Here is a 1,153,433-nt window from a genome sequence, read left to right as displayed (position 1 = left end):
TGTGCACCAGAAGCGATGAGTCTTACGTCAACCAGCCAGAACTAAACAGGGAAGTGATTATTTTATTTATTTTCTGTTTATTTGTTTTGCTTTTTTTCTGTTTGGTCCTGCTTGTTGTTGAGTTTTTAATTAATTAATTTTAATTTAATACAATTTTTAATTTAATTTAATTTAATTTAATTTAATTTTAATTTTTTACTTTTCACACAAAATCATACGCTGTCGGCTGAGGCTACGAAACAAGGTGCCACTTGCTATTAGGATAAACATTCACACAAACTCACACCAATTTGGAGTTCAGTATGCAGACTGGAGGAGCTGGGGATCGAACCACTGATCATCCGATGAGTGGAGGATGCGATTAAACCCCTTAGAATCATGCCCCTTGCATGTGCATGATTCTTATGTTTTCCTCTGATAGTACATATGTTGACAGTTTGAAGTAAAGAGTTGTTTTTTTGTTTTTTTTTTAAAAAAAAGGAAAGCTGGGACGAGCTAGGAGTATGACAGAAAGTATATTGAGTGGAAGCTTTGGATAAAATAAAAACACAGCATTCAGAGGAAGTATTAAAGTCAAAAAAGATTTGAAAAAGCTCTCCTGGGGGCGGGGGAGATGCAGCAAGCTCACCTGCAGCCATTCATAATAGGCACGCCTCGACAATGTTTGTGTAATAAGTCTCACAGCCAGAGAGTGGAGACAAAAGTTCTGCACTCCAGCTTAACAGAACAGAAAGCATCTTAAGGTCCCGATCACACAGAAAGCTTTTTGCAGGTTGCAACCACCTCATCATGTCCTCACACTAACCCTCCCGAGTAATCAATCTACCATTTTTTTGTTTGTTTTTTTCCTCAGTAATCAGTGTGTAGCTGCTGCCATGTTGAGGCAGAGGGTGCTGTCTGTAGCTCTGGTTGAGGGTGAGAGGCTGTCAGCAGATAAACAGAGATCTGTGTGGGTACATGAGACCCTAAAAAAGAGGCTGGATCATGGGGAGTACCACCAGTTGGTCCAGGAGCTTCTCCTCCATCATGGACGTTTACAGGCAGATTTTAGGATGACTCAGGGGCAGTTTGACAACCTGCTGTCTATCATCAGGCCATATAGCTCTGGGTATCCAGCAACCGCTACCACCAGTTTCTCCTCCATTGTTTGCAACTGTGAACTTGTTGCAGTGACCACCACAGAAGGCCTGCCTCTCAAATCATCCGATTGGACAATGGGGAAAAAAGAGATGACATTAGATGTCTTACGGCTCTTAGTTGAAGTATTTTCAACTCTAGGAGTTCAGAGCGCTCCGGCAAAAAGCGCAGACACTTGCGGCATGTAGCAACGCAAAAACCACGAGCATAAAGCTTCATTCTCATTAAAAGCAGTTACAAAAAGCCGCCGCCAGCTGCTAAAACGCTTCCTGTGTGATCAGGGCCTAACTTGCCGCTGGAGAAACATGCATCTTAAAACCAAAGAATAAATAAGAGGATACTGGTTTTAAATGATCATTAAAATACCCATGAACTTAAAAAAAATCATGGTTCTTTCTTTTCCTTCTCCAGCCGACCTGCTCCTCGAAGGTTTTAACAACTACCGTTTCCTGTCAAATGGCAACATTCCCATCCCTGGTCAGCAGGACAAGGAAAACTTCCAGGAGACTCTGGATGCCATGCACATCATGAGCTTCTCCCATGACGAGATTGTCTGTGAGTAGTACTTCCAGATGTGCCCTGAAACAAAGTACACTCTCGTTCTCTTTGTGTAATTACATACCGATTGTTTCCTCTGTAATTCTGCCATTACCTAATTCCCCTCCTGAGGATCACTAAAGTGTTATCCTCTCCCTGCCAGGCATGTTGAAGGTGGTCTCTGCAGTGCTGCAGTTTGGCAACATTGTCTTTAAGAAAGAGAGGAACACTGATCAGGCCTCCATGCCCGAGAACACAGGTAAACATCCCACACACAGCTCTCCTTGCTGGTGTCAGTCATGACTCATGAATCCAGAAAACAAGATGACTGTGTGGCTTCAGCTTCCAACACAGCAGGTGGTGGAAAACACACCATCATTTCCATATGCATACACACTCACACTATTTTCTCATTCACTGTGAGCACATGCTTTATTAGAAGCATCATAACACTGAAGTTAGATTGTGTGTCCCAGTTTAAAGTCACACACGCTTGATGTTAAAATGTAGTAAGGCGGTGATGCTTTCAGACTTATTTGTTTAATTTCTGATTTCATTATTTGAACACAGCATCAAACTTAGATTCTCAGAAACTCTGATTTTGAAGATGGTAAAATAACACAGATCTGTTTTTTATTTCTTCATAACTCAAATTTTTATTTATCTATTCAGTCAAATCTGAACAAATGAACAGTACTGTACTTGAACTTGAACTCAACATATCCACAGGCACCTGGTAGCCACACATTCTTATACCCATAATAGTAACTTAGCAACCATAACGGTACAATGGCTAAACCCCACATCTTTACAGTTCAACTGACATATTACAAAACAAAAAAAAGGCTGCCCATGACCTCATAAAGCTTTCAGCGTCATCGTTGACCCAAGCTAACGTGTTCATTTGACACAATTTCTAACATAGATTTCTTCCATTTTTCAAAATCTGGAGATGATGTACTCTTCCAGTATTTAAGGATCACTCAAGCAGCTGTCACGACCCCTACATTTATCACAACAAGGTCACATTTTGAGACATTCAGCAGTTCTCTTTGGTACCCTGTAAGGCATAAGCTGTGTCTCAATTCAACACCTGCAGCCTCTGAGGGACGCGGCCTTCGCAGTCGACGTCAGCCACTTCCTTTGAAGACCTCATTAGCCAAACCGAATGGTCTCCAATATGAGACGGTGTGGTCTGGGGAAGATTTCCTGGGTGCATCACCAGTTGTTCTCACCCCGACCTGTTAGTGTTCCTGTTACCTAGCAACCTAGCAATTATATTTAATACTTGAGGAGATGAACTCTTTAAATTAAGACTGTTTAAAGGGATAGTGCACCCAAAAATGAAAATGCAGCCATTATCTACTCACCCATATGGCGAGGGAGGCTCAGGTGAAGTTTTAGAGTCCTCACATCACTTGCAGAGATCCAAGGGGAGAGGAGGTAGCAACACAACTCCACCTAATGGAGGCTGACGGCGCCCCAGATTCAAACGTCCAAAAACACATCATTGAAACCACAAAATATCTCCATACTGCTCATCCGTAGTGATCCAAGTGTCCTGAAGCCCCGACATAAAAAGTTGTTTGGAAAAACCTCATTTGAACTCTGTTTTTAGACTCACTGTAGCCTGTAGCTCTGACTGCCTCTCTGGGCACCGCGCTCACATGTGCGCCCGAGACCAGCAAAAGCACATGAGCACACACATGAACGTGGTGCCCATGTCTCATGGTCTTGCGCAAGTGCACACATGTGAGCGCGGTGCCCAGAGAGGCAGTCAGAGCTACAGGCTACAGTGAGTCTAAAAACAGAGTTCAAATGACGTTTTTCCAAACAACTTTTTACGTCGGGGCTTCAGGACACTTGGATCACTACGGACGAGCAGTATGGAGATATTTTGTGGTTTCAATGATGTGTTTTTGAACGTTTGAATCTGGGGCGCCGTCAGCCTCCATTAGGTGGAGTTGTGTTGCTACCTCCTCTCCCCTTGGATCTCTGCAAGTGATGTGAGGACTCTAAAACTTCACCTGAGCCTCCCTCGCCATATAGGTGAGTAGATAATGGCTGAATTTTCATTTTTGGGTGCACTATCCCTTTAAGCTGTGTGCTTTTAGCTAATAGTAATGTTAACAACAGTTAACCGTTAGCTTGTTAAGAACTGTTAGTTAATTTACGTAAAATATAATCATCACTCGGGGCGTCGGTGGCTTAGTGGGTAGAGCAGGTGCCCCATGTACAAGGCTGTTGCTGCAGCAGCCCGGGTTCAACTCCAGCATGTAGCCCTTTGCTGCATGTCATTCCCTCTGTGTCTCTCTCCCCCTTCATGCTTACTGTCCTGTCAATTAAAGGCTAAAATGCCCCAAAAAAAATCTTAAAAATATATATATATATATATATATCATCACTGACATGCAATGCATCTTGGGATAGGCCGGGCCACGAAGGATTCATCCGTTGCATCCTCCAAATTCTCGGAAAGAAAGCTACATTTCTCGGCCTCATTTACAGGGGCCTTCGAAATGGTGCAGCCTTGGTTGCACCGATGTGACGCAATCGGTCTCCAAATGCAGCCTCAAAGGGTGCAGCCCCTGAACTGACACGCAGCTATAGCCTTGGTGTTTTAGGTACCGTCATACCCAACCGCCTCCCTATATGTTCCACAACTTTCTCCCAAAGTGGGTTAACCAGTTTACGTTCCCAGAGTGCATGTAGACATGTTTCTGTTTCCGCCTGACATTTCCAGCATGAATTATTCGCCAGTAGAACCATCCTGTGCAGCTTAGAAGGAGCAAAGTAAAACCTATGAATTAATTTATACTGAGTAAATTTCCTCTTTGCCTCGTTTATATATTTCCCAGTATTTGATCGTGTTTTCGACCATTCCTCATTCAAATCTGTGATTTTTAATTAAATCTGAATGTGCAAACTCGTGTGAAGTTCACATTTATATCAAGCGGTTAGTGACATATTTCCTGCTTCCTTGCACTCTCAGTGGCGCAGAAGCTCTGCCACCTGCTTGGGATGAATGTGATGGAGTTCACCAGAGCTATCCTCACCCCGCGGATCAAAGTGGGACGTGACTACGTACAGAAGGCACAGACCAAAGAACAGGTATGGTGCCATCAAACTCTATAGATAACGACTGTGTTTGTTTGCCATGTTTTAGCTGTTAAAGAAGTGAAAACCTGTAAAAGTTTAATTTGTGCCTGTGTTTTGATATCTTTGTTTATAGCACACCTGACTTATGCAAATTCATGGGTCACAGAGTTGGTTTAAACACCTTTCTTTTGATTTGGCCTTACTGTGTTTCACACCATGCTAAGTCAACAACACAAAGTTTATTTTCTTATAGTTCCACTCGTGGCTCGATGAGCTAACAGTGTCTGTCATGGTGACTCTCTCTGATCCTGCGCTCTTTGTTGTTTCCTCAGGCTGACTTTGCTGTTGAAGCCCTGGCTAAGGCAACATATGAGCGTCTGTTCCGCTGGCTGGTCCACCGCATCAACAAGGCCCTGGACAGGACCAAACGTCAGGGGGCGTCTTTCATCGGCATCCTGGATATCGCTGGCTTTGAAATCTTTGAGGTGCTGATTGTGGTGCTTTGATACGATCAAACTCATTTCCACAAAACTCAAACTACCTTCTATATGTTGTAGTGTTGTTACTTTAGACATGATGATTAAGACCGTGACAGTTTCTGACACCTGCATTTAAGATAACTAACAGGTTTTCTGACGATTGGACAGATGCTCATTTATTTATGTATCTGTGTTGAGCAACACTCTTCTTTGGCAACACTATTTTTACCCTCTGTTGGTCGATTTCAAAAACATTTTGGGGACAATCTTTGCATTAAGCTAACATTAACAGTTAGATTAATACTTGAAGTAACTGTAGCTAGAATTGGTGGGGCCCATATTGAGCAAGTTCAAAATAATTTTACACACATGGTTCAACATCTTTATGGGGCATGTTCTGCAAGTTTTGTGTTGATGGGATAAACAATTTTGGATTTGTGGTCATATTTGTGTTATGCCACAGACATTTGTTGCACTTGTAGCGCCCCCTAGTGGAATATTTCAATGAAACTTTCAGGATATGTTTCAGATACTTACGTGGACATATCTTGCAGGTTTCATCATGACTGGCCAAATGGTTGTGGAGTTAGGTCTATTTATGTGCTTAGTGACGCCCCTTTAAAGTTCATTGGTCAGAATCTCCAAAACGGTGATATCAATTAACATGTGATCATTTTTGATAAGCTTGGTCTGATAATGATCCACAGAAAGATTGGCGCAAATCGGACCTAGGGTTCAGGAGGAGACGTCAAAAATGTGTTTTTTGAAAAATCATATCACAATAAATAACAAATGTCTTCTTTACACTTCCTTTCAGTTGAACTCATTTGAGCAGCTTTGTATCAACTACACCAATGAGAAGCTGCAGCAGCTCTTCAACCACACCATGTTCATCTTGGAGCAGGAGGAGTACCAGAGGGAGGGCATTGAGTGGAGCTTCATCGACTTCGGCCTGGACCTGCAGCCGTGCATCGACCTCATTGAGAGGCCGGTCAGTGTTCTCCCTCTGTGTGTGTGTGTGTGTGTGTGTGTGTGTGTGTGTGTGACTGTACGTGTCTGCCTATGAATACACGTGTTGAATGATTTCTGTCTCCCTCAGAATAACCCTCCTGGTATCCTCGCTCTGCTGGATGAGGAGTGCTGGTTTCCCAAGGCCACCGACAAGACCTTCATAGACAAGGTCCTCCAGGAGCAAGGCACACACACCAAGTTTCAGAAGCCGCGTCAGCTCAAGGACAAAGCTGACTTCTGCATTATTCACTACGCAGGGAGGGTATGTATTTCAGGCCTGTTAATGTGTCTTGTGGGAACAGTAGATGATTGGACCTTCGATCCTAACGGGTAACTTCGATATTTTTCAACCTGGACTGTGTGTAGTGTATTTTTGGAGAAATGGCCCTTTTTAAAATAGCAGTCTGTCTTATAAACAGGCTTTCATTTCACTAGTTCCATTCTGTAAAGAGAGGTGTGTGTTCGGGAGAGGAGTCAGTAGGGGGCTGTGATGTCTACAAAACACAGTGTGCAGTGTTGCATCGGAGTCAGGTAGACATCATCCCCTCTGGTGGTGCCAAAGATGGCAACCAGAGGGTTTGGTTGCAGGTCAAAGTTGAGGATTGAGCATAAGGATTGGAAAACATCCTTCCAGTATTTCTCAAGTCTTGGACACGTCCAATACATGTGAGTAAGAGAAGCCTCGTCTCTTGAAGATTTGCAAACTGCAATACATAATTAGCACCATAGAATAGGAAGCACCGAAATGAGTCATGACTGCATCACTGAGTCCTCTTCAAAAACTATTTCAGCTTGCGTTTAAAGTGATCGAAATCCAATTTGAGTTCTGTAGACAAAAAAGTCCACACGTTAATTCCATGGACAGAAGAAGCTGTTTGTCCAAATGAGGATTTACACAGGTTACCCTTAAAATTCCCACCGGCTGCTCCACGTGTTACTGAGCCAGAAGCTACAAGCGGCTGAAATGAGTTTCCTCTGTGGGGTGTCTGGGCTCAGCCTTAGAGATAGGGTGAGGAGCTCGGACATCTGGAGGGAGCACGGAGTAGAGCCGCTGCTCCTTCACGTCGAAAGGGGTCAGTTGAGGTGGTTCAACATCTGATCAGGATCCTCCTGGGCGCCTCCTGTTAGAGGTGTTTCGAGCAAGTCCCACTAGTAGGAGGCCCCGGGGCAGACCCAGAGCACACTGGAGGGATTACATATCTCATCTGCCCTGGGAACACCTTGGGGTCCTCCAGGAGGAGCTGGAAAGCGTTGCTGAAGAGAGGGACGTTTAGGGTGCTCTGCTTGGCCTGCTGCCCCCGTGACCTGGCCCTGGATAAGTGGATGAAAATGGATGGATGGATGGATGGATGGATGGATTAATTCACCAAGATAGATGTGTAAATATGTTGGCTCTGTACATGCTAAAAAATACATGGAGTCTTGTGGCTTTTGAGATAGCGATTTTGGGGTTTGTCAATGTCTAAACACAAAAGGATCTTACTCTCATAAAAAGGTCTATCTCGTCTGGATCCTTTCCATAATGTTGTCAGACACTTACACTAATAATCTGAGCCTGTCAGTGGCAAAAACAAACACTTAGTGGGCGTGTAATGACCCCAGTGGTCACATTGCAGCCCGTTTCGTTGCTGCTGGCTGCAGCGCCTGCTCTCAATATTGGACCAGTTTTTAAAAAAAATGTTCCCATTCGTCACTTAGACACAAAAACAATGGAAAATAAGATTCAGGTTGGAAAATACTGAAGTGACCTTCCAAGTATGCTACTACTCTTAAAAAACAACAGGCATTTTTGAAAACCATTATTCATGTCCCCTTCATAGCCTCAGATTGATCCATGTGTTTTTCTTATGCAACAGCTCAGTTTGTGACGCGCTTTGAAGCCTTTCTCGGAGGCACAGATTTAGCTCCCCTGAAGGTGCCGTTAACCAGGTCATTGCCTGAAAACAATAGCCCAGTTGTCGTAGCGCTGCTGTTGGAAACCCACATCTGGTTCACATTGGTGTGTGATTGAGCCTTTGGTGCCTGGCGGTTACATAACGGAGGTTTTCAACTTTCACCTTTGTGTGGTGGTCTGCCATCTGTAAAGAGAAAACGATACTCCACCACATTCCAGAGAGGACGCTTGTCAGTTGCAGCGTGAAATCTGATATCCCAAGAGTGGTGGTTTAATTAGGTTTACCTGTCTCTTTTTCCTGTCTCGGGCATGTGTATACGAACACAGTGAAGAGCATCTGTCAGTCGTGTCTAAACATCAGTCCTGGACCTGAGCCTTGCCATGACAAACAGGTGGAAATCTCAGATTCAGCCTGATATCAAGCGCTCAGTATTCAATACTGAAGCCAGCTTTGAAATTGAACTTCATCAAATAAACCCTGCATGACAGAGTGATACTGAAGAGGAACACAGGCGCAAACACTGTGAGTTTGCTTTTCCAGGATTCTGATGAAATCCATATGGAGATCTGACATTCCTCTTCTCGGGTTGCCGACCGTGTCAATTACTTATTATGTCCTGCTCTAATCCAGCACTCCTCATAGTACTCTCGACGTTTGGACAACACTTCCAAGTAAAAGTCATCATCGTGTTTCAGTCCCATCAGAACACTGTGGTCCAGAAAGTCCTGACTGTGCTGTCAGTTGAATGTGATGTGCACATTATATAAAGTCTTTGTTTTAATCCTGGTGTAATTATATAACAAGCTGAGGTATACTCCAGTATGTAAGTATCGCGTGTCACTGATTTGCTTAACTGTCCATCACTCATTGTGTGCTTCCACACTGCGCATACTGCACGTCTGCTGAGATGAAACAACTGTGTGCTATTTGAAAACTGTATTAGAGCCAGATCTAACTGACAGCTGCAGACAGGTGAAGCAGCATACCAGCAGCAGTTCATCAGATACTGAGAGACAGTTGTCTTTAAGTGCATTTTTTCTTAACCACTTCCACTCCGCTCCTCCCTACCACAAACCCGATATTGTCTTTTTTAGGAGGGAGCGGGATCTTAATAATATTAATAAACTAAATTTGTATAGCACTTTTCATAACACAGTTACAAAGTGCTTTGTGAGACAAATAGATCTAGACAAAAAAAACAATAAAAACATTAAACATAGGCTGAGACCAGATAATCAGACACTAATAAATAATTGAATAAATAATAAAATTGATAAAAGATGGATAAAAACTAGACACACCACAGATTTACTGTAAAAAAAAAAAAAAAAAAAAAAAGAAAAAGAATTCCCTTAAAAGTATTAAACAAAGACACTGAGTTTGCTAACTTAAGTTTCACAGCTGCGAGGCTCTGACTCAAAATGCCTAGTTTCCTTTTGTTACGAGGCGAGATGTAGGAACAGCTAGGAGGGTCCTACCTGAGGCAGGCAGCGGCGAGGCTCATAGGGCGCAAGTAAATCTACAACGTATGTCGGAGCAAGTGGGAGATGGCAGGTCAACAGTGTGTGCCATAGACATATAAATCATGTAAAAGCTGTGAAACTGAAGATTAATTTGAGATGCAGCTCAGCACTGTGTCAGTTTTTCTAGTTATAAGTCTGTAATAAACATTATGTTTTACTTAGGTACCTATTTAAACTTTGAAAGTTTAGAGTGTACTAGTCCATACCCATTGAGTGCACAGTTGCCCACGTACAGTTTCACATTAAATAGTTAAAATAATTAGTATTAATTAGCAATAATTATTATTAGATTAAATAGTCAACTGAACCCATTAAGAAGAGCAATGTATTCAGACAGAGTTTTTATGAATTTGATAGTACAATTGCTAGCTAAAACTGTACATTAGTAGTTGAGGTAGCACGTTGAAAGGCAGATAGTTAAAGTCATTGCCTTATAGAAGCTCAGTTTTAGTAAGTTTTCCAACTTTTGCCAAGAGGGAACTTTAGATATTGCTCCCTAGATTATGTTCACCCAGTTTCATGCAGATCGCTCAAACTTCCTAGGAAGAGATCCATTTGAAGTGTTTTTCAAAAAATTCAAAATGGCGGAAAATCTATATAAGCGGAAGTTATGGGTTCTTGAGGCAAATGTGTTCCTCATGAGGAGAGGCATCTCTGTGCAAAGTTTCATGTCTCTACGACATACGGGGCATGAGATATGCCCATTCAAAGTTTGACATTTCAATGGGTTGCTATAGCGCCCCCCTTTGGCCAATTGATGTAATATTGCTTCATTGGCATCCTCCCATGACCCTCTACCACTGTGCCAAATTTCATATGGATTGACCAAGTCAGTGAGGAGAAAAATGTGGAACAGACACAAACAGAGTGTTGGTCATTATATAGTAAGATAGGAGCTTAGAATATTAGGGTAGAGGTATATGATGCTGTTTCTGCTCAATTATGTTGCATAAGTTGTTGCAGCAATTTTGGGGTTGGTTTTTCCTACTTGAGAATTGATTAAAAAAAAAAAAAAAAAAAGGTCAAAAATCCCTCCGTACCACATGAAGACACCAAGACCTTGAGTAACACCTTAGAAGAATCAATACTGTGATTTGCTATCAAAACTTTTGGAAATTTCTGTAAGATTTGCTCTTTTTTTTTTCGGCGCTTGGATGACGAGCACTGCTGTTCTGGAAACTGCTGAGAAACCTCCTTGTTGTCAATACAGCTAAGAAAGCCAAACATCCTCTGAATGCCAGAGGTCTGTAGCTTGTGACTGTAAAGTTTCATGAGGTTGTGATTATCCTAGGAGCCACAATAGGTCATTTTACACAATGACTTCTATAGTGAAATGGCTGCTATTAGGACAAACATCATCATGCATAAAATTTGGCTAATTGAGTCTCAGCTTTCTAGTCAGACCCAATTTATGCAATTACAAATATGTTCATGGACCCTAGCATGTAGAAATATTCAAATACAAAAGACAAAAATAGCATTACTACAAGCCTTCTCTACAAGCTAGCATGATAAGGTTGGTATGTTGCCGGCATGCCCGTGGTATGGAAGACATTAAAAATGATTGGATGCCAAAGTCCATTTTCCTTTTTGCTGTTGGGATACCAAACCTTGTGCATAGTCATTGTTGGTTTATACATTACATTACGTGGTAGCCTGTTAAAATGCAGGTCACTGTCTTAAAAATATTTTATAATAAATATTTGTCAGGATAAACTATACTGTAGGATTTCTTAATGCTCAGTCTGTCAGTGTTTGAGATTTTTGATGGAAACACAGTAGACCATTTTGTTGTCCAACCACTAAACTAACAGTGATATATTTCTGTGTTTCTTCAGGTGGACTATAAAGCTGATGAATGGCTCATGAAGAACATGGATCCCCTAAATGACAACGTGGCAACGCTGCTGCACCAGTCAACTGACAAGTTTGTGGCTGAGCTCTGGAAAGATGGTGAGTCTCTTAGTAGTTTATTTTCTGTGTAGGAGCTCACTGAGCTTTTAACTGTTCAAAAACATATTGATGATGTACAATTTAATCTGCTGTATGACTTCTGAATAAACCTGTTTTTATCCTTTTAAGTCCAGGAGGATGTTAGACACCATACTTACTGTTAATTGAGCAGATGAGACACAAAAAGAAAAGCATTTACAGCACTCTCTTCTGGGGCTTTAGCTAGCAGCAGATTGTCATCAAATTTGGTGCAGATGTTCACGTTCCCTTCAGTATGACAATTTTGGTGTTTAGTTTTCATCATCAGGTCAAAATGCTCATTTGTACAATATTTAGATTTATGACCAAATACCAGCAAAACTAATGACGCTCCCGTCAGCCTCAGCTGTACTTTGTGTTTAATGCTAATTGACAGTTGTTAGCTTTGTAACACATTAAACTAAAGTCTGATTTACAGTAGGGGGCTCAACACTTTTGATGTGTGTTTCTCGACAGAAATGACGTATTTTTAACAGATAAAAGTTTAGCTCCACATTTTTCTTTCATGACACCCAGCTAGGGAATTGTGTCATGTTGTAGAAGTCATATTTTGTCGTGTAATGTGATCGGAAGTGTTACCATGTCGCCATGGAGATAGCAGTTTTCAATCCACACCGACTCTGACCTGCACCCAGCAACGAATATTTGGTTAATAAAGACGCATATACAGCGGGATATTTGTGGGATTTAAACAGCTGTTTGTGCAGATTACGCTTCACGAAACATTGTAGAAATAGACCCAGGCCCTGATCACACAGAAAGCGTTCTAGCAGCTGGAGGCAGCTTTTGTAATTGATTTTAATAATAATTAAGCTTTTTGCTCGCTGTGTTTTGTGTTGCTACATGCCTCACGTTCCTGTGCCAGAGTGCTCTGTACTCCTCGAGTTTAAAAAGCTTCAACTCAAAGTGGAAAAGTGCCCCACGTCATCTTTTTCCCCATTGTCCAACCAGATGATTTGAGAGGCGGGCCTTCTGTGGTTGTCATGACAACAAGTCTACAGCTGGTAAACACTGGAGGAGAAACTGGTGGTAGTGGTTGCTGGATACCCAGAGCTATACAGCCTGATGATAGACAGCAGGTTGTCAAACTGCCCCTGAGTCATCCTAAAATCTGACGTCCATGATGGAGGAGAAGCTCCTGGACCAACTGGTGGTACTCCCCATGATCCAGCCTCTTTTTTAGGGTCTCATGTACCCACACAGATCTCTGTTTATCTGCTGACAGCCTCTCACCCTCAACCAAAAACTGCAACCTGCAAAACACTTTCTGAGTGATCTGGGCCTCATACTGCAAAGAAATGCAAGGGGTCTCTGGTTACCATGGAGACGACTTAAAACCTTTTGCTGATACATAAATTAAAAAGCAACGTCCGACTGTTACATTTCTACCAATTTTGACAAGTGTTGACTTGTCAAAATTGTCAAGCGCCCGACCATAGATCAGTCTTAAGATGGTGAACATGGTAAACATTATACCTGCGAAACATGTTAGCATTTGGGTATGTTAGCACGTTGGTGTTAGCATTTCGCTCAAAGTACAGCTGTGTTTTAAAGCAGGCTTCCAGAGCCGCCAATAAAAGCACATTAGAAACAACTGACTGTCGTATTTAATGACGAGGGTAACTACACTGTCTCTTCGCTTGCACTTCCTGTCTTGAGTTTCATTCAGCAGTGCAGCGTCATGTTTCTCTGGTGTGGGAAGTGTAAGCGAGGTAAACCACAGCGAGGACTTTATTTCTTCACCGCTGAGTGACAGCTTTATTGCTAATCCTGTATTTTCTCCCCCAGCGAGGAGTAAACTGTTGATTGATTTAATTAGATGGGAGCCATGATTTTTATAATGATAATTTCAGTTATTTTTCATGGAATCACAGACAGGTTGGATGGAGAGCAGAATGGTTATATAACACTTTCTGGACTAATCTTTCTCCTGATTAATGTGCAGCTAAGACAACCCAGCACTGGCTTTGAATAATAACAAGGCTTTGATAATATGCATGTACTGTGATATTACAGTGCACACACTGACATTTACTCCAGTCCTCTTAACAGCTAATTAATGCTTATGAATATGTGTGTGTGTTTGTGGGTGTGTGGATGATGGGTGTGTGAGTTAGCATGCCCACTTTTTTCTCTCTCACACTCCTCTGTCTTCTCTCTCTGTCCGTGTCTCTGTTGCTGTAGACATTCAGACGTTTCAGAGAGCCTCTTTCTATGACAATGTGTCTGGGCTCCATGAAGCTCCAGGTGAATGATAGTAACCTTTGTGTGCCACTGGCTTCTCCTCATCCTCTGCACCGGAGGGATCACTGGTTCCCTGTCCTGTCCTGTCCTGGCTGCACTGTGCACCCCTCAATAAACTCCCCTCTGGCTTTGCATGGCTCCAAAAACCTTTGATACTGAAACATTTCATTCTTCCATGAGTGCTGGTGGCTCACTGCCACTCTAAATATTCCAGCAACTATTGCTTGAGTGATTATTTCTTTCTGTAATCATGCAAAAATAAACAAAAGGCTGCAACTTGGAGACAGGAAATTTTAGATTTGCTCGATCAGATGGATTTTGAAGCAATTTTTGGACAATTGTACATTTTTGTGGACTAAAAGGGATAAAATAAGGAAAACCAGACGATGGGACGGCATGCATAGAGGAGGTGTCACCACAACTAAAAAGGGTAAATACACTCTGATTATCACTGATAGTTAGATTAAAAATTATCCTAGTGACTATACAATGAAGAATTTTTGCATTCAACAGGTGTAACCCAGAGTGTGTGCGTCAGCGCGAACATCAGATGGAGAGAGACTAAAGTTTCCATATTAGTTTTGAGGATGAAGAGGAAGTGGATCCAGAATTGATTTAAGTTCTTGCTTACTTCGCTCTGGCATTTATAAGTACTGAAAAGATGGAACATCTGAGGAACCTGCACGCCAGACATCTGATCCAAAGTCAATATTTTTTATTCAAAGGCGAGGGAACTAAGCTACGCAGTGCTGCTTTACTGCCATGTGGCAGTAGGTTTAAAGGGACAGTTAACCCCCAAATAAAAAAATCATATTTTCCCTCTTATCAGTCTAGATGGTTTTGGTGTAGTAGTGTTGGAGATGTCAGCCGTAGAGATGTCTGCCTTCTCTCCTAATAATGAAACTAGATGGCACTCAGCTTGTGGTGCTCAAAGTGCCAATAAATACATTTGAAAAACTCAACAGCAATGTCTCTCTGCAGAAATCATGACCCAGTTACTCATGATAATCCACAAATATTGTTGTGAGCAGTTTCACGTCGGAGCTATTTTCTTTCTACTGAGCGTGAGACGTGCAGAAGGAAGCGTGCATCTACTGCTAGCTCACCTAGCACCACTGAGCTAGCTAACGTAACAGCTCGGCCAAGGAGGGCGCCACTAATGTTTACATCACATTCTGTCATGAGCCTCTCGTCAAAGAGTAGATGCACAATTCCTTCTGCATGCACGGTGATACGATTGGGTGTAGTTCATATTCAAAAGTTCGTTTTTGTATCCTGGCTGTTTTAAATCATCGGTTCCCAACTGGTGGGTCCCAGGTCCATTCTGATTGGACCACAAGTGACTCGCTAACATGCCAAGTTTGCAAAAAACACACTTTATTTTGAAGTACAATGAATTTCCGGCACAGAGATTTTACTTTGAAGTGCCAATCCCTGCAATAGAGTGAGTGGCTAACGGACAGTTACATGACAGAAACAACAGACTAACTCAATAACTCAATGGCCAAATGCAAATATGGTACTGAATACATTGAACTGTTTGGACCTTGAACAAATTACATAAGAGATATCTGGACCTCATGGCTGGACCAGTTGGGAACCGCCGTTTTAAATACTTTACTTCTGCTTGGTGGACTCCGTCAAATCCGTTAGATCCTGCTTTGAAATATTTTTTGAATGACAAAATCAAACCCAAGAGGGGCCATGGCCACCCTGATACATTTGGTGCCCCATCCCCCCACCATTAATTCCTCCCTGGCAAAAATAATTGGAGGTTGACATCAGGGGCCGTGACCACGAGAGCTTTTTTTTTCTGAGGCCAGCATATTTTTTTAATTCTTTACAGTCCGGTTGGGCGTTATTTTCTGGGCACTGAGAGTCAAAAAATTTTCAGCTTTGGATAAAAACCCTGTGCTTGTCCCTTCAGCTGTTTAATCACAGCTGTGTAGGAGGGACAAATACCGCAAAGACAAATCGTCACATCTCACATGTACAAGTGCTGAACAACAACAACAGCAGAGAAATCCGTTAATATACTGTATATATGTTATGTTTCCTCTCATGAACCCACACAGACCAGCAGGTCCGTCCTCTCTTCCTGCATGCTTCAGCCTTCCCCTCATCCAGAACAAGTCTTCAACCTTGTGCCAACATGTTTACGTCCGCGGACATTCTGAATCACAACAACCAGACGCAACCAAAGTGTCTCAGCAGAAAAAATGTCACACCTCCACAGCGTTCTCCAGTACTCCGGTACATACTTTCCCAGGAGTTAGAGTATACTGACGCGGTCACTTGGCATATACTTCCCATGCGCCAAGTGAACGTGTCGTTATACTCTAACTCCTGGGAAAGTATGTGGTAAGTGACCGGGAGGAATTATGCTCTAACTCCCGGGGAAGTACATGTAAGTTCCCGGGAGTTATACGCTAACTCCCGGGAAAGTGGGCGAGAGGTACACTCTAAAACTCGGGCTGTCTTATGAAGTGTTAATGAAAATGATAACCAGCCTATTTGAAGAACAATTAATTGCCTGTTACATGTTTACACAGATACATGTCAGATTAAAGCAGGATTGTTGTCAAACTCAAAATGTTAACTATGAACATCAGATAATAAGTAACATTACCTGTGAAATAAGAAACCAAAATATATCAGTAGGTAATTCCTTAACTCTCAAATTGACATAGTTCTCAGCCAGCCTTAAACATACACTTAAACACTGTAACAGAATTCCTGAAATTCAGTTATAGTTTTGGTTTTGGTGTCTCACGCCAACATTTTCAGTGGCCACCTGTGTGAAACATTTCTCGGTGCGCCACTTCTGGCTGAGAGAAACCTCTGTGTGTTATCTTATGTTGCCTATAAAATCAAACCAGCTGCTGGTCTCTGGTCACAGCTGGTGTGACACCATCGTCTGTCTTCATGCTTTACCACAAATTAGAAAAGAGCAAAACCTGCTCAGTTGAATATTTCAACCGTTATTGGCAACACTTCCTGATGAATATCCACATTGGATTTAAATCAAAGGCCTCAAAGTCATTGGCTTTTCTCTTTTCTACATTCATGTAAACAGCACAGCACTTTGTTTTGCTGTTCTCTTCATATTCACTACATCTCCTTCCCTCTCTCTTCGTCTCATTTTTCATCACCAGTTGACAGAATCGTGGGTCTGGACCAGGTTGCGGGCATGAACGAGACGGCGTTTGGTGCCGCCTACAAGACCAAGAAGGGCATGTTCCGCACCGTGGGTCAGCTGTACAAGGAGCAGTTATCGAAGCTGATGGCCACACTGAGGAACACCAATCCCAACTTTGTCCGCTGCATCATCCCAAACCACGAGAAAAGGGTGAGTGTCACAGTGAACCTCAGCACCGGCTGGATTAAGAACCGCTGCCCTAAATAAAGACCTGGTGAGGCCAGAGATTTGGTTTCAAATACAGTTTCTAGTTCACTCTTCATCACTATCACCACCTCTTCAAGAAGGTCTCGGTCCGGTTGTTTTGGTGCACAGCCGAATGTGACTGCTGTGTTCACACCTGCCCAAACGAACCGCACTCGGGGCAAACAAGCTTCAATTTGATTGAACTAAACCAAACAATACTCCAGTTCTTTGCCTCAAGTAATAATTTTAGTCAGCAACTGTCACTTGTATTGGAGCAATATTTGACCAGGAGTATCTACACTTTGACTCAAGTAATAGAGTTGTGTACTTTGTCCATCGCTGACTGTTTATATCCTACAGACATAATGCAGCGTTTGTCACTTAAACACAAACAAATATACAGCGTATTCAAGTTTTAGTGAAATTTATTTACCCAGAACCTTTACGCATACATTAAAATGTTGCTCTTCTTCATCCCCCTCCTCTTCTTCCTCCACCCCCAGGCTGGTAAACTGGACCCCCACCTGGTTCTGGACCAGCTGAGGTGTAACGGTGTGCTGGAGGGGATTCGTATCTGCAGACAGGGCTTCCCCAACCGCATCGTCTTCCAGGAGTTCAGACAGAGGTACTGTCATAATGTCAACGTAGATATGAAACACAAATAGAAGAAGATTATTGCCATAAGTAGATACACTTTGTTATTAATTAAATATTACAGAGATGGTGTATAAACATGTTTAAAGAGAATAAAATCTACCCCCCTTTCTACTTTGTCTAACATGATGTATGTCTTGTATATACCAGTATCCTTTTTCACCAGGTTAACAAAACAAAGATGATGGATGTGGTATCTATGATATTCTCTCTGCTCTGTGTCCAGGTATGAGATCCTCACCCCGAACGCCATTCCCAAAGGCTTCATGGATGGCAAACAGGCCTGTGAGAGGATGGTAAGGACTTCTTTCTCAACTCAGGACAAATGAAATGATCTCGACCGCTGCCTCAGACATCACATCAAGGGTTATTTTTTGGTTGACCAAGCTTTTTATTATTATTTTTATTACATTATTATTTTATTACTTAGTTCCTCCCGTTCCTATTGGAACATTGGGCGACGAGTCCCTTCCACTTGCTCCGTCGCTGGCGACCCTCCTTGCACCGTGCCAGCTGACACCCACCTCGCTTAGGTCTTCCTTAAATGTCTGTCTCCACGTCTTCTTTGGTCTCCCTCTCTTCCTCTTGCCGCCCTAAGGCACCCGGTCCATTGCCACACTCGCCGGTCTCTATCTTGGCAGTCGCAGTACGTGTCCAGCCATTCCTCTTCTCCTGTCAGAGACCATGTCAGACAGTAGCGCCACCCCTGCCCTTCTCATCACCTCATCATTGGTGATGTGGTCTCACCATGAGATCCTCAAGATGGTTCTGAGGCATCGTCGGTGGAAGACATCCAACATGTTGGTAATGCTGGCAGTCCTCATCCATGTCTCGCAGGCATGGGTTGCTGTTGGAATGACCACAGGCGTAGCTTGATGGCTGTAGTGCTAGCTCTGCACGACCATATGTTGCGGAGCCTTTGGAACACTCCTGCTGCTTTGCCGATTCTCGTTCGTACGTCTTTCTCCACATCTCCTGTACTCAAGAAGTTGCTGCCAAGAAATGTGAGGTTCTCGACGTACTTGATGTCATACTTGCCTAGAGTGAGTGATGGGTGGTGTTGATCCTGTCCAACGATCATGGCCTTGGTCTTCTCGTGGCTGATCCGTAGACCAACCTTTGCTCTGTGCTCTTGGAGATTGCTGGTCATCTCCTGGAGTGCAACGCGGGTATGACTAATCAGAGCCAGGTCTTCCGCAAAGTCCAGGTCATGCAGTCTGCCCTGTCCCCACTTGATGCCGAAGTTCGTCCTGGGGGAGGTCTTCCTCATTGCAAAATCAATAACGATAACAATAATAACTTTTTATTACTGTATCTGAAACTTGAAACCATTTTGTTAATGTTGTAAATTGTTGAAAATAACTAAAATAAAGGGCAGATTCTCTGTGCAGTTGCTTTTTATTATCGTAGACAAGCAAATGTAATGGTATGATAACCGTCAACTTCTTTATCACGGTACACCTTAAAACCGGTGTATTGCTGCAACCATAATCTCCAGTCTAGCGATTAAATGTTAAAATGGTTTGCCATAAGTGCGTACATGAGGGATATGTAAAGTTAAGTAGGTGCTGGAACTTGTACTTTGGTTAGGAATTTTAAATGACAGAAGAGCAGTAGTTCGGAAGCTTCAGCAGTATCAAAGTCGATCCAACCGTGTGATGCAGAGGACAGTTATGAGTAAGAAATTTGTCGTTTTCAATAAAAGCACATGATCAATTTCCCCTCAAAGGAACAATAAAGGCTTATCTTAAAATGTTATTCATTTGAGAATTAAGAAGCACGAAATTAAAAGGATTTTTTTTTGCGAATTACACCAAGCAGTTTCTCCTTCAGTTAGCCCCAGCAGCCTTTTCCTTTCCCCTCAATGTCTCTCTGTCTTTGATAGATTAAAGCCCTGGAGCTGGACGGCAACCTGTTCCGTATTGGCCAGAGTAAGATCTTCTTCAGGGCTGGAGTCCTGGCCCACCTGGAGGAAGAGAGGGATCTGAAGATCACTGACATCATCATTTACTTCCAGGCCGTGTGTCGGGGATATCTGGCACGCAAGTAAGGGCTTCTCTTCTGCGGCAGTAGAGTCATTTCTGTATAACTTCTGTCTCACTCCGTCATTGTTGTCTTCCTCTCTAATGCTCCAGGGCCTTTGCTAAGAAGCAGCAGCAGCTCAGCGCTCTGAAGGTTCTCCAGAGGAACTGCGCAGCCTACCTGAAGCTGCGTCACTGGCAGTGGTGGAGACTCTTCACCAAGGTGTGTGCTTGTGTGCATGTACGTGTGTGGAGTGTGTGTACCTTGGTGCTTTTGCCTCTAGAGGTCACTAATCTCCCAGTAATCTCTGAAATCTCATCTCTGGCTGCAGGTGAAGCCTCTGCTGCAGGTGACCCGGCAGGAGGAGGAGATGCAGGCTAAAGATGAGGAGCTGGTCAAGGTGAAGGAGAAGCAGACCAAGGTGGAGGGAGAGCTGGTGGAGATGGAGAGGAAATACCAGCAGGTTAGTTACAAACGCAGCGATAGCTCTGCAGCCTTGGTACCAGATAATAACGTATTATGGTGGATTATTTTTTTAGGATGCACAGCTGAAGGTTATATTGTTATCTCTGTGTAGTTAACAGAGGAGAAGAACATCCTGGCAGAGCAGCTGCAGGCGGAGACAGAGCTGTTTGCAGAGGCTGAGGAGATGAGAGCTCGCCTGGCCTCCAAAAAGCAAGAGCTGGAGGAGATCCTTCATGACCTGGAGTCCCGGCTGGAGGAGGAAGAAGAGAGGACCCAGGGCATGCAGAACGAGAAGAAGAAGATGCAGTCCCATATCCAGGTGTGTCCTCGGGATGTGCTAAACGCTGTTTGCTGAAAAACAATATTCTTCACTCTTGGAAATGTATTTCAAAGTAGTACTATTTCAAATTACTTAAATACAAAAAAATGTTTGCTGCTATGATCAAACTCTGGTGTGTGTAGGATCTGGAGGAACAGTTGGATGAGGAGGAGGCTGCCAGACAGAAGCTGCAGCTGGAGAAAGTGACGGCTGAGGCCAAAATGAAGAAATTTGAAGAGGACATTTTGCTACTAGAAGACCAGAACTCCAAGTTCCTCAAGGTGAAAAAGAAGAGGAGGCTCTGAGGGTCTCACAGTCTCGATGAACGTCTTCTCATTTACTGCACAGCTTAATAAGACAGAGCCAAATGTTGCAGATCATTAAAGAAAGACATCACCCTCCCAAAATGTCTGTTTGTATGTCATTTATTTACCCTGTGTTACGTTGAACTCAGGAATCAAACTTTTTCTAGTATGTTTCCAAGGTGAATGAAGAAACCAAAAACAGTTTCTTTCTTCAAATTCTTTTTTTGAAGTAAAAGTCATGCACTTTAATCCAAGTCTCATTTATCCAGTCGTATCTCCAGACTTTGATGTTACTGCACAAGTTGTGTGAGTTTGTTAACAGATATTTTGAGTTTTGCTGTTGTTAAACGTCAGCCCCTTTTACCTAAAGTCATCAAGAATTTCCTCTGGTTTTGGATTCTTCATTCACTGTAGAGACATGAAAGAAAAACAAAATTGTCTTCACGAATTCAACGTAACACCGGGTGAGTAACAGATGTTGATGCTGAGTTGAGAGGCTAGCTGTGCGCTTACCTGCCTTTATCTCTCCTTTAGGAAAAGAAGCTGTTGGACGACAGAATCAGTGAGATGACCTCGATGCTAGCCGAAGAGGAAGAAAAAGCCAAGAACTTGGGAAAGGTCAAGAACAAGCAGGAGATGATGATGGTCGACCTGGAGGGTAAAGAAGCGAAATAATTGACATGTAGAGTTTAGAATTCATCTCCATTGAAAAGACCTTTCTTGGTGTTTCATTTAACCATTGCATCCTGTCTTTTATAAATCAGAGAGACTGAAGAAGGAGGAGAAGACCCGTCAGGAGCTGGAGAAGGCTAAGAGGAAGCTGGACGGGGAGACGTCCGACTTGCAGGACCAGATAGCCGAGCTGCAGGTGCAGACAGAGGAGCTGAAAATTCAGCTGGGCAAGAAGGAAGATGAGCAGCAGATGATGCAGGCGAGGTAGGAGATACTGGGACCGCCGTACAAGAGAATAAAACACCACAGCTCAGTATGACATAACTGTGTGTGTGTGTGTGTGTGTGTGTGTGAGTGAGCTCAATATGTCTGCTAGAGTTTTGAGTCATTGAGCTTCTGCTTCGTGATGTGAGTCAGTCTGAGATCAGCGCTACATAGCTGTACAGATCAGTCATCACACTAAACACTGGTGCAGGATACATTCACACCTGCCGTTTTATATTGAACATTTTATAGCAGTGACAACACAGACGAGTGTACAACTTATCATGTTGTAAAAAAAAAAAAAATCCTTTAAGCTTTTAGTTATTGTTCCCTGTATTTATTGACTAACTCTCACTGCTCTGGAATGTGTTTGTGATGTGCGACCCTGTTAGTGGTGTGCATGTAACTTGTGGGTCCATGCTGATAGGTGGTCTGTGCAGCATGCAGCTCCTATAGGAATATCCACCAAAACACAGCTGTAGGCATCATCTAATGTTCCACTTTAAGTGAGACTACGTAGCATTATCATCTCTCGTCCCACGTCCCACATACTGAGATGATGTTCTGATTTTGACATCTTTGTCACTGCTGATGGGGAAATACAGCGAGTGCTGGACGGAGCAGTGAGTACCATGCCCGAAGGTTTATTGTTGGTTTCAAAGGCACCATACCAAAAGTGTTTGGCGGAAACGGGGCTTAACAGGCAGCCAAGTTTCATTAAAGGAAGGCATGTCTCCACGGTGAATAAAGAATCCAAAAACAGAGAGGATTCTTTCTACCCTTGAAATCCAGAGTTCTCGCAAGAGCACAATTGGAATTTGCTCAGCGAGTCACTCTGGCAATCAGTAATGATGCTCATTACCCATGCCGTTGGAGCCGAGCTGCACCAATCACATCGGTGTATCTGATATAGGCGGGCCAGAGGCGAGCTAAACAGATGACGACAGCGCTGCGACAACGAAGTCCGGAATCAGTCAGTAAACATTGCAAGATGGTTACGGATGAACACCAGTTGTTTGAAACGGCTTTGGCCGCTACAATGAACGAGTTAGACTTGGCTTTTTCTCTAAAAGAGGAACAGAAGACGGCACTCGAATCTTTCCTTTGCAAGAAGGACGTTTTTGCTGTTTTGCCGACCGGATACAGCAAGAGTCTAATCTACCAGTTAGCTCTGCTGGTAGCTAAGCTCTGGATACGTCACCCTGTGTATTGTTCTGATTGGTCGTAGTGTTATCCAATTGCATGCAGTGATATTTACAAATTCATGCTGGGTGCCGCCCCTCGAGTTGGGCCATTTGCATTACTCATAGCCAGACCCTAAATCTTTCTAGATTTGGGTCTGGATTTCCAGGCTAGATTCTCAACAACAGCAAAACATCCATCTACAAGCTCTCACGCAACTCAATCAGTTTTATCCAAGTCACATTTAAGGGACCGAGGGTCCAGGTACCATGTCTGAAGGGTTACTTTTGGTTCCACAGGTACTATACCAAAAGTGTTTGGTGGAAATGGGGCTAAAGGATGCATTCTTGAACCTCCAACAAACCAGCAGCAGATGATCGCAGTGTTCTTGGAGGCAAATAGTTACCAATGTAGCAGATGCGTTGACACATTTCAACAATGCTGTGGTTAACGTGGTTAAGATTAGGCACAAAAACTACTTGGTAATGGTTAGGAAAAGATCATGTTTTTGGCTTTTGGCGGCACCATCCCTGCTGGAAACAGTGATGTCTCAGTAAAAAGCAGCCACGTGTGGTGGCCAAAAAGCTGCTGAAAGGGTTTTGTTATTTGCTGGTCTTGAACAGTGGTTTGCAGCTTGGCATGCGTCTCGCCTAGGTGGCACACCATCCACCATCCCCTCCACCTCCCAACAGCATCAGCTCATGCACTATGTCACTGACAAATGTTGATGCAACACATGTGACACGTACAAATGTAATGTATTCATGGTTTGCAGAAACGGACAATATTTTCATCTGCCTGCTGGACTGTTGGTTTATTTTGAGTCACATAGATATGATATCAAAAATTATTACCTCTCAGCATCTGCAACATGTCCTTGTCTCTCTTTGTCCCACATTTGGTTTGTTGGAATGTGATCACCGAGCATCAACTGCTCTGAGACAGTGTCTCTGCTGCCACCCAGTGGAGTCTAGACACAATAGAAGAGTTGACTCGGGTAGGGATGGGTATTAATCCAGTATTAAATGGGCCCTGGGGCCGAATTATTAAAGACTGTAATATTGATAAGCCCAGACATTAACTGTTCTGCTGTCTGAGAAATTAAGGAGATATGTTTCTTGTTTATTTAGGTTACATAAACACTGTCTTGTACAGTTTTTATCTCACCATCTCTGTTTCTAATTTGCAATAAGATGAAGACATTCGTCACTGATGCATGTATGAGGGGCGGGGCCAGATGTGCCACTCTGTAGGAATGCAAATATTCATTAATAGAACACAATTCATGAGGTATTTACACGTGAAATGATTGCACTGAGTTTCCAGGTTTTATTTTTGCAAATGCCTTTTATATGATCTTTCAGTATCGTACCTCACAGTCACATTGTTGTGCCCACTTTCTATCTAAGATTCTGTTGCACGTTCTGTGTGGTGAACAGGGGCGAGGACGAGATTGGCCAGAAGAACAACGCTCTGAAACAGGTGAGGGAGCTGCAGGCCCAGCTGTCTGAGCTGCAGGAGGACCTCGAGTCGGAGAAAGTGGCCAGAAACAAGGCTGAGAAACTCAAGAGGGACTTGAGTGAAGAGCTTGAGGCCCTTAAGACTGAACTGGAGGACACCCTTGATACAACCGCTGCCCAGCAGGAACTTCGGTACAGCCCTCTGCGTTTTACTCTCCCTTATTTTACATGAATACCATAGACAGTTGGACATTAAGCCAGTAGTTGTTATTAAAGTCAAGTGGAAGGTTAAGACTTCTCTGTGTTCCACTCCTCTGTAGGACCAAGCGAGAACAGGAGGTTGCAGAGCTGAAGAAGACCATCGATGAGGAGACTAAAAACCATGAATCTCAGATCCAGGAGATGCGACAGAGGCATGCCACCGCCTTGGAGGAGCTGTCTGAACAGCTGGAGCAGGCCAAGAGGGTAACATACCTTTCCACAGTCTGTTATCAAATCTACGAAAGAGAAAGTGACATCTCTTCATCATCTGACCACACTGATGTTTAATGTCTAGTTCAAGGCCAACCTGGAAAAGACCAAGCAGAGCCAGGAGAGTGCCAACAAGGAGCTGGCCTGCGAGGTCAAGGGCCTGCAACAGGCAAAGGCGGAGTCTGAACACAAGAGGAAGAAGCTGGAGGGTCAGCTGCAGGAGTTCATGGCCAGGGTCACTGAGGGAGAGAGGGCCAAGGGGGAACTGTTGGAACGTGCACACAAACTACAGGTGAGGGGCGAAGATGCACACACACAGTGGAATTAGTTACACTGAGACTTTTGTTTTTGTCCTGAATACATTCATAACCACTTTTATTTGGATTAGTTTTTGTATTCCCCCAAAATAGTGATGTAATTCCTGGGTTTTTAGGTTGAAACTTGAAACTACAAAAAAATATTCTCATGAATAAAAATTTCTTGACACTTCCAGATTCATAATGCTCCTCTTCTTTGGGGGGGAAAGAAAAGCCTGATTTAGGGCGCTCGCCAGTTTTAATGAGTGTCTCTCGACGGAGATAAAAGCTGCGCGCATTTTCAACATATGCCTCAAAAAGGTTTCAGTCATCTCCATGGTAACCATATGCTATCCTGGACAGGTCGCCAGACTATCACAGGGCTGACACATAGAGACAGACAACCATTCACACTCACATTCACACCTACGGACAATTTAGAGTCACCAATTAACCTGCATGTCTTTGGACTGTGGGAGGAAGCTGGAGCACCTGGAGGAAACCCACGCTGACACGGGGAGAACATGCAAACTCCACACAGAAGAGCTCCCTGACCAGGAACCCTCTTGCTGTGAGGCGACAGTGCTAACCACTACACCACCATGCAGCGCTATGTTTTAAGCAATGATGATGTGGGTGATGTGCTAGCCAGCGTAATCTGCTCAGGCAGATAATGCCAGAGCCTTGAGGCCTTGATGGCAAAAACTTGATCACCATTAGTTACCAGCCTTGATCTAGGGACGACTAGCGAGGGTAGGCTTGAAGATCTCAGGTCACGACTTGGAGGGTAGGTAGTCAGAAGCTCAGCTATATAAATTGGTGCTAAACCATGTTGAGTTTTAAAAGTTATTAAAAGAATCTTAGAATTAATGCTGAAGTTAACTGGCAACCAGTGGAAGGAAGCGAGAATTGGGCTGATATGTGACCTATGATTTGTCCCAGTTGAACTATGAGCTGCAGCGCTCTGCCCCATTTGAAGCCGAGCTACTAAAGATTTACTGAGGCACGTAAACAGTGCATTGCAGTAGTTGAGGCGCAGAAATACAAAAGCATGAACAAGCTTTTCTAGGTCAGAAAAAGACAAAGCTGATTTGATTTCGATAATAATTCTCAAGTGGAAGTCGCAGGATTTAATGAGATTATTGACACGTGGTTCAGAGTTCAACTGAGAATCAAAAGTGATGCTTAAATGTCTCACTGTAGATTTTATAATAGCTGCCAGAGGACTAATAAACGGTTGTAATTTCCTTGCTAGGTGATCAGGGCCAAAGATAATTACTTCTGTCTTGTCTGAGTTTAGCTGCTGAAAATTATAAGTCATCCATTAGCGGTGAAGCTCTCCATTAAAGTGCTCAGACAGCTAACATTACCTGGTTGTGTGGTTTAATGGGACCATTTATCAAAACAGTATCAGTCAACATTGCAAGCATTCTGTTTGTTGGAATTCGTCGGGGAACAGTTTAGTAATTTGGTACAATTGCATGTTCATGTACAAGTTCATGTTAGTTATTGTAATTTACTAATAATGTATTAAATAATATAATAATTCATTCTTAATGAAATACATCAATATAGTTGATTGCATTCTTTGTTTGTGAAGCTCATTTTTATTCAAATACAAACATATACAAATCATGTTTTCACCTTGGTGCCTCTTCATACAGACTGAGTTGGACAATGTGTCCACCTTGCTGGAGGATGCAGAGAGGAAAGTTATCAAGACGACCAAAGACGTCTCTGGATTAGAAAGTCAGCTACAAGACACACAGGTGACGTACAGTGAAGTTTGATTATGACTCATCATCCACTCTTAATGCATCCTTTCTGTTAAACTAACTTCTAACTGGACACTTTTTCATGTAGGAGCTGCTCCAGGAGGAGACTCGTCAGAAGCTGAACCTCAGCAGTCGTATACGCCAGCTGGAGGAGGAGAAGAGCGCTCTGCAGGAGCAGCAGGAGGAAGATGAGGAGGCGCGCAAGAACCTGGAGAAGCAGATGTTGACTCTACAGGCTCAGGTAGGACGTGTGATAACAGGTGCAGGAAACAATGTTTAAAGAACGCCTTTTTTGAATTCTGAATGATGCTTGTTTTGTTTTAGCTGTCCGAGAGCAAGAAGAAGCTGGAGGATGACGTTGGAACAATAGAGGGACTGGAGGAGATGAAGAAGAAGCTGCAGAAGGACCTGGAGCTGGCCAGCCAGCGTCTGGAAGAGAAGACCATCGGTTTTGAGAAGATGGAGAAGACAAAGACCCGTCTGCAGCAGGAGCTGGATGATCTGACTGTAGACCTGGATCACCAGAGACAGATCGTCTCCAACCTGGAGAAGAAGCAGAAGAAATTTGACCAGGTGAGGGCGCACTTTAAAGATGGTTTTAAAGATATTTCTTCTGGAAAACAACTGTGGATGGAGTGAGTTTGGAAGTTTGTCTTAGGGCCCTGATGTGCCAAGCTGGCGGTCAGCCACTGGTCATTGTTGGGCTGTTGGTGAGCATCTGGCGCACTAGTCTTCATGTTGTGTCCCAAACCGTTGGTACTAGTTGGTCCTTTTCGGCTGCTTTTTGGCTGATTCAGCGTGTTGAATCAGCGTCCGATGGCGGAGCCCGTCGTTGAATGAAATCACTCTGATTTGCAGTTAAGCTCACTGCAGCAGGGAGAAACTGAAGTGAGGAAAGTAAACAATTGGCTTAAGTCAAAAGGGCATAAGGTTGAAACAAACTTATTAGCTACGATTATTATTTTAGCCATTGAGCTCTGTAGCAGAAACATCTCTTAACTTTTTGTGTTATTATTCGCTGGTGCACAGTAAATATCCTTTGTTCTTTCAGCGCTGGGTTGTGTTGTTAATGTGCTAACTGGCTAACTAGCATCTTGAAGCTGTCCTGACGTTCTGGTTTCCCTTGAATGAAGAATACAGACTACCGCCGCCTGCTGGTATGGAGAGTTAGAGCTTTCAGAGTGGTCTTGCTTACACCAGATCATTGGTCAGAATTTCCATGTGGGAAAAATCCAGGAAGTAAAGCAAACGTTGAAGAAGAGTACACTTGCAAGATAAATGTGACACTTTCTAATGTCACAATGGAGGGACAACTACGCAGGTTGATTTTAGCGCTGCTCATCGTGGACTATATTGCTGTCATTGTTCATTTTAGTCAAACCATACAGTTTGAAAATGAGGCAAACGCGGCTCCAACTAGAAAACAATGTTTTGATGCATTGGATGTGCTGAATGTGCATATTAAGGCAGTACAGGAGGAGGTGCACATTAATAATCCTCCAGGACTGTAACATGCTCATGTTTAACCCAAACAATGTGTCATGTGACTGCAGTTGCTTCACATCCAGGTCGGAACACCTTCTCACCACAAACCAACCGCACCAGAGTTCCTTTGGAACCGGACTGAGACCACCTCTTCAAGAAGGTCTCAGTCCGGTTGTTTTGGTGATGCACCAGTCCGCCTTTGTTGCCGCTTGTTCTTTAATGTCAGTTTTGTGTGTCTGGGCCTTTAGAGCTATTTTGAAATACAACAATTTAATCCTCTGTCTCTGCAGTTTAGATACACTTCAGGAGACAATATCACTACCATAATTCCAAATTACACAAGTAATTTTCATAAACAATCTGATGTCGTCCTGCTCTGCAGATGCTGGCTGAAGAGAAGAGCATATCAGCCCGTTACGCTGAAGAGCGTGACCGCGCTGAAGCTGAGGCCAGGGAGAAGGAGACCAAAGCTCTGTCTATGGCCAGAGCTCTGGACGAGGCGCTGGAGGCCAAAGAGGAGCTGGAGAGGGTTAACAAGCAGCTTCGTGCCGAAATGGAAGATCTGATGAGCTCCAAGGACGACGTGGGCAAGAACGTGAGTGTTAGGATGAATAAAGCATGTGTGAGTTGCTGTGACAGTTCAGCAGCAGCCTCACTGATCGCCTTCTGTTTATCTCCTCCCCATCAGGTCCACGAGCTAGAGAAGTCCAAGCGTACTCTGGAGCAGCAGCTGGAGGAGATGAAGACTCAGCTGGAGGAGCTGGAGGACGAGCTGCAGGCCACAGAGGACGCCAAGCTGCGTCTGGAGGTCAACATGCAGGCCATGAAAGCCCAGTATGAGAGAGACCTCCAGGGCCGGGACGACCAGAACGACGAGAAGAAGAGAGCGTTAGTCAAGCAGGTGCAGAATCAGACACTGTACATTACACAACAACAGTTAACAGTTAAAGCCCAGCACACTAATAACTTGCACTGGCTCCCCCTCAGGTGCGAGAGATGGAGGCAGAGCTGGAGGACGAGAGGAAGCAGAGAGGTTTGGCTGTAGCTGCTAAAAAGAAGCTGGAGATGGATCTGAAGGATATAGAGGGTCACATAGAGGGAGCCAACAAGGCTCGAGATGAAGCCATCAAACAGCTGCGCAAGTTACAGGTACAGATTTAATGTTTGAATCACACATATTCTCCATTCAAACCACTCTGATTCTGAGCACTGCAGCCATTTGTTTTTTCCGTCAGGCCCAAATGAAGGACTACCAGCGAGAGTTAGAAGACGCCCGTGCTTCTAGAGATGATATTTTCGCCATATCCAAGGAAAATGAGAAGAAACTGAAGAGTCTGGAGGCTGAGATTGTACAGCTGCATGAGGTACAGGACAAAATGTCAATCTGATTTGCAGACATTTTGTAATGTTTGTTGTAGAGGTCAACTGGTCGGCGAGGGGGAAAATAGTCCTTTACCCAAGCCTGTAAATTCTTAGAAACTGTGTTTTTTAAACTCACATAAGAGACACCTGTTAGCGTCTGTTTTGACGTATGTGCTTTAACGTTAGCAGGGATTTGCAACCTTGAGAGCTGCAGGTCGTTGGAGGCTCACAACTTTTTTACCAGTGGCTGTTCGGATAAAGCGTTATATTCTTTTTGTTGAACCAGAAACAGCCCTGAATTCACCTTTACCAAACACACCAGACTCCATTTAAAAAAACAATCATTTAAGCATGTATAGAGCCCAGCATGTTTTTACATCTTAAAGGGTGAATTAAGGGTTTATTTCAACCATACCAGAGCTGGTGATTGCTAAAACAGTAGAAAGACAAACCAAGACAGCTTTTATGAGTTTGATGTGTTTTTGTCAACATTAAATGAATTCTGTTTTACAGTGATAAAATTACTGTTTATTTAAATGGAGTCTGGTGGGTCTGACGATAGTGATTTTGGGGCTGTTTCTGGTTAATCAGAAAGGATCCTACTCTTTAAAAAAGGGTCTATCTCCGTAAGGATCCTTTCTATAATGTCAGACACAATAACAATCTGAGCCTGTCCGTGGCAAAAACAAACACTTTAAGTGGGCATAAAGTGACACTAGTGTTTCTTTGCAGTCGGCTACTGCTGCGATATTGAACCAGTTTTTTAAAATGTTGTTCCCAATAAGCACTTAAGACACAAAAACATGGGAAAATAGGGTCTAGGTTAAAAAATACTCTTTAACTCTGGATTTTTAATCTCTTTTTTGACATGCAGCAGCTCTTCAGCATGGTAGCAAATGCTTTGTTTTCCCCCTTAGTGTGAATGGATGTGACGTTTTGTGGGGGTTCCCATAAATACTGACTGTATCTATTAGATGAGTGGATCCCAACTGGTGGACTGAATGCAACCTTCTGAATGGGCCGCAAGTGACTCGCAAATATATCAAGTTTGTAAATAAAACCAAAAACAAAAAAAACACTTTAATGTTAAAGTACAGTGAATTTCAGGTACAGAGCTTTTATTTTTAAGTGACGTGACTGACTAACAGACAGCTACGTGACAGAGACAGCAAACTAGCTAGACGACATGGCCGAACACAAGTATGATCCTTATGTTTAACCTTTGACCTTTCCCTGCAGGACCTGGCAGCATCTGAGAGGGGCCGACGCCACGCAGAGCAGGAACGAGATGAGCTGCAAGATGAAATCTCAAACAGCACCTCTGGAAAGTAAGTTATCCTCACCCTCACCATGTTATCTGTGGACAGACGCATCTCCTTGTTTATATTGTGTTTTAACCTGCACAAGACGAATGGAGATTATTATATCAGAGCACATTCTTCTCAAGCCGAAGCTGTTTTGCTCTCCAGGCAGGCTTTTCTGAACATTTTATTTCCATTTTGAGATATTATATTTGGATGTTCTTCATCTGTGTGTGTCAGGTCTGCTCTGATGGATGAGAAGAGGAGGCTGGAGGCTCGCATCGCTCAGCTGGAGGAGGAGCTGGAAGAGGAGCAGGGCAACATGGAGCTGCTCAACGACCGCTTCAGAAAGACAACCATGCAGGTGCAGTGTAATATTGGAACAGGATTAGAGAACATCGTCATTGATCATCTTTATTTGTCCCTATTTTTAATGGACTGCTTCTGGTGTTCTGGGAGAATTCTTAATCAGCCTGTGCAACATATCTTCACCTCCTCCTCTCTCTCTGTCCCTCAGGTGGACACCCTGACCACAGAGCTGAGTGCAGAGCGCAGCACGGGACAGAAGAGCGAAAACGCTCGGCAGCAACTGGAGCGTCAAAACAAGGAGCTGCGGGCCAAGCTGGGAGAGCTGGAGGGTTCTGTGAAGAACAGGTTCAAGGCCTCCATCACCGCCCTGGAGGCCAAGATAGCACAGCTGGAGGAACAGCTGGAGCAGGAGGCCAAGTGAGAGCTCAATACGCTGTCCTCCTTACTCAAACTGACAGTTCAAAAACCATAAACCAGGCTGAAATATGAAATGAACTAAAACATATTTTACCTGTAACACTAAATCTGGCTTTGTCTCTTTGACCTTTACTTGTTCTGCATCGAAGGGAGCGAGCAGCCGCCAACAAGACCGTGAGAAGGACCGAGAAGAAGCTGAAAGAAATCTGCATGCAAGTGGAGGATGAGCGTCGCCACGCCGACCAGTTTAAAGAACAAGTATGTCTGACGAAGCTGTCGTTAACGCTGCTGTGTCGATCACACAGAGACATTTTGCAGATACTGAATGCCACTAGTGAAAAAAAGCGCTTGCTGTGCCTTTATATTGTTGCCAAGCGACCACCCCATCATGTCCTTACACTAACCTTCCTGTGTAAATTAATCTACCGTTGATCAGTATGTAGTTGCTGCCATGTTGAGGCAGAGGGTGCTGTCTGTAGCTCTGGTTGAGGGTGAGAGGCTGTCAGCAGATAAACAGAGATCTGTGTGGGTACATGAGACCCTAAAAAAGAGGCTGGATCATGGGGAGTACCACCAGTTGGTCCAGGAGCTTCTCCTCCATCATGGACGTTTACAGGCAGATTTTAGGATGACTCAGGGGCAGTTTGACAACCTGCTGTCTATCATCAGGCCGTATAGCTCTGGGTATCCAGCAACCACTACCACCAGTTTCTCCTCCATTGTTTACCAACTGTAGACTTGCTGTCGTGACCACCACAGAAGGCCCGCCTCTCAAATCATCTGACTGGACAATGGGAAAAAAGTGGAGATGATGTGGGGCACTTTTCCACTTTGAGTTGAAATTTTTTCAACTCGAGTTCATAGCGTTCCGGAAAAAATGCCAGGCGCCTGAAACGCAGGAACATAAGGTGTGTTGCAACACAAAAACTGTGAGCAAAAAGCATTAAGAACGATCACAAAAAGCCGCCTCCAGCTGCTTAAACACTTCCTGTGTGATCAGGGCCTGAGTCTATTTCTATCATGTTTAGTGAAGCGTAATCTGCACAGACAGCTGCTCAAATCATGTGTTTCTACACATTAACAGAATATTCACTGATTAGTCAGCTCCCCGTCTGTCTGTGAGCAGCAGACTCCCCTCACTCGCTACTGTGGGAAATAAAATCATCAAATCAATAAATACAAACGCTGATGATTTCTCCCCAAGGAGCTGACATGAAAATGATGCCTCCTGTCTCCCACAAATTGTTTAGCCCCACTTTGGTTTTAAGAAAGATCAGTCAGGTCACCTTCCGAGCCTGCTGCCCCTAAATAGAGTCCTTTGATCACATTTTTTATTTTTTGAGGATTTATTTATTTCTTCTGGGTGTGTGTGTGTGTGTGTGTGTGAAGGTGGAAAAGGCTAGCTCTCGTATGAAGCAGCTGAAGCGTCAGCTGGAGGAGGCTGAGGAAGAAGCCACGAGGGCCAACGCCTCACGCAGGAAACTGCAGAGAGAGCTAGATGACGCCACCGAGGCCAGCGAGGGCCTGAGCCGCGAGGTTCACACACTCAAGAACCGCCTCAGGTACGGTGAAGCAGACAGACGCATTCACTGTCTGACATTCACAATTCGTGAGCAGTTATTCCTCTTTTTCTTCTCTGACCTTTGTTTTTTACCTTTACCTGCAGGCGCGGTGGCCCCATCAGCTTCTCCTCCACTCGCCCAGGCAGACGTCCTCTTCAGGTTGAGGGAACTTCCTTGGACCTCCTGTCCGACGACGAGCTGGAAAACAAGATCACCGACAACAATGCCAATGAGACGCCGGCGCCGCAGCCGGAGTAGAGGAGGGAAAGCCTTAACTTTTGCTCCCCCATCAGCGAATCATCTCTCAGCCCCAACACAGATACTTCCTCCCAGCTTGAATAGGGACCCTCGTCCTGCCCCTCTGGTCCATGTCTGTAAAGATCTGATCTCTCCAAACACAAGCAGCATGATCTCAGCAACAGAATCCCCATATTCCTAAACCGTAGCAGACACCAGCAGTTGGACCCCCAACGCTCTCTTTACCAACCCCACTTAAAGTTTTAAAGAAGCACTACTCTGCCTTACCCCTCCTCAAGCTGCAGGGCTGCATAACGCCATAGCAACTTCCATAATGCGTCGAGTACTTCAGTAACCTGAATGGGAGCTGAGCTGCATCACAGATAGAAGTGCTTTACTTCAATAATGCACAAAAACAGATGCACATGTGCAGACATCGTCGACTAAAAAACCCGCACACATTACAGACACATGAACCCCCTGATTGAGCTCATGAGGTGATGATAATTATCCTCTGCTGGACCGGTCGACTGTATCATAAAGATGGACGATGTGACAGCTCCCCAAAAGTGGAGTAACTAACTAATTTTTCCCCAAATGTGGTGTCTGTCATTTTGGGCAGTTCTTATCACGCTGATGTTTGTTCTTTTGTTTTTCTGATTTTGGTATTAAGTAGCTATTTGCAGCCCGTTATCATTCTCCACTCGTCAAAGGCCGCCGCTTTGTCAGTGATTTTAGTGTCAGGTACTGACACACAAAGGCTCCTTTCATGGTGATATGATACACTGTCGGGCAGCAACAGCTTGTAACGGCACCGACAGCAACTTTATAAAAAGAACTGATAAAGTCCCTGTATGTCAGGCGGGAGGGGAGGTGGATGGGCCCAACAATCCCCGGACATTGAGGGGAAATAGGGAGTGCAGCACTGGGTTAAGGCTCTGTGTAGTTAGCTGTAAAATATCAGGTGCACTTCAGGATGAGGCAGAGTCACTTAAAGATAAAAAACAATGACTGCCCAGCTCACTCAGTGTAAAAGCCGTGTAGGCAGGCAGTCCAAAAATGTAACCGAGGCAATCTGACTGTAGTTGAAAATCCTTTAATAATACACAGACAACTAACACAGGGTTTAAAATGCACTGGACACAGGTGTGCAATTTAAAAGCTCATGTGAGCAGGAAGGTTTGTTGCCGAGTTTATTTTGTAATATAGGTTGAGAATGAAACCAGGCGGGGAAAGACGGGGTTATCATGTCCTGACGCTGAGTGACGGACCTGTCAGTCTACGTGTCATTCTCCTCTGCAAACTCTGATTTAATACTTTTTCGCTATGTCTGGTGAAACTCGTGTGGTTTTATTTCTCATATCAATGGTAACCATGGCAACAGGAACAATCCCTTTTTGTTCTGGTCACATGTTCAACACACAGTTGCTGAAGACAAAAATGTAGCTCAGACTGGTTGTTAGTCGTTACAGACACAGACAGTGCAACAGGTACCAGAATGCAAAGTTAATATTAGCTAAATATTTGTTAAAAGTGTTAAAAGTCCACAGACAAAGCGGCGATATTTGACAAGTTGGGATGCGAACATGTTATTTGCTACTATTAAAAGGGGGGGTTTAAGCTGTGTGTGCCAATCGTTGTGCTTGTGATTAATGGCGCTGCTCGCGATTGGTCGGACGGCGGGAACTCGGTACGGCGGAGATCACTACTGCACAGACTTCAGCTCCAAATGACGTCACAAGCACAAGATGGCAGCAGCTGTATCCGGGATATTTTGGCTTCATTTTTGCACCGTGGGAGGAAGTGAAGACGTGTCGTCCATCTTTATATACAGTCTTTGGTTGGACCAGTATTCAGCTGTTTAAAATGCTTCCAGATGCTAAAATAACAGCGTCGCTATATTGGGAAGGAACAGATCAGGATGAAAGCAAACTTTATTTTTGCATCAATCTACAGTATATACAGTATGTCCATCATATGAATCAGTTTAGTTATGTTAGTCAAACTGTAACTGAATAGTATTTTTCCAGTCCTATGCTAGGATTGTTTGCTTGCATATGAATATAGAAATGTGACTGTAAGCTGCCTTGTCGCCTCAGTGCTACAAAACGTTGCTCTTTTTTGACGGTTTTGTTTTCTCATGATGATGTTTGACAGTAGGTCAGTGCTGACTTGTAATTATTTTTGGTGTGAGTGCTGAAAGCAGCAGCAATCACACTCATACTCTTTTGCTTTCTTCTTCTTCTTCTTCTTCTGTGCCTTTTTTCGCTCTCTCAAAACTCAAAACCCATTTATGCCACATATACTGTTCATATATTGAACCATGCCGAAGGTATTTTCATAAAATATTCATAAATTTGCATATGTAATGAGACAATAGTGGGAAACTGATTTTTCTTTGATTTGTATGTCCTGCTACAGCTTGTATGTTACCACAACGATTGATATGTCGAACCGTGCGGGATTCTTTGTAGATGGGTGCTATGACTTTTCTTATTGATAACTTTTATACTTTTTGAGTTATTAAGATTTAAAAACAATCCAATAGACATCAACTGTATTTATATCTGCTATTGTATACAGTGCAAACTCCATTCATATTTCAAAATGCTCAGTATTGCACATCGATCAACTGTACCTATGCTCATTATCATGACATGTACAGTTTATGAATTATTAGGAGCTATATGATACATTAAAGTCTATGGAGCCCAACTCACTCACGTTGTATTTATAAGCTATTTATAGCATAAATTCCTTTAGTCCATGATGATGTCATGTATGTCTAATGGGTTATAGGTCATCACATTAGTAATCCATTTTTAAACTTTGTCAGAAAAATGTCACCAATCAGTGTCACATCAGTGACGCACATTTAGGTACCTTTTATGTCTCCACGCCAATGATAGCCTGCTTTTTGTTTTCGTATGTCTTATTCTCATGAACACGACATCTCAGGAATTCCTTTAGGGAGTTCTTCAAATTTGGCACAAGCATCCACTAATTCTGATTCAGTGGTCAAAGGTAAAGGTCACTGGGACCTTGCGTGCATCTCATTCTAATGAACACGATATTTCAAGAACACCTTGAGGGAGTTTCCTCAAATATGGCACAAACATCCATTTTGGACTTAATGAACTGGTTAAATTTTGGTGGTTTGTCTCGTTGTCTCGTGTGTTTGTCACATTGAGGAAATTCCTTCAAATTTGACACAAACATCCACTTGACAATGAACTGATTCTAAATTGGTGATGAAAGGTCAAGGTCACTGGGACCTTGCATTCAACTTATTATTGTGAACGAGATATATGAAGGCCTTGAGGGAGTTTTCTCAAATTTGGCACAAACATCCACTTGGACTGAATGAACTGGTTAGATTTTGGTGGTCAACGATCAAGGACAATGTGATCTTGTGTTTGTCTCATTCTTCTAAACCCAATATTTCAAGAACACCTTGAGAGAATTTCTTCAAATTTGGCACAAACGTCCACTAATACTTAACAATATACTAATTTGAATTTTTTGGTCAAAAGTGAAGATCACTGTGACCTCGCATTCCCCTCATTCTCCTGAAAGCTGTATAACCTTGATGAAGGCCTTGAGGGAGTTTTCTCAAATTTGGCACAAACATCCACTTGGACTGAATGAACTGGTTAGATTTTGGTAGTCAACGATCAAGGACAATGTGATCTTGTGTTTGTCTCATTCTTCTAAACCCAATATTTCAAGAACACCTTGAGGAAATTTCTTCAAATTTGGCACAAATGTCCACTTGGATTCAACAATAAACTGATTCTAAATTGGTGGTCAAAGGTTAAGGTCACTGTGACCTTGCATTCGTCTTATTCTTGTGACAGCAATATCTCAAGAACACTTTGAGGAATTTTTTTTCAAATTTGCACAAATGTCCACTTGGACTTAACAATGACCTGATTCTAATTTGGTGGTCAAAGGTCAAGGGTCACGGTGACCTTGCCTTTGTTTCATTGTCATGAATGTCATATTTCAAGAATGCCTTGAGAGAGTTTCCTCAAATTTGGCAAAAACGTCATAGTATGTTTGCCCAAAAAGAGCCATTAAAAAATTTTAGTATATTGTGTCATAAAAATGCCATTAAACATGAAAGTATGTTAAAAAAAAAATGCTATTAAAAAGTCATAATGTAGTATGTGTATGCCATTAAAAAAAGAATCTCATAAAATGTCATGGTATTGTTTGCCCTAAAAGAGCCATTTAAAAACATAAGTCACAGGGGCATCGGTAGCGTAGTGGATAGTGCAGGCGCCCCATGTATAGAGGTGATGCCTCACTGCAGCGGTTGCAAGTTTGACTCTGGCTGCATGTCGTCCCCCCACTGTCTCTCTCTCTCCCCCATTTCTCACACTGTCCTGTCCATTAAAGGCAAATCGGGGGGTGGTTTGCCATTAAAAACATTATAGTATGGGAAAAAAGCCACTAAAGTATGTCATTACAAAATGCCATTAAAAACATCATTGTATAGTATGTAAAAAAAAAAAAAAAGCCATTAAAAAAAAGTTCTATGTAAAAAAAAGAAAAGAAAATGCCATTAAAAAAAAAACACAGTATAGTATGTCAAAAAAAAAAAATGCCATTTAAAAAGTCATAATATAGCATGTCATCAAAATGTCATAAAACACTATAGTATAGTGTGTTAAAAATGTTTAAAGTCACATTATAGTATGTAAAAAAAAAATGCCATTAAAAACGTCATGTTTCATGTTTTTTTTTTTTTAAAAAAGCTATTTAAAAAAGTGATAGTGTAGTATGTGTTTGTGTAATATGCCATTTAAAAAAATCATAACATATGATACAAAAGTCATAGTATGGCATGTCACTAAAAAAACATAATATAGTATGAAATAAAAAAAAATGCCATGAAGAAAGTTCTAATAGAGTATGTCATGAAAAATGCCACTAATAAGTCTCAGTATAGGCTATAGCATGAAACATCTCATGGAACGTCACAGTATAGAAAGCCATGAAAAATGCCATTTAAAAAGTCATGTTTTACAAAATGCTATTAAAAAGTCATAGTGTAGTTTGCCATGGAAATGTGAACAATAATAGTTTTTTAAAAGTCACAGTATAATATGCCAGATATCATAGAATAGTATTCCATGAGAATGGCACTTAAAAACAGTGATAGTGTGGTACGTCACCCCAACCCCAGGTTATAATATGTGATCACGGCCCTGTCTTACTCACTTCATTAAATCCATATCGTGATTTTTCCTTTTTGGTATATCGGCTGTCAAAATGAATCAAAGTCTAATAATATTTCTAATATTCACGAAGGTTATTTTGTCCAAAACACAGCGAAGTGAACGCGCTGTGCTCTGTCAGAGGGGAGATAACGAGACGGTAATGCGCCGAGTTGTGGAAACAACCTGTGTAATCCTTCATCATGTGACTCATAGTAATAATCACTTCATAATGAAGAGAGACGGCTGTGGTTCAGCAGGTGACACAGAGACAGAGGAGAAGAGCTGCTCAGTCCGCAGAACAGAACAACTGTCACCACAACATCCTCCGGTAAGTGTGTGTGTGTGTGTGTGTGTGTGTGTGTGTGTGTGTGTGTGTGTGTGTGTGTGTGTGTGTGTGGAAACATCAGAGTGTGAGGTGTTTGGGTTTCATTTTTGCATCAGGAGGCGGTGCTGGAGGAGAAGGACACTGATGTACTTTGAATTTACTGCACTGAACCTTTACTTGTGATGTCTTGAAATACAGTGTGAACATTTTACTGTCACTCTGAGCAAAGTTTTGTGAGCTGTGTTGATCCTGGGTCAGTGCGCCTCCCACTGAACATACGTGGCAGAGCTGCTATAAAGACACCAGAGGTGGCCGTTCATAGGAAATAATTATCTGTCAGTAGAGACAAAAACCAAACAGCATCAACAGACGCAGTTAATTGCAGGGTTCGGTAAATTGCCCCACACAGTGTTGACCTTCACTCACTCACTGACATCAAATAATTCAAATGCAAATGAGCCGCTGGATCAGAGCTGGAAAGCTGTCCTATAAATACAGACATAACTCATCCTGTTCTCCTCGCAGGGCCCCACAGAGGTGATCCTGCTCAGCGGGAGACGAGGAGACATCTGAGGAAGTGCTTTTGGAGGGGAGAGTGTTAATAACCGTAGGATGTCCGTTGTTGGCGCGCAGCCTTTCATCAAGCCAATGCAGCCTGCGCCTTCTGTTTCGCCCGGTGTCCAGAGGAGACACACGCTCCCCGCGAGCGAAGTCCGACCGCTCAACACGCAGGATGCCATAAGCGTGTTTGAAATCGAACGAGAAGGTAAGTCACACTTATTATCCGTCATATACTGAAGCAATAATCCGCTCTGCTGGAGCTGGAGTACAAATCCGTCGAGTGAAAGCACTGATAGCGAGTGCGTAAAACCATGTGTGGCATCGACAAATCCAGTTCTCCTTTTTGAGTTTAATTAGGTCACTGATAAGATATTATTTTATTTCATTTTTAAACATGTTGAATATGAATTACTCAACACAAAGGGAGATGTCATTAGACTATTTGTACCGGAATTAGCGTGCGTAAAAGTAGTGCCAAACCATTTTTACGCACGGCTTTTCTCATTCTGTCTCTGTCTGTCTGTCTCTCAGCATTTATCTCAGTGTCAGGCGAGTGCCCTCTCCACCTGGACGAGGTACGTCACTTCCTCACACTGTGTCCAGAGCTGTCCATGGGCTGGTTCGAGGAGGGCCGGCTGGTGGCTTTTATCATCGGCTCTCTGTGGGACCAGGACAGACTCACCACAGTAAGACACCCTGCTTCTTTCCAGTTCCTCATTGACATCCGATCATCATATATATGAATGAATTAATATTTTTTTATTTCGGTTACACACATGGGGGAAAGCAAAAGGCTTTCTAAAAACTTAACAGAGAGCTACACAGTTTCAATCAGTAAATATGATCTCTGTGCTCCAGGACGCGCTGACTCTCCACAAGCCACGCGGCTCCACCGTCCACATCCACGTCCTCGCCGTCCACCGCACCTTCAGGCAGCAGGGCAAAGGTCCCATCCTGATGTGGCGCTACCTGCAGTACCTCCGCTGCCTGCCCAACGTGCGCCGAGCGGTGCTCATGTGCGAGGACTTCCTCGTTCCCTTCTACCGGAAGTCAGGCTTCAAGGTGCTGGGGCGCTGCTCCATCACCGTGGCCAACCTGACCTTCATGGAGATGTGGTACCCCATCAGCGGCCACGCCTACATGCGGCGCAACAGCGAGGCGATCCGTTTCCCTCAGCATCCCTTGACTCTGCCACTGACAAAGACTGATGAACATGTTGATGTATGACGTGATGGTGACGTGTGTCACTGAGATACCTGCACAGGTTGTCTTTGATTTAAAGTCAGTGTTGTTGTCTCTGTAGGATTTTCAGTGGCTGCTTTCTCTGGTTTGTTGGACTTCATCATCCAAACTGAGTCTGATGTGAAATTCTCTTATCATGTACAATAAAACCAAGAATGTACTTTACTGCAATGTGATGTATAATATGTAATAAGTTCACTCTGTTAGACTCTATTCCGTGGTGCATTTGTGGTACACATTTGGAGTCATGGCTGCACAGTAAGCTGCTCCTGCTTAGCACCATTCTGGCCTCACACAACAATGGACTGACGTCAGCGGCCGAGCTTTAGCTGCTCAACCACAGCTCCTCCAGCTCTATTAGGGGGCTTTAGCTACTGTAAACGTCGTGGGATTTAGAAGGGGATGCACTCATCAGCTCACCCACACTTTGTATTGTGATGTTTTTTTTAAAGGTTTGTGTCTGTTACGTATCACACTTTCAATAAAATGTTTTATACTGTTTTCTAAGATGAAATGTCGAATGTTTTTGATTTTGTCTTGAAGAAGTATAATGCACATCATGCACTGATTGACAAGTTCATCCAGTCACACATTCCCTTTAATACGTCATTATCACATCAGGGCGGTAACCACCCATTAAACATGGGTTAATTGATTAATGTTTGAATGGATCACGGATAATGAAATATACAAATCATGTCACGTTTAGGAGTCATAAAATGTTTTTGGGGGACACCAATGACTCGTGGGCCTCACACTGATAAACTAGACACTGTAGGAAGACTTTTTGTATGATACTTTTTATGTTATACTATGTTATGAAATTCCTCGGAAATTTTTTGTGACAAATTTAAGGATGATATTTTCTGTTCGTTTTTATAGCAAACTATACTATGACGTTTTTCTGAAGTTTTTGATGTCATACAATACAATGTCGCTATGGTAAAATTCTTTCTTACAAACTATGACGTTTTTTCACGATTTTGAACGACATATTGTACCATGACTTTTTTTGACGATTTTCAACAACATACTATACTATGACTTTTTTTGACAATTTTGGACGACATACTATACTATGACTTTTTTTGACGATTTTCAACGACATACTATACTATGACTTTTTTTCACGGTTTTGAACGACATACTATACTATGACTTTTTTTTGACGATTTTCAACAACATACTATACTATGACTTTTTTTGACAATTTTGGACGACATACTATACTATGACTTTTTTTGACGATTTTCAACGACATACTATACTATGACTTTTTTTCACGGTTTTGAACGACATACTATACTATGACTTTTTTTGACGATTTTCAACGACATACTATACTATGACTTTTTTTGACAATTTTGGACGACATACTATACTATGACTTTTTTTGACGATTTTCAACGACATACTATACTATGACTTTTTTTCACGGTTTTGAACGACATACTATACTATGACATTTTTTCACGGTTTTGAACGACATACTATACTATGACTTTTTTTGACGATTTTCAACGACATACTATACTATGACTTTTTTTGACAATTTTGAACGACATACTATACTATGACTTTTTTTGACAATTTTGAACGACATACTATACTATGACTTTTTTTGACAATTTTGAACGACATACTATACTATGACTTTTTTTGACGATTTTGAACGACATACTATACTATGACTTTTTTTGACAATTTTGAACGACATACTATACTATGACATTTTTTCACGGTTTTGAACGACATACTATACTATGACTTTTTTTGACAATTTTGAACGACATACTATACTATGACATTTTTTTCACGATTTTGGACGACATACTATACTATGACTTTTTTTGACAATTTTGAACGACATACTATACTATGACTTTTTTAACGATTTTCAACAACATACTATACTATGACATTTTTTCACAATTTTCAATGACATACTATACTATGACTTTCTTTCACGATTTTGAACGACATACTATACTATGACTTTTTTGACAATTTTGGACGACATACTATACTATGACTTTTTTCATGATTTTTACCAACATACTAACTATGACGTTTTTTCACGATTTTGAACGACATACTATACTATGACTTTTTTGACAATTTTGGACGACATACTATACTATGACTTTTTTTCATGATTTTTACCAACATACTAACTATGACGTTTTTTCATGATTTTGAACGACATACTATACTATGACTTTTTTTTGACAATTTTGAACGACATACTATACTATGACTTTTTTTGACGATTTTGGACGACATACTATACTATGACTTTTTTTTGACAATTTTGAACGACATACTATACTATGACTTTTTTTTGACAATTTTGAACGACATACTATACTATGACTTTTTTTGACGATTTTGAACGACATACTATACTATGACTTTTTTTTGACAATTTTGAACGACATACTATACTATGACTTTTTTTGACGATTTTGAACGACATACTATACTATGACATTTTTTTCACGATTTTGGACGACATACTATACTATGACTTTTTTGACAATTTTGGACGACATACTATACTATGACTTTTTTTCATGATTTTTACCAACATACTAACTATGACGTTTTTTCATGATTTTGAACGACATACTATACTATGACTTTTTTTGACAATTTTGAACGACATACTATACTATGACTTTTTTTCATGATTTTTACCAACATACTAACTATGACGTTTTTTCATGATTTTGAACGACATACTATACTATGACTTTTTTTGACAATTTTGAACGACATACTATACTATGACTTTTTTTCATGATTTTTACCAACATACTAACTATGACGTTTTTTCATGATTTTTACCAACATACTATGACTTTTTTTCACGATTTTGAACGACATACTATACTATGACTTTTTTTGACAATTTTGAACGACATACTATACTATGACTTTCTTTCACGATTTTGAACGACATACTATACTATGACTTTTTTTAACGATTTTGAACGACATACTATACTATGACGTTTTTTCACAATTTTGAACGACATACTATACTATGACATTTTTTTCACGATTTTGGACGACATACTATACTATGACTTTTTTTAACGATTTTGAACGACATACTATACTATGACTTTTTTTGACAATTTTGAACGACATACTATACTATGACTTTCTTTCACGATTTTTGACCAACATACTAACTATGACTTTTTTTCACGATTTTGAACGACATACTATACTATGACTTTTTTTCATGATTTTGAACGACATACTATACTATGACCTTTTTCATGAATTTTGAACGACATACTATACTATGACTTTTTTCATGATTTTGGACAACATACTAAACAATGACCTTTTTCATGAATTTTGAACGACATACTATACTATGACTTTTTTAACGATTTTCAACGACATACTATACTATGACATTTTTTCACAATTTTCAATGACATACTATACTATGACTTTCTTTCACGATTTTGAACGACATACTATACTATGACTTTCTTTCACGATTTTGAACGACATACTATACTATGACTTTTTTTCATGATTTTTACCAACATACTAACTATGACGTTTTTTCATGATTTTGAACGACATACTATACTATGACTTTTTTTTGACAATTTTGAACGACATACTATACTATGACTTTTTTTGACGATTTTCAACGACATACTATACTATGACATTTTTTTCACGATTTTGGACGACATACTATACTATGACTTTTTTGACAATTTTGGACGACATACTATACTATGACTTTTTTCATGATTTTTACCAACATACTAACTATGACGTTTTTTCATGATTTTGAACGACATACTATACTATGACTTTTTTTGACAATTTTGAACGACATACTATACTATGACTTTTTTCATGATTTTTACCAACATACTAACTATGACGTTTTTTCATGATTTTGAACGACATACTATACTATGACTTGCTTTCACGATTTTGAACGACATACTATACTATGACATTTTTTCACGGTTTTGAACGACATACTATACTATGACTTTTTTTCATGATTTTTACCAACATACTAACTATGACGTTTTTTCATGATTTTGAACGACATACTATACTATGACTTTTTTTGACAATTTTGAACGACATACTATACTATGACTTTTTTTGACGATTTTCAACGACATACTATACTATGACATTTTTTTCACGATTTTGGACGACATACTATACTATGACTTTTTTGACAATTTTGGACGACATACTATACTATGACTTTTTTTCATGATTTTTACCAACATACTAACTATGACGTTTTTTCATGATTTTGAACGACATACTATACTATGACTTTTTTTTGACAATTTTGAACGACATACTATACTATGACTTTTTTCATGATTTTTACCAACATACTAACTATGACGTTTTTTCATGATTTTGAACGACATACTATACTATGACTTTCTTTCACGATTTTGAACGACATACTATACTATGACATTTTTTCACGGTTTTGAACGACATACTATACTATGACTTTTTTTCATGATTTTTACCAACATACTAACTATGACGTTTTTTCATGATTTTGAACGACATACTATACTATGACTTTTTTTGACAATTTTGAACGACATACTATACTATGACTTTTTTTCATGATTTTTACCAACATACTAACTATGACGTTTTTTCATGATTTTTACCAACATACTATGACTTTTTTTCACGATTTTGAACGACATACTATACTATGACTTTTTTTGACAATTTTGAACGACATACTATACTATGACTTTCTTTCACGATTTTGAACGACATACTATACTATGACTTTTTTTAACGATTTTGAACGACATACTATACTATGACGTTTTTTCACAATTTTCAACGACATACTATACTATGACTTTCTTTCACGATTTTGAATGACATACTATGCTATGACTTTTTTTACAATTTTGAACGACATACTATACTATGACTTTTTTCATGATTTTGAACGGCATACTATACTATGACATTTTTTTATGATTTTGAACGACATCCTATACTGTGACGTTTTTTCATGATTTTGAATGACATATTATACTTTGACATTTATCTCACGATTTTGGACAACATACTATACTATGACATTTTTTTCATGATTTTAAACGACATACTATACTATGACATTTTTTCATGATTTTTGAATAACATTTTCATGAGTTTCTTTTACTATAGTGTTTACCTCATACCACCATCATTTATAATTGGATATTATTATGATGCTTCAGTATAATGTAACTGTCTTCATGTAGGTATCTTCAGCTGTCTCTGAACTCTACTCAGGCCAGCCAGTGGGAGGCCTTGTGCTTTTGAATGGAGCTTTAATCCATGACACAGTCACCATTTAATCCACTAACATGCCAGGGTGAGCACCTCCTGCTACTCCTGAAGGACAAACCTTGTCATCACCTCAAAAATGACCCAGAACTCCAATTAGCAGCAGCACATAGTGAGTGTTGTAAAATTGTTTGTAAATACTTTCATGTTATAACCAACCAATATGTTGTTAAAGTAGCAACGGAAGTTTAAAAAAAAAAGAAGAAAGAAATGCTGCTTGCTAAATGACATTTCATTTATTGTTTTTCCAGGAGCTGAAGTCAGAGGCAAACTGACAAATGTATCTTTATTCTAACACTATCCTACAGTCACATTAAGATACACTAGTAGCACTAGATCTGTGCTAGTGATTCACTAGATTTTACACACTGCACATCACTGACTAGAGATACCAACAGACTGGTATCCAAGTACATCATGACACAAGTTGACACAAAAATTAAAACACCAATATGCAATAAAAAGCACAAATCAACAATGTTTTCATTGTAAATCTCACAGGTCAAAGGAACTTCATGGAGGTTAATATTACAGATCGAGGACAACGATACAGACAGAAATCTGCAAAATGAAAATGGCTCTTAGCATCATTGGTTTCAAGCTGATGCTGCCAGCTGGCATCTTGCACAGTTGGCTGTCGGGGAAGTCTGACCTTCACTGGAGTTTATTTCCTTCAGCAATCACGAGACAAGACAATTTGAGTAAATGCATTTTAGTATAGGACCATTGGGAGTTTGTCAATGCATGATGAAGATTCTTATGGCTCATACTTTTTATTCTTTTGATTATGTGTGTTTTGACAATCAGTTTCCAATGGCAGTAATAATGTGCTTGTCTGATCTGGCAACATAGTTTTTTTTTTCTGAATATTGTCACTGTTCCTGTCATAGAAAAGGGAAAACACACTGAAGAAGAGTGCTTTAAATACTAGTTGATAGGCTGTTAGCATGATTGTAAGGCAGGCGTACAGGAGGCGTCGTCATCCTCATTTATAGAGTGAATAGGAGACAAATGTGCAAATGCTCATTGTCAGGTTTAAACCATTAGCACTGCAGTCTGGTATTATGACAATAATGATGCAGGAAAAACAGAAAAGAGCTGCCAATTACCATCACTCAGTGCAAATGTGCCATTTGTGTTTTAACATACTGTATGTGATGCTGTTGTATTCTGGGCTATTAAGCAGGCTTTTTATTTTCGGAAAGCTGACGTCACACATGCACTTAGGTCACTGTGCCATTGATAGACACTGGAGAAAAACACCACAGAATCCAGAATTTATTTCCAGCCTACAGGTGGTACAATTTGCTGGAAGGACAGGACATTAATATGAGGCCACGCTACACTGCAAGCTGGTTTTGTCATTATAGCAACATGTACTTGAAGTGAGATGACACCAGGGAACATCCTTCACTCCCCCTCTAGACGTAGAGTGGGGCCACTTCAGCCTCCAGACAGGCTCATGTGCAGTAATCCCACAAAGTCCTTTCAGTCACCGGGTAATCTGGCAGGCAGACGTCCCAGCGGAGAGGCTGCGTATTCCCACATCAATACCATTTACTGGAACCTCCACTGTTCAGTTGAACAGGATCTTTCAGACAATTTTCCTACCGTCACCTTTTAACCCCTGAGAGGAAGAAGGGATATCAGCCCTTCGTTAATATTTTTTTTTGTGAGACACAAAAAAAGCCAACCCATTATTACAGTGTTCATATACAGATGCCTGCTGACAGGGTACAGTGCTGCAGTCTGAGGCGCTAAGTATTCTTGTGTTCCACATGCCTAGGCAGTCTTCTATCAGATACGTGTCTCATCCATGTAGACCTGAGTCTGACCCTGTTAACCTTAATACACTACATGCTTGAGTCATATTTAATCTGTATCCTTAATCCATCATTTCCAAGCATATGACTTGCCAGGGTTTACGAGCATTGTATATTAATATATTGCATTACAGCTGTTAGAGACAGAAGATGATTCGCTGTCTGATGCACAGAGCAAGTTGTTTCTGAAAATATTAATGGCAAGATGACATGCTAGCAGCTCTGTGAGGCTAACATGCTAACAGCAGTTTCAACATTTTAGTTTAACACGTTAGCATGGTAACACTTGCTAATGAGCACTAACACAGTACAACTGCTGTTAGAGGGCTAAAAAGCAGAGGTCAGAATGAAGCCCCTTGTCTCTTGGGAGGATGCCATGGAGGAGGCATTTGAACGCAAGAGACTGCTCTACGCTGACCTTGTAACTGAAGCTGCAACTAGAGGTTAGAAAGCTGGGAACTGCCCATTGGTTCGACAGCCCATTGTTCGACCATATTAAACCCATTGTTCCGAAGTCCGTTCCGAAATCATCATGATGCCCTGTGGTTAAGGTCTGGTTAGGTTTAGGCACAAAAACCACTTGGTTAGGGTCAGGAAAAGATCATGGTGTGGGTTAAAATGAAAAAGAAAGTGACAAACACATAAGCCGTGAGCCTGCTCCGCCTCAAGCCGGTCGCGGCGCACCATACGCCTGTCGCGAGCCGTTCATTACCGCGGACAGTCGGACTAATGGGATGTCGAACCAATGGGCTGTCGAACCAATGACATGGACCCAGAAAGCTGAGGTGCGACTGACTGAGGTAGGCTGCAGTGGCTTCGTCTAGGCTCCTCGAGGAAATCGGGATTCATGGGTAAGCCGAGATGAAAGTGGTGAAGGATCTGTCCAGTACAGCTGAGAGATGCAGTCATTGGCTATGGCTGAAGAGACAGGATCCCATCTGGGCCCCTAGGTGACCACGGAGGAACCAACCTTCTGACACACACCCAGGCCTGATCAACCTGTGGTGGGCCTCCCTCAACAGAGAGTGTCTTGCGATAAAGACTGAAACACCCGATGATGTTGAGGTGCACAACTGACGATGTGTGAGGGGGTGGCTCTGCCCTGTGGTCACATCACACCTATGCTCTGGCATGAAGCGGGCTGAAACTCCAGGGATTGTAACACCAAGTCCCAACTGATAAATCTATATTTGTCAACATTGTTCCACATGTTGTGAACACCCCAAAGCTCGTCTACTATATATATCAAATTGATTCGTTTACACACGTTTGTGATGAATTTACTGATAATATTTCAAATAACAAGACCGAAAAAAAGGTGAGGCTTGTAGAGTTTAATGAGGATTTTGCTTGAGAGCACTGAAAAACAATTTAGCATATAAAACAAACATGTTCCTTATTTTTACAGCAGACCCAAAAATAGCACTGAAAAAAAGCAGATCCACATGTACAGTTTCACCAAGAGTGTTTTTTTCCCCCACAGTGTTTTCAAAAAGTGTACGAACATTTCATTTTTATCTTTACATAAATCAGTAGGGCTGTCCCAAATATCATTTTTGGGGCTTTGAAGCTGCACTGATTATTCGCAAATATTCAAAGCTTCGAACTGACTTGATGGGAACTTGGGCGAGGGGGAGGGGTAATAGTAATCAATCATACTCATATACACTAATCAACCACCCGAACCTAACGCGACTTTAGCAGGACTTGGTGCTGCTGTATGTGTGAGGAAGAATGATGCAGAGAGGAAAGAGAAGGTGGACTATTGCACACAATGTTTCTGAAAGTTATTAATAACTCCGCGGGTCACACAGCATCACAAGACGCAACGCAAGCAATTCACTACAGCTGCCAGCCACACATACCTGTCCGCAATTCGTCTCACCTGATCCTTTTCTGCGTCACAATTTAATTGGTTGAAACGGGGGTCAATGACAACGTTGAGCACACTGGCCTCATCTGTGTCTGATACTTGCCACTCATTTCGGCTTCTTCCACCAGTTTACAGATGAAAAAAACAAAACAAAAAACTAAGCATTAAAATAAGGATTTGGACGTCAGTTACCATGGACGATTGCAGCTTCAAGGCTTTAAAGGATTCGGGTCAGCCCTATGGATCACTTAGCGTTATCACACACCCTCCAGCACCAGTTGCTGCAGCAAGTAAAACATCCTAAACTTCACATCTAGATTATTTGTAGGAAGAGCTGAAACGATAGTTTGAGTATGACGGGGCACTTGCAGCATCAGTAGAGGCTGCAGGAAGCAGCAGGAGCCCTGTGCTGACGTCTCTCTTACACCGATCCATCGCCTGCTTGTATGATATCTTCTCTTTGGTGATGGGGTCTACCAGCTCTTTCGTGTAGGAAGCCTCATTTTGTAGCTCATCAGCTGTTGCGCTGTCAATAATATTACTGGCGAGAGCATCTTTGACACTGAGGCGGCCGGCTTTAGAAGGATTCACAAACCCACCGGTCAGATATTGTGCCTCCATGTACCTCTTGGCATTTTCTTTGGGAATAAACCCTTTCTGTGCAGCCTGTCCCACTGCCAGACGCTCCTTGGTCACGGGGTCCTCGACTCCAGTGAAGGCCTTCTGGGCGTTCAGAAGCTTGTACATGTCACTTGCGTCGATGAGACCACGTTCAGCTGCCTTGTGGACGGACAGTTTGTCCTTTTTGGCGAGATCGACGATTCCCCCGCAAGCTGCTTGTGCCTCCAGCAGCTTCAAAGCAGTGTCGGGGTCAATGAGTTTGCGGGTCATGGCACTTCTAACAGACATGCGGCTGTCAGTGGTGGTGTCCAAAATACCAGAGATGGGGAAATGCTCTTCACCTCCGGAAGTACTGAGGTTGCTCGTACTGCCACTGTGCTGACTGTTGAGGCTGGGGTAGGAGGTCCTCAGGGAGGGTGGCATGGAGTTCAAGGGAGAGGCTGGGGGAGGTCTGGTGGGTGACTTTGGAACTGGTATTGGTATTGGAGGAACGACAGGTGTTCTGGTTTCCCCTGCAACAAGGAGCGCAAACTCAGCGATGGATAGCTTCCCATCCTTGTAGCGCTGCAGGTCATACTGGGTCATACGACCAGCCCTCAGGGCATCCTTGATAGAGTACTGCTTCCCACTTTTGCGATCTTGCAGAATTGTAGTATCCCCATCTGGACCAGTTGAAGTTATTTCCTCCCAGTCGCACTCCAGCTCTGACAGGCGAATGTAGTGGTTGCGATCAATTAGCCCCTGCAAGTAGGCATCATAGGGAGACATGTCTTTACCGGTTTCTGGATCCAGGATGGTGATCCTCGTGGAAAGGTTTGTCTCCCTGGTGTGAGTTTCAGTTTGGTCCTCTTTCTGGACGCTGTTCAGCAGCTCGAGGATGAGTGCATCTCTCTGGTGTATTTTGTCTTTTTCATTGAGGATTTCTTTCTCCAGCCGTTGTATTTCAGAGGCTGTCTTAAGACTTCTCTGTCGTAGCAACTGGTTTCTCTCACTCATCAGCTTGGACTGTTGCTGGAAGGTTATGCTGATGTTCTGTCTCTGAGACTCTAACAATTTGAGCTGTCTGAGGAGATCCTCCTTCTCTCTCTGCAGAGCATCTCTGTTGGCATTGAGAGTGGTCTCCTCCTTAGTAGTCACAGACTTTGATGTCTGTACGTGGGTAATTTTGATTTGGATGTTCTGAGCGTTGGCCTCTTGTTCACGCCTGAGGTTCCTCTCGTGGGCTACAAGCTCTCTTAGATGTTCTCTTTCAGCCTCCACTGCCGGGTCTTTCTCTACACGCACCACTTCTCTGTAAACCACCTTCTCAAGTGACTTCTCCTTTTGCAGAATTTCCAACTTGAGCCTCAGGTTGCGGATTTCTCTCTCTAGACGACTGATATTTGTGCTCTCAGTCTCCATGTCTGTGCGTAAGCCATCGGTTAGTTTTTCCAGCTTAGGGTCCCTCTCTACTTTCAGGACCTCCTCAATGACAATCTTTTCCTCAACGGGTGGCGGAGCATTTTCCAGTTCCAGAATGCGCATTTTGATCTGCCTGAGCTCGGACTCTACTTGAATCTTCTTCTGACGATCGTCCATCTGAGCTATGGTACTCTCTTTTTCTTGAATCAGGCCTCTGAGCTGTCTAACCTCTAATTCAAGCTTCCTACGGGTTTTCATTTCATCATCCAGATTTTTGTTCAACTTGTCATGCTCCATGATCTGCTTAGGGTCTTTCTGAAGACGCACCACCTCCTGCATAACAATCTTCTCCTCTGGCTTCTGCCTTTCAAGGACAATGTATTGGTTCTGGAGGTCAAAGAGCAACTCCTCCACACTGCGGCGTTGGTGAATCTCTTCTCTTACACTCCTCCGAAGGCTGTCAGCCTCTTTCTCAAGAAGAGGATCATTCTCATATTTGATGAACTCTTTATTGACCAGCTTGGTCTCCACCTTGGATTTTTCAGCTTTCAGGTCATCTCTTTCTTTACGTAGGCGCGTCAGCAGCTCCAGGATGCTTTCATAGTTGACTTGCAGCCGGGAAACTTGGTTGGATAGCCTTTGCAATTCCCTGGTGACCTCTGGGCTTTTCTCCTCTTTGATCACCTCTTGGGTCACCTCCTTGTACTCCACTTTGGGTTTCTGAGCACGCAGGGTGGTCAGATTTGTCATCAGCAACTTGACTTCTTTCTCCAGTTCTGTACGGTTAACGCCGCAATCTTGCAGCTCTTTCCTCAGACGTACCAACTCGACTTCTGTCTCAGGATCAACTCTGTAGATCTCATTGATGATCTCCTTTACCTCGACTTTAGGCCTGATCTTCTCCACCTCACCATAACGCAGCTGAAGGGTGGTCAGGTCCTTCATCAAGATAGCATTCTCATCTTTCTCCTCCTCCAAGGCAATTCGAAGTTTCTTCGCCTCTTCCACAGTTTCTGGATCTTGCTGTACTTGCTTCACCACCTTGCTGACTACCTTGGGTTGGATGGTGGGAATGACCATCTCTAGTGTGTTTATCTCGCTCCTTACACTAAAAATTCTATCATTGAGCGTCTTGCACTGGAGCTCTTCCTCTGCAATGTTACTCTGGAATGTGAGAACAGCTTTCAGCATCTCTGGATCCTTTTCGAGCCTCACCACTTCTTTCTTAACAACCTTCTCCCTGATTTTTGGTTTCTGCTGAGACAGAACCGTAAGCTCATTTTTCACATGAATTTTTTCAGTATCTCTTGTGTCTAGCTCCAGTCGTATCCTTTGCATCTCTTCTCTGATCCTGACAGCTTCTCTGTCAAGCTGCGGGTCTTTCTCATATTCAGTCAGAACCTTGGTCACCAGTCTGGGTTCGATTTGCATCAGCTGTGTTTCCAATTTGATAATCCTTTGATTGATGACTTCTATCTCTGCACTGGTTCTTGACCTCTTCACTGCCTCATCCTGGATCTTTTTTCGCAGGGACTGTAGTTCCACCTCCAGTTTGGGGTCACGATAGTACTGCACCACCTCCTTCTCCTCCAACCTCTCCACTCCTCTCCTACTCTTCAGAGACACAAACCTGTTACGGTATGTTTCCAGGTCTCTTTCAGCATGTAAGCGCCTTTCAATCTCCTCATTTAAATCTCTTTTCAGACTGTCACTCTCCTCCAGGTCCTTCTTCTGGCTCTGTAACTGCAGCTGTTGAGTGACCACCACCTGACTAACTTTCTCTTCATTCTGCACATGAAGAAAAGGACAAAGGAAATGATAATTTTGGGAGGGATCACCAGGAATTATTCTACTATTACTTGAGTGGATGTTGTTGATGTTATTTTGATTCAATAATATCATACCCTGGCCTTAATGTTCTTTGTCGTCTCCAACTGGTTGAGTAGCTGGTCGTTTTCTGCAGACACCTCAGAGAAAAGGTTCAGTAGATCTTTCTCCTGTAGTAGAAGCAGAGGGTAAAATGAGTTTGGAAATTGAAGACAGCAGAGTGAAAATTTGCAGATAAAGAAGAGAATTGTCACAAGTTCTTAGCTGTCTTTGGGCGATTGTTTATAAGTGTACCTTTCTCTGTACAGCCTGAGCCATAGTGTAAGTTTGACGTTTCTTTGGGACTGGCTCATCATCATCATCATCGTCATCATCGTCATCTTCATCGCTATCAATCAGAGTGCCACGGTAGGAGTTTGACCGGAGATCATACTCCTGAGAGAGAATATATTGAAACATCAAAGGTTTATGTACTTGGAGGGGCTTATCTAATCAACTGTAAATGGGGACACTCATATTTTGCAAACTCACATTCAAGTCACTCTGCAGATCACGGGAAAGATTCTTGACTCGATCTAAATCACCTAATTTCTTGTTGATGTCCTCCAGCACTCTCTAAACAAGACATGTAATCCAATAAACACACAGACTTGAGTTAGTTTGTATATTGAAGTTGGAGTCAATCCAATCTACGTGAAGAAATGCTTCCACTCACCTTCTGAGACCTCTGCTTGGCTGCTATCTCCGCCACATCATCAGTGGGTTTGATCTTATTATCAGGCAAATTGACCAAGAAGAAATCCAGTGACTGAACAGCATTCTGGAAATCTTGGTTTTTATTGGCTGCTTCCTTTATGAGACCAGACCTAAAGGGAAATATCAAAAACATCCCTCATCTTCAATGACATGTTCCCAGTTTTAGATAAAAACATATTTGTGAGGATGTAAAAAACACACATACAGTTATAACAGTTCCTGAATCCTGTTTCACTCACCTTTCCTGGAGCTGATTATTGACATTTGTGTAACGATTCTTCAGCTGTTTCACCTCATTCTCCTGACGGCCAATGTCGGGACAGTATTCATTGAAACTTTGCTGCAGGGAGCTGCATGCTTGCGCTGTCAGGTCCAGGTCTCTGCCTAGTTTATTCAGCTCATCCTTCTTTGAGGCCACATCTTTACGCATAGCCTGTTTGGAATAAGGAGAAAGGACACAACAGGTTTGGATCTCTTTAGGCCATGTATTACCTTTGATGAGCTGATCCTAAAACTGTTAAATCTTTGACTTTTCTTGGTTGCATTGTAAAGTACAACACCTGCAACTGCTGGTTGCGACTCGGGAGGGCATTGGGTTGATCAAGAATGGTGCCATCTTTGGCTAGCTGCTCCTCAAACCCAGAGACGATGCCTTCCACATTCTGCTTCTGCTTCTCCAAATACATGGAGGCTGTAGCTCTGGTTGAGAGGATAGAAACACAAAAAGAAATCAATGTAATTTTTCAAAATAAAAATGTGCAGCTACTCGTAGATATGTCATTTGCCTATATGAGAGCATTTGATGGAAAGAAACTTTGTCACTTTTGTTAAACAGCAGCCAGAAATGACAATTAAGGGATAAAGTTAACCTACTGTTATGCTTAACAGTGGATGCTAAGCCACTGTAACAATAACAAAGAAGAGTAATGAGGTTTGCAAACTTTGTTATAGGATAGGGGCAACCTCTAGGGCTGGAAAAGGAGGCCAACAAGAAGTGCTAAAAACTGCAGTTCCTCTAATGACCACTTGAGGCTGGCTCCAAGAGCGAGTCAATCCCCATAGACCCCCATGTTAAAATGCCCAACTTTACAGCTGAAATAAACATGTTTACAGCTGGTACAAGAAACAGTTTTTGGTCACCATAGGTAATTTCATCATTCATGACAACTGTACATGGGGGGAATTTTTGTAAAGTTCTACTATTTACATTTTAATGAAGGTTAAGTTATGCAAAGTTAAGGGTGTGATCGCTTTGAGTAACAGATGGGTGCTCTCCGTTGAAAAGGCGCTACCACGGTGAGAGCAATGTGTCATTCTCTGAAAACCACACCCAGTGGAGAGCAAAACCAAAGGATAAATGCTAACAAAATGCCTGTAGCTAGCTAAAAACATTAGATAACAGCATTTCAAAGGATTAGAACCTCTGTCTCTATAGCTCTCTCTGTTTCAATGGGGGGTTTTTAGTTCATGAAGTCAATTTAAATAAATAAAAATTGAATTTACACTTACAACAATTAGCAATAGCATTTGCATTATCACAGTCAACCATAGCTGTAAATGCACCATGCTAACCAAGCTAGCAGCTAGTGTTAGGGTTATTTCAACCTTCTTGCCAAAATATGAACACTTGTGGCTCCAAAAATCCAAGATTGCTATGGCCAAAATACCAAACTCAAGGCTTCAAAATGCATTAGCATTATCACAGTCAACCATAGTTGTAAATGCACTGTACTAACCAAGCTAGCAGCTAGCATTAGGGTTATCTACACCCTCTCCAAATATGGTCACTTGTGACTCTAAAAATCCAAGATTGCAATGGCCAAAATACCAAACCTGAGACTTTAAAACGAGAGTCCACAAAACAATTGGTGGTGTTACGGTGGCTACGTCTATTATTTTATACAGTTTATGATTGTAAGCAATATTTGCTAACATTAGCCACTGTTAGCAAGTTAGCAAAAATGCTGAGTGTATTGAACTGAGCAGCTATGATTTCACTGATTCTTACTTTTTATTATAAAGATCAATGAGGGTGTTGAGGTCATCAAGCTTGTTGCTGGCTGTGCTGAGTTTAAGGGGCAGGATGGAGGCGGTGGGTCCCAGGGGCTTATTGGCCAAAATAGGCTCCATCTCTCTCTGAACCGCAGACTCCAGCTTTCTCACAGTCTGAGCAGATTTCTGGAGGGCAAAATAATATGGTGTTACAGATAACAACAAGACATGAACACGCTGAGACAACGACATTGTAATTTATGTCATATCATCAAAGCATAATGTTCATGTTTACCTCGTGGTCTTGCAGCCTGTTTGTCAGGTCTTGTGTGGGGTTACGGTTGTCCAGCGGAGCTCTGAGTCGACTCAGGATTTCTTTTTCGCTCCGATCCAGGGCTTGGTTGATCCTGTCTAGTTCCTTGGCAAGCTCTGCAGCTCTGGGATCCTCTGGAGCACTTTGAACAGCAACTGAGGACAAGCAAAGACAATAAGTGTACAGTGAAATGTTGGGTAAAACCAAATCTCATCAGTCTCATCCCATCAAAGACTCTTTCATGGTCTTTTAGCCAGGGAGGAGAAAATATGGGTGTCCTTTTGGAATGATTTTCTTCTCACCTGCCTTCTGAGGCCGGACCGCCTCCACAGTGGGGTTCTTCAAGGAGGCCATGAGTGCAGATCTATTGCTCTTCAGGTCGTTCAGTGCTCTCTCGAGACTGAGCACACACACACACACACACACACACACACAGACATAAATATACACTCACAGAAATATAGATTCCAAGAAAGTTCCTCCAGTCTGCATGTCGAAGTACCCTTGAACAAGATACTGAACCTCAAATTGCTCCCGGTGGCTGTTCCATCGGTGTGTAAGTGTATTAAAAACTGAGTGGCAGGTGGCACCCTGTATGGCAGCCTTGGACACCAGTGTGTTCATGTGTGTGTGTGTGTGTGTGAATGGGTGAATGTCACTCATAGTGTAAAAAAGTGCTTTGATTGGTCAGATGACTAGAAAGGCACTATACAAATGCAGGTCCATTTACCATTTACTTTGATATTATTTCTGTATAAGGCTCATTATTTCCCTAAATCCTGTATGTTGTTTGTAATTTCTGTTTTTTGCAGACCACTGCAAACACTATTCATTCCACCGTAAGTACAAAGGCGCCTGCATCAGATGCCTCAACCCAAGTTATTTCCTCTCAACATAGGTGCTTTAAGTCTCCACCATACTCTCTAACTGGAGTGATATTTAAAGGGTTACTCAGCCAGCCAAGTAATATCCAGGAGGTGACCTTCCATCCGTTATAGAACCGGTTCAAGAACCTGTGCTTATTTAATGGAGAGGGGTATAAAAGGTTTTATAAAAGCCTTTCATGCCCAAACCAAAGGTTTATAAACCTTTATAAAAGGTTCCACCAGGATGCAAAAAGGGCTCTCCTATAGGGACAAGTCAAAGAACCCTATGTGGTTCTTGTTAGCACCTTTATTTCTAATGGTGTACTGTGAGTGGTCAGTTTGCACTCTGTACCTGTTAACTTTGTCCAGGGCCTCAGCATCGGGTGGTGGGACCATGAAACATGCACCAGGGAGAGTCCTGATCTTCCCGCTGTTGGTCTGAAGCTCCCAGTTCTTATTGTCGGCGTTGGACTTGAGGTTTAGCACCTCACCACGCCTCACTGTGTCCTGAAACACACAGAGAACATGATGTTTTGCCTTTTTTGTCATGGGAAATTATGTTTTTATATAAAATAATTAAATTAAATTAAATGCTGATCGTCCTACATCTTCATCGGCCCAGTCACACAGGGACACTACAGTGGTGGGTTTGCTGGGCCTCATTCGGCGTAGCTTCAGAGGCACGACGCTGCTGCTGAGCTCCTTGAGGGCAGCCAGGCGCTGCTCGTTCCTCTTCACTGCTGGTTCATCTCCCTGGGGGGATTGTTAAATTAGAACAGAGCCAACACAAATAAGCAAGGATATAATGCTAATCCCTGACATTAGCATTTTTTTATTAAAGCTGTTCATTATAGAGTTGCAGGCAGCTCATTTGCTTGGCCCCTCCTTGCCCTGCTCTCTGTCTTTTTATCAGATCACAAATGAGACAAGAATTATCCAGCTAGTCCCTCTACTTCACTTCCTGCCGCTGTGGATTGCTTCGCAGGAGGAGAGCAGGCAGCAGTTCATGACACAAACATTTGGTCAGCGGCTGTAGTGGCACAAATTCAGCCAGCAAAACCCCCAGTGCCAGGTGTCACAGCAGCAGCACCAGGTCTAACCTGTGTATGACTGAAGCCGCAACTGTTAGCCTTTAGCTCTGGTTAGCAGAGGGCTAAAGTATGAGCAACATTTTCTCTCCATCTCTGAATCTGTGTTTCCAAACTGGTGAGTCGAAGTCTGAGAGTGGGTCGCAGGCATGTCAAGTTTGTAAAAAACTACACTTTATTTTTAAGGACAGTGAATTTTCAGCACTGAGCTTTTATTTTAAAGTGCTGTTTCCTGCTGTGGAGTGAGTGACTAATGGACAGCTACTTGATGGACACAGAAAACTAGCTTGACAATATGACGCTGAATATATGTGCCCATTGAACTAATGAACAAAGAGAAAAATGGACCCCATGGCCGGACCAGTTGGGAACCACTGGTTCAGACCATGCTAGAAGAAGTTTTATATATACTGGCCTGTTCTGGGTTTTCACTCAAAAATATCCTAATAACTCAGTAAACCTGCTTCTTGGAAAGGACCTCTGCAAACTGTAATGACTAAACAAATACTGTAAGTTAGCACAGGCGGTGACCAACCTGAATACTGAAACTTGTAGAAATAAACAAGGTGCGTCTCTCCTCTTTGTCACAGAGGAAATTCTGAGGTCATATTTATTACACTGTAAAAAATACAGTTTTAGATTCAAGTGAAAGATAAAGGCAAAAAAAATCCTTTGCTTTTAGTCCCACTGACAGACTTATGTACTGTAAGACTTCAGTTAATAGACCTGGCTATTACTTTCTTAAATCACTGAACCCAACAGGCTTTTGCAACATTTCCAAACTCTCGGACTTTCTACAGCTGCACAGAAACGCTGAGTTTTGAAAAACACACTTGTACCTCCAGCGCCAACAGGACTTCAGGGTTGCTCTTTTCAGCCAGAGACTTTGGGTCCATGGTGGAACTGAGCCTGTCCAGGGACTCGGACAACGTCTCTGCATCCAGCTGGAACTGCATCAGACAAACATTCACTTCTTAACAACAAGCCGGCCAATATCAAACAAGAACAGTCTATCATAGTGTGGTGCATTCAGAGGCTCTCTACCTTCTTGTAGTCTTCAATGTTGTCCAGGTGTGTCTCCTGTGCTAGACATAGGTTGAGGAAGGCTTGCCACTCGGCCTGCACAGCATCTCTGTGTGCCTGATGAAGACATTCGCCTCAGTTCATTTAAAATCATGTTCATCCCAACCAATTTCAGTTTATTTGAACAAAAGAAATCCTTTGTCATGTTGGGTACTATGATGATTTATCTCAGTTATCACACAGATATATTTTTAAAGTCTGACATAGCTGCACCTTTACTGTTGAGCTGCCAGGATGTTTGGATTCAATGAGACGCTCTCCTTCCTCCTGCAGCTTGTTGATCTCACTCTCATGCGCCAGAAGTCCATTATTTTTGAATTTCTGTGTATAAACAGAAACAACACAGGTGATAAGTAGGACACATGACAGAGTGTTTCAAGTATTTAAATTACCCCAGCGGTTAAACATGTACGATACTGGTTACACCAGTCTGGTCCCGAGCCGGTGTGACTGGCCCCTAAAGGAATATGCTTCAAGGCAAGTTGACAAACAAAGTTTTAATGTCCTTCTTTCCCAAATCTCTCCGCCCTGCACCTTCCTCTGATCTCACTGAAGACAATGAGCTGGGACATTATAATCAGACAATAATGACATCACCCCCTCACCTCATACTCCATGCGGACGCCTGGGGGGTCGGTCATGCGATCACTCCAGTCTCTCTTGAGGATCCTCTCCTGCTGGCCCGACAGGTAGACCAGCTCCTTACTGCAGCTTTGCACGTAGTCGTACAGAGAGGCCAGGTGGTTGCGTCTCTGCTGGGAGCTCTCCTGCAGAACACACAATGTGCATGCAAGGTAAACACATTACATACACACATCCCCATATACACGTCCATCTGAACTTAACTGAACTTTTTCTAATAACACAAGTCGCACATTGAACCCTAAAAGTCAACAAGTGTAAAGAAAGTAACTCACGTAAAGGTTGGCATATTTCTCTTTGAGGGCGTCGTACTGCTCCTACAGACAAAGATGAAGAAGAAACAGGTAAATGAATCATCCTGCATGACGTCCTGCACATTGGCGGATTATGAGACGATGGGCCCCTGGGCACAGATATGCAAATGGCCTCACCACCTCTTCTACATAGGAGCAAGACACACAGACTGTGTGGTGCTTTTGCCTCTTATTGTTGTTTTGCGTCTCTTTGAGGTAATTTTGTGTCTCTTTGTAGTTAAATTGTGTCAGTTAGTGTCAAGGCCTTTGCAAACTGAGTCTGTTCTTTTCTGATTTTTAATCCGTAATCCAAAGAAAATCTTCACACACACAAACCTTGCCCACTGATTCAGATGCGTCTTACTGTTCAATTTGTTGCGAAAACTCACAATATGTGACAAAATGAAAAGTAACATTTCCCTTTGCCTCTCTCCATTGGAGTTACCTATCTGACTGTCATCACTTCCTCCTATCTGACCTGTTAAACATGAGCTATCGCAGTAATGACAGGATTCTGTGCAACCTGTTCCTCTTTCTTGTCACAGCTGTGTCCTGCCGCCACATTTCCTTCACTGCACTGAGATCAGGCTATACAGCCGCTTCGAACTCCCTTCTTCAAGCCTGCTTTGCATTTCTACACAGAACCACACAACAGCAGCATCAAGCCGCTCCAGTGTGTGATTTTACACAGCATCCCTGCAGTGCAGAATCAAAAGAGGCCTGACGGGCGTGACACATAGTACAATAGCATCAGCCTCTAGTGTGATATATAAAACAGTGGTTCCCACCTGGTCCAGACACAGGGTCCAGATTTCTCCTAAGTTGTTCAAAGTCCACACGCTTAAATATATTCAGCATTGGCCATGTCGGCGAGGTTGTTGCTGTCTCTGTTAAGTAGCTGTTCATTAGTCACTCACTCTACAGCAGGAAACAGCGCTTCAAAAAAAAAGCTCAGTGCCAGCATTCACTGTACTTCAAAAAAAGTGTGTTTTACACAAACGAGACATTTGCAAGTCGCTTGCGGTCCATTTAGAATGGACCCATGACCCACTTTTGGACCGCGACCCACCAGTTGGGAACCACTGATATATAATATGTGTCAGTAGTGCTTTCTGGACAAACAGTAACAATGGCATAACATCGCAGTAACAACTATTTACCATCCCTGTTATATGGCGGCTGAGTTGCCGAAGTCCGGCCCTCAGGCAGTGACTTGCGGTGTCAGAAACAATGGCAAAAGGCGTCCTTTAATGCCGGCATGATAAGCAGCTGATTGCCCTTATAGTTTAATGGTGCCCAGTGGTGTCAGGAGTAAACGCGGAGGGACAAGGACATAGGTGGACGTGGAAGGTTAATGACCAAACGTCGATATGTGATGTCGGAGTGAGAATGTGTTGTCTTTTGCGTTTCTTTGTAGCCGTTTTGTGTCCCTTTGTGGTCATTTTGAGATTCTCCATAACTGGTATGTGCTAATATGAGTAACATTTTGCAGGCTTTGGGACCCTGGGCCTGTGCCCAGTAGGCCCGTTCAGTAATCCCTCCATGGTCCTGCAGAGTGAATGTTTGTGTTGTTTTGTGCTGTTACCTGTGAAGTGGTGGTGCTGGGCTGCAGCTGGTCGCTGTAGGCCTCGATCTCCTGGTGCAGGATGTTGTGTGCTGCTATCTGCTTCTCTACATCGATCAGATTGGGGCCGTAGGCGTCTGCCTTCAGCTGTTTCTGTAAATCACAGTGATACTAATCAGAGACTGCTCAGCCTGTGACTCTTACTAACTACAAAGATGTTTATCTACTAAAAGCCAAAATTGACAAAGCTCAAACCAACCAGTTTTTCATCCAGCAGAGGACCCCAGCCGATCTTTTGTTTCGGGTCCAAAACTAGTGGCTGGGCATATAGTTCCCTGTAGATGGCACAGTCCTTCACCCAGCGATCATGGAGGTTTTTCACACTGTGAAAGGGGAGAGCAGACACGGAGGAGTTTCAGTCATTGGTAAGTAGATGGGTGTGTTGAGCAGTAAAAGGGAATGTGGAAATGACACTTTGTGGCGAGCACGTCTCGATGGTATGCCACGCATCAAGTTTTAGGTGTGTCTGTCGGTATGCATGCCTGTGTGTGTCTGTCTGTGACACTCCAGGATAAACTCACTCTCGCTCTATCTCGGCGGCCTGCGGGTGCTGCAGCCTCTTGGCCTTGTCAACGTCCATAAAGAGATCCTTCAGCAGCCCCTCAGCCTCCGCCAGGTTGTCTGCATTCTCCCTCTGGTGGATCAGGGGCAGCTTCTTCTTATCACGCTCTGTGTCCTACACACACACACACGCACAGAAAATACTTCAATAATCACGTGTTTCAGGGCTTATCTGATCTTGAAAAAGCTTTAAGTTTTGTTAAGTTTTCCAGGGAAACTTCAGAAATGACCATTTGTGTATCAGTTATTTAAAGTGTATAACTTTGAATTTATGAGGAATACATTGTTTTTTCTTGCATGCCTCCATGGTGGATGGAGAATTCAAAAACTGAGAAAATTCTTCATGAATTGAGGTAAAGGCAGGCCATATTTAACAACTAGATATCAACATGACTTTGCAAACTCTCACACAGCTCAAGCAGTATAATCCAAGTCTCATTCATCCAGTCATACGCTCAGTACTTCACAAACACATGCATTTTCAATGAAACATTTCGATGTAGTCAGTGAAGCGTGAAAAACTGAGCGACTGGATAAATAAGACTTGGATTGTACTGCTCGAGTTGTGTGAGAGTGTGCAAACAGATGTTTTTATATAGCTTTGCTGATTTAAAACATGGCCCTCAATGACTTAAATTCATGAAGACTATTCACCTTTTTTGGATTCTTCGTTCATTGTGGAGACATGCGAGAAAAACAAAGTTCTCTTCCAACACGTGGCAAGGAATTGATGGTCATTTTCGTGGGTGTAAGTGTTTTTTAAAGTTGGTTTGGAGCACTGAACATGCTGATTAATGACATGGCATTAGCTCTGATGGTTTTCCTTCCAAAGCTTGTTTTAATACCACTTTATTTACAGGGATGGATCCTGTAATGTTTATTCTATAAAAATAACGAATTTTACAAAAAACATAGGCTCCAAAACAAAATAAAAATCAGGTGGCTGTATCTTACCTCACTCAGCAGCTGCTCTGACGACAGGATATTCTTCTCTACTTGGTCTGCATTCTTCTGCATGCGAGAAATCACCACAGCCAGATCGGTGGCCTGAGTCCTACGTACGAACAGACAGATGATGGTCAACATCCTCAAAAGTCATCAGTACGAGTAGAAAGTAAGGAGGACATACTCTTTTTGGTTTTTGGGCTTAAATAACTTTATCAGAAAAAATCTACTTTCATGCTTATATAGTGTTGGTTTGTTCAGTCTATATGTGCATAGGATTTTAGAGGTTGACTAGCTGTTTTTGTGGGTATCATTTTGATCTTTGCAGTAATGTAAATGTAGCGGAGTAGAACGAGACAGAGCAAGATGTAAACATTAATGGCATCCTCTTTGTCTGAGCTGTAACGTTAGCTAGCTCAGTGGTGCTAGGTGAGCTAGCAGTAGATGCACGCTTCCTTCTGCACAGTGACATGGTCGCTGGGTGTAGTTTGGTAGACAGAAAATAGTTCCTACATGAAACTGCTCACACTAAGGTCTGTGGATTGTCTTGAGTAACCGGGTCATTATTTCTAGAAAGAGACATTGCTGTTGAGTTTTTCAGATTTATATTTTTGGCGCTTTGAGCAACACAAGCTGAGTGTCATCTAGTTCCATTATACTGGAGAGAAGGCAGACATCTCTGCAGCAGATATCTCCAACACTAGACTGATAAATAGCTCTACAGGTGAGAGGAAAGACACGCACAGTCACATTAGGAGAGCTGCTTTTGTACCTCAGCTTGACAGTTTGACTTCTGACTTAAAGTTTCAGGTGTGAACGAACAAGGAAGATTCCTCCACCTGCTCGACACAATCCCTCACTGGCATGTCACTCAAGAACGCTCTCTGCAGACCTGTTTGTGCTGTCTGTGTGTTGTTCTGTCGTTCCTCCTCCGCTGTGATATGAACACCAACTATTTATTCTGACACACCCGGATCAGCACCCAAGGGGACACGCTGTAGAGGAGGGGGGGAGTTGTCACCCCCGTCCCCTCCCATTAGTGGTCAGGAATGTTGTCGGTGTGTGACAGAGACATTCCCGCTGAGACGAAGTGTCACACTGTGGTACTCAGCTCTTATCAAGTGACTGGTGTCATTAATTTCCAGTGAAGCAGTGACAGTTGTAGTCAGACACAGTGGCTCGAAGTGGGCGGAGTACTTCCTGCTGTTCTTTTTATTGCTCCCAGTGGTGGAATGCAACCATCCAGTCAGGTACTGTACTTCACAACTAACTTGAAGTACTTGTCCTTTACTTGACTTGTTCTTCTCATGACGCATCATAATTCCATTCCACTATAATTCAGCTGGAAATATTTCACTTCACTTCATTTATTTGACATCTTTAGTTACTTGTTATAGTCTCTTTTGTTAGATATTTAAATCCTTAAAAAGTATGATGCTAAACCAACCAACAGCATATTCACGTCAAGCCAGTGGTGTAGGTTTTGTTTCAACATTGGAAGGTGTATATATGGAACGGTGGGTTGGGAGTAGTCATTCATTTCTGGAGTCTATCCCAGCTGACACTGGGCGAGAGGCGGGGTACATACTGGACAGGTCACCAGACCATCACAGGGCTTAGGGGTCCTCCGACAAGAAAATGTGAGCATCTTGAGCAACACTTAATTTACTGCCTTTTGGTGAATTGGTTGCCACCGATTTAAGGTGGTAATGTCTCTAATTTTATAAAATAAAAATAAAAGTCCTCTGCTATGTTCTTGTTTTTACTGGGCAGGGAGACCAATGCACATGTTCAAGAACCTATATCTATGGAAAGCTGACACCACGAGTCCATTAATCATTGAGCCAACTGACAGAAAAACTACTTTAAAGATTGTTTAAGTCATTTTCTTGTGTAGAAATGCCCAAATTTTATAGTTCCAGCTTCTCAAATGTGAGGATGTGCTACCATTCCTTTTAATAAATTAAAATAATTTCATTTATTTTCATTTTTTACTTTCATTTTTGAGGTCTGGACTTCAAAATAAGTATTAGGTAGTAATTCTGATCTGAGTAATTGTGACATCCGTTTTAGACAATTTTCATAAAGGACAACAGAGGAGATACCTGCACACCAATGCAACTGGGCTGGACAGCCACACAAAGGTTCAGAGTGCAAAAAATGACAATTTATTTAGGACATCCGTGCACAAAAAGAAGGGTGCTCAAAGTGCGAAAAATAATAAAAGCTGAATAAAAATAACAGCAAACATTACAGTCTGCACTGATGATAGTCAAAGACTGAAACATTTGCTGCTGTTTTTATTCACCCTTATATTTGTGCACAAATGTCCTAATTAAATTGACATTTTTTTTGCATTGATCTCAGCCTCTGAACCTTTGTGTGGCTGTGCAGCCCAGTTGCATTGGTGTGCAGCTATCTCCTCTGCCATCCTTTCTAAACAATTGTGAAAAACGCCAGTCACAATTACCTAGATCCAAAAGTTGCACCTACCCACTGCTTGTTTTGTCATACCAAATAGACCAGATCTCATAAATGCTTAGAAATAAATAAAACTATTTAAAAGATTCAAAGCACTGGTAACAAATCCTCACATTTGAGAGGCTGGTATCTCCTCTGCTGTACTTTCAGTTGTACAGATGCACCCAAGATAAACTTTTTTTTTGTCCTAAGTAGATGCAGTTTCACAGCAACCCTAAGACTTCACAATTTTTATAAACCAAACAATCAATCAGGAGTTAATCTGGACTTAAAATAGCCATTACTTCAATATTAGCGCCACTTGAACCAAGTACAACAAAAAACTGCAGCTTAGACATTAGCACGAGTAACCTAATGGCACTATGTATAATAGTATGACACTCACAGGAGAAATCTTTATGCAGCTTAACGTTTGAAACTTTGAGTACATTTTTCTCACTCTACTTTTATTTAAGTAACATTTTCAATGCGGGACTTTTACTTGTAATTACATCAGTACTTTTACTTAAGTATAAGATCTGAGCACTTCCTCCTCCACTGATTGTAGTGTTGACTTGCTGAAGCCACTCTGAATGCAGTTTTACAACTACTAATTACTTCACACTGGAAGAAGTTGAACTACAGCAACGCTACCCTCGGGAGGAATGTAGTTTGGTTTACTTGAGCTATACTGGAGTTCAAACTGCTTTTTGAAATTATCATATTGACAGTGTAAGAAATTATAACCAAGTATAATACAGAAAGTCACATGCCAGAAAAAAATGCCTCTCAACTGGGTTTTTGCAAAAAGTGCCCACTTATTGACAGGTCATAAACAAAAAGAAATTAAAAGGGAAATGTTAGCTTTGGTTTTGTAGACGACGTCCATCAGTCAGACACTAGAGTCCAGGAGGAGGGGATGCACCAAGCAGGATGACTCAGGTAACTTCTAAAATAGCATCAACAACCTCTCTCAACAATTGTCAATAGCTATCAGTAATCAATACTTATTGGGCTATTAGGTGAGACCCAATACACTCAAGGTTAGTTACAACTTCTACCTGATGAGTTCATTGCCCGGACATGCCTTCACATCAGTCAGGATTAAAGACAAAGGGGGCGGGGCTCGTCGAGCAGTAATGGTAAAATACAAAATCATTTCCTTTAATGAGCTAAGATTGTTTGTGGTTTCAGTAAACGACACAAAAAGTCATGCAACTACTTGAATCACAACAAGAATGTGAATGTAGTTGAGCAACCAGCAAGCTACTGAAAATCTAGTTAAACTGCTGGTTTAATTCCATCTAGTTCACAACTGCCCAACACTGACTGACTGCTCCTTCACTCAAACAGACTCTTATCTCTGCTGCAAACCAGAAGTGGGACCAAGTCTTTGTTTTGCAAGTCACAAGTAAGATTCAAGTCTTTGCACTGACAAGTCCTGAGTCAAGTCCCAAGTCTTAAACTTTGGGTTTCAAATCCTAAACAAGTCATAATGTGCTCTTCACCAACTACAATGTCATTTTAACAACACGGTAATATATCAAAATTACTAAAATGTTCAATGCTTCAAAAATGTGTTTGTTAAAACAAGTTTGATGGAAGTTGTTCGTCTGTAATTTTCGTCCTCCCACGTTTGCACACTGCAGTTTGTTCTTTGTTGACCACTGTGTAGTTTTAGGAATTTATCTTTGGTATCATTTTTTCCACGTGGTGCTCAATAACGTCATGCTAGTTCTTCATGGTTCCTGCAACTTCACTGGATGCTGTCTGATTGGTTCAAGCAAAGTACATCTGGGTTATTAAGTGTCGATTCGATAGCATTAATGTTAGTCGATTCAGGAAATGGACTGATTTATGGCACTTAATTTAAATAACATACTTTTTAATCTTCGGGCTTGGGGGGAAGCTATCAAGTATTTTCAAGTCAAAAGGCTCCAAGTGAAGGCACGAGTCATTGGCGTTAAAGTCCAAGTTGAGTTGCAAGTCTTTATTTAATCTTGTCGTTGAGTCGAAAGCATAGACTGTATAAGTAATGGACGTAGCTACTGTGACTTCACCAACTGGTTTGTGGATTCTCATTTCAAAGCCTCAAATTCAGCATTACAGCTGCCGCCATCTTGTTTTTTGGAGCCAGAAGTGACTTTGATTGGGCGAGATGGTGGAGCTGAGGACGAGCGAGGGGTGGATCTGACTGAGAGGCCAAGGACACTATCGACAGAGATTCTGTCACTCAAAGTGGCCCGCCTTTAATTATGTGTTTACATTATTAAAATGTAAACGGCTGAGATATACAGTGCATGAAGGGGGAAATTAGCTATAGAGAACAAAATCATTTTTTTGTACCAGCCAGTAAACATGTTTATTTCCGCTGTAAAGTTGCAACACGCTCTCATCCCAAGTCGTCACATATTGCCGCTTTGTCAGTAGACTTTCACGTCCACATATTACACGCTAAGTGTCCGTCTGCATCTGCTGTTGATGTTCTGGGACGCCACAACCAACGCTGGGACGTCAACAAAAGCATGTGGTTAGATATAGGCGACACAAGTGTGTGGTTAGGTTTAGGAAAAAACATCATGGTTTGGCTCAACATTTATACAGGAAGTGAACAGGTGAAAGTCCAGGGTTTGTTGGATTCATCCACCACCCCTCCTGCTCCCGTCAGGTCCTTATATTACGTTCTTATTGGCAGCATTTTGAACTGATGCCGTCCAGCTGCGTTATGAGCTGATGCCACCTGTCCATGTATCATAGTGCTGAGACAGATGCCACCAGGCTGACCGATGGTGTATCATAACACCACAAAAGCCACACCACAAGAAAGGTGCTTGGTGTTTGGCGTCGGTGTCTTAAGCCGAAATCACTGAGAAATCAGCGGTATTTGACGACTTCAGAATGAGAGCCAGCTTGTATTTTAACATGGGGGCTATGGAGATTGACTCGCTCTTGGAGCAAGCCTCAAGTGGCCATTAGAGGAAGTGTGGTTTTTGGCGCTACCGTGTTGGCCTGGTCTAAAGTAATCAGACTGGTGACTTAGGTCTGACTCAAGTCCACACCTCTGCTGCAAACATGTGGGCGACTTCATTCATTGCTGGCAGCGACATCATAAACACACAGAGTTGCTTCATGCCACAATCATGAATATTCAGCCGTGAATATCAGGTGAGCCATTAACCACATTATACACTGACTCACTGGCTTCCATTCAAGCTCAAGTGTCTCTGACAAACAGGACTCGCAGCAGCAGCAGAGACCCGGCCCTGTCACTCCTTCAACCAGTCCTGCCTTCTGTCAAACAATCTTGAGTCTCTGGTTGCGTGGCACGCCCCGCCGTGAAGGAGCGCAGCATGTGTCCCCCCTGGGTGACATGTTGCAGCGATAGGACATAAACACCCGCTTAGTCACTTAGAGAGGAGCGGGGTGGGAGTTGTGCAATTTCAAACTCTCCTCATAGTCCACACATTAACTGCAATGTGTCACTTCGTAAAAGTGATCACTCCTCTACTCAAACAAACAGTGGCTCCACCACATCGCAGTAAAAACAAGCTGCACACCCTACACTGTCTCAGCTGGATTAGAGCGTTAAAGGCACACTGTTGACCTGTCAGTTTAATGAGTCAGAACACTGGGCTACTGAGAGAAATGGATTCAGTGAGTCAGTAAACTTTGAAGATACACCCCTTGGGCAAAGATACCAATAAATGGGCTGTTGTTGAAAGAAGGTCAGTTCAGGTGACGAGAAGACGGTCAATGAAGTGTGCTGGACATGTGAAGTTAGTAACACAGCGGTATTATCAGAGTAAAGAATGAATGAACAGATATTTGTATTTAACACAGATCATTGTTTTTTATACAGCACCTGTGGTTCACTGCAGTGACCGGGAAATAAAACACTGTGCAAACATAAGTGGTTAAAAAAAGCCTGCATGCAACAGGAAGCAGATTTCAGGTCAGCCCTCCGGGAAGAAACACACAGCGTGCGGCAGTGAAAGAGTGGACAAGAGAAGGGACGGTAACATAAGGCTACCTGACACACACACACATACACACACACACACACACACACACACACACACAGAAAGGTGACTGCACTCACTTGCTGATCTTAACAGGACTGTATTCCTTTTTGTTCGACATCTTGGCAGACTGTCCGGGCCTGTTTCTTGTAATTTGAGTCCGAGTGTGTTTCTTCCAACTCCTCACTCCTCTCCTCTCCTCTCCTCTTTCCTCTCACTCCGACTTGTCTCTTGTGGCGTGTCTCCTCTCAGTTAAGGAGCGTTCACCTGTCTCAGCTCCTCCCAGGCCAGCAGGTGTGTCGTCAGTAAAAGCAGCAGAGGAGCAGACCGGGCGGACCTGTTCCACGCTCCTGTGGCTTCACAGTCTGACTTAATGCTCCTGGAGCTTGTCCTTCAGTGTGTTCAGTCAAACACTTTTGTGTTCAAATTTTAAATGCACGATCAGAAAACAACTGATGAACCCTGAAAGAGGCTCTTTATTTTCTTGATATCACACTTTAAAAAATTCTTCAATGAGTTTATCTGCAGTTTCGGAGTGTTTTATTTCCCTTGCAGAAACGGTCTCTGGACCTGAAACAGCTGCTGCTCTGTTATCAGCTCCATGCAGCACAGGACGAGGCAGGGCATTATAAAGCACTCACTGTTTCCACATGTATGGTTGTGTAGGAATGCAGGAGAACTAGTAACTCCATGGCGGCAGATCAGGATCATTAGTAGTGCTTGCTCCCTTTGTTCAATTAGACATGACAAGGGAATGTCTAATTTTCTATTAGTTAGTATAAGCTATGTGGTGACAAAGGTGTTTCAGTGAGGTTAAAGGGAGAGTAGAGAATCTGAATACTTTGTTCTTGTTGGGTGGGTTATGATAATATTTGCACAGCATCAGAAGGTGCAGTAGTTATTTAGGTTGTAACATTAAAGATGACAAAGGTAAGCAGTGCTAACGATTGTAGCGGCTTTGACTCTTGTTAAATGCAGAGGGGGGTCAGTCAGAGTCACGTCTGACAAATATTAACCATAAAATACAAAGAACATAGCTCCATCAAACAATACAAAACAAATAAAGCATGTAACAGTCTGAGAGACATTTTGAACTGAAATTCAATTGAAATAGTTTTTATATTTTCGGTTATAATTTCATTAATTTTTAAATTCATTGTCATTAAAATCTGTTTAAGAATGTAAGAAACACGTAGTTAGAAATGTAACTTTAATATAAAATGATTTAAAACATCACATCTTTAAAAACATTGTTCAAGTTCAGGGGCCGCATGTGTTGCTTACTTAAAAAGACATCTGTATGATGCCTGGATCGGTGTGACCTTTTCAAGATAATTTTTAACCAAATTCAAGACTGATTTTTTGAGAAAAAATCAACGTTTTCTTATTCAAGCATGCAGGTAAGTATAAAGGTAAGCAGTACAAAACGTCATCCCATGCAAACGTATGTTGGAATATGGTTATTAGACTGAGTAAGCTTAACCTACATTTTGCCAACAGATCAGTGTAAGTATAAAGTAAAAGGACAGTGTTAGGTTCAGTGGTGGGTTGAAAGATTTGCAACATCAGAAATGTGGACTGAAACCCAGAAGAGCTTGACTAGTTTTGACAAAAAAGACAGTTAAATGAAATTAGATAAAAAAAATATTTGTGCCTATTAAGACTTCACAACTTCAAATTTAAGACAGTTTAAAGGTCCAGTGTTCAGGCTTCAGTGGCATCTAGTGGTGAGGTTATGTGCCAAACATGTAGGAGAACTATGTTGGCCGACACACAAACGTGAATTGCCCTATCTAGAGCCGGTGTTTGGTTTGTCTGTTCTGGGCTACTGTAGAACAACATGGTGGACCCACTCCGTATGTAAATATAAATGGCTCATTCCAAGCTAACGCACAAACACAACAATTCTTAATTTCAGGTGATTATACAGTAGGGCTGTCAGCGTTAACGTGTTAATCATGACGCGATTCAAGTTTGAAAATACCACTTTTAAAAAAAAAATAAATAATAAAAATCGTGTTATTATGTGCTACTATTTTGTCCCTTTGACACACCCTTACTTGTAGGTAAGCTGCCGCAGTGGCTTCCTGCTAATGACACTACTGTGCTCTTGAATGGCCCCAGTGGTGGCAGCCAGAATCAGGCCAGCTGATGTGGCCCAATTCTGGGGCGTCATTCATGCCGATACCCAGCCGAGTTGAGTGACCAGATGCAGCCCGGCTAATTTCATCTGGCATGTCGAGTTTGGGACGATTCTGGGCCAGGTTACTTTCGATAATGGCCCAGTTATGGCAGTGTTGGCAGCCAGAATCAGGCCAGCTGATTTGGCCCAATTTCGGGGTGTCATTCATGCCGATACCCAGCCGAGTTGGGCAACCAGAAGATGCCCGGCTAATTTCATCCGGCATACCAAGTTTGGGCCGATGCTGGCTACCTGGGGCTCATTTCATTTTGAAAAACTTCTAGTTGATAAGTCAAATCTAGTATGCATCTTGTGTCACATGGAATTAAAGTATCAACAAAGTACTTTGAGTTTAAGCTCCCACCTACGAGCTGAGCACACAGGTGCTGCTAATCAGATGATGTCAGTGGGAAACCACATCGCCAAATGTACGAATCGCCACAGACCTGTGGATCAAACCAAATCAAAGACGGTAACTTTAGCGCCTGCTAAATGGGTGGCAACTTACTGCAGACCAGACCACACTGTGGAGGGCTCTAAGGGACGTCCTCAGGTTGGCATGTTGTAACCACAAGCCTTACCATTGCAAGGAAGAACAGCTTCACACATACAGGACCTGTATGAACTTTAGAACCAACTGAACTGAACTCCTGAGAAGTGCAAATGCTGTCGCAGTTATCAGGGATCACTGGACATCAGCGAGGAATCAAAATCATCTTGGAGTGACTGACACTGACTGGACATTGCGCTCCTTTGTTTTAATGGTTTGACCAAGACCACACTGCTGTAACAGAGCAGCACTGATTTGAAAGAAAGCTTTCGATTTAAATCTAAAGTCAAGGAAGTAAATTTCTTTGCATTCGTTTGTTTCCCATCCAGGACACTGGTAATAATAAATTTACCATGTTAATATGGACTGCAAAATAATGGCATCTTAAACATCCACTCATTTTCATCCGCTATTCAGTTTTCAACAGGGGAATTAAACCAGCACGCAAACAGCACAGAGGTTTGACATGTTTTTCTTGGAGGCAGGTATATCAGGTTGTAAATTCTTTGACTAAATGTCTGTCTCTGTGTGAGCCACGATGAGTCGACCTGATTTCTTCATTGTAACTGTGACATTCTGTTTGATGTGCTGCTGCCTATCTTGGACACGCTTGTAAAGACAATTTTTAATCTCAACGAGGCCTTTCATGGTTTAATAGATTAAAGAATATAATTTCACATTAGAGTTTTGGCAAATGCTGTGGAGCCCTTCAGGACTGGTGCACCTGCCGGGTGTGACAGAGTGTGTTCATTTCCATGGAAAAGTGGTTACTGCACACACACCCTCTGTGGTATTCAAGTCATGGTCTAGTGCGAGGAATGCAAACTTCACCAGCTGCCGAAAAGAAGCTGACAACAAAGATTTATGCAAAACTACAGAGCATGTAAAGTATTTTTACGTGTGTGTGTGTGTGTGTGTGTGTGTGTGTGTGTTATTGTTACGTGCGCAGTGACATGCACAGTAATGTGGTCGTAGGAGCTGGAGGCACTTCTGCAGGTCGAGCCCAACAATGTGACTGCTTTCCGCTTGAGTGGGAAGAAAATGGTTCAGCATGCTGCTCTGTCTCATGCTTGCAGTGGGTGTGTCTGACACACACCCAGAGCAGTTACTACTCAAACCAACACCCACATACCTGCAGGGAGAGAGGAAGGGATTATGACAGGTAGGTGATCACACCGAGAGGAGTGAGTGACAAGACAAGAAAGTGGTGATGATTGAGGAGGCAACACAGAGGCAGTCTCGTTTAGCTTTGACCTTTGTACCTCGCAGAACTTACAGAGGCTATGATCTTTCTTTTTTAACAATAACATGTATCATATGACGATGTGAGAACAATGTGAATCTGTAGTGATGAACCTACAGAGAAAAATCACCTGAATCTAAAGCCCAACTGTCAGCTCATTGTTTTGGTCATGACTGTTTTGGTTCACTCTCTCGGCTCTCATAGGGTTTTTTTTTTTCAAGAGAAAAGCACTAAAATCCTGCTGTACACGATCTGCTGCACACAGCTAACAGACAGAGAGCAACTAGCTTGTTTAGTATTGTGCAGCATTTAGGTCCTGATTATACGACGAGTTCAACTGAAAACTGTGAACTTTAGTTGCGTTTTGGCCGATCGTTTACACAACAGCGGCGTTTTGGGTGCCTGAAAACGCAACATTTTGGAAATGGGTTCCAGAGTGCAATTTTTTGGAAACAGTCCCGTCTCCGTTGTCATGTAAACTTGCAATATGCAGTTCCTCTAAAAACGTATGCTTTTCACACATGTGCATTACGCTTCCAGTCACTAGGCATGGGGGATAAAGTCGACCATCACAACAACAATGGCGGACTCCTGAGCTCTGTTTGTGCTGCTCAGCCTGTTGAATTTATCAACGTTTCTCCAGCAAAGTGTAGATTTACTGTAGCAACTCCACCTCATCATCTGTCCAGACAAACGTTCATGCAGTTGCCATTTTGTTTGTTTATACATCACCGCTCTGTAGAAGGAAGCATTACAAAGTCACACTGCCAACTACTGGCCTGGCATGTATACTGCAGCATTTTTGGTCATTTTTGTGGATCTGTGTGCATGGCGATTGTTATCAAAATGTTGTTGTCTGAACGCGGAACTTTTTTCAAAATGAAAATGAGAAACAATTTTGTTTTCAGCGGATCATTTTCGTGTAAACGTGGCCAAAGTAGCTTAAAGGTGGAGTCAGTGATTCAGCAGAAAGACTTGATATTCACTGTGGAGTTCATCACGTTGGCATGTGCCAGATTTTTTTTTTTTTTAAATTTTTAACAATTAAACTCATTGTAACATGTAACCGAAGTAAATAACTACGACGCACTTAGCAAAATGAATAAAGAACGCAGGAAAACAAATCAAAAACTACATACATAAACCCTCAACAAGGTAGCAAATATTATATCAGAAATAATAAAAGGTGACCAAATACAAACATTTATATATTATCCAAACCCCACTTCTCTACACTCTGCCTTAGTTTGTGGAGCCAGTTTTTTGTTAAGAGCAGTCATTGACAATATTCTAATAAGGTATTTATCTTCAAATCCAACCGTCCCCTTTGGCATTTTTTCTAACAGAATGAACTGTTTGTTATCAAAATGTTGTCGACTAATTTTTAGGACAATTTTTAAAACATTTTTAAATTCTATACAAATATAATTTCAGTAAGTATTTAAAATCAGACAAGACTAAAAGATGTGACTATGATCAGTGTGGTTTTCTCCACAGATTCACCGTCTCTCTTGCTCCCACTGCCTTTCTCTTTATACATCCATGGCCTTTCCTGTCCGTCCTGTGCATGATGTAGATGTATAAAGAGACCTGGATTCAGCGTTGGAGATGGGCCCCATTCATTCCTATGAAAGTTGGGGCATAAACCCAAAGAATGTACTCTCTATTTACATGGTGTGAAATTACCCAGCCCGTAGAGCAAGCACACTAAAGACTTACAGCAGCCGAGCAGCTAACCTCTGGTTTAGCACTCAGTTAACTTGATGGGGATAAGATGACTTCATCATGTGACTCCTCTAGACTTAGATCAAATTCTGATAGCTCAAATGACAAATCAATTAGCGGGATTTTGATGCTAAAAAATTGTCTTCATCCTTCTTAAGTGATAAAAAGGCCCTGACACATCAAGCTAACAGTAAGCCGTTGCTCATTGCTGGGCCATCGGTGAGCATATGTTGCCTTAGTCTTTGCTGTGTGTCTCACACTGTTGACCTTCTTCAGCCCTTGTCAGCTTTTTTGCAGCTGATTCAGCACATTGAAATAGTGTTGGAGATGTTGGAGCCTGTCTGTGATTTAAATCACTCTGATTGGCTGTTGAGTTCAGCGCACAGGACGAGAAACAGAAGTGAGGAAAGTAAACAAACAGCAAGGTCAACTTGTCATATAAGGTCAGATTGTTTAGCCACTGAGTGTGTTATTGTTCACTGGTACACAGTCTGTTCTTTAACACTGTATTATGTTGTTGATATGCTAACTAGCTAACTAGCATCATGACGGCCTTCCAGTTTCCCTTTTTGAATGACGATTACAGACTACCACTGTCTGCTGGTGTTGAGAATTGTTTCCTCTCATGCAGGCAGAGAACGTACGTATTGGTTGGCCATCAGATGTAGTCTTTGCAGTCACAGTCAACCTTTTGGACGAGACACAGGCGACTAAGGTGACACAATAATATGCCTTCATCACTGCTAGCTCTTTGAAGTCGGTTTGGTGAGTCTGGGCCTTAGGTAGATGAAGAAAAATCTTTGGGGCCTCATAGCATCACATGATGGACCCAGAAGTTGTAAATTCCTGTTAGGCCCTTACGTAAATTTGGCTTCAAAGACCGCCACTGTTCTGGGGGTTTGATGCACGAGCACCCCAATTTTTCTAGGGCGTGTTCCCTGGTGTGTTTCTGTTTGAGTCACCAGTAGCCTGCACATGCTCTATGTTTTACTTTCATTTTGTTGCTTTGTTTTAATTGTTATATTGCCTTTGCTTTTATTGATTGCGTGTTTTATTGTTTGATTGTTTCGTTGTACTTTGTGAAGCACTTTGTGAATTTTATTTCTGTGAAAGGTGCTATTTCAAGTAAACTTAATTATATATTTAATTGAATGCTCATTTGGACTGAATAGTTGTCACTGTAATGTTGATATGCTACTTAGACTTAATAGGCTGTGAAACCTTTATTAAAAGGTTCAAATATGTTTTTCTTTTTGGACTAAAAATATCTTTTGATAGTAAAGGTTGCCGACCCCTGGCCTGTGTAATGTATTCTAACTAACAAATAAAACAAACATGACTAAAGATGATTCAACACTTCTCTGATACTTTATAAGCTTCACAAACACAGTGTTATTTGAAAGGTTTTCATCATATGGTACAGACGTTCATATCAATGTGTCCACCCCTGTACTACAATCACACACAGCCCATCGGTTTAAATTCCACATTGCACAATCCATCTGAGATAAACATGATCCGCCCACCTGTGATGTATGTACATAGAGTCATGTACACAGAGTGAATCATAAATAACCCTCGTAGCTTCGGTTCCTTAAGGGTCGTTTTACCCTGAAAACAGAAAAAGTTTATACAAGCTCAACGTGTTTTTTATGCAAATGGTGCTGTCAGCAGCAGGGTGTGGCTGTCACATATCTGGATGACGAACAAAAAAAAAGAAACAATTGACTTATGAAACACAGAACGCTCTCTAGTATTTACACAGCGTGCGTTCCACACATACTTCCAGGCCACGGTTCTGTAAATATGTAGAGAGCAATTTAAATCAGCCGCGCCCTCAGCACTCCTGAGCAGCAGGTACTGTTCACCGAGAGATCTAATCTGTAATCACCAGGTGCTGACCTGTGACCAGCTTTTCAGTCTGATGATGATTTACTACATGTTTGAGGCGGCGCCGCAGTTCTATTGTGACACACGAGCTCAGATCCTCTCAAGCTTCTCTACATGATAATGAAAAGATTGAAATCAGCAAACATACTTACGCCCAGGGGGTCAAGGCGCCTCTGAACAGAGCTTCTATTTAAAGCTCGGATAGTCAGTTAATTTTAGCATCACTGGGCAGAAATCCCATAATAATCTTTAAGCATATTGCAAGTCAAGTAGACTGAGAGAAAACTAGATATCTGCACCTCCTCTTAACTCTGTTTTTAGGCTTTAGAAAATCAGCCATGGTGGAAGACTTGGGGCCAATCCCAATTCTCTTTCCTTAGCCTTAGCCCTTGGTTTCAAGCGCACTCACCAGATAGATTCCCCTCAACGACGAATGGGTAGTGTTGAGGGGTAGGGAATCTTACCTACGAATTGGGGCGCCACTTCATGCAAATTAGCGTAACAGACGTGTTCACCTACGTCAGGTGTATCGTTGACGTAGGCTTCTTGCACTCTTTTCCAAAATGCCGGCTCCAGTGGTTGTATTGCCTGTTTCGTAGGCTGTCTTCATCCTTCTTTGTTTAACAGCTCATCATGCATATCGATAAAACTACCTAAATGTGTGCAGCATTAATGGCTTCATCGAGAACTCTGTAGATATTCATGGCGGCTACATCGTGAATTAGCGATTTTTAAGTATTCATATTCTAACTCAACGCTTACAGATAACAATGCATATGCAGAAACATAACACATTCCGACATATTTTGGAATTTTTGCATGCTTATAGTACTTACAATTGTGCGATGGCTTTCTCATGAAGGCTGCCATCTTCCTGGAAAACTCGCCTGGCTGGATAGTTTCGCAATGCATCCTGGGAAATTCAATCTTCCCCTCAGTTGAGATGGGTTCGTAAGTGTGCATCGCACGGTCCTTCAAATTAAGTGGGGATTTTAAAGGCTGAAAAGCACTTCCCTAAAGTTTGGGACACCCTAGCCCTTCGCGGTAATGCGCAGAAACAAGGGCTAGGGCAAATTTTGAGGGGGAGTGTGAGTATTGGGACGGACCCTTAGGCTATTACGGGTCATTTTAGAAAGACAACATTTCTACTGGATGGTCTGCAAATGCAGATGTGCGTGCTCCCTTTCATTAAAGCCTGATTCAATGGCGGAGAATCCTGCGGAGAAAGTTGCTATTCCAGCATTGGCAGCAACTGCCTACCCTGCAAAGCAACCCAGAAATAGAGGACAGGCTTATCGAAGAGAGTCTGATGACAAATTAAATAAATCACGTCAGTGTTTCAGTGATGGAGAGAAAATGTTAATAGTTTAGCCTTCTGCTAACTGAAGCTAAAGGCTCAGAGCTGCCACTTCAAGTTCACGTTTATGTAGCTAACGTTAGCTAGCGCCTCGAAACACAATGTGTCCTCTTTCACTACAAACCAACTCGCTGAGAGGAGAGCAGGCAGCAGCTCAGTGAGACTGGACAGCACAGACTCCCTGATCAGAAAACTTTCTGTTGCTGCTGTTACACAGGTTAGACCCAACACTGCTCCTGACCACCAGCCTGCTGTGACACCACACAGCGGGCCACACCAGTGCTGAGAGGTTTCGCTGGCGGAATTTGAGCTGCTGAAGGTCCATCTTCCAAGCTGCTGTCCGCTCTCCTCCCAGGAAGCAGCCCACAGCGGTGAGGAGTGAGGTGAAGGGACCGTAGGGTGGCTAGCAGCTAATTTTTGTCTCACTTGTGGGCTGACGAACTGTGAGTAAATGTGCTGCCTGCATTTATGAAGTGCGTGCATATGGCTGTGATGGTCTGGTAGGTGGGGCTTAGGACAGGGATCTGTAGGCCTCTTACTGTGAGGCGACAATGCTAACTACTGCATCACCGTGCCAACGCAATACAAATATTTGACTGTCTGATATGATGCTGTTTATTGTGTGTCCCATTCTTTGTATCCAACCTGGGTGTCAGGATGGCCTTCAGGGTGGTAAAAAGATGACTAACAGGATAGGGGGGAAAACAAGGCTAGAAGGGTTACTGCAACACAAAAATGTTGAGACAGTTTAGGCCTTTGTTCTTCTCTTTGAAAGTTTAAAAATTCTCACACCCTCTGAGCACTAACTATCAACCAAACAAAATTACCACAGAACCACAGGTATAGACAGCCCATCTTTATCTACAGCATGAACTCCAGTGTACTGAATAAATACCTGTGTTTAATCAGGAGAGTCCCGTTGAAGTTGAGAATCTCTTTTTTAAGGGAGACCTGGTCTGATCAAGACTGGCTGCATTATAAATACAGACAAAAAACACAAAGAGACAAAAACAAAAAAGCAAAAGAAACTCAGTTTTCTTTGAACACAGACATATTTCTAAGGTAGCAATCTGAATTACTCACAAGGGCCTGTTTTCTGTCCGGCATATAGTTGGAGGGTCCACTCTCTACAGGCCCCCTCACCCCATGGGTCCCTGTGCAACCACCCTGCCTGCACTGTCCATATTTACGCCCCTGTTTGACCTGCAAAATGTCACTGAAAAAGAGCATGCATGTGACTTTTACATCTCTGTTCGCAGGAACTCATCAACTTCAATTTCCTAAACTGTGTCCTTAAAGCACACAGCTTTTGAGCCATAGCTGATTGATATAATTGGAGTAACAGGGTGTCCACGGGTGTCAGACACTTGAATTTAATGGTTATTTTAACCAAATCTAAGAGTGAATCCTGGACATGTTTTTTTACTCGATCATGGAAGGTAACCATGAAGATATAAATGTGGTCTTGTGCAGAGGTATATAGAAATATGGTTAACAGAGTTAGGTATGTTAATCTACATTTTATTGACATTTAAAGTATAGAGTAAAAAGACAGTATGAGGTTCAGTGGTGGTGTTCAAGGTCTGTAACATTAGAAATGTGAACTTTACAGCAGCAGAGCTTGACTCATTTTGACAATAAGAAATTCAAAGCTGGATGAATGAAGCTTGATCAAATGTTAAGACCTCACAAATTAAATGTAAGACTATTCAATGACCCCTAATGACACAATTTCAGACATTATCAGGCATGTGGAAACTATGAATAAGATGATTTTAATTATAGCTACCAGAACATGTTTGAGAACTGCCATCAAAAGGTCATTAATGTGTGAGATGCCACCCTACGAGTCATCTGTGCCAGCATGTGATGGGCACGAGACCGACAGGGCAAACTAGTTACCAATCCCTTTTCCGCTGCTGCGACACAGAAGGAATGTGTGAGGGAGGAAGGAGGTGATGTACACATACAGAGATTGATTTCTATTCTTGTTACATATGTTTTCACAACATCAAGACACTAAAAGCAGCAGAGGGTCACTGCAGATATCAGCACTGTAATATGAGATACTGTACACCTGAGGCATATGTTGGCGAGGTTACTATGCTGCACACTACAGACTAATCCTTACAAACTGGTGTGTTTGTGAATCGTGACACCTGCTGGTCAGAAAAGGTATCAGCAAGGTGTTTGATTTTTTTTTCCCTGACTACATTTACATGTTCAAACATTCAGTTTTTTTGCCCTTATTCTGGAATATTCCTACTGAGCTGTTTACGTGGCTAATAGAAAATTAATTGTACTTAATTTTCTGCTCACATGCAGGTGCAAATTCAAAATAACAAACCCCAACATGTTGTTTAATATGTTAAAATATGAAAAGCTGGGAAGACTGTTGCTTTTAATGCAAATTTTTGACCAACTTGCTCCTCTTTAGTGCCTGAGTCATCTTCTTGAAAGGTTTCTGTTGCAGTATTTTTGCATATCTAAGAAACAGTTGATCTCCAAGTCTGCCTTTATGTTAAAAGTAGGGGTTTCTCCTTTCAAGCAGAAATGTGGGCTTTTTTTTGGGCGTGTATCTCTGGCCAAGCACTGAGCATAAACAGCAAAGATACTGTGTGTTGCAATCTGTAGTCAAAATCTCAACTGAGATGCATTTTCTGTCCAATGCGTGCTCAAACCAGTTGATATTCAAGTCTTTAGTGAAGTTTAAAAGTAGGTGTGCTTCACCTTGGGACCAGCTATGTGGGTTTTCCTTTTGCTTCTCTTCTACAGCCTTGTAAACTCTTAGCTACTTGGTTTGAGCATAAGGCATGTGTTGCTAACTATGGCAAAAATCCATATTGAGAGACATATTCTGAAATATCGGCACAGCTTAACAGGAATATGCCTCATTCAGGATACAGCCTAGTTCAGAATATCAAAAGGGAGTATGCCGTTTATCAAATTCAAAGTATTGTCCCTTTCAAATTAATATTCGCGTGCATGTATACGTACCCAGTGACTCGCAGTGTTTCAAAGTTAAGAAAAAACATCAAACAGCATCGTCTCTTTTTATGTTTTATTTGAAAGATCATGCAGTGCACTTCCAAGTCCGGAGCTTATCACTTTCAATGATACACATGAAAAACTTATACATTTGTAATTACCTAGTACAAAACATTAACTAAACATTACTGAGGAATGTAACAAATTAAATAATAGGAAAAACAAGTGCGCAACACCACTACTGCTGCACTGCAGATCTTAAAAGGCTTAATAGGAGGTTGACGTTGTTTGTAACCCTGTTGTGAATACAAAAAAATTCTGGATCAAGTGTTGAACTTAAAAAGAGACAAAAAAAGCAATAAATTACTTCTTTCAAGTATGTGGTGTGTTTACTGAGAGAACTGAGGAGGCATGGGGTACGGCACCAGCGGCGGGGGATGCTGCTGCGGAGCCTGTGCCTGAGGGAAGGGGAACTGGGGATGTGCGGCAGCAGCCTGTGCACCACCCTTACCGAGAGCAAACTGTTGAGCCTGGAAGTTCTGGCCTCCGAAGGCTCCCGCCTGGTTGTTGTTAAAGTTGGACTGTCCGTTACCGTTGTAGCTGCTTCCGCTGAAGCCGTTGCTGCTGCCGCCGCCATTGTTGCTGCCCCCATAGCCCCCGTTCTGTGTGTTTGTGCCAAAAGCTTTGCTTGGTCCGTTGTCAAACCCTCTACCGTTATCACGGTCCCTAAAACCGCCAAAATCACGCCTTCCAGAATACCTATCCCGACGGTCATCTCTATAGTCGCCACCTCTGCCTCCCCTTGAACGACCTGGAAAGGAAAACAAACTTTAGAGAGGCTCCGCCATACACATGCTGTTCTTCCAAAAAACGGTGTAAAGGCACAGTTCACCCAAACATCAAAAATACACAAGTTTCCTCTAACCTGTAGTGCTATTCATCAATCTGTATTATTTTGATGGGAGTTGCCGAGCGTTGGAGAGAGCAGCCTTAGAGATGTCTGCCTTCTCTCCAGTTTGATGAGATTTTCTCATGACCCGCTTACTCAAGATAATCTGTACATCTTGTTGTGAGCAGTTTCATTTGGGAACTATTTTCTTTCCTAAGCTCCACTAAGCTACTGTTACAGCTCAGCCAAGGACGCCATCAGCATTCATGTCTTTGTCCGCCAGGACTCTCTTGTCCATGAGTAGATGGACACTTTCTTCTGCATGGTGATACAGTGTGTGGGTGTAGTTTGGTAGAGAGAAAATAGTTCCTACATAAAACTGCTCACAATAACATGTGTGGGTTATCTTGAGTAATCAGATCATGATTTCAGGAAAGAGGCATTGCTGTTGAGTTTTTCAGGTGTACTCTTTTCAGCTCCACAAGCTGAGTTCCATCTAGGTTCAATATTGGAGAGAAGGCAGACAAGTCTACAGCCGCTATCTCCAACACACTCTGGACAGAATGACACTACAGGTAAGAGAGAAAAGTCTGCATTTTGAATTTAAGGTGAACTGTCCTTTTAACCAAAAATAGATCTGAGATACAGAAGTTCAGAAAGATAAACCAATCCACCTCTCATAACAAAAAGGAGAGCAGCAGAGAAGTAAAAGTGGCTGCACTTCACAGCACAGTTTCTGTATCTCACCAATTAGATTTACCTCCTCTGTCTTCCGCCATTTGGAGGAGCTTGGGGTTGATCGCCTGGTTGGCCTCGCGGAGCACAGAGATGAGGTCACTGGCCTGCCTCATGTTGTTCGGAGTGAAGAAGGTGTAAGCCGTGCCTGTCTTTTGGCTACGAGCTGTGCGGCCAATGCGGTGGATATAGTCCTCAGAGTTGTTGGGGTAGTCAAAGTTGATGACAAATTTCACATCTTCAACATCTGTAAGATTGTGTTGCGGTGTGGCATAAAGGAAAAGGAGGACAGCACACGAAAGATGTGCGCCAGCGCCACCACAACAACCAGATCAAAAACAAAAAGGCCAAGTTAGTGTGGTCATGCGATAGGAATGGCTGGAAATATCCACTACGCTGAAAAAGACTAGCATTAGTCAAACTAGAGACAAACATTAACCCCTCGGGGACACTACGGTGGGAAAAGAGAAACAATGCACACTCCATTGGCTTCCAATCCAGTGGGATGAAATAAAAACCCACCCCTCTTGAGTCACTGTATAGCCACCCTCAGAAAGAATGGATCAGAAGTCTTACCATTTTCTGGAGTATGCATTCACTAGTCCATTCCCATTGCAGCACACGCCCCACATATTGTCAAGACACCCACAGGTGTCTCTGTACAGTAGGGCTGCTATGCACACTACTGCCTCCTAGTGTTGTTGAACTAGCACTTAACCAAGGTCCCTTTGTCACGCACTCAGGATGCTTGCTATAAAGCTCACACTGCAGAGTCTCTTGCCAAAAAAACAAAAAACAAAAAACAAAAACTGTAGATCTGAACCAATTTGAAGGATGCCTACAAACAGTGCATCCCCACTCTCTGCATGGCAAGAACTTCCAGACCCAGTGTTCACTTGATCATAATGTCTCTCGTTGGCAGGTCTCGACATGACTTTGAAACGCAGGCGAGGGAGGAATGTGAGCTTGGATTTTGTCCAAGGGTGTCCAACTAGCATGTCCCACTGTCACCAAAAGCGCCAGTAGCCATGTCACTACAGAGGTGAAGGTATGATCGATCTGACAGACTGCTCTTCCGACAGAAGTTTAGAAACTGCAACGTTAACGCCACCCATGCTTTACAACGAGTCTGCGCAACAGAAAGCACCTTCCAAATGACTCAAATGGCTTGCAATGCAGTGCCCAAAACATACATGCAAGACAATAGGAGACAGTGTAGCTGGGCTTTGAGCTGGGACAGTTACAGAGCCTGGGTGTGTGAAGCAGTCCAAACCATTGCCAGAGAACAGACGAGCATATGGGGGAGGAACTGTGGCCAGCCCTCAACTCGACCCCCCTTTTAGGCAGGCCAGCGCGTTATGCTGCACTTGAGCCTGGTCACCTCTGTATATCTGCACGACTGGGAGACCCGTGCCTCGCCAGTCAGGACACCTCCAAGAATCCTCCTTCCCCCTCTGGAGACCTGGGCTTGTCATGCCAAGGCCCTGCCACACAGACTGCTCCTTCAGGTCAGGGGAGAAACTCAGAAAGAAGCAGAAGAGTTAAAGAAAGCAAATACACTTTCTTTTTGAAATACATTAGAGTACAAAAGTGTTCAGGGAGGATACTGACCTAGACCCCTAGAGGCAACATCTGTAGCAATGAGAATCGGAGCCTTTCCGTATTTGAACTCTGAAAAAACATCAAAAGAAAAAAAGATCAGACATGGAGACATTTCCTGCAGGTTGCACAACTTTGATAGTGATTTACTGGTGATGCAAACTTACCATTGAGAACCCAGTCTCTTTCCTGTTGGCTTTTATCTCCATGGATTCCCATAGCTGGCCACCTGGCAGCATTAAAAGGTTTTTATGTTAGTCCATACAAGTACTTCAGAACTGTAAGGTCAGTGCTACAGACGCAGTCGTGCTTTAAATAAGTATTTTCATGTCAACACTTACCCATCCCTTCGCATCCTCCTGGTGAGGTCATCACAGCGCCTCTTTGTCTCTACAAAGATGATGGTCTTGTTCTCCTTTTCACTCATGATTTCCTCCAGCAGTCGGATGAGTCTAGAAAAGAAGACAGACACTCCGTCACTAAAACTATAAATTCTGTTAAGAAAGTCACTTAAGCTATTACGATTGGCTGTAAAAACACCCGCCGTTACTGCCTCAGACGCATTACTCACTTGTTCTCCTTCTCTCCATCATTGCAGACGTCCACAATTTGCAGGATGTTGTGGTTGGCACTGAGCTGCAGCGCCCCAATATTGATCTGAACATAGTCCTTCAGGAAGTCCTCTGCCAGCTGGCGAACCTCTTTGGGCCAAGTGGCACTCCACATCAGAGTCTGACGGTCAGGCTGTTAAAAAAAAAAAAAACCATTTAGTAACAAATTCCATTAAAGAAATTCACAACCAACGTGTTCATAGTCCAGCAAGTTAATGAAAAACTCACTCTGATTTGGTCCACAATTTTTCGGATCTGTGGCTCGAAGCCCATGTCCAGCATTCTGTCGGCCTCGTCCAGCACAAGGTAAGTACACCGGCGCAGGTTTGTCTTTCCTGCCTCAAGGAAGTCGATGAGCCTTCCTGGAGTGGCGATGCAGATCTCAACACCTTTAACGAAGAGAGCCTTTGTGAGAACTGAACTCAGGGAACATTAATGTCTGAAGTTTGGGACAAAAAAAACAAACAAACTACAATACCTCTTTCCAGGTCACGGATCTGGGGTCCCTTGGGTGCTCCACCGTAGATGCAGGTGGACTTAAGGCGAGAAGCTCTGCCATATTCTGCTGCCACCTGTTGCACCTGCTGCGCGAGCTCACGGGTGGGGGCTAACACCAAGCACTGTCAGGGAGACATGGATGTTTTAAGTACACATCAGGTAACAAACATTTTCAGTGTTAGAATAAAACATCCACATTCTGGCCATATTTCACGTCATCAATATGTATTACAGATGTGATGAAGTTGTGAATACTTACAATGGGACCATCTCCACGCTCCAGGAAAGGCTGGTGGCAGATGTGCACAATTGCAGGCAACAAATACTGTGAAGCAAACACATGTAACAGTTACTTCCACGAGCCAGACAAATCATCTTGATGACATAACCATATCCTAGCTTGGTGGTTCCCAACTGGTGGGTCATAGTGAGTCACAGGGCATTTCTAAATGGACCACGTGACTCACTAACGAGTATAGTTTGTGAAAACCATGCTTTATTTTCAAGTACAGTGAACTTCTAGCACAGAGTGAGTGGCTAATGGAGAGCTTCTTGAAGAGAAACTAGTGAGACAACATGGCCAAAAGTATGACGCTGAATATATTACACAGTATGGACCTCAAAGTGATGGCTGATGAGGGAAATCCGGTTGCACTAGTTGGGAACCACTGTCCTAGTTGATCTGGTATGGGAGAGTGAGCAACTTACCGAGAGCGTCTTGCCAGAGCCTGTCTGAGCAATTCCAACCATGTCTTTACCACTGAGAGCCAGGGGCCAGCCTTGGGCCTGGATGGGTGTTGGGTCAGTCCAGTTCTGTTTGTTGATCACATCCATCACATAAGCTGGAAAAAGGAGGATATCGGTCAAATGCGATGCACTAAACTTCCTTTGAGATTTATTTTACATCTTATTTTGAACTTACATGGAAAGCTGGCCTCGTGGAAGTTGATAATAGGATTTGGGCAGTCTCTTCCCTTAAATGTAATTGTTTTGGCCCTTCTGTATTGTTCAACTTCTTGCTGCAAGATAAGAGTGAGAGGAACATGTTAGGTTCAGTGGCCATGCAGACTTACATAACAGCAACACGTGCAGCAGGGAGCACATGCACATCTGTGTTATGTAACATTACAAGAACCATGCTGACTACATACCGGCGACCTCCTGGCAACGTCGGGATGCTGCTGGTAGAAGTTTTTCTCAAACTTGGGGAGCTCGTCGAGGTTCCACTGCTTCTTCCTCAGCCGTTCACCGGGGTTGCCGAACTTTCCTCCACCTCCTCCACCACGGTTGCCACCAAAGCGAGGAGGACCGCCGCCATAGCTGTAATCAAATTAACAGTTAAGTTTACAAAGTCAAATCATTTCAGGCGGTGATGGCGGCGGGTTAAAAACGAACAGGGATCCATTTCCACTGCGTCATTCTTGAGAAAATATATAGCTGCCATATACTTTCCAGCCAGCAGAGGAACAATGGCAAATCAGCCGGCATTTTGTATCCGCATTCATGCCACATGGCGAAAAGCCGACTAGCCAGCTGTGTTAGCAGCTCGAGTCAACGATGTTACATCCAGAGTATCACGAGATAAACTTTATGAAAAGGACAGCGTATTTAACAACTAGCTGTATCCGCAATTCGTGTTTTAATTAAAGGTTTCCTGTGGCGATTACGTGTAACGTCGGGTTAGCTTCCGCGGAGCTACCCTGAAGCTAACGAAAAGCCGCTGAGCCGGGGCACGAGGCCAAACTAGGCCTTGAGCCAAGACAACGGGCCCGGTTCCCCCGCCCGGGCCTGCCGTGAATAAACACATCCAGCCACCTTTAAAACGTGTAGCGTCTACGTTAAAAAATTAGGTGTGAATCTGAGCTATATCCCATCATGGTCCCCAAACAATATTACACGATTCAGTTCATTTTTTCTGCGTTAAAATGTCTCGTCAGCCATTTCGACGACTCACACGAGGAACAACCTAAAAAACGTTGTAAAACCATTTGTACTCACCCTCTGTCTCTGTCTCTATCTCTGCCGCGGTCTCTGTCGGTATATCCAGGCATTTTGTAAACAAGTTGTATAAATAAAACAAGATAAATAACCCTTCACTTGTGGTTTGACCACTGACTAAAAACCCGACCGGCCGGCAGTGGTGCTGAAATGCCGGTAATGTGAAAATGAGGCCCGGTATATATAGCAGGAGGAAGTGCCTCTTCCGATGTATTCATCCGCCGTAGGGCTTTTTAACTTCAGCTTCTGCCGACTGACAACATAGATCCATTACACACCGGTAAAACGGTGCTGTCATTTTAATACACTTCAAATTGTAAATATAACACATGGATCCTATAATACACCACTAAACATATTTTATAAGTTGATTTAGAGCAGGCAGGAAAACATAACCAAGGTTTTTTAATAATCACGCATAAACGTTGTCGCTGTGACGTCAGAGCTCATCGAGACAACATTAAAGCTCATCGGGCTCAACGTTAGCTTCACGTCACATGGACGATGTGTGTAAATGTTGTGTATTTTCTCTCACAGTTGATTGTGTTTGCGGCGTTTCCCGTTTGAACATTGTGTGACTTCAACACATGTTCGCGGACGGATATGTACGAGACAGAAACTGGCCGTGCTCCGGCTCTGACGACGCTTCCCCGTGTCTTACGGTAAGTGACGTCACCGGGGACCAACCCTAACATGAAAGAGGCGACTCCTGTTTCTCCTCTGTGTTTTTTTTTTTGTTTGTTTGTTTGTTTCAACTCTGTTTATGGGGGGTTTGAAAACAATAAATACAGAAAACAACAAAAAGATAAATAGATAAATTATAATTTAAAAAAGAAAAAGGATTTAGAAAGATGTCACACTGACCATGTTTTGTGTCATTTAACCTGAAACACTTAGGGGTAGAAAACTTAGTGCATCTTTCTTAAGTGGTCTACAAAGGGTTGCCAGATCTGGGAGAATTTGTTCTCACACCCTCTTGAGGAGAATTTAATCTTTTCCAAATGCAGGTGGTGCCTCACATCCTTCATGAGGGCAGAACAGGCAGGAGCTTTCAATGTAATATTACAGCTGCTGCGCAGTGTTGGGTCGGGTCCAGGCATTTTTAGGCAATTCTGAGCAACCTGTGGAACCTAAGACGGTCATCTACCGCTCTGAGCTAATTGGCAAGTAGCAACTCAATAGTGGCTTCACAAAGTAGTGTAGTAAGCCATTCACTGTTGTGCAGGTTTAGCAGCCATCCGTGCATGGAAAGGCAGATTTGAAACCACTGTAAAAAATTCAGTTATTAAGCCAAAAAACTGAAAATACACATATTGCATCTAGTCAGCATGGAGATGTTGGTAATGTGTTTGTAACAATGATTGATTTGCTCCATAAGTGAAAAACTGATGTTTAAAATTGCCATTTTTACATTGACTCCAATTGTTCACATTAGAGCAAAAATCAAAATGCTGTCAAAAATTCAGTTTTTGAGATAAAACTCTGAAATTTGCCACACATCATCTACCATGACTCTAGAATTTTGTCATTTTTTTCATGAACATTGAAGATTTATTTAGCAAGAATTTGCATGTATATGTTTACAGTACCGTTTACAGTCAAACATTTTGATGCACTGTCGGCTCAATTTTTGATAAATCAAAAATCTGAGAAACGTAGTTTGTGTAGGACAGTCTGAAGATGCTCTGTAGCAAGTTTGGTGTCAACTGAGCAAAAACTGTGGGAGGAGATAGGTTTAAGAAGTTTTACAGTTTTTGAAAAAAACAGAGTGATGAACTTCATAATTTTTAATAGGTTTAAATGTACAAAAGTTTCTTCAGTATTGGGGCTACAGTTTGATGAAAGTTGTGAAGTTGTAGCACGTATGGTTGATTTGTTATGAATTTTCAAAGTTTTGAACTTTAGACGCTTGCTGTAGCGCCACCATCAGGACTATTGGCTTGAGTTTACAGCTGAGGATATCTGGCATGAGACTGGACCTTTGTGCAAAGTTTGGTGAGTTTTCACCCATGGGAAGTATGATTTCCTCGGAAGAACAAAGAAGAAGAATAGCTAGGATTACAATAGTGTCCTGGCAGCTTAGCTGCCCGGACCCTAAATACTAGTCCATAGCCATTGGTAGCTTTGTCACCTTCTACCTATGCCAGTCCTCAATGCCTATGTGCAGTTTCACGTAGATTGACCACGTCAGTGAGTAGAAAAACGTGGAACACACACACACACACACACACACACACACACACACACACACACACACACACACACACACACACAGAGTTTTCATCATTATATCTTAAGATAAATCTAAGTGCTAGTGGGGTTATAAACAATATCCCATTATGTTGGGAGCTGGTGAAAAACAACATCAGACCCTTTAATACCAAAGCGTGCAGTCAGTGGATCCACAGGTCTAACCAAGTCACCTGACAGCAACTGAAAAATATCTCTTTTGTGTTGTTTAATGGACACAACATGATTAATTCTCATTTAACCTTTGTTGGAATGAGTTAAAGAGCGAGTACAGATAGTTTGGGTGCGAAACAGGTTTGTGGATTATAAAAGTGTGAGGGGGAAGAAACAGAAAGCAGTTTTCTTTCAGAGAAAATGCCTGAGATTAATGTTAGACCAAGAAATAAACTTTCAGTGAGCGTGAGGTTTACACACAATGTGAATTTTGTCTCACATGTTCAGTCTGTTGCCTGATGAAGGGATGGTGCCTGAACTGTCACATGTGGTGACACGATTAAAATGTCCTAAAGGAGCAGTTTTTTGTATTTGTGCTTCTGTCCAGCACCCAGTTTTTATCATTTTTGGACGTGCGTTCTGTTTTTTGAGTCTACTGTTTACTTTGTACAATGTACAATTTTAGTTCACTGTTATTCTTTTATTTTTCTCATTTATTTAGTTTCTGTGTGCTCGATTTTACCCATTGTGTATTTTCCGATCTAAAATGGACGTTAAAAAGCTCCACAGACTCTTCTGCAAGATGAAGGCTGTGTCTGTGAACATAATGGCTGCACTGTGAGACTGCGTTTAACATGTTGACAATAAAAAGACTTTTAAAAAAATCAGTGGCATGTTTTATATGAACATTTTCCTCACCCCACCATACTTAAGCCTTAGGGACTGTACTTTATTGATCAGAGGAGGGCTGCTGGGTGTGACCTCATAACTTCTTCTATCTTGACCCTTCCTGAAGGAAGGGAAGATCATTTTCCTGAGGCCTCCCTGAGTGACTGAAGGAAATGTATGACCCTCCCGTCACAATAAATTACCAGATTTTTTAGATTCACTCCAAATATAAGTGATGTAATCAGAAATAGAATCATACATACTTTATTGATCCACCAGACGAAATTGTGATTCGTTACAGTCGCACAGATTAAGGAACTTTTATAATCGATTAATCCGCAGGTTATTCTGTTAGCCTATAACCTATCGAAAAAAGTAGAAAATGCTCATCACAATTTCTAAATATGACGTCTTCAAGTTGCTTCTTTTGATCAACCAACAGTCCAAAATCCAAATGAATAGTTGACGATTACTTCTCTCGATCGGCAACTCGATTAATCAACTAATCGCTGCAGCGCTATCATGTGGACAGTTTAAGACCTTTCTTGTGTACAATGAATTTGCATGTTTACGAAAAAACAAAAATGTGCTTGACACCTCTTCTCCAACAGCTTCATCCATTGTCATTGTAACCCCTCTCCCTGCCCCCTGCCCCCCTCTGAGCCATCTGCCAGACGTTTAATCCAGAGTGGTATCAGTGAGCACACAGCGGGGGCTCAGGGACATGACGACACATTCAGATGTAAAGCATGAGTCTTTGCATCCCCCACTTGACTTGAACAGGCCCCTGATTAATGGATCGCATGTGAATAACTGCTGCACCAAAGGAACTTTTACAGGGAGAGTTCGGCTCTTCTGAAGTGAGGCTGTATTGATCTGTATCAGTGTATTACCTACAGGAGAAGGTGGTCAGCACGGTCCCAGTTTGGAGAAGCAGACAGGAGCACTGACACGGAAGCTGAGCACTATACAGCTGTGGAAAATGTTACTTTAGCCATCTACAAAAATTTAACAAGTGCACACTATATTGAGGATATTTACGCTGATTAATCTCACTGCAGAAATCGCTTTCCAAAATGGAAGCCACTCTGATCAACGCCACCAGACTCCACTGACAAAAACAGTAATTTTAGCTCACTGAACACAGGAGCTGCTGGTCTACTGCTGCCTCTGTCCATCAGTTAGTTTGTTATTGTGTGACTCTGGTGTGCAAAACGGTTAGTTCGGATTCACCGAAGTCACACAAAAAAACAAAGAAACAAACTGATTAAGGCAGCAGTAGACCAGCAGCTCCTGTATTCAGTGGTGTTAAATCACTGTTTTTCTCAATGGAGTCTGGCTTTGAAGAGTGTTTTGTAAAGGCTTTAGTTTCTCGTTAGAAATCGCTGTCTGACTCCAAGGTAAAGCTGTGAAAATATTCTAAATATAGCGTACACTTAAATTGATATTGATTTTTTTAAGTTGCTAGAATACGTTTTGCTGCCGCTCCCGTCCACAGCAGTACACTACTTCGCTTCCATGGTGACACTCCTGCCTGCTTCTCCAAACTGGGGGCAAGACAACTGACATCTACAGTAGGTAACACACTAGCCCTTTTTAGACAGGAGTTGTACAAATGTGCAGGAAAGCCCAATCAGTCTTCTTTCAGCATTGGCAGTATAAAAACAAAATCGGGGAGTGCAGCAAAATGCCGCCTACCTACTTTTGTTTATACAGAATGTGCCTTTTTCGGGGCAATGGGGGGCGTGAGCAAGTAACAAAACGTGTAGCTCAGCGTGTGACGTAAACAGTGACGTGGGAGGGAAGCCGCGGCTGGTCTGTCCTTCGGTGATTCTCTCATAAGTCGGCCCGTTCTTCACCGTCCCCGTCATCTGACGGTTAATGGCCTCTTCGTTTGCGAGGACAAGGAGGGCGCGCAATTCCTTGTCTCCCCAGTTGCTCATCTTTACAGTGTTTGTCAGGTTTGTGTTTCCCTCTTGCTACTAGCTGCTCGCTAATTCCTGCTATCAGCTGTTTCCTGTTTATCCACCGCCAGTGGCTCGCACGTGCGGCGTCATCAACAGCTCCTCCCACAAGTCTGGGCACCTCAGATCAACTCGCCAATCCGGCTCTGTGTGTCTAAACGCTCGCAGCTTGCCGGCAAAACGGCCCAACATTTGTGGAAAATCTGGCAGTGTAAACGGGGCTAGTGACTCTGGATAAATACCTTCATATGACCCCACTTCAAAAGATCTGAACTCTCCCTTTAAAGCACTCCTTTAATGTAAATAAGCATTAATTCAGATAAAAGGAAAAAGCACAGGACATATGTTTGTACAAGGCCTTACATTGTTAGACAAAGGCAAGTTTAATTAGAACTAATTACACACAAAAATAAAATACTCTTACAAAATGATGGTGTTAACATACATCAAATTGCATCAGTCAGCTATGAGAGATATAGTCCTGCTAGTGGATCATGCTATTAAAAAACAAACAAACAAAATAAAAAAACAGAACAAAAAAACGAGAGCGGCTTCTCTCAACTCTGACTTTTTAAAATAAAAAGTAGTTGAATGAGAGGCAGCCACGGGCCGATGCTGAGCGGTGTAGTGTAGGAACAGACAGTAGGGCCATCAGCTTGTGCACTGGACTTAAAGGCGAATGAATATCTGTTAGAGAAGTCACCATTAAACACACATGGCGACCTCCTTCTGTTTGTGTGCAATTCCTCTTTTCATTTTTCTACTTAAGTTAAAGATAAATTACAGGTCGTTTGATCCACATATATGAACAATATCTTATTACTGTACAAAGCACCATCTGAGGACACTTCACTTTGCATACACTTGTCCACATAAAAGAATGAAAATGAACAGTTCATTTTTTTTTTTCTGTGTGTATGCAAATGTTAAGAACAGTCCACGGTCGTAGAGATTGCTAGACAGGCAGCATCTTTTGAAAACATTCAAGAATTTCATTTTTAAATCGTAGAAAACACCCCCCCCCCTTTCTGTGAATAAAAACGTCACTGTGTCACAGGCTAAATCAGGTTCATCTCACTCAGTTTCCTTTCAACTAAAAACACAGATGGACACATGCAACGGTTACTGTGTGTTTATGGTCTGCTGTGGGCGAAGCAATTTAAACAACAAGACTTTAAAACCCTTAAAGGGAAAGTTCAGTATTCTTCAACCTGGACTTTATGTTCCCATGTTCTTATGTTTGAAGCCCTGTTTCCACTGAGCGGTATGGTTTAGTTCAGTTTTTCTGTTCCACTGTGAAAAGTTGTGGATGGTACCAACAGAAGCGTTCCTTAGCGTCCCCATGTTTGGTCCCCCCTCTGTTGGGGTACCTAGCACACAGATCTGGTACTAAAAGGTGGAGCTGTGAACACTGCAGTCTGATTGGTCAGTAGAGGACGGTCACTCTGCTCAGGGCTGAGTTGTGTCTGGTTTTGAGGCTCATGTAACCACTGTTCATACTGTGGAGAGTTTTATTAGTAAACTGTAACTATAAAATGAAAGGATGTTTTGCTGCCTCTCACAGCAGCTGGAGTCTGAGAAAAAAGAACTTCATTCACTGGGCCGACTGCCGGCAACTTTTAATCCCCAAAAAAGCGTCGCAGACAGTCGTTCCTGTGGGCTCCAGCAACACTAAACCCCTGAGCTTGCCTGAGAAGGACTAAATGCACAAAGCTGCTATTTTTAAATATCCCATGGAGAGAGACTCTCACTGCAGCCTGTTCTGTTTTGTCGTGAAAATGTGGGCGTGCAGCCTCGTTCTGTGGACGATAAACCAGGTGCAGACTGATAAAGGAGGAAATACAGTGAGTGCTGGACGGAGCAGTGAGTGACAACAACCCCGCCCACATTTAAGAGCACTGTCTGAACAGGGTCTAGGTACCATGTCTGAAGGGTTACTGCTGGCTCCAAAGGTGCTGTACTGAGAGTGTTTGGTGGAAACGGGGAACAACAATTTCTGGTCCAGTATTGAGTGAAACGGCTGCAGCAGTAATGTATCCACTCTGGCATGAACTCACCATCAATGTACGTCCACTTAAAGTTTGTTTTTGTCACTGACTTAGTAGGGATGAGCGAGTGCACCATTATCTGTATCTGTTCTATTTCTTGATCACGTACTGCTCCATTTCGTCTGAATCTTTCAGAAAACATGCAGAAATATGGACGACAGGAACGCAGAGAAGCTGTGTCTCACACACAGAAACACAGGAAAATATTGTCCAGGTGGAAAAATACCAAACTTAAACATTCAGGAAATCAAAACAAGCGTTCAGAATTCGTTTCTCATCAGTCGTCAAATCAAAGGACGTTACAAACTACATATGACATCTCCTGAGAATGTGGCTAGCCAGAGCTATTGATCACTTGGAAACATTTTGTGGCCACAGACAGGTACGAGCATGAGTCGTGTAGTGTGCACTTTAAGCAGTAGTATGTCAATGAGTAAGGTTGCCAATATAAGACAAACGTTAATGCTATTTTAGCACCACATGGCTAGAAGGTAGTCGAGGTTTTTTCTTTTTTCAACAACAACAATGTGGAGGCATCACAATAAAGATGGACTTTGGACTCTTCTCAACAGAATACCATCAGAAATCAGTGGTCGGTTTCAAGCTAGTGACATTAATATAGCCCAGCTACAAATGACAAAGTGTTATAAAAAGGGTCGGGAGACGCCACCACGTGTAGCTCCAGGATGAAATCAGTAGAATTTAAAGGGTCCGCTCGATATTAGCAAAGAGTCATTCATTCAAAAATGATTATGGCACTCAGAGGACATTGTGTGTTTGAGATTTTTTTGCTCTTTGAGACATTCCTCTCCTCGTACAGTGTGAGAGAGGTCATGTCAGGAAATAAACCACAGCATTCGTAAGTGAAATTCAGTCAAGCTTAGTTCTGTTTTCACAAATTGTCTTCTATAATTTAAACAGTAACACTTAACATTTAAAAGATCTTGTGTTTCTGAAACAATGGATAGGGGTTTCTGAAATATAACAGCAATAAATTATATATATTATATAGAATTTTATTGTTTCTTTTTCAATTTTCCCTGTTATATAAAAATAACACATTTCATTCATTTTCAAACAAAACTAGCTGTCAGACGTGTGGAATAGGTTTGTGGGGATGCAGCGCTACTTGCTGGGCAGCGCCTCGGGAGCAGAGGTCCCTGCTGCCGTCTTTGGAGAGGGTTGTAAACAGTCGGGCTCGGCCTAATTCAGTCTCTAGTCTCGCCATCTCCTCCGCACACATCCCCGATTTCCAGCCTTGGCATTACCGATAGCCCAAATGTGATCGCTCAGAGGCACCAAACAGCCCGAGTCATGCACACTCTGCATCCAAATTTAGTGTTTCCGAGTGGTTGCGGTAACCATTAATAACCCTGTGCTCTAGCAAACAAACCAGTCTTGTTAATGTGGTTTCAGAGTGGACTGACCTTGTGTTCTGCTTGGTAAGATGGAGCATTGCTACATGGAATACAGTCTATTTTTTAAAATGCTAAAATGAACTTAGAAAAAAAGGGAAGAGCCAGCAACTTCTGCAGGTTCCACAAGTTAGTAAATAGTCTGAGTTATTAGCAGCTGAAGAGATCCTTTTCAATGATAAAAAAAGACATAAAGGAGGGCTGGAGGGTCTAAAAAAAACACCCAGAGTCAGATGACATTGTCTGGTCTTCTTTGCCCACCGTCCTTGGCCACATGTCCCCGGGAAGTATGGGCGTCCCTGGGTGAAGCAACCGTGGATGACCCCCGTCTGAGTGGGTTGATTTGCAGGGGGGAGGCTCATCATGGCCAAACCATGTTGCTTCTGGTTGTCGCGGAGCTCTACCTGCAGCAGTGACTCACTCCACAGCAAAGCCGCACGTCTCCTCGATGGCGGTGAGCAGCTTGTCGTATAGTTTGTCGTAGTGCTCGTAGGGAGGAATGTCAATCCGGTTGAAACTGGGAAACAGAAGGGAGAACAGATTTTAAAGTAGCATTTTAAAGACTATCTTAATGACAACACTGCTGCATGAGAGTGAGTGTCTGTAAAACATTTTTTTTCTGAGCACCAGCGTTTTTTTTTTCAGTTGTTCCCAATAAGGAGAGATCACATGCAGGGTGTGAACTAGAGGGAAGCCAGAGGGAGACTGGGTCCTGCTGTCAGCCCTAGAGTGGTCTCCTTTGGTCTGAATCAGGGACTCATGTTGTCACAAAGTTGTATAATTGCCTAGAGTTGGTTGGTGTTCTCACGGCAGCATTTACAAGAGGACCAGATCAAACACCTTGTGTGAGAAAGCTGCTCTTGATTGGTCAGAATTTCCATGTGGGAAAAATCCAGGAAGTAAAGCAAACGTTGAAGAAGAGTACACTTGCAAGATAAATGTGACACTTTCTAATGTCACAATGGAGGGACAACTACGCAGGTTGATTTTAGCGCTGCTCATCGTGGACTATATTGCTGTCATTGTTCATTTTAGTCAAAGCATACAGTTTGAAAACGAGGCGCGGCTCCAACTAGAAAACAATGTTTTGATGCATTGGATGTGCTGAATGTGCATATTAAGGCAGTACAGGAGGAGGTGCACATTAATAATCCTCCAGGACTGTAACATGCTCATGTTTAACCCAAACAATGTGTCATGTGACTGCAGTTGCTTCACATCCAGGTCGGAACACCTTCTCACCACAAACCAACCGCACCAGAGTTCCTTTGGAACCGGACTGAGACCACCTCTTCAAGAAGGTCTCGGTCTAGTTGTTTTGGTGTGTTCACACCTGCACAAACGAACCACAGTCAGTACGTTTATATGCACAGCTTAATCGAGCTATGCTCAAAATTCGATTTTGGCGTCTAATCGGACTTCTGTCCTGTCCCAGTTTACATGCAACTGAGACAATTGAATTACTGACGGGAATGTGTCCTCCTCCTCAACACTAGGTGGCGATATGCGTCGTTTCAGCGGGTTAATACGCCCCCCTTTCCGGTTGACCTATTACATCACTTAATAATAAACAACTGGAGTCAGGCGGCAGACCGGCATTTTCGAACAGCAGCAAGATGGATAATCGTACAGCTTTGTTCATCTCGTACGTAATGTACGTGTTACTGATTGTGCAGATAAGGTGCACGCTATCCCTCGTGGTCATGGTGATTTCGAGAGGCAGACAAGAACGCCATATGCTGTTGGAGGGCTACAACAATAGCATGTCTTGTCTGTTTCGGGGTCATATGCCAGCGCGGGGGGTGTGGAGCATGCGCACATGCATTGTCTAGTTTAACTCCAATTAAGGCGTATACATGCCGGAGAAAATCGAATTCCAGTCGCATTATCTGGGTGTCTTAATCGGAGTTGGAGAACTCCGATATTAGTCGGAGTAACGCGTTTACATGCACTTCAGTTGTCCAGTTATAGTCGGATTAAGGCAATAATTCGTTCTTTTCAAGTGTCATGTAAACGTACTGACTGAGGGGGCAAATGAACTTGAGTTTGATTGAACCGAACCAAACAGGGCAGGTGTGAAAGCACCCTTAAACTCTTGCACTCCGCGGGGACGCTGGTGCAGTATCACCGTCTCTCAGAGGCTGTAGCTGGCTGTGATTTACTACTCTCCCCCTCAGTGTCAAACAGTCTAAGTTGTTAGAGAGAGACAGTTTCCTCACCAGGTGTGGGCTTTGGGCAGGTTGTTGGTGCTGGCATCAATCTGGTGGATGGTGAAGAGCCGTGGGCCGGCAGCACCTGTACAAACACAATTAGTTTAGTTAAAGTGGTCCTGCTCTGCACCTCTGTTCTCACTTTGTAATTTCCAGAAGGTCATTTAAAATTTTGACTGTTTCCTTTTCACATAATCAGACTCAAAGTTGAAGCGTCCAACATTCTCAGACTGCTCACATTCAGCTGGATCTATAATGGCAACTCAGAAATAAATCTCAGACTGTACTGGTGAAATTCAAGGTGAAAAATTCAAACTTGAACATTCAGGTTAGCACAGATGATCAGTTACGCTGAAAGGAATTAGTCAGAACTCTGTCCGGGATCCCCAAGAAAGAAAAGTTGAGGTGAGTGACTGGAAACCAGGGGTGTCAATAGTTGACAGTTTCTACAATCAGGCTTCCACCTCGCCATCTGCGTCGCCTATTTCCTGTCTCCAAAATGTTCGGAAGCATGAGTCAAAGTTTCTCCCATCAAGTCTCGTTTTATGAACAAGAGCCCTGGACATTTGAGTTGATTCAAGTTTTAGAAATTACACACCTTGAAATAACATCTCAGAGAGGGAAATCTAAACAACATGAGACACACACGCATGAGACTGTGAATGTAGATCAGTGTGTGTGCACAACAAAAGGGGCGGTAAAGACTACCACACCTCCGGACATGATGGATCTGACAACACATTTTGAACCCTTTCAGCTGCATGAGCTGGCTAACACTTCAGTGCTCACTCTGGTCCGAGTCTCACAAAGAAGGTAATTCACACCAAGATATTTCAAGAGCAGGACTTTCTTTCTTTTACATAACAAAACATGCAGTATGTGCATGTGCATGTGCATGTGCATGTGTACCTTGGAGAGCCTTGAATCCTTGCAGGGGAACTCTGGAGGAGCCGGTGACAAACTGCAGCAGCCGCGCTCTGCGCTCCTCGTCGAACGACTCCACAGCTTTCCAGAACCATTTGACGATGTTGCTGTCTGGAGTGCAGTGTTTGAGCCGCGTGTTGGACTTCCAGTCGTTGATGTCGATTTTACCCAGGCCGCATACAATCAGCTACGGGTTGAGGAGGGAAGTACACTTTATTGAATACAATGACTCCATCTACCTAGACTATAACTGAGCGATATGATGAGGGAAATCAATGAAATTACCTCCAGCTCCTTCTCATCGAAAGCCTTCAGCAGGTGCTGGGGGATGACCTCATTGAAGCCCTTCTGCAGAGCGAGGAACTGGGCCTCGATGCCTCGCAGGAAACGCCAGTTGACGTAGAGCCGCACGTACTCTTTCTTGGTGTCCTGTGTGACGGGGATGCTCTTACCGTTGGGCTTGAGCTCGTGCTGGATGATCTCTCCATAGGCGTTGTGTTCTACGCAGAAGGTGTGGTCCAGCACACCTGTGATGTCATTGTCGCTGAGGAGAGATGAACATTTGACTGTGAGTTTGAGGGCAACTAAGAAATATTCAGTTTCTTACCTTTACGGCCTCTGCACAGAGTCTGTTTTTTTGTCCGACACTGTCCAGGGTATATGCAGGAATCCTGAGGTTAATTTCAATATCTTTTTAAGACTTTTTTAAGACCTTCCAAAAAAACCTTAAGACCTCATCGCCACTTCAAGCTGTCGTTAGCAGCAACGCATCTTTAACTTACTAAACAGTTGTAGTTTGAAATTAAATCTATGGAGCACAAACATACAACAGAACTCAGCAAAGATGAGAAGGATTTTTTATTGTCTTTTGCTCCTCTGTTTGGCGCCTGTACGTGCGCCGTCGTGTGATGTTGCACAGGTATGCGCATGGCCCCGAATGGCAGTCCAAGTGTGCCTACCTACCTGCACATTGTTGTTTGTAATAGTCGCAAGGAGGAAAATAAATTATAGATTCATGGATACTTTTTGTCAAAGCTTGAATGCCAAGAAAATTTAATAAGACTTTATTTAGACTTTTTAATACTTTTTAAGGGCCTTAATTTTCCGACATTTGATTTATCAACTTTTAATACTTTTTAAGACCCTGCACGTCTAAGAATGAATACAGCCTCACGTTACGTCAATCATGTTTGCATCTGAAATTTTAAATTTCCATCATTAACATTTTCAGAACAGGTTCGATTCTCTGCATATTTTGCATCCGTCAGAACTTTTAGAGACGTTTGACCAAGAATCAGTGAAGAAAATGTGGCTGTAAAACACATCTGCAATAAAACAGAGGAATGGGGCACACAGAATCATTTCATAACTCAGATAGGTCACTTTCAGATATGTAATATTCAGGTGGACGATGATGAAGAGGAGAAGAACGTGGCGACAGAGATGGAGGACAGCTTCATGCAGCTGTGGTGCCAAATGAAAGACAGGGAGGGAGCGGTGACAGTCAGATAGGTAACTCCAGTGGAGAGAGGCAAAGAAGGAAATGTGTCTTTTTCATTTTTGTCACATATTGTGAATTTTCAATGCACTGGAATCAGCATGCAAGGTTTCTGTGCGTATAGATTTTTTTTTTTCAGATGACGGATTTAAAAAACACATCTGAAATATTCTACTGATAGTCATGTTGACATATAGCTGTGCATGTTCTGATTAACAAGCCCTAACATGTTATTTATAAAGTCAAATAATGTAAAAGAAGAACAGCTGGAGATGCTTTTGCCAATTTGCTTCTTTTAATCCCAAATATTTTTTTCCTAAGTTCTCCCCCAGTGGTGGACCTGTTGGACGATGCAAACTCAGCCTCTCCTTCAACCACCTTCTTCAAGGTAGGAATGTTTCTCCTTCTGACCCAAATTATGGGCTTTTATTTTGGGCATGCATTTCTACAACCCAGCCTTGCAAACTGTTGGAGAGCAAACTGGCTTGATTTCTTTTAAAACATGGGAAGGAGGCAATGAGCAAAGAAGAAATGACCACAAAAATCTGCAAGAAATTAGTAAAAGGAAAAAATTAAAAACAAGAAACAACAAATTAGTTTTGTTTTAAAACAATAACAATGAAATGACCTGAAAAGAGTGCTTAAAAATTAAAATAATTCTGTAACATAATTTTATAATGTAATAATAATTTCTATATATATATATTTTTTTGCAATTTATGGGACATTTCTTACAAAGTTGCTTATTGCTTTTCTTCCTATGTTTTTGAAAGAAATCACACCAGTTTGCTCAGAGGTTCAAAGGTTTAAATACCTGCAAAAATGTTAAAAGAAGTGACGTCGCTCCAGGTTTCAAAAGATTAAAACCTCAAACGAGGTACATAATCTGTATGCACTGTACACATGTCCAAAGAATGTTCCTAAAATCCAAATATCAGCTTATCCCACAGATCTGAATCTGCTTCACAAAAAAAGGGCCTAATTTAGAATATTAAGTTTACATCACTCATATAAAAATCAGAATACTGTAATATTCAGATATTCATATTAGTGTGCATATATGTGAAAACAAACACATGGACTGAAAACTTGTGCTGAAGGACCACTGATGTAAGAAATATTCGAAGACTCTAGGGGGCGCTGTCATCAAAGTACAGGAGAGAACATCTCAGTTGGCAGGTTTTAACATGGACTTACTATTTGTGAGATTTCCTCCTAAGTTGCATATTTTTCTTTAAAGGTACAGATTGATACTTATCACGTGTAGACTGTGGACACACACACAGAGCATCATGTGTGTTATCTTTCACTTTTCATTTATACAGAATAAAAACAACACTGCTGTCGACTTGTATTTAAATGTACGTTGTACGTACAGGATCCACACAAGGCTGTTGTGCAGGTCGGGGTCGACAGACTCCATGTCGTCCAGGGTGATGGGTTTACCCAGCAGCTGTTTGTAGAAGGGCAGAGTGAAGCCTCCGTCTATGTAGTGGCCGTGGAACACCGCCATCCCCATGATACGGCCCACAAAGTGAAAGTATGACAAGTGCTCCTGAGGGCAGACAAAACAGTTTCAGTTTCCAAATGAGGAGACGGCGGGGAGTTACCAGCAGAGCTGAGTGTCTGAAGTATGTTTATAACAATAAACAAGTGAATTCCTCTTTGACCAAATCCACATGATACAACAGAAAACAACCCAACAGTCTGTCCACATGATAACCTCTGTACACTGGAGAGCAACAGTTAAAAGTACGGCGAGTGACCTCAGGCCACATCCATACTAAGTACCCAAAGTGCTTTATAGATCAGTCAGGTCAAAGTTCACTGCAGCCCAGTCACAAAGCATGCCTCAAAGTAGGGCTGGGCGATAAATGGAAACCGAATTTCAGAACCTCTGACCGACGTAATCTTGCCCGTGTTAATTTAATTTCTTTTTTTTTCGTGTGTTCATGTACTGTCCCCTTAAAAACATACTCCTGCGTGTGTAGTCAACATTAACTTATCCCATGTGCTGTTTTATGTGTTAGTGGAGTCAGTTTAAACAGTTACAGTTACTGAGATTATTTGTGTTTTATCTTTTATGGCCAAAGAAAAAAGAAAGTGGCGGCAGCTTCTTTTGTAACAGACTGTGTTATATGGGCAGATAATATTGTCTCATATCGATTGCAGGACCCTTAATTGCATCAAATCGAAAATGTATCTCAGCAGATTTTGTAAAATCGGCAAATATCGTATTGTTGTCCACAGAATCGATATATCGTATTGTGGTGACAGTGGTGATTTACACCCGTTACCGGCCAAAGGATGATGGAGAAGTGGGATCTATTGACACATCACATAAAAAACAGTTAATGGTTTTTGCTAAAATCGACACTTGCTCATCACGAGACACTGAGCTTCCTGCAGCTGGCAGTAAGTGCAGATTTGCTACAAGTCTGATAGCGCTCACTGAAATTCAGACTCCTGAAGCACAATCCACTCTCACACCAGTCTCATGAAAGGCAAGAACAAACACTCAAAACATATGCAAATGTAATACAACTGAAATTAATGCTTTCCAAGACTTGCAGATAACCTGTTGATCCAAAACTTCTCAAAGCGGCGAGTGCATACGCATTTTTAGTTGGCACGTCAATGCCACACAACAGTTAGATTTTCTCGTCTTGTCTTGACTCACAGGGTTGACCGCAGAGTCCGGGTTTATCTGCAGCGTGTAGATGTCATCACGGGAGTACTGGAACAGGCCGTAGTACGGGTTCAGCATCTCATGTGACAGCAGATAGAGCCACTCCCTGCACAGAGCACAGAACGCAGACACACAGAGGTCAGACAGGAGCTGGAGGGGGAGGAAAAGGACTCACAGTGGAGTTACAATGCTGAGGATGCAGCTGGAAACATCTCTGACCTCAGAACTTGAACTGATGAAGAAATGAGACCAAACCAGACAAAACAATGAGTGAGTTGTGTTCTTTGTTTCCTCCACTAGGAGGCAGACTGAGAACCAAAGTGTGAGGGCTCTTCTCATTTCTCTGTTTTGTGCCTCCTCTCTTCTCCGTTCTCATGCCTTTGATCTGGAAATCGATCTCAGCGCGCCATCTTGATGGATGTCTCAGTTTCTGAAATGCATCTCGAGGAGAGAGGAGGCTCACTGGAGGTGCTATGAGCGAGGATGCACAGATGAATCCTTTGCAGGAGTCTTTTTGTTACCCGTGATGTATACAAGAGGTGCAACACAGAGCTGATGATGCAGCTGTGCCACACGTCATTATTTACTGATGTCGCTTTTAAATTACAGCTCTGAAGCACAGATGTCTCTTTTTTCTAACAAAACAGCTCAGCACAAAATCAAACATTCACATTTTTTTCTTTCACCTATTGAACATTTTATCAATCTAGACTGTTTCGGTGTGAGTTGCTGAGTACTTGTGGTGCTCAAAGCACCAAAAAAATACATCTGAAAAACTCAAACTCAGCCGAAATCATGACCTGGTTACTCATGATAATCCACAGATGTTGTGAGAAGTTTCACACGGGAACTATTTTCTTCTGAGCTGCACCCACCAGCTGTAACACCGCACAGAAGGCAGCGTGCATCTACTAGAGGCTCGTATCGTGACAGCACGAGATGTAAACATTAATGGCATCTGCCTCAGCTGAGCTGTAACAATAGCCAGCTCAGTGGTGCTAGGTGAGCTCGCAGTAGATGCACGCTTCCTTCTACTAAAGGTAAGAGGAAAAATATTTCATTTGATTTTGGGGTGAACTGTCCATTTAAATCCTTGCTCCTTGTGTCTCTTCCTTGCCTCCTTTGCTCGCATCCCAGGTGGCAGGGACTCAGATGTGAGAGAGGAGGCGAGGACACAAATCGAGGACGTACAACCTGAGGAATGAGAGGAGGAGGGTGTGTTTTGTGTATCATGCTCTTCTTCTGCTGCAGCTTCTTACCTGGCCACTCCTCCATAATCGAGCCCCTCCTCTCCTCTGAACTTCACCATTAGCCTTTTCCACAGGTCCTTCGGCCTCATCTTCATCACCTGGCGATACGACTCCTGCAAGACAGATGCAAACAAACGCACACGCCTCGTCAAAGACGGTGACAGCATCAGTCAGACTGCTGTTTGCTGTGTTCTCCTTGCTAGTTGCTGATGCTACAGAGCGGTTCTCAGTGGGGTTGAAAAGAAGCCATTTATCGTTTGCAGTACCTACATGACAGGTCCTGACTCTGGGGACACAAACAAACATCACGTGTGACCAGTTCCAGGGTTGAACATGTATTCTGTTTCACTGCTTGACCAAACTTTGAGACTATTCTAACAGCTTGATCACACAGAAAGTGCACGGATGTCCTAAGTAAAAGGACAATTTTTTTGCCTTGATCTCCACCTCTACCACCAGTTTCTCCTCCAATGTTTACCAACTGTAAAGTTGCTGTCGTGACCACCACAGAAGGCCCGCCTCTCATCTGATTGGACAATGGAGAAAAAGATGACATGGGGTGCTTTTCTGCTCTGAGTTGAAGATTTTTCAACTTGAGGAGTTCAGAGCGCTCCGGCAAAAACGCCAGGTGCCTAGAGCGCAGAAATGTGAGGTGCATCACAACACAAAAACAGCGCGCAAGAAGCTTCATTCTCATTAAAAACAATTACAAAAAGCTGCTTCTAGCTGCTAAAACACTCCCTGTGTGATCAGGGCCTGAAAGAACTGACGTTAAAAGCGCGAGGCTCGTCTGTAGCAGTTTTATAAGAAATGAGACAGACGCAGCGTGGCAGTTACAGAAGTCATTTTAAATTGGTTCTCTGTCGTAAGGCTGAGCTCTCTCCGCCTCAATCAGTGTTCATCCCACGTGCAGACAGCTCACAGCGTCGGGGGGAGGGCTCATTTAAAGTGGATTAGGGGCAGTTATAATAAACACAGCCGTAAGACTATAATAACACAGCCAGGTTCCACTATGCCCTGCAGACACAGCAGACAACAGAGAGGTGCTGTGCGAGAAATGAGAAGCTCTTATCTGCACCAGAAAGTACACATAAAGACAAGTCTGACAGTCCACCAGCTAACACTTGCCTGTTCACTCAAACTGTAATGCTTCAGCTGGTCTGGAGACGCTGTGCAGTTATGTCTCGCTTAACCTCAAAACGTCCTCTGCACCCTCCCCTCCCCACCCCTCCCGGCCCTCTCTCTCTCTCTCACATTGAGATCAGCCAACAAAAATGTCTTCGTTCAGATTAAGAGACGCGGCTGTTCCAGCACATTCCAGTGCATATTTTATGAGGGTCATGCAGTCTGTTGCAGGTGTTGTTGCTCTGATGAAGGCCCTCCTAGATGCAAAGAAAGAAAAAAAACTCCCCAGCTGAGAAAATGTACTTGAGCAAACCCTCATCTCAAACACGAGGTCTGCTTTAGATTTCCAACAGACTACCTTCACACATCATAGATAACTGTGTGTGTGAGAGAAATCATTCTCACAGCCAAACTGCTGCGGGCAACGACCTTTATGAGAGCAGGGAAGAAAATCCTTCAGGGGATGTTTAACATAACTTTGGTGCGTCAATAAATAACTTGTACAATCACAAGCAGCTCTGCAGGAACAAGAGAATCAGAGTTTTGTGCTGTTTGTTTCTCTTACAGCTGATTTATTGTTGTACGTAGGCTTTACGCAAGAGGCCTGCAGCACTGTGAGCACTTACACTTGTGCAGTGGGTCTGTGTCGTCCTGCAGTTACACCTCCAAAGCACTAGATGGCGGTGTAGTTTCTATGCAACAGTGTTAAGTTGCTGTGAAGTTAGCCCTTTATCCACAAAGACTGCTCTATAGGGCGGCTACAGAGTCTCTTCAAACCGCCTCAGTGTGTGATTTCAGACGGCTTGTTGGTGTCCCGTAAGCAAAAGAGGCGTAACAGGTGAGACATGTTACACAACAGCATCAGCCTCTAGTGTGACATATAACATATGCTTCAGCAGCACTTTATCAACAGTAACGGCGTATTTTAGCATTAGTCTCAGGGCTGCTGTGAAACTGCGCCTAGTTGGGGCAACAAAAAAGTTTATCTTGGGTGCGTCGGTACAATGGACAAAGAGAAGACGGCAGAGGAGATACCTGCACGCCAAAGCAACTGGGCTGGACAACCCAAGGTTCACAGGCTGAGATCAGCGTACTTGAGATGTCCGTGCACAAAAGAAGCTCAAAGTGTGAAATATAATATAAAAAAGTGAATTCACTTTTTTAGAAAATAATTTAAAAAAAAAAAAGTGAATTCACTTTTGTTATTTTCATTTTTAAAAAAATTAATTCACATTTTTTTGTGAAAAAGTGAATTCAATTTTTTAAATAAAAAGATAATAAATAAAAGTAAATTCAATTTTCCTAAAATAAAAATAACAAAAAAGAGAATTCACTTTTAATTTTTTTTTAAATGAATTCGATTTAAAAAGAAAAAAAAAAGATTTTTTTTGTTTTTCATAAAAAATAATTTTAAAAAACGCACAATTCTACAGGGTCATGTTATGGCCATCACTTCTAATGATGCGTTCAATTTGCACTGGGAAGTTTCGCATTCCACAGTTCCCAGTTTCAAATTTCAACTGGAACTCCCACTTGAGTCGGACGAACTCCACCAACCCAACTTCAAAATCAAAGATGGCTGTCCACATATCAACAGTCTCTTTCTTTTTAAGCACTTCTGTATCTAATTAAAACTGTTGATGAAACACAGTGTTGTCCAACTTTTATCTGTGGACATGTTGCTGTGGTGTGTGCAAAATACAGCATAATACTTTGCCAACAGTCCCTAACCTGGCTAGGACTTATTGCCTGTATAACAACTTGGTTTTCTGAATCGTACTAAAATGCAGTCAGTTTGGGTGTGATGTCTTTCCGAGCTCTGACCTCAGAGGTAAATGTAACGCAGCATTTTCCTCAAACAAGACTTCAAATGCTATTTTTGTGGAGGCTTTATTGACTTCGCAATTTATTGTTTCTTATCTGTGAAATTAAAGTAAATAAAACCTTCATTTCCACTGAGGGAAATGGTTTTAGGTTTACAAAAATAAGTCTGCATCACTGCAAGATGTAGCTACATTTCTGGCGACGTGCAACATAAGAGGTCTGGAGGTGCACTGATGTTATTAGTCAATTAAGGGACAACACAGAAATGCAATTGTTTAATTCTCACAGTGCCAAATGTAGATTTGTTGGCTGGAGTTGTGGGGAAACTGAGGGCAGGTGGTTGTGCAATGGAGCAAATATTAGATCATTTCCGTGTTTTTCTACCATTCTGTTATGAATCTTAATTAGTTTCACGCATGCTCTGGCTGCCACGACTGAATTTCCCTCCGGCTTAAATTATGTACCAATTTAATAACAGGCCCCCTTGTGAGCTTCAGATGATACGATGACATGACTGAGCTTGTTTCTTTCCGTCCTCACCTCGAAGATCTCCTCGCGGGACACCTCGATGCGGCAGTGGCCGGCCTGAGGCTGCTGCTGGGACAGTTCCTGGCGGAGGATCTTGAGCTTCTGAACAAGGTCTCTCTTGTACTTGGGCACCGTGAGGCACTCGGCCTCCTCTGGGAGCTGACCGGGGGACACCAGAGCCTGCTGGGCCTGATCCTTCAATTGGTTCTGACGACTGGAGGGCAGAGAGAAGAGAAAGAGACAGTGAAACACAGAGGGGACAAGATGAAAGACAAAATTTGTAGACGCACCAATAACAAACACAAACAAGCTTACAAGTGAGGAAAAAAAGTTCACACTTGCTCAAAAACAACACGCAGACGCCAAGAAACTCAAAATACAGCTCTGTGAGAGTAAGAGCTTTTTGTCTGTTCTTTGCTGACTGCAGAGTACGAGGAGTAAACACACTGAGGTCATCTGGGAAGCACATCAAGTCAAACAGCTGCCTCAGCCCCTCACACACACACACACACAGACATAGGTGGAGGTGGGATTAGTGGAGGTAAGACATCTCCCTCACTCGCTACCCCTCTCACGAACTCTCACGGCCTCCTCTCTCCACCTGGCAGAGACTTGGTGGTCTCACTGAACTAAAATAAGACTTTCTAACAGGCGAGCAGCAGAACACGACCGAGGGACAGAAAGTTCTGCAAATAGATCGTCTGTTGCTTTTGACTCATCATGTACACTTGAGGTAATGGAGGGTCATCGAGGCCACGCCGCACAGGCACACTGGCACATTTTACAAGTCAAAACATTTGTCTTGAGACGACGACAGAGAGAAACTCAGACCGTGTACTGGACGACACATCCTAAACGCAGTTACTACACATATGGCCACAACGGAGTTAGCGTCTGTGTCCACGAAGCGTTCTTGTCTGAGTGCTAGCATCTTTTTTAAATTGTTCCCAATGACGTGAGAGCGTATGCAGCCAGCTAAAGAAAAGAGCACTCCGGCTTTTTTGCGCAGTCCGTCTCCATAACTTCTGGTACATTTTTGTATGTTTAGTCCATTTTGCTTATAGCTTGTTTGCGATCATGTGACTAGTATGATGTGCAAAATTCAGATGGAGAGCAGGAAGTGATAAATCTAAATACCGTGTGAACTGGAAACAGAGGAACGTGACTACATGAAAGCATTGGATGAAGCTGCACACAGCAGGTATCGTCCTTAAGACCTCCTAATGTTATCGATGTTACGCAGCTACGCTTTAAGGTTTATGTTTGAAATCAGTCGACTCCACTCTGAAGACGGAGGTGACTGATCCACATCTGCTGCTATTTCTCGGTGACTTTTTTCCCCTTACTTCTTCCCTTTACGTGGTCTTTTTTTGATTGATTGAAAAAGCTTTGCCTCCAGTTTCCTGCCATCCATCCAGACAGATCACCTATGTATGACGTCATACGCAAAGAAGCAGTTGGGAATATGTTAGCATGTTAGCCAGCTAACTAGCCGTGAGTTGGATATTTTACACACAATGTGCTGGCTTCATCACTTCACATTTCATCTGATTAGAGTTGACTGTTAAGGGTGAGCTAATCATTTATAACCTTCAATTGTTATTTAGAATTAATTTACTGATTTTTTTTGTTGTGTTTTTGGCTGTCAGGGAGACGTGATGTCATGGTACAATAGGCCAATGCACCCACGGCTCAGTTCAGTTGTACCTAAATTGTTAAGGTTACGTAACCTTCTTTTTTTTTTAAAGATATTTATTGGGGCATTTTTAACCTTTAATGGATAGGCCAGAGAAGGATGAGGGGGGGAGAGAGAGGGAGTGACATGCAGCAAAGGGCCAGAGGCTGGAGTCGAACCTGGGCCGCTGCGGCGACAGCCTTGTACAATGGGGCGCCTGCTCTACCAAGTAGCCACCGACGCCCCAAGGTTACCTAACTTAAGGATTTAAAGAAGCTGTGTGTTGGATTTAGTGGCATCTAGTGGTGAGGATTGCGGACTGCAACCATGTGAACTGTCTCCCGTGTGCCCAGCGTAAACTCCCGAGAGGTTTCTTCCTCTCCAAAACAAACGGACCAGGTGATTTAAACCGGTAAAATCACTGAATAAAGCAGTTTCACGTCTTTTACTACTACTACTACTGTGGCTGATGCGCAAAAGTAAATGGACCTATCTAGAGCCAGTGTTTAGCTTGTCTGTTCTGGGCTACTGTAGAAACATGGCGGTGCAACATGGTGGAATTAGTGGGCGAGGACCTGCTCCCTATAAAGATATAAACGGCTAATTGTAAGGTAACGAAAACACGGTGATTAAACACTGAAGAAAACATGCTCACTATTTTTTATTCTGTAAATACATCTGCCTAAATCCTACAGACTGGACCTGTAAAGTCCAGTTCAGACCAAAGATTCACGACGAGACGAAACCATTTCTGGAATGTTGCAGAGAAAAGTAGCAGCGGTGTGAACTGGCTGGCTGGTCTGAGCTCGACTCAAGCTGGCTGATGGTGTCACCTGACACTCAGCTGGTTAAATCACCAGCGGCTGGTTTTAACGCACGTCACCTGTTTCACCAGTCAATCAGCTTGTAGTGTCTGTTTCCGTCCTCGCTGAAGAAGCTACAAATTATATTCAGCCACAAAATAAGTCTGAAAAGCTGCAAATCAAAACAGAAGTACAGAGTTGTTGACTAGTTGACTTGGTGTGAATCGGCAGGTTTTCACAACGTTGCACAACGGCACATTGCAGGTAGTTGCCTGCTTCGACTTCGTCTTGTAGCAAATCTTTTCTGAACTGAGTGTTAGAACAACTGAATTAATCTAATTAGTTATTTGACTAGAAAAGTTTGTTTATTTTTACTACACAATGACCTCAACTTGTCTTCTTAAATTCAGTCAACTTCAAATTTTAAAGCAGCACAGACACCAACTCTTTTCTTTTAAGTTAAAACAAACAGTTTCTTTTAACAGTGTGACAAAACAGCGGTTAACCACAGTATCAGTAGCGTGGCTGTGAACATCATCTGCGGTTAATGATGACAGAGGTCTCCACTCTGTCACTGGACGAAGAATACAACTTTTGAACTGGGCGCTGTGTTCGGGAAGACGCCCTCAGAGGGTGGCACAGTAGGGAGGCACAACAAACACACACACACACACACACACACACACAGAATCAAAAGAGCCTTTATGGGGCCGGCACTAAAGGATTATTTACACAGTGGCCTTTTGCACTCTGGTGGGGGGTAGCAGGCATGCTCGGCTCTGAGCAGGGTCATAAACACCAGACTGTAGAGGCGAGCACAGAGGGTGGTGGAAGCATACACATGTCAGTCTGTGTGTGCATGCCGTATGGATATGTAGGCTGTACCGCTCTAAGTGATGCCGAGGTTAAAATAAACAAACACACAGAGAAACTTTAACTGTCATTCAGTTTACTTCATGACAGTCTGAAATGTGACTGAAAACTACTACTCTCAAGTATCCACCCTACAGCTCACATTCTTCTCCACCACAATGACAACTTCTCCTTAACAAAATGACTCGAGTTTGGTCTCTGGTGTCTGCCCTGCAGAATCCAGTTTGGCTTTTCAATCACTTCCTGCTATCCCAGAAAGCCACAGGGCCCCACAGGACACTCGAGACCTCCTCTTGAATCCCTTTATTTCCTGCAGACTAGACTCAGAGGGAGGGAAGGTGAGGGAGGGAGAGGGGAGGCAGGAAGGGCACTTTCCCGACAGCACCCAAACACTGAGGACGACTCAGAGGGTGGGAGAGGAGGAAGGGGAGAGGAGGCATCTCTTCCTGCACTTTCACCCATAAATCAAACATTCCTGCTCTGTCTCTGTCGCTCTGTGGCCCCACAGCTCTCTCTTCTCTTTCCAGCTCCTCGCTGATGAGCACGAAATCTGGTGCATGTTACCTGAAGATGCTCGCTGCAGAGACAAGTCGGAACAATAAAAGCAATGTTTTCTGTGACGCGACAAATCACAAACGTCGGGGAAATGACACAGTTATTACTCACACAACTGTGCAGCGGGCAGTCCTGCAGCCAGGTCTTAAAACCAGACAAGGATTCAGTTACCTATTGAACAGTGACCTTGACCAGTCAGGGGGGCTGAATGTGGAGAATATTGCAACATCACAGGGGAAATATAACAAAAAAACACCCTGGTCTGGATGCTCAGGGAGTGTCTTTGGCAAATAAAAAAAGGCAATAAACTTTAACTTTGACGGACATATATATATCGAACATTTTTGTGGGATGACGGAACAGGAGGGGTGAAAATTTCTAAAATCCCTGACTTGATAAAAGGCAGATGTCTTGATGGAAATCCATGACGACTGATATCTTTTCCAGAGTTTTGTCACGAGTGAGAAAGTCACTCCAAAGTCTGTTCTGTTAGCAGCAGTGGAGCAGCTTCAGTTAGGACAGAAACTGCACCAAACAGACCGTCCATTACAGAGTTAATGATGAGAACGGACTCAGGTTAAACCTTCGTCATGCACAATTTATAAAGATATTATTTCATAAATCTCTTCTTCAAGTGTCCTTGAATAACCAGGAGATGTACAGCGCTCTGCAGCCAGAATCTAACACTGGGTAACTTTTTAATACATAAAACCACATAACACAAAAATGCACAACTGTAATTAAAGGTCCCACATTGTAAAAGTCTGATTTCCATGTCTTTAAAGCAGGTACAGGTGCTGCATAAATACTGTGTGGATCTATATTTTATCTCCAAGTGCACGTCACACACTGAGTGAGCCGCCTGTTAATGACGCTGTGGGCTAATGGGCATGTAGCTACTTCCATGTTTCAGATGATACGTCATGTTTGTAGTCGACCAATGAAGATGAGTTTACATATTACCTTGGGTTCGTCCTTCACCTTCTCAAAATGATCCCACACTTTGGATTTCCTGCCCGACATGTTATTAACTAGCCTGTGGAATAACCGCAGGTACCAGCCCTGGAGATTAACCTGACTGCTGTCTGACTGCTGAGCGTGGACACTTCCTGTGTCTGTCCTTTCAAATTAAAGTCACACATGGTCCAGTCATATAGGTTTGGATTTATTTTGACAAGCCGCAGCTTCTAAGAGAGTTTCATGTTTGGTTTTTTTTTTCGCTCCAACTAAGTGACCAATGAAGTCTTGTCCACTAATGAACTTTCTGGTTGACTAAAGGTTGGTCGACTATTAGGGGGCAGCCCTAGTTGTAGCAACGATCAAACAAGCTCCATTTTAAGGCAGCATGAGTGAATAACATCTGCTCACGAGTGAACATGGACTAAGACTGTTGCCTGCGATGCAATTCCAGTGAAACGGTCTATAAAGACAGAAAACACCACTACAGTGCTGTTACAGTCCCGACTGCAATGACAGTGCAGAGAAGCCGAGGGTGCAGATGTGGAAGACCCGAAACACTGACCAATCAGAGCGGACTGGGTTTTTCGGGAGGGGGCTTAAAGAGACAGGTGCTAAAACAAAGTGTTTAAGACAGAGGGTGACAACAGGTATGTTCAGAGAGACAATGTGAGGAAAATAAAGTGTTTTTATAACATTAAAGCAAGTGAACATGTTCTAGTAGAAACCCAGAATAAAAGTATGAACCTGAAAATGAGCAGAATATGGGTCCTGCACAGCACTAAAAACATTAATAGCTATAAAGACACAGATCTTTTCATCCGTGTATAAACTCATTCCTGAGATAAAACATTAAAATACTTGCCAGCTCCCTGGCTTTGATGTGCACTAATTGTCCTACAAGAATATATATATACAGTATAAACTGTATGCATTAGATTTTGACACATCTGGGCATAGTCATGCTCAGGACAAAGTTCCTACATTAAAAACAAATGTGGCGTGCCAGCCTACATTTTTATAAGACTTCTCAGAGTGCTGTAGATGAAAAAAAGCAAAACGAATACAAAATCCAAAACACGTTCTTTGATCCATCAGAACAGGAAAAAAAAAGGAAACCTGATCTCTCCGTCGATGCGTTCCCTCTCTCTCTCTCTGCATGGAGGAGGAATGAAGTCAGGCGGAGGAGGCCCACCAAGGCACCCATACACCGCTCCACCTTTGTGGAGCAAGGAGCTGTGGGTAATTCTACGGCTATCGCTGCACAGTATGTGTTTGAACAGCTGCACAAGGGAAGAAATTCTGAACACGTGCATCCATGCACGCAGGCATGTACCAAGCACAGAAGCATGTACTAACACACATGAACCTGCACAGATGGACACACACAGTTCATTCATTGACTTGGGCATCAAATTTATGCTCCGTTTCCTGGATGTAAGACGCTCCTCAGCCACAGACACTGCAGCCTCGGTTTCCACTCAGCTATCTGATGTCTGGCCAAAGCCAGCTTTGTGACGGATTGTGTGCTAAAACGCCTTTATGATCAAAACCTCTGCGGGGCTGAGGAATTTGAATTTTTGTGTGGAAAGAGAGACTGTGTGGGAGTGCGCTGCATATGTATTTCTGTGTGTGTGTGTGTGTGTGTGTGTGTGTGTGTGTGTGTGTGCGCGCGCGCGCGCGCGCACACAAACGTCTGCTCAGCAGAAGGGCTACTCTGACTGCCGAACCTCTACAGGTGGTGAACACACCTTGGCACAGGATCCCACTGTAAAACATCAGCTGAGGGGGAGGCAAAGTGAGCAAGTCTGTGAATGTTTGAGAGAGTGTGTGTTTCAGTCTGCTGGCAGGAAGCCCAAACTTTACCTGACATTCTGACTTTCGATGCCTCCTCGAGAACCATTCGGGCTTGGGCTTGGACTGCAGACGCAAAACAAAGACAAAGTAAAGACAGATAATAAATCTCTCTGCTTTCAAACCCTGTTTTTCTAATGTGCCTTCTAATCTACTTCAATAGATACACGCTGTTATGCTGCCTTGCCATTCTGGAGAAAAGAAAAGACACAATTGTGTAACGGGGGACAGAGTTATCTCTCCTTGTAGGCGGCAGCATTTTAAGTCTTGTGTGTGATTTATCCTGGCTTCATATGAGCAGAGGAAATCTCTGCTAGCTGCTAGGCTAATTTATACAATGTAAAATGCCATAGGCTTGTGCTAATAACGTTAGCATGTTGTATTTGTGGGGAAAATGTGTCCAGATAAAGACAAGTGTTTGTCTTGTGAATGCTGCAAGTTATAGTGAAGCTGATTTGTGCACTTGTGTGTGTTTAATGTGTGTTTAATGTGTGCTTTGGATCAACTAAACTTTACAGCACTTGAAAGAAAACTCCGCCACCAACTAGAGTTTTGGAGGTGTAACTGCAGAGTGACACAGACACACACTGCACAAGTATAAATGCTCACAACGGCGTAGGCTTTGTCGTATAAAAAGTATAAATCTCGCTTAAAAATGCAAAGGTAAAGGAAGAAGGGACTCTGCAGCGGCCCTATGGCGCAACCTCTATGTAAAAAGGGCTACTGTTACATTTTGTCTGGCTCATAAGCACTCTACTTACTTTAGGACTAGATGCAGGTTAGCGGAGAGGCGTGGGTCTGTGAACTGCGTGGTTCGGTTGTTGTGGTCGACAAAGTAAACCCTCCCGGTTGCAGTGTTCCGAATCTCCCATCCAGGAGGCAGAGGACCCAGCTCCTCACAGTTCACATTACTCAGATCTCTAAAATGCAGCAGAAGAGCAGACAATAAAGCTTTAGTATGCAAGAATTTAAGAAAAATAGTGGCGGCGTAGGGTGGGACGGGAGAAAAAAGAGACACACATCAAATTCTAGGTATAAAACATACCAAAGCACTGACTAACTGGACTCAGGCGGACAGCAAGATTCCGAGATGTCTGAGAAATCACTTTTTATTCTATTTTTCTTCTTCCTCCCATCTAAATTATTTACTGCTGCCCTGCAACCCCTTTCAGCTGGACTCCATGGAGACAAAAAGGTTCAGAAATTACAGCAGACTCGCTGTGCTGGCGCTGACTCCTCTGTTTTGCAGTATTACAGCCAAAAGGGACCAGAGCCTCACGAGCGTTGAGAGCTTGGCAGCAAAGCCATCGGCTAATGTTGGAGCTGTCTGAGGAGCACCGGGTGAGGTGTGGCGTGACCAATAGCCTCCTATCAAGAGCAATAAAAATATCATCTATCACTCATGTACTGATAGAATGCAAGCAGCGGCCAGGTATTATAATATCAGTCATGTTTTATTGATAGCGTCTGGAGTGCAGTGAAGCCTGTCTTTGCACACGCACATGAAGATCTGTGTGCATTTCTTTTTGGAATATGGTAATCAATAGGACACACATGCCTGACTGAGTACTGCCCAAGAGCCTCTGGTATGGCTGATTGAGACCTGTGTGCTGTCGGCCATGTGTCCCAGAGTGAGGCCTTTCAGCGCTCGTGCCAGAGGGCCGAATCGCTCAGAGCCCCATGACATGGGTCTTCTCACAGCATGTCAAGCTCATAATCAGCTGCAGGTTTACGGCAAACTACAAGGAGACCGGCACTAAGAGACCATGACACAAGCTGCAGAATGTGTAATGTCAGTTATGTCAGCGTTGGTAAATTTAGGAGGACCGTAAGGAATGATAATCTGATGCCACATTTCCACAACATGGTACGGCTCAGCTCTACTTGACACGATCTTCTTTGATTTTATTTGGCAGAAATGTGCATAGTACCTGGTACTTTTTTAGTACCACCACAGTCTAAATTTCAAGCAGGCTGAGCTGATACGAAACATACTGCGTGTTACCTTAAATTCATAAGGAAAACTTTGTTTTTCCTCACATGACTCCGCAGTGAACAAAGAATCCAAAAAAAGGCGAACATTCTCCATAAATTGAAGTCATGGGGCAGCGTTTAAAATTATATCAAAACATCTGTTTACAAACCCCCACACAACTCGTGCAGTATAATCCAAGTCTAACTTATCGAGCTGCATGCTGTAAAAATGCATATTCTATAAACACTTCCACCTACGTGTAGCACACCCTGAGCACATGCTCCCCCAGGTCTAATGTTTAAGTAAAACGGATGTGTTTGGCAAATACTGAGTGCAGGACTGGATAAATGAGAGTTGAGTTATACTGCATGAGCTGAGTGAGAGTTTTCTCATCGTTTCGGTACAGTTTTGCTGTTGTTAAATGCAGCCCCCCCTTCACTTCAAATCATTAAGAATTTTCACCTTCTTTGGATTCTCTGTTCACCGTGGAGGCATACGAGGAAAACAAAGTTTTCTTAATGAATTTGAGGCTTGAGAAAATCTAATTATTGGCTTAGTCAGACTGAAACCGGACTTTTAAATGCACATAAACAACTTAGTCTGACTAAAATTGGGACTATCTGTAGCTCGACTAACACACCTAGATAATTCGATTGAAAATGAAACTATTGCTGTATGTATCCACTTGGCGTTCTGTGCATGCACCACTTTTTCTTTCGCGGGCTTTCAACCGGAAGAAGGAGATGACGTGGCAGCAGTGCAGTAACTCCTGGAAAAAAAACCAAACACCATGGCGACTGAGAAGCACAAGACGCACCTCTGGATGGACGAGGAAACTACATTCATGCTCCGACAGCTAAACATTTTGAAGTTTATGGATGGTAGGAAACCACGAAACGCAGATTTATTTAAAAGTTTCTGAACAATAGAAAACCCACGCTGACACGGGGAGAACGTGCAAACTCCCCACAGAAGGGCTCCCCGACCCTGGATTTGAACCACAAACCCTCATGCTCTGGGGCACTGCACCACTATGAAAGTGAAGTATTCCTTTAAAACACTGCAGACCACTGATCTGTCAGAGAGAAATGTCACAAGCTTGACACAGGTCATCCTGCACAAACCCACCATTTTTAAATAGCAAAGCTACCATCAATGGCAGCTGCAATTTCTTCATTCACTTGACCCAGATTTTAAAAAATGTCAGCCTGTTAAATTGGCCGTACACTATCTCTATGGAGATATATTTGTTTCAATAGTATTTACGTGAACAAATTAACAATCGGTGTGTTAATGTGTAATCTCTAAATATAAACACCTTGCTCAAATATTAAAAAATAGAGCAAGAAAAAAAGAAACATCTGTGAAATTTACCAATGAATTAAAAGCATTTGTGAATTTTTTTGCAACTTTCAGTTAGCTATGTGTGAAGCTAGCTTCTACTCTTGTGGAGTTGCATCTTACACATGTGGAGTTCTGAGGCCAATTTTACACAAGTCCGAACGAAAATACATTTATATCACTCGGCCATTTTTTGGATAGCATGTGATCGCCTGCTATGTCATTTCCACATTTCAAAGTAAAGGCACACAGTCTGTCTATGAGCTGTGTTTTACATAATAAGTAACTTGCATTAATCACAGACTATTAGTGTGTTTATTTGTTCTATGTAACATTATATTAACTAGCACACATATTTCTGTTTGAGTATTAGCTTGTGTGCAAGTTGGTTCGGATTATCAATCAATGACGGCTTATCACAATAAAGAGCAGACGCTCCTCTGTTTGGCTGCTGATGACAGGATTCAGAGAGTGCTCTGTTAAAGATTATGTCACAGCAGTTTCATGTGGCGTCGCTAAGGCGATCAGCTGAGAATCCCGCCTTTACTGAGGGGTTACTATCCATAGTGGGAAATAAAGTCGATAAAAACACCTGGTACTGAAAGTGAGTCGAGCCAATTCTTGCGGTGGAAATGAGGCACAAGCAGCTGTGGACAGCTCAATTTCTCATTTTATTATTCCTGTATTTTATAATTCTACAGTTTATATGGTGGGAAGTAAAAGGAGCAAAACAGTACAAATTGACAGTGGAGGACATCCTATTGTCGTCACAGATCCTGTGGTGGACGTACCTCGGTACTCTGGGGTCATGCCACGTGCTGACACCTGTCTGAGTGTGGAGGAAGTACACCTGGCCTTGCTGCGTGGTCCTCTGCTCTGTAGGAAGACATAAAAATGGGATTAATTGATGTGATATCTGGCTGGTTAAACAACGATGTAAATCCAATTAAAAGGGAGGAACTACAACATTTAGCCTCAACCTTGGCATCGAGCGTTCTGTCAGTTGTTTAAAATCTATGGAAAATGAAATGGAGTTTAACTCATGTGCCACATGCAGACAGATTGTGCCTATAATCTGTCTGCGTAAGAGAGAGATCACACAGATGGAGATAAAAGGAGCGCCTGAGTCAGTAGAGGTCCCAAAAGGCAGCCAGGAAGAGGAGGGAGGAGGGGAGGTGAGACACAGGGTGAAGAACATTGGAGAGGAAAGGAGAGGAGAGATGGGGGCTGTCTGACTTTTGAGTTGGTGAGCTCATTCATCACCGCCTGACAGAGATATTTCCATGAAACGGTCTGCCAGAGAGCTCTTCTCTGGCATCCCTTTGGACCTACCGCCCTGCTTTAACATGCATGTACACATAACCTTCCAAACCCACGCCGATGAGTGCACGATATACGTTCGACACACAGGGTGACATATCTTGGCTGGTGTGCGCTCACATGAGGAGAATCAGAGGTGTTGACAGGTTTTATAGGAACTGCCCAAGAACAAGAAAGTCAGGACGGAGATGGAGGAAGCAGGAGAGATACAGAGACGAGCGCAGGAGCCTCTTAATCTGAAGGTCTGAGAGCAAAGACAAGATATGCTTCTATGACTCTGGCTCCCAAATCCTACAGAAGACTTCACTGTGAGGATAAACAAAACTCCCTCGGGCCGTGTGGGGGAATCGCAGCTCGTGTGTGTGTGTGTGTGTTTGCTTTTACATGAATGCCTCTGATTGTTTGACTGTGTGCAGAGAGGAGAACAGAGGTGGGGAGCGAATGGCTGCCGCCAGCCTTTAACAGCCAGATCAATTCAATTAGATCGTCTAAAATGGAGCCAGTATTTCAGGCTCCTTGTGTGGAGCTGCAGCGTCACTGGACTGAATGAGGACACAGATTAGCTGGGTTACTGAGCCCAGTGTTGAGCCGGGAGGAGGGCAGAGGCGAAGCAATTAACACAGCAGCATTACAATGATGATACAACGATTCATGGTGGAAGCAGAGATGGCTTTCATAGGAGGATTGAAAAAACAGAGCATACTCTAATGCAATCAGAATATTAAATATTTATCTCAGGATAGGACAGGCTGCACATACAGTATTGATAGCATAGTGCTGTGGTTATTAAACTTTTCAGATGCACCCATACATCCCCGTCAGATGGACTCAAGTACCTCTTGATCATCTTCATTTGAGTTGATTTTAAAATGGTTAGAATTTAATAATTTTAACGATGTAAGTGTGCATGTTGTCACAATACTTTGTTAGAACTCTAATCTGCTGCTTGAGCCCGATTGGACCCGACCTGACCCGCCGAGTTCAGGCTGGGCCGGGCTGTAATTTCTGATTATTCCCTCGAGCTTGAATCAGGTCGGGTTCTTGTCAATTTACCACTGTTTTTTGATTTTTTCCGTTTATTAAACTGGCAGTTGTTGTGTGCAAACAGCAGGAGTTTTAATGGATTAAATCAAGACGGAAAAAGAGACAAGGAGGAGGGACTAGAAAAATTAATTTAATCTATTCATGTTTTCATCTGCTGGTGGGCCATCACGATGAGAGTATACATGCATGATATGATGTTACTTGATGATCACTAGAACTAGGTGGGGAAAAATAAATATATATATAGATACCAGTATCGATTATCAGCCAAATGAGTTGTTAAATACCAGCATATCGGATATCAGCAAGAGCCGAGCTCAAATGCACATTGTTTGTCTGACTGTAGACTGTGTATAAAGATGGACGAGATAACAGCTCCCCAAAAGTGAAGCCAAAGCATCTTGATCAACCCCTGACAGTTGGCTGCAGTATACGTCATAAATCCCGCCCCCTCCATGTTAGTGTAAGGGGCAAGCTAAAACCAAAGTTGGTCTCTGTCATTTTACGTAGTTCTTTTTACACTGATGTTTGTTCGAGTGCTTGTTTTTCTTTAAATTTTGATTTTAATTAGTTAACTGATATTATAAAAAGGGGTTTGACGTCATGATTGACAGCCGTGCGTGCAAATCGGTGTGCTCACAATCAATGACGCTGCTCACGATAGATTGGACGGGTGCATGTGTGGGAACTAAGGGGGCGATCACACAGAAGTGAGACGCTAGAGACGCGGACGCTTCAAAGACGGTTGAAACGCTGGAAGCGATTATTCAGTGCACACTAGCTACTGGCGTCTGACGCTCAAAAAGCTGAATATATTTTAACTTTTCAGCGTCTACGTGCGTCTAAAAAGAAGCGTCTACAAAAATGCTTGAACGCCGGTCAGACGCACTGTATCATAGGAAAACAATGGTTTTACTGGCGTCGCGTTTCTAGCGTTTCAGCGATCGGTGTGACTTTAGATGGCAGGGCCTGTATCTGGGATATTTTGGCTTCATTCTTGTACATTAGGAGGAAGTGGAGACACATCGTCCATCTTAAAATACAGTCTATGGTACTGATGGATTTTATGTTGTTAAATGTTTTAGCGAATATGCATGTGTTTGTGAAGTACTGAGCACATGACTGGATAAATGAGACTTGGATTATACTGCAGGAGCTGTGTGTGAGTTTGTTAACGGATGTTTCAATATAGTTTTGCTGCTGTTGAACAGGGACCCTGTTTACTTCAATTCATGAAGAATGTTTGTTTAAGTTTTCTTCACAAATCTGATGTAACAGTCTGTGAGTAACTGATATACAAATGATCATTTGGGCAGTGATCTGCTCATATCTGACTGTTTATATAATTAAACGCGTACTACACAAACCTTTTTAATTATTTTAACGAGGGCCAAGCAATAAGTGTAGATGACAAACTTTCATTCATACACAGTATGCACACTGTAAAGGTTTCCCACTAACCATATCCCTCAGGGAGGTCTGGAGGTGTGTGCAGGTGAGTTCTGCTCATGTAGTTGCGGTGCCTCTGGGAGCGGACCCGTCTCTCCTGGGCGCGCTGGTCGCCGTCAATAGGCGGCAACGCTGTGGTGGGCGTGGCCCCGTTCGTGCTGATGGGCGTGTTCTCGTCCACGATGCAGCTGAGAGGCCGGCCAGGGCTGGAGTACTCTGACGCAGGCCTGAGAGGTACAGGAGGGAAGGAGAGAACCACAGAGAAGACAGGTGAGGCCATTTTCTCGTAGCTTAGCGTGCTACATTTCACTGGGGATAGCTTCGGTGTAGTGAAACTTCATTTTGATGTAGAGTAGCTGGTAGCTAAGTTCTTCCGAATAGCTCAAGTTGCACGTCTCCTCTGATTAACGTGGCTACATGAGGTATTTTTATTGTGACTGAGCTGTTATTCTGATTATTAGTGGGATATTAGGGTCTGTGCACACACACACACCTGGTCTAAGAAAGAAAGTAAGAAGGTGTAATAAGAAGGAAGAGGAGAAAGTCATCTCTACAAACACAAACAGCAGCGAATCAATAGGCAGCGTTTAGGAAGTCTTTAGGTGCTAACTGGGAAATCCATAAAAGGCAGCACACAAACAGACCATCAAACACAAACGTGGTGAGACGGCCTGAGGTCACGCCTGGTGACGATAAACAGAAACATAAATACAAAAAGAGGAGACAGAGCGGGGGAAGAGATGCCTCGATTCCCGCTCCTGTCAGCTCCGTGACTTCCCTGGCTCTTCCACATCATTAAACACCACTGTCTGGAGCGAGTCTGTCTGACACCTTTTTTTTTGTGCAGCCCACTCCAGTTTTGGACAGACTCCCCCCAGTTTGGGAGCACTGAGGTCAGAGATGCGGTCTTCCATCCTGCTGCTGCTGTTTGATTTAAGAGGTCTGGGTTGGAGTTTCTGTGGGCTGCAGAGTGTACTCACCTGGTAGGCCTCTCCCACTGTGTGGTGCGTGTGATGTGGTTCAAGTACTGGATTCGTCCAGACGCCGTCCTCCTCTCCTCCCAGCTGGCAGCAGAAACATACACAGACGCAGCAGTGAGCGGACATGGTTAAGCAGCCACAGAACCATCTAGTAGTGTTCTGTCTCGCTGCTCTGTCTCACCACAGGCAAATATCATATTTCGGACATCTTCAACTCTGCGCTTGAAGGCAGCATTTATATTGTTTAGGATTTGCAACAGCCTCTAAAACAACTCCTCCTGAGACGATAAGAGATTTCCCCAAACTCACCCATCTGGGAGATCGTTGTCAAACAGCCGACTGCAGTCCACCACAGGGCCTCCTGTGCCTATCCGGTCCCTCGACTGCAGGCTCACTGCAGCAACACATGGCAGACAGATGCACGCGCTGTTACTAGACAGCAGATTACAGTGCAGATATTTTATCACAGAACGGGGCTATATATCTTTATGAGTAACAGGAACGGGGTTCAGTTTTATCAGTGGTATCCTGGAGGGTCTGGTTAAAGGAAGTTGCATTTTCATCTTCTCTTTCTGCAGGGAGGGTCTGCTGTTATGAAATCTAATCCCAAGCTTTATAGGAACACTGTGAAAAATTTGACAGCTTTTTGAGCAAAAAGAACATTTGGCAGACTGGAGCTGGACGTATGTCACATTTACATACCTGTAACAGCATTAAGGAATACTCTCAAGAGTATGTGTGACCTGTACACTCTGCATCACCATGCAAGAGTCAAAAAAGAACATGGACGGTCATTACACGCTCCATGTAGGCCTGTCGTTACTCAAGTGGAGGTCCCCAACACCTCCTTCACACACTCTCTGGATAAAGGAAGTCCTTAATTTTGTCAAACTGGAAAGAAGCAGGTGCATCTGGGGCTCCCTGAGGAAAATTCGCACGTACGAGAGCAGGACTTTCCAGATATTCCTGAATGAATGATCATCTATTTTACTGACGTTATATTATGTTTTAGTACTTAATGTTATTTCCATCATCATACACGCATTTCCACATAATTTTGTATTTTAAATTTTTGTACATTGAACATAATAGGGGCGTATTTTCTGACGAGTAGCGCTTGCCACTGGTGTGTTTTGGCCTTTACAATTTCATTACACACAACAAAATTCTGCAACTTTTCCAAAACTTCCAATGACTTGTACTAATTCTATGATTTTTCCAGGCCTGGGACATGTGATTATAAAAACTCCACGACTTTTCCAGGTTTTCCACGACCGTAGGAACCCTGTTTCGTACCTTTGTAGGAGTTGCCAAAAAGTATTCAGTTTGAGACTTTCATACAAAATTTGGCGACCACAAACAAAACCAAGTGATGCCTTGTGTGTAAAAGATAAGCTAAGTGTAGCTCCAGGAAGACTGCAGTTACCCCGAAAACACATCAAGTAGCAGGGAAGTGCAGCTCGCCACAATAGTTACATTTTTCTGCGGCAAGGAGGCGTGTTCATGTGTTTCAGGAGAGATGATGATGATCAATGTAATGTCCAAATATCGCACGATCAGTCAATACTATAATTATTGTGACTGGCGTAACTTCAAGAGCTGTCAGAGCCGCAACTAAAAGACAACAAGGTTATTTAAAGGAAAGTGCTGAAATTACTTTAACAAGTTAGTCGTGGTGTTAACGTTGCTTCCTTTTGCTTTAAATGTTGCCCATTAGTGGCTCGTATATCATCCTCCTTGAATATTTAATACACAATGCATGGGGGACCACCTGATGTGCATCTGAGCTCATGGTGAGAGAAGAAAATCAGTAGAAGACGTCCCAGACAATCTGTTTTAGACATCATGTTTTTGTGTAACTTACATTTGCTCTCTAATTAAAGTGACCAAATCTTTGTCAAATCTTTTTGTCCCACCAAATGCATCGCTTCTTAGTTGCATTGTTATTCTTACGTGGACTATTTGGCATCGATTCACAAATGCCAATAATCGATTATGCAACTGTTTGTTCATAACATGATGTTGACGGTAGGCCTGTTTTGATATGCGATGAATCGATTAATTGCACGGTAAATTAAAAGGGAGACAGTAACTTTTCCGGCCGCGATTAATTGCCATATTCATGCGTGTTTGTTTTCCTCGTCTCTCTCCACCAAAGAGACTGGACGACAAGAGCGTTCACTGCCGTGCATCGTCTGGCAGCCAGGTGAGTTGGTTCATTAGCGTAAGGAACGCAGGGAAAGCTCTTGTCATCGAGTGTCTTTGTCTCTGTGGGGGAGGCGGGGCTACGGGCTATATACACACAGTGCGATCTTCGTGAAGGGGAGACGAGGTGGAGAAGAAAACAGAGAGCTGATTGCAAGAGAAAGACAGGGAACTTGTTCCTAAACCAAATGCCACGGCCCCTGTGTGGGAGTGTTTTGGATTTAAACCAAATGAAAGAGGGGAGCCCAGTAATTTGGACGAGCCGGTGTGCCGGGTTTGTTCTAAAACCATCTCAGCAAGAAGAGCGACTACGACCAACTTAACTGCACACCTGAGAGTGAGAGACTGACAGTCTATTTGTTTGTATTTATTTATTTATTTTGATATTTTTACGTGTTATTTCGGATATTTAAATTATCTTTTTTGCAGCACTCGTAAATATTCTTGTTAAATAAATGTTTATTTTTCTTTGAAAGGTGCATCAATATGCATCTATTATCATTATATAAGTTTAAAAAATGGTCTAAAAACAGCAAAATTACAACAATAATAAAAATGGTCTTAAAAGCACAATGTTACGCAACATTATCGCTTATCGCAATAATTTCTGACGCAATTAATCGCCCAGCAAAATTTGGTATCGTGACAGGCCTAGTTGATGGAACAAAAGACGCAAAACTCAACTGCGAAGTCAGTGTAGCACCCAGACAGTCTACAGCACAGATGAGCTAAAGTTAACTTGTACTAATTCATCTTCACAAAAGACAGCGGCTGCAGCTTGTTTTAATTTAATGTCTAAATAATTACATGTAAACCTGCTGACCAACACACGCTGCAGTATAAACCAAATTAAAACACCTCTGTCTCTGCTCAGTCTGTTTCACCTTAAAACCCCGTGCCTGGCCTGTCCGGTGTCTCTAACGGAGACAGAGGCTGCTCGCAGCTCCTCTGCTGGCGTAGTGTGACTAACAACACAGTGGCTGTGGCGGACCCCGCCTCCCCCTCGTGTTATTCTTATACACACAGGAGACAGTAAGGTGCTTTCAAATTCATTCATTAATTCATTCATCAATGCAGTTGACTATTTAAAATAAAAAGGATGTGGACCATATATTATTGAATAGGAGGTGACTTGCAAACTGTTTCAGGGGAAATATTACAGTAGGTTATGCAAACACTGGACCCTACGCAGGCATGTATACCCCACAGTGGACGAGCGTGAGCATGTGCAAGTGGACACAATCCGACTGCACCCCCTGGTTCAAAAGTGAGGGTGTGGAGGTGGGTTGAAGGGGAGAGGGACCTGGATTAAGGGACCTTAATTATGGATCACCAAAAATATAGTCTGCTGTATTTTAAAAAACGAAGAAAAACACAATCATGTGTTGAAATCAACATTTTGATACATCAATACTTGTTTCATTATCGAGTTACCCTCTGAATCGTTATCCAGGGTATATGCAGGAATCCTGAGGTTAATTTCAATACCTTTTTAAGACCTTCCAAAAAAACCTTAAGACCTCATCGCTACTTCAAGCTGTCATTAGCAGCAACACATCTTTAACTTACTAAACAGTTGTAGTTTGCAATTAAATCTATGGCGCACAAACATACAACAGAACTCAGCAAAGATGAGAAGGATTTTTTATTGTCTTTTGCTCCTCTGTTTGGCGCCTGGACGTGCGCCGTCGTGTGATGTCGCACAGGTACGTGTATGGCCCCGAGCGGCAGTCCGAGTGTGCCTTTTTAATACTTTTTAAGGGCCTTAATTTTCCGACATTTGATTTATCAGCTTTTAATACTTTTTAAGACCCCGCGGACACACTGTGATCAAGCCGTGAGGTGCATGGAGATTCATCTGTACTCACCCACTATCTGGCCTCTGACTGTGTCGCTGTCATTGGGACTCAGCTTGTTCAAGTCTAGTCTCTGGTCTGCAGAGGGAGGACAGAAAGAAGAAGTGGAGCCCAGACGTGAAGGCAGAGACACGAGACAGAGACAACACCATGAGACAAACAGGAAATGAGAAGGAAGATGAAAGACAGAGAAGAAAAGAGAGAAGAGAAGATTCATCAGTGTCAGACATTTACATTTAAACGAGCATGTGTTGGGATACATTTTTTTCTCCCTCCTTGGATGAGTCCCATTGCTCTGTATCATTTACATCACTCAGAGTCAATTCCTCTCTCCCTCATTATCCGTCTCTCATTCTTGTGTCTGCAGACCACAGCTTGGCTTTGCCCTGGAACAGATGGTCTGCTCTGTGGAACAGCCACGGGCTGTAAAAATCTCACTGAGCATCGGTACAGAGCAGGCTTCAGTTCAAATGCAGAGGTCAAACATTTGACAAATTTCAGTACAAAGCCTGCACTATTCCGCTCAGTCTTAGCATGGACATGAACTTCTGCCAAAGTCTGGAAACTCTTTGTCTGAACTTCTTAAAGTCTGCGGAATTTGAGAGTGAGGGAGAGAGATCAGGCGGAAAGGGGGGAAAGAAAAAAAAAATGTCCAAGTTGCCTGCAGACATGAGAAATGCCACTATCTGCGCTCTGTTGTCTGGGTGTCATGCAGATCAGCTCAGGATGTCTGTCTAGACTAAACAGGGACCAAAACAGGCAATGGTCAAACCGTTACAAGGCTGGCCGGAGGTCAGCAGCCGCAGAGAACACACAAAACACACACACACAAAGACGAGCGCCCACTTTTAGATGCATCTAAGTGCATACGTTTCAATGCAGTCGCATACACAAAGACGCAGACGCTCTAAAATTATACACAAATGTTTGAGTCAGCCCAGTGTCCTCGCTAAGGCCTGTGGAGAGGACAAAACTGCAACCGCTGGTAAATGCACACAAAAAACAATGGAATGACAAATACTCACAAGGGGAGAGCGACCACAACACAGAGAGCACAACAAATCTACACTTACACTTTAATAGCTCTACAATTATGCATGTCTGCTTGAAATGACCGGTTGTCTAGATCGGCAGACGGAGATAGAGGGAGGTTAGTCACAATGGTATTCTGTGTGTGTGTGTGTGTGTGTGTGTGTGTGTGTGTGTGTGTGCACGTGCTGCCAGTCTGTGGAGGAGACCGAAGGGGAAACTAAGGGGTGAGGAGGAGGCCAGGAGAGTAAGGAAATGCAGAGGCAAACCACTCGCAGCTGTGGCACAAGGTTCAGGTTTCCTGTGTCGCTCCAGGAAAACAACAGTGTCAGGGGCTTCTAGGAAAGAGCGGTGGGCTGCGGGCCCAGCAGGCAGGTACCAGCAGCTCGCCACGCAGGGAAAACCACTCCAGACTGCTTCGTCGAGGCTACAACCGTCTGGCACTGCTTTTACTAGCAGCCATTCACTAAAGCCTCCGTCTCATTTATCCAGTTAGCTTCTGACATGAGACATTTTTACTGTAATTGCAGGGTGATGCTGATTGGCTCTTCCTGTTCTGGCAGGGGCAGAGCGTTGACCCCTCTCACACACGGGTCTGGCCTCTGTCAGATCTAGTGAGGGGGACAGCACACTAAAAAGGAGCTACTCTATGTTCTGTCACTGCAGTATTAACTCCTGTTTCTTATCACACTTCAGGTATAAGGTCAGCTTGATGGATGTGGACTCATTTCAGTGTCAGGCCACGAGGAACTGCAATTAATAATTAATTCTACACCTCAGTAGAGAGAATAATGAACTGAGCAAACTAAATGACAAATAAATGGCTCGCTAAAGTAAAACAAACAAAGTCATGTGTAGTTTGGCAACAAAATCTGTACTGCAACCGTGCTGCAAATTCATTTTCAGAACAAAACAAAAGAGCATCTGGAAAAAAGTCATCTGGGCGTCAGACTGCATCACAGCCGGCTGCGTCCACAGTGATTTAATCATCAGTGCAATAACACACAGCGCTGTAAATCAACATCTTAGGAGGAAAACAGCACAAACAAATTTAAGTCTGTTGTCTGAAAAAAATCCTTGCAAGGTTATTTAAGCTTTTTAAGATTCTGAAAGGAGGGTTATATCATAAGACACAAACTTTAAACAATTCATTCAAAAGTTAAGATTCCTCAAAGGTGTGTATTATTTTGTGTTACTTGCCAAAACTCATTGGACCTCACTGACAAATGTGTATGATCAATTCTGATTGTACAGTGTGCTGAAGAATGTTTCCATGAACATGTTGGCATTCGGAAACATGCGGGAAAGCATCGTGCTGGAGAGGCTTTTATTTACAGTGCCTTAGTTCTTATACTAACAACAAAATGTTTATCAGTGCATTTGTAGATCTGAAGAGTCTACTGATTATTACTGTATGAGCTTTATAAACAACATCAAAGACAGATGCAGCCTCATACTCAGCTTTGGTGATTTGATTTAGAAAACAAATTTATCTTGGTCTATGACTGATCTAAATTCTAAGTTATTAATGATTATAAAGACCCACGAGCATGTTTGGATGATTGTGCCATTAGTGCAGCTTAAGGCTGGGCAATACACCCTGTAAATAATATTGTGATATATTTAAGCTATATCATGATACTCGATATACCTTATATCAGTATTTTGAAATCTCCTCTAAACTACTGTATATGACTGAAATAATTAATAACTACTACATAAAATACAGTAAAATAAAGTTAACAAAAGTAAGTTATAGTAAAGTTAACTAAAGTACAGTTTTAATAATGTTAAATAAAGTTTTGTTAAGTTAAATAAAGTACTGCTATAATACAGTTGAAGTACTGTTACAATAAAGCTTAAATACAGTTCTGTCATAATAAAGTTAAATAAAGTACAATTATAGTAAAGTTAAATAAAGTACTGCTACAATAAAGTTTAATATAAACTGTTACAATAAAGTAAAATAAAGCACTGTTGTAGTAAAGTTAAATATAAACTGTTTCAATCAAAGTTTCAAGTTTAACAAAGTTCTGTTATAATAAAGTTAAAGAAAGTACTGTTATAATAAAGTTAAATAAAGTACGGTTGTAGAAAAATTAAATAAAGTACTGTTACAATAAAATTTAACAAAGTTCTGTTATAATAAAGTTTAATAAAGTACTGTCATTTTAAGTTAAATAAAGTACTGTTGTAATAAAGTCAAATAAAACTGTTTCACTAAAGTCAAATAAAGTACTGTTTCACTAAAGTCAAATAAAGTACTGTTACAATAAAGTAAAATAAAGCACTGTTGTAGTAAAGTTAAATATAAACTGTTACAATTAAGTTTAACAAAGTTCTGTTATAATAAAGTTTAATAAAGTACTGTCATTTTAAGTTAAATAAAGTACTGTTGTAATAAAGTCAAATAAAGTACTGTTACAATACATCTAAATAAAGTACTATTCTAATTAAGTTAAATAAAGTATTGTTACACTAAGGTTTAATAAAGTTCTGTTGCAATAAAATCAAATAAAGTATTGTTCAAATAAAGTTAAAACTAAAGTTAAATTAAGTATTCTGATAATGACAAAATCAAAGCAGAACCACTGGTGCTTTTATTCTGACGTATCCAAATAGTCTTGGGCAGGAAGTTTAATGTTTACCTTTGAATCTGAAGCGTCCTGTTAACAGTTAGCTGTTAGCAGTTAGCAGAGAGCTAAAGCATCACAGCGGTACCATTTAACATGCCGATTTATTCACTGTGAGCGGGAAACAAACTAACAGCTCTCCACTTCATATATGTAAAATATTTGCAAGTCACACTGGTGCTCCATGGTTGCAAAATGTGACTAAATGGTCGCGGTCTGGAGCCATGCAGACACAGAAAACTCACACCTCACCTGCAGATATTATCGCCCAGGAGAAAGTGGTCTGAAAGGGCAGGGGAGTCGGTGTGAGGTGTCATGTTTGTAAGTCTTTTTTCTTTGTTTTGAGTCTGTGAGATGGAAAGGGCTGAAACGCCGAAGAGTCTCACTTCCAATGACAATATATACTCTATGCTCACGACATTTTTATATGTCATGTGGAGCAGGCCGAGACACAACTAGTATAATCCATATACAGCCCTCCCTTTACATTATTCTGTAACATTAACAGTGGTCAAAAACTCCAGACAGTCCCATTCAACATTCAAAACATAATAAGAATTGGGGTAATACTGACACTTACAGCCTGTGTCTTTAAGGCGGTTGATAGCGTTGGACAAAAGGCGGACACAGCCCAGGAACCCAGCCCCTTGCTTCTTATGAATCTTCTTGTGATTCCACACGCTGATGGTGATGGAATCTGACTTTCCGATGTATCTGAGGGGAAAAGGAGAGGAAAGAGACATGATTAATATTTAATAACGACAGGCTCTCTCATTCAGAGCATGACAATCACTGTGTGACTGCGTGAAACATCATTTCTCGTGTGATTAAAGCTGTTCCAAAGAAGCACTGGTAAAGTCAACATGACACGACAAGCGTCTCTCTCAGGATGTCCCCAGCAAAGCAGGCATTGACACACATCCGCCACAGAGGCTAGGTCCTCGTCAAGGACACATTACAAGACACAGACGGGACATGGAGGCGGAAGAGGAAGAGGAAGGTGGGGTGGCTGAGAGGGATTTTCCAGCCAGTGTGTGTGAGCGTGTAAATCTGACCCTGAGCGTCTTGAGTATGAGACAGAGCACCACCAGCAGACTGAGACTGCTGTGAATCATTTATTCACAGAAAACCTCCCCACATATCAGGCGGCGTCAGAGAGGATATATAAAGTGGAGAGATGACATGAAAATTAGCTACAATGACGTGATGAGCCGCAACGAAACTACTGCCACTAAGGCCCTGATCACACAGGAAGGGTTTTAGGGGCGCATGGAAAGGTTTCTGACGATAAAAAGTTTCAGCAAGCTTTATTTTTACTAGTGGTATTTAATATCTTTGTAAAAAGGCAGCGTGATGTGTCTCCCGTTTCACAAACCTGCAAAACATTTTATGTGTGATCTGGGCCTAAAATGTTTTGTTTTTTTTTTTTGTTTTTTTTATATATTAGGCGGACACCGGCTTTCAATTCTCAGGCCCTTTTTGTTTTATGCTTATAAACGTGACATTTTAAGAAAAATGAACGGAGCCATTTCTCCCTCATGTATGAAAAGCACAAATGACCAGCTTGATTAAACAAACTTAATTAAAAATGTAATTTGGTATAAACAGCTATCGATCATGCTGTCAGATGTGGATGGTTGTAACATTAATAATATAAATTTTTATACGTTTTCCTTCAAGTAAACTATTCTTAAGCAGTTTGTGAAGTACACTGTAAACATAGGAGGAATACTACATCCAAGTCTGCTGGAAAACGTCAGTCCTACGTTCTTTACCGACAGAAGTTGTGAATAAGTCGCATGGATAAGAAGGAGACAGATGACTGACTGATGTGGAGAACAGTAACATCACCACACAGCAAGAGGTGGCATTCAATCAATTACAGAAACACAGATAAAAGGACTAAAGGGTGGTATACACTGTTCAATTTTAGGTTGTCTTAGCAGCAGCTAGTTGAAGGCTAAAGTGTACAGCTATGTTTTTAGCTTTCTTTTAAAACCATTTAGCGAGCTAGCTTCCCTGATATCTATAGGTAGTGTGTTCCATAGTTTTGGGGCGTCACTGACAAAGGCTGATCCCTGATCATCTTCTGGCTGTTGCTGCTAACCTCCAATAAACCAGCAGCAGATGATCACAGAGCTTAAACTCAATTGCAAATGTAACAGGAAGTCAGTGCAGAGCAGGTCGGAGAGTGGTGTTTTTTTGGAGGCCACTAAAAAGTGTGTAGTCAAGTTGGTTTGAAATAAAGGCATGAATCAATTTCTCAGCATCTTTGTCATTCAGAAATGGTCGTACCTCAGAGATGTTTCTGAGGTGGAAAAATTATGTTTTCGTCACCTTGTTAATGTGAGACTTGAAGCTTAGATCTGAATCTAGGATCACACCAAGACTCGTCACCTCAGATCTAATCCAGGCAGTTAAATTCCCCAGATTATTGAGCAGCATTTTTCTTTTTGATTTAGGGTCGACAAGCAGGATTTCAGTTTTGTTTTCATTTAACTTAAAGAAATAATTGCTCATCCATTCATTTACTGCCAAAAGACAGGTAGTAATGGAGTTCATGGCTGCAGCATCATTTGGAGCGGCAGAAATGTACAGTTGCATGTCAGCTGCGTAACTATGGAAACAGACGCTGTGTTCTCTAATGATGTCACCAAGAATAATAGTGGACCAAGGCAGCTACCTTGAGGAACCCCAAAACAGAGGTCATGTTTCCACGACACATGATCTCCAAGACTGATGTAAGACTTCGTCCCTTTAATGTCTGAACCAGTTTAACACACAGTCACAATGACCAACCAATGGTCAATCGTATTAAATGCTGCGAAAAAGCATAAAAGGTCCCCTTTAAGCAGGTATAATGTTGACCATGATGAAAATCTTAGTTTAGCGTGTTAGCATGCTATCATTTGCTAATTAGTGTTCAAGTATCCACCTTATTCCTGAGGGCACTACTCTAGAAATGATTATGGGCGTAACTTCAAGTGAGATAACGTAAGTAGCATTAAGCTAGTTAGTCCCATAGACTGCGTGTGGTGAGTCCCAGTGGCTACTCTTGGTGGCTAACCGCCAACATTGGTTCTTTGTGAAAGTAATTTTCCTTCAGTTTAGCAAATACTGATTTATTTTTAAACAAGTATTTAACTATTGTTAACTGCTGAGCTCTGGTACCTGTTGCACTATCCGTGTCTGTAACGACTAACAACCAGTCTACGCTAAATGTTTGTCTTCAGCGACTACGTGTTGAACATGTAACCAACACAAAAAGGGATTGTTCCTGTTGCCGAAGCTATCATTGATATGAGAAATAAAACCACAAGTGTTTCACGAGACATAGTGGAGAAGTATGAAATCAGAATTTGCAGAAGAGAACGACACGTTCAGATTCATGTTTCGCACAGAACAGTTTCTAATAAATCAGAAGTTATAAAAAATCATGTAAACTGTGTCGTTAACGCAGACAAGCGGAGGATTTGCTGGGAAACACATTTATTCACTTTACAATGAGCTACAGATAATACTGAATTATGTGTTCGTATCTCTTAATAAGTCATCAGAAATCAGAAATCATCTTAGAGGGAGCAGATGTTTACCTTAAGCTAGCTCGGGACATGTTAAAGTTAATATTCTAACGGAGCAAGGCTAGCTAATTGCTAGCGTGCTCAGTTGCTCTGAGATGGCTGTCAGAGATGGCAGAGGTATGATCACAGAATCCTGTTTGAGCTGTAACAGGTGGTGTGTCCCACGTTTTATTTCCCGATTGCTCTTAGAAAGAAGAATAGAGTACTCTAAACAAACTGTCACTACAGGAAGTCGCTGGTTTTGGTTCAGCACCGGAAGCTGCATCCCTAATTCACACAAGGTATCATGGGGGCAGGGAATAGAGGCTGATTGGAAGTCATTAGTGTTGCAGGTGTTGGGTCATTAGAATTTTACAACTGACACGTTGACATGATGTTGGCGCTCAAAGGAAATTGGGAACATGAATGTTTGTACCAAATTTTATGACAATCCCTCTTACAGCTGTAGAGATATTTCAGTCTGGACCTAAAGTGGTGGAGCGGCTGACAGACCAGCATTTTCATCCCTTGAGCCACCTTGATCACGGTGAAAAACGCCAACCTTAAAAGGAACAATTGTTTGCCTGCTGTGAAAGTAAAGAACACACTCAGGTTGGTAATTATCTTGTATACAGACAACCAAAGATGGGAAGGGAATAAGAGAAAGATTATTCCCTAACTGCCTGTCTGTCCCCTCCATGCTCCCTTCTCTCCTCCTCCTCCTCCTCGTGTAGGCCGAGGCTGTGATAAAATCTCACCATGTGAACCTGTTGTGGCACATCTGCTCGGGTGGGCTCCCTCCTTCAGTCGAAAACTAATCATCTGTACGATTCACAGAACTGCATCCCACTGTAATTATCATGCCGCTTACCAAAAGGGATATGAAACAATGGGGCTGTGAGTAAGACGTCTGGACATTTTGAGCCGATGCCAAATGCCTGTCTGGGGTGCGATGTGAGAGAGCTGCAATGTCAGACAGACGTGACGGGAGGGAAGTATTACAACCAAACCCCAGTCATCTGGATCACCCTCCACGTAATAAAATTCATTAGTCTGGCTAAGATTTTTAATACCAGTCATAGGCAATAACACACACACACGCTGCATGAGAGACAATGGGAAAATTGCAATAAAAGGAGAAAGCAGCCGATTTAAAGAGTCAGATGTGCTTTCTAAATACATCCTTTTATTTGGCAGTCTGTATTCATACAAGCAGCATCTTTGGCACCGTTTTTACTAGCTTTTCCCTGGAAGTTACAGCCAGGAACATATGGTCAAAGTGAAAGAAAAACATTTTATTACAGCAACACTACAGTCACTGCGATACAAACAAAACCAATGGGAAGGCCCACTGCTAACATTCACAACTGCCCATGCTCTTAAACGGACTCAGAGATCTCTTATGCATCCTCTGCATTGTGCCACCTTTTTTGTTTAACCATAATTCTACGACATAGTAACACTAAGGATCTAATAAAGCCGTTAATGGTGGTGCCCTTTAACTGGGTGCTCCATAGCAATTCAGTTTGAATGGTGGGAGGAAAATGGATGGATGAGTGGGCATTATTAATTTCAGTCTAGACTGGGTACTTAACACTGCAGATGTATTATTTAACAATGCCATATTTGAATAAGTCCTAATTAACCAAATGTGACTGAGCGCACACTGGAGGGACACTCCAAAAATGCTTAAAAACACTTCATGACACTCTGAAGACGAGGGTCCTCTAAAAACACCATTACATTACTGACAATCATCATGTCCTTGTCCTTTAGCATGACAACCACTCCTGCTGTCGGTTCCTAATGGTTCTTTAATTCAAAACCACCACTGCGGTTAGTGACGGTCTGTTTTACACACGGCGGCACGGTGGAGCAGTGGTTAGCATTGTCGCCTCACAGCAAGAGGGTTCCTGGTTTGAACCCTTGCATGGGGGAAGCCCTCTGTGCAGAGTTAGCATGTTCTTCCTAGGGCTGCAACGATTAGTCGACTAATCGGTGACTATTTTAGTAGTAGACTAATCGGTTTGAGTCATTTTTCATCAAAAAGTACTATAAAAGTACCCAAAATACTCTTATTGCAGCTTCTTACGTTCAAATATTGGCAGCTTTACACACTCTCCCATGACGGTGAACTAAAACCCTTTGGCGTGAGTACGAAACAAGACATTAGATGACATAGTTTGGGGGTTTGGGAGAGACAGACCGACATTTTTCAACATTTTAACACATTTTTCGATAAAGTGATTAGTCCTGTAATCGAAGAAATAATCAACAGATTAAGTCAACAATGAAAATAATCGTTAGTTGCAGCTCTAGTTCTCCCTGTGTTGGCGTGGGTTGGGTGTGCTCCAGCTTCCTCCCACAGTCCAAAGACATGCAGGTTCATTGGTGACTCTAAATTGTCCGTAGGTGTGAATGTGAGTGTGAATGATTGTCTGTGTCTGTGTATGTCTCAGCCCTGTGATAACCCCTGCACCACCTTGCCGCCGATCAGTATATCAATTCAATAATTAAAGATCCAATATCATTGTTCAAAGTGAAAACATCTATATATCATCATCTTTAAGATATGGCTGTATTCTAAAATTCTCATGGCATGTCAAACTTTAACCACATTTTTAGAAAATCTGCAAAAGAAGATACAAATTTACGTGCTTTTCTGTCCACTACTGTTACTGCGAATATTGGGAGTTGGTTTGAGATAAGCAGGAGGTGGCACTAATTATCAAACCAGGTACCACTGCAGAAGAAGACGCAACAAGATGACTTTATAAGAGGGCCAGTCAAACCTTGGAACAAGCAAAACAATAGATGTATAATAATGGAGAGCATGACTAATATTACATCTCTGTGCTCTTGGAGGACTTGTGGTAACAGCCCTGCGTGCATAATGTTACATTAGCTGTTAAAGGTTTCCAGAGAAGATGAAGAGAGCTCGCAGTGGTCTGCAATGACTGTTTATCATGACTGTATGTCGTCATGTATTTGCTTAATTTTTTTCCACTGCACTTGGTACATTGGCTTTTAATCGATACACCAGCTTTTCTCCATAAGCCAGCAGTCAACAAGGTGAATATCGGCCAATACTGATGTTCGGCCAGTAAATCGGTGCATCCCTTATATTTACTGATATCATCTCATATCGATCACGGCCCCTGTATTTAACGGAATCAAAATCATGTGGTTTGAAAACATTCTGTCAATGCCAAAATTAAGAACATATGTGCACATAAAACATAAGTTTGGCCCTGAGCTATGTGTAACACCTCGTTTATCTACAAGCCAAAGATCCTCTGTTGCACAGCTGAGAGCTGGTCTTCTTCCTCTGGGGAGCCAACAATATTCAGGAAGAAGTGAATCCCATTTTCTCTTATATTGTACACACTATGATGACTTGAAATGGCTCGTCTAAACCCTGATATATTCTGGTGTTCAGAAATCCAGAAGCTAGAATGTTATCTAAATTTGATGTGTTTTAATTTTGTTGCAAAGCTTGCTTGGTTTTGGGGAGTTGTTGCATTTACTCTTAAATAACCTAAACTGTTCATACATTATGCTGCTGTGTTTAACTTCATACTCTCTGTTCTGGACGCTGCAGCCTCACTGTCACCGTCACACACACACTGTTTGTCTTTCTCTCTCAACGGCACACTTGTTACTCACAGAAATGAGGCACCAAAATCTGCGTCATGATTCAGTCCAGTAGGTATCGTTCATACAGGAAGGTTTCGGTGCTTGACCCTACCTGAAAGCTTTGATTCATTCAAGTATTCATCCATTTGTATCACGGCAGACTTGATATAAGCAAATATGTTATCTTTGTCCAAAGAATCGATACCTATCACATCAGGATCATTTACACCCTCAAGAATGAGTGTGAGAAGCAGCAGGCAGACAGACAGACAGACCGTCTGCTATCCTTGGCATGCCGACCACATCCTGCAACAATGCTGCAGGGTCACAGTTCACGGCCAGTCTGCTGGCTGTGACCAGTGAAACTCTCCACACACACACACACACACACACACACACACACACACACAGGCACACAGGCACACAGGCACACTTGCACGGTATTTCTGCACCCTCAAATGATCACACACAAACAAATGGAAAAAAATATTCACTGCCAACAGCTTTAATGCACTCGGCTACAGTCAGAACACCAGGTGTTACAGGCCCTATTTTAATAAGTGTGAGCCAGCCAGACGGCTTTCTAGCCTGCTCAATTAAAACCTCTCTCCTCCAACACACCACCTGAGAGTCCGTCTGCCGGCCATGAGGATAAACGCTGACAGACAGCGAAGGGGGGCACACGATGTTAAACTTATCACTGGCACAGAAACACCAGTAATTTGCACATAAACTCCAGTCGGCTACGTCTGCAGGCTCTCGGGACAAATTAGTGCAGAGAAGCTCCACTGAGCCACGAGTCTGTGTTCTCCTCTCCATCGATCCATCTTTAAAGGTGCGCACACACACGCGTGACTTTTTCCCTCTTGTCAAATGTGACACGAGCAGCTAATTTAACAGCCGTGTAGAGAGAGGGTCCCGTATCCCCAGCAACCAAACAAACGGAGACATGTGCTTCCTCTCGCTGTTGGCTATGCATGACGGTTGGATAAACACCGGGGCGAATACTGGAAACTTTCACTCTCACATTTTCACTCACGCGCTCCGTCTCTGTTTTTTCCAGGTTACTTTCTCAGGACAAACCATCTTTGGGAAAAGACAATCAGGGTACAACAAGACATGCACGTGTTTCAGTCAATGGAAGAAAATACTATTGGAGACGCCCCTCCTCCTCTGTTTCTATAAACGCTGATCCAAGGGACATTTTTAGAGTCTTTGCTGGTGCTGAAGGGTTATGTCATTACAGAGTATCCAGATAAGTGAGAGACCAGATGCAAGAGCTGTTTACATCTGTAACTGTTTAGGTCTTATTAATGGCACGGCCTGACACTTCTCAGCGTGCTCACTTATCAAGGTTAAATAAAGAAAGACGTAAAAATTGCAAGCGGCCGGAGCAGAGCCTCGCACTGCTGTTTGTAATCAGATTAAGTCTTTAGGAAGGTGGGAGGTATTCAAATAAACCAGAACAGAATCCCATTTTTTCTGGGCTTTGAAAACAGATGTGAGAAAAGACTGTGTGTCATTCATGTGTTCATAAAGTGACACTGGGACTCACAGGTCGTAGTGTTGATTCCACTTGGGGTCGAGTGTGTTCCTCACAGTGTCTGTAGAGTGGCATTGCCCTGAACCGTCCACTACAACCTTGGCGAAGGGATCAGGGAGGCCTGCGGGGAGAGAGGACACAGAACAACACCGCGCTCAGCCACACACACCAAAAAAAAAAATAACAGATCAACACTTTAACAAGACACAAATGACAGCGTTACACAGCGGTGTTTGCTTCCTACATGACAGCTGGTGATAAATACGATGGACACAGGTGCTGTGGTGTCTGCAGCTCTGTTGTTCTGCTATGGGACCAGGCACACAGTGCTCTTTGTTTACATCCACTATTTTTCTTGTATTTTGATTCCAAAATGAGGTCGTTTGGGGGACAAAAGTACAGTTGTTGTTAACTAAAGATGCCAGGGATGTAAGAGTTTGTATTTTTCATTAGTTTTTTTAATTTTTTATTGTTTTTTTATACAGTTAGTTTCCAATGTGGGTTTTGTTTCAGTTTAGTTTTGACTGTTCAAAATTTTTAGTTTTAGTGCTTTCACACCTGCACTGTTTGGTTCGGTTCAATTGAACTCCAATTTGTTTGCCTGCTAAAGGGGGATTTATACTTGTGCGGCAGACCCTATGCCGTAGCCTAAACACATGGCCTACACCGTTGTCAGCATTTATACTTGTACAGTGGTGTGTCTGTGTCACTCTGCAGTTACACCTCCAAAACACTAGTCGGCGACGGAGATTTCTGTGAAGTGCTGTAAAGTTTAGTTGATTCAAAACACACATTAAACACACATTAAACATGGCTTAATAGAGACAGTTTCAAACACAAGTACACAAATCAGCTTCACTGTAACTCGCAGCATTCACAGACAAACACTTGTCTTTATCTGGACACATTTTCCCCACAAATACAACATGCTAACGTTATTAGCACAAGTCTATGGCATTTTACATTGTATAAATTAGCCTAGTGGCTAGCAAACTTTTCCTCTACTCATATGAAGCCAGGGACAACAGCAACATTTACCAAAGGTAACGTTACAAAATTCAGCTCCATTACAACTCACAAGGTTCACTGACAAAACAACTGTCTTATACTAAACACGTTTTCCAAACAAATACAACATGCTAATGTTATTAGCGCCAGCCTATGGTATTTTACATTGTATAAATTAGCCTAGCGACTAGCAGAGATTTCCTCTGCTCATATTCCAGCCAGGATAAATCACACACAAGACTTAAAATGCTATTTTTGTGGAGGCTTTATTGTCTTCACAATTTATTGTTTCTTATCTGTGAAATTAAAGTAAAAAGTTTTGTTTTGACAGAGGGAAATGGTTTCAGCTCACAGAAACAGACAGGAGGTCTGCGCCACTGCTATGTGCTATGACGAGGTGCTATGGCTACATCAGGCTACGGCGTAGGCTCTATGTTGACGCAAAATGAACAGTAAGGAAAGCTGACAACAATCAGGTGAGTTTAAGTTTGATGTGTTCAATGTAAAAAGAAAACAAAATCTCATGTCTCTCATAGATGCTATTTATTATTACAATTCTTCCGTCTGTCCAGTGATTGTAAACAGTTGGTGGGTCTGTCAGGCTGGAGGAATGTCCATGGTAATGTGACCAGAAATATTTAAGACCTACTGAATCTGAATTTAAGACAATCTAAGACCTGTTGACACCCTGAAAGCAGCTCTATTGTGACAACATGTCTTGCTATGCCATGATTATTGTTTAACCTTTTGGCAGATTAACTGATTAGCCACACTATCAGTTCTAAGTTTGGTGAGTGGTTATTTAAAGTCATTAAGCAGGAAAATACCAAATGTTTTCTAGTGTCAGTAACATACAGGATGAGATGGCTGCAGTGTTGTGTAAAGACGTTTGCGTTTCTCTGAAACGGAATCACTGACACATGTCAATGTAACGACAGAACAGACAAGCACATAATGGATTTAGTTCACACATAAGCACACAAAGACATTCGTGCGCGCGCACACACACACACACACACACACACACACACACACACACACACACACACAGACGTTTTCATCTTTGGTTTCAGTGCTGCTCCCCACCAGCACCCTGACTGAATGTTTGCTCAGCTCCTGAACGTTGGAATGGCAGGAATGGGCACCACAGAAACCACCTGAGTGAGCAGAAGACCTTTACGTGCTCATTCACCATGACAGCCTGACCCAAACACACCCAAACACTCACAACACTAAAGACACCCACACATGAGTTATTAGGGCTTTGGTGGAGAGAATGAACTGGGTGTTTCAGAAATGTTGCCCAAAATAGAAACTTATCCACTATATCTAAGTGATATCTTACAAAACGATATCATCCATACTGTATGTTTACACTTGAGTTTTAGGCCCTGATCACACGGGAAGCATTTTGGCAGCTGGAGGTGCATTTTTGTGATTATTTTTAATGAAAATGAAGCTTTTTGCTCGCTGTCTTTACATTGCTGCGCACCTTGCGTTTCTGGGCTCTAAATGACTAGCATTTTTGCTGGAGCGCTCTGAACAGCTCAAGATCAAGAAACTTCAACTCAAAGAGGAAAAGCGCCCCATGTCATCTCTTTTTTCCTCATTGTCCAATCAGATGATTTGAGAGGCGGGCCTTCTGTGGTGGTCACGACAACAGGTTTACAGTTGCAAACAATGGAGGAGAAACTGAGCTACAGACAGTACCCTCTGCCTCAACATGGCAGCAACTAAATACTATAAAAACCTGCAAAACACTTTCTCTGTGATAGGGGCCTGAGCCTGCGTTTTTAACGTGATGAAGCACTATGCAGACGACACTCTTCTACTCATAAGGATAATATAATATAATAAACCATCCACGTGTTGAAACTATTAAATAAGCAGATCCTTGTGTGTTGTTGTCGGCTAGCAGCAGTTAATCATATCAGCCCAAAGTGACCCATGTTTCTCTATCTCCAGAGGTCTTTACAATGAATGCATCCTATTCAGGTTCCTAAAGACAGCTGTGATTGTCAGATACTTACGGAAGAAGTCCTTCTTCACCAGGTTTTTGGCACAGAGGACTGAAAAAGAAAAGAAAGAGAAGACTGTTAATTTAACATAAACATAAAAATCACAAGCAGTAAATCAGGGTTTTATTTTCTGCATGTTGAGTTTTTACTTTAAAGGGGTATGTACGAGAAGTGGCTGTGATGTGTGAGAGTGGGAAGCAGGAAATGATTTGTCGAGTTTGAGATTCAAGTAGGAAAATAACTGCATTACAGCCATGACTCAAATTCAGACGAACTTTGGTGGAGAGGACACAAACCATCTCTTACCTAAAATTAGAATTTTAATAGCAGACAATGTGTTTCAAGAGGACACCTCGTCAGCAACAGCAGAGAAAGCAAATTAAACACTTACTGTGTCATTAGAATAAAAGCACTTGCCTAGAAACCATGTCACTCATTACAACATCCGGCCTTTGAACAAGAGGAGGGGATGTTTTGTCTTGTTCTCCTGCAGAGAGGTTGACTGTGTTGATGTACTCTGATGCCATGGAGGCGGTTGCTGAGGTGATGAGGCAGAGCCTCCTGTGTGTGTGTGTGGATGGATGAGGAAGCTCAGTCACCACCTGGGCGTCTGGAGTTACAGTTACAGCCTGTGAGTCAGGCACATGGAAATACAGTTTTGGCTCAGCTTTTTTCTGTGATAACATTTTCTGAGGAACAGACACTAATTAGTCTGGATATTGATCTGGCTGATTCATCGGTCTGAATAGAGATTAGAGTATAATTAATATGGCTGTGCTGCGTATTTTGATCTACGTTTGATTTAAATCTCTTTTAACCTCTTCCACTCTGCTAGGACGCTGGCATCCTCAGCCCAGATTACCGTCTGTCAGAGGCTGTGGTTGTCGGAGTTTTAAAGCTATAGTGAAATATTGGTATCATATGAAACTAGAGGACCAACCATGTCAAGCTGGCTTGTCTGGTTGGGTTAAAAAATGCCCCAATGTTAGGCTACATTGTGTTGAGGAAAAACTGGCACAGCCATTTTCATAGTGGTCCCTTGACCTCTGACCTCAAGCTATCTGAATGAAAATATTGGCTGTGACACACAGTCCTAGTTCTGTTCATGTAGCAGCAGACTGGTATGCAGATGACAGCTGCTGTGTGACAGGCGTCATGCTGCCATATGAGCCTATTTCGCACCTTCCACAGGGGACATCTGCCTGGCTGGCTGTACAGCCATAATGATAAGTCGGTCAGAGCGATGAGTGGCAGCTATTTTGATAATCGATGAGTCACTAGAGACATTTTTCAAGCACAAAGCCAATTATGACAGTTTGCTGCTTGTCTTTGTCTTTTGTAAGGCTGCTGTCAGCCCTAGAGTGGTCTCCTCTGGTCTGAATCAGGGACTCATGTTGTTCCAAAGTTGTATAATTGCCTGGAGTTGGTTGGTGTTCTCACGGCAGCATTTACAAGAGGACCAGATCAAATGCCTTGTGTGAGAAAGCTGCTCTTGATTGGTCAGAATTTCCATGTGGGAAAAATCCAGGAAGTAAAGCAAACGTTGAAGAAGAGTACACTTGCAAGATAAATGTGACACTTTCTAATGTCACAATGGAGGGACAACTACGCAGGTTGATTTTAGCGCTGCTCATCGTGGACTATATTGCTGTCATTGTTCATTTTAGTCAAAGCATACAGTTTGAAAACGAGGCAAACGCGGCTCCAACTAGAAAACAATGTTTTGATGCATTGGATGTGCTGAATGTGCATATTAAGGCAGTACAGGAGGAGGTGCACATTAATAATCCTCCAGGACTGTAACATGCTCATGTTTAACCCAAACAATGTGTCATGTGACTGCAGTTGGTTCAGATCCCCAAAAAACGTCTGGAAAAAGTCCATTTATGATGAGATACAACGCCACTGATTATGACCAAATGACCGTGTCCTTGATTAAAATTACAGATTTCTCTTGGTTTGAACATTGTTGGAAAAGTTTAGGATACTCTAAGTACACACCTTAACAAAATACAAACACTGGTCTGGTCATTTTTAGAGATTTTAATATGGAAAAGTTTAGATCCTTAAAACAATTGTCAGTTGCAGCCCTCACTTGTTGCCTTCTCTCTGGCCTGGCTCGCCCACTCCCCTCATGTGCAGGTGACAGTGCTCAGACTTTACTTTGCTAACACAAATAGACAAAAGCACGCTCATAGTGGCAGTCTGCAGCTTAAGCCATTCAATCTGCAGCCACGGCCAAATCATCTGCAACCCCCCTCCACCCCCCGACCCATGCCACACATACTCAGACACACACACCATGTCACATATCACCCTGAATCACTTTTAAGTCTGAGCTGAAACAATTTCACCCACCGGGAAACAGAGGGAGGAGGACGTATCCTCTGAGTGCCGTGTTGACAAAATTAAATACACAAATCACCAGCTTCACCAGCGTGGAACACACCAGCATCTACATATGCATGGTGTTTACAGGCGCACAAGGGACACACACACGAGATTGTGGGTTTAATGACAAAAGCCCCATTAAAAGAGACAGAGGGAGGAGTGAAAAACAGACGAGTAGACTGGATGCATACCCTCCTGGGGGGGTTGGGTGCAGAACATGCTCGACAGATGAGGAAGAATTTCTTTCCGCAAACAACCCTGGGAATGTGTTACGTTCCAGTGAAACCCACCTCATTTCTAAAACATCTGGTATGCATCGCTTTTGGTCGCGCTCTTCCTGAACACACAGACGCACGTGGACGCGCACACACAGACGCAAACACACACACACACACACACACACACACACACACACACACAGGCCCCCTGAGACAACTCCACTGATCTAATTAATTATTGAAGAGGCACAGAGGAGTGAGTGTGGTCGAGTGTGCACACTGAGGCTTTAACAGAGGTGTAAAAGGTGCAGTGAGGTAACAGGTGACAGTTGTCTTTGTGTTTCCACAATGTGTCTGCCCGCCCGCTCCTCAGTCAACATGTGCATAACATGAAAAAGAGCCTGACAGTGATTCGATGGTGTTTCCAGAGAGGTGGAAAACACTGAGCACTATGTTCCCTCGTCTAGAAGTCACAATGCAATAAAACCACAGGAGGTGCAGAGAAAGAACAGCGAACCACTGGGAAATGTGAAGGCCGAGGCTACAGACCCTTGCATTCAAAGGCTGCACAGGAACGAAGCAATGACAATAAAGACCAATGAGACCAACTGCAGAGCCAGGCAAGACGCGACGTGGCCCACACAGTGGCCAGCTCCGCTTAGAGCAAACTGAGCTAAACCTGCAGACCCTCCTGTGAGGACATGAGCACAGCAGGAAGGCAACACTACAATTATACCTATATAGGCTTCTTATGAAAACATACAAGGGGCCAGATAGAAAACCGCAGGAATGGTACACGCAGGGAGACAATGGTGGCAGGGAGGCCAATTAGGAGTCTGAGGCTGCAGAGCTGCGAGGAGGAGAACATAAGGACAGCAATCAGGACGCAGTGGAATCCAACCATCACAATACAGCTTTCACTGAACGCTGACAAAACACAATAATTAAGGGATAACGTACACAGAGTAGGTCATTATTGTGCAAGGAACCCCGACGAGGCGCTTCAGGACTTGAATCATCCTGATGTAGTGTTGTCAAAAATATCAGTTTATCGATACACAGTGATTCTGAACATTTGAAACTGGTTTCAATATTGATTTTTGACAGTATCAATACACCGGCACCAGCTTCTTGTTCATGTTTACTGCAGTCATTCTGCTGTTTTCTGCTACTAACCAAGTAAAATAAACGTCCTTGCTGTCATGTTACAGCCTCGTTATATTTATCTTTTAATTAAAAAATTAGGGCTGCCCCCTGATAGTCGACCAGAAAGGTCAGTAGTCAGCAACATTTCATTGGTCGCTTAGTTGTAGCGAAAAAAGTATTTGTGAAACTCTCTTGGAGCTGCGCCTTGTCAAAATAAATCCAAACTTATATGGCTGGACCATGTGGGACTTTAATTTGAAAGGACAGACACAGGAAGTGTCCACGCTCAGCAGTCAGACAGGAGTCAGGTTAATTTCCAGGGCTGGTACCTGCGGTTATTCCACAGGCTAGTTAATAACATGTCGGGCAGGAAATCCAAAGTGTGGGATCATTTTGAGAAGGTGAAGGACGAACCCAAGGTGATATGTAAACTCATCTTCATTGGTCGACTACAAACATGACGTATCATCTGAAACATGGAAGTAGCTACATGCCCATTAGCCCACAGCGTCATTAACAGGCGGCTCGCTCAGTGTGTGACGTGCACTTGGAGATAAAATGTATATAAATATATCGTTATCGTGATATGAGATTTTGGTAGGGCCGTTAACAGTACGTGTATTTGTGTTGAACCGTTCGGTACGCAACTTTCGGTTCGGCACGACCCTGTACCGAAATATTGGGCGCAGGATATTATTTTATTTTATTTTGTTTTATTTTAATTCCGTTTTTGCGAGCCGAACCATTTAAAATATCTAGTTCTCCGTCGGACATAATTGAGTGACGGACCAAGTCTGACCGTAAATTTCTTTGTGCAGCGCAATCTTGCATTTTGACAACGTGGCAAGTGAGCCTGACGAACCTGAAGACCCACCCGCAAACCTTAAGTCCTCCATTCGGGAACACTTTGGTTTCAGGGTAAAATACGAAAATGGAAATAAACAAGTGGACAAGACAACGCATCTAAAGTGACACCACCCGAGTTTGAACATTAACCTGACTAGAAAGAGCAATCTGGTGCAAACTATGATATCATTGTCGTTTAAAAAGAAAGAACGTTTCCCTGACCATTCTGATCACGCTAAAGAAGAAAACAATGCCATTGGAGTTGAGTAAAATTGTTTAAGCTGCACTTTAGATATAAGCATGTTTTGTTTACTGCACTTTAACAAAGTGGGAAAGCTAAGTAAGTTCCTAGTAAAACTGAATCTGTGCAGGCTTTAAAGCTGACCAGCTGCACTATACTTTTTATTTTAATTGAGTAAAATTGTTTAAGCAGAAATTTATATTTATATTTTTCATTCAAAAAATGTGTTAAAAAAACAGCAGGATTTTATTTTTCACTTTTATATTTCTATTTTCATTGAAACAATGTGAAAAAGCAGGATTATATATATATTTGTTTCATTCAAAAATTGGGTAAAAAGAGTTAACTGCTGTGGTAGTATGTTTTAATAAGGTTACCAATAAGTAAAAGATATTTAACAGTTGTCTATTTTTTTCATTACTGTACTGAAAAAAAACAAACCGTGACTTGTGTACCGTTATACCCCTAGATTTTGGTCATATCGCCCAGCCCTACTGGTAACCACCGCGTAAGCACAATGCAAAGCAGCAGCAATGAGCTAGCCGGTGGAATACACATGCACTAGCATGCACATACAGCTGGACCAACTTAACATAATGAACAGAGAAGCTCGAATTATAACACACACAGAAGGAGCAAAACTTCAGGACACAATTACTCCACTGTATCTTTACATAGCAAACAGCGGTTTGCTGCTGTATTAATGCGCTGAATGTCGCATAAAGAACATTTAAGTTGAGGTTCATTTTAAAAATGAGTAGCCTTGGGACAGTTTATTTTGCAAAGACTGATTTTATGCCATTTTTAGGCAAACCACAATGATCTAAAATGTGGCTGGCGAAGCTCTACTCTACCATCTCAGCAGGCTGACCCTTCTAAAGGACAGCCATGCAGATCCAAATGTGTGTCATTATACACGCACACAAAACACACAGCAGCATGAAAGCAACTTGCCAGAGTAAAAGGTCTCGCTCTTACCACAGCTATGTGAGCCTCCTGAGACAGCGCCATGTAGCAAAGAGCAATTCACCTTTCAAAAATAGCAGTTTGTTCAGGGAGGACACAACGTCTACCACCTCTGTAGGACTCTTCCATGTATGAAGGTTTACACGCTGGCTATTTTTAAAGCCTTTAAAGTGTTTTAAAGCTCCACAGTGGGCTGGTGCACAGGATACCTGTAAGCTCAGCTGTAGCTTTGTTTGAATATAGAGACTTAGTTATGCTAGGACTAAAAACATTCAAGTTGAACATACATCTTCTCCACACATACATATTTTAAAACCTAGCTTTTTTATAATGCTTTTCGGCCTTTCGTCTACACGCAAACTGCGTTTCAGGTCACTGAAAACTGGCTCTTACCTTGCTAACAGGACTTTTCACGTGTTAACTCATGAATGTACAGTTACTCGTGCTATGGTGGTCACTGTTTCAGGTAGCTTTACTGTAATATCTTTGTGTCAGGCTTCTGACTGGCTAACATCTTCTTTTTCTTATTTGCATGGCTCTAGGGTTACAGTTACATCGCCACCTGTTGGTTTGACATGTTTTTGACAGCGTTTCAATTAGGTAGCAGACTGTGAAAATAATGGACGTAGCTACCGTGACATCACCCAGTGGTTTGTGGACTCCCGTTTTGAAGCCTTAAGTTCTGCATTTCAGCTGTCGCCATCTTGGTTTTTTGGAGCCAGATGTGACCATATTTGGGTGAGAAGCTGCTGGCACTGTGGAGGAGCGAGGCGCTGACTGAGAGGCCAAGGACACTATCAGCAGCGACCCGCTCTTAATTATGTGTAACTTTAAGCCTTGATAAAATGTAAAGCGGTGAGTTATATAAAAATGAATTCCTGTACAGTTGATATGAACAGGGAAATAAGCTATAGAGACTATAACTATTTCTTTTTCTAGGGTGTGAACATGTTTAAGTTTGTTGTAGAGTTGGGATTTTAACACGAGGGTCAGTGGGGACTGACTTGCTTCTGGAGCCAGCCTCAAGTGGACATTAGAGGAACTGCAGTTTTTGTCACTTCCGTGTTGGCTTCACTTTTTAGCCCTGGTGGCTGCTGCTTAGTTTTGCTTTTTGGTTTGGGCGGAGGCTTTTTGTTTGCTTGTACAGTCAGTAATATTTTAGAGGACGAAGGAGGGAACACACATTTTTCAGAAACACGCTTGTCTGTTTGGACGAGGCCAAAGACTTAAGATATAACTTCAAATGTACACCTCCCCTGCAGTCACAAGCATTTATAGGTGTTCTGAATGGCCACACTTAAAAGTGGAGTGAAAAGCCAGTCGTCATTAATATATAGCTTTTTTTTTAACCTCTTACTTTCCCTGTAAATACGTCTAGTGTTCCCATACCAAATGACAGAACCTTTCATATCTCTGCGTCTTTCTTTTCAGCTCCTTTTCCTCTTGTGCTCCCACTTTCAGTCCACACATCCAGAAAAAGGAAAAGGCTGATCAAACCCTGACTTGAGCAGACTTCTCTCTCTCTCTCTCTTGTTAAACTAAAGGCTTCTATCGGCAGAGTCTCTGTCTTTCTGAGGTCGAGGGAGTGATGCTGCAATTGCTGAGCACTCAAAGCGTTCTCAGATCTCTGACATGAAGGGTGGGCTGGGTTTTTGGGACGCTAGATCGGAGCCGCCATGTCAGCCTCTGTGGAAAAGATTTGGCCTCATTTATGTTTGATGGATCTTCTCTGGGGCTCCTGCCTCCTCCTCTCTGACAATCCTCTTTGCCCCTTTGTGTGCATAAATCTGAATTTGTAACACACCTTCAGCTTGTAAAATTCTCACTAATGATGCTGTTTTAATTCGAACTGCGATGCTCTGAACTCACAAAGCCGCTTCTGAATAGAAATGAAATAAATAGGCAGAAAGAGGAGTAGCGAGGGAGACGTGAATGTAGGGCAAGCAGGCAGCAGAGCGGAGTGTGTAAGGAGGGAAACAATGAAAGAAGCAGCTTAATGTTTTGATCCGGTAATGAAAAAATTACTATTTTAAGCTCATGAATGAGTTTAGCATGGCCTTCAGATTTCTGTGTAATGCTGAACCCCTCGCAGAGATATATCATCAGCAGCTAAATGACCCAAAATACATTAAAGGCCATTAAATTTTCTTTTCCTGACGCAAAAGCTTTGTATAATGACATTAATAGAGGCTGCTTACCCGCCAGCACACAGAAATGCCCCCAAATTTATGCTGTTATGGGAAATGGGGTCGCGATGACAGAAGCCTTCCCCAAGAAAGGGAAGTGGGCGAGCTTGCACCTACAGGGCAGCGTCGTAAATCTGTTGTTTTATTGGTCACCGTGGACCGCCTTTCTCATGCTCACAAATATAATTACGCTCTCTCTCTCCCCCTGTACATTAAAATGGAAGAGCGACACATACGTCAGCACACATACAGTCAACCCCACAATGTGATGGACGCACACACATGGCCCTGAGATTAAACAAATGATGGGAAAACTAGAAACATTAAAAGCTCATTTCAGACGCCAGCTAGAATCACATCATTTCTGTTCCATGGCTACACTGTACACAGCACTGTTCTCAGGGAGTGGCGACCAAATGATGCAGCGGGTTGCCAGAGTTAATATGAGGTGAGGGGTTAGACGGGACAACTTCAGAGCTTGATTCAGAACTGCACAGCTAACCTTTATAAAAAAGAAACGTCATGTGTGGTGTTGGTGGTGGTGATGGGGATATTATCCTGTCCTCAACATGAGACCACTCCAGCATCAACTGTTTCACACTTAATGTTATGGGATAATATTGCACTGTTTAAAAAAAAAAAAAAAAAAAAAGTGACAATATGCACCACACACTCAAAAACAGGCTGTTTCAGGAATCTTGTGGATTTTTGGTGGTTTTTATCCTTGGTGGGAAACGGAAAAGCAGTTACTCTGAACAAGTTTTAGCCTTGCAAACTAAGTTCTGACATATTTCTTGTCATTTTTATCCATGATTAGGGCTGCCCCCCTATAATCACCCTGACCTTAGGGGGCGATCACACAGAGGAACACTAGAAACACGACGCCAGTAAAACAATTGTTTTCCTATGATATGGTGTGTCCGACCGGCGTTCAAGCGTCTTTTTGGATGCACGTTTTTGTAGACACGTGTTTTTAGACGCTAAAAAGTTAAAATATTTTCAACTTTTTGAGCATCAGACGCCAGTAGCACCATTAATCATTGTCATCATTGGCCCAGGCAGCCAATCAAATCCTCCCTCCTGTTTTGTTGTGGCAGTTACGGCAGTTTGGTCAGTAACAGCAGTTTACGGCAGTTACGAGTAACAGACAACACAATGCAATCCGAAGACAATAAATTTATCCTGACAATATTTGATTTTTAAGAATTACACAACACACGCACACCTCAGTACTCGAACAAACACAGGAGGAGACACGCATGGAGCTGTGTGAGCAGCACAATGAATTTGTCTGGTGAGTATAATGTAAGTGACGACGACTAGGCAGCTAGTTAACTTTCAGACAGTGGGATATGTGGGAGGGCTGGTGACCTTATTTCGTAGTTCACAGTTTTTGTGCTGCATTTTTATGTATGAAAAGTGCTAGATAAACAAAGTTGGATTTGATTTGATAGCTCGTGATAGTTTCACATAAGCTAGTACTGTCTCTACTGTCTTTGAGGGAACACTATATTCAAGGGGAGACATAGGGAGACCTCCAGGGCTGGTACCTGCGGTTATTCCACAGGCTAGTTAATAACATGTCGGGCAGGAAATCCAAAGTGTGGGATCATTTTGAGAAGGTGAAGGACGAACCCAAGGTGATATGTAAACTCATCTTCATTGGTCGACTACAAACATGACGTATCATCTGAAACATGGAAGTAGCTACATGCCCATTAGCCCACAGCGTCATTAACAGGCGGCTCGCTCAGTGTGTGACGTGCACTTGGAGATAAAATATAGGCTTATCGATTTGCCAATAAACTGTCAGATTATTGCAGCTCTTGGCATTTCCACACATTTGCATGGACAAAACTTCAAAACTTTTCTTTTGGATTTTTTAAGCACCCATGATAAAATTCCCATGGCCATTCACAATGTATATCACAAACAGAACTGTAAAGTACAATAAGACTTTATTAATCCCACACTGAGGAAATTCACAATATAGCATCGTATACTTTACTCCAAATGTTAATTATACCTTTAAAGGCAGTCTGCAGACACAGAGCTGCAGAGCTCCCAGACTGGGGGAGTGACAGCCAGTACAATTTAAAAGCAGTAGTGGGGCATGTGTATGGAAACTTTGGGATTCATGACCCTACATGTTAAATCACACTGTCATAACTTTATTTTCCTTGCCCCACTTGCTCAGCGTTATTCAAACATATCAGATTCAAACTCTGTTTAAACATCATTCCAGCTCGTGGACATACATGAAGGGAGAGATGAGCGCAGGGGAGAAAAAGAAGAGACATATGAGGTAGTAAACGAACATCAGGCATTGATGTACATTACAGCTACGTTATGTGAACAGCTACAGAAGATAAATTTGCTGTTATGTTACATCACGTGGAAGGTTAGATTACTGTAAAGATGTCATCATACACAACAAAAATTCCAAGACTACTCCAAAACTGTATTAATCCAATGAATTTTCCAGACCTAGAAAACGAGACTGTGGAATTCCCTGACTTTTCCAGGTTTCTATGATCCATAAAGTCAAAAAATACACCCATTACTTTCAACGTACAACCCTACACCAGTGGCAGCCAAATGCGCATCAGCACTCCCCATGTCACTATCCTATTTCCAGCCTCAAGACCCCGAGAATTAAATGCATTTTCCCCCCCTCACTCTCAGCTTGTACGTACCAGCTGCCGTAGCACCTCCTAAACTCTGCTCCTACGGCAGCTCGACTCCTCTCCACACCACTGATGTCTAAAGAGATATCTGTAGCTGTTGCTGTGTCTCGTGTGTGACAAAGACTGGATGAGGAGAGACTCGTTGTAGAGGTCGAGAAATACACAGAGCTTAACAATCCACGATCCCGTCATTATAAAGGCTACGACCAAAAAGATATTTCCTGGTGAGTCGTAGCTCTGGAGATCTGCTCTTCAGGTGAGAAATCAAGTTTGATTAGAGGCTCTTCACACATGATTTTAAGCAAACACAGAGGTGAAGGAAGAACAGATTTTTCGGTAAAAGTGGTAATAACTTTGCATGGTCGTATGTTAATGTGTAGTGAATTACATGTCGTTGTTTTTTTGGCTTAAGCTCTGAATTTATACTTATATATATTTTCATTTGAGTGACTCCACATTTGCATTTTGCACCAAACTCTATTGAGGAAAAACAAATATTAAAATGACGTAACTGTCCACAGTTTAAAAATGTAAACATATTCTATGCATGTAGTAGAAGAAGTAAGAAATCTTATCCGAAATGTATTAAACAGCGAAGTCTGTATGACATATTACACTAAGCGAGGGGATGACTGTATCATTACACTCTTGGTAGGCTTCGAACTTTCTCCTTCTGTCACAGAAACACACAGACACACACTCCGGAAAAGCATCACATAATCCCGTGCATCTCGGCCCATCTGAAATCCTCTGTCGTCATAGCGACGGTAAGTATCGAGGCAAAGCTGAGAGAAGGGTTTCTCTGTGTTCGCCTGTGTTTCTCATTCCGGTCGCACTGCCTCACACAGCCAGGGACTGCGGCGCTCAGACGGGTATAGACATTTAAAAAGACAATAAACAAAGACAGCAGCATCAGAGGCCTCTTCCACTTACAGACATATTTCTGCACCAGAACGGACAAACAAACACAGAAATTAGGAAGTTTAACTCCTCCGTATTACAGCTACACTTAAAGTCCATCTCTCTATCACTGGCTATTTTCCTGAGCGGGAACAGAGATCACACACACACACACAAGTCCCTTCGTCTGATAAATGACCAAAACCTTTCAGGCTAAATGCCCACTTCTCTTTTACTGAGTATTGTCTGTATTTGAGGATGTGGTGGCAGGCAGACGGGCTCACCCACACAAAAGGTTAAAACACATCAAAACATTGTTTTAAAGAAAATGCTGCAGCATCCAACAACCACCTCCAGCCTCACACACTACCAGGAAACAAACACTCTGCAAATGTGTCAGTGACTAAGTGGAACTATAACCTGGCGGCTCACATTAGGAGCAGGGGTGTGTGTGTGTGTGTGTGTGCTCTCGGTGGCTGCTTGGCTAACTGCAGCTTATTAGTCACATAATGGCTTTCCACATTACTGCCCAAACAGGGCCGCTTCCCTGAGGACAGCAGGGAAAGCTAAACAAACACCGCGCACAACTGATTATCAGCTCGGATTTGCTGAGCTCCTTCCTTCGCCGGCCCGTCTCTTCATAAAAATCAATTCCTCTGAGTGGCGACAGTGGCTCTGCGCTGGCGGAGACTGAGACCTTGGGGTGAAGTTAAAGTTCCACCTGTGGGGAGAGGATGGGCCCACTTTCTCACAGGCTGGCACACAAAGAGCCCTACTGTGCAGGCGAATCAATGAAGTCCACCAGACGCAAGCCAAACACCTGGGGAGGGAAAGGTCACGTGACGTCCAGGGGGAGGGAGGGTAGAGGGGCGTCGCCATGGTAGCAATCGCTGGTGGAGACAAGATGGAGCTGGAGGCTGCTTTCGTCTGTTGTGAGCCGACATGTACTTTAAGAGTTACACAAAACAACGAAGCATGGGAAAAGAAAAGAGCACCGGGGGAAAAGAGGGTTCACAGTGTCTGTTGCTCTGCGGTTAACCATTACACTGGAGCCTATGAGGTGGAGGAAATGGGGGTGTGGGAACAGAGACAACCGCCTGGTAATATTCCACAAGTACCATCCCGAGTCTGCCGGGAAACACTAAGAAGGAGAAGGAGAAGAAGGGGGATTTTCTAAACATCAGCCGATCTTCTTGTTGCGTGAAATTATAACTGCGTGTGAACCTAAACAAATCTCTTCAGGCCCACTCGCTGAGGTTGACCCTATTCTGAACCTCCCTTCCTGTCCACCTGGTTCCTCCAGTCCAGTGCACTGACCCAGCCTGCCAGACAGTCTGACACATCTTCAGGGAACATTACTCCCCCCCACCTCCTCCCCACTCCTCCAGACCCCAACCTTTCCTCTGCCTGTCTGCCTGTTTGTCTGTCTGCTCTGTTTTGACTCCAGGCCCAGAAACCATGCACTCTCATGCGCAGCATTGTTCTTCTATAAACAAAAGGCTTCCTCTTCCCCACTCCACTCCTCCCCAACCTCTGTGGGACTTAAAACCTGAAGGGAGAAAAACGGAGACGGTGACGGACAAGTGTTGATGGTTGTGATGGTGAACCTGTTCTTTAAGTGCCTCCTGCTAATCTCCGAGCTGTCTCTTAATCAATCTCCTAAGACAGTTTGTTGGGTAATGTTGGGTCTTGAACGCCGTCTCTTGTCACTGAGGCTGCAGCAGAGAGAGGTTGATATCAGCTGGGTGCTGGAGCTCCCATGCATGGCAGCCTCACAGACAAGCAGGCATTCAGTCTGACACAGGAAGGAAATTAGGCGCAGTTTCCAAGTCCATTTTGAGCTGCTGAACCAACTCAGCGACTCACCAAGAGCCATTTCGACCATAAAGTCCCAGGAACTATGGAGCTTGATGAACTAAACCAGGAACTAGTTGCCAAAGCCATCTGTAGACACTGCACAGTAACACGCCGCTGTTTGCAGTTTGATTGTGAATGAAGCAGGTAAACAAGTTGTTGCTGCAGGGTTTGTGTTTGACCAATCAACAACAGCCTGCCCTACAAACTCTGCCCTGATGGTTCATGAGTCACTTGAAAGTGGCAGGGTGGGGAGCAGGGTTCTCAACAGGCCGGAAAGAGGTTTCCTCACAAAAGTTGTGATCTATGATAACATCGCATTTACACTCACCAACCACTTTATTAGGTACACCTGTTCAACTGCTCATAAACGCAAACAGCTAATCAGCCAATCACGTGGCAGCAACTCAATGCATTAAGTCATGTAGACATGGTGAAGTCGACCTGCTGAAGTTCAAACTGAGCATCAGAAGGATGAAGAAAGGTGATTGAAGTGACTTTGAACGTGGCATGGTTGTTGGTGCCAGACGGGCTGGTCTGAGTATTTACTGGGATTTTCAGCACAACCATCTCTAGGGTTTACAGAGGATGGTCCCAAACAGAGAAAATATCCAGTGAGCCAAAATGCCTTGTTGATGCCAGAGGTCAGAGGAGAATGGCCAGACTGGTTCAAGATGATAGAAAGGCAACAGGAAGTCAAATAAGCACTGGTTCCAACCAAGGTGTGCAGAAGAGCATCTCTGAAGCAACAACACCTTGTCCAACCTTGAAGCAGATGGGCTACAGCAGCAGAAGACCACACCAGGTGCCACTCCTGTCAGCTAACAACAGGAAACTGAGGCTACAATTCACACGGGTTTTCTCACCAAAACTGGACAATAGAAGATTGGAAAAACCACATTCAGATGGAAGCATGGATCCATCCTGCCTTGTATCAACGCTTCAGGCAGCTGCTGCTGGTGGTGGTGTAATGGTGTGGGGGAGATTTTCTTAGTACCAACTGAGCATGGTTTAAACACCACAGCCTACCTGAGTATTGTTGCTGAACGGGAGATTCTCATCATGGATGTGCAGCCGACAAATCTGCAGCAACTGTGTGATGTCATCATGTCAATATGGACCAAAATCTCTGAGGAATGTTTCCAGCACCTTGTTGAGTCTGTGACACCAAGAAACTAAGACAGTTCTGAAGGCAAAAGGGGTCCAACCCGGTACTAGCAAGGTGTACCTAATTTTGCACATAAGCGGGCACATTCATGTATAAGCGTGCATGCGTACATGTCTGGTAAGACCCTACAATTGACAGAGCAGCTGTCTGCTATCATGAGGATCCCACATTCTCACAATAAGGCTAAAAATGATCAACAAGCCTGAAGTTCCAATTACCTTAATATCTACCTACATATCCTGAGATGATAAAAGCACGTGGAAGTGCAGCAGAACCCTCATTAACTCTCAAAAGCTGATAACAAACAAGCAGCCTCTAAGAAAGTCTTTATGAGGTAGTCTAGTGCATTTGCCACAGAGGCAGCTGCACCACCCATTCACATTCAGCGCTGTCCTATTCATGACAAAAGTGGGTTACTTTTTAAAGACCTGGCTACACCACTTAACTTTAGCCCTTAACTGCAGTCAGGCAGAATAGCGTGAGGACGCAGGGTAGGATTTCAGGAGCTCGGTCCAGCTCTTCACGGGGTGCAGGCAAACTGGAAATGTGGTTAAGGCAAACTGACTTGTAGACACTGGGAAATATCCCAGCTTTGGCAGCTTTTTATATCTTAGCAAATCCACTTATGTAATATGCAAATCTGATAAGACTCCTTCTGGTCACATAATACAGATATTAGAGTCATTGGTGGCAGAGTGATCATGGAACTACTAAGTGCCAGGAAAATCTCCTAATACCTCTAAACAGACCTGCAATTTCCAAGATTTATAAAATTAGAAAGGAAAAAGAGTAACAAAATCTCCTTGTGCATCATTTTTATACTGAGAGGAAAACAGAAAGGAACACTTAGAAAAAAGAGGGGAAAAATACCTTGATCCCCTCTTTCCAAGTTAAAAAAAAAATGCTAGAGGCATTCAAAGACATGCTCCGTCTCCGTCTCACACGTGCTCCGAGCGAGAGGAAGAACAATCCTGTCAACAATCGAGGAGTTGAGAGGAAACCAGCAGTGAAACGTATTAAGAAACTCATAGTCCCTGTGACGTGCATTAAATACCGCAAAGCAAACACAGAACATTTAGATTCCCAGGACTCCTGTTACACACTTGAGTCAAAGGACGTCTGGGGACATCTGTTGCACCAAATCACTGTGACCAGAAGCATAAAAAAACAGAGGGGAGAGGAGAAAAGACATATATATCCCCCCATAGCTTCTCTTCATAAAAGGATAGACGGCCATGACTAAGAGAAGCCATATATCATTATAGATCACACTCAGCACCTGCTGGAGGAGGTATGACAGATCTGGTGAAACACACCGAGCCGCTCCGAGGAGCATCAAAGCCCGGCGATTATTAGACTTTGTTAATATCTGGGCGAGCGGCCAAGATAAATAACTGTCCAGGAACTAAAGGTTTGTTTCGGATTCACTTCAGGTGCCATGGAGCATAACGCAGATTTCTAACAATCAAGATGAAGGACTGCAGTGACAATGAACGTTTAGACAGCCGAACATGATGAGAGCTGCAATGATTTGACAATTAATTGATTAGTTCTACAACAAACCTAACGGACGGTTGATCTGATGGTTGATTTATTGGTTTTCAGTCAATTTTTAAGAAAAAAAAAAAATACCAAAATGATCTGGTACCAGCTTTTTCCAATTTGAATATTTGCAGATTTTGTTGGTTAAACTGAATATATTTTGGTTTTAGACTATTGGTCCAACAAAATGAGACATTTGAAGACGTCACCTTGAGCTATGAGAAACTGTGATGGACATTTTCAACAAAATGATCAATCAAGAAAATGATTTGATTTGATAATGAAAACAAATGTTAACTTGCCACCCACAGTAGGGATGTCACAAGAGTCGATACTTTGGCACCAAGTCGATGCCAAAATTACATCTATTAGAATACGTGGCGGTACTTGTTTTTCTCCGTAGGTAACGAGGATGCATTTCTTCCAGACCTGATGGGGCGGCATATACACCTGCAAGTGTTCTAGTCTGCTGTTAAATGCTAAAGGTAGAAGAAGAATACCTACCAGCATGAAAGAGCAACAACAACATGAAGGAAAACGTTGACAAGTGCAGCTGCAGTGTCAGGTCTGCCTCGACTCATCGAAAACAAGAGTTTTTTTCCTGAGGTTGGTTTAGTTTTTAAAGTCTTTACAATGCGAGCATCACGTGTTTACACTCTTACAAACGTCAGCAGCGTGACGAGGTACTGAGCGTCTATTCTACGCTAAGCGCTGCACGTTCAGCATTTTTCTGGTTGCTGAGTGTTGAAAAATGTTCAACCTTTGGGTAAAACTCTGCACTTGTCACTGTCAGCTGTCCAATCACAGTGGAGGAGGGGCAGGGCAAGCAGCCTAACACAAAGACCAATCCGTCACATCATACATGTATAAGTGCTGAACAACAACAACGGAGGAGATATACGTTAAAATACTGTGTTTTAATTCAGAGGCTGCAGCATTCAAAGGATGCATCCTTCGTGGTCTACGTCAACTGCGTCCTTTGAAGACCTCGACAGACGAACCTAGCCGCTTCCGAAATGGGGCAGCGTGGTTTATGGAGGATTCCCTGTTTGCCTCACCAGCTGTTCCCGCACCTAACCATTAACGCTGCTCTCACTTAGCAATGAGCTGCGGTTGACAAGGTAAGTTAGGAGGCTATAAGTTAGTTAAATAATGGACCCAGATCCCACAACTTAGTCAATTATTTGAACGAAAATTTGAGGTTTGAAGGCCCCTTTGTTTTATTTTACATTTTTATTATTAGCTATTGGAGTGACGTGAATTTAAAAGCATAACCCTCTGGCGCTGCTGCAAGTGGCATGTTTAAGGACACCCTATCCTTAGTAGGGCTGTCAAAATTGCTCAAAAATGACGTTCGAATATTCCTTCTAAAATTAACTCATAGGTTCGAACCATTCAAATTTTTTTTTTTTGCATTATGTCCACAAGAGGGCAAACTAATACAAAGAAACATACTTGTATATGTGTTAATACAAGGAAACATAACTACTTGTAGGTATTTTTATTTCAACATAAACGTCTTTGAAAACATTTACATACCTACACATTACGACACATAAAACAATTATCTATAACATTACGTTATAAACGACCGCGGACCTCTCGCCCCCGGCGGCCCCCGGCGGCCTTTGAAGGTTGCAGCCCCTGAACTGAGACACAGCTTATATATGTATAAAAATATTGTAGGCTATATATTAATGTTTCCTTGCCCACCAACTCTCATGAACTCCATCCCTGTATCCAGAGCAAGCACTTGACCTTGTGCCTGCATTTTTACTCCCGTGGATATTCCTGATTATAGCAACCAGACGCAACCAAAACGTCTCAACTGAAAAAACACTGAAGGGTTTTTAGGAGAGTGTCTGCTGTTTTTTGGGTGGCTAGGAAAAGTGTTGGTGGATCAGTCAGTAATGATTCAATGATTTTGTCCATTAAATTGAATTTAAATATTTCAATAAATGAGCATATGTTTAAATGCATGGGATTTATTGTTTTGATTTTGTCTGGGTGTCAAACTGGTTATCAAGAATAGTGGAATTTCACTGGTACTGGTATCAACTACGACATTTCTGGTATTGTGACATGCTTAGTCCGAAACATAACATACTTTCAAGCCTGGAACTAGTCGAATCACATGAAACATCACCACCACAGTGAGCGCACAGCCTGTGGGAAACACTGTTGAATGCTTTCTAACCAAACCAGTCTTTAAACAAAGAGAAGCTACACACACACACAAAGATGCACACTCGTAACAAATCCACCAACCGAGGTAAAATGACAAGCTTATCTTCCTCTGCAAAAACCTGTCTGACTACACGGGGAAACTCACCACACACATTCACACGTGAAGGGAAAGAGGCTGGCAACATTCTTAGTGTGAGAACATTTCATCCATCTCACGTCACCTTTTCCCTCCGTGATACAGTCCACTGTAATTGCATAATAGAGGAGTCCACCCCGACTATTTTGGGCTCCAAATAGTGGGAAACCATGCCACAATGGCAATTTTTAGTGGCATTCCTGTTACCCCTGCATAGTACATCACCCTCTCTTTCCACTCTGTGTGATACAACGTTCCTAACAGAGAGTCATCCAGGCGAGTAAAGTCTTCCACAGTACCTTCACCGCTGCAGCTAAGTGAGAAGTCAAAACAGTGAGCAAATCAGAGTGCTGCGCAGCTCAGGCTTCTGCAAGCTTGCACTACTGTTGGCCGGGACCCGAGTTGTTTTCAGTGGCTGCTCGGCTCTCCTAGCTTCTTGGCTCCTTTGCTGCCTCTGATGTAATGGAGGAGAGTAGAGAAGAGAGGCCTGGACCGAGCCGCAGTGGAGAGGTTGGATAGTACCAACCTGTTTAACAGAAGTTAGGGACCACCACACGGCTGTGCTAAATGCCAGAAATGCCGCTTTGCTTCTCCACTTTGTTTTTCCCCTCTCGATCCTGGGGAGTTTTTAGTTTCTAAGAATGATTTCACAACTTCATCTGGGAGCTGTGTTACATCATTACCACCCAGTCATATTTTTCCTTTTATGCCGTGCACCTTGCCAATGAATGTGTTGGACTGAGAAGACCTTGAGCCTTTTAAGAATCAGGACAGTAATCGTGTCGTAATCGTAGATGAAAATACTGCACAGCCATCTACTACGATGTCTCCAGAATAGGGCTGCAGCTACAGTTATTTTCATTATTATAATCTGACGATTATCTGGTTGATTAAAGAGGACCTGTTAAGCTAATTTTCAGGTTCATTCTTTTATTTAAGGTTCCTACTAGAACATATTTAAACGCTTTAAAGGTCAGAAAAACACTTATTTTCCTCGTATTGTCTGTGCTGGAACACCTGTATTCACCCTCAGTCTAAGATGAGACAGGCTGTCAGTGAGCATCAGTGTCACACCACTCACTGGCCCTCGTTTGCCAGTTTTTTTTTTCTTTCCAGCTGATTCAGCATGTTGAAATGACGTTAGAGACGAAGGAGCCTGCCGGTAAATTAAAATCACCGACTGGCAGTTCAGCTCAGCGAATGAGAAAAGAAATGGAAATGAGGAAAGTAAACAAACGGTTAAAATCGAGAGGGAGTGAGACCAAAACAAACTTTTAAATTTAGACAACATTTTTTTCAGCCACTGAGCTCTTAAGCAGAAACAGTTCTTACTGTTTGTGTTATTTTTCACGAGCTCACAGTAAATATGTTTTGTTCTTTCAACATCAGGTTGTTGTTGATGTGCTAACTGGCTCATTAGCATCTAAAGTCCTTCCCGTCAGTCTTCTGGTTTCTCTTTTCTGGGACTTAAGTGCCTGTCTCTTTAAGCCATGCAACCGAAAAAACCCAGTCTGCTCCGCATTTTGGCGTCTCATCACTGTATTTGCAGCGGAGGAATGACTGTAACGGAGCATAGCAGCACTTTCTACTGTAAAAAAAAAAAAAGAGTACATGTTTCCCTGATGTTAGCATGTAACTTTGTAGGCAATGTTATGTTAACAGTTGAAGTAGCGTGCCTGGAGCAGATGACCATAAAAGAGAATTAAAAAAAAGTCACAAGCTGACGTCAGCTGGTCTCAGAAGTAGAAAAAAAACCATTGTAAACAGAATATTGCGAGCAGTCTGATGCCTGAGGTTTTTGCTCACACTGATTACTTTTACTTATTATTATATTATATAAATGACAGAACATAAGGAAACATGTTCCCTTTAATCATCTACTCTATGAATCATGGAATAATAGAGAAAAAATGCACCCATCACAATTTTGCAGACCCTCAGGTGAGGTCTTCAAATGTCTTCCCAAACTGGACCAAAAGTTGAATTTTGAAGTGGGAATCAAAGAATGTCTTTTTTTTTTGCACTATTTTTGCCTGAAAAGAACGGATTCTGAAAAACTGTTGCCAATTATGTTTCTGTCTACTAATCTTTCCATTGTCCAATCATGTCAGCTCTGCTTGAGGAGTAACTCAATGGAATGTCCTGGTATATACAGGATATTTTATCCACAGTTCCTTCCTGCGTGACTTGCTGTGGTTATCCTCAGTAATTGTCAACATGAACTGGCCCTGATGTCTCACTGAGATAAAAATGGTGGTCTTTTAATCAAAAGCCATAAAAAGGCCGCTGTGTGCAGGTGTATACCATAAACAGCTTTTACTATGTGCTTTTTAAAGTAGATGACACACGTCTACAGGACATGCATCATCATGTCTGACCTAAATTTAGCTTAACGTCTATGAAATCATCTCTTAGAGCTCAGGTTGTCAAATGGTGCCATATGTGAACATTTCTGCTGAGGTTAATTTTAAACTATACAGTTAATGTAAACTTGTGGAATTTGATAAATGTCACATTAAAGAAATACTTCATCCACAAAATGACTGTTTTTATATCAGTTACCCAGCTCATGTTACGTTGAATTTGTGAAGAAAACTTTGTTTTTCTTCATACCTCCCCAGTCAACGAAGAATCCAAAAACTCGGAAACTTCTTGATGAGTTGAAGTAATAATTGTCTGCGTTTAACAACTGCAAAACATCTTTTACCAATCAAACTCAAGTCTGTTTGCCCCCTAAGTTTGTGGGGCAGGTGTGAACACAGAAATCGCTCTCAGGTACGCACCAAAACAACCAGACAAAGACCTTCTTTTATCTGGTCCTCTTGCTGTCATGAGAACACGAACCAAATCTAGGAAATTATACACCTTTATAACAACATCAGTCCCTGACTCGGACCAAAGGAGACGACTCTAGGTCTGAAAGCACCCTTTATCTTATCAGTACAAACAGTCGGCCGTTGGTGTTCTGATCCTGCTCAAGCAGAGCTCAAACGCACGCATTCGTCTGGACACGCTCAGGGCACGCTACTCGTAGGCGGGAAGTGTTTTATATTCAATGTTTTACCAAAATATAATGTGTTTGAAAAGAACTGATAATACGTCTGGATAAATGAGACTTGGATTATACTGCGGGAGTTACGTAAGAGTTTATAAACAGATGTTTTGATATAGCTTTGCTGTTATTAAACCCGGTCCCTGTTTAATTCAATTTATGAAGACTGTTGAATTTTCTGGATTCTCCATTCACTGAGAAAACATGCCAGAAAAACATAGTTTTCTTTACGAATTCAAGGTAAAATGTGGTGAGTTAAAATATGGACTGTAAACACAAGCTTTCAGATTGAGTAAAAAGTGCTTATGTGTGGAGAATACTAAATGTGACCATCACAAGCCTGAGCATACTTTAATTTATCCAAAACCCAAACAAACATCTCATTCAGCTGTGGGAAACTGAGGTGGATGCAACATCCGGGCTGGCGTACAAAAGTCATCATCACTAGAGCACTCTTTTAGCCTCAGGCTCTGGGCAGTAAATTAGCACATCAAATACTGCGCCTATAATAATAAGCTTTGTGAGTGTAAATATTAGGCAACAACTCTGAACATTCCCAACAGCTTCTGTAGCATCTGCCCGAGAGCTGAATCATCAGGCGTTTGGCACTCCCTGTTTTGGAGCTGAAGTTTCATAATGAGTTTCCTGCGAACCCAGCAGCGACTCTTATCAACCACAGTTACACATCACTGACGATTGACAGGAAGGGCCTTTGTACATGTTCAGGATTCTTCAGGTGCAAGAGCGTTAGGGATTTAAAGAAACAGTCTTGAAATATCACATTTGCTTCTCTGTGCATACGCAGTCAGACTTTTTTTTACTACGCAGGAATCCTGTGGTGTATTTGTCCAAGTTCAGCAGAGGTGCCATTTGAAATGTGATCCAGTGTGAATATAAACATCTCTCTTCTGATCCTGTCTCCTCAGAGGACTGAAGGGGCTCAAACGTCAGGCCGAGGCACGGACAGACGTCTCCAGTCAGCTGTCGGCGTCTTGCGGCTTTTGTGCCAACCCCCCCACTCCAGCCAGTAACACTGGAGACTTGAGAGACCCCCATCTGCTTGAGGTTAGTCAGAGTTAATCGTATCAACCCGTGTCCATCCAGGTTTAGAGCAGAGCCAGCACGTCGAAGAATTATTCTCAGGTTACCCTCCTCCATCAGACAGCTGGGCTGGACCGCTCTGACCACCCTGCCTCCACCTCTGTTTCCAGGGAAAATGAAACGACCGGTACATGTGTGGATATTTATCAGAGCTAATGAGACTTTTTGCAAACTTGCTGAGTGATCTCACCTGGGCGCGCTGCTGAGACACGATAATAATCACAGACATCCCTGCAAACAAATGAAGGGGGAAAGAAGCTGAATGCTGGAGCTTTAGGCTCAGCTCGAAAGTGGAATGTGACAGGAGCAGCGGCGAGAAAAAAGAAATCACTTATGTATTGTGGTTTTTCTTTTTGTGACTTTTTAATGCCCGAATTGATATAATTCAAATGCAGAGGCTGAAAGAAGTTGTAGTGTCTGTCATGTAAAAACTAAAGTGATGGTCAAAGTTGTCACAGTGGAATTTAAGGTGTGCTGATGCATGTTTGCATCTCATAATATGCTTCACATTGTGTGATCCCACAAAGCCTGGAAAAAGAGAATTGTTGATTATCCTCAAAAGTCACTTTTTCCACAGCAGCAGCGACCATGGCAAACAATACCATAAGGCTCATCGGTAAAACAAGCCACACTGAAATATGTTTTATAACAAGTATATTCCTTTTCAGTACAGACTGCAGAAAACTAAGGGCATCTAAAGTCAAACGTGGTTCCAGCCTGACATTGGATATGCATGCAGCCGCCTCTGATAAAAAAATACCCTCAAGTGGAGTTCCCAACTTCAAAGCGAGCACTAGTTAAGCAAATAGGCAAGAAATCGAGGGGCAAGGGCAGTGGGAGGGACAGCACGGAGAACAGCCAGGCAGGACTGATAGGAGAGGAGCCTGCGGTCAAGAAAGTGTTTAGTTCTCACTGGAGCTCCCCTCCCTCACACTCACCGCTAATCCAGTTTTGACCCATTAAACCACCACAGCCAGGTTAACAGAACAGGCCTTTGAAGAAGGTCTTTCCCAAACCACCCAGGAGGATTAGCACTTCTCTGAGGCCAAAGACACACTCTCACTCTCTGCGCTCTCTCCCTCTGACGGGGAGGCACACGACTAGTGCAAGCATGCAAAGCGGCACAGTGTATAGATCCTGAGCTGAGATGTAAAGTCATATGATTCATCCTGGCTGAATACACCGTACTAATTTAGATTCTTTATGAACTATAATTAACCGTGGCTTCCAGCATACTGACTACATAAATCACAAGAATGGAAATAAAAGAGGACGCGTTCAGGTGCAGAGAGGCCCAGAGTGATATACCACGAGAGGAGTGCATGTGAGAGTATTAAATAAGCCGGGGGATGAGTTGTGGCTCAGTCAGTGCAGTTGATATGTGCAGGGCAACACGCTGCAGATGTTCAGATGTCTGCAGCTAAATGTAAGCATCAGTGGATAAATGCTAGGGCACACTGCATGAACTTGCAATGACATTACATTTTCATTTTAAAACAAAAACGATCTCCATACAAATGAGCGCTTTTGTATTGTTTTAGATACGGATGCATGATAACATCGGCACGTCATCGCTGTCGGCTGATACTGCATTTTGCACAATGAATGACTATCACATACATTACATACATGCTAAAGAAGAGACTTGATGATCACTAAAATTAGGTGGGGGAAAAAGTGGATATCCTCCTGAGACCTGAACATTTGTTTGGTATGCATTTTTAATTTCTCCTAGCTATGTGGGATCAGTAGCACCCGAAAAGTATCAAAAACTAAACACTATCAACAATAATTAATTCCCACGGTCCTCAAACAAGTACTTCCTAATTAACAGTGTCTAAGAGGCCGTTTACACGTACACGGTGATTTTGATAAACAGAGACATCTTCCTTCGTTTGTGCCCTTCGTTTACACGCAAACGGAGATTTCTCCTCTGAAAACGAGTCTTTCTAAAAACTCCGGCCAGAGTGGAGATTTTGGAAAACTCCGGTTGCGCATTTGCATGTAAACTGAGATAAACGGAGATAAACGGAGTTATAGGCAGCCGACGTCACAGTATGCGCCGGAACTTGCGCCTGTGTCAAAAGTTCGACCTATGTTGCTGTAGTGACAATGGATACATGGAAGGCTTGAGCTTCTCCTTACACTGCCACCTACAGGTTTGGCGTGCTCTTGTGTATATATACACGGGTAAGTGTAAATGAAGATCTTTTTGAAAACGGAGACGGTGAAATGTCCGTTTATGAAAATAGCCAGCCACATGTAAACGGCCTCTCAGCTTGTTGCTAAAATTGGTCAAATTTGTTGCCATGTCAAACTACAAACATCTTTAATCATAAATAAACCAGTTTCAACCATAAAATGTGATCAGATTTTGGATCTTGTCCACTTTTGTGTTGCGGTCCGCTACAGACTGACTTAGCAGAGATGGCTGCCATCTTGTTTTTACATGGATTAGTGTATTGCGATCTTACTGCCACTAGATGGCACAAAAAGCGTCAACAAACGAGTACAACGGGTCTGATTTAAGTGAGTCTCTATTTACAGACTCTACATTCAATGAATGTAGAGTCTGTAGGCAAACCCCGGAGATCTTGTCTCCAGAAGAAGAGCGGAAGAGCCCTGGTTTCCGGTTGTAGGCTGTTTGTAGTCCACGTGATATTGACCAATCACGTTTGAGCCGGCTGCAGTTGTTGCCAGGTTAAACGGTTCGTGTGGTGAACTAACCAGGCGGAACATAATTGGCGTCACTGCAAACTCTGAATCCATCGCAATGGTTCAGCATATTTACTTATATATAAACGGAAGTCAGAAACAGAATTTCGCCTCCTCCGCCCAAATCAAACCAGAATGCCAAAAAATAGGGGGCCTGCCCCCAGAGGCTGTATCGCCGTCTGCCGGAAGTCAGACGCCGAATACAGCCGATGGGTTCCGAGAATGGACTTAAGTAGGATGAAGTATAAGGTCAAGCAAACCCAAAATGTGATGTCCTCGAGGTTAAATCGATATCAGTATCAGTTATTGGTAGGGATGGGCTAACGATCAAGATTCATTATTCGATCATCAAAAAAATTAACAATCAATTATCGATTAATTGATAAGCGAGTATTTCAACAGAGAGAAAACAAAAGAGTGCAGTGCAGACTGTCGCTGCAAGAGAACGCAGCTGCCCAAGTTTTGAGCTTCAACCCCCCCAGGCCAAAGAGGAAGAATGGCGGTCATGCGCAGTTCACCCCTGGGTGTTTACAACCGTTGCCAGTCAGGGGTTACCCCTGGTTATCAGTCAAATGAGTTGTTGCATATCGGCAAAAATTCCAATGTCATGCATCCCTTGTTTCAGAAATAAGCTTGGTCCATACTTAAATGCCTGAAAACACATATAAAGCATGACCATTCGTGTACCCTGGGCATGAATGCACCGTTGTAAACAGGAAGTAGATTGTCTACTCTGCAGTTAACTACTTGGATACAGAATAAAGACCAAAGATTTTTTGCTTGGACTGACGATGAGAAATGACAAAGTTAGAGTCACTGCAAAGCTCCACAAGCCGAGTGCCATCTAGTTCCATTATATTGAAGGCAGACATCTCTACAGCTGATATCTCCAACACTCTGCGACACCAAAACAATCTATACTGACAAACAGCACTACAGATGAGAGGAGAAAGATGTATTTTTGATTATGTCCCTTTAACCACTACTGACTCAATGTGTGGATATACATTAATTTCTTTTAATTTCATTTTGATTTTATTAGAGCTACAATCGTTCCATGTGTCCCCTGCTGCTGCAGACACAACCCCTGAGGTACACGTAGCCCTGGTTGGGAATCACTGCTGCAGGACAGTCAAGTACAAACAGAGAGCATGATGGGTAATTTTCTCTGTTCTTTCAGGCTCCAAACGAAACAGGATGTGTGGATACAGGAAAATATTATCTGTTGTTAATGTTACAAAGCAGCCATTCTGAAGTGTTGATGCTCCACTCAGCAGGAAGAGCCAATCTCCCCAAACCACACAAGCCGCCCACTAATCAAACCCATGGCACGCTGTTATAATACAGTGACGGGACAGCGCTGGGAGGCAGCGATATAAGCAACACAAGACGCCTCGTGTCCTGCTGTGTAACAGCAATTCTTCACTTTATTTTTACAGGGGAACCTCAAAAGGGGGTTTCTGGACTGTTCTGCTCCCCACCTGTCAGGGGTGACGTTTGGACAAGTGTTCGGGTCTGGGGAGCACTTCCTCTCTAAGAAGCTGCCCACTCTGTCTCCCCCTGCTACATCTGGTCTCCTCCGGGCCGTTGCTGGCGGCGGCTGAGGGTAGAGCAACCGCAGAAGTCTTTGTCCTCATTGAAAAGCAGCTGAACCAACAGGAAAGCCAGCCCCAGCCAGTCAATTAATTGATGGAACAATTTAAAATTATGGGAGACTCTCAGCAGGGGGAAGGAAAATGTTTACAAATGATGTGCAATAATTGCTCGTTACGTTCCCCCCTTTGATTCCTCAACCCCCGTCTCTTTTTTTCTGGTCTTTCCCTGCCATCGTATTTGTTTTCTTTCAGGTCTTGTTGAAGCAAAATGTGGAAATGTTTGCTCAAAACGCATGTCAATGATGGGCCGGCAGAGCCAACAGTTCACCACATGCAGCTAATCACTGTGTATTTACCATGTATCCTGTCTGAACACCCAGATCAACCCAAATCACTTCCATACAGCCACTCAGTGAAAAAAGGCTCAGACTAAGAGACCACATGAATGTACTGAGAGCCAGCTCAGACCACATTAAAATGGTCTTCATCATCAGGTCCTGTGCCTCCACAGCCCCATCTGTGCCCAGCTGTGGGGGTTTCTTCTTCAATTATCCAGCATCCAAAGACCCCCATCTGTAGACTACAGTCAGACCGAGCTGCACTGACAAAGCGCGGACTGAAAAAGGAGAGACCTAAGCCTTTCACTCAAAAGCCGCACAGTGGGCCAGTGTGAAACCCCGGGGCCTTTGTTGCATCCTCAAAATAAGTCTGTTTCATTCTCGAGCAGCATCTGTGTCCATTCAACTGCCAGTCATCTTACAAGGGGAGGGAAAAGGGACAATTTGCAACTATCTAATTAAAGAAATAATAGTGCCAGCCCCTGTGTTTGGAGAATCGGCTGCAGCTCCAGCAGATCCTTTTAATTTGCAACAGCAGCTGATTAACCGCAAAGAAACAACTACCTACAGAGAGCGCATCGGACAGAAAGCGAATCAGAGCGCGCGGAGGAAGCTCGGTTAGTGAGGGTGGGAGTGAAATATGCTTTGGACTTTGTCTGAGGGGGAAGAGGCTTACAGTCGGAAAGAACAGGAGTGACTCAGAGAGGAAGAGGTGGGAATGCGAATGGAGAATTCAAGGGAATCCCACTGAGATAGCTCTCTTCGCTGGTCTGCAGCACGCCAAAGAATTCAGATGAGCAAACCATATGCTTAACAAAGTCACATGTAAACTCCGAGCTGAGACAAAAAGGGCAATAAATGTCAAGAATCTGAATCAGACCAGAAAATCAGTCAAACATCACTTGGTTTATTATTCTGTTGCACGTCTTCCTGGGCAGAAAATCTATTCAAAGGGCAAAGACAGCACGCCGATGACTCGCACTGATTTTCGGGAGTCTGATTTCACTCGTGTGTGACAGACAGCTCGTGACTCACTGACAGATCGGAGAGATACGTTCCGTTTTCTGCAAAGTCTCAATCATATTAGAGGGAACTCTGTGACTTCAGCTGCGTGTCATCAAATTTATGGTTGCATGGAAAGCGGTGCAAATTATGCCATGAGCTATGTCTGCACGACAGAATTTAGGAATGATCAGACGAAGCAATGAGCCGTGCTGCCATGATGTAATTTATGAGCCGGTGGATCACGCGTGTTATGCCATTAGCTCTGTTTGTATGTCACATAATTTAGGAGTGATCAGCTGTAGAGCATAATGGAAACCTGTCCCGTGTAGTCAAGGGGCAATTCTCACCCCGAGTGTTAGTTTTAGCAGCTTGCTTGCCATATTTTTCCAGTTTAATAGCTGGCAAACATCTGCAACATCTGGTTCAAATGGACAGGGGGGTTGTCAGCGAGGAGAGACGCCTACAGCACAAACAGCTACAGGCCTGTTTGACTGTAGCAACTCATCATTCACAACCTGCCTGGAAACAAATTCATCGGCAGAGCCATGTGTCAAAAAATCAACTCGACTGCAGATGACAACATGCAGCTACGATGTCGCAATGACACTCTCCGGGCCGATTACTCCCTATGCAGCAGTCTAATCAGCCTCGTATACACAGCTGTGCGGTGCTAAACAAAGGAACACATAATGACAGTGTGTAGTGGAGACTCTCTGCTGAAAGTGAGCACTTGGGCTCTGCCGCCAGACGGCTGCCTTCCTATAGCGCTTCCTCTCCCGCTCTGCACTGCTCTGCACGCTGGAGAGCAACACAGAGAGCACGCAGTGAGCTCAGCTATGGGATGGGACTGACCGTGTGGATGACATGGCACAACATTACATCATTCTGACAGAAATATGGCCTGAGGAGTGATTTCTAGGAGTAATATAAAAACCCACTGAAAGATTAGACATATTTAGTCTGGAGGGGTGCACGGTGTCGCTCAGCATCAGGAGGAGACATGGCCTGTGAGGTCCTGCTCCCGCTATTTGTCACAGTGGACTCACATTCCCAGCATTCCACCAGGGGACCACTGCGGTCCATCTCAAAATGCAGACACTCTGGATTTCAACATCAAAGTTATGCACACATCTTTATTTAAACTTATACTGTTCATACTCCTGTCATGACTCAACTTGACAAGCAAAAAAGACTTGAAGCTCAACTTGAACTTTAACGCCAGTGACTCGAGACTTCAGTTGGACTTGAAAACTCTTAATACCTTCCTTCAAATGATATGCCACGGATCAACTAACATTAAAACTAGATGTCCCCAGCAAGTCCCCCCAGATCCACTTAGTCTGAACCAACCCAACAGCATCCAGACGAGTTGCAGGAGAGAACCATGAAGAACTAACGTTACGTTACTGAGTGCCTGTTGGAAAAACTGATATCAAAGATAGTTTTGTTCATGTGCAAAAACTATGCAAAGAACAAACTGCAGTATGCAAAATGTGCGAGTTGAAAATCATAGACGAAGAAGCACCAGCTTCCAACTTCATTTGGCATCTTCAGTTGCACAAAAACAGTAAGTTGAGGCTGATATTAGCATAGTTAGCGAGCTAATGCTTAGCTAAAGTTAGCCTACAGTAAGTGAATGAATGCAAATTTCAAAAGGCATTCATGATTTTTGTAAATTTAATATTGGCACTACATTTGTTGACATTATGACTTCTTTAGTGCTTAAAACTTAAAGTTTAGGAGTTGGAACTTGACATGGGACTAGTGATGCAACGGTATGAGCCTTTCACTGTATGGTAACTGTCTCGGAAAATACCGCAGTTTCAATATATGACAGTATTACACAATTACCATACCCAAGGATACTTTGACATGCAGACTGGAGGAGCTGGTGATCTAACAACCTGTTCTACCTCTGAGCCAGAGCCGCCCAACATGACTCTTTTAATGCTCGAAAATGAAAGTTTAGGACTTGAAACTTGAGTTGTTAGTCCAAAACATTCTCACTCCGAGCTCGTCACATAACGACGTTTGGTCACGGACTTTCCACGTCCACGTACAACGTCCAAGGTACCCTAGGTGTGTTGGTTGTTGACATTCTGGGACGCATTCTCAACTTCAGCCTGTTACATGCATTGTCTTCTTTCAAAATACACTTCTGTTTACACAGGAAATTTAACATTTACATACAGACTCTTTCAACATAAAAGCACTATATCAGTACACCACTGCAAACTGATGTTTTTTTTCCCTTCAACGACAACCACACATGGTTAGGTGTAGGAAGAAAGAACAGGGTTTGGCTTCAGAATCTTACAAAGCGCGAACATAGCTGTCACAAGTGAAAGTCGGTGTTTGTTGGACCCATCCACCACCACTCCTGCCCCAGATGGACTTTCACGGCCTTAATATTCGTCCATGTCCCGCTGTGTTTCCCCCTGACGCCGCTTAACTATAATGGCAACTGGCAGTGAATCATGCCAACGTTTAAGGACACCTTTTTCGTTGGTTTCTGACGCCACAAGTCACTGCTCAAGCGCTGGATTTCGACGACTTTGGAGTGACTCCAAGCTCGTTAGGCTCGACTTGGGACTTGCCTGTTTGACTTGGGGCTAGGGTTGCAATGGTATGCGATTTCCACTGTATGATAACCATCTCAGAAAATATCACAGTTTCAATATATGGCAGTATTACACTATTATTACTATTGACTTTTTTCCCACAATATCGTGGATAAGCAAATATACACAGTATGTCAACCTTCAATTTTTATACCATGATACACACGTTCACGCTAAACCACTGCAACCCTACTTAGGACTTGACCTGGGACTAGTGTTGCAACGGTATGACATATTCACAGTGCGAGAACCGTCTCAGAGAAGATTATGGTTTCATGGTGTTATGACTATAATTCAAACCAGAAACCACTTTGTTGATGAAAGTTTGTGCACAAACTCTCACCTTTGGAAATAAATAAAATAAAAAGGAGATTATCTGTCAAATTGCATTTGTTTTTTTCAGCATCATAGACAAGAAAATCAACTTTTCTATCATGGTGTACCTTAAAACCAGTATATATCCCTGCAGCCCTGTCTGGGACTTGAGTGCAAAGACTAACTTGTGACTCGCAATCGGTCCCACCTCTGTGTAAATGTTATTTTATGAACACCAGGTACCAATTTTTTTGCACAAAACTGTGCTCACTCTGCACTGAACCCTGTCTGACTTCTGCCGACTATAAAACCGTAGCTCTTGAGCTTGATGTCCTTGGCCATCTCGCACCTCCAGCTCATTAAATCTCTCTTATTAACATCTGTCCTTGTTGTTTCCACTGATCCCTATCAGACACAGCACCAGCTTAAATATTTAACTTGGCCCTTGCTGGTAGAAACCGCTGCCATGGAATTTCAGGTCAGGTCCTGGGCGTACATCAAAAAAGGGGGCAGCTGTCAGCCGCCTCTCCCAGTCAAAACACTGAGCTCTCATGTAAACCTCTTGGCTGTTTGTGTTGAAAAGGCACAAACCAAGCAGCTGAGGGACTGAGGGAGGAGAGGAGTAAATCATGCTGTGAAACTATGAGGCTGAGCAGGAGTGCTGTGGGAGGGATGCAGGAATACAAGTTAATGGTGACCAGTTTTCACCACAGTAACAGTCACAGGAGGCAGCTGTCTGTCTGCCTGTCTGTCTGTCTGTGGGACACTGCTCAGCTACACTCTCCTGTGACCTGTGGAGCTGCCTGTCATCCCAGCCTACAGGCTCCAGCACAGCTAGCTGGCTAAGCTAACGTCGGCTAGCCTGCTTTCTGTCAGCAGGACACTGTGATAGTTAGGTGCCACTCTTATATTACAATTATATATATATTTAATTTAAATACACATTAAAGATACTGTGCTACATGTTGGTTTCACAAGCGACAACCCTCTCAACAGCAGAGGAGCACAGTGTGTAGCTACGATACTCCGGGACCCGTGTTATGGCTGGTGGTTGGCGACAATCACAGGGTTCAGACTACTTCCAAGAACACTAATATCAAAATTCAGCTTTATTTACGAGTCAACCCGCTCAGTTTTCTACTATTAGCTAACACAAAAAAATAAACAGATATTTAAAATGCATTGTAGCGGTTAGCAAAATGGTTTAAATCACAGGAGAAGGAACCGGCGGTAAGCCAACTCCATGGCCCATGGGAACTGTTCCCATCCAGCAAGTACACGGAGCCCTCCTAGCTTAGTGTGAGTGGGGAATATAGTTGGGGATTTAAAAGCGTTGCTAGCTACCTGTTAGTCGCAGCTTCACGGGGCCATTCCGCCGGACTCCTTGGTTAGACATGTCCTCTCGGTCCCAGCCTTCACTGCTCGTTAGAAAGATGTCTCGTTCAGGTGTAGAAATAAAAAATAAAGGTTTATCAACCTCTCCGCCAGTTTTAGACAATAATGGAGTCAAGGCATTGTGGCCCGGATGTGAACTGAAGTGCCATAGCGATCGCTCACAAAAGCGAAAAAATCAAAAAGAAAAACAGAAAAAAAATTAAAATATCTGGGGTGGAGCAGAGCTGCAAAGTGCATCTACTGGAGACGACTCGTCCCCGGTGAGACGTGTGAAGGAGCTGCTGTGGAGATAACGCCGTGTTTATCTTCACATCTTCGGCAGCAGTCTGCCTCGGACCGAGTCCTCCTCTCCTGCAGCTCGTCGACAGTTCAACTGTTGAGCCCTCCGGTGTGGAGCCCACTTCAGGGGGCTGCTGGTTGGAGCTGACCGGTGACGACAGCACGCTTTGGGGGAGTGAAACATTGCTCCAACATGTGGCACCTCACTGTACTTCACACACACATACACACACACACACACACACACACACACACGTCCCAGTGTGTCCTGAGCTGTCCTGATTTTTACTTTGATGCCATCAGAGGTGGATTTGAGGATTTTATCACATGCAGTTTTCTACTTCTGCTGCACCACACCTCTGAGGGAAATACTTCACTGCGCTAGTTATTTTAAACTTTACTCAGTCTGCTATTTACGCTACAAATTCTGATTTTTCCGCACACAAAAGTGCAGCCATGGCCGGATCATGGGACAAAGGGGCCCCGGGCACCGATATGCAGCGGGCCCCACCACCTCTCCTACTCTGGCGCGAGCCCCCTTTTACACAGAGGTCACACTACAAACTCCTTAAGTTATGCCACCGTTGCATTTATACACAGGACAAAACGGTCATGGGATCACTCTGCTCTTGTGTGTAATTTTAGACAGCGTCACGTCATTGTGGGATCAGAAGAGGCGTTACATGTAGCAAAACTGCGTCGGCCTGTAGTGTGATATACAACATGTGTCCGCAGCGCTTTATAAACAATAAGGGCATACACACACATACTGGGTCTTTAACCACCTGGGGAACACGAGATCGGGTGCTGCGTGCTATTCTTGTGTCTTCTCTGTGCCAGCTTTTAAGAGCGCGGCGGCAGGTTGCGTCTGAGGTTGCGTAACAAGCATCATATAGCCTATTCACCTGAAATCCTGAGTGCAGAGCTGATCTTCTTCTAGGAGCTGTTTATATCGTCTGTGGGACAGATGTAAAGCTCTGGGTAGCTCTGCACTAACAGGATCAACTTTTCCAAATTTATCACAGACTGATATTCATGGAAGATGGTTAAGGTATCTGTCGGCTGTGACTGTTTTTTCCTCGTCACATAACATGCAGTGCGCTCCAAAAGTTGAATTCTGTTTCTCAGGGTGCTCGGGAACGTGTGTGCGCTGCGACAACACCGCTCACGTCTACATTGGAGACAATGAATTTGAGGGCGCAAAAATGCGGCATGTGTACGGCCCCTAACAACGTCATAATGTGGCATTAACAGTCATTTATTATCTCTGTTACATGGCGGCTGATCTCGTCCTCTGCTCGGAGGGTAAGAAGCCCCCCAGTTTTCCTTACTTGCTGACATTATTCCGCCACTGTTCTTCCTCCTTGAATTAGCTGTTAGCTGCTATCAGCTACTTTTTAAATCCCCCCTGTGGTGGGTTGCATATATAACACGTCTCCAAAACGTTCCACCCATGCCGCCCATGATCCTCTCTGGCTGGCTGTTCCATTTATACATTGTTTAGGCACTGTTTCTACCTCTGTTCCCGGTTCAGAACGACACCTCAGTCCCCCATCTCACGATCATTCCTTATACAGCACAGTGTAAAGGGGCTACTGCATGTTCAAGTCGGGAATGTTGGCCTGTTATACCTGCTGTCTATAAAGAACAATCGTGGAAATGGGGGAACAGAGTTGACTTGCCTTTCAGCCGCCACGGGACACAGTAACAGCGCTGAAACATGTATAAACAGGACAGCCGGCAGGACGGGATCATGGGTACCAAAGGTGTGACATGTTGACGATGTGCTATGTGTGCAACCCACCTCCATGGGAGATTCAAAAAGTAGCTGATAGCAGTTAGCAGCTAACTCACAGATGAAGACTAACGGCTGTAAATGTCTGGAAATTGGGAAAACAATGAGAGTGTGAGGCTCCTTATCCTCTAAGCAGAGGACGAGCTCAGCTGCCATATAACAGATAGTTATTGACACGTTATATCATTATTGTTATTTATAAAGTGCTGCCAAGGTGTATGTTTTATGTCACATGGGGGCCGTCGCTGTTGTGTTACATGTCATACTGTTCAATGGCTCTTGACTCCACGATGCTGGCACACTGTCTAAAATCACACACTGGAGAAGAATGATGGCGCCATTTGGGTCTGTGTAAAAATGCAAAGGCAGCTTAAAGAAGGGACTTTGTATCAGCCCTATAACACAAACTTTATGTAAAATGGGCGACACACTTTGTGGTGTGTTTGCCTCTTTTTTCGTTGATGTTTTTTGATGTGTCTCTTTGTAGTCATTAGGCTTCTTCTTGCAGTTCCTTTGCATCCCTTCATCGTCTTTGTGACTCCAGAGCCTGTTCAGTAATCCATTCATGAGCACAGCTGATCAATTGACAAAAATAAATTAAAAAAATAATGCAAAACATTTAAAAATTAGCACATATTTTTCTTGCAAAAACATTTCATGGTTCCAACTTGCATTCAGTACTTTTACCTTTAATGCTTTATCCTTTGCTTAAGCAACATCTTTAATGCAGGACTTTTATTTGGAACAGTATGTTTTATAGTCATAATAGTGCTTTTACTTAAGGTAAGGGTTACGTGCCAGGCTCTTTGCTGAGAGCAGCACATTACTTTGGAAACCTGTTTCTGCCAGTGTGAAGGAAAATAAATCCTGTAAGTCATTTAATTAGAAACTCACTAAAAAGACTGAGTTAGCATCAAAAGAAAACCCAAAATAATTGGTCTATCAAAAATGTGTTAATATCTCAAAATAATGAAAAGCAATACCAACTCAAGAAGTTTTGTAATTTGAGAAGTAGACTGAGAAAAGTAAGTCATTATTTCCCATACTTCAATATTTTGGGATATTTATTCATTTTGAGAAAAGCCAGTTTTCTTTCACATTTGAGATACTTTGAAAATGTCTCATCTCATTTTTGAAATATTTTGATGAAGTTTCTCATTATCATCTTTAGATATCAAGTCATTTTCTTTGTAAAGTTTTATTATTTTAATAAAGTCATTATTTTAAAGGTCTCAATGTTTTGAGACAAGATTTCTCATAATTTTGAGATGATTTATTCTTGACTTACCTTTTGTGACACAAGGTGAATTCCTAGATATGTTTCAGTAACCACAGTGACACTTCTACCATTTATAACATTTGTTTTCCATGTTATGCGAATACACAGACTGATATGACCCTAAACATCAGACCACCACACATGATCTGACAACTTTATTTACAACCATGTTTTGTCATATTAAAACAGTATGTACAGTACATACAAAAACCACAGAACTCTACGATCACATGAACACAGGACAGACAGTAGTAGTGAGGGTACAGTACAGATGAGGAGAGGTATTAGACAGACAGTCATTTAGAAATTGAAAGTGCTCTGGCCTTCTCCGACTTGGAAGGCGTAACTGTTGGTGGTCGCCTCGGGGGCTACACACTGCACCACCTCCTCCTGTACAGATCAGAAACATAAAAACATTGACATCATTCATGGGCACAAAACATTATGTTAAAATCAATTCAGATATCATGAGACACTGACCTCGTCAGAGAAGTATTTCTCAATCAGGTTGAGGGATGCTTTGTAGATCATCTCGTTCTCATGAGACTGCAGAGCCTCGATCTTGTCCAGTCCGCCGCATTCTTCAACCATTAGACTCAGCTTGTCTGACTCCCCGATTTTATCCCCGGCCTGGTAGGAAAACACATCATCCATCTTGTCACATCTAATAATAACTGGACCATTCAGAATGGCAAAACAGATAGCACACATCTTTATTTGTTCATGATCATGCACGCACCATGAAGATGTTGGTGATGGCGTCCAGGATGACGAGGACAGTTTTGCTGTCCTTAGAGGAGAGGAGATCCAGAAGAGGCTCCAGCACGTTGGCTTGAACCAGGTAAACCACCTGCTGAACAGTGCCCCCACTGGTGAAGTTGGTAACAGCCCAAACAGCCTCCTTCTGAGTTTTGTAATCACCCTGCAGAGGAAAGAAGAAATGATAAGCCACATAGACATGACCTGGAAAGTTAGAGAAAGGTCTGCAGGTATCAGACACTTAAATTTAATGCTTTAAAAACGGAGCAGTGGGTCAGATTTAGGGGGATTAGTGGCATCGCAGATTGCAACCTGCTGAAACTTCTCCCAGTTAGAATTCCTTCAGTATTCTTTGTTCAGGAGGTTTTTACCAGGAGCTGAATTATCCACAGGGAGCTCTTCCTCTCCAAAACAAACAGACTAGGGGTGTCATTAATAAACACTGTGTACACACAAATTAGGCCTGAAAGAGGCGTATACCACTTCCCATGCAAAAGATGCGATCTATGAAAACAGACTTGATGGGAGAAACTTGGACTCTTGCATATTAACATTTAGAAAGGAGAAAGTTGTGAGTGGGGTGATGGATCGCTTGATTGTACGGGGGAAATTTGCAAACCACTGCGTTGATAGACCAAATATAAAGACATTTTAGGCCTTTAAGGACCTGCAGACACCCTGTACTAATGTAGGCATCTGTCTTTCAGAGCAGTGTGCTGGTAAAGTTTAAATTAGATATAGCCCCGCCCCCCCAGTGAATGAAACAAGTCAACCAACACATACCCGCACAAGCATATCGACGAGGTATGGAACGAGGCCTGTGTTGATGACCTCCTGGATCTGGGTGTCCTTCCCTGCTGTGATGTTGGACAGAGTCCAGGCTGCCTCCTTCTGAATGTTGGCCTTCTTGTGGCGCAGCAGCTGGGGGAACATGGCCAGGGCGCCGCCATCCAGTACAGCCTGAGTCTGCTCATCTGTGCCTGTCACAATGTTGCCGATGGCTCGCAGCGCAGGGGTCTGAGGGAAGGGTGACAGAGGTCATTGTACAACCTGTGAGAACCTGAGGAGCTGCCTCAAGGTGCTGACACAATGAACCACAGCTGTGCACAGATGCTACAAGAACTCATCAGACTGCTGATGTACAAACTGGAGGCACTGACAGAAGGGAAAAAAAGTGAGGTTTGATACGTACGACCACAGACAGCTCCTCAAAGCCGAGCAGATTCACCAGGCGAGGTATTAGGCCAGTCTGCACTATCACCTCGATGCGGTCATTAGAGCCATCTGTCAGGTATGACACAGCCCAACACGCATCAGCCAACACCTCCTTGTCTTGAACGTGAAGCAGACGAATCAGAGCGGGTAAAATCTGCTGGACCGCGGTCATAGGAGGGGAGGGGTTCTTGTTGCGGCAGAGGTTAGACAGCGTCCATGTGACATTTCTCAGGTAGCCCTCCTGCAAAGAAACAAAAGAGAAGACATGAGTTTGATATGAAGCAGCATTTGGTTGAGTTAGAGCGCCCTCTGGTGGGCAGTAAGGAGAATAAATGACCATTTCAAGAACAGGATTCATGCAGCTGAAGACAAGCATATTAACTCTACAAACACCAGCAGTGTGACGAAGCGCTGACCGTGAATTTTGCGCAGCACTGCCAGTTTGGTCGTTGAGATTTTTTAACAGATTTAATCACCATTAAGACCTAATATTAGATTCATGAAATCAGTGCCTTTTAAGACTTAAGGGATTTGCAGGAACCCCGGAGAAAATTGCTTTCCGATATAACATGATTAAAAAAAAATATATACATATACTTACATTAAATACAGACAGGTCAGGGACTGCCAGCAGGGTGAGCAGATTAGTCACAGCTCCATGCTTGATGACCCGGTCTCTCAGAGATGATCCGTCACCTACAAAGCAAAAATAAATTTTAAAAAATGTCCTTTGTTTCTGACCAAGTAAGACCACATTAAGAAAAAATAAATAAATGAATTACCAGCAATGTTTCCGAGGGCCCAGACAGCCTGCTCGCTGATGTGCTGGTGGGGGGATGTAACCAGGTTAATGAAGGCAGGAATGGCCCCGCCGTCAACAACTGCAGCTGTCTGATCAGACGTCCCAGAGGCGATGTTGGTCAGAGCCCAGGAAGCCTCAAACTGGATTGGAGGGGAGTCGACCATCCCCAGGAAGGCGACAAACTTGGGGATCAGACCAGCGCTGATCATCTGGTTGATGGGAGGATTCTTGTCACGAGACAGGAGCTTCCTGCGTTCAGCACAATACAGTTACAGTGAGACATAGTGGCAGCGGTAAGTCATTTTGATTGTGCAGTAAAATTTAATATACAGAGCATTAATGAATTGTTATTACCGTGCCGCCTGTGTAGCTTGGAGCTGGGACTCGACATTACCGCTGTTGACTCCTGCGAGAATCTCTTCAACCGTCCACTGTCTGGAGGCCTGCTGATGGTCACACAGAAACGAGACATGGTATTAGATCAGTGGAGAAAAGCCCAAGCGCACTTCCAATCCTAAAAATGGAGACTTTCCAAGATGTTTCCTACAGTTAATCCATCTTGTGATCGATGTGGACAGACACTGGCTGTACTGGCACACACATTTTGGAACGGACCGAGAATTGTTAAATATTGGACTAAAATATTCCAAACTTTGTCAGATCTGATGCTTTACAGAAACCAGACCCAGTTCAGGCAGCGTTCAGAGGGAGAACAGTTAGGATTGAGATGTCAAATAACCGATATAATGTGATACGCTTTGTGATATTGTTGGTGCCAAGGCTGATTTTATTAAACTGGAAACAAAAAAAAAAAAAAAGAAAGACACCAGACCACTCAAGTAGGCTGAAAGATGCAATGTAAGACTTGTAATTAGGAAAAGAAAGGAAAGGCGATTATGTTTATTACATCTTGTGATAGGCACATTGCATGAGTAAAGTTTACTCTCACTCAAAATATAAAATGCAAGTCTCTTTGAAAATCAATCCCAGGCACACTGTAGGGTTTGTGCAAAAACTAAAACACCTTTTTAATACATGGCAACATGGATTATAAACACCGACTCACAGGTCGTCATCAGGGTTACTGTCTGCTGACAGCACACTTGCATTTTATATTTTTTGACTGAGAGTATATTTTACTGATGCGATGAGACCTTCACAAGGTGGAGTAAACACAGTACACCTGAGGTACCCAAAGAGCACCAGTATGTGACCACTAACTAAGACCCAGCAGTGCTTCTACTCCTTTGCCTTCAGGAAAGGTGAGGTTTGTCAAATGGGGGTATGGGTACACCTAGGGGCACTTTGGAGTACTGCAGGAGGTATGTGAGTATTTTTTTTTAAATGTAAATTTTAGTTGGAAGTTTGGTCAACAACATTTGGCATATTCTTAGACTTGTCAAAGGCTTTTGACACTTTCATCACATCCTTATTGCAAAATTATAGAAATATGGCTTTCATGATGCTGCTTTAAAATGGCTGCTTGATTATTCAACAGTTAGAACAGTATGTCTCTATTAATAGGTAGGAATCAAACAGAGTTAAGCTACTTTGTGGAGTACCCCAGGGCTCCATTTTTGGTCCTCTGTTGTTCTTGATCTACATAAATGACCTACCTAAGGGCGGCAAACATGTACTGCCTTTTTAATTTGTTGATGATACATGTCTTGTATCTTCACATGAACATTTTAGCACACTCATTCGAGTGTCAACACAGATAAATCAACACTTCAGGATATTTTGTAACAAAAGATAAAAAAATATATAGCAAAGATTAAGCCAAAATTTTCATAGACAACATCGATTTAACTGAGGTTACTTGCATTAAAATTCCAGGGGTCATAGTAGATGAAAAACTAACTTGGAAATACCGTACTGAACTTGTCTAAGCTTAACATTTTATATTCAATATTATATTTTCTATGCGATCAGTAAAGGACAGTTCTCATGTTTTGAAATGGGGTTGTAGGGGGTACTTATTAATTGACAGTATGTTACATACAGTAAATGTCAGTCGGCACGGCCCCCGTTTGAAGCCGACCGGAAAGCTTAGCAATCTACTGCTATCGAAGGGTCAGCAACAAAACATGTTTTCGCAACCTAAAAATGGTCCACATCAAAGAGTTAAGCGTGCGCTATATTGAGAGTATTTTCAACCTACATAATTTCAAACTTGCTCTGTGATTGTGTGACCCTGTAGAGTGATGTATGAGGACATGTGACATGTTATTGTTCCTTCTAGTTTTAGTTGTTAATTTTTCTTTATGTGCTGGAGTCCACCTCCATATTGTAAAATACATGTGACTTATATTCTTGTATGCACAGAAAATATATGTATGCCATGGATAAATGAAAATAGGTAAGATGTTTGTAGTAGTTAAGACCTCACAAATTTAAATTTCAGACTATTGTTGAAACATTGGATTTAAGACTTTTTAAGGACATGTACACACCCTGTTAGGGGATTAAAGTGGCGTTTTCTTGCACATTAACAGGATATAAAACGCATTTAATTTGTGTAAAATAAGACTGAACATTTCCTCGGTTTAAATAATGGCTTTAAATGTTTCACCTGACAGTTTTGGGTCCTCTCCTGAAGAGGGGAAGTGGCCTCGTCAGGAAATGCTGCCACATTCCTTCTCTTGAACATTTGATCATCTTTCTTCGCCTTGCGGAGCTCGACGTTCACCTCCACCCTCCTGCGGCGAAGCTCCTGCGTTTAATGGAAATTAAGCTACAAAATTTAAACTGAAACTCGCGGATTAAATTATTAAGATGTGATGCTGAAGTTATCTTACTCGAGTTAACTCACATTGGCATCTCTGCCTTTGTTCTTGAAGCTGCTCATACGGTCACTGTTCTCAGACATCTTCAGCAGACAGGGAGGCTCAGCAGCAGATGAAATTAAGATTTGTTGTGTTTATCCTGTAAAATAAAAGTTAAATTAGTCAGTTATAAATGACGTGGTGCTGCCTCGTGCCCCTGGAGCAGAGTGACAGCCATGTTAAGATAAGCAGAGCGCCCGTTTGACGTTAACTCCACTGACAGCTATCTTAAGTTTGATAAACGATAAGCGCTACACACAAAACCGTTATATTTCAAAGACAAAATTAACTCCCTTTATATTAAACTTAACGAGCAAGTCAAATGTTCTTACCTCGTCTCCGCGCAAAGATTGTGCTGCTCTCAAAGTGCCGCACAGACCTTTAAATTCCTACAACAAAGCCTCCTGATTGGTCCGTTTGAGTGAAAGCATCCAGCCGCGTCCGCTGATTGGACAGTTTGAAAAAAAATCACAGAGAACACGCGGAAATTCGTCACCACACGGTATCATCGCGAGATCTCCATTCGAGGGACTCATATCCTGTTAACTCTGACTCTGGGTCGGTTTTCTTTCGTCTTTTCTTTATTTTCAGTGGACGTTTGGGAGGGAAGAACTGATCTGGGGTCGGTGCTTTTAGGTCCACGTGTCAGGGTACTTTTAAAATGTGTTTTTATTGTTTATTTTATTTAAAAAATCTTATAATTATGACGCAAGTCTTCATGGAATATGGAACAATCTTACATTACTTCTATGACAGCAATACGTACATAAATAAAATGAATATAAAACACACGAGAAGTTTGCTTTACCATGTATGAAACTGAATAACTTGCATAAACTAATAGTTTTATATGAAATTATTACAGGATTTTAGATGTGATAAAGTTTGAAAATAAATACTTAATACTCGGTTTGTTTATATGTCAAATAAGAAGGTAATTTCTTCAAGAACGTTATTCATTTTATGAATAAAACGTTTCAAGGGCATTTTCAGTAAGCCATTGTAGTGAAGTGTTGTCCATATATTTACATGATCAATGAGAGATTCTTGTAATAATGGATAAAAGTCTTTGAAGATGTTAGAAACATATAAGATCCAGCATTCCAGATTTCCAAAAGCACTGAGAATCCTACAAGAACCAAACTTTTTTCCCTATAAAGGGATACAAACTCTTTAGCGGTACAGAGTCTAATAAAGTTAAAAAAGAATTATAGGAATCCTAAAAGAATTTATTGAAACCAATTGAAAAAAATCCTTTTAGTAAAGAACTTTTTTTTCTTACAAAGAGACACAAAGTCATATGGAATTTTAAAATATTATAGGAACCCTAATGTAAAATCTTGAGTGATACATCATCTGTTAACACAGGCATTCCTTTCTGTAAAAAGGATCATTCTCATGAACCGCAAAGTTCAGAAACTTAATTGTTTTTGTTTAAATAACTGGCTGAAGGATTTCACGTGACTACTAATGATGGAGCGTGTAGCCTCAGCCCTACAGCGGCCACGGACACTCATCAAAGAATACATAAACAAGAGGCATACGCATTTAGTTTAAGAACTGTTGTGAATGGCAAAGATAAGCCAGCACTGGGAACAGGACTCTGGACCCTTTAAGCAGAAACCTTCTCAAGATGGCGTAGAGCGGTGATGTCATGATTATCTAAGCAAGTATACATTTTTGATGTCGTTGAGTCTGTAATCTCTGGCAAACTGTCTTTGTGATGTATTTTTATACAACACTGCATTGTGTTTGCACTTGGTCTTTGTAGTGTCATTAAAATGGAAAAAAATAGAGACCCTAAAGGATTTCCATGGAACCAACTGAGAAAGAAAAAGAGCCAAAATGTTTTCTACAGAATTCTTTTCGGATTTTTAGAAATGTATGGGAATCCTACGGATTCTACTGGAAACGATGTAAATCCTGTAGGACTTTTCTGACCAGTGTTCCAGAAGTAAAATTTCCTTAACAAAATAAATGATAACTAGTCCATACCCATTGAGTGCACAGTTGCCCACGTACAGTTTCACATGGTGTGTGTTTGGGATACAGGTCATAGGAAATCGCAGATTAAATAGTCAACTGAACCCATTAAGAAGAGCAATGTATTCAGACAGAGTGTTTGTGAAGTTGATAGTACGATTGCTTTATTGAAAGTACAGTAGTACCATTGCCAATAGTGGGATAGTTAGTGGGCTAAAACTGTACATTCGTAGTTGAGGTAGCACGATGAAAGGCAGATGAGTAAATAAATAAAAAAAAAATCGCCAATTCCATGAATTACATAATAGAAATCCATATGGCGGTTAGGCCTAGATAAGAAATGAGCTCTCTAGCGCCCCCATTTTGTTTGATGGGCTCAATAATGGGGGGGTCCCCTCAGATTATGTGTGCTCATATGCCTACAAAGTTGCGTGGTGATGGGTGAAACCCTTGAGATGTTCTACACCTTTATGTGATGAGCCACGCCCTCCGCAATATTCATTGCCTTATAGAAGCTCAGTTTTAGGAAGTTTTCCAACTTTTGTCAAGAGGGAACTTTAGATATTGGTCCCTAGATTATGTTCACCCAGTTTCATGCAGATCGCTCAAACTTCCTAGGAAGAGATCCATTTGAAGTGTTTTTCAAAAAATTCAAAATGGTGGAAAATCTATATAAGTGGAAGTTATGGGTTCTTGAGGCAAATGTGTTCCTCATGAGGAGAGGCATCTCTGTGCAAAGTTTCATGTCTCTACGACATACGGAGCATGAGATATGCCCATTCAAAGTTTGACATTTCAATGGGTTGCTATAGCGCCCCCCTTTGGCCAATTGATGTAATATTGCTTCATTGGCATCCTCCCATGACCCTCTACCACTGTGCCAAATTTCACATGGATTGACCAAGTCAGTGAGGAGAAAAACGTGGAACACACACACACACACACACACACACACACACACACACACAGTTTTCATCATTATATAGTCAGATACATTTTTCTTTTTTGTGCATCATACTCTTCCTAAAGCAGGGATGTCAAACCTGTTTTAGTTTATGGGCCTTATTCAGCTGTAATTGATCCCAATGGGCCGGACCAGTAAAACCACTGTGGAATAACCTCAAAATAAAGTGTGTAAAGAAGTAAAAGTACATTTTAAAAACATCCAGTAACAGATAATGAATAAAACATTTATCTGACAGGGAAATATACTCATAAATCAAGACCAACAACATTTCCAATTTCAGATGTTTTTCTTAATAAATTGCAAGTTTTTAAGAGTCTGTGACGGAAACACTGCCACTGGACTGGAGGACTCTTTTAATGTTTTATCAGCTCTTAATCTTTTATTAGAATTAATCTATTTCAATCTGTCCCTGCTTTGTATCACAGTTCTGTCTGTCTGTAACAAAAATCTCTCTACAGTCTGATAAAGACGATAACCGTGCGTCACCGTCAGCCAGATAAAAACAAGAGAAATAAATCAGTCTTTTCCATTTTATTAAGTTCCATATACATCAATATTTCTTCAGAAGTAATACAAAAAAAGAAAAAGAAATCATAATCAAAGTCAAAATCTGACATTTGTTTTGTTTTGTTTTTTTTTTTTACAAACAGGGCAGGAACCTTCAAATACACTGTTTAATCCTTCTGGGTCAGTCATTACTGCAGAGCAATCATTTACAATAGCTTATTACTGTACTTTCAGTAGGTTATAGAAGTTTAACCAAGCAGACTACTGATGTCCAGATATTTAGTACGACTGTCTCTCATGCCACTTCAGACTAAACAATGCTTGGAGATGGGAGAAGAAATGTTCCACTGTGAGATCTGAATTTAGACACAAAACTCTTGATACATGATGCTCAGTGAAACTCAGCCGCCATATGTCAGTATTCAACTTCCTATTTCTCATCGGACATGGTGACCACGAGGATGGCCTGAGGGAGTTTGAACAACAGAGAAAAAAAATAAAAAATAAAAAGACTGAGATCAAAAAATAAACATGGAAATATGAGAGCTCCTTAAAGAGTCTTTTCTCCGAGGTAAACTTTCTTCTGAAATGCCTCAGTTGCTCCGGTTGCTCCTCAGTACAGTCCCACTGATGAAGACAGGTCCAAAAAGGTCCCTTAGAGCTGAAATGGGCAGAGGGCGGCTCTGCCTGAACAGTCCTGCCAAAGCAGCAGCAGCGGCGGCGGCGGCTGCATCGACAGCCGGAGGAGCCGATCCCAAAACGCAAGATGAGGCAGAGTCTGTCACAGAGTTACAGTTCAGAAAAGCCATATTCTTGGCAAGTGCATTTTGTTTGAGCAATGTGCGATGCTTTCTAAGAGGCTGACGAACACTGTAGCTTGTTGTTATGAGACCTACAGGATGCGGAGAGAGATGAAGAGTTGAGAGCCCTTCGCATTATTGTTGTGACATCTGGACAAACAGACACAAGAGGATGCAAAGGGGTCGGCGGCACGGGGTCCTGCAGCCATGTTGGTGTAATGTACTGGGAATGCCTTTAACGTTACTGACGTCCACAACTATGCTCTGAGGTTACTGTGTGAGGCGAGGAACAGGACGAGCTCTGATCCCTCACCCTGTGTAGTACATTTTAGTCTCATAAAATAATACTATCTAAAATGATTGGTTTCATAATTATTTAAAACATTCAAACACACAGTTAGATATATCTTACAGCCACTGTACATGGTAAAAGTATGTGCAATCAAGACGACCACCGGAACAACCAGCTCAAACTCATAAAGGGATGTAACATACAAAACTTCTCATAAATATTCTATATAATAAAATATGCAGCTTTATATATTTTCTTTATTATATCTGGTAAGATCAACAATCCAACTGAGATGTATGACAGAAAATAAATACAAGTTAGGAACTAAAATGCATTTAAAATCCCACTGAAAACATCCGAGCTGTCCAAAAAACAAAAAAGGCCAGATTAAGGTGAGAAGAAAGCACGTCCCTCGTGTCAACATGGCTGCCGTTCTGAGGCTCAATTAAATATTTTAATGGTGACCAAAAATGTTAAATCGGTGGCATTTACATGAAAGCACATTTGGTGTTTGTGTTAATGGATTTTTTGTTTCTCTGAAAACAGAAAGTTTCCATGACACTACTACTAGAGACCCCAGCATTCAGTCCAGACTCCATCTAGACTGGCCCACTTAAGAATCTGACAATCTGTAAAAAAGAAGAAAATGGGATGGCATAAATCAAAGGCATGCAGCAAAAGGTGAACAGACACAAATGCAAAGACGACACATGATACAGACGTAACACAGTGCTAAGAGAATACACAACACCCAAAATGACCCTTTGTACAAGAATCACCATGTGTGAAGCCAAGTTCAGACCAAAGGCAAGTCGAAACAGGCGACTACCTGCAATGCTGCCGTTCTGCACCGCTGCCGCTTCACACCAAGTCACCACGATAAGATGGTGTATCATCTCTAGTCAACAACTCTCTGGACTTCTCTTCTGATTTGCAGCTTTTCAGGTTTATTTTGTGGCTGAATATAATTTGTAGCTTCTTAAAATCTGAACGAGGATGGTGATAGTGAGACACTGGCTACAGCTGCATTTGTGGTGATGAAACGGCGACAAACAGAAACAAAACGATTATCAGGTGTAGGGCTGGCGGATATGGCAAAAAATATTATCACGGTAATTTTCCCCGTATTGATCGATATCTATATTTATCACAATATATAATTTGATAATGCTGCGAGTTTGAAAAGTATCCTGATGATGTCTGACAACTGAGAAGACCAAATGATTTTCCAGCTTCCCAGCGTCTCGTCGTAAAGCTGGCAAAAATATTCCCTGCCTCATACCTGCAGTCTCGCACTTTCTCCACGGTGCTCATACGCTTCTCATACGGGGTTACAGCAGCAAAAGAGGACTACTGATCGTGTTTCCCGTCCTGGTTGGCACAGAGAGACGGCATATTTTGCAGGCCGTCCTCCGTGCATCATCATCGACTTTCAAGTAGCCAAACCTTCTCCATATTATTAACGCTGTGTCACCTTTTTTAATCCACAATTTCACCCGTTTATGAGGATGACACGAGCTCTTCTTCAGCTTCACTTCCACTCATTACCCCCTCTTTTCATTATGTCCACACCACTTTCACTTCCTCCTCACCTCGGCTCAAACTTTACAGTGAAAAATGTTAACTCCTGCTGCATGACACGCTGTTGGAGCTATCTGGGTCGATCCATATCCAGTTAAATGGACTTTAGTTTATCATCATCATCAACACACATTTTATTGCGACCCCATTTCGAGATTGTTTTATCGCCCAGCCTGAATCAGATGGACTGTATTCATAATCAATACGCCACAATAATATAAATAACCAGCGCCAATTAATCAGTCAATGAGAATGTGTGTGTGTGGGCGGGGCATAAGCACATCAGGGCTCAAGAATAAGGATTGCCCGGGGCAAGTAAAACTCACGGTCGGGCATGTAAACTAACAACTCACTTGCCCGATCGGGCAAGTTGCTAAAAATAGTAAATAGTTAATCACTAATTGATAAAATAAATGTATTTTAAAACGTGCTCTTCTGCTCTGATGCAGCGGCCTCTCTGCCTGAAGTCACAGGCACAGCTGTGTAACAATGTCCTGCCCACAGCCTCCATTGATATTATTTTGCACGACGGATGCTTCATGTAATAACAGAACAATATACTATTTATGGTGTTATGCCATCGTGTCATTTCTGTCTCTACATGGTCACGCGTTAACAATTCTCCTCTGCTCTCTGTATCGCGCACGGCGGAGTTCCGCCACACACACAGGTGAGCACGCTAGAGCGGCTCGGGCCGCAGTTTCCTGACCAAACCTGACCCCGAGCCCGGTGCAGTTTGTCACCTGACAAAGTTATTGAAATGGACAGTGTGTAAATAACCATCAACAGACTGCTGTTACACACAGACAGACACGCTGCTCGCACAGCAGCTCAGTACGGCACTCATGCAGAGCTTGTGTTGCGTTCAGGCGTTATATAGGTCATAGCACAAAACAGCAGCATGTCATGTGACTTTTTACTTTTATTATGTTCAATAAAATTGTATGTTCCTAAATCTTGAGACACCTCATATGTAAGCTAGTCAGACATTTCACCTGCTCATTACTGTGCACACATGTACTGTATGTACTGTATGTACTTAGTCCTAAAGAGCCCTTCTGGTGCCAGTAGATACACAGAAACATCCCAGCATGTGAAAATTATTTTTCATGCATGTGCTTCACCTCCGCTGCTACAACTCCATCCTAGGGGAAACACTGCTGTGTGCGTTTTGTGCAACAGGTGGATGTGGTAGTCTACTGGTAGAGTAGAGAGAGAGCTAAGTAGCGTTGAAGTAGAGTAGAGCAGGGCAGAGAGATGGAAGCAAAATATATTAAACCTGGTGTTAATACAGCAGAACTGGAGAGAGGGGTGAAAAATAAATAGAGGTGGGCATGGCTCAAGTAGGGCGCAAAATTATAGACGGAGAACGATTGAAAATTTTTCACTTTAAGCCCTGACACTGTCATTTTTGTGTAGGAATTAAGCTACAATACATGACATATGTTGTTTTAATTAATAAATACAGTGTGAATAAAGATTACATAACATAAAAATAACTGCAGTCTTTGTTATTTGATAGCCGCTTAAATCAAACAATTTTTATAGGGCAAGTAAAAACTGACTTTGGGCAAGTAGATCTCTGACCAACTTGCCCAACCGGCAAGTGAAAAAAAAACCTTAGCGTTGAACCCTGCACATAGAGCGAGCAGCAGCAGCAACCCACCGTCCGACACCGACACACCGTCAGGGCTGAGTCGAGCTCAGACCGGCCAGTTCACACTGCTGCAACTTCTCTCTGCAACGTTCTAAAATGGTTTTGTCTCGTCGTTAATCTTTGGTCTGAACTGGACTTTACGGTGATTTCATGAAAAAAGGACTTTTTTGAATGAATTCAAGTGAACTCACGATGAGTAACTGACATACAAATGATCACTTTGTGGGTTACGTATTCCTGAAGTTCTGTCAAGACATCAGACGTAATGTCTTAACGTTTGTCAGCTCTGTTGGTTTTAGTCCGGCAGAACCACACTGACTGTTTGAAGCAAACTAAAGTCTACACAGCACCTTCTACTGCAACATAACACTCACTACACATGCCAGTGGTACAGAGAAAAATAAAAAGTGAATGGCATAAATGCATAAACCAAGAACAGACTGGCATCACAGCCAAAGTGGGCAGAGTCAACGTTTCACAGCATGCAAACATGAGCATGGAGAAGGAGAGAGAAACGTGGGAACCTCAGAGTCTGCAGCGGCAGCGGCGGCAGGAGCACCTGACCTTACCTGCTCGCTTTGAAACCTTTCAGCTTCTGTACAAAGAAGGCTTCGAGCACCTCGGCACACTGAAAGAAGGGCGTGTCGTTGGGGTTGTAGTAGCGACAGTTGTCAAAGATTTTGGTCACGTCGGCCACAAACTCTGTGAGCTTGTGGTAATGTCGCTTTTGCAAACGGGTTTCCATTGTGGAAAAGTCTGCAAGGGGACAGAGAAAGATGGGATTTAAAAAAGAAAAATACATTTCCTGCCTAACAAACTATAATACACAGCATGAAAAGCTGTTTTTATCTGGATCACTGCATCAGCTTCAAGACGGTGTGTCACAGTGGACATTTTCTAGAGTTAAAGAAAACAACTGCTGTGATTTGTTCGCACTGAATTTGTTTTGATTGACAAGATCTTCTGAAAGTATTTATTTGGAGCCGTCAGTGTGCAGATCTCCTTTGTGCCCTGCTCTGAAGTATTTTTTGTCTTGCACCTGAGTAATTTTTCCAGGATGTGCTCACACTTTAGTTCCCCTTACGACTGGTTCTTACCCATTGGCTCCTTGATTACACGATAATAATCTGGTGCGTCATGGGGATCCACTGGTTCGAGGAAAGGCCACGCCATTTTGTGAGACTGTTGAAAAACAACAAATGATTACACAACTCATTTTTAAAATGGAGCACCACTAATACCAAAATCCAGAGGGACTGAGCGCAGATGTGAGAAACTGACGGCTGAATGCTGAATTTGGTTCTTTTCATACATTAACTGCTTCGTGTCTTTTAGCCCTCTTGTAAAAGCACTTTTTATTCCTGCTTAGTTTGTATTTAAAGATATTTGTATTACATAAGTAAAGACAGCCTGACAAAAACATGTTCCTTACCTGTAACGAGCGTAATATTCTTTTCAACCCCTCGTAGTCTTTGTCGGTGAGCGGCGTGAGGACTGTCATAGCATCTTCTGTTGACTGACACTGTGGGCAGACGTACACATCGATGTGATTGGCCTCACTCTGCAGGATGCCCACGCAGCGCCCGTGGTACCAGTTCTGGCAGCGGTCGCAGCCTATGTAAAATCTGTGGGTGAACATTGGACACATCGTGGTTAAGTATCACCGATTAAAGACTCTGTGTGTATAAAGCTGACGACAGTGATGTAACATATGAGGAGCCATACTGTGATTCGTCGTATGGCGTCCGACAGATGCAGTACAACTCCTCATTGCTTGCTCCCTCCTGACCACGTTTACAGTCATTACACACAAAGTCCTCCAACTTCTTGGCCTCTTTCTCTGTGATGCCGACACACGCCCCGTGGAACCAGTTGGAACACAAGTCGCACCCGATGTAAAACCTGAGAGGAGAAGATGGTTAAATTCACTTAAAGGGAGAGTTCAGACTGTTTTGAGGTGAGGCTGCATGAGTTACGTACCCATAGTCTGTGTATTACCTACAGTGGATGTCAGTCAGCACAGCCCAAGTTTGGAGAAGCAGTCTGTAGTGTGACATGCTGTGGATGGGGGCAGCAGCAAAATGTATTTTGGCCACCTAAAAACCTCAGTATCAGTTTAAGTGTACGCTATATTGAGAATTATTTTCACCGCTTTGCCTTGCTGTTAGACAGCTCTTTCTGATGGCGAACTAAAGCCGTTATTCATTTCAGTTCCTCCATCAAATAGTTTCCTTCCTGTTAAACTATGTTTGCTGTAAAGCCAACGTCATAAATTCTCGCAGTGACATGACTAAAAAACATTCTTGACCCAGCCAATCTGAATTTAAGGCAATTTAATACTTTCCAAGACATCAATCCATCCATCCATTTTCATCTGCTTATCCAGGGCCAGGTCGCGGGGGCAGCAGTCCAAGCCAAGCACCCCAGATGTCCCTCTCCCCAGCAACACTTTCCAGCTCCTCCTGGAGGACCCCAAGGTGTTCCCAGGCCAGATGAGATATGTAATCCCTGTGTGTTCTGGGTCTGCCCCGGGGCCTCCTACCAGTGGGATGTGCCTGGAACACCTCTAACAGGAGGCGCCCAGGAGGATCCTGATCAGATGCCCGAACCACCTCAACCACCTTTCGACGCAAAGGAGCAGCGGCTCTACTCCGAGCTCCCTCCGGATATCCGAGCTCTTCACCCTATCTCTAAGGCTGAGCCCAGCCACCCCACGGAGGAAACTTATTTTGGCCACTTGTACTGGCGCTCTCATTCTTTTGGTCACTACCCAGAGCTCATGACCATAGGTGAGGGTTGGGACGTAGATGGACCAGTACATTGAAAAGCTTCGCCTTCTGGCTCAGCTCCCTCTTCACCTCAACGGTCCAGCGCAGCGCCTGCATCACTGCAGAAGCCACAACAAATCACTGATCCATCTCACGCTCCATTCTACCCTCACTAATGATTTGAACAAGACCCAGAGATACTTGAACTCTTGAGGCAGTAACTCTCTCCCAACCCAGAGGGGGCAATCCACCGGTTTCCGGCAGAGAACCACGGCCTCTGATTTGGAAGTGCGGACTCATCCCGACCGCCCCAGTGCATGCTGGAGGCTGGATGAAGCGAACAGAACCACATCGTCTGCAAAAACACAGATGCAATTCTGAGGATCCCAAACCTTCATCCCCCCGGCTGCACCTTGAGATCCTGTCCATGAATATCACAAACAGGATCGGGGACAAGGGACCGAGGCCAACACCCACCAAGAGTGTGTTTGACTTTGCCTTGTATGCAGGCGCAGCTCTCACTTCGGTCACACAGGCAAGGCATTTTTTAAAATCAAATGTGTACTTAAGACTTTTTAAGGACCCGCGGCAACCGTGGGCTTAGTTTGGATTCACTAAAGTTCCACAATAACACGAACAAACTAAGTGATCGAGGCAGAGGTAGACCAGCTGCTCCTGTGTTCTGTGAGGTAAAATTATTGTCAAAGGAGTCTGGCTTTGAAGAAAGCACAGATAACAGCTTCAGTTCCTCGTTATAAACAGCTGTCTGATGGCGAGGTAAAGTGCTAAGTTCTAAATATAATGTACACTTAAACTGATGCTGATTTTGAGGCTAAAATACGTCTTGTTGCTGCCCCCGTCCACAGCTGAACGTATCTTAGCTTTAATGTTGGTACTCCTGCCTGCTTCTCCAAACTGGGGGCGTGTCAACCACCATCTACTTTCGGTAATACACTAATATGGATAAATATTTCATACAACCCTGCTTCAAAATCTCAAAGTATCCCTTTAAATCGCCATGACGACATCACAACAGTCTCTTACTTCGACTCGTCGTAGGCTGTTTTGCAGATACAGTACAGTTTGGTGTCCTTCTTGTGATCCTTTGAGGTAGAAGACAGCTTCTTCTTCTTCTTGTGTTTCAATGAGCTGGAATCTCCGTCCTTGTCTCTGTCCCTGTCTTTGTCCTTTTCTCTGTCCCGGTGTCTGTCCCGTTCTCGGTCTCTCTCCCTCTCTCGATCCCCATCTCTGTCTTTATCTCGGTCTCTGTATCGGTCCCGGTCCTTATCCCTGTCCCGCTTCTTGTCCCTGTCGTGATGGTGCCTGTCCCTGTCCCTGTCTCTGTCTCTGTTTCTGTCTTTGTCTCTCTCCTCTTCCCTCTTGCGTTTATGGGATGAGGACGATGAGGTCGGTGTGTGGCTGCTGTGAGAGGAATGTGTAGAGTGAGAGGGGTGGGAGGAGTGGGAAGAGGCTGCCTTGACCGTCGCTGCGTTAGCTTGGGCGATGGCCGCTCTCGCTTTCTCTTTTTCTTTCTGTAGCCTGGCGATGTCCCGCCTCAGCTCCTCCTGAGAAGGAGACAACGTAATGTTTACCATCTCTGCTCTGAATTTAACACCTGATAAAGACTGATTAATCCTATCTCTATACATAACCATATCAATGACGGCGGACTGTGTGCTGACCTGTACTTGCAGCTGCAGCTCCTTGTCCAGCAGCGCCCTCTTCTTCAAGATCTCGGCCTTGAGCTGCTCCTTGTGCTTGTACAGCAGTGCCGTCAGCTTGGTGGCGTTCTGTTTGGAGCGTTTCTGCTCCACCACCTCCTCCTTCTTTCTCTTCTTAGCTGCCTGCTTCTCGTCCTTCTCGATCTTGTCGAGGATGAACTTCATTACCTGGTTGCACACGATCATCCTGAAAACACAAGGACAGCAGAGTCATTATTGTTCAGACGGTGGCAGAGTTATCAGGAAGAAACTCAGCAAACATTTTTATCATGATTAGACATGTCAACTATAAACTGAGAATAATTTTGACCAGTTATACGTGTTGGTCTATGGGTTAATTAACCGGTTAGTTATCAGGACACATGGACAACCAAAGTGGAGGAAAATGCGGTCAATACCATGAAAACACTCCTGTACCCCACAGGAAGGAAATATCAACGTGTCATAAAGATCCACCATTTTATGAGTATTAAGCCCAAACCTCTGGTTCTCCTCTCGCTCGGCTGCAGCCAGGGTCTTCCTCTGTTTCAGCTGTTCTGCTGTAGCGTTCTGCTTCACCACCGCCTGACAACAAACACTCTGTTAATATTTACAGTTTCAACACACTGTAAGAAATGAATCACTGTGGATTGTTCTCACTGAGACGCACCTGTTTCTGGATGCCGTCCCCGGGGCTGACCGCCTGCACATTCTGCTCTTTCTGTTCCCTTTTAGCCTCATGGTGTTTCTTCTTCTTTGGTTTTTGTTGCAGTTGCTGCTGCTGCTGTTGTTGTTGCTGCTGCTGCTGTTGCTGCTGCTGCTGCTGCTGCTGCTGTTGTTGCATCCTCTGAAGCTGCTCCTGGACGCTCGCTGGCGCCTGTATGGTCACCATGTTCTGGATCTGGTGAGCCTGAATTTGCCCCCCTGTCTGCTGGATCTGGATGGGCAGCTGCAGTTTGATCTGCTGGGGGACTGTGCCGCCCTGCTGCTGTGCCTGCGCCTGGATCTGGGCTTGGATCTGGGCAGCAACGTGGGGTGGCAAAGCCGAGAGGAGCTGGACTGGCTGCTGGAGGCCTGGAACGGTGATGAGCTGATGCCTGATTGGAGACTGAACCTGAAGCTGAGGCTGCCCTTGAACTTGAGTTTGGTTCTGAGGCTGGAACTGGACTTGGAGCTTAGCTTGGACTTGGGGTTGGGCTTGAACCTGAAGCTGCTGCTGGACCTGGGTCTGCTGCGGTGACTGGACTGTGAACTGGGCCTGGGTTTGGACTTGAGTTTGACGCTGCGGTGACTGGATTTGGAACTGGGGCTGGGTTGAGACTTGAGTTTGGCGCGGTGGTGACTGGACTTGGAACTGGGGCTGGGTTTGGACTTGAGTTTGGACCTGGGGTTGCTGCAGGGCCTGAGGTTGCGGGTGGACCTGGCTCTGTTGCTGGAACTGCACCTGAACCTGGGGGTGGAGCTGGGTTTGGATCTGGGGCTGCAGCTGAGTTTGGGCCTGAGACTGAACCTGGGGCTGAGGTTGGACCTGAGGCTGTTGCTGAGCCTGAGGTTGAGTTTGAGCCTGTGTTTGAAATGAAGCTTGTACCTGGGGGTGGTACTGAGGTTGGACCCTGGGTTGGAGCTGAGCCTGGACCTGGACCTGGGGCTGTGGCAGGGTTGGGTTTTGGGTTTGGGACTGAAACTGCACCTGAGGTTGATTTTGAGAAAGGGGCTGTATTTGGGTTTGGGGTGGCTGCTGTGTTTGTGGCTGAAACTGGACTCGGACCTGGGGGTGGTTCTGGGCTTGTGCTTGGGCCTGGATGTGTGGCATCTGTTGCACTTGTCCAAACGGCTGGACCTGGATCTGTGCACGGATCTGGGCTTGACGCTGGGGTTGAAGCTGAGTATGGGTGTGGGGCTGGAGCTGAGGTCTGACAGTAGTAACAACAGAAGAAACTGGTAATCCCATATGAACCTGCACTGGTGGGACTGGGATTTGAGAGACCTGCTGCATGGATGCGACGGTGGGGTGCTGGACTTGTCCTTGAGCTTGAGGAGGAAGAGATGCTTGAGGCAGAGGGGTCACAGGTGAATGTATGGAGACTGATGCAGAGGTGGGTACAGGGGCCAGAGCTGGTGTCTGAGCGGGAGCGGCGGCCTGCTGAGCCGGCTGAACTGGAGTCTGAGCTTGGGACGCCGCTGGAGTCCAAACCTGGGGCTGAGCTGCCTTCTGCTCCGTCAGAGCTACAACAGGACGGAGAGGCAAAGCATTACAAACCAAAGACAAATTACCTAAACTGGAACAGAGTCGCACAATGAAATATTTCCAGCTGAACACTTTCTTCATGTTTCAAGTCACGTCATCACTTTTCACATCTTGGTTGTTTTTTTTAGCTCTATCTTTTAACAAGATGAGGAATTTTAGTCTTTGAACGTCTGGATTTTAAGTTATCAAAGAATAAGATGAGGAAACATTAGTGGCAGCCTGGCTCGCAGACCTCCCCCTGACTCTCCCGTGTCAAATGAAGAGCGTCAGTGAGACACAGCGCTGTCTCCATGCCACAAAATAGACTACAACCACCAAGAAGAACGACGTGACATGCTGTGATCCACCTAGATTTATTAGGGCGGCTGTGGCTCAGAGGTAGAGCGGGTCATCCACCAACCAGAAGATCAGCGGTTCGGTCCCCGGCTCCTCCAGTCTGCATGTCAAAGTAACCTTGGGCAACTTACAGAAGATGGCTGTTCCCAGTTTGTGTTAAAAACTGAGCAGCAGGCGGTGGTGTGTGGTAACCTCAGCCACCAGTGTGTGAATGGGTGAATGTGACTGGTTGTGTAAACAGTGCTTTGAGTGGTTGGATGACTAGAAAGATGCTATATAAGTGCAGGTCCATTTACCATACACAGACAGAATAAACAGAGGAGCAGCTCTGAGTGAGAGTGGGAGAGGAGAGAAGAAAACTGGTACGCATTATGTAACGCAACTTGACCCTATATTTTGTTAACAGTGTTGTTTGAAGTAATATTTTGCTTAAAAACATATCGATATATTGTACACAGTTGTTTTAATTTTCCAGCCCTGGGAGACATCTACAGATAATCTGGCTCCTGAGGCCTTTATTACAAAGCAGGGTTTGGGGTTAACAGGACAAATCACCATGGTAATTTATGCTGGACAGCTAATCTGCTCTGGAGCAGGTTAACTTCACAGGATTGGATCAGATCCGGTCAACATAACGACCACTGACCAATCAGATCACTGGAAAAAAAATCCAGACAGGGACAGAAGTCCAGAGTGACAGTATTTAATTTTGTAGGTCAGCAGGATCATTTAATTGTTCCAGGCTTTCTGTGTCCACTCTGCTTTCAAAGGAGGACTTCTAAAACAGTGGTTCGCAACTGGTGGGTCACGGTCCAAAAGTGGGTCATGGGTCCATTCTGAATGGATCACAAGTGTCAAGTTTATAAAGAAACAACCTTTATTTTTTAGTATAGTGAATTTCCGGCACAGACCTTTTATTTTGAAGTGCCGTTTCCTGTTGTAGAGTGAGTGACAGAAAGCTACTTGACAGAGACAGGAAACTAGCTCAATGACTGACAGTGTGACAGATTTTACACCCTTTCACACCGTTACACACTTCTATAGCAGAAACTCTTAGAACCTGTTCCCTGGCTAGTGTTTCAAGCCAGCTGGACATTGCATTACTGTGTGGCTGTGGGTTCGTTACCTGGCACTGAAGGTGTTGTAGAGGTGGCTGTGACTGGTGTGACAACAGCGCTGGCCACAGCAGCGTGACGGGGAACGGGAGCCGTGGCTTGGATTTGGGTGAGGGCTTTGGCTGGGGACGGGACAGCAATCTGGGTAGACACAACAGCTATGACGGGAGCAGAGACGGGAGCGAGAGCAGGTGTTGGAACTTGGACAGGTGAGGGAAGAGAGGCAGAAGCTGGCATCTGGGCCGAGTTAGTAGCAGCCGCTGTGGCGGCGACTTGAGCAGCAGCTTTGACGGAGACGGGGGCTACAGCAGGGGCGTGGCTGAAGGGATGCGTCTGGACTGGGACTTGAGGTGTAACGTTTCCTGGGACAGGGAGTGACACTGCAGTTTGGGTTTGTGTAGTGAATGAGCCCGAGGTAAGGGTGGAGACTTGGGTTTGCACCATGGCTGGGGCTGGGTTCTGTGCAGGGGCCGAGGCGAAGACTTGTGTCTGAGACATAGCTGGGCCTGCGTTTTGTGCTGGGGAAGGCACAGATCTCGCCACTTGGGGTTGAGCAGGGACAGAGGTGGGTGTGGAGGATACAACCTGGGTGGAGGCCTGGGCTGCGACGTGAGGCAGCGCAGGCACAGGAGTGGATATTTGAGATTGTGCAGGGACTGATAATGGGGTCGCGGCTGCAACTTGGGTTTGCACCGGAGCTGTGGGGGCCAAACTTGGCATCTGTGTTGGGGCGGGTACAGGGGCTGTCATCTGGGTTTGGGCGAGGGATGAGGGTGTTGTCTGGACTTGTGCAGGGCCTCTGGCGTGAGCTGGAATTGACATTTGGGTTTGAGCTGTCTGAGCTGGCGCTGCAGTTGGAGCTGATGAGGATGGGAGCATGGGAGTGAAGAGGAAGCGTTGGACCTGGCCGTTGGGCATGGCTGCCTGCATCAGCTGCTGACCAGGACTGGGGATGACTGTTACACCCTGTGGGATGATTTGCAGCTGTCCCTGGGTCTGGCCCTGACCCTGGATCACCACCGTCAGACCTGGGTTTCCACCCTGCAGAGATGTAGACAAAAGGAATCTTGTCTTCAGTGATATAACTCTGGCTTTATAAAGCAACATTCAAACTTTACAAGTACTTCAAGATGAGATGAAAAGAGAGGAAACACGCCCTCACCTGAGCACCCTGTGTCAGCTGCATGAGCTGTGCCATAGTGAGTTTAACTTGACCCTGCTGTGGTCTGTTGGGCTGGGGTGAAGCTCCAGGTGCAGCTCCAGGTGCTGTGGTGGCTGCATGAGGTGGCGGCGGCGCAGGAACTGCTGCTCTCTGAGCTGCGGTTGTCTGCACAGGTGTGGAACCAGGACCCGTCTGCATCACAGTCTGCTGAGGCTGGCCTGGAGGGGACGAGGACGGAGTGAGATTTTTTTTTTTTTTATAATAAGGACACGAGCCACAAAGGCTGAAGACATTAATTTGATGAATAGAAATGATCAGTGTGACAGAGCACCTTGTTGAGCCATCGCTGGACTTCTGACCACTGCTGCTGCGCCCACAGAGGTAGCCGGGGTCAATGACTGGCTCATTGTGGTGACTTGCTGGATTTGGCCTCCTGCTGTGACCGCCTGGAACACAAAGACAAAGGTAAAATCATCAGTCATCGTGCTTGATATTTGCCTTTGCTTCAAGTAAAAACTTTAAAGGACAGGAAGGACACGAGACCTGCTGCTGGGTGGATGAGGAGGTGCTGGCTCTGAGGTTGATGTTGCCAGTTGTAGGATGTAGTGTGCTGTATGTCCTCAGGTTCGCAGGGGGCCCAGAGGGGAAGATGCCCAGGACTTTCTGCTGGACTACACCTGTTGATGAGCAAGATTAGATTAGGGAAGAGGCAAATACACATTGGATGCATGCAAAAGTACAAGGATGTACAGAGGCGGCGTGGCATGCACTGTGTGTGTGTCGGGGGGGGTGGGGAGATCTCTAACATCTGAAAAGCTTCCGTTTATGGGATAACAATAGTTTATACACAACTCAGATTAAAAAAAAAAAGCTCAGACAAAAAAATGCAATCTCACTTTCAGCCGTAAAAATATATAAATAAAAAACACAGGTGTGGAATCATCCATGCTCAGTGTCGACAGATTCTGCCTGTCACATGACACTCCTCCATCCATTTTGGCAAGTGTTGGCACAAACCAGCGGAAATGGATGACACTCGTGCTCCCTACCTCCTTGAGTGGTGGGCATGTTGAGCGTGACAATCTTGCTGTTAGCGGGGAGCGGGAGTTTTGCGGCGAGGACCTGGCCAGCCACAGTCACTGGGCTGCCAGCGATCTGGAAGGTTTGCTCTGAGGTGGTGATGCCAGTGGAGGCTGCAAGACACACCATGGCACCTGCAGTCACGCACACCCACAAGGGCTGCCACGATAGCCAGTCTATGGCTGTGGTGTCCACCGCAAGGTTTGAGTCAACAAAGGGGCTGACAGTTTGGGAATTTGGGACTATTGCTTTGTCATGGGTTTAAATTCTGATGACAGACAGCCTGTCCTGTGTCCCTTAAAGATTTAAAGGACTCAAATTGAAAATCCACAGGCTTTAAAGTGGACACCACGAGCCACAAAGTCATTTTGGCACATTTTGGCACATTTACCAACGTGGAAAACTGACACACACAAAAAAGAACAGCTGTGGAAAGTCATGCCAATGATCGACTTCTTACAAAGACATGGTGGTCAAACAACGATTCAAAAATGAGGAAAAATTAAAAAATAAAAATGAAAAAATGCTCAGAAAGTATTTGTTTGTCTACCTGCCACTAACAGAACATGATGGATGAGAACGCGCACAACTCCACACCACTCCACACAGGATTTCAGAGATGATTCAAACTCTCCTCGTCATCTTACCTGAGCTGTTGTTGGTCTGACCCTGTTTGACCCAGGACGCAAAAGACTGATGGAAGTTTTTGTCCTGCTGGAAGGAGACTGGAGAGCCCAGTTTGGAGGCCAGAACCATCTTAGTTCCAGATGTGACTGGACCCGTCCTCTGGACTGCAGACACTGGGGTGCTGGGGGTGCTGGGAGTGCTGGCCGAGGTGGCGGCGGTGGTGGCTGCAGGAGTGGTGGCAGGTGTCCCCGGTCTCTGCTGCTCAAGGCGTTTCTGTAACAAAAATGTTTGAATTTTAGGCATACAGAGAGTGTGTTTTCCCTGTTGAGTGCACTTTTGGTATTCTCAGATGTCTGACAACAGTTTTGACAATCTGATTAGTTGGATCACACTGACCCAATGTTGCTAATGTCAAGACACAGAAAACTCCAGTAGAAGTGTCAGAAAGGCTCACTGTGACTACCAGATCACATTGCCAAAAATATATGAAGGTGTCCATGACATAACAAAAAAACGACATTACTGTTGAGAGACACTCATTATATTATACTTCTGCGTTGACTAACTGTACCCTACACCATAGCCTGACATGCACCTCCCTAGAAATGTAACTATACGTCACAGTGACGCAGACCTCCTGTCTGTTCCTGTAAGCTGAAACCATTTCCCTCAGTGGAAACAAAACTTTTTTTTTCCACAGATAAGAAACAATAAATTGTGAAGACAATAAAGCCTCCACTAAAATAGCATTTTAAGTCCTGTGTGTGATTTATCCTGGCTTCATATGAGCAGGGGAACAGTTCGCTAGCCACTAGACTAACTTGCACAATGTAAAATGCCATAGGCTTGTGCTAATAACATTAGCATGTTGTATTTGTGGGGAAAATGTGTCCACATAAAGACAAGTGTTTGTCTGTGAATGCTGCGAGTTATAGTGAAGCTGATTTGTGTACTTGTGTTTGAAATCGTCTCTATTAAGTCATGTTTAATGTGTGTTTAATGTATGTTTTGGATCAACTAAACTTCACAACACTTCACAGAAACCTCTACTGCCCACTAGTGTTTAGGAGGTGTAACTGCAGAGTGACACAGACACACCACCACATAGACACACCGCACAAGTATAAATCTGCCTTTAGCCTGAAAAATTGTGTGTGTGTGTGTGTGTGTGTGTGTGTGCAGTGTTCCCACCTGCTGGGCAGCCAGTCTGGCCTGTTTCAGCTGATTCTCCAAATGGGCCTTGACATCCTCCGCTGTCTTCAGAGTACTGCTGGTCTTGGAGGGATCAATACCCTGTGACTTCTCCCTCTCCACTCTGTAATACAAGATTAAACAGGTGACTCAGTACTCTGTCTGAATAAATCACTCAGTGTTCACTGATACAATACTGATGTGGGCCACAGGTTACAGAAGGCTGGCTGTGCGTTTCTCACCTTTCTGCAAAGGCCCTGATCTCCCACAGCTCCAGGTCCTCCTCAGGCACCCAGGTCTCCACAGCGATTGGTCCAGTCAGCTTGGCTGGTTCATGCTTCTTGGGCCTCAAGGCGCTTGAGCGCAGGCCTTTCCTCTGTGGAGTGGGAGTTTCTACTCATGGGTAGAGAGAAACAAACTTTAGATTTATTATAAAAAGTTGCCTGAACTCCACCAATCAATCTTGATCATTCTTCAAATTCTAAATCCTCAATTGTTTCTGATGTTTAGCTCTTACCTTTTGGGGTGTCTCTGTTTCCAAGTGGACAGATGATCTTCCTGATGCAGTATTCTGAGCGGATGCCGTAAGGCCCCACGTCTCTTCGTTTTATGATCTCTGTTGTGGTGATGTCTGTGTCCGTGGTTTCTGCACCAAGAATAAAACATAAGCACAATTATTTAAATGTAGTCATTTGTCATATTACTACAAGCACTCATCTATGTACTGGGAGGAAGACATAAAGGTTTTTGGTGGCAGAAACAGAAGCAATAACATAAGAAGCTGCATGTTTGAACTAAAATAGAAACCAATGTCACACCCCAATCAGACAGAGTGAAGCGTTTTGCTCACTGCTTTTGCATTACACACAAAAATGATCTTCACAGGAAGGGAAAGATTAGCACAGGTGAAGATGTCAGCGTTCAGCACTTCCTCACCCTTCCGTGTCGTCCCCACAGCAGCTGAGGGCTTAACAGCCATGTCGTCCCACCTCAGGCAGGCCCACAGGAGCCTCAGCATCAGGCTGACTCCAGCCAGTGACTTCACGGTCTGGAGACGGTACCTGAACGGGACACAGTCATAAAAAATAAACCATCAGCTACTAATTCTCAAGTGACATTTAAGAAGCATAACTAAAGTAGTTATAAACTTGACAGAGGAAACACAACTAAACTTTAAGCTTCTGAAATAATTAATGACCTTATGCTGCTGTTTCCTGCACGTAAATGTGCACAGCATCTCTCTTAATCAGGGTTGTCATGAGAACCAATACTTCAGTACCACGCTGACACAGGGAGAACATGCAAACTCTAATTTAAATGTGTTACCAACCTCCATGTGATCCCAAAAGTGGGCCGAGGTGAAGGGTAGGGCCATATATCCAGTGCAGGCTTGGCATTGTAGTTGAAGATGGGCACCTCTCTGATGCCCGCTCTCCTCGCCATTCTCTTCAGGTCATCGTTCGGCAGGATAAAAATGCTCTTCTTGCTGCTCTTTGTGACAAACTTGCGGTAGGACGGTAGGGCTGTCCCCGAGCGTGCCTTCTTGGATTTGGAGAACCTGAGGAGGCTGACTCTGTCTTTGGTGGAATACTCTTTGCTGATCGTCATGGAGCTGGTGGAGGTGCTCATCTTGGTGTCGGTGACTGGAAGTTTAGTCTTCTGAGGGGCCCTGGAGCTGGGCTGGGGGGTGGTAGTGGTGGTGGTAACAGAGGAGACTGCGCTACTTGCTGCTTGAGATGTCGCATCAGACTTACTAATGTTGCTGGACAGGTCAGTTGTCAGGGCATTCTGGGACTCGGTGGTGGCGGGATTAACGTTTATGGAGGTCTTCAAACATTCGCTACCACTGTTATTATTGGTATTATTACTATTCAGACAAGAAGGGTTTGACGATGGAAGCTTAGCAGGTACTGTCCCCTCACTGTCCATGGCTACATCCACATTCTTACTGAGAGCGTCTCCTTTCTCTGCCACATGGTTCTCTAATTTCGGGACTTTCATGGGAGGTGGGTGACATATGTCGGACACATCATTTTGCGAGAGGTTTCCATTCATCAGAGACTTGACAGGCTCTTTCTGAAGCTCTTTAATGTCACCTTGGTCTGAGTCGATGTTTGAGTCTGCAGGAGCGGTATCCCCAGTCTTCCCATTCACCTGCACCGCACTGGTCTTGCTTTGGTCTACCTCCATGCTCTGCTCACTGCCTTGCTCCATTTCCTCATACCCACGTTTCTTAGGGTTCTCTCCCACTCGAGCCACCTCTGGGTTCTGTGTTTTTTCTTTGCTTTCTATTGCATCTGATATACAATTGTTTATACTGTTGAGCTCTGCGGTGGCGAGGGGTCCTCCGTTCACTTCTTTGTGAGCTACAGAGTCCCCACAGTTCCCCTGCACAGCGTTCACCTCCGTCTGCTTGCTGTGGTTGGGTGCTGAGGTTTCTGATTTGATGTCTTTGATCTTCGTCTCCTCCTGCTCAAAGTCGAGCTTTTTAACAACTTGATCTTTCATCTGAAGGCTCTCCTCCTTCTCTTCTTTAACACACTGGGTCACAGCAGGCTGCGGTTTGACTGTTGCGGATCCTTCAGTCTTAACCCCGGGTGTAGGCTTCGTGCCGACCATTTTGGACAGCAGGGATGCCTGTCTCATCCGCTCCAGCCTCTGCTTCTCCTCCAAGGTGAACTGTTTTACCCGGCGCTCTAGAAGCCCGTCCAGCTTGGAGGGCTTTACCTTCTTCTTGTAAGCCGTCCGCAGCTGGAAGCCCTCACTGACATTAACAACATCATAGTAGGGCTTGGATGCAGTGCTCTCCTCCTTTGTAGGTTGTTCAACTTTCTGGATTGGTTCTTCCCTCAGAGGCTGCCCAGAAGCTGAGGAAGGGTCTTTGCTGTCAGCTTTATCTGTAACAAAGAGTCACAGAGGTCAGAGGATGATGGGAACATATATCCCTCCACAAACAGAATCAAGGAGAGGAAATTTAATTTAAAACATTTACCTTTCTCGTCACTGGGAGCAGCAGTTTCTGGGCAGGGGTCAACCTCCATTTTTTCTTCTTCTTTCTTTTCTTCAACATTCTTTCCATGCTCCTCTTCCTCTGTGGGTTTTTCTTCTTCTTCTTTGGAGGTCTGAGGTTTGTTGTCCCCCTCTGATGAGGTGCCCTCTGATGAGGTGCTCTCAGATGATGCACTGATGGATTGTTCATTTGCTTCTTCCGATGTGTTTTCAGTAGTCAGCTTCTCAGTTTCCATCAATTTTTTCTGCTTATTAGTGCAAGCTGCTGCATTTTCCTTCCTCATTTTAGCTATAAAGACAGTAGGAAAAAAGTATGATATGAGCCAAAGTGTTAGCAGCAGCGGCAAGAGAATTTATTGAGGAAACATTGCCAGTTTAGCCCTTACCCTCCAGCTCCTTGCGGTAGTTTACATTTGTGTTTCCTGGAAGCCTTGGGACAAACCGCGGCACATGAGTCTTACTGACCCAGCTCCAGCCGCCATACCCTGTAACTCTGTACTCCTCCCCCTTCTGCTTCCATACCTTGATGAGGAAACAAAATAATGAAGCTTTCAGATGAATATCCATAATAATTTCAGACATTTATACACATCAACAGCATCAACTGTAGAGCAGCCTTAAATATTAGAGCTCTTTAACAGTATGAAGACCAAAATCCCACACCATGTGTCAACACCATACCAATATACCACTACTTCAATCTTTCAATGCACAAGGTCAGTGACTGCCAACCCTTGAGTACTTGAACCCCAGGGGGTACTTGTGCAGTTGTCAGGGGGAACATGGAAAGATTGTGGATAAGCTAAACTCATTGAAAAATATACATATGTGATTTGAACACTATGAGTTGTATTAAGAGTGTGTGAAAATTATTTTTTAACAGTTTGGCCTAAACAGGAAACAAGAATAAATGCTTGAAAAAAAAAGCTAAAAAATAGTGCAACAGTAAAAGCACGGGATAAACAGCTGAAATAGTTAGCCAGAAGTAATGAAGAAATGGTTGAAAAAGTTAAAAATAATGGAAATAAAGTTCACTAAAAGTATTGCATAAATGGCAGAAATATTTATCTAAAAGTAATGGATACATGGTTGCTAATGTCAGCGAAAAGTAATGGATAAATGGTTGCTAATGTTAGCTAAATGTAATGGAAAAATGGTTACTTAAGTTAGCTAAAATTAGTGGATAAGAGGTTGCTAAAATTCACTATGTAAGTAATGCATAAATAGTTGCTAAAGTTAATTAAAATAACTGAATAAACGGTTGCTTAGGATCGCTAAAATATCTGAATAAATGGTTGATAAAGTCAGCTAAAAGTTATGATAAACAGTTGCTGACGTTAGCTAAAAGTAATGAATAAACTGCTTCTGACGTTAGCTAAAAGTGATGGATAAACTGCTGCTGACATTAGCTACAAGTAATGGATAAACTGCTGCTAACATTAGCTAAAAGTGATGGATAAACTGCTGCTGACGTTAGCTAAAAGTAATGAATAAACTGCTGCTAAAGTTAGCTACAAGTAGAGCTGCAACGATTAGTCGACTAATAAATGACTAATCGACTATTAAAATAATCTGTGACTATTTTAGTAGTCGACTAATCGGTTTGAGTCATTTTTCATAGATAAGTACTATAAAAGTACCCAAAATACTCTTACTGCAGCTTCTTACATTCAGATATTGTCAGCTTTACACACTCTCCCATGACGGTCAACTAAAACCCTTTGGCGTGAGTACGAAACAAGACATTAGATGACATAGTTTTTGGGTTTGGGAGAGACAGATACACATTTTTCGATAAAATGATTAGTTGACTAATCGAAGAAATAATCGACAGATTAGTCGACAATGAAAATAATTGTTAGTTGCAGCCGCTACAAGTAATGAATAAATGGCTGAAATAGTTAACTAAAAGTAATGGATAAACAGTTGAAAGAGCTAAAAGTAATGGATAACGGTTGCTAACGTTAGCTAAAGTAATGGAAAATTGGTTAAAATAGCTAAAAGTAATGGAAAATTGGTTAAAATAGCTAAAAGTAATGGATGTATGGCTAAGAGATATAATGTTAGGTTAAAGTAATGGATAAATAGCTTAAATAGTTGAAATAGCTAAAATAAGTGATATGTGGTCACATGGACAGTTTAACTGCATGAAAAGAATACTCTAACAACATACACTTTCAATTAATTAATCAATTAATTGATGAATGGGTAGCATTTCTTGGGCTAATCTGATGGCGCTGTGGGGACTCCTAAGACAAAAAAACTTTTGGACGCACTGTTTTTGATCAGTATGTATGATGTGAAACCTTCTCTGAGGCCACTGTTGTTTTACCTGGTGCTTGATGGGGATGGTGTACTTCACCCAGGTGGCTTGTTGCAGTGTCTCCTCATCCTCCAGCTTTTTCTCTCGCTTTTTCACTTTCTCTTTATCCTCCCGCTCCATTGACGTCATACGATGTAGCCTGGAGCAACAGAGTACAGTAGGCTATGAAGTCTTATTGAGTCTGCTTCTTGTTTGCTCAACAGAAGTGTACTCTGAATGAATTGAAGCGATCTCAAGTGTAGTGACGCAGATCCTGAGTCCTTTGGAAAGCAGTGTGTGTGCAAGTAGTGTGTGTAGCCAACATTTGTTTGATTGCCATACAGTTCATACAATTAATTTTGTTTTTCCTTTACCTTGTGTGTCCAAGAGAATCTTTCCACACTGGCAGCATAACCACTGGTTTGATGGCACACTCCAGTATGGCCAAGGCCAAAGCAAATTCCCTGGCCTTACTGCACATCTGCACTGCTTTGTTCCAGTTGGTCCTGGAATAAAAAAGAGACAAACTCTATCAAACAACAGATAACACAGCACAACTGTATGTTTCTTCCATAAAGCTTCATCATATTTGAAACTCCCACACCAGGTAAAAGTGGATCATTATATTTTGCACGTGTGAAACATCAATGTATTTCCCTGAGGCCTTCACATAAGTTCGATCTGAGGTTTACCTGTGCGACGCCCAGTTAGGATGCATAAATGGTCCAGGGACATTGGTCTCCAACTGGATGATGGTGAGACGCAGGGTGGAGACAGTCAGGCTCCGTGAACCGTAGATAGAGCCGTTCCATTTGAACTCTGCCGCGGTGGTCAAGCTGAACTTGTGGGAGAGGTGGCGCCTCTTGTCGTGGTCCTCTCGGTGCTGGTGCTTGTTAAGGGCCAGGACGTTGGTGCTGTACTGGTTGTGGTAGACCCTGTATTTACCCTCCTGACCCAGTTTGAACAAGTTGTTCAGATTGACTGCTAGGTCCCTTTTGAAGAGGCTGAGACGTGAAGATTCGCCATCAGAGCGTACAGGAGATGACTGGAACATAAGAAGGAACATGACATTCAACTTAAGCATGAGTCTTAAAAATGTAAGTTGCTTTATTCAGGATGCACTCAGCTTGTGGCTCCAATACTAGATTAATATTACTATCATGAATGTTAGTTTATATCCATGTCTGTGAAAATATGGATGAGATATTGCCTTCATGAGAATAAGAGGAACGCAAGGTCACAGCAACCTTGCCCTTTGACCACGAAATTCTACGCAGTTCATTGCTTTCAAGGGGACGTTTGTACCAAAGTTTTCCAAAATTCCCTGAGAGAGGTTCTTGAGATATCACATTCATGAGAATGAGCTGGAGGTGAGTCACAATAACCTTGACTTTTGACCAACAAAACTGAATCAGTTCATCCTTGATTTGAAGTGGACATTTGTGCCAAATTTGAAGAAACCTCCCTTAAGGTGTTCTTCAGATATCACATTCAAGAGAATGCCATGAACGGGGTCACAGTGACCTTGACTTATGGCCATCGAATTCTAATCACTTTATCCTTGATTCAATGTGGACATTTGTGCCAAATTTGAATTAATTCCCTCAAGGAATTCTTGAGATATCATTCTCACAGGAATGAGATAGATGCAGGGTTACAGCGACTTTGACCTTTAGCAACTAAAATCAAATCAGTTTATCAGTGACTCCAAGTGAATGTTTGTGCCAAATTTTAAAAAATTCCATGAAGGGTGTTTTTGAAATATCTTGGTCACAAAAATGAGACAGACAAGATAACAGTGACCCAAAATCTAATCAGTTCATTGTTGAGTTCAATTGAACGTACGTGACAAATTTGAAGAAATTGTTTTTGATAACACGTTCACGGGAATACGACGAATGGACAACACACACATAATGCTGCCGGCCACATCTATAGCTGGCGCATAGGCATTAAAACCACACAGTGCCTTACCTCTTTGCTGCCTCTGGGTGTTTGGTTGTTTGATTCCCGTCCTGCTGCTCTCCCTCTGTCACCTTTGACCCTGTCGTTGTACTCTTCTGTCATTCAGAAAGAAGATAACATCATCAGTGCAATAACAAACTCACAATTTGACACAAACTTACTGATTCTAAACTCAGGGTAGATCAACTTTTCGAACACTCGTGTTTACCTGTCCCATCTTGACTGGTGAAAGAGGACTGGGAGGACCGATCGGCCAGGTCCGGCTGCTCTGGTTTCCTGAGGACTGAAGCCTGGCTGCTGCCGCTGCTGCTGCTCGCCTCTGGCTGAGAGGACTGCTGCTGTGGCTGATCTTGGGAATCATCAGGGTGCTTTTCTTCACTGCTAGACTCTGCTTTTACATCCTCATCTAAAAAATAAGTTTGGAGAGACTGAGTACAGGGGTAACAGGGAGGTTTAGGGATGCAAGGAGTGACAGTGAATACAAGCAACGTGCTTTAAGCAAAGATGGCAACCATGTAAACAAAATTACACCGGCACAACCTCGAAAATTGGGATATTCTCAGTACAGCTTGTTCAGACCTGATTCAGTGTAACACCAGGTCGCAAGACTTGACATTTGCATAACAAAACAATCTTCAGTGGACCATTAAGTGCTTCATCAGTCCAGTGAGACCTATAAAACCAAACAGTCTTGGACAGGAAAGGCTACACAGCTCCAAAAACCAATCCAAGACACCAGCTCTGCCTTTGAGTTGTTAGGGGAGGGAGTTCTGCATATATATAAGCTCTTTGTTGAAGAGGTGGCAGGTGGGGCTTCCAGGCAGAGAGCCTTTTGTCTGAGCAACAGGAACCCACCCAAATGCCCATAAATTGGAATGAGAATAAGGAGCCGGTTGGGACAGACATGGTGTGCTAGCTGCTGTCTACCACAGTGCCAGAAACATGCTTTTCAAGGACATGAGTGCAGAGGATGACAAATCACACAAGACAAGAAATGCAATGCAAAGCACCAAAAATAAAAAAGAACATCTAGCGCTGATGCTCAGAGTAGGTCAAGACAAGACGAACGGCAGTAAATGACCTGCAACAGCTCAAGGTCTCGCGGGAGAAATTAAATGAAAGGAGAAAATATCTTCACAAGCTAATTAGATGTTTGCTGAAAATAATGAAGAGATGCTGTGAAAAGGAATCTGAAAAAGGATCAGGCCAATTATGGTCACTTGAGTGTTGCATGAGTGGTAAGAGCTGCAATGTTTTGGTTGAGTCACTCAAAGAAATAAGGACTTAATGACTAAAGCTACGACTCTTGAAAATGTGACTTATGTTCAGGTTAAAGCACCCACAAAGTCCTCTCGTACAGGGTGTGCCATTCATAGAGGCTGAAGGAAATAGAAATTCAGTTCTCCGCTAGGTACTATATAACATAAAATTGGTCAGAGACACAAAGCACACAGTCTGAAGTCATGTTAAACAAAAGGGGAAACACAAATACTCCAGTTAGCATGGACACAACAAACATACAATATCTGAACAGAACTGAGACCAGTCACACATTATCTGTGACATATGATTAAACCCAGAGGGAACAGCCACACTGGTCTGTCAGACAGAACATTGGACAGATATCTAAACCTAGCAGACATGGCAGAGGTATAAGAAAATATAAATAAACAGTCTAAATTCAAAGCTCTGGAACACCTACAATCATGTCCATATTACACCAGCTTTGCCAGGAATGGTGTACGCTGCATTAATTACAGCCTCCATCAAGGTCTTAGTTTTTCCATTTTAATTCATCCATAAACAAACCTTAGAACACCTCCTCAAGTTCAATTAGAAAAAACAACAATGAATGAACAAAATCTGTCATTCAAAAAAAATTCCTTAACCAGATTTAGTTTCCTGTCCTGACTACAGAATTACAAATGTATAAAGCAGGCATCACCAAATGGCACAATGTCGTCCGGACCCAGACCAAGTGACACTTACATCCAGAACCATGAGTAAGTTTTGATAAATTAATGAGAATAAATAATAATCTTTGCAGAGTTTTGCTTTTTTCCCCCTGACGGTCAGGGCTATAGACAATGCTCGCAGCTAATCGAGTTAATACAGCAACAGCTTCACTCAAATGAGCCAATCAATTCGACTGTTCACCCTGCAGCATCCTTCGGGGCCAATGCAAAAGTGCCAAAAACTGCAGTTCCTCTAATGGCCACTTGAGGCTGGCTCCAAGAGCGAGTCAGTCCCCATAGACCCCCATGATAAAATGCCCAACTTTACAGCAGAAATAAACATGTTTACAACCTGGTACAAAAATGGTTTTGGTCTCTAAAGCTAACTTTCACATTCATGACAATTGTACGGGAGGTGAATTCTTATACAACTCACTCATTCAAATGTTATTAAGGCTTAAAGTTACACATAATTAAGGCTGTGTCCACTTTCAGTGACAGGTTGGTGCCATTCATTGACAAGTCCCGACCACAGCAACAACTTTGGTTAGGTAATGTACCGCAGCTGTCATTTTTTCAGTGTGTTTTCAGTTCATAGAGGTTAATCGTAACATTTTAGTTGCCTAAAAACCTCCTGTTCACCGTCTGGCTGAACTACAAGACCATCTAAAGAACAAAGATGTTCAGTTTTTCCAGTAAGTACATTTGTTTTTGATAGTTTGAAGCCTGTCTTTTGGTAGCGAAAATTAGTTTACAGTTAACTGTCAACCACAACTGTAAATGCCAAAGCATTGGGGTTATCTCCAAATATGGTCACTTTTGGCTTCAAAAATTCAAGATGGCGATGGCCAAAATGCCAGGCTTCAACAATCCAAGAAGAAGACACGAAGTCCCTTCAAACCAAGAATCAGACTACTTGCAGGGCAGACACAGGCACATTTAGCCCTCTTGGAAATAAAGAAAAACATGAGAAATAAATGTAAAAGAAAGAAAGAAAGCTCTGAGCTCCAAGTTTAGAGCTTAAAATTCTATTTACACTTTTTCTAAAAGAGGCACTTTGCTTGGAGGAAACTTTAGTGAGTGGATGTCTTTGAGTTTTATTTAAATAGCTATGGTGTAGAGCCCCAAAACGAACAAGTGTAGCCACACACCTTACACCCAACATGGCAAACGAGCATGGCAAAAAGGCGGGGTATGGAAAGTGGCAAGCGGCAAAGACAAGCAGACAGATGAAGATGATGTGCAGCCCGGCAGCAGGGTATGAAGTGGAGGGGGAGCTGAATGAGCGAGCATGGGTCCATCTTTGACTCAGAGTACCTGTCCTTTCCTGCTTTGCCAACACAGGGGACTCCCCGCTCTCCTGGCTCCCAGAGTGAGCAGGCTGCGCCTCCTTGTTAGGTTCAAGGGACTCTGCTTTAGGCACGGCTGCGTCCTGGGTGGCCGAGCCGGGGTTAGGGTTAGACACGCAGCTCTCCTCTGCAGCAGGATGGACCGTGGCTGCTGTGGTGTGACACACATACACCGGGCGAACAGCACCAGTGGAGTCATGTTTAACAGAACGTCCTGTAAAGAGCTTGATGTTGCCGTAGAAACATCACTGACACACTTTCACCAAACAACAGCACCAAGAAAACCAGACCTGCTGGTACCAGATCTATTGGGTCTGTTTAGGAGTTACTTTAGGAGAAATGGCGTGAAGAGAATTAGCGAGACTAATTAAAAAAGTTCTGTACATAAAGTTTACCTTGTGAACTAGCATCTTCCTTGGCCTCAGTGTCTTTGTGCTCTCCGTTGTCGAGCTGCGAGGGGACGTCAGCAGTGTCCTCCGCTGTCTTAACAGAGCCAGTTTGTGGTTCCTGCTTTGCGTCCTCTCCTTGCCTCTTTGCTTCCTGCATCTCCCGCCTGATTTTCAAGCGCTCCATGACCACATCTACAATCAGAAGAAAACATGTTCATTTTTAAAAATCTAAAAACGATCAATTACATATCCAAGCATCCACATAACATTTGAACAAATGGAAGTGCTCTATGTCGACCAACTGCTTTCTGTTTTTTTTTTTGTTTTGTTTTTTTAAATAATTGTTGACTGCATAAATTTACCTTAAATCCTTTTTTTAATGTTACTTGATTGAAAGCAGTGAAGTTTCAATTCAAAAAATGTTTGATATGTTTGACTTAAAAGTTACTGATTTTATTGACAGTTATTGCAACAGTTGCCTCTGAATTAACTGTGTATTGAATAGTCGTTTCAGCTCGACAAAAATTATTTTAAAGAAGCGTTCCAACCAGCAACTAAATAAAAACATATTCCAATGATTTAAGGCTGCTTTTCAGTTTCAGGAGACTTCTGACTGGTTTATCTGACAAGTTCTATATAAATTAAGAAATATAAAAGCATAGAAATATTGTGAACTTTGTCTAAGACGTCAGCACATCTAGAGTCTATAACTCCACAAGAAAGTTGTTCCCATGCACACAGATACAAGACGGGGCAGATTATCTTTCCTCAGATGGCCACAATCTCCAGATCTAATCTCCTGTTTCATAACTGCAGTTTTTACTGGAACACAAAGAGCTGTGTCTCGTCTATCTTAAATTGAGCTGCAACAATTAACCCATTAGCTGTCAAATAATAAATCAATCACCAAATAATTGATAATTGGTTAGAGAATGTTTTCAAGGAAAGAAAGTTAAAATTGTCAGATTCCAGCTTCGTTATATCCACACAGTACTACATGAGACAGATAATATCATGTTCCTCATCATAGAGCTATGGCGTCTGCTGAGGCTGAACAAAAACAACCAATCAGAGCTGAGGAGCCTCAAACTTTCAAACAGGCAGCGCTGATAAAATATGAATCAAGATTCTGTTGCTCCATCATCTCCTTCTCACCTCAAATGTTTCCCAAAGCATGTTTTAAGTGTACTGTTTAGCTGTAAAATGAGAACGTTTGTGACCCGGCTGCCATGTTGAGTTGAGACAGTCGAGCTAAAACGAAGCAACCAGCTGCACTCTCGGGAGGAATATGATCATATTTTTGGAAGAATGAAAGAGTGATTCAGAGAGAAGCAGACAGAGGGGTCTACAGTCTGTGTTTGAAGGATATATCCAGGATGTCAAACTGACTCAGCAGCAACAACAGGTTAAAAAGACAAAGATAGTTAGAAGCTGAAGCCGAACTATAGGCTACAGATCACAGTGTAAAAGTGAACCACCACATCACTGCTGATCGCCACACAAGACAATGAATATAAAGGGAAACTTTGCTGATATTGAACCAGCTGTGTGGCATCGCAGTGTGTGCAGATGAACGGTGTTCAGCCTGAAAATGAAGGAAATCTGACACAGCTGTGCTGTTGTCGGACCCTTGTCTGAGTTGACCTGATGCTACCTTATGATTGATCAGTCTGCATCCTGGGTTGGGACTTAAGCCTAGTTCACATTACACGATTTTCACCGTGATTTTGACGTCGCAGAGGATCTTGAGAGCCACCTTGGATCGGAGGTGAGTCAGCAGATAGTCTGCCACGACGAGTCCTTATGTGTGAACAAGCCTACGAGCAAGTCGACACGACTGACAAAGAGCATCAGCCAATGAGAAGCGGGATACGTCCCACGTCAGCACGCAGGAGGACGGAAGAAATGTGAGGAGGACAAGCGGCAGGGTTGCCAGGTTGGCTTATTAGCCACGACTTTGGGCTTGTTTTTTTTGTAAAGTCACTTACAAATATTGGTAGCTGGGTTGCGTTTTTTTGGGCTTGTTTCTAAAGTGGAGTTGCTTATTTGGGCTTGCTCTCTAAATGTCACCTTTCTCTATATATATCCATCGCTTCTTTTGGGCTTGTTTCCATAGCCCTGGTTGCTTGTTTCTCTCCCAAGATCTGGCAACACCGGCAAGCAGCAACAACAATGGTGGCGTCCACATGATCACGGGGAGCGTGTTGTGTTTGGACCCAGGCCCTGGAGGCAGATCTGATTCAACACTGGGAAGAATATCCATGCCTTTACCATGTGTCGTCTCCAAGTTCAAAAACGTAGTTTGGTGATGTCACCACGTTATCTGGGGCTCTGTCGGCGAGGGCTCGGTGGAGAAATCTTGTGGTGTGCACACACAGGTCGTAACGCAGTTGACAGAAACACACGTCGCCAGGTATGAACACTCAAAAGATTACGATAGTCTCCGCGACGCAAAATCAGGGAGAAAATCGTGTAATGTGAACTAGGCTTTAGCGAAGGGTCAACTGACAATGAAAATAATGGTTAGTTTGAGCCCTATATGAAAATGAAACAATGCAAAGTGCAGGCAGGACTGTGCTGCAGCAGCACTCAGCTTCTAACGGCTGAAAAATACCAGCAACACCAATAAATCACTTATGATGGCAGAATAAAAGCTGCAATGGCTTTACAAAAACATCTCTTCTTCCATTAAGGGCAACAGAACACATATTCAGACCTCCAGTTTTCTGACAGGATGCCAGAGGCACGCTCCCCAATAAAACACAGTGCCACGCTGTCATTCTGAGAGCTAAAATCAGGCGGTTCGGTGACAGAGACAGGAAAACTGTTACGAAAAAAGATATGGCAGACTGTCAAACACAAACGGAAGCTGCTGCTGGCATAGTAATCAAAAGCTTTTTAACCACTCCGTCTCCTCGGAGGGAGGTAGAGGAGGAAAACAGTTGCTTGTTGTCTGAGAGAGCGTGAAGCGGGGGAAAAGGGAGCACCTAACATTAGCGAGTCAACTGTCATTACAGCAAAGCGCCGCAGCCTGAGGAAAGGAACTGTGTTATCTGACGCTTTGGTAAACTGTTTCAGAATGTAACCCTGCAGGACACACACACACACACACACACACACACAGACAAACACATACATTCACTTTACAGCTCCAGTCACACACACACGCCCTGATCAGTAGCTGTCAGATGAATGATTCACCTGCACCGGCTGCTCACATGAACACAAGTAAATCCTGCTCACATGTACCAGAGTGAGATTACATTACAAGGTTCACATTTATCTCTATTCTGGGGAATGAAGACAACATCAGATCCGTACCGTTGACAGCAGTGAGGTAGGCTTTATTGTTTCCACGGGCTTTGTTGGTGAGGTCCTCTGTGATGTCCATATGCGCTCGCACTTCCTCTTTCATCTCCTCCAGGGTGGCGTACAGGTCCATCTCCCAGTACTGCTTATCCAGGCTCTCCATCAGCTCCTCCAGCTGCGCCTTGGTGCTGTAGTACCAGATCTTTTTCTTCTCGTGCTCCCCGTCCTCCTCGCTGCAGAGTCAGAGCAGGATGCTTGTTAAATATCAGAACAAACCACATCACTTCTTCTTCTATCACTTCACTGCATGGTATTAGTACAATAAGACAAACATACGACACTAATTAATGACATTGCTACTAAATATCTTGTAGATTTTTGTAGGTTTTAACTTTAGTTAAAGGGACTGTTCGGATCTTTATGGTGGGGTTGTATGAGGTACAGTAGATGGTGGTAGTTGCAGCCCCAGTTTGGAAAGGTAGGCTGAAGTCAGATCAGAAGCTAAGCAATATACTGCTGTGGATGGGTCAACAACAAATCATATTTTAGCCTCATAAAAAGAGCCCCACACACAAGAAGTTTAAGTGTAGTCTAAGAATACTTTTACTGCTTTACCTTGCTGTGAGACAGTGATTTCTGACGGGGAATAGGGCTGGGCGATTTGACGATTATGTGCGATATATCGATATATTTTCTTTAAGATATTTTTTAGGGCATTTTGCCTTTAATTGATATGACAGTCAAGTGTGAAAGGGGGCGAGAGAGAGGGATTGACATGCAGCAAAGGGCCACAGGCTGGAGTCGAACCCGGGCAGCTGCGGCAACAGCTTTGTACATGGGGCGCCTGCTCTACCACTAAGCCACCGACGCCCCATATCGATATATTTTCAAGCAAGATGACGCTGATGTAGATAGAAATGCACCCAGACTCTCCGCACAGCTCCGCCCCACTCACTCACAAGTTCTCCATCAACACTCAGAGACACAGAGCTGCTCCTCTGTTTAACCTGTTCATTAGTCTACAGTGAGACATCGGTCTTTAAGTTGCACGTGCTACGCTAACATCAGTCTGTGAGATGAATGAAAGCACAGCAGCGGTATATGTGCAGTACAGCGCTGTGCTGCTAGCTTGTGTGTGAGGTGGATCATAGGGCGTCGTCGTTCCTCTTGGTAGTTGTAGTCTATCTTGTGACACTGAGACAGCACCTGGACGCAGGTGACAGATCTGTTTTAAATAATGCAGCAACAATATATAACAGGACAAAGTGTCTCTCGCTTTTCCCTCCCTCGACCTCTCTGTTGATGCTGAAATAAGCTTAAACAACTAAACCCATTTAAATCATTTTCCAGCACTAGATTCACAGATGAACAGATGAAAAACTACTTTTAACTCCGCCCACAAAGATTTTTAATTGTTCCAAACTACAATGGATTTAGACCTACTTGATACTTTTATAGTCATGTTATTGTTCAGTGTCCTGTGCTGCAAATCTTTAGACCTCTGTAGCTCCAGTGCTGTGTGCAAAAAGTTAACGTACAGCCCTGCTATCCATTTTATATCATTTTTCGTTTACATGTTTGCAGCTGTTTATTTTCTTTACATTTTATTTTGATCACACTCTGTTTTTATAAAGTGCTTGTGACGTCTCAAATGTGTCTTTGACATGCAGCTGAAAACATGTAGTTCATTTTGTAGAAAATACTGAAGTATATAGCATGTATCACCAGATGAGAGATCAATTTTTGTGTATATCGCCAAGGCCGAACAGGGAACTGAAGCAGGAATATCACTCTCTCTTCGAAGCCAAACTCCAGTGCAAAAATTTTAGCTTGCTGAACGTAAGAGCTGCTGGTCTACTGCTGCCTCTGTCGTTTAGTTTGTTTGTGTTATCATGTGACTTTGGTAAATGCAAACAAACCCTTTGAAATGCCAAAATCACACAATAGAACAAACAAACTAAATGACTGAGGCAGCAGTAGACAACAGCTCCTGTGTTCAGCAAGCTAAAATTACTGTTTTTGTCAGTGGAGTCTGGTGGCCGTGACGAGAGTATAGATGGGGAACTGAAGCTGTTAATGGTTTCCGAGTTGAAGTGGGCTGTCTGACAGAAAGGCAAAGCTGTGAAAATACTTTAAATATAGCGTACACTTACATTGTTAGAGATACTTTTAGGTACTAAGTATCTCATACAATCCCATTTAAAAAAAAAAAAAAAAAGAAATAAAAAAGGGAATTATCCCTTTAAAGGAACAGTATCTTTGGATCTTTGGATAATTATTTGGAGTTCTTTCTTTAGGTTAGATTAAATCAACAATTCCCACAGGTAGGGAGAACCCTATAAAAGCAGTGAGCTGGAAAAAAAAAATCAATTTCCATACAAGAATTCGACTGCGGTAATAAGCTGATTCATACATGATGAAAGCAGCCATTTGTGAGGAAATTAAGATAATGGGGTTGGAGATAAAACTGAGTGTGAAGGACAGATTACACCGTGGCTCTAATCGACTGCTCATCCTCTCATTAATATTCTCATGGCGTGCAACAGTTTAGCTCAGCCATTGAGGGCCGTTTTTAAAACCCAAATCATAAACATTAAAAGACTCCATCAGATACTGTCTCACAGTAAATTCAGCCTCTTCATTTAACTTCTGGGTGGGGGTGAGGGAGGAAACACTTCGCTGGCACCAAAGATAAAAGGCTTGGACTGCACGTCTCTTCTATAATCTGCAGTCAAACTGATGCCTAAATTCATGCATGATGGATTCTACGCGCCGCATGATTTTCACTGTAACTTTCAGTTTCACTCTGCAGCTGTTTCGAATTTAAGCGTGGAGCAGCACACACACCCAGTGCCTGGTAATGTGAGATTACCTTTCAGGAAACTGGCTGCTGTTTTGTTTGGATGCATTTTTTATTTGACCAAATGTGAGGCCTGAGTTTGTCCTATTTATGGTAAATGTGCACTTTGTTTCACAACAGTAAAAACTTTTGAGATTGAGGTGTTTCATAAGGCTGTTATTGAATATTTACATCAAACAGCTGCTACTTTTTCACTGCTTCATGTTCAAGGCTCCTGCAGCTTAGGGCAAGTTAGAAGTCAGACTTTTTAAATGACACAGAGTGAAATTTAATTTACTCAGGGTTAGCCACAATTTCAGCCAAACATTTTTTGTAATATAAAACTTGACTTTTGTCTAATGCTGGAGACAAGGGTAGAACAGACCTGGGAAATATCTGACGTTTGCTGGTAAGTTTTCTTGGCAATTTCGTGTTTCCCACTCCACAAAACACTACAGTGACCACTACCTAGAGGTGGATCTTCCACTCTGAGCACTCTTTGTCTGAGAGACAAAATATGGCTGCCCTCAGCCCTAGAGTGGTCTCCTTTGGTCTGAATCAGGGACTCATGTTGTTCCAAAGTTGTATAATTGCCTAGAGTTGGTTCGTGTTCTCACGGCAGCATTTACAAGAGGACCAGATCAAATGCCTTGTGTGAGAAAGCTGCTCTTGATTGGTCAGAATTTCCATGTGGGAAAAATCCAGGAAGTAAAGCAAACGTTGAAGAAGAGTACACTTGCAAGATAAATGTGACACTTTCTAATGTCACAATGGAGGGACAACTACGCAGGTTGATTTTAGCGCTGCTCATCGTGGACTATATTGCTGTCATTGTTCATTTTAGTCAAAGCATACAGTTTGAAAACGAGGCAAACGCGGCTCCAACTAGAAAACAATGTTTTGATGCATTGGATGTGCTGAATGTGCATATTAAGGCAGTACAGGAGGAGGTGCACATTAATAATCCTCCAGGACTGTAACATGCTCATGTTTAACCCAAACAATGTGTCATGTGACTGCAGTTGCTTCACATCCAGGTCCGAACACCTTCTTACCACAAACCAACCGCACCAGAGTTCCTTTATAACTGGACTGAGACCACCTCTTCAAGAAGGTCTCAGTCTGGTTGTTTTGGTGCACACCTGAGTGTGATTGCTGTGTTCACACCTGCCCAAAGGAACCGCACTGAGGGGGCAAATGAACTTGAGTTTGACTGAACCGAACCAAACAGGGCAGGTGTGAATACACTCCGCTATCCTGATCTGGTGATGTTGCTGAGAGCAACATTTAGTCAAGTCATAATTGTTCAAAAATATGTTACTTTGGGATTTTATACTTTTAAAAAAGAAATTAAATCATAAAATCTTCCCGGGTCTGAGCATTTGTAAGACTTTTGAAAGATTAATTGAAGCCATTTTAATACTAATTAAGGCCTCTGACTTTTATGGATCCACAGGAAACGAAGGAGTGTGGACGTGTGTTCGTGAGCTCTCGGTGGTAGGCCTCGAAAACTGTCTTTAACCTTCTTTAATTTCCTCATAACCTTGAGTTACAAACAGGAAAAGAGACACCAAGTCATCTTTTGTATCACAAGCTACAATTTTCAGATGAAAAAAATGAAGTATAAATACACCTTGGACCTCACATCACATGCACTCTGGACACCCTGTCGGGAACAATGGCGGCTGGGCATGAAGAAGCTAACACGTCCCTCTGTAAACATTTGGAAGCTATCCAGGAAACCAAAGATGACCTCACCAAGCATATAGATAAGAAAACAGCCGACATTCAAACCACACTGATTAAGACAGACATCACTCTCCATGCAGTCGAAACAGGTCCAGGAGATAGAGATGCGAGCAGGTGCAAAGGACGATGATATTGAAGACAGAGAAACTCATCTAACAGCTCTAGACAAAACTGGTGACCTGGAAAACTGTAGCAGATCGGACATCAGACTATAGAACGTCTCTGAACAGTCAGAAGGTCGTGATGTGGTGGGATATTTGGAAACGCTCATTCCCCAGTTACTGGGCAACAACCACTTCACCTCAACGGTCATTCTGGAGACAGCGCACTGCGTCAGGAAGCAGTCGGACAGACCCACCATTGTCAAATTCCTGAACTTCAAGGATCCACAGGAACCCTGATGACGATGGTGACATGTTTAACACGGCTTGGATCTTTACACCTTTCCAACAGTGCACTCAGGTGGATCACTACTATTTATATATGAATTATTCTGTACCTTGTAAGCTACGTTTCTACAAGTAGGTCAAACTGAGTTTCTTAGAATTAACTGGGCGATTTGTCTGAAATCAAAATCACTATGTCGATATGATTCTGTATTGTGACATTCAATATCTACCTCTTCACACATATTTAAGAAACACCAACAATTAACTGCGCTAGTTTTAGATTACTGTTTGCTTGGAAACTGTAGGAAAGGCTCTGGCAGCTGCTGCCTAACGAGCAAATTAATCACCCTAGCAACCCCGGCCCAGGCTGCCTCCAAAATCCCAGCATCATGCAGCAGACACTCTCAGTGGTTATTGTAAAGGGTTCAACCTGCTAAACCTCCCCTACTGTGTACATAGATTACTAAAAAGTAAGTGGACAGTTCAGTGGACATAAGACGTCTATAGTGATGTTAAGGAAATAGTTTGTGTTAAGTCAGGACCTCAGTTCCTGTTTGTTACTTGGTGGTTTCCTGTGCTTAGCTAAGGTGAGGGCGCCTTGCTAAGTTCAATCCTTCAGCTGCACACAAATTACTAGATGAGAGTCTCTGCTCTTTTATGTTTATTCCCTTATTATTACTAATTTAAACTTGTATTTGTTGATCCAACACGTTCTTCATGAGTATTACTCTCCTATTTTGGACCACACACCTACACACACAACCTGGCACTGTGGCAGATAGGTAGATAAAGCGGTACACAGTTGTGCCGATGTACCTGATGTCTAAACCATTCAGGGAAGTTTGACACCGATCGGCCTCATCACTGAAACCCCTGACAGGTTAAGTGAATCATACTGATCATCACGTTACAATGCAATACTCTGCTGGGAAACCTTGAGTCCTGGCATTCATGTGGACGCCACTTAGAGCACAACACCAACCCCAGTACAGAGTACATCCCATCATAGCAACGGCTCTCCCCAACGGCAGTGCCCCCACCCCAAGTTGGACCGTGCTCCATGCCACACCGCAAAAATTGCTCAGGAATGTCCCGAGTAACGTGACAAAGAGCTTAAGGCATCAACCTAGCCACCGAATTCCCCAGATCCCAATCTGATTGAGCATCTGTGGGACGTGCCAGTACCCCCATCATAACCCACATGACTCAAGGGATTTGCAACAACGCCCTGGTGTCAGACACCACAGGACACCCGCAGAGATCCTGTGTCCATGCCTCGACAGGTCAGAGGCCCAACCACAGATCGGACTTGGTTCTGAGCTGTCGAGGCATGGATACAGGACCTTTGGGTACCGACATGTCCCATGGATGATCAATCAGATTGGGCTTTGAGTTCTTGGTCACATTCCTCAGGTTATTCCTGAGCAATTTTTGCATTGTGGCATGGCCCACTATCCTGCTGGGGGGCCATTGCAATCAGAGTGTGTTGCCATGCGCCCTCTGCTTTGGACAACTTGTTAAAGGGTTGTAAGATGCCACTGTGTTTATTAAAGCTACAGGCTGGATCCCACTGCACTGGTTGTGTTTGTTTTAAAGAAGAAGAAAAGAAAAAAATAAAGCCAAGGTAATTCTGGTGGAGCAGAAAGGCAGCGTGGGTCCTAACTTACACAATAATCCTTCTGTTTAGGAACCAGTACTTCCTCTGGTGGCGGTCGTATCCAATGGGCTCCTGGCGGATGTAGGGCCTGTTCTTCTGCGCCTCTGCCACACAGTCTGTGACACCCGGCACTTTGTGCGCCACACAGATCTCGCACTGCCACTCGTCCTCTGGAACCTCCTCCAGCGGTGGTTTCACACACTCCAGGTGGTAGACCGCTGAGCAGGTCTCACAGCACAGCAGGTCACCCAGGCGGTGGCACACACGACAGTGGTCGTCATACTGCATGCTGCCGTCGGACATCAGCTCCTCGCGGGCGAGGTTGGTGGTGAGAAACTGGTCCACCAAAAACTGTAAGACCTTTATTTTACTTTCAAGTGGACCGTAGGGATACTCATCCACCTCCTGATACGGCAGGACATGGTGGTACTCGCGGTCACTCTCACAGTACGCCCGCAACACCTCAGGCCATGTCATGCCGTCAATAAAGTACAGAGTGGAGTTGACGCTGTCCTTGAGGTCAGCAGGGCCGAAGGTAGTGTTGGAGGAGTCCTCCTCCCGTAGGATGGCCTTCAAGAGGGAAATGTGTGTCTCTGCTATTAAAGTGCACTGCTCCTGGCCTACCAGCGCCGCACAGAAGTCCTCAAAGCGAAAGGGGGAGAGACGCAGCACCGTGGTGAAGTTCCGTAGCACCTCGTAGATGGAGGTGGCGTTAAGCAGCTCCTCGTTAGGAACCAGGAGATCCTCAGAGGTGTCAGGAAGCTCAAGAGGAGGAATCTCCTTGTCCTCCAGGATGGGAGTGCGAGGTCGGGGAGCCCGTACTTTTTTCTTCCCTAAAGGACAGACAAATTATATTAGTAAACCATAATGTGATTGCTTTGATTCACAGGCTACAGCAAAGGAAACAGTCACATTTTTAAAACGATCACACTCAGCTGGATATATAGTGCATAAAGGCTTAACAATACGGATTGCCCTGTTGCCTGGGGCAAGTAAAATGCCACTTCAAGCTAGTACATCTCGCTTCCCGTTCATCTTTGTAGAGAGGTGCACATGCAAAGTACCAATCAGGCATTTATAAGAAAAATGGCGAGGGGGAAAAACAAAGTTTAAGCACGAGCAGGCATTTCAGTTATCCTGGAAACACAGGTTTAGTTGAGCGGCGTTAGAGGATGCCGACAAAGCTCCTATTAAGCTCCAGCTATGTATTGCTGCAAGTTTGAGAGCAAGGCAGATAAAACGGGAGTCACTTTTTATGACAGTAACTTTTGTCTTTTGTTGTTACATGAACACTTGAATTGTTATTTTGCTTGTTTTATTGTGTGACTTTGGCATTTAAAAGGGGTAGTTCAGATTCACCAAAGTCGCACAATGACACAAACTAATAACAAACTGATCAAAGCAGCAGTAGCCCAGCAGCTCCTGTGTTCAGCGTGCTAAAATTACTGTTTTTGTCTAAGGAGTCTGGTGGTTTTGACAGGTGCATAGATGGGAAACTAAAGCCGTTAACAGCTTTCTCATGGGAACGGGCTGTCTGACGGTAAGATAAAGCGGCGAAAATACTCTCAATATAGCACACACTTAAACTGATATGGATTTTTTTAGGTGGCAAGAACATGCTTTGTTGCAGCTGGCGTCCACAGCTGTACATTGCTTCTGCCTGCTTCTCCAAACTGGGGGTGTGTCGACTGACATCTACTGTATGTAATACATCATTTACGGAAAAGTGTCCCATAAAACCTCACTTCAACAACTCTTAACTATCCCTTTAATGTTAAACCCTGATATTGATTCAGAATATCTGAGTTTCAATACTTGTTTTCTGCAGTATTAATACACCAGTCTCCTACTGTCAATGTTTGCTCCAGTCATTTTACTATTCACTGCTGCTAACCAAGAAAAGTTGTTATGTTATAGCCTTGTTATAATTAACTTTCAAGTGTATGCCCACAGTGTCAATTTTTCTTCAAGCTACCAAATATTGGTGTTTTTCAAAGTATTTAATCAAAATTACAAGTTCCAGTATGGTAATAACACTTAAGTTATTCATAAATTTGCTTACAGTTTTTGTTATTTTCAAACCTACAGGTGCATTTAGTTGCCACATCCATTTAAAGAGACAATACCTTACATTAGTGTGGTGTCAAACTGGAAACAAACTTGCATGTGTCCACCTCCTGCTGAGCTGAGCTAAACACATGGCCGGTGTCACTATTAGCTAAATGAGGCACCTGCATCTAGGAAAACATTAGCTTCCCCGCTAGCTAATCACACAAATGTCAGTCAAACCACACATTAAACCCCCACTGTCTTTGTGTCGTACCGTGAGAGACGTTAGCTGTCATTCTGTGGCGAGTTTTTGGGCGACTGATTGCGGGGTTAACTAAGGTGAAAGGTGCCAAGGTGTAAAAATGACAGGCATGCTAGCTATGCTAAGTTAGTTAGCTAGCTAGTTTCTATCTTTGTATCTGTTTCAGGATAAAGCAGCTACGATTTATTTCTCAGCTACAAAGCAGTTAATGTTGAAGGTAGTTATAAGCACGTAGAGTTATAAATACGTGAAGTCAGATTTGAGAAATACAGTAGGCAGCATGAGCTAATTTTACTTGCTAATGTTAGCATGCTAGCAGCTAAGTTATTAACTTAAATGCAGGTGATTGATGGTTCGAGTTGGATGCGTTCAAGGACACTCTTAAAAATAAGTGTATTATTTTACAGGTGAGCTTAAAGGTGTGTTGACAGTCGGTGATGGCAACGAGCTGGTGACACAGCTCCCGATTCAATCCACCTGCAGTAGCACTAATGAGCTGACTGCGGCCTGTGTTCATACAGTGTGCATTCTCCATTTTGAACAATAACCTTACTGCTTCCTGCACTGAGCCAAAACAGTAACCTGCAGCACCCCGGGGTGCGTTTACAAACCCCTGCAGTGTGTGTGGAGACATTTTGAAAGCCCCGATCACAGTGTGTATTTACCCGGAGTGCTGGCGTGTGTGCTCTGGCTCCTAAAGCTACTCTCTGTACAGTAGCTGGCATCATCATCCTCCTCCACCTCCTCCTCCTCGTCCAGCACATCATCTTCGAGGCAATCAGAGTCCTCTTTGAGGGCCTCCTCGTCCTCAGACTGAGGTTCCTCCTCAACAAACTCGTCCTCCTCCGACCTCAGACTGACAGCATCGTCCTCCTCGTCGCTCTCGTGGTCGTCGTACACCACTGTTTTGGACGCAGCCGTCCTCTTCCCTCCACGGCCCCGCTTGCCTCCTCTCCCTCCGCCGCCACCTCTGCCTCGTCCCCTGCCCCGTGTTGACGCGCCGGATCCCGCTTTCCTCTTCCTCGCCGGCTTCGGGGTGTCCCTTGTGGGGCTCTCCGCGTCCTCATCCCCGCTGTCCCTCAGCCTGGGCTTCAGATTCCTCCTGGGTCTCAAGCCTCGGGCCGTAGCTGCGGACGAGTCCTCGGCTTGTAGCGGTTTGGGCGGCCTGCCCCTTTTCCCTCTCATGATAGGCGAAATCTTTTATTTTACTATCCCAATTTTTGCGCTTGTTTCGCCGACACGGACGCGAGCGAAAGCGGCACCGCCACGAAGCTGCGCCGGAGGGGATTCAGACGGTGCAGTGGCCCCGTGGAGCCCCGGTGTCTGCTCGGGTGTGAAAGCTCAAAACGTTAGCCCGGCGTCCCGTTCGGGTTCGCCTAGAGCCGCCATCTTTCTTCTTCTCTGCCTCTCTGGCTGAACAAACAGCAGGCTCTCACCAGAGGAGTCACGTGGTCGCGCGGCTTCCAGCTCAGTGGCAACAATGACCGAAATGACAATTACTCGCAATTAGTGTCATCTTTAGAGTCACACTAACATTTATTTATCTACTTATATTTATTTTTAAGATATAACAGTGCTGTTTGAGCTTTAATGGTGCAGGAGTGTTGCGTCACCGCAGCTTCACAGATGGGGACACACAGCAGCGGATAATGTCACACAAACTAGATAAAACCATAACAACGATATCTTACACAGCACATGTCAACATTACCCTCTGAGGTACATATATGTGCATGCAGGCGGGTAATGTGTGGGAAGCTATAATAAAAATGCACCGAATATTATTTGTTTAAGATGCTGATATTATCACATGTGCTGCTCAGTTAAACTATAACCCACAATGCATCACATTTTATGACATATTTTGCATGTGAAAGTACAGCTGTCAGATACAGCGACGTAACAGCGTATTTAATTATCTGTATGCAAACATTCAGAACTGCCATGAGTCTTAAAATTAATTTAGACAGAAGGTTGGTAGATACAATGCGCCTTTACTAATATTACGTCAGCCTATATAAACTGTAGTTTTACTTCCCGTATCATTACTGCCAATAAAACACAGACACAGCTTCACTTTCACTCTAACTCAATGTATTTTTCCACATTGTATGACGTTAAGTTTCAATTGTTTCAATTTAGCATTACTGAACACAAGTTGTCGTGGCCGAGTGGTTAAGGCGATGGACTAGAAATCCATTGGGGTCTCCCCGCGCAGGTTCGAATCCTGCCGACAACGCATTCCTTTTTTTGTATTGTGATTGTTGCGCAAGTAAAATATAATACTGCACCTATGTTAAATAAGTGACACATTCCCAGAAAACGTCGACATATGCGAGTAAAATGTCGTGTTCACGGCAACAAAGCAACTCTAGAGGTGCTTGAAGTCGCCACTGTAATGGTTTAATGTAGTGAAACAGCGACCTCTGGTGTTAAGACAAGGGTACTGCAAGTGCTGTTATGTGACTAGATTTATAATAGAGTCCAAATCCAGAACTCACACACAGTGTCGGAGGAATTATTCAGATCTTTTCCCTAAGTAGAAGTAGGGTGAGATGTGGGAACATTCCCCCCAGGTCAAGACGTCCCCTTCGTCTTCTTTTGGCCACAGCGAATTATCTGCCTCCATCTAACCGTATCCTCTGCATCCTCTTCTCTCACACCAACTGACTTCATGTCCTCTTTCACTACATCCATGAAACTCAGTTCCAACCTCAGCATCCTTCTACCGATATATTCACTATCCCTCCTCTGAACGTGTCCAAACCATCTCAGTCTGACTTTATCTCCAAAACATCTACCATGAGCTGTCCCTCTGATCCTTTCAATCCTCGTCACTCCCAAAGGAGAACCTCAACATCTTCATCTCTGCCACCTCCAGCTCTGCCTCCTGTCTTCTCCTCAGTGCCACTAAACCAAACATCGCTGGTCTCACCAATGTCTTGCACACCTTTCCTTTTAATCTTGCTGGTACTCTTCTATCACACATCAGAAGAGGACTCGTAAGTGCTAAATCGTAGCCAACTGGCGTTTCTTGAGAACGTTTCGACTCTCATCCAAGAAGCTTCTTCCCCTAGGCCCCTACAACTCTGCAAGGGTTCCCACCCACACAGGGTTTAAAGCCTGCCACTTCGTACCAGTCATTTAGAACTGAAGAAGCTTCTTGGATGAGAGGCGAAACGTCTTCAAGAAACGCAAGCAAGTCCAGTTGCCTACGATATAGCACTTACGATAACCATGACCTGGATGACTGAGAATCTTCACCAACGTCAGAAGAGTACCAGCAAGATTAAAAGGAAAGATTAAGCTGTCCCCACCCCTTTAATTCCTCTCCTAAACATTATATGACACCAAATAAACTCCCAACACATGGACGAGGACATGGATTCTGCATTCTGGAGATGTATTCCACCAGAACCATTTAGGGCTAAACTGATCAACCACTGATCTAATTTTTTTTTCAATGGAAAATAGGGTTCAGGATCAACCCTATTCAAAGGATCAATGTATTTATATATATATTAAAATATTGTCTAGTTAGATTATCCAGTACAGGGGTCGGCAACCTTTACTATCAAAAGAGCCTTTTTTTTTTTTTTTTTTACATTTTACTTTGTGACCAAAGTAATTTCTTTTTAAAAAAAAATCCGTCTGGAGCCACAAAATATACTTGAGCTTAACACAGCCAATTACATCTAAGTCTTGCATTTAAATGTTTTTAAGTAAAACTATACAAGTACAATCAGGAAAATGTATTTAAATATTAAAAGTAAAAGTACTCAACTTGCTTATCTACATATTTTTTTATACAATATGATTGTATTTTTACTCCTGTTTAGAATATTTTAGTATGTATATTTTATCCTTGCTATTTCAGTATTATATTCAATGTCATTCCCGCTATCATTATTATTTTGTATCATTATTTTTATATTTTTGTATCATTATAATTATTTATTTATTATTATTTTTTACACTGTATTCAGATCTCACTTGTAAATGAGATCTTTATTTAGAAAATCCTTCAATTTTAAAAAATGTATATATAAAATTAATATTCTAAAATTCTAAATATTATAAAAATAATTTTTACAAATGTGCTTTCAAGTGCCGAACCCACTTTTATTGGTTAAGCCACATCTTAAACTTGTTTATATATAAAGGGAATCTCTTAACTTTTTTTATTGATCATTTTATTGTATTTTATTTTATTTTACATATTTTACTCTGTCATGTGTCGCTCCTTTTGTCCTGTGTTACAGAACTTTTAAACTGCATTAATTTTTATTTATCATACTCTATTGTTTTGTGTTTTTGTAAAGCACTTTGTGACTTTGTTTTTAGAAGTGCTATATGAAAAAAGATTATTACGATTATGATTACTAGTGTTAATGCGACTTCCTGATTAAATAATGTATATATCTAAGTGGTATTGTGGCCTCATAGTTTCAGTGTAGGCCGCAGATAATGTATATAATTATAATGCAGCATTTGTGCCAATATTGGGCATCTGATAATTATAATTATTCTAATTTGAAAAATAACTGTAGTTGACAACACAAATGTATCTTGATGTTTCGAGGTAGCACTGTAGAGATCAGCCAGTAGGGGGCAGTAATGTACCATAAAAGGCTGATGCTTTACAGGTCTCAGACAAAGTTTGGGCCTTGAATGCATCTTATGTGGCGCCTAACGTGACCCTGAACGCACCCAGAGACCTGTCCCAGAGGTCAACACGGGTCAGGAGTGTGTGAAGAAGAGCTCCTCTCTCCTGCCTGTGTTCATGTTCGTGCTATGTGGTGGAAACTATCAATCTTTGCATGTCAGATAAATTCACACACTTGTACAGATGAGACCAGATATCTGATAACTCCATCACATACCACACACCTACGCAGGGACACAGACTGTGGGCATGGGCTCATCATTTAGTGCACTACAGGAGGGAGGGAGGGTCAAACTTCACCTCAGTGGCAGACGGCTGCCCACTCAGGTGACTTTAATAAAAACAGTTCACACGGACAGAAACAAATCAGAAACACAATCAGCTCGAGCTGATGAAAACTGTCGGAGGTCGGGTTAGAGAGTTAGTTTAAAGAAGGGGGGACGTTTGTGAAGTGAGTGCAGACACTCACCTGGTTCTGTACATTAGTAACATTATTTAATCAGTGTAATAAATCAATGCTAAATACACAACTTTAAATATTCTAATATGAAACATCAACAAATAGCTGCTATGTAACTGCCTGCAGCCGTGGACACCATGAGACACCTGTCCCCTGGACACAGACATGTAAAGGCCCCCACCTGTCCTACAGAGCAGCAAGACACACACAGTCAGAGAGACACAACACAACTACAAATATGTCTCTTTGTGACCATTGTGCATATGTTTGTAGTAGTTTTTCATCTCTTTGTAGTGGTCTTACATCTCCCTACAGTTGTCTTGTGCCTCTTTGTAGTGGTCTTGCATCTCCCTACAGCTGTCTTGTGCCTCTTTGTAGTGGTCTTGCATCTCCCTACACTTGTCTGGTGCCCCTTTGTAGTGGTCTTGCATCTCCCTACAGTTGTCTTGTGCCTCTTTGTAGTGGTCTTGCATCTCCCTACAGTTGTCTTGTGCCTCTTTGTAGTGGTCTTGCATCTCCCTACAGTTGTCTTGTGCCTCTTTGTAGTGGTCTTGCATCTCCCTACAGTTGTCTTGTGCCTCTTTGTAGTGGTCTTGCATCTCCCGACAGTTGTCTTGTGCCTCTTTGTAGTGGTCTTGCATCTCCCTACAGTTGTCTTGTGCCTCTTTGTGGTGGTCTTGAATCTCCTGACAGTTGTCTTGTGCCTCTTTGTAGTGGTCTTGCATCTCCCTACAGTTGTCTTGTGCCTCTTTGTAGTGGTCTTGCATCTCCCTACAGTTGTCTTGTGCCTCTTTGTAGTGGTCTTGCATCTCCCGACAGTTGTCTTGTGCCTCTTTGTAGTGGTCTTGCATCTCCCTACAGTTGTCTTGTGCCCCTTTGTAGTGGTCTTGCATCTCCCGACAGTTGTCTTGTGCCTCTTTGTCGTGGTCTTGCATCTCCCTACAGTTGTCTTGTGCCTCTTTGTAGTGGTCTTGCATCTCCCTACAGTTGTCTTGTGCCCCTTTGTAGTGGTCTTGCATCTCCCTACAGTTGTCTTGTGCCTCTTTGTGGTGGTCTTGCATCTCCCGACAGTTGTCTTGTGCCCCTTTGTAGTGGTCTTGCATCTCCCGACAGTTGTCTTGTGCCTCTTTGTCGTGGTCTTGCATCTCCCGACAGTTGTCTTGTGCCTCTTTGTCGTGGTCTTGCATCTCCCTACAGTTGTCTTGTGCCTCTTTGTGGTGGTCTTGAATCTCCCGACAGTTGTCTTGTGCCTCTTTGTAGTGGTCTTGCATCTCCCTACAGTTGTCTTGTGCCTCTTTGTGGTGGTCTTGCATCTCCCGACAGTTGTCTTGTGCCTCTTTGTGGTGGTCTTGCATCTCCCGACAGTTGTCTTGTGCCTCTTTGTCGTGGTCTTGCATCTCCCGACAGTTGTCTTGTGCCTCTTTGTGGTGGTCCTGAATCTCCCTACAGTTGTCTTGTTCTCTGTGTTTTTGTTTTTATGTCTCTTTATAGTTGTTTTGCATCTCATTGTGGTCAGGTTTTTTTTTTTATCTCTTTCTGGTAATTTACTTTTTTTTGTAGTTGTTTTTCATCCCTTTGTAGTGACTCGCATCTTCCTATAGTTGTTTCTTATCTATTTGTATTAACTTTGCATCTTTGTGGTTGTTTTACGTCTCATTGTCGGCATTTTTCATCTCATTGTGGTTGTTGTGCATCTCTTTAGAGTCATTTTGCATCTTGTTGTCATTTTTGCCTCTTTCGTTATGCATTTCTTTGTCCTGATTTGCATTTCCCTGTAGTTGTTTTGTTATCTTTGCGGAGTCATTTTGCATCTTTGTGGTCTTCCTGCATCTCCTTTTGCATCTCTTTGCAGTGACTTGCATCTGCCTCCAGTTGTTTTTTGTGTCTTTTCGGTTATTTTGCATCTCTTTGTTATGGTTTTTTATCTCTATGTGGTTGTTTTGCATCTCTTTATAGTCATCTTTGGATCTTTTTGTGGCTGTTTTACATCTCTTTGTGGTTGCTGACATCATTTTGTAATCGCTTTGCATCTCCCTGTAGTTGTTTTGTTATCTTTGTGTAGTCATTTTGCATCTTTGTGGTCATTTTGCATCTCCTTTTACATCTCTTTGTGGTTGTTTTACATATCTTTGCAGTGACTTGCATCTCCCTCCAGTTGTTTTTTTTGTGTGTCTTTTCGGTCATTTCGCATCTCTGTGTGGTTGTTCTGCATCTCTTTATAGTTATTTTTGGATCTCTTTGTGGTTGTTTTGCATCTCTTATTTTTGCATCTCTTTGTGTTTGTTCTGCATCTCTTTATAGTTATTTTTGGATCTCTTTGTGGTTGTTTTGCATCTCTTATTTTTGCATCTCTTTATAGTTATTTTTGGATCTCTTTGTGGTTGTTTTGCATCTCTTATTTTTGCATCTCTTTGTGGTTGTTTTGCATCTCTTTGTGGTTGCTGACATCATTCTGTAGTCGCTTTGCATCTCTCTGTAGTTGTTTTTTGTCTCTGTGGGGTTTTTTTTGCATTTCCTAGTAGTCATTTTCGCATCTCTTTGTAGTGATCTCACCATAGTTGTTTTGGTCTGTATTTCTCTGTCTCTTTGTAGTTGTTTGGCATCTTTGTGGGCATTTTGCATCTCCTTGTGGTCTTTTTTTTAATCTCTTTGCGGTTATTTACGTCTCTTTGTGGTCATATTGCATCTCAATGTAGTCATTTTCTCACCTTTTTGTGGTTATGTCTTTTTGCAGTTGTTCTGCATCTGACTTATAGTATGAGCATTTGGCCAGGGGATGGTGCTATTTTAAACCCTGGTCTAGACTGAACTGAAAATATCAGTGACTATATTTATGATGCTGAGGGACCGGCACAAACAGGTCACCAGTTCACATGCTGATCATAATCTTCTCTTCTCTGCACGACATGTCCCACTCACTTGCAAATCCTCAAATCATCTTAAAATGGCCCAACAGTGGAGAGCAGTGGGCTTTTAACGCTGGCACGACCATTATAGCAGCACCATATGGCAAACGGCCGAGTCGAGCTCGAGAGGCAAACCCCTGGGCAGAGTTTGTGAATAGGCTTTACAGTTCAGAGAAGCTTCCCCCAATTATGAGACTTATTAATTTATATAGATTTATTTTCAAAATGTGCACCAGAAAACTCTGTGAATTTCATTTGAGTAACTGCCAGTGCCTCCAGTGGTCAGTGAGGACCACAGAGCCAACGTCCCACCGGGTTACATTATTACCAAGCCTCGTGAAGATGAATAGAAGCAGTGGAGCAGCCGGATATCTTTCATAACTAAAATACATTCCAGATGACAGGGCTAGAAAGAGGACAGCAACACTGATGTAACAGCGTCTGCTTAAGGCAGTCGGTGACAAAAATGAAAGCGGAGAGGAGCCAGATTGAAGAGGAGAGAGAGAAAGTGGTACTCTGAGTGCTCTAAGTCCAAATGTGGAGCAGACAGTGCATCAGACCGTGGCTAACGCAACGTTAAAGATCTCGCCGGGCTGCAGCAGAGTGCTGCGTGCAGAGCACCGCAGGCTTCTCTTCAAGAAATGAAATCATCAGCTTCCTCTTCACTGCTTCCTCAGATCAACTGACACATGCATATCATCTGCGCCTCAAGAGACAGAGAGACACTTTGGATGGGTTTCATAATGAAATGTGGCCTCATGTATTGAGTTGGCATTCAGTTAAACCCACTGTCTGACTCACCGCCACTGCTGAGGTGCCTGGAAGAAAATCTCTTTTGGTCACAGGGTGAAGATGCTAATTTTGTCGTGGGCAGATTTCCTGTAGAAGTTAGAAATGTATGATTTAATACAACATCAACATGACAGGTTATATCATTAAACTGTATCTGGATAGGTGAGACCATCTGTGGTTAGGATGTCAGAAGGAATCCCTGATATGACTGTACGGGTGTTGTTACATCAAATAAGCACCGTCCTGTTTCTAGTTGGGTGTTAGGCACTGCTTAGAGCGTGGATGCATTTAAAAAGATGTTGTGTTTCTTCTCTTTTGTCACATTTATGTTTTCTTTTCGTCTCCAGGTTCAATAATCAGAGCAGAGCTAAAGCACACAGCTCTCCAATCCCAGTTTTCTGATGTTCCCACAAACACAGAAAGCACCAGCCTCCACAGATGAAAAACAAGCTGTGCTCTTAACAAGCAACAACAATCCTGCCAAAAATAAAAGCTTGCCTGAAATTCACTCTGATGTATTACTCATCTCAAGCAAGTTTCAGGTCTGCAAGCTGATTATCGTACTGCACGGATATGTGTAGAAACCGCAGGCTACCTACGAGGTGGAGAGAGATGCGTTAATGGATCAGAATGTTTGTAGGAAAAAAAGGTCAACAGTTAAATTAAAGCTCGATTAAAGCTGTGACATTTGAAAGAAAAAAATTACCAGATTTTCCTTTTGAAAACAAAAGGTTGAATTTATAAACAATAAAAGCATTGACATCACTCTGCTATGACAATATGCTCATGGTGGCTGATGTCAGCAAACTCAAAAGGGACAGTTCACCCCAAAATCAAACACATATTTTTCCTCTTACCTGTAGTGTTATTTACAAAAATAAAAACAGGTTGAGTTACATCAGAATTCGACCCCCTGTAAATTAGTTTCTGCTGTAAAGTTGGGCATTTTAACACGGAGGTCTATAAAGATTGATTCACTCTTGGAGTCAGCCTCAATTGGACATTAGAGAAACTGCAGTTTTTGGCACTTCAGCGGGATTTATACTTGTGTGTCAGCTCTATGCTGAGCCTATGCTGCTGTGAGCATTTATACTCGTGCGGTGGTGTGTCTTTGTCACTCTGCAGTTAGGTTAGGGTTAGCTAACCCTATCCCTCCAAAACACTAGTCAGCGGTGGATTTTCTGTGAAGTGCTGTAAAGTTTAGCTGACTCAAAACACACATTAAACACACATTAAACATGGCTTAATAGAGACAGTTTCAAACACAAGTACACAAATCAGCTTCACTATAACTCACAGCATTCACAGACAAACACTTGTCTTTATCTGGACACATTTTCCCCACAAATACAACATGCTAATGTTATTAGCACAAGCCTATGGCATTTTACATTGTATAAATTAGCCTAGCAGCTAGCAGACTTTTCCTCTACTCATATGAAGCCAGGGACAACAGCAACATGTAACAAAGGTAACGTTACAAAATTCAGCATTACAGCTCACAAGGTTCACTGACAAAACAACTGTCTTATACTAAACACGTTATCCAAACAAATACAACATGCTAACGTAGCACAAGCCTATGGCATTTTACACTGTATGAATTAGCCTAGCGGCTAGCGCAGATTTCCTCTGCTCATATGAAGCCAGGATAAATCACACATAAAAAATGCTATTTTAGTGGAGGCTTTATTGTCTTCACAATTTATTGTTTCTTACCTGTGAAATTAAAGTAAATCAAAGCTTTGTTTCCACTGAGGGAATATATGGTTGAAATACTTCATTTGACTTCAGGTTGGAAAGTGTTTAAACTGCAGATATTACTTTCTTGTTCTAAAGACGCCACAGGTCAACACGCAGAAACTTTCTGACGACTCATCAGCTTCCTCTTGTGGATAATCTACAGCCTGTAAGGGAGCAAGTTTGTGAACTCACGAGTCAGTCACCACTCAGGTCCACGTTTAATTTAAAAAAACAGACCACAAAAAATGAATTTCATTTTTTAATAATTGCATTTTATTAATTGAAAAAACAAAAAAACAAATGCAAATAAAAAAAAGAGCAAAAATAAAACAGTATCATTAGGTAAGACAAGGCGAGAGACACTTAAATAAGAAGAGTTCCATGTTGGTGGGGACAAAGGTGAAGGCGGGCTGATGTAGGAGGGGAGAGGAGGCGGCGGGGGGGCGGGGCATTGTTGGATGGGACAGGTTGGATTATGTACACTGTTTCTCACTGCAGGACTGGCAGGCCCCATAGAGGGGAGGGGGGGCTCAAAGTAGCAGGTCGGAGACACTGAAACACCAGAGAGAAAGGCACTATCCAGAGAGAACAAGAAAACAGAAACCAGTAACACAAACACGGTAAACAAACACACACATACACACACACTGGACCAGAAATCAAAATGTCTGACGAAAAAAGTGCTTGACCACACGCCACGTTGGACAAAAGAAAAAAACAAAACTTGTACATCATTGAAGCTGATCTCTCAACTTTTAGCATAAAAGACAATCTCTCAGTTTTCTGAACTGTTAATCTGTGCCAGCTGCGGATCTGCACTGGTGATTACACAATGTGATTATCCAAACTCCGCCTCTTTGCTACGTGCAGGTATAACAAGGAGGAGAGCGTATGCATGCATGTTATGAATGTTTGCGAATATGCATGTGAACGTCCTGTACGTGTCCTCATACACCACTCTCTCGAACGAATATCGACATCGTCACTTTTTTTTTTTGTTTTTGTTTTTCAGCATGTCTAAAAATCCCTTGCGTGGTTTGTGTAGTTCAGTTCTCCGACCTTGCTTCCCTCATGTTAATGTCTGTGGACTCAGTCAGCTACATTCACTGCCCAAGTTAAAATGGCTGCAATAAATACATTGGCTTTGAAAAGGTGGCTGACCTTTATACAGGGCTGTGGAGTACGACAGCTCTTTGCAGCATTCGTGGCTCTACTTGCTGGTCAACGTTAGCTTCCTGACAGGATCAGTTTCTTCTCAGTGAACTAACTCTCCTTTCCTTGCGCAACAGACAAGAGAAACCTTCTCAAAAAATGGAATTTATGACCCCTTAAATATCATGCTGTGTTATCTGAGAGCCCTCAGATTCAGAAAAAATAAAATTGACAATTCAGCACATCCTAGAGCTACGAGGTCTTATCCAGACTAACAAAAAGATTGAACATAATTTACAAATGGAAAAAAAATACAATTTGTGATGAGAGGTAAAACAGACAAACACATACAAATATATAATATATATTCTTAAAAAATGGATTCTCTCTATAGTTGATTTATTTATACAGCCGGTGGCTGATGTACAATGCTCACGTGCCAATGATCTCAAACATGGAAACTTGCTGTACTGTAGATTGCATCTTTTTTCTCTCTCTTTTTTTTTGTACATTTTAAAACCATTTCTTCTTTTTTATATTTTTAATCTTTTTTTTTTCTTCTTTAAAACAGAGTTAGGATTTATCGGTAGGCATTTCATTTAGGTGATTAAATCAACATGCGGCAAAGGAAAAAAAAAAGAAACACAAAAGAAAAGGCAGAATGTTAAGAAGTTAAGGAGAGGACAGAAGCAGCTGTGGGAGCGGTAGAATCATTTGGTTATCTTCACTGTTGGTGCACTACTCTTTAGTTTCTCTGCATTTAGATTTCCCTCAAAGACAGTTCAATCCTCGCCGAGGCGTTCACTGGGGAGGTGAACGTTCTCAGCACAAGTAAAAGTTGATTTTTTTTTGCTCAGCTGCCACCCACACAGCGACGCCTACGACAGCTCTACTCCTGTTTTATCTCTCTCTGTTTCGGTTGTTTGCATTCTTCCTGTCTGCTCCTGTTATCGTGGGATGGCGAAGAGGAGGGTGGAGGGGTGGTTGAGGGGTTGAATGGGGGCTGATGAGATCAAGAACGATGATGATGATGGTGGTGGTGGTGATGGTGGTTGCTGTTGTGGTGGTTGTTGTTGTTGTTGCTGTTTACATGGTCTGACTGTTTACATGTTCCGATTGACAGGCGTGACGTAGTTGCGGGGGAACATGCCCGTTTGGCCGTGGCAGCCTCCTTTCCACCAGTTGGGGTCAGAGTTGTCCAGGACTTGGATGAAGTCACCGCGTCGGAAACCCAGCTCTCCTTCCTCCTGGGGGTCAAAGTCAAAGAGCGCCTGCACGTATGTGGGATGCTGTGTGAACAAGAGAAGGACACAGAGGTCGTGAGACATGTTAGTGACATTTAACATGATGATTTATAAATACATGTGACAGAATAAAACACTAAACTTTCACACTAATTTCTGAGTTCATGGTGATCTTGGTTAAAAGTAAAACATTTAAAATCCTGAGTAGGGCTGGGCGATTAATTGAAAACTAGTCGAAGCTGATATTCAGAGCCTCTGACCGATGTGATCTTACCCATGGCAGTAAGTTCGATTTAAAAAAAAAAAAAAAAAAAAAAAATCCCCACTGTCTGTGTGTGTGTTTTTTTTAATATCCATTTTTTTTAATATCTATTTTTATATCCTTTTTTATATCTATTTTTATATCTTTTTTATATCCATTTTTAACATCTATTTTTTAATATCTTTTTTTAATATCATTTTTTTTTACATCTTTTTTTAATATCAATTATTTACATCTATTTTTTAAATTTTAATGTTTTTTTTTTAATATTTTTTTTTATGTTGCACCACTGAGGGGTTGCACGAGAATTTCGTTGTACAGAAATGTTCAATGACACTAAAGCATTCTGATTCTGATGTACTGTCCCCTTAAAAATGTACTACTGCATGTGTAGTCATGTGACTCCGCCCTGTACAGTCTGCAACCTGGAAGCAACATGGTAAAACACTGAGCCAACTGAGCAACTTGAGCAGCTTGTACCAAAGAGAAATGCCTTTCGTTTGGAGACATTTTGGCTTTCGTGAAGATGACACTGAACCGAATCAAATGTAAGCGACCAAAGGTAACACCACCAATGTGCTTCAACAACTGGAGCACAATCACATTATCCAATATGAACAGTGCACAGCTCAAGTTACTTTTTTTTATACTGTTTTAGAGAACTGGATTTTACTTTCAAACTAAAATGTGACGTTATTTTCTAATTTTTCACACGGCAAAATTGAAAATAATTTATTTTGTTTGCAAGAAATGCAGGTTATTTAGATGTTTTAATTCTTAGTGTTGTGTGCTTTGATTTCGATTGTTTGAAATATTAAATAAATAACCATAAATAGTTTATCTGCTTCAGTTATTTTAAAATCACAAGATAAGCAGTCTTTCAATAGACAAAAATATCAGCTTTATTTATTTTTTTTTTTAAACAAGTATTTAATTTGTGTATTTCCGTCTTGCCAAACACTTAGTTATATTATTTTTATATTTATTTTTACCAATCCGTTTTTGAAGGCAGAGTCATATAACAAATGTTTTATCTGTATTTTAATAGGAAAAAAACCCAGAACACTTTGTATCTACGATGTGATGAAAGAATTCTGTTCTAAATAAAAATTAAATCCCAGCTTTAATAGTTGAGCATATTTACAGTGCAAACCTTGTCAGTGAACTATGAAAGAAAAAAACAAAAACTAAAAAAAAAAAGTTCTGAAATCATAAACGAAGTCAAATGTTCAATTAATCATGATATTGTTTTGAGGTCGTATCGCCCAGCACTAATCATAAGAGAACAAATTTTGGTTGTTTTGCATATTCAACCTAGAATAATTAGCATCCTGCCACACACACTCTCCGCTCCCTCCTGCTCTCTACCACACACACATTCACTACATACATCACTGTCTCTTTCCCTATGGCTGTCTTACCTGTAGCTTCTCCTCATCCCTTTATTCTCTGTGTGGTTTTGGTCACATTTCCTCTCCTCTTCCCCTGCAGCTGTCCCTCAGACCTGCAGGCTACAAACTTCTTCTGCCTACCGACGTCCAGATTCGCTGCAATCTCACTCACATTTGAAATGAACCCTGCACGCGTCTCACTGAGGAGCATAAACAAATAATATGGGCTCCAAGATCCTGAGCTGAGCCTCACTGTTGCTGTTTTTACCCACAGTTTCATACTGGCGCACTCATTTAGAACTGCACACAAACACCTGCGTCAGAAGTGTCCGGTTACTAAGAGCTGAACCTGACCCGCCGACAACACAGAGAGATTTTACTGGCAATGATGAACTGCGAAAAATTCACGTGAATGCAAATCACTACCACTCGGCGCAGGCAGCATCTATTTTTTCATGCCTTCATAGCTTCCTGACATTTCCCTTGGGTTCACAGTGTGTGACAACATTTGTGTAAAGGAACCAAACCACAACAAACAAAAAAACAACATAAAAGCTGAGCTACTGGTGACAGACGTCTAGCAACATGTGTGTCACTGTCTAATAGCAATACTGTGTTTTTAATAAGCAATTCACAGACTTGGGCCGTGATCACACAGAAAGGTTGTAAAATTGAATGCCACCAAAAAAAAAAAGCTTGCTGTCCCTTTTTATTGTTGCCAGGTATTTTTGTCACAGTAATCAGTGTGTAGCTGCTGCCATGTTGAGGCAGAGGGTGCTGTCTGTAGCTCTGGTTGAGGGTGAGAGGCTGTCAGCAGATAAACAGAGATCTGTGTGGGTACATGAGACCCTAAAAAAGAGGCTGGATCATGGGGAGTACCACCAGTTGGTCCAGGAGCTTCTCCTCCATCATGGACGTTTACAGGCAGATTTTAGGATGACTCAGGGGCAGTTTGACAACCTGCTGTCTATCATCAGGCCGTATAGCTCTGGGTATCCAGCAACCACTACCACCAGTTTCTCCTCCATTGTTTACCAACTGTTAACTTGTTGTCATGACAACCACAGACCACACAAATCATCTGTTTGGACAATGGGAAAAAAGAGATAATGGGGGGCGCTTTTCTGCTCTGAGCTGAAGTTTTTTCAACTCGAGGAGTTCAGAGCGCTCCGGCAAATACGTTAGGTGCCTAGAGCGCAGAAACATGAGGTGCATCACAACACAGAAATCGCGAAAACATTACAAAAAGCCGCCTCCAGCTGCTAAGACACTTTCTGTGTGATCAAGGTCTAGACAAGTCTATCTGGGTTTAAATACTTATGGTCCACAAAATAATGAATAGATAGGAATAAGCGCCCTTGTTGTAAGAGGACCTGATGACACTTGTTGCAGTGGATACAGACGCATCAGTGAGATGAACGAAGATGATATGTTGGACAAAATCATTTGGCTAATAAACTGTTTTGCAGTACTAAGGAGTCATCTTAAGATAAAGTTTTAGGTGGCAATAGTCTCAGACGGGCAGAGGTATCTTTTCTTTTTCTCTACTCCTGTGACGTTATCCCCACCACTCCCAGACGCCATCTTTCTCAGCTCTGCTGCGTGTTCCACCTGTCAAGACTGATCTCAGGTGACGGGCGCTGAGCACTACAATTTTTTAATACAGCATCTTGGTATCAGATTAATAGAAAGAGGAGCATCTGTATTTTTGACAGCATTAAAAAAATCATACTTCTGGGACTTCTAAATATATTGTAAAGCGTAATACTTGGATTCTATTGGGCTACAGTGCTGGTATGAAGCCCTTTTCACACTGCACTTAACCCCAAGCTAAGTGAGCTGTTAGCCTGGCATATTTGTACCAAAGTGGGCTAACCCTGACTTTAGCTTTGGGGCTTGCTAGCCCTTCTCTGAAACAGGGGTAGCCTCAGGTTTGTGGGGTTATCCCCTAAAAATCAACTGAACATGGGGCTTAAAGTTGCCAGTGTGAAGCAAAGCTAATGAAATTTGCATCACGTTTTTGTTGTCCACTCGCACAACTTCGTCACGTCATTAGTATGCCCGTGCTTTATGTTTTAACCATGATAACTTCTACTAACCAAATCTGTAGGGACCTAGCGAGCTAGCTAACTCCAAACAACAATAATAGGAACACTAGACACGACACTCATTAGGCCCAACAACAGAAACACCTCCTTTATTTGCCATAGCTTTTCAGTCTTTCTTTTCTCTGCTGTGCTCTCTCTTTCTGATGTTTCACCAGCGCTCTCACGTAAAACCCTGCTAATGGCGACATTTTAGGGTCATTTTAGAGTGTAAAGATTAGTCACACAGTCCAGTGGACATTTACCCCAGGGCTGTGGGTTAACAATGTGAATATGGAAGTTAGCTAAAGGCTATGAGCTATAATATGCAGTGTGAAAAAAGCCCTGAAGAAAAACACTGAGGGTCAGAAAATACTGTTGATTTTGTTATTGATCGTAGTTTTAGCTGAGATGATTTAGCTGCGACGCCTGATCTGGGATACAGTAAATTACATCTGTATCTTCACGTATAACTCACATTCAAAGTATATGATAAAGTAATGGGAGCATGTTGTTTGCCGCCTTTTCTATTGTTGTGTTTTGCCGGGGTGTACGCAGCAGGATTCTGAAAAATCTTCGTCAAGATTGAACCAATGAATTAATGGGATGTTTATAAAATTACAGTTTGTATTTCAAGACAATATAAATGTTTTCATACATGACCTTAACTCACAATCCCACAGTGAGGTGTTTTTCACAAGGGCATTATATCCATCCCTATTTTAAGTTATATTTCACTCATGATTTCAGAATTAAATGTAACTGAATTTAAACTAAGAAATAAATATAACATGGACAAAGACAGAATGCTATGTCAACAGAACACACAACAGGGCGCTGACCAGCTTTATTGTTTAACTGCATCAGAAATCATAATGATCACCTTCCCTTTGTGTAAAAAGAAGCCTTTCAGAGAAAAGTGTGCAGTCCAGCCTTCACATGTGGTGAACCTGTGTGTCCTTTCTGGTTCTGCAGTGTTAAAGGCGTTGCTTCCCCACAAGTGATGCAGATATACCTTTGTACTGTTCTAGTAAGTTTTAAAAGTTACATCCAATTATATCCTCAAATAAAACCCATCTTCACCTCTGAATAGGTTATATACCGTATCATGTTGTTATTGTTTGTGATTGTGGTTTAAGGATTAAAGCCTGGATGCCAGTGTGTCAGTTCTTACCTGGTGGACCTGCTCTATGTCTCGCAGGAAGATTTGCTGATTGCGAGAGACTGAGGTGGAGCGGTGGTAGTCCACCAGCTCGTTGAGGGAGTTAAACTTCACCACCCATAGGAAATACTTTCCAGCCCCGTCACGAAGAACCTTGAAGTGCTGGACGTCATTTCCAAACCTGCACAAGGGCACAGAGAGAAAAACTATGAGAGGGGATATTCAACTAAGTGCTAAATGCAGATTTAAAGAATACTTCACCTCAAAATGATCATTTGTGTTTCAGTTACTCCCTTCATGTTTCTTTTAGTTTGTGAAGAAAACTTCTTTTCTTGCACGCCTCCACGGTGAACAAAGAATCCAAAAACGGAAAAAATTCTTGATGAATTGAGGTCATAGTTGACGCGTTTAACAACAGCATAGACCATATCAAGGTGTCCTTCAGTTGCTAAGAAACAACATTGCTGTTTCACTTAAACGTATAATCGAGCCACTACTGCAGACCTCCTGGACTGAAATACAAACTGTGGAAAACACATCCATTTTCATCCGCTTATCCGGGGCCGGGTCGCGGGGGCAGCAGTCCAAGCAAAGCACCCCAGACGTCCCTCTCCCCTGCGACACTTTCCAGCTTCTCCTGGAGGACCCCAAGGTGTTCCCAAGCCAGATGAGATATGTAATCCCTCCAATGTGTTCTGGGTCTGCCCCGGGGCCTCCTACCAGTGGGACGTGCCCAGAACACCTCGCCCAGGAGGATCCTGATCAGATGCCTGAACCACCTCAACTGACCCCTTTTTACGTGAAGGAGCAGCGGCTCTACTCTGAGCTCGCTCCGGATGTCCGAGCTCCTCACCCTATCTCTAAGGCTGAGCCCAGCCACCCCACAGAGGAAACTCATTTCGGCCGCTTGTATCTGCAATCTCATTCTTTCGGTCACTACCCAGAGCTCATGACCATAGGCGAGGGTTGGGACGTAGATGGACCAGTACATTGAAAGCTTTAGACCCGTTTCCACAGAAGAAGTACCTGGTACTATTTGGAGGGCAGGAACTACTACAGGAACGTCCTCTCGCTCGGCCCTCTCAACCGCCGTGTCTCCACTGAGAGAGCGGAGTACGAGGAAGGTTCCTGTAAAGTTACGGGCTGCCTCTGAATGTGACGTAATCGTTGCGCGACCATTTTGACCGGGGCGACGTAGGGATGCCGTTAGCCGATAGCAGTGTCTGTATTAACTCACTAAATGGCCCGTGAAAAAAATATTTTTTTCCAGCAGATGTCTGAGTTAAAACATGATTGAGCTAACTGGAGTAGTTTCATGTCGTATCCGACAACGGGAGGCTTTTAACAGATGACGTCCTGATGTTAGCTTTGCTGCTGCTGTTAGCTGTCCCTGTCAGCTGCAGCCACTGATGCTTTCTAGACATCGTGATTTCCCGAAACTGAATAAATACCACACATAGCAACAAAAAACTGCTTTGCTAGCTCAATCATGTTCTAACTAAGATATCCGCTGGAAAGAATAATTTTTTCACGGGCCATTTAGTGAGGTTTTTTTACATGGTGGCGGAAGCTATATGAACAAGCTAACCCTCGTCTGCTGAGTTTTAAAAATGCCGGCTATTTTGTTGCTTTCTGTTGACGTCACATCCCTCCTTGAGTATATCCAATCAGCACCAAGTAATCCCCAAGCCCCAGCCAGGAGTCTTTCGGGGCCGTTCTGAGTACCTACTCCGAGGCAGGGACTTGTTTAGTCCCCGTGAAAGCTCCGGAACTCTGTCCCTCGGGGGTGGTTCCTGCGATGGAGACACGCACCAATGGCCCCAGCCCCGTAAAATTACCCCGAAGTTCCTGCGGTGGAAACGGGGCTTTTGCCTCCTGGCTCAGCTTCACTGCAGATGCCGACATTAATTTTAGGACCGAGCTACTCAATGGTAGGTTGCTGCCTTTGACGAGGTACAAAGCTTAAGCTGTCTAGCATTTCCCTATACAAACCAGCTCAAAGCTTGGATGGACGCAGTCAAACAAAATAACTAGACACCGTAGAGAAACTCCAAGATCTGCAGCACTCATTTCTTTACCAGTTTATATCAAAACATCTGTTTACCAACTCTGAGACAACTCCTGCAATATAACCAAAATTTCATTTAACCAGTTGTATGCTCAGCACTTACCAACAGACAGACGGGGAACTTAATGGAAAGTGAAATACATCTCTATGCTCTTCAAAGCCAAACTGTAATTTCACCTCACTAAATGCAGGAGCTGCTGACCTACCACTGGCTCCATCAGTTAGTTTGAGTTCTTGTGTGACTTTGGTCTTTTAAAGGGTTAGTTTGTATTCACCAAGGTTACACAGTAACACAAGCAAACTATCGATCAAGGCAACGGTAGACCAGCAGCTCCAGTATTACGCAAAGTAAAACTACTTACTTACTAAGGGTGAGGGAAAAAGCTCGATTCTTAGATGCATCACGATGCGGACATGGAAGATTCGCCATCGATTCACAAATGTCAATAATTCATTATGTAAATGTTCATAACATGATGCTGACGGAACAAAAGAGGTGGAACTTAACTGTCAGTGTAGCACCCAGACAGTCTACAGTGCCAACGAGGTAAGGTTAACTTGTACTAATTCATCTCTCAGTTTGTTTCGCCCTGCCTGGTGTCTTGGCTTTTGCTTGCTCGCAGCTTCTCTGCTGGCATAATGTAAATAACAGCGGCTGTGGCGGACTCCGCCACCCCCTCATGTTATTCTCATACACACAGGACACTGTAAGGCGCTTTCAAATTCACTCACTCATTCATCAATGCAGTTATGAATGGGAGGTGAACTGTAAACTGTTTCAGGGGAAATATTACACTAGGCTGTGCAAACACTGGACCCTATGCAGGCGTGTGTGTATATCCCATATATGTATATCCCACAATGCCCCCTGGTCCCAAAGTGATGGTGTGGAGGTAGGTTGAAGGGGAAAGGGACCTGGAGAAGAGCCACACTGTATGCAAGTAAAATAATCTGTTATGGATCACCAAAAATACAGTCTGCTATATTTTAAAAGAGAAAAATACATGTGTTGAAATCAAACATTTTGATGCATCGATAATCGTTTTATTATCGAATCATTACCCTCTGAATCAGAATTGAATCATGAGGTGCCTGGAGATTCCCACTGATATAGAAATAGTCATTATAGGAGGTTACACAATAAGTGTTCCTTTAATATACCTTTAGATAAAGGTAGTGGAACACTCTGACATTAATCTTGCTTATCAAATGCATTAAACATGTCTATGACAGACTGGTGAGTATTAGTCAAATGAATCAGTCAGCTACTGCTGAACATCAGTCTCTCACTGGCGTGACTAAGTGGAGTCAGGACAGTCCAGACAGTAATTAGGATCCATATCTTTGCATCAACGTTACATGTGACCTGCTGTGAACTGGTGTGTCTTTTGGGAAGGTCAGAATGGAGTGAGGCAGATAAGAGGAAATGAGCTCTGCATGTGTCAGCTAAAACACTAAGTACTCACAGGGCTGGCGTCCAACACAAGTCATAACTGGTGACTGTTGGTCACCAGAGGGCAGCACCAAGACTTCACAAGAATAAGGAAGCGGCTGAGCTCATGACTCAGACATACCAAGTATGGAAACACATGAACTTGATCACTTCTGAGAAAACTGTACACTGATGTAAGGATAAATTGCTAAATTGTATTTATAGAAAACAGAGTGAGTGTGAATCATGTCCCACGCTGAGTGGTACTTGGTGTGGCCGGTGCGACTTACTTCACAGAGAGGGAGAAGTCTCCTGGTGCACTCTCGCTCTCTCTGATGAGGAAGGCCCCGTCGTGCCTCTGTTTGTTTAGCATCTCCTCTGCTTTGGCCCGGGGGATCTTCCCGAAGAACCACCTGGAGGAGAAAGGAAACAGGTACAAGTTAGCATCGACTAAACTGACCTAAAGCCTCCCCTCGGCCTTCTTCTTGTATAGAGTGGATCAACAGTCTGAGAGACCTCTGAATGACTTTTTTTCTACTGAGAAAGTTGTAAAAAACTTTACTTGTGAATATAATGACGGAACAACACAGCTTGATTATGCACAATCTGGGTGGCGTTAAAGGGACAGTTCACTTCAACACCAAAAATACACCTTTTTCCTCTTGGTGCTATTAATCTAGATTGCTTTGCTGTGAGTTGTTGAGTGTGGTAGAGATCAGCCGTAGAGATGTCTGCTTTCTCTCCAATATAATGTGCCAGAAAATACACAGCGCAGAAAGAAGCGTGGATCTATGCCTACCTCACCTAGCACCACTGAGCTAATGGCACAGCGCCGACATGGAGGACGAAACTAATGTCTACATGTTGTGCAGTCACAAGCACGAGCCTCTCGTCCATGAGTTGATGCACGCTTCCTTCTGCACAATGATGCAGTTGGCAGATGTAGTTTGGTACAAAGGAAATGGATCCTACGCAAAACTGCTCACAACAAGATCTGTGGATTATCTTGAATAACCACGTTATGACTTCTGGGAAGAGACATTGCTTTGAGCACCACAAGCCAAGTGCCATCTAGTAAGGGTTGGAGATCGTTCACATTTGAACCGTTAACGCTACTGGTGCTGGTACCTCGAATTCGATACTGGTACCAGACGGTACCTTTTTTCGTCAGTTTACTCTTTCTGTGGGCTAGTTAGGAAAATTGAATTTTTGAACGAGCTGCACTGCTCCTCTGCTCTTTTAAAATCACACACAGAGCAAAGTCTCTGTTTGTCTGCTTGTGTGTGTGTGTGTATATATGTAATTTAAAATAATATGAATAATATAAAATAAATAATAAAAAATTTAGAATACACGACAAACAGCAGACACTATGCTAGATTTTTTTTTTAAAGGAGGAGGGAGAAAGAGGGGATGACATGCAGCAAAGGGCTGCAGACTGGAATTGAACCTGCTACTGCGGCAAGGCCAATGCCGTTGTGCACAAATACCCACTCTAACCACTGAGCTACTGGGCACCCCACAATATGCTATTTCTGAAATAAAATCGAAATAAAATAGAAAACAGACAAAATAGACTGAAACCATCTGTGCTGCAGCGATAGTTTTGGCTCCGTGGGAAGCCGGTGGAACTCCGTGACCAGCTTCACTATGTCTGGGCCCTTTGTGGCTTCCTTTCTGAAACCAGCGGCTCGGTGTCGCTCAGTAGACTCAGCTGCAAAGGGCCTTGAGGCTGGGAAGCCAGCTACGGAGCTCTGCAGGCAGCTTTGCAGTGCTTCCGCCTTGTGTCTGAACCAGGTGTTTTGAGCCAGGTGCACTCCAAGGTACCAAAATTTGGCATCAATTCATTTTAAATGAATGGTACTCAGTAGCAGCGACGTAATTTGGTCGGTACCCTTTAAAAGGTACTGAGTTTGGTACCCAACCATATATCTGGTTCCATTATATTAGAAAGATATCAGACATCTGTACTTGATACCTCCAACATGCAGCAACTCACACCGAAACAATCTCAACTGACTTCTTCGTATAGGTAAGAGGCAAAATATGTATATTTGGTTTTAGGGTGAACTGTCCGTGTCAGGCACTGCTATGTCCATTTTTCTATTATACTGCTTATTGTCTGAAGTGTAAAAGAGGGAGCTTCGCCCATCATGCAGCAAACAAGAGGTGGGATACGCCTTTGATTGTGTCGGCCTGTCAGGAAGCTAAAACACAGACGCTCACATTCACACCTGTGAGCAATTGAGAGTTTCAGTTCAGCTAAACTTCAGGTCTGTAGATGGGGGGAAGAAACTGTAGACATGCAAACATCATACAAACATCACACCATCTGCTGGTTAACAGGTTTGACCGAAGGAGACTTTAGTGTGGAGAGAGCGCTAACCACAGATCCACCGAGCTGCTCAGTCTGTGAGCTACATCAAACACACAACCATAGTATTTTCTCCTGAGTGGTCTTTGGATCATGCGGATAGACGTTCACACCACACCAGATGTTCACACCAGGAAGTAAGGAAAAAGTTACACAGGCATCGGCCAGTCCTGTGAAGCCATCCGTGTACCAGGAAGCAGATTAGTCATTATCTAATTATTGTGGGAAAGTCGACACAAAACAAGAATTACCTCCTCACAGCAGCACAGAAGATCTATACAATCAGCTCAGTGTCAAGGTGGACACCCACAATTAGGGTCACCAGTATCCAGCCAAATGTCTCCCCTCTGTTCCTGAGTTATGGTGTTAAATAATGACCACAAAACTGTTTTTGTAGAACATTATGATGTCGCAGTGAGGTTGACCTTTGACCTTTTAGATATAAAATGTCACCACTTAATCCTATTTGTGTGTAATTTTTTTTGATGATTAGAGTACGAATTTTTGAGGTCACAGTGACCTTCGACAACCAAATTCTAATAAGTTAACCCTTGAGTCCAAATTAGAGTTATTCTGATACCGATTTGATTTGACTTGTTGACACATTGACATTATATTGTTACACACAGCAACATCAAGTAAGGCTGAAAGTGAAATTATTACCAACTCCACCGTGGTCCCAAAAAGAGGAGCAGCTTCAGTAGTGTGGAATAAACTGTGGGCCATATCGCCAAGCTCTTGTATCAGAGCATCTCTAGTTCTGGTGGACATTTGTGCCAAATTTGTGGAAATTTACTTCAGGTTTTCTTGAGATATCGCATTTACCAGAGAGACGGACAGATGGACAAACTGCCTCCTGCGCAGAGGCATAAAATGTGCACTCGCAAGCATTTGTGTTTCAAAAATCTCTAAATCGAGAAGCAGTAAAAATAAATGGTTAAATCTGGAACTTAAAGTCAGAAAGTTTTCCACATATGCTGCTAACTGTGAGAAAACCCTGATGGAGGGACTAAGTGAGAGTGATTAAGATGGATAGAGAGAGAGCGGGAGACAAATGGGAGACAAAACCAGTGAAAGCTCTTAGTTGTGTAAATAATTAAAAAGTACAGTCAGCCAAAAGATGACATCTTGGCTCCTTTACACGCAGGTGAAAATCAATAATGAAATGGCCAACTCCTGATCTGCTTTGTATCTGTGCTTGGCAGCACAGCGAGCATGCACACTGAGTCCCTTTCTCTGTTTGATAAAAGTGATAGCAGAGCAATTAATGGAGCCAAGGAAACAGCAGGAGGAGGAGGACGACTGGCATCACTATCAGCAACACACACGCCCACACCTCTACGCCTGTGAGGGGGAACGCTCCCAAGCTTTCATGCTGCTCCTCCACTCTAATTCTTCGACTGTCACATGAACCTAAGCATTAGCCACAAAAACACAATTACTGTTGTGCAGGGAGAAGATCTGTTTACAAACAGAAAGGACTCTGACTTGGAGCGGAGCCACGCTCTATTGTGCTCTGCTGTATAGCACAGCTGTGTGTGCACGTCTGCTGGTGCTGTGTGGGTGCCTGGTTCTTTCAGAGTGGCGCTCAGTTGTCACCACAATGGGAGACGAAGGCAAACTCCAGCCGCTTTGTCAATGTCACAACTGTGCTGGGTCGTTTTCTTCAATCAAAACATTCACAGAAAATCTATATTCCACCCGGAAACAATAAACTTTTTGACTAAAATCTAACTCCCACAGGTTGCACTGTAGCATCACAGTGTAGTGCACCATGTTCTCCTGCTGCTGCACCACGACATCTCTGACTCAAATCATACCTACAAGTGGGCTGATTAAAGGAAAATTTCAACAACAACAACTTCTGATGACGTCCTAGGATGCGCTAACACTTAAAAAGAAGCCCATTAAAGCCAACAACATGAGACATTAGATGGCCTCTCATCGTCACTGCAGTGTGTGATTTGTGGTTCTTCTAGGATCCAGCCTTAGTGCGGCTTTGGCTCGCTGACTATTTCACAATAAAACCCACACAGAATTATCTGCACTTTGAAAAGCAGGTACCGGAAGAGTTGAGTTTCCATTAACATCTCCCCTAATATGCCTCCGCTCGGTGTTTTCAAACTGTGCTTCTACGATAACATGCACACAAGACAGCAAAGCAAGGCTGTTTTTTTGTTTTTGAAGCAAACCGCTGTGGGACACGCGACATGAACCTTGACCAGACTGATAAACTGGAGAGAAACAATATGTGGCTGAGGAAACACACAGTCAATGACCTCATTATCTGCTTGTTTTAAGAATGGATTCAGCCATACTGTCAATATAACTACTTCTGTCTGACGATATATTGTCTAAGGCTGCCCCCGACTAAGAATTTTCCCAGTCGCCCAACAGTCCTCATCAGGGTCCATCAGTGGACTAGTCTCCTGCATGTTTCTGATATGAATGTAATGATTAAATGATATATTTTGGTGGTTTGAGTTGAAGGTGTGAGAGAGAATAGTATCAGTAACATTGTTAACACTGTGCTACATTACAGAGAAATACAAACCGTACTAATGAACCTTCATTAATATAGGCCTATATTTTATCTCCAAGTGCACGTCACACACTGAGCGAGCTGCCTGTTAATGACGCTGTGGGCTAATGGGCATGTAGCTACTTCCATGTTTCACATGATACGTCATGTTTGTAGTCGACCAATGAAGATGAGTTTACATATCACCTTGGGTTCGTCCTTCACCTTCTCAAAATGATCCCACACTTTGGATTTCCTGCCCGACATGTTATTAACTAGCCTGTGGAATAACCGCAGGTACCAGCCCTGGAAACTAACCTGACTCCTGTCTGACTGCTGAGCGTGGACACTTCCTGTGTCTGTCCTTTCAAATTAAAGTCACACATGGTCCAGTCATATAGGTTTGGATTTATTTTGACAAGGCGCAGCTTCTAATAGAGTTTCACATTTGTTTGTTTTTTCTGCAACTAAGCGACCAATGAAATTGTGCTGACTAATGACCTTTCTAGTCAACTATCAGGGGGCAGCCCTAGTTATTATATACATGAAAGTACATATCAAAGTACAGTACCTTTACACAAGTAGCTCAAAAATACTCAGTATGAGACTTGATACAAAATTTGGCCAACAAAACAAAACCCAGTGATGCGTCTTGTGACTAACAGACAAGCTTAGCGAAGCTCCGGGAACAGCAGCTACCTACACAATCCTGCCGGTGCGCTGCGGTTGGCTCCCGGGAAAGGACGGCCTGGGAGCCTGATGGTTTGCTGATGGATTTACTGAATGGAGGATGAAGTCGTTGGAGGTACAACTACAAATGATGGACTCTTTGGCTTGTTGACAGGGTTGAAAAGCTACAGACTCAGAACTGTCCCTCTTCTACTCCAAAAGTGCAGCTGTAGGCTACCTGCAAGCTAGACTGTGTCGTCTTTGATTTTTCTTTGGACTCACGCAGGTAGGTGGGGTAAGAGTGGGGAAAAAAAGGGGGAGAATCGCTGCAGTCAAGTCTTATAATGGTCGGGAAAATCCTGCTGTTTATTTTGGCATCATGTTGATGACATTCTCATGTAACCAAAAGCCCACATTTAAACACAACAGGCAATACAGAGGTTAACAAATGTTCAAGGTCATGTCCATATATATTGTAGTACAGGTCAGAATTATCGTGACAGGCCTACTTAAGAGAAATCTGTTCAAATCCACAAACTGTGAATCAAAGTATTTGTAATCCTTCACCATCTAAAACCCAGGTCAGATCTTCTCAAGTGTAGAAATGCCACTTCGTGCACATGCACAGCCTGCTGAATGTCACAGCCTTTCCTGCTCTCTTCGATGTGGTCAGGACGAGTAGCTTGCAGTAAAATTAATCCCAAACTCCTGATGAGAGTGATATTAAATTAATTATCAACTCAAAGGGTGAAATTTACCTCACGAGTGGAAGCAGCTCGCAGAGTTGTATTGTGTGTGCTGCCTTTCTATATGTATCTTATCACGCACGAAAACATCAGTTGAATGTGTTGAAAACTTTGTATAAAAGCTGTAACACTTGGGGTGTCTGTAGCGTAGTGGATAGTGCCAGCGCCCCATGTACAGAGGCACTGCCTCGCTGCAGCGGCCGTGGGTTCGAATCCGGCTCTTGGCCCTTTGCTGCATGTCAGTCCCCACTCTCTCTCTGTCTCCCCATTTCACCCTCTGTCCTGTCAATAAAGGCAAAAAGCCAATAAAAATAATCTTTAAAAAAAAAAAGCTGTAACACCCTGGAGAGCCTTCATTATAACGATTAAAGAGGTTCAGTGTTACAGATCTATGAGGCTGGCCAAATATTGATTCCCCGTAACCATAATAAAGACCGGACAGTGAACAGTATTGTTGTTGCTCTGGTTCACAGGGCAGACACGAGAGCAGTAGAAAAAGCACAAGAAGCCTGACTCAATGACAACCCCCCACTGCAAAAAAAAAAACAAAACAAAACAGAAAGAAGGTACATCTGATTGCACCCCAGCAATGATGCAATAAGGTCAATATTCAATTAAGCGTGAGAGGCCTCGAGCACATTAATAAAGAGAGAGCTAATCTGGCACTTAACGCAGGTCCAGAGGTAATGTCCTCTAAGGATCCTGCCAGGCCTTCTCTGAAGTGGTTTAACCCACACACACACACACACACACACACACACACACACACACACTTGACCAAGGCATCACATACAATCAAGTCTCATAACCGTGAACAGCATGGATTCAATTGAAGCCTCCTTAGACCTGTCATGATAGTTACGTTATCACTTTATGTACGATAGATGGACATGACCTTGACCTCGATACTGCCTGTCACATTTACATGAGTTTTTGTTTACATAAGATTCAGCCAACATAATGCCAGAATAAACAGCAGGATTTGTGTGACCACTTTAAGACCTGGACACAGGGATTCTCCATTTTTTTCTCTCTCCACCCCGCCTACCTGCGTGAGTCTTAAGAAAAATTAGACAACACTTAAAAGATGACATAGTGTAGCTTGGTGGTAGCCTGCAGCTGCACTTTTTGAATGGAAGAGGCAAAATCCTGATGGTTGTTAGCTTGCCAACATCTAGCAATAAGCCAAAAAGTCAGCCGTAAATCCACCAGCACACCACCGACTCCCAGGTCGTCCATCTGTGGGAGCCGACTGCAGCACAACGGGCAGGATTCTGGAGGTAACTGCGATGTTCCTGGAGCTTCGCTAAGCATTAGTTGCAAGAGGCATCACTTGGTTTTGTTTTTGTACACTCAAACTAAGTGTTTCTGGGTTACTCCTAAAAAGATACTATTATTTCATACAGCTTTACTTTCTTGTATTTCTTAACAGGCCTTAAATACTTTCTAGAAAAAGATTTTTTTTTAAATATTTCAGTTCCAATGTCTGAATATTCTTTAACAATTATAGTTTAATTGCTGTTTGAAAGGGTGTTAACTGCATTTTTATGCTATTGCATTATAATATCAGTGGCATAAAATGGTCTCAAAGTGACAATATTATTGTTTATTGCAACTGACCCATAGCTAAGTCCCACCCCCCGGACGCAGACTGGCCAATCATAGCAGAGCATCGAGCCGGCTCAGACCAGGGTCCGACAACACCACAGCTTTGCTCCATTGTGTCAGATTTCCGTCACTTTCAGGCTGGTGTTGTGGATTTGGAGCTAAATGTTGTGTCTGGGGCACGTTGTGTATTAATGACACTCGTTACCTGGAGAGGTTGGAAAAAGATATACGTTTCTTCCCTGTTCCAAAACCAAAATCAAACCCTGAAAAGTGTAGGGTTAGCTAGCTAGCTACTGAAGATATAGCCTACTGAATGTATACACATGCTGCTTTTGCTTTTTAATGATTTTAACAGTGAAACAAAGAGCGACCCTGCTGTACAGGAACCAGTGAAGGGAAGCAGGGAAACTTTGCTCAGATTCAACCAGCTGTGTGTCATCGCGGTGTGCGCAGATGAACGTTGTTTGACTTTCCCTGGAGATCCCTGCCCGCCCAGGGGTAGAGGTCCAGGTGCTGGCAGCCAAACACTGTTCATCTGCACACACTGCGATGCCACACAGCTGGTTCAATATCAGCAAAGTTTCCCTTTATATTCATTGTCTTGTGTGGCGATCAGCAGTGATGTGGTGGTTCACTTTTACACTGTGATCTGTAGCCTATAGTTCGGCTTTAGCTTCTAACTATCTTTGTCTTTTTAACCTGTTGTTGCTGCTGAGTCAGTTTGACATCCTGGATATATCCTTCAAACACAGACTGTAGACCCCTCTGTCTGCTTCTCTCTGGAATCACTCTTTCATTCTTCCAAAAATATGATCATATTTCTTCAGGGAGTGCAGTTAGTTACAGTGTGGGCTCCATGTTTACTCTGACAGCTTGTCGGACCATCGCATATATTGCCCCACAAAAGTAGCCATCGTGAGCACCTGACAGGCAACATGTCAAGTACAGGCAGAGAGGGAGAAGAAAAACATGTAATGTCATATACCGTTTGACACATGCAGTATACAGCACACTTTGATATAAAGACACAGGTGCATAACTGAAAACTGATATGCACAATACTTACGGATGGGCCTTCATCTCTATGTAATTCTTGGGAATGAAGCCATCTTTTCCATTTAGCTCTGCCTTGTACCAGTTCTGATCACACTCTTCATTTAATACCTGGTGGTAACACAAAAAGAGAAAGAGGAGACGTTCAGGTTAGCGCCAAACACACGTGTCAACAGCGGACAGCAATCAGCCTCCTAAACTTAGCTTCAAGCCATTTGATTTAATTTCCTGTGAATTCAGAGCAGTGGTTTAGAGAGCTGCTGGGTAAATATTAGGAAACTACAAAACAAACAGTGGAGAGCAGCAGGCAAATACAATCTAACAAATACAATTTGAAACGCTTCAAAGACAGCTTCTAATTAAAAGGACCAATAATGTGTCTGTGTGTGACCTGCACCTTCAGCTACAGAGACTCATTTATCCAAACACATATCCATACATCAGTAACACACGCTGCTCGGGGCTAAAGACTAATACCTACCATACACTGGGAGAGTTTGAAACAGTTTGCCTAAAAGACTAAATTCTCAACCTGTCTCACATCTAACGACAATGTGAGTTCTTAGTCACACACAATAAGATTTTGCAAAAACTGGGCACAAGTTTACACATCAAGTATTTAGAAATGTAGCAGCAAATTTTGGACTTCAATTTTGGACATTTTTAAAATTGTTACAGATAAAATATTTAATTTAAATGTAATTATTGTCAAGATTCTTATTTTATAAAGCAGACAGTCACATGAACATCCCCCAATATATCTGCCATAAAGGTCAGAATATGGGGGCACTCCAGTTTTAGTGGTGTCTGGTTTGATGCAGAAACATCACTCACTACGTCTGGATGGCCACAAAAACAAAGTTTGACAGGATTTGATCCAACTTAGCTGACTGAGAAAAAGACTGTGGGTCAATTTAGCATGTTCGTGGTCAAATCAGATGCCAGACGTAGTGACATTGTTCAAGAAGCAATACACACCCACACACACACTAATTCTTGCTTCCTCCCAGTCTTTCACAATATATACGATGATTAAAAAATAAATAAATAAATGAGAGGCATATTTGTAAGTCGCACTGGTGCTCCTCGTTATAACATTTTGTAGCACTGTCTCCAAAAAAGGTCACAAAAATTGGTGGCAGTCTGCAGCCCTGCATCTGTGAGGGCATTCATGTCTGACTAAGTGCAGCCACAGTGCAGGTGTGTTGGGCTGGTGGTGCATTGGTGTGTGTCTGGGTTAATGTGCACTTGGCTGTGCATGAGAGTGCTTATGAGAGACGGGTCGTGCTCAAAGAAATTAACCTTCACGCCGCAGCAGCTGATTTATCTACAAAAAGGTGTCCATGAGTGTTGTTCAATTCATACACAAAGTGTTTTTTTTCCCCCGTAGCAATTTCGAAATGTCAAGTCCCTCAGTAAATGTGGATTATTTGAGTGTTAATTTCTAGTTTGTAAAAGAAAACCGCTGATTAACTGTCATACGTCAATGAGGAAAACTAGAGCACAATATGCTTCCTTCCAGTAACAGTATTGCATTTCGGCAACATCTAGACATGTACAAATTTCAAAGGAAAACTAAGCAACAGCACTGAGTCACTCAGCCTCCGTCTGAATGATGTTGCAAAATCCAGTCAAAGCCCATTTGAGAGTCTAAGCCCAGTATATAAAGCCTGAGAAGCAACAAAAAAAGCAAAGGGATGTGATGCACATGTCACACAACCATGCTGTCACTTGTGTGATTCTCTGAGCAGCTTGAAGTGAAGCACTGCTCGCATTAATCTCACCGCTCTCATCCAGACAGACACAATCTTGTACTGAAGAATGACTCGAGTTTTACTCAGGAGAATTACATGAGTCAAGTTTGTTAAAAGCAATTTCTTTCACTGGCTTTGATCACAGCTCATCTGCATAATTCAAAAGAAAAAAAAGGGACATTTTTGGCTGAGGCAGACACGCAATCCTAAATGCAGCATCACTGAGGGGAGTTTTCTGCAGGAGGAAAAAGCAGCTCACCGACAAACAGAAAACATCTGACAAAAGGAGACTGTTATCAATGTATATTAGACTTAACATTCTTCCTAGATCTTTGCCTTCCTCTTCCTCTCCCTTAAATTCATAATTTCCCAGTCGCCCAGCCCAGGACAGCTGTCCAATTGGCCCCAGTGTAGTGTGAGTGACCTGGGTCTATTTGCTCCAGTGAGCCTGCAGAATGCCAGCTGTCACTGCCTCCCCCAGCTGCTAACCCTGCACAAGACCAGCATTTCTGGATCAGGGAGTGGCCTTGGACCGAAAACATAAGTTGGCTGACATTGGGGGAGAGGGGGGGTAGGTATGTCTGTATGTGTATGTACATGTGTAACACAGTGGACTTATAGACATTGGAGTATGATACACAGAGAGACGGGAAGAGTGACATGGCGTGAGCGTGTTTATGCTGCTCAATGTGGCACTGGGTGAGCCAAGACTCACACAAAGGGCCTCAGCCTCTGGGCTGTATGTTGACACACCAAACCAACCTTTAAGAACTAGTGCCTACAAAGGCAGCCTGATTCAACACTGCGAGGCCTTTCGGCCAGCTGACTGCCGACATGCAGTTCTCTGCTCACATTTGCTCGGGCATTGTCAGCTTGTGGTCTACTGTATGTGAAGGATAACAAGACTAAGAGTCTGCAGCCGTGATATTTGCTCTGTAAAGCGTAGGTTTGGGTGACTGGATGTATATATTTGCAATTGGCTGAGTAGATAGCCAAGTTTTGTTTTTGAGCCATTTATTGGTGGATTTCTCTCATTTTATTTTGCTAATTTGATAGTTTAATACGAGTAAGAGCGGTTACTCAACTGACAGCCGGCAGAGGGAGACACCGGGGGAAAACAATTTGTAATACTGAAAGCATATTTTCACATCTTCATTTTGACCCCAGCTTAAACTATGGGACCCTATTTTGTATTTTGGCACAGCTGTGCTAAATGCAGACATCAGCATGCTAACATGCTAGCAATGATACTGCTAGCAAGTTGATGTTTAGCTGGCCGAATGACCATAACTTCAGTTTAGCGTGTTAGCATGCTAATGGCGCTACATAAAAAGTCATGTGGGAGTCACCACAGTTTGCAGGATTCATTGTCTGGGAAACATGAACGCCTGTAGTAAATTTTACAAAACATTTTTACCAAAAATATTAACGCTGTTAGAGCCATTCAATCTTCTGCTGTAATCCCATTTGAATTTCATTCCATAAAATTTTTTATTTTCAAATTTTACTCACATTTCAATGCTCAAATTTAGCCTACTAATAATACTTATTTTGTATCTATACACTTTATAACACAGGGTATGCATTGCCAATGGCACGAGTCTTTCTCGTGTCTTCTTTCAACGCATTCTTCAACTTTTCAGAAAGACACCGGTGACGTAACAGCCGCTTCTTTAACACGGCTGCTGTCTACTGTCACAAAAAAGACAAAATAGCTAATTTTTTGGGAGAAGATTGGCTGGTGGACACTGGATGTTGCTGGAGAGTGTTCTTTTATCACTGTTAGCTTTGTAAAGCTTGAAGTTAACTGTGTCAACCCTCTTGTTAATGTCGTGTCACGTTAGCTACCTGGCTAATGTTAGTCTCAAGATATTGTCGTCATAGAACCAAAACCCATATGCAACACGTCATTAAAATAAGCGCTGAATCGCCCCGCTAGCATAAATTTTCCTGGAATTTCAAAACCATAGAAACCCTGAAATTTAGAGCACTGTTGGAATATACCATTTGGTTATTCAGAGCACCACACTCTTGAAGCACAGTGTCCAATCTGTCCAAGGAGATGGAGCAGCAAGGTGAGAATGAAAGGACAAGATTCATTAAAATTAGCCAACACAATTATAAAAAAGACAGAAAATACAAATTAGAATGGTAATCTAATCTATTATACTATTCAATTTATATTGCAGTCCTAAATTGTATTCCAACAGTCCTAGATGGCGGGGGAAATATCAGGGGATCACCAATATAAGTAGTGGAAATCCTTGAGACGAAATTTAATCTATATGTAATCTATAAAAATAGTTGTCTAGATATTTCCTTCTGAACCAAAGTGGTGAACTGACAGACAGACATCGTGATCAGATGAGCCAAGATGTTAGCAAGGCTAAAACGGCAGCATTAAAAAGTAAAAAGAAACCACAATAACTGGTGTCATTAAAAGCCATTCAGTCATGTTTTCACCGACTGCCTCTACAGATCCAACATGCTCAGCTCCATCTGGAAGGGAAGACTCGTGCCAACGTGCCAAACACACACATTGCAGAAACTATGTGTGATTACTGGCCATAGACACCCAGTGACCGGCCAACAGCCAGACGTTGGCATGGTGTTTAGGGGCCTTAACATGTCTAATGCATAAACAAACATACACACAAACTAAACAGCTCCAATTCCACCACTTAGAGCTGAGATACTTTAAAACAAACATCAAAGCAACAAACGCTGTAGGAGTGCAGAATGTGCTCTTCGACAGGACTGTAGGTGGAAGAGATGCCGAGCAGTCGCAGAGACAAACGCTTCAGCCTCACGACTCAGGCTCAAGCCTACTGGTTGGCAAGCTTCCACTCTGCACTCTGACCTCCAAACCGAAAACAGAAACTTTATTAACCGGTCGAACTACTCTTTAAAGATTGACATTGAGTGTGATTGTTAAGTAGACTGACTCTGCAGTTGTAAAAATCAGAGGCAGATATTAGAGTTTTCATTTAATTTCTGACAAGATAACAACAGCAAGAACATCAGAATGGTCCAATAAAGCAGAATGAGGGTTCTCTACGTTATGTATCACCACTTAAACAGAGCAGCCATATAAGATTACTTTTCACTATAATATTACTGATAATAAATCACAAGATTCCTCACAATGCAATTCATTAACTTAATATAATTCTATGATTTATCCCTCTTTGATTTAGGGTAATATTTTGGGAGCAAATACATAACTCTTCAATATTCATTAACTTTATCTGCATCAAAAACGATTTGTAAGATTGGCATCTTTCTCAAACTCCACTGGTCAGTTCAATATATAACATAAATATTCATAATTATATGTTCCTGCCTTCTTCTCTACAATCATCATTTAAAAACTTTTTATAATTTAATAATCCAAATCATTCATACAGTAGTAGAAAGGCTGATCAGCTTCCCTTTCCCTTCGACAAAAGGAAACATGGCCTGTACTCCCTGAGATATCGTGATGTACAGATACAGAACGGCAAAGTTCACAAGTACAAAAAGGGGAATTATTATCACATTTAATTCATGATGTGTGATTATTTCGTCATGTGTATAAATATTTTTTTGTCTTCTTTTCTTTGAGTTGTGTTTTGTTTTAATTGGTTTGTTGTCCACTGATTGGTTAGTTCCTCTGCACAGTGTGTTTCTTGTTGTGTTTCTTCTGTGAATTTCTTCTGAATTATGTTAGTTTGGTTTCTTTTTCACTTTTTTATTATTGTTTGTTTTTCTCCTGAAGGTAGGTCCGCTGTATGAGCCCGGGGCGTCTTGACCTCTCCTGACATGTTGCTTGTTTTTTCCCTATCAGCAGTTTCATGTGTGTGCGGGGAAAAAAAAAAAAAAAAAAACTAAAAAAAAAAAATGCATGTTATCATTGTTGAGAAGGAGACAGCACAACATGCCACCAGTCATCATGAACTTGAGTAACCTTACATAATTACCCGGTCTACAACCAAAGTTAATAATAGAGCACAGCAGGTGCTGCAGTATACTGTACGCCTGAGCTTATATGAATTGCTAAGATGCTTAAGTGAATTTTCCAGGCGATTAAAATAAAAAGCCACTGTTTGCATTGGGGTATCTCGATCTAATTTTTAATTTTCAATGTCTGATGCAGAAGATGAATTATAATTATTCAATATATGGGCTAAGGCTTTATCCCATGTGTAAACCTGCAACACTAGAGCACACAGTAAAACTTAGCTGACATCCAAGTGAAATGAATCGAGGTCACGTCCTTGGTGCAGTGGAACATATGCTCACATACACTATTGTGGTGTCGTGGGATGACTGTGTTTCAACTGCCTTCTTTTACACAAATATCACACAACAAGGTCGCTATGAAGTCCCTTCTTTATGCCGCCTTTGCATTTTCACACAGAACCAAATTACAGTGGCATCATGTCGCTCCAGAGTGTGATTTTAGACAGCATGACGGGATCCCAGAAGCAACAGAGGTGTGATGGGCGTGACGTGTAACACAAAAGCGTTGGCCTCTAGTGTGACATGTAAGATACATGCTTTCTAAACAATAATAACAGCATAACGTGGCAGTAACAATCATGTACCATCCCTGTGACATGGTGGCTGATCTCATCCTCTGCTCAGAGGGTAGAAAGCTCCCAGATCTCATTGTTTTCCCAATTGGAAGACATCTTCGGCCGCTGTGCTACTTCGAGCTAGCTGTTAACTGCTACCAGCTACTTTTTAAATCTCCTGCAATTGCTTGCATGCATTACTTCTTGTCAAAATGTCCTACCTGTGCTGTCATGATCCCGTCCTGCACACTGTCCCTTTTACACAGACGTTGTTTCGGTGCTGTTACTACCTCTGAATCAGCGTTATCTCGCCTTTAAGCCACCATCAGATGCTCTGATGGTGGCTTAAAGGCAAGGTAACTCTGTCCCCCATTCCTCAATTGTATCCTTTATACCAGGGGTTCCCAACTGTTGGGCCTCAGTGCAAAAGTGGGTTGCAGGTCCATTAAAAATGGACGGCAACTGACTTTGTGACGGTGTCAAGTTTGTAAAAGACAAGTGCTGTTTCCTGTTGTGCAGTGACTGACTATTGGACAGCTACTTGATAGAGACAGCAAACTAACAGATGCAAGTATGACACTGAATGTATTAAACTGAGTGGACCTTGAACTAATGACTGAGCAGAAATCTGACCCTCGTGGCTGGACCAGTTGGGAACCAATGCTTTATACAGAACTGCAAGGTGGCACTAAATTCCCACCTTGAAGAGGCAGTGTATAAGGGGCTAAAGATGCTAACAGCAGGGTTAACAGCAGCATGGCTCATTAGGCTCATTAAACAAACAAGTAAGAAACTTATATTTTGTAATTTTAAAACATGTCAGTAACACAAACATGTAATATGTTATAGATATATATATATATAAACACAGATCCTGCTTTATCTTAAATATATATATAGAAATTAGCAAACTTTGCAAGTCTATTACTTCAGAAAACCACAAAAGAAGCTGACATTACATATGACGACTGAAACAGCAGACTGTAGGTTGGGTTTCAAATGTGGGGGAACACCTTAAAGTCAGGGTTTTTTCCAATCACTCAAGTACTGAGATGTCTCCTGTAGTGTAAATGCCACAACCCGACTAGGCATCATATCTAGTTTCCCTTGGTTATAAAAACACAGTGATAATGTGAATGGAAGCCAGAGGAGCTAAAGAAAGAGACAGCCAATGTGTTAAAGTATCGATCATATTCAATCCAAATAAGCAGCTGTGGTGACGGCGACGCATCCCTCACCGCCTGCAGATATGTCAGCACAGGGTTGGGCTGACAACCTACCAAGCACCATCATCCTCAACTGGAAATTTTCCAACCACAGGCAACTATGCCGGGGTGCTGTGGTATCACCAGCCCTTATCTTTTTGATATTTTCACAACTGTGGTTCAGTCAACTCAAAGTTTTAGCACATTGTCTTATGTTCACAACATGGCAGCAGATATCTGAGTAAGTAATCCACCAATAAAACGTGTTTCAGCAAACAAATAGAGGAAAAATTTGCTCGACTAGTATAACCCCTGATACTATTTTATCAGGGGTTATACTAGTCAACCACTCTTTGTCATTTAGGGCCATTAGTGGACTAGTCACCCGCATGATGAAATGATATATTTTGGTGGTTTGAGTTGAAGGTGTGAGAAAGAATAGTATCAGTAACATTGTTAACACTGTGCTACATTACAGAGAAATACAAACCGTACTAATGAACCTTCATTAATATAGGCCTATATTTTATCTCCAAGTGAACGTCACACACTGAGCGAGCCGCCTGTTAATGACGCTGTGGGCTAATGGGCATGTAGCTACTTCCATGTTTCAGATGATACGTCATGTTTGTATTCGACCAATGAAGATGAGTTTACATATCACCTTGGGTTCGTCCTTCACCTTCTCAAAATGATCCCACACTTTGGATTTCCTGCCCGACATGTTACTAACTAGCCTGTGGAATAACCGCAGGTACCAGCCCTGGAAATTAACCTGACTCCTGTCTGACTAACAAGTGAGTCAAATCAATCCCCTCATCCAACGCTCTGCCAGAAAGAAAAGTGTACTTCTTCTAAAAATAGCAACATTTGCGATGAGTTAATTCAAGAAGTCTGAATATACCTCCCAAACACAACTAAACCCTGTCACACCATACACTAAGTGCTCACCCTAACTGTGACAGCCATTTTTTAAGTCATATAATCTTTTCAGCGTTTAGAGGACATTTGCTACCCATGCAAACAGATAAGACCTCCAGCCTGGATATTAAAGTGTTTAAGAAGAGAGACTGAATGCTCAAAACCACATCACATAAAGCCCAGTGAAAGTGGCCGTCTCAGAAATGTCTTTGGAGTGACATTTGAACTCAAACTCTCAAAACCGAAAGAATGGCGACCCATGAGGAAAAGCAGAAATAAAATATTTGCTTGGCTGGCAGTTTTTCTTTAACCATACAGAAAGGAGACAACCGCAGCATTGTGTGTGACTGAGCTCTGTCTCTGTGTTCCTAACCGAGCCAGCATTGTGCTGCTGCACTTCTGTGGATATGTGTGTTCCTTCTCCCTCTCCCTCTTTCTCTCTCTATGAAGATTTTTTTGTCTCTTTAATCTGATTGAACCACAATAGTTGTAGGAGTCTCTATTTGAGAGGCTAAGGTCCAGGCTGGGGATTATCTCCTCCACAGCTGCCACTGTAAACGCCATCCTTCCCTGCGTCTCTCTCTCTCTCACACACACGCTAAAATATTATAGCACTTCCACCCACACGCCCATGTGTGACACTAAACACAAGGAGCTGTCATTCACAGGAGACCCAAGTCCACAGCTACGAATTCAGTATGTTTCTGTTGAACCAAGAAATTACACAATATTGTGTGTAAATCCATCTGATGAACAGGGAATTTAAACGTCATTAATCATCTTCCAAAGCTTTTTTGTCTTTACACTAGAGATTTATTTAGGCCGACGAGATGCAACATGATAGGATTTATTTTCTTATATTCTGTCTTCTAATGAAAGTCGACAGAAAAACTCAAATTCTATAATCATGTTTAAGTATTTTTTACATGAACCAAAATGATGCCTGAAATGGACAGAGGTGGCTGTGTGTGTGTTATCTGTAGAAGTTTCTGTAGGACTCATGACGTAATTCTGGAGATATTTTTTAACCATGGTCACCGTTTACAGCGATGCAGAGCAAACATGGATCTCTGCCGGCTCTTTGCTTTCATTTGGACGGGGTATAAGTGATGACTGTGAGGAGATTACAGTCAAATCCTTACTTTCCCTTTCCAGGCCACCTAAAACTGAATGTCACTAAGAAAATCCTTTGTATAACACTAAGTACGTGGATAAAAGAAATAACTACACTCAAGTCGTGATTGCGTAAGGTGCACATAGGACCATCTTACGAAGCATGTCCTAGCATGACATGGAGGAGGAGAGCGCAGCACGTACAGCTGGGGGGCAGAAAAAACAAGATGCTAAATAAACCACACGTCTGCACAGTCCACACGGGATTGCAATAAATCAGGCGCAGGGATTACCCCGGAGTGTGAGTTAATCTGAGCGTGCGGCAGGTCAGACAAATAGAAAGACAGACAAGCTAAAGCTTCATCAGAACCTCAGAGGCCAAAGCCTGTTGGGTCTGCCACCAAGTTTAATGAAACCGATAGAGCCCCTCCTGCTGTTTGCACACCAGACGGCAACCATGACAACATCAAACACTGTTTGGTTATCTAATCAAACTGCAGAAATTTATCAGTTACAACAGTGTACCTGGTAATATGCAAAGTCAAAGCCAGCCGCCGGTCAGTGCCAACTGTGTGGATGTGCTGCAGGAATGGAATCTAATGCTGGTATTTAGACACACTGGCAGCAGAAGTGTGACCCCTGTGGTGGCACCAGATTGTACACAGGGGACAAACTGAACCACTCTATAAACAGTGCGGTATCTAGGACAGTGTGACGGGACGAAGGTTCAAGTCTTTAAATAAAAGGTGGGTTATGTTTTGGTGCAATAATTTAGAATACCCTGAATGTGTCATCAAAAAGATGGACGACTCCGCCACCCTTAACTGTAGGTGTGTTACAATACCAGAAATTTTTTAGTCAATACGAATGCAATAAAAATTTTACGATTCTCAATTCGATACCACAAAAAACAAAAACATGTATCACATGTGCTTACGCATACACTCCTTCGTTGAAACATTCAAATTTTATTTAAATTCTGATATTAACCCACGATGATTCACCTCAAATGCAAAACACTAGTCTGTGTGGATCCATGAGATGTTGGTGGTGAGGGAACATATTTTAATATATGGCCTACAGTATATCATCATTGTTGTTGTTTAGCACCCGTAAAGATAAGATGTGATGGTTGGTCTTTGTGGTTGGCTATATGTCCCTCAACTCTGTCACTGTAGCCCCTTTCACACAGCCTGTTGAAGGTGGGAATGTTGCACTGTTGTCCGCCTCATCGCTCTGTATAAAAGGTTCGATAAAGGGATGGGGGACAAAGTTGTCTCAACTTCAAGCCAGCAGCAGAGGTAGTTTAAACTGATGCGTAAAAAGTGTGAGCCTGCAGGACAGTACAGGTGTGATGTTTGGACGTGTTATACATGCGACCCATTGCTGGGAGATGTAAAAAGCAGCTGGCAGCATGCTATCTAAAAGTCACACACACTGGAGCAACACAAGCGGTATTTATACTTCTGCGTTGAATCAACATCGTACCTACAGCATGCACCTCCCAAGATATGTAACTATGCTTTGCAGTGACGCAGACCTCCCATCTAAGTTTATAAGCTGAAACCATTTCCCTCAGTGGAAACAAAGCTTTTATTTACTTTAATTGCACAGATAAGAAACAATAAATTGTGAAGACAATAAAGCCTCCACAAAAATAGCATTTTAAATGATGTGCGTGATTTATCCTGGCTTCATATGAGCGGAAGAAACCTCTGCTACCTGCTAGGCTAATTTATACAATGTAAAATGCCATAGGCTTGTGCTAATAACGTTAGCATGTTGTATTTGTTTGGAAAACGTGTTTAGTATCAGACAGTTGTTTTTTGTTTTTTCTAGCGTTACCTTTGTTAAATGTTGCTGTTGTCCCTGGCTTCATATGAGTAGAGGAAAAGTCTGCTAGCTGCTAGGCTAATTTATACAATGTAAAATGCCATAGGCTTGTGCTAATAACGTTAGCATGTTGTATTTGTGGGGAAAATGTGTCCAGATAAAGACAAGTGTTTGTCTGTGAATGCTGCGAGTTATAGTGAAGCTGATTTGTGTACTTGTGTTTGGAATTGTCTCTATTAAGCCATGTTTAATGTGTGTTTAATGTGTGTTTTAAATCAACTAAACAGACACACCATTGCACAAGTATAAATCCTCACAACAGGGTAGGCCATGTGCAAAGGCTACGGCGTAGGCTCTGCATAGAGAGGGTGCACAAGCATAAATTCTGCTTATGCCTGCCTTGTTTGGTTCTGCATAAAAAACAAAGCCAGTGTGATGAAGTCTTTGTTGTGGCCCTACCGTGGCATCTCTGTGTAAAAAGGACTGTGATTGGACAGCTGGGTAAAAAGTGACAGTGACGACGAGCGCTGCATTTTTACAAAAGTTTAACATTTTTCAGCTCTTGGCTGCCTGAAATAAAACACCAAAAGCTGCAGCGCTCAGCACAGAATAGATGCTCAGCACCTCGTCACACTGCTGCTGTTTATAGAAGAGTGTTAATACATGGCTCTCTTCTGTGCTGGTAGGTATTCTTCTTCCTCCTTTGACATTTAACGGCAGACTAGAACACTTATAGCCGTATATACTGCCCCGTCAGGTCTGAAAAAACTGCATCCCTTCTAACTACAGCACACAAAAATTAGAAACATCACAGTTTTTAGAATTTTGGCATCAACCTGGAGCTGAAGTACGAGTTCTCGTGACATCCCAACTCGACTGCTGCCTATGGAGAGGAAGACAGATTAAAAATCACAGCAGCTTTGTGGGTGTGATGGGGTGGGGTGAATCGTGTGAAGAGCACACGAGTCCACTTTTTGCTTTGTTTAGCAAAACAGCTTTAGAACAAAAACAAAAGCCGTCAAAATGAGTTTGACCTCTTTAGCTCCCAGCGGGGAGGCTGCAGACTTGGATCAGGGAGGCGGTGAGTGCCACCCCGACGCAGAAAGACACAGAGAAAGAGATTACATTGGATTCCAGTAAATTAAAGCTTGTAACACTCTTGTAATTAAAATAATGCCTGAGGCCATCGCCACATGGGGAGCCTCCCTTATAGAACAGAGATTGTAGCTCTGAACACACGTCGCACCTCCGACAGGGGTGTAAACTGAGTGTTGGACCCGGCAGAAGAGACTAAGCGTGGCTTCACTGTGGCTTTCCAAGTACACCAACTCTCTAACAGAAGTGGTTCTCAAACTTGAGGTAATAAAAGTAACTACACCCCCACTGCTGTAGGTGTGAACACACTGAACTGAGATACAGAAAACTATTTCTAACATGCACAAAATAGCTGCAGTGAATAAGCCAAGTATTTTTATTTAAAAAAGGAAAAACAGGGAAAGCTGAAAAGATGCAACTGTCATCACCTACTGTTTGTCTGATGTATCCACAGGGAGTCCACAGGTATCAGACACCTAAATATAATGTTTCAAGACCTTTCGAGATCATTTTCAACCACCAAATTTATAACAGATTTTTGGACAGAAACGAGGACGTTTACGGGAAGAGCTTGACTCATTTTGACAAACAGAAATTAAAAGGTGGATAAGTGAATTACCAGATGATTACCAGGAGCTGAATCATCTGCAGAGGTCTCTTCCTCTTTAAAACAAACAGACCCAGTGATTTAAACCTGTAAACACTGAATAAAGCAGTTTTACTTTTAAAAAAATCAGTGTTTCTCCGACACTCTTGTCACGGAGAGGCTGCTGACTTTGGTGGCCGACGTGAACACACGAAGGACCCCATCCAGAGCCAGTGTTTGGTTTGTCTATTCTGGGCTATAGGGCTGGGCAATATGAAGATATGGTATTGTTATCGAGGTATAAGACTATATATTGTCTTGGATTTTGGATATCGTATTGTGACATGGCATAAATGGCAAAATTCCCTCATTTTAAAGGCTGCATTGCGTAGTCACCCCCACAACGTTTTTGCATCAGAAAGTGTATCTGGTCAGAAATACTGTTATGTTTGATTTTGTCTCCTAATCCTAGCATTAATGAAGTGCCTTTGAGGAGATTTAAAAGCATCAAGATATATATCGTGTATCAAGATACAGCCTTAAAATATCATGATGTAATTCCAGCTGTACTGGGCTACAGTAAAAACATGGCCGTGCAATATAACAATCTCCACAGATGAGGACCTGCTCCCTGTGTAGATATTAACAGCTCATTCTGAGGTAACGAAAACACAATGATTCTTATTCCCACCTGATTATACACTAAAGAAAATATACTCATTATCTTATGTTCCATTTCCACCATTATATCCCCCTAAATCCTAGAGACTGAACCTTTAAGGCATTTTAAGACTTTTTAAAGGCCTGCAGACAGCCTGTATCCAGGATACAAAGTCAACAGGCAACTGAACAGTTATACTGTAGCTGATTTAAAAAGAAAATCTCTCATGAAGACTGAACAATATGTCATAACGCCTGAAAAGATGAGCCCACCAGCCACACCAGATGGGTGGTAAACTTCAATTAACAGCCTCAGCGTGATAACTGATATGGAAGGATAATTTTGGCTTAGCCCCACTCCTTTCTCCTCTTAACATCAATTTGACTCCGGCAGCTCGGGGGGAGGATCCTCTCTTACATCATGATGTTGTTTGTCACAGCTTGAAATCTCACTGCAGTTTATTTTGGCAATACCCTCTAATGACTTAAGCTTTGACAAAAAAAAAAAAAGAAGCAACAAAATCTGTAGTGCAGTAAACAGATGTGACAGCTTAGGCAAGTGTGTGCATTTAAGGACAAGTGTTGCTATTATATAGCATTAAGAATGGGGTTGTTGCTGTCTGATGCCAATGCAAGGCTTTACCAGCTGTTGTTGAAGAGATTAATAACCAACCACACACACACACGAGTGGCACACAATACAAGTCAGTGTGAGCCAAAAGCTGACGATCCATCAGCTCCTCAGTTATGTTAAGGAATATATACGTCACTATGCCCTATATGTCATGTATTTATCACGTATCAAACATCGGCTCATCAGTGTCTGGACCATTTTTCACGTATATCCTGTTCAGATTGTAAACTGCAGCTGAGCAGAGAGACAAAAACACGGGACAGAGAATGATAACTTCTGGTTTAAATACAGCCGTCAGTGACTTTATGGCACATCAGGAGGGAGTGATGTGGAGATGAGAAGGAGTGAGATCTAATTACAGCTCTCTGACTCAACACTCTGTTACAGAGAGGAAGAGCAGTGAGAAAAGAGGCAGAGGCAGCGAGAGGAGAAGAGCGAAACACGAGGCACAAACGGCGACAGAGGACTGATCGAGAGAGATGAATAGAAAAAAGCGAGAGAAAGCAACAGAAGCCGTGAAAGAGAAAGAGAGAGAGAGAGAGAGAAGGAGACAGAGGACCACTTTGAAGAATCACACTCCTTGTGATCAGCTTAGGAAAACTCCTCAGGGGCAAATTACAAAAAAATGAGGGCATCTCTTTTTTAGAGCAGCCAAGCTAGCTATGTTTTATTCTGTGGCGTGCACTGTCCTCCATCTGCGGTAGCTGGCTAGCTAAATGCCTTATTGTGATCCCCCCCCTCCCATCTACCCACTGAAAGAGAAAGTTGTCTTTTCATTCCCACGCTGCACTGCAAGGTTTTTCGGTTCCCATTAGATGCAACATCTAACCTGCATCTGCCGTGCCACAGAGATATTCTCTCTCTCTCCTCAGAAATAATGTAGAAGGTGTTCAGAAAATGTTGCTGGCAACACAGTGATATCTATTGAAATGTTTACGTCCAGGGGTGGGGATTTAAAAGACTAAGCCGTCCTAATTTCTGCTTTAAAGGGTTCGGTTTAGGTTTTAAAAAGATGAAAATGATTTAGAAAAACAGCCCACCTTGGCTCTAGAGCTGGCTGTCTTTTAAAGCATTACAATACCACTACAAATACCAGCACCGTTAGTGATACTGATATCAAAAGAGTGATTTGATACCTTTTGTTCTCCTTTACCTTATACCCATCATATGAATTATGAAGCATTCGGCAGCACAAAACGCCTCCAGACACCTCAGGCGTGTAGTGTAGCCATACTTCACATTGTCGGCATCTTGACACACCACGCTCAACTTCCCCACATCTAGTCTCGCATAGTCAGACCTATCTCAACAGCGCTGTGTCAGCTCTTGAAAAACGTCCACAATCACCATATTAACATTCTGCTATAGTGGGGAAAAAAAAGCTCTAGCTAGTTTTTGTTTCTCTTAACCAATTACAATCATCTTGGGCTGCGCTAAGCCCAGTATGCAGTGATGGTGCCCTTGCAAAATAGTGTCTGGGGAGTGGGACACAAGCAGTGACAGGGTTAACTGTTAGCACAATGTGACTAACATTACCTTAGTTATTAATGGGTTTACGACAGAGCGGAGCTGTTTCAGTATCAGTGTGAGTTTGTTAGGAATGTTTAATGATTCAGTGTTGGATGTTAGCGGTGCTGCTGTTAGCTCATGCTAACCATGCAGACCCCCTGGGAAGAGAGCAGCGCCAGTGACGGCAGCAACATAAAGTTTGCTGATCCTGCGGGGAGTCAGGACGGTCGGAGATCAGACCCCTGATGCAAAAAGAATAGTTTTCAGGTATCATTTCAAAAGATGTGGAAAATTAACTCCGACTGGCCGTGTGAGAAAATGGAGCAACATCTGGCATGTGAGTTTATTCATAAGTTGTTTTATTTGTTGGAGAACTAATCAACAATTTTACAGTAGGGATGCACCGAATATTAGGTAACCAAATATATTCGGCCGAATGTTGCAAAAAAACACACATTCGGTATTCGGTGGAATAAGTTAAAAGCAAGGCTGAATAATAGCGGCGTGTTTTGATAACGCAATCAAACGGCGTGCCGTGACGGGCGGAATAAAATGTTGGCAGTGTGGCGATCCGTCCGTCACCGCATTTGTGACTAAAAATAGTTTTGAGCGAGCAAAATAGGCTTAACTCATTCAGCACGCTGTGCGAGCAGCCTACAGATTTCAACCAGCAGCAGAAACGAAAGGCGAATCCCACCGATTGTGGGTTGAACGGGGGTCACAGTCACAAACAGTAATGTATTCCTGTCAAATACGGCGGCCATGCTGTTTTTGAAGTATGAATAAGTCAATAAGTAATTTATTCCATTGAAATATCACTGATGTATTATAGAAAAGTGATTTATCTTTTTATAAATGACAAAAGGCACATCTGCCTCATTTCCGCTGTGGTATCCTGATACTACTCAGAACCGTGATATTTTCATTGGTATCGTACAGTGGGTCCCAATTTTGGTACTGTGACAACACTAATCTGGAGGGGGTTCATCTGCAAAAACTAATGAAAAACTAAACAATGATATTCGGTATTCGATACTCGGCCAAGCGTTTAATAATATTCGGCTTCGGCTACAAATTTTCATTTCGGTGCATCCCTAATTTATAGAAAAGAACAAAGCAGAGATGCCTTGTTGCATGATAAGAATCTTCATGAAAACTTGTCATTGTAAGTGTGTAAGTTGAGTTTGTTGTGGTTTCTTCCCATAGCAGAGGGGATTTTTAAAACAGTAACACGCAGATAGCGGAAGTGAGGGAGAGTATCGGCCTAAATAGGCAGCCATTAACAGGCTTATAAAAAAAGCCTTCATCTGATGAGTCAGACTACCCCCCGCCAGACTGTATGGGTTGTAGGTGCAGCAGTAGTGGGCCAACCACACGTCGCATTAAATCAAGAATGCCTGCAGTGATTGGCTGCGAGCAAAAACAGACAGTCATTTTTTTTCTAGATCTCCGATCTCAATCTTGGTCAGTACCTTCAAAGATACTGTACTGATACCCAACCCTACGTGGCTCCCAGAACGTGAACTGTAAACTGAAACCCAAGTGCATGCATCACCTCTCTGATTAATTAGTCAACAGGAAACGTGTGACTTCCAACCAGGTTTTCAAAATGTCATCTTAGTGTATCCTTTTTCACAGGTTCAGTGCAGCATGCTTCACCATGCCACGCCAAAATCACACGCATTACCAATTCTCTGCCCTCAACAGCTCGTCTTTGCCATGCAATGAGCTTTAACATTACTATCAAGCTAAAAACTAAGAGGTTCTTTGAGTCCATATAATAAATAATTTAATGGAATCATGTGCTTTTACCACCAAGGGATACAAACACTGACATCATTATACATTTACTGTCTGTGTTCAAACTCTAAATATAAAATTACTGCTCTATAAAGAGCCCTCTTAAAATCTTAACAATGGAACTTATATGTTGCTTCTATATGCACACAATATTTTGCTCACAATTCCGCAATGCAATGAACCACATTTTATAAATATGAAAATTACAGTCATAAACCTAAGTGATGACACCAAATGATAATGATTAGTGTCTGCAAATGTCAACTGACTGCTCACAATAGAGTCAACAGTTCAGAGTCTGTTATAAAGGAAGTGATGAATGGGTGAAGGAGAGAGTGATTTCTGACAAAGCTCTGTCGATTGCCTTAACACTCCCTGTACTGCTGCTACTCTTTGTATAACGTCTATAGGCTGTCCCTGAACACAATTAACTGCTCTAACAAGCTGTGAGTGAGCAAGGCCACAGAAATGGAGGGTCAATTTAAGAGAGTGGGTTTCAACTCCAGCAACAGCAGCAGGCACAAGTGCTGACATACTGAACCTCGCCCAGTTGGGCAGCTATTAGTCCAAAGTGGGAAGTCACTGGGACAGATAAGTGTTAGCCTGCTAGCTCTGTGGCCGTATGTTGACTCGGAGCAGATGCCTCAAATACAACAAAGACGGAGAAAAGGCAGGAGAGAGTTCATGCAAACACACTTTCCTCCATTACTAAGATAAGGCAATATTTGCAGTTTCTACATCTCCTTCCATCGTCCTTGTGAACAGAAGCATGCTGCTAGTGGCGCCACTCAGGAGGAAGGGTTGCTGGTCTGGCTATTTTAAGGCACAGACACACCAAACCGATGTCAAAGGACGAGTGGCAACAAAAGCTGACTGTTGCGTCGCCCCACATCGCCTGTGTCTCAGTCAAAAAGCTGAACTTGAACAAACCACAAAGACTACAGCCAACAGCCAACTAGCACATAAACGCAGCACCTATGTGAGAGGAAATAATTCTCCTTCTCCTTCAAGAGGGAAATCAGACAATCGTAGACGTATTTTTCAAATGGAAACTCCCTCTCAGCCCTTTTCAAAAAGCTGTGTCGTAGGTTTCAGCGTTGTTTCTGTCAAAGAGCAGCAGCTAAACATATTTTAGTCTTCTAAAAAATCTACATCAGTTTAAGTGTACGCTATATTAAGATTTTACCGCTTTACGTTGCCATTTTACCTCACAGCACACAGAGTTGCTAGTCAACAGCTGACTTGATTATTTAGTTTGTTTGATATTGTGTGGCTTTTGAATTGGAACTAATATGGTTTCCACAGCAGTACTGAGGTTTATACGCTGCAACAACATCGTGCAGAGTCCTACGTCGCATCATGTGGGAAATAGTTTTTATAAGGGCCTGGGAAAAGAGCATTTAATGGCTAAAACAAACATTATTTTTCAGATTTCACTACATTATGAGCACTACTGGAAAGCTACAGGATGCTATAAAACCATCACAAAGACACAACAAAAAAATAATGTAGCCACAAGCCATGCTGAATGAACAAGGGCTGACTGGTGCCAACAGTGTGGGACACCCCAAAATTTAGGGCAACAGACGCTCACTGACAGCCCAACATTGACCTATGGTAGACCATCAGCTTGGTGTGTCAGGGCCCTTAAAATACACCGCACGCTTTTCCTCCTGGCACTCATCTTTTTGGCCACTACTGCTGCTTTACTAATGAAAATCCTAATCCAAATCTAATCCAGGTTACGTACATAACAAAAGCAACACCATCACCAGTGTGCTGAAGGAGTCCTGTACTGGATGAATGAAATGCTGTATCACTACGACTAATTTCTCTGTGGTTTGTGTGTTTCTGTGCTAAAGACTGTCTTTAATACCTTCCGTTCCTTATGGGCCAAACGTCCTCTGGCTATACATAGTGAAGCTTTTAAAAAAGTTCTTACATTAACAAGGTCACACGGTTTGAATTAATCACAAGGAAGACGAGAGGAACAACTGAGCCAGAGAAATGTACTTATCTTAGCTTTCTCTCCAGAGATTCGGCACTTAATTAGAAAATAGTCTGCTCCTATATGCAAATGTGAACTGAACACACTGTGTCTTGGACTCCAGTGGGATCCTACAAGGCCTCTGGCAGCGTAAGTGGGGTGAATCTCAGCTGTAACAAAAACTGCACAATGAGCAACATCGCAGCGATTTATTGACCCTTCAGATCCACATAGTCAACTGCACTGCTGCCTTACACAGACGGCCAAGGAATCTGCACAAAACCACTGCTGACTTTAACTTTGAGTGTTTGGAGAGGAAAAATCTAATAGCGGGATTTGGATCTGGAACTGGAGCTCAGACTCTAATGATGGCTTATGAGTCTTTCAAGTGAGGTTTGGATTTTCATGACATTCAGGCATCACAAAGCAACGCTGATACAAGTCTTCCTCTCTTCAGTGGTCAAGTGGACGAGGAGGGGAAATCAATACCCTAAGCACTAATAGGCGAAGAGGGAGCCATTAATCAGGGGAGGGGTGGAGGGCATTAAGAGAAAGTGTTGAAGCAGCCGGCTAAAAGCTCCATTTTCCTCTACATTGCAACCCCTAAAGAGGGACAACAAGATGTCTGTCACAGGGTGGATTAATAATAGTGAGCTCCTGCTAAGGCCAGATAATTTTACTGTGATTTTATTGCAACTAAATTCTAACTGTCAGCGTCACAAAGAACTGAGCTTGTGCTTCTCTGTGTAAAGTCAGTGCTGTAGTGTGGTGGGTGCACGCTGTAGAGCTGCTGGAGTTTGCTGTGGAGACACAGGAAGTTGCTGGGGGTTGGAAGACACATCGAACAGGATGTGAAAACAACTAAGCTGTGGCATTAACGTAAGCACATGCAGATACAAGGACACACTGATGTTGGGACAGACTAGACAAGTTTACCACAGATTCTGAGCCTAATTTGACTCTGGGCTGGAAAAAGGTTTGGGGAAGCAGGATGAGTGGGTGGTGGTGGTTACAGTCCTGTCTTTCTCAGGGAAAAGACTCTTCTTTGTGTGAATATCTCAAACTCACATTCAGCTGAAACACAAGCTAGGTAAATGTTATATACTGTAATGTAAACTTCCCCCAATATAAAGACATTTTAAGCAATAGCAGATGAAGCAGGAAGTCGACTGACATTGGCCTGACGAATTCTCAATCTAATCTAATGATTAACTGCCAAGAATAATGTTGACCAGTACGCATGTCTGCCTATAGTGTAACTTCGCTACTCTTCAGTTTACTGCACTGTGCACCACCCGTATCAGGCTAGTGGCGCCATTTATTATGCAATTACCACTGTTTACACCATCCTGACCCGTGCCGGCGGGCCGACGTTGCTGCAGAAACATTGAGCCATCTTTCCGGTTTAACCCCAGGTTACCCCGATGAGTAACCAGCTTGATTCCAAGTCACAACTCCCCTTTAGCACTGTTAACTGTTCTATCTCTGTTAGCACTGTTAGCTGCTTAAGCACAGCTAATAGCGCTAACATATTCAACAATGCTTAAGGGTTTTTGCAGCTTGCTCACCAGGGGCTACCAAAGGGGTGGCCAACGTGTTTTTGCATATTAACACAGCTAGCTGTCTGTCTGTCAGCAAAGCAAACAGGAAATAAAATAGAGGACAAGACATTTCAAATACAAAACATTAAAATTTCACCACCACTGAAATCTGGTGCTAACACTCACTGAGTCAGTGGAGCACTGGACTGAAAATAAAGTGCCTCTTTTTTCACATTTTTCATGAAAAATACTTGTTCAGTTATCGAGTAATGGGTGTCGGGCTATTAAAAGCAAATTTAAACAAAACTGACATCCCTAATTAAGCCAGTCACTATTACCATTCTACAGTAGTCCAGTTGTATTTCATACTTCATTGAATTTCTGTGACTAATTATTTTATTTCTCAGTGTAATAATAGTTTACATTTCCTCAATTGAGAGCTAACATTTGCCTCCTGTAATGACCACCGACTGTCTTTATGTTCCACAACAGCCTCTGCTCTAATGGTAATCTATTGGCAGGCTCTCCTTCAATTCCTGGGGTGACTTTAAATTGGAGTTTTATGGCGTACTATTTCATTAGTGGCTGTAATATAATATTGACAGAGTAGTATGACTCAAACAGCACTCAAATAACAAATGATGTCAAACTGCAGACAGCGGTTTGAAGAAGACGAAGAAGAAGACGAAGACGAAGAAGAAGAAGAAGAAGAGAGGTGGAAGGGCGGATCTTACATCATGCTACATGGGCACAGTTCAAAGATCTGTTGATAGGAGCTAATTCTGTCAGCGAGCAGGGCTGTTAATCTTTATTTATTTAAGGAGGAAATGAGAACAAGTGTGCAGTGCTCAGGGCAATGGCCAGACTCTACTGTGGCCTCCACATGCCTCCTGCTTTGCTTCTACACACAGAAAAAAGTAGAAAAATAGTCGGCTAAACATTAAAACAGCTGATTTGATTATAAAACTGGTTTAATAACAACATAGTTCGTGATAGGACCAGTTAGCACTCACTGCAGATGTGGCTGGTTGATCTGTGTTGAATTTATGCTCATGTGACATGTGCAGCCATATATAGCTCTTGTCACACTCCACTTAGCCCCAGGATGAGTAATCTGTTAGCCTGGGGCTAAGAAAGCTTCCACACTAAAGCTGAGTAATATATCAATATGATATCTGTTGTGATGTGAGATTAGATATCATCATAGATTTTGAAAATTTTAATATTGTCAAGTGCTGTCTTTACCTAGTTTTAGCCATCCAGCCGTTCTGATATTTGCCTTTACCCTAATAACCATCAGCAGTGTGGAACCTTGACCTAAAAATGTTTTCATGCACTCTGGCTGAGGTAACACTGATGTGTGACCTCCCTCAAGCTTGATAGCGTACATGATGGTGACACGAAATTATGAGGAAGAGTTTTTAAACCTTGGCCTTACCCAAGTAATGAAAGCTTAAATATTAACAAATTGGGACAGACATATCCAAACGCAGAAGGGAAAAAGTAAACCAGTCATGTGTTTGTGTCGCACTGAATTGCTCGTTTCATGTGTCTGTTAGTTGGTGACGAGTGTGTTGCTAGCTAGCCAACATTACTTGTCAGAGTTAAGCCGGATTTATACTTGTGCAGCAAACCCTACACCGTAGCCTACGCAGGTCGCTAATGCCGTTGTGAGCATTTATACTTGTGCAGTGGTGTTTCTGTGTCACGCTGCAGTTACACCTCCAAAACACTAGTCAGCAGCGGGGTTTCTGTGAAGTCCTGTTAAATTTAGTTGATTCAAAACACACATTAAACACTCATTAAACATGGCTTCATAGAGACAATGTCAAACACAAGTACACAAATCAGCTTCACTATAACTCACAGCATTCACAGACAAACACTTGTCTTTATCTGGACACATTTTTCCCACAAATACAACATCCTAACGTTATTAGCACAAGCCTATGGCATTTTACATTCTATAAATTAGCCTAGCAGCTAGGGGGCTTTTCCTCCTCTCACATAAAACCAGGGACAACAGCAACATTTAACAAAGGTAACGTTACAAAATTCAGCTCCATTACAGCTCACAAGGTTCGCCGACAAAACAACTGTCTTATACTAAACACATTATCCAAACAAATACAACATGCCAACATTATTAGCACAAGCCTATGGCATTTTACATGGTATGAATTAGCCTAGCAGCTAGCAGAGATTTCCTCTGCTCATATGAAGCCAGGATAAATCACACACAAGACTTAAAATGCTATTTTTGTGGAGGCTTTATTGTCTTCACAATTTATTGTTTCTTATCTGTTAAATTCAAGTAAATAAAACCTTTGTTTCCACTGAGGGAAATGGTTTCAGCTTACAGAGACAGACAGGAGGTCTGCGTCGCTGCGACGTGTAGTCACATTTCTGGGGAGGGGCTACGTCAGGCTACTGTGTAGGGTAGGGCGTAGGCTCCATGTTGATGCAGAGCCTATGCCATAGTTAAGGTGTTGATTCAACTCTGAAGTATAAATTCTGCCTATGCCGTGATTGCTTAAGTTGTCTTGCTAGCCTTGACTGATATAAATGATAATACTCTCTCCATCATCTACCAGGCATTCAAAGGGAATATATAATCATACACATTTACATTTCATATACATTTTAAATTTGTCAATTCAGATGTATTTTGGGTCTAAGGGAGGAACCAAATTTGGGTCACATATTCAGACAGACATTTAATCCAGGGCAAGTCTGAGTGCAGTGTGAATCGTAAAGCCCTGGGATGATGTTAACCCTGGGTTAACAGTGTGTGTGTGTGTGTGTGTGTGTGTGTGTGTGTGTGTGTGTGTGTGTCAAAAGGGGCTAATTTAGCCCAGGAATATGCTTAGCCCTGGCCGAACAATACACAGTGTGAATAGCCAAGAGATGGCTGTGAATCGATTAAATTATGATTTATTCCTCACTGATTTTACACTGTCATATTGCCCTGATCAAATGCCGCAGTGACAGTCATATACTCAAGTTTCTTATACATTTGAATGGATTTTTCACTTCATTCATTTAAGTAAATCATCTCTGGTAATAATCCTCCAAAGACAAATATTACTAGTGAGGGTGTCAAAGTGATTTTTCCCTGGTTGTTGCATCTCAAGCGCACACTTCAACTCTGAGTACATCAAGTGGTGATGGTAAAAAGTGCATGTAGACCTCACTGCTGCACAAAGCAATTGAGACCAAGGCCACAAGAAAAGGCGACAAGAAAAAAAAGGCACCAAGAAGTACACTGCCTACAGATAGATTAAAGAAAGATCTTCCACACACCAACAACAGTTTCCCCTTTTTTTGTCCATGCATGATGGGAGATTATGTTATGAAACAGAACTAGTCTGCCTTATGCAAATGTGTACTGTAAAATGTTTTACATAGAAGCCCACGCATCAGTGCTTTCAAATTTTCTTACATTTCTGTGTCCAAAATTCAAGACTCAGACAGCAGCTCTATGTTCAGATTAAGTGAAAACAGTTAAACAACTTGAAACTGTCTGTAAAGATAAAACAGGAAGGTAGTTGCAACAGCTCTGTATGCCATTTACTGATAAAAGGAGTAAAAGCAGTATGTAGAGCAAAAGCAGACACACATATGAGTACTTACATTTTATATAACATTAAATGTCTTTGACATGGTGAGGGGTTCAAGTCTCTGTTCAAATGTGACAGTTCGCTTCACCACTCATGTGCTGGCAAATCACAGAACTTACCGTGAGTGTATGACTCAAGGCTGTAAATTAGAGGGGAGCCTGGTCTGGTGAAGCAGCCATGTGAGTCACAGTGACACACTGCTTGCTAACTGGCTGACAGTTGTGGAGCTTGATTACTACATATCTCGATCGCACTGGACAGTATGGGACTTGTCTAATCTAATAAACGTCCTTTACTGTGTTGTAAAACAGTAATATTGTAGATGAAAACAGGAGCAGCTGAGCAGAATAATAATAATTACAGTCGACCAAAGAAACAGAATCATTCATCTGAAGTCAACCAAAACAAAACTGAATCTCAAGAGGGATCATGATTTACTCCTTAAAAAGATTTAGCATCAGTACCTCCTTAAATGGACTGCTGCTGGTCATGAGGGACATTCTCATTCAGCATTTAATATCAATTTCATCTTTCATACTTATTGCTGGACAAACTGGCACGTCCTGTTTGTTATCTCTGCTCTTCATGGCTATTTTGACAAGTGATAAAAGTCAGCATGTACACATTTCAGGGTGATTAAATAGCTCAACACAACAGGATCTCGTGTCCCCAAAACAACCTTTTGATCCCCTCAGTGGCAGACCATTAGATAAATGCTTATGTAAAAGGCCTTTTCTAAAAGCTATTGAAACAAGGAGGAAAACTGCTGTGTGGCTGTGTGGCATTAAGCCAGAGCGGGAGCTGCCTAATATTTTCAGCATAGTGAGCTTTGGTGAGTCACTCAAACTGTACGCAACTGTACTTCTGGTGCAGATCGTCCTTGCAACATAGCCTATAATAGGGGTGAGAGATATGACCAAAATATTCTATCACGATACCGGTGTATACCACAATACAACAACTATTCTGTAAATTCAATGAAGAAATGGTTTAAAGTAACCATACTGTACATCACATTTGATTGTTTTCTATTTGGAATTTCATTACAGACAAAAAAATAACTGCCTTACACAACACTTCATTTATAACAGCACAACCAAAACAACAAAAATTCCTTTCAAAATGAAAGCTTTACCGTATCTGAGAATAATTCAAAGTGTTACAGGTTTCTGTATTTACAACTTCACACTCCTCCTCCACGTGTGTGATATCATGTTATCTTGAGAGGAAGCTCGATTCACGAGATCACGTGAGAATAACCAGATTACGTGATAATCCAGACTTGCTACATAGCCTGCCCCAAATAGCTTCAAAAACAGAAACAGTATTGCCAAATTCCTACCGCTGGCATGGTATATACTACAGCTGCAACGATCAATCTACTCGTTGTCAACTAATAAATGAATCGTCAACTAAGGGTGTGTGTGCCACATCATATCGTTCATGATAACACTGGTATAATTTTTTATACGACAAGAAAAATTCATATCATGATAAAAGCAATATTCCAACTTGTTGACATAATGACATCACAACAAGCAAGACTAAAAATTAAATTGCTACCAGCGTTACGTTACTAGTGACATATGAAACTCTAACATATTGATGCAGTTGTATGTTCTTGAAATTTATAATCAAATATTCTTGCAGTATCTTTTCATATTATCAAGTATATCTTTATTGCATGAATATCCTGAAATACTGTGATATCATTTTAGGACCATATCGCCCAGCCCTATCCCAACTAATCTGATTATTGATTAATCGGTTTGAGCAACTTTAAAGTAAAGTAAAAATTCTCTGATTCCAGCTTCTTAAATTTCAAACTATATATCTTTGAGTTGTAGACAAAACAACACACTTGAGGATGTCATCTTGGGCTTTGGGAAGCACTGATCGACATTTTTCCACCATTTTATAGGCCAAAAAATAAATCAATCAAGAAAGCAATGAACAGATTGATCGACAATTTAAAAAAAACATCGGTTGCAGCCCTAATATATCATAAAGTTGTAACGTTCTAACAATGAGTAACCATCCAATATTACCGATGCAAAGTGAAAACAAACATTAACGTCGTCTATAAGGTTCGCCTATTTTGAAATTCCCATGGCACATCTGTGCAACTACTCCCGTCCAAGCACACCACATTCCTCAACACCAGGCAGACAATGGTAAGCAGCCAAGAAAGAGACAATATCATTTCATATTGATCACATGGCATGTCATATTAGCAAATACTGAATTGTCCAAAGAATCAATACAATATCGTATCGTAATGAAATATATACCGTATAATATGTCTGCAGTAACAAACCATACTAACTTCCTTATACTGAACGCAATGTTGACAACAATACCCAACTGCCTATTTTCGTATTTCTATTTTCCCATTCACAAAATCACCCTGCCGTAGTGTGTGGTTAGAGGTAGTGATACTGTGAATGAAAGCAGGAGTAGCTGAACAAAGTGAAAACAGATCTTCCTGTATGCCAACTCGAGCGCCAGAGACAGCAACACAGCCACCGTCTCCCAGTGATACTGAAAATGGTGAGGAGTTAATGATGCTACGTTCAAGCGAAGCCTTAAGACGGGCTCGCTCCCTCATGAGAGGGACCCTTTGTCCTGAGAGCAGAGCTGTTTAGTATTAGTATCAGCAGACAGATAGCACTGGTGATGGAAGCAAAGGAGCCACTATGAACACACTGCACCACAGGAGAGTTTTCTTTTAGATGTACCACTCCAAATGCTCGTAGCAACATGTGCAATTAATGTAAACTGGAATAAACACAACAGGTTCGATAGGGTGTTCATGATTGCTAATCTGTTTCTCAACTATTTGTGGTAATGTTGTCGATTGAGAGAGGAATTTAGTTTAGTATTATTGATGTTTAAACAGCTCTTATGTAACCAAAAGTTGAACTGGTCTGAAAAGCAGAGTGCAAAGAGCAAAGTCAGATAGAGAGTGAGACAGACCAAACTGATGTGGCTTTATTAAATAGTTTTTTATCCTTGGCAGTAAAAAAACGAGTGCAAAGAAATGATAAATGTTAATGTACTGCAGCCACAAAGGAAGTAGACACATACACAATACACAATACACAAGCTAAAAGGTAATCATTACATTTATAAACACTGCGTATGCACAAAACGAGGCCTGAAAGAGGCGTACGCCATGCCCCATTCAAAAGTTGTCATCTATAAAAGAAAGACTTGATGGGAGAAGTGTTGACCCACACTTATGGACATTTTGGAGAAGGAAAATTATCGACACATATGGTAAAGTGGAAGCCTGATTGTAGAAATTGTCAAGTATTTTTTGGCGCAAGCTATCTGTCTGTACGTACTATGCATTGTTTTATAAATGAGACCCCAGGGCATTTTGACTTTGATTACAATAATTTATCATAAAAAATACTTCTTTATACCACAATTTGTGCAAGAAAAAACCTCCAAACCAAACCGACATTCAACTGCAGCCTTTATGGTTAAATAAATTATGTTAAAATTTATGTTAAATAAGGCGTCGCTTGGGTCAACCTGTGTACGAGTGTGTTTCAGTGTATGACAGGAGCTTGTTCCATCCTGTTTCTCAAGAGTTACCTGAGGGGAAACATTCAGACTTGAGACTAATGTATGAGTACCGTGAGGAGGAACAAAAATAGGATAAAAGAAAATAAAAGAAATGGAGAGGAGGCTGGACTCTGACAAACATCAGGCCAATTCATTCTGTCTCTAAAAAGTGAACTGGTCCTATGGGCAAAGCGGCCAACAATTGATTCAGATGTAATGTGGACAGAGCTAGAGGCTACATTCGTGCAGGCTTTCCTTCCCCATTTCAGATGCAGTCTCTGTCCAGAAATAACCTGTGAAGCTTTTTCTGTAGCTCTTCTGGCTGGGCACTTACAGTATGTTACCCACAAGCTGGGTCAAATATGTAAGGCCAGGGTACATTAATAACTTCTTTTCATTTTAAAGCCACTGTGTGCTGCACTGCTGGGTATTAAAATGTCTCTATGACATCAAGGACGATGTTGGAAACAAATCTTTGAACCTGAGACGTTACCCTCATACTGTTTGTCTTCTACATCCATAAAAAAATAAATCAAAGGCAATTTTTCAACTTCACTTTATCTAGTATGTCAGGTGGGTCTGGCTTCATGAATCTAAGACATAGCTTTGTCTGTTATTACACAATCAATGGTATCACATCAATCACTGTGATCAATGTACGCTGTATGTTGTGTTTTTATGTGTGTATCCCAGGAAGATGAAGCCCTTTTCACACAGAGATCCTGCAACACTGCTGCAAAGAAGATCCTTCATTATGCTGCCCTTGCTGTTTTGTACTGAACCAAACAATGCTTGCATAATGCCGCCCCCGTGTGTGATTTAAGATAGCAAGAAGCGTGACGTGTAACACGACAGCGGCAGCTTCTCGAATGACAAAGCATATGCATTGACCATGCTTTATTAACAATAACATCAGCATAACGTGGCAAAGACAATAATTTACCATGCCTATGGTGGCTGATCTCTTCTTCTGCTAAGTGGATAAGGAGTTCCGGGACCTCGCTGTTTTTCCAATGTGCTGACATTTTAGGCTACTATTCTTTTTTGAGTTAGCTGCTAACTGCTATTTAAATATTCTGCTGCTGGGTTGCACACATAACGTGATGTGAAAACATTATGCCACTCCCATCTGTGGTTCCATCCTGCTGGCTGTCCCTTTAACACAAACGTCGATTCGGCGCTGTTACTACCTCTACTGCCAGCTTAAAGGCACGACAACCCATTCCACATCTGTACTTTTTATACACAACGGTGAGGCGAAATAACGGCATGACATCCTAGCCTTGGACAGGCTGTGTGAAAGGGGCTAATAATGGCATAGCATGGCAATAACTATTGTTACTGTCCAAATTATACGGCTGTTGATCTTGTCTTCTGCTCAGACAGTAAGCAGCTCCTGGACCTCATTGCCTCCCCATTTTTGTTGGCTGCTCTTCGTCTTTGAGTTAGCTGCTAACTGCTAACAGCTACTTTTTAAAACTCCCAGTGGTGGGTCACACACATAAAACGTCATCAAACCATCACACCCAGCCCATCCTGCCAGCTTACACTTGTTACACAGACATTGATTCTGGGCTATTACTAACTCCCAGCTTAAAGGCGACACTCTGCCCCCCCATACTATGATTGTACCTTTCATACAGAACGGTGAGGCGCAGTAACGGTGCAACATTCCCACCTTGAAAAGGCCGTGTAAAAAGAAGCTACAGTTGCTACCCTGGTACCAACTAATGGAGATCCAAATTAACAAATAAACATCCATCAGTGTAATTTCTGTTGAAACTCAGACATGGTGCCAAAGTAGAGCTTCATCCACAGGATACAGTTAAATGTGAAGAATTAAGTTTAAGTGATTAGTTTTTAGTCATTTATATAAAATGGCTGTACTTTCTGTCGGACAGAGACTTCTGTACAGGAGTTAGAAAATGCCTTTAAAAGCACCAATGACATGCTAAACAGATGAGGAACAGATGAGGAACTGAGAAGTCCAATTTAAGCTTTGACATTTCTGAGAGAAAAAAAAATAAGCACAACACGAGATTGTCTAAAACACACATCACAGAGTAATATTCACTTTTGTCTTAATTGCCCAGGCACCAATAGGCACAACTCATCTTTAATGATGTCAATTAGGGGGGGGGGGTCTGTGGTATTTTCCATTAACATCTTGGCTGGAGCTCTGCCATCTGGTAAAAAGCTTGAGATTTTCCACTAGCTGTTGAAATCAGAAAAAAGAAGTACAGTGCTCTCTCTTCTCCTATGCAAATTTAATAAGAACTCATATTTAGCCCAGTGTTTCCTGAGTTGACTTTCTCTCCCCCCCCTCTAGGCCCCCGTGGTCAGATAAGAAATCTTCTCAAAAACTCCCCACTCAAATCTCTTATTCCGGGAAAAAACAGTGCTCGTGTAACTCACACAAGACAGCTCACTTTTGTATTAAATTTACACACATTATGTTTTATGATGGTATAAAATCAAGCTACATCACCACAAACTGCTGTAAAGTAGCCTTGCATGCTACTGAATCATTGACACGCAGACTGAACAGCAGAAAGCCTCAGATCAAGATTCTGTGAGTGATAAACAACAACAAAACTATTCTGGGTGCTGGGAGGGTGTTGATCCCTTAGGACTAGCTAAAGTTGTGCTATGGAGGGTTCTCTGAAACAAAAATAAAATTTATATTATGATGATGATAAAATACCAAATATTAACTTGTATAGCACCCAATAATGTATTAATTTATTGAAAATGTAATAAAATTTGTACCTAACCTGATCAAAAATGTGATAAACCCCAATAAAGAAGTATCCTGAATGACAATGGAATAAAAATAACGTCCTGACCGATGTTGTAATAAGATTTTACTGGTAATGTAATAACTTTTAAGTGTGTTTTCCCCCAAGTTGCTGATTTAATAGGAAGGATAATGTAATAATGCAATGCTTTTTTTTGTGCAACTATAGAAAATTTATAGTACTGATTCGGACAAGTTAGCATACGGACAACACTAACTTTTGACATTCATTTCACATTTCGAAGTGTAAACTCGAGGCTTTATGTAGAATTTTCAATGTAAAACAGATGGCAAGAGGTAGTGCTGTCAAAAATATCGACTCTGAATATTTGAAATGGTTTCAATGCTAATTTTAAACAATATCAATCTCGCATTTTCTCTTATTGTTAATGTCTCCTGCAGTCTCTGCTTTACAGCCTTGTTGTGGTGGCGACGCTGAAGTCATACGACAGCAGTGTAGTTCGTCTACAGCCTAACGTTAGCTTCATACTTGTGGCATTTACATTCACATTTATACTTAAAAACACATGTAAGTATCATAAAATTTTGTTTACCACAAAGCTTATTTTCTGCAATAATCCAAAATCTAATGGAAAAACACCGCTGGCTTTTTGTGAAGAGAATCAGGGTGATGTAAACATCAGGGTTGACCACCAAATAAACGTCTTGCAACAGCCTATATGACAATTATTATTTTAATAACAGTCAGGAAATTCTGTCACATTATTGGTCCGGTTATTGCACTATTAGGTTTGACAGATTTCTATCGAGTTAAGTGGATATTTCGTCACGTTTTCATGAAATTATGAGATTACTGGGTGATGCAATTTGCATCACAACAATTTTCCATCTACCTGCATGTCTGGCGAAGCAACTGTTGCCCATAAAAACAATTTCATGTTATGATCAAAACAGGATAACAGGTTACACAAAGTTGTGTGGTCCTTTGCAAATGTATCTTTTACAAAAGGGCCTATTCACCCTGTTGTCAGCCAAAAGCTTGAGCAGTATTTCTGAGAACTCTCTTAACCGCAGGCGCTCCTTTTTTAGTAAAATAAGGACAGACCTTTAAGCCAAGAAGGAGAAAAGGGAATTCTTAAAGTCATGCATTATCAAAAGGATGTGTTCAGGGAGTATCCAGCAACACATATTTTCATAAAAAAATACTGAGGTTTATCTCGTTTTTCTGCACTGATGCCCCTTCATCCTGCTCGTCATCATCACCGTGACTCTAAACAGAGGGATTATGATGATTGCACTTAAATCCAAAGAGACTCGTTGTGTAGGAAAATTGCAGTATGTACTTTCTAATATCTTGACCATCTCATCAAGGTCAGAGAATGACATCAACGCTTTTCAGGCGACCAGAAAGCAGGCGGCTTTGAATAAGCTTCTCATGCCTGAGGATCTGGACGAGCCCGGGGTTTCACAGAGAGCACTTTAGAGAGTTCATAATGGAGCAAAAACCTGCCATCTTCTGTCCCTTTAATCACTGGCCCTTTTACAGTGGAGCACAAGCACTGCTCCTTAAAAATACTTGACTACAACACAATGAGCCACAGCATCAAGGCCTAAATGTTGTTGCCTCATGTAACTGTCATGTGCACAATCACATGACACAGCAGTGTTTTGGATTTTTGGTCACAGCCAAAGCCTACTGATCTTGTTTTCCTGTTTTAAATGTGGGTTTAAGTTTCACACATACATCTGTAAAGTGTATGAAGATGTAAAATATGAAAGAAAAAGAACATATTGATTTCAATGTAAGACACAGGGCTAACACCGTAGCTTTATTTGGGTGATGATTTCAATCCTACACACTTTCTTTTTGTGTCTAATTAAAATATTAACATTACTGCCTGACTGTCTTTTAATACCATCGATGGCTATTTCATTAAACACAGGATGGATATGATATGAGTAACTCCACAGGAAATAAACCTACAGCAAAATAGTATTTCCCAGCATTTCATAATTATGAGTAACACGGACAAGCCTTAACACTGAAGGATCACTTACCTTGAGGACTTCTCCGCGCTTGAAACTAAGCTCATCATCAGCAGTAGCTTTGAAATCGTATTTGGCAATGGCCTCCATGGTTGTTGGTGCAAAACTGCTTGGTTGTAGTTGTGTTTCAGGGGGTTGAATAAAAAATAAAAACACGTATCCAGGCTTCCGTGGCCAGATGCTTTCCTCCGAGTCTCTCCTCCCGTCTATGACCCACTCCTTTAGGGCTTAGACCTCACATAAAGGTCACAGTAAGTTACCTGCAAACAAGAGACAATGTGGTGCTCAATAAGACGAAAATGTAAAGTGACAACTGCACAGAGGAGTGGGGGTGTGCCATATCACACCATTCATGATAAAACCGGTATAATTTTTAACACAATAAGAAAGATTCATATCACGATGAAAGAAATATTCCAACTTATGGAGATAATGATCTCATACCATTGTGCACAACAACAAGAAGCATGGCTGAATATGAAATTGCTACCGGCTCTGCACTGAATATTTGGAGACAAACAGTTACACTTATATGCTGACATATAAAACTATAACACTTATTTTGTTGCAACTGTATGTTGTTGATGTTATTATTAAAATATTTTTGCTTATTATTTTGTCATATCATCAAGAATATCATTATCGCATAAGTATCCTGAAATATTGTTAACTTTTCTTAGGGTATTTTTAGAAAACGACTTTTGATAGTTAAGCATAATGTTTACTAAAATATAACACTAGATTATGATGGCCTGTATAAAAACTATAGAAGATATCTAGGGGTGCCATAGTATAAATACTGGTATCATGTTAATAATACACACATGATGATATCGTGTTTGCTTCAATAATTTAAGTTTAATTCCTTTCTTACATTTTCTCTCTCCACCTATCTACACTCATAATTTGAGTGTAATTCATTTTTTAAAAAATCACAATAAACAAAGTTAAAGATGAAGCATTAGCATTATTATTAAATTTTCTACAGATATTGATATCATTATTGTAAATTCTTTTGGCCATGATAATCATGTAGTCAAAATCTGATAGGAATACATGATACGTATATTGGCACATCATCAGTATTGGCCTGTTTTGGCTTTAAAATGAACTATTTGAATCAGCAAACAAGCTGATAATATCATGACACCATCAGTATCGGCTGATATCGGCTCTAAAATGAACTATCAAAACCGGCCAGCATGCTTTTTCTTATTTTGTACTGCGTAAATATTAGATACATTGAAAAGTACTGAAATTCATGTCTTTATCTGCTGGTGGGCCGTCATGATAAGAGTATACATGCATAATATGACGTTAATTCCACTACAGAAGAGCCCTGATGATCACTAAAATTAAGTAGGTAAAAAAGTGGATATATAGATATCTGTTATCGGGTAAATGAGTTGTTACATATCGACAAAAAATCCAATATTATGCATCCCTAAAATCTGATATTGTGCCAGCCCAAGTTTGTTAAGAATATCTATAAAATGTGAACATGATGTCGTCTTTATGTTGCACATTTGTGCTTTTTGCTGCCTCTTACTTACACAGAAAATGTTGCTAATTGTTTTCCTGCAATCAGGAAAAAAGTTATTTGTGGCCCAGACATTATTGGCATGTGCTTTATACAAAATACAGCAAACAAGTACTGGTCACCTCCAAAGGCAAACCTCTCTGACAGGGGGGTTTAGGCCTACGTGTTCCTGCTGCAGTCACTCAGGGCAACATTCACAAGACGACAGGACGATATTGATGCCAAATTCACTTCAATCAATGGCAACTCCAACAACCTGGCCAGACCCGAGATAAGTCAGTAGCCTACTTACGCAGAGCTGACAGTGATACACTGGCTAAACCTACAGTTGCTGAGTTAAATGGATAAAGCCACGTTATCTCATTAAGTTGTTTGCTAATATGCCACTGTCCAGCTCTGATGGGTTCACACTAATAAAGCCCTGCATTGTGTAACACCATTAAATGTGGCAGCAAGGTGACAAAAACAAATGCAGACACAAACTTTAAGGGAAATATACTAATTACAGTTCACAGGTTAGCTCCACAGAAACAGGATGCAGGACACTTTTATAGAGCAGTCACTTGACGGTAACGGTAAGTCATAAAATGTGACTGCAGCCATTGTTTACAGCAATACAACTGTCAACAGCTCGACCCGTGGCCACTGTAAAGACAGAGGGACGACGGAGCACAGCAGTGACAGAAGTAATGTTAGTTAAGGCAAAGTCATAAAAAGGGAAGCTGGAGTCCAAAGGGGGGCAGACTGCTTTAATCCTCTAGAATATACAACCATCTCACGATCCTTTCCTGTCAAACTAATCAGGTTTTTACACGTATTAATGTGTATTTTTGGGCATCAAGCCGCGGTTTTAACGTTTAACGGGCGACTTGTGGTGAATCGATTCCGTTCCAGCAAACAGCCTGCGCCCAGTGTTCTAGAACGCTACAGCTAGCATGCCGGCTAACGGTCGGATAACAATAACTGCGATGCGGTGTGATTACCAAACTTAACCCCATTAATTTAACGCGACGGCCAAATTAACGATGACACGACTCCACATAAGCGCCCAGTTCGTCACAAACATGTCATATTTAATCACCGCCCCGAGGCCTGCGAGCTAGCTTCACGTTGGCAAATGTGAAAAGGAAGAAAACACCTTTTTTTTCATAGCGCGAGCTGTTGTTGCTAGCTCAGTGGCACAGTTAGCCCTCAGCTAACGTTACTGAACTTGACTAGCCTGCGTCGCGAAAAGGGAAAGAGTACACACAACTTTTACGGAAAGAGAGAGCCGTGGGGAAACTCACCGCTCGAGATATGCCGTTTCGATGCTGCCACCGTGACAAGCAAAACCCCTGTCGTGTAATTATCCACTCCCTGCTTCCTCTTGAGAGGTACCGAGCGATGTGTGTGTGATGTCGCTTACACCCCGTCCTCGGAGTCTAAATGTAGCTACTAGCATAAGGTTCGCGACGTTTATTTCCGCTTCCTTCCACAGCGCAGGGAGGGTCTGCCTGCTGTTGTGACTGGAGCTCCTCCCCGTCAGTCTGTTCCACTCGTCTGCCAAACCCACCACAGAACTATTACTGCCGCCTACAACTGCCTTTAATTAGGCTCTGTGATTATTACAAGTAGCCTGAGATTAATACCTATTATTAGTATGTATGTATCATATAAGACATAAAGGCATTCCCTGTGTGGATCCTGAAAGCTGAAATCAATTCAAAACCATGGCTAAAATGCAGAAATATAAAACAACTGCCCGAAACATCTGGAAATCTGGCAGAAATTAAAGATACATTTCTATGAAAGCTGGGAGCTAAACTGTGATGTTAGAGGTCAGAGGTGGAGGTTAAAATTAACTGAAAAAGTTTAAGGAATAAGTGCTTCATACTTTAAAAAGCCTACAAAGTAAAAACAAAAAAGAACAGGAGCATAAACATTCCTTTGACATTTGAATGGTTTCTGTAGCTGAAAGTATGTAGTAGTCGAACAAAAAATGTACAAGAGAAGTAGTAGTTGTTGTAATAGTAGTCATAGTAGAAGTAGCTAGTTGTAGAGTAGTAGTAGTGCTAGTTGTATAAGTAACATTAGAGATTGTACCGATACCAATACCAGTATCGGAAATGCCTCCGATACTGCCTAAAATGTGGTATCGGGCAGTGCCGTAGAATATAACATAATATTCATGGGCTCTGGTATCGGGTATTGGAGAGTACAGCCTATGACCAATCCGATACCACGTAATGCCTCACGTCATTACGCATAAGCATGCTACAGGCAAACGAAACAGAAACGGAAACGTTTATGGCATTCATTCTACAATTATGTATTTATTTCTTAATATTTTACATAGAGTTTTAGGAGTTGAGACATACAACAATTCATAACCCATCCATTTTTTTTTTTTTTTTAGCCGCTGGTATCGGATCGGTACTCGGTATCGGCAGATACCTAAGGTTCAGGGATCGGAATCGGGAAGGAACAAGTGGTATTGGTACATCTCTAATTAGAGGTAGTAATTGGCTGCAGCAGTAGTAGTAATAGTGGGGGCAGTAGTAGAAGTAGGTGGTTGTCGTAATAGTAGTAGTAGTAGTAGTAGTAGTAGAGCTGTTGTTGTAATAGTAGTAGTAGTAGTGCTGTTTGTTGTAGTAGTAGTAGTAGTAGTATTAGGACTGGTTGTTGTAATAGTAGTTGTAGTTGTAGTAGTTGTTGTAATAGCAGTGGTAGTGGAAGTAGTAGTAGTAGTAGTGGTAGTAGGACTGGTTGTTGTAATAGTAGTTGTAGTAGTAGTAGTTGTTGTAATAGCAGTGGAAGTAGTATCAATAGCAGTAGTAGTGCTAGTAGTAGCAGTAGTAATAGTAGCAGTAGTAGAAGCAGTAGCAGTAGGTGTAACAGTAGTAGCAGTAGCAGTAGTAGAAGTAGTAGCAGTAGTAGCAGTAGTAGTAGTAGCAGTAGCAGTAGTAGTAGTGGTAGTAATAGTAGTAGTAGTAGTAGTAGTAGTAGTATTAGGACTGGTTGTTGTAATAGTAGTTGTAGTAGTAGTTGTTGTAATAGCAGTGGAAGTAGTATCAATAGCAGTAGTAGTGCTAGTAGTAGTAGTAGTAGTAGAAGTAGTTTTAACAGTAGTAGTAGTAGTTGTTGTTGTTGTAGAAGTAATAGTAGTAGTAGAGGTAGTGGTAGTATCAATCAATCAATTAATCAATCAATCAATTTTATTTATAAAGCCCAATATCTCAAGTCACACTTTGCCTCACAGGGCTTTACAGCATACGACATCCCTCTGTCCTTATGACCCTCACAGCGGATAAGGAAAAACTCCCCCAAAAAAAACTTTAATGGGGGAAAAACGGTAGAAACCTCAGGAAGAGCAACTGAGGAGGGATCCCTCTTCCAGGATGGACAGACGTGCAATAGATGTCGTACAGAACAGGTCAACATAATACATTAACAATAATCCGTATGACACAATGAGACAGAAAGAGAGAGACAGAGAGAGGTCCCCCGGCAGACTAGGCCTAAGTCAGCCTAACTAGGGGCTGGTACAGGGCAAGCCTGAGCCAGCCCTAACTATAAGCTTTATCAAAGAGGAAAGTCTTAAGTCTAGTCTTAAATGTGGAGACGGTGTCTGCCTCCCGGACCGTAACAGGAAGATGATTCCACAGGAGAGGAGCCTGATAGCTGAAGGCTCTGGCTCCTGATCTACTTTTGGAGACTTTAGGGACCACGAGTAACCCTGCGTTCTCAGAGCGCAGTGTTCTGGTGGGATAATATGGCACTATGAGCTCTCTAAGATATGACGGAGCTTGACCATTTAGAGCTTTATAAGTTAACAGTAGGATCTTAAATTCATATCTCTTACTTATTCAGTCTCTTTCAAACTCAGGACAGACTAATTTGGTTCGATGTTTGAGTGCTGCTTGGGTGAAGCGAGTGGTATTTTGTGGTGGCGTGTCATTGCATCTCCCTGGTAAGGAAGCTAAAATTGGCGTGTCCACCCAGGTGTTTTGTTTCCATCAATTCCAATCAGAGCCAGAGCTAATAAATATCCAAGACACACGCACTTCATAGTTGTTAAGCCTTGTTGTGTGTCAGTGTTTTGTATGTGTCTTTTTGGGGTAATTAAGTGTCTTTTTGATAATTTTGCGGTTCCTTTGCGTCTCTTTGTCGTCATTTTGAATCTCTTTCTGGTCAGCACCAAGGAGGTTAAAAAGATAAGAAGTCATGGCGTCATATCACATCGTATCAATGGAGTCCAACACATGCTCAGTGAAACCTGGTCACCTGCCAAAAGCTCAATAGCTGGCACACTTACCGTAGAACATAGGGGATGATTATAGTGTCACTGAGGCGTCCGCAGTCGTCCTTGGGTTGGAATATTTCTGTACTTAAAATGAAGATATGAGTGAGGATTACAAGTCCGCAGTCATTAAAAAAGTCCGATACAAAAGACAATTGACAAATGTGTTTGAGATGTCAAAGTTGCAGCTCCAGTTACATTGCCCATATGGCGTACACCATAGCTCCAGTGGGGTCAAAGAACATGTCCAAGTCTTCATTGAGAGCCTTGGTTAGTACGTGTTAATTTGAGTGACATTTTACAAGTGAGGGCCAGGGCCCCCTTCACTTTGGGCCCCTTGCCCAGTGCCCATTAGGCCCCTTCTGTAATGCTTCCATGGTTGGAGCATCCTAATGTAACTGGTGGACTCTAGTGTTGTCTGCGTTGTGTTAGCATGAAGAGGCCCAGACCGTGGATATCGATCTCCGTTTATTCCTGACAGCAAGAGGTAAAAATAAAATCCTATAACTCAAGCCCCTTTCCCATGGAGTACGTCAGCAAAAGGGGAGCGGTAAGGCAGGAGACACCCCTTTACAGGTGGGGTACCTCCAAAGGGGAACGTAGGGGTACAGAAACTGAGTATCAAACATTCCACATATTGTCTATCAGGGCCTAAGTGTGTCAGGTAATAATTGTATCAGGTAATAAGTGCGCATTTGACTTTGTTACACATATTACTGCTGTATAATTGACTCTGTTACGCTAATGATTAGTGTCTGCAGACTATTGCCACAACAGTGCACGACATCTGACTTTACTGGACAGATAATGAAAGTAGACAGGGCAAAGCATTAAAGTGAGCAAGGTGATGAAACCTGACATGTATACCTCTTAATGATAAGGTAGAAGTGTCTTGATGGCTCCTTTCAGAGTGTTTTTTGATAAGACTGGAAACCAGCAGCCTTTTGCAGGCATTCTCCAAATCCTATTATTGACAAATTAAATATTTGTGGCCTGGATATGTTTTACACAAAGCAGCCAAAAAATGTGCACACACAGCACAGACACTACTTTGATGATGCTCTGAATGATTTGCCAACAAAAAGTAGCTTCTATTACACTTTCTGTTCTCCATGCTGTCAGCAGGGAGTGTGTTAGCCGTGATCCCACTACAGAAACCATTATTTGGCAAATATTTGCTCGTCTTTCTTTGTTTTCATTTTTTGGACATCTGCTTTTAATTCTGACCTATCTGAGACAACAGGGGCGTTTGAATACCTGGACAATACTGACACCTAGTGGAGAGTTTTAGGCCCATGAAACCAGCGTTACTCATGCATTATAGACTAACAGTTTTCTGCTGTTTAATGGTGCAGCATTGCAAAAGTTCTCACCAGAAAGGCACTGACATGTATTATAAGAGCAGTGTTAATGTGATAAAATACAATGATGGAGGTAATACAAAAACTATACCTTGTAGCAGTGTGTCATGCAAGGTGGGATGGATACAGTAATTTAATATAGACCAGTATTTAAGATAGATTGAATCTGTGACTGAATATTTTGGATGAATCCTTTATTTTATTTTATTTTATTTTATTTTATTGTATTTTTTTTTATTTCATCTTATTTTGTTTCTTTTATTTGATATTATTTTACTGTATTTCTTATTATTTTATTGTGTGTTGTTTTATGTCGTTTTATTTTATTCTTTATTTCATTTTATTCAACATTATTTTGTTTCGTTTTATTTTGTTTCGTTTTTATTTTATCTAATTTTAATTTTGTATTTGTTATTTCATTTTATTTTATATATGAAATATAATAATATTTTTGTTTGTTTGTTTGTTTATTTCATTACGTTTTTATTTTATTTAATTTAGTTTCATTTTATTCTATTTTATTCATTTTTATTTTACTTTATTAAGACAACATTAAGAGAGAAAGCTTCACCGCCCACGCCTCTCTCCCTCTCGGTCAGTGTCTGATCCCTGGCAGTGAACTATTTGCCTCATTTGTCCCTGACTGTCATGATGGAGAATATCAGCCTCCTCCAGTTAAAGTCATAGAGCATCGCTAATTTGCAGAGTTTGAGGATGACGTCGGTTACGTCGTTTTTTTGTTTTTCTTTTAAATTGCAAGTCGCGTGCTCTGGACGGTGAAGTCATCTGGATGGCACAAAGATGCGCGCGACTTTACATCTCCGCCGTCAAATCCAGGAACTATCACTGTAAGCTGTTTTTTGATGGGACTATTTAATTTAAAATAATTTCCCTGCTATATTTTGGCACCGAGTCTAGTCGGACTTCATTTCGATCCCAAACTGACATGTAAGTTGCAGCTGTTGTTATTAGCTATAATAATTATAGTTATTATTACAGAGGAAGAGGACCAGTAGCTTTTTGGGATGGACTTTGCCTACATTTCCAATTCATCCTTCAGTTCGCCTGAGAATCTGGGAGAAGGTAGGTTCTTTTGTTTCTTCTCCTCTTTAAGTAGTGCTGAACACACTGTGTTAGTGCTGTGACACAACAACATAGACAAATCAGATACTCTGCAGCTGCCATTCATTCATTTTCATTCATTTATTTCTTCTAATCCAGTGGCTCAAACATTAATATGGGAACACTTTCTATGCAGACCACATTTACAATGCCTTATGAGAGCATTCACAGTTAATTATAATGGATTCCTGATGCTTTATGATGACACTCATTAACACATAATGCTCACTGCTGCACTATATCAACAGTCATTAAACATTATAGATGTGACTTATAATGAGTCAGGTGTCTTAGGGATGTGCTTGACTAGTTATAAACTAGAGGCTGACTAATGAAGCTTATAATTCTTTATTTTATTTTTATTTAACTAACCCATAATTAACCAGGTAAGTCCTGTTGAGATATCTCTTTAATAAGGGAGACCTGGCCAAGGACAGCAGCACACCAAAAATTACAGTTGAACAACCACACAATAACAAACATAAAAGATATACAGTAGATGCAGATATATAAATGATAGAACATCTACGCACACTGGCAAGACCCAACAGACCCATTCATCCTTGTACGTATTAGAGATTTAAAATCAGGCAGAGACCAGTTCACGTCTCTTCTTAAGGGTTAGTCCAGGTGAGAGGAGCAGAGCACATGAAAGATTTCTTTCCCAGCTCAGTTCGAGCACCACGAACAGACTACCAAACTTAAATCTTGAGATCTCAGACTGTAGCTACAGTCAGATCAGTTCAGTCAAGGTACAAATGTACGAAGGGAGTTTACCCAGTGTGGCTTCATAAATGAACAAACACCAGTGACTGAGCCTATGGGAGGTCAAAGATGGCCAACCAGCCCTGGAATAAAGCGTACAGTGATGAGTGAGGACTTCAGCTTTTTAAGAAGATAATCATCCTGAGGTTTAAAAGACAGTCATTGAGCCAAATACTGAGATATTTGATATATAATAAAGTCCCAATGTCCTCAAACATGATGACAATTAAGTCCCAATGTCCTTAAATAAAACAACAATTAAGTCCCAATGTCCTCAAACAAGACGACAATTAAGTCCCAATGTCCTCAAACAAGACGACAATAAAGTCCCAATGTCCTCAAACAAGACGACAATTAAGTCCCAATGTCCTCAAATAAAACAACAATTAAGTCCCAATGTCCTCAAACAAGACGACAATTAAGTCCCAATGTCCTTAAATAAAACAACAATTAAGTCCCAATGTCCTCAAACATGATGACAATTAAGTCCCAATGTCCTCAAACAAGACGACAATTAAGTCCCAATGTCCTCAAACAAGATGACAATTAAGTCCCAATGTCCTCAAATAAAACAACAATTAAGTTCCAATGTCCTCAAATAAAACAACAATTAAGTCCCAATGTCCTCAAACAAGACGACAATTAAGTCCCAATGTCCTTAAATAAAACAACAATTAAGTCCCAATGTCCTCAAACAAGATGACAATTAAGTCCCAATGTCCTCAAACAAGATGACAATTAAGTCCCAATGTCCTCAAATAAAACAACAATTAAGTTCCAATGTCCTCAAATAAAACAACAATTAAGTCCCAATGTCCTCAAACATGATGACAATTAAGTCCCAATGTCCTCAAACAAGACGACAATTAAGTCCCAATGTCCTCAAATAAAACAACAATTAAGTTCCAATGTCCTCAAACAAGACGACAATTAAGTCCCAATGTCCTCAAACAAGACGACAATTAAGTCCCAATGTCCTCAAACAAGATGACAATTAAGTCCCAATGTCCTCAAATAAAACAACAATTAAGTTCCAATGTCCTCAAATAAAACAACAATTAAGTCCCAATGTCCTCAAACATGATGACAATTAAGTCCCAATGTCCTCAAACAAGACGACAATTAAGTCCCAATGTCCTCAAATAAAACAACAATTAAGTTCCAATGTCCTCAAACAAGACGACAATTAAGTCCCAATGTCCTCAAACAAGACGACAATTAAGTCCCAATGTCCTTAAATAAAACAACAATTAAGTCCCAATGTCCTCAAACATGATGACAATTAAGTCCCAATGTCCTCAAACAAGACGACAATTAAGTCCCAATGTCCTCAAACAATTAAGTCCCAATGTCCTTAAATAAAACAACAATTAAGTCCCAATGTCCTCAAACAATTAAGTCCCAATGTCCTTAAATAAAACAACAATTAAGTCCCAATGTCCTCAAACAATTAAGTCCCAATGTCCTCAAATGAGACGACAGTTAAGTCCCAATGTCCTCAAACAATTAAGTCCCAATGTCCTCAAATGAGACGACAGTTAAGTCCCAATGTCCTCGAACAAGACGACAATTAAGTCCCAATCTCCTCAAACAAGATGTCCTTAAATAAAACAACAATTAAGTCCCAACATCCTCAAACAAATCAACAATTAAGTCCCAACATCCTCAAACAAATCAACAATTAAGTCCCAACGTCCTCAAACGAGACGATAATGAAGTCCCAGTGTCCTCACATGAGATGATAATAAACTCTCAGTGTCCTCAAACAAGTACTTTCTAATCAACAACATACGTCCTTTAAATTTGTTAACTTTGTTGCCATATCAAACTACAAACAGTATTAATCATAAATAAACAAGTTTCAACAATTAAATCTGATCAGGTTTTGGACCTTGTCCACTTTTATGTCGGGATCAGCTGCAGACTGACTTGGCAGAGACGGCTGCCATCTTGTTTTTACACAGATTAGTGTATTGTGGTCTTACTGCCACTAGATGGGTAATTCCCACCCCTAATTGTAAGTGATTAATGTCTGTCATATACTAGAATGTTTTGAAACTACTTTTAAAAGATTAGAGTCTGACACACTCTAACATTGTAAGACAATGAGTCAGAGAGTTTTAAGTCACAGAATAAGATTTCACAAAAAACAGGGTTCTTGCAGGGTCTCTATTTCCATGACTGCTAATTTAAATAAGGAAAAAAAAAAGTGTTCAGAAATTGCAGCCTTCAAAATCACCAGTGAGTATGCTATGTGCTATAGCTAGCTAGCTAGCTAACCACTGTCCCCATTCCAGTCCCAAAAAGGGCTACATGTAAGCTAACGTTAGCTACTGGAATGTTTGCTATCAGCCTTTGAGCTAACTGTACATTTCAGCTGAAGATTTCTAACTTCTCTCATATAAGGTTACATGATATATGATCTTTGAAGCTAGCAGGCTTCAGCTGAAATGTACAATTAGCTTGTAGGCTATTAGCAAACATTCCAGTAGCAAATGTTAGCTGCTGGAATGGCTAACAGCAAACACTGAAGCAGCTAACGTTAGCTACGGGAATGTTTGCTGTTAGCCTCCAAGCTAACTGTACAATTCAGCTAAGATTTCCCTTTGCTTTCTCCACTTTATTTAAATCACTATTTTAGTGATTTAATAAGTTAAATACGGAAAATTGGGTTATTTTATTTAATTAAAAATCGAAGTAATTATCTTTGTAATAAAAGAAAATTAGTTACTGCATGGCTAGTTACTGTATAACCTACATATAATTTTCCTGCAACTAAATTTTTTTCTATTAAAAAAGGCATTACTCTTAACGTTTTTCACCCGACCAGATAATAGAGTGCTGCATGGATGTTTTTTTGTTTTTTTTGTAGGTCAACCAAGGAAAATATAAAATATACCTTCCTTGAGGCCAACCTGGAAGTTAGTGTTGCCCTGATTCCCTTATCGAAAAGCTAATGTGATTTTTCCATTGGATTTTGGAAACAGATGTTTATACTTACACGTTTTGTTTTGTTTTGTGTAATAATTTTTACAAATGAACACCACTTTTATGACTTTTGAAGGGTAATGTATTCGCCAGAAATAAAAAGCTAACGTAAGACTAACGTTTTGATCCTTATATTCATTATAAGTCATCTGTATTGTTTTATTACTGTTGATAAAGTGCATCAGTAAGCATTATATGTGTTTATAATTGTAGTTACGAAGCACTGTAACTCACTATGAATGCCCCTATAACACGTTATAGAAAGGGTCTTCATAGAAAGTTACCCAAAAAAATATATTTATGGAAAATAACTGGCAGAGTTTAGCATGTTATAACTGCCTGATAAAGATTATTGTGTTTATGTTTTTTACCAGAAGAAGAGGAGTACAACAATGTGCTCATGCCCAGCATCTTTGGTGTCATCTGTTTCATCGGGATCTTTGGGAACTGTATTGTCATCTACACCATTGTGAAGAAAACCAAGTTCTGCTCCCAGCAAACAGTACCAGACATATTTATCTTCAGTTTGTCCATCGCAGACCTCCTCTTCCTCCTTGGCATGCCTTTCCTCATCCACCAGCTCGTGGGCAACGGCTCCTGGTGTTTCGGTGGCACCATGTGCACTGTCATCACAGCACTTGACTCCAACAGCCAGATCGTCAGCACATACATCCTGACTGTGATGACTCTGGATCGCTACCTAGCCACCGTCTATCCCATCCGCTTCAAACATGTCCGGACGCCCTTCGTGGCCGGGGCAGCGGTGGCTCTGGTGTGGGTGTTTTCTCTGGTGTCCATCACTCCGGTCTGGATGTACACGGGACTCATGCATCTGAAGAACGGCTCAGTTGGCTGCGCCCTCCTGCTGCCCAACCCAGCCACAGATACATACTGGTTCACCCTCTACCAGTTCTTCCTGGCCTTTGCTCTGCCGTGGGTGGTTATCTGTGGCGTCTTCTTTAAGATTCTCCAAAACATGTCAGCGACAGTTGCTCCCCTGCCCCAGCGCAGCCTCAGGGTGCGGACCAGAAAGGTGACCCGTATGGCGGTGGCCATATGCCTGGCATTCTTCATCTGCTGGGCCCCCTACTACATCTTACAGCTGGCCCACCTCGGAGTGCAGCAGCCCACCTTTGCTTTCCTGTATGCCTACAACATTGCTATCAGCATGGGCTACGCCAACAGCTGCATTAACCCGTTTATCTACATTGTATTAAGTGACACATTTAAGAGGCAGTTCATCGTGGCCGTTCGGCCGTCCCACAGGGTTTTCAGAGTGGCACCTGCTCTGGCTGATGGCAGCATGAGTCTGAGGATGGCACCAGACAGCTTTCAACCATCTCACTCACAGTCAGCAAGGGAGCTGCTTCAGAACATGCTGCCAGTCACTGTGGCTGTGCACTGAGATACAGACACTTAACCAGCAAACACTTGAGCTTACATGAAGACGTACTGTGACTCTGCTGATCTATAAACAACGTTTATGTGCCAGGTGGTGATATAATCTGTGATATTCCACAGCATGTTCGGAATGAGTCACCCTTTTATTCACAATCAGAAAAAAAAGGAACAATGGTCGACATCTTGTGTGTTTGGTAATCATCTTTAGACTCAGCAAGCTACAGAGAACTGGGTCAATTATTCAACCGTAGAAAACAAATAATAGCATAATGAGCATAATTTCTCCCCTGATGATTACTGTGTTGTAACTTAATTGATCATAATGTACCTCTGCATAAATTGGTTTGATGCATTTCTGATATGCACTCGCAGTCCGTTCGCCAGAAGAAAATGTTGAAATTGTACATTTCTGTAAAACATGAATACGTTACATTTCCATGCCGAAGGTCGAGGATTCGAATCCTGGTGGGGTCGACGTCAGCAATGGCATGCGGTCGCAAGAGGTTCCACCGACCAATCGAACAGGATCAGATTAATCTGAACCAAGTCCTCAACGAGGGCGCGTCTCAAGCCCATCGTCGACAGGAGGTTCCAGATGTTAAAAAAAATGTTAGTTTTATTACTGAGACATCGCTGCGATTCCTGCCAGGATAGTGCCATGAACATTGGTTGTTTATTTACAGAGACATTGCTGAGTTTTCTGCTTTGACAGTGCCATGAAAAGAGGATGTTTTTTTAACAAATACATTGCTGCGTTTCAGGCTGTAATATTGCCAAGATTTTTTTATTTTTTTTTTTTACCATGAAATCACTGCGTTTCCTGCCGGATTAATGCCACAAAAAGTGGTTGTTTTATTACAGACATTACTGCGTTTCCTGCTGGGATAGTGCCATTAAAAGTCGCTGTCTATTCACCAAGGCATTGCTGTGTTTTCTACTGGGACTGTGCCACGAAGAGAGGATGTTTTTAAACAAAGAGGCAAACCTCCCTGCCCTTTCATGTGCCTACATTAAAAGCCTAAGGCACAGAGAGCAGCAGCAAAGCCCCCCAAGAAACAGAACAGAGCAGCTTCAATGACAAACAGAAATGACATTGATAAGTCAGACACAACATGAAAAGGAGGAGCTGGGGTGGAAGCAGGTTGCAAAGCAGCTTGCAGAGAAAGCAGCAACAGTAGGCAGGCCAGAGCAGTTTAAACAGCTGCTCCATCAGCTGATTGGGCTGCTTCAGTTTCAACATACGAATGCACAAAGATGCCGTATCGGTGGTTTGCAGAAATGTACAGTGCCAACATTTTTTCTGGCAAATAATTTCAAATTAAAACAATTAAAACAAAAGGAAGGGCTACAAAGAATAATTTTTAGTCCACCATGTTATTTTCTCGCTTTGCAAAATGACGTTAATCACATGGTTCTGCAAATTTCAGCGTAACGGTTTTTAATATGTGAAATATAATTTATAAACAGCTTTTTAAAATGTTATTTAACTGTCTGTTTGATGTTACATGATGTGCAGTCAGTGTTGTACTGCAGACTTTATTATGCATGTAGTTGTTTTTCTATAATACAATTTGTGACCCACATAGCCACGTCACCAATCGTTGGCCATCCTCTGAACAGAAAACACATTATCTGTGAATGTATTTCATAGTGAAAAAACAAAAATCCATCTGTAAGCCATCTGATCCATATTTACAGTGATGCATCAGCCGCAGCTTTTTTTAACGTTGTGATTGTATTTATATTGTGACAGTGTCTGTTAACAGGCTGCTTTCCGGGTCACTGTGTGCATATTTAACACATCTGAAATGTCAAAACAATTGTAATCATCATCAGCGCAGCACCATTAAAACAAGAACAAACAGCCACAGGCAATAATTAGAGAGTGTGTGAAAGCGCAGCCAGTGGTCCACAGAGGATGTGCTGCTCCTTACACTCCATATGACAGATGTGCTCTGAACCACATCACTGACTAAGTGAGGACAGATTGCAGCGGACAAAAAGCGTGCATTATATGGCTCTGTTATGTTTCACTGGCAGCTCTCTGTAGATATCAAAACCAGGCTCATTACTTACTGTATCTGTGTGACTGTTCAGCTTGTGATGCTGTGATGTATTTCTCTCTCTGTGTGGGTTAGAGCTGGTGTGGGTGTCCTTTACTCTGATGTGAAATATACACTTTGGCATGTCTATTTTAGCCTGCTGTAGTTTTTTAACTAAGTTCTACTCTAAGATAAAAAAGACTAGTTTAACAACATGAGGTCAAATTCAGTTTACTCCTAATGTTATATTTTTAGTGTATTATCGACTTCAAGTCTCTGTTTGGGCTGGGTGATGTGGAGAAAATATCACAACATTTTTCACTGAATACATCAATATTGTTATTGTATGGCTGACTATTGGTGCTTTCCCAGAATATTTAAACAATGAGGTTTTTGACAAATAATCACCTCTAAAGTGGATATAATATCTAAGTGGGTAAAGGCAAATAACTATTTATTTATTTATTTAACCTTTATTTAACCAGGAAAAGACTCATTGAGATTAAAAATCTCTTTTACAAGAGTGTCCTGGCCAAGACAGGCAGCAGCATAATCATACATACACACAAACACAAGGTGGACACAAACATTAAAAACACTTAGCATTGGGGCGTCGGTGGCTTAGTTTCTTTCCCATTTCACTTCTGACTTTTGGGACAGACAGCAAGAACAAATCCTGAAGATTGTGAGTCTCAGCATTACTTCAGTTAATGTAGGACAAAAGGTAAGAAGGAAGAAAACCTAAGATTGCCTTGTAAATGAGAATATGCAGGGTGTCAAGTGCATGTAAGCTTTGAGACGAGGCTTGCATATATACTGAACAACATCACCGTAGTCCAGAACAGACATAAAAGTGGCAGCAACCAGTCTCTTTTTTGAGTTAAAAGAAAGGCAGGATTTGATCCTAAAATAAAAACCCAGTTTCAGTTTCAATCTTTTTACCAGCTGCTGAATATGATTTGCGAAAGAGAGGGATTCATCAATTAATATACCAAGATATCTGTAATTGGAAACACGCTCAATCTTCAAACCCTGAGAAGAGAGGATTGAGGGCAGATTTTGTGGTTTTGATTTTATATTAGAGAACAGCATGACTTTAGTTTTGTGAGCATTTAAAACAAGTTTTAAATCACACAAATGTTCTTGAACCATGTTAAAAGCAAGTTGTAACTGGGAGAGGGCCCCTTCTGGGGTGGGTGCTGAACTGTAGAGTACAGTATCATCAGCATAAAAGTGAGATTTCACATTTGACACATTTAGATCAATGTCATTGATGTACAAAATGAATAGGACTGGCCCCAGGACTGACCCCTGGGGTACACCTTTACTTACAATGAGAGAGCTAGAGGTGCAGCCCTCTGCAGCTGGAGGAGACTGGTTAGGTCAGAAAATTACAGCACTTTACTGTAAACAGCCTTTAAAACCAGGAAAAGACAACACTATTATAATATCCAAAGTTTAAGAGTCATTCATTCATTTTTTTGTAACCACTTATCCTGTTAGGGGTCGCGGGAGCTGGAGCCTATCCCAGCTGACATCGGGTGAGAGGCAGGGTTCACCCTGGACAGGTCGCCAGACTATCACAGGGCTGACACATAGAGACAGACAACCATTCACACTCACATTCACACCTACGGACAATTTAGAGTCACCAATTAACCTGCATGTCTTTGGACTGTGGGAGGAAGCTGGAGCACCTGGAGGAAACCCACGCTGACACAGGGAGAACATGCAAACTCCAAAGCAGGGTTCAAAGCAGGAACCATCTTGCTATGAGGCAACAATGCAAACCACTGCATCACTGTCCACCACTATCGATATATCACCCCGGTGCCAGATTTCAACAACTTTCCAAAACACTGCTGTGCAAAGGTGCTCCTGACACAGTTCAGCACATAACAGCAGGAAGTAAGGTGCAGCAGGGAACAGCGTACATGGGACGCCAGGACTAAGTGTCTGGTATAGTGTACAGGAACATCTGCACTGAGTATGTTCTGGAAGTCCCAAGGTCACAATGGAAGACACCTCCCAAGGTGGTTGAGAATGACCGAACTGAGATCCTGTGGGACTTCCAGATCCAGACAAACTGGTGATGGTTAACCAATGGGACATCGTGTTGATCAACAAAGATGGAGGTGATAGATGTCGCAATCCCGAGCGATAGTAACATCAGGAAGAAGGAGCACAGGAAGCTGGAAATATAGCAATGACTGAAAGAGGAGCTAGAGAAGATGTGGGGAGTAAAGGCAACAGTGGTGTCAGTGGTAATTGGAGCACTAAGAGCTGTGACACCCAAAGGACCCGAGCTTGAGGAAGACACACCATCACCCCTCATGGGAAGGAGGAGTTGAGAGGGGGATTTTTTATTTATGTATGTATATATGTATATAAGCTGAAAGCATTTTAACCAGAAGTATCAGCTGTGACAGTTTCCTCAGACTAAACAAAGGTGAAAGCGACGCTGTTGCTTCATTTCTTCTTCAGCCTTCCACAGCAGGGAGACTCAGCAGCATCACTGCTTATCCAAATGTATTATTATCCCGTAAAGAACAGAGGAGCAGGATCAAACCAGGATTACACGGCATTTACATGATAACTCCCAAATCATACGGAAAACCAACCGAACCCCAAAATAATGAAATAGCTGGCAGTTATTTACTCCTACCCCTGGTGTGAGATTAATTTTGAGTCATGGTGGAAATAAAATATGAAGTCCTGAACACAACACGGCGTGACATCAGTAACAACATAATTGTTTCTCAGTCCCCGTGTCGCCCATTGTTACTTTTAAAGGCTTAATGAGTTTGTCACAGTGTGGAAATAAAATCAGAATTGCTCATTTTTTAATTTAGCAAGTGGACATATGGTTTCTGAACCACTGAAATAATGATCGGGTTAATAAAATGTTTAAAAAAGTTATGCAGACGACAGGTAGAATATTTCTCTCTGATGTAACGGTGTGCTTTCACCCTGAAGCAATGTATGCAGGTGATACAGGAGCAGACTTTATCTGTGATAAATGTAGAAATATAGAAAGTTAAGTGGGAAAACTTAAGAGTCAAGAGGAAAATATCTTTTCACCGACTACATTAATTCAGGTATTTATGGTATGATGGTTTCATAACAGCCTGTGGTGAAGAATAACTATCCTTGAAATAAGACTTTAATCTTCCACAGCTCACAGCGACTATATTATGAAAGCAGGGTTCTAACAGAATCACAGATAATAACCTGTGGCTCTCGCTTTAAAAAGTGCCGTGGGTTATAACTCACGAAATATGCTTGAGTTGAGCTTTCATGTTCATCACACCTGAAAAGAGGTACAGCTTTCTACACCATATCTGGGCCTATAGAGTAAAAATCCCAAAGCATAACACCATCGATCAAAAGAGACAGCCTTTCTTCAGAGCTGCAAACAATACTCCCTGCTGTCACACATAATTCTGATGTGTCGAATTGTTTGGTAAAAACATTTATCACTGGCTGCACCCTGTGATTATCTAGAAAGCTCTGCCGTTCAGTGTCATTAATTCAAGTCATCACAGCTGGAACCCAATCACACAGTCACTCAGGAAACACTGTTGACACACCAATCAGAGCCCAGAGAGATAAAAGCACCATGGGTCAGGTCACCTCAGCGTTCACACGGGCATAGAAAAGCTGTAGACGTCACGATCTCAAGTTATGCAATTTGTAAAACTCATTAAAAGTTCTGGAAAAATCATGAACCACAAATGGACTCAAGATAATCACAAAAAAATGCCAAACAACCCTAAAGACATGCAAATGACCACAAAGAGATTGTAGAGATGAAAAATAGCCAAAAAGAGAAATCCAAAATGATCACAAAAAGATAAAAAATGACCAAAAAGAAGTGCACAAGGAGATGCAAAGAGATGACAAACTACCACAAAGAGATGCAAAATGGCCACAGAGACATGCAAAATGACCACAAAGACATCATAAATGACCACAAAGAAATACAAAATGACCACAAAGACATCATAAATGACCACAAAGAAATACAAAATGACCACAAAGAGATGCAAAACGACCACAAAGAGATGCAAAATAACCATTAAGAGATGCAAAACCACCACAAAAAGAAGCAAAATGACCACAAAGAAACCATAAATGAACACAAAAGAGATGCAAAATGACCATTAAGAGATGCAAAATGACCACAAAGAGATGCAAGGCAACCACAAAGAGATGCAAAATGACCATTAAGAGATGCAAAATGACCACAAAGAGATGCAAAATGACCATTAAGAGATGCAAAATGACCACAAAGAGATGCAAGGCAACCACAAAGAGATGCAAAATGACCATTAAGAGATGTAAAATGACCACAAAGAGATGCAAAATGACCATTAAGAGATGTAAAATGACCACAAAGAGATGCAAAGCGACCACAAAGAGATGCAAAATGACCACAAAGAGATGCAAAATGACCACAAAGAGATGCAAAGCGACCACAAAGAGATGCAAAATGACCACACAGAGACTATAAATGACAACAAAGAGATGCAAAATGAACATTAAGAGATGCAAAATGACCACAAAGAGATGCAAAGCGACCACAAAGAGATGCAAAATGACCACAAAGAGACTATAAATGACAACAAAGAGATGCAAAATGACCATTAAGATGCAAAACGACCACAAAGAGATGCAAAATGAGCATTAAGAGATGCAAAATGACCACAAAGAGATGCAAAGCGACCACAAAGAGATGCAAAATGACCACAAAGAGATGCAAAATGACCATTAAGAGATGCAAAGCGACCACAAAGAGATGCAAAATGACCACAAAGAGATGCAAAGCGACCACAAAGAGATGCAAAATGACCACAAAGAGACTATAAATGACAACAAAGAGATGCAAAATGAGCATTAAGAGATGCAAAATGACCACAAAGAGATGCAAAGCGACCACAAAGAGATGCAAAATGACCACAAAGAGACTATAAATGACAACAAAGAGATGCAAAATGACCATTAAGATGCAAAACGACCACAAAGAGATGCAAAATGAGCATTAAGAGATGCAAAATGACCACAAAGAGATGCAAAGCGACCACAAAGAGATGCAAAATGACCACAAAGAGATGCAAAGCGACCACAAAGAGATGCAAAATGACCACAAAGAGATGCAAAATGACCATTAAGAGATGCAAAGCGACCACAAAGAGATGCAAAATGACCACAAAGAGATGCAAAATGACCATTAAGAGATGCAATGCGACCACAAAGAGATGCAAAATGACCACAAAGAGATGCAAAATGATCAAAAAGAAGTGCAAAACGACCACAGTAGACTCAAAATAACCACAAAGAAAAGCACACATAAACACACAAACTCCTTTAAAAAACCAAAAACAATAAATCTCTCATTTTATTCTGTGATGTTTGGATGCCTGCAGAGCTTCCATGGTAAACCAGATGTTAGACGATTACTTAGACACTCTTATGTGAAACACAAGCAGGTGTCCACCCTCCCTTTGATTTTGACAATGATGACATCGTTACGTGATGGTGACAACAGCAGTAATGACCCCAGCATATCAGAACACCACCAGCCATCACGCCGATCTCTGCATGAGCAACACAGCAATTACCCTCGCCATAATGAGTCTGGTCCAAGAGGCAGGGACCAATCTCCAGTCCCCTCATACACCAACATTATTGTCACATCACACAGAACATATTCATAGCAGAGACGTGTGTGTCTGTGGAGCCATTTGGAAACTGCTGTCACACTGTATTATTATGTCTAGAAAATGAGTGGATGTTAAAAAGCTGAGGAAATGATGAACTCCAATCAGATCGCCATCAGATGGACTATCAATATAAACAACAACTTTAACACTATTTTTTTCAAAGCAGGATTGTTGTGCTCTCATTGTGTGTAATAAATAACTATATGCATGAATAAACAAGTGTAAATGAGTCATCTGATATTTTGGGACAGCTAGGACACAGCAGAATAGGTAGAAATCTGGAAAAGGCACAAAAAAAAGGCAGATTTTAAAAATACTCCTTCCTCCTCCTCTCTGTCCTAAGCCCCTCCCACCAAAGACCACGGGTGTTTGCACACACTTCATACAGTAACCCAGTGTTCCCCATACATCGATTTATTTAATTTTATTTCATTGCAGCTGATTCACTCAGCCCCTTCTGCTTTACTTCGCTTGTTTATCAGAAATTCTGACCAAGACAAGTTGCCACTATCACACATGGTCTCCAGCCTCAGATTCTCAGTCCTCTTCTGGGAATTTGCTCAGGAAGCTAAAACCCTCTCCAGTGGTGATGTTGGTTTTATTTTTCTATTTCAGACTCTTGATCACACTTTGTTGCTTTGCAGCAAAATGAACAATGTGTGCCAATGCTGGAATAGCAACATCCTCTGCAGGATTCTCCGCCACTGAATCAGACTTTTACCAAATGGACTTATACGCACATCTGCATTTGTAGAACAGACAATAGGAATGCCCTCTCTCTGAAATGAACTTTGATTGGTCAAAGTCTCCTGTAACGGGTTAGATTTTGTAACGCCAGCAAACAGAGCCAAAAAGAGGTGGAGAAGTCTCGTGTCCTCTCAGGGTGCTTCCACACCTGCCCTGTTTGGTTTGGTTCAGTCGAACTCAAGCTCTAAGTGCGGTTCGTTTGGGCAGGTGTGAACACAGCAATCACACTCCGGTGTGCACCAAAACAACCAGACCGAGACCTTCTTGAAGAGGTGGTCTCAGTCCGGTTCCAAAGGAACTCTGGTGCGGTTGGTTTGTGGTGAGAAGGTGTTGCGACCTGGATGTGAAGCAACTGCAGTCACATGACACATTGTTTGGGTTAAACATGAGCATGTTACAGTCCTGGAGGATTATTAATGTGCACCTCCTCCTGTACTGCCTTAATATGCACATTCAGCACATCCAATGCATCAAAACATTGTTTTCTAGTTGGAGCCGGCAGCTGCTTTCATGACCATCATGAGACAAAATGAACATGACAGCAAATAGTCCACTGTGTGCAGTCCATTGTGACTAAAATCACATTTACTGCAAGACTTCCTGAAAATTATGATTCTGTGCACGTTACCAGTCACCCACATCCAGGCTGAGTAATAATAATATATAGGTATCCTCCATTTCCCTGAAAGCTTAGACTGACACGAGGAGCAATTTTGAGAAAAACAGAATTCCTTCAATTACGAGAAAAGCACACTGCACTGACATCAGACATCAGACGGTCTGACAGTCATTTGAATTCTCTGTCCACTCATCCATCCATCATGGTCAGATAAAATAAGACATTACAGTGCGGAGGATAAAAGGAAAGGCAGCAAACAAGGCTGCAGTCCTCAGATAGGTGCTTCCAGGAATTAAGACGAGTGACACATACTTTGAAGTCAAATTTCGCACAGCTGAGTCAAAGTGTGGCCTGCGCCACTTTGAAGTTCACATGTCCAGCGTCCCACCAGAATACATTCAAATAAACAGCACCCTCCTGCATGTTGGGGCGACTGGCGGGAAGCTGTTCAACATGACCATGTATAAAGCGCCAATCACTGCACGCAAGAGTTAGACACTGCAGCTTGGCGCTGTCAGACCATGCAACTACCACTTCCTGTGTTCGCTATGTGGCGCTAGAGAACAAGCGCTAAACATGCATTATGTTACTGCATGTGAGGTGTGGACCAGACAATGTAAAATTCTTGTTATTGAAGTCAATGGGTTTTTACGTAGTTAGATGCCTGATGCCCTACTCATGAATTTTGCAGCCTCTTACATGTCTTAAAAAAGACTAACAAGTGGCTAAATGAGACTAAGCATCTTTTGTCCCAAAACGCAGGCTGTCAGCCTTGTTTAATGGTGGCGATGTTGAAGTCAGTGGTTGCCACTGTGGTGGTGGTTCATTTATAGCCAGGATTAGTGGTTTACTTCTGATTATAACGTCACTCAAGCTCCAAATCATCAAAGTGGTGTTCATCTGTGAAGATTATCTTGAAAGGATCATTAACATTTGTTTGCCAGTGAGCTAATTTTCTGCCATAATTCAGATCCCAAATGAAAATCCCATGGTACCTTTCCGTTTGTTGCGAGGGAACCAGTGAAAATCTATGCTGACCTTCAGGCAGCCTCTATACTGTCAAAGACTAACAAGTGGCTAAATGAGACTACAGAACATCTTTACGTCTAAAACGACTTCACAGCCTTGTTTTGGTGGCGATGTTGAAGTCATGCCACTGTGGTGTGGTTCATTTATAGCCTAGCATTAGCTTTTTACTTCTGGTAACGTCACTCAAGCTCCAAATCATCAAAGTGGTGTTCATCTGTGAAGATTATCTTGAAAGGATCATTAACATTTGTTTGCCAGTGAGCTAATTTTCTGCCATAATTCAGATCCCAAATGAAAAATCCCATTGGCTTTTTTGTTGCGAGGGAACCAGGGTGACGGTAACTTCCATGCTGACCTTCAGAAAATGTCATCCCTGCAGCCCTCTATACTGGCATGTAGACATCATGAGTCAGGACTCTTATCGAGCATGGAAGATTTGGGGCAGGCTGGGGTCCATGTCATTGGTTCGACAGCCCATTGGTTCGACAGCCCATTGGTTCGACTGTCCACAGTGCTGAACAGCTTGCGGCGGGCGTATGGTGCGCCGTGACCGGCTTGAGGCGGAGCAGGCTCACAGCTTATGTGTTTGTCACTTTCTTTTTCATTTTAACCCACACCATGATCTTTTCCTGACCCTAACCAAGTGGTTTTTGTGCCTAAACCTAACCAGACCTTAACCACAGGGCATCATGATGACGGACTTCGGAACAATGAGTTTAATATGGTCGGAACAATGGGATGTTGAACCAATGGGCAGTTCCCGCAGGTTGGACAATGCACACTCAAGTTACAAAGCATTCCTGCTTCATGAAATTAGCAAAATGGCCGCCACACCACATGGCAAAGTTCTTCAAAGTTGTTCATACTGCACGGACCAAATCTGAATTCGAGTGGGTTGAATATCTTGGAGGAGTTTGTTTACATATAGCCCCTGGAAATAGTGAACAATGGCCTTTATTACCTTAAAAATTAACCGGTTAGTTCCCGGGGTGGGTGGCTATTGAAAGCAAAATTAACTGAAGACTGAAACTGACATGTCTAATCTTCACTGTCACTGAGCTATTTTGTCTCATAAAATATCAAATTATCCACCAGTTCTGATGTGTGTGCCAAGTTTTGTGTGTTTCCAAGCACCTTTAGCTTCTCAGAAATGCACCGAAAGACTGCAAATAAAAATCATTAATAATAATCACAGGGATTTCAATCAGGCCTCCGCCACCGCCTGCGGTCAGTGCCCAGGGCCTTAATTAATATTTCATCAACAAACTAGATACTGACGGCTTTCTGACATCAAAAGGAAGCATCAACCAGTCTTAATGTGGGGATTAATATCTCTCTCAACACACCTTTTCCCTCTTCCATTATTCTGAAAGGTACTCAGGAAATGTCACGCAGGAGATTGGTTTTTAGTCTATGTTTAATGAGCAGCTCTTTCCCACCGTCCTGCTGCAGAAGTGTGACTGAGATCATTAAGGACATAACCTCTCATAACTCGCCAAACTAATATTGGGCCATGTTGGGAAAACATTGGACGTCATGTTGTTTGCGTGTTTGTGTGGTTGACATGTTCTTGTAAATGCAGTAACTGGAAAACGCTTCATAACAGTAACATGTTGCCCACACAGCAGGTCGTCTCTGCACTGTAGATTAGATGTGGAGCAGGTAGCTGCATACATCTGCATATTAAAAGACCTTATTATGAAACACTGTCTATGTTTGTTCGTGTTAAAATAAGAAACTACGTAAATAAAAGGTGCGTACTGAACTCCTGATTGGAGTTTCAATCGGTAATGTAATAACTTACGTCAAGTCTTATTAAACAACAAACTGAAACTCTTAATAGTTTATTAAGGATATTAACGGTTTGGCAGAGGAACACTGAACACATAGTTCGATACATTCTGCACCAAGCTGATCTCACAGAAATACGTGAAATGACCATGACCTCTTAACACCACATTCCGTGGTGGCAGCACGTAATGGGATGAAATTACGTGCCGGTACCACAGAAACAATGCCAATGTAAAGTCAATTAGGATCCATTGTGAGATCAGGTTGTTCTGCACAGCACCTGCTGATTATCTGCAGCATATCATTTACATTAAGTGTCAGTAACAACCTGCAGATCATTATATAGCACCTGCTTTGTGAAGATAAATGGGGAAATTGAAGCAGTTGAAATAATGACAGAATAGTAGTGGCGTCCCCAGAAATGTTTCATATGGGTGGTCAGATGGGTCGACTGAAAAACCTTGGGGTGGAACACAGAAACCAAAAGCCATACCTGAATTTCAGGCATTCTATAATGTTGTTGTACAGACCAGTTGAAAACTAAGTCAGTATGATTTACAAACTCTAATGTTACAGTTAATGATACTAATAATCTGATGTGCATAGACTAATACAAATGCATTTAACATTATGAGCTCCTGTTTTTATGAATCTATACAGCAATTCGTTGTTCTTTATACAGGCTGGTTGTCCTTTCCCTTTAAAAGACAAATATACACCTTTAATTTGAGGGAACTGTGAGGAACAAACATCTACTGGGAACAAGCCTTCTCAAGTTTATAGGGGAGACTCGTTGGTACCCATAGAACCCATTTTTAGGGTCTGGGCAGCTAAGCTGCCAGGACACTATTGTAATCCCAAGTTCTTCTTTCTTCTTTCTTCTTCCGAGGAAATCATACTTCCCATGGGTGAAAACTCACCAAACTTTGCACAAAGGTCCAGTCTCATGCCAGATATCCTCAGCTGTAAACTCAAGCCAATAGTCCTGATGGTGGCGCTACAGCAAGCGTCTAAAGTTCAAAACTTTGAAAATCCATAACAAATCAACCATATGTGCTACAACTTCACAACTTTCATCAAACTGTAGCCCCAATACTGAAGAAACTTTGGTACATTTAAACCTATTAAAAATTATGAAGTTCATCACTCTGTTTTTTTCAAAAACTGTAAAACTTCTTAAACCTATCTCCTCCCACAGTTTTTGCTCAATTGACACCAGACTTGCTACAGAGCATCTTCAGACTGTCCTACACAAACTACGTTTCTCAGATTTTTGATTTATCAAAAATTGAGCCTACAGTGCATCAAAATGTTTGACTGTAAACGGTACTGTAAACATATATGTCACAGGAAGAAAAGTCGGACAATATTGTGGTTTTAAATCTCTTTATTTGACTAGTTCTTTTGTGTGTCTCGCCTCTCCTCTAGACTGCACTTGGCCAACCTCTGGTTTGGACTCAGGAACTGCCAAACCAGACCCCGTCCATTTGGATTCCTTTTATAGTCAAGTTCCTGGGGGAATGTGCCAAGTGTAGTATGGATGAGGGAGAGTTTTGGGGAGATATTTGTGCAAGTGTTGATTTTGAGCAGTTTAAGAACATTTTTACTCTTTTGGAGTGTGTAGCAATGTTTTTCACTGTTGGCTTATAAAAGTAGTCTGAAGAGTATGAATTAATCACTGCTGATTGTTGATTGATTTATTAATTGTATTTCCCATGTGTAGGAGGAGCTACTGTCTATATATGCAGGAGTTGGAAGCGTCTCTCAAGTCTCTGAGATCTGTCTAGCAAGCCGGCCCCAGCGGCTATTACTGCCAGGGGCCCAAACTCAAAGGGGGCATAGCCCGGTGCAGAGTTGATTTTTGTTTTAGTTTTTCTTCAGTTTTGGCCAGCTGATCTGCACATGTAGCTGCACCTAACCCACGTCTGGAAAAGAAAAGGGAAATAAAAAAAAATTGGACTGTTGAACAGTTTAAAGTCCTCTTCCTTTTGCCTTCACCGCTCGACCAACCTTACAATATACATGCAAATTCCTGCTAAATATATCTTCAATGTTCATTAAAAAATAAATAAATAAATTCTAGAGTCATGGTAGATGATGTGTGGCAAATATCAGAATTTTATCTTAAAAACTGAATTTTTGACAGCATTTTGAATTTTGCTCTAATGTGAACAATTGGAGTCAATGTAAAAATGGCAATTTTAAACATCAGTTTTTCACTTACGGAAACGGCTTTTTAACAGGGGAACCAGGGCGAGGCTAACTCTTGCTTTGGCCAACAGAAAAATGTCTTTACAAGGAAAATGGACATTAATAGAAACTGACAATCAAAACCCAGCTAACACACCTGTTCTGACAGATTTAGTAAACTTGTCTGCACCTGCTCTGGATTTTACTTTATTATTTACTTATATTTTGTGTGTTCTTGTCGTGTAAAGTGATTTTTTTCTTAATGTTTTGTACAGATTTGCACATTGAACCTCATGGCTCAAGTGGTCACGTCATCTTCTGTGTATTTATTCTTGTATGTTCCATATCGCCCCTGTAAAGCACTTTCTGACCTCGGTCTGTGAAAAGCACTTCATGAATAAATGTCACTTACGTACTGAAGTTAAACTCAGATGAGTTTTGCTGAAGTCCTCAGTAGCGTGGCCTCGTATCACCCTGTTCCAGGCAGACAAGCCTTCATCACAGCTGCTGTTCTCACTGATAAGGTGCTTGGCTTCAGCTGAGGATCCAATTAACTCAGAGGAAGCACATTTGTTTTTAATTTGAGAAAAAAAAACCCACCACTGCTGCATGATGTTTGGCGGAGATAAGAGCGATGAGATGCACAAGCTAACACCGTGGCCACAAATAATTCAGCTACACTCGGTTCATTTGTGAGAAAAGCTGTGTTTAATTTGCAATCCATAAAACTTGCAGTACATGAAGCAGATATTATCGACGGTCCGGTACAAGGACGTCTGGTGTGTTGTGTCCAATTCAACCCCGCTTACAGTATGTATTAATCCGACCTTATACAGTAACCTGAAACATACAGTTTTAATCTGGTACTTAAATTACATAATTACACATCAGGTACAAAATGTAGACTTTTAAAAAAGTTAATAATAAAATATAATCTAGCCATTATTTCCCAAATAATGTCTCAGAAACATCCTTCATTTCCTGTCATTTCATTTTGGTAAAGAGTGTTAAACAGTGATGTTAAATGACACGACATGAGACGTGAACACAGGTACAGTGTCGACAAATGATCTGGACTCACTTTACATTCCCTCATGATCCCCAGTGACACGATGCAGAGACAGAGACGTGATTATGACTGATGGATTAAATACACAGGAGCTGAACTATCCGTGATGGCTACTTAATTACAGTTTACGTGAATGTGACAAAGCATGATGACTCATTTCATCCCTGTGGCTGCAGAGAAACAATAATCATGTGTGTGTGTGTGTGTGTGTGTGTGTGTGCACACAGTGTGAGTCCTCTGTTGAGTCCTGAATGAGAAAAAAGGGCTCTGCTTTTGAGCCTGGCCGTGTTCGTTCACGTTGGCATTTTATCAGTAAGAATTCAAATCCAACTGCAATGAAAGAGATAGAAATTCACATTCTCGCCCAGCAGAGGTGGAAAAACACAAAATCCCTCTTTTATTGCTCTGCGAACCTTTAGAGCAGTTAATAAATGTTTTTATTTTACCAGCTGCTGTTTGATGACGTTACAAAACCTCTTCATCCAGCCACAGAACAAACCCCAAACAAACACCACAGGAAAATAAATTTAATTTCACTTAAAGGTGCAGTGTGTAAGATACAGCCAGAATTTACAGCCCAGTCACCAGAGGAAAATGTCAGCATCGTGTGTTTCTGTAAACCACAAATATATCTGTAAGTTTCATACATATCAATGTTTCTAAAGTGAAGCAGTATATATATATTTTAAAGATTATTTTTGGGGCTTTTTTTTGGACAGGGCAGGTTAAGCATGAAAGGGGGAGCGAGAGGGGACGGGATGCAGCAAAGGGCCCAAGGCTGCTGTGGCAGGGTCACTGCCTTTATAAAAGGCACACCTGCTCTACCCGCTGAGCTACTGGGTGCCTCAAGTTCAGTGGTGTATGAGCTGACTGTCGTTGAGGGGTGGAGGGGATGGTGCGACACCTTGACGAGAGGCCCGTCAAGCTGCAGACCACTGTTTGAGACCAATAAACAACAGTGATTTATCGCTACCTTTCCAGCAGCCCTTTAGGGTGCTTTCACACCAACAACCAAACCATGACTGCTCCAAAAGATGGGTCTTGGTCTGGTGCGTTTTGTTTGTACAAGAGAAAGCAAACCAATCAACCACAGGATTTTATGACAGCAGATATGTGATGTCAGCAACAGCTAAACGATAGTGTTTGCCCGAAGGCTCAGCACTGTTTGTCACTGTTGTGAAATGAAACCACTGTTAAAACATCTCATTACAGGCAGTTTAATTTAGGCAATAGCCTGTCATTAAGCTTAACAACAACAAGTGAGTTAATCTGACGTAAAACAACACTGTGTCCCTCCAACTCTCCGCCAGACTGAGGTTCACCAGCTGCCCTGTGTGAGCGGAGACAGACGCTGAATTGCTTTGTAACGTCCACATGTCTTTGTAAACCAAAACTCAGTTTCAGATAATGTTTACATCTCCCACATCGTGTCTTTGATAATTAAATTACACAGAAATGTCATGCAGTTTGGGGCTGCGGTGCGTAAAGGCGGAGGAGGAGAGAAACACGAGGTGCATTAAAGATTATTCAGAGGATAATTAGGAGAATAAGCATGTGACTATTTTAAAAAGAAAGGAGGAGAAGAGTAGAGGAAGAGAACAAATCGAGAAGTGGAGAGCAAAGGAAAGTATTGAAGAATTATGTGAGGAGAGGAGACACACTAGCCTGATTGTTGTAACTGAACATCAGCCTGCTCTGTAGTTCAGAGGGTAGGTTGGTTTATCATTTTATTTATTCAGAGAAGAGCGTTTTTCAATTCTGTGTCAAGATTTGTTGATTGTGATGATTATTTACTTTATGGAGCACTTAAGTGTGCACAGCATTGCATTAATTTCTTTGTTGTTGCCTGTTATGAATAAATGATAAATGTAGAAAGTATGTGTGTATGTGTAGCAGCTGATATTTAGACACCTCATACGTAAGCTAGACAGACATTTGCCCTGGTCTGGGCAGATAGAAACCTCCCAGCAGGGTTCACTTTGCATGTGCACATCTTGTTTTTTGTTTGTTTGTTTTTTTGCACTAGCATGTCGCACATGCAAAAGAAAAAAAAAGTTGTGGAAGAGAAACCATTTTTTTCCACTTGAGCACCTGCCTTGCAAAATGTCTGTGCACAGTGGGGGCTTGCAGGCTTACTGTTCCTCGCCCATTCTTAAATGGTCTCAATCCAGGTCTTAATCAAAGCCAAAATTTGTCCAGAGCCACATAATGTGAGGTCCAAAATTTGTTGGTAACTTGGTAAAGACTGAAATGCCAAAAGACTCGCCCAGCACATGCTGGAGCCAGGTCACAGGGGCAGCAGGCCAAGCAAAGCACCCCAGACGTCCCTCTCCTCAGCAATGCTTTCCAGCTCCTCCTGGGAGACCCCAAGGTGTTCCCAGGCCAGATGAGATATGTAATCCCTCCAGTGTGTTCTGGGTCTGCCCCGGGGCCTCCTACCAGTGGGACGTGCCTGGAACACCTCTAACAGAAGGCGCCCAGGAGGATCCTGATCAGATGCCCGAACCACCTCAACTGACCCCTTTCAACATGAAGAAGTAGCGGCTCTATACTGAGCTCCCTCTGGATGTCCGAGCTCCTCCCCCTATCTCTAAAGGTGCGGACACACCAAACCGGCATCAAAGAACTAGCGGCGACGAAAGCCAACTGTTGCGTCGTCTACGTCGCCTCACGTCGCCCTGTGTCAGTTGCATTTGAACACACTACACGGACTACATCTGATGGCCAAGTAGCACGTACGTTCTGAGAGAGAGCAGAGTGAGAGAGTGAAACCTGCTGCTTCTTCCCACTTTAACCTGAATAACAAACCAGGGCTCGGTGCTCCGGTTGGATCCAAACGGAGAGCCGGGGCTAGCTCAGAGACTAGCAGAGGCTAACTGGCTGTGCTTCCCTCCGGTCATGCTGCGGCTAACGCTCCGCTAGCCACTCCCAGCTAGCTCCGGTTTGTTATTCAGGTTAAAGTGTGAAGAAGCAGCGGGTCTGTGGGGCAGCTGAGTGAAGTGGAGCCTGAGGAGGAAGCACCGGTTAGCCCCGGTTTCACTACAGGCAGATTCACTCGCTACAGGGGCGAGGAAATCAAACCTGAACAGCCAATCAGAGTGATCTCTCTCACCGACAAGCTCCGCCGCCCTTTTCAACATGCTCAATTGGCTGAAAAGCCGCTGATGCCGACGCCAAAGTGCCGACGGTGCGGGACACACCGCAAAAACTAGGCCGACAGATGCTCACCGACGGCCCGAATTTGGTCGACAGCCGACCGTCGGTTTGGTGTGTCAGGGCCTTAAGGCTGAGCCCAGACACCCCACGGAGGAAACTCATTTTGGCCACTTGTATCCCCAGTCTCATTCTTTCAGTCACTACCCAGAGCTCATGACCATAGGTGAGGGTTGGGACGTGGATGGACCAGTAAATCGAAAGCCTCACCTTCCAGCTCAGCTCCCTCTTCACCACGATGGACCGGCGCAGCGCCTGCAACACTGCAGAAGCTGCACCAAACCGTCGATCCATCTCAGGCTCCATTCTACCTTCACTCGTGAACAAGACCCCAAGACACTTGAACTCCCTCGTTTGGGGCAGTAACTCTCTCCCAACCCAGAGGGGGCAATCCACCGGTTTCCGGCAGAGGACCACGGCCCCAGATTTAGAGGTGCTGACTTTCATCCCGACTGCTTCACACTCGGCTGCAACTCAGCTCTTTGGCCAAATATCTTGTGGTAAATCCCCTGCCCTGCTGTTAGTTGTAGTTGACTTAGAGGTGAAATGCTGCCCCCTGTTGGTTTTGAGCATGTGGCCAGGTATTACACATTGCACCTTTAAAGTTAACATTTATTATTTAGGAGATTCCCCTTGATTCTCCTCTATTTCATCTAGTGTACATCCACAAACCTCTGCTGCTGATTAGTGTCTGTTTGTGTATGTTTTAGATGAATTGTTTAATCAATATCTGAAACAGAAAAAACACCTTCTTTCCAATTTGGGTGCGGTGTTATTGCTGCTACATTAGCAATGTCACTAATCATGTCAGCTCTGGTCACGCAGCAAAATATGGATTTATAAAGGAAAAGAAAGTGCATCTGAAATCTCACATGACAGTGATGGTGAATGACAAAGCAAATGATGAATGTTTTCATAGCAGCCAATTTACAGTGCAGGTGTTAGTAGGTTCTGCAGTGTTTGACAGCTTCACATGTTTGAGCCCAGGTAACAGATGACGGTGTTATGGATGCATAACGGGCTGAGAACATGCAGATTCACCAAATCACCCTCCTCTTCTCAAATATTGATCATAAACTCAGAAATAAAACCGTGAATAAACAGTAGACTGCTTTGTAAAACAAAATGAGGAAAAAACAAAAAAAGAAAATCACATTACAGCAGTATTTCTCCTCATAAATTCAACTCTGCATAGATTTAGTTTAAGACACACACAGGTAAGAACTTATAACAGTACTATGAAGGGGAGCGAGAAGATAGACTTGGTTTCCAGCGGTGCCTCCTGCTGTGAGCTTCTAGGTGCCGAGCGTAGAAATCAGTAGAGAGGTCCTAGTGTTCAACAGTCATTCGGGGCTGTCACAGAGGCACTTCAAAGGAAACACAGAGCCGTCAGTCGCATGGTCACCAGACACTGGACACAAAGGAGCTCTATACGACATTCAGAGCATTTATATAGCAGCAAAAAAACTTTGTAAGGATACAGCGGAGTAACGACATCCTGAGCAGAGGATGAAGTCACGCTACCTCTGTGTGTGTTATAATCTGAGCTTCTCTGTTATTTGCTGTGGTAGACAGTCCAACATGTTAATGCACGTGAGTCCCGTGTGTGTGTATTGCACTGGCAAGCTCCTCATCACCGCTTTACACTGCTGTAATAAGGCGACTACCACTGATATCGGGGTGTGCCCCCCCAACCTAGAGTTGACTGAACTAGTTGACAACCAGCTTTGTATTACCGGTTATCCAGACGGGCAATGTTGGAGTTAGTCAAATCAGGTAACGAAAAGATATCCTGGGTTAGCTGAACTGGTCTTCGTAGTACAGGCCTCAGGTCACCTGGATCTACTTTGTTTGATGTCATTAGTTTGTCCTGATACCGTTGCTTTATGGCCGCAACACTGACCTCACATGGTGTTGCCGTGGTCTGATAAATGTAACATGCCGTCATGTCTACTTTCTGGTTTTGTCAAAAATATTGATTAATATATGGATTATGACGTTTTGATAACAGTTTCAATCCTCAGTTTTCACAGTATCAATACACCAGTAATCTCTCAAGACAGATTCTGCGATCTACATTGTAGAATCTGTCGGCAGCCCTGTGTCAAAGACGACTAGAGGGGGGGCGGGGCTTTGAGTCTGAAAGATGCTGCGCTTTACCCAATCACAATGGAGGGGGCGCAGCCAAGACGTGTAGGTGTCCCCAGGAAATGTGTACCTACAGAAACAGCAAGCTCCGCGTCCATAGCGCGTCCATAGCGACCGCTCCACCCAAAATGCCATCTCGTCAACGTGAAAAAAAATATTTTTTCCAGCGGATGTCTGAGTTACAACATGATTGAGCTAACTGGAGTAGTTTCATGTCGTATCTGGCAACGGGAGGCTTTTAACAGATGACGTCCTGATGTTAGCTTTGCTAGCTGTCCCTGTTGGCTGCAGCCACTGATGCTTTCTAGACATCGTGATTTCCCGTAACTGAATAAATACCACACATAGCAACACAAAACTGCTTTGCTAGCTCAATCATGTTGTAACTAAGATATTCGCTGGAAAAAATATTTTATTCACGGACCGTTTATTGAGTTATTACCTTATCTTTATACAGTCCATGGTTATAGACAACGCTAACGGCTAACGTTAACAGCTAACGGTTAGCCCAGCTAATCTACGATAACCAACGTTTGTTCAGTCATTGTGTTTATAGACTTAACAAACACCAGATTAGTCTACACGGTGATATAGTGATGTGAAAAATGTGATATATAGCTAAACTCTACTGGTTTTCTACCCGAAGTATTTGTAGACAACACAGCGATTCCCCAGGGGCACTGCCGAAAGTGAAGGGCGTGAGGCCCCTTCACTTTCGGTTAGTCGAAAAACTCCGGGCTGTGCCTCCAGAGGTAAAGGAAGAAAATTTTTATTTATTTTATTTTTTTTTACCGATGGATTTCCAGATTGATACACCGGTACCAGCTGTGCTTTCTCACTATCACTTATTGTAAATGTTCACTCTTGTTGTCATGTTATATTTATCTTTTAATAAAAATATTTCACTTGACGCCCTCAGTGTCAGTTTGTCCTCCAATATCAATATTTTTTAAGGTACTGTATCGAAGTTGAAGTGTCGTGACAACGTTGGATCGCACAAAAAGTGTTTTAGCAGCTGGAGGCGGCTTTTTGTAATAGTTTAAATAAGTATGAAGCTTTTGGCTCGATGTATTTGCGTTGTGACACACCTCGCGTTTCTGCGCTCTAGGCGCCTGGTGTTTTTGCCGGAGCACTCTGAACTCCCCGAGCTGAAAAAACTTCAACTCAGAGTGGAAAAGCGGCACGTCATCTCTTTTTTCCCCATTGTCCAATCGGATGATTTGAGAGGTGGGCCTTCTGTGGTGGTCACGACAACAAGTTTACAGTTGGTAAACAATGGAGGAGAAACTGGTGGTAGTGGTTGCTGGATACCCAGAGCTATACGGCCTGATGATAGACAGCAGGTTGTCAAACTGCCCCTGAGTCATCCTAAAATCTGCCTGTAAACGTCCATGATGGAGGAGAAGCTCCTGGACCAACTGGTGGTACTCCCCATGATCCAGCCTCTTTTTTAGGGTCTCATGTACCCACACAGATCTCTGTTTATCTGCTGACAGCCTCTCACCCTCAACCAGAGCTACAGACAGCACCCTCTGCCTCAACATGGCAGCAACTAAGAAGGTAGGTAAGGAGGTGATGGGATGGTTGCCTGGCAACAATAAAAAGGCACAGCAAGTGTTTTTTTTTACTAGTGGAATTCAATATGAGAATAAAACTGTGTGGTGCGCCTCGTGTTTAACATCCTGCAAAACACTTTCTGTGTGATCTGGGCCGTACTCTATTAAACAGATTTGCCTTAAATTGAAAACTGAAGCTGCGTGTACCGTAGTTTAAAACCTTCCACTTATTCTGAGAGACTGAACTCATGCCACTCTGTCATTTATTGCTTTACTTATTGCAGCAGCAGGGAAGCTTCCCAATCAAATCCTGTTTACATCGTTGTTATAGCATGATTATATTTACTGGAGTTTAACACAAAGCTGATGCACTTTAACCCAGTGCTGTGACTTGTTCCTATTTGTGCCAATCAATCTGTAGCTGAGTAACACAGCTTGGAGACAGGACTCTTACCCAGGGAGGTGGTACTGTAGCGTGTCCGCTGCAGAGTGGCGTAGCTGGGCTTGTCAGACAGCACGATGCGGTGGGCTGGAGGAGCCATTATTTCGCCGTTCCTCTGCAGCGAGGCACACCTGCGAAATGTCAAATCAAGCCTCGTCTGGATGTTACTGGAGCTGTGAGCACGTTTAATGTCTACAGGGTCATGAATCCCAGCCTTTCCGTTGAGCAGCTGGACTTTGCAGTTATGGGCGTCACAACTCGGGATGACGTTGGCCTTCCTCTCGTCTGGTGCTGCTGTGGTCAGCGTTCCGTTAGAGAGGGACAGTTTGGCTAAATTACAGTTTGCCAGCTTTCCCAGCTGTCCGTGGCCGTTGAGACGCCGGTCTTGTCCCTTGATTGGTGACCCAGGAATGTCTTTCTTCATGAAACCAGGTTTGAAAAAAGACAAGAGGCTGTCGTGGCTGCGACCCTCCTGACCTCTCTGTCCCTTCCTGTCCTCAGGCTGAATGGTCATCTGTAAAAAGTCTTTCTGCGCCCTGGAGGTCGGCCCTGTCTGGACCTTGGTCCTTCTCAGTGTGGAGTCTCTGCTCGGAGGTGCACTGTGGCTGATGTGATCCCCTAGAATAGCCTGTCTCTGAAGCTGCATCTGGAGGTCCATGGTCCTGCCGTGGTCCTGCCTCAGTCTCTTAGATGACCTCTGCCTCAGAGAACCATCATCTCTGACTTTGACACTGCTGCTGTTACAGACTCCCTGGCTCATGCTCCTCTCCAGACAGACTCTGCTCTGTCCCTCTGGTATTTTGGGGGAGTAACAAGTGTCGGAGCTGGGTCTGTCTGTATAACTAAGACTGCTGCCGCTCGGTGAGCTGCAGTCCTGTCCTACTTCAAAGGCTCTTCCCTGGGCGCTCCTCTGTGGTGGCGTGGCCACCAGCGTTATGATCGGGTCTTTGGTACATCGTGGGCGGCGCCCGGACTCCAGGTACTCCACCAGCTCTCCAGGCTGGGTCTGGGCCGGGTGTCTGATGCGGTCCTTGGACCCAAAAGACCACCGCAGTGGCAGAACTTTGCTCAGAGGCTCCTTCGGCTTCGTTGGTGATCTCATGCTCACGCTCCTGCCTTGGCTCCCACGGACAAACGGTTTGGCTTCGAACCCATCTAGAAGAAAAAGATGGTGTTAACAATTCATAAACAAATGAAGCTCGAGGCTGTAAGTTTCTTTCTCACCCTGCCATTCACTCCTCATCATCAGCTGATTCACAATCAACCAATAGCACAGTGACACACCTCCTCTGTCAGCCTTCTTGCTGCCGTCATGCACACCCTCCACCTCCCCATCACCACCTAGTCTTTAAAGACTCATCAGCCTCATCTGCCTCATCAGCCACCACCTCCACCAGTGTCTGGACTCCATGGTGGGGATTCCTGCTGCCGCTCAGATGTCTCTCCCTCTGGTGTCCAAGCACCAGCACTTGCAACACTGTCAAGACAGTTTAAACATCCTAAACACCTACTTGTTTCTACTGCTTTGGGGGGTTCCTCTCTAAACACCGGCAGCTCAGGAGACTCAGGGGCCTGTGTGGGCCCTGGAGGTCCAGGGATGGGTCCTCCTGACACCACGCTGCCCCTCTTACTGTCCCCTGCCAGTCTGACCAGCCAGTGGTCAGACGCGGATGAGCTGGTGGAACCTGCAAAAAGGAGACTGAATATAAATGTATCCAGAAACAAGTCCCCAACAGACAGAAGGCTTCCCGCTGCAGCATCTATTGTCCTCACATGAGTCACTGTGAGATCCACACTGCAAAATTAGATCTCTGTGATCACAGGGTATCATCACAATTTCCACCCACCCTCATTATGCTGAATGCATAAGGATGAATGCTTCTGTGACCTTGCTGGCAGCAGGTGAGCTTCTCTCTGCCACCATTGAGAAGCATCTGCATTTGTTGGCTACTGACAGTAACTCAGATCACACTGAAAATGCACACTGATGCGGCACATCAAACAATTTGGCAGAGTGAAATTACACAGGGGAAGAAATAACAGATTCTGACGGTGTGAGGTGTAATGATGATACTCCCACATCCCCTCCATTATTTTTGTGTTTCGTCACAAGCATGTAGAGCAGGATCCACCTGATTGTTCTCAACATAACCGACCATGACAGAGGATTTGAAAGGGCTAACCGGTGACTGAGGAGCTGGCAGACCAAGGAGGTATGGTGTTTCTTCTCTGATAGAAGAGGATGTAGGCTCCACGTGTGCACACCTCCGCCTCTGGCACCGGCTCAGCACTGCTGTCATCATAACTGTACCACTGCCCGTCCACTGAGTTCCTACAGAAGGCTGCAATCACAAGAACAATGGAAAGAAATGATCTTCATCAAAGACTGGAAACAGAAAATGTTAAAAGATCACTGATCCAGGTTAATTCATGTCAGTGTGGTGAGGTGGCATGTAAAAACATTTTAGGACTATGATCTAAAATGTTCAGACTGTATTCCCACTTGGTTTTTAGTACAATGACTAATACTGGATTTTGGGGGCAGATACATACATTAGATGGCACAAAAAAGTGTCCACGAAGGAGGACAACAGGTCTGAATTAGGTAAAATGAAGTATAATGTCAAGTAAACCCAAAATGCGATGTCCTCATATGAGTACACAGGGTCTCAGGAGGATAATAAAGTCCCAATGTCCTCAAACGAGACAATAATAAAGTCCCAATGTCCTCAAACGAGACGATAATGAAGTCTCAATGTCCTCAAATGAGATAATAATAAAGCTCCAATGTCCTCAAATGAGACAATGATAGTAAAGTCCCAATGTCCTCAAACGAGACAATGATAGTAAAGTCCCAATGTCCTCAAACGAGACGATAATAAAGTCTCAATGTCCTCAAACGAGACGACAATAATAAAGTCCCAATGTCCTCAAACGAGACGATAATGAAGTCCCAGTGTCCTCAAACGAGACGACAACAATAAAGTCCCAAAGTCCTCAAACGAGACAATAATAAAGTCCCAATGTCCTCAAACGAGACGATAATAAAGTCTCAATGTCCTCAAACGAGACGATAACAATAAAGTCCCAATGTCCTCAAACAAAACAACAATAAAGTCCCAATGTCCTCAAACGAGACGATAATGAAGTCTCAATGTCCTCAAACGAGATGATAATAATAAAGTCCCAATGTCCTCAAACGAGACAATGATAGTAAAGTCCCAATGTCCTCAAACGAGACAATAATAAAGTCCCAATGTCCTCAAACGAGACAATGATAGTAAAGTCCCAATGTCCTCAAACGAGACAATAATAAAGTCTCAATGTCCTCAAATGAGACGATAATAAATTCCCAATGTCCTCAAACGCGACAATGATAGTAAAGTCCCAATGTCCTCAAATGTGACAATAATAAAGTCCCATTGTCCTCAAACGAGACGATAATAAAGTCTCAATGTCCTCAAACGAGACGATAACAATAAAGTCCCAATGTCTTCAAACGCGACAATGATAGTAAAGTCCCAATGTCCTCAAACGTGACAATAATAAAGTCCCATTGTCCTCAAACGAGACGATAATAAAGTCTCAATGTCCTCAAACAAGACGATAACAATAAAGTCCCAATGTCCTCAAACGCGACAATGATAGTAAAGTCCCATTGTCCTCAAACGCGACAATGATAGTAAAGTCCCAATGTCCTCAAACGTTACAATAATAAAGTCCCATTGTCCTCAAACGAGACGATAACAATAAAGTCCCAATGTCCTCAAACAAAACAACAATAAAGTCCCAATGTCCTCAAATGCGACAATGATAGTAAAGTCCCAATGTCCTCAAACGTTACAATAATAAAGTCCCATTGTCCTCAAACGAGACGATAATAAAGTCCCAATGTCCTCAAACGAGACGATAATAAAGTCCCAGTGTCCTCAAACGAGACGACAATTAAGTCCCAATGTCCTCAAACTAGACAATGATAGTAAAGTCCCAATGTCCTCAAACAAAACAACAATAAAGTCCCAGTGTCCTCAAACGAGATGACGTTTTAGACTCAGCGTGCAAGCGTGACTAACACAAAGTGAGGTCGTATTTATTTTTAGACGTGCGACAGTTTCGGATGAAAAATGAATCATCAGTCAATTATCTTTGTCCTTTTACTTTTACATTTTCTTTTTAAAATAATACTTTCAAATGCACAAATGGAAACCTCACACACTGCTCCTGCACTGTAATTTGAGCATCTGTTAATAAAAGCAAGTCTTTGCAAAAAAAGAAAAACAGACTCAGTGTGCAAAGGCCTTTACTATGCATAACTTTAAGCCCTAATAATATTTAAACAGGTGAGTTATATAAAAATTCACCCCTCTGCAGTTCCAGCCTGTGAACATGTTTATGAAGTGAATGTAGGCATTTTAATGGAGGTCTATGGGGAGTGACTCGCTCTTGTAGCCACCCTCAAGTGGCCATTAGATGAACTGCAGTTTTTAGCACTTCAATGTTGGCTTCATTTTTTCAGGTACAATTGACGTGCCATGTTTAATGTATTGACTTGCTGAACTTAAGACCTCAGTGTGTAAACACATCCTGCAGTTATTTACTTAAACAGCTCTAAATTAAACATCTGACCTCAGCACTAACACTCTTAACACTCTCTTATCGAGTCCACAGCTCTCACAAAACACTGCTGCTGGGCTTTCGACACGTTCTGAGCAAAGTGACCGCGTCACACCAGTCTATGAAAGTTAATTTTACTGCTCCTTATTAAAGCCTTCCACAAACAGGCTTCTATTTATATCTGTTATCTGCTAACACCGTATGAGCCTGATCGCTGCTTGAGCTCCACTGAGAGGGCTCTACCAGCAGCTCCAAAATGAAGCCCTGTCAGTGAGTCAGTTTTAAAGCAGGGCCTCTTTTTTAATCTCTTCTTAGGACCAAGTTTTATTAATGTGTTGTATTGATTTAGTTTAAATCAATTCATCATTTACATATTGTTTTTATTTACTTTTTATTCCTTGTGTCACTGTAAAGCACTTTGGTTTTTAAAAGTGCCATATAAATAAAAATGTTATTAAAGGATATGATCATTATTACTTCAACTCTTTCCTCAGAAGGTGTTAGTGTTTCAGACCTGTGTAATGGCCGCCGTGCATCCCTCCATGGTGGTTGCACACAGCATACAGATCGTACAGGAAGTCAGGAGGAGCCAGGTCGGGTCGTCGGGACTGTTTCCAGCCAGGCTGGAGAGGTGGCTGATGGGCGCTGTGGTTGCGGCTCACCATGTGAGGCGTCATGTCCAGACCCGCCAGAGGGAAATGTACGAACGTGGTGAGCTTGTTCCTCCGCTCCCCCACCTGCCTGAAGCGCTTCAGGTGGAGGATGAGGATGTCTGGCAGCGTCCACAGGCTCATCTTCACCATGCCCTGCTGCAGCTGCTTACAGTGGGGACACTTCCAGGCGTCGTCTGGGGCAAGCTGGTGGAGGAGAAGGAAAAGTGGATTTAAAAAACGCAGTCAGCATATCTTCCTCTGCCTGATAATAACCCTGACCGAGCCTCACCAGCTCTCCACGCCTCTTCCACTTACACCTGAATCCGAACCTCCTTTGTGTTTCTTATTCCATTTAATCATATTCTCGGGAATGACGTATGACTGAACCTTGGAAATTCACAAAATAATCAGCTGTTGCCATGGATACTACTTTTATTCACTTTTCACGCCTGTGTTTGATTACCATCTCGAGTACTCTGCAGCGATGAGTTGTTACATTCAGCAAGAGGGCCATTCATTTGCAGTCAGATGTTGGCGATGTGCATTCCTCTATGCTGAGTTCACTTCTTCAAAGTTCAAGCGCCACCAGAACTCTGAGTATTTATAAGCCATTTTGAACGTTCAGATGAGGTTCAAAACCCGACACAACACAAAATGACCGCTGCATTTTCAATTCTGCTCCATCTAAAACTCCTATCTGAGATGCTGAGACGATTCCAGAACGTTTTGTAACTGTATGGGATGTGTGTCATCATTCCCTTGTGGTTTTCACGGTGGTTTCACTTCCACCTCTCTTCATTCCTTGACCTTACAGAGGTGGACAGTTCATTTACCTCTGGCCACATGATCACGTGTAACTCTTGGATGCAATGAATGCTGGTTGTCTTGATCAAAAAATACAAAGAGATTATTTTCCCAGCTTCACTAGAGGAGAGAAAATAAGGTGTCATGTGGGTGGAAACTTGTATGCAGAAATGCAAATGACAGGGTTGACCAGCACTTGTATTTATAGCTGTCCTCAGTGACGTACGGTAGTTACAATGGGCCTTAGTGCACACTATCGTGCATATATCATCTTGTCACATGATCAGAGACTTGACATTATAGTGTAAATGACCTGAAACTCATTACTCATGACATTAGCTAAAAGATCTGATACAATGCTGGCCAGATTTGGTGATGTGAGCAGAAGCAATTGTTCTTTGAGCTGGTTGTCTGAATAGCAGGAAAACAGTTGCTTAAGTGTCAGGAAACACCTTTTAATGTGTACTGGAAAACTGTAGGTGTGTCAACTGATACTGTCTGTTTGTCAGACACTAAAGCCCCGTTTCCACTGAGCAGTACAGTTCAGTTCAGCTTTTTCTGTTCCCACTGTAAAAAGTTGGTACCAACAGAAGCGTTCCTTAGCGTCCCCATGTTTGGTCCCCCCTCTGTTGGGGTACCTAGCACACAGATCTGGTACTAAAAGGTGGAGCTGTGAACACTGCAGTCTGATTGGTCAGTAGAGGACGCTCACTCTGCTCAGGGCTGAGTTGTGTCTGGTTTTGAGGCTCATGTAACCACTGTTCATACTGTGGAGAGTTTTATTAGTAAACTGTAACTGTAAAATGAAAGGATGTTTTGCTGCCTCTCACAGCAGCTGGAGTCTGAGGAAACCGCACTGCCTGCAGAGCATATTTACTCTTCTGGCTGTCCTATACATGCATTGTGAATATGTAAAGTTTTATTTTCATTTTGTGCACTTAGATATTCCAAAATAAGCCATTTGAAGCATGCTGCAGCATTTCTGATTAATTCCTTTAACAGCCAAATCACATCTTACATCCTGACCCCCGGCCCAAATCATAACCTCACCAGAATCTGTGTTAAACTGTAAAACCATTACATATGCAGCAGAAACCAGATACACAACGTGAAAAATGTACCTCTGGTGTCGTAGCACAACCACAATTAAGTGATCTAACACTGCCATGAATGAGAGCTCCTCACTGGTCCCTAATGATGACTGAATACAACTCATGTCAGTCAAATATTTCTCAAACTAACTGAGTCAGTGGAGACACTGAGGATTTTGGCCATAAAATGACAGCTTGTTTGGCAAAGTCATTTTCACAGTATTCTCAAAACCACACAAAAATCTCTCAAAATTTAATCCATCAGACAACTGCTATTTTTCCGTGCCCAACGTGGTCAACAGTGGCCCAACTGGGCGGACACCTGCCCAGTATGGCAACATTGAATTTGTGCATGTTAAAAAGGAGTCCCGGGGCTGCATTCACAAACCTTCTGAGAATCCTCTCAGGGAGCTGCTAACATTTTAGTAAGGAGTCCTAGTTTAGGAGTGATTTAGGAAAGTTCTCAGAGCAACTCTGAGCAAGGGAGGGACAGAAACTTTTACCTTAGTGAGCAGGTGTGATGCATTCTTTTAACTGATGTGATTGGTTGTCACAGACGCACCGCTCTGTGAGCCCGCATGGTGAGGACACCTAGTGGACATGAAATGAACTGCTGACTATGAAAGTGTTGTCAGTGTTAGTGTGATCGCTCTGCTGATGGAAGGTTGAGACAGACTCAAGTCATCACTGCTGCACTGATGTGTTTTTCCAGTTTTCCAAATATCTCAGTGTTGTGATCATTTTAGTTCTGCTGTTATAGAGTTAGGTGCGTATCCCTAATGACATCGACCACACATATTCTCCCTGCATGATGTCATCTGTAGCATTTCATTTACTGTCATCCAGCGTTTGGAGAATATTTCTCCGACTTCCCTGTGTTTCCACCATTTCTCCTCTGATTCAGAAACTCTTCTTAAAAGTCCTCCTCCCTGCTCCGAACAGTTTTCACCTTAGGAGCTCATTTAAGCTCCAAAATGCTCTGTGAATAACTTTTATCTTTACAAAGACCTAGTCTTAACTTTAAGGGGAAATTCTAAGAAAACGTCACATTGTCACTAAATAACTTTATTAGAATTTCGTCACTAGGAGCAACTCTTTGTGTTTATGCTAAATGACTGACTAAATTAAAGACACTTCAAAGGCAACAGTGATACGTACTGTAATGTTGTGTGTTTAAGTGTTTGGAAATGTTCTCTTGTTCTCAGCAAATGACCTCAAGGGCATCACATGCAAACTATAAGTGAGATGTAACTCATGTTGTGTGTGCTACGTGAGTAAACAAACAGGGCAAACAGGGGTGTTTTAGCATATTATTTGTGTGTGTGTGGGAGTGCAGGTGACCTCTGGACACATATGATAATTCTGATGCTATTTCTTCATCTTTGAAGGCTCGGATAGACAGAATAACACACAGCAACTTCATCTGACAGCAGCCTCATGAATGTTCCACCATGTGACTGATTTCCTCCTGATGTCCTGCTTACAGGCTGCAAGAGAAATGTTAATATTGTGATTGCAATTTCCCTGCTCATTACTGTGCACAGATGTTCTGTGCGTACTTAGACCTCAAGCTCAAGGAAAGGGATGCCCCTACAAAATGTGAGATGAGATACTTACATTCTGCTGTTTAAGCTTCTGTTTATTATCCAAATAAATGGGCAACTGAAGGCTACATGAGCAGCTAAGGTTTGTTCATTCAGACTGAACTGTTAATCAGCTGGCCCATTTGGAGCAACACTGGTAAACCTGGAGTGCAAACCTTTGCCTGCAGCTCCACTGGGTGGTGACACAAGGTAACAACAGCAGCAAGTCACAGTCAGCACAACAGCAGACCAACCATGACAAGAGAACTGTGAGGACTGTTTCAAAAAGTGAACCAACTGTAAGAGCTTAGCATCACCAAGAGCAAAATATCAACCGTACCATGCTCTTAGTGAGAAGGTTCTTCCACTATACACTATGTTGACTCTATACTGTATTAACACTAATGAAAAAACATCTTGTGTCACGAATATATAACAAATGACAAAACTCCAAAAATTATTCCACTGCCCAGGTCAGACAGAAATGTGAGAGGGAATCGGGCCTGGAGATATCTGAGGATGATTGGCCTTTTGTCATACTGTACTTGGAAAAAACTCCGGACAATCTCATGACCCAGGACGAACACCTTTACAAAGTACTTTCGGCTGCAAGCAAGCTACAGCCGCCCTTCAAAGGACTGGATTGCAATTGTTAACGAAATTCACTGTGAGGAGAGTCGCCTTTTCTTAAAGACTGACTTGATCAATATGTAATATATTGGAAAAATGATGTATCTACACAAAGGGATGTAACCTGTTGACTGGTTAGTTGAAAAACCCTGGTTCTATGATGGTTGTACCCAAGTTGGGGTGTTGAAAACTGTTGTTGTGTATGATGATTTTCGAGACAAGGACATTCATTATTTTATCCATAAATTGGAAACCACTTCACATTCTCAATATCTGCATGAAACTGATAATAAAACTGAACAGAAACTGAACAGCGCTGTTGCATCTACAAAATAAAAGTATCAAAGAGTACCGACTGTCTTGTCTGACACCGACAGATTCTCGATGAGCAGCGCTGAAACAAATGGACGGTTTGACTTGACAACTGTTGGTGTTGGATAAGTGACACTCCGTATGATGGCAGAAGCCTACTCAAAACCTGTCGGACTCCGTCCTTTACTGCCCAGCCTGAGGACAGTGTGTACACACACTCCACTTGTTATTGTATGAAGTTATTTTTTCCTGTTTAATATTCATCAGCCACATAAAGCTCCTGTTATGTCATTTATTGTCAACATGTTTATCTGGGACACACAGAGTGCAATTTTTCTCTTCAGCTTCACCACAAACATGATTTTTTTCCTTTAGTATTTCTCACCAAACCCATTACGTGCATCCTTTATGTCTAACAAACACACTAAAAGCCTTTCCTAAACAAAACTGCTGCAAAGTGTAACTATCACAGCGACGCAGACCTCCCGTCTATGTTTATAAGCTGAAACCATTTCCCTCAGTGGAAACAAAGCTTTGATTTACTTTAATTTCACAGATAAGAAACAATAAATTGTGAAGAAAAGTCTTGTGTGTGATTTATCCTGGCTTCATATGAGCAGAGGAAATCACTCATCGCTAGGCTAATTTATACAATGTAAAATGCCATAGGCTTGTGCTAATAACGTTAGCATGTTGTATTTGTTTGGAAAATGCGTTTAGTATAAGACAGTTGTTTTGTCAGTGAACCTTGTGAGTTGTAATGGAGCTGAATTTTGTAACGTTACCTTTGTTAAATGTTGCTGTTGTCCCTGGCTTCATATGAGGAGAGGAAATCTCCACTCATCGCTAGGCTAATTTATACAATGTAAATTGCCATAGGCTTGTGCTAATAACGTTAGCATGTTGTATTTGTGGGGAAAATGTGTCCAGATAAAGACAAGTGTTTGTCTGTGAATGCTGTTCAGTTTGTTTGTTCATATAATTTATCATTTGTCCAAATTCATCTTAGTTTATTTTTCTATAAATTCATCTTTTACCTGAACTATTTTTTATTAAAGGCAAGTGGCAAATACACCGCATCACCTTTGGTACTAAATAAAAACTAAAACATGCAACTTACCATAGATTCTAGTTTTATTTAAGATAAATTCTTGAATGTTTCTTGACTTCCTTTAACTCGACAACCACTGTGTATTTTATAGAAACAGAAGTACAACTTTTCCACACTGTTTCTGCTCATCTGCTCTGGAGAATTTGACTGAAAGTCGACCAAAATAAAATGTCTTATCAAAAATTAGAGCTGCTGCAGAACAGCACACATTGTTTTCACTATGACAGCTGTGCAACATAAAATGAGAAACAGCGTGGGTTTAGGTCATTTTAGTGTTTGTCACATCAGTGCTGCTCCCACCTGCTTACTCTAAAGGCACATTAACAACAACAGTACTAAAGGGTACCTTTGGTATTTTTCGACCTGGACCCATATGTTTTGTGTCTGTGAGTAATGGGAAGAACGTTATTTTAAATTGATCCAGTACTGAGTGAGCTTGCATCCTGTTCCACGGCACTCAGGCATGTTCACACCATCAATGTTTGTCCACTAAAAGTGTTTGTTTTTACCACTGACAGGCTCAGATTGTTATTCTAAGTGTCTGACAACATTATGGAAAGAATCCCTACAGAGACGCTTCCCCAAGTTAGATGCGAAATATACCCTCATCAGCCACTTTATTAGGTACACCTTGCTGGCACCAGGTTGGACCCCCTTTTTAATTCTTGGTGTCATAGACTCAACAAGGTGCTGGAAACATTCCTCAGAGATGTTGGTCCATATTGACATGATGACATCACACAGTTGATCCATGATGAGAATCTCCCGTTCCAGCACATCCCAAAGGTGCTCTATTGGACTGAGATCTGGTGACTGTGGAGGCCATTGGAGTACAGTGAACTCATTGTCATGTTTGAGATGATGTGAGCTTTGTGACATGGTGCGTTATCCTGCTGGAAGTAGCCATCAGAAGATGGGTACACTGTGGTCATAAAGGGATGGACACGCTCAGCAACAATACTCAGGTAGGCTGTGGTGTTTAAACCATGCTCAGTTGCTACTAAGAAAATCTCCCCCACACCATTACACCAGCAGCAGCAGCAGCAGCCTGAAGCGTTGATACAAGGCAGGATGGATCCATGCTTCCATCTGAATGTGGTTTTTCCAATCTTCTATTGTCCAGTTTTGGTGAGAAAACCCGTGTGAATTGTAGCCTCAGTTTCCTGTTGTTAGCTGACAGGAGTGGCACCTGGTGTGGTCTTCTGCTGCTGTAGCCCATCTGCTTCAAGGTTGGACAAGGTGTTGTTGCTTCAGAGATGCTCTTCTGCACACCTTGGTTGGAACCAGTGCTTATTTGACTTCCTGTTGCCTTTCTATCATCTTGAACCAGTCTGGCCATTCTCCTCTGACCTCTGGCATCAACAAGGCATTTTGGCTCACTGGATATTTTCTCTGTTTGGGACCATCCTCTGTAAACCCTAGAGATGGTTGCGCTGAAAATCCCAGTTTCTGGCACCAACAACCATGCCACGTTCAAAGTCACTTCAATCACCTTTCTTCATCATTCTGATGCTCTGTTTGAACTTCAGCAGCTCGTCTTCACCATGTCTACATGACTAAATGCATTGAGCTGCTACCATGTGATTAGCTGATTAGCTATTTGTGTTAACAAGCAGTTGACCAGGTGTACCTAATAAAGTGGCTGGTGAGGGTATGTTGGCTCTACACACGCTAAAATTACTGTTCATTTAAAAACAAACTGACAGTACAAACAGGCCCTGGCTGCTGCCAGCTGCTCTAGTCTCAATAAAAGCAACTATTTCAAAATCTGTTGCTCCCATTCGTCACTACGACACAAAAATATGGGAAATCTGGGGTCCAGGTTTAAAAATACCAACGTTACCCTTTAATATGACCTCAGGCAGGGTTGATAAAGGGAGGCAGGTCAGTGTTGCGGCACACGGCTCTTGATGGAGCCACCAGTTGCTGCAGGAATTAAATAACAGACTGACTACCTGTTCCTCTTTGGTGTAGAGATGGAAGCACTCATCCAGGGTGCAGCTGTACTGCTGGACGTGCTGCTGCTGCTGATTCCTCACGCTGTCTGCGTCCTTCACCACCTCCTCCTGAATGTTACCAAACAGGCTGCAGCCCACGACACAAAGAGGTGGTCACGTTAAACGAGCAGACGGTAGCTAGAGAGAAAAGCCAGAGTGAATAGCTGGTGGTCTGTGATATAAAACATACTGACCAGTCTTTGATTCTGTGCTCCCACTCGATGATGAGCTTCACGTGTGGAGGTCCTCCTGAGCTGCAGAGCTTCAGGGCTCTAAAAGACAGTAAGGTTAAAGGTCATCCAGTGCAGAGGAAGCAGCAGTTCCATTAACTGCTGTAACTTCGAGACATTTACAGGAAATTCAGAGCACCAGTAATCTCAGCAGAATAACTTCAGTGCACCTGTACTGAGGCTTTTCAACCACTAGGTGTCAGCATTGCTTGAGTACCTAATGAAGCAGGAGCAACTGAATGAATGACTGCTGTGTGAGAGACAGTGACTGAGAGATTGTATTGGGGAATTCACTGTAGATGTTTTAGGTAAACAACGTATTAGAAGCTACAGTGTAATATAAAGGTAAACTACAGACTTGTTTTAGTCATATCACTCATATCAAAAGAGTTTCCACAGTTCACAGCTGACAACACATTAAAATAAGACAACAAAATCAGGCTAACTCAAATAACTTACGACCTCTTTCCAGGATTCTCAGTCACATCTCACGTCTTTATCAGAGTTCACTGTGAGCAATGGCTGAAAGCTCAGGAAAAAAAAGCTACTGAGTTGATCTAGAGTTAAGATTATTTTGTCAAACTGCTGTTTCAAAGGTCAAGACACAACGTTCATGCATATCAGTAAACAGTAAACATCGTGGTTTTTGGGTGCTATTGGGCGTTGCAACAAAATGAGGAAATACACTTAAAGCAAAGCTCAAAGTCACCTACAAAATTATCACCTGTTGTCTTTGTTTCTCTATTAGCCACTACTTTTGCTTTTGCTCCTTGAAAACACTTCTTATCTAGTATACTTGTATATTTTGCCAGATATGTAATACCCTCCTTTCTAAAACTGGGCCGAGTGAATGAATTTCCTTCGGGATAAATAAAGTTATGTTGAACTGAATTGAACTGAATAGAATGGAATGGAATTTGTATGATGGTTTTTGGAGGGCGGGGCTTAGTAGGAGGCAAAACACGCTAGCTAGCACGTTCTGTTGGATTGTTTTCAACAGTGGGGAAAGAACATAAAGATTGTGGATTCAGAAATATCCATTCAGAGTGCCGGAGCGCACTCTGGCACAAACTGGAGCGTTCGTAACTTCAGAACGCTGTCTGAATGTACCGTTCAGTTATCCAGAGTGCCACACTCTCGGAGTGTCAGAGCGCACTCTGGACACTCTGTCTGTGGAGACGGAGCAGCGGAGCGCCGAGCGGAGTGATTAACTTAACCGTTGGTTCATTCATGTAGAAATATAACGCTGCGTTTCTTCCACCAACAGGGCTCTCATTTTAGTGTAGAGCGTCAGACTGAATTTACCAACGCACCATGTCAGGTCACTCACTCTCCGGGACCGCCAGTGTTACTTGAATAAGTAAACACTGACCAACGGGACCAGACTGGCCGACCCGTATGCTCTCACTCAGTGGATGGATGATGTCACAGGAAGCCAATCTTACAAAGGAGGACCACACTTGTTTGTTTTGCTATGGAAGCTAACGTTAGCTAATGTGCTAAAATGTTAGCGTTGCAGAGAAATCCAATCTTCCTCTTAATCCCTCCCCAGTTTCTGATGAGGTGGACATGATAACCCTTAATACACATAACCTTATTCATCCCTACAACAGGAAATACTTTTTCCCTAACCTGATATGAAGTGTGCGCTGCACGTTTACAAGTAGCATTTCAGCAAAAATGCATGTGTTGTGTGTGACTTTGTGAACAGGTGTTTTGATATAGCTGTGCTGTTGTTAGTCACGGTCCCCGTTTACTTCGATTTTATGAAGACAGTTTGCCTTCTTTTTGGTTTCTCTGTTCACTGTGGAGGCATGCCAGAAAAACAATGACTTCTCCACAAATTCAAGGCAACACGTGGTGAACAATTGATGTACAAATGGTCACTCTACAAGCTACTAATAATTCACTTTAAGTGGTCATTGTTTGCTTTAAGTCAAGTGAAAAAAAAGCCATTATCTCTCTGCAAGAATACAAAATGCTGGGTCTGCATGGGACTATAACGCATCATGAAAGGATTATAATGTAGAAAAACTAGGAGAATTACAATACACTATGATCCTTGCAAGAAACAATGTCAGCACTTAGTGTCCAGCACTTATAAGGTATCATGATACTTGTATAAGTATTAATGTGTTATGCTTACAATCATAAATATGTTTATAATGCGTCACAGACGTGGGCATCATAGAAAGTGTTACCAAACACTTGGACCGGTGCGTTCTTGTACTGTTTGATGTGGGCCGACTTGAGGACAGAGCAAATTTGTGAATCATTAGAGCTCCGACACGATCGTTATCTGTGCCAAGGAGGTTATGTTTTCACTTCTGTTTGTTTGTTTGTTGGCAGGATTACAGGAAGACTACTGGCCTGATTTTCATGAGACTTGGTGAAAGGGTGTAACACGGGTCAGTGACAAAGACGGTATGAATCATGGTGCGGATAAGCAAAAAATTTTTTACTTTCATTATTATTGCAAGATAGGTATTTTACCCTGGCGATGTCTGCGCTCTCCGAGTGTCCTTTGGTTACTTTGGTTTCCAGGATACAGCGAGCTGCAGATTTGCCTTACAAAAGATTTTGAAAGCATTTGCCCTCATCAGCACCATTCAACCAGTGAATGAACTGTTCTTAGCAACGACACAAATGGAAGTCCTTTCAAGACGTTGCCAAAATGTCCCTTTGACACAGCAGTTCACTTCTGCAAGTGAGAGCCATCAGACGTGCGTTTGTGACAAGGGACAAAATGTCTGCAGATTTCTGTCAGTGACGTAAAATCAGGTCTAATGATGTTCATAAAAAGAAGAACATCCGCTTCAGAGCCAATGCCAACACACCAGACGTAAACTCTAACAGTCATGTTAGTGTGTAACATGTGTTTTCATGTCAGAGTGTGTTCAGTAACTGGCTGCCTGCCTCAAGAAACACTTTATTAGATTAGAGCAGATTTAAATCACATTAAAACTGATTACATTAGTTCAAATTTGAATGAGCCTGTGGGAACACTGGGTCGTTTCAGTGTTCAACATTTGGACCACAACATAGTAATTCTACAACAAAAGAACACATTTAGAATAATTTAATAATCTCCAGTCTAATAATAGAAGAATGAGGTGTCCTGACAGCCGGTCAACTCCAACCACAACAGTTCCTCTGGACGCCGTGCTCATAGCGTTTGAACCAGGTAAAACATGGAGGCTATACATTCATGAAAATCTAGACATATGTCCAATAATATTCCTGTCAGACTACGTGTAGAGTGTTTAAAATAATGGGCTTAGCCACAGTGATGTCACCCATCGGTTTGTGGACTCCTGTTTGGAATCCTCAAGTTTGACATTCTGGCCGGCGCCATCTTGGTGTTTTGGAGCCACAAGTGACCGAATTTGTATGAGATAGTGGAGCTAACCCTAACGCCAGCTGCTAGCTTGGTCAGCATAGTGCATCTAGCAACTATGGTTAAAGCTATAGTGCGTAACTTCTACAGGTCCGTAAATGTCCGTTTCACCCAAGCCACTACTAGAGGAGATGACACAATGCTGATTAAGCCGATCGGCTCCTAACATCTTGCGGTATTTTTCAATATATATCATTTTTAGTTTGTGTGTCGACCGGTGACATTCCTGCGCTGGCGCACAGGAAATGCTTCATCACAACAAGAAGGGAGGGGGAGGAAGAGCGGACTGTGTCACAGCAAGAGGTAGAGCGCAGGTAGAAAGTGAAAGCAACATGGTGGAGAAGCGGCCGAGACACGGTTCAGAAGTGGATCCTACCACAAAGAAAATGCCTGGACGTTCGGCTGAAGGTCTATTAGCAAAGAAGGAAAGTGACCGACGGAGAAGGTAAACAAGGATTTGTATTGGCGTCGCGGCTGAGGGCAGACACGGATGTTGCCTTGCTGCTGTTGGTTAAGTAAGTGACTTGGTTTATAATTATATTATGAGTAGTATATGTTGCTGTTAAATGTACTGGACCTAGTACTTTATTATTTTCTTGGAAATGGTGCTATGAACGTAATGTAATGTTAGCAGCCTGGTGTTCTCCACGTTGTGTAGCATTGTGTACACGGTGTGTAGCGAGTGTTACTCTGTGTACACGGTGTGTGGCGACTGGCCAGTGTTACTCTGTGTACACGGAAGTGCCGCCGGCTTAGTAGTTGTAATAACGCATTATCCGCTGGGAGGCAACAGAAGTTACGCACTATAGCTTTAACTGTGATAATGCTAATGCTAATTTTTGCCAGTGAAAAAACTGGAGTATATGTTAGTGCAACCTCCAAAACACTAGGAGGCAGTGGAGGTTTCTGTGAAGTGTTGTGAAGTTTAGTTGATTCAAAACACACATTAAACACACATTAAACATGGCTTAATAGAGACAGTTTCAAACACAAGTACACAAATCAGCTTCACTATAACTCGCAGCATTCACAGACAAACACTTGTCTTTATCTGGACACATTTTCCCCACAAATACAACATGCTAACGTTATTAGCACAAGCCTATGGCATTTTACATCGTATAAATTAGCCTAGCAGCTAGCAAACTTTTCCTCTACTCATATGAAGCCAGGGACAACAGCAACATTTAACAAAGATAATATTACAATATTCGGCTCCATTGCAACTCACAAGGTTCACTGACAAAACAACTGTCTTACACTAAACACGTTTTCCAAACAAATACAACATGCTAATGTTATTAGCACAAGCCTATGGCATTTTACATTGTATAAATTAGCCTAGCGATGAGCAGAGGAAATCTCTGCTCATCGCTAGGCTAATTTCTTCTGTGTGGCTTTATTTGTCAGCCCTGGGGGTTGATGCTTGGTGCTGCCCAAAGCTGCAGACGGGCATTCAGCTGAGAGAGCAATTAACACCTCAAAAACTGTGATGTTCAAACACAAATAGAAGATAAGAAATGGCAGTTAGTATATATACAGTGAGCTCAAGTGAAAATCAATTAACACGTTCAGAACAGCAGGACTTGTTTGAATGTGTTTGAGAGAACACATCTGCTCAGTGCTGGTCAGCTGAGTGTGTGTGTGTGTGTGTGTGTGTGAGACATGAATCCTCCACCAGAATGCACTCAATGTTTCGTGTATTTTTGACCTCCTCACCTGTCGACAGCAGGGTGGTAGAGCGGCCGCCCATCCTGCGGAGACAGGTAGCTGTAAAATGCTGATCCTCCCACCACACGGATGTTAAACAGCACTCTGGTGTTCTGAAAGAAGGGCACAACAAAAACACTTTAAAGCCACCAGGGTGTATTTATCCTTTGCATAACAAGGCTATAAACAACAACACTATAAACTTTCAGTACTTTATGTCTCCCACATATCCTCTCCTCAAATACTATACGTTTTAATTACTGTGGATCCTCTGAGCCTGACTTTGATTGTACTAACTAACTACACACCACTGGTCTGGCATGTCTCTCAGGAGGAGCTGTGATAAATCTGACCCTGTGACTTTTCTTTCGGTACCATCGTCAGGTCAAAGTTTTGATCTGTCCAATACTTTGATTTATGATCACATATCCTGCCAAACTAACGACATACCCATCAGCCTTAGCTGCAGATTAAAATTAACAAGATCAGGTTCACAGTTCACAGTTTGAAGTCTCAAAAAATTAACTAGTTTAATGTCTTTTTGTGTTGTTTTTCCCAAAAGAAAATCTTGTAATCATCATTCACTCGCAGATATTTTCTAGGACTGGTCGGAGGCTTCAGTTGGATGTGTTGTAGCAAATTTGTTGCCGACATGGCCGACATTCAAACTCGTTTTTTCAGACCTGGTGGGGACAATTTGCATCTAAATATGAGATTTTTTTTCAGTGGAATCTGTACTTATGTGTTCATAAAAGTCCCTTAAATATCTGTATGAACTGGCCTCAGCAGTACTGGTAGTTACATTGTCTGAGCCCGACCCTGCTGCAAGAAGTTTGTCCTTTGGGTTTTCTGCCAGGAAGCCTTTTCTTGGTTAGGTGTAGGAGAAAGATCCTGGTTGAGGTTAAATAGATTTCAGTTTGGCATCTAGACTCCGGCCTCATCGTTCCCCGCAGATATGTTTAATGAGATACTGGTGAGTGATGATTAGATATCCTGGCCGCAGCCACCATGATGTCACCAACTGATATGTGGAGTATCATTTTGAAGCATCAAGTTTGGCATTTTTGTGTCGCTGTCTTGTTGTTTTAGAACCAGAAGCGACAATTTTTAGACAAGAGGGTGAAGCTGTTGATGTGACTTAGAACTCGAGGACACTGCTGTGGTAGCGACTTGTCAATCACAAGGTAGCCACGCCCTAAAGCATCCCCTGCTTTGTCGTCTGTGTTACTCTAAATGGGACCGTAATTTGAGAGAGCAGCACCTCCAAATCTGAAGGCATGGTTCTCTGCTGGAAACTGGAGGATTGCCCTCTCCGGGTTGGGAGAGTTACTGCCTCAAGTGAGGGAGTTGAAGTATCTCGGGGTCTTGTTCATGAGTGAGAATGGAGCGTGAGATGGATCAGCGGTTTGGTGCGGCTTCTGTAGTGATGTGGGCGCTGCGCTGGAACGTTGCTGTGAAGAGGGAGCTGAGCCAGAAGGCAAAGCTTTCCATTTCCTGGTCTATCTACGTCCCAACCCTCACCTATGGTCTTGAGCTCTGGGTAGTGACCGAAAGACTGAGGTCGTGGATACAATAGGCTGAAATAAGTTTCCTCCGTGGGGTGTCTGGGCTCAGCTTTAGAGATAGGGGGAGGAGCTCGGAGTAGAGCCGCTGCTCGTTTGTGTCAAAAAGGGTCAGTTGAATTGGTTCCTGCATCTGATCAGGATCCTCCTGGGCACCTCCCACTGGAGGTGTTCTGAGCACCTCCCACTGGTAGGAGGCTGCGGGGCAGACCCAGAACACACTGGAGGGATTACATATCTCATCTGCCCTGGGAACACCTTGTGGTCCCCCAGGAGGAGCTGGAAAGTGTTGCCAGGGAGAGGGACGTCTGAGGTGCTTTGCTTGGCCTGCCGCCCCTGTGACCCGGCCCTGGATAAGTCAATGAAAATGGATGGGACCATACTACTAAACGAACATCATACTGCAATGGTGAAGACTTGAAACCAGTGACTGAGTCCATAAACTCATTACCAAAATGTTGACTGTGGTAATAAATTTAATGAGAAGACAGGTCATTTTCTCGTAGACTTCTATACAATCAGACTTATTTTTGCATCCAGTGAAGTCGCCCCCTGCTGGCCATAGAAAAGAATGCAAGTTTAAGCCAGGTCTGTACTGACCCGAAGGTACCCCCCCCCCGCCTTTGGTACAACCTCACAGAGCGTCGAGCATGGCTGCAGATTCTTCCAGTAAGTCTTGTTAAGGTCTTTAATAAGCACTGCCATCACAAACAGATTCACCACAAGTGAAGAGTGTCGTCACTCATCCGTCATGGTTTTGCATGTAACACAACAATGATGAGATGCTTTCATGATGGTTAAATGAGCACGCAAAGCTCAGTGTTTTTGAAAAAGCAGCAGCAACATTTCTGAAGACTTAACTGCGATCAGTCGGGATCACTGCTCAGCTTGGAGACTTCAGACCATAAAATGTGGGCTGAAATGGTTTTAAGAATCCAATATGAGTCTGTGCAGAAGAAGACTGACTAATTCTCATATGGTTTGTGTAAATATTGACCTGTCCCTTTTGATCAAAACGGAGAATGTGCAGTTTTCTAGACAGCAAGTCATGTCGTTAAAGCATCAGCACAAGCATTTTCCAGGCTGTAGGTTCAGCAGTTAATTCACTGCCATTCTTTTTGGAGGTACAACAACCTCTGTCGTCTCATTACATAACGTGAGGTCATAAACATGAATCTGGCAACCGCTTTGTGTGTTCTGCGATTTTTTCGTCGTTCCTGCAGCGGTAAGTCACTAGCCCCTTTTACACTGCCAGATTTTCGGCGAATGTTGGGCCGTTTTGCCGTCAAGCTGCGAGTGTGGAACCTTTTTGGTTTAAACAGACAGAGGCGGCCCTTCCGCAACGGGAGGAGCTGTTGATGACTTGTGGGAGGAGCCGTTGATGACGCCGCACGTGCGAGCCACTGGCGGTGGATAAACAGGAAACAGCTGATAGCAGGAATTAGCGAGCAGCTAGTAGCAAGAGGGAAACACAAACCTGACAGACACTGTAAAGATGAGCAACTGGGGAGACAAGGAATTGCGCGCCCTCCTTGTCCTCGCAAACGAAGAGGCCATTAACCGTCAGATGACGGGGACGGTGAAGGACGGGCCGACGTTTACGAGAGAATCGCCGAAGGACTGACCAGCCGCGGCTTCCCTCCCACGTCACTGTTTACGTCACATGCTGAGCTACACGTTTTGTTACTTGCCCACGCCCCCCATTGCCCCGAAAAAGGCACATTCTGTATAAACAAAAGTAGGCAGGCGGCATTTTGCTGCACTCCCCGATTTTGTTTTTATACTGCCGATGCTGAAAGAAGACTGACTGGGCTTTCCTGCAAATTTGCACAACTCCTGTTTAAAAAGGGTTGGTGTGTGACAACAGCAAAGGTTTTCAATTTTCTAAATTGCCTCCAAGAACACTGAGATCATCTGCTGCCTGCCTTAGAGTTTTGAACCAGGAACCCTCTTGCTGTGAGGCGACAATGCTAACCACTGCACCACCATACCGCCAAAAGGTTCATCATCACCAGTATGACCTCTGGTACTGCCACAGATTTGTCTTTAGCACTTTAGGCCTCATCTTATTATCAAAAGACCAAACAGGTTGAGTGATTGGCTTTAAAAATTTCACAACTAGCATCACACGATCTGTGGAAGGTCTTCCTCACATCTATTGCCCCCTGGTTATTGAGACACACATGACAGCTGGAACATTGAGGATCTCTTGAAGGCTCGGGCCTTGGCACATGAGCTGCCATCAACACATATTGATAAAAATCAGCGTTTATAGCCGACACTTCCTGAAACTTCCTGTGCTGACATTTTTAGTGACAGTTATTTGTTGCTGGGTCATGCTGATTGGCGAAGTGTTCGTCCACTTACACTGAACCAGCTCTTTCACAACTATTTAAAAAATGCTGAACTGGAAGTGAGTCTGTATAAACGCTGGCATATTTTTACTCTCTCTGGGTTATATTTAACAAGTTTGCTGTGAACAGGACTAAAGCAACACGGAGGCAGAGGAGAACAAAGTGGGCCAACATGAAATTTAGGCCAAGACCTGCACCTGACATTTTGAGCTCACAGCAGTTCAGCCTGAATCAACACGTGGTGCCTCAACACGGAGCTCAGTGTTGAAGTTTTGTTTGCATTCAAAGTATTATTTTACAAGGAAAAAGCAGTAATAAAACCATAGATTACCCGACTGCTGTCTTATATCACTCTGAACTGGGCTGGAAAGTCAAGTTGGTTTCAATAAGAAAGACGAAAGAACAAATATGAGCCCTAATATCTTTTTGTCCTCCTTTGAAGCTGCTTATATTACTCTGAGATCTGCTTAGATTGGAGGTGCTGTAGGAGTGAAGGAGCGCTTTGCAAAATTGATTTTCTCTTGTTCCAGTGAAATCTAGTGTGTAGCTGCTGGCGGAGCTCAAACACAAACACCCACTCTGAGTCCTGCGAGGAAAGCTCCATCCAGCAGGATCTTTCTGATGACAAGGAGCACACCGACGAACAGAGCTCATTCCTGGAAAATATTGACATGCTGAACACATGAACCCACTGGAATGCATCGCCCTCAGGGGAAGTTATACAATACTTATGAATTACTGCCTCATGTATGCAATAGACAGAACTATTTAAAGCATAACAAGTGCCAGTGAGCTGCTGAAATACTGCAGCAGTTAGAGCTACTCGATGTAGTAATAAATAACATTTTGCTCTCAGTCTGAGTACACACAGCAAGCCGTGTAACTAACACTACATTATCCTCTCCTCAGTGTTTCAGCATCATGTGTTTATGGACTCCGCAGGCATCCACCTTCCCCGCGGTGCTTACTGTAGATGCCGTGTGGTGCTTTTCCAGAGAATTCATCAACTTTTGCTCAAGTGTTCATTTTCAATCTGCTGTAAGGGGAAAAAAACTGGCACGACAGATGACAAGTGTAAACCCCAAATAAGTTTTCTTTTCATTACAGACTTGCTCAGGCTTAGTGTGAGTTCCAGTGACAGGCCTGTGTGGACACGTAAAGACCACCCAACGAGTCCTACCAACTTCTCAGGAACTGTTTTTTTCTCCACTAAACATTGTTTTTAAAAACCAGGGGAAAATTCCTGGTCTTGTATTTACAAACCTACTGACTGCATCAACAAGAGGATTCACCAGGTCTACGTGTTTGATAATGAATTGACCGAAGTCTTCCCCAAACAGCGATTTTCCAATCATAGCTGAGCTTCACAAAAGGCCTGTCAAGGTTTGGATTTCTCTTCACATTACAGCTGTGTGCTGCAGGCTACGAATACTTTGAAGAGTTCGGGTGGTGGTTTCTTTTTTAACCCTCTCTAAAATCAATGATGCAAGAAAAAGGTGTCAAGGATGGATTAAACGGGGTCATCCCTACGTTTTCAGCCATGTTTCCACTTAGCAGTCCGGTGATGGGGTACCTAGCACACAGATCTGGTACTAAAAGGTGGAGCTGTGAACACTGCAGTCTGATTGGTCAGTAGAGGACGGTCACTCTGCTCAGGGCTGAGTTGTGTCTGGTTTTGAGGCTCATGTAACCACTGTTCATACTGTGGAGAGTTTTATTAGTAAACTGTAACTATAAAATGAAAGGATGTTTTGCTGCCTCTCACAGCAGCTGGAGTCTGAGAAACAATAACTTCATTCACTGGGCCGACTGCCGGCGGCTTTTAAGGTGGAACGTTAACTTGTAATGTTACTCAATGCATGAGTTGATGATGTGAATCCATCAGCACACCTTAAATTTCACTGTGACAACTTTGACCGTCACTTTAGTTTTTATATGACACACACTTTTAGTAATGAGTGGATCTTCAAGCATTTATCTTATTATATAATGATGAAAACTCTGTGTGTGTGTGTGTGTGTGTGTGTGTGTGTGTGTCTGTTCCATGTTTTCCTCCTCACTGACTTGGTCAATCCATGTGAAATTTGGCACAGTGGTAGAGGGTCATGGGAGGATGTGAATGAAGCAATATTACATCAATTGGCCAAAGGGGGGCGCTATAGCAACCCATTGAAATCTCAAACTTTGAATGGGCATATCTCATGCCCCGTATGTCGTAGAGACATGAAACTTTGCACAGAGATGCCTCTCCTCATGAGGAACACATTTGCCTCAAGAACCCATAACTTCCGCTTATATAGATTTTCCACTATTTTGAATTTTTTGAAAAACACTTCAAATGGATCTCTTCCTAGGAAGTTTGAGCGATCTGCATGAAACTGGGTGAACATAATCTAGGGAGCAATATCTAAAGTTCCCTCTTGGCAAAAGTTGGAAAACTTCCTAAAACTGAGCTTCTATAAGGCAATGAATATTGCGGAGGGCGTGGCTCATCACATAAAGGTGTAGAACATCTCAAGGGTTTCACCCATCACCACGCAACTTTGTAGGCATATGACCACACATAATCTGAGGGGACCCCTCCATTATTGAGCCCATCAAACAAAATGGGGGCGCTAGAGAGCTCATTTCTTATCTAGGCCTAACCGCCATATGGATTTTTACTAAACTTGGTAGATATGTAGAACAGGACGCTTCAAGGTGACTGGAGAAATTTAACTCTAACTGGCAACTGGGTGGCGCTATAACAACAGAAAAATGCTTAGAAATGGCTAAAATGCGACCGATCGCTGTGGCTCCCCCTGTGGACCAATGTTGGTGTTGTTTTCTAATGTTTGGTATGACTAAGTCATGGTATGGTATGCTGTACATAATCACGGAAACTGTCAGTGTGTCATTCTGTCAGTCAGTCATTCTGTCTGTCCCACGTTTTTCTACTCACTGACGTGGTCAATCTATGTGAAACTGCACATAGCCATTGAGGATTGGCATAGGTAGAAGGTGACAAAGCTACCAATGGGTATGGACTAGTAGATATTAATTTTGACTGGATTATGTGAAGGTCATATATTCTAATCCTCACTTCCTGTGGGCTCCAGCAACACTAAACCCCTGAGCTTGCCTGAGAAGGACTAAATGCACAAAGCTGCTATTTTTAAATATCCCATGGAGAGAGACTCTCACTGCAGCCTGTTCTGTTTTGTTCTGAGAATGTGGGCGTGCAGCCTCGTTCTGTGGACGATAAACCAGGTGCAGACTGATAAAGGAGGAAATACAGTGAGTGCTGGACGGAGCAGTGAGTGACAACAACCCCGTCCACATTTAAGAGGACTGTCTGTGCTGGAAACACGAGGGTCTAGGTACCATGTCTGAAGGGTTACTGTTGGTTCCAAAGGTGCTGTACTGAGAGTGTTTGGTGGAAACGGGGCTTATGTCTCCAAAGGACCTCGTCTAGACTTGTGTTAAGTTTTGAGCATGTGTCTCTTGATATAAACCAACATGTCAGAGACACGTTGACAGACATTTCAAATGCTATTTGAACAGTAACTTTATCACCTCGCAGCTGCATGTCCACGAAAACATGGATGCCTCACACACATCTTCAACCTGACAGCACAGATCTACACAATCAGCACAGTTTCAAGTGTAACTAACAGGCCTACTCAGTTTATCTAGTAATAGTTTCATCCTCATTAACAAACATCTCTGTATGTGAATGTCTGCAGTCTGTGTGTTAAACAGAACTTTATTTTGTTTACTCGCAAAACATGGGATTTATATCTTGTTACCTGCTGGGACAAATGAGCAGACAGACTATCACTGTAATCATTGCTCCAACGTGGAGTAAAAAAGTCTCGAGGGCTGTCTATAAGCGGCACTCGCACGGGCTCAGTCTGCAAGTCTAGAGAGTGGACATTTGGATGCAGCCTAATTCGTCTGTAGGTTCACTAGCTAGCAAAACTTAGCCAAGTTTGCCAGTCAGTATCATGACTCACCCTTCATCACATTATTTAGCCCTAAATTAAAGCCTGACACGTGAAGCAGCAGTAACTTATGTGGTTGATTACTGAGTGGTCGGTTGTTGAGGTTCAGACTAAATTCCTTTGTACAGTATAATATTGTGCTGCATGTGCATGCATGTCTGTGTGAACATGTTTATTCTCCACCCAGTAGAGGCAGATGAAGAGGAATATGTGAGAGTAACACCATAAACAGGGGGTTGTAAACACATTATTGGGAGTGTGTGTCAAAGATGATAAGTGTGATCAAGGAGAAAAAAGAACAAACAAGCATCTGAGATCTGGTCGGGCTCCGAGCACAGTCGCCCCTGTCAGCGTGGCGGCTGTGAAGAGGAGGAGAAAACCTGTGAAAATTCATCTCAGCATCCTGTTGGAGGAGTGCTTGAGCGTGAGGGCTCAGCGGACACTGGGGGACACTCAGACGTCTGTAATGTTTCCCCGTGAGAGAATCCTTCCCGACCAAGGTTAATCACTTTTTGTGTTCAGTGAGGAATGTTTGTGGCGTTGTTTGTGCCTGACGAGGCAAAAGATCTCCAATTACAACACATGCAAGGAGTGTTTCATTATGTTGTCAGTTTGAGCAGTGTGTGTGTGTGTGTGTGTGTGTGTGTGTGTGTGTGATTTACCTTTCTTAGTGTATGGACTGCATCTTTTTGGACTGTATCTCTTGAGCTCCACATCACTCCGACTGAACCTCATATATCAAACAGTTCAGAGTCCCTTCAGGAAGAACTTTGTCTTATTCAGATCCTGCACCAGAAGTTTAGAGAAGGTGCTCATGTGTGAGAAAGCCTGTCCGACTGTTACTATAAGTCCTGTGAAGGTGCAGCCATCAGTGTACTGTAGCGTACTATATTGCTAGGCTTGCTTTAGTGAGCATCGTGCCAGCCAGCCGCTGCTAAAACGAAGATGTCAAGTGATGTCAGGAGCAGGAAAAATGGCTGTCAGAGAGAGAGGCAGTGTTTTTTGTTTTTGAATTGCATCTTTGCCGAGGCTAAAATTAGACAGGAGCGGAAACATCCACTTGTGAGTGTAATTCATTGATGCAAGAAAACTACAGATTCTGTTGAGATGAAAGATTTAGAGCAAACATCTGCTCTGAGCATTGCTCCTTTCTTGGCAGAGGTAGGCTCCGGCAAACTGATTATACTGTACGAGCCTGGTTTTAATTAAACGGCTGACAGCGTGGGGGCACAAAGGAGACTACAGATCTCCAACAGAGTTACTGAAAGTGTTGCACCTGACTCTTCTCTTCCTCTCTTTCTCCTGGCACGTCTCAAAGAGCACCGACTAATACGCAGCAAGCTGGTCAACAATTTCCTTTACGGCTCTTTACTGCAGCTGTGTGTCCGCTGGCTGCAGAGACGCTGATTACACACCCGCTACATGACTAACAGCGTGCTACTGCACACAATCATGTGCTGAGACACAGATGAGTTTGCAGAACGAGCGCCTGAGTGAGTGGAAACGAGCAGGAAAATGGGCTCTCTGGCTTGAGTGAGGTAAATAATTGATCTGACAGTGACATACAGCAGGGCTGCATCTGAGCAAGTGCCGCTGTTTGCATTTCTGTCATTACGCACCGTGTTTTACACCAGCGGTGACGAGGTAAACAAGCCAGCCATGCTTCTTTTTAGCCATGCATGGAAGAGTGAGCGACTCATCTTCTGACCCAATCAAGTCTCATTAACACACACGCTGCCCTGCAGCCTGTCACAGCAATATATATGCAAATATATTATAATGTACACTGCGAGAATGAAATCAGTTTGGTACCTATATGAATATTAAAAGTGCTAATCTCAAATCATCTAACAATATAAATTGAAGGTTTAATGACATATATGATGGAATAATATGACAAATTATGGGCATTAGCATTTTGTGTGTTAATCAAATACTAAAAATGTGCCGTATACATCTGTATAACAATGGATCATTAGTTAGCTTTGGACTTAACAAAGGCTTTCCAGCACCACATTGTAATAATGGCATTTCATTTACATAAATCTAATAATTAATTTCTTCATGTCTGATGTTAATGATTGGTTCAGTAGAAAGATTTTTTTTAAAGATGAATTGATGAAAATTTTTAGACACATTGAAAAAAAAAGAAGTTTTGCATTCGTTCATGCAGGACACTGAAGTCGTACACCCCAGCTGTAACCAGCTGACAGCCACATCAATCACGGCCCATTCTCACAACAAGGCAGTCCATTTAAATATGGCCTCCTACTCACTGATCCCTGCTACACCGATGCAGCCACACACTGCTGCTGCTGCTGCTGCTGCTAGCAAAGCTTTGCCTCCACCTTCCTAATTCAGAGTCCTAACATGACTCAAAGGTTAAAAAGCTATTTATTGTCTTTCTTTAGGACCATTCTTGTACCATCTTAAGAGTGGAGCCATCAGCACCAAGTATACCTGTATTTCAGTGGCAGCTGCTGGTCTTTCAAACAGGGGAAGCTCACTTTAAGTTTATTCGTTCTCGTACTTGTCATCCTCCACTTATCTGGATCCGGGCAGCAGCCTCAGCAAAGAAGCCCAGACAGTCCTCTCCCCAGCCACATCCGTCAGCTCTTCCGCGGGAATCCCGAGGCGTTCCCAGGCCAGCCGGGCGATGTAATCCCTCCAGTGTGTTCTGGGGCGGCCCCGAGGTCTCCTCCTGGTTGGACATGCCTGAAACACCTCAAGGGAGGCGTCTGGAAGGCATCCTTACCAGATGCCCGAACCACCTCAACTGGCTCCTCTCGATGTGGAGGAGCAGCAGCTCTACTCCGAGTCCCTCCCGGATGTCTGAGCTCCTCACCCTCTCTGTAAGGCTGAGCCCAGCCACTCATTTCGGAAACTCATTTCGGCTGCTTGTACTCGCGATCTCGTTCTTTCGGTCACTGCCCAGAGCTCGTGACCATAGGTGAGGGTTGGGACGTAGATCGACCGGTATTTGGTTACAAATACTTAGATACCAGTCACAATATGGTCTAATACAGTGGTTACCAACTGGTGCAATCACAGGGTCCAGATTTGTGCTTAGTCATCAGTTCAAGGTCCACACAGTTTAATATATTCAGCATCAAACTTGCGCTTGATCATGTTTTCCACGCTAGTTTTCTGTCTCTGTCAAGTAGCTGTTGGTTATTTACTTTTATTTTGAAGTGCTGTTTCCTGCTGTAGAGTGAGTGCTGAACAGATACAGAAAACTAGCTCGATGACATGGCAAAACACAAGTATGACACTGAATATGTGTGGACCGTGAAATAATGAACTGGACCCCATGGTTGGACCAGCTGGGAACCACTGCCCTAAATCCTACACACTGGACCTTTAACTAAAGACGCTGATAAACTATATCAGCGTGGTTTGAATATGCAGAGTGTTTGTGAACTGTGTGTGTGGAGCTGTGACAACAGTAAACAAAGCAGCAGCCACATACCTTTTGGATATATTTAATTTTCCTCTCTAGGCTGGCAAAGAGAAAATAAAACTCAGCCCACGTTTGTTTTTGTTTTTGTATAAACTGGAAGTTGGACGTGTAATCTCTTCAGCCCGTCTCTGTAAAGACCTTTCTATGAAATATGTAAAGCAAGCTGCAGCTAACCCGACTCCAGTGTGGTGTGCCTGTGGGTGCAGCGAGAGGAAACCAATTCCTGTCTGCCTCCAGCTGGCACTGTAAGCTCTCCCACCTGTACTACATGGTGTCATTGTGTGGGCATGCTTTTCTCTGTCCTGAGCCAATAAACCTGTCTTGGAACAGGTGCGCCAGCCGGCTCGGCAGGAGGGAACTGTGTCCCCTCTCTGCCTCCAGCCGGTGCTCAAAACAAGCCCGCCCACGCGACACGGCTATTAAATGTATGTTTTACAAGCATCACGGAACAATGTCTAATGACTCATTACGCAGGGCTGCAGAGCTGCTTCAGTCCAGGGGTCTTATGGTTGTGATGCAGTAAACAGAACATAGAATAAATAATAAACATAAATTCCCACACTCTGGCAGGCAGATGCAGAATTACATCACAGTAGAGCTGGAGAGAAAACTATCATACTTTTGTCCTTACAGCTGGCTGTTTGTTTCCCATTGCATCAACCTGTGTTTCCTCTGAGATGTGTTTCATATCAATATTTGAAGGAGTCTATATGTGAGTCAGTGAATATCTAACAGCTGCTGGCACTGTGTTCTGATAAATCCCTTCACGGCCCAGTGTGTAGGATTTAGGGGGGATATATTGGCAGAGATGGAAAATAATAAAATAAGTATATTTTCTTTAGCGTATGATCACCTGAAAATTAGAACTGTTGTATTTTTGTTACCTTAGAATGAGTCGTATATATTAATGTAAGGAGCAGGTCCTCATGTATGGAGACTGCCACGTCACACCACCATGTTTCTACAGTAGCCGGGAACGGACAAATCAAACACTGGCTCCAGATCGGGCCATTCACATTTTTCGTTTTTGTGTTTTTGTATCAGCCACCAAGGTTAGCAACCAGTGTTTTTACTGGTTTAAATCACCTGGTCTGTTTGTTTCAGAGAGGAAAAGACCTCTGCAGATAATTCGGCTCCTGCTGAAACCTCCTGAACGTCTGGATCTTAAATTATCAGAGAAACTACAATTACCGCCTCGTGGTTGTATGCCTCTGCGAGTTGCAGTTACAGTTTCCATCCTCCCCCCTCGGCAGCACAGAAGATCTATACAGTCAGCACAATTCCAACATTACTGTCATCAATTCAGTGTGTGACCAGCTGTTTGCCCTTCTGTTCCTGAGATATGACGCTGACTAACGGCTAGAAAAGTGTTCTTGAGATATGTTGTTCCAACACATTCGTTTGGTCATGGACTTTCCATGCCGAGACACGACGTCCAAGGTACCCTGGGTGTGTTGGTTGTTGACGTTCTGGGACACCGTGTCAACTTCAGCTTGTTACATGCATTGTCTGTTTTCAAAATACACTTCTGTTTTCACAGGAAATTTAACATTTACATACAGTCTCTTTCAAAATAAAAGCGCTACATTGGTACAACACTACGAATTAACTTTTTTGTTTCCTTCAATAACAAACACACGTGGTTGGGTTTAGGAAAAAAGAACAGGGTTTGGCTTTAGAATCTTACGGGACGTGAACACCGCTCTCTCGGTTGAAGGTCAGTGTTGGACCCATGCACCCTACTTGGACTTTCATTGCCTTAAAGGGAAATTTCGGTTTATTTCAACCTGTCTCCTATCGTCCTAAATTTGTTTCAAGTGACTAGTGACACAAAAAAATTATAGTTAGCATGTTAGCCGTTAGCCTAGATACAGCCGGGGCGCATAGTAGCGTCAGACCTGTTAAAAGATAAAAAGTCAGGCACGGTATGAGATCGCTGCCTGTTCTCACGATATTTCGGCCGCGCTTTGGAAAGCAGAGCTAAATGGTAAACAAACATGGCAGCACACTGGTAAGGTAAGACAACACGTTTACATGTCGTTTTCTACATGTTCTCTGACATTTATCCTAACGATATGAGGCGTCTTTGTGGAAAAAAGCTTGTTTAGTGGACTAACTTTGCACTTGAAGGTTGCCCGTTCACTTACATTTTAACAGGTCTGACGCTACTATGCGCCCCGGCTGTATCTAGGCTAACGGCTAACATGCTAACTATTATTTTTATGTCACTAGTCACCTGAAACAAATTTAGGACGATAGGAGACAGCTTAAAATAAACCGAAATTTCCCTTTAACTTTCGCTCTTGTCCCGCCGTGTTTACCCCTGACGCCACTTGCCCCATTAAGTATAATGGCAACTGGCTGCGTGCCTGCATGCCGTATTAAAGGAAGTCTTTTTCATCAGTGTCAAGTTTGTTTACATATGGTCTCTTTCAAATTATATGTCGGTATTATGTCGGTACAACAACACAAATTTTCCTTCAACAACAAAAGCACCTGGTTGGGTTTAGGACAAAAGAACAGGGTTTGGCTTTGGAACCTTACGCGATGTGAACACAGTGCTCTCAGGAGAAAGTCAGTGTTTGTTGGACCCACCCACCACCCCTCCTGCCCGCCCCAGTCAGACTTTCGCCACCTTAACTTTTGTCCTTGTCCTACCGCCTTTCCCCATGACGCCCCAGGGCAACGTTAAACTATAACGGCAACCAGCCGCGTATCATGCTGACGTGACAGGATGCCGTTGTTCATTGGTTTCTGACACCGCAAGTCACTGCCGGAGTGGTGGATTTGAGACCTGGCTTGGCGTTCACAAGAATGAGAATGACAAGGTCACAGTGACCTTAACCTCTGACCACCAAAATGTAATCAGTTCATGGTTGAGTTCCAGTGGACAGCTGTGCCAAACGTGAGGAAGGCGTTCTTGAGATATTGTGTTCACAAGACTGGGACAGAAAACGGACGGACAACCCATGAACATGATGCCTTCGGCCACAGCTATCATGTGCTTGGAGGCATATAAAGATGAGCACACATTAACATGTAGTGGGTGAGCTGTCTCCGACATGCCAAACAGCATTGAAGAAACAGTGATTTTTAATGTGAAACTGCTTTATTCAGTGTTTTTACCTGTTTAAATCACCTGGTCTGTTTATATTTGAGAGGAAGAGACCTCTGTGGATAATTCGTCTCCTGGTAAAAACCTCATGAACAATGAATACTGGAGGAATCCTAACCAGGGGAAGTTTCAGCTGGTTGCAATCTGCAGTCCTCACCACTAGATGCCACTATATCTCCCTAAATCATACACAATTAACCCCTGAGTGGGAGCAAGAAAAAACCTGAATTCCCTCGCATGTATCAGTGATCACCATCATTGCTTGTCAAGTACCTGGGCCTGAGCTCCGTTGATCATCAGGTAATACAGCTTGCTGAGGATGCTCTGCTGCAGCTGGTCCCAGGAAATAGACCGATCCTCCCTCATTAGGAACGGAGGTCCAAACCTTGAACAGAAATAGATAAAGTTTAAAACAACAGCTTATGACGCTCCCACTCAGCTGCTCCACATCAGCCCTGGTCGGCTCAGGCGTCTCCTCGTCCTATTGTAATGTAAATAATTATTTATTACCATTATCAGCTTTAGAGCAGAATTCTCATTACAGCGTATCTATGGACGGACACAGAGCGATAATGAGGAGTGAAAATAGATGATGAGGAGAGGGACAACCATCCCTCTGAAATGATAAATCACATGACACATTCACCATAATACCCATTTAACTGAGAGCAGCCCTCCATTGTATGCTTGGGATTTATTAGTATGAGACCATGTGAGCATGCGTGTGCAATAAGAGGCCAGACACACAGGCACATACACAATGCATGATGGGATGCTAATAAACTGTAGATTAATCAGCAATAGGAGGGGGATGAATGAAAAGTGTTGCATCTGTAAAGGCACTGTTTCATCCTTAAAGACAATGGAACAAACCTCAGAAATCAAACACATCCTCCATCATACGACTTTCCCATTAGGTCATAGATGGACACCGCGGAGACCCTCGGAGTAAATGAGGCTGGATTACTGTTCAGGAAGGGAACCATTAACATTCTGTGGTGGCTGAGGAGTAGCAGCTGCAGCGACCACGACACGGGATGAGACAATATACACAACAGAATGGGAGGGAAAATGACTTAAAAGTACAATTAATTCAGTTGGAAACTGCTGTGGAGCAAAAGACAAAACAATTCCATTCTTGTGCTGTGTGGTTCGGTTTGTGGTGAATGGACTGAGTGTGCTAAATACAGAGGGCTGAAACATTGTGTTAGCCACTCTCTGGGTCCTCATTCCCACAGTGGAGAGTTTAACTCCTCCGACCTTAAACAGGAACACAATAAAGAAGTAGATTTAGAAGTATGAATTCAGAATTTTCTTAAATTTTCCCTTTAAAAGAGGTTTTTGATGGTTTCATTTAGAGAAATCTATCGTCCACTTCTGAACGCCACAGACCAGGCTTATTCAACTGGCGGCCTGCTGGTCACATTCGGCCCAGAAGCAACCTCTAAGTGGCCCAGCTAGGGATGAGTACCAAGGCCCGGTATTAAACGGCCCGGTGCAAAATTAATCAAGACCATAGTATTGATAGACCCTTTTATTGTTAGTAAACAGTATGACATTTTTTGGTGGGTGGGGCTTTGCTGGGGGCAAAACAGTTCTTTACAGACATTAGCTAGCGCTAGCTAGCAAGTTCTGTTGGCTTGTTTTAGACAATGGAGGCAGATGATGTGAGTGGTGTGTTCAGAAATACTCATTCAAAGTGTCGGGGCGCACTCTGACACAAACTGGAGCGTTCGTAACTTCAGATCGCTGTCTGAATGTACCGTTCAGTTACAGTACCCACAGCACTGCACTCTGAGTGACTCAGCAGAGCGCCGAGCGGAGTGAATGTGTGATTAACTTAACCGTTGGTTCATTCATGTAGAAATATAACGCTGCGTTTCTTCCACCAACAGGGCTCTCATTTTAGTGTAGAGCGTCAGACTGAATTTACCAACGCACCATGTCAGGTCACTCACTCTCCGGGACCGCCAGTGTTACTTGAATAAGTAAACACTGACCAACGGGACCAGACTGGCCGACCCGTATGCTCTCACTCAGTGGATGGATGATGTCACAGGAAGCCAATCTTACAAAGGAGGACCACACTTGTTTGTTTTGCTATGGAAGCTAACGTTAGCTAATGTGCTAAAAAGTTAGCGTTGCAGAGAAATCCAGTATTCCTCTTAATCCCTCCCCAGTTTCTGATGAGGTGGACATGATAACCCTTAATACACATAACCTTATTCATCCCTACAACAGGAAATACTTTTTCCCTAACCTGATATGAAGTGTGCGCTGCACATGTGAGCATTTTTGATGATGGCCTCTGTCCAGTCGTTGTCTTTGTTTTTGTTGACGGGCAGTGGCGGCTGGTTTTGAGCCATGACTCCTTCTATTCTGGCTCCCAATAACACAACAAGACAAACACATTTTAAGACTCCTGTGTAGCCTACAGCCCTGTGGGGGAGAGGCAGGTTTTGGCTCTGGCTAACAAACTGACATCAGCGTGATGTTGGCCCTAAAAGGGTCTACAGTATAAAATGTTAATTATATTATTACAGGCAGAGGAGAAGAGCTCCAGGAGTGTGGGAGTGACAGCCAACAGTTTGGTTCGCCCACTGGTTCATTTGTTTGAAAGAAAGAGTGCTCTGTGTCTTCAAACTACCGGAGTGCACACTGGTGCTCTGAGTGACAACTGAACGGCCCGGACTGCTCGTGTCACTTGCTCCATCTCAAAAATGCATTTTGAAGTACATTACTGAAGATTACTGTGACAATTTCATTACACATGATCGTGGGAACCCTGATTTTATCTTACTGGTTAACTGTGACTTGAGATTGTTTGTTGCCAGCTGGCTGCCATATTCTTTCCTGTGTCAAAACAGATGAGCAACATGCATTACGTCACCCACCAGCGGGAGCATTTATTCGTCCGGTGCAGTGCATTCTGGTAGTTGTGGGTTTTCTGCCACTTGAGCAAAAGTGGATGCCACAGCCGTTTTCCTCCGTTTTCTCTGGTCATGTAGCACCAACTTCAAAAGTATTTGTGTCTTTTTGTTACTTAGACAGCTCAGTTTTTTTCCAGCAGTGAAATACATCTTTAATTACATTTAAACAGGTGAGTTATATAAAAATTCACCCCTCGTTGTGATGGTACAGTTGTACCAGGCTGTTCATTTCTGCTGTAAAATTAGGTGTTTTAACATGACGGTCTATAAGGATTGACTCGCTCTTAGAGGTAGCCTCCAGTGGCCATTAGAGGAACTGCAGTTTCTGGCACTTCTGTGTTGGCTTTATTTTCCAGCCCTGGAGTCTGTTGCTTGGTGAACACACAGTAATCTATATTTAGTTTTCACCTGCCTCCACGGACATGAAAATCAGAGCTAACACAAGTAAAATGTCATGAAATCAAACTGTTAACTTTCACAGGGAGAAATGCAGAAACACTGAACATTTAGGTTTCACACATTACATGTGAAACTTCATTAAATCCCATCCACTATTTTCTGTTGGTTTCACAGTTTCGGCAAATCAATGAAAACTGAGAGCTTTCACACCTAGCTGACTTTCAGAAATGTACCTGTGATGCTATTCTGCAGAGAGCGAGGAACAAGTATGTGACTCCAATGTCATTTTCTTGGCACAGACGAGTCCTCCAGCTGTCATCTGATGAGAGTGGGATAGGTGGGTGGTTTGATCAACGAGGGCGAGGCGTTTGAAGGAGAAAGTGAGAAGTGGATGGGATTGGACTTTCCCACAGACGTGTTGGCGAGCTCACCTATATTGATCCCTCTGGACTCTGTCAGGGAGACGGATGTCTGATCTCTATATAGTGCCAGATGTCAGATTCCCCAGTTGTTTGGTCTGAAACTCATCTCACAGTGAGATGTGAGTCCTTTCAGTAGCAGGGAACTCACATGACCTTGACATGCTCCACCAGAGCAAGGAGAGATTGTGGACTGAGCTACTGTACATCGAGCCCCCATCTGCTGTGAGGTTGAAATCAACAACAATCTAAATGACCGACCATGAAGTCAGAGAAGCTAAGAATTTACATTTTGCTAAACCCCTACCTACAGCAGCAATTTCACGCGGGCTACCTTTCCCCCTCAGTTTGGCCTTGTGTCTCTAAAAACATATACGCCCTTTCCTCTGTCTCTCTCCTGTCAGTATGGTTTTTAGACACCAGTATGTTTTCTCAAGATTCTGATTCTTGGGCAACATCAATTAAAAAGCTGCGCACATAACCAGTAATCGGTTCGATTTCAAGCCTGGTATTTACAGCTGGAAAACCTGGATATTCATGGCAATACATAATACACAAATCTAACACCTGCTGACCTGGAGACTTAAAGGGAAAGTTTGGATTTTCTTGAAGTGAGGTTGTGGTTGCCGAGGACGATTAGCAATGTGCTGCTGTGGCACTGATATTGGCAATTTTAAATTACCAACTAGTTATTTTCGTGAAATAACCAGCTTTTTAAAATTCTCAGGTAGATATAAAAATCATATCATTCTTAACCCTTAAGGTAAATTAATTACTTCCGTGGACTTAAAAAGCTTTGTCTCCGGTTGGCTTGCTTTCAAAGCAGAACCATGTGAAAGAGTCCTAAACATGCATATGGCTACAGTAGATAGAGGATATGATAAAAATATAACACTAAAATACTAAGGCTAATGCTCCCAGGAAAAACTTGTCCATTTATTGCAGGTAGAGCAACATAATGCTATCTTGTGCATGGTTGGCTGGAGTTGTTTGGGTATTCTCTTCCCAAATGCAAACACAAACAGGACCCTAACGTTAGCTTAAACTCTAATAAAGTTGCACCATGGCTTCCACAGGATGGATGTTTCAGTCCTGAACAGGTATTTTTTAACAGTTTAACTGTTTTAAATGTGACCCAACAAAATTATGCAGTTAGCTAATGCCATGCCTTTTGGCTTTGAAATCATGCAATGCTGCTCTTGTAGCTGGTAATCTGATTATCCAGGCATGCTAATGTTAAAACACACAAACATAAACAAAACAAAACAAAACAAAAACCCAGTTTTTGGCATCACTGGGCAAAAACCCCATAATAAACTTCGACTTTGGTCTCCCCTGTCACTTAGGTCTGACTCTTTGCTGGATCAGCAAACTTTCTGTTGCTGCTGTTACACAGGTTTGACCTGGCCACAGGCCCATTGTAACACCCAGCGCTGAGGGGTTTGTACTGGCCAAATTCAAGCTGCTACACCCGCCGGCTGAACGCTCGTCTCCTGAGCTGCTGCCTGCTATCTTTCTGGGGAAGCAGTCGACAGCATTTGGTAGCGAGGCGGAGGGACCGTGAGTGGCTAGCAGCTAATTCTTGTCTCATTTGTGATCTGATAATGACAGAGAGATAAAGCAGGGCAAGGACAGGCCGAGCAAATGAGCTGCGAGCAAATCTACAATGAAATAAGATTAAATAAATCACTGTATGAGAAACACTGAGTTACTGTATGAAGCGCGTGCATGTGCCTGTGGTCGTCTGGTGAGAGCAGCTCAGAACAGAGGGGAAAGACTCATGAGGAGGTTGTATTTTATATTTCTGCCCTTTTTCCAGATTTCTGTCTACTCTAGCTTTTCTCTACCGTTTTTGTGAAATGTTGTCTTAGAGCTCCCTGCACACCACTGCAACATGGGGAGAAATCCAAAGCTCTCCTTTCCTTGTTACGGTTGCTAAGCTTTGATAGCAGAGTTTCGTAAAGGGTCACTTCATATAATTACCTAACAGCCTGTTGGCCCGTCCCCGCAGCGTTGCAGACCAACAGCAGAATCTTTACAGGGACGCCCTGGTTGAGGAACTCTGATGACAGCGTCCCAGATGAAGGTAACCTCTGACCCTCCGGACCAGTGGAGTATGGAGATGATGGGAGGCTGTGATGGTAACCTGGCAGAGGAGAGAGAACACAGGAGAAAGTCAGAGAGGCGGTGTGAGAACAAACTGGAAAGAGACACGAAAATGAGTCATGTGAGGAGGAGAGAAGAGAACGAGCAGATAAGTTATTTTTTAAACCACACATACAATCACAGCGTCTTGAGAAATCCTGTTGATACTGATCACATACCAACTGCACATTCTTTTGGTAAACCGCTTACTTACAAAGATTTTCCACTGATGGCTGACAGCAGGAAGTGTATGACATTTCACATTTTCTCCTTGAAAGGAAGATGAACTGACTTTACGTACTGAAAATGTGGCCGTTAAACTTAACACCTCTAACAAGGAGTGAGGAGGAGAATTGAGATATATAAAGTGGCGAGACAGCAGCTTTCTATTTGGGGAACAGTGATTCAGAGGGGAGAACAGATGGACCAATGGCTGCCTGCACTCTCAGCAGGAGGTATTATCTGATGCAGCTTCTGCTCCACATCCCGTCCTGGTGGGGTGCCAAGTAGCACCACTTCTCTCCTGTTTCCCCTCGACTCTCTATCGACACAGGGAAGTGTGACTGACTGAGTGAGAAGCCGAGATTATAAGATCCTCGTGAAACGTGACGTCAGCAGAGCTGCGTTTTCCTCACACAGCTGACAACCTCTGCTCGTCAGCTCCTCAGAAGTTCACGGCGATAAATCACATGGTGAATTAGACTCGCAGACACAGATGAGAAGGTATTGATTGACCGTGGTGGATGTGCCTTCGCCAAACGTTTCATTAAACACTGTTGTTTACGCCTGACGCCTGATTCATCACTGACAAAGCAAATGCCACTGCTGAGCATCCTGTTACTGAGATCCTTGAGAAAAAGAGAAGCGTCTGTCTGTGTTGGCACATCCCTCCTCTTATGGAAATAATTGGGGTGTGAGGACGCTAAGCTGTGCGCTGTATGAAGGCCAAGACCTATTCCGAACTAATCAGAGTCTACATGCAAACCAGTAAAGCTTTAACAGTAACCCTCTGACTGCGTCGTCCTGACCCTGAGAACGAGAGTAATGCTCAGTATGCAAAGCTTTTCATTTATTAATGTCGCTCTAATCAAGCAAATGATAAAACGTGCTTTAATCGTGTGCTGTAATTTACACGAGCAGCGACCTCTGACAGCTGTGGGAATGATTTATGGGGAAAAATCTCCTTTTAAATGGCCGGCAAAACGTGTTCATGAAACAGCAGTAAAATGCAGAGGTCACCTCCTGGCGTGTCCCGCAAAGATTTATACAGGGACTCTGGGGAGGAGACCTGCCTCTCATCGCTTATTAAATCATTTTTTATAGCTCACTGTCAGAAACTGTACCGTTTCCACACATTTTTTCAAGGCTCCCGTCACTGCTCGCCTATTTTTATTTTTTACCTTGTTTACAGGATGAATAATAGTGCGAGATGTATGCGTGTGTGTTTCCACTGTTGGACAATTCCCATAGCTGTACTGAAAATGGCACTTCCAGCGCAACATATAACAACAGCTATGTGAAAATGGCCAACACACACACACACACACACACACACACACACACTTTGTTTAGCCTACATACCTGTTGGTCCTAATCTACTATCATCAAAAAGCCTCAAACTAATTCTGAGAAACCGCAGGAAGCCTGTGAACTCATCACTCCTCTGCACTCTGAGGCTTCGTCAGTCAAACACACACACACAGGATGAGCCAGACTAAACACAGCCAGACTATGTGAAAGCCCATAATTAAACACCTCTGCCCCTAAAGGGATCGACTCTACCCACAGCTACACCCCCCCATCCCCCAATCCTATTAGCTGTCTGCACAGTCATACTCCAGGTCTGAGCAAAAAAGCCGTTAGACAAACACATGCACATCGTTTAACTTTTTTTCATTATCTAAATATTGCAATATATTGTATAGTTTTGGAGCGTGAGATGGATCGACGGGTTGGTGCAGCTTCTGCAGTGATGTGGGCACTGCGCCGGTCCGTCGTGGTGAAGAGGGAGCTGAGCCAGAAGGCAAAGCTTTTGATTTCCTGGTCCATCTACGTCTCAACCCTCACCTATGGTCATGAGCTCTGGGTAGTGACCGAAAGAATGAGATCGTGGATACAAACGGCGGAAATGAGCTTCCTCTGTTGGGTGTCTGGGCTCAGCCTTAGAGATAGCGTGAGGAGCTCGGACATCCGGAGGGAGCTCGGAGTAGAGCTGCTGCTCCTTCACATTGAAAGGGGTCAGTTAAGGTGGCTCAGGCATCTGATCAGGATCCTCCTGGGTGCCTCCCGCTGGAGGTGTTTTGGGTACGTCCCACTGGTAGGAGGCCCCAGGGCAGACCCAGAACACTCTGGAGGGATTATATATCTCATCTGGTCTGGGAACGCCTTGGGGTCCTCCAGGAGGAGCTGGAAAGTGTTGCTGGGGAGAGGGACGTCTGGGGTGCTTTGCTTGGCCTGCTGCCCCCGTGACAAAGCCCTGGATAAGCAGATGAAAATGGATGGATGGATGGATGGATATTACTTATTATTTGTCACGGTGGCACACTGCGTGCAGGGTGCTGGGTTCAAACCCCGGGGTTGGGCGAGCTCTTATGTGCAGAGTTTGCATGTTCTCCCCGTGTCAGTGTGGGTTTCCTCCAGGTGCTCCAGCTTCCTCCCACAGTCCAAAGACATGCAGGTTAACTGGTGACTCTAAATTGTCCGTAGGTGTGAATGTGAGCGTGAATGGTTGTCTGTCTCTATGTGTCAGCCCTGTGATAGTCTGGCGACCTGTCCAGGGTGAACCCCGCTTCTCACCTAATGTCAGCTGGGATAGGCTCCAGAAAATGGACAATGAAAACAGCCCTAGCCGTACCCAATCAATCACTGCACAGTTTCGGCCTGTACCCGGTCCAACCCATCAGGCTTTTCAGGACCCGTCGGGCTCGAGCTGAGAGTGAGAACTCTAATGCAGGTGTTTAGCAGATATAATATTTATCAAGTTCCCACCTCAGTTTAATGTGTTTGTGAGTATTTGCCAATTAGCACTAACACAAAGTACAGCTGAGGCTGATGGGAACTCTCTTAAAATGAGGTATTTCACCTGGGGGTGATGCCTTACGCCCCACATCACACAGACTGTGGTGTGCCTGCTGCATGTTCACCCCTCGTACAGATGTCATGAATGGGGAAATTAGCTACAGAGACCAAAATCATTTTGTACCAGGCTGTAGACTTGTTTTTTTCTGCTGTACAGTTGGGCATTTTAACATGTGGGCCTATGGGGATTGGCAGCCTCAAGTGGCCATTAGAGGAACTGCAGTTTTTTAGCACATCAGCGTTGGCTTAATTTTTCAGCCCCAGAGATTGCCTCTGCGTTCAAACTAATCAAACAAACCGGACTTTCCGTTTAAGTCTACTCCCATCTGGGCCAAAATCCCTGACGTGAAAGTCTCCTTAAGCTTAAACTGAGGCGCAAATACAGACAGTAACTGTGCTGCCAGGTTGGATGCTGAAGTGTCCCTAGAGTCCTTCCTGCTACAGTAGGAAGCAGCAGATAGTATACTTATAGCATCTGAGTTTGACTGACTGTGCATGAAGAAAAAACTTACTATGAGTCATCAAACACAATGAAAACTGGGCGTTGAATGAAGGAGGAAGTCCCTGTTTTCTGTTTGGAACAGGGATAAAAGAATGTGAAATGGATACTTAACAGAAAGCCAATTATCTGTTTCCAAATATTCTTTGGCAGGTGATCCCATATTCAAGTCTCATCCTTGGCACCAGCACTCCAGCACGGTCACACTGTGCTTATTTATTTCTGCCAGTGCACCGTCAAATCCCAAAGAGATCTTCTGCGTTATTAATTTTTTATGTAAACCTCGATTACTTGATAGCCATATGGTAGGTACAAGAAAATACTGTAATCCAAACACAAACACAAAACGGTGTTTCCAATCTGTAATTCACAAAGGAGGTATGTAGGTTATGTTATAAATAATCTACAGGAGAGAAGAGTCTGCAGTTTGTTAATCACCTGAAGCTGCTGTTTTCTTAAAGAGAGAAGGCGGAGTGGGGTGGTGCATATGACGCTCCCAGAACGATAATCTGCACTATAGCTTACTAGTCACCCCGGTCACCAGAAGTAATGTTGGCACTGTACGTTTGAACAGACCACAAACACACTCACACGCCACTTTATTAGGTACACCTTGCTAGTAGCAGGTTGGACCCCTTTTTAATTATTGGTGTCACAGACTCAACAAGGTGCTGGAAACATTCCTCAGAGATGTTGGTCCATATTGACATGATGACATCACACAGTTGATCCATGATGAGAATCTCCCGTTCCAGCACATCCCAAAGGTGCTCTATTGGACTGAGATCTGGTGACTGTGGAGGCCATTGGAGTACAGTGAACTCATTGTCATGTTTGAGATGATGTGAGCTTTGTGACATGGTGCGTTATCCTGCTGGAAGTAGCCATCAGAAGATGGGTACACTGTGGTCATAAAGGGATGGACACGCTCAGCAACAATACTCAGGTAGGCTGTGGTGTTTAAACCATGCTCAGTTGGTACTAAGAAAATCTCCCCCACACCATTACACCACCAGCAGCAGCAGCAGCCTGAAGCGTTGATACAAGGCAGGATGGATCCATGCTTCCATCTGAATGTGGTTTTTCCAATCTTCTACTGTCCAGTTGCTGCCATGTGATTGATTTACTTTGAACAGTTAAGTGAGTAGAAGATGAACTGATCTCTAAAGAGGTAAAGATGGAACATGCGTTTCAATATTTTAAGCATGATTATGTTTTGCTTTGTAAATACTCTGACTCCTGAAACCTTGTCCCAACAATCAGCAGCCTTGGGCTCCTCTAAACAGCTGCCTAGCACTCTGAAAACTAAAATAACTGATGAAGACTATAAGAAGATAGCAAAGTGTTTTCAGGGAGCTGTTTCCTCAGTTCGTCATGTCATGAAGAAATTGCAGTTAACAGGAACTGTGGAGGTCACGCTGAGGTCTGGAAGATCAAGAAAATTTTGTGAGAGAGCTGCTCATAGGATTGTTAGAAAGACAAATCAAAAGTCCTGTTTGTCTGCAAAAGACCTGCAGGAAGATTCATCAGACTCTGGAGTGGTGGTGCACTGTTCTACTGTGCTGACACACCTGTACAAATATGACCTTCATGGAAGAGTCATCAGAAGAAAACCTTTCCTGTGTCCTCACCACAACATTGAGCGTCAGAAGTTTGCAAAGGAACATCGAAATAAGCCTGATGCTTTTTGGAAACAATGAGCAAAGGTATGTTTGGAGAAAAAGGGACACCTGTCCAACTGTTAAACACGGGGGTGGATCGATGATGCTTTGGACTTGTGTTGCAGCCAGTGGCACGGGGAACATTTCACAGGTAGAGGGAAGAATGGATTCAGTTAATAGTTAAATAGTCTGGAAGCAAACATCACAGCATCTGTAAAATATCTGAAGATGAAGAGAAGACGGCTTCCACAAACAACAAATAACAAAACCGGTTCTTTTTTTAGTGAGTCATTGCTGAATTTCCAGCAGTTTAGCCCTCAAATGTGGGTGTTCTTTGGCGACCTGTCACTGTGTTTCCACTGAGGATAGTGCCATGAAAAGTGGTTGTTTTTCATCAAGACGTTGCTGCAGGTAAATGGGCTGATGCTCGGGCAACTTTAGCAAGCTCCTATGCACGTTCCTGGCAAAGAAATTGGGAGTCAGGAGTGGGAAGGTCACGTCATCATTGGTTTGCCTTTGGGCATGTACTTATTTCATTCATAGCAGACACCAACAGCTCCGTACCGAGCGCCTCACGCTGCCTCTAACAGCCTCCACATCAGGAGGTTTTAAATCTAACTGTGTGAGTAACTTACCTTGAAATCTACTGAATAGATGCCAGTGAAATTCAATCAATCAAGTGTGTTACGACTAACAAGGAGACTGACCGCAAATGCACATGGTGAAGCATAATAATACACAGTTACCCTCAGATTTGACCGCGCAGTTTTGCTTTAATTGCCCACAAGATGCATTGGCTCTGCATCTGCCACCTAATCACGGAGCTGCTCTCAACAGACTCCGCACTTAACATGTGGCTTAATGTAACGCCTAAGGACATAATCCACATTGATAACCTTTCCTCAACATTAACTCTGCACATAAAAATGCTTAGATTACCAAGCTTTGCTTTAATGAGACTCCTCACTCACAAGACTCAGATTTTACTTCTTTTAAACATTTATGGTTAATTGATTGAGGGTGTTTCAAAGATCAAACCTTTTACATTCAGTAATTGCAGGAGGGGCATAAAGATCACATTTTAATGGCGCCAGACAGCCTAAAAGCATTACAGATCACTGCTGTGACCCGATGGAAAAAATGTAATTAAGGTTTTAATATTTATACATTAATACGATATTTTAAAGGCATTTGCTTATATGCTATTTCGATTTTATTACTTTGATTAATCACATACAGCGAGGTAGAAAATACTTATGGGCTGTAAAATTAAGTAACTTAATTTGTCATTTACGACCTGTGCAGGGTGTAACCCGCCTCTCACTCAGTGGCAGCTGGGATCAGCTCCAGCACCTCGCGACTCTGAAGAGGATAAGCAGTTACAGAAAATGGATGGACGGATGGATTTTTTTTTATTAAATACGTATATAATTAAAGAGGCTGGTGGGATATTTATCAGTCAGGAAAGTAAAATGTTCTTTGCTGCCTTGTTGGTGTCCCTTCACTTTGGGTTTGCTCAAGTTTTTGCTTCATGAAAAATCAAATCAGGAGGAAAAATCATGGAGGTTGGAGGAGAGGTATTAAATCATATTTAATGGTGCAGTGTTTAAAAAGAAAAGTTTGATCAGCAGCTGCTGCTACAGTTCATGACATGATCTGATTTGTAGAAACAAAAGCCTGGTGTTAATATATTGACTGTGAGGACGGACGGAGCCCCTGGAGGCCGTAGACTGCATCGTCCGTAATTGTGCACGTTTTCTGACAACGCATTCTCACTCTGACCTCGTCACATATTGACGTTTGGTCATGGACTTTCCACGTCCAGATACGCTGTGCAAGGTACCCTGGGTGTGTTGGTTGTTGATGTTCTGGTACGCCGTGTCAACTCCAGCCTGTTACATGCATTGTCCTCTTTCAAAATACACCTCTGTTTTCACAGGAAATTTACCATTAACATACAGTCTTTTTCAAAATAAACACACTACATCAGTACAACAGCACGAATTGAAGTTTTTTTTTCCTTCAACAACAAACACACGTGGTTGGATTTAGGAAAAAGAACAGGGTTTGGCTTTAGAATCTTACGGGAAGAGAACACTGCTCTCTCGGGTGAAAGTCTGTGTTTGTTGGACCCATCCACCAACCCTCCCAGCTGTCCCACTTGGACTTTCTCCGCCTTAACTTTCGTCCTTGTTTCGCTGTGTTTCCCCCTGACGCTGCCAGGCGCCATTAAACTATAACAGCAACTGGCCGCATTTCATGCCAACGTTCAAGGACGCTTTTTCACGCTGGTCTCTGGCGCTGCAAGACACTGCACAAGTGCGGGATTTCAACGACTTCGGAGTGAGACTGTGCTCATGAGTGACATCCTGCTCTGATTTAATATCGACTGTAAGGGCTCATTTAGGCTCAACGTTAGATATGGAGACAGAGATGGAGATGGATGGAGCCTTCAGTCTGTACTCTGTATTCAGTTTGTCCATACTTGTGCACGTTTTCAGATGAAACAAAGTTGTACCACTGGAGATCTTGGAGGCAGTGTAGTGTAACACATGCGAGACATGACCGTAGGAGATGATAAAGAAATTTAAATCATGGCGGAATGAAATGGTAATATATATTAATTAAGGCTGTCAAAATAACACATCCATTTTGATTAATTAATCACAGAAAAAATAATGCGTTAAAAGAATTGACACTGATTAATATGATCCGCTGCGGCACTGAAGGCCAATCAAAAGGGCCTCGCCAACCCCCTGTGAAGGCTGGGCCCCCCAGGTTGAGAACAAGATGTCAAGAGTGACGTAAAATTCGAATGAATTTAAATATAACTGTCCAGACTGAGATTGAATTGCAAATAATCAGACCTGTGTTGGGTATAAAACCACACATAAAAGTGGCCCAAATCAGATTTGAAAAGATCAAACCTCTGCCTGAACACAGCCGATATTTGAGAGAAAACACACATACTTCCGAAATATGCTGATGTTTCTTTAAATAAGACAATATCTTACATGTATTCTCCCAGGGAAAACATGTCAGTGTGAAAGACAGGACAATCTGCAGTGCACAGCAAAGTGTTGAGTGGTGAGACACAGTAGAGTCTCCATATCAACCCCTGCAGGCTGAGCCAGTGAGAACCCAGGAGAGTTACACTGTGCCAGCATACAGACCAGCCAGACTGTCAGGGGGGCCTCCTCTTAGGCAGCAGTGTGCTGTGCGGTCACTAAGCAATATAATTAAAGCACTAAAAGTCATATTTCTCAGGTGCAACAGCAGCACTGACACAGTGCTGGGACTGCACGTACAGCCCTGCGAGAGAGGACAACAGAGCAGAACCGGTTTGTTTACACCACAAAGCATGAAACAAGGGGATAGTACGCACCGAGGTACTTCAGAACACACGTTTTACATCACCAGCTGAAAAACAGATGAAATGAAGACATAAATCTGATGTGCACAGAGGGGGTGTAATTCACAGAGCTCTATGTGAAGTTATATTCTGCTTAATGTGCTCTCTAAGGGCCCCCTGCAGGATTCCCACAGGGTTTCATTAAGCAGAGTAAATTAATAAAATGGGTTTGTTTGTTTACTGCTCTGAGCGTACATCCATTTTATGGTGGGTGAAAAACTAGTTACACTCAAATACAATGGCTGTTAGATTGTAACTATGCTGTTTATACTCAGGCAGCAACCTCTGCTCTCAAACTGTCAGAAATGAAGCCAATGAATGAGTGCCAAAAACTGCAGTTCCTCTAATGGCCACTTGAGGCTGGTTTCAAGAGTGAGTCACAGACCTCCGTGTTCAAATGCCCAACAACAGCAGAAATAAACATGTTTGTGTGCAAAAACTGTCTTAGTCTCCGCCCTCTGCCTTACATAGCCCACTATATATTGAGTTCCCCATATTGTAGTGATGTCTGAATGTATAGTGGATATTATTATACCTTATATAGTGCACTCAAAGTCCCCCAAAATGCATCATTAACAGCTGTGTATAATGATGGTCACTAAACACACTATATATCCCATCATGCATTGTGCTGAAGGCTGTCATGTCTATAAAGATGGACAAAGCGTCTCTAGTCCCACTCACTGTACAGAAGTGAAGCTAAAATATCCTGGATACGGCCGCTGCCATCTTTCCCTGTTGATGTCATTTGGAGCCAGAGCCCATACACCTATCTGACCAATTGCGAGCAGCGCCACTGAATGCGAGCCCACTGATTGGCCCACACAGCTGTCAATCATGTTGTAAAATCCCTGTTTTGTAGCACTAAATAACTAAGTAAAACCAAATCTGTCAGAAAAACAAACACTTGAACAAACAGCAAAGTGATAAAAACTACTTTAAATGACAAAAGCCATCTGCCCGTGTCTTATCCACTAACATGAAGGGGGCGGGCTTTAAGACATATACTGCAGCCAGCCACCAGGAGGCCATTGAGATGTTTCAGCTTCACTTTCGGGGACCTGTCATGTCGTCCATGATGTGTTACACACTTGCAAATCCCACATGCAAATGGCGATAAAGGTTCCCTGTAAAGGTTTTTTAAATTAAATTAAATTAAATTACATTTTTTAGCTACAGTTTGCCTCTTAATTAGGAAATAGGTGCGCACAACATACTGATACTCTATCAAAAAGACCTAGTTGAATATTGCAGTAATAATATGTGGTTATCACAAAATCCTGTCTGCAGAAAAAGTTGTTGCACATATCCAATCCATCATTAGCGCAGTTACCTTGTTTACATTTGAATATCGCTGTCACTGAACGTCTTGCTGAACCGCGTTTAAACTCTAAAACTCTTTATAGAAGAAAAAAAAAGGCACAAATGATCGAATATTTGAATTGAACAGCCAAATCTGATCTGACTGACACTATTCTGAGTCAGGTACAGTCCTGGTGACGTCACAGTGGCCACTTCCATTATTCCATACAGTTTAAAGGGATAGTGCACCCAAAAATGAAAATTCAGCCATTATCTACTCACCCATATGCCGATGGAGGCCCTGGTGAAGTTTTAGAGTGGCGGGCGGAGCGGATAGCACACCTAATGGCAGACGGCGCCCCAGACTAACGTCCAAGAACACAAAATTGAATCCACATAGTATCTCCATACTGTTCATCCACAGTGATCCAAGTGTGCTGCAGCCGCGACATAAAAAGTTGTTTCGAAAAACGTCATATGAACTCTGTTTTTAGCCTCACTGTAGCCTGTAGCTCTGACTGCTTCTCTGTGCTCCGCAATCATATGTGCGCGCTTGCGCAAGACCAGCGAAAGCATGAGCTTTGCTCACCCGTGTTTACATCACGTGACACGTGCACCGCAGGGAGAGACAACGGTAGCCACAGTCGCTAAAAGATAATTTGCACTACGGTCTTTTAGCAAAGGACAGCCCAACATGTCTGAAGACTCTGAAATTGAGGAGGAACAGGATTTCTTTGTTGAGCCGTATTTGTTTGAGCCCGAGTATACGGACGGAACTCAGGCTACTGGACGAAGCAGCCGCCGCAGCTCATGAGCCTCAGCCAGCCGCAGAATACCGGAGTCGAGCACTGGAAACCTGGTGGTGTAGTTGTTTCAAATGCAAAGCAGTGCCATCGGATGAGGAAAGTCTTTGCTGTTCAGACTGGGAATTGGCGATGCCTGCACTTGAGAATCTGGACATCAGTACTGACGAGACTGCTGCTCTTCAGAGACCGTGCATCATCGATCACCCTGAGAGCGCACACGTGAGCGCAGAGCACAGAGAAGCAGTCAGAGCTACAGGCTACAGTGAGGCTAAAAACAGAGTTCATATGACGTTTTTCGAAACAACTTTTTATGTCGCGGCTGCAGCACACTTGGATCACTACGGATGAACAGTATGGAGATACTTTGTGGATTCAATTTTGTGTTCTTGGGCGTTAGTCTGGGGCGCCGTATGCCATTAGGTGCGCTGCCAGTTCCCCCTGTCGATCTCCGCAAGTAATGTGAGGACTCTAAAACTTCACCAGGGCCTCCGTTGGCATATAGGTGAGTAGATAATGGCTGAATTTTCATTTTTGGGTGAACTATCCCTTTAACAATATTTTGCCGAGTGTTTGTATCATCCATAATGATAACATGTTAACTCTGGCATGATATATTGGACTGCACCTTACTGTTATCTAATTTTATAATTTTGCACCTACTGTGATTTTATTTTAGTCTTTGTATCGTCACTCTGCCAACACTGTATTGCAACTGCTGCACTGCAATTTCCTTATCTTATCTTATCTTAATACCTGAGATGCGTGCAGAGCCTCCTCTGATGTACAGGGGCGGAGCCTGGAAGGCGTAGACGACATCATTCTCAGCTATGCTGGTCAGATCGTCCTCATCAAAGAAGGAGCGCTGGAACCCTGTGGAGTAAACCTCCGTCAGGATCACCTGGAGACGAACAAACAAACAAACACACACAAAGACACACACACTTTAGTTTCCTTGTTACAGTGCCAAATCTCATAAATCTCATAATGCTGTGAGAGCGAACTCTGAACCCACTTGATGGACGCCTTCCTTTGCACTATTATTCCCCCTAATCTCAGCTGTATTTTAGCCAAGTGAGTAAGAGCTCATTTCAGCCAATGGCGTGCAAGGAAAGGTAACAATACAATAAACAAATCACTATAATGACGCTCTGCTGAGGTGAAGCTGGGTCGCCCGGTCACAGTAGTTAGAGGAATCTGGGTATTTACTCCTGCTATACGTTACCTGGTCTGGGGAGATTTTCCCCTCGTCAGCCACCATCCTCCTCAGGCAGGCCACGGAGCCGAACAGAGGCACAGCCAGCCCGACCCGCAGGTACCTCTGTCCTTTGGTGCTGAACACCAGAATCACACACAGTGACCTGCCCGCACACGAAGACACACAATCAGGGACGGCGGAAAATAGAACAGCCTCTATTTTGATTTCTGTGCCATTTCTGCTGCAGCCTCCTCTACGACCAGGGAGGGACAAAAGAAGACTTTCATGAATAAATCAATACATTTTAGCATTAATAATAGATCATTAGGACTTATTTTTATGTGTGCCAAATAATGGAATCTCTATTGCATTTTTAAAAACAGAGCGCTTGGCTCTGACCTCTCCAGAGGCAGCGCTGACATGAGCAGGGTGCTGGGACATAATGGCTTCTCTGAGTAACAGCACACTGAGGAGATACAGAGGAACCCTATCAGGTACCTGGAGAGTTTATGGCCTGGAGATTGGAGCTAGTGGCACAGAAAGACTTGGCTGAAAAATATTACATGGAGAAATTCATATTTTTCTTACTGAAAGAAAAGAAAAAGAAGAGATGACACAGAAAAATGAAGAATCAAATTTGCACTTATTCTGAAAGATTAAAATGAAGGCAAAATAAAAGCTAAAACAGGAACTTCTAAAAAATGTCCATGAATGTACAAAGTGTCGACCAAAGTCATTTGGCGAGTTCTTGATCACTGTACCAGAGCAAACAGGTTTTTATCACAGGTGAATACAGAGGACATCCAGCAGCAGGACAGATGACTGCTCACAGTCTGTCGCACAAACACAGGATAACCTCGACTCTGCAGCTGAAGAGGTTGTTTAGCACGTCCACATTGTGTGTACTCTTATACTGACCTTACACCAAATGACTTTTACAAACAATTTCCCTTTTGCAGACAGATTTCTGATGTTGAGAGTGAAATCATGAGTTTTACCTCAGTTGTTTCGCTCTTCCATGATCTCGATTATTTGGTCGTTGTTATAAAACTCAGTCCGAACTGTCTTTTTCTTGTCTCAACATTCCAACAAAATCAAATATGTTTAATATTATCCTAGGTTTTTAGTCTGAGAATACTGCAGTTCTATGACATGTACATTGTCAACAACCAATAGCTGCACTCTCTCAGGAAGCAGCAAACCAGGTAGCCAGGTAAACATGGAGGGGACAACAGGTAGACACAAGCACATGAACAAGTCTTTGTTCTCTTGTTTTGTGGAAAAGGAGAAAAAACTGGTAGAGTTGGGAAGTGACCAAGAGTCGATGTTCAATTCAGCGTGTATCTGATCCACCAACTAGTGCTTATTTTCATGAGAAATCTTAATTAATGAAGTGGTTCACCCCTAAATTCCACAGTCTCCTCCCACTAAAATAGCACTGCTAAAAGAAGCTGGCGAGGTGAGACAACAAAATCCAAAATGTAACGTTTGTACACAAATCCAGTTTATCTTTATGGTTGATGCTGATGCCGAATTGTGCAAGAATACTGTAACGAACCGGGTGACATGATGTTAACTGTATGGATTCTGTCACTGTTAAGAATGCATTATGTTTATGGAGCTACATTAGGGTCAAAAGTTTTGTACTTGAAAAAATAAAATTTGAAACTGAAAATTCATGTGTTGATCTTGAATTTTGAAAAATACAACATTCATTCATTCATCTTCTAACTGCTTCATCTTCTTGAGGGTCGCGGGGGGGCTGGAGCCTATCCCAGCTGACATCGGGCGAGAGGCAGGGTTCACCCTGGACAGGTCGCCAGACTATCACAGCCGTACCGTACCGCCCAAAAATACAACAATGTATTCAAATTGAAAATAAGTGTATGAAACGTTTTTTTCAGGTTAAATATAATTTTGATTCACTTTGGTAATTCTTTTGAATGAATAATTTATTTTCAGTTTTCACTTCCATATGTATTTTAACAATTGAGGTCTTATTTTTTTCAGTTGCATGTTTTATCTTTTCAGATTCAGATCTTATTTTTTCACTTTCAGATCTTTTTTTTTTTCAGTTTCAAATCTGTTTTTTGAGTTTCAGACTTTTGACCCTGATGTGTCGTGGGGGGCGTGGCATCACCTGAGAGGGGTGTGGAATCATGAGTGACAGTGCCTTCAGGGAACATAGGAACTAAAAAAATTCTGACTCAACACTTATATACACCATATTCATGTGACTGGCAGTGTAAAAATTGATGCCAGTGACAAACTTCCATTTAGAAATCTGTTTTAGACAGTACTGAGCACCAATTGCGGTATAAGAGCGATAAATTATGCCAGATTTTGCAGATTTCAACAGCCACATTTGAAGTGCTGATATGTCCAATTTCCACATAGCACTGTGAATGCAGCGAGTGTCCGTTTTGCTTGATGATGGCGTCCGGTCGGTCTGGTCAATCTGCTGGAGCCCATACATCCAGCACACAGGTGAGAAATGTTAACTAAGCTTTGGGAAATCATAACAAATATTAAGGGGTCGTTTTTGTGACAACATACATTTTCACAGCTCCATCGTCATGGCCCTGTTGATGCTTCCACATCCAGTAAATGTGTCCTCTGGATGAAACCTTTGAGCTTGGGGAAAAGGAAACAATCCTAAAACACCTCCCTAACGTTACTCACCTGGTGCCACAGAAATCACCTGGAGCCAGGTCAGGTGAGTAGGGAGGTGTTTTAGGATTGTTTGCTTTTCCCCAGTTTTCTGTAATGTCAGTGAATGTGTCACTCCCAGCGAAGTTGTGTGTTTTAAGACGCTGTGAAGCCTGTCAGTCAACACCAGCACCTATGACAGTGATCTGTGTGAGACACCCACCATTGGCAGAGGCTTGAGGAGGGAGGGTTGTTGTTATTCCTGCAGTTTGCATGTGTGGTGTGTAAGCAGACGAGCAGGAGTTTATGAAGTAGCCGCCTATGCATAGGACACCTTGTAAAGCAGACAGGTTTGTTGTTTTGGTGTTGGCAATGGCCCACAACAGTGTGTTAAAGTTAAAATAAAAAGCCAGCAATGTCTCATAACCTCATAGTTAAGGGGCGCTACAATGCTGTTGACGTATAAGGCCATTATGTCATATTTTTTAGCATTATTACTATTATTTCAGTCACTGTGTCTGTTCATGTGCCAGCTGAAAAGTTGCTGTATCAATGTAAAAAGTGTCACCAGATGGGCGGAGCTACATTTGAAGTCACTGAATAATCCACAAATTCCTGGAAATGTTTCACAATAAAAGCCTTTGTAGAAAACGAAGAGATTCTCTCAACTGAAGTTATAAGGGGCTTTTAATTTGAAACAGATACAGGAAGTGTTAAGTTTGAAATGACGCAATGATGCATTAACTTTATCAAGGCAAACAGGAGCAGATTAAAAATACAAAAATGCTGAGGGAATAATAAAAAGATCTGTTTCAAATGAAGCTGGTAGCCTCTGCAGTTGTGGTAGTGTTGTCACGATACCAAAATCTTTGTTTCGGCACCGATACCAATATGAATTTCGATACTCTTCGGTACTTTTCCTAAGGAAAAGTCCTTTTGGCTACAAACCTTTAGAACAATAAATAGTAGGGGTGTAACGGTACCAAAAAAATCATGGTTCGGTAAGTACCTCGGTACAGACGTCATGGTTTGGTTGCTCAAATGTTTCACCAAGTTAGTGTTGTCTCGTGTTGTCTCCCTTTGCGAGGCAGACTTTCTCGTCTTTTTCACGTGTGCCAGCTGCGAATGTTGATACAGGTGTTGTCATACACACCACTTGAGCAATCTGTGCTCCAATAGGAACAAGAAAGGCATTTGTGTGCATAAATGAGTAAAATAAATTAACTAAATTAATGAATTGAATCAATTTCAAAGTACCGGTATTTTCCAAATGCAGTATAGTACCGTTTGGAATACTCTAGTCCCGCGGTACTATTTTAGTACTGGTATACCATGCAACACTAAGTTGTGGTAAGTAAAAGCCCAGACAATATTTTTAAATTTTATTTTTTTTATATCCTCCATTATGAAGAAAGAACATTCTTTGCTAGCTTGATGCTAATGGCAGTACTCAGCAGGTTAATAAAGTTCCTCTGCTGTTTCCTTTTTACTCTGCGTGGTAACGTCCCTACAGGAAATATCTAAAAAGCTGAGGTGTTGTTGTCGTACCGTTTCCACAGCAGATCACTCTGTCTTCCTCTTGGTCAAAGTGACGGCTGTGATGGGAGAAGTCGTGAATGACAAAAAGAAAATCAAACATGCTAGACTTTCTGTTGGAACGTCACGAGGCGTCCCAGACGTGGCGTTGGTTGTCGTCTATGTGACGTACTACACAAGATGAAACGATGGATTATCGCGCACGACACTCATTGTCGATCACGATCAATGTCGACACCGTATGATGCTGCATTGGGCTATAGTCGGGGTGATATCATGTAGTGTGAACAGGCATTAGTGTGTGTCTAAAAACTTGCATTCCTGGTATATGTAAGAGAGTGTCAGACTTTAGTCTTCTAAAAGTCTCTCCAAAGTCTTCTAGCGTATGGTAGACAGGAATAAAAACACAATCAAAGTTGACGAAGGTTTGTCACATGTCAGCAGTTAAACCTCCAAACTGGTTCTGTTTTAGCTGCTCATACCTTAAACTCAAGCAAAAACTTTTACTTAAAATTTAAGGCAGGGGTTCCCAACCTTTTTTGCCCTGTGGACCATTTTTCTATTAACTATTTCACTGTGGATCGGCTGACCAGCAGACCAGGAAACAGCAGTCACTGAGAGTGACTGTTGTGGAAGCTAAAGTTAGAGAAACTTTCCTTGGCCACTGAAATAAAATACAGGAATTCTCAATTTCGATGTTGCTCCCCTTTAACTTTATTTCCTCTATATTTCAATGTCAGTAACTCTCAGGTAGAGGCTTCACACAGATTTTATGTGTCAGTATATTGTGCTGGGGGCAATGACAGGGAGTGATGAGAAAATGCTGCACTGAGTTCAAGGTAATTACTGCAAAAAATGGCCTATAAAGTTATTTAATTGTTGGAGTAGCTTTAATTGGTCCACTGTGTGCAAAACTAACTTTTTGATTTACTGGTCAAGGAGACTGGTAGATGAAAAATTTACCAGACAGGCATATTTTTACCAGCCAAAAGTAAAAACTGCTGTTTTGCTTTTGTTGCATATACATCCACTTCGGCACAGTTCATTAGTAATTTATTTGGGTGGTAAATAGACTGGGGATAGTTGTATATTAGTTGTAAATAAATTGGGAATTTGTTGAATTGATATATGAGTTATAAGAAGAAATGTAAGAAAGGGGTAGGAACATTTAAGTTTTACTTCTACTACTTATTTTCGGACACTGCTTTCTTTGTCTTGGTTGTTTTTTGTTATGTATTTTTTTATGTTTGGTTCGAAATTAAGTCATTCATTCATCATTCATTAAACAAAAGCTTAAAGAAGAGGCCAGAGCAAAATCCAAAGCAAAATAATATTGAACAACTCATCATCATCACAGCCTCAGCATGTGAATAAGTTCCCTCTGGTGAACAGTGATGCAGTGTATTATGTGTAGGGCTTTTATTGTGAAAGGTCAGAATGAATGAGTGAGGCTGTAATGTGCTGCCGTTGAAAATATGGGAGGCAATAAAGAGTTTGTCGTCTTGGTCCAGACTACGGAGCCTGCATGTTATCATTTAATGGCCTTCATAAGCATGGGCGCAACTCATAACCCTCAGCTTCACATCAGCTTATGTCCCGTGTGGTAAACAGTGCTGTAAAACTTGGAGCACCATTTAGATGCGCATAAAAACACATCTGTAGCGTGTGTGTCTATCCATGTCAAACTTTGACACTGACAGCCGAGGAGCAGCAGAGCCGTGCACCTTGAATGACACCAAAACTCACCAAAATTCAGCGTAGTTTTTTATGACATGACTATTTTGGCGCAAATCTTCTGAGATTTACTCACTAATTGGAACATCTATGCACATACCCATCCATATGTATGTGAGGCCCATTTGGGTAGTAAATGTTCTGATTCTGTCTTTGTCTATATTTTTTGTATATTTATGTTTTTGTACTGTTTTTAAATTTGCTCACGAACTCTGTTTTAATAGCAAAAGCCAATTAGCTTCAGCTAGAAACTTGTATGCATGACATCTCTTTTGTATTTTACGTGAAATAATGGTTAACACATTTGTCCCTGATCACTAAACGTCTAAATAAATAAATGGGTTAAAATGGGCCCTACAGCCCTACATGTTGAGTGAACGTCACAGTTATGTGACAGCAGTGGCGTGCGCATACTAGTGGCAGAAAAACAGCGGACATTGTAAAGAAACAGTCGACATACCCAGAATAAAAATGTCTTCTTGTGCTGTTGGATGTTTAAACAGGAATACAGAATAAGATAACCTTCATATTTATAGAAAACCGTTGCAGAGGATGCCGCAGTAGAAAATAAAGTTTGAATTATAATGTTGATATTTAGGCTACAATCGCTGCTGGATACTCCGTAGAGGACGGTGTGTTTGGTTTACAGAATTACTGAGTGGTGAAAGATAAGTTCTGTAAAAACTCAAATTTGTAAAACATGGATTTGTCTTATTGTCCTTGGTTAAAATTTGTAAAGACGTCCCCATATAATATAATTTAATGTGGAAGTAACAGACAACTTTTTAGCTAGCTAGCTAACGCTGTCTGCTCATTAACTCCTGGATCATAACAGAATATAGAAACTCTCACCACTGTTCATTTTGAAAAAGACACCACAAGAAAACATGTTCTTTGTTTAGATTAATAAACTGACAATGGCTCGTCGTTTGCTTCTAGCTGTCAGCGATCAGCCATAGATAGCATGCTAACTACGTTAGCTACATCGCTAATGTTAAGATGCCTTACATTTTCTCTGCCTGGATGCAGATGATGGGACTTAAACACACATTCTAGGATTTCTTGCAGTTGCTTTTCTAAATTGAGCAGTGGTGAAAATTAATATACTTTGTTATGATCAAAGTGTTTATAAGCAGACAGTGTTAGCTAGCTAGCATGCTAGCATGTTGATAAGTTGTACTTCCACATTTAATGATATTACATGGGGACGTCTCCACAACTATCAATCAAGGACAATATGCAAAATCCATGCTTGACAAATGTGAGTTTCTACAATTCTTATGATGATTTATCTTTCACTACGTAAATTATTAAGAAATTCAGATCACCGAACACACACTCCTCTACTTAGCACTGAGCAGCAGTGATTATAGCTTTAATAACCAGATTCTAATTAACAGGAGACAAAACTTTTTCCCCCACTATACATAGATCATAAACTCATGGGTATAAAAACGAGTCATTGCAATCGGTTAAGAAATATAAACGTTATAGTGCTTTTTACGTTTTATTTAGCGCTCACACCAACACCACTACTGTCCCTTTCTGCCACCAGTTTGGCTCCGCCCACATAAAATGTCATCACTGTTTACGAACACAAAAATTGTCTATATGGGATTGGTACTGGTTGCCCACATAGTTGGGTTTAATCAAGTTGGCCCTACATAGATTAAGCTAGGGCTACCTGGGTACAAAGTGGGTATGGGCCCAAAATGGGCATCTTATCTGGGGCCCACTTGGGTAGACCCACCCATGTGGGCAAATATGGCATAGGGCCCAAGTGGAACCAGTTGACAATCCCATACAGGCCCTGCATACATATGTTGCTGATGTGGTGCTTGATGGATGTTGATTTTGGAGTCTGTTGGTCCAGTAGCGAATGTTCAGAGACCTGGTACTGGTCCGCAGCCCCGGAGTTTGGAACCTCTGATTTAAGAGACCAACTTGGTTTATATCCTTCAAGCATATCAGAAATGTATTTTGGCCCCAAACCATAAAGTGATTTATAAACTAGCAGCATGTCTTTGAAGACTGCTCTGTAATTCACTGGAAGCCAGTTCAAAGATTCAACAACATCTACATAATTCCACTGGTTCTGTCAGACACCAGGATTGTTAAATCTGTACATCTGAGGAATAAAAAAATTACTGAAGCGACGTGTTTACTTCTGTTTCACTGATTTGGGTGGAAACTTCAAAAGAGCACGGTAAGAAGAGTACAGTAATTGGCTTCACTAATCAAGCCTCGGCTCAAGGAGGTATCCCCAATTTATGCTAATTACATTTTTCATACCAGCGTGGACAAAACAAAATGCTGTAGCTGCCACACCACTCTGTAGGGTACTGGGTTTTATTGTTGCAGCCACGAGGATACAGAGCCCAGCGTTTGGACAGCCAGGACAGCCAGGCACAGAAAATGTTGGTTTGCTAACAAACAGGCTCGCAGACATGATCTGACTGGGAGGAGCTGAACTCTTAACACAGAGAAGAAATACATTAAAAAAATATTTAAAGACAATCCATCTGTTTTCTTCTCTGTTTATCCCCTCAGATGTGTTTCCTCTCACCCTGTCTGCCTCACAGTAAAAAGAAAGGATGGTAACTAAATGCTTTCAACTTGGCATGCCATCAGAACGAAGCTCTTAAAAACAATTTCCCAAATTAGAAGGGATGCTGGATGAACTTGTGTGAACTATTTCAAATACTAAAAACTAAAAGGAAAGAAATAACTAGGAAGGAGAAACCCTGGCAAGCCTTAAGATGGTGATGGTGTCAGCCACATAAAAGAGATGAACTTATCATATAGCTGAGTTAAAGGTACGTTATAGCCTAAAAACGTCTGAGAAATGCTTATGTATAAACTGAGGTTATAGAAGATATTTGCTGCCTTGCCAAGAAGCAGATCAATGCAACACTCACATAGTTCAATGTATAGCTGGAGTATATAAATACGAGCCTGAGTCCCACCCCTTAGTAAAGTTAATAAAATAAATAAACTATCGGGCACTCCCTTTGCCTCCCTGCCAGTTAGTGAATGTGATTGACCATATACCCAACCCATCTACACTGGAAAGCCCAATCCATCCATGACACAAAATATTTATGTAAAGGCCCTGACACACCAAGCTGACAGTCGGCCGTCGACCAAAGTCGGGCCGTCGGTGAGCGTCTGTTGCCCTCGTTTTTGTGGTGTGTCCCGCACCGTTGGCTCCTCGGCCTCGGCGGCTTTTTGGCGGATTGAGCATGCTGAATCGGCGGCGGAGCTTGTTGGTGAGAGAGATCACTCTGATTGGCTTTTCAGGTTTTATTTCCTCGCCCCTGTAGCGAGTGAATCTGCCTGTAGTGAAACCGGGGCTAACCGGTGCTTCCTCCTCAGGCTCCACTTCACTCAGCTGCCCCACAGACCCGCTGCTTCTTCCCACTTTAACCTGAATAACAAACCGGAGCTAGCTGGGAGCGGCTAGCGGAGCGTTAGCCGCAGCATGACCGGAGGGAAGCACAGCCAGTTAGCCTCCGCTAGTCTCTGAGCTAGCCCCGGCTCTCCGTTTGGATCCAACCGGAGCACCGAGCCCTGGTTTGTTATTCAGGTTAAAGTGGGAAGAAGCAGCGGGTTTATCGGGCAGCTGAGTGAAGCGGAGCCTGCGGAGGAAACACCAGGACCATCTAGATGTAATAGTCCGTGGAGGTGCTGCGGTGCTCGGCTGCACAGATAGGAAACCCCTCGGCTGACAGGATGTACCACTCTGTCACTCCGCTCTCTCTCACGCAGGCGCAGAACGTACGTGCTACTTGGCTGTCGGATGTAGTCCGTGTAGTGTGTTCAAATGCAACTGACACAGGGCGACGTGAGGTGACGTAGACGACGCAACAGTTGGCTTTCGTCGCCACTAGTTCTTTGATGTCGGTTTGGTGTGTCCGCACCTTAAGTCTAACACAAATGCCTCAGTTTTACAAAATGACATTAAAACTTTATGATGACTTGACACAAAAACTCATCCCTTGTGAGCTTGACATGATATTTTTATGTTAAGTCAACAATTTTTAAAGTTTTGAGTTAATCTGACTTAAATTTATGAAGCAGATTCACCTACTTAGTTTAAGGCAAATAAACAACACTGTCATTGTGCACTTAACATATGGTGGCGTGTTGGGGCTAAATGGGTGGAGTTTCCCGGCACACCATGAGACAATGAGACAATAACACCACAGAGAGACTTAAGCTCATTCAAAACTCTGCAGCTCGGCTATGAACCAGAACCAAGAGGAGAGACCACATCAGGCCGGTCTGAGCTGCTCTGCACTGACTTCCTGTTACATTTACAATTGATTTTAAGCACTATTAGAATGTCTAACAAAAATGTTGTGCTGTGGCGAATCAAAGAACACTTCCTGGTGCAGGCCTTATTCTTGCGATAGAGACACCTAAACTCGCCACAGTACATTTTAATAGTTTAATGACATTTTTTAAAATCTTTTGATGTAATGTTAATATGACATAGACTTCAATGCTCAAACAACGAAAAAGTTATGTTAAACTGACATCCTGTTACATCATGAATCCAGTTATTTTCAACGTGTGGTGTAAACAAATTAAGGGCCACCCGGAAAACCTGAACATTTACACACATATCACCATCGGGTGTAGAAAAGAACGACCTTCAGCACACAGACATAGACTGCAAGACTACTTTTCATTAGTCACTGAACATATCTGGCTGGGAGCAGTAACTTCTTGGACAAATAAAGCTCACAGTTAGTGAACTTAAGACATGCTGGGAGCAAAATTGTTACTGTCAGATGGAGCCAACTCCCATTTCCAGTCTTTGTGCTAAGCTAAGCTATGCTAACAGGCTACAGACTGTAGATTTATAACAAACATACAGATATGAGAGTGACATCAATCATCTCAGCTAAAAGCCTTTACACACCGAGGATGTTTTTGTGTGTGATTAATTTGCAAGGTAAATTTTTTTGGCTCCTGCACCATGAATGAAGACATCAAGCAATGTGTGAAACAGACGCCACATCTCAAATGTCATGACAATGACTGTCACACATTCGCATCACTACAGTTATAAATAGTTTTGATGTGAAGTATTCACAAGGGAGCATTTTGCATTTTCATGGTGTTTATTCGGCACGCCCATTTACTCTCCCCTGACAGCGATTAAGTGTATTTCCCCTTAAGGTCAAACTTTTCCTTTAGCATTAGGTTGACCCAGGTCTTGCCTGATGGACACCGGAAAAGGCTCTAGCCTCCACAGTGATTGTAAACAGGATGAATAGTTCTAAACTGTTGAATTGGTAAATGGTTAATGTTGAATTAAGTTTTGTTTAGGCCTGTTGGACTGTGTGTCAGTATGGATGTGAGAGCGCCACAATTTTAACAGCCAAGCCTCTATGGGAGAGGAGAGGAGAGGAGAAGAGAGGAGAAGAGAGGAAAGGAGGCAAGTTGTAAGAGACAGAGTGTCAGAATTAAGTTTCTGAAACACGAAAAAAACCCAATAAAGACCATAAACACGTTCTGTCAGCATGTTGTGAGTATTTAAGTGAATCCAGTGTTTGAAACAAAAGGCCAAAAGTTTTCACGAGGACTTTGTTGTGTGTGTGTGTGTTTGAGGTACCGGCTGAAAAAAGAGTGAATGGGGTCTCCCTTCTTGTAAATGTCAGGATTTCCTGAACAGCCTGACCCTCGTTGACCTGACGTGGAGGCTGAGTGGGTGTTGTGATGTAAAGTTGAATAAGACATTGTTCCTCAATGTTAAGATGGTTTTCCACAAGCTTTTCCTCTCTGATACCGGCCCGCCGGCTCCACAATTACTTGTGTTCCTACTGTATGTAGTGCATGAACAAAGCTGGGTGTTGTCCAGTAGGATTTCTTATTGTACCCCTTTTTTTTAATGCCTCAAGTGTAAAGAAATAGCTTTTATTTCTTACAGAGAATTAGATGATACTGCTTTAATACTGTACGGTAAATGTGAATCAGCGGCCAGCTCAGCATTAGGTTGGAAAAATGAATACAGCTCTGTCCAAAAGTAACAAAATCCACCTACTAGCACTGTTTAAACTCACTACTTATCATCATTATATTATTGTTTAACCTGCACAAAAGGCAAAGAGTAAAAATGAGATATCTCAGTTTCACAGGGTGTTATGAGGATGACTATTTTTCTGGCAGGGTGCAGAGTCAGGTTAGCTGTTTCCCCCCATTTCCAGTCTTTGTGCTAAGCTAAGTTAACTAGCTGCTGGCTGTAACATTGACATGTTAAGATATAATATGTAACTTCTATACATTAAAACGTCTAAAAATGTTGTTAGAGTTGTGTACTTAGATTGTCTCAAAAGTTCCAACACTGTTTAAACTGACTAAATCTGTCATGGACATGGTTCGTGTTATCTGGTCACCGTCGCCTGTCAGTGGCGTCATGCAGCTACTTTATTCAGTGTTTTTACTGTTTTATATCAGTAGGCCCATTTGTTTTAGAGAGGTGAAGACCTCTGTGAATAATCCGACTACAGGTAAAAAACTCAAGAACATCTGGATGTTAAATTATTAGAGAAAAAAGGCAATTCAAGGCAGAATTGTCATGCCATCATGCAGTATAAAACTGCGATATGGGGGGGACAGAGTTGTCTAGCCTTTGAGATGGCACCGGTGGTAGAAACAGCGCTGAAACAATGTCTGTATAAAAGGAACATGGGTGGCACAGGTGTGACGTTTCGACGATGTGTTAGTAGTGCAACCTACCGCTGTGATAGTAGTTAGCAGCTAACTCTCAGAAGGAGAACAATGGCCAAAAATGTCCACAAATTGGGAAAACAATGAGGTCCGGGAGCTCCTTACTCTCTGAGCAGAGGACGAGATCAGCCGCCATATAACAGGTATGGTAAATGACTTCTATTGCCATGTTATGGCATTTTCATGGTTTAGAATGGCTGATGACACGTGTGTTCTATGTCACACTAGAGGCCGACCATGCCAGCATGCTGACAAAATCACACACTGGAGCAGAATGATGCTGCCGTTGTTTGGTTCTGTGTAAAAATGCAAAGGCAGCATAAAGAAGGGACTTTGTAGCGGCCTAATAGCACAATCTCTATGTAAAAAGGACCATTGTTTTGACTGAGAGACCTCTAGTGGCAAAAAATTACATGATGTACGTTTAGCAGACAGATGTGAGAGTGGTATCAAACCTCTCATCTGACTCCCGGGAAGAAGGGGAATAAAATGTGAAACTATTCCTTTAAGTTTAACTGCATGGCTTTATCACCATCACAGAAAACACTGATAGATATACTGTATGTTAATATTGTTTTTGAGACCACACACAGGCCAAACACCTACTGACCCGAGTCTGTATTAAAATCAGCAGTGCTCACCTGGTCTGTCGAAGAGGAATGGGCAGTGAGATGCAGAGGAAGGGGTCAAAGGTGTTGCTCTGTTTCATACAGTGGGGGCACGTCAGTGAAGATCTGAGGGAGAGAAAGTACACAGTTACATTAGCCTTGACAAAACCAACGACCTCCAAACTAATCTCAAAGTCCTCCTGATTAAGTCTGGCAGGAGAGGGGATGGCTTAATCTTGTTACACAAGCTCACAACACGGTCAAAATGAACATGGTGTTCCATACAGAAACTCTTGATCTGATTGTGAGAACAGAAAAGATGAGTGATGTAACTGGTGAGAATGAGAGAGACAAGGAGTTGGAGTGAGGAGGGGGTGGGGGCTAAGTAGTAAAAGAAACCCCCAGGGGTGTATGGGGGCTATAAAGGGGAACCAGCAGAAGCGGTTTCCATCTTGTTGCATCACTCTCACCAGTGCTACTAACACTTATGTGATGCTATTACGGGATCCCGAGTAGAGAAACGCAGGGAGCTTTCCTAAGTGATGGCCTCTCCTCCTCTGCATCCTAATAGGGCACAGATCACTAAAAAGGAAATGTCCAGATGTGTACAGCAGGGTTTTTCCTGTTCCAACAGTTTTCCATTCAGTCCCTTTTGTTCATGACTCTATTAATGAATCCCACTCAGTTTCACAGGAGGAACTTATTCAGGTTAGCTAATTGTCTGAACAATGAGTCAGAGAGCCCGCTGAAGTTAATGGACTGATTGCTGGAAGTGATTCTGTAAACTGTCCTGCAATTAAATTAAATCTTTTGTCCAGTATTTAGAGCTAATCTGTGCAGGATTTCCTGGATAAGACTTTCTGTAAATACACAATAATTAAATTAATCTTAAATAGGTGCTTTGGTTACTTGAATTAGCAGCAGCAGTGTGTGCAGACCAAAACTACTTTACACAGGTGGATTCGATATCAACCAGTCAGACAAATAAAAACAAATAGCATTAAAACCGAAATTAAAATAAAGCACTCTACATGTCATCTTCATCTAAACCAGTGATTCCCAAATAAGGGCAACAGGTTTAAACAGGAACGTTAGCCAAAAGTGATGGATAAATTGTTGATGTTAACACTGACTAAAAGAGTGGAAACAGTTTAAATAGTTAGCTTAAAAATAGTGGAAAAATGGTGAAATAGGTCAAAGTAATGTTAGTGAAAATGCAGTTAAAATAACTAGCTAAAAGAAATAATAAAGCACTTGAAACATGTAAAAATAATGGCTAAATATTTGAAACAATTAGCTAAGAGTAGGCTAAGGAAAAAAAGAGTTGAAATAGTTAACTAAAAGTAATGGATTAAAAGATAGCTAAAAGTAATAAGCAGTTGAAATTGTAAGCTAAAAGTAGGCTAATGGATGAGTAGTTAAAAGTAGCTAAAAGTAGGCTAACTAATTAAGTAGTTAGCTAAAAGTAATGGAAAACAGTTAAAAGAATAAGCCTAAAGTAGGCTGTGGATAAACAGTTAAAATAATTCCCTAAAAGTAATGGGTAAACTTCAGAATACCTAAAAATTAACAGTTGCAATAGTTTAGCTGGAAGTGATAGATGAACAGATGAAATTGTTAGCTAAAGGTAATGGATAACAGTGACGTAGATACCTAAAAATGATAATAAGCAGTTAAACAGTTTTTTTAAAGTAATGGATAAAAACTAAGAGTATGGATGAACAGTTAAACGGCTAAGAGGTAACCAATATATAAACAGCTGAAACAGTTAGCTAAGATTTAGCTAATATAAACAGTGGAAACAGTTAGTCAGAGGTTGCTAATGAATAAAAACAGTTACTTCATAGTAATAGTTAGCTAAAAGTAACAAGCAATTGAAATAGCTAAAAATAGGCTGATGGATAAACAGTTAAAGTAGTTTGCTAAAAGTTATGAATTAACAGTGAAAATAGTTAGCTCAATTCAGCTAAGAGTTAGCGAATATATAAACAGTGGAAAGTTAAGAGTTGGCTAATGGATTAGCAGTTGAAACAGTTAGCTAGAAGTTATTGCTGAGCAATTTTAACAGGTAGCTAAGAATAGGCCAATGGATGTACAATTAAATCAGTTAATGCAAGCTAAAACTACTGCTTGAAACGTCTTCTGCCACGAGTAGTACTAATTGAAAATTGTCCAAAACACTGACGGTTAAATTGTTTGAAAAACTGTAACACTTTCCATTATTACATAGTTAAAAGTGTTAAATACATAACTTCCAGTTTCAAATCATATCAAATGAACTATTTGGTACATGACCAGTGGTTTAGATGGTGGTGTACTTAACTCCACCTGACGGAGGATACATCAGACAAAAAACACTAGGAAACACTGATCTAAACCCTGTCAGTAACTGATGAGTCTGTCCTCCTAGGCTTGTCCAATCTTCAGTGGATGTTTTCCACATTTATATCTAGGAGTGACAGCAAGATTGTGTGGAGGCAACCTGTGCATGCAAACTCGTAAATGTCATTTACAAACCAACAGGAAAAAATATTTAATGCAAAAAAAAGAAAGGGGGAATAAAAAAAGATTAAATGTCCTCTATCTCAGACACTCCTGCGCGCAAAAGGGCAACTTCTCAGTCTTATTAAAAGACTGTTCATATTTTACAGGTCTATAAACGTGAAGGATGGTGCTGCTGAAAGGGAGCATGTCTGCTCAGGTAAAACATATCCGTAGTGAATTTAAAAAGTTATAACTAATAAAAGCAGGGAAATAAAGGAAATGGCACTAGCTTTTCTGCTAGCATCAAAATCTGATACTACAGTGGACTTTAAGAGTCCAGTGTGTAGGATTTAGGGGGATATATTGGCAGAAATATAATATAGTATAATAGATATTTGTTCCTCAGTGTATAATCACCTGATAATAAGAACAATTGTGTTTTTGTTACCTTAAAAAGAGCCGTTTAAGTCTACGTAGGGAGCGGGTCCTTGTCTATGGAAACAGTGATGCTGCACCACCATGTTTCTACAGTAGCCCAGAATGGACAATCCAAACTCTGGCTCTAGATAGGACCATACACATTTTCGTGTTTTCACATCTTCAAGCTGGCCACCATTGCAAGAAGCCTCTCTGCAATGAACGCCATCAAAAAAAACATTGATTTTTAAAAGTGAAACAGCTTTATTCTGTGTTTTACTGGTTTAAATCATCTGATCAGTTTGTCTTGTAGAGGAGGTGACTTCTGCGAATGATTCTGCTCCAGGTAAATAAAACCCTCTAAACATCTAGATATTAAGTTATCAGAGAAAAATGTTGAGCACACATTAGCAGAACAGCCTGCTCCGACATGCCTAACAGCATCAGAAAAACACTGATTTGTGATGTGAAACTGCTTTTTCTGTTTTTTTACCCATTTAAATCACCTGGTCTGTTTGTTTTGGAGAAGAAGAGACCTCTGTGGATAGTTCTGCTCCTGGTAAAAACCTCCTGAACGATGAACACTGACGAAATTCTAATTAGGAGAAGTTTCAGCTGGTTGAAATCTGCAATCCTCACCACTAAATGCCCCTGAATCTTACACACTGCTCCTTTAATACTATATAACCAAACTTGGATAAACAGATTTATAGGCATATCTTCATTTTCGTGCTGTAATTACAGTGTACAGTGCTTGTGTCATTATTCTGAACTACTTTTTCATTTCATTCTTTTATTATCGGCATGATGGAAAGAAATCTGCAACTATGTGCGGTGAAATAACTTTATCAATGACAGGTTTGTGACAGTGTATGGAAAGCACCGTGCTGCACATAAATTGATAATAGACTTGTGTGAAACATAACCCGGCAGCAATAAAGCACACAGAGTGTGAGCACTGTGGGAGACTTAAATCTCTCATAAAGTAAAATCATGTTTTCTACATCTTGATGAACACATAGGGATGATATTAACATTAAATCAAGGAAATTAATTGATTCATTTCAAATGCCAAATTGCTTTCTGATGTCATAAACCATGCCTGATTCTCATCACTCCCCAAGCTTATGTGTGTTGAACTTTCACAGCCTTCACATGACATCCTACCATGGGAAATTAAGTCATAGATGAACTGTTCAAACGTGTTTTCCTTATAGCAAGGCACCTGACAGACCCGGCGGGGGAGGAAAGGGAGGAGTGAATAAAGCTCTATTCAAGCAAGCCCAGCTGACACTGGCTCTTAGTGGATCTCTCCCTCTTGGCAGAGCAGAATGGCTGCCCTACGGATGTCTTATTCTCGCCAGGAAACAGTGAGGGTAACTGCACTCCATGCATACAAATCACACTCAGCCTCCACTAAAACATAGATGTGCCCCACACTGCTCTAAGACACTTAAAAAGAGAAAAGGAGCAAAGGAAGAGGTGATATTCTGGTGATGCTCTAATGGAGGAAGCGTGCAGAGGTTGAGAGGTATGTAACCCCCAGTCTGGGATGCAGCCATGCTGAAGAGACTCTGCTTTGCCACACACACTGCTAGAGCTTTGGAGTTTCCAGAGTAACGCAGGTATCTTTATCTAATTGATTTTCTTTCCTAAGAGAGGCAATTAAAAAAACAAAAAAGTCTCAATAGGTTTAAATTAAATAGACTGGCAGCTAATGCTTCTCACTAAGCCTGGCAGCTATCCTCTGTTGGGGGATGAACGCTAGTTTATTCACCACATTAATGCTCTGAAATGGAAAAGGCATAAACCTTAATGTGAGCCTCATAATTCACTAATTGAAATTATAATGTACACATCATAAACAGACCCACTGACGGGCCTGTGGGCTTGTGTAGCCAGAGCTATCTCCACAGCGCTGTGTCAGCACTAGACAAAGATCTGGTAGTGCTTATTATCATTCTGCTCTTGATTGTTTGAATTTCTTTAAACCAATCACAATCGTCATCAGCGGCAGGATGCAGCGACAGTGCTCTTGAGCCCCATTTCTACCAAACACTTTTGGTATACAGTACATACATATACTGTAGCACCTTTGGGACCAACAGTAACCCTTCAGACATGGTACCTAGACCCTAGTGTTTCCACCACAGACAGTCCTCTTAACCCTTTGAACCCTGAGCAAATTGGTGCAGTTTCTTTCAAAACATGGGAAAAAAAGGCAATAAATGAAAGAAATGTCCCACAAATTGCAAAAAAAAGTTCATATATTTAGAAAAACGTTTTTTATTAAATTGGGGGGGAAAAAAAGAAAAAAGCTAGGGAAAAACTAAGTTTATAATTATTATTATTATTACATTTTAAAATTATGTTGCGGGACCATTATAATTTTTGAGCATTCTTTCCAGGTCATTTCTTTGTTTCTTTCTTTACTAATTTTCTTGTTTTTAATTTTCTCTTTTTACCAATGTCTTACTAATTCTTTTTGGTCATTTCCCCTTTCCTTGCTCATTGCCTTATTCCCATGTTTTTAAAAGAAATCAAGCCAATTTGCTCTGGTTTCAAAGGGTTAAATGTGGGCGGGGTTGTTGTCACTCACTGCTCCGTCCAGCACTCACTGTATTTCCTCCTTTATCAGTCTGCACCTGGTTTATCGTCCACAGAACGAGGCTGCACGCCCACATTTTCAGAACAAAACAGAACAGGCTGCAGTGAGAGTCTCTCTCCATGGGATATTTAAAAATAGCAGCTTTGTGCATTTAGTCCTTCTCAGGCAAGCTCAGGGGTTTAGTGTTGCTGGAGCCCACAGGAACGACGCTCCACAGTGCTTTTCTTTATCTCAAAATTTATATATAAATATATATGTATTAAAATGCTTGAAGATCCACTCATTACTAAAAGGGTATGTCAAATAAAAACTTAAGTGATGGTGAGAGTTGTCATATTGATATCTAAGGTGTGTTGATGGATTCATGTTGTGAGCTCATACATTGAGTAAAACTATCTAAAAAAGAAAAAAGCCAGGGAAACATTATAATTATCATTATTATCTAAAATTATAGTACGGAATTATTATATTTTTTATTGTTTGTAAATTTGTTTGTTTTTATTTCTAACCTATTTTCTTTTTTTAAAATTTTCTCAATTTTTGGGGGGTCATTTTGTCTTTTGTTGCTCATTGCCTTCTTCCCATGTTTTTGAAAGAAATCAAACCAATTTGCTGAGGTTGTAAAGGGGTTAATATTATTCACCAATTTACATTTTACAGCTAAAGATGCACATAATTAAGGGCGGGGCCACTATGAGTGACAGGCTGTCTGCTTATAGCCAGATCCACCCCTTGAACTATCACAGCTCCAGCTTCTTGACCAGATATGGTCACCTCGGGCACCAAAAATCCAGCACGGACGAAATGCCGAACTCCAGGCTTCAAACCAGCAGTCCACAAACCAATGGGTGATGTCACGGTAACCACGTCCATCATTTTATATAATCTATAGTTACTACCACAGACAATCTGCTGGCTGTATGAGTCTCTTACAGAACATTATTACGGCGATATCATCAGTGTTACGCAGTAACGTGTTACAGTCATAATAATATTTATTCCAGTAATGAGCAGTGTAACCAATTACGAATGAAATGTCAGTACAACTCGTTACTACATTACTTTTGTTATCACATCACTACTGACTTGAAATACAATAGTCACACCAGCAGACCCATTTTAGAAATTGTCGTAATGAGCAGGCATGTCACAAAGCAGCAAGCTAGTAGGAAACTTTTACCTTAGCAGCAAGAAATATTCAAATTACTCTGATTTTGTCTGGAGGAAAGATGACAGGAAAACTGTTGCTGCAGGTAGTCGGAATAAAAATCTATAACATGTCCCCAAACCTCTGGTCTACTTCGACCAACAGCATAACAATGTAGCGCTCCAGGAAATACACCTCACCAAATGTGAGCCCTTACTGGCCACGGAGGTTGGCTGTCGCTCTACACTGGCTAAACAACCAAATCTGGATTTTAATTGTCGACAGCTGCAGCTACAAAGAAGTAATGAAGCTTGTGCTTGGATGTGTGGCGGATGACATGTTGCTCCACGAGTGACTCTTGACGCTTCCCCTGATATTCACACAGAGGCACACATCTGAATTTTGGAGAGATACACAATTACCAGTTTTATGGGGTGTAACGGAAAAGTAATGTAACGAGTAGTGTAACGAATTACTGTCGGTAGGGAGTAATAAGCAAAGTAATATTACTTTTGAAAAGAGTAATGAGTTATATATGACATTTTTAGAGTCGCTGGATATCACACAGGCTCAGGTGAAGAGGAACGGATCGGCACATCACTGGCACATGCTGTCAGCTGCCTGCTGCCAAGATAAAAAGATGTGGCAAATTAACTCCGACTGGCCGTGCCAGAAAACGGATCAGCATCGAGCATGAGAGTCCTGCGAGGCTGATTCTGGGCTTTTCCAAGCTGAGTTCAGAAGTTGTTTTATTTGTTGTAGATCTTTACAACAATTCACAGAAAGAACAAAGCAGACATGCCTTTTTGCACGATCCAAACTTCGTCAAAGCCTGACACTTTCAGAGTTTGCTCAGAGGTTGTTGTTGCTTTTTCCCAAAGAAAAGGTAATTTTGAAAATGGTAAAAAGCAGATAGCGAAAGGGAAGGGGGATGCCAGTTTGAATGGCTGGGTTTATAGCCACAGTCTACATCTGGTGAGTCACACTACTGGGCCTGTAAGTACCAGTTACCCAATCCTTCAGATCATAACAAATCAATCAGGAGCTGCGATCACAACAAAAGGTCCCGCAGTCCGACTGATTCGGAGATGTGAGGGTCTCTCAGAGAAAGCGGCATCACAGTAAGACGAGCCGCGCTGAAACTGCACCACGTCTGTAATCTGAAACGCTCGGCTGCCCGTCACTCGGCTTCACTGTAATGAACAAAGCTTGACAGACAGACATTTTCATTGCAGTCTCCAGCGACCGCAGCCTGTGACTCACCCGCATATAGACACAGATCACAGTCTTTGATCTAATTTAAGATTTACTTACCTGATCAGAGGGGGCGGGGGGCAATAGATCGATACAACAGAGGTGAGAGCCATGTTTTATACTGTACTGAAAACAACAGTTCTGATTGTGATCAGCTCCAGCATGTGACGACAGATAACATAAATTAAGATCAAATAACTCTTGACTCGGCCTGGACAGTGATTTAACGTGTTTGAACACGTATAATGGCAGTGATGATTGCACAGTGACAAACCCTGCTATTACAAGGATAATTCTCCGGTCTGTCAACTCTGGATGTTGTATCACATCAGACACTGCATTGTGAAGTGTCACACAGGCAGTGGTGGGGCCTCGGAGCTCACAGGAGAAGAGAGGGACGGGAGTCAGGAAGTATTTGTTCAAAGTCCAGTACCAGCAGTGATAATGCATTGGAAGAGCATTCATCTCCATTTAAAACCTCGCAGCCTTGTGATGCATGGTTCTTTGCTTTGTTAAAATAGACTCAGACTGTACACTTACTGTATAAGTTCAAGTCTGTCTGTAAAGTTTGTGCTTAGCCAGCCCAGTTATGTATATATTCCCTCTGTAGCACCTCACTCTCTCTGGCTAGCTCACTATCTGAGTGGGTGAGAGGAACAAATTCTGCCTGCCAGGCTGCAAAGACTGCTGCTTCCTGTCTAGACACACCCAAGGTGTCACAGCTGAAACATTTGACAGTGAGGGTAGCAATTAAGAGATGCGCTCTGACAGATGTATTACTGGCAGTCACACACAGCTGCCAATTTTCAGAGGCATTGGCAGATGGAGGATGGTACCAACAAACAAGATATCAGCAGCTCAGTCTGGAGGGACTACTTTTAGTATTAATCAAAGATAGATCAGATTCTGGTGTTGGACCTAAAACCATGACACTCGGTCAGCGTGGTCAGCGGTTTGGAGTCCAGATGGTGATGTACTTCAACATCAGGAGCCAGATACAGGATATACAGCTGACTGATGACGGTGAGGGAAGAAGTGATTAGAGATTGGCACCTACACGGCTGAGAAAGAAAGATAGTAACGCATTAAGTCTAACTGATAGGATGGTGCAGCCAAGAGGGAGCGGCCTCTACAGTTTGGAGCCCCACTCCAGTGTATTTTGGCATTTTATATTTTTTTGGACTGTTTTTTTCATAGTATCTGTTTCTTTTTGTGGGAAATGTTGCAATATATAGTGTCAGTTTCTTCATGGCACTCTGTTACAGTACATACACCTTTGACAGCTCATGCTGCCCGTCCCACAAAATGCCTGGGATTCCTGGGGAAAGTCTGGGGATTCATGAGCATCAGATATTTGACAGGCTGACCCGTCACATATTGGACACTTAGGCTGCTGTCAGCCCTAGAGTGGTCTCCTCTGGTCTGAATCAGGGACTCATGTTGTTCCAAAGTTGTATAATTGCCTAGAGTTGGTTCGTGTTCTCACGGCAGCATTTACAAGAGGACCAGATCAAATGCCTTGTGTGAGAAAGCTGCTCTTGATTGGTCAGAATTTCCATGTGGGAAAAATCCAGGAAGTAAAGCAAACGTTGAAGAAGAGTACACTTGCAAGATAAATGTGACACTTTCTAAGGTCACAATGGAGGGACAACTACGCAGGTTGATTTTAGCGCTGCTCATCGTGGACTATATTGCTGTCATTGTTCATTTTAGTCAAAGCATACAGTTTGAAAACGAGGCAAACGCGGCTCCAACTAGAAAACAATGTTTTGATGCATTGGATGTGCTGAATGTGCATATTAAGGCAGTACAGGAGGAGGTGCACATTAATAATCCTCCAGGACTGTAACATGCTCATGTTTAACCCAAACAATGTGTCATGTGACTGCAGTTGCTTCACATCCAGGTCGGAACACCTTCTCACCACAAACCAACCGCACCAGAGTTCGTTTGGAACCGGACTGAGACCACCTCTTCAAGAAGGTCTCAGTCCGGTTGTTTTGGTGCACACCTGAGTGTGATTGCTGTGTTCACAGCTGCCCAAACGAACCGCACTGAGGGGGCAAATGAACTTGAGTTTGATTGAACTGAACCAAACAGGGCAGGTGTGAAAGCATCCATAAAAAAAAGTCACTCAGAAAGATTTGGTCATGCATTTTTGTCCATCACTAGTACTTTTCTGAGACATGTCCTGACAGTAATCATAAGCCAAAACGTTTGCCAAATATTTTTTGACAAAAACACAATTTTGTGCTCAAAGTTTTAAAAAAAGAAAGTTGTTGCTAAAATGGGATGATGTTGTATGACAAAGGTAGAAGCTGCAGGTCATCCTCCAAGCTTGCACAGGGACACTGCCATGCCTCTTAATAAATAATTTAAATGATATTAATCCCTGATCATCCCCCCTCAAACTCAAAGTACTGGTCTATCTGGGTTCATGAAGTTTTGTGGGCAAGGAAACGTATATTAATATGTAGCCTCGAGTATTATAACACATTTCTCCTTCCTTGTTGTTGTTCAGCACTTACACATGTAAGATGTGAGAGTTGGTCCTTCTCGTAGGCTATTTGTCCTTCTCCTCCTCCACTGTGATTGGACGGCTGTGACAAGCGCAGTGTTTTATCAAAAGTTGAACATTTTTTCCTCTCTGTCGCTAAAAAATAAAAGCTAAACACCCAGCGCTCAGTGCAGAACAGACGCTCAGCGCCTCATCAGCTCTCCCATTGCAAAGTATCAACAAAACATGCTGGCCTCAGGAAAGAAAGGTGGAGCTGTAGCTTCACTTGCTGCTGTCTTTCAGGTGTTGTTTTTCATGCTGGTAGGCGTTCTTCTTCCTTTGGCATTTAACGCCAGACTAGAACACTTGTAGGCGTATATGCTGCCCCATCAGGTTTGGAACTATTGTGAGAAAAATTAGTACTGCCGCATTCTCAGAATTTTGGCATCAATTTGGTACCAAAGTGTTGGTTCTTGTGACATCCCCGCCGTGAAATATATCTTTTTACTGGCTACACCTGCAGCGCACATACGGTGTAGGTTTGTGTGAGTCACAGCCAAACGATGAGCAAGACGGTGAGTTTTCCTTTTGGGACTGTGTGGGATTGTTTCCTCAGTTTTTGGACCCAGTACAGTGCTGTGAAACTTCTTCACAGAGTTTGTGTAATATGGGTGAATTAACATCTATAAACAACAGGCTGTGTGAGAGGTAAAGTCACTGAGCAACCGCCACCTGGTGCTGGCGAAATACATGTCGACAGGGTGATGAAGACACCAAAGTGGAAGCTGTGTTTGATACAAAGAAGCCGATATACCTTATGGTTAACTTACTTATCAAAGATGATTATGAAGTGACAGAAAATATTTATTTGAAATTAGTTTGTTTAACTAACTTGTTACCGTTACGGAAACTGGCAAACTAGTTTCTGAGCTAAGCAGTCACAACTCAGAAGTCCTTTTTACACAGAGATCGCACTATAGTGCCACAACAAAGTCTCTTGTTTATGCTGCCTTTGAATTTTTACACAAAACTCCAGTGTGTGATTTTGGACAGCCTGCCAGTATCATGGAATAGAGGCGTGAAGGGCATGATATGTAACACTACAGCATCAGCCTCCAGACATATAACATATGTGTTGCCTTCACTTTGTAAGCAATAACAATGGCATTAATATGGCAATAACAATCATTTATCACTTCTTTTATATGCCCACTGATCTCGTCCTTTGCTTGGATGGTAGGGAGCTCCCGGACCTCATTGTTTTCCCAATTTGCAAACATTTTCAGCCACTGTTCAGCTTTGAGTTAGACGCTAACTGCTAGCAGCTACTTTTTAAATGAAGTTAAAGACGAGACACGTGCACGGCCCCTAATTTCCAGGGCTGGTACCTGCGGTTATTCCACAGGCTAGTTAATAACATGTCGGGCAGGAAATCCAAAGTGTGGGATCATTTTGAGAAGGTGAAGGACGAACCCAAGGTGATATGTAAACTCATCTTCATTGGTCGACTACAAACATGACGTATCATCTGAAACATGGAAGTAGCTACATGCCCATTAGCCCACAGCGTCATTAACAGGCGGCTCGCTCAGTGTGTGACGTGCACTTGGAGATAAAATATAGGCCTATATTAATGAAGGTTCATTAGTACGGTTTGTATTTCTCTGTAATGTAGCACAGTGTTAACAATGTTACTGATACTATTCTTTCTCACACCTTCAACTCAAACCACCAAAATATATCATTTCATCATTACATTCATATCAGAAACATGCAGGAGACTAGTCCACTGATGGACGTAAATGACGACTGTTGGTTGACTAGGAAAATTCTTAGTCAAGGGCAGCCGTAGACCAAAGTGTAATTTTATTTTAAACATGACCATGACAACAACAAATCTACTCTGCAAACATCCTGATGTTTTCTTAGACTAGAACAAAGCTTGAAAATGGCAGACAGATGAGTCGGCCAGTTAAACTCGACGTGTGAACAGCTCCCAGTGGGCCGCAGCTGACAGATGTACATATCATGTAAAAAAACGACTGCCTCTTTATCTCCTGGATGACTGATGGATGGGAGTCATGAGGACATCCAGCTGCATCAGAAATGTTGAGGGGGATGAAAAGCTTTTTTTTTTTTACTACTATTACATGTTGCCAACAGTTACCAGCTTTGTAAAGAAAAAAAATCTGATCCAAAATACACCAGACGAATTCACAGGGTGTTATAATGATGGAAACACTTGACCAGTGGTTCCGCTAACAACCCCAATTACTGTATTTCACCCAGCACAAAAAGGTAAGCTCTCTAAATAAATAGTTGCACCAAAGGGCTTCAGTTATAGCGTAGGGCACTGGGGCAGTTTTTCATCAGACCTTTTAGTATTTCTACTCCCGCCTGCTTGGTAATTACCGCAGAGGCTGTGCAGATTTACTGTGCTTCTCGCCAGGCATGCATGTCTCTGAGGACGTCTGTGTAAAAGACATAATGACATCTCCATTACATCAGCTGTATCTCGCAATTACATTTTAATCTGATCAATGAAGCCTGAAATACCATATAAGCACGGTGGGCTGTGTGAAGTGTGGACGTGTGTCTACGCAGGTGTTATACAATTATATTAAAGTCACTTCTCCACAGCTACACTGTGTGTGTGTGTGTGTGTGTGTGTGTGTGTGTATAACAAAACACAGGACTGTTCTCAGACATATGTGTTTGCAGTGGCTGTTCAAGCTGTGACCTTTCTATCGCAGGGCAGTTTGACATTTGGACCACCTGACAACAGTAGAGCTTTGTACAGCAAACAAAAGTCACACGACCCTAATGACACCAAATATGTGGAAACCTATATAGATAAGAGTAAAAATAAGACACCACGCGCTCAAAACTTTAAAGACTGGGTGCTGGGACCTAATGTAAGTAATATTAAAGTAAAGATCGGGACAGCGGACCGTCGTGGTGAAGAGGGAGCTGAACCAGAAGGCAAAGCTTTCCATTTAATGGTCCATCTATGTCCCAACCCTCACCTATGGTCAAGAGTAAGGTAAGATAAAACTTTAATGTCCCCACGGGGCAATCTGGGATACAGACAGCAGTCAAAAGTAGAGCAAAACAGGCTGTACAATAAATAACACACAGAATCCAGTATCACACACTGTTGGGGGAATCATGGACAATTAGTGGTCACTGCTGGTTAAGATAAGTGATAGCACACATAACAAAGGATGATCTGTAATGCTTAGTGCTGCATTTAGGGAGGCAAAACTCAAGCTGAACATGGAGAGGATGTTGAGAGTCTGAGACAATGTTTAAAGAAAGAACGGACTCTACTAAAGCAGAATAGAACAATTTCCTGATTGTCCTATTTACATCGAAACTCCTTAGCTTCATTAAAAAGAACAGGTGATGGTTTGCCTTCTCACAAGCCCTTTTTAGATAGGAATTGTGCAAATTTGCAGGAAAGCCCAATCAGTGTTCGTTCAGCATTGGCAGTATAAAAGCAAAAATGCCGCCTACCTACTTTTGTTTATACAGAATGCGCCTTTTTCGGGGCAATGGGGGGCGTGAGCAAGTAACAAAACGTGTAGCTCAGCGTGTGACGTAAACAGTGACGTGGGAGGGAAGCCGCGGCTGGTCAGTCCTTCGGCGATTCTCTCATAAGTCAGCCCGTTCTTCACCGTCCCCGTCATCTGACGGTTAATGGCCTCTTTGTTTGCGAGGACAAGGAGGGCGCGCAATTCCTTGTCTCCCCAGTTGCTCATGTTTACAGTGTCTGTCAGGTTTGCGTTTCCCTCTTGCTACTAGCTGCTCGCTAATTCCTGCTATCAGCTGTTTCCTGTTTATCCACCGCCAGTGGGTCGCACGTGCGGCGTCATCAACAGCCCCTCCCACAAGTCATCAACAGCCCCTCCCGTTGCAAAAGGACGCCTCAGTCTGTTTAATCCAAAAACGGTTCCAACAATATGTCTACCCTATGAGGCGGAAAATTGGGCACCTCGGATCAACTCGCCAATCCGGCTCTGTGTGTCTAAACGCTTACAGCTTGCCGGCAAAACGGCCCAACATTCACTGAAAATCTGGCAGTGTAAAAGGGGCTAGAGATGTGGTCAGTGTTCACGCCAAAATTCAACTTTTCATCTAAGACAGTGCCCAGATACTTACACTGCTGCACTGCTGCCACCAGCTCCCCCTTGATCACACAAGGAACAGGAAGGCAGGGCCATCAATGAACATCTCACTGGTCGTAGACACAATAATCTGGAGGAAAGACTGGTCACACATTCATCCAATACCGGGCCATGATCGTGTTCTGATCCATGAAGAAGACTTACAATAACAGAGTCGTCTGCATACTTAAGGACAAATCTTGATGCATGATTACGCTGACTTTCATTTGTGTACAAACAAAATAAAAGAGGAGAAAGAACTCATCCCTGAGGGGCTCCAGTAGAAGAAAAACAGGTGCTGGACAGTGTCCTCTTAACCTGAACCCTCTGAGACCTGTTTGTTAAAAAGTCAACGAGCCAACACATGATGCTAAAATTAAATTAAAATTAGATAAAAGTCCTCCGCTCCCCTAGATGCCTTAAAGGCAAACTGTGAGGGGTCCAGCTTGTCCTGTACAGAGTATAAATTCAGATTTGACAACGTGTTCTAATGTCTTCATAACGAGGGATGTCAAGACCACAAGGTGATAGTCATTCCAAGATTCTGTTTCTCGATGCCGAACCCTTCATGTGACCACACCTCAAAGATCAGAGGGTTCTGACTTGTTAATCTGGGGTGCTTCTGTTTGAGATAGTGTGCAGCATATTTTCAAAGAAACAGCACTTTGGAGCAGTTCGCATTTGTTTTCGGGACACTGGGCTGTCGGACAAATGGGGTTTTCGTCCAGTGGAACACTTTTTGGATGGGTTAGGGTTTCAGAATAATGTGCCGTCGGAACAACAATGGGCAGTCCATGGTAATAGTTAGCCAGGCACCCTAATATCTGCAGCTTACATTAGAGCAGACAAAGACAGTTTGATCCTTTTTAATATCTTTGCTCTGGTGTTTTTGGCTTCAGTGACACCATTCTCCAAACTCTTTATATACAGAGTACTACAGCCCTATGCACACAGCTTCAACATGCAGAGAAATTCAAAGTTTGACAGACCCATCATGCTCTCTTAAATTAGTACTAATCAACCCCTCATGGAATCAGTGAACAGTCTCACCCAGACACAAGAGGCCCTTTGACTGGTTGGGGATGTATTTGTCGATTACATTTGTGACAGCTGTGTGTGTGTGTGTGTGTGTGTGTTTATGTTGAGAAAGGAGACTCACTTGTACTGTGCCTGGAAATGTTCCTGGACGAAGCTGTGCTGGACTCTGGGCTGCTGGGTCTGGGACGGGTCGGGACACAGCACCTCCTCAGCTCCACCGGGGCCCTGCAGCACAGAAGAGGGCACCCATAAACACAACGCTGTCACACTCTCAGATTCCTCAGAGATCCATCATAGGGCTGCCGCAGCCCGGAGGAGCCTCGTACTGTATATAGTGACGGTGCAACAATAAATTTGGAAATCTCACAGAGGCTCCCGCAGAATGCAGCTGTAGCACATTCTCGCTTTTCCTTGGCAATAAAGCGAAATTCAAAAGTGGTGTAAAGCACTGACCTAAACATAAACCCCCCTGGGAAGCCCCCGTCTTTACTCTTTCATCTGCTCACCTACAACAGAGAGAAGCTGGCCTTGGATGAAGATAAAAGAAGAGGAGAAGGAAAAGATAAAAACTAACAGAGACTGATCACTAAAAAGGCAAGGTCACAAAGAAAATGTGTGGGATGGAACGCATAGGGGGAGTCTCACAAACACCGCTGTGCATTAATGATACAAAACTAACTCAACAAACTTCTTTTACACCTTATAAAATAAAGTTTTACATACAATAATATAACTTACACTTGGTAATAATGATGCACAAATGTGAGTCATCTATATGGTTTCTGACTAGCGAAGACATGCAGTGTGTAAAATGGACAAATCAAAGAAATATTTTAACATTTTGGAAAAATATTCTTATTTGCTTTCTCACCAAGAGTTAGATGAGAAGATTAAAACCACTCTTATGATTAAACAAAGAAGACTGCAAGGTGCTTGTAGGCAGAGCCGCCCTGATGCATAAGCAAACTAAAGCCCCGTTTCCACAAAACACTTTCAGTACAGCACCTTTGGAACCAACAACAGTAACCCTTCAGACATGGTACCTAGACCCTAGTGTTTCCACCACAGACAGTCCTCTTAAATGTGGGCGGGGTTGTTGTCACTCACTGTATTTCCTCCTTTATCAGTCTGCACCTGGTTTATCGTCCACAGAACGAGGCTGCACGCCCACATTTTCAGAACCCAACAGAGGGGGGACCAAACATGGGGGACGGTAAGGAACGGTTCCATTGGTACCATCCACAACTTTTCAAGGTGGCAATGGCGGTTTTAGGGGAGTGCCAGCAGGGACCAGTGCCCCCGTAACTCGGAGTCCGGCCCCTCCTGTGGCCCCCCTGCCGAAGAGTCTGAGGGGCAACGTGGAACACGGAACTTAATCGTCTCAACCAGCTGCCGGTCAGACTCCGAAAACATCAGTAGAGAATTGTGTGGCTGTATTTAAGACAACTCTTAACCTGCACGGCAACACACAGCACCATTGAAGTAAGCTCTGAAAACTTTCTCGTTCTCATTTGGCTCATGGTAGTTACATGTCACACCATGTTGATGGAGCGATGTGAAATATGATCCGGAGTTTTCATGGGTGTTTTACTGTGAAAATTGACTGGATACTCTTGTCTTTTCTGCACCTGACTGTTTGACTCATCTGGTCTGTACAAACTGACGTGCCGTCGCGCAGCGGCGTGTTTTTAGCGGAGCGGCGAGCTGCTGCTAGGCCACGGCTGGTGGACCTTACAGCTTACATGGATTTGAATGGCTGCTATTAGCTCCGGCACCTGCGCCTCGGCCGGATCGTGCACACCATGGATCCAGTGGGTTGCCATAAATGGGCCTGTCCCATAGGCATTCAACTACCAGAGAGCTTTTGAAATCTTCTTTTTGAAGCTGCGTAAAATGAAATGCTCTGATTCAGGGTGCCATACTTGCAAATCGTGAGGGAAGGAGGAAAGCAGTAATTTGTGTCTCTTCGTGTGTAATTAATTTAAGTCTTACCTTTTGTTTTCTTTTCGTATTGCGTATTTTGTATTGTTTTGGGTATCTGTAACTGTGTTTGTGAGTGAGAGAATTTTAAAAGAATATTTTGTCTGCACATGATTTAAAATAATAAAATAGCCCTCCATTAGTACGTTAGTCATTTTTCTTTTGATTACTGAAATGTTTAACCACTAATTCTTAGCCGTATTTTAAGTGTAACCTTTCACAATAACATACCACTAGTGTTTTTATCAGTAAAAATAGAACATTTTTCACATATAAAAAGCACAAATATGTTGAAATCGAGGCATATTCTGCCATCATAACTTCTCTCCCAGAATTCACCAGATTGATGTCTTTAAATCAAATAGATACAAAATTTTCTCCCGGGGAAGCATGCCCCCGGACCCCCCTACAGGGTCGGATGTAGTCTCCAAAAATCCTGTGGGAAACACTGATATACATATATATATGTACATATATATCTTATTGTTCAGACTTGTATGTGCCCCTGTATCAAAAGGACTGGCCCTAGCTTGGCCCCCCTATTGAAACTGGGCTAGAACCACCACTGCACAGTGGAAACAGAAAAAAAAGTGTACCAAACTGAACTGAACTGAACTGAACTGAACTGCTCGGTGGAAACGAGGCTTAAGTGGCTGCTAGTGCTGAGTTCACACTCCAAGTGACACAGCAAGAGCGTGACGTTATCGCCAAATCGCTGTTGTAGTTTTGCTCAGGCACCTGTTAACCTAGCTACATCGTCCCAAGCTTGTGTGAGTCTGCTACTTGCAACAATAGACCTCGACTGAACCTCATCTTAAGTTTGTATTTGCTCAAAAAAAATATCTATGCTCATTAAGGTTGAGCCGAACACTCTGATGTACAGATAATGTACTTTTTACAAGTACGATTAGTACGGTTAGTTCCTACCCATTTCTGGTTTAAGCCCCACCCACTTTAAGTTTAAACCCCGCCCAGTCTGACTACAGATAATTTAGTTGCCTGAACAGTCACAAATACAGATACAGGAGGGTCCCCAAACCAAATCCCCTTCAGGTCCTGGTGGTGGACAGAGCCAGGCTAGTCTCCTATGTTTGCTAGCTAACTGTTTGCATGTGGTAGCTTCATATTTAACACACACAGTGAGAGTGGTATCAATCTTCTCACCTGAATCTCTGCATGACAGCAAAGAAGTACATTTTCCATAAGGTAAAACTATTTCATTTATTAGTGAAATGGCTGCGCAGAGGATTAAAATGTAAAAGTGTTATAATGACCTGTCACAGTGTATCAGGTAGGATATATCTGTACAGTATTCACTCCATTTCACACCTCACCAGACGAGGATAATGTCCCGAAAAACATTCTTTCAGTCACCAAGTGGTTCTGCTTAAAAGGCCATCATGTGGCATTCAAGCACCTTGTTAGCCTTTCCCGGCTCGCACGCTATCAGCCCCACAATAGCCTGGCGTAAAAGTCAGGTACTTGAGAATGCATTAAGTCATCATATCATTTCAGCTGTGCTTTTACACCGCGCTGGTCGTGCCAAACGGAAACGCGCTCTCCCATCCTTTTCTGTTGACACACTCTGTTTACTATTCCTGTGATTTCCAGCTCCTGCTCCCATACTGGCTGCCACTGTTCCCAGGCTGGCAGCTCGACCATGACCTCCGCTCACAAAACGGAGCTGAAAGGAGGTTTAGAATTTCTAAAAGGGAGAGGGAAGCGGAGGGCGTGTGCGTGCGTCTGAGGAATCGGTGTGGGACAGAGACAGACAGAGAGACAGGAGGGTCCTTTACAGTTCACCCCCACTTCAAATCCTGCGTCCATTCTTCTGAGAGCATTTGAGCTTTGCAAAGACCGAGCGCGAGACTGAAACCTGACCCTCCTGCTGCACTGTGCTTCAACAGGCACGTACAATGACAAACCTCCACCCCCCTCCCCACTCTGTCCTCTCTGCGTGGATGTCAGGGTTTTCCTATCGCTTAGTCATATTCTCCCACACAATGCCAGGACTGGTTCGACTGAGCTGATCTCCTTGTTACAGGTTCAGCCACAACATCCAGTATGTCATATTAGAATTTAAGTGGGAGAGGTTAAAGGGACAGTTCACCCCAAAATCAAAAATACACATTTTTCCTTTTAAATTGTGTCTTAACCATGAGATTGTCAGGTTTTTAAGGCAATTTGAATGGTGCCTTTACGATAGTTGGAGCTGGTTTACGGTGCATGGGATCACGTGATATAGAAACAGAAGCGTGGTGACTCACTTGAGTAGAAATCTGCACTCACTGCTCCATTGGTAGGAGCGCACAGCTGTCACAAGACATAAAACAAGTGCACTGACAGTAAAAAATATCCTGTGAAAGAGGTTTTCAATGTCACCTTTGACGAAGACCAAGAGGATGGAAATGACAATCTCTAAGGCTGCTTTCAGACCTAGAGTCATCTCCTTTGGTCTGAATCGGTGACTAATTTTGTTCCAAAGTTGTATAATTGTATAATTGTAAAAATGTTCTCACGGCAGCATTTACAAGAGGACCAGATCAAATGCCTTGTGTAAGAAAGCTGCTCTTGATTGGTCAGAATTTCCATGTGGGATGGGTTTCACTATAACTCACAGCATTCACAGACAAACACTTGTCTTTATCTGGACACATTTTCCAAACAAATACAACATGCTAATGTTATTAGCACAAGCCTATGGCATTTTACATTGTATAAATTAGCCTAGCAGCTAGCAGACTTTTCCTCTACTCATATGAAGCCAGAGACAACAGCAACATTTAACAAAGGTAACGTTACAAAATTCAGCTCCATTACAACTCACAAGGTTCACTGACAAAACAACTGTCTTATACTAAACACGTTTTCCAAATAAATATAACATGCTAACGTTATTAGCACAAGCCTATGGCATTTTACATTGTATAAAATAGCGACAAGCTGAGATTTCCTCTGCTCATATGAAGCCAGGATGAATCACACACAAGACTTAAAATGCTATTTTTGTGTCCGTCCCACTCTGCTCAGACTTTCTCACAGTTTAAACAATGCTAGATGCTCTCAGCATCAAGTGTTGCTGCAGATAGTTTGAAACTGAAGTTAGCTGAAAGCCCGGAGCATCTCATAAAGATGCTAAAGGGTGCCTTTAGCGTCGATATCAAACCCCAAGGGGAGTAAGAAGCATCTGTATCTGACAACCTGGAGCTCCAAAACATACAGCTTACATACAGCTTTTCACATGACAGTGAACAGAGGTGGAGCTATTCAACACTCTTTTTTTTTAAATTGGGCGATTTATTCTAAATGTCAAATATGGTGTGCTCAGACAAAGGTAATAAACTGTGGTAACTTTATGCTGTGCCAGAAAGAAAAGGAAGGTTCTCCTGAATCATGTGATTTATAACACTTGATACTGACTGAAGAAATAAACTCAGAGCTGACAGAAACACTAAGCTATCTCAAGGCATTTCTTTGTCTATTTAGGCTTTAGAGGGTTTTAATGCACTGAAATCAGGCTCTGCCTTTACACTCCCTTTTTCCTCCACATACTTGGTAATGGATTCCATTGCTATCTTTATGTGGAGATAACAAAGCAGCACTGAGGCCACAGAGTGCAGACACAGTTGGTCTTATCGCTTCTCAGAAATCCATGCCCAGCTCTACTGAGGTGTCGACTGCGTGTTGACAGAAGCTGTTTAGGATGTGGACATTTAAGCACAGTGAGAAAGTAGGACAGGTTACATGCACACAGACATCTGATAAGGCCTCAGTCGTCTGAATGATCACAGCCAGATAGCAAATCCCACAGAGTGACTGCTGCTGCTGCTGCTGCTGGTCAGCAGAAATTGTTTCACAGGTTGCTGAGTGACCCCGACAGAACAGGGGTCCTTCTCAAGAGGTGCCACACGCCTGTTTGAAATTGAGATGCTATCTTTGAAATTGGCTGTCAGAAAAATATGCCAACTTCAAACTGATAAAAAATGCAACTAAACAGGCAGGCAACAGATCTGAGGAGTTATTTTTAGCGCCGGGTCTGACCAGTAGACGGCTGCCACAAGAGAGAAGAAAATGGGAAAAGCATAGGGTGTGAAATTTCAATTTTTACACACACACACTCATATTCTTCTCTTGTGCTTACTGTACAATACTTGCAGTGCATACAGCTGAAACACAGTTTCTGTATTGCTTTGTCAATCTGCAGCCTACAACACACTACAACTCTGCATTAACTTTATGACACCTCTACCATTTCCTGTAACACCAGTAATACTAATATTTCTCGTACAGAAATTACGATGAAATTAAAAGCCTGTAAATTAAAAGGTTAACTTCCAGATAAAATATATTTATTGGCTCTTTAACTCGGCTTGTCTCCCCTCATTATCACACACTTTGAGCCAGTTTGTGATAAGTAAAGAAAAATATTTTCGGAGTAAATCAGCCTTTGTTGCTCCGTCCTGTGGCAGACAGAGTGGCCTCTGTTGTGGTTTGTCTTGGAGTGTAACTGTAGATTGGTTTGTTGTTTTTGGCACGGCTGTTCACCGAACACTGGGAGGTGAAAGTGTCAGGTTCTGTTTGTGTCACAGTTATTTCACTTTAGTGTAGTTTGTCAAAGAGCGCATTTCGTCCCTTTGTGGCCCTGCCTGGGTTATTTTAGGGTCAGTTCAGGCTGGGTCCCATAACTTTTGGGTAAAGCTGTGACATCACCAACTTCTTTGTTGCTTCCTTTACTCCATTTGTATCATAAAGTAGCTGCTCAGTTAAATTAAGCAATATGCTACTTGAGGCTGTGGTTTACAGTCATTTTACAACAGCTAATAGGTGTTTCTGGGCACTCTGCATCGAACGATCTTGCAGGTGAAGACGCTGGATGTGGAGGTCCTGGGCTGGTGTGGTTACATGGTTATGAGGACAGTTGGATGTACCACCAAATTCTCAGAAACAGCATCAGAGATGTCCCTGATCACACAGAAGGCGTTTTAGCAGCTGGACGTGGCTTTTTGTAATTGTTTTAAATGACAGTTTAGCCATTTGCTTGCTGTTTTTGTGTCGCTATGCACCTCGCGTTTCGTCACTTGGGGTCTCATTTATAAAACAGTGCGTAGGATCCATACTAAAAATGTACGTACTGACAAAAAATATTCGATAATTTCTCCAATCAGGCTTCCACCTCACCATCTGCGTCACCAATTGCCTGTTTCCAAAATGTCGGTAAGCATGGGCCAGTTTCTCCCATCAAGTCTGTTTTTACAGATCACAACTTTCTGTGGAAAATGGCATACGCCTCTTTCAGGCTGCGTTTTGTGCACAGGCAAAGATTATAAATGAGACCCTTGGTGATTTTGCTAGAGTGCTCTGAACTCCTCGAGTTGAAAAAACTTCAATCAGAGCAGGAAATTGCCCCACGTCATCTCCACTTTTTCCCCATTGTCCATCTGCTTGATTTAAAAGGCGGGCTTTCTGTGGTGGTCACGACAACAAGTTTGCAGTTGGTAAACAATGGAGGAGAAACTGGTGGTAGCAGTTGCTGGATACGCAGAGCTATACGATTTCACAAACCCCAGTTACCACTATCTGAACAGAAAACAGCAGGTTTAAGTGAACCAGAGCTACAGACAGTACCCTCTGTAAAAATAAGCAGGCAGTTTTAGCTCACCAAAGTAAACAGTAGATATGGGCTCGCTACGCTGCGGCATGCGACATCTGAGGTGTTGTGTTGTGTGCTGTGTATTTTACAGCAGCTTCGAACGTGGCTCAGCCAATCATAATCCAGAACTGGAACTATCTGTTTTAAAAGTGCCAGTTTCATTTGAAATAAACGAAGATAACTATCTTAAAAAAGTCAGTTAAAGTCAGCAGCATCAATGATGTAGGAAGTGAATGGATGATGAGAGAGAAATGTGTGTGTGCCGTAAACTGCAAAATGATACAACAAACTAAAAACCAGCCGTAGTAAAAAGCAGACGGGACAGGAAATACATGGGTAGGGTTGTAAACTATAGCAGCTAGCATTGCTAACAACAGCACTCCCCAGAGTTGTAAATTATACAACTTCTTATCACAAACTTCACTGTGATAAATCTCCGTCACCGTCCTTGTGCTCAGTACAGCCGAACAGTCCCTCCTTCCCTGCTGCTCGTATTATTTCTCCATGCAGCAACAAAACAGGAACATGAACAAGCAATATTTCCTGAATGAGAGGTCGACCCCACCCCCCTCGCTCAATCTCTCTGCTGGACATTGGCGAGCTCGGGTTCAGTACCACCAGATGGAAATCAGACATAAGCTAACGACCCTTGATGACAGCAGACTCCTGACAAGTAAAGGGTAAGCTCTACAGAAAATGACTGAGGGGTGTAACAGTAAACACTACAAACTTTACAAACTTTTCTTTAATGGCCAATTTCCTCTAATAAGGTTTCCAGAATATCTGAATTTATGCAGTTACTAGCTGAGCAGAGGAAACATCCTAAATGGATCTGCATCATTTGGTGGTCAAACCACAGGAAGCCACACCTGAAAAGGTAACATGGAGAAATATAAACACTAAAATGTGCAACTGCTAATATCCAAGATATGTAAAGCCAGAGAGTTGTCTACCTCTGCTTAATCCATAAGCCTCGATGCCAGCTGAGGGGCGTGTGCCAGTGCCCGAGGAGCAAGGAGAAAATTAAAACTCAAATCCCTCACCCTGGCACCTTAGCGTGCTGTAATTGATTTCTGGGATTTAGATAAATGACAAAGATACAGTATGCAACCGAGTGGTGGGCTGGAGCCTGGCTGCTGGCTCAGCACTGTCAGCATGAGGCCAGAGTTCACCGACTGGGATCCTTAAGCTGATTTACAGAAGAAGGACAGAGTGATGGAGAGAGCTGGACGTGATGAGCACATTGTTGTGAAGCTGGCTGCTGGAAATCAGACAGCTGCATCTAAAGACTCATTTAACAACAGAGGATACCAGCTGATATGAGAGTATTTTAATGGGAACACCACTGAGGAATACACCAGAGTCTAAGAAATCTGGTTTCTATAATTAGTCATACTGATCATAGACTGTATTAAATAATGGACGTAGCCACTGTGACGTCACCTATTGGTTAGCGGACTATGATTTTGATGCCTCGAGTCTGGCATTTTGCCTGTCGCCATCTTGAATTTTTGGAGCCAGAAGTGACCATACTGGGATGAGAGGGTGGAGCTAAACCTAACGCTAACTGCTAGCTTAGTTAGCACGGTGCATTTACAGCAATCGTTAACTGTGATAGTGTGAATGCTAATTTTTGTTAGCAAAAACAAGCTTAAAACCATTAAAACTGAGCACACTTACCGGAAAACTAAATATCCGATGAGTTATTTTTGTACAACCAACTGCTGAACAAGACTTTTTTAGGCGACCAAAACATCACAATTAACTTTCATGACATGAAACCACACTGAAATAGCAAGAGTGATAGCTGCACCTATAGATCCAACCTGGTCTCACTCTGGAGGCGTTGAAATCCGGCGCTTGTCAGACACTGACTAAAAAGACGTCCTTGGCATAATACACAGTTATTATAGTTTAACGGGGCTCGGCGGCGTCTAGGGGAAACGCAGCGAGACAAGAACGAATGTTAAGCCGGCGAAAGTCTGAGTAGAGCGGGCAGGAGGGGGGCTGAAAGTTTCCAACAAACACTGACGATTACAAAGCCAAACTCTGTTCTCTTTTCCTAAACCTAACCACGTGCTTTTGTTGTTGGAGAAAAAAACGCCGTCAATTCACGTTGTTTTAGAAAGAGACTGTATGTAAATTTCGGGCAGGAAATCCAAAGTGTGGGATCATTTTGAGAAGGTGAAGGACGAACCCAAGGTGATATGTAAACTCATCTTCATTGGTCGACTACAAACATGACGTATCATCTGAAACATGGAAGTAGCTACATGCCCATTAGCCCACAGCGTCATTAACAGGCGGCTCGCTCAGTGTGTGACGTGCACTTGGAGATAAAATATAGGCCTATATTAATGAAGGTTCATTAGTACGGTTTGTTTCTCTGTAATGTAGCACAGTGTTAACAATGTTACTGATACTATTCTTTCTCACACCTTCAACTCAAACCACCAAAATATATCATTTAATCATTACATTCATATCAGAAACATGCAGGAGACTAGTCCACTGATGAAGCGTGATGACGACTATTGGTCGAATAGGAAAAGTCTTAGTCGGGGGCAACTCTACATCGCAGATGTTAACATGTTCATTTCTGCTGTGAAGTCCGGCATTTTAACATGGTGGTCTATGGGGACTGACTCCCTCTTGGAGCCAGCCTCAAGTGGCCATTAGAGGAACTGCAGTTTTTGACACTTCTGCGTTAGCTGTATTTGTTAGCCGCAGTGACAGCCACAAAGATGTCTTCTTCTTAAAATATAAGGACTCAAATTTCCCCAGATGATATCAAATATTAATATGAACACCCGATGTCGACTAATAGGAGTAATAAAATGTCCTGAAATCACTCCTGGAGGTTTAGTATTTTGCTCAGAGGACTTTCCCACAGTGACATCAATGTAATATAAAAAGAAATTTGGCAGCCGTGGAAACAGCACTGCATTTACTCATTATCCATTTCAGCAGTGAGGATGCAAACACAGATGAGCAGCTCACTACCGAGGCTCTGTTAAATCCAACACTGTTGACTCCTGGTCATCTGTACCTCAGCATGAAAGCCTGAAATCACACAGATTAACGGAGCACTCTGTCCCATCGGGGAAGCTTTCAATTATTCACCCCAAAAATGTTGCTGCGAGCGATTCATCTCAGTGAGTAGATCCCCTGTAAAGGAACTCAGGCACTCTCACTTCACTGTGGTGAAAATCCAGGAAATGTGCCCCCCCTCCCGTCCTCAAAGACCACCTGTCTCATCCTGATGGGTTTTCAGGGATGGAGGGGAGGGGGATAGATCGTAAAGGGGGGATGAGTGTTCCCAGTAATGGCCCCGATGTGAATAATTTAAAGAAGCTGTGGAAACACACAGGGATGGACATGTGCTGCCACTGAAGAAAGCACTATAGTGGAGTGATTGAGAATAAGACCCAACAGCACCTGAATCCCCGTGGTGATCGTAACAGTGAGAGACGCAGAGATGTGGGCCAGGTGTACACACACTGCGTGTTTATGTGTGTGTGTGTGTGTGTGTGTATCGATATAGACATATGGAGATAGAGCGAGAGACAAGAGAGTGTTATTGAGTAACTGAAAGTCAAAGTAGTACACACAGCTGACACACAGAGCGTTGATAAATAATGGACAGTCTCCTTCAACACTGCCTCCTGTTGCGTGCCTACCTCTCTATAAATAGGCCCAATGATAGTGATGGTGGAAGCTTTTCTCTCTGACCCTCCAGCCCATTATTCCCCGTGGCCGATCACTGTGGGTGGGGGTGCATTTCTATGGACATGGACATGGACTCAGTATGACCTCGGGGTTGTAACTGAATGGTTGCTGCATGCACAGAGGCTATATGCTTTGTTCAGTCTGTTCTAGTTTTAACTGGCAGGACGGGATGAAGGTCAGGCTGACCCTGAAGCAGGTCAGTGCACCTGTCAATACTGCAGCTTCCAGTTAAGTCATTGATGTAATTTGATAAATAAGAGCCACTTTATTAGGTACACCTTGCTAGTACCAGGTTGGACCCCCTTTTTAATTCTTGGTGTCATAGATTCAACAAGGTGCTGGAAACATTCCTCAGAGATGTTGGTCCATATTGACATGATGACATCACACAGTTGATCCATGATGAGAATCTCCCGTTCCACCACATCCCAAAGGTGCTCTATTGGACTGAGATCTGGTGACTGTGGAGGCCATTAGAGTACAGTGAACTCATTGTCATGTTTGAGATGATGTGAGCTTTGTGACATGGTGCGTTATCCTGCTGGAAGTAGCCATCAGAAGATGGGTACACTGTGGTCATAAAGGGATGGACACGCTCAGCAACAATACTCAGGTAGGCTGTGGTGTTTAAACCATGCTCAGTTGGTACTAAGAAAATCTCCCCCACACCATTACACCACCAGCAGCAGCAGCAGCCTGAAGCGTTGATACAAGGCAGGATGGATCCATGCTTCCATCTGAATGTGGTTTTTCCAATCTTCTATTGTCCAGTTTTGGTGAGAAAACCCGTGTGAATTGTAGCCTCAGTTTCCTGCTGTTAGCTGACAGGAGTGGCACCTGGTGTGGTCCCACTCAAGACGTTGAGTTCAACAGTTGTTGTTCTGTTCATTTTTGACAGGGTACTTTTTTTTGACTGGGTGTGGGTCTACTTTTTCCTGCTCCAAACTTTCATTATTATATCTCTCAGCCTTTAAAAGTCCACCATCACTTGACCTTTGGTTGTCATATTTATTTCCATCACATAAAACGTAATTATTCTGGCAGTACATTGGCATCTGTAACCACCATGGTGATTCTCTGTGGGCAGCAAGCGTTGAAATGTTTTCCAAGGTTTTAAATTCGCCTCATTGAAACTCTACATGAGCAGTTTTCAGCCATGATGGCAGTGTCAGTCTGTCTTTCCACCACTTTGGTCCAGACTGAAATATCTCAACAACTGTTGGGTGGATACCATGACAGGTTTACATTTACTGTTTTTAGTGAAGTGTCTTGCCTTGACTGCAGACAAATTTCTAGTCAAAAATGAAAAAAAAAAAAAAGCATAAAGTTTGTATACTGGTAGCTGTGGTATCCTGTTTATCATGCCAAAATGGCTGCTAATCGAATCTCACTCTCTTAAGGTGAGAGATGTAAGGAGAAAGCCAACGTGAAGGAAAAATGTCTGCTGGATCTGCCCGCCTGAGAGCAAGAACCGAGTGAGAAGAGAAATTTCAACAAGAGGAACAAGAGATGAAGGGGGAAAACCAAAGATGAGGAGCTGGACAGGAGGGAAACTCAGTTCATGTGGTTTAAATGTCTTGATGGTCTGTCAACACACTCTCTGACTGACAGTGTGGCAGTGGAAATATTTCTTTGTTTGGGGTGTGATGTGAACGAGTCACATTTTAAAAGCAGGACATGAGCTGAGTGATGACTGAATGCTGACGTCCACTTGACCAAAAACCTTCTGCTAACCACCCAAATAATCTGACCTCAGACTGAGTCACGAGCAGAGGACACTGACTGAGTGCTGGAGAACATAATACTGAAACTTCATACATGAGAACAATAGGAGGAGTCTTGGCAGCTGGTGTCTCTGCTATTTCTTCTTTCCACCTTTTCATTTCTCTGAACACGTTTGTTGCTCACACTAAGAACTTTAATACCTGTCACACTGTCCTTTCTTAAATGCCCTGCTGGGTTTCCACTGTTTCTTTTCTCAATCCGAAAAATGTCTGGAGACTCTAAGGCCCTGTCTACATGTATACAGATATTTTACAGTTAAGGAGTGATCTCTCTTTTTTTTGGATACTGGTATCAGATTAGTTTAGGTATTGACATTCATTTGCAGTTTTCCAGTGAGGATAGTGCTACGAAAATATATATATTTTTTTTAACTTAGACATTGCTGCATTTCCTGCTGTCATTGTGCCACCAAAAACAGGTATTTTAAGCCAAACATGATCTTTTCCTGACCATAACCAGGTGGTCTTTGTTCCTAAACCTAACCACACATTAGTTTGTTCACATTAGCTACCATAAACTAACAACATACAAATGTAATGTATCTATGGTGTGCAGAAACGTCCAATTCCAACATTTCTTCTGCTGATTGGATTACTATCTGCCTCTCGACTGCATTCCTGCATCAAACCCAGACTGCTCTAACAGCGTTCTTATAAAATCTAAGAACAAACTTAGGGGAAATGTCATTGCAGACTGTGCTGATGGCACAATTTACTGGTGAATACGACTTTGTGAGATGTCTCTTAAGAAGATTTATCCCACCTTTAAGAGAGCAGCAGGAGAAGCTGAGGGGGAAATTAATTCTAATGAAGGCGGGTCGGCCTCCTGAGCTGATGAGCTTTATTATTACCCTCCTGCTTCTGCGGCTGCCGCTGAGGACTGTGGTGACACGGATGAGGATAAAAACACTACGCGCATCAATCAGCAGAGACACACAGGAGCCTCTGGTACCTGCCGTAGAGCCGTTTTAATGGCCATCACAAGCAGTAATAACTACGCTCATATACAGTGGTATAATTAATAAGGATTAAAGGCGTGATATTGTAGAAATACAAACTTTGTTTTGGTCTTTAATTAAAGTTCTTTCTCCGAACTGGCATTTGTTAGTGAGGCTGGATTGATAATTATCGCTTTTTAAAAAATCCATTCATCTTCTCAGGCAGATTCAATTTAACTCAAGATAACACATTAGAACTGGACTTGGCGTGACAGGCACGCCTCTCTGCTTAAATCATTTCTATCAACAACTGTTTAAATCATCCCAGTCAGCCTGGTTTCAGGCAATTGAATCGGCACACACTCTGGAAAGCCTCCACTCAGCAAATCTGAATCACTTAAATTGTCAGGGTCTGTGCTGTCTGCCAATCAGACGCAGCAGGGTTGGGAATAATTTGTGTGTGAAGGGAATTTCTTTATATTAAATAACGAATCAGTCTGTTCATTTGACTATATTTCTCTGCGAAACAAGAGAGCTTCATTCTTCTCCTCAGGCGAGGCACGTCTGAAGAGTTCAAACTCTTAAAAAGCTCTGTGTGCTGCTGATTTAAACTTTTAACTGGAGAATATTTAACTTATTAAGTAATTAGACCCGTGCAGCCTCTCCGAGAAGTCAACATCCCACAAAGGCAAATGGTAATTTTGCTTCCTTTTATTTCGGAGCTCTCCACAACTTAATGAGAAAATGTTTTCTGGGCTGGGCTCCCTGCAGAGCATGAGTGCAGTTTATAGAAATGTCCTTTGACTGCTCCAGACAACACAATGCATCACCGCTGGTTTAAAGAACAGTTAGATAGCTGCAGTTTAACTGTGTCTGGACCACAGTGAACAACCCTGCCAACAAAACCAGGTCCTTGTTTTAGGAAACGAGCATGGCCTTGAATCCAACCTCAATGCTTGACAGAGAGATACTCACTACCTTTATCCCATTTAATATTTTTATCCCTACCCATTGTTTCTGAATGCCACCGTGCACCTTGAAACAGTGCTACAAGGGGTAGTGGTTGAAAACTGTCCCTATGAAATTGGATGACCCTTCAAGACACTCAGTATGTTTACATGACATTACAGAAAATTGATTCATTATCCGACTAAAACCAGTCTTCTAAAATATATGTGAACATATTTGTCCAGCTGAAATCAAATTTCTTAAAGCCGGACTAACACACCCAGATAATGTGATTGGAAGTCGAATTACAATCAATTGGACCCAAACTAGCCGAGGCGCTCTGAGCATGCTCCACAGTTTCAACTTCCCTCGGCTTTGACCCACAAGTCGTATAGCATTAGATGCGTAAGAGAAGAAGCCGATAACAACATGGTGAAATCTACATCCAGAGCCGTGCATTTTTGGACGGACCAAACGTACAGAGCTGTAAAGTTGTCCACGTACTAGTCTGCTGCTCGCTAACCGTAGCTAACTTGTTTGTCGACTCTTTGGTCTGTGACGTAACAGGTCAACCAGAAAAGGTCCAGTTCTAACAAACTGAAAGGGGGCATATCTCCACCCATTGTAGCAAAGTCAGACATACTTCGGTTAATAAATAAATTCCCCTCCGGCGCTTGAATACTGGGATAAGGACAGTAGTTCAATTAAATAGTGGAGATGTAACCGTAGCTCGACTTAACAGTGCACGTAAACCTACTGACTGTCACCTCGTTGGTAGTCGTTGATGGCGTAAACAGTTGCAACGAGTGTTGCTGAAGAGTGCGAATATGCCGTCTTCTGCAGTGATTTCTCTGGGCTATAAGCAGCCTATTTGTGGTTGTCAGGACGCTCATGATACATTTGTAACTTAAGTTTAATGCCATCAATCGATTAAACAAGTCATCAAATAAAAAAGAACGCTAGTTCATTATCAGGCCACACTGGGACATCCTAACCCTAGATGTGAATGCACAAAATGGAGGGGTAAGGGCGTAGTGGTAGGGGCAAGGAGTGTACTGGGACTGGGCCTTTGAAGAACCCTTTGAGTAAGTTACTTAAGTGTCATGTAATTTCCATATATTATGGTACTTTTTTTTGTAAAAAGCACAACAAAAAAGCACTAGTAGTTTTCTGATGTCTCAGTAGCTAACTGGATGGCTAGCTAACGGTATATTTTTGCGGATTTGTGTTTGTGTCACATTGTGACATATTTCAATGTCACCCTCCCTTCCTTTGATTACATATGATACTTGACTTTTAACTTAAGTCCAGCAGCAAAGTTTCTGCACTTGTTACCACTTCTCTAATGTCACTTCAGACTGGCAGGGTGGGAGTGGAGGTTGCTAACGTTAGCTTACAGAGCACAGCTAGTGGCCTGGTAATGAGGCATTTGTCTTTTTTTATCTGATGACCTGTTTGATCGATTGAAAGCGTGAAACTTAAACTGCAAACAGTTAACGTTTCTTCTGAGATGAGGACTCTCCTTTACGGGTGTTTCATTCAATCTGTTTTAACTTTTCATATTATTGCTTGGTTTGGAAATCTAAATCTGTCCATTAAGAATAGATCTGGAAGTCTTGACAAATGGGTTAGTAAGACTTCAGGGAGGAGTTAGGCCAAGCTCTTTGACATTAACAGAGTGCTGCAGGGATGATGTTTTTTTGCAGGCCAACATGGAAGTTATCATCACTCTGATTATACCTTGTCAAAACGCTAATGGAACTTTTCCATTGGATTTTGAATTATTGCAGAAAATAAGATCTGTAGCAAAGAAAAAAAAATGTTTTATTCAGTACGATAATCTTCACAAATAAACACTTAGGTCGTATGACTTAACTTTGCCAACACAACAAGGCTGTAAAGCCATGTTCGGCGTGATGATGTTCTGTCGTCTCATTTAGCCACTTGTTAGCAACCCCCCTTTTCAAGACACATCAAATCTTAGAAATTCACTGGAAAGTTACAACCGAGGTCACTTATTTCATGACCTTTGGCAAACATTATGCTCAACTGGAAAAATCTGATTCATGAATTCATTTAATCTGTCACTGCTCATGTATTAGCACTAACATTTTTTTTATTATTATTTTTATTTTACTCTATTTTACTTATTATTATTTCTGTTTTTATTTTATCTTGCTTATTGTTAGGTTTATTTTTTTAGTTAATTTTTCTTTTCTTTTATGTATGTGGACGGGATGATGGATTGGGGTTGGTGTGGGGTCTGTATGAATATATGCCTTGAAAACTGCTGTATATATTTGTGTAATTTAATGAAAATAAAAAGAAGTTAAACAAATCTTTGAAATTCACGAGAGGGGTATTATTGACTATTTTATGTCATAGAACAAAATATAAAAGTGTCTTCAGCTTGTGTTGACCACAGATCTGATTTCAGGCATCTAATCAAAAAACCCATTAAAAAAAAAAAAAAAAAACCCATTGACTTCAAGATGAGGGACCCAGAAGCGCTAATATGCTAACTTATTTCTGGGTTTTAGGACTTCTGGACCATTGCACTGATGTGCTTAAGAGTAAATAGCACTCTGGCTGTACTTACACTTCCTTTGTGTGCATGTGTAGCCAACTTGGTATGAATTACCATTTCTTTGCTCTTGCTCTTTTTTTGTGTGTGTGTTGATGCGTCATTGCTGACATCCTTTGCATTCTGTTTTATTTATTCTGTTCTTATGTGAGCCTTGGCTGCAAAATAAAAATAATTTTTTTCTAGGAGGACAATGAAGATAGCCTTTAACCTTGTAAACAAATCGTGAGCATCCCTGGTTTTTCGTCTCCATCAGATACATGGCAAATGTCATTGTGATAATATCATTATCGTCTGCTCACGTAAACACCATCGACGACTACTGATGATAAAATCGGCGTCTTGAGGGGTTGTCCCGTTTCATAGGGGGAGATTTAACCACTACTCCTTGTAACTCTATTCTGAGGGGCAACGGGGCTCTTGAAAACGAGGGGTAGGAGTAAAAACAAGAAATGGGATTGGGCCTAAGTATCTACATAGCTACAAACAGACAACACTCATCTTAGCATCTGTTGGGGGCTTAAGGCTTCCAGCCAATCAACACTGCTCTGGGTCAGAGGTGAGAGCGAACCTCAAACACAGAGTGGTCATATTCGGACCCTTCCCTCCAAGCTGCTTTTCCAGCTGGGTGGCTCCGAGCCACAGGAAGCCATTTCAGCTTGGCAGGGCAGACAGAATCAAAGGCAGAGCGGAGAGGAAACACACACACAGCAGAAAACACACAAGAATCACAACAGAACCGTTTGCATCCAGCCCTGACAAGAGAGGGGAGCAGCGCTGACCACACGCAGGCGACCGCGCTGCTCGGCTGTGGGTTCGCCGGTGCTTTTATGTGCGAGACTGAGTGAAAAGAAACCAAGTATGAAACCTTGGTACAGTGTCTGGGTCACTGTCTGGGTGTGTGTCTAATTTCAGCACACAACCACCCACATAAATCAGATCTGCGGGCAGAGGAAGGGAAGGAGAGCACAACTGATAAACAAGGAGGGAGCACACTGTGATTGTGAGCTGTTAATGTGGAGGAGGACAGAGATCAGGCTTATCAACCCCGATCAAGGATGTGTGTCAGTCCTAAAAGCGAGCTCACTCCCCTGCCTGAGTAACCAGTCATGACTCCTTTAATGAAGTAACACAGTGAAAATCCCACTAAGTTGTTATCTGGCAGCTGTCGAGGGTAGTTAGCTATCCAGAGGCTTATGCTAATGCCAAACTAGCAGCTTCAGCAGCACAAGCTAACAGCTGCTCAACCACTGCAGGCCAGAGACTGTATCCCAGACAGCTGAGAGCTCGTTCTGGGGACAAGCAGTGTTTCCTAGCCTCAAAACAAAAGTCATCAGCTTTCTAAGTGCGATTCCACCCTCTTTGGGTGTGAATCCAATTAAAAAACAGAGGTGTTTAGAGACTCCTTGAGCTGGTAAAGTTGGTACGATGGTGCGTTTCTGAGACATTTGTCCAATCTGAGCAGCTGCTTTCAGTAGCTGGACTCATCCTGACCATGTTGCTCAGGTATACTTCTTAAAAATAACCTAAAAACTTAAGTCTGAGCTTGGTGTAACCTATATTATATTTACTGGATAATGGCTATTTAAAGCTGTAGCCATTTTTGTTGATACAAGAAAAATGGGGTTAGACTATTAATCTGCGAGATCTGCTCAGCATGTTCAGCCTCAGCAAATTTATGTGCTCCAATAAAGCCTGAAAGCTGCAGTCACAGAGCACCCTAATTCTAAGTGCAACCCCATCTAAATGTTGGCACTGTACGTGTCTTCTAACCACGGATACATTACATTCATACGATATTATGTAGTGGATATGTTGAAACTCTGCGTGTCTTTCATTTAAACAACGCTTTGGTTAACGTGGTTATGTTAAGGCACAAAAACCACTGGTTATGGTTAGGAAGAGATCATGTTTTTAACTTAAACAAAACGCTTATGGCGTCACTATCCCCACAGGAAACACAATAATATCTTAGTAAAAAAAACCAACCACTTGGGGCGTTGGTAGCGTAGTGGATAGTGCCGGCGCCCCATGTACAGAGGCATCGCCTCGCTGCAGCGGCCGCGGGTTCGAATCCGGCTCGCGGCCCTTTGCTGCATGTCAGTCCCCACTCTCTCTCTGTCTCCCCATTTCACCCTCTGTCCTGTCAATAAAGGCAAAAACAAAAAAAAAAAAACAAAAAACACTTTTCATGGCACTATCACAGCTGGAAACACAGGCATGTCTTGGTCAAAACCAGCCACTGTTTGTGGCACTGTCCTGGCTGGAAAGGCAGCAATGCCGTGTTAAAGGGAAATTTCGGTTTATTTCAACCTGTCTCCTATCGTCCTAAATATGTTTAAAGTGACTAGTGACATAAAAATAATAGTTAGCATGTTAGCCGTTAGCCTAGATACAGCCGGGGCGCATAGTAGCGTCAGACCTGTTAAAATGTAAGTGAACGGGCAACCTTCAAGTGCAAAGTTAGTCCACTAAACAAGCTTTTTTTCCACAAAGACCGCCTCATATCGTTAGGATGAATGTCAGAGAACATATAGAAAATGACATGTAAACGTGTTGTCTTACCTTACCGGTGTGCTGCCATGTTTGTTTACCATTTAGCTCTGCTTTCCAAAGCGCAGCCGAAATATATCTCGCGAGAACAAGCAGCGATCTCATACTGTGCCTGAAATCTCATGAGCTCTAGATACAGCCCAGCTGGATACTACTCCAGGTGGAGGTGTCTCGTCCTCGGTCACATCCAGACCTTGAAAATAAGGCTGCAACCGGTCCCATTCCTTGCAACAGAGGCATTCCTCTTCTGTGGGCACTGGGGCACAGCATTCACAGGTACACCACCAATCTCCAGAGCTACGCAGCCTTGCAGCAGCCATTCCTCCTCTCTCGTCCTCTACCTGTTGCGCCTCTCTCTCTCTCTCCTCTTCCATTCTGCAATTTCACGAAGCTCTTCGTCAGTGTATTCTGGCTCAAATAAATAAGGGCGGCCATCAAACTCTGCAAAATCAAATTCCTCCTCCACAAAGTCAAAGTCTGGCAAAAAGTCAGCCATTATTCTATAAATCTTTCATAAAATAAATGAATGAACTTTTCAGGCTACTGTCCGGTTCTGCCTTCCAGCTGTTGCTGCTTGTTCTCGCGAGATTTCGTCCATGCTTTGGAAAGCAGAGCTAATGGTAAACAAACATGGCAGCACACCGGTAAGGTAAGACAACACGTTTACATGTCGTTTTCTATATGTTCTCTGACATTTATTTTAACGATATGAGGCGGTCTTTGTGGAAAAAAAGCTTGTTTAGTGGACTAACTTTACACTTGAAGGTTGCCCGTTCACTTACGTTTTAACAGGTCTGACGCTACTATGCGCCGCGGCTGTATCTACGCTAACGGCTAACATGCTAACTATTATTTTTATGTCACTAGTCACTTGAAACAAATTTAGGATGATAGGAGACAGGTTGAAATAAACCGAAATTTCCCTTTAAAAACAACTGCTTTGGTGGCACTATCCCGCTATAAAAACAGCGACAGGTCACTGAAAAACATCCACATTCAGTGGCTAAAAAGCCGCTAGAAAAAAAGAATGACTCACTAAAAAACAGCTTTCAGTTCAAAATTGCTGTTTTGAACTAAATATTGCAATAATCCGTTAAGGAAACCCACTGCAACCTGCAGCCCTCTCAACATGTAGTAAATGTCCTACATGTCATGTTCCTTTAGGTGAGACTGTTTAAAGTTTATCCAGTCACTCACGCAAACACAAAAGTCCAGGCAAAAACTTAAACATGCATTTATCCTGATTATAATAAATTAATTGCAGTTCAGTCTTTTAGTGACCTTGTGTCCACAGAGAGCCTGGCCTTGTTACAAAAACAACATCCTGCCTTCACCAGAAACCTCTGTAAATGTTAAACATCCACGTTCGACCACTACGACAGCATTTTTGTCATGAAGAATCAAAGAAGTAACTTCTCTCTCTGTTTTCTCATCTCTGTGGCTGTCACTACTGCTTACTGTTCCCCCACCCGTTGCCACACTATTGCAGAGAACTCAGTCTCACCTCTCCGTCTCTGTACTCGGGCTGCACAACAAGTGTCTCTTTCTCCCTGCAACTTACAAAGAGCCGCATTCATATAGCGGACAGAGAGGGAGAGAGGGAGAGCTTCACACTCGCACTGTGTTTCCTGAGAGATAAACAATCAGCAAACCGAGAGAGAATGTACGCCACATAAGTCAAAGCCACGGGGAGTCACAGTAAATGTTAGACTGCGTGTAGTGTTTGTCTGCTTGTGTGTGCAGGATGGCGAGCCGTCACCCTCCATTACAAATACAAAATACTTCAGCGCAAACGACTCTGACACTCAGTGGTTGCGTCTACATATCCAGCCCAAGGGGGTTGTGGATGTTGAGGGGCACTGAAGGAGTGTGGGGAGGGAGGGGGGGTACCCTCTTCCTAACTTTTCCTTTGGGCTCTGGCTCTTCTGTGCTAAGTGCTAACCAACAGCACATGCTTAAAAACAATTAGCATCGGCACACAGGCCCTTGAATTGGCAGCAGAAGAGATTGGAGCTCGGAGGCTCCTTGGCTGTGAGTGGGAACGTGCATGGACTGGTAAACGGGGCTGACGCCTCTCATCAGCCTGGCTATGACCCTAGATGACTCTGCCAGCAAGCGTGCATCACCCGAGCTCCGACAGGGTGGAGATTAAAACTAAGGTGAACCTACAGACGACCCATCACGGACCAACAATGATCCTGAATAGTTCTTGAAAGTTTCAGAAGACTTTGATTTAGACCAGAGGTTCTCAAATAGAAAAATAGTTGTTTAGTTTAATCTCACTATTTAATTCTAGGGCTGCCCTCTTAAAAGTCGACCAAACGTTAGAGGACCAGAAAGGTCATTAGTTGAATTTGAATTTCATTGGTGCTAAAAACAAACAAAAAACAAACATGAAACTCTATGAGGAGCTGCACCTTGTCAAAATAAATCCAAACCTATATGACTGCACCATGTGTGACTTTACTTTGAAAGGACAGACACAGGAAGTGTCCACGCTCAGCAGTCAGACAGGAGTCAGGTTAATTTCCAGGGCTGGTACCTGCGGTTATTCCACAGGCTAGGTAATAACATGTCGGGCAGGAAATCCAAAATCCAAATCTTAAAACAGAATCTTTTCAGACTGAGGTCCCTGAAGCCTTATTTGAGACCATGACCTAATGCAGTGGCGCCACCAGCCGTAATCCTGTACACACCATAACGCTTCTGTAGAACTGGGAGTTCTCGATTAGCGCAGCCAGTCTACCATCTCCCATCTCTTTCCCAGTCATGCTACATGCATGGTTAGTGTTGGTTGGAGGAGCAGAAGGAGGGGGGCAGGTCTGACCCGCTGGTGATGTAATCTTTGTTGTTGTTAGCAGGGCTGTTGAGTGAGAGCGCAGTTTTCTCTGAGACTCTGCGACACATCTTTAAGTTTCCTCTGCACTGTTTTGAGCGACTAATAAACTCATAAACGCAGCTTTACTCATGTCTCACCTGTTCGCCCTTCAGTGGTTGACTCTGTGTGGTATATTTGGACTTCTGCACGACTCTGCTACAAATATGATCTACTGTAGGAGAGCTGCAGTGACGAATGTGTAAACCTGGCCTGTTGGCTGGTATTTGAAATGCATGCAATAAGCTAATCAGATTTTTACACAATCATTCTCTCCCCCTCTTGGTTGCTCACTGAGAAGACTGCATATGTGCATGCGTGGGAACCTGCTTACAAGCTGGCAGGCAGTTCTTGTGCATACCATGAAACAGAATCCTGTCGGTGCCAGTGATCTAATGTGAATCAGTTTATGGGTCCTTGACACAGGAAAGGTTGAGAACCACAGATTTAGACACTTGTCTTGCAGCTGCCCTTCTCCTGCCCTCAGTGGGGCCCTCGCTGCCCCTCACAAAGCTCCTTTGTGGGTGGAGCACTGATAGCAGACTGCACACCACAGCTTTACTGTACATTCTTACAGAGGTACAGTGTGTAAGAGCTGCCGAGCTGCCACAGGGACAGAGCACAGAATAAGGCGAGGAGTCGGCTATGATTCATGGGGAGACAGAATTACTGGAATTACTTCCCTCCCATTCCTGATACTGAGCAGAGGCCTATCTGGCCGCGTGTTTCCTCACTGATAAAACTGAAATCCATGACAACCTTGGTGTCTGCAAAGAGCCCACACTGGCTGATGGCAGAGGGCCTGGACAAACATAAGAGACAACTGTCACAAGAGATTTTCTGCTCTGGACAGAGGCCATAGTGCTGCTCTCCCCTTCACTCTCTCTCTGTCACTGCGAGGGATATTTATTCATATGCAGAATATTCTATTACAGCATCGTATTCTTCTGAAATGATCCCTAATTAAACACGTCAGAGGTTTTCAGAGTCCCACAAAATGGCACAAAGATTAACAAGGGAATGGACTAATCATAGACTGTACACGGGAGGCTAATACTGCAGCTGAATTTTTCATACAAAGCTCAACCTCCAACAACTAAAGACCTGCAGCTGAATCTGAACTAATTCAAGATACAATCTGTTGCATCTTTGCACTTCAAGACTGCTCAAATTTCCACTATAATGACATTTTGGTTAAAGTTAACTAAGAGATTTCTTTCATAGTTCAGCATTCTGCATTGCTGCAGCTGACGTATGTAACCAGTGGTCCTCACAATTCTTTACTGTTTGACCAGAAAAAAGAACAGACCCTTCGACTGTTAGTAAAAAGTATGACATTTTTTGGCTGGTGGGGCTTAGCTGGAGGCAAAACATTTATCCGCAGACATCACGAGCAGAGTGAATGAGTGATTAACTTAACCACTGGTTCATTCATGTAGAAATATAACGCTGCGTTTCTTCCACCAACAGGGCTCTCATTTTAGTGTAGAGCGTCAGACTGAATTTACCAACGCACCATGTCAGGTCACTCACTCTCCGGGACCGCCAGTGTTACTTGAATAAGTAAACACTGACCAACGGGACCAGACTGGCCGACCCGTATGCTCTCACTCAGTGGATGGATGATGTCACAGGAAGCCAATCTTACAAAGGAGGACCACACTTGTTTGTTTTGCTATGGAAGCTAACGTTAGCTAATGTGCTAAAAAGTTAGCGTTGCAGAGAAATCCAATCTTCCTCTTAATCCCTCCCCAGTTTCTGATGAGGTGGACATGATAACCCTTAATACACATAACCTTATTCATCCCTACAACAGGAAATACTTTTTCCCTAACCTGATATGAAGTGTGCGCTGCACATGTGAGCATTTTTGATGATGGCCTCCGTCCAGTCCTTTGGTCTTATCACATTTAACCATAGTTGTCTTTGTTTTTGTTGACGGGCAGTGGCGGCTGGTTTTGAGCCATGACTCCTTCTATTCTGGCTCCCAATAACACAACAAGACCAGCTGTGAGTCACGTTTTGCCTCCACCTAAAAGATGAGGTCATTGTGATGTCGGCCTTAAGAGGGTCTATTTAAATGCATGGTCTCATTCTTGAAGGTATCAGATGAAGAATCACCTCAACTCCAACAAGCTTGTGCTGGTAGCCTTGGATATCTTATTTGGTTAATTCGGAGGACCGCACACAGACTTGTGAGTTTCATCATTTTATTTTAATTAAACAGCACTGTGTTGAATCAAAAGCTCAATGTTTCGACCCGTGTCTTAATCCAACCCAGTCACCAGAAAAAAAGTTGGCAATGTACTTTTCTGCAAGCCACAGATACATTACGTTACATTATTATGCAGCAGATACAATGAAACTTTATGCTTCAACAGTGCTGTGGTTAACGTGGTTAAGTTACGCACAAAAAACACTTGGTTATGGGTTAGGAAAACCAAGCCTAAAATACCTGGTTTGGGGGGCACAATTCTTGCAGGAGAAGCAGAAATGTCTCTGTAATAAACAACCACTTATCGTGCCTTTAAAGCTGCTGGAAACACAGAGATGGATTGCTACAAAACACCAACATTTAGTAGCGAGAAAGACGATGACTTGCCAAAATAGTGGATTGAAGCTTAGCAACTGTCTCGTTGGGTTTCATGCCATCCACCATCCCCTCCACCTCCAGATGACATGTACTACATCACTTAAGAGATGTTGATATAAAACGTATTACTGTGCGTTCACACCAAACGCGATGGACGCGATGAACGCCACAAGTTTCCATTCAAAATCAATGTAAATGACGCGATGACACGTGATGTTGCTTCGGGCGACGCGTTTTAGGCGATAAGAGCGACGCGATGCGTCCATTGCCTCATCGTGTGTATCGCTTGAAGTTGAAAAATTTGAACTTTTCAAGCGACATCGTGTGACGCTGTGCTGCGACATCCAGTTGCATATCCAACCATTCATAAAGAAATTATAAGCAACTAACCGGAGACAGATGGACAGGCGCTCCACAGCTGGGATGGAGCGCCTGTACTTGGTGTCCAGGTGGGAGATCCTCGCACCGATACAGGCCAACAGGTCCTCAAACTGGGCCAGCATCAGCCTGAAGTACCGCTGGAAACGACCATCATCCAGACGCAGCTCTTGCAGGAGGTGATGATATTCACCCAGCTGTGTGCGTTTCTGGAGGATATTGTGAACCCAGACATGGCGGCGTTTGGGTCTCCGATCCAAATCAGATGTCCACAACAGATAAAGAGCAGCTACGGTAGTTAACTCAGCCATGGTTGACGAGAAAATAGCGGGAGGTGAAGAAAATTGCAGGAGGAGGGTTGCGTCATCGCGACTGAAGCGATGATCAAAAAGGTGACATTTGTGATCAAGCGACGCGATACTTGCGTTACGGGCGATGACATCACGTCCATCGCGTTTGGTGTGAACGCACGGTTAGGCTTAAGTGGTATCACAGCACTACGATATACAAGTGTATTTGGAAATCCTGGTGCTAGTCACATCACGTGCCACCAGAGGTCAGTCTCTACCGGTGGAACAGGCAGAGAACTGACTGTGAGTGGTGGGGATAACGTTACAGGACTGTAAACAGCTGCAGAAAGAGATGGCAGCGAAAACCACATTTTCACAAATGACTCAGTGGATTAAGGAATTATTCTGATTAAACCAGAGTTGGTGATTGTTGCAACAAGCTTGTAGCAGCACTCTCTCATACCTCATAACTCTTTTTTATCATTCCAAGTCTCTGCAGTGCCAATAAAGTTTTTTATTTTGACAACTGCATTCTGAAACAGCAGTCCTGTTTGACAGGCCTTGTACATCGATTTGATGCTCCGCTGCACATTAGATTTTGGACAACAATTGTGAACTCGAGGCGGCGGGCCAAACGCACTTGGACGCTGCTTGCATTGTAGACAATCATGTTGCCATGGATACAAGACTCACAGTCCTTGGTTAGTTCACACCAAACTACTGGGCAGCTTGATCCTAGACAGCTCTGTGGTTTGATGATATGCTTCAGACTCAGCCAACACTCACCTCCAAACTCCCACCTGCTTCGCCTCCGTCCTGCCTCCACTGGTGCTCGTTACAAAACAAACAGTCACTGCTTGTGTTTGAGAACAGGAGCTAGCCAACGTTAGCTTCATCTGCACCAGCTGGAGATCACATGGTTGGCTTTCATCCGATCAGACAATAGGGATGGGAATTGATTAATTTCATTGATACCATTGCCATTATTGATTATTCTTATTGGCCCAGTTCTTTATTGATCCCCTTCTCTGTGAAAAAAGGTACACCCTACACCCTTTCTTCACTAATTTTCCCTCCCTGTGCCGCAAGCATGAACAGAAGAGCTGACAGGCGAGAGGAGCTGATGTAGCCTGAGAGCTAGCTGTAGCAACAGTCTGTCTGTCAACAACTGAAATGGTTGAAATGAAAGAATATTTGTACAGCGTTGTTTTTCACTGAGGATTCTTTGTCAAAGAAAAAATCTGCTAAACCTGCCCGCGTGGTGCTAATGTTATTGTAACACAGCGGTTTTCAAACTTTTTGTGCCCAAGACACGCCAAACGGCACACCAAAATCTCAAGGCACACCTGACTTTATATATGTGCACAAGACATCCTGTCACGACATAAGTCAATAAAAATAAGAAACAATAAGACAGTAGCCTTCGTGACACTGTCTACTGACAGTTTCTTTCCTCTTCTCTTTTGGTGCTAGGTCGTCTTTGTTGGTGCTTTGTTGCAATTTGCTCTGCCCATTAAAGCAATCCATCGTCCCGTTCATGGCTGCCAATCAGGGCTTTTGATGTGTCACACACTGATAATTCTCACACATGAACGGAGACAAACAGGTTCCTCATTAAGGTTTTAAATTAAATTAAATTAAATGACATTTTTTTTTGCACAAGTTTGCCTCTTTATCAGGAAATGGGTGTGCACAATATACTGATACAGTCAATTAAAATTCATTCCTAACTTTTTGTATAGGCACACCATTAGAGAACCACTGGTCTAACAGGATATTTATTCTTTGTAATGGATGTGCTGCTCAGTTGGGAAGCAATGGCACGTGTGCGTAGAGAGTCAAATACATTCAAATGGCGTTCCTGGAATTTCTTTAGCCTGGAAATCCAGACCCAAATCTAGACAGATTTAGGGTCTGGCCATGAGTAATGCAAATGGCCCAACTCGAGGGGCGGCACCCAGCATGCATTTGAAAATATCACTGCACGGAATTGGATAACACTACGACCAATCAGAACAATACACGGGGTGACGTATCCAGAGCTTAGCTACCAGCGGAGCTAACTGGTAGATTAGACTCTTGCTTTATCCGGTTGGCAAAACAGCAAAAACGTCCTTCTGCAGAGGTACAGGAAAGACTCGAGTCTTCAGGAAAGACTCGAGCGCCGTCTTCTGTTCCTCTTTGAGAGAAAAAGCCAAGTCTAACTCGTTCATTGTAGCGGCCAAAGCTGTTTCAAACAACTGGTGTTCATCCGTAGCCATCTTGCAATGTTTACTGACTGATTCTGGACTTTGTCGTCGCAGCGCTGTCGTCATCTGTTTAGCTCGCCTCTGGCCCGCCTATATCAGATACACCAATGTGATTGGTGCAGCTCGGCTCCATCGGCGTGGGTAATGAGCATCATTACTGATTGCCAGAGTGACTTGCTGAGCAAATTCAAATTGTGCTCTAGCGAGAACTCTGGATTTCCAGGGTAGACTTTCTTAAGAATTTATGAAAGATTTTTCAGCATATTGCTAGTTGTAGCAGACGTTGAGCTAGACTTTTTTGTCGCTGGTCATTTTGACCGAAAGGGTCATAAAAATCCGGTCATAATCTATTTTTACCGGTCATTTTAATTTTCGTTTTTAAATGATAAAGATATTCAAAGACATTTAGTTTTCATTCTTTCGTTTTTAATAAATCCAACAAGCAAGTTATAAAGTGTGCATTAATAAGGACATGAATGAAAAGATGAACAGACATCCACACACCCGTGCCATTAGGCTTCGCCCTGGACACACCGGATGGCACTAATGCGTCACTAACACGTCCGGTGTGTCCAAGGTGTTATGTAGTTATGCCTGTAGGCTCGGTGACACAAAATTAAAATTGTAATGAAGTGATTATGGTATTGAAAAATGTGTTCGGTTATGCACTGTTGTTTTATTTTAAATTACAAACATGGTATTTTCTCCTCATGTTCCTCAGTGGGTGCTGTTGTTATTTTATTTTGAAAATTGGCCGGATTCTCTCGTCTTTTCTGTGTCCGACTTCCTGTTTGGTACGATCCGCTCGATCCAGCTTGACAGAAGCGCTCGCGGCTCGCGTGAAAAATAGACCAGACGCCGAACTGAAGCGCTGCCTCCACGGGTGCTCCGCTCTGCTCAGCAGCCTGTGTGGACAGTCAGATGGGTTAACATGGGCGCTGACTGAAAACTGCCTCCACTGCTGGGCGCTGTGCTTCGGTTCCGCGTCCGGTGTGTCCAGGGCGTTATATCAACAACGCTACATGAAGCAGATGGATGACTTTTTCTCTGCAGACAGTGTGAAAACGGCAGCCACTTAAACCACTGACTGTGCACTCTGCCGCCAAGTGGGCAGAGGTGGTAATTGCAACCGGTCAAAATGACCGACGGCCTTCAGATTTTCCGGTCATTGTTGTAAAGATCCGGTCAATGACCGAGAATATCCGGTTAACGCGACCCCTGAGTTGTAGTTATCATTTTACAGACATTACAGCAGAACAACCACCGCTCCATCCGGCTTGGTCTTGGCAAGGGTGGAGTACCAGGGTAGTGCACAGGTGAGTTGCATACTGCCAATGATTGGACTGAGATTGGTTAGTTTTACCTGCCTGTCCATTGTTGCCTCATGTACGTTCTGATGAAGGTCAAAAAGCTCAACAATAAAGTGAAATACTGCATAGATGTCAGTTTGAGGAAATCCTTTTCTGCCAGTACAGACATTACAGCAGCAATGTTGTTTTTTTCTTTGTACCATGAAGCCACACTTTGGACCATTTCTTCCTCTCCAACATGACTCCGTCTTTCTGTTGTAAAACTTTGTCGGCAGTAATAAAAGGAATTGATTAATTTGGACGCTTATGAATCCGATAGATCCGACACTTTGGAACTGGTTCCCAACTGGACGTGGTTCTCAATTCACATCCCTATCAGGGACAGGATATTTTTCTGACAAGTTAAAATTAACTGTCTCTGGGGTGCCCAGTAACTCACCTGGGAGAACGGGCACCCCATGTACTAAGGCTATGTCCTTGCCACAGTGGCCATGGGTTCGATTCCAACCTGCATGTCATCCCCTCTCTCCTTCTTACATGCTGCAGCTGTCTCATCAAATAAAGGCAAAAAAAGCCCAAAAAACAATCTTTAAAACTAACTGTCTCTAAAGAAGACACAAGCAAACCCTTCGGTTCCTTCAATCAAATGGATAATATGCTTATTTTTCTTCTAAAGCAGTGGTTCCAAACTGGTCCAGCCCCAGGGTCCAGATTTCTCCTTAGTCATTAGTTCAAGGTCCACACAGTTTGATATATTCAGCATCATACTTGTGTTTGACCATGTCATTGAGCTAGTTTGCTGTCTCTGTCAAGTAACTGCAGCTGGAAAAGGCACTTCAAAATAAAGGTTTTGTGCTAGAAGTGTACTGTGTTTACACGTTTGCATGTCATTTGCGGTCCATTCAGAATGGGCCAGCAACCCACCATTTGGTAACCACTGCTTTAAAGGTTTATGTCCTCCACACCTCACCGGCTTGTTGGGTGTTAATAAGGTACGGCGACATTTTCCCTTGAGTGCTGCAGACTCGTCCTGACACACCTTATCAGCAGCTCTGCAGTCCTAACCTCCCGTCACGTCCTCTGTGGACCCATGTGCACTCAAATACACAGTGCAGACTCCAAACCGACCCCCAGACCTCATCCTGAGTTAGAGGTTAACTCAGCTCAGTCCGTGTGAGAATATCAGAGTATGAACAGAGACATAAGAAAGTTGGGGGAGGACGACACCGGCAGAGGATGAAGGTGAACCGTGGTCCTCACACAGACATGTACTATCTCTCACTGTCACTGAATTTGTCTCACTGCCTCATTTATTCACTCACATGCTAATGGAAGGATTGAGTATCAACTGCTACACTAAAGCCAGAGGAAAGGAGCTGGGCTCACTCCCACACACTGGCCAAAACTTTCACTATGACCTTGGCTGTGTAATGATATGCTGTGCTGACGCTGCATTCCTCTTCCTCTCAGAAAAAATAACCTTTTCTTCCTTTTAATTGATACAAGCAGTGCAAGAAAAGGTTGTCGGTCATAAGGATTTCACAGAAAAAGGCGTGTTCTATCTTAAATTATCCGATGTATAGCCTTGGGAGTGTAAGACTTCCTGATCTCAATATCTCTGGATCCAATAATGATGAAACAACAGAATAAATCATTGCAGTTAGTGCCTCAGGAAACAAAGGGCACTGAGTTTGAGAAGATTTATTTGCAATGACTCACCAACAGCAAGTGTAGCGCTTCTCATAAATTATGCCACTGCTTATCACCCTGCTAAAACTACAAAAAAGAGGGATGTCTATTTCAAAAGTAAAAACATGTATTTAATAATACATGAAGCCTCTGCCTTAATGGCTCGCAGCACAGCAGTTCAAAGTTCCATTCAAGGAGTATCAGGATGCTCCGCGCCCGCAGGCCCACCTCCAGGAGGAGACGTGCTGAGAGAGAATCAAACACCAAATCGCCACACTTGTCCTCTCCTTGTCCACGGGCAATGCATTAGACACAGAGCAAGGTTGCACACCTCAGATTGCCACACTGGTGTCGGATTCATGAAAAGTGCACTGCAGAACAAATTTTGAGAGCTGCAGGGAACCTCTGGAGAGTTAACTGTGATGATGCTGTGTGTGGAATTATCAAAAGACCTCTGGACATCCTTATTTTCAGTGTGGCTAGACTTACTAAGCTGATTATAAATAACACAAACATCGGGCACTGGACATCAGGAATATCGACTTCAGCGGAAAAACATTTAGAAAGTTATCAAACGCACTGATCTGAGACACTAATCTGTCTAAAATGATTCTAAACTTGTGCTAATGTGTGTGTTAACATTCACAGGTTAAAGGATAACTTACGTCATTGTCAACATGGACCCTATTTACCCATGTATTTGTGCCTAAGTGACTAATGGGAACAACGGTTTTTAAAATTAATCCGGTATTGAGTGAGAGCTACGAACTAGGCTGCAATGTCACGACTCAGGGAAATCATGTATCGTCAATTTTTGTCCACTGAAAGTGTTTCTTTTTGTCACTGACAGGCTCAGATTGTTATTCAAAGTGTCTGACAGCATTATGTAAAGGATCCCTACAGTGATAGACCACTGTTCTAAAGAGTAAGATCCTTCTTGTTTAACCAGAAACATCCCCGAAATTGCCATCGCCAAACCCACTCAGACTCCATTTAAAAAAACTGTAATTTAAGTGTGTATAGAGGCAGCATATTTTGACATTAAACTGGGTAAATTAAAAGGTCATTTTCAACCAATCAGACTTAGTGATTGTTGGAACAGTGGAAAGATGAATCAAGGCGCTTTTGTGAGTTTTATTTTGTTCCTGTCGACTCTGAATGAAGTGTGTTTAACGATTACAAAATTAGTGTTTATTTAAATGGAGTCTGGTGGGTTTGGTGATGGTGACGTCGGAGCTGATTTTGGTTAAACAAAATGGTCTCTCTCTGTAGGGATCCTTTCCATAATGTTGTCAGACACACAGAAGAATAATCTGAGCTTGTTAATGGTAATTACTCGACCAGTTTAAAAAAATGTTGTTCCCATTAGTCACTAACGGGCTGTAAGCCGCCTGGAAAACGTGAGGTCTTTTTTGAGCCAGCTTTCAAGAGCACGACGGCAGGTTGCTACTGAGGCTAAGCAACATTAACAAGCATCACACAGCCTATTTACCTGAAGTCCTGAGTGCAGAGCTGATCTTCTTCCAGGAGCTGTTTAGAAGTGTGTAGGCCTATCGTCTGTGGGACAGATGTAAAGCTCTGGGTAGCCCTGCACTAACATGATCAACTTTTCTGTGTTTATCAGACTGAATATTTACAGAAGAAGGGAAAGATATCTGTCGGCTGTGATTGGTTGTTCCTCGTCACATGACATGCAGTGCGCGCTGCTGTGTTCCAACAGTTGAACTCTGTTTATCTTGGGGCGTAGATTCGCACCCTGAAAAATGAATGCGTTTGAGTGCACCTGCCGTGCGTCTACGTTCAAAACAATGAATTTGAAGGCGCAATAAAAACGGCATGTTTGCCCCTAAGGCCTCTTTCCCATTGCACAAAAAACACCCAGTAACACAGCTGACATCTGGCTTTTGGGAATGGGAAAGGGTACGATCGGCATTCACACCTGGGACAAATGACTCTGGAGTAGTCATGGGTGTTTACCAGCACAATGCACAATATACTGTCTGTCTCTGCCCAAACAGCACTTCAACATTAATCCAAATTTAGTCAACACTGAGTTTAAAAGAGAGACTGTTGCTGTTTGCTAACCTGTTTTCCAGCCTGTCCATGACATCAAATGTGACACACCAGTATAAACAAATCAAACAAAACAAAACAGAAGAGCACACTCGTCTACGGCAGAACCCTGTACATGGCTCCGGTCTGCTGGCAGCAGTCTATCGCTTATTTTTAGAGTGTGTTCCCATGTTGAAGAGACCTACATACACACACTAATATTGGTGGAAAAGAGTTACTACACACAAAAACATGGGGAATCAAGATTTGTGTTGAAAATGACCAAAGTCACCTTTTAACATTCATAAAATGATGATCCATTAGATGTTGTGTGATTATACAAAATATAATGGCTTCACTGTGACGCCACAGGAGTTCATGATATATAATTAATGAAATCATGTGTCTAATCATGATGAGTCATGTATTAGTTATGCATCAATTAAGCATGCAGTGTGAACCTTAATTATAAAATGTTACTATAAAGGCGACGTGTTTCCTGTTCAGTGATCATGGTATCTGTTACTACACGAACCAACAGCTTGGTGGAGTCTTACCTTTGCAGGAGGTTTGGTCCTGTTGTTGTTATTGTGGGACGCCAGGTTGACGTCTTCGTGGACGCGGTCCAGCAGCCACAGGAGGAACTCCAGGGCGTCATGTTGGGAGTTACCACGAAACTGTGATCCGTACTTGGACACTATCGTCTGGAGAGGAGAGGGGAGAAGCAGACTTAATGAAAGTGTCACTTTTCAGTCCAGCTGTCAGAAGATAATGTTGGCATTGTGCGTCCCTGCAAACCACGAATACATTACATGTGTGAGTTTCATTTGTGTCATATCAACTTTTATGAAGTGACCTAGCTGACTTTGCCATCAGGAGGTGGAGGGGATGGTGGATAGCTGCAGACGACTGTTAGAGACCCAGGAACAACAGTAGTGAACCATCACTAATTTTCCAGCTGGGATAGTTTTGCAAACCCATGGCCACCCATTGCCCCAAAATTTGTTATATTTAGCCATTTCTAACCATAACCAAAGGTTTTTGTTCCTGAACCTAACCATATGACATATTCTGGGACATCTCTGGTCATCTCTCTGTCAGCTCCACTGAGTTTGTGCTAAGTTTATGCTCTTATGTTCATTTTGCAAGCTTTTTGTGGTTAGCATTGGACAGTGGTGGCGTGTGACAGCGAGTCACTCAGCAGGATGAGGAAATCAGCTCTCCAGTCTGTAAACTGTCCTCCTGTCTACATCTGATAGCTAGCTAATAGCTTGCCAGATCAAGGTTTTCAATTGTAAACATCAGTAAAAATCGAGGGAAAGATGGAGAAGAGAGGACACCAGCTGAGCTAGCATCTTGCTGCCATTGTTCAGGCACTGGAAATAAACTGGACGACCTCTGTGCCGCATCAGGAAGTGAAATACCCTTTGATTCACCAAAAATTAAGCTCTATCCATTCAACCACGTGACTCTTTTCCTATATGTGATCTGACAGAGCAGAGGACTCCAGGAGAGAAGGAGAGGAGGCGTGTGCTTCACAGTGAATAAGGACTGGCGTGACGGTGTGAATATGAGGTGCTGTCCTGTTCCTGCTGTGGATCACTGCTATACAACTTTCAGAGGCAGCTGCAGAGAAGCGCTGCCTGTGTTCAGGAGGAGCGACCATACTGCTGTCTCGTCAAGTTCAGGACATTCTGACAGTTAAATCATTTCACAACCAAAAACCATGGATTACCAGAACCATCTGGAAACTGGAGTTGTACCTACTATAAACTGAAATGATGAAGTATCCATAGGTTGAAGAAATGTACAATGCTAACAATCTTTCTGGTGATCGGGTTGCTGTGCGCAGATTTCAACTGTTGGAACACAGCAGCATGCACATGACATGTAGCAAGGACCAACCAATCACAGCTGACAGATATCTTTCCCTTCTTCTGTAAACATTCAGTCTGATAAACACGGAAAAGTTGATCATGTTAGTGCAGGGCTACCCAGAGCTTTACATCTGTCCCACAGACGATAGGCCTACACACTTCTAAACAGCTCCTGGAAGAAGATCAGCTCTGCACTCAGGACTTCAGGTAAATAGGCTATATGATGCTTGTTAAGATTGCTTAGCAACGTCAGACGCAACCTGCCGCTGCCCTCTTGAAGGCTGGCACAGAGTAGGCATCAGATTATGGTGTAAATGTCTTTATTCTTTCAAAAATAAAAGCCCTCTGCAACTTTAAGCTTTTATGGGGGAGGGCGAATTCACAAGTTTTAAATATTAAGGGCGATGTGTCCCCTGTGTCGCCCACTAAATCTACACTTACTGTATGGCCTACAGCTACATAATTACTTTATTAGGTGTAGTTTATAAGCAAGGAAAAAAATTCAGTGCTGTATCAGTACGGAGAAACCTTCTATAATCCTTGAATATATCTATCCTGTCCAGAGAGTCCCAGTTTCCTCTCCACTGAAAGATAACAACAGTGGTGCTTTAATTGGCTTTTGTAATGTGACAGCTCGTTAAAATTAAAGCTGCAGTGGCTACCTGAAGGAGCCAAATAAAACTGCATTGCTAAGACATCCTTTCTGAAGAATTCTCCAACAGAAAAAATGTGAATCTCAAGCACTACTTGTTTCTCGGTTTTGACAGCTCGGGTGTGCGCGCTGGGCAGCTCTACCCCGGCCTTCTCCACAGAACGCTGATCAGAGGAATCCCGGAATTGCAAATTTGCACTAACGCTCTTCACGCTTCCTTCGTCTCCACCTGGCCCACGCTCTGACTGATGCAGACTCAGTTCAGATTTTGGATTTGCAAAATGTGCCTTTGTCTAAAAAACATGCTTGTTAATAAAAAATTTACTGTCAGAAGTATCACATTCACCCCCTTTTCTTCTCAAGAAACAGAACATCAGGAGAAATTTGCCTTCAAAAAGAAGAAGTGTGAATAACAGTCTTCTTAAAAGTAGGTTGAAGACTACTTTAGCTCACACTCAGTATAATGTGACTTCAGATCTGAATGGCACCCGACTCAATTAGGCGGGAATTAGCTGCATGAACCGCAGCTGGCAGGCTGCAGAAGCAAAGGCAGTGATGAGAGATTATAGCAGAGGGAGCAGCAGACTGTAATCATTGCTTCATAATCCACTAATATGTGATATGCCTCTTATGGCTATTACACCATAACGTGATGTAGCATGTCTGATGATGGAGTGAGAGGCCCGCCACTGAGGAGCTGCTGGTCGATTCTCAAAAAGATGGGCAGACATACTGAATTAAAACGCTCTTTAACAACCAGCGACTCAGGATAAAGCTGCAGGTGTATGACACAGAGCAGACCAGTATACTCAACTCAAATCATTCTAAAAGAGGGTCGTTCAGTCGGAGCAGAGTAATTTAATAATGAGCAATCACTGGCAGTGCAGCCAGGGCTGCGTCTTCAAAGTACTTCCTCTAAGATGTGGTTACTGACAAGTGCAAAAAGTGAACATAAAAATTCATAAACAGAAAAAAACTGCTGGTGGAGTCTTGGCAGAGTGATAAGGTTCTCTAATCTTCTCCTCTGATCTCGTCTTTAAAGTGAAAGTGAAGCTTCCTTTGCCTCGTGGATCTCAAAGTCAAAAAGTGATGAGTGTTGCAATCCAGCACTGGATCCCTGCAATAATTTTAAGAAAAGGTCGGTCGCAAAATACGAAAGGAAATATAGAGCTGCTTGTTTAATTCAACTGGACAGCTGTGTGTCTCTGTTGAGCAATGTTTTTATTACGTCAAGAGCATGTGAACAGAAGAGCCAGATGTGCACTGAGACACTTTTGTAATCTGCATATTTTCCTCACTTAGATGACACGTCTGACTCTGGGAAGTCTTACTGTAGGTTTGGAAGTTAAAATAAGACATTTACAACCTGAGAGAAAAGTAGACCTCTGCACCTCATCATGACTGATTTCAGGCTTTAGATAATCTAGGCCATTACGGGAGACTTTGGCCAATCTCAGGTCATTTCAGAGAGAGGGCGTTCCTATCGGCTGTTCTAAAGATGCAAGTGTGCATCCCCTCGGTGAAAGCCTGATTCAATGGCAGAGAATCCTGCAGAGAAAGTTGCTAGTCCAGCTCTGGCAACAACTGCCTGCACTGCAAAGCTACCTTAAAAAAAGGAGGACGGACTTATCAAAAAGAGTCAAATGACAGTCTGACAATAAACAAAAGAAAACACGTGTCAGTACTGGAAAAGCTTATCAGATGCTAATAGTCTGCTAACTCGAGCCAAAAGCTCAGAGCTGGGGCTTTAATGTTTATTTAGCTAACATTAGCTAGAGCCTCGAATCACAGTGTGTCTTCCGCCTCACTCCCCGCCACAACAGACCACCTCGCCAGGAGGAGAGCAGGCAGCAGCTCAGAACCCCAGTAAGTGGCCACAGCAAATCAAATCCAGATACACAAACCCAAGCTCCACGGGAACTGACAGCCCCAACTCCCTGCTGGGTCAGCAAACTTTCTGTTGCTGCTGTTACACAGGTTAGACCCGGTGCTGCTGCTGGCCACCAGACCCCTGTGACACCCTGCGCTGGGGGGTTTGCACTGGCCAAATTCCAGCTGCTAGAGCGACCGACTGAAGGCCTGCCTCCCGAGCTGCTGCCCAGTCTCCTCCCAAGGCAACACATTCTCACTGTGACCTTGTCACATATCGACGTTTGGTCATGGACTTTCAACGTCCACATATGACGTCCAAAGTACACTGGGTGTGTTGGTTGTTGACATTCTGGGACGCCTTGTCAAGTTCAGCCTGTTACATGCATTGTCTTCTTTCAAAGTACACTTCTGTTTTCACAGGAAATTTAACGTTTACATAGAGTCTCTTTCAAAATAAAAGTACTAAGTCGGTACAACACTGTGAATTGATGTTTTTTTTTCCTCCAACAACAAACAAATGGGGTTGGGTTTAGGCAACAAAAGCACATGGTAAGGGTTAGGAAAAAAGGAACATGGTTTGGCTTTACAGTCTTACGTGATGCAAACACGGCTCTCTCAGTGAAAGCTGGTGTTTGTTGGCGCGTGCATATGCCCGTGGTTGTCTGGTGGGAGGGGCTTATGTGGAAAGCTGCAGGAGGACGGTGTATTTTCAAATTCTGCCTTTTTTCTTGGCCTTTTTCAGATTTCTGCCTACCCCATCTTTCAATATGTTTTCTTGGAATGTCGTGAACATATTTTCACATCCATTTAAAGTCTATAGTCTGTCAAACTTCACATTTCAACAAATGTCTCTGAGTCAGACTGACTGGAGAAGATTCAGTGTAGTACAGCAGATCCTTTTTAAATTAATGCCCTTGAAACATTCAGGGTTGCTATTAACCAGGAGAACGACGGACACACACTAACCTAAAGCTGTTGTGCGGCACAGTAATAACAGTAATTACCTTCAGAGCCTTGAGAAGGTGGCAATTGTCTCAGTGATATAATTGAGGTTTTTTATTGCTCTCTGTGGCATAATGGCCACTGGCCAGTCTGTAATGTGTGTAATCATCTAACTAAAAGATAAGGACAAAATAAGAAAACACTCTGTTCTCTACATCATTGAGTTAATGTTATATATTTTAACCAGTTATCTATTACTTTACAGCTCAGTGTTTCAACTGTGGGTCTGTTATTGAGTGAGAACTATATAAATTATGTCTAATTCAGTGATCTGTTTCAACCATTCATCTGCTACCTTCATTTAACCATTTGAACTGTTCATCCATTACTGGTACCTAACTATTTTAATATTCATTTACTTTAAACTTTACGGTTTAGACTTGGGATTTCCAACAACGTGGGACCATAGACTGTATAAAAGAAGTGCATGTAGCCACTGTGATGTCACTCATTGGTTTGTACCAATACCGATAGTAAAAGAGTGCTTCATTTGATATATATTTTTCTGTTTCATTCCGATACCTTGAAGCTCTGACACACCAAGCTGATGGTCAGCTATCGGTCAATGATGGGCGGTCAGTGAGCGTCTGTTGCCCTAGTTGTCTCGGTGTGTCGTGTTGAGCCGTCGGAATGGAAGTGAGGAAAGTAAACAAAGAGCTAAAGTCAAGAGGGAGTAAGATCGAAACAAACTCATTACGTAAGGTAAGATTATTTTTCTTTAGCCATTGGGCTCTTTAGCAGAAACGTTTTGTCATGGTTTGTGTTACTGTTCATGGTAAATATACTCTGTTCTTTCAGCACTGTGCTAACTGGCTAACTAGCATCAAGATGGTCCTCCAGTTTCCTTTTCTGAGTGACGAATACAGACAATCTGCAGGGGCAGAACGTATGTACTGGTTGGCCGTCAGCTACAGTCTTTGGGGTGTGTTCATGAGCAACTTTGTAGTCAAGACACTGGTGATTTTAGGTGACGCAACAATTTGGTTGCCGCTAGTTCTTTGAAGTCAGTTTGGTGCGTCTAAGCCTCTAAAGGTCGATTACAACGCCCAGTTGTATTCAGCATACACCCTGGCAGCAGTAGACCCACACTGAGTACATGCAACCCTGATCAGGAATCACTGCCCTCCTATCTCATTTTGTTTTACTGCAGCCAGCACCATAGATAATCATTAAAACTAAACATGGAGACGGCAAATATTGACACATACCTGTGAGCAAGGCCCACCGTCATCACATCACACATTTAGCTTCCTAAACAGGCTCATCAATATCCAGTGTAGGGAGGATGACATTCCTGCCCAGCTACCTTTCTTTCTCAGGCCTCTCGTGTTGTGGAAACCGATAAATGGGCTGTTGAGTAACTGTTTGAGTTTCAGGCTTTGTCCCTGTCCAGGCCTCTCTGTGCAAACACACCATCCTGCCAGGGGGGATGCAGAGAAATGCACAGGAACTGTCCAGATCAAAAGCACACATCTGCTCCCAGGTTGAAGAAACTCAACCCTTCGACTGCAACGTCAGAGACACATCTGTGAGAGTGGAAGCTCGGGACACCCTGGCAGTGTGAGCACCAAGCAGCACAGAGGTACGATTATAAAAAGCAGCCTCCCTGCTTCCACCTCTCTGGTCCTACAGGACAGGTGGTACTGGAATGTGGCAGAGCGCCAGGTTCAGCGGGACTTTGTTGTTGTGTTTTTTCTCCTGACTGGGACTCTGCAGCCAGCTGACCTGCGAGGAGGCCACTGCTGATTCATTAACTTTGAAGAACTTTTGATCAAAGCGGATGATTCCACATTTGCAGAGGAGATGTACATGAACAGCATTATTCAGTTATATAAAAAGGTGCGCTGCAAAGTGTACGTCCTGTTGAAAGGGCAATTGTCAAAAAGAGATCTCTTTCAACACTTGTCCTTTTATCACTTCTTATCAAAATTCATGTGATGTGAGGAGGGCTGCTATAGGTAGTCTTTTTAATCTGGCGGCTTTAGCTGAACCTTTCCAGTGCCCTTCTGACAAAACACCTGACGTTTGGAGGCCTGTGAAGACTGCTAATCAACTTACAGCAACAGTAGATTAATTGAGCATTTAAATGAAGACTGATCATTTCTGGAGGATTGTTTATAAGTGCTGTGCGCTGTCTGGAGTTCCTGCAACTGGGAGCTAATTTTGCCTCTCAGACACAAGCCTCGGAGCTATCTGATTATTTTATAATGCCTCCCTCCAGGCAGCTGTGGTATTACTCAACAGGCAATTTCAGAAGGCCTGAGCTGCATGAACTCTGGACCTCCTACGGTCACAAACCGCAGCCAAGAGGCACAGCAGAGAGAGTGTGTGTGTGTGTGTGTGTGTATGCTTTAACACAGGAAACATCTAATCACACACAAGGGGGAGTGTTTAGTGTTTTTCTTTGAACCCATGTTTTTAATCTTGGCAAGATGTTTCCATGCTGTTCCCTCTGATCACTGTCCTGAAAAATATCTGATATCTGAGTCTCACGAGATAAGACAAGAATGAAAGTGTGGAATTGGGGAAGCGTTGGCAGTGAGGATTTTGGTTGACAGGGGTAGTGGAGTCTTTCAAAAACCACAACAGATGGAGGAGAAAAAAAATTAATCAATGTTAAAATTGATTTGGACCGTCAATGCCGAGTTTAATACGCAGCAGATCTCAGGTTGGCTTCCTCATTACGCATATTCAAGTGTGAGGGAGAGACATGAAAGTGCCTCTACAGTCGGGGTCAGGATATTCCAGTAGCCACACTTGTACCCTTTTCTTACAGCGTAATTAGCATTTCCAAGAATAGATCCATTGTGGAGGTTTTTTTGTTCGCCGCTCCATATTATCTTCTTCATGCCTTGAACTATGGCTCAAAGAAATCCAGAGCAAAGAGCTGCAGGCAGATAAAGTACGGCTGCTTTTTGCCTCTCTATCTACAGCGTGGGCAGAGAAGGAAAGCCTGAGGGTCTCCTGATAGGGCTCTGTCGCAGCCCCTGATCCTCAGGGAGGGGAAAGTGGTACAGTAAGTTAATCTGCTTCCTGAGCCAGCGCACTTTGCATCACAACTTTTAAATAAACACTGAAATGTACACTCACACAGTCACCTGTACTTCACTTGCCATGCTGCAAGAGGAAATAAAACAGCAGTTAGTGCTGCACAGGAAGTGATGATGAACTTAAAGTCACAACACAATGCTAGCAGTGGTAGTGTCGTAATAATAAAGGGTCACCCGCTGACCCGGCGCCCTCAGACCGCAGTGACAGCAGCCTCGTTATCACCTCGCAGGAAAACACTGAGGTCACAGAGCACAGTGCTGCACGCTGGTTACGGCCTGTGCCGAGAGAAAGGTTGCTATACTGTTGGCAATTATAGCAAATGATGTAAACCTCATGACACCCCCTCTTTTGTCTGAACATTACTTTCAGGCCACTCTGTCATAGCGGTGTTTACGGCTCACTGTGCTCACAACATGTGATTATGTTTGACTAAACTCTGAGCTAACTGCACTTTGGGGACGTAATGTGAGAGTATGTGTTTAGTTAATGATAACCACTGAAACTCTAAGACTGCCCCGGCCTTTTTGATATCACCAGTGCTTTTCATTACTCTGTCATTAAAGACTAACTTCAGTTTTTGTCAACCTTGTTTTGTGTCTGAGTGACTAACAGGAACAATTTATGAAACTGGTCCAGTACTGAGAGAGACCTGCAGCCAGCAGCAGCAAAACAGGCTGCAGTGTAATAACTTTGGGCAACTGGTGCATTCATTTGCATTGGGAAGTCAGAAATTCCAACTGGAACACCTCCTAAACTCAGATTTTCCAGTCAGAAAGTCGGAGCAACCTCACCAACCCCGACCTCAAAATCCAAAATGGCTGCTTCTCACATTAACAGTAGTGAAAGCTGCAGTAATATTCTGTTTGTTAGAGCGTCTGCCTTCTGCCAGGTTCACACTACATGACATTGTTGTCTGCTCCGAGAGTCACTATGTCAGATTAGACGATTGTAGAGTCAGAAAACTGTGCCACAAGTTGGCCGACAGACTACACGATGGTCAATGGCTGTGACGGGAGAAAATCAAACATGCTAGACTTTCTGTCAGGACGTCATGAGGCGCCCCAGACGTGGCGTCAGTTCTAGTCTACTATGACACACTACATGAGATGAAACTATGGATTATCGTGCACGACACTCATGGTCATTCACGATCCAAGCCGACATACGACGCTGTGTCGGGCTAGAATCAGGCTGATATCGTGTAGTGAACTGGGTATTATGTGAGTCTCTTTAGATCAGTCGTACACAGTCCTGTCCAGCTTCTATCTGTTGACATGTTGCTACAGTGTTTGTCTGTTTGTAAACAACAAGGGCTAACCTGCTAGCACTGGTACTGCTAACAGCATTTTGGTTTTCTGACTTGTTGTACTGGAACGTGGTCAACTCAGGTGTGATGTCAATCCCTGCTTCGACCTCCGACTTCAGAGGTAAAGGTAAAGGGCAGCTAAGTATGCACCGTCAATTTACGTCCACTAAATGTGTTTGACAACATTATAGAAAGGATCCCTACAGAGACAGAATTTTCTGTCAAAGAGTAATGTGTTCACAAAGGGCACGAATAAAACAATTTGCATGAGTCAATTACATGTAAAGTCAATGTGAAGACGCGATTAGACGCGAATTGCCGCCGGGTGATGGACACAAAGGAAATGTCGCAAAATACACGAATGAAGCAAGTAGCATGATTTCATGTGATATGCTTCTTCGTGAGAGTTCTGTACTTTGGCGACCAATTTGCACTGCTAAGGACAATCAGCACTGAGATCCTCGGGACGCCGAGGATGTACCAGCAGAAGCTCATTCATTGATTCAGCGATTTCATGTGCGTATGACACGAGCTATTTGCGTGTATAAAGTGAGTCAACCCAAAATACTGTACTGTTCAAAGTCACATGAGTCACATAATGAGAAAATTCAACATAAGATTTAACCAGAAACAGCTGGAAATCACCATCGCCTAACCCACCAGACTCCATTTAAATTGATAGTAATTTTATCATCATAAAACACACTTCATTCAGAGTTGACAGAAACAAAATATAACTCACAAGAGCTGTCTTGGTCCATCTCTTCACTTTTCCATCAATCACCAAATCTGGTTTGGTTGATATAAGCCCATAATTCGCTCAGTTAGGTGTCAAAATATCTTGACTCTATACAAGCTAAAATTACTGTTTATTTAAATGAAGTCTGGTGGGTTTGGGGATGACAATTTTGGGGCTGTTTCTGGTTAAACAAAAAGGACCTTAAGTGTTTGTTTTTGCCACTGACAGGCTCAGACTGTTATTCTAAGTATCTGACAACATTAAGGAAAGGATCCCTACAGAGACAGAACATTGTTTTGAGGAGTAAGATCAACTACGCAGGTTGATTTTAGCGCTGCTCATCGTGGACTATATTGCTGTCATTGTTCATTTTAGTCAAAGCATACAGTTTGAAAACGAGGCGCGGCTCCAACTAGAAAACAATGTTTTGATGCATTGGATGTGCTGAATGTGCATATTAAGGCAGTACAGGAGGAGGTGCACATTAATAATCCTCCAGGACTGTAACATGCTCATGTTTAACCCAAACAATGTGTCATGTGACTGCAGTTGCTTCACATCCAGGTCGGAACACCTTCTCACCACAAACCAACCGCACCAGAGTTCGTTTGGAACCGGACTGAGACCACCTCTTCAAGAAGGTCTCAGTCTGGTTGTTTTGGTGCACACCTGAGTGTGATTGCTGTGTTCACACCTGCCCAAAGGAACCACACTGAGGGGGCAAATGAACTTGAGTTTGATTGAACCGAACCAAACAGGGCAGGTGTGAGAGCATCATTACACTCATGGTTCCAGTTACTGGACCAATTTCAAAAACGGTTGTTCTCATTAATCACTAAAACACAAAAACATGCTCCAGGTTGAAAAACACACCAAAGTTACCCTTTAAGCTCTGAGCTCATATCCACCTGTACACTGTGTGTGTTGCGGTATGTGTTACACTTTGTGTACCTTAAAGTCCACAGACAGCTGTGGGGTGTACTCCAGAGTCCACAGAGCCCTGACAAGTGATGCCAACTGCTCCGTGACTTCTCCCCTGACGAACCGCGTCTCATCACTTTTCACCATCCCGTTTATCCTGGTGTGATTCAGGTCCAGCTTGTACCGCTCCAGGCCCAGGTACTCTGCCAGCAGGTCGGTGTTGCTCAGACACTGGACCACAGCGTTCATGAAACAGGTGTTGCCGTGGTTCTTCAGCCCCAGGACACCCGGGATTTTGTCTGCGTATTGGTAAAGTAGTTTCTCTCTGCCGGCGCACAGGGAAGAAGACGTGCTCGAGGTGTTTTTCACCACACGGTCCCAGGTCACCTGTACGTCCTCCTTGATCATCCCCGAGCCGGCGCTCAGGGTGCAAGGTGCGCCATTCCGAAACCCCCCGTCGTCGTCCTCCGCGTCCTGCGCGTCAGCGTCTCCAAAGTGGGTCAAAGTGCCCAAAGTTTTGATGATTCTGTTCATAAAGCTCCCCACGGACTTTAACGATTTCCTCCTGAACAGCTTCCCAGATTTCGGCTTCTTCTCTTTGCGCTTCTCCTCCTTCGATGTCTGCATTTCCTCCTTGACTCTGCTCGGTCTCTCCATGACAGCGCCTCTACTCCGCTCGTCTCTTCTCACGCTGATAACTGTGTAAATTCCGACGCCGGTGTGTCACTTCTCCGCCAGTGTCCCCTGTCCGGATAGCAGAGGGAAAAGCGCACAGAGGTGACACCATCTCGGAGCCAGAGGCACAACAGCTCAGTGTTACTGCACCGTGCGCTGACGGTAAACCTTCCTCATCCATCCCAGCACTTACTGAAGGCGTTCATTCTCACTCCGACACCGCCGCTGTCACCAGCAGCATCTCGTCATGGCCGGCACAACACGAGCCGCTCTGCCGTCCAGCTGCAGCACTGAGCGTTCCCTCCCATCGCTCCAACTTCTCCTGAAGAGGCTTGTGATTGTGTCAGTGCTCCCTCCCACTTTGTGCACATGCAGGAGATAAGAGAGCAGTGTGCACTGAGTGGGCTCATGGAGTCAGCGTCTGACACACAAAGGTTTTATTCTACTTTTAATCAGTGGTTCGAAAAGTACCCAGAGGGTTTACTTAACTAAAGGTATCAATACCACAGTGTAAAAGTTTAAGTCTTTAATTCAGGATCCAACTTAAGTATAAATACATGGGCTAAATATTATCAGCAATATTCATTCTGCAGAAAAAAAACTCCCCTATAACTCCAGTTTTTATATTATTAATTGATTCTTAATTTGATTTGATTGATTTGATTTCATTATACTGTTGTAGCTAGTTAAGGTATATAGAGGACAAAAAAATGACTTTAGTATAAATAAATAAATAAATAAAATACAGGAATAATAAATAAGTAAATATGAACAGAAATAATGCATAAATAAATAATAATATATATATGAATAAATAATGTTGAAGTAAAAATGAAAATAAATAGATAAATAAATGAATGTGTGAATAAACATGGACAGAAATAAATGCATAAATAAATAAAGGAATATATGAATAAACAATGTTTGAATAAAATTAAAAATAACTGCTGCTTAAAGATGCATAAGAATAGCCAAATCTGATCAATAAACAGGATGTAAATAAATATCTTAAATTTATTTATTTGTACAACTACATTCATTTATTTCTGTATTTCTGTGTCTGTATGTAAATGAGGTAGGAGGTCCTCACCTCAGGATTGATTTCTCTATTTTATTTCTTTATTTTTTAATTTCAGCTTTTATTTATTCATCTACTGGTACTACATTATATAATAACTACATTATATACAGTTAGGTTGTTCCGTCTATGGTGCAGGCCCCTTCAAAAAGGGTCACAGGATAAATCTGGGCCATTGGTGTGTTAGGGGTCAAAGAAACACACAAGTTCTGTAACATAAATTGAATTAGCTTGTCCATATCTTTGACTTTCCCCTTAATCTTTTTCATTAAATATTAGATTATTTTCCTCTTTAAGCCTCAAATGTATAAACCTTTATTTAATCAGGTAAGTCCCGATAGAGGTTTGAATTACAGAAAACCATCTGAGGGGTTTAGATGGGAACTCTCACCTGAAATGTGACAAGTGGACTCAGCTCAAAAGACTTTTTTGGTGTTATTTAAATTAAAAAAAAAGAAAGAAATATGCAAAAATCTGTATTATATTATTATAAAAAATTATATTGTATATATACAATTTTTAAAAGAACAGAGCATTTCCTGACATAGGAACTCACACAAACATAAATAATAATAATGATAATAATAATAATAATAATAATAATAATAATGTTTTTATTTTAATTCTTTTTTATTTTTAATTTTTAGCTAAAATGCAAAGAAAAAATGCAATAATAAAGTGGGTTTTTTGTTTATATATATATATATATATATATATATATATATGTGTGTGTGTGTGTGTGTAATTCATTTCTATTCTATTTTATTTATTATTATTTATTTTTCATGACTTAGTGTTGTATTGTTGTTGCCGTTATTGTTGCGATAACTTGATATCGTGTTGTCTTGCTGTTGTTATTGCTGAAGCCGTTGTGTCATGAATATGTTCTATTTTGCATTTATGTTTTTTATCTATATATTAGTGCCTTTCAGTAGAGAAATTATTCTCTGTTTCCTGTCCAGGGACTACAGATGAAAATTAGCTTATAGCTACTCTGGTGCAGCTACGTAGCTGTGCACTGTCCCTGTTAAATAAATAAAAAAATCTATGTCAGATTACCTCATGCTATAACTGTCTAACAGATGTGCTGGAGTAAAAAGTAGCGAGATGGTAGTGTGTTCCTTATATGAATGAGTGAGCCCAGCAGCCCACAGAGTTAAATTCATTAGCTAATCCTTGGAGGCATTTATCACAGGTTATAGTGTCCTGGATTATTACTATCATTCCTAGGCTATGAGGTACTGTAGAGCTGCACTGCTTATCTCTTCTGCTCACTACACAGATAGGTTTAATCACACAGGCCTGTCTTACTAACACTAAAAAAACTGCAGATTTACTGCAGCAGAGAGCAAAAGCATGATGACTGACTCTCCTCTTCAGTGCTAATGCAACCTGAAGAGTGAGTCTGGGCCAAGGAGGGGAGCCTCCTACTCTGCTGCTGCTGACGGTGCTGTGGAGTACCACCAGCAGGCTCGATTCAAGAGAAGACAGTCACGAATACCCCGTTACATTTCACTGTACTGTTGACCCTGTGTTAGCCTACATATGACCATTAAAGTAAAACTGAAGTACTTCAGAGCTATCAGTGCACACAGCAGAAGAGCCTGCACTCAACTTCAACATGAACTAACTAACTAATCCCATGTAAGGAGATGCACCTTGGTGAAGACATACAGTAGATGTATACTGTTCCTCTGCATGTGGCCTATATTTTATCGTCTTTGATGTGAGAGAACATCTCCTACAAAGCAAAACACTTTGAACATAAACATGGTACCAACTAACAATTATGATAAGACAAACAAAAGAAAGAACAAGGTGTGTTTCTTTGCGAGTGCTGCTGCAGTCATAATTACATCAGTGTTGCTGTGTGGTGGTGGTGGCCTAATATTTAAGTCATGCTCTGCCTATAAATGGAGAGGTAATTTGCCTGTGACGCTCCTCTCTTTAAAGAAGGAAGTGTCATCCCCAAAGATGAAGTAGGCAATAGAGACCATCTGGTCGACTGAGTCATATATGCCGGCTGCTCCAGGAACAAGCACTCCCTTGGCTAAAAGAACAATGCACTATCACTGTCACAATGTCCTGCCATGGCTGCTGCACTACAGTAAAATATGACCACGGGCAAGAGCGTACAGTGCGCACATCAGGCATGGTTATTTAAAGGTTCTGGGCACAACTGAACTTACATGTAACACAGCACAATTCAAGTTCAGAAGTTTCTTTTGATTAATGTTTTGTGCACCTCTGTTTCTTTTACTAATAAAGGAATGCTGCAGGAATAAGTCATAAAACCTGTGAATGTGTTAGCATTTTAGCCTTCCAGGTTCCTTTGTCTTGAAGTCAAGGGGTTCTGCATAGGTTTTTGGTTAGATGTTGAAATAAGCTCTGTGGTTCACACAAGCTTGAGAGACTTTTGCGTCTTGTTCTACAACATAAAAAACATCAGTAAATACCCCACTGTGAATTTTTAAGCTTTTATAAGAAGAAAAAGCACGTAAATGTCTTTAAAAAGGTGGTTGCTAACAAGTGGTTAAATGAGGCTACAGAACATCATCATGCCAAATGCGGCTTTACAGCCTTGTTTTGGTGGTGAGAGCCCGGGCTCACTACGAAGTTGTAGCATCAGAAACCAACTAAAGAAGGCATCCTTTAATATCTGCATGGTACATGGCCAGTTGCAGTTGTAGTTTAACGGTTCCCGGGGGCGTCAGGGGTAAATGAAGAAGGACGAAAGTTAAGGCAGCAAAAGTCCGACTAGGGCGGGTGGGTCCGGTAAGATTCTAAAGCAAAACTCTGTTCTTTTCCCCCCAAACTTAACCATGTGTTTTTTGCTGAAAAAACAAACAAACAAAAAAACGCCAATTTGCATTCCGACGTAGTGCTTTTATTTTGAAAGAGACTGTATTTAAACATTATATTTTCTGTGAAAACTGAAGTGTATTTTGAAAGAAGACAATGTGAGGCAGTAGTGGCTTAGTGGTAGAGCAGGCACCACATGTACAATGTTGCTGCACTGGCTCGAATCCAGCCTGTGGCCCCTTGCTGTAACAGGCTGAAGTTGACACGGCGTCCCAGAACATCAAGAACCAACACACCCAGGGTCCCTTGGACATCATATGTGGACGTGGAAAGTCCACGACCAAACGTAGATACGTGACGAGTTCCGAGTGAGAATGTGTTGTTGTTGACGTTTAGTCATTCGACGGTAGTGTAGTTTTTTAATAGGCTAAAGTTAGCTTTTCCCTTCTGGCGATTGCATTTAGGCCTCAAAATTTGCAAAAGTGGTGTTCATTTGTGAAGATTATCTTGCTGAACAAAACGTGTATCATAAACATTTGTTTGCCACAGAGTGTATTTTCTGCAAGAGGGAACCAGGGGATGTTAACTTCCACCTCGGCATACAGAGAAACGTCATTCCTGGAGCACTCTACATTGTTTCCCTACCACAAGAACTACGAACGATCGCAGTTTTTAGAATGCAACTTTGAGCTCCTATTTCAGAGTAGGTACTCTCTTGTTCACATAAGAATATGCTGATTGGCCCTACACATGAGTGAATGCAGCACCAGCAACCACCATTTTTTAAAAATCTGTTAGCCATGGAAAGCAACAAAAATAAAATGAAAAAAAAAAAAAAAAGCATGGACAACTAGACCAACAGCGCAACCCAATTATGAGAATAAATGTTGTACATTCCTGCAAACCGCAGATACTTTACATTTGTACCTTATTATGTAGTGGATACATTGAAACTTGACATTTCCAGGAACCTTCTTGCTGGGAGGCCACAGTTTGGTAGCAGTTAAACTACAATCAAATCTCAGGAGCCTTTTCAGTTGTTAACTACTTTTGATCATGTCGTTTATGTAGTTAACTACAAACTGCATATCCACAGTACTCTCATGACGTCTGTTGCCATACAGTATGGCACAATGCCACCACCCATTGTCCATAGTTGTCCTTTAATGACAATCATCTGCTACAGTATTTGATTAAAATCACTCTCTGGTTTGCAACCATCACGTCTGCAATCAAACACTTTCAGTCTCCCCAGAAGTTTTCCCTGATTCCACCCTGACAATTGCTGCCTGTCCTCCCCTTAAAGCACATCCTTAGGCTGCCCAGGTGAGAAATGGCCTGTCCTTGTCTGACACCTGCACTTTACTCTGTGTCTCTTCAGTTGAAGGTCCCCGTAACAACATGAGATTCCAGACTCACACCGAGATCAGTTCCCTGGATGTAACGTGAATGTAGCTGAACAACTTCTTTACTTTGACAAGCTACATTTTTTGTGAATAGTTAGGATATAGTTCAGTTGTGACATTGGCTGACCAAAGTTCAATGTCAGGACAACGTCTAATGAATTAATTTGACATAGAATACTGATGACAGATGACATTGATATTTTGTTGGTTTTAAGTTGTGTTGTTAAGTAACCAAATCCAATGTCTCCCAAACTTGTCATGCCAACATAATTTTGGTGTAGAATAACAACATTTAGCCGTAAGGTATGGAGAATAAAACCCAACGTCTGCGACACGTCATAATGTCAACGTTCACACAAGTGAAATTCCAGCGTCATTAGACATTTAAAATATCATCAGCCCAACATTCATTCCAACCAAAATTTTATGTTTGTCTGACGCAGGAGTCCAGCATCTCTCTAACATCATATTGACTTCTGGTGCCAGCAGGGACTACTTTTCATTGCAAAGTAGCTAGTTTGGTAAGCTAACGTGTTAATGTAGTTTCCCCAACACTGGTTAGGAGAAGATCCGTTTTTTGGGGCACAACCCAGGCTGGAAATCAGTAATGTCTCGATAAAAAGACAACTGCTTTTTGTGGCACTATTCCGGCCATGTTTCGAATCCCAAAAAGCTGCTGGAAAAACAACAGTGACTCGCTACATCACACTCGATTTGTTGTTTGTAGGTCTTGAACAGTGGTTGCAGCTTGGCAGGCATCTTGCCAAAGTGTCATGACATCTACCATCCACTTCACCTCCAGATGACAACGTTGGCTCATACACTACGTCACTTTATAAATGCCGATATGATACATAAGAAGCATGCAAATGCAACGTACTCATGGTGTGCAGAAACACACAATGCCAAAATTGTCTTCTGATGACTGGGCTGACGAAGTCCAGGTTTTACTAACAGGGGAAATACACACAATTTTGACTTGTCAAAGTTGTAAGAATCCTCAAAAGTGTGCTACACCAACCACCAGTGCTGTTGGGAGAAGTTTGCACAGGGGGCTTTTTGCCAGAAAGGCAAAGGATAGGCTAACTTTGGTATTTTCCAATCTGGACCCTATTTTCCAATGTTTTTGTGTCAAAGTGACTAATGGCAGTTACAGTTTTAAAATCAGCCCAGTATTGAGTGAGAGCACTGTGGCAGAACTGGCTATGACGTACCCACTCAGGGCATTTGAACAAATAACGTCCACTAGAAGTGCTTGTTTTTGCCACTGACAGACTCAGGTTTTTGTTCTCAGTGTCTGACAACATTATTGAAAGGATCCCTTCAGAGGTCGACTTTATGGAGGTACTTTATGTCTAACCAAAAACAGCCCCAAAATCACAATGGCTGAATCCACCAGACTCCATTTAAATAAACAATAATTTAATCATCATAAAAAACACTTAATTCAATTCAAGAGAAACAGAATAAATCTCACAAAAGCTGGTTTGTGTTTCAACTGTTGCAACCCTTAATTCACCCAGTTAGATGTGCAATTATGCTGGATCTATACATGCTAAAATTACTGTTTATTTGAATGGAGTCTGGTGGGTTTGGGGATAGTGATTTCATGGGTGTTTTTGGTTAAACAAAAAGGATCTTACTCTTTAACAAAAAGGGTCTATCTCTGTAGGGATCCTTTCCATAATGTTTTAGATACTTAAATCAACAATCTGAGCCTGGCATTGGCAACAAAACAACAACAAATTGACGGCGCACACATGCCCTGAGTAGTTACACTGCAGCAAGTTTCACAGCTGCTAACTGCAGCCGTCTCCTCAATAAGAGCATCTATTTGAAATATTGTTCCCATTAGTCCTAGAGTTAACGCTCTGCCTGAAAAGTGCTTTCTGGCAGAAAGCTTTTTAGGTAGACGTCTGCCTTGTGCATCGCAGGCCGGTTTACATCACTTCGGCGTTCCTGTTGGCAGCGCAAATGCAAACAGAAGACAAGCCCCAGAAGGTATGTAAGTCTCGGGGGCCAGTTCCTCTCAGAACTGCTTTGTCTGACATGCCTTATGACCCGCCTTATGTCGGGCAGGTATAGCGAACAGTGCTGCTGATCAGTGTAATCCAGGACCACCTGTCTCCTCACAAAATGCCCACACAGACAGACAGACAGCATGATGAAACAGCACGGCCCAGAAGGAAATCAATGCTGCTTCATGTACTTTTACAGCTTTGAATAAATGCGATGTTCTACAAAAGTTTCTGAAGGTTTAACAAGACGATCGCCTTCATCGCAACTAAACTGACTTAACCATTCCTGTGATGTGAATTAGTTTCAGCAGAAGAGAAACAGAAGGGGTTGAGTGGGCGAGTTCTGGCTTCCACCGGGTCCCAGATTATGCAGGCCCCATCTGAGCTGGCAATAACACATTCCTTGTCAATGCCTTTAATCTTAATGCAGTTGGCAGAGGCCTTATGCTTTCTCATGGATTCCAGGAGCTTGCGAGTCCTGGGCAGGATCTCCCACACACGAGCAAACACGCACACGCACCTGGACGGAGAAGAGACAGCCATCGGCTTAACGGCACACATGAGGCAACTGACACAGCACTCCCTCTAGAGACAGTGGAGCCCTGGCTACGGAGCTATTTCTATTCGTGCCCTATTTCATCCACAACCAGTCCTACTTTCACTGTATCTTCACTGTTATCAGTTACAGCAGGAAACCAGACACACACATGCAGCAAGGAACCAAACCAGCTCAAGTTATTATGACTGCAGCAGAAATGCATCTTATTCCTGTCGCAGGGGCCTGTAGGGAAATCATGAATACAAATTTTTTTTGTTAAAGTCCCCTGTTGGTTTATCTCTCCTCCCCTCCCTCGTTATTCTGCTGCTATCTCAGGTGGTGGCTGTCAAAGTGTAGGTCGTGTGAACGGGAAGCATCCTCCGTCCCTTTGCAGCAGTAAGCACATGAATTTTCATCAATGTTTGGTCGCAAAAAGACAAGTGCTGGCTGCTTATATGTGCACATGAATACTTGTTGTAATTACTAACAAGTCATAACATGTCAGAATCTGCACGCTGAGTAAAGACGTGAAGGATGAACTGTCACATTCAGAGGGTCACACACTAATCAGAGTGAAAGCTGCTGGTTAGTGATGCATCCATCTATGAGAGAGTCTGCAGAGCTGCAAAAAGTTTGAGGAGTACACATCAGCTGACAATCCAACAGAAATAGAAGACAAAGATCTCAGTGAAGATGCTTCAACTTTAAATTACTTGTGTGATGGCTCCCTCTGCTGGTAAGTGTTGGATCTGACATGCCACATTTCCATTTTAAGGAAAGCAGCCAAATGGGGCACAAAAACAAATGAGTGTTTAACAGATGACGGTGACGCTGAGGATGGTCACAGTACATGAGCATCTGTCACAAATCACAGGCCACACTGTTCACAACACTTGAATGAATTTGTGTCTTAAGTACCTTTATAAAGGGGAAGATTTCTGCTTGTCTACCCACAACCACCTGCTACTCTCACCATTCTCATTTGTGCCTCCTTGTTTCCTCTCTCCTCTGCCCTCCTGCCTGTGACTCCCTTTGTGTTCCAATCCCCATACTACCATATAGTATGCCAGAAAACATTGAGCATGTCCCAATACATAGTATGTCAAATGCTTTATGCTAAAAACACCAGGATGTTTTACTACAGCTGGTCTGATTTTGTTGGTTTAATAGCCAGCATGCTTTTTTTTGTAAGTCACTAGCGATCCATTCAGGATGGACCTGCACCCACCTCTAGTCCAGCTGGGAACCCCTGATCTAGGTGACACTGAGAGCACCCAGGTGGTAGCTGGCTTTTATAGAGAGTAGCTTAGTTCACAAATATGGATTGAACTTTTTTAGACCATGGAAATAGCTAATAATAATTAGAAATCTTAATTTTTCATTTTAAACCTGTGAAAGTGGGAGCAAAAATGAAAGTTCATTCATTTTCCGTAACTGTTTATTTTCTTGAGGGTCGCAGGGAGCTGGAGCCTATCCCAGCTGACATTGGGCGAGAGGCAGGGTACACCCTGGACAGGTCACCAGACTATCACAGGGCTGACACATAGAGACAGACAACCATTCACGCTCACATTCACACCTACGGACAATTTAGAGTCACCAATTAAACTGTATGTCTTTGGACTGTGGGAGGAAGCTGGAGCACCTGGAGGAAACCCACGCTTCCTCTCTACACACAGCCTCATCCTGTGTAAGAAATGTACACAAAACAGCCAAAAAGTTAACAGAAAAATGGCCAAGTGTCAGGGAGAAGTATAACTGTTAGAAAATAAAGACAAATACATTAGTCAAGCACGTACCAAAAGCCAGTCCGCAACGCCAGGAATTGGCACGCCAGGGGCCCTGCCCCTGCCTGCCGCCTGGCACACAATGCACCCAACCCCGATTTCTATCCCTGCGGGTGGTGGGCCCACAGGGCTTTTCGCAGATGATGTGGTTCTTTTGGCTCCATCACACTGTGACCTCCAGCATGCACTGGAGCATTTTACAGCCGAGTGTGAAGCAGTTGGGATGAGAGTCAGCGCCTCCAAGTCTGAGGCCATGGTCCTCTGTCGGAAAACGGTGGTTTGCCCTCTCCGGGTTGGGGGAGAGTTACTGCCTCAAGGGAGGGAGTTCAAGTATCTCGGGGTCTTGTTCACGAGTGAGGGTAGAATGGAGCGCGAGATGGGTCAGCGGGTCGGTGCGGCTTCTGTAGTGATGCGGGCACTTTGCTGGACCATCTTGGTGAAGAGGGAGCTGAGCCAGAAGGCGAAGCTTTTCAATGTACTGGTCCATCTACGTCCCAACCCTCACCTATGGTCATAAGCTCTGGGTAGTGACTGAAAGAAGGAGACCACGGATACAAGCAGCGGAAATGAGTTTCCTCCGTGGGGTGTCAGGGCTCAGCCTTAAGGCCCGAATATACTCGGGCGGAACGTACGCGTAACGGAGTCCGCGGAGGTCTGTGCGGACTCAAAGCGGACGTCCACAAGCCCTGTGCGCACAAAGCTCAGATTTTACGACCGCGCAGACTCCGCTCTGCACACCAGTGACTGCTCGGCATGTATTTTTCACATCGCGGGGATTTTTCACAGACATTTTTACAGGAAACTACAACGCAGAAGTGCGCTCGACTATGAAAGCCCGAATGACTGCGGACATTCCTCGTGGAGTCCGCTCTGCTTATAGTACGCCCAAGTATGTTCAGGCCTTTAGAGATAGGGGGAGGAGCTCGGACGTCCGGAGGGAGCTCGGAGTAGAGCTGCTGCTCTGACGCTGGAGAGATTACATATCTCATCTGGTCTGGGAACACCTTGGAGTCCTCCAGGAGGAGCTGGAAAGTGTTGCTGGGGACAGGGATGTCTGGGGTGCTTTGCTTGGCCTGCTGCCCCCGCGACCCGGCCCCGGATAAGCAGATGAAAATGGATGGATGGACTTTAGTCAGACAGAGAATTGTATAAAAATTTCCTAAAAATATCAGATATGACTTATGTCTGATGTCATATTCACATGAAATAATCTGCTCAAAGTACATCCAAAGCTAGGGATGCACGATAATATTGGTATCAGTCGCTTTAAAATGAACTATTTGAATCGGCTAACATGCTTTTTCTAACAATAACATTACATACACTGAAAATAATTGCATTTCATGTCTCACATCTGCTCGTGGGTCGTCATGATAAGAGTATACATGCATGATATGATGTTAATTCCACTACAGAAGAGACTTCATGATCACTAAAAGTAGGTAGGAAAAATATCAGTATCAGTTATTGTCCAAATAAGTTGTTACATATTGGCATATCGCATATCGACATCGTACATCCCTAACCGAAACGCTCCTTTTACACAAACTTCCTGCTTATTGCATTTATTGTTTGGGCTAATTGAACAGTTTATCAGCTGTTCTGTACTTTTATTGCTATGCATAGAAAAATAAAATCCATAATATCTGTCACTCAGTCAGGGGGATCAGTTTAGTCAGTGATAAAAAATGGGTTCCTTCAGGAGAAAGGTTGGGAACCAGTGTCCTCTATAATTCAGCGTTTCCTCTTCATACTGTGTCACAGGCGGATGCAGTCCATGATCTAATGACTTACATCTGATGCAACACTCTTATTATAATATCTGTGTTATGTTTCTGTTGTGGTAATATTCCTCAGAGGACCTCCTTCAAGATCCTAAATTGAGTTCTCCAACAGGGCTGTGACCTTTTCAACAAAACTGTTGAGTCAACACTGAAGTGGCTTCAGAACAAGACCGTAGGAGTCACTGAGCAGCGCAGCCAAACGCCTGTTTTAAATTCCATGAAACATTTATTGGATGATGATGATAGCTGCTGTGATGATGCTCCCTATCCAACTTGGCTCAACATGAGCTAATCTGCAAGCGAGAAGGGAAGGAGATCCAAGAGAGCAGCCAAGATGAGGAAACCTGAAAATATTAAATCACTGCCATAGGTGCCTCCACAGAGAACTGACTTTTAATTTTGATTTCACTTTGTCGCATAATGTTTTTTAATTATTTACAAAACATCAAGCTTCATGTATGTACTTAGACTGTACGGCACTGAACCTCAAAAAGGTAATGAATCGCAATATATCGCAATACTTAGCAGATCACAATAAAATGGTATCATGGTCTACATAATCACATTTCACATGTTACATGACCCACCCTGTCGAGTTCATGAGCTACAGTCTCAGAGGCTTGTGCAGTGTGCAACAGTTAAACAGCATCACGTCATATCCGAGTGTAAAACAGTACATTAGATAGAAATATCTGACATACATAGTGCTTTATTTTTTGGTGAGTGAATGTGAGACTTTAACACTCAGTTGCTCAAAGTAATTTGTGTTAATGCAATTTTAACAAGAGCAATGATCTGACATCCAGAAATCTATTTAAGTGAGTTAGGTGAATTTACATTTTGCCAGCAGGTAAGTGCAAGTATAAAGGAACAAGACAGTACAGGTTCAGTGATATGTTTACAGATTTGTAACATGTGGACCTTCATGCAGAGAAGCTCAACTCATCAGGACAAAAATCAACAAATGGATAAATGGAATTCGATAAACCATTTGTGGCAATTCAGACGTCACAAAGTCAATTAAAGAATATTTAAGGTCGTCATGATAAGAGTATACATGCATGATATGACGCTAATTCCACTACAGCAGAAACTTCATGATCACTAAAAGTAGGTAGGAAAAAAAGTGGATATATTGATATCGGTATCAGTTTTTGGCCAAATAAGCTGTTGTATATTGGCATATCGCATATCGGCAAAAGACATTTAAGACATTTTAAGATTTTTTTAAGGACCTGCAGACGCCCTGTTTCTGTGGAGGAAAAGAGTCCTGATGCCAAAGAAAATTTAAAATAAAAAAATAAATATTTCTAAATTCACTTTATATTTGTAAATACACAAATATCCTGGAGTTTGTGTCCATTTTGTAAAAAATAAATAAAAATAAAATAATAAATAAAAAAAAAGTCTTACCTTTCATCCCCATCGTTGATTATGACGTCATTTCCTGCAGCTCATCAGCGCCTGATTTTAATTAGCTTAATTGGATGCACCTGTGGTCACACCTGGAAGTAATGTCGTCATCAAGGGTAGGTTATGTTGGCCTAAAATATCTTACCCATAAAGTACAATAGGCCTTTTCCCTCAGTGGAAGCCATTTTGACGTGTCGCAGTAGGAAAATATGTAAATAATACAGGGGAACATGCTAGCTCCATTTTGTAACGTGTTAGCTTAATGCTAATATACAAGACACTGTCATAGCTCACTGGGACACTTACATCTCAGCTGTTTAGACACATTAAATCTTTTGAGGCCAACGACTAATTTACAAACATTCAGATTTACAAGCCAAGCGCAAACTACACAATCATCCAAGCAAAGATAAGTAAGCTAATGTGATGCTAACTGAATGCTAACAAAACAACGGCTAATTTTGCTTAATAGAACTACCGTTATTTGGCAAAATGAAACACTGGACGTCAGCCTGCCTTGTTGTAGGATTATATATACTACGTTTAATGTCTAGAGTCTCATTTTACTTCTTTTTGACACTTACAGTGAACAGCTAGTTGATAACATGCTGTACCGTTATCCTAATGAAGTGGCCCGACAGTTAGCTTCATGCTAATTGCTAATATACAAGAGGCTCTGTAAGGGCTCCCTGTGACACTTGAATGTTGATGTTATTAGTGGCACCTCTGCTTGTCCTACTATGACAAGTGAAAGTGTCTTTTTTGAAAAGTATTTTCATTTACAAATGCAGCACTTAAATCTTATTTATCAAAGAGTGACGTTAGCGGAAGTAAAAGTTGTTGACAGTGTCGAACTGAAGCGGCTGAGTACTCGCAGTGAATTGGCGACTCTAAAGTTGCCAATGACTGTGTCTGTCTGTGTATTTAGCTGTGATAAAGTGGCAACCTGTCTCAGGTGTTCAGTACCCCACCCTCACTCAGTGCATGCTGGGATATACAGCGGGTTACACAGCCCCCCATGAGAGCAAACAGCAGTGGTGGAAGAATTATTTATTTTAGTATTTTTGCCAATATATAGCCTAACAACTTATTTGGCTGATAACCGATACAAGTATCGATATATTCACTCTGTAGTGGAATTAACATCATATTATGCATGCGTGCTTTTATCATGACAGCCCACCAGCAGATGGAGACATGAAACAGAATACTTTTCAATGTATTTAATATTAATTTATTGTGCCAAATAAGAAATAGCCTGTTGGCTGATTCTGAAAGTTAATTTTATAACCAGCACCAGCCGATACTGATGAGGGGCCACTATCATCATGCATCCCTAGTATTTAGATTCGCACAAGTAGTAATACTGCAGTGTAAAAACACTTGCTTACAAGGAATAATCCCGCATTTATAATCACTGAAGTAAAGTACAGAAGTATGGGCATAAAATATTCTAAAAGAGGAACACCACCTAAATTAAGAATTTCAGTTTGTTATTTTCGTGGCCTAGAAGAGTTCAATCAGTATTTGTGAACCTGAGCCACTCTCTGGAACTGAGATGGGCATTCTTGACATTTTATAGACCAAAGAATTAATTGTTTCTGTGCAGAGTTTGCATGTTCTCCCCGTGTCAGCGTGGGTTTCCTCCAGGTGCTCCAGCTTCCTCCCACAGTCCAAAGACATGCAGGTTAATTGGTGACTCTAAATTGTCCGTAGGTGTGAATGTGAGTGTGAATGGTTGTCTGTCTCTATGTGTCAGCCCTGTGATAGTCTGGTGACCTGTCCAGGGTGAACCCTGCCTCTCACCCGATGTCAGCTGGGATAGGCTCCAGCCCCCCCGCGACCCTCAAGAGGATGAAGCGGTTAGAAGATGAATGAATGAATGAATGAATGAATATGACAGTGTACAATAATTAAAGCTGTAAATTCATATTTCCCTCACAGATGAGTAGAAGCAGAAAATGGAAATACACAAAGTACAAGTACTGCAAAATTGTCCTTAAGTACAGTACTTGACTCAGTGTATTAAGTTACATTCCAAAAAAAGAATATGCATGTTTTTGTAGGGCTGGGGCGTATTAAATGTACTTTGGCATAAATGTACCAATTTATGAGTCAAAAAAATGTATATGATATATTTCGTACCTTTTATTTGCAGGGTGTTGCTGGATTCCCCTTCTCTTTAAGCAGTCCTAGAGGACTACATATAGTAGCTGACAAAATGAGGGTGAGTTGACACATTGTCCCACAGTGTCGTAAAGATTTAGACATTGATATAAAATGAGCACTGCCGGTTGACATCACTGTTTACTGGTCCACTGGCTGCACTCGTCCCAAATACTGGCCACCTCAGCTGTATATAACTTTAAAGAAGATACACTTTTTCATATCATATTCTCTTTTATTTATTTATTAAGTCACCTATTAAGACTGATGATACTTGCAACCCCCATAATGTGACTTGCACAGCAATATTTTTAAAAAGAAACAGACACATTTGGGTTTTAGAGTTTAAATATTTTTGTGTCTAAGTGACTAATGAGAACAACAATTTATGAAACTGGTCCAGTATAGGGTTGCAGCGACATACTGGTTTCAAGGTATATCGTGATATAAAACTTGATGGTTATCATACCATGTACATTTGCTTATCTGTGATATTGAAAAAAAAATGCAACTGGCTGTTGAATTTAGTTAAGTTAATTTCTCACATAGTTCCATTCACAAAATGGTTTCAGGTTTCAATTATGATAATAAAACGTTGGCTTAGCAAAAAGTAACCCTTCATTCTGACTAACTTGCAACCGACGAGTTAATACCAGTTGCAATATAATACCTACACTGCGGGCAATTGAGCACTATCAATTTACGTCCAATAAAAGTGCTTGTTTTTGTCCCTGACAGGCTCAAATTATTATTTTAAGTGTCTGACAGTTTAAGGAAAGAATCCCTACAGAAATAGACATTTTTAGATCATTTTTTTAAAACTAGAAACAGACCTAAAATTGCCATCACCTAACCCACCAGACTCCATTTAAATAAACAGTAATTTTAGCATGTATAGATCCAGTGTATTTTCAACTGAATGATTTTAGGGTGAATGTCAAACAAACCAGAGCTGATGATTGTTGGAACAGTGGAGAGAAGACTTAAGACGGTTTTTATGAGTTTTATTTTGTTTCTGTCGACTTTGAATAAAGTGTGTCTCACAATGATAAAATAGCTGTATATTTAAATGGAGTCTGGTGGGGTTGACGATAGCTATTACTTGGCTGTTTCTGGTTAAACAAGAAGGATGTTACTCCGAAACAAAATGGTCTATCTTTGTAGAGATCCTTTCCATAATGTTTTCAGACACTTAGAGTAATAATTTGAGCCTGTCAGTGACTAAAAAATCAACACTTTAAGTGAACGTAAATTGACGGTGCTCAGTTGCCCACAGGGATGACATTGCAGTCTGTTTCTCTCAATACTGGACCAATTGCGAAAGTTGTCTGATTAGTCACTCAGACACAAAATCACAGGAATAATCACAGGTTGAAAAAAACTGAGGTTCCCTTAAATTGTGTTGTTATATACTTCATATTAATTTAAACCGATGGCACAAAAGCCAAATTAAACTTCCATCTTTATTCCAGGACAGAAAGATCACATTTTATATGATAAAAGTCAGCCGCTGTCTTTGCGACACATTTCAACAGGCCCTCTGTTTAATACTTTGTGTTTTGCATAATGTGTTGTGAACCAGCGCCCCTTGACACTTCAACAAAAGTGAGGTTCATGCTAGAGCAGGCGCTGCTCAGAGCCGCTCGGCACAAAGGTCTTTATTGGGGTCACATTCAGCTCGGCGGACCACCCAGCTGTGCGGGTGGAGACACATTCATGACGACGTACCCCGAGCGTTGCCCTCATTACAAATGGGGGAAAAATAGTCATAATTCTCCCTGAGACATAAATGACCTGTGGCACCTTGGCTGAAAGAGTCTTCAGTCACACTCTGCAGCCGACCTCCAGGGTGGCATCGCAGCAGGGTGAATTATGCCAAACATGAAAGGCACAAAACTGCGATTCAAAATCTCTTTAAAGCTCCTTGTGTGTAACATTAATCTTTGAGTAGGAAGCATGACCAAAAAACACTGTCTCCCTTTATGCACATCAGTTCAAAAGTTTATTGTTCCCACCCAGAGCCGCGCCACCTGTGGCCTGCAGAGGGCAGTGTGTAGCAGAGAATGATGGCAGACCATTACCACACATGGAAACTCCTCTTGGATCTGTTACTGGGAGCTCAGTGTCAGATCCAGGAGAGGAAACCACAGAGGTGGCCCAGAACCATCATGTCATAGGCTTTGGCACAGCTGATCCTCTAATTATGAATGACATCAGGCAAATTGTTGTAATTTGTGCTGCTAGAATCGGTCCAACACGGTGGTTTGTCTTGAACTGCAGGATGTTTTATTGACCACCAAGTCTCATCCATCTTTATTATCATATTTGAGTGAAAGACCCAGTGGGTTTAGTGTGCTGTTTGGGAAGCTGAGTTTTATAAAACCTGAAAGTCTGTGTCAATCAAACAATATTCATGCCGACAACAGAAATTTAATCGACATAAACCTTTTGGATTTCCCGTTTTTGAAGTCTGTATGTGCACAAAGAGAAATCTAAAAGACAGAGTGTGGGGTCTCTCCACGCAGTAATAATATTATTCATGCTTGAATTACCTAAGCTTTCCTCTCTTTAATACTTGACTTCAAAACCAATCTGAGAAACAGGGTGTTAATTGAATATTAGGGTGTAAATCAAACAGAGGATAACTCTTTATTCTGCTGTTCAGGCCTCTCAGTTTCCTCTGTGGCTTGACTGATCTGCGGCGGTGGCCCGGGCAGCAGCACTTCAGTGTGGCCGTGGCCTTTAGATGTGCCTGATTGGCTCAGCCGGTCTTAGCGCAGGGCTAATTGGATAAGCTTCTAATCTTCACACCATCGGTATGCTGCTGGATCCTAGGTGAAGGATTACGTAGATGTCCTCGGGTGAAACAATTTGTTGAATGCAGATAAACATTTATCATTTTCTTGCTTTGCTTATGGGAAGTTATATTGGGGTGTTGTTTTTTAACACACTTCTGATTTTAACAAGCAGGTTGTGCAAAAAGCAGATGGCTTGTGGAGGTTTTTATTTGTAGTGTCGCCATTTTAGACAGATGGACATATATTTTATTATAAATCCCAGCAGGAAGTTTTACTGTTACAGCAAAAATAATTAACAAAAAACTAAACAATACACATAAACAAACAAAAGTTAACAATATGCAAAACTTAGCAATATATAGAGCTTTAATAAACGAGCAACGTTTTTTCACTGTATGTGCATGTGTAATGTGGAAATTAGAGCCTGACTGATACTGGAATTTTGGGGTAGATGCCGATCACAATACTGGGGAGTAAATACTAGAGTAAAAAATTCTGATATTGATATATTGGCCGATACTTTAAATATATATAAATATGGATATCAAACACTTGTGACAAAGATATGTAATGGAGTCAGGATATTTTCAAGTTTAACCAAAAAACTAAATTGTTAAAAATCAAATCAGTGCACTGAAACAATAAACTTACTTGAGAATTTAATAATTACATTACTTCTTCTTCTTTTTCTGTATAGTGGTCTGTTAAAAATGTACTTTTCTTATCGGTGCATATCAGACAACATTTAAGCCGATATATCTGTGATAGGCTGATTTATCTGTCGGGCTCTAGTGTAAATGCATTTTGTAAAATCATTAAAAGATGTGATGGTAGATTGCGTTACTTCTTAAAATCTGTTTTCAGTCTTCACTCTTTGGATTTTCCCCCTTTTGAATAAAGGTGTTTAATATGACTGTGGCAGGACATAAAGCAGATCCTGTATGTGTTAAAAACTCTGGTATGCGCTTGTATCACGTCTGTTTACAAAGAATTTCACATGATGTAGTGGCAGCGCACGGCTATGTTTTTGCAAAAGCACAAAATAAGGTTTTCCTAATTTCACCTTGCTGGCCGAGCTCGGCCATCGCTGACAAAACACAGAGATGTTTATGCAGTAAAATCCATGCATGTAAAACACTGTGATCCATAACTGTGATTACGTCGACAGTGTGTCCTCGCAGAGGGTTTTGTTATCATTACGTGCTTCATACTCCTACTCTATAAATAATCTATTTGTCAAGACTTCACATGTTCTTAAGCTGAAAACTATGTGACTTAACTGTACACAAACTACACACAAAAGATAGTGAGTATACTGGTGGCCAGGAACGCCGTGCTCGCAGCTTGTACCAGGATATCCTCGGGTGGTGGCTCCTTTACTTGTCACCCATTTGTGATTGTGTGTGAGGAAGTCCACCTGAAGCCAGTCCAAATAAATTTCACCAAGTCTAAAGCTGGTTGAGACTGAGTTACAGCGGAGGCAGAGCGAGTTCTGCTGAAGACTGAGACTGAGACCAGGCAATAAATAGTCTGGATGTCCCTCCAAAAACAATAAGCCTAGGTGGCCCTAGTGATAGCTGGGTTATTGTCTGGTATGTGCACTTCCAAATGTAAGACTGGCAATATGTTAAATCTCTATGGAGCAGCCCAAAATATCTCCAGAGTTTCTCAGGGGTAAATGGAGATGCAGATCTGTCTTCAGGAGCTCTGTGCTGGACCCTGCAACCGTCACAACAGCGCAGTGTGTCAGGGTTTGACCAATAATGAGAGGAGGTCTGGTGCTTTGCTCTGGAGTCTGTTGGTCCACCACTTCAGTCCAGACTGAAATATCTTAGCAACTATTGGACGGATTTCCGTGATGTTTAGAATAGATAACAATGATCCTTTGCATCTAGCGACATCAAAGTTAGACTAATACAAACTCCAACACGAAGCTTTGTTGCCTTTAAGCGTACGTTTAATTGAATGGTGCAATAAAGAACTTCTCAACGTTATCGTTAAAAAAATAGAGCTATTGGTCTGTCAACGTTTTTGCATATATAGTAGTCTGCCAACGCTGGTCACATCTCTTGCAGCATCCAAGCACTCATACAACTTAAGTCTCATCCAGTAACTAGGCTATTATTCGAGTAACAGCAAAATGTTACTAGCAGAAACATCGTGTGTTCCTGCAACCAAGTGACGAAAAAAAATAAATTAAAAAAAATTCCATTCATTGTAAAAATGCTCAATATCGTGTCCGATAAGCGGTCGACCCTTGCTCAGCTGTACTTTGTGTTTAGAGCCAATTAGAACTAAATGTTAGCATACGATTCTGACCCACTGTCTCTTTGGCCGTTGCCTGTTGGTACGTCTCTACACTGCTGTCTACAACAGTGCAGCTCACTTCATTTCCTATAAAGGCAAGTGCAAAATAAAGTTTTTCTTTTTTCTCAGAAATAAATCCCAAATACAAACAATGGCTAACTCCTTGTTTTGCGCTCTGCTAACTTGAATGGGGATGAAATGATTTAATCTTGCGGCTTCTCTAGACTTAATAAATGTCACTGGACCAAATGGATCAGATTCTGACAGTGAAACGAAATGTTTTGTGTTGGTTGCGATGCTCAAAAAAATGCATCCACTGATTTACAGATGTCTCTTTCACAGTGTAAGTTCATGGGCCCAGTGGCATCGTCGGACTCAGAAGTTGTAATTCCTTTTTTGGCTACCATGTTAGATTGGCTTCAAAGCCCAACACTGTTCCTGGGGGCTGGGGTTAGAGCAAAATATAGTTTGAAAAACATGGAAACCTATATGGAAATGGACAACCATGGTGTCCTGCAAAGGACAGATGGCAGGCATTGTTGTATTCTCTCTGTAATAGAGAGCACAAAAGTGACAACTAATGGCATACTCAAGGCTACTACCTCGTGTTGTGTTCACACCAGGAGCGAATGAAACAATTGTGTGAGTGAATTACATATAAAGTCAATGTAAAGAAGTGATTAGATAGGAATTTCCGCCCGGGGGTTGTGGTGGACAAATTACGATGCAAATGATGCAAATTAAGTGGTGTGCTTGAAGAGAGTAGTTCAATTACGAGTCATACACTTATTCATGAGAGTTGAAAAATCTGAAGTTTTTGCACCGCGATAGCCAATCAACATTGAGATTCAGGAACGTTTGATGCTGAGGACGTACCACACATTCACATTCACTGATTCAGCGATTTCGCACGCACATGACACAAGTTATTTGCACGTATGAAGCAAGTCAACACAAAATACTCTAGCATTGAAACTCACACACGAATAACGCAACGCAAAAAATACACTAGCATGACATGTTAAACAATGTACCTGCCAAACATTATGTTAGCATTGTGAATGTGAGCATATCACCAAGACTGTATATAATAATGGACGTAGGCGTTGTAACGGCACCCATTGGTTTGTAGACTCCCATTGTAAAGCCTTGAGTTTGGCATTTTGGCCGTTGCCATCTTGGATCTTTGGGGCCGGAAGTGACCATATGTAGATGAGAGTAGGAGCTAACCCTAATACATGCTAGCTTGGTTAGCATGTTGCATTTACAATTTTGGTTAACTATGATAATGCTAATGCATGTTTATGCTAGCAAAAAAAAGGCTTAAACCATTAAAACAAAATGAACTTACCTGAAAAACTGAACATCAGACTACTTAGAGGCTGTTTGAGTAAGACCAAACGCTGAACAAGACTTTTTTAGGTGATTGATGTGATAGTGACAGCTACGGCAATGCCTATACTCTGGGAATCTGGAGTTACGCCGTGGTTACGTTACCTGACCAGCATGGTCGCTGTGGTAGTTTGTCAATGAAGAGAGCCCAGCTGTCACTCAAAGCTGGCACGCCCTTAATTGTGCTTAACTTTGAGCCTTAAAAACATTTTAAATGATTGAGCTCTATAAAAAATTACCTGCTGTACAGTTGTCATGAACAGGAAAATTAGCTATAGAGACCAAAACAGTTTTTTGTACCAGGCTGTAAACATGTTTATTTCTGCTCTAAAGTTTCAACATGGGGGTCTGAGGGGATTGACTCGCTCTTGGAGCCAGCCTCAAGTGGACATTAGAGGAACTGCAGGTTTTGGCACTTCAAGTTGGCTTCATTTTTCAGCCATGGAGGTTGCTGCCTGGCATGTTAGCATGCTTACATTAGCATTTAACACTGCCCCATAGCCTCTAGCATGGCAGCAGACTCAGTTTTGTTGACATATTTTTGGGTCAAGCATCCAACTATGGCCAAGAAAAATCTTTTCAGCCCCTTCTCAAGTGCTACAATATGTGTGCCCGCGTCTTTGTTTGTGTATTAGGATACGTAGTACAAGCAAACTGCAGACATAAAAATTTATGTGTGGCACCATGTTTCCATTAGTGTGTTTACGCTGTGTGTGTGCGGTGGTCTGTGAGGTATTTCGGGAACATAAACTTGTCATTAATGAACATCATTAGACACGATGCTTTGGGACGCAGCAGCTAAGTGCAGCAAGGCACTGCAAAAGAATGCAAGATGCAAGTCCAAGTTAATCAGCTCCTCCGCTGCTTTTCTTGGCGTTAGCCGGGCCCACCACAATGCCACAGCCCTGGAGGACAGCGTAATTACAAGCTGCTATCTCGCTAAATAGGGCTCTTGCTCCTATGCAGAACAGTGATGACATGATTAGTGTTTTCCTGCTCATCTAGGCCTTGTGAATGGGGATGATGACAGCTGTATGTGGCCGGGGAAACAGTGCTAGATTGTTCCTCAGTGCCTTTAAACATAACAACACCTACCACAGAGAATGCTTCTTGTGTGAGCCACAGAAATGAGTGTTAGCAGAATAACAGCAATCTGTCTGCGTTCCCTCATTATTTAGCTGAATTTGCGGTCGTTGGTATCAAAGGGTGAATGATTTTTTTTTAGTGGCAAATGAAGACAAATTGTGTTGTCCCGTGGAGTGATGAGAGGAGGTTATATCCTCGCCACACGCTGCATAACCAACATCTAATGTAACACAGATAGAATATGTTTTCTTAGTTTACTTTTTCAGCCAGAAAAACAGACTTCTGCAAGAATAAAACGCCAAGAAAAGCTCTAAATTATATGATAAATAGCTGAGTGCAAATTCTTTAAACAAATGTGCAGACAGTCTATAAATTAAACCACATAGTTTGCACACCATCTTTAAAAAGTCAAGCTCCTATAACCTTCCTTTGCTCTACATATCTCCTGTCTGCTTTCTGTGAATAATTTTACCTTGCATTAAAAGAAGACCCCTGTGCTTCAGTATTCACGTCCCTAACACCTGTAGAAATATTAGAGAGAACTTTGCACTCCATTAAACGTGAGGCCCGCTAAGGAAGTGGCGGACTCTGTCATCAAAGTAAATCCTCGATGTGCAGGAAGGCCTTCACCCAGAAAGGCCTGCGCTGGGATCTGCCACAGTGTGAGTTACTGGCACTCTCCTCGGTCCTGCAGGTGCTGGTTTGTGTAGCGGAGAGCTGGTGGGAGCTGGCGGAGGTCACTGGAGGGGGTGAGTGAGTGATGTTCGATCTAAACTGCGTGTACAAAGAAGTCAGAAGGAAATGGTTTTGGCCTGAGAGAGGCTGTTAACAGTACGCTCCAATAATATTTCCATTAACGACTTCTCATTAAACTCCGTCTGTTTTTAAGCTGCTAAAAGAGGCTATAAGCTGCTGGCGTTACACCGGCTCCATTTCAGCGTTTTATTAAACTATAAGGGCTGGGGTCTTTTGTAACATATAACCCTCTCTATCGCATAACTCACACAATTTTTCTAACTCACGCTTCGCTGTTGAGTGGATGAAATGTCTTTAAAGTGGTTTTACAGTATCAGCTCAGTGCAGAGGTATTCTATCCCAGGCGAGAGTTGCTCTTGTTATCTTTAAACTCCAGAGGTTACATCGATCCATAAATCACCTGGCCCGCAGTGTCTAAACGTTCCGGCTCGACCTGCCTGTCCGACGGTGGATTAATGATTCGCGGGTGTAGCAGCGAGAGCCAGCGCGGTCTCCTCTGGGCTCCCTGGCGCTCTCCTGTGCACTTGTGTACATATTTAGAAAAAGTGTGGGGTGGCTGAGTGCTGTTCTGTTGTGGGTCAGACCGCCTGAGCTATCCGTTATGATGCTGCCGCACTTCTCTGGCTGCTCAATGAGATACAAAGCTAAAAGCAGAGCGCACACTGCTGCAGGAATCCTTTATAGGTGGGAAGAATCAACACTAAAACACTTTGGCTCAGGACGACTAGAAGCACACAGATAATGTGCAGAGCTGAAACCTGAGGGACGGCTGGGTGATGGTAGGAGCTGTGCTGTAGGCTCTTTTTCAGTTTCACATTCATCTTGTGAAACTATGTGCTTTCAACAAAGCTTGGCAAAGAGGTAAATAGCAATAAAAGGGGATTGGAGTGTACATGTTTCCCTTGCCAAGTGTTGGAAAAAAGATATTCCCCACATTGAGCGTCTGGCAACAGAGCTTTGGCTGGTGATGTCATCTCCAGGTCCACAGTTTCTGTTTGTTTCACCTCCATTATATGTGAAGGTTCAACAGACCTGAATCTCTTGTGGTTTCTACCCTGAGACACATTTTCCCTCGTTTGGTGTCCAGTCCAGGCCGTACAGGGCTTTGAGAGAAGAAAAAAAGAGGGTATATACAAACTTCATGCCTCTCTGTGACATGTCTGTAATTCCATTAGCAGTAATGCCTCCTCTCTATTGCCATTCATGCCTCGGGACATTTGGATCTGACATGTTTATTAGCCTGGCAGATAAAATGACATGCCTTTCTCTCCACTGGCAAAGATGGCAGCTAATAGCAGATTGAATTGAGAGCAGAGACTTGGAGTGAAGTAGAGTATTAAGCCGTATTCGCACGGGACTACCAGGGGACGTCATGTGACTTAGAAATTACGCCCCCGCGTCTGTGTTTAGTGCAGCACATTCGCACTGGATCAGCAAAGTCTGTACTTGACTCATATATACTGACATTATCCCCTGGATATGATGTCAAGGCTCTGCGTAACATCTGCCTCCAAACAACAAGCGTAACGGCAGTGTAGTGGTGAGACGAGCCTCTTGGCTTTGCACCCAAAGTGCTGTCAAAACTTGACCTGTCACAATAACTACTCATGTTGGGTGATATATTGTCCCAGAAATAAGTGCGATAAATGATTGTGTTGTCATTTTAGACCATTTTCTGCCACTCCACTGTACTGCACTGCACTGTACTGCCCTGCACTGCACTGCACTGAGCAGTGTGCTGATGCACTGTACCCCACCTCTCGCCCCATGTCAGCTGGGACAGTCTCCAGCACACCCATTTCTAATGGTTGTGCTGATTTCTAATGATAGACAGTATTGAGTATTGAGAGACTGTATTACTTGTTCCTGACTGTGGGCGTGTTTCTGGTCTGATTGCAGGTTGCATAACTGGCCACTGCAGCGTGATGTTGGTTTGTCTTTTCCCAAAAGTTGAATATGTTTTAATGTTAGAAACACACTCATGCTAACATGCTAAGATGGTGAAGCTGGTAAACTGCTGCTGTAATTCTTATATATACGTTAGGTTTGGGTGGTATCTAATTTTTCATGCCTTTATACCTTCCTGGAATTTCACCAGGGTATATGGTAGTATTAGTGTGCGGCGCTGTGCTGCCCCCCCCCCCCCCCACACACACACTTTTCCTGTGTAATAAATGCACAAAAGAAACTTAACTGAATAATAATAATAATAATAATAGCGGCGTGTTTTGATGACGCATTCAAACAGCCTGATTTGTTTTCTACAGAGCTCTACGGTGCGAGCATTTTACTCGCATTTGCGACTAAAAATAGTTTTGTGGGAGCAAAAGAAATCATTCAGGAGCATGCTGTGCGAGTACAGATTTCAACCAGCAGCAGAAACGAAAGGCGAATCCTGCCGGATGTGGTTGAACGGGGGTCACAGACACAGACAGGAATGTATTCCTGTCAAATACGGCGGCCATAGTGCTCCGCGGCGCAAAATAACGGCTTACCGGTGACAGAGAATCCTGGCTCCAGGTCCAGTAATTTCCTCTTTTTGGTGTCACGACTGCCCAAAAATATGTATGCAAACTGTAGATTTCCTGTGAAAACAGAAGTGTATTTTGAAAACAGAGTGACATGGCGTCCCAAAACGTCAACAAGCAACACACCCAGGGTACCCTGCATGTTGTATCTCGATGTGGAAAGTCCGTGACCAAACGCTGATATGTGAAGAAGTCGGAGTGAGAATGTGTTTTTATCTCCACCGGTCACAGTCAGCTCAGCTGCCTGTTGCACCACACTGACCTCTGGATGTGCATGATGTGCACTACATGCAAAAACTCCTCAATACATCCTCTCCAGGAAGAGGTTAATAGAAAGATACGTGTCTGTATTTTTGTTAAAAAAATCTGACTAAATGTCCACTGCCATTGATAACATATCAAGTTTCATTAGGCTCTAGCATAAAATGACACTGATGCTCACCTAAAGGCTGCAGTGATGCACAGTAGGACTGTAAATTCAGACCAGGATGAAAAGAAAACAGTGGAGTTTAGCATGATGATTGTATCTGCTTCTTCAATCAGTGCACTGGAATGTGTAAAGCTTTCAACAGCCAACTGTGCCACTGTGACATTTAATTCCTATGGTGGAAATACAGCACATTTACAAGTCCTACCCACGGTGTCAGGAAGAATTTGTCCTGTGCTGGGCCGCTGTACTGTGTGTGTAAGAGGATGTATGTTTCCTGTCAGTGAAGAGTAGTCTTCTTATTTCCTGTGTGGATGTTTTAAATGTTTCTACACAAACATTTTCATTGGCCCCAGAGCTGGTTTTCACCACAAAAAGCTTGGGCATGCCAGCCGCCGTGTTTCCTCAGCTGGTGGATAACCTCCACTCCTCACGCATCTCTCCCTCTGCCATCAATTTCCTCCTCCCTGCCTCCTACTGGCCCATCTTTCAGCACCTGAATGTGCAGCCGACGTGACTGACTGTGGCCCAGAGTCTTTGCTGTGAGCCAAAGTCAAACTAAATCAAATGTGATGGACAGGAAAGGAAAATGTATTCTGAACTAACAAAACTTTTTTAGCTTCTTGAGACAATTGACCTTTTGCTAAACCCCTCTGAACGCTGAATATCCAGTTGTACCCTTAGCAACTGTAACTAGGCAAAACAGGCCTTTGAATTTTTCTGCGTGTTTAAGAGGTGTGCATGGGACTGTAGTAAGCGTGAATTTAAAGAGTCTAGAGGGTGGTGTAGGCGGTTTTTTTTAGCCATTACAAAACCAAAACACAAGTGCAAACGTGTTTTTCTTTTATTGTTAGCTGTAATACTTAGCATTTCTGGCTAACTTCTTGCAGTTAGTAACTAGCAACCCCAGCCAGCGTTACCCAGGATAGTCATATATTTGTCAAACACATCAGTTAGTCCTCATCCTGAAAGCCTTTTCTTTTGTGATATAAAAATGAAAACACACATTTTGGAAGAGGACGCTGGCTTTTTGCCTGGGACATGTCGCTTTAGCATGTATCTAGCCATGAAGCGCATATGTTAAGACAATTTACAAGGCTCCCATTTAAAAAAAAAATAAAAAAAAAATGAAATGCTAAAAAGTCTGCTTTCAACCAACTCCTGAAGCTAACATTAGTTTAATTAGCTAGCCAGTTAAGTACAACCATACATCTTCTGAATTCCAGTTTCTCTCTTTAATGGCCTTGTTACCTCATCGTAAAACACACTTCATTCAAACTGGACAAAAACCGTCTTGGTTAGTCTTTCTGCTGTTTCAACAGTCAAGTCTGGATTGGTCGAAATAAACCTTTAATTCACCTGGCTCTGCTGTTTTTCCCACTGTCGCCCTCTGTTGTTGCTGGGTGGCTTTTTAATAGTCCTGTAACATTATCCCCACCACTTGCAGTTGCCATCTCTTAGCTCAGCAGCATGTTCCACCAGTTGAGACCGACCTCTGGTGATGCATGCTGTGCACTACAATACCTCACCTCAATAAATACTGAAATTATCATAGAGTACGAATGTAATTTGGTTAACAGTGGTAAACAAGTGCAATTTGTAATTCATTTATTGAACGACCGGGCTTTAACGAACCTACTGAACCACAAATTCAAAGTTAACATAAGAAAATCAGCAAACTTTCTGTTGCTGCCGTTACACAGGTTAGTGGCAGCGCTGAAGGACCGTCTACAAGCAGCTCTCCTCCCAGTGACACCAGTGGTGGAGGCTAACATCCAACACAGCCATTTAACGGTCCCAGCAAACTCACATCGACAACGAAAGCTGGATTCATGTAACCCATTATTTATTGTTAACATTAGCCAGTTAGCCCTGTCACTGTGTGTGTGATTGTGTGGGCGGACTCTCGCCAATTGTACGAGGGTGCAGAGGTCACACTCCCACAGCACTTGTCTCCTAGTGTCTTATGATTAACCGAGAGAGAGCAAGTTACAGCGGGGCAAGGAGGCGCTGAGGGAAGCAGTATGCTGCACGCTGCTCTATAATGAAATAAGATTTTACCCATTTTAAATAGTAAAAAAAAATATATATATTAAAATCATGTTCACAAGTGGGAGGTTGGGCAGCGATCACTCTATACAATGAATGAATACTGATGTCCACATGGAGCACTGGAGTACTCATGCCCATCCATACTCAATTATCAGTTTATTAGAAAGAGTAACGTCTATATTTTCAACGCTCTTGATAATCAGCCTTTTGGGATTTCTAAATACCTTGGTGGTTTACTGTAACATCTTGATACCACCCAAGCCTAATGTGCGGGACAGTAGCACAGTGACTTCCTTATTTCCTACAGTACATATGAGCACACTTTCATTACTCAGTTCCCTTCTCCAACATCAAAGCACACCTAGACACCCACCTCAGTGACCTCACCCTGTGGTTGCCTCACTCTGACTACGTCCAAGAATCCAACTACGTGGCAGGTTTGAGATGAGGAAGCCAAGGGTGAGAACAACGCTCTGAGTGTGATACTTTGAAGTTCCTGCATGCTCTGGAAACAGGGCAAGGAATCACCTGCCATAAAGACGTGTGCGTAAGCGCTGAGCTATTTGTTCTGGTGCCTGGGTGGTTATGGGTCCCCAGGGAGGGCTGGCCCGGGCCCCTGTGAGATCACATCAGTGTGGATCGGGTGGGAGTCCACCCGGAGGTGGAACTAATGGGCCCATGTGTTCGGAGACACTTCTAAGAGCCAGATGCTGGGAAGAGAGACGTCCATCGAGTTTTTCCACAACACCTCCCCTGGAGAGAGGAGCGGGAAACCCAGTCAAGCTTCACACGCATGCTGGACGTAGAAATCGGTGTACACAGACACACATACCATGTTCATTTGGTTCAGTGCAGTCAGGAATGCTCTCTATGACACACACACACACACACACACACACACACACACACACATACACACACCCCTTTAGTTTGTTGAGTCTACACGGACTGTGTTTCCACTCTCCCTCTCATTGATGCAGCACGCAAGGTGAAATAGTCTAATAAAAGGGATTCAGGGCTCACATCTATCTATTCCATATGATCTGCCCGCCCCAGTAAAAGTCACGTACAGACTCCGGTGCCTGCGGTTCGCCGTTTTATTGATGCAGTCTTGACCTCTCCAATCTGACGTCTTATTCAAAGTGGTTAATGATTACCATCTCTCAATGTGTTTCAGCTGTCGCACCGGTAATCCCCCCTGCTCCATCACAAGGATTGTTCCTGTGGATGTCAACGTCTGGACATTGTTTTGACCTCATCTCTTCCTCCGAGTTGACACAGAAACGGTGAGTCATTAACCCATCTGTCCAATCTAATGTAACATCAGTAACAAATCGGATACAGTGATATGGATACGAAGCACAGGCTTACAAGAAATAAGTGTCGTTGGCCACCTTGTAAATCTCAAACAAGATTAGCAACACTCAATAACTCCACGAGAATTGATGCTGTCAGATGGTTACAGACTCAATAAAAGATGAATAATAACATTTAAAGATCAAGATAATGTGACAGGCCTGTTAGAGAAAGGTTCTTCTTTTTAGGTTCTCACATCCTGATACATGCTCTGCAGTGTATCAGGACAGTTCACCCCAAAATCAAAAATACATATTTTTCCTCTTACCTGTAGTGCTGCTGATCAGCCTAGATTGTTTTGGTGTGAGTTGCTGAGTGTTGGAGATATCTGCCCTCTCTTTAATATACTGAAACTAGATGACACTTGGCTCATGGTGCTCAAAGCGCCAAAGAAATACATTTGACGAACTCATCAGCAGTGTCTCTTTACAGAAAATATGACCTGCTTACTCAAGATAATCCACAGATCTTATTGTGAGCAGTTTCATGTAGGAGCTATTTTCTTTCGACCAACCTACCTCAGCCAACTGTGTCACAGTGCAGAAGGAAGTGTGCATCTACTCATGGACGAGAGGCTCATGACAGTGCGGGATGTAAACACTAGGACTGTCCTTGACTAAGAATTTTCCTAGTCGACCAATAGTCATCATCAGGGTCCATCAGTGGACTAGTCTCCTGCATGTTTCTGATATGAATGTAATGGTGAAATGATATATTTTGGTGGTTTGAGTTGAAGGTGTGAGAAAGAATAGTATCAGTAACATTGTTAACACTGTGCTACATTACAGAGAAATACAAACCGTACTAATGAACCTTCATTAATATAGGCCTATATTTTATCTCCAAGTGCACGTCACACACTGAGCGAGCCGCCTGTTAATGACGCTGTGGGCTAATGGGCATGTAGCTACTTCCATGTTTCACATGATACGTCATGTTTGTAGTCGACCAATGAAGATGAGTTTACATATCACCTTGGGTTCGTCCTTCACCTTCTCAAAATGATCCCACACTTTGGATTTCCTGCCCGACATGTTATTAACTAGCCTGTGGAATAACCGCAGGTACCAGCCCTGGAAACTAACCTGACTCCTGTCTGACTGCTGAGCGTGGACACTTCCTGTGTCTGTCCTTTCAGTTTAAAGTCACACATAGTGCAGTCATATAGGTTTGGATTTATTTTGACAAGGCGCAGCTCCTGATAGAGTTTCACGTTTTGTATTTGCTGACTAACAACCTTTCTGGTCGACTATCAGGAGGCAGCTCTAGTAAACATAAATGACAACCTCCTGGGCTGAGCTGTAACCATGGATGTTTGAAGAGACCTGGACACAGTGATGGAAGCGGGGCCACATTCATTCCTGTGGAAATTGTTCAGTGGTGCATGAACCAAAAAAGTTCACCTGCCTTGTATAAAATTACCTGCATGATCGCCACTGCTTCCGCTCTGTGTGGCCCATCGAGCAGGCGCACTAAAGACTTCAACTGGTTGAGCCAGCTACTTCCTGATTAGTGCCCGACTAACTTAAATCGGGATAAAATGATTTAATTGTGCAGCTCTTCTGGACCTTCCCAATGTTATTGAACCAAATGGATTCAATTCTGATTGTAAAAAGATTCATTTTGTGGGGGTTGTGACACCACTGATTTACAGATGTCTCCAACACTTGGCAGTTAACACCAAAACAATCTACTGTAGATTGAAAAACAGCACTACAGGTAAGAGTAAAATTTGTATTTTTTATATTGGGCTGAACTTTTCCTTTAAGAGATGATATTGTGAGAAAAGTCCATGTGAAATTGAAAGGGAATGTGTCTGTCACGAGTCACCATGCTGTCCCATCCAGTCCAAACCGGAAGACTGGCGCAGTCCAGAGAACACAGATAATGTGTCGCCACCCTCTTCCTTGCTTGAGTATAACATCCTGGAGTTCGGTGTGGATCAAAGCAGAGACGGATCGCACACATCCTCAGTAAAACCCCACAGAGTGACTGTCTTCAGTGTCAAAGAGGGTTAGAGGGAGCGATTCCTCTGCGCCTGGGAGAAAAGGTTGGCTGCTAGAAGTGGAGGAGGCTTTCTGCAGAGAGGAAAAACAAGCATTAGAGAAGGAGGAGGTCAGCGAGGCCTCTGTAATGATTGCTTAATAACAAAGAGGTGAGAATGAGTCAGACAATGAGAACAAGATAGGAAATAAAATGTGACTAAGTCCCAATTCATTGTTTGCATTAGGAACTATAAAACATCCAGGGGGTGGATTTAGAAACCTGTCAGCGGCAGGGTCGGCACATTTATAACATTAGTTAAGACTCATATAAAGCTCTGGTTCCTGGCAGTGATACACTGTTCATCCTTAATTGTTACGGTAAAGGGGACCTTTAATGCTTTTCCTTACTTTCTGTCATATATGACGGATTACAATACTGAATATTCATATTAAATGTGGCCAAAGTGAAGAATAATGAGCATGTAAAAATAATCCTTGCAAGCAAAAACCTCAGACTTCCAACAGTTTCTTTCTACTTTTGAGACAAGGTGACGTCAGCTCATGATGGATTTCACTATGTGGTCGTTTGCCCCAAGCACGCTACATGCTAACGTCAGGGAAACATGTAGTCTTGGTTGCTGATTTTGTCAATTTCTTCCAGATTTTACATCATATTCCTGCAGGAACATATAAAATTTTTGGTTTTTAAGCTTTAAGTGCTGCTATTCTCCTTAACAGTCACTCCCCAGCTTCATTGACAGTGCAGAGACCCAGAGATGTGAAAGGCGTGGTGATGAACAGAGCGTGAATACAGGTGTTCCAGTACAGACAGTGTGAGGGTGCTGTCAGCCCTAGAGTGGTCTCCTTTGGTCTGAATCAGGGACTCATGTTGTTCCAAAGTTGTATAATTGCCTAGAGTTGGTTGGTGTTCTCACGGCAGCATTTACAAGAGGACCAGATCAAATGCCTTGTGTGAGAAAGCTGCTCTTGATTGGTCAGAATTTGTGCATATTAAGGCAGTACAGGAGGAGGTGCACATTAATAATCCTCCAGGACTGTAACATGCTCATGTTTAACCCAAACAATGTGTCATGTGACTGCAGTTGCTTCACATCCAGGTCGGAACACCTTCTCACCACAAACCAACCGCACCAGAGTTCATTTGGAACCGGACTGAGACCACCTCTTCAAGAAGGTTTCAGTCTGGTTGTTTTGGTGCACACCTGAGTGTGATTGCTGTGTTCACACCTGCCCAAACGAACCGCACTGAGGGGGAACTTGAGTTTGATTGAACTGAACCAAACAGGGCAGGTGTGAAAGCACCGTGAGGAAAAAGAAGTGCTTTTTGACCATTTACAGTTCTTATTTTCAGGTGATTATAGACCAAAGAAAACATACTTAGTATATTATATTTTATTTCTTCCCATAACTCCTACACACTGGACCATTTAATTATTTGCAACACATGCAATCACATGTAGACGCTGCTTATTAAGGTGCTAAAAGATTCATACCTCCCTCTGTGAGATGTTGATGCATTGAGATGCAGCGTCACACTCTGGTAATGAGTTCGTGTCATTAGAAGTACTCTGTTTATCAGCGTTTCCCTCGATCGCATGAGGACAGCTCAGCTGTTAAATTGGTCTGAACGTGGAGTGCTTGTTTTCCCAAGCAAAACTAATTTTGTTGATTTACAGGCACGGCTACTTATTGTGTGTGTGTGCATGTTCCAGCCTGTGTGGCACATCTTGAATCAGCCATGACTGCCTGTTGCTGCAGTATTTCACAGTGCTGGTATCTTTGTTGGTAAAAACCAAACAAACAAAGACAGTCATCAGTTTCCCATGCAGGTTTTCCTCAGTCTGTCTTCTCTTTCATCATGGAAAAGGAGCTGTTGTCCAGATGGGAGCAGACAGCACACATCACTCAGGAATCTTAGACATGATTGGATGAGCAGAGAGTGTGAGTCAAGAGCACTGAGCTGTTTTCTTTTTCTGGCTGAGTGTAAAGTGCCGAGCGCTGGACACACTCTGCCTCTGGTCAGTCACTCGCTGCAGAGATCACAGTGCTTTCCCTCAGATGATCCTCGAGGAAGTTTTTATACTTGTTGAAAGATCCCTTGTTGTTCATGTAATGCTGAGCACAGTGCAACAAGTGAACCAGCTCCTACATGAACTCTTTACTGGAGACCTATACACCCGCCATCCTGCCTAATGTCCCAGTTCATGACTGAGCAAAGCCTTCTTTGAGAGTTATTGATCTCCCTAGTAGTTAGCTATATTCTTCTAACCCCCAAACAGGCATGGAAGCTAAGCAATGTACTGCTGTGTCAACACATTCTCACTCCGACCTCGTCACATGTCAGCGTTTTAGTCATGGACTTTCCACGTCCACATATGACGTCCAAGGTACCCTGGGTGTGTTGGCTGTTGACGTTCTGGGACACCGTGTCAACAGCCAGTCTTATTTTAAGATACACTTCAGTTTTCACAGGAAATATAATGTTTGCATGCAGTCTCTTTCAAAATAAACGCACTACGTCAACACCGCAAAGTGACTTTTTTTTTTCCTCCAACAAGTAACACACATGGTTGGCTTTATGCAACAAAAACACATGGTTGGATTTATAAACTTATAGGATGCGAACACCTCTCTCCCGGGTGAACGTCGGTGTTTGTTGGACCCATCCACCACCGCTCCCACGTGCCCTTTATGGACTTTTGCCACCTTAACTTTCGTTCTTGTCCTGCCACATTTGCCCCTGACGCCACCAAGCACCGTTAAAGTACAACAGCGACCAGCCGTGTATCATGCCAGTGTTAAAGAATAGCTTTTTTCGTCAGTGTCTGACGCCACAAGTCACTGCCCAAGTGCCAGATTTCGACGACTTTGGAATGAGACCAGGTTGGTTTGTTTATGTACTGCATGATTGTAGACTCTTAGTCTGCTGGAGAATTTACCACATTAATGATTATTATTTTTAGTATCTTGGCTGTGGCCGTGCTGCAGCCGTGCTGCCTGCTCTCTCCGGTTTTACGCCAGGCTTGGCTGCTTTCATAGACTCCTTGTGAAGCACTCCTCCGGGGTTTTTCTGGACCTAATTGTATTGCGGAGTTTTGCACAGCGGCAACCGGATCTTTGCTCTCAAACCACAAAAAAATGTGATGGCACAACAGTCTCCTTCAGTACATTATTCTATGCTTTCTTTTGATTTTCACATTGGCTAGTCATCCTGTTTAATTTGTCTTCTGATTACATCGGAACCGCTGAAACAAGTTGCAGGACGCCTCTGCAAGTAATTGGTTGCTGGCAGACACTCTGTGCTGCAATAAAATGGTTAATCAGCAGTGCCGTGCACTGTAGAGCCGATGCGCTGCTGGTTCTGCCGGCCTGAATAGAATATAATGTCTATAGCCTTACTGTTGTGTAGGAGCATTTATAGACTGAGCTGAGTAGTGATGTGCGGGTCAACCCGTAACCCGCGGGACCCGCAAATGGACCTGCGGGTCGGGCAGCAGTGATCGTCTGTTAAATCGGTCTGTAAATGATATTTTGACATTATTGGCTATTACTGTCATGGCATCCGAAGGTACTGATGCGTTGAGCAGGTGACAGTCCGCTGTCATTTTCAAAACACACTTATGTCACGCACTCCAAAAGAAACTTGTTGAAACTTTAAACAATAATTTATTGTACAAAACGGGGGAAACAAACATTGACAAAAACGGTTCCATAATTCATATTAAATTCAAAAGATAATGAAAAAACAGCTACAAGTTAGAGGGAATAGTGATAAAGTGGTAAAATTTGGCATTGATCCACAGCCTCAGACGGATGCGCTCAAGCGTGCCGTGCGCACAAGCTCAGTTGGTAGGCCATACTATATTTTCACATTTTTAACAATGCAATTTACAAGTTTTGATTTTTATTGATAACGTACATTTACCAATAACAAAAAGACTATATTTAGCACCAAAAAAAATATGTAAACAATAATAATAATAATAATAATAATAATAATAAAGTAAATAAAAAACGAATATCGAATACCAAATTTTCATAACGAATACCTACCCATAGAAACGAATATTCGAATATCCGAATATTTGGGTACAGCCCTAATAAATATCATAATTAATCATGATATGAAGATAGATACACATCATCTTCTACATGTCATGCTTGTGCAGGATAAGTTAGTAAGCATAGACACATTTTAAAGGTTTTGCAAAAGAAAAAAAGTGCTTGTTGAAAAAATTACAAATTACAAATTTGATGAACTCAATCACCAAAAAAACTGTTGTTTGTTTCTGCCAACCACTGATATGACCTGTGGTTAACATTTGGTCAGGTTTAGCCACAAAAAAACAATTTGTCATAGTTAGGAAAAGATCATGGTTGAGCTTAGAAAACTTGGTTTTGGCGGCACAGTCACAGCTGGAGAAGACGTCGACGTTTCAGTAAAAAACAACCACTTTTTGTGGATATCTCTGGTTGCTAAAATTATCCATGTTTGTTTGCTAAGAAGCCGTTGACACTGCAGCAATGACTCGCTAAAGCACAACCAGTTCTGTTGTTTGTTGATATTGAACAGTTCTACAGTGGTCTGCAGCTTGGCAGGTGTCATCTGCGTCACCTCCTGATGACAAAGTCAGCTCATATACTACTACATGTGTTTGTGGTCTACAGAAATGGACAATTCAAACATTTTCTTCTGGCGACCCTGATGGATAGATGACATGAAACATTTCCTGGATGATTTGAACTCTGTTGATCTTTCTTTAAAATAAAACATTTAAATTGAAATAGTGATTCTGATAATAAAACAGCAACAATCCAAGGTCACCCTGCTGAAGGTGACTGTGTGTATGTGTAAATAGATTTCCTCCTGGCTGGCGTTGTGACCCAGGTCCTCCTCCTGTGACCCTGTGGATGATTGCTGTGACTGAGACATGTTTGATCCCTGTGCTGATGCTGGGCTTTTGATGGCCACCCCGCTTTGATGCCGCAACATGATTGAATCTGACCGCTCTCTGTGACTCACACACACACACACACACACACACACACACACACACACACACACACACACACACACACAGTGGACCAGATAGCTCCATCAGACCTTGTATCTAAACAGGAGGTGCTTCTTTCTTCTCTCTTTGATCCTGAGCATTGATATTTGTCGTATTTCGGACATTCTGCGTCCAATATTTAATTCTCTGTGAGGAGGGATTTGGGCTGTAACCTTCAGCCCTCAGAAATATTAATATTTTTATTTTCTAACTTCTTTTTCTTTTTATTACTGTTGACATGAGGGATGTCAGTTTTAGTTATTTTTGGTTTCAAGAGCCAAACACCTACTAGCCATAAACTAAGTGGTTCATTTCTAAGAAAAAACAAACAAACACAAAATAACTTGAAATACGTGAGGCGCTCTCCTTTTAGTCCAGTGCTCCATTGACTCTGTGAAGTTAAGTGCTGCATTTCAAAGTGGAATTCATTTAGAGGTTCATTCAGCAATTACCTCTGGTAATGCCGTCCCAACTCATTGCGTGATTGGTGTTGAAACATGGTGGCCACCCTGTCTCCCCCCAGAATGAATCACAGAATGAGTGGTGCCGCAAGCTAGCTCCCACCTGACCCGGGTGGTGCACAGTGCAGAGCTACCCCAGCTCGCTAACCAGTGTAGCATTAATACCTAATTAGCTTTGTTTATGATGCGGTGCAGCATCGTGCTACACAGTACGACCACTAAACTGAAGATTATTTTTTGGGCTTTTTAGCCTTTATTTGATAGGACAGTGTTGTTGTGAAGGGGGAGGAAGAGAGAGGATGACATACATCCCAAGGCTGTAGGTCGGAATTTAACTTGTGGCCGCTGTGGCAAGGATGTAGCCTTTGTAAATGGGATGCCCGCTCTACAAGATGAGCTACTTGGTGCCCCCTTAACTGAAGAGTAGTAAAAGTAACCTGTAGACAAACATGTTGTTAAATAAAAAAAATGTGTAACCAGGCAAAAATATTCTCAGCAGATGACGGTTAACCATTGACACCCCAAGCTGACAAACATTTGTTTTCCTCTGACACCGGTTGAGTCAGCGCTTTGTTTCTCTCAAGAAAAACGAGCGTTTCCTCCTTTAGCTTTCCGCTGGTTCTTGTGACTCTGCACCGAGGACAGCCATGACTGGAGGCATTAAGTTTGTGGGTTGTCTGTCCATCTCATTCTCATGAACGCAGTATCTCAGGAACGCCTTAAAAGAAATCCCTCGAATTTGGCACCAACGTCCACTTGCACTCAACAATGAACTGGTTAGTGGTGGTCAAAGATCACTGTGACCTCACAAAAAATGCTTTTGGCCATAACTCAAGAATTCATACGCTTATAATGTTTTCTGGACCTTATTCACCGTCACATCTCAGGAAAAGAAGAGGAGACATTTGGTCAGATATTGAACTGGTGGCACTAATCTTGGGTGTCCATTTTGAAACTGAGTATAGATCTTCTGTGCTGCTGGGGGAAGATGTTTGTCAAGCATCCATGTTTCAAAATTTGTAGCTTCTTAGCAGCAACATGTGTGTTTGAAGCTTTGTCTACAGTCATGGCTACAACTTTGTGTTCTGTCCTGGTCCTCTGGTCGTCCACCACGAGCGATTGGATCTGCTGATATTGAACTTCAGGTTATTGACGTTGCACCATGTGATGAAACTCTTTATCAGTCCTCTGTAAAAATAGTCTTTAAGTGACAGCAGACACTCTCACTTGAAATTATTCACTGGAATAATACATGTCAATAACTTTAGTTTAACTTCAGTTTAGTTTGGATGTAAACTGAGACTGTGACTGCCTGGCGGAGGCCTACAGCCATGAGACGGTATTTCTAGTTATACAACAGTTCAGTTTCCTGACCGTTTGATGTCTTCCTGTATTAATCCGAGCACGGAGCCTGATTTACTAGCAACTCAGGACCACTTTACTTTTACTCTGCTTTTATGTCAGGTTCTGTAGGATGGAACAACATACTGACTAATGGCTAAAGCAGACGCAGACCTTTAAAACATACAGCTTGTTGAAATGAAATTTAGGTTCTGGTCATATAATGAAAGTATATGAAGACATTTTTATTAAATATGATTTATCGTTAAAGCAAATGAAGTTAAGAGGTGCTGGTAGGAAAATTGTGGCTCCTTTAGACAGAGCCAGGTTTGTGCTAAGCTAAGCTAACTGGCTGTAGCTTCATATCTAACTGACTGAGTGAGTGGCATCAATCGTCTTATCTAAGAAAAATGTTGAACTTTTGGGATATTTGATCCCTTAAGAACACAATTGGTTGATGAAATTTTTACATTATGTGGCAGCTCTCGCTCTGCAAATCTTGTTAAGTGTTAATATTGATCATAATTTGCCACTGGTGCAAAGTAACTAAGTACATTCACTTAAGCTCTGAACTTAAGTATAATTTGGAGGTACTTGTACTTTATTTAAGTGTTTTAATTTTATGCTACTTTCCATGTCTACTCTGCTACATTTTAGGGGAAATATTGTACTTTTTACATGACTACATTCAGTCGATGACTTAAGTTACTAGTCACTTTGCAGAAGAAGATTTTAAAAACCTTTTAAGGTGCTGTTAAAGCCAAAAACGATAAAATGCATCCAACATGTTAGTCCGTCATTGATAAAAATATATAATAAACTGCAGAGCCCCTGTGGTTGAATAGTGAGTACTTAAAAATTTGGACTTACAGTACATTTTCATCAGCCTGGAAATCCAGACTCAAATCTAGAAAGATTTTGCACCGATACACCCTTCCTACCCAAGGGGCGGTACTGACTGAGGCATTTCAAATGCCACCGCATGCAATTGGATAGCACAATAGCCAGTCAGAGCAAAAAACAAGGTGACATATTCACTGCACTAAGCCCCGTTTGTTTGCCGAACAGTGGACTAACTGATATATTATGCTTTTGCCGTATCCCGTCGGCAAAACAACAAGAACGTCCTTCCTGGAAGCGAAGGCTTCTAGGGCAGTCTTCTGTTCCTCTCTCAAGGTAAAAGATAAGTGTAGCTGGCTTAGCGTTTCTTCCAAAGCTAAATTGAATGGACACGGTCCTTCAGCAGCGGCCATCTTGGCTGTTTACTTTTTGACTCCTACGGCACAGCGCTGTCCTCATCATGTTACGCCCACCCAGAGCCTGCCTCTGTCAGATAGACTGATCTGATGGGTCCGATAGGCGATTCAGCGGGCTCTGCTCATCGGGGCCAGATCCCCGTGTAGTGGAAATTCAAATTTGCTAGCGGCGGGGCATCTGGATTTCCAGGTTACATTTTCATGATTATACTTATATAATTTTACTTACCTAAGATTTGAATGCAGGACTTTTACTTGTAACAAATTACTGTTTTAGTACTTTGACTTATGAAGTGATACTTTGCCGTTTTTTTAACCAGCTTTTTATCAAAACAATGAGGGCAATATGAGTAAATGCCCAGATCTCTCTGCTCTTTTGCCATGGCTCAAAGGCAGGTCTCATTTTTGTACGCCCATCGTCACCTCAGACACAAAAAGTAGAGAGGCAGATCACGACAGAGTCAATGGTTACAGTTCTTTGAGCATCACGGCTCCCATGAAATGATTAATTTCACTATCACTATAACTGTAATTTGAGATTGTTTGTCACGAGCTGGCCACCATTTTGTTTTTGGATGAGCTGGAACCAAGTTGGGAGCGTTTATGGGTCCAATGAGGCGCAGTGCATTCTAGTAGTTGTAGGTTTTCTACCTCTTGAGCAAAAGGAAAAGTCACAGCTCTTTATCTCTGTTTCCTCAGGTCTTGTAGCAACTTCAAAAGTCTTTCATCTTTGTCACTGCATAGACAGTTCAGTTTAATTAAAGGACCATCTTTCAAGCACTTAAAAACTCAAAGTAAAAGATCTCAATATGTCTTCCACCTCTGTAACTTCTTCATGTTGTGACCAGTACATCAAACTTCAGTTGTTCCCCAGAAGTTTAAAGAAGGGGGAAATCTTTTGAGGTTGTCACTTGGGAGAGAAAAAGTTCTGGGTCAGCGTTGCAGCCGCTCTAGAAACCAGAGCGAGCCATCCTGAGAGTTATAGGTCTGCCTCGTCAACATGCAGCGTTTTTCTAACACTAAATCTCAACATAGGTCAGCGCTCTGTTTTCTTACATTTCTGTCTCCCACTCGACCCAGAACTGTCTGGTAGCTTCTCAGCGCTCCATGGACGGACAAGAGCAAAGAGGAAAAAATGGCGGAAAGAATAAGTGATTGTGAGATGTGGGAGCGAGGAGTGTTTGGCAGGGCTCATCTTGTTTGCTCAGTAAACCCCTGAGGCCTGTGTTTTTTCGCTGAGGGAAATGCCCGCATTGTTGCGCCCGGAGACCGTGGTTACGGGCCAGCCCGGGGCCCAGCCAGGCAGGTTGGGACAAACAACAAGATGAAGGTCAGCTAATATAGCAGTTAATTCCACTTCCTGGTCCCCATGACACCCAGGCAGGGTTTATTTGAAGATCCCAGACCCTGAAGTCACTCTGCACTTTGTTTAGTCCATGAGTATTTTTGGTCCGAGCCAACACTTTCAGATATTAATGTATTCGGATGAGAAGGAAGGGAGGGTGGAGGAGAGAGGAAGAGGGGATACAGCCGAGCAGTGAGGAGGAAAATTCCAACAACATGCTTCTCTGTGTCAAATTTTGTCTAATTACTTCTCTCATGACAAATATGTCACATAATTATAATAATAATTTTCACATCCTTGAGGATTAATCATACATTCTCACATTAAGACAAATTACAGTAAAAATAGTCAACGTAGGTGTTTTTGATATTGTGGCCCAGCCTTTACTGGATTTTTTCAATTTTTAAAGCTAAGAGTTCACATCACTTCCGGAGCGCCTGCACAGCAAAGTTGTCACAGACAGCGTTTTTTCTTTGGTTGCCAAAGTCTTATTCAGTGACAGTCTGGCAAGGGCTTGACTGTGTCCCTGTCCTGCACTCTAGCTTTAATACAGCTGTGATGTGGCTGTAGGAGAGAACACTGAACAGTGAGGCTGATATCAGTGAGGTAAAGTTACAAAAAGTGACACTGGATTATATACTGCGCTAGTTATAGTAAGTAGGCATTTGAATCCAGCGTGGAAATGGCAAACTCCCCCACTAATAATGAGTAATCAGCCTTTACAGGATGCTGTGATGTCACGTCTGCAAGAATTTACACAAATTCAACCAATCTCCTTGAACGCTACACAACCTTGCAATTTTGTGTTTGTGTTTACCATGAGTTTCTCCAGTCATAGCAGTCCCCTGCGTAATGTCACCAAACTCACTTCCTTGTTTCTTGTTGTGAAGATTAGTTACTGCTAAAGACCTTGCAAGGTAAATCCCTGATGTTCTGCAGGAGTGGGGGTGAACTGATTTACACCGTGTGCAGCGTTGTGGTGGAAGACAAATAACATCAATTGACAAACACTTTTATACTGCAAAACTCACCTGGGACTGGTCGCACAAAACACCTTAAAGATGACACTTAAGGCTTAATTTCTCCTCAGTTGAAGACTCTTTAAGTGACTTAGCGCTCAAAGGGAACTCATTCAGCGGCTCCTCTGGCAACAGCACAGCGTCTATCCCTCTTCTCTCTCGCCGTGTGTCATCAACTTTTGGTGATGTAAACCTACGTGACGCTCGCAGCTCGACAAAACTCCATATATGTGAATGTGTGATAGTTGTGGTATCATAACAGCCTGTCACAGGTTACAGCGTGATGATTAGAGGAGAAATGGCAGAGCATAAAAAAACAGAAGGAAATCACCTGTTGATTTTTATATATAGATCCCAGGGGACATTTTTTGATTTGAATTTGAAGGAAAACTGTGAAACTAGATCACTTATTGTGCTGCAATTCTGTTTTCTTACATTAATGATAAAATATAAATATATTTTCACTAATTTGTCATATCGTCAAGAATGTTGTTATCGCAAAAATACCCTGAAATATCGTGATATTATTTTAGGGCCATATCGCCCACCCTTTGTTGCATACAGATCTGTTGCACGTGCAGAAAGAACTAAGGTGAGTTAGATCAAATATGCTGGTTAGTGGTAACATTAGTGTAGTTTTCACTTCCTCCTGCAGTGCCTTTGCAAAAAAAACACTTAAAAACATTGAAACAGACCTCACAGTTTTCTTAGAAAAGCTGCCGTGAAATCAGTCAGTTTAGGTCACACCAGTCTCAAAACAAAGCAGATAATCACTTAGTGTGAATAGCTACTGCAGAAAAAATGTCAACCATAAAGAATATCAAATTAATTTTGCATTAATGGAAATCTTTAGGATTGTAACTTCGGAGTTAAAGACCATATAAAATGTCAAATAGCTTTTAGTGTGTGTTAAACTCTGTTTGGTGTCCTCTTGTCCCCGTTAAAGCCTGGAGGGCGAAAACAGGGTGCTACTGTGAGGCAGCTGAAGGACTCTCCTCACGGCGTAGACTCCAGTGAGATCCATCCACTCCGGCATCCTCTGGACCCGGCAGTGTGCGTGAATAGACATTTAAAAGAGGTAGTTTATGAGCTGATGGTCTTCTTGATCGTTTAACTTGGACTTAGAGAATGCAGCGGGGGGGGCGAGCTGGGTGAAAAATATAGTACACACCATCCAAAAGCCAAGTGGCTTAATCCTGTATGGAAATGGTAATGAGAAAATAGAGGACTAACCCTGTCTGTGTGCGCTCTCCTATCCAGGATGGGATGGAGGCCTCTCTAGTGGGGCTTCTCCAGGATGCATAAGAAGAGCCTTTGTGCTCCAATGTAGTAAGCCAGAAATACAGCTTTTGAACCATGTGCATTGCAAGAAAGAGAGAGATGGAGAGGCAGTTTGGGAGAGAGTGAATGAGTCAGTGAAGAGGTGGGGGGTTGGGAGGGCTCTGAAGGTGTCAAAAGCAGAGGCTGTAATAGTTGTGTGTCTGCGTGTGTGCACATATATGTTTTTTCAGGGTGTGTTTTCGCCTGTATGTGCCCATGCATGTGTGTGTGTGGTGGTGGTCACACAGTGAGCTGATATCAAGTACCTCTTTAAGCCCTCCTTCCATCTCCAAAGGTGCTTCACTCTTTGTTTCACGGAGCCCCATTTCCCCCGTTCTGCTGCAGCCTGACTGTGAATGAAGGCTGGGAAGCAAAAGAGTGGCCTTCGACGGATGGAGGACGGCGCTAAGAAAAGGAGTGGAAACTGCAGCACACCACCTGTTTGTGTTTGTACACTGGACAAAACTTTAAACGCCACACTTGTTTTTACTCCCAGTTTTCACAGGCTGAAGTTAAAGATCTAAGAATTGTTTTAATGCAGTCAGTATATATATTTCTCTTTTGGTCATAAGTTTGTTAGGGCTGCACCCGACTAAGAGTTTTCCTAGTCGACCAACAGTCCTTATCAGGGTCCATCAGTGGACTAGTCTCCTGCATGTTTCTGATATGAATGTAATGATTAAATGATATATTTTGGTGGTTTGAGTTGAAGGTGTGAGAAAGAATAGTATCAGTAACATTGTTAACACTGTGCTACATTACAGAGAAATACAAACCGTACTAATGAACCTTCATTAATATAGGCCTATATTTTATCTCCAAGTGCACGTCACACACTGAGCGAGCCGCCTGTTAATGACGCTGTGGGCTAATGGGCATGTAGCTACTTCCATGTTTCAGATGATACGTCATGTTTGTAGTCGACCAATGAAGATGAGTTTACATATCACCTTGGGTTCGTCCTTCACCTTCTCAAAATGATCCCACACTTTGGATTTCCTGCCCGACATGTTATTAACTAGCCTGTGGAATAACCGCAGGTACCAGCCCTGGAGATTAACCTGACTCCTGTCTGACTGCTGAGCGTGGACACTTCCTGTGTCTGTCCTTTCAAATTAAAGTCACACATGGTCCAGTCATGTAGGTTTGGATTTACTTTGACAAGGCGCAGCTCCTGATAGAGTTTCACGTTTCTTTATTGGTTGACCGATGACCTTTCTTGGCAACTAATATTTGTCCGAAAATTTGGGGGCAGCCCTAAAATTAGTAAAAATCCTTTTACAAAATAATCCACGACATATAAAGATTCTGACCAAACAGCATCATTACTTAACAGTGAGGCTGGGGCGATTCATCAACGTCACCGATTATGGACTAATACTCTGATTTTAGAGAAAAAATGTTCGCCGTGTGTAACGGTCCTCTGTGAGCTGAGCCTGTTTCCAGGAAGTGGGCCTTCCATTTTTAACACAATCTGGAAATCCATCGGTTAGAAAAATAAAATAAAATAAAACTTTTTTTTTCTTCCTTTACCTCTGGAGGCACAGCCCGGAGTTTTTCGACTAACGGAAGTGCAGGGGCCTCGGCGATCGCTCACGGCCTTCACTTCCGGCGGTGCCCCCAGGGAATTGCTGTGAGTTTAGCTATATATCACATTTTTCACGTCACTATATCACCGTGTAGACTAATCTGATGTTTGTAGAGTCTATAAACACAATGATTGAACAAATGTTACTATTTCTGTGTGCACGTTTTGTAATGAATAACATGGTTATCGTAGATTAGCTGGGCTAACCATTAGCTGTTAACATTAGCAGTTAGCAGTGTCCGTAATAACCATAGACTGTATAAAAATAAGGTAATAACTCATTAAACGGTCCGTGAATAAAATATTTTTTCCAGTGGATATCTTATTTACAACATGATTGAGCTAGCAAAGCAGTTTTGTGTTGCTATGTGTGGTATTTATTCAGTTATGGGAAATCACAATGTCTAGAAAGCATCAGTGGCTGCAGCTGACAGGGACAGCTAACAGCAGCAGCAAAGCTAACATCAGGACGTCATCTGTTAAAAGCCTCCCGTTGTCAGATATGACATGAAACTACTCCAGTTAGCTCAATCATGTTGTAACTAAGACATCCGCTGGAAATTTTTTTTTTTTTTTTTTCACGTTGACGAGATGGCGTTTTGGGTGGAGCGGTCGCTATGGACGCGGAGCTTGCTGTTTCTGTAGGTACACATTTCCTGGGGACACCTGCATGTCTTGGCCACGCCCCCTCCATTGTGATTGGGTAAAGCGCAGCATCGTTCAAACTCAAAGCCTCCCCCACCCCCCCACCTCCCCTCTAGTCATCTCTCACACAGGGCTGACGACAGATTCTACAATGTAAATTGTAGAATCTGTCTTGAGAGATTATTTTTAACAAAACATTTATTCATTCTTTCATTTCAGTGTGATTAAGACATGTAGACTTTACACCCCTCAAGACCCCTGCGTTTAAAAGAGAAACATAAATGAATTATGTAGTTTAAACTAAATGCATATTTGTAAATTGAACAACCCACCATTTCCCATCTTGTAGAGTGCAGGCCTCACAACCACAGAGCACATGTAACCACAGCAGCTCAGGATCTCCACATCCAGTGTCTTCACCTGCAGGATTGTCTGAGACCAGCCACCTGGATAGACATAAACTTTTTTGTTGCTGGTGGATTCCAAAAATCTACCAGCCCACTCAATAGAGATTACCACTGTTTTTTTGGCTCGTGAGTGAAGCAAAAATAGCAGCCACTTGCATGTTTTAATAGCATTTGGCTAGTTGCTGGTGCTGATTTCCAACCCTGGCAGCCACACGAACAGCTGATGCAATAATTGGTTTGCACAGCCAAAGAATTTCTGCACATATCGTCAGAATCCGTCCCAGGGAAGTTCATCTCAGCGACTAGTCTCAGAGGATCTTGTGAGTGGAGAAGCGGGATGTGGAGGTCCTGGGCTGCCTCTCTAAGCCAGATGGACACACTGCCAAATTCTATGAAATGATGCTGGAGACTCTTGTGGGCACTCCTGCAGTCAGGATGCCAATGGCACGCTCCCTCATAACCTGTCATCTGTTCTGCATTGTGTTGTGTGATCAAACTGCACAGAGTGGCCTTTTACTGTGCTCATCCCAGGGCACACCTGTGTAGCAGTGATGGTGTTTAATCAGCATCTTGATATGCTGCACCTGCCTGGATTATCTTGGTAACGGAGAAGTGTTTGTGACCAAAATTTGATAGAAATATATCTACTGAGTGAATTGAAAAGTCTTATATCTGTAAAAATTGGAGCAAATCAAAAGCGTTTAAATTTGTAGTCAGTGAAAATTGCAGTCAAAGAGGTGACACATGAAAAACATTTACCAAGGAAGGAGTGAAGCGTGTTGGTGTCTCACACTTTGTCCACCAGGCGAGCCAAATTCCTGAGGTTTATTTTGATAGTACTGATAGTTTATTCTCTGGCCGTCTTCGCACACACTTGCATGAATTGAAATTTACTCTGCTGCATTTGTAAATTATATGATTGTTTCCCATCCTCACGAGAAGCAAAGCAAACAGGGCTTGGAAATACATTTAGTCAGCTGAGAAAACACAGTGTTATATTGTTCTCTGTTTAGTCGGGTGCTTAGGAGCAAACAAAACAGCATCTGTGGTGCAGCTCGAGTTTTACCGAGGGTTAAGAAGAAGGAGCAGGGGGCCAAGTGGGTTTGAGAGAAACAAAAGACCATGATTGCATATAGTTTTGCAGCTAAAGTGGCGGTAGCAGAAGGAATCTCATGCATAAAATCAGAGTTTAAATCTGTCAGGACCTGACTGAAATGTTTGAACGTCCCTGACTGAAATAAAATGTGATGGCACGCATGAAGCTGCGTTAAACGACGTCGTCCTTTGACAGTCACTTCCCCTGAGGTGCTGCTGTGAATAGAGATTAGAGACGGCAGCACTAAAGGTCCGTGGCTGCTGGTTAATGTAAATCAGTGCCTGTGATCTCCTCTGGTGTTCCTCCTTCGTCCCAAACAACTAATCCACTTAAGTATCAGAGGCCTCTCAGCTCGCTAACCAAACTCATTTGGGTAGATCTCAATAATTAGTTTTCTCCCACCCTGTGTAATAAAACATCAGTCGTAGTCATTAAAACATTGTTCATTTACGCTGAAGTTAATGAACGTCTCGTCAATACACTGTAATTACCTGCTAATTAGATTGTTATTGGACTGTTTGAATACCGCCTCTTTCTTTTACTCTTCTATTGAAGGCTCCATCGGGCCTGTTGATGAGGGGGTGTGAATGGGATTAGACTGCCTGTGATGCTTCCTGTCCCACCATGGTGGTCAGTTCTCTTAAAGGGATTTTAGGAGCCTTAGATTTGTCCATGGGTTTTTAGTTTTAGACAAAACTTAAAATGGAAGATTTTTATTTTCATTCAAGATAGAAAGAATCTCTACAAATAAACATATACAAGCAGAACATTTGTAAATAGAGCTTGTGCAGTCCAGGTATCAACGTGTGTTGGGTGATCCGATCACAAGGGGAAAGCTCTAAGTCTGTCTGTTCACACCTGGTATTATGGTGCGTTTCATTTGCACTGGGAAGTTGAAATTTCCAAGTTCCCAGTCGCATATGTCAACTAGAACGCCTCCCGATGTCAGATTTCCAACTCAGAAAGTTGGAGGAACCTCACCAACTCCATCCTGAAAATCCAAGATGACTCCAACATACATCAACAGTAGTGAAGGTTGTAGTAAAATACAGTTTATTAACTCCTCTATCTTATTTGTGTTTCACTGAAAATATTGTACACACAGTCCTGTGTAACTTCTATTTGTGGACATGTTCCTGCAGTGTTGGTATGTGCAAAATACAGTGTAATGTGTTGTTATCAACTGGTATTCCTAACAACATCTTGGTTGTACTGGAACAGGGTCAACTGGGACGTCATTCCCAGCTCTCGCCATCTGTCTCGAGTGACCACTTTTGAGCACATCTCCCGCTCTTAATGCAAATAAACGCGTACGTCATTTCAAACTACAAAGACAAAGACAAAATGCATTGTTGCAATGCTCCCTGACACTACTCAAATACCGAGATACATTTTTGTCCGTATCACCCAGCCCTAGTGACATTTTATATGAGCTGACTTTGTCACTGGGAGGTGGAGGGGATAGTGTATAGTGTGACATTTAGACAAGATGCCTGACACGCCACAGACCACAGTTTGAGACCGACAAACAACAAAACCGGATGTTTTTAAGCAACTTTTTTAGCCACTGACCATGAGTGTTTCTTTAGCGATCCGTCAGTGTGTTTTCTGCTAGAATAGCGCCACGAAAAACGGTAGTTTTTTAATGAGACATCGCTACATTTCCTGCCGGCATTGTGCTACCAGAATGGCCAAAACATGCTCTTTCCATCACTATAACCCGGTGGTTACAAGCAGTGTTGGGCAGTAACTCGTTATTAGGAACCGTTGGCAGGAACTAATACTCTAACATGTTAGTTTTTAAATTCAGTAACTCAGTTACCGTTACAAAACGGTGCGTTACTCCGTTATTTTTGGCCAGGTTTTTAATATGGCACGCAGCATGCAGTATTCCTTCACAAACTAAAGTTCCCTTTCACTAAAACATTTTAGCCCTAAACAATAAAAGATAGTCAAGTCAGATAGAGGTATATGAACAATTCTTACCAGAGAATCTTAATGAAACACGTCTCTCACCATCTCTGAAGTCACTTTTGCCAGCTGGCCTCACCACAGTGCTGTAACGTTACATTAAGCGGTAGCGCTTCTGTGGATTTTTAGTCTCAGTAACGTTATATCCAGTGACATGATAGCCATTGTTATCCCAAGGAAGCTTTTGTTGTGGACAGACAATGTCTGCGGTGGAGTGCCATGTCATAATTCTGACATCCCATTATTCCAAAAATTACCCATTGTTTCGAAATCTCAGTGTTTCGAGGAAGTAGAAACGGTGTTGAAAGTTGTAATTTTAACCCAAACCATGATCTTTTCCTAACCCTTGACCAAGTAGTTTATTTGCCTAAACCTAACCAGACCTTAACCATGAAACAGTTATTTTGTAACAATGAAAAATGAGATTTCGGAACAACGGGACTTTGTAACAATGGGTTTAATATGGCTGGAACAATGGGATGTCGAAATATTGAGATTTTGGAACAATGGGTCATTTTCAGTACAATGGGATGTTGGAATTATGGGCGGACCCCTGCGGTGGGTGACAGACTGGACATCATCATGTTGCTCTTCAAATGTTCTCTTTAGCTCATTTTCCATATTTGTATCCAAGTACCGTAGCTGTAAAACGTTTAGCTGCCTGACAGCGAGTGACTCCACTGTAGAAGACATGTTGCATGTTTTCCTGTACCGTAGCTACGAGCCAATACAGTTAGGAAATGTTTTTAATCCTGTTTCCCAAAAAAATCAATAAACCTTCTTTGTGGCTTAGAAAAACTACACTGCAAAAAAGAAAAGCACTTAGTCCCCACTCAGTCATCTACAGCCAGGATGTACTCAGAGAATAGATGACAGTAGTGCGCTGCGTCAAGGTCATGGCGTGATGGCAAGCCAAGACGAGAGTCCTAAGTCGAGTGTTTTTGGGGGTGGGGAGTAACTAAAAAGTTACTTGTCTCAGTAACGCATTACTGTTTCGCTTAAGCAACTGAGTTACTAACTGAGTTACTTTTTAATGAAGTAACTAGTAACAGTAACTACTTATTATTTTTCAGTAACTAGCACAACATTGGTTATAAGTTTCAGTGTATCCACGACATCATAACTTACAAACGTATACATGGTTTGCAGACACATATACAATGCCAACCTTTACTCTGGTGATTTGCCAAGAGAAGAGTGGCTCTGGGACAGTCCTTCAGCGCTGCATCTAATTCATGGAGAAAGCAAGGATGTGAGCTGAGTAGGTGGACTTTCAGTTTGGCCCAGAATGTGGCTTCATGTGGCCCAGACCAGCTCTGAATGTGGTCTGACTGGTATCGTGTTAATACCAGGTGTGAACAGGGCCGTAGTTGGTGTAGTGATTTGGGCCCACTTGGGTGTAAGGACTTAAGTGTCTCCACAGAGCTATAAAACGCAGCTAACCACATGAAGGTCACATAATCCCTGACGTGATGTTGTTTCAACGTCGCAGACAGCCACAGCGGTCTCGTTACACTTCGCGCTTACCTTTCAGGGAACAACACGGGGGTAAGGAACAATAAGGAAAAGGCAATAAATCCAAACACTCCACATGTTTCCGTGGGCTCAACCTGACAAAGAAATCAAGGTCTTTTCCATCCCGTCCTCATCAGTGCGCATATAGAATACATGTCATGGGAGTTTGAGCCATGTCACTCAGCCACTTGCTGTTTCCATTTCCTGGCAGCTGTCAGCGCAGCACACAATCAGAGGGCAGAGGGCCACCCTGCCACCACAGCTAGGACAACCTCAGCGTGCCGCATCGTCACCGCCGCCCTGCCCGGCTGTGTTTTCCGAGGAGTACTCTCTCTGTTAACAGGCAGACAATGGCAGCGGCGCGACCAGGGGGGATTCATCTGTGTGGAAAGTTCCAAGTTGGTGCTGCTGATGGAAACCTGACCCCTGCATTCAGCCCGCTTTGCTGCAGTATGAAGGCCAGCAAGCTTTGGTCATATCGTGTCTGTGTGTTTGTTGTTCCAGCTTCATCTTTGCACATACTGAGAGGGAAGTTCACACACACCCAGATCTCTTTTCAACTCTCCCATCCCGCCCAAATCATGAGACAAATCACAGCTTGTGCAACACTCGGCCTCGATAAGCCGAGGTGAAATCGTTCGTATCTTGAATGACTGTTGTGATGTCATTGTCAGAGAAGCCAGGGAGCCTGAGCAGCCACGTTAACAGACCTCCATCCACTGGCCTCTTCATCCCTCTCTTCCTCTCTTCCATCCACCCATAGTTGGAGCAGTTTTATGGGTGGTAGTCCTGGTGGCCTTTATATTAATGGAGAACACAGTGACTGTATAATTGGTTGGCCCCTTTGGAGCATTTTGCACTGGGCACTATGGGAGCAGTATATCAATACCCTGTCGTCCAGCCAAGACAGATGGACTCTCATTTGGAGCAGGTTCAGAATCGTGTGTTTTTGTGTTCAACTCCCAGAGGAATAAGTTAAGGGGTTTCCACTGGTGCCAAAACCTCCCAGCTACAACAATAACATCTGCGGTTTGGATTAGACGTGTTGGTGATATCACCCTTTTAGCAATATGCCTGCGTTATAGCAATCTAACAGCCAGTTCTTATTGTCTGTGAAGTTTATAGAGGCGCAGGATCCAACACAAATGATGATCAGCGCTGCAGGACATGGCCGATGTTCTTTGGCTGAAGCTGGTGTTTTAATTCATTTACTTCATTTAGTTGCTTAACTGTTGGCTTCACATTTTTAATGTCACAATGACAAGTTTCCCTTTAGAGACTTCACATAATTTCAGAGCTTGAAAAAGTAAATATCAGAATGGGATAATGGTTTGCTCAAAGTTGAAGTGGTGTTTAATTTTTCTTAAGCACTCACGGAAAAGATCACGGTAAGGTTTTAGGAGTATACCTGAATCAGAATACATGACTCAGAAATGCACAAATAATGTGTGTCTGAAGTTGCTCATTGTTATTCAGGGGGAAAAAATGACATGTTTGTGCACTGTGCTTCCTCAAATCAATTCATTGTTGATCGCTAGAAGATAAAAACACCCATTCTGGTTGCAACACAGGACTCTGACTTCACTACCCAGTCGTTTCACTTACTACATATTTACGTTAGCTGGTCTGCACGACAGTCGCAGTATTGACTTCCTTTCCAGTTTCAAATCCCGTCTGAAAACACATCTTTTCTAGCTGGAATATTTGGTCTAATTTAATGGAGACACACACATTTTACCTAATATTTCTAATTCCGATTTTTGTCCAGTCATTTTATTAACTTTTATTGTATATTACAACATTGTTTGAATTTTGCTCTATGGATACATTGCTGCTTGTTTTTTTTTTTGTGTGTTACTTACTGTCTTGTAAGGTGTCCTTGAGTGTTGATGACATGAGGATGACATTATAACATGATAACGTCATGATGATGAAATGCTGATGATGATTCAAAGTACACATCTGACATAATTGCACAAAGAATAAACACCAGTTCGATATGTTCAATTAAAGATCTAATAACTACGAACCATCTTTATTCTTCCCGATTAGGCAATAAATGTTTTTTCCTCGACAACATTTGGTATATTTAATGTATTTTTTAGTGTCAGTTTGATCTTAGAGCCTTTGTTTTTACTCTTTTCACGGTGTTACATTCATGTTTTTAAAAGGAAAACGGGAATAAGAGGGTAACACATTTACGCTAAAGCTGAGTCAGACTTAATCACACTGTTAGTCCTCTTTTAATTACCCAGTAAATAATAAACGATTACAGTGTACAGACGGGAGCAGACGGCTTAGACTACATGTTCTTTTACAAGCGTTACTGTATGTCATGACAAGAAATCAAACTATGTGTAGAATTGTCACTTAGTTCAATAAAAAATCTTTATTAGAAACTTAAACATACACTCTAACTAACCTCCCTATAATTACAGTAAAGAGTGGTGTAACGAGGCTGCACACTTCGGACCTACACTGTTATAAAATAGCTTTCTCACAAATTATCTAAACTTTGTCTTGATGGAGACAGTATTTATATACAACACGACATTTTGTTCAATTTATGAATTGCTGGGCTCACTTTTATACATCATGCAGGACATACAGTAAACCTCAGTAGGTTGTTTGCGAGTGACAGTATATATATTTGGCTCCTTTATTGTTTATGAGCTGATGGTATATCGGGTCAAAAATCTAGTTTCCTCTGTGACATCAGCTTTGTGAGAAAAACTGTTCTCTAAGTATTTCATCATCATTTTAAAAAAGACAAATATGACTGTTTTGTGACTAGTAAAAAAACACCCTTTTTTGTTTTATTCCTCAACAATAATGAAAAAATTGAAAAAACAACAACATTCATCTAACTGAATATTTCCTTTTTTTTTTTTTTGCAAATATGTACATTTTAAAATAAATTATACATTAATTTCATTTCAGTATCAACAATATCAAACTTGTTTTGCCCATTTTTCTTGCCTTGTTACCCAGTAATAATATGACTGCACCCTGTAATTACTGAATAAGTACTCAGTAATTTAGTGGCATACTTAAAGTGTAATTTATCCCTTTTAGTCAAGTCAAGTCAGCTTTATTTATACAGCACTTTAAACACAGAGTTGATCCAAAGTGCTCTGACAGCACACAGAGAAAAGCAAAAACAAAAGAAAGAAGAGGAACAGAAAAAATTGAATAATAATAGCAGTAGAATGATGCTGATAAAATTATCATTACTGATATTATAGCACCTATAGCAACAAAAAACTGTGTTCTTGTTGTTATACTGTCACATTATGCACAATTAAATGAGTAAAACTTTGTTTTAAGATGGCTCTTGAGAATCTCAGTGATGGAGGAGAGTCGGACAGTGGGAGGAACAGACCTCAGAGTCTGAGGTCTGTTCTCAGAGTCCCAGATCTCGGGACGGACAGACGTCTTTGGTCAGATGATCTCAGTTCTCTCATGGTGTGATATGAAGAGAGGAGCTCTGTGATGACGGAGGGGGTGAGGCTGTATAACACTTTGTTGACACACATCAGAATCTTACAATTTTTTCTGTAGCTAACAGGCTGACAGTGTAGGGAGGCAAGAGTGGGTGTAATGTGCGCCTTATTTTTTGACCTTGTTAAAACTCTCGCTGCTGCATTTGGACTAGTTACAGATGGGATAAACATGAATGAGTAATACCAAAATATAATAAGTGGAGTGTTGATCTGAGTTTGGAGATGGTGCACAGCTGTGTGAAACTTAATTTTACTACTTGATTGATTTGTATGTCAAACTTCAATTCAGAAACAAATATGAGATTGTGAACATGTGATTTAACAGAGGGAACAAATGGTCCAAGATGAGGAGAAATAATGTCGGTCAAATGCTGTGGTCCAAATAAAATAACTTCAGTTTTACTCTCATTAAGCTGGAGAAAATTTGCAGCCGTCCATGATTTCATCTCGTGACAACAGTTATTCTCTTTATTATTACTCTTAGTCTGTTGATGTGGTTTGGCTCTAAGGGGAGGTAGATCTTCGTGTCATCTGCATAACAGTGGAATATATGTTTTTGAATAATGTGGCCTAATGAAATTAAATAAATGAAGAAAAGGAGCGGACCAAGTATGGAACCTTGGGGTACACCACAGAAGATGGGAGCTGAGGAAGAAAATGAGTTACTGATAGAGACAAAGAAGGATCTGCTGGATAAATATGAAGAGAGCTAGTTTAAAGCAGAACTAGAGACCTCCACCCATTCATTTAATCTGTGAATGAGCATCAGGTGGGCTGCAGTTAGAGCTAAGTGCAAGAGGATGGAGCAGTTATCTGCGTCAGCAGTTATGAGGAGGTCATTTGTCATTCTTAACAAGGCTGATTCAAGACTGTGAAGAGCTCTGAAACCAGATTGGAATTTTTCCAAAATGCAGTTTTGAGCCAGGTGGGACAACAGTTGATGGAAAACTACTTTTTGAAGTATTTTTGAAAGAAAAGGGAGTTTAGAGATTGGTCTGTAGTTATTTAGGACTGAAGGAACTAAATTTTTTGTCATCCGTATTGCCTTACCATTTGTCTTGTTATTTGTGGGCTGTCATCTTAAGTTTTGGCGAAAATAACCTGCAGTATACACCGATCAGCCAAAACATTAAAACCAGTGGTGGGTGAAGTGAGTAACACTGATCATTTTGTTACAGTGCAATGTTCTGCTGGGAGATCTTTGGTCATGGCATTCATGTGGATGCTACTTGATGCCCTCCACCCACCCCCACCTCACGGCAATGGTACTCCCTGATGACAGTGGCCCCCAGCAGAAAAATGAGTCATGCCACACCACATAAACTGCTCAGGAATGGCCCGAGGAACATGACAAAAAGCTGAAGGTGTCAACCTGGCCTCCAAATCTCCCACACCCCAATCTGATTGAGCATCTTGGGACGTACTGGTACCCCACCTCAGAACTGACAGGTCTCAAATGAACCGAAGTCAGCACCCCAGTGCCAGACAGTCCAATCCAAGCAGGCCTCACTGTGGATTAGGGGTACCTCTGAGGTACCAGCACATCCCGTGCATGCTCGATCAGCTTTGGATCTGGGGAATTTGGAGGCCAGGTCGATGCCTTGAGCTCTTTGTCATGCTCCTTGGGCCATTCCTGAGCAGTTTTTGTGGTGTGGCATGGCTCATTTTTCTGCTGGGGGGGCCACTGCCATCGGGTAGTGCCGCTGCCATCAGGAGTGAAACTTAATCTGCAGAGGTGTTTGGGTGGGTGACATGCATCAAGTGGCATCCTCATGAATTTCTGGACCAAAAGTTCCCCAGGAGAACACTGCATTGTAACAACATGATCAATGTTATTCACTTCACTTGATAGTCGTTCTAATGTTTTGGCTGATCGGTGTATGTCTGTGAACCTTCCTGTAGGGAGTTATTTTATTTGAGTGTGAGTATGGCTAAAAACTTAAATGCTGTGGGCTTCCACAATTATAAACAATTACAGCTGACAAAATGTGAAGTGAAAAGCACAGATGCGTCTAAATTGTATTGGATTGCACTGTTTGATTAAATGCAGTCGTAGTAGTTTATTGTCTGCGTGTGTCGTGTTGCAGTGTTATGAAAATAACGACACTTTCTGATTTCAAGAGGAGAAAAGAACTAAAAATGTAATTTCAGCTGGGATCATTGCCATTTAGTTTTTTCACACAGCTTTATTTCAGATGAATTAATTTTCAGTTCTATCAGGCTGTTCAAGAGCCAAACATGTATCAATACTTTTCATTACAGCCATCTACAATTCAATGCAAAAAAAAAAAGTAAAAAATAAAAGATCAACAATAAAAACCACAGAAGCCACATCGTTTCATGTGTCATTAAATATATTCATTTGTGATAAACATAATATATTAGTATTACAAGACATTACACAACCATTTGCAATGGACACTGCTAAACAACATTTACAAGCCAATGTATAAACATGAGCAGATAATTATTCAGATATAATATTTATGGAGAGCAGAAGTCTGGTAGGGAGTACCTTTCTGCAGACGCGTCGGTACAGATCTGTTGGCAGAGACTGGATAAGTGCGTTGTAGTTTTCAGATACATACAGTATGATGCACAGAGTACTGAGGTGTACCCTTGTATTTATGTGTGTTCATGTGTGTGTTAATGCACTACATGATGTGTGCGTGTAAACTGAGTCATGTTGTGTGATCTTCCGGGCGCTCACGTAAACATGAGACATTTCTCTGACATTCATTTATTTGTGTGTCATGTATTAAGCCTCTAGTATTTAAAACTCTGGTTAAGTTCACATGGAAATAGATCTAGTTAATGTTTAACAAAAAAATAAAAAAGTAATACTATACAGCTATATAACACGTAGACAATCAGTCATGCCTTGTTGTCGAGTACCAAGTCTTGATATTGGAATCCAGTCCTCAGAAAGTCTCTTTGAGGTGACGAACATTTGACATGGCGTGCTGAACGCACTGTACAATAAACATCTGTGATATTTAAATCACTCCACAGGTTATTTTTCCCACAACATTGAATACTGTATACAAAGTAAATGTGTACATAATTCACAATCATTGTTAGCTATCAGTCAGCTGAAGTAAATAGTGAGCATGCATTATGTCAGTGGTTTGAGGATTGTTTGATAGGTCGATATTCTCTTTTCTTTTTTTAATACAGTGAGATACTTCATCAGTTATTTCACTTACAAATGTTCGGGACATCCACCTTACATCTAGATCTTTATTAGAGAATAAACACGAAATTATGTTCTTACAAATTCAAACAGGGTTGTTCCTGTCAACCAGAAACATCAGACCATACAGACCAGTCATCAGTCAGCCCAGTCACCAGGAAAAAATGTTGGCATTTTATGTTTCTGCAAACCACGGATATGTTACATTTGTACATTTCATATGTAGCATATCAACATTTCTAAAGTGATGTAGTTTTTGAGCTGACTTTGTCACTGGTAGATGAAGGGGATGGTGGATGGCATGTCACCTAGGTGCCACACCTGCAAAGCTGCAGACCACTGCTCAACAAGACCAACAAAGAAAACTGGTTGTGATTAAACGACTCGTCACGGTACGAAAAGGGGGGGTTTCTTTACAGACACATTGCTGCCTTTTCTTGTTGGGGAAGTGCCACAAAAAAACGGTTGTTTTTCTAGCAATACGTTACTGCATTTTCCAGTCAGGATAGCAGCAAAACATTTTCTTTACAGACATAGCTGCATTTCCTGCCAAATAGTGGCATGGAAAGCTGTTGTTTTTACCAAGACATCACTGCATTTTCCAACAGATAGTATGGCCTGTAAACTGCGTTTCCTGCCGAGAAAGCCCCACAGAAAGCGATTGTTTTACTGAAACTATGCTGCGTTTCTTGCCAGGATAGTTGCACAAAAAGTGGTTATGTTTCCCAAGACAAGCTGTGATTTCAGCCAAGATAGTGCCATGAAAAGTGGTTGTGTTTTTTACCGAGACATCGCTGCATTTTCAGCTGGGATAGTGGCCCGAAAAGCATTTGTTTTTTTCCGTGACATTGCTGCATGTCCTGCCCAAAAGGTCTCATGAAAAGCGATAGTTTTTCACCAAAATATTGCTGGGTTTCCTGCCCGCATAGTAGCACAAACAGCAGTTGTTCTTTACTGAGACATTGCTGTGTTTCCTGCCAAATAGTGGCATTGTTCTTACCAAGACTTCACCGTGATTCCAGCGAGGTTAGTGCCACGAACAGTGGTTGTTCTTTTACAGAGACATCACTGCATTTTCAGCTGGTATAGTGGCTCAAATAGTATTTGTTTTTTTCCATGACATCGCTGCATTTCCTGTGGAGAAAGTCCCACAAAAAGGGATTGTTTTTTACAGAAACATTGCTGCATTTCCTGCCAGGATGGTGTCATAAAAAGTGGCTGTTTTTGACAGGGCCATTGCTGTGTTTCCTGCCAAATAGTGGCACAAAAAGTGGTTGTTTTTAACCGAGACATCACTGAATTTTCAGCCAAGATAGTGGCCTGAAATGCATTTGTTTTGTTCCGTGACATTGCTGCGTTTCCTGCCGAGAAAATCCCACAAAATTTGGTTGTTTTTTTACAGAAACGTTGCAGCATTTCCAGCTCGGATAGTGTCACGAAAAGTGGCTGTTTTTTCCCGAGACATTGATGCGTTTCCAGCCAACAAAGTCCCATATAAAGTGGTTGCTTTTCCCAAGACATTGCTGCCTTTCCTGCTGGGATAGTGGCATGTAAAGCGATTGGTTTTTTTAATGTGACATCACTACGTTTCTTGCCAAGACAGTGGTATGAAAAGTTACGCTGGGATTGTGCTCCCAAAACCCCGCATTCTAAGCCAAAACACTATGGGTAACACACGTTACCCATAGCATTGTTGAAATGTAATGTTTTAACCTATCAGCTGAGATCATCTAAGATATCCATGGTTTGCAGAAACATACAATACCAACATTATTTCTGGTGGCTGGGTTGCATCAGTGAGGCCAGCAGGTTTGGACTGTACAGCTTTTTTGCATCGTATGGTACAGTATGGGATTTCTTTTCTTTTTGGATGCCACTCTAAAAATGTGAACATATCTCATATGTTCTAAAACTTTTGACTAGTAAAAATAAGTGCATGGTTGACATGTCTACTCTACATCTAGCTGATGCTACGGCATCATCTACGAACATAATGTCTATGTATGCACATATGGTTACTTTACATTGCAGAGGTCACAACCACAACATACCGTTGAAACATTGAGAAGCGCTGAGCAGAGGCTTGTAATGTGAAACATGATCATTATACAGAATGAGCTGAGGATCGTTATGGCATTTTGTTCCCACAACACCGGTTGTCTCACTGAGGTAACACTCACATATGAGCAGGGAGCTCTCAGGCAAGATGGCACCTATTATTTTTTCCACAGTTATGAATAATTAAACAATTTTTCACTTTCAGCTGTTGAAAAAGTTTATCCATAGTTTGGCAGGTTACAAGAGCACATTACCATACATGAGTGGAGTCCCTCAATGCCATGAAACGTCTCTTCATTTAACTACATAATGCTTTACACAGCACAGTGGAAATAGATCCTCTTAAAATACAAAAGAGTGATACAGTAGATGCTCTTTAAAACAACTGAATAAGGGACTTTAAAAAACGGCATCATGGGTAAAATAGTCAGGATGTGACATATCTGTAACATTAGGTGCAAACTCTGCAATTACAAACAAAACAAACCTTGAAAGACGAACAGAAACAGAACAAATGTAGAATGAGCTCCTTCACAAAAGTTCCTAAAAAACACTAATCTCTTCGCTCCAACTCAGAGCAGCAGCACTCAGTCACTCCCCGATCTCTCCTACTTTTCACCTGTGTCTTTCTATCTCTTATTCTTCCAGTTTATTTTTTCATTCATCCCCTCCTCTTCCTTGCATTCATCCCAGTGGAGACGTTATTTTGCTTCCACCTCGCCCTCAATCTCTCCTCTCCGCCAACTTTTAGCACTTTCCCCTCTTGTCGCGCTGTTGAAACTTCCTGAGCCGGCGGCCCCACAGGTCCTTCCAAGGGATGAGCAGGCTTCCCTTGTCCGCCACCACGCCGCTCTGCCCGGGGGAATCGTCGTCTGTACCCAGGAGCAGGTACTTCCTCCCGGGCTTGATCTTAGGGCATTTGCAGGCCACGTCCTTGGCTCGCACCCACAGCAGCTGGTCCCCGCGGCGAATGCGGTGCTCACCTTGTTTATAGACAGAAATGATGTTGACGGTGAACTTCCACCACTCGCCTGCCTTGTCTCCTTTTAGGACGTGCACTTGGACAGCTGGTGAAGGAGAAGAGAAAAGCCAAGGTTAAAACACTTACATGAACGAGTGATGCCCAGCCATGGATACTTGCTCCCCTCGTAACCCTGGGTAAAAATATCCACATATTGAATCAGCTTTAATACCTGAACACCACATGTTAAAATTGAGTGTTAGCAAGTGCGGACAGATCAAAAAAGTTAGCTAAAAGAAATGTGTAAACAGTTAGAATAGTTATTCACCACGGCGTCTCCAGACTCTTTCAGGCCTATCACATGTGCTCAGTGTGAACCTGCTCTCATCTGTGATGAGAACGGGGCGCCAGTGGTGTACCTGCCATTTCTGGTGTTTTCTGGTGAATGATGGAGCTGCACGGTGCTGGGCTGTGAGCACAGGTCCCACTAGAGGACATGGGGCCCTCATGCCACCCTCATGGAGTCTGTTTCTGACAGTGTGGTCAGTGTAGTGATATCTACTTTTATATAGTTGGGAGTGTTAAATAACACCCATTGGGCTGCAGAGTACATCAGACAAAAGCAGTTTGGGAACCACAGACATAAACTTTAACACCACATGCCTTTTTTGTGTTGGCATCTGTCTGAGGCAGCACACAGATGCCAACACTTTTATACAACATTGTATAAAAGCTCCAATAAAACCTGCTGTACAAACATGACCCAGAAATCGCTGACTTTGCTGCGTGTCACTGGTCCCTCCCCTCATCTCCGACCTATGACCTGCCCTTGTTGTGCTCCTGAGCATACTCCCTATTACAGCAACTGTTGCCATAGCACTCCCTGTGCGAACACAAAGGGACCCGGTGGAGAACATCTGAAAGCACACTTCCACGTGACGGGCAGAAAAAAAACACTTTTCCTTCAGGTGGTCGGGCCAAGCTTGAGGAGGAAGACGTGGATATTAAATTCTTTATTGCAAACATAAATGGCCAAAAGAGATTTTTTTATAGAAAAATGGCCCATCTGTTAACAATATAACTTCTGAAACAATTCCTTTCCAATGGTCTATCAGGTGTTAAGCTGGACTCTTAACATCAGAACACGGACATCCTCGGGCCATATCAAGCTAAACCTGGTAACTATTGGAACACCACTTGTAAGAGATATTTTCATACCAGGAAATGAGTAAAACTCCCTTCGCAGAGGCTCCCCTGTGCTGATTCTCCGTCAGACGGAGCAGCTATTACCTCATCACTCTGATTGCAGCAAGAGGCAAACAGCTCAACAGTGATGGAGCTAATCTGTGCTTGAAGTGAAGTGCTTTACCCCATGGGTTTAGCAAGGAATGTGCTATTAACGCTGAAGTGTGTGGGGGTTTACTTACAACTGTGAGAATTAATCGAATCTGGAGAAGACTGGGTTAGATGATGGGAAAGACTCGGAAAAACAATCAGTTGGATGTGCACGAAACAAACCTTATATTTACCCTCTACTTATAACCCATTTACTGCTTTAACAGAACTGTTCAAAAACCAAAATATACATTTTCCCTTTTATCTGTAGCACTGTTTATCAATCTAGATTGTTTGGTGTGAGTCTGAGAGTGTTGGAGATATCGGCTTAAGAGATGTCTGCCTTCTCTCCAGTATAATGGAGATAGATGACACTCCGTCTTTGGTGCTCAGAGTGCCAAAACAATACGTTTAAAAAACTCAACAGCAATGTCTCTTTCCAGAAATCATGACCCAGTAACTCAAAATAATCCACAGATCTTGTGAGCAGTTTAATGTAGGAATTATTTTCTTTCTACCAAACTACACCTGCAAACTGTATCACCATGCAGAAGGAAGAGTGCATCTACTCATGGATGAGAGATTCATGCTCGTCACAGCATGAGATATAAACGTTAACGGCGTCCTCCTTGGCTTAGCTGTAACATTAGCTAGCTCAGTGGTGCTAGCTGAGATAGCACCTTTTGCGTGGTGATATGTTTGGTGGATGTAGTTCAGTAGAAAGAAAATAGTCCCTACATTAAAGGTCCCTCTACAGAAGCTCCCCAATGATAGTGATGTTTATTGTTGCAGATGTTTCTGCCTCCACATTTTCTTCACTGCTTCTTGATCAAACAACTTTCTAAAGCAGTGGTTCCCAACTGGTCCAGCCACGGGGTCCACATTTCCCCTTAGTCATTAGTTCACGGTCCACACAGTTAAATATATTCAGCGTCATACTTGCGTTAGGCCATGTCGTCAAGCTAATTTGCTGTCTCTGCTGAGTCGCTGTCCATTAGTCACTCACTCTACAGCAGCAAACAGCACTTCAAAATGAGAGCTCTGTGCCGGAAATGCACTGTGCTTAAAAATAAAGCGTGTATTTCTACAGACTTGACAGTATTTTGTCACATGCGGTCCGTTCAGAGTGGACCTGCGATCCACTTTTGGACCACAACCCACCAATTGGGAACCACTGGTTTAATGATTTTTAGCCTGTTTTCCACTAGAGAAAATTAGCAATAGCATTATCATAGTTAACCATAGCTGTAAATGCACTGTGCTGTCCAAGCTAGCAGCTAGCGTTAGGGTTAGCGTCACCATCTCGTCCAAATGTATTCACTGTACTTGAAGATAAAGTGTGTATTTCTACAAACTTGACACTTCGGCGAGTCATTTGCGGTTCATTCAGAATAGACCCGTAACCCAACAGTTGAGAACTGTCAATGTGCGAACGTGATTGACACATTGTGAGGTTGTTTTATTTTGATCGGTTTAATTTTAGATGTGCAACAATTTTGGACGACAAAAAGACTTGGTGTGCGAAGGCCTTATTTGGAGTAACCGGATCATGATTTCTGGAAAAAGACATTTCTTTTGAGTTTTTCAATTTTTTATTTTCTTTTTATTCTTGGCGCTTTGAGCACCATAAGCTGAGTAGCATCTAGTTCTTTTATATTGGAGGGAAGGCAGACATCTCTACGGCCGATATCTCCAATACTCAGCAACTCACACCAAAACAACCTAGACCTATAAAAAGTACAACAAGTAAGAGGAAAACGTGGGGGCCAGTTCACCCCAAAATTGGTGGCCCTTTAACATTTAATGTCTAAATATTCTGTGGTTTTTGCTCTACACACAAGGGGTTATGTTGTGAGGGTTTGGGAAACTCTTGCTGGTTAACCTGTGTAATAATGATATCCAAAATATATTTCCTTCCCATTTGATTCAGATAGCTAGGTAAGTTAGCCTTTTCTGTGCCTTTCTGGCTGAACATGATCACTTTCAGTGTTCATCAGTCGCCCCCCCTTTGCTGCCAAGAATGAGGAGAACCGGAGGAGTGGGGTGTTTGAGTATGTGTGTCAGTGCATGGTGTGAGCAAATTGCACACAATTTCAGAAGAAAGAAGGTTTGTTGGGCTGAGTAGAGCGAGCTCTCACAGCCCTGCCATTCATTGCAGCCCTCTCCTTCATCCAGACACATAAAGGGTGTGTGAGGGGGAGGGAGGAGGGGCCACTATTTGTCTTCCCAGCCACAGAAAAAGTTCCAGGAGAATCGGGATGTGTTTCCGACCTCATGAGCTATCCGGGTTCTGCTCCCAGAGCCCCATCCAACTTCGCAGCGTGAGAATCCAGCGGAGATAGCGCTCTCCTCTCCAGGCCGAGGAGACTCGGTTACAGCATCCAGCGCTCAGTCTCTCAGTCGGTGTCTGCCTCTTTCTCTTTCTCTCTCAAGTATGTTCTCAGTCTGTGCAGTGTATTTAAACACACACAAATCCACACACCTTCTGCCACTCTGAGCTAAATAGACACCAGAGAGACTGAGAGCGTGGGGTCAAACAATCTAGTGCACGCTGACACTGTTTGGTGAGACGGTGAGAGAGAGGAGATAAGTGTGAGATGATCCTGCGCTTGCACAATGGCTGCCAACCGAGCCGCCCTCACAGCCAAACTTCCAGCTGGGTTTATCTTCTTTGGGTGGTGTGCTGCAGCTTGACACCGCATGCCACCAACAAGCAAGGGCTAATGAAATTAGAGCTCGCTTAATTACCGTGCTGAGGCCCCTGTCCCCTCTGGTTATCAGCTGAGTGAATGATCAGGGACCTGTTACCCTTGGGTGAGCACAGAGGGGTGGCCGGGGAGGCTGGGGGGCCCTGCCTTTGAGCACTATCCCGGAGCGTCAGTAAACACGCGGCCCTTTGATTCATTGTCCTCCTAGTGGCAGCGAGAGGGAGGGTGCATGTGTGCAGAGGAGGGTGTCAGGAGAGAATATAATCCCTTTGTGTCCCCCGTCTCCGTAGCTACGGCAGTGATGAAAAACAAAAATTGAATAAACAAAACATATTTCTTTCTCTCCAGGGTGGCAATCCGTCACCGTCTGCCTAATTTACCACCTGTTTGTGCCCCGAGGAATGCTCGGTGCCGGCAGAGCGCAAAACTGTGTTTAAACAGAGGGCCCCTTCCCGTGACCCCCGGGGGCCTGCGGCACCACTCACACATGGGGGTTGTGGCCCCCAAAGAACAGAGAGGAGACCCACAAAAGCGAGGCGACAGGCCTGAGAAATGAATTAGGCCGAGGCGGAGGGAATGCATGCTAAGCAATGATGTCTGCCATACCGCCGGAGCGCGGTTCAGGCAGGATCATCTGCTTCCAGACTTTTTAGAGGAACTTCAGAGGAAAAGCAACAGGAACCGCCCGCTTTGCTTGAATCAGCCTGACTGATTTATAGATGCAGAGCCTGTCTCAGCTCCGATGATTAAGATTTAAATCAGTGGAAATATGAATAATGGCTGCGTTTGGCTTCCTAGCAAAATTTAACAAATGGCCTGAATTACTGTCTACTCAACTGTAAGGGGGGAATAAAATATATTTGGCTCCGTTTCCAGTTGGATGCTGTTTAAAGTCTATAAAGATGAAGTTTCAGCGATGATGATTTTGAATGAGAGACAAGTTAGTCATGTCTGAAAGGAATCAACATGAGGAGAGCTGGAAGGGTTCACGCAGAGCAAACAGAGATGAACATTTTTAACAAAGAAAAATGTGTTCACAGACTCTCACTGTGTTTTGAGGTGATACAGCACTCGCAGAAACCTGGCTGAGAGGAGACTGTCCTGTGTAACGTTGGATCTGCCTCAGAGAGTTTTTTGCATGTCTGTGGTTTACAGATGTGGATCCACTGTTAACAGATAAACTATTACACTGTGATGATTAATGGTGCAGAAAATCCAAAGAGCGCAGTGGATCATTGGCCATGTGAGTGAAGAGTAGAGCTACACAGTGGGATAGTGCTATAAAGAACCATATTATTCTGCAGCCTCTTTTATATTCTTATATCCTCCTGCGTTGGAATTACAGGTATGAATCTCCTCTTTGTTGTGGTTTTTGTTTGAAGCCTAATGGACCAGTATCAATCTTCAAAACATCAAATCTCACTCTTGTTCCAAGACGGTTTGCGAGACACAGCTGTCTTTGCTTTATTCTGATGGCACCACTGTTTTAATACATCATTTCAGACCCTGTAATATGATGTTTATTTACCTGGCACCACATTGTTAGATATATTTCAGCTGCGCTGCTCGTTCTGTGGATTCATTGACAACATAATGTGATTGCTGTGTGTGTTTTGGCTTCTCTTATCAGTTTGGGATTTGCTCTAAAACGTCTCAAAATTTTTGCCAAACGCCTCGGGCTGACTGAGCTGGACCAAGTATCCACCATACTTGTGTGGTCTGTTCCTCCTCTGCAGGCTCTACAGAGGTGAAGTCGACCATACGTTTATCAAAGCTCAGAGATCCACACTGACTATTCAAGACCTTTCGCCACTGACATCAGCAAAAATATGCGCACGCATGTTTGCAACAGAAGTGGCGTTCTGCCCCAGCCATTTAGATGAGTTAGCAAGCTTTAAACATTGAATTAGAACAGTTACCGCATTAAAATGTCTGGTTGTTGCGTGTTCGGTTGTCAGAATAGATATCCCAACAGTGAACTCAAGTTCTACAGGATTCTGACAGGATCACCGCCGTGTCAGAGCAACCGGTGTTTCGGTTTAACGAGTGACCGTGTTAACCTGTGACTCAGCCGAATGCTTCGTGGTTGCTCGTAGTGACGGCAGCTGTTGCAAACACAAACAGAACATGTAGGTGTCCTGGTTCCGTTTTACTCTAATCAATTTTGAATACTTGTAGTATCACCACAGGATCTTGATCTTTTCAGAGCGACCGTGTTTCGTTTTAACGAGCGACCGTGTTAACTGGTGACTCAGCAGAATCCTTTGTGATTGCTCATAGCAACAACAGCTGTTGAAAATGCAAACAGATCACATAGGTGTCCTCCTAAAAACCTTTAATTTTACTTTAATCGATTTTAAATTCTCGTGTTAAATGGCAGAATTCATGTTGCGTAACAGCTGTGCTGGCAAGTCTACAACACAGAATAATACAACCCTGCCATGTGTGTACAGTTCTCTGTTAACATGTTGTTTTCTGGTTTATTAATTATAACCAGCCTCAGACATACAGTAGTGGTCTTGTGTCCTTGTCTTTGTCTTTCTCTGTCTGATTTAAAGACATAAAACTCAGACATCGAATTCAACATCTGTACATGACCACAGATAATGTAGCTGAAAGCATGTGGTGACTTGTATGCTCGCAATTTCTCGCAGGTGTAGCAGCCAAATTGCCAGAAGAAAGTGTTGGTTTCTAAAGTGATGTCGTCTATGAGCTGACTTTGTCATCGGGACGAGGAGTGGATGGTGGTTAACATCACCTAGGCAAGTCGCCTGCCAAGCTGCAGACCACTGTTTGAGACCAACAAATAACAAAACCAACTGTTTTTTAACGTCATCACTGCGTTTCCAGCACATTCCACCAAACGTGGGTTTATTTAGCGACCTGTCGCTGTGTTTCCACTTTGAATAGTGTCACCCCAGATGTCCCTCTGCCCAGTGACACATTCCAGCTCCTCCTGAGGGACCCCAAGGTGTTCCCAGGCCAGATGAGATATATAATCCCTCCAGCGTGTTCTGGGTCTGCCCCAGGGCCTCTTACCAGTGGGACATGCCCAGAACACCTCTAACAGGAGGCATGTTAACCACTGCGTTGTTAAAACGTAAAGACATGTAAAGTTTAAACTCATGTACTACATAACAAATGTAAAGTATCCTGGTTTGCAGAAACGTACAATGCCAACACTTATTCTGGTGATTGGGTTGGGTGTACACACTAACGTTAGGTTTCTCCACCTTATACGTGTAGCCTGTATACCGTGCCACTGAAAATTGGGCCACTTGCTGAAGTCTTCTCCACGCTCACCGAAAACACGTGGATCAAGAAGGTGGTCTTCATTTTTCAGTTATTTTGTTTGGGTGGCCTTTGCGTTCATTGGTGGTTAGTGCCCTTGTCAAGCTATTGCACACCACCATACTTCTGCTGCCATACTGCGTGCGCATGCTTATGTACGTCGTCAGTGTTTAAAAACTGTCAAACTGCTGACGGCTGCTAAACCACTGGCCAGCTTTTTAGTCTGGCACCCTGTTGCCATTTTCAAAATCCAGGAAGCAACAACCTTCCAGCAAACAGCCTTCACACTGACAATGGCAACTTTCGGATTGTTCAATAAGGCGTGCTTGCTTTGCTCTTTGGTGAATTGTTGTAAAGATCTATAACGAATAAAACATCTTGTACAACTTGCCCAGGAGTGCATGAAGTTGATCTGTTTTCTGTAACAGCTAGTCGGAATTGATTTGCCACATCTTTTAAATCTGGCAGCGGAATGCGCCAGCGACACTGACTTCACCAATGTACCGATCCGTTCCACTTTACATGGACCTCTGTGATATCGACATGATAATGTTCTCCAAAAGCCGAAAACAGCCAGCAAATCATCCGTGGAGAGCGAAAGCAAAGTCAGACTTCACCTCTAGGGCCTCCAACTTTGAAATTATGTTTGTCTTTTTTATCACAGCGTGCAAATATTCCACCAAAAAAAGTTTGGCTCGACGCTATTTTGCAAGAAAAATCGCAGAAAAAATCCTGGGCTTTGTGCTGCCCAGTACTAGTATGATTGGTTTAAAGAAATACAAACAACCCAGAACGTTTTTCCCCCTATAGCAGAATCATAATGGGTTCTTCCAGACCTTTCTTCTAGACCTGATACGGCGCTGAGCATATAGATCCGACTAAGCGAGACTAACACAGTGCAGGTGTTTTGACTGGCCTCACAGTGAAGTCGTGTTGTCACATACCTGTACAAACATTAAATAGTGATCTGATCGAGGGTTAAAGCCACCTGACAATAATTTCTGGGCATTTCCGTCAAGATTCTCAGTTAAATCTCTGCTGCTAACTGGTGCAGTTATTTGAAAACAGAGAAAGAGAATTAGATGTCAGTGAAAACTCCTGTACCGTGTGATCAGATCAGCTATATCAATACACAAAATGAGCCATTTCAAGTGACAGAATGTTGGCTGACAGTCGCTCGTCTTGAAAGGCTCAGTTTCCTCCGTCCAGACTTCAAGATTATCCACGTCTTTGAAACCTCAGTTCTGTCAATTTGTCAGCTGTCAGTTCAGTGTGTATAGAAGCTCACAACAGAGAGAGGATATCATGTTTTCAGATGGATCTGTGTTAGCAGACATCGCCTCAGGCTGTGTAAGTAAGCCATCAAAGAAATATGCAGAATAGCACCAGGGTGTGGATTGGCTTCGCTCGGGCTCTGATTAATTGAGACATCTGACCTCTTGACTGCTGGCTGACGTCTGGCAGCACACATTCCTGCATGTTGGACTCACTCACCGTAGTCTTTTTTACAGTACTTCTTCATGGTGATCTTCATCTTTCCCTTGGAGGCTTTACAGTGAGACTCGCAATCTGGGGAAAAAGATGAGAGAAAGATGGAGTCAAGGTTAGATAGCAAATTTCATCCTGCAGTATCATCAGACCAGGCTCCTGCTGGATGCATTTAGTCCCTTGCGTCACACTATTTGTGTCCCCAGGGTCTCCAAGACGCCCTCAAAGTACCACTGTGAAACTGGTTATAGCTTACACAGATCCTCCTGTGTCTGTCAGCACGCTCTTTACTATACTCCTCCCAGCTTTTCCACTCCAGCCCGCTCCCTCGTCAGTGTCCTGGCATGCATTGTGTGAGCTCTGAGGGCTACAGAGGTCTCCGCCGCACAAAAGAAGGTCACAGGGGGAAATTAGCTTGTGACCTACCAAAAATTAGCAGGGACCCTTTGCAGCATCTGAGCCACATGAGGCGAGAAAGTGAACAGTAAACGTTCTGTGGCCTCAGGAGAAAGAAGCTCAGACTTATGATTAATGTCTCAGCTGTATCCCTTTTCCACCGGTGTACCTGTACCTGCCAAAGGGCTTTATCGATGGCCGCCGCTGTCGCTCTGTCACCGCGCCAGGTACCTTTTGTAATGAAGGAGCTGGTGGTGGGACCAGAGGCCAAACTGAAAATTGAAATCATTTGTTCCCTCCACTTTCCACTGACTGACACAAATTGGAACCAGATCATCTCTGAGTGTTGCCCCCCTCCCACTCCACCTCTCCCAGAGCAATAAGCCTTGTGCTCTTTTCTGGGGGGGTGGGAAAGCTGGGCTGGGCAGTCTGAAGAGAAAGGAGGGGGCAGTTGAGAGAGAGAGGGGACCTTTCAGCTTGCCTGAATATGGACAAACTTCATTATTTCTTCCAGCCCTCTGTCCAGTCTTCCCCTTTCTTCCCCATTATACTCTGTGTGAATGAGGTTGCCTGGGTAATGATTGAGGAAGAAAAAAACGCCCCTCTCCTCCCTCTCAAAAAAAAAAAAAAAAAAAAGAGCGGTTTGGGACGTGGGATGAGGATCGAATTCATGTATGTAGAGAAAGCATTTCTGGTGGAATGCCTGGCTGCATTCTCGGGTGGCGGGAGAAATAAGAAAAGAGGAAATCCCAAAGTAAATGAATTTGACGAGTCCATATCGAGCATGCCTGATTTCCATGTAAATGAAGTGCTGAGGGCGGGGGGCCTCTTTATCTCCCGCTGGCCCCTGGGGGCCTTTATCATACCTCCCTTTGATAGCTGACGTTGCCCATTAGCCCCTTAGCACAGTTGCTGCACTGGGCCATTACACCCACAGCTCTCATTAAGGGCCAATCTCCTGCTGCGAGGACAAACGCCCCCTTTGTGTGTCTCTGCAGCAGTGGCACGTTCATTCTGCGGGGTCCCTGGGGACCACACTGCTCCTAATTTGGAGGGTGGTGTCTGTGTGGAGTTCCTGACAGGAGTCCAAACTCCACACAGCCCCGCCAGTCACTATAGTAGGAAGTGGGACTCACAACAAAGCTGAATGAAGTCAGTGGCGCCACTCTCATCAGACACTGATTGATGATCAGAAGTGACTCAGCCCATTCAGCCAAACCTGCATCAGGGTAACAACTAATTATCATACTGTAATTTAATAAATACCAGAGGTCTTTGAACTCAAGTCCCAAAACAAGAACTTAGACTGTGAAAATAATGGACCGAGCTACTGTGACGTCATCCACTTGTTTGTGGACTCAGGTTGGAATGTCAGCCGTCGCCATCTTGGTTTTTTTGGACCATATTTGGGCAAGAGGCTGCAGCTGTGGAGGAGCGAGGGGTGGATCTGAATGAGAGGCCAAGGACACTATCAGCAAACAACCTGTCACCCAAAGCAGCGCGCCCTAATTATGTGTAACTCTAAGCGTTAATAAAATATAAATGGGTGAGTCATATAAAAATTCAACCCCTGTACAGTTGTCATGAAGAGTGCAATTAGTTTCAGAGACCAAACTGTTTTTGTACCAGGCTGTGAGCATTTTTTTTTCTGCAGTAAAGTTGGGCAGTTTAGCACAGCAGTCTATGGGGATTGACTCGCACTTGGAGCCAGCCTCAAGTGGCCGTCAAAGGAACTGCAAAACCATAGGCTGTCTAAAATAATCGACGTAGCTACTGTGAGGTCATCCCGTAGTTTTTGAACTGCCATTTTGAAGCTTCAAGTTCGGCATCTCAGCCCTCGTCATTTTGCGTTTTTTCGGAGCCAGAGTGACCATAGTTAAACGAGAGCGAGGGAAAGATTTGACTCACAGACTGTAGCGACACCTGGCAGACATCCTGTCACTCACTCAAGCAGCCCTGCACTAATTATGCGTAACGTTAAGGCTTCATAAAATATTAATGTGTGAGTTCTATAAAAATTAATCCCGGGGAAATTAGCCTTAGAGACCAAAACTTTTTTGTACCAGGCTTTGAACATTTTTTTTTCTGCTGTTAAGTTGGGCATTTTAACATGGAGGTCTGTGGGGATTGACTCACTCTTGGCGCCAGCCTCAAGTGGCCATTAGAGGAACTGCAATTTTTGGCACTTTGGTGTTGGCTTCATTTTTCAGCCCCAGAAGTTGCTGCTTGGTCAAGACTAACACGTCCCAAATCAAGTCCCTAGTCAAGTTCCAAGTCCTTCACTTTGATTGTCGAGTTTTGAACAAGTAAAAGTGCACTCTTCAATAAAAATAATGCAAACATTGACTATACAAAATCATGAATGCTTTTTACAGCTGCTCTTTTTTGTTAATACAAGTGGGTTAAACAGTTACTTAGCTGTTAAGCTAATCGTAGCTCAGCATTAGCTCGCTAACAGTTTTAGGGTGCTTTCACACCTGCCCTGGAGTTCCTTTGCCCCCTCAGTGCGGTTCATTTGGGCAGGTGTGAACACAGCAATCACACTCAGGTGTGCACCAAAACAACCGGACAGAGACCTTCTTGAAGAGGTGGTCTCAGTCTGGTTGCAAACGAACTCTGGTGACAAATTAGTCCCTGATTCGGACCAAAGCAAGACAACTCTAGGTCTGAAAGCACCATTAGTATTTCCCTTGACTTAGAGTTCTTTGTGCAACTTCATATGTTAAATAAAGTTGTTGCGTCTTTGTCTGTAATTTTCGACCCGCATGTTTTTCATATTTCAATTCATTTCTTTTGTTGACCACCAAGTACTTTTTGTATATAAATGAAATTCACATTGATATAATATTTTCCTTGCGCTCAGCAATGTCATGTTATTTCTTCGTGGTTCTCTCCTGCAAATTGATTGCATGATTGATTAAGTGCTGACTTGCTGGGAATGAATAGTGTTAACATTAGATGATTCAGAATATGAAGGAAAATAAAGTGATCCATGGCACACTGTGGGCTTGGGGGGAAGGTAGAAAGTATTTTCAAGTCAAAAGGTTCAAGTCCAAGTGAAGTCACAAGTCATTGATGTTGAAGTCCAAGTCGAGATGCTAGTCCTTTTTTTTATTTTCTTTCAAATCGAGTCTAAACTCATCAAATTTTTGACTCCAGTCCAAGACATCCTACTCGACTTGCTTGTTTGTTACTTGTATGAGTATTAATCAGCCATTAAAGGACAAACTCAGAAATGAAAGCAGGTAAATACTTTTGTCGCTCATCGTCTCATGTCAGCAGTCCAACATGGAGACCCTCTGTCAGAGCACATGAACAACGGGGTTGGGCAGGGCTTCACTGTCGGCGCAGCCAGCCTTGATTGAAATACAAACTGGTGCAAATGAAGCATGTAATCAGATTAGGGCTGAGACCCAGGGGAGGCTGCTAGGCAGGCTGGGAATACAGGCAATGAGGCCGCAGGGAGCGCTGGCAAAATATCTGGAGTTTACATCAGCGGTGCTCAGACCTCACTGACGTGTGTTCAGTGGAGGAGTGAGGCTGTGAATGAATGGAAAAACATGCATGTGCTAGAATACACGTTTAATTACGTGCATGAAGGAACAGTTACTTCAGTTTAGGCCCCGTCGACACTGATACTGACACTATACTCATATATTTGAAAACAAATCTTTCCCTCTATGTCTCGGCCTCTCGTCAACATGCAAACAGAGTTTTAGATTTATAAAGTGGAGATTTTACTGATTGCTTTGTATTCTCAACCTGATCTCTTCCCTACTCATCATATTTTGCCACTTGGGCAGAAGCACCAGTGTTAATAAAACCACTGCTTTACTAAAGGCTCTCTGTGCTGTATCTGGACATAGAAGGGGTTGGTGGTTATGTTTAGGCAACAAAATTACTTGATTATGGTTAGAAAAGGTTGAGGATGTTTGAACTACATCCGTCGCTCTGAGCGTATGATAATGACATGGATGGGTTTACATTGGAGTTGGTGGAAAGCCTGTTGCGTCTGCTAAGCAGTACACCCAGTGTTACTATAATGATGCCGGGGGCAATGCCTAAGCAGTGTATTTCAACACTGTGGGAGTGGTACCAAGCTGGTGTCCATGTAGATATGTAAAATAGAGCATTTGGGAAATGATGACAACATCTACTAATTTTGTATGTTTTGCTAGCACTGCTTCGTGTCATGACTACTTGACATATAAGTCGTATTGTTGCATCACATCACTCAGGCAAATGGAGCTGTTTGCTGCAGCCAGTATTAGTTCGTCCACACCTGCCAACCCTCCTGTTTTTCATTACCTAAACCCAGTGTCCTCCCTGGATCACAGTTTATCTGTTTTTCTCCTGATTTATGAGGAATTTTCACAACTATTTTCCTTGTAGTTCTCACAACCTGTTTCTGCCACTGTACAGTGTGTGTTAGCCCTACGACTCTGAAAGGTGCTTCTCCCTCTATACGTTCTTCTTTGACCCTACGGGGCCAGAGTGTGGTGCACATCAGGTCCACATGAGTTGGGTGTTGTCTGTCAGATATTTGCGAAGTAGTCCAAGGTTGAGGGGGAACCGACTTGCCCTCCTCTGCTGCGGAGGGGTACCTAGCTGTCTTCCAGAGACCATGAGCCTCCCATAATGTCTCGCTTTCATGACTCATTCAGGACCTAAGGGTGTGTGGGCCAAAGAGGAAGGCATACTGTGGGTACCCGGCGTGGGCCAAGGCTACAACCTGGCCTCTTTCTCTTCTTCTGGTACTCTGCTCGAGCACTGGCGACATAAACCAAAAACTAAACTACATAAAATGCACTTCAAAAAACGTTGATGCAGTGTACTTATAATGTTTTATTCTTTAGAGCAGTGGTTCCCAACTGGTCCAGCCACAGGGTCCAGATTTCTCCTTAGTCATTTGTTTAACATCCACACAGTTCAAAGGGAAATTTTGGTTTATTTCAACCTGTCTCCTATCGTCCTAAATTTGTTTCAAGTGACTAGTGTCATAAAAATAATAGTTAGCATGTTAGCCGTTAGCCTAGATACAGCCGGGGCGCATAGTAGCGTCAGACCTGTTAAAACGTAAGTGAACGGGCAATCTTCAAGTGCAAAGTTAGTCCACTAAACAAGCTTTTTTTCCACAAAGACCGCCTCATATCGTTAGGATAAATGTCAGAGAACATATAGAAAACGACATCTAAACGTGTTGTCTTACCTTACCGGTGTGCTGCGATGTTTGTTTACCATCTAGCCGAATATTACGAGAACAAGCAGCGATCTCATACGGTGCCTGAAATCTCGCGAGAACAAGCAGCAACAGCTGGAAGGCAGAACCGGACAGTAGCCTGAAAAGTTCAGTCATTTATTTTGTGAAAGATTTATAGAATAATGGCTGACTTTTTGCCAGACTTCGACTTTGTGGAGGAGGATTTTGATTTTGCAGAGTTTGATGGCCGCCTTTATTTATTTGAGCCAGAATACACTGACGAAGAGCTTTGTGAAATTGAAGAACGGAGGAGGAGAGAGAGAGAGGCGCAACAGGTAGAGGATGAGAGAGGAGGAATGGCTGCTGCAAGGCTGCGTAGCTCTGGAGATTGGTGGTGTACCTGTGAATGCTGTGCCCCAGTGCCCACAGAAGAGGAATGCCTCTGTTGCAAGGAATGGGACCGGTTGCAGCTTTATTTTCAAGGTCTGGATGTGACCGAGGACGAGACACCTCCACCTGGAGTAGTATCCAGCTGGGCTTTATCTAGAGCTCGCCAGATATATTTCGGCCGCGCTTTGGAAAGCAGAGCTAAATGGTAAACAAACATGGCAGCACAGCGGTAAGGTAAGACAACACGTTTACATGTCATTTTCTATATGTTCTCTGACATTTATCCTAACGATATGAGGCGTCTTTGTGGAAAAAAAGCTTGTTTAGTGGACTAACTTTGCACTTGAAGGTTGCCCGTTCACTTATGTTTTAACAGGTCTGACGCTACTATGCGCCCTGGCTGTATCTAGGCTAACGGCTAACATGCTAACTATTATTTTTATGTCACTAGTCACTTGAAACAAATTTAGGACGATAGGAGACAGGTTGAAATAAACCGAAATTTCCCTTTAATAATTCAGCATCATACTGGCGTTTGGCCATGTTGTCGAGCTAGTTTGCTGTCCCCCTCAAGTAGCTGTCCATTAGTCACTCGCTCTACAGCGAGAAACAGCACCTCAAAATAAAAACTCTGTGCCATAAATTCACTGTACATAAACATGAAGCCTTTTTTTCACAAACTTGACAAATTTGTGAGTCACTTGCAGTCCAATCAGAATCGACCCGTGACCTACTTTTGGACTGTGACCCACCAGTTGGGAACCACTGCTTTAGCGATCACCAGAATGCAGGGAAGAAAGTCTCTGAAACTCAGATTTTTCTTGAGGGGGAACCCCGACACCTTCCACTTTGGTTTCAAAATCAAAATCCTCTGTATTTTGAGATCTCAAGGTTGGCAAGTATGACCTCAGCGTCCGCAGTTTAGAGTCCACCAGAAACTGAGGTCTTGCGTCAGTCCCCATTTAACTAGCAGATGGTGGGACGATTTCAAGGGTGGGATTGTCCAGAACATCACTCTTATCTTTGAGAGAGCTTAATTGAAAAGGAAGCAACAGTAGCCTGAACACTTTACTACCTTTGTGATGAGGGGAGACGGCAGGAAAAAACTTCACACCAGCAAGTGTCTGGAGTTGCTTTTGCGTTCTAGTGTGGAAGGTGATATTTCGTAAAATGAAGGTTGCGAGAACAGACTCTTCCTTTTTAACGAAGGGGAAGTTATCTGTTTTCAAAAATATCTGCATACATGTAAACAGCCTTAAAAATACATGAAAGAGAAATACCACTAAATTGTGCAGGTGAGCTTGAAAACAGAACTTCTGATTTTAATACATGAGAGTTTCTGTGTTGTTTTGTTATGAATAAATCATCAGAATATGTTCTGTGTTACTGACCTGACGGCTCCTCGTAGCTGGTGTAAGTAGCTGTCGGAGATGCAACTGGGATCTCTGTGACAAAGAGAGGAATAAAAAACAGATTTGTGATCATATTGCAATGCAGACAGAATAAAACTTATGTGATGGAGAAAATATATGTAGCTCAATTTCCTGGTTATTCTCCTAAGAGCAGAACTGTACCCCTGTGAAAACCCTCAGATGTGTTTGAATGGGTTTAATGGGATGTCTTGTTCATAACAGCTGATTTTAACACACAGATGTGCTGAAAAATTTCTGTGCGCTTCCCATTAATGTTCCGCTCCCTCCTGATTGTGGTGTGTTGTAGGCACAGAGAGCCAAGGCCGTTGGTCTTGTTAAAGTCGGAGCTGGCAGGAAGTTAGATATCACAAAAATTTAATATCATGCTGTAAAAACCAAAAGGCATTATCTCAAAAAATATACGAGAAACCAAATATATTCCTCAAGAACCCCATTTCCTCCAACTTTTACACCACATTTGTTTCCTTCCCATCAAAATTAAAGAATTCCTGTTCCAGCAGGTTCACAGGTTTAAATTATCGCTGCGGATTCAGGCCAAACAAGTCCACAGAGACCAATTTCCACACACGACTTTATCAGAAATGTCAACCCCAGTAACACAGAGGACAATTATTGGTGTGTTCATGTCCTCGCAGACATCTCTCTTATCTTATCTGTTCATGCCAGCCAGCTACTTGATGCTCCTAGCTACAGCAGCTACCAGCGACCCATCTCTGTTTCTGTGAGGCGTTGGCGTTTATTGCCGAGGGCCTGGAATCTGCAGGCAGCAGATACAGCCAATAAACATATCAGCCATCATTCCCTTGGACTCGTTCTGGGGATTTATTGTGAGACGAACAGTTAACGGCGTTGAAGGCACACAGGGCCATGTTAGGCAAGCTCTAATGGTCTGTTTATCCAGGCTCTGGTTTAAACAGCCAATCTATCCAAAATATCTTAGAAATAACAGAAGACAGTGTGGGCCATGAACTCATGTGTACCCAGCATGTCCTGTCCTTTTCAGGTCCTGTGCTGAGGGTCTAGGAGGGTTTGCTATCGCTGGTAGAGTCTAGATGTCAGAGCTTGGACTGTACATGGATATATAAGAAGAACTGGATGCAGCGCTGAAGGTGGGGCCTGTCCATTCATATGGAAGTTGCTAAATAGTGAAGCTAAAAAGATTTGTTTTCTGGGAACAGAACTACCCAGATCTTCTGCATCACAGGGTAGAGCCAGCGCACTTGCGTTTCCTTGAACCCTGCCTCTCAACCGCTCAGCCTCAGGCGCCTTCACATGAATGTCAGTGGGAAAATAACTCTTTACAACTTTAAGGACATAATGATTTAAATATGGGCTATTTAAGTGTTCATACTGGGAAATGGACGTGTCTCAAAAAGAATTAAATGCTTTTTTACAGATGTCGCTTTCACAATGTAAGTGTATGGGAAGAAGTCTTTTCAGGCCCAGTGGCATCACATGACGGACCTGGAGGTTTTAACAGTATAGTCACTATGTCAAATTGTCTTAAATTCTTTGTACATGTATGGGAATGTGGGAAATAAAATTGCAGTTAATTATCTCTAATGGAGCCTCTGCAATTTAGGGTTAGGGTTAGTTCAACTTTGGCGAACTTCTACCCATGAACCTTAGCAAACCATCCTAACAAAGCTGACCTCTGAAGCTCGGTATACACTTTACGATTTTTGGCTGTCCCAGACAAAAGGTGACCAATGTGAAAGAAACGTGGCGATATCTTTGGTCGTGGCTCTAAAACTGTGGTCCTACGTCGCACAGTAAGAGATGTTCAAGCATTGTCACAACCTTGCAATCAAAGACAGCCCGGGATAAACTTCTGACAATGTCAGAAATTTGGGATGACCATCTCACTGTGTGACTGCTGTTATCACCTACGTCTACTAACCAACCAATAGAAATGCAGCATGAAATGACACTCTGGTCAGCATTAAACCCAAACAGACAGATAGCAGCTCGCCATGGAGGCAAAACGCGCTTGCCTGTATGATGTGTCCTCCAGCTCTGACCATGATCGCGTAAAGAGGGTCTGAAAGCACCCTTACAGAGACATTGCTGTGTTTCCTGCCAGGATTGAGTCATAAAACCTCATATTTTAAGCCCAAACACCATCTTTTCTTAACCATACATATGTTTTTTTTTGCCTAAACGTGACCACACGTTAACCACAGTGTTTTTGAAACATAAAGAAACATTAAGTTTCAACATTTCTGCGGTTTGTAGGAATGTGCAACGCCAACATGTACTCTGGTGTTTGTGTTGCAATAAACTGTAAAGAGGTTGTTGACGGTGCAGTTCACATTGACTGTGAACATCCTCTGGATCCAGTGTGTGTGAAGTTGGTAGAGGTCGTCCTTACTGATGCAGGGGGCGATGGGGGAGCGGCTCTGCTGGTAGCCTTTGGCACAGCGGTTACAGGTGATTCCTGTCACTCCGTCCTTGCAGGGGCATTGGCCAGTTGTCTGGTTACACGTCTTCCCTGCTGCTCCGACCGGATGGCAGTCACATGCTGCGGAGAGAGAGGAGAAAAAAAAAAAAGAACATGAAGCTAGAGGTTGAACCCAAGTAAACAACTTGTGATTTGAGAAATGAAAACACGAGTGGTTTACAAAACCAGCGCTGTTACAAAACAAATATCAGCTTTCAAATGGCTGCAGTGTGTCTCCGCCCTGCCCTCTGCTGACTCTACATATTCCATACAATAAAAGTCATCTGACATGAAAACCTAGTGAGAAATCATTGGCATTAGAGTGGGCTGTGTTTTCCTTCCAGACCATCACAGATGGGGAACTGGGCCCTGCACCAGCATAAAACCTCAATCAAATTAAACTGCTTCCCTCCGCCCATAATGACCATGGGATTCTTCATTAGGTCTGCTCTGGAAGGCACGCACAAGAGTAAATAACTTGATTAATTATAGTATTTCACCCTCACCGCACAGTGTCGGTCTACTGTGTGTAACGCGGAACGCATGTGGGTCTGTGTTGTGTGTGTGTGCCGAGGGGTGCATGTGTGTGAGCTGCTTGAGAGCAGGCTTTGTGTGTCTGCAGCGTTGTGATCGGACAGACTGTGTGCTCTTCAGATTGAGTTTCCAATGTAAAGCTTTTTGGCAAAGAGTTCCTTACAGGCAAATACTGCCTGAATAATGTTTCCCATTAATGGACGAGTGGAGCGCACTTCAAAGTCTGTTTAAGCTGTTAGTTGGGAGGATCGCACGTTAAATGTGAGAAATTCACTCTGTGTATGCGTGTGTGTGTGTGTGTGTGTGTGTGTGTGTGTGTGTGTGTGTGTGCGCGCGCTGGCAAACATTTACCATAAAGCCAGTGTTTGAAGTGGAAGCCCAGCCTCCCTATTAGCCCTGCATGTGTTATATGTACCAGCAGAGTCATTTGAAATGTGCTTGAAGTGGTCCAGTGGAGGTTGGAGTTGCTTTTAGTCAGAATTTATGGAGCTTCATTCACATAACGAGATGCTTATTAAATCTTTCTCTTTTTTAAAAAAAGGTTTAACTTCTTTGTTTTTCCTCCTCTTGATTTGAATCGTAAAAACGTCTTCCAAGTGTATTTGTAAAAAAAAAAAAAAAAAATCAAATGGTTAGATTTTTAGAGATCAAGTTCATTTCCTCTGATCGTTCAACACGGGTGTGGTCTTTACATAAAAACAAGGGAGGGACGTTTGATGGAAACTACAAGTGCGGTAAAATAATCATCACATGAGTTTACAATAAAAATGAACAGTGACATCATCGAGGTTTCAGTCTGACTGTTTCTATCTGTGAGGTTTTCTTTGAGCTGCTACTGTACAGAGTTTATTCCCCAAAAATCAGGCATGTTTACCTTCTGATGCTTTCACGAATAATTAAGGAACAATTCAATTTAATATAATCCACCATAAATTGCAGTCTGTTCCAACCTGTTCATATTTCCAGGTTGTGATAGCGATGCACAGAGCAGCCTTCAGCATCTGTATGTGACGCACAGCTGGAACAAACTGTAATGTCATCAATGTTGTGAAACTGTTTCAGTCAGGTTTAGCCAACAAAACTAATTGGTTAGGTTTAGAAAAAAAAGATCATGTTTTGGCTTAAAATAGTATGTTTGTGAAATAACGTGACATTTGAGTGTGAGTGACGTAAATTATGTGACAGTAACTCTTAGTTTCAAACAGGATATGTACAGTCTCGTGGATTTGACCTATCCACCTTCCCTCCAACCTGCCATATGCAGACTTTCTTGCCCTGTGTTCCACGTTTGTTTGTGACATCGACGCCAAAGGCACCGTTTAGTGTGTTTTTGAGACACCCTGGGCTTTCAGCTAACCTCAGTGTAAACTCACCCGCAGCAATACTTGATGTTAAGAGCATCTTTTGGAGTATAAATAGCGAGAAAATCTGCATTGGATAGGAGTGGGAGTGGGATGGGTCGACCCATCAAACTGGATTGTTTGGATGCATGTTACTCAGTGCATGAGTTGACATTGTAGATCAGTGTCAATATGACAGCTTGGACCTTTTCATCTGACGATATTCACTTAAGTGATGACTGGATCGTCAAGCGCTTATTAAATATCAATCGTATTACACAAACTGCGAATCGTCTATTTCCTCACTTGGAGGAAAAAAGTGGCGGAGCGTCACTCCAGCATCACAGCACCCCTGGTGTTGATTAGTGAGCTTTAGACATCTTAGTCAGTGGATTTGGTTACTAGCACAGATACAAGATAGCTGTTTACCCCATGGACATATAAAGCCCGGTTCAGACAAAAGATTTGTGACTAGACAAGCTGAAACAGACAGCTACTTGCAACGCGCCGTTCTGCAACGTTCTAAAAACCTGCCGGTTCACCCCCATGCAACTAGATGAGATGGTGTATCATCTCTAGCCAACAACTCTCTGTGCTTCTGATCTGTAACGCTGACAGGAAGTGACCACCATGAGACGGCGTATCATCTCTAGTCAACAACTCTCTGTGCGTCGTTCTGATTTGCAGCTTTTCAGACTTATTTTGTGGCTGAATATAATTTGTAGCTTGTTAAAATCTGAATGAGGATAGTGATAGTGAGATACTGGCTACAGTGATGAAACAAAACCAGCATCAGATGGACTGTGTTCATAATCAATACGCCACAATAATATAAATAACGAGCACCAATTAATCAGTCAGTGAGAGTGTGTGTGTTGAGGGGGCATAAGCACACACAGCGAGCAGCAGTAGCGACCCACCATCTGACACGGCACACCGTGAGGGCGGAAACAGAGGGCTCTGTGGGGACGGAGCACCTGCTGTCATTTTGACTTGACCAGCGGTGTAGCCCACTCTAACTTGAACAGGGATAAAATGATTTAGTCATGTGGCTCTTCCATACTTAGCAAATGTTAAAGGACCAAATAGATTAAATCCTGATTTTGCAGGGGATGTGGCGCTCAAAAAAATGTATCCACTGATTTACACACGTCTCTTTTACCATGTAAGTTTATGGGAAAAAGTCTTTGTGGGCTGCAGGGCATCATGGGACGGTGTAATGGCCACTATGAACATTGGCTTCAGAGCCAAGCGCACTTCCTGGGGGCCTGGTTTCCCCCTGTTTCCGTTCTTTGTGCTGAACCAAACTAGAGGAATAGAATAGAAATAAGAAAGTGAATAAGCCAATATTCAAAAATGTCAAACTGCTCCCTGAAGAGACACTTTAAAACACAGAGTTTAATTTACTCTACAATAAATGTGATAAACTGAATAAAGTTTATGAGGCGGTAAAATATCAGAACACCACTCTGTCAGGTTTTTATAATGAAAGGTCGTCTGACTGTATTTCTACCACTTTAACCTCAGCAGTCCCCTGATGTAAAACCACAGCCTCGCCTCCGTTGCAGGAGGTGCTGCAAACTGGACAGATTAATTAATTTCAACCTGTGGTGGGGAGGGGGGGGCTGTGGAGCTGACAGGCTGCTGAGGGGTGCAGAGCAGTGAACCATGTACCAGCTTCATCTCTGTGGACTCGCTGAGCCCAGTTAAAGGCTTAGACTGCCAAACGTACGAGGGGACGGGGGAGAAAAAACAAACTGTTCGGGGCGGGGGGGGCGTGCACTGTGGTTCTCCAAGAGCTGTGTTTACACTGCGCTTGATGAGGGGTGAAGTTGTTAATCTGGGAAATAAAGCATGAGGCATTCCACGCTGCCGCTAGAGATGGAGGCGCACAAGAGACATTTTTTCGCTAAACCTCCAACGATTAAGTAAATCGCTGAGAGGACATTTTGAGATGTGGAGTGTTGGCGAGGGGGGGAGGGGAGGAGTGGGGGGTAAAGGAATGGGAAATGAAAGCAGACTTCCTCCTGGCTGTGCTGGCGCAGCGCTGTATTTCCTGTCCAACAACAGCAGAGTGGGATGGTTGGCTGATTTGAACAATAAATATGGTGCTTTCTAAGTGATGTCACATCGCCTCGTATTTGTCACCTGAGGAGAAAAGCAGCAATCAGGCTGTTTAGGTTTGATCCCAGAGCAGCGAGCTGCGTATATGAAGAGTGAGGGGGGCTTTAAGTCTTCAGGTTACTGATCCAGCTGTTTGGAAAGACTTTGCAGAGATCTATGGATGCTGCTACATCGATTCATTAGGCAAAGTGAGAACCTCTGTTAACCTGCTCCCAGCTCCGTCCCCCTGAACCAACTCCTCCCCAAATATAGCTTGTGAAAATGTTTAGACTGGCAGAGTGAAACAATGCTGCAAAGAGCCATTTGTCATTTTTTAGCTTAGTGCAGACGATCTATCAAGCTTGTGTTCAGCACAGCACAGCCACATGCAGTAAATCGATCCCAGCGCTCCGTTTGAGAGCGATACAAGCTGTGAAATTGCTTCTGAAGGCCCCGTTACTCTTTGGAGCTGAAACTGTGACTTCAAGTTTTGGCATCAAAAATAAAATTTGGCATTTAAAAAGGAAACATTAGCACTGAAAGAGCGTCCACTGAAAAATAAAACAGAAATTAAAAATGTATTTTGATGTTTTTCATTGACAGTCTTCTGATTGTTTCTTCATGTCAGACTTCAGAGTGGACTGTGGGTTCACAACAGTACTGGTTCCTCTTTAGTATGCAGATTATATGTAAATCACACCCGCACACCCCTCCTCTCCACTACAACACAGTGAAAGGAATTGAAACTTAAAATAAGAAAAGAGTGACAAAAAACCCGACACTGACAAAATCTGAAGATTGTCATTAACCTCCTGCGACCCTGCAACCTCATATGAGGACGTTACATTTTTGGATTGCTGCACTCCACATGCAGGTTAATTGGTGACTCAGGGTGAGCCCCGCTTCTTGCCCTATGTCATAGGACACTTCTAGCTTGGATTATGGAGCAAGGAAAATTCCTGCATGTTCAGACAGTGAAATGAACAGTTTTAGACTGAAACAGTGACTCCTAACCCATAAAGTTAGAAAAGATTGAGCAAAGGTCACATTGAAATTTTATTTTTGCACAACAATGTTCAGGTGTTGAAATAATTAGTTTTATACTTTATTAAACACGTGTGACTGTTAAAAATAAACCCATTGTTCCCTTATGAGGAAATATTTATTGCTACTCAAAGATGATGCTTATTTTTTTACACTTATCAGGTCCGTCTCATCCCAGATAGCTGGGAGAAATTAAAAATGCATACCAAACAAAAGCTCAGGTCTCAGGATGTTAGAAATACACAAGGATGCAAAAAATAAAATATTTTTAAAGCCTGTGTTTTATTTTTCGGTGAAGCTTTTTTCGGTGCCAGTGTTTCCTTTATAATGCCAAATTTTATTTCCAAAACCTACTGTCAGTGTTCTTGCTCCGTACTGCTCGTGCCTTTTCTTTCATTTCATGCGAGCTGAGTCAGAGTGAATTAAGAGGGGAGGGCTGCTGTGGCATGCAGTAGGAAATATCATGTTGCTCTTCTTGTGTTTAAATAGCCAGTGGTGTACCAAGGATGGAGGCACCGCAGGATAGGCATCCTGTCACCGACCAATCATAGCTCAGTGGTAGATGTTGCTCAAGACCGCAATGTGTGCATCTGCCCAGAGGCTCTCATTTTTCATTAGTATGTGGTGAGTAACTGTGATGTAAATGTACAGCGGCATCCAATATTGTTTAAAAGCAGCAGGCAGAAGTGCTGCCATAAAATCTGTAACGCTTTAAAAGGTTTGAGAGATTTTTTTATCCCATAAAAAACAGACTTTCCCTCCAATAACAGCACATTAACAGCGAGGGCTGCCAGCGTTTGGAGGCAAACGTTCTGTCATATACTCGGAAAACATGCGAAAATACTGTAAAGATACATTCGTATGGGAACTCCCACAAAACCTGCACATGCATTCACGCTGTGGGGGAAAACAGACCATTTGCTATCAGGCTGAAAAGTTGCTGCTTAAAGTTATTAATGTCAACAACTTCTTTTCTTTTTTTTTTTTAAAGATAGTTTTTTGGGGGCTTTCTGATAGGGTTGCAATGGTATGACATTGCAACACATTCTCACTCCGACCTCGTCACATATTGACATTTGGTCATGGACTTTTCACATCCACATACGACGTGCAAGGTACCCTGGGTGTTTGTTTTTGATGTTCTGGGACGTGGTCTCAACTTCAGCCTGTTACATGCATTGTCTTCTTTCAAAATACACTTCTGTTTTCGCAGGGAATGTACAGTTTACATACTGTCTCTTTCAAAATAAAAGCACTACGTCAGTACAACACTGTAAATTGATGTTTTTTTCCTTCAGCAACAAACACACATGGTTGGGTTTAGGATAAAAGAACAGGCTTTGTCATTAGAAAGTCGGTGTTTGTTGGACCCACCCATCACCCCTCCTGCCTGCCCTATTCGGACTTTCACCGCCTTAACTTTCGTCCTTGTACCACCGCATTTCCCTCTGACGCCGCCGAGCACCTTTAAACTATAACGGCAACCAACAGCGTATCGTGCCGATGTTAAAGGAATTTTTTTGTTGGTTTCTGACGCCGCAAGTCACTGCCCAAGTGCTGGATTTGGATGATTTCAGAGTGAGACCAGGCTCGACATTTCCACTGTACAATAAGTGCCTCAGAAAATATTGAGGTTTCATTGTATTACAAAATGCTATTATCAGTCAAAACGACCCTTGAAGGAATGAAAACAGAAGGGTTATTTTTGATTAAACCTTTTTTTTAGTATAATACAAACTTTTCTTTTTTTTTTAATGGAGGTTTGAAGAAAAAGTTTGGCCTTTGAAAATAACTACAATAGGAGAGATTCTGCATCATCAAATGCACATGGTATAAAATGGTCACCTTTCATATCATGGTATACCTTTGCCACCCTTCCATCTGGCCTTCATTTGACAGGACAATAGTAGCGAGGGGATGACGCGCAGCAAAGGGCTGCAGGTCAGAATCAAACCTATGGTAAAGATGCAGCCTTTGTACATGGGGTGCCTGCTCTACCAGGTGAGCTACTCAGCGAGCCCGGTCTCACTACGAAGTCATGGAAATCAAGCGCTTGGGCAGTGACTTGCAGCGTCAGAAATCAACGTTTCCTTTAACATTAGTATGATATGCGGCCAGTTGCCGTTATACTTTAACAGCACCCGGCGGCATGAGGGTGAAGTGCGTTGAAAGTGTTCGCGTCCTGTAAAATCCTGTTCTATTTTTCCTAAACCCAACCATGTGTGTTTGTTGTTGAAGGAAAAAAAAAGTCAATTTGCAGTGTTGTACCGACGTGGTACTTTAATTTTGAAAGAGACTGTATGTTAACGTTAAATTTCCTGTGAAAACAGAAATGTATTTTGAAAGAAGACAATGCATGTAACAGGCTAAAGTTGACACAGTGTCCCAGAACGTCAACAACCAACACACCCAGGGTACCTTGCACGTCGTATGTGGACGTGGAAAGTCCATGACCAAACGTGGACATGTGACGAAGTCAGAGTGAGAATGTGTTGGCTCGCCACCTCCACACAGCTTATTTATTTTTAAATTGGTCCGGCCAGGCTGTTATGTAAACACTCAGGGCATGTTCAAACCGTCAATTTACGTCCACTAAAGTTATCTGTTTTTTGCCACTGACAGGCTCAGAATAACATAAATGTCTGACAACATTATGGAAAGGATCCCAACAGAGATAGACCTTTTTGTTAAAGAGTAAGATCCTTTTTGTTTAACTAGAAACAGCCCCAAAATCACCATCACCAATCCCACCAGACTCCATTTAAATAATCAGCAGTTTTAGCGTTGTAAATCACACTACATTCAAAGTCGACAGAAACAAAAGAAGACTTACAGAAACCATCCTGGTTCATCTTTCCACAGTTACAGTAATCACCAACTCTGGTTTGGTTGACATAAACCCTTAATTCACCCAGTTAAATGTCAAAATATGTTGGCTCTATACTGGCTAAAATAACTGTTACTGGAGTCTGGTGGGAATGACACTGGCAATTTTGGGGCTATTTCTGATTAAACAAGAAAAAGCTGTGAGCTTCCAAGGACCTGTAGTTCTTGCAGTTGCAAATCCCAGCATGATAATGCTTCAGCACATCATCAAAACATAGGCTAATGGCGCTGAGTAACATTCATGCTGCTTTACTGTCTTGAAAGGTGCATGGAAACATGACATTATTACTTCATAGTGTTCATGGCTGTAGGGTACTGATATTATGATACGTTCAATTAATAATATCTGTCGTAAATGTGTCTCTCATGTGAGTTTAAAAACGCCCTTTCCCAGCATGTACAGGCTCAAAGAACGGACCATATTCCCCCTCACTGTCTACGCCCCTTAAATATGACTAGACTGACTGTACCTACGTTCAGGGATATTTTCCGCTGAGTGTCTGGCCTGAGTGACTGAGTGACAGCAGTTTGTTTGCTCAGCGCCTCAGAGCATGTCTTTACTCCCCGAGGTGCTGCGAGACAGAAGGAGCTCAGCTTTTGTCTCACCACACATTAATCCTCGGCCGCTCGGTCTCAAACCTGACGTATGTGCTCACACCTGTGTGTGTGTTGTCTTCTTTGTGCCTGTGCAGTTGCAGTGTGTTCTGAGTATGAATAGAGGAGAGAGACGATTAGCGAGTTGTTTCCACTGCTCCGTTCGGTGGATCTGCTCACACCTCTGTTCTGTTTGTTATGTTTGTCTTGTCAGGGATCCACGGACGACCCCGAATAGTTTGGGAGCTGCACGGGTCAGTTCACTGACACCAGGACAGGTGGGCACTTTTCTCCACAACTTTTTAAAGAATTCCTTTAATACCTGAAGTGTGAAACAGGCAGAGGAAGAGACGTGCACAGATTCTTTACTACATTTTCCAATGTTTTTGTGTCTAAGTGATCAATGAGATCAACAATTTACAAATAGTTTCAGTATTGAGTGAGAGCACTGCAGCCGACAGCCTTGAAAAGGCTGCAGTGTAGCCCACTTGGGGCATGTACATAGCGCCGTCTTCTGTTCCTCTTTTAGAGAAAAAGCCAAGTCTAACTCGTTCATTGTAGCGGCCAAAACCATTTCAAACAACTGGTGTTCATCCGTAGCCATCTTGCAATGTTTACTGACTGATTCTGGACTTCGTCGTCGCAGCGCTGTCGTCATCTGTTTAGCTCGCCTCTGGCCCGCCTATATCAGATACACTGATGTGATTGGTGCAGCTCGGCTCCAAGGGCATGGGTAATGAGCATCATTACTGATTGCCAGAGTGACTCGCTGAGCAAATTCAAATTGTGCTCTCACGAGAACTCTGGATTTCCAGGGTAGCATATACACACCGTCACTTTATGTCCAATAAAAGTGCTTTTTTTTTGCCGCTGACAGGCTCAGATCATCATTCCAAGTGTGTTGGAATGTTTTTGCCATCCCAGCATCGAGCGCCGCCAGTGAAAGAGACGTCTCCTTCACTGGATTTTTAATTCAAGAACGGAGAACCCAGCTTAATGTGAGTGACAATAGCCTGTGTGTGTTTAATTATCGGTGCAGGTTGGGTGGCAGGACTTTTGTTAACGGATGCGGCTTTGACACAGGTTGTCAAAAATGGACCCATGCAGGACCAGTGTTAATTTCGTTGACAAAAACTATAGCGATGATGATGGTCATCAACAACTTTTTTCCCATGACAAAAACAAGACAAACTAAAACTAAAATTAGATCTTGATAATAAAAACTAAGACAAAATCTATGCTTCATTTTCGTTGATGAGACGAGACGAAAATCCGTGCTTGTTATCTTAAAATGCTGCGTGAGCAACAGGCTGGTAAATAGTCTGCACCAGGCTGTTTCAGTAGCCAGCAGAAACAGTCTCACTGGAGCAGCGTCAGCTGTTGGTGCGAGTTGTGAGCTGTAATTCAGCAGGAAGTAATCAGCCATGTGTGTCTGACTGTGGATGGTAGAGCTGCTGAATGGATTTGTGGAGTTTGTTAGTTGCAGTGGTGGCTGTTAGCAGCTAGCTCTGCTCGCAGCCTGCGGCCGCCGGACTTCACAGCTTCACCCCGCAGGACTTTTCAGGTGGAACGTTAACTTGTAATGTTACTCAATGCATGAGTTGAAGACGTGAATCCATCAGCACACCTTAAATTTCACTGTCACAACTGTGACCATCACTTTAGTTTTTATATGACACACACTTTTAGTAATGAGTGGATCTTCAAGTGTTTATATATATTTATTTCGGCCGGGTTATGTGAACTGCATATATTTTAATCCTCACTCTGAGAAGAGAAAAAAAAGCGTCACAGAGCGTCGTTCCTGTGGGCTCCAGCAACACTAAACCCCTGAGCTTGCCTGAGAAGGACTAAACGCACAAAGCTGCTATTTTTAAATATCCCATGGAGAGAGACTCTCACTGCAGCCTGTTCTGTTTTGTTGTGAAAATGTGGGCGTGCAGCCTCGTTCTGTGGACGATAAACCAGGTGCAGACTGATAAAGGAGGAAATACAGTGAGTGCTGGACGGAGCAGTGAGTGACAACAACCCCGCCCACATTTAAGAGGACTGTCTGTGCTGGAAACACTAGGGTCTAGGTACCATGTCTGAAGGGTTACTGCTGGTTCCAAAGGTGCTGTACTGAGAGTGTTTGACTTTTAACACATTGCCTCCTGTTACCTTTGCAAGCCCTCCGGTGGGAGATGGACTTGGTCATGTCCCTGTAGTATCCCTCCTTGCAGTAATGGCAGTGGCGTCCCGCCGTGTTGTGACGACAGTTGAGACAGACGCCGCCGCTCCTCCGTCCTGACAGCTTGTACAGCTCCATGTTGAAACGACAGCGGCGGGCGTGCAGGTTGCAGTGGCAGGCTGTGGAGAGACAGAGAGAAAGAAATTCAGCCGTGACATTTTGCAGATCAGCTCGTCGTAATGCCTTTAAGTGAAATAATACGTCCACCACTCAGATTTAAACAGTCCCATGTGGCAGAGCATGAAAACCATGTAACTCCAGTTGTGCAGATTTTCATGTTTTCACTCCAGTTGCGTGGTTACATCGTCCCCTGTCAGTTGAGAAACTCCAAACTCGTGAAACCAAATGCAGTGTCATCAGGCCAAAAAAACACTGGTGTTGTTCTAAGCTCCTGAAAAGCTGACATTTTGGAAACATGAGCTTGTTATCTGACAGCGATGAACTCAGCTCAGTGTCTACAGAGCTTCTAATTTGCACTGCAGAGATCCTGAGAAAATGCATTTGCTCAACAGACACGACAAAGTCTCAATCTTCTGGTATGAGTTTGTCATTTTGAGAAACAGGTTATTGGAACAGATGGTGTGGCTCGGCCTGCACTGGTCTGGCCTCAGAATAATGGAGCCTCTAAAAGAAACGTCCTGAGCTCGCTTGGCCACCTGCTTGTGAATTTAACCTCTGAACCCCTGTGATGTCAGGCAAGAAAACTTTCTTCCGCTCTCCCACACATCTGAGAGGCTGCTGATTTATTGTCATTGCTATTTTCACTCGTTAATATTGACCCCAAAGTTCTTATTTCTCACGCACTGACGCACTGCCATGATTTCAGGCCTCCTTTATGGAACCCCAAAGCGGTCAACATTAGATAAATGAGACATAAATTAAATAACCACATGACTGAATTTTGTAAAATCTATAAATGTAACAGGGTCAGTTATACAGCAGGACGATGTGTAACAAAGTCAAATGTACATTAACATCAGCATTAAGTATTATAATTACTCAAAATTTGTTTCAGTTGTTATTTGACACGTGGAAGCAGGATTTATACTTGTGTGGCAGACCCTACACACGTAGTCTACGCCGTTGTGAGCATTTATACTTGTGCGGTGGTTCATTCAAAACACACATTAAACACACATTAAACATGGCTTAACAGAGACAGTTTCAAACACAAGTACACAAATCAGCTTCACTATAACTCGCAGCATTCACAGACAAACACCTGTCTTTATCTGGACACATTTTCCCCACAAATACAACATGCTAATGTTATTAGCACAAGCCTATGGCATTTTACATTGTATAAATTAGCCTAGTGGCTAGCGGAGATTTCCTCTGCTCATATGAAGCCAGGATAAATCACACACAAGACTTAAAATGCTATTTTTGTGGAGGCTTTATTGTCTTCACAATTTATTGTTTCTTATCTGTGAAATTAAAGCAAATAAAAGCTTTGTTTCCACTGAGAAAAATGGTTTCAGCTCACAGAGACAGACAGGAGGTCTGCAGCGTCGCTGCGACGTGTAGTCACATTTCTGGGGAGGTGCACGTCAGGTTACGGCGTAGGGTCTACGTCGACACAGAGCAAGTTTATTTTATTTTATTTTATTTTTGTGTCTCTTATTTGCTTCCATACATTTTGAAATAAAATTTAATTCCAATAAAAATTAAGTTTTAATGTCTTAAATTATGTCACAATTTACGGTTTAATTTATATGTTACATACAGTTCATTAATGTGATATTGGACACTGTAGGACTCTTCTGTCATCCTCTTGTTAGTGATGTTTTACCTTTTAGGTCACTTTTTTCCTTCATTAGGCTCAGGGCTTAGAGTCAGGCACGTAACATTCACATGAGCCGCCCTCACGGTCCCTCACATTTCGGTAATCTCTCCATCAATGCGCCAGTCTTAATGTTATTACAGAGAGATGCTGGAGATAAGACTGTCACATATGCTCCACGTTCATCAGTGGGCTGAATCACGTACAGACTAACTCACACCTGCCATCAGGGACCGGAGCTGGCAGGTGGTTGGGATTCAGAAACACTCCTTCTGAATGGGGGGTCCAGACGCACAGGCACACACACACACACACACACACACACACACACAGAGGTGTTTGGCAGCTGTCACAGGCTTATCTCCCACACCACCCTCCCCGGGGCTGATCCAACACACACTGCACTGAGCTTTGAAGAACACACACACACACACACACACACTCCCTCCTCCCTTTCCCTCTCACTCTTTACTGCTTTCTTATCCCAGATGTTATCTCCACTTAAGGGAAGTGTGAGGGGAAAATGCAGCGGGCCTTTTTTCATGAATAGGAAATGGATTGCTCTTAGTTTTGGGTGCTGAAGAAAGCCGATGCTGGTACTGTACTTTCATCTTCCAAAATATTCAGACACAGATGTGTTTATTGTAACACTGCAGCCGTCACTTCAAAGAACACAATTACTTTTTAAAAGACAAAACAGAGACAAAAAATCCAAAGCAGTCTATGCGTCATAATTTATATCTTGTGTTTTAATCCAGCACAAGCAAATCAGTAAAGTCTGTTAGTCTTTGGCGTAAATTGATCCGAGTGTGTCTCTGCTGAGACTCTCACAGATGTAAAAATGTACTTTTCTCACATGTGTGTGTGAGAGCGTCATGAGATTAATAAGCGCTATCTCCACAGCTGTCCCCAGGCCCTTCTAATGAGCGCTGTGCTATCTCATCCACACATCCTCGCTCTGCTCACACACTTGTTGTCCAGCAGGGACAACAGCTTGAGCGCTGATAAGCCGTGTTTAGAGCAACAGGCTCCAAATGCCCCTCGCAACATCTGTTGCACGTTTGCCAGATAACTGAAGTACATGTGCCATGGGAAGTTGAGGTAACAGGTAAAACTTTTTTGTTCTTCAATAGTTTGGGCTTCATATAAAGAAACAAACCTAATCGCCAGAATAAATTGGCATTGCACGTTTCTACAAATCATGGATACGAAACATTTGTATGTTATGTGCGGGATACTTTGAAGCTTTAATTTTTAACAACTCTGTGATGAACATTATGCAGGAAGTCATTATATTATGGCTTAAAATACTACAGTTTTAGCGGCACTATCCCAGCTGGAAAAACTGTGACGTCTCTGTAAAAAACAGCTGCTTGTAATGCAACACCTGACAGGAAATGCAGCAATGTTTAGTAAAAAAACAACCAATTTTCATGGTGCTATCCCCCCTGGAAAAATGATGATGGGTCACTAAAAAAACACCCACATTTTCAGGGTACAAACTGCTGGAAAAACAGCAGTGAGTCGCTAAAAAACAACCACATCTTGGGGCTAAAAAGCTGAAGGCAAAACAGTCACGGGTCGCCAAAAGATATTCACATTTTTGGGCTTAAACACCACTAAAAAAAAACAGGAACAGGTTCCTAAAAAAACACGTTTGAGGGCTAAAATACTGCTGGGAAACTAGCAACAAGTCGCTAAAAAACACCCACATTTTCGGGCTAAAAAGCTGATGGAGTCATAGGTTGCCAAAAAAACACCCATGTTTTTGTGCTAAAATGGCACACAAAAAAACATCCGGAGGTCGCTAAGAAATACACACATTTAAGGGCTAAAACCCTGCTTGAAAAAGAGCCACAAGTTGCTAAAAACACTCTCATTTTCAGGATAAAAAAACACTGGAAAACAGCAAGGAGTCACTAAAAAAACAACCACGTCTTGGGGGACTTAAACCCTGAACACCAGCCTCAGGTTGCTAAAAAACATGAATGTTTGGGGGCTAAAAAGCCGCAAGAAAATGTGCCATGGATCACTAAAAAAACACCTACATTTTAGAGATAAAAACCGCTGGAAAAGCACCAATGAGTCGCCAAAAAACACCCATGTTTTGGGGGCCATAAAAGCCGCTGGAAAACCTGCCATAAGTCATTAAAAAACACGTATGAGGTCTAAAAGTTGCAGTAAACACAGGAACAGGTCCCTGAAAAAACACCCTTATTTCGGGGCCTTAAGAGCTGCTGGAAACGCAGCAACGACTCACTAAACACAACTGAGTTTTGTTGTTGTGATAGTGGCGTAACCAAGCAGAAAACACAGCAACGTCTCGGTAAAAGTGTGCACCCCACATAGGCTGATCCTCCTGCAGCGTTTGGGTTCACTATGTCCACTGGAAAACCAGCAACAGGTCACTAAGAAAACCGTCACATCCAGAGGCTTCAGCAACAGAAAATCTAAGGAGACATATGTCACAGTAGTTGTTACGAAACAGCAACAAGTGCTTATGACCAAAATAAATTACAATACATATAATTTAGTCACGAATGTCTCAAATCTTAGTTTTCTAGTAAATCCCAAATATAAAGTGTGTTTTATAAAGGACAGTTTGCTGTAAATCAGCTGCTCACTGTGATTGTGCGCTGGACATCAGAGGAACAAGGTGTCTTTTCTGGGTCTGCTTTCATTTGGTTTCAAGGGCCCACTTAGAGCTATGCTATTCCAATCTATTTATGTTCAAGTGCCATCTATCAAGCTTAGTGAAGGAAGCGCTCGTGGTGGGTGTGCATATTGCATGGAAATTACGCATCCCACTGCTCGGCGGAGGCGGTTTTTCGCTCCGTCTGCAGAGGAGAGCGCACTTCAGAAACAATCAAACGTCTGTACATGATGATGTGTAATGAAATTTGGTTATGGATGGTTTGAAGAACTCAGCGCCGCGGCAGCAGCAGATGTTTACCAACGCTGTCAACAGGTGTCAGATGTTTAACCATACAGACTGAAGAATGCTCCACTCCTTCAGAGACGGAGAAAGATGGAATTCCTGCACAATTGTTGTTTATTCAGGACCAATTATTCTCTGGCTGCGTATAATCCTGAGCAGTCACTCACATCGTGAGCGCATGACGTGTGCCAGATCAAACAGAGTTCATCACCGCCTGTGATCTGAGGAAAAGACAACACTCGGCCCCTTAACAGATTACAGAGCCATATTTTCCTGACAACAGTTGGTTTAGTGGTTCAGAGACATGCACACATGCAGAAACTGTTCCTGTTGAGTTAGACAGCATCTTGTGTTTCTGTAAGGAGGGTACATCTCTCTCTCACACACACATGCTGTTGAAGCTACATTACATACACTTGATTCAAGGTCTCACTGCATATGGAGATTATGCAATGCTTGTATAACACCTGTATTAAATATGTGGGTGAAGTTGCAGGAGTGTCAGAAGAGTTCATTAATATCCATGAAGTGGCTGTGCGTTTTTTTATTTTGCTGTATTTAAAAAACAGTTCATGCTTCAAATTACAACTGACGTATTATGGTGTAGATATTTAGCAAATTCAGGAAACTGCTGTTCCGTGCTTTGTAGTGGGGGTGAGCAATATGGCTCTGAAATAATATCACAATATTTCAGAGTATTTTTGACGATATGACAAATAAGTAAAATAAAAAAATATATTAATAATTTAAGAACACAGAACTGCAACAAAATCAGTGACATAGTTTCACAGTTTGCTTCAAATCTTCAGTAAAAACTAAAATGATGTTTCATTTCTTTAGTTTGTGAACAACAACAGTAACTCAGAGTGAGATTCAGATTCTGTCACAATATTAATAGTTCAACAAATTACACATTTAAACAGCTCCCAAATACAAAATGTCCCCTGGGATCTATATATATATAAATCAACAGCTGATTTCCTTCTCTGTTTTATGCTCTGCCATTTCTCCTCTAACCATCAGGCTGTAACCTGTGACAGGCTGTAATGACACAGTCACATATATGGAGTTTATTCACGTAGGTTTGCATCACCAAAGGTTTGTGACAGAATCAGAGAGGAGAGGGAGAGACGCTGTGCTGCTGCCAGAGGAGCCGCTGAATGAGTTCCCTCTGAGCGCTAAGAGAAGGAAAGTTTATTCCACACTACTGAAGCTGCTCCTCTTTTTGGAATCACCAAGGAGTCGGGAATAATTTCGCTTTCAGCCATGCTTGTTGTTGCCGTGGGTAACAGTGTGACATCAATATGTCAACAGGCTGAAACATCGTGAGTATCACGATATTAAGTTTTCATATGATATTAAAAATTATACCGGTGTCATCGTGAAGGAGATGATATGGCACACCACTACTTTGTAGTGATTTATCACCAACCCAATCACGTGGTGATATTGTATTCATCTTTTATTTTATACATAATTCATTTTTTAGCGTTGTGGTCTCACAGCAAGAAGGTTCCTGGTTCAAACCCTGTGATGTGGGAGCCCTTCTGTGCGGAGTTTGCATGTTCTCCCTGTGTCAGCGTGGGTTTCCTCCAGGTGCTCCAGCTTCCTCCCACAGTCCAAAGACATGCAGGTTAATTGGTGACTCTAAATTGTCCGTAGGTGTGAATGTGAGTGTGAATGGTTGTCTGTCTCTATGTGTCAGCCCTGTGATAGTCTGGTGACCTGTCTCTGCAACCCCCAACAGGAAGTGGTAACATAAAATGAATGAATGAAATGAATCTTTGCAAAGACACATTTTAATACGACTTTTGGTACTAGAATAATAAAATCAGTTGCTTTGTCGGTCCGCCAGATGGTGCTGATGTTTTTTTTTATGTTCATCAAAACAAAGATGGAGGCACTGGAGAAATAAATTAGAAACGCACCGTCTGCATTTAACTCAAACATCTGGACTTATTTTGGATTTCTTAACACAGAAGGAGGACTTGGATATTACACATGCGATTTCCAGCAGTGTCATATGAGAATAAAATACTCCGGGAACACAAACATGAGGGCTCACCTCACACTCTAGCATCCAGAGATAGTGTTAGCTGCTGACGGCCAAGCTAACGCTAATCCCGCTCCCAGAAAAACCAACCAACACTGGACACACTTAGCTCGACAAAACTACCATCCAACTGTGAGAGAGCCAAGAATGGAACACCGTCCGTCACCTACTTCATGTGCAAAGACCTGCGTCCATACAGCGTTGTTGAAAACTTTGTGTTACATGCTAAAAACACTTCATCCCTTTCAATAACAGCAAGAATACTAATATACTTGGCTATATTTTGTTTGTTTGTCTTGTCTGTACTCCTGCTTCCATCTTCCTCAACATATGCATCACCTGCTCATAATTATTCAATAGGTTATTAAAAATACACTTTATTTATTTTCTTGTACTTACATATTTGTCCTGATATAAAACCCCTGCAGTACACACTCTGTACATACGAATTCATTAGACTGTAATTTGTGAGTTACCAAAAAAAAAAAGGAGAATAATAACGGAGCTTTGGTCGGTGAAGTCATGGAGAAATCTTTTGCTTGTATTCCTCGCTGATCAGGCAACGATTAAGTCAGTGATTATTATGTTTTATTCTCTGGAAGCAGCTCCTCTGTAGGATTATAAAGACATCACTGAGAGCCACTGATCACATCATATTCCATAAAAAAAGATGGCACAAATATATCATTATAATCCTGGAAGGCTGAGCGTAAATCATAAATGATTTCTGCTGTGAAGGTTTTAATAAATCGCTGTCATAAATAGAGTTTTATAGTAAAGTGGTATCAGCTGCCACGGCTATAAAAGGCCGCACTGAGACTCATCTTTATTGAAGCCAACGCTCCGACAAACAGGCGTTTCTGTCACACAGCATGCGTGGACTTTCTCTGATGAAGCGCGTTTGCCTCGGTAATGCACAAACATAAAAAGCGAGCGTTGCGATCCGTCACCCTCAGCTGCCTCCAGGCCGGCTTCCACCGAGAGCCACATTTCCCACAATAAATATTTCGATCACACATCACTGCAGCAGCTGTGATTTTGATGAGGGCGTGGACAACAACAAAGGACTTCTGCAACAAGCCCTCCAGATGATGAAGCCTTTTACAAGTTTCCGGACTGCTTTTCATGATTTCACTCAAGGCACCAAAAAAATAAAATAAAATGTAAACAGTGAAAGAAAAACAGTCGGAGCTGTCACGGGGAGATTTGTATCTCACACAGAACGGAGCAGGTTTACGCAATGACCTTTGAGGGCCGCTTCATCAATAGCAACCCCGTCACCTTGGTGTCATATAAACAAATACAGCATCGAAACATGCGAGCCAACATGAGAATGATTTAAAGACCCTCTTTGATCAAGTCTAACAGAGATGGCACAGCTAAGACAAACAACAGAGCTGGAACATGAGGAGTTAGTATATGTGACGTGGTTTTAATGAGACACAAATTAGAGGCAGGAGGACGTTTGAGAAATGAGAATACTGGGTTCAGTTTGCTGCACCTGCCTCTGTGCGGACGAAAGGAGCTGGTGCCAGAGCTTTTCAGGCTTTGTAGACGTCATTCTGTCATTGCATTTCAGATTTCCTCCGTTGTTCCTCTAAGACAACAAATGATGGTTCCTGTTTTTCCTGGCTGACGGTGAGCATGAAATTTAGTTGCTGCACTCTGGCCATTAGTTCACAGTTTGAGTTCATAGTTATTACTGAAGTCAGGAGCAGAGACATGACGGGAGCAGCTGTGTAGCTACAGGAATCAACTTTTACTCTACGGCCCATCGTACAGCTAACCAGTGGCAAGTAAATAACAAGTGAAGGTTAAAGCTAATCTACAGCTGCCTCAGGACCTGAGCACACAGGAAGTGTTTCAGCAGCTGGAGGCGGCTTTTTGTAATTGACTTTAATGAGAATGAAGCTTTTTGCTCTCGTTTTTTGCATTGTGACGTGCCTCACGTTTCTGCGCTCTAGGCGCCTGGTGTTTTTGCCGGAGCACTCTGAACTCCTCGAGTTGAGAAAACTTAAACTCAGAGTGGAAAAGTGCCCCACGTCATCTTTTTTCCCATTGTCCAATCGGATGATTTGAGAGGCGGGCCTTCTGTGGTGGTCACGACAACAAGTTTACAGTTGGTAAACAATGGAGGAGAAACTGGTGGTAGTGGTTGCTGGATACCCAGAGCTATACGGCCTGATGATAGACAGCAGGTTGTCAAACTGCCCCTGAGTCATCCTAAAATCTGCCTGTAAACGTCCATGATGGAGGAGAAGCTCCTGGACCAACTGGTGGTACTCCCCATGATCCAGCCTCTTTTTTAGGGTCTCATGTACCCACACAGATCTCTGTTTATCTGCTGACAGCCTCTCACCCTCAACCAGAGCTACAGACAGTACCCTCTGCCTCAACATGGCAGCAACTACATACTGTTTACCGTGTGTAAAAAATGGTAGACTCACTACACGGTAACGTAGTGTAAGGACAATAAAAGCTGCCGCAAACATTTTTTTACTAGTTGCATTCAATTAAGAAAAAAGACAGTGCAGTGTGCTTCATATTTGGCAACCTGCAAAATGTTTTCTCTTTGATCTGGGCCTTAAGATGCAGTTCCTTTAATGGCCACTAGATGGGGGCTTCCCAAAACAACCCAGACTCTGTTGTCTAGAAGAGCCCCCAACTTTTTTGCTGAAAGACAAAGTTAAGAATCTTTCCACAAGACGTTTGGACTTCAAGAGACAAACAATGCGTGTGTCAAGTGTTACTGATGTACCGTTGGTGATTTCAGACATCTGTTCCTTTACAATATTGGACATTTGGAGGAAGTGCCTCGTTTTCAAACTGTATGGTTTGACTAAAATGAACAATGACAGCAATATAGTCCACGATGAGCAGCGCTAAAATCAACCTGCGTAGTTGTCCCTCCATTGTGACATTAGAAAGTGTCACATTTATCTTGCAAGTGTACTCTTCTTCAACGTTTGCTTTACTTCCTGGATTTTTCCCACATGGAAATTCTGACCAATCAAGAGCAGCTTTCTCACACAAGGCATTTGATCTGGTCCTCTTGTAAATGCTGCCGTGAGAACACCAACCAACTCTAGGCAATTATACAACTTTGGAACAACATGAGTCCCTGATTCAGACCACAGGAGACCACTCTAGGGCTGACAGCAGGCTGTCTTTCATGCAGCAGCGTACAGGGATAGGTACTGAAACCTGGTACTAAGTGAGCCCTGGGGCTAAATTATCAAAGACCGTAGTATTGATGAGCTCCAATGTTATTGGTAGTTGACAGCAACTATGCTTGTTACTATAAGTGCGAGTAAAAAGCCAAAACTTTATCAATACCTGTGCTTAGCAAGCATAAACATGTCAACAGGTGACACTTGTATGGTAGCTTTGGCCACCAGTTAATGAATGTGTATGTGAATAGTGATCTAGACAAGAAAGGCACTATAAAAAGTCAGTTTACCATTTACTACTCTGGCTAGTTTCGCGTTGGCTTGAGTCCGGAGATTAAGGAAGCATGAAGGCGATATCATTTTGTCAACCTGCTCCTGTTTGCCTTTTTTGGCTAGCAACAACTGACCAGATGCAGCGAGCGTTAACCGCAAACTTTAAGGCTCCAAAACATCCTCTCAGAAGCCTTTACGTGACATGATTTCAGTTTCTTTTTCCAACAGGAACCATTATCAGTGTCAGCTTCAGAAGTGATATCAAGGCCAAAGGCTAACAGAGCAGTTTAGCTGCATCTGTCTGGCTGTATCAAGATAGATGCTATCAATCTAATGATGCCATCATGGCCAATTTGGCAGCGACACCTCTGTTCCCTGTGGGGAATTGTGTCCGCTCTGCTACCATAACAGCACACAGAGAAACATAATGAGCCATCACTCAGCTCACCTTTCACCTCTGAGGAGCTGCCAAACCACAAGAGAGTGCACTTTGTGCCCCGAGACCAGATAAGAGATGAAAAGGTAAAAGCTGAGCTAATGAATTGAGTTATCCCGAGATGAAAGGCTATCTCGAGCCATCTCCGTCTTCTACTTCACCCAGGTCTGAGCACGTTCCTGCATCTGATCGTCACTGTGTGTGTGTGTGTGTCCAGGTTTAGCCTGAGTGTGGGTATAAACTGATCTTATTGTTTCAGCCATGTGTCAGATGCTACAAGCCAGAGGTTATTATTTTATCATCATTTAGCTGAAACCAAAAACATTACATCTACACATAAGAACACAGATTCCACCATATATGATTTAATCTCCTGTGTCCTGGACGTCAGAGGATATACACACAGTGTTTGAGGAGACCTCTGAGTTCAAGTCCCCGCGTTGGGTCCTTGAGAAGGACAATAAATACCTGTAGATAAGTTTGACCTCTGACCTCACAGGAATTTCCCTGCATGCATATTAAGAGTAATCACCACCTTAGTCACTCAGTTCAGTTTATTCCAAAGAAAAAAAGTCTAATTTGTCATAGCTTTGGTGGGAAACGTCCTTTAACACGTTCAGATCCTAGGATGTCGAGATCTATCTCGGGGGTTTTGAACATACATAATATAAATGCAAAGTGTTTCAAAGCATCACTTTATTTATTAATATTGGGAATGGGCATTTTGAGAAATTTCCGTATCCGAGTTCTCGCACAGGTAGGAGGCTGGCACCGGAGCCAACCATCAAAGAGAGCAACTTTAAAACAAAACACAGGGTGCAGCGCTGCGGCAACAGAAATGCTGTATCAACACCTCAGCAAAATTGTAGGTAGGGGTCAGGGTTAGTCTGCCTCTCTGTGCTGCTCAGACTGTAGAGATCAGCTGTGATACACAAGTTAAGCTTTACATAGTTTGCACTGCAGATTTACTTTGTTTATTTTGCCGAAGTTCTTTCAAATGTTACTTTAATGGCTGGTCACCACTCTGCCTGTAACATTAGATCAAGTGATGCCTTACTGAAAACAAATGTTATCTGCAGCTGCACAGATCTGTCGTTTTTACTGTATAGACCTGTGCATCTTTTTATAGATAGCAGTTACATCACTGCGTCCCTTTCAGAAAAATGTCAACTTTAAATATAGATTAGGATCAATTTATACTAAAGTATATTCTGTTGGGTTTTTTTTTACAAAGCAAAATAAAGTGATAACTCTAACAGGGGTCGGCAACTTTCCCTCAGAAGAGCCATTTTTGACCAAAATAATGATAAAAAAATAATAAATCTGTATGGAGCAGCAAAACATTTGAGCTTTATATGAAGGTAACACACCTATTAAGTCTCAATTAGCCTGTCAACATTATTTATAATTCTAAATAAGCATTCATTCATATGTTTTACCACGAGGTGCAGTGGACTCTTTTTGATTATTGGTACTTTAACATTGCAGCTTTGGTGGTAAATGCAAACAAACCTGTTCACACCTTATTAAATACTTTATTTTACTCTGAGACATATCCTTTTTTTTTGGATCTGGAATCTAAAGTTAGTCTGGCTAGGGAGTCTCAGGACTACATACTGCTGTTGAGTTTGGCAAAATGGAGAGGAAACGGTGCGAGACCACGGATTTATGACACACATTTTAGTTGATGAAAGGTTAAAACGTTTTTCTAGTTTGGTGTACAGGCTACACATGTTTACAGTTGGAGAATGTAAATACTTATTTAGGTTTACAAAGATGAAAATTAAAATGTTAAATAAAGTTATTCTTTGACATAATCTTTTTTTTTTTTTGTCAAAGCCACAGGGAGCCAGTGCAGAGGGGCAAAAGAGCCGCATGTGGCTCTGAAGCCGCAGGTTGCCGACCGCTAATCTGTATATCGAATACATACTGACGTCTAAACAAGTACTCGAGTATTAACGTGCCAGTGCCCATCCTTAATTGATATATGTTAACCATTAAAGGAAAAGAATTTGGGTTAAGACCATTTATTGTCATATTTACTATTAGGTGTTTTTTTGTGTTTAGATTCTCCGTCCACGGGAATCAGACACAGAAAACATAACACAGTAAAGAATTTTAATCAAAAAATAATTTTACTAATGAGCACTTTGAATTACTTTGTTTACGAGTTGTGCTCTACAAATAAACTTGCCTTGCCTCGCCTTGATTTATGAGTGCGTTTAGAGTAGAAATCCACCATTATAAGATTTTATTTGTGTGTGTTTGTAACACATTGGGTTCTGAACGTGGCATTACTGACGTTTCTGAGGCGTTTGCAGCTCCTGTGCATTATAATTTATTTCTCTGAGGATTAATGAGGTCGTCTTTATGTCACCAGCTCTAAATTAGCAGCAGATTATTCAGTTGTAACTGCTGATTAATGGTTTCATGTACAGTGTGTGTGTGTGTGTGTATCTGTGTGAATGTGTGTTTTCCACGTGACACTCTGTCCCTCGTCTCTCTGCAGACTGCCACCCTCAGTGTGGGAATAAGTCTCTCCCCTGACTTGCACGCCTCGTCTCGCCATGCAGCATGCGGTGATGTCATGGGAGGCGTTCCCTTTCTTTACGAGCGCAGCTCTGTGATCTCTGGTGGAGATCAATTAGCTGAGCAATCAGCCCGCCCCGTGCTTTTGTGTGAGTAACTGCTCGTAAACCGTTCGGTTGCCTGGCGAACGGGGAATGCACTGCCTCAACATAAACAGCCACCCAAGTCAGCCTGGCCGAGGCAGCGTGGCGGGCTGCTCCTCAGCGCGCTATACTGTATGTCATTAGGTAATGCAATGTGACATCAGCTCACGCAATGCGCCGTTAGCATTGTAACTTAAGATCAGTTGGTACAAATGTGTGTGGGTCACAGTAACGAGCTGTTTGTGGTGACGGAGAAGAACAGTAGTCCTCTCTAACAGGCTGTAATGATGAGGTTGATCTGCATCTACTGACTGTACACGATAAATACAACAAATTATAACATGTATCTGCCCTCAGTGTCACACTGTATGATTTTATATTAGGTGCATTTGCAGGCAGTATTGTGAAACCTGTCACATCCCCTCTGCAGTATGTAAACTGGGACTAATCTGAACCATGACCTGTTTTGCATACAAGAAAAAAGAGCTGACATTTTGTAGAAACAACATGTTGTAATTGTGCAATCAGTAATGACCGGAGTTATTCACTCTCCTCTCTAAACAGCCGCTGCTACGTGGTGCCAATGATAACACACCCTCTCTTATGAATAATAATGCATAATGGCCAGCATATCTCAGCCCATTTATCCTCTTGTTGCCGTGTTGGGAGCCGTCCAGGGGAGGCGGGAGTGGGCGTACTGCTGGTTCACTTTGCTGGAACGTATGCCGTGTAATTGCAACAATCTCGCCTGGGATCTTTGTTGCATGTCACCCGTTTTCTATCACCCGTTCGTCTTGTCTTTGTATACTCTAAACTTGCTAATTAAAGCGCCAATGATGTGGAAAAATGGGAAGAAATAGGAGCAAGTGGGACAAAGGGAAACACAAAGGAGAGGGGAAAAGAGGAGCGAGTATTTCAGTGTCGGCTACGAGCTCATTTAGGTTTGCCTCAGATGTCCAGGGCTGTTCTCAGGCCTGTCTTACACCTGATCCTCCCCGCATCAGCAGTGGTGTGTTTGAAGGTTCTGTTTGTAACTTTATACATGTATTAATCTTTTTTTTAATGCCATTGGATGAACAGGTTGTAATGTAACTCAAAAACTGAGACCTTCTTGGTTGCCTACAACAGCCTGTGGACTGACTTCTGTGTAAAGAACTTGGGCCAATTTTTTTGTGGAACATACAAAGGATGTGAAGTTATGAGTGTTCCTGGGTACCTTGCATCTCTTCAGCTCAGTGTGCAACAGAGGCTGACGTTAGCTAAGAACAGAGTCCACACATGCTGTTTCCGTTTTATCCTCCTGAGACCTAAACTTTTGTTTGGTTTGCATTTTTAATTTCTCCTAGCTATGTGGGATCAGTAGGACCCAGTAAGTATAAAAAACTAAACACTGCCAACAATAATGAAGTCCCAATGTCCTCAAATGCGTATTTCCCAGTTAAGAGCGTCTCAGCTAAAATTGCTAAAATTGTTGTTGCCTTATCAAACTACAAACATTATCCATCACAAATAAAGTTTCAACCATAAAATGTGATCAGGTTTTGGACCTTGTCCACTTTTGTGTCAGGATCGGCTGCAGACTGACTTGGCAGAGATGGCCGCCATCTTGTTTTTACATGGATTAGTGTATGGTGATCTTACTACCACTAGATGGCACAAGAAGTGTCCACGAACGAGGACAACAGGTCTGAGTTAAACAGAATGAAATATAAGGCCAAGTAAACCTAAAATGTGATGTCCTCATATGAGTACACAGGGTCTCAGGAGGATATACATTTTGCTGCAGCAGCCCGGCAGAGATGGACGTTCACTTAGCGCCCCGTAGCAACTCAAATAGCATAAGACCCAGTCTCAAAGGTCTTATCCTGGACTGCCCTGACCTGAGCAGCCTGGAGCATTTGTCACTCGGAGCGCCAATGTGCTCTAAAAGCGGAGTATGGTAATTGGAGAGCAGAGCTAAGAGTCGACTGTCACTCTACTCTGGGAGCTCTACATCTCCATGTCTGCATACCACCTATAATAATATAATCAAAATCTGGAGTATAGTACACTTTGTTCTGTTTGTGTTACATGTTGTAAATGGTCATGGAAATTTCATGATATGTCCTTTAAAAGTAACAGAAAAGTTGTGAAACTTTGTCCATGAAAATGTGTAGGAACCCTGCTTGTGTATTACGACAAATGATATTAATTAAGCCAAAAATAAATGATGCAACGGTACAAAGTGCTCTCTACTCACCAAGAGCAATGCGGGGTGGTCAATGAGCTATAAGGTTAGCCAGCTAGCTATAAAGCTACTTTAAATGGATCTGTAGTTGGTTGCTTTGTAGTGTCGGCTGTTAAAGTGATTCGCAAACGGAAAGCTCTTTAGTATCATAGAGCCAATGGTCCGAGTGAAATATAGGAGCATTACAGATAGTGATAGTGTGATTGTAATTTATTTTACAGCACTGTGTCGACATGATGACGCTCAGTCGTGGTCAGTCTCGTCACTGTCAACAGGATGCTGACTGCAGTTCACCTTACGTCCTCAGTGACAGGGGTCACTAAAAACAAGGATTTTCTAAAGGTTACATACAAAACTTTTTAACCTAACATTCAGCCAAACTGTGAATCAAGTGACTTTATCAAACGTGAGGTTTGTTTCCTGACTGGAGGAAAAAGGACTGGACTTAAAATGTCCAATTAAAACATAAAGCTGATGGATTGGTGGAGGAACATCCTGCTGTCGCTGGTTGGCAGGAGCTCGGGGCGTTGACTGGGGAATACTTCCTCTTTACTCTGTGTGTACGGTGTGTGTATGTGTGTGTGTGTGTGTGTGCGTAAACAGACATGCAAGTGCGTCAGCAGCTACACACGCCTGGTGTGACTGTTGTTAAAATATTCTCCTGAGTAATAATCTCATAAAAGCTTATTAATTTCTGATGTATCTGTGTGTTTGTGTTTGATGCCCTGTATATTTTCATTAATGGATGGGAGTGCTCCCACAGTGTAGGTGTGGAAACAGGCCGACTGGACCGCTGCTCCTTTCCTTCCTCAAGTTTATTTCCTCAAGTTTATGGGAGAGGTGATGAAAAGGTCCACGGTCATTAAGCTTGATAAGCAAAATCTGTTCTCTCTGTTTCTGAGGGAAGTTTGGACTGTGTGTAGGTAGGTGCTCTGTATTAATACAAACAGGTTTTAAAGGATTAATCTTCCTCTGTGATGCCAGATTAGTGACTTTCCCTTTAGATTTGGCAACTGATAAGACCCTTAGGTTATTTATATTTTAGTGGCTAATGACATATCAAGCAGTGTTTGGGGCAGCCCTTAACTTCACTCCTTAATGGGAGTCACCAGTATTTCTCAGACAGTGTTCACTAATGTGGTTCTCTGTGTTCAGTGGGTGGGACAGGACATCAGCATGTTTAGTCGACCAGTTGCCAGCCAGACTGAGATATAAATGTGCGTACCTAATGGTCACTGATCCCCAATGTTTTTGTTCTAAACACTAACTTTGCTACCTAACTTTGATTTTGTTGTGCCAAAAAAGACATAACTGTGAAAGTGATTTTATTCCAGTGCATGGTCACCTCTCTAATCATGACACTTAAGTTACAGAGTCTAGTCTGTCTAGTCCAATAAAGGCAAAAAGAAAACAGTCCTAAAAAAAAATAAAAAATGCTACTGCTAGTTACTGTCAGTTTAGTTTAACCTCTGTTTTTGCTGAACTTTTTTTTTTCTCGTTTTTTTTTGGCATAGTAGCTATACAATGCTTTTAGCTAACTATTTTAACGTGTTATAGTTTTAGCTAACTATTTCAAACCGTTCATACAATGCTTTTAGCTAACTATTTTAACGTGTTATATAATAGTTTTAGCTAACTATTTCAAACCCTTCATACAATGCTTTTAGCTAACTATTTTAACGTGTTATAGTTTTAGCTAACTATTTCAAACCGTTCATACAATGCTTTTAGCTAACTATTTTAACGTGTTATAGTTTTAGCTAACTATTTCAAACCGTTCATACAATGCTTTTAGCTAACTATTTTAACCTGTTATATAATAGTTTTAGCTAACTATTTCAAACCCTTCATACAATGATTTTAGCTAACTATTTTAACCTGTTACATAATAGTTTTAGCTAACTATTTCCAACCCTTCATACAATGCTTTTAACTAACTATTTTAACCTGTTATATAATAGTTTTAGCTAACTATTTTAACCTGTTATAGAATAGTTTTAGCTAACTATTTTAAAAGTTTAGCGGACACTTTTAGCTAATTATTTCAAACCCTTTATACAATGCTTTTAGCTAACCATTTTAACCTGTTATATAATAGTTTTAGCTAACTATTTCAAACCCTTCATACAATGATTTTAGCTAACTATTTTAACCTGTTATATAATAGTTTTAGCTAACTATTTCAAACCCTTCATACAATGATTTTAGCTAACTATTTTAACCTGTTACATAATAGTTTTAGCTAACTATTTCCAACCCTTCATATAATGCTTTTAACTAACCATTTTAACCACTTATACAATATTTTAAGCTATTTTAACCGTTTAGCTGATACTTTTAGATATGTATTTCCAACCCTACATATAACGGCTTTTAGCTAACTATTTTAACCTGTTATATAATAATTTTAGCTAACTACTTTAATAGTTTAGCGGACACTTTTAGATAACCATTTCAAACCCTTTATACAAAGCTTTTAGCTAACTATTTTAACCTGTTATATAATAGTTTTAGCTAACTATCTTAACCACTTATAAAATAGTTTTATAGCTAGCTATTTTAACCGTTTATCCAATACTTAAAGGATAACTTCGGTATTTTTCAACCTGGACCCTATTTCAATCATACAAAATACCAAAGTTGTCCTTTAAAGTTAATTATTTTAACCCTTTATACAATGCTTTTGCTAACCATTTTAACCACTCATACAATACTTTGAGCTTATTATTTTAACCCTTTATCCTATACTTTAGCTAACTATTGAAACCTGTTATACAATACTTTTGGCTTTCACCTCCTGGGCACTGCCAAGGTGCCCTTGAGCAAGGCACCGAACCCCCCAACCGCTCGGGGTGCCTCACCAAGGCAGCCCCCTCACTCTGACATCTCTCCACTTCGTGCATGTATAGGTCCTGTTTGTGCATGTGTGTGTCTTTCAGACCTGTGTGTAATTGACAAGCAAGAGTGAAAACATTGAATTTCCCCTCGGGGATTAATAAAGTAAATAAACTTAAACTAAAACTTAAACTGTTAAGACTTATTGCTGAGAAACTAGTTTCACAACCTCAGTGTTTAGGTGTTAAAGCTGACTCAATGTATGTAAGCTGCACTATACATTGTTCACATACACTCTAGGCTAAAAGTGCAGCTGGTTGTAGATCACTGTTTCAGATCATCTTCGAAATGCGCACTGTTTCTTCTTCTTAGCTATCCATTTCTTTACGTAAATTTTATTTATCCCTCCTAATAGGATATTCACATGCTGTTAGGCTACCTGAGAGACATTTCCTCTGCATTGTCATGGTCCTTAAAGTTTTCTATCACCTACACAAGTTTACTCACAACTTTATTTGGTGAAAAAGATTGTATGACAGATGTAGCATAACATTTGTAAGTAATGGCACCACAGTTTCTCTGTACCTGTTTTACCTTTTGAAGCAAATTGTCTAAATTACAGTAAAGTCTTTACTCTTTAGTCTTAAGAGTAATTTGGATGATAGGGATTTTGGTTTGAGTGTTGATACAACTCGGAGTCATCTGAAAATCACTCATTCATCTCAACCCAAATCACAAACTGTAGAATAACCTGAGCAGCTTTCTGCAGTCGGGAGCTTGAATTTACAGTAAACCTGAATGCCGCATAATTGAGCTTGTGGTGACAGGGGACGTTCTCCAGACTAAACCTGTATGTAAACAGGGCCAGGTTGCTGTGGGACTCTGCAGAGCAGCGTTAGGCTGGGGTCCAAATCTTCCCCACAGAGCAGGGAGGTTATTTTAACACTCCGGCACGTGTGTTCTCCTCCATGTTCCCCCGTGTAGAGGGAATAAGGGAGATGGAGGCAGGAAGCCACTAGGTTGTAAATCATGAAGCTCAGGTGACAATCCATCGTTCCTGTGGCATGTTTATTGTGCTTTCTTCCCCTTCTCTCCAAAGGCCTATTTATAACGAGCCACATCCCCGCGTCAAAAAATATCTCTCCCGTGTGTTTTTAGATTGCATCAAAACATTTAACCCAATGTCTCAACCAACAGAGATTTCTTTTTAATTGCACGCAGTTATTTTCCAGTATTTATTCAGTTCATGGAGATGGTCCCTGAGTCCTTGGTGTGTACCCTCTACACAAGTCCAAGCACACAAGCTCACCTCAGGAAAAAGGCACAGCCTGAACACTGTCACATTTTCTCTGTATACTTTGGAAAAAATTAGGGAATTAAAAGTTAATGATTATGATTATGGAAACACTGAGAGGTCATTGTAAAGGTTTTCTGACTACTGCGTCCCAAACCATCCCAAACTTTGTCCTGGTTGCTAAGTGACTTCCAGGACGTGGTACTGGGCTGAAGAGGAAAAGGCTTGGTTCTTCCTGAAGCACGCCAACTGCTGGCGATTTCAGCAGGAACCCAGTGAACCTTAAACTACAGTAGTGATGAGGAAAACAAATGCTGAAGGCCGACTATGAGCCTCAGATTAATGAAGACATCCAGTGTGAGGGGCCTGCTGTCAAACCAACCCATGTGACTCAACTGTTTAGACTGTCCCATCTCATTTGTTTCACTTTTGTCCGTGATGGAAATGGTAGCAACGTTTATACTGTGTACTGTTTAAAGGGCCACTCCAATAAAGTAACTCTATGATGTCATCGAGGTTATGGGAAATATTGCAGTCGGTGTTTAGGGACCTAAATTCAAAATATCTCAACCTCAAATTAAAATCAATTCAAAACCCATTAAACCCCGTTTCCACCAAGCAGTTCAGTTCAGTTCGGTACAGTTTCAGCGCACCTTAAATTTATCCTCTTGGATGACAGACACTTCATGGATAATCGGAAAGAACTTTTCAATCGGGTTGAGATGGATGGCGTAAACCTTGATAATCCGTTCAAAGCAAAATGTTAGCTATGCTAGCTCGAACCTCTGGGCTCGCTGTTCGGGTGATATTTCAGGCTTGAAGTAATCTGATGGCACAAAAATTCCTTACCGCTCCTTTCAACAGTTCCATCCGTGCGTTTTTTTAAATGTAAATGTTCTGAGCAGCGTCGTCTCGTCTGCCTCCATCATGTGACAAAGCCACTGTGGCCTTCGATGATGCACCGCGTCAAAGTAACACCAGCAATCAGCATTAATTTTTTAATGCGTTATTTTTTCTGTGATGAATCAATCAAAATGAATGCATTATTTTGACAGCCCCACTTTAAAGTAAGGTGCAACACATCTTTGTAATATTAACACTTGCATAAATCGAGTGTAATCCTGCCCAAACATGTCCGCCACCTCTGTATCTTTAACTGTCCTCTGCTCAGTGTGACAGCTTCATTGTTTAGTTATTTTTTGGGTCTGTTCCTGTCACTCCAGAACATAAAAACCTGCAGTAACAGAGCCCAGGTACTCGTCACAGTGTAATCTAACATGGTCTTTGGGCTCACTGCTCTGAGGTCATTCTTTCCCCAGCTGCCTGCCCAAGTGGGAACCAGATACAGCATGTTATCTCTGACTCACTATCATGAGAAATTGAGCCTCACTATCTGTGTAAACAAACCACATGGCACATACACGCACACATGCACATGTATGCATGCCATGAGCTGCTCCCCGCTGCCTGAGTTTACATCACACTCCCATGTTTCTCTGCGAGCGGAGAAGGGAGGAAACCGTCTGATGCATGTCTCAGAGCTCGGCCGATCAGCAGAGGAAGGAAGTGACTTTCTACTGTTTGTTGTGAGCGTGTGAAGGAGCCATCTGCTCCACGGTAGCTGTGGTGACCTGGACAGGAGACAAGGAGAGGGTGGGAACAGGAGGGCGGCTCTGTCTGGTAGAAGAGTTATGGAAGACTGGAAGGCAACTAAATCCTCAGCCTGTGCTCCCTTTCTGACCAAGAGATCTGCCTCAATCACAAACACACAGCGTGCAGAGGGAGGACTGGTATTGATGAATCCCCAGGTTTCCCCTCCTTTGAGCAGATGTGGAACATTGGGATATTTATAGTCAAGTAGGGACTGGTGTCTGGTAGCCACTGTGTTCTCCTCTCCTCTATCCATCCTGCTGGATATCCCCTCAAATCCAATAAGTGGTTCCTCATTCTCTCTTGGAGAAGAATTGGTCACTGGGGTGTGTGAGGGATGGAGGCAGAGCGCAGGAGGATGTAGACATCCATTATGGAGCAATAGAGACTCTTGGACAGACTCATGCAGAAGTTATATGGAAAAATAAATATGAAACAGGAACCAACAACTCCATTTCCTCCTCGAGGCAGCTTATTATGTCTGCACTTTGTTTGTTTTAGAGTGTTCTGGAGATAAGTGGCTGCTAATGAAAAGAGGAGCGGGGTAATTAGCAGCAGACATTCCTGATGCTTGGTGAAGTGTTGAGGCAGATTTTTAGTTGGACTCTATGAAGACCCTGCGCTGTAGCTCACACAAGTGGCCTTTGCTGTTGCATTTATACTTGTGTGGTGGTGTGTCTGCAGTTACACCTCCAAAATGCAAGTCGACAGTGGGGTTTTTGTGCCACTGGGTTGAGTGTCTGTAAAGTGCAGTGACGTTTGATTGATTTAACTAACACACATAAAGCATGGCTTGATAGTGATGTTTAAAAAAAAAAAAGAGTATAAAATTTTGCCCCATTTTAACTCACAAGGTTCACAGACTAAACGAATGCTAACATTATTAGCACAAGCCTATGGTATTTTACATTGCATGAATTAGCCTAGTGGCTAGTGGACTTTTCCTGCACTGAACAGCAGCAAATTTAACAAAGATAATGTTACAAAACTTGTCTGTATTATAACTCACATAAGACCCCATGAAAAAATCCATATTGTCTATTTTATGTTTTTCTAAATTCTGTGTTTTAGAATTTAAGTATGTGTTTTCATCACAAAGAGTCTGATCATGTTATAGATTAATAAAATTTCAACAATTCAGTTAGAAAATATTTAAAAAATGGTTGCATGTCTAAAAATAAATATGACTCATTGCGTCAGTCACATTTGCACACAGGGTACGAAACTTTCGTCCGTCATTCAAATTTTCGTAAGAGGTTCTGCGGTTCATTTTCTGCATTTTTCGCGTCCGTCAGAGCCTTTAGAGACGTTTGACCAAGAACCAGGACGCACAGAATAATTTCATAACTCAGATAGCTCAGGTTAAACAGGTCAGATAGAAAAATTCAGGTGGATGATGATGAAGAGGAGGCGGATGTGGACCGCACACAGAATGTGGAGGACAGCTCCACCCCTTCATGCAGCTGTGGTGCGAAATGAAAGACAGAAGGGGAGTGATGACAGCCAGATAGGTAGAGAGAGAGGCAAAGGAGGAAATGTCAAATATGTTTTTGGAAACGTATCTGAAAAAAAAAAAAACGGACTCAGTGTACAAAGACCTTTAGTCTTAGTAAACCTGCCTAAACTAAAGTTAGACTAAAGTTAGAGGCAGAACAAAGCGAAGTCTCGCCGCTGACTCAGCATTCCTTTGGTGTCGGTGGTGGCGTGTGTGGAGAAGCTGGGTCCTACTCTTAGTGCAAATCACTTAGAGCAGAGGACAGATGCTGCGTGCCTGTAAATGACACCAAATATTATTGCATGTTTTTGTTCCCTTTCATTCGGCTCAGGCGCTATGAAAAAATGCTTCTGGCGAAAACTTTGATTTTTATAAATTCAATCCACATTTTGGCAAATTCGAAGATATTTCGTGTGTAACAGCTGAGGGCCCTACTCACAAAGTTCACAGACAAAACAATTGTCTTCTAGTAGACACATTTTCCCCATAAATACAACATGCTAACATTATTAGCATAAGCCTATGACTTTTCCCATTGCATGAATTAGCCTAGCAGCTAGCAGACTTTTTCTCTACTCTTACGAAGCCAGGATAAATCACACACAGAACTTCAAATGCTTCTTTGTAGGGGCGTTATTGACCTCATAATTTATTGTTCCTTATCTATGAAATTAAAGTAAATAAAAGCTTTGCTGCTTCATGTAGTTACATTTCTAGGGAGGTGCAAGTCAGGTTGTGGCATAGGCTACACTGAGGTACAGTGTCGATTCAGCGCAGAAGTATAAACCTGTCTTTAAGCAGCAGTCACATTTAATGTATGATATAAGGCTCCATGTTATTACAAAGGCCCCAAACTGTAGTAAAGCTGCCGCAGACTTACTGTAAGCGTCGTTCTAATAAGGATCAAGACTTTATTCAGCTATAATTAATCCAGTTGTCAGTCGGTGCCTTTGTCTCCCAGTAAAAAGACCCCTGTGTCGACAGCACAGCAGGGAGGATGGGACCAGCCAAAGGAGCTTATGCCTCCACTGCAGAGTTCCTTAATGCGTTTTGGGGGCAGAGGGGGAAGTGGCACAGGGGGTAAGTCGGGTAAGTGACACTGAGGAAGTGTGTTGTGTGTGGGCGTACAAACGGCGCTGTCACTGAGCTGGCTGTGTCGGGTGGCAGCGCAGCAGGGGAGCTGGCCGGGGGTCTGAAGCTGAGCTGCGGAGCGTGTCACTCCGCTGGCCCATTAATCATTCCCAGCCTGCCCCGCTTCAGCGCCTCAAAGGGGGCTCGATGCGCACGCACTAGGTGGTCCTGATGCCACCCTGGAAGCCCCAGCAGTCAGCTGTGTGGAGGCAGACGGTGGACACAAAGAGTCGAGCATCCACACATACGCTCTAACATGTGCATCTGTTTCTTCTCAGCTCAGTGAACAATCAGGCGTCCCTCGAACAAACTCATATAAACAACAACAAACAATCTGACACTCACTCAACAGAGTTCACACTAACTCACTGAAAAACTGCATCAGTAATAGGTAAAGGGAGATTTATACTTGTGCAGCAGGCCCTACACATGTGGCCTATGTGAGCATTTATACTTGTGCGGTGGTGTGTCTGTGAGGTGCTGTAAAGTTTAGTTGATCCAAAACACACATTAAACTCACATTTAACACACATTAAACACGCATTAAACATGGCTTGATGGAGACAGTTTCAAGCACAAGTACACAAAGCTTCACTATAACTCGCAGCATTCACAGACAAACACTTGTCTTTATCTGGACACATTTTCCCCACAAATACAACATGCTAATGTTATTAGCACAAGCCTATGGCATTTTACATTGTATAAATTAGCCTAGCAGCTAGTGGACTTTTTCCACTACTCATATGAAGCCAGGGACAACAGCAACATTTAACAAAGGTAATGTTACAAAATTCAGCTCCATTACAACTCACAAGGTTCAGTGACAAAACAACTGTCTTACACTAAACACATTTTCCAAACAAATATAACATGCTAACGTTATTAGCACAAGCCTATGGCATTTTACATTGTATAAATTAGCCTAGCAACGAGCGGAGATTTCCTCTGCTCATATGAAGCCAGGATAAATCACACACAAGACTTAAAATGCTATTTTTGTGGAGGCTTTATTGTCTTCACAATTTATTGTTTCTTATCTGTGAAATTAAAGTAAATAAAAGTTTTGTTTCCACTGAGGGAAATGGTTTCAGCTTACAGAGACAGACAGGAGGTCTGCGTCGCTGCAACACGTTGTTACTTTTCTGGGGAGGTGCACGTCAGGCTACGGCGTAGGCTCTACGTTGATGCAGAGCCTACACCATATCTCACTGGAAGTTGTGTCCATAAACATTTCTACAGTAGTGCCCTCAGGAATCAGGTGGATATATATCCCAGGATACATTTTTTGTATTTGGGAGCTGTTTAAATGTGTAATTTGTGGTAGATTTTATTTAGTTGAACTGTTAATATTGTAACAGTTGTAACAGTTGTATTGTAACAAACTGTAAACGTTTATCACTTATTTTGTTGCAATTCTGTGTTCTTCAATTATTTTTATTTTTTTTACTAATTTGTCACATCGTCAATAATATCATTATCGCAAAAATACCCTGAAATATCATGATATTATTTTAGGGCCATATCGCCCAGCCCTAGACACATTTCATCATATCAAAAATATGATAAGTGCATGCATCAGGCAGAGGTTCGTATAAAAATAAAGTTGGTTTGAAGAGTTTAATTCTTCAGAATGTATCGACCAAAATCTGAAAAGCTCTCTCTTTTGCATGCTCTTCTCAAACAGTCCCTCACCACAGCTCGTCAGATTAGCGTCTACTGTTAAGTCACGCACACTTCAGTATCTGAAGATGTAAAGATGACATCTGCAATCGAACCGGAGCCAGTTGAAACCAGTCCTTTCAGACCTTTGGATGCCCTTTCACACAATTTAAAGACTGTTAGACATGATGACTCTTTAAACCTAGTGCTGGCTCATCCTAAAGCAGTTTGGAGAGACGCACACAGGATGTATGGTGTGTCTCAATCATCACTTAAGCCTCTCTGTGGCATCACTCAGCCATATGTATTGGGAAAAATTGTGTTTACTGGAATCAGTGGCTTATAAAAGGGATTCACAAGATAAGTGACCTTTACTTGGATGGAGTGTTTATGTCTTTTTCAGAACTCGTGCAAAATATACGATCTGGGCTGCCCTGGCGAAGAATCTTCCTAGTCGACCACTAGTCCTCATCACAGTCCATTAGTGGACTAGTCTCCTGCATGTTTCTGATATGAATGTAATGATGAAATGATATATTTTGGTGGTTCGAGTTGAAGGTGTGAGAAAGAATAGTATCAGTAACATTGTTAACACTGTGCTACATTACAGAGAAATACAAACCGTACTAATGAACCTTCATTAATATAGGCCTATATTTTATCTCCAAGTGCACGTCACACACTGAGCGAGCCGCCTGTTAATGACGCTGTGGGCTAATGGGCATGTAGCTACTTCCATGTTTCAGATGATACGTCATGTTTGTAGTCGACCAATGAAGATGAGTTTACATATCACCTTGGGTTCGTCCTTCACCTTCTCAAAATGATCCCACACTTTGGATTTCCTGCCCGACATGTTATTAACTAGCCTGTGGAATAACCGCAGGTACCAGCCCTGGAAATTAAGGGCCGTACACATGCTGCGTCTTTAACCGCCTGGAAAACGGGTGTGACACAGGTGTGACTGTTTCATTTAAAAAGTAGCTGCTAGCAGTTAGCGGCTAACTCAAAGAAGAAGTACTAACAAATCAGAAGCTGTCTCACTAAGGGACAAATCATTCAGGATAATAGTATTATTTTTTGGAATTACCTGATGTAGCACACAGGGTTACAAAAACATATTGGTAGAAATAAGGGGATCATTTGGCAGAGGGACCAAGGATGTGAATTTAGCAATGAGGAATGGTTGAAAATACTGTCCAATACATTTACAGGGTTCCTCCACCCCAGGCTCAAACCAGAAACCCTCTTGCTATGAGGCAACAATGCTAACCACTATACCACCATGCCCCCCAGTAATCTGTATGTGGAGAATAAACCGTCTGTACTCTGCACATGTCCCGTACAGGTCAACAGTCATGATATCCAACATCCCATGCATGAAGGATATGAACGTTAAATCAAAGTTAACTCACTCCTCTCACAACATTGAGTCACCTCTCCAAACTGCCGTCCACAGCACAGCAGATTTTTCAGTTTGCTCTTAAAAGCCTGAGTGAAACCTTTCTGGCTCAAACCATCATGTCTGTCTTGAATTATGAGCTCAACAAAACAAAATCCTCAAAACATGCAGCCTTTACCCAGAGGACACTGGGTTGTAGCAGCGAAAGGATTTTTTTTTTTTTTTTTTTTTTTTGAGATCCCCCAAATACATGTCTTTGTTTTATGGTCTGGTTGTATACAGAGAAACCTCTTTCCAAAGTCACACAGGCTTATGTTGCAAGAAAGACTGGAGGCGACAGAGTGAAAGGCCAATTTAAGAAGTATTGTTCTCCGTTTGTAATCATGACAGAGTAAATAGATTGTGGAATGTTGGGGTAGAGTCAGGATATCGGTGCTTAACTGCACGACCTGTATACAAGAATCCCTGTGACATCGTCTGTGTTGAAGTATTAAACAGAATACTGACTCCCTGTCATGTCTGGTTGTCATATTGTTGGGCTGGCTGTGCACTCTGCCCTCACTGAACCTGGGGGTTTTTTACTGACACGTCGCAGCGTTTCCCAGCAGCGTTTGAGCCACCAAACCTGAGTGTTTTCACCAACTCGTCCCCGCTTTTCTAGCGGCTTTTATGCCAACAAACATGGGTGTTTTAAGCCAATACATAATCTTAATTGGGCACAAAAAATTAAGAACCTAACTCACAACAACACTGTTGAGAAATCATAAGTTTCACTGTATCCACAACAAAATAATGTACAAATGTAACATATGCATGGTTTGCAGAAACGTACAATGCAAACATTTTTCCTGGTGACTGAAGTCACATTTACACGAAAACGCTCCATTGAAAACAGAATTGTTTCTCATTTTCGTTTTGAAAAAATTTCCGCGCTCAGACAACAACGTTTTGATAACAATCACTGTGCAAATGGATCCGCAAAAATGACCAAAAACGCTGTGGTATACATGCCAGGCCAGTAGTTGCCGGTGTAACTTTGTAATGAAACAACACCTGCCTGCACACATGCACAAACAAAATGGCAACCGCACGAATGTTTGTCTGGACGGACAACGAGGTGGAGTTGCTACAGTAAATCTACACTTTGCTGGAGAAGCTAAATTCTGCAGGGTGAGCAGCACAAACAAAGCTTGGGAGTCCGTCATTGTTGTTGTGATGATCGACTTTCTCGAGCATCCCTAGTGACTGGAACCTTAATGCACATGTGCGAAAAGTCTCCATTTTATGTATAGTATATATGTTTACATGAGAACAAAGACGGTGCTCTTTCCAAAAAATTGCAATCTGTAACCTGTTTTCAAATCGTTGCGTTTTCAGGCACCCAAAATGCCGCTGTCGTGTAAATGATCAGCCAAAACGCAACTAAAGTTAATTGTTGTCATATAAACAGCACCTGAGTTGTTCCAACACTCGGCAACCAAAACAAAAACAATCTAGACTGATAAATATTACTAAAAGAAAGAGGAAAAATATTTTTACGAAGACCTAGTCTTAACTTTAAGGGGAAGTTTTCGTCACTAGGAGCAACGCTTTGTACGAGGGAGCTTTGTGAATACGGCCCCAGATACCTAGCTCCTTTAAATTAGCATATATGTTTTTATGAGCAGATTTCACTACAATCTTTTGCCTGTAAGAGAAATATTGAGCTTGGCAGCAACATTTGAACATACGTTGACTTGATGAATTACTACCTTTGCATGCATAACATTATATCGAATATGACAGTCTTCTTAATTTCATGTGTATTTTGGATTTTTGGGTGAACTGTCCCTTTAACGTTCTGGCAATTGAAAGTTATTGTGGCAAATACAGAACATGAAGCAGTTTTGGCCAAGTCATCATGAAACTCTGTTTCATACAAGCGACTGTATCAAAATTATTGGAGGGAAGGATCGTCAGAAAAAAGGGGAGTTTTATGTCTTTTTGGGTTTTTTTTTTTAAAAAAAAGTGTCTTTTTTTTCTTCTAATTCTTATTTTATTTATTTTAAAAATGGAGACGTTTTACACATACTTACATAAAAATAAACGTTCAAATTTCAATTATAATAAAGCATTTATTTTACCAAAAAAAAATCTATTTTCATTACTTTAAGGGTTATTGTAACTGATAATAATAACATAATAATAATAATTGTGCTGTGTAATACCTTGTATACCTAATAATACCTCATACTGTGATCGTGTGAAACTGCGATATCCTCTGAGGTGGTTATAGTAACATGAAAATCTCGTACTGTTACGACCCTAGATACCATAAATTTGACAAATGCTAATTTGTGTACAGTTGTGAGTTTTGTGGAAACTATTGCTCCATTTTGGTTCAACGTTTTTAAATCATTGCTTAAAAGAAAGCTTTCCCTTTTAATGCTGGATTTGTACTTTTGTGATTTATTTCCTTTGTATTGTTTTGTTGTCTTTTTTTATGCACATTGTGAAGCACTTTGTAACCTTGTTTAGATAAGTGCTATACAAATAAAAAAATATATATTATATTATATCACATAACTTAGAAAAAACTGTTCTAAACATTATGTTAAGGTTAATAAGATTTTTGTACGGTCCCCAAGGCATTCCACCTCCAAGCCAGGTTATTGAAAAATATGGGACAATTCTATCCCAAATATTTTATTTTTAAAGCCTAATATCACAAATCACAATTTGCCTCAGAGCTTTACAGCATCTAACATCCCTCTGTCCTTGGACCCCCACAGAGGATAAGGAAAAACTCCCCAAAAAATCCCTTTAACAGGAAAAAAGGTATGAATTTGATCATACTTTAAATTCTGCAAGACTAACAACATGGATGATTAAAGTGGATAAAGTTGCTGTCAAAAACAAAACAAAATCCCTTTCCTGACACATTTCAGTTCATCTTTGTGAACACGAACAGCGAGAACTCAGCCCAATGTTCACACGACACGTCACACACACACACACACACACACACACACACACTGTGACTGATTTACAGAATAGCGAGTAACAACAAAGTTTTCCTCAGTCCCCGTGATTAACAAAGGTTCCTGTCACAGTTTCCATTGAGTCCATCTCCAGTTTTCTGTTGCTGCTTTTTGTCACGCGAGTCCCCGACAGCTTTAGTTTTACTGCATTGTTAGATTTTCTCTTCATGTTCATAAGAAAAGCTCTCATGAGTTTGCGTTTGCTTATTGAGAGTGATTGGTTTAATATATATTTTGCTTCAGGGTCACCACTGCCTGCAGCTACTGTCTCTGACCTCCCATCAGTCAAACCATGTGAACGTTCCTCCCCAGTGCCCCCAAGCTGCGGTCAGGCTTTGACATGTTCTAGATGACTGAGACTAAGTCCATCTAATTGTCACTCTGCTCCTGATGGGACGTTCAATGCCACAAAAGTTCCTGAATATTACCTAACCTGCAACACACCTGTTTCCTGTTTAACAGATTTCATGTTTGTTTTCATCTAATACCTATTTTTTTTATATACAATATATTGATATATTTTCAAGCAAGATATAAATTTAGACAACACCATTTATATCGATATAGGGCGAAGTTGTGTTGCATGAGGCATAGCAGTTCTCCTGCAACACTTTTTAGAGGCTACGCCTGATGTGCACTTCTCTAGAAATGTAACCACATGTCACAGCACCTCCTGTGTGTTTCTGTGAGCTGAAACCATTTCCCTCAGTGGAAACAAAGCTTTGATTTACTTTAATTTCACAGATAAGAAACAATAAATTGTGAAGACAATAAAGCCTCCACTAAAATATCATCTTAAGTCTTGTGTGTGATTTATCCTGGCTTCATATGAGCAGAGGAGATCCCCGCTAGTCGCTAGGCTAATTTATACAAAGTAAAATGCCATAGGCTTGTGCTAATAACATTAGCATGTTGTATTTGTTTGGAAAACGTGTTTAGTATAAGACAGTTGTTTTGTCAGTGAACCTTGTGAGCTGTAATGGAGCTGAATTTTGTAACGTTACCTTTGTTAAATGTTGCTGTTGTCCCTGGCTTCATATGAGTAGAGGAAATCTCTGCTAGCTGCTAGGCTAATTTATACAATGTAAAATGCCATAGGCTTGTGCTAATAACATTAGCATGTTGTATTTGTGGGGAAAATGTGTCCAGATAAAGACAAGTGTTTGTCTGTGAATGCTGCGAGTTATAGTGAAGCTGATTTGTGTACTTGTGTTTGAAACTGCCTCTATTAAGCCATGTTTAATGTGTGTTTAATGTGTGTTTTGAATCAACTAAACTTTACAGCACTTGACAGAAATCCTGCCGCCAACTAGTGTTTTGGAGGTGTAACTGTTGTGCAGCTGAATATTTTCAAATGGGAATAAAATCCCTGTCTTTGCATTTTATTTTGATCACGATCTGTTTTTATAGAAGTGCTTGTGACATCTCAAACGTGGCTTTGACTTGCAACTAAAAACTTGTAGCCCGTTTCGTAGAAAATAGATGGATATATATCGTGTATTGCCAGTCAGCCTGTAAATACTGAGATATGAATTGTTGTCCATATCGCCCGCTCTACGTCTAACATACAGCAATGTCTTAAGAAGGGAAGAAAACAGGAGAATGTCAGCTGCTCTTTTCCTTTCAGTTCAAAAATAAATCTTTTTCCTAATAATGTAATAGTATTTAGAATGCAAGGACAACCACTGCTTAAATGCAAAATAAATGCAGCATATCTTCAATTTCAGATTTACAGTATCCATCCTCGTCCATACCCAAACCAAAAAGCATTTTTTGTCCATGTCTATGTCATCCTGATGACATGCAGTTTGTAGTGTCTTGGCCTTATTTAAACTATTTGCACAGCACGTCTGTAGGTCGTAATGTTGTAAAGTTGTTATGGACCCCAGGGAAGCTGTTGCCCCTGTAATCACTAATGAACATCCAAACAAACAACTCACAACAACAGCAAGATGCTCACAATCACATTTACTTGTTTTCCTTTTTGTGTGTTCTCTCATTCAGTAAATTGTAACTCTCATTTCTGCAGGACCAAAGTCCTCTTTAAATCTTTACCACTAAATTCAACCCCAAAAGCTTTGCCTACCAGAGCGAGGTCAAAGGTCAGAGCCTGAGGAGTTGTCGCAGACTCGTGCCCTGCTCATGGGTGCTTCAGTATGACAGTGAAATAGTGTCTCAGTGACTTCACTACAACTGTTGCACGTTATAACTGTTGCTTCTAAACGCAGCCTGTTTCCATTACTGCATCGTTCAGTATGTTAAGCTAATGTATTTGAACATGAAACCCATCAAAACAGAAGTCAACAAAGCAAAGACAACCGCAGAAATAGCCGTGTCCTCTGGCTATTGTTGACTAACTTCATGTGAAAAATCAAAACCCTCAAATATGTCTAAGCTTACAAATTAAATGGAAATGGCTGACTGTCCGCTGGCGTTGGCACACAGCGACTGACGGGGAGAGACAGAGGGAAGGAGCGAGAACGAAGGAACCAAAATACCAGAGGACGAGAAAGACAGAACAACATCCATGACATCATGCTTTACAGAAATTCTTCTCTCCCGTCACATGGAGCTGAAATGAGACCCAGATGGTGAGCAGGCCTGGCCCAACCTGGCAACCCAGGGGAGGCAGCGGCATATTCACCATCAGCAGAAACAGCGTCAGTGGTCCCACAGAGCCACATGGACACCAACGACTGGTCCAGCACAGAGACACTGTGAGCCCACGTCCCTAAAAGCATGTTGTGATTCAGATGATTATAAACTAAACAGGGAGTGCAATGTCAGATGTGGAGTGGCTCTGTAAAATAGACGGTGGTCAGTGTGGTGCCATTGTTCTATAAGAGTCTGGTTTCCTCCTGTCTGTACCAGTCTGTCCCCTCTCTGTCTCTCAGCCGCTGTCATGCAACTGGGTTGTAGTTCAAAGACACGTACGCAGTTTTCTCAAAACACTCTTGACTGATCTGATGTGTCTAGACCACTGACTTCCAACCAGGGGTGAGATTGTTTAGAAGCAGTGAAATAACATTTGGATTTAAAAATACATTATTGAGTCAGCTGTGGCACCTGAACGCCACGTGCTGTGAGTGTGTGTGAAACTAGTTAGCCATCAAACAGAGACATGGTGACTGGTTTAACAAACTCATTAAAATAGTTAAAAGTAATGGATAAATGATTGAAATATTTAGCTAAAGGCAATGAATAAATAGTGGAATAGTTTGCTTACAGTAACAGATAACGGTTCAAATAGTGAGCTTATGGCAAAGTAGTTGAATAGTTAGCTAAAAGTAACGGATGAATGGTTAAAATAGTTCACTTGTGGCTAAGTGGTTGAATAGTCAGCTAAAAGTAACATATAATGGTTTAAATAGTTAGCTTATGGCAATGTAGTTGAATAGTTAACTAAAAGTAACAAATAAATGGTTGAAATAGTTAAAAGTAACGGATAATGGTTGAGATAGTTAGCTAACAGTAACAGATAATGGTTGAAATGGTTAGCTAAAAGTAACGGATAAATGGTTGAGATAGTTAGCTAACAGTAACATATAATGGTTTAAATAGTTAGCTTATGGCAATGTAGTTGAATAGTTAACTAAAAGTAACAAATAAATGGTTGAAATAGTTAAAAGTAACGGATAGTGGTTGAGATAGTTAGCTAACAGTAACAGATAATGGTTGAAATGGTTAGCTAAAAGTAACGGATAAATGGTTGAGATAGTTAGCTAACAGTAACACATAATGGTTGAAATAATTAGCTTATGGCTAAGTGGTTGAAAAAGTAACAAAAAAATGGTTGAAGTAGTAAGCTAACAGTAACAGGTAATGGTTGAAATGATTAGCTAAAATAACAAATAAATGGTTGAGATAGTTAGCTAACAGTAACAGATAATGGTTGAAATGTTTAGTTAAAAGTAACGAATAAATGGTTGTAATAGTTAGCTTAAAGTAACGGATACTGGTTGAGATAGTTAGCTAACAGTAACAGATAATGGTTGAAATAATTAGCTTACTGTATGGCTAAGTGGTTGAAAAAGTAACAGATAATGGTTGAAATGGTTAGCTAAAAGTAACGAATAAATGGTTGAGATAGTTAGCTAACAGTAACAGATAATGGTTGAAAATAGTTAGCTAACAGTAACAGATATTGGTTGAAATAATTAGCATATGGCTAAGTGGTTGAAATAGTTAGCTAAAAGTAATAGATAATGGTTGAAATGTTTAGTTAAAAGTAACAAATAAATGGTTGTAATAGTTAGCTAACAGTAACAGATAATGGTTGAAATAATTAGCTTACTGTATGGCTAAGTGGTTGAAAAAGTAACAGATAATGGTTGAAATGGTTAGCTAAAAGTAACGAATAAATGGTTGAGATAGTTAGCTAACAGTAACAGATAATGGTTGAAATAGTTAGCTAACAGTAACAGATATTGGTTGAAATAATTAGCATATGGCTAAGTGGTTGAAATAGTTAGCTAACAGTAATAGATAATGGTTGAAATGTTTAGTTAAAAGTAACGAATAAATGGTTGTAATAGTTAGCTAACAGTAACAGATAATGGTTGAAATAATTAGCTTATGGCTAAATAACAGATAAATGGTTTAAATGGTTAACTAAAAGTAACGGATAGTGGTTGAGATAGTTAGCTAACAGTAACAGATAATGATTGAAATAATTAACTTATGGCTAAGTGGTTGAAATACTTAGCTAAAAGTAACGAATAAATGGTTGAAATAGTTAGATAACAGTAATAGATAATGGTTGAAATAGTTAGTTAGAAGTAACGAATAAATGGTTGTAATTGTTAGCTAACAGCAACAGAATGGTTATAATAATTAGCTTATGGTTAAGTGGTAGAAATAGTTCACTATAAGTAACAGTTGAAATGTTGAGTTAAAAGTAACAAAAAATGGTTGAAATAGTAAGCTGAAGGTAATGGATAAATGATTGACATAGTTAGCTAAAAGTCAAAGATAAATGGTTGCAGTTCATGGTCTAAAAAAATCAATAAATGGGAGAATGTCTGGCTTTTATCAGTTCAAAAGGGACTATGAATGCAATCATGACTAAATCAACCTAGCCTAGACAGTTTGATTTTATGAAAACATTATTGAAGCAATATCCACTTCTACAAATTGAACAGTATTAAACATCCAATTTAAAGGTAAATATAGGGTAATTATAAAAAAAAAAGGTAATTATAGAACTGATTTTAACACTGCATTTGTGCTCTCAATTCTCTTTCTCCATTTTTGTCATCAGACCTGCTGGTTCTTTAAAAAACAAGTGAGCATGCATTTATATTCTGCACTCTATTATTAGAGCTGTTGGAGAGAGCACCAGTACGTGCTGCACAGACTGGGAGCAGCGCCAGCAGGCAATTGATACAATCATATCCTAATTCAGCTACCTTGTGGGTGGCGAACGTGTCGGCTCTTCCTCACACACATTACTGCGTAGGTTTAATAAAACACTTTGAGCAGAGCACAAAACAAAATACTCTCTACTAGGACAGATAGTAGCTGACGCTGTGATCACAGATTTACAGATTTATATTCCACAAGGCTGGATGTTTGCTGAAATTACAAGGCTCTCTTTAACATCTCCTTTCATATTAAACACATCTGAAGCCAGATAAGCGTCTGCCAAATGTAAGACCATGTGACAGTGAAAGTTTACTCTAAAAGCACATCAAAGTGTGAAGAAACAAGACTGATTGAACCTCCAGCTGACTCATAACACAAAACATCGCATGGCGCAGTGACAGAAAAAACACAGTTAGAATTGGACAAATGTTCAAAATTACACGTATGAGTGACTGAGGCTACCATTTTCAACTCGCCTCAAAACCCACTTGGCAAGTGGAAGTTTCCCACAGTTCCCTTCACAGCCCATCAGTCAGGCCGGAGAGGAGCGGGGGCCTGACTGTCAGGGGTCAGTGCTACGCTGAACATGGAGAGAATATGAAGCAGCTGCCTGGGACAGGAGAGCCTCATGTGTTACCATATGTGAGTGTTTCTCTGCCTCATTCATTCCTCTACATAAATGATTATGGGTCATGGTCAAACATCATCGTGCATTAATACAAGTGTAAAGATTTCCGTCTGCAAATTTGATGCATTTGTAAAATTAGTGAAAATGTGTTAAGTTGGTTCTCAGTTAAAGTAGATTCACTTAATTAATAGTTACATTACATTAAGAAATAAATGCCAACTAATATTAAATAATATTAACTTAAACAGAGCCAGGCCCCTGGACACAGACATATGAAGGGACCCCCACCCATTTTACATTTCTGTGTAGCTGTTTTGTGCCTCTTTGTAGTCAGTTTTGGTCATTTTACATCTCTGTTGCTGGTGTGTAGTCATTTTGTATCTCTTTGTGGTCATTTTGCATTTCGTAGTTGTTAGTTTACGTCACTTTGGAGCCACTCTGCATCACTCTGTGGTCATTTTGCATCTGTTTCTAGTCTCTGTGTCTCTGGTCACTTGGCATCTCTTTGTAGTAAGTTTTCATTTCTTTGAAGTCATTTGTGTCACTTTGGCTTCATTTCACAGTCATTTTGTATCTCTGTAGTTGCTGTGCGTCTATGTGGTCATTTTGCATCTTTTTGTAGCCATTTTGCATCACTTTGCGTCATTGTGGTTCTCTTTGTAGTAGGGCTGCAACGATTAGTCGACTAATCGTTGATTAATCGACTATTAAAATAATCTGTGACTATTTTAGTAGTTGACAAATTGGTTTGAGTCATTTTTCATAGCAAAGTACTATAAAAGTACCCGAAATACTCTTATTGGAGCTTCTTATGTTCAGATATTGGCAGCTTTACACACTCTCCCATGACAGTGAACTAAAACCCTTTGGCGTGAGTACGAAACAAGACATTAGATGACATAGTTTTGGGGTTTGGCAGAGACAGACCGACATTTTTCAACGTTTTAACACATTTTTTGATAAAATGATTAGACGACTAATCAAAGAAATAATCGACAGATTAGTCGACAGTGAAAATAATCGTTAGTTGCAGCCCTGCTTTGTAGTCAGTATGTGCCTCTCTGTGGTCATTCTGTTTGTTTTTTGGTCTTTTTGCATCTTTGTGTAGTTGTTTAGTGACACTTTGTGGTCATTTTGCATCGTTTAGAGACACCAGTTTGTGTCTCTTTAAAGTAGTTTGCATCTTTTGTAGTCATTCTGTGTTTCTCTGGTTATTTTGCATCTTTGTTTCGTCGTTAAGTGTCTCTTTGTGGTCATTTTGCATCTCTTAGTAGTCGATTTATGTCTCTTTGTGGAAGGTTTGCATCTCCTTGTAGTCATTTGCATCACTGTGGGGTCATTTTATAGTCATTTTGCATCTGTGTTGTCATTCTGTGCCTCTTCGTGGTTACTTTGCAGCACTTTGTGGTCGGATTGTGTCTCTTTGTGGTAATTCTGCATCCCTTTGGGGTCATTTTACAGTCATTTTGCATCCCTTTAGTCATTGTGCTTCTCTTTGTAGTCATTTTGTATCACTTAGAGACACCAATTTGTGCATTTTAAAAGTAGTTTGCATCTTTTTGAGGTCATTTTGCAGCTGTGTAGTCATTTTGTGCCTCTCTGTGGTAGGTTTGCATCTCTTTATAGTCATTTGCATCAGTTTGGGGTCATTTTGTAGTTATTTTATATATCGTGTAGTCAATTTGTGTCTCTCTAAATTAGTTTGCATCTTTGTGTTGTCATTTTGAATTTCTGTGTAGTCGTTTTGTGTCTTTTTTAATTAGTTTGGCCTCCCTTTTTGGTCATTTGCATCTTTTTGTGGTCATTTATATTTGCTTTGTGCCTCTTTTCGTCAAAAGTTTTCAACAAAAAAATGTTGGTCCAGCATTTCCATCCATCCATGACGCTACCAAACCTATTCCCTGTCACCTTCTGCCTGTGGTGGGTGAGGCACAAGAGTCTGTGGGGGAGGTCTGTGTCACCCCTGTCCACCCCTCTGGCCCCAGCCCTGCTTTTATGAATACATTTGTAAATTGTGCAACTGCAGCTGATAGGAATGTGAAAGCTGCTGCTGCCAACATAAATGCCTCTTGACAAAATGATGGCAACCCTGCGTGCAAAGTCATGGGAAACTCACTGAGACTGACTTCTTGATGCCTGCAGCCAGTGAGTGAGACACAACACACACCTCTCCTTCACACTCCTCTCTCAATATCTGAATGTCCCACAGCGAGGAGCAGAAATCCAGACAGATCATTAGCACCAACCACTCTGCATCCCCACCGCCAGACCATATGGACCCACTGCTCAATGGAAACAACCCCTCCCCTGGGTCTTCTTCTTTCAGGGATAGGTGTCAGGCCACCCTTATTATTTCCTCTTTGGAAGACATGCTCAGTCTGGCTTCTCTGCGGTTTTATCTGATGACACCGCTCACACAAAAAGCGGGATGGTGAAAGGGGGGCCTCCCACTGACAGCGAGATGGATGCCACAAGTGACAACCTTTTGTTTTAGTAAAATACACTGAGATGCTGGCTTTGCAGAGGCAAAAGGCGGAGGCCAAGGGGAACAACTTGTTCACTTGTTCCGTTTGGTTAAGCAAACCATGGCACTGTCAGAACTTGTTACTTTTCCAGGTTTGTTTCTGGAGCTCAGGGGGGCTTGAACTGTTGATATAACACCCCCCTGCTCTGTTGAAAATAAGCATCACAGCAAATACACTCTGCACGGATAAAAACTCAGATCAGGCTTCAAATTACCTCGGGCTTTGTCCTCCTCTCTGAATAGTTTACTGGCTCTAAAGTGGCAGTTTATACTCTACGTGCCAAAAATGTCAATAAAACCGCCTTAATCGCCCATCCAATCTGTAATAGCACCTGCTTATGGAAACACAACACGCCCCTGCAGTCTATCTCCGCAGCTGCAATGTTTCCTTCCTATTAAAGCGCTACTACAGTCGGAAACACGGGTCAAAGCGTAATTACGCATTCGGACAGGCGCACTTTGTTTGTGGAAATGACTTCCTGGCTTTTCTTTTCTTCTGGATGTTGATAAAAAATCAGGGGTCAACAAATACATTTGTCACTGAACAAAACAAATAACTTCTAAAGCTTTGGAAACAACACTTAATTATTATTTTATCTAAGCATACAGGAAAAATGGCGCAATACTTGGAGCAATGTCTGCTCTAAATTGTGCATTTATGTTTCCTTAGAAAGGCCGATCTGATGTGGATAAATATATTTTTTCTTACAAAACACAAACACTGAATTTAACATTTTATTTTAATAATTTGCAGTTTATTTACTTTGAATTTATTTAAATTTAGAGAATTTATTTATGTAAATAAATGTCACTCTTTTGTGACTTTGTTTGGACTTATTAAAAGTCATAATAATAACAGTAACAAAGCAGATTGATTTCCGATTCAGTTTTATTAAGTTTAACTGTTTAATTTAAATGTGTCTTGATTTTAATATTAAGGTTCTTTTACCGTTTAGGTTAGATTTCAACTCGAGGCCTTCTCCTCTTTCTTCGCCTCCACCAGGATTTGTTTGGCCACAATCAAATTAATTAGACCCTAATTAAGTCAGATTACCACCTAATGTGAGCCTTTAGCACCGACATTTCTTTAGAACAAAATCATGAATGTTATGTCACCAGTTGAGAGGTGTATCTGTGTTTCATTCCCAGCAAATAAAAGTACATTTGTGCGTAAATCTTTCTGTGCGTAAAGACAGGACGCAGGGATCGTGCGTATTTGTAGCAGCACATTTTAAAAGAATCGAATAATTTAATTAAATAAAATGAGATTTTGGAGCTTAAATAATGAGGATGAGGAGGGAAAGAGGAGATGCCTTACCGACACACTCGTTGGCTTCCCGGGCCGTGGCGCGCTGCCATGGTCGGTCATAGTGGAAAGGTTTGCACCTGTCGCACTCCGGTCCCGCCGTGTTGTGTTTGCACTCACAGACCAGATTCCCCTCTCTGTCCTTGACGCATTTCGAAGCGTGCCCGTTGCACTTGCACCGTCCTCCGACCTGCAGGTCCGACACCGCGTAAAAGTAGGAGTCTCGGGCCAGCTCCGAGTCGTCCTCGTTCTCGTCTCCGAAAGTGTGAAGCCGGCTGAAGATCACCTTGATGTCGGTGGCCGTCACCCAGTCCTGCAGCACCGGGGAGTTGTCGAAGTCGTGCGCTGAGGGTCTCCCGTCCAGGGTGCTGAAGGCGATGAGTCCACCTGTCAGAGGGTGCATGTCCGTGTGGGAGTCCGTGCAGATGGCCTCCTGCTCGTTCTGCTTGGTGATCGCTGCCTTATTCTGCCTGTTGTACATTTTCTTACACTGAGTGGAGTAATACTGGAACGGCACCCAAGACTTGCCGTAGTCCATGGACTTGTAGATGGCCATGGACTCGGGTCTGGGTGAGCAGAACTGCAGGCTCACATAGGTGACCTCAAACTTTTTACCGAGCGACAAGGTGAGTGTGACGTTCTGCGGGTACTGCACGTAGTTTTCAGACTGCCAGCAGGTGAGGTTGTGCGGGTTGTTGAGGTCTGTTAAATACGCAGGTGGATGGGACTTCTTGGGATCCCCGGCGTCGCACGTGTGACAGTCCCGCGTCCTCTCCTCGCCCTTCTCGGTCACCACGCAGTACCTGGCGGCGGGGTTGCCGCAGGTGCTGGATACGCGCACGTCCTTACCGAAAGCGGAGTTGACGAAGTCGGGGATGCACCTCCGAGGGTTCCCGTTCTCATCATAGCACGGGTCCGGGGGGGACGACTGTGCAGCGAACATGCTGAGCCCGTATCCTCCAAAGACCCCCTCGGTCAGCGCAGACACTGTCACCAAGGTGACCCAAACCTCCAAAATCCTTTGCATTGTAATCCGTGCACCGCAGGGACTCTGGCGCTGAAATGTAACGAGATAAAACAACCAAGATTAATAATTAATTCAGATAAAGGCAAAACAGTCACAATAAATGATGCTCTGATGTGGAAAAACTTGGACGCACAAGCGAAATAAAATATTCTTACGAGGCAAAGAAACCCAGGACTCTACCTCCAAATAAACTGCTCAGTCTGAAAGTGAAGCTCAACTCCTTCTAACAATTTGGAGAACAACCTATCCCGTTTACGCACGAACAACTACTGCTCCACTTTCCCCCCTCTGTGAAATTCCTAAATAAAAATAAGAGATGGCAAAAGCCCAGCTGGCTGTGAGTGTCCCTCTGCCTCTGCCTGTCCTCTCAGTCACACCTCTGCCCACCTCTATCTCTTTCTGTCCCATTCCCTCTCTGTTATAATGGGAGAAAGGGGGTCCACTCATTGACAGGAGAGGAGCCTTTGGAGTGGCTCTGCGGAGGGAGAGGGAGCAGCGACATCTTCCGGCAGATCAACGGTACTACATGTTGAACTAGAGCACACACTTCTTTTGTCCCAATAAGGAGAAATATGATGCAGTGAAATCTTGTGATTTGAAGATATAGAAAACAAACTGACTTGTTTATTTATAGCTTAGGAAAATGGCTTTAAAAACAAGACATCTGCCTCACAAGATTATTTTATGTTGCAGCAAATAATACATGTTTGCTTAATTTGCAAGTGGGAATAGATTTGTTGTACAAACACCCATTTTCTTAATAAAGAGGCAAACTCCAGCTAAAATATCTAATTTAATTTAATTTAGAAAACCTTCATGAGGAACCTGTTTGTTGCTGTTTGCATGTGGGAAACACACACACGTGTGACACACATTATAGAAGCTTTTGTGCACAGACATAAATACACGTGTGCCTTGAGGTTTTGGCTTGCCCTTTGGTGTACCTTGGGCACAACTAATAAATTATAAGTTCCTCAACATATTATTCCAGGGATGACTGTGGGAGGTGTCCCAATTAAATCTTTTTAGTGAGTCTCCGATCAGGAATCTTCACAGCTCTATTCCAAAGCCGAAGCATTTGACATTTATATCTGATGTTTAGAGGTTCTCATCCTATGTCTCCACTATCGGCCAAACCTGAGGTACATTTTAGGACTCTCGGAGAGGATTGAATTGCACTATGATACACTGTGTTACAACTTGTGTGTTCAGGGAAACCCCAAACACCAGAAGCTCAGTCAGACTCAGGACACACACACAAATTTAGAATCCCAGATTACCGCATTGTCTAAATTTGGTCAGTACACATCCCAGCGCTCTGCTGCTGACTGACTACAACACTGACAGCTTCTTTAAATGTTATGTGCTCATCCAGCGTCAAGCCAAGATGTTCATGCTGGTCAGTGTGTAACAGCACTGTTGGGCCACTGAAGCCCAACTGAAGTTCTCTCCAATGACAATAAGACTGAAAGTAATGAAACAGAGACAATGTTTGACAGTGACTGTACCGACCACAGTTGCACAACTGCTTCTGCTGTTGGCACAGTGACAGTTTGCAAAACCACACACAGAGCTGCAGTACAACGTTATATTAGAGTGTATGGATATTCTGAGCACATTATTGGGTGGAATGTGTCTCTCCAATATACACTCACTGGCTTCTTTATTAGGTACACCTGTTCAACTGCTCGCTAACACAAATAGTTAATCAGCCAATCACGTGGCAGCAACTCAACACATTTAGGCATGTAGACATGATGAAGACGAGCTTCAGAATGATGAAGAAAGGTGATTTAAGTGACTTTGAACGTGGCATGGTTGTTGGTGCCAGACGGGCTGGTCTGAGTATTTACTGGGATTTTCAGCACAACCATCTCTAGGGTTTACAGAGGATGGTCCCAAAAAGAGAAAATATCCAGTGAGCCAAAATGCCTTGTTGATGCCAGAGGTCAGAGGAGAATGGCCAGACTGGTTCAAGATGATAGAAAGGCAACAGGAAGTCAAATAAGCACTGGTTCCAACCAAGGTGTGCAGAAGAGCATCTCTGAAGCAACAACACCTTGTCCAACCTTGAAGCAGATGGGCTACAGCAGCAGAAGACCACACCAGGTGCCACTCCTGTCAGCTAACAACAGGAAACTGAGGCTACAATTCACACGGGTTTTCTCACCAAAACTGGACAATAGAAGATTGGAAAAACCACATTCAGATAGAATCATGGATCCATCCTGCCTTGTATCAACGCTTCAGGCTGCTGCTGGTGGTGGTGTAATGGTGTGGGGGAGATTTTCTTAGTACCAGCTGAGCATGGTTTAAACACCACAGCCTACCTGAGTATTGTTGCTGAGCGTGTCCATCCCTTTATGACCACAGTGTACCCATCTTCTGATGGCTACTTCCAGCAGGATAACGCACCATGTCACAAAGCTCACATCATCTCAAACATGACAATGAGTTCACTGTACTCCAATGGCCTCCACAGTCACCAGATCTCAGTCCAATAGAGCACCTTTGGGATGTGCTGGAACGGGAGATTCTCATCATGGATCAACTGTGTGATGTCATCATGTCAATATGGACCAACATCTCTGAGGAATGTTTCCAGCACCTTGTTGAGTCTGTGACACCAATAATTAAAAAGGAGGTCAAAGCCGGTACTAGCAAGGTGTACCTAATATAGTGACCTGTATATATTATAACTACTGCCTAGTATCAAATCATTTGGGCTAAAAATAACAAAAAATAAACTGTAATTTTTAATTTTACACTACGTGTCTCCCAGGGTAAGTAGCCCATTAGCCATTTTTGAAACATAAAACTGGTTTTAAATCTTTATGTTAACCTACATTAAAAAGGTACTGTAGAACAGCTATTTTAATTAAAATTGCTGTGCAGACACAAGAAGTAGAAAAGCTACAAGCCACTGAAAGCTGTCAACACTTTGCAGTTACAGACTTAGCCTTCTGATTTGCCACTTGTTGCTCTCAGTGGTTATTAAGGTTGGAAACCTTCAAACGTAAGACATAAACATGACATTTAAAGACCTTTAACCAGGACGGTGTGCATGAGTAAACCTAGATTACTGAGGTGAAATATTTATTTTGTATGATTAATTTGTCAGTAATGAGGTCTATCAAGTAAAGACTCCTCCTACAACATTAGTATATCGTCTTATGTAAACCACCTCAGCCTAAAGACTCATTCAGTTCCTGTTTTGCAGCACACGCTCTCTGACTCTGCAGTCGGAGGGTCTATTTTTGAAAAGCACCAACACAGGAGGATGTGGTTTCGGTATTGTTTCCCTCCGCTGCTCAGCTGTGGTTGATCTGGGATGATCGAGGACACTGATACCAGCAGTCGATGGGTGAGACTCATGTCCGTCTCTTTTTCATTTCTAACTTCTTTTTATGCTTTAACATGTTTACAGTAAGTTACATGTATGTGTCCTGTGCCTTTCTCAGGTTGGCCAGTGGAGCCATTTAATATGTGTTCACCATTTCCATATACTGCCTCTCTAATAGGAACAAACTTCTGTTACATAACTTCCATCAGATCTAACTGCAAAGTGTTGTTCAAGTTCTGCATGTTTCCTGTTCCCCTTCTTTTAAAAGCTGCTGCAGGCCTTTATCAGTACACTCAGAATTACGCAATATAAAGTTTGCTTTGCAAAGCATTTCATAGGTTATTGAGTCTCAGCAGTGTGTGTTTCTTTTCTTTATTGAAAGATAATGTGATAAGTATAATGAACCACTTTGTGCAGTTAAAGCAATAAAAAAATCTTAATGTTTAAAGCAGCAGCAGCAGAGAGCAGTGTTTTTGCATTGTGGCAGTAACAGTCAGGTTTGCATGGAAGTGCTGGACAATATATCCTCACACATACAATGGACTAACACCTGCTTCCTCAGTAGACAAATCATTGAACTGGCTTGTTTGCAGAAGCTGGATATGCAGGTACCTCAGAGCCCAAAGCTGCTGCACTTAATAGGATGCAGTTTCAGTTTAAACTGGTTTTACTGTTAGATTAATACAACAATCTTGCCGAGAAAATCATCATCACTTATAACCTGTCATCAGATGATCCCTGCCAGTGCCTTTTGTGTCGGCTCCTACTTTAAATTCAAGAAATCTCAAGAGAAAAAATAAACTGAACTGCGATTGGAGTAAAGAAAATATATCCACATATTGAATCAGCTGGAACTGCTGAGCACTGTTGCAACTGAGAGTGCATGAAGACTATTAAGTTTGCAAACACATAGCTAAAAGTGATGGATAACATATTGAAATAGCTCAAAGTAAACAGATGAAATAGTTGCTAAATGTTGAATAAATATTTGGAATTATACAATTTCAACTGTTAGCAAAAAGTAATAAATACAGACTAGTGAAAAGTAATGGATAAACAGTTTAAAACAGTTAGCTAATGGAGAAAATAGTTGAAATATTTAACTAAAAATAATTTATAAATGGCTAAAATGGTCAATAGTAATGAATGATTGGTTAAAATAGCTAAAAGTTATGAATCAGTTAGAATAGCTATAAATAATGGATAGATGCTAAATTAGTTAGCTAAAAGTAATGATTAATTGTGCAAGTAGTTAGCTAAAAGTAATGGATATGACTAAAATAGTTAGCTAGAAGTAATAGATAAATCGCTAAAATAGCTATAAGTAATGGATAGATGCTAAAATAGTTAGCTAAAAGTAACAGAATGCTAAAATAGCTAGCTAAAAGCAATGATCAATTGTGCAAGTAGTTAGCTAAAAGTAATGGATATGGCTAAAATAGTTAGCTAGAAGTAATAGATAAATCGCTAAAATAGCTAAAAGAAATGGATAGATGGCTAAAATAGCTAGCTAGAAGTAATCGATTAGTAGTTAAATAGTTAGCTAAATGTAATGATAAATGGCTAAAATAGCTAGCTAGAAGTAATGGATAAATGGCTAAAATAGCTAAAAAATAATGGATAAATGGATAAAATAGCTTAACGGAATGGATAAATGGCTAAAATAGCTAGCTAAAAGTAATGGATAAGTAGTTAAATAGTTAGCTAAAAGTAATGGATAGATGGCTAAAATAGTTAGCTAGAAGTAATGGGTGATTGGCTAAAAAACAGTTAGCTAGAAGTAATAGATAAACAATTAAAATGGTTTGCAAAAATAATGGATAAATGGCTAAAGTTGTTTGCTAAAAATAGGCCTGGGTATCCCTCAGCTGTCAGCTGATTAATCTTTGCTAATGTGTTGAGTTCATGTTAAAATTTAATTTTTGAAGAAAAACAAACTTAAATTAGATTATCAAACAATAATTTGGCAGCCCTCCTACACTAAGTACGAAGACTCCCTAGCGGTTACCGACCCCCTGTTGAAGACCCAGGGCTCAAAGTAATGGATAAATCATTAACATATAACTTCTACAGTTGTTCAGATGCAAACTTGATCAATCTAAATAAACACTGACAGTTTAATTGTATGAAAAATGTGACTATATTGTAACAATATACACTTAAATTTAGTTAATACCCTAGTGTCAACATCCAGTTATCCAGTTTAAAATCAACTGAAATGAACCCATATAGAACATGACCGCGGTGTTAATAAGGGATTCCTCTGCTCCATTACAACACTTCACACACACTCTTCATTATATTTCACTAGCTCAGATGCAGTTTCTCCGTCTGTCCCGTCTTAGTGCTACATCAGTGCTTCCCGGAAGGCCTCTTCCTGTTTTGACGGGCACAGGTGACCCCAGTTTTCCAGTCGTGTCACTCCACACATTATTCAATAGTGGTCACAGTGACACATCTGCCAGCTGGGCACAATTGTAGCTTCCGTATGCGCATTGACATCCTGCTAGCCAAATATACTTAGGAGGAAAATAGTTTTTCTCATCAGAGGGAAGTCTCATGACAGTCTTATTTAAATTTTTCTTTCTAAATCATTCACAATAGGCACTGAAACAGACCCTGCCTGGGGAAATGTCCTAAATTACCCCAATGAAATGTTATGGTTTCCAAAATTGTCCGTTTCATTGTGCGGTCAGTGTGGTTTTACTTGTTTGTCATAAAATGCCTGTGCACCCCGACCACAGGTGTCATGTGATCTGTAGTGAGCAAATTCCAGAAATGTGTGTTTTGTTCATAACAGTTGTTCTTCACTGGGTTTGGTGCTTTAACATATTTGAGTGATTCTTTAACCTTGACAGACATTTGTGCTCCTTATTATGTAACACTCAGATACTCGTCTCTGCTTGTTGATAATGAGCAATAATGATAAAATGGGAAGTTGTCCTTTTGTAAGATTCATTTCCATCCCACTTTGAGTCACATGAAATCTGGCGTCAGCAGCTGATTTTAAGAATGAAGTAGAAGTAGAGAAGCAGAAGAAGTTGCGGCTGCCTCTTTCGACCAGCTCATCTCCGGTCCGCACACACAGTCTGTGACTCATTGGTTTTAGTAGGAAGTGGCAGGCTCTAGTTTCTGCCCTGACATCTTTGCCGTGGACATTTGTGCTTGCACCTCTGTTTGTGCGAGCCGTGTCCTCTTGATTGTGTTTGATTGTCTCTGGAGAGGAACAATAATGATTATGGAGTGTTGGCAACAGCAATAACAGGAAGTTTGGATTACTGAAGAGACATAATATATCGGTTTACTGGAACACAATAATAGGGTGTGATTCTTGTTTTTATTTTGGGACTTCCTGTGGTTTATCTCCTGTATTTCTCTCTGAATGTTGTGATGCCTCTGCAGAAGATGATGCCGAGGATGGAGCAGAGCTCGTGCACTGAGGATCGTATCCAGCATGTCCTCGAGCGTTGCCTCAGCAGCTTGGGCCTGGACACTCCGGACAAACAACTCTGGAACGGTAAGACCCAATCCTCTACCTGCCTTTAATGGTTATAACTTTAAGAAACTATGCTGAAAATATGACACAACTTGGGTCCTCGAGTCACACCAGAAATCTACATGTGGTACAGAAAAGTACAGATGATATCTTAAAACCAATGTTGAAACCAGTTTGTTCAAGTCCTGACGCGCCTCTGCTGAATTTCACTGAATAAATGACAAAAACGGCAAGTAGATTTTTAACATGTGAAATTATTGATAGACGCAACCAGCAAACCAACAGGGAACATGCTGTCCACCTTATGGTAACAAACGGGAATTGAAAGTGGTGACACACAGAATAAAGAGTGACAGAAAGTATGGAGGATTGTCATGGTGGTTAATGCAAGTTCAGTTTTGAAATACTTAACTGCTGTAACTTCGTTCAGTCATTTCCAACAAGGGAGATCGGTGTTTTCATTTTGCTTTCACTTAGCGTCTACTGAATATTACTTAACATGTGAATCTAACTAGTGTGTTTAGCGCCTGTTATCAGACTGAAACCTAAAAGGAGAAACAAGCTGTGTGTTTGTGTCTGTCCGCAGCTGGGCTGTGCATAAACCGCTGGTGTTTGGAGGAACTTGTGAAGAGAGATCCGCACAACTTCCTCATCCTTCTACAGAAAATACTGAGGAAAACAAAGGAGGTCAAGAGCTGAAAAACAACATCATTAGTGTGATATGAGGAATGACAGCATGTGTCAGTTCATGATTTTATGTTTTTTAACAGGTGCTGGAGCAGAGTCAGTACGAGCTGGTGGTGCCTCTCACTCTCCTGTTCTCTTCAACCCTCCTCAAAGTGAGTTGGTGGAGTCAGCGGCTATATGAACACAGATTCTTCCCGTTTATTCTATTTAACCTGGTGACTTGTTTCTTCTCAGGCTCCTCAGGTGGCGTCAGACTGTGACGTGCTGCAGGAGGCCTACATATTGTTCCATAGTTTCCTATCCTGGCCTGAGCCGTGCAGCTCCGCCTGCAAACGCCTGCTGAATATCATCCAGCAGGAGCTCAGAGCACCAGGTACCACTCACGCTCTTACGCACTGATAACAAGGCTGAATGTTGTGTCACTGTTTTCTTTCAAGTATGGAAGGAGGTACTTAAAGGAACACTTCAACCGCAAAATGATTATTTGTTTATGGATTACACATCCCATGTTACGCTGAATTCATAGCATGCACGGTGTACGGAGAATCCGAAAATTAGGGCTGCCCCCGCCTAAGAATTGTCCTAGTCGTCATCAGGGTCCATCAGTGGACTAGTCTCCTGCATGTTTCTGATATGAATGTAATGATTAAATGATATGTTTTGGTGGTTTGAGTTGAAGGTGTGAGAAAGAATAGTGTCAGTAACATTGTTAACACTGTGCTACATTACAGAGAAATACAAACCGTACTAATGAACCTTCATTAATATAGGCCTATATTTTATCTACAAGTGCACGTCACACACTGAGCGAGCTGCCTGTTAATGACGCTGTGGGCTAATGGGCATGTAGCTACTTCCATGTTTCAGATGATACGTCATGTTTGTAGTCGACCAATGAAGATGAGTTTACATATCACCTTGGGTTCGTCCTTCACCTTCTCAAAATGATCCCACACTTTGGATTTCCTGCCCGACATGTTATTAACTAGCCTGTGGAATAACCGCAGGTACCAGCCCTGGAAACTAACCTGACTGCTGTCTGACTGCTGAGCGTGGACACTTCCTGTGTCTGTCCTTTCAAATTAAAGTCCCACATGGTCCAGTCCAGGGGAGGGTCGACCGATCGAGGTAGCAACCAATGAAATCTTGCCAACTAATGACCTTTCTGGTCGGCTAATGTTAGGTCAACTATTAGGGGGCAGCCCTTCTGAAAATTAAGAAAGTTTTTGAAGAATTGGAGTGGAAAGTGGCCAGGATTAACAACAAAAACTATATCAAAGCATCCGTTTACAAACTCTAACACAAGTCATGCAGTGTAATATAGTCTCATTTATCCAGTTGTATGCTCACTACTTCCCAAACACATTTTCGCTAAACTCATATTTAAACACTTAAGTATAAGAAGCTCAGTTGTGCTACTCTTCAAATTGTGAGAAGTCTTTTCACAGTTCCGTCACCCAAAGAAAATGTTTGCACTGTGCGTTTCTGCAAACCACAAATATGTTTCATTTGCACATTTCATACGTCTCATATCAGCATTTCTGAAGTGAGGTAGCATATGAGCTGCCTTTGTCATCAGGAGGTGGAGGGGCTGTTGGATGGCGTGACTTCTAGGGGAGAAGCCTGCCAAGCTGCAGGCCACTGGTCAGACCAGCAAACAACATAATGGGTTGTTTGAGCAAGTCATCGCTGCGTTTCCAGCGACTTCTTAGGCACCAAAGGTGGATGTTTTGCAGCAACATGTCACTGTGTTTCCAGCTGGGATATTGCCACATTAAGCAGTTGTTTTTTCCCAACATATTGTTGTGTTTCCTGACGGGATTGTGCCACCAAAACTGGGTATTTTAAACCAAAACATAATCCCCTCCCAACCATGTCCAAATGACTTTTGTGCATCAACGAGGCACGAAGTTTATACCGTGCAAATGTGACGTATCTGTGGTTTGCAGAAACGTACAATGCCAATATTTTTTTTAAGATTTAGTATTAAACATTAAGGTCTTAGTGAAAATGCATGTGTTCAGGAAGTACTGAGCGTTCAATTTGATAAATGGGATGTGGACTTGTGAACGAATAATCTGACATAGTTCTGCTGTCGTTAAACTCCGACCCCTTTTGCTTTAATTCATTAAATATTCCGCCATTTTTGGATTCTTCAATCACCGTGGCGCAAATGAGAAAAATAGTTTTCTTGCCAAATTCAGTGTAACACAGGGTGAGTGACTGATATACTAATGATCATTTTGGGGTGAAAGTGTTCTTTTAATGTTTTTTTGTATACAGTTGGTCACATTTATAACATGACTGGTGTTGATGACGGGATACTTGAGTTCATCAGACAGGGATCAGGGTTATGTAGGTATCAGTGCGACCACATGGGGGCAGTGTTTACCCACTGAGAAAACTAAACTGTCTGCCTACTTTTGTTTCAGGTATTTCATTTCAAAGACTGCTTCGCATGGAGCAGGGTATTTCCCCAGAGATTCACTGCTCTAAAACCATGTAAGTTCATTTAAATTTAAATGATATATGCCATCAAAACAAGCTAAGCATGGCTCCTGTTTCCATACATCTTAAATGTCTTTATGGCACTTCTAAAACGACAACCATAAATTAAGAAAACACTTGAGATCTTGAGACATTTTATAAGATTTCTACATCATTGCTCTCTTTGTGTATGATGGTGTATGTGTGTGTTTCATCAGGACGGTGCTGTTAGTGAGCCCAGATGAAGACGTCCCTCCAGAGGTCCAGTCTGTCTCGGAGCGGCTGAGCAGCACCCAGCACTCCAGCAGAGACGTCACCATCACCCTCATCCTGCACGCCTTCCAGGCTGCTCTGGGCACCGGTCACGACCTGCAGGCGCTCCACACCACCCTGCAGGTGACTCACCAACATGTTTTAGATGCACAGTTCCTTTTTTATTATTTTCTTCCTAAACCAAACATCCTAATGTTCCTCCAGACGAAGCGGCCAGAGGAGCTGGAGCAGCTCGTGGAGGCAGTGACGGACCGCATGGAGACAGCAGCCTCTACAGCTGATCTCAGCACAGCTAGACGAGTTCTGCTGCAGAGCATGGAAAGGCTCAGGGAGAGCCTGGCTGGTCCTGGTCCTGCTGATGGCTGCCCAGATACCGGTGAGACAGAATATATAAATACAAAAAGCCACAGACAAAGTGAAGATAAATAAATGTGTGACACGTCGGGCTTCCTTAACCTGAGTATGACCTCCTCTCATTAGGGGCTGTTGAGACTTTTACGCTGCCCCTCCCTAAATGTCACACGTGCTCCTGGGAGAACGACACCCTTGGTAATTAGATCAGTTTCATCAACTCTTCAGATGCCTTTACCAGAGTTCTGTCTTTAACCGTTCTCAAACATTTTCTTCTTCAGGTGTTCTGTATTACATTCTCACCAGCGGGTCGGACCTGGACTCACTTCCAGACTGTTTCCTGAAAGCAGAACTGGATGAGGACGATACTAACGACACCAGTGTGGATGAGGAAGACGAGATGGAGGGAAACAAAGTGGAGCACGAGTTTCAAAACCACCGCATCTCCACCACATCCTCTTCCTCGAGGGACTCCGGCTACTCTCTGTCCTCCAGCTGGTCTGTGGTCTCCACGCCATCTGGCTCCTCAGGTGTGGAGAGTGACTTCAGCGAGGACACGACACACGAGGACGCAGAGAAGGGACAAGAGAGCCAACCGAAGCTTAGAAAGAAACCCAAAAAGAAGTCCAGATCCATCTTAGGTGTAGAGCGCTTCTCCTCGTTTTTCAAGAGTCCTCGCAGCCCGAGCAACTGCCGCCGTGTCCAGAGTATGGGCTACAGGGGTGACTTTACCACAGACTGTCAAAGAACTGGTTCGCAGCTTAAACACTCCAGGTCCATGTCCAGACAAGCTCATCCTCTGCATCCGTCCACCACTGCTCTGGATCCTCTTTCCCCCCGGAAGCACATGTGCGTCCGCAGGAGGCCGATCCTGAGCTGCGACGAGGGCGATGTGACAGAAGTGCCCACCTTAGTCAAAGTGGTGGTGTTTGGAGGTGACAGAGAGGCGGGCAGGTTGGCCAGGGCATACAGCGACCTGCAGCAGAAAGAGAGTAAATGTCCTCGACTCACCAAGACGTGCAAACTGCAGTTTTACTTTGTTCCCACCAAAAGGAGAACGATAGGAAGCACAGGGGGAGGACACACACCGACCGAAGGGCCGACAGGAACCAAAACTGCTGCCTCTGTGGTGAGAAGGCTCATTCAGCCTTTTATCTGTATATGTAAATGTATATTAATGTATTCATAGATACCACTTCCTAACTAGAGGGGCACTCCCTCGTCTTACACCTCATGAATCAGATCTGCTCCAAAATTTAATGGGCTCTTCTTTGGCCCATGCTTCACCCTTCAACCAAGTATCATGAAAAAGCCACTCATGATAACAACCTGAGCCCGTCAGTGTAAAAACAAGCACTTTTACTGGACGTAAAATGGAGGTGCGAACATGACCCAAGACGTTACATCGCAGCCTGTTTTGCAGCTGCTGGCTGCAGCGCTTTCACTGAAGACTGGACCGATATTAAAAATTGTTGCTCTGATTAGTCACTTCGACAAAAAAAGGGGGGAAATAGGGCTCAGGTTGAAAAATACCAAAGTTACTTTTTTATGTGGAAACCCTTTATAAACGGAGCCTCTGTAGAAAATAGTACTTTTAGATAATATGATGATGTGAAATGTTATTGATGTGTTTCTTTGACTGAGGTAATACAGCTTTTCTTGTCTCCCTCTGACAGGAGAGTAATGGCAGTATACTGGAGGACAGCACCACTGATATAGCCCAGATGTTGGGCATGATGGACCCCTGGTACGAGCGAAACGTCCTCAGTCTGCTCAGCCTGTCCTCTGACGTCCTCTGTCAGGTACCTTCCATACCGTCTTCAACTCTGGTCCTTACATTACACAATGAGTCAGGACAGAAGCTGCTTGGGTCAAGCAGGATTTATACTGGTGTGTCAGCTCTATGAGGTGTGTCTGTGTCACTCTGCGGTTACACCTCCAAAACAGTGGTCGGCTGCAGGGTTTCTGTGAGGTGCTGTAAAGTTTAGTTGATTCAAAACACACATTAAACACACATTAAACATGGCTTAATAGAGACAGTTTCAAACACAAGTACACAAATCAGCTTCACTATAACTCACAGCATTCACAGACAAACACTTGTCTTTATCTGGACACATTTTCCCCACAAATACAACATGCTAACGTTATTAGCACAAGCCTATGGCATTTTACATTGTATAAATTAGCCTAGCAGCTAGCAGACTTTTCCTCTACTCATATGAAGCCAGGGACAACAGCAACATTTAACAAAGGTAACGTTACAAAATTCAGCTCCATTACAGCTCACAAGGTTCACTGACAAAACAACTGTCTTATACTAAACACGTTTTCCAAACAAATACAACATGCTAACGTTATTAGCACAAGCCTATGGCATTTTACATTGTATAAATTAGCCTAGCAGCTAGCAGAGATTTCCTCTGCTCATATGAAGCCAGGATAAATCACACACAAGACTTAAAATGCTATTTTTGTGGAGGCTTTATTGTCTTCACAATTTATTGTTTCTTATCTGTGAAATTAAAGTAAATCAAAGCTTTGTTTCCACTGAGGGAAATGGTTTCAGCTTACAGAGACAGACAGGAGGTCTGCGACACTGCTCAGTGTAGTTACATTTCTGGGGAGGTGCATGTCAGACTACGGCGTAGGCTCTACATCGACGCAGAGCCTACGCTGTAGATACAGTGTTGATTCGATGTAAAAGTTTAAATCCTGCTTTCAAGAAAGGGGAGAAGGGTTATATAGAATTGTGTACAATCCTCAGTGTCAGGGCCGTAGCTACCATTGAGGATGCTGAGGTCATGTTCTTGGGGTTTTTCTGCAGGAATTTGGGGCTTTTCGGCAAAGGAAATACAGGGAGTTTAAATTTAGTTGGCTGATTCCAGGATATTTAGACATATTCAGGCCAAATAAATCAATACTTTCGCCATGTCCTCAAAACCTGGAGCAACATCACTTTTCTTGTGCTCCTTTCAGACGCCTTTCGCTGATATTTAAACCTTTGAACCCTAAGCAGATTGGTGAGATTTATTTAAATAAAACATGGTATGAAAGGCAATGGGAAATTTGGAAAGAAATGTCCCACAAAAAAAGAAAAAAAAAATAGAAAATTATTATTTTTTAAAAACTAGTGGAAAATGAAAAAAGCTAGCTAATTAATTAATTTAATTAATTTTTAATTTAATTTAATTTTTAAATTATGTTACAGAATTATTATAATTTTTAAGCACTTTTTCCAGGTAATTCCTTGTTTTTTGTTTTTTTAACTTTCTTTTTTCTTTTTTACTAATTCTTGATTTCAATTTTCTCTTTTTGCTAATGTGTTGCTAGTTGTTGGGGTAATTTCTTCTTTCATTGCTCATCGTCTTCTTCCCATATTTTTAAAGAAATCAAGACAATTTGCTCAGGTTTCAAAGGGTTAAGGAATAAAATTCGTGACTATATCCACAATTAATTAACCTTAATAAGAAGATAAACTATGACAAATCCCAAATTACAATATGTCTATATATCTAGAGTGTAGGGGTTGGTTTAGGGGTTGAAGGTGTTGGCTCATGACCTCAGTATCTCTAAAATCTTGGCTACAGCCCTGCTCAGTGTGTGAAAAAATCATTGACTTGCTTAAATATTTTGTAAATAAAATCTTACGTTGGTTACGTTTGACACCTTACTGTATGCACATACTCATTACCTACATTGCCTGAAATCCATGCGTGCGTTTCCTCCATGAAGCAGACTGCCTGTAAGGAGGGAGGAGATGAGTCAGTGAGCAGTGGCAGCGCAGAGAGTCTTCCCCTGCTGGCCGACTTGGTGCTTTATTACTGCCGACATGCAGACCAGCCTGTTCTGGTGCAGCTCTACCAGGCTGAGGTGAGAGCAGCAACACACACACACACACACACACACACACACACACACACACACACAGTAATTACCTGATTCATTTTTTGTTTCCTCCTCCACACAGCTGACCCTGGCTGGAGGAGAGAAGAGAAGGGAAGTGTTTATTCACTCTCTGGAGCTCGGGCACACTGCTGGAACCAGAGCTGTTAAGGCCATGGGTGAGTCACACTCTGACACATCCAGACAGCCACAACAGCACACACACACATATACTCACACCCACACACACACCTGATCTAATCTAATCTAATGTGTCTTCTTGCAGGTGCTGCCAGCAAAAGGTTTGGCATTGATGGAGAGCGTGAGGCTGTCCCTTTAACACTAAGTGTTGGCTACAACATGGTATTTTTCACACCCTCAGATTTCCAGTAACAGCAAATATTAAAGTTCACATTCAGAGCTATTTTTATATCTGTCTGTCTACACCCAATTACAGGTGGCTGTTAGTGGGAGGAGCCAGTGGATGCAGACAGAGAAGGTCTGCACATCTGTGAATCTCTACAAAGCCTGCAGGAAACCTGAGCAGCTCGGTGTGTGACACTGATGGTCCCAGCCTTTTAATCTTGTGCCAGCAGGTGAATTTTGTTTGGGGTTTTTTTGTCTAAGCAAATCAAATCTCATCCATCCAGATTCAAGAATAGAAAGTCTGCAGCTGACGATGACAGAGGTCCTGAAGAGGCAGTGCTCCAAGTCAAAAAAGGGCTACAACCAGGTGAAGGAAATTAAACATTGATAAACATAATCTCATACACACACCCCTCTCTTTAAAAATCCCCCTCCTCACATTTCCTCTCCCTCCACGTGCTCTCTGGCAGCACATCTCCATATCAAAGGTAAAGGTGGACAAGGTGGAGGTGAACGGAGGAATAGACGGGACGACGTTTGCCGTGTGTCTGGATCAGGATGAGAAGAAGTTCATCCAAAGTGTCACCAGGTACAACAGAGCCTCATCACTGACTGTCATATCACTAAACCTTTACTTAAAGGAATACTTCATAGACATCTGAAACGTAACGGGGGACCCAGCTGACACCTTTTTGTATAAAGTCACAAGCCAGTATCGAGCATTTCATAGCCTCACCATATTTTTTTTTTCAGCCCCTCCCCCAATTAAAAAAAAGTCCATATAAGTCGTCTGACCGAAGTTTTGTTACCTAAATCTAACTACACAGTTTTGGTGCGTAACTGCGACTGTTTCACAATATTGCCATGTTTGGTAAAACATGGCTAGTTACGTAGGTCAGGTTTAGTAAAGTTACATAGATTAGGTTTAGCAATGTAAAGTCACGTAGGTTAGGTTTAGGAATGTAAAGTTGCGAAGCTTAAATTTGGGAATGTAATGTCACATAGGGTAGGTTTAGGCAAGCAAAGTTACCTAGGTTAGATTTAGACAGGTAACGTGACGTAGATTAGGTTTAGTAAAGTTACGTAGATTAGGTTTAGGAATGTAAAGTCACGTAGGTTAGGTTAAAGAATGTAAAGTTACCTAGGTTAGGTTTAGGAATGTAAAGTTACGTGGCTTGAGTTTGGGAATGTAATGTCACGTAGGGTAGGTTTAGACAAGCAAAGTTACCTAGGTTAGATTTAGACAGGTAACGTTACGTAGATTAGGTTTAGGAAAGTAAAGTTACGTAGGTTGAGTTTAGAAGAGTAAAGCTAATAAGCTTAGATTCAGACAAGTTATGTAGGGCAAGTTTAGTTAAGTTATGTGTACGTTGAGTTTAGAAAAATAAACATTGTAGAGATGTACCTCAAAATAACTCAGAGTTCACTCGGTTTCACACGGGACACGAACTCCAGTCTCCTGGGGAAAGTCCTGTGTTTGTTTGACCATCCATCACCCCAACCAGCCATCTTACACGGTCTATCAGTCTTAATACAACTTCCTTCTTCACATTCATCAGTGAATTGGTCACATGATCCCAGCCTTTCTGATTAGGTGGAATTTACACAAATTAAAGGCTCATGATTACGTGGGTTTTATACGAATTTTGGTGCATAACTTTTCGTAGGTATATGTGCAAACAGTTTGTGACAACAGCTTATGTGTGTTTTTTGGGCAGAGGATGGTGGATGCATTTCTCAGCCTCACATGTAGTGATGGTGTATCTTGTGTGTCTGCAGGTGTGAGGTGTCTCTGTGCTGTAAACCAGGAAGCAGTTCAGACTGGATGTCCTACAAACCCTCACCTGGACAGGTCCAGCCTCTGCACCCGTCCTACTGCTCTCTGCTCTGCCTCCCCATCACCTCGTTCTCTGCCTCCTGCCCCTGACACACTTGTTACTGCAGCTTATCTAAGTCCCCAGGGTCCAATGTGCCCCAATTCAATTTTCTGTCACACATTAACCCTACTGTTGTGATCGGGTCCAATCTGACCTGTTTTAATTTAAATATTTCACAAATATTATCCAGTTAACCCTGAACGTGGCAGATGATAGTAAATTGTTGGAGCTCTCTGACTGCAGCCTGACCCCTGACCTGTTTTCTAATCTTAACCTGTTTGGATATTGCAGTAGTCAGTGGTGTTGTGGAGGGTATACGCAGGTATATGGAGTATGTCCACCTCTTTCTCTGGTGGTTTAGAGTATACAAAAAGCCATGGGAATATATAGGAGAGTATACCCACTTCCTCCTTGGTAACCTACCAATTACAATCATACAACTGTGCAACAACATTAGTTCCTGATTCAGACCAAAGCAAGACAACTCTAGGTCTGAAAGAAGCCTTAGACCTGCGCCAGTGCAGTTTCACAACTCTCAGGGTCATGATTATGGTCCCCTAACCTAACCCTTATCATATTAAGCAGGGTTGGGGAACATCTGGGCTGTACACAGCTGGGTAATATAGGACCCTGGGAACATGGGAATGACCCCCTTTTACTACACTGATTGAATCCATTGAGGTGATACTGTTTAACCAAAGCAACACTGGATGCAGAATACAGCTACTGGATAGACTGGTGAAAATGAAATCAGACAAAGAAAAAAGAGTGACCTTTACTGGTCCGCTTATATTTCAGGTTTGTCATGTCGCTGATGTCAAGGTGTGTCACTTTGTAATTTGAAGGAGTTTGACTGGATTGTTTCCCAACTTTCTATGTTTTTTTTTTCTTATCAGATCTTTAAAGAGACAGTTTAATTTTGGAAAGAAGAAACATTAATGCCAAAGCTCTGTCTGTAGAGACGTGTTTATGTTAATTATCTGCTGTCAGTAGCATAAAACTGATTACTTGATTTACTACTGTGTACGTTCTCCCTTTTTAAAAAAAAAAAAGTGTACTAAAATAAGCTATTTATTTTGAAGTGATAGCGATAAAAACATGTTTTTTTATATATATTTTCAAAACAAATTGTCTCATTATGTTTTTATATGTCACTCAACTGTAATAAAATCATACTTGAGTCAGTTCTGTGTTTTCTTTGTTCTCACAGTTTAGACAGTGACGGCCTCTCCTGAACTTCCTCCTATGACTCACTCACTTGCACAACAAACACCACCTGTCATTATCACATTATTTCACTCTAAGGTAGCAGCAGCAGCGGCGGCAAAGAGCATTTATAAGAAGAGACGATGCAATGGTGAGCGCTGGATCTGTGCAGACAGTGTGTACAGTGAACTCTGATCGGGAGCACACGTTCCTGAAGTTATCCTGAGACTCTGAAGAGCAGAAAAGATGGTTGATCTCACAGGTAAGTGCTTTTATTTCCTCTTTAACTGTTTGAAATCACCCAATACACACACTTTTTTGCTGATTAAAACTTGCAGTAGCGCAATGTGGACTGACTGTGCTTATTGTGATCTTAATGTGTAGCTGATGTGGTGCTCTCGCCTGTGGAGACCAGCCTGTACAACAACGTCCAGGCTCTTCTCAAAGAGATGAGGAGCCAGAGTTCTTCACAGAAAGGTAACTACAGCTGAGGCTCTTAGAGGGTCAGTGTGCTACATTCAGAACATTATTATAGCAGCAAATGTGAAGATGTGGCTGCACCAGAGAAAAAGTCACACTCTGTGTGTTGTGATCAAAGTTTCTAGCTTTGCGCATTTAGTCCTTCCCAGGCAAGCTCAGGAACGACGCTCTTGGAGATTAGAGTATAGGACCTTCACATAACCTGGACGAAGTTAATACAGATTTTAAAACGCTTGAAGATCCACTCATTACTGAAAGTATATGTCATATAAAAACTAAAGTGATGATCAAAGTTGTCACAGTGAAATTTAAGGTGTGCTGATGGATTCACGTCATCAACTCATGCATTGAGTAACATCACAAGTTAACGTTCCACCTTAAAAGTCGCCGGCAGTCGGCCCAGTGAATGAAGTTATTTTTTCTCAGACTCCAGCTGCTGTGAGAGGCAGCAAAACATCCTTTCATTTTATAGTTACAGTTTACTAATAAAACTCTCCACAGTATGAACAGTGGTTACATGAGCCTCAAAACCAGACACAACTCAGCCCTGAGCAGAGTGACCGTCCTCTACTGACCAATCAGACTGCAGTGTTCACAGCTCCACCTTTTAGTACCAGATCTGTGTGCTAGGTACCCCAACAGAGGGGGGACCAAACATGGGGACGGTACAGAACGGTTCCACTGGTACCATCCACAACTTTTCACTGTGGAAACGGGAAAGAAAGTGACATCCAATGTTAATCTCAAAAAGTGAATTATCAACAGTGGACTACATGCCCCAACATAAACAGCTAAGTGAATATAGTCAAATAAAGACGCAAACTGCTGTCTGTCTGCAGGAGTGCACAGATGGAGCCTTCAGAAGAAGCTGGAGGACGATCCGTCCTGCAGCGTCTCACTGATCAGAGTTCTGGTCAAAGAGCTGGACAAGAAGCTGAAGAGAGTCAGCAAGGTTCGTTCCCTCAACTCTGCTTTCAGACTTTAAAGTCAAATTTAAAGTTCCATGTAGATTTCCAAACACTTGTTTCTGTCTTTAAAGACAAAGATTTTTATTTATTTAATTTTTTTTTAGTTGTTGAAAAAGAATGTTAAAGCTCATCAGTGTAACTCTTTGTTTGTTGACTGAAACAGATTCACAAACCACAATCCTACACGCATGTCATTCCGATGCTTCACACTCTCTACTATGCAGTTATTCAGGTAAGACACACCTGCGTGACTGCAGCTGATACTATCATAGTGTTCAGAAGAAGTCCGTAACAACCGTTTACACTTTTAAACACATGCAGGTGGAAAGACAAAAACAGTTTGCGGTCTTCGGTCTTCAGGTTTTGTTACGTCTGTATTACCTTTCCAGTCAGGTGTGATGATTCCCAGCAGCCTCTACCAGACAGTGTACGAGTGTTTGATGAAGCTGCTGATATTACCATCGCCTTACTCTGCTGTGGCCCTGCGCACGCTGAGGAGCATCAAGATGGAAATGAACACACCAGGTGTCTATCAATGCACACGTCTGTACAGTATGATGCTGTAAAAGAAACACTATCTAACAAACTGATCCCTCCTTCAACAGGCTCCTTGTATCAGAAGAGAGTCACTGCAGAGCAGAACCTGAACAACGATCATTTCACCTGGCAGGAAAAGTGGGTATAGCCTCTGAGTGACAATCAGCTTGTATTAAAATGCTTCAGAGTTTAAAACACTTAATAAGGTACTTTATTAACTGCTGATTTCCTCCAGGGTGTTTGTGCTCGCTGACCCAGCTGTGTTTTCGGCTCCACTGGAGGCAGCAGTGAGAAAACACTTGGAGGCGTCAAACTTTCTCAGGGACACGACAACCATGGAGATCAGTGTGGTGCTGCGTGTGCTGCAGGCCGGGCTGGGGACGAGCTGCCACAGCTCCAGACTGGCTCAGGCTCTGGAGGTACGTCTGTTAAGATTAGGGTGGCAACTGAGTGAGATTTTCACAGGACCATACCATCTCGGAAAATATTACTGTTTAGGGTGACCATATTTTGATTTCCAAAAAAGAGGACACTTGGCCATGACATAGCCTACTTAAATGATACTCGCAGTTTACTCAAAGATGCCTTATCATTTTAATATATTTAAAATTTATATATATGGATAGAAAATTCAGTTATATTACAAAATAATATCTCTCAAAGACAGAAATTCAGATAGGCCCCAATAGGGGACACATACACACACTAGAGTGTGGCTACCAGATCCGAGCCTGACGGTAGCCGACGGGTCGGGCCGGGTTCGGTCAAAAATGTATAGATTGTATTCGGGCTCGGGTCGGATTCGGTCAGCTTTCAGTGAAAATGTAGTGTAAAAATAAATAAAATCCTATTGTCTGTCCTGTTTATTGCTTGGGCACTGTTATTTACATGACAACACCTGAACACAACACACACACACAGTTTGTTTCTACCTCTCCCCTCGCTGGAAGCCTCGGACCTCCCGCTCCCGTCTCAAACAAGGAGGTCTTCCTCTCCGCTGAGCACCCACGGTGCACGCCCGGCCTGTTAAATAGCCTGTAACCATAACAACTGTGTGACGCAAACTCAGTGCTTTAGTAATTAAATAATGTCGGGCTCGGTTCGGTTTCGGACATAACAAAACAGAATGATTGTCGGGTTCGGACAGAAATATGCGGCTCGTGCCGCACTCTAACACACACACACAAGGAAAACCGGACATTACATTCAATTTATAAACACCCCCGGACGCCCCGGACAGGATGTGAAAAGTGGACATGTCCGGGCAAAAGAGGACGTTTGGTCAGCCTATTACTGTTTGTGGTATCACCTTATACAGTATTATCTAATATTATCAGGGACAACAGGGACCCTTAAAGGAAGACAGAAGGGTTTTTTGGGTTGAACAAACGTGTGAAAGTTTATGAAGTTTTGTGTAAAAAGTCTGATAGGCATTCATGGAGGAAGGAGATGGGCATGTGCAGATGAGATTTTTCGTCCAGTTGCATTTTTTTTTTCAATACCACAAATGAGCAAATATACACAGTTTGATACCAATTTTCATACTATGGTTTTCGCAGTTTACAGATGCAGCCCTAATGAAGCTGTCTTGGACAAGTAACATTTTTAGACACGGAAGCGTTGTTGGTCTTTGGGTGGTCATGCCAGTCAGTCAACTGGTTGATCAGTTAACACTTTGGTCAGGTCTAAAATATCTCAACAACTGTTGGACAAACTGCCGTTAAACTTTAGTACGTCAGCCCAGGAAAACGTCATCCCTGCAGCATTTTATTAGCAAACACTAGCATGCTAAACTAAGATGATGAACATATAACTGCTGTACATTAGCGTGTTAGTACTGTCACTGTGAGCACATTGCCATGCTAGTGTTAGCATTTAGCTCAAAGCACTGACTCTTAGGGTGCGTTCACACCTGCCTCACTCAAGTTCATTTGCCCCCTCAGTGCGGTTCGTTTGGGCAGGTGTGAGCACAGCAATCACACTCAGGTGTGCACCAAAACAACCAGACCGAGACCTTCTTGAAGAGGTGGTCTCAGTCTGGTTCCAAAGGAACTCTGGTGCGGTTGGTTTGTGGTGAGAAGGTGTTCTGACCTGGATGTGAAGCAACTGCAGTCACATGACACATTGTTTGGGTTAAACATGAGCATGTTACAGTCCTGGAGGATTATTAATGTGCACCTCCTCCTGTACTGCCTTAATATGCACATTCAGCACATCCAATGCATCAAAACATTGTTTTCTAGTTGGAGCCACGCCTCGTTTTCAAACTGTATGCTTTGACTAAAATGAACAATGACAGCAATATAGTCCACGATGAGCAGCGCTAAAATCAACCTGCGTAGTTGTCCCTCCATTGTGACCTTAGAAAGTGTCACATTTATCTTGCAAGTGTACTCTTCTTCAACGTTTGCTTTACTTCCTGGATTTTTCCCACATGGAAATTCTGACCAATCAAGAGCAGCTTTCTCACACAAGGCATTTGATCTGGTCCTCTTGTAAATGCTGCCGTGAGAACACCAACCAACTCTAGGCAATTATACAACTTTGGAACAACATGAGTCCCTGATTCAGACCAAAGGAGACGACTCTAGGGCTGAAAGCACCTTTGGTCATGCTGATAAATGCTTGCATGGGGCAAGTTTATACCTCACTTTACTATATCAATAAGTTGTCAGTATTTGTTGTTGTATATCAGACTGTGTGTCTTGTGTGTTTCAGGCTTTAGAGAAACATACAGTAGAGAAATATTTCCAGGAAGTGGTCTCAGCTGTGGAGAAGAGTATGAAGCACGGTGCAGGTGGTCGTACAATCTATCTGAACAAACTAAGAAACATATACGGAGACATCCTGACTGCCTCTAAAGGTGTGTGTACTGCACTCTGCTGCTGTAGCACAGATTGGTATTAGCAGAGACTGTGACAGGACCGCCACGTCATCTTTATCTTGTTGTCTTAGGAAGAACAACGCTGGATCATGGTTCTGTGTGCAGCAATGCAATGCCCTATCCAGAGATCAACTTCCTGTTATGGAGTGATGAGGATGATCTATGTGAGTCAACCAGACAAACCACCACTGCCACTGCTTTATAATTCTGTCAAGGTGCTGCAGTAAAAATGTACACTGATGTATCTGTCCAAAAGGGGACCTGCTGGCAGACTTCGCCCAGTGCTTCCACTCTGACTCAGCCAGTGTTGATGAAGATGAGAAGGGCAAAAGAGACAGCGGGATAGAGAGAGATATAAAGGAGAGCGACCCCGACGACACACTGCGGTCTTTGGCCACAAAGCCCGGGTCAGTAATCAAACGGAGAAATGCCTTTAAGTCCATGAAGCCAGCAGATAGACTGAGCCTTATGCAGGAGAAGATAGATGTGTTTCCTGGAAGCTCTGCTGTCGTAAAAGAAGACAGGAGGCGTCACACGGCACGTGTGGTGGTGATGGGCGATGACCGTGTGCTGGGACGACTCGCCAGGACTTATCACTCAATTCGGTGAGCAGCTGGTTTGTTGTGAATATCTTCTTCCAGATAGTGTTACAGCAAAGTGGTGTATGATCCTCAGCCTTTTTCTGCATTTGCATTGTGTGTATGTAAATGTGAGCAAGTGCACTTAACTCTCCTTTAAAGAAACCGTATGTAAAGCCTCCTGCAGACTGTACGATTTAAGCAGTCTCATAACTTTAGTGCAAACTACACTGTGCTACATGGAACTAATAACCCTGGGTAAGACATCAAGTTTGATGTATGCAGACTAACATGGAGGACTCCTTGGACAAGGGCCCGCTCTCTATGTAAAAATAAACAGCCCATTCTGAGGTAACAAAAACAAAATGATTTTTATTTCCAGGTGATTATAAACTAAAGAAAACATATGTTTTATATTATATTCACTGTCTGAATCTTACACACTGGACCTTTAATGTTCTCCATGTATTTCCCAACAGAGAACGAGAGTCAAAACGCCTTCTCCTGACGAGGAAACTGAAGCTACAGTTGTACTACGTCCCGTTCTCTAATGTGGAGTCGTTGCTCAGTTTACCTGTGAGTCACGCTGAGTCGCTCAAAGCGACACAGACAGACTGGTATTTTGTTGAAGACTCACAGGACAGCCCGTGTCAGAATGGATGCAGATTGTCTCTGGCCTCCACGCTGGGAAGAGTGGATCCATGGTACAACAGCAACATCAACAGTCTGGGAGCTACAATCTCCAAACTGGCTGAAATGGTAACCATTGAGTCCACAGACATCCATCTGTGAGGCTTCATTTGGCACAACGGTGTTTTGAGCTAATGCTAAATAGCATGCTAACATGCTCACAACAACAATGCTAGCATGTTGGAGGTACAATGTTTACTATGTTCACCATCTAAGTTTAGTGCTTTAGCATGCTAACATTTGCTAGCATTAGCGCTTAAGGTTTGTTCGGGCCTTAGACTGTGTATAGTAATTTGACATAGCCACCGTGACGTCACTGATTGGTTTGTAGACCTTCATTCTGAAGTCTCAAGTTTGGCAATTTGGCCGTCACCATTTTGGATTTTTAGATTCAGAAGTGACCATATTTGGACGAGAGGGTGGGGCTAACCCAAAGATTAGCTGCTAGCCTGGTTAGTACAATGCATTTAGAGCTATGGGTAACTGGGGTCCATGTCATTGGTTCGACATCCCATTAGTCCGACTGTCCGCGGTGCTGAACAGCTTGCGGCGGGCGTATGGTGCATCGCAGCCGGCTCTGGGTCAGCTGGGAAAGGCTTGAGGCGGAGCGGGCTCACGGCTTATGTGTTTGTCACTTTCTTTTTCATTTTAACCCACACCATGATCTTTTCCTGACCCTAACCAAGTGGTTTTTGTGCCTAAACCTAACCAGACCTTAACCACAGGGCATCATGATGATTTCAGAACGGACTTCGGAACAATGAGTTTAATATGGTCGGAACAATGGGATGTCGGACCAATGGGCAGTTCCCGGGTAACTGTGACACTAATGCTCATGCTAATTTTCTCCAGCGAAAAACAGGCTGAAAACCATTAAAACAAAATGCACTTTCCTAAAAAAACTGAACATCCAACTCCTTAGAGGTCTTTTCGTACAACCAAATTCTGAACAAGAGTTTTTTTGGCAACCAAAACCTTAAAAATTATGAACTGAAAACTGAAATTGCGACAGCTACAGCTACACCTATACTATACGCCACACCCTTTTTTAATGGAAAACTTTAAACCTTAATCACATTTAAACCAGTGAGTTATATAAAATGTACAATTGTCATGAACGGGGAAATTAGCCAAAAGGACCAAAACCATTTCTTGTACCAGGGTGTGAACATGTTTATTTCTGGTGTAAAGTTGGGCATTTTAACACCGGAGGTCTACGGGGACTGACTCACTCTTAGAGCATCAAGTGGCCATCAGAGCAACTGCAGTTTTTGCACTTCTGCTTTGGCTCATTTTTCACTTTGGTTTCACTTTTCCGTTTGATTCAGACCAAACACGAGGCAAATTTTTTATCATGTTACTCGCATGATTAGTGCCACCAGGGTGCCAGCTGTGCTAAAGGTTGTGCTAGCTAACAAGGGAAGGCAGTTAACGCTAACATAAGTGCTACCTTGGTTCATAGAAAAGTATTAGCAATATCTGGAATTAAGTATTTTCAGAACATACCATGTATTCCTATGACTTCGCTCACTTTTCTCCGACCCCTCTCTGTGCTCGTTCTGTCTCTGTACAGTACTGACTTTGAATCGTAGCGCTGCGGGTGCCCACACATGGTGATAATACCTTTGTCCTCCATACTGACGGGCCTGCTTGACACACCATCGCACCTCTTCCTAACATATAGCAAGCGGGTGAACATCAGATTGTTTCACTGTTTCCCAATGTACATGTCCTAACCTGCTCTGTGTGTCGATGAACGAGCTGAGAAACATGTGGCTTGTTTGAAAAATAGCTCATGCTGGCTCGATTTTGTTGTCGTCCCTCGTCGTATGTCTAGACACTTTTTCACACTGCATCTTCCAGAGAGAGCTCACTTGTTTTATGTTAAAAAGAGGTGTCACATGGACGCACATTCATGTCTGTGTGCGTCTTTACAATGACTTTGATGTATCCACACTGTGCAAAAATAGTTTGCTTTGTGTTTGGTCAGAGTACACCTTATGGTGCAGCCCCACGATACAAGACCAGAAATTCACTCCCATTCATTGTGCATGAGAAGCGTCTGATTTGCTGCACAGAGCATGCTGTAATACCTGCCATGCGGAACAAACTGACGGTTCCACCAGAGGACGTGACGATTGGAAAAATTCAAACGGTGCTTACATCAAGACAGCCAGTCAAGCGGTAGCCACAAACAACCTGCGAGGCTAGACTGGCAATTATTGTGAATATGTTGTGTATCGTGGGGCTGCACCATAAACAAGTAGAGCTTCAAATACAGCAGCAGCAGGGAGTGTGTTCATCTGAAACCTTCCTCATTGTGTGATGTCTCTCTACTGCAGCACTCTGATCACAGCGAGCCACCAGAGCAAAGCCTCCCTCTGCTGGACACTCTGTGTTACTACCTCCGCTGTGGGATGCAGCCCGTTAACCTGCCGCTCTATTCTGTGAAGGTACAGTGAGTGATATTCAAATTTACACGCATGCAAATGTGGAAGACAGAGCAAGGTTGGGTTTTCATATGTCAACAGGAGCACAGGAACATTATCACATGAGAAGAAGAACATTTTGTCAAAGACATATTAGAGTGTTTATAAATTTATATTGTGGTGTGCTGCTGTTTTACATAAGGCTGCTCTGATCAATGATTCTTTATATTAACAGCTGATTACATGGCTGTGTGTTCAGTAAAAATGATCACTTGCAATGTTGAACCACAGAGAATTATCACCCAGCTTCTCTTAATTGTACGAAGGTTTTTACCCTCTATCAGCTCATTAATTTACCCTGCTCTCATCACCTTCATTTCCAGCTGCAGCAGGCTGCTGTTTTCAGCCAGTAAGCTCTGATAAATTCACTGCACACTGTTTATACTATATTTGTCCTGCACTGAACAGCAGACAGAAAAAGTCAGTGACAAACTGGTGAAAAAAGTTGAGCAGTGAGCTGCTAAAGATACAGATATTTTTCTTTGGTGGAGACACAAACCAGAGCTAAGGACCCTGACACACAAAGCTGACACTTGGCCGTCGGCCATTTTTGTGGTGTTCCCCACAACGTTGGCACAAGTCAGCCCTTGTTGTTCCAGCTGATTCAGCATATTGAATCTGCATTGGAGCCGGCGGAGCTCATCAGTGAATGACATCACTCTGATTGGCGGCTCTACTCAGTGCACAAGAAGAGAAACAGAAGTGAGGAAAGTAAACAAACAGCTAAAGTCAAGAGGGAGTGAGAACAAAACAAACTTGTTATACAAGGTCATATCATTTTCTGGCCATTGCGCTCTTTAACAGAAAGTTTGTAACTGTTTGTGTTATTGTTCGCTAGTTAAAAGGGGGCAGCTGTAGCTCGGGAGGTAGAGCAGGTCATCCCTCAATCAGAACATCAGCAATTCGATCCCACACTTGTTCCACTGGTGTGTGAGGGTGTTACAGCTGTGTAGCCGCCGTGTGAATGTGACTCGTAGCGTAAAAAGCACTTTGAATTTTCAGCACACTAGAAAGGCGTCGTCCAAGTCCAAATATAATTTCTTCTTTTGACATCAGCTTGTGTTGTCACTATGCTACATGGCTAACTAGCATCTTGAACCCGTCCTGTTGGTGGTCTGTTTTCTCTTTTTGAATGAGGAATACAAACTACTGCCACCTGCTGGTATGGAGAGTTACCCCAGCAGGAGCAGAATGTACGTGCTGGTTGGATGTTGACGCTAGTCTTTGTGCTGGGTTCAAGTGCAACTTTTAGGCCGGGACAGGGGCACTTGTTCTTTGATGTCAGTTGTGTGTGTGTGGGTCTAAGCAGGGGAGGAAAATGAAACCAGCTGATGTTAGTGTTGCTCTGTTGCAAAAGACTTTACACCAACCTTAAAAGGTGATACACACACAGTATGTAAATGTCTTCCCTTAACGAGTTCCACTGCCCCCTGGTGGCCAAACAAGACAAACTGATGCAGCTTTAAGTAAAGAAACAAAATACCTTTTCTGTTACTGGTTGAAACACTTGTGTTGAAACAAATGTGTCAGTGGTTTCTTGCTGCTCGTGTACTTCCTGATTTGACTGACTCCAGTCTGTGTTTAGATGACGCGCTCCAGCTGTGGCGTGAGTTCGGTGGTGGAGGACGTGTTTGTGTCTCACCTGGACGCAGACATCCCTGAGTTCAGACACCTGAAAGAGAAGTTCACAAGTAGGTTTTCTGAGTTTCCTTCTGTGTGTGTGTGTGTGTGTGTGTGTGTGTGTGTGTGTGTGTGTGTATACTGCTATGACATTACAGTCAGATAAAGTGAGGTGTTGTCTTTGACAGAGGAGCCCTCTGCACGCCGAAAGAAGTCGACAGTGGAACTCTTTGGCGCAGTCATGTCAGTCAGTTATTCAAAGGTACCGTCGTTATTATTAATGTTTATAATATTAGCATCAGCAGCAGGATGTGAGCTGACGATTATTTCATCAACAGATGTCTTTGAGCAAAAGAAAAGTCAAAATGGGAGAGGCGCCCATGACATGTGGCGTGATGATTACATCAGAGCCAGCAGCTTTAACATCAGGTGAACTTTTTGTTTTTATATTTAGCTGACAGATTTATGTCAGTTTGAAAAATGTGATGAATAATCTTTGTCACTTTGTGTAGGCGAGGATCACCTCACTGTCAGGTTTGACAGTCTGAACCCAGGATACAACACAGTAAGAAGATATTTAGATGATTAAAAGTACTTTTATTTAAAGTAATATTGTAACTGAAGCTTAAATGCAGGTTGTTCATCTTTCTAAACTTTAGACGATCCAAACCCAGAACATCAGCATCAGGACGATGGAGCATCGAATGCTCTACGTGTGTCTGGACAAGGACTCCCGCAGGACCTACACTGATGTTCACAGGTCATTTCAGTTTCACATTTTCAGTCCACTCTATATATATACAGTACAGGCCAAAAGTTTGGACACACCTTCTCATTCAATGCGTTTTCTTTATTTTCATGACTATTTACATTGTAGATTCTCACTGAAGGCATCAAAACTATGAATGAACACATGTGGAGTTATGTACTTAACAAAAAAAGGTGAAATAACTGAAAACATGTTTTATATTCTAGTTTCTTCAAAATAGCCACCCTTTGCTCTGATTACTGCTTTGCACACTCTTGGCATTCTCTCCATGAGCTTCAAGAGGTAGTCACCTGAAATGGTTTCCACTTCACAGGTGTGCCTTATCAGGGTTAATTAGTGGAATTTCTTGCTTTATCAATGGGGTTGGGACCATCAGTTGTGCTGTGCAGAAGTCAGGTTAATACACAGCCGACAGCCCTATTGGACAACTGTTAAAATTCATATTATGGCAAGAACCAATCAGCTAACTAAAGAAAAACGAGTGGCCATCATTACTTTAAGAAATGAAGGTCAGTCAGTCCGGAAAATTGCAAAAACTTTAAATGTGTCCCCAAGTGGAGTCGCAAAAACCATCAAGCGCTACAACGAAACTGGCACACATGAGGACCGACCCAGGAAAGGAAGACCAAGAGTCACCTCTGCTTCTGAGGATAAGTTCATCCGAGTCACCAGCCTCAGAAATCGCAAGTTAACAGCAGCTCAGATCAGAGAGCAGATGAATGCCACACAGAGTTCTAGCAGCAGACCCATCTCTAGAACAACTGTTAAGAGGAGACTGCGCGAATCAGGCCTTCATGGTCAAATAGCTGCTAGGAAACCACTGCTAAGGAGAGGCAACAAGCAGAAGAGATTTGTTTGGGCCAAACACAAGGAATGGACATTAGACCAGTGGAAATCTGTACTTTGGTCTGATGAGTCCAAATTTGAGATCTTTGGTTCCAACTGCCGTGTCTTTGTGAGACGCAGAAAAGGTGAACGGATGGATTCCACATGCCTGGTTCCCACTGTGAAGCATGGAGGAGGAGGTGTGATGGTGTGGGGGTGTTTTGCTGGTGACACTGTTGGGGATTTATTCAAAATTGAAGGCACACTGAACCAGCATGGCTACCACAGCATCCTGCAGCGACATGCCATCCCATCCGGTTTGCGTTTAGTTGGACCATCATTTATTTTTCAACAGGACAATGACCCCAAACACACCTCCAGGCTGTGTAAGGGCTATTTGACCAAGAAGGAGAGTGATGGAGTGCTGCGGCAGATGACCTGGCCTCCACAGTCACCGGACCTGAACCCAATGGAGATGGTTTGGGGTGAGCTGGACCGCAGAGTGAAGGCAAAGGGGCCAACAAGTGCTAAACACCTCTGGGAACTCCTTCAAGACTGTTGGAAAACCATTTCAGGTGACTACCTCTTGAAGCTCATGGAGAGAATGCCAAGAGTGTGCAAAGCAGTAATCAGAGCAAAGGGTGGCTATTTTGAAGAAACTAGAATATAAAACATGTTTTCAGTTATTTCACCTTTTTTTGTTAAGTACATAACTCCACATGTGTTCATTCATAGTTTTGATGCCTTCAGTGAGAATCTACAATGTAAATAGTCATGAAAATAAAGAAAAGCATTGAATGAGAAGGTGTGTCCAAACTTTTGGCCTGTACTGTATATATATATATATATATAATTGATTTTAATTTTCAGAATGCAAAGGAAACAGTAAAACAAAACAGGACAACAGAAAGAAAAACAAACAAACAAACAAACAAGCATGACAGCACCTGAATCACAAATCATAGCAAAATGGCAACATCGACAATATACATCACAGAACAAGCACAGCACAAAAGGAAAATTTACTCCATTCCTGTGTTAGGTCACAAGTTTTCAAGGAAAAGGGGGTTGATGAGAACGTACATTCTTAAAATAAAAAAAAAGAAGGGAATAACTATCAATCTGAATTCATTCTGAAAGTTAATCCACCCCTCTGTAGTAAGTCTGAAATTTCATATGGCAGATGCTCTAAAACTGGTTGCCAGATTTTAAAAAATAATGTATTGTTCCCCCCTAAGGTAGCAGAGAGGCTTTCCATTGGTAAGACCTTATAAATTTCTCTGTACCACTGCGTTACTGTTGGGGGTTTGTCTTTAATCCACTGGGACAAAATACATCGTCTAGCTAGTAACAGGAGTTTTGTTATAAGAGTGTACTGAGAGGGGTTGAGATCGAGACCTTCTAGAGAGAATCCCAACAGAAACAATGCAGGTTCCCTTTTAATGTCCAAGATTGTACAAAGCTCTTTTTTAATATTTTTCCAAAAATGTGCAATAAATGGGCATTTCCATATTAAGTGAAAATAAGTTCCCAACTCTTTCTTACATTTTTTACACATGGGAGATATATTGGAGTTGCATTTATTGAGAAACTGGGGTGTACGTTGGAGCCTGTGAAATATTCGGTATTGGCTCTCATTTAACTGATTACATAAGAATATTTTACTTGACAATGAAAATATCTTTGACCACTCCTCCTGGCTAGATTGGATTCCTAGGTCCTTCTCCCATGTACTAATAATTTTATCAGTGTTATATTTGTCCAAGGACTGTAGCTTCTGATACAAAATGGAAATAAACTTTTTTGTAATATTTGGAATGAGAAGAAGGTCATCAAGAGTGCTCCTAACGTGCTTATCGTCAGGAAACTGATCTGTAAATATGCAAAAAAAAAGGATGTGAAGGATATTCCATATTTAATCTGAAGTTGCTGAAAAGACGTAATTGTTTGCTTCAAACAGGTCTCCGATTGTTTTAATACCTTTTGTAAACCACTCTTCAAAAACCCCTTTCCCTTGTACAGGTAAAAAGAAATTATTGTTAATTATTGGTTGAAGAATGGATGATGAAAAGTTTTGATGATCAGTCATTTTAGAGATATCATACCATGTTTTTAATGTATTGCTTACAATTACATTTTTCAAGATAGCTTAATAAGGAATGGGGGGTGGCAACACCGGGAGTCAATATGGGATTTTTTTGGTTTCTAAAAAGTTATGTATCCAATTGTAAATTGTTTGAGCATGGCAAGCCACTTATAATAAAGAAGACCTGGTAGGGCTATCCCCCCTCTGTTTATAGGAAGTTGCAATGTTTTAATTTTCACTCTGGCTTCCCTCCCATGCCATAAATATCTGGAAATTGACTTTTCTATGTCCTGAATTTCGTTTTTTGTAATATGGAGAGGGAGCATTTGCAAGTCCACTTTAAAGGAACACAAAACATGATCATTTGTGTATCTGTTACTCCCCTGTCATTTACAAACTTGCATTTCTCCAGCATTAACGGATGCTGCTGCTGCGGTGTGGGTGTCTTTGCTGATTAGCAAACATCCTGGCACTGACTATTTACTGGGATTTACTAGCCCGTCTCTCATGCGGCATTTGAAGATAATCACAGGCCCAGCTGTTCTCTGCTTTGTGTCTGACACTAACATTTTTGTCACGTCTCGTCTCATCAACGAAAATGAAACCTGATTTCATCCTAGATTTTATTATCAAGATCTATTTTTAGCTCGTCATCATCTTGTTTTTGTCATGTTGATGAAACATTTTCGTCATAGTTTTTCTTCAATTAAATTATCACTGCTTGCGGTCCATTCAGAACAGACCCACGACCCACTTTGGGACCGCAAACCACCAGTTGGGAACCACAACTTGAAGGTGTGATTTAATGTGACGTAACGCTCTTTACAGGATTGAGATTTCTCCGTGCTTGGATCCAGGCTGCAGCATCCGGTCCAGGTTCAGTGTCAGTCAGGAGCGAGAGCCGCTGATCAGCAAGTATCTGGACAAAGTGCTGTCGCTGCCCATCAACACCTTCACTGGAGTGACGGCCTGAGAGACGTGAGCCGTCCACGCCATGTGTACAGATGATGCTGCATCAACACCAGATGATGTGTCACAAACCAGTGTGTATAAATGTTATAAATGACACAGAGGGTTAAAATAAAGTATTAACAACATTTTTTCTATTATATATAACAATATGCTTTTGTTATTAAAATACTTTAACATGGTAACTATTTTTAATATAAGAACAACACACATGCCTAACTGCTGTATGAATTTGCTGAGCTGGTCAGAGACACATTTACCATCACAAGTTCTCTGTTTGCAGCGAGGGAACAAATGAATATGTAACATGACCTCATGTGTGTTGAATTTGGAAATTTTGTTAATAAACTGACCTTAAACTGAATTAGTTTCTACTGCTGTGAAAGAATTATTCAGTCAATCAATCTTTATTTGTATAACATCTTCATTTAAAATATCTAATAACAGTAATAGGTGTGGAAAAACAAGACAGATTAAACAGACAAAGATGAATAAAAATGATGACGATAAAATACAATAACAGATTTTAAGGCTATAATGATAATATAAAGTTAGATAAAAGATCAAATAAATAATAAAATAAAAATTACAATAAAATAGAATAATAGATTGAAAAGTTTTAATAATAATGATTGTTAAATTAAAGCTCTAGATAAAATAGATAAAAAATAAGAAAAGAATAAAATGATGACAATAAAATACAAAAATAATAAAATGGTTAAATGAAAGCTAGACTAAAAAGAAGATACAATAGATTGAAAACAAAAATGAATAAAATTGATAACAGTAAAATACAATACATTTAAAAGCTATAATGATAAAAAAGATAATAAAATAATTAGATAAAAGCCAGACTGAACAAGACACAATAGAAATAAAATACAAAACAAAAAAGAATTTTAATGATAACAATAAAATACAATAGATTTAACAGCTATAATAATAATCAAAAATGATATGAAATGAAACATGATATTAATATAAAATATATAATAAAATAGAAAAATGTTAGACTAAAAAGTAGATACAATAGATTAAAAATACAAATAAATAAAAATGATAATAAAATACAATAAAATAGATTTAAAAGTTCTGATGATAATAATAATAATACAAAGTAATAAATATAATAAAAGCTGTAATAAAAGTCAGATAAAATAGATTAAAACAAAAAGAAAGAAATAATCTCAACATGGATAAAAAAAGTAATATTAATAAATAAAATAAATAGATAAAATAAAGGGAAATTTTAAAACATAAATACAATACAAAAGTGAATAAAATACTGTCAATAATGTCTATTAGCTGTTTTTATTTGAAAGCCTGGCTGAATATTTTTCTCTTTTATGTGCATGCTTTTTTCTCTCACGCCTGAAACAGCAGCACATTACAAGTATCTGTAACTGACCAGTGTTCAGTTTATATAACATTATTTCATCAGATTAAGGATCAATAGTTGAACTTTATTGATCAACTTGTTGACACTGTTTGGGTGGAGTGATGCGGTGTGTGGTGCACAGAGGCATCCACACCGACAGAGGGCGCTGCAGTCCTCGGTAACACCCCTCCAGGTGAGCTGTCAGTCACCGCAGAGTGAGTTCACCTTTCAGACGGTAACAGGTGTAACAGGTGTCATCTTCACTAAACTCTAAACTCACCAAGCTGTGGATGTAACGCGGGAGCTCAGCTTTAAAATGACCGGGACAGGAGTTTAAGAAGCTCGTGGGGGCCGGAAGTGAAAAAGGTAAATGTTTAACGTCACTTTTTATTTCCTTATCTCGCTACTTTTACTGTGACGTGGACTGAAACACGTCTATAGCCTGTTATCGTGCAGGAACAGGTGCATCCAGCTGCACAGGTGAAACTGACCGACAGCTGGGCCTGGTTTTATCTCAGTGTGTCTGAAAAAGAAATGTAAAGTAGATTTATTAGTCAGGACGTGAGCACTAAACACGTTAGACATGTGCACTCGATTTATGTATTTACTTATTAATTTATTTTACCACCGTAACAGCTGTATGCTCATGTGTAAACCACCTACAGGTTATGAAACATTAATACTAGTAGAATAAAATGAATTTATCCTTGAAATTAAGGTAAGACACTCCAGGTGAAACCGTTTGTTTCATGCGCTTTGCATCCACAACACGTCTTCTGTCAGACTAGTAAGAAGAAAGCCTCCAAAAACACACATTTGGTTTATTTTAATTAATATTTCTCTTCTGTAAATGTGTGTGAAACATCCGTATTTAATAAGACAATGCCTCATTTGTATATTTAAACATTAGGAAGGAACTTTGGGTATATATTCAAAACCAGCTCCCTTTACATGCTGCAAAAACATACATGCGTTCAATATTTTTTCCCACATATTTCATGCTGCATCACAAGCTGGGAAAACAGCACTGCAAATACACTCAATGCACTGAACAAAAAGCACCATGTTCTCTCGACTGTCACATCGTTCAGAGACGTCATCACCTCTGACAGCTCTGTGTGTGTCTTTCTGATGTTAGTCCAGTGTACAGAGTGATTAATGATCAGCCGCTCCACCTTTAAAGAGTTCATGCAGCTGTGTTCAGACAATGGGAGGACATGTAGGCGGAGACTGTGTAGTGCAGCTCAGTAGATCAGTCTCTGTTGGAGCTCAGTATCAAGTGAGATCAGATGATGTCGTGGCTAAAATCAACCGATCATGTTCCCATCACACATGAGCTCAAACACTTGATCTAACATTATGAAATTTTGTTATTACTTTATGTTTTTGGTTGTATTGTTGTTGCTGTTGTTATTGTTGTGATGACTTGATGTTGTGTTATGAATATGTTCTATTTTGTAGTGGGACTACAGATGGAAATTAGCTTATAGCTAACTCTGCCGCAGCCAAGTAGCTGTGCACTGTCCCTGCTGAATAAGTAAAATAAAATAAAATGAAATAAAAACATGGCATTTCAGAAAACTAGCCTTCAAGAAATAATCGATTTAACCCACTGTAACCTGAGGAACCTGGCTCGATATCTTCTAAAAACACGGGAAGAAGGTAATGAGCAACATAAGAAGAAATGACCCCCCAAGAATTGCAAGAAATTAGAAGAAAGAGAAAATTGCATTTTAAAAAAAGCGTTAGCTCAGAGGGCTAACTTGTCTTGTTTACTATATCACATTAACATCACTGTCACCCTGAACGTCCCGCTGAACGCTGTTCAAAAAAACTGGAAGTTCAGTAAAGTGTTGATCATAGTAGAGTTGATGATTAGTCACTCGAAAGAAAATGATTAAATTGATTAAAGGGAAATTTTGGTTTATTTCAACCTGTCTCCTATCGTCCTAAATTTGTTTCAAGTGACTAGTGACATAAAAATAATAGTTAGCATGTTAGCTGTTAGCCTAGATACAGCCGGGGCGCATAGTAGCATCAGACCTGTTAAAACGTAAGTGAACGGGCAACCTTCAAGTGCAAAGTTAGTCCACTAAACAAGCTTTTTTTCCACAAAGACGCCTCATATCGTTAGGATAAATGTCAGAGAACATATAGAAAACGACATGTAAACGTGTTGTCTTACCTTACCGGTGTGCTGCCATGTTTATTTACCATCTAGCTCTGCTTTCCAAAGCACGGCCGAAATATCGCGAGAACAAGCAGCGATCTCATACCGTGCCTGAAATCTCGTGAGAACAAGCAGCAACAGCTGGAAGGCAGAACCGGACAGTAGCCTGAAAAGTTCATTCATTTATTTTATGAAAGATTTATAGAATAATGGCTGACTTTTTGCCAGACTTCAACTTTGTGGAGGAGGAATTTGATTTTGCAGAGTTTGATGGCCCTTATTTATTTGAGCCAGAATACACTGACGAAGAGCTGTGAAATTGAAGAACGGAGGAGGAGAGAGAGAGAGGTGCAACAGGTAGAGGACGAGAGGAGGAATGGCTGCTGCAAGGCTGCGTAGCTCTGGAGATTGGTGGTGTACCTGTGAATGCTGTGCCCCAGTGCCCACAGAAGAGGAATGCCTCTGTTGCAAGGAATGGGACCGGTTGCAGCTTTATTTTCAAGGTCTGGATGTGACCGAGGACGAGACACCTCCACCTGGAGTAGTATCCAGCTGGGCTTTATCTAGAGCTCGCGAGATATATTTTGGCCGCGCTTTGGAAAGCAGAGCTAAATGGTAAACAAACATGGCAGCACAGCGGTAAGGTAAGACAACACGTTTACATGTCATTTTCTATATGTTCTCTGACATTTATCCTAACGATATGAGGCGTCTTTGTGGAAAAAAAGCTTGTTTAGTGGACTAACTTTGCACTTGAAGGTTGCCCGTTCACTTACGTTTTAACAGGTCTGACGCTACTATGCGCCCCGGCTGTATCTAGGCTAACGGCTAACATGCTAACTATTATTTTTATGTCACTAGTCACTTGAAACAAATTTAGGACGATAGGAGACAGGTTGAAATAAACCGAAATTTCCCTTTAATTGTTTCAGGCATTTTTCAAGCAAAAATGTCAAATAGTGGGGCCCTGGTGGCCTAGTGGGTAGAGCAGGCGTCCCACAGACCAAGGCGGCCTCAGGCTCAATTCCAGCCTGCAGTGTCCGTGCTCCTGATGAACCAAAACAAGAAATGGGTATTTGGTAGCTGCTGTGTCTCATCATATAAAGGCCAGCCACACACACACACACACACAGAGCGGCTCCTTCCTGTTACACACACACAACTCTGTTGTCACCCGGCCGTCACACACTCACACACAATCTCACCATCATCACAGGCAGCCTTTGAGTAACAGCACGACTCTGCTGATTTAATCTACACCGGTTATGGTTAAGTTTTCCTCTGTCGGCTCACTCCGACCTCTGTTTGTAGACAATATCCAAGTCAGCTGAGCTGGTTAGAGAACTTGGTTGGACAGCTCATGACTCTTACTGCTTCCTTTTTCCTCCAAGCCCCGCCCCCTCCGAGTAAGGATACGGATACAGATCATTTACTTGGTTGAACAGATACAGATAATGGTGTACGCACTCATTACTAACATACGTATTGAACAGCCAAATCTGAGTCACGTACAGACCAAAGTCCCTGCTCCTGTTCTGCTGTCTAATATTTCTGTCTGTGTCTCCCAGTTTAAACCCGCAGACGCTCCATGTGAATCCTCTCAGCAGAGACCGTGAGCCATCAGTCATGAAGAGGAACAAGCAGATCGACGTCAGGCGAGCCCTCGCTCTGGCCGGCACCTTCAACTTCCTGTGCTCCTGCGCCGCAGCCTGCCTGCTCCCCTTCCTCACCCTGTACTTCAGACAGCTGGGTCTGACTCCCGCCATGACGGGCATCATCATTGGCACCAAGCACCTCATATCGCTGGTGTGGAGCCCCGCGGCGAGCCTCCTCGCCAAACACTACAACAAGAGGCGCGTGGTGATAAACTGTTGTCTCGTGTGTTCGGCAGCAGCAGCTCTGGTTCTGCTGTTTTTCCCGTCCACTGAGGTGCACATCAGCACCTGTAACATGTCTGATCTGAGCAGCGGTCCTACACAGAGTCTGGGTGGTGACCTCATCATGAGCAGCATTGCACCGGCCGTGTCTTCAAGAAGTCACTCTGAAATCAACACAGCTCCTGTTTCCCACTCTGCCGTCACTCCTCCTGCTCAGACACTCCCTCATACTAAAGCTGCTCCTGTTATGACGAGCAGAACTGGACTTAAAACTCATCCTCAGCTGACACAGGAGAACGTATCAGCAGTGACGGTCAGCGACGGCGCCGGAGAATCAAAGATCAGCAGCTCCGTCACACACCACGCCTCCAGCTCTACAGCAGCTCTGCTGAGGAATAAGAGGTCCAAAGAACAGGAAGGAGGAAAGAAGGTGGAGGAAGAGGAGAGCAGTTTTGATTTTCTGGGCAGCCTGAAGGCGATGGACCCTCAACACCAGCTCTTCTTCTTGGTGCTCATCACCGTGTCTGTGTGGGAGGTTGCGTCAGCCCCTCTGGAGTGGACGGCAGACGACGGCCTGTACGAATATCTGGACTTTGCAGACGCTTCAGATCGCTACAGCAGCACCGGGCTGTGGAGTTTACTCGGAGCGGCGTGTGGGGTCGGAGGAACAGGTTTGCTGGTGAGCCAGTTACACTGTCTGATAGCTGGTCAGACGACGAGGAGCGCTGTGCATTTCTACAGCTACGCCGGTGTGTCAGCTCTGGCCCTGCCTGCGGCCGCCTGCCTCCCTCTCTACCTCAACAAGAAGCGAGACAGAGCCAACGGGCTCCTCAAGGCCATGCAGCTGGTGCGAGGCTCCCCCCGCGCTCTGCTCTGCGCAGTCACCACCCTGCTGGTCGGGGTAACGAACTCGGCCGTGGAGAACTTCCTCCTGTGGCAGATGCAGGATCAGGGGAGCAGTGAGCTGCACATGGGGCTGACTCTCGCCCTCGCTCTGCTCTCACAGGCCGCCTTCCCTCTGCTGGCTACTCGAGTCTCCAAGCTCCTCAGCCCGGGCAGGGTGCTCGCTGTGGGGGCTGCGACTCTCGGGCTGCAGTGCCTCTACTACTCCTTCCTGTGGGGACCGTGGGCGGCGCTACCTGCTCAGGTGTTCAGCTGTTTCAGCAGCGGAGCCCTCTGGTGGGCCGTGAGGCTGCAGTGTGAGGACGTGGCCACGCCGGGGGCTGAGAGGAGCGTGAGGAGGGTCTACAGCTCACTGTCTCTACACCTGGGCAGCGGGCTGGGGAGCTTCGCCGGAGGGTTTGTGGCGCAGAGGTTTGGGCTGACGTGGCTGTTCAGAGGAGCGGCGGTGGGTGTGATGATGTGGTGTGTGTGTCTGCCTCTGCTCCAGTGGAAAGCTCCTCGCCAACGCAGGATTAACTACTCTCGCCTTTTGGCGGCCGATGCAAGTGAAGCCAGTGACTCTGAGTCTGAACAGGACAGAGACTGGCTGGAGAAAGCGATGGAGGACGACAGAAGCAACAACAACAACTATGGAAGGAGGATAAACCGCTGAACTCTGGTGTGAAGGACGCTTCAAAGACTGCAGCAGACAGAGAGTGTTCCCTTCACAAAATCACATCATAGAGTCATTTCTGTCAGTGTGGAAATCAGAGGGTTTATGCTCTCAGTTACAGACATGTCACTCTTCATCATCAGGTACTGGCGCACCAACCATGAATACGTTACATTTGCACGTTTCACATGAATCATTTCAACGTTTCTTAAGTGATGTAATTTATGAACTGACTTTGTCATGGCAGCTGGAGGAGGTGGTGGATGGCAGCTCACCTTAACATCTACCAAGCTGCAGACCACTGTTTGAGACCATCAAACAACAAAACAAATGTGTTTTAGCGAGTCATTGCTGCAGCTTTTTAGGCACCAGACACGGGGGTTTGTAGCAACCTGTCACTGTTTTTCCAGAGGGCATTGCTACACATCAGGCGGCTGTTTTTACTGAGACATCACTGCGTTTCCTGCTGGGATAGTGGCATGAAAAACAGTTGCTTTCTACAGAAACATTGTTGTGTTTTCCACCAGGATTGTGGCACGAAAAGTGGTTGTTTCTTACCGAGACATCGCTGCATTTCCCGCAAGGACAGTGGCATGAAAAGTGGTTGAAAAAAAATCAACTGCTTTTTGTGCCACAATCTCAGCAGGAAATGCAGCGATGTCTCGGTAAGAAACTAAGACATTGCTGCATTTCCTGCTGGGATAGTGGCACAAAAAGCAGTTCTTTTTTACCGACACATCGCTGTGTGTCCCGTCAGAATATTGGCAACAAAAGCAGTTGTTTTTTACAGAGGCATTGCTGCGTCCCCTGCTGGAATAGTGGCACAAAAAGAAGTTGTTTTTGACGACATCGCTGTATTTCCCACCAGGATAGTGGCATGAACAGCAGCTGCTTTTTACAGAGATATCACTGCAGTTACCACTGGATTAGTGGCATGAAAACCAGTTGCTTATTAAGGAGAAATCACTGCATTTCTCGCAAGGATAGTGGCATGAAAAGCGGTTGTAAAAATCAACTGCTTTTTGTGCCACTATCCTAGCAGGAAATGTCTGGGTAAAAAACAAAGACATCGCTGCATTTCCTGCTGGGATAGTGGCACGAAAAGCAGTTGCTTTCTACAGAATCATTGCTGTGTTTTCCACCAGGATAGTGGCACAAAAAGCAGACATCACTGCAGTTACCACTGGATTAGAGGCATGAAAAGCAGTTGCTTTTTAGTAGAAATCACTGCATTTACTGCTGGAAACGTGGTACAAAAAGGGGTTGTTTTTGACCGAGACATCACTGCTTTTCGCGCCAAGACAGTGGTATAAAAAGTGGTTGTAAAAATTAACTGATTTTCGTGCCACTATCACAGCAGGAAATGCAGTGATGTCTCTGTAAAACACAAAGACATCGCTGCATTTCCTGCTGTGATAGTGGCATGAAAATCAGTTGCTTTTTAGGGATAGATCACTGAATTTTTCGCCGGAATAGTGGCACAAAAAGCAGTTGTTTTTAAATGAGACATTGCTGCATTTCCCACTGAGATGATGGCATGAAAAGCAGTCATTTTCTACGAGATGTTGCTGCATTTCCCGCTGGAACCGTGGCACGGCAAGGGGTCGTTTTTTTACCAAGACATTGCTGCAGAGAAACCAGGTATTCTAATTCAAACATTATCTCTTTCCTAACCACAACTAATTGTTTTTTGTTCCTAAACCTAACCACGTATTAACCTCAGCACTGCTGAAAAGCTTCAGTGTTTCCGCAGCATAATAACGTGCAAATGTTACGTATCCATGGTTTGCAGAAACGTACAGTGCCAACATTATTCTGCTGTTTGGTTGCAGGTAGCTCAGCTCAAAGCAGGATAATTGATTTACTCTGACAGGTTTAATAAAAGCAAAGTGTTGACTTCTAACTCATCACTGCTCATAATTTTCCCATCAGAATGAAATCTTGTGGCGTCTCTTCTGTCTTGCCATTTTCGGGGATTCGTCTCTGGGCCACCTGAGCCTTCACAAATGAACATTAGCATAAGCAATCATTCTTTTATAGAGCAAACAAGGCAGCAGGATTATGGGTGGGCAGAAGACTCGGCACCACCTGGCAGGTTCAGCGGCTCAGGCATCGTGACAACAGAAACACTGAAGCCTCTTTCTGGGAGTGTAAACACAAGACGTGTGCACAAGGTGAGGCCAAACTAAACTGGCTCCTTGTTTGAACACACCCCAACAGTCTGTTTATCTGCTGCTAAGGTCAACGCTGTCGCTCACTGTGTCTGTGCCTTATTTTGTAATGTGTGAACTGATAAAACGATTAAATGAGATGGAAGTTGATCAGTCGTGTGTGTTTAACTGCAGTCAAACTGGGTTGTAAGGTTCTTGTTACGCACGCGTGAGATGATGTGTTTGTTTAACCTGTATTTCAGAGTCACTCTTATCAATGGTTCGTTATTACCTGTTAGATAACACTGCAGAGCGTGGTGCCAAATGTAGATTACATATACTGCAATTTTATGAAATCATGTCACATGAATACAGATAGAAAGGCTGCCTAATATAATTTTCTTCTGTCCAAATGTTTCTGTATGCCTCTACTGTGTTAGAAAGTCTTCAGCCTGTTGCAGATCTGAGTGCTGTGAAGAGTAAACTAATGATACTAAAAGAATCTCCACCTCTGTAGAGCAGAAACATCTGGCAGCATTTGTTCCTCTTGAGTATTTACAGTGAACATTCTTACATTCAGCCAAAATAAATGTTTGCTTTAGTTTCAAATCACGTACGTGGGAGAAATACCTTCAGACTCTTTGCTCACCAGGTTTGACTCTGCATCTCTTAATATTCTTCTGTCATGTAATGATCCAGAGGTGTGGCCAAGTCATTGTTCCAGGTCTTCTTGCAGGACCCTTGAGGGCCCGGCTGCATGAGGCATGAATTCAAGTCGTCCCCAGTATGTCGTTTAACAGCTGAACTCAATCAGGCGGGATGGAAAATTCATGGTGAAAGACGGCTCGATTCTCCTGTGGAGAGAGCTGAAGTGGTGAGAGCACAGCCGGCCGTTAAAACAACAGCTGTCTGTTAATTTAATCCTTTTATTTCATGTTTCGGACTCTGATTTAACTCCATACATTTATTGTCTTCCAGTAGTCACAATGCTGCTGCAGGTCCTCATTAGAAAACAATGTCTAAACAGTTACAAACTTCAACACAGGCTGTGTGACATTTAAACAAATGGCAGGGAGGCTCATTTCAACCTGAGTCCTTAAGCTTTAATTTAATGTAGGAGCGACTGTTGAAAGATGTTTTGATGAACAATTCACACTGAAGAGTAAAAAGTGTGACCACACTCATCAGCGGGCTGCTGTGTGTCATACAGCGGCTCTGCCAGCAGGTGGCGCCCTGCAGCTCAGCTCAGCTCCTCCTGCTCCTCACATCACCTCTGCAGGAGTCAGCTCAGCATCTGTTCATCAGCTCTCCTCCCGTTATTTCGTTCACACCGTACAGCAGCGCTGCACGGACTCCAGCACCGCTTATTAACCTCCAGGCTGCACAAATACTGTCTTTATTTTCCTCTGCGCAGAGTGTGTGAGGAGAGAGTGTGTCTGAACAACATGGAAACGGAGAGAAGACCCTCTAAACAGTACGGCTCTCTGGAGAAGACGCAGGTGGATGAAGCGACGGAGAAATCAAGTGAGTTTTTAGCAGGAAGCATGCTTTAATAATGTTACTATGAAGAAATCAGTGAAAGAAAGGGATGCGTTCACTGCACCAACTTTGAGCAGAGGGAATTAAAGCTTCAGGTGCTGCAGATCATCAGTGAGCATGTTAAAGTTACCTGTCAGCAGGATATTACACATCCTGAGGGGCTCAGACTCATAACCTCCTGTGTTTCTTCATCTCTGTGTGTGGAGGTGCAGGATTGTATCTTTCATGCAGTAATGATGCTTCATTTTCAGGATATTTCAGTTATTGTCAGGGATTATGGAGCAATTTCTTTTTTAGTGGCACATCAAGTTAAAGATTTTAAGTAATTTCAAGGTAGAGCTGAGGGACTTATACTTTGGAATATCTTTAGATACTGATACAGTAAAAATACTTGAGTTGTGTGTCATTATGTCGTCAGACATTTCCTCAACACCAGGAGCAATCCTTTTAATTTCTATTTCCAGCAGCCCAAAAATAAAGAAAAATAAAATCATTTCCCTCACAAGTTAGTGGTCTTTACTTTTTAATTTATAAGGGACATCAGTAATAAATCTTACACTTTTTCTGAATATATTCCAATTAATCGTATTCCATAACGTATGTATTTTATAACACCTTATTTGAAAACTGAACGTGTCTAGTGCTGCTCTAGTGTTTATTTAGTAGTTTAAAGTTTTCTGATAGGCCTATATGCTCCAGAATGCAAATGAAAGTTTGTTTTAATACAAATAATACAAATACATGAATTAGTAATGTTGATAGCTAATAAGGCCGTGTTACCTTTATTACAAGGCTCAAGGATATTTTGTGGCTCCAGACAGATTTAAATAAAATGGCTCTTCTGCTTACAATCAATGAACTCCTTCAAATTAAAGCTGTTTGTTTGTCTTTTTAGGGAAAAGGACAACCAGACTATCTGAAGAACAGTGAATTGAAATGAGGACTGTTGGGGAAGTGAAAATGTTAACTTACCAGTGTTAGCGTGTGCACATCAGATAATTATCAATATTAACTGTAAATTAAGAAACCAGAGTGTATCAGTGTGGGATTCCTTAATTCTCATTTTGACATAGTTTTCAACCAGTCTGTATCAACAGCAGAACAGAATTCCTGACATTCAGTTACAGCTTTAGGTTTTCAGTCGACGCATCTCCACCCTGATGAAGCATTTCTAGGGACGCCACTGTCCAAAGTTTCCAATAAGATTCCTTAAACGTAATTTGATGATAATTATAAAAAAAAATTGGTGGCAACTACTTGTCTGAAAAATGTCAGAAAATAATGAAAAATGCACGTCACAACTTCCTCACATCCAAGGTGACGCCATAAAATATTCACTTTTGTCCAACCGATAGTCCAGAATCTTCAGATACTCAGTTTACAGTCACAGGAGACAAAGAAAGCCATCTAACATTTTAGAGGCTGTAACTCGGGAATGTTTTTAGCGTTTCTTGCTTTAAAACTTACTGAAAGGGAATTAAAACAAACGTGTGGTGGGAAAATAAGACAAAACCATTTGACTTGATGAATACATACACACACACACACACACCTTCAACCTCACAAACTGACCCCCTTCAATCAGGTCTCAGGGTTGCTCTATATGGGTAAAGGAGCAGCAGGTGGTGGCCTCCATCAGTCAGGCCCCTCCCCACGGTCAGGGGGCGACTGAAGAAGGGGAAACCTCTGCGATTTCATTGAACTTTTATTTTAGTGAATTGAATTTAAAGAGGGAGACGGAAACAGTTAATTGATTATCAGAATAGTTGCAGATTATTTTTCGGTCAGTCATCAAATCTGTTAAAGGTCGAATCATTTCAGGTATAATTTTAACGGACTGCTCGATCTAAAGACTGTCAGTGCGCAGTGAGTTGGCTGAACATGATGTAAAATTGATCTGGGCAAGCATAAAATTCGGCAAGAATTAAGATTCCTGTAATAAATTAACATTGAACACTTTTTTTTCCCCAACTCCTTGTTTGAGGATATTTTACACATAATTCTGAACAAATTGCAATTTTTTTTCCTCCAGAAAATTCCTCAGAAACAATAAGATAATTCACCCTACATATTTAGCTTCATTGTGAGATTTTGTTTTTGGCATTCCTCAAGGCTCAGCTCTTGGTCCTCTGTTATTCCCATCAAACTTGCTTCTTTTCTATCATGTGTGTGACATTATACCACAAGAACACACACAGGCACACAATCATTTCATTTAATTGCTTTCCATTAGAGCCTATGTTCCACATCACTGACTTTAAGTGCGCCTTCAGGGCGTGACAGTGTTACTACAACTGTATTCTACTGAAATGATGTTCAAGCTTTAAGGAGTAAAAAGAAGATGTAATCAGTAAACAATAAAAATGTGTCTTCACACAAACCTGCTGTAAAAAAAGGAATATTATTACTTAATATTGAAATAAGTTTGACTGAATTTATCGGGCCTGTTTGAGTGCTTGAACAAAATAATTAAAATAAAAGGAACACAAGATGCCTGTTTAAACAATCAAACACCAAATCGCCAGCTGGTAGTTGATGTGTGTGCGTGCATGTGATAACACACGTGAGAATACACTAAGTTGTAGAATCACCAGATGAATGTGCAGCTTTGAGCAGGCTGAGTGTTTGTGCAGCCGTGATATCCCCGGTGATCCAGGGTGTATGATTGTAATGTCTTTTCACACAAGGTCAGGTAATTAAAAGCCGATCTGACTCTGCTGGATGAGTCATCGCTCCTGGTTGAGGAGGAGGCTGCGGGGGGAGGGGAGGGCAGTGCAGCTATTCAGTGAAGAATTACAGAGCTGTGATCAGATCGTAGCAGGGTGGTGACTGTGATCCAGTTTTAACGATTAGAATAACGATCCCTGCAGGTTTGGCTTTCATGAATTCATGTGATTTCTTAGACATCAAGTTTTCCTTCATGTGTCTCAGAAGTCTCTTGAGAGCCTTGGCTACAAATACAGGTGCTTTATTGGGCTTAATGAGCGCATTGAATGACTCCAATTAAGCAATTTTCCACTTAAGGTGCAATACAAATATGAGCAGTAACAGAATCACTAAAATTGAGTTTCAGTATGTTTTAATACCACTTTAGTCTGAATTGACAAATATTTAGGCCAATAGAGTCAGAATAATGTGACAGAAAGCAGAATTTATCTCATAAAAAACTATTTATAACAATAGTTCAATACTTCTCTGGTCTTTATGCTAAGCTAAGCTAAGCTAGCCAGTTGGCTGTAGCTTCATGTTTAGCACACAGGCATGATGGTGGTATCATCCTCTCCGTCATCTCAGAAAACAAATATTCCTGTTTCCCGGAGACTGATGAGAGGATCGATACATCCATCATGTTTGTATATACACTGTTACAGCCAACAACTGGTTAGCTTAGCTTAGCATAAAGACTGGAGACCAGAGGAGAAAGCTAGCCTGACTAGTGGCGTATGGTAGTTAGTTATTATGACGATGGACCCTCGGGCAAGATTTTGCATCTAAACTAGCTCGATGTTGGATAACATCAACATACTGACCAAAGGAACCACACACTGAACATTTGACCTGGGGAAACATTGCTGAGAACATAAAACCATTTGAAAAATCTCTTTAATAATAAGTAGCATTATCACAGTGCCCTGGAACCTCCTCAGTGTGCTGAGGGTTAATGACGTACACTTGGGGACACTCGTTAGCCTGCTCCAGTGTGTATTCACTGAATGATAAGGAGGACTCTTGCCTTGTCTAGTGTTAGTGTTTGGACTGTAGTATTAAGCTAAGGAAGATGTTTAGCACCACCTGTTTCCACCTGTTTCCAGTCTTTATGCTAAGCTAAGCTAACTGGCTGCTTAAATATTCAGTGTTCAGACTGTCATGTCAATCTTCTAATCTCTTCTAAACGCATTTCTCTCAAAATGTTAAACGACTGCTTTAAATCATGACACCACTTCTATATTTCAGTGTATGCTGTGTTGGTTATCTCTGAAAATTATACATTTCTCTCTCAGACCAGTTAGAGCAGTTCAGCAATCTGTGAGCAGTGAGAGCTCTGAACCGCTCTGTGTTCTGATAAACAGCACACCTTCTTCACAGCAACACACTGCAGCAGAAACACAGGTGTGACCGATGGCGTTAATGATCCCTCAGTTCCTCCTCTGTTCAGTGAGCCAGCATGCACACTACCAGAGCCTACAACAGATCACTTTAATCTCTGTTACATAATCTCAGAATAAGGAGAGATGATTTATGCCAGACTGAGCTGTCAGCTGATTTCCATCTGCAGTCCCTGAGCAGGTAAACATTCATTTACATGCATCACTGTTACAGAGTCAGACACATCTACAAGCACAGTAATACCAAACACATCCATTCATAAATTACAGTTCATTACAATTAAACACCTGAATCACGGTCTAGTTACCATCAGCATGACTGGTTGTTTAATATCTGTGTTTTGGCGCCATAGGAACACGAGTCTGTGAAAGTTTTAAACTTGGAAGCATATCTGAATGTTTGATAAATGAAAAAGCAGACTGTGGTAAAGCCGTACGCCTCAGTGGGAATTTAAATCTGAGTATAGAGCAGATCAAGTTTGTCCTCATTTGTTCAGAGCGGAGCTGAAACAAAAGCTTCAGTGATGAAGCTGTTCTGTGAATTATGTTTAATACCAATCGAACTTTTTAGATTGCTGCTGTTAATCAGGTCATTAGTTAAGCTTCTGCTTTCCCTGCAGTTAAATGTCAAAATGTCTCCTGTAACATAGTTTATTACAGACACAGCCTCTTCTTTGTGAAAGTAGATAACACTTTATATTTTTTTTGTGCTCTGCTTTCGTCCAAACATGGTTGTAAAATCAACTGCAACATTCTGATGTTTTTAATTTGGTAACAGGAAAACAGCAAATCGATCACCAGCATTGCACATTTCTGCAAATCATGGATACATTACATTTGCACGTTATTATGTTGCGAATACGTTTAAACTTTACATTTCAACAACACTGTGGTTAACGTGTGGTTAAGTTTAGGCACAAAAAACACTTGGCTATAATTAGGAAAACATGATGTTTTGGCTTGAAATATCTGGTTTTGTGAGAATATCCTTGCTGGAAATGCAGCAAGGTCTCAGTAAAAAAACAGGTGTTTTTTGTGGCACTATCCAAGCTAGAAAAACAGTGACAGGTTCCTAAAAATACCCACTTATGGGGGCTAAAAGCTGCAGGAAAAAGCTGCAGGAAAAAACTGCAACAGGTTGCGAGAAAACATCCACTATTGGGGGCTAAATAGCCGCAGGAAAAACAGTGACAGGTCACTTGAAAACACCCCCATGTAGGGGCTAAAAACCCAAAGAAAAAAAAGCAACAGCCCCCTAAAACAGCGGCCACTTTTGGGGGCTGAAAAGCCGCAGGAAAAACAGTGATGGGTCCGTAAAAAACATCCATTTTGGGGGCTAAAAACTTGCATGAAAACGGCGACAGGTCGCTATAAAACACCCACTTTTGGGGGCTGAAAAGCTGCAACAAAAACAACTTGTCACTTAAACATTTACATTTGGGGCTTAAAAAGCTGCAGGAAAAACAGTTGGGGTCCCTGAAAAAACACCGTCTTTTAGGGGTTAAAAGATGCAGGAAAAACAGCTATGGGTCGCTAGAACGCACTGAACAGTGGTCTGCAGCTTTGCAGGCATCTCACCTACAGCGTCATGCAATCCATCATCCCCTCCACCTCCTGATGATGATGTCAGCTCATATACTACGTCATTTCACATATGCCAATATGATATGTATGAAACCTGCCAATGTAATGTATCCATGGTTTGCAGGAACGTATAGATCCGACATTTTCCTCTGGCCATCGTGCTGAAAACAGTTGATATTCCAGTGACTGTGCTTGTAAATCAGCTGCAGTAATGTTGGATGGTAGAAAAACTACCAGCCTCAATCTCACCTGGGTTTTGTGTCTGCAGTTCTTCATTTTCATGCCTTTGTCATTTGTGTCATGATGGCAGTCGGACATAAAGTCTTTGACTCTAAAACACTCCTAATGCCGTGATTATCACCACATCAATGTGTTTTGTTCTTGTCTTTCAGCAGAGGATGTCGTTTCCATGGCTGACTCCACAATTACCATCGAGGACATCGAAGGAGAGCTGTGCAAAATCGAGCGGATAAGAGACATCCTCGTACGGAGAGAATCAGAGCTGAGATACATGTGAGAGCTGCTTCTTCAATGTGACTGCTCATGTTCACTTTAAATACTAGAGACACAAACAAAAGAAACAACTTTAGTGTGAATGAAGACATGAAGACATGAGATGATAACACATGCTCCTCTTCCATCATGTTGGTCCTCTGTGCACGCGCACACACACACACACACACACACACACACACACACACACACACACACACAGTAGAGCTCTGCTGTACATGGATCTGGATCCAGCAGATCTGTCAGCAGCCCCTCAGGAACATGAGATGATGTACTGTGACTGTCAGTCGTCAGCACTGCGAGCAGCCATGTGCATGATGGCAAAAAGTGTGTGTGCAGAAAACAGCAGCAGAGCTATTTAAGGTCCTCGCAGACTACCAGCACACACACATACACACACACACACACACACACACACACACACACACACACACACACACACAGGCTTTTTTCATATCTGTAAAGATGGCCTTTACTTCTTTCTCTCTCAACTCTGCTTTTAATTATTTCGCTCTTCTCTGTGGAGACCTTCCTCATTATTTTGACACATGAGGATGGAGGTGGTGGAGCGGAGACGGAGAGCAGCGCCCAGCTGCATGACGTGGTCACGTGACAGCTCACAGAAACTGAGAATCACGACTTTTACTTGGTTCTTTTTTCGTTAGTTTTCTCGGTGTGAGTTTTCAAAATGATGACACACAACATGTCTCATGCCAACTGCAACACAGAAAATAACTAAAGCTCAGCCGCTGTGAGGACGATAAAAACAGATGAAAATAATGGCATTGTGATTTTCTGCAAACCATGAACATGACATGATACATTTGTGCGGTTTATACGCAGCATATCAACGTTTCTTAAGTGACGTAGTATACTGTATGAGCAGACTTTGTCATCAGGAGGTGGAGGGAACGGTGGATGGCTTCACACTGAGGCAAGACGCCTGCCAAGCTGCAGACCACTGTTAGAGGCCAACAAAGAACAGCACCATTTTTTGTGGCGACCCTTCGTGGCATTTACACCGGTGTTTGTGGCACCATATCTGGGTGTTTTAGCGGCACAGCGTGGTATTTCGCAGTGGCATTTGTGGTACAGAACCTGGGTGGTTTTACAGACAAATCATGGCGTTTGCCAGCGGCATTTCAGCCACTGGGTCTGGCTGTAGTTACCATAACACAGACATTTCCCAGCAGCATTTGAGCCACCAAACCTGGATGTTTCTCATCAACATATTGCAGCATGTTCCAGTGGTGTTTGAGTCACCAAATTTGGGTGTTTTTCACCAACACATTTCAGCGTTTCATAGCGGCATTTGAGCCACAGGGTCTGGGTGTCTTTCACCAACATGTTGCAGTGTTTCCCGGCAGCATTTTAGCCACCAAACCTTTGTGTTTTTTTTACCAACCTGTCCCTGCTTTTCTAGCGCCTTTTGTGCTACGAAATGTTTGCAATTTAAGCCAAAGCATGATCTTTTCCTCACCATAACCTCGTGGTTTTTGTACCTAAACCTAACCACACCCTCACCACAGAGAGAAATGTAAAGTTTAAACATATCGGCTACAAAATAACATACAAATGTAAAGAACCTGTGTTTTGCAGAAACATACAATGCCGGCGTTTAATACTGAGTTGCTGTGTCATACCATGCGTAGTAGCACGTCTCGTTTAACTCCTGAGATCCTGCTTTATGCAGTTGATGCAGCGCCGTCATTTAGACTGGCTGGGACATAAACCAGACAACTCTCATTGAGAATAAACACTCCTGAGTGGCAGCGTATGACTCATCCTGAAATACATACTGCTGAAGTGAAACCTATTTTATTAAACCAACAGCTCAGAGTATTTCTATCTCTGTAACAGCAGCCTACACACACACACACACACACACACACACACACACAAACAAACACTTGTGTGACAGCGCCTGATGTTTTGAAATCTGCATCAGAGTCAGACGGTGAAATGAGATCTGATCCTGTCAGGTGTGATTCATTCAGAGGGCAGCGTGACGGTGTTATTCCAGCTCATAAACTCACAGACCTCTCCGTCATCTGAGTCCAGTGCTTCATATCAAATCCATTAATGTTTTTAAGCCCATTGTAGAGAAAACTAAAAGAACTGATTTTGAGGTGTAGTTTACTTTTATTTACACTGACATCACCTGCTTTTTGATGCAGAATATCTATTCATAGTCCGTTTGTTTTCCACTCAGGATGGATGACATCCAGCTCTGCAGAGAAATCACAAGGCTGAAGACGGAGCTGCAGAAACTCGTCTCGATTCCAGGTAAATTAAAAAGCAGTCAGTGTCACATCTTCGTTAACCTGCAGACAGTTTGCTCAGGTGGGCCCATTATAGGTTTCTATTTTCTGTTTTATCTTTGAATAAATATCAGCGAACTGCAGTGAGGTGATTATCTTATTAGCAATTAACTCTGAGGACCAGGGGAATAAATGAAACACTTTCAAATAACAACAGGCCTCCACTGCAGTTTTGGTTAGAGCTCTTTGATGCTTATATTCTGTCTTAAAAATATTCACAAGGATCGTCACTTTCCTCTGTTCGTTAGAAAGATAACCTTTATTCAATCAGGGGAAACCAAATGGAAAAACAAAACTCTTTTGCGGTTGTGCCCTGCAGAGACACGAACAAAACAGGTTCTATAATAATCGAAACTCTCGTACAGAACATAGATACGACACAGACATTATTAAGTTTAGATGACAGCTCTACGATAGAGGAAGGCTGCTGTGGCAACTAAACAGAAAAATAAAGTACAGAAGTGGTGAGTTAGTGACCCATGAGCAGGGCCGGCTGTAGACTTTTTGGGGGCCCTAAGCAGGATTGGGTGTTACTGTTATTATATTGAAATATCACATAAGGCCACATCAACATAGATACATAGCAAAGCCTGCTAAATAATAGAGAGGACTTTTTTCTGGGTTCCTGCTGCCCCCTGGCGCTAATTAGCAAATGCTAGCTGTGACGAGGATGATATAAACTGTGTCTCTGACATAAAGTGTGTGTGTGTGTGTGTAAAAATATTAATGACTGGGGCAGATATTGAAGGTTGGCTGGCTGGTGGTTGCTACTTCGATTTAGCATCAGTGGCTAGCTCATCCTCTGTCATGTTTTTTTTAGGTGTGATTGTTTTGTGGGTCAAAACCGGGTGTTGTCAGCTTAACAAGAGACAAGCAGACAAACAGGTGTAGCCACACTGCAAAGCTAAAGACCTTTATACACCTGGATCTGTGAGCTGACTGAAACCTCCCACCACTCTGCAAAAACAAAGACAGAAATGTGAGCCTGTAATGCTCAACCTTAACAATGCTAACATGCTTATAGGAGCAATCCCATTGATGTTTTACTCTTTGTGATTCCAAGGTACAGGTTATGCGGTTGTGTTTGACTCGCTCAAGCAACCAAGATTCCACTTTTCCTTTGTGTATAATCGTTTATTCTCCGACAACTTTCCACAACAACAAAATGGATCAGTCTTACCGGAGCGGAGGAAGAGGCAGGTGCATCAGCGAGCTATCAAAAAAGGAGGAAAACCCAGAAAATGTTTGGCGCTTTGCAGCGGTCTAAAACTGTATGGCTGCATACCTGAGAACAAAAACCGAGCCAGCCCTAATGAGCACACCTGATAAAGCTTAGGTGCTGCAGTCACCTGCTTACCAAGGAGGCGGGGGTGTCAAAACGCACCGCCACACACCAGCCTCTCCTCCATCAGCCAGACAAATTCAATAAACAATCAGACCATAACACTCAATCCATAGTAACAACTCGTAATTTTTAACAAATCCAAATTATTTAAAAAACTATTAAAGCAAGTATTTGGCTCAGATGAGATATATAATCCCTCCAACATGTTCTGGGTCTGACGTGGGGCCTCCTACCAGTGGGACGTGCCCGAACACCTCCGGCTCTACTCCGAGCTCCCTCCAGATGTCTGAGCTCCTCCCCCTATCTCTACGGCTGAGCCCAGACACCCCACGAAGGAAACTCATTTCGGCGGCTTGTATCCGCGATTTCATTCTTCCAGGCACTACCCAGAGCTCAAGACCATAGGTGAGGGTTGGGACGTAAATCGAACGCTTCTCCTTCTGGCTCAACTCCCTCTTCACCACAACGGTCCGGCACCAAACCGATGATCCATCTCACGCTCCATTCTACCCTCACTCATGAACAAGACCCTGAGATACTTGAACTCCCTCGCTTGTGGCAGTAACTCTCTCCCTACCCTATAATATAATAGTTAATAAACGTGACACTGAGTGACGGCTGTATTTTATGTTGTCATGTGACTGTTGAACAGACAACGACAAGTCGAAGGAGGACAGAGAGAGAGAGGAGGAGCTGCTGCAGCAGATCAACAAGCTGGTGGAGACCAGAGACTTCCTCGTGGACGATGTGGAGTTCGAAAGACTGAGGTGAGCTGCTCTTTATGTTTACTCCGAGGAAACTGCCTCATTCAGTACCTACTGCTCACTGGTTCTCAACCAGGAGTCTTTAAGGGAGCTAATCTAATTAATCTAATTCACTATAGAAGTGAGCCCAGTGTGATTAAGAGTCATGAGAGTGACTATTCTGATCACAGGTTTAATTCCCCCCACAGTTATCTTCTCAACCACTCGATTTGCAGGTCATTTTAATAGCACTGGATTTCCACACCCCTCTGCATGTGATATTGAAGCTGAACGTAGCCTTTGGCGTCGCTATGACTTCATCTGATTTCAGTGCACTGCAATATTTGACCCTCAGAGAAACTGACATAGTAGAAAGAGTGAGAAAGTCTGCACATGGTGAGGAGAAAGGGAGGTGCATGGGTCAAACAGACTTTCACTTGTACTATATAGGCCTACTATACTAGGAGGTGTCTGTTTTCCAGGTGAAACCAAATGTCAGTGTCATTTTAATGTAGTGTTATATAACTTGGTAATCTTAAGTGCTATTTCGTAGGCAACTGGACTTGCTTGAGTATCTTAAAGATGTTTCATCCAAAAGGCTTCCTCAGTCAGATACTCTTCAAGAAACTCAAGCAAGTCCAGTTGCTTACGATATAGCATTTAAGATTACCATGACCTGGATGACTGAGAATCTCCACCGACATGTTGCCAGTCAATTTGGGAAGAAAGCCCTTTGACTCTAGAACTGAAGAAGCTTCTTGGATGAGAGGTGAAACAGCTTCAAGAAACTGAAGCAAGTCCAGCTGCCTATGATATTGCACTGAAACTTACATCCATCCACCACATACTTAAGTCGTGATGTTTTTAGGTCACGTTACAAACTTATTTTAACTGAAAACATGATGTGTGACGTGATCACGTGACGGTAGTAAATAAAGAGGCAGACTCGAGAACCTGTAAAGACGAAGGTTGGTGTGTTGGTTGGGTCACAAAGAACTGGACTTTCACTCAGGACTTTCCCCCTGAGTTGCGTGTTCGCATCCATGTGAACTTTGAGTCTTTTTAAGGTATGTCCTCACCATGTTTCTTTTCCTAACCCTAACCTCCGTACCTTTACGTTAATTACAGAGCTGTACGTTAAGGAAGTAATGTCTGTCCTGGGGTGCAAATTTGTAGGATATCATACGACTCGTTCTATGAGAATACGTTGCAGTATCACGTGACGAGGGGTGTGAGAGAGTGTTATTTGACGACCTGGGATGAGAGTGTGTCGTCTCAACTGTAGAATTCTGGTTGTAATCATGTTTGACAAGCAAAATCTTTTCAGATGGAGGAAGGAAAGTCTTATCAAATGGGGGTCTGTGACTTAATGTGCATCGGTTTAAGGGTTCGTGACATGAAAAAGTTTGAGAGCCACTGACCTGTAGTTATTTGCACCATGTCTGATTATTGATCTAGTGAGTTTTTAAAGGTGTTGTCTTATCTTCATCACTCTGTTCTCATTGTCTCTCTGTGTATAGCCACACTGAATAATGATAACAAGCCCACCATCTCTCAGGAGTTCTGTGTGTGGTGTTACATTACCTGTCACTGCTGATGAGACGACAGATGTTAATGCTGAAAAATATGTTTGAGTGACATTTTCATTGGTCTCAGAGAGAGAGAGAGAGAGAGAGAGAGAGAGAGAGAGAGACATTACCATCTTCCTTCATTATGAGAGAACAGATCGAGGGGAGGATTGTGTAGATGCAGCAGTGAATTCACACCATGTGCCGTACAATAACATCCTCTCAGTTCAGCGCATAACCTTGGACTCTCTTAAATGCAGCCCTGTGACATTCAACACGATGAAGAAAATCTTCCGATTACACACTTGACGATTAAAAACCAAAGAAATATTCTCCTCTACAGGGAAAGAGAGGAGGACAGAGAAATGGCCGCCTTCTTACAGTCCAAATTTCCCGAGACGCTGGCTGCGAAAGGTGAGTCTAACCATGAGGCTGTCAGGTGTAAGCTCCCAATTAAAAAGGAATCTTACGCTGCAGTTATCTCTGCAGCCGCCATTTCTCCTCACTCATGACTCCTGTGTGTAAGAGGATGAAGAAAGGTGTCGACTCTTTCTGGTAGTTCAGTTGTAATCCTCTCACCTGCTGTATGGACCGACGGAGGACGTGTGATCCACACAGAGCTGAGCCTTTCTGCTACAGCCTCTAATCCCTGCCTCAGTAATCCTTAACATTTCACTCCTGGTTGATCTGGTGACACCTGTAGTTACTGCTGGTCACAGCCAGGTGCTTAATACTACAGACACTCCTTGAGCAGCTTCTTAGAAAGAAACACAACAGAAGAGCAGCTAGTGTCTCTGTGTACACCGCCCAGTCGCCAGATAACATGTTGGTATCACACGTTTCAGTAAAACACGGATACATTACATTTGTTCATTATGTAGCAGAGAAGTTTAAACTTTATGTTTCTTTATGTTTCAACAACGCTGTCGTTAATGAGTGGATTGGTTAAGATGCAAAAACCACTTGGTTGTGGTCAGGAAAAGATCATGCTTTGGCTAAAGTTTTGACCCAGTTTTGGTGGCACCATCCCGGCAGGAAATGCAGCAATGTCTTGGTAAAAAAAAAAACCACTTGAATTTGTTGCACTATACCGGCAGGAAACACAGCGACAGCAACCGCATTTCGTTGCATTATCCTGGTGTAACCTGAAGATTTAATACTCCAGTCTCACGGGCTGTGGGTAATAATCGGCTACAGTTGTCTTTAATTTCTTTTCTTTTATTCCGGCCAAAACGGCAACAGCAGTAGCATAAATTCAGCACGTCAGTTGTTTACATGGCGCACCGGAGAACTTCCGTCCCCAAACATAAACGTCCCTCCAGACACATCCCACAGGTAGGAACCAAAATCACCCTCTAACAATAGTAATGATACATCAGTCCCACAACAATGACTATCCCCACAATGACCCTAACAGTCATGTTCAAACAGGGAAATACAAAACCAACCTCTCAAAATAAATGTAATACAAAAACTCAGATTACACTGGCAAGAAATGCGGCGATGTCTCGGTAGAAAACAGCTGCATTTCATTGCACTATACTGGCAGGAAACACAGCGATGTCTCAATAAAAAGTAAACCGCATTTCGTAGCGCTATCCCGGCAGGAAATGCAGCGACAACAACCGCATTTCATTGCATTATCCCGGCAAGAAATGCAGCAATGTCTCGGTAAAAAACAACTGCATTTTGTTGTACTACACCAGCAGGAAATGCAATGATGTCGTGGTAAAAGACAACTGCATTTCGTAGCGCTATCCCGGCAGGAAACACAGTGATGTCTTGCTAAAAACCAACCAATTTTGTCACGCTAACCCGGCGCAGGGAACACAGTGATTTCTCAGTACAAAGTATACCACATTTCGTTGTGCTATCCCGGCAGGAAATGCAGCGATGTCTTGATAAAAAAACCACTTGAATTTGTTGCACTATACTGGCAGGAAACATAGTGACAACAACCGCATTTCGTTGCATTATCCTGGCAAGAAATGCAGCAGTGTCTCAGTAAAAAACAATTGCATTTTGTCGCGCTACACCAGCAATAAACGCAATGATGTCGTGGTAAAAGACAACTGCATTTCGTTGCGCTATCCCATCAGGAAACGTAGCGTTGTTCTGGTAAAAAACCAACCACATTTTGTCGCTCTTAACTGAAAGGGAATGTAGCTATGTCTTGGTAAAAACAACTGCATTTTGTGGCACTATCCCGGCGGGAAACGCACTGATATCTCTGTACAAAAAAAATCGCGATTCATCACTCTATCCTGGCAGGGAACTCAGCGATGTTTCAGTAATAAACATTTTGTCGCACTATCCCGGCAGGATATGCAGTGATGTCTTGATTAAAAAACAACTGTAGTTTGTCTTGCTATCCTGGCAGGAAACTCGGCAATGTCTAGGTAAAAAACAACTGCATTTCGTTGCACTGTTCCAGCAGGAAATGCAGTGATGTCTCAATTAAAGAAAAACAAACTGCATTTCACACTATCCTGGCCGACGTAACAGTGTCTTCACTTTTATGGCACTATCCAGATCGCTAAAAAACAACCAGTTTTGTTTTTTAGTCTTGAATAGTGGTCTGCAGCTTGGCAGGCATCTCGCCAAAGTGTCACGCCATCCACCATCTTGTCCACCTCCCTACAGCAAAGTCAGCTCATATAGACCGTCAATTAACACTGATATGATTCGTATGAAACGTACAAATGTAACATATTCCTGGTTTGCAGAAACGTACAATGCCAACATTTCCTCTTGTGTCTGAGCTGAGCAGAGAGTGTGAACACTCTGTGGCGATAAAGAGTTAACTGTCACGTCTTCTTTTCAATCAGGCACGTTGCAGGATCAGAGGGTGGCGTCCAAATCTCAGCAGACGTCGGCGCCGTTCATCACGAAAACTGGAATCACGCTGCTGAAAGACTGCTGCGGCTTCACCTGCTCCATCATGTAACACTGACCAGGACACTCTGTGTGTGTGTGTGTGTGTGTGTGTGTGTGTGCGCGCGCCCTTCTCAGAAAGATTACCTGCATTAATCTTCATCATGCCTGTTTGCATATAATGTAAGAGACGTGTATTATAACATATTATGTGATTTGCTGTGAGATGCTGTGGTTCGATGTCGTGCAGAGGGGAAGCTGACCGCCTTATAGTTATACTAATAATGCTTTTTGTCCAATTAGGGTCATTAGATATTATTACAGCTGCTCTGACTTTGTATTTGTGATGTAAGTATCTGTGAGGGAAGAAACTACACCTGCTGTAGAGTTGTAGCGACGTATTATAATAACATTGTTCAGACTGCAGCTGGTGATTACTGTTTTTTTTTTCATCTTCTTTCATCTTTCAGTTAATGTTTGGTCCATAAAAGGTCCAGTTAGCAGCAGCAGTGTATTGAGTTAATATAAGATTACAGTTTTATAAATAAAATGAAAATGCAGAACTCTGTGCTTGAACAGAGCTGAACAAATGTGATGCAGATTTATGCAGAAAGTTTTTATACTGCAACGAAATATTGTTCATTTGCTACTCAGTGACAACTTAAACCAAAGTCTTTGTCTGATCTGAGTCTAGTTAGTGTTTTAATGATAAGCCTTCCAGTCAGTGTTTTATTAAAAGATTTTCAGATACCCTCACTAGCCACTTTATTAGGTACACCTGTTCAACTGCTCATTAACACAAATAGCTAATCAGCCAATCACGTGGCAGCAACTCAACACATTAAGTCATGTAGACATGATGAAGACGAGCTGCTGAAGTTCAAACAGAGCATCAGAATGATGAAGAAAGGTGATTGAAGTGACTTTGAACGTGGCATGGTTGTTGGTGCCAGACGGGCTGCTCTGAGTATTTACTGGGATTTTCAGCACAACCATCTCTAGGGTTTACAGAGGATGGTCCCAAAAAGAGAAAATATCCAGTGAGCCAAAATGCCTTGTTGATGCCAGAGGTCAGAGGAGAATGGCCAGACTGGTTCAAGATGATAGAAAGGCAACAGGAAGTCAAATAAGCACTGGTTCCAACCAAGGTGTGCAGAAGAGCATCTCTGAAGCAACAACACCTTGTCCAACCTTGAAGCAGATGGGCTACAGCAGCAGAAGACCACACCAGGTGCCACTCCTGTCAGCTAACAACAGGAAACTGAGGCTACAATTCACACGGGTTTTCTCACCAAAACTGGACAATAGAAGATTGGAAAAACCACATTCAGATGGAAGCATGGATCCATCCTGCCTTGTATCAAGGCTTCAGGCTGCTGCTGCTGGTGGTGTAATGGTGTGGGGGAGATTTTCTTAGTACCAACTGAGCATGGTTTAAACACCACAGCCTACCTGAGTATTGTTGCTGAGCGTGTCCATCCCTTTATGACCACAGTGTACCCATCTTCTGATGGCTACTTCCAGCAGGATAACGCACCATGTCACAAAGCTCACATCATCTCAAACATGACAATGAGTTCACTGTACTCCAATGGCCTCCACAGTCACCAGATCTCAGTCCAATAGAGCACCTTTGGGATGTGCTGGAACGGGAGATTCTCATCATGGATCAACTGTGTGATGTCATCATGTCAATATGGACCAACATCTCTGAGGAATGTTTCCAGCACCTTGTTGAGTCTGTGACACCAAGAATTAAAAAGGGGGTCCAACCTGGTACCAGCAAGGTGTACCTAATAAAGTGGCTGATGAGCATATATGATCAAAAATAATCCATTATTTTGTGTGACTATGACTGTAGAATGTATCATCTCTGCAATGCTGTTAAAATAAAGACTTTTAATGCTCTTCACTTTTCAAGGTGCTTCTGTCTTTAACCACTCGATACGTAGGTCAATGGAACTTACACACTTGCATAAATAGACCATATTAGAATTAACAGATAGTAAATATATACAACCGGAAAACTTAAATTAAAAGCCTAGTCCCAGTTTAAAGCCCAGTGTCTTTTACCAGCCCGGTGTGGCTACACATTTTTACAAATAAAGGCCTGCCTCAATTAGAGGCCTGGTCTGGTTGCCAAGCAGTTCTTCAGATGTATAAGAAACAAAAGCGGGTATTTAAACCAAAACACGATATTTTTCTGACCATAACCAAGTGGTTTTTGTGCTCAAACCTAACCACACATTAACCACAGTGTTGTTGAAACATAAAGAAACAAAACTGACTGTATCTGCTCCATAATAATGTAAAAATATAACGTATCTGTGGTTTGGGTCGTAAATATCCAACTTACTCCAAAGAGCATCCTGTGTGTTACTGCCATGATGATGGGATGAGATGTGTGTGTGGTTGTTGGGGGTTATTGTTGTTCACTGTGGTGAGGAGAAAACCAGATGGTTTCAGTTCCACATAACTTACCTCAGCTGCTTCCTTCACGTCTCACACACACAACAACACACACACTGCAGCCGCAGATGAGTCATACAGCGGACTGAGAGATGCAGCGCCCCCAACAGCACAAACACCGTCTTTAATTTGTCTGTTTGAGCATTTTATGCAAAGAATGCTCATTGTTAAAAGAAATTAAGGACATGCTTGATGTGCATGTGTTTCCCTCTTTCTTCAGTATTAATTTTACCTTGTTAAAGACATAAATTTAAGTTCTATAACACTCACAGTCTGTTACTAACGTCCACACAGCGTTTCCCTGAGCCTGTTCTCCTGCAGTGTTGTGGTCTGCTCGTGTTTCCATCCTCGTGGCAGCTGATAAAGGCCGTCACAGCTGGTTGCAGATTAACAGACCTGCAACGCTCTCCACTGTATTTAATTTGCAGGCTGAGGAGACTAATCAGGAGGCTACATACTGTGAATATAGACAAGTCACTGCCAACCCCTCTCTAATTGGATGCTTGTGTCAAAAGCGGCTTGTTCTTGTGCGCGGCGTTTGGCCGAGACATTTAACAGTCCCTGCAAAGGTGATATCTCTCTCGAATTGCTCGGCCAATTAAAGACTTTGTGCTTTTCTTTTTTCTTCTTTACAGCTTCTGAAGTGTTTAATAATCCCAGGCTCAGGCTTTGAGCGTGCACTTTATGGTTGTGTGCATGTATGTGAAGAGCCGCTCAGACCTCTACAGCAGTTTGTGTTGAGCCTCTGCTGTCTCCAGGGGCAGTAAATGAGAGCTCTCTGTGTGAGTGCATGTCACTGAGAGCTGTGAGAGGGAGAAACAACAGAGAGGAGGTGAGGGGTGAAGGTGGAGAGGTGGGAAATGAGGTGAAAGGTGGTGGGAGGGGATGCACATCTCTGCCAGCAGTATAAAATACACTACATGTGTCGTTATGGATTCAGTTCAAGTCAGAAGTGATTTGAAACTCCAACCTGTCACACTGCCTCCCTGTCACGTGACCAGCTGGATCATAGCCTCAGTATTCTGGAGAATTAGGAAATTGCTGAGGTGTAAGAGTGAGAAACTGAAGAATGAAATATTGAGGGTTTTGTTTCTAAAACTTTCTGTAAATGACTCAAACTTATTTTGCAAACTGAAAACACACAGGAGTGGCATCAAGGCGTCCACGTCCACGTACGACGTCCAAGGTACCCTGGGTGTGTAGGTTGTTCTGGGACGGCGTGTCAAGTTCTGCCTGTTACATGCATTGTCGTCTTTCAAAATACACTTCTGTTTTCACAGGAAATTTAACGTTTACATACAGTCTCTTTCAAAATAAAAGCACTATGTCACGACAACACTGCGAACTGACGTTTTTTTTTTCCTTCAACAACTAACGCACGTGGTTAGGTTTAGGAAAACAGGGAAAACAGGAACAGGGTTTGGCTTTAGAATCTTACGGGACGCAAACACTGCTCTTCCGGGTGAAAGTCGGTGTTTGCTGCCTCCTGCCCGCTCTACTCGGACTTTGGTCACCCGAACTTTCGTTCGTTCGTGTCTCGCTGACGCCACAGAGTGCCTATAAACTATTGTTACGTTTCCATCCAAAAGTGATTTGAATCATTGGGAAATGCGCATTAAAAGAAATACGAATCCTGTGTGTTTCCATTAAATGTACGGACTTTGGTGAAAACTACGAACTCGCGCGAGTTTTCCGCAGAACCGGAAACAAAACAAGTCTCGCATTCTTCTTCTTCTATGTTTTCTGGCGGTTGTCAACCAGCTTGTAAATGCATTACCACCTTCCCGACCCGGAGTGTGGATATCACCATGGAGAGAGGTGCGCTACGTCAGACTTAATTCGAACATAACTGTTTCCATCCCTGTTTTGCGAATCAACATTTTTTTGAATCAACCAAAACCCGGCTAAAGCGAGCGTATTTTAGTTTGTGCGAATCAGGGGACTTTAATTCAAATTTTGGCGTTTCCATCATAATTTTCCGATGCGTTACTTCTAGATGCGCATCTAAACAGGCTGATGGAAACATGGCTAGTAACAGCAACCAGCCGTGTGTCGTGCTGACGTCAAAAGATAGTGTATTTTGTCAGAGTCTGAAGAGGTGGTGCAGAAATCTAGTTTTCTGTCAGACCATTTGAATCACAGTAGGCAGGACTTTTTCCCCAGTGACACCAATTTAAAACTTCCTACCCCAGCTTTAAGAGAGATGTCCAGCATGTGTCTCACAGTGAAGGACACGGTTGAATTTTTGCAGAGGAAATACGACTCTACAGACAGTGACTATCATCTGAATTGCATAGAATCAGTTTGTGTTTCCAGCTGATGTTTATCAGTTTGACAGTGATGATGTGACGTCTGTGACATTTAAACCTATTGGATGAACGCCACGCCGACATTTTGAGTTTCTTATGAGTGGCATGTTGGATAGTATTGAAGTTAGCGCTACCATGAAAGAATCATAATCAAAATAATCATCTGTTTTATTCCCACTGAGAGCGTGGAGTTATAGTCCCTCACTGTGACTACTGTTAGAGCCTTTACTCAGTTTCTACAGTAACACAGGAAGTGACATAACCAGTTTACCCACCTTCGCAAATGAACCAGAACAACAGGGAAAGGCTGCTGGAACACTGACGGTGAACATTACTCACAGTAAAATGATTCACAGAGCTAAACCAATTAACATTTAACAAAAGGAAGCACATAAGGTGTCAGGGTCTCTATGGCCAAAATAACAAACAAAAAGCTCACAATAACTGGAACATAACTTTTCATTAAACAATCCTAATGATGTTCATAAAGATTTTGACTGTCGACCAGGTGCAGGTCAGCTGTGGGTGATTCAGGCGCTTAGAGGGCAGACCTGAAACACAGCATGAGAGACAGCGCTCTTCCAAAAACAGGCCAGAGAAAAAGAAAATAAATATTTAAATATGTTTTTTTTTTTCATTCAATTTTTATCTAAAAAGAAAAAATTCTTTTTTTGTTCCCAGTTAACATAAAATCCAGTGACAGTGGAGATAAGATTTGATATTTTCCATTTTTGTTTGTGAAATTGACCATAAATAATAATCAATATGTTTACAATAAAGTCCATATTATAATTATCAGTAATAAATGTGATTATTTCAGTTAGTTCATTTGTGATTGTGTCAGCATGGTCGCTTTATTCTGAAAGTAAGCACCGGAGATTTCCGCATGTTGGTCTCACTATTAGAAGACTGTTAGTGCATTAAGAATAAATTATTAATGCTTACAGCAAGAGGGTTCCTGGTCCAAACCCCAGGGTGGGCGAGCCCTTCTGTGCCGAGTTTGCATGTTTTCCTCCAGGTGCTCCAGCTTCCTCCCACAGTCCAAAGACATGCAGGTTAATTGGTGACTCTAAATTGTCCGTAGGTGTGAATGTGAGTGTGAATGGTTGTCTGTCTCTATGTGTCAGCCCTGTGATAGTCTGGCGACCTGTCCAGGGTGAACCCTGCCTCTCACCCAGTGTCAGCTGGGATAGGCTCCAGCAATGCGACCCTCAAGAGGATGAAGCGGTTACAGAAATGAATGAATAATGATAATAAAATCAGTCAGTATATGTATCTGTATCAGTTGCACTAAACTGTTCCAGTGATTTGTTATTACGTGCATTTGTCTTCGTACAGTAGCGTAGCAACAACTGAAGCAGCATCACTGCACACACACCGTAGGTACAGTTACACACACACATATGAAACCATCACTCACAGGAGATTTAATTGCAGTTTCCTGGGACAAACTGTGCAGACACCACAGGCTCAGCTCTGAAACAACATCAAACAATAAACTCTATGTGAGAACACTTTTCTTAAAGCGATGGACGTCACTTTGATCAGAAGCAGCCTGGATCGCCCACATGAGCCACATACGGTTGTTTCTTTTTTTAATGGGCAGTGCTGTATCATCTGTGCTGGTGTAAACAGAGGAGGGGGCTGTGCTGCAGCAGTGAGAGTAAAAACTTTACTGTGCGCTGTGAGTCACTGTGTGTGAGTCACACACTCACATCACGGACATGATCAAACACAATGTGCCTCCCCACTGTCACCGAGGGCAAACACTCATTTCTTATTTTATAAACGCTGTGGAAGGTCACAATTAATGTGTGGCATAATTATTCAGAGGTCTTTAAGCTCTAACAGAAGTGTTTGCTCACTGTAAGCATGTTAGAACAACCTGCATGTGGATTAAACACCAGTTAATTTAGGAGTATACAGCATAAAAGCACCATACTGAAAATATAAAGGTCTGAAAAGTAGATTTGGACACACACAGAAACCGTCTTGTCATACATCTGGACCCACCTCACAGTCCTCACTGTGTCAGTTTTCACAGTGCTCTAATGTTTCATATTCCCAATCAAACCTTTAACTAAAGAAGCACAAACCAGTTAACACAAAGTCTCCAGCTGTCAGGGTCCAGCGCTGACTGGAGGTCAGCAGAGATGTTCATGCAGCCTCTCCTGACACTGTGAAATGTGAAATCAAACAGCACACCCATGTGGCAGAACCACACAACACAAGCCTGGAGATTTGAAGGTCTAGTGATGATGTGTAATGATGGTAAACATTTGGGGGTTTTTTCAACTAAACACAAACAAACAGCAGCGTTGGACCGTATCTAATGATCCTCATCAGCAGATGGAGTTTGCTCAGTTGTCACGCAGCTGTTTAAACTTTACATTAATCTGAGCACTTTAAGAGCTTCTTGTCTGAGTTTTAACAGTTGAGCTTCACTACTCAGCTCAACTCCCAATGTCCTCAAATGAGACGATAATAAAGTCCCAGTGTCCTCAAATGAGACGATAATAAAGTCCCAGTGTCCTCAAACGAGACGATAATAAAGTCCCAGTGTCCTCAAACGAGACGATAATAAAGTCCCAGTGTCCTCAAACGAGACGATAATAAAGTCCCAATGTCCTCAAATGAGACGATAATAAAGTCCCAGTGTCCTCAAATGAGACGATAATAAAGTCCCAGTGTCCTCAAACGAGACGATAATAAAGTCCCAGTGTCCTGAAACGAGACGATAATAAAGTCCCAATGTCCTCAAACGAGACGACAATAAAGTCCCAGTGTCCTCAAACGAGACGATAATAAAGTCCCAATGTCCTCAAACGAGACGATAATAAAGTCCCAATGTCCTCAAACGAGACGATAATAAAGTCCCAGTGTCCTCAAACGAGACGACAATAAAGTCCCAGTGTCCTCAAACCAGACAACAATAAAGTCCCAGTGTCCTCAAACGAGACGACAATGAAGTCCCAATGTCCTCAAACGAGACGATAATAAAGTCCGTGTCCTCAAACGAGACGATAATAAAGTCTCAATGTCCTCAAACGAGACGATAATAAAGTCCCAGTGTCCTCAAACGAGACGATAATAAAGTCTCAATGTCCTCAAACGAGACGATAATAAAGTCCCAGTGTCCTCAAACGAGACGATAATAAAGTCCCAATGTCCTCAAACGAGACGACAATGAAGTCCCAGTGTCCTCAAACGAGACGATAATGAAGTCCCAGTGTCCTCAAACGAGACGATAATAAAGTCCCAATGTCCTCAAACGAGACGAAAATGAAGTCCCAGTGTCCTCAAACGAGACGATAATAAAGTCCCAATGTCCTCAAACGAGACGACAGTAAAGTCCCAATGTCCTCAAACGAGACGACAATAAAGTCCCAATGTCCTCAAATGAGACGATAATAAAGTCCCAATGTCCTCAAACGAGACGATAATAAAGTCCCAGTGTCCTCAAATGAGACGATAATAAAGTCCCAATGTCCTCAAACGAGACGACAATAAAGTCCCAATGTCCTCAAACGAGACGACAATAAAGTCCCAGTGTCCTCAAATGAGACGATAATAAAGTCCCAATGTCCTCAAACGAGACGACAATAAAGTCCCAATGTCCTCAAACGAGACGACAGTAAAGTCCCAGTGTCCTGAAACGAGACGATAATAAAGTCCCAGTGTCCTCAAACGAGACGACAATGAAGTCCCAATGTCCTCAAACAAGACAATAATAAAGTCTCAATGTCCTCAAACGAGATGATAATAAAGTCCCAGTGTCCTCAAACGAGACGACAATGAAGTCCCAATGTCCTCAAACAAGACAATAATAAAGTCTCAATGTCCTCAAACGAGATGATAATAAAGTCCCAGTGTCCTCAAACGAGACGACAATGAAGTCCCAATGTCCTCAAACAAGACAATAATAAAGTCTCAATGTCCTCAAACCAGACAACAATAAAGTCCCAGTGTCCTCAAACGAGACGACAATGAAGTCCCAATGTCCTCAAACGAGACAATAATAAAGTCTCAATGTCCTCAAACGAGACGATAATAAAGTCCCAATGTCCTCAAACGAGACGACAATGAAGTCCCAATGTCCTCAAACCAGACAACAATAAAGTCCCAGTGTCCTCAAACGAGACGACAATGAAGTCCCAATGTCCTCAAACCAGACAACAATAAAGTCCCAGTGTCCTCAAACGAGACGACAGTGAAGTCCCAATGTCCTCAAACGAGACAATAATAAAGTCTCAATGTCCTCAAACGAGATGACAATAAAGTCCCAATGTCCTCAAACAAGTATCTCCTCATTAACAGTGTCTCAGCTTGTTACTGTTGCTAAAATTGGTCAAATGTATTGCCATGGCAAACTACAAACATTGTCAAGTATAAATAAACAACCATAAAATGTGATCAGGTTTTGTCCATTTTTGTGTCAGGGACGGCTGCAGCCTGACTTGGCAGAGATGGCCGCCATCTTGTTTTACAGGATTGGGGCATTGTGCTCTTACATCCATCCACTAGATGGCACAAAAACTTGTCCATGATCGAGGACAACAGGTCCAAGTTTAGTAGAATGAAGTCTAAGGTAAAGTAAACCCAAGATGTGATGTCCTCATGTGAGGACAGAGGGTCTCAGGAGGATGTAGTCAATGTGTACCTAGCACTCGGTTTCCTTGAATTAGGGGGTAACTTTAATTTGCATTAATGTAGCCTGAGTGAAATTATACAGTGATGTCATGTTATAACCAGACATTTTTACACACAGTTTTTATATTATAATAGTTTGGCACTATATTTAATCTTTCATTTGAGTCCTAAATATAACTGAATGTATATAATAATAATATAAAACAGTGGTTGATGTGTGTGGCCGGAGTGCAGGCTGCAGGCTGCTGTCACTTTAAAGCATGACGCAGTTCAACTAGTGCCCCACTTTGTTGTGAGCAGCAGCAGCAGCAGTCTGCAGGAGACAGCGGGGAGGACGCTGCTACTCGGCCCGGGGACGTCGGTGCTTCGCGGGGCCCTCACCGCCTCATCATGGAGTTTTTGCTGGGGAATCCGTTCAGCACGCCGGTGGGACAGCGGATCGGTGAGCTGCTTTATCCGTCCTTACACTGTAATAACGTAACGCTTCAGTAAGGCTCAGTCACGGTTACCGGAGACACAACACCGCCGACACTCACCTGTGTGTCCACCTACTGACACAGGCGTTATTAAATATGATTTAAATATACATGTTACTACCTGTTAATGTCTGTGTGTTAAAATAACGAGTCTGAGGGACATTTATTAAGGCTGAGGAGGTTATAGTTTGATTGACGCGTCCTGTGAACAATGATTGGTCGGAGGCGGGACTTAGCTGCTGTGAGGCGCAATCTGATTGGCTGTTACTGTGTGTTGAACCTGCCAATCTGTGGCCTGGACCAGAAGTGGGCCATATCCTCCTGACCCAAATTAGATGCACGTTCAACTGTGGCTTAATGACTGCACATGTGTTTTCACTGACTGACGGACAATAAGCAGATACACAGATTTATTTAGAGCACACACACTGTTATTCATTATTTGGAATTATAATCAGATTTAAAATCAGCTTTACTGGCCCAGTATGTGTGTGAGCACATACAGTCTGACTCTCGGCTTTTATTGCTCTCTATGTAAATACACAAAATAAACATACAGCTAAAAACAAGGACAACAAAGCTGGACAGGGTAAACACAAACACCTGACTGCTGTAAACATTTGATTACTATGTACCAGGACTGAGAGATATGTCCTGAAAATTACATCACAATATTTTTAGGCTATATCTCTATACACAGCATATATCTCGATATTTTTAAATCATCAGTGTGAGGACTGGAAGACAAAATAGAGCATAATATTTCTGACCAAATATTCTCTCTGATGGCACAAGTTGTGTGACTGTTTCTTTCCCAGAAAATATTAACGCAATGAGGTTTTTGATTAATAATCATCAATAATGTGGATATAACTACTAAGTGGGTTAAGGCAAACATTAAAACAAACAGAAAAATCTAGTAAGTTGATAAATTTACATCATTTTGCTGTAATGCAGCCATTTAAACAAGGGAAAAAACACCATTTATGCCATGTCACGATACAACGATATCCAAAATATAAGATGATATATAGTCTCATATCTCGGTAACAATGTAATATCTTAACATTTTTAATTTAGCCTTTATTTAGTCAGAAAAAAACTGCTTGACATTAAAAATTGACAGGCCAAGACAGGCAGTAACATACAGACAGACAGACAGACAACATAGAACAAAAGTAAAAAATATACAGCGTTAAAACGAGTAATATAGAGCACAAAATGAGATTACTACAAAGAAAAGCCAAAATGTATGTCAATATATGGTATAATTGAACCATAAAAACTCTAAAAAGGACAAGAAAGATTAAAGTGATTTAAAAAGTCCTGTACCTACACAGGTTCTTTAACTGTGATCAAATATTCATAAAATAAGCTACAGAAACTGCACAGTCTATTTTTGATTGTATCAAAGCGATACATAACATTTTTTGCAACTTACTTTTTTTCTGTTAAAAAAGGCATCACAATTACATTTTTTAACCATACTAGCGTATACTGTTGCTGCTGAAATTAAGAATCTGGAGTTGAAGTTTAGTTTTTGGGGTAAATAAAAACAGAAAAAGATTCTGTTGTACCAAAATGTAATAAAAGATTATTGTCCACTAGCAGTGTAACTAATTTCAGCATTTCTGAACTAAGCATGTTTTCTGTTTTTTGAAAAACACATTACAAACTCACTAATAAATCAGACTCATCAGCACGCAGAAAAAGCCAATTAACTTCTGAATTCACGTCACTTACATATGCTGGTATTAGGATTCGAAATGGTCCTAATATTGATCCCTGTGGAACATCACAGACTTAAAAAACACAATGAACTGTAGCAACTGTGAAGTGTTTGTCTTGCTATATTCGAATGTGAGAAACATATACTAAGCATTTGAATGACAAAGTCATTCAGCTATATGATAATTTCCCCAGTAAAGTGTTTGTTACTAGGCCTACGTTGTTTAATTTTCTCTGCAGTTTCATCTTATTCAACATTGTATTGACCTGTTTTCCACAGAGTCTGCGACCGGCTCCAGCCTGCCGTCAGAGGACTGGACACTCAACATGGAGATCTGCGACACGATCAACAGCTCAGAGGAAGGGTGTGTATGTGTTTGTGTGTGTGTTATCTGACAGAATCAGGAACGAATCAGTCCTCTGGAGATTTCATGCTGCTGACTGCTGAAAATTCTCTGATTACAGACCTAAAGATGCTGTCAGAGCCATAAAGAAAAGGATTGTGGGGAACAAGAATTTCAAGGAGGTTATGCTGACGCTCACTGTAAGTGTTGTTCCCTCGTCACCCTCATGCTCCGCCGCCACCCTGTTAACTCAGTTTATGTTCTTGTCGCTTGGTTTGAGTTTTAAAGGGGACCTGTTACACTCATTTCAGGTTCATACTTGTATTCAAGGTTTCAACTGGAACATGTTTACATGCTTTAATAGTCAAAAGGAACTTTATTTTCCTCATACTGTCTGTGCTGGATAACTTAAATTTACCCTCTGTCTGAAATGCCCTGTTATTGCGCCTGTTCTTTAAGCCTTCAGCCTGCTTTGATTGGTCAGCATTTCTGGGTCTTCCATGTCAGCCGGTGAATGACGGTAACTGAGAATGGCGGTAGTTCGTACATGAAAATCCGCCAATAAAAGCTTTCAAGCACAACCGGACACATTCCAACAGGAATAAGATATGAAATCTAGGAGAAATATACAGCATGTGCAACTAAGCTTACACCTTTCCCTGACAATAGCATGTAGCTACATGTACGTTAGCAGTGTACTTTCAGCCAGGGAATGACTGTAACAGAAAATAGTGAAACTTTCTACAATGAAAAACTTCCAAAAAAACCGCCTCTAAACATAATCGTACATGTTCAAGCTGGAATATGATCCGAAATCAGGGAGAAATTTCCAACTTGGCAATCAAGATGACGTGTTTCCTTGATGTTAGCATGGAGCTACATGTACATTAGCAGTGTATTCATAGCCAAGGAATGACCAAGGTAATTCTTACCTTGAAAACAGCATCTGCAGCCAAATTTACACCCCTCCCTGACCGTAGCATGAGGCTACATGTATGTTAGCACTGTACATGCAGCCAAGGAATGTCTGTTACAAAAAACAGTGGCGCTTTCGCCCATGAAAAATCACCAAAAAAGCCTCTGAATGCAATCGTACTCCTTTCAGCATGAATATGATCCAGAATCGGGGAGAATTTTACAACTTTGCAACTAAGATGAAGTGTTTCCTTGATGTTAGCATGCAGCTACATGTAGTGTATTTGCAGCCAGGCAATGACCTAATGGAGAATAACAGCACTTCTTAACATTAAAAATAATTACAGATAAAAGCTTCCAAACACAACCGGACCTGTTCCAGCAGGAATAAGATATGAAATCTAGGACATATAAACAGCATCTTCAACCAAGTTTACATGTGCACGTAACTTTCTCAGATGTTAGCATGTAGCTAAATTTATATTAGCAGTGTATTCACAGCCGGGGAATGACAGTAGTAATATGATCCGAAATCACAGAGAAATTATCAACATCAGCAACCAAGATTAACCTACATATTTCTCTGAAGTTAGCATGTAGCTACGTACGTTAGCAGTGTACTTGCAGCAGGGAAATGACTGTAATGGAAAATATCACCAGTAAAAGCTAATAAACACAACAGGACTTGTTCCAGCAGGAATATGATCTGAAATCACTAAGAAATTTTCAATATCACCAACCAAGTTTACAGTTAGCATGTAGCTACATGTATGATAGCAGTGTGTACACAGCCAGGGAATGACTGTAACGGAGAATAGGGGTACTTTCTACAGTAAAATATCACCAGTACAAACTTGCAAAGGCTCCGTCCATCTCCGTCCATCTCTGTTTACGTATCTAATGTTGAGCATAAATGAGCCCTTAGGTTTTTACTCAAAAAGATTCAAATAAGGTTACCTCATGATTCTAAATTTTGGCCACATTTAATATCAACATCCTTCATTGTAACATGAAAGAATCAATATACGAAAAAACACAATAGGTCCCCTTTAAATATAGGTTTTCACTGCTTTTGCTGAGTCACCATGTCTCCTTCTCGTGTTAGGTCCTGGAGACATGTGTGAAGAACTGTGGCTACAGGTTCCACATCCTGGTGACGACGAGGGATTTCGTAGAGGGTGTTCTTGTCCGTTCGATCATCCCGAGGAACAACCCTCCATTAATCCTGCATGACAGGGTGCTCAGCATCATACAGGTAAAACATGCCACAATACATGTTTGGCAGCCTGGCAGAAAAATAAGGTTGCAATCAGCTTTGGTGTGGCCATGTTGCTTCACTAGTAATTTGTGGTTTTGTCTCGTCAAGGCGTGGGCTGATGCATTCCGCAGCTCACCCGACCTGACGGGTGTGGTGTCCGTGTACGAAGACCTGCGAAGGAAAGGACTTGAGTTCCCCATGACTGAGCTGGACGGTTACTCACCTGCCCAACCCCAAAAAAAGGTGCAAGCATGCCTGGTTCACTCACTGCTGTTTTCTGGGTGCTACCTATCGTCTTCGGTCATTTTACTTTCGGGTCATTTCTGTGCCTTTGCTTAGCAGACTTTGCCTGGGAATGGGCCTGCTGTCACTACTCTGCCCGCTGTGCGCCTCTCTTCCAAACCTCCACTCATCTCACCCCAGACTTCTGAGCTAAAATTGGCCCTAGAGGGAAGTAATGCCTTCACTCCCAGCCAGGTGATGGCCTTGCTGCACTAGAGATGGATATTTTAGTATTTCAATTCTGTTTTCCTATAAAATCATTGTTTCCTTGTTGGCTGTTGCACAACTCCTCCACTCTTTGCACTCCAACACTTATAAAAATCAATATTTGCCTTTGCAAGGAGTACTCGCTGTGTTTATTCGGGGAATATGATTGATTTTCCAGATAAAAAAGCTGAAGTCAGAGCTGGGAGTGGTCAGAAGTAACCTGACTATGATGTCAGACATGATGAGTCAGCTGGATCCTGTCACAGTAAAACAAGCAGACATGGAGCTGCTGGAGGTACAAGAAACTCACTTCCATCCAGTCATGTTGAGTAACGGTGCCTTACCCTTAACTGATCTCTGTATTTTATATATTTTGTGTTACATCTGCCCCCTCAAACCCCCGCCCACGCATTCTTTGTCTGATTGTGTCATTAGCAGTTATACACTGTATGTAAGGAAATGCAAGACAGGATAGTGAAGATCGTCCCCAGGCTCAGTGAGGAGAAGCTGATTGAAGAGTTGTTGGCAGCTAATGATGAGATGAACACCGCATTTACTCGCTACCACAGGTTGACTACATTTATTATTGTGTAGTACCTTATTAAAGAAAGAGGATCCTTATTTTGTTGATGGTGATGATATAATTTGTTCTGCTGTTTACAGGTTTGAAAGACGAATACCAAATGGTCAAAATGCAGCAGAGAAGGTAAAGAACATGGCAGTAATTTTTGAACTGGTTGTTAGAGACCCTTTAAAGGCTGACGTCACAATGCTGTCAGTTTGTTAGCTGGAGGTAAACCTGCCTCTCCCCCACAGGGCTGTAGACTACACAGGAGTCTTAAAATGTCTTTATCTTGTTGTGTTATTGGGAGCCAGAATAGAAGTCATGTCTCAAAACCAGCCGCCACTGCCCGTCAACAAAAACAAAGACAGCTATGGTTAAATGTGATAAGACCAAAGGACTGGACGGAGGCCATCATCAAAAATGCTCACATGTGCAGCGCACACTTCATATCAGGTTAGGGAAAAAGTATTTCCTGTTGTAGGGATGAATAAGGTTATGTGTATTAAGGGTTATCATGTCCACCTCATCAGAAACTGGGGAGGGATTAAGAGGAATACTGGATTTCTCTGCAACGCTAACTTTTTAGCACATTAGCTAACGTTAGCTTCCAAAGCAAAACAAACAAGTGTGGTCCTCCTTTGTAAGATTGGCTTCCTGTGACATCATCCATCCACTGAGTGAGAGCATACGGGTCGGCCAGTCTGGTCCCGTTGGTCAGTGTTTACTTATTCAAGTAACACTGGCGGTCCCGGAGAGTGAGTGGCCTGACATGGTGCGTTGGTAAACTCAGTCTGACGCTCTACACTAAAATGAGAGCCCTGTTGGTGGAAGAAACAGAGTGTTATAATTCTCCATGAATTAATGAACGGTTAAGTTAATCAAACATTCACTCCACTCTGCGCTCTGCTGCGCCGTCTCCACAGACAGAGTGTCCAGAGTGCGCTCTGCTGCTCCGTCTCCACTCTGAGAGTGCAGCGCTCTAGATAACCGAACGGTACATTCAGACAGCGCTCTGAATTTATGAACAGTCCAGTTTGTGCCAGAGTGCCAGACACTCAGGATGAGTATTTCTGAAAGCATCACTTGTATCATCTTCCTCCACTGTCTAAAACAAGCCAACAGAACTTGCCAGCTAGCGCTAGCTAATGTCTGTGGAGAATTGTTTTGCCTCCAGCTAAGCCCCTCCCACCACAAAAATGTCATACTGTTTACTAACAGTAAAAGGGTCTAGTTTTCCTTCACAGCTCAACACTCATAATATAATGAAATGGTTGCATCATTGACTTTTACTTTTCGTCCCCCTCAGAGTCACACATATGTCAACTTAACGGACCTCGCCTTGACACCTGAGTCCATGGCTTTAGCTACCAGTGACAGCTCACACAGCCTGTCAAAACCCAACAGTTTGTCCAGTCAAATGGCAAGACTCAGTAAGTACTCCCGTCTTCATACAGTACATACCTACATACTGCACATGCACATTATATGCCTCTATTTATCCCGTGCACTATTAATTTCCTGCTGTTCTTTTTGCAGGTACGAGTGAATCAGATGACACATTATCGCCCAAAGTAAATGTCCCAACTCAACAAAGACTAAGGTACAGAAATACTAGAAACCATAGTTTGTGACCTTGAGGGTGTACACAGTAAGCATGTGTTGCAAACACTGTATTTTTGGCATCAACTAAAATAGTGATCACCATTGAGAGTAAGTTACATCAGGGGTCTTCAACGTTTCCAGGCCAAGGAACCCTTAGCTGAAGAGAGACAGAGCAGGGACCCCCTACTATATACTGTATGAAATTTAGTTGCATATTAGACTGGTCCTACAATAACATGAAGGGTGGACAACAGGAAGTCCCATTGAGAGTAAAAATCTGTTATACAAGAGAGACCTGGCCGAGGTAGCAGCCTATCAACACAAAATTCAACAAATAAAACTTATAATACAAAAATCCACAATAAAACAACAACTATTCAAACTTAGTGGCCTCTCGAGAAAAAAAGCATTTCTCTTTCACCACAATATTATTATTATTATTATTATTATTATTATTATTATTATTGTTGTTGTTGTTATTTATCGCCGTTTCTTGTATTTGTACTTATTTGCATGCCTAGCTTTTTAAGATTTAAGTTTTTAAGTTTAAATTTTGAAATCTTTAATCTGCTCTTTCCCCTTGACTGCTGTAACACTGTAATTTCTCAATTATCAATTATCAATCAAGTTGTTAGCTAAAAGTAATGGGTAAACAGTCGAAATAGTTAGCTAAATGGTTGAAGTTGTTAGCTAAAAGTAATAGGTAAACAGTTGATATAGTTAGCTAAATGGTTGAAGCCGTTAACTAAAAGTAATGGGTAAACAGTTGAAATAGTTAGCTAAATGGTTGAAGTTGTTAGCTAACGGTTATGGGTAAACAGTTGAAATAGTTAGCTAAATGGTTGAAGTTGTTAGCTAACGGTTATGGGTAAACAGTTGAAATAGTTAGCTAAATGGTTGAAGTTGTTAGCTAAAAGTAATGGGTAAACAGTTGAAATAGTTAGCTAAATGGTTGAAGTTGTTGGCTAAAAGTAATAGGTAAACAGTTGAAATAGTTAGCTAAATGGTTGAAGTAGCTGGCTAAAAGTAATGGGTAAATAGTTGACATAGTTGGCTCAATGGTTGAAGTCATTAGCTAAAAGTAATAGGTAAACAGTCGAAATAGTTAGCTAAATGGTTGAAGTAGTTAGCTAAAAGTAATAGGTAAACAGTTGAAATAGTTAGCTAAATGGTTGAAGTAGCTGGCTAAAAGTAATGGGTAAATAGTTGAAACAGTTAGCTAAATAGTTGAAGTCGTTAGCTAATGTTAAAAGTAATGGGTAAACAGTCGAAATAGTTAGCTAAATGGTTGAAGTTGTTAGCTAACGGTTATGGGAAACAGTTGAAATAGTTAGCTAAATGGTTGAAGTTGTTAGCTAAAAGTAATAGGTAAACAGTTGAAATAGTTAGCTAAATGGTTGAAGTTGTTAGCTAAAAGTAATTGGTAAACAGTTGAAATAGTTAGCTAAATGGTTGAAGTAGTTGGCTAAAAGTAATGGGTGTACAGTTGGAATAGTTAGCTAAATGGTTGAAGTAGCTGGCTAAAAGTAATGGGTAAATAGTTGAAACAGTTAGCTAAATAGTTGAAGTCGTTAGCTAATGTTAAAAGTAATGGGTAAACAGTTGAAATAGCTAAATGGTTGAAGTAGTTGGCTAAAAGTAATGGGTGTACAGTTCAAATAGTTAGCTAAATGGTTGAAGTAGCTGGCTAAAAGTAATGGGTAAACAGTTGAAATAGCTAAATGGTTAAAGTTGTTAGCTAACGGTTATGGGTAAACAGTTGAAATAGTTAGCTAAATGGTTGAAGTTGTTAGCTAAAAGTAATAGGTAAACAGTTGAAATAGTTAGCTAAATGGTTGAAGTAGCTGGCTAAAAGTAATGGGTAAACAGTTGAAATAGCTAAATGGTTGAAGTTGTTAGCTAACGGTTATGGGTAAACAGTTGAAATAGTTAGCTAAATGGTTGAAGTTGTTAGATAAAAGTAATAGGTAAACAGTTGAAGTAGCTAAATGGTTGAAGTTGTTAGCTAAAAGTAATGGGTAAACAGTTGAAATAGCTAAATGGTTGAAGTTGTTAGCTAACGGTTATGGGTAAACAGTTGAAATAGTTAGCTAAATGGTTGAAGTTGTTAGATAAAAGTAATAGGTAAACAGTTGAAATAGTTAGCTAAATGGTTGAAGTAGCTGGCTAAAAGTAATGGGTAAACAGTTGAAATAGCTAAATGGTTGAAGTTGTTAGCTAACGGTTATGGGTAAACAGGAAAGAAGTTAGCTAAATGGTTGAAGTTGTTAGCTAAAAGTAATAGGTAAACAGTTGAAATAGCTAAATGGTTGAAGTCGTTAACTAAAAGTAATGGGTAAACAGTTGAAATAGCTAAATGGTTGAAGTTGTTGGCTAAAAGTAATAGGTAAACAGTTGAAATAGTTAGCTAAATGGTTGAAGTTGTTAGATAAAAGTAATGGGTAAACAGTTGAAGTAGCTAAATGGTTGAAGTCGTTAACTAAAAGTAATGGGTAAACAGTTGAAATAGCTAAATGGTTGAAGTTGTTAGCTAAAAGTAATAGGTAAACAGTTGAAATAGTTAGCTAAATGGTTGAAGTCGTTAACTAAAAGTAATGGGTAAACAGTTGAAATAGCTAAATGGTTGAAGTCGTTAACTAAAAGTAATGTGTAAACAGTTGAAATAGCTAAATGATGTCGTTAACTAAAAGTAATGTGTAAACAGTTAAAATAGTTAGATAAATGTGTAATAAATAAACCATTAAAATAGTTAGCTAAATAATTGAAGCAGATAGCCAAATGTAATGAACACATTTTGAATAATTAGCTCAAGGAAACAAACAAATATTAAGTAATAGATAAATGATTTAAATGTCTACCTTCTGCGGCTCCCATCGGTAGATGTATGAATGCAAATTTGACTAAACCAAACCAAACATTGACAGTTCAGTATGAACACATTATTGTAACAGTATCCCCTTTTATATAATGTTGAATAACACTATTTGTTTATGGTGGAGCATGGTGGTGTTGCAGGATAAGAGTTCATCTGGGTACATCAAATAAAAATATCCAAGGAACCACTGAACTAAAGGAAAGGCTGTGAATAACAAAGTGAAATGTGCTGATTAATGTTACAATTAAAATCTTACAGAGCAGTCATGCAGCTCTTAAGCAAATTCTCAGGAATGGCATATGCAAATGTTGATCTTTGTTTTGGAGTTTAATTCCTTTATTCCTTCTGATTCCTTTTTAAGACAAGAGCCTGTATTTCACTGTGTTATCTGATATTATTAGCTTACACGGCAGTTGACCGTGAAACGTTGTGTTTCAGTGAGCAGAGTGAAGTCACAGTGGACGGCCTGGCTCAGGCTCCGGACAGCAGACAACACAACGCTGCAACGGTAAGCAACGATGCCGCGTAACTCAGGTCTTCAGGCCTTTTCTTATCTATGATGTGACCTTTGGGAGCACTGGAAAAATTCAGTTAAGCTTTTACAATTAAAACCCAAAACTATGCATCACAATGTAAAGTCAAACTTTGGTTTTATGCACAACAGAGTACGTGAATTCAGTCGAGACATAACACAGAATTACCTTTCCTATAAAAGGCTCCTCAGTTGAGTAAAGTGTATGTTGCTTTGTCTCAGTAACTTCTTTCCTCCTTCATTAACTCTCTGTCTGTGCATGAAGGATGACAGCCCAGCCTCCACCCGCAGCTCCTCACCAAAGTTAGATTGGATGATTAAAAGGGGAATGGTGGGTCTGAGTCCAGAATGTGTCCTAGTTTCACACTGATTCACCTCTCCACACCTTCTGTCTCTTGGTTTTGTCATATATTTACTTTGCTGTGGTCTGGATTGCTTTTGCTTGGATCACTTTTTGGGTTTGGTGGTTCAGGTGTTGAGATAAAACACAAAGGGCTGCATGTTTTTATATGTGGTGAAGACAATAAGATGTTTTGGGAGATTGTGCCTACGCCCACTACAGAGCATGACAATGTTTGGGTTGCACTGTCCTGATATGCTGCATTGTTGTCATACCTGTCATGCTGTGCTCACCGACATGTGGTTGGTCCTTTTTTGTTTTGTTTTGTTTGTTTTTATTTTGGTGGGTTTGGTAGTGTTGCTACATCTTCATTACATTTAACTAGCAGTTCATATTTTTCTGCTCTGACCATCCTGTTGCTCTGCTTTCTGTCTTAGATTCCCATCAATCAGTCGACTGTAATGGATGATATTGAGAAATGGCTGGCGTTGGATGATGAGGTAAATGACTACATCTACTCCAAATTAATAGATAAATATAATAAGTGTGTTATTTGGTTTGACTGCACTTTTTTCCTGTTCATTTCTTGATTCACTAAAGGACAATTCTGACTAGAACTCAGCACACACTCAAACCGACTGAATCAAATGTCTCTCGACTAGTGTTGGGTTCTGGTTTTGCTGGTCTGGTGTACGAGTGCGATGCATCCGCCTGAACCGTCATTAGATATCGTGACACCTTCTGGCGAATTAAAAAGCAGCCTATGGCCTGGATCACACAGAAAGCATTTCAGCAGCTGGAGGCAGCTTTTTGTATTTGTGTTTAATGACAATGAAGCTTTTTGCTCGCTGTTTTTGTGTTGCTACGCCCCTCACGTTTCTGCACTCTATGTGCCTGGCGTTTTTGCTGAAGCGTTCTGAACTTCTCGAGTTGAAGAAGCTTCAACTCAGAGCTGAGAAGCGCCTCACGTCATCTTTTTTTCCCCCATTGTCCAATCAGATGATTTGAGAGGCGGGCCTTCTGTGGTGGTCATGACAACAAGTTTACAGTTGGTAAACAATGGAGGAGAAAGTGGTGGTAGCTGTTGCTGGATACCCAGAGCTATACGGCCTGATGATAGACAGCAGGTTGTCAAACTGCCCCTGAGTCATCCTAAAATCTGCCTGTACCCACACAGATCTCTGTTTATCTGCTGACAGCCTCTCACCCTCAGCCAGAGCTACAGACAGCACCCTCTGCCTCAACATGGCAGCAGCTACACACTGATTACTGTGAAATAAATGATACACAGGAAGGTTAGTGTAAGGATGTGATGGGGTGGTTGCCTGGCAACAATAAAATAGCGCAGCAAGCATTTGTTTTATTGGTGGCATTCAGTTTTTTTAAAAGGCAGAGCAGTGCACCTGCAAAACACTTTCTGTGTGATTGTTGCAAACACCAGCAAACATTGCTGACGGCATCACAGTACTTCATCCAACTTGTGTTTTAGTAGTAATAAGCAATATGATAACATGTGTAACATCATGTCATATTTGTCAAGAAAGTAGTGTCTGACAGGCCGTGCAAAATGTACTGCTAAGCAAGGGATGAGAGTGGCACACTTTGTGTTGGTTTACTAGAAAGTTCATGGGGTTTTTTTTTTTGGGAGTGAAGAGATGAGACATGGCAGAGTTAGTCTCTTAAGAAAACCAAATTTTGAATTTGAAGCCAACAACAGAGGCTTCCTAACTGGCTGCAGCATGCCATTTTGAGCTGCACGTGTTGTTGTCATGAAAGTTAATGACATTCAAATGAGGAATTATGTAAATGATACCTTCATATTTTACTACAAAATCCTAAATAAGGAGGCAGCTGGGTGGAGGGAGATCACTGAGAGCTGAAAGTTTCTGGTAAATGATGATTGCTAATAACAAGCTAGGCTGCTTCCTATTGGCTGTAGTGTTTGTCATGTAAAGTTAATATCACAACATAACAATGTGTGGGTTTTTTTTTGTTATAAGTACAAACCTCGGAAGATAGTAACTCTTTATGTGGCTACATCTCCAGACTGATCTTAAGCACAGAGCTGTGCTGTGTCCAGTGTGACACCTGCTGGTTAATGTCAGTACGCCTGTCTGGTCCTGTATTTGGCTTAATGTCAAACTGGTTTGAATATTTTTACATCGGCCCAACTCTACTCTGCATCTGCTATCTGTAGTTGTTTCATAGGATCTATGTATTTCACTGTAACTGCACAAGTTGTGTGTGTGTATTTATATTTAAAGCAAAATGTGTGTTTTCTGTTTGTGACACAGTATGACGACTTCGAGGATTCAGACGGTGTGACCAGTGAAGGTGAGGGTCTACTTTATTTTGAAAAAGAGCTGCTTTTGTCATCAGTTATTTGATTTGATATTCATGCACACCTGCAGCTTCTAGTTTGATATTACAGCAGTGTTACACAATGCTCACCAGCCTAGGCTCTAAGGTTATTATAGTGAACTAAAACTAAACTAAAACTAGGTGTGAAAAAACATTTAGGTTAACTGAAATAAAAATGAAGACAAGAGTTTAGAAAAAAACAAACCAAAACTATTTGAAATGATGTTGTGTTCTTACAAAATTAACTAGAGTAAGGTAAATTTATATAGAAAAAGTCTTTAGTTTTAGTCTTTGTCAATTTGGTCAAATGAGTTATCACAAATACGAGGAGGATGATTATAGAGACTGAGATGTCTACGTGAGTGTGCTGTGTTTGTATTGTTGTATTGTAGTACCTGTGCTGAACTTTGTATTTACCTTACTTTTATATTGCCCCTGACAAATAACCCCATGGTGTGATAAAACAAACAAATAAAACTAAACTAAAACTGGGGCACCCAGTAGCTCAGTGGGTGGAGCTGGCGTCCCATGTGCAGTGGCGGTGTCCCTGCGGCGGCGGCTGTGGGCTCAGTTCCAGCTTACGGCCACTTGTTGCGTGTCGTCCCTTGTCTCTCCTCCTTCCACGCTTGATCTGTCCTGTCCAATAAAAGCCCAAGAAATAATGTTAAAACAAAATTCTTAACAATAAAAACTTGACTGAAACGAACCGAATGAACCCACAAAACAAAACCAAACAAAGTGAATTAAAAATGAAAATACTGTGTCAGTTACCTTAAAGAAAAGTGTTGTGTTTGTATTGTAGTACCTTTCTGAACATATTAAATTTTGCCCCTGACAGATACCCGCCATTTTATAATTAAGAAAATCTAATAATACAACTATGCTAAACTAAACATTTTTAACAATAACTAAACTGAAACGAGCACACCCACTCTGTAAACTAAACTGAATTGAAAACAAAAATTAGAAGTGAAATGAAAATATAAAAACTAATTATCACTGTTGGGCACCTTGTTTGAAGGGAAACGGATGTTTGTGCTGAACTGACTGGCTGTACGACAGCCTCTAAACTCTGAACACAGCCTCTGTCGAACATCTGCTGCTAAATATTTTTTGCATGTGACCCGTAGGTGGCACTAGTGCCTTAACTGGACACGTGGTGCCACATATACAGACCTATTTAACACATTAACTGCACACAGCTCTGTAGTTTATCAGTTAGTCAGGGTCAGTTTGACCCAAGTGTTTTTCAGTACTACTAGGCTTCTACAAGAACTGATAATTAATCTGAATCAGTGACTGCATTCAGGCTGCATGAACAAAATATTCTAGTCTTTGCCCTTATTCTGAAAAAGGCAATATTCCTACTAAACTGGTCACATGGCTATTGAAAATAAATATTCCACTAATATTACCTTTAACATGCAGCTGTGCATATTCTGATTAACGTGCTCTAACATGTTTATCACGTCAAAATGTGGAGAAGTGGAATGTCTGGAGCAGCTTGTGCCATTTTCCTTGTAATGCATTAAAATTTTCCACTGATGGTTGACTTGTTTGACCTACGATCACAACTCTCCCTCTGTCATTCCTTTAAACACCTTCTTTTAAAGGGTGGTGTTGTGATATCTGCACATATCCAAGAACCTGTTATTAGTCTCATGTATTTATGTTGACAGCAGCATCCTTTCATAAAATCCCATTTTTCTCTCCTACGTCTTTATCCCATCATTCCATTCAGTAAATTTACTCTTGCTGGAGTGTCATCTCGTCTAATCCGTCTCCTCTCCCTCTGCAGAGTTTGACAGGTTTCTGGCAGAACGAGCGAAAGCAGCTGAGCGTCTGCCGTCGCTGAGAGCTTCCTCACAGGACACCAACCACTCCGAGTCTTAAGCTTCACTTGAAACCTGCCAAACTAACAGCACTCATGAAGCTCCCACGCCGTCGGCTGAGGAACGCAGATTTCTTTTAGATGAACGGTTAAATGGCACATTTGACACGGGAACTACTCCCCGTGTCTGAGGAAGGACGTCCTAGCTGTGTATACTGCTCTTTACCTGGGGAGCACCTGTGTTTTTTAACTGATAAAATAATGTTATTCTATATGAAGGGCGGAGGTTTTTACTTGACGTTGTTCTGAGGGTTTGTCCATGTGTGGAATGCGAACATTTGCACATTTTATATGGCTACATTCCTGCTGTCGAGAGAAAGAGAGGATGCTGTTACAGACTTTTGCAACATAGATTGTGTATTATATTGCTGTGATGTATGTGTTGTCAGACATGATGATGGGTTACAGAAACGCCCCTGTTGAAGTAGCAAACACTCGGCTGTCACAGAACAGTTTGATGCTTCACATCGTTACTGATGTAGAATCATGAAGAAAAGTGAGTGATGTTTTTTACATCCAACATTCCCCTGTGAAGATGTTTTACTTGAAGTTTAACAGGAAGTCATGACACACTGCTGTCAGATATTAAACTAAAACTATTAACTGGAAGTCTGGCTGTCCTCATTTTAACCCCGTACAAATTACTGTACATATCACTAAGCATTATTTTTTGCTTGCTGCAACTAATCATAGAGGAAAATAAAATCAAACACTGACTGAAGAAATTACTGCGAGGCATTACATCATAAAATCAAATCATGATCTGACCCCACTGTCAGATGGACCGCACCATTTCACAATACCTGCAGAGGGGTGGGAGCAACAGATGGCATGTTGAAATGTGTTTTAATGATAAAAATATTAAATATTAATTTATCATGTAAATACACAAATTGTATTGTCAATGATATAAGTCAAAAGGTAAACTGTATGTCATCCAATTTAAAGGTCAGCCATCAATTTCATGGACCTCCCCTTGGCCTTGGGCCGTGGTCATCTGTACCCTTTGACCCCGTCTCCACCAAACACTTTCAGTATGGTGCCTCTGGACCCAGCAGTAACCCTTCAGACATGGTACCTAGACCCTAGTGTTTCCACCACAGACAGTCCTCTTAAATGTGGGCGGGGTTGTTGTCACTCACTGCTCCGTCCAGCACTCACTGTATTTCCTCCTTTATCAGTCTGCACCTGGTTTATCGTCCACAGAACGAGGCTGCACGCCCACATTCTCAGAACAAAACAGAACAGGCTGCAGTGAGAGTCTCTCTCCATGGGATATTTAAAAATAGCAGCTTTGTGCATTTAGTCCTTCTCAGGCAAGCTCAGGGGTTTAGTGTTGCTGGAGCCCACAGGAACGACTGTCTGCGATGCTTTTTTGGGGATTAAAAGTCACCGGCAGTCGGCCCAGTGAATGAAGTTATTTTTTCTCAGACTCCAGCTGCTGTGAGAGGCAGCAAAACATCCTTTCATTTTATAGTTACAGTTCACTAATAAAACTCTCCACAGTATGAACAGTGGTTACATGAGCCTCAAAACCAGACACAACTCAGCCCTGAGCAGAGTGAGCGTCCTCTACTGACCAATCAGACTGCAGTGTTCACAGCTCCACCTTTTAGTACCAGATCTGTGTGCTAGGTACCCCAACAGAGGGGGGACCAAACATGGGGACGCTAAGGAACGCTTCTGTTGGTACCATCCACAACTTTTCACAGTGGAAACGGGAAAGAAAACGTACCGAACTGAACTGTACTGCTTACGTCCCCCTTGCCTCTCAAACTAAAGTTACACCCTTTCATACAGCACAGTAATATTTACTTTCCCATAGCCTGTGTTAAGGTGCTGTAATACCAGCGTCGTTGTTACTGGTCCATTTAGCATCAGTATATCCACATGTGGGACGCCATTACATGTTTATCAGAGTTACAATTTTGTTATATCCTGAATCACTCTGCAATGCAAGAAAAAAATGAGGGTCATGCAAGGTAACCAGGGTCAGTTTGTTTGTGTGTGTGTGGGGTAACAATGACAATAAATGTGTTTCTGTAGTTGTAACACAATATTTTTTATTATAAATATTTATTATAGTAATTTTCACAGTTAGTGAGAGGTGAGGTTGTTTTGTTTTTACAAAGAGACTTAAGTAAGTCACTTACAGCTCACATTAAGCAACACACTGGATCTGAACGGGAAAGTAAATACTGAACTCTGATTGGACGAAATAAGCCACCTCGCAAGTGCCCTCGCCTCTGATTGGTCCGGCGCACATACACCCATCTTTGTTACGTGATGACGTACCGGCCTCGCCTCCGTCTTTACGCCAACAGTTTTCCTTCGTCTCCGTGTGACACCGAGGGACCCCTCTAACAAACCGTGTTACCGACATGTCTCTCGGAAAAGTTGCCCGCAGTTTGGTGAGACCGGCCCGGGGCGTCCTGCGGCCCTCCGCCGCGGCTCTGAACCGGAACTACGCCGCCGTGGCTGAAGCCAGAGCGGTGCTGGAGAGCGAGCTCGACGGTATCCGAGCGGCGGGGACGTGGAAAGCGGAGAGGATCATCACGTCAAAGCAGGGACCGCAGATCAACGTGGACGGCAGTCAGAGCAGTGAGTGGTGGGGCTTTAAGTACGTGGTGACAGGAGGACTTTATGGTCCTTAAACGCACCATGGGTGCAAAGCTGAGACTTTATGGTCCTTAAACGCACCATGGGTGTAAAGTAAAGATAAAAACATGTTAGTGGTCGTTTTTCAGTTGTTATCTTGATGTGAAACTCAGACTAACTTCAGTCATGGAACTGGAGGACACACGGGCTCCCTAATGTTCCACACCACTGACACCTGTCCACACATATAACATGCAACTTTCATATTTTATAATCTAAACTTTAGTTTTGTGGCTAAAAGAAACGTGTTTTGCGTTGAATTCAGAGGTGAACACTGCAGCAGCTCGTCTCCATTGTGTTACCTGTTCAGCCTGTGTTTACCTTTGCCAAAATGTGACTCTGCTGATTCATGAATGGCCGCTGGCTCCAGGCCATAACCCCTCACTGACTGTCCCATTCAGCCTCTGTCCCATGCATTGTTACTGTCTCTCTTTGTCCTCATGTGTTGGTTTTATCATCATGAGACCTGACATTTTGTTTGGTGTGCATTTTTTAATTTCTCTGAGCTATTTGTGATCAGTAGGACCTGATACATATAAAAAACTAAACACTGTCAGTAATAAAGTCCCAATGTCTTCAAATGAGTACTTTTTAATTAACAGTGTCTGAGCTTGTGGCTAAAATTGGTAAAGTTTGTATGTCATATCAAACTACAAACGTTTTTAATCATAAATAAACAAGTTTCAACCATAAAATGTGATCAGGTTTTGTCCACTTTTGTGTCAGGATCAGCTGCAGACGGACTTAGCAGAGATGGCTGCCATCTTGTTTTTACATGGATTAGTGTAAAGTGCTCTCACTGCCCACTAGATGGCACTAAAAAGTGTCCATGAACGAGGACAACAGAACCAAGTTAAGCAGAATGAAATATTCTGGCATCGGTTAAAGCTTACCGGGCCAGTCACAACCGTTTATTACTTTGGGGCGGGCACGTCATCAGAATATGAGGGACAAGGAGCGGAGTGAATGCATTTCGTCAACAACCAACATGGCTACTGATTTTGAAACTGCGATGGTAAATGTGTTGAACGAACTGGAATGTACATTTTCTTTTAAAGCAGAACAAACGGCTGCACTGAAAGCTTTTATTGAAAAAAGGATGTGTTTGCTGTCCTTCCTACAGGGATTGGTAAAAGTTTAATTTACCGACTGTCTCAGTTGATCGGGAAAAAGATGGGACTCAGTGAAAACCCAGTTGCTATTGTTGTTTCTCTGCTAGTTGCTCTCATGGAGGAGCAGGTCAGGGAAGAGACCAAGCTGGGAATCACAGCCATGCAACTCGGAGTCCACAGTGAGGAGGAAATCCGCAAAGACAGCAACACTCTTTCCCAGACATCATCACAGCTCATCTCCACTGCACACTGCACTTGCTTGCTGGTCTGTTTACAGTGGCGTTGTGCTAGCCTACGTCACACGTTTCGTTTACTCTGATTGGTTTTCCGTCTTTACAATCACATGAAGGGGCACCTTGAGTGACAGCCGTTTATACCGCCCCTCAGGAATAGAGGAAATGTACACTCCGTGTCCAGACCCATTCGCGTTTTGCAAATTGGGTCTGGACACGCCAGGCTAGTGAAACTTGCCTTTTTGCAAAACAAAAAGAAATGAGCAAAAAATATATATTAGGGGTGGGGGAAAAAATCGATACAACATAGTATCGTAATATTTTTGTGTGGCGATGTCGTATCGTCACACAGTGCCAAGTATCAACTTTTTAATTCTATAAATGATTAATATCACAAATAAAAATTAAACTTTAGATAGTCTAGAATAATAAAATCATTTGTTTTTTCAGTCCACTAGACACATTTTGCTGCTGCAAAAAAATGGCAGAAGTGAGATGGATGGACTGAAAACTTAATCTTATTACATAAAACCGATGTTGACAAAGTCTTTCTTGTGGCGAAAATTGTTGACACTTTTTCGTCCCATCTAGTGGCCCTGGCAAAATGCCAAGAAGACGATCACGTCACAGTTGACTATCTAGAGGAAGTAAAAGTTGTAACAATGTTTCCATCGGTGAACATGCGGAAGTGCACCATATACTAATCCATGTAAAAACAAGATGGCAGCCATCTCTGCCAAGTTAGTCTGCAGCCGATCCCGACGCAAAAGTGGACAAAACCTGATCACATTTAATGGTTGAAACTTGTTTATTTATGATTAATAATTTTTGTAGTTTGATATGACAACAAAGTTAACAAATTTTGAGGACAGTAGCCAGAAAAGATGTTGCTGATTAGAAAGTACTTGTTTGAGGACACTGAGAGTTTATTATTGTTGACAATGTTCAGTTTTTTAATACTTATCGGGTCCTACTGATCCCAAATAGCTCGGAGAAATGAAAAATGTATACATACACACACAAGCAAAAAATAGCAGGGTTTGTGTTGCTGACAGTGATTGTTGTCTCACTGATTTGAGCTGTGCAGTGACCTTTTCACCTTTGGGTTCCTGTTCTCTTTTTAAACTCCCCCCCTCTCTGTCAGGCATATTGAATTTCTGCGCCAACAACTACCTCGGACTGTCGAGCCACCCAGAGGTGGTGCAGGCGGGGATCGATGCTCTGAAGACATATGGTGCTGGATTGAGCTCTGTCAGATTCATCTGTGGCACACAGGTATGATGAGTAATTCACCACTTCATCAACACATTAAAGGGATAATTCAGATATTTTTAAGTGGGGTTGTATGAGGTACGTATCAATAGGCAGTGTTTTACCAACAGTAGATGTATGTTTGAACGGCCCCAGTTTAGAGAAGCAGGCTGGAGTAATGACATAGAAGCGAAGCAACATATTGCTGTGGAGGGGGGAGCAGCAAAAAAAAAATTAGCCAGCATCAGTTTTAGTGTATGCTGTATGGAGAATATTTTTACTACCTTGAAAGGCAGTGAAAATATTCTAAATATTGTGTACACATAAACTGATGGCTAAAATATGTTTTGCTGCTGCCCCCTGTCCACAGCACTTCATTGCTTAGCTTCTGTGGTGGTACTCCTGCCTGCTTCCCCAAAATGGGGGCGTGCTGAGTGACATCTACTGTATGTAATAAACTGACTATGGATAAGTGCCTCATACAGCCCCACTTGAAAAGATCCAAATTGTCCCTTGAACACATGGATAACAACATATATGCAGCTGTAACGCAGCTAAATCTCCTGGATGTCATTGAGTTCACTCTGTGTTCACAGGATCTGCACAAAAACCTGGAGCAGAAGCTGGCAGAGTTTCATGAGAGGGAGGACTGCATCCTCTATGCTAGCTGCTTTGACGCTAACGCTGGACTGTTTGAGGTACGTCATGTTCACGCTCACACTACTTCAAGCCGACTGGATTCAGAACAGAAAGGATTCTCCTGTTACGATCAGTAATGTATGATATTACTCTTAATCCAGGTTCTGTTGGGCCCAGATGACGCCGTGCTGTCTGACGAGCTAAACCACGCCTCCATCATTGATGGGATCCGTCTGTGTCGAGCGAAGAGGCTGCGCTACAAACACATGGACCTCAGTGATCTGGAGACCAAGCTCAAAGAGGCTCAGGTGTGTGAGGAGGAGGACGAGAAGAAGCAAATAGTATTACTGTGTATTTACATAATGTTCAGGCTACTGACATAATGTCTAAAAAGTTAAACATTTGCATATTTAAAGGGATAGTTTGGAGTTTTTGAAGTGGGGTTGTACGAGGTGCTTATCCATAATCAGTTACATACAGTAGATGTCAGTCGGCATGCCCCCAGTCGAGGCAGTGGTAGACCAGCAGCTCCTGTTTTCAGCGATGTGAAATTACTGTTTTTGTCAGTGGAGTCTGGCTTTGAAGAGTTGTAGTTGTATTTGGGTAGAGGCAAAACCAAAATAGCAAGATATCCCTACAACTGACAGAGCGAAAGTATGTCTTGTTTTGTAATGTTGGATGAACCAACCAGTTAAAATGATTCACCTCTCTAGTATCATGTGACGCAACCAAACCCAGTCCTTACTCAAGCTTGATATTTCCTGGTTTTCAAGTCAAGTCAAGTCGAGGCATTTATTGACACATGCACATTTAAACACAAGTTCCCTGGATAAAGGAACAGCTTACTTTGCTAGTGCTGCTTTAACAATAAAACACATGGTGTAAAAGACCCAAAATATGAATACAGGATCATAAGAAGAAAAACAGCAGAGTTTTTCTGACCATCATAAGAGTGCAGCGATTCTCCCTTTTGTTTCGTCTCCTCTCCACCTACTTGCGAGAGTCCAAAGACAAATAAAACAACACTTAAAAGACGACACAGTGTAGCTCACCGTTAGCCTGCTGTTGCACTTTTTGTCCTGATGCTCCTTGATCATATTTAGATGAGCTCACTCAGGTCGGTGTCATAGCGTGTCCATTTCATGGTACATTAAACTTGATGGCTGAGGTGACGGGTCAGGTGAGGGTCACAGTATTGATTAGGCTGTGTGCTCCACTGATCATCAGGACTCTGCTTTGTCTCCTCAGTCGTCTCGGATGCGCCTGGTAGTGACAGATGGCGTCTTCTCTATGGATGGAGATGTGGCTCCGTTACCAGGAATCTGCGACCTGGCTGAGCAGTACGGAGCCATGGTGTTTATAGATGAATGCCACGCCACCGGCTTCCTGGGGCCCCGAGGCAGGTGGGTAAAATCCTGAGTAACCCTGAAATGCAACAGGTGCAATTCTTTTTTTTTTCTCTTTTTGCTTTTTAATTCATGTTTTATTTTTCACAAACCATCAGAGGAACATGAAAAATCTGGTCTGTCCCCTCATGTAAAATTTGCATTAACTTTCACGTTATTATAACAAGATGATTATTTTATTTTGTAGAAATTTCGTCAAGCCCAGTAAAAATTAGTTGCTGTTTATGTGCCTCCGTGCTGGTGATAATCATGGCCGGGGGCGTAATGTTTTGTGTTGTCTGTCCGTCTGTCCTATCGTTGAGCATAATATCTCAAGAACACCGTGAGGAAGTTTTGTCAAGTTTGGCACAAACGTTCACTTGGACTCAAAGATTAACTTATTAGATTTTAGTGGCCATAGCTCAAAGGTCAAGGTCACTTTGACCTTGTCTGTCCCATTCTTGTGAACGGGATATCTCAAGAACACCTTGAGGGAATTTCTTCAAGTTTGGCGCAAACGTTCACTTGGACTCAAGATGAACTGATTAGAATTAGGTGGTCGAAGGTCAAGGTCACTGTGATCTCCAACACATTCTCACTCCAACTGCGTCACATATGGACATTTGGTCATGGACCTTCCACACCCAGATTTGACGTGAAAGGTACCCTGTGTGCATTGGTTGTTGACGTTCTGGGATGCCATGACAAGTTCTGCAGGAAATTTAACATTTACATACAGTCTCTTTCAAAATAAAAGCACTACGTCAGTACAGCACTGTGAATTGACTTTTTTTTCCTTCAACAACAAATATTGGTGGTTATGATTTGCCAACACTCACACGTGGTCAGATTTAGGAAATAAGAACAGGGTTTGGCTTTATATTCTTTATATTCGCGAACACTGCTCTCCTGGGTGACAGTCGGTGTTTGCTGGACCCATCCACCACCCCTCCCACTCGCCCAACTCGGTCTTTTGCCGCGTTAACTTTCATGTTCTTTTCCAGCCACATTTCCCACTGACGCCTCTGAGCTCTGTTAAACTATAACAGCGACCGGCTGTGTATCATGCCAACGTTAAAATGGCAGTTTTTTTCATAATGTCTGGTGCTGCAGGTAGCTGCCCAAATGCCAGATTTTGACAACTTCGGAGTAAGACCAGATTGTGACCTCACGTCCATCTCATCTTGGTAAAGGCAGTATTTCAGGAAGGCCTGGAGGAAGTTTCCACAAATTTGGCAAAATGTCCACTTGAACTCTGGTGGTCGAAGGTTACTCTGACCTTGAAAAAAACCTGTTTTAGCCATAACTTAAGAATTTGCGCGCTAGTTATGACAAAATTCCACACAAATGTCTAAAAGGATGTAATGATGAAGTGGTGACAATTTTGCATTCACTCGCAGCAGCTGCTCCTCTCTCATCTGAACAGCTCTGAACAGCTTGACTGATCATTTAGCCACTCCACAAGTTATGATTTGTGGAAGCATACAGCTGCAAGGCAGTAATTCTGGTTTGTTGAAATCACCAGTAGGTGTCACTAACGTAAGAAAGTGTGCTCATCAGAGCTCTTGTAAAATAAAGCTTTGTGTCTTTCTATCATTATGAGGGTTTAAACTAACGGTGCCACTGTCTGTGATTTACAGAGGAACAGACGAGCTGCTGGGAGTGATGGACAGAGTTCACATTATAAACTCCACCCTGGGGAAAGCACTGGGCGGAGCTGCTGGTACGTCTCTATCCAACCTGTGACAAAGCGCTGTTATGGTACCGATACATAAAGCTTTCTCTGTCTTCATTTCTTCCTCCAGGTGGCTACACAGTCGGTCCGAAGCCGCTCATTGACCTGCTGAGGCAGCGCTCGCGGCCGTACCTGTTCTCCAACTCCCTCCCCCCTCCTGTGGTGGGCTGTGCCACCCGGGCCGTGGAGCTGCTGCTCGCCTCCAACGAGATCTCTCAGAGCATGACGGCCAAAACCATGAGGTGCGTTTGTTGGGGAGAAGTGGGGATATCTGTGTCAGTGTTTTTGTTCATGTATATTCCAGCTTCTGAAATGTCTGCAACAATTAGTTGTGGTCAAAAGCAGGATTGTTTCTTTCTCTTTTATTTAAGCTGCTAACATGAACTTTCCTCTGACAGCAGAGTTATACACAGTACTGTGCTGTATAAAGGGTTAAATAGATAATACTTTTTTGTAATTTTGCATATATTAATGCACATCATATGTGCTTATGGAAATAAAACTTCAAACACTGAGGAGGAGAAACTGTGGCAACGTCTTTGCTTTGCTGTTGAACAGAAACAGAATGAGCTAATATTTATCCTGGCAGCAGTTATTCAGATATGTAGAGGAAAAAAAAAAGTTGTCTCACATCTTGAGTCGTAACCCTGCTCAGTAACACCCACATGCTGCCTCCAGGCCACATTATGTAACTGTGAGCTAAATCAGCACACTGATAATTGTTATTGAAAAAAGACTTTGTGCCTCATCTTGAAGGATTTTGTGATTCAGTCCTGGTGAAACACGAGCAGGCAGCCAGGTGTGTGCGAGAGCTTAGCTTGCTGGTTGATTTCAGGCCGTCACAAACAAGAAGTGTGTCAGGAATGTCACCTGTAGAGCTGTCAGCTGAAACAACATGATGTGTTCGGTGCATTCCCGCTCACGTTGCTGCTCCTTCTGTAACCATGAATATAATATTTGTGTCTCTGCTCTCCTCTCAGGTTCAGGAACAAGATGACGCAGGCTGGCTTCACCATCGCAGGCTCGGCTCACCCCATCTGTCCTGTGATGCTGGGAGACGCACGGCTGGCCTCTGTGATGGCCGATGATATGCTGAAGCTTGGTGAGACGACCTGAGCCGCTGAGCTGATATACTTTATAAAGTGTGGCCCCTGTTGAATCTGTGACTGTGAAACTTTTGTCACATATAATATGATCGTCTAACATTGTGACATGTTTAATGAGGAAAAGCATAATAAGTCCTCTTTAATGAGAAGTCACACAGGTACAGTTTGGCACAGTGGATGTGAATGATCCACGTTGGTTGCCATAGAAACAGCACCAGCCTCTGTTAACACGTCTCCTCTCTCCACAGGAATCTATGTGATCGGATTCTCCTACCCAGTCGTACCAAAGGGCAAAGCCAGGATCCGCGTTCAGATCTCAGCCGCCCACACAGACGAAGACATCGACCACTGCGTCGACGCTTTCATCCAGACGGGCAGGAAACACGGAGTCGTCTCCTGAAGGCAACAGATGAGCAGGGACCAGGAAGACTCAGCTGCCAGTGTGTGAATCACTGAACAATGAAGCACTTGCTCGTACAGATTGTGCTGCCTGTTACTGACGACCTATGGATGATGGTGATGGAAATATTCTTTGCATTTGTAGGTCAGCGGAGGTTAATGTTATGTTTGTGTCTGCTCGGCTGAATAAAGCACTTTTGCTAACATGTTGCTGTGATTCTGTTTTAATTACACAAAAAAGTATATGAGGGAGAAAATGTGTAGTTACTTATAGTTTAGTTGTTCCTCCGTTCAACAGATTATGGTTCCAATGATTGTAATCTTGATTTAGTAATGAAACTAGTTGCGTAGGGCGGCTGTGGTGAAGACTGTGCACAAAGATGGACGACATGTCTCCACTTCCTCCCACTGTACAAAAACGAAGCTAAAATATTCCAGATACGGCTGCTGCCATCTTGTGTTGGTGACATCATTTGGAGCCAGAAGCTGCACAGCAGCAACCTCCGTGGCATCCAGTTCCCACCCATACATGCGTCCGACCAATTGTGAGCAGCACTATTGATGGTGACCACACCAACTGACACACACAGCTGTCAATCACGATGTCACACCCCCTTTTTTAAAGCATCAAATAACCAATTAAAACCAAACATACCAGAAAAAATAAGGCACATCAGTGTGATATGACTTACACTGCAGCCAGCGACAAGGGAACCATGCAGATGTTTCAGCTTCACTTCTAGGGAGCTGTCATGTCGTCCATCTTTATATACAGCTGGTGTTTCTTAAAGTCGAGGATCCTTCCTTGGTAGGATGGTTCCTTCCAAGGACATAAGATCTCAGGAAACTTGTATTACAAGCTTGTGCAGTCACGTTTTTATCATCTTAGAAATATTTCTTTTAAAATATTATTCATTTTAACTTTTAAAGACACAGACAATTGTACACACCTCCATGTCTTCACACCTGGGTCACTGCAGCAGCCTCGACTCCAGACTGTTCAGAACTCAGCTGCCACGATACGTGATCACATCACTCCAGTTTCAGCCTCTTCACACTGGCTCCCAGTATGTTTTATGATGGATTTTAAGATGTTACTGATGACTTTTAAGGCTCTTCCTGGTCTCTAACCCAGCTAATTTTTGGGGGTTTTTTTTGCGGTAACATTTCTGTTTTTTGCTGCGATAGTTCTTTTTTGCAGTAATTTTCCTTTTATGTGGCAGTGTTTTTTGTTTTTTGTAATTTTTTGTGGTAATATTTCTTTTTTGCCATAATGTCTTTTTTGTTGTAATTTTCCTTTTTTGTGGTATTTTTTATTTTTATTTATTTTTTTTTTTTTTTGCAGTATTTATTGCGGTATTGATTTTTTTGGGTTTTTTTTTTTTACCAGACGTGTTTCTTTCTTGAGTTAATATATAAATATAGATTTTTTTTTTTTTTTTTTTTTTTTTTTGCAGCGGGTTTTTTTGCGATAATTTTTCTTTTTGCGGCAGTGTTTTTATGTGGTAATATTTCTTTTTTGCCATACTGTATTTTTTTTGTCGTAAGGTTTTTTTTGTGGTAATGTTTCTTTCTTTCTTTTTCTTTTTTTTTTTTTTTTTAACAGTGATAGGTCTTTTTTCAGCTATATCTCCAACCTCTCAGTGCCGTACACACCAGGACTTACTTTGAGGTCCTTGGGCAGACGTCTTTTTTTTGCCTATTCCAGAGGTCCAGCTGAAAACTAAAGGGGACAGAGTGTTTCCTATCAGGGCCCCGAGGCTCTGGAACAATCAGGTCGGCCGAGGCAGAGATCTCTTTAAGTCCCTTCTTAACACACACTTTTATCAGAGAGCCTTTAATGATTTTACTTGAGTGTTTAGTTCATTTAATCAGTTCTTTTAAAAGTTAATTTCAAGTCTTGTCTGTTTTAATTGTTGACATGTAAAGCACTTTGTAACTCTGTTTTAAACAGCACTTTATAAATTATAATTATTACAAAAAAATAATTATCTTGATGTAAGTCATCAACTGATATCTGTTGATTCCAAGTTTAACCCCATTCATCTGTGGTGTCTCCTCTTTCAACATGTCTGGAGAGGGAAACATCTGGAGGTTAAGAAAATAAAATGACGTAGAAACCTCTTAAACTGACCCAGTTATATATTATTTTACTGTCAACAGTCCCCACTGTATATGCAGAGTAAAGAGAGCTCCTTCAAAACAGTCTTCAATCAGTGTCTGTGATCAGTTTGTACTCCTGCTCCTTTGTGTCTCGTCTCTGCTGCTCCACATGCTGCTGCTTCCTCCTCCTGTTGTCTTTTTCGCGCCACCAGTGCTCACAAGCCCCACCTTCAAGCCGAAACCACGCCCCCGCAAAGCCGCTGTGACCAATAGTAGCGGGTGGCATCTTCTTCTAGCCAATCAGAGCACAGCAGAGGGGCGGTGCGAGAATCGTTTCGCGGGAAACAGACAGGAAAGAGTTCAGTTTTTGCCGCGGAGCAGAGACCGTGAGCAGCGTTTGTCTCCGGTAGTTTAACGGCCACCGTATCTGACCGTATATCTCTTTAGCCTGAGCTCCGGTTCGTCCCGTGTTGATCGCCGAGCTGCTGCAGGATGTCTGGCTTCGACGACCCGGGAGTTTATTACAGTGACAGCTTCGGAGGAGGAGGAGGAGAGGGAGCAGGAGGAGATGAAGGAGGACAGAAGAGGGTCCACATCAAGAAGCGGTTCAGGGAGTTCCTCCGGCAGTTCAGGGTCGGGACCGACCGGACCGGCTTCACCTACAAATACAGGTCCGTTCATAACCATCACACACCTGCAGGTAATAGAGTCTGGTGTGTAAAGCGAGTGCTGAGCCGTGTGACTCTAGTGTTAGACGCAGCCGAACATGTGGCGTTAGATTTACTCACCGTGAGGAGCACAGTGTCATACAGTCTGATGTGGGAGATGTCTAATGTCTGAAAAAATGACCCTGATGATGTCATCAAAGTCCTCTAAATGTGGGCTTGTGACTTGAAAAGTAACAGACAGCTAATGAAGGACGGGGGGCATTGAGTTGCATCATGGGAAATGTAGGACCCAGCATCTCTGGAGCATGGTATGTTCAGTCAAGCAGCAAGCTTTGTGGCTGGAATATGAGGCCATGCAAGTGACAAAAAGTGCAGTTAATTGAATGTGTAATTTAAAATATTAGGCGGAAGCTACAGTATCTGTGACAGTGTTGTTGTTTTTATGGTAATATTTATTTATTTTTTGTGGGAATGTTTCTTCTTGTTATTTTTATTTATTTATGTATTTTGGTAAAACTTTTGTTGTGGCAATGTTTTTTATTTTGTGGTACAGTTTTTGGCAATTTTTTTCCAGTATTGATTCTTTCTTCTTTTTATGCAGTAATGGTATATATTTATTTTTATTTATTTATTTTTTTTTGCGGTAACGTATCTAATTTTTTTTGCAGTCACTTTTCTTTTTTGTGGCAGTTTTTTTTTGTAATTTTTTTTCGTGTTAATACTTCTTTTTTGCCATAATGTCTTTTTTTGTTGTAATTTTCCTTTTTGTGGTATAATTTATTTTATTTTTTGCAGTATGGATTCTTTTTTTTTTTTTTTAGCAGAGGTGTTTATTTATGTTTTCATATATGTGGCAGTGTTTTTTTGCAATAATTTTTCTTTTTGCGGCAGTGTTTTTTTTTTTTTTTTTGGAGATAATTTTTCTTTTTGTGGCAGTGGTTTTTTTTTGGAGATAATTTTTCTTTTTGCGGCAGTGTTTTTTTTGTTTTTTTTTTTGGAGATAATTTTTCTTTTTGCGGCAGTGTTTTTTTTTGGAGATGATAATTTTTCTTTTTGTGGCAGTGGTTTTTTTTTTTTTTTTTTGGAGATAATTTTTCTTTTTGTGGCAGTGGTTTTTTTTGGAGATAATTTTTCTTTTTGCGGCAGTGTTTTTTTTTTTTTTTGGAGATAATTTTTCTTTTTGCGGCAGTGTTTTTTTGTTTGTTTTTTTGGAGATAATTTTTCTTTTTGTGGCAGTGGGTTTTTTTTTGGAGATAATTTTTCTTTTTGCGGCAGTGTTTTTTTGTTTGGTTTTTTTGGAGATAATTTTTCTTTTTGCGGCAGTGTTTTTTTTTTTTTTTTTGGAGATAATTTTTCTTTTTGCGGCAGTGTTTTTTTTTGGAGATGATAATTTTTCTTTTTGTGGAAGTGTGTTTTTTGTGGTAATGTTTCTTTTTTTTACGACGATGGTTCATTTTTGCAGTAATGTTTGTTTTTTTGTTCATTTTTCTTTCTCATGTCTTTTTTGTTGTAAGGTTTCTTTTTCCTTTTTTTGTTGCGTAGGCAGAGTGCGCCACTCAACAAATTCATTTTTTTATTTACACATGACAATACACGCAAACTTTTATTTGATCAGACTTCATAGCTGCTGTTCTTTTTGTTCTGGGCTCTGACAGCTTTAGTTTTATAACACCATGTAATAATGTTTATTGTCTTCTTATTTTATTCAGAGATGACCTGAAGAGACACTACACCCTGGGGGAGTACTGGGTGGAGGTGGAGATGGAGGACCTCGCCAGTTTTGATGAGGATCTGTCAGACTGTCTCTACAAGCTGCCGTCTGAGAACCTGCCGCTGGTCAGTCTCAAACTAAAATACTGTGATAACTTTAAAATGACTGGTGAGCCAGTTTCACACAGCCACAGTTACAGTGATTTCTTTCCTCTAACTCTCCACTCTACGTTACAGCTTGAGGAGGCTGCGAAGGAGGTGGCTGACGAGGTGACTCGTCCCCGTCCTGCAGGGGAGGAGACAGTCCAGGACATCCAGGTCATGCTGAAGAGTGACGCACATCACGCTTCCATCCGTGGCCTCAAGGTACAAACACACTCCTTTTTATATCTCTCATTCTCATGTTTCTCATCGACCGTTTGATGACATCATGTTGTTCCCCTCCTCCTGCAGTCCGAGCAGGTGTCTCGTCTGGTGAAGATCCACGGCATCATCATCTCAGCCACAGCAGTGAGGGCGAAGGCTACCAAAGTGTGTCTGCAGTGTCGCGGCTGCCGCAACATCATAAGCAACATCCCTCTGCCCCCGGGCCTGCAGGGTTACGCTCTGCCACGCAAGTGCAACACGTGAGTGTGAACGTCTGGATCAAGAAGGCAACAGGAATGACTGACGTGAGCATTTCAAAACAAACATCTTCCCATTAAGTTCAACAACTTTCCTCTCTTCTCAGTGAGAATGTTGGAAGAGTGAAGTGTCCTGTCGACCCCTACTTCATCATCCCAGACCGCTGTGTTTGCGTCGACTTCCAGACGCTGCGCCTGCAGGAGTCTCCAGACGCGGTGCCTCACGGAGAGATGCCCCGTCACCTGCAGCTCTACTGTGACCGGTGCGGAGCAAACTCTCAGGCATTGGTCCATCCACAGAGTTAGAAACATAAAGCACTGTTAGCTCAAACTTGTTTCATCTGCTCCTCCTCTCTCAGGTATCTGTGTGACCGTGTGGTCCCAGGCAACAGAGTGACCATCATGGGTATCTACTCCATCAAGAAGATGGCTGCTGCGAAGACCAAAGGCAAAGAGAAAAGCGCTGGTGTGGGGATCCGTGCGTCCTACCTGCGGGTGGTCGGCATCCAGATGGACACAGAGGGTGCAGGTAAACATTAAAACACTCGTCTATTAGTGTAATGAATGCATTTCCTTTCTGGGGACGGAGGAGTTGGATGTTGATGTTTTTTGTCTTCCAGGTCGTGGTGCGACTGGATCAGTCTCTCCACAGGAAGAGGAGGAGCTGAGAGCACTCGCTGCCACTCCTAACATCTACACCTCTCTGGCCAGCTCCGTCGCTCCCTCCATCTACGGCAGTGATGATCTGAAGAAGGCCATCACCTGTCTGCTGTTCGGAGGGTCGAGGAAGAGGTGAGGCTCACACATGTACTCCAGAGCAGTGAAGTGTAAACCCTCTCCTCACACGTTTAGTGACGCTTGCTGTTCTTTCAGGCTGCCTGACGGTCTGACTCGCAGGGGCGACATCAACCTGTTGATGCTGGGAGATCCGGGTACAGCCAAGTCTCAGCTGCTCAAGTTTGTGGAGAGATGTTCACCTATTGGGGTAAATATCCAGCCTCCCATGGCAACTCAATATTATCTTTTCTTGTGGCTTGTAAATAGCAACCTGGTCTCACTCCGAAGTCATCGATGATCAGCCATTGATCAGCGACTTCCAGCGTCAGACACTGACATGGATGGGTCGAACAAACACTTGGGAGAGCGGTGTATTTCCTGTAAAAACTAAGTATAATTTAAAGGGAGACCATGCACGCGGCGTCCCACAAAGTTCATGACCGAGGTCGCAGTGAGACTGTGTTGTAACTTGACCCTCTGATGCTGAGCCGTCTCCGTGTGTCTCCAGGTTTATACCTCAGGTAAAGGCAGCAGTGCAGCCGGTCTGACCGCCTCTGTGCTGAGGGACCCCAACACTCGTGGTTTCATCATGGAGGGCGGAGCCATGGTGCTGGCCGACGGAGGAGTCGTGTGCATCGATGAGTTTGACAAGGTAAAAACCATCTCATATAGCAGCAGGAGGACGTTAACTTTATCTGTGTCCCCGGATTAAAGACAAACTACTTGTGTTGTTCAGATGAGAGAAGACGACAGAGTGGCCATCCATGAAGCCATGGAGCAGCAGACCATCTCCATCGCCAAGGTATTTACTGACCTCACATCACAGTTTCCTCTCTGCACTGAGTGGATCACAGGCCGAACTAACATCCTGACTCCTCCCAGGCCGGCATCACCACCACCCTCAACTCCCGCTGCTCCGTGCTCGCTGCTGCTAACTCCGTGTTCGGTCGCTGGGACGACACAAAGGGGGAGGACAACATCGACTTCATGCCAACCATCCTGTCCCGTTTCGACATGATCTTCATCATCAAGGATCAGCACGACCAGCAGAGAGACATGGTGAGGAGACGCACGTGACAGAGGACGCTGCTTCTAAAGCCGGATTTGTACTCGTGCAAATCCTTTACATCGTCAACATTTATATTGAGTTTAATGTTCTTTAATACTTGTGTGTTTGTAGACACTGGCTCGTCACGTGATGAACGTCCACCTGAGCGCTCAGACACAGACCGAAGGTGTCGAGGGCGAGATCCCGCTCGCCACCTTCAAGAAATACATCGCCTACTCCAGAACGTGAGTCTCTACATTAGTGTTTGTTGCACATTTTCTTCCACTCATGATGAAATAACTCTCTGCTCTTACTGGACTCAATAACATGATTTGGTGTGAATGTTTGCTCGCAGGAAATGCGGACCTCGGCTCTCTGCTGCGGCTGCGGAGAAGCTGAAGAACAGATACGTGGTGATGAGGAGCGGCGCCCGAGAGCACGAGAGAGAGACTGACAAGAGACCCTCCATCCCCATCACTGTCAGGTAGGTTTAACATGCTGCTGTTCAAATCCACTCATCAGTGATGATCCTTTAAACTCCACCTGTTGATGCGTCAGTGCTCCTCAGTCATCATGTGTGTTTTTGCGTCTTCAGGCAGCTGGAGGCGGTGGTGCGTATCGCAGAGTCTCTGGCCAAGATGAAGCTGCAGGCCGTGGCCGGAGAGGAAGAGGTCGACGAGGCTCTCAGACTCTTCCAGGTCTCCACACTGGACGCTGCGCTGTCCGGCAGCCTCTCAGGTGTGTTTTGGTTTCGTACTTGTGACTATTATAACGCGTGGATCTTCAGGAGTGTAAGGACACAAGTCATGGTTCAGTGGAAGGAAAATGCATAAGGATGTTTGAGTTTTACAATACCTAGGAGAGACCACGCAGGGCCTACATGCATCTAGAAATCAGCCTAAGTGTTTGTAGTCAAAATGCAAATTTGACCAAAGCCAAGATAAACACTGACAGTTCAATTTTATGAAAAAATACTACATATGATTGTGTAAAATAAGTTTAAATCACTTAATAAACACATTTAGAATGTGACAGGTGGTGTTTTTGATGCCTGAGTTTACCTGACGGATCTGTAGAGTGACATCGTATCTTTAAACTGGACACACTATAATAGCTTTATGTTTTCTGAACGTCTGTCTGACCCTGTTCTGTCTCCAGGAGTGGAGGGCTTCACGTCTCAGGAGGACCAGGAGATGATCTCACGCGTTGAGAAGCAGCTGAAGAGACGTTTTGCCATCGGCTCCCAGGTGTCCGAGCACAGCATCGTCCAGGACTTCACCAAACAGGTCAGTGTGACAATATCATGAAGGAAAATGGTTATACATATAGAGTGATGTGAAACAAGACTCAAATGAAAACTTCCACTGAGGAAATGTTGACTGAAACTAATCAAAAAAGACTAAAATGTGACTTTAAATTACAATTTTAAATCTCTACACACATCACCATGCTGAATGGTTTGCTTCCTGCAATTATAATCCAATTAATCATATTTCCACACGTGTTAAGTGTTTTTTTTGGTTTTTTTTGGCTGGAAAAAATGCCCTCCAATACATGATTAGAGAAAAGTAAAATCAGACATTGACTGAAGAAGTTACTGCGAGGTATTAGTACATCACACAATCAAATCATGACTGAAAAACACTACTTTAATCAAACACTGGTCAACTTGTGTGCACAGCAGAAATGTAACTCCAACACTGCTCAGGGACGCCAGCATGCAGACATGTTTAAATACACCAGTTTGAAAAATGGCCATGTTCCTTTTTCCCTCGCTAAAAGTTAGCCTAACTTTGGAGCGTTATTTGGCCCCGTTTCCGACCAGATATCCTGAAATGGTGGATGCCAATGGTCCTCTAGTTTAATATGATAACCACTGTAGCTTTCAAACTGTGCAGGAACAGCAGCTTTTCTTCCTAAAAATGAGCCTGCCTCTCTTCTCACCTTCAGCTTCGCCCTTCACACCTGCTGCTGCTTCACGTTTTGCTGTTTAATGCCTCTCTGCTCCTTTTATTTTCCTGCTCTCCCTGTACCTGGCTCCTCTTTGGAGCTCCTGGGATTCGGTCCGCCATTTTGATTTAGCTAATCAGGCTGAGTCCGCCTCATATATTAGTGGGCTTATATAACTTACTGACTTAAAACACTGACAAATCAAGTTCTGTAAGTAAATTGGGTAACACTATACTTGAAGGTATCTACATAAGAGTGACATGAAACTGTCATAACTATGACATGAACCTGTCATGAACATTATGTACATGTCAAAAACGTTTATGACTGCTGTCATTAAGTGTCATTCGGTTTTTGTAATGACAAGTTGACGTTGTTTGGGTTGTCTTGATTATGACAACTTGACATTAATCAAAGTGACATTACCACAAGATGTCTTTAACAGTAATAATCATAATGTCACCTTGTCATGAACACACAAAGAGGTGCATTTCTTGTTAATGTCAGTTAGTGTCATCCTGGTTAATGTCAACTTGTCATGACAAAGACAACTTCTGGTAATGTCACTTTGATTAATGTCAAGTTGTCATAATCAAGACAACCCAAACAATGTCAACTTGTCATTACAAAAACCAAATGACACTCAGTGACAGCAGTCAAACGTTTATGACATGTACATAATGTTTATGACAGGTTCATGACCGTGTCACATCATAGTTATGACAGTGTCATGTCACCCTTATGTAGATACCTTCAAGTAAAGTGCTACCAAAAATTGTCTTACTTGATCCAATTTCAAGGTCAACCATTAGACCATGTCATGGCCCCTCCTCTTTGGCTGGGGTCATCTCTAACCTTTGACACCAGCCCACCACCACGGGTTGGCACCATGTTACCACCAAATAAGCGGAGCCGCTAGCTAGCTTCCTGCTGACCTGGTGCAGAGCAGCCAAGGCTAACTAACCAGTGTGGCATTAATACCTTATTAGCTTTGTTCTTAATGTGGTACAGCATAGTGCTGCTGTTCAGCTAGAGAGTAGCAAGATTAACCTACAGGCCGACATGTTCTCAGGAGGTTAACCAGCGATATCCTGCGTTAAAACAACTACAGTTTTAGGTAGGGGCTTAAAAAGAAATGAACACAGATTAGTTCCTGATCATTTGTGATAAGTGCTTTTAATGACCTGTGGGCGTTCAGTCCGAGAGTGAAAAGAGGAAGACTACTGTTTCCTACTCACAGAAAGAAATATGTAGATCTGCAGCGTGTCTTATGCGAGTTTCACCTCAGGCAAGATGAGACGGGTTATTTGTGCAGCACACAAAGGCAACATAGAAAATGAAAACCAGTTTAGAGAAGGAAAACTAGACCAAAGTAAGAGTTTTTTTTCTCGGCGTAACCTCTGCGTGTTCTCCCGTTTGTTCCACTGTACAGAAATACCCAGAGCACGCCATCTACAAAGTCCTGCACCTGATGCTGAGGAGGGGCGAGCTGCAGCACCGCATGCAGAGGAAGGTTCTCTACAGAGTCAAATAGAAAAAGAACTGAGCTCTCACACATGTTGTTGTTTATGTAAATAGTTTGTGCCTGTTTGTTTGTGTCGCTCTGCATCGCAGAATAATTCCTGATCTCAGCCCCGGTGAAAAGTGACGGAGTTGATTTCAGTTTGGTTTTAAGGCACCAACAGTCTGATCAAAGTAAACAGTGAAAAATGTCACATTAAGATGTTAAAAAAATAAAGTATTTGAAGTCACTCTGGTTCAAATTCTGATTTTATTCAACAGCAATCATAAAAAAACAGACAGTATATGATTGTTTTCATGAACTTTATACAAATGACGAGTAGAAAATAATCTGTTCAGCTGATTTGATGGTTTATAAATTTCACGAGTTGCATGAAGCGTTATTAAAGTGCCATGTGTGCGTATAAATGTAAAGGCAAAGTCTACATGGCGTAGAGTCCCATCCCAATAGTGGTCAGAGCCACACACACTCCCACGGTGATCCTCATGACGGGTGAAGACGGGAACATGGTGGCTTTGACGGCGCTGCTCTCTGATTGGTCCGCTGTTGTGACACTCAGCATTTTCTGCAAGTCATCAAAAACCTGCAGGAACAGACATAAAATCTCAGATTGTGTCGACACATTCACTTCCTGTTTTTGCCAGTTTCACTGTTACTTAAAGATACTCTGGATGTCACCATCGGGCACGGACACTGTCAGTCACCTCTCTGATTCTGCTGTTCTCACCTGGATGTTGAGCTCGAAGGCGGCGACGGCCTCCTCCAGCACCGCCGCCCTCTCCTGCTCCGTCAGCTCGATGCTGTTCATGCGGCCCCTGTACAGCTGCTTGAAGCGGTGTGGGCTGCTCACGCCGGGGAAGGAGAAGAAAGAAAGCCCCTCTTTGCTGCTCAGCCCCAGAGACTTCTGGGTGATCTTCCCCAGCACCTGACCTCCTGATAGGTCGCCGAGGTATCGAGTGTAGGCGTGAGCCACCAGCAGCTCTGGGCTCTCTCTGCCAATCTGAAAAAAAACAGGACAGGTTCAGATGTTACTCAGCAACAGGGGAATCCTCTGGACCCAGGTGTTCAGAAGTAACCTGACTGAGCTTTGGCAGGGACGTAAATACAGACAGTGTGGGCAGAGCACTTGCACTGGGGAACGTGGGGGTGGGGGGCCACCTTGGAACTACATCTGTGTCCAAAGAAGAACTCACATTAAATTTAAAAAGGTGCCATTTACTATAGGCTATATACTATGTACATAAAACACTTCAATTAAATGAATAGTTCCTTATTTTACTTTGATATTTTTGTCATATACAGGTACGCAATCATGATTGTTGGGTAACATTTTTTGATGTTGTCTATTCAGTCTCTATTTCATCATGTGACAAGATGACACGATACAGGAGCCAATTAAGGTGCAAAAATGGTGGTGTGTGTGTTATAACTGGTAAACTATGAAACAACTTTTAATATAACCTCCTTTTACATGAAAAACAAGCAGTAAGTAGGTAAAAAGCCTTTTTGCTGTATATGATGCATCATAATTCCCTCTCTAATATCTATTTCAACATTGAAACTACATTTAATTCTGATGATTAACAAGGTTAACAAAATTCTCAGGCTGCAGTTAACCGCGCATGTTTACATTAGCGGGTTTATGAGTTGTCCGCATCGCACACCTGACCCCTGCTGTCACATGGACTGAACCATTTCATCATTTCACAGAACCTGCAGTTCAATGTTGAGGTTTCAGAAAGATCTGTTTCAATGTTTGAACAATTTTGAAGCCACGTTTAAAGTTTATGGAACAACACTGTAAAATCAATGCTGATTCATCTTTCAGAATCAAAGCATAATTCAACAGTGAATTAAAAAGCCAACAGTGAATTATGCGATCAAATCTGATTTCAGAATACTTTTTTTACTTTTAAACAACTTATTTTCAAGATTTGATCCGATCTGAAATCCGATCACATTATTTAAATATTATAAATGAGTAGGTATATGGGGGGGAAATTAATACGGCATAGTATTGTGATATTTTGTGTGAAAATATTAACTTGTCAACTTTTGTATCGTACAAATACAAATTAAACGTTTGGTAGCCTACTGGAATAATAAAATCATGTTTTCAGTCACCAGATAAATTTTCCTGCGATAAAAATGACGGAAGTGACACAAACAGACTTAAAACTTTATCTTAATTACGGCTGTCAATCGGTTAAAGTATTTAATCTTGATTAATCACATAATTGTCCACGGTTAACTCATGATTAATCGCACATTTTTTACCTGTTCTAAATGAACCTTAAAGGGATGTTTCTCAAGTTTTAATACACTTATCTTAGCCTTAAAATTCCATCTTGATTAGGGCTGTCAATTGATTAAAATATTTAATTGCGATTAATCGTATGATTATAGCTGACTCGCTAATAATTGCAAATGAATCGCACATTTTTACCTGTTCCTATTCTTTATGTTTTTAATATCCTTATCAACATGTGAGTGAACAAAGATACTTTAACACACTGTAGTGTCCAGCGTTACACTTGTAAAGGTTATCTGAACATCCCGTAGTTCTTTAAGCAGCTCGACGCACTCTGGCAGTAACTCAGTTCACATCGACAGTAAATGCAAAAACTTTGGTCGTGCTGAGAGAATCATGTGGCGGACGACGCCTTCCTTTATCTGTGTCTGTTCACAGAGGTTTGTGTTTGCTCGACATTCATAAATTTACAGCTGCATTGCTTCCTGATCTCCCACTCGGGTGCACCGAAGGTTGTAATTATAGACGGTATGTGCGTTAATCGTGCGTCAAAAAAGTTTGTAGCGTTGAAAGTAGTTCTCTTTAACTCGGTATTAACGTGTTAACTTTGGCAGCCCTGATCTTAACAGATACAACAGATGTTGATAAAGTTTTTTGCAGTTTAAATAAGGTAAGAAATTGCACTGTATGTTTTGGCAATACTCAACAAAACATTTAAATCATGATGATATTGTATCGTAACTTGAGTATCGTTATAGTATCGTCTCGCGGCTGAGGATTAACGGAGGTGCCTCCTCTTCACTCACCTGTCGTAGTCTCTGTTGGTATCTGTGTGTGGCTGCAGGAACAATCACCCTCTTCCTCCACTCCGAGCCGAAAAAATGCTCCAGATCTCTTTCGAGCGACTCCAGACGGGCGAGCTCCTGAGGGAAGTAGATCGGAGCCACGGCTGGATGGGAGCAGTTCCTGTCCAGCTCCTCCTCCAGCGCCTTGTAGATCTCGTAGAGGGAACACAGCAGCACCTGAAACAGGAACAGAGAGATACAGGTCAACATCCAGAGAGTGTGACCTTTGTGTCAGCCCACACATGTGTTCATATGCCAGTGTGTGCAGTTTACCTTGTACTGCGGCAGCGTGATCTGACCCTTCTGGTAGCTCAACATCAGCTGTGTGTTCTCAGCTCTGATGTGGTTGGTCTTAGTGGCTGCTTTGATCTGCTCTGATAAATCACTGACAGGAGAAAGACACAGTTATTGAAGGAACTTTTACAGCATAAAAATAAAAGTTTAGTTTGATCAAAGTGTCTTCATACCTGCCGACGTCCCCTGTGTCTTCTTTCCTGGCGCTCTTCATGTTCTCCATCTGTGCAGACTGTAACAAAAGGCTGATTAAGTTAGAAACTGAAGTCTTCTCTCCTTCGTCAGCAGGTCGGTCCTCCTCCTGTGAGTTATCGGTCCTCTGTGTCCTCCTCACGGCTCCGTCCTCTTTTATACAGCCCTGCTGTGCTGCAGCTGCTGAGTCAAAGGGGAAGTGTGACTGCTGACTTTCCTCACACCACAACACTGCTGAGACCTAAACATGACACAGCAGGCATGTGAGGGGAAATCTAAAAACATGACAAGGCAGAAACCAAAAGTTCAGTTTAAGGCTGCTGTTTGTGCTGATGCTGAGGGAGGAACAGGAGTTAGTCAGCACACTTTTCCCTCTCTGATGTATTTCTCTGGTATAAGTCATGTTAGAATCATCCAACAAAGGTTAAAGTCTCAGCTATTAATGAACATGTTAGTTTGTGACAATCGGCCCGTCAGGTCAGGTCAGTTGGTACGGTGTTAAAAAGCTAAAGTTACAAGAAAATAAAACAACCAACACAAACTATTTGAACATTTGATTCAAACAAGAACCAGAAAACATGAACATTTAACAGAATATCCAACACATTCTCACTCCGACCTCGTCACATATCAACGTTTGGTCATTGACTTTGAACGTCTACATGTGACGTGAGAAGTACCCAGGTGGGTTGGCTGTTGACGCTCTGGGACACAGTGTCGACTTCTGTCTGTAATGTTGTGCTCACACCGGGCGCAAATAAAACAATTTGCGCGACACAGTAACACGTAAAGTCAAGGTAAAGATGCGATTAGATGTGAATTCCTGCTGGCTGATATGTTGGACACAGTGGACATAATGGACACGATGAAAAAGACATGAAATACGTGAATTCTGCAGCGCAAATGAAGCGAGTAGCGCAATTTTGTGTCATACACTTATTTGCAAGAGTTTACAAAACGGAATTCAGCAACCCATTTGCGCCACGATAGCCAGTTAGCATTGAGATCCTCCGGGGACGTATGACGCCAATGACACAACATAATGTTGTGTTCACACTGGGCGCAAATAAAACAATTTGCGGGAGTCAATAACATGTGAAGTCAATGTAAAGACACGATTAGACGCACATTTCGACCAGGTGGCATGCTTGGCATGTTGGACACAATGGACGCAATGCAAATGATGCGAAACACGCAAATGAAGGGAGTAGTGCGAATTTGTGTCACATCCTTATTCGTGACAGTTGAAAATCTGAACACCATCGACCAATTTGCACCCTGATAGCCAATCAGCATTGAGATCCGTCAGAAGTTCATTAATCGATTCAGTGATTTCATGCGTGTATGAAGCGTGTCAACACAAAATATTCTAGCTTTCAAACTCAGGCGAGTAATGTGGTGCGAAAATTCACATCGGGTTTGGTGTGAACGAAACATATAAGACAATTAGTGCGAGTCATATCCAGGTAAAGTCAATGTAGAGAGGCGATAAGATGCGAATTCCCACCGAGCAGCACAATGGACGGAATGGACCCATTGGAAGCGATGCAAATTACGCAAAAAAATGTGAACACGTGGCGCAATTAAAAAATTCGAACTTCAGTGACCAATTCGTGCCACAAAAGCCAATCAACGTTGAGATGCAGTGAAGATGTACTGGTGGAAGTTCATTCATCGATTCAGTGATTTCGTGCCCGTATGAAGCAAGTCAACACAAAATATTCGTTCAAACTTGTGCAAGTAACGCAACATGAAAATTTGCGTCATGCTTGGTGTGAATACAACTAGGGATGTCCCGATCACATTTTTTTTGCATCCAATCCGATGCCGAGTCCAATCCGATACTTTGCAAAGCATTAAGAAAGAACAAAAAAAGAATTCATCCAAGCTGTCCCATAAGGTTTGTTTTTTATTTAAATATTATCCAGAAAGCTTATCGGTGGTTCAGCAGCACAAATTGCAAACAAATTCTGAATTGTAAACAAATTGTCCCTCCAGAGTTGCCATAGGGCTGTGGTAGGCGAGGTTCCATCGTTAGGTGTGGCTGTGTTGCTCGGAATAAAGAGAGAAACGGTGGCCGCTGAACCTGTTGTCTCGACTCCTGACCATTTATTGCTCATTAGCCGCATTAAGTTGGGCGAAGCCACGACGCTCTGTTACAATACATTGGAAAGCGGAGGCAACAATGAACATAGATGAAAAACCTGGACATTGTTGTTGTTTTGATTCCTCCGATCTCTTATTACCTATTCAGATTTTGTAAAAATAACATGATCGGTGCCGATACCCGATCCGAGGTTCTAAATACAACATATGAAACAATTTGCATGAATCAATTACATGTAAAGTCAAGACATGATTAGACACGAATTCCAACTGGGAGGTGCGATGGATAAGATGAACCCATTGGACACAATGTGAAATACGCAAATTAAGCAAACACTCAGCACTCAAATACTCGGCAACTCACACCAAAACAATCCAGACTGACAGAGAGCTCTACAGGTCAGAGGACAGATGTGTGTTTGGTTACAGAGTGAACAGTCCCTCTATTATTATTGAGAGATAGTCAGAAAATGTAAAATGCTCAGATTACAACAGGCCTCTTGACCCTTCGTAGATTATCTTTATTACTGCAACATGTGTCTTCAGACAAACCTCTGAAGAGGACGGGCTTATGCTTTGGGCGGAGACCACTAAATGTTTTTGTGTGTAGACAAATAATCCTGCGTCCCACCTGCCTGGGGAAAGTTACACAGACAGAAACAGTTGGACAGAAGGATCCTCCACTCACTCACTCTGCATCCTCTACGTGACGGTGAGTAAAAGTCTTTATCTTTATTTGTTTAAACTGTTCAGCTAAAACACAAGTGTAGATTAAGGCGTCTATCATGCGTCACCCTGCAGCAGAGATGAAGAGAACACAACTGAATTTGTTTCAACAGTTTGATCAGAGTAACTCACAGTAACACAGACTAACAGTGACACACACAGTAACATATGGTGACTGTGTGAAGGCCTGTTGGACGTCCTGACAGAGCAAAGAGAAAGAGAGACAGCTTTACTGTTACAGCCAGGAAGTTATTCCATTTAGGTCAAATAAAATATACAGTACAGGGCTGGCACGAGATCAGATTCTTATCATGGCCAAAAGAGTTCATGAGCCTACATCTGTATAAAATAATGGACACAGATACGGTGATGTCACCCATTGGTTTGTGGACTCCCGTTTTCAAGTTTGGCATTTCGGCCGTCGCCATATTAGTTTTTTGGAGCCAGAGGTGACCATATTTGGGCGAGAGGCTAGTGCAGTGGAGGAGTGAGAGGTGGATCTGACTGAGGAGATGAGGATGATGTCACTTAGAGCAGCCCCGCCCTTAATATATGCAGCTTCAAGCCTTCATAACATTTAAATGGATGAGTTATATAAAAATTCACTCCTGTACAGCTGTCATAAACGGGGACTTTAGCTATAGAGACCAAAACAGTTTTTTTGTACCAGACTGTAAACATGTTTATTTCTGCTGTAAAGTTTTAACATGGAGGTCTGTGGGGATTGACTCACTCTTAGCGCCAGCCTCAAGTGGACATTAGAGGAACTGCAGGTTTTGGAACTTCCTGTGTTGGCTTCATTTCACTAAACACAGTGTTTTGTATCCATACAAACGTTACAGAATATTTTACCTTCATAAGCTCTTCTGATAATGTTTTTTATTTTCTTTTTTTTTGTTGGTGTGTGGAAAAAACATATTGGATACCAATTATTAGTGAAACCAGAGTTTTTATTTTTTTGTTATCTTATGTTATTTATTATCTTATTTATTTATTTATTTTGGTGTGGATGAAAAAAAAAAAACATTTCAGACACCCGATATCACATAAACCAGATTTTTATATTTTATTTTATTTAGTGTGCATGAAAAAAAACATATCAGACATTTATTATTACTGAACCAGAGGGTTTTTTATTTTTTTTATTTCATTGTTTTTTTTATTGGCATCTTATTTATTTATTTGGTGTGTATGAAAAAACCCCACATGGAACACCAAATATTACTGAAACTTGAATTTATATTTTATTTATTAACCAGGGTTATTTTTTTATTTGATTCTTTATTTTTTGGTGTGTATGGAAAAAACACATTGGATACCAATTATTACTGCAACTGGATTTTTTATTCTTTATTTTGTGTTTTTTGTTATCTTATTTATTTTGGTGTGGATGAAAAAAAAAACCCATTTCAGACACCTGATATCACTGAAACTGATTTTTTTTAAATTTTGTTTATTAATGAGTTGTTTTATTTTTATTTTATTTAGTGTGCATGAAAAAAACACATCAGACATTAATTATTACTGAAACCAAATTTTTTTGTTTTTTATTTTATTTATTTATTTGGTGTGTATGAAAAAAAAAACACAGGGAACACTTAATTTTTAATTTTATTTATTAACCAGAGTTATTTTTTATTTGATTCTTTATTTTTTGGTGTGTATGGGAAAAACATATTGGATACCAATTATTACTGAAACCAGAGTTTTTATTGTTAGTTATCTTATGTTTTTTGTTATCTTATAATTTAATATTTATAATTTTTATTTTTTATTTTTTGGTGTGGATGGAAAAAACAACAACATTTCGGACACCAAATATCACTGAAACCGGATTTTTAAATTTATTAATCAGTTGTTTTATTTCATTTTGTTTGGTGTGCATGAAAAATCAATATATCAGTCATTTATTATTACTGAAACCAGATTTTTTATTTTTTTGTTTTTTATCTTATTTATTTATTTATTTATTTGGTGTGTATGGAATAAAAACCACATGGGACACCAAATATAACTGAAACTTGATTTATTTGTTTTTTTTATTTTTGGTGTGTATGGGAAAAACACATCAGATATTTATTATTACTGAAACCAGAGTTGTTGAGTGTGTGTGTGTGGAACAAATCTATCAGACACATAATTTTTCATCTGGAGGTTCTTTTTTTTTGTTTTGTTTTTGTGTGTATAGAAAAAATATATCGGACACCAAATATTACTGAAACCGGATTTACTTTTTTATTTTTTTATTTTTTTATGATGTGTATGGAAACTAAAACACCTGAAACCAGGGCTTTTTTTAAAAAAATTAATTAATTTTTTTTTAGTCTGTACGGAAAAAAAACACATCAGACACTTGTTATTACTGAAACCGGATTTCTTTTTGTTTTTAATATTGAATACCTGAAAAATATGCAGTGCACATATTTCCCTCATCACTTCACCCTGGTCAGAGACTGTGGGACATCTTCAGTAGCTTTTCTCCATTATATTCCACCCTGTTGTGTTCATGGTGTTTCTAACACGCCCCCTCGTACAGGCAGCCCTCCATTGGTTTTGTTATCCAGAGGGGGAAGTGGGCTGTACTGGAGGATTTTCGGAGGGGAAACATACACACACACACGTATCGTGCTTTACAATGCTGATCAGTAAACATGTAGCAGCCTGGACACGTCTGATCCATGTTGAACCTCAGATGGTGAGCTCGAGGGATCGTCTGGTTTGAAGGTAACGTCAGGTCTCCATGTTTATTTATTATAATCCTCAGGCCGACCTCACATCTGCCGCAGCGGCTCATGGCAGCGCCGCATCCTCAGGAGGGTGATATAACACCGGCCGGAGAGTCCGAGGAGAGCCGGGGGATCCTTCCCTCAGCACAATGCTAACTCTCAGCTCCTTTACACTGATTTAAAGTCCATCATTTATCAGATGAGCTGCCTGTGAAGTCAGACGCCATGATTATTATGGGATGGTTTGTATATTTGTGCTTCAGAGTAGCGAGACTCAAGATGTAGTCAGTGTTGTCTAATCATGGCCCTCATGTCCATCCAGACTGGGAAGGAAGTACATAATACAATTTATAACTTGTCTTAGACCATTTATGAACAAATCTCTGTGAAAAAAATAATAATAATGACTAAACTAATGTTGAATTATTCTCAACATAATGATTCCAATGATACCAGATGTGTCCAGATGAGATATAAGTGGATTTTTGTTGTTGTTTATTTGCGATAGTTTCTATATTCCTATGTGTCTCAGCAGCAGGATGTTAAAGTAAGACCCATACAGATGTTATAGTAGGGGAGACTGGGTATGGTTGTAACACGTTTTGTCTTACCACATACAACTTGCTTAACCGTTGTTTTAAGGTGGATTTATACTTGTGCGTCAGCCCGATGTGGAGGCTATGCTGTGTCCTACTTCCATGTGAGCATTTACACTTGTGCAGTGGTGTGTCTGTGTCACTCTGCAGTTACACCTCCAAAACACTGGTCAGCGGTGGGGATTCTGTGAAGTGCTGTAAAGTTTAGTTGATTCAAAACACACATTAAACACACATTAAACATGGCTTAATAGAGACAGTTTCAAACACAAGTACACAAATCAGCTTCACTATAACTCGCAGCATTCACAGACAAACACTTGTCTTTATCTGGACACATTTTCCCCACAAATACAACATGCTAACGTTATTAGCACAAGCCTATGGCATTTTACATTGTATAAATTAGCCTAGTGGCTAGCAGATGTGTGAGTGAGAGGAGACAGAGGGAGGCTGCTTAGTGAGAGAGCGGAGGTTGGGGTAAGGGGGGATCAACGCCTCCGCCCGCTCGACACAAGCATACTCGGGCGTACTATAAGCGGAGCGGACTCCGCGAGGAATGTCCGCAGTCATTCGGGCTTTCATGGTCGAGCGCACTTCCGCGTTGTAGTTTCCTGTAAAAATGTCCGTGAAAAATCCCTGCGATGTGAAAAATACATGCCGAGCAGTCACTGGTGCGCGGAGCAGAGTCCACGCGGTCGTAAAATCTGAGCTTTGCGCACACAGGGCTTGCGGACGTCCGCTTTGAGTCCGCGCAGACCTCCGCGGAGTCCGTTCCGCCTATGTTCTGCCCGAGTATGTTCGGGCCTTAACGCGCATGTCACGGAGCGGTGAACAAACCAAACAACGCAATGTCAGGAGAAATTGAAAAGATATGCCGTCTATGTAAAGTCAACTTGCTAATTAAGGAGCCATTACATGTTCAAGAGTTTTATAAAGCTGCTCAAACGCCAAAGAGAAGCTATAAGTGAACGTTTCAGCGGTGAAGCGTAATTAACTGAATTAAAATCAGCTAGCCTGAGGGAAAGGCTAAAATGCTTTTAGATAATCCATTACTTGGTCAGGGTTGGGATTTTAGTCTGTTTTATTTAGTTAAATAGCTCGTTTTGTGCTTGGGGACGTCTTGACCCAAATGTGAGGCAAGACCCACCCACACAATCATCCCGTTGTTCCTGACTACAACAAACGAAATATTTAATGGAGTTTTATTAATTGATTTATTATGTCATTTTATTTATTATGGTATCATGTCATTACTCAAACTTTTACCACACTGCCTTGTGTCCGACAGGTTATGGATTCGAACCTTCCTTGTTTTATCCTCTTCATCTTGATTGGCTGTGTCACATGCTCTTCTGATGATCATCACCACCACAATGCCACCCGCCGCTACGATTACTGTGTGCTCGGAGCCGGGCCTGCAGGACTGCAGATGGGATACTTCCTCTCCAAGGCCAAGAGAGACTACATCATCTTGGAGAGGAACTCAGGACCGGGCAGCTTCTTTAACAAGTAGGAAACTTTGTGATGACATATTGAACAGGAGACACAAGAAATTAGAGATGTTCTGATGCCACTTTAATTACAGTACCTGAACTTGCACATCGTCCGATACCAAGTACCAATCCGATATTGTTGCGTTAAAAAAACAAGGTAACCGCTTTATACTAACCCTGTATGGATGTACAGTTCTTGCATGTCTCAGGTTCAACTCTGACGGGTGGACAGACTACCTGCATTTTAGGCAACGCAGTATTGGAAGAACTCTACAAGAAATGGTGCTTGGAAATTGCACCTATCTACCCTCCCGAATCACCTTTGCCTTCTCTTCTCTGTTTTGTGTATCAAGGTATCCCAGGCACAGGAAGCTCATTAGCATCAATAAGATCTACACAGGAAGGCAGAACCGAGAGTTCAACCTGCGCCACGACTGGAACTCGCTGCTGAGCGATAAACCTGACCTCCTGTTTAAGAGGGTGAGCAGTGAGTTTTACCCTCCAGCCGATGCCTTCCCGCTCTACCTTTCCATGTTCGTGAAGGAGCTCGGGCTGAGGGTCAGGTACGGCGTGGACATCGGCAGGATCAGGGCAGTGCAGTCAGCCACCGGCAGGAGCTACATCCTGACTGATCAACATGTGATGGACTACACATGCAGGTAAATTTGCGTCCTGCTGAATCTGAAATGATCTTATATTGGTTTGGGTTGTGGATTGCATCGTGCTGTCCTCTGTCCTTCAGCGTCCTACTGGCAGCCACAGGTTTGTGGGTCCCTCAGAAGGTAGAGTTTCTCGGGTCTGACCTGGTTGAAGGCTACGAGTCCATCTCCACTAATCCAGAGGACTACAAGGACCAGGCCATACTTATCTTGGGCAAGGGGAACTCGGCTTTCGAAACAGCACAGAGCATCTTGGGAAGAGCAAGTCGGGTACACATGCTCAGTTCCAGCCCTGTTCGACTGGCTTGGCAAACTCATTATGTTGGAGACCTCAGGTAGCGCTAAAGATTTGGTGATTTCTTCCCTTATCTGTTCCGTCTCTACGATATGTGGTTCCCAAACTTTTTATTTCAGAACTAGTCCCCACAGCCCTGTTAGAAAACCTCAAGTACCCGGTGTGTAGGCTGTTTTGGTCAGGTCTGCATTCATACTACCACTTTGGATGGCTGGGTGTTGTATTATTTATAAGCTAACTATTTTAAACGCTTATCTGTCACAAAGCTAACTGATTAAAGTATGAAATTAATTGCTTTTAACACAATTTTAACCATTAACCTGTTACTTTTAGCTAAGTATTTTAACCATTTTTTAAAAACTTTTAGCTAACGTTAACGATTTAAACTGTGTTACTTTTAGCTAACTATTATAACCGTTGGTCCATTTCTTCTAGCTAATGATTTTAACTGTTTATCTGTTTCTTCTAGCTAACGATTTTAACTGTTCATCTTTTTCTTTTAGCTTATGTTAACTCTGTTAACTATTTATCCATTACTTTTTGCTAACTGATTTTACCATTTATCCCTTACATTTAGCTTACTATTTTAACGATTACTTTAAGCTAACTATTTTAACCATTTTTCTGCGACTTAAGCTAACATTAACTATCTTAACTATTTATCCACTACTTTTAGCAAAATACTTTAACCATGTATTTATGACTTTTCGCTAATTATTTTAACCATTAACCCATTACTTTTAGCTAAGTATTTTAACCATTTTTTCTTTAACTTTTAGCTAACGTTAACTATTTAAACTATGTTACTTTTAGCTAACTGTTATAACCGTTGGTCCATTTCTTCTGGCTAACGATTTTAACTGTTTATCTATTTCTTTTAGCTAATGTTAACTCTATTAACTATTTATCCATTATTTTTGCTCACTGAGTTTACCATTTATCCCTTACATTTAGCTTGCTATTTTAACGATTACTTTTAGCTAACTATTTTAGCCATTTTTCTGCAACTTAAGCTAACATTAACTATCTTTACTATTTATCCACTACTTTTTGCAAAATACTTTAACCATGTATTTATGACTTTTCGCTAATTATTTTAACCATTTATCCATTACTTTTAGCTTACTATTTTAATCGTTTTTCTGTTACTTTTAGCTAATGTCAAGCATTTTAACTATTTATCCATTACTTTTAGCAAACTATTTTTGACTTTTCGCTAATTATTTTAACTATTTATCCGTTACTTTTAGCTTACTATTTTAACTGTTTACCCATTAGTTTTATGCTAAGTTCACACTACACAACATTTTTAAAGTTGTCAATACTTGACCTAGCGCTAAAGCGCTTAAGGTGGGGCCTCTGTCGGGGAGCTCCAGTTGGTGAGTGGACAATCAGGGCTAAAGTCATGTAGTGTGAGGCATTAGTTACCATTTCAACTGTTCATCCATTACTTTTAGCTAACTATTTGTCAGCTTCACCAGCCTTTCTGCTTTGGATCTATCAGCACGTATAATGCAAAGTGACATCTTGTTTTTGTTTTCAGAGCTGTGAATAATGAGCTCATAGACACATATCAGCTGAAGTCCCTCGATGGGTTGGTGGAGGCAAGCCTGGACAAAATAGTCATCGTTCAACGAAAGGAGCAAGGCAGGAGGAGATCGGGCACCAAGAACAAAGAGAAGAAGCGACAGTTGTACTTGACTTTAAAGAAGTACATACAAGACAAGAACAGTTCTGAGGTGACGGGAGACGAACTGCCGGGGTATCACTTTGACAACTTCTCTATGCGAAAGCCCTACGACCGTGTGATTCGATGCCTCGGGTTCAGATTCAACTTCAGTGTATTTGACAGGTATGGACTTCCGTAACATGGAAGGCTTTTATTGTGTTGTGTCAGTATCCGTACATTAAGTAATGTACTGGCCTGTCGACAGATGCCCCTCTGTTGTATCTTATTTCCATGTATAAGAAAGTCCAAGCTGTTTTATTTATGTTCAATCTCCTGCAGTTCTGCCTGCCCTCCAAACAGTGACAATGCAAAAGGGAGGTTGCCGGGGGTGACAGCCTGGTATGAAGGGACCAACACCCCTGGTTTGTTTGTGCTGGGAACTGCTGCTCACTCCAGAGACTACCGCTTGTCTGCTGGAGGCTTCATCCATGGATTCCGTTACACAGGTCAGAGTCCAACAGGTGTTTGTTCATTTGTGACATTAAGAGCAAACAATGCTCGATTCAATCGTAGCATGCTCTCTGCTACAGTTATCACATCTATATGGACCATGAACTCTCAACTACCTTGGTCAAAATAGAGTGCTGCGGGGATGACGGTTTTTTTGTAGGACTACCTGGAAGTTAGTGCTGCTCTGGTTCCTTAAACAAAAAGGAAATGGGATTTTTTGCAAATAAATCAAAAGGTTCTGACACTCAGCAAGATAATCAGAAGTAAAAAGCTAACGACAGTTGCATTAATTCAACATTGCCACCCCAATATATTGGACAACTGTACATTTTAATAAAGCAGCCCTTTGTGCCAGTTGTACATGTAATTAAGGTGATGTTTAAATACACTGTGTGTATTTCCTGCCACAGCGCGAGCTGTACATCGTGTGCTTGAACAGCGTTACCACAGCAATCCCTGGCCATCCACAAAACTGTTGACAACGCAGCTCCAGTCCTGGATCCTGAAGCGGGTCGGCGAGGCCTCTGGGCCATACCAAATGTTTGAGGTGCTGGGGGACGTTATCCTTCTTCGAGGGTAAGTGGATGTTATTTTAACATCAGCAGGTCAGGAGGTATTAATGCCCAGACCACCTTAACTGTCTGGATGCCAAGACATTACATCACCTGACCGTTTCACAATACACAAATGTACAGTTAATCACTTTCATGCTCATCATATGTTGGTCCTTTCCTCTCTCCATGACTCTCAGCTCTCACTGTGAATACGTGGAAGAGTTTACTCTCCAGGCGTTGCCTCAGTTCACCTCTCTGTCGGGTCATGAGGTCACCCACCACGGACTGATAGTTCTCGTCATGCAGTACGGGAAGAAGAAGATAGACTATCTGGGGCGGGGCAGGGCGGAGACAGACTGGACCAAAGCTTGGCAATCCAACTTTTTGCATCCTGTTTTATACTACTATGACACACTTCCTACTGGTGAGGACAAACACATTAAAACATTTATTATGAGGAGAAGAATTACTGTATTTTGACAGGGAACAAACTGAGTGAATGTTTAAGATTTTTTTTTTCCCCCAGAGGAAGAAATGAAGCTCCGTCCCCAAGGCTGGCCTTTACCGAGGCCCAAAGCAATCCATCACATGGTGGAGGACTTCCTCACAGAGTGGGAGGGTCCCATATCTCATATCCAGCCACTGCGGCGCTTCCTCGAGCACTGTGTCCAAACTGACCTCAGGGCCTTCTATGCGGGTAAAGCTGCAAACATTATTCTTAAAATACTAATTTAACACTGATCTGTGTGGGTAACTGCTTAACATTACTGATTAATATAAATCAAGATGTTTAAATATATTTGGTTTGTAGCTCATGCAGGATTTATACCTATGTGTGTAGGCTCTGCATAGAGCCGACGCACAAGTATAAATCCTGCGCTACAGAGAGCAGACCAGCAGCATTTATCCCTGATTGTACATCAGATTAGGCGTTTGACTGGTTCCTGTGTTTTCTCATGTCTTTCAGAATCATGTTTTCGCTCATCCCTCACCCACCGAAAGCCGCCGCTGTTTTGTCAGCAAGGATACTTGAAGCATCAGGGTGTCGCTCACAACATGCAGCTGTGGCAACGCGATCATGACGCTGGACTGATGCCTGTCGAGCAGGATGCGGACACATCAGGGGCCGACCCCGCATTCCCCAAATACCTGGCACAAGCTGGAGCCTCCGTGTCTTCAGGACTGAAACTTGACTTCTGATTGTTTTACTCGAGCGTGCTAAAGCTCTGTCTACCATGCTGTTAAGGTCCCTCAGACTTGCTACCTCCAGCACCCATGATAACTCCCTCCATGAGACCAAATATTTTGACAGAATATCATCCTACAGATCAGTGGTTCCCCATGTTTATGGCATGTGACCCCTTAAAGGTCCAGTGTGTAGGATTTAGTGGGGATGTACTGGCAGAAATTGAATTTAATATGATATAATAAGTGTGTTTTCTTTAGTCTCACCTGAAAATGAGATATTTTTTTTTTAGTTATCTTAAAATGAGCCTTCCATGTCTACATAGGGTGCAGGTCCTTGTCCACAGAGATTGCCATGTTGCACCGCCATGTTTTTACAGTAGCCCAGAAAACCAATCACTGGCTCTAGATAGGGACATCGAACAATGAACACTGAAGGAATTCAATTCAGGCAAGTGTCAGCTGGTTGCGATGTGAAATCCTCACCACTAGATGCCACCAAATCTTCCTAAATCTTACACACTGCTCCTTTAAATTACGTCAGTTTCTACCTACAAACTCTCCTCACCTGATGTAAATGTCTTACACTTGACTGTTTCAACCAAAGAGTGACTTTCCTTCTTTATTTTGATCATGCTTTAAGGGGCAAATGATGCAAAATTATCCAATAATTCACAAGAAAAAAAGCAAAGATTAGAGGAAAGATATATCACAGCCCCTCAGGCTGTATCATCATGCAACTTTTTGGGAACCCAGCCCCCACTGCATATCACTGGAGAGGCACCTTATCCCTGGAATGCTCTTTTATTGATATTCCTCACAAAATATTTACATATATATCAGAATATGACATTTTCATATCATGGAAATCGACATTATATGAATATATATAGGCAGAGGGTGGGTGTTACAGAATGATTATGCATATATACATTTTACATGATATTATCTGATGAAACAAACATTAAAGATGGAATACAGACTGTTTTTTAATTCAAATAAAAGTTTTTGTTTTTGTACTGTTACTGCGTTTTTCACAGTGTGCATATGCAAAGCAATCTGGTCGACCCAAATGCTGTTAATACAGCTACTACTACTACATATAATAATAATGATCTTTATTTATAAAGCGCTTTTCAAAACAGAGTAACAAAGTGCTTTACATGTCAATAATTAAAACAGACAAGACTTGAAATCAACTTTTAAAAGAACTGATAAAAATGGAGAAAATAAAGGACAGTTTGAATGAACTTAAAACTTGAGTAAAATCAGGAAAGGCTCTCCGATAAAAGTTTGTTTTAAGAAGGGACTTAAAAGATATCACTGACTTGGCAGATTGTTCCAGAGCCGCGGGGTCCTGACAGCAAATGCTCTATCCCCTTAAGTTTTCAGCCTGGCCTCTGGAACACATAAAAGACCCCGAAGTATGTTCTGGCATCTATGGTACTACGAGGTCAGAGACATAGCTGTGAGAGAGACCATGAAGAGCCTTAAAAGTAATCAGAAAAAACTTAAAATCTATTCTAAAACATACTGGGAGCCAGTGTGAAGAGGCTGAAACTGGAATGATGTGATCACGTCTGGCAGCTGAGTTCTGACCAGTCTGGAGGTGATTAATAGATTTTTTGATTCAGGCAAGAAAATTGGCTTTTGCAGTGATCGTGATCGAGGAAGTGATTTTCTAAGTATTTTTTAGATTATGAAAACTTTGCTGCACAAGCTTTGTGACATGCAGGTAAAAACTTAAATTACTGCCAAACCACATTTCTTGCAACAGGTTTGATGTTATCCAACAGGAGACCAGCCAAAGGCAAAATGTGTTGTGTAATGTGCTGTAGCCCGATGACAACAATCTGTTTTGTCTGAGTCCTGCTGAAGAAAGTTTTTTGACATCCAGCTTTTAACATCAGTAAGGCAGTTATTGAGTGAATGCATCATTCCAGGGTCTGTGGATCTAACAGCCAGGTACATCTGTGTATCATCAGCATAACAATGAAAAGAACCACCATGTCACTGAAGAATGTGCCCAAGGGGAAGCATGTACAACGAAAATAAAACTGGTCCCAGGACTGACCCCTGAGGCACACCATTCTCAAGAGATGACAATGAAGGAAAGTGGTTGTTGACAGAGACAGTAAAGGTCCCTCAGACCTGCTACCTCCAGCACCCATAATGTTTCCCTCCACAAGACCAAGTATTTTGACAGAATGCCATCCTACAGATCAGTGGTCCCCAACACTTTTGGCTCATAACCTCTTAAAATGAGCTTCCCACTTGACTATTTCAACCAAAGAGGGATTTTCTTTTCTTTATTTTGACCATGTTTCAGGATCCAAAGTCATAAAATTATTCACTAATTCATGAGATGAAAGCCAATGATAATGGAAGGTCTAAAAAATAACACAACTTTGATTTTTTTGTGAAGTATCTCATGGCCTACAAAACTCAAAAAAAAAACCAAGCCACTTGTTATCACTGGAGAGGCACCTTTTCCTTGAATGCACCCTAATTGATATTCCTCACAAAATATGGGCGGGCGTTACAAAATGATTATGCATATATACATTTTGCATGATGTTACCTGATCACAGACTGTTTTATATTTCAAATAAAAGTGTTTTTGGACCATTATTGCTTTTTCACAGTGTGCATACGTGAACCAATCATTGGTCCAGCCAGAAAACATTGCCATGCTTATGTTACAGCTTAGGTCTCTCAGACCTGCTGCTTCCTAGTCTGGGGCCATTAGTGGCCGTTTTGGTAAGGAAACAGAACCAGGGTGAGTGAGACAGGATCCAGAATTCGATGGATGTGCCTTTCCGTAAAAATAAAAGCACCAAGCTAATAAAAATGCGGTGAAACTTTTAATTTAAAGAATATAATTTACAAGAAAAGCCCCAAGCCATTAAGTTAATCGATTTTCTTACACCCCTCATCACCCCAAATCAATGGTGCGCCAGAATTTAAAGTTTTACTATGGTGAACACTTTTAGTTTGGTGAATTTGGTGAATACCGCATCCGCTCCCTAGACCGGAACCAGAATCCAGACAAAATTCAGAGTGAATAGACACCAGGCTCTTCGCTTGCGAGGCTAGCTGCTTCCAACACCTATAATAACTCCCCCCACAAGACCTATTTTATTTTATTTTTTAGAACTTATAATATATATATATAGCCAAACCCATTGATGAGAAAATTACATAAATAGATTTTCTTTAAAGGAATAAAAAAAATAGTAATAATAATTGTTCTCCCCTTTTTAAAAAAATAAAACAAACTTTTTTTTTTTTATCACTTGAGCAGCACCTTGTCTCTTGGCTGCTCCCCCTTATTGTTATTCCTCCATAAATATTTATATACATAATAATATGCCTTTTACATATCGTGTAAATCTAAAAATCTAATCATTATTGTGCATATAGACATTTTACATGATGTAATTTGATGAAACAAGAGGGAATACAACCTGTTTTTAATTCAAATAAACGTGCTCTGTGTAGTATTCCGATTTTTCCAAGGTGCGCATGCGCAAATTAATCATCGGTCCAGCTCAAGGGCTGTCTGATTGGCTGCCCGGTTGCGTTGATCCTATTGGACGAGAGCTAATGAACAACACTGAATCTGATTGGTCGCCAGTGCCCTGACTGTACAATGAGTGTGTATTTTACTACATTGACACAGTAACGTTAAACACGGCGGGCAGCAGAGAGCAGCGGGGCAACATGGAGAGGATGGACCCCGGGGGGACCGCTGCTGTCGGGTTCGGGATCAGTGGGACCGGGGAGGGTAAGGTGGTGTTAGGTCGGGTCGGACAGAGAGACGATAAAGAGCTCAGGTACCTGCACCTGCTGTGGGAGCCGGGACGAGCCGAGCTGGGAGCCGGTGGGGTGAGCAGTAAGACGGGGAAGGTGATGGGGAGCAGGACCAGGAGGCACCACAGAGCCCTGCGGAACCTCGGTCCTCTGGGGAAAGATATCTATGGTGAGAGACTGTTATATTATCTGATAATTAAGAATATATGTGCGTGTGTTTGTGTGGAGAGAGCCAGGTGTTGGTTACATGTGTTTAGCTTCAACATACTGATAAAAACTAAAGCTAAAGATGATGTGTATGTACATATTTAGACTTGGTGTCTCATCACTGATGTGTTTTCTTTCAATGATTTTTATTAGGTTTCAGTAACAAATAAAGGTCTACACTTCAAAACAAGACCAAAACCTGCAATTTTTATCCATTTTAATTATAATTTCATTTAATATGAAAGCTAGGCTGGGTATGTGGAGAAATAATGACAATAAATAAAAAACACATCAATAAATACAGGAATAATTATATATATATAAATATGAAAATAACTAAATTAATAAGGAAACAAAAATTCTGAAATAAATAATTAAAAGAATAAAAAAATGCTGGAATAAATAAAATACAGAAAAAAATAAATGCTTAAATGCATACAGAAATGATAAAAAGAATAAATAAATGATGAAATAAATTAAACTAAATGCATAAAAAATAAAAAACAGAAAGAATGATTTCTAAAAAAAAAAATGAATAACTACACAAATAATTACAAGATTAAATCAATGCTGAGATAAATGCATAAATGGAAAACAAGCAAAAAAAACTACCCTAAAATAAATAATACTGAAACATTTAAAAGAATAACTTAATGCTGAAATAAATGCACACATTGATAAAAAAACAGAATTCTTTTTTTTAAAACACATAAAAAATAAATAGAGAAACAAGTAAAAGAATAAATAAATGGTGACATAAATCTCAAACTAAATGCATGAATAAATAAAAACCAAAAAAAAGATTTCTTAAATAGATCAAATACAGAAAAAAGAAATGCATAAATAAATAAATAGAGAAACAATTAAACGAATAAAGAAATGTTGAAATAAATACAATACTGTGCTCCGCCGATGAACAGGATACTGTATGTACAGTTGTGATATCAGTGGCTCATCAAACAACACCCTTCTGAAAGTGTAAAACCAGTGAATGAAGCCATTGTTTGCTGCTCTACAATCTGACCCTGTTCATCCAGTCACAAAACAATGTTTACATACTTGTCACTTATCTCCACAGCTGTGAAGAGACTGAGGGAAGCAGCAAACAGCAATGACATCGACACAGGTACGAACAGAGAGGTGATGCAGCAACATGCCTCGCAGGTGGTGTAAGGGAAGGATGTGTGTTTTGCTAATAACATTTTGTTCTTCCAGTTCGAAGGCTCCTGCAAGACGACATCGACCCCTGTGCAGCAGATGACAAGGGAAGGACAGCCCTGCATTTCTCCTCCTGCAACGGCAACGAGAGCATTGGTAGGTTGATGATTAGTGTCAGGACAGTGTCAGAGGAAGTCATGTATGATGCAGCAGGATGTAGTGATGGGTGGAGTGATTCTTCTCACAGTATCGGCTCTTCGAGTTGATTCATGGAAATGAATCAAACACCTCAGGTTTTAATACTTGTTGTAAACTATGGCATCAGTTTCTCTGTGATGCTCCATTATAGTGTGCACGTTGGCCTGCTAGTGCTGCTCGCCCCACAAAACTTCTCTTTAATGCATTACCAGTCATCATGTTTAAGTTTACATTTATAAAGATGAATTATTCATTTGAATGCAGTGATTTAGCATCCTGCTTGTATGCAGGTAGGCTTGACTGTAAGCTCAATGCGATGTTACAGAAATGTCACTGACCAGTGATCTGTTGTTCTTTGAGGGGCAAGTTACCTCTGCAGCTTTGTGCTGCTTTCATGTGGTGTTGGAATAATCTGAAAAATTAGTTTCCGATCACATTTAATGGCGCCCTTGATCCGTGCCCTTTGCTCTTCGTTATCAACATGTTGTATAAACACTCTAAGCAATGAAAAACAAAATACATCTTCTTTGTAGCGTCCATGTTGGTTCCACATTACAACTCAAAGCTCATGAACACACTGACGTAAAGAAGGACCATCCAAGGAACATGTGAATTCACCATCGCCCTTGACTTGAGTCCAAGTTAATCGGTCTTCGCTTGTTCTTTCAGTGCCGTTGCTGCATTGCTTTCCACTCTGAGAAAATGGTTAATTCTGGTTCATTCAGTCAGCGTAGCTGTCAGGCTGTCTGTACTCGAGTCCTATTCAGTCAGTTCTCATTGACTCATCATAGCAGGTAGTGTGAGCAGTACCCTATCATAAAAGCGAGTGGGCAGGTGAGAAAAGTTGGAGATTCATGAGCACTCGGCTGTTTGACAGACAGATCTGGTACATACCGGACACTAGGGGCGGGGTAGACATTCATTTCTTAGATGCATCACAGTGCGGATGTAAGCAATTTGGCATCAATTTACAAAAGTCCCTAATAAATTATCTAAATGTTTGTTAATGATTTGATGTTGACGGAACAAAAGAGGCAGAACTCGAGTGAGCAGTGCAGCACCCAGACAGTCTACAGCTTGGGCACGCTTGAGTTAACTTGTAATTCATCTTCACAAAACACAGAGGTTGCAAGCATCTTTTTATTTAATGTCAAAATAATTACATTTGCGAGGCGAACATGAAGTATAATGTGAATACTTTCCTCGGCCATCACCCAGAGACAAACCTGAACAGAGCGGATCAGCCTTAACATAAACAAATGAGACTAATTCCATAAAATATAAAGGCTGTGGACCATTTACTGTTAATAGTAGTAGTTACTGCATCCTAATTCCTCTGAACTATTGCATTACGCAGAATCCCACAAAAGGTTAGTGTGTGCAGCTGCAGAAGAATACAATTTCACTGGTTTAACAGCTCAGGTATGGAAATATTTTGGGTATAAGGCTAAGGGAAAAGGGACCTGTACAAGAGCCAGATGGTATGCAAGTAAATTCATCTGTTAATTTTTTTTATAATCACTATAAATACAGTTTGCTATGTATCAAGTAGTCAAAAATGTTGTTGTGTTGTGAAGCGTCGATAATGGCCTAATCATCAAATCGTACCTCTTTGAATCAAATGGAACGGAACTGTGAGGTGCCTGGAGATTCCCACCACACACAAAAAAAGAGTTGTTCAAAAAGACTTGTTTGTTTATTTTAGTCCATTACAAGCAGGGTGGCTGCAGTTTGAAGAGCAGAGTACAAGCAAACACGTCCATCTCGCTGTAGCGTCATTGAATGATACACTGAACGTCTCCAAATGTGATGTTCTGTAGCTTTACCCTGTAGTTTTACCACTATAAAAAATAAGAGTTCATAAGTAGAAATTAGTAAATGATATTCTAATAAAGACGACAAGCACAACCCATATTTAACTGTTGCTGTTTGACTCATTACTCTTACTCCCTCCGTGTGTTTTTACATCTATTGCTGCTTTTAATTTGCAGCTATACTTTTAATGAAGCTGACATGTCATGACAGTCAAGAACCCCCCTCCCCCAAAATTCCCTGATCGCTTCAATGACGTCATCAAAGCGAAAAAGCGAGTCTGTTGATTTCTGCCACATTTGACGAGCGATTGCAACTGAGCGATGAAGCGATATCAAAGGGGCGAACCGAGCGACAGCGGAAAAAAAAAACAGGTCCGGTGTGAACACACCTTTACAGAGTGAACAGTCCTGCTATTATTATTGAGAGATATGATTAAACTCAGTGCTTTGCTGATGAGATAGTCAGAAAATGTAAAATGCTCAGATTAAAGATTAAAACAGGCCTGTTGACCCTTCGTAGATTATCTTTATTATTGCAACACGTGTCTTCAGACAAACCTCTGAAGAGGACGGGCTTATGCTTTGGGCGGAGACCACTAAATGTTTTTGTGTGTAGATAAATAATCCTGTGTCCCACCTGCCTGGGCAAAGTTACACAGACAGGAACAGTTGGACAGAAGGATCCTCCACTCACTCTGTGTCCTCTACGTGACGGTGAGTAAAAGTCCTCATCAATACAGGGCTGGCACGAGATCAGATTCTTGTCATCTTCTTTGTGTGTATAGAAAAAAATATATCAGACACCAAATATTACTGAAACCGGATTGTTTTTGTTTTTTAATATTGAATACTTGAAAAATATGCAGTGCACATATTTCCCTCATCACAACACCTTGGTCAGAGACTGTGGGACATCTTCAGTAGTTTTTCTCCATTATATTCCATTAGGGTTGGGTACCGTTCATAATTGAACCGATACGGTACTGGTATCTGGAATTCTGTACCGGTACCAAATGGTACCTTATTTCGGTACTTTTTAACCCTATGGGCCCTAGGCGTTTTTGGGGTATTCTTACTGCCTTCACTTTTAAGCTCATATCACAGTCATAAAGGCTACATACACATGCTATATCTTGTTTTGTTTTTTTTTCAGGACAATCTGGGCTAACCAGATTTGCCATCATTTCATGTCCTTCTAAGTGCCTGTATTTTATATTAATTTTAATATCAATGAAAAAAACAAATCTGTGTGACTAAATTCTCACATGTTTACATGTATCTCAGCATAGCAAGTTGGAAAATGACATATTCTGCCATATATGAAGAGGGGAGACTCTCTGGAATCTGGCAACATAAGAACCATGATGGTGGGACATTCTGTCACTAAAACATGTGGTTAGTGCCAGGCGGACATGATTGCCAGTAATTTTTCATTATTGCAAGAAATTCCATTGACTCATTCACAAGTCAAAAATGTGTTTTATCTGAAAGAAACATACAATATTTACATCTAAGATCATAGAAAAATAGTCAACCAAGTGCAGTGATGTCCTCCAAGATAATATTTGTTTTTCAGTTTCAGTTATATATTGGGGGGACATTTTGGGCATTGGTGGGGGGGGCACGTGTCCCCCTCAATGTATATGGTGACTACGGCCCTGTCAGCATGCATAATTAGGCTGCAGTTGTCTGGGTGCGCAAAGGTGAAGTGGCTGGTCTTGTCATACAAAGTTTGATGGAGTGTCAACTGGACAATATGGAGATATTTGCATCTTGAAAGCCGGACTACAAATGTGGATAGACAGGGAGAAACACACGCAAGCCTAAGACGTGATAAGATACGATATTCCTCACTATATGAAGTGACTAATAATTAAGCAATATCACACTCGAGCCGAGTGCCGAAGACAATCACAGCTGTGACGATATCACAGTATAACATCACGAGCTCGAGTGTGATATTGCTTTTATACAACAATTCAACAGTTAAATAAGCAAGACTGATTAAGAAATGTTGAAAAATGAGGACAAAATAGATAATTTAAGCATTTTATTTGTCTTCCGCCAACAAAAATAGTTCCCTCAGGACTCTGCTGTCACCGTTGCTATGTAACGCAGACATGGTGCGCCAGGCACTTACTCTTTATACACATTTATCAGCACGTTTCCATTAATTGTGCAGCCGGTGAAATAAGTCTCTGGTGACTGCATGGTGGACTGTGGCTTCACAGGCACAGCCGACTCTGCCTTCTGATCTGACAGTATGTTGCTTTTCTCCAAGTCATTGAGCTCCGCTGATGAAACACTGACAAACCTGGATGTGTGCTCAGATGGATTCAGCTTCTCCTCTCCCTCATCTTCCTCTGATGACCATTCATAGTTCAATTCAAAACTTATTTTAGGAAATAAATCCATATTTTTGGCTGTTTGACAGTGGATGAATTAATTAGCCTACAACGCAACTGCTGACCTAACTGACACTAACCGTCAGTTTTGATTTGATTGTTGATTGCAATCAGCTGTGAGGCGGAGTGATACATACACAGTGAAATAACCGTGATGTTGTACTCCAATATCGTCACGGTTTTACTGTCTCTCGACCAATCAGATTGCAGGGCCGGAACTAACTGTAGTATAACAAGATCTGTATAATGGATTGTAAAGAAATTCGTCAAGTTTTTATTTTGTAGACAATTGATCTGTATTTAGAGCGTAATGGGATGACAGCACAATGATGTGTGTAGTCCTGCGCTTTCATGTGATATGCGTGGTATTTCTGTGCGAGCCTGCGTTCGCGAATAATCCATCCAAGAGTAATGTGTGTGCAAAGCTGTATGAAAGCTCTGTTATACATCATTTTATTGTAATTTTTCGCTGTGAAAACATTGGATTACCGACAAGTGCCTTGTCGGAAAGCTACAATTCTGCTGTTTCCGCTGATATGCGTGGCTTCTCGCTATGACGCACGGTCGCGGAGAAAATCCACAGAGAAGAACGGGTGTGAATTTGGACGCACTATGCGTCGTTCGGGCCCATAGTCTAAACTTCTCAGTTTCAACATTTTATTGAGAACATTTACGAACACTGCTGCACGTTAACTTTTGTCTGCACATTGTTTTTGTCGCCATTGTCGCTGAGTCTGAGGTGCCAGTCATGCGCTCTCGCTCCGCCTCCACCTCAGGTACACAAAATTGGCACCGTTTCATTTTAAGTGAATCGGTACTTGGTAGTGCCGACGTGAATCGATACCAAGTACAAAAAGTACCGAGTTTCGGTACACAACCCTATATTCCACCCTGTTGTGTTCTATGGTGTTTCTAACACGCCCCCTCGTACAGGCAGCCCTCCATTGGTTGGGCAGAGACCACTAAATGTTTTTGTGTGTAGACAAATAATCCTGTGTCCCACCTGCCTGGGCAAAGTTACACAGACAGGAACAGTGTGTCCTCTATGTGACGGTGAGTAAAAGTCTTTATCAGACAGAAAATAATCCTGTGTCCCACCTGCCTGGGGAAAGTTACACAGACAGGAACAGTATGTCCTCTACGTGACGGTGAGTAAAAGTCTTTATCAGCCAGAAAGCAGCAGATATCATGTGTTTAAAGTGTTCAGCTAAAACACAAGTGTAGATTAATGCGTCTATCATGCGTCACCCTGCAGCAGAGATGAAGAGAACACAACTGAATTTGTTTCAACAGTTTGATCAGAGTAACTCACAGTAACACAGACTAACAGTGACACACACAGTAACATATGGTGACTGTGTGAAGGCCTGTTGGACGTCCTGACAGAGCAAAGAGAAAGAGAGACAGCTTTACTGTTACAGCCAGGAAGTTATTCCATTTAGGTCAAATAAAATATACAGTACAGGGCTGGCACGAGATCAGATTCTTATCATGGCCAAAAGAGTTCATGAGCCTACATCTGTATAAAATAATGGACACAGATACGGTGATGTCACCCATTGGTTTGTGGACTCCCGTTTTCAAGTTTGGCATTTCGGCCGTCGCCATATTAGTTTTTTGGAGCCAGAGGTGACCATATTTGGGCGAGAGGCTAGCGCAGTGGAGGAGTGAGAGGTGGATCTGACTGAGGAGATGAGGATGATGTCACTTAGAGCAGCCCCGCCCTTAATATATGCAGCTTCAAGCCTTCATAACATTTAAATGGATGAGTTATATAAAAATTCACTCCTGTACAGCTGTCATAAACGCGGACTTTAGCTATAGAGACCAAAACAGTTTTTTTGTACCAGACTGTAAACATGTTTATTTCTGCTGTAAAGTTTTAACATGGAGGTCTGTGGGGATTGACTCACTCTTAGCGCCAGCCTCAAGTGGACATTAGAGGAACTGCAGGTTTTGGAACTTCCCGTGTCGGCTTCATTTCACGAAACACAGTGTTTTGTATCCATACAAACGTTACAGAATATTTTACCTTAATAAGCTCTTCTGATCATTTTTTTTCTCCTTTTTTGTTGGTGTGTGTGGATTAATATTTTGGATACCAATTCTTACTGAAACCAAAGGTTTTATTGTTTTTTTTGTGTGTGTGTGTGTGTGTGTGTGTTTACTTTTGGTGTGTATGAAAAAAACCCATACTGGATACCAATTATTACTGAAACCAGAGATTTTATTTTTTTGTTATCTTATTTGCTATCTTATTTATCTTTTTTATTTTCATCTTATTTATTTATTTGGTGTGTATAAAAAAAACACACGGGACACCAAATATTACTGAAACTTGAATTTATATTTTATTTATTAACCAGGGTTATTTTTTTTAATTTAATTTTTTATTTTTTTGTGTGTATGGCAAAACATATTGGATACCAATTATTACTGAAACCAGAGTTTTTATTGTTTGTTATCTTATGTTATTTGTTATCTTATTTATTTTGGTGTGGATGGAAAAAAAACATTTCAGACACCTGATATCACTGAAACTGATTTTTGTTTTTTTAAATTTTATTTATTAATCAGTTGTTTTATTTTTATTTTATTTAGTGTGCATGAAAAAACATATCAGACATTAATTATTACTAAAACCAGAGTTTTTATTTTTTTTTTCATTTTTTATTTTCATCTTATTTATTTATTTATTTGGTGTGTATAAAAAAACCCCACACAGAACACCAAATATTACTGAAACTTGATTTTTAATTTTATTTATGAACCAGAGTTATTTTTTATTTGATTCTTTATTTTTTGGTGTGCATGGGAAAAACATATTGGATACCAATTATTACTGAAACCGGATTTTTTATTGTTTGTTATCTTATGTTATTTGTTATCTTATTTATTTATTTTTTATTTTTTGGTGTGCATGGGAAAAACAACAACATTTCAGAAACCAAATATCACTGAAACCGGATTTCTTTTTGTTATTACTGAAACCAGAGTTTTTTGGGGGTTTTTTTCTGTGTGTGTGGAACAAACCTATCAGACACATCATTTTTCATTTGGAGGTTCTTTTTTTTTGTTTTGTTTTTGTGTGTATAGAAAAAATATATCGGACACCAAATATTACTGAAACCGGATTTACTTTTTTATTTATTTATTTTTTATGATGTGTATGGAAACTAAACTTTTTGTTTTTAATATTGAATACTTGAAAAATATGCAGTGCACATATTTTCCTCATCACTTCACCCTGGTCAGAGACTGTGGGACATCTTCAGTAGCTTTTCTCCATTATATTCCACCCTGTTGTGTTCCATGGTGTTTCTAACACGCCCCCTCGTACAGGCAGCCCTCCATTGGTTTTGTTATCCAGAGGGGGAAGTGGGCTGTACTGGAGGATTTTCGGAGGGGAAACTCATGGCAGCGCCGCATCCTCAGGAGGGTGATATAACACCGGCCGGAGATTCCGAGGATAGCCGGGGGATCCTTCCCTCAGCACAATGCTAACTCTCAGCTCCTTTACACTGATTTAAAGTCCATCATTTATCAGATGAGCTGCCTGTGAAGTCAGACGCCATGATTATGGGCTGGTTTGCATATTTGTGCTTCAGAGTAGCGAGACTCAAGATGTAGTCAGTGTTGCCTAATCATGGCCCTCATGTCCATCCAGACTGGGAAGGAAGTACATAATACAATTTATAACTTGTCTTAGACCATTTATAAACAAATCTCTGTGAAAAAAAATAATAAATAAAAAAAATGACTAAACTAATGTTGAATTATTCTCAACATAATGATTCCAATGATACCAGATGTGTCCAGATGAGATATAAGTGGATTTTTGTTGTTGTTTATTTGCGATAGTTTCTATATTCCTATGTGTCTCAGCAGCAGGATGTCAAAGTAAGACCCATACAGATGTTATAGTAGGGGAGACTGGGTATGGTTGTAACACGTTTTGTCTTACCACATACAACTTGCTTAACCGTTGTTTTAAGGTGGATTTATACTTGTGCGTCAGCCCGATGTGGAGGCTATGCTGTGTCCTACTTCCATGTGAGCATTTACACTTGTGCAGTGGTGTGTCTGTGTCACTCTGGAGTTACACCTCCAAAACAGTGGTCAGCGGTGGGGATTCTGTGAAGTGCTGTAAAGTTTAGTTGATTCAAAACACACATTAAACACACATTAAACGTGGCTTAATAGAGACAGTTTCAAACACAAGTACACAAATCAGCTTCGCAGCATTCACAGACAAACACTTGTCTTTATCTGGACACATTTTCCCCACAAATACAACATGCTAACGTTATTAGCACAAGCCTATGGTATTTTACATTGTATAAATTAGCCTAGCAGCTAGCAGACTTTTCCTCTACTCATATGAAGCCAGGGACAACAGCAACATTTAACAAAGGTAACGTTACAAAATTCAGCTCCATTACAACTCACAAGGTTCACTGACAAAACAACTGTCTTATACTAAACACGTTTTCCAAACAAATACAACATGCTAATGTTATTAGCACAGGCCTATGGCATTTTACATTGTATAAATTAGCCTAGCAGCTAGCAGAGATTTCCTCTGCTCATATGAAGCCAGGATAAATCACACACAAGACTTAAAATGCTATTTTTGTGGAGGCTTTATTGTCTTCACAATTTATTGTTTCTTATCTGTGAAATTAAAGTAAATCAAAGCTTTGTTTCCACTGAGGGAAATGGTTTTAGCTTACAGAGACAGACAGGAGGTCTGCGTCGCTGCGACGAGTAGTTACATTTCTGGGGAGGTGCATGTCAGACTACAGCATAGGGTATGTCGATGCAGTCTAAGCCATAGGTATAGCGTTGATTAGTTGCAGACGTATAAACTCCGCTTTAGAGCTCTCAAATTTCGACACAAAGTAGGGGATGATGCCCCCTTCCCCTTATTTCCTCTTTCAACCAATATATGGCACGAGTAGAGGAAAAATCTGCTAGCCACTAGGCTAATTTATACAATGTAAAATGCCATAGGCTTGTGCTAATAACGTTAGCATGTTGTATTTGTGGGGAAAATGTGTCCAGATAAAGACGTAAGGAGTTATAGTGAAGCTGATTTGTGTACGTGTCTTTGAAATTGCCTCTATCAAGCCATGTTTAATGTGTGTTTATTGTGTGTTTTGAATCAACTAAACTTTATAGCACTTCACAGAAACCCCACCACCGACGAGCGCACAAGTATAATTGCTCACAATGGTGTCGGCCACGTGCGTAGGCTCTGCTGCACAAGTATAAATCCCCTTATAGCAGTAGTGTAGTAATGCAGTTTCAACAGCTTGCTAGCATTATTAGCTCGCTAGTAATCATTAGCATTGCTAGCTATCTAGAATCAGCCAACTTTAGTAGCAAGCTTGCTGGAGGAAGACATCCTGAATTAAAATCAGCTAGCCTGAGGGAAAGGCTAAAATGCTTTTAGATAATCCATTACTTGGTCAGGGTTGGGATTTTAGTCTGTTTTATTTAGTTAAATAGCTCGTTTTGTGCTCAGGGACGTCTTGACCCAAATGTGAGGCAAGACCCACCCACACAATCATCCCGTTGTTACGACCATACTCAGTCTTCCTGATTACAACATCCGAAATATTTAATGGAGTTTTATTAATTGATTTATTATGTCATTTCATTTATTATGGTATCATGTCATTACTCAAACTTTTACCACACTGCCTTGTGTCCGACAGGTTATGGATTCGAACCTTCCTTGTTTTATCCTCTTCATCTTGATTGGCTGTGTCACATGCTCCTCTGATGATCATCACCACCACAATGCCACCCGCCGCTACGATTACTGTGTGCTCGGAGCCGGGCCTGCAGGACTGCAGATGGGATACTTCCTATCCAAGGCCAAGAGAGACTACATCATCTTGGAGAGGAACTCAGGACCGGGCAGCTTCTTTAACAAGTAGGAAACTTTGTGATGACATATTGAACAGGAGACACAAGAAATTAGAGATGTTCTGATGCCACTTTAATTACAGTACCTGAACTTGCACATCATCCGATACCAAGTACCAATCCGATATTGTTGCGTTAAAAAAACAAGGTAACCGCTTTATACTAACCCTGTATGGATGTACAGTTCTTGCATGTCTCAGGTTCAACTCTGACGGGTGGACAGACTACCTGCATTTTAGGCAACGCAGTATTGGAAGAACTCTACAAGAAATGGTGCTTGGAAATTGCACCTATCTACCCTCCCGAATCACCTTTGCCTTCTCTTCTCTGTTTTGTGTATCAAGGTATCCCAGGCACAGGAAGCTCATTAGCATCAACAAGGTCTACACAGGAAGGCAGAACCGAGAGTTCAACCTGCGCCACGACTGGAACTCGCTGCTGAGCGATAAACCTGACCTCCTGTTTAAGAGGGTGAGCAGTGAGTTTTACCCTCCAGCCGATGCCTTCCTGCTCTACCTTTCCATGTTCGTGAAGGAGCTCGGGCTGAGGGTCAGGTACGGCGTGGACATCGGCAGGATCAGGGCAGTGCAGTCAGCCACCGGCAGGAGCTACATCCTGACTGATCAACATGTGACAGACTACACATGCAGGTAAATTTGCGTCCCGCTGAATCTGAAATGATCTTATATTGGTTTGGGTTGTGGATTGCATCGTGCTGTCCTCTGTCCTTCAGCGTCCTACTGGCAGCCACAGGTTTGTGGGTCCCTCAGAAGGTAGAGTTTCTCGGGTCTGACCTGATTGAAGGCTACGAGTCCATCTCCACTAATCCAGAGGACTACAAGGACCAGGCCATACTTATCTTGGGCAAGGGGAACTCGGCTTTCGAAACAGCGCAGAGCATCTTGGGAAGAGCAAGTCAGGTGCACGTGCTCAGTTCCAGCCCTGTTCGACTGGCTTGGCAAACTCATTATGTTGGAGACCTCAGGTAGCGCTAAAGATTTGGTGATTTCTTCCCTTATCTTTTCCGTCTCTACGATATGTGGTTCCCAAACTTTTTATTTCAGAACTAGTCCCCACAGCCCTGTTAGAAAACCTCAAGTACCCAGTGTGTAGGCTGTTTTGGTCAGGTCTGCATTCATACTACCACTTTGGATGGCTGGATGTTGTATTATTCATAAGCTAACTATTTTAAATGCTTATCTGTCACTAAGCTAACTGTTTAAAGTATTAAATTAATTGCTTTTAACACCATTTTAACCATTACTTTTAGCTAAGTATTTTAACCTTTTTTCTTTAACTTTTAGCTAACGTTAACGATTTAAACTGTGTTACTTTTAGCTAACTATTATAACCGTTGGTCCATTTCTTCTAGCTAACGATTTTAACTGTTTATCTATTTCTTTTAGCTAACGATTTTAATCTTTAATCCATTACTTTAGCTCACGTCTGTTAATTTAGCTACCGGTAATGATATTAACTATTTATCCCTTACATTTAGCTTACTGTTGTAAGGATTACTTTTAGCTGACTATTGTAACCATTTTTCTGCGACTTAAGCTAAGATTAACTATATTAACTATTTAACCATTACTTTTAGCTAACATTAACTATCTTAACTATTTATCCATAACTTAAGTTAATGTTAACTATCAACTATTTATCCATTAATTTTAGCAAAATAATTTAACCATTTATTTCTGAATTTTAGCTTACAATTTTAATCGTTTTTCTGTTACTTTTAGCTAATGTCAAGCATTTTACCTAATTATCCATTACTTTTAGCAAACTATTTATTTATGACTTTTAGAAAATTATTTTAAACATATATCCGTTACTTTTAGCTAACTATTTGAACTGTTTACCCATTAGTTTTATGCTAAGTTCACACTACACGACTTTTAAAGTTGTCGATACTTGACCTAGCGCTAAAGCGCTCAAGGCTCGGCCTCTGTCGGGGAGCTCCAGAAAAACTGTTGGTGAGTGGACAATCAGGGCTAAAGTCATGTAGTGTGAGGCATTAGTTACCATTTCAACTGTTCATCCATTACTTTTAGCTAACTATTTGTCAGCTTCACCAACCTTTCTGCTTTGGATCTATCAGCACGTATAATGCAAAGTGACATCTTGTTTTTGTTTTCAGAGCTGTGAATAATGAGCTCATAGACACATATCAGCTGAAGTCCCTCGATGGGTTAGCGGAGACAAGCCTGGACAAAATAGTCATCGTTCAACGAAAGGAGCAAGGCAGGAGGAGATCGGGCACCAAGAACAAAGAGAAGAAGCGACAGTTGTACTTGACTTTAAAGAAGTACATACAAGACAAGAACAGCTCTGAGGTGACAGGAGACGAACTGCCGGGGTATCACTTGGACAACTACGCTATGCGAAAGCCCTACGACCGTGTGATTCGATGCCTCGGGTTCAGATTCAACTTCAGTGTATTTGACAGGTATGGACTTCCGTAACATGGAAGGCTTTTATTGTGTTGTGTCAGTATCCGTACATTAAGTAATGTACTGGCCTGTCGACAGATGCCCCTCTGTTGTATCTTATTTCCATGTATAAGAAAGTCCAAGCTGTTTTATTTATGTAACGTTCAATCTCCTGCAGTTCTGCCTGCCCTCCAAACAGTGACAATGCAAAAGGGAGGTTGCCGGGGGTGACAGCCTGGTATGAAGGGACCAACACCCCTGGTTTGTTTGTGCTGGGAACTGCTGCTCACTCCAGAGACTACCGCTTGTCTGCTGGAGGCTTCATCCATGGATTCCGTTACACAGGTCAGAGTCCAACAGGTGTTTGTTCATTTGTGACATTAAGAGCAAACAATGCTCCATTCAATCGTAGCATGCTCTCTGCTACAGTTATCACATCTATATGGACCATGAACTCTCAATTACCTTTGTCAAAATAGAGTGCTGTGGGGATGACGTTTTTTTTGTAGGACTACCTGGAAGTTAGTGCTGCTCTGGTTCCTTAAACAAAAAGGAAATGGGATTTTTTGCAAATAAATCAAAAGGTTCTGACACTCAGCAAGATAATCAGAAGTAAAAAGCTAACGACAGTTGCATTAATTCAACGTTGCCACCCCAATATATTGGACAACTGTACATTTTAATAAAGCAGCCCTTTGTGCCAGTTGTACATGTAATTAAGGTGATATTTAAATACACTGTGTGTATTTCCTGCCACAGCGCGAGCTGTACATCGTGTGCTTGAACAGCGTTACCACAGCAATCCCTGGCCATCCACAAAACTTTTGACAACGCAGCTCCAGTCCTGGATCCTGAAGCGGGTCAGCGAGGCCTCTGGGACATACCAAATGTTTGAGGTGCTGGGGGACGTTATACTTCTTCGAGGGTAAGTGGATGTTATTTTAACATCAGCAGGTCAGGAGGTATTAATGCCCAGACCACCTTAACTGTCTGGATGCCAAGACATTACATCACCTGACCGTTTCACAATACACAAATGTACAGTTAATCACTTTCATGCTCATCATATGTTGGTCCTTTCCTCTCTCCATGACTCTCAGCTCTCACTGTGAATACGTGGAAGAGTTTACTCTCCAGGCATTGCCTCAGTTCACCTCTCTGTCGGGTCATGAGGTCACCCACCACGGACTGATAGTTCTCGTCATGCAGTACGGGAAGAGGAAGATAGACTATCTGGGGCTGGGCAGGTCGGAGACAGACTGGACCAAAGCTTGGCAATCCAACTTTTTGCATCCTGTTTTATACTACTATGACACACTTCCTACTGGTGAGGACAAATACGTTAAAACATTTATTTATTTATTTATTTATTTATTTATTTATTTTTCTGCTTCCGGCTTTCTTACAGTGCAGATGTTCTGCTGCTTGCGCTCCGCTTTGCTTACATTCTTTTGTGGATATACTTGTTTTTTCCTGCTAAAAGCTACAGAAAGTAGATCCTGCATACTTATAAAGCATTGGGACCTTAATTGTGAGAGATACAGAGGACTACTGCCATATTTTAACCACTTTTTCACAACTTTAGTACTGTGTGAGCAGGGCTGAGGCACAGTGCAAGCCTGAGTGGAGCTGACTTGTGAAGCAACCTGTAGCAACTTAGCTTGGTTTGCTAAGCTAATGGCTACATCCAGCCCTCCCGATGAAAACCAGCAACTTGTTAAGAAAGACAGGATCATTGCCAACCTCAAGGAAGACATCCGAAGGCTGTCAGCGGAACTCAAGTTCCAATCTGAGCTGCTGACAAACACCCTGGATGTGGCTCATGAGCAGTCTCTACAGATCGCCTCGTTAAAAGCTGCTCTTCAGGACACAGTAGCCTGGGATCCTACCTCCTCTCCTCCTCAGCCCAGCAGTTCAACGCCCCGTCGTAAGCCGCAATGGACGGAGGTGGTGTTACGGAGCAAAAAAAGGACCTTGCTCGGCATCGGTCTCTCATCCCACCTCAGCCTTTCCAACAGATTTGAGCCTCTGTCATCGTGGGTCGAAGCGCCGGACTCCGATGAGCTCAAGGATTATGCAGCCCGTCCCATGTCTCCCCAGTCCGGGAGTCATCCTCTGCTGGCAGCTCCCCTCCCGGCTAACAGCTGGCAGCCTCCCCGCGCGGACAGCTCCGTGTCCCCCCTCTCACACACCACGGAAACAGAGCGGCAACAGAGGAAACAGAGTTGCTTAACTCATAAAGGTGAGACTATGAAACTGAGCAATGACAAAGTTAACGGGTCACAAGCCAGTGCCAGGCCAAGAGCCAGAGAGCATTCTGCCCAAAACAAAGCTAAGAGGATAGACACTATTCTGATTGGGGATTTTATAACGAGGCAGGTGGAAATGGACAGGACTGAAAATCTAACACATCAGTCAGAGAGGTGGCAGCTATGCTACCAGACATTATGTCTACACGGCCACATATTGAGAAGATTGTTATTCATGCTGGCTCATTTGACATCCTCACGAATAAATCTGGGTCTGAGACCCTAAAGAAAGAATTTTTGTTTTTATTGGAAACACTTAAAAAACTTCCCTCAGGAGTGTCTTTCATCTCTGGACCTATCCCAACACTCGGCAGAGGTTGCGAGTCCTTCAGCAGACTTCTTGGCTTAAGCACCTGGCTGTCATCAGCCTGCCTTGAGCAAGAGGTTGGATTCATTGACAATTTTAATATTTTTTGGAACATAAAACGCCGCTTCATGTCAGATGGGATTCACCCAAACAACCTTGGCTCCAGACATCTTGGCTGCAACATACGTAACACCATCGAGTCATCTTATCAGAACATATGTGCACTGATAAGCAGGAAGGTCAGCACACAGGGAGCAGACAGACAGACAGTTACTGCTCCAAAAACAACAACCGCCTCCCATGATGATGACGTCACGGTCTGTGACTCTGTCCTCCACATTACAAGAAACCTGCAGAGATTGTCTCTGTCCCAGCAAGAATGTCAAGAAAAGAAGAGATAGGACAGTCACCATGCCGCTTTTCCCCTTATGCCGGCAATGTCACTCAGCTGGCGGCATGGCGAAAATAAAAACAACTGCAGAAAATCAAGGACAGTCAACCCATCAAATCTGATATGTATCTCGTGTCAAACACAGTCTGTCTCTAAACTTATGCCAAATAACGTTTCACAACTAGCACTTCTAAATATCAGGTCTCTGGCTGGCAAATCCTTCTTAATCAATGATTTTATTAACAAGCACAAACTTGATTTTATGTTTTTAACTGAAACTTGGCTAGGTCAGGAAAATAGTGCAGCAGTTTTAACTGAGACAGCCCCTCCAAATTTTAGTTTCTTTAGTGAAGCAAGAATACATAAGAGAGGAGGCGGAGTTGCCACTCTGTTCAAGGACAGCTTCCAGTGTAAGCAAATGTTTTATGGTCAATTTGACTCCTTTGAATATGTTGCCACTCAGTTAAAATCCCCCTGTCGAGCAATTTTAGTGACCATCTACAGACCCCCCAAATATGATGCAAGGTTTTTGGATGAGTTTGCCAAATTGCTGCCTATTGTATGCATGGAATTTGACTGTGTTGTTTTAGTGGGAGATTTCAACATTCATGTTGATAATCTTACAGATGGGTGTGCTAAGGAACTGTTAAATATTCTGGATAACTTTGGGCTTTCTCAGCATGTCACAGAACCAACACATAACAGAGGACACATATTAGATCTAATTATTTCCAATTTCCAATTATTTGGTGAACGATGTCGCTTTATCTGACCATTACTGTGTTTCGTTCAAAATGACCACCCCTGCTAATCTTATGAAAAGTGAAGCAGAGGTGATCAGAAAGCGTTATATAAATGATAACACCTGTGCATTATTCACCTGGGTTTTACACCATCACAAACCCTGCCCTCAGCTCTAGTTGATGACCTTGTAAGCAGTTTTAGTTCCAGTGTTATGACTGTTATTGATTCTGTCGCCCCAGTTAAGACCAAAGTTATGTCAGGCAGGAAAAAGGCACCCTGGAGAAACGCCACACTGGTTAAAGAATACAAAAGAGTATGTGGACAAGCTGAATGCAGGTGGCGAAGAAACAAACTCCAGGTATGTTACGACATTTATAAAGAGAGTCTTCACAACTATAACCAGGAACTGAAGAATGCAAGGCAATCATATTTTTCAGCGATTATCAATAGAAACAGTAATAATGCCCGCACACTTTTTTCTGTAGTGGACAGACTGACCAACCCCACAGCATCACTCCCTCCTGAACTACTGTCTAACAAGTCATGTAATGACTTTGCAGCCTTCTTCACAAGCAAAATATTACAGATAAGACAGGCAGTGTGCAGCTCCAGCTCAGGAATGATAACACTTGTGCCTTCCTGTCCTCCGGTGAATCTAGGACATTTTAGCCTCCTAGATTACACAACTCTAACAGAAACGGTTTCAAAATTAAAGCCCACAACATGCTGCCTTGATATTCTGCCTTCAAACTTTAAAACCATTTTTAACTGCATAGCTCCAGATGTACTGCAGATAATAAATACTTCTCTTAAAGCAGGCCAGTTTCCCCAGGCCTTGAAAACTGCAGTAATAAAACCTCTCCTAAAAAAATCAAATCTGGACACCACAACAATTAGTAACTATAGGCCAATATCAAATCTGCCAATTTTGGGGAAAATCATTGAAAGGGTTGTCTTTCAGCAAATCCATACTTTTATGATGCAAAACAATCTTTTAACACATTTCAGTCTGGATTTCGCCACATCACAGCACTGAGACTGTACTTATCAAAGTCTTAAATGATATTCATCAGAATAATGATGCATGCAAATCCTCTGTCCTGGTATTACTAGATCTCAGTGCTGCATTTGATACAGTTGATCATAATATACTACTTAGCAGATTGGAAAAGTGGGCGGGACTCACCGGCACTGTGCTACAATGGTTCAAATCTTACTTACAAGATAGGGACTTTTTGTGTCAATTGGTAACCATGAATCTGAGCGAACTACGATCACATGTGGGGTTCCTCAAGGGTCCATTCTCGGACTACTTCTATTCAACATCTATATGCTACCCCTAGCCCAGATTATGGAACATCACAACATCTCCTATCATACGTATGCCGATGACACACAACTCTATATCTCAGTGTCATCACGTCCCTTACTCTCATTGAGTAACTGTATTCATCAAATCAATGACTGGATGTGTCAGAATTTTCTCCAGCTAAATCCAGAAAAGATAGAGGTATTAATTTTTGACCCTAGAAATGAAAGGGCAAAGATCAGCGCCCACCTTGGCTCTATGTCATTGACAGCTACAAATCAAGCCAGAAATCTTGGTGTTATTATTGACTCAGACCTGAACTTCAACAGCCATTTAAAGTTTATTACTAAATCTGCCTATTACCACCTGAAAAATATAGCTAGAATTAAGGGATTTCTGTCTAAACAAGACATGGAAAAACTTATTCATGCATTCATTTTTAGTAGGTTGGATTATTGCAATGGCTTATTTACAAAAAATCAATCAGACAGCTGCAGCTGATTCAGAACGCTGCCGCCAGAGTCCTTACAAACACCAGGAAACTGGACCGTATTACACCGGTCATTAAATCGCTACACTGGCTTCCTGTGAGTCAAAGAATAGATTCTAAAATCTTACTGCTGGTCTACAAAGCCCCAAATGGTCTCGGACGAAAATACATGCTTGATCTACTGGTTCCCTACGAAGCATCCAGACCCCTTAGGTCATCTGGAACAGGTTTGTTGTCAGGTCAGCTCAAACTGTCAGCTCCTTTAAATCAGGGCTAAAAACACTATTGTTTACTGAAGCGTACTCTTAGATCAAACACTTACCCGCTGTATTCTACTGCCTGTACTTTTAAACTACACACTGCTGATTTATGCCTTTTATTATTCTACTTCTTTTCTTATCCTGACTGTTCAATGTATTGAGCCTGTTTTTATTTTATGTTACTGTATTTTATTATTATCACTATCATTCTCAATTTCTATTTCCCTTTTTAATCGACTGTTTTTATTGTTTTAAATTGTGTCTTGTTGCTTTTAATGTCTCTGTAAAGCACTTTAAATTACCTTGTGTTGAATTGTGCTATACAAATAAACTTGCCTTGCCTTGCCTAGTTTGACAGGGAACAAACTGTGAGTGAATGTTAAAGATTTTTTTTTTCCCCCAGAGGAAGAAATGAAGCTCCGTCCCCAAGGCTGGCCTTTACCGAGGCCCAAAGCAATCCATCACATGGTGGAGGACTTCCTCACAGAGTGGGAGGGTCCCATATCTCATATCCAGCCACTGCGGCACTTCCTCGAGCACTGTGTCCAAACTGACCTCAGGGCCTTCTATGCGGGTAAAGCTGCAAACATTATTCTTAAAATACTAATTTAACACTGATCTGTGTGGGTAACTGCTTAACATTACTGATTAATATAAATCAAGATGTATAAATATATTTGGTTTGTAGCTCATGCAGGATTTATACCTATGTGTGTAGGCTCTGCATAGAGCTGACGCACAAGTATAAATCCTGCGCTACAGAGAGCAGACCAGCAGCATTTATCCCTGATTGTACATCAGATTAGGCGTTTGACTGGTTCCTGTGTTTTCTCATGTCTTTCAGAATCATGTTTTCGCTCATCCCTCACCCACCGAAAGCCGCCGCTGTTTTGTCAGCAAGGATACTTGAAGCATCAGGGTGTCGCTCACAACATGCAGCTGTGGCAACGCGATCATGACGCTGGACTGATGCCTGTTGAGCAGGATGCGGACACATCAGGGGCCGACCCCGCATTCCCCAAATACCTGGCACAAGCTGGAGCCTCTGTGTCTTCAGGACTGAAACTTGACTTGACTTGATTGTTTTACTCGAGCGTGCTAAAGCTCTGTCTACCATGCTGTTAAGGTCCCTCAGACTTGCTAGTTCCAGCACCCATGATAACTCCCTCCATGAGACCAAATATTTTGACAGAATATCATCCTACAGATCAGTGGTTCCCCACATTTATGGCATGTGACCCCTTAAAGGTCCAGTGTGTAGGATTTAGTGGGGATGTACTGACAGAAATTGAATTTAATATGATATAATAAGTGTGTTTTCTTTAGTCTCACCTGAAAATGAGATTTTTTTTTTAGTTATCTTAAAATGAGCCTTCCATGTCTACATAGGGTGCAGGTCCTTATCCACAGAGATTGCCATGTTGCACCGCCATGTTTTTACAGTAGCCCAGAAAACCAATCACTGGCTCTAGATAGGGACATCGAACAATGAACACTGAAGGAATTCAATTCAGGAGAAGTGTCAGCTGGTTGCGATGTGAAATCCTCACCACTAGATGCCACCAAATCTTCCTAAATCTTACACACTGCTCCTTTAAATTACGTCAGTTTCTACCTACAAACTCTCCTCACCTGATGTAAATGTCTCACACTTGACTGTTTCAACCAAAGAGTGACTTTCCTTCTTTATTTTGATCATGCTTTAAGGGGCAAATGATGCAAAATTATCCAATAATTCACAAGAAAAAAAGCAAAGATTAGAGGAAAGATATATCACAGCCCCTCAGGCTGTATCATCATGCAACTTTTTGGGAACCCAGCCCCCACTGCATATCACTGGAGAGGCACCTTATCCCTGGAATGCTCCTTTATTGATATTCCTCACAAAATATTTACATATATATCAGAATATGGCATTTTCATATCATGGAAATCGACATTATATGAATATATATAAGTGGAGGGTGGGTGTTACAGAATGATTATGCGTATATACATTTTACATGATGTTACCTGATTACAGACTGTTTTTTTAATTCAAATAAAAGTGTTTTTGGACCATTATTGCTTTTTCACAGTGTGCATATGTGAACCAATCATTTGTCCGGCCAGAAAACATTGCCGTGCTTATGTTACAGCTTAGGTCTCTCAGACCTGCTGCTTCCAACACCCATAATAAGTCCCGCCACAAGACCAATTTTATTTTATTTTATTTTTTAGAACTTATAGAGCCAAACCCATTGATTAGAAAAATTACATAAATAGATTTTCTTTAAAGGAATAAAAAATAGTAATAATAATTGTCCTCCCCTTTTTTAAAAAACGAATAAACTTTTTTTTTATCACTTGAGCAGCACCTTGTCTCTTGGCTGCTCCCCCTTATTGTTATTCCTCCATAAATATTTATATACATAATAATATGCCTTTTACATATCGTGTAAATCTAAAAATCTAATCATTATTGTGCATATAGACGTTTTACATGATGTAATTTGATGAAACAAGAGGGAATACAACCTGTTTTTAATTCAAATAAACGTGCTCTGTGTAGTATTCAGATTTTTCCAAGGTGCGCATGCGCAAATTAATCATCGGTCCAGCTCAAGGGCTGTCTGATTGGCTGCCCGGTTGCGTTGATCCTATTGGACAGGAGCTAATGAACAACACTGAATCTGATTGGTCGCCAGTGCCCTGACTGTACAATGAGTGTGTATTTTACTACATTGACACAGTAACGTTAAACAGGAGACATTTTGGTGTTGTAAAGGAAGGAGGCTTCTTGTGCGGGTAAAAGAAAACACGTTAACCGGGATGGAGAGACTTTAACGGGGGAGTTTATGAGTGTACGTGCAGTGTAACGTGGCCATGATGTCGCTGACTGCTCACACGTCACATTCAGAGCTGAGCGACATTAAAGATATGTGTATTTCCTTGTCGCCTCGGCAGTAGCACCGCAGTATAAACAGCCTCCATATGTCACGGTGAAGTATGGACGGGTGGAGTCCAATCGTCGCTACAGCCTCGGACAATGAGCGCTCCAGCTCCGAGGGGGAGTACATGGTGGAGCCCGGAGCCGAGGATGAGCCCCGGGAGGCGGCTGGCAGCAGAGAGCAGCGGGGCAACATGGAGAGGATGGACCCCGGGGGGACCGCTGCTGTCGGGTTCGGGATCAGTGGGACCGGGGAGGGTAAGGTGGTGTTAGGTCGGGTCGGACAGAGAGACGATAAAGAGCTCAGGTACCTGCACCTGCTGTGGGAGCCGGGACGAGCCGAGCTGGGAGCCGGTGGGGTGAGCAGTAAGACGGGGAAGGTGATGGGGAGCAGGACCAGGAGGCACCACAGAGCCCTGCGGAACCTCGGTCCTCTGGGGAAAGATATCTATGGTGAGAGACTGTTATATTATCTGATAATTAAGAATATATGTGCGTGTGTTTGTGTGGAGAGAGCCAGGTGTTGGTTACATGTGTTTAGCTTCAAAATACTGATAAAAACTAAAGCTAAAGATGATGTGTATGTACATATTTAGACTTGGTGTCTCATCACTGATGTGTTTTCTTTCAATGATTTTTATTAGGTTTTTCAGTAACAAATAAAGATCTACACTTCAAAACAAGACAAAAACCTGCAATTTTTATCCATTTTAATTATAATTTCATTTAATATGAAAGCTAGGCTGGGTATATGGAGAAATAATGACAATAAAAAACACCTCAATAAATACAGGAATAATTTTATATATATATAAATATGAAAATAACTAAATTAATAAGGAAACAAAAATTCTGAAATAAATAATTAAAAGAATTAAAAAATGCTGGAATAAATAAAACACAGAAAAAAATAAATGCTTAAATGCATACAGAAATGATTAAAAGAATAAATAAATGATGAAATAAATTAAACTAAATGCATAAAAAATAAAAAACAGAAAGAATGATTTCTAAAAAAAAATGAATAACTACACAAATAATTACAAGATTAAATCAATGCTGAGATAAATGCATAAATGGAAAACAAGCAAAAAAAAACCCCTAAAATAAATAATACTGAAACATTTAAAAGAATAACTTAATGCTGAAATAAATGCACACATTGATAACAAAAACAGAATTCTTTTTTTAAAACACATAAAAAATAAATAGAGAAACAAGTAAAAGAATAAATAAATGGTGACATAAATCTCAAACTAAATGCATGAATAAATAAAAACTGAAAAAAAAGATTTCTTAAATAGATCAAATACAGAAAAAAGAAATGCATAAATAAATAAATAGAGAAACAGTTAAAAGAATAAATAAATGTTGAAATAAATACAATACTGTGCTCCGCCGATGAACAGGATACTGTATGTACAGTTGTGATATCAGTGGCTCATCAAACAACACCCTTCTGAAAGTGTAAAACCAGTGAATGAAGCCATTGTTTGCTGCTCTACAATCTGACCCTGTTCATCCAGTCACAAAACAATGTTTACATACTTGTCACTTATCTCCACAGCTGTGAAGAGACTGAGGGAAGCAGCAAACAGCAATGACATCGACACAGGTACGAACAGAGAGGTGATGCAGCAACATGCCTCGCAGGTGGTGTAAGGGAAGGATGTGTGTTTTGCTAATAACATTTTGTTCTTCCAGTTCGAAGGCTCCTGCAAGACGACATCGACCCCTGTGCAGCAGATGACAAGGGAAGGACAGCCCTGCATTTCTCCTCCTGCAACGGCAACGAGAGCATTGGTAGGTTGATGATTAGTGTCAGGACAGTGTCAGAGGAAGTCATGTATGATGCAGCAGGATGTAGTGATGGGTGGAGTGATTCTTCTCACAGTATCGGCTCTTCGAGTTGATTCATGGAAATGAATCAAACACCTCAGGTTTTAATACTTGTTGTAAACTATGGCATCAGTTTCTCTGTGATGCTCCATTATAGTGTGCACGTTGGCCTGCTAGTGCTGCCCGCCCCACAAAACTTCTCTTTAATGCATTACCAGTCATCATGTTTAAGTTTACATTTATAAAGATGAATTATTCATTTGAATGCAGTGATTTAGCATCCTGCTTGTATGCAGGTAGGCTTGACTGTAAGCTCAATGCGATGTTACAGAAATGTCACTGACCAGCGATCTGTTGTTCTTTGAGGGGCAAGTTACCTCTGCAGCTTTGTGCTGCTTTCATGTGGTGTTGGAATAATCTGAAAAATTAGTTTCCGATCACATTTAATGGCGCCCTTGATCCGTGCCCTTTGCTCTTCGTTATCAACATGTTGTATAAACACTCTAAGCAATGTAGCGTCCATGTTGGTTCCACATTACAACTTAAAGCTCATGAACACACTGACGTAAAGAAGGACCATCCAAGGAACATGTGAATTCACCATCGCCCTTGACTTGAGTCCAAGTTAATCGGTCTTCGCTTGTTCTTTCAGTGCCGTTGCTGCATTGCTTTCCACTCTGAGAAAATGGTTAATTCTGGTTCATTCAGTCAGCGTAGCTGTCAGGCTGTCTGTACTCGAGTCCTATTCAGTCAGTTCTCATTGACTCATCATAGCAGGTAGTGTGAGCAGTACCCTATCATAAAAGCGAGTGGGCAGGTGAGAAAAGTTGGGGATTCATGAGCACTCGGCTGTTTGACAGACAGATCTGGTACATACCGGACACTAGGGGCGGGGTAGACATTCATTTCTTAGATAATGGCCTAATCATCAAATCATACCTCTTTGAATCAAATGGAACGGAACTGTGAGGTGCCTGGTGATTCCCCCCACACACAAAAAAAAAGAGTTGTTCAAAAAGACTTGTTTGTTTATTTTAGTCCATTACAAGCAGGGTGGCTGCAGTTTGAAGAGCAGAGTACAAGCAAACACATCCATCTCGCTGTAGCGTCATTGAATGATACACTGAACGTCTCCAAATGTGATGTTCTGTAGCTTTACCCTGTAGTTTTACCACTATAAAAAATTCATAAGTAGAAATTAGTAAATGATATTCTAATAAAGACGACAAGCACAACCCATATTTAACTGTTGCTGTTTTACTCATTACTCTTACTCCCTCCATGGGTGGTGGCTATTGTCAGCCTGCTGCATATGATTATATACATGATTTCTGTCTACACTTCTCTTTATTGGTTTTAGAATCAGTGACAGTTTTGTCCAAATTGTTAATAATTAAATATCCTTTTTCAAACATCCTTTTTTTCCGTCTACAGTGCAGCTGTTGCTGAGCCACGGCGCTGACCCCAACCAGCGAGACAGTCTGGGGAATACCCCCCTCCATCTGGGTAAGAGACAGCAATCACCACGTCTAAAACCTGTAGCACTGTGGTCAGTCATGCATGTGACAGAGGTTTCACTCTGACTCACAGCTGTGCAGCTGCGTCAGCCTCACACCTGCTAACGTGAAGATCAACTTCAGAAAAACATAGAGAAGAATTTAAGTAATGTTTTTACATTCAGGTGTTTGTTTTAAAACCCTTTTTATTCTTGTAATTTGTGTTGATGATTTGAACCTGTGTGTCTGCAGCGGCCTGTACCAACCATGTGCCTGTAATCACCACACTGCTGAGAGGAGGTGAGACCACTGTAGAGGGTTGAATTCTGTCTGTATACATGTGTCCCATTATAGTTAGCTGAAAATCAACAAGAGCAAAATGAACTTTATTCGTTTAAACACAATGTGTGATGAGCCTGTTGACCTGAAGGAGCACAAGTGAGGTCAAATGCATTAAGGAGGGTTATTTTTATTGACTAGCATGATTTAACATGCATGCTTCCAGACTGTACAGCACGGCTAACTTTACTCAGTGCCATTATCCTATGTTTTTGATAATGTGCTGTAATGTTGTCAGGCAGGGGTTTGCACAGTAAGAGTAAGATCCTTTTTGTTTACCCAGAAACAGCCCCAAAATCTCCAACACCAAACCCACCAGACTCCATTTAAATAAAATGTAATTTAAGCATGTATGGAACCAGCATATTTTCACATCTCTCTGGGTGAGTTAGGAGTTTATTTCAATCAAACCAGAGTTGGTGATTGTTGGAACAGTGGAAAGACGAATCAAGATGGTTTCTGTGAGTTTTATTTTGTTTCTGGCGACTTTGAATGATGAGTGATTTAGGATGATAAAATTACTGTTTCTTTAAATGGAGTCTGGTGTGCGTGGCAATGGCAATTTTGGGGCTGTTACTGGTTAAACAAAATGGTCTGGACATTTTTAGTCGAGATAAATTGTCAGTGAGAACATGCCCTGCGTGTCTCCATTGCAGCCTGGCCACTGCTCTGTCTCAATATTGGACAAATTAAAAAAAAGTGTTGTTCCCATTCGTCATTTAGACACAAAAACATTAGAAAAAATGGTCTATGTTTAAAAAAAAATTCTTTAACTCTGGATTTTTAAGTGTATTTGGTGTGAAGAAAGCTACACAGCAACTCTTCAGCATTGTAAAGAATGCTTTGTTTTCTCCCTCGACATAACAGGATGTGACATTTTGTGGGCGTTCCCTTAAATCCCAACTATCTATACCGACACTGATCCTTTATTTAGAGTTAAGAAACTCTAAGTGTGATTGTTATTCAACTTTACTTAAGAAATTCATAGATATTATTTAATAAGCATGTGTAACAGAGAGCTTTGTGCATTTATTGTTTCTGTACAGGAGCCCGTGTTGACGCCCTCGACCGAGCAGGCCGGACCCCTCTGCATCTAGCACGCTCCAAGCTTAATATTCTGCAGGAAGGAGATTCACGCAGCTTAGAAACTCTGAGAGGGGAAGTCACACAGGTAGAGGACACGTTCACGTTCCTGGTTTAGGCCCTGGATAGATACCAACAACTGCATTCTTTTAGAGCGGAAGTGTTGCTGAAGATGTTCATATCTGACTTTCCCTCACAGATCATTCAGATGCTGAGAGAATACCTGAACTTAATGGGTCAGAGTGAAGCTAAAGAGAGGCTGGAGCACATTTCAACACAGCTGCAGCACACGCGCACCAAAGAGCAGGTGAGACGTGCTGAATGATTCTTACACTCACAGGCAGAAAAACATAAATCTATTGTGTCACTAAACTTAATGTGTGTCTTTTTTTTAATAGATCTGCATGTATTGATTATTTATTTTATATTTACAGTATCTATTCTTTCTCTTTTTTCTCAGGTGGATGAAGTAACAGATTTATTGGCCAGTTTTACATCTCTCAGTCTACAGAAACAGAATTTGGGAGATAGGTAGAAGATGAAGTTTATAGAGAGCTGAAGTCCTGCTAGTTTTTCAGAAAGCCTCTGCTCCTCTCGTTTAGGCCAGACAAGCAAATACTGAACCATAATGCTGTTTATTTTCTGTCCATGTTCCAAACTAAGTGTTTATCTGCAGCACTGCTCTACAGGACATTTGAACACCTCGTCATTTTAACAAAGATAACACAGTTATTCTTAGCACCCTCTGATGTGTGGAAGGCCTTAGAGTTGCTCTAATAGTCATGAAATTTGAAATATATATTCCTCTTATCATTCCGGACAAATTTCAAACTGGGTTTCATTAGCTCTGCCCACCTGGAAGTCAGCCATTTTGAATTTGGTGCAGTTTTCATGTTTTTTATGCAAACTCTTTTGAACTCCTCCTGCAGGGTTTATTGGATTCGTTTCAGATTTAGGTGGTGTAACCCTCTGACTAATGTGATGCCAAAATTGTGAAGGAATTGTTGATAGCTTGAATTTTGCTAATGTCATGTGAGAACACGCCATTGTAGGCACTTCACAGGCGTAAGACTTTGATACTTATTCTAAAGGGTTCAGTAGATCTACGTCAAACTTTGGCAGCGTTTCTGTTTTCGTGGAGCGCAGTTGCTGTGGTGGTGAGGCAAATTTTGATGTTTCAACATGACACAGGAAGCTGTGGTAGCTTGACTTTGCATAGTCCAGTCTGCTGCAAATTTCACATGCTGGATAAGAGTCCAGCTGAGCACAGCCGAGCGGCCAACTTCTGCCTGATGAGTGACTGACCTAGGTTTAGCACTCTGTTTACTTGAATGGGGATAGAATAATTAAATCATCCCTTCTAGACTTTTGACGCCGGGGATCTACCGATGGTAGTTCATTTATCGATTTCACCTGTGTATGAAGCGAGTCAGCATAAAATATTCTAGTGTTCAAACTCGCGTGAGTAACGCTATGCCAATATTGCATGAGCATTTGGTGAGTCAATTACATGTAAAGACACAATTAGACGCGATGGATGTGATGCAAAATACTTGAATTAAGTGGCGCAAATGAAGCGAGTACCATGATTTTGGGGCACACTCTAAAGTCAAAATTTCAGCGACCAATTTGCATCATGATAGCTAGTCGGCATTGAAATCCTCCGGGGACGTATGATACCGAGGATGTACCGGCAGAAGTTATTCACGTGTATGAAGATATTATAGCCTTCAAACTCACGCGAGTAACATGACGTGAAAATTTGCATCACGTTTGGTGTGAACACAACATAACATGTATTGTCTGTTTTCAAAATACACTTCCGTTTTCACAGGAATTGTACAGTTTGCATACAGTCTCTTTCAAAATAAAAGCTCTATGTCAGTACATCAGCACAAATTGACTTTTTTTCCAACAACACAGACACGTGGTTGGGCTTAGGAAAAAGAACAGGGTTTGGCTTTATAATCTTACGGGACATGAATGCTGCTCTCCCAGGTGAAAGTCTGTGTTTGTTGGACCCATCCACCACCCCCACTTGACTTTCACTGCCTTAACTTTTGTTCTTGTCCCGCCGCGTTTCCCCCTGACGCCGCCGAGTGCTATTAAAATATAATGGCGAACAGCTGAGTATCATGCCAATGTTAAAGGACGACTTTTTCGACAGTGTCTGACGCCGCAAGTCGCTGCCCAAGCGCTGGATTTGACGACTTTGGAGTGAGACTGGGTTGTCCATCTTTAAAGACAGTCTGTGGTCAACACAAAGTGTGCATGGAGGTGTGAGGGCGGCGACGTTTACGTTTAAAATCGTCATATCAATTGTCGTAGGTAAAGAGAGTATAAATGAACCTTCAGACTGATATTTGAACTGTGCTGACAAAAATATTGCTATCTTGGTTAAAATGAGAAGATGCTCAGATGCTGCAGTGTAGTCGATCTTCACTGAGCTCGTGGACGGAAACAGTATCACGTTCGCCTTTCAGAAGAAGGATAAAGGAAACCCCCCGAGGGAAATAATGTACATTAGGAACAGGAAGCTGGTGGAACAGAAGCCGACCCAGAAGTGCAGCGGGATCTCAGCTCTCTATTGTGTGTGTGTGTGTGTGTGTGTGCTAGAGTGTGCGAGTCACGGCTGTGTTTATGTGCTGACATGTTCTCTCTGCCTGCTGTTATTAGCTCAGCTCTCTGATAATTATGAGACGTGTTTCTCATGAAATGATTCAAACAGTTTTCACTGTTGTATTTTCAGTTTTCTTATGAAGCATCTTTGTATCTCGTTGCCTTTTCTCTTGTACTGCATGTTCTGTTTGTGTGTGAAACCGTACTGTAAAGATTGAGTTTGCTGTCAGTGGAAATGGATTTATGTGATTCAATAAATCAATATGTTTGGCTATATGTGTGAAATATTATCTTTAAGAATCAGAATAAGGTTCATAACGACAGAGTGCTCGGTTGTATACTGATAATATATTGATATCTTGATACTGAAGTGGATATGGTCTTAGATTTTGGATATCAATATTGTGACATCAAAGAAATCACAAGAATAATGAAAAAAGTGAAGGCTGGGATTTCATTTCAAAGTACTGCAACAGTCAAGAACAGTCAGAATCAGAAATTATTGATTTCTGGGAGGAAATTGTGATACATTACAGTGACTGATGGAAAGCATTGAGAATAGACAAAAATATGGACATTATGCTACAATGTTTAACAAAATATGTACAGAAATAAGAATAAGAAATATTTACAGTGCGTGCATCATTCATCAGCCACTTTATTAGGTACACCTTGCTAGCACCAGGTTGGACCCCCTTTTTAATTCTTGGTGTCACAGATTCAACAAGGTGCTGGAAACATTCCTCAGAGATGTTGGTCCATATTGACATGATGACATCACACAGTTGATCCATGATGAGAATCTCCCGTTCCAGCACATCCCAAAGGTGCTCTATTGGACTGAGATCTGGTGACTGTGGAGGCCATTGGAGTACAGTGAACTCATTGTCATGTTTGAGATGATGTGAGCTTTGTGACATGGTGCGTTATCCTGCTGGAAGTAGCCATCAGAAGATGGGTACACTGTGCTCATAAAGGGATGGACACGCTCAGCAACAATACTCAGGTAGGCTGTGGTGTTTAAACCATGCTCAGTTGGTACTAAGAAAATCTCCCCCACACCATTACACCACCAGCAGCAGCCTGAAGCGTTGATACAAGGCAGGATGGATCCATGCTTCCATCTGAATGTGGTTTTTCCAATCTTCTATTGTCCAGTTTTGGTGAGAAAACCCGTGTGAATTGTAGCCTCAGTTTCCTGTTGTTAGCTGACAGGAGTGGCACCTGGTGTGGTCTTCTGCTGCTGTAGCCCATCTGCTTCAAGGTTGGACAAGGTGTTGTTGCTTCAGAGATGCTCTTCTGCACACCTTGGTTGGAACCAGTGCTTATTTGACTTCCTGTTGCCTTTCTATCATCTTGAACCAGTCTGGCCATTCTCCTCTGACCTCTGGCATCAACAAGGCATTTTGGCTCACTGGATATTTTCTCTGTTTGGGACCATCCTCTGTAAACCCTAGAGATGGTCGTCCTCACCATGTCTACATGACTAAATGGTGGAACAGGTGTACCTAATAAAGTGGCCAGTGAGTGTACATTCAAGTGGTGATGGTATGAATAAATTAGGTTCCTGACAGAATATTGTACAGTTGAATTATTGTGCAAGTTAAAACAGGTTTACAAAGAATTATTGTGCCTGATACATGCTGAAGAATATGAGAGATACTTTGAGAAAAATACAGCTAAAATACTTTAAAGTTTAATTTAACACTTATTTAATTTTAACACCAACATATTGAATGGAAGCCTGTTGTAGTAAACACTGGAGTAAACCTGCTGTTATCAGAGTGTTAGCATGCATTGCTAATATGGCTAATATTGCCCTCCGCTGATTGGCTGCGTCTCCAAAGACCCTCCCCTACGTCGACACGTATTGTTGCTTGCCGATAATAAAAGATGGCGGCCGGACCCGCGTAAATTGGAGATCCCGCAGAGGTAGTAAAATCTAATAAACACATTATTTCTTCTCTTCCTGGTGTTTATAATGAACACACGCTATCAGCCCAGAGGAGCTGAAGACCCGGGCAGAGTTAAATGCATGTTCGCCGCTTTATTTAGACACTGGAGCCCACCGCGGCCTAGCTGTGGGCTGTAAGCCTCGGGCTTTCCTGGGTCACTGTGCCCGGAGAGCGGAGGGGAAGCTCAGGGAGACGCGCTCGGGTGCTGGGAATGTTGGGAAGCTAAGGAGTCAAAGTGAACGGAGAGGGGGTGTGTTTGTGTATCTTTATGAAAGTAGGCGGGAAGTTGTTTAGCTTTTATTAGTGTACTCTTTAGTAGGTGACAGACCAAATTATTACTGTAATATAACGCAGCTTTTCCTCATTTAGCAGCTAATGGTGGAGCGTTTCCTCACTTTGTCCAAGTTAAACATCTGCAGCTCCAGTGTTTCTTAGACAGCTGCAGCAGGAATAGTCATAGCAACTCAGTACATGTTTAGTTACCTTTGTTGATGTGTAGGTAACGTTACAAGATGGCATACATGGCCAAATGTATTGTTGTGTAGCATTCAACTGCTCTGATATGTTGATGGACAGAATCATTCACTATCTTATCTTGCATTTGATTTATTTCTTCCTGGTGTTCACTTCACAGGTCAGTGTCCTGCCTTATGTTGTCAGTGACATACTGTGACAGATAACCGTGTTGACAGCAGAGGAGCCATGGCTTTTGAGGAGATCAAGAATAAAGGAGGGATGGGTAATGTCTGCCTTATAAACTACATGCAGCTTTTCCTGTCTTGCTACTCTACAGGCCTGTCAATCACATGTATATTTGCAGTCAGAAACACGATGCGAAATCGTGACAAAACCTTAAAGTGTAACTGCTGCTCCACACATTTGGTTGGGAGGGAAGAACACTAAAAGAGACCCATCACAGTAGAGGCTGTGTTACATGTTGTACTTTTATAGGGACTTTCAGTAGGTTTACATGACATTAGAGAAAATTGTGTCAGTCCGACTAAAACCAGACTGATTATATTTCCTAAAATGTCAGACTGTTCCTTTAGTTAAAGGTCAAATATTTTAGGGGGACTCTGTGGCATCTAGCAATGAGAACCGCTGAGTGCAACTAGCTGAGACTTCTCCTGGTTAGAATTCTTTCAGTGTTCATTTTATCAGGACCTGAATTATCCACAAAGGTCTCTTCCTCTCTGAAACAAATTGACCAGGTGATTAAAACCATTAAAAACACTGAATAAAGTAGTGTCACGTTAGAAAGCAGTGTCTCCTTGATGCTGTTTGGCACGTTGGTACCTGCTAATAGGCGCTCACCTTTTTTCTGTAGCTGTTTTTTTGCACAGAGATCACACTATAGGGCCGCTACAAATTCTCTTCATTATGCCGCCTTTGCAGTTTTACACAGATCAAAACGACGGCAGCATCATGACACTCCAGTGTGTGATTGTAGAAAGCATGCTGGCATCACGGAAGCAAAAGAGGTGTGACATGTAAAACAGAAACGTCAGCCTGTAGTGTGACATAAAGTTACGTGTCGGCAGCGCTTTCTGACCAGTAACAATGGCATAACATGGTAATAACAATCATCTATTATCCCTGTTATATTGTGGCTGATCTCGTCCTCTCGACCTCATTGTTCTCCCAAGTTGTGGACATTTTCAACTGTTGTTCTTCTTAAAGTTAGCTGCTAACTGCTATCAGCTTCTTTTTTAAACCTCTTACTGTGAATTGCAGGCATAACACGTGACCAGAACGTCTCACTCATGCCACCAATGATCAGGTCCTGCCAGCTGTTCCATTTATACACACATCATTTTGGTGTTGTTATCACTTCTAGTGTTGGCTTTAAGGCGAAACAACTCTGTCCCTTCTCTCTAGGATTGTACCTTTTATACAGAACAGCGAGAGTTTTTAACTGGGAGCATATTACCCTCTTCAAAACAAATGGATCTGATGATTTAAACTGGTAAAATTGCAGAAGAAAGTAGTTTCACATTTAAGTAAAATCAGTATTTTTCCAACGTTCTCATTGTGGAGGGGCTGCAAACTACGATGGCTGATGCGAAAATGAGATTGGCTCTGTCTAGAGCCAGAGTTTTGTTTGTTTGTCCTGAGCAACTGTAGAAACATGACGGGCAACGTGGCGATCTCTCTAGACAACAACCCGCTGCCTATGTAGATACAAATGGCTCAATCTAACATAACGAGAACACAGCGATTCTTATTTTCAGGTGATTATATACTGACGAGAACGTACTTTTTATATAATATTCTATTTTTAGTAATATATCCCTCTGAATCCTACACACTGAACTTTTAAGGTTAGGATTATAATTCTCATTTCATGTATTCCAGAAATGGGGATGGATGGAGAGAGGGGCCTTGTAGCTGGTCGTAGCCAGAGAGAGAAGAGGAGGTCGTACAAGGATCTGCTGAGGGAGGAAGAGGAGATCGCTGCTCAGGTCCGAAAATCTTCCAAGAAGAGGCCCAAGGTAAGTTGTCCGTCCACAGTAACCTCACCTCAGGGTTAAATGTCACAGAAAGCATTTAAAGGGATAGTCTGGATCTTTTGTTTTACAATCAGGCACTTATCCATAGTCTGTGTGTTACCTACAGTGGATGTCAGTTTGCACGCCCCCGGTTTGGAGAAGCAGGCAGGAGTGCCAACATGGAAGCTAAATGATGCACTGCTGTTTAGCCACCTAAAGAAATTGATATCATTTTAAGTGTACGCTGTATTTAGAATATTTTCACTGCTTTACCTTGCTTGACGTTAGTTATGGTGTAACTAAACATTTGAACGTATGTATTAAACTGTAAATGGAAAACTGATGTGTTATTCCAATCAGGATTCAGAGCTGTTCATGCTCGGATCTGACTCGCACAAAAAGAAGAAGAAACATAGTGATGACTACTATTACCGAGGTGAGAGGTTGATATATCGTAATCATCTTTTAATTTTACTGACTGTCACTGTATTAACTATTTTCTTCTTGTCCTTTATTGTCCAGACCACGATGGTTCAGGTCCACCTCCCCACAAGAAGAGGCACAAATCGGCAGACCGCTCCCCTACTCTCTCATCGCCCTCATCCTCCCACCCGACAGACACAGCGATGGGCCTCCTGCAGGCCATCACCTCGCCGCTGGCCACGGGTTCTGACCCCAGCCCCCACTTGCACAAGAAACCCTCCTACCCGCCCTTCTCCTCACACTCCTCCAAGGACCGCAAACGTGAGAGCAGCAGCGGCAGCGGAAGCAAAGGGAGCCACTCCTTCTCCCACTCCCGCCCCGTGTCATCATCGTCATCTTCCTCCAAGAAGCACTCCTCCTCGTCCTCAAAGTCGTCTCTGTTCCACGGTGGAGCTCCCAAAGAGGAACCCCTGACGTTACGTGAAGCTGACGGGCTGAAGATGAAGCTCATCATGTCGCCAGAGAAAGAGGAAGGAGAAAGCTTCCCGTTCACGCCACATTCATCCAAATCAGGCGGAAAGAAAGAGAAGGACAGAGACAGGATGCAGCTCTCAAAGTCGCCCAAGAAGAAGATACAGCAGAGTCGAGATCCGCTGCCTGTAGTGGGGAAAGAGGTGGAGGTGGAAGGTAAGATAAACCTAAGTTATCTTTCTGTTTGTGTCCACATTTAAACTGTGCTGACTGTATAGATCTTCTGCCTGTGAAGCTTCCGTGTTTTAGATTTTGTAGCTTCTTTGCTGTGACATTTATATTTGAAGCTTTGTCTACTGTCATGGCCACAACTTTGTGTCCTGTCCTGTTCCTCTGGCAGTCCACAACGAGCTCACTGTATCTGCTGATATTGAGCTTCACGTGATTGTCATTGCTCCATGTGACAAAGCTCTCTATTAGTTCTCTGTACTCCTGTAAAAATAGTCTCTAAGTGAAGACAGCGTGTTTCTCACTGGACATTATTTACTGGAATCATACAAGTACGTACACTTAATATGTTCTATTAAATTCCTTTAAAGTCTTCACTATGTGTCTCATGAGTCTGGACAGATGTGTATGAAAGCTGTAACTTGACTGGCTCATGGAGGCACAGAGCCGTGAGGCGGTAATTCTGATTTTGTTTACTAATATTCAAAGCTGTGTTCTGTGTTGTGTAGGTCACTATGGAGGCGGCATGGGAGATGATAGCTCTTCATCTGGAGGTGAACTGGAGGCTGGTGAACTGGTTATAGATGATTCATACACACACCTGTCCAAAAAGAAGAAGAAGAGCAAAAAAAGCAAGAAGAAGAAGGACAAAGAAAAAGACAGAGACAAGGAGAAGAGTGGGAAGGACAAGAAGCACAGTAAAGGATTCGGAGGTGAGTTTATCGTTAGTTAAATATTAACAAGTATGTTGTAGTTGTCCATAAAACTGCTGTGTGGTTTGTTTGTGTGAACAGATTTTTTAATGACGTCTGTACTGCAGTTGTATCAACACCTTTATCTTTGTATGACATTGTTCAGACTCATCGAGGGACCACAGTCACTCCCATCCCACCGTCACTCACAGCGCTGTCGGTCCAATGTACGCCATGGGCACTCCCGTCCCTCCGCACCATCATCAAGGCAACGATGGCGTGACGGAGAAGAAGAAGAAGAAAGAAGACAAAGATCGGGGAAAGCACAAGAAGGATAAAGATAAGGTGAGATGCTGTTCAGTCGTCTTTCTGCAGGGTTGGTAAGTAAATCTGATAAATTAGCTCTGAACGCCAAAAATCTCAAATAATGGTTTTCAAGAAATCAACAACCCCACTGAACGTCCTTGTTTAACTTCATTGTAACATTATTTTATTTAACTTTATTATAATAGAACTTCATTGTCCGTGTCATGCAACTTTTCTCTGTCCTCTCTCAGCCCAAGAAGAAGTCGATCACAACAGCCTATCAGGTGTTTTGTAAGGAGTACAGGGTCAACATTAATGCAGAACAGCCGGGACTAGGTGGGTACTGACACTGGTTTACATATTGTCCTTTTAAATATCACTAAAATACACATTTTAATGAGTCATGTGTTGTTATGTCTGATGTGCAGTCTTTGGTGAGCTAAGTAAAAAGTTAGCGGAGGTGTGGAAGGGGATGCCTGAGAAAGACAAACTGGTACGTTTTTCTCATTTGTAATTAATATTGGAAAAGCTTTTGATTATGTTCTTCTGCAGCTCTGGCGGTTCACTGAATGTCCTCTGTTTGCTGTGTGCAGGTTTGGAGGCAGAAGGCTCAGTATCTGCAGCACAAACTGAACAAAGCTGAAGCCACCACAGTCAAACACAAGAGCGCCACCGAGGGCAAAAGCAAAGGTATCTTCACCCTGTTTCACACTCAGTTACCTGTAAATTAGCGGGATAAGCTTTCAGCCAGTGATTTTCACGATTCAAACATGCGCTACAATCAGGAACATGACATGACAGAATGAACGGGGCAAGAGACAGTCCAGCAGATGGTGGTAATGCAACACTAATATCTGCCCACTGCCATAAAACAGAACAACAGAAGAAGTAGTATGTGTATGGAGGACGTCTCTTAGTATTTTCAGGAATGAGGAGCTGTTTCTCTGTGGCGCCAGTGTTCTTGTTTTTAATTTTCGAAAAGATAACGAGACAGTGTTGTTTTTGTTTCCTGCTTAAATCAGAAAAACGCGTTTAAACCATGAACAAGTTGTGGATTCAAATAAGTCATGAGCAGAGTCACCTGATAGGTTGGTTCGCTCAGTGTTAAAGCGTCTTACCTCAGGCTCATCTAACCTTATACGTGCTTGGCCCTGCAATTTTACTACTTTCATTCACAGCAGTCATACTGACATTTTCCCTAAAATGTCAAAAGGTTATGAGGGGGAAAATTGGCGGTACAGACGACCCGAAACATCTATTTCCACTTTTGGAATTTAAGCAATGAAATTTTGATTGTTCTAAAAAAGGAACCAGTTAGTAGCAGGGTTGCAGCGGTATGAGATTTTCATGGTACGATAATTGTCTAACCTTAAGGAATGAAAACAGAAAGGTTATTTTCGGCTAAACAAATGTTTTATTACTTTAATTGAAACTATTTTGTTAATGGAAGTATGTGTAAAAACTCTCTCCTATAATAATATAATAATAATAACTATAATAAAGGTGAGACTGAACGTCCAGTTGTATTTTTTCAGTTTTGTAGATAAGCAAATGTGCACGGTATGATAACCATCAGCTTTTATATCATGGTATACCTTGAAACTGGTGTATCACTGCAACCCTAGTTTGTAGTTCATTTAAAGGCACTATGTGTAACAATTTCAGTTGTTCTTTGAGACAAACCAATTTTGCAGTCAGTGTGTCCTAGCACATGTGTATTTACCTCCATCAGTGTATCTACGTATGTCTGTAAGCTTCAAAATTCTCATTTACGTATACATTGTGACAGGTGTCTCATCATGTACGTGCGCCATCTTGAAAATACAAGCACGCACAGGGACATACTTGAGAAATAGGAATTGCCTTTTGTGTTTTCACTTGTCGGTTTCTAGTTTCCGACTGCAGGTAGAGTGACGAAAAGCAGCAGCAAGCAGGCTAGTGCCGGTGCATTTGAAAAAAGGCAAAAAGGCAACGTGACCGGCGATTTCAAAAAACGAGGGTCAACATCCGGGTAGCCTTTCCTGAGTGGAGAGAGCTGCTGAAGGAGAATCACAGCTAACAGCGGCTAACAGCTGTTAGCGACCAGCGCCACTAACAGCTGTTAGCCACTGCTAGTGCTATTAGTGGTGCTGGTTGCTAACAGCTGTTAGCGACGCAGTGTTGCGAGGAGAGGGATGAGGTGTGTGAGGTTGAGCCACTTGTCAGTTGTCAAAAGACAAGTCGTGATTGGTTTGTTTCGATTTACACCCGCCCCAACAGGGGCAGCCAGCATGGTGAGGAGGGGGTTTGTCAACTCATGTGGCGTGTGTCTGTATGAGCCTGAATGAATACTCCATCAAGTATCGGATGACATGGTTTCATCAATCATATTATCATAGCTTTTTGGTACACAGCAGCTACCGTTGTTGCAATACGTGTTTGAAACAATGAGGCGCTAGATTGTGCTATCTGTTTGAATGCAAAATACGATCTCAACACTAGATGGGAGAAATTCCTACACAGTGCCCGTTTAAGAAACCTGTCTTATTTTCCCTTTTTATACATTTAGTAATGTCATTACTCAATTAATCGATGGATCATTTGATAGAATACTTCACTACAAAGATAATCCATAGCTGCAGTCCTGTCCTGTTCTCATAACTGTCTTTAAACTGTGTTTGGTGATGAAAGTTGTAGGAACGGCAACAGGGATGGTGTCACCGAACAGAGCGCCTGGCACTTTGTCTCTGTCCCCTGCACGAGTCCCAGACGTTGATCCCATCGATGCAGCAGCTCACCTGCAGCTGCTCGGAGAGTCCCTGTCCCTGATTGGACACCGGCTACAGGAAACAGAGGTAAGCTTCAACATGCAAGTGTGTGCAGTGGATTTAACATGTATTCTCCACACCAGTGGATCACACGAAAGACAGCATATTAGTAGACTCAGAAAAGTCAAATCTAAAAAATAGACAATGTTTTATTACTTTGCGGTGGAAAAAGTGAGTCATGTGACTGTTTCTGTGTGTTAGGGGATGGTTGCCGTGTCCGGGAGTCTGTCTGTACTTCTGGACTCCATCTTGTGTGCGCTGGGCCCGCTGACGTGTCTCACAGCACAGATACCACAGTTAAACGGATGTCCTCGAAACGTCCTGGTAAAGTATTTACAGTTATAAACGTATGAATGAAATGACTGTTGGTGCAGTTTTATATACATTAATTTCCCCCTTGACAGCATCATGTGCTTCCTCATTACCTTCCTCTAACAAAGCTTCTCTCTCTTCACTTTCTATCAGTCGAATACGTTGGACAACATCGCCTACATCATGCCTGGGCTGTGAGCACAGGCTGGTAGTCAAAGTGGAGTTGACACATTTGACTGGAGCGAACATTTACAGGAGTGACCCTTGGACTTTAATTTAAGCCACTCGCCTGGCATCTGAAAACTTGGATATTTCTAGTGTCAACATGTTTTTAAAGTGTATTTTTTTAAAAACCTTGTTCTCTTAATTTTCTAATTGTTATATTTTTAAATGAAACATTTTACTGAACACGTTCTCGGCATGTCAGCTTAGTTTTGCTGTTGTACAGTGTGCTGTTGTACGAACGAGTGTGTGCTTGTGTGTGCTGTACGGAGTGTGAGGGTTTCCACTGGTGCCGGTCCACGTCTCCTGGAAGATTTTAATATCCCAGACACATGGGAGAAACTCCAGTCAGATAATATCCACGTTAATTAAGCTTAAAATCAATAGTTCTGTTACGTCATGTAAACAAACCTTGTACCTATCAGCTGTGTGCTCCAGATCAACTGGAGACGTGACCACTTAAAGATGGGTGAGTACTGTCTTCACACGTTTTCTTTTTAAACAGAAAACCAGGGTTGGGTACAGTTCACATTCAAAAACTGGTCCAGATACCTGGAATTTGTTACATTACGTTTTTTGGTACTTTGTAATAACAAGAATATAATTTCTGAACAAGCTGCAGGGGTGACGTCGTTTGCTAAAACGCAGTCCTGCTCCTCAGCTCTGTTCCAGTCACACATTAAGCTAATCTGCCGTCTCTGCCTGCTTGTGTTTGTGTCTGCTCGACCAGACCACTGAGTTTGGTGGCTGGAACCCGTCTTCAATGTGCTTTATCGCTCTCTAGGCCAAAACACACCTGCTGTAAACGGTGCGCGTCAAAAAAATCCAGCCTCACCGACCCCAGAATTAAATGCAACGTTCCCCCAACTCACTCTCTGCTTGAAAAAAAAGTCCAACTGTAACGACACCGCTGCAGCGCTCGAGGCTTTTCAGGACATTCCAATAGAAAACAGTTCAGTCAGACTGACGCTCACTCGTGTTGCGTTCAGTAAGGACAGGGAGCAAATTATTTTCACTGGACATTATGATCAATATGTCGGATTTCAACAGATCTTCCAGGTCAAAACTGTCAGTACTGTATAACGAGACCCAGATGAGTGTATGTGTGCATTTGTTTACTGCTGTTGTTAAAAGGAAACCCTGTTGTCTCATGTGTTTCTGTCTAATGTTGTGTTCGCACCGGGCGCAAATAAAACATTTCGCAATTTAATTACATGTAAAGTCAACGTAAAGATGGGGTTAGACTCGAATCCCTGCCAGGCAGCACGCTGGACTCCGTGGATGCAACACGAATGACGTGAAGTTCACAAAATAAGTGGTGCGAATTAAGCGACGAGCGATTTCGCGCCACGTACTTACTTGTGAGAGTCGAATTTCAGTGAACAGTTCGAGCCGTAATAGCCAATCAGCTTTGAGATCCTGCAGGGATGTATGACACCGATGACGTACCTGCAGAAGTTCATGTGTCGACTTAGCAATTTCATGCACGTATGAGGCGAGTCAACAAGTATTTTTGTAGCGTTCAAGTAATGCAGCGTGAAAAATTTGCGTTGCTGTTGGCGTGAACACAACATGTAAAACAATTCATGCAAGTCAGTTACATGTTAAGTCAATGTGAAGACACAAGTAGACATGAATTCCCACCAGGCGGCGTGATGGACGAGATGGACCTGTTGGACGAGACGCAAATGACGCCAAATACGGGAAATAAACAGTGTGAATGACGCCACTAGTAGCGTGATTTCGCTTTATATGCTTATTTGAGAGTTGAAAAATCTGAACCTTGACGTATGATGGCAAGGGCGTACCGGCAGTTCATTCGTCGATTCAGCGGTTTCATGTGCGTATGACATGAGTTATTCACGCAAAATATTCTAGCGTTCAAACTGGTGCCATTAAAATTTGCATCACGTTTGGTGTGAACACAACAGTGACTAAAGGGAACAACGATTTTTGAAATTGGGTCAATATTAAGTGAGACAGCTGCAGCCATGAAACAGGCTGCAATGTAAGCACTCTGCGCAGTATCGCATCGCCAGGTTATGTCCACTAAAAGTGCTTGGTCTTGTGTCTGACCGACTCAAATTTAAGTGTCCAACAAAGAAGAAAAAAAGTTCTTCTTGACTTTGGCTCGATGTGGTCTGTTTGTTATTGTGTCTAACCAAGTCTCGCTTCAGGAGGAGTCTCGTTCTGAAGTCTTTCCAGTTGAGTTGTTGCAGGAAGACAATAAACAGACCAGATCAAAAAAAATGTTTTTGTCACTGTAGGGATCCTTTCTGTAATGTCCAACACTTACTATAACAATCTGATCCTGTCAGTGACAAAACAAACTTTAGTTTACGTACATTGACGGTGCACATTGCAGCCTGTTTCATGGCTGCAGCGCTATGTCTTAATACCAAACCAGTTAAAAACCTGTTGTTCCTGTTTGTCACAAAACTTGTTAAAATATGTCCAGGTTGAAAAACACCAGTTTCCAGTATGACTGTTGCGTGTTCTGTACGTGTCTACATGTTGATTTTTTTTTTTACTGAACTGTACAGGAAGTCATTTGGACGTCATCATCATGACGATGTAATATTTATGACAGCAGCTGCTTAGTTTTTATTTCACCATGTTAACAAGTGCTGTCACGCCTTGCTGTTTTATACATTTGATATCTTACTGTGCACATTTAGGTTCACGCTGCTCTGTAGGAAAGTGATAGAAAACAACCTTTAGGTGCAACTTTGTTTTAATCAGGAGCTGAAACAAATCACTGTCACACATTTAACAACATGGCAACATTAAAACTGTTCCCAAACTCAGCTTATGCTTTTTTTGTCTTGGATGGAAATGTCAGTTGTTCGGGTTATCTTAGGATAGATCGCCACGGGAAATGTAGACATTCATGCTGGCAAGAGGATGAATCCTGATGACTCTGGTGATCCTCTAGAGCGACTGTGAGGTTCACTTTTTTTGTGAAATATCTGGAGAACCTTTGAATGGACTTTGCCTCACAACCTTCTTTCCATCTTTCCTTCATTGAATTTAACTCAGTGTTGAACTCCTGATCTTACGAACAACAAACGTTTTTAGAATATTGCGAAAAAATATTTGATGAAACCCCCTGATGTGAAATGAACTGTTTGTGTTTGTTTGTTTGTTTCCCTAGTGTCCATTCTTACTTTATTTATTACAACAATTCTAGACAGATATGTATTTGATGTTTTAATGATCTAACTTTCAGCTTTTGTAGACTGTCGCTCATCTTTCATTGCATTTTCTTTTCAGCTCTCATGTTTTGTCGTGTTCTGGTTTTATACCTTTTGTTTTTTGTACATTGTGTTCACCAACGTTTAAATGCTTCGATCAAGGCACAGTGACATCATCAAAATGCAAATAAGCATGACGATTTTTTGTGACTTTTTGCGCTGTAGTGCAAGGATCTCTGTTTGGAAAGGAGCCAAAAACAAACAAAATAAACAGAAAGGCTTTTGTTAGGACACATTGAGGCAGCCTGACTTCATTCTCAGGATGCCATCTGTGGCGGCCAGAGCACAAGTAGTGTTTTTTTAATCAGCTAGGTGTTTATTTGCTCACCGAAGGCATTAAATGTACCAGGGCCGCTACTGTCTGTGAGCTGTTCATTGTGGCCACCGGCTGCTTCGAGGTAACTATAGACACTCATCCCAGTAGTGTCGAGGTGGTTCAGTGGGCACCAGAGAGCTTTTGTTGTATTGACATGATAACGATACGTGTTTCAGGGTTGACGTAACGCCTTTCTGTTATTTAGGAGGTTTTGCTATGTGGTTATGTTGCCATGGCCTTATGTAACATTAAAAAATAATAGTAATAGTTTTAGTAAAAAAATAAAAGTTAAAGTTAAACATTTTGATTTTTTATCCTACCCCATTGGTGGTGCCCCACATGGATGATGACACCCTTAGCATCACATCATGAGGCCTTGATCACAGAAAGCATTTTGCAGGTTGCGAAACATGAGGTGCGAGGCAGAGGGTGCTGTCTGTAGCTGTGGTTGAGGGTGAGAGGCTGTCAGCAGATAAACAGAGATCTGTGTGGGTACATGAGACCCTAAAAAAGAGGCTGGATCATGGGGAGTACCACCAGTTGGTCCAGGAGCTTCTCCTCCATCATGGACGTTTACAGGCAGATTTTAGGATGACTCAGGGGCAGTTTGACAACCTGCTGTCTATCATCAGGCCGTATAGCTCTGGGTATCCAGCAACCGCTACCACCAGTTTCTCCTCCATTGTTTACCAACTGTAAACTTGTCATGACAACCACAGAAGGCCCGCCTCTCAAATCATCTCATACTTAATATCTGACTTGATCTAAATATATCAAATTCTTTATGCGTTGTGATTCAGTGTTAAAATAAAAAGTCCAGTGGGTGGAAACTTTCTTCTATGGTAAGAAAACATTTGACTCATGTGACATCATCAGACCCGGGGCGGTTCCCAGGTCCGGGTGTGAGCCGCCCTACATCAGCCTCCACCACAGATGGAGCTGTGTTCGCCTCTGTTACAGTCAGGCTGAGTCCAGTTGGTGTCAGAGGCAGGAAGGAGGAAGTGGGACCATCCTCTGATTCAACACTAAACCCTGCAGCGATCAGGAGCAGACATGTCCACATCTGCAGCACACTCAGGTAAACTGATCACTTTATGTTTTATTGAACATGTTTAACATGGTTTTATCTGCGGGGTCAGAGGAGAAGTGGCGGTACAGCAGCAGGGGCGGCGTCCCGCTGCGCGTTCACGGTGTTTATCTGCGAGACAACAGCTGCACAGGGCGCTGCCCGTTACTGTTACTGTTACTGTCAGAGTGCATGACAGCGCATTGGAATCAGCTGACTACATTAACACACAGTCTGTCACTTTCAGGAGGAAGACACAATAATCCAGAGAACTACAGTTTCATAAAATGGCTCCAGGCTGCTTTTAAAAACTTGTGTGTCTCCTCTGTGTCAGCACAGGCCTGCACATGCTGTGACATACACATAGATATCTGACTGCACTGAGGGCTTGTTTTTCCACTGCTGTGTGCAGAGCTGAGGCTGGTGGTGCTGGGCCGGACCGGGGCAGGAAAGAGATCAACAGTCTGCACCATCCTGGGCCTGCAAGACCCTGAACAGGGCACAGATGTTACCCAGGAGTGCAGCAAACACAGAGGAGAGGCTGCAGGCAGGCAGGTAGGAGGGAAATACTGTATAATACACATGACTAATACGCATTTCTTATGTTCATTCCTATTCTTGTCTTTATTCTATATCACCGTGAACATTATAGCATCGTGCATATTGTGTATTTCTGAATGTAACATACTAGAGCACACAGGCACACAGGAGGTCAATAAATCCTTGATATCATCTTGAATGATCACAAGACAGGGCTGAAGATCACCATTTAACAGGTGGTCACTTGATGACATTTGCTGATGAAGATTTAAAGCTCTCACTAAGTGATTTAGTGAACCTTAAGTCAAGATTATTTTCTCTCAAGTGTCAAAAGAAATCTTAACAGGACTCCAAGTACAGTATTTTATCCTTAATATTTTAAATACTCGTGTTAAACACTGTAGTGTGAGGCACATTTTTTATTTCTATTTTATTTTATTTACTTTATATTATTGAATACCTTCATCTTATATAGCTTTATACTTCTACTGCGCTTAATCTCAGAGACAAATATTGTACTTTTTTTTTCAATATATATGTTGATTTCCTTTTAGAGCATCATATGTAACAGTGGCCACAGTCAGAGTGATTAAATTACGTATAGAGAAAAGGAGAGATATACACAGAAAGGTGCTTCATCTAAAAAATATTATGACAGTAGCCTTCACACTGAAAGAATTTCAGTTCAGGGTCCCAAATCTCATTAAACACAACACCTCTGTCCTTGTTATAGACTCTCAGTCTCTCCAGATGTGGTGATGTTTAACCATAAGTCCTATGTGGGAACAGAGTCCATCTTCCACACTCATAAAATCAACATGTTTGCGATCACCACTCCAAATATAGCAGCCATTTTTTTGTATTAGCCAGCAGAGGATAAAGGTTGCTGGATCGCTATGACTGGATCAGGTTTCCAAAATGTCTCAAAAGCCTCAGAGAAACAGTGAAAACTTGTCTTGCAATAGTTCAGAGTTCTTCCAACTGTGGATTTACAGCGGATGCAGACATCAGTAAAAAAGCTATGTAGCTAAATAATGTACTTTTTACTCCACTACATTTGTCTGACAGCTTTAGTTACAGATGTTTTAAAGGGCTGCTCAGTGTTTAACCACCAGATGTCACTGTCTTCGCCGCATTTGAGCCTCAAAGCTTCATAAGGCTTCATTTACTTCTCTCATTTAATATCTCTCATATTCTCCCTGTCCAAGTCATGCATGTCCAGATGTGTTCATGTTGAATGTTTGTGATGAACTGAAGGACGCAGTGTTCCTTTATGTGCTGAGAAAATTCCTCTGCACCTTAATAAACTCTTAAAAAAACCCCTCTTGGATCAGTTGGAAAATGAGTCGTCACAAAGCTTCTTTCTGACGCCATGAAAAGCCGACTTTATAAAGATTCATGGTTCTCACAGGACCGTGTGATGTGATTATCTCATAGAATACGATGCTGTAGTTTAAACAACCCAAACATGATGTAAAGGAGTTAATCTGAGCACAACCTCAAACATCTACAGCAGGAACATTAGTCCAAAAACATCAGATATGACAGGAAACATTTTACTGCACAATCAATACTTTTGCTGTAGTGAGTACTTTGAGTACATGTTGCAGATAATCAGTACTTTTACTAAAGTAAAGTTTTGAATGCAGGACTGAAACTTATAGTGAAGCATGTCCTAACCATGACTGTATAACAGGAGCATAATATAGACAGTAGCAGTGGGGTGGGGGTGATTCAGAACGCTTCAGATTGCCACCTTGGAACTACACCTGTGTTCATAAAGAAACTCACATTAAATTGCATTGCAAAATGCAAACCCATCTCCGTCATGATTTTCTTTTCTTTTCAGTAGTGATTTATTAGGGTGCGGGCAGCTAAGCTGCCAGGACACTATTGTAATCCTAGGTCTTCTTCTTCTTCTTCTTCTTCTTCTTCTTCTTCTTCCGAGGAAATCATACTTCCCATGGGTGAAAACTCACCAAACTATTGAATCTTAATCTTGTGTGTCTGCCCCGTGTTGGCAGGTGGTGGTCGTCTCCAGTCCAGCCTGGTTCGGCTCAGACTGCGACCCCGAGGAGAGGAGAAGACACATATCCTCCTTCATCGCCTTATCCAGCCCTGGACCGCACGCCTTCCTGCTGTGCGTCCCCGTGAACCAGCCAGCTGACGGAGAAGCCAAGGCGCTGGACGCCCTGACGGAGCTGTTCGGCCCCTCTGCAGTCAGCACCAACACCATCATACTCTTCACCAACACCGAGGAGCTGGAGGAGGACGAGCAGTTGGAGGAGTACCTCGTCACGTGGCGCAAGGACCTCCGGGAGCTGGTGGAAAGATGTGGCGACCGCTACCACACCCTGGAGACCCGGGGTGGAGAACCAGAAGAGGGGAAAGCTGTGGAGGAGCTGATGGAGAAGGTTGAGGAGGCGGTGACGGAGAGTGGGACGCAACACTTCAGCTGCCCTCTGTACCAGGAGGCCGAGGAGAGGGTGAAGGAGAAGCAGGTGGAGATCCTGAGACGGAGGAGAGGAGAGGACGTGACGACTCCCACAGACTCACAACCAGAGGAAAACACAGAAGAAGAGATGGAGGCAGTGCGGGAGGAGGCAGAGAGGAGCATTGGGGACTTGAACGTGGACGTAGATAATATCTTCCCCTCTGCTGCCGTCTCACCGTCCTCCCCCGCTCCGTCTTTCCTCTGGGGCTTATGGGAGAAGCTGACCAGCTGGGTGAAGTGGCTGCCCAGAGTGGTGCGACGGGAGGCCCTGCTGGGAGCACTGGTCGGCCTGTTTGTCGGAGGGCCGTTTGGAGGTATTATGGGGGCCACGGTGGGGTCGGTGGCGACTGAGGTGGGAAGAAGAAAAACACAGAAAACCAAATAAGAGATAATCTCGTTTATTATCTCTAAAGCTGCACCTTAAAGTCACCTCACTGCTGTATTACTGAGCTAACAGCTAACAGCTAGCACCTTCAAAATAGTATTTATGCTTCACTACTGAGCAACGCATTCATTTTTAATTTTGGAATGGGACCACTCTCTAATAGAGCATACTGTATTATATATTAATGGTTAATAAATCGTGCCTAATGGATCGCTAATAATCCATTAATAAGAATAACTTTGGGTTGCCAGGTTAGAAAACATCTTTGGCTGTTGTATATCTTCCTTTAGTGTAACATGCTCTGTCATCTTAAGTCAGGTTAGTTATTCATCTTACTTCATCTGGCCTACTTACTGAAATACTGAATGTAACTGATTAATAAAGTAGACTTCCACTACAATACTCAGCCAGCATTTGTATGTGGGGCCCATGGGGGCAGTAAATGGGTGGAAAAATGGGCCCTATATGGGTTATGCTAGGGCTACTTGGGTACCAAGTGGATATGGGCCCAAAATGGGCACTTTATCTGGGGCCCACTTGGGTAAACCACCCATGTGTGCACGTCACAATGATGTCACTTTATTAGCTGGAGGCCAAACCTGCCTCTCCCCCACAGGGCTGTAGGCTCCATAGGAGTGTTAAAATGTGTTTGCCTTGTTGTGTTATTGGGAGCCAGAATAGAAGGAGTCATGGCTCAAAACCAGCCACCACTGCCTGTCAACAAAAACAAAGACAACTATGGTTAAATGTGATAAGACCAAAGGACTGGACGGAGGCCATCATCAAAAATGCTCACATGTGCAGCGCACACTTCATATCAGGTTAGGGAAAAAGTATTTCATGTTGTAGGGATGAATAAGGTTATGTGTATTAAGGGTTATCATGTCCACCTCATCAGAAACTGGGGAGGGATTAAGAGGAAGATTGGATTTCTCTGCAACGCTAACTTTTTAGCACATTAGCTAACGTTAGCTTCCATAGCAAAACAAACAAGTGTGGTCCTCCTTTGTAAGATTGGCTTCCTGTGACATCATCCATCCACTGAGTGAGAGCATACGGGTCGGCCAGTCTGGTCCCGTTGGTCAGTGTTTACTTATTCAAGTTCAGAAGACAGATTAGTTAGCAAGCAGCTGGCTATTTAAACATTCAGGAGATATGTAGAAACGTAATTATTTACATAAGGATTTGTGTTTAGAGCCACCAGATTAACAAGACTCCAATATTCACTGTCTTTTTAGCTCTGTTTGGGTCTCTACCAACTCCTGAGGGAAATATCTGCCTCTTTAGCTGCTAAATGTTCCACTATTTTCACCAGCTAGTCATTAAGTCATTAGCCCTTTTTAGATAGGAATTGTACAAATTTGCAGGAAAGCCCAATCAGTCTTTTTCAGCATTGGCAGTATAAAAACAAAATCAGGGAGTGCAGCAAAATGCCGCCTACCTACTTTTGTTTATACAGAATGTGCCTTTTTCGGGGCAATGGGGGGCGTGAGCAAGTAACAAAACGTGTAGCTCAGCGTGTGACGTAAACAGTGACGTGGGAGGGAAGCCGCGGCTGGTCAGTCCTTCGGCGATTCTCTCGTAAGTTGGCCCGTCCTTCACCGTCCCCGTCATCTGACGGTTAATGGCCTCTTCGTTTGCGAGGACAAGGAGGGCGCACAATTCCTTGTCTCCCCAGTTGCTCATCTTTACAGTGTCTGTCAGGTTTGTGTTTCCCTCTTGCTACTAGCTGCTCGCTAATTCCTGCTATCTGCTGTTTCCTGTTTATCCACCGCCAGTGGGTCGCACGTGCGGCGTCATCAACAGCCCCTCCCACAAGGGCATCTCGTTCTTTTTAAACCAAAAAGGGTTCCACCAATATGTCTACCCTATGAGGCAGAAAATTGGGCACCTCGGATCAACTCACCAATCCGGCTCTGTGTGTCTAAACACTCGCAGCTTGCCGTTAAAACGGCTCAACATTCACGGAAAATCTAGCAGTGTAAAAGGGGCTATTGTTTACAGTGTGTTTACAGGTCCTGTTGCAGCCAAAAGTGACACTACTAGAGTGGTGAGAGTAAAGCCAAACAATGAAGTTGTGGGACCGAAAACCAAAACAACAAGCTGAAAAACACTAAAAGGCTCCTCAGAATTGAGATGAAGTGCAGAGTCAGGTGATAATTCTCCGTAGGTTCATTTTATGAGTGAGCCCTGATTTTATTCCGTGTTAACAGAAAAATATTGATGGGTGCAGCTTTAACCAACAACTGAAAAATCAAGTGTCACACTGTCGGAGGATTGACACCAGCCAGATAGACTCTTAACAATTTGACAAACAAAGTCCTTATGAGTGGATTATCAGTGATCTATAAATAAACGATTTATTTATTAACCATTAAAATTGTATCAGTAACAACCAGTTAACCACTTTAAAGGAATACTTCTCCCACAAAATGGCCATTTGTATATAAATTACCCTGTCTTGTTTTTCACTCATGGAGAAAACCTTGTTTTTCTCACATGCCTCCACGCTGAACAAAGAATCAAAATAACCAGAAAATTCATCTATTTCAAGAATTTTCTCTGGTTTTGGATTCTTCATTCACCATGGCATCAGAATTTTCCTCATGAATTCAACACAACACGGGATGAGGAGTTAATATGCACATGGTAATTGTGTGGGTGAAGTATTCCTTTAAGACTTTATAGAGAGTGGCACTGCAGACTGTTAAAACCCTTTTGTAAAGAGGCGATACTGAGAGTCGTCCACACGGTGGAGACATTGACCTTTATACTTGAGAAGTCTGAAATGTTTGAGGTGAACAGAGATACGTATTTACTGCTTACCAAGCAAATAAAAGCTGCTGTTTCAAGAACTTTTCACTGTTACGTCTCTGAGATCTCTGAATCTGAAGTCATGCATTTTTACAGAGTGTGATCAAGTTATGGAGAGTTCCTTCCATCTTCAGATGCCCAGTGTTTACCAAAGGCTCAGAGCACGAGGGCACTTATTTTCTAAGATGCATTTTTTGTAAACAGAGTGCAGTAAGTGTATAATAAGAGCCCAGGATTCATGCTGCATGAACTCAGAGAGCAGCCGTCTCTCCCAGACTCTCTCCTCCTCACACAATGGCAGGTTATGGCTTTGACATTGATGTAATTGATACTCTGCTAAAACCGTCAGTCATAACCCATCCTTACATCTCTCTGCCTTTCTCTCGTTTGTCTCCCTCTAAACTGCCGGCGGCTCTGCCTCGGGAACAGCTAGGCGTTTCCGAATGTGGGTGGTCCGGCCGGGGTGGGAGGGAGAGAGCAAGAGACGGGGAGAGAAAGAGAATTAGCCCGGCTCTCATGTTTCCCAAAAAGAGGAGGGGAGGGAGGGGAGGACGCGAGAAAGAGAGAGTGAGTGAGAAGCAGCGAGAGTCAAAGGCAGAGAACAAGCTCTGGGACTACATCTGTCCTCCAGATGTGGCCTCCACAGTTGTCTGAAACAGGGAGAAAAAAGACGGTTTTAAAAGTAAAGGAAAATTGGTGCTAAACAGTTTTTTATTGTCAGGGATTACACGTACAGTACAGACTACAGTACACAGCCCCGGCTTAAGAGTCCACCCGCCAGGATGTGCTGCTCTCTTTATGAAAGTGCAATGAAACAGCACACTGGACCCCTTGAAGTTAATGTGTATGAACGAACACCTGTCCAAATATTATTCAGCCTTAGTGGATACACACCGCGGATAAGACTCAGAGAGCAGTGATAGAGTTGGCACATTACAGAGAGAAATTAATGAGAATTTTGTTGGAGGGGAACTTGTTTCTCCGGGAAGATATGGGACACAAAAGTATCAAAAATAGCACAAATCAACGCCAGTTCAGTGTCAGAGCGTCGGCCAATATCAGTTCTGGAAGATGAGACATCATCGGGGACGGAGAGGGAGAGGAGGGGATGGAGAGTTTGATTTGTGCCTGTGTGTATAAGCGAAGCCAAAATCTGAACAAACATGTGAGGGAATCACCAGTGAGCCATCATTAACACACAGGCTGTAACTCCTGCTCCTCTCCCTGCGAGAGAAAAATGTTGTTCCAAGGGCCTTGTGGTCCCTCGGCGGATTGGGGGGCAAGTCCGCCGTGAGACGTGGACGCCGCAATATTTTTTTGTTATCATCGCGCCCTATGGGCTGGAAAAGACAGCAAACCAAAGGAAAATAAACAAGATGACACACTTTTTCCTCCGACAGCACAGGGCCGCTTCCCCCTCGCTGCTGGTTTACAGAGACATCACACTTTATCATTACACGCTCCACACTGTTTGTCTTTAACGTGATAATAACAGCTTTCTTTTTTTAATGTGTTTTCACTGACCTAGATCGTATCTGCAGAGATGCAGAGAAATAATTTTTCAAACTGATTAATCTGAACTTGAATTTGCTCTGCATGAGAGAAATATCAGCTTACGCCATAAGTTAGGCTGCAGAAAATACACAACACCCCAAAATAAAACTCCTGACAAAGGAACAAAAACAATAATAGAAAATAAAAATAATTAATGACAGTGATATGGTCCGTCTTGCTTTTTAGTTTATCTTTTTTTTTTTTAAATATGAATAATTAAAAAAAGTTTTTATTTTGAAATACTTTTAAAAAATGGTTGAAAGACAGCAGCAATATGTTAAAGCAAAAATACAGCAACTGCCAAAATGAACTCTACAATACCAAACACCCACGAGAGAGAAATAAAACAAACGCCACAGATCAAATGTATAATATGCAACATACAGCACTTAAAGTGGACTCTGTTAACAGTGTGACCTGAGGCAGTGATCCCAGCCTGTGTCTGTGTGTGTGTGTGTGCCAGCAGGGCTGAGACAGCGGTGTCCAACAGCCGGCTCTCTCCTCCTCTCTCTGGGTGTGCTCGCTGTGAGCCCTCTCATCTTTTTCCCATTAGAGCTGTTTTCATGTTCCTTCCTCGCGTGAGCGTGTGTGGCTGCAATTGTTTATGAAGCAATGCCTGCCCCATCCGACTGTGTGTGTGTGTGTGTGTGTGTGTGTGTGTGTGTGTGTGTGTGTGTCCAACATGGATTTACTCAACAAATTACCCAGAATATCATAAAGAACAAACCATAATGATGTTTACATTTATTTAATTTAATCATTGTAGTGCACACAAGTCATTTAGAAATTGGACAAATTTATTTTAATTTTCAACACTTGGAAAGCAACAATATGAGGTCTGAAATTTAAATCATTTTTTTTTAGTATTATTTTAAACATACCCTCACAGTACGCCTTCATCAGCACCACCTGTCATGTTCCAGACATGTTCATTTTAACTGAATTAAACTGGATGTTCTTTAACACTATTAATTAATTAAAAGTTTATATATATAGTATTTTTTATTGTACAGTTGAACTGTCAGCGTTAAGGTTGGTCTGGTAAAATTTGCATCATCCTACCAGAGGCAGAAACATTATCTGTTATTAGTTCACTATTTTAGCTGTTTTTCCACAAATGCTGCTTTTAGCCATTTCAACTGTTTCCACTACTGTTAGATATTTTATCTGTACGTTACATTTAGCTAACTCTTTCAGCTCTTTATTTAATACTTAAAGCTATTTCCGCTGTTTTTTTTTTCCTCTAGGCCCTGTGTGCACAAAGCATTTTTCTGTCTCAGCACAGGCGTCTTTTCCAATTGCGCTAAAATCTTGCAAATTTTCAGATAGGTACTGTTGACGTCACTGCCACTTCTTTAGCTAGGTCACTAACACGACAAAGACAGAAAAGTCCATTTATAGGAGCAGATCGGCCGGTGGAGTGTTGTGCTTTTATCACCATACGTGTTTTAAGCCTGTCGTTAACTGTGTAGTCAACCCTCTGTTAATGCAGGGTTACGTTAGCTACCTAGCTAATGTTGATGTCAAGTTATTATTGTCTTGGAAACAAAAGGAGTGCTTTTTCATGAAGCACTTGGATGAAGTGCATCCCAGCACCCTGCCACTGCTTTTCTGCCAAATAAAACTGTTTTCCTATCCTTTAACAGTTTTCCGTTACTTTTAACGATTTCAACTATGACTTCATAACCTTAAGCTATGTTAACCTTTTCCACTACTTTAGCTAACTATTTTAACAGTGAATTCAATACTTTTAGCTATGTCAACATTTTCCACTAACGAGACTTTTAGCAAACTATGTCAACTGTTTTTCCACTATCTTTAGTTAACTGTTTTAACTGTGAATTCATTACTTGTAGTTATTTCAATTATTTCTCCCTTACTTTTAACTATTTCAACTGTTTTCTGCTACTTTTAGCTAACAGATTTAACAGTTTTTTCTTTAACGGTACTTGTGGCTAACTATTTCAACTGTGAATTCATTAGCCTACTCCTAGCTATTTCGACATCTCCGCTACTGTTAGCTAATTATTTCAACTGTTTTCCGCTACTGTTAGCTAACTTTTTTAACTGTTTTTCCGCAAATGGTACTTTTAGCTAACTATTTCTAGAACTGTAAATTCATTACTTTTAGCTATTTCAATTATGTATCCATTACTTTTAGCTATTTTAACATTTTCCACTACTTTTTGTTAACTATTTCAATTGTTTTTCTGCTACTTTCAGCATTAATTTCAACTGTGAATTCATCACTTTAAGCTATATTAAACATTTATTCATTACTCTTAGCTATTTCAACATTTTCTGCTACTGTTAGCTAACTATTTCAGCTGTTTTCTGCTATTGTTAGTTAACTATTTTAACAGTTTTTCCGCAAATGGTACTTTTAGCAAACTATTTCTGTAATTGTGAATTCATTACTTTAAGCTATATTAATCATTTATTCATTACATTTAGCCATTTTAACATTTTCCACAACTTTTTCAACTGTTTTTACACTACTTCAAGCTTACTATTTCAACATTTTCCACTTCTCATTGCTAACTGTTTTAACTGTTTAGTTATTACTTTCAGGTGGTTTCAGTTTTTTATCCGCTACCTGTGGCTAACTCTTGCAACCTGGGGTGTTCAGGTGTAACAGCCGACTAAATATGTAGATATGTTTTAATCAAATCACAATTTCTTTTTCCCCCCAAATTACTTGACCTACTTACACCCTGTGAACAGCTGATGTACCCCTGATTGGAAATCACTGACTTAAAGTATCTCCACATGACCCCAAAAATTAATAGGCAGTAAAAATGACGCAGGCCCGAAAGATTAATTTGCTTAAAAATATCCGTGTTTATGCTTAAAAATAATAACAAAATGTATCTTTTCTCCTTATTTTCAAACACTAAAAGAGATCGTATCTGTGTATTATCTGTCACACTGACTGTAAATTCAGATATTAAAACAGTGCCGCTGACATGAAGCAGCTCACATTCATAATTTGACCAGAACGTGTCTCCACCACACTGAACAAGGTGTCAGGACACACAGGGGAAAAAAAAAAAACTCAACAGGAAAGAAGCCCCCAGACAACATGAATACAAAATCACACACAGCTGCTGAGGTTAGGGCTCCGGTGGACACACACTCACACACACACACACCGAACCAGCCGCACATGGACCAGCAGCTGAACTGCTGTTGGGGAAAGGAGAGGCACGACTCGAGTGGAGGTGCGCTGGGTGGACCGGCCGGCAGGAGAGTCACCTTTTGTCCACTCACGCCGGGCCGGTCTGACCCAGGCCCTGTCCAGATGTGACGGAGGGAGTTCTCACGTGGACAGAGACTGTAGAGAAGAAGAAGAAAGAGGAGGAGGAGGAGTGAGGCTTGGATAATGTTGTGTGGTCTGGTTCAGGTTTGCACGCCCTGCCGTCATCTGTCTGCTTAAAGGGAACTCTAAATATGGTCGCCACATTTGTGTCATTTATTTTCACTCTTACAACCTTAACATACGTCCTGTCACTTGGATACCAAAAAGGCATTTGGGCTTGACTAATACCCCGTGGCGACGTGTCAAAATCAGATGACGTTAAATGAGTTCCAGTTCGCCTCAGTTCACTTGCCAAGGGACTGATAAACAGCGAGTAGGAGGGTAAGGTCGCGGACTTGTGTGTGTCTAACAGGCGAGTGTATTAGCCTGCTGTGGGATGTTTCAAAGTATGGGATGAGTGGAGGGGTGCGGATGGACAAGGATGGCAATTACATTAGGAAGAAGGAAGGAGCTATATTTATGAAGCTTAAATCTCGCTGCAGGAAGCCAGATTCACAGGAGGATGAGGAGTTTTTTGGCGTTGCGGTGAGATAACACAGCATGAAAGAAAGAGAGGGAAAGCCCGAGTTCTGTTTGTGTGACAGCTCTGAGGAGTTAGCGGTCTCACACCACACCTCCTGCAGCAGATGGGCTTTGAGGACGAGGGGGGGGGGGGGTTCAGTCAGAACAGAAGACAACTCACTACTTGTGGAGCTGTGGTGCGGGTGTTGGATGGCCCCTGAGCTCACCATAATTGATGAATAGTGTGGTCCACATTAAGTGACATGCGCCGTTGGTTGTAAGTGGGTGCGATGATTGGGGCCCGTTTGAAGCTGGGGCCGTGGGCTGTGTTTGAACCGTCAACAGAGACCCCTCTTCTCTGTAAAGGACACCAGCCTGTGGTTTGGTCGCAGGCTCGGCGCAGGCCAACCTCATCACACACACACACACACACACACACACAAACAAATACGCACACATACGTTACCCTTCAGTAGTATTACAGGGTTTGGGGGGAGGTGATTGTATTATTCCTGCTGCAACACTGACTTAATTCAAGGCAGATCTGACCCGAGCTCGTTCCTCTCCACTTCTGCTCTATTGGATCAAGTCTTAATCCTGCGCTCACCACATGAATGGGAGACACAAAGAGGAGCTGCACTCACTCCTGCCACAGACATCAAATGTCACTCAGGTCCATATGCTGTCATGCAGCTTCTGATGGGTATCGCCGTGTCATATGAAAGCTGAGGGAGCTTAATGGAGGTCTAGAAAGACCAGAGCTGGAGACAGACAAGACGGAAGATTGGAGCCACGTCTCGCAGATACAGTACGCGCCGTCAACCTGGAATTGATCTTCTGTTGCCCTGTTGTTTTCACAGATCTACACACATCCTCCTCCGCCAGGAAAGCCAGAGGAGCTGACCCGTGACACCACTTCAGAGCCGCTGTGCACAAAGCAATCTCTAAATAGGAGCGTCTTAGGAGACACTTTACAGTAAGCTATGACTAACAAACCCAAAGCACCTCAAAACAACACTGGGAAGCGTCCAACTTCCATCGCAGCAACATGAGCTCACGCTCTCAGCCAAACACATAATAACTCCTGCTCAAGGGCCCGTTATTGTCATATCTTTTCAAAGGATGCCAAACCCAAAACACACACTCCGCTCACACACGACCTTGAGCTAACAAGGGATGCAGGCGAAGCTTTCTGGGCTTTTCCAACGACTGCGTGCACCAGACGGCGGATCGCAGGGCAGAGGCACTTGCGGTGGGCTCCATGTTTGGTGTGTGTCACGGTCCGGCTCCCACGCAGTGGAAACACAGAGGCCCCGGGGCGGCGGGTGCTACTGAGGCCCCCTGATCCCCCACTGACGCGCCAGGGTAGACTTGTCCTTCAATCTCCATCTGAAATGAGAGACAGGCCATTGGTGCTCAGGGATGGGCCTCTGATTTGTTCTGTGGTCCCTTTGAAACCATGCATCCTGCAGACGAGAGCAGAGAGGGAAACATCAAGTAAACATGACAGGCAGGACGGAGGAGAAATAAGATGAAGATGTGCAGCTGCAGTGGCTTTACTTTGCCCCAGAGAGGGCAGTGGAATCAAGGTGGCAATGTAGTGTCAACTGTTTTCTGCTAATGTTACCTTTCTCTAAGTTTTTAAACTTCTTTTAACTACTTTTTAGCTAACTATTTCAACTGGATTCTGCTACTGTTAGCTAACTTTTTCATCTTTTTTACTGCTACATTTTAGCTAACTATTTCAAGTCTTTTTGCTATTTTTGGTTAACTATTTTAATCTTTTTCCATTACTATTAGCTAACCATTTCAACTGTTTCTCACTACTTTTAGCTAACTTTTTTTTAAAACAATTTTTCTGCTACTTTTAGCTAACTTTTTAAAACTGTTTTCTGTTACATTTAGCTAACTATTTCAACTGTTTTACTATACTTTTAGCTAACTTAAAAAAAAAAAAAGATCAAAAAACTGTCCTCTGCTGCTTCTTAGCTAACCATTCAAAGTCTTTTCCGCTACTTTGGGCTAACTATTTCAACTGTTTTCCTCTACTTTAGCTTACTTAAAAATAAAAAAATAAAAACATCTTCTGCTCCTTTGTAGCTAACCATTTTAACTCTTTACAGCTACTTTTAGCTAAATATTTCAACTGTTTTTCACTATTTTTAGCTGACTTTGTTAACTGTCTTCTGCTACTTTTTAGCTAACCATTTCAACTGTTTTCCTCTACTTTTGGCTAACTATTGCAACTGTTTTCCTCTACATTAGCTAACTTAAAAAACATCTTCTGCTCCTTTGTAGCTAACCATTTTAACTCTTTTCAGCTACTTTTAGCTAAATATTTCAACTGTTTTTCTGTTACTTTTTCCCCTAACTTTTTAAACTGTTTTCTTCTACTTTTTAGCCAACTATTTACCTGTTTTCGGTTCCTTTTGGCTACCTATTTCAACTGTTAAACTGTTTTTCTGCTAGCAATTTCAACTGTTTTCCACTAACGTTACATTTGGCTAACTTTTTAAACTGTTTTTTCCCCACTACTTTTAACTATTTCAACTGTTTTCCACTACTTTTAGAAAACTTTTGAACTGTTTTTCTTCTAGCTGTTAGCTATTTCAACTGTTTTCCACTAACGTTACATTTGGCTAACTTTTTAAACTGTTTTCTTGTACTTTTTAGCCAGCTATTTACCTGTTTTCTGTTACTTTTGGCTACGTATTTCAACTGTTTTCCACTACTTTTAGCAAACTTTTTAAACTGTTTTTCTGCTAGCTATTTCAACTGTTTTCCACTTACGTTACATTTGGCTAACTTTTAAATTGTTTTTTCCCCAACTAATTCTAACTATTTCAACTGTTTTCCACTACTTTTAGCAAACTTTTGAACTGTTTTTCTGCTAGTTGTTAGCTATTTCAACTGTTTTCCACTAACGTTACATTTGGCTAACTTTTAAATTGTTTTTTCCCCCACTAATTCTAACTATTTCAACTGTTTTCCACTAACGTTACATTTGGCTAACTTTTAAATTGTTTTTTCCCCCACTAATTCTAACTGTTTCAACTGTTTTCCACTACTTTTAGCAAACTTTTGAACTGTTTTTCTGCTAGTTGTTAGCTATTTCAACTGTTTTCCACTAACGTTACATTTGGCTAACTTTTTAAACTGTTTCCTTCTACTTTTTAGCCAACTATTTACCTGTTTTCTGTTACTTTTGGCTACGTATTTCAACTGTTTTCCACTACTTTTAGAAAAATTTTTAAACTGTTTTTCTGCTTGTTGTTAGCTATTTCAACTGTTTTCCACTAACGTTACATTTGGCTAACTTTTTAAACCGTTTTTTTCCCCACTGCTTTTTAGCTAACTAATTCAACTGTTTTCCACTACTTTTGGCTAACAATTTTAACTGTTTATTTATCGCTTTAAGTTTAATTCAATTTTATTTATAAAGCCCAGTATCACAATCAATTTGCCGTAGGCTTAGAGGGCTTTACAACATACGACATCCTTCTGTCTTTGAACCGTCACAGTGGATAAGGAAAAACTCTCCAAAAACCCTTTAACTTGGACAAAATGGTAGAAACCTCAGGAAGAGCAACTCAGGAGGGATCCCTCTTCCAGGACAGACAGACGTGCAAAAGATGTGTCACAGAACAGATCAACATGATAAATGTACACTGATCCTGTGATCATTTTAACTATTTCAGCTGTTTTCCACTACTTTTAGTTAACTGTTTTAACTCTCTGCTTTTTTCACTATTTCAATTGTTTATTCATTACTTTTAGCCAACTATCTTAACTGTTTTCCACTACTTTTAGTTAACCTTTTCCATTGTTTATTTATTACTTTTAACAAGGTCGTGTGTCAGAAAGTGGGGATTTTTACATGTAGTGACTCTGTTGCCATCTCATCATTTTCTAAAGCTCTAAAGTTGTCTGCCATAGAAAAATGAATGTGATAAGTATGTTGAAATCCAGCTCTTCAATGTCAAAAAATAAATCACAAATGTTTCTGAACAGTATTTTGGAGCGGATTTGCTGTCAGATGAACAGTGATCAAAGCGTATGTTGAATCCCTCCCATAACACACTCTTACACAAATGTGTTTCAGTTTGTGCATGGTTTGTGCACAGGCGTGGGCCACAGAGAGAGAAGGAGTGTGTGAGAGACAAATCGTGAGAGAAACAGACAGATTGTGGTGGCTTTGATGTGCACTCAGAGCTCGGTCCTCAGAATAGATACTAGGTGGAAAAAAGGCAATATCATAGGACAAATGTCTCTGTGCAAACCACTACAGTGGAGGAGTGTGTGGGACTCTGTGTGCGTGTTCGCTGCTATAATTTGCAAATGGCTTGCACACACTCATTCATGTGTGCAGACTATCGAAATGTCAATCACGAGGAGTGATAAAGTGGAAAGGAGTTTTTTCTCTCTGGTATCCTCAAGCAGTGCAGACAACTGACACGCCTTTAAAGGGAAACAAAACAGCCCCCACCACATCTAAATCTTGTTGTATTCACTTCTCCTCAGAAGAAACTTGTGTAATCACAACTCTGCCACCAATGTGCTCCCCATATGTCCACTCTTTTGTTTTTGGAGGAATTTGGCTTTTGGGCACATATCTATGTATCTGCTGTTTTCTCTGTGTGTCCTGCATTTTAAGGGAAGGCTGTCTTTGAATGAATGCTGACAGCCCGTCAATTAACACGGACTTGATGGCTTCTTTTTATCAATATCCTACGCAGCAGTATTGATAAAATAAGTTCCCAACCTTGTTTTGTCTGATGTATCCCCCGAGCCCTATCGGATGAACTCAGGTGTCCCTTCATCAACGCCACCAGTCATGTTCCAAATATGGATGTTATATAACATTTTTATTTAGCTGGGGCATAATTACAGCACACACTGGGAGGAGCAAGTAGGCTGATCCCCCAGTATTCAGAAACTGACGTCCAAATCTGGGTTCAAAGGAGAGACAGTTGTTGCTCACCCCCTGCATTCAGAATTTAAGTTCCTGCCCTCTGGTTCCCGCCTCCACCATTAGCCAAAACTAACAGATACAAATTCTCCTTCATACCCTCTGCCATCTCACTCCTTAACTCTGTGCAGTACAGGTAGCATTATCATTAGTTCACATTTTATTCAAGTATGCATTTTTATTTATTTAGTTACGACTGATTTTAGGTGACTGTTGCCTTGTGTGTGTCAACCTTGTTGTTGTAATTGTTGTTGTTTTTATTGCTACTGCGGCAGAATAAATTGCCCCTTGGGAACAAATAAAGGTCTTGAATCTTGAATCTTGAATCTTAATTGGGATGTGACTTGACCAAATACCAGTTCTATTGAGACTGCGAAGCATTTTGAATTTGAAATGTTCACAGTCAGGATCCAGTTTGCATTTTGCGGATAAGGTATTCCACATGTTAATCCACCAAACACAAAAAGGTGAGTGTCCGTTTAGGATTTACATATGGGAACCTTAAAGTTCCTGACGGATGCTCCAACAGGATACTCAATGTGGAATCACAAGGTCAGTGAGCACTTGAGGAACATGACTAATATATAATAATAATACTAATGATACAAATAATATTGATGATAATAATAATAATAATAATAATAATAATAACAGTAAAATAATGATATGAAAATTAAAAAACTAGTATAGTATAGCATACTATAGCATAGTATAGTATGTCGTCCAAAATCATGAAAAAGTCATAGAATAGTATGTCGTCTAAAATCATGAAAAAATGTCATAGTATAGCATGTCATCTAAAATCATGAAAAAGTCATAGTATAGTATGTCGTCCAAAATCATGAAAAAGTCATAGAATAGTATGTCGTCTAAAATCATGAAAAAATGTCATAGTATAGTATGTCGTCTAAAATCATGAAAAAGTCATAGAATAGTATGTCGTCCGAAATCATGAAAAAATGTCATAGTATAGTATGTCGTCCAAAATCATGAAAAAATGTCATAGTATAGTATGTCGTCCGAAATCATGAAAAAGTCATAGAATAGTATGTCGTCCGAAATCATGAAAAAATGTCATAGTATAGTATGTCGTTCAAAATCATGAAAAAGTCATAGAATAGTATGTCGTCCAAAATCATGAAAAAGTCATAGAATAGTATGTTGTCCAAAATCATGAAAAAATGTCATAGTATAGTATGTCGTTCAAAATCATGAAAAAGTCATAGAATAGTATGTCGTCCAAAATCATGAAAAAGTCATAGAATAGTATGTCGTCCAAAATCATGAAAAAGTCATAGTATAGTATGTCGTCCGAAATCATGAAAAAATGTCATAGTATAGTATGTCGTCCAAAATCATGAAAAAAGTCATAGTATAGGATGTCGTCCAAAATCATGAAAAAGTCATAGAATAGGATGTCGTCCGAAATCATGAAAAAATGTCATAGTATAGTATGTCGTCCGAAATCATGAAAAAGTCATAGAATAGTATGTCGTCCGAAATCATGAAAAAATGTCATAGTATAGTATGTCGTTCAAAATCATGAAAAAGTCATAGAATAGTATGTCGTCCAAAATCATGAAAAAGTCATAGAATGGTATGTCGTCCAAAATCATGAAAAAATGTCATGGAATAGTATGTCGTTCAAAATCATGAAAAAGTCATAGAATAGTATGCCCAAAATCATGAAAAAGTCATAGAATGGTATGTCGTCCAAAATCATGAAAAAATGTCATAGTATAGTATGTCGTTCAAAATCATGAAAAAGTCATAGAATAGTATGTCGTCCAAAATCATGAAAAAGTCATAGAATGGTATGTCGTCCAAAATCATGAAAAAATGTCATAGTATAGTATGTCGTTCAAAATCATGAAAAAGTCATAGAATAGTATGTCGTCCAAAATCATGAAAAAGTCATAGTATAGTATGTCGTCCGAAATCATGAAAAAATGTCATAGTATAGTATGTCGTCCAAAATCATGAACAACTGTCATAGTATAGTATGTCGAGTAGTATGTCGTCCGAAATCATGAAAAAGTCATAGAATAGGATGTCGTCCAAAATCATGAAAAAGTCATAGAATAGGATGTCGTCCGAAATCATGAAAAAATGTCATGGTATACTATGTCGTCCAAAATCATGAACAACTGTCATAGTATAGTATGTCGAGTAGTATGTCGTCCAAAATCATGAAAAAGTCATAGAATAGGATGTCGTCCAAAATCATGAACAACTGTCATAGTATAGTATGTCGTTTGAGTAGTATGTAGTAGTATGTCGAGTAGTATGTCGTCCAAAATCATGAAAAAAAGTCATAGTATAGTATGTCGTCCAAAATCATGAAAAAAATCTCATAGCATAGCATGTCATTCGAAATCATGAAAAAGTCCTAGAATAGGATGTCATCTAAAATCATGAAAAAACGTCATAGTATAGTATGTCGTCCAAAATCATGAAAAAATGTCATAGTATAGTATGTCGTCCAAAATCATGAAAAAAATCTCATAGTATAGTATGTCGTCCAAAATCATGAAAAAGTCATAGAATAGTATGTCGTCTAAAATCATGAAAAAATGTCATAGTATAGTATGTCGTCTAAAATCATGAAAAAGTCATAGAATAGTATGTCGTCCGAAATCATGAAAAAATGTCATAGTATAGTATGTCGTCCGAAATCATGAAAAAATGTCATAGAATAGTATGTCGTCCAAAATCATGAAAAAATGTCATAGTATAGTATGTCGTTCAAAATCATGAAAAAGTCATAGAATAGTATGTCGTCCAAAATCATGAAAAAGTCATAGAATGGTATGTCGTCCAAAATCATGAAAAAATGTCATAGTATAGTATGTCGTTCAAAATCATGAAAAAGTCATAGAATAGTATGTCGTCCAAAATCATGAAAAAGTCATAGTATAGTATGTCGTCCCAAATCATGAAAAAGTCATAGAATAGTATGTCGTCTAAAATCATGAAAAAGTCATAGTATAGTATGTCGTCTAAAATCATGAAAAAGTCATAGAATAGTATGTCGTCCGAAATCATGAAAAAATGTCATAGTATAGTATGTCGTCCAAAATCATGAAAAAAAGTCATAGTATAGTATGTCGTCCGAAATCATGAAAAAGTCATAGAATAGTATGTCGTCCGAAATCATGAAAAAATGTCATAGTATAGTATGTCGTTCAAAATCATGAAAAAATGTCATAGTATAGTATGTCGTCCAAAATCATGAACAACTGTCATAGTATAGTATGTCGTCCGAAATCATGAAAAAGTCATAGTATAGTATGTCGTCCGAAATCATGAAAAAATATCATAGTATAGCATGTCGTTCGAAATCATGAAAAAAAGTCATAGTATAGTATGTCGTCCAAAATCATGAAAAAAAGTCATAGTATAGTATGTCGTCCGAAATCATGAAAAAGTCATAGAATAGTATGTCGTCCGAAATCATGAAAAAATGTCATAGTATAGTATGTCGTTTGAAATCATGAAAAAATGTCATGGTATACTATGTCGTCCAAAATCATGAACAACTGTCATAGTATAGTATGTCGTCCGAAATCATGAAAAAGTCATAGAATAGTATGTCGTCCGAAATCATCGAAAAAATATCATAGTATAGCATGTCGTTCGAAATCATGAAAAAATGTCATGGTATACTATGTCGTCCAAAATCATGAACAACTGTCATAGTATAGTATGTCGAGTAGTATGTCGTCCGAAATCATGAAAAAGTCATAGAATAGGATGTCGTCCAAAATCATGAAAAAGTCATAGAATAGGATGTCGTCCGAAATCATGAAAAAATGTCATGGTATACTATGTCGTCCAAAATCATGAACAACTGTCATAGTATAGTATGTCGAGTAGTATGTCGTCCAAAATCATGAAAAAGTCATAGAATAGGATGTCGTCCAAAATCATGAACAACTGTCATAGTATAGTATGTCGTTTGAGTAGTATGTAGTAGTATGTCGAGTAGTATGTCGTCCAAAATCATGAAAAAAAGTCATAGTATAGTATGTCGTCCAAAATCATGAAAAAAATCTCATTGCATAGCATGTCATTCGAAATCATGAAAAAGTCCTAGAATAGGATGTCATCTAAAATCATGAAAAAACGTCATAGTATAGTATGTCGTCCAAAATCATGAAAAAATGTCATAGTATAGTATGTCGTCCAAAATCATGAAAAAAATCTCATAGTATAGTATGTCGTCCAAAATCATGAAAAAGTCATAGAATAGTATGTCGTCCGAAATCATGAAAAAATGTCATAGTATAGTATGTCGTCCAAAATCATGAAAAAGTCATAGAATAGTATGTCGTCTAAAATCATGAAAAAATGTCATAGTATAGTATGTCGTCTAAAATCATGAAAAAGTCATAGAATAGTATGTCGTCCGAAATCATGAAAAAATGTCATAGTATAGTATGTCGTCCGAAATCATGAAAAAATGTCATGGTATACTATGTCGTCCAAAATCATGAACAACTGTCATAGTATAGTATGTCGAATAGTATGTCGTCCAAAATCATGAAAAAAATCTCATAGCATAGCATGTCATCTGAAATCATGAAATAGTCATAGAATAGGATGTCGTCCGAAATCATGAACAACTGTCATAGTATAGTATGTCATTCGAGTAGTATGTAGTAGTATGTCGAGTAGTATGTCGTCCAAAATCATGAAAAAAAGTCATATATGTCGTCCAAAATCATGAAAAAATCTCATAGCATAGCATGTCGTCCAAAATCATGAATAAATGTCATATGTGTGTCATAGGGTGTTACTGTAGGTAGCATCCAGTCAACATGGTCCCATTTGATGTCAAATAGGTTACTAAGGCCCCGTCATCATGATGTTTTAAGGTTCTTTATTTATTTATTATCACATGAACAACAATTACAGGAGCAGTCTATGTCACTGAAAAACTTAAATAATGCAATTTAGTTATGTATAAATAAAACAATGATAAAGTCACACAAGTTAAAACAAGTGCATATGGATATAAAATTCGTGGAAGTTATGATACAGGATAGACTCTAAAATGAATAAAATATGAAGCAAGTGGTATGTATCAGTAGTTGCATGCATAAACAGAATGAAACAAGAGTGGGTTGTGGTAAATGTACATGCTGAGCAAGCTTGTAAAGTTCAGAGTTCAACATGGCGTCCTTCCTACACTGCTGGCTGTGGAGGTTCTCTGTGGATGACGGCAGCGTCCTGGTGATGTGATGTGCAGTTATCATATGAGAGCGGTGCAGCTGCCATACCAGCCGGTGATGCAGCCGGTCAGGATGCTCTTGATGGTGCACCTGTAGACGTTGCAGAGTATCCTGGAGTCCATGCTGAACATCCTCAGCCTGTAAGCTAACTGTCATGACTGCTGACACCCTAATTTGTTTTTGCATTCGTAGAGTGTTGTGTTCAGGTGTTGCAGTTGATTCAGCGTATGGATTTCTTTATTCTTCTACGGTTTATTCATTTCTTTAACTACTGTATGCTAACTGCACTATATCCCATCAGGCATTGCTCTGAAGGAACAGGCAGACCGTATAAGGTGTCCCAGGAGTGAGTCCTAAAACCATGAGATGAGTTAGCATTTTTGCAGCCCTGGTTCCCTCGTCTTGTGAAGTGAATCTTTTTTTTTTGGTAGATACCTGAAATAAAGTCTGTGGGTAACACAAGCTTAAGAGACTTTCACGTTTTGTTCTATGACATAAAGTACATCAGTAAATACCCCACTCATGAACTTCGAAGCTTCTATGTGTCTTAAAAAATGAGACTACAGAACGTCATCACGCTGAACACTGTTTTATTACAACTGGAAACAAAACTTTATTTTCTACTCTGCGACAGTTTTCTATAAAGATGAAGGTTATTAATCTGTCTTCCTGATCTGACTTCCAACGGCACAAGAAGACATTTTTATTGTGGGCATGTCAAGTCTCGATGTCTTCTGTTTTTCTGCCACCAGTAAGCGCACGCAACTGCTGTGACGTAACTGTGACGTCCACTCAACACTGGTCTCCAGTCTGTCCCCTGCGGTGCTGGTACCCTTGGTTGGAAATCACTGACCAAAATGGGCCCAAACACAAAGACTCACAGCTCAGCGGTGCAAAGAGATCCTACAGATACGAAGCACGTCAATGTTTTTTCAATCTAAACTCTAAGATTACTTCATGTTTTAGCACGACGCCAGACCCCAGTCACAGCCAACATCTGAATACACCATCACTCACTCACTGAAATATTACAGACATCACAAGCAGCAGGGATTTGAAAAATGAACCCACGTATTCACACGGCCCGTCTAATAATTAACGGATGCTATGACTCAACATGGTCACAGCACGGTAATTATGTGAGGAGGCTGTCATATTTATTTAAGTAGGAAGCTTAGACTGCTGAAGTCCAGCCATGTCGTATGTTAGATCGTGTCAGATTGAAACCATGCCACATTAAGCTGATCCCCCCCCCCTTCCTTTCTCTGTGTTGAGGCAGGGTGGTCCTCTCTCTGGTGTGTGTGTGTGTGTGTGTGTGTGAAATTGTCACAACAACATGACCCCCAGAAAATCTCTTACATACACACTAACTCTGCGCAGACACGCACATGTAGACGTTGCACACACACACACACACACACACACACACACCCCAAACTCAGCCCCGTCTGCAGGGACAGAAACAACAATGCTGCCATTGACACTGACCCCGTGACCTCCATCCCATCTCTCCATCCCCCGGCCCTCATCACCCTCCCACGTTGCCCGGGCCTGGAGCTGGCCACAGGGCCGAGAATGCGGTTCAGGTGCAGGACTCTGCTGTTTCCAATTAGCGGGGTATAAATTAGCAGCACTCTCTCCTGTCCTCTCTCCAAACATTGCTGTCTCTTCATCCTTGTCGACCCTCCACACTTCACTCTGCCTCTGACCTCCTGCCTGTATCGCTCTGACACATAAATTCACCTCCTTTATGGCTCTTGTCGGCAACCTCTGCACTCCCCTAACTCATGCTCGGTGCTGTTAATGCGCAGTGCATTTGGTATAAAACCCTCCATTTTCAGTCAATGAGCGTATAAATCCATTGCCATATATCTGACTTTGAAAGGAATATAACTTCTGGTTTTACTGTACAGTCTGGTTACTGTAACTGAGATATTTCACAGAGGACAAGGACATAACCTGACACATGCGCTCCACATTGCAGCAAGGCGTGCGCTGATAAGGTTACAGCGAGGTTCAATTACTCTGCGAGAGGAAATGTAGCCTTATTCCTGGACTTATTACACAGTGTGTTATGGAGCTTTTTCTTCCACAGGTCAGTCTGTTAAACTGAGTGTTATTTTTCCAGGGCGGAGAGATCAGCTGCAGTGTAGCCAAGTAGGACCTGAGGTCACCCTGGCACTGAGAGTTCACATCTGTTCAAATAAATCCTGCACTGTGCCATCAGCAGTAAAAACACACGCATGCAGCGGTGGAATGTAACTAAGTAGCCTTTATCTACTCAAGTCTGCAACACAAGTTTGAGATATTTGTAATTTACTCGAGTATTTTCATTTCATGCTACTTTATATTTCTCCTCTGCCACATTTCAAACATTGTTCTTTTTACTCTACATTCATTTGACAGATAAAAACAAGAACACACAACAATACATAAATACAAATATACAAAAAAACACATGAATGCAAAAATCCAAAACAACATTTTACCAAACAAAAGAAATGACCACAAATGCTATAAATCACATCTGACATTATAAAATGTGGATACAGTGCAAGTTAATTATTCCTATTACATTCAGTGTTCCACCTAGGTAAAATGAATATGATGAGATTATATGAAGATGCTCAATTATGGATTAATATAAACCAATTAATACAAAGTAATGATTCCCAGCCAGGGTTTTTGAGCTTTTAATGTTATTTTTTATATTTATTGGTTTGAGATGATTGTGTACGTGTATGTGTTGTGTATTCAGTACTGTTCATTTTTTCATTTTCATTTATATTCAGGCATGGCACAACAAATTTTGTTGTACTTCTTGTGAAATGACAATAAATTCTATTCTATTGTTCCCCACGGGCGATTGAAGGGTATGCCTGTAGTCACCAGGATGTACCATGGAAAGATTCTGAAGTAGCTCAACTAATCTGAAAACACAGAAATTACAATATAAAGAAGAAATCCATATATCAAGTAAGCTGTAACACCTGGATACTAGCCTGCATGTTGCGCTTGAGTGCCTGAAAATAAAATAGCAATATGGCAGAAAAGTTAGTCGTAGTAACAAATAAATAGTTGGAATAGTTAGCTAGCTAACTGATACACTGTTGAAATAGCTAAAAATAACTGATACATGTTTACAATAGTTAGTGAGTGAGTAATGGTTTAAACCATAGTAATGACAGAAATAGTTGTTGAAAGTAATGGATTAATAGTTAGACTTAAAAAGCTAATAATGATAGATAAATGGTTGAGATAGTTAGCGAGGCTATTGGATAAATTGTTGATATAGCTAAAAGTAGCTTTAATGGATAAATGGTTAAAATAGCTAGCTATCAGTGTTAGATAAATTGTTGACATAGCAAAAAGTAATGGATAAATGTTTACAATAGTTAGCTAAAAGTAATGGTTACAATAGTTGTAAGAATTAGAGTAATGGATAAATAGTTGAAATAAAAAGCTAAAAATGGATATGGTTGAGATATTTAGCTAGGTAACATTAATAGTAGACTATTGGATAAATTGTTGTAAAGTAGCCAAAGGATAAATGTTTATAGTAGTTTGTTAAAAGTAGTGTCTGAAATAGTTGTAATAGGTAATGGATAAATAGTTTTAAAAAAGCTGAAAAAGACAATGGAAAATGGCTGAAACAGTTAGCTAGCTAATAGTATTAAATACATTATCAGAAAAGCTGATATGTTTATAGTTAGCTAAAAGTAAGCTAATTGGATAACTAGTTGAAATAAAAAGCTACAGGTAATGGATAAATTGTTGGCTAGCTAACAGTAGGCCTATTAGATACATTGCTGGAATAGCCTATGGACAAAGACGGTGGATAAACCAAGACGGTCCACTGCGAGTCAGTTTCCTGTATCAGTGTCACGTGGGGTTCGCGACCACCACGCCCCTTTAGGAGACTAACAGCAGGTACTGAGTCCATTGACTTCAGTGGGAGAAATGAACGTGATTACAGATTATGGCCGATTCTTTCGCCCCATAGTCACGGAAGCAGATATTGGACCCATTTATCGCAAGCCACATGTCTTCAGAACATTCCGACACCAAAATGGCAAATTTCACACGGACAAATCAGGAGAAAATTTACTTTGTTCAAGACCTGTTTCTGTCTCAACAACACACTCTCGCGAGATCTGGCAACAGATAGCTCCTCTCTGGTGCTGAAATCAGTGCAGTTTCACCAAAGATACTGGATTAAAAAAATATTTTTCTTCCAGCAGATGTCTTAGTTACAACATGACTGAGCTAACTGGAGTAGTTTCATGTCGTATCCGACAACGGGAGGCTTTTAACAGATGACGTCCTGATGTTAGCTTAGCTGCTGCTGTTAGCTGTCCCTGTCAGCTGCAGCCACTGATGCTTTCTAGACATCGTGATTTCCCAAAACTGAATAAATACCACACATAGCAACACAAAACTGCTTTGCTAGCTCAATCATGTTGTAACTAAGATATCCGCTGGAAAAAATATTTTTTTCACGGACCGTTTAATGAGTTATTACCTATTACAGACACCGCTAACGGTTAGCCCAGCTAATCTACGATAACCAAGCGAGGTTGGGGATACTCGTCTTTGATTGGCGGTTCTCCATCGTCTTTGATTGGGCTACGGGGGACAACGCCTACTTAGGAGACCGGAAATGTATACCATTTCATACAATGGGGGTATATTGTAGGTGGGCCATCTTGTTATAATACAGTATCTTTGCTATGGATAAATGTTTATAATAGTTAGCTAAAAGTAAGTTAATTGGATAACTAGTTGAAATAAAAAGCTACAGGTAATGGATAAATTGTTGGCTAGCTAACAGTAGGCCTATTAGATACATTGCTGGAATAGCCTATGGATAAATGTTTATAATAGTTAGCTAAAAGTAAGCTAATGGATAAATAGTTGAAATAAAAAGCTAAAAGTAATTGTAAGGATAGTAAGTATGGATAAATGGTTGAAATAGTTAGCTAGGTAGTAGTAGGCTATTGGATAAATTGCTTTAATAACTAAAAGTAGCTTAATGGATAAATGTTTATAATCGTTAGCTTAAAGTAGCTTTATGGTTGAAATAGTAGTTTAAAATAACGGCTAAATAGATAAAATATATATTAAAAAAAGGGTAAGGGATAAGTGGTTGAACTAGTTAGCTAGCTAACAATTCTGGACACATTCTTGGGATAGTGGGATAAGTAATGGATTAAAGTTTAAAACAGTTTGCTAAATGTAGGCTCAAGCACTTGATAAAAGTAGGCCTATGGATAAATAGCTGAAATAAAATAACTGAAAAATAATGAATACATGGTTGAAATAGTTAGCTAGCAACTAGTAGTAGTAAATTACTAAACTACTTTCAAAAGATGGATAAATGGTTGAAAGATACTTTCTGCCACAGGCGTAAGAACGCAAACTTTACCAACGTAAACACTACAAATAAATTTTTAAAAAATGAATGAATAGATAAATAAATAAGATAAGATAAAATGAAATAAAATAATATAAAATAAAATATAATAAAATAAATAAATAATAATAATTGTAACGATACCCACTTTTATAGGCTAATTGACACATTGGGAACACGATTGGCAGTGCTGATGATGGATTAAACTACCCAACAGTATGCCTTATAAAATACTTCAAATTAGCTCCACCTTGACCAGCTACAGCTGTAAATAAGGCAAGAAAATATAATAGTATAAAACTCACAGGGGCAATCTCTATACACTGTATTTTACTTTTGATCAAGTTGATTTTGCTTATTGTGCATGTATAATAAAGTGACATTGTCAATGCAGGACGTTTTCCTCTAACACTGTATGAATACATGCCAATACACACTTCAGCACACATCCTATCACAGAAGCACACACAGAAACAAAGAGAAAAGAAAATACCATAAAAACTTGAAAACTAACAAGGTCCATAACAATATTTCATCATTGACTTTTTATACATTCCTGACTTTGGCACCTGTCATGTGTGTGGTTTTTCTTTTTTTTTCTTTTACAAGCCCGGGCTGCTGTTACAGAGAACACAGCACACGGGAGGGAAATTTACAGAGCGTGTCCTCCCCAGGCTGTGCAGTGTTCACAGGGATCAAATACTCCCAAGGTGTAGTGTGTGTGTGTGTGTGTGTGTGTGTGTGTATAACTCTATATTCCTCTCCAGCACCGCCACCACCAGAGCTGCTGCCACAGCCTTTTTACAGAGCCGAGGACCTCGCTGTGCCCTCTGAGTTTCTCTTTATGAGCTTTAGCTCATCTCTTGACTTGCAGAGAAAACAAGAGCAGAGCAGACTTTTATGGGACTCCTGGGGAAACACAAAAGAAGGAGGCAGAAAAAAAAACAAGAGAGAAAGTTAGTTTGAGGTTTCTGGATGGCAGGAGAGAGGAGGTTAAAGTGTTAAGGCGGCTTTATAGTTGTTTGGCGGCTCTATGCAGAATGTAGCCTATGCAAGTGGCCCACACCGCTGTGAGCGTTTATACTTGTGTGGTGGTGTGTCTGTGTCACTCTGCAGTTACACCTCCAAGACACTAGTTGACGTTGGGGTTTCTGTGAAGTGCTGTAAAGTTTAATTGATTCTAAACACACATTAAACACACATTAAACATGGCTTAATAGAGACCATAGCAAACTCAAGTACACAAATCGGCTTCCCTAGGACTTTGTGATTCACAGACATACACTTGTCTTTATCTGGACACATTTTCCCCACAAATACAACATGCTAATGTTTTTAGCACAAGCCTATGGCATTTTACATTGTGTAAATTAGCCTAGTGGCTAGCGGAATTTTGCTTTACTAATATAAGGCCAGGAACAGCAGCAACATTTAACAAAGGTAACTTTACAAACTTTGGCTCCATTATAACTCATAAGGTTCACTGACAAAAAGAGCCTGGTCTCACTCAGAAGTCGTCGAAGTCTGGCCCTTGGGCAGCGACTTGTGGCGTCAGAAACCAATGGAAAAAAGCAACCTTTAACATTGGCATGATATGCGGCCAGTTGCCATTACAGTTTAATAGTGCCTGGTATCGTCAGGGGAAGGCTGTGGGACAACGACAAAAGTTAATGCGGCAAAAGACCCTATTCTTTTTTCTTAAACCCAACCACGTGCTTTTGTTGAAGGAAAAAAAATGTCAAATTGCGGTGCATTGATGTAGAGCATTTATTTTGAAAGAAACTGTATGCAATCAATTTTATTTATAAAGCCCAATATCACAAATCACAATTTGCCTCACAGGGCTTTACAGCATATGACATCCCTCTGTCCTTTGGACCCTCACAGCAGATAAGGAAAAACTCCTGAAAAAAACCCTTTAATGGGGGAAAAATGGAAGAAAGTTCAGGAAGAGCAACTGAGGAGGGATCCCTCTTCCAGGACGGACAGATATGCAATAGATGTCGTACAGAACAGATCAACATATGCATACACATTTTCCCATTGCCTAAATTAGCTTAGCAGCTAACTGACTTCTGCTCATATGACGCCAGGATAAATCACACACAAAACTTCAAATGCTATTTTTGTGGAGGCTTTATTGTCTTCACAATTTATTGTTTCTTATCTGTGAAATAAAAGTAAATAAGAACTTTGTTTCCACTGAGGGAAAACAAATATAAACAGGAGGTCTGCGTCACTGTGATGTGTGGTTACATTTCTGGGGAGGTGCACTTCAGGCAGTGCCGTAGGGTACGCGTCATGCCAGACCCTCAGGAAGTGTGTGGCTTTGAAGCCTATTTTTGTAGTGGCCAAACAGTGTGATGAGTCCGTCACATGATGCCACTGGGCCCAAAAAGGCTTTTCCCCATAGATTTATATTGGAAAAGAGACATTTGTAAATCCACAGATACATTTTTGTGACCTTGACTCCCCCCACTCAAAATGACTTTGATCCATTTGGTCCGATAACATTTCAAAAGTTTAGAAGAGCTGCAAAATTAAATCATTTTATCCCCATTAAAGTTAGCGGAGCACTAAATTGGAGGTAGCTGGCTCTAGTCTGTAGTGCGCCTACTCTATGGGCCCAATTACGAAGAAGCAGTGCTGATCATACGGGTAATTTCATACCAAGGAAACAGAGTTTTTTGGCTTCATGCACCACTGAGCAACTTTCATGGGAATGTACATGTCTCGCCACCAACACTGTATCTAGATCTGTTAATATATCCACAGCCTCATAGAGTCTACGCTGTAGATGCAGCATTGATTTGATGTATGAATCCCGTTTTACACATAATGTTGCTCCATTTGCCAAAGCCTCACCTTCAGCTGCCTGGAAGAAAAAATGTCAGAGAAGAGATGAAGAGAAATGGAGAGCAGACACAAGGAGGGTGTGAACTTTCCCCCACCGACACAAGCTCACTTATGTGGACTCCCTCCTCCACGGGAGTCCCAAAGATAAACACGGCTGTGCGTTTAACATCTTTCACCTCTTCTCCTGACCTCCCTTTTCACCCTCATGTCCATCCTTCTCTCTCGTTTGAAAACTCTCTCTCCTTCCCTCCTCTTTGTTACTTCCTCCCTCTCTCCTCGTCCAGATGTTTGGCACAGCAGCAGCAGCAGCATCAGATGCAGTCAGAGAGAGGACCTGGGGCTAAGTGGTGGAGATCTCCAGCGTGGACTGGAATGCTGACCCTCTATCCATCTCCATCAGTGGGGACGCATTTGTTTGACTTGAGATGTGCTTGTGTTTTCTCTTCCACACACCTGCAGCTTCCTCTGAACCGTGTTCCCCGCCCGCCCCCTCCTCCTCTGGACTCTCTGGACTCTCACTGATCAATTGCTTTAAGTTGGAAAAACACTCATGCAGCTGCTACTGCTTTTCCTCATGTGTTATATTTTCTGCTGGTGTTTCCAACCTGCAGAGGAAGAGCTCAGCAAACAGACTTACAGGATCCGATGAAGTCGTGAAACAAAGCAGGCGTGCTGAGTCCACTGACAGCTCCTGTCTCTTTCTGCTGTTTGTTGTCACTTGTGCTTTGATTGACTGCTGTGAAAGCCGGCCGCTGGGGGAGCAGCATCGCTATCAGAGGCAGCTCATGTGGGATCTGCATAAAATAATAAACCTCCTCTGTGTTATGATGGTGTTCTCTCCACCCGGGGCTGAGCAGGCATTGTGACTCTCAACAAACTGTGGTTTGGTGCAGATCAAACGTTCCTCTCATTTTTGAATTTATCATGCAGCGAAACCCAACCCTCATTAGTCAATGGCACTCAGCAAGTTGTAGCGTCTAATTCTGCAGGGCCGCCCAAACTTATCACCCTTCATTTCAACATGGTGGGCTGCCCCGTCGCTGAAACCCTCTCAAGCTGTTCCAGACATCTGACAACAGCCACATTTATTTATTGACTTCATTTCGCTTACGGGGCAGCCTTTACAGCTCCCTTGAGTGATGCAGAGTTAATGTAGAACTGTTCATTGCTCGCGAGTGTTTTTTCACTCCTCCTCTTTCTCTACCACCACCTCCTCTCCCTCCTTTAAACTGTTCTTAAGTGTTTAAACACTCGGGTAATGACGTGCTGTTGTGGAAGCGAAAAACCATGTGGGATAAAAAAAAAAGAAAAACATCCATGTGGGCTTTTCCCCCCGAGGAGAGCGAGAACCACCAAGGATGGGATGAGAGTGAGGAAGGCCCTGTTAATCAAAATGAATGAGCACCTCTCAGGGCCCTCGTGTCGACGAGGCCACAGAGGAGCGCTCAGCCCCCCTTCGCTTCGGGGAACATGGAGCTCAGGGTGTAAAGAGAGATCCAGACGCTGTCCTGCACAAAGCTATCGGCAAACCCAACGGCCTCGCTGCAGATATTCCACATTTTACTTCCTGTTTGCTCATCTTTCCAACATCATGTAGGCCAGAACAACCAGAACTGTCTCTGAATTTCTAATTAATGAAACCTGTGTTTCAGTGCATGTTTCCCAAGCTTCAGATGTCACAGGCATGTGAACTCAAATACCCCTTCGTTAACAACACGACTATGTTGCAAATACATTCATTTGAAAAGTGTTTATGTCAGTTTGGTCAAGTTTAGTTTAATATCTTTATCATGGAGCAGCATAAGTAACTACTACTTTTGAAACAATTTTCCATGACACTTAATTATTTCAACTGTTTGCTTTACACTATTTTAATTTTTAATCCATTAATTTTAATTGTTTAAACTTGTGTTTAAGTTTTTCTTGCTGGTACTTTTCTCTCCCCTCAGGATTCACAGCTGACTCAATTTGTGGATTTTCTTTTTGTTATCGTAATTTTTATTTTCCAAATTAATTGAGCCACTCCACAATCTCTCTATGTTTGCAGTGATAACATATTTTTTGATTTATTGCTTCATAAAAGTAAAGTGAGGACCCGATATGCAGTGGTTCAAGAAGGAACAGCAGGATGGAGACGGATAACTTCCTGCACACCACATAAGCTTCACAACAAGCCCCCAGGAAATGTGCCAGGCTTTTAAGCTAATTTTCTCACTGGTCCAAGAGTGGAATTACATCTGTCACATGATGTGATGCGGCCTGGAAAGGTTTTTTCTCATAGACTTAGATAGCGAAGGTGATGTCTGTAAATATTTTTAAGTGTGACAGCCCCCGCAAAATGACTTGCAATATCAGAAATTTTAAATACTTTAGTATCTCTTATGTCTGTGCAGAAAATATGGAGCTACCACCAGTAGCCAGCTAACTTAGCCTAGTATGAAGACTGGGAACAGGGGAAACAGCAGCTAGCCTGGCCTCTAACGCGCAATTTATACTTCTCAATTAAACTGACACTGTAGCTACAGCGTAGGCTCTGTGTTGACACGGAGCCTACGCTGTAGCCTGACGTGCACCTCCCCAGACGATGCAGACCTCCTAAGCTGAAACCATTTCCCTCAGTGGAAACAAAACTTTGATTTACTTTAATTTCACAGATAAGAAACAATAAATTGTGAAGACGCCTCCACAAAAATAGCATTTTTAAGTCCTTTGTGCGAGTTATTGTGGCTTCATATGAGCTCATTGCCAGGCTAATTTATACAATGTAAAATGCCATAGGCTTGTGCTAATAACGTTAGCATGTTGTATTTGTTTGTAAAACGTGTTTAGTATAAGACAGTTGTTTTGTCAGTGAACTTTGTGAGCTGTAATGGAGCCGAATTTTGTAACGTTACCTTTGTTAAATGCTGCTGTTGTCCCTGGCTTCATATGAGTAGAGGAAAAGTTTGCTAGCTGCTAGGCTTATTTATACAATGTAAAATGCCATAGGCTTGTGCTAATAACGTTAGCATGTTGTATTTGTGGGGAAAATGTGTCCAGATAAAGACAAGTGTTTGTCTGTGAGTCCTCTGAGTAATAGTGAAGCAGATTTGTGTCTCTATTAAGTCATGTTTAATGTGTGTTTTGAATCAACTAAACTTTACAGCATTTCACAGAAACCCCGTATATGCTCACAATGGCGTAGGCTATGGCACAGGGTCTTTTGCTCAAGTATAAATCCCACTCAAAGCTCACTTTATACGTGCGGGTTATAACTTTTTAACTGTTTAATCATTACATAAAAAACAAATTTTACAAACAAGTCCGAGCTAGCTGCATCCTCTGTTTCCAGTCTTTATGCTAAGCTAAGTTAGCTGGCTGCTGAGACTGCCTATAAGGTGCACTGCAGTTTATGAAGTGCGTCCAAGCCCCCAGGAACAGTACAGGGCTTTGAGGCAAATTTGACATCCTGGTCTTAATCCAAAGTCATCAAAAACCCCTGCTTGGTCAGTGACTTCTGGCATCAGACACTGACCAAGAAAGCCGTCCTTTCATGTCAGCATGATACGCGGCCAGTCACCATTATTGTTTAACGGTGCCTTGCAGCGTTGGGAGGAAATGTGAAGGAACAACATTGAAAGGTAAGACAGCAGAAGTCTGAGTAACGTGGATGGGAGGGGTGGTGGATGGGCACGACAACCGCCGACCTTCACCCGGGCAGCCACTGTGACCGTCACAATAACTTGTGTAAAAAGAAAATAAAAGTGGGACGAGCACAGAACTCTGAGGCACTCCTTCACTGAGCCAATTTAACCGTGGCTCTTACCGTAAAAGATCATTAATAAATCACCCTGCTTGTGATTAAATAAATATTAAATATTCTGCTGTTTTTTATTTAACAGATGGAGTGTTTTTTGCAGCTGACAGTCAGCTGGAGAGAGTTTTTATTTTCAGTCTCCCTAAAACATGAAATATGAGCTGTTTTGACAAAGATAGTCTGATAAGTGTTTTCATGGGCTAAACAGAAATCGTATTAACTTGGAATAGAAGACGAGACATTATCACCATCATTTCATTAACAGAGCCATAAATAATGGAGGCCACGGCTTACATTACCCAACAGTTATTATTGCGTTGCTGTCTTCTGCCTTTTGAGGCTTATCATGTTTTTGCTGTTTTTCCTTTTGATTGAATTTGGGCCCTCTTTCTCTCCCTCTCCTCTCTGTGCTGTTGCTCCTACAGCGTTTCACAGAACGCCTTCAACTCAGCAGCTTTTTCAAATTTGGGGCTTGCGACACTCAGCCAAAAGCCGCAAATTACCCCCCTCTAGCAGCAGCGAATTAGGAACAATTTTGTGTTAGCTATAAAAAAAGAGGGAGAGAGAGAGAAGTGAGGGGAAAATATAGCTTACACCAGGGACCACCAACAGAGGCAGCATGGGATGAACGGCTCGTTGGCCGACAGTTTGGGTGGCAGGGCGGTGCTAGAAAGCAGCCTCAGTGATCTTCAGAGCAATCAATCCTATCATATCACATCTACATAGTATGGCACAACATCCATTACCAAACACAAAGGCCTGAATTAGTGGATTTATGTTGCTGTTACAGGATGTTTGCAGGCCTATGAATTGGCTTTACAGTTCCCTGAGCACACAGAGACCTGCAGCAGTGATAAAAAAGCAGGCCTGTCCTCTGAGCACGCAGCGGTATTCACTCCGGTGACACCGAACGGGGAAAGGATTCGTATGAGGTGACAATCCGCCGCCTGGAATTTTCATTCTCTCTTTCGTAGAGGGTGGGATTTTTGATTTCCCCCTGCTATGCGGTTGGTCCTTAACTCGGAGCATTAATGTAAAAAGGGTCTTTTTCTTGTTTCTTACAAAGCGTGAGGTTTGGCATGCCCACTTAATCTGCCTCCATTGAGCCAATCCATGTTTTTCCCATTCTGGCACCCTCACTACTCCTTTTAAAATCCATTTCCAAGTTGTAATATGCCACTGCAGACGTTATTGAGGGGAGAAAACCAAATGTAATGGGGGGGGAGAAAGTGCAGACAGAGAAAGAGAGACGTAGAGCATGAATGGAGACAGAAAGAGAGTTTCCAGCTCTCCACGGCGATGCCTGGTGTTGAAGGCAGACCACTTTGTCTTCCTCAGAGATCAGTCACAACCAGGTTGGGGTTACTGACTCTCATTAGGCCGCACGCCGACCGCCGGGCCTCGGACTGTACGTCTGTAACAAGAGCCTGACCCCTCTCTGACACATCTTGGCCCAGATGTTAATTGTGCTTCCTGCTCCGCTTTTGATTAACAGAGAGTTTTAAGTCTTTGTTTGTATGGCTAATGGCTCTCATTTACTGCAATAAGTGGTTTCGGGGCTGCCGTGGGTGACATCACACTCCTGCTGCCTTTGATCTCGGGCCTGTAAAGGGTGAGCGCTGCTCTCGGTGGTTAGAGGCCTTGTACCTGCAGTGGATACTGCACACGCCGACGCCCGTGCAGGCACGTGGTGCTGCACAGAATCCCGGAGAAGGGATGCCAAGCTCAAAGGGCAGGGCGAGGGCACGAGGTGGGGAACAGTAGGGCACCAGGACTGGAAATAAAGAGCAACAAGAGCAGGGGAGGAGGGAGGAGGGGTCAAGTCCGAGTGCCACCCAGTGAAATACAGATTGGCTGCTTCACAGGCTTTTTGAGAAACAGATGTCGTAAAGAGGAGGATCTATCTGCAATAAAATCTTGAAGCAACTGCGGATTTTCTGAAGAGGCCTAATGGTGCATTTCCTCCAGAACTTGGCTGGCAGAGACGAGCCTCGGTCTGAGGGTAAGAATAGAATATCTAAGAGGTTTAACATAGTTCGGTTTATTTGGAAATTATCAAGACACAATGTTCAAGTTTGAAGAAGTCACATATTTTTGGATCTCTCCTCTTCCTCCGTCAGATCACTTACTCGCTTTCTACTTGTTTGTTTTTCCTCTCCACCTTTTCATTTCTCCGTCTGTGCCTCTTTTCATCTTGATTTTATTGTCCCCTCTGCCCCCAGCTGCAGATCTCTCCTCTCTCTGTATTTTCTCCCACTCCCTCTGAGCGCGTGGCTGAGGTGTGAGATCATTCTCCTTCTGGGTGGCTTTCCTGCTATATGTCACTGTCATCTGTTGGCACTGATGCTTGAGGGGGGGTCCCCTTTTCCAAAAACACACCGCACTCCGCTTCACCACCCTGAGCATAATAAATTCTTGGGCACGAGACTGGAGAGGGGTGCACCAACGGAGCAGCGTGTTTTACTGGGCTTGGCAGGGTAACACATAGACCGGTGAGAGAGGGAAAGCAGAGGGAGGTGGAGGTGGAGGCGGAGGAGGAGTGGGGGTGGGGGGGGTGTAGCAAAAGAAGGGTGGAAGATTTATAATTGAATAACTCCCCGAAGCAGGGCAGCGGGGATTGGCCCTGCCAGGAAAAGCAAACGCCAAGGAGCGAGTGAGGCCTGTGGAAATCAGCCATTAAAGTGAGAGCAGAGAAACACTGGGCTGTGATGTGCCTCAGCAGGAAGGTGCGAGATTTACTAATGATAACTGAAAAACCACAACACCTCCACCAAACTCTGATTCTGGAGCTACACAACCCAGCGTTTTAAATTACAAACACAAATCAGTGTCTCAGTTGTAAAATAAAAATCCCAGCACAGAGTTTGTGTCTGACTCTGTGTTAAACACGACAAGTTTTATCTTAAGACTTTTTATTTTAAAACAAAATAATGCATGTATGACATCCAAAACTGCAGATGATACACATATAATTATATTTATTTTCAATTGTAACCATAATTACTGCACACATTATATTTCTGGCTTATATTTTATTATGAATGTTACTGTCTTATTTAATAATGGGGGTCCATGCAGAAAGAAGAAGAAAATCCGCACGCTGAATTAGAGCTCCCAGTAAGTTTTTAATGACTAAATCTGAATCGTCTTTTGAAGTTGCCTGAGGAAGACCGTTTGGGTCGAAACATTGCTTTTTTAGTCATTAAAAACTCACTGGGAGCTCTAATTCAGTGTGTGGATTTTCTTCTTCTTTCTGCATGGACCCCCATTATCCAGCACCTGACCTAAAGCAGGATTGGATGTGCGCACAACTATTCTGTCTTCTTCTTCTTCTTCTTCTTCTTCTTCTTTCTTATTTAATAATGGGTACATTATATATATATGTATATATTTTTTCAAATCTTTATATTACAGTGTTGCACATGGTCTAACAAAGCAGTGTTAGTACGAGTGCCACAGTTTAAAAAAAAACACATAATAATAATAATAATAATAATAATAATGATAATTTTATATAAACAAAATACTCAATGGATAACAATCAACCAAACAACAGACAGACAAATGACCAAAAATAACAAATTATACGTTGTGCATTTGAAAGGTGTAATCATGCTAATCAGGACAAAAAAAAGAAAAAAACCCCCAGACAGAACTTGACACGGTGTCCCAGAATGTCAACAACCAACGCACTCAGGGTACCTTGCACGTCGTATCTGGACGTGGAAAGTCCATCACCAAACGCGGATATGTGACGAGGTCGTAGTGAGAATGTGTTGAGAGTGTGGATCGGGAAAACATCACCATGTGTGGCTGTGACTGTCACAACAACTTGTGTAAAAAGAAAATAAAAGTGGGACGAGCACAGAACCCTGAGGCACTCCTTTACTGAGTCAGTTTAACGTGGCCGTTAACAGTAAAGATTATTAGAAATCTTCACAAACTAAAAAAACAGAAAAGACAAAAAAAGGTGGAGGGGTCCGTCAGTCAGGAGACAGGGATTGAGGATAGTTAAAATATGTTTTGAAAAAAGACTGACACTTATTGTAAAACTGATCTGATTTACCTCTCGTTGAGTGTTGGATCATCTCTAGCTTTAGAAGGGACAGGATATCACTGAGCCACTGAGGGCTGGTGGGAGCCTTAGTAGACTTCGAGTGGAGAAGAAGATGGCATCTTGGCAGTAAGAAAGTAATAGCTAGGTGTATCCTCAGGAAAGCCAAAATAGTTATTGAAAGAATTTTTGACAAAGTATGGAAGTGCCAAAAACAGGACAATAATGGACAAAAGAAAAGTAATAGATTCAGCGTTATGAGTTACTGGTAAATTATTATTTCATCGTCATAATTTCCAAATTTCCTCCTGTCTCCACTATTGCAGCTTGTTATATTTTGGTTTTACTCAAGTCTTGTTTGTCCCATCTGCAACTAGTCCAAAATGCAGCAACAAGAGTTTTAAGAAGGTCACGAAAGAATGAGCACATTACCCCCGTTGCTGCCTCCTTACACTGCCTGCCTGGATACATTTTAATATTCTGATGTTAGTTTACAAAGTGTTAAACGTCACAGAGCTCCTCTCCCCGTATCACACTGTCAGAGAACTGAGATCATCTCGTCAAAGACTTCTCTCTGTCCCGAGATTCCGGTCTAAGTGATACAGGGACAGGGTTTGCTCTATCGCTGCCCTGAAACTCTTGAATTCTCTTGCTCTCGCCGTCCGATTTTCCCCGACCATTGTCAAGAATCATCTTAAAACACACTTAATCTGTAGCCTTTAACTGGGCATAGTTGGTGTTACTGTCACACTGTATAAAGGGAAAACAACCCTATACTATAGGTTTGATAATAACAAAAATTATATGTTATTATTACTTATTATTATTTTACTGCTAACGTCACTCAGACTCTTGTGTTTCTCTCTTTGCTTTTGTTTCTGTGTGTGCTGTCAGAGCAGTTTGGATCAACTTTGCTTGTGTTATAGTGCTATATAAATACAGTTGACTTGACATTTTACTGCACTTTGTATATTGTTTCATTTGTATTTTCATGTGCGCTGGTTAATTGGAGTCATCGTGTTCGCTTGGTTCTGAGCTAATTGGTTCCTACCTGCCCTTGTTTTGTGGGGACAGGTACAACTGATACACTGAGAGAGTGACGCCTCGTGTTTAACAGTGAAGAGACGTTGTTGTGCCCCTACGTTGGGGAGTGTTGGTAGAAATAAAACGGAGAGGAAGAAACAAATGGTGTAGCCTGGAAGACGTGGGAAACAGTTAGGAACAGAGGGTTACACAATGTTGGGGCGGGGGGGCACATATGAAAAGCCAGAAAATGTTCAGCGTCAAACACTTAAATTTTCCTGCATTCTGGTGATTTTTTTATGCACCAATTTGTGCATTTTCTGCATCACTGATGTCGTTTATATGCTCAGACTATCCCACTATTATTCTGAATCTGATGCAGATCGAGTGAACAGCATATTCAGCATTTTCCGATTAAGGCAGGCGTGTCAAACACACGGCCTGGGGGCCAGAACCGGCCCGCCAAAGGGTCCAATCCGGCCCACTGGATGACCTTGCACACCTAATTCTGATGCATTTGTGAAGGCTGAGAGGTGCCAGGTTTCAGGAGCAAGTTAAACACTGAGTAGTTTCCTTCATGTAAAATGCTGCTTATTTTTTTTTTTACTGTTCTTTTCTTTCACATTAGTTTGGTGTGGTGACGTCAGGATTACGATACACAAGTGGAAGTGTATAGAAAAATGCACATGTAATGACAGTGAGTAGGAGCCTGTGGAGAGACTGAGATATATTGTTGAAATTGCATTCATTCGTCTGGAGACATCACAAGCTGTTTGTCGTCTGTTTTGTAAATGGATTCATGTTTTTAAATGTATTTCTCTGAACAAAAAAGGGGAAAACATTTGGAGGTGTTTGTTATTTATAGAATAGTATACAGTGGTTTTACTGGTCCGGCCCACCTGTGTGTGGCCTGTGTGCTAATATGACTTTGACACCGCTGGATTAAGACATGCGGGATATGCCGATATTATTCGGGTTTTAGGAGCATTCCTTGAACATGAATACAGTGCATTTGGAACATGTGCCACACACGGCACACGGCATTTGCGCTTTGTTCACAAACTAACTCGCCAACAGTTTTCAAGGCTGAGGAAGAGATGCATGCCCAAAACAAAAAGCCCTCATTTCTGCTCGGAAGGAGAAACAGACCGACTTTAATCATCATGAAAGACTTGGATGTCAACAGGTTTTTGGATGCGTGCAAATATTGCAACACTGACAGAGGCTGTTGTTGCACAGTCGAACCAGTCCACCACCAATGGAAAAAAGATAAAAATATGCAAATAAGCAAATGGCACAGGTGGCTCCAGCCTTTACACTTTTCCATATTTTGATGTGAGAGATGACATGTTGGGACACATTAATCAGAGGTTAAACAGCTGCATGTGAATGGGAATATTAGTGGAATATCTATTTTTTATTAGCCACGTAAACAGCTCTGTAGGAATATTGCCTTTTTTGGAATATGGGCAAAAACCAGAAACAATTGTGCATGTAAAGACAAAGTCAAATTTCAAAGTTAAAGTCCTCTGCTGAGTTCATGTTTTTGATAATGGGGTCAACACTTGTGAAACGATGGGTTTGATTTTGAGCTTCAAAACTTAAGTTCCTGCATTTTGGTGATTATTTCTGCACCAATTTGTGCCTTTTGTGCATCAGTATATGGTGTAAATGTGTTTTGTTTTTGGCAAAGTGACAGCTTTGTGCTGCTTTGATGTTTTTATTAAATGCATGTTATAAATAATCTGCGCCTCTGTACTGTTGGACCAAGATAACCTTCTTCTTGGGCGGCTTTATATCATTTCTACCATGCGTTTTTTAATTATGTATACTCACTAAATATGTGTCATTGTGTCACCAGAGTTTATGTTATTTTTATATCGCTTTCAGTTGATTTTCCCAGACTACATGGCATGGCTGTAAACTTTTCTCCACATACAATAGTTTCAATATTTGGGGGGTCACAGATGACACGGTGGGTTCCAGAGTCCTCCACCAGAAAATTTTGAACTTCAAACACTCGTCTCGTCTCGTCTCGTCGTCCTCCGCTTAACTTCAAACACTTATTTTTTTTAATGCACCAATTGTGAAATTCCTCGCATCAGTGTAAATGGCTTTCATTTTGTTAAAAATCCTCTTCGTGTTTTTATTGAGGGACAAATGCACATGTTCAACAATTTGACCGGGGCGGGTTATTCAGTAACAAACAGTGACATGTAAGTTTAGAAAGAGCTGGAGAAGATTATAACAGTTTGCAACCTTCCTATATTTTAGTTTGGGTAAATAAATACAAATAATACAAAGACAAACTGTGGTGATATAAAGACACAAATTTAATGTGTGTACAGCATAGGTGTGGACTGGAGTCACACATTTGATGACTTTGGACTTAATTTGACAAAATCTTTGTTGAACACAACAAGTTATCTTAATCTCACAAATTTATTGTTAGTTGTGGGTGTTAGTTTAGTATTACAGATGCCCACAGGGGCGTAGGTTTTATTTTGACATTGGGGGGGGGGGGGGGGGGGGACACATATGACATGGTGGGTTTGGGGTCCTTGGCCTTAAATTACAAATTATGTTGTAAATGTCTTTAATTTTGCCAAAAGTGCTCTGCTACTTTCATGTTTTTTATTGGAGGGGACAAATGCTCATGTTCAAACATTTGAGGGAGACATGTCCCCTGTGTCCCCCCAGAATTTCTACACGTGTTATTAATAATCAGTTAAAATTAGAGACGTGTAAGTTTGTAAAGAGCTAGAGAAGATTATAACCGTCTGTAGCAATGTCATATTTTAGTTTGGGTAAATAAACTAAAAATAATACAACAATAACACAAACTTTGGTGCTTTATTGACCCAATGACTTAATGACTTTAGACTCCCAAAAAATCAAAATAGATGTGAAATCAGAACTCAGACTTTAACACCAATGACCCGTGATTTCACTGTGACTGCAGCCTTTGGATCTGAAAATATCTGACACCTTCCCTAAAGACATAGGCGTAGATTTCAGGGGGGACACAGGGGACACGTCCCCCTCAGTATTTAGAACATGTGCATTTGTCCTCAACAATAAAAACATGAAAGTAGCGGAGAACTTTTATTCTGACAAAACTAAAGACACTTACACCATAAGTTAATACAGAAAACGCATAAATTGGTGCATTCACCAGAATGCAGAAAATTAAGATTTTGAAGCTCAAAATTTTCCAGTGGACGACCCCCAAACCAAACCTACGCCCTTCCCCCGAGCCCAAAGATCAAAAAGTTATCTAAAGACTGTGCCACGAATCAACTCATGTTAAAACTATTAATTTCCAGTGAGTCAACACTGATTCACTTAGTTTGAACCAATGACATTTTTGAAGCTGGTGAAGGACCCCCAAACCCACAAGTGCCCCCCCTCCCTCCTCCCATTGCTGAAACAAAACCTCCGGCCTTGGAGCAGTGATATAAAAACACCAGCAGCTCAGGGTCGACTCTTTGATTTGGGTTTCCAGTGAAATTAACCCAGTGTTGCAAATTTTAGGCAGCCGAACACTCTCATAACAAAATGCAGGCTGTGAGACACTCAACATATATGTAGGATATTTATTCCAAACTCTCACACTGGAACAACACATTGTTTTTCCTGTGCCGACTCGACTCACAGGGGTTATCCCAGAATGCACCGCTCTCTGACTTTGGGTCTTTTCTGTGGAATCAGAGGGAGCGAGGGCAGCGAGGCGGGGTGCTCCACCAATGAGTTTATCTTGCCTGTTTGGCTTGGCGTTAGCGAGTGGAGAATGAAAGCGTGGTGCAGCGGCACTGTTCGGCATGAATGGAGCTCCGGCTGAATCACTTCTCCCAGAGAGACGAGCTCCACATCACACTGAAGGTTGTGATAACTCAGAGCTGATAATCCACGTGGAACTGAGCAGAAACACTGCAGCCCTGTAACACGGCACGCACCACTGACGGGTCGTCACATAAAAGTCCATCCATCATGTGCACTGGTGTGATGAATCACCTTAATATGACATTGAGTGCAGCTCTCTGCGGTGACATATTCAATTTAAAACAGGATCCCCTTGTGTCTGATTCTGAGTGACTCTGCAGATTATGTTAAATTTAACTTGGAGACGATTCACAGGGGGAAAAAGTGTGGTCGAAAACAGGAAAATCTTGCTGGTAATCATTAAAAAAGAAACTTTAACTCGTAATAGAAGTGAGGATTTAATAAAGCATGTCACACTCAATGACGCACAAAGGAAAAAGGAAAGTCAAAAAGACTTTGAGCAGCGTGCTGGCAGCTTCTACCTCCTTCAGGATGGAAAACTGATGTGCAGTCACAGCAACACACACACACACACACTCACACACACACAGGCCTGGGGTGTCTGAGTTGCTTATTTTATCAGGTGCACTGACTTCTCCCCCTCCTCCAAAGACACTCCCCCTCCCCGACTGTGTGCAGTGTGTCTGCTTCAGTTTCTCCTGACGCCCTGCAGCAGAATGAGCTCATTATAGTGACAGAGATTTCTTCTTCTGATGCTCTTTAAAGACCAATAACACGTCTCACTCACCTGACCGCCATGTTCAAACACATTAAACAGCACCAAGTCATCGCTGTGCAAGTCTCAAGTCTTTGCACTCAAGTCCCGAGTCCTAATCTTTGAGTTTCGAGTCCTAAACAACTCGTAAACAGGATAAGAAAATATTAAACTTATAAAAATCATAAATGCCTTTTTAAAACTTGTAGTTTGTTGGAAGTTGTTGCGTCTCCATTTGTAATTTTCAACCTGCACATTTTGCACACTGCACTGTGTATTTTGTTGACGACCACATGGTTTTTGTGTGAAACTAAATTATCTTTGGGATCATTTTGTCAAACTGCCGCTCAGTAATTAACTTTAATTGTTCATGGTTTTCTCCTGCAGCCTGATTGGACGCTGTCTGATCGGTTTAAACAAAGTGGATCTGTGGAATTAAGTGTCAACTCGCTGGGAATGAAGGAAAATGAATCGATTCGTGGTGCACTCTTTAAATAACTTTTTAATCTTTGGGCTGGGGGGAGGGGCGAAGGTTTGGTTTCAACATCTGGAGGATTTTGGGAGGTCATCCACCAGAAAACTTTGAGTGTCAACCTCTCATTGTCCTTCATTCTGGTGATTCTTTCTGCACCAGTTTGTGGTGTAAATGTCCTTAGCTTTGTCAAAATGAAAGTCCTCTGCTACTTTTTTTTTTATTGTTGAGGACAAATGCACATGTTCTAAATACTGAGGGGGACGTGTCCCCTGTGTCCCCCCTGAAATCTACGCCCATGTCTTTAGGGAAGGTGTCAAATATTTTCAGATCCAAAGGCTGCAGTCACAGTGAAGTCACGAGTCATTGGTGTTAAAGTCTGAGCCGAGTTTGAAGTCTGTTTTTGGTTTTGCCAAATCAAGTCTAAAGTCTTTAAATCTGTTACCCAAGTCCATTTCATGGGACTCAAGTTCACACCTGTGGTGCACACTCACTAAACTGGGATCAATATAGCACCAGAGTTAATGTCATTCTCGTATTATTTTTAGTTTCTTTACCCAGACTAAAATATGACATGCTTGCAAACTGTAACAATCCTGTGGAGCTCTGTGTGGTGACACATTCGCCTAAATAGTTAAAACACGTGCAGGTTTATTTTTGCAAAATCAAAGACATTTAAACCGTGCACTGATGCAAAAAACTGCACAGTTGGTGCATAAAAAAATCAAGTGTTTGATGCTCTAAATTTGCTGGCGGACGACCTCCAAACCCTCCGTTTAATATGTGCCGCCCACCCCCAGTATTTATTAAAACTAACCCTATGAGCTTGGTTAATAATATGTGCATCCTGGGCAGTTTTGAACATCACAGGGACTCATTTTGTACAACCAACAATAGATTTGTGAGAGTTTTAAGATTAAACTTGTGTTCAACACCGATTTTGTCAAGTCGAGTCTAAAGTCATCGAAGCACCAGAGTTTGTGTCATATTTATATCACTTTTAGTCAATTTACCCAGACTAAAATAAGGCATGGTTGCAAACTGTTAAAACCTTCTCCAGCTCTTCATAAACTTACATGTCTCTATTTGTTACTGATAATGTAATATAATAATACAGGTATAAAAATCTGAGGAGCGACTCAGGGGACACGTTCCCATCAAATATTTGAACATGTGCATTTGTTCCCAAGTAAAACAAAAATTAAAGACATTTAAACTCTGCATTAATGCAAAAAATAGCACAACTGGTGCATGACGCTCAAAATGTTCTGGCGGAGGACGCCTGAGGCCAATGTGTCATATATGCCACAAGTGACACAAGTCTGACTCCAGTCCAGTTTACATCACTTTTAGTTTCTTTACCAAAACTGTTATGATCTTCTCTCGCTCTTTATGAACGTACATGTCAATGTTTGTTCAAATTTGGCAGGGACGCAGTGGACATGACAGTAGCAGAGGACTTTTGATAGAATTCATGACATTTAAAACCACACACTGATGCGGAAAAGCACAAATTGGTGCATAAAAAATGCAGGAAAATAAATATTTGACATGCAAACCCTCCATTTGACACGTGTCCCCCTCAGAATTAAAACCAAACCTACGCCCTTGGTTAATAATGTGTATCCAGTGCAGGTCTTTTGTACAACTAGCAATAAATTTGTGAAGTTTTAAGATCAAACTTGTTTAGTTCAACACTGATTTTGTCTAAAGTCATTAAACTTGTGACTGGACTCCTCCCCTCTGATGGTGACACGTCCTGTTATGTGTATAATTGTCCATATTCTGACTTGTTGCCTGCTGTATGGATCACATACGAGGCTTTCCACTGTCCCAGCTGTTCCTGAGTTACGACCTGCTGCATCTTCATGTTCAGCTGTGACTGAATCAACATGAGCTCTGAAACTGAGAGGAAACGTTCAGCTGTAGATTTCCAATCAGATAAGCTCTAACAGCAGAAGAGCTGCGGTGCATGATACGAATCTGATGTCGGCTCAGTTCGACCACAGCTCCTGCCACACTGTTTAAGATTAGCAGCACAAATATTAGACATTTGGTTCTGACAGAGAAAAAAGGAAAACCTCAGAACAGATTGACTTAGATGAGAAACGGGCTCTCGTGTGTGTGAGATCCTCTGAATGGAGCACAGAAAAGAGGAGTCAATGAGGAAAGTGTGCTCTTCTCTCAGGAGTGGGCAGCTTCAACAGCTCGCCATCAGGTAACAATCTTTTTATTTGTCTCAGCCCCTCGCTGGGTGCCAAAGTCTGCTGAAGGACTAGGCGTGCGGTGTGATCCATCAGCCCCGTCCAAGAGCTTCAGCGCAGTAATCCATCTAAAGCAGCCTCAGAATAGAATTAAATAAATACTCCCATGCTCTGAAACCTAGAATTATTTAACTACTGTCACTCTCAGTGTGGAGCAGCGCCGTGTCGACTCAAATGAGAAAGGAAAGGAGAAAATAAATCAGATCATCTGAATTAGTGGCGCGGAGGAATGGGCGGAAAGTTTGAGGAGAGATTTAGTAAATGTATGATTTATCCTGCCTGTGTCTCCAGGTGGAATCACACACATAAAGATTATCTTGTTTATTTTAGGTTTAGATGAGAGATTAGGGTTTGATTTAATCAGGCTGAGTTTGAGTCAGCTGCATATTTAGACTCCAGCCTGTAAATGGAAAAAGGAGGAAAAATTAAGTCAGAGCAGAGGTGTTGATTTCAGGGGGAGGCAGGAGACACGACCAACTCCACATTAACAACATGTTGGTGAATTAAGTCATCCAGGTCATGGTAATCTCATAGGCAACTCAAGCAGGCCCAGTTGCCTACGATATAGCATTTAAAACAAAATTTAGAAGATGTGCATTTGTGCCCCAAAGTTAAACTTTCACTCAGACAAAATTAAACCCATTTCCACCATAAACTGGTGCAGAACAATTTAGCAGACTGCAGGAAATTAAGTGTTTGACGCTCACAATTTTCTCACGGAGGACCCCCCACAACCCACCCTTTCATTTGTGTCCCCCCGGTGCTGAAACTAAACCTACGCCCCTGAGTCAGACTGGTTTTATTCCTCTGCACAATTCCAGCGAATAGGAGATGCAGGAGACACGTCCAGCTCAACATTTACACCATGTTGGTGACGATTCTCAGTCATCCAGGTCATGGTGATCTTATATCGTAGGCAACTCAAGCACGTCCAGTCGCCTATGATATAGTGCTTAAAACAAAATTTAGAAGATGTGTGTTTGTGTCCCCAAAGTAAAGACATGAATGTAGCAGGAGACTCTTACTATGACAAAATTAAGACACAATTACACCACAAATTGGTGCATAAAAATTCACCAGACTGCAGGAAATTAAATGTTTGATGTTTAAGTTTTTCTGGTGAAGGACCCCCCCCCAAAAATCCACCATTTCTTCTGTGTGTCCCCCGGTGCTGAAACTAAACTCACGCCCCTGAGTCAGGCTGTTTGGATCCTCTGCACACGTCCAACATTTAGAAGATGTGCATTTGTGCCCCCCAAAGTAGAGACATAAAAGTAGCAGAGGACTTTTACTCTAACAAAATTAAGACGTAATTACAGCACAAATTGGTGCATAAAAAATTGCCAAACTGCAGGAAATTAAGTGTTTGGCGCTCACAATGTTCTCACAGAGGACCCCTCCCCCCAAAACCCACCATTTCATCTGTGTGTGAGACTAAACCCATGCCCCTTGAGTCAAGCTGTTTGGATCCCTCTGCACGATTCCAACATTTAGAAGAAGACTTAAAAACAAGACTTCAAACAAAACAAAATTCACAAGTTGTGCATTTGTGCCCCCCACAGTAAAGAGCAGAGGACTTTTACTCTGACAAAATTAAAACCCATTTACACCATAAATTGGTGCATAAAAATTCACCGGACTGCAAGAAATTAAGAGTTAGACATTAAAAATGTTCAGGTGGAGGGACCCCACAAAACCCACCCTTTCATCTGTGTCCCTCTTTTTAGTTTTTATTTTAATTATTGCTGGATTATTTCTTAAAAAAAGAATAAATTGAATCATAATTGTTGCATCTGTTAACAACAGAATAACATAAAGTCTCCCTCAGGAGATGGTTTAAATTAGGAAATTACCTCTTTAAAATTTACAGCCTAATTAACTGCTCACATTGGACATTTAAAAATAAATAAATAAATAAATAAGATGACACTTATATCCAGTGATGACTTTAAGGCCATCGTACAGAATGTGGTGACAGAGACATGAGATTGTTTTTCCTGAGAAGCCACGATGTTTAAATAGTTGTTGTTTTATTGAGGATTTTTTTTTGCATCATATGTTGTATTTGTTGCATTTTAAATGTGTTTTAATTGGCTGCTATGTGAAAGAGATTTTCAACTTCAGTGGGACCTCCTGGTTAAATAAATAAATAAAATGACAAACAAAAAAATAAATAACTAAAAATAAGCGTTAATTAAGGTGTATTTGACTCAACCTCCTCTATGATGATAATAAAACATAAAATTTAAGTGATGCACTAAAGAGGCTCCTTTCATGATCTTTATGTTCGAACAGATGAGAAACTTAATTGACATGAAAAACGTGTTGAGCAGATTTTCTCGCGGGAACAGACGGACTGAGTGTGTGGCCCTGCAAAAATAAGGCAGTTATAGACATGTATAATTTCAGCGTTACACACACACACACACACACACACACCTGACAGGCCTGTTAATGTAAACCAACAGATGCCGTACTCACGGTTTTGATCATGGAGACTTATTAATATCAATATTACTGTTGCAGTTTCGTCATAATGTCACGCGTTAATAAAAGTGTTTCAGACTCTGAGCTTCTGTCAACACTCATCCAACACGCTGCTGTTCATGTGCATGAAATATAAAATTTTACAGGCTATTCTTTTGCAGTTTCAGTATATCAAATGAACCTTAATATCTCACAGAGCGTCTCAGTCGTTGCATTAAAAATACAGACAGAAGAGTTATTTGTCATAAATCTTTGTTTTTATTTATTTATTTATTTTTTTGATCGATTATTTGACGTGATCTTTAAAGTCAGGCCTCACAGACCTGCAGCTTATTTTAGCCTCTAATTATTTTTCACCGTTGTTTCTAATTTAATTTCTTGGAAAGAAGCACTTTTTAACATTTGGATGAAGGTTATATCTCACTGTAGGCTGCAATTTAGGGCCTAATCAATTATTAAATTAGCGCAGAGATGGTGAAAACACAGAAACTGGAATTAAAAGCACGTTAGAACATGACAAATCTCTAGATTATCCATATAATAATGGCTGTTTGAATCTGTACAAAATACAACTGAACGCAAAGTTTAAATATTGAGTTTTATTTCTTTCCAGAAAAAAAGTAAAGGAAACTCGTCATTTAAATATTTAAACAAAAAGAAGATAGTTCATGGTCAAAATAAAAAAGTTTTTTTGCCATAAAGGTGAAAAGGAGAGGTTTTTTTTTCAACATATCTACAACATTCTTTGAGCGCAGATTCATCGCTGGAGTAAATCTGCTGAAACTGTCTCTGTTACCTGAGAAAACACGAGTTCAGAGTCGCTGCTGGTTATTCATTGTGTTTGGAGAGGTCCACGGTGCCTCGCTGAGTCTGTAGTTTCTGATACTCCTGGTGTAAACTGATGAAGTGCGGGGACGCAGCGGGGTGGAAGAGCGCAGGAGACGCGTAGGCAGCGCTGGAGGTCAGAGGAGAGGAGTAGGCACATTGTGCCGGGGAGAAGGCGTCGATGCCGGGCTGCGCCTGGAGGAACGCCTTGGCTGTGAGCGCGCTGCGGGAGAAGAAGCTGGAGAGGGCCGGCAGGATGCTGCTGACAGGTGGGATGGTGGCGGGGGCGCACGGGGAGTGCGCGGGGTGATGGAGGTAGGGGTAAAGCTCCAGGCTGGGCAGCTGCAGAGCCGCGGCGCCGATCCCGTACGCGCCGTGCGGGAAGCCGTGCAGCCCGCTGGGCTCCAGGTGCTGCTCCTTCAGCGGGTCGAAGCGGAAATGCTGCCGCTTGAAGCGCTTCCTCCGCCGCAGGAAACTCCCGTTCTCAAACATGTCCGAGGAGTTTGGATCCAGCGTCCAGTAGTTGCCCTTCCCGGGGTTCCCGGGCTCTCTGGGCATCTTTATAAAGCAGTCATTGAGCGACAGATTGTGTCGGATAGAGTTCTGCCAGGCGGGGAACTTCTCCCGGTAATACACGAAGCGGTGGCTGATAAAGTCACAGATCTCGCTGAGGGTGAGCCGCTTCTTCGGACTCTGCAGTATCGCCATCGTTATCAGCGCGATGTAAGAGTACGGAGGCTTCACCGACGCGGGACCTTTGCTTTTAGCAGGAGAAGGACACGCCGGGTCGGGACTGTACGCGTCCCCCTCTTTGCTCTGTCCGCTGGAAGTCTCGGTGCTGCGCGACTCATCCAAAGGTAACAGCTGCTCCTCTGCGCTGTCTTTGAGTCCTTCCCCTACTACGTCGATAACAATATCCTCCATGATGTCCAAACCCAATGTCATAGTAGATGTCCGCGGGTGAAGCCAACACCACCTGCCAACAGGTGGGAGAGTGACAGCGCTGCTCTTAAACGCGATGACCAGATTTTTACGCACGACTCATCTCCATTCACAAAAAAAGAAGTGGAAAAAAACCCCGAGCACAATCCTCCTCCTACTTCTCCAAAACTCCTTCCAGACTCCTCCAAACCGCACGCGCTGATATCCTTTATTTTAATGCCTTTAAGCGCAACAGAGCGGTCAGCGAGTGATTGTGCGTAAAAGCGTAAAAGTGTGCACGTCCTCCGAGATGTCCAGCATCATCTGTAATCTCCGTTGCTTTCCTGTGGGTCGGGTGGATGTGATGTCACGTCGAGGCACGAGGAACAGGATCCTGACCAATGAAAACGGCGCAAAGGGTACCAAGAAGGCCGATACCAGCCTCCCAGGCACTCTCATCATCGGCGCGTCGGTGCCAAGTCGACGCGGACATCAGAGATCTGCTCAGTGAAAACATCCTTAAGAGCAGGAAATCAGAAGAGGGCTATTTTTAGAGGGGAGCCAGTGTTTTTGTTCAGGGATTTGAGGGTTGACTCCAGAGTGTCAAATTGTTACAATAACTACGAATTTAAGAAAGACAAAATAAAACAAGAAGGATGGTTGCAGCAGAGTGCGTCCACCAAAAACATTTTCAAACTTTTTCCTGAAGTCATGATCCCTTTCCAAAGAATGATTTAGTTTAGTTTTTATTTCTTAATTTTGCTCTTATTATCTTTTTATTCTGTGTAAAAAAAATCTTGAGAAATATTTTTAAAAATTACTTTTTTTCATTTTATTTCAACTCAAAAACGAAGAGGTGGAAACTGTTTGTGCCACGCTGATTGAAAGCGCTGATAAAGAACCATAAACACACATTTTAATTTCCAAATAAGATGATAGCCACGCTGGTGACATCAGATCACCATCCTGAATTTAAAGACTGAGGGGGGAAATCCCCAAACGCTTCTCTACGCGAGGCAGGGACTTAAGCCTTAATCCCCCTCGAGGGCTCCTGCAGCCGCTCTTTACGCACACACTTGACGCGCAATTACATGTTTTCAGACAGAGGATAAAACGCGAATGATGGATTCTGTGCTGCTGAGAAAATAATAATTTGTCGCTTGCACGGTGACTTCTCTGATTTTTTTTTGGTTTCTCTAAATTCGAAGAAGTCGAGCTTCTCTGAGATTGATAAATCTCCCCATGTGTGAAATGGAGAAGGAATAATATTTGTCGTGCAGTGTGAATAACCCGGGTTAGTAACTCTACTCTCTCTGTTCTCCATTTAAAGGCGAGCCTATCAAAGTCCTCCGTAACCCCGTCAGATTATCCTCTTTAATAATGGGCAGCTGAGAGCAGGATGGTGATATTGGGATGAAAGTAATAGATTTTCACTTGCGCAGACATAAAAGAGGAGTCAGGAGAGGAGGGCGCTTTTGGTATTGTTGGGAGGCCTCTGGTTGTTTGTGTTTAATGATGGAGCCCTTTGTTGGGGATTCCCACATTTCCTGCCTCTAATCGTATTGATACCTCGGGGCAGAGGGGGACTGGGTCCGGACTGGGTGGGCTATACGGTACCAGCAAAGCTGCAGATGATTTCCCCAAATTCATCACGCATGTCTTCAGATTGGAAACAGGCCCCGTGCGCGTTGTGTGGTTTCAATAAGGCGAGAGCGGGAGCGTCAAATCACCAGAGGAGCTGAAGGTATGGCATCATCTGAGCTCCGGGGACAAACTCAGGGGACAGTGGACACCAAACTGTCCTGCGCAGATGCATCTAAATGTTTCCCGATGTTAAACCTGCAGAAATGGCCTCCAGTTTTTATTTCTGGTAATTTTATAAAATCCCCATCATAAAAGACACGCGCCATTAAATCCAGGCTCTCAGTCTGAGGTGTTTTTCTTCAGTTCTTTTTATATATATAAAAAAAGCAGAAATATGGAAACGTTCAAATCAACAAGGCCTATTTTACCCATTACGCACACATCTGAACAATAACAAAGCTGCTATCTAACACAAACGTCCATTGTGGAGATCTTATTTGTTTTGCACCGCAGATGAAGAAGTGGGAGAGCGCAGCAGCCACCGAGGACTCGGTGTAATAACACGATTTGGCAGGAACTAAACAGGCCTGGGGGATCTCACTGGATCACTCTGGATAAATGAACCTACATCCGTGCGGGTCACAAAGCGGGTTAGATGGAGCTGTTCCGGGCTACTTCAGTTGAAATGTTTTCTTATCTCGGTGAAAACTTGAAGCCGTTCGCATGATTCACGGAGCGATAAAAAGCCGGAGCGTGTTTTTCATTGGGAGAGGCTGAGACGGCTTCAAAGAGGCTGAGGTTGTTTTCACATCATGCCCCCCTCTCTCATCTTGATCCCCTTAAAATCTTGGCAGCGCACTGGACAATAATATAACGTGTAATTTAAGGTATCATGAATCATAACTGCATGAAACGGAGTCAGACAACGGAGAGGTGCCGAGCCAAACACACACACACACACACACACACACACACACACACACACACACACACACACACACACACACAGAGTTTAGGGGAGGATACATGTGTAAATTTCACGAGCTGAACTGGTCATTAACACGTTATTTATGAGCTCCAGAACACATGACGCGATGAAACCTGTTCTCTCTGACTCTCATCATCTCTTTGTCCTCCTGTCTCAAAACTACTCTTCCTCACTGATCTTCGTGTTGTGTGGAGCCGTTTATGAGCAGTGACACATCTGTATCTGCAGCCCGATCAATCACAGGGAGGAGGACCTCTGACTGTGTGGCGCCATCTTGTGGCGAAATAGTGAAGAGCCTGGGTCAATTTCACCAACACTCATGGATCTGACTTTAACATTCTCTTTATGGTAATTCAGGTTGTTGAAACACAGAGGAGAGCAGGTCGACATCAGGGATATCAGTGTGTCCAGCTCCTCCAGGATGGCACATCCATGGATCCATGGAGCTGGACAGGGCCGTGGAAGGGCGTCAACCCAGCAGCAGGACCGGTATCTGCTCCTCTGTGTGAGGAGGAACAGGAGGAGCACTGCCAGAGCCCTACAACATGACCTCCAGCAGGCTACTGGTGTGCATGTTTCTGACCACACTGTCAGAAACAGACTCCATGAGGGTGGCATGAGGGCCCCATGTCCTCTAGTGGGACCTGTGCTCACAGCCCAGCACCGTGCAGCTCGACTGGTATTCACCAGAGAACACCAGAATTGGCAGGTCTGTCATTGGTGCTCTGTTCTCTTCACAGGTGAGAGCAGGTTCACACTGAGCATGAGAAAGAATCTGGAGACGCCATGGTGAACGTTATGCTGCCTGTGACATCATCCAGCATGACCAGTTTGAAGGTGGGTCAGTGATGGTCTGGGGAGGCAGATCCTTGAAGGGTCACACAGACCTCCATGTCATAGCCAACAGTACCCTGACTGCTGTTAGGTACCAGGATGAAATCCTCAGAGCGATTGTCAGACGTTACACTGGTGCAGTGGGCCCTGGGTTCCTCCTGGTGCAGAGGGCCCTGGGTTCCTCCTGGTGCAGCGGGCCCTGGGTGTGTCCTGGTGCAGAGGGCCCTGGGTGTGTCCTGGTGCAGAGGGTCCTGGGTTCGTCCTGGTGCAGCGGGCCCTGGGTTCCTCCTGGTGCAGTGGGCCCTGGGTTCCTCCTGGTGCAGAGGGCCCTGGGTGTGTCCTGGTGCAGAGGGCCCTGGGTTCATCCTGGTGCAGCGGGCCCTGGGTGTGTCCTGGTGCAGAGGGCCCTGGGTGTGTCCTGGTGCAGAGGGCCCTGGGTGTGTCCTGGTGCAGAGGGTCCTGGGTTCGTCCTGGTGCAGCGGGCCCTGGGTTCCTCCTGGTGCAGAGGGCCCTGGGTTCCTCCTGGTGCAGTGGGCCCTGGGTTCCTCCTGGTGCAGCGGGCCCTGGGTTCCTCCTGGTGCAGCAGACCAGGCAACGTTTTTCCAATCTTCTATTGTCCAGTTTTGGTGAGAAAACCCGTGTGAATTGTAGCCTCAGTTTCCTGTTGTTAGCTGACAGGAGTGGCACCTGGTGTGGTCTTCTGCTGCTGTAGCCCATCTGCTTCAAGGTTGGACAAGGCGTTGTTGCTTCAGAGATGCTCTTCTGCACACCTTGGTTGGAACCAGTGCTTATTTGACTTCCTGTTGCCTTTCTATCATCTTGAACCAGTCTGGCCATTCTCCTCTGACCTCTGGCATCAACAAGGCATTTTGGCACACTGGATATTTTCTCTTTTTGGGACCATCCTCTGTAAACCCTAGAGATGGTTGTGTGTGAAAATCCCAGTAAATACTCAGACCAGCCCGTCTGGCACCAACAACCATGCCACGTTCAAAGTCACTTAAATCACCTTTCTTCATCATTCTGATGCTCCGTTTGAACTTCAGCAGGTCACACAGCCGTTACATGAAGTGTGGCTACAAAACACCTCTTTCATGGCAGACATTTATACTTGGCGAACCAGGAAAAGCACAAGTGTAATAACATTAATCATGGCTGCATTCCCTGATATTGTGCATTCTGGCTCACTGTCATGGCGGACTGCTGGGACACCTAAATGGAACAGAGCCACCTGTAATGTTATCAGTAACGCCTGTGTTTTTTCTACTATGTCTGCTGTGGAAAAAAAAGGCACATTTTTTTAGGCCACCATCCACTGACTAAACTGATCACGAACTAAGACCTGCATGGATTTTAGAGGTTCACTGTCTCAACTTTACAATGTACTGGCTTCACCTAAATTTAAATGACAAGATTTGAGCTCCTGATCGTTAAAGGGGAACACCATATGAATTAAGAATTCCAGTACGTTATTTCCATGGCCGATATGTCAATCAATATTTGTAACCATGAGCTACTCTCTTTCAAAGCCAGAAACCAGAGAAGTAAGTCTCAAATTTGTGATGTCACCAGGCTGTAAACACATTTATTACTGCTGTAAAGTTGGGCATTTTAACATGTAGGTCTGTGGCAGGCATGCTCAAAGTCCATCCTGGGGGCCAACTGTGGCCCGCGGAACAATATTAAATGGCCTCCAGCTTGTTGTTCAAAATATACTATACGTGTCCCCCCACACAATATTTCTGAATCAAGCAAGAACACTTTGCATTTTTTCCGTTCACCTCACAGTCAACAGCAGACATTTCCTGTTTGGTAGCAAACTTTCAGGAGCGGGGGAAAGTTGAATTATTGTCCATTGAAAGACAAAACAGTTGTCTCAGTTGTTTCATTTGTATGTGATTTGTTTTGTAATAACCCATATTATCTAATCCGACCCCTGTTCAGAAAAGTTTGGAAACCCCCTGTCTATGGGGACTGACTCGCTCTTGGAGTCAACCTCAAGAAGCCATTAAAGGAACTGAAGTTTCTGGCTTCATTTTTCAGCCCTCGAGGTTTCTACTTAGCTAAAACTCAAACTTGTGATGTCAGTGAGAATAAAGTCTGGAGCTGCTCCACAGACAGTGAATTGGAGAATATGTTATAGATGACACTGTGAGCACACACAGGGGAATGTTCTGAGCACATGGGTTCATTTTCTGTTTCAGAGCTGGGAGCAATAGAATAAAGCTCATTTGGGTACATTAAAAAAAAATCATATGTGTGCCGCGCTTTGGAAAGCAGAGCTAAATGGTAAACAAACATGGCAGCACACCGGTAAGGTAAGACAACACGTTTACATGTCGTTTTCTATATGTTCTCTGACATTTATCCTAACGATATGAGGCGGTCTTTGTGGAAAAAAAGCTTGTTTAGTGGACTAACTTTGCACTTGAAGGTTGCCCGTTCACTTACATTTTAACAGGTCTGACTCTACAATGCGCCTGGCTGTATCTAGGCTAACGGCTAACATGCTAACTATTATTTTTATGTCACTAGTCACTTGAAACATATTTAGGACGATAGGAGACAGGTTGAAATAAACCAAAATTTCCCTTTAACTGCAATGTTTTGATCACCTAAAAAGGTCTTATCAGTTTGTGGTTGTATCAATAGACTCTTTACTGTAAGTGGTCAGAAGTTCAGTTTTTCCAGTAAGAACATTTTGTTTTAATACTTTTAAGCCCGTTTTTCACTAGCAAAAATTAGCGTTAGCATTATCACAGTTAGCTATAGCTGTAAATGCACCATGCTACCCAAGCTAGCAGCTAGCCTTAGGCTTAGCTTCGCCTTGTTGTCCAAAAACAATCACTTCTGGCTGTAATAATCCAAAATGGTGACAGCCAAACTGTCAAACGTGAGTCCTTGTGTGTGGACAAGAGTCCACAAACCAACGGCTGACGTCATGATGGCTACGTCCATCAGTTATACAGTTTTTAGCACTCTAGTTCTTTGATTAGGAAGACCGTTATTAATGTTCACAAATAATTTTGGACTGTCTCAGATCATAGGAATACCATGTATGATTTTTTTTTAAAGGGGGGGTCTGGTATCTCTTTAACATGATGCACAGATGGCATGTTGAAATGTGTTTTACTGATCAAAACAAATGTATTTATCATGTTGTCAGTGATGTAAGTCAGTAAGTAAACTGTACATGATCCAATGTAAAGGTCAACCATACACCTTTTTATGGGCCCCTTGGCCTTGGGCTGGGGTCATCTGTACCCTTTGACCCCAGTTCACAGTTTTATGAGGAACCTCTGGTCTGTGCTTTCTATGTCCTGTAACTTCTTTATGGCTTGTTAGTGTTGAGCCTCTGTAGCTTCACAGATTGGTCCTTTGGAGCAGAGTCCCACAGCAAAACAGAAAAGCCAAACTTAAAACACTCGACCCTTAGTTTGACTTGTGAATGTGTTGACAGGTTGAATAAAAATATATCCTGATATAGTGGAGGAGACAGCCACTAAACAACTTCTCTGTAAGGACACGGAGTATTAACAGATCACACAATCCTGTTTTACGATGCAATTATACAATAATAATGATAATTTACAACTGTGATGACAAGTATTGAGTCCTCAGAGCTTAAATAAATCCCCTCCTTCCTCTGGTTAATGTTGGGTTTTACTGAGTTAGGACAATTTAAAGAGTTTCTTGACTTGTCCAATAGAGGGCGCCGTTACATCAGTAATAATGATGAAGCTTTTTTGGCATCCACAGAAACACATCCACTCCTGCGCTGCAGAAACTGGGCTGACTCAAGTGTTAATACACACTGGGTACATTCAGAGTCCAGTTTGCATGCAAGTGGTCTACTGTGGAGTTTCCCTGAGATATAATGATGTTGACAAGTGAACCGAGCATCATGTGAGAGACAGTAACACACTGCACTTTGGTCAAAACGCATCACTGCCTCGCTGACCTCAGTGCACGCCTTGACACTAAAAACTACCACACCACGCCAAGTGCCTGCGGGACACACGGCAGAAGTTTCCAACATTATTTTGTATTGAGAGTGACAGCGGCGGTCTGTGTGCAGTGTTGAGTTCAGCCCCTGAGCTGCTGTCAGATGAGGCTGAGGATGGAAGGAATGCAGATGCTGTGTTTTGAAGCTCAGCTCGTACCGTGTTGACTGCTCATCAGAGGTTAGGGCGCTGGCTGGGGTGGCTGTATGCGACTGACAGTGAGCTATTAAACCACAGGGTGTAATGTGACGTTACATGGGTTGGAGACTTTACAGGCCTCGGTGGTTAATGCAGAGAGATAAGTGAGACAACTGCAGAGATGCAGACATATGCACAACATATCTGAGCCCTGTTTACTTCCTGTTTTCTCCCTCATGCAGCCTCTGATGGGATGCTAATCTTCCACTGTCATCGTCTTGACTGGCATTGTTTTGACAGCGTGTTACAGCTCGTCCAGAGGGGACACAGAGGCATGTCACAGAAAAATGCATGTGGTGGGAGGAGAGTTTGTTTGGACGAGGATCTCCTGAGAAATGTAGAAAATAAGATCTGACTTGTTGCAGGATTGTGTGACGTCAGCGGGCAGTTGGCGGTGAGTCCGGGCAACGATACTCCACAACCCAGAGTGTAAACACACACATCAGGCTGCAGCCACACACTCTCTTTCATGAGGCTTTCTGAAGTTTGGATGTGAGAAGTCTCCGAGGTCAGCGGGAACGGACCACCTGGTTTTAGTAATCCTCCAAAAACACAACTGTGAGATGGTTTGCTTAGACTGAAACTTTGTACCGCCAAACTCCTCCATGTTCTCACAGGGAGCGATTTTCCAAACAGCTGAGAGAAACAAGACGAAGTCACAACCATCGACTGTAGGGTCAAAACCTAGAGTGGCTCAACTGTGTATGAAACACCGGAGGGCGATTAATTTGAAACAGGAAGTGACGGCATTCACTCAGTCACGGGCTGTGTCTGAAATCATTCACTCAGTCACTATGACCTACTCACTGTCTGTGTAGAGGACTGCACAGTGAGCTCAGCTGGAACATTACAAAACACTTTCGGACACTAGTCAGGTCGTTTTCTCTGCAACGTTAATGACATCATCACTGATGTGTCACATCAGCGTCAGCTGGTGAACCAACAGTAACAAATAACAACGTGGATATTTGTGATAAATAATGATGAAGTACCAGTTACAAACGTTACAAAGAACTTTATGGCTGTTTGTGCTGCATTGCGGTGTGTTTTATTGCGTTCTGTTACAGTGCCATGGATTGTGTTGTGGTGCGTTGAGTTGTGTTATGTTGTGGTGCGTTGAGTTGTGTTATGTTGTGGTGCGTTGAGTTGTGTTGCGTTGTGGTGCAGTGCATTGTGTTGCTTAACGTTGCATTGCATTATGTTGCGTAACGTAGCGTTGCGCAGCATAGCGTTGCGTAACATTGTGTAATGGTGCGTTGCATTGCATGTGTGTTGTGTTGCATTGCGCTGTGTTTTGTTGCAGTGTGCTGTGTTGTGTTGCATAGTGTTGCGTTGCATAGCATTGCTTTGTGTAGCATAGCCTTGCGTTGCATAGCATTGTGTTGCATATCGTTGTGCAGGTGTGTTGCATTGCAGTGTTACTTTGTGTGCAGTATGACGACTCGGTCAGGGCACAGAAAAGGGAGTGCCGGAGGGCCAAGCGGAAATGGCGCAAGTCGACAAGACAAGGTTCAGACCATTAAAAATGCCATCAATTCCACAACACCAATAACAACCCTGCAGCCACCTAGACACTTAGAGCTGACTCATTTTGCACCTGTAACTGACAAAACTGTCCAAGAGATCATCACCAGTCTGAGTGCATCTACATGCTGCCTCGATGTGTTACCCACTAGATTTCTAAAGTCTGTGTTGAGCAGTTTGTTACCACCACTCGCTCACATAGTTAACATGTCACTACAATCTGGAACATTCCCAAAGGCCTTGAAAACTGCGGTCACAAAGCCTCTCCTAAAGAAGAGCAGTCTTGATGCCACAGTACTGAACAACTACCGGCCCATTTCAAATCTGCCGTTTTTAGGCAAAGTCCTCGAGAAAGTTATTTACCAACAGCTTACTGACTTTCTCCTAAAGAACAACTCCTTTGATGTTTTCCAGTCAGGTTTTAGACCCCATCACAGCACTGAGACCGCTCTTATTAAGGTGACAAATGACATCCGCCTGAACACTGACGCAGGCAAAGTCTCAGTTTTAGTCCTGCTAGATCTGAGTGCTGCTTTTGACACTGTCGATCATGAGATCCTTTCACAGATCTGATCACAGAGAGACTAGAGGACTGGGTGGGCATCTCTGGCACTGCCCTAAATTGGTTGAAGTCCTATCTAGAAGACAGGAAGTACTTTGTTGAAATTGGTAACTGTGTCTCAGACCACATGGCCTTGACCTGTGGGGTGCCCCAAGGTCGGACCCCTTCTGTTCAATCTCTATATGCTGCCTTTAGGCCAGTTAATACAAAGTAATAATGTGTCCTACCACAATTATGCAGACGACACTCAGATCTATGTCTCACTGACAGCAGGTGAATATGGACCAGTGGATTCACTCTGTCACTGCATCCAACAGGTCAGTGTGTGGATGCAAAACAACTTTCTCCAGCTAAATTCAGACAAGACTGAAGTCATCGTATTTGGTCCACAGAAACAAAGAGAAGGTGTCAGCAGTCACCTCCAGTCTCTCTCTCTAAAACCTACAAATCAGGTTAGAAATCTCGGGGTAATAATGGACTCAGACTTGAACTTTAACAGCCACATCAAATCAATAACATCAGCAGCTTTTTACCATCTAAAAAACATTGCCAAAATCAAAGGTATAATGTCTAAACCTGACTTGGAGAGACTTATCCATGCATTTGTCTCTAGTAGGTTAGACTACTGTAACGGCCTGCTCACTGGCCTCTCCAGACGGGCCGTAAGACAGCTGCAGTACATCCAGAATGCTGCTGCTTGGGTCCTGACCAGAACCAGGAAGTACGAGCACATTAGTCCTGTGCTCAGGTCTCTACACTGGCTTCCTGGGGCTCAGAGAATAGACTTTAAAGCAGCTCTGCTTGTGTACAAGTCTCTCCACGGCCTAGCACCAAAGTACATCTCTGACATGTTAGTGCCATATGAACCATCTCGGACTCTGAGGACCTCAGGGACCGGCCTGCTGCTGGTGCCCAGAGTCAGGACTAAACATGGGGAATCAGGGTTCCAGTTTTATGCAGCTAAAATCTGGAACAGTCTTTCTGAAGATGTGAGACAGGCCTCTACTCTGACAACGTTCAAATCTAGGCTCAAAACAGCTCTATTTCACTGTGCATATGACTGAAAGGATCTTATCTGCACTCTTCTCTTTTAAAGTTCATTTTATAATGATTATTTATGTTTTTATTTTGTATTGTGATTTTAATGCATTTTCTTGTTCTGTAAAGCACTTTGAATTGCTTTGTGTACGAATTGTGCTCTACAAATAAACTTGCCTTGCCTACTTTGTGTTGTATTGAGTTGTGTTGTGTTGCAGTGTTACTCTGCTCACATTAAACCTATTATTAACGTCACACTGTCAGACGGACAAAAGAACAGAGAGCAGTGTGATTACGACCCGTTCTACAGCTGTCAGTAATTTTCTGTTAAACATTTGCTTCACTTTGTTTTATCAGTCAGTCATGTACAGTAATAACATCTGAATATAGTGTGTAACGTTTTGCATTACGCCATTGCAGAACTAATCACTGCTATTAGCGACCAAGCTCACTCGCATTAGCTAGCCTTAGCCCTCTTCAGTACAGTAATACTAAGCTCTAGAGAAATTTCAATCCGTGGACGTTTTATATCTGAAAAACCTTCCTGAGCCGAGACAAACAATTTAAAATCCCTGACATCATCACAATGTAAAGCCTATGAGTTTACTGGGAACTCGAAGGCAGGGCCAGCAGGAGAGACACTACTGCACGTATGCCACAGAAGTAAACCCAGAAGCTAGAGACTTTTCAGGTGTACGCAACAAGCGAGAAGCTTCAAAGGAGTGAGGAGTGAATAGACGCCAGCTTGGCATCCAGTATCTTTATTATTGAACATCTGTAGGTCCAGTAAAAAAGAAATCTAGACATGTTTTAAGATCAGAGCTCTAACTGCTTCACTGTAATTATGCAGTATTTGTTTTTTTATTTTACACACTGAGTGAGTTCTTCACACACACACACACACACACACACACACACACACACACACACACACACACACACACACCTTCTCTGCTGAGACGAAGGTGTGACATTTGTCGGAGCTGCTGGTGACATAAAAGCACCGCAGTAAATTATTTCCTGACACATGAAGCAAGTGGCTCAGTCACATGCTCTGACCCCCCTGCTCTCTCGTGAGTAGAGAGGGCCCATGCAGCAACTGGTCCCAGGACACCCCGGGGGGTCACGACCTCTGGGCGCTCTGGTGTGTATTTAGAGGTCAGACTGTTACATTGAGAGCCTGGTGCTGGTCCCGACATGGGCCCCTTCATAATCCATCACCACCCCTCTGACAGGGACACATGTGCACGTGGGGACCTGAAGAAGCATGAACATTTGATTTTTTTCAATATAGTACAATGATGTGAATAATAATGGAGTCTATAGGCGGCTGTAGTTAACGTGAACCAGTGTTACTGATTCAATCATAATTTACCAGCCCTGAAATATCTCACAGACACTCGTGAGCATGCACACCCTGACTGATACAAAAGTGAACTATAGTACTACTATAATATACTTTAAGCACTGCATAGCATCATGTAGCAGCCTTCTCAACCTTTTTAGTGTCAAGGATCCTCAAATGAACACACATTTTGTCACTGACCACCATTTGATTTCACAAGATTTCACTTCAGGGAGCTCCATCCAACTGCGGCTGAGGAGATAAACATGGAGGAAGTGAAACCCATGATCATAATAGCCACTCTTATCACTTTTACTCACGCAACAAAACAGACTGTATCACACACTGTCAGGTGTAAATCATGGACATTAACGGTCAATGCTTGTTAAGATAAGTGATAGCAGACGGGACAAAACTAACGCTGTAACGCGTAAAACTAACTAAACTAACATGCTGCATTTAGGGAGGCTAAACCCTGATGGAAGCATCTGAAACTCAACATGGAGGGGATGTTGAGAGTCTGAGACAACTGACCAAGCTTTAGAGGTGATCCTCTCTTCATACAGAAGCTAAAACCATTTCCCTCAGTGGAAACGAAGCTTTGATTTACTTTAATTTTACAGATAAGAAACAATAAATTGTGAAGACAATAAAGCCTCCACTAAAATATCATCTTAAGTCTTGTGTGTGATTTATCCTGGCTTCATATGAGCAGAGGAAATCTCCGCTAGTCACTAGGCTAATTTATACAAAGTAAAATGCCATAGGCTTGTGCTAATAACGTTAGCATGTTGTATTTGTTTGGATAATGTGTTTAGTATAAGACAGTTGTTTTGTCAGTGAACCTTGTGAGTTGTAATGGAGCTGAATTTTGTAACGTTACCTTTGTTAAATGTTGCTGTTGTCCCTGGCTTCATATGAGTAGAGGAAAAGTCTGCTAGCTGCTAGGCTAATTTATACAATGTAAAATGCCATAGGCTTGGGCTAATAATGTTAGCATGTTGTATTTGTGGGGAAAATGTGTCCAGATAAAGACAAGTGTTTGTCTGTGAATGCTGTGAGTTATAGTGAAGCTGATTTGTGTACTTGTGTACACAAATTGTGTTTTGAATCAACTAAACTTTACAGCACTTCACAGAAACCCCACGGCCATTTAATATTTTGGAGGTGCAACTGCAGAGTGACACAGACACATAAATGCTCACAACAGCGTAAGCCATGTGTGTAGGCCACGACATAGGGTCTGCATAGAGCTGACGCACAAGTATAAATCCGGCTTTAGACACTTTAATCTTGAGGACAGACTGGTCACACCAATTAACAATTCTATAGTAATTCTTAATGCTAATATTATAGTGTTTTTTGTGGGTGCCATACATGCTACAGGTTTATGCTGCAAGATGTGTGTATTTCCAAACACACCTACACCCACAAACACACACACACACACACACACACACACACAGTGCGTGATCCCGACACCTTCAGCTGTGACGCTAACACATTCCAGGGGTGATTCCCACCAGACAAGTTCAGCGCTGACAGAAACATTCCTCTGCTGGCATGCTCTCAGGAAACCCACCTGGTCTCAGTTTCCACATGTTTTGGAGTCCCGCTGTCCCAAACACGGCGGCTGTCCCGTGACCTCTCTGACATCCTCGGACGGCAGCGGCCTGTGAACACACAGGTGGGATGTGGATGGATTTAGACACAGAATATTTGTTTGATATGGTTGACGTTGTGTCCACTCTACTGGTTTTAAACAGCTAATGTCTTGAGCATGTATTTTTGTTGGAGTGAGACTGTTTGCTCTGGAGATGAGCAGGCAGGATGACAGATGACGGTTCTGCTCTCTGGTGGATTCATACAAACCCATGTGTGAGTTAAAGTATAGCATGTTCCATAGCAGGAGGTGCACACATTACATGGACAATGTAAGATGTAAGTCATGCAGACTGGCCCACACTGCTGCAGATCTGTTGTTGGGCCTGATGACATCTTGATGACAGACTGATGTAAGTACAGCAGCCTCACAGAGGTGAAACAGATTTCCTGACTCTGATCTTAAAGCAAATGATGCCATTAAAGTCACTTTGGTTTGAACATGTAATATGTAATGTTACCACTACAAAGCTGAGCTGACAGAGGAGGAAGAAGTACTAAGATCTAGTATCAGAATCGAAGTATACTTAAAGTATCTGGAGTGAAAGTACTCATAATGCAGAATGACCCTTTTCAGAATAATATATATGATGTTATTGAATTATAATTAATGATGCACGCACATACAGTAATGATGTCCTGAACAGGGAATAAAGTCACGTTATCTCACCTTCTCTGTGGTCCGTTATGGTGGATGGTCTGGCTGCAGGTGAGCGTTAGCACATGTGTGCGTCTCACTGGCTAGCTCATTGCTGCCCACCATCAAATGTGGGTGTTTTTTAACGACTTGTTAATGCAGTGAAATGAAAAGCGATTGATTTTTACCGAGACATTGCCACATTATCTGCTGGGTAGTGCTACAAAAAGCATTTTGTCATTTTCCAAGACATTGCTTCATTTCCAGACGGGATATTGCCACTAAAAATGTTGTTTTCTATGGAGACATTGCCACATTTACAGATGGGATAGTGCTACAAAAAGGGTTTCATTATTTTGGAGACATCATTGCATTTCCAGCCAGGATTATCCCCTGAAAAGCGACTGATTTTTACCAAGACATTGCCAGATTTTCTGTCTGTATAGTGCCACAAAAAGTGGTTGTTTTTTACCGAGATGTTGTCACGTTTTCTGCTAGGATAATGCCACAAAGAGTGTTTCGTTATTTTCTGAGACATCGCTTCATTTCCAGCAGGGATAGTGCCACGAAAAAACTGTTGTTTTTTAGAGATGTTGCCACATTTTCTGTTGGTATACTGCCATGGAAAAGCATTTATTTACCGAGACATTGCCAGGTTCTCTGTCCAAATAGTACCACAAAAAACATTTAGCTATTTTTCGAGACACTGCTGCATTTCCAGATGGGACAGTGCCACAAAAAGCGGTTGATTTTACTGAGATGTTGCTGCATTTCAAGCCAGGATAATGCCAAGAAAATTCTACCTAGAAATTGCAGTGTTTTCTGCTAGGATGTTGCAACTGAAAGATTGTTTTTTACTGTGATGTTGCCACGTTTTCTGATGGGCTAGTGCCATGGAAAAGGGGTTTGTTAGACATTGCTGCATTTCTAGCCAGGACAGTGCCACAAAAAACCGATTTATTTCCCGAGACACTGCTGCTTTTCCCACGGGAATAGTGCAACAAAAAGTGTTCTTTTCCAAGACCTTGCTTAATCTCCAGCCGGGATAGTGCCACAGAAAGAGGTTGTTTTTTACTGACATGTTGCTGCATTTCAAGCCAGGATAATGCCAAGAAAATTTTACCAAGAAATTGCGGTGGATATTGCAACTGAAAGAGATTTTTACTGACTTTACGTTTTTTACTGAGATGTTGCCACGTTTTCTGATGGGATAGTGCTACAAAAAGCTTTTCACTATTTTGGGAGACTCGCTTCATTTCCAGCCAGATTAGTGCCACAAAAAGTGGTTGGTTTTTACTGAGACGTTGCCACCTTTTCTGCTGGGATAGTGCCATGGAAAGTGTTTTGTTTTGTTTTGTTTTGTTTTGTTTTTTTTAACCAACACATTGCTTCACTTTCTGCTGGGATAGTGCCATGGAAAGTGTTTTGTTTTGTTTTTTGTTTTGTTTTTTTTAACCAACACATTGCTTCACTTTCTGCTGGGATTGTTCCACAAAAAAGCATTTTCAAAGATGGCATTTCTAGCCGGGACAGAGCCATGAAAAGCGGTTGTTTTTCACCGAGACATTCCCAGGTTTTCTGTCCAGATGGTGCCACAAAAAACATTTTGCAATTTTCTGAGACATTGCTGCATTTCCTGCTGGGATAGAGCAACAAAAGCTTCTTTTTTACTGAGCCATCACTATGTTTTCTGCCAGTATAGTGCCACCAAAAGGAGGTATTTTAAGCCAAAACATGATTTTTTTCTAACCATAACCAAATGGTTTTTGTGCCCAAATCTAGCCACATGTTAACAACAGCATTGTTGAAATGTAAAGAAATGTAAAGTATCTGCTACGTAATGTACAAAATCTAGCGTAGCTGTGGTTTGCAGAAATCAAAACCAATGTCTATTTTGGCAGTTGGGTCGTATTTCACGTAATGTTGGGTTACTGCTGTAGACGGTAAGTTAGATAGTCGGACATATTAACGTTTGCAGCTCATGTTAGAGCAGATAAACACACTGAGAATACATTTACACTTTTGCTCCTGTTGCCCTTCCGCTCCTAGTTTGAGTGATAAGCTGCGATCAGACAACCACTGTCGGTTGTGCTGACACGACACTGTCATTGTTTTTATCTTTTTGAACATGTGAATCTGGGCACATGATTTCTCATAGAGGGAACTCTGCTCTGCAAATAGCATGTGAACTTTCACCACAGGTGGCGGCCAGAGCGGCGTGTTTGCCAACAAATCATTTGATGTGTGTTTGGGGTGGTTACAGTTTGTCACAGCGCAGATGATCAGTGATGGGTATCTGTGCTGACTGACTCACAGCGGCTTCCCTTCTTCTTTCCTGGGGATGAGCGTTGGGAAATCCAGGTCACCTGCACACTCAGCCCCTCACGCAGACCTGAATGCGAGCATGTATTCACACACGTAGCTGCACATAAACACACATGCATGTACACAAAGCTGTAACTGCTGGACTCATGGGAATTTTAGGACCTACAGTATGAGCTCTGCCAACAAAGCTTAAACCCAGTAGGCGTATCCACCCATCATCCTGACAGTGACACATCTTGAATATGTAACTGTGACAAAGGTTATACAGGTCCTGACAAGCCCTGCACGTTTGTATAATGACTTAATATTGTTTACAGGAACATTTCCAACTGTCTTCAGCTGCACAGAGAACGATTTATGAGCAGCTTATTGAGTGTAGGCTTCACAGATGATATTCCTTTCATTACTGTGTGTGGGAAAAACACAGAACTTGGCCATGAAAGTGACCAAAGATATGCCAATTATGAAGAGAGCATTTCCTAAAGGCTCCAGAGTCCAAACTTATTGTTGCCCGTCCAGCTGAGCGATGAGCCAAGAAAAACAACAAAGAAAGAGAAGAGCGCTTATCGTTGGTGTCTTTGACTTCCAAGCTGTGAAATCATCTGGCAGCTCAACTGATTTGTATTTTTTAAGGATAAAAACTTCATTGCTTTTGGCCTTTTTTGACACTTTCAGAGAGAACGGAGAGACGGTGTCATGTAATCAAGGACAAGTCAAACACAGAGAAAATGTGCATGTGATATTCATAACAATATATAGATAAATAAATGTGTACATATTGATTTATGCATTGGTAATGTATATACATAATGGTGAAGGAAGCGGCTCTGCAAGGAGGCAGGCTGGGGTTGTGGAAGGGTCATAAAAAACGTACTTTCTCCAGGAGAGAAGGGTTTGGAACTGGGTGAACTTGAGTGAACTTTGGGGCCTTTTACGGTACGTTGCCAGCATCTTTCTTTTCCAAAACTAACCACTGTAAATTCACTTGCCTAAACCCGACCTCTGGGACTTTACGCTAAGTAAGTAACTTTACTGTAAGCATGTAACATCATTTGTGGGGTGCTTATTCATAGGATATCATACAAACCGTAGTTTGAGGATACATAGCATATTTTGCAAGGACGTCAACGGACGTATCCTTGAACCATAATTGGACATTCAAACAATCTGACTGTATATAATGTATATAATCAGACAAACTCACGTGACGATCAACACAGGCAACTGAATTGAAGGAAATAGCCTGTTAGCTAAGCTAGCACACTGTTATACAGTCTCTCCGAAATCTCCTGCAAAAGTTTTTAAAATACTTGCGGCAAATTCCAGACTGAAATATTACAGAGGGGAGGAGTTTTGCAGGCACATTGGATATTCCCATGGGAATGAATGGACTTTATCAGCTGATAAAGACACGTCACGACACACGTAAGATGACGCGTCTGAAGAAGACTGAAATTAACAGTCGAAACATGTCAAGGTAAAGCAAAAAAGAAAAACCTCTATACTATTTAATTGACAGACAAAATGAACCTAATCGAGTTACGAATGGACTTCCAGTTGCCTCATCTCCGAACACATACTTAAGTGGAAATGAGGCCTTAATGTTCGCGGGGATTCCCTGTGTACCAGTGGCGTCTGTGGGGTTGAGTCAACCTTGCGAAATGAAGCCAAGTGTTTCCTTGACAAAAAATACAACAATTTTTCCAATGTTTTTTCTCATAAATTTGTGATTTTGTTCTCAGAGGAATTCTCTTTCTTTTTCAAGCAAATTTATGACCTTATTAACACAGACAAATGTGTGTGTTTTTTCTCGTAAATTTACTGTTTTATTCCAGAGAATATAAAGTTTGTTCTAGTAAAGTTACCCAACTCCCCTGGCTCCATATTTTTTTGTCTTATGTTACCGGCTCACCCTTTGCCCCTTTAAGGATCGTGGCCTTGTGGGTAACCTGTGAGGATGTGAGGTGTGCTTTGGTGCGTGTGAAGGGAAGTGGTTCACTCTTGGGTGTGTCATGGTGAAGACGGCAGGCGCTGATGATCGTCAGCAGAATTAAGCATCTAGATGAGCTCAGGGCTGCATCTTAACCTCATGAGAAGGCCATGTCTATTGTTTTGTAGTGAAGACTGTGATAAAGCCATTGTTGGTGAATAGCACTTGAACGCCTCACTATACTTGCCTCTGCAAGGTGGTCCGCACTGCTAGAAGCTACTCGTTGTACTTGTACTCGTCGTCCTCCGCTTATCCGGGTCCAGGTCACGGGAGCAGCAGCCTCAGCAAAGAAGCCCAGACAGTCCTCTCCCCAGCCACTTCCGTCAGCTCTTCCGAGGGAACCCCGAGGCGTTCCCAGGCCAGCCGGGTGATGTAGTCCCTCCAGTGTGTTCTGGGGCGGCCCCGAGGTCTCCTCCCGGTTGGACATGCCCGAAAAACCTCCCAAGGGAGGCGTCTGGAAGGCATCCTTACCAGATGCCCGAACCACCTCAACTGGCTCCTCTCGATGTGGAGGAGCAGTGGCTCATTCTTTCGGTCACTACCCAGAGCTCGTGACCATAGGTGAGGGTTCGCTTTCTGGCTAAGCTCCCTCTTCACCACAACGGACCGGTTAAGCGCCTGCATCACTGCTGACGCCGCCCCAATCCGCCTGTCAATCTCCCGCTCCATCCTACCCTCACTCGTGAACAAAATCCCGAGATACTTAAACTCCTCCACCTGAGGCAGGACCTCCCCCCTGACCTGGAGTGGGCAATCCACCCTTTTCCGGCTGAGGACCATGGCCTCAGACTTGAAGGTGCTGATTCGCTAGAAGCTAGTTACCAGCTAATAATGAGCCAAGCTAATTTAATGCTAATAAGACAGAGTGTTCCCACCAATGGTTCGGAGCTGGTAAGACGTCACTGAGAGGTGACACTTATGTACATTAACACATTGTACAATTAACTGCCCACAATCATCTCACTTTACGAATATTCACACCTTTATTAACAGCAGAGAAAAGCTTTTAACTCTGATGTGTGATGGTGTTTTACTGTGTTTGTGTTCTTTACGTGCTCTCCAGGCTTACATGTTCATGTGTCAGTTTTGCCCTTTTAATCCCTTTGGAAAGAGGATTGAGTATCGGCCTGTGTACCTCCTTCACCCACAGCACACGTGTTCACAACACAATGAAGACATTGAGCAGAGCAGTCATCCCTCTGCACCCCTGGTACCCATAAATCTTCACCCGTGGTTCAGAGGAGAATTCCTGCAGATAGTCTGGACCTCACTCTGGTCTCATCTCATCATGTCGGGCTTTAACACTGACACACACACTTCAGCACACAAACACTTTTACCACGGACTTCACGATAATGACTTTGGACGTTTGAGCCCTGAGAAAAGAAACAAAAGTAAATGTTCATGTTAACAGTCGGACCAAATGTTGACAATAAAGATGTCAGGCAGGGCCTGAGCTGAAATAAATCTTCATAAAGGAGCTGATGATGCAAACAATGTGTGAAGCTGTCCAGCTCGTTCAAGTGGTCACGGCCTATAATGGATTTCACCCAGCAGCTCTCAGCTGTGAGTGGGGAGAGTCACAAATCAATCCAAGCTACGCTGTTCAAACAAAACCAACTCTATTTCATCTGTTCTCAACACACACACACACACACACAACCAAAGAAAATCTGTGCTCTTAGCCCCCTGCCCCCGCTGAGCTTGGCAGCAAAGCCTCAATCACACGATACTAAAATCCCTCACACGCTGCACCGGCTACATGAGATCGACATCTTTTCTACTGAATTCTTTCTTTTGTGCAACTCGAGCTTTGTGAAAAGTCTTTTTTTTCCCTCCGTCTTTTTAAGCCTCTGACTTTATGAGAAGAGTCATGTGAAAGGGAAGTTAAACAGACGACAAGTTCAAATAAACCAAGTGTGTTTGAAGTCTTAGTGGCCATATATCAGCTCTGTCAATGCTGAAATATTTTCTCTGACCAAAGCTCAGTGACAAGTGAGTGATGTTTCAATCGCAGCGCTCTATTTAAAGGTCCGAGCTCGGCTTTTGAAGGACGTGATACTAAACTGGTACAAAGTATAGCAGTGAGGTTAGCAGGAATGTGTGTGTGTGTGGCAACACACTTTAAGGACTCCTCACAGAAAGTGGCGCAGCAAAATCCATCATCATTGCATCTAAATATTTGGTTCTGGAGGCTTGGCGATGTAGCGATGGTTGGCAAACTGCTGTAGCTGGTGAACTAAAGCGGGATTTATACTTGTGCATTAGCTCTGTGCAGAACCTTCGTTGTTGTGAGCATTTACACTTGTGCGGTGGTGTGTCTGTGTCACTCTGCAGTTACACCTCCAAAACACTAGTCAGCGGTGGGGTATCTGTGAAGTGCTGTTGAATTTAGCTGATTCAAAACACACATTAAACACACATTAAACATGGCTTGATATAGACAGTTTCAAACACAAGTACACAAATCAGCTTCACTATAACTCGCAGCATTCACAGACAAACACTTGTCTTTATCTGGACACATTTTCCCCACAAATACAACATGCTAACGTTGTTAGCACAAGCCTATGGCGTTTTACATTGTATAAATTAGCCTAGCAGCTAACAGACTTTTCCTCTACTCATATGAAGCCAGGGACAACAGCAACATTTAACAAAGGTAACGTTACAAAATTTGGCTCCATTACAACTCACAAGGTTCACTGACAAAACAGTAAAAGGTCTGCATTGTCAAGACGTGTGGTAAGATTTCTGGTGCACGTCAGGCTACGGCATAGAGTACGGCGTTAATTTGATGGAGAAGTATAAATCCTGCTTAACTCATAGATGTGGTTGGGTTTAGGAAAAGAGAACAGGGTTCGGCTTCATAATCTAATGTGACATGAACACTGCTCTCCCAGATGAAAGCCGGTGTTTGTTGGACCCATCCACCACCCCTCCCGGATGGGGAAGACTTTTTTCGCTGGTGTCTGACCCAATTCCGATGACTTCAGAGTGAGTTAGGGTTGTGTCGGCAGTAGGAGGACAGCTCACCTCCAGCTGGGGGCTGACACCGACCGTCAATTATACTATGAATAGAACCACATGCGTGTCAGCGTGACTGCAGATGTCCACAAACATTCAATGCAGAAAGTATGTCCGAGCCTTAACATGCTAGCGGCTAGATCAGCATTTGTCAGTGGAGTTAACTTAATTTATTTAGCAACTATTGAAATTATCCAGTATCTCACAAGAAAAAAGCAAAGATAAAGAAACTTCCAAAGAAAAATGAACTTTGATTTTTCTTCTGTCTTTCACGAAGCATCTGACGACCCCTCAGATTTTTCTGGTGACCCTTTGGACCAGGCCGACCCCGCGTGGGTAGGTAGGTTGTTGTTTTTCAGTGCATACTGTAGTTCTCAGATTGAGGAACAGATCTCACACCACAAACTACTGAACAACTGAAGACTAGTACGAGCTGTATCTGGATAAGATACACCAGGGACAATCCTGGAGAAGGATGGACTGACCTCAGGAGACCCGAGTCTTCAAGTCCTTCTGCCTCTGAGGCTACAGCCGGGGCAGAGAGTGAAAACAATCGCCCTGTTACCCTGCTGATGGTCAGAGTGATGACCAAGGGCCTGTCCCAATACCCCCCTTAGCCCTACCCCTACATTTGTACGTTCCTGCGAGGGGTAGTGGTGTCCCAATTCCTTTTTGCATGTAGGGGTAGGGGGCATAACGAGGGGTAGTGGGTATGAAACTAGCCCTTTGGAGCGAGGGATTTCAGATGCTGACTTGCCAGCGAGGGGTAGACGTCGCCATGGCTACCACCAAGCAAGAGACAGAGAGAAAAGTTCATACATAGCTAACGTTACCGTCATCAGGTTGTTTGTTAGCTAGCTAGCTAACTCGCACTCTCTGGTGTCTGTCATCTGTCCTGTTCTGCAAAATTGTTGGACTTTTCACATTACGATAACACGCCAGCTAGTATAACTATGCTGCCTCATAATGTTAGCTGGTTAGCTAGCTAGCTGTCGTTCATCAAACGAAGCATGATGAATGCAGCAAACGCGATCGGTCGGATGAATGAGACTCCATTGTAGATGCTGGTTGGAAATGTAGATGGCTTCCAGCTTCCTGTTTAAAATAGTTACGTATGGGTGAACGTAACGGGCGCAGTGACGTAGTGAGTGGCGTCCCAATTCCTAGGGAAAGATTTCAACCCCTGCCCCTTGGTGCTTCATTTCGAAGGCCAAGGGGTCGTGGGCGATGGCTAGATGAAGGGCCAAGGGGGTATTGGGATTGGGCCCAAGTGTCAGGCTCTCCAGAACCAGAGTGGTAAACCAGACAACGTGGGGACAAGCAGTCACTGAAGGCTTCTGTCCGGAAGATTAAAAACACAAAGCAAGTCTGCAGAGCTGTGGTGAAACATCTGCAGAAGAAGTTCTGCAGCTGGCGCCTGGTGGACGCTCTGATATCACCACAGGATCCGGCTGTGGACGCAGCCATTGTCCAGTCTTTGCAAACCCACATCACAGACCTATCTGTTTGCACTGCAGAGAAAGCTGCGTCCTGCTGTGTGGACAGATGTGCTCCAGGCCTTGCTTCTCACTGTTGGTTTACTGGCTGCCATCGTTGTGATGGCGCTCATCACATAAAGCAGCACAGCAGCAGCTGCAGGTGGAGGAGGCGTGCAGCGACGCAGCAGCATCTGCTGTCAGAAGTCTGTACAGCCGCTCAGTGGTTAACACTGTGGCCTCACAGCGACCAGGTCAGGGTCAGGACTGACCTCGACTCGTGTCACTGTGTGGAGTTTCTCCCACTGTCAGCGTGGGTCCACTCTGGGTACTCCAACTTCCTCCTTCACTCTCAGTGTGGATGCTAAAAATGTTTAACTGTAATTATTTTCTTAAATTACATTCACACTGAAGCAGATTGTGAATGTTTTACAGAGGTTATGTACGTCCTTATCAGACCCTAAAATAACATGGTATAAATATATGAATAAATGTGAAAATAAATAAATAGGGAAATTAAAATATATATATATATCAATGTGGGAAAAAATATACAGAAATAAATGTGTAAAGAAAATTCTAAATATAAAATATATATGCTAAAATTCTTTATTTAAAATGCAGACTTATTAATGTATTTTCTGTATTTTTTAAAATAGCCTCCTGAGCTTCTTTGTAATTTGTAGTGTGTTGTTCACTCCACTCTGACATGTTGTTCTCTCATCATTGTACCGTTCCTGTTTTGTGGAGCAGTTTATTCTCCCACTGAAGGTGTTAAATTAAAGTGAAAGGTGCAAAACGGCTAACAAGCTGCAATACGTTCCTTCATTTTTGACTCTCTGGTTCTCCGTTTCCTCGAAGGTCAGTAGTGACAGCTTGCTGTTGGTCAACACCGCAAATTCAAAGTTCACTGAAGTTGAACTCAAAATATCAAAACTGATCTATACAGTGAATCCACTACTTGCAGCGATTCCATTGGAATGAATGGATTTTAATCCCCTCCAGGCATGTGTGTGTGAGTGTGTGTATTCACACCTTATCTCACAAACTACTGGCACAAGCAGCCCAATATTTCATGTAAATATTTATGACTGTATGCTCGAGGGCCTCTTGTGGTTGCGGTGGTTCACAATCATTGTGAAACCTGTTTTATTGACTGTTTTATACTGTCATCGACTGCTGACTCCTCACTCCTCAAGTTTCCTGGAAATAGGCTCAGATGAAAAAAAAAAGTGTTACCGTCTGTTGCGGGACACATTGCCCTTTGTCACGGCTCAAAAACTGACACCCATAGAAAAGTTTGGTCTCATTTCAAACTGGAGAATCTGCAGACCAGTAGGTTTAGTAGGTCGAGCATGCTTCCCATATATGAAGGCAGTGTCCTTGCCACAGCTGCCACATGCTCGATTCCAGCCTGCGGCCCTTTGCTGCTTACACTGTCCTATCTAAAAATTAGAGGAGGAGTGTATTTAGATTCCCATCTGGGATGCTTCTGAAACGTGCGGCGCCTCGTCTGCTGGAATTACAAGAATGATTGGCTGTGAACAGCTTGGGCGGCCGCCTGGCGCAGATCTGCACTGAGCGAACTTTTATAGGTTTGACGAGGTTTCTACAGTACTACACAGTGTCATCTTTACGACACATGTTTGCAGGGTGTACGTGACATGTTTCATTGTATGAGCATGTACAGTATATACTTTTTGTCCATATGTGAGTGAGGTGACTGATTAGAGGGTGGCACTGCACTGTTTCCCCCCTGGGCCACCTCACCCTGTTATTTTCCCCTCGACAGCCCGTGGTCTCAGTAGGGAGGGTGGGTCTGGGACCTCCCTCCCACGCACAACCACGAGAGAGGGAGGCACCCATTTCACACAACCCCCTCTCAAGTGTGTCCGCAGAGGAGTGGCTGAGTTTGCAGGCCCCCCTCAGGCCTTCGCAGCCCCCAGCAGAACTCTCAGAACTTTCTTAGAAAACAGAGCACATGGACGACTCCTCCACTCTCTCCTCCTCACTGTGACACAGATGGTTAACACGCTGTCGTCACTGCGTCACATCTGGACTCATCGGAAGCCATGAACCAGTCACACTGAGTCGGGGTCGAGGCGGACTTTTAGGGATCTGGGCTCATTTTCCTTTAACTTTCCAAACTGCGACAGATAAATAAAAGAGTTTAAGAGAGGCCAAGTGGTGACACAAGCAATATGTCTTCTGGAGCTTTCTTTGGCCTCCTCTCTTCCTCTTGCTCCCACTTTTTTATACCCTCTTTTCTCCTCTTTTTCCTGCTGTCTCTCCCTCCCTGTTTCCCACCCACCGCATTCAGAGACCCTGAAAGGAGGCACCACCGTAAAACAAACAGCCCGGGGCCTTGTTCAGTTGGGGCGCCCTGCGCAGTCAGGGGAACGTCTGATGGAAGAAGAAGGGAAAAAACAATATAAAATGGCAGCAGGATGAACACAGTGGACCGTATTGTGCTGAGAGTCTGAGGTTTGGGTTCATTAAGCTTTAAAGTGAGCTAAAACAATACTGGACAGCAGAGAGACTGCAGCACAAAGACTGGAAACAGCTCTGTGGTCCTGCTGTCTGCACACAGCGGTCTGATGCTCCCAGCAGAACAAAAGGTTCAGAGTACCAGAGTCCAACTGATTTTAAGACAGTAATCAGAGTGTACTGGTGGACGGGGAACAGAAACTGTAGAGTCAGGACGGGCAGCGAACCAGAGGGGAACAAAACAATGCATGTGGCAGAGCTGACAAAGCTGATTGGGACATTTCTGTCTCTGTTTTACATCATAATTTAGGACAGAATTTAAAATAATAAACACATGTCTACAGCAGATGACCGTGTGCTGGTAAATGTTAGTGATTTATATATTATATATCATATTTATTAGACAGTTTTCATGACAATTAAAATGATGTCACATTACAAGAGCAAATACATGCACCATCAAGAATTTAAAACGTGCTCAGCGAGGCTTTGTTTCTTTCCACGGGAACCAACCTGCACTTTAACCATCAGCCCTGGGTCACAGGGTTTCTATTTAGCTCAGAGGGACTGACTCAGCCCTGCAGTCAGAGGACATTAACATAGTGAACATGCAGGTTTTTTCACCTTCAGGCATGAAGGCGTCACCACAGGACACTAGGGCCACATCCACACTGCTACGCTCTCGTGTTAAAACGCAGATATCTGCATACACACAAGTGTCGTAGCATCATTTTAGAAATAATCTCAGTTCATAGACGCCTGGGCATGTATCACGACCACTCGTGTATGATGGGCATGCGCGTACCGATGTAAACAGGAAGCAGATAGTCTACTCTGTGGTTTGTTGCTTAGTTGCAGAAAATTATATGCAGGAAGACGAGCGATGGCAAAAAGCAAGGCGAGAAATTTGGGCCGATGATGAGATGGAACTGTTACTGACAATAACAGATGAGTATAGGCACAGATTTCGGGCGGGGGGGCACAGAGGACACGTCCCCGTGTATATTTCCATCACAAATTGATGAAGAAAAAGGAAAAAAAATGGTGTATAAAAATTCACCAGAATGCAGGATATTAAATGTTTGATGCTCAACATTTGCCAACAACAACAGTTTGTCATCTTTTTCAAGTCTCCATTTTTGTATGTATAAAGCTGCACTAAGAAATATATTAACAATAGATTACATATGTAATGTGAGAGGGATCAGTCATAGTGATTTACCCATAGAAAATTATCACCAGATTCTGCCTTTCCTCTCAGCTCTACAGAGTGTTCAGCATCTTTTAGTTATACTTCTATTTATTATGTCTTATTTTGTTGTTTTCTTGCTTTGGTTATTCATATTTTTTTTTAACTGCTGTTTTTGGTGTATTTTACATGATCAAAATTGAGACATCAATCAATAAATCAGTTCATTGTTTTTGGTTTCTGGTCCACAACTGTTTTGACTCATCCTCAACCAGTGGCGTAAGGTAGTTATGATGGGCCCTGGTGCGAAGCCCAGCGAGGCCCTGAAGCTCTCACACACACTCACACACAGCGTTTTAACATTTTGCTGGACACATTTTCCCCACAAATATAACATGCTAATGTTATTAGCACAAGCCTATGGCATTTTACATTGTATAAACTAGCCTAGTGGCTAGCGGACTTTTCCTCTGCTCATATGAAGCCAGGATAAATCACACACAAGACTTAAAATGCTATTTTAGTGGAGGCTTTATTGTCTTCACAGTTTATTGTTTCTTATCTGTGAAATTAAAGTAAATCAAAGCTTTGTTTCCACTGAGGGAAATGGTTTCAGCTTACAGAGACACACAGGAGGTCTGCAGCGCTATGACATGTGGTTACATTTCTAGGGAAGTGCACGTCAGGCTACAGCGTAGGCTCTCAGAAGTATAAAGTCTGCATTAGAAGAAGAAATATAGAGGGCTTTTGGGTGATGCTGAATTGGTTTTATGCTGCACAGTAAACCTAACTGAATTATTTATCCTTAACTAACTAAGTTTATCATTTTCTTTATCATCAGTACCGCCCAAAAATAGTGTCATAGTAAGCGTTTTCTGACTGGACGAACTTTTTCAATATTGTACTTTGAATTATTCATAAACATAATGTAGCCTAATGGTTTAGTTCTGCAAACTAATTCTTTAAGTTTGATTTTCTAGGAATGATCATCGTTCTTAGAATGTCATTTTTTAGCTCCTTCTTCAGAGTAGGTACTCTCCCAGTACAAGAGGAAGTGTACAGCTACAGTTCAAGCACAAGAGCCAGCGCAGCAACCTGCAACCGCCATTTTTAAAAACCCGTTTGCCATGTAAACAACAAACAACACAAAACACAACCAACACTACTGGACAGACTGAAGACGACATGGACAAATAGACTGACAGTAAACTGAGTATATACTGTACGTGTGGTGGAAATATAAAGTGATTTTGACTCATCAAAACGAAAGTGACACTGATAGACCAACCGCCGGCCAGCTGACAGTACAGTACGTCACTTCAGTATTTCTATTGCCGGTATGAATACAAACAAAAAAAAGGCCCTTGAGGATATAAAGTCTCTGAGAGAGCTCCCAGTGTCTGATAGTGACAAAGAACCTCTTAAGAACTTTGTAATGTTGTAAAGCTTTATAACACATGCAGCACACAGAGCACCCTGCTGTAAGTAAAAACTGATCTGAAAAGACACAGACACCAACTCCTAAATCACTGTCAGCATAAAAGAAACCTCTACCATCATATTGACTCTGTCACAACTCCATGAGGTTTGTTTCAAGATTTCAGCTGCATACTTTAACAGAGAAAAAGATTTGCCATGTTTTTCCACCTAATTCTAAACATTAAAATATGGATTTATGGAAAGATTTGCTACTTTCCCCACTTGAAAACCGAGTGGGCTCTGGTTACATCAAACATTTATTCAAACACACAGCCCACGGTCAGTCCAAACATTCCTAACACAGCAGATCCCAGACTCCCACTGCGCTACACAACTGTAAAACATCATAGGAAGCACTAAAATACTCTCCAGAAACACCACGACAAACACTTTAAAATACACTCCTCCCACTTGGCTGCCTGGGAAAGACACTTAACAAGCTGATGGGGGGAAATGAGGATGACGACTATATCTTTACATAATTCCTTTGTAAGATGATTTCATCCTTTCAAAGAGATATGAATGCTGGGGGTTTAGCTGGTGGATCTCACACAGACACAGACTGTGCTTATTAAGTGGGCCTGTTGTTAAGTCTCTCTCACACACACACACACACACACACACACACACACACAGCGCGTTCAGATGGCAGCAGGTGCCCCTGCACACAAAGTGAAAGACACAGCAGAAACAAAATAAGAGATGTATCAGAGGAAAAACAAGATCGGGTGTCAGTCTCGCCACCTCCAGACATAAACCACAGCGCTAAAGTGGCACGGCGTCTGTGTTCAGACGATGAGAAGTGTGGCTGAGAGTCGATATGTGACTGAACCTGAAACAGTATCTGGGTCAAACCTCACCTCGTGCTGCTGTGCCCACCACTCTCTGCAAATCAGCTCAATATACAGAGATTGTCAAGCCTTCGTAAATGTTACGTGTGTAATAGTTTCAGCTACAATCAGCTCTACTGTCAGTTTTTTTAGGCAGATCTGAGTGATGATAGTTTTGCCTGATGGCTGCAGTCCTTCCTGACACCACTCAGGTGTCTGTCAAGCAGCTCTGGTTATCTGATGTCAAGCTGCTGAGTTTTTACATGAGCACAGATTCCCACAGTTTGCTGCAGCAACATCCCCCAGACACCAGCTCATAACGCAGTTTGTTGGGCTGATTCGGAGGCATTTAGTTTTTAAGGAGGACACATGGGGCCTGTTAACATCACAGCAGAGGTGATGGGAATCCAAACAGAAAGAGGCGACGTGTTACATCACTGCAGAGAGTCAGCGAGATCACAGACCAATGATCTGTTTCGTGTTCTCTGTATCTCATCGTGTCCCCGCAGACAGAGGCCCCAGTGATCTCTGAAGCTTCAGCTGAGCATTACAGTTTATTTAAGAATGTAATCCTCGTATTTACCAAACTGAGTGTGAGAGCAGTTCTTCCTGTCATGGTATACGACCTGTGATTAACCGTGACATAACACAGAGGAGATAGGACGGAAGCAGAGGCCCCGTTCCTGAGGAGAAACATGACTTGTTTGCAGTTGGCGAGCTTATCTTATCAGGCATCACAGGCGCTGTTTAACATCTTCAGACAGAAATGCAGAAAATGAGGTTACAGTATGTTGGAGGAACCCTAAAGCGCTGCAGGCTCATACCTGTGAGCCGTACTGTGACCTTACAGGGAAAATCAAACACCTTTTATGTAAATGTCCATCAGTGTTGGTGATAAATGAAGTCAGCTCAGGGCCGGCCCTAGCCATTTTGGTACCCTAGGCGAGATTGAGATTGAGACATTACCCCACCAGTACTGGGGACATAAACATCAGGGACCACAATGGTTTCAAGACAAGTGCCATCTGGTGTAGGTGTAAATCATAAAATGTCACAGAACTCACTAATAGTAGTAAAACAGCATTTTTTATTTAGCCTAACTGCTAATAAGCTATTAGCCAATTTGCAACCCAGCAATCCAGTGTAGACCTAATTCATTGATGTATTTCAATATCAATCAAGCTTACTACAATGTGCTACGATGCGAGTGGCGCTCACATCTCTGGTGCAAGCCAGTGCAGAAATCTGTTTTTGTGGATAAGTTCTTGTTAGCCATTATCACTGATATTTGTCAGCGAAATTTCAGAACAAGAAGGACACTTATCCAGATAGCTAGCTATTGGCTTGCCATTCAGTCTCATATCCTTCAATCTGTAACATTATCTGAGTCCAACAGCTATCGTAGCATTATTATGTAGCATTAGCTTTATTGCTACTTAGCTAGCTAGCTGCAACAAATGAATCATCTAACGACGTTACACACAGAACGGCATTTTAAAGATAACATAAGACAGACGACATACCTCTATATCGGACTTTCTTTTCCTCCTCCTCCCGCACCTGACCTTTTCATTATTATGAAATGCAGGTAAAACATAAATATCTGCCTATCTTGACCAGATTTTGACACAGACCCCACTCTCAGTGCGCACAGCACAGGTGCAGGGGCAGGGCAGATGAAAAATTTTGAGGAACAGGGGTGCAAAGTGTATTTCTTTCTTTCTTGCTTGCTTGCTTTCTCTCTTTCTATCTTTTTTTCTGTATTTGTTCATTTGTTACCTCTGAAAAAAATAGGATGGGCGCCCACTGGCGAATTTTTATTATTATTATTTATTTTATTTTCATTTTTTTCCCAGCAACCACCATGCAATGTGGCACCCTAGGCGACCACCTATATCGCCTATGCCTTAAGCCGGCCCTGAGTCAGCTGAAGCAATAAATTCCACAGTTCATGCCACAGTCGCTGAGAAAGTTGAGTTCTCCTGCTCACAGAGCTGTCCCGGCAGTGCCTACATGTACCAGGATGCATTGCACACAAGCTCTCGGCAGCTCAGGTTCTGGAGGGTAAGCTCCCAAGAACAGCACCGGGCTTTGAAGCCAATTTCAGTTGTGGCCAAACAGTGTAACTACAACTTCCAGATCCGTCACATGCAACACATTCTCACTCCGACCTTGTCACATATCTACGTTTGGTCATGGACTTTCCACGTCCACATATGACGTGCAAGGTACCCTGGGTGTGTTGGTTGTTGACGTTCTGGGATGCCATGTCAAGTTCTGCCTGGTACATGAATTTTCTTCTTTAAAATACACTTTTGTTTTCACAGGAACTTTAACGTTTACATACAGTCTCTTTCAAAATCAACGCGCCATGTCGGTACAACACCACTAATTGACATTTTTTCCTTCAACAACAAAAACTAGTGGTTAGGTTTGGGAAAAAAAGAACAGGATACGGCTTTAGAATCTTACGGGACGCGAACGCCGCTCTCTTGGGCGAAAGTCAGTGTTTGTTGGTCCCACCTGCGCCACTCGGACTTTCGCCACCTTAACTTTCTTCCTTGTCCCACTGCATTTCCCCCTGACGCCACCAGGCACTGTATCATGCCTTATTTTTGTTGGTTTCGGACGCCGCTAGTCACTGCCCAAGCACTAAATTTCAATGACGACAGAGTGAGACCGGGATCTCACATGATGCCAGTGGGCCTGGAAAACCTTTTCCCATAGCCTTACATTGGGAAAGAGACATCTGCAAATCAATGGATATCATTTTTCTATGTCACAACCCTCAAAAAATGACTTCTTCCACTAACAGGATTTGGTCTAATATCATTCGGAAAGTCTAGAGGAGCCACTCGACTAAATAATTTTATCGCTGTTCATGTTAGCCGAGTGCTAAACTGGCAGTTAGCCACTCAACCTGGGAAGTCTTTAATGAGCTTGTTCTTTCAGTTCAATGACGCAGAAGTTCCGCAAAATTTTACATCTGGGAAGTCAAACTCTTTTGGCTTCATGCACCAATAAGCAGCTTTAATAGGAAAGAACAAGGCCACACCTCTAATGCTGTATCCAGTTCTGTTTATACATCCACAATCTTGCCGGCCATATCCCCTCGTTATTTTTATAATCCTGCCCGACTGTGCTGCAACAGACTAGAGCGCTAAATATAAACTATTCCCACAGCTCCACATCTAGAGGTATGATGTAGACACTGGAGGAAAGGCGACAGAGGGCCCTTAACGGTGGGCATGGATCCTGCTGAACTCACGTCCTCCCTCTGGTTCTCTGGTGGAGCAGCAGAGCAGAGTCTGGGTCAGTCGGGCTTGACTGAAAGTGCTTTCACACCTAACCTGTTTGGTTTGGTTAAAACGAACTCAGGTCCATTTGCACGGTTAGTAAAGTTAATTTGGGCTGGTGTGAGAGCAGTCAATCAAACCATTGTGTGGGCCCACTTCTAAATGGACTGAATGGTGTGTACTCATTTGAGGTGTGAAAGAAAACGAAGCAACCACAGAATTTTATGACAGCAGATATGTGATTTTAGCATGATTTCAACAGCTAAACCACCAATAAATCCACCTGTCGATCGAGAAATTCTTCAAAAAAAAGCCATAACCTTTTTATGCTAATGCATATATGTAACCATGGTAACACGTTTGCTCGTCAGTGAGGGTATTGAGAGGTCAGTAAGGAGAGGTCAGTAAGGAAGTATATTTCACACTACAAAAGATGTGTGGTCAGATGTGACACATGTCACCTCGGCAAGTGGTTTGAGTGATCGCATTACGATAATTCTTTGTGGTTACATGCTTGTATTTTGCGGTGTCTACATGTGATCTCATTTCCCAAGACGTGAGTTAAAACCAACTATAAGTGCGAGAACTTGTTAGCAGGCGAGCAGAGAAGTCTAAATAGTTCGCTAAAAGTTATAAATATATAAGTGAAATACTTCATGTAGTTAAAACAGTAAAAGCACTGGACCAACGGTGGAAATAAGGAGCAAGTAACAGATAAATGGTTGTAACGTCTGGCTTCTGCAGTCAGTAGCACAGATGTAAACTTGACCAGGCTAACCTAAAGACTGACAGGTCCATTTTATTTAAAACACTGTCACAATATCTACTTTTATATGATCAATAAAGTGCTGCAGGGATGATGTTTTTCTGTAGGTCGACCTGGAAGTTAGTGTCACTGAAATGACAGCATTTTCTGTCAGTGCCTAATGTCTTACGCCGGTTATTGATGCCTCCGAAATTAGATACAATCCAATGCTTGTAATCTTTGACAATGAGATCATATAAAAAAAAATCAGCTAACTGTATTTTGGCATTTCCGATTATATCAGTGGTTTGAGGCCCATTTGTGGCTAACACATCAGCTGTTCAGGAGAAATGACCTGATTATGGCTCAGACAGTTTCCAGCTAAAGCTGCCCGGGTGACACCGCTGTCAGCTGGTCTCAAACCCACAGCTCACCACAGGCCTCAGCAGTGTTTGCAGGGCATCGTGTCAATGAGGTCTTCATGAGTACTGCAAAAACTCAGCACATCCCCTCCACACACGCACACAGAAATATACTTCCTTTAATACTCATGCACTGAGAATGTAAAAGACTGCAGGCACTTCAGCCGCAACAATTAAAAGGTGTAACACATGCTGCACCGGGGAGGAACTATTCTCAGCCCTTTAACGTGTACATGTGGTTAATAAAAGTATCTATAGTTTTAAAATAATGTCTTTATATAAGGTTTAAGTCTAGAAAAAAAACTTTTGGCCATGAATATACATGGTGATCATAGAGTGTGTAAAATAATGGACATAGCCACTGTGATGTCACCCACTGGTTTGTAGACTCCAGTTTTGAAGCCTTGATTTTGGTATTTTGGTTGCCACCAATTTGGCTTTTTGGAGCCAGATGTGATCATATTTAGGTCCTCCAGTATCTCACAGGCTTATTTGGGCAACAAATTCTCACTCTGACCTCGTCACATATCAACATTTGGTCATAGACTTTCCACGTCCAGATACGACGTCCAAGGTACCCTGGGTGTGTTGGTTGTTGACGTTCTGGGAAGCCGTGTCAAGTTCAGCCTGTTACGTGCATTGTCTTCTTTCAAAATACACTTCTGTTTTCACAGGAAATGTGCAGTTTACATACAGTCTCTTTCAAACTAAACGCACTACGTCGGTACAACACCGCAAATTGACATTGCGTGATGCTACATTCTGCCAACACACACACATGGTTGGGTTTAGGCTAGTCTGAGTGGGCGGAAGTTCGCTGCATAGATCAGCCTCTCATTGGGCGGAACGAGCCACCCGCTGAAGTCCCGCCCTACCACCTCCGGCTGCAGTTTTCAACACGTCCTTTACTAACTTTTGCGGTGTTTGATCTTGCGGGGATGTAGCCATTTTTCTGCCATGGCTCATGTCCTGTAGGCAATATTTTTGTGGGCGTGTTACACCAAAACCTGTTTCCCCCGGCAATATTTTTGCAAGCACACCGTTGCTGTGGCACCGCCCAGAACAATTGTGATTGGTTGAAAGATATACAAGCAGCTGGGGCGTTTTTTCTCCAGTCTTAAAGTGAGAGTCGGCCCAGCCAGACCTTTCTTTTCTTGAGAAAGGTCTGGTGAGGGAGGCGAGGTTTAGGCAAAAAAGAACAGGATTTGGCTTTGTAGTCTTACAGGAAGTGAACATCGCCTTCCTAGGTGAAAGTCAGTGGTTGTTGGACTCATCCACCACCCTGCCCACTTGCACTATTTGGACTTTCCCCGCCTTAATTTTCGTTCTTGTCACGCCACGTGTCCCCCGAAGGACGGCTTTTTTTGTCGGTGTCTGACGCCAGAAGTCACTGACCGTGTGTCGGATTTTGACAGCTTCAAAATGAGACTGGGTTGTTTTGGGATTGTTGTGGCCCAAAATGCCTGATTTCATGGCAACTTTTCCAAAAAAATATTGCAATGTACGATATTATATTATTATATATATGTACGATACAATATTGCAACATTTTTAGCAGTCTTTTTTTTATGCCTGTTTTTTTTGTGATAAAATTAAGGGGATTGATACAGTTGTTGTGAACATGACATCACAACACCCTGTAGGGTCTGTATATTTGGACAAGACGGTTGAGATAACACTAGCTGCTAGTGTGGTTAGCAAGATGCATTTACATCTGTGGTTAACTGTGATAATGCTAATGCTAATTTCTATCCATCCATCCATCCATCCATCCATCCATCCATCCATCCATTTTCATCCGCTTATCCTCAGGAAAGCCTTCCTCTCCACAGTGTCTTGTATTTTCTGGTCTATTTCCGTTGTGAATTCGTCCATTTTTAAAAAAAATATCCTATATAAGTGCGAAAATCCGGGAGATCTCGCCTCAAAACTCACCTTCTCAGACAGGCATACTCCCTTTAAACTGGACTGTTGCACTTAACTGCTGTTTTATGTATTGCATTTTTGACTGTCATGTTTTATTGATTGTTTAATTATTGTCTTTTGTACAGTGACCTTGAGTGTCCTGAAAGGCGCCTATAAATAAAATGTATTATTATTATTTATTATTAGATATCTCTTCACTTCAGCCTGGAACGCTGCCATCCCCGTAGTCAAGACATCACTCACCTTGTGGACTGAGTGTTAAGTTTCCTTTTCTCTGCGGCCGCCATCTTGTCCTATTGAAATTTTGCAGGCCACATCTTCTGTCTCGGTTTCTCATTTGGCAGTGTTTCATAACCCATATCCACACTTCTTAGTTTTGTCTCCACTCATTAGGTGTTTATGAATTTGAGTAGATACAGATCCTTGAATTGGGGGAAATTTAAGGCTGATATCAGAGCACTATTACGAGGCTGCCAATCCATGTAGCATGCCACCACAGGTCCCGTCTTGGCTGCACCTTGAGATGCTAATTTTCTTTTGCAAAAACAGGCTTAAAACATTTACCTGAAAAAACTGAACATCTGACTCTTTGAGGGTCTCTTGGCACAACTAAGACTCATTTAGGTGACCAAAATGTTAACTTTCTGTGCCTATACTCTTTGGATCTGGGCTTGCCATGCCTACAATCATGCAAATTTAAGCCTTAATAAAAAAGTTAACGGGTGAGTCATTTTTCAGCCCTTGAGGTTGACGCTTGGTGGTGACTGATGATGATACCTTTATGGCAGGTGAATGCATGAGTGGTTAATAATGAGCGTCAATAACAGCAGTGATGAGTGATTCCCCAGGGCGCAGACTCAAACAGACAGAGGTGAATGAGGACACTTTAAAAAATGTTCTAGTTAAAAAAAAGGCAGAGACACTGACAGGGCAAAGGAAATATAAAAAAGCAAAGTAAACAGTTATTGAAAGCCAGAAACTCGTCTCTTGTTCCAGTCTTCCCCAGACCTGGCCCTGTTCCTATCCAAACACCCCCGTCTGTGCCTTCCACTGACCCCATGGCCCTTCTCTTAACCCCAGACGTCACACGAGGCCACAGCTGCATCCCAAATCTGAGGAAAAGAGTGTGCAAAGGGTAGAGGAGGGGACGAAGATGGGCAGAGGAGGGAACTTGTTCCTGTTTTAGATACTTGGGAGGATCTTCAAGTCCACTTGTTACAGGCCGAGAAATGAGCTCTGTCCCGGAGTTTATACCCTGTCACCCCATGACTCTTTTTCTTGGAGGGCGGCGGGAACGTGAGGGTTGGATTGGGTTTATATCTACAGCTGGGAGGTCAGCTTTCCTCTGGGACAATGTGAGGATATGAGTGTTTGATGACAAGTCGTGATAAGGGATTAAGTGTGTGTGTGTGTGTGTGTGTGTGTGTGTGGTGGGTAATGGGTACAAGGACAGAAAGTCTCTTTTCTTTCTATTTTCTGAAGACAGTTGCCACAGACTTCACAACCTTTCTGTTTCATGGTGGAGCAGATTCTGCTTCTGCTAATCAAACAGCCATATCTACTCAAAGTGGTGATAAGAATTTTTAAAAATAAATTAAAGACCTACATTTTTAATGTGGAGTAACATTACAGTCTTGATTTTTAAAGTTTTAAACATTGCTTTTCACCATATTACACCCCTTCTGTTTCTTTGTATTGTATTCTATTTATTTACTCTCTATTATTTCATGGTCTTTTAATCATCTTTTTTAGTTATTTTGTTCTGTTTTGTTTGGTTTGCTTTTTTTAATATTTTATTATCTTACTGTTGTCATTTTTTGAGGCTTGCAAAACTTTAAATTGTGTCTGTGTCATTCCAATTTTGCCATGTGAACTGTTTGCTATATAAATAAAGTTGGGTTGAGTTGAATGTGTGCATGTATCATCTGGCCATGACAGACAAAACAGCAACAGTCACGTGACAGTTTTTACTTTATCTATTGTAAAAATGTTTGTGTACAATCCTTACTGTCAACAGAAGTCCGGAGGGAGCTCGGAGTAGAGCCGCTGTGCCTTCAAAGGGGTCAGTTGAGGTGGTTTTGGCATCTGATCAGGATCCTCCTGGGTGCCTCCCGTCGGAGGTGTTCCGGGCACGTCCCACTGGTAGGAGGCCCCGGGGCAGACCCAGAACACACTGGAGGGATTACATATCTCATCTGGTGTGGGAACGCCATGGGGTCCTCCAGGAGGAGCTGGAAAACATCACTGGGGAGAGGGACGTCTGGGGTGCTTTGCTTGGCCTGCTGCCCCCACGACCTGGCCCTGGATAAGCGGATGAAAATGGATGGATGGATGGAAATTGACCTTTCCGTCAACAGCATGTTTGTTCACATCAAACATGAAAGTTTGGATGTGGGGGAATAATCAGAATTGAGTATTAAGCCCTGTCATGTGAATGCAGCCTAAAACACACACACAGACAAGACAAGCTCTGTTACACTCCAGTGATCATGTTAGCATGCTAATATTTGCTAATTAGCACTAAAGAAAAAGCTGAAGCTGACGTATTTGGTCATTGAACAGAGTACAGTGGGACAAAGTCCAATTTTGACCTGATGGTGCTAGATGAAAAGTCAGTGGATCACCAAAGTCGTTGGGATTCATCATCTGGGGATCATGAATGTCTGTACCTAATTTCATGGCAATTCATCCAATAGTTTAGACATTTAAGTCTGGACCAAACTGCTGGTCCAGACATGTCGGACGCACCGGATATAGACTGTGGCTATTTGGGCCGGCATTCCTTGCTTCTGCTATCTGCGTGTAACCATTTACAAAATCCCCTTCACTATACGGGAAACAACACCCTACATGATGAAAATGGCAGGTTTCGAAGATTGACTTGACTTGACTCCATCTCGCAGGACTCTTATTTTCTGACACGGCCAGTCGGAGTTGATTCGTTTTGACCGTGGTATAAGCACATGACACTCAGTACGTTTACAAGAGAAAATCGATATATTGCGTTAGTCCGACTAAAACCAGACTTTGAAAAATCCGACTGAAATCATACTAAAGTGAATTTCTCACAGTGGGACTAACACACCCAGATCATGTGACTCCTGCACGTACACAGTCAATCAGACCCAAACTGGCCGAGGCGCTCTGAGCATGCTCCACAGTTTCCACCCTGGGCTTTGACCCGGAAGTCAAATAGCATTAAATACGCAACAGGAGAAGAAGCCTGTGACAGCATGGTGAAATCTACATCCAGAGCTGTGCAGGTTTGGACCAAATGTACAGAGCTGTAAAGTTGTCCACCATGGTAGCAGTTAGCTGCTAGCTAACCGTAGCTAACTTGTTTGTCCATTGTTTGGTCTGTGACGTAATAGGTCAACAGGAAAAAGGTCCAACACTAACAAGCTGAAAGGGGGCATATCTCCACCTATCGTAGAGGAGTCGCACATACTTGGGTCAATAAATCGATTCCTCTCCTGTGCTTGTATACTGGGACAAGGACAGTAGGCCAGTTAGATGTCCTAGTCGAGCTATAAGGGTAGCTCAACTTAACTGTGCGTGTAAACGTACTGAGTGTTGACACAACAATGAAAACAATAAAAATATTTAAAAAGCTACATAGCCTGATTATTTACTCATGGCAGAGGCACAAATATCAAGGAAAAATGCCCAAATCAACAAAATCTGACAGGCAAATACTCAGATTCTGAAACACTCCTGGTGTGTTATGACATCATGCAGAGGGCAGAACAAAGCTGGGAGCTTTGCCCAGTAGGATCGTCCCTCCTAGCTCCCTTACAGTCAAGATGGTGGCAAAGATAACAAAAACAGGGGCTAATTAATCTCATATTGTGCCTGACTTTAGTGTACCATAATATATCAGGTATCTGCAGATGATCCAGTACTAAATGAGACCAAACTTTTCAATGGATGTTGGTTTTTGAGCCATGATGAAGGCCAAAATGTGGCCTGCAACAGATGGTATGGCTTTTTTTATTCACCATTTTAATGACAGTGCTCACCTCTATACATGCAAATGTTCTTACAACTCAGTGCCGCCCAAGATGACTGTGATTGGTTTACAGGAATACAAACAAGCCAGGGCATTTTTTCCTTTCTAGCAGAATGATAATGTTTGCTTCAGACCTTTCTCTGGCACTGACACAGCACTGTGGAGATAGGTCTGTCTACGCTCGACCATGTCCCGACTGACTGGTACTGCCATCTGTAGACAATTCAATAACTGGAGTGTGGTAGTTTGGTTATTTGGCACCAGCTCAGACTTTTTAGTCATCGGCCACATTGAGCTTCAGGAGCCGAGACGACAAGCAGTGTTTCCTCTTCCTCACTCATATTTAAAATAACGTCCTTTCTGTTAATGATGATGAGGATGAAGCCTGTCCAACTGTGTCAAAGTTGTCTTGTTGAGACACATGAATGATGAGTCAGAGCCAGTTTCCCCAGTTGCACTGTCATCTGTTGTTTCCACATAAACTGGTACACTGACACTTTATGGGCTCTCCTCACTCCTGGTTGACCTCAGGCCACAGTTTACACTCACTGGCTGTGTGGCTTCTCCATCTACACCCAAACTCAGTGACTCAAATTACAGAATTATTCTCACGAATTAGAAGCTGTGTTCTGCCGCAGCCGTAACTCAACCTGACAATTCCTGACAGATCTGCGGGGATGGCGGGCACAGTTTACGGTATGTACCTGCCCTGTTTCCTGTGCGATCAGAGGAAATAAAGAGGGCTGTTCAGTGTTCAGCGACCCCATGTGTTTCCTGAGCTGCTTTCAATAATGAGCAAACACACATCCTTCTGCTGGCATTTTATCTGCTCCCAGAGCACACATCAAGGCCGCGCACTGTCCCTCAAACAATGGGCTCGGGAATCCCACTCTCTGCTCGACAAGACGTCAGGCAGTCATTTAGATAGCTCTATCTCTGAGTCTAGACACACAAGGCATGTCAGTGGTATCACTTGTGGAAACAATGCAGTGTTAATTACTATTCGAGTGTGACTCTGGGCAAAACAACAAACACTCCGCAGAGACGGGAATTTGAACATTGTCTCAGGGGATTAAACCTCTGATTGCTGGTGTTTGCTCTCGATAAAGACAGCGAAACATTTACAAAAAGAACAACCAGGGAGAGAAACAGAAAGTAACTTTTCTGGCGTCTGCCATGAGGGGATTTTTTGGGATCAAATGTATCAGCAGCAAAAATCTTGCAGGTCAAGAGACACCCACGCCATTCCACCCCCTCGCAGACAGAGCGAAAGTAGTAAATAATGACTTCCTGTTAAAATGCTGTGCTACCACTTCCTCTCATTTTCCTTCTCATCTTTCTTCCAAGAATCCCAGTGGACGATGTTCAAAATCCAAAACCGAGCAGCGTGAAGGAGAGGTTGAAGGAGAGGAGAGGAGGAAGTGTGGGTGGGGGAGGTTAATTCTGGGCCCTCTGTGAGGAATGGCTATTTTTGAGTCGTGTTGTGCTGGGTGGGTAATTCAAGGGTCCACTGCGATACTGTAATCTTTAGCAGAGTGAGAACCCTCGTGTGGTTAACCACCCATTACCGTCTGCTGCTGCTGCTTGACACAAACCAGTGTGTCCAACAGGAAAGAGAAAGTCTGGACTTTGGGTAAAAGTTTACACTGCTCACTTTTGCTTGACCTTTTCAGGGGGCGGATATTTGATTTTAAAGGTGGGGGTGGGAGAGGACACAGAGGTATGGACACAAATCCTCAAAAGAGCTTTAGTTTTTCAGATAGCCTATGATCAGTGACGTGCCGTCAGGGTGGGCAAGGTGCCTAAACGTCCTCAGTCTTAATAAAAATAAGATGGAGAGTGTTATGTTTGGATGATCCGACCCGTTGGATGACTCTGTTGATATTCTTGGCCCTTGAGCGTCTCTCAGTCGACCTTTTGTTAATAATTTTGGTGTGATTTTTGACAGTGCCTTCAAATTTGACAAACAAATCAGTTGAGTTATTAAAACAGTTTTTTCCAGTTAGGACTTTAAGCCAAGGCAAATATGTTCCAAGTAAAGCAAACCAGCATGCTGGATCTTTATGTGCAAGAACAGACTGCTACAAACCACCTGAGCCGTTATACAAACGCAACAATTCCCCCGTATAACATCACCAAACTCATTCGTTCATTCGTTTCTGGTTGTGAAGATACAGACGTGCAACATGAACGTCTCACATTTACCGTCAAAAATTACTGCTAAAGACCGTGCAAGGCAATTCCCTGATGTTCTGCACATAAGCGTGAGTTAACTGCTTTACACCCTGTGCGATGTTGTGGGGGAACACAAATCAGCATTGACTGACAAACACGTTTATACCGCAAAACCCGGAGTATGGCTAAAACACGTGGACAACAGACAAGACACATCACAATGACGGAGGCTGTCGCATCCAGACCATCCAGTGCAGTTTTATTCTCACTGGACCAAGTTGCCTTTGATTTCTGATAAATTATTTTAAAAAATATATACATGTTTTTGCAATTTTCACTTGCTGTCACTGCAAATAAATTCCTAAAAACATCACAACATGGCAACAACAGGCATTTTAGGCCACAACAATCCTCCTAGAAAAGCCTGTGTAATCATGGAGGGACTGACTTCCCTCCATTTATTTGCAGTGACCTTGTAAGCAGTTTTAGTTCCAATGTCTGTTATTGATTCTATCGCCCCAATTAAGACCAAAGTTCTGTCAGGCAGGAAAAAGGCACCCTGGAGAAACGCCACACTGGTTAAAGAATACAAAAGAGTATGTGGACAAGCTGAACGCAGGTGGCGAAAAAACAAACTCCAGGTATATTACGACATTTATAAAGAGAGTCTTCACAACTATAACCAGGAACTGAAGAATGCAAGGCAATCATATTTTTCAGAGATTATCAGTAGAAACAGTAATAATGCCCGCACACTTTTTTCTGTAGTGGACAGACTGACCAACCCCACAGCATCACTCCCTCCTGAACTACTGTCTAACAAGTCATGTAATGACTTTGCAGCCTTCTTCACAAGCAAAATATTACAGATAAGACAGGCAGTGTGCAGCTCCAGCTCAGGAATGATAACACTTGTGCCTTCCTGTCCTCCGGTGAATCTAGGACATTTTAGCCTCCTAGATTACACAACTCTAACAGAAACTGTTTCAAAATTAAAGCCCACAACATGCTGCCTTGATATTCTGCCTTCAAACTTTTTTAAAACCGTTTTTAACTGCATAGCTCCAGATGTACTGCAGATAATAAATACTTCTCTTAAAGCAGGCCAGTTTCCCCAGGCCTTGAAAACTGCAGTAATAAAACCTCTCCTAAAAAAATCAAATCTGGACGCCACAACAATTAGTAACTATAGGCCAATATCAAATCTGCCATTTTTGGGGAAAATCACTGAAAGGGTTGTCTTTCAGCAAATCCATACTTTTATGATGCAAAACAATCTTTTTAACACATTTCAGTCTGGATTTCGGCCACATCACAGCACTGAGACTGTACTTATCAAAGCCTTAAATGATATTCATAAGAATAATGATGCATGCAAATCCTCTGTCCTGGTATTACTAGATCTCAGTGCTGCATTTGATACAGTTGATCATAATATACTACTTAGCAGATTGGAAAAGTGGGTGGGACTCACCGGCACTGTGCTACAATGGTTCAAATCTTACTTACAAGATAGGGACTTTTTTGTGTCAACTGGTAATCATGAATCTGAGCGAACTACGATCACATGTGGGGTTCCTCAAGGGTCCATTCTCGGACCACTTCTATTCAACATCTATATGCTACCCCTAGCCCAGATTATGGAACATCACAACATCTCCTATCATACGTATGCCGACGACACACAACTCTATATCTCAGTGTCATCACACGACTACAGTCCCTTACTCTCATTGAGTAACTGTATTCATCAAATCAATGACTGGATGTGTCAGAATTTTCTCCAGCTAAATCCAGAAAAGATAGAGGTATTAATTTTTGACCCTAGAAATGAAAGGGCAAAGATCAGCGCCCACCTTGGCTCTATGTCATTGACAGCTACAAATCAAGCCAGAAATCTTGGTGTTATTATTGACTCAGACCTGAACTTCAACAGCCATTTAAAGTTTATTACTAAATCTGCCTATTACCACCTGAAAAATATAGCTAGAATTAAGGGATTTCTGTCTAAACAAGATATGGAAAAACTTATTCATGCATTCATTTTTAGTATGTTGGATTATTGCAATGGCTTATTTACAAAAAATCAATCAGACAGCTGCAGCTGATTCAGAACGCTGCCGCCAGAGTCCTTACAAACACCAGGAAACTGGACCATATTACACCGGTCATTAAATCGCTACACTGGCTTCCTGTGAGTCAAAGAATAGATTTTAAAATCTTACTGCTGGTCTACAAAGCCCTGAATGGTCTCGGACCAAAATACATGCTTGATCTACTGGTTCCCTACGAAGCATCCAGACCCCTTAGGTCATCTGGAACAGGTTTGTTATGTGTTCCAAGAACAAGAACCAAGCAAGGTGAGGCAGCATTCAGTTATTATGCTCCTCACCTGTGGAACAAACTTCCTGTAGATCTGAGGTCTGCTCAAACTGTCAGCTCCTTTAAATCAGGGCTAAAAACACTATTGTTTACTGAAGCGTACTCTTAGATTAAATACTTACCTGCTGTATTCTACTGCCCGTACTTTTTAACTACACACTGCTGATTTATGCCTTTTATTATTCTACTTCTTTTCTTATCCTGACTGTTCAATGTATTGAGCCTGTTTTTATTTTATGTTACTGTATTTTCTCAGTTTCTATTTCCCTTTTTAATCAACTGTTTTTATTGTTTTAAATTGTGTCTTGTTGCTTTTAATGTCTCTGTAAAGCACTTTGAATTACCTTGTGTTGAATTGTGCTATACAAATAAACTTGCCTTGCCTTGCCTTACCACTAACAGTAGCCCCTTTTACACTGCATTTTCAAGGTAGGAATTTCAGGTCTCTATGCTGCCTCGCCATTCTGCATAAAATGTACGATCCTAGAATTGGGGGACAGAGTTGTCTCACCTTCAAGACGTGATGTTTTGATGACGTGTTATGTGTGCAACCCACCAAGGGAGATTCAAAAAGTAGCTTGCAGCAGTTAGCAGCTAACTCAGTGTCCGCAAATTGGGAAAACAATGAGATTCAGGAGCTCCTTAACATCTAAAGCCCAATTCAGACCATTGATTCATGACGGGAAGACACAGTTTAAGAACGCTGCAGAGAAAAGTTGCAGAGGTGTGAACTGGCCGTCTGAGCTTGTCTCAAGCCGGCTGATGGTGTCACCTGCAACTCAGCTGGTCAAATCGGTTGGTTTTAAAACACGTCACCTGTTTCAACAGACAGTCAGCTTATAGTGAAGTTCACTGGTGGAGTCAAAATGACCGCCGACGGTGTGTTCGCTCCGTCCCCACTGAGCTCTCTGTGTCCGTCCTCACGTGTTCCGGTGTCAGAAGGCGTGTCGCTTGACAGATAAATTGGTGGTGTTTATTCATATTATTGTGGCGTATTTATTATGAACACAGTCCATCTGAGGCTCGTTTGTTTCACCATTTCATCACTACTACAAATGCAGCTGTAGCCAGTATCTCACTATCACTATCCTCATTCAGATTTTAAGAAGCTACAAATTATATTCAGCCACAAAATAAGTCTGAAAAGCTGCAAAGCTGCATTGGCGTGAACTGGCAGGTTTTTACAACGTTGCAGAACGGCACATTACAGGTAGCTGCCTGTTTCAACTCATCTCGTAGCGAATCCTTGGTCTGAACTGGGTTTAGAGTCGAGATTGGCCACCATATAACAGAGATGGTATGACTGTTATTGCCGTGTTAACACCATTGTTATTGTTTTGAAAGCACTGCCAACACTGTTATATGTTGCACTAGAGGCCGATGCTGTTTTGTTACATGTAACACCCGTCACTCCCTTTTTGCTTCCTCAATGCCAGCATGCTGTCTGAAATCACACACTGGAGTGGCATTATGCTGCCGTTGTTTTGTTCTGTGTAAAAATGCAAAAGCAGTATGAAGAAGGGACGTCATAGCAGCTTTATAGTGCAATTTCTGTGTAACAAGGGCTACTAACAGCCCTTTAAAGGCCTCTACAGGACTTAGCAGCCTCCCCATTTGATTTCATGCCTGCATAGTAAATCAATTATGAGTAAACAATACAATCAGATATTCATTAATCATCCACAGGTTATATATAGTCCTGGACTACGGCCAGATTTCCTGCAGTGATGCAACTTGTTGTCCAGATATGGGCAGCCCTTCAAAACAGCACAACAACGAGTGAAAACAGTGAAGTCATGGGAAGCAAACACAGACGCACCCACCTCAGTGTGGAGCGGAGCGATGGCAGCGTGATACTATTAACATGTCTGTTCCTTCAGCAGACAGGCACGCAGGGCCAGGAAAACCTCACTGGTCGCGTCAACACGAGAATTCTCCCACACAAAGAAAACAGACACAGAGGCTCCTGCTGTGAAAATAACAGAGAATTTAACAAGAGGCAGAAGTTTTTACTGACTTTTTAAATTTGTACCGTATTTACGCTTTTCTAGGAAATGTAGGGAAAGTTGGGCGAGAGCAGGAGGATGTCACGTAACAAAAGGTTCATGCACTGTGCTGTTCAGGCTGTCCTATAAGTTTGTTAAATGTCACGGTGCGTAATGGGAAAAATTAAAAGGCTGACATATCTCCCATTTTCTGTCACACTGTGGGACTGGTTGGACGGCAGGGTTATGACCTACGCCCGTCCTCTGAGGGGAAAAAGAAAAGAAAAGTGTGTTGTGTTTGAGATGGCCAGAATCTCACAGTGTGTGGGAGACTTTTATAACAACCTGAAAAAACATGAAGGAGGGAACAGTCGAGATGTATTTTAGCCTGTCAAATGAAAATAACTTTTTTCAGATTACAGATGAAGTACAGATTTAAAAACAATGTACAGTTAACAGACCACAAGAGAAGACTCCAGGAAGTTACTGTTTCTACCCAATAAACAGTACAGTATATACACTATATAAACGCTTTAGATGTATTTAAAGGGACAATCCACCCAAATCAAAAACATATTTTTCCTCTTATCTGTAGAGCTGTTTATCAGTATAGATTGTTTTGGTATGAGTGTTGAGGATATTGGCTGTAAAGACATCTGCCTTTTCTCCAGTATAATGGAAGTAGATGGCACTCAGCTTGTGGTGCTCAAAATGCCAAAAAAAATACTTCAGTCAGGAACACTTTAGTCAAAGAAAACTTTATTTCCATTTGCAGTATTATTTTTTGCGGTATGGCTCTGTTCTGGAACCTCTCTGCCTTTCCTCAGGCCTACGCAGAAAGCCTCAGGTAGAGAGAGCACACCTCTCTGCCCTTCCACATGCCTACATGGAAAGTCTAAAGGCAGAGAGCACAATTATCTGCCCTTCCACGTGCAAACAAGGAAAGCCTTAGGCAGAGACAGCTAACCTCCCTGCCCTTCCATGCGCCTACATGGAAAGTCTAAAGGCAGAGAGCACAATTATCTGCCCTTCCACGTGCAAACAAGGAAAGCCTTAGGCAGAGACAGCTAACCTCCCTGCCCTTCCATGCGCCTACATGGAAAGCCTAAGGCAGAGAGAGCAGCACCAAAGACCCCCCCGGGAACAGAACAGAGCAGCATCAATGACAAACAGAAATGACATTGATAAGTCAAACACAGCATGAAAAGGAGGAGCTGGGGTGGAGGAAGGTTGCAAAGCAGCTTGCAGAGGAAGCAGCAACAGCAGGCAGGCCAGAGCAGTTTATATAGGGCGCCCTGAATGAGATTCACCAATTGGTTGCATAGAAAGGAATCATGTGATCTATCAGCTGACTCCCTTCTATCAATCGCAGCCCAGCGGGGGCCTGATAACCCACTGAAAAATTAAGAAAATGAAAATGTATTTCTTTCAGATACTGAAAAATAGACACAGACACAGAGACAGATACAAATACTGACGTCAAAGCCCAGTTCAACTCCGACAGGCCTGCTTTAACCCCACACGTCATATTAGCTCTGTTAGCAACCTATTAGCACTGTTAGCAACCTGTTAGCACTGCAAGCAGCCTGTAAGCAGCCTTAAAAGTGGTAGCAGCCTGTTAGCACTGTTAGCATCCTTTTAGCAGCCTGTTAGCACAGTAAGCATCCTGTTAACTCGCAGTCTGTTAGCTCTGTTGGAGACAAAACAGCTCAGTGAAGAAGTTTAGTTTAGTTTAGTTTAGTTTATTTGTTTAGCACAAGTTTAGTACAAGTACAAAACTGTGCAAGGTGGGAACGAAGCCTCTGCAGGCTTGTACAGAGTTCCACACCTGCCCATTTCAATCACATGACATACAGGCTAAACACTCAGCAAAAAAAACAACACAAAACAAAACAAGAGAAAACAAACAAAAACAATACAAAAGAAGAAACAACAACAAAATACAATTTAAACCCAGGAAAGACGCAGCAAAAGCAAGCCACCCACAATCAGAAGGATTGATAAAATCATGTTAGAGAAAGATGAGCACAGGGATCAGGCGAGTAATAGAAGTAATAGAAACACAGAACCTTTTTTGTGTAAGCGGGGAACATAGAAGCTTTTTTGCAGGGTTAAGTGGGGAACATAGAACCCAGGAAACATAGAATCCTGGAAACATAGATGTGCTCCCCTGCAAGCAGCCTATTAGCAGCCTGTTAGCTGTGTTAGCAGTCTGTTAGCTGTGTTAGCAGCCAGTTAGCACAGTATGCAGCCTTTTAGCAGTGATGGCAGTCTGTCAGCTGTGTTAGCAGTCTGTTGGCAGCTTATTAGCTCTGATAGCAGTCTGTTAGCTGTGTTACCAGCCTGTTAGCAGCTAACACTCCGCTTGTGTTTGTCTCCACAGGGTTTAAATGTAAACTGCATGTGAAACAATATCAACCATGAAGTCAGTGTTTTGGAGGCAAAACACCTCAGTGAAGAACACACGGTCATTTACTGTCGTCTGCAGGAAATGAGTTTTCATGGGGAAAATCTCCAACATGATCGGCACAGAGGAAATGCATCATATGGGAAAAATAACAGGAAACTTTGTTGTGATAAAACCAAGTGTTTAGTGACCCTTACATATATATCCTCACATTCTGGTGGTATAACCTGCTGATAAGACACAGAGCAGCTCTGAGGGAGGGCTGGTTGTTTTTCACTTTTACAAAAGTTCTCAGTTCATTTACCAGCACCTCAGAAAGCTGCATTGTCTGGAAACGCGTCATGTACAATTTTTTTCTCTTATTTCCTACATGGCTGCGGGCTAAAGGCATTCAGTTTTTCACGAGAAGTAGCAGAGCACAAGTGCAGGCTGAAGTGTGAAGTGAGTGTGCAAACACCTGCTCCACCCAGAAAAACTCAGAAGGCTTCTGTCATGTTGAGCTATTATTATTATTATTGAGGTCAGTGGCCTCTATAACTTGCAAAAAGCACCTCAGTTTTGTACACGCAAAATTTCCACACATGCATTATTTTAAAGGGTAAGGGGGTTAAATAGAGAATGCAATCTTCCCTGACATTTTAATGTTTGTTTCAAGCTGTGCTATTAACTTTAAAGCTTTGGAGCTACTGTGTGCAATAAAGCATGACTCATTCAGTGAGAACTCTGCAGACCTGTGTCTTTGCATTTGTGATATTGTTGACTCGCTCCAGCATGTGGTGGCTGGAAAGTGAAGGTTTAGTGCAACACATGCACCTTGACCTACTCCAGTGACCAGAGATCTGTGGTTAGGGGGAAACCAGAGCATCACTAAGGTCGTCTGTTGGCCATGTCTGGTCTGCACAGTACAGCATGTCCAGCCACAGCTGCTGCAGCACAGTGTAAATATTTCACCCTTCATCCACATACTCTCCCTTTTATGTTCCTGGCACAAAGAAGAGTTGGAATTCTGAAAAAACAAATCCTCTCTTTGTTCTGAGTCACTGGTTCACACTGCTCCCGGCCTTTTCATTTCACAGGTGTGCCCGCCATTAGACATTTCAGCCCAGTATATGTGTCACTGTGGTATTGTCTGTGCTCAGCGCTCCGGCAGTGACACCAGTTTGTGACTCAGTGGCAATTAATGGAGTCTGTCAGGGACAACAAAGTATGTGCTGCATGCTGGGGGTGGATGGGGGCCATTAAAGCGGGTCTATTATGCTCATTTTTAGGTTCATACTTGCACTTTGGGTTTCTACATGAACATGTTTACATGATTTAATGCTCACTAAAGACTTTAGTTTCCACATACTGTCTCTTAAAGCCTCTTGTCTGTCTCTTTATGTAATGCTATTGCGCCCAAAAAGACTTTTCCTAAAGACTTACATTGTAAAAGAGACATCTGTAAATTGGTGGTGTTTTTTATAGCGTTACAACCCCCGTAAAATGACTTGTTTCACCATCGGGATTTTATCCAACCAGTCCATTAACATCTCGAGAGCCTAGAAAAGGCGCACGATTAATTAATTTTATTCCCAATCAAGTTAGCGAAGCGCTAAACCGGAAGTTAGCCACTCAGCTAGTGAAGTCTGTAGCGTGCCTTCTCTATGGGCCCAATGATGTAGAAGATTGGGGTAATTCTGTACCCACGAAGCCATGCTGTGAAAAGTTGTGGATGGTACCAATAGAACCGTTCTGTACCGTCCCCATGTTTGGTCCCCCCTCTGTTGGGGCATGAGGTGATGGCATAAATCCATCAACACACACCTTAAGTTTCATTGTGACAACTTTGACCATCACTTAGACACTTTTAGTAATGAGTGGATCTTCAAGGGTTTATATGTATTAATTTAGACTCAACATATTTAGTAACAGAATGTGTTTGAGGGACGGGTGGGAAAAAAATGTGTTTGGGGATTTTTTCAGAGGTTAAGTTTCAAAGAAATTTCACAAGTGGATTTAAAATGTGTGAAAACGAAAAATATGCAACAGGAGAAAGAGTCACTTTTTTCTGTAAAACCTTTGACCAACCTGTGGTGTGTGTGTGTGTGTGTGTGTGTGTGTGTGTGTGTGTGTGTGTTTCCTCCTATTTACAGAAATACACAGAGAAGCGAAGTGCTAAACCACAAATAAAAGAAGCGGGCAACCCTCAGACTCTTTCTGCCACAGTTTCCTGAGGAAATGCCCGAGTCACAATGTGTGAACCTCCCAACAAGTCTGAGACCAGGAGGTTCACTGCTTCCTCACAGCACCCCTCACCAGAGGAGTTCATGTGTCGCTGAGGAGAAGGAGGTTTTCCCCAGACGAAAGATTTAAATGTTTGTACTGGTGCATCAAATCTGCATAATTTATATATCCATGTCACATATTCATGTTTGGTCCACAGGCATACTTGCCAACCCTCCTGGTTTCCCCGAGAGACTCCCATGTTTCATTGCCCTTTCCTGGTTTCCTCCCACAGTTCTTCACTCCTTTTTATACCGCCACGCTGGTGATAGCCATAGCTTGGGACATTATGTTTTTGGGTTGTTTGTTTGTCTGTCCGTCCCATTCTGTGGAATGTGATAAAAAAAAAACCCTTTTTTTTTTCTTCCTTTACCTCTGGAGGCACAGCCCGGAGTTTTTCGACTAATGGAAGTGCAGGGGCCTCGGCGATCGCTCACGCCCTTCACTTCCGGTGGTGCCCCCAGGGAATCGTTACTATATCACCGTGTAGACTAATCTGATGTTTGTAGAGTCTATAAACACAATGATTGAACAAACGTTACTATTTCTGTGTGCACATTTTGTAATTAATAACATGGTTATCGTAGATTAGCTGGGCTAACCATTAGCTGTTAACGTTAGCCGTTAGCGGTGTCTGTAATAACCATAGACTGTATAAAAATAAGGTAATAACTCAATAAACGGTCCGCGAATAAAATATTTTTTCCAGCGGATATCTTAGTTACAACATGATTGAGCTAGCAAAGCAGTTTTGTGTTGCTATGTGTGGTATTTATTCAGTTATGGGAAATCACAATGTCTAGACAGCATCAGTGGCTGCAGCTGACAGGGACAGTTAGCAAAGCTAACGTCAGGACGTCATCTGTTAAAAGCCTCCCGTTGTCAGATATGACATATAACTACTCCAGTTAGCTCAATCATGTTGTAACTCAGACATCCGCTGGGAAAAAAAAAAAAAAATCACGTTGACGAGACGGTGTTTTGGGTGGAGCGGTCGCTATGGACGCGGAGCTTGCTGTTTCTGTAGGTACACATTTCCTGGGGACACCTGCACGTCTCGGCCACGCCCCCTCCATTGTGATTGGCTAAAGCGCAGCATCGTTCAAACTCAAAGCCCCCCCCCAGTCGTCTTTCACACAGGGCTGCCGACAGATTCTACAATGTAAATTGCAGAATCTGTTTTGAGAGATTAGTGATGAACTGATTAGATTTTGACAATCAAAGGTCATTGTGGTCTTGCATCCATCTCATTTTTGTTAATGTGTTATCTCAAGAACACCTTAAGGGACTTTCTTTAAATTTGGCATAAAGGACCACTTTAGGTCACGGATGACCTGATTAGAATTTGGTGGTCAAATGTCAGAGGTAAATGTCAGAATGACCTCATCGGTCGCATTCTAGTAAACGCAACACTGCAAGAACATCTTAAAGGAATTTCTACATCTTTGGCACAAATGTTTACTTTGAGTCACGAATGACCTGATTAGCATTAGGTGGTCAAAGGTCAAGGTCACTGTGACCTCACATCCGTCTCATTCTCGTTAACATGTTAGCTCAAAAATACCTTGAGGGAATTTCTTCAACATTGGCACAAATGTTCCCTTGACTCTTGAATAAACTGATTAGAATTTGGTGGTCAAAGGTCAAGGTTAGTGTGACCTCGCATCTGTTGCTTTTTCGTGAATGCCATAGCTCAAGAACACCTTGAAGAAATTTCTTCAACTTTGGCACAAACATTCACATTGAGTCACAGATGACCTGATTAGGATTTGATGGGCAAAGGTCAAGGCCACTGTGACCTTGCATCTGTCCTTTTCTCATGGATGCATTATCTTAAGAAGGCCTTAAGGGAGTTTCCTCAAATTTGGCACAAACGTCCACTTGTACTTAGAAATGAACTGGATAGAAATTCATGGTTGAAGGTCAGAGGTCAGTGTGACCTTGTCAGTTGCATACTTGTGAATGTTACAGCTCAAGAAAACCATGAAGGAATCTTTTTTAACTTTGGCACAAACATCCCCTTGGATTCAACAATGAACTGATTACATTTTGATGGTCAAAGGTCACTGTGACCTTGCATGCATCTCATCCTTGTTAGCATGTTATCTCAAGAATACCTTGAGGACATTTCTTCATTATTAGAACAAACATTCACTTTGAGTCACAGATGAACTGATTAGAATTTGATGGTCAAGGTCAAGGTCACTGTGACCATGCATCCATCTTTTTCTTAGGGACACAATATCTCAAGAAAGTCTTGAAGAAGTTTCCCCTAATTTGGCACAAACCTCCACTTGTACTTAGAATTCAGTGGTGGAAGTTCAAAGGACGAGGCTACTGTGACCTCATAAAACATGTTTTGACCCAAGAATTCATATGCTAATTACGACAAAATTTCACACAAATGTCCAATAGGGTAGTATTAGACAAAACAACTGTCTTGCACTAAACACATTTCCTAAACAAATATAACATGCTAATGCTTTTAGCACAAGCCTGTGGCATTTTACATTTTCTAAATTATCCTAGCGACGAGCAGAGATTTCCTCTGCTCATATGAAGCCAGGATAAATCATGACGTCGCCATGACGTGTAGTTACATTTCTGTGGAGGTGCATGTCAGGCTACGGCGTAGGTACGGTGTTGATTCAACACAGTATAAATTCGGCCTTGGTCCATAGGAGAAGCAGTGAAGCCTCCCCTAATCCACTCTCTTACCTACAGCATCTTCACTCACTCTGTCACACTGATTTACTGATTTAATGTCTCCTTTGACGAACCACAGTGTGCAACATTAATCACCAAGCTGCTCATTTCCTACCACAGACACCGAGTAATATGACAGGGATATATAGGAGCACATAAAATAAGTGGTCCAAGTATTTATAGAGCTGGATGTAGAAGAAGAGCTCACTGGGGAGCTACATGTGTGTGGGACACAGCCTTGGGAGAATCATGACCGATGACCTGCACACTGCAAAGACAAGATTTCATGTCTCAGCAGAGCGGGATGGTTTCCTCCAGGAGAAGCTACATGTGCCGTCCAGACGCTCTCTGTTGTCGACCACAGTACTTAAATCCTAATAACACACACATGGCAGCGGGGGCTGTGACTGACTGAGCTGGCTGGAGGCAGGATCATCTCATTAAAACCGCTGGTATACAAACAGAATCCATACCGCTCTGCCCAATCATCTCCCTCATAAGCTTTCCAACCAAACCTCGTATTTAAACAAAAACCCCACTCCATCTCATCTTCAACTCGAACGCAGCAGTGATCTGTTTATAGTGATTAAGTGCGGCATCCGCCTAAAACTGGCAAGAGAGTCATGCATAAACATGTGACTCACGGCGAGGACAGTGGGAAAGGGATTGGGGGGATAATTGGCTTGAATTGATACAAGACGAGGACACTGGAGCCGCTTCCAGCAAAGATCAGACCGAAGAATCTCACAGGATAATCATGATAATAGTAACAGCAACCATGTGTTCAAATAAATTACCTTCTCCAGCAGTGACACCACTCTCTGTTCACGTCAGACGGCTCATCATAATAAACAATAGACCAGGATGACACTTTTCAGAAACACATCAATTTCTGAAGAATATCAACAGAATAATGTAACGCAATCCCACTGCTCGGAGCTGTGACTCAAGTGTCCAGATGAGGTGGGTTTTGGAGAGTTTCGATGCATAGCTAGAAGCGCTCTCATGCACTTCTACAATTACTCAGCCCCAAGGGCCCGAGGTACGGCTGGAAAGAATATACTCCTTGTCTCCTGGTGAGGTTTTACAGTGGAATACCTCACATAACTCCACAGCCAACAGGAACACAGCCAGTACTCAGGACAGCGGGATGCTGGGGTCCATCGGGCGCCATGTGCTGGGTCCTGTCACCGTTACACTGCCCAGAGTCACCAAACATTCGGTCATTCACAACAGCTGGGGTCCCACAACTGTTTCATACTTCATACATCATCAGGGAGTGACAGGCCAACAGTCCTGACAGCTAGCCTGATGGCATGGTGTCCTTTTTTACTATTTTTGTTACATTCTTCAATTAAAACACACACACACACACACACACACACACACACACACACACACACACACAAACCTCGTAAAACTACTGATTACGAATTGAAGCAACTATTTGTTACGTTCTGGTCACTTTGAGGACAAAGGCTTTTGTCACTTTAGCATTTAAAACAGTGGTGCCCCCAAAAATGTTGGCCAGATGGAACCACTTAAAATCTTGGGGTGGGACACTAAAACCAAAAGCCATAACTGAATTTAAGAAAATCTATTATGCTGGAATCACATACAGATGTAAAGCAGTTTCTTGTTTTACAGTTAATGCGATTTTATCAGGGTGGCCGTGGCTCCCCTTGGCAGCACCACAGACTGAATATAGTAAAATTTCAAGGTGCCTAATCAGTGGATTTGCTCTCAGGGATGGAGTAAATCTGTCAAAGTTTAACTTTGGTGAACTCTAACAGACAGATTTGCTGTGTAACACCTGGGCCACACTGCCTGCGTAAGCTGCATATCACGGCTACTTCGCTGAACTGCGGACAGTGTTGCTGCTGCAGCCTCCCAGCCCTATCTTTTTAAGACAGATTTATACTTGTGGGTCAGCTCTATGTAGAGCCTACGCCGTTGTGAGCATTTATACTTCTGCGGTGGTGTGTCTGTGTCACTCTGCTGTAAAGTTTAGTTAATTCAAAACACACATTAAACACACATTAAACATGGCTTAATAGAGACAATTTCAAACACAAGTACACAAATCAGCTTCACTATAACTCGCAGCATTCACAGACAAACACTTGTCTTTATCTGGACACATTTTCCCCACAAATATAACATGCTAACGTTATTAGCACAAGCCTATGGCATTTTACATTGTATAAATTAGCCTAGCAGCTAGCAGAGACTTCTTCTACTCATATGAAGCCAGGGACAACAGCAACAGTTAACAAAGGTAACGTTACAAAATTCAGCTCCATTACAGCTCACAAGGTTCACTGACAAAACTGGAAAATGTCTTTAGTATATGAGTTTAGTTTAAACAAATACAACATGCTAACGTTATTAGCACAAGCCTATGGCATTTTACATTGTATAAATTAGCCTAGAGGATGAGTGGAGATTTCCTCTGCTCATATGAAGCCAGGATAAATCACACACAAGACTTAAAGTGTTATTTTTGTGGAGGCTTTATTGTCTTCACAATTTATTGTTTCTTATCTGTGAAATTAAATTAAATAAAAGCTTTGTTTCCACTGAGGGAAATGGTTTCAGCTTACAGAAATAGACAGGTCTACATTTCTGGGGAGGTGCATGTCAGGCTACAGCGTAGACTCACATAAGTTAATTTTTTTTCATGTCTGTGAGATAATGTACCAACAGGCCTACAGACACTGAAACTGTACTGAAAGTTGTAATGTTGCTGGTATGATGTCAATATGGTTAACACCTTAAAAAAAAGGCGAGATTTCCAGACGTTTCATAGCTGAGCAGAAGCTGAGACGGGCCTGAGCCCTGTTGCCCACATGTGCAGTGTGGCTGCTCATGCAGGCAGTGTGGCACAGGCGTTAAACACAAACTGTTTTCACGGTGCTGACCATTAAAAGAACCGAAAGCAAGAGTCCAAAATGGAGACCTATCATGCTACCTGACAGTTAGCAAGCTCGTTAGCGCAGAGAGTTTTTACGCTCTTTAATATTTATTAAATGAAATGATGCTGAATCACAAAGAAAAAATGTCAGAGAGAAGCTTAGAGAGCATGTTTCCAACAACTGCAGTGATTTTCAAAGTGGGGTCTGTGCATCTCTAGAAAAGTTTTTAGATCCATTAATTCAAATGATCATATAAACTCTTTTATTTATTTTACTAAAGCCTTTTTAGTCTGACAAATGATATGTACATGTTTAAATCTGTGAATGTTTATAGATAATGAAAAAAAATGGGGAGTGCTGCACTGGGTAAAAAAAACAAATCAGGCGCTTGTCAAGGATAGGGCAAATATCATCTGACCTTTGTCACGTGACCTCTTGATAAATTTTAAATTGACACACATGTTCCAATACATTTAATACCCTGATAGGGACTGTTGAAATATGTTGGTCTATCTGTGTGAATAAAGAATTTTTAACCATAATAACAGAGCCTCAGGTGCATTTTTAGAGTGCCAGCCCCACGATTGACCTCTTCACTGAGTAAAGTGGGACAGACACTGCTTCTTATTCCTGTGTTCATAGATTATGCTCTAACCTAGTGTATATCATTTAAAATATTCAGCATGTTTTATGTAGTCAATATATGTACTGAGAGTGAAACACTTTCTCCTGATATGTGTGTGTATTTGCCTTTGATATTTATGGTTCAGTGTTATTTACAGCTATTCAAATAGCTGTCAGTCACATTGTTTCATGGGCATTCTGTGATGAAATATGTTAACAAATGCCGTATATCTTTCTGACACATTTCTGCTGTGTTGTTCTTTCACATAATTAAGACTATAGAAGTGTTAACAATTATTCCGAGGGACCGACATGTTGGGGTCCTGCTCGAAGCTTTAGATCAAACAGACGAGACACTTTCTGGTGTTTTACTTTTAACAGTTCTTGTACCTTATCTCTCGCTAACCGTGTTTGTCACTCTCAGCGCTGAGCCCATTTTTAAAAAGAGCTCAGTAATTTCCTCTAACATCAGCGCGCTGTAGGTTGTAGCCTTCTGCACATGCATAACTGTTGTTACACCTAAATCACACCGGCGTATGAAGCAAACGTGCAGCATGCAAACAAGTTCAGTAACTCAGCTTTCACAGAGTGACACATGGCGTGTTATGGTATGTGTGTACAGTATGTGTGAGCGTGTGAGCATTCACACTTTACGATTATGTGTGAGTATGTGTGTGTTTGTGTGTGTGTGTGTGTGTGTGTGTGTCTGGCTGAGCTGGTTTTAATAGGTTCCAGAGGTTGGCCATGTGTCAGCCAATAAAAACACAAGAATCTACAAAATATTAAGCAATTCACTTCCTGTAGCGATGAGTTTATCAGAGCTACGAGTGCCAGAGACAGATGACCTGTTCTGCTGGTTGTGTGCGCCAGGTTATTGTATTGCGATAATGCTTTCACTCACATTTCTCTCTCCAGCCACAGGAAATGACATAAGAAGGAGGGAGTCAGTGCAACAAAACACACACAGCTAAAAATGATCCCAAACCCTGCGACCAGAGAGAAAGAGGCCCGACGACGACCCGGTAATTAAATAAACATCCTTATCTTTTCCTTATAACAGTGATTGGACTGATTACACAAACGTCACACGCTTCAAAGTGAAGCGTCAAAGCACATCGACATTTAAACCCGTCCAAGTTGCCTCCCAGCGCTCCCTCTCTTTCTCATCTTTTTATGACAGACACATGAAACCAGAGAGGGCCTAACAATACTTTTGGTTTCAGTTAAGTACAGGATCAGTGAAACGTACCCAGCCAGGCCTCTGTGATGGTCTGGGTGAGCCAAACAGCCTGCTGGTTTCCCCCCGCGTGGGCCCACACCACACTTGCAGAGCACGCTCGTAATGACGGGTTTCTGCTCGGCTTTTTTTGGAGCCACTATGGAACAATGTACAGATTATATTTACTTCACAAAATGTGCCTCGGATATAAGCTGAGAGACACGGACGAGGGGAGGATGTCGGACTTTATGGTGTCTGTATAAAATCATACCAGCGCAGTTTGTTATTCCTGTTACATTACAGCACGTCCTCTTGGGAGGTCTGTTTGATGTTCGGCAAGTCAAAACAACAATTTTCCAAGTTTGCTTCATTACAGCAAAGGATTATCATGAAGCAATAAAAATGTTGTCTGTCTGCACTGTGAAACAACAGATGTGTGAAGAGGCTCATAATATTCCAATCATATGTAATAAATCACTGTCACCACAGTGTTGGGCAAACGGCACCAAGTGAACAATAATAATGTAATACAATTACAAAGATTATTGAAGTGGTCAATCTCAGCGTGCACTATTTGTGTTTATTCATGGTGGAGCAGTCTGAGTTATCCCAAAATACTTTATAAATGTCCACAAGAATTGATTTGACAATCAGGAAAATGGAGGCCAAAACAATCATCTAAGATTCACCCTCATAAAGACGAGCCCTGAGCCGCCTGTCGAACTTTGTGTTTCCACACTGAACATCATGAAGTTAACAACAGTGACAGATTTACAGATCAAAACTATTTTTCTACAATTCTAACTGGTGACACTGGCTATGTTTCCATCCAAAAGTGAGTCGAATCATTCGGAAATGCGCCTTAAAAGAAATACGAATCCTGTGTGTTTCCATTAAATGTACGGACTTTGGTGAAAACTACAAACTCACGCGAGTTTTCCACAGAACCAGAAACAAAACAAGTCTCGCATTCTTCTTCTTCTACGTTTTCTGGCGGTTGTCAACCAGCTTGTAAATGCATTACCACCTTCCCGACCCGGAGTGTGGATATCACCATGGAGAGAGGTGCGCTACGTCAGACTTAATTTGAACATAACTGTTTCCATCCCCCGTTTTGCGAATCAACATTTTTTCGAATCAACCAAAACCCGGCTAAAGCGAGCATATTTTAGTTTGTGCGAATCAGGGGATTTTAATTCGAATTTTGGCGTTTCCATCATAATTTTCCGATGCGATACCTCTAGATGCGCATCTAAACAGGCTGATGGAAACATGGCTACTGTCACTATCAGATCTGATCAGCCATAGCTAGTTTATTAAGCTAACGTTAACTCCAAAAGTTGGTTGAAACTTAAGTATAATGAAGAAAAATGTGTGCTTGCAGGAATTTATACTTCTGTATGGAATCCAAGCAGAGCCTACGCTGTAGCCTGACGTGCACCTCCCCATAAACGTAACTACACGACGCGGTGACACAGACCTCCTGTCTGTCTCTGTAAGCTGAAACCATTTCCCTCAGTGGAAACGAAGCTTTTATTTACTTTAATTTCACAGATAACAAACAATAAATTGTGAAGACAATAAAGCCTCCACAAAAATAGCATTTTAAGTCTTGTGTGTGATTTATCCCGGTTTCATATGAGCAGAGGAAATCTCTGCTAGCTGCTAGGCTAATTTATACAATGTAAAATGCCATAGGCTTGTGCTAATAACGTTAGCATGTTTGGACTGACCGTGGGCTGCGTGTTTGAATAAATGTTTGATGTAACCAGAGCCGACTCGGTTTTCAAGTGGGGAAAGTAGCAAATCTTTCCATAAATCCATATTTTAATGTTTAGAATTAGGTGGAAAAACATGGCAAATCTTTTTCTCTGTTAAAGTATGCAGCTGAAATCTTGAAACAAACCTCATGGAGTTGTGACAGAGTCAATATGATGGTAGAGGTTTCTTTTATGCTGACAGTGATTTAGGAGTTGGTGTCTGTGTCTTTTCAGATCAGTTTTTACTTACAGCAGGGTGCTCTGTGTGCTGCATGTGTTATAAAGCTTTACAACATTACAAAGTTCTTAAGAGGTTCTTTGTCACTATCAGACACTGGGAGCTCTCTCAGAGACTTTATATCCTCAAGGGCCTTTTTTTTTGTTTGTATTCGTACCAGCAATAGAAACACTGAAGTGACGTACTGTACTGTCAGTTGGCCGGCGGTTGGTCTATCAGTGTCACTTTCGTTTTGATGAGTCAAAATCACTTTATATTTCCACCACACATACAGTATATACTCAGTTTACTGTCAGTCTATTTGTCCATGTCGTCTTCAGTCTGTCCAGTACTGTTGGTTGCGTTTTGTGTTGTTTCTTGTTTACATGGTGTAATATCTGACTTGCCACATGTTATGTGATGACCTTATATGATCAGTTAGGGGCCCAGGTCAAGATTTTATTATGGCCCAGGTCAAGGATAGATAAGTAAGATGAAAGGTTGGATTCCATCTAGATTGTCTCTCTGTCACTTGTCACATTTTGTCTCAAAGTTCATCAAAACAACCGACCTATATATGCAGGGTAAATTGAGCCGTTATTCAGAGCAGTTCACATTGGCTGAGAACCTCTCCAAGCATCCTGGATGCTTGATAGATGCTGTACTTCTTGTAATAAACCTTTTCTTTATGCAAGCAAGACGGTGTCATCGGAGTCTCCTTCATTACCTTCACATCATCGCTATTTAATAAACAACAATGGCGAACAGGTTTTCAAAAATGGTGGTTGCAGGTGCTGCGCTGGCTCATGTGCTTGAACTGTAGCTGTACACTTCCTCTTGTACTGGGAGAGTACCTACTCTGAAGAAGGAGCTAAAAAAGTCCCTGAAAATGACATTCTAAGAACGATGATCATTCCTAGAAAATCAAACTTAAAGAATTAGTTTGCAGAACTAAACCATTAGGCTACATTATGTTCATGAATAATTCAAAGTACAATATTGAAAAAGTTCGTCCAGTCAGAAAATGCTTACTATGACACTATTTTTGGGCGGTACTGATGATAAAGAAAATGATAAACTTAGTTAGTTAAGGATAAATAATTCAGTTAGGTTTACTGTGCAGCATAAAACCAATTCAGCATCACCCAAAAGCCCTCTATACTTCTTCTAATACAGACTTTATACTTCTGAGTATATAGCCTGACGTGCACTTCCCTAGAAATGTAACCACATGTCACAGCGACGCAGACCTCCTGTCTGTTTCTGTCAGCTGAAACCATTTCCCTCAGTGGAAACGAAGCTTTTATTTACTTTAATTTCACAGATAAGAAACAATAAATTGTGAAGACAATAAAGCCTCCACAAAAATAACATTTTAAGTCTCGTGTGTGATTTATCCTGGCTTCATATGAGCAGAGGAAAAGTCCACTAGCCACTAGGCTAATTTATACAATGTAAAATGCTATAGGCTTGTGCTAATAACGTTAGCATGTTATATTTGTTTGGAAAACGTGTTTAGTATAAGACAGTTGTTTTGTCGGTGAACCTTGTGAGTTGTAATGGAGCTGAATTTTGTAACGTTACCTTTGTTAAATGTTGCTGTTGTCCCTGGCTTCATATGAGGAGAGGAAAAGTCTGCTAGCTGCTAGGCTAATTTGTACAATGTAAAATGCCATAGGCTTGTGCTAATAACATTAGCATGTTGTATTTGTGGGGAAAATGTGTCCAGATAAAGACAAGTGTTTGTCTGTGAATGTTGCGAGTTACAGAGAAGCTGATTTGTGTACTTGTGTTTGAAACTGTCTCTATATGTCGCGTTTTCCAAACAAATACAACATGCTAACGTAATTAGCACAGGCCTATGGCATTTTACATTGTATAAATTAGCCTAGCAGTTAGCAGACTTTTCCTCTGCTCATATGAAGCCAGGATAAATCACACACAGCTTAAAATGCTATTTTTGTGGAGGCTTTATTGTCTTCACAATTTATTGTTTCTTATCTGTGAAATACAAGTAAATACAAGCTTCGTTTCCACTGAGGGAAATGGTTTCAGCTTACAGAAACAGACAGGTTTGCGTCATCGTAACATGTAGTTTCATATCGTGGGAGGTACACGTCAGGCTACAGTGTGGATTACAGTGTTACATTTCCTTCTTTGGGCTTGCTATCCATATCTAACCTTGTTAGGGAGACTCAAGACCAGCCACTGCTGTTATAGTTAAGCAAAATTAAGAGAAAAGGGCGCCAGGCTGTGGATGATGTATGATGCACATTTTTTAAAAATGTATAGGCTTCACATTTTACAGGTGGAGAACATGAGATTCATTTTAGGCCTACAAAAATGATAAATGAAAATGAAATGTTCATCTAATTCCTTGTCGAAGCCAAAGGGAGCCACTTGAGATTTGCTGACCCATTTTAAGAGGTCACAAGCCAAAAAAAGTTGAGACCTTCTGTGTTAGAGAAGAAAAAACTTGATTAAATGTAATCTACCTAATATGGCCGTGCCTCTCTCCTTATCAGCCGTCTTGCATTTTGCTGCATTTGTCATAGAAAAGCCTTCCTGATAGGAAGTCAGCCCCTCAAGTCTGGCCTGTGAAATTTACAGCCTTATTTTCATTGGAGGTGAAACGCTTATACAATCGTTCAGTGAATAGAAATGTGAGTGTGGCGATTGGCCAGCGAATGCTGAAAGGTAGAGCTATTGAACTGAGACAATGGAGTGTTGTAAGAGGGTATTTTTAACCACCACGCTAAGTACCCTAAAATCACTTCTACCTCATTTGCAGTGGCAGTGATAGACTCCATTTATAATCCTTGTGTCTGGCTGATACCTGTGACATTTCCTGAATACATATTAGACTGGCTATTGTATTACTAATCTGAACCTACCTGTCTGCCGCCCGGCTTCCTTTATACACAGCTATGCAGTCTTTGATTCACTGACTAACACCCTGATGGAAGTAATTCATTACTTTGTCCTGAGAAAAGCAACAAATGAAAGCAAGTGAATGTGGTTTTGGTTCATTGTGCACAAGAAGTTCATCTGATAACTCCCATGTTTTATCTTTTCTACCTTGCATCACAAAGCACCTGAAACCCAGACAAAAACCAAAGATAAGTCCCGGAAAGGATGTGGATTTTCCCCAACATCATCATCATCACACAAAAGGAGCTGTTTATGATTTTATTCCCCCGCGCTGAATGCCCACGCTCCCTCCGTGTGGAAGTGAACGGCGCTCTTCCCAGAATCTGACCCCTGACTGAGAGTGCTGGTGGGTTGTTGGCGTGTCGGTAATTGAAGAAGTTTGAATAAATCTCACAGAGGCCGGTTACTAATTCTCATGACTCACCCCCACAATGCAGCCCGTCACACATGCCTCCCTCCCCCGCCCTGCTCTGCCCCCTTTCCCTTCCCCGATGTGGGAACGCTCCTTTGCTCTTTCTTCCACTCTGTCCTCCAAGATGAACTCATCCCAAACCGCTGCTTTATGAACAAAACAAGCTTTCATAAGACTGCCCGTTCACATCTCACCCCCCGAACAGCTAATGTGGAAAAAATACATATGTATTGAAGTATGAGGTAGCCCCGTCAGTGACCACGGCATGGCAGCCAGTGAAATGTAAATGACAGTCTCTGTAAAGGATGTCGTCACTGTGGAAACCACTCAATGTCAGCCTCTTTGGATTAAAGAAAAGTTTTCAGATTGACCATCAAACATTTTCAACTTCACTCAACTTTGGTTTTGAAACTGATCATGTGATCTCTTGACATGAAAATCCCCACAACCTCACAGACTGTTAGGAAAGAATGCCTCTTTATCACAGCTGACCTGCAGCCTTTTTGGGGTTTATCAGAGAATGTAGGACGGGGAGAGGGTGAAGGGTGGAGGGTAAAATGTTAAAATGGGGAATGTGGAGACAGAGAGAACAAAACCTCTGAAAAATGGAGCCCAACATGACGGGAAACAAAGCCTCCATGGTTTGTGGAAGCAAAGAGGAGCGTAGCTGCCATCACTAACACGCTGTGATCAGCTGAATATTGCTGTGTTTTTTAGTTTATTTATTCGAGGATATGCAAGTCAGTGAGAACAGCGCTTTAAATAATCAATTTGTTATCATACAACACAAAGTGTAGATGAAAAGGAACAAAAAACAATTGTCTAGATCAAACAGACAATCAAGAAAAAGGGGACTTTTAATATAGGAAAGATCGTATAAAATAATAGACGTAGCTACTGTGACATCACCTACTGGTTTGTGGACTCCCTTGTCGAAGCCTCGAGTTTGGCATTTTGACCGTTGCCATCTTGGATTGTTAAGCCAGAAGCAACTATATTTGGACAAGAGGGTGGAGCTATCACTAACGCTAGCTGCTAGCTTGGTTAGCATGGTGCATTTACAGCTGTTGTTAACTATGCTAAATCTAATGATATTGTTAGTTTTAGCTCTCAAAAAACAGTCTTACAACCATTAAAACAAAATGTACGTACTGGGAAAATGGAATATCCGACTCCCTAGACGGTTTTTTAGCACAACCAAACATGAACAAGACTTTTTTAGGCAGCCAAAATGTTACAATTAACTTACGTGAAATTTTCACAGACTGAAATAATGACAGCTACAGCTAGGCTTATACTCTGGGGCTAGGGTTACACCATGGTTACGCTACCTAACCAATGTCCTTGCCATGGTAGCAACTTCTCAATGGACAGCCCCGCTTTTCTTAGCGACTTTTATAGTCCCCAAACCTGGCTGGTTTTTAGCGACATGTCACTGTTTTTCCAGTGGCATCTTTAGCCCCCATGCATGTCTGTATTTTAGGGACCTGTCACTGTTTTTCCAGCGGCATCTTTAGCCCCCATGCATGTCTGTATTTTAGGGACCTGTCACTGTTTTTCCAGCAGCATCTTTAGCCTCCATACGTGTCTGTATTTTAGGGACCTGTCACTGTTTTTCCAGCGGCATCTTTAGCCCCCATGCATGTCTGTATTTTAGGGACCTGTCACTGTTTTTCCAGCGGAATCTTTAGCCTCCATACGTGTCTGTATTTTAGGGACCTGTCACTGTTTTTCCAGCGGCATCTTTAGCCCCCATATGTGTCTGTATTGTAGGGACCTGTCACTGTTTTTCCAGCGACATCTTTAGCCCCCAAACCTGGCTGGTTTTTGGTGACCTGCCACTGTTTTTCTGGCAACTTTTTAGCCCCCAAACCTGGCTGGTTTTTAGCAACCTGTCACTGTTTTTCCAGTGGCATCTTTAGCCCCCATGCATGTCTGTATTTTAGGGACCTGTCACTGTTTTTCCAGCGGCATCTTTAGCCCCCATACATGTCTGTATTTTAGAGACCTGTCACTGTTTTTCCAGTGGATTTTTAGCCCCCAAACCTGGCTGGTTTTTGGTGACCTGTCACTGTTTTTCTGGCAACTTTTTAGCCCCCAAACCTGGCTGTTTTTTTGCCACCTGTCTCTGTTTTTCCAGTGGTACCTTTAGCCCCCATAAGTGTCTGTATTTTAGAGTCCTGTCACTGTTTTTCCAGGGGATTTTTAGCCCCAAAACCTGGCTGGTTTTTAGCAACGTGTCACTGTTTTTCCAGCGGCATCTTTAGCCCCCATACATGTCTGTATTTTAGGGTCCTGTCACTGTTTTTCCAGGGGATTCTTAGCCCCAAAACCTGGCTGGTTTTTAGCGACGTGTCACTGTTTTTCCAGTGGTATCTTTAGCCCCCATGCATGTCTGTATTTTAGGGACCTGTCACTGTTTTTCCAGTGGTATCTTTAGCCCCCATAAGTGTCTGTATTTTAGAGTCCTGTCACTGTTTTTCCAGGGGATTTTTAGCCCCAAAACCTGGCTGGTTTTTAGCAACCTGTCACTGTTTTTCCAGTGGCATCTTTAGCCCCCATGCATGTCTGTATTTTAGGGTCCTGTCACTGTTTTTCCAGCAGCATCTTTAGCCCCCATACATGTCTGTATTTTAGGGTCCTGTCAATGTTTTTCCAGCGGAATCTTTAGCCTCCATACGTGTCTGTATTTTAGGGACCTGTCACTATTTTTCCAGCGGCATCTTTAGCCCCCATACATGTCTGTATTTTAGAGACGTGTCACTGTTTTTCCAGGGGATTTTTAGCCCCCAAACCTGGCTGGTTTTTAGCGACCTGTCACTGTTTTTCCAGTGGCATCTTTAGCCCCTACACATGAGAGGGTATTTAGGGACCTGTCACTGTTTTTCCAGCGGAATGTTTAGCCTCCACACATGAGGGGGGATTTAGGGACCTGTTGCTGTTTTTCCAGCTGCTTTCTGGCCCCCAGACATGACTGTTTATCGATCTGTGGCTGTTCAACCCCCCAAATGCAAGTATGTTTCAGTGGTCTGTCTGTGTTTTTCCAGTGAGGATAGTGCCATGAAAAGTGGTTGCTTTTTACCTGGACATTGCTATGTATCCAGTGTGGACAGTGCCCCTAAAACTGGGCTGAAACATTATATTTTCCCATAATGAAGTGGTTTTTGTGCCCAAACCAGTAATAGGCAACCTGCAGCTTTGAAGCTACATGCGGCTCTTTTGCCCCTCTCCAGTGGCTTCCAGTAAAAAATGGCTATTTTTTAACATTTTAAAAAGTGTAGCCTATACACTGAATCAAAAAATGTTCTGTTGTACCTCAACAGCAATGGCTTGTCTTGGATCTCCCTAGCTAAACTAGCTACGGATTTGAGATTGAAAAAAAGTCTAGAATGAATGGATATATTTGTTTCCTTTTACCACCAACCCTTTAAAGTTTAAGTACAAAACAATCATAACTACCCTGCTGTAGAGTAGCCAACTTGTGGTAAAACATATTAATAAATGCTCATTTAGACCTATTGGAAAAGGTAAGGGGTAAATTTAGACTTACTGTTTCCGTCATTATGAGACTCAAATGTGTTTTGCAGCTCCAGGCAGATTATTTGAGAGCTTTTTTGGGCTCTTTTGATAGTAAAGGTTGCTGACCCCTAGCCTTAACCTAACCACACGTTAACCACAGCATTGCTGAAACATAAAGCAATATAAAGTTTAAATGTATTCATTACATAATAAACATAGAAATGTAACGTTTCCGTGGTTTGCACAAACGTAAAATGCCAACATTTACTCTGGAGACTGGGTTGGGAGGATGGTTTGGATCTTCTCGTATATTCAAACTAGTTGCACTAGCCCATTAAAGAAAGGAAAAGCTCCTGAGGGCCGTACAGAGAGTCACCACAAACAAAAACAAAACACAAAAACAAGTCCAAAGTTTCATGCCAGTGAATGTGACTAAAGCAATTTAGTGAAAACTCAAATGGTAGAACCAGCGGCTTTTTGAATAATGAGGCCACGGACTCTGTGCCAACAGTGCTGACTGAACCATCTTCCTTTAATAACAAATACAAAGTCTATTCCCTCTCTTTGAAGGCCAAGAGAGCTCAGCGGTCAACCTAAACACAGCTCTGCGATACTTGTGGGATTCAATTTCAGTGATGCCATCGTGGGCTCTAATAAACACATCTGCAAGTGAGCTGAGACAAAGTCATGAATAAGCAGAAAACGACTAAACAATCATTTATCTGCAGTATGGAAAGAGCACGGCTGCAGCCCGAGCTCAAAGGCAGCGACAGTGAGAACTGCTGAGAGGTTCACATCGGAAATGAGGATGTTTGTGTTTGCATATAGACACAACTGACATCCACATATGCTCGGTTTAAGTCTAATCAAAACGGTCCCGAATGGGCAGCCTCTTCCTGTGTTTATTTGGACCAGAAAACCTCCACTGACTTTAGCCACTTCAACCAACAAAGCTTTTTCCGCGTCCTGACTCTTATGAAAAATACTCGGGATCAGATTTTATAAAGCAAAAAAACATCTTTGTTTAAATCAGGGGAATAAATGAGAGCGTTTTTCTGTCTCTATAAAGATTGTCTGGCTTTGTCACAAAGAAAAAACTTCAAGTGTGTTTTCCTTGTAAAAACACGAGGCCTGCATCAGAGAGAAACGCTAATAGACGGGCAGCTCTGAAGAAAGAATTTACACGTTCCACAGAGCCACTACATAAAGCATACTGTATGTTAATGTCACTTTTTACAGCCATTTTTTAAAGATTAGCATCTGTTTGCATGATAGAGAAAACACAATTAAATGAAAAGCAGAAGAAACGGTGCCATGCTCGGGTCTTTCAGGCCGCAATCTGATCTGAATTCGAATGCTTTCACTACTAGGCCCTGAGTGCTGCTGGATAATAAAAGAAGGGACAACAAACATGCAGACGGAGCAGCTGGAGACTGGAGACTGCATCAGGCAGAGTCAGGTACAGCTAGCTGGCCTGGAAGCAATGGAAAAGAAACATATCCAGCATTAACGTATGTTCTTCCCATTTCCCCTTATTAGGAGCTCAGAGCGAGGTCGCTGCCCGGCACAGCTGCACATGAAGCAGTGTGGCAGAAAAGCAACAAAAGGCTGGCTATTTCGAGGATTCCCATAAATCTCTGGCAGCCACAACAGCACTGGACACTACATTAGAGTTCCTGTGTTTTCCCCTATTTTTAAAACAGGCTCTGGTGCAGCGTTTTTTTTTCCTCCAATCACCGTGGATAACATACAAACACAAACTGTGACCTCGAGTCGACCTTCACTGTCAAGACATCAAACTCAACACTTTCAAAACGAGAAGTGACTACACCCTCATGTGACTGTGAGTTCATGGTTGACACCTCATCCGAAAATGTTCTTTCTTCTGGTAAGAAAAAGGGGGTTGAATGAACTACAAAGCCAGCGTATGAACTACAAGGTCAGGGACTCGAGTCACATGACTTAACGTGACTTAAAGCCCAGGTCAGACCAAAGACTGGTGAAGAGAAGAGTTGAAACAGACAACTACTGGCAACGTGCCGTTCTACAACGTTCTAAAAACCTTCCGATTCACACCAATGCAACTAGATGAGACAGTGTATCATCTCTAGTCAACAACTCTGTACTTCTGTTCTGATTTGCAGCTTTTCAGACTTATTTTGTGGCTGAATATAATTTGTAGCTTCGTAAAATATGAATGAGGATAGTGATAGTGAGATACTGTCTACAGCTGCATTTGTAGTAGTGATGAAACGGAGAAAAAAAAACAGAAATAGACACAACAAAGGCCGAGAAAAGAGCTGAGAGACAGAGGACAGAGAGGAGATTGAGAGGGACATACTGACGTCATGTGTAATTTGCAGGACATGTTCATGTTCTAATGTCCCCAAAAAAGAAAAGTTTTCATTTAGCTGTTATATTTATTGTTTATATCACTGTCTTTTATTTATTATGGTTTAACTGACAGAAAAATATACTTTGTGGTTCTGTTTGTGAATCACTGACAGAGCCGACTGCAAGACGCCGACACAGAGAAATGCATTAAGTAGGAGGAGCAGAGGCCGACTGATGATGTCATGTTCAATGTAATAAAATCTCCAAAAAAAGAAGAGGTTTAGTTTAAGTCTGTTATTTTAGAGTAAACAGACTGATTTTTGCTGCCTATTTGTTTGTCTGATCACTGAGGAAACACTGATTTGACATAAAGTCAAAAAATAAAAGTAGATTTTCAAGCAGCAAATTATTTTTGCCATTTTCTCGTAGCTTAGCGGCTACATTTCTGTGGTTATAGCATCAATGTACTGAAGCTTTATTTTGATGTGCAGTAGCTGGTTGCTAAGCTCACTACAATTTCCAAGTAGCTTGCCAAACACTAGCCCCTTTTACACTGCCAGATTTTCAGCGAATGTTGGGCTGTTTTGCCGGCAAGCTGCGAGCGTTTAGACACACAGAGCCGGATTGGCGAGTTGATCTGAGGTGCCCAATTTTCCACCTTGTAGGGTAGACATATTTAGTTTAAACAGACCAAGGCGGCCTTCCATAATGGGAGGAGCTGTTGATGACTTGTGGGAGGAGCTGTTGATGACGCCGCACGTGCGAGCCACTGGCGGTGGATAAACAGGAAACAGCTGATAGCAGGAATTAGCGAGCAGCTAGTAGCAAGAGGGAAACACAAACCTGACAGACACTGTAAAGATGAGCAACTGGGGAGACAAGGAATTGCGCGCCCTCCTTGTCCTCGCAAACGAAGAGGCCATTAACCGTCAGATGACGGGGACGGTGAAGAACGGGCCAACTTATGAGAGAATCACCGAAGGACTGACCAGCCGCGGCTTCCCTCCCACGTCACTGTTTACGTCACACGCTGAGCTACACGTTTTGTTACTTGCTCACGCCCACCATTGCCCCGAAAAAGGCACATTCTGTATGAACAAAAGTAGGTAGGCGGCATTTTGCTGCACTCCCTGATTTTGTTTTTATACTGCCAATGCTGAAAGAAGACTGATTGGGCTTTCCTGCACATTTGCACAATTCCTATCTAAAAAGGGCTAATGACTCCACCCTCTCATCCAAATATGGTCATGTCTTGCTCCAAAAATCCAAGATGGCGATGTAAAAATGCCAAACTCAAGGCTTCAAAACAGGCTCACAGGAACTGCCCTTTGAGGACAATAGGCCTGTTACCACTGAAGAAGTTCCTGGTACTATTGGGGGGCAGGAACTTTACAGGAACGTCCTCTCGCTCAGCCCTCTCAACCGCTGTGTCTCCACTGAGAGAGCGGAGTAGGAGGAAGGTTCCTGTAAAGTTACCAGGCTCTGGATGTGACGTAATCATTGCACGACCATCTTGACCGGGGCGACGCAGCAAAGAAGCAAACAAAGAAGAAGAACAACAAAGAAATCTTCTTACGACTCCTCGTCTACTGAGTTTTAAAAATGCCAGCTATTTTGTTGCTTTCTGTTGACGTCACATCCCGCCTTGAGTATATCCAATCAGCACCAAGTAAACCCCAAGTTCCACCCAGGAGTTTTTCGGGGCAGTTCTGACTTGTTTAACCCCTGTAAAAGATCCGGAACTCTGTCCTTGGGGTGGAGACACGCACCAACGGCCCCGGCCCAATAAAATGACCCCAAAGTTCCTGCGGTGGAAACAGGCCTAGAAGCCCCTTTTCTACCAACATTTCCAGGAACTTTTATTACCAAGAATTTATTTACCTGGGTAAAATAATTCCTGGTAGCTAATCTGTGTGGTTTGCGTTTCCACCGCACCTCAAAGTTCTGGAAAATTTATTCAAATCAGGCTGATGACGTAGATGATTGAGCGAGTGCCCTGTATTTGGCTCCGCCAGCTTGGCTGGTTACGTGCTGGTGTAGAGAGAGCTGGGGCTGTTTGTCTCAGCCAGCAGCTCAGTTTAAAAGTATTTTAAGATAAGTGTCAAACTAAGTTAGTCTACATACAGACAGCTGTCATTTGAGCTTATTAGTAACAATTTACTATCAGCTGAACTAGCGTGCTGTGTGTGTGTAAGACATAACGTTAGTGTCGGTGGATGAGAGACTGGACGGAGCATATTGAATATCACTGTCTACATGTTTATGTGTTCATGCTGCTGAGCACATGTATTGATGAAGTATTGGCTTCTTACTCACTAAGGGTTAATGTCACTTACAGTTACGAGTGTAGCTGCCATCAACTCGAGTCATTTTCAAGTTATCTTCACTTTGCTTCCACCATGGCCGCTCAGCTGTTCACCGGTTACCGTGTCGTGTAGGCGTGTATATGTGTGTGTGTGTGGAGGAGTTCAGCACCAGCACAAAAGAACCGATACCGTTAGCGCCTCTCAATACTATGGTCTTTGATAATTTAGCCCCAGGGCTAATTTAGTACCGGGTTTCAGTACCCATCCTTAATCAAAACACTAATGAAATAAAGTTTGCAGCGGCTGCCCATAACAGGAAGTGCGGAATGCTGCAAGTGTGTGTTCCACCAAGCAGCGTTCTTCAGCACAGCCAAGGAATTCTGGGTAATGTGAAAAGTCCTACCCCGCTACTAGGAACTTTTTTCAGGGAAAGTTTGGTGGTGAGGGAAAGTTTTTCCCCAGGTAATTTCGGTGGAAATGTGCTGAGGTTTTTCAAAATCCCAGGTAAATGATAAAAGTTCCTGCGGTGGAAAAGGGGCTAATGCATCTAGTGGCTAAACTGAGGAATTACATCATCCAAGTCACATGACACCATTAGGCCCAAAAAGACTTTTTCTTATTGATTTGTAAAGTGAAAGAAGTGTCTGTAAATCAATGGAAACACTTTGTTGAGCAGCTACCCGCACTAAATGACTTGTCTCACTATCAGGATTTGATCCATTTGATCCAATAACAATTTGAAAGTCTAAAAGAGAAATCATTTTGTTCCCATTCAAGTTAGCAGAGGGCCAACATGGAAGTTAGCTGCATGACTGCCACAGGTCTGTAGTGTTTCTGTTCTGTGGAAGCAACGTCAATCATCTGTGTAATTTTATACATGGCAGTTGAACTTGTTCACTCCAACTCTCACAGGAGTGAACAAGTTCCCACCTCCAACGCTGTCTCCAGTTCTGTTTAGACATCCGGGTTCAAAACGTGAAGCAACAAACCAATGGGTGATATGCTGGCTCCCGTCGTGGTTTTATACAGTCTATGTTCTCACCACAGTAACTTGAGTCTTGCTTGCAAATGTGTGACTTGCTCCCACTTCAGATGACAGTATCTGACTCAAAGCACACCCTGACTCTCTATGTTCAGGAGCTAAAAAAGCATTAACAATTGATTGTTTGAATTACAAAGGTGTGACTTCTTTCTATTGTCCCTGAGAAATAACATTAAACACAGAGGCTGTGTGTTTCAAGCTGTTAGCAAGAGGTGAGAATCGCAGATGAGGTGTGAATCTGCATTATATGGGCCACCACTAACACCTCGGAGCAGAGACATGCAACAGGTTTGAAAGCCTGTGAAACCCAAACAAGCTCTAATAAAGTTTATTAAACTTTTTATTTTAGAAAAGGTAAGAAGAAAGGGTGCAGGACCACTGCCCCAACAAGAGAATCAACTTTATTATTATTATTTACTCAAGCAGCTCATCAGTCACTGACAAACAGCAGCCAGACACGAGAAGGAGACAACACAAGCAGCAGTAAATCTAAAGCGGGCTATCATGACAAAAGCAGGACTGACTTTACTTCCTCTCTGCGAGCGCATTAACGTCACAGGAAAAATCACCCAGAGCCAGGAGTGTCGGACAGAACATGCTGAATACAGAGAGCCCTCCACCCCCCAGGCAGCGAGACGACTGGGTGGGTCCCGCCTGGCCACTCGTCTAAAAGTGTAGCTGTGGCCTGAGGGAAGGAGACAGAGCAGATCCCCACTGTGGGAAGAAAGAAAAGACAGAGCAGAGAGTCCTGCTGTCATGTCTTTGTGTGTTAACTAATCAGGGGCAGCACGCTGAGAGCTCGTCACGGTGTCACTGCGGGGGGTTGACTGCTGCTCGGCTGACAGGCCTGGCAAAGACAAGAGCAGGTCAGCCTCACTTGGGTGGGCCCCAGGGAGCGGAGGGACGGTAGAACAAGATGAGTCAGGGAGCGCCACTAAACCGTGACCAGGAAGACTCTTAAATCCCAGACAGGCAGGTGTGGTGAGGAGCTGTTGGAGCTAAAATAAGAACTGGAGAAAATAACTACTTTAAAACAAAAGGTAAACCTCACACCCGTTTTCCACCAACATGGAACCGGTTCAGTTTCAGTTTGTGCCCCTCTGTTGAACTGTCTTGAGCATTTCAGCCAAAATAAAATTATTTCAGAACCCAAAAAGTTGGTTCCTCAGTTCACTCCCTGGTCAAATGACTCTGCAGTCGTGACAGGTATTTATCGGCTCCAGCTCCGACCGGCTTCTATCGGCAGTAATGGAAATTCAACACCAAGGGTGAAGCTCTAGCCCTTTTTAGATAGGAATTGTGCAAATTTGCAGGAAAGCCCAATCAGTCTTTTTTCAGCATTGGCAGTATAAAAACAAAATCAGGGAGTGCAGCAAAATGCCGCCTACCTACTTTTGTTTATACAGAATGTGTCTTTTTCGGGGCAATGGGGGGCGTGAGCAAGTAACAAAACGTGTAGCTCAGCGTGTGACGTAAACAGTGACGTGGGAGGGAAGCCGCGGCTGGTCAGTCCTTCGGCGATTCTCTCATAAGTCGGCCCGTTCTTCACCGTCCCCGTCATCTGACGGTTAATGGCCTCTTCGTTTGCGAGGACAAGGAGGGCGCGCAATTCCTTGTCTCCCCAGTTGCTCATCTTTACAGTGTCTGTCAGGTTTGTGTTTCCCTCTTGCTACTAGCTGCTCGCTAATTCCTGCTATCAGCTGTTTCCTGTTTATCCACCACCAGTGGCTCACACGTGCGACGTCATCAACAGCTCCTCCCACAAGTGATCAACAGCCCCTCCTGTTGTAGAAGGCGGCCTCGGTCTTTTTAAACCAAAAAGGTTCCAACAATATGTCTACCCTACGAGGCGGAAACTTGGGTGCCTCAGATCAACGCGCCAATCTGGCTCTGTGTGTCTAAACGCTCGCAGCTTGCCGGCAAAACGGCCCAACATTCACGGAAAATCTGGCAGTGTAAAAGGGGCTAATGATTTTAGTGCCTTTGTTGGCGAGATGCAACAGCAGGTCACCAGAATATGCCATGTGTCTCCGCCCAAGCAGCACTCAAACATTTTTCCGAATTAGTCTGTGCCGAGTTTGAGAGAGAGAGACTGAATAAGTACGAGATATAGAAAGGACGTAACGGCTGTAACATTTCCACTGGCCTCCATGCTGCTTTCTACTGTTCACTGACCCTGTTTTCCGACCTGTCTGTGACATTACACACCAATTAAAACAAACAAAAAGTAAAACAAAAAGAAAGGAGTACTCGCGTACACAGCTGTGGTCCACTGGCAATGGGAAAAGAGTCTATCGGCTAGTTTTACTGGGTTTTGACATGATTTAAAAACCAACGTACATGCACTAATTTTGGTGTAAAAAGGGTACAAGAGACCCACAGGACCACTTGCTATCTCAGCTAACACTACTCCATTTAAGAGGCTGTTGCACACTCCTTTTTTTAGCTAGCTAGCATGAAGGTAGTGGTATCGTGGATCTAGATAACCAAATCTATTGGTACCGACCATGTCATGCTAGCCTGTCAAGAAGTAGGTTAAATAATGTCTCAAATTTAGGCTAAATTTTGGCAAGGGAAAAACTGGCACAACCATTTTCACAGTGGTTCCTCGAATTTGCACCTCAGGGTGTTCTGTTGATTCCCACGAGTCTCCTCTTTACAGACACGCCCACTTTATGATAGACCAACGCAGTTTTTGGTGAACTTCATACAGTATAAATGTGGTATTTTTACCATTTTTTAAAATGGCGTATTTGAATATTTCTTCACATAGAGTCACTAAACAGTTTTGGAATTGCATAAATTGGGTTTAACTGGAAAGCAGAGACTCTTCTTGATTCAATGAGTCCAGATGTATTCATGCGTGATGACGTTAGCCCCCATAGTAGCCTTGTCATTGTCATCAGACAGTTTTGGAAACTTAACCTTACAGTACAAAATGACCTATAGTAACCTCCAGGATAATCACAGCCTCGTGAAGCTCCACAGCCACAAACTGGAGGCCTCAAGCATTCAGAGGGTTGCTGGTTTTTAGAGGTATATCCACTATAAGGGGATTTCTCAGCAGTTTCCAGAACAGAAGTGCTCACCATCCCACTGCTGAAAATGCAGTTCTTACAGAAATCTCCAAATGTCAACAGTTTTTGATACCATATCAGAAGATCATTTTTCTGAGGTGTTCCTAAAGGTCTTTGTGTCAATTCTCGAGTGGTAATAAAGGTCGCGTTTAGCACCGACGTTGTAAACAAATGTTATCAACCCAGCAACCTGTGAGACATAGCAGTCATGGGAATAGACAGCGTATACTTCCATCATTATGTTCTGAGCCCCTGCACACTCTGTACTTATAAAGTTTGAATACGTACCTAACCAAAACACAATGTTTACTACATATTTACAACTAGAAATACTTCTTCAGCTGCCACAAGAAAATGCTGGCATTGTACATTATTGCAAACCCTGAATAAGTTAAATATCTATGTTTCACACATTTCATATTGACGTTTCTAATGTGATGAAAAGGGAAGATCACTGTTTGAGACAAGCAAACAACAAAACTGGTTGTTTTTATTGGTCCCACTGCTGCGTGTTTTTTACCGCAACACTGCTGCGTTTCTTACCGGGATTGTGCCACCAAGAGCAGTTGTTTTTTTACCCAGACACCGGTGCCTTTCCACCGGGGATAGTGCCATAAAAAGTGGCTGTTTTTACAGAGACGTTGCGTTTCCTGCTGGCACTGTGCTACCAAAAGCGGTTAATTTTTACTGAGACATTGGTGTCTTTCTACTGGGGACATTGCCACGAAATTTGATTATCTTTTACAGAGGCATTGCTGCGTTTCTTGCTGGCATTGTGCCACGAAATGTAGTTGTTTTTTACCCAGACATTGGTGTCTTTCCACCGGGATGGTGCCACCAAAAGCGATTGTTTATTTACTGAAACATTGCTACATTTTCTGTCTGGATGGTGCCACGAAAAGAGGATGTTTTTGACCAAGACATCGCTGCGTTTCTTGCAGGGATTCTGCCATGAAATGCGATTGTTTTTCCTGAGACATCCCTGCATTTCCAACCGGGATTGCGCCATTAAAAGTGGTTGGTTTTTACAGAGACATCGCCACATTTCTTGCGGGGATTGTACCACTGAATGTAGTTTTTTTTTTTACCCAGACATCAGTGTCTGTCCACTGGGACATCGCCACGTTTCCTGCTGGGATAGTGCCAACAAGAGCAGTTGTTTTTCACTGAGACACTGCTACGTTTCCTGCCTGGATAGTGCCCCAAAATCTGGGTATTTTAAGCCCAAACCTGACCTTTTCCTAACCAAAACCAAGTTGTTTTTTGTGCCAAACCTAACCATACGTGTCCACAACGTTGCTGACACAAAGAAACCTGAAGTCAAAGCTTATCTGCTACATGATAACATCCAAATGTAACGTACCCAAGGTTTGCAAGAACATACAATGCCAACATTTACTCTGGGCTGACGTGACACTATCTGCATCTCAAATTAGTCATCTTGATGTGTGCCACTTGTGTGTGGACAAAAATAGTTGTGTGGTGTCTCAGAGGGTTACGACCACCAGGAAAGAGCAGCTTCTCAATAAAAATTACGCGGCCTCATCATGTGCTGAACACAATCAGTACAACCTTTTTGGGGAAATGAGTAAGTCGTTGATTATTTGCTCTGAGTGTTTGTTGCGCGTCACTCTGCAGTCACAGCTCCCCTCTGTGTGTCAATTCCTACCAGTGACTTCATCTGTGTTTTTTCTCAAGGATATCCCTCTCCTTTCGAGGCACAATGAGGCAGCTTCCTGTTTAGAGAAAAGGACCAGTCCGGCCGTCGCTCACCCTCCCTCACCTTATGTAATTTCCCCGTCGCCCTGCCAGTATCCCAGCTGTGTCCCGTGAGTGGAAATGTACATTTTCTCTTCCCAGTTTCATGGAAATTAATTTGGAAATTTCTGTTTCATTTTGGTGGAAATATGACAGCAAATCCTCACATTTGAAACATCTGGAGCCATAGCGTGTTAAATAACAAATGATTAATGATAACAGTCACTGTGATCGTCTAATCAATGAATCATTCCAAGAGCTGCCCATGAAAGTGGTTATCTGAGGCCTGCAGGTGAAGAAATAATGGATTCAGTGATAAGACTGTTGCAGCGATCAGGCTCTTCATCTCCAGCTGTGTTTGCTAATGTGAGTCAATTTAGGTGTAATGAGATATTAAGAGTGATTAAGAGTCACGACATTAGTAATCTTAATTTGTTTGGCACTTTTACAACACAAGAAGGAAGTCAGATAAATCCAGAGTAGTGAGAGCACGTCAAAGGCCCTGTCCAATCTAATCTTTTTTCCATACCACATGTTTTAAACAATACAATCTCCATTAATCAAACATTTGATAGTATTGGAAGTACATAAGCTATGAAAACACCCAGTCACCAGCAGCAACCAAGCAGTTCAGTCTGCTTTTTTTCTGTTTCCACAGTGAAAAGTTGTGGATGGTACCAACAGAAGCGTTCCTTAGCGTCCCCATGTTTGGTCCCCCCTCTGTTGGGGTACCTAGCACACAGATCTGGTACTAAAAGGTGGAGCTGTGAACACTGCAGTCTGATTGGTCAGTAGAGGACGGTCACTCTGCTCAGGGCTGAGTTGTGTCTGGTTTTGAGGCTCATGTAACCACTGTTCATACTGTGGAGAGTTTTATTAGTAAACTGTAACTATAAAATGAAAGGATGTTTTGCTGCCTCTCACAGCAGCTGGAGTCTGAGAAAAAATAACTTCATTCACTGGGCCGACTGCCGGCAACTTTTAAGGTGGAACGTTAACGCATGAGTTGATGATGTGAATCCATCAGCACACCTTAAATTTCACTGTGACAACTTTGACCATCACTTTAGTTTTTATATGACGCACACTTTTAGTAATGAGTGGATCTTCAGGTGTTTAGTGAGCTGCATATATTCTAATCCTCACTTGGAGAAACAAAAGGCGTCACGGAGCATCGTTCCTGTGGGCTACGGCAACACTAAACCCCTGAGCTTGCCTGAGAAGGACTAAATGCACAAAGCTGCTATTTTTAAATATCCCATGGAGAGAGACTCTCACTGCAGCCTGTTCTGTTTTGTTGTGAAAATGTGGGCGTGCAGCCTCGTTCTGTGGACGATAAACCAGGTGCAGACTGATAAAGGAGGAAATACAGTGAGTGCTGGACGGAGCAGTGAGTGACAACAACCCCGCCCACATTTAAGAGCACTGTCTGTGCTGGAAACACTAGGGTCTAGGTACCATGTCTGAAGGGTTACTGCTGGGTCCAAAGGTGCTGTACTGACAGTGTTTGGTGGAGACGGGGCTTATGTTTCTGCAAACCACGTACGTGTCACATTTGCTTCAATCCTTACCTGTTATTTTAATTTTTTCTGGCTGGTGTTTTTTTTCCTCTCATTTTGAGGTGGTCTGGTGTTGTTGAAAAATAGAAAATCAGTGAACTTAAGTCATAAAAAAACAGAACTGTTTTGAAGGTTAAAATTCAGGTATCGCGACACAGTTTCTGTTTGACTATTTTAATCTGCTGCTAAAGTTTGAGACATTAATTTCCAGGCACGGCGCTGTGACATCACAACTATAGAAACCAGTTGTGGTTCAATATATAACTCACACAAGACTGATGTGAAAACTTGAAGCCTGCAGTGCACCCACCCACACACACCCACTCTTACACACACAGAAAACTCCTTTTTCAGTGAGGACGGAGACATCTTGTGTCCAGCTGTTTCATGTGTCTTTTCATAAAGACTAGATTTTCGGTGATGGAGAGGGAGCAGATGTAATTTTAAGTATTTCTGATGAGATAATTGAACTTTTTATCCACAAATTATTATTAAAAACCGAGGATTTGTATGTCTTGAAGCTTCTCTGGAGGGGAAACATTTCTATAAATGACATGTGGGCCAAAAAAGTGATTTTTTTTTCAAGTGTGAGCTAAAAGATAATTACAGATGACGCCTATCTGCAAGTTATTTTCTGAGATCTGGGGTTTCTGGCCTGCAGAACAGACTGAGCCGCACCTGCCTCACAAATTACAGTTTTTCCACGGACAAATTAACTTGTGGTTTTTGTAGTTTTGAGTTTACTTCAGAGTGTTTCTCTTTTACTCACTGTGGGAGACACACACACACACACACACACACACACACACACACACACACACAGATTTCTACACAATCTGACAAACCTGAAGAGCAACATAGAGCTGATGATCTGCAGCCATAATTACACACTGACTACAAACAGGAGAAAACCACACTTGGCATCAGTGACAGTAACCTGGGTGCACCTGAGGGCAAACTGCACTATGAGGTGAAAATCTCACTTTCTTCTTCTTCTTCTGTTGTCGCAGTGACAAACAGAAACATAAGCTGTCACCGGGCTGTGATGCCTTCTGAGGGCAAATCAGAAAAAAGGGGGTCAGGCGGAGGAGGGAGGAAAATCGTTGAAGGGCAAAAACATTAGAGACCAACCCACTGCGTGTTGAGTCCTGCCCTGCGCGCTGTTCTCACACCACACTCACATGTCGCTGTGATCGGCTGAGCCCGTCCTGTCCTCCACTCCTCTCTCTGTGGGATCATTTCTGCTGCTGCTGAAGTCTCTCTGGATATTTACACGTCTCTACAGGTGCGTGGAAAAGTTTTTAAAAGTTGCTTTGTTACCATGTGGGCTGGATAAGATGCGCACAGGAGCGTGAAATGCGTCTGTGGAGCTCGGTGATACATTTATAGTAACGTTACTGTGTGACAGTGGTCAGTTTAACTCCTGCAGTGTCTGTAATGTGGATAGCTTTGACCTTAGACATGTTCTTTTACTGTGTGCACGCCAGTTAAAACGTGGATATATATGTAAAGCATTTATTGACCTGCAGGCTCAGTCGAATTGTCTGCATGAGTTAAAGTTCCCGGTTTGGACATTTGAAAACATGCGTATCTATTCTGGTTATTATGATGCACAAATGCACGTAAGACATGATTTAGTTAGCAGTTGTTGTTCCCCAATATTAACCGGTACGCTCAGCTATGAAACAATAAGCTCTAATTGTCTGTACGAGATTAATGTGCCAGTTTGGATACTTGAAAATGCGTATTTACGCATATACGTGTGTATTTGTTCTGATTATTATGACATATAATACATATAAGATACAAGTAAGTTTCTGTTTTTGTGTCTCTAATATTAACCACTAAACTGAGTCATTAACCAATACGCTCTAATTGTCTGCAGGGGTTAAATTTGCCGGGTTAAATACTTGAAACATGCGTATTTACGCATATACGTGCGTGTCTATTCTGGTTATTATGATCGTAAATACATATAAAACAAGAGTTAGTTTGTATTAGTTGTGTCCCTAATATTAAGCAGTGAGCTCAGTTATTAACCAATAAGCTGTAATTGTCCGTTAAGAGTTAAGCTTGCTGGTTTGGATGCTTGGAAACATGCGTTTTTACGCATGTACGTGCGTATTTATTCTGATTAGGATGACACACCATGTATAAATACACATAAGATACGAGTAAGTTTATATTGGTTGTGTCCCTAACATTAGCCAATAAGCTCTAATTGTCTGTACGAGTAAAATGTGCCGGTGACAAAACTTAAATCCATGCGTATTTGCGCATATGTGCGTATTTATTATGGCATTAAGGCACAAATATTTGCAAGTTGGTTATATTCGTTGTGTCCTTAATGCTGTATAAAAACGTGAGTTTAATTTTTTACTGGCAGGAAAACTCTGCCACTAAGAGTCAAAGAAAACATTCAATAAAAACTTTGCTTCAGATTTTAAAGTTTTTCCGTTTTTCCTCCCATTGTGAACTCTTTATGTCCTTGGAGTTATTACTGTAAGCGGTCCGTACCGGAGGCTTTCCCCCTCATTAATAACGCAGATATGATCTCTATTATGTGTAATCATCTGTATGTATTCTGGGGATTAATTGGAGCGGGTTTCTAAATTAATTCCATACTCTTTTCCTGTCGTTGATTCTGTTTATTTTTCGTCATCAGTACTAACCTTCCTCTCCTCTCGTTTGATGCAGGCTGGCTCTCATCGCCTCCTAGTGTGCAGCCCGGGTATTGAAACAATGTGATTTTGGGGGGGTGGAAAAGACTCCAACCACAGGAAATCCTATTTGATAGCATCAAAAGAAACAGCAGCTGACTGCCTCTGTCTTCTCAAGTTTTCAATACAGAGAAAGAATGCACAGTCTGAGGACTTTATGACACTTTGTCTGTGGATCTAATCTTTAAATCAAACAACAGAAAGAAAAGAAAACCCCAAATATGGCCACAGAGTCTTTTCATGCTGCCTATGCTGCTGTAGCTCCGTCCACCATCCCCATGACCCCCTCCACAAGGAACCTGCTGAGGATGTTTCGTGAGTACCAGAGTAACGCTGTGATCTTGCAGCACTACAACTTCACAGGCAAACTGCAGGAGAACAAGTACAAAGAAGGACTCAAACCAGAGGCCATTGCCTTTCTGCTGGTGTGTGTGCTCATAGTCGTAGAAAACGCTGTGGTGCTTCTGGCGATCTGGAAGAACAAGAAGTTCCACCTGCCCATGTACTACCTCCTGGGCAACCTGACTCTCTCCGACCTGCTCGCAGGCTTCACCTACATGGTGAACATCATAACATCCGGCGCCAACACTTTAAGCATGACCCCGGTGCTGTGGTTCCTGAGGGAGGGGGGCGTGTTCATCATGCTGGCCGCCTCCGTCATCAGCCTGCTGGCCATCGCCATAGAGCGTCACGTTACCATGGTGAGGATGAAGCCGTACCAGGGGGACAAACAGGGGCGGATGTTCGCTCTGATCGGCGCCAGCTGGGTGCTGTCGGTGTTCCTGGGCGTCCTGCCGGTCCTGGGCTGGAACTGTATGGGCCAGCTGGACCAGTGCTCCACGGTCCTGCCGCTGTACGCCAAGAGCTACATCCTCTTCTGCATCACCATCTTCAGCGCCATCCTCATGTCCATCGTGGTGCTGTACGTCCGCATCTTCCGCATCGTCAAGTCCAACACCCAGCGCCTTGCTTCGGTTCCGCAGCGCAAAGGCCTCTACAGGAAGTCCCAGAAGTACATGGCCCTGCTGAAGACGGTCACCATTGTCCTGGGAGTCTTCATCATGTGCTGGCTGCCGCTCTTCATCCTCCTCCTGCTGGACTTCTGCTGTCCGGCCAAACAGTGTGGCGTGCTCTTTAAGGCGGACTATTTCCTGGGCATCGCCATGTTCAACTCCCTCCTCAACCCCATCATCTACACGCTGACCAGCAAGGACATGAGGAAGGCCATCCTCCGGCTGCTCTGCCGACACTGCCTCCTGACTAAGGACGGGCAGGTGAAGAAGATCGGCATGGCCTTCCTGGAGTGCAGCACCAGCAAGGCGGACGCAGCCTCTCACAGACTGGAGGGAGTGGAGACGACCGTGTCCTCCGGTAACTTTACACCCTCTCCCATCAAAGCCATTTACCCCAGGATGTCTAAAACATGACCGCTTAACTGAGAGCAAGGACTCGGACAAAAGACTTGGCTGCTTGTCTCTAATCTGAGCTGCACCTGAGCTCCAGGTGAGTTAACAGTGCACGACAGGAGCTGAAGGTTTGTGTTGCACTCTGCCAGGCGTGAACGGAATAAACTGGACGTTTAAATTGGGAGAAAGACATTAACCTTGAGAGTTTTCTCATCACAAAAAGCAGAAATGTCAGAGCCTCAAAAGTAGGCGTCAGTTTCCTGTGGAAAAAAAAAATTACATTTATTTCTAAGACACTGAAAACAGGGCCAGTATTAAAAAATATCATTTCATTCTATCAGTTTTCCACATGAAATGAAATCAAAGACTATGCAGACATGAATGCAGCTAATTACGCTGTACATCTGATAAACTGGGCCCGAAGCCCGAGCATGAGGGTTTGTCCTTATCTCCTCTCCCTGTGTAGCACATAATGACATGTTGTTACAAACACGGAGCATCCACACCCAAAACCTGCTGCCAAACCCATGTAATTTCTGCCATGTGAGTTTTGGTCAGCAGCAGTGCAGGGTAGAGGTCCCCTCGGCCGAGATCAGAGGCTCAGTGGCCTGGAGACGCACTGAGGACGTCATACGGAGGGCTGCGCAGAGCGGTTTGCAGCTCTGGAGGTCCCCTCACAACACATGTAGCGACACATGATGAATGACTTAAAGCAATAAAGCAGACAGTGGAGGTTTGTTGACGCCTTCTTGGTCTGACGGCGAGTATCACAGTGATGTGCTGTAGGTCCTGCACAAACATTTCAAGTGGAAACAGACAACTTTTAAACTTTTCCCCTCTCATATTTCAAAGTGGTATTAATTTCAGTTTCAGTGTGCTTTATTGGCGCCATTGTCAGGTGAACAATACTGCCAGAGTGTCCAGGATAACATTATCGTTGGCGCAGCTGTTGCAAAAACAACAGGATTGCTTTTCGTTTCTCCTCAGAGCCTACCATCTACCAAAGAGTTTCCATGGTTATTTCTGTGGTTCCCATGGATGTATAAAGAGAACTGGAGAACTGTCGCTCCAGTGTCTGATTTCGTGACATTCAACACAACAGCGTCGGCCTCTAGTGAGACATACAACATACACATTGACAGTGCTTTCTAAATAACAATAATAATAATAATAATAATAGCATTAACATGTCGGTATGGAGCTCCCAGATCTCATTGTTTTCCCAAATTGGGGACATTTTTGGCGGCTGTTATTCTTTCAGTTAGCTGCTAACAGCTCCTTTAAAAACTCCTGCAATGGGTAGCACACATAACATGTCGTCAAAAGTCACATCTGTGCCGCCCATGAACCCATCAGACATCAATTCGGCTCTGTAACCACCTTCGTTACTAGCGAGACAACTCTGTCCCCCTATTCCGCGATTGTACCTTTCATACAGAACGACGACGCGGCATAGCGGTGTGAAATTCTCGCCTTGAAGAGGCAGTGTAAAAAAGGCTTCTGAAAGTTACTCAGTGGTGCCGGAAGCCAAAAAAGTTTGACTAAAATTATTCGGATCTTCCATATCGTTGGGCCCATAGAGCAAACGCACCTGAGACTTCTACGGACTGAGCTAGCCACTTCGCCTTTAGCGCTTTCAGGGTTCCTACGGCTTAAGGCAAAACTTTTTGAGACTTTAATGAATTAAATTTAAGACCAATTCTTTACAATGACCTAAAGTGAAAAAAAATACGAAGTGAAATTAGTTATGAAGGGCGAGAAACATTTTTATATAAAACGTTTAGTGTGACATAAAACATTACTTTTTGGGAAACACCTTCCATTACTACTTGGACTCTTGAGTAATTTACAGAATGCACGTGGAGCCAAGAAAGTTCAACTTCCATGTCGCATTTTTAAGACTATTGAAAGATTGATTTAAGATGTTTTAATACCAATCAAGGCCTTTTTGTTAGATTAGTGAATCTGCAGGAACCCTGCTTCCGCTGACTTGAATGTGGCTAACTGATTTAATCGTGTGACTCATCTAGACTTAAGAAATGTTATCAGACTGAATGGATCAAACCCTGATCATGAAACGAGTCATTTAACCGGGGTTGTGACTCTCAGAAATACGTACCCACTGATTTACAGGCGTCTCTCTCACAATGTAGACCAATGGGAAAGTCTTTTGGGCCCATGGCATCATGGGGCAGACCCACAGGTTGTAACTCCACAGTTTGGTCACTATGTCAAATTGGCTTCAAAGCCCGGTGCTGTTTCTGGGGTTTGGTTGCGCCACTGTCCACCATTTCCTCTCTAGGGGATGGTGACTGCAGAGAACTTATATTAATACTCTTTTGGTAACTTGGGAAAGCTCCTGGGAAAAACAAATGTTTTGTCCTCCTCCTGTTGTGGTTGCACGATGGTTGACGCACTTCCTTTATGCCGAAACTCAAGCCCTCAGATCGAATCTGGTGGCACACAGGAAGTGAATGCGAAGCTTATAGGGGATCAACCTAAACACAGATGGCGTCATTATTCTACAGCCGTTATCTGTGCAATCGACATTTAATTCATAAGTTAAAGCAAAAAAAAAAACTCTTTCTAGTTGGAGAAAGTTTCCCATGAAATGATATGAATCTGTTTTTCCGGTGAAAGAGCTCAGATATCATCGTGTCCCACACAACAGCAACCTGTCAAAGCCCCAAACATCAGACTGTGTGGGCTTCAAAGACCTGGGGAATTTCATCGTGGTTATAGTGACATAAAATGTAGAAAATGCCAACTGTAATATTGTACATAAATGTAAAAAGAAAAATAATCTATTACTGATTTGTTTTGTATACTGTGTAAATATCTATAGTCTTCTCTGAGCTGCATTTTGTATTTGTAAAAACCTCACTTAAGTTATGATGTCACTTTTTTATATGTGCACTGAATAAAAACATGTGAATGAAGTTTAAATGGAGGTTTGTATGAATTATTAACTCCTGAGAGACGCCTCAGCTGGCTTTGTTTCAATGGTTAACGTCTGAAAGTTTCAGATCTCTCACTGATCGACATCCCTCACGTTTCTTAGCACTAAACGAAACTTGAATAAATGACGAAACTCTCTCCGTTATGATTAGACATACGAAGCACAGTTTGATAAACTACAGGGAAAAAATCTAAATATTATAAATGACATTGAAACAGATTAACTATGAAAATGATGGGGCGTCGGTGGCTTAGTGGTTGAGCAGGCGCCCCATGTACAAGGCTGTGGCCTGTCAATTAAAGGCTAAAATGCCCCCCCCAAAAATATCTTTAAAAAAAAAAAAAACGATGAAAATGATAACTCTATTTCACATTAAGATAAAGAAGTATTTTCTGTGATTTTATTCCATATCAATATTATATAATGAAGTCTATTATTTTCTATCTAGTCTATAATTTTTTTATTATCTGGTTTACTAATACATATAATTACTATGTGAATAAACAGAGTGAGCAGAACAATATGGAGGATGAAGAATGACCTAAGCATCAATAAATTAATAAATAAATATATAAATAAATATTCAGAATAATTAAATAAATATAGAAATAAATTAATAAATACAGGACTGAAAAATAAATTTGTAGATAGAAAATTAATGAATACAGGAATAAAACATTCCTGTATAAACCTGAACAAACTACAGCCATTTTTTGTGTTTTTGTTCATTTAAATGTTATTTATTTTAAATATTTTATCATTTATTGTTGTAATATCTAGGGATATTGATAAACATCAATATGTAAATAAATGTATGCATAAATACTAGTATAAATAATAAATATGGCAATAAATAAAAACAAATAAATACAGGAATAAATAAATATGAAAATATATGCATAAATAAGTGTTTATGTAAAGAAATAAACAAATAAATATGGCAATATATTAAAAAGGCATAAAGAAATAATTATGTAAATAAATAAATATGTAAATAAACAAAATGCTTAATAAATAAATGTTGAAATAAATATGTAAATAGGTGAATGCATAAATAAATAACTATGTAAATAAATGGACAAATAAATAAATATGAAATATATAAAAATGTATATATAAACAAATAAGTGTATAAATAAAGAAATGAATACAAAATTATATGAAATAATAAATTAATGAATAAATGTTGAAATAAATAGATAAATGCATAAACAATTTATTATTTATTGCTGTAATTCTTTACTCATATGTTAATGAGGTAGCAGGTCCTTAACTCTGCATTTCTTTATTATTGCATTTATTTATTTACATGTTTTTTTCAGCATTTTTTTAAACTTATTTCTGTAGTTATCTATTTATTTATTTTTTGATATTTGTGTCATTTTTCTGTCCTCTATAATTAATTCAATACCATGGTAACTTCTGAGGATGTAGTTAAGAGTGATGCTCATAATCAAACACCACAGTTTACCAAGGCCTGTCTTCAGTTGCACCATAATACATCACGAGTCAGTTGATGTTCAGTTACACCAGTCGGAAGTATTATGTGCTGCGTTACTCTGCCGAATATTAATATGCAACGGTACAAACTTTATTCAAACACTAGTGACTTGAAGAAGTCGTGAGGTGAGTTGAGGGGAAAGTCACACAGATAGGGGCTCAGCCATGACTAACAACACCCCTCCTCCATATAAACCACCTGTTAACCACTTGTTAAGAGATGTGATGTGTGCGGCTGAGGAATAGATGAAGCTGCAGAAACAAGCTGCTGTGAGCAAGCTGAAGCTCTGTTTACCGTAAGGAAACCACATATCAATGTGTGGGTCTCTAAACTTATTGTACGTGTCAGATTGAGCCTCCCTGACAGCGTATGTCATCCTGCCCACCCTTAACCACTCGCCACACTGCATTGGTACACAGCCGTGGTACTGCGTCCTTTTCAAAGAAGGAGGAGGAAGTTTCACTTCTCAGCAAAGCAGGTCTCTGGGTAAATAATAACACACACACACACACACACATATATGCTGTGTACTGCAGAAACACTACGTGGGCACTACTCTCTGCTGCCTGGAGAGAAGGTTTCAGCAGCTTCTTCTCATCACTGATGTTTTATTATAACACTGGTGCCTGAATTTAACAAATCAGAGATGAATTTGTTTCATACCCTACAGTTACATTTAAAGACACCTGTCGTTTTTTCTCAGGGCGTAGCACCTACCAGCGAGGTAAAGTTTCCATGGTTATTTCAGTTGCTCGCATGGATGTATAGAGAGAACAGGATACGGCATCAGAGGCAGAGTTCATTACTATAGACCTAATAAGACAGAGATTACGCTCTAGGGCCGCTACAAAGTCCCTTCATTACACCACCTTTGCATTTTTGCCTCTAGTGTGACATATAACATATATGTCAGCAGCACTTTCTAAACAATAACATGGCAGTAACAATCATTTATCGTCCCTGTTATAGGCCAGCTGATCTCGTCCTCAGTTCAGAGGGCAAGAAGCTCCTGGACCTCATTGTTTCCCCAGTTTGCAGACATTTTTATCCGCTGATCTTCTTCTTTGAGGTAGCTGCTAACTGCTAACAGCTACTTTTAAATCTCCTGTGGCGGGTCACATACTTCACATCTTGTCAAAACATCACACCTGTGCCGCCCATGATCCCACCCCGCTAGCTGTCCCATTTATACAGACATCATTTTGCCGCTCGATGCCGCCCTAAAGGCGAGACAACTCTGTCCCTCCATTCCAGGACTGCACCTTTTCTAAAGAGCAACGAGGCAGCATAACGGCATGAAATTCCCGCCTTTAAGAGGCAGTGTAAAAAAGGGTTTGAAAGTTGAAGCCAAAAAAGTTCAACTTCTGTGGGCCTATACAGCAAACGTAACACGGACTGAGCTAGCTACTTACGGATAGCATTCTCAGGGTTCCTACGACTTAAGGCAAGTTAGATGCAAAAATTTTAAAGACTTTTTTTTATGCCTCTCGTAATGAAATTTAAGACCAATTTTACAATAATCAAAACTGAAGGAAAATAAAACAAAACATGAAAGGCCGTTATGTAGGGCTGGCAAAACTTTTATATAAAATGGTTATTGTAACATAAAACATTACTTTTTTTGGGAAATGCCTACTGTTTGTTGGCGATTTTGTGTCTCACTCTGCATTTTCAGACGCTGCTCTTCTTCTGTGAGTTAGCCGCTAACTGCTAACAACTAACATCGAACAGCTACTTTTTAAATCTCACACCCTGGGTCGCACACATTACACATCATCAAATCGTGCTGCCCACGGTCCTGTCCTGTTCTTGCTGGGCAAGGAAGCACTACAAAGCGCAGCGACTTTCCATGGAGTGCTGCCCACTTGCTTTCGGCGCTCATGTTAACTGATCTGGCTATTCACACTGGACATGGTGCGGCACAGAGCGTCCAAGCCGGCTCATGATCTGCAGCAATAGTTCCAGCATTTGGCCTATGTTTTCCGTGAGAGAATCTGGCAAGAAAACACACTGAAAACGTACTGTAGACGATATTAAGTTTTATTTAATGTGAAATAAATGATCTGACGATGATAAATGACATGTAGTATTGGATTGGAGTATGCATCCCACGTTTCCACATATTTGTCAGTTACGCCTAAACAAAGAGCGAGAGAAGAGCAGAGCCACACACAAGCAGACAATTAACAAATCGGGGTGCTTCCACATCCTGTGTGAACCCGCTGTTATACAGACATAGTTTTGGTGCTGTTGCTACGTCCTGTAGTGCTATAAAGACAAGACTCTGCCCCCCCCCACCTCTACGATCGTACCTTACATACTGCACAGTGAGGCGACATAATGGTGAGATATTCCCTGCTTGAACAGGCAGTGTGAAAGGAGCTCAATCCACAGTGATGAGGCCTACGCAACACTCATATCACACTATAGTTTCCACTATTTTCACTTTCTAGTGTGATGTGTGTATCAGCATGTTTTTACTGCTCTTGTGCAATAAAGTCTATCTATCTATCTATCTATATATCTATCTATCTGTAATGAAGCAGAGACAGCGCAGCATTTGATCAGACCCACACAGTCGAGCAGCAGCCTCTGCTGTGTTTCCCTAACACCTCTGACACAAACCACACACAGAACTGCAGCACAGCGAAATACTAGAACCCGTAGTTATGATATTAACAGCAATTTGTTGAGTTTATTTATTGTTATATGATATATTACATTTGCTCATGATTATCTTGGACGGTGTTGCGTGGCTGCCTTTCGTAGTGAGCTGAAAGATTCTTTTTCTTTAATTTTTTTTTATTCATCAGTATGTTGAGAGGGCTGGGGGGATGTTTGGAGCATACTTTGAATAATGCCAAACAAAATCTAAGTGTTAACCTGTTATCAATAATGCTGCTTTCTACTGCTGCTCTGCATGACCTGTGAATTTTATCCTTTCATTGGTTCAGAACATCTTGCCAAATGACTGCAGTTGAAAATCAGCCAGCTGGCTAACACTGGCACATTTACAGACATGTTGATTAATGGGTGTTGTCCTTATAAATAAAATAAATGAATATTATTTTTCAAAACAATAAAATGTCCTGTACTACTATATAACTATCCACGTTTGTGCTAGGAGGGAAAATAAACTACAGCCATTTTTGTGTTTATTTATTCATTTAAATGTTATTTATTTTAAATATTTTATCATTTATCTTTGTAATATCACTCGTTATTTTTTCTGTGCTGTTTTACTGCTGCTCTGTGAAGCACTTTGGGCTGCACAAGTGTATGAAAGGTGCTATATAAATAAAGTTTGATTTGAAACACAAATCAGTGTGGTGCAGGATCTAAAGTGTAATAATTTACATTAACCATAGAGCTGCTCGTCAATCTGAGCCAGCTGACGCCACATGTGGAAACTGGCAGTACAAACTAGTTAGCAAGCAGGTGGAGAAGTTGAAACAGTGCTGTAAAAGTAATGAACAAATGATTGAAACACAGTTAAAGTTTCTTAAATGAGGGTATGAGTACCCCTAGAGATACTGTGGAGTACTGCAGAGGGTATGTGAGGTTTTATTTTTTATTTCAAAAATATCAGTCATGTATAATTCCTAAAATGAGTTTAATTAAAAAATGTAAATCTAAGTTCAGTAAAGCATATTTTATATTCAATATTCCTATTTTCAGTGCAATCGTTAACTGCTGCAACAAACAGTCACATTGTTCACTGTGTTTCTATCAAAAGTATCAAAGACAGTACATTATTGAAAACAGTCTGAGAACCACTGGTGTAAAAACGAAGCATACCAGTAACCGTAAAGTGAAACCGATACGTATAGAGCAGTGGTTCCCAACTGTTTGGTTATGGGCTCATTCTGAATGGACCGCAAGTGACTCGCAAACATGTCAACATTGTAAAAAACACACTGTATTTCTCAAGTGAAGCAAATTTCCAGTACAGAGCTTTTTATTTTGAAGTGCCATTTCCTGCTGTAGAGTGAGTGACGAATGGACAGCTACTTGACAGAGACAGCTAACTGGTTCTGAACTGAATATATTAAATTGTGTGGACCTTGAGCTAATGACTGAGGAGAACCACTGGTAGAGAGCAGCTTGTTCAAAACCCATCTTATTATTGGAAGCATTCAGCTGTGTACAAAGCCACCACCAGTCCTCCCCGTCCATATTATCTTTACACAAATAGATTTTTAAATGTTAAAATTAAGACCATATTATGTAGAATAGAATAAACAGAATAACGTGTTGAATTTCACCACAGACAGACCTGACCAAACACAGTGGGCAGATATTTCTTGTATAGTTTATATAGTGAAGTAACCTGTTAACAGCCAACTGTTTCATCGTGGCTGAGACTAAGCTCTGTGGTATGAGCCTCCCACTCAAGCTAACGTTAGCTACCCATGAGTAGAAACTGTCACCAGCATCATTTACATATTCACCACACTGACAGTAAATATTCAAGTGTCTTAAGTGTCTCAAATCTCAGAGTAGAAAGTTAGGTTAACGTTCTATGTGACATTTTTCTCTTTCCCCCAAAAGGCGGCGTGACCTTGGCAATGACACAACACTGGTCCAGACTGTGAACATCATGTGATACTGGAGATGTTTCAACAGTCACGGTGCAGCACTAGATTGTAAATCAGTGACACTAGGAACATATTCTGCATAACATTCAACATGTTTTGGGATTTTCATGAACGTTTTTTGAACAACAGCCAAAGCAAATGTATATTTAAGACTTTTCTAAAACATTCTGTCAATTCCAAACCGTTTCCAGATTTTCTATTATCATAACATTTCCAGGACTTTCATGATCTTGGGTGGAGGTTCATCTGACAAAACAAAGTTGGGAACCACGGGCCTAAACTATAGTGAAACTAGTCTGACTAATCCACACGCATACAGGCCTCTTCTAAAGCTTTCGACAGTGTCTCACAGTTTTCATCAGCTAACGGATTCTGCTCATCTTGTAACCAAAATATGAAACTATAACAAAAACTCTGCTTTTAAAAACAGCTCATCTCTTTGCAATGTCTCATGAGTTTGTGTGATTAAAAGGAAACCATGTGGGCATATTAAAAACAGCTCTGCAGCGCCGTCTAGTGGCCGCTCTGCAGATGAGTCTGTGTTGCTGAGATATAAATACAGAACTACGAAAAGAATAAGGTCTGACATATTTAATCATAAAACAGTGTAAATGTTGTAAAGAAAAGAAGAAGTCAAACAAATATAAAGACAAACAAAAACAATGTACACATTTCTGACACCACCACCGCCCTCCATCTACCACTCAGTGCTGACAAAGCCCCACAGCTGGTCGCTTACATCATTACGAGAACGCAGCGAGGTGTCGATGTTGATGGGCGTCGCCAGGTCGGCACCGTAGTGCACTGCGAGAGGAGAAAAGAGAAGGACAACCTGAAGCAAAATTAACAGACACACACAAGACATAAAACAACAGAAGACAAAAACGTACCTCCTCTTAAGATGTTGGGCTGTGTGTCGTATTCCCACTTGATCTTGGAAATTACGTAGTACAGCTGAGCCACGTATCTGATGAGGGGAGAATAAAATCAGAAAATACATCAAACTAAGCGCAACTCCCAAATTTAACTACCGTTAATGTCAAGATTTTTTATTTCCAAAAAGAAGGGTGCTCAATGTTTAACTTTGAGGACAAAACAAAGCTGTATGTGTATCACATCATCTACAGAAGCATTCAGCTGTTTTAGCAGCACGCAGAGAAATTGTCTCGCACGTTTTGCATCATCTGATCGGCTCTTATGATCAAACTCTTACACCCTATACACTGGCCTAAGTCCCACATTAACAAGGTGACGAAAACATAATTTAACACCTCAGAAACATTGCTACGGTACGATTATTTATAAATGAAAAAAGATGCAGAGAAATTGATTCATGCCTTTATTTCAAGCCGACTTGACTACTGCAATGCCTCCCAAAAAACACCACACAGAGACTTCAGCTGATTGAAAACTCTGCAGCTCAGCTATGAACCAGAACCAAGAGGAAAGAGCACATCAGGCCAGTCTGAGCTGCTCTGCACTGACTTCCTGTTACATTTAGAATTGAGTTTAAGGTCCTCCTCCTTGTTTACAAAGCCCTACATGGGCTAGGACCGAGCTACATCGCTAACTCCCTTGTTAACTAGTTGCCTCCAAGAACACTGTGATCATCTGTTGCTGGTTTACTGGAGGATCCCAGCAACAGCCTGAAGAAGATCAGAGATGCAGATTTTGTCAGTGACGCCTTAAAGCTATGGAACACACTACCTACAGATATCAGGGAAGCTAGCTCGCTAAATAGTTTTAAAAGAAAGCTAAAGACGTATCTGTTCACTTTGGCCTTTAACTCTCTCTGACTTTCCACATACAGGTCTGAAACTCCTGCCCTTTATGTTTCACGCTGCCACAGCTCTTTAAATATCTCACTTGATTTTATGATTTAGTTTTACAACCCTACGATTTTCTGTTTTATGTCCATTATGTCTATTTTCATATCTTCATAATCCTCGCTCCTTGTTCCCAACTCTGGCTGCTTGAAGTAGAGATAGTGAGGTAACTCTGTGTAGCAGCGGCGCACATCGTTAAAGGGAAATTTCGGTTTATTTCAACCTGTCTCCTATCGTCCTAAATTTGTTTCAAGTGACTAGTGACATAGAAATAATAGTTAGCATGTTAGCCGTTAGCCTAGATACAGCCGGGGCGCATAGTAGCGTCAGACCTGTTAAAACGTAAGTGAACGGGCAACCTTCAAGTGCAAAGTTAGTCCACTAAACAAGCTTTTTTTCTCCACAAAGACCGCCTCATATCGTTAGGATAAATGTCAGAGAACATATAGAAAACGACATGTAAACGTGTTGTCTTACCTTACCGGTGTGCTGCCATGTTTGTTTACCATCTAGCTCTGCTTTCCGAAATATATCTCGCGAGCTCTAGATAAAGCCCAGCTGGATACTACTCCAGGTGGAGGTGTCTCGTCCTCGGTCACATCCAGACCTTGAAAATAAAGCTGCAACCGGTCCCATTCCTTGCAACAGAGGCATTCCTCTTCTGTGGGCACTGGGGCACAGCATTCACAGGTACACCACCAATCTCCAGAGCTACGCAGCCTTGCAGCAGCCATTCCTCCTCTCTCGTCCTCCACCTGTTGCGCCTCTCTCTCTCCTCCTCCTCTGTTCTTCAATTTCACGAAGCTCTTCGTCAGTGTATTCTGGCTCAAATAAATAAGGGCGGCCATCAAACTCTGCAAAATCAAATTCCTCCTCCACAAAGTCGAAGTCTGGCAAAAAGTCAGCCATTATTCTATAAATCTTTCATAAAATAAATGAATGAACTTTTCAGGCTACTGTCCGGTTCTGCCTTCCAGCTGTTGCTGCTTGTTCTCACGAGATTTCAGGCACGGTATGAGATCGCTGCTTGTTCTCGCAATATTCGGCTAGATGGTAAACAAACATGGCAGCACACCGGTAAGGTAAGACAACACGTTTACATGTCGTTTTCTATATGTTCTCTGACATTTATCCTAACGATATGAGGCGGTCTTTGTGGAAAAAAAGCTTGTTTAGTGGACTAACTTTGCACTTGAAGGTTGCCCGTTCACTTACGTTTTAACAGGTCTGACGCTACTATGCGCCCCGGCTGTATCTAGGCTAACGGCTAACATGCTAACTATTATTTTTATGTCACTAGTCACTTGAAACAAATTTAGGACGATAGGAGACAGGTTGAAATAAACCGAAATTTCCCTTTGAGCAGCTGTGGTGACTGAAGGTAAGAACAGTAGTTGGATCAGTCTTTTGACAAGACACTTTCATGACGCTGTATCTGAGACTCACACTGCTGAGGGGATGACCTCAGTTGTGTCTTCTTCCACCTCGTTCTGAAGAGTCTCCAGCTCGTGTTCGGTGTTTCTCAGATTCTCCAACTCTCTCTGCAGAAATCTGGAGGAGGATTAAGGACGCTGACGAAGAAAAGGGTGAATAAAGCCGGACAGGATTCATAATGACACTAAAAAGAATCTCCTTCAACACAGACGTATAAAAAGATACTGTAGTTCTGAGTCAGTCATCTGGCTCTTGGCTGTGCACTGCCTCAGCTGCTCCTCCAGGCTCTCAAGCTCCTGCTCCCTTTGCTTCTTCTCCTCCTCCATGTCCAGCAGCCTTTGACCTGCACTCTCCTCAATCTGAGCCACATCTGGGGATGGAGGACAACGACAGAGAGATAAGACAGGAGTAAGAGATGAAGATCAGAGGGAGCGGTCTGAGTCTGAATCACTGTCATTTGGAAAACTCTGTAGTTGCATCAAGGATGTAATCTGGCTACATGTACTGACATTAGAGACACTATTCAGGACCACACACACAGAGAAACACTCAAATTCTTCTTTATTTAGCAGTGATAATGAACCTAGAGTTTGAAAACACTGACAGCTGAAACACAATAGATCTTTAAATGTCTGATTACTCACCTTTTAAAATCTGTGTCACAATCTTTTTTGTTTCTACGTGTTGATCAAAAAGAGCCTGGTGTTCATCTCTCACTCGTCTCAGTATCTTCGGCTGGCTGCTGTTGATGAAGTCCACCAACACTTTCCCCGTCTCCTCCAGGTCCTGAAACTTATGACCTTGAGCCATTGTGGTGCCACTGGATGCTAAATAGGACATAAAAAAAGAGATTCAACCCAAAACACAGTATGTGCAGAGAGCACCTCGAGGCTTGTTAAGCTTCAAGTCATCAATAACAATAAAAAACCAAATAATATGTGGTAAAGTCTACAGCGGTAGAAGAAACATTCAGATATATTCAAAGTTATTTCAATAAAAGTAGTGGCAATACTAGAGTATAATAAAACTAAATTAATAGAATCTTTAGTTCAGGATAAATTAAGTTGAGCAAAAACTGACATATTTCTGTGTTGAAGTGAAGAGTTACAGAAGAAAATTGGGTCATCTCTGTGTCTCTTACATAAACTAACATTGAAAGAGATGCCATGCAGCTCGAATTGCATCAGTACGAAGGGATATGTCTTTAATGTTTTTGTTTTTAAATGCAATTTGGTAAAAATCCAAGTGGCCATGTCTAAATCCAAGAAAACTGTCTCGCCCATAAATTTAAAGGTGTAGGTTTCAAGGAGGCTGTAAACTGTAGGCGAGTGATTTCAACATAGTGACCCAGGGAAACATACGTTAATGAGAATGAAAAATGTGTTAATGAATGAATAAATATAAATAAATAAATATATATAAATATATATAGAATATATATATAGAAACAAATCAAGAGAAATGAATAAATACAGAAATTAAAAAAAAACAAAAGAATAAATAAATCCTGAAACTAATAAATGAACGCATAAAGAAAAATACCTGCACAGGTTAAGATCACCTACCTCATTTACATACATGTAAAAAATTACAGAAATAAATATAGTTGTACAAAAATATAGGAGATAAATTTAAAGTTTATTTATGACCTGCTTATCAGTCAACTTTTTTGCATTTACCTACTTATTTCCATCTCTTTTCAACATATATTCTTTTATTTATTCATTATTTATAGGGGTGTGAATCACCAGCTTCATCACAATACGATATTATATCGATTTGTTTGGATGACGATACGATGTTTGCCGATATCACAAATTCTGTCACAATACAATTTCGATTCGATTCGATTCAGGAGCCTGCGATGAATATGATGCGATATCATATGCCCATCTAACACAATCATTTACATCAACTCACAAAAACATCTAGAATATGATTTGACCATTTTATTTCTGAGCTGTTTGTTGTTTGAGCGGAGGCGCACTTGCCCAGAAATGGTGACACAGACATGCTATGTGAATTTCAAAATAAATGTGTATCTTTAAGATGACGATATGGATTGATGTTTTCATTTTGCATCGATATAATCAGATCGTTAATCAATGAATCAATGTATCGATGTGGACTGATGTATCGTTACACCTTATGCAATTATCTGTTTATTTCTCATTTTTATTTCAACATTTTTTATTCTTTTCTGTATTTACTTCCATAGTTATTCCTGCACTTATTTATATACATATTTAGATTTGATTCCTGAATGTATTTATTGTTTTCATATTTATTTATTTCTGCATTTGTTTATTTATTTCTATATTTATTCTTGTATTCATTTTTTATTTCCATATTTATTTATTCATTCATTCATTCATTCATTCTTGTATTCATTTTTTGATTTCCAAATTTATTTATTCCTGAATTTTTTCTTTACTTTTATATTAAATGACTAAATGTCTAAATGAATACAGGAATAAATAAATAATTTCCATATTTACTGATTCCTGTATTTTTTCTTTACTTTTAAATTAAATTACTAAATGTCTAAATTAATACAGGAATTAATACATGAATTAATAATTTCCATATTTATTTATTTATTTATTAATTTAGACATTTAGTAATTTATTTCCATATGTATTTCTTTATTCCTGTATTAATTTAGACATTTATTTATTTACATATTTATTTCTTTATTCCTGTATTCATTTAGACATTTATTTATTTACTTTCATATTTATTTACTTATTCCAGTATCTATTTATTTACTTTAATATTTATTTATTCCTGTATTTATTTAGACATTTAGTAATTTATTTCCATATTTATTTATTTATTTATTTATTTATTTATTTATTCCTGTATTTATTTAGACATTTATTTATTCCTTTAATCCCTGCAGTTAATAATATATACTTAAGTCATTTTCCATCCTCCATATGTATTCATCATCTGACCTACAGGGAAAAACATCGCTGAGAACATAAAACCATTTGAAGGGTCGTATTGATGAGTCACATTAAGTGAATATTGAACAGGCAAACATACGTTACGTTCCCAGAACACCTGATTTATGTACCAGTAAACCACGAAACGGGACATAAGAAAGATTACATTACTTTCCAACTCTAACCCCGCTGGTGTTTTTAATCCACCAGTCACAAACAGACAGGTCGCCAACTCGCTGTGGTTTGTTTACTGTGTTTACAGCTGTAGCCGTTAGCTTCGCAGCTAGCTAAACTACGATAGAACGATACTGACACACGGTAAAAGTCACAAACAAAACTGTTGACTCGATGACTAGCTGATAAAAACAACGTTCCCGGCACAAATAAACACGTTTTCGTTAAAGTAAAGCAGAACAACTCACCGTGCAGCTTCACTGTGTGATTCAAATTCAGACACTGAGCGCGCCTCTTCTTCTTCTTCTTCTTCTTCTTCTTCTGTGGTCATTGGCGGATATAGAGCAGCCTCTGACGTGCTTACCGCCACCTACTGTACAGGAGTCACACTACGGTTCGTGTAGTAATACAACAAAGTTCAGGAAAACTCCAACAAGACTCCTGTTCTCTTCACTTGTCTCCTGTTTCTATTGTTTTTCATCCACATTCAAATACTCTGTTATACTCTGTTTCATCTCGACAGCCCCCCACTCTCCCCACATTTCATTTTGGGCTCGATAATAGCTGTAAAAAGCTAAAGTTTAACCACTCTGGAGCCTGAACCTATCAAACTAAACTGTGATGACTGTGTGAACTGATGCTGCTCAGTGATCTCAAACAAAAGGAAAATCTGAAACACTGTGTATTTACTTAAAATAAATAAAAGGTGTTTTAATGAGACAGGCCTTTATTTGACAAAATGTGCAGGCTAGTAAAAGAGACTGGACGTTTAATTTAAGTTCTACTGTAAATAAAACACTTGCAAGACAGTTTTTGGACGAACTTCCAGGTAGCAAATCGTTAAATGTTTAGTGATGCGTCAACACACAGGTCCAAGTGTTTAAAGTGTTTATTCAGTCATTAATACATCTCTGAAACTCAGATGATGTGCTGGGATTCACATCTACATGAGTGCCTCCATCTAGGTCACACGTTATAAGCATACTAGTTAACCACCCTCACCGACCTGGTGCAAACCACGTGGGAATAGTTTATTTATGGTTCACAAATATGCTTGAATCTGCTGTGGAAGAACACGACGGACCAGTGTGCTCTCTGATGTCAGTTAAAATTGGAATACTCGATAGAAAATGGACGCCTTAAGAAGAGTAAGGAGTCTTTTTACTCCACATCAGGTTTAACCTGCATGTTTGTTAACGTGTGGACACACCAAACCGACATCAAAGAACTAGCAGCGACGAAAGCCAACTGTTGCGTCGTCTACGTCGCCTCACGTTGCCCTGTGTCAGTTGCATTTGAACACACTACACGGACTACATCCAACAGCCAAGTAGCACGTACATTCTGCGCCTGCGTGAGAGAGAGTGGAGTGACAGAGTGGTACATCCTGTCAGCTGAGGGGTTTCCTGTCTGTGCAGCCGAGCACCGCAGCACCTCCACGGACTATTACATCCAGACGGTCCCGGTGTTTCCTCCGCAGGCTCCACTTCACTCAGCTGCCCGATAAACCCGCTGCTTCTTCCCACTTTAACCTGAATAACAAACCAGGGCTCGGTGCTCCGGTTGGATCCAAACGGAGAGCCGGGGCTAGCTGGGAAGCTAGCGGAGGCTAACTGGCTGTGCTTCCCTCCGGTCATGCTGCGGCTAACGCTCCGCTAGCCGCTCCCAGCTAGCTCCGGTTTGTTATTCAGGTTAAAGTGGGAAGAAGCAGCGGGTCTGTGGGGCAGCTGAGTGAAGTGGAGCCTGAGGAGGAAGCACCGGTTAGCCCCGGTTTCACTATAGGCAGATTCACTCGCTACAGGGGCGAGGAAATAAAACCTCAACAGCCAATCAGAGTGATCTCTCTCACCGACAAGCTTTGCCGCCCTTTTCAACATGCTCAATCGGCTGAAAAGCCGCTGATGCCGACGCCAAAGTGCCGACGGTGCGGGACACACCGCCGACAACTAGGCCGACAGACGCTCACCGACAGCCCGACTTTGGTCGACGGCCGACTGTCGGCTTGGTGTGTCAGGACCTTTACAGTTTCTATGAAATATAAACACAGTACAAATGTAGAAAGAGAAATGTTAATTTCACCAAATCCATTATCTAATTAATTGTATACTAAATTGTAGGTATATCAAATTAACTCAAAATCTGTAGCCATCATTTTAAACACTATTTTTTTCCCAAATCAAACTGTAAATTTGAGGTCACAAAACAATGACTGTTTTTAAAATGTGTTTAATTTGTGGACCGTAGGAATCACAGGATCGTACATCGACAGTTAATCTGAGGTGTCGTCACTCTTTGTTCTTCAGCTTCTCTTTCTTCTCCCGTTCTTTTCGTCTCTGTCGGCCGAGCTGTCTGAAGAACAGTCTCTTGGGGTTCAGGCCGTACGCCTTCAGTCTCTGTCGACTGAACTCACGCCCGCCTATTTTCACCCCGCTGCTTCCTGATATGAGGCGTCCACTGGAGGACTTGTGCTTCTTCTTCGACCATTTGGGCCTCTCAGTCCTTTCATCATCTTTACCTGCTGCTTCCACAGCGGTCACCTCTGTCTGCGGCTCCTCTTCCTGTGGCTCTTCTTCCTGTTTCATCTTCTTGTTCTTGGGTACCAGAATCTCCTCCTCCTCTTCCTCCTCGTCCACTGCCTCTCTGAGAGCCTGGGCGAGCGTGTCATCTGCAGAGTCCATGATGGCGGGGGCGTCACCATCCTCTGCTGCCTCTCGCTTCTCAGCATCCTTCAGACGATCTCTTCTCTTCTTCCCCACCTTGGTCTTCACCTCTGTCAGCTCTCTGTCCTCCCTGCAGATAAAGTCAGTTAAAAACGTTACATATTGTTTCTCTAACAGTGGATTTATCATCAGGCGTGCGGGTGATTAGTGTCATACTCACTGAGAGTAAACAGAGCTCAAGACTTCTTTCTTCTTCTTCTCATTCTTGGCCTTGATTTTATAGTTCTTCAAATCACTCATCTCTTCCTTCTCAGACCTGAGAGAACAACAGGAAATGATCTGAGTGAAGGAAGCGACCTCAGACAACAGAACAGGTGAGACACTTCAACATGAAGGACTGAGTCTGTACCTGAACATGCACGTCTTCTTCAGAGAGCACCAATGGTTCAGCTCCTTGTCATCAGCCGTTAAAATCTGAGTGAAGAAGAAACAGAGTCTTTACTTGGTTCAATTTTAAACTTCTGTAACACCGGGGTCGACTTCTTACAGCCTTTACACACCAGAGGCTTTTTATTCATGCGAATTAATTCGCACCTAAGTTTGATACCAAAACCCAGTGCCTTCCTGTACAGTTGGTACAGATTTCAGGGCCTCATTTCTAGGGCTGCACCCTGACAGTCAACCAAACGTTAGTCAACCAGAGAGAGAGAGATTTCACTGGTCCATTAGTCTCAGAAAAACAAACGTGAAACTCCTTGTCAAAATAAATTAAACCCCTTCTTCTGTAAATATTCAGTCTGATGAACATGGAAAAGTTGATCATGTTAGTGCAGGGCTAGCCAGAGCTTTACATCTGTCCCACAGACAATAGGCCTACACACTTATAAACAGCACCTGGAAGAAGATCAGCTCTGCACTCAGGACTTCAAGTGAACAGGATATATGTAGGCTATATCTCAGTGTTTTTGCAGCTTCTCACTGAATCTCTGTGGTTTGGGGTTTAGTTTCTCTCCTGTGTCCTGTTTTTACTTTAGATATCTACTTTATTTTACCGTTCATGTTCGCTATCAGCCGTGCAAGAAGTTGCTGCTTGAAAACTCAACATTTCTTATTTTGGTGCTTCACAATAAAAGCTTTACATAACACAATAACTGGGGCTTTTATTGTGAAGACTATAGGAAACTAAACGTGTTATCGCTGAATTAGCGGCTTCTCTTCAATAAAGACCAGTCTAATAATGCAGCAGGGAGGAAGAGTAAAAGCAGAAACAGCCACAGTGAGATGTTGATGAAGAGCTGCAGACAACAGGCTCTTACTGCTCCTCTGCAAACAGCTCACCTCCGACAGGTGAACTTCTTCTACCTGCCCTGCTGTTGAAAAACACATGCAGCAAAAAAATAACAGGAGACTTCAGTCGTGATCAGCTAACAGCTGAACATGTAGCCCACTTTGTATAAAATACCGGGATATATCTCCTATGAATTTTTGCCCATATCGCCCAGCCCTAAATGACACCTAGCTCTATTCAGACACATTTTTGTTAACGGTTGTTTTTAATCATGACTATCTGCACACATATTATGCGGCAAAAAGGTGCCATAATTTCCCCCCCCACAACAAAGTTGATATTTCTGAGCTTTTGCAATGCACATGAAGGCATTACATACATTATGATATATGGAGTAGAAAACAAAGTTTTGTCTCCAGTTAATTATAATCTCTATATTGAGGCTATAATCGCTAACGGACGCTCAGCAGAGGAGAGTGTGTTAGGCGTATATGAACCAGTTACTGGTGTGGTGAAAGATAATTCATCATCATAAAGAAAACTCACATTTGTCAAGCATGGATTTCTCTTACTGTCCTCGTTACTACTCGTGGAAACGACCCCGTAAAATTGAATTTAATGTGGAGGTAACATTAGACAACTTTTAAAACTTTTTAAAATGTAATATATTACATGAACGCATTACTTTTGTAACGTGTTACTCCAACACTGCTAACTACTGTTAGCACAATTAGCAGTGCAGCACAGCTACCTGGGCTTTTGTGGCTCTTACACAGCAGGTCGACCTGGGGGGAGACTGGGGGTGGCCGTGATGTTTCCGCAGCTATGTCATATCAGTGACTGCGTTGGGTTTTCTCCGGGATGCTCCGGTTTCTCCAACACTCAAAATCAATTTGGAAAGTAACTGGACAAAATGAATAAAATAAAAACAACTACATCTTTCAATTGTGTCGTTTGCATTTCCTGTACACCTCCTGTATGACTAGAAGTGATGATGATGCCACAAACTGATGAATAATGGGCATGAATTAAGTTCTTTCTATTCTATTGTTTTAATTCTGCTTAAGAAGTATTCTGGTAAAGTTACCCCCACATGGCTCAGTGTACCTACTGACTTGGATCAATTAACCACTAACCTGCAGCAAGTTCAGGACTCCAGACTGACTTTTTTTAGTCGAAGCACTGCAGCCCCTGACTGAAACATTTTAGGAGCACAAGCAGAAAATTTAGGGGCACACCTTAAATCGTCCTGCAACACATTTATTTACATTTTCGGCCATTTAAACTGTATCATAAACTGTATGTAGTCTACTGTATATTAACATTGGACTGTGTTAATTATTGAAGTATTTAGCATCACAGAGACTTGTGGTCAGTGGGATGTGAGGATTCTTAAACATGTGGGTCAATGAAGTGACGCTACTTTTTTTGTGTCCATATGGTTTAGTCAAATTTAAAAAGGGTTAAAATTTGAAAATAAATGTACGATTAACTTACAAACTTTAATTTTGTGTGGATCCAGTATAAAATTTCTACTTTTAATACATTCTGAGAGAATATATTAGAGGATAATGGCAAAAATGTCTAAGTGGTGTAACCATAAAAACTTGCACCAAATAATTAAACTTGCTTAAAAACACTAAAATTCTCAATAAAACACCATATCAACTAGTTTGGCATGATCTTTAAATTATTACTTTTTTATATTCAATAAAAGGTAATGGAATACAATTGTTCTAAATATGAAATTTAAATTGGGGAATCATGAAAGTCAAGTAAACTACATGAAGTGTCAAGTGGTGTAACCACCATTCAAGAGGCCGTTTTGCTAATATAGTAAATAAGGCCATGTGACAGGAAACGGTGTTAGAGAGAAGGACCCCTGATGATCACAACTGCTGCATGACAAGATTAGAATCTCTTAAAATTAGTATAAATTGACGTTTTTAGACTGTGGTCAGGTTTGGTAAGTGTACATGTCAAATGGTATGACCCTAGAAAAACAATTCATAAAAATCATTAAAATGAACATTTACTTTAAAAATTATGTTTGAAATATTGAGACTAAGGCCATGTGCTTACACAGGTGTCCATGGTAATGCCTGTCAAATTTGATTTTAAAATGAATTGTCAAATGGTGTAACCGGTTACACCATTTGACTCCTATTAAGAGCCTTTCTGTTATAGGCAATTATATCAAATATCAGCAGTTTATGACAGTAATTTGTTAGATATCAGTAGTTTGATGCTAATTAAAGATGTATTATAAAAAAAAATACTTTTGATCTTGTACAGTAGCTTTAAAATACCTAAAAATCCAATAATTCATTTAAAGTAGAAATGTTACTCAAATATTAAAATTTCTGTCTGTAAAATACAGTTATTTACATTTCTATTTCATTACAATATATGATACATTTATAGAAAGCTAAAGTAATCAAGCTAAATAAATAAAATCAATTTTCCCCATTAGATGCCAGTTCCTAACAAGGAAAAAGTGGCTCGTCATAGAGTGCTAATGCAAATGAATGCTAATGCTGCAGCAAGGGCCAATTGCATCCTTACAAGCTGTTGTTGTCGTCAGGTCACTTTTTCCCTTATCAGAATTTTAAACACAAAACATGAAACATGAGTTAAATTTTAAAGTTAAATGATTGTTAGGAAATAATTCACAGTAGAAGAAATTAGTTAATTGTTGTCAGCTGTTCCTTTTTCTGAACTTTCTCTCTCATTAAATTTTTATCAACCGTATTCACAATAGTAGACAGTTCACCCTTATGAGTTGTCAGGTGACTTTTTTCTTATCAGAACTTAAGATACAAAACATGAGTTACATTTTTAAAATGAAACACTGATTATAAAATGTTTTTTCAGCAAAGAATTTACAGTAGAAGAAATTAGCTCACTGTTGTCAGATGTTCTTTTTTTTCTGAACTGAAATAACATGAAAAAACAAGTTCACTTAACCTTGTTGACTGTCATATTTGATTTTCTGTGTCAGTTCCTTCACCAAACAATGGTGTTTGACTGCAGAAGGAACATGGTCAGGCAGTGTATCATTTTTTTATGAAAAATACCAGTTACACCAATTGACACAACCCAGTGTCATTTGGTGTAACTGGTATTTTTTCATAATATTATATACAGGAAAATAAATGTGGAGTAAAATGTGGAATAAATATAATCCACTTCTGCAGTGCAACACTTTTTTAAACAAATTTTACATAATTTGTCACGTTATTTAGAAAAAAAGGGGTGTTTAAGAAATGTCCTGCTCAGTATTGCCAAAATGCATTAACATTTAAATATAGAAATACTCCAAAAATATCTTATTTCAATTCAATGCTTTTGAAATAAAGATGTTTTTCTAAATACACTTACATCTACTGTAGGTGGATAAAATATTTAATATTTATCATTCTTTCGTGGTTACACCATTTGACATTTTCAGGAGCATTCAGTCTTACTTTTCATAAAAAAATGGTGCAAATGTCATTTCAAATGACAAACAGCAAAAATACAGAAGGTACATTTTAACAAATCTGATGCATGCTTTGAAAACTATTTTTGAAGATATTTCTGGATTGCTCATCCTGCCAACCCTTACTTGTCACTGACCCATGTACAGATGTGAAGCCCTGACTATATCTGACTGATCTTTAATGAAAGCTGTTGTCTTGTATAAAATATGAACCTGATAGTCAGACACAATGTATTTAGCCTGTGTAGTTGAGGGAACAGGTCAAACTGATATGATGCTGATTTACATGAGAGTTCATGTCAAATGGAGGTTGAACCATGAACATAAATTATAGATTGCCTGTAAAGCATTTTTAAATTAATCTATCATAATTAAAACAACTGGAGACTGAGAACAAACTGATAAGAGTTTGAATTCATTTGGATTCAGCCCAAATGTCCGCACTTCACCACACTTGCAGACTTTGCAGGCACGTTCCCGAGAAGTCTGGGAGTGCTTAGGGCTCAAAATCCACAATTCATCCAGTCCACACGGGGCCTCTAGTGGACTTTCTGCAGACTTCCAGAGAAGAGTCGGGGGGGTCAGATAACAAATCCAAAATTTTGCTCGGGTGCGGCCCACTTGACATGCTGCTGTGTTGAGCTATAGCCTATTCAAGTGCTGGAGTTTGTTATTTACGTGACAATGCCTGAAGGCAACACAGGCTCTGCTCCAACTGAGTGTGTGTACAGTGCCGTGCTGCGCTGCGCTGCGCTGCGCTGCTGTGCGAGCGGTAGGGGTGGGGGAAATTTCCGAATCTTAGATGCATCGCGATTCAGACGTGGACGAATCTGAATCAATTCACAAACGTCCAAATTTCCAAATTTCAATTATTTAAATCTGTTAATTAGAGTAATACAGAAGGTTCTAAATAATGCGGAACTAAGAAGCGCGGTACGCGTCATCTCTGGGACACTTTGGGATGCGCACCTGGAGCAGACACGCCGACACATGCACAGAGGAAAACAAACATGGCTGTCCGCCACCCACCTCGCCATGAGATCCAAACAGCTCCTTCTAATTTAACAGCTCCTTCTACAACGTTGACGGCAGAAGCGAACTGGACAAGAGCCACGTTATATGTAAGCTGTGTCGTGCTAAAAGAAAATACTTTGGCAACACAACAAACATGAGAAGCCATGTAACTCGATTCCACCTGACGGAGGAGTCAGGGAGACGGCAGGCTGTTGTTGCTGCGGCAACTAGTGGCGCTACCGACCAGAGAACAATCGAGGAAGCAATTAGAAAGCTGCCACCCTCATCGGAAAAGGCCAAGCGAATTACGAAGGCCATCGTGGCATTTATTGCCAAGGATTTGCGTCCTTCTTCCGTCGTGGAAAATCAGGGATTTTGAGGACTGCTGCATATACTGGAGCCCAGATACACCATCCCATCCCGACACTATTTCACCGACACACTACAACCAAACCAAAACAGAAGTCATGGCCTCACTGTTGAAGGCAGGTAGGAACGCAGTTACATGTGATGCGTGGACGTCTGTCACCACCGAATCATTTGTTACTCTAACTGCGCATTTTATCTTGTGATTTAAGATAACTGCTGTTACCTTTGGTTCCGTACAACAAAGTTGTAACTTTCCAGTTTGCACACATTTCCATTTATATGTTTAACAAAATATAATGGAAATGAATTCAACTGTTTATTACAGAGGGGAACTGTAAAGGGGGGGGTCGGGGCGCCCGCTAATATCATGGTAGGGAAACATTGATAGTTTTATGTGAAATATTTGCAGGCCAGTATTTTGGATTTCTGTGACATTTATTCAACACGCCCCACGGTGTGTAAAGGTCTTTAGGAGTTAAATATTTGCTGCTGTGTGGTTCTGCTCAGAGAGAAGATTAAGTTGAGATCATTCCCTGGTCAGAGCTCTGCCCGGAGGAAGAGCAATACCAGATCAGTCACCTCACGTCTCATCACTGCAGCATCACCGACCAACATCCAGTCAGCATTCTATATATTAGACGGACCATTCTCTCGAGCGCGCCCCTGAAAAGCTACTGTCCAATCATGGCTCAGCAGCTGTAAGCAGCTCTGGATTTCTCCTTGTTGAAGTGACGTGTATGAGGCTGTAATCAGAGATATTCTGAATTTAAAGAGTCGGAAAGGTATTGTTTGGGATGAGCTACAGTTTGCTTCATTATCTAAATACAGCTGATTAAATGGAGGCCGTCACATCAGCTGGCAATGAGAAGCCGCTCCTGTCGAAATGAAATCGGCTTTTTATTCATTACCAACAGTTTTTGATGGCAAATCACTGTAAACTGTATTCTGTGCTGTGTGACAACAGGAGCTTGAGAGGAACAGTAACTACAGGAGGCAGAGCTTAGTGAATGGTCAGTAACCCAGAGGTGGTGAAGTGCTGCTGTTCTCACCTCATCAGTGGTCAGGCCGAAGTCATTGGCGAGGACCTGCCTGTAGCGGAACCTGCAGGGGAGGTCGTCGATGATGTCCTCGTAGTCCAGCTTGTAGTATTCATCCAGGTACTGCTCGAAGGATTTCTCCTCTGGAACACAAACAGTCCACAGTTAGATAACTGTTCAGAGGAGGACCTGTGATAGTCATGTTTCAGTGGCAGGCGGTTCACTGACACCAGGGTTCAGTGTTAATTTCACTGACGGAAACTATGATGAAAATTTTTCATCAGTGGCCTTTTTCCGTGACGAAAATGAGAGGATGACGAGCTAAAATCAGATCTTTATTAAAGAAACTAAGATGAGTCGTGATGAAATGTCAGTGATGGACTGTAAGACACTGAAAGTCGAGAACAGCCGTGCTTGTAATTATCTTCAAATCCCACAGGAGCCACAGGCTGGTAAACTCCAGTAAATAGTCAGTAGCCAGCAGAAACACTCACACTGGAGCAGCGTCAGCTGTTAGTGCGAGTTGTGAGCTGTAATTCAGCAGTAAACAATCAGCCGTGTGTGTCTGACTGTGGATGGCGGAGCTGCTGAATGGATTTGTGGAGTTTGTTAGTTGCAGCGGTGGCTGTTAGCAGCTAGCTCCGCTCGCAGCCAGCGGCCGTCGGACTCCACTCAGTCCGGACTGGAGAAGGTTTGTGGGTTGATGGTGTTTGACAGGCAGGTAGGAGGCTCAGTTATCTGTGAGTGTAGCTGTGCTGTAAGTAAACAGTCTGAACTCAGATCAGTTTTCTCTGACAGAGATGAAAGTTAAAAGCTAAGATGTTGCACATGAAGAAAGAAGTTATGTTTCTGCTTCTTAACAGTCACACGGATAAGTCAGAGTTTACAATGAACCTGGGGACAAATCCTAGATGTCTCACGTTAGCTATTTGTTGAGCATAAATAGAGAGATGTTGAGCTTTTCAAATGATGATCAGTAAGTGTGAGCTCGTAAATCAGCCCTTAAACCTGTCACACACTGCTGGAGAAATGACAGTTTGGAAGTGTGCACAAATTATTTGTAGTTGTAGAAAATTGTCTAAATGAAATTTTCATACAACCTGTCACCTTGATTCTAATTGCTGACACATGAATTAGCCTCACTGGATTAGTTTAAAGATAAAAAACAGAGAAAACATAATGACTAAAATGTTTTGAGCTTTCATCAACTAAAATTAATCTAAAACTAATAAGCATTTTCATCTCAGGACAAAGACTAAACCTAGCTGTCAAAATTAACACTGCTCAGGTGTCTGTCACACTGGTTTGATGTTAGATACTGATGTGGTATTAAACCAACTCTGACCAGCACTTACGTGGATCAAACACAGGCTTGTGTTTGGTGATGACTTCAGCAAAGTGAGACTTTTTTCTCCTTTTGCCCATTTGCGGCAGATCCTCTTTCTTCATCTTCTTCCTCTCTTTTATCTTCTTCTTCTTGGAGGCGGCGTGCTGGGTCGGGTCGTAGTCTGCATCCATCTGTTCCAAAAGAACAACATTTGATGAGCGAGTTTCTTTTTATCAGAACAAAAAAAACGTTGTACTGCTGATCTCAGAGGTAACCAACACGCTGTCACCATCACTCAGTAAAAATTAAACGACTCACAATGAAGTTTTCATCATCACAGTGGGGCCCAGAGGCGTCATTCTCCTCTTCTTCATACTCCTCTTCACCATAGTCCTCGTCTCGATCCTCTCCTGTCCACGTGTCCCAGTTCCAGTGCTCTGTTGCACACACAAGAAGCCATGGGTTACATCTTCACACTGTCTGATACCTCAATGCAGTTAACTGTGTTCAAATACACTAAGCAATGAAAAAGTATTTAAATGCTATGAAACTTCTCTACATAACTCGTCGCAAACTTTAAGGCTAAACTTCACATCAGCTAACAAGAGGCAAACAGAGTCTTACCCTCAAATTCATCATCATCCTCAAACTGAGGTTTCTCCTCTTCTTCTTCTCCATAATATTCATCTCCAAAGAATTTCTGCAAACAGGAAGGACAAATTAAAGAAAATGTCCCTGATGAGTTCAAATGTATCTAGAAAAAGAAACCATCAGTGTGTTTTCTTGGTAAAGAGCAGTGGTAGTTGTGTCTTCATCAGCAGAAATGTTGTCTGGTTTAAACCCTAAACTGACTTCTCTGAGGACAGGTCTAATTAGCCAAACACAGTCCACCTGTGTCAGCTGGGTGTGTTCCTGAGCAGCGTAACGAGTTCAACTCAACACACCTGAGTGAGCTGGAACAAGGTAGCTCTAATTCAGATTTCACTGCACATTCAGGTGGTGTTGGAATAATCAGAAAACTGAGCTCTTGACTTGAAAATTGACGTCAACGCCCCCTCAAACCCTTACAGCTTGACTAGACACTTTCCTTGGTTGCATCAGTGCTTCTAACATTTAGCAGGTCTGTCTGTGGGTCCGTACCGTGTAACATGCAACAGTGAGGGTCGATAAGCTGTTTAAACTGAGTGTGATCTGTCAGCCAGCAGCAGCAACCACATTACAGTCAGCTGACAAAACAAACAACAATGTCGGCGTGCAGGGCAGACGCCACGGTAGCTTCTCTAGTTATAGGTAATAAATACACATAAATAACTGCCTGCGTAAACGGTAATGATGGCAACATTTCATGAAAGCCTAAAAGGCATTCATCAGGGGCCTGTATCACGAAGCAGGATTAATGTCTCAGCGAGGTAACTTCAGGGTTAACCCTGGGTTTTCGGTCTCACGAAGCCGGTTCAGTTCTTATCGGGGTAGGTCACCATGGTAACTTACTCTGAACGGCTATCCTGCTCCGGAGCAGGGTAAGTTCAGGGTTGAATCTGATCCTATAAAAAGCACCACCCACTGGCCAATCAGCTGTTGGGAAAAAAATGACTCCGCTGACAGAAATGCAGCCCAGTCATGACGGGAAGTTTAATTCATTTGATTGATTTTGATTTGAAAGTTTATTTTGAAGATTAAAAAAGAAAAGAAAGCAACAACAACAGACAATGAAAAGATTGTTCAAAAAGGAGTGGAAAGAAGTGGAACTGTCATCCCACCCCTTCATAAGAAAGAAACTGATCATTTGCGGACACTTAATAGCACCATTAATTAGTGCCAACATTTTGTTTTGTTGGAGGAAATGATCCCTGTTAAAGATAATGGGCCTAACTGACAGCTTTGCTGCTGGAAATGTGGAAAGTAGCCTATCATGTCTACACTTCATGGTGTTTGAGGGATTTTCCTTTTTGTTTTTTAAAGAGGGACACTAGGTATATTTCTGCACAGCTGTTAATTTCTAACACAGCTCAATATCAGGATGATTTTATTCAGACTATCAGTTTGGTGTTGATATGATTTAATTGTGGCGTCAGCTTTAAGCTTTATTGTAGCATATATAACGTTATGACAAAGAAGACCAATTTATCAGACGCAATGATGTTAGACGATAATTGTAATACACGCAATTCATCTGCGCAGCATTGATTTCATGGGATTCAAGGGTGTGATCAGTGTCAGATGTACAGGTACAGGTACTGTAGCTACTTGAACCAGTGATGAGTAATTTAACCTACACATCATTTTATTTGCTCCCTTGTTTTGTCTTGATTTTTCCCTCTCTCCTCCTCTATTTCTTCTGTCCTTACTCATTTTTTTTTCTTCTCTATTATGTGATTTCATTGATGTTTTGACAGGGGAATTTCTTTGATAAGCTTTTAGTGGCTTCTAACCTCTCCGGCACTTTTCTTTTTTTAATCTTGTAAATGTTATACTGTCTGGTTTTAGCATTATGTGCAAATAAACTAATCTAAACTAAAACTAAACATTATTCATCCCGTTATGCGTTGCCACGCATGTTTCCTCCTCCTGCAGCTGCCACGGTGTTGGCCTTTTCTGTAATATTGCTTTTCTCCTTCCTTATATTTTAGTAGAATTAATCTCTGATCCTCACGAGAAATACTTTTTTCCCTCACATACGGCGCTTTGTGACGCTCAGTGACACTGCGCTTCTCTCATGATTGTGATTGATCCGCTGCGTGCGTGTTCACGGCTCTTGATGAAGCAACCCTGGGTTGAGTTACCGAGTTGATATCCAGCGTCGTGATACCGATTATCCTGATTGCCATTGTTAGGGTTAGTCGACCCAGGATAGGTCTGGGTAACCCAGGAAAGGTTGATCTCGCTTCGTGATACAGGCCCCAGTTCTCTGTTTCATCAATCTCTCGCTTTGTTTGCGTTTGTATGATCCAAGTGGTCGTGGTGACGTACAGTACAGGCCAAAAGTTTGGACACACCTTCTCATTCGATGTGTTTTCTTTATTTTCATGACTATTTACATTGTAGATTCTCACTGAAGGCATCAAAACTATGAATGAACACATGTGGAGTTATGTACTTAACAAAAAAAGGTGAAATAACTGAAAACATGTTTTATATTCTAGTTTCTTCAAAACAGCCACCCTTTGCTCTGATTACTGCTTTGCACACTCTTGGCATTCTCTCCATGAGCTTCAAGAGGTAGTCACCTGAAATGGTTTCCACTTCACAGGTGTGCCTTATCAGGGTTAATTAGTGGAATTTCTTGCTTTATCAATGGGGTTGGGACCATCAGTTGTGTTGTGCAGAAGTCAGGTTAATACACAGCCGACAGCCCTATTGGACAACTGTTAAAATTCATATTATGGCAAGAACCAATCAGCTAACTAAAGAAAAAGGAGTGGCCATCATTACTTTAAGAAATGAAGGTCAGTCAGTCCGGAAAATTGCAAAAACTTTAAATGTGTCCCCAAGTGGAGTCGCAAAAACCATCAAGCGCTACAACTGAAACTGGCACACATGAGGACCGACCAGGAAAGGAAGACCAAGAGTCACCTCTGCTTCTGAGGATAAGTTCATCCAGTCACCAGCCTCAGAAATGGCAAGTTAACAGCAGCTCAGATCAGAGACCAGATGAATGCCACACAGAGTTCTAGCAGCAGACCCATCTCTAGAACAACTGTTAAGAGGAGACTGCGCGAATCAGGCCTTCATGGTCAAATAGCTGCTAGGAAACCACTGCTAAGGAGAGGCAACAAGCAGAAGAGATTTGTTTGGGCCAAGAAACACAAGGAATGGACATTAGACCAGTGGAAATCTGTGCTTTGGTCTGATGAGTCCAAATTTGAGATCTTTGGTTCCAACCGCGTGTCTTTGTGAGACGCAGAAAAGGTGAACGGATGGATTCCACATGCCTGGTTCCCACTGTGAAGCATGGAGGAGGAGGTGTGATGGTGTGGGGTGTTTTGCTGGTGACACTGTTGGGGATTTATTCAAAATTGAAGGCACACTGAACCAGCATGGCTACCACAGCATCCTGCAGCGACATGCCATCCCATCCGGTTTGCGTTTAGTTGGGACGATCATTTATTTTTCAACAGGACAATGACCCCAAACACACCTCCAGGCTGTGTAAGGGCTATTTGACCAAGAAGGAGAGTGATGGAGTGCTGCGGCAGATGACCTGGCCTCCACAGTCACCGGACCTGAACCCAATCGAGATGGTTTGGGGTGAGCTGGACCGCAGAGTGAAGGCAAAGGGGCCAACAAGTGCTAAACACCTCTGGGAACTCCTTCAAGACTGTTGGAAAACCATTTCAGGTGACTACCTCTTGAAGCTCATGGAGAGAATGCCAAGAGTGTGCAAAGCAGTAATCAGAGCAAAGGGTGGCTATTTTGAAGAAACTAGAATATAAAACATGTTTTCAGTTATTTCACCTTTTTTTGTTAAATACATAACTCCACATGTGTTCATTCATAGTTTTGATGCCTTCAGTGAGAATCTACAATGTAAATAGTCATGAAAATAAAGAAAACGCGTTGAATGAGAAGGTGTGTCCAAACTTTTGGCCTGTACTGTATACACCGCTGATATCAGAATCAGAGGGTCGGCACCTTCAGCATGCCAATGCACCAAGGATGTTGAGTCTGCACACAATTTCACAGATATCAGAGCCAGCTGATCGCCGCTAAGTTTCACTGATGAGGCAGTGAGAGCGGAGTTTACATGGCCACATCCACACGACCCTTACAAACACAAACAAATCAAGGGAGGTAAGAGAGAGAACTGAGGGGTGTTCCAGAAAGCAGGTTTAGTGAAAACTCTGAGTATGTTAACCCTGAAATGAGGGAAACTCTGGGTTTTCAGTTCCAGAAAGAGAGGTAAGTCAAACTCTGAGTCAATCACCATGGCAACTGACTCTGTGAACCTAACCTGCCCACAGGCAGGTTTTCTGTCTCCTCGCTACTGCCGAGCGTGAAGCAAGCTGGCAGACACACATGGGCTGTCCGTATGTAGGAAATCCGATCCATATCAAGGCAGAATTAATTCACAATGCCTTACGCTGGGAGAGGATCTTCAGCCCCCTGTTAGACGTGCTGTCTTTCCCCAACAAGTATCTGTTTGAACGGTTGTGTTTCTTCATTATTCAATCATTTACCGGCCACACATATCCAATCTGACACACCACAGACGTGCGCTCTCATGAGAGCAAATGTGCATCGCGCTTAGGGTTGTGATCCGGATCTGGTTCTTTTTTGGAACCGGGTCCAAAGTTCCAGTTCCGGAACCGGTTCCATCACATTTGGCGTAACGGTTCCTGCAAACGGTTCCTAGATTGTAAAAAAAAAAAAAAAAAAAAGTCAAGTGCATTTCCATTAGAGTGCAGCACGGGCCGCATATTTCTGTCCGAACCCGACCAAGCCCGACATTATCTAATCACTAAAGCACTGAGTTTGTGTGACACAGTTGTCATGGTTACAGGCTATTTAACAGGCCGGGCGTGCGCCGTGGGTGCTCAACGAGACCTCTGTGTTTGAGATGGGAGCGGGAGGTTCGAGGCTTCCAGCGAGGGGAGCGGTAGAAACAAACAGCCAATGTGTGTGTGTGTTCTGTTCAGGTGTTGTCACGTAAACAACAGTGCCCAAGCATGAATGCATATACGTATTTTTTATTACATTGCTGTGGTTAATTTGAGGTAACAGTGTTACTGTAGAAATCAGAGAATGACTTTTTGTTGTTATATATTCTCAGGGAGATGATACAAGCTCTAAATCTGAAATACACACCACACACAAATGTGTATTTTCATCTAATTGTACTGTGCAACAGTTAGAATAAAGTTTTAGTATTTGTATGATTACATTTGTGTTTATTATATACTTGTTTAAGTATAGCAAGTATAATGAATATAATGTAGGAATCGGTAAGGAATCAGACCATTAAGAAGGGATCGGTAAGGAATCTGAATCGTTAAAATCCCAACCCTAATCACGCTACGTTTTTTTGTGAACGGTAGCTTTTGATATGACAATGGTGGCCTACAGTACATAATGACATAGGCACTGAAAATCAGATTTTATTCAAAACCACTCCACCACTTTTTCACCTGTATGCTAAGATTTTAATTAAGTGTGGTTAAATGTAAATTAATGACACGACTCTCAAGTTTTGATGTCAGTTCAGAGTGAGATTTTTGCTGGGTGGCTTATTGGGTATGACATTTTGCCTTAAACTGACAGGACAGTTAAGCGTGAAGGGGGGAAGAGACAAAGGGAGTGACATGCAGCACGGTGCCACAGGCCGGAGTCGAACCTGTTGAGTTGAAACCTGCAGTAAAAGCCATATATATGGGACGCCTGCTCTACGCACTAAGCCACCAATATCGCACCAAAGAAGATTCTGCTTGCTAATTTTCACACGCCACTTCTCTCTCCTTGGCAGCTTTAACGGTGTTACTTTTTTTTTTTTTTTTTTTTTACGAAATATATGCTCATATTCTCTGTAGGCATTCATGAGCACCTCCAATTCCACAGGTGTAAAATAAGTTGATGCTTTTTCTCTCCGGTTGCCATGGTGACTCGAGGTATCGGGGCTCCGCTGATGATGGCTTTTTATTGTGGCTGTGCACGTGCTTAACTCAAGATGTACCTACTCAGAGTTGATTGAACTAATTCAAATCAGCTGTTCTGGAACCGGATACTCAGAGTTTCCCAGCTCAGGGTCTGAGGGTCAACTCAGAGTTCAGGATTAGACTCAGAGTTTGTTGAACCTCCTACCTGGAACACCCCTCATATTGTCATTTAGATGCGTTCTCGCAGACTGGTCTCTTTGGTCTCTTGCTGTTCCTTGAATTTCAGCGTTCACCCCTTCTAACAGAAGTTCCTGAATCTGTCCAGTTAGATATTTACGTTGCCCTCTTCATGTAAACGACCTCTTTTTTACCCTTTATTGTTTGTTTTCTCCCAGTTTTGCACCAATCTAATGACAGAAACATCATAACACATTTGCGTTCTCACATACAGCTCCTACAGTCTAGAGAAGTTCAGGGTTGCAGTGCATGTGTGGAAGAGGCTGTAGTCTGGAGCTCTAAAAAACTTTTTATGTATCCATGTTATTGTGGCGGTTTGTGTTTCCGCTCACCTGCATGAGCTGGTCGTGTTTTTGTGGATCAAATTCTCCGTCCAGGTCAGTCTGGCTGAAGGCGAGCTGCTCGTTGCCGGTCAGCTCCTGAAGCGTCTTCAGCTTCTCCATGATCTCGCCTCTCTTCAAGTTCTTGAGCTGCTTCAGCTGCTCTTGCTTCTGCTCTTTCTCCTGTAAGAGACATTAGGAAAGGAAGCAAAGGAAACGCAGGTTTATTTTAGCTAATGAATGAGGACATATTGTGATTTAATACACGGCAGCAGAGAGAAAAAAAGGTTTACACTTAATTTTCTTTAATGAAACACACCTTTTGCTTCCTTTCTTTCACTTCCTCCCTTTTGCGTTTCCTGCGGTCGTCTTTGGAGCGTACAGACGTGGCGATGTTACGGGGATACGTCTTGATCTGCTGAGCGTCAGGCTCTTCAAAGCGGAAGTTGTAGCTTCTCTCAAAGTCCTCCTGCCTCTCCAAGAAAGTCTCCCCTTCCTCTTCAGAATCCTCCACGTCATCCTGGACCACCTCATCGTAGGTTGGGATCCTGAACACATCACGTGAGTTTGAATGTTTTATGTCACCGCCACCTCACAGGTCACTAGGAAAACAAAACTGAGATCCACACAGGCAGCAACGTACCGGTCGTCATCGTCGTCCTCATCGAGGTAGCCCTTGTTGAGGACGTAGTCTCTCAGGAAACACTCCTTCTCATCCAGCTCCGGGTCGTTCCAGTAGTCCCTTAAATATTTCTGTTCAACACAAACCAGTGTCATCACTGAGCAAACCTCAAAATGTTTGTACCATCATCATACTTCACACACACTCACCATGTCCTTCACCTCCTCCGGACCCTCGAGGTCAGCCTGGCCTTTCAGCCACTCCACATAGTCCGCCTCCTCTTTATCCTGCAGACACACAGGAGTGCAGGAGTTCATCCTGACCTTTTTTGATGCTTTTGTAAATCAGACAAATGTTAAAATGTGCAGCTCTCATTGCTTTGTTTCTTTTTGCCTTCATTTCGTATTAAGAAAATATGACTGAATAAACATTTAAATATTACTTCAAAAAGTAAATTAACTGTTATATTGACTGAGCAATAAAAAAATGAACAATTGGTAAATTCATTTTTAGATAAAAAAAAAAAGGAAAGTCAGATGAATCAATAAAAATGAATCCTCAGGTGCAGCCCTAGTAACTGATAACAGCCTCTGACCTTCTCTTCCTGTGTCTTCACCCTCCTGGTCAGCAGCTCAGACACTCCTTCTCCCTCACCGCCGTCGCCATCGTCTTCATCGCTGTCCTGGACAAACTTACGGAAGCTGAGGAGAAGTTTTAGTTTCCCTTAATAGTCTGTTAAGAATTATTCTGCCAGACATCTGCAGAGTATTTGAGTCTCACCTTTCCTTCAGCTCCCGCTGCTCTTGAATGTAGCTCGGAGAGGCAGCTCTCTTTGGAAGAAAACATCAACAGTTAATAAAACATCTGTCACCAGTAAGAACATCTGTATTCCTGAGGGAGCAACATCATTTCGTATCAGGGTCTACCTCTATTCTCCTGACGGCTTCCTCGTCATCACTGTCATCGTCATCCTCGTATTTACTGTGAAGTAAAAACAAAATCAGAGATTAGGTAAATAATAGAGAAATAATGAATCTGCAACAGGTTCAACACTCGTTTAATAAAAGGTTTTGATATGAACAGACTGGCCGACAGCGACGAGATTAACAGTCTGAGTCTGTTGTTGTTGTCCAGCCTCTCACACATTTTCATGGACAAAATTTCAACTTTTCAAGGACCTGTAATCTTGTTTTTCTTCAGCGTTTCTCAAACATATTGGACTCAAACTCTATTCAAACATTAGGCTCGTTCGAGATGAGCCAGGCCTGCGCAGATTCAATCACCAGCAATCGCTGCACGATGCATGTCAGTTAGTTTTGTGTAGGAGTGACCCCGAATAGTTGATGATTCAGTGATTCGATTCAGAGAAGTCTGATTCGACTGCCAGTCTTGCCATCGAATCGTCGCAAAATGTGGTTATGAAACAAGACCGTACCATTCTGACTATATGGGGGTGCTCACTGCTGCTGAACATCTTGATTTGACATAGAATGTATTTGTTTTCTAGTAATTCATGATATATAGCCTATTTTGATACAAACAGCAGCCTAATTTCTGTTAATAAAAAACTGAAAATGATGTATGCGTTTAATCAGTAGGCATAATCATTACTACACTTGAATAAATCACCCAGTTGCTCGATCCAAATAAGCAGAGGTGAGTGGGTGCGCTGCAGGACCATCAGAGCAGCATCGAGGCCTACGGTGATTTATGGTGGCAGAGCGCATAAACACACTTCAGAGGAGGTATGTGCTCTCAAATCAAACCTTTTTGAAGGATTATCCGTTTACCTCAAGTGTTTTGAAACAAATTTCACCGCTGATTGTTTTCTTGATGGACTCTGATTTTTATTTGGCTACTTTTTGTCCGACGTGGCCAAGCGATTGAGAGCGGTGACACGCAGTCCGTGTGGATGAACTTGTATGAACCTGAGTTGATTAATGAAGTAACTTGAAGTCAGAAAGAAGGAAAACTGTTTCTAAACCTTTCGATGATGTTTTTGGATGTTTATCCACTATTAAATGGAAAAACCTCTGTCCCTCCGTCCGCCTGTCATCATCCGTTTTCCTCCTCACTGCTTTGACGTTTTTCTTATTCCTCTATACATAACACATCCCTGGGTATGGACTAGTTATAATTTATCATCTAATAATACCAACTGAAGAATTAAATTTGTTTATTTGGGTGTTTTAGCTCTTTTCTCTGGAGCAGAAACTGACGCAAATGAGCTCATTCATCAATGAGGGGGAAAACAGCATGATTCGATGATTAGTCGCCTAAAGGAAAAATCTGTCAAATCAGACTCGACTATGAAAATTCTTAGTCGGGGACACCCCTAGTTTTGTGTCCAACTCCAAAAGTGGAAAGTGAAAATCTCATGAGAGTGAGGTGCCCACAGTTTTTAGAGCCAGACGCTGCAGCTGCTCTCCACCAACTGCAAGACCCAGAGCATGATGGGAAATGCCTGGCTCTGATCTGATCTAACAGCTGATTGGTTTAGATGTCGATTCAACAAGATGACGTTTGAGAGGCCGTTTACACGTACACAGTGGTTTTGATAAACGGAGACATCTTCCTTCGTTTGTGCCCTTCGTTTACACGCAAACGGAGATTTCTCCTCTGAAAACGAGTCTTTCTAAAAACTCCGGCCAGAGTGGAGATTTTTGGAAAACTCCGGTTGCGCGTTTGCATGTAAACTGAGATAAACGGAGATAAACGGAGTTATAGGCAGCCGACGTCACAGTATGGGCCGGAACTTGCGCCTGTGTCAAAAGTGCGACCTATGTTGCTATGGTGACAATGGATACACGGAAGGCTTAAGCTTCTCGTTACACTGCCACCTACAGGTTTGGCATGCTCTTGTGTATATATACACGGATAAGTGTAAACAAAGATCTTTCTGAAAACAGAGACAGTGAAATGTCCGTTTATGAAAATAGCCAGCCACGTGTAAACGGCCTCTTAGACTTTTAAATTTTGTTGAATTTCAGACATGTTGTGTGACTGATGGTGAAGTTTAGTTGTCACAGACTAAATACATTCATCATAAACTATACAGAGTCTACTGTATATTAACACTGGACTGTTTTAATGGGATGAGAGAGTTTTGGTGACTTCCTGTGCGGACTGAGGGCTGCTTGAACAAGCCTGTTAGTCCTGCTAGTAAGCATACATTAAGGGAGAGACAGAATGCAAGCTGAAAATAAATATGCGCGTGCAATGGTTAATATAACTCTGTCACACATCCACGGATATTAGAGCAATGTCACCCCGTCACCCTCAGAAAATAAATTTGCGGTTTTCGTACCTTACTAGGAGGGTTATCAACTGAGAATTAGTGTGACAGATTCATTATACACAACAAAATTCCGTGACTTTTCCGGGTTTTCATGACCGTAGGAACCCTGTATAATGTGCGCAATGTTTTTTTTTTCAAACAATATTTAAACATATAAATTTAATTTTGATCAACTTTAAATGATTTCTGAATGTTTTCTTACGTAAAAACTCGTGGACTAGTCTAAGTTTTAACTTCCAATTAAGCCTCACGTCAGGTAAATTAGTCATCGGGAACATGGGGCCAGAAATGTGACTGTGGAGCAGTCAAAAATATTATGTTTATTTTATTTAGAAAGGGACAGTGCACATGAATTAACATGATCACTTAAGTCACGTAAATGTGTCAGATTCAGCCATACAGGATAATTTTCATCTGCAATCCCCGGCAGGTTGATGGTATATGTGTGTGTCAGAAAAAGACTTTAAAACAACAAATGATGGCACATCAGCAGGTCACTCACCCCTCCCTCTCCAGTATCACTTTACGTTCATAGTCCTTCAGGTACATGGGCTTCACTGCTGTCTTCGAGGTTGACGGCTTCTCATCACTGATGGATGCACCTGAAATAAAATGATGTGTATCTTAAAGATGTCCTTGAAACCTTGAACGCAACACCAATGACAGTAGTCCACAACAATCACCTTCTGAGAAGAACTTAGCATCTGTCTGATAGATCTTTGGGTCTTTCTTCTTCAGCAGTGACAATGTCCTGTAAAAATCCCTCTCAGTTTCAGGGTCCAGCTCCTGAGAGGGAAAATAAAACTCAGTCAGGAAACATGATGCACTTTAAACGTTGCTCGGACACTTGTTGAGATATGAAAGCAGCAGCGATACTAACCACTTCACTGTCATCAGAGCTGGACTCAGACGACTCAGTCTCATCTCCTCGGTCTCCGTATTTGTCCTTCACTGCACAACAACACACAACACACACATATTACACCCACAAATATCACAACATCGCAGAACACAACTCAGAGCTAGCTACACGTCCCCACGTTGTGTTGTTAGCCTGTTAGCCGTGGTTAGCTAGCTGTGACACTCACGTCTCTGTAGTTCTTCCTTCTGTCGGTATTTCTCGTATTTCTGAGCGAACTGGGAGTTTATTTTTAACTCCGACATGGTTTTAATGAAGAAAACAGCTTTTTGATACAGTTAAAACTACACACTGTTAAAGGGACGCCATCCCTGCTAAGGCGTGCGCGTGTGGAGAACTGAACTACGTAGTTTCCGGTCCTGACGTCATAGATGACTTACACTGTCCTCCAGGGGGCGCGCTAATACTAATTTCCTCTAATCAAATTTTGATTGACGGTGTTCACCACTTTATATTTAGATTATTTATGATATTTTAATTATCTTATTTATCATTTTAAGTATTTATAATATTTTATTTATTTTGAATATTTTAATTATATCAATTATCATTTAAATTATTTATAATATTCCATTTTTAGAATCTTTCATTATTTTATTTATCAATTTAAGTATTTATATTTTATTTATTTTACTTATTTTATTCATTTTTAATATTTTAATTATATTAATTATCAAATTATTTATAATATTTCATTTTTAAAATCTTTCATTATTTTATTTATCATTTTAAGCATTTATAATATTTTATTTATTTTACTTATTTTTAATATTTTAATTATATTAATTATCAAATTATTTATAATATTTCATTTTAAAAATCTTTCATTATTTTATTTATCATTTTAAGTATGTATAATATTTTATTTATTTTAATTGTTATTTTGTTTATTTTTTAATTTTTAATGACATTTATTATAACTTTGATTATTTCTAATATTTCATTTATTTTAATCATTAATAGTATTTGAATTATTTTGATTATTATTTTATTTATTTTCTTTATTTATTTTCTATTTATTTATTTCTTTTTACCTTGACAGACTGAAGCAAATCTCTAAAATATGTTGTTAATTTTCTTAATTTATAGAGAAAATGATTTATTTCACTAACATTCAGAACATTTTGTTTTCTAACTTTCTTTTACACTTTTTATAATTAAGTAAAACTCACTACTTAATTTCCTCGCAATATCCTCCTGAGACCCGAGCTTTTGTTTGGTATGCATTTTTAATTTCTCCTAGCTATTTGCCATCAGTACCCTAGGACCCAATTAGTATAAAAACACTAAACATTGTCAACAATAATTAAGTCCCAGTGTCCTCAAATAAAATGTCAGTGAAGGTCCAATGTCCTCAAACGAGATGACAATACAGTTCCAATGTCCTCAAATGAGACGATAATAAGGTCACAGTGTCTTCAAGCGAGTAGGCCTACTTCCTAATTAACAGCGTCTTTTCTTGTTACTGTCGCTAAAATTTGTCAAATTTGTTGTCATATCAAATTGCAAACATTATTAATCAGAAATAATCAAGTTTCAACCATAAATTTGATCAGGTTTTGTCCTCTTTTGTGTCAGGGTCAACTGCAGACTGACTTGGCGGAGATGGCTGCCATCTTGTTTTTACATGGATTAGTGTATTGTGCTCTTACTGCCACTAGATGGCACCAAAAACCGGTCCACGAATGAGGACAATCGGTCTAAGTTAAGTAGCATATATACCCTCTCCAATGGCTCCCTCTGGTTTTGACACAAATTATATGGAAACAAGTAACTGTTAATTTTAAACATTCAGACTTACATTTGTCATTGTTGTAGGTCTAAAGTGATAATTGCATTCTACAACTATAAAGATGTGCAGCCTGTATATTGAATTAAAACATTTTTTAACATTTCATCAACTGTAATGTGCATCGTATGTCTACAGACTGGTGCCTTCTCCGCTAAACTTTGTTGAACCTAAGTAGCAGTGACTAGCACGGAGTCTTGGAGGAAAATAGATGATTTAATAGTGTGTGGACAGATTCATTTGCTTTCACCACCAACCCTGCAAAGTTTACGTACTAAATTAAAATAAATATCCCATTGAAGAGTAGCCACCTTTTTGTTGCTTTCTGATGTCGCAAGTCACTGCCCACGCGTCGGATTTCGACGGCTTTGGAGTGAGAGCAGGCTCTCAACACCAATACACAGCACTAAGTACAAAAGGAGTTATATAGTTACTGAAGTTAAATATCATTACGTGATCATAGATTCAAATCTTAATTTTATATATTAAAATCAAATTTTCCAAAACAACAGAGCCATTCAATACAACATAGTGAGCGTTAGACAAATTAGGAAAATTCAAATCTGAATAAAAAGCCAATTTAATCAGTCATTAAATACATTCTGTTATTCATTTTTTTTTTCTGTGCATGTCATTTCCTGTCTCTCTTTTCATTTCATATATAATAAATGCATAAATTACCCCCAAATTATGAACAAACAAACTGTTAAAACTAGAAGATTTTCTGAGGAGACAAACTTTAAGAGGATATGTTCTTTTAAGAGTGGGTGGATACTGGGAATTTACCTACAAAACATTATAACTCCTCTATCAACAACTTTAATCAAATATTATTAGTAGCACCATTGGTCAAGCTGTTGTCTGGTGAGGAGTGTGTGCCTCCCAAATAGGAGTGGTCTACATCCAAACACAGTCTGAGCAAAGGTCAGTGACGGTCCGACTGGCTGGTTTTGTTTATGTAGGATCGGGTGAGCACTGATGTCGTATCATCACACTTTGGCAGATTGAACATCAGGTGGAACTTACTGGAACCTGCTCAGAAATATTACCATTATGAATTTGTGTGATTGTACAAAATGGCATGTTTAATCTGCACCAACATGTGAACAAAGAAGAAATACTATATTAGCTTTATGAATGAAGTGGAGTCAGAAGTATAAAAGTAAATCACCGCAGAAAAAACTGTCTTCAGTGAAGTGGATTTCTTTCAATCTGAAAAACACATGCAGTGAGTGGAAAACATGACTCCCGTAGTATTTATTCCATTCATCTGTGGGACCTACTGAAATCATCCAGTCTGCTGCACATGACCTCTGTGGTGAAATTAATGATTAATGATGTCAGATTCAGACAAAACCTTTCTTAGAAAAACAGATGTTTTCTGTGGTCTGTGAAAACAAATTGTTCCCCAGGAATCTTTATAACTGTTTGGACAATGAGAAGTTGAAAACCAGTGATGAATCGGGAAGGGTTCACGCTAGGCATGGATGTCGTAATAGTCCATATACAGTGTATTTTGTCAGAGGGAGATTTGAGAGTTGGCATAAACTGTGTGTTTTCGTATCTGCGTGTTTACCCACATGTCTACGAACATGTCACTGCATCTTTCACCTGTTTGGGTTATCACTTAAACACTTCCTCTCTTCCTCAGCCTTGAATTTTACACGTGACATATATAATGGTGGGTTTGACCACAGATTGGCAGCAGGCTCTCGAAGCCGTTTTTTCCCCCCTCTCCTCTCAGACAGCTGCAAAACATTGTTCATGGAAGGTATGGCCACGAGACTGTAACGCACAAGTGATTTAATCTTCATGTATGATAACTTGAAACTCATTCAATCTTTCAAAGTGCAAATTAAAGTCCTTGTTTTAAGGAAAACATCAATAAACACAATAAACTGCTCATGAACATGTCTACCAAGCTGTGCCTGGAGTCATGGAAAACTGCTTGCCCTTGTACAAACACAAATCAGTTCAACATACTACACATCCCCTGACAATTTAGTATGTTACCCAAGTTGACAGTGCTCGGTCTCAGCATGTAAAAAATAAATAAATATTACCAGACTATGAAGGTTGTTCATAAATGACCATATTTAGAGTGTACAAACTTTGTATAATACGCTCCAGCTCCCATGTATGTGTTATCTATTTTATGTGCATAAATAAAATACAGAGACTTTCCCCACACTCACACTGTTGTTACTTTTCCTTTCTGTGGTCTCACGCTGCTGGAGGATTTCGAAGAAACAGAGGTTTTGAATTTCACTGAGACAGCCAGACTTTCTAGGAAGAAGGTCCGGGGTTCCAAAGAACTACAAAACACAGCCAGCCCTCCTGGAAAAAGACAGAGAGACGTAAAAAAAAAAAGTGAACCCCACTTCACGTTTTCTGCCATGTCCGCATACCACAGCTGCTGGATGGAAAACAGTGGACACATGCTGCTGTACATCATTCAAAACTCATCCGCCACACATGTTAAGCAGCATTTCAAACACATGATAACAACACAGACAGGGAAAGGTAGACGTGGCTTTACACCCTGTAATAAAGGGAAAAACAATGCCACTAATACACAATGGTTTTGCAAAGACATTTCGAAACAATTGAAAAATAAATCACAACCATGACTCATAGTGTGTTTTCACTTTACATGAGTTCTGCTAAATTGAAATTCTTATAAGACAAAGAGTCCAAATAAACATTCAGTTACACATGCAAACTATTTTAAGGCAGTGATTCACAACCATAAGATACTGCTGCAGGAGCCACGGTATTTGGACAGATTGTAGCTCAGCTAATGAACTCAATTAATCAACCAAATCAAAAACAAACAAATAAAAAAAAAAATCAATTGTAACGTGATTAAAAATATATATCTACATATTTAGGTTGAGGAGGAATATACTCAGCTAAATAGGATTTCAAATTGATGTGATGCTGACAGCACTGACATCATTTTTTTTTAAAAAGTAATAGATAAAAAGCATAGAAAATAGTTAGCTAAAAGTAGCTAATGGATAAACAGTTGAAAACATTAGCTAAAGTGATTAAAGAATGAACAGTTGAAATAGATATCAAAAAGTGGCTAATAGATAAACAGTTGAAAATGTTAGCTGAAAGTAGCTAGCGGATAATCAGTTGAAATAGTTTGCTAAAAATGGCTAATGGAAAACAGTTGAAGTAGTTTGCTAATAGTAGCTAATGGATGAATAGTTGAAATAGTTAGCTAAAAGCAGCTAATGAATAAACAGTCGAAACAATTAGCTAAAGGATACTAATGGATGGACAGCTGAAATAGTCAGCTAAAAGTTGCTAATGGATAAACAGCTGAAATATTCAGCTAAAAGCAGCAAGTGGATAATCAGTCGAAACAGTTAGCTAAAGGATACTACTGGACACAGCTGAAATAGTCAGCTATTTATTTAGTTAGCTAAAAGCAGATAATGGATACAGTTGAAAGTAGCTAATGGATAAACAATTAAGTAGTTAACTAAAAGTAATGGACAAACTGCTAAAATAGTTAACCAAATTAAAAGATAAACAGTTAAATTGTTAGCTTAAAGTAATGGATAACACATTAAACAATAAGCTACAAGTAATGGATGAACTGCTGAATAGTTAGCTAAAAGTAGCTGACGAAGAAACAGTTGAAAATGTTAGCTAAAAGTAGCTGATAGATGAACATTTTAAACAATAAACAGTAATAGTTTAACAGTAAGTAATGGATTTACAGTTGAAATAATTAGCTAAAAGTAGCTAATGGATAAGAGGTTGAAATAGTTGGCTAAAAGTACTGGATAAACAGCTGAAACAGTTAGCCAGAAGTAGCTAATGGAAGAGTTGAAACAGTTGACTAAATTAATGGATAAACGGTTGAAATACTCAGCTAAAAGTAATGGATAAACTGCTGAAATAGTTAGCTAAAAGTAGTTGATAAACAGATGAAATAGGTAGCTAAAGTATTAACGGTTGACATGTTTAGCTGAAAGTAACTGATAAAAGTTTTTAACACACAGCTTCTGCCATAGGCTACTAATTCAACTTGACAAAAAGGCCTAAACATTAACAATCAAATGGTATGTAGAAAAAACCCTGTAACATTATCCACATTTACAAGATCAATGTGCGAAAGTAGCCAAAAGTCATAAGTCTATAAGAATGGAACCCAGACGGTAGTGATTCTATAATAAATAGAAGCATTTATTTATGTACAGCAAATGTTTAAAGTTTACAACAAAGTCTAAAACAGTGACATTATTACCAAAAAACAGTAAAGAACCAATATTTACATTTATGAACATTATATTTACATGCTTAATCTGGTGAATGTGAAATGACATTATGTACAGCTTGACTAGACACGTGTTTTCTTTCTAAAAGCCTCACAACAGTCATTAACCTAACTCAACACGTCTTTGTTAGATGTTACCTCAATTGAAAGTAACACTGCAACATCCCTCAGACAATTAACTGTAAACAGGAAGACACACTGATTTTATACATATCCACTGAGTTCAATACCACCAACATGAACATGTGAGCAAAACATGTAATTAAAAAGGCACACATTTGTCAGCAATACAAATAAAGGAGCTCAAAGCAACTTGTGTTTTTAAAACCATGATGGGGCACATGGCTCTTTTTCAGGAATGTGGGAGGCAAGTTTTGGTCCTGGGGGAGGATGTAAATATACAGGTCACGTGCCATGGTACAGAGAATTAGACATGGCCCCACTGGTCACATGTGGTTGCATCAAAGCCTCTCAGTCTTTGAGGAATGCACTGGTCCCCCCAAGAGGGGCGTAGGGCAGGAAAATTTAGGGGTGGCTCCCCAGTGCTCAGACAGCCAATCACAAATCAAGAGAATGGAGCTGGATAAGGGTTCAGAGAAACTAAGGAACAAAAGACAGCTGCTGAAGAACATTATGTTGTTACCATATGGTGATATGTGAAATCTGAAGGCTATTACAGAGCGCAGTATAAATCAAGGCACAGTGAGTATTATTAGAGGTCAGCTACAGCAGTGTGTTTAGGACCTTTTGGGTCAGCCTGGTTTCACAAAAATAAGTGAAATGATGACAACCTCTTAAAGTTTTAGAGTGTAGGATTTAGGGGAATGTTTTGGAAGAAATGGAATATAATAAGTGTATTTTCTTTAGTGCATACACACCTGAAAATAAGAGTCTTTGTGTTTTTGTTACCCTAGAGTGAGCTGTTTATATCTACATAGGGAGTGAGTCTTCGTGAGAGATTATATTAATAATGAGATACCGGATTTTGAGGAGGAGAACTCTACGGATAATTCGACAGCAGAAAGACCTCCTGAGCGATGTACACTGACGGTATTCTAATTGTTATCTGCAATCTTCAAAAACTGAAACGAAATTCCTGGTTAAACATCATCATGCAATCCTATATGTAGTGTAAAAAGCGAGAAAGTCAAACAAACATATGACTTTCAGCCAGGAGACCGCAGTTTGTGTCCTGTTTGAAACCCGAAGGTAACATTTACTTATCTTAACAATACGTACTTGTGTCACGTGACATTACATGACATACTTACGCCTCATACTTAACAAACATACCAATTTTAACCAAAAACACAATCTTTTTCTAAGTGTGACGAAGAGTTTTTCCCCCTAAACCTAACCAAGTAGTTTTGTTCCTTCAACCTAATGAAACATTAATCGCATGTTTAAAACTCCGACCATTCCCCTACATAATTTTAACACATTATATACCACCACCATGTAATGGGGTGATACGAGGACGTGGTCATTTCACATATTTCTGCAAGATAAGGTTGCTTCTGGTGGTTTTTTGTGTTTCACGACTGAGGCAATGACTGGTATTGAACTCATAACGACACACACATCATTAAGACTTATTGAGGTCACGCTGGTTAAACTGGCACATGCAGAATTCCTGTCAGTATTACATTCAGCCACTGTACACTCAACTTTAAATCTGCTCTGGTGTTAGTGTTTGTCTTGGGATAAAAGTCAACAACAAAGAGAAATGTCGGTAATAAGTACAGAGCTGGAGACATAAGGAGATTAGCTTACTTTAGCTTAGCTTAGCTTAGCATATATACTGGAAACAGGGCAAACAGCTAGCCTGGTTCTGTCCAAATGTAATTAAATCCACCAACGAGCATGTCTAAAGCTCACTTATTAGGTGAACATTATTTTTTGTTGTTGCTACACACAGAAAGTAAAGCTTAAAAGCAATGAGTATTAGCGCTAAGGTGAGCGCCTCCTGGCTCCAGCTTCATCACAATCAAAGGAATAGTATAACATAATGGGAAATATGCATCTTTGCTTTCCTGTCGAGAGTTAAATGAGATGATTGATACCACTGTCATATCTGATAAATATGTGGATGGAGCCAGTGGCTGGTTAGCTTAGCTTAGCTTAGCACAAAGAGTTGAAACAAGGGTTAGCTTGCCTAGCTCTGTCCAAATGTGATAAAATATGTCCACCGACATCTCTAAAGCTCACAAATAATCAAACAAAACAAAAATAAAACACCTATCACAAAAGTGTGAGAACTACCAAATTCTCACAATGCTAGCTGTTTCCCCTGTTTCCAGTCTTTGAGCTAAGCTAAGCTAAGCGTAGCATAGCGTAGCGTCTGGAGATAGTGGTGGCCTTTTATTTACCGTACAGATATGAAAGTGGCCAAAAAACAAAGCAAATAAGGTTTGATAATGTTCCACAAACAGACAAAAATTATATTTACAACACGTGTGTGAATTAAAACACGTTACAGCAGAGATACTCAACTTGCTTTGCCCTGGTGCCACGTTTGCAAAATGGCAGGAGGATTGCATTTTTAATGAACAAACAATAATTAATATATAAATAATTTTTCATTCATTAAATCATTATCTGTAACCGACTGTAAGGGTCACAGGGGGGGCTGTCCCAACCTGCATGTCCTTGGACCGTGGAAGGAAGACAGAAGGGCCCCAGTCAGTGGGTTCAACCCTTCTGCTGTGAGGCAACAGTGCTAACCACTGTACAACCCTGCCACCTTAAATAATAATTATTATTATAATAATTATTAAAATGAGGGATCCTCCAGTTGCAATTGTTTTAAATGCACAAGCTCTATTTTGATGCTTTTTTGTGCACTCTGGCACCTTATTTTACATTAAAAGTACAAAAAAATCCCACTGTGAATCAATTTGTTTTCTTCTCCAATTAAAAAACAGTCAGCGGGCCACCCAGCGGGCAAGTTGAGTATCTCTGCGTTAGAGGGAATTCCTATTTATAAGTTGTATTAAATGAGCTCAGTTAAACTGATGCATGAAAAACGAGACATTATGAAGCCTCAACAACTCCTACATTTACATGCACAAAATATTCCTTTTTTTCACCCATTCCGAAAAATACAATATTCCTACTAAACTGTGGCTAATAAAAATGAATATTCGATTCATTTTCCCGTTAACATGCAGCTGTGCATACTCTGATTAATGTTCCCTAACATGTCCTGTACCACTTCAAACACTGTTTACATGACCCGAATCAAATCCGGAAACTGTAATATACAAAATAAAAGTAGAATATTAGTGTGCATGTAAACATAGCAGCTATATCATCAGCATCACAGTGAGGATAGCGAGTAAAAAAAAAAAAAAAAAAAAAAGTTGGATCAAAGAATCCATCATCTGCTGATTTGGTAAGATCTAGTGAGAAATGGATTGTCAACTTGATGGGAAAAAAATGTGCAACCTGAAAATACGTTTGACCCTGGTTTTCCCACTGCAGAGCGCTTGTTCGTCTGTGAGGATATAGTGGTTTTGATATTGGCTTTGACTTCCATATCTTTGTGCTGTGTGAGGTAAATATACAAACGGACGTCCAAGGTAGCTTATCATCGAGGCTTTTCTTTCCACTCTGCGCAACGCGTCTCAGTTTTCTGTGAAGGCCGGGTTGTCTGCCTCTTCATCCAAGCTCACGATTTGTCTCTGATGGGACAGCAAATAAAAGCATGTCAGAGATAATATATACTGTGGCCTGTGTGTGCTGATCACAATAAAGTGTACTAAATTCAGGCCGAACTATAAGCTGTCAAACTAGACTCACTTTTGGGTAGGAGAAACCGTCAGGGCTGTGGCTCCTCCAAATGTGCACTTGGTCCTCTGTGGTTTTCTGATAAACAGGGTTGTCAAAGTGAATTGTGTTGGTGTTCTTCAGCCTGTAGTTCCTCCATAGCAGCACGCCACCAACAGCCACCAGACAGACAATCGCTACATGAGGCAGACACGGGGAAAGAGATGATGAGACATGATGCTTTTATTATTTCAGATAATTTCTATATTCTGTGAAGAAGCCGCCTTTGCAGCAGCTGCCACAGCGACTCACCCAGAGGTAGAGCAATATACAGAGCGATCGGGGTGGGCGAGGCAGCGTCGGGTACAGCAGCAAATTCATGTCGGATATCTGCAGACAGCAAACACATGAAGAGAAGTTAATGATACATGAAGCCGGCCTGCACTGTATATACATGTGTGTCAGAGCTGAGAGCAATGCACTCAAACAAAACAAACTTTGTCTGGCAGTTCGACCTTTAAGGGTTAGTTCCGATGTTTGACGTAGGTTTGTGCGGGTACCTGTTGGTCAGTGTATTGAATACAGCAGATGGAAGTCCGCACGCCCCCAGTTTGGAGAAGCAGTAGGAGTGGCAACACAAAAGCTAAGCAGTCCACTGCGAATCCAAACTAACCCTTCTAAACGCCAAAGTCACACAATAAAACAAACAAAATAAGTGATCGAGGCAGCAGCAGACCAGCAGCTCCTGTGTTCAGCGACGTTAAATGGACTGCACTTGTATAGCACCTTTCTAGTCTTCTAACCCCTTAAAGCACTTTTACACTACATGTCACATTCACCCATTCACACACTGGTGGTCGAGGCTACCACACAGGGTGCCACCTGCTACTCAGTAAGCATCCACACGCACTTCCACACCGATGGCGCAGCCATTGGAAGCAATTTGGGGTTCAGTATCTTGCCCAAGGATACTTTGACAAATGGACTGGAGGAGCCAGAGATCAAAACGCCAATCTTCTGATTAGTGATGACCCGCTCTACCTCTGAGACATAGCTGCCCCAAGTTCAAGGACAACTTCGGCAATTTTTGACTTGGACCCTATTTCCTGATGTTAAGAGAGATAGCTGCAGCCAGCTGCCGCACAGCTGTACGTCTATTTAAAGTGGTCATGTTTGCCACAGACAAGCTCAGATTATTATTTCAAGTGTCTGAAGTGTCTCTTTACCTTCTGCTTGATTTTTGAAATCAGCTAAATAATCATCCGTTACTAGAATTGAGCCGAGTACCCGGATAAAACAAGTAGCCAGTACCATGGGTGCCGATCCCGGGGGGGACGGGGGGGACATGCCCCCCCCCCCCCCCCAAATTCTGAAAAACACAAATTGTCCCCCCAATTCTAAATAGCTTAAATTGAACAAATGTATGCAGTAGTCCTATATACTGGGATAAAGGGAAGATGATGAGGAGAAATGGGAATCCGTGAGAGGCGAGAGATGAGAACGTGAGTGGACATAACATGCCTGAGACCCTGAAACTAGAAGTAGCATTAACTAACAGCGAAGCAGTGAAAAGGAGGGTGATGGCTGGTTCCATGTACCACTGGCTGTTTAAGAGAAATAAATAGTAAAGGTAAGCATATGATTCTCTTTGTAGTGCTTTTTGAATGACTTGGTGATGGTGATGAGCCTCTATGAAATCGTGAAATATGCTGGCAATCTCTGTGGGCATGATTTGCACACGTGCAATTAAAAAAAAACACAACTGATTGTGTCCCCCCCAAACTTGTCATCAGATCTGCATCCATGGCCAGTACAGATTATATACTTTTTACGAGTCTCCATACTCGTGATAAACTCGTGTTCAATCTTTTAATCTTGTGATCAAAAAAAATCTGAAGCTCAATCCAAAGCTTGTTTTGTGAATAGCTTTCTAATAAATGATAAATAAAGCAATGTCTGATCAACCCTATCAATTCCATATCCATATCAAAGGCTCAAACAGCTTCTGGTTAGGTCCAACAAGTCACATCTCGTGAGACAGCAGTACATTGCTCAGCTTCTATGTTAGTACTCCAGCCTGCTTCTCCAAACTGGGGGCGTGCTGACCCCCATCGACTGAAGGTAACACACTGACTATGTATAAGCACCTCATTCAACCCCACTTCAAAAAATCTGAACTTTAATAATCGTAATAATGCCAAACCACATTGATGGTACTTGCCTGATGAAGTGACTGGAGTCTCTGTGGTGGTCTGGAGAATTTTGGGGTTCACTGGACGGGGTGATGGGGTCTTTGGTTCAGGCGTGGTGGTCCTTACAGGAGGCTTGGTGGTGCGTGGCGCTGGCCTGGCCGCAGTGGTGGTGATTACAGCGGGCACTGTGGTGGTGCGGACCTGGGGTGTAGGTGTGGTGTGGACCTGGGGTGTAGGTGTGGTGCTGGCTGGTACTGTTGGCCGAGGAGGGGGAGGGTTGGTAGCAGGGACTTGAGGCAGCACGGGAGCTGCAGGTGTTGGCACAGCTGGTGAAGAACAAAAACAGAGGGGGAAGGGTGAGAGCCAGAAATAGGACCACTTGAACATTGCGAATAGTCATTTAGATCATTTTAAGATATTACACTACTACAGTATAATCTGTCTTTGATCCTTTACACACCAGGCACACATGTCCTCATATCCCTGGCTAACATCATGTTGTCTGGACAGACACAGGTGTATTTGGGGGGGTGTCTGCCCACTTGAGGAGCTGCCAGGCACAAGAATTCACAGCCGGACACCTGGCACCAGTCCCTTCCTGCAACGTAAAAAAAACAATGAAATTTGACTTTAGTTTAAGTGTTTAACATGTTTTCAAGCCATTATCAACATTATCATACAAATGCAACTGTTTGACTTATGGACCTAAGCAGGCAATACTATGGACATTTCTGGCTGCTGCTTTTAAATTAAGCGATACTTTACCAAAGACATTACTGAGCATTGGAATAATAATACCAGTAAATGAATAGGATCGAAACTTAAAATTTACTGCAGGTGTTAGGTAGCTGCTATGTAGCTGTGGTCAGGGAGGAACCTCTGTCAAATTAGCAGTGAATGAAAACATTTGTCCAGCGTTCAGTATTTAATAAAAAGGACAAACATAATCTGATATGCAAACAAAGAACCTGAGTCAACAGGCGTCTGATTTCTGAATCAGTCTGGGGCAGCAGTGTCTCTTACCAGTGGGTTGTTTGAGGTTATGGTAGAGAATAATGTCTTCTGGCGATGACAAGTGCTCTACCAGTGGTGTGATGTCACCACCCGTCAGCCTGTTTGCACTGAGGATTGCACTGTTACTGACATCCGTCCAGAACACTTTTTCCTAGAAGCACAAAGAACAACCAGGCTTAGTATTTCAGAGACTGCGCACTGAGTCACAGCGGTGAGAAATACTACTGTTTACACGTGTGGTGAGGAGGCATGTTGTATCTGACAGTCGGCTCTGGGTTGATGTGTAACAGAGCTTATCAGGAGGGAAATGTGTACCTCAAACACAGTGAGGCCAAGCGGGTGAGCCAGCCTGTGCTCGTCAATGATGAGGGTGCGTCGACCACCGCCCTGCACGTCGATACTGGAGAGGGTGTGCAGCTTGGAGTCCACCCAGTAGAGCCGCTGGTTCAGCAGGTCTGGGGAGGAAGCAGACGAGAGAGGGGGGTCAACAGGTCTGACCACTGGCATTCACTGGATAGATAAAAAATGACACCATGAAACCAGAGACATGAATGTTAGAGTTTACCGAGTGTGATTCCATTGGGCCACTCAATGTTGTCGGTGACCAGAGCGCTGCGGTCAACTCCGTTAAAACCTCCCTTCTCAATTTTAGCGGGAGTCCCCCAGTCAGTCCAGTACATGAAGCTGGGAGGACAGAGATGTGTCAATAAAACATTGAAATCAATACCTTCCTTTAGACAAGTCAAGTTGTTTAAATCACACTCCATAGCACTTTGCAAAGTCTGGGGATCTTGCAGAGCCACGATTTTCAAGACTACAACTAGATTCCTTTTGAGATTATTTCCCATCCTGCTTCTGGTGGAAAATATTACACCAAACTCCCTTTAAGAAATATGGCATTTTAAAAATTCCTTGCATATCTGCAAAAACACGTAACTCAAGACACACAAGATAAAAGGCATCAAATGTTGACAGTATTTTTGTCAATTCGGCATCAATATAATCCATGAAGATTAACTGTATTTCCATACAAGCTTTATATTTTAGATTTTATCGCTACCACCCTGCGTAGGTTAGCTGCGCTGTTTAAGTAGGACAACAGAGTGGAAATGAGAGATGAACTGTTTCAAAAATTAAGATTTCTCACTAAAATAAGTGCTGGATAGAGCTTGAAGGCTTCACAATGTAAATCAATGCATCCACCTGCTTAGAGGCAACGATAACTAGCTGCTAACTGCTAATAGCTAACTTAACGAGCTCTCCTCCTGCCGATTTCATTTCTCTCCACATCCACTCCTCTCAGTAGTGTCATGGTAGTTCAGTGGGCACCAGAGAGCTTTTGTCATTTTCACATGGTAAAGATACAGCGTCATTCAGGATTCAAGTGCCGTCGGGTAACTCGCCCTAGTCTCAAGTTAACAAAAGCACAGTGATTCTTATTTTCAGGTGATTATACACGAAGAAAACATACTTATCTTAATATATCTGTTTATTTATCCTGAGTAGATTTCACAATATTTAACAATGTTGGCGCATATTTCCCTCCTATCGTGCAGCTTTAATGGAGAGTGTATGAAGATTTTGTGCATCACTGTACTTGTACTAGTATTGTTAGACTTACTTGCTGTGGGGGTCCACCACAATAGCGCGGGGTTTAGACAAGTCTTGGTGGAAGAGAGTTTTGCGCCGGCTACCGTCAGCGGTTACCACGGAGATGGTGCTGCGAATGCTGTCGGTCCAGTACAGGTTACCATGGATCCAGTCAAAAGCAATGCCTTCAGGAGCATCGATGCCACTGCCAATCACTACGCTGTGATGAGTGGGGTCATCGGCCGAGTCCATCTGAGCTCTGGGATGGAAGCGACGAGTCAAGCAGGAGTAAAAGAAACAAAAACACTGCTTTGATTCTGATTTCGTTCTCGCTCACCTGTAAATCTTCTTCTGGGAGATGTCGGACCAGTAGATCTCTTTGGCGGCCATGTTCATGTCAAGAGCCACAACGTTCTTCAGGCGGGGGATCACTCTGGTGTACTCACTTTTGTCCAACGTCATCTTTCTGACCTCATGACGGTTGGTGAAGAAAAGGTAGGCTATCGTACCTGAAAAACCAGAGTTTGTAGGTTATTTATTTTTTATAAGTAAATTTTTTTATGAATGTTTGTTTATTGTCAAACTGAAATTTGAATTATTTATTTTTCTAAGCAGTTATATATCCTCATATAATTTTCACTTGTGTACTTGTTCGGACAAAAATTGTGATAACCAAGAGAAGTAATTTAAGCTTAATTTATCTTCCTGCTGTGAAAGCGAAAAATGCGAACTAAACTACATGTTGGTTTCTCCCACAAGTCCAATGTTGTAATTGGACAGATGTCTTAATTCCTCTAACCCTATCAAAGGAAACTGTCTTCTATCAACATTTGCAGGCTTTACAGGTCTGTGGCATGTAGTCCAGTCCAGTCGCCAGAAGAGAATGTTGCCACTGTACATTTCTGCAAACCATGAGTTTGTTAGAGTGGTATGTTTCATACGTATCATATCAACATTTCTAAACTGACGTAGTATATGAGCTGACTTTGTCACTGTGAGGTGGAGGGGGTGGTGGATGGCATGTCACCTAGGCAAAATGCCAGTCAAGCTGCAGACCACTGTTCGAGGCCAACAAACAACAAAACGGGTTGTTTTTCTCTGAGACATCGCTGCATTTCTAAACAGGAATGTGCCAACCAAACTTGGTATTTGTAAGGCCAAAAAAACAAGATGACATTGCCTGACCATAACCAATATTTAGCACCCAATTAATTAGTGCCCCTACCTGTCAGGTTAGGTTTGGGGAAAAAATTACGGTTGGATGTTGTCACATTACATACCTAACGTAACATGACGATGTACACAGTTCACACACAGAGTTCTGAACACTGGTCTCCTGGGGGAAAGTCCTGTGTTTGTTTGACCATCTACCAGCACAACTTACCTCCTAACACGGATGTTCGCTTTTACCTTACTACTTCCTTCTTTACTCCCATTAGCATACTGGTCACATGAGTGCAGCCTGCGGGATTACGTGGGTTATATACGAATTCTGGTACCAGTGCATGTGAACATCCTGCCATGTGGTTTGTGTGCCTAAAACTAACGTTAAGTCTCAACATATCCGCTACATAATAACATACAAATACAAAACATATTTATGGTTTGCACGAACATACAATGCCACCAATTATTCTGGCATTTGGGATACCCAACTAGCAGTGCACCATGGAAGCTGACGGCTTGGCTTCTAACAATGCCAACTCTCAAATGTCTGTTGACTGTTATGAAACACCCAATCTGTTGCCTGAAACCATGTGTACTGTTTCCACAAGTATGTCCATAAACAGATCTATCTTCTTTTGAAAAATGATTGAAAACAGTTGCAACAAAATGTGAAGAATTTAAATTTCAGTAACAGCCTCAACCAGACTGATCCACACTAGTAGGGTTTAATGAGGGAGTTACATTCATTATCTATATAAACATAAAATGATTCATGTTCATGTATCAGTATCTGTGTCTGTTGCATAATAAATCAGGAGACACTGTGGAAAGAACACAGAGAGCTGGTGTTTACCGATGGCCTTGCAGGCTTTGGTTGATGGGTCGACTTGGTAACCCTCCTCACACTGGCATTTGTAACTGCCCATCTGGTTGATGCAGATCTGGCTGCAGGTGTCGGGGTTGGCACACTCGTCGATATCTGATACAAAGAAGAGGGCAAAAAAAGAAATTAAACATGACTGTGATGAAACAGGATTCTGAGTCATCGTGTTCATAGGAATTACAGAAACCTTTTGAATCTGGCAACACAAGCGGTGACATGGCAGAGGTTGCGTCAGAGTAAACAGATTGCACCATCATTTGTTAATCTGACTGAAGCGTGGGAAGCTGTTACCTTCACAGTGCTTCGCGTCAACCAAGCGATACCCAGTAGGACACAGGCACTCGTAGCCGATCCTCAGGTCTTTGCAGATATGAGAGCAGCCGCCGTTGTTGTACAGACACTCGTTGGAGCCTGCGGGGGGAAGAAGGAGAGGTTCACCATCTTTCTTTTTCTGAGGACGTGCAGCATTCTCCGGCTGCAGACACCCTCATTAGATACACAACAGTGGTAATTAAAGCAGACAGTTATGGATGAGAGGTTTCTGTACTCACCACACTGCCTCAGAGGCTCATCCGACCAATCCCTGCAATCACGCTTCCTGTCACACACCTTCTCCATGCTGATGCACTCCCCACTTCGGCATTTGAATCTAGTTGGGGGCTCGCAGTGGGTCGCTGTGGAAAAGAGATTCAGTTAAGCCTGGATTTGGGCGTTCCGGCCCTGACTTTGTTTTGTTTCGTCCTTCGCTGTGCGTCGTACCACACTGGGGGCATTTCAGAAGCAAAGCAGCCGATCTTGTAGGCTTGCTGATTTGGTCGTTTTGCCTTGATAACTGTGCTTCTACCATGAGTCTACAGGCTATGTACTTCGTTTTTTTGTCTGTTTTAAATGCTTTTATCACTGTTATTTCCTACTTTGTTGTCCTGTGGCCTACAGACAGATGTAATGCCTTTTAAAGTCCACTTATTTCCCTTTAATCTTGCTCCTGTGATCTGTAGCAGTATAACAGTTTCCCATGAAGACTGGTTTTTGTTTGGTAATTTTGCACGTGGGGGTGTTTATCAAACTTCAGGTTGTTTATCAGGGACTTCCTCTCAACTGAAGCTGCCAAGATATACTTCTTCTCAATGGTCGTCTCCCACATCACATACTGTCTGATAAGTTGGTCACTCCACAGCAATGAAACCACTGAATCATCACATAAACAAGCACTAAAAACATTAGACAAGAGTCCAGTTATGAGTGATACGGATCAAAGATTTAAAATAAATTCATCTTAATAACATATTCATATCTATATTTTCATTTATATGTATATTTACAGGGTTTTATTTGACCGGACTCTGCCGTTCAACTTCCTACCTGGCTTGATTTGCTCTGTGTAACTGCATCACAACTCAGTCAAAACTACACTACATGTGTATTTTTGCGGCTTCGAAGCCACACCGAAGTCGCACCTGATAGAATCCAGGGGTTATAGACACAGGTATTTATCTGTAAGCAACCAGGACAAGGGTAGTGGAGAAGAAACATACCGTTGACGCAGCCAATTTCATCACTCATGTCCCTGCAGTTGTACTGATGGTTGCACTGGAGGCTGCCGTGGATGCAGGTGCCATCACCGCACTCAAACTCATCAGGACGGCAGGTGGTGCGAGCTGGAAGGACGCAACAGGTAAATATTTGAGTACAAGAGATGACGACATGTGATCAAGAGAAAAAGAAGAACTCTGTAATCAGTACTCACCACAGTTGGCTTCGTCCGACCGATCATGGCAGTCAGCTCCTCCGTCACACTTCCAGCTGCCGTGGATGCACTCTCCACTGCCGCAGTGGAACTCCAGTGACGAGCACTGATGAGTGGGAGCGGTGTTGGGCGCCTTCGTACCACAGTTCTGGGGCCACTCGTCCGAGCCGTCTGCGCAGTCAGTGTCGCCGTCGCAGGCCCACAGGCGGGGGACACAAACGGTGTTGTTGCACTGGAAGGACGTGGGGCTGCAGGTGACGCGTGGGCAGGAGGCCTCGTCGCTGCCGTCATCACAGTCCGCCTCGTCGTCACACACGAAGGAAGACGACACGCACTGGCCGTTCCTGCAGCGGAACTCGGTGTTTGTGCACTGCCTTGGTGCTAAAAGAGAGGAGGCGGAGAGTGATGAAAACCAGGGACACTTCAGAGCAGGGAAGAAGAACAAGAGAAGGAAGCTGAGAGCAATGTAAGAAGATAAATCACTTATGATTTAGGAAACAGTCAGACAGATGTGTGGGCCTGTCGCAGCCTGTCAGCTCACCACAGCTGTCTTCATCAGCTCCATTCTCACAGTCAGCTTTTCCATCACAGCGCCAGGTGCTTGGTATACACTGGTTAAGGCGGTCCGCGCAGCTGAACTCTGTCGGTCTGCACGTTTTGGACACTGGAAGTGAAGAACACAGACAACTGTAACTGAGACTACACAATCATCACACTGAGGGATTGTGGGATCGACAAAGCAAAGCAACAACAAGTCCATTCTCATGTTGACTGCCACGTGATACTCACTGCAGGTACCAGGAAGTTCATCAGTGCCGTCTCCGCAGTCGTCCGTGCCGTCACACACCCATCGCGCCGTTATACATTTCCCATTCCCACACTGGAACTGCCTGGCTCCACATGTTGTCAATGCATCTACGACAGACAGATATAAACACACAGTTCAGCTAAAAGGGCCGATGTTTTGGTTATCATCTATCAGCAGCCGATACAGGAAGACTCTGTAAACACAGACATGGCTGCAGATGAAAAGAGGCCACATGGAATAATATCTCTGCAGAGCTCTATTAAACAATGTTATAGGCACGCTAGAGGAGGACAAGAACTGTACTGACTATCACAACAATTAACACAAATTCAACCATCCATCTGTTTTCGTCCACTTATCCAGGGCCGGGGTTACAGAAGCAGCGGGCCAAGCAAAGCACCCCAGATGTTCCTCTCCCCAGCAATGCTGTCCAGCTCCTCCTGGAGGACCCAAAGGTGTTCCAAGGCCAGATGAGATATATAATCCCTCCAGTGTGTCCCGTGTCTGCCCCAGGGCCTCCTACATACCTCCTACAACTAATCCTGTTGAATCCTGCACCTTTTACTTAAATCGCTGCAAAATTTCTGCAACTTTGACCAGTCACTGTAGTTTCCTGTGAGTTCCACCAATCACCAAACTTACTTCCTTGTCTCTGGTTGTGGAGTTACAGACATGTGCAACATGAAAGTCTCAAATTTACCGACAAAATTACTGCTAAAGACCGCGCAAGGTAAGTCCCTGATGTTCTGCGTGAAAGCGAAGGCAAACTGTTTTGCACCATGTGCACAAACGGCATCAACTGACGAACACTTTTCTACCACAAACACACCCAGAGAACGTCTGAAACACTTCAACAACAGATACGACAAATCACCACGACAGAGGCTGTTCAATTCAGATCTGTTGCACATGCTGAAAGAATCGAGGTGAGTTAGATTAAATATACGTGGTCAAAAACTCAGAACAAGCTGCCTTCAATTTTTAATTAGTTATATAAAGACAAAATGGCAGCTATGTTTGCAATTTTCACTTGGATCCACAATTTCATTGCAAAAAAACGCCCCAAAACGTCAAAACATGAATCGTAATTCTTTAGAAATGCTGCTGTGAAATTATGCATTTTAGGCGTGGAAGGACAGTGAGGTGGGCTCTCTTACGCCTTGAGGCTTTCCTCATATGCGCGTGGAAGGGCAGAGGGGCCCCAGAACAAAGCCATGCCGCCAAATACAATATAATACTGTGAATGGAAATAAAGTTTTCTTTGACTGAAGTGTTTGTGACTGAAATAATAATTCTGTAATACTGTGAAACTGCGGCATTTTCCACCGTTGCAACCCTAGTCCCTACAAACTTTCATGGTAATCCATCCAGTAACTGTTCAGGCATTTCAGTCGGGACAAAGCAGTGGACCAACTAACGGACAGACTGACAATGGTGGGCGTAAAAACATTTTATTTATTTTTATTTTTTTAAGAGCAGATAGAGCAACGCCTCGTGTGACAAGACAAATGTAATCTAAAAAACTTCACCCTTTGCCGGAGAAGTTGTTACTCGGGTGCATTTCTGGGTTCATTATATGGGCGGGGCTGCGTCTTCACCGATGTCAAAGATGGTAATAAATATGCCGCCAGAGGAGATAGAGGCTTGGAGTTACAGTTTACACTCAGGCATTATACACACACACATGTGCCTGTTGGGACTTGTTTAACTAGGGCGGATAAATGGTTAAACATGAGTCAAACTGGGACACTTACTGTATGTGCGCCTGCCTTTATCAGCCTTTATCAGGGAGCTGCTGATATGGCAAATTCATAACACACAATAGAAATCTCATTTCTGCCGGCAGGATCATTTGGAATGAGTTTAAAGACACGGCGGTGTCACCCTCCCCGCCCCCCACCTTTAATGGACCCAATGAAGCCACTGAACCAGACGGAGCAATTAGACCGTACATCAGAGAGGCAGCACTACATGAAACAGCACTGGAGGCCATTCCTCCCTCCGGCCCCGGGGGCTCAAAACCCTGGATGGCCACCTGTTTCTTAAATGGGGCAGAGGGAGGTGTTTAGTGTCAATCAAAGCCTGATACAGTAAGAGCTTTCTACAAGAAAATACAGTCTCATTAAGTATTTACATTTTCATAAGTTTGTGTCCTTTAAGAATGGATGAGGGAAAGACAAAACGTAAATTATGCATCGCTGTGAATGTCTGACAGCTCAGTAAATCATAACAGCTTCCTGGTGAGGTCAAACACCTGGTGCCATCGGTCAAAGTTATGTCTTCTGCAGATTTTGCCACTGTAGTAGTGCTCTGTATCGCTGTAACTGGTGGATCGTGGTTCAAAAGTAGGTCACTGGTCCACTCTGAATGGACCGCAAGTGACTTGCAATCGTATCAAGCTGGTAAAGCAGACTATTTTTAAGTACTGGGAATTTCTAGCTCAGAGCTTTTATTTTGAAATGTTGTTTCACGATGTAAAGTTAGCGACTACCTGACAGTTACATGACAGTGACAGCAAACTAGCTCGACGGCATGGCGGCATGGGTGATTATATTAAACTGTGTGAACCTTGAGCTAATGAAGAGAGAAATCTGGACCCCGTGTCTGGACCAGTTGGGAACCACTGATGTAGCAGATACATTGTTGCTTCTTTTATGATACTGGCATGACATTAGCAGGTACTGCTAATTGCTACGAGTTGTCTGTGAGTTGCATCTGTTTACGTAAATGTCATCAACAACTGATGACATATCAGGGTCTCGAAGGGTTGTCGGAAAGACTTCAACCACTACTTAGGATGCACGGTAATATCTGTACGTCATTGATATCGGTCAATATTGGCTTTAAAGTGAACTATCAGAATCGGCCAACATGCTTTTTCTTACTTTGCTCGATGAATCAATCTTGGATACACTGAGAAGTATTGTATTTCATGTCATGCACAATATGATGCTAATTTTACTACAAAGGAGACTTGACGATCACTAACATTAGGTGAGGAAAAAAAGTGGATATATTGGTATTAGTCATCGGCCAAATAAGTTATGAGTCGGCATATCGGCAAAAAAAATCCAATATTGTGTATCCCTAGTGAAAACCTCCTGAACGTCTGGATCTGGAAGCTATCAGAGAAAAAAGGTGAGCACACAGCTGAGCTGGGCAAACTCATCTGAGACAAGCCGCACAGCATCCGAGAAATACTTATTTGTTACTGCTTTATTCAGTGTTTTTACCGATTTGAATCATCAATGTTTTCGTTTCAGAGAGGAAGAGACATCTGTGGATAATTTGGCTCCTGGTAGAAAACTCCTGAACATCTGGATCTTAAGTTATCAAAGAAAAAAGAGAGCACACATTAGCAGGTACTGCTAATCCCTAGGAATCGCAATCGTCCATGTTTTACTATCTCCATCAAACAAATGGCAAATGTCACTGTGAACTGCATCTGTTTACGCAAATGTCATCAACAACTAATGACATCAGGGTCTCGAAGGGTTGTCCCATTTCATAGCTGAAGATTTCAACCGCTACCTCTTGTATCTCTGTCCTGAGGGGCAAGGTGGTGCTCGAAAACTAAGGGTAGGTGTAAAAATACTGGGATCAGGCCCACGTGTTTGCATTCATTCAGGTGTAGCGGCTGTTAAGCAAATCTACTACCGACTGTTAACCCAATCATATCTTTATGACTTCACGTGAAAGGGTGTGCATTGTTGACCTTGCCATAAAGATAATAATCAGTTTCATGTTGACAGACCTGGTCTTATCAGAGGGATATCCTTGTGGAAAACACAGACAAAAAAACACTCAAATGTTCCGACTTTAAAGATTTCAAACTTTCCCCTTCATATTCCCTGAACACAACGACACGTCACCCCAAAGTTCACGCTGGTTATTTACTCAATGGGCTCAGTTGAGTTCAGTCCTTGAACTGGACTAAATGGCAGCGTTATTGATTGAGCACAGATCCATGCCGGGGAAACAACAACTGTGCTCATGTTTGTTGCCCAATTCTTATGTCTGGGTGTGTTTAATTGATCGGCCCTTAAGCGAGGACTAAATATCTAAGAACAAAATCTCCTATCAGGTGGTCAGAAAGTCGAACCCAAAGAGAGATTAAAAACTTTAAGGGCTCACTTTGAGATCACGAGTCTCTCCTCAGATTAACTCTCTGGTCCAACACGTGTGGGAGGCGACCATTTCACAACATGGGGGGACGGGACACGTTTCAATACTACACATGTCTCTGGGACTGGTGTGGAAATGCAGATGGATGACAACCAGTTCCAACATGTTTCACCACACAGACACACCATTTCCCAGAACTCTGGGAACAGGTCTGACGGTGACTTCACCCCAACCAAAACTCAAGGAAGGAATGCTGGCTGGAGACAATGTGTGTTTGTATTGGAGGGTGAGTCGGAGCGGTTCATCACCACAATGTGGGGCGTTTCAGGTACAACATGATGGGGGATAAAGGGACTCTTGCAAACAGGCTGGATGTTGCATCATGTAGGGTGAATACATTAATGCTGGTGAAACCCCCCAAAGCAGCCCCCTGTATAGATTTTTTTCCCCCACAGTTATTTAAATGCAAGTGGCGCCAACTCTCACATTATGAATGGCAAAAACCAGCTTTTCAGAAACCCCGCTTGACATCTTTGCACAGACTGTATTCACGCTGCTCAAAGCTCATTGGCTGCAGGAGCTGAGCGCCACTGAGTGAAAAGCACAAAACATGCAGCTCATTCAAAAGTGGCACGGATAAAAAAAAATATATACAAAATGTGCAACTTTAAGCTATTAAAAAATGCATGATGAGTGATGGATACAGGGTGAAATTATGGGATGTTATGAGGCTGCATCAGGGTGAAACTCTCATTGTGGCAGCGGAGAGATTTGACCTACATTCTGCGAATAATTGCGCCCTCCCCCCATCACCTTGCATCCGGTGCTGTCAGAGGAGTGGGCAATTTAAACCCACACACACTGAACGCTGACTGAAAATCATATTTATAACGTTATGTTAACATATATTTGAATCAAACAACATCAAAGTGAAGCTCAGGAGTGTTTTTACCTTTCTTTAACACAGCTGCCAGCTCACAGATGGAGCTAATTAACGATTTAATTAGGACAAATGGAGTGAACTTACTTGTCTGCAGGATGGAGCAGAGGAGAAACAACAATGACGCAAAGCGCGACCGTCCCATGATTTTCAGCCGCACTGAGAGATGCATGCACACTGGAGCCTGCTGTGATGATGATGATGATGATGGTGATGATGATGATGGGAGCTGGTGTTATGAGGCTGTCAGTAACGTGGCTGCTGTTTGACACCAGTACAATGAAGGCTGTCCTGTTGGAGATGCTCCTGAGGAGGGATGCGCCGCACACTGTACTGTTTGACAACAACATCAGACCCATTTCAATGTGGTCCAGCGGTGGGTGGGGCCCAGAGGGGCCCGAGAGGGGGAAGGCGGGATCTGGAGTGGTGTGATTTTTGAGGCAAACAGCCCCGACAATTGGGGGCGGAGTTCAATGTGGAGATGGATCCACGATGAGGTTAACCCTTTCAGAGAGGCACTGGAGACGCGCACAGACGCACAGACTGTGTTTGGATTCACGTGTTCAGTTTACTTCTCCGGAGGTCAACACTAACTTCACCAAGACATGGTTAACAGGGGCGTAGACAGAGGTCTGGGAGACCAGGATGAGAGTTAGTCAGGGGCCCCACAAGGAGAATTAAGGTCAAGGTTGGGGGGGGAGGGGTGATTGAGAATCAAAACAAAAATATTCTAAGAAACGAAAGTGAAGGTCATCTAATTTGGCACACATTTATCAGTAATAGCTTTTTTATTATATGTTTTCTTTTGCGAGTAAAACATTAAATGTACAGTGCTATTTATTGACTATTTTTATCTCAACGTGCATTAAAAAAAATCCTGAAATTGGACCATCTTTTGCCCAAAAACATTACATTTGAATATTACTTTAATTCTGTAAGTATTAGTAAATGTTGTTTATTTATATTATTGTCACTAAATTATACCAGAGGACCAAAACTATTACTGTGAGTAGTAATAGTGACAGATCTGTTCACAAGTATGAGTAATAACTAAATCGTACAGTTTTTATCCTTGACATATTTTGAAATATTTAGACTTCTGTCTGTCAATTGTTTGACTTTCACCCCAAAAAATATTACCTTTTTATAGAAACTCTTTTGAGTTTTTTCTAGGGATTTTTTTTCCTGAGAATATTACAATTTTGCAATTTCACACACAACACTGGCTATAAAACGGGCCCATCTTTTTGGAATTCAAGGGATAAGACTGTATATTTTTGTCACTGTCTACAAATTGTATGAACCAAAACTATCACCATTAGTAATCGTTGTTGTACTGTTAGGACAAAGCTGTTCACCGGTTAGGGAAAAATATCTCCACAGTCCAAACAGGTCTTTAGCGAGCAAAAATAATAACTGCACAGTACTGTACTATATATGGACTATATATAGTGCATATATTTTTCTAATTTTTTTTTCTCTTTTTCTTTTAAAGGAGCTATATGTAAGAAATCTAAAGCAAATAGTCGTAAAATCCTCCTAATATGTCACAGAGACTAAGGAACAATGTTCATATAATGTACTGATCTCACCGACAACAATAGTACAGCCAGAATATTCGCATTTAAAAAAAAATTTATGGTACGCAAATCATGTTTATGTTTTGAATTTGTGTTTTGGCCTGTTGTGCCACCCTCCTCAGCTGTATCCCGGCAGCAGCGTTAGCAGCAGAGAAGCCGGACTTGCTCAAACGGTTCGCTGGAAAACCGAAGATCAAGGACGCGGCGACGCGGCCCTGCCACGGCAGCCGTCCGTGGGCAAACAAATCAGTCTCCAGCGTGCCGCCGTCCAGCAGCCGTGAATCTGTAGGGGAGGGGGGGCGGACACGACTCGTGGCAGTATTTTGAATTTAAGTGCAGTAACCGTTTTGGCCACATTCTTACATACAGCGCCTTTAAAATTGTAATTTTTTCCTCCCCAATATTTTTCTGAAAATATTCAGACCTTTTTTATGGACAATATTTTTTTCAAAATACATTTTCAAAAAAAATCTAAACTGGTCCATCATTTCCCCATAAATTATGATTTTTGCTTTTGTGAAAATTTTCAGAATTTCTTTCTAGAAACTGCATTTTTGTTTCAAGCAATTTTTCGACTTTTTCCACATTTTTTTTTCTTTTTCGGAAAAAAAAGACATTTTATTTATTTATTCTATCTATTTATTGGTTTATTTGAAGCAGGGACAGTGCACATTACTGTAAATGTGCCAGAGTTAGCCAAGAGGCTATTTTCCGTCCGTAGTCCCTGGACAGATGTTACATAGTCACCCTAAAAAAAAAAACATTATATATAATATAAAAATAAAATTACAAAACCATTCATCATCTCTAAACATGCAGAACACCCAGGACATCCTACAATGACAGTGTTTTAAAACATGCATGCAACATGACTTTTTTTCTAGATTTCTTTTTCTAAAATTTTACATTTTTTCCAAATATGACATTGGCTCTAATAGTCACAAAGGCCCACCTTTTTTAAATTCAAAGCATAATTTCATATATTTTATTACTGTCAATAAATTCTATGAAAAGACCAAGAATATTACCATTTGAAGTACCAAAGCTATATTATATACATGTTTTCTCAAAATGTGTTTTTAATGGAAATTTAGCAGTTTTCTCCCCAAAATATTAGGACTTTTTCCTGAAACCTTCTTTCACTGACTTTTTTTTCTCACAATATTATAATTTTATGACATTGTGCTATTGCCTTTTACTTTTCTTCTATTATTGGCACTAAGACTCAGCAGGGCCTGTCTGTTTTACATTTTATATTTTTACTACTGTCGACAAATTGTTTGAGAAGACTAAAACTATTACGGGCGCACCAAATCCACGGCAAATGAAAAAATTAAAGTATCTATTTTTGAACATTTACGTCCTCAGTGAGTGTACAGCCACAGTTAGACTGAAGAAGTTGGTTTGTATTTAGAGATGGTCCATTGGTGTTTTGGTCTTTTCATGGGATGTGTGACAGAATATTGATAACCGTATTGATAGCTACTAGTCATCAGTGGGTCCTATTTGGCTGTGGGTACCTGATCGTCATCTCCTCTCACCTCTCTGTTGTCGAGTCTCGAGCCCAAACCTCAGTCTAGCCCCTGACGAGGACAGCTCCCTTTAATTCATGGTAAATGTAACTGTTATCAAACCAAACTGGGGGCATCAAATGTCCCCCCAACAAGTAAATAAGATGTTCCAAATCAACTGGTTTGAAGTCCAAATGTTGTCCCCAGATGTGGCGTGTGACAGTCTATAAGACTGGCAGCTGGCCGACTCCAGCGGACGTTCAATATTTAAATAATACCAAACAACCTGGACAACACGATGCAGCAGTTCAGTTCATACCGGTTCATTCCATACATCAATGTGTCTGTGGTCACCTTCCAAAAACATAAATGTAATGTTAATCTCCTCTGTGTCATTTATTTAATCAACTAAAAAACAGAAGATAAAAGACACAACAGACTCACTGACCGGTGAGTGAAACTTTCTAACACTAACAACATATCATAAAATCATTAGCGCAGCTTTTATCTTCACGTCACCACTTCCTGAGCTGAGGTCGCTCACCTCTCATAAAAACCCCAACATGTTATTTCAGGTTCAAAGTCTCAAACATCGCCGGGTCCATAAGTTTACAATGAGATTTACATCAGAGCAGGAGATAAAGCACATGTATAGAGATAAACTTCAAAACAACAGCCTTGAACCAGCAGCGAGAGCGTCATATAGCTCAGGAATACACCTCTCAGACAGTCTGTAATTGAAAACAGATAAATAATCCAGATGTTTTCTCTGAACGTGCTTCATGGAAGAGGCACCTGAACGTCAATGTTGGTTTAAAACAACAGAAGGTAAAGCACGGGGGAAATATCAAGCTGGTCCCGGTGAAGAGTAAATACATCGACCCTGTTACTATCACAGGAAGGGTTATTCATTCAGATAACGTGGAGCCGCCTATGGAGAGTCTGTGTTGACCGAATCCATTTGAGTATGTGTGACCTTCAGTGTCACTCCAGTGTGTGCAGAAACACTTGAAATTTCAAGGAAACTTAAATGTCTAGTCACAGTCGAAGCGAGCACGTGAGGAATCCTCACAGAGCTGAAGATCTGCCTCACAGAAGCTACACATGGATTCAAGGATCAAGGCCATCATGGTGCTGCCAGAGGTAAAATATGTACAGTGGTCGTGGAGTAAAGAGGGAGCAGCCAGATGGAAATAATAGAGGCAAAGTTTATGTGATACAGATGTACAGATTAACCACCCAGATCTTTTACATACTGAAGTGTTATCGGCAAACTGAAAGCAGCTACAGGGAGTTTTTAACTGGTCATTAAACAGTCTCAGTCTAATACTGAGCATCAGAAGCTAAATCTGTCACCAATCAACACATTCTCACTCCGACCTCGTCATATATTGACGTTTGGTAATGACGTCCACATACGATGTCCAAGGGTGCGTTGGTTCTTTCAAAATACACTTCTGTTTTCAAAGGAAATTTAACGTTTACATACAGTCTCTTTCAAAATAAAAGCACTACTTCAGTACAACACCACAAATTGATTTTTTTTTTCATTCAATATCAAAAACACGTGGTCGGGTTTAGGAAAAAAGAACAGGGTTTGGCTTTAGAATCTTCCGGAACGCGAACACCACTCTCTCAGGTGAAAGTCGATGTTTGTTGGACCCATCCTCCACCACTCACGCCTGCCCCAGACGGACTTTTGCTGCCTTAAATTTCAACTTTTTCCCGCCGCATTTCCTCATGATGCCACCGGGGACTGTTAAACTATAATGGAAACTGGCCGTGTAGCATGCTGATGTTAAAGGATGCCTTTTTTCAATGGTTTCTGACGCCACAAGTCACTGCCCAAGCGCTGGATTTCGACGACTTCGGAGTGAGACCGAGCTCCACCAGCCACTTTACTAGATACACCTGTTCAACTGCTCGTTAACGCAAATAGCTAATTAGCCAATCGTGGAAGCAACTCAATGCATTTAGGCATGTAGACACGGTCAAGACGACCTGCAGGAAACTCAGGCTACAATTTGCACGGGCTCACCAAAATTGGACAGTGTTTGTAGTCTTTGCTTCCAGTTGTCTGCCCTAAATCTGGCCAGGACACCAATGTATGGCATCATACGCAAAAACATTGGTTAGGTACCGTAATGATGGAGTAATCCCAGATTCACAGAGTAAAGGCGTAGCCGTAGCTGTCACTATTTTAGTGAGAATTACGTTCATGAACGTTAACTGTAACATTTTAGCAGTCTAAAAAAGTCTTGTTCAGTGTTTGGTTGTGCGACAACACCCTCTAATGTTGTGTTATTTCCGTGCGCTAATAAAATAATTTGCGCGAGTCAATTACATGTAAAGTCAACGTAAAGACTCGATTAGATGCAAAGTCCCGCTGGGCAGCGCGACAAACGCAATGGATGCAACGTGAATGACGCAAATCAAGCAGTTCAAATAAAACGAGTAGCGAGATTTTGTGTGATACGCTTATTCGCGAGCGTTGAAAAAACTGAACTTCAGCGACTGATTAGCACCGCAACAGTCAATTAGCATTGAGATCTTCCAGGGATGTACGAAACCGAGGATGTACCAGCAGAAGTTCACTGATTCAGCGATTTAACACACATATGACGTGGGAATTTGAGCATATGAAGCAAGTCAACACAGAATATTTTAGCATTCAAACTCCCTCGAGTAACGCAAAGTGAAAATTCACGTTTGGTGTGAACACAACAGAGTCAGATATTCAATTTTACCAGTAAGTGCATTTTGTCTCAAAGGTCTCAAACCTGTTATTTGCTAGCAAAAAACAACATTAACATTATCACAGTTAGCCATAGCTATTAATGCAAAATCCAAGATGGCGACGGCCATAATGCCAAACTTGAGGCTTCAAAACAGGAGTCCACAAACCAATGGGTCACAGTGGCTACGTCCATTATTTTCATACAGTTTATGTCAGGGGAGTATTTTCATAGTGTGGTATTTCTACTTTATTAAGTAAATATTTCCCTCTGAAATGCAGTAAAATATAAATCATGGGGAAATGGTAATACTCAGGTGAAGAACCTTTAAATCTCATATTCGAGTAAATGTTATTTTCCAGCAGTGTTGCTTAGACTGACCTCACACAGAGGACTCATCAACACAGTCTCACTGCTGCTGCTTCAGTCAGCACCAGAGCCACAAACTGTACAGGATACATGTTCTGTCCAGTGCCAGCCTCCTCACAGAGCGAACCCACCCACCTCTGACCCACCTCTGACCCCACTGTGCTGCACATCGGGCTACGTTTAATAAGAAGTGACAAGGAATTTTCAGGCCTCTGCTAAAACTGGGTCTTTTGAGTGACCAACAGTGGAACATGAAAAGTTTTCCAAACTGTGCCGAAGTTAACCTCTAACGTCCCGATGACATGTTGGCCGATTGCTACTGTGTATGCCGGGCCCCAAAACATACACACATGTACACACACACACACACACACACACACACACACACACACACCATCCTGCTCTCTTTTACCCCTGATCAAAAAGATAGAGGTGGAAACTCCTGATGTATGCCTTAACAAAGAAAGCAATTGTACGTATAAACCAGTGGTGGAACGTAACTACGTATATTTGCTCAAGTACAAATTTCAGGTACTTGTTGTTTACTTGAGCATTTCAATTTCCTGTTACTGGCAGATGAGTTGTTGTCCTGGGGGATCTCCTCCCAGACCTGGATCAGGGCGTCATTGAGTTCCAGGATAGTCTGTGGTGGTTCTTGGTGGCGTCGGACACATGATACATAACGTCCTATAGGTGCTCAGTTTTAGGTTAGGGGGAACGAGAGGGCCAGACAATGGCATCAATGCACCAAGGATCTGCCTCCCCAGACCATCACAGACCCACCACCAAACTAGTCATGCTGAGATGATGTCACAGGCAGCATAACGTTCACCACGGCGTCTCCAGACTCTTTCACGCCTGTAACATGTGCTCAGTGTGAACTTGCTCTCATGTGTGAAAAGAACAGGGCACCAATGTTGAACCTGCCAATTCTGGCGTTCTCTGGTGAATGATGGAGCTGCACAGTGCTGGGCTGTGAGCACAGGTCCCACTAGAGGACGTGGGGCCCTCATGCCGCCCTCATGGAGTCTGTTTCTGACAGTGTGGTCAGAAACATGCACACCAGTAGCCTGCTGGAGGTCATGTTGTAGGGCTCTGGCAGTGCTCCTCCTGTTCCTCCTCACACAAAGGAGCAGATACCAGTCCTGCTGCTGGGTTTGACGCCCTTCTACTGCCCAGGGGTTGTCTTGCTTTTGCCTCTCCATTGCACCTGTTGTCACTTTGATTTGCACCAAAGCAACTGAAACTGATTCACAATCACTTGTGCTTCCTGAATGGACACATTGATATCCCTGAAGTTTAACTGACTTGGTGCACATGCAATAAGTGAACCATAAAAACATAAAACAGAGGCAACTATGCATGATTACAAAGACTAAAGATGACAGTGTACAAAACAATCCTGTAACAGAGACTCATATGACGTATAACACTTGATTGTGGTATTAATTTTATTTGAGTCAAAGATCTGAGTCCTTCCTCACTGGTAGAATCAACGAGTGCATTTGAGGTGAAGCTCCTCTCGCTGCCTTGTATTCATAGAAGACCCCCCCCCCTCCACTACAACTGTCTCTCTCATTAGAATCAGTCTCACCCTCCTCTCCCCGCACTCTCTAAACAGTTTCTGGTTCCTCCAGTATGCCGCTCTTTTCACGTAAAACAAAAAAAAACAAACACTGAGTTGGCTGCAACTGATTTTCCGTCTCTCTTTCTCTTCCGCCGAAAGTCAAATCAGGTTCTTCCAGATGCAGCTGAGCGTGTTTTTGGCTCCTGCTCCAGAAGAGAAGGAGCAGGGGAGATGTAGTCTGTGGGGTGAGAGCAGGAGTTTGATTTCACATTGAATTATGAGGACATAGCCGATGTTAAATGTGTCAGAAACACTTCTGTGTGTTCAGCTATCAAGCATGCCATGAAAACGCCACCTGCCAGCACAGGGGCACATTCCTGGACTTCCCTGCTGTCATTGTGGCTCGTGGAGAGGGAGTGGCTGCACCAAGAGGGAGTGCTCCTCGGTGAATAGCCTGTTTCTTGGAAGAATTTACATTTGGCCTCGTTCCCTTGGCCCCAGAAAAAAAGATAAGACACTGTGTTGAAACAATAAAAAGGTTGTGGGGTGTCCTTGTTAGTTTCAATCATTTCCTAGAAGGACAGGTCAGGACAGATATCCTGTATCTCACAAGGCTCCTGTGTAATCTTTAGGAGAGTAATACACACACAGATGTAAATATTTACACTGGAAACACCCGATGAATCTTGAAATAATGACAGTTGCAACTGTACAAACATGCGTTCACACAGGAAAATGAGACCGCTGGGAGAATCATGCTGAAACTCTGAAACTCAGCCGAGACATGAGAAATCACCCACACAGCAAAATCATAGCAGATCATAACCCGTAATGTTTGTTCAGGTGCTGACGAATCACGTGAGGAAAAGGAGAATGTGCCGGGGTCAAGAGGTCACCTCTGAGGAGCGAGGACGGTGTTGGGAAACATAAGATCTGAGGATCAGAGATCAGGAAGTAAAACTGTGGGTGCTCCTGTAGCTACCATCACATGGAAGCAAATGTGTGACATAGGTTTTGAATTTTAACAGCCACTGAATACTCAATATTGAAATACTATAATATAAAATATTAAATCAATCCATAGCATTGGAACATTTTGCTTTGAAAACTGTTTATCTGAATTTTATTTGTTCTAAATTCACTTCTTTGAAATTATAACATTAAATTCCTTGGTTTACAATCACAAAAACTGATTTTTTTCCCCCAAAGGTTCATGAATCCAGATCAGAGTCAGATCCAAAAATTCACGTTAATCATTTTAAAAAGAAGTAAAAAAGAAACAAACAAAAAAGACTGAAGATTGAGATGTAATTGAATTTCAGATCTAAGAATTCAAAATGAAAAAATCAAATAGAACAGCAGTCAAATCTGATTGGTCAAAACCTTCAGGCTTGATTGCCTATCCTGTCCTGGGTAGCCCAGATGTTGCTGTTTAAATCTATTCATTTGAATCTAAGCTACTGAATTTGAGCATCTTTCATCTTTAATTTTTTATTTTTTATTTTTTTGCAATTTTTTATTTATTATTTATTTGTATTTTTTGTGCAATTTTTTATTTTTTTTGCAGTTTTGTTTTTTGTTAATACTTAAACTTGAATTTTTGGACCTGAATTTGTGAACACTGAAAAAAAATAAAATTAAATTTAAGCTCTTCTAATTGCAAATCAAGAAATGTTGTATTTTAATTTTAAAGAGGTGAATTAAGAACAAATTCAGGTACATGGTTTTAAAGTAAAATATTTTAGTGTTATTAATTTGGTGTTGTTCAAATTTTAATATTAAGTGTGTAAAATTCAAATACTTATGTCTCTTGTAGGCTTCCACATATCGAGAGTATATGAAAAGATTTTGGAGGAACAGACGAAGAAAAAAACCTTAACCCCATCAGCCTTGGAAATCCCACCTGGCTGAAGGAGGAAGACCACGTTTGTTTGTTTCATTAATCTCTTTCTTCAACAACATTGTGTTCAATCAAAAGCCCAATAATTCGACATGTGTCTTCATCATGGGACAAACAAGAATGCTGGATTTCAAACCACTTCTTACACACTTCAAAACACTTTCAAACATAACAAGGCATCCTATAAGATAAACACATCATTGGTAATAATCAGGTCATCGCCTGTTTCTCCTGCACTGTCACCTGTGTCTGTTTCACATGTTATGGCTCCATCTAGTGGTGAAATTAAAACACACCAATCCAGCCAAAGGAACAAACGAAAAATTCCAATTCCAATGTAATTTAAATCAGATTGTATCAAACTAACTAACAGTTGAAATTAACTTCTAAAGAAACATCTGAGGTTTATCGTCATTAAGTGTGGCGAAGGTGTGTTTAATTTATGTGGTCAACATGCTTCACATTTTAAAAGCAACTGATCCAGATTGCCACCTCGCTTATTGTAATGCACTTTCTCAACACCTTGGGGACATAGACTAGAAATTGTGCGGCTGTGTTGTAGAAAATGTGTTGCCACAGGAGAAATAAGTACGCTGGCCTTGAAAATGCATCAAAACTAGTTAGCAAGTTAGCAGATATATCTGAACAAAACTAAGTAGTGGATGGTTGAGTTAGCTAAAAGTAAAAACCAGGTATAATTAAAGTAATGGATTTGAAAAAGAGAGCTAAAAACTGTGAAGTAGGCACTGCAAGTACGATGAATACTTGAAATAGTTTGCTGAAAATATGAGTTTTAAAAAAGTGTTAAATGTATGAGCTAGAAGTACTGACAAATGGTTGAGAAGGTTAGCTAAAAGTAATGGATAAATAGATTACACAGCTTTAAGTGATACCGGGTTGGACCCCTTTTACCCTTTGCAAAGATTAAAGAAAATGGGATAATACATTAAATAGGTAAAGTATTTAATAGCTACATAACGTAAGATAAAATGACCGGATTAACAGTTGCATTAGCAACAGTAATGGATAATTAGAGACGCTAAAATGTTACTAATAATGGATAAATGGTTGAATTAGGTAACATTAGACAATAAGGAATTAATTAAACAATTGAAACAGTAAACTAAGGCTGATCTTAAGTTAAAACAGAGCTATTGGCTAAAAGAGTGGATAAACTGTTGAGATAATGAGCTAAAAGTAATGGCAAAACAGTTAAAATAGCTAAAATGAATGAATTAACAGTTGAAACAGTTAGCTAAAATCAATAGATAAAGGGTTAAAATGGTTAACTCAGCTAAAATTAATTGATAAACAGTAGAAATAGCTAAAAGTAATAAATAGATTTGGGGGGGAATGTATGGATAATGGACAAATGGTGGTTGAAATAGATAACATTAGCCAAACGTAATGAATGAACAGTTGTAATAGTTAGCTATAAATATTAGCTAAACAGTTGAAACAGTTAAAGAAATAGATATAGGGTTAAAGTAGTTAACTTAGCTAAAATATAATGGATAAACAGCAGAAATAACTAAAAGTAAATATTGACAAAAATTAATAGTGAATGAATGGTGGTTGAAATAGACAACATTAGCGAAACAAAATGGATAAACAGTTGAAATAGCCAAAGTGTTGGATAAATACAATAACTAAAATGTTAAAGATAATGGATAAATGGTTGAAACAGATAACATCAGCCAAAAGTAATGGATTAACAACTGAAAAATTAAACTGAAGCTAATCTTTGTGAGCTAAGATTAAAAAGAGCTATTAGCTTAGCTTTGTAGTTAGCTAAAAAAAAATTACGGATAAACAATTTGAGATAGTTAGCTAAAAGTAATGAATGAATAGTTAAAAACTGTTAGCTAAACAGTTCAAAAAGCTAAAAGGAATGGATTAACAGTTGAAACAGTTAGCTAAAATAAATAGATATCGGGTCAAAATGGTTAATTTAGATCAAATTAATGGATAAACAGTAGAAGTAGCAAAAAGTGACAGATTGGGGAAAAACGTTACGGATAATGAATAAATGGTGGTTGAAATAGATTTGCCAAACGTAATGGATTACAATAGTAAGCTCAAAGAAATGGCTAAAGAGTTCAAGAAGTTAGCTTGTAGAAAGAGATAACAGTTGAAATTGTTAAATTAACTAAAGCCATAGCTTCACAGTTCAAATTGCTATAAGTAATGGATTAGCAGCCGAAAGAGTGAGCTAAAGGAAATGGATCTAAGGTTAAGATAGTTAACTAAGCTAAAATTAATAGATTAACAGTAGAAACAGCTAGAAGTAATAAATTGATTAGCAAAAAATTTATGGATAATGGATGAATGGTGGTTGAAATACGTTAGCCAAAAGTAATGGCTAAACAGTTCGGTTAGTTAGCTAAAAGAAATTAAGAAATAAACATCTGAAATAGTTAACTTCGCTAAAAGTAACATTAATAGTTTGAATTAAGACTAGCTTCTGTGATTATCATGAAGGACAGCATCCAGTGTCATTCAGTTGAAATGGATACATTTGGGTGTTGATTGAGGGATATTTGAGTTCATCTGACGGGGCTGTGGAGGTATAGCTGTATAGTATTAGTAGTATGTCTAAAAACCAAAATATAAACCTTTACAGTTGGCTGCTGAGTAAATGATGAATACAGATGGAAACAAACTTTGGGTGTGCAACTTCCTGTTCTCACGAGGCCATCTAGTGTCCAAATGTGACGAGTGCAGTTATTAATACCATCTGGGTGCATTTTCGACAAACGAAGCAAAGACCACATATTAATTATGAGATGCCTTTATTGTACTTTCTGGAATCCAGTGACACCGACACGAGAAAATGGTCCTATCCCTCCCTCCCCCTTTACATACACAACCTGAGAGGGAGGGGCTGCAGGGTGGGATGTACCGTGATCCCGCTTGTAGTCTTAAATTAAACACAGATAATAGCGAAGACACATCCAGGTGCATTTCCACAGACACGCACGACATGCATTCAAAAAGGGACTTCAGGGAACGTCGTGACTCCTGGTTCACATGTACGCTTTGTCTTGAAGTAAGAGACGACAAAATTAATACCACTTTAAAAAAAAAAACAGTTAGCTGTCTGTATGGCCCACGATCAGTCGATAATTCAGGCTCTGTCAATGTTCCACTTACAGGAGAAAACAAAAAAGGCAAAGAGACACTACTATTCATACTGGGAAAATGGTTTAAATATGGAAGTGAATGGTTCATAGCTTTCATATTTTAGTTCGTTTTTTTTTGTTTTTTTTTTAAATTGGTTTTTAATTAATGGTATACTTTAATGAGAATACAATTGTCTCACTAAAAATCAGCTCATCTAGGTAAAACTAGGCCTTTTCCACCGAAGGTCTCCCTGCTGTATCTAAGTAAAATATATAAAGTCCAGTCAAGGGGCTCAGTGGGCCGTTGGTCCAATCAGGAGTGGTTCACTTCAGTCTTCCTCACTGCCACTAGCCGAGCGCTCCTGGAACACAGATGCACTTTTATTATTTAACAGAACTTCACAGAGGATACACAGGGACTTGGGTACGTCTTTAGAAATTTTGGTTCATGGACACCAACATGTATTTTTTTTTACTGATTAATCTGCAAAGTATTTTCTTGAGTAATCGTTTGGTCTATTAAAATGCTTAAAAATGCCAATTGCAATTCCCTAAAGGCCAAATGGATGTTTCCAAATATCTTATTTAACAGTTTAAACTCCAGAGATATTCAGTTTACCATCACAGAAACAAACTACATGAACAAAGAGAAGCAGAAAACTCTGACAGTTGAGATGCTGCAACTGGTTTTCTATAAATCAGCCACTATCTTATTGCTTCAGCTAAACTGCAAATGCTTCCAAGCAGTTGAGTTTGTAATTAAAAATACTTTCAATGTATATGGACTTGACCTCTACATACAACACTGGTTTAAATCTTTACCAAAAAAACAACAACAAAAAAACCCAGACTGAAATTTGCCATACTCCTTTGGGAAAAAGAAACTTCAAACTGCAATCAATGATTATATTCTTTATCAATGAATCTGTCACTTACTATTTGTATTAATTTAGTTAATAATATGTCAGAGATAGAGATGTACGACAATGTCGAACAAAAATCGTCCAACATGCTTTGTTCTTCTTTTGCACAATAAATAAAATGACATACATTTAAAAGTAGCTCATGTAGCTCATCTGCTGGTGGGCCGTCATGATATGAGTATGCATGTCTAATATGATGTTAATTTCACGTGAGGCATTACGTGGTATCGGATTGGTCATAGGCTGTACTCGCCGATACTCGATACCACATTTTAGGCAGTATCGGAGGCATTTCCGATACTGGTATTGGTATCGGTACAACTCTAGTTATCGCCAAGTAAGTTGCGTTATATCGACATATTGGATATTGGCAAGTATATAGTTACATATAGTCACAGAATAGTAAAAAATGCCATTCACAATTTCCCAATCAAAGGTGATGTCATAAAATTCCTTGTTGTATCAGACCCAGCAATTTAAGAGACATTCAATTTACGATGTTTTAAAAATCCTCACATCTGAGGAGCTGGAATGTTTGGAGTATCAATGTTTAGCAGATTGCTGACAATTAGTTTCTTTGAATGGACTAATTGATTTTTAACCTATTTCCCTCTGCGTTAGAAAACAAAAACTCAAACTGTCTTTACAGGGTGCTGCAGGCATGAGTTCTAAAAGCCGAAAATGAGTTCACATTTTAGCACTCCCGGCCCAAAATCAGTGGTTTTATTTCATGAGTTTTGGTGAGACGCCTGAAATAAGGTCTGTGGTTAACACAACAAGTTTAAGAGACTTTCAAGTTTTGTTCTACGACATAAAATACATCAGTAAATACCTCGCTCATGAATATTTAAGTTTTCGTGTGTCTTGAAAAGGCAGTTGCTAACAAGCAGCTAAATGAGACTACAGAACGTCACCATGCTGAACACAATTTTACAGTCTCATTAAGGTGGTGACATTAAGACATGCAACCATGGTGTATTTTGATCACAGCTGTATATAACGTTAGCTTTTTACTTCTGGGGATTTCAGTTACACTTCAAAAACCACTTAAGTGGTGTTCATTTGTGAAGATTATCTTACTGAACAAAACGTGTTAAGTATCATAAACATTTGTTCGCCACAGAGCTTATTTTCTGCCATAGTCCAAAATCTAACGGGAAATCCTGCTGGCTTTTTGACGAGGGAACCAGGGCGACGTTTTACCATTTAACACAAAGGCAAAGAGAGCATCTTTAATTTAGCATCATCAGTGTTTCAATCAGATCAAGTATGTTCAGTCTTTGACCTGTTGCCTCTCAGTGGGATATTGTTTCCTGTATCTCACCTCTTCCTGTTCCTCCTCGCTGTCATCGTCGCTCACCACAGGTTTAGCCCGGGCACCGCGGCCCCTCCGTCGTTGTCCTTTTCCTCCTCGCTCTCCTTTCTCTTTCCGGCTCAGCTTGATCTTCACCTTCACTGAACGAGCTGACAGAGACCAAACATCATGAACACACTCAGGGTAAACGTGCCCCTCCCCTCAGCCTGTCACACAAAACACTGCCACTCTGACACTCACATTCAGACTCAGAGCCTTCGTCTACATCCTCCTCCTCCTCCTCACTTTCCTCTCCTTCGCTCTCGTCATCCTTCTCAATCTTCTGTCTCACGCTGGTGAAGACAGACTGCAGCACGATGGAGTCCTCGTAGATCTGGAACACAAACAGATTATAACTGTTCTGTTGAGCATTCTCCATTGTTCCTACTGACTTCTTGTAAATGCACTGGTGTGTGTGTGTGTGTGTGTGTCCTCGTTAACTCACCAGAGACCCCTCCAGGTTAAAAGTCTGGGCGTTTTGACACAGCAACATCACGTCCTTCTCCAGGTCGTTCAGGCTGCGGTACTTATGGCTCCTGATCCTCTCCTGATTGAAGGAGGAGGGAACGAACAGTAGATGATCAGATGAGAACGCACAGAGGAATAACAGGCAACAACCTCAACATACGGAGCAGGTATGTGTCGCTTTATGTCCTCACCTTGATCTTCCTGAAGTCCACTGGTTTGCGGATGAGCTCGTAGTACTCAGGCAGCTCTTTACGTGAAGGCAGTTGGATGAAGACTTCGCTCAGCTGTCGGCCGTTACTGCAGACACATGAAAGAAGCTGGATTCTTAGCAAGGGCGTAAGGATCATTGATGTATATTGATGCATTTATTCAGTTATCTAATATCACTGACGCTAAGCGAAAACATCGATATGTAGCATCACTTTCGGGATACGCTTTTATTGTGAAATTCCCGATGCACATCTGTGCCACCATCTAACACTACTTTTTCTTGTGTGTTCTTCCGATCTCAGGGACAATCACATTTACGATATCCGACATTTCTTCTGGATGGCGTCACTGAGGGTGACGTAATCTCTCTGGTAAAGTCCTCACCCGTCTTTGTATTTGATGACAGCATCAACGATCTTCTTCATCTTCTTGGTGAGAGACAGAGGGTTGGGAGAGAGCTTCTCAGCAGGCGGGCGACCTCGCTTCTTTGCTTTCTTCACCTCCTCGTCTTTGTCCCGCCCTCGGCCACTGCTGGAGCTGGGCGTGGCTGGGCCGCCGTCATGGTCGCGGTCTCTCTTCCTCTTTCTGGTTGTCTTTTTGTGACGCACTTCCTCTTCGATGTCCTCCAGATTTCCCTCTTCGATGGCCTGTGATTAAGAGAGATAATCAATGAGGTTAATCAAGTCAAAACTTATTTTATACTGATTCATGTTCAACATCTAAACATGAGACCATCCCACCTTGAGCCACTGCTTCTCAGTCAGCGAGTCGCTGTAGTCCACTTCCTTACGCTGGCGGGATCCTCTGCCAAACATCTTCTCCTCCTCCTCTTCGCAGGTTAGCCTCTCAACCTCAGCGTCGTCTTTCAGAATCCAGCTGGGCATATCGTCCTCCTCCATCAGACGGGGTTTCCTCTTAGGGTTGCGGGCCTCCTCGCGGCGTCTGTCTAGATCCATACGCTGGAATTAAAACAAAAAAAAAAAAAGCAGCCAGGGGATTAGTGGAGATAGATAATGAAATTAAAAAGTTTCTAAAGGAGCTGGGACTGACCATGAACTGTTCAAACTCCTCCTCACTTCTGGCGATCATCTGATTGACGGTCTCATCGTCGGGCACTTCATCCTCCTCCTGCAGACAAATGAGATGAGTAAGTGACGAGAGACCGACGGCAGATTTCTGTGGCACCTCAGAGCCACGTCCCTGACCTAATGATTCTCACTCACACAAAAAAAGGAAAGTAACTCAGTGCATACTTCTGTTTAATACGGGGTGTCACGATTTTCATTGTTAATTGATTTAAAGAGCTTCAATTTTAATCATCAAAATCAAAAGCAGGATTGACGATTCTCCCTGTATATTCATTTTATTCTTCTGTTTTCGGACCCAGCACAGCGCCGTGAAACCTAACCTTTCTGTAACATGGGAAGGTTAACATCTACAGACACAGCAGCCTGAGTAAGGGATAAAGTTAACAACCGCCAGCTGATTCGGGCAAAATAAATGCCTACAAGGTGATCAATACCCCACGGTGGAAGCCCCCTTTTATATTATATATATATATATATATATATATATCTATATATAGATATATAGATATATATCTATATATATCTATATATAGATATATATATATCTATATCTATATATATCTATATATCTATATATAGATATATATATATATATCTATATATATATATATATATCTATATCTATCTATCTATAGATATAGATAGATAGATATAGATATATATATGTGTGTATAAAAAAGTAGCAGATACAGTGTGGGTAACATACTTATACATACATATATTGACAGGAAATATGAATTTAAAATTTAAGGATTATATTAACTTGTTGTGAGTGTTATTAAGTCACAGAGACTATGAGGAGCTAAAAATAGATTTTTGATAAAAACATGACAAAATGTGTTTAGTTTTTGTTGACGAGACCAGAGTATTTCCTATTCCAATAACGCTACGACCTCTCACTATTTACTGGTGAATAGCAGAAAATAGTCTGCATCAGGATGTTTCGCTAGCCTGCAAAACACTCACATCGGAGCTGTTGGTGAGAGTCATGAGCTGTAGTTCAGCAGTCAGTAAGGACACGAGTTTAAACCTCCAGCTGTCTCATCTTACTATATAATGACGAAAACTCTCTCTGTGTCTGTTCCACGTTTTTCTCCTCACTGACTTGGTCAATCCATGTGAAATTTGGCACAGTGGTAGAGGGTCATGGGAGGATGCCAATGAAGCAATATTACATCAATTGGCCAAAGGGGGGCGCTATAGCAACCGACTGAAATTGCAAACTTTGAATGGGCATATCTCATGCCCTGTATGTCGTAGAGACATGAAACTTTGCACAGAGATGCCTCTCCTCATGAGGAACACATTTGCCTCAAGAACCCATAACTTCCGCTTATATAGATTTTCCACCATTTTGAATTTTTTGAAAAACACTTCAAATGGATCTCTTCCTAGGAAGTTTGAGCGATCTGCATGAAACTGGGTGAACATAATCGAGGGAGCAATATCTAAAGTTCCCTCTTGGCAAAAGTTGGAAAACTTCCTAAAACTGAGCTTCTATAAGGCAATGAATATTGCGGAGGGCGTGGCTCATCACATAAAGGTGTAGAACATCTCAAGGGTTTCACCCATCACCACGCAACTTTGTAGGCATATGACCACACATAATCTGAGGGGACCCCTCCATTATTGACCCCATCAAACAAAATGGGGGCGCTAGAGAGCTCATTTCTTATCTAGGCCTAACCGCCATATGGATTTTTACTAAACTTGGTAGATATGTAGAACAGGACGCCTCAAGGTGACTGGAGAAATTTAACTCTAATTGGCAACTGGGTGGCGCTATAACAACAGAAAAATGCTTCAAAATGGCTAAAATGCGACCGATCGCTGTGGCTCCCCCTGTGGACCAATGTTGGTGTTGTTTCTAATGTTTGGTATGACTAAGTCATGGTATGGTATGGTATGCTGTACATAATCACGGAAACTGTCAGTGTGTCATTCTGTCAGTCAGTCATTCTGTCTGCCCCACGTTTTTAAAAAATAATACATTGCTCTTCTTAATGGGTTCAGTTGACTATTTAATCTGCAATTTCCTATGACCTGTATCCCAAACACACACCATATGAAACTGTACCTGGGCAACTGTGCACTCAGTGGGTATGGACTAGTTTATTTATTAAAGGTCTCAAAGTCTGAGATTTCAAGGTTTTTTTTAAAATGATCAGTGAGTGTGTGCTGATAAATCATCCTTTAAACCTGTAAAAAAATCTTTGCTAGAGAAATGAGTTTTTTGTAGTTGTTGACAAAAATGAAGTCTAAATGAAATTTCAACACTTATTACAAGCTTTCACCTTAATTCCTGTTTCTGATACCTGTACTAGCCGCACTGGGTTAGTTTAACCCTTTGAAACCTGAGCACTGAAGCCAATTCTAGTTTGATTTCTTTTAAAAACATGGGAAGAAGGTAATGAAAGAAATGGGAGTTTGTCAAGGCATAAACCCAACGACATGTTGATCTTTACAAATCAAGACTCAAAAGTTTAACAACAGCATGCCGTTAAATGCTGGGAGGAAACCTTTTTATCAAAACTTGAATGGAGCAGTGGATTTGGAGAATCATGACACCCCTGCTATTATTAACCTTACAGAGGCAGAGCAAATATCACCTTTCAATCTGTACTACATGACTAATTTCACTGTTCTCACTAGAAGAACATCTCAATGTTTGAATTAAAAAGCAAGGAAGCACAGAAGCAGGACAAAAGCAGCAGAGAGAAAGAGGAATAAAAAGGGTAAAGGTTTTCTATTAGGGTGAAGGATAAAGTATCATATTAACCATCGAAGGTTTGTGTAGAAGCAGAGAGACATAAAGGAGAAAAGTCTGGACTGATGAAATCCTGAGAAAAGAGGGAAATAAGAAGAGGAGGAGAAATAAAAGGAGAGAATGCAGAGGTGGGGCTGCACACAGGCGGATGTGGGTGGGTGGGCGATATGGTGACGGGTTCAGATCACACCCACCCACGCCCCCCTAGTGCGGCAGCCTCCTCGAGCCCCGACCTCATCCTGTTCCTCGTGCTCCAGGATGGCCTGTAAGAAGGCCCGACGCTCGCAGCCTGACGACTTCTGGTCGAACATGCCGGCCTGGATGACCTTCTGGTCCACGTTCAGTTTGTACTTGGCGGCCGCCAGGATCTTCTCCTCCACGCTGTTGACGGTGCAGAGGCGGAGCACGCGCACCTCGTTCTGCTGACCGATACGGTGGGCTCTGTCCTGAGCCTGCAGGTCCTGCGGGAGGAAAAATATATTGATTGTTTTAGGTGGAGTCTGTGAGGTGACTGGAAAAACAGGAATAATTAATTTTTTTGTTACTTTTCCTCAATATTAATACTGAGCACCAGTTGGAGAAAATGATACCAAAGATGAGTTCACTACATGCGGTCAACAAATAACTTATTGCAGTATGCAAAACGTGTGGGTCAAAAATTACAGACGGAGTCGCAACAACTTCAAACTTTTGACATCTGCAGTTGCACAAAGAACTGAGAGTCTAGGCTGATATCAACACAGCTCATGCTTAGCTAATGTTATTACCCTGTTGTTAAGATGGCACTACATTTGGTTGAGAGCGTATTATGACTTGTTTAGGACTCGAAACTCAAAATTTAGGACTTGGAACTTGAGTACAAAGACCTGAGAATTACTTGTGACTTGCAAAACAATGACTTGATCTCACCTCTGACGACTGCTTACTCATCAAAACTCAAGTAGTGGCCCAGCTTAGAACGCAAACACGACACACATGTCTACATCTGTTGTGTTTTACTATCCAGTGGTTTCAGACATATGGAACGTCCAGCCGAGACATACAAGAAGTGTTACAGGCAATAGAAGCAAAGGGCGCTGGGTTTTAAATTTCCGATTATTAACTTTTCTGCAACGAGACATAGGCTTGTTTTACACAACCTGTAGGTGGCGTAATGAAGGGATTCTGTTGCTGCAACATTGTGGGATCTGTGTGTAAAAAGGGCTATGATCTTACATGAGAAAATCTGATTTCATCTGACTCAGTATATTCACTTCATAACTGAGATCCGTGTTGATGCCAGCACATATTTTAATACCTGATGTGGGTTCCAGTCGCTGTCGAAGATGATGACGGTGTCAGCAGACTGCAGGTTGAGGCCCAGGCCTCCTGCCCTGGTGCTGAGCAGGAACACAAAGTACTCCGAGGCCGGGTCATTGAATGTCTTCAGCAGCATGCCACGGTCCTCTGCCTTGGTGGTTCCTGTGGGAGGAGAGAGATTAAAGCGTTATGGAAGTGAAACTCAACCGTTCCCTGTGATTAGACGACAGCGAGGCCCACAAACACTCAGTCAGAGGTGTCTCACCGTCCAGACGCAGGTACTTGAAGTTACGGTAGGCAAAGTAGTCCTCCATGATGGTCATGAGGGACGTCATTTGACAGAAGAGCAGCACTTTGTGGTTGGTGGCCCTCAGCTTGGGCAGGATGCGGTCCAGCAGCTCAAACTTCCCAGAGGAGCGGTACAGGTCGGGGCTGGAAAGGAGGAGGAGGAATGAGCCAGTAAGCAACACATACACACTCCAAAACAAGACACACACATGTAGTACAAACACTAGCAATTTCAAGTTTTACGTACCCACTAACGATCCCACCAGAGTACCCAAGATGCTCAGAGAAAGACTCCTGTAAAACAAACACAAATCGGTCACATTCATTCTGTTAATGTGTTTATTCTTCCTGTGCAGTTTGGAGAAGAATATTCAAGGTGTATCTTCTGTTTGTTACCTCGATGTGCTGGAACATGTAGGGGTGGTTGCAAATCTTTCTCAGTTGCATGATAGTGTTCATGAGGGTCTTCGTGCCACCTTTACCCTACAACATTCAGAAGAGGAAGAAACACAGAACACCTTTTAGTTTCCAATTTAATTATGACTGTGTGTTGAGTGTTACTTTAAATATCTTTAAATGCAAGGTATCGCAGATTAAATTTAAAAGACATCATCTTCTTCTTACCTTCTTGTCTTTTTCTGACCCATCTGTGAGCAAGACACCCTTGGCCTGCATGTGTCTGTACAAAACCCTCTGTAGAGCTGACATGTCGCACTTTATCACGTACTCCACCTATACACCAAAAACAAGAAGAGAGGAAAACATAAGACACCGAATTATGAAAATTACTAGGACATAAATATTGATGCAAGAATGTAATTTCATCTCTGTGAGAGAAACCAAAGCTGACCTTCTCGGGCAGCTGAGCCTCGACTTCCTTCTTGAGTCGGCGCAGCAGGAACGGCCTGAGCACCTTGTGTAAACGTCGAATGATCAGGATGGTCTCCTCTTCATTCAGGTCGACCTTGAGGTTAAAAGAGACAGGAGGATGAGGAGGACACATTCAAATACATTTTACTGCAGCTCACTGTTCTGTGGAAGTCTCTTAGGACTCCACAACCACCCAACTGGACTGCAACTCACCTTCTCTCCAGTCATGGCAAAGGGGGCATTGAACCACTGCTCGAATGTGCTGCAGCTCTTGAAAATGGTGGGCAGGAGGAAGTTGAGCAGCGCCCAGAGCTCAGGTAGCTTGTTCTGCAGCGGTGTGCCTGTGAGCAGCAGACGGCGTGGCGCCAAGTAGTGAGTGTTCAAGACCTGGGTCAGTTTACAGTGGTGGTTCTTCATGCGATGGCCCTCGTCTACAATCATGTACTTCCAACGAAGCTTTGGAAGGAAACACAGACGTCAGAGAGAGAAACAAAGACTGAGAAACTGATGAATGAATGAATACATTTTGTCTTGACGTGAGGATGCTTCCTTACCTTCGCCAACACCTGCTTATCTTTGATAATGTACTCGTATGTTGTTAGCAGCACGTTGAATTTGCCGCTGCGCAAAATGGGAACGAAAGCACGACGGGCAGCTGGAGACCCCTGAAATTAACAGAACTGATTTATCATCATGTTTAACGACAAAACCGCTTAAATCAGCCAAATCATAAAACATTTAATACTGTGCTTTTAAACTCTTAGTCATGACAAACAGTAAGGCTGTAACAGTTCATGTTTTTGCACCTGACCGTCACAGTCCAGTGCCCAGAAGTAATAGTAATACACAGTGTTTGAAATGTTCCATATTTTTATACTGGCACGAAACTGCAGCTCCAAAATCTGAGTATGAACCGAACTGTGGCGTCTGTGAACTGTTACAGCCCTATCAACAGACTGAAAGTGCCACTGACCTTGTAGGAGACTTTGACGACAGATGGGGCCCACTTATCAAACTCATAGACCCAGTTTGATAGAGTTCTGGAAACAAAAAGACACAACAGAAAAGTTTCTACTCTGCTCAACACATGAACATAAAAACTCAGACAGCTGTCTGTAAATGCACTTCTTGCTCTTAAAGTTGTGTTTGGCTTACGAGAGAGGTACGATGATGAGGAAGGGCCCGTTGAGGCGCTTGTACTCCATGAGGTAAGTGATGAGGGCGATGGTCTGGATCGTCTTCCCTAAACCCATCTCATCAGCCAGGATGCCGTTCAAGTTGTTGTTGTAAAGCGACACCAGCCACTCCAAACCTTTGATCTAAGCAGGAACGGGTCACAATTAGCTTCAATTTCAGACTCCCTCATGAGTAACATCCCTCTACTGTTTACAGCATGTTTCGGTCGTGCACCTGGTATTGCTTGAGCTGCCCGTTGACCAGCAGTGTGGACTGTTTGTCCACCTTTTCAGTGACAGCGTGAGCCACAGCGTAGTAGGACTGCAGGCCTCGGTTGAAAGCTGCGTTACCGTACTCATCATCGACATCCTGCTTGGCGTGTCTGGTGGGACAAAATACAGTGAGATATTTTTTTGAGAGGATGAAAAACTGCAAATAAAAACAAAATATGAAAGGAAAACATACGTTAACACATTCATGTCTTACAGGTATCTTTGTGAAACTTAAGTTATTATAGATTCAAAGACGGGGTTTAAAAGGGACCTATTACGCTCTTCAGCTCTTGACAGATTTAATGTAATCTTGGTTGCCGATGTTGTTAATTTCTCCCACATTTCGGATCATATTCCTGCTGAAACATGTCTGGTTGTGTTAAGAAGCTTTTCTTTGTGATTTTCGATAGGAGAAAGGGCCGCTATTCTCTGCTGCAAGTACACTGCTACATGTAGCTACATGCTAATGTCAGGGAATCATGTAATCTTTTCAGTTCTCCCAGATTTTAGATCGTATTTCTGCTGGAACATGTGCGGTTGAGATTAGAAGTTTACGAAAGTACGGTTACACTCCATTACAGCCATTCTCCAGCTACATGTTGCTTCATGCTAACATAAGGAAATAATGTAAGCTTGGTTGCCAGTGTTGTTAATTTGTTCCAGATTTATGATCATATTCCTGCTGAAACATGTCTGGTTGTGTTCAGAAGCTTTAACTGGTGATTTGTAATGGGAAAAAGTGTGGTTATACACAGTCATTCCCCAGCTGCAAGTCCACTACTACAGGTAGCTACATACTAACGTCAGTGAATCATGTAATCTGGGTTACCAATGTTATTAATTCCTCCATTATTTTGGATTATATTCCTGCTGGAACATGTCTGGTTGTTACGATTTTGGGTTAGATGCTTTTACTGATCATTTTTCACAGTAGAAAATACTGTTATACTCTATTACAGATATTCCCCAGCTGCAAGTACACTGCTACATGTAGCTACATGCTAACGTCAGGGAGTTATCTAATCCTGGTTGCTGGTGTTGATCATTTCTCCCAGATTTTGGATCATATTTCTGCGGGAACATGTCCAGTTGAGGTAAGAAGATTTACGAAAGTATGATTATACTATTCTACACTCATTCTCCGGCTGTGAGTACATTGCTACATGTTGCTATATGCTAATGTCAGGAAATCGTGCAGGCCTGGTTGCTGATGTTGTTAGTTTGTCCCCAATTTCTGATGCTATTCCTGCTGGAACATGTGTGGTTGTATTTAGAGGCTTTAATTGGTGACATCTAACATCATTCTCTGGCTGCAAGTACACTGCTACATGTTGCTACATGCTAACATCAGGAATTCGTGTAAACCTGGTTGCGGATGTTGTCAGTTTGTTCCCAATTTCTGATCATGTTTCAGCAGGAATATGATCAGAAATCGGGAACAGTCTGGTTGTGGTTAGAAGCTTTATTGGTGATTTTTAACGGGAGAAAGTGCCGTTAAACACAGTTATTCCTTGGCTGCAAGTGCACTGCTACATGTAGCTACATACTAACATCAGGGAATCGTGTAATCTTGGCTGCCAATCTTAGTTTGTCCCCGATTTCTGATCATACTCCTGCTGTCAGGTTGTCAAGATTTTTGTTTAGAAACTCTATTGATAATGTTTCCCAGTAGAGAGTGCTGTCATACTCCATCACACTCATTTTATGGCTGCTATGATGATGCAGACACTGAGATATGGGAGACCCGCAAATGCTAATAGAGGGCTAATAGAGACAGGCGCTAAAACAGAGTGTCACAGACAGAGGGTAAATACGTGTGTTCCAGCACAGACAGTATGAGGAAATCAGAGTAATGTTTTAGTAGGAGCCCCAGATACAAATATGAACCTGAAAATGAGTGTAATATGTTCCCTTTAAAGTAGGATCTAAAAACACCAAAATCTGAGTGGTTGCGTCTTACTCGATGATGTGCTGGACGTCCACTTCAGACACGTCTTCACTGTCAGGGTCAGGAATCTTCTTCTTCTCTTCTGCTGCAGTTGCAGATGAATGCGGTTGCTCCTCCTCCTCCTCCTGATGTCAAAAAAAGGGAGATCAGAAAACTGTTTGACGGATATTACACGAAGTGACCATTTTGCTTCAATGAAGAGATCACTGCGTTACGTACCTCGTCTTCATCCTCCTCTTCTGAACTGCTGTCTTCACTGTCTGAGCGCGGCGCTACTTCGTATCTATTAAAGAACAAAATGTTTTTGACAAGGTTAAAAACATTTGCAGAGATACGGTGGGTTTGTCTCTGCTGTTCTGCTACAGGACAACTGTTAACCTGATAAAACATGGCTTCGATGTTAGTTCATGTAACACTCAGTGATATAACGGTTTCCCTTTGTTCCAGAAAATTGTCCTCAATCATTACAGTTAGAATTTAAACCACTGAATTCAGCAGACAGTTATCATAAGATAGACTTGACACTGACCCGGGGTTCATTTCAAGCCAGGTATCCAGCTGGCCCGCCTTCGGTGCGTCCATCCCAGTCAGGATTTTTCCACTGTCAACATGGATGACCTTCACCGGGAGGTCACTCATCTGACTGGTCTCATCTAAAGGCTGAAAGGCAAGAGAAGAATTGTTAGGTATATTAACAAGCTGCACGTTAAAAATATTATTGACAACCTATTAAAAGGAAATGTGTTCCTCCTTTAACCTCACCTCTCCATCAGGTCCCAGAGCAGGAGCGCCACCCTCCACAGCCTCTGGCTTCTGGAAATAAAGAACGTAAATACATGTAAAAATGCAGTTTAAACTCACAAAGATGTTTCATAAATGCCTGTTATAAACATTTACCTTCTTTTTCTTCTTCTTTTTCTTCTCTTTGAGAGCTTGTACAGCTTTGTGGGCACGCACCAGCTCCGTGAGGTTGGCCACGTACTCGTCAGTCTGCTGTAGCAGGTACGCCAGACGCTTGTCTTTCTTTTGGTCGATGAGTTTACGGTAGCCTTCCTCATCTTCAGCCTAGGAAAATATTCACAGAGACATTAGATACTTGTGTTGGACTAATAAAAATACAATTTTTATTATTATTAAACGGTTAATTTTGTTGCCAAACGCTATGGCTACATGTTCGTCAGTTACTTCTTTTCCCATGACTAAAGCCAGGTTTATATCTACGGTTAAAGCTCTGAGTAGATGTGTACCCTACGCAATAGCCTGACATGCACCTCCCCAGGAAAATGTACAAAAATGTAATCAGTTGACCGTTGTGCCAAATTTGAATAAATTTCCCCGTCCACGTAAAAGCAAAAACAAACTCATTTTGTATTTCTGTGTCTCATTAACAGATTGGAGTCTCACCATCAGCCTCCGCATTCTCTCCTTCTCAATTCGCTCATTCTCCTTCTTCTGCTCGCGCTCAGTGTTGGCGTGATAGGTGGCGACAGCTTTGGTGGCCTTCTGGATCTTTGCTGTGATGGAGCGGTGGTACTCCTTGAAATCCTTGGCGTGCTGCAGGATGCTGTTGAGGTATTCCTGTTGACAGAAGAACACACAAAGACCACTGTTAGCAGATTCTACAAATAATGTGAAGAAATATTCTCACTTGAACCAAGGAAGGACAACTAAATTAAAAACAGCACCATACATGGCGTGTTCTGATTCCCAGTACCCAGCTATAAACCGCCACACCCATACACATCGTTTCTCACACTGTACCTGGTGTTTCTGGCGTCGTTTCCGCTCCTGTTCGATCTTCTGCTGTTTCTCCAGCTTCTCAGTGATGCGGGCTTCACGTAGAGACTGACGTTTGCTGCGCTTGTAGGCCTTTGCGTTGAGGGCAGTTTCCAAAGCAGTGTCACGTCGCATGCAAACCACCACCTCCTGACGCAGCTGCAGGCACAGAAAGTGGACATATTAAATCCTGTATCTACGAACAGACCAGTGACGCTGGAGTCTGAGGATCAATATGAGCTTCAGTTGTGTGTTCATCAAACATTTCTTGCAGCTACCTGTCTCTGGAAGTTGAGCAGCCGCAGGGCCTTGAGCTCGATGGTGGCTTTGGTGCGCAGGTCACCGGCCAGAGAGCCCGGCAGGTTCTCCAGCTCCTGGATACGGTGAGCAATACGAGCCTGTAGCCTGAAGAATACACATTTAAAAAACAATTGTATTAATAACGGCCACAAATTCAAACCACTACTTTTTCTCATCAACACAATTACAAGGTAAAATATGTCACTGTGGTAAAAGTGACTCAAATCTTGTTTGTAACTAAAAACTGTGTGTTATCAGTTTTTGATTAGTAACAATGAGACGGATTTTTCTTAGAGAGTAAAACCGGAATTCCACTGGGTTCTGTCTTAGGTCCACTTCTCTTCAGTTTATCTACTTTATGGGTGTGTGAGCGTGCATTTAGTCGCTGTACTTTCAGTCTTTAGCCCCTTTTGACTGCAGGAACTTTCCCCAGGAACTAGGAACCTTTTGAGGAACTCATTGCATCTTGACCGCAGGGACCAGGGGCCTGTATCACGAAGCGAGATCAACCCTTCCTGGGTTACCCAGACCTATCCTGGGTCGACTAACCCTAACAATGGCAATCAGGATAATCGGTATCACGACGCTGGATATCAACTCGGTAACTCAACCCAGGGTTGCTTTATCAAGAGCCGTGAACGCGCACGCAGCAGACCAATCACAATCAGGAGAGAAGCGCAGCGTCACCGAGCGTCCTCACATGTGAGGGAAAAACAGTATTTCTCGTGAGGATCAGAGATTAATTCTACTAAAACATAAGGAAGGAGAAAAGCAACATTAGAGAAAAGGCCAACACCGTGGCAGCTGCAGGAGGAGGAAACACGCATGGCAACACATAACGGGATGAATAATGTTTAGTTTTAGTTTAGATTAGTTTATTTGCACATAATGTTAAAACCAGACAGTATAACATTTACAAGATTAAAAAAAGAAAAGTGCCGGAGAGGTTAGAAGCCACTAAAAGCTTATCAAAGAAATTCCCCTGTCAAAACATCAATGAAATCACATAATAGAGAAGAAGAATAAAACGGGTGAGGAAAGAAGAAATAGAGGAGGAGAGAGGGAAAAATCAAGACAAAACAAGGCAGCAAATAAAATGATGTGTAGGTTAAATGACTTGTCACTGGTTCAAGTAGCTACAGTACCTGTACCTGTACATCTGACACTGATCACACCCTTGAATCCCATGAAATCGATGCTGCGCAGATGAATTGCGTGTATTACAATTATCGTCTAACATCATTGTGTCTGACGCCACAATTAAATCATATCAACACCAAACTGATAGTCTGAATAAAATCATCCTTATATTGAGCTGTGTTAGAAATTAACAGCTGTGCAGAAATATACCTAGTGTCCCTCTTTAAAACACAAAAAGGAAAATCCCTCAAACACCATGAAGTGTAGACATGATAGGCTACTTTCCACATTTCCAGCAGCAAAGCTGTCAGTTAGGCCCATTATCTTTAACAGGGATCATTTCCTCCAGCAAAACAAAATGTTGGCACTAATTAATGGTGCTATTAAGTGTCCGCAAATGATCACTTTCTTTCTTATGAAGGGGTGGGATGACAGTTCCACTTCTTTCCACTCCTTTTTGAACAATCTTTTCATTGTCTGTTGTTGTTGCTTTCTTTTCTTTTTTAATGTTCAAAATAAACTTTCAAATCAAAATCAATCAAATGAATTAAACTTCCCGTCATGACTGGGCTGCATTTCTGTCAGCGGAGTCATTTTTTTCCCAACAGCTGATTGGCCAGTGGGTGGTGCTTTTTATAGGATCAGATTCAACTCTGAACTTACCCTGCTCCGGAGCAGGATAGCCGTTCAGAGTAAGTTACCATGGTGACCTACCCCGATAAGAACTAAACCGGCTTCGTGAGACCGAAAACCCAGGGTTAACCCTGAAGTTACCTCGCTAAGACATTAATCCTGCTTCGTGATACAGGCCCCAGGTCTCTAGATTAAGTTCCAGAGACATTATTTTTGAACATTTGGGGTGGAGTTTGCAGGGATGACTATTGCTGATTGGTCAAACACACACAGCTTGCTTCATTCATAAAACAGGGAAGTACTCTAGTATAAATTTAGGACGAGGGGGAAACAATTTCTCTTTGTTTGATAACATTACAAGTGAAGCTAGGCTTTTGTTTCGGCTTCCTGAGAAGAGATATTGCAACAGCAAACTTAAAGAAAGAGACAACACTGCAACAGTGCTCTTCGTTTCATTTTCCTTCATTACATCCAACTTGCAGAAATACTACGCACCTATAAATGTCATCGCAGTGAGACAAAACCACAGGCGTATTTGTTGTTTGTATATTTGTTTGAACTACTTACTCACAAAACTCAAATACTTTTAAAGTCAAGTAAAAGCTGATTTTAAAGAGGCACAGACACTCTGAATGATCACGGTACCACTAACTGGGTTTTATGTGTTTTTTAATTTGTATTTGAATGGTTTTTATTTTAGAGTTGTATTGTATGTGTTTTTCTGCTGAGCTGTGTGAACTGTATCTGGGGACGGCTGATGTGCTGCGGTATGGGGAATTCTTCCAGGCTATGTAACCTACTGAAATCAAGTTGAAATGAATATAAAACTAAAGTTAACACATAAAATACCAACATAGCCGAGGTGCAGTTGTTATAAACATGCAGATGAGGTAACAGAACAGTGAGCTTCCACCGCTCTACACTGTCTCACCTGTACTCTCTCTCCTGGAGGATCTCCACTGGGTCCAGCCCGCGGGGCTTCTGGATGGGGGTTATGCGGTTCTGTTTCTGGTGAAGCATCATGGGAGGGGGCTGGGCGGGCTGTCCTGGGGACTGTGTCTGAGGGGGCATAACTGGGGAGGCAGCAGGGGGAACAGAAGGAGGAGCAGGAGATGGTCTGCCGGTGGGCTGAGGCGGAATCAGTTTCTGAGGAGGATTAGAGGGGGTGGCGGCATTCACCATTGGTCCTAGAAGAAGGAGGAATCAGAGGAGGTCAGTTTGGCTGCGTGTGCATGTAAACATACAGAGTGCTGACTGAGGTGAGCCTCCAGACTGAGTCTACCTTCAGGCCATGATTTGGGGGGTCCATTGGTAGGCTGGCCTTGCATACCAGGGGGAACTCCTGCAGGTCCAGGAGGCGCCATGTTTGGACCTACCATACCTGAAACAAGCAAAACAATGTGATGTTTTCAGGTAATTAGCAAATATCAGGACAGCCAGCAGGTGTCTCTGCTGAGCTTCAAATATTCTGCTGTCTTTGTTTAAAATTTAAAGATGTTTCATTTGTTAGGAGGCAGATCGCAAAAATACGCTGACGAGGCTTCCTGAGAGCTTCACTTAACTCACCATGTGGTCTGTTGTAGTTGGCCTGAGCAGGTCCCGGACCAGCTCCTGGTCCACCTCCGGGCCCTGCAGATGGGGGCATGTTGGGCATCGGCTGCTGCTGCATCCCCGGCATGGGCCTCTTCCCCTGCACAGCCATCTGCAGGTGCTCCGGTAGCGGCTGACTGCGTGCCAGCATCTTATAGGCCATAATCTGAGCCCTGAGTTGGTGCAGCTGGTTCTGGTTGAAAGGAGCGGGTCCACCTGCACCACCTGGTCCACCTCCTGCGCCACCGGGTCCACCTGGACCCTGGGGTCCCCCGCGGTTAGGCTGACCCATTCCCTGATTGGGGTCCCCGCTGCCCTCCATGGGGCCCGCCCCAGGGCCAGGGGGACCTCCAGGCATCATGGGGCCAGAGGGAGGGCCGTTGGCTGGGACAGGGCTGGGTGCGTGCTCCGAGCCTCCCAGTGGAGAGGGGTAACCTGGGGAACAGAACAGATGCATGATGGGTAGGCCAAAAAATATTCAAGTATTATGATTTAAAAACGTTTCATATGGGTTTATTTTAATCTGACTCCACTACACACATAAAACTGCACATGGGATAAGTTAAACTTCAGAGACAGAAATCTTTTCATTTGATCTTTTTCATAAAACTTCAGGTCTGTCTGGCTGAAAACTCTGAAAGCAAACTTCTAACAACCATAAAACATGGATCATCATGTGTCTCTCTTAACTGTTAGACGGTAACACAGACATTCAAAATAAAAGCGTACCCCAAAGATGACGATAGGGATCAGTGTGTTCACTTTGCATCTATGATACTGGATCGTTGATCTTTGAATCGATACATCGATCCAGATCAATGGATCGTTACACCTCTATAAAATACTTAGTTCAGTTTAAGTAAAATGCAGTTTTTATTCTCCTTAGTTGGGTGTACTGAGCCGATAAAGATGTTTTAAAATCTGGCCGATACGATAACAGATGTGTTTTCTTGTTGTTGATTTTGTTTTTGTTTTATTGACTCCCCCTTTTGTGCCATGGAAACAAAGAAATCTTCAGTTTAAATAAAAAAATAACTGAACTGTTTTAAAGTCATTCAGTGTTTCATTACACTACTTTTAAATGAGCACAAATTCACTCATACAAATACATAAATAAACAATTAATATGACCTTCTTTCACATTAAAAAACATTTAAAAAATACTTGAATTGCTTTTTTGCTATACATGTATATAAATCACAATTCCCTGTTTAATATATATTCTTATGGCTGTGAAAACAACTAATTTCTCTCCTTCAAATACCTGTATTTAATCATGTTTCTCTGTTAAAGCTACATTTTACAAGATTACATTTGAACACATCATGAGATTGTTAGAATTTACCTTCACCCAGCACTCATTTTTCTAAACAGAGCTTGAACACATCATAATAACTGGCTGTAACCTTATTTAGCTGTCAGTTGCTGCCACTGTCTAACAGCTAACGTTAACTAGCTCTCCTCCCGCCGATTTTAAAACGCATTTGTTTTTCACAGTGTAGCATTGTCAGGAAAACAAGTGTGTCCCCAGACACCTCGACAGTGAGTTCACTGCGTCCTTTCATCCTGAAGGCATCTCAAACAGGTTTTCTATTGTCCCTGGGACGACAGGGCGCTGTTATGCTCCAGCCCTGCTTTTTACTCTGCGCAAAATTAATGTAAATAGGCTTGTTAATAAGCTACTGGACATCAACGAGGTGATAATAGGCCATAACGATGTAACGCTGATAAACCACTGTACCCCCACTCTTTAGTTTAGACTGTGAGTCCAAATACTGACAAGAAAATGACAAGTGAACCAAACACTCGTTATCTAGCTTAAATATAGAGCCATCTCTGTATCATACACACTGTTATCGTGTCATTTTAGTGTTCCTGTGTGTGTGTCTGTCTCTTCCTATACTCCTCTGCTGACTGACTGTGTGGTTTTGTAGTTGCAGCTGCCTTTGTTGTTGTCTGAAAGGGGAAGCCCCTAAACCTGCCCCTCCTGTTGCCCTGCCTACCGCTGTCTGTCTGCTCACGCTGCCAAATGAGCAGCAGCAACACAAGAAGAGAAACCGGCTGGATGGGTTCACACACACACACACACACACACACACACACACACACACACACACACACACACAGTAGGTCTGCCTGACTGAGCTATCTGTCCTTCCTGTCTGGAGCTTTTCAGGGTCAAAAAGAAAGAGATTTTTAATTTTAATCTTTCTTTATCTTTGACCAACTCAAGTTATCTGAGGATTCAAACCAGCAACCTTCATGCTGCCTGCTGTCTGCAGCCTGCTGCCTGTTGCCTGCAGCCTGCAAGCACACCACAGAGATACGAACAGGGGAATTTATTTCCTCATGTCTCATCTGTCTAGAACTGACAACACAGGCTACTTTAAACATGACATCATGTGAGGTGTTACCTTGGGAATGTTGGTCCATCGGGCTCGGAGGGGGTCCCATCCCACTGTGGCCCCCTGGTCTCATGCCCATGCCCTTCATCTGGGCATAGCGGGGGTCATCGGGCATTCCCTTCTCATGCATGGCTTCCATGGGCTGATGAAAGACAGAATAATCATGTGTGACACTCATTTTTATATGAGGTTGAAACATTTATATTACAAATGCACCAGGTTAAATCTCTCAGGGTGTCATTGTTCATTTTAGTCAAACCATACAGTTGATCATACACACGAAAACAGTGTGTAAGATACAGTTTGAAATAAGAACCGTTTCATACTTTGTGCATCTGGTGCATGTTGTCCTGAGGATATCCTGAGGGTCCCTGTGGAGGATGGGGATGTCCAGATCCAGGAGGTCCCGGGCTGGGCCCCATCATGCTGTGGGCCGAGCCTGGAGAGGGACCGGGGCTCGGGCCCATCATGCCTCCTGGAGATGGCCCTGGTCCTGGGGAGGGTCCGGGCCGAGGTGTCCCTCCCATCGGGGGGTCAGGAGTGGACATCTCTCAGGAGAAGCTGGGAATGTGTGGCAGCAGAAAGTAACCCTGTGAGGAGAGATGACATCAGGAATTAAAGCACCCCGAGAATGTTTATTTGTTTGTTAACACTGTCTCAGTCATTGAAATCCAAACTTAGGGTTCGTGTATTCGTACCAAACCATCAGAGTCCAATGTACACAGACTGCACAGTACGTACACTGATGCACGTTAACTGGAACCACAGCTGGCAAATGCAAGTTTCACCTGGAAACGTTTACTTTTATGCTATTAGCAACATGTGCAGAGGTTAACACAACAAGCTGACAAGTGTGCAGGTCAGTCACACTATGGCGAGCGCACATGACACACTGGAGCTGGACAACCAACCTGCGGGTTCACAGTCAGCTACAACATCAATGATGAGACTTTTGTAAAATCATAAGAGAGGGCTGGCGTGTTGGTTCTGTTGCAGCGCTGTAGAGGATGTGAATGGAAACTCATCCAACAAGCCAACACGCATCTGTTAGCATCACCCAGATGTGCAGATCAATGGGATGATAAATGTTCGAGTGCTTTGAAAGCTTAAATACAGCTGAAACTGCCCAAATGCACAAGTTTTATTTCTTATTATTTTATTTATTTTGGTATTTTAGGTTTATATTATAAGAGATGCTGCTCAGTTTAATAGCCTGTTGTCGTTTGGGAAACTGTTTGTACAGAGTAATACACAAGTGTTTCAAATGTTCCTTATTTAATAATGAAAATATTTATTATTTAAAGTTGCCAGTGGGCAAAATGTTACCTCACGTCTCAGAGGATTGTGTCTTTCTTTGACACTTCTACTACTGTCTGTTTAAACTTAAATTAAATATATTTAGATTGTAGAAAAAATAAGACACTTGAGGACGTCCTCTTGGGGCGTTGGGAAACACTGATCGACATTTTTTTACCATTATCTGACGTTTTATAGACAAAACGTGTATTGAAAATAAAATAGTTGCAGCCCCATTCAAAATAAATACAAAGCAAAAGATCTTTATGTATTTGTTTTTTTATCCACTGTGCTCCATTACACCTCTATGAATACACAAATCAAATCTGATTACTTTACCAATGTACAAAGTGTTTGAATACAAATGTAAATCCTGCAAAACAGATTTAACAAAAACACTCAATGTTTTATTTTATTTTAAAAAAGGTATAGTTTTGTCCATGTCTATTTCTTCTGAATTAACATCCAGACAAGGTTAGATGTGACCTGCTGAGATGCAGCCAGCGCTCACCACAACGTAACAACCTCAATGCTCCGAAATATTTAAAACCCATCAACCATTATGTCTCCTTTAAACTACAGTTACACTCAGGATGGGTGTGTAAAGCAGGACAACGCACATCATTTTTACACACTTAGAGACTCACATTTTTATTTCTCGTTTATGGAATTCATTAACTTATATTTACAGACTTCTGTTTCATACTCTTATTCTTGCTTCTTATAATTTTATGCTTTACATCAGAGCGACTGTAACGCATCATAATTTCCCCTCAGGGATCAATAAAGTATTTTTGACTCTGATGTCTCCTTTAATCTACAGTTACACTGTTAATTACAGTCATTTATTATTTGTGTAGTCAACAGTTAGAGCAGTTGGTGGTGAAACCAGAAAGTAGCTCACAGTGAAGTGTGTTAAGGCTGTAACTGATGATTATTTTCATTGTCAATTTATCTCTTCATTATTTTCTCAATTAATTGATTAGTTATTTGGTCTATAAAATATCACAAAATGATTAAAACTATCAATCAATGATTTCCAAAGCTCGGGAAGAACTCTTGTTCTTTGTCCTCAAATGTCTTGTTTTGTCATCGAGCCAAATATATTCAGTTTACTGTCCCAGAGGAGGAAAAACACCAGAAAATATTTAAATTTAAGAAGCTAGAATTAGACAATTTAGACTTCCTCTTCCTTAAAAAGGGAGTTGATTTAATAGATGATTAATTGTTAGGGGTGTGGGATATTTTTGTGTGACAATATTGAATCATCACACAATGCAAAGTGTCAACTTCTTACATTATGTAAATGATTAATATTAGAAATGCAAATTAAACTTTAAGTAGCTTACTGGAACAATATAGTCAATTGCTTTTTCAGTCCACTAAACACATTTTGTTGCTGCTGCAAAAAAAAAATGGCTGAGGTGAGATGAATAGGATGAAAATGTTATCTTATTATTTAAAACAGATGTTGACAACGTTTTCAAAGATTTGGGGACAGAATTTACAATTGAAACAGGCAATAAATTGCAATATATCTTATCGCAACATATGTAAAATTGCAATAATATTATATTGTGATAATATGTTGTGAATCCTCTGGTGATTCCCGGCTCAACTCTGGACCACTGTGCATGTTAAGTAAGTTAGTTATTTTTCAACTGTAACATGGTGCTGTGTTTGATTGTGTCAAGTGTATTCTTTGGTGCTTTTTTTAAGTGCAACCCAAACACATCATCTGCTGCTGTTGTGTGAACTGAAACCAAAACCTCCAAAACAAAACTAATCTCGGGAAAGTAGTTTTAATGTTGTTGTGGGCTGATTTGTCCCTTTGGTTATGTCTCACCCTGAACTTTTGTTCATTTAAACTGAGCCAGATGGTGAGCTGCTGAGCACAACAAGTTTAAACCAACACTGATACAACACATCTGACACATAAGCAACAAGTGAGGCAACAAAAAGGATGAAACTGTATCTGGATGGTGAGAGCTTCTTACACGCAGGAGGTCATTTAAACTATCAAAAAATACATGTTGGCGTGGGTCAATTCAACACGATATAACTCTTCTTAATATACAAATACAGGAGAAATAAGAGTCACTGAGAGAAAAGTTTAAATGTGATAAATAGACGTTTGTAAAGTTGTTTACAGTTACAAAGAAATTACAGTTAGATTAGCTATTATTAGCATCCGTAGCTTTGCTAACATTAGCCGGGCCTAGCCGGATTTATCATTTAACGTTACAATATGCCGATTCACGGCTTGTAAACTCATCCGGTTTAGTGTGACGAGTTCCCCGGTGTTTGCTGGACAGCCGGTTCAATTGTTCAACGAGATTAAATTCCCGGTAACGCGACAAAGAACAGCAGCCAGGCAAGCTAGCTCGCTAGCTAGCTATCAGCCTGTATTGATACAACAACATAACGTTAAGCTGCTGACGGTGCCTAGCATGCTAACAGGCTAGCAGTGTTAGCCTCGCCGGCCATGCTCCCTCGGGCCAATTAGGCACAAAAATGTGTTGTTTTTCGAGCCGTTTGTTGCGAAGCGGCGACATGTGAAAGGTTAGAGCATCCCTCATCGCCGGGGCTGATTGATCCAACGCGCCTCCCGTACCCTTGGCACGGTGCTCCGCTCTAAGCACATTTCCAAAAACAATTTTCATTCATTGCACACAGTCGCGCCACAGCAGCGGCGCTGTAATGTCGGGCTCAGCTTTTTCTCCACAGAAAACACCGTATAAAAACACGTGTGTGCTCCGAACAGAGACACAAAACACACACACAACTCCCGTGAAGTGATATCAAGATAATCGTGGACTTACACGAGTGGTGAGCGCTGATGATTGAATCCTCGCCGGGTGAAACGTCTCTTGGTTTTTCCTCCTAGCCAGAAACAAAGACCGACCTACCCAGTTGGTTTTTTTCCTTCCCCCCTCCTCTCCCTCCTCTGTCGGCAGATTGTATCGCAGGCACCGGCCTGTGCGGCTCCGCAGCGCCCCCATCCACCGACTCACGCACTGCCCGCATGCCCAGTGACGAGCTGCGTTAACAGGCAGGAATGAAGCCGGAGTGGGGGGATGGGTGCTGTGGAGCAGACAGCACAAAATGATCTTTAATATACCATTTTATTCCAGTGTTGAAATTAAAACACTCCAGCACGTGCAGGAAATGCACCATGGATAGGCTGTGATGTGTTCACGGACCGAGAGAGGAAACAGCAGCTACAGTTTCGGTATCTCGTCATTATCAGACTGTTTGTTTCATTAAAACACAGAAATTATTCAACACCAGAGCCGTAACTCCTTTACCTTCGTTTTATCATAAATGTGACAAGTTTAATTTGTCAACAACAGTTTCAAATTATTTATTATTAAATAAACAACAATTACAGAAGCAGTCCCTTAATTAAAACCTTGGGTCTCAGGTATGGAGGACAAAAAAATCTCTCAAGTAACAATTAATAATTAAATACATAAATACAAGAATATTTTGTATAAATAAATAACAGAACAAGGAAATAAATACAGAAATAAATCACGGAATTTATTAATAAATACAAGAAAAAGTAAATACATATTTAGATAAATAATTAAATATATTAATAAGTACAATAAGAAAGAAATAAGTACATAAATAAATAAATAAAGAAATTAATAAATATTGGAATAAATAAATAAATACACGTATAAAAAAAATAAAGGAACCAGGAAATGAATACAGAAATAAATGACTACATTTATTATTAAATACAAGAAGAAAGAAAAAAAGAAATAAATGTATTAATAAATAAATAAATACAGAATAAATATAGAAAAAGAATAAATGTTCCCAGAAGTCAAGGTGACATACTCAGAATGTTTGTTTTGTCCGTAACAGTTTTAAGTTATTTATTATCATATGCACAACAAGCACAGAAGGAAACATTGTCAGTGAAAATCTTGGGTCTCAGTTATGGAGGACAAAAAATTATCCAAGTATCACTAAATAATTAAATGAAATCATGTATAGATATATTAAGGAAGGAGGAAATGCACAGAGAAATAAATGACAAAATACAAGAGTAAAGAAATGAATAACAGATACATGAATAAGTAAATAAATAAATAATACAGTCTTTCTTTATTCTTGCTGTATTCATTTAGGGCGGCATGGTGCTGCAGTGGTTAGCACTCTTGCTTCACAGCAAGACGGTTCCTGGTTCGAGCCCTTCTGTGCAGAGTTTGCATGTTCTCCCTGTGTCAGCGTGGGTTTCCTCCAGGTGCTCCAGCTTCCTCCCACAGTCCAAAGACATGCAGGTTACTTGGTGACTCTAAATTGTCCGTAGGTGTGAATGTGAGTGTGAATGGTTGTCTGTCTCTATGTGTCAGCCCTGTGATAGTCTGGTGACCTGTCCAGGGTGAACCCCGCCTCTCGCCCGATGTAGCTGGGATAGGCTCCAGCCCCCCCGCGACCCTCAAGAGGATGAAGCGGTTAGAAGATGAATGAATGAATGTTTACAGTACCGTTTACAGTCAAACATTTTGATGCACTGTAGGCTCAATTTTTGATAAATCAAAAATCTGAGAAACATAGTTTGTGTAGGACAGTCTGAAGATGTTCTGTAGCAAATTTGGTGTCAATTGAGCAAAAATTGTGGGAGGAGATAGGTTTAAGAAGTTTTACAGTTTTTGAAAAAAACAGTGATGAACTTCATAATTTTTAATGGGTTTAAATGTACCAAAGTTTCTTCAGTATTGGGGCTACAGTTTGATGAAAGTTGTGAAGTTGTAGCACGTATGGTTGATTTGTTATGGATTTTCAAAGTTTTGAACTTCAGACGCTTGCTGTAGCGCCACCATCAGGACTACTGGCTTGAGTTTACAGCTGAGGATATCTGGCATGAGACTGGACCTTTGTGCAAAGTTTGGTGAGTTTTCACCCGTGGGAAGTATGATTTCCTCGGAAGAAGAATAATAATTAGAAGAAGAACTAGGATTACAATAGTGTTCACTATTGTAATCCAGAAACATCTGACAGGGAACATTTTACCGCAGCTGCAGAACCTTGACTTGTAGTGGAGTATTTACACAGTGTGGTCGTGGTACATTTACTTAAGTAGAAATCTGAATACTTCCTCCACCCGTGTGTCCACCTCAACACTCATTCAGGACGTCCCTCCCCTGGATGACATCACCACACCAGGATCCGGCTGGACGTGTTGCTGTGACTCTTCCTGGGAGAAGGCAGAGACGCTGAACAGAGACACTTCACCACACTGAGCGTGCTCTCATGACACAGAAACACAAGTTATTTTTGGTCTTGTTGATAAAGAGTTTATTCAGATAAAAAAACAGCACAAAGAATCCATGAGACTATGTTCAGAGTGCATTCACAACACGTGACCTTCTCCTCCTCCTCCTCCTCCTCCTCCTCAGTAAAGTCATGTTCTCAGTCACATGTCAACAGGAATCCAATTTTTCTAATCCATTCAAAGGCAGAACATCCTGTCACATGACATCACACACTGAGAGACTGACTGTGCAGCTCATAGTAACACTCGCCTCAAGTTTGTCCACTCACTATTATTATTCTGTCTGTTTTATAACAGATTGAGTAGAAAAAGAACACGACCTCAGATACTAACTAAAAATTCTTCATTCTTAAAAAGCCCTTCAACTGAACGATAAAAATTAAATTTTCTTTTAAAACAATAAATAAAAATACAGTTGAGCACAAAACAGTAATAAAATCATAGTAGTGTCATCGTTGATGTCTGGCTGCTTCATTATTCCCTTGAGGTTAACGAGGACGCTCAGTAGAGGCCACACAGTGAAACATAAAGATTAATGTTTGATCACTGTCGGCACCTCGAGGCAGAGCTGACCTACCACTCATAACAGAACAAACTCGTCCAGGCTGTTGCTGGTGTCGACTCTCCTCGGCTCACCCTTCCTCTGGATGTAGGTGACGTTGTTTGTGGGTGCGCTGGTTTCTTCCTCCTGACTTCTTCCTTCTGCAAATATGAACATGGGGTACGTCCCTGTAGACGTGGAGAGAGCCTGCAGGAGACAGGACATTAACTCAATAAAGCATTGTTGTAAAGTGACATCAGCTTCTAGTCCACGGCCCTGATCACACATAAAGTGTCTCAGCAGCTGGAGGCGGCTTTTTGTAACTGTTTTAATGAGAATGAAGCTTTTTGCTTGTGTTTCTGCGCTCCAGGTGCCTGGCGTTTTTGCCAAAACACTCTGAACTCCTCAACTCAGAGTGGCAAAGTGCCTCCCGTCATCTCTTTTTCCCCATTGTCCAATCAGATGATTTGAGAGGTGGGCCTTCTGTGGTGGTCACGACAACAAGTTCACAGTTACAATGGAGGAGAAACTGGTGGTAGTGGTTGCTGGATACCCAGAGCTACACGGCCTGATGATAGACAGCAGGTTGTCAAACTGCCCCTGAGTCATCCTAAAATCTGCCTGTAAACGTCCATGATGGAGGAGAAGCTCCTGGACCAACTGGTGGTACTCCCCATGATCCAGCCTCTTTTTTATGGTCTCATGTACCCAGACCCGCCTCTCAAATCATCCGATTGGACAATAGGGAAAAAGTGGAGATCAGGGTTCCTACACATTTGGAATTTCAAAATTCCAAACTTTTCCATACCCTAATTTCCAGACTTCTCTGCGTTTTGTTTTTTTTTTTTTTTTCAGAGAATATGCGACATCTGAGTAAATATATCAGTGTATCATATTTCACATCATATTTAATTATTCTTAAAAGGCGACTGTAGCCAAGTACCATAATGGCATGCAAATAAAAACTCAGGTAAGTTCAATGTCTGGGCTGAGGCAAAAAGGTTGGGACTCTGGAAGCGATGCAGTAACGAGACGTCGGTGTTTTTTCCTTTCATGTGGCTCAGAATCGCCTTCTCCCCCATGTTGGCGATGTCAGTGATTTCACACAAAGCTTGCATCTAGCTCTGTGTGTGAATTGGGAATCCTTGGCCAAACAGTATTTATGTACGGTATTGTCAAGCCATCCATCCAAAAACTTGCATCTACCCATTGTGAACCACGTGAAACTCGTCTTCTTGTCGAAGGTGCAGTGTTGGAGTGAAACTTGATACCTGGAGGGCTGGAGGAGGGTCATGGGGCAGCGGACTGGACATACCACTTGTCAATCAGGTAAAAGGGGCGGTATGTTTTCTGAGACCTTTGCTCTCACACAAACTGTGCTTGGCCCGGCATAAAACGCGAACCGGATTGATTAAATTCTTTTTGGAAATACCTAATTTTCTATTTTAGAACAGTGGCAATAGCCTGGAAACATAAATATTTTTCCATACTTTATTTTTCATTTTCCATACTTTTTAATACCTGGAAATTGATCAAATTCATTTCCATACTTTTCATACTTGTGTAGGAACCCTGGGAGATGATGTGGGCGCTTTTTCTGCTCTGAGTTGAAATTTCTTCAACTCAAGGAGTACAAAACGCTGCGGCAAAAACACCAGAGCTGGTTGCAGCTCTCTCTCTGTCAATATTGGACCAATTTTTAAAAAAAAATTGTTGCTTCATTCATCACTTAGACACAAATAATAGGCTGAAAAACATCAGAGTTCCCCTTTAACAAGTCAAATGTTGAATGAATAGACACTGAAATATCCTGAACACATACCTGCTTAACAGCTGCACACAGTGACTCAAAGTCCTTCTGGCCTTTAGCGTAGAAACCGATGGTGCAGCTGGGGTCCATGCGGGAGAAAGCCATCTTCCTGGGATATTTACAGTGAAACGACTGCGAGCAAAAACAAAAGAAAAAAATGCTGCTAATCAGACAGAGGGCTTCTTCTTGGATTCAACTCAAACGGACTTTATTTATCCCGAAGGAAATTCTTGTGCCAGAGAATACTTCAGATTACAGTAACAGTAAGTACAGTAACCACAATTTCAACGACATGAAACGACACTCTTTGTTGTTTAGATCCAAGCCGACATTGTACTTCGCTGTGTCGGGCTGTAACCGGGCTGATACAGTGTAGTGTGACCCTGGAATAAGAGGAGGTTCCTCAAAACTTGAGGCAGGAATTTAAACGTGATAGAGAGGCACTGTGTTTTTAGGATTTCATAACACAGTGTGTTTTCACATACACACGCTCAGACTGTAAAGACTACGGCATGATTTGAATTTGAATATGTCATTTCACTTAGCAGACATTTTTGTATTTGCTATGTATATACACTGGGTGGCGCTGTATTGATATTTGGAGCATACGTGTATAAAGGTAGGAACAACACTGCTGCTGTCAGGTGTTTCACACAAGCAAGGGCAAAAGGTTTCTGAGTGCTGTGGCGCGGGACAGTGCGCAAAATGCTGAAAGTTGTGTGTGTTCGGTTTGTGAAAGATAAAAAATAAATGGACATTTATCTAACCTGTGTATGCTGGTATGAATAAACACGAAGATTGTTCTTCAACTGGATCCCAAACTCAACCGTGCAAAGTGCGCCAGCCAGGTCGCGCCAGGCGAAACATTCATGGAGCTGCAAGTAACAGGCGTAGCTCCTGCAACCACCAGCTAATAACTGTTGGCACTGTTGTTCTTAAATTTGACTGTTGTTGCAGTGAGGATCATTTGCATGGACAGCAGACAACTTTGCGCCAGATGTATGCAAATGATCTAATTAAGTTCATGCAAATATCACAGAAGCACTGACGCTGTTTGCTTGGCAGCGCAGTCAGAGCTGCACTTCACCTTCTGCAGGTGTTTTGAGAATTACAGTTTCCTTTTGTCTTATTTGTGCACGTTAGCTGCCAAAATAGGTGCGCAATCCTTCTGTGAATTTGACCCTGACAGCTCAACTGAATGAAAAAACTATTTCTAGAATATCTAATCATAAAACACTTTAATAGTTTATAAGTTAAACACTTAGAACTGCTGGTTTGCATGACTGAGCAGCACTGCGGTCACTGGAGGAAACAAAACCGAAAGCGAAAAGAAGAAGAGACTTTGTACTTCCTCATACCTCCAAGGGAAAGTTCTCCTTTGCTGTATCCACCGTGGGCTGGCAGTAGTGAGGGTCCAAGTACAGCAGGTTGTCATCTTTAACACAGCATGGCCAGAGGAAGAAAAGAGAACATGAAGAAGTGACACCCAACAGCTGAGCAGGATAATTATAATGTTCAGTGTCCTGAATGTACCCTGGAAGCCGACGAAGAACAAAGAGTGCTTGGGTTTGCCTCCAATGATCCCGATGCAGCACGGCAACGTCAAGAGTTCCTGTGGGAAAGAAAGAGGAATGAGGTCGTACGAGCAGGACACACTACAGAGAAACCGACACAGAGGGACGTTGATGTTTTACACACTGCACACAGGGAGAATGAACCCCATGATTAAAACACTGTAATGAGCTACTTTGCAGTAAATTATAGTGCAGCTGTTCTACTTCAGCTGGAAACTCCCTGGATCCCTGACAAGGAGCTGACTGTGAGAGCTGCTGGTGTTAAACGTTTCCACATTAACCTCTCAGTTAAAGCAGAACACACACACACACACACACACACACACACACACTGGAGCGACTGTGAGTTTAAATACTTTGACACAGGTGATGTAGGACGGATTGAGATCTTGTCCTCCGAGTCGCACAGGAACCAGGATGATGACGGACTTCCAGGAGTGAGGGCGCGGACGCTCACACAACGTCTTCACGTCCTCCAAGTAGACTGAACACACAGAGACAGAGACACATGAACACATGGTTCAATCATTCTTTTCATTGTTATGGAATACTTCTTTGTTTCCAAACACTGCCTGACTGAATTATTTTGGCCCTACCCGGCATCAAAACGGAAAACAGTGCCAAATTTTGGTGCCAGTCGGCCAGTACAATCTACAATTTTGGTTTTCTTTCAACATAGATGAGTCTGGCACATAGCGTATCTAAGGAAAACCAAAGGGGAAAGTTGACGTTTGGGGAGCTGGAGAAACTGTGAAAATTAGTGGTTAGATTCACAAACAAAATCTTTCTTTTTTAACTGACTCTTAAAGAGAAGAGAGTGGGAATGGATCCAAAATCCTGCTCCTGTATGGTACATGCACAGTTCTGCGTGAGAGCCAGGTTAACTTGAAGAGACAGAATTCAGTGCAACTCTTGAGCCAAACAGCAAGTGAGAGCCACTGCACAGTCTTGTATAGCGAGCTAACCCAGTAGCATAAAGCCAACCCAATGAGCTAAAGAACGTCAGCTGATCTGGACTGTAATTGCAAAACTTAAAGGGGCAAAAAGCGAAATCGTTTCACCGCTAGGTTTGCTGTTGTGCACTGCTTGTAGACCAAAACAAGGTGTGTCATGAGCCACTCCTCCCTCTACCTCTGCTCTCCACCCCCCCACCCCCCACTTGCCTCGTCTAAACTTAGTTTAGCAGTTAGCGATGTCTTTCACTCACTCTCGGTCTCTGCTGTTTAGCTATTCCCCTGCCTACTTCAATGATGATGGTACCTGTAATAAATGTAATATATTTGCTGAGATGGAGGCGAGGCTCAGTGACTAGAAGAGCTGGTAGAAGCGCTCCATAGCTGTAAGTTACTCCAGTAGCCGGTGGCAGCTGACTCGGCGAGAGCCATCGATGGATCCCGGCTAGTGCTAACACCGGGAGCTAACGCTAACATTCCTACTCTTCTCTGTGGGTGAGAGCCATGTTTTCACCTGGCTACATTTTACAATGCTAATTGCAAATGTTAGCTGGGTTGTCGGGCTACTCACCTAACACAACTGTAACGTCTGACCCATTGCTGGGACCGAGCCGCTAATAACTCAAGCTCCGGACATTAACCCATGCTACGATTGTAACATTAAATTTAATTGAATCGACATAGCGACATGTGCCTAACATTACTGTAACACTAATTAAAACAGACATTTGACTTTATGTTGTACCTGTCCAGGAGAAGAGCTAGCGCCGAGTCAGATTGTAGCCCCTTTAGCTCTCGCAGTGCTCTCCACCTTGGAAATGCAAGGCCAATGTTAATCGGGGTTCTGTCCCTTTCTTTATCTGACAACTTCTTCGCCAACGACCGTTGTTTCTTTAGAGGTAATGTCAGATCCTGGTCGTCTTCAGGTGAACGTTTCGTTCCGCTCTCTGCCATTTCGCTTCGAAAATACGCGCTGCCATCGTTCACTGGCTGTAGCCTTTTATAGGGACGGAGGGAGGAGGCGGCAATTCACATGAACGTACATGAACGCGCAGCCGGACCGGCTTGTAAACAATGGGCTGGAGATCAACACAGAGAGAGGGTTTGTGAGGCCATGTTATACTCCAGATGAAATTACACCTCTAGGTGATATGGCTCTGTTCTGGGGCCCCTCTGCCTTTCCTAGGCCTACACAAAAAGCCTTAGGCAGAGAGAGCACACCTCCCTGCCCTTCCATGCGCCTACATGGAAAGCCTAAAGCAGGGAGAGCAGCAGCAGACCCCTGGGAACAGAACAGAGCAGCATCAATGACAAACAGAAATGACGTTGATAAGTCAGACACAGCATGAAAAGGAGGAGCTGGGGTGGAGGCAGCTTGCAGAGGAAGCAGCAACAGTAGGCAGGCCAGAGCAGTTTAAATAGGGCGCCCTGAATGAGATTCAACAATTGGTTGCATAGAAAGGAATCACGTGATCTATCAGCTGACTCCATCAGCTGATTGGCCTGTTTGAGATCAGCTGATGTAGCTGGGATGTGAGCTGAGCTTGACATCATGTCCTGCCTGAACTAACGGTATGCTCAACTTCATGGCAGCTATATTGCTTCTCTTTTATATGACTGTGGCATATAACAGAGTTGTTTATCTATGAGACTGAAACAGCTCAGAGAGTAGAACATAACAAGCTTAAAGAGCTGGTCTTCTCATCACTGCAGTAGAAACACTGATGAAAGAAAAGACTCACCGGTGCAATCCTGTGCAACGTACACCACTAGATTAGGAAGGTCCACTGACGCTGCCACGGCTTTCCTGAAATGAAATTTACTGCAGGATGTTACGTCTTCTTGATAAAAGCTGGTGAGGATAATCAGACGGGCGTGTCATGACTTCAGGTCTCACCGGAGGATATGAGCCGCAATGGAAGGTCCGTACCAGTCCCCGGCCTTCTTCCCTGAGCTTTTGCCCAACTCCACCAGCTGGTGGATCCCAAACGGAGCTCCGGGACGGTCTGCAAACCATGATACCACCCTCCTGTGTGTGGCCTCCATGGGTCTGTCCAGGAGGGAACCCAGGCTCAGTTTTCGACTCCTCTTAACAGGCCCCTCCTTTACATCCTGTCCATGCTCTGCACTGTCTGTGGAGCGACTCACCAGCAGGTCCATGTCGTCTTTGACCGCACGCTGGCTCACAGACCAGGTCCAACCTCAAAGTGATGTGAAGATAAAGTAACAGCAGATAAATCATGATGGAGGAAAAAGTGTCAACAGATAAACAGTGTCTGATTTTCTGTGACATTACTCAGCTGTTGAACTCGACTCATGTGTTGTTACCTGGTGGCATCAGGTGCAGGAGCAGGCCTCGTGCCAGCAGCATCTGCCCAGTCCGTAAAATACAACCCCAGCCGCTGTCGGTGGTCAGAGAGCCGCCTGCCAGTGGAGGGAAACCCCGTCTGTACGTCAACCACAGGAGAGACGCGAAGGAACGACGGAAACGCTCTCTGTCCCCTGAAACAGCGACACAGCTTCAAATAAAGTTTCCCTTTACTTTAGATCACGTGAAAGAGACAGTTTCAGGAGGTGCGAGCGCCTCACCGTGATCCTTGAGCTCGTGGTTTTGTCCAAACATGACGACAGGAGAGCTCTTCTTGAATTTGGATTTCTGCTTCAACGACCAGCCTGAAACATTAAAGTAGAAGAGAAACAGTTTCATCTCACAGACCAGAAGAGACCTGACAGATCTGTTCTCATGGTAACAAAATAAAACAGTCACTACGTCAGAGCGGTAAAACTCACCATATTTGACGCTGTTCCATGCTGAGATCAACCTGGACTTGAACTGTCCCCTGTCCTCTGTCTCCGGGTCGTCCCTCTTCACTTCCAGGTCCTGAGGCACAACAGAGTCAGAGGAGAGGAGGAGCCAGTCGTCCATCAGGTCATCTGCAGGAGACTGACCCTCACGGCGAGATGAGGAGCGGTTAGGATTCATGACGGTGATCAAGACCAGAGGACCTGCTCCTTATCTCCATAACAGCCTACGGAGACACAGAAGGAACATTACACAACATTATTACATGTGACAGGAGCACGGGTGGATTATGAGTCTACGGGCTCCTGGGCACAGATATGCAAAAGGCTCCACCACGTCTCCAACACAGGAACAAGACACGCAGACTTTGTGGTGGCTTTTTTTGCATCTCTTTGTAGTTGTTATGCATCTTTTGTGGTTGTCTGTCTCTTTCTGGTAGATCTGTGTGTAATAATCATCAGTATCGGCTGATATTTGCCTGTTGACTGCAATCGGCCTATCAGCAAATAAGACGACATCCACTGAGGACGATAGAAAACGTATTTGGGACAAACAGAGAGAAGAGCTAGTTAACATTAGCTGTTAGCTGTTAGCAGCTGGTGGCTGAACCAACTTCTGACAGAGGTTGCATCGAGCTACTACGATGCGTTCAAGCTCTTTTCAATAAATTAAACATTTGGCAAAGGTAAATTATGATGTTATGATATATTTAAATATGCCGCCGTTCATCACACCATGATCTCCAGCATGCACTGGGGCAGTTTGCAGACGAATGTCAAGTGGTCAGGATGAGAGTCAGCACCTCCAAATCCGAGGCCATGGTTCTCTGTCGGAAGTGGATTGCCCCCTCTGGATTGGGAGAGTTACTGCCTCAAGCTAAGGAGTTCAAGAATCTCTGGCTCTTGTTCTCGAGCGAGGGTAGAATGGAGCATGAGATGGATCGGTGGTTTGGTGCGGCTTCTGCAGTGATACAGGCGCTGCGCCGGACTGTCAGGGAGCTGAGCCAGAAGGCAAAGCTTTCGATTTACTAGACCATCTACGTCCCAACCCTCACCTATGGTCATGAGCTCTGGGTACTGATTGAAAGAATAAGATCGCAGATACAAGCGGTCGAAATGAGTTTCCTCTGTGGGTGTCTGGGCTCAGCCTTAGAGATAGGGTGAGGAGCTCCGACATCCAGAGGGAGCTCGGAGTAGAGCCGCTGCTCCTTCGCGTCGAAAGGGGTCAGTTGAGGTGGCTCAGGCGTCTGATCAGGATCCTCCTGGGTACCTCCTGTTAGAGGTGTTCAGGGCACATCCCACTGGTAGGAGGCCCCACTGGAAGGATTACATATCTCATCTGGCCTGGGAACACCTTGGGGTCCCCCAGGAGGAGCTGGAAAGTGTTGCTGAGGAGAGGGACGTCTGGGGTGCTTTGCTTCGGATAAGCTGTTGAAAATGGATGGATATGTTTAAATGTACTTTTTGGCAAAAAACTTGAACAAATCAGCTGTTTGAAGGAGAAATGTGTTGATGTTTTCACAGAAATATAAAACACATATTAGAGGGGGAATTATTTTGTATTATATATAGTAAAAAGTCTTTTGAGGAAGTTTTTTAAAAATATCTTCTTCATATGAAAGACGGTTATTTTAAAGGCTGTTTCGTAAATTTGTGCAGTTACATTTGTGTTCATTCAAAGATGTGTAATGAAGGACTGAATGACCTTAAAAAAGTTAAGTTATTCATTTAGTTTTTTCTTTTTTAAGGTTATGTTTATGGCTTTCATTAGCTAGGACAGGTTGAGTGTAAAGGAGGGAGAAGAGGGGATGACATGCAGTGAAGGGCTGCAGGTCAGAGTTCAGTGATCCCTCCACAGACACAAGACCCTGAAGGCTGATGCAGCCATATGCAGATATTTATATTATTTTTGTCTTCAAACAGACGAGATCTGCCCCTGGATCTGATGGTAATTTTAACAACAGCAGAGTCAATAATACTCCATGACTGTAAGTGAAGATAAACCATGTGACTGCGTCCTGTGACTCCAGGAATGTCAGATATGTTCATTTAGCTGCTGGTGCTCCATGTTCAACCACATCTAGCTGCTGCCTCTAAGACATCACATGGTCGGGGAGATACAGGACGCTTGTGACGTGCAGCAGAGATTAAAATATTAGACAGTTTCAGCTCGGGTTGAGCTGAATACTCTTTTTGTTGCTGTCTTTTTTGTTGCTGTCACAATCCAAACAGACGGAGAACCACTGGTTCCATCTTGAAAAATGCGGAAGTTAAATAACTTCATAAGCTTATCATTTTATCATTGACTCTCACATGACTTTTAACAGTGTCTCAGACCTTAATTAGCTTTCTAAGGCTCTGGCTTGTTCACAGTCATCATTAGGAAAGGCCAGCTGATGCAAATTTCAAAGCTTTGTAAATACTATGACTCCTGAAACCTTGTCCCAACAATCAGCAGCCTTGGGCTCCTCTAAACAGCTGCCTAGCACTCTGAAAACTAAAATAACTGATGAAGACTATAAGAAGACAGCAAAGTGTTTTCAGGGAGCTGTTTCCTCAGTTCGTCATGTCATGAAGAAATTGCAGTTAACAGGAACTGTGGAGGTCAAGCTGGGGTCTGGAAGATCAAGAAAATTTTGTGAGAGAGCTGCTCGTAGGATTGTTAGAAAGACAAATCAAAAGTCCTGTTTGTCTGCAAAAGACCTGCAGGAAGATTCATCAGACTCTGGAGTGGTGGTGCACTGTTCTACTGTGCTGCCACACCTGTACAAATATGACCTTCATGGAAGAGTCATCAGAAGAAAACATTTCCTGTGTCCTCACCACAAAATTCAGCATCAGAAGTTTGCAAAGGAACATCGAAATAAGCCTGATGCTTTTTGGAAACAAGTCCTGTGGACCGATGAAGTTAAAATAGAACTTTTTGTATGCAATGAGCAAAAAACAGAAGGATGGATCATGCTTTGGACTTGTGTTGCAGCCAGTGGCATGAGGAACATTTCACAGGTAGAGGGAAGAATGGATTCTGTTAAATTCCAGCAAATTCTGGAAGCAAACATCACATCAAAAACTGAAGCTGAAGAGAGGATGGCTTCCACAACAGGACAATGATCCTAAACAGTGGATAGACCTTAAAGAGCAGTGCATGAAGACGGCCCAAGAATCTCACAGAGCTAGAAGAAAATCATCCAAACAAGAACTGAAAGACTCTGAGCTGGATACAAAAAGTGTTTATGCAGGGTGCCCAAACTTTTGCTTCAGGCCCTTTTCATTTTTTTGTTATTTTAGAAACTGTAAACGATTGAAATTAAAAAGTAATCTTGCTTGAAACACTGAAGAAATGTGTCATCTATAACTTTATAACTTTTGGAGATCAGTTGATCTTCTGCTTACTTAATTACACAAAGTAGTTAAGTCAGTATTTTGACATTTTGCCCAGGGATGCCCAAACTTTTGCATGACACTGTATATGTACATTACTGGACTATAATTACTGAAGCATTAACACCATAACACTTTGATGTTGTAGCTGGTAAAGGTGATGCTAATATCAACTACTTTATATCCTGCTGGGAGGCTTAACCCATAATAATATATCTTAATTCATTAGTACATTTATATATTGTTTTAATAATCTAAATGTGCAAAGTAATTAAAGCCATCAGATACATTGTAGTGGAGTAAAAAGATCAACAGTTGCCTTTAAAATGTGGTGGAGTAATGTTAGGAGTATGAAGTAGTATAAAATGGAAACACTCCAGTAAAGTACCTTTAAAAAAGTACAATATTTGAGTAAATATACTTAGTTATAGTTTGTCAAAGTGTTATGTGCAGTGTGTCACAACCAGTCTGACCCTGTTCACCCTCACTAACCCTCCAATACAAACATCAGTTAGTTTACAACGCAGTTACGTGACAGTGACGTCGTACAAAAACATAAACTGAACATTTGACAACCACAATTATAAGAAACTACAAATTAAATATAACTCGAGGTGTGAAAATGTTTTGGTGAAACTGTCACCGAACTATTTCTAACTTCAGCGCTTCAACTTCACAGTCCGTCCGCTCGCAGCTAAACTGCGAGGATTTAATAACGTATTAAAACATGAAATGAGTGTGTTACCTTCACTCGTTCATCGTCCTCTCGTCTTTAATTAAAAACACGTCATTAGGTGAACATGTCTGAAGCTGCTCGGCTGTTTTCCTTTGGTTTGTGTCAAATAATCTCCGCTCACCGCTCAACGGCCGGAGCAGCGGGACACTTCCTGTTTATACTGGTCACGTGTCTGCTGCGCTCTGATTGGTTAAGAGAGGACCAATCACAGCGAGGCCTGGTAATCCTCCAGGAAGTTCAGGTACTGTAAGAATTCACTGAGTATTTACACTTTCTGCAGCTTTATACTTTTATTCCGCCGCATTTTAGAGGTTAATATAGTCTTTACATTTACCTGACAGCTGTAGATACTCTGCAGATTAAGATTATTAATTGATAAATTATGAATTATTATTACAAATTCAAATACTTTATTTATTGATCTGCAACATTAAACACATTACTGCATCAAAAACAACACTACTGCTACAACTACTACTACTACTACTATTACATTGTCTTGCAAGTCTTTGCACTCAAGTCCCAAGTTCACACCGAAGAGAACCAAGTCCTAAACTTTGAGTTTCGAGTCCTGAACAAGTCATAATGCACTTGTCACCAAATGTACCGCCATTTTAGCGACAGAATATTTGTAATTTTACAAAAATCATGATTTTCTTTTTTTCAAATTTAAGTTTGTTAAAACAAGTTTGTTTGTTAAAAAGTTACATAGCTGTTAAGCTTGTGTTAACTAGCACCAGCCTGTTAACTGTGTTAATATTATTCTAAAGCAGAGGCAAAAATATAGAGGGGTGGAGGGGCCCCTAGAGAGAGCGGGCCCTTGCAAATGATTTAGATTGCCACCTTGGAAACATACCTTTATTCAAGGATAAATCATTTTTAAAAAACACTATTGTTAATTTAAAAATGGTGCCATTTGTTATATATGTCCTCAAAAGTGCAAACCAGTCTGTGTCATGGTTTTTATTTTTTTATTTATTTATTTATTTTTTAATAGTCAGTGGGTATCTAAAATAAAATCATATGCTTTCTCTGTATCAGCTTTAAAATCTATAAATAAACCATAAAACAGTAAATTTCAATGATTATTTTCTTGCTTTCTTTGACATTTTTATCAGATAGGCAGTGATGACTGCTGGGTAATATGTACATTCAGTGTTGAGTCTCTGTCAAGACAATACGTACACAGTAATGTGCACTGGGGCCCGTTGTAACTTCCTTACACCACTGTCTGCTCTTTGTGCAACTTCAAATGTCAAACAAAGTTGGTGGTTACTGAGTTTCTGCAGTTTTCAATCCACACATTTTGCAAACTTAAATTACCACATGGTTGTTGTATGCAAACAAAATTATCTTTGGTATATTTTCTTCTTGGTTCTCTCCTGCAACTTGATTGGATGCTGTTAGTGGATCTGGGGAGCCAAGTGTCAACTTGCTGGGAATGAAAAGTGTTAATGATGATTCAATGAAGGGAAATTAATTGAATCACACTTTTTAAAACATGTTTTTTAATCTTTGAGTTTGAAGGAAGGTATCAAGTATTTTTAAGTCAAAAGGTTCAAGTCCAAGTGAAGTCACGAGTCACTGGTGTTAAAGTTCAATTCAAATTGTGAGTCTTTTTTGATTTAGTCAAGTCTAAAGTCAAATTTGTGCCTCAAGTCTGACTCAAGTCCAAGTCATGTGACTCGAGACCACACGTCTGAGTAAAAGTTTTCCAAAAAAGTAAAGTGGCAACATAATGGTGCTGATTCTGAACCAGTTTATACCCATCATGTCATTGTTTTATCTCAAACAACATAAAAGACACATTGAGGAGTTTCTCTGCATTTTATTACATCTCTGCTCTACAGGCTTTTTTGCATTGGTTTTCTCACAACAGTGGTTAATTAATATGAAGCGATGTAAAGGACAACAACAGTCAGAAAGTTGTCGCTGTAAAAAAAGAAAAGTCAAACACTTGGACAAAGATGGACATGACAGCAATAATCACAACGTCAGACACATGGGATGAGCCGCACACGACAGGGGAGCCACGCAGATTTGGTCGGGTTCTTAGACTAAATGTAAAATGTATAAATCACTAACATCAGTAGTAAAGCAGAAATTCACTGACTGATGACGTAAAAATGCTCGAATAAATAAATTAAAAAAGTTCAATAAATAGAACAAATAGAAAAATTATCAAATAAATATATAACACCAGTAAATAAAAATATTTGACACAAAATAAAGTGCAATTTTTTCACGTCACACACAAAAAACAAAGATCCAAAGGTTGGGTTAACGTCCGCTGTCCTCTACAGCCTAATGGATTAAATAAAGACTTTAAACTCAGACTGTAAACTGACTGAAATGATGCATCAGAATAATGTATGAAATGTACACCTCTTTCTTTGTGCCTCAGGACTTTTGGTATGACCTGACATCGTCCACAAGGTGGCAGTCTGAGACAAGTCTGAGCCTCCCAAAACTATGGCCATCATTTCTTTGTAACACACAAACAAACCAGACCTCACCAGCACATCTACTCCTGCCTTTGTGTAGAGTCTACTACTGTGTCACTGACAAGGGTGCTCCATTTATGAAACTGGGCACTGTTGGATTGCATAATTTTATACATTGAAGTGTAAACAAACAAAAAAAAAAATTAAAAAGAAAAATCACATCATCTCTAAAGAAATAAAAAGACTGGCACTTTCCTTCACACGAAACATTACACAATATACATCTGCATAAATAGAAAAGAGTGAGTGAAGGAGCGTTTCTAGACGACTCTCCTATAAGTGCGACTTTCATTATGTTTCTTTACACACTCTGTCTCCTCACTGGACTCTGAACACACCACACAATTCACTTAAAGGAAGTCTTCACCTGCAAAATGATCATTTGTATATCTGTGACTCACTGCCAGAGGCGTAGCTCCAAATTCAAGGCCCTAATCGCCTAATATTTAAGGTGCTTTCAGCCCTAGAGTGGTCTCCTTTGGTCTGAATCAGGGACTCATTTTGTTCCAAAGTTGTATAATTGCCTAGAGTTGGTTGGTGTTCTCACAGCAGCATTTACAAGAGGACCAGATCAAATGCCTTGTGTGAGAAAGCTGCTCTTGATTGGTCAGAATTTCCATGTGGGAAAAATCCAGGAAGTAAAGCAAACGTTGAAGAAGAGTACACTTGCAAGATAAATGTGACACTTTCTAATGTCACAATGGAGGGACAACTACGCAGGTTGATTTTAGCGCTGCTCATCGGAACACCTTCTCACCACAAACGAACTGCACCAGAGTTTGTTTGTAACCAGACTGAGACCACCTCTTCAAGAACGTCTCAGCCTGGTTGTTTTGGTGCACACTTCCGAGCACCTGGAGAAACCCACGCTGACACGGGGAGAACGTGCAAACTCTGCACAGAAGGGCTCCCCCACCCTGGGTTCAAACCAGGAACCCTCTTGCTAACCATTACGCCACCTCTCTGCCCGATTTAATTTAGCTAATTTTAATTTAGTTATGGCTTGAATTACTTAAAAATGAAAAATTGCAGACAAAACCAACACTGCATGATACCTTGAATTCCTGAAGAAAACTTTCTTTTTCTTGCATGAACTGAAGTGAACACAGATCCTGTTTAACAACAGCAAAACTAAATCAAACCATCTGTTTCTTTCATCAAACTCATGCAGTACAATCCGAGTCTCATTTATCCGGTCACATCCTCAGTGTTTCCCAAACACGTGCAACACGTGCAAACCTTACTATTTTAAACACGTCAGTTCAGTCTCATGCATGCGTTTGAACTCTGCTTAAGCTCATAGGCAGAGGTTTTCTTCACGAATTCAAGGTAGCACAAGGAGAGTAACTGATCAACACATGGTGATTCTGCAGGTGAAGTTTTCTCGTAACAGCCTTAACTATACAATTGCACATTTCACTACGATCAGTGGAGACGACATTTAAAACAAAATGTGTTTGCTCGGCTTATTGCAACGCTTTCCTCCGTCTTCTCTTCCTGCCTGGAGCACAATGTAAACTCGGTAACTGGGGACACCAAAAACAAACAAACAAAAGAAAAGTGGCATTATTAGCACATTGCATAGTGTCCCTGTGCATGTTCGTCTAATCTACCTCTTTCTATTCCACTCAGATTCAGCCCTTTAACAGATCTGAAGCACGTCAGCTGATTCACCGAATTCCATCAGTGCAAGCATTTTGGTCTTTTGGCAGCCCAGTCACCAGAAGGAAATGTTGGCACTGTATGTTTCTGCAAACTATCAATATATTTATAGGTTTCATATGTATATCAACATGAACTGGTGGATGGCATGACACCTCGGTAATACGCCTGCCAAGCTGCAGACCACTCCACAAGACCAACAAACAAGTTTTAGCAAGTCAATACTGTGTTTCCAGCGGTGTATTGGGCTCCAAACTGTGTTTTGTAGCTACTGTCAGTGTGAGTCCATCAGCTTTGCAGTCACCAAATGTTTGTGTGTTTTGTAGCAACTTGTCAATGTCTTTCATTTAGCTTTTTAGGGTCCAAACAAGGGTGTTTAGTAGGGACCTACATCTGTGTTTCAATTGGCTTTTCAGGCTCTAAACATGAGTGTTTTGTAGCTACCTATCAGTCTGTGTCCATCAGCTTTTAGGCTCCAAACGAGGGTGTTTTGTAGCGACCTGTTACTGTGTTTCAATTGGCTTTTTAGGCTCTATAAGGAGATGTTTGGTAGCAACGTCTTGCTGTGTTTCCATTGGTTCTTTAAGCTCCAAATGTTTGAGTGTTTGGTAGCAACCTCTCGCTGTGTTTCCATCAGTTTTTAGGCTCCAAACGAGGGTGTTTTGTAGCAACTTGTTACTGTGTTTCATTCGGCTTTTTAGGCTCTATAAGATGTTTGGTAGCAACCTCTCGCTATGTTTCCATTGGTTCTTTAAGCTCCAAATGTTTGAGTGTTTGGTAGCAACCTCTTGCTGTGTTTCCATCAGCTTTTTAGGCTCCAAAAATGGGTGTTTTGTAGCAACCTGTCACTGTGTTCTGTTGGTTTTTATGGCTGTTGCTGTGTTTCAATTGGCTTTTAGGCTGCAAACGTAAATGTGGGTGCTTGTAGCGACCTGTCAGTGTGTTTCAATCCGTTTTTTTGGCGCCAAACATGGGTGTTTTGTAGCAACCTGTCAGTATGTTTCAGTCAGGTTTTTTGGCACCAAACATGGGTGTTTTGTAGTGACCTGTTGCTGTGTTTCAGTTGGCTTTTAAGGCTCCAAATGTTGGTGTTTTGTAGCGACCGGTCAGTGTGTTTCCTTTGGCTTTTTAGGCAAGAAATACAAGGATGTTTTGAAATTACCTGCCAGTGTGTTTCCATTAGCTTTTTAAGCTCCAAACGTATAAGGCTTTAAACGTGGATGTTTTGTAGCTAACTGTCGGTGTGTTCCCATCAGCTTTTAACACTCCAAACAAGGGTGTTTTGTAGCAACCTGTCGCTGTGTTTTATTTGGCTTTTTAGGCTTTAAATTTAATGGGCTCCAAACATGGGTGTTTTGTAACAACGTGTCGGTGTGTTTCCTGCAGGGATTGTGGCATGACAAGGTATTTCTTAACAAGACATCACGTGTGCAGCTGGGATTGTGCCGCCAAAGCTATTTTTAGCCATAATCTAAACATAATCAAGTGGTTTTTGTGCCTAAACCTGAACAAACATTAGCCAAAACGTTGTTGAAACAAAAGTTCCACTACATAAAAACATAAAAATGTAAGGATGAAGTATGACTTGCAGAAACGTACAATGCCAGCATTTATTCTGTCGACTGGGCTCTTGGTCCAGTTTTCAGTATGTTTGTATTCTTGACGACTTTTTACGAGCCTGAACTCTTTTAGTAACCAAAACACAGGAAGTACAATTTGAAGTGAACTGAACGATGGCACTGGAGCTGATCTGAAATGCAAGTAATGCCCATTGATAACAGAAACCTGCTTGTTTACACACAGTTTGCCTGTTGATAAGTTGTTCACAGTGTTCACCACCTTAAGGTCTGCTTTATATTTCTCATCTTTTTAAATATTCTTTCATTTTCCATGTACAGTGTCGGACATGCATTAAGACATATGCATTTTTTTTCTCCTATATACAACACATTGAACATACAGTACATACACGGGCCTACATTATGATACCATGTGTGCACATATTCCAACATGGTGGATGTTCACATCTCGCGTGTCTACATGTCACGTTGTCATCTATTTGGTGTTATTTCTTCAGGCATTTACGTCTCCCCTTCATTCAACAGTCATGTTAATTCATGATATGTCAGTGTGATGCTACAGTAAAAGGCATTACATGGGAGAGTCTGACTCGTTCTCATCACGAGTGATGCTTGGAGCTGCGACTGTTCCCTTTATCAGAGTGGACTGTGCCAGCCGCTGCAGTCGGAGCGCCCCGTCGGCCGCCACCGGACGAAGCCTCTGGTTTTCCTGTTGTGTTTCCTCGCCTCTCCTCACCTGACTTGGAGGTGTCTTTACCCTTGGCGGCCTCTTGTGACCCCACCTTCATTGGCCCGAGCACTGTTTTGGCCACGCTCGTGAGCTGGGTGACGAAACTGGCTTTATCCCCCGGAGACATCGGGCGAGACTTGCTCGAGCAGGGCGAGGCTGCGTTAGAGGAGGGCGACATGGGGTTCTCTTCCAGGACCTCCAGGTGTGCCCTCTCTTCCTTGGCCCCGCGGTAACTGTGCGATACTTTCTCGATTTTGGATCTGGCAGCAGCGGGTGCATGAGCTGCAGCGTGGGATTGAGCCTGGGTGGGAACCGGGGGTGCCGGTCCTTTGACCTTGGTCGTCTCAGTTGCTTTATCGACGCCTCCTTTCTCTGCGGTCTCTGCGCCTTTACGTGGCTTTGACTCTGCAGATACTTTCTGTACGCTTCCTTTCTCTGTCACTGCAGTGCCTTTCACCTTCTCCTCAATCTTCTCCTGAGCTTTAGTTGCAGGTGCGCTGTCTGTCTGTGCACCCTGCTGCTTACCGTCTTGTTGTTGCGGGCTCTTTGATGAGATTTTCTCACTGAGTTTACTCTTGGAGACAGTCACCTCAGAAGCTGAAGTACTTACTTTCTGAGGTTTGTCCCCTGGGCTGGGCTTGGCCTCTGTAGTGGATGAAACCAGAGCTGGACTTACGTTATTCTTCAGAACCTCAGCAGAGGATAAAGCCTTATCAACAACATCGCTCTTGGACTCAGCTTTAGTAACGAGGCTCTGGGTTTGCGACCCGCTGAGCTCAGACGCTGTGGTCTGGGTATCCTTCTCTCTTGATGTGAGCAGAGTGTCGCGGCTCAGTGGTGACTCCTGCCTCCCCAGCTTCCGTACTGGCTTCAAGCCTCCAATCTCCCCTCCCATGGGGGGAGAGGGGGAGGAGGATGATGAAGGAGACGGGGGAGCAGGTCCGTTCTCTCCTTCCATCTCCAGCAGACTTTGCAGACTGTGCTCACAGTGGAAGGACTCTCTCCTGTAGTCCCCGTGCGACACCTCCAGGCTATGCTTGCGTAACGACACCCCGCCTGTCAGAGGAGAGGGTGACGATGATGATGAAGACGAGGAAGGCAGCATCGGAGCCCCTAGCTTTTCTGCCGACTGCACCCGCTGCAGCAGGGGGGACCTGGGCGGCTCTGCACTTTTGGGACGAGGGCGGGCGACAGGAGGTGAGGAGTGCAGCTTGGCGGGAAACATCTGTGTGGTGTTGGAGCTCCCGACTGTGTGGCCGGAGAGAGGCGGGGGAGAGGAGGTGGTGGGGGAGGGGGTGTGAGCCAGGGGGGACAGAGGGATGTTGCCGGCAGATTTGCAGCGTGCAGAGCGGTACTGACGGTGGAGTTTGGGGGACAGGCCGTGCAGGGAGCTGGGCCTCATGTGGTGAGAGGCTGCGGGGGAGTTGGGAGTGCTGGATGCTGGAGAGCTGCTCTGGGAGGAGGTGCCTGAGGAGAGGAGAGGATTTAGACATTACAATCACATTATGTCAACACTGTATTTCTGTTCTATCAAGAATTAAAAATTTCATGGTAAAATCTGCTGTTTTAATCTCTTTGTTATACTTTTTAAATATTTATACTCTCCTAGAAACCAAGTAATGAACTCTCGCATGGCCGGACCTATCTCCACAGTGCCGTGTCAGGGCTGGAGAAAGGTGGCGTTGGTGTTTTGTAGCGACCTGTTGGTGTGCTTCCATCAGCTTTTTAGGCTCCAAACTAGTTTGTTTTGTAGCGTCCTGTCAGTGTGTTTCATTTGGCTTTAAGGCTCTAAACGTATTAGGCTGCAAACATGGGTGTTTTGTAGCAACCTGTTGGTGTGTTTCCATAGACTTTTTAGGCACCAGATGTTGGTGTTTGGTTGCAACTCATCTGTGTGTTTGCATTAGCTTTTTAGGTTCTTGGTATGGGTGTTTTGTAGCTACAGGTTGGTGTGTTTCCTTCTGTTTTGTAGGTTCCATATAAGGGTATTTTGTAGCAACCTGTCACTGCATTTCAATTGGCTTTTTAGGCTGCAAAGTGGAGGTTTTGTAGCAACCTGTCAGTGTATTTCTATCAGCTCCTTAGTCGCCAAACGTTAGTATTTTGTAGCCACCTGTTGGTGTGTTTCCATCGGCTTTTTAGGCCCCAAATGAGGGTGTTTTGTAGCGACCCGTCACTGCGTTTCAGTTGGCTTTTTGGCTCCAAACATATTAGGCTGCAAACATGGGTGTTTTGTAGCAACCTGTTGGTGTGTTTTCATAGACTTTTTAGGCACCAGATGTTGGTGTTTGGTTGCAACTCATCTGTGTGTTTGCATTAGCTTTTTAGGTTCCTGGTATGGGTGTTTTGTAGCTACAGGTTGGTGTGTTTCCTTCTGTTTTGTAGGCTCTATATAAGGGTATTTTGAAGCAACCCATCACTGCATTTCAATTGGCTTTTTAGGCTGCAAAGTGGAGGTTTTGTAGCAACCTGTCAGTGTATTTCTATCGGCTCCTTAGTCGCCAAAAGTTAGTATTTTGTAGCCACCTGTTGGTGTGTTTCCATTGGCTTTTTAGGCTCCAAACTAGCTTGTTTTGTAGCGACCGGTCATTGCGTTTCAGTTGATTTTTAGGCTCCAAACGTATTAGGCTCTAAATGTGGGTGTTTTGTAGCAACCTCTCAGTGTGTTTCCACAGGCTTTTTTTGGCGCCAAATGTTTACATGTTTACATCCACATGTATGTGCTAGCAGTCTTCTTCTTCCTCACTGTATTTGTTGGTGTGTTGCTACATTTGTTGGCCCATTGCTGCCACCAAATGTTGATCATCAGAATATTGTCAAAGCAACAGCATGATGGGAAGTGCACTGCTACACGCTCATGAAAAAACACTGATCCACAGAGCTACCAGTTGTCAGAAACTTTCTTTTAAGTTATGATTTAAAAGCAAAACATCAAATACACACAGAAGATAAAATATCCTCAGTTTTGTGTTCTTTTAAATATATTATCTGTATTAAGTTGTTTTAAGGCCTAGCAGACAGTTAAACCACATAAAAACAGACACATGTATATTCCAGGCCCTACATACTAACCCAGGTAGGGGGACTCAGTCAGAGCGGAGCGGTAACTCTGAGTGGGTGAGCGGGCGGAGAGGCTGTGGGTGGGGGAGCCTGGGAGACTGTCACCAGATGAAAGAGAGCGATTTAAAGAGGAGAGGCTCCGGCTGGTGTGGAGCAGGTTGGACTGCTTGGTGATTTTCCTGAACAGGGAGCTGCGCTTCTTCCTGAAAAGACAAAGTAATAATATGGTGAGAATAAAACATTTAAGATTCTGTATTCTTGTGATGAAATGCATTTATTTTGCAGTAACGCACTCCTGTCCCTCCTTGGCTCCGGCTCTCTTGCTGCGTCGTGCCATCTTGGATTTATAGCTGGACTTGCGGGCGGGACCCACTTTTATAGAGGTGTTCTCAAATGGAGTCGTTGTAACTGTCACCTTGTTTCCACTCTGTAGATTATAAACATATATTTATATGAATCAAATCATTTATAGAGAAATTCTATTTCAGCCATCTTATAAAAATCTTAACATGTATGTTAGGTTGTGCTCACCTTCAGGATGAGCTCCACCACCTCTGTATGAACCAAACCGTGGACTGACTCCCCATTTACATGAGTGATGAGGTCACCAGCGTTAAGTCCAGCTTCCTGGGCGGGACCGCCTTCCTCCACATGCTGTGATTAGAACAAAGGACTCAATTAAACAGATTTAGGTGTTGACACAAAGCTGTTTATCTGCATGTTAAAGCTCTGATGGGAGCCAAAAGGAAAAAATGAACACAATTTAACATATTTTAATGTTTCTGTCTGTTATTCTACATGTTTCAGATGTTTTTCTACAACCTGATTTGAAGCATATTGAGCTGGTTTGTATGTATGAAATTTGCTGTATAAAAGAGATTATTATCAGCTCTGCTTTCTCACCCAGACAATGTGATGTACACTGTAAACATCACTGTCCCCCATGTAGACTCTGATGGCTCGCAGAGTGAAGCCGTACTTCTTCCCCGAGCGGTGGATGGTGATTGGAGAATGCAGGACGTTGACCATGGGAGAGTAGTCTCTGCTGGGAGAAGAGTCACGCGACGAAGGGTTGGACGAGAGGGAGCGAGGAGACATGGGGCTTGCCAGCGGGGAGGCAACGTGTTGCTCCACTGAGGAGAGAGGGATGAAGCTCAGGTTACATCACAGCGTTACATTTTAAATATGTTTTTTACACTTTATTTGCTGATGTAAAATAACCAGCATGTTCACCTGCAGGAATGATGACAGACAGAGCAGTAGCAGAAGCAGATTTAATAACTTTGGATCCTGGCCGTGAGCTGCGTTTCTCTCCTTCAGCTGAGAGCTGCTGGTGGCGAACCCTCCGCAGCACCAGGTCAGTGGTGGCCCCGCGGGGCCCCTGTGGGTCTGGAAGCCCCAGAACAGAAGCAGTGCCTGGTAGAGGCAACGATGCATCAGCAGGTCTCAACAGCTTGTCTGTGACATGAAATCCAACAGTAAATTACAGTCTTGTCATAAATTATGATCAAATACAGGTTTAGGGTCACAAGACAAGTGACATCATGCTTCCTCATCCCTTCTCACCTCCAGCTGCGACCCCGTTGCTGTCTTTAAGGAGTGTTTTCAGATCCCCTTGAGAGGCGATGGCAGCCATGGCTCCTTCCAGGGACGTCCCTCTGGCCTTCACCGCAGGCTGCCTGCTGGGGACAGGCAGCTCAGAGTCGACCTCCAGGGGGGAGGCCAGGCGGTGTGTGTCCATAAGGGCGGAGAAGCGTCTTCGGGCTCCAGACGGTGGGCTGGAGTCACTCTCCATAAAGGAGGACTCAGAGCAGGATAAGCGCTTCCTGAAAAAGCAAAGCAGGTGTACTTTGGTGTGAAGTTATACTTGATGAGTCTCGTTTTTTTATATTGAACACACGAAGACTTTCTGGCCAGATAGACAAAAAAAACCTGTCTTTCATTGTGTTGTTTGGTCACGTATCCCTTAAACAAACCCTCTAACTTTATTTGACCATGAACATTTAATTCTTCACTATTTTACGTGGACGGCTGCACTCACATCTCAGGCGATCCAGTCCTCCAGCTCTTGTCCCTGAGGGTGAGGCTCCCCAGACTTTCTCTCTTGGCCACTCGATCCTCCCTGGGGACCTTGTGCTCCCGTAGAGTCACGCCAGGGACTTTATGCTCCAGCTGGGACAGCTGCTCCATACTGCTGTACACCTGCAGTCCCACACAATAAAGACAGACTGTATTTTGTGGACTGTAAAATAACCATTATCATTTTAAACACTTCAGACCTGAAGAAAAAAAGAGAAGCAGGAGGCAAACTTTAATCTGACTTTGCAGTCTGACCTTGCTGAAGCGAGGGGAGCAGGATGAGAAGCGATGTATCTCCACGGGCTCGTCGTCATTGGTGTCGTCCTCATCGTATGAATGCACATGATGGTAGCGCTCAGATCGGGCTGGTGGAAAGGTGACAAGATATTGTAGCTTTACATCCGGCAAATATTCAGTGAACGGTGGCATTAATTTTCTCTCTGTTCTCAGATTATCAGCTACTGATATTAGCCCATATGAGACAAAAGAAATCCATGTGTGCTGAGAAATCAATCTACATTAAAAGCTGCAAACTCTTCCACATTAGCAGTCATGGTAACATGTGGGCGGAGGGTGTTGTGACAACGATGGTGATGACTCAGAGGACCCTGGGCTGTTTTGATGAATACAATTTTCCTTAACTCAAAGTGACCTGTGGTCTGTGCCTGGAGTCCCCGGCAGCGGACTTACTGTCAAAATAACTGGTGTCTTCCTCAGACTCCAGGTGAGGAATGAACTCTGCCTTCTGTCTCAACAGGCTGTTCCAATTCACCTCTGTGAAGAATGAGTGCTGCCTCACTTCAAACGCACCACCTAAAGGGTTGAGGATGGGGGAGGAGGGGGAAAGAGGGGGAGACAAAGACAGACAGGTAATGACTGCAGCCCTAAAGCAAGCAGAGCAACTTTGACTCAGACAGAAGTTGACTTATTTGGGTAAACTCAATCTGTGAGGCTACAGGCAGGACGACACTTAGTGTTCTAGGTCAGTGAAAGGTGCCTGGGGAAAGGTGGGAAGATTGTGAAGTAGCTCAGCTAATATGGAAAATACAAAATTAGGATGTAAAGGAAAAATCTATCGATATATTGAGACAACTGTGACACCACGCTTTGAGATTAATGTGCATGAAATCTAGTTAGCAAGTGAAGAGAGAAGTCTACAAAGTTAGCTTAAAGTAATACATTAATTGTTACAATACCTAGCTACAAGTAAAAGATATATGTTTGAAATAGTAAGATAAAAGTAATTGATAAATGGTTGAAATAATTAGCTACTTAAATAAATGGTTGAAAAAGCTAAAAGTAATGGATAAATAGCTGAAATATTTATGGCTAAATGGTTAAAATAGTTTGCTAAATGTAGAGATTACATTTTAAATAGCTGAAAGTAGCCTAATAGATTAATGGTTGAAATAGCTAAAAGTGGCTATGTAGTCAAAATAGTTAGCCATAAGCAAAAAATAAATGGTCGAAAAAGCTAAAAGTAATGGATAAATGGCTAAAATAGTTAGCTAAAAGTAAAAGATAAATGGTTTAAAAAGTTAAAAGTAATGGATAAATGGTTGAAATAGCTAGCTAAAAGTGATGGCTAAAATAGTTAGCTGAAAGTAAAAGATAAATGGTTGAGAAGCTAAAAGTGATGGCTAAATGGCTAAAATAGCTGAAAGTGATGGCTACATGGCTAAAATAGTTAGCTAAAAGTGATGGCTACATGGCTAAAATAGTTAAAAGTAATGGATAAATGGCTAAAATAGTTAGCTAAAAGTAAAAGATAAATGGTTGAGAAGCTAAAAGTGATGGATAAATGGCTAAAATAGTTAGCTAAAAGTAAAAGATAAATGGTTGAGAAGCTAAAAGTGATGGATAAATGGTTAAAATAGTTAGCTGAAAGTGATGGCTAAATGGCTAAAATAGTTAGCTAAAAGTAAAAGATAAATGGTTGAGAAGCTAAAAGTGATGGCTAAATGGCTAAAATAGTTAGCTAAAAGTTAGCTAAAAGTAAAAGATAAATGGTTGAGAAGCTAAAAGTAATGGATAAATGGTTAAAATAGTTAGCTAAAAGTGATGGCTAAATGGCTAAAAGTTAGCTAAAAGTAAAAGATAAATGGTTGAGAAGCTAAAAGTAATGGATAAATGGTTAAAATAGTTAGCTAAAAGTGATGGCTAAATGGCTAAAAGTTAGCTAAAAGTAAAAGATAAATGGTTGAGAAGCTAAAAGTAATGGATAAATGGTTAAAATAGTTAGCTAAAAGTGATGGCTAAATGGCTAAAAGTTAGCTAAAAGTAAAAGATAAATGGTTGAGAAGCTAAAAGTAATGGATAAATGGTTAAAATAGTTAGCTAAAAGTGATGGCTAAATGGCTGAAATAGTTAGCTAAAAGTGATGGCTAAAATAGGTAGCTAAAAGTAAAAGATAAATGGTTGAAAAGCTAAAAGTGATGGCTAAATGGCTAAAATAGTTAGCTAAAAGTAAAAGATAAATGGTTGAGAAGCTAAAAGTAATGGATAAATGGTTAAAATAGTTAGCTAAAAGTAAAAGATAAATGGTTGAGAAGCTAAAAGTAATGGATAAATGGCTAAAATAGTTAGGTAAAGTAAAGATTACATTTTAGATAGCTAAAAGTAGGCCTCATGGATAAATGGTTGAAATACTTAGCTTTAAGTAAAAGATAAATGGTTGGAATCGTTACCTCAAAGTTACTGCTAACTGGTAAAAAAAAGTTAGCTTAGAGTAAGAGCTTAGAGCATTTATTTTTCTATATGGAGAATATAAGCTTAGAGCTTATATTTTCAATAGCTAATAGCTGGGCTAATTAATTAATTTTTGGAATAAGTAGCTAAAAGTAAATGGAATATGGCTGAAATAGGTAATGCACCCCAACTAAACCAAAACAAAACACAAAAGAAAATAGTGAACTACAGGTCTAAGTGAAAATAGAGACCAGGGATAACAGTGGAAAATGACCATAACTTAAAGTAGTGAACCACTAATCTATCAGACAGACCTGTTCCCAGTCGAACCAGTGGATTTGTCTGCAGAAGGGAGGAGATCAGGTTCTGGGCATCGACAGGAAGAGCCTCTTCCCCTTCAGGCCACACTATGTCATCTACCAGATACAGCAGACAGAGAGAGGATGATATGAGGTAACACATTTTTTGTGAAGACGTGTCAGATAATACTCGTCCAGCTCAGAGCTTTGACCCCTCACCTGTGATGACCTGTCCAAACAGCTCCTCTGGAGTGTCTCCAAAGAAAGGCACACAGCCCACCAGGAACTCATACAGGATGATGCCCATAGCCCACCAGTCCACCGGCTTCCCATAGCCTTGGCGAAGAATAACCTCCGGAGCGATGTACTCGGGAGTTCCACACACCTGAAGGAGAAACAGTGACACTTAATTTCTTCAGGTGTTATTCATCGCTCCAGGTCCTGTGACTTACATGAAACCCTGTCCTGCGTACAGACACTTACTGTAAGCCTCACATAAATGTACTTTGTTTTTGAAATACATGTATACTCAGATCAGATTATTCTACACCAGATCTTCATGAAATTTAAATCGTACACTATACATAATTTGACCCTGCCTGAGAGGCACATGTGTATGGAGCATGCATATTTCTCCCCGGCTGAGCAGATCACTTCAGGGATGCCAAGACAAGATGAAAGCCTCACTGAGGGTTTTCATGTGCAGATGGGTATGCACTGAATGCTAACAGATTTCTGGCCACCACAATGCATACACAAGAAATAATGAGGCCCAGATTCAAATCATGAGCACTGCATGAAAGGCTTGAGAAAATAAACCTCACCTGAAAGAGAAATGATGATGATAACTGAGGAAATACTGCCTATTGTTCTGCCAAATGCTTTTTTCATGCTTCAGATATGCCTGGCTCACAATGACGGGGAATATCTTTGCATAGAGATGAAGACATCAAAGGATGTTTCATATCTCAACTTTACTTGGATCATACTGTAGTTAAAGAGTCTGCACTGTGGTACGACTGAAAAGACACGGGTTACAGTCAAACTGCAGATGTATGGAGGCCAAGAAGGGCCGTGCTTGCAGTTATTTTTTTAATGCCATTATCTCGGGATCACAAGATAATTATTTCATTATCTTAAGATAACAAAGCTCATTTATTGTGATAACAAGTTGATTTATGTTGATTCTTGAGATAACAAAAGGATGATTTCTTGTGATATCAAAATCACTTATCATGAGAAAACAACTCTCTCTCTCTTTCTCTTTTAAATAGGGCTGCTCCCTAATATTCGACCAAATGTTAGATGACCACAAAGGTCATTAGTCGACAAAATTTCATTGGTCGCTTAGTCGCAGAAAAAACAAACAAAAAACGTGAAACTCTATTAGGAGCTGTGCCTTGTCAAAATAAATCCAAACCTATATGACTGGACCATGTGGGACTTTAATCTGAAAGGACAGACACAGGAAGTGTCCATGCTCAGCAGTCAGACAGGAGTCAGGTTAATTTCCAGGGCTGGTACCTGCGGTTATTCCACAGGCTAGTTAATAACATGTCGGGCAGGAAATCCAAAGTGTGGGATCATTTTGAGAAGGTGAAGGACGAACCCAAGGTGATATGTAAACTCATCTTCATTGGTCGACTACAAACATGACGTATCATCTGAAACATGGAAGTAGCTACATGCCCATTAGCCCACAGCGTCATTAACAGGCGGCTCGCTCAGTGTGTGACGTGCACTTGGAGATAAAATATAGGCCTATATTAATGAAGGTTCATTAGTACGGTTTGTATTTCTCTGTAATGTAGCACAGTGTTAACAATGTTACTGATACTATTCTTTCTCACACCTTCAACTCAAACCACCAAAATATATCATTTAATCATTACATTCATATCAGAAACATGCAGGCGACTAGTCGACTAATGGCCCTAAATGATGACTGTTGGTCGAATAGGAAAATTCTTAGTCAGGGGCAGCCCCAGTAAATACTTTGTGAAAGCACCCATAATCAATCCTGCAGTATCAGTGCAGAACTGATCTCAAGGTAATAGACAAAAAATATTGTGATATTTGATTTTCTCCATACAGCCCAGCCTTAACTCAATAAATTCTCTATGTCTGTGTAAACTTTGGCTCATCGTACCTGTTTATCCAGGAACTCCCGAGTGTCCTTCTCTATGTGTCCTTCATACAAGTTGGTGGTCAGACTCATCAGACCCATCTTAGAAAGACCGAAGTCTGTGAGCTTGATGTGGCCCATCGAGGTAATCAGGAGGCTAAGAACAGAAAGGTTTATTTATACTCTCATGAAAGAGCAATGAAATAGCAAGTGTTTAGTAATGTATTGTGACAATCTCTTTGCAACGTTTTCATGCAAGCTAACTCTGTCTTACTTGTCAGGCTTGAGGTCACGGTGTACGATGCCATAGTTGTGTAAGTACTCCAGTGCAAGGACGGTCTCTGCAAAGTACATGCGTGCCATTTCCACAGGCAGAGCCCCAATGTTCTTCAGCAGAGTAGCACAGTCTCCACCTGCCAGCACAATTCATTATTTGATTAGTCCTGCTGCTGACATTAGCAATTACCACAAATGTCTCCTGCTACCTTTTGTCCCAGAGACCATTTTAGTTTCCATTTAGACACACAACAATCATGCACTCTGTGTGGCTTTAACTCTGTGGACTCTGCTGACGGTGCCGACATGAGTCATTCTGCATCGTACGCTGAAGGATACCTGGCACATTATTATGCATTTCACTTTCACCTGGCATTCAGAGAATGTTCACCTACGGAAAATGTATGACAGCCTATGAAAAGGGTCAGACCATTCAATTACCTGCGGGGCAGACCTATAATAAGAACGCACTGCTGTTAGATTTTTGCAGTGCTGGTGTTATGGCTACGGGAATGACTTCTGAGTCTACAGCCACGCTGGTGTCCAACACCCATACTACATATTAATACTTTACAGTGTGATCAGTGTGGAGGAGGTGGAAGCTCAACGATTGCCTCGGCTTAAAATATAGAAAATCCTTTGTTGTTTTTTTTCTGCTTAATTCTTATGTTTAAGGCAAGAAAGGAATGGAAGAATTAATGGAAGACGGGGAGACAAGAACCACTCCATGTGCAGTGGAGGTCTCTGCAGATCATGGACACCTCGGGGTGCAGTGGTTAAGAGATAAGATAAGATACACCTTTATTGATCCCACAATTGAGAAATTCCAATGTTACAGCAGTCAAGGGTAAAGAGTCAAATTAAAGATTTCAATATTTAAAAAAAGCATTGTTGCCTCACAGAAAGAGGGTTACTGATTCGAACCCTGGGTGGGGGGTTTGAACCCCAGGATTGGGGAGCCCCTCTGTGCAGAGTTTGCATGTTCTCCCCGTGTCAGTGTGGGTTTCCTCCAGATGCTCCAGCTTCCTCCCACAGTCCAAAGACATGCAGGTTAATTGGTGACTCTAAATTGTCCGTAGGTGTGAATGTGAGTGTGAATGGTTGTCTGTCTCTATGTGTCAGCCCTGTGATAGTCTGGTGACCTGTCCAGGGTGAACCCTGCCTCTCGCCCAGTGTCAGCTGCGATAGGCTCCAGCCCCCCCGCGACCCTCAAGAGGATAAGCGGGATGAATGAAAGAATGTTTTCCACAAGCCACAACTAATTTTCTCTGGTACCACCTGAGGGTCTGAGTAATACCAGGAACAATCATTACCCTGACTGTTTCCTCGTTGCCGAACTCGCCTGCCTCTGACTCTCCTGCTTCACCTGCTCCCTGGTAAACCACTCAGCCTTCTGGCCCGACCAAGAGATCTGCTTCTGCTTTCCTGGTTTCTGTTCACCTGTTCCCTGTGGCTGTTTGGAGAGACCGTCACTCAGCTCTCCATAGTGAGTTTACCTGTTCATCTGCCTGTGGTTTCCTGTGCTATGGATTGCTTCTCTGTGTGGCTGCACATTCTGCCAGCTCATCATCACTACTGGCAAGACCCACCCTGGCTACAGTCGGCTCCACAAAGGTGTGTTGGCTGCTCTCATGTGTACTCCTGGTTCTGGATTCCCTACTCCCTCACGGTACCGTTGCACACTACTGAACTGAGCCCTGGACTGAATCTGCCTCTCAGAGGGCACTGAACCTGGACGCTGACTTTCCCAGTTGTTTCATCCGTTTGCTCACTTTGTATTTATCAAAGCGGTGCATTAAAGTCTATTATAAACTGTCCTGCCTGTCATTGGTGCTTCTCTTGGGTCCTACACTCACCTGCTGCAATATCGGGAATTGATGGACAGCCCTGCAGCCAATCAGAACTGGGGATTTAACCCCGACCATGGTATAATTATACTAACTCAAAAAGTTGAAATGCTGACAAGAAACTTAACTTAACATAGAACACCTGGAGGTGTAGACGATGGCAGAGTATCCACCCAACAACATTTTTCTCACCACTTGACACACACATGGATATTCTTACCTTCTACATACTCCATGACCATGCAGAGGTGCCGACGGGTTTCGAAGGAGCAGAACATGGAGACGACAAAGGGATTCTCTGCGAAGGTGAGGATGTCTCTCTCCACAAAGGCCTGCTGGATCTGGTTCCTCAGGATCAGGTTCTGCTTATTGATCTTCTTCATAGCAAATCGCTGGCGTGTCTCCAGATGACGCACCAGGTACACAGCACTGTAGTACACACACAGAGGCACGTATTATGTCTTACTATGTGGCTACTCTGCTGATGTAAAAAAAAAAAACATTTGTGTGCATGCCTGATTTACAGATGTAAGTTCGCCCTACAGCTCCACTCACCCGTACGCTCCGTTACTGATCAGCTTGATGGTCTGGAAGTCTGCTTCTCCTGGTGGTTTCATTGCTTTAATCTTACCCTGTGGATCGATGAACATAATGCTGTGATGAACAATGATCCAGTGTCAAACTGATCAAACCAACATGACGTGAATCATTAGAGCTGGGGTAGGAAATTTAATTTTTGTGTCACTGGGCAAAAATCCTCCTCTCAGCTCTGTTTTGGGCTTCAGAAGATCTAGCTCGTGACAGGAGACTTTGGTCAATCACAGGTCATTTCAGAGGGAGGGTGTTCCTATTGGCTGTTCTACAAATGCAGACATGCGAGCGTGATGTGAAAGCTGAGAGAGAGAGAGAGAGTCCTGCAGAGAAAGCCGCTCCTCCAGCACTGGTTTAAACTACCTACACTGCAAAGCAACCGTAAAAAGGAAAACAGACTTATCAAAAAGAGATTTTGACAATAAATAAAATAAAACGTGTCAATGTTGACAAAGCATTTCAGAGATGGAGAGAAAATGTGGCTAATAGTTTAGCCTTCTGCTAACTGGAGCCAAAGGCTCACAACTGTGGCTTCATGTTAATGTAGGGTGGGGTTTGCGTTGGCCGAATTTAAGCCACTACAGTCGGTGCCCGCAGGTCTGTCTCCCAAGCTGCTGCCTGATTTCATCCTGGGGAAGCTGTCCACAGTGGCGGGGAGTGAGGTGGACAGACCGTGGGGCAGCTAGCAGCAAATTCTTGTCTCATTTGTGGTCTGATAAACAGAGAGTGGGGCAAAGAGGGACTGGGTGCAGCTCTACAATGAAATAAGATTGAATAAATCAATGTATGGGAAACACTGGGTTACTGTATGAAGCTTGTGCATATGCCCGTGTTTGTCTGGTGGGAGGGGCTTAAGACAGGAGAGAGGAAGCTGCAGGAGGAGGCTGTATTTCTGCTTTAATTTTATTTTTTAACAAGGGTGAAAAATTCCCTTTGCCACTGTGGCATGAACATTAAACCCAATGTACAGATAACAGAGAGGCGTCTCCAGGTCTGGTCTACATCCCCGCTCCCTCTCCTCTCTTCTTTTTGTCTGCTTAGCTTAATTTTGACAGTTGGAGGCGTGCCTAATGCTGGAGGGAAGGCCTGGAGATTTAGGGAGGGGGGTATCCTGTTTTTTGTACCTCAGCATAAATAAGCCAAATTAGATGGATAAGAGCATGTATGCCAAGTCATTAGGAGATGAGGCAGACATTTTCTGCGGGAGCAACAAGGACCTTGGCAGGGCAGACTTTAAATTAAAAAATAAAAAGGGTGGGTGAATGCGGGGTTGGACTGAGCGTTGGAGAAGCTCAGATCTCACCTCTGCTGAGTCATCTGTTTCAGGTGTCAGCGGTCCCTCACTGTCGTAACTGTCGAGGTTTACCATCTCTGATGAGGAAAATATGTCCGTTAAAATCAGCTGTCAGTTCATTTTCTGTGAAGTTAAATCTGTGTGTTTCTGCGTCTCTCCCTCACCTTCAATAGGGTCTCTAGTCAGCCCCAGCTGGCTGATGATGTAACGAGGAATGTCCGTTTTCATCAGGTGACCCTCCTTGGCGTGATCCTCCGCGGCCTCCAGCAGATGGTAGAACTCCTCGGGGTTAAACTCCTGCAAACCAGAGCATCGAGACATGAACATGATGTCATCAGGTGGAACATTTTTGAAGCTGCTCCATTAAACATTGAACTAACGACATTAAATAGGACTCTGTGGGATGACTGAATTTGTGTTTGAGACATTGCTTCCAGGTAAAGCTGGTTTAAAATGTAAATCAGAGAATGTTTCCATATCCGAGTGAAGCCACTGCGGCTGCTTTTAGCAGTTGATGGATGATTCACTGACTCTCTGGAGCAGCTCCAAGATTTGTTTCTGGAAGACACCATCACTGCAGTCTGCCCAGCCTCAGGACAGACAAAACTCTGGACTGTTTTCAGACTGATGTCCCAATTAAAGTTTACAAGGTTCTGTTTTAACATACAACATGAATTAAAGCTGTAGTTTGTAACAGTTAAATAACTTTTTGACATGTTTGCTGAAACTGTCACTGCGTCCACACAGAGGGACATGAGACAGATCATCTAAGAAAGACATCATGTTCCTCTGCCTCTTCTTAAGGCTCATTTATGCTCAACGTTAGATACGTAAACAGACACAAACAGAGCCTTCTGTGCACGTTTTCTGAAAGTTGCTGACGCAAAACAGCACATGCTAAGAAATGAGACATGTCATGTGCTGCACAGGCATCACAAGGAAGATGGCAGGTGTACAAACTGCAGACACCCCAAATTGAGCGTAGCATTCGTTGAGGCAGGACACGGTGTCAAGCTCAGCTCACATCCCAGCTACATCAGCTGATCTCAAACAGCCCAATCAACAGATGGAGCAGCTGACTGATGGAAGCTCATAGATCACATGATTCCTTTCTATGCAACCAAGTGGCAAATCCCATTCAAGACTCCGGGGTTTTTTCTGACCTAATTGTATTGCGGAGTTTTGCACAGCGGCGACCGGATCTTTTCTCTCAAACCACAAACAAATGTGATGGCACAACAGTCTCCTTCAGTACATTATTCTATGCTTTCTTTTGATTTTCACATTGGCTAGTCATCCTGTTTAATTTGTCTTCTGATTACATCGGAACCGCTGAAACAAGTTGCAGGACGCCTCTGCAAGTAATTGGTTGCTGGCAGACACTCTGTGCTGCAATAAAATGGTTAATCAGCAGTGCCGTGCACTGTAGAGCCGATGCGCTGCTGGTTCTGCCGGCCTGAATAGAATATAATTTCTATAGCCTTACTGTTGTGTGTACAGCCTTTATAGACTGAGCTGAGTAGTGATGCGCGGGTCGACTCGTAACCCGCGGGACCCGCAAATGGACCTGCAGGTCGGGCAGCAGTGATCGTCTGTTAAATTGGTCTGTAAATGATATTTTGACATTATTGGCTAAAAACTTGGCATTGATCCACAGCCTCAGATGGATGCACTCAAGCGTGCCGTGCGCACAAGCTCAGTTGGTAGGCGATACTATATTTTCACATTTTTAACAATACAATTTAAAAGTTTAGATTTTTATTGATAACCTTCATTTACCAACAACAAAAAGACTACATTTAGCACCAAAAAAAAATGTAAAAAATAATAATAATAAAAAAAGTAAATAAAATGAATATCGAATACCAAATTTTCATAACGAATACCTACCCACAGAAACGAATATTCGAATGTCCGAATATTTGGATACAGCCCTAATAAGAAATGTAATTAAACAATAATGCTGCAGTCACAACGAGTGGAAACTGTATTGCATGATTACCCATTTTGGCGGAAAACAACTGAAATACGTTTTCAGTGAGAATTTGGCTGATAAGTTCAATGGAAACATTTTTGCGACTCGCCAGGTACGTTAAATATCAACATTTCCTCACTATGCATTAGGTTTCCCTAAAAACATATTCGCTGTTTGAGATTAGTTGTATATAAAAGTTGTTTCCAGGAGTCAGGGCTGTAACTTGAAATGATGTATTGCAGAGGTTTCATTGATTGTACTGCTGCTGCAGCCCCTGGCAGCTGATCCAAATATGGTTACTAACGAAGTCAAAAACATGCAGAAGATCTCTCTCTCACACACACACACACACGGTAATCCATCAGCAGCGATATGCAGAAAACGAGGGTGGAATAACATCGACGAATCAATTCTTCATGTCACTGTTTCAGCTGTCGCTCATCATCAAAAACCACATCAGAGTGGCGTGACTCATTGAGTGGGACACAAGACTGTTATAAAACACAGTAACCCAGAAAAACAGGCAGCTAGACAGACAGACACACACATACAGACACACACACATATAGACATACTCCAACTTTAAATGACACCATGGTCACGGTCTGTCTGAGTCAGACTGGAAGGCGGCCCAGCAGTAGGGGGTCGCTGCCTGGTATTAGTCGAACTGTGGCAGGGCAAATTTTAATCTAAATGCAAATGTATTCTCCACACAGACAGACCGGACCGGCTCTTTTACTTCAACGTTAGCTTGTTTAGATTTTCTGCCCCCACTGTGTAACATATCAGACCACTTAAATGCTTTTAATGGGCAACAAATGGGTCACTGTGCCCATGTTTATCTAAAGAAAATCAATTTGTCTTAAAATCACAAGAGGGACGTGAGCTGTGGAACATTCTGGGATGAAGGGTGGGGCGGGATGAGGATTGTGAGCATTGCTGCGGGATAGGATGTTATCTTACCAGACACTCCAGAAGCCTGGCAGGTCGGGAGATGATGATGAGAAGCTTCTTCGCCAACTCTGTGACGAAGGCTACCTCGGAGCTTTCTGAGCGCTCGAAGGCCTGATAGAGAGAGACAGAGAGTCAGAGAAGAGATTCACATTAGGACTTTTCTAACACAACGCTAACATACAGCCATGCCACTGCAGTCAGTAAAACGAGAGACAAAACGAGACACAGAGTGACAAAGGCTTCAAACAGCTGTGACGTATGAGAATATCTGATCATTAAAAAGGCAGCAGATACAATCAAACTTCATCCAGGCAGCCCAGAGTTATCACCGTGATCTAATCAAGCCGTCAGAATGAGGTTGCTGATGAAATTGCCTGATACCTGTTATCTGCTCTGAGCTCAATTAGCTGCCGTTTACTGCTGCCGTTTCAATCTCTCACCAAAGGCATCATGAGTCTGAATGGCATCAGAAGACTCGACCTGAATCTATCCATCAATAACCTTCCACAGTATCACATCACCTCAATCACACGTCCACAGATGGATCTGTTTCTGTGTGTGTTATCGCTGCGCTTTAATTTATCCTGCTATAATTCGTAATGCAAATTAGAGTTACTATCATCTGAAGCTTTTAGTATCATGATACCTGAATTTTTGTTCCAGTACCAAAATATCTACTTTTCTGATTCCCTACCTTGAGACGTTTCTTTTAACAGAGGAGACAAAAGTTGTGGAAAATTTTGTGGCAAATTTTTATGTAAACCTTAATTAATGTAAAACTTAAATTAAAAGCCTGTTCCCAATTAACGATCATCCCTTTTACTAGCCCGGTGTAGCTACACATTTAGACGAATAAAGGCCTGTCTCAATCAAGCCATGTTTCCACCGAGCAGTACGGTACAGTTCAGTCCGGTACGCTTTTTTCTGTGTTCACTGTGAAAAGTTGTGGATGGTACCAGTGGAACCGTTCCTTAGCGTCCCCATGTTTGGTCCCCCCTCTGTTGGGGTACCTAGCACACAGATCTGTTACTAAAAGGTGGAGCTGTGAACACTGCAGTCTGATTGGTCAGTAGAGGACGGTCACTCTGCTCAGGGCTGAGTTGTGTCTGGTTTTGAGGCTCATGTAACCACTGTTCATACTGTGGAGAGTTTTATTAGTAAACTGTAACTATAAAATGAAAGGATGTTTTGCTGCCTCTCACAGCAGCTGGAGTCTGAGAAAAAATAACTTCATTCACTGGGCCGACTGCCGGCGGCTTTTAAGGTGGAACTTTAACTTGTAATGTTACTCAATGCATGAGTTGATGACGTGAATCCATCAGCACACCTTAAATTTCACTGTGACAACTTTGACCATCACTTTAGTTTTTATATGACATACACTTTTAGTAATGAGTGGATCTTCAAGAGTTTATATATATTAATTTCGACTGATGTGAACTGCATATATTCTAATCCTCACTCGGAGAAAAAAAAGCGCTGTGGAGCGTCGTTCCTGTGGGCTACAGCAACACTAAACCCCTGAGCTTGCCTGAGAAGGACTAAATGCACAAAGCTGCTATTTTTAAATATCCCATGGAGAGAGACTCTCACTGCAGCCTGTTCTGTTTTGTTATGAAAATGTGGGCGTGCAGCCTCGTTCTGTGGACGATAAACCAGGTGCAGACTGATAAAGGAGGAAATACAGTGAGTGCTGGACGGAGCAGTGAGTGACAACAACCCCGCCCACATTTAAGAGGACTGTCTGTGGTGGAAACACTAGGGTCTAGGTACCATGTCTGAAGGGTGAAAACTGGGCTTTAGAGGCCTGGACTGGTTGCCAAGCAGCTCATTTTTATAGAAGTACTTGGATATATAAAACCGAGTTGTTGGTTACCAGATCCTACACAACAAAAGTTAACCCTATGGGCCCTAGGGGCACGTGTCCCCCTCAATGTATATGGTGACTACGGCCCTGTCATGCATGCATAATTAGGCTGCAGTTGTCTGGGTGCGCAAAGGTGAAGTGGCTGGTCTTGTCATACAAAGTCTGATGGAGTGTCAACTGGACAATATGGAGATATTTGCATCTTGAAAGCCGGACTACAAATGTGGATAGACAGGGAGAAACACACGCAAGCCTAAGACGTGGTAAGATACGATATTCCTCACTATATGAAGTGACTGATAACAAGATCTGTCTTATGGATTGTAAAGAAATTCGTCAGGTTTTTATTTTGTAGACAATTAATCTGTATTTACAGCGTGATGGGATGACAGCACAATGATGTGTGTGGTATCATTGGAAAGCTCTGCTCCTGCGCTTTCATGTGATATGCGTGGCATTTCTGTGCAACCCTGCATTCGCGAGTAATCCATCCAAGAGTAATGTGTGTGCAGAGCTGTATGAAAGCTCTGTTATACATAATTTTAGTGTAACTTTATCATTTTTTTTCGCTGTGAAAACACTGTGAAAGCACCGCTAGTGCTTGGCCTTGTCGGAAAGTTATGATTCCGCTGTTTGCCACATGATATGCGTGGCTTCTTGCTATGACGCACGGTCGCGGAGAAAATCCACAGAGAAAAACAGGTGTGAATTTGGACGCACTATGCGTCGTTTGGGCCCATAGGGTTAAGTATAGTGGAGAAAAAAGGGAATGGGAGATGACACTGTGATTGGTTGAACTGATGCTAACGCCCCAGACACACCTGTGATTAATTCAGGGACTGATTACATCCCCTTTGACCCTTGCGTCTTACTTTGCACCCAGGTTATGCACCGTTTAAGTAGCAAAAGTAGAGATGGACATGCCCTAAATACACTTGCACCATCCGCCTTAGACCATGTAGTACAGATCATTTAAATGCAGACACAAATATTTTTCTTCAAAACCATAATTTTGTTACTTTGTGGTACTTGACAGTTTTCTATATTTGATGCTACAGACACATTTTTGGTCCCCAAAAGTAACTGACACCACATCCTGATGAAGTTAATAGTATTTAGGAGCAGCCAGAGGTCTCTAAAATCGCTCTTATATGAGTTTTTGTTGACATTATATCTTTTCTAACTCACATCCTGAAGGAGCTTCTCCAGGTTCTCCTGCAGCTCAAAGAAGTAAACAGATGTGATGAGGCCCTCTCTGGATTTGGCCAGGCAGTCTCTGGACAGCTCAGTGATCTGGTGGTGAATGAAGCTGAGGACTCCGTCGGCCAGTGGAAGAACATTTTCAGGAGAGAAAGCCTGGATGAACTCGGCCAGCCTCCCCTCCATCTGTGCCGTGGCCTTGGGGAGGATGAAAGGTGGGCAGCATGTGCGAACAGGACCAGTATGTTAGGGCGCAGAGAAAGAGACGTGAGAGCAGGGAGTGAAAGTAAAAGCGACAGATTAAGTTTAGAAAGAGATTGAATTTCTTAAGAAGACTCAGAGGTATGTGACAGAAAGTTCAGAAAGAAATTTCATTTGTGGCTCAAACAGTGTGGCTCTGCTGCTGCTTTACAATGACTTCACTGAGGCCTCATTTTTTCCATTTGACTTGTGTGAGAACAAGCCCCCAGAGCTTTTACCTCGAATGAACTTCAAACTATAATGTCCAATTTCCTAAAGCTTGATTTTATCTCGGTGGGAGCCATCAGCCTATTTCCTTTTGATACAACCTCAGACCACAGAGAGAATGAAAGGAGGAGAATTGTATTTTACTGTTCGTAGCTGTGGCAGGATTTCTAAGTGCATTGACTAAACTTAATATTCTCTCTGACAGGGTGAACGTATCGCGACTCGGCAGAGCCACATAATCTTGTTTGCTATGGTTTAGCAGCCCCCATGGCTCTGTTTTTAAAACTGTGTCTGTGTTTTGGTTACGACTGTGTTTACTGTGTATTTGTTAAACTCAAATCTTTGAACATGCTCACTCATAAATTATATTGCCTTTTTATTTCTCTAATATGTGACCATGACAGGATGGGATTAGACTGTTACTGTGGCTTGAAAGATTAATGCTCTGTAGGCTCGATGTGCTCACTGTTTTAAGTATTTTTATGGAATATAATGTTTATCATGAAGTAACTTTGTGTGTGTGTGTGTGTGTGTGTGTGTGTGTGTGTCTCACCTTTGGAAAGCGCTCTTTGTACACATGGTTCATCATAACTATCTCATTATCATAGCAGGAGGAGGAACGTCCTGGGCTGTGGGGGCAGAAAAACATGGAATGAAAATTCAGCTATACACTGTTTTCTGTGTTGTAAATAACAATAAAATGAGAACGTTAAGAGTTCATGTATATCAAGACACGCCCCAGAAAAAGTTTTCTAGCCTCCGCAGTATGCAGTAGCGTTTCTCTTGCAGGCTCCGCCCACAATTTCCAGCTTGGCTCATAGACTAATGGTGCTTTCACACCTGCCCTGTTCGTTTGGGCAGGTGAGAACACAGCAATCACCCTCAGGTGCGCACCAAAAAGTCTGAAGGTATCCTCACTCACAGATATTTCAACCAACTTTTCACAGCAAGACGGTTACTGATTCGAACCCTGTGATGGGACAGCCCTTCTGTGCAGAGATTGCATGTTCTCCCTGTGTCAGTGTGGGTTTCCTCCAGGTGCTCCAGCTTCCTCCCACAGTCCAAAGACATGCAGGTTAATTGGTGACTCTAAATTGTCCATAGGTGTGAATGTGAGTGTGAATGGTTGTCTGTCTCAATGTGTCAGCCCTGTGATAGTCTGGTGACCTGTCCAGGGTGAACGCCGCCTCTTGCCCAATGTCAGCTGGGATAGGCTCCAGCCCCCCTCTGGCCCCTAACAGGATAAGCAGTTGCAGAAAATGAATGAATGAATGAATGAATGAATGAATGAATTTAATATCTTGTGTTTGGACTGTATTCAATAGAAGAGGTCATAAAAATGTACACATTACTGCATTCTGCTTCTATTTACATTTTAGTTAGGGTTGTGATACATTCATGTTTTTTCTGCTGCAGCTGTTTTGGTCTGGTATAACCAATAACTCAAGCTAGCTAATATTAGCTACTGTTAGCAACTAAAGCTTGCTTTGAAACTCACATTACAGAGTAATAAAGTGAGCTAGGTGCATGCAACTTTTGCAAAACAAAATGATAAAGCTAAAGCACAATGTATAAGAGCACAAGTAGGTAAAAGTAAGGCAGCAAAACGGCCGTTACAGGGCAACATCTATAAAATGTGTTAACATTAGCCCACATAAGCTACTGGTTTTAATGATAGATTCAATTATTTATCTGTAAAATGAGTATCTTATTTCTTTATCACTTTAAGGATGAGCTTGTCTTGACAAACACACAGCGCTGACCTTCTGTATTTATTGGTTCAAGTGCTAATCAGATCTTAAGCGTAGGTCAGACATGTCAGCTTTAAAACCGGAAAATTCAGGAGGTTATATAAAAGCAATAACAAGCAAGCAGGGGCAACCCCTTTAAATCTGCTCTTAAAAAGAGGATAGTGCTTTTGGGCAGCTGAAGCTGCTGTTTAATCTCATGGGTGGTGCTGCTGCTGCTGCTGACCTGAGGCTGCGGGAGCGCGGGCGCATGTGGGGAGAGCAGCGGCCCCCATCATCATCCGTGATGCTCTCGGTGCTGCCAAAGTGTTTGGATAAGAAGTGGAGCTCGTCCATGGTGGGCTGGAAGGGCAGCTGGTGCAGTCGCTCCTGAGAGGAGCTGGAGGACTGTAGTGAGAGAAGAGGAAGAGGAGGGGAGGCAGAGGGTGGAGGAGGAAGAGGAAGCAGACAAGGGTGGGGGGAATTAGGAGGGAGAGGGAGAGGGAGAGTGAGAAGTTGGCAGATGAGGAAGGGAAACAAGGATATTACAGTGGGTGGAGTTAGACCTGCCAGAAAATTCATGACAACTAATTGCCAACAATGCAGCATGTGATCAACTCTGACTGCCTCTCTTATTTATCTACTGAATATAACATCTGAAGCAACAGATAGATCAGTTATTACAGCCCCTGCAGCCTTGTGGACACCACCAATGACAAACAGAGAGTTTAAATGTTAATGAAGGTGTCCAGTAAGCCTCAGTTCAGACCCATCAATCTGTCTCACCTCCTCATTTGCCTTCATCAAAGCAATGAGACCTGGACCTCCTCCACTTACTTTGCTAACCCAAAGATCGATGCCTGATCATTCACGGGTGACAGACTAATTGAAAACGGTCAGACTTAAAAGGGTGGATGGAGCAAGACTGGAGACTCAATCTTTCTTTGTCTCTTTCATTCATGTCTAGTTTTACTGTAGGTGGCTGTACCGATTCATTTCTCTCTTCACCGTCTTGGTAAGTAGCATTTTTGCGCTGCTTTTCCCAGAAAACATCACCAGGACTGAAACAACTTTTTACTCTGATTTTCTGTTGAAGATCGGTGCTAATTACAGTAATTTATGACAGTGGTTTACAATGTTTAATGTCTGACATACCCCCACAGTCAGAAGAGCTTACGTACTCCAACACCAACACCAGCAGGCATGTTCCAAATATGTTCTCTTGGATATAAACTCAATGTTACTACAAAACTACCAATAATTTAAAAGTGAATATTGTTACAACTGAACTCAGTGTTTCAGTTCAAGGTCAAGTTTGTACTGGTAATACTGCCACTTGGAGTGGCAGAGGCTAGAGGTTTCAGACAATTATCTGTTATGTCTTGCAAACTATTTTAACTGTTTTGTTACTTTTAGCTAACAATTTAACAGTATCATTACTTTTAGCTAACCATTAAAACAGTTTTATTGCTTTTAGCTAACTATTAAAACTGTTTCATTACTTTTAGCGAACTATTTTAACTGTTTTTGTTACTTTTAGATAACAATTTAGCTGTTTCATTACTTTTAGCTAACTATTAAAACAGTGTTATTGCTTTTAGCTAACTATTAAAACAGTTTCATTACTTTTAGCTAACTATTTTAACTGTTTTTGTTACTTTTAGCTAACATTTTAGCTGTTTCATTACTTTTAGCTAACTATTAAAATGGTTTCATTACGTTCTGCTAACTATTAAAACAGTTTTATTGCTTTTAGCTGACTATTAAAACTGTTACATTAATTTTAGCTAACTATTTTAACAGTTTCATTACTTTATGCTAACTCTAAAAACTGTGTCTTTACTTTAAGCTAACTACTACAACCAATAGTTTTAGCTAACTATTGCAACTGTTTCATTATATTGGGCTGACTTTTTCCAAACAGTTTCATTACTGTTAGCTAACTATCAAAACAGTTTCATTATTGTTAGCTAAATATTAACACTGTTTCATTACTGTGTGACGACCCTCTCTGCTTTGGCTTTCCTTGTGTATGTGTCTCCCTCTTTGTCATGGCCGTGTGGCCCGGTTCGTGACAACTGTTAGCTAAATATTGACGCTGTTTCATTACTATTAAAACTGCTTTGTTACTTTTAACTAACTTTTAAAACTGTTTTGTTACGTTAAGCAAACACCTTTCAACCATTTATCCAATAGATTTAGCTAACTATTGCAACTGTTTCATTATTTTGGGCTGACTTTTTCAAACAGTTTCATCACTAGTCATGTTTCCATCAGCCTGTTTAGATGCACATCTAGAAGTATCGCATCGGAAAATTATGATGGAAACGCCAAAATTCGAATAAAAATCCCCTGATTCGCACAAACAAAAATACGCTGCTTTAGCCAGGTTTTGGTTGATTCGAAAAAATGTTGATTCGCAAAACGGGGGCTGGAAACTGTTATGTTCGAAATGTAGAGGAATAAGAATAAGAGAATTGTTTTGTTTCCGGTTCTGCGGAAAAGTCACACAAGTTCATAGTTTTCAGCAAAGTCCGTACATTTAATGGAAACACACAGGATTCATATTTCTTTTAATGCGCATTTCCCAATGATTCGAATCACTTTTGGATGGAAACATAGCTACCGTTAGCTAACTATTCTATCTGTTCCAGCTATTCTACTACTTGTAGCTTATTTCAACCATTTATCCAGTAGTTTTATTTTTATTGTTTTATTACTTATAGCAAATTATTACAACTGTTCATCCATTTGTTTTAGCTGACCATTTCAAATATGTAATTACTTTTAGCTAACGTTTTCACCTGTTTCTGTACTTTTAGCTAACAAATTCAACTGTTTTGTTATTTTTAGCTTAATATTTTAGCTGTTTATTTTTTTTAGCTAACTACTTTAAGCTAACTATTTCAACTGTCTATTCATTAGTTTTAGCTATTTCAACTGTTTGTTTACGTGATTACTCTTAGCTGACAATTTTTAGTTTTCATGCCCTCTCAATGAACAGGCAGATCATTTCAAATAAAGAAAAAATAAGCATCACAGCAATTTGCACATATTTGTGGAAGGTTTATTTGTCTCTGTAACACATGATATATATTTTTTAATAAAATCATTATATTTGTCTAAGTTACTTTAATTAAGAGTGAAGTTATTTACCGTTGAGCTGGGAGTGTTGGTGCCATATCCAGAGGAAGGCAAAGATGCTAAAGACCATCGTCGTCCGTCCGCTCTGTGGAGAACACAAATAATACATCACTTAAAATCCCACTGAGATGAATACATTTGTCATAAAATCCAGATCATGTCAGACTGGCTATATAGGCCATGTTCACAGAGGATATTCTGACATATGAGAGTAAGAAAAGCACAGGTATGGGCTAAATAATAAAATTAATGATGGCTGAATGCCATTTGTGCACGCTGGCTCAAAGTCACTCTCACTCGGACACTTGAATGAGCAGAGCCATCGTTAGTGTGATTAGAAACAGCTGTGCTTTTCCTACTATGCCATGTCAAAATGTCTGCTGGGAAAACAGTCTATTGCTTTAACTGTCTTTAATACTCCAGAGCCTGAAAGAAATGGGTTGAACTAAAATACCAATGGGTATTTTGTTACCTGTGAAATAATATATCTGACAACCTTCAACATAATTTCAGCTGCACTAATAAAATGTCATTCAATAGACCCAATGACTTATAACACCTCTGGTTCGTCCCAGGGGCCTTTTTCCAGTGAGGAGAGCACAGAGGATTCATTCACTGTGCTTCTGTGTGCCTCGCCCGCTCAGTGACAGGCAGGCAGACGGATCTGATAAATGAGGACAGAGGATTTACACTCCCAACACTGTGTCTGACTGAGAAGAGACAGAGGTAAATAACAGTCTAATTGGCTTTCTTACATACATGGAACGCATGAGAGTGAAGGATCGCCTTTGTTTATGAATCTACCACAGCCAGACCACGACTGCAGTCACTTTGGATTCCTTAAATATGGTATAAGGGCTTAACATTGGCATTGTCATGTTGAAACAGTAAAAGGGTCTTCCCCAAACTGTTGTCACAAAGATGGAGGAACATTTATGTCTAAAATATCAGTATGCTGAAGCATTAACAGGATAGCACGGATGTTTTAAATTGGCATTGTATGAGATACTTATCCATATATTACCTACCTATATTGTCGTACCTGGAGAGGCAGGCAGGAGAACTGCAATGGAAGCTAAGCAATGTACTGTTGTGGACAGGAGCCGTAGCAAAACATATTTCAACCACCTAAAAAATCAATATCAGGTTCAAGTGTGGATATATTTATTATAATATTTTCACAGCTTTACCTTGCTGTCAGACAGCCCTACCTGTCTGGGAACTGAAGCCATTAATTATACTCTCGTCAAAGCCACCAGGCTCCTTTGACAAAAATGGTAATTGTACCTTGCAGAAAATGGGGTTGCTGGTCTACCACTGCCTACATCAGTTAGTTAGTTTGTCTTACTGTGTGACTTTGGTGAATCCAAACTAATCCTCTAAAGCAGTGGCTCCCAGCTGGTAGGTCGTGGGTCCATTTTGAATGGACTGCAAGTGACTCACAAACGTGTCAAGTTTGTAAAAACCCCATTTTATTTTAAAGTGTGGTGAATTTCTGGTGCAGAGCTTTTATTTTGAAGGGCTGTTTCCTGCTGTAGAGTGAGTGACTAACTGACAGCTACTTGACAGAGACAGCAAACTAGCTCAATGACATGGCCAAACACAGGTATGATGCTGAATATATTAAAATATATGGACCTTGAGGAGAAATCTGGACCAGTTGGGAACCACTGCTCTAAATGCCATGACACCCCAAGCTGATGGTCTGCCGTTGGTCAATGTTACGCCATCAGTGAGCATCTGTCGCCCTATTGTTTGCGGCTTTTTTTGGGTGATTCAGCATGTTTAAATGGCGTCTTAGATGGAGGAGCCCGTTGGAGAGTGAAAGCACTGTGACTGGCAGTTCAGCTCAGTGTGAGAGAAGAAAAAACAGAAGTGAGGAAAGTAAACAAATGGCTCAAAACTAACTGTTCCATCAGTCTTCTAGTTTCCCTTTTTTAATGACAAATACAGACTTCCACCACCTGCTGGTACGGAGAGTGATTTCCTCTCATGCAGGCATATAATGTACGTGCGTTTTGGCCATCAGCTGTAGTCTCTGCAGTGTGTTCAAGTTGGCAACCTCCATTTATACTGACTCTGGATAAGTATCTCAAAGAACCCCAATTCAAAAACATCTGAACTATCCTTTTTCGATTGTGCTTCATTGGAATTAAGAAGCCTAAACCACAAAAAAAACAGCTCCAGACTACAGGCACACAACAGTATGTAAACAGGGTAGTGTTGTTAATTTATAAAGCAACCTAAAAACATTCTACTCCAAACTCAGTACATGAATATGCAGAGACACACACGTTCATGGCCACCCATCAGCACACACACTAACACACAGAGTGTCACCAGAGCAGCGTGAATAAACACAGAGACACTGCGAATGTAATGGCTTGGCCCTGTCATACATGAGTCAGCCTGTTACACTGCGGGTGCAGCAGGTTGCTTTCTGTTCCCCGGGATGTGTTAGACCTCACACAACAACAGATCCACACCTCCTCTGTCCTCTGACGTTCACTTGTTCCCTCTCCTCTCCTGCCTTTGTCTCACGCTGACCTGACTTCTGTTGCCCTCCCATCGTCTGTCTCACGTTCTGTCCCTGTCATGTCTCCAGCACAAAAACAAGTGAGAGTCAACATGTGCGACCACGCTCAACATATGTAGGGATATGAAGCAGAGACCTTCTGGAGGAAGCGAAGGAGAAGTGTGCAGGGTTGCTGGGAGAGAAGTTTCGTGGGCTGTCCAGGGGGCTGCTTCCTGGCGGGACAACAAGACATGAACAGAGGATGAGACACAAGAGAGGGAGAAGAGAAGAAGATTTATTCTGTGCAGAGGAAAACTAAGCACATGTTAAACCTTCTTACCACAATTTCCTCTCTGTCCCTGAGATGTGTGGCTGTAAAGCTGTCCCAGACTTGTCTGATCTGTGGTTCAATACAACAATGTGACTGCTCATAATCACTGCGTCGGGTTTTCAGGGGTAAAAGGCTGTGAAATTGATTTAGTTTTTTTACAAATCATAAAGGCCTGTCATTGATTTTTAGACCGACGAATGCTTTGTAGTTTAAGCTTTTTATTTATTCTGCCTTGGTCTGTGGTCAGTAATGTGGGTGTTTTGATTAATGGACTGAGTGATGTGATCAGGGGCTTTCTCACGGATGAATGACTCAGCCAAGCTAATTTAAGCGAGCAGCCCAAGTAAAGACCATGTAAAACCTGCGCAATCTCTTTGTCTATTTTGGGATTTGAGAGTATGTGGCACCCAACATTAGAGAGCATTAGTCAGGTCCTGGTCACTTCCAAAATCAAGTCAAAACTCTGCTGAAAACTTTAGATCAAGACACTCAAAACAGAAGTGGCTTCTTATGGATTAACAAAGATGTTAATCATTCTGCATGTGACTCTGTTTTATAATCAGCAGCATTCAGTTAACTAAAGGAATAGTTTGACGTTTTGGGAAATATTTTATTATTTGTTGTCAAGAGTTTGAGGAGAAGATACCACTCTCACGTCTGTTTGGTAAATGCGAGGCTACAGCCAGCACCTTGTTAGCTTAGCTTAGCATAAAGACTGGAAACAAAGGAGAAACAGTTAGTGTACGAGAAGTGAAGTGACATTATCATGCTCCCAGGAAGTGCACCAGGCTTTGACGCCAATTTTCTTGGTGACACATGATGCCCTGCAGCCAATGAGACTTTTTAGCACTGACAGCACTAAGGTCCCATGAGCTTCACTGGAAGGGGCGTGACTTCGGCACTCTATTGTGAAAGAGACGTCTGTAAATCAGTGGATACATTTTTTTGAGCATCACAACGTCCATGAAATGACTCGTGTCACTATCAGGATTTGTTCCATTTGGTCTGGCCGCACTTGGCTGCCTTAGTGTGCTTGCTCTATTTAATTGCTGTCCTATTGATTTTAATTCTTTAATCTTTGACTTTGGTGACATTTTATGACATTTTAGTTTGTTTCAGTCTCCTTGTGTTTTAAATGTGTTAAAATTTATTGCACAGCACTTTGAAACTGACTCTTGCATAAATATTTTGAAAGCTATAAAAGTTTGTCTGTCTCCTGTTAATAAATGAAAATCATATAATCACAGCTGAGGTGTGATGTGTTAGTCTACGTACCGAGGTGTCCAGGGAGAGGAAGAGGGGAGTGTGGGCGAGGCAGCGTGGGGGAGGTGGTGGTCAGGATCAGACTTTTCCTGTTGCTTGTTCGGCAGCTATGAAGACAAACAGAGAGATGCATGTAAACAGAGGAGGCTGAGATCATGTTTGTCATGTTCGTGTGCTGTATCTGTGTCGGTGTCTGTGTGCATGAATATGTGCATGCTGCAGCTGCACGTATAGGTGCAGAAGGAGCAGACACGTGCAAATGCATGGCTCACTGCAGAGGCACAACAGCGATAAGGAGAATTCAATTTCCTCAGTCATCCATACCTGTCTGCCTCCTTTGAGCCCAGATAAGAAATGAGCGGAGAGAGTGCGGAACAAGATGAGAGGGAGGCAAAGTTAGAGAGAACAGTGGCAACAAAAGACGAGATAAATGAGAATAAATGGAAACATTCACTTTTTCATGACCTCAGTTAATTATGTTTAGGGGCGCTTAATCGCAGTCACTACCTCACTGAGTCACCTTAGATCTGCCTGTGGACTCCACACACACTCACACCGCTCACAATATTACTGTATCCAGCTCACACACACCATTATGGAGTTAATCGAGCCAGCTTTTTGTGTTCAAGTGATCTCCTTATTTTGTTACAGCACTCACACTGCTACAGGGAAATTAATGCAAAGGCTTTTTACAACATGTGCAGCATAATGTGCTTCAGTTTTCAAAGTAGTGAGGGGCATGTTCATAAATGCAAATAAAAACAGCATGAAAGAAAGAGGAGAGGACAAACAAAATGCAAACATCCTGTCTTTGCTGTCGGATGAAGCCCCCCCATCCTTTCAGCCATGGTCACATGGGTTCACATGTGAGCAGTACGCACCAGCCTCTACACACACACACACACACACACATACAAACACACACACATACACTTCCACATACACACCTTAATTGACACTCAGTGTAGACACGTGAGCTGGCTGAGATCAACACAGTGAGCTGAAGATGCACAGACACTGTGTGACACACTGAGAGGCAAAGGTGGTACAAATACCTCTAACACTACAGTGTTTCCTGTTTCACACAAAAATAAAATAAAATAAAATAAAAAATTAACAGGACCCTCCCGCCATTATCCACAACAAAATGCACTGCAAATGATGAAATTGAGGAGGGCATCATTTGAATCTGAATTAAAGGAGCAATCTGACTAATTTGGTTAGCAGCTGAGGTCAGTGGGCTGTCCACTGTTTTGGGGCGTTTTCATATTAGGAAGGATTGATTTGTTCTGTGTGCGAGTAACAGCCAAAATCAGAGTCCTGCATGGGGTTGGGTACAAGGGTAAAAAAATATGTATATCAACTCAGGGGCATGGGCACAAATGAAAATGAACTACACACAGACAGGCAGCAGGTGAGAACAAGCCGCAATTTCTTTTACATTGAAAGTCTATGACACAAGTCACATTCATCACCGACATGGAGGACCCAAGTGATGAAACTTTGCAGCTTGAGGATGAGGTGGCAGCCTACGTCGAGTTCAAGACACCCAAGGAGGATCGTTTTGAGGTTTTATCGTGGAAGGAGAACGCTAAAATGTTTCGCCACGTCCATGTCCCATGTAGTTTGGCCATAAGACTGCACAGGCCCAGGTCCCTGATGTGAAAGTCCCCTCGGAGAAGGTATGATTTTACTTTCACTTAGCGCTAAAGCTGGCTAGCTAGCTGCGGTTCATCCTGCTTGATGGCACCAACTATTTACAGGCATTTACCAACCCATTGGTGCTTTAGATGAAGGTAACTATGTAGTTTCACTTTAACTAACTTGTCTGTTTTCTGGTGAAAGCTACTGACAAAAATCTTAAAAGCTCTCTTGGCCATTCTACATGTATTTTTAAAATGGTCCCTAACTTCAGCAGGCAGGTTCCCTTCTGCTGTCAGGTGGTGCAAGGTGCAAGATCATGAAGTAAAGATTATCTCTACACCTGTGCAACATCACTCAGACTTTATCCTGCACTGAGTGAACACATCTGGTGAAAACCGATAAAAAGTTCACAGCTGATCACGCCTGGCTTTTTCAGCTGCTCTCCTGCCCGTCTGCTAAAACCACTGCCGGAGCTTGTGACTCTGTTACCAAATAAAAGAGTTAAATTTCATTTCACCAACTAAAATATTACAATCAGCTCACAACACAGAGCCAGCACCATCTCATCTATCTGTTTTCATTATCTTAACTGCACACAGGATGTCCTGATCAATCAGATCTATAACTAGCTTTGCAGATATTGATCACATGTGCCAATAGGTTGGATTTAACGTGCAGGTCCGATAACTGCTGTTGTGCCATTTCACACTATCTGACCTTAATCAATTGTATCCTGACATTGGTCTATAACCTTAAATCTTTTTTTCTCTGCAGCTGCAATAATCTCACTGTAACACACTCCCTGTCCCACAGCTGAGACCAGTAATTACTCAATGAGGGCACATGTGTGTGTGTGCATGGGTCGGTGTGCAGCGTTCAACACAGCCTCACTAGCTTCAGAAAGGCCAACGACTCAATCACAAGAGAAAAATTTGGAGTTGTATATTTCTGCAAACTACAAATAGGTTAAATTTGCACATTATTATGATGCATATGTGTGTGGTAATGTTCAGGCACAAAAAACACTTGTTTATCATTAGAAAAAGATTGCATTTGGCTTTAAATACTCAGCTGGAAAGCAGCAATTTATTAGTGAAAAATAACATTTTTCGTGGTACCATCCCTGCTGGAAAAACAGTGATGGGTCACTAAAAAACACCCATGTTCTGGGGCTAAAAAGCTGCAGGAAAATCAGCTATAGGTCCCTAAAAAAACATGTTTAGGGGCTAAACAGCTGCAAGAAAACAGCAACGGATCCCAACAAACACAAATCTTTGGAGCCTAAAATGCCACTGGAAAAAAAGCAACACATCACTTAAAAACACCCATGTTTGTTGGCTAAAAAGCCGCAGGAAGATCAGCAATGGCTCCCCAAATAAAACCTATGTTTAGGGGCTAAACAGCTGCAGGAAAAACAGCAACAGATCCCAACAAAATACCAATGTTTGGTGCCTAAAAAGCTGCAGGAAGATCAGCAATGGCTCCCCAAAAAAACCCACATATAGGTACTAAACTGCAGGAAAAACAGTGACGGGTGCCAACAAAACACCCACGTTTAGCGCCTTATAAGCTGCTGTAAAAACAGCAACAGATCCCTAAAAAACACCCATGTTTCTGGGCTGAGAAGCTGCTGGATAAACACAGATGGGTCCCTAAAAATACCCACCTTTGGTGACTAAAAAGCTGCTGGAATAACACCTTTCGTGGCACTACCCCTGATGGGTCGCAACACCCATGTTTGTTGGCTAAAAAGCCTCAGGAAGATCAGCGATGGATCCCTAAAACATCTGCACATTTAGGGGCTAAAAAGCCGCTGGAAAAACAGCAATGGATCCTTAAAAGAAAACACCCATGTCTTGGGGCTTAAAAACTGCAGGACATTCAGTGATGGGTCCCAAAAAAACCCACATGTTTGGGGGCTAAACAGCTGCAGGAAAAACGTTTGATGCATAAAAAGCCGCTGGGAAAAACTGCAGCAGGTCTGTAAAAAACACCCATGTTTCAGTGTTGAAAGGTTACTGGAAAAACAGTGATGAGTCACAAAATACAAACACACATTTAGGGGCTAAACCACCGCAGGAAAAACAGGGACGGGTCCCAAAAAAACATCCATGTTTCGAGACTGAAAAGCTGCTGGAAAAAGAGCGACAGTTTGCTAAAAAAACATCCATGTTTAGGAGCTAAACAGCTGCAGGAAAAACAGTAACGGATCCCAACAAAACAGCAACTTTTGGTGCCTAAAAAGCTGCTGGAAACACAGCAACAGATCCTTAAAAAACACCCATGTTTCTGGGCTGAACAGTCACTGAAGAAAGAGGCACAGTTTGCCAAAAAAACACCCAGGTTTGTGAAAACAGCAGATGGGTCCCTAAAAACACACACACATTTGGGGCCTAAAAGCCGGTGGATACACAGCAACAGATCCCTAAAAAACAAGCGGTGTTGTTTATCTCAAAGAGTGATCTGCAAGTGGTCTGCAGCTTGGTAGGGGTCTCCTGCCAGTTTCAATTGAAACATACAAATGCAACTTATTCGTGTCAGTATACAAGGTTCAAAAGGTTGGACATATCTTCACTGGCCGTCATTACTTCAGAGAGACACAGAAAAGCTGAAACAAAATCAAAGCGAGCAGCAGGACTATTCTTGGTTAATGGATTCTCAGTGCTGCTGCAGGAAATCAATGGAGGCTGGCTGTAAAACATGCAGCGCCTGGCCTTGAATTTCCCCTGTAACGCTGTCAGTATTCACTGCTGTGTCAGAACACGCAGACACTAAACTGGCCAGTATTTACTTTACACATCCTGCAAGTACGCAGCTGCTGAGTCCAAATTTCAGAGTGATCATGCCCGCGGTCTGTTTCTCACTCGATGGTCATTCAAGATCAAGAGAGGGGGAGGGAGGAGAGATGAGGGGAGATGTGCACTCCACTGCACTCACTAAATCTGGATGGTACGCGCTGTTGCCGAGGGCTGGAGGTGTGGAAGGTGAGGGAGGAGATGTGCAGAGATAGAGATGTTAGCTGGTGCAATCATGACATGAAGCCAGATGAGGGGAGGAAATGTTCGGGGGAACGGGGCGACTGCAGATTCAATGGAAAAAGGAACATTAGAAAAACAAGACTTAGAGATGCAGGTTTGAAGCACGCTCAGTGGTGCTCATCACCCACACAGGCGCAACGTAAACATGACCCAGTTTTTCCACCATTACACACACACACACACACACACACACATACACACACACACACATGTATATTCACACAGCACAAACACCAAAGAAGGCAAAAACAGAGCACACAGGGAAATATTTTTCACAGTGAGCAGATGATACTGGGGAAGGAATATATGGAGGCAAAAATGAGACCAAAACATTTGAATTTTAACTGCCAATACTTAATATACAAATTTAAAAATTCATAGCACTCAAATATTTTACTTTAAAAACATGTATCTGAATTCATCTGTTGTGAATTTACTTATTTGATATTAAAATATGAAATGTCTTGATTTGCAATTTGAAAAGCTTAATTTCATTTTCCCCCCAATTTAAAAAAATTAAAATCAAAATAAAAAATTAAACAAAATTAAAAAAAAAAGATTAAGGTTGGTCAATTTGTCAAATTCAGATCTAAATAAATCCATACCACTTTGAAATTATAACATAAAATTTCCTGATTTGCTATGTCAAAAGCAAAATTTGATTTCCTTTTTCAATGTTTATGAATTTCTGAATTTCATACTTTCATAAATAAATAAAATAAAATTAAATAAAAATGAATTTTAATCCAAAAAATGTAACTTTCATAACTAAAAAAAAAAAACAAACCAAAAAAAAAAAAGAATAAAGTAAATAAAATAAATTAAACAACAAAACAAAAATTGATTTAGCTGCTAGATTGGCCAATGTAGATCTTAAAATGTCTATACCTTTTCAAAATTAGGACACAAAATGTTTTTATTTACTTTTTTTCTCCCCTAAAGTTCACAAATTTAGATCCAAAATTTTTTAAATTTTATTTAAAATTCTGGTACTTGAATTTTTTGGATTTGAATGTGTGAACACTGAAAAAGATATATACAATTTCAGCTTTTGAAATTATATATGAAGAAATTTTAATCTTTTAATTTCGAGGTGAATTCAGAGCAAAATAAATTCACAAGTAAAATATTTCAATGCGGTGAGTTCAGTTCAGTTTCAATATTCAAGTATTCAGTGGTAAAATTCAAATATTTAAGTCTCTTATTTGCCTCCATAGCAGTATGTCTCTAACAAAGCCAGACAAACAGGAGCCTTCACCCTCTGCATGTTCATACTCCTCCCTCTACTTAACAGCAGGAGCACCATTAATATTGATCAAACCAAACCAAACCCATTCATATGAAACCACACAAACGCAGCCTGATACACAAAGTCAAATACAAAGTAGATGTGCAGCGTAGAGGAGGAGGGATTGGGCCAAACACAGAGATAGATAAGAGAGAGAAAGTGAAGCTAAAAGCAAGAGCACTTCAAAGAGAAGAAAGAGGGAGGAGGAGGAGGAGGAGGAGGAAGAACAGAAACTGCTGATGAGGAGTCGGGGAAGTCTGGTGTGTTTACCTCCACAGTGAGGGGAGCAGCGACTGAACAGGAGATAGAAATGATAGTGGTGAATTAATCAGTGATATACTGGTGGAAAAGATGAAGGGGGAGGAAAGGATGGAGGAGAATGGGATGCAGAGACAAACAAATATCACGTATTTAGTGCTTGGAATTTTATTGTCTTGACACAGCCCCGACAAAGTTTTATAACGGCATGAAAAGACCGGAGAACTTTATTCAGGAACAAAAACCAGAGGAAATCTTAGTTGGCGTCTCAAAGCCTGGAGGGGACGAGAGAGGAGGGAGCCTGGGTCACATGACGGCTTGTTGCTATGCAGCGCGCGGGAGGGAGGCTTCTGATAATGCCGACCGTGGATCACAGTGACGGAGAGGAGAAGGAAGAGGAACAGCGCTCATTATAGAAGTCATTCAAGTTCACTGTAGAGGGTGGAGGGGAAGAGAGGGAGCGACAGACAAAGAAGACAGACATGCAAAAATCTATTTGTATTTTGTATTTATTTTAAAATATATAAATATTATATTATTATATATAAATATTATAAACATGCGGTTATTCCACAGGCTAGTTAATAACATGTCGGGCAGGAAATCCAAAGTGTGGGATCATTTTGAGAAGGTGAAGGACGAACCCAAGGTGATATGTAAACTCATCTTCATTGGTCGACTACAAACATGACGTATCATCTGAAACATGGAAGTAGCTACATGCCCATTAGCCCACAGCGTCATTAACAGGCGGCTCGCTCAGTGTGTGACGTGCACTTGTAGATAAAATATAGGCCTATATTAATGAAGGTTCATTAGTACGGTTTGTATTTCTCTGTAATGTAGCACAGTGTTAACAATGTTACTGATACAATTCTTTCTCACACCTTCAACTCAAACCACCAAAATATATCATTTAATCATTACATTCATATCAGAAACATGCAGGAGACTAGTCCACTGATGGACCCTGATGACGACTGTTGGTCGACTAGGAAAACTCTGAGTCAGGAGCAGCACTAATAAGAGCTGGCCTCGTCATTGGCAGGTGGAGGGGATGGTGAATGGTCCGACACCTAGGGAAAACCACATGCCAAGCTACGTACCACTATTCAAGACCAACAAACAACAAATCACTGTTGCATTTTCAGCTGCTTTTTACCCTCTAAACTTGGGTATTTTTAACAACCCATTGCTGTGTTTCTACCGGGGATAGTGCCACATTGCTGCACTTCCATAACCTAAACCTAACCACACGTTAACCACAGTGTTGCTGAAAGGTAAGGTTTTAACATATTTGCTTCATAATGACATACAAGTGTAACATATTCGTGGTTTGCAGAAATGTACAATGCCGACATTTACTCTGGCAACTAGGTTGAAAATAGCCTGGTAAGATCCTCCTGACGGTGATAAGTTCGGACTCGGTGCCACACCAACACTTTCAGTAGGAGGGAGTACTTGCCTTGACAGACAAACTCCTTCAAATCAAGACGGAAGAACAGAAACTAAATAAATATTTCTGTGGTGTGCATAAATGTGTAATGCTAACATTGTCTTAGGAGCCGTGTCCACCAAAGCTATTGTTTTCCGAGGCCAGTGTATTTTTAAAATTCTTTGCAATGGGAGCGCTACATATTTACTCTACCTTACAAACGTCAGTAGGGTGACGCTGAACACCGAGAACCAAGCGTTAAACCCCCTCCCTAGCTTAACTTTGGATAAAACGCTGCACTCGTCACCTTCACTTTTTAACCAGCCGTTCAATCACAGTGGACAAGACGCCATATCTTACATGTACACGTGCTGAGCAACAACAATGGCACCTCATACATATTCATATATGAATATTTCCTCTCTTGAACCCGGGTCCGTCCTCTCTGCCTACATGCTTAAGCTTTCCCCTCACCCAAAACAAGTACTCCACCTTGTGCCGACATGTTTACTTTTTCCGTATCATAGCAACCAGACACAACCAAAGCATCTCAGCTGAAGAAAATGCTGTGCCTCCAAAGCACCCTCAAACACTCCCCACTGGACGTCTCTTAAGAAGGGCCTTGCTTTTTTTGAGCTAGAAAAATAACATTGTGGTGGAGACGGGGTCTTACAGCGACTGGGCTGTAAATGTCTTAACAAATCAGTAACAGTGGCAGATTAATCATTAAAAATTCTATGTACTTTTAATCAAATGATAAAGCAATTAATCAGATAATCATTTCTATCACTAGGGTATGATATGAGAGCTGTGTACAGGATATAAACAGTCTATATTGATTTCTATTAGCCTGTCCTTTATATCTCTTTAAGTGAGTAAATCTAACAACATTGTCCAGCGGGTCACATGATCAGCAGTAAAAGGCCAGGACAGAAGCCAAAGTGGTCATGGCGAGGGCCTGAGGCGCAATGCTGTCCTCACTCCGCTCCGTCACATCTCCACTCAGCTGCACCGAGCATTGTGTTAAATGTCAAAATCATCGCCTGGCCTAAAACACAACGGCAGGGCGTAAAGTCCGACAGATGCACTCGCCCTTTCCTTCACCTCTTTCCCTTCCTGGTTCCTCAGCTCTTTGGGCTCCCAAACATCCCTGACAGCACTTCAATCGGGATTAAAGGCTCTATTTTCTTTGTGTTTTGTTTCCTGTAATAGGCTCAAATCTTGTGTCTCAGTCTGGGGAACTACACAGCAGCTGACAGTAGCAATATCTATCAAGCACGGGTAAATTTAGTGCTGTTGAGAAGCCCGTGTCCTCAAAAGTGTTTTCCTGTAAGAGAAGCCCTGGGAGGGAGAGGGGGGATCAAACAGAATAAGAGTCCCATTACTCTGAGAGGAGAGGAAAGACAGGGCGCTTTACTGAAAGATAATGGGAGATGTAGCACCTACAGTGTGAGCGTGTGTGTATTGAATCCAGAGGTCCTCCAGGGGAAAGCTGCAGCACTTTAGAAGGAGAGGCTCTGCAGTGTGACTCAGGTGTCTTGGCCTCCCACTGACCTCCTTTAGTTTGCACATAATAGGTTAAGTGAAGTGTAACGGCTTATTTAGTTACAGAGGAGGAGCGTGCATGATGGTGTGTGTTGGTGTGTTGAGAGGTGTGGGCATGTGTGTGTAAGAGTTGTGTGACTCTACCCTACAGCGCAGTGCACCTGAGCCAAAACACCTGAGGGACACACACAAACAAACAAAAAAATTCCACTCTCCTATTATTGCCTCTTATATTACAGCCTGGAAAAAATAATGGAGGTAACTAACATGACGTCACCCATCGGTTTAATTTGACTCCTGTTTTGAAGCCTTGAGTTTGGCATCTTTGATATTTGGAGCCAACAGTGACCATATCTGGACAAGAGGCTGCAGCTAACCTTAACGCTAGCTACTAGCTTGGTTAGCATGGTGTATTTACATCTATGGCTAACTGTGATAGTAGTAAAGCTAATGTAGATTTTTGCGAGAAAAAACAGGCTTATACCACCAAAACAAAATGTACATACAGAGAAAACTAAACATACGACAACCTTTACTTCCAGAAGAACAATTTTCGGTCCAAAAATAAAAATTTAAATCTAAATCTGTCTGGAGCCACAAAATTTATTTGAGCCTTATAACAAAGTTAACAGCCTTATTTAGCCTAAATTAGCTTATTAACACTATCAATAGGTCTCATCAAAAAAAAAAAAAAAAAAAATTAGAGAAAGACGCCACGCTGTAGACATCGCTCCGACTCACATTTAAGTTGACAAAATGTTAAAACCTTTTTAAAATTTGGGAACTTCAAGCACTCCGTCGAGCAGGAACAGATGCATTTGAATTAAGTTAAAAAGCCTATATTTAACCTCTCTAACTCCACCAGGACGCCGACGTCCTCACTCCCCTCCTCCTCTGTTAAATGGTATCTCCCAGGCACATTATGTCATCAAACCATGTGATGTTTGGTATTGCCAGATTCAGGAAGCTCTCGACTTTTCAAAAATAACATTGTTTTTCTTTTATTTATTATGTATTTCGCACCAGAGCAGCCTAAACACACAAAGTCCAAAATCGCGATGAGTGGTGACAAGTCATGTCATGCCATTTTTCGACGGGAAAAGTTAAAGGGTTACTCGCGATCTTATGTGGAGATGTCAGTGGACACGTAGCTGTTTTACAAGAGTCTCACTCCTACCACTACCACTATTTCTAGAAAGTGGGATCATAACTTTCACGTTTCATATGGCTTTATTCTGGTGATGTTTTATGGTGTTTCTGTGTCATAAACAACATCAGCCATCACAATCACACATGATTTCAATAAGGTACAATGTTTGAAGCTGGCTGAGTGTTGTTTGATCACTGATAGTACTGTTTTGAAGTGGAGAGATCGACTTGTCTTTTGGAGCTCCGCCTGGATCTTTTCATGGAAAAAACACTGTAGAATGGTCATACTTAGGGCTGGACGATTACTCAAATTTTAATCATGATTTCGATTTTGGCTTGTCATGATCATAAAAACATTATAGTCAAAGAAAAACGATTAATGCGCTGCACGGCACGGCGTGTATGTAAGCACCGTTAATGCACCTGTGTTATGTGCAGCAGCAGCAAGCATGTGACGTGTGTGGATCAATATGTGAAGCGAGCGATTGAGAACATGGCAGAAAGACAGCCTTTGGTTGAGAAGAAAGGTACACTGTAGGACAACTTCAGTCATCTGGAAACATTTTGGCTTCAAGTTGACAGATGTTGAGTGAACAATTATGGCGAAAAGGTAGTTTCTTGCAACCCTAGAATTAAGATAAAAATATTCACAAACAAAAAAAACACTTCTGGTTGCTGATAAGTAGTGTTTAACTTTTGATTTAACACTAAAAATTAAAACCCTTGGCGCGCACTGCAGCGCAAGCAGACAGATGCGCGACTCAGAGCAGCATGTGTCACTGACACCATCTCAGTGCACAGCGGACCGGTGGATAATGTCACCATCAGCATATTATTTTACATCAATAAAATCTATTTTATCATTATTTTGAGTGACATTGTTTAAAGAATTTAGCTGTCTGTGTTCAAGCAGGATAATAGGTCTCCATTCATTGTACGTCAGGCTTTCTATTTCCTTGTCGGAGATGGCGTTGTGTTCAAGGTCCCCCCCCCCCCCAAAAAAAACGGGAGAAAAAAAGGCCAAATAGTCGAATTTTTTTTCACAATCGAATCCCGTGCCATCGAACAAAGCTTCGAAGCTTCAAAGCTTCGAATTTTTTTGGGTCAGCCCTAGTATTTATTTTTATTTATTGTTTTTATTGCTATTATTATTTTAATTTACTATTATTATTTTTATTTTTTTTTCCTTGTTTACTTGTCACTAATTTATTGCTGGCTGTTCTTTTAAGTTATATTTGAAGTTGAGTTTTGGTGGAGTTTTGAAATTAATGAATAATCATGTTTATTAATCGTGATTTCAATATCAATCAAAATAATCGTGATTATTATTTTTGCCATAATCGTCCAGCCCTAGTCATACTTTGAGCAATCTTCTTCAAATTTGAAACAAATGTTCATTGATAGTGTGCCTACAGCCCCAGATGAAGCCACAGACAGTTATTCATCCTGAAAAACATTTTTTATTTTATTTTAGGCAAAATCTTTAATTTTTTACTGACTTCAAAGGCCCATTACTCTGTCTCTGTATCACCTAGAGTGTTTCTGACACTTTCATAAGAAACTTCAGAGAGTTTTCTTTCTGGCAAGACCTCATGCATACATGTAGTGAGAGTGGTTCGGAAGCTACAGTTATTTTAATTTGGGTATGTCATTTTAGGCGTTTTTGCTTAAAAAAAAGGGGGTGGAGTACAAGAGTTAAAAAACTGCTTTCATTAAAACACCGACCGGTTTCAACTCTCTAGTCTTCATCAGGGTGCAAAAGGGTGGACAGGAGGCAAGCAAGCATTTTATAAGCTTGGTAGGGGGTGTCACCCAGTCTTGATAAATAAGTGAGCACAGGTGGGTGACAGCAATGGATTATACTGAGAAGCCATTTTGAAAGTGACACGCCTCCACAAGTGTTTGAGAAAAACAAGAGAGAAAGAAGAGAAATACTACCAACCTAATATCAATAATATGAAAAATATGCATGCTCCAGAGCTGCAGGTTGCCTAGCTCTGCCTTAGAGGGTCTTTTAATTCAACCAAACCAAACTTTTTACAATCAACTTACACGAATTAGAAACAAACTGAAATAGTGACAGCTACGGCTACACCATGGTTATGCTACCTAATAAAAGTTGTCGCCATGGTAGTGACTTTTCAACGGACAACACTCACCTGTCACTCAAAGTGGCCACACCCTTAATAACAAAACTTTTAGTCTTAATAATACGTGGCATCATTTGGGCGGGGCATCCTGAATGTTTTACTTCTCAGACTCTTTTAGTGACTTAACGCTCAGAGGGAACTCATTCAGCGGCTCCTCTGGCAGCAGCACAGCGTCTCTCCCTCTACTCTCTCGCCGTGTTGTCAAGTCAATCTGTCAAAAACCTTTGGTGATGTAAACCTAAGTGTAAAAACTCCATATATGTGAATGTGTGATAGTTGTGGTATCATTACAGCCTGTCACAGGTTACAGCGTGATGATTAGAGGAGAAATGGCAGAGCATAAAAACAGAGAAGAAAATCACCTGTTGATTTATATATATAGATCCCAGGGGACATTTTCTTGTATTTGGAAAGTGTTTAAATGTGTAATTTGTGGTAACAGAATCTGAATCTCACTCTGAGTTACTGTTGTTCAGAAAATAAAGAAATGACAGATCATTTTAGTTTTTACTGAATATTTGAAGCAACTATATCACTTATTTTGTTGAAATTATACGTACTTAAATCAATAATACATTTTTTTAAATTTATTTTTATTAGTCATATCGTGAGGAATATCATTATCGCGAAAATACCTGGAAATATTGTGATATCATTTTAGGGCCATATCGCCAACCCCTAGTAAACATCACTATCTCTGACACTGAATTTGCAAAGACAGACCAGTACTTCTGCTGGTAACGTTCTGCCGTTAGTAGTAGCTACTGGACGTAACCATGAACAGCCAGAATTGGAATGCTGTCTTTTAAAACAGAAATCTTCTAAAAGATCTGCGTCTTGGTGGTTGTTTATAGTTGTATTACACGCTGTCCACTTGTGATCGGATCACCCAGGACGCATGTTAACACCACGTATTAGCAGAGCCGCTCTCACAGCTGCATGCAAACTGGATTCAGCATGTGGAGAAATAAAGCTTGACAGACCTGCCTCGCCTGGTTATGGCTGCAGAGCTGCGATCTGACAATTGTTCGGGGGTCAATTAGTGAACACACACACACACACACGTACAAATGCACACACATAAATCAGAGAAGACTTGCACAAAGACACCTCATGATTAAATGAGGCCCAATTCTTTCCTCACTTGACACGCATGAAAATACAGAAAGAATGAATGAAAGATAAAGGAGAGGGGAAAGAACAGGAAGAAATAAAGAGTGAAAGAGAGGCAGTCAAAGCGAGTATGCGTGTCTTGCATGCTCACGTAACCTTAGTGAGCTGGTCCCTAATGGAAGAGCGGACACAGATATCACCCCAGGGCCCTGCGCTCTCTCTCAGCCTCTCCTCCTTTCACCTCTTGCACAACCTCCTGCTTTTTCCACCTCCTTCACTTTCATTATCTTAATCATGCATTCACTTGTTCTGCTTTCTCTTCGAGCAGTGACTTTGGCTGTTCAGCAACTACAGGGTCTTAAACTTTACATATTAAACCATAGTCATTTTAGGCATTCAGCTCAATCCCCGTACACTGAATCCTCCATTTGATGCACATTTGCAGGATTTTTCAAACCGATCCCTCCTGGGGTTGAGCACCTCTGTAGGAGTATGGCAGGCATTAAATAGGGTGAGACAGACTTCCACGTTATTTCCATCTGTCTGCCCATGTGTCTGAGCTCAGGTGTGCTGTAGTGAGAGTCTCTGCTGTAATAAAAGCCGGTTTAATCCCTGATCAGCAGGGGAGAGTGAAGTCACTCCGAGATACTCAGCACGACATCAACTGCTGCCGCTGCCGAGGAGAAAACCCCCGGCGCTTAAATGTCAGCTCGAATTTCCAGGCTGCTGACATCACTGTGATCAAAAGTATCAATGATAAGCACAAAGGAAAATAGTGCTCAAATTATTCATTCAAGAAATTTGATGATAAAATTGTCTCTGTGCAAATGCAGTTGCAAAACTTCAGCTGGGTAAAAACTTCTCCTCAAACAACCCATCAGATCATCAGGCATCAGAAAACATTGCTCACCATCAGTGAATCAGACTCCAGAAAAAAATCCATGGAAAAGTTGTACTCCTGCGTGACTCATCTGTGGCTCATGTCATCATCAATTGACCACTTCAGACGGTGAATCAGTCTACCTGCAGGTCTGCTGGAAAATGTCACTATGATGAGTCACTTCGTCAATAACGTTACATACACATCATCGCCAACAAAACCAGAACCAGCGCTGAAGATATAGATACAGATCTCAATCTCAAAGTTCTGGCTAACCCTCTTCTTTAAACGCTTGCATGTTGCTCCGTTTATTTCTCTGACATATTCACAGATCATTTTCTCATGTTGGCGTTAAAATCTAATGAATGATGATAGTTTACATCATTCAAGATACACTTCTGTTTTCACATGAAATTTACCATTTGCATACTGTGTCTTTAAAAATAAATGTACTACGTCAGTACAACGCAGTAAATTGACCTTTTTTTCCCCTCAAAAAACAAATGCACATGGTTACATATCGCCAACACTCGCACATGGTTGGGTTTAGAAAAAAAGACCAGGGTGCAGCTTTACAATCTTACAGGAAGTGAACACCGAGTGAAAGTCGGTGGTTGTTGGATTCATCCACCACCACTCCATCCCACCCTACTTGGACTTCTGCCGCCTTTGCTTTCATTGTTGTCCTGCCGTGTTTCCCCCGATAGTGCCAGGTGCTGTTAAATGATAACAACAACCAGCCACGTATCTTGCTGATGTGAAAAGACAGCTTTTTTTGTTGGTGTCTGACCAAGCGACAGATTTCGACGACTTCAGAGTGAAACTAGGCTGTTAAAATTGAGAATTATGAGAGTATCTAGCTTCAGTATTTAGATGTGTATCCAACTAAAACAGGATAGGTAGGCGTGATATAACATTGGGAGAAATTTGATTTGATTGTTGAGAAGTGGGTGTGTCATAACAGTGAGGCCCTGATGGCTTTGATACAAGAATATGAAGAAACTGATTTTTTTTTGTTGAATAGGTGCACAATATAGCAGAGGAGGTGATCAAAATGGGTTTAAAGGACATTTTTTAATTCATCTCTACTTCAACATAACATTGACTTGCATATATATATATCACATTAGTACAATACCATGATTGCATATTGTGCAACTTTAAAGATTTTGCAATTTTCACATTGCATCCTTTGCAGGTACTTCATAAACTGATCTAATTCATATAAGCAGAACTTTAGTCAGGCCTGGGCAATAAAACTATCTCGAAATGGGACCACAATAAAATGCATGTCTATGGTGATGATGATAAACTATAGTCACTTTACTCGTTAGACAGACCTAGATGGATCCTAACAGCGTATCATACAGCAGAAGTTAACAGACAGCTGTCAGTCAATCACTCAGCGTTGTACACAGCTATTTTTCACTGACGAGATTGTGCCGACGTGAGGAGGAAGTGAAAAATAGCGTGGACATTATGAAAAGAGGGGAAAATGAGTGGAAGTGAAGCTGAAGAAGAGCTCGCATTATCCTCAAAAACAGACTAAATTGTGGATAAAAAAAAGAACGTCAATAATCTGGAAGTGGGGGCGTCGGTAGTTTAAGGCCCGTTTCCACAGAAGAAGTACCTGGTACTATTTGGGGGGCAGGAACTACTACAGGAACGTCCTCTCGTTCGACCCTCTCAACCGCCGTGTCTCCACTGAGAGAGCGGAGTACGAGGAAGGTTCCTGTAAAGTTACGGGCTGCCTCTGGATGTGACGTAATCATTGCGCGACCATTTTGACCGGGGCGACGTAGGGATGCCGTTAGCCGATAACAGTGTCTGTAATAACTCACTAAATGGCCCATGAAAAAAATATTTTTTCCAGCGGATGTCTTAGTTACAACATGATTGAGCTAACTGGAGTAGTTTCATGTCGTATCCGACAACGGGAGGCTTTTAACAGATGACGTCCTGATGTTAGCTTTGCTGCTGCTGTTAGCTGTCCCTGTCAGCTGATGCTTTCTAGACATCGTGATTTCCCGAAACTGAATAAATACCACACATAGCAACAAAAAACTGCTTTGCTAGCTCAATCATGTTGTAAATAAGATATCCGCTGGAAAGAATAATTTTTTCACGGGCCATTTAGTGAGTTTTTTTACATGGCAGCGGAAGCTATATGAACGAGCTAACCCTCGTCTGCTGAGTTTTAAAAATGCCGGCTATTTTGTTGCTTTATGTTGACGTCACATCCCTCCTTGTGTATATCCAATCAGCACCAAGTAATCCCCAAGCCCCAGCCAGGAGTCTTTCGGGGCCGTTCTGAGTACCTACCCCAAGGCAGGGACTTGTTTAGCCCCCGTAAAAGTTCCGGAACTCTGTCCCTCGGGGGTGGTTCCTGCGGTGGAGACACGCACCAACGGCCCCAGCCCCGTAAAATTACCCCGAAGTTCCTGCGGTGGAAACGGGCCTTCAGTGGATAGTGCCGGCGCCTGATGTATAGAGGCGATGCCTCGCTGCAGCGGGTGCAAGATTGACTCCTTGCTTGCAACCCTTTGCTGCATGTCGCTCCCCCACTCTCTCTCCCCATTTCACACTGTCCCGTACATTGAAGGCAAAAAGCCCCCAAAAAAATCTACAAAAAAAAAAAAAAATAAAATAAAATCTGGAAGTGATTTGGCGACTTGAAAGGTGACGGCACATGGACAAAGACGGTCTGCAAAATATGTTGTCTGTTGGTGCCAACCAGGACAGGAAACACAACAAGCTTTTTCCATCACCTGAAAAGGTGACGTCCCAGTGACACTGAAAACTGGCTCCAAACTGCAGTAAATTCACCGACACGTTTTCAGCGGCTGAGCACTTCTGCTGCTGTGAGCAGCGCTAGCGGGGCTGCACCAAAACAGAAATCAATAGTGTCCTGTTTTGCTGCCATAACAGATGCAGTGTCATACTTTCTAGCCCTAGACACGATGCCCCTGAGCACCATGTATTCAAAAAATTAATTAAAGTGCTAGACTGCAGGTAGGAGCTCCCAGGCAGGAAATATTCTTCTCAAACTGCTCTGCTCAGCTTTACAACGAGTGCAAAGACAAGCTGGAGAATCATTTGGTTTCTTCAGGATACTTTTCAAACTCACAACATTATCAAATTGTATATCGTGATAAATATCAATCAATACAGGGAAAATTATCGTGATAATAACTTTTTGCCACATCGCCCAGCCTTACCTTTAGTGTTTCAGTTTTTTGTAATATACTATAAATCTCAACATGCACACTCAGCAGGACAGAGCAGACATCTAAAACCAAGTTAGACAAACAGGCAAACAGTGACCTCACACACCAGTCACACTGTCAAAACGAGCCCCTTTGTAAAACACACTGCAGACTCACACAGAGGATAGAAATTAGATGTAGAGAAAGAGGGGAACAAGTGAAGAGGGAGCCAGCGCTACCACACCTCACATCAAAGAAACCGAATCATCCCCACTCCCTCTCTCGCTGTACCTTTTAGTGCGTCGGAACATGCTGCTTGTGTTGGGTATCTAGGCGTAGCTCGGAGCAACAGGAGCAGCAAAAGCTGAGCGGCGAGGGAGAAAACAGTCACAAAGCAGCAGCTTTCTGCAAAAATGTCATCGCAGTGCAACGCATACTGTAGCTCCGAAAGCTTCAGATACGAGCTGGTGTCTGGGCAAGTGTGGGCAAGTAGCAAAGGAGGCAGACAGTGACAGAGAGGGAGGGATGGAGGGAGGGTCTGTTTTTAGCGAGGAATAACAAAAGGCAGCAGGGGATTGTGGGTCGTTTTCTCAAGGCTAAGGTGCCATGGTACAGAGTGTAATTTATTTGAGGTTGTCTCTGCGCTCTGAAGGAACCTGATGGGGAGTTAAAAGCTTTTCACTGCAGGCTATGGACACCATGAATGGAGAGCAGAGAGGAAGGGGAGGTGAACTCGTCTCAGCAGAGCAAAGACGTGACTTTGGGACAAGGTGATGTGGACTCTTACATAACTGTGGAACAGATGTTGAATAGAGTCAAACATTAAAAAAGCATAACTGATGACAATGTATGTCACACACACGCACGCGGACTCTCTGAATGGCTGTTCACCCATGAATGGATGCAGAGTGAATGTGAAGCTCAACTCCACTGAGCTCATCTATAATGGATGTTGGGCTGATAGTACGAAGGAACGCAGACTGAGTCCAAGTACTGGTGGAAAGTGAAAGACAACAGTGAGATGGAGAGGAGAACACAAACATGAGCTGGACTGCAGCTTCATTTCATGTTTGATTACCCATGATGACTCGGGACGAGAGGACGGCAGGGAGAAGATGGATGGGCAGGGAAATGGGAATGGGGTGGAGGCAGAGGTAGTGGGCTGTGACCACCAACACACACACAGAAATACACACACACACACACACACACACACACACACACACACACACACACACACAGATTTACTCTTACTCAGTGGAGCAAAGATAGTCTAATGAAACACTTAAGAGCCATATTAACATGCTGTAAGTCTTATTTAATACTCTCATCATAATAATCTGTGAATCCGTAATGGAAGGAGCAGCCAAGTTGCCAGAAGAAAATGTCGGCAATGTACTTTCCTGCAAACCACAAATATGTTACATATGTATGTTCAGAAATTTTATCCTATCTGGAGTCTGATTTGTGGCTCCATCATTGAGTTTGTGCCTGATACAAACAACAAAACCGGTTGTTTTTTAGCAACCCGTCACTGCCAGGATAGCGCCACGAAAGGCAACTGAGACATCCCTGCTTTTCCAGCGGAGATTGTGCCCCCTAAACCTGGTGTTTTACGCCCAAACATGATCTTTTCCTCACCACAGACGATTCGTTTTTGTGCCTAAACCTAACCACACTTTAACTACAGCCTTGTTGAATCATAAAGGTTCAATGCACAATAACATGCAAATGTAACATATCTGTGGTTTGCAGAAACGTACAATGCTAACATTTATCCTGGTGTCTGGGTAGAAATTAAACCCGCATTCATTTCTTTTTCGGCCACTTGGGAGTAGTGGGAACAATCTGTGTTGTATCACCTTTTAAGAAAAACAGTTGCCTATTTACACATTCAGCAGACATAGAGCAACATTGGCATTCATTTGAAGTCGTGTTTCTGGCTACCTAATGAATGTAAGGCCAATTTCCACTCTCTTTTAGCTCCATTTTTGGTCTCCACCAACTCCCAAGGGACATATCTGCCTCTTCAGCAGCCAGGATTTTCAAATTGTAAATCATGAAGTAATTAATTTTACCTTTTATAACTGTTTTCCTCTTCACTCTTTTATTGTAAATCTATTTTCTTTACTATGTTTTATATTTTATTGCTCTGTAAACACTTTGAATAACCCTGGTGTATGAAATGTGCCACACAAATAAAGCTGCCATGCCTAGGTGCTCCACTACATTCACCAGCTGGTCACTAACTGTGTCTGCAGTTTGTTGCTGAGCAGGCAGTGGACAGTGTGTTTTTAGAGTTTACTCTATGACAGCAGCCGCCTCGGGTGACTGGTGACCACTGTGATGAGAGCTGGGAGACTCAACCACAACAATACAGCTGCAGAGTCAAATGATAACTCTCTGTGGGTTTAACACTATGCGTGAGCCTTTTTACATAATCATTTCATCTATTATTAAAGCGGAAGCAAACAACTTTTCCCCCTCTTGGATTTCTAGGTGGTACTACTGTTGGCGCCGCTATCGTAATGACAACTAGATCGCTTTCCTTAGAGCCTAAGAACTTCCAACAACATAGCACACACTCCATTTTGTTTTCCACACTCACACCGTCCACCATTTCTGCTACTGTGGATAGTAACTGATAAATTGTACTGATACTCTTTGTTAACTGGAGATAGCTACTGATCGCTACCGGGGAAAACGATAGCACTATCCTCTCTCTGTTTTCGTAAGGCAATGGTTGATGCATTTCCTTTGTGCTGTAAATGAAGCCTTAATGTTTCCATAAAATCGTACCCACTGGCACACAGAACTGCATAGTAAAATCAAGACTGGGTGCGAATAAAACAATTCGGGCTAGTGAATTAGATGTAAAGTCAACGCAAAGACGTGCTTAGATGCAAATTCCTGCCAGGCGGTATGATGTAAGTGATGCAAATGAAGCGAAATTCGCAAATTAAGCAGCGTAAATGAAGCAGTTGCGCGATTTTGTGTCATACGCTTATTCGCAAGACCTGAAAAATCGAAACTTCAGCGACCTATTCACGCTGCGTTAGTCAATCAGCATTGAGATCCTCCGGGGACATGAGACAGCGAGGATGTACTGGCGGAAGTTCAATCATTGATTCAGCGATTTCATGTACATATGATCCAAGTCAACACAAAATATTATAGTGTTCAAACATGACATGAAAATTGGCATCCCATTTGGTGTGAACACATTACAGGGAACCAATCTAAATGCAGATGGTGTTATTATTTTATAGCTATTATATTATGCAATAACCATTTATTTCATAATGTTAAGTCAAAGCTACTTAAATATAAAAAAACGATCAGCAGCTTCAAGTATCAGCAGCAAAAATGTACTTCTAAGATCAAAAGCAGCAGAACAACCCCCATGTTACATCATAATAGACTATATTATTGGATTATTAATACTGATGGATTAATGTGTAAACCGTTTTTTACAATATATTTGTATAGTTGTTGGGAAGGGACTGTTAACTCATATTTATACTACTGGCTAGTTTAATCCACAAAAATAAAACAAATTTATTTGTTCTTATTTTAAATCTCTCCCTGCAAAGCAACTAGAAACTACAGCGTTCAAACAAACACAGTAAATAGTTCAATATTTCCCTCTGAAACGTCTCTGTTTTCTTTTTTCCATCACTTCTTTGCTGCTTCAAAGCTTATTTTGTTTTGCCGTGGGTAATTTAACTGCGCTGTATGTTTTACTGCATGTCTGATTTACTGCCTTACTGTACTGTTTGTTTTTTTCAATCACTGTGTGCCTGGTTTTGTATTTTATTTTCTGTACGTCTGTTGCCTGTGGGTTAGCTAAAGCTGAGCTAAAGCTGATTGCCAATACACTGATAATGTGACAACCAGACAGCCTTAGAGCGTGTACGAGGCAGACAGACAGAGGAGCAGAAGACGGGATTTAAAAAACAGGGATAGGTTAAAAAAAAGCTAAAGGGTGTAAAGGAAGTAGAGAGCAAAACAGAAACAGATCAATAACCAAGCAAAAGGAAGAGAAGAGGGGAGATAAAGAGGAAGGATGTGAGCGACTGGAAGAGGCAGAATGACTTCAGCACCATGGACAGCCTCCAGAGCTCCGGGCTGGCTTTAATCAGACTCCGACAGACTGCCAGCATCACTCCACCCAACCTCGTCCTCATTCACACAAGGACCACGCTCTCCACACCACAAGCACCACTGAAGCATCCTCAGAGCTTTTCAACACACAGCGTGCAACTCAAGCTCAGCTGCTCGTCTAGGTGTGATGTTTTTCTGTCATGGAGGGAGCCAGTGTCTCCCCAGAGAGGAGGGAGAAGAGGGAGGGATGAACCAAAGTAACACTCACCTGCTGCTCTTGCGAGGCAGTGGCAAATCCTTCTGGAAGAAAGACAAAGAAAAAGAAAAAGAAAAGAGATCAGGTACAAAAAAAAATCTAATATACACATTAGCAATACAGACACGTGATTTCAGTGTTTCCCGCAGAATTTGAAACTATTCAGCAGCAGTTTGTGGAACTTTGAGTCGTGGAGTGAATAACAAAGCTGATCAGATCAGACTGATGGATGAGAGGAGCAGCTGCTGCAGAGGCAAACGTGTAGATCCAGCAAAATGCACCTGGCGTTCTGCTGTTCCGTCTGTACCACAGTACGCCCTGTGCTCCGACAGTGTGGTGCAATGAATACTTGAACAGTACATATATTTCAACAGCGCTCCTAATAAGCTGTCCAGCTGTATGGGAAACCTTGCACTTACACCCCATGACTAGTAACTGGCTTTTTTCACCAAAAATCTTTTTAAGAGCATCTTACTCCTTAAATTTGCAACCCAATCACTACAATAATCACTAGATGGAATTGTGCGTTTCTGCAAACCACGAAAACATTACATTTGTGCGTTACTATGTAGAGAATACGTTGAAACTTAACGTTTCTTCACGCACAATGCTGTGGTTAATGTGTGGTTAGGTTAGTCAGGAACTGCAGCAATGTCTCGGTAAAAATTCAACCACATTTTGTGGCACTATCCTGGTGGGAAATGCTGAAATGTTTAGATAAAAACAACTGCTTTTTGTTGGGCTATCTTTGCAGGACACACAGCCATGTTTTGGTAATAAACAACCACTTTTTGTGGCACTACCCCAGCAGGACATGCAGAGATGTTTTGTTAAAAACAACCACTTTTTGTGGCACTAACCTGGCAGGAAACTCAGCAATGTCTCGGAAAAAAACAACCACTTTTTGTGGCTATAGCAGAAAATGCAGCGACCTTTTGTTAAATATAACTGCTTTTCGAGGCACTATACCAGCAGGAAACACAGTGATGACTCGCTAAGAAAAACAGTTTCATTGTTTTTTCGTCTCAAAAAATGGCCTGCCTCTGTCATTTAGCATGATACCATGTATGTAACCATAAAGTGCAAGACCCCTTTAACAGGCCCCTTTTAAACTGAGTCAGCTGGAAACATTAAAAGTCAGCCAGAGATAATGTTTTCAATCAACTCACAGACATACTGTGAAGCTAGCTGATGTAGCTCACTGGGTAAAGCAGATACAATCTGCCAGCAACAGCTCTCAGTTCACGCAGCAAAATCTACAGTCTCTGGGCTTGAAAAGACGCTGCTTTTGTCTACGTCTGTCTGAAATCAAAGACCTATTGTTTTGAAAATTTACTAAGAATTTTGAGCAGTTAATCCACTACTGCTTTCCTCATTGAGCCTGACAGGCCTCGCAACATGAGCTGAGCAGGGTGGGGCTGAGTGAGCGGTTAATTACTACCCAGTGAACCTGGGCCTTTTGGAGGCCCCTGGGGCTCCTGGGCCGTGGAAAACTTACCCAGCTGGTATATCCACTAACAAGGTAATAAATGCCACTGTATGTACATGACGTATTTGAATGTGTGTTTGTTTTCAAACCAGTCAGGCTGTTAATTTCTGCCACTGATTTGAGCCAGGGCTAATCTCCTGAGTCCAGATGGACAGAGTACATCGAGCAGCAGCAGCAGACACTCACTGCACCGAATGAAAACAGTGTGAGCGGAGCCAGGTCTCATGCCAGCACAGCCTGGCTCTTTACAAAACCCTGCATGCTGAGATAGGAGGAAGAGGGAGGGCGCAGAGGGTGTAAACAAGGGTGGAGTAGAGGCTGAGATAGAGGAGAGATCATGCTTTTATGCCCACAGCCTTACCCTTGAGTCTGGGTACTCTGGCTCTATGTGTGTGTGTCTGTGTCGTAATAACTGTCTCAGATGTGAGCCATCACACAGTGTATAGCAGCAGATGCAATTAATGCATTAGCCGCCTCACACGTTCCCCTGTCACACGCAGGGTAATGTTGTTAACGTGCTGTTAGCGACGCATCGACCACCTTCTAACCACAGTCAATGCAATTATTACGTTAACCTTCAGATAAAGATTGTGTGTGTGCCTGTGTGTGTGAGCATGATCTCCACTGAAGCACAAAATAAGTGTTACAGTGTGGCTGCCTGAAAGCTCAGCGTTACAAGGACAAACCTCCGACACAGCAGAGTGTTTTTACGCTGTCAGTCACCATCCACGAGGTTGAGTCTATGTCACTGATAACAGTTACCTCCAGAGAAGAAAACTGAGTGGTGAGGCACCACAAGAGAGCGGGAAACACTCAACCGATAAGAGGAGTAGAAAATAATAATCTTGCCTTCTTCATAAGCCAGTCACAAGCTACACAGACGTCTCACTGCATATCTCGAGGGTTTACGTGTTAAGAGACAAATCCCTCCTTACAAGGTCAACTGAATATTCAACCTATTGATCCCTCTTCACTTTGTCCTTCATTGATCAGGCTAATTGACCCTGAGTTGTCAGAGCTCAGAGGAAGATGATTTACAAGAGCCAGAGGCACCGGGAAAGGCTTCCCAATGATGACAAGGGTTAACTGTTCAAACAAACCCTGACTCGACCTGACAGTCAGTGCCGCTGTTACAGAGCAGCTACACAGTGTAAACACAGCTACATGAAGTCTCAGCATGTCATATGAAATACAATTAATTTTTACATGTGGAAATACAATTTTCAAAGTCTCAAAATATATATAATTATTAGATTGATTTAATCACCTAACTTTAGTCTACTTTTTAGACCCATCACACCGGTGTAGAACCACCAAGAGCAGTCATTTCAAAGAGACAATGCTCCCTTTTCTGCCAGAATAGTGCCACAAAAAGCAGTTGTTTTTTACCGAGACATTGCTGCATTTCCTGTCCTGATAGTGTCACGAAAAGCTGTTGTTTTTTACTGAGACATTGCTGCATTCCCTGCCACTAAAGAGCCACTAAAAGCAGTCATTTTAAAAAGACGATGCTCCCTTTTCTGCCGGTATAGTGCCACAATAAACTGTTGTTTTTCAGCGAGACATTGCTGCGTTTCCTACCGGGATAGTGCCACAAAAAGCGGTTGTTTTTTACAGAGACAGCGCTGTGTCTCCTGTTGGATTAGTACCAAATAATAAGTTGTTTTTTACAGAGACATCACTGTATTTCCTGCTGGGATAGTGCCAAAAATAGGGATTGTATTTGACAGACACATTGCTGCGTTTTCTGCCAGTATAGGGCCGCCAAAAGCCGTAATTTTAAAGAGGCAACACTCTTTTCTTCCAGGATAGTGTCACAAAGAGTGGTTGTTTTTACCAAGGCATTGCTGCGTTTCCTGTTGGTATAGTGCCACAAAAAGCAGTTGCTTTTTAGCGGTCATTTTAAAGAGACAATGCTCCCTTTAATGTCAGGACAGTGCCACAAAAAACGGTTATTTTATATAGAAACATTGCTGTGTTTCCGGCTAGGATTTTGCCCCCAAAACTGGCTATCTTAAGCCAAAACACAATCTTTTCCCAACCATAACCAAGTGCTTTTGGTGCCTAAACCTAATCACATGTTAACCACAGCATTGTTAAAGGATACAGAAACTAATATACAAACGTAATCTATGGTGTGGTTTGCAGAAATGTACAATGCCAACATTTACGAGATGGGAAATTGGCTGTAATGTCCTCCTTCAGCTCAATAGTGCACTGTCAGTGTAAAGTGCTCATACTGTTTTAAGTGTCTGACAAAGAAAGAAAGCACAATCTGGTCTGTTTTGTCTAACCAAGTATCGTTCAAGGAGAAGTCTTATTCTGCATTCAGGAAGACAATAACAAACTGAACGGGTCAGGCTAAAGCCAAAGGAAAAGGTTTTATTTTACTGTTGTGATCCTTTTCATAATGTTGTCAGAGACTTACAGTAACAAACTGAGCCTGTCAGTGGCAAAAACAAGCACTTTTACTGAGGCATACACTAAAGAGTATATAGGCATACATTTTGTATATCTTTAGAAGGTACTGTCTGCATTGCAGTCGTATAAAAACAGGACTGTTTTACATAACTAGTCAATTTAGAACTAAATACAAAAAGAAAATCCAAATGCATTAAACCTGTTGGTGGAACAGACTGCTATACCTCTTTTGTATCTGAATCCAGACCTGTGAACATCTGCTCACTGTCTGTCTGATGTCCCTCCGCGGGGCTCTTTAATGTTCAGGCATGTCTAGACAATAAAAAGAACCAGTTGGCACATTAAACAAAGTGCAGCCGTCCACTGCTGCCTGAAATAATGAATAGGCGCCTTGAACATGAAGCTTCCGTATTCCCTTCCTCACATCGCGTCCTTCTCTGCTTCAAGGTTGCACTCAGTAAACAAGAAAATGCAGAGTTGTAACTGAGCGTCTAAACTGTGCAGTGAACTGTAGATTACATCCCTGTGCTGCGGCAGCTCCATTATTAAATCCTCAGGTGACATGGCCTTTATTAACCCAGTAAAAATTCCATTAAAGCGGGCCTCTGTCACCCCATTTACATATTATAATTCTCAGTAATCAGTGTCACAAAGTATCTCCCTGAATTCACCCTCATAATCCTCAATTCCACTTCAATTTGTAAAAAGGTGACAAAGAGACGACTCATTTCCCAATTCCAATCTAGACTTTGTCAGCGGCCATTGTGCCAGGAGACTAACACACCAGTCTGCCTTTGTGACTCACAGCCTCAGCATTTCCTGCAAAGTAAAGAACAAGCCGACGACATATCATTCAGGAAATATCATCCTCGCTCCTACGACATCTTCTGAAGCCTGGGTTCTCTGTGACTTCGCTCTCCTGTGGTATAATTAGTGTGTCAGAATGCCAAGGCGTATTGCTCATCACATGGCTGCGTTCCCCACGTCACCGCATGTAAAAAAAAAAAATGTTTTAAAAAAGCATCATCTCAGGCTGACGTGTAGAGAGCTCTGAGTCCCACTAATGGAGTCTGGCGGTGGTGGAGGGTGACTGACAACAGATGGGAGGCTCTGTCGCAAACATGACATGCCCACCGATCACAGATTAGCAAACAACACACTTCCACAGTATTTGCTCTCCTCTCTGACAGGAGCGGCTGCTCCTTTTTTTATCCAACTTTAGCTGCGTCCTCTGGGGGAGCGAGCTGAGGTTTGAGCATCTGAGTGATTGTCTGATCCCCTTTTAGTCCCAGGCGATCACACTGACAGGAGGCTGTAGGAGTTATGTGTTTATGTGCAGAAGTCTCACTGGAGGGTGACTGTGCCACTGTCATGTAATGTCTCTGGTGTATGTATGAGCATTTTGCCTCCAGATTTGTGTTTACAGATACAGATTAACGTTGGGCTTTTTGGTATCTAACCTGCAGATGTCCTATTTCTGTCAAAGCATGTTCACTCTGACAAATAACACATACAGTGCATGTGTATGTGTTTTTTTTTAATGGTTGCCTCTTGTTCTGAGCCACTCTTGATGCATCCTTTGTTAAAAAAAATCAACCTTAGGCAAGAATGTACACGGACTAAAAAGGATGTTGAAATTTAAATTATTCTTATAAACCTTAACTGCAAATATTTTTTCTTTTGTTTTCTTGCACCAGTGGACAAATGTTAATTTAAGCATTAACAATGATGCTAATAAGATTAACCTGAGATGCTATATTTCCCATCCATTCAGCAATCAACATCCCTCCATTCATCTATTCATACACAACCCAATCTCCAGAATAAACATTTGCACTGTATGTTTCTGTAAGCCACAGACATGTTACATTTGTATGTTATTATCTGGTGCAGTGGTATTCAAACTTTTAGTGCTCAAGAAACAATCTCAAGGGACAGCTGTATTTATATCTGTGCACAATCTCTTCTTATCACTGTTATCATGACATAAGTATCGGCCCAGTTGTATACTGCTATAGTAATGTATGGTTATCACAAAATCCCACGGCACACCATCTGAGAACCACTGACATAGTGGATGCATGGAAATTTTCCATTTCTTTATGTTTCATAACACTGTGGTTTAGGTACAAAAAACAGTTGGTTATGGTTTGGAATAAAATATCCAGGTTTAATGGCAGGAAACACAGCAATGTCTCAGTAAAAAAAAATGCTTTTTGTGGTACTATCCGCTCAGGAAACACGGCAATGGATCTGTAAAAACAACCAATTTTCCAGGCACTGTCCCGGCAGGAAACTCAGCATTCCGCTAATAAATATAACCACTTTTCGTGGCACGATCCTGGCAGGAAATGGAATGTTTTGGCAATGTCTTGGTAACGCGGCAATGTCTTGGTAAAAAGCTAACAATTTTCTAAGCGCTCCAACTGGAAATGCAGCAGTGTCTTGGAAAGAAAACTACCACTTTTCATGACCCTATCCCAGCTGACAACGCAGCGATGTCTCCGTAAAAAACTACCGCTTTTTGTGTTAGTATCCCCGAAGGAAACATGGCAATGTCTTGGTAAAAAGCTAACACTTTTCCAGGCACTATCCCAACTGTAAATGCAGCAATGTCTTGGAAAGAAAACTGCCACTTGTCATGACACTATTTCGGCAGGGCACCTGAAAATGTCTCCATGAAAAATGCTTTTTGTGTCACTATCCCAGCTAGAAATAGTAAAAAACAACCACTTTTCATGGCACTATCATGGCAGTAAATGCAACAATGTCTCTGTCAAAAACTTTCATGGCAAAACAGCTAAATGGGACACTAAGAAACTCGTTTGGAAGCCAAGAAGCAGCTGGAAACACAGTGATAACTCACTAAATAAAGACCACTTCAGTCCAGAACAGTGGTCTGCAGTGGTCTTGCCTAGCTGTCATGCCATCCACCATTCCCTCAAGTCAGCTCATATACTATGTCACCTCAGAAACACTGACGTGATACGTATCAAACTTACAGATGTAACATATCTGTGTCAAAAAGCCAGATGCTAAACATGTCGATGCAGGCAGCAAACCATAACTGAGACTTTACGTCCAGTGAATTCTGTCTCCTGGTACATGTTCCTCTGCCATATGACAACTGAACAAAAGGTCCTCTGCTGTTGTGTCCTTCAAGTCATCTTGTCTGCACTAAAGGAATAAAAATCCCCAGTAATAACGAAATGGCATTAAATGAGCTGCGTGCCTGTGAAGCATACTGCTGCTCTGTCGGGATAAACCGGCCAGTCCTATCATTCTGTGGACATACTGCAAAACTGCAAAATGGTAGGGAGTCAGCCTGCAGAGGAACAATGGGGATCAATCAGGGATTGTCCTGCTGCCAAGAGACAGAGGCCGGACCAGTCATCAACTGTAGCACAGACTGACTAACTGAGCTGTGCCTCACAGATAGAAAAGGCAGAGGGGCTGATGGGTGTCATGAATACTAGATGGTCTGGTGCTCGTTATGCAGCCATTCAGGCTCTGTCATTGTTACTGTGTGAAACACAAGAAACACATTAAAAGATGTTTCTGCTCGGATTCTGTATTTTAGTTTGTTTTGTGTACTTATTTGATTAAAACTGTGCCTACAAGAAAGAAGTTTATTTTTTGAAAGCAATAGCGCCCCCTACATTAGTGTTTTCCAGGGGGTGTGAATATTTGATCCCAAATTATGACATCAGTACTGTTGATTAGTCCAAAACCTTTGTGAGCAGGCAACTGATGTGTTCATAATATTCAGCCCTGTCACCAGGCAAAAATGTTGGCATTGTATGTTCCTGCAAACTGACTATGTTTCCGTAAAGGTTTCTAAAGTGACACAGTAAATGAGCTGACTTTGTCATGTGGAAACACCTGTAAAGCTGTAGACCACTGCAGACCAACAAACAAACACAGAGGTTTTTTAGTGACCCATCACTGTTTTTCCACCAGAAATTGTGCCACAAATACTGGTTGTTTTTTACTGAGACATTGCTGTGTTTGCTGCCCGTATACTGCAGCAAAACCAGATATTTTTTACAGAGGCATCACTGAATTTCCTGCCAGGACTGTACCACCAAAGGCAGGAATTTTAAGCCAAATCCTAATCTTATCCTAACCATACACGAGGGTTTTTTCTGTTAAAAACGATATCTCCATCTGTACCAACACAACCGCTAATGTGATGAGCAAGCAACTAGTTATAGTGCGGACGTAATAACTGTGCACAGGGCCCTTTGACCTTTACCCTACACACTGGACTTAAAAGTGAATAACTTAATAAGTTATTAACTAAGGGCTACACATGAATATGACATGACATGCTCCAGTCAACAGCACATCCAGAGGCCTGAAGCTTAAGGCCCTGGCACACCAAGCTGACGTCTGAGAACTAGCAGCGACGAGAGCCCCCTGCTAACATGTCTCAACTTAAAAGTTGCACATGGAAACACCAAACCGCCAACCAACAAGCGAGTATGTTCTGCGCCTGTGTGAGAGGACATACCCCTCCATACCAGCAGACAGCCGTCATCTGTAATTGTCATTCAAAAAGGGAAACTGGAAGACTGTCTTGATGCTAGTTAGCCAGTTAGCATATTAAGAACACATCCAATGCTGGGTAAACAGAGCACATTAATCATGTGCCAGTGAACAATAACACAAACCATCAGGAAACATTTCTGCTAAAGAGCTCCATGGTTGAAAAAGCAATCTTACTTTATATAACTGTTTTTTTTTTTTTACCTCACCCTTTCAACTTCAGTGTTTTGTTTACTTTCCTCACTTCCGTCTCTATTCTGGTGCACTGAGCTGAACTGCCAATCACAGTGACTTCAATTACAATGGGCTTCAACATAGTGAATCAGCAGAAAAAAGGCCAAGTAGTGCCACGAGGGCCAACAGTGCAGAACACACCATACCAACAAGGGCCACAGACACTCACCAATAGCCCAACTTTGACCGTCAGCTGACCATCAGCTTGGTTGTCCTAATTTTTGTCCTCAAATTTGCGCTATAGCTGCATTATCACTGCAGTTTATATTCCATTACATAAAAAGCGTGCATCTTTTCATATAGATAACATAATCTTTTAAACCTAATAAAAGGTTAAAATATTTGCTTTGTATGGTAGCCCATATGTGTGTCAGCAAGCTACATGCAGCGTCACAAAGTGTTCATTTCACATTAGTCATGCTGAAGCAGTGCATCATGGGTGTGACCCTTGACCCCAACTGCAGGGGGGTGGGGTGTGTCACCATATGGTGCTGAGAGAATGATTTTGTGTGTGTGTGCGCGTGTGTGTGTCAGAGAGAGTGACGGTTGGGATGATGAGACCCAGGGGAGAGACAAGGCGGTTGAATAGGACACGCACATCAACGCACAGTTTTATAGACACACACACACACACACACACACACACACGATGACATAGGTATAAAACTCCATGCAAATAAGATGAAATGAATACATAGGAAGAATCTCTCTGCACACACACACACACACACACACACACTAAATCACTGTGCTGCCTATATCTATAAAATGCCAGTGACTTTGTGAGTCTGACTCTATGATGATTAATTCCCTCGCAGCTCCTGTCATACATCACAGCAGCAGAGCAGTGAGCTGAGCGCTGGGGATGATGAGACATGAAACCATCAGCACACCTCACTACTAATCCTTCCTTGATTCCTTCAGACCCTCCTTCCTCTCCCTCGCAGTAATAGGGGTCAATTTACCTCAGAACAGCTCAGAGCCGTGGCTCCATTCCTCTTTAATATAACGCACCGTATTAAAGAAAATAAATGCACATACACTCGCGTGCACACGTGCCCGCAGGAGGCTGCTCTCCGCCCGGCCTGCAGGCTGCTCATCTCCGCTCAGTTCACTTGACTAACTCACACAAAGATTCGGGGGGGGGGGGGGGTTGGGTATGACCCGTGGTTAAGCAGGCTGCTTCATAATGGATGAACGCAGTCATTTGAACACGTCATATCAGTATGCATGAGTGACGATTCATTACCAGCATTAGAGACTGTAGAGCCTGTTATAAGCTTAACTAAATAAATATGATCCTGAGGTGAGCTCATCGTACAAGCACATCACAGCAACGCAACAAGGCTGAATATCACATGGATGTGACGTGTATTTATTATTTAAAAAAAAGAGGTTACTCATACAGTCACCACCTGAGACACTGAGTGACCTCATTAGGAAACATACAATAACAACACTGCCTTTGTGTGGAAGCATCATGATTTTACTCTCTTACTGTAATACTGCAATTAGAGCTGAAACGACTGGCTTAATTAATCGATCAGTCGAGCAACAGAATGTTAATAGCAAACTGTTTTAATTAGGGCTGGGCAAAATATTGATATTATTTTGATATTATGATATGAGACTTGATAGCTTAGATTTTAGATATCATAATGTTAGGCTGCATTACAGTAAAGTAATGTAATATTCTGAATTGACTGACTGTTCTAGCTGTTACATTACTTACCCACGTAGTTGTTATATCCACATTACTGGTGACTGTTTACCAAAAATCTCATTGCGTAAATATTTTGTGAAAGCACCAATCGAGTTTGAGGAACTGGGTCAGAAATATAGTGATATTTTAGCCCTAGTTTTAATAACCAAAGTCAATTTTTTTATCTAAAATGCCAAACATTTGATGGTTGTCACTTTTCCCACCAACTCTGAAGTTGATCGGATTGAATCTGTAGGAGGAGTTTGTTAAAGTACGACCCCTGGAAATGGCCAAAAATGCACAAAAGTAGCACAGTAAATTCAAAATGGCTGACTTCCTGTTGGGTTTAGAGCATTGCTCCAAGAGGCTTTTTTGTACGTCTTGGGCTTTTACATATGCCTACCAATTTTCATACCTCAAGGAAAAACATACTGCAGGGGCTGCCCCGTCAAAATTTTCTGGAGAGTGCTAGTGAGCCATCTTGGCACATAAAAAGCATGAAAATCAAATCAGACAACAAAATGTGTGTGCCAAGTTTCGTGAATTCTCAAGCATCCCGTGCCCATTAAAAACAACTTCCTGTTTTTTATATCAATATACTGCCCAGCATCGATAAGACCACTCAATATCGACGTATATGGTCAGAAATATCGTAATACTTGATCTTCTCCATATCACCCAGCACTAATTTTAATAACCAAAGTCAATCTTTAATAAAAAATGCCAAACATTTATCATTGCAGCTTCTCCAGTGTGACGGTTTGCCACTTTTCCCAGCCTAACATCAAATTAAGGTGAACAGCTTTGGATTTGTACTGTTGGCCAAACAAAGAAAAGCTGTTTGATGACATCAGCTCTGCCTCTGTGAAATGTCTATCCTCACTTTTTACTATTTCCTAGATGTATTACAGACCAAAGGACCAACTGACTATTCAAGGAAATAATTAGCAGTTTAATTGATTGAAAAAATAACTTTAAAATGCAATATATGACTTGAAAGTGTAAGTACTAGGGCTGGGCAATATCCTGTCCATATCCTGTGACATCATAAGTGTTGTCTTTTCCTGGTTTAAAAGGCTGCATTACACTTAGCAGACTGTTCTCGCTGATCTATCATTTCCTTTTACCCACTTAGTCAATATATCTACATTTATGATGATTATTTATGAGAGTATTTGGTCAAAAATATCATGATGTTTGATTTTCCCCATACTGCCCAGTCCTATTTATAATAACCAAAGTCAATCTTTAATAAAAAATGCCAAACATTTATGATTGCAGCTTCTCCAGTGTGAAGGTTTGCCACTTTTCCCTGTCTAACAATTCAATAAAGTGAACATCTTTGGATTTGGACTGTTTGGCCGAACAAAGAAAAGCTACTTGATGACATCACCTCCACCTCTGGGATGTTTTGATGTCCACTGCTGACTATTTCCTGATATTTTACGGACCAAAGAACAAACTGAATATTCAAGGAGATAATCAGCAGATAAATCAATAATGAAAATAACTGTCAAGTGCAATATCTGACTGGAGAGTGTATTTACTAGGGCTGGGCAGTATCCTGGTTTTATCAATATATTGATATGAGACTAGTTGTCGTCTTAGATTTCAGATATTGTAATATCATGTGGTGTCTTTTCCTGGTTTTAAAGGCTGTGTTGAAGTGATGTAGTGATGTAATTTTGTGAACTTAGCAGACTGTTCTAGCTGCTCTATTATTTGTCTGTACCCATTATCAAAAAATAACCCTAAAGCATTGCCACAAAATCAACACTGAGGAATTCTGGTCAAAAATATGGTGATATCTAACTTTATTTATACTGTCTAACCCTATACAGTATCATAGCAAGGCTATATTTGTCTCATTAATACCACGATGTGAAGCCCATACTATAAGGTAAAATAAGCTTAAGAGTCTCTATGGAAATGTTGTCACTGAGGCCTGTAGGTACATTAATAGGTTCAACTTGCTACCATAAGGATTTCTATAATCTTGTAGCCTTAAAATCCAAACTGTAAACAACAACTCGTCAGTAGGAACGCATAAAGAAGCCAATGGACTGTTGGTGTCTGGCAGTGGCCTACAGCTGGAAACAATGGGAGGGGATTTTTGTAAGAGACACATCAGAGGGTGATGATGTCCAGCCTACTGTGCGGCCAAACCAGCTCACCTGCAGCCTCCGGCGCCGGATTATCCCCGAGTCATCCATGGCGCAATGAAGAAGCGGGGGTTTCCCCTCACCAAAACAATCTCTTGACCCCCCTCACTGTTCAGTGATTATCACCCGGCAGGGCTGCGGCATCCACCGGGGCTCCAGTTCACACCCGACCTGCACAGCAGCAGCAGAAACAGCGTCCTGGCGCACAGGAGCCAAAAAGGCGCACACAGTGTCACGTCGAAGAAGCCCAGAAAAACACACAAATGTCAAGCAGTCCCATTCTGTGTGGTTAAAAATGTCTCTGAAACAGCAGCAGCAGTGCTTCTCTCTCAGCTCCACTTCTGACCTGTGTCTCAGGGTTGCCAGTCATGCTGCTGTCTCTGCGGTCTGCGCTCCCTCCCGGAGCATCCTTGACATTTTGCCAGAGGTTTGTGCGCTTTGATGCTGTCAAGAGGCCCGAGCAGTCACTGCAAACACAATGCACATGTAGGATTCGCCGAAACCAACTTCTCCTGTTGTTCCACAGGAATCTCCCGAAGAAACGTGAGTTCCTTCCCACATTTGGCCACAAAGGACAACGTGTTCAGAGCTCAGCGCGGGGTGAACACAAGCAGGCGGTGATTTTACACACTACTGCACCGTAGTTGAGCAGCGGTGGTCGGAGACGCGCTTCATCCTTGAGCCCCTCGGTCGGGCTGACATTGCCGCTGATTCGCCGCGGAGGAGCCTGTCTGGTCCCGTACACATCACCGGGGGTGAGGAGAGCGCCGTCCTCCCTGTCGTTCCTCCTCCACAAAAGCACATAAAGTTGAAAGTCTTATCCGATTCATTCATCCATCCGTCGCTCCTCAACCTTCACTTCCTATGAACCCGGTGACTGTACGGAGCGACAGCAGCAACGCGATATTTGTAACCTCTTCCCTGGGATTCCCTCTCGCTCCTCCTCCTCCTACACACTCAGCGGAGAGTCCCTCCTCAGATGAATGAAGGAGCATCCAACCAGCAGATACAGTCACACTGCATGGGCTCTGTTATGATGAGGGCTTTTTAAACACATCGTGTAGAGACTATTGCTGCTTTCATATGCGCAGCATGGGTCAGAAGGTTCAAGCTCACATTTAGGACACCCAAGCTTTACATACAACAACATGCACGTGTGATTATGTGAAAGGAGCCACATTCAGCACCTCAGACAGCGACACAGGTTCACAGGTGCACCACAGTGTGTTGAAAGTTGCCCTACATTACAGTAAAGTGCCATAATTTGAGCTCATGTAACCTTCAGTAACAGTAAGGGTTAATCTAACACTATAACTACTTAGCAAATATCTAGAAGGCTGATTTTAAAGGACACGTGATGCCCTAACCCCATTCATAACCACGACTAACAAAAATTAGAGGAATGTTGGTTCATTCAAGGATTGATTTAGTCACACAGAGCTGCACTTTGATGGTAAAGAGTTAGCTTAGAGGATCATACAGAGCTGTAGAAAGTTTAATTTATTATAGTATTGGTAACAAAAACGAGACTTAAAGTCTACAATATGTAAAATAAACATATAACTTGGGCCTATGAAGTTACAGCCCACAGGTGATTAGCCTAACGTTAGCTTACTTTAGCATACAGGCCGGAAACAGCTAACGTTTCTCTGGCTCCGTCCAAAAGCAACCTACATATCATCCAATTTATATTTTTGTTTAATATGTTTAAAAAAAAGTGTAAAACCTGCCCAGATAACCATAACGCTAGCTAGCTTGGTTAGCACGGTGTATTTACAGCTATGGCTAACTGTGCTAATGCTAATGCTAACTTCCCCTAGCGAGAAACGGGCTTCAAACCATTAAAACAAAATGTACTCACCAGAAAACCTGAATATCCGACTCCTTCAAGGATTCTTTAGTTCAACCAAACACCGAACAAGAGTTTATAGGCGACCACAATGTTACAGTAAACTTTTATGAACTTTGAACACTGAAATAGCGACAGCTTAGGCTACAGCTAAGTCACTAGATGGCGCCGTTGCCCTGGCAGTTCACACTGTTTGTCCCTGGGAGGACACCATAGTTTTTAGTTTTCTCAGTTCAGGACGCCATGTTTTTCAAAGTTTACTTCCACTTGCCTGCATACAGAAGCCTATTGCATTCACTTGACAAATAAAAAAAATCTGGTTTATTGAGTATTTTTTTCAGTTTTTCGTGGTATTTTTTTTGTTTTTCGGGGTAATTTTTCCGTTTTTCCGAGCATTTTTTTTACACATATACATACATCACCGAAGGCGATTCCGGCGCCTCAGCTGCACTCCCCGTGGATCCAATATTTTCATCAGTCTCCTGATCGTCTCCTGAGTCACCACGTTTCTAGGCACAGCCGAGTGGTGGAGGGTGTCAGGTTCGGTGACGGGACGATCTCGTCCCTGCTTTTTGCGGATGACGTGGTCCTCCTAGCTCCATCGAACAGTGACCTCCAGCTCTCGCTGGGGCGGTTCGCAGCCGAGTGTGAAGCGGCTGGGATGAGAATCAGCACCTCCAAGTCTGAGGCCATGGTCCTCAGCCGGAAAAGGTTGGATTGCCCACTCCAGGTCAGGGGGGAGGTCCTGCCTCAGGTGGAGGAGTTTAAGTATCTCGGGATCTTGTTCACGAGTGAGGGTAGGATGGAGCGGGAGATTGACAGGCGGATTGGGGCGGTGTCAGCAGTGATGCAGGCGCTTAACCGGTCCGTTGTGGTGAAGAGGGAGCTTAGCCAGAAAGCGAAGCTCTCGATTTACCGGTTGATCTACGTTCCAACCCTCACCTATGGTCACGAGCTCTGGGTAGTGACCGAAAGAATGAGATCGCAAGTACAAGCGGCCAAAATGAGTTTCCTCCGCAGGGTGACTGGGCTCAGCCTTAGGGATAAGGTGAGGAGCTCAGACATCCGGGAGGGAGCTCGGAGTAGAGCTGCTGCTCCTCCACATCGAGAGGAGCCAGTTGAGGTGGTTCGGGCATCTGGTAAGGATGCCTTCCGGACGCCTCCCTTGGGAGGTGTTTCGGGCATGTCCAATCGGGAGGAGACCTCGGGGCCGCCCCAGGACACACTGGAGAGATTACATCACCCGGCTGGCCTGGGAACGCCTCGGGGTTCCCGTGGAAGAGCTGATGGAAGTGGCTGGGGAGAGGACTGTCTGGGCTTCTTTGCTGAGGCTGCTGCCCCCGCGACCTGGACCCGGATAAGCGGAGGACGACGAGTACATGTACATCTTGTATCCATGGAGCTTGCCATGTGTGTCCAACTGATTCTGGAGAAACACTGCAGTGTCCAACAGATCTGAATGGGCTTTTCGTCTGAACAACCGCAAAGTCTTAAGGTGCCTGCGTAAAGTTGACAAACTAATGATAACACCATCTACTGTATACGACTTAAAGACAAGAGTATCTCCCAGTGTCTCAAACCCAAAACAAAGTAAAACTGGCTTAAACTAAACAAGCGGGTCATGTTTGCTTCCATTATATCGAGCTCTCAAGAAAGGAATGAAAGCGTCTGTTGTTCTGTTGCTCTCTTAACTCAGAGAAAAATACTCAGAAACACAGAAAAAATTACTCTGAAAAAAAAACCAAACACGAAAAACAGAAAAAATTACTCAATAAAACAGATTTTTTTTATTTGTCAAGTGAATGTAATACGCTTCCGTACCTGCAAGATTTTTTTTATTTGTATTCTTCTTTTATTTATTTTTTTATTTATATCTTTATTTTCATTTTAAAATTAATTTTATTGAACAAAAAGGTCTGCAGGGTAAGCATTCTGCTTTATATCACAATATCAACACTAAATCCACCTATTTTGTTAATTTGTTCAATGTTGCTATTTATTAACATGTCAGCCTAAAGTCTGCCACAGGGTTTGACTATAAATCTTTACTGATAAACTGCAGACTACTGATTCTGTGAAACGCAGGCAGGACAGAGCTTTAGCTTTTCTGTTAACTGTTAACTTTATTTGAGAATGTATGCTTAATGTTGGTAATTGATTCTTTTCAGAGAGTTGTGGTTTAGTTTAGTTTATTTATTCATTTTCACATACACAAATAGAAAAGATGTATAGAAGCCAAAAATGGCTTATGAAAATACCTCCCCTATTAAATAACAATCAGACATAACAGACATCAGATGTACAATTTACAAAAAATGTATAAACAAATGAATGAATGAATCACAAATGAATCAATTGAGTGTTTAGTCTTTGTAAATTAGAATCATTTTCAGATGTTCTTGAATAACAATAATGTAGCTGATTATATTTTGTTGAACTTGATAGTTATGTTTGTTTTCATTTGATGTATTTTTTTAAAATGTTAATAATATTTGAGTAATAGATTTATTTTTAAATAAAAGTTTACTTTCACTTGCCCCACAAGGATACGATGCCAGCGGCAGAGATGAAAAGTGTAACTTTCAAAGACGCTTTTAAAAATGTCTGTTTTAGTGACCTAAAACTTTCTGCATGTGAATGAGATGCCAAAAGTTTAAAAAAACTATAGACACAGACAGAGCCGAAATTCACGCCAAAATCTGGGCTACTACAACTGCTACTCAAGGATTCCCAGTGATGCCAAGTAAATGCAATCTTCTATATTCTGAATTGAATATTAGGCCTAAGATGAACATTCAATTATATGAGATTTCTTTAGGGAATAATAAAGTAGTGTAAACAACATTAGCATACAGTGTGACACGAAGTTGAAGGTATTTAAAAAAGAAAAAACTTGAAAGAAAATAGGGCCCAATAACCCGACAGGTTAATCCAGCCTCAGTTAGCTTTGATGTATGCTAAAACTGATTTTATTTTTTCAAGTTTGCAACATTATGACTCAGCTCAGGTGATAAAATGGACCCAGGTAAAAGAGCAATCAGCCACACTATTAGGCCAAGTTAAATTCTCAGCCACAGGGCATTTGTGACCTTGAGCACAGGATTATAGTGTGTGAAGAATAAATGTAGCTGCATCAGCAGTTTGCATATTGTGAATGTGTATTGTGTCAGAATAATCTCAAAAACAGACGGGATTCTCCGACACAAAACAAAACCCGAGGCTGCCTGAAAAACCAAACAAGGACAACAGGATGTTTCCACACATGACATTACTTGTGTGATTGACAGGCGGCTGGCTCTTTGGCAAAGTCATTGCATAATGCTCTGCTGAGGATTAGGACTTTCACACAGTTTTTATGTAACATATGGTCCGAGCTGCCCACACAGCCATGACCTCATCAGTGCCAGACGCAGCAAGAGATCTGCAACAGAGCGTCCAAACCCGGCCCACGCCGACCAATCGGAGAGGAACTGGGCAGGAAGGCTGCGGGGATGCTGCTGGTCTGAGTTCAAGAGACTGACTAACAGGTTGTTTTTCTTCCAGAGAAAAGGCTCTCTGAGCAGGATTCATAGACGTCCTTTATCTCAACAGGTAAACCAACTGCAGCTGTGTTTTTGGCCATGCTCACTGTCAGTCCAGACTAATATTTTAATGGATTTTGTAGAGACATTCATGATCCTGAGAGGATAAATCCTACTGACTTTTGTGATGCTGTCTCACCCTGCAGCACCACCGACAACAGAATCAAGAGACAAGCAGACACATTATGGTCAAACTTCTTGTATTAACATATTTTTCTTTCTTTGTGTTTGAAGCAACAAGTCTTCCAACCCATACAACCACATAGCCTGTATATAAAGATGGACAACAAGTCTTCACGTCCTCCCACAGTACAAAAATGGACCAGAACATCCCAGATACGTCTGCTGTCATCTTGCACTGGTGACACATTCTCACTCCGACCTCACATTTCAACGTTTGGTCATGGACTTTCCACGTTCAGATTCGACGTCCAAGGCACCCTGGGTGTGTTCGTTGTTGACGTTGACCATGTCAAGTTCTGTCTGTTACATGCATTGTCCGTCAGAGGTCAAGTGCAGACAGTCGGTAATTTGCTTTAATGCTCACACCAATACACAACAGTTCTGGGGTCTTAGCTTGCCTGCAGTCTCTGTGGTGAGTGAGTGAGATGAGAGCAGGCAGCCAACACTCAAGAGCAGTATGAGAGCTGGAGACTGTACCGTGAGTGCAGGTGGGTGCAGGAGAGCTGAGGTAAGCAGGACTGGAGAAGCACCGTGCGGCCACAGAGCCGAGCAGACGAGAACCAGGAAGGGAGCAGGCAGTTCTCAGAGCTGGAGACAGAATGCTGATGTGAATACCAGGGCAGGGACGACGGAGGCAGGTCAGGAACAGGCAGGGTCGGTACTGGGGAATCAAGCAAGAGTGAATGCTGGAAAGTCTTGCATGAAGTTGAAGAACAATCTGGCACTGAGGGAAAGGCAGCAGCTGCTTATATGCAGGAAGGGCTGATGAGAAGCAGCTGTGTGCACAGGTGAGTGGAGCTGACTTGATGAGGGGGGCGTGGCTGGCTGGCAGGGTGCAGGTAAATGGAAATTTACCAGGAGCATGAGGGAGAGAAGCAGACTGTGACATTTACATACAGTCTCTTTCAAAATAAATGATCTACGTCAGTACAACACCGCGAATTGACTTTTTTAGGAAAAAAAGAACAGGGTTTGGCTTTACAGTCTTACAGGAGACGAACACCGCTCTCCCAGGTGGTTGTTGGACCCATCCACTACCCCTCAAACCAACTCTACTCGGGGTTTCGCCACCTTTACTTTCGTTCTTTCGTCAGCTTATGTTGACTTTGTTGCTCTTTAAATTTTGTCACCTGGCTTCGTTTTTTGCCTCCGTCATAATAACGGCCACTAGAGGTCGCTGCCTAATAATTAACACAAATATGAGTTCTAATCAAGCTCCAAAAAGACTTTTCCCCCTAGATTTACATTGTCCTTAGAAGTATTTGATCCATGTGGCTCGATAACATTTCAAAAGTCTAAAAGAGCCACACGATTAAATAAGTTAATTTCCATTAAATTTAACTGATGGGTTAATGGGAAGTTAGCCGCTTGGCTGGTGGAAGTTTCTTGTGCGTTTGCATGCGCCCAATGATGCAGAAGATCTGGGTAGATAGAGGTATAGAAACCAAACTTTTATGACTTTGTGTGCCACTGGGCAACTTTCATAGGAATGAACAGGGCTCCACCTCCGACACTGTGACCAGTAAGTTAGTTAGTTAGTTAGGTAGATAGATAGATAGATAGATAGATAGATAGATAGATTGGAAGCTAACAAAACAAACAACACTTGTTATCACAAATGTCTAAACAGTGAATCAGAAACCTTCCCCCTGCTGTGGCAGAATGTTTTCAGAGACACACAAATCCAGTCAGAAAAAAGCCCCACAGTAAGCAGGCTGTTATTTGTTAGATTAAATGGAGCTGTCAGGACCGTCTGGCTCGCAGTCACACAGCCAGATCGTCTGTGTGCTGATGGCAGTACTTTGTTCTGCGGTCTGTACGCTGTGTAAACCACGACAAACACACAAAACTCTCACAGCGCTGTCAACTCCCTGTCACGCACACAAAGCCTCGCTGCCTTCCTGCTCCTCTCTGCTGTCAAACTGTGGAGCGTTTGCTTGTGCCGCAGTGGAGCCGGCGGACACGTAGCAGCAGGAGAGGCCACTGATTTCTGCTCCGGCACCGGCTGAACTGAGCCTACTGTAAAGAGCCGAGCACAGGTGGAAGCCTGGCTGAGCAGACACACTTCATTGAGTTTTATGATGTCGTCATTATGGTCAGAATGAACTGCTGGTGATCAGCGGCTGCTGGATACAGAAGTGATGCTGCTTTATATCCTCTTACATAATCATGTGTAATCCCTTTGAGTTTGGACTCTGACAGCTGCTCAGTTTGGTTTGGGACAAGAGTTGATTCTGTTCATCGCTGCAAAACTCAAGGACACACCACCCTAACTACACCCGTGTTTATATTAAAAAGTAATGCTCACATCTGTCTTTCAAGCTGCTCTAAACAATATTTACATATTAACAGAGGGTCACATGACCACTTGTCTGTGAAAGAGGGATTAACCTACAGAGATTTATCACCCAACTCTGCAGGTTCTCTAATCTCTGCTGGGCTTTATAAAGTCTTTTAGCTCATTGTTTGGGTTTTATGGGATCTTTACTATGTTGGTTCACTTTCTCATCTGTGTTTCAGAGCATGTTTTACCAGCATTTTTGTAATTGCTGTCAATAAGGGAGCGATCACACAGAGATGAAACACCAGTTGTTTTTTTCCGGCGTCTTTTTAGACGCACGTTTTTAGACGCTGAAAAGTTAAAGTATTTTCAACTTTTTGAGCGTCAGACGCCAGTAGCTAGCGCGCATTGAATACGTGCGTCTTTGAAGCGTCCGCGTCTCTAGCGTCTCATTTCCGAGTGAAGCATTTTTTGAGTTGCTGAGCGTTTGTGTCCTTCCGCTCTATGTGCTTTTAGTTCTTGTGGGTGCACCCTGAACCCCTCGAATGGAAAAATTTCACTCAGAGCGAAAAGTGCTTCACAACACTCCCACTGACTAATCAGATAAATTGAGAGGTGGGTTTTCTGTGGTGGTGATGACAACAAAGCCCCGTCTCCACCAAACACTTTCAGTACAGCACCTTTGGAACCAACAGTAACCCTTCAGACATGGTACCTAGACCCTAGTGTTTCCACCACAGACAGTCCTCTTAAATGTGGGCGGGGTTGTTGTCACTCACTGCTCCGTCCAGCACTCACTGTATTTCCTCCTTTATCAGTCTGCACCTGGTTTATCGTCCACAGAACGAGGCTGCACGCCCACATTTTCACAACAAAACAGAACAGGCTGCAGTGAGAGTCTCTCTCCATGGGATATTTAAAAATAGCAGCTTTGTGCATTTAGTCCTTCTCAGGCAAGCTCAGGGGTTTAGTGTTGCTGGAGCCCACAGGAACGACGCTCCACAGGATTAGGATATATGTCGAAATTAATTTATATAAACACTTGAAGATCCACTCATTACTAAAAGTGATGGTCAAAGTTGTCACAGTGAAATTTAAGGTGTGCTGATGGATTCACGTCATCAACTCATGCATTGAGTAACATTACAAGTTAACGTTCCACCTTAAAAGTTGCCGGCAGTCGGCCCAGTGAATGAAGTTATTTTTTCTCAGACTCCAGCTGCTGTGAGAGGCAGCAAAACATCCTTTCATTTTATAGTTACAGTTCACTAATAAAACTCTCCACAGTATGAACAGTGGTTACATGAGCCTCAAAACCAGACACAACTCAGCCCTGAGCAGAGTGACCGTCCTCTACTGACCAATCAGACTGCAGTGTTCACAGCTCCACCTTTTAGTACCAGATCTGTGTGCTAGGTACCCCAACAGAGGGGGGACCAAACATGGGGACGCTAAGGAACGGTTCCACTGGTACCATCCACAACTTTTCACAGTGGAAACGGGAAAGTGTACTATGTGTACAAATACACATGTTCTTAATAATGAGGGCGACATGTCCCCATAAAATGTGTAACGAGGTTCTGGAGTTCATATTTACATTCAAATAAACACAAGAAAAGGGCACAACGTAAACCACCAGGGGTCAACAAAGACAAGATTTTCATGGGGTGGTGAGTTACTTTTTTAAAGTGTTTCAAAGGCGTTTATCATGATGAAGTCATACAGTGGTTCATGTCCGCTGTCCTTTAAAAAAATTCCACTTTCTCCTGCTCATTTTAAAACAAGACCCCGCCTCCCTAAAGAGAAGGATTAGTGCTCATCCATTTCCCATTCATGACCCATTACACAACTGAAACTCCCACGCACACACATCATTGTCCGACTTTCCAAAAGGCAGATGATTGGACGGAAGTCTCTCCCCGCTGCTGTCATCATCCGAAAACCTCAACTGTTTCAGGGTCATTTGAGGGATTACGGTCTGTAAGATGATGAAACCCTCTTAAAATCCATCAGATGAACAAAGCTGAAAACAAAGCACTTTTAAATGTGTAGGTTATGACTGATTTTTTACAGTCCTGCCACTCTGAGGAGGAAATGACACACATGGTGTTGGTATGTGTTCAGCCACACACACACACACACACACACACACACACACGTGAGCAGATGGGAGCAGCGATGCTTTCCAGATCACTGAAAAACAACTGTACAACAGCTGTCGATCCTCAGTGCACCAAGCATCAGCACGAAACGTGAAACTAACTACAGTATGAGTGTAATTGCCTCATGTGCATGTTATAAGCACATACAGTATAACCATGGAAAATAAAATCCATAAAACAGGTGCATTTATTCACCAAGTGACACTCAGATGTGTCACAATCAGTCGTCAATGTTTAACGACAATCAAACTTTTATTACGTCGTCTCAACCCGAGCGCCAGAATAAATATTTGCTTGTATGTTTCTGCAACACATTGATAAGTTGAATTTTTACATTTCATATGTAACAGATATTAGAGGTGTTGCGATATACAGGTATTGACGATAACCTTGATGTTTAAAAATGAAATTTAGATATCATAACATCCTGTAAATAATCCATCACCTTTTAAATAATTTCTGCTTCTTTTCATTCTTTCAGGATAAGATCATGTTTTGAGGGCACAACTGCGACAGGAAACGCAGCAGTGTTTCGATAAAAGTAAAAGCATTTTCTTTCCATAGCACCAACCCTAGTGGAAAAACAGCAGCGGGTTGCTACAAAAACAGCCAAAGTCGGTGGCGTTGGAAACACAGCAGAGACTTTGTTTTGGAGTTTGCTGTTTGTGCTGTTCGTTGTTTCATGTTATTCATTCATGTTTAATCTGCTTCCTGTTTTATTTTGTAGATTTCTCTCCTCATGTGTCATGTCTGGTTTTCCTTCCTGTCGTTGTGTTTTCCCGCCTGTTTTCTGTCACACCTGTCTTCATCAGCCTCGTTAGTCTTTCCTTCACACCTGTTCTGTATTATGCTGCGTTTGTTTTGTACTCGGAGGTCGGAAGTCAGAAGTGGGAATGACGTCACCTCCGAGTTGACAACAGTTTTTGCATTCTAGTTGACAACGGTGGACAAGTCGGAAAAAAACATGGACGCCCGCAAGAAAGCCTTTGTTGCCCTTGCGCTTTCGGAGTATAGACAGCTTCAAAACCATCATGAACTCCAACTGATGAACGCCGCAGATGAGGCTGACCTAATGTAAAATAAATAAGATAAAACTGCTATAAACAGTACTGTAGCAGTCGTTACTCACTATGTATGTGACCGGCAGCCATCTTGAATTCCTAAGTCGGGGTTGATGGTTGCTCCGAGTTTCCGAGTTGGAAATCCGATCTCAGGGTGCATTCGAGTTTAAACTTACGACTGGGAACTGGGAATTTCCGACCTCCGAGTACAAAACGAAGGCAGCTCCACCCTAGTGTTCCCCACCACACCCTTGTTGTTAGCCAATCCTCATTTCCCTCTGTTTGCCTGTGTCCACCTGCTCCAGCTGTGTCTCATTCTTGTGATTGTGTTTCATTTCCTTGTCATTTCCTGCCTGGTGTTTTGTGTTCTGTTTTGGTTTTCTTTCCTGAGTTCATATCATCCCACTTGGTTATCAGTTTAGTTTTGGTTCTTCTTTCTTTTGGAGTTTCAGTTACCTGCCTGTTTTGGATGTTTCTATCAGCGTAATTAAAGCTCGCCTTTGGTTCTAAATCCACCTGCCTACTGCTCTGCATTTGGCTCCTTCCTGAACTAATATATGACATTATGTTTGACATGACAATAAAAAGCACCGCTAACATCAACACCATGTCAAGGTTAATGTGCACATTTACGCTAGTTCCCAACCTGGGGGTCCTGACCACCACTAGGGGTCGCTAAAGCATCACAGTGGGCATTCTTGATTTTCAGGGTGCAAGAAAAGTTTTAAAAAGTTATATACAGCTGGCCTGAATCTTATTATTTCATTCATTCCTGCGAGGAAAACTAAATGAAATTGTTATTTTTAAAATGTATATTATCATTCAAGATAAAACCGTTAAAGGAGTTATATTCACAGAGCCTTCAGTCTCTGCTAAACAGCCTCATCCAGCATTAGAAAAGCGCCCAGTTAAACCAATCAAAGAGCTGATAGAACAATGACCAAGCATCGTGCTGTTTCAAATATATTAACATACTTTTTGGCCTTTCTTAGCAGTAATCTTATTTTGTGTTTTATATTGTTTGTTTTAGAGCTGTACATTATTTATTCTGTATTTTTGATCAATGTTGTGTGTCTGTAACGTCTGTTGCTGCCTGTCTCGACACTCTTGAAAAAGATATTTTTGATCTCAAGAGGTTTTTCTGGTTGAATAAATGTTAAATAAAAGAAATCAGGGAGAAGAAAACACAGAATTCGTTTTAAAAAAAGAAGCCTTATAAGTATGTGTGATATTTACAAATAAAAATATACATAACAGAGAGAGAACTGTAGAAAATGTTTACAAATATTGAAGGGAAACTCATCTCTGCTGAAATATTCACAGGAAATAATCTGCTCCACTTGTTTTTGGGCATTTTGCCTTTGTTTGGGAGGGTCGAACTTTCACCTTCGTACATGGGATGTCTGCTTTACCCACTGAGCCACCAGGCGCCCCCAAATCACTCATTTTACACAGCCTTTCTGCAGTTAATGCATTTTCTGTCTGGGTGAATTGTACAGTTAATCATTTGTTCTTTGCTGTTATTGTTATGCATTAAATATCATATATAACACATGTCACTTTGTCAGGGGGGTCAGTTTACTCAGTGACAGTTTGGGAACCACTGTACTTTGCACTTCTGTTCAACATCAATTTATTTGCCTTTCAAGCATCTGTCTGTTCATCTCAGTGCTCACAGATGTCTATAAAGCTGAGTGTGAAAGAGAAAATATCCAACTCAGCACACACACACCTGCACAGAGGGAGCAAACAGGGTGACTGACGTCCTGCAGGGAATCAACACTGTCACAATGAGTGTGTGTGTGTGTGTCAGTATTCTGGTTATTATGGGGGAATGGGTGAAATTATTACGAGCTTCTTTTGGTTCTTGTACCCTCTGCACAGCCTGTGTGGGGCTGATATTATTTGGCTCCAGCTGTCTCACAATATTAATACACATTAATCTGAAGCTCTGTGATTTCCTGAAGGTAACTTCTGCTTTCACCTCCAATAAACCACCACTGTGACTCCTGGTGGTGAAAGACGGCAGTGCAGCAGGGACGCTGAATGACCCTGCACAGGAGTGTGTGATGCTTCGTGTGCCTGCAAAGGAAAAATAGGTTAAAATATCTGTGAGCTGAAGGCATTTGGTGACTATATAAATAACACTTATCCCACTCTGCATTTTATTGCGAAATACAGTCAAGACAAAATTCACTTTGTGGACCTTATTAATGACAATAAAAAACTAGAGACTGACAGAATCTTGCATTCTGCTAGTTTCATCCTGACCATATCATCAGCAACATCTCACATGGTCAGTTTGTGAGATTGAGAAGAATATGCAGTGACGAAGATGATGACCAAACTAAGGCTAAAGAAATGTCCTGACATTTTAAACAAAGAGGACATGACAAGACACTTGTTGACCGAGCTATTGAAAAAAGCTAATGAAAGAAATAAGGAAGAATTACATCCTTGTCATTCTGCAAACCTCTTGATTTAAAGGAGGTAAAGATGTCAGAGATTTTGTGGTTCGTTCTTTTTACAAAGAACCCACACTGACTAATTGGCTAGCTCAAGAAGTGTACGGAAGTTATAGATTGTCTTTCTACACATGTCATTTACATTTCGAAATGTCCTTGTGGGTTAATGTATGTGGGCCAAACAGAACGGCATCTCAAAGTGAGAACTGCTGAGTATAAGACTGCCATTAGGAACAGGAACATGGGTTATGTCATTGCCAGACACTGTGTGGAGTCTGCATGTTCTCCCCGTGTCAGCGTGGGTTTCCTCCAGGTGCTCCAGCTTCCTCCCACAGTCCAAAGACATGCAGGTTAATTGGTGACTCTAAATTGTCCGTAGGTGTGAATGTGAGTGTGAATGGTTGTCTGTCTCTATGTGTCAGCCCTGCGATAGTCTGGTGACCTGTCCAGGTGTCCTGCCATATAGAAAATGAATGAATGAATGAAAAAGTACAACCCAATCCAAGAGGGGGTAAATTGATCAAACAACTTTTAAGAAGGAAGGAGCACACTTGAGCCACATGGACTTAATGAAACACAGGATTTGAGTCCTTTTCTGTGATATACATATTACAGTTTTTCTCGATTGTTTACACACATTTTCTGAAGGCATGCCTCATACTCTCAGAACTCTACACACAAATCAAAAACACACACACAATGGGCAAAACCCCTCAGTTCTCCTGCAAAATGAAACTTTACATCCAAAACAATGTTATTTCTTCTCAAAATGGTATTTTGTTTTCAAATGACACACACAAACCATCATATGAATAGACATTTATAAGAACCAGTTGAACACTGATGTGCTCGATGTAAAACACTATGATGAATGGAAAACACTTCTTCTCCATTCATCATAATGACTTAGGCCTTTTTTTTTGTTCAGTGTTACACTTACTACAGGCAGTACATACATGTGTTGTAAAATATTTTAGAATATTGTTTTTATACTCAGAACACAAATACACGGTAACAAATATATTTTATTTTTCCCACAAAAACAATGTACACAGTGCACATTCCAACCAACACAAAGTTGCACATACAGTGGTCTACATACAAAACAGAAGAATTTATTGTATACAGTTACAGTATAGAAACAAAACTATGCTGCATCCTCTCTTCTGTTTGGGTCTGGCCACAGCACCTCATCCACATCACAAGCAATGTTCTCCCTGGCCAAGCAGCGGGGGAAATATCGCCTAGAATGGGCGACTCCAGCCATGAAAAGCATCGACTGCTATATCTCCACATGCATCTTCCATAGCTTGGAGAAGAGGTATATGCAGTTGTGGATTTCGGTCATACACTTTCCATCTCCAGGCAGTAAAAAATTCCTCAATAGGATTGAGGAATGGAGAATATGGAGGGAGATAAACAACTAAAAAGTGCGGGTGGGCAGTGAACCAGTTACGAACCAGAGCAGCCCGGTGGAAACTGTGTAGGGTGTCCAGGAATGTGATCAGATGGGCAGTGTTGTAGGGGCCAAGGGTAGCAGAGATTACGGTCCTTGGCCTTCCTCGTCCTCGTCCTCCACGCCCTCCTCCTCTTACTCTCACTCCTCTGGCTCTGGCTTTGCCTCTGTTTCCAATGTTGGCATCCATTGCTCCAAAACAGAAAAGCTCACCTGTTGCCCTTTTATGCTAAAGCTCTGATTGCTAATTGTAAAACTGTGTGACAGGTGTTTGCCCATGTGATGAGTCACTGTGCATAGTAGGGCAATTAACTTTAGAATTTTGAATGACGGTGTGTTCCTTGTGAAAACAAGAGATTTTCTTCATGAAAATTGTGCCAAATGCAGAGAATTATGTGTAGTGTTTTGAAAAAAGTGTGTTTTAGAACTGCAGTTTGAGCGTAAAGCAGGAATTGTGCTTGTAGTTTAGCAGAATTGGTTCAGGGGGTTGGTGCATGAGTTACATGTTGTGGTCATTGTGTCTCAAGTACCAGTATTTGTGTGTAAACAAGGTAACTTCCCTGTCACTCTGCCTTCCCGTCTAACAGTGCAGAGGGACAGCAGTAGGGCCTGCTGTCTATCTGTCTTTATAAAATCTTTGTCTCAGTCATCTATGTACTGGGATGTATGTAATTTTTGTAATTTCATTCTGCTATAGATCAAAAAACAAACAAGATTCATAAAGAGTGCAGGAGTCACAAGTTACATATGTGATTTTACCTCATCCCGCTAAGTAGATGATGGAGACAAAGATTTTATAAAGACAGATAGACTGCAGGTCCTACTTCTGTCCCTCTGCGCTGTTAGATGGACAGTGGAGTGACCTTGTGGCTGATCCCTCGCTGTGGATCCAAATCACCTGCGGAGGGAGATATAAGTTAATATTTACGTCACAGAACAGGACTCAAATCCTGTGTTTCATTAAGTCCGTGTAGCTCAAGTGTAAGTCAATTCATGGATCCAAAATGCCCTTCTTACAAGTCACTTAATCAAATTACCCCGTCTTGGACTGGGTTGTACCTTTTCAGCGCCAACAGATTTAAGGGCAGTGACTGACCCATGGTTTTTCTTCTTGTCGTGTCTGGTACAATGGTATAATTCATATTCCTGTTTCTAATGTCAGCATCGTGCTTAGCACTTCTCACTTTGAGATGCCGTTCTGTTTGGCCCACAAACATTAAACCACAAGGACATTTCAAAATGTAAATGACATGTGTAGAAAGACAACTGATAAATTCTTTGATGCCACATTTCTTTCCTGAATTTTTGGTGCCACATGTATTTGAACAGTGTGCACATCTATAATTGTATCCTATAACTATGAAATCTTCCTCTCAGTCATCTATGTAATGGGATGAGGTTAAGTCACATATTATTCCTGTAACTCTCGTACTCTTTATGAATCTTTCTTTGTTTCTTTTTTTGAAATCTTTTTCTATCTAATTTTGTGTAAATTTGTTATGCTTTTTGGATGAACCATAAATAATCATTTGAAAAATGTTTTTCTAAAATACTGAAGTAAGAAAAGTGAAATAACTACACATAAATTTTTTATATTTTAATTTTCTTACTTTGTTGTTTTGGTCTTCCAGGGTACTAATTTTGTTGTAGTACTTGTCTTAGTCCTGTCTTGATTTCGTATTGTTGTTATTTTACTTACTACTTTACTTTTTTGTTGTGTCGCTGTTGGATTGACCAAATATTACTGTGTTTTCTATGTCTAGCTCTATTTGGAAAATTATGGAGTATTTTTCACCTTGGTTGATTTCATTCATGTTTGATGAATTCTGTGAGAAAATCTCCTCGTCTAAATTATGCTGAGGGCATGTTGGAGCATGTTTTGGTCTGTTTTTAAACCCATTTAAAAGTACACATTACTCTCTGTATGAGATCAATTAGAGTGAGCACTGGAAGTGCCACTTAATCTGTAAGACGATCACACGGTCACGATGAGGTCAGAATTAAACACATACACAGATTAGCAGAGCAAATTAAGAAAAGGTGTCAGACGTGTCCTGAATCAAGGTGTTTAGTGTTTGTGTTGTTGTTTCTGTCTGCAGAAGAGAAGATGGATTCTCATTGTTCTTTTGTCTGCTTTTTGTTCTATAATTCAGTTTACAGGCAGAACAGAAAAGTTTCATTCTTTATTCCCTCTGTATCACTCCTCCGTCCACATCTCCTTCCTGTCTCTGAGCCCCAGTCTTTAATTACACACACCCACGGACTGACGTCACCAATTAGAAGGCTAGACAGCATCAACGAGCACTGTGGGTAATCCTGGTGGCCACCGTGTCTGATTCTGAATCAAGAGGCGCCTCCCCTGCTGGCAGTCCAAAGGCCCGACCCAGCAGGACGTCTCTAAACCCTCCTCTGTACTCAGCCACACACACACACACACACACACACTGCTGCGCCTCACAAACAGACACCATAAGAGGATTGCTTCATTCACTGCGGCCAAAAACACACAAATGAACTAATGCCCAACAACACATGTACACAAAGTCACAAAGACATGCACACAATGAGGCCAGCACATGATCCAGACGTGTGATGGGAAAATAATATTAGAAAAAGTGCAGTGGGAACAAACTGTTAGGCAAATGTACATAAATCACAATTCATACACGAAGTGTTTTAAGTGCTTAACTAATACAAACAAGCTTTTAAAGAATAAATAAAATAAAGTACGAGCATTTATACAGATGTTGAAAGATACTGATACAAACAAGTCAAAGAGTCTTGGTCAGCTGTGGACACACGTCTCTTATTCTTGTAATATCTCTGATGAGTAAGTGTTTTACCAGCCTGTTCTCATTCCCACATCTTCAAATACTGACACTTTGTTTGCCCCTCAGCAGGCCCGGACTGGTGTGTGAGACTGTGCAGTAGGAGCTCTGCAGCTCAGCAGCGCCGTTACAATGCGCCGCAAAAAGAGGAAAGGTGGAGCTGAATGGGAGAGAGATAAAAAAAAAAAAAGGGCCATTGAGGAGGAGGCGGCCAAATGTCATAAACTTACAGATATGTTCAGAGCCCCCCCAGCCCCCAGCAGCAGCATGACGTCGTCAAATGATGATGCTGCAACAAGTAAGTTAACATAGAAAAGGAAGAAAACTGGTAATTCTCAGCATGAGGTCCGGGGAGGATGGGGACCGACCTGAGGCCAGACAAATGATTGATGATGAGCAATAAGAGCCAAATTAACCTGTAAGGGTCCATTTGGTTCCATTTTGTACAGAGTCAGGCCTATAACTGAATGCTGCATGATGTCAAACTGGGCCTGGGGGCCCCTTGAAATGAAAACTTTTTTTTATTATTATCACTGTGCCAGCAGAGAGGAGTGACTTATTTTATATGCACTTTAAGTATGATTGAAGACAAATGAATTGCTTCTGTTACAGTAAACACTGGTGTGTGTGTGTGTGTGTGTGTGTGGCCACGGCAACAGTAACCATGGTGTGTGTGACCATGGCAACAGTAACTACAGTGTGTGACCATGGCAACAGTAACCATGGTGTGTGTGACAATGGCAACAGTAACTATGGTGTGTGTGACTATGGTAACAGTAACTATGGTGTGTGTGTGTGTGTGTGTGTGTGTGTGTGTGTGTGTGTGTGTGTGTGTGTGTGTGATCATGGCAACAGTAACCATGGTGTGTGTGACAATGGCAACAGTAACTATGGTGTGTGTGTGTGTGTGTGTGATCATGGCAACAGTAACTATGGTGTGTGCGTGTGTGTGTGTGTGATCATGGCAACAGTAACCATGGTGTGTGTGACCATGGCAACAGTAACTATGGTGTGTGTGACCATGGCAACAGTAACCATGGTGTGTGTGACCATGGCAACAGTAACCATGGTGTGTGTGATCATGGCAACAGTAAATATGGTGTGTGTGACCATGGCAACATTAACCATGGTGTGTGTGACCATGGCAACAGTAACCATGATGTGTGTGTGTGTGTGTGTGTGTGACCATGGCAACAATAACCATGGTGTGTGTGACCATGGCAACAGTAACCATGGTGTGTGTGACAATGGCAACAGTAACTATGGTGTGTGACCATAGCAACAGTAACTATGGTGTGTGTGACCATGGCAACAGTAACTATGGTGTGTGACCATAGCAACAGTAACTATGGTGTGTGTAACCATGGCAACAGTAACTATGGTGTGTGACCATAGCAACAGTAACTATGGTGTGTGTAACCATGGCAACAGTAACTATGGTGTGTGACCATAGCAACAGTAACTATGGTGTGTGTGACAATGGCAACAGTAACTATGGTGTGTGACCATAGCAACAGTAACTATGGTGTGTGTGACCATGGCAACAGTAACTATGGTGTGTGTAACCATGGCAACAGTAACTATGGTGTGTGACCATAGCAACAGTAACCATGGTGTGTGTAACCATGGCAACAATAACTATGGTGTGTGACCATAGCAACAGTAACCATGGTGTGTGTGACAATGGCAACAGTAACTATGGTGTGTGACCATAGCAACAGTAACCATGGTGTGTGTGACAATGGCAACAGTAACTATGGTGTGTGTGACCATGGCAACAGTAACTATGGTGTGTGACCATAGCAACAGTAACTATGGTGTGTGACCATAGCAACAGTAACTATGGTGTGTGTGACCATGGCAACAGTAACTATGGTGTGTGACCATAGCAACAGTAACCATGGTGTGTGTGACAATGGCAACAGTAACTATGGTGTGTGTAACCATGGCAACAGTAACTATGGTGTGTGACCATAGCAACAGTAACCATGGTGTGTGTGACAATGGCAACAGTAACTATGGTGTGTGACCATAGCAACAGTAACTATGGTGTGTGTGACAATGGCAACAGTAACTATGGTGTGTGTGACCATGGCAACAGTAACTATGGTGTGTGACCATAGCAACAGTAACCATGGTGTGTGTGACAATGGCAACAGTAACTATGGTGTGTGTGACCATGGCAACAGTAACTATGGTGTGTGTGATCATGGCAACAGTAACTATGGTGTGTGACCATAGCAACAGTAACTATGGTGTATGTGACCATGGCAACATTAACCATGGTGTGTGTGACCATGGCAACAGTAACCATGGTGTGTGTGACTATGGTAACAGTAACCATGATGTGTGTGTCTGTGTGTGTGTGAGAGAGAGAGACCATGGCAACAGTAATTACAGTGTGTGACCATGGCAACAGTAACCATGATGTGTGTGTGTGTGTGTGTGTGTGTGTGTGTGTGTGTGTGAGAGAGAGAGAGAGATCATGGCAACAGTAATTATGGTGTGTGACCATAGCAACCATAACTATGGTGTGTGTGACCATGGCAACAGTAACTATGGTGTGTGTGACTATGGCAACAGTAACTATGGTGTGTGACCATGGCGACAGGTCAGGTGTATGAATGTATGAATTAAAGCCAAGGCCTATTCTAAGTAGTTAAAAGCAAAACGATTTTAATAGTTAAACAATTATATTCTTATTTTAACACATTCATTATTAGTATTAGGTTCAATTTTTCTCTAGGTTTGTTGTGCTATGTGCCACAAACTACATTGATTATTACACACTGGGTCTTTAAGTTCATTTATTTTATTTCACAAAGTGAGAACAGTCACAGCACTGTTATCTGTATTTTCATTTGCATGTAGGGTTACACAGCTGAAATGCACAACCTGCTGACCTTCTAAAGCAGTGATTTTTTGGGTGCCAACCCATGAGTGGGTAACAGCAGAGGTCCAGGCCCACACTAAACACTTTTTATGGAGAAAAAGATACATGCATGCATACTTGATACTATTTTAAGGCTATGTTTAGCTAAAGCTATGCTTATTTTAAATAAAAGTCACAGCACTTTATTTTCTATATTATAATGTGCATGTAGGTTACAGCTGTAACTTTGAAACACAAATTGAAACAGAATTGTGTGATTGTTTTATTGTTTAAATTAAAATCTCACTGAAATTTGTGTGATTTTGACCTGCCTTTGTCTTTCATTTGATCACTGCAGTATCTTTGAAGACTGAAAAAGGGAATACTATATTGATGTATGACATCTATTGCACGTCTGTCCGTCCTGGAAGAGGGATCCCTCCTCAGTTGCTCTTCCTGAGGTTTCTACCATTTTTTCCCCGTTAAAGGGTTTTTTTGGGGAGTTTTTCCTTATCTGCTGTGAGGGTCATAAGGACAGAGGGATGTCGTATGCTGTAAAGCCCTGTGAGGCAAAGTGTGATTTGTGATATTGGGCTTTATAAATAAAACTGATTGATTGATTGATGACTACTGACCAATACATATAAACATTTTAATTATTTCACCTTTGTTTTTACATGGTAGTGAGAACATTGCTACATTGCTTATTTTACTGCACAAAATATTTGGTAGGTCTTCCTGGGTCAAAAATACCTCCACAGGTGGGTTGCAGCGCAGGCTGAAACAGTTTGGGGACCCCTCTTAAGGACAGGCTCTTATCTGTCTAAGTTCAAAAGTTTTCAATATCTATCTAATGTTACTGAAATAAGATCAGATAAGTTAAAGTTGCTGCTGACTTATATTTTTACTTGTTTTAGTGTTGCATTGAATATGGGTGTTGCCATATTGATTATGATAAGCTGACATCAAAATGATTTGCTGACAAAATAATACAATCATGTTGTTTAGTTCAGCATAATACCCATTCATATAGGAGTCCTGGTTTATTGAGTGTGTATGTGTAATGTGTGTTTTGGGTGTTTATTGGATGTTTAATGTGTGTTTAATGTGTGTTCTGTGTGTTTAATGTGTGTTTTGGGTGTTTAATGTGTGTTCTGTGTGTTTAATGTGTGTTTTGGGTGTTTAATGTGTGTTTAATGTGTGTTTTGGGTGTTTATTGGGTGTTTAATGTGTGTTCTGTGTGTTTAATGTGTGTTTTGGGTGTTTAATGTGTGTTTAATGTGTGTTTTGGATGTTTAATGTGTGTTTAATGTGTGTTTTGGGTGTTTATTGGGTGTTTAATGTGTGTTCTGTGTGTTTAATGTGTGTTTGGGGTGTTTAATGTGTGTTTAATGTGTGTTCTGTGTGTTTAATGTGTGTTTTGGATGTTTAATGTGTGTTTAATGTGTGTTTTGGGTGTTTAATGTGTGTTTAATGTGTGTTCTGTGTGTTTAATGTGTGTTTTGGATGTTTAATGTGTGTTTAATGTGTGTTTTGGGTGTTTATTGGGTGTTTAATGTGTGTTCTGTGTGTTTAATGTGTGTTTTGGGTGTTTAATGTGTGTTTAATGTGTGTTCTGTGTGTTTAATGTGTGTTTTGGATGTTTAATGTGTGTTTAATGTGTGTTCTGTGTGTTTAATGCGTGTTTTGGGTGTTTAATGTGTGTTTAATGTGTGTTCTGTGTGTTTAATGTGTGTTTTGGGTGTTTAATGTGTGTTTAATGTGTGTTTTGGGTGTTTATTGGGTGTTTAATGTGTGTTCTCGTGTAATGTGTGTTTTGGGTGTTTATTGGGTGTTTAATGTGTGTTCTGTGTGTTTAATGTGTGTTTTGGGTGTTTATTGGGTGTTTAATGTGTGTTTTGGGTGTTTAATGTGTGTTTAATGTGTGTTCTGGGTGTTTAATATGTGTCTTGTCTGCATCTAAGTTCATGTGAACATCATGTAAAACTAAAAAGAGTTGTCCCAGTACTGTGATTCTCACACAGTCCAAACTAGAACATGCCATAAAGGCCATTGGTGACTAGATCATTATAGAGCTGATGGGAAACTATTTTGTCAAAAATCCTACAGCTGAGAGACTTTATTTCATGTGAACAGGCAGCCTCCCTTTGCAGTCTGATTCATAGGTGTTTTTAAAGTAGGTCTTCTTGGTTTAGGGCAATGCAAACAACACAGACGCAGAGAGAGCTTGAGCTGTTTCCTTTGTACGGTATCAGCTGATCTGCGGAGGAACAGAGAGATAAACTGGGGAGAGAAGAAAGGAGACAGAAAATATGACGGGAACTTTGTTGTATTATTCATTATACTTAGCTAAAGCAACAGGGAGACAGAAGAGTCAACAAAGAGACAGAGGGAAGAACAGAGGCAGATGTTATCAGAGTAAAGTGCTTTTAGAGAGCCAGTTGATGAATTGATTAAAGTCGAGGCATATTTTTCATACGTGTGTGTGTGTGTGTGTGTGTGTGTGTGTGTGTGTGTGTGTGTGTTTGATATGAATGGTAATTTGGTGCAGCATCAAAGCTGCGTTGGCAAAGACCCAACCAGTGTTTTTAGTCCCTTAGACAGTTGATGAAAAGATCTACCTACACACACACACACACACACACACACACACACACACACAGAGCTAAGCCTATTACGATGACGCAAAGAGTCCTGCAAGAGTACACAACAACATCCAAAAAGTAGCACACAGCTGCGGCTTTGTGCCCACACTGATGCAACCGACCTCTGCATGTGGTCAAAACGCTCATGTGGTTTGTAACGTTTGACTCTTCAAAAACATTTGTATTTGATTTGAATGTAAAACTTTGGAGTATTAATAATTTAAAACCAGTACATGGAGCGAGCAGATGCTGCAGACAGACCAGAGAGCAGCAGTGCTGCAGAGAGACCAGAAGCGTTTATTGATCTGCTCCCACAAAGGTGTCATCTCAGACGCAGAGTTATGGGACAAACACAGCTGTTTGTCGGGACATTCCTCTGCCATCCATCCACGGCCGCAGAGCCTCAGCTTGTAATACAAACATGAATCTGTCCGAGTGCCTGTCATGAAATATATCTCCCCACAGGTGCACCCACACAGCCCAGGCATTAGGCTGCGTCTCCTGTGTGCCTTTCTTTATCCCCTCCTTAATGTCAAACTCAGTCTGATCATGACTCAGAGATTCTTCCTCCATATGTTGTTTCATTTTTCCAGCTACTTATTTCCTTCCTGTGTGAGCAGAGGAAATGAGAAACGATAAACAACAGGCTGCTTCCCAGAAAGCAATAATCTGGATATGAGAGAGATGATGGGGAAGACAACAATGTACAGAAGCACCTGCTGGGAAGTCTGTTTTCTCCCAGAGACTGATTTTCATCTACATACTATATATACCTCTTTTTTTATTTCTCAGTTCCTGTGGGCACCGACAACAAAATATGTATTATCTTTTCATCTGATCCCAAAGTTACTCTACCAAAATATCTGATCGGTTCATTTAAAATACTGAGACCTTCTTGAAGAGGTGGTCTCAGTCTGGTTCCAAAGGAACTCTGGTGCGGTTGGTTTGTGGTGAGAAGGTGTTGCGACCTGGATGTGAAGCAACTGCAGTCACATGACACATTGTTTGGGTTAAACATGAGCATGTTACAGTCCTGGAGGATTATTAATGTGCACCTCCTCCTGTACTGCCTTAATATGCACATTCAGCACATCCAATGCATCAAAACATTGTTTTCTAGTTGGAGCCACGTTTGCCTCGTTTTCAAACTGTATGCTTTGACTAAAATGAACAATGACAGCAATATAGTCCACGATGAGCAGCGCTAAAATCAACCTGCGTAGTTGTCCCTCCATTGTGACATTAGAAAGTGTCACATTTATCTTGCAAGTGTACTCTTCTTCAACGTTTGCTTTACTTCCTGGATTTTTCCCACATGGAAATTCTGACCAATCAAGAGCAGCTTTCTCACACAAGGCATTTGATCTGGTCCTCTTGTAAATGCTGCCGTGAGAACACCAACCAACTCTAGGCAATTATACAACTTTGGAACAACATGAGTCCCTGATTCAGACCAAAGGAGACCACTCTAGGTCTGAAAGCAGCCTTATGTCTCTCTTGCAACAATTGAGATGTCCATGTATAGAAGGGTTCCCAAACCCAGGGGTTCAAACCAGGAACCCTCTTGCTATGAGGCAACAATGCTAACCACTGTACCACTGAGCCGTGGTTAGAGTATTTTTTGACTAAGCAACCACTTCACTTGACTAACCAAGTGAAGTGATCCACAAATAAAATTGTGCTTCAAGGTCCAGTGTGCAAATTGCAAGCAACTACGGTGGCCCACATGAAAACATAAAAATGCCAATCTAGAGCCAGTGTTTGGTTTGACCATTCTGGGCTACTGTAGAAACAACATGGCGGAATCCATGGAAGAGGACCTGCAACCTATGAAGATTTAAACAGATCATTCTAAGGCAACAGAAATACCATGACTCTGGGTATAAGGATATAGTACACTAATAAAAACATAGTTATGAACAATAAATTCAATTTCTGCCAATATATCCCCCTAAACCCTACACATCGAACCTTTAAATGTGACTTTACTGAATCATTATTATCTCTGTTGGCAGTGTCATCCTGTATTTACCTGATCAGTGACTGTATTTCATTAAAAATATCTAAAGATCTCCAAAAAGTGAATAACAAATATAAACGAGAAGCACACTGGGGAGAGTTTAAACTTCTGCCAAGGTCGAATACCCTATCTTGCAATGTTTATGAAAGTGAAAAAATAATTTCTGTGTTCACCCAGTGATTTGGATCCTCTCCAAATTTAATGGGTCCTTGGCCCATGCTACACCTTTCCTTCCCTGAGATCCTGCTGACAAACAAACAGAGCCAACAACATAACTGTATTAGCTGAGGGAACAAACAAACAAACAATATACAATTAAATAAGATTAGATTTATTTTTTAGCAAGTTTTTAAATCAATAACACAGAGACATCAGACTTTTTTGAGGGGTATTCACTGGTATCGTTCATCCCAGTGGCCAGAAAAAATGTTGGCATTGTATGTTTATGCAAACCACATTACATTTTAACGGCATTATATAACAGATACACTGGAACTTTATGATTTGGCAGTGCTGTGGTCAATGTGTAGTTGGGTTTAGGCACAGAAACCTCTTGGTTGTGATAAGGAAAAGATCATGTCTGGGCTTAAAAACTTCAGTTTATGTGGCACAAACATGACTGCAGAAGTTGTCACTGTCTCTGTAAAGTAAGTTTTGTGGCAGTACTCCGGCAAGATAAGCAACAATGTCCGAGTAAAAAAACACTTTTCGTGGCACTGTCGCAGCAGGAAATTTCGTGGTAACATGTCGGTGCAGATTCTCAGTCATCCAGGTCATGGTAATCATAAGTGCTATATTGTAGGCAGCTGGACTTGCTTGAGTTTCTTGAAGACGTTTCGTGGTAAACAACACCTTTCGTGGGCAGGAAACACAGCAACGTCTCAGTAAAAACAACCATTTCGTGGCACTTCAATGGTAGCCTGTAAATCCAGACCCAAATCTAGAAAGATTTAGGGTCTGGCTATGAGTAATGCAAATGTCCCAACTCGAGGGGCGGCACCAAGCATGCATTTGTAAATATCACTGCACGCAATTGAATAACACTACGACCAATCAGAACAATACACGGGGTGACGTATCCAGAGCTTAGCTACCAGCGGAGCTAACTGGTAGATTAGACTCGAGCGCCGTCTTCTGTTCCTCTTTTAGAGAAAAAGCCAAGTCTAACTCGTTCATTGTAGCGGCCAAAGCTGTTTCAAACAACTGGTGTTCATCCGTAGCCATCTTGCAATGTTTACTGGCTGATTCTGGACTTCGTCGTCGCAGTGCTGTCGTCATCTGTTTAGCTCGCCTCTGGCCCGCCTATATCAGATACACCGATGTGATTGGTGCAGCTCGGTTTCATGGGCATAGGTAATGAGCATCATTACCGATTGCCAGAGTGACTCGCTGAGCAAATTCCAATTGTGCTCTTGCGAGAACTCTGGATTTCCAGGGTACTTCAAAGGCAGGAAACACAGCAATCTCTCAGTAAAAACAACCACTTTTCTTGACATTACTATGGCAGGAAATGCAGCAATGTTGCGGGACAAAACAGACGCTTTTCATGGCAGGAAACACAGCGATGTCATGTCTCAGTAAAAACAACTAGTTTTCGTGGCACTATCAAAGCAGGAAACACAGCGATGTCGTGTCTCAGTAAAAACAACTAGTTTTCGTGGCACTATCACAGCAGGAAACGCAGCAATGTCTCACATAGGTGTAACACCATTCACCACCCCCTCCACCTCCCAATGACAAAGTCCCCTCATATAAAACAACACTTTAGAAATGTTGATATGATACATAAGAAACATACAAATGTATCCTTGGTTTGCAGAAAAATACAACACCAATATTCTCTTTTGGCGACTGGGCTGCATAATTCTGTTTAGAAGAACCTTCAAAACTAAAATCAATAAACATATTTGAGTAACTTACAAACTCCACCATAAAAAGAACAGGTTTGGTTCTGAAAAACTGCAGAGTGTGCTGCTTTTGGGTGGCCTAAAACAACACATCAACAGAATGCTGCAGATGGCTCAGTCAGGTTTAAGTTAATTAACAGATTCATCAACAGCATATCACAACTTTAAGTGTGCCATTACACAACAGGGTACACTCTGTAACTTAAGTACTTGGCAGATAGGCGGCAGGATCAGGTGGTGATAGGCTCTTAATGGATACTCTGCAATTCAAGGTTTGCTTAGTGCTGACCTTGGTCCTGAAATACAAGGAAGGCCAGGCTGAATGACTTCTGTTCCGTCTATTATTGAGCACCGTCTGGACAGTTTGCACTGCAGGCAGGAGTCCTTGTCCGTTCTGCCAATCTCCCACAGGTGTTGTTGACGTACTCTGGCACCCAGCTGAGTCTGAGGATTTGACGTGTGCAAACAAGGCCGGGTAGATAAAGAAGCATTTGCAGCAGGAAACCAGGTGTTCTGAGCATCCACAAGAGAAACACCATCCACCATTCACCATCCATCCTGAGAGACAGACAAGAGCGCTGACATTTCAATTCATCAACACCTCCAGGAGTTAAAGGAGCCGTCGGTCCGAGCCGCAGGTATGGAGCCCATCGTCAGGACAGTGGAGGCAGCCGATGCTCACTCACAGAGGCAAAACTGGAGGTTTGTGGCGAAGCGGGGAGCCTCGTCACAGTTTGTGGGGAGCACCATCATGGTGTTGTCCACTTACGCTGTTGCTACCCTGACTATGAACTTTGGGAAAAAGATCCAGGAACGAAGATCAAGACCAAACGGTAACTAGCAACCGCGGCCTCACCAAAGACCTGAACCTCTTCTCTGCAACATGAATGTCAGGAAGAGCCGAAATGAACAGAACTTTATTTGCCTCGACTCAAATGGGTCACTTCAACTCATCTCGTCTTTACGCTGCAAGGAAAATCATCAACCATTGTCAGTCAGGACTCCTGTGGAGACTCACTTTGACCAAGAAGAATCTATCTTCAAAGTAAGTGTTTCAATGAAACCTGGGTCCTGGACACTGAAGCTAAATAATGAATGGGCATAAATATGTTGTATGCAGTGCTTCATGTGACCACAGGGTGGAGAACTGGGACTTCCTCAATCCTTTTTTGATTTCCAACAACAAGCTGCAGGATCACTGGAGACTGGATGTGTCTGCCAGCTCAACGAGACATCACTGAACACAACCCTTTCAATGCATTTGACAGAATGGAAATAGAAGATACTGTTATGTGACAGTAGAGTTTTTAATACCTGTCTATTGGATGTTTTTTTAATCTTTGTCATAAAATATTCTTGTAGTTGTGAAAACATGCCTGTGTTACTGTGTGACAGTGGGTTTTAGATGTGTATATGTCATGTTGTTTAAATGTCTGTCATGTAATTGTACAGAAAATGACTTTTTAAAAATCCATGTTGGATCAATCTTTTGAATAAATGGTGAAATATATTCTTGTGTGCAGATTTCTGATTTGAAATGATTAGTTGCAGTGGTGTGGTGGAGGGTATACGCAGGTACACAGGGTATACCCACTTCTTTTTCTGCGCATCTACAATATACCAACCTATCAGCCCAAAAGCCATTAGAATATATCCGGGAGTATATCCACTTCCTAGTAGCACACACACCTCATCAACGACCACTACACCACTGAGTAGTTGCCATCTCACACCGTGTGAGACGTGCAAGCATCTGGACAAAAAGGTCACAACAGAGGGTTCTAGATACAAAATGAAGATTTAAAGGGGAAGAGTAGCTCAAACCAGATGGACATACTATACTTTTATGAACGATTTTTCAGTAGAAAAACACAAATCTGAGTACCCATTTATCCAACTGCAAACCTCAGACTCCTGGTGACATTTCTTCTAAGCAAAAACCTTAATTAGCAACACCAATAATTTGGTATTTGACCAGTGACATTTCTATCAACTTAAAGGTCAATGATTTTGACCTTTCTTTGAGAGTAGCCTCTACATTCCAGTTGTTAAAGTGGTTCCTTGTACCATTAAATGTTACTAAGTGATATAAAATACAGCTGGCTGAGATAAAATGCAGGATAATTTTCCAAATGACCAGATAGCATCTAATGAGCTAGAGGGGTGTTTCCACATATCAGGATAATCTCAGATGTCCTCGACATTGGATTTTTTATGAAGAGGAAATCAAAGACGATCAAAGTCTCTGACTGTCTTCATATGTTCACCAGGCAATACAAGTGGTCCCCAACTTATCAGATGTGTTGATCCACTACCAACTGTCATGTTCCATATATGTTTATGGATTATAAACTGGATGTAATTTACAATAACATTGTTAAATACATAAAAATAGATGTTACAGTTGTGGTTACATTATAGAATATTAACTGTTTATTCGTACAATACATAAGGAACATCAAAAACGGGAATACTTTCACCCTCCTTAGATGCTACATATTGTTAATGTATTAGTGACTTCGGGAATCTACAGCTGTTAAGGTCACACCGCTGATGAACTGCTTCCTCGTATGTACGTAAGTTCTGAAATGGAACGTAATGTAGAGGTGATGTACTGTCTAATTCCTCTGTAATGTCGACGTCAATGCTACGTATGGTACTGTCTGGGAAGCTAGTGAATAATATAAAAACCTCAAAAAGACAAAAAACTACGGACCTGTTCTTGAATTATGTAACTAACTATTTAACTATTCAAATGATTTCAACCAGTTGAATAAACAGCTGTTTTTTTTGTTACTTTTAACTATGTGTGCTAATAATTTCAACATTTGTCCATTACTTTTAGCTAATTGTTTATCTGTTACTTTAAGCCAATGATTTTAACTGTTTATCCGTTACTTTTAATTATTTGAACTATCCGTGACTTTTAACTGACTATTTCAACTGTTTGTCCATTACTTTTAGCTTACTATTTTAATTATCTATCCATTAACGTTACTTTTAGCAAACTATTTGTTTATCTGTTACTTTTAACCAACTACGTATGGTACTGTCTAAGCTAGTGAATAATATAAAAACCTCAAAAGCTAACTATTTCAACTGTTAACCCTTGCTGTAAGCTAACGGTAACTATTTCAACTGTTTATCAACTATTCAAATGATTTCAACCAGTTGAATAAACAGCTGTTTTTTTTGTTACTTTTAACTATGTGTGCTAATAATTTCAACATTTGTCCATTACTTTTAGCTAATTGTTTATCTGTTACTTTTAGCTAACAGTAACTATTTTAACTGTTTCTCCGTTACTTTTAGCTAACTGTGTAGCTGTTACTTTAAGCTAACGGTAACTATTTCAACTGTTTATCTGTTACTTTAAGCTAACAGTAACTATTTTAACTGTTTCTCCGTTACTTTTAGCTAACTGTGTAGCTGTTACTTTAAGCTAACGGTAACTATTTCAACTGTTTATCTTTTACTTTTAGCTAACGGTAACTATTTCAACTGTTTCTCCATCACTTTTAGCTAACTATTTCAACTGTTAACCCTTGCTGTAAGCTAACGGTAACTATTTCAACTGTTTATCTGTTACTTTAAGCTAACGGTAACTATTTCAACTGTTTATCTGTTACTTTTAGCTAACAGTAACTATTTTAACTGTTTCTCCGTTACTTTTAGCTAACTGTGTAGCTGTTACTTTAAGCTAACGGTAACTATTTCAACTGTTTATCTGTTACTTTAAGCTAATAGTAACTATTTCAGCTGTTCACTGTTACTTTTAGTTAACAATTTCAACTTATTTATTATTCATTACTTCTAGATAACTAACGTTATTTGTTTACTTGTTACTTTTAGCTAACTATTTCAACTCCTTATCCATTAGGCTACTTTAAGCTAATTATTTATCTGTAAGTTATTGCTAACAAAGTATTTAAATTCTTGGTTTGCTTGCTAATTGTTTTTTCACTTGTGATGTAGCACAAAAGTAGCAATGGTGTAACGAAAAATACACATTATAGACATTAATACAAGACATATAAAACAGACATGATTTCAATATGATAGATCGTTAGTTGTTTTTGTTAGTGGGAGTATTGTACGTGTGCATGGATGAAAGTGTGTTGTGTAGTCTTCCTAAATGCAACTGTGATCAGAGGAATGTGCAAACGTGTGAGGAGGAGAAGGATGAGAGCAAAAGTATAATAAATGATGTTGACAAGTCATGGTTCTCTACTTCTCACCTTTTATTTCCACATTTCTTGCAGATGGTTAAAGTGTCGGCCACCCTGGAGAAATAGGTCAGTGGAACAACAAATCAAAGAAACTCTAACTGGCGGAAATGAATGTCTGTCAGTTAGCGGGTCGACAACAGTGTTTGCCAGCTGAGGGCCAGCCTAAGGCCCGGGCGCAGGCAGTGACCCAACCCTGTTAAATGAGAACGACGACAAGGGTACACAGAGCAGCGATGGCCTGCTTTGTCCTCTCTCCCTGTGTTCCCTGAATAGCTCTCACACAAAGGATATCGTTATTCCTCCTCTAATTACCAGATGGAGAGCTGTTTTTCTGCCTCTCGCTCCTCTGCTCTCACCCCAGAAATAAAGTGCTCTGTGGTGGCGACCCCTCAGCAGTTATGAAACAGTCTGGTGGACAACGGGGCCCGAGCGAGCCCTCATTTACTCCTTCAACTGTACAATATGAATCTTATTTGAGCCTTCACCGAGACCATTTTATCTGCACTCAATCTGTCGGTTTATGCGATGGCCAATCTGTCCGGTCTCTTCCTGTCCCTGCATGGTTTCGTTGCCAAAACCAATCATGTCTAAGGCATGTCACCAATTTCACAGCCTTGGTTTTAGGCGGACGTATCTAGGCCACAAGACACTCTCCATCTGCTCTTCTGTGGCCAAAAGCCTTGGGAGGTCACTCAGGGGAGGGAGTGACGGCAAGAGATGCACCCAGCCAGGGATTAGGCTGGTACACCAGGTCCAAGGGGAGGTGAGATTAAAAGCCAGGAGCAATAATACACACATGGTGGAAAAACACACTGGCTGGCTACGCTCATGTTTCCGCACCACGCACTTTAGAGCTGTCATTGAACAAACGTCTCCCACCACATGAGAACAAATTAACACGCTTTTAGGGATTACAGTGTTGCTGTCAAGGTCACCAGCTCCTAGTGTCGAGCCCGTTGATACAGACGGCAACAAAAAGTGCATCCAGGTGAAAACTCTGCCTTTATGACAACAGGAAGGGTTTTGCATCACGCAGCAGCTTCCACTGCGAGTTCACGGTGTTTTGTTCCGCAGAGATTTGTGTTCCCCGTCCTCAGCATATCATGCAGTATTAAATCTCAGCCATACCCTCCTCTAACCCTGTCATCTGGAAAAAGCCCTGACCTCAGTGTGGATACGGAGCGGGCTGGTGGAGGACAGGTGTGACTCAGCACCACCTTTGAATGATCCTCTCAACATCAAGGGCAACAGTCCCCTCATAGGGTCCTTTAAATCAATTTAATTTCTGTGTTTCTGTCCCCAGCACACTCTCTGATGGAGGGAAGGCTGTCAACAAGGAGGATTTGGTAAACATCTCATTGGAGATTAACAAGGAGGGAGTCTTTTCTGTGTGTGTGTGTGCATGCATGCGCATGCAAGAGGAGGGAGGGAGGACTTCCCAGCATGGGGCAGAGGGAGGGGGTGAGTCGCCTAGTGGAGAGGACTGAAATGTCCTTCATATAAACCAGTGACAAAGTGGCGAGCAGCGGCCCCCGGGAAGCAGAGATCACAGCCAGCGCGCAGAGACACACACACACACAGAGGAGGAAGAAGAGGAGGAGGAGGAGGAGGAGAACCGAGCACCGCGAACAAGCGCTGGATCCACAGCCACACACCGGAGAGGAGACACGGAGGAAACACTCTGCAACAGCAAACAGAGGAAACTAATCCGGACGGAGCATCCTTCACCCCACCGACAGGTACACTGAATATATTTGGGATGAAGCAACACTTCAATCGACAGGTCGCCGCAGAGTAGGAGCATTAATATTATTATTATTATTAATATTATGTAAGGATATTACAGTAAAATATGCTCCGCTGCAGCAGATGAAATAAAAGGTCAGTGTAAACTCTCAACTGAAAATCACCAGACTCCATAGAAATAAATGCATTTTTGATTTTTACTAATTTTTTCCAAGGTTTGTTTGTGTGATTCAAGTTGCAGCTTTTGTCAAAATGTTCTTAATATGTTGTAACTTTAATGTTTTGTACAGAGCTGGTGATTTATTTTGAATTCAAAATGTTAAAACAGCTGATTCACATTTTTTTAAACAAGTGTAATATACTTTTTATTTTTTGATTTTTTAATTATAATATATGTGGCATTTTATATTATACTACAAATTTGACATCAAAAACAGCAACAGAAAACAAGTTAGATATGAAGTAGGGCATTAAAGACAGAAAGGTATACCTATAAAAATGCACATAATTATGTTGCATTCAAGAGGTTGAGACAAGCAGACTTCTGCAGCCTCTAGAAACGTCATCAAACGGCCCCATATCTGATCAAAAGTAGAATATTTACCCTTAATCATAAAAGTAAGTTGGTCTAAACTTGGTCTGATGGCGGATTTCAGCTGATTCACATTTAATACATCATTTTATTGGTAGAAAACTGCATAAATTACTGAGCGTGACGCCTCCGAACATGTCAGTTTTAACTGTTCAGCAGTTACTAACAGATCAGGGTTGCAGACACCAGTGAAATGCTGGTAAAACGAGCAAGTTGCTGCTTATGTGAGTCACTCATCAGCCAAAAAGAAAGTCTTTTGAGAGGCTGGTTGGTTTTGAAATCCACCTGCCACAGTGGCAAGTGGACATAAAAGTAAATTTCCAACCCTGTTATAGATAAGGATGTTTTTATTCTGTGTTGTAATGTGTTTTTGTTGCATAACAGGAACAGTTTTAACAGTAACACACTTTTAATTCCTTTCCCAAATGAAATCTGGAAGGTGAGAGGAAACTCATGCATCAAAGATTTCCATATTTTCTGCTTTTATTGTTGTTTATCTTTGTTGCATAAAATCAGAGCCACACCGGACCTGTCCAGCGCCATGCGGCCATGTCCAACAGATTTGTTTAATTCGTGTTATGTGGGCTACACATCCTCCAGCCGCTTGTCAGATTAAACAACTACGCATGTCATCCATATCAGCATGGTGCCTCAGTCTCACCTAATTAGGCTCACCCTGTCTACTAGGTCACCACATGCAGAGCACACACGGAGCTAAACAGCCTGCGCTGGATGTCTCACTCACACTATTACTCACTATACGCCATGATGACTGATAATAAAATAACTGTGGTGAATGATTTTAAAGTGTGCATGCATCAGTGAGAATTATTAACATGCATTTTATTGTATGACATCAGACTGTGTGTGCATTGTCTCTGATTTGGTGAGTCAGGTGTCTTTTGTCTGCCGCTGTCCACTGACCTGTTTGTGTCTGCAGAGATGGGTGTCACCTCTCGCCCCCTGCTATTGGTGTGCGCATATTTGGCAACGGCGCTGATTGGTGGAACCCGCTCGGAGGGGGTGTGTCTCCAAGACGGCAAGCACAAGGCCACGCCTGGCCCGGAGCCACACCTGAGGGAGTGTGGGCTGTATGCTGACAGTGAGTGACTGTGTTTGTCTTGAAACGCTGCATGTTTAATGGTGTAAAGACAACCTGCGAAGGGAAATATCAAAGTAAATCTCCTGCCTGACAGCTGGCTCAAGTGTTTTTTCTGTCCTTGCTGCTGACAGATAGCTGCTGCACAGAAGAAGACATCCAGGATATCTCCCATATTCCCTCTGCCATCAATAAGAATGAACCCTGGGACAAGTGTGGGCCTCTGAGCTCAGAGTAAGTCTCAGATATCCCTCTGATCCCACCTCTTAGCATTTCCACCTGAAACCAATATTTTTATATTAGCTATAGATCACATGACAGCTTGTTTGTGAAAGGTGTTGCTGGTAGTGTTGAGCCCACAGAGGATTATCGCTCTGCAATATCCCTCAGCTCTACGGAGCATTATAATGTCTATAAGCTCAGTGTTTTTGTTTTATAGACAGTAACTTAACTTTTGCAGTCTTGTTTGTAGGAAAAAAACTTCTAAAAATAGCCTGTACTCTTCCTAAGCTGAACCATCTTGTCTTAGACTTTTATCTTCTATATTTGCACTCTTGGATTAATGCAGTAAAGAAATAAAAGATGAATTAGCAACTAGTGCAAGCTAGTGAACACTGTGGGGCATTTAGCTGTGAAAGGAGTTGGTGGTGACCAAAAACAGAGCTAAAAGAGGAGAAAATATTTGTTAGGTGGCCAAAAAAAGTTGCCAAATTAACACTAATAATGATTTCTATCTGATTTATGTGTAAACAATAGGGCTGTCAAGCGATTAAAAAAAATAATTTACCGTAAAACTTTAATTAACGTCCTGGGCTAGTATTTACTTAAATCACTGAAATCAACAGGCCTATATTTGAGACAGGCCTTTCAGTTCCTCTCACACGATACTGTTGCTCAGTATATTTCAGACTTGACGTTCTCTGACACTAGGAAAATTTCTTATTGCAGTTCCATCTGGAATTTTTTTAAATGTAAATGTTTCATTCTCAGCCACTGTGGCCTTCAATGACTCAAAAGGTCAAAGGGCACCATGGGACTTGATTAATCAGCATACAGTTTTTTTTAACGTGTTATTTATTCTGTGATTAATTAATCAAAATAAACATGTTATTTTGACAGCCCTAGTAAATAGGCAACTGTTTCCAAACAAGTTCACCTCTAACTTAAAGGTCCAGTGTGTGGGATTTAGTGGCATCTAGTGATGAGTTTGCAAATTACAACCAACTAAAACTTCTCCTGTGTGCCAAACATGTAGGAGCAGCGTTGGGACGGTTACTTTTGAAATGTAATAGGATACAAATTACTAGTTACCCTGTTAAAAATGTAATTAGTAATGAAACTCTTTTAATTATGCCATCAAAGTCATTTATTACATTTTTAACATTTTGATTACTTTTTTGATTACTTGGCAATAGAGCTGAAAATGTTTGTAAATAAGCTACGCATGCCTGCACGGCAACAAGGTGCAAAGTAATCTTGTGCATCTACTCGTCCATTAGTAGATGCATTCTTCCTTCGTACAGCAGTTGTCAAAATTAGTACATCTACTCATGGATGAGACGTATGTGCTCTTGAAAGCGCGAGATGTAAACGTTAATGGCATCCTCCTCGGCTGAGCTGTAACGTTAGCTAGCTCAGTGGTGCTAGGTGAGCTAGCAGTAGATGCACGCTTCCTTCTGCATGGTGATATTGGTGATATTGCCCTGTAGAAAGCAAATAGTTCCTACATGAAACTGCTCACAACAAGGTCTGTGGATTCTCTTGAGTAACCAGGTCATGATTTCTGCAAAGAGGCATTGCTGTTGAGTTTTGCAGATGTATTTTTTTGGCACTTTGAACATCACAAGCTGAGTGCCATCTAGTTCCATTATATTGGGGAGAAGGCAGACATCTCTATGGCTGATATCTCCAACACTCTGCAACTCACACCAAAACTATCTAGACTAATAATGAGCACTACATGTAAGAGGAAAAATATGAATTTGATTTTGGGGTGAACTGTGTCTTTAAGTAGACGTCATTATGTTAACTGGTCCCTTCTTTCCCTCTCCACAGGTGTGAAGGCTTCCTGAAGCGTGTGTCATGTTTTTACCGCTGCTCCCCCGATGCCGCGCGCTGGCCTCACCCCCACCGCCGTTCATACATCCAAGCCGTGCCACTCTGCCACAGCTTCTGCCGTGATTGGTGAGGCTGCCACACACATTGCCAAACAAATCTAAATCAAACTCAGTATCTGTCCCCCTTCACCTATAAGACTGTCAGGAGAGGGATCACCAGCCTGTGCAACAACAGCACGCTGTGCCATCCATGCCAAGATAGAGTGTCAAATAAACAGCAAAAACTGTATGACACAAGAACAAGATTACATATATCAGTCTCCTCTTATCAAGGAGGCAGAAACATGTAACAGCCAGGGGACTCACAGCAAAATGAGAAGCAGCTTCATGTCCACGTTGCTTTATTTAAAACACTAGCAGTGTTTGTTGTCAGGAAAATATGAATATTACATACCTTTCTTTAATAAAGTTTGAGGTGCATATATTTGTATTTACTGTGTAGCGTAATATTATGGAAATACACTTAGTCCCTTTCTTGCAGAGAGTTTTATGAGATGGTTGATACCACTCATGTCTGTGCAGTAAATCTTCATTTAACAGCCTACGCACAAAAGCTTAAGTGTAAAAAAACAAGTTATAATTTTACAGACTTATGTTGACAACAAACTCCAGGAAGTTACTGTGCTCTGTGTAAGAAATAGTTTGACACCCTGTAAGACAGTGAATTGTTGTTTTTACAACACGGGTTTCATAGATATTAAACAAATGAGAGATATTATGCTAATTAGCAGGGCTGCCTCTGACTAAAATCTTCCTAGCGGACCAATAGTTAGGTCCATCAGTGGACTAGTCTCCTGCATGTTTCTGATATGAATGTAATGATTAAATGATATATTTTGGTGGTTTGAGTTGAAGGTGTGAGAAAGAATAGTGTCAGTAACATTGTTAACACTGTGCTACATTACAGAGAAATACAAAACCGTACTAATGAACCTTTATTAATATAGGCCTATATTTTATCTAGTTTTATCTGTTACATGCATTGTCTTCTTTCAAGATACACTTCTGTTTTCACAGGAAATTAACGTTTATGTACAGTCTCTTTCAAAATAAAAGCACTATGTCAGTACAACACTGCAAATTGACGTTTCTTTCCTTAACGTGGTCGGGTTTAGGAAAAAAAGGACAGAGTTTGACTTAATCTTTCGGGAAGTGAACACTGGCCTCTCAGGTGAAGGTCAGTGGTTGTTGGACCCAACCGCCACCACTCCTACCCACCTGGCTCGGACTTTCCGCCCCCTTAACTTATGTCTTTGTCCTGCCACGTTTCCTCCTGACGCCACCGGGAACTATTACACAATAACGGCGCCCGGCAGCATATCATGCTGATGTGAAAGGATGGCTTTTCTCGTCTGTGTCTGACGCTGGAAGTCAGTCACCAAGCACTGGTTTTCGACGACTTCGGAGTGAAACCGGGTTGCTTATGCAAGTTAAGTTACTGTTGTTAGGTTTGAAAAGAAATGACTTACCTTAAAATCACTCAAAGTTCACACAGTTCCGAACACCAGTCTCCTGGGAAAAGTCCCATATTTTGTGACCCATCCACCGCCCCAACTTTCCTCCTTACAAGACCGCTTCCCTCTTTATTCTTTACTGCTATCAGCATTGTGGTCACATGATCACGGCCTTCCAAAGTACATGGCTCATACACCAACTACTGGCTCATGATTAGGTAGGATGCGTTCGAATTTTGGCGCATCACTTTTCACAGAACAGCCGAATACAAAACACCCATGACTGGTGACAAGCTGCTGGACACACAACAATGACGCTAAAAATCACAACCAGTTTTGTTGTTGGTCACGAACAGTGGTATACAGCTTGACAGGTGTCTCGCCCAGGTGTCATACCATCTGCCATCCCCTCCACCTCACGATGCCAAAGTCAGCTCACGTGCAACATCACATGATAAAAATGATATGATATGAATGAAATGTGTAAATGTAACATAATATCAAAAATATTCTTCTGGCAACTGCATATGTAGCGTACAGACATGAGAGCGATGTAGATGCTCTCATCTAACTCTCAGCATGTAAGCAAATGTTGAACTGTTCCTTTAAATAGATGTGTCCATCGAATGAAAAACTGGCAGTTATCTGGTATACAGTATGAATCTTATAGGATACAATATTCAAATAAGAGAATTACAGAGTTTACATTCCTGTCTCCAGGTTTGACGCCTGCAGGATGGACATGACGTGTGCTCGTAACTGGGCCAGAGACCCCAGAGGACAGAACTGCACTGGAACCTGTGTTCAGTATCAGCAGGTAGGCTGTGATCTGCCACATCTGTGACTGGATGCTTACATAACCTGCACAGACCTTGAGTTGCTTTCTTTTCCCCATCAGTAGCAATCAGACATTTGGAGTATTTTTAGCCACTCCAGCAGCAAATGGTTTCATGGATGGTAATTTCTGGTCTTTGGTCCAGACTGAAACGCTTGGATGAATCGCCATGAAATTTGGTTCAGATGTTCATTTCCACCTGAGGGTGAATCTGAATTACTCCGATCCCTCATGTTTTCATCTAGTCCTATCATTCATTTGCCCAGTACTTTGGGTTCATGACTAAATACCTGCATAAGAGGTCAACACTGCAGCAACACTTGAGGTGTGAAGCAGGTGGACCCAAATACAGAGACTGCAGCAACAGGCACTCAAATAAATCTCTTCTTATTCAAGGTTTGAGCAGGAATCTGACGAGTGGATGAGGTGCAGGTGGAGACGAGGGCGGAGGGGCTCAGGTGAGGGTAATGAGGTGATTAGGCAGCAGCTGACTGGCAGGGGAAAATCTCTGTCGCTGGGAAGAAGTAGCGAGGTTGATGCAGGGCAGGTGTGTAGAGGGACAAATGAGGGAAAGGCAGCACAGGTACAACAGGAGAGGAAAACACAGTGAACAAAAACTGGAAAACACAATCCTCTTAACAATAAATAAAACTAAATAAATAAGTAAACTTTCTTTATAGAGTGCTTAAAACAATTCAGGATTCAAGTAAAAAAATGAGGCGAGTTCAAGAAATACAAAGAACAATAAAAACACCATCACTGAAGCAGATAAGCAAAGCTGGCAACTAATTGCCCCGTAGATTGCTCTGTAGTACAGCAGATCAAACAATTAGGGGCATACAAAATAAAAGAAAACAATAACCGATAAGTTTTAAGAAGTGATTTAAGAGATGTCACTGATCCAGCAGCTTCAGATCCTCAGGCAGGAAGTTCCAGAGCTGAAAAAACCTTTCGTTTTGAGCCGGGACTGAGGAGCAGCCAACGGAGCCCTGCCTGAGGATCTGAGAGGCCGTTTACACGTACACGGTGATTTTGATAAACGGAGACATCTTCCTTCGTTTGTGCCCTTCGTTTACACGCAAACGGAGATTTCTCCTCTGAAAACGAGTCTTTCTAAAAACTCCGGCCAGAGTGGAGATTTTGGAAAACTCCGGTTGCGCATTTGCATGTAAACTGAGATAAACAGAGATAAACAGAGTTATAGGCAGCCGACGTCACAGTATGCGCCGGAACTTGCGCCTGTGTCAAAAGTGCAACCTATGTTGCTATGGTGACAATGGATACATGGAAGGCTTGAGCTTCTCGTTACACTGCCACCTACAGGTTTGGCATGCTCTTGTGTATATATACACGGGTAAGTGTAAACGAAGATCTTTTTGAAAACGGAGACGGTGAAATGTCCGTTTATTAAAATAGCCGGCCACGTGTAAACGGCCTCTGAGGCCGCGACCTGGCTCATAGTTGAGCAGCATCTCAGCACTGTAGCTGGGGCTGAGCCATGAAGTGCTTTAAAAGTGATCAGTAAAATCTTAAATTCTGAAACTGCCTGGTAACCAGTGAAGAAAGGCTAAAACAGGGCTGTTGTGTCATGTTTTCTAGTGTTTGTTAAAAGCCAAGCAGCTAGCTGAAGCCGTGAAATCGCATTTTGGCTCAACTCTGAATATAGTTGAATAGAGTTGCATTTTTCTAACCATGAAAAAATGAAAGCGTGAATGATCCTCTCGAGATTGAGTTAAGAGAGAAAGGACTTGATTTTGGAGATGCCTCTTAATTGATAGAAAGAAGACTGGACGACGCTTGTAATTTGTTTTATTTAAAGGAGAGGTCACTGTCAAATATCACACCAAGGGTTCTGGCTGCAGATAGGAAGTCAAGATGGTTTTGTAGAATAGCGACAGATTTTAGTGGACCAAAGAAGATGATTTCTGACTTAGGACGCATTCACACAGGCACACTTTGGTCTACTTCAAACGAACCCTGGTCCGCTTCCACGGATAGTTCGGTTCATTTGGAGTGGTGTGAACGTTCATTCGAACTCTGGTGCGGACCAAACGAGCAAACCACTTGAAAACTGGGGGTCTCAGTTCACTTGCAAGTGAACCCCACTGTGGTTACAGTGGGAAATACAAACAGTCTATCCAGCAGTGAACCAGTGAGAGGAAGTGATGTAGAGCGCATTGCATTTTGGTGTTTGGTGTTTTTGTGGTGACCAAGCCAGCTGAAGGGGATGTATTTCCGTTTTTGGTCCTGGCCAATCGATGAGCCGGGTTTTCTTCTTCCTCATGCTTTTTTTCTTCCCAGTCATTGGTTGTTTCAGGCAACACCGCCCCCAAACAAGCAGCTGTTGTAACTGTGTGACGTTATCCAGGTGATTTGGTCAGCTTTAAAAAGTGCTCTGTGAAGGTGAACCGGACCAAATGAAGGTGTGAGTTTTTCGGCATTCCCCGCCCAGTCGAAGTCCCCCAGACTCTGGTGTGAATGCGCCCTTACTGTCATTTAACTGGAGAAGGTTTTGGGACGTTCAGCACTTTATGTCAGACAGACAGGATAGAAATAAATATGTAACGTATCGTAAATGCATCGCCTGAGTGACTGTAACAAAATCGTTTAGTATTAAGAACATTGAGTGAGCAGAGTTTAGTCCCGCCTGAGCTGAGACTTTCTCAAGAGGTGTCAGAGGTTTGAATCCCAGTCACAAACCTTCAGAGCTTGTTATTTGAGCTGCGTGCTCTGCAGGTAGAAGGTCAGAAACCCTTTCGCAGTACAGTCTGCGTGTCATGGTCAAGTGAGAGCACGGTAAGCGAAGGGTTAACAGCGCAGGGCGGCGCCATGGGCTGAAGCATGAAAAGGTTCAGTCCTGCTTCAGTGGGCAGAGGCCAGCTGGGTGATTTTAAAAGAGGCAGAGTCACCGAGGGGCTGCAGCTGGGACACACAGTCACACACCACACTGACACTCCATCTATCTATCTATCTATCTATCTATCTATCTATCTATCTATCTATCTAGACACACACACAAACAGAGGGAGAAAGAGACCAACAGATAAACACACACTCTCTGACCTCTGGCTCTCTGGTGGATATTAGATGATTAGGTGAAATGACAGAATTGTTGTAGGAGAGAAAACTCAAAGAGAGGTCGTCTGAATGTTTGAGTGTGTGTGTGTGTGTGTGTGTGTGTGTGTATGTGGAGCGCCGCTAATGGCACCAAATAGACTCCAATAAATTTAGGTAGCTCTCAAAACAGAGTGTTTTAAACAGCTCCTGAATACAAAGAAATGAGTCAGTGCATTCAGCACGCTCAACAGATCAGCCCTCAGAGAGAGAAAGAGACCGCCAGCAAGTGCCTGCCTCTCGCAACACTTTTGGAGGTCACCGCAGCAAAGCGTCATTGTGTTTCCTCTTCAGTCGGCGGAGATGCGAGATTTCACAGTGGGGCCTCCTCGTGGTCTGAGCTCGCAGCACTTCAGTTCATCTCAGCGCTGAGATGTGCTGCAAACAGATACTAACTATCTCTGTCACACAAACATCTCACAACTCTGAGTTTAGAGATTTTTAAACTCAAATGATCTAATCCACAGATTCACTAAGAGTTGAGAAAATCCTCCTTAACGTTCCTCCTCTTCTGAAAAGTTCACCTGATAGATAGGAACTAAATGCAGGAGTGTGTGTGTGTGTGTGTGTAATAAATCTGCACAGATACAGTGAGGATTTGTAAACGCTGACTGCAGAGGATGTCAATTTGCATAGAAACAAGCTAATGCATTTAAAGGCACACATAAGCACACACACATCCACTGCATGCAAAGCTCCCTCTGGCACTCTGTGTCTCACTCTGTCTTTGTACTCATTGGTAACATTATTTGCCAGCCAAGGTCTGATTTATCTCAGCATTAGACACTCTTTCTGCTCCGGGTTTGGTGGGAATGAGGTTACATCAGTGAAGAGCGGCCGGGCGCCTGGCACAAAACACATCCACAGTGACATCTGTGAGATGGAGTGAATTAATGGTCCGAGGAAGGAGGGAATGATTATACGAGGTTACTGAAGTTACAGCCTGCAGATTACAGCGTAAATACTGAGAACATACTAAAGTACCAAAGAAATAATTAGTGGGTTTATAGGGGGGGCCAACAGCCATAGCCCACATGTCTATAGACTGTATAAAATAATGTCACCCACTGGTTTACTGTCATGTCACCCACTGGTTTACTGACTCCCATTTTGAAGTCTTTGAAGTAGGTATAATCATGGATGTGTTAGGATGACTGGATACAGCACTGGCGGCAGGGTCCCGTTCATTTCTATGAGTCGCTTGGAGGCACATGACGCCAAAATGGCTCATTAAAATGACCCAGATGATCAGCACTGCTTCCACTGAGCAGGTGCACTAGAGACTTATAGCAGCCAAGCACAACCAAGTGCAGCCAAGTGTCTTACGTCGAGTTCAGACTACACGCTATCAGCCTGATTATAGACCGACAAGTCCATCATATGGTGTCAGCTCAGTTTGTGAACGGCAATGATTATCATTATTATGTGCTATAATCCATCATTTTATCACGTGGTAGACAACAACCACAGTTGCAGCTGAAACAGCTATGTGACCCGCCCTCTAGATACATGACAAGCCCACCATAGCTACACGTCAGTCCATCAACCTGGGAGCAGAAGTCTTGACGAAAATGCTTAAGTAGCGATTACCTAGCTATAAAGTATTTCAATAAGAGAGAGACGGTTATGATTAGGACAAGGGTAATGGGAAGGCTACATCTCATTTCTTATGCTAATGATAAATTAGTGATTAGCTAATGTTAGCTATGAAGTATTACGTTAAAAGAAAGGTGGTTAAGATTAGGATAAGAGTAATGGGAAGGGTTACATCTCGTGGGTCCATGTCATTGGTTCGACATCCCATTAGTCCGACTGTCCGTGGTGCTGAACGGCTTGCGGCGGGCGTATGGTGCGCCGCGACCGGCTTGAGGCGGAGCAGGCTCACGGCTTATGTGTTTGTCACTTTCTTTTTCATTTTAACCCACACCATGATCTTTTCCTGACCCTAACCAAGTGGTTTTTGTGCCTAAACCTAACCAGACCTTAACCACAGGGCATCATGATGATTTCAGAACGGACTTCGGAACAATGAGTTTAATATGGTCGGAACAATGGGATGTCAAACCAATGGGCAGTTCCCACATCTCGTTACTGGTGCTAATGCTAAGTTAGTGATTAGCTAACGTTAGCTATAAAGTATTACATTAAAAGAGACATGGTTAAGGTTAGGGTAGGGGTAATGGGAAGGGTTACATCTTGTTACTTATGCTAATGCAAAGTTAACGATTAGCCAATGTTAACTATGAAGTATTACATTAAAGGCAGTTAAGGTTAGGATAAGGGTAATGGGAAGGGTTTCATCTCCTTACTTATACAGTGATTTACATCTTCATGTATTATAAATTATAAAGTAGATTATTGCTATATTTGGTCTCATTTATTCACTGCAGTGTAGCATTGTAGCAGGGTTCAGTTGTGTTGGTGGATTTGTCTTGTACCAGTGGTGGGCGTGTCGTGTACGCTACAAACCAAATATGTCTGCAGCTATACATGTCTTGACTTTGATATTTTGGCCGTTGCTATCTTGGATTTTTTAAGTCCGAAGAAATGACCATATTTGGACAAGAGGGTGGAGATAACCCTAATGCTAGCTACTAGCATGGTTAGCACGTCTCATTCACAGCTATGCTTAACTATGTTAATGCTAATTTTTGCTAGCAAAACCATCAAACAAAATACACTTACTGGGAAAACTTAACATCCAACTCATTATAGGGTCTTTTAGCTCAACCGAATGTTGAACAAAACTTTTTTTGATGACCAAATCAAACTTTAATGAAAAGAAAACGCACAAAATAGTGACGGCCACGGCTCTGTTAACTCTGTATTCCCTCACGCCCTGTCCTCTCTCCCTGAATTTACACATTGATTTATGTACAATTGCACAGTCATTTGTCTGTCATTATCTGAAGTGTTACATTTGAAATAATCAACGCTACCAACTGCATTTTGCTCAGGAATACTATAAAAGTCTGTTGACGTCCATATAAAACAGTATTTGAGAAGATTTTGAACTGTGTAACTGTTCAGTAAATCATTCCTGTAGTCATTCATTCATTCATTCATCTTCTAATCGCTTCATCCTCTTGAGGGTCGCGGGGAGGCTGGAGCCTATCCTAGCTACATCAGGCGAGAGGCAGGGTTCACCCTGGACAGGTCGCCAGACTATCGCAGGGCTGACACATAGAGACAGACAACCATTCACACTCACATTCACACCTACGGACAATTTAGAGTCACCAATTAACCTAGTCCCCAATCTGCATGTCTTTGGACTGTGGGAGGAAGCCGGAGTGCCCGGAGAGAACCCATGCTGACACAGGGAGAACATGCAAACTCCGCACAGAAGGGCTCCCATGCCCGGGATTGAACCAGCAACCCTCTTGCTGTGAGGCGAGAGTGCTCACCACCACACCACCGTGCCACCTCATTCCTGTAGTCATTTGTTTTAATTTCTATTCAGTTACATAATGACTCTCGTCTAATTCTGACCTTGACCCGCGGCCAGAAAAATCATTACAACAGACGTCTGCTGTAAGAAAAATGGATCTTTTTTTCCTGTCAGTGTCACAGATTTAAGTCCTTTGTCTTTTATGTTTTTCTTTTCACACTGGGTGTAGAGTCGTAGGTTTCAGATAGAAGGGCAGAATTGAATAAGATAAGGATGGGAAGGACAGGATAGAGCCTCAGGAAATTTCAGTATCTCACTCATTCGATCACACCATGTTGTCTAAAACCACTTGTGCTCGAATTAGCTTTGGCAGCAAACCATGTCTGCCTGGGGACGGACAGAAATGTGTGTGTGCAGCCCTGTGTGTATTATGGGGTCGCTGCGATAAGACCTAAGCGTCAGACACAGAGTGTATGTAGTGGAGAGAAATAGCCGTCATCCTCTTTGTCCTTCGAACACGGTACATATATTACAGCTTTTTCTTGTGCGAGCACCCTGTGTGACTCAGTCTTAATCCCCCAACAGACAGGAGGATGAAAGGAAGCAGACGTTGGGGTGGGGGTGTGCTTTAGAGTAACAGAGAGAGGAAGAGACATACAAACAGCATGTGCAGTGATAAGAAAGAGAAGGATATAAGATTGAAATGAGCTATAGAAGGAGGCAGAGAGGTGACTTGGCAGTACGTCTTAGGGTGCTTTCACACCTGCCCTGTTTGGTTCAGTTCAATCGAACTTGGGTTCATTTGCCCCCTAAGTGCGGTTTGTTTGGGCAGGTGTGAACACAGCAATCACACACAAAACAACCGGACTGAGACCTTCTTGAAGAGGTGGTCTCGGTCTGGTTACAAACGAACTCTGGTGCGGTTGGTTTGTGGTGAGAAGGTGTTCGACCTGGATGTGAAGCAACTGCAGTCACATGACACATTGTTTGGGTTAAACATGAGCATGTTACAGTCCTGGAGGATTATTAATGTGCACCTCCTCCTGTACTGCCTTAATATGCACATTCAGCACATCCAATGCATCAAAACATTGTTTTCTAGTTGGGGCCGCGCCTCGTTTTCAAACTGTATGGTTTGACTAAAATGAACAATGACAGCAATATAGTCCACGATGAGCAGCGCTAAAATCAACCTGCGTAGTTGTCCCTCCATTGTGACATTAGAAAGTGTCACATTTATCTTGCAAGTGTACTCTTCTTCAACGTTTGCTTTACTTCCTGGATTTTTCCCACATGGAAATTCTGACCAATCAAGAGCAGCTTTCTCACACGAGGCATTTGATCTGGTCCTCTTGTAAATGCTGCCGTGAGAACACGAACCAGCTCTAGACAATTATACAACTTTGGAACAACATGAGTCCCTGATTCAGACCAAAGCAAGACAACTATAGGTCTGAAAGCAGCCTTAATGACTTGTTATGAGGTTGTCAGTAGTGAGGAAACAGGAGCTTAAAAAAACAGAGGTTGGACGGACACAGGAAATTGTTGTTTGCATGATCCTAAACCGATCTAAAATAAGAACCAAAATAGCCGGCCTGTTCTCACTCCAAAGTCGTCAGATACCACTGCTTTGTCATTGACTTCAACCTCAGCTACTGATGCACCAAACAATTTCTAACATGTCCAAAGAGAATGTGTTAATGTCCCGTCTGCCTCTTTACACCTACTACAGAGCAGGAAAACATAATTTAATGCAATCTGTCCTTGGAGTGGGATAGCTGATGCAGTTATTATGGTTTACTGACCCACATAACCTTTTAGTGTAGGCTGTACAGGTTTTAGGGATACAAGCATTTAAAGATACTCAAAGAAATGACGTCACAATAAGCAAAAATACCAATGTATAGGCACTACAGACTGTTTCCACTGCAGAGTTTAAAGGGTTAAACACAAAAAACACACACTGAAACTTAGAAAATTTGCTTCCTCAACTATTTCTCAACATGTATGCCTACACAGTTTACAGTTAAACAGCTTAAACATTGAATTGTGATTTGTTTTTTGCAGTGTTGTGCAATATCCCTTTTAATCCGTGTACGTGTCTTATTAGAGAGGAGCAGAATTTTTCATGCTCCAGAAACCACAAAGCTAATGTCAGCAGTAATTGGAGTTTTTTCTCAAAGTATAACAAAGACTGAGCAGTGCAATGAATACCTGTCAGATAGCAACAAGGTGCCAAGCGTGACCTTTCCGATTAGTTTAGATCCGTGCGTCTACTCTGTGAAGCTTGACAATCTCACGGCTGCACCATAAAGAGGGCGCAGAGATGAAGTCTTTCAGATTCCAGTGTGGGCTTTTCAAGGTCGTCATGACTTGTAATTTGCTCTCAAGGCTGGTTGCAGACGAGGTGAGGCGAGCGAGAGAGAGGCGGACAAAAAGCAGTTTGCGAGAGCAGCTGCCAGGTGCCTGCAGCCCCCTCTAACACCTGGCAGAGGGTGTTTGTTTTCAAGGCTGGCGCTGCCCTGAAAGGCCAAAATCAATTATTCCAATGGATGTTTACAAGCACAGAAAGACCATACTTGATGGATGTTGCAAAAAAAAAAAGAGCCATGCAGAAAATGTGCATTTACTAAAAATGCAAAACCAGCGTGGAAAAAATGCACTTAGCCGAATTTTACCAGCCATCAGATGTTACTAAAGAGCTCTCGTGCTCTGAAAGTTATCAGTGATGAAAAAGTACATTTACTGAAGTACTGTTTCAGGTACTTGTACATTACTTGTGTTTGACCAGTTAAATTCATATTTCATAGCATTTTGGGGGAAAAATCTTGATCTTTTTAATCCACCATGTGTAACAGCTATATTTACCAGTCACTTTGATTTCATAACATATCACCTTATGAAATATGATGCATTATTGGAGATGAAAGGCCTCACACACTCAGGTAAGAGTTGTGCAAGGCTGTCTGGGACTTTGTGGGCTGTGAGGTCTAACAGTGAAAAGAGAGTTGTAACCTGTCCCTGAACAAAACTAATAGAAACACATATATTTTCATCTTGTATTATCTAATGCATGCAAAATAAAATAAGTTATATTCACTGGGACCTTGGAGGCTCCATGATTTAACACTTTCTGCATAATGAGTTCTTTTACTTGTTATGCTTCTGTACTTTTAGACCCTGATCACACAGAAAGTGTTTTGCAGGTTGCAAAACGCGAGGTGCGCCACACTGCCTTTTTTAAAATTGAATGCCACTAGTGGAAAAAAAAAACACTTTATAATTGTTGCCAGGCAGCCACGGTCTCACCTCTTAATTCTTACCATCCCATGTAATCAATCTACTGTTTAGTTAGGATGACTCAGGGGCAGTTTGACAATCTGCTGTCTATCGTTGGGCCGTATAGCTCCGGGTATCCAACAACCGCTACCACCAGTTTCTCCTCCATTGTTTACCAACTGCAAACTTGTTGTCGTGACCACCACAGAAGGCCCACCTCTCAAATCATCTGATAGGATAATGGGAAAAAAGATGACGCTAAAATAGATGATGGAGTTCAGAGCGCCACAAAAACACTGGGCGCTTGGAGCACAGAAACGTGATCTGTGTGGGATCCTCAGAGTTGCATCCCTGCTTTTTGCAGATGATGTGATTCTGTTGGTTTCATCACACCATGACCTCCAGCATGCACTGAGATCATTTGCAGCCGACTGTGAAGCGGTCGGGATGAAGTCAGCACCTCCAAATCTGAGGTCATGGTTCTCTGCCGGAAAACCAGAGTTCCTGCCCCAAGCGAGGGAGTTCAAGTATCTCATGGTCTTGTTCACAAGTGAGTGTAGAATGAATCATGAAATGGATCGGCAGTTTTGGCCAGCTTCTGCAGTGATGCAGGCACTGTGCCGGTCTGTCGTGGTGAAGAGGGAGCTGAGCTGGAAGGCGAAGCTTTCGATTTACTGGTCCATCTACGTCCCAACCCTCACCTATGGTCATGAGCTCTGGGTGGTGAAAGAAAGAATGAGATCGCGGATACAAGCGGCTGAAATTTGTTTCCTCCGTGGGGTGTCTGGGCTCAGCCTTAGAGACAGGGTGAGGAGCTTAGACATCCAGAGGGAGCTCAGAGTAGAGCCACTGCTCCTTCGTGTCAAAAGAGGTCAGTTGAGGTGGCTTGGGCATCTGATCAGGATCCTCCTGGGCGCCTCCAATGAGAGGTGTTACAGGCACATCCCTCTAGTAGGAGGCCCCGGGGCAGACCCAGAACATGCTGGAGGTCTTATATACCCCATCTGGCCTGGGAACGCCTTGGAGTCCTCCAGGAGGAGCTGGAAAGTGTTGCTGGGGAATGAGAGACACTAGTTTTCTGCACGTCCCCCAAGTTCATGTTTATGCACATCTGAGTACTTCTCTCCTGGCTGGTAGCTACCCATAATGACCAGCCATCATTTTGTCAGAATCATCACCTCTTCACATCCTATAAATATTTTGTGTCTGTTTCTGTAGATGTACCAACATGGCAGGGATCTCTGTGAGAGCCTGTGGGGCGACGCCTTCATGACAGTGGAGGATGAGCCAGAGGACATGGGAGAGGCCGGAGAGGTTGGAGCGGAGGGTGACGGCAGTCGCCCCTGTGGCTGCCTGACCCTCAGTCCCTCAGACAAGGATGTGATTGCCGCCCTTAGGGCCCAGCAGGACGACCCAGAGGAGCTGGATACCACCAAGACCGGCCTGCCTCAGTACCGGGCCCCGTGCCAGACCAAGCTGCCCCTGCAGGCCAGGAGCGGCAGGAAGGGGAACTCTGTGCTGCGTAAACGCTCCATCATAGTCGACGACGTGGAGGGGAGCGGGAGCGGCTTGTAGAGAGGGGTGATAGGTGGCAACATATTTAGAGATTATTGTCTAGATCCTAATCTGTCTCTTGAAATGGAGTTGCTTCTTTAACTAACCTTACCACACAGACCTAAACTGTCATCATCATTACTGTCACATTCTACATATAATCTCTATGGTTTTTAATAACACTGTATCTGGTTTATAAAACCTCCAGTAAACACCTGGTCAGTTATTTACTTAGCTAAACAGCCAGGATTTAGAAAAAAGAAACTTTTAAGATTTAAAGGTAAAATCCTTAATTATGCAAGGGCTCTGACTTCAATAATAAATATACTGATAATATCACATAACGGCTGCACAAATGTTTTATTGCCAGCTAATAGGTCGAGAATTGTTTTTACAAAAGTCAGGTATTTCATTTGCAGATGCTATTTGCACCCAGGGTGTAAGTAGTCATATTGGCTGTATACACCCAGATGCAAAAAGTAAATGTTTCTGTTACCATCTGGGTGTAAAAAAACAAAAGATAATGTGGCTAATCACACGCATGCGTAAAAAGTCAGGGTAGGTATTCACACCTGGGTGTAAACAGTCAATGTGACTATTCACACCTGAGTGTAAGTAGTCAAAGTGGCTATTCACACCTGGGGTTAAGTAGTCAAAGTGGCTATTCACACCTGGGGTTAAGTAGTCAAAGTGGCTATTCACACCTGGGTGAAAGTAGTCAATGTGGCTCTTCACACCCAGATGAAAGTAGTCAAAGTGGCTATTCACACCTGGGTGAAAGTAGTCAATGTGGCTCTTCACACCTGAGTGTAAGTAGTCAGTGTGGCTATTTAAAACCAGGTATAAATAGTCAATATGGCTATATACATCCCATATAAATAGTTTATGTTGCTATTCACACCTGGGTGTAATGTGGCTAGTTTCAACCAGGTGTGAATAGGCAATGTGGTTTTTCACACCCAGGTGTAAACAGTGAATTTGGCCATTTACACCCAGTTGTATAGGGCATCGTGCAAAGGCAAGCACCCTGGTGTTCATAGCCAACAATGCCATTTGCACCTAGGGTGTAAATACCCAATGTGGCTGTTGACACCGGGTGTATATTCCTGGACGTCCTAGCAACACCAAAATAGGACATTAAACCAAATGGGTCTATTCAGCTATTCTGCTAAAGTTCATGTACACAGTGTGTATTCGGCAGCTTTATAGATCCCTAAAACTGAAAAGAAGTAAAAACAAACAATAAACCAACACTGACACACAGGACACAAACCTCAGTCTCCTGTGCTCATCCCATTCACCCATCACACCCTACACCTTCCATGGACTGCGTTGCTCTTTATACTACGTCACCTGACTGCCTGGCAGAACATTTGTGAGTTTTATCTTGTAAATTTACCACTGTAATCGCAGAGAGTATCAGAGATTGGCTTGTACCAGCCCTAACCATGACCCCTTTGCCCTGATCCTAATAGCCTCTGACCTTGACACATCAACGTGACGATGCGTGTAAGGGATGGGTTTAAATAGCTGAGTAGCTGCAGTGTGACTACTCTCAACAGGGTGCAAATAGACACTCTGTTTTTTATTTACTTTGTATGGCTCAGTAAAACACATCACTGACACTACGACATGAGGTGTGTGAAGTCTCACACATGGCAAACGTAACGTCCTGCAGTATAAGCGCTTGTGCATGAATCAAACATGTTAACCAGAGGACTTCTCATGACAGTATTGCAAACACGACATCCCTGCACCAGTACTTCACCACCCTGCTTCTCTTCTCAGTCGTCTAGCTGACTCTAATCTGTGCATTAGTCAATTGTTAAATGCAGATCTTACTGTTTGTGAAGCCGTATCGTGCAGTCTACATGTCATAAGGGATAGCGGAGAGAGCAATGATTATAATGAATGTAGCTTTCTAACAGATTACAGGACTGAACGTTAAGGGATGTGGTATGATAATGACAATGGAGAAGTAAATACCTGAGGGAAGGTTTAATATTCAGAAACAAATCTGCCTACCAGAGTAAATCCGCAGAGGCAGCGTTCGTACCAGCAGAGGCTGTTCTGGTAGTTTGATCACGTATATTACCAATGTACTGTGGACGTGTCTTTTATAATTACGTTGTGTATTTCTAGAGCGAGGCACTGTTAGATGTAAATGTTTTGTAAAAAGGGGAAACTGGTTTGTTCAATTCATGGTAAGCTTGCTGAGAGATGTGTTTCTGTGCTTTACATTCTCAATAAAGACAATATTTGTAAATGTCAACTTGAACCTGTCGTAGTTCTTTTGGTTGAACTTTGCTGTCAAACCCTTTTTTAATCTGTAAGACCCCAAAACAGTTTGTATATCCTCATCATAGAGAGCATAGTGTCATACAGCCACCAGTCATGTTCCAAATGCACTCACTGAAATGGATTATTGGTATTACTTTACTTTTTAATATTGTTTTAGGGGCTTTTATTGCTTTAATATTGTGCAGCTGAAGAGTGACAGGAAGTAGACACGCTAACTAACTACAGGCTACAATGAGTTCAAATGATGTTTTTCCAAACAACTTTTTATGTCGGGGCTTCAGGACACTTGGATCACTACGGACGAGCAGTATGGAAATATTTTGTGGTTTCAGTTATGTGTCTTTGGACGTTTGAATCTGGGGCGCCGTCAGCCTGGATCTCCGCAAGTGTTGTGAGGACTCTAAAACTTCACCTGAGCCTCCCTCGGCATATGGGTGAGTAGATAATGGCTGAATTTTAATTTTTGGGTGCACTATCCCTTTAAGAGGAATATTGGATTTCTCTGGAACGCTAACTTTTTAGCACATTAGCTAACGTTAGCTTCAATTGCAAAACAAACAAGTGTGGTCCTCCTTTGTAAGATTGGCTTCCTGTGACATCATCCATCCACTGAGTGAGAGCATACGGGTCGGCCAGTCTGGCCCGTTGGTCAGTGTTTACTTATTCAAGTAACACTGGTGGTCCCGGAGAGTGAGTGACCTGACATGGTGCGTTGGTAAATTCAGTCTGACGCTCTACACTAAAATGAGAGCCCTGTTGGTGGAATCATACATCATATATTTCCTCTCTTTGTAAAAATAAATAAATGTGGGGTGAAAAATGTACAGCAATATTCATCACAGCTACGGGGGCCAGAGGGGGAGTCCAGGCTTAATATCGCAGGGGCACTGGCCCCCCTCGCCCCCCTTACAGCCACCACTGCCTGGTAGGGAATCACTGGTGTAACAGGAAAGTCTTGAGACTCAAGCAAAGTTTTGCAAAGCATAAGATTCCTGCATGTTTATTTATCTGAGAAGGTGGATTTTACAAAGCAGTATCCTTGTTTAGAAATGCTACTGTAATCCTTTCTTCAAATACCACAACCCCCACTGAGCAGAGCTACATACAGAGTTCCTCTACACCGTGCATCAGAAACCTCAAAGCTCTGCAAATAGAAACAACACCCTGCAGATACCGAGCTGCCTCTGTTGTTTCTCTACATGCTGGACCACTGGCAGTTGCACTGAAGTTGACCTCTCTTGTACGTTGCCAACTGTATTTCCAAATGTCCATTCAGTGTGAACTGAGAACAGCATTGTTTTAGCCTAAAAGCAAAGTGTTTCGACAGTCTTCTTGTTCAAAACTAAATCAAACCCATCAGAGAAACATTTGACTGCAGTGTTGGTGTCTCAACCATGACCTCTACCTCTGATTATGGATGAAGACATTATCCAGTTCCATATGTCAAACCACTCACCAGATCACTGCAAACCACACGTACCTTACATGTGTACATATTTATGTGGTGGATATGTACATTTCTTTAAGTTTCAACAAAGTTGCGGTTAACGTGTGACTAGGGTTAGGCACAAAAAACCCCAACTACTTTTCATGGCACTATCCTGGCAGAAAATGCATCATTCTCTGTAAGAAACAAGCGTTTCTCAGGGCACTATCCCACCTTAAAAAGCAGCAATGTTCGTAAAAACAACTGCTTTTCTTGGCACTATCCCGCCTTGAAAGGCAGCGATGTCTCGGTAAAAACAATCACTTTTTGTAGCACTGTCCTGCCTTGAAATGCAGCGATATCTCAGTAAGAAACAATTGTTTTTTGTGGCACTATCACAGCAGCAAACATAGTGACATCTTGGGTTTTTGGTGGCACCATCTCAGCAGGAACACAGTGGAGACTCAGTAAAAGCAACCACTTTTCGTGGCACTTTGCTGGCAGAAAACACAGTGATGCCTCTGTAAAAACAACTGTTTTTCATGGCACTGTCTTACCTTGAAATGCAGTGATATCTCGGTAAAAACAACCTTATGCGTAGAACTATCCCGGAAGAAAATGCAGCGATGGCTCGGTAAAAACAACCATTTTTGGTGGCACTATTCTGGCCTGAAATGCAGCAATGTCTTATTAGTAAAAAACACATTTTGTTGCACTATCCCAACAGAAAATGCCGCAATGGCTCAGTAAAAACAACCACTTTTCGTGGCACTGTCCCGCCTAGAAATGCAGTGATATCTTGGTAAAAAGCAACCTTTTTTGTGGCACTATCCCGGCAGACAACGCAGCGATGGCTTGGTAAAAACAACCATTTTCCATGGAAGCAACATGCTGGCAGCAAACACAATCAAATGCAGTGATATCTTGGTAGAAAGCAAATACTTTTTGTGTCCTTAAAATGCAGCAATACCTCAGAAAAAAACAACTTTTTTTTCATCACACTATTCTGGCAGGTAACAAAGCTATATCTCTGTAAGAAGCAACCATTCTTCGTGGCACTATCCCACCTTGAAATGCAGTAATGTCTCTATAAAGAACAACCACTTTTCATGGCACTATTCTGGCAGAAAATGCAGCAATATCTGAGTAAAAAACAACCTCTTTCGAGGCTCAATCCCAGCAAGAAAACCAACAATAACTTGCTAAAAACAGCCACATTTGATGTTTGTTGGTCTTGAACAGTGGTCTGCAGCTTGGCAGGCGTCTCGTCCAAGTGTCACACCATCCACCACCCCCTCCATGATGACCAAGTCACCTCATATACTATGTCACTTTAGAGATGTGGATATAAAAAGCAACATATCAGTGGTTCTCAGAAACATACAATACCAACATTTGCATCTGACGACTGGGCTGCAAATTTACAGATATACAGCATGACAACTGTGTTCACCCTGCGGCTCAGACAGCTGTCACTCAGTCTCGCCCTCTCCTGACCATTGCTTTGAGGGAGGAATTCAAATAGTCTTATATTTAAATAAGCATCAGGACAATTTATTCTAACGCCATCAAAGTCTGATGTTATTAAACAGCCCGCATTTCAAATAAATGCCTTTTGGGCTCAGAGGGATTTACGTCCTTCCACAGATTCAGCTTTGAACTGACAGCAAGACTGAATCCAGGAAATAGACCCACCCCATAAATCAGACCCATGGAAATGTTTTAAATGAATAAACAATTTATAGTCTTTAGAATAATCTCATGAGAAGTGACTTGTACGTGGGTTTTAAACATGAATCCTGTTGGTGATGTGTTTGTCAGTGGAGCAGTGTGTGTGCCCTCTGCAGGTGAAGCTGCAGTGAACACACGCTGTGCATCCTGTTGATAATGCCACTCTTGACATTTGTTAAAAGGACAGACAATGAGGCTCGGTGTGTGTGTAGGTGTGTGTGTGTGTGTGTGTGTGTGTGTGTGAGGCCATTTGAATCCACCGGCAGCTATTTCTGTAGTGAACTTGTGCCACTTGATGATGTTAGCTAATAACGTGTCCTCTGTGAAAGTCATCATCGCAGTGAACAGCAGAGCCGGACGCAGAGGGTCACAGATGAGTGTCGCTCTGCACACGTTTAAGCCTAATGACTGCGACTGTGTGAGCGCTTCAGTGATAAGACAAATTGTAACGTGGCAGCGATGAGGTTATCTATTTAATTTGTTTCAGCATCATTCCAGAGTGTTTTTCAAGGCCACCGTCTGAAACTAATTGTAACATAGATGAGGTTATCGTTTTAATTTGGTACTGCGGGGCCAAACTTTGACCTTCAAACTAAAAACACTCTCAGTATTTGTTTTTCTCACTTATTCTCACACACACACACACACACACACACACACACACACACACACACACACACACAGAGTACACCTCAGCGGGGACTAATGTTGCCTCTGTGTGTCTGGTTTCATTCACGTCCTCTATCTGTGGATTACTTACATCAAAGAGGAAACATCTTGATGAATAATACAGTTCACACAATATTTTACAATACAGGAAATACAGCACAGTATTTTTAGGGACTGTATGAAAATTATTAGAATTGAGAAGGAAGGGGTGTACTCTCTGTTTCAGTTTTTCACTTTTTTTTGAAAGTAATATCTCTCAGCTGACACTGGGTGAGAGGCAGGGTTCACCCTGGACAGGTCACCAGACTATCACAGGGCTGACACATAGAGACAGACAACCATTCACACTCACATTCACACCTATGGACAATTTAGAGTCACCAGTTAACCTGCATGTCTTTGGACTGTGGGAGGAAGCTGGAGCACCTGGAGGAAACCCACGCTGACACGGGGAGAACATGCAAACTCCACACAGAAAGGTCAAACCAGGAACTTTCTTGCTGTGAGGTGACAATGCTAACCTCTGCACCACCATGTTGCCGCCCCCACTTGTCAAATATTGCTGCTTGGTCAGTGGACTATCATGTCTAAACATGACGCACCAGGTAACCTCTTGCGTCAGTTATTGGCATTCCCGGACACTGTGTTGATTTACACTTGTAACATGCATTATGTCTTTTCAAAATGCACTTCTGTCTTTGCAGGAAATGTACAGTTTCTGCTCGTTATATGCGTACAGTCTTTTTCAAAATAAACTTCCAATGTCAGTATAACACCTGATATTTATGTTCATTTCTGTGAGCAACAAAAGCCTGTGGTTAGGTTTAAAACCCATCATGGTTTGTTATCAACATTCACACTGGAAGCGAACAGTGGCCTCCTGGGTGAAAGTCCGGGGTTTGTTGAACCCATCCACCACCCTTCGTGGCCACCCTACAGGGACTATACAGGCATCTATACTGCATTGTTACTGGCTGCATTTCAAACTGACACCATCAGGTGGCGTTCTGAACTGACGCACCACCCTGCGGCGTATCATTCTGCCGTGAAAGTTGCCGTCCTTTAACATTGGCATGATACGCGGCCAGTCGCTGTTATAGTTTAATGGCATTCGTCAACATCGGGGGAAACACAGTGGGACAAGAACAAAAGTTAAGGCGGCAAAAGTCCGAGATGGGCAAGTGGGAGGGGTGCTGAACGGGTCCAACAAACACCGACCTTCACCGGGTAGAGCGGTAAATTTCCTGTGAAAACAGAAGTGTATTTTGAAAGAAGACAATGTATGTAACAGGCAGAACTTGACACAGCATCCCTGAACGTCAACAGCCAACACACCCAGGGTACCTTGGACGTCGTATGTGGACGTGGAAAGTCCATGACCAAACGTCAATATGGGATGAGGTCACAGTGAGAATGTGTTGACCAGGCCAACAATACTGTCCATGGGACAGATGTAAAGCTATGGTAGCCCTGCACTTATATGATCTCCATATTTACCACAGACTAATATTTACAGACAAAGGGAAAGATGCCTGACTGTTTGTCGATGCAGCTTCCATGCCCTGAAAAATGGATGTAGCTTCTGTGACGTCACCTTTTGGTTTGTGGATTTCTGCTTTGAAGCCTCGAGCTCAGCATTTTGGCTGTCGCCATTTTGTTTTTTTCAGAGCCAGAAGTGACCATATTTGGATGAGAAGGTGAAGCTGTGGAGGAATGAGGGGTGGATCTGACTCATTGGCTGTGGTGACGCCTTGCTGACAAGCCTGTGAGTCAGAGTGACCACACTGTTAAATATGTGTAACTTGAAGACATGATAACACGTAAACGGGTGAGTTATATAAAAATTCAGCCCCCCCCCCCCATTTTGCCACATTTAGCTTCAAACAATGTTTAAAAAAGTGTTGTGAATTTTAGTTTAGCATTTAGATTTAACATTTAGATTTAGATTTAGATTTAACATTTAGATTTAGATTTAACATTAGCATTTAGATTTAGATTTAACATTTAGATTTAGATTGAACATTTAGATTTAACATTTAGATTTAGGATTTAGATTTAGATTTAACATTTAGATTTAGATTTAACATTTAGATTTCGATTTAATAGATTTAGATTTAGCATTTAGATTTAACATTTAGATTTAGATTTAATATTTAGATTTAACATTTAGATTTAGATTTAGCATTTAGATTTAACATTTAACATTTAGGTGCCACATTTAATATTTAGATTTAGATTTAATATTTAGATTGATATTTAATATTTAGATTTAACATTTAACATTTAGGTGCCACATTTAATATTTAGATTTAGATTTAATATTTAGATTGATATTTAATATTTAGATTTAACATTTAACATTTAGGTGCCACATTTAATATTTAGATTTAACTATTTAATATATTTCTAAGTTAACAAATATTGCTGTAAATGTGGTAAAAGGTTTCACAACACTTTTTTAAACATTGTTTGAAGCTAAATGTGGCAAAATGTTGATGTTATTTTCAGCGTGAGCCACTTTACAAACGGCACCCCATATATTGGAGGTTAAGAACAAAGCAGCAACATCCAGGGCTGAAAAAGCCAACATGAAGAGCCAAAATCTGCAGTTCCTCTAACGGCCACTTGAGGCTGACTCCAAAAGCGAGTCAGTCTCCACAGACCTCATGTTAAAATGCCCAGCTTGCAGAAATACATTTTACAGCCTGGTACAGAAAACAGTTTTGGTCTCTAGGTCTATAGCTAATGTCCTCGATCATGACAACTGTATAGGGATGAAATTTTTTATGTAGCTCACCATTTTATCATGGTGGCTACGTCCATTATTTCTACAGTCTATGGTCATGACAAGCTGCTTGTATCACCAACCTCTGTGGTCATAATCTTGAGGACGCCAGTCTCTTTTCACACAGTCCCTCACTCACATTAAATACATACTGTATATTAATCCTAGAGTCTTTGCACACAGGCAGGTTTGCATCTATAAAGATGAATAATGCATGTGCTCTTCCTGTATCGGAGTGACAGTAGAGTTTGTTAAATCCATTATCCCATAAAAAAACTGCACAATGTCCACATTTTTCCCTGTTAGAGAGGAATGTTTAATATCCAGGCAGTGTGAGGAATAATTTAAACTTTAATCATCCCATCTAACTACACTGACGATGACACAATCAGGCTCTATCTGCAGATCGAAACTTGATTGAGTTGCAGGTCTGGAGGAGCAGGAAGGAGGAGGAGCCTGGAGCAGGAAGAAGGAGGGGCCTGGAGCAGGAAGGGGGAGGGGCCTGGAGCAGGAAGGGGGAGGGGCCTGGAGCAGGAAGGAGGAGGAGCCTGGCTTGATGAGAGCTTATGTGAGTTCAGGTGTGAGGCCTTTATGCAACACCTGCAGCTGCACCCTGGATCCTACTGACATCAGCTGTCTGAGTGAAAATGTGAGTTCCTTTGTTCCTTGATGCTGAAGTTATTTGAAGTTAGAATGATTGTACACTGGGTACATAAAAACCAGGAGCATTTACCAGAGCCAGATTCCCCTGCTTTACTACTGTGATAAATCATACCTGAAGTGGACTTCTCGGTAACCCATTTTACACAGCGATGGTGCTATAGGGCTGCTACAACGTCCCTACACTACGCCATCATTGCATTTTGACACAGAACCAAACAACGGCAGCGTCATGCGCTCCCATGTGTGATTAGACAGCATACTGGCATCACAGAATCAAAAGAGGCGTGAGGGTTGTGACACACAACAGCATCTGCCTCTAGTGTGACATAAAACATACACGTTGGCTTGCAGCAGCTTTTTATTGTCGCCAGGCAACCACCCCGTCACGTCCCTACACTAACAGTCCCATGTAATCAATCTGTGTAATTAGCATCTAGCTCCTGACATGTTGAGGCAGAGGGTGCTGTCTGTAGCTCTGGTTGAGGGTGAGAGGCTGTCAGCAGATAAACAGAGATCTGTGTGGGTACATGAGACCCTAAAAAAGAGGCTGGATCATGGGGAGTACCACCAGTTGGTCCAGGAGCTTCTCCTCCATCATGGACGTTTACAGGCAGATTTTAGGATGACTCAGGGGCAGTTTGACAACCTGCTGTCTATCATCAGGCCGCATAGCTCTGGGTATCCAGCAACCACTACCACCAGTTTCTCCTCCATTGTTTACCAGCTGTAAACTTGTTGTCGTGACCACCACAGACCACACAAATCATCTGATTGGACAATGGGGGAAAAAAGAGACGACGTGGGGCATTTTTCCGCTGAGTTGACGTTGTTTTCAGCTCAAGAAGTTCAGAGAGCTCTGGCAAAAACGCCAGGCACCTAGAGCGCAAAAGTGCAAGGCTCATAGCAACGCAAAAACAGCAAGCATAAAGCTTCATTCTCATTAAAAACAATTACAAAAAGGTGCCCCCAGCTGCTGAAACGCTTTCTGTGTGATCAGGGCCTAAGTCATGTGATCGTGGTGTAGTTTATAGCCTAATGTTGGCTTTTTACTTCTAGTGACTGAATTTAGGCTTCAAAAATCAGAAACTGCTATCAGCTACCTTTTTAAATCAAATCAAATCATCCATCCATCCATTTTTATCCTCTTATCCGGGGCCGGGTCGCGGGGGCAGCAGGCCAAGCAAAGCACCCCAGACGTCCCTCTCCCCAGCAACACTTTCCAGCTCCTCCTGGAGGACCTCAAGGTGTTCCTCAGGCCAGATGAGATATGTAATCTGGGTCTGCCCCGGGGCCTCCTACCAGTGGGACATGTCTGGAACACCTCAAACAGGAGGCGCCCAGGAGGATCCTGATCAGATGCCCGAACCACCTCAACTGACCCCTTTCGATGCGAAGGAGCAGTGGCTCTACTCCGAGCTCCCTCCCAATGTCCAAGCTCCTCCCCCTCTCTCTAAGGCTGAGCCCAGACACCACACGGAGGAAACTCATTTTGGCTGCTTGTATCCGCGATCTCATTCTTCACTACCCAGAGCTCATGACCATAGGTGAGGGTTGGGACGTAGATGGACCAGTAAATTGAAAGCTTTGCTTTCTGGTTCAGCTCCCTCTTCACCACGATGGACCGGCATAACACTGACCCGCCGATCCATCTCACGCTCCATTCTACCCTCACTCGTGACCCTGAGATACTTGAACTCCCTCAGCAGTAACTCTCCCCCAACCCAGAGAGGGCAAACCACCGGTTTCTGACAGAGGACCATGGCCTCAGACTTGGAGGTGCTGACTCTCATCCCAACTGCTTCACACCCGGCTGCAAAACGCTCCAGTGCATGCTGGCTCCATCACACCGAATCAAATCAAGTTTATTTATATAGCACATTTAAAAACAACTGCAGCTGACCAAAGTGCTGTACAAAATAAAAGAATGACACACAAATATACAGCAATATACTGTGTACACAGATATAAATCAGAAATACAGCGGTAAGAACAATTATATGAGTAAAAAGATTATAAAATACTAAAATATTAAAACCACTACAGACAACCAAGACCACTGAAAACATTCACATTTTAAGGTTTGTCTTGAAAGTGTCAGTGGAGGGGGAGGATTTGATTGCGAGGAAGGTTATTCCAGAGCTTTGGAGCACTCTTACCCACCAGCCTTGATCATGGGACAGTTAACAGACATTGTTCTGAGGCTCTAACAGGTCGGGAGCTGGAGTAGTGGCAGAGAAGTTCAGTTATGTACTGGGGTGCCAGCCAGTGTGCAGCTTTAAAACCAAATAAAAGAACCTTAAAATCAATCCTGTATTTGAGAGGTAGCCAGTGAAGGGATGCGAACACTGGTGTAAATCTCCTGACAGTGGGTAGCACCAAAGCATCACACCTGTCCCATCTGTGGCCCTGTCCTGCCGGCTGTCTCTTTTACACAGACGTTGTTTCGGTGCTGTTACTGCCTACGCTGCCGATTTAAAGATGAGAGAGCTCCATCGCCCCTATTCAGGGTGAGGACAACAATTCCCGCTTTGAAAAGGCAGCGTAAAAGGTGCTTGTGTCTCACTGTGCCTGACTGTGCACCCATTAGAGGATCCCTCATGCGGTGCTGACGACAATCTGAGAAACAACTGTCCTGCAGGCTATTGGTGTGTGTTAGTGTGTGTATGTGTTGTCACAAAGAGAAAGTAGGGCAGCTATTATTGGTGCTAAATCTCTCATATTTGCAGTTCATGATTTTCAGCTGCTGTTCCTTTGTTATTCCACTAGATGGCGGTGTGCACCCACTAAACCCTTGTAAACTCCTCCGTGACTCACTGACTGCTTTATGCTGAACTGTGTAAGTGTGAACGTAGACCTCCTCTCAGGCCGCTGCTCTGCTGTGGTGAAAACACCAACTCTGTGTTTACTGTATATTCAGTCACAGCTTTGTCTGACCACCATCCTTTACTGTCAGCCTGTGGTGATGGAAGTATTCAGATCCTTTGGTGAAGTAAAGGTACTAAAACAACAAGTGAAAGTCCTGCATTCAAAGCCTTTCTCAGCACACAAAGGAAACACTTCACCCTGTAGTTTATCACCAACATTTTTTACTGGACAAGAAGGGGATGAAAACTGTCATCTGAAAAGTAACTAAAGCCGTCAGACAAATGTAGTGAAGTAAAACGGACAGCATTGGTCTCTGAGAAGTAAGTGTGTAGAAGTATACAGTAGCATAAAGTGGAAATGCTTAAATAAATTACAAGTACCTCACATTTGTATTTAAGTAGTCCACAGTACTCGAGTAAACAGGACTACTTAGTTACATCCCACCACTGCTGGTGCAGCCAAATCAGCACAATAATGTTGCCGCTGTACGTTTCTGCAAACCACACGCACGTTACATTTATGCTATAATGTAGCAGATATGTCTCAACAATGCTGTGGGTGACGTGTGGTTTGGTTTATGGCCTTATCGCAGCAAGAAATGCAGTAATGTCCTAGTAAAACAAGCACTTTCAGAGCTACTAATCTGGCAAGAAACACAGAGATGTCTCAGTTAAATACATCCACTTTTAGAGCTACTACTCTGCCAGGAAATGCAGCAATGTCTTGGTATAAACAACCTTTCTCACTGCACTATCCCAGCAAGTAACACAGCGATGCCTTGGTAAAAAAAAAATAGCCTTTTGTGGTTCCATCCTGGCAGGAAATGCAGCGGTGCTTCGGTAGAAAATAACCACTTTTTGTGTTACTAATCTGGCAGGAAATGCAGCGATGTCTGTGTAAAAAAAAGCTTTTTTTTCATGGCACTATCCTGGCAGGAAATGCGGTGATGTCTCGTTAAAAAAACAACCTCTTTTTGTGCTATTATTCTGTTAGAAAATGCAGCAGTGTCTTGGTTAAAAACACCTTTCTCGTTGCACTATCCCAGCAAGTAATACAGCAATGTCTCGGTAAAAAAAAATACAATTTTTGTGCTACTTTTCTGGCAGAAAACACGGCAAAATTTTGGTAATTTCGTGGCACTATCCCGACAGGAAGCACTGTGATCACTCGGTAAAAAACTGCCAACTATCTTGGCAGGAAATGCGATGATGTCTCAGAAAAAAAATGACCACATTTCGTGGCATTACCCTGGCAGGAAATGCAGCAATGTCTCTGTAAAAACAACGTTTCTCGTGGCACTTTCTCAGCAAGAAATACAGCAGTATCTCAGTAAAAAAATAACACTTTTGTGCTACTTTTCTGGCAGAAAACACGGCAACATTTTGGAAAAAACGACCTTGTCGTGGCACCATCCCGACAGGAAGTGCAGCGATCGCTCTGTAGAAAACAGCCATTTTTGTGGCATTATCCTGCGTTGAAATGCAGCAATATGTCAGTAAAAACCAAACCCTTTTAGTGCTATTAATCTGGCGGAAGATGCAGCATGTCTCGGTAAAAATCTGCTTTTTTCGTGTCACTGCCCTGGCAGTGTGTCTTGATGAAAACAGCTTTTGCCATGGGCCTATCCCAGCAAAAATGCAGTGATGTCTACGTAAAAAACAGCCACTTTAGAGCTACTAATGCAGCCATGTTTCGGTTACAACAACAACCTTTGTCTTGGCACTATGCCAGCAGGAAACGCAGCAGCCATGTCTTGGTAAAAAACAACCATTTTAGTTGTTTGGTGGTCTCGAACAGCGGTCTGCACTTTGCCAGGTGTCTCTCCATCCAACATCCCCTCCCCCTCCAGGTGACCGTCAGCTCTTACACCACATCACTTTAGAAACATTGATATGATAGGTATAAAGTGTGCAAATGAAACATATCCATGGTTTGTAGGAAACCACAACAGTTTCCTCTGAGAGCTGGCAGTGTTGTGAAGGGAACAGTTGGTGCATGACATTGTGTTGAAATAATGAGGCGGATGATCGATGAATCATTTTTATTATCTGACAGGTTTAATGTATAAAAATCTGGAGGAACATTTAAAACAGACTGAAGACTAAAGACAAGGCTTCACACAGTTGTGGTAGCGTTTTGTAGACCTATATGTTCAAATGTTTTGTATAACTCTCCTCAATCTAGGTCTCATGACAAACCAAACACCCCCTCCCCAGATCAGTCCTCTGCTCGCGGCTAAAACTAGCGATGCAACTTTTGATCCAACTTGTGTGAGAACCTCAGATGGCCGCGGCAAGGTGGGAGGAATATTCATGGTTCTCGAGAAGATAGCAGAAGACCAGAGAGAGAGGTGTGTGTGTGTGTGTGTGTGTCTGTGGGAGGGGAAGGGGGCTCGTGGAGAGGAAAATCAAACCCACCCTAGAGCTCTTCATACGTCACCGTTCGCATCACAGATGTTCCCACAGACACTCAGTGTGGGTTGTGGGCCGAGGCGTGTGGAGAGCCAGTATGGCTTCAACTGGCTTGTTTTTTGGAGTGTGTGTGAGTGCGTGTGTGTGTGTGTGTGTATTATAATATGTAGGTCTGCTGTGTGTGTAAATGGAGACTTGAACACTGCAGTGGTATTTAAAAGTATTGCTCTGAGTAGGAGCTGTAAATGAAGTAGCTGTGTGATGATTGTGAGTGAGTGAGGTGTTATTGTTTGGGTTTTTTTTTACACTTCAGACTCATGAATATTTTACACAGAATAAAACACGTCGCTACTTCAGGGCCCTGATACTCACATCTTATACTATCTTCTTCATGTTTTTATTGCCATTTCTCCCAGTCGGTATTGTACTGCACTCTACCTTTATTTTCATGGTGGAGCTCAGGGGCTCTGAGCTAATATTTATCTTATATACAGTGTAATAAATGAACTGCCTGTTTTCAGCCTTTCAGTGTTTGCTAGTTTCACCCATCTGCATGATCACGGCATGGGCGGATTGAGAGACAGTGGGCTCCTGGGTACAGACGTGTGAAAGGCCCCTCCACCTCTCCTACAGAGGACTGGAAAAACTGACAGGAGCCTACATGTAGGGGCCTTTTTTTAGTAGGTAAGTGTGTCTTTTTTGTGTCTCTAAGGTCATTTTGTCTCTTGTGTGGTAGTTTTGAGTTTTTTAAGGACATTTTGAGGCGTTTTTGCCTGTGTCTCTTCGAGGCCATTTTGTGGGGAGATGTTAGATACGTTTGCATCTTTTTGTCATTTTGTGTCTCCTTGTGATTGTTTGGCCCTTTTTTGTAGTTACTTTGCATCTCTTTCAGGTAATTTTGGGGGCTTGTGTCTCATTTCGGTCATTTTATGTCTCTTTGGGGTAATTTTCCCCCTTTTTGTAGTTTAATTGTGTCTCTTGGCGGTAAATTTATGTTCTTGTTTTTTTAGGCAATTCTGTGTCTCTTTGTGTCTCTTTGTAGTTATTGTGTCTTTTAGGTAATTTTGTGGTTGTTTTGTGTCTCTTTGAGGTAATTTCGTGGGGAGATTTTAGATTTTTTTTTTGGTCATTTGTGGTATTTTTGTGTGTCTTTTTTTAAAGGTCATTTTGAGGCTTTTTGTGGTTGTTTTGTGAAGTTTTTCTGTCATTTTGTAGCCCAGCAAGCATTTTTTGGTTTAAAAAACGTCTAATAGCCGTCTACATGAAGACCTGACGTCTAGGCTAAATCACGGCTGCATTTGGGCTGTCAGTGAAAATTTGGTAGACGTCTAACCGTAGCCAAAGTGTAGACGTCATCAATTATACGGCTATGTATTCTATGTATGTATATAATAAAGTATTCTGAATCTGAATCTGAATGTAGAGACCATGTCCAAAAAATGGAGATAAAGATATTTTAATTACTGCTGACTCTCCATACGTGATTGAATATCATACCGCACGCCATCTGCAATGGCGAAAATTACATTTAATCAATTTCAAAATTAAATGGGCTAGATTTGGGTTACATGTAGCTAGACTAAATCAGAGCTAAATATAGCCAATACGTTTAAATCACAACTATTGCTTGCTGGGGTGTTAGATACGTTTGCATCTTTTTTGTCATTTTGTGTCTCCTTGTGATTGTTTGGCCCTTTTTTGTAGTTACTTTGTGTCTCTTTTGGGTAATTTTATGTCTCTTTGTGGTAATTTTTTCCTGTTTTGTTGTTATTTTGTGTCTCAGGGTAATTTTGTGGGGAGATTTTAGAATTTTGTCTCATTTGTGGTATTTTTGTTTGTTTTGTTTTTTTTGAGGCTTTTTGTGGTTGTTTTGCTTCCATTGGAGTTAATGTGTGACTCTTTGAGGTCATGTTGTGGGGGGATTTAGCTAAGTTTGTGTCCTTGTTTTGTCATTTTATGAGTCTTTGTGGTTGTTTGTCCTTTTTTGTAGTTATTTTGCGTCTCTTTCGGGTCATTTTGTAGGGGATTTTGTAAGTTATTTGTGAGTCTTTGTGGTTGTTTTGCTACTTTCTGTAGTTTTATTGTGTCTCTTGGTAGTTATTGTATCTTTTTGGTCATTTTGTGTCTCCTTGTGATTGTTTGGCCCTTTTTTGTAGTTACTTTGTGTCTCTTTCGGGTAATTTTATGTCTCTTTGTGGTAATTTTTTCCCGTTTTGTTGTTATTTTGTGTCTCAGGGTAATTTTGTGGGGAGGTTTTAGATTTTTTTGGTGTGTTTTTGTGTCTCATTTGTGGTATTTTTGTGTGTTTTTAAGGTCATTTTGAGGATTTTTGTGGTTGTTTTGCTTCCATTGGAGTTAATGTGTGACTCTTCGAGGTCATGTTGTGGGGGGATTTAGCTAAGTTTGTGTCCTTGTTTTGTCATTTTATGAGTCTTTGTGGTTGTTTTGTCCTTGTGTCTCTTTCATAAGTCATGTAATTTTAGGTATTTTTTGTGTCTCTTTGTAGTTATTGTCTCTCATAGGTCGTGTAATTTTAGGTATTTTTTGTGTCTCTTTGTAGTTATTGTCTCTCATAGGTCGTGTAATTTTAGGTATTTTTTGTGTCTCTTTGTAGTTATTGTCTCTCATAGGTCGTGTAATTTTAGGTATTTTTTGTGTCTCTTTGTAGATACTGTGTGTCTTAGGTCATTTTGTGGTTGTTTTGCGTCTTTTGCAGTAACTGTGTGTCTCAGAGGTAATTTTGTGGGGGATTTTAGATAAGTTAATGTTTTTTTGGGTAATTTTGTGAGTCTTTGCAGTTATTTTGTATCTCATTTGTGGTCGTCTTGCCCCTATTTGGAGTTATTTTGTGTCTCTGAGGTAATTTTGAAGTGTTTTTGGAGGTCGTGTTGTGTCTGTTTATGTCTTCTTGTAGTTACTGTGTCTCATAGGTCATTTTGTAGTTGTTGTGCCTCTTTTAGAGTAATTGTGTGTCTCTTTGAGGTAGTTTTGTGAGCGGATTGTAGATAAGCTTGTGTCTATTTTGTGTCATTCTGCGTCTCTTTGCAATTGTTTTGTGTCTCATATTGGTAATCATTTGTGATTTTGTGATTTGCCCTTTTTGTTATTTTGTGTCTCCTTCGGGTAATTTTGTGGGTTTTTGTGTCGTCTTGTGTCTCATTTAGGTCATTTTATGTCTCAGTGTGGTTGTTTTGCCCTATTTTGTAGTTGTTTTGTGATTCGTGGTGATAAGCTTGAGGTATTTGTGGTAATTTTGTGTCTTTTTGTAGTTATTGTGTCTCATTTAGGTCATTTTGTGGCTTTTTGTGGTTGTTTTGCCTCTTTTGCATTTATTGTGTGTCTCTTCGAGATCATTTTGTGGGGGTAATTTAGATAAGTTTGTGTCTTTTGTTGTCATTTTGGGAGTCTTTGTGGTTGTTTTGCTACTTTCTGTAGTATTTATTTCTCTTCCATGTAATTTTGTGGGGGTTTTTGTAGTTAATCTGTCTCTTATGTCTCTTTGTGGTTGTTTTGCCCATTTTTATAGTTATTTTGTGTCTCCTTGAGGTAGTTTTGTGGGTATTGTTTCAGTAATTGTGTGTGTTTTTGTGTCTCTTTGTAGTTTTTGTGTAATTTTGAGCCTTTTTCTGGTTGTTTTACCTCTTTTGCAGTTATTGTGTGTCTCTTAAAGGTCATTTTGTGGGGGGATTTTAGATTAGCTTGTGTCTTTTTTTGTCATTTCGTGAGCCTTTGCAGTTATTTTGTGTCCGATTTAGGTCATTTTGAGGCTTTTGTGGTTGTTTTACATCTTTAGCAGTCATTGTGTGTCTCTTTGAGGTCATTTTTGTCACTTTGCAGTTCCTTCTTTGTGTCTCCACCTGTTGAATGAAGTTTTGCAGGTGAAGGTCAGGGGGGCCCTGACACTTTGGAACCCTGTGTCTGGTACTGTAGGCTTGTTCAGTAATCAATACATGGATCAGGGATGTTTCTAGGATTTGAGAACATTCGGGGCTTAGGCCGGCCCTCTGTCATGGGGGCAGGGGAATTCCAGTGCCTCGTGGCCTTGATGGCAAAAGCCTGGTTACCTTTAGTTGCCAGCCTCGCTCTAGAGACGACTAGTAAGGGAAGGGTTGAAGATCTCAGGTCACGACTTGGAGCATAGGCAGTCAGAAGCTCAGCTATATAACTGGGGGCTAAACCAAGTTTTAAAAGTTATTAAAATAATCTTAAAATCAATTCTGAAGTTAACAGGTAACCAGTGGAGGCAGGCGATGATCAGGGTGATATGTGACCTACGATTTGTCCCAGTTAAATTTCCAGCTGCAGCATTCTGCACTAGCTGAAGCCGAGCTACTGAAGATTTACACAATACAGAAGCATAAATAAGCTTTTCTAGGTCAAGACAAGAAACAGCTGATTTGATTTTGGTAATATTTCTTTGGAAGCAGCAGGATTTAATGTGATTACTGACATGTGGGTCAAAGTTCAATTGAGAATCAAACGTGACGCCTACATTTCTCGCTGCAGATTTTATATTAGTTGCCAGAGGACCTATCAAGGGTTGTAATTTCTTTGCTATGTGATCAGGGCCAAAGGTTATTACTTCTGTCTTGTTTGAGTTTAACTGCAGAGACATTTCTTAGTAGCAGTGATTAATATGGGCAGTAGCATCTTTTATGGCTGTATGTGCTTACAATAAATGATACAATAGGAAATTAGATTTTTAAGTTTTCATTCAAAGGTTCCCGCCTTGTTACAAACCGTTGACAAAGGCAAAAACAGGCAGCGTGATAACAAAAAGTGTACATCCCCTGAAATCTAGGTTTCTTGATAAAAAGTCAAAGGAAAGGAGAAGTTGTGTGGGTGTGCCCGGTTCTGTTTCCACGTCCCTTGGCACGAAAAAGGGGAGTTGTTATTGATGGAAATTAGACTGTTTTAAATAGAGATGAAAAGAAGCTAAAAACCTTCCTCTCCAAAACACCATGAGGTGAGAGTGAGCTCAGAAACCGCAGCCCTCACTCCTTCGTGTTTTTGAAGTGGTTTCTGTGAGTACAGAGAGACAGAGAGAGACATCTTATTTTCTGAGGCCATGCCTGCTGTCTTGTTTACTTGTACGTCACAGGCTGCACGACAGAAATCCCCCTCTCTGTTTTAAGACCAGCCTGTTTGCGCCACTTCTCTCTCGGCCAACGGTCACAAAGCACTGACAGTTATTTTTTTTTTTGCTTCAGATTTTCCTACTTAAGCTCCAAACGGTCCCTCAAGTCAGCAGCAATTAGCCCTCCTCCTCCTCCTCCTCCTCCTCCCCATCATCACCTCCCCACCTCATATTATCATTGTTTGGTGCATCTGGGGCGCATTTACTGACCCCTGGTTAATAGCATGAGTGCTTACTGACTCACTCACATCTACTTAACGCGGGACTTTCCCCCCCTCATATATCCATCTCGTGAGCCCCCGGTGCAGCACATATTTGGCCTCTGATGCGTCCCACGGGAATGTTGTCCTTGGCAGCGCGCACATCTTCGTCCATCCACAGATGCTCCCGCGCGCTCCGGACGCCCACACTCGCCCACTGCTTTGCCAAGCGGCGTGGCATCTCCAGACGCCCCCGACATTCCTGAAGCCACTGTCACTTCCCGTCGTGTGCAGATCTTTCACTTATGAAGACGCCTCAAATATGCGCTGCGGGACTTCCGACAGGTTGCTCCCAAACGGAAATAAGAATATGATCATGTCTTTATTTGGATTCATATATGTTTAAATGATCACAAATGATTGTTTGACCTACTTCCTGGTGTCCTTTAGCTTCACCCAGACCCACTTCCATCCCTCTACCTGCTGCACTTTGCTCTGTTTGTGTGTGACAGGCTCTGAAGTCTAAAGTTGCACAATAATAAAAGGAAATTCCGCCACCCTCATGAAGCTCGCGGGCCTTATCGATACAATAGAAGGCGGGATTGAGATGAAACCAGTTTGCATTACCTGGGCGGGGGTTCCCAGAAATCCTCCCATGTGACGAAGTATACACCAACATGCCCGTATATGGACATGCCCGTGCGTAATTAGGAAAGGCCTACGTGCGCGGGCCACGCTCCGTGCGTAAAAACACTGAAACCAGAATGTGCTTGTGTAAGGGCTCCTCACTGGGAGCTATAGCAACTGCTGTGCTAACAATACGGTAGGAAAGAAACCTGGTTTGTCTTCCTCGACCCCCCCCCAACACCACCCCCACCTCTCCCTGCTGTTTATGATGCATGATTATGATATATATATATTTATAAGAAACAAACACTCCAGTGCGCCATTTCAGTTTCATTTTAAGACACTTTACTTAAATACACATCACAAATAAAAAAGACAGTGTAAACATTGGACATCAGAAGTTTGTCTGGATCAACCGGACAAACCAAAATAATTTACACAATGATAAATGCAGCATTGCATGACAATATCAGTTGCAAAAATACAAAGAAATACAATAATCATTCCCATTTTCTACCATTAGTAAACCCGACTCGCTGGGCTCGTGCCCGCTGTGTCTGCTCAGTGTCTGCTCAGTCTGGATGCTGCCCTGGTGTCAAGGGTTGAATGGTGCTTTTCAGCGATGTCCAGCATCCGGAAGTACCATTTCAATCAGTCTTATTCACCCTAAATAGCCTAAAGAGTTGTCTACACATAGCCCGCCTCGGCCCTGTGCTGCTGTCAGTGCTGACCACACATGAGCCGGTGTCCCAGTGCTGCGCATGCAGAACTCCAGTGTTATTACTTATCAGTCTCTTAGTAGTCTCTGCTGCTTAAAACGCCTCCAACTTGCTTGTGAGCATCAGCTGACAGCCGCTGCTCACATGTGTCAGGACCTTCTGTTTGAGCTGGGCGACCTGGTCCCGGAGCACCGAGGCCGTGTTGGACAGCCCCGCGTTGTCGCTCTTCAAGCCCTTCACCTTCTCCTCCAGCCGCGCGATGCGCTCCAGCTTGCGCCGCCGACATTTGGTGGCCGCTAGCCGGTTCCTCAGCCTCTTGCGCTCCGCCTTGATCCTCTCCTGGGTCTCCAAGTCGATCGGGGACATTGGAGGAGAGCCGTCGCTGCTGAGGAGGTCCGGCACAGTTTGGGGCTCCTCTTTCAGAGCGACCAGCCGCTGCGGATGGAGCCCGGAGCCGGGGAGGCTGTGCTGGAACGGGTGCGTGCCGTGCGTCGAGGTCTGCGGGTGGCTCTGCTGGTGCGGCGGCAGGTAGCTGATGGTGGCTGTGGGGTAGCTGGATGCGGAAGAGAGGCTCGTGTTCGGGCAGTAGGCGTTCAGTGTGGTGTAGATGGGAGGCTCCGGCTGCAAGGCGGAGCCGAAGACACTAGAGGCCGCCGCCGAGCACGTCGTAACTCCACCGGCTCCAAGTGACACGTTGGGAGGGGGCATCTGGTTCATCTTGTGCAGCTCGTCCAGGGCTTTCACAAACCCCTCAGCGAACCCCTCCTGCTCATCAGTGATGCCCCGGTTGTAGAAGTACTGGCCCGGGGTGGGAGTGGTGATCACACCGTTACTGTTTTGGATGATGAGCCTCTCGAGCTCAGGGGATGCCAGCTTCAGGGAGCCCACGTCCTGGTGCCCCGCTTGGTACGGGTCTGTCTCGGCTCTCAGCTGCGATTTCAGGTTGCGATAGGGCTCTGTCAAGTTCAAATTCATATTCTGCTTTAGCAGTTTGTAGTCGTGCATTGCTGCATCTGAGTGGCCGTAAGCCGACAGAAAAGAGTCGTCATGATAAAAAGGCTGTTCCATCTTTGTAGACATAAAGTCGGAAGGAAAAAGTGAGCTTACCAGCTGCTTTTAGAAACACAGGCTCTCGATTATCAACAAATGTCTGTCAGCAGAGAGCATGCATCAACTCAGGCACTCGGCGTCTCTCTCAACAGTGTCCCAAAATCAAAAGGGAATTAAATATCACTCCAAAGATCAGAGAGTGAAAGTAAGGTCCAACAGAATCTGTCTCAGTGTCTCTGTGTGTCCAGTGTCTGCCTGCTGTTTGTCTTCTGTCAGGCAAAAGTTTAAACTCTCAGTTCCTGCGAGTTAGTGCTGCAGCTCCTGGTGCTTGTAGAGGTGTGTTCAGCTGGCTCTGAACTTCACTTTATATACAGGCACACACACGCTCCTGCTGCCAGGGCCGTGCTGCGCTGTGATTGGCCAGACGGCTCTGTGTCCACGCCCAGAGAGCGCTACGTCAAGTGACGCTAATGCCGGGAAGAGGCGACTGTAAACAAGCCTGTAGGCATGAGAGCGCACGGAGGAGGCATCGCAGCGGAGAGACCGGCGTCAGAAACACAAGAGCCCACTTTAGTTAAACAGCTTTCTGCGCAGTTAGAGATTGAATAACTAGTTATTGGATCAGCGGAGAGGAGATATTAATCTGTTAGATGAAATCAAGGCTTTTAGATCATTCATTCATGTTGTTAAATTGTCACAAAACGCGCCCTTATTTGTTTAAATGAATCTAAAGTAACCAGAGTGACATGAAATATAAATCAGCTTATCAGCAGTTTGATTTTTGGCTCCATTAAATGTGATTCATAGCCTTTTTGAGACGGACTTCTGCTGCTGTTTATTATGATCCATCCTGTGGAGGAAGTCCTGCGCCTTATATGGGCATAGTGACGTACAGGTTCCTCTCCGGGAGAACCGGGAAGCCACGCCCCCAGGGCCTCATTCCAGCAGCAGCAGCAGTCCAGCTCCTGTATAAACCCGGGACTTTCTGTCTCAGCAGGGAGGACAGCTGAGCTGAGACATCTAAAACACATCCATGTGTTTGTACTGATCAGGACAGATGGTTTAAAACTATCTGTGGTAGAAAACACCCCGTACAGTCTGAGACACAGGGGTGAAGGCAGAGTGTTTGGGACACTTTTTGACACGTGAACCACCTAAAATTCTAAAAGTCTTGACCTTGTTATGTATCTCTGCTATATATACATAGATAAAATAAGTTGCCAAGTAAAATATTTCAGAAACTTTTGACCTCCAAACACATCAAGACCCCTGACCTCACTCTGATGACATGTTCAGGTAAAATGGGACAGTCAGGTTTGTTTTTAAAGTGGTGAAATCAATTTATCAGTTCATTAAATCATTAATGGAGCCTAGCTATTCATTAAAAAAGATCACTCAACTTTTCTGCCATGCTTGCCCTGTTTTCTTACTGCCGTATTTCATTTCGTTTAGTTTATTTCTGTCATTTTCCAACTGATAAAACTCAAATACACTGGTAGACAGACAATAAATAAACATTAAGTTAGTGCTTTTTTAGCATTAAAAGCGAAAGAAGCAAAAAATAAGACAAAAACAGGACTGAAACAGAGTAGGCCAAAGGTGTTGAAATCATTTTAGTTCATGGGCTTTATTCAACCGTATTTGATCTCAAGCGGGACCTGTAAAACCACTGTAGAATAACCTCAAAATAATAACAACCTACACGTTTTTTCATTTTCGTTGAGTGTGAAGTAGCCTACAAGTACATTTAAAAAACATTTATCTATTTAGTAACAGATGATGAACAGGTTGAGGTAACTTAAGAAAGAAAGGGCATTCAACAATATGTCTCAGCTTTTCCACGTTCAGTCAGTCTACGACTCACTGTCATTGCATTTTTTCATACATTTCCACTCTTTTTGAGTAATGCAGGCATCACCACACCACACTAAGGAGGAAGCTATTGAAGAAGCAAGTTAAGTTATCCACGCCTCGCCTGTGGTGAGACCAGAACACACCAAACCGACTTCAGAGAACTAGTGGTGAGGAAGGCCCCCCGCTCTGTTGTCGTGCCTCTACAAAAAAGTTGCACAAGAACGCACAGCAAAGACAAGAAAGGAAAACCGGGAGACAGTCTTAATGCTAGTTAGCCAGTTAACACATTAACCACACGATCCAGTGTTGAAAGAACAGAGCATGTTTACTGTGCGCCACTGAGCAATAACACGAACCACCAGGAAACAATTCTGCTAAAGGGCTCAATGACTCAAAAAATAATCTTACCTTACCTAACGAGTTTCAGTCTCACCTTCTTTTGACTTTGTTTAATTTTCTCACTGACGTTTTTAGAGAATTAGAGTGTCTTCATTCACAGACAGACTCTGCCGACACAGATTCAACATGCTGATTAGCAAAAAAAAAAAACTGATGGGGGCTGACAAGGGGCAACGGGCACCGCACCGATGCTCATTGACGGCCCAACATCAACTGACGGCCAGCTGTCGGCTTGGTGTATCAGGGCTTTGACAACAGCATCAGCCTCTAGTGTGACATATAACATATGTGTCAGCAGTGCTTTCTAAATAATGACAATGGCATAACATGGCAATAACAATCATAAACAGTCCTTGTTACATGGCGGCCGATCTCGTCCTCTGCTCGGAGGATAAGGAGCTCCCAGACCTCATTATTTTCCCAATTTGCAGACGTTTTTAGCTGTTGTTTTTCTCTGAGTTAGCTGCTAACTGCTACTACCTGCTTTTTCAATCTCCTGCGATGGGTTGCACACAAAATGTCGTAAAAATGTTTCACCTGTGCCGCTCATGATCCCGTCCTATTTGCTGTCTCTTTTATACTGCATTACTACGTTTGATGCTACCTTAAAGCTGAGACAACTCTGTCCCTTCATTTCGTGACTGTACATTTCATACAGAACGGCAAGACGGTATAACGGTGTGAAGTTCCCACCTTGAAGAGGCAGTGCAAAAGGGGTTATTGTCGACAATGGACACGTTGGCATGTGACTCTAATGGCTAACTCTAGACTATTGTGGCCAACATGCAGTGACGGATTCAGGATGTTTGAAGGGCAGGGACGAAAAGGAAAAAAGGGCACCTATTGCATGACATGGGGACAAGAGGGCAGCCAAAAGGGCACATCCTCTCATTTTCATCATTCAAGAAGGCAGCTGATAGGGCACATTCGCCACTCAAGAGGGCACTTAAGCGCGGCATTTTCAACCAAGGCGGCACCCCCCCTGAGTCCATCAGTGCCAACATGGACTCCATGCATCTTTTTTAGTATTTTTTAAGTAACAAATATACTAAAAATGTCTGTAATATTACAGGGTGGCACACAGTAGCATAAGTCATGATTTGATGGCACCAGCTGGCAAACCAGCCTAAAAACATTATGGTTTCACTTTAAAAGCCCTTCCCATAATACTTAAAGTGTACTGTGAGAATTGTTTTAGCTGCAATACTCGTATTACCAAAAAGAGAGAATCAACTCATGGTTTACCTTGATTTTTTTTAATCCATCCTAGCTATCACAGTCAAAATGATTATTACATGTACAAGACATTTGCAGTAGTAATGCAGTATGTTTGGTTTCGGCTGCTTAGATTTAAAAAGCTTTATTTATCCCATTTACCTAGACATCACAAATAACTTGACTTCACCCTATTTTTATTTTTTTTGTCACTGATATTAAAATCTGATTTCATCAAATGACTTGATGTCTCTTAGTGTTTGTGACGCCCTAAAACACTCTTCAGTGGCACACACCGGTGAAGCAGCAAACTGTGTGTGTGTGTGTGTGTGTGATCAGTGACAGAACAAACACCTCCTCCTGCAGTATCCTGACTGGTTTGTGAGGTGCTGCTGATGTTGGGCACGTTGCCTGAGGTAATCCTGCTTCTTCTTTGATCATGACGAGGAAACTTTGTCCAACATGAGCCAAACCCAGTCAATTATCTCAAGCAGGAAGATTCATGTTCAGTAATTTAGCCTTTTGATCTGCATGAAGTCTGTTTCACAAATATCACCCTTCATTTGCTTTTCACTCCACAGGTAGATTTGTGGTTCCCTCTCTGAGAGCAGAGAGCACATAGAAAGGAAATGTGATTCCTCAATCATGCACCTGTTTCAGTTGCAGAGAAGGAAACCTTTGTCTCCTGTTTGTAATTCTTCCAACACCCACACAAGCACAAGTGCCTCCACCACTGTATCCTGTATCCCTGCACAGCCAAAACAAGTCAGGTAGGATGCTTTGCTTCGGCAGGCGCTAAATCCTCTGGCTGCACCTGAGGGATGATCATGTTCAACAGTTGTTTATACCAGGAAACACATCAATAACATGTTTCATCTGCAGATAACTGCTGTACAGGAGCCCAGAAGAGATTACGTCTAATACAGCTGAATAATAAAATATAGAAACAGACAGATCAGTCTGGATCAGTGGGTCCTAACCCTTTATACCATACAAAAGCGGATGCTGTTACAATGAAATTTTCATAGTCATACATAGTCATACCAACCATTACTGTTAGCTGACCATTACTGTTAGCTATCCACTGGTTATCCATTACTTTTAGCTAATCAACTGTTTACTGATTACTCTTAGCTAACTATTTCAACTGTTTATCGATTACTTTAGCTAACCGTTTCAACATTGCATTTATAATGTCACTTCTAGCTAACTATTTCAGCAGATTATTCATTAACATTAGCCTACTTAAGCTAACTATTCTAACAGTTTATTCGTCACTGTTAGCCAACTGTTTTAATTTCCAATTGTTTTTATTAAGTTTTCAATAGCTAACTGTTTTAAGTGGTTATTCTTTACTTTTAGTTTACCATTTCAACTTTTTATTCATAACGCTACTTTTAGCTAACGTTAACTATATCAACTGCTTATCCACTGCTTTCAACTTTATCAACCCTTTATCCGTTACTTTTAGCTAAGTATTTCAGCTGTTTATTCATGTTACTTTTAGCTAATGTTCATTATTTCAGCTGTTTATTCATGTTACTTTTAGCTAATGTTCATTATTTCAGCTGTTTATTCATAATGTTACTTTTAGTTGACGTTAAATATTTCAACTGTTTATCCATTACTTTTAGCCAACCGTTTCAACATTTTATTCATAACCTTACTTTTAGCTAACATTAACTATATAAACTGCTTATCTATTGCTTGTAGCTATATCAACTGTTTATTCATTACTTTTAGCTAACTATTTCAACTGTTTATCTGTTACTGTTGGCTAACTATTTCAACTGTTTATTCATAACGTTACTTTTAGCTAGCCATTTCAACGTTTTGTTTATACTGTTATTTTTAGCTAACCATTTCAACTTTTTGTTTCAAATGTTACTTTTAACCAACCATTTCAACATTTTATTCATAACGTTAATTTCAGCTAAATATTTCGACTTTTTTGTTATTTTTTGCTAACCATTTCAACATTGTATTCATAACGTTTCTTTTAAGCTAACATTAACTATATCAACTGCTTATCCATTGCTTTTTGCCAACCATTTCAACATTGTATTTTTAATGTCACTTTTAGCGAACTATTTTAACAGTTTATAACATTACGTTTAGCTAGCTATTTCAACTGTTTATTGATAACGTTACTTTAAGCTAACTATTTTACCTGTTTATCTGTTACTTTTAGCTAACTATTTTAAATATTTATCCATTACGTTCACTAAGTATTTTAACAGTTCATCTGTTACTTATAGTAACGATTTTAAACTGTTCATCCATAACTTCTAGCTTACCATCTCAACGTTTATTCATAACGTTACTTTTAGCTAACTAACTCAGCTGTTCATTCATTACTGTTAGTTAACTTTATGGACATGTTATCCATATAAACTGTTCGCAACAAGTCTTTAGTTTAAATATATTATTAAATATTTTCCTTACAGGGTCATCCCTGTGCTCCTGGGGTCCTACGTCTCTTGATACATTGGCAGATTGATTCGGGGTATCTTTGCAGTTCATGGTTAAAATCTGTTCAGCCACTGTGGAGATATCAGTGCTTAAAGTCCAGTCTTGGCCACAAATTTGAGGCTATAAGGTTAAAAGTGTGTAACATTATTAGACTGTAAGATGTGGGTGTTGATTTCAGCATATTGACCCAGGGTATTGTACACATTTGACCTGGGGAAACTTTGTTGAGAACATAAAAACATTTGAAAGGTCTCCTTAATGTATCATATTAAGACAACAGCTGTGTTTACCCGTAGTTGGCAATCACTTGTCTAAGTTACAAAACTGACTATGGCAAACTGCCAACTTAAACGAGAATATCATCATATTTGTATATTCCAAAACAAGCGTAGCTCCACCTTTGATTATTTAACCTTTGCCATTCCCATCCAAATGTCAGTCAACCTGTGCTGGAGCAGGGGGCTGGATTCAGCTTTCAACAGCTTTTCCCTTTGGCAGTGAACTCCCTGTAACAACATGTACTTGTTGTAAAAAACACATACAGAGATATTTGCTCAGACAGACCTGTTATCATGTTTAGGCCTAAAGGGAATGCTCCTGTTAGGACAGAAGTTACTCAACATATTGTTTTAAAATGGCTCAGAAAGGAGAATATATCTGTCGTGTTGACGTCCAAAAATTGGCCTGAGAGTGTGTGCACTTTTCAGGTCTCCACGCCTGATCATAATGACCTCATGTCAGGTAATTCTGTGGTATTTGGAGCGACTATTTTAAATCTATGCCTTTTTGTCAGTATCCATGGGAATATGAATAAACAGAGGAAAACAACAGTTCCTGGCAGTGTTATGCCTCCACTTTGCCACCTCCCTTATAAATTCTATTCTGTGTGCAGCTGCCTGTTTCTGCTGCTGCCCTGCTCTGCTCCGCTCTGCTTGGGTTTAAGTTTTATTCAGCGTTGCGGTAGAGGTTGACCACAGTCCCAGTGACATTTTGGCAAAGCACAACAGTATAGGGTCCAGAGTGGTGAGTGTTTACGGGAACACTCGTGAGGTGGCACCATGCCATGCTGCCAAATGTTAGTCAAAAACACTCATGTTACCCAACCAGTGGGAGAGACGAAAGTGTGAACGTTGAGACAGATGTACGATGTGTTGCAGATTAATATGTGATTTTGTTTTTGTCCTGAACAATCTCTGCTAATCACCCCCATCAATTATAAACAGTAGTGCTGTGAATTTTCTGGGCGGACTCGGCTCTAAACAACGACATGTGGTTGAACGCTTCAGTTATCAGGTTTCAGCTTTTGCAAAAACAAAAAAAATGTGGCCGACGTCTTAGTCACATCTTGATTAGTCACATCTCTGTTTAGTCTGTTTAGATTTAGAGTTGTTCTGTGTACTCAAGTACAGAAATTCCTTCTTCTGAGTTCTGCTTTTTTTCCCCTACAGTAGTCCTGCTTATCGCAAAAATAAATGTGAAAACTAGCACTGGGCTTTTGTGTTGTTTTTTTATGCATATTTTTTGGGCAAACTTTCAAAGAGTTCCAGGGCAGGACGAGCTGCTTGGCAACAGACTCTGTTTTAACAGTCGGGATCACATGGACGAGCGCCAAAACCAACTGAGTGTTACCTGCTCCTGTTCCTGGGTGAGTTTGGGAAAGGCAAGGCCTGAGGGTGGAAGGAAGCTGTTTACCGTAAGATTAAGCAGTGTGTGTGTGTGTGTGTGTGTGTGTGTGTGTGTGTGCATGCATGCATGTGTGTGTGTGTGTGTGTGGGAACAAGCACGTATTTCACGAGGGTGGAGTATTAATGAGTGAATTTTTTTGACCACAATGTGATCTGCATGAAGGAAGGAGATAAGAAGGATTCAGTGGAAATTTTTATCAGTTGTCTCCCACATCTATTGCGCTGGGAAATGAACCCCAATAATAAATACCTTTAGAATAAATGAACTTTTGTCTTTGTGTGTCTGTGTGACATTAAAGGAACTCTTCACCCACAAAGTG

The 1,153,433-nt window shown here is 42.2% G+C and overlaps 34 protein-coding genes and 2 non-coding genes across 69 annotated transcripts in view; 17 read left to right on the top strand and 19 right to left on the bottom strand.

The window, feature by feature from the left end:
• LOC125879050 (myosin-10-like) overlaps positions 1 to 36,579 on the top strand; it is a 101,560-nt gene extending 64,981 nt beyond the window's left edge. For 2 of the 4 annotated variants that reach the window (XM_049560643.1, XM_049560644.1), the window contains 34 exons: positions 1,549 to 1,692; positions 1,838 to 1,933; positions 4,667 to 4,785; positions 5,106 to 5,258; positions 6,070 to 6,243; positions 6,352 to 6,525; positions 11,520 to 11,634; positions 13,858 to 13,920; positions 17,073 to 17,266; positions 17,806 to 17,927; positions 18,183 to 18,252; positions 19,842 to 20,002; positions 20,092 to 20,200; positions 20,310 to 20,441; positions 20,556 to 20,762; positions 20,906 to 21,043; positions 21,602 to 21,725; positions 21,832 to 22,003; positions 24,625 to 24,837; positions 24,966 to 25,110; positions 25,202 to 25,408; positions 27,077 to 27,181; positions 27,276 to 27,428; positions 27,512 to 27,760; positions 29,055 to 29,267; positions 29,361 to 29,573; positions 29,660 to 29,821; positions 29,908 to 30,036; positions 31,274 to 31,362; positions 31,576 to 31,699; positions 31,853 to 32,061; positions 32,211 to 32,319; positions 33,451 to 33,623; positions 33,728 to 36,579. In XM_049560643.1, coding sequence (XP_049416600.1) covers positions 1,549 to 1,692; positions 1,838 to 1,933; positions 4,667 to 4,785; positions 5,106 to 5,258; positions 6,070 to 6,243; positions 6,352 to 6,525; positions 11,520 to 11,634; positions 13,858 to 13,920; positions 17,073 to 17,266; positions 17,806 to 17,927; positions 18,183 to 18,252; positions 19,842 to 20,002; positions 20,092 to 20,200; positions 20,310 to 20,441; positions 20,556 to 20,762; positions 20,906 to 21,043; positions 21,602 to 21,725; positions 21,832 to 22,003; positions 24,625 to 24,837; positions 24,966 to 25,110; positions 25,202 to 25,408; positions 27,077 to 27,181; positions 27,276 to 27,428; positions 27,512 to 27,760; positions 29,055 to 29,267; positions 29,361 to 29,573; positions 29,660 to 29,821; positions 29,908 to 30,036; positions 31,274 to 31,362; positions 31,576 to 31,699; positions 31,853 to 32,061; positions 32,211 to 32,319; positions 33,451 to 33,623; positions 33,728 to 33,881 — 5,114 coding nt within the window. In that variant the 3' untranslated portion in view covers positions 33,882 to 36,579. The remainder of the gene's footprint in view (positions 1 to 1,548; positions 1,693 to 1,837; positions 1,934 to 4,666; positions 4,786 to 5,105; positions 5,259 to 6,069; positions 6,244 to 6,351; positions 6,526 to 11,519; positions 11,635 to 13,857; positions 13,921 to 17,072; positions 17,267 to 17,805; positions 17,928 to 18,182; positions 18,253 to 19,841; positions 20,003 to 20,091; positions 20,201 to 20,309; positions 20,442 to 20,555; positions 20,763 to 20,905; positions 21,044 to 21,601; positions 21,726 to 21,831; positions 22,004 to 24,624; positions 24,838 to 24,965; positions 25,111 to 25,201; positions 25,409 to 27,076; positions 27,182 to 27,275; positions 27,429 to 27,511; positions 27,761 to 29,054; positions 29,268 to 29,360; positions 29,574 to 29,659; positions 29,822 to 29,907; positions 30,037 to 31,273; positions 31,363 to 31,575; positions 31,700 to 31,852; positions 32,062 to 32,210; positions 32,320 to 33,450; positions 33,624 to 33,727) is intronic. The other 2 variants (XM_049560646.1, XM_049560645.1) reach the window with 1 other exon arrangement.
• Positions 36,580 to 39,578: 2,999 nt separating this feature from the next.
• Positions 39,579 to 41,610, top strand: LOC125879145 (serotonin N-acetyltransferase-like). Its single transcript, XM_049560802.1, has 3 exons — positions 39,579 to 40,176; positions 40,503 to 40,657; positions 40,830 to 41,610. Exons 1-3 carry the CDS (start codon positions 40,023 to 40,025, stop codon positions 41,196 to 41,198), a joined length of 678 nt encoding a protein of 225 aa, XP_049416759.1. The 5' UTR covers positions 39,579 to 40,022; the 3' UTR covers positions 41,199 to 41,610.
• An 8,121-nt stretch (positions 41,611 to 49,731) lies between these two features.
• On the bottom strand, positions 49,732 to 71,025 carry LOC125879048 (envoplakin-like). Its single transcript, XM_049560642.1, has 22 exons — positions 70,857 to 71,025; positions 64,307 to 64,406; positions 63,313 to 63,467; positions 62,991 to 63,114; positions 62,753 to 62,884; positions 61,150 to 61,191; positions 60,838 to 60,999; positions 60,446 to 60,553; positions 60,194 to 60,289; positions 59,989 to 60,099; positions 58,668 to 58,814; positions 58,414 to 58,568; positions 57,498 to 57,595; positions 57,178 to 57,350; positions 56,899 to 57,068; positions 55,451 to 55,589; positions 55,130 to 55,323; positions 54,850 to 55,000; positions 54,666 to 54,749; positions 54,429 to 54,569; positions 54,212 to 54,304; positions 49,732 to 54,095 (listed from the first exon to the last, which is right to left on the bottom strand). The coding sequence occupies exons 1-22, from the start codon at positions 70,895 to 70,897 to the stop codon at positions 50,604 to 50,606; spliced, it is 6,108 nt and encodes a 2,035-aa protein (XP_049416599.1). The 5' UTR covers positions 70,898 to 71,025; the 3' UTR covers positions 49,732 to 50,603.
• An 11,745-nt stretch (positions 71,026 to 82,770) lies between these two features.
• Positions 82,771 to 89,203, bottom strand: ddx5 (DEAD (Asp-Glu-Ala-Asp) box helicase 5). 2 transcript variants are annotated; one of them, XM_049560722.1, is made up of 13 exons: positions 89,042 to 89,203; positions 88,195 to 88,363; positions 87,966 to 88,062; positions 87,752 to 87,885; positions 87,303 to 87,368; positions 87,024 to 87,165; positions 86,774 to 86,934; positions 86,506 to 86,678; positions 86,276 to 86,386; positions 86,102 to 86,163; positions 85,947 to 86,006; positions 84,361 to 84,582; positions 82,771 to 83,522 (listed from the first exon to the last, which is right to left on the bottom strand). In XM_049560722.1, the coding sequence occupies exons 1-13, from the start codon at positions 89,092 to 89,094 to the stop codon at positions 83,101 to 83,103; spliced, it is 1,872 nt and encodes a 623-aa protein (XP_049416679.1). In that variant the 5' UTR covers positions 89,095 to 89,203; the 3' UTR covers positions 82,771 to 83,100. The 2 variants fall into 2 exon arrangements, with proteins under 2 accessions (XP_049416679.1, XP_049416680.1); XM_049560723.1 differs by having other exon boundaries at positions 83,344 to 83,522; positions 84,348 to 84,582.
• Positions 89,204 to 95,092: 5,889 nt separating this feature from the next.
• Positions 95,093 to 176,960, bottom strand: LOC125879070 (E3 ubiquitin-protein ligase SMURF2). Of its 2 annotated transcripts, none has more exons than XM_049560681.1 (19): positions 176,457 to 176,960; positions 143,915 to 143,953; positions 140,889 to 140,997; positions 132,712 to 132,851; positions 128,488 to 128,553; positions 124,724 to 124,808; positions 124,415 to 124,498; positions 123,447 to 123,661; positions 120,413 to 120,497; positions 117,067 to 117,225; positions 116,318 to 116,371; positions 109,601 to 109,802; positions 106,121 to 106,224; positions 104,853 to 104,967; positions 103,549 to 103,727; positions 100,960 to 101,218; positions 100,660 to 100,861; positions 99,760 to 99,835; positions 95,093 to 98,057 (listed from the first exon to the last, which is right to left on the bottom strand). In XM_049560681.1, exons 1-19 carry the CDS (start codon positions 176,506 to 176,508, stop codon positions 97,958 to 97,960), a joined length of 2,325 nt encoding a protein of 774 aa, XP_049416638.1. In that variant the 5' UTR covers positions 176,509 to 176,960; the 3' UTR covers positions 95,093 to 97,957. The 2 variants fall into 2 exon arrangements, with proteins under 2 accessions (XP_049416638.1, XP_049416639.1); XM_049560682.1 differs by having other exon boundaries at positions 132,718 to 132,851; positions 176,457 to 176,959.
• A 3,040-nt stretch (positions 176,961 to 180,000) lies between these two features.
• On the bottom strand, positions 180,001 to 185,928 carry kpna2 (karyopherin alpha 2 (RAG cohort 1, importin alpha 1)). 2 transcript variants are annotated; one of them, XM_049560745.1, is made up of 11 exons: positions 185,794 to 185,928; positions 185,449 to 185,561; positions 185,209 to 185,349; positions 182,991 to 183,079; positions 182,617 to 182,885; positions 182,436 to 182,530; positions 181,812 to 182,075; positions 181,403 to 181,636; positions 180,600 to 180,782; positions 180,341 to 180,490; positions 180,001 to 180,250 (listed from the first exon to the last, which is right to left on the bottom strand). In XM_049560745.1, exons 2-11 carry the CDS (start codon positions 185,503 to 185,505, stop codon positions 180,161 to 180,163), a joined length of 1,572 nt encoding a protein of 523 aa, XP_049416702.1. In that variant the 5' UTR covers positions 185,506 to 185,561; positions 185,794 to 185,928; the 3' UTR covers positions 180,001 to 180,160. The 2 variants fall into 2 exon arrangements, with proteins under 2 accessions (XP_049416702.1, XP_049416701.1); XM_049560744.1 differs by having other exon boundaries at positions 182,991 to 183,082; positions 185,794 to 185,925.
• A 2,995-nt stretch (positions 185,929 to 188,923) lies between these two features.
• Positions 188,924 to 230,115, bottom strand: LOC125879047 (nucleosome-remodeling factor subunit BPTF-like). Of its 5 annotated transcripts, none has more exons than XM_049560638.1 (32): positions 229,364 to 230,115; positions 226,398 to 227,220; positions 219,766 to 219,986; positions 216,451 to 216,636; positions 216,024 to 216,206; positions 212,960 to 213,157; positions 212,761 to 212,846; positions 211,479 to 211,831; positions 211,161 to 211,292; positions 210,817 to 210,946; positions 208,871 to 209,006; positions 208,468 to 208,773; positions 206,806 to 208,372; positions 206,412 to 206,536; positions 205,993 to 206,121; positions 205,718 to 205,868; positions 205,476 to 205,599; positions 204,305 to 204,557; positions 203,627 to 203,770; positions 203,121 to 203,254; positions 202,909 to 203,023; positions 202,578 to 202,795; positions 201,427 to 202,456; positions 198,387 to 199,942; positions 198,219 to 198,301; positions 197,699 to 197,924; positions 197,061 to 197,581; positions 194,974 to 195,150; positions 194,681 to 194,873; positions 194,346 to 194,430; positions 193,818 to 194,004; positions 188,924 to 190,639 (listed from the first exon to the last, which is right to left on the bottom strand). In XM_049560638.1, the coding sequence occupies exons 1-32, from the start codon at positions 229,881 to 229,883 to the stop codon at positions 190,624 to 190,626; spliced, it is 10,308 nt and encodes a 3,435-aa protein (XP_049416595.1). In that variant the 5' UTR covers positions 229,884 to 230,115; the 3' UTR covers positions 188,924 to 190,623. The 5 variants fall into 5 exon arrangements, with proteins under 5 accessions (XP_049416595.1, XP_049416594.1, XP_049416598.1 ...); XM_049560637.1 differs by having other exon boundaries at positions 188,924 to 189,810; XM_049560641.1 differs by lacking the exon at positions 229,364 to 230,115 and adding an exon at positions 228,474 to 228,509 and having other exon boundaries at positions 188,924 to 189,810.
• Positions 230,116 to 230,855: 740 nt separating this feature from the next.
• Positions 230,856 to 230,937, top strand: trnas-aga (transfer RNA serine (anticodon AGA)). The gene has a single exon. It is a non-coding gene; the product is annotated as a tRNA-Ser (tRNA).
• Positions 230,938 to 234,123: 3,186 nt separating this feature from the next.
• LOC125880184 (tropomyosin beta chain-like) lies at positions 234,124 to 235,221 on the bottom strand. The gene has a single exon (XM_049562497.1). The coding sequence runs from the start codon at positions 235,219 to 235,221 to the stop codon at positions 234,124 to 234,126; it is 1,098 nt and encodes a 365-aa protein (XP_049418454.1).
• Positions 235,222 to 240,283: 5,062 nt separating this feature from the next.
• grb2b (growth factor receptor-bound protein 2b) lies at positions 240,284 to 295,241 on the bottom strand. The gene is made up of 6 exons (XM_049560806.1): positions 295,049 to 295,241; positions 292,235 to 292,482; positions 259,045 to 259,142; positions 250,351 to 250,473; positions 246,573 to 246,741; positions 240,284 to 241,706 (listed from the first exon to the last, which is right to left on the bottom strand). The coding sequence occupies exons 2-6, from the start codon at positions 292,310 to 292,312 to the stop codon at positions 241,521 to 241,523; spliced, it is 654 nt and encodes a 217-aa protein (XP_049416763.1). The 5' UTR covers positions 292,313 to 292,482; positions 295,049 to 295,241; the 3' UTR covers positions 240,284 to 241,520.
• A 4,820-nt stretch (positions 295,242 to 300,061) lies between these two features.
• On the top strand, positions 300,062 to 306,932 carry mchr1b (melanin-concentrating hormone receptor 1b). Of its 2 annotated transcripts, XM_049560767.1 has the most exons (3): positions 300,062 to 300,250; positions 300,402 to 300,485; positions 304,652 to 306,932. In XM_049560767.1, exons 2-3 carry the CDS (start codon positions 300,428 to 300,430, stop codon positions 305,680 to 305,682), a joined length of 1,089 nt encoding a protein of 362 aa, XP_049416724.1. In that variant the 5' UTR covers positions 300,062 to 300,250; positions 300,402 to 300,427; the 3' UTR covers positions 305,683 to 306,932. The 2 variants fall into 2 exon arrangements, with proteins under 2 accessions (XP_049416724.1, XP_049416722.1); XM_049560765.1 differs by having other exon boundaries at positions 300,062 to 300,485.
• Positions 306,933 to 322,928: 15,996 nt separating this feature from the next.
• kri1 (KRI1 homolog) lies at positions 322,929 to 925,763 on the bottom strand. 2 transcript variants are annotated; one of them, XR_007447829.1, is made up of 19 exons: positions 925,562 to 925,763; positions 925,354 to 925,424; positions 925,157 to 925,259; positions 924,976 to 925,075; positions 922,102 to 922,156; positions 921,956 to 922,005; positions 921,771 to 921,876; positions 921,385 to 921,462; positions 921,197 to 921,306; positions 920,873 to 921,101; positions 920,566 to 920,736; positions 914,031 to 914,106; positions 913,725 to 913,843; positions 913,435 to 913,597; positions 912,092 to 912,222; positions 905,300 to 905,364; positions 905,111 to 905,206; positions 903,740 to 905,020; positions 322,929 to 323,660 (listed from the first exon to the last, which is right to left on the bottom strand). XR_007447829.1 is itself a non-coding variant. In XM_049560683.1 (18 exons), exons 1-18 carry the CDS (start codon positions 925,635 to 925,637, stop codon positions 904,516 to 904,518), a joined length of 2,304 nt encoding a protein of 767 aa, XP_049416640.1. In that variant the 5' UTR covers positions 925,638 to 925,763; the 3' UTR covers positions 903,105 to 904,515. The 2 variants fall into 2 exon arrangements, 1 of the variants encoding a protein (XP_049416640.1); XM_049560683.1 differs by lacking the exon at positions 322,929 to 323,660 and having other exon boundaries at positions 903,105 to 905,020.
• usp43b (ubiquitin specific peptidase 43b) lies at positions 325,330 to 453,636 on the bottom strand. The gene is made up of 16 exons (XM_049560658.1): positions 452,628 to 453,636; positions 441,735 to 441,881; positions 407,697 to 407,800; positions 391,998 to 392,090; positions 378,727 to 378,862; positions 378,258 to 378,402; positions 366,585 to 366,747; positions 361,127 to 361,238; positions 346,389 to 346,492; positions 341,237 to 341,314; positions 341,001 to 341,130; positions 333,376 to 333,718; positions 330,431 to 330,589; positions 329,759 to 329,932; positions 328,260 to 329,402; positions 325,330 to 325,468 (listed from the first exon to the last, which is right to left on the bottom strand). The coding sequence occupies exons 1-16, from the start codon at positions 453,252 to 453,254 to the stop codon at positions 325,458 to 325,460; spliced, it is 3,669 nt and encodes a 1,222-aa protein (XP_049416615.1). The 5' UTR covers positions 453,255 to 453,636; the 3' UTR covers positions 325,330 to 325,457.
• On the top strand, positions 466,153 to 601,931 carry LOC125879065 (phosphoinositide 3-kinase regulatory subunit 5-like). 4 transcript variants are annotated; one of them, XM_049560671.1, is made up of 21 exons: positions 466,153 to 466,214; positions 468,257 to 468,325; positions 482,788 to 482,896; positions 587,228 to 587,371; positions 590,753 to 590,867; positions 591,433 to 591,533; positions 591,617 to 591,685; positions 591,768 to 591,906; positions 593,966 to 594,035; positions 594,239 to 594,416; positions 594,498 to 594,669; positions 594,774 to 594,842; positions 594,926 to 595,773; positions 596,321 to 596,446; positions 598,380 to 598,517; positions 598,615 to 598,708; positions 598,816 to 598,892; positions 598,987 to 599,080; positions 599,180 to 599,262; positions 599,366 to 599,484; positions 600,675 to 601,931. In XM_049560671.1, the coding sequence occupies exons 4-21, from the start codon at positions 587,339 to 587,341 to the stop codon at positions 600,820 to 600,822; spliced, it is 2,673 nt and encodes an 890-aa protein (XP_049416628.1). In that variant the 5' UTR covers positions 466,153 to 466,214; positions 468,257 to 468,325; positions 482,788 to 482,896; positions 587,228 to 587,338; the 3' UTR covers positions 600,823 to 601,931. The 4 variants fall into 4 exon arrangements, with proteins under 4 accessions (XP_049416628.1, XP_049416630.1, XP_049416629.1 ...); XM_049560673.1 differs by lacking the exon at positions 587,228 to 587,371; XM_049560672.1 differs by lacking the exons at positions 466,153 to 466,214; positions 468,257 to 468,325; positions 482,788 to 482,896 and having other exon boundaries at positions 598,383 to 598,517.
• ntn1b (netrin 1b) lies at positions 509,710 to 584,805 on the bottom strand. 3 transcript variants are annotated; one of them, XM_049560730.1, is made up of 7 exons: positions 584,141 to 584,805; positions 582,993 to 584,037; positions 543,048 to 543,236; positions 532,318 to 532,467; positions 529,905 to 529,958; positions 522,534 to 522,608; positions 509,710 to 513,811 (listed from the first exon to the last, which is right to left on the bottom strand). In XM_049560730.1, exons 2-7 carry the CDS (start codon positions 584,005 to 584,007, stop codon positions 513,492 to 513,494), a joined length of 1,803 nt encoding a protein of 600 aa, XP_049416687.1. In that variant the 5' UTR covers positions 584,008 to 584,037; positions 584,141 to 584,805; the 3' UTR covers positions 509,710 to 513,491. The 3 variants fall into 3 exon arrangements, with proteins under 3 accessions (XP_049416687.1, XP_049416685.1, XP_049416686.1); XM_049560728.1 differs by having other exon boundaries at positions 584,163 to 584,805; XM_049560729.1 differs by having other exon boundaries at positions 584,188 to 584,805.
• pik3r6b (phosphoinositide-3-kinase, regulatory subunit 6b) lies at positions 602,010 to 617,221 on the top strand. The gene is made up of 18 exons (XM_049560685.1): positions 602,010 to 602,240; positions 602,363 to 602,455; positions 603,298 to 603,410; positions 603,590 to 603,658; positions 603,816 to 603,951; positions 604,032 to 604,101; positions 604,199 to 604,382; positions 606,682 to 606,826; positions 606,919 to 607,011; positions 607,104 to 607,452; positions 607,905 to 608,184; positions 610,458 to 610,568; positions 612,190 to 612,295; positions 612,413 to 612,486; positions 612,563 to 612,653; positions 612,737 to 612,789; positions 612,884 to 612,984; positions 616,733 to 617,221. The coding sequence occupies exons 1-18, from the start codon at positions 602,225 to 602,227 to the stop codon at positions 616,875 to 616,877; spliced, it is 2,229 nt and encodes a 742-aa protein (XP_049416642.1). The 5' UTR covers positions 602,010 to 602,224; the 3' UTR covers positions 616,878 to 617,221.
• Positions 618,478 to 626,578, top strand: mfsd6l (major facilitator superfamily domain containing 6-like). The gene is made up of 2 exons (XM_049560727.1): positions 618,478 to 618,617; positions 621,990 to 626,578. The coding sequence occupies exon 2, from the start codon at positions 622,048 to 622,050 to the stop codon at positions 623,851 to 623,853; it is 1,806 nt and encodes a 601-aa protein (XP_049416684.1). The 5' UTR covers positions 618,478 to 618,617; positions 621,990 to 622,047; the 3' UTR covers positions 623,854 to 626,578.
• On the top strand, positions 627,278 to 643,939 carry zgc:171844 (uncharacterized protein LOC100151763 homolog). 2 transcript variants are annotated; one of them, XM_049560810.1, is made up of 6 exons: positions 627,278 to 627,527; positions 633,628 to 633,745; positions 635,958 to 636,031; positions 638,064 to 638,178; positions 640,066 to 640,136; positions 642,551 to 643,939. In XM_049560810.1, exons 1-6 carry the CDS (start codon positions 627,449 to 627,451, stop codon positions 642,667 to 642,669), a joined length of 576 nt encoding a protein of 191 aa, XP_049416767.1. In that variant the 5' UTR covers positions 627,278 to 627,448; the 3' UTR covers positions 642,670 to 643,939. The 2 variants fall into 2 exon arrangements, with proteins under 2 accessions (XP_049416767.1, XP_049416766.1); XM_049560809.1 differs by having other exon boundaries at positions 633,625 to 633,745.
• tom1 (target of myb1 membrane trafficking protein) lies at positions 652,292 to 668,009 on the top strand. Of its 6 annotated transcripts, none has more exons than XM_049560741.1 (16): positions 652,292 to 652,466; positions 654,509 to 654,593; positions 654,694 to 654,772; positions 656,593 to 656,742; positions 656,854 to 656,988; positions 657,085 to 657,222; positions 657,413 to 657,529; positions 657,670 to 657,803; positions 657,898 to 657,940; positions 659,106 to 659,229; positions 659,336 to 659,399; positions 662,715 to 662,784; positions 663,074 to 663,139; positions 663,586 to 663,648; positions 665,443 to 665,482; positions 667,308 to 668,009. In XM_049560741.1, the coding sequence occupies exons 1-16, from the start codon at positions 652,415 to 652,417 to the stop codon at positions 667,400 to 667,402; spliced, it is 1,455 nt and encodes a 484-aa protein (XP_049416698.1). In that variant the 5' UTR covers positions 652,292 to 652,414; the 3' UTR covers positions 667,403 to 668,009. The 6 variants fall into 6 exon arrangements, with proteins under 6 accessions (XP_049416698.1, XP_049416695.1, XP_049416694.1 ...); XM_049560738.1 differs by having other exon boundaries at positions 652,325 to 652,466; positions 657,088 to 657,222; XM_049560737.1 differs by having other exon boundaries at positions 652,325 to 652,466; positions 657,673 to 657,803.
• Positions 669,695 to 678,124, top strand: gcat (glycine C-acetyltransferase). The gene is made up of 9 exons (XM_049560756.1): positions 669,695 to 670,001; positions 672,548 to 672,678; positions 673,251 to 673,352; positions 673,455 to 673,601; positions 674,542 to 674,696; positions 676,319 to 676,401; positions 676,484 to 676,655; positions 677,394 to 677,515; positions 677,768 to 678,124. The coding sequence occupies exons 1-9, from the start codon at positions 669,782 to 669,784 to the stop codon at positions 677,917 to 677,919; spliced, it is 1,284 nt and encodes a 427-aa protein (XP_049416713.1). The 5' UTR covers positions 669,695 to 669,781; the 3' UTR covers positions 677,920 to 678,124.
• Positions 680,366 to 688,548, top strand: mcm5 (minichromosome maintenance complex component 5). Its single transcript, XM_049560686.1, has 16 exons — positions 680,366 to 680,692; positions 682,399 to 682,525; positions 682,637 to 682,765; positions 682,853 to 683,025; positions 683,130 to 683,285; positions 683,382 to 683,551; positions 683,643 to 683,814; positions 683,896 to 684,007; positions 684,308 to 684,451; positions 684,536 to 684,601; positions 684,682 to 684,858; positions 684,980 to 685,092; positions 685,203 to 685,331; positions 685,443 to 685,585; positions 686,006 to 686,133; positions 688,230 to 688,548. The coding sequence occupies exons 1-16, from the start codon at positions 680,514 to 680,516 to the stop codon at positions 688,329 to 688,331; spliced, it is 2,220 nt and encodes a 739-aa protein (XP_049416643.1). The 5' UTR covers positions 680,366 to 680,513; the 3' UTR covers positions 688,332 to 688,548.
• On the bottom strand, positions 688,555 to 692,033 carry hmox1a (heme oxygenase 1a). The gene is made up of 5 exons (XM_049560794.1): positions 691,883 to 692,033; positions 691,689 to 691,800; positions 691,377 to 691,592; positions 689,047 to 689,319; positions 688,555 to 688,902 (listed from the first exon to the last, which is right to left on the bottom strand). Exons 1-5 carry the CDS (start codon positions 691,930 to 691,932, stop codon positions 688,741 to 688,743), a joined length of 813 nt encoding a protein of 270 aa, XP_049416751.1. The 5' UTR covers positions 691,933 to 692,033; the 3' UTR covers positions 688,555 to 688,740.
• On the top strand, positions 694,578 to 738,766 carry ankrd54 (ankyrin repeat domain 54). 8 transcript variants are annotated; one of them, XM_049560691.1, is made up of 12 exons: positions 708,267 to 708,405; positions 709,522 to 709,569; positions 709,659 to 709,757; positions 719,739 to 719,959; positions 720,297 to 720,602; positions 720,686 to 720,937; positions 722,093 to 722,401; positions 722,563 to 722,729; positions 723,144 to 723,309; positions 723,485 to 723,711; positions 728,598 to 728,768; positions 729,039 to 730,258. In XM_049560691.1, exons 2-12 carry the CDS (start codon positions 709,555 to 709,557, stop codon positions 729,272 to 729,274), a joined length of 2,169 nt encoding a protein of 722 aa, XP_049416648.1. In that variant the 5' UTR covers positions 708,267 to 708,405; positions 709,522 to 709,554; the 3' UTR covers positions 729,275 to 730,258. The 8 variants fall into 8 exon arrangements, with proteins under 8 accessions (XP_049416652.1, XP_049416655.1, XP_049416656.1 ...); XM_049560695.1 differs by lacking the exons at positions 708,267 to 708,405; positions 709,522 to 709,569; positions 709,659 to 709,757 and adding an exon at positions 694,578 to 694,719; XM_049560693.1 differs by lacking the exons at positions 708,267 to 708,405; positions 709,522 to 709,569; positions 709,659 to 709,757 and adding an exon at positions 712,256 to 712,327.
• On the top strand, positions 697,292 to 730,258 carry foxred2 (FAD-dependent oxidoreductase domain containing 2). 2 transcript variants are annotated; one of them, XM_049560703.1, is made up of 11 exons: positions 697,292 to 697,457; positions 699,347 to 699,567; positions 699,905 to 700,210; positions 700,294 to 700,545; positions 702,049 to 702,357; positions 702,514 to 702,680; positions 703,095 to 703,260; positions 703,436 to 703,662; positions 703,765 to 703,935; positions 704,206 to 704,484; positions 729,321 to 730,258. In XM_049560703.1, exons 2-10 carry the CDS (start codon positions 699,350 to 699,352, stop codon positions 704,436 to 704,438), a joined length of 2,049 nt encoding a protein of 682 aa, XP_049416660.1. In that variant the 5' UTR covers positions 697,292 to 697,457; positions 699,347 to 699,349; the 3' UTR covers positions 704,439 to 704,484; positions 729,321 to 730,258. The 2 variants fall into 2 exon arrangements, with proteins under 2 accessions (XP_049416660.1, XP_049416659.1); XM_049560702.1 differs by lacking the exon at positions 729,321 to 730,258 and having other exon boundaries at positions 704,206 to 705,448.
• hmgxb4a (HMG box domain containing 4a) lies at positions 740,370 to 751,685 on the top strand. The gene is made up of 13 exons (XM_049560731.1): positions 740,370 to 740,431; positions 741,089 to 741,193; positions 742,810 to 742,946; positions 743,304 to 743,379; positions 743,466 to 744,053; positions 744,575 to 744,778; positions 744,924 to 745,102; positions 745,315 to 745,399; positions 745,492 to 745,556; positions 745,657 to 745,753; positions 747,734 to 747,897; positions 748,072 to 748,194; positions 748,336 to 751,685. The coding sequence occupies exons 2-13, from the start codon at positions 741,157 to 741,159 to the stop codon at positions 748,378 to 748,380; spliced, it is 1,800 nt and encodes a 599-aa protein (XP_049416688.1). The 5' UTR covers positions 740,370 to 740,431; positions 741,089 to 741,156; the 3' UTR covers positions 748,381 to 751,685.
• On the top strand, positions 752,747 to 756,859 carry si:dkeyp-69e1.8 (uncharacterized protein LOC100001340 homolog). The gene is made up of 3 exons (XM_049560772.1): positions 752,747 to 753,052; positions 753,453 to 753,595; positions 755,605 to 756,859. Exons 1-3 carry the CDS (start codon positions 753,028 to 753,030, stop codon positions 756,457 to 756,459), a joined length of 1,023 nt encoding a protein of 340 aa, XP_049416729.1. The 5' UTR covers positions 752,747 to 753,027; the 3' UTR covers positions 756,460 to 756,859.
• On the bottom strand, positions 802,392 to 803,808 carry foxd7 (forkhead box D7). Its single transcript, XM_049560775.1, has one exon. It carries the CDS (start codon positions 803,520 to 803,522, stop codon positions 802,581 to 802,583), a length of 942 nt encoding a protein of 313 aa, XP_049416732.1. The 5' UTR covers positions 803,523 to 803,808; the 3' UTR covers positions 802,392 to 802,580.
• On the top strand, positions 883,801 to 889,443 carry s1pr5a (sphingosine-1-phosphate receptor 5a). Its single transcript, XM_049560762.1, has 2 exons — positions 883,801 to 883,949; positions 885,362 to 889,443. The coding sequence occupies exon 2, from the start codon at positions 885,606 to 885,608 to the stop codon at positions 886,809 to 886,811; it is 1,206 nt and encodes a 401-aa protein (XP_049416719.1). The 5' UTR covers positions 883,801 to 883,949; positions 885,362 to 885,605; the 3' UTR covers positions 886,812 to 889,443.
• Positions 893,557 to 902,567, bottom strand: spc24 (SPC24 component of NDC80 kinetochore complex). 2 transcript variants are annotated; one of them, XM_049560807.1, is made up of 6 exons: positions 902,479 to 902,567; positions 899,753 to 899,935; positions 899,334 to 899,478; positions 899,121 to 899,225; positions 896,739 to 896,815; positions 893,558 to 896,652 (listed from the first exon to the last, which is right to left on the bottom strand). In XM_049560807.1, the coding sequence occupies exons 2-6, from the start codon at positions 899,916 to 899,918 to the stop codon at positions 896,546 to 896,548; spliced, it is 600 nt and encodes a 199-aa protein (XP_049416764.1). In that variant the 5' UTR covers positions 899,919 to 899,935; positions 902,479 to 902,567; the 3' UTR covers positions 893,558 to 896,545. The 2 variants fall into 2 exon arrangements, with proteins under 2 accessions (XP_049416765.1, XP_049416764.1); XM_049560808.1 differs by lacking the exon at positions 902,479 to 902,567 and having other exon boundaries at positions 893,557 to 896,652; positions 899,753 to 899,930.
• On the bottom strand, positions 911,542 to 911,641 carry LOC125880214 (Z30 small nucleolar RNA). The gene has a single exon (XR_007448027.1). It is a non-coding gene; the product is annotated as a Z30 small nucleolar RNA (small nucleolar RNA).
• Positions 925,764 to 931,360: 5,597 nt separating the features above from the next.
• On the bottom strand, positions 931,361 to 950,085 carry ldlra (low density lipoprotein receptor a). Its single transcript, XM_049560669.1, has 18 exons — positions 949,797 to 950,085; positions 944,626 to 944,751; positions 944,378 to 944,500; positions 943,837 to 944,217; positions 943,625 to 943,747; positions 942,641 to 942,763; positions 942,381 to 942,500; positions 942,060 to 942,185; positions 940,377 to 940,548; positions 940,071 to 940,298; positions 939,015 to 939,133; positions 938,765 to 938,904; positions 938,459 to 938,600; positions 937,896 to 938,033; positions 937,465 to 937,761; positions 935,556 to 935,633; positions 935,277 to 935,440; positions 931,361 to 935,158 (listed from the first exon to the last, which is right to left on the bottom strand). The coding sequence occupies exons 1-18, from the start codon at positions 949,879 to 949,881 to the stop codon at positions 935,102 to 935,104; spliced, it is 2,742 nt and encodes a 913-aa protein (XP_049416626.1). The 5' UTR covers positions 949,882 to 950,085; the 3' UTR covers positions 931,361 to 935,101.
• Positions 950,086 to 962,623: 12,538 nt separating this feature from the next.
• Positions 962,624 to 987,258, bottom strand: smarca4a (SWI/SNF related, matrix associated, actin dependent regulator of chromatin, subfamily a, member 4a). 2 transcript variants are annotated; one of them, XM_049560652.1, is made up of 34 exons: positions 987,119 to 987,258; positions 983,327 to 983,590; positions 983,010 to 983,142; positions 980,572 to 981,030; positions 980,288 to 980,386; positions 979,937 to 980,192; positions 977,211 to 977,337; positions 976,918 to 977,091; positions 976,561 to 976,734; positions 976,054 to 976,221; positions 975,919 to 975,969; positions 975,686 to 975,816; positions 975,376 to 975,439; positions 975,169 to 975,281; positions 973,171 to 973,318; positions 972,916 to 973,079; positions 972,734 to 972,800; positions 972,315 to 972,425; positions 971,974 to 972,216; positions 971,741 to 971,854; positions 971,515 to 971,622; positions 971,287 to 971,373; positions 971,138 to 971,184; positions 970,868 to 971,034; positions 970,601 to 970,764; positions 969,498 to 969,764; positions 966,499 to 966,576; positions 966,189 to 966,407; positions 965,833 to 966,095; positions 965,430 to 965,535; positions 965,216 to 965,317; positions 964,972 to 965,104; positions 964,741 to 964,880; positions 962,624 to 962,855 (listed from the first exon to the last, which is right to left on the bottom strand). In XM_049560652.1, exons 2-34 carry the CDS (start codon positions 983,546 to 983,548, stop codon positions 962,823 to 962,825), a joined length of 4,932 nt encoding a protein of 1,643 aa, XP_049416609.1. In that variant the 5' UTR covers positions 983,549 to 983,590; positions 987,119 to 987,258; the 3' UTR covers positions 962,624 to 962,822. The 2 variants fall into 2 exon arrangements, with proteins under 2 accessions (XP_049416609.1, XP_049416610.1); XM_049560653.1 differs by having other exon boundaries at positions 969,537 to 969,764.
• Positions 987,259 to 989,597: 2,339 nt separating this feature from the next.
• Positions 989,598 to 1,001,531, bottom strand: LOC125879104 (cysteine protease atg4da-like). Its single transcript, XM_049560752.1, has 11 exons — positions 1,001,393 to 1,001,531; positions 997,255 to 997,493; positions 997,054 to 997,137; positions 996,793 to 996,966; positions 996,362 to 996,665; positions 996,207 to 996,271; positions 993,868 to 993,995; positions 993,471 to 993,549; positions 993,296 to 993,372; positions 991,950 to 992,069; positions 989,598 to 990,334 (listed from the first exon to the last, which is right to left on the bottom strand). The coding sequence occupies exons 2-11, from the start codon at positions 997,445 to 997,447 to the stop codon at positions 990,167 to 990,169; spliced, it is 1,392 nt and encodes a 463-aa protein (XP_049416709.1). The 5' UTR covers positions 997,448 to 997,493; positions 1,001,393 to 1,001,531; the 3' UTR covers positions 989,598 to 990,166.
• Positions 1,001,532 to 1,003,201: 1,670 nt separating this feature from the next.
• Positions 1,003,202 to 1,042,546, bottom strand: LOC125879053 (microtubule-associated serine/threonine-protein kinase 1-like). The gene is made up of 26 exons (XM_049560651.1): positions 1,042,144 to 1,042,546; positions 1,037,575 to 1,037,669; positions 1,036,126 to 1,036,201; positions 1,033,466 to 1,033,538; positions 1,030,557 to 1,030,717; positions 1,029,136 to 1,029,211; positions 1,028,103 to 1,028,312; positions 1,025,057 to 1,025,158; positions 1,022,283 to 1,022,415; positions 1,022,128 to 1,022,195; positions 1,020,789 to 1,020,865; positions 1,020,454 to 1,020,662; positions 1,018,385 to 1,018,523; positions 1,018,135 to 1,018,267; positions 1,016,205 to 1,016,370; positions 1,016,001 to 1,016,102; positions 1,013,689 to 1,013,811; positions 1,013,254 to 1,013,363; positions 1,012,961 to 1,013,121; positions 1,012,486 to 1,012,745; positions 1,012,153 to 1,012,377; positions 1,011,823 to 1,012,052; positions 1,011,451 to 1,011,573; positions 1,011,213 to 1,011,346; positions 1,010,932 to 1,011,122; positions 1,003,202 to 1,009,326 (listed from the first exon to the last, which is right to left on the bottom strand). The coding sequence occupies exons 1-26, from the start codon at positions 1,042,236 to 1,042,238 to the stop codon at positions 1,007,729 to 1,007,731; spliced, it is 5,070 nt and encodes a 1,689-aa protein (XP_049416608.1). The 5' UTR covers positions 1,042,239 to 1,042,546; the 3' UTR covers positions 1,003,202 to 1,007,728.
• Positions 1,042,547 to 1,105,224: 62,678 nt separating this feature from the next.
• Positions 1,105,225 to 1,123,330, top strand: rtbdn (retbindin). The gene is made up of 6 exons (XM_049560792.1): positions 1,105,225 to 1,105,462; positions 1,107,002 to 1,107,163; positions 1,107,295 to 1,107,394; positions 1,109,216 to 1,109,344; positions 1,111,452 to 1,111,548; positions 1,122,569 to 1,123,330. The coding sequence occupies exons 2-6, from the start codon at positions 1,107,004 to 1,107,006 to the stop codon at positions 1,122,923 to 1,122,925; spliced, it is 843 nt and encodes a 280-aa protein (XP_049416749.1). The 5' UTR covers positions 1,105,225 to 1,105,462; positions 1,107,002 to 1,107,003; the 3' UTR covers positions 1,122,926 to 1,123,330.
• A 20,717-nt stretch (positions 1,123,331 to 1,144,047) lies between these two features.
• Positions 1,144,048 to 1,145,845, bottom strand: junbb (JunB proto-oncogene, AP-1 transcription factor subunit b). Its single transcript, XM_049560773.1, has one exon. It carries the CDS (start codon positions 1,145,516 to 1,145,518, stop codon positions 1,144,532 to 1,144,534), a length of 987 nt encoding a protein of 328 aa, XP_049416730.1. The 5' UTR covers positions 1,145,519 to 1,145,845; the 3' UTR covers positions 1,144,048 to 1,144,531.
• Positions 1,145,846 to 1,153,433: the final 7,588 nt, after the last annotated feature.

The sequence above is a fragment of the Epinephelus fuscoguttatus genome, linkage group LG19 (assembly GCF_011397635.1).
Source record: "Epinephelus fuscoguttatus linkage group LG19, E.fuscoguttatus.final_Chr_v1".
NCBI lineage: Eukaryota > Metazoa > Chordata > Actinopteri > Perciformes > Serranidae > Epinephelus > Epinephelus fuscoguttatus.
This window is presented reverse-complemented; position numbering and strand designations above follow the sequence as displayed.

Excerpts from the sequence above, each read along its gene's own strand:
- LOC125879145 (XM_049560802.1), top strand. The coding sequence starts at position 40,023 with ATGTCCGTTGTTGGCGCGCAGCCTTTCATCAAGCCAATGCAGCCTGCG. Across the intron at positions 40,177-40,502 it reads GTTTGAAATCGAACGAGAAG|CATTTATCTCAGTGTCAGGC; the intron begins GTAAGTCACACT and ends TCTGTCTCTCAG. Across the intron at positions 40,658-40,829 it reads ACCAGGACAGACTCACCACA|GACGCGCTGACTCTCCACAA; the intron begins GTAAGACACCCT and ends TCTGTGCTCCAG.
- LOC125879048 (XM_049560642.1), bottom strand. The coding sequence starts at position 70,897 with ATGTCGAACAAAAAGGAATACAGTCCTGTTAAGATCAGCAA. Across the intron at positions 60,554-60,837 it reads GCGTCCGCATGGAGTATGAG|AAATTCAAAAATAATGGACT; the intron begins GTGAGGGGGTGA and ends GTTTATACACAG. Across the intron at positions 60,100-60,193 it reads ACATTGAAGACTACAAGAAG|TTCCAGCTGGATGCAGAGAC; the intron begins GTAGAGAGCCTC and ends TGTCTGATGCAG.
- ddx5 (XM_049560722.1), bottom strand. The coding sequence starts at position 89,094 with ATGCCTGGATATACCGACAGAGACCGCGGCAGAGATAGAGACAGAGAC. Across the intron at positions 86,679-86,773 it reads AAATTGTGGACCAAATCAGA|CCTGACCGTCAGACTCTGAT; the intron begins GTGAGTTTTTCA and ends TTTTTTTAACAG. Across the intron at positions 83,523-84,360 it reads AATGGCGGAAGACAGAGGAG|GTCGTTCAAGGGGAGGCAGA; the intron begins GTAAATCTAATT and ends TTTCCTTTCCAG.
- LOC125879070 (XM_049560681.1), bottom strand. The coding sequence starts at position 176,508 with ATGTCTAACCAAGGAGTCCGGCGGAATGGCCCCGTGAAGCTGCGACTA. Across the intron at positions 124,499-124,723 it reads GACAACGATCTCCCAGATGG|CTGGGAGGAGAGGAGGACGG; the intron begins GTGAGTTTGGGG and ends TTCTGCTGCCAG. Across the intron at positions 120,498-123,446 it reads AGACCTCCCTGAGGGATATG|AGCAGAGGACCACGCAGCAA; the intron begins GTTAGTGGGAAA and ends GTCTTCCTACAG.
- kpna2 (XM_049560744.1), bottom strand. The coding sequence starts at position 185,505 with ATGTCTGAGAACAGTGACCGTATGAGCAGCTTCAAGAACAAAGGCAGA. Across the intron at positions 185,350-185,448 it reads ACAAAGGCAGAGATGCCAAT|GAGCTTCGCCGCAGGAGGGT; the intron begins GTGAGTTAACTC and ends CATTAAACGCAG. Across the intron at positions 181,637-181,811 it reads TTGAGGAGCTGTCTGTGGTC|ACCCCTGCGCTGCGAGCCAT; the intron begins GTACGTATCAAA and ends CCCTTCCCTCAG.
- LOC125879047 (XM_049560637.1), bottom strand. The coding sequence starts at position 229,883 with ATGAGAGGGAAAAGGGGCAGGCCGCCCAAACCGCTACAAGCCGAGGAC. Across the intron at positions 211,832-212,760 it reads CACCCAGAGGCAGCAAAGAG|TCATCTCCTGTACGCTCTGA; the intron begins GTAAGGCACTGT and ends CTTATGTTCCAG. Across the intron at positions 194,005-194,345 it reads TGTAATCAAGGAGCCAATGG|ACTTTTCCACAATGGAAACC; the intron begins GTAAGAACCAGT and ends GTCCCCTTGCAG.
- LOC125880184 (XM_049562497.1), bottom strand. The coding sequence starts at position 235,221 with ATGCAAGACCACGACAAAGAGGCACAAGACAACTGTCGGGAGATGCAA.
- grb2b (XM_049560806.1), bottom strand. The coding sequence starts at position 292,312 with ATGGAGGCCATTGCCAAATACGATTTCAAAGCTACTGCTGATGATGAG. Across the intron at positions 250,474-259,044 it reads ATAGAGATGAAGGCCCATCC|GTGGTTCTTCGGGAAGATCC; the intron begins GTAAGTATTGTG and ends TTTCTCCTCCAG. Across the intron at positions 246,742-250,350 it reads GACTTCTCCCTCTCTGTGAA|GTTTGGAAATGACGTCCAGC; the intron begins GTAAGTCGCACC and ends GCCCTTGTGCAG.
- mchr1b (XM_049560767.1), top strand. The coding sequence starts at position 300,428 with ATGGACTTTGCCTACATTTCCAATTCATCCTTCAGTTCGCCTGAGAAT. Across the intron at positions 300,486-304,651 it reads GCCTGAGAATCTGGGAGAAG|AAGAAGAGGAGTACAACAAT; the intron begins GTAGGTTCTTTT and ends GTTTTTTACCAG.
- usp43b (XM_049560658.1), bottom strand. The coding sequence starts at position 453,254 with ATGGAGAGACCGAGCAGAGTCAAGGAGGAAATGCAGACATCGAAGGAG. Across the intron at positions 407,801-441,734 it reads GGACCAAACCTCCTGCAAAG|GGCCCCGGTGGAGCTGAGGA; the intron begins GTAAGACTCCAC and ends TCTGTGCTGCAG. Across the intron at positions 329,403-329,758 it reads CCCCAAAGCAGTAGAAACAA|ATGGGTTCGAAGCCAAACCG; the intron begins GTAGGTGTTTAG and ends TTTTTCTTCTAG.
- ntn1b (XM_049560730.1), bottom strand. The coding sequence starts at position 584,007 with ATGCAAAGGATTTTGGAGGTTTGGGTCACCTTGGTGACAGTGTCTGCG. Across the intron at positions 529,959-532,317 it reads CCCCATCGCCCCCTGCATCA|AGATCCCAGTTGCATCTCCG; the intron begins GTAAGGACGACC and ends TCTTTGTCACAG. Across the intron at positions 522,609-529,904 it reads CAGCTACGAGGAGCCGTCAG|ATTGCGAGTCTCACTGTAAA; the intron begins GTCAGTAACACA and ends CTTTTTCCCCAG.
- LOC125879065 (XM_049560671.1), top strand. The coding sequence starts at position 587,339 with ATGATCGAGGACACTGATACCAGCAGTCGATGG. Across the intron at positions 594,670-594,773 it reads TGATGGCTGCCCAGATACCG|GGGCTGTTGAGACTTTTACG; the intron begins GTGAGACAGAAT and ends TCCTCTCATTAG. Across the intron at positions 599,263-599,365 it reads CAAAAAAGGGCTACAACCAG|CACATCTCCATATCAAAGGT; the intron begins GTGAAGGAAATT and ends GCTCTCTGGCAG.
- pik3r6b (XM_049560685.1), top strand. Across the intron at positions 607,453-607,904 it reads AGGACTTATCACTCAATTCG|AGAACGAGAGTCAAAACGCC; the intron begins GTGAGCAGCTGG and ends ATTTCCCAACAG. Across the intron at positions 610,569-612,189 it reads TGCCGCTCTATTCTGTGAAG|ATGACGCGCTCCAGCTGTGG; the intron begins GTACAGTGAGTG and ends GTCTGTGTTTAG.
- mfsd6l (XM_049560727.1), top strand. The coding sequence starts at position 622,048 with ATGAAGAGGAACAAGCAGATCGACGTCAGGCGAGCCCTCGCTCTGGCC.
- zgc:171844 (XM_049560809.1), top strand. The coding sequence starts at position 627,449 with ATGGAAACGGAGAGAAGACCCTCTAAACAGTACGGCTCTCTGGAGAAG. Across the intron at positions 627,528-633,624 it reads TGAAGCGACGGAGAAATCAA|CAGAGGATGTCGTTTCCATG; the intron begins GTGAGTTTTTAG and ends CTTGTCTTTCAG. Across the intron at positions 638,179-640,065 it reads GTGGAGTTCGAAAGACTGAG|GGAAAGAGAGGAGGACAGAG; the intron begins GTGAGCTGCTCT and ends TCTCCTCTACAG.
- tom1 (XM_049560741.1), top strand. The coding sequence starts at position 652,415 with ATGGAGTTTTTGCTGGGGAATCCGTTCAGCACGCCGGTGGGACAGCGG. Across the intron at positions 654,594-654,693 it reads ATCAACAGCTCAGAGGAAGG|ACCTAAAGATGCTGTCAGAG; the intron begins GTGTGTATGTGT and ends CTCTGATTACAG. Across the intron at positions 665,483-667,307 it reads AGACGGTGTGACCAGTGAAG|AGTTTGACAGGTTTCTGGCA; the intron begins GTGAGGGTCTAC and ends CTCCCTCTGCAG.
- gcat (XM_049560756.1), top strand. The coding sequence starts at position 669,782 with ATGTCTCTCGGAAAAGTTGCCCGCAGTTTGGTGAGACCGGCCCGGGGC. Across the intron at positions 670,002-672,547 it reads CGTGGACGGCAGTCAGAGCA|GCATATTGAATTTCTGCGCC; the intron begins GTGAGTGGTGGG and ends CCTCTCTGTCAG. Across the intron at positions 676,656-677,393 it reads ATGACGGCCAAAACCATGAG|GTTCAGGAACAAGATGACGC; the intron begins GTGCGTTTGTTG and ends CTCTCCTCTCAG.
- mcm5 (XM_049560686.1), top strand. The coding sequence starts at position 680,514 with ATGTCTGGCTTCGACGACCCGGGAGTTTATTACAGTGACAGCTTCGGA. Across the intron at positions 684,602-684,681 it reads AGACCATCTCCATCGCCAAG|GCCGGCATCACCACCACCCT; the intron begins GTATTTACTGAC and ends GACTCCTCCCAG. Across the intron at positions 685,332-685,442 it reads TCCATCCCCATCACTGTCAG|GCAGCTGGAGGCGGTGGTGC; the intron begins GTAGGTTTAACA and ends TTGCGTCTTCAG.
- hmox1a (XM_049560794.1), bottom strand. The coding sequence starts at position 691,932 with ATGGAGAACATGAAGAGCGCCAGGAAAGAAGACACAGGGGACGTCGGC. Across the intron at positions 689,320-691,376 it reads ACCAACAGAGACTACGACAG|ATTGGCAGAGAGAGCCCAGA; the intron begins GTGAGTGAAGAG and ends GTTTTTTTTCAG. Across the intron at positions 688,903-689,046 it reads CCTTCGAGCTCAACATCCAG|GTTTTTGATGACTTGCAGAA; the intron begins GTGAGAACAGCA and ends CTGTTCCTGCAG.
- foxred2 (XM_049560703.1), top strand. The coding sequence starts at position 699,350 with ATGGATTCGAACCTTCCTTGTTTTATCCTCTTCATCTTGATTGGCTGT. Across the intron at positions 700,211-700,293 it reads GTGATGGACTACACATGCAG|CGTCCTACTGGCAGCCACAG; the intron begins GTAAATTTGCGT and ends TCTGTCCTTCAG. Across the intron at positions 700,546-702,048 it reads CATTATGTTGGAGACCTCAG|AGCTGTGAATAATGAGCTCA; the intron begins GTAGCGCTAAAG and ends TTTTGTTTTCAG.
- ankrd54 (XM_049560691.1), top strand. Across the intron at positions 719,960-720,296 it reads CCGGGCAGCTTCTTTAACAA|GTATCCCAGGCACAGGAAGC; the intron begins GTAGGAAACTTT and ends TTGTGTATCAAG. Across the intron at positions 723,712-728,597 it reads CTATGACACACTTCCTACTG|AGGAAGAAATGAAGCTCCGT; the intron begins GTGAGGACAAAT and ends TTTTTCCCCCAG.
- hmgxb4a (XM_049560731.1), top strand. The coding sequence starts at position 741,157 with ATGGCTTTTGAGGAGATCAAGAATAAAGGAGGGATGG. Across the intron at positions 743,380-743,465 it reads TGATGACTACTATTACCGAG|ACCACGATGGTTCAGGTCCA; the intron begins GTGAGAGGTTGA and ends TTTATTGTCCAG. Across the intron at positions 748,195-748,335 it reads GATGTCCTCGAAACGTCCTG|TCGAATACGTTGGACAACAT; the intron begins GTAAAGTATTTA and ends ACTTTCTATCAG.
- si:dkeyp-69e1.8 (XM_049560772.1), top strand. The coding sequence starts at position 753,028 with ATGTCCACATCTGCAGCACACTCAG. Across the intron at positions 753,053-753,452 it reads CACATCTGCAGCACACTCAG|AGCTGAGGCTGGTGGTGCTG; the intron begins GTAAACTGATCA and ends TGCTGTGTGCAG. Across the intron at positions 753,596-755,604 it reads GAGAGGCTGCAGGCAGGCAG|GTGGTGGTCGTCTCCAGTCC; the intron begins GTAGGAGGGAAA and ends CCGTGTTGGCAG.
- foxd7 (XM_049560775.1), bottom strand. The coding sequence starts at position 803,522 with ATGACATTGGGTTTGGACATCATGGAGGATATTGTTATCGACGTAGTA.
- s1pr5a (XM_049560762.1), top strand. The coding sequence starts at position 885,606 with ATGGCCACAGAGTCTTTTCATGCTGCCTATGCTGCTGTAGCTCCGTCC.
- spc24 (XM_049560807.1), bottom strand. The coding sequence starts at position 899,918 with ATGGCTCAAGGTCATAAGTTTCAGGACCTGGAGGAGACGGGGAAAGTG. Across the intron at positions 899,479-899,752 it reads TGTGACACAGATTTTAAAAG|ATGTGGCTCAGATTGAGGAG; the intron begins GTGAGTAATCAG and ends CTCCATCCCCAG. Across the intron at positions 896,816-899,120 it reads GAGGTCATCCCCTCAGCAGT|ATACGTGGCTCAGCTGTACT; the intron begins GTGAGTCTCAGA and ends TCCCCTCATCAG.
- kri1 (XM_049560683.1), bottom strand. The coding sequence starts at position 925,637 with ATGTCGGAGTTAAAAATAAACTCCCAGTTCGCTCAGAAATACGAGAAA. Across the intron at positions 922,006-922,101 it reads AAGCCGTCAGGAGAATAGAG|AGAGCTGCCTCTCCGAGCTA; the intron begins GTAGACCCTGAT and ends TTTCTTCCAAAG. Across the intron at positions 912,223-913,434 it reads CAAGCCTGTGTTTGATCCAC|AGGAGAAATCCTTCGAGCAG; the intron begins GTAAGTGCTGGT and ends TTTGTGTTCCAG.
- ldlra (XM_049560669.1), bottom strand. The coding sequence starts at position 949,881 with ATGCATCTCTCAGTGCGGCTGAAAATCATGGGACGGTCGCGCTTTGCG. Across the intron at positions 938,601-938,764 it reads TTGGCCTCACTGTGTTTGAG|GAAAAAGTGTTCTGGACGGA; the intron begins GTACACATTTCC and ends TTGTGCTTCTAG. Across the intron at positions 935,159-935,276 it reads ACGGTTTCTCCTACCCAAAA|AGACAAATCGTGAGCTTGGA; the intron begins GTGAGTCTAGTT and ends CTGTCCCATCAG.
- smarca4a (XM_049560652.1), bottom strand. The coding sequence starts at position 983,548 with ATGTCCACTCCTGACCCCCCGATGGGAGGGACACCTCGGCCCGGACCC. Across the intron at positions 973,319-975,168 it reads GACGTCCAGCACATCATCGA|ACACGCCAAGCAGGATGTCG; the intron begins GTAAGACGCAAC and ends TTGTCCCACCAG. Across the intron at positions 971,623-971,740 it reads AGGCTCAGCTGCCCGAGAAG|GTGGAGTACGTGATAAAGTG; the intron begins GTCAGCTTTGGT and ends TTTGGTGTATAG.
- LOC125879104 (XM_049560752.1), bottom strand. The coding sequence starts at position 997,447 with ATGAATCCTAACCGCTCCTCATCTCGCCGTGAGGGTCAGTCTCCTGCA. Across the intron at positions 993,996-996,206 it reads CGTTGCACAGGATTGCACCG|TCTACTTGGAGGACGTGAAG; the intron begins GTGAGTCTTTTC and ends CTGTGTGTTCAG. Across the intron at positions 990,335-991,949 it reads TGTGTGCAGCTGTTAAGCAG|GCTCTCTCCACGTCTACAGG; the intron begins GTATGTGTTCAG and ends TGTCTCCTGCAG.
- LOC125879053 (XM_049560651.1), bottom strand. The coding sequence starts at position 1,042,238 with ATGATTGCACCAGCTAACATCTCTATCTCTGCACATCTCCTCCCTCAC. Across the intron at positions 1,022,196-1,022,282 it reads GACTAGAGACCCTATTGAAG|AGATGGTAAACCTCGACAGT; the intron begins GTGAGGGAGAGA and ends TTTCCTCATCAG. Across the intron at positions 1,012,053-1,012,152 it reads GTCTGTCATCATTCCTGCAG|TGGAGCAACACGTTGCCTCC; the intron begins GTGAACATGCTG and ends CTCTCTCCTCAG.
- rtbdn (XM_049560792.1), top strand. The coding sequence starts at position 1,107,004 with ATGGGTGTCACCTCTCGCCCCCTGCTATTGGTGTGCGCATATTTGGCA. Across the intron at positions 1,107,395-1,109,215 it reads TGTGGGCCTCTGAGCTCAGA|GTGTGAAGGCTTCCTGAAGC; the intron begins GTAAGTCTCAGA and ends CCCTCTCCACAG. Across the intron at positions 1,109,345-1,111,451 it reads CACAGCTTCTGCCGTGATTG|GTTTGACGCCTGCAGGATGG; the intron begins GTGAGGCTGCCA and ends TCCTGTCTCCAG.
- junbb (XM_049560773.1), bottom strand. The coding sequence starts at position 1,145,518 with ATGTCTACAAAGATGGAACAGCCTTTTTATCATGACGACTCTTTTCTG.